Source organism: Tachypleus tridentatus, chromosome 7 (assembly GCF_004210375.1).
Source record: "Tachypleus tridentatus isolate NWPU-2018 chromosome 7, ASM421037v1, whole genome shotgun sequence".
NCBI classification, from domain to species: domain Eukaryota; kingdom Metazoa; phylum Arthropoda; class Merostomata; order Xiphosura; family Limulidae; genus Tachypleus; species Tachypleus tridentatus.
Window position 1 is genome coordinate 27,018,657 of NC_134831.1, and position 1,153,433 is coordinate 28,172,089.

General features: G+C 31.9%; 5 protein-coding genes, 3 long non-coding RNA genes and 1 other non-coding gene across 32 annotated transcripts; 4 read left to right on the forward strand and 5 right to left on the reverse strand.

Annotated features, from left to right (window-relative positions):
- Positions 1-75,942: 75,942 nt before the first annotated feature.
- LOC143255343 (dopamine D2-like receptor) lies at positions 75,943-211,414 on the forward strand. The gene is made up of 5 exons (XM_076510838.1): positions 75,943-76,100; positions 176,758-177,847; positions 204,882-204,991; positions 205,575-206,485; positions 209,738-211,414. The coding sequence occupies exons 2-5, from the start codon at positions 177,347-177,349 to the stop codon at positions 209,956-209,958; spliced, it is 1,743 nt and encodes a 580-aa protein (XP_076366953.1). The 5' UTR covers positions 75,943-76,100; positions 176,758-177,346; the 3' UTR covers positions 209,959-211,414.
- A 55,677-nt stretch (positions 211,415-267,091) lies between these two features.
- Positions 267,092-342,144, reverse strand: XRCC1 (DNA repair protein XRCC1). 9 transcript variants are annotated; one of them, XR_013030567.1, is made up of 17 exons: positions 341,273-341,560; positions 334,767-335,006; positions 331,903-332,061; positions 329,009-329,101; positions 313,883-313,997; positions 311,364-311,455; positions 304,510-304,759; positions 294,378-294,549; positions 290,363-290,479; positions 288,637-288,722; positions 279,570-279,605; positions 278,553-278,631; positions 271,838-272,047; positions 271,100-271,175; positions 268,828-268,962; positions 268,416-268,464; positions 267,092-268,005 (listed from the first exon to the last, which is right to left on the reverse strand). XR_013030567.1 is itself a non-coding variant. In XM_076510845.1 (16 exons), exons 3-15 carry the CDS (start codon positions 332,035-332,037, stop codon positions 268,846-268,848), a joined length of 1,578 nt encoding a protein of 525 aa, XP_076366960.1. In that variant the 5' UTR covers positions 332,038-332,061; positions 334,809-335,006; positions 342,122-342,144; the 3' UTR covers positions 268,197-268,464; positions 268,828-268,845. The 9 variants fall into 9 exon arrangements, 6 of the variants coding, with proteins under 6 accessions (XP_076366960.1, XP_076366955.1, XP_076366959.1 ...); XM_076510845.1 differs by lacking the exons at positions 267,092-268,005; positions 341,273-341,560 and adding an exon at positions 342,122-342,144 and having other exon boundaries at positions 268,197-268,464; positions 334,809-335,006; XM_076510840.1 differs by lacking the exon at positions 267,092-268,005 and having other exon boundaries at positions 268,197-268,464; positions 341,273-341,556.
- Positions 342,145-350,250: 8,106 nt separating this feature from the next.
- On the reverse strand, positions 350,251-424,931 carry LOC143255347 (protein c-ets-1-A-like). 12 transcript variants are annotated; one of them, XM_076510848.1, is made up of 9 exons: positions 424,526-424,931; positions 422,746-422,859; positions 413,771-413,939; positions 374,490-374,606; positions 370,771-370,971; positions 366,382-366,570; positions 360,531-360,761; positions 356,583-356,870; positions 350,251-352,969 (listed from the first exon to the last, which is right to left on the reverse strand). In XM_076510848.1, exons 2-9 carry the CDS (start codon positions 422,854-422,856, stop codon positions 352,629-352,631), a joined length of 1,647 nt encoding a protein of 548 aa, XP_076366963.1. In that variant the 5' UTR covers positions 422,857-422,859; positions 424,526-424,931; the 3' UTR covers positions 350,251-352,628. The 12 variants fall into 12 exon arrangements, with proteins under 12 accessions (XP_076366963.1, XP_076366961.1, XP_076366970.1 ...); XM_076510846.1 differs by having other exon boundaries at positions 356,541-356,870; XM_076510855.1 differs by having other exon boundaries at positions 356,521-356,870.
- On the reverse strand, positions 360,770-366,375 carry LOC143255351 (uncharacterized). Its single transcript, XR_013030571.1, has 3 exons — positions 365,039-366,375; positions 363,941-364,044; positions 360,770-361,333 (listed from the first exon to the last, which is right to left on the reverse strand). It is a non-coding gene; the product is annotated as an uncharacterized LOC143255351 (long non-coding RNA).
- LOC143255349 (protein spaetzle 5-like) lies at positions 368,973-569,994 on the forward strand. 5 transcript variants are annotated; one of them, XM_076510862.1, is made up of 5 exons: positions 556,863-556,935; positions 557,130-557,221; positions 557,411-557,547; positions 560,272-560,505; positions 569,683-569,994. In XM_076510862.1, exons 1-5 carry the CDS (start codon positions 556,878-556,880, stop codon positions 569,687-569,689), a joined length of 528 nt encoding a protein of 175 aa, XP_076366977.1. In that variant the 5' UTR covers positions 556,863-556,877; the 3' UTR covers positions 569,690-569,994. The 5 variants fall into 5 exon arrangements, with proteins under 5 accessions (XP_076366979.1, XP_076366976.1, XP_076366975.1 ...); XM_076510859.1 differs by lacking the exon at positions 569,683-569,994 and adding an exon at positions 562,166-563,048; XM_076510864.1 differs by lacking the exons at positions 556,863-556,935; positions 557,130-557,221; positions 569,683-569,994 and adding exons at positions 368,973-369,376; positions 562,166-563,048.
- Positions 452,352-498,536, reverse strand: LOC143255350 (uncharacterized). Its single transcript, XR_013030570.1, has 2 exons — positions 498,171-498,536; positions 452,352-455,966 (listed from the first exon to the last, which is right to left on the reverse strand). It is a non-coding gene; the product is annotated as an uncharacterized LOC143255350 (long non-coding RNA).
- Positions 510,408-510,514, forward strand: LOC143258290 (U6 spliceosomal RNA). Its single transcript, XR_013032258.1, has one exon. It is a non-coding gene; the product is annotated as a U6 spliceosomal RNA (small nuclear RNA).
- Positions 512,808-531,889, forward strand: LOC143255352 (uncharacterized). Its single transcript, XR_013030572.1, has 2 exons — positions 512,808-513,242; positions 515,708-531,889. It is a non-coding gene; the product is annotated as an uncharacterized LOC143255352 (long non-coding RNA).
- Positions 569,995-570,108: 114 nt separating the features above from the next.
- LOC143255344 (contactin-3-like) lies at positions 570,109-798,301 on the reverse strand. The gene is made up of 13 exons (XM_076510839.1): positions 797,960-798,301; positions 659,922-660,260; positions 654,052-654,162; positions 651,932-652,135; positions 648,489-648,785; positions 646,939-647,229; positions 643,032-643,319; positions 640,438-640,740; positions 613,439-613,564; positions 590,220-590,247; positions 589,980-590,074; positions 582,512-582,645; positions 570,109-571,504 (listed from the first exon to the last, which is right to left on the reverse strand). Exons 1-13 carry the CDS (start codon positions 798,108-798,110, stop codon positions 571,310-571,312), a joined length of 2,562 nt encoding a protein of 853 aa, XP_076366954.1. The 5' UTR covers positions 798,111-798,301; the 3' UTR covers positions 570,109-571,309.
- Between the last annotated feature and the right edge of the window lie 355,132 nt (positions 798,302-1,153,433).

Here is a 1,153,433-nt window from a genome sequence, read left to right on the forward strand (position 1 = left end):
ATTTGCTTTTTCAAAATTAATTTAGTATAACGTTCTCTGCCCTCTGTATGTTAACTGATGTAGCTTAATCTATTCTATTATTTTGTAAAAAGTCCATATCATTAGCTTATTCTCATCATTTGTGTCATTTAAGGTTAATGAGAGCAAAACATACCTCATAGAAAGAAAAGATAATCCTTAGGAATTACTCTTTCAATTCAAAATACCCTGATGTAGCAGTAGGTGAATCAGCTGCAAATCAAACACGCTATATATATATATTATGGGTGGGTGTAGGTGGTTGCGTGTATGAGGACAGCCCATAATCAAAATGCTTATATTTCTGTTATATACGAGTTTCAAGTAATCGTAATGGTGTTTCTCGATTTGCCTATTTAGTCTGAAAGTTATTTTTTTGAAGATCAGTTCTATTATTTCGTAAAAAGAAAGATTATTTTTAATTACGCATGGCGCCATTGCATCAGATACACGTGTGACATCTTCATGACATCATATCTGTACCCTGAGAATGGAGAAAAATAAGTTCTTCTTGACGGGAAATAGAAATAAAATGGAAAAATTGTAACCTCTACTTCAAATTGACTTGTCCACAGGATATAAATTTCGTGAAGTTCGAATTTACACATTGTGCAATAAAAAGTTTTTCTAGTATTATATAAGCAAGAGTACTATTACAGTATGATATAGAGTACAAAACTTTGTATTTAGATAAAGACTGTTAGAAAGACATACTTCTAGTCCATTCCATTTACACAACAAAGTGCTTTTCAGGTTAATATGTTTCTCTAAAACAAGTTCCGAGCAATTATGTTTGTTTATTCTTATACGCAATAGATTATCAACGCTCAGTGTACTGTGGGAGTTTAAGCCCTCCACCAGGTTGGATATGAGTATAAAATTTACTATACTTTAAAATATACTCGTTTTAAAGAGTAAAACCTTATCTAATGCACATTAATATTCTGAATTAATATTGAGGAAAGCACAAAAATTATGTTTCAAAATGATATTACATTGTTTACAACTAAATATATACTGCTTTCTCTGTCAACGATACTAGATATTTGAACAGAATGTGTTGTTCAGATTCTGTTAAAATAATGTTAGTCTGGATTTATTAAAAAGGTAGTTTCAAGAAAAGTGAATGCTATTTCGTTACTATCGCAATAAGAATGTTCTAAAACTACTTATTCACTCTAGGTGGTCAAACGCATCTGTGAAAACAATAGCAAATGTGTTCCATATCCTTTTGAAGAGTCAAGTGGAAAATGTTGTGTTCGGTGACTTTGTCTCTTATAAAATAAAATGTAGACAATAACATTAAAAACGCTGTATCTCAAAGTTTAAAACTTTAGATGTTAAAGGTAGTTATCCGTTTTTGCAACTTAAATTTCGTAATGAGTTTCAGCCTGATAGATGCTCGATGTTATGTGTGTGGCTAGACGAATATTTAGGGCAGATGAATCTCACTTTGGTCATAGTGCACATTTAAACTCAAGAAATGCTCTCAGTTATGCCCATTAAAACTCAAACTCAGTTCACTTGAAACTTACTTGGGATCCTTATGTTATATGTTATTTTTACGTTTACGGAGGTGGTCAATCAAGCTGTGTTCAAACTGTATACATAAATGACTTCTTCTGAAAAAACATTTCATGAAATAAAGAGGCTAATGATTATAGAAATAGCCCAAGAAATGCGGAGGATGCGACAAGGAACAGCAAATACTATAAAAATAGGTGCTTGCTCTTTAGATAAATGTGCTTTAGAGTTGTTTATATGGAATTAACCAGGAAGATACAAAATGAGCTATCTGCGCTTTGTCCATCATGGTATCTAAACCCAGTTTATAGCATTGGGAGTTCAAATACTAAATTGCCTAGCTTTGTGCTTAATCCTAAACAATCAAACATTTAATATATAAAGAAGACGAAACTCTGTACGTGGAACTGCATTCACCTACATTCCTTTGAAAATATTGCAGGACATGAAATTCTACGCGAGTTTACTCTTTTCCTGTCATAAATGTTTTGAAAAATATGTGACAGAAAAATTTATAGCACTGTATCCAAGAATGTCTAATAACATTTAGACATTCTTTAATACCATGTTATAAACAAAGAAAAAACACACCAGATCTTGCAGATAATTGCAAAGTTTCGATTTTCAAGGAATTGTGAAATAATATCTAATCTCATTAATACAGTTATGCTACAAGAATTTACAATGTTTATGGTTTAGTTACCAGTTTTGCTTAACAACTATCTAAAGAAACTTAAAGACTGGGTGTTTAGAAAATTAGGTATATTCATCTTTTGTTTATTTTGTGTTTATAAATTGTTATTGATTATTATTTTTTTTTAAAAATTCGATATCAATACACTTTTTGACTACACTTTGAGGTTTATAACAAAGGAATTAAATTGTAGAATATTTTCTTCTTAAGTTATTATCTATTTAAAAATACTTGAAGGTATTAGAGTTATCTAAAAGCAAATGATAATTCAGTTGCAAAAGATAACAATTTTTTATTTGTTCCTTTTAAGGACATTTGTGTTGAAATGATTAGTTGATTTTTGTAATAGCTTTTGTACTTCTAAGTGGTATTCTTACTCTTTACTGTTACTTACTTCTCGATACAACTTGTAATGTTTTTGTAGTTAAGTATAAAGCTTTACAATGGGTTATCTGTGCTCTGCCCATCACAGGTATCGAAGCCTGGTTTCTAACATTATTAGTCCGCAGAAATATCGCGGGCACAACTTGAAATATTCAGTTTTCATTTTCAGTAATGATTTAATGCTTTAGTTTATATTTATATGTACTGTTATTTAGTAATGCAATAATACAAAACGAAACTTATACTATTATCAAATACTACATAAAATGCCACAGAAATAAATATTTTTATAGGTCTTCTTACCATTGACATTAAATATTTTGTACGTGTCTTTTTACACTTAAAATAAATATTTGATATGTATCTCTTTAACATTATTACATTAAAACTATAGAATGATCTTCACCTGAACCGTCTTTCAAAACCACTTTAAATTACATTTTCTCTTATTTTTATGTAGAAATATAAAATGTTCTCGCAAATATTAAGTACTTTTTAAAATAGCTGAGAACGTTTATTTTCTAAAGAACAAACATTTTGTATCTCTACTAAAGTTGGTCGGTATGGCAAACGTTGACATAATTTAGAAGCTAAGAGTCTGCAAAAAATTCGTATAACAATAAACTTGTCTACACTTGGCTTTTGTTTTTCTTGAAATCATCCAGTTTAATGTGTTGTGTACAATGTCTATACTATCAAATATTTTATCTTTGAACTGGTAACTGATCGTCAGATGACAAAAATGGCGAGACAGAGGGATTAGAAATGACAAGTAAAGTAATGGTAGAAAAACATCAAAAGGATAAGCCAAACGATAGGAAAGCCGCCATCAGTTTAAAATAAAATATAAACAAAATAAGCTTAACTATAGCTTTAAAGGGTTTGAACAAGTGAGATCATAGGAATAGTTTCTACATGGAGGATGAAATAAAAATAAATAGTCATTCAGCAGAAAAGAGTTAGTAGAGAATGGAGTTTGTTCAATACTGATTCCTATTAAGAATTACAATTTATCTTTACTTCTAAACTAAGAATGAGGTTTTGGAGATCCTACAATGGATGTTGAAGAATGTCTTTGATTCTTTAAAAACTCAGTTCATTTTATAAGAGAAGTAGTGAAGATTTATGATAACTGCAAATACAATACAAAATTGTGTCATTTGATTCATTCAGTGAAAATAAAAGATTAAAAACAAATAAGTAGCTTACCCAGAAACAAAACATTTCTTTACAACAACAAGTAAAACCCATTTTATGAAGCCATAATGAAATAAAAAATGTTATTTGGTTTTAACTTCAATAATATTTAGTGTGAGTTCGTAAATCACATAAAAAAATATTAAAATTAACTCTTGCGACGGATAAAAGTGTTGTTTTTTTTCAATGTGATTTATTTACGTTTTTGATCCCATGTTTTCGACATTATTGGTTTGGTCATAAATATTCTTATATATAGATTTTTAATTTTTGTCACGTATTAGACTTGTTTAGAATCTACCCTTCCGTAAGAGTGAGTCTATATGTATATATCTGTAAAGGAAAAGAGAGAATGTGAAACTGATTGAAGATTTAATAAACAATAAGATCTCCTTTTATCTTAATGTAACTTTCAAGGTCATTAAGGAAAATATGCACTTCGTAAATTTTCAAAATACGTAAAAAATATTCTCTCCTAACATTGAAAAATAATTCTAATATTCATTGAGAATGTAAGGAAATGACTGGTAAACTTTCAGTGTTTTCAAATATCATAATAAATAAAAGACACGTTTTTTAATGAGTTTTGTCCTGGGTATAATGCGAGATAAGTCAATACATTTCTTTCCGAGGCCGACACTGTCCTGTAGAAGTACTATGTTTCCGGTTCGAAACATCACATTCATACCAACGTGCTGAATAATGTTTACTACATTGTATAAAGTAGTTACGTAAACATTACGGCAAACCATTTTAGCAGATGAACGCAGAAATATGAATATTCTTTTGCTATTAAAAGTGGAAAACATATTTAATAACAACGATAAAGAACACATCTTGTTAAGTTTCGCATTTAATAACAAGAAAGGGTAGTACATGGCCTTAGATTTCGTATTTAATGACAACGACAATTAACATCAATCGTTAGGTTAAGAGGGATAACACGAATTTTTAAGTTCTGTATTTATTAACAACGAGAAGTAACACAAGATGTGAAGTTTCGTGAATAGTAAATGTTGATGTTTCATAAGAGTCTAAATTGCTTGTCACGAGAATGTTTTGCAACTTAATTTTTCTCTCTTTAAAGTTCATTTCATATATTTAAGGTTTATTATAATGTACTGTGTTAATCAATCTGTATCAGTTTCTAAATATAAAGTATAATAATGTAATTATACGAGTTCTTTTTCATTCTTTTTAGTAAGTGTTTTGAAAAGTTTTGTCTGTAAGTCTGTTAATTACTCTGGTTTTACTGCATAAGCCACAAAGACGTAAAAACGTAAAAATACAATAAATGTTATTCATTTTTTCCCCTCATCTTCAAAGCTTGATATGATTGAAAGGAACTAGCATGTTAATCTGTCAACAAGGATTTTAAAAGTACGGAATTCATTTTCAATCGTTAGGTTAAGAGGGATAACACGAATTGATACGCAATTGAATAATTACAAAAAAAACACGTAAAAATAGATTTTCGGTACATTTCTAATTGCCACTATAGTCATGTATTTGACAAGTTCAAATGTTTAAAGTTCCGTTTAGTTTATAGTAGGTACGGTATACTGAATTTGAGAAAAAGAGACTGTTTTTAGTAATATACCCTTTAATTTGTTTATTTTGTTGTGCAGCACAAATCTGCACAAAAACTATATGTTTCCACCACAGATTTCGAATACGTACTTTAAGCGTTACAAGTTCTAAAACTTGCGGCTGATCTTCTGGAGGAATAACTTTTTCATCAATAACTTTTGCAGTCCACTTTCCTTTATAGTAGTATTTAACGTCTACCTGATTTAAGTTTATATGTGAGATCAACACTTGCGTGCAGAAACCTTTGTGCTTTAATCACAGGCCTAGCGATTAAATTACGCGTTTTTATCTTTTCAGATTCAATTGCACATTTATTTGCTTTTTAATGGTAATAAAATGTAGCCTTATTCTGTCTTTTCACCACGGTATACTCGTATGCACGTATATGCGTTAAGAATTGGTTGAAAAGGGCTTATTCTTCGGAATAAACAAAAAAGCAGATTTAGCGAGATAATAAGTAAGAAAACAGTAAGACTGAAATGTTATATTGTAAAAATATAAAAGATTCTGTTCTAAAGGATTGTATTAAATTCGAATGGTTCTTTTAAAACAGTTTTCTTTCTCTACGTTTATTTTCGTTTAAAAATATCTGCATATATGCAAAACTTTAGCTTAGGTGAGGAAATTTTACTGTGATAAATGATCTAATTTATTTAAAACTTAAAAATACTGGGTCAGAGAAAAAAACTGCATTCTTTGTCTTTGATTCATTATACCTATAAAACACACAAGATCACAGAAACTTGAAATTCTGTTTCAACTGTCATTAAAATGTAGTGTTTTTCTAAAACACTTCGATTATGGCGTTTCCTTAATGTGTTATTCTTAAGTCTATTCTCCTATTCTCTCGATATATTTAATGATAACTGAAGTAAAAAATTCTCTTTACTTTTTTTTTGTATGTGAATTTTTTCAGGTTTTATTTTATACGGCTTGAATAATAAGGATTCTCTGACGTTTGCCACAGTTTACTTTCATTATCGTGAATGATTGAAGCATCGCGGCTGCTGTCACATCCAATTCCCATTACTGAAATCAAGCTACAATTATTATTGCGTGTACATGCATACTTTTAATAAAAATATAAAACAAAATTATATATTCACTTTCTTTTTTTACTACATAAATGTTCTTGAAATTAAACAAAGTTTTACGGTTGAACTGCTTGATAAAAACTATTAGACTAAATCATGATATCTAAGTGGTTTTGATATGAAATCCCTCGGCCCGGCATGGCCAAGTGCGTGAGGCGTGCGACTCGTAATCCGAGGGTCTCGAGTTCGCGCCCGCGTCGCGCTAAACATGCTCGCCCTCCCAGCCGTGGGGGCGTATAATGTTACAGTCAATCCCACTATTCGTTGGTAAAAGAGTAGCCCAAGAGTTGGCGGCGGGTGGTGATGACTAGCTGCCTTCCCTCTAGTCTTACAGTGCAAAATTAGGGACGGCTAGCACAGATAGCCCTCGAGTAGCTTTGTGCGAAATTCCAAAACAATCAAAGTAATTGGTAAAGCCGAAGACAAGCTTATTCTAAGAGTGAAGGAGACGCTTCTAATTCTTCAAATGAAATCTAGGAAAGCAATTAGCAAACAGCTACTGAACTTTTAATTGCAATTTAGTTGATTGACATTTGGAAATTAGTTTGGTTTAGAAATGTTCACAAGTGCATACCTACCAGAGTTTGTTTGTTGTCAAACGCAAAACTATATACAAAGGTCCATCTATGCTCTGCCTACAAAGTTTGCTGAAAACAGGTTTTTAAAGTTACAGCTTACATACTTAGCGCTATGTTACTGGGTGATACCTGTATCAGAGGAAAAGCTGAATAACTATTTATTACCTTTTAATACGACAAAGCAAACAACGAATATGATAATGGGAAGCATTTATTAAATGTTTCAAAATCCTCCAAACAAATATTGAATATTTGTAATTACAACCGAATTTCTACGTAAGAAGTAAAATTTTGAATATACAAATACAAGACGATAAAATGTTTCACAAATGAATTAGTTAAATGAAAATAAGTTTAAATCAAGTGAAGATTGTTTATTATTTAAGGACAGAAGAAGAATTTTATGTATAATGTTTATCTTATAAGAAACTCAGTACTATGATTGGCTCTTGAGAGTATTTAAAAGCTGGAGTGAGATACAGTATTTCATCTTTCTGTATTATGTTCATAGATAGCAGAATTGGGAGGGTTTCTATAGATATGTCCATGTGTTCACACGTCGTACTTTGATGTGACTTTGGTTTTACCTGTACAGGAAGCCTTTCAGTCTATGCACCCGTATTAGTAAACGAGATACAATTGGCAGTCGGCAAACTGTCTTTGCAGCGGACAAAATGTTGCCTGAAACTGGATTTCGTGTTAATTTACACAATATTTTCATCTGTTTTGTGATAAGGGAGTTTTGTCTTTCGAGGTGAATAAGAAAAGTTTGGGTACAGTGGGTATTTTAGGTGGTTTGGCAAACAAATTTGTTAGAAAAGAGAAAACTATTTTTTCTAAAAATGTATAGGGTACCCGTTTTAAAAGAAATGTTTTTGTACGGAAGTAATTTCTTTGTTAAGGATCAAACAAAGTGATGTGAATTGGTATGCTAACTTAATAGACATAGAATACGATTGCATTTAAAAGAGATACATTTTCATACCATATGCGGGTGCACGATTGCTTATGCACACAGACTACATGATCAGCTTATAACTATATAAACTAATTACAAAAACGTGGATATTTTTAGGCTGCACCGTGTCAAAATCTACCAAGTTGGTAATGATGGCCTACCCATTCCTACCTTGTTTTCTTATTCTCTGGTTTCCCATTCCTACTTCCTGGTTGTTCATTTTTTTTCGAAACTTGTTTGCACTTGTAACAGTTAGTCATGAAAGAAAATAGTTAGATGATGAAATAAGTTAGTATAAGTGGTTTATTGAGTTTTGAAACTTCTATACACCATTTATATAAAATTATAATTGTAGAATTTTGAAGATTAATTAAAAAATGCGTAGACAGCCTTATTAGTATTATTACTCAATAGATTTTCCTTAATAATATTAGTTATAAATATATTATTTTATTTTTATGTTTTCATGACATATGTAAAACTTCCTATCAAGTTTACATTGTTTTTTTTTTATTTGGAATTAAGAACAAAGCAACACAACGAGTTATCACGGTTATCTAAATCCGGTTTCTAGACGCATATAAAACATACAAGTCCTCAAACATACGCCATGGCCTTAGCTTACAGTATTTGGCCTGTAATTCTAAAGATTAATGATTCACGTTCCACTGCTGAAAAAAATGCTCTGCTTCTTAAAGCTGTGAGCAAGTTATAAAAGAGACGGTCAAGTCTTACTATTCGGTTTGACAAAAATAACCCATCAGTTAGCCCATCAAGTAAAAATTATTCAGTTATATATAGATAAACTTGTGCAATTTTACCAAAAAATTGTAAAACGAATAACTTTGACATTGAATATCAGCATATTCACCATCGTGTGTGAGGTAATCCTGTAACCGTTCATAATTCAAACCTAAACATCGAAATCCATAAGAAAATATAAATATAGTAGATGTATTCTATTTTTACTGAACTTAATGAGAGGTGGTTAGCAATTTCTGATAGTTCTACGGTCAGATGTACTACAAAACGCTTATCACATAATTTCTGCCACATAAAATATAGTCCCCCGCTAGTACAGCGGTAAGTCTACGGATTTACAATGTTAAAATCAGTGGTTCGATTTCCCTCGGTAGGCTCAGCAGATAGCCTAGTTCGGCTTTGCTATAAGAAAAACACACATAAAATACAGTTCATGTTTCTATTATATCCACTGCCAACCCTTAAAATAACTTTATTTGACCATGATTGTGAAATCTGACTCTTTGTTAGGTCCTCAGCATCAATACAAATCTAATTACTACTTCACGCCTGATGAAGATTGTAAAACAAATTACAACAGTCCAGTTGGTCTTCTTTTACCTGTCACATAAAAGATAGTTCACCCTCCTATCTTATTATACATTTTTTTTTCTCAATCAAAAATAGTAAATCCATAAAATGCATTTCCATGAATGCAAGTTATGGAAATATTAAACAAAGTAAAGAAAAATGAAAATTTAGCAAATTTTACTGAAAAGAACACAACTTAACAGACTGGGTGAGTTACATCATCACTAACTTAACTAATTCGCTGCTGAAATATTAGTAACAAATCTTTATTATAGCTAATCCTTATTTAAAATTAATGCTGGGGTTTTTTTGAAGCCACCATCTGTCAGAATTAAAAGTGATCAACGTGTGACATTTTATACAGATCTATATAATGGTAATGTTACAGCTTGAACTGCAGACGATAAAACCAATATCGTAGCACAGAATAACGTGGTTCTATAGAACTCAAACTTCTTGTCATGATTTAACATGTCTGTTTCCTTCTTTTAGTCACCCGAGCATTTTTCCATAGTTGAATGAACTATTTCCGTTATAACCCTCTGACTAGTACAAAGTACACAAAAAGTTAAAAAAAAAACATTTTGTAGTCACCTGGGCATTTCTCTGTAAATGTAAAAACTATTATCATCCTATCGCCTTCACTCGTTCAAATTCAAAAGAAAGAAAAAAAGAAATGAAGGCAAAAATATTTATTTTCATGTTGTTCCTGGACGATTTGGAGCACACAAACTATCTATATTTTTTAAGAAATACTTTTTCATAACATGAAACTTGTAAAAGCATTAATATTCTGATCCAAATTTTGCCAACAACAGAAAAATGAATACTAATTTGAAAAATGGAATGAACTTTACGAAACACATAATATATATAACAAATATCATACTCATAATGTAGATTGGAACACAATCCAAACAAAGGTGGTAATTTAAATACTATTACATTTATAAATTTATAAATGATAAAAATAACAGGATAAAGGAAAAGTATGCAGACTTATTTGTCGTAATTCGAGGGTTGCGAGTTTGAACCTCCGTCGAACCAAACATGCTCGCCCTTTCAGCCGTGAAGACGTTATAAAATGACGGTCAATTCCGCTATTCGTTTGCATAAGTGTAGCCCAAGAGTTGGTGGTGGGTAGCGATGACTAGCTGCCTTCCTACTAGTCTTACACTGGTAAATTAGGGATGGCTTTCGTGCGAAATTCAAAAACAAAACGAACATATTTATATATGGATTAGTTATTCGAAGAAGAAAGCCAATAAAACCCAAAGAAATTAATTCACAGTAACATAAAACTTTCTTATATCTCAAATATTAAACATTCAAGTACTATTATGATAACATTATTCTTACTAATTTTATATAAGAAACGACGTGACGGGTAATAACAATAGGGTTTTCTCTTTTTTCAGTTTATGTTTTTTACAAGCACATTAAAATTATTAAGAGATAGATATGAAAGCTAAAAATTGTTATTTATTACTATTGTTTTGCAAGATGCTTTTGTTTTTACAAAATAAATTTAGAATTTTAAGGCACTGTTACACAAAGATTATTGACAAATAGCCGTCTTGAATTTGAAATGACGGTTTTAGGGAGGGCACCTACTAAAACATTCACCGCCAACCCTTGAAATGATCTTATAATAACACATGTTATTATGATATAGTTCTTTTTTATTATGAGTTTACTAACCTTAAGTTAAAAATGACTAAAGGAAGAGAGAAAAAGTTTGGAGAGACTATGTATTTTAGAATGCTCGCCGCTAGTACAGTGGTAAGTCTACGGATTTACAACCCTAAAATCAGGGTTCGAATTCTCTGGGTGGGCTTAGTAGATAGCCTGCTGTGGCTTTGCTATACGAAAACACAGAGTATTTAATATTTCTAACTAATTTTTCATATTCAAATATATTTACTAACTTTTCTAGATGGTAAGAGTCATTTTAATTAAGTGTCGTCATATCTATTGCTATCAAATGTTGTTTCTCTTACAATTTAAATATATTTATTTCTATACATCTGGATAAACAAATTTTAAAAAATATCAATAGCAGAACTTATAAAAATATTTACTTCACCGAAATACGATGCAAACTGTCTCCCAGTGGCAGAGCGGCAAGTCAGCAGACTTATAACATTAGTTAACAGTTCAAAATAAAAATGGCTGTACCTGAAACTTGATGTTTCGAATTGGTTGTTTAAAGCATGTGTTACATAGGTACCATTAAAATTAACAAATCAAATACCTCTTTCGGTGCTTTACGTTTTGACTTATTATAATATTTTGAGAATGTGGCTTTCAACATAAATTTTGCATCATTTCATTATTGATTATAAATCTGATTTAAAACACGAGTGTTTCAAAAATTAACAGAACTCGTCTATCAAAATTTTAAAGTGAGAGTAAAATCCAGTTGTCGTTTTTAGCAGTTGAGGTTTGGAGTAATATACTTCTTGAAGGATACATTGTTTACTTATTTTATTATAAATCTGAATACACCAAAGTCAATAAAATTCCTAACATTAGCAAAATAAAATCAATATCCCCAAGAGTCCTACCAAGTTTAACTTAGACGTCTTTCTCAAGGTTCTTCATTATATGATAAAGAAAACTATATTATATCGTTTTAGTAAATTTGTTTTTGAAAATTAAAATGTCTCTTCTATCCAGATATTTTAACTTCGTAAACGATACAAGAAACATTATAACTGGTTGAAACAGTAGGAGAATGTAGAAGATTAAGTTCACGTGAGACAACAAAAATTATCATATTTTATTAGTCCCTTAATGTTAAACTATAAGCTAATATTTATGAAAAGTGTCTTAGAAGTTTGTGAGTTCAAACGTATTGGGTAAAAAACTCGTATGTTTTTTAAGACTAAGAACCTTAAATTTATTCTTACTTATTTTAAGACTTACATAATGCGTACTATAATAAGTAACACATAATGAGTGTTTTCTGCTACTGAAATGTATCGAGGTGTTACTAACATATACATGTACATGTATATGTATGTGCATTATAGTTGTTTGAATTACTTTAATTTTGTATTCTTACAGCCTATTCAAGTCACCTTCAAACTAGATATATTTGCTACAGTAAAAATTAGTAGAATCATGCCCAAATAGTTAAATATTTTGTAAATTATCTTGTATTCTATACTTCAGTGTAACAGATAGCATAATTTTACAAATTAAAGTAAGTCGAGATTCTTAAAAGTTATAGCTACTTTAAAAGACTTTTATGTGTGGTATTGAAAGAGTAACCTAAGGGGAAAAATAGTTTGTATATTCTTGCACCAAATAAGCATGATAATATCTACAGTCGTAAAAATTTACTTTCTACACTCTTAAGGATCAAACAGATTCGCCCTTCATTTTTTTTCAAATTTGTTGCTTTGCCAGGAATATCGTTACACGCGCCAAAAGAAGACCACAAATGCAATAGCTATTCAATTTCTGACACATTATTAGATATACTGAGTCCATTCCTTACAACTTATCTTAAATCCCTCTGTAGTCTCTGTACGTGTTAAATAAGTCCAAGTTACTTAGTATGATATATATGTATATGAAAAAATACAGTTGCACTACATCTGTGATTAAATGAATAAAGTTATTAGTAATAACATAAGGATATTATCCAGAAAAGAAACAAAGGAAATGTTTCAGGGGTAATGAAACTTCTGTTTTTGCTTTTAGAAAATTTTCATACAACATGAAAAACGTGGAAAAACAGTAAACCAAAATAAGTATTTCATGATATATAGTCGTGTCTAGAGTTGGTAAAAGTAAGGCATACAATATTTATGCCTTAGATGCCGATCTAAAGAACATTTTACTTACTTACAAGAATACAGTAATACGAATGCAACTGGCTATAAATATTTAATGTTTGTAGTAATAAATAGTAGAAGAGAGTTTGTTTACTGGGGTCACTAGTGGCCCTTTCGCTGTGTATCGTGTTACTGATTTATCATCTGATTTTTCCAGTTATACCATACCATACTTTGTTTTCTAGTAGTTTCATTCTTTCTGAGTCTCATAAATACCTTTAATATTTTTTTTGTTTTTTTTCTTTACTAGTGCAAAGGAGATTGATAACCTGCTAATAATGTTATGACGGATATGATATAGGAGACTCTCTTGCAAGCTTGCCAGAAACGTGATAATAGTGCTATACCGGACATGCTATCGGGGACTAGACACCTCTTGCAAAATTGTCAGAAAACGTACTAACAGTTTTATGGCAGATATGATGTAGGGAATTCTCATCTTGTTAGATCACGTGCTAATAGTGTTATACCAGATATGCTACAGGGGATTCCATTCAAGCTTGTCAGCTTCCTCACTTAGCTTTACCCATGCCAATTCTGGCATCTAAATCCAAATGATGATATAATCAGACAGATGTTTTGAGTTTTACCATCCATCAGGGTACCAGAACTCTAAATTTATGCAGCTCAATATACAAGTTAGTCATGAATGTTCTATTGATAGTGTTATGTATTTGTGACTCGTTTATTTCAGTAATCTAGCGCAGAGCTTGCTTTATATCGTCCTGCTCCACTTTTATGATACTTGTGGAAAGTGTGAATGCTCTATAAACATTATGGAAGACAGTGAATCTGAAGTCAGATCTCTCATTACCTGTAGTGTAAGAACTAATAGTGACTATACTAACAGATGAGTGTATATAGGTTCTGAGTAATGTGCCTCTGCAACACCCATCACAGAGTTTATCTTATTAATTATCAATCCTATCCGATTTCCACATTGACCATCTTCTAAAGAATCTGTTCTACCTGGTTCCCACAAATTCTAGTATTACCAGATATTTATTCCACATGAAAACGGCTGCAACTTGAATTCATCAAGTGCCTCATTGTTGGCTTTATCTTGGGATGTCTTTTAGGCAATACCCTGATTAGTTGGTATCCACAGAGTCATTTTGAAGCTGGAGTATCCCAGTGGAAAGGACAATTTCTCGATGATGGAATTTATAGTCTTTTCTTTGTGAGACTTTAAATAAAAGTTTGCTTTTAAGTGCTATCGTACTTTATGATGCTTCTGTGAAGTATAGAATAGTTTAATGGAGTGGCTACAGTATGTACATCTTTTGACCAATCTCCAAAAGTTGTTTTGTGTCTTTCCAGCCTTAAGTAGCTTTATTCTATTCTTACTGATCATCAGTAATATATGCTTTAGGAAGAAGTGGATATAAATTTGGTAGCGAATAAGACAGTGATATTCTACAGCTTTATTTCTCTTTTGTTTAAGGTATCTCTTACTATGACAGTGTTAAGTCTACTGGCGAAGCTGAGTAGTCTTCAAAGGTTTGCTAAGGTACCTCATTGTTTATTCCAGAGTGATGGTTTATACTCATCATTATGTCTGGTGTTGAATGTTACATAATATGGTTGCGGCTTTGGCATGACTGTTGCCCATTCTTGTGTCACTACGCCATTTTGCCGTGCTAAGAGAGCATAAAATTTCTTTCAGTGTCAGTCTTGCTAGAACTTTTGCAGTACATTAGAATGTCTTTAGCATCTGTTTGCAATGTCAAGGCAGTGTAAACCACTGATAAAGATGTTTAATATGATTAATTATCTTTAAAGTATACAGGTATTGATGGTTATCCAGTTTCAATGCCAGCTTTTATGTTTTATAGTGCATCTTTTGATAGGAATTGCTTTATTACAGTGATGCCTATTATGAGCATTTAGTCAGTAAAAATAAGCAGGTGAATCTCTTTTAACCGCCTTTGAGATTCAAAACTATTAAAATATGTTATTACTAGATTTAAATCCTCCCCACATATCAGCTGTGAATTCAATAACATTATTCAAGGTATCTAGCTATATCCTTGTCTAGAATGTTACGAATAATATTTTGTGAGATGATAATTCGAAGGCCTTTAAACAAGAGTAATCCTTCCAGCGCTTAGATAAATATTTAAACAAGACATTAGTTCATATCTCTCTTAAGGGTAGAGACTGTTACATAATCTAGATCCTATTTTGCGTGTTTAGATGTGATATAATGACTGATTATCTCATCCCAACTAAATATGAGTTCCATATCTGAATGAATTTGTAGTTTGGACAAGGACAGCTTGATCATGAGTCTCCCTTTCATGTCAGCTTGATTATCTTATATTGGTAAATGTATATATGCATGAAATTCTTTCCTTGATCTTCATTAGAATGACACTGTGTAACATCATCGTAGAGTAATGACACAATAATATATTTCACTTCTGTATCAGCCATGAGCTTGCGGAATTGCAGAAATGAAGTACTTGTGAGATTGGCTTTGCTGCATAGTTAATTCTACGTCATGCCTCATGGTTTGGAGGCTGATCGTTTTTAGAAAGCACATGTTTAATTATATGCAGTCCTTGTCTCTTTTTCTTAGGATAGGTCGTGTTTTATCTGCATGAAGTCATGCTGGATTTGAATGCATTGTTTTCAAGCTCTATCAGTACCATTGTTTCACCAGTATAGGGTGCTGCTTTAGGCAGAAGTTGTTTTTTAGACTTTGCTTGATGGTGGAGAAATGCTTGAGAGTACGAGGACTGTTAGCTATCTTAACATCTTAGCAAGGCTTTCTAAATAGTTTTATGTCACTTTGTTTTCCTGTCTTCAAGGGTACTTCGCACATGAATAAATCATTGTCAGGTAGACTTAAAATCAAGGGGTGGCTGTCAAATGCAAGGTCTATAAGAGTTATTTGAAACCTCGACACTCAGTGATTCTTTTTACTTCATTTACGTTTAAGAGTATAAAGTTTGAGGCTATAACGTGAACAGTGTAACGTATAATCTTGGCGTTGATATTTTGACATAGTTACCAGTTGTGATATCTAGTTTTGAAGTTTTTAATGTGAGAAAAACAAGAGCGTTGTGAGATAGATCATCCAAGAGCCTTTAATCTTTAACATGATGTGATGTGTTACATTTCCTCTACACTTTGATGATTCAGACGTGTATAGGCAATTTCAGCTAAAATATATGGTTGTTTTCTAAACAGCAATGGTTATCGCTATTCTGAAGGCTGACATAACTTTTATAGCACATATTTCTGCATTTTCTTTAGAAATTGGTGTGAAGATAAAATTAGTAAGAGTGAGCAGCACCAGTTCTCAGAGTTAGGTTACTTGACAAATTATGGTATCATAAAATTATTAGGGCTTTTCTTATTCCTTACTGTTGCAATAACCTTTATTAATGTGAGCTTGGCAGATTCCTTTAATGCTTCATTTACCAATCTGGTATGGGAATTAACACTTTTATTGATAAGCAGAAAACAACGTTTCGACCTTCCTATGTCATCTTCAGGTTAACAAAGGTCGAAACGTTCTTCTCTGCTTATCAATAAAAAATACATTTTTGTTTCAAGTGGGTTTCTCATCATCAGGAAAAAAAGATTGACCAATCTGACGACCTGACATCACCTTCATTGTTCTATTCGCTTCATGCTAGTTAGTAGAGGTCTCCTGTTGACTCTACGAGTCCCATTAATCTTGTAGTATCAACATGGGTGTATTTCAAAAGCATCATTACTTGTAGGCAACACGTTATCCATTCACTGTTCAGAGTTCTGGTTCTTAGCGCTATCAGTGTGAATGGTGGTGAGCTAGAAGATTATTAGAAGAATGTTGAGGTGGATGTATACTGTCCAATAATAAACAAATATGCCCTACCGCCGTCGAGATCTTTTAATATCCACCAATACCAATTAGTTCCAGTTATTAACTGATAACTAAAAATTCTACCATCTGCTCTTAGGGTGCGGCAAAGAGTCCTCTCCACTTAATAAGTATATATGACAATGTCAAATGTACCTTGTATTGGTAATTAATCCCATATTACAGAGACTCATTCACCATAATGTTGCACAAGAGGGAATTCCGGGTGGTTTCACGCTGAAACTGAACTAACAAATACATAAGACCCTGGGCCCGGCATGGCCAAGCGTGTTAAGGCGTGCGACTCGTAATCCGAATGTCGCGGGTTTGCATCCCAGTCGCGCCAAACATGCTCGCCCTCCCAGTCGTGGGGGCGTTATAATGTGACGGTCAATCCCACTATTCGTTGGTAAAAGAGTAGCCCAAGAGTTGGCGGTGGGTGGTGATGACTAGCTGCCTTCCCTCTAGTCTTACACTGCTAAATTAGGGACGGCTAGCACAGATAGCCCTCGAGTAGCTTTGTGCGAAATTCCAAAAACCAAACCAAACCATAAGACCCTGACTTCAGCATGATGCTTTATACTTGTAATACAGCTAAAAGTAACTCTAACATTGACTCTGTAATTAATGGCCCACTTTTAGCTCTCTATTTTTACTTACAATTCAACTAACAATGGGTGTAATTATAGCTAAACATTATGCCTATAGCTTACAGTAGCACTGGTGTTTGCCTATTAAACACCTGATAACATTAATATTGTAACAAAATGAAAATCAACTAATTATGAACTTAGATTTTAACGTAATAATATAAACTAAACCTAAATAGCTGATAACTTTGCAAAGTTTCCAAAGTGTAAATGTGATACAGTTGAACTTAGCAGTTTACCCCTATATCTAATTATGAGGTAGATTAGTACATTTTAATTAAGCTGAAAGATCAGAAAAACTTGTACACTTATGAAAGACGTAGATTTTAATTTTCTCCTTTTCACGACTCTTGTTTTTTTATTTTCACGTGTTTTGTTCTTCTTTCTTTCTCTTTTTTTTCCAATAAATATATATATTGTATCGTAAATCATTTATTAATTTGTCACTATGATTCAGTACTCTTGTTTTAGTCCATATTGTATAACAAGCCTGAACTTAGTTTAAATTTAAAACAGTCGGAATGAATAGGCCCGGCATGGCCAAGTGTGTTAAGGCATGCGACTCGTAATCTGAGGGTAGCGGGTTCGCATCCCCGTCTCGCAAAACATGCTCGCCCTTTCAGCCGTGGGGGCGTTATTATGTGACGGTCAGTCCCACTATTTGTTGATAAAAGAGTAGCCCAAGAGTTGGCGGTGGGTGGTGATGACTAGCTGCCTTCCCTCTAGTCTTACACTGCTAAATTAGGGACGGCTAGAACAGATAGCCCTCGAATAACTTTGTGCGAAATTCAAAAACAAACAAACAAACGGAACGAACATTAAGCTTCGTTGGTCGTTGTTGAAAATTACTATCGAAATAAAGTTTTTCATAAAAGCCTGTAGACCACTATAAAGGAAAGCAGTCATTTTTTCTTGTTTAAATTATAGAGTAGATTGTACTAATGATACAATCATGTAAAGATTATAATTATAACTATTAATATAATCGTGATAACAATATTAAGAATTGCTAAGCACAACTAAGTAAAAAATATAAGGTTTATGACTAAACACCTGGAAACATCATATGTTACAGAAAATAAACACAAATTAATTTGAGATTAAGAGTTAGTAATACGTGTTAAACTTACATAGCTGGTAACGACAAAGAAACTGAAATAAAAACAAGGCATGTGCACTTATAACTTAATAGTGGTAGCTATACAACTAAATCTATATCTAATCAACGATTCTTCATCAACATTATTTAAAATGTTTCACACTAATATTTTCGTGTTCCTAAAAACTATTTTAATACAACTCTTTTTCTACGCAGGTGGTAGACTAGTTGTAAAATCACTTAAAACTACGTGTAAGTTGCGAACACACGTATCATAAATGTTAGTATATTTCTTAACTTAAAAAAGAAGTATTAAAAATAGTCATGCAAAAAAAACAGACAACCATATACAATAATAATAACATTAAAACTGCGTGTTTTTACGTCAATTCACTTCTGTAGATGGTGTGATTTGACGTGAAAATAATAGTGTGTGTTTTAAAACAGTTGATGTTCTCACAAGAAACATTTTAACTGTGTTTTTAAATAACGTTAATCTTTTGATGTTTTAACAAACTACCAAGTTTACTTTATATGGTATTTAATCTCTTAGAGAGATTTATACATATTTTCGAATAGTACTTCACAATATTGGAAATAAGTAAGCCCAAAGACACCTTTTAAATTTACGCCGTCAAAATCCATATCATCCAATTATTTTCCATTTCATTTCTTTCTAATATGGTCTAAGCTTCAACTTTGTTGTGCTTTAAATAGTTTGTCAAGCATGGAAGTTGTCAGTGACGTTATTATTAGAAAAGACGAAATACGAAAAAAGTCCTGTAGTTAACGTTGCTAAAATGGATAAAATAATTTAATCTATTTTATCTTATTCACCCCCAGAGTAGAGATTTTCAACTAATATAGACAAGAAAAGTTTTGTTGTTGTGACGAAAGGTCAAGGAGAATTATATTCTTGATTATTCTTGTATAGATCCTTTATTATTTGTAATAATCTCTATAAAAATATGATAAGAATAGTACAAACTGTAAATATAAAAAATAATAATCATCATACATCACTAGTTACTTAAAGCCAATTTTATTACATATTTAGACTTTATAATAAAGTCTAAATCACCAGCTAAATAAAGCAACTAACAATTCTTCCATAGCAGTCTTATATTGTATTTGAATACCCTGCCTTACAAATATCACTTAACCATAGTGATTGTCGATGTTTTAAACTTCTTCGTGTGTTTCACAAGCGAGAACTTCAGAATGCTCTTCTGAGGAAAAGCTATGTATAGGAGTATACGTCGTATGTAAAATGATGCAAGCACTTTTAACTGTTTTGTACATTCTCTTCCTGATTGTTTCCAATACTTTCTTCACTCTTAATACGTCAGGAGTTTGAATATTCAAATCTTTAAATTATGTGACAACAACGGCCATTATAGCGCCGAGGCGAACAGAATGTATCAGAACCGTATTTTGACATTACCTGATATTTCGTAACTAGTGTGATGTCATCAAATATTAATCCATTTTGTGAAACTTTGCAATGCAAAATATTCATACATTTAAATCTTTCCTATCGGGAGAAAACGTGATTGTATGGACTTTAACAAAGTGATAGAGAGTATAAATTGTTTTAATATAACATACACAACCTTATTATAGCTATTGTATAGAAAATAATAGTTACGAAATACGTAGCGCGAATAGCTTGACTAAAACTTCATTTAGTAACAGAAACAAGTACAGAACTGGTATAATATAACTGAAGAATATGTGTTTTTGTAACTAATGCAAATAATATTATATGTTCAATATCAAAAATCCCTTTTAAAAATGGTAGTTACGTAAGATATATCAGACATACATCTCCTGTTTTTTCTAAATGACTGAGTTCTGAAGAATAAAAACTAACTCAATTTATACTTTCATATCTTATCGTAATTAGGTTTCTTCGATGCGTCACGAGGTGTAATGTAAACGCTCACAAAAGTCAGACTTTAAGGACTTACCTTCAACCTACCAATTTGTTGAATAAAAGGTATTTATAACATACGGTTTAGAAACATCAAGTATGTGAATTAGACGACAGCTATTCTAAATTCAATCTACCAAGGCAAAGCACTTATGGATTTTTGATATGCAAACCATCCTACCGAAATAAAGCACTATATACAGCGCTAGCAGAGTTTGCATGGAAAAAAGCTAATGTGAATTTTGCTGGGTTGTGCCAGTTTCGAGTTATATGACACGAAACACGTGTCTTCATACACTGGATATTTATTAAACCTGATTTAACAGTCTTTGCATGAACATATAACTTACACTGAACGAAAATAGCATATTTTTAGTGGAGGATATCAATAATTTAGCGACTTAAAATTGTAAATAATTTCTTCTGCAAGTGAAACTACAAAGCAAGTCGTTATTGTAATGTAAATATACAAATATGATTTATATACATTTTACATTTTCTATAATATTCTTGGAGAACAAGATATAGTAAGACAGTGGGAATAAAATCAAATTATTTTGGATTGAGGAGGATATTAGGATGATATGGAAATAAACTTATTTTTATGAGACACTGAAAAGCAGCTCCACGTCTTCCTTTCCTAAGGAAATAGACATATTGTTTAAAGTGAAAATAACTATTTGTACTATTAAAAACATAAAAAAAGCATTTCTTCTTATTTACTCTAACAGATTTACTGTTATATATTTATTTTAACATCTATGTTTGGTTTAGTTTAATGTATACTTAGAAATGGGTGAAGCTTATAATGTTAATTATGTGTTGCGAAATTTCCACCTGTTATCTAAATTTGTAGAATATTCTCGAGCATAAGAATCAACAGCATATGTTTCACATATTTGCTAACTGAACTATCGAGAACCTCGCTTAAAGTTTATAAACTGATGCGCAGAGGGACTGATATATTGTTGTTGGTTTGCTATTTTTAGTATGCTACAAACCTCGGAAGCTATAACTATGATAAACACTTATTAATCGGAAAACTACAGATATTTTACCGGGAATGTTTATAGATTTCGAACACTACAAATAGTTTAACTTCAGACGTTAGTATTTCTATGGAAAAATTGTATAACTTTGCTTGTGAAAAACTCACGCGAGACCAACCAAGAATAGATATATAGAGAGAGCTAGATTTCCCGTTAAGTGAACTGTATCTGTGTATTAACATGGAATTAATTCGCTCGTCGTGAATCGTCTAAAAACATACCGTTCCAGATTAGGTAAGAGACTCAATATTGTTTGTAACTTTGTAAATTGTTTATATATAAATTATTATGTGTAATAACCATTATTAGAAATGGTATTGTCATTTGCATATTAAAATTTATTAGTGTTAAGAAAAAATAGTGTATCAATCGTGTTGGAAAATATAAATGTGATACATATCGACATTGAATCAAGTGCTAAATTAAAATTTCCTGCTATTTCAAATTGTAATACATTAACATACGTAACATAATAAATCATAGATTTTCATGTTTAGGAAAATTAAATTCTATTGTAATATAATTGACCTTGAACACAAATATACAGAAGAATTTATCTATTTCCGAGCCTTAGGAACGTTTTTCTGGCCCCCTAGTGGCGCAGCGGAATTTTTGAGGACGTACACCGCTATAAACCAGGCTTAGATACCCGTAGTTGGCAAAGCACAGATTGCTCATTTTGTGACTTTGTACTTAATTCCTAATTAACGTTTTTTTTTTTTCTGGTAATGGATGAAATGACATCACTCAAGTTCCTCCCTGTTTTTTCTGACTCATTGACTTTTCGGAAGGATTTGTCAACGTATATTTTAAAGGAAAACTGTGTGATGCACCATATATCTACAATGTAGCTATAAGATCCTCCTCTTATATTTGTATAGCACAATTAGGTACAACACCTGATCCACAATCTCAAACCTAATTTTAATTATTACAAGAATTAAAAGATAAATATTATACATGTATAGGATTTAAATCTACTTATTAAACGGCTTAGTATATACGCTCATTCGTGTGTGTATATATATATATATATATAAGGACTACTGCATTTTTTCTTTCTATTTATACAGAAGAAATAAATTCAGCTGCTTCAAATCTCACTGCACGTGTTACAAGTTGCGTTTTGTTTCATTACGTGTTTCATTACATTTACCATGTATGTTGGTTGGAGATTTATACATGTCAGTCATCCAACGTTGAAAACAGCACTTAGTGAAATTATGCGCTTTGAGAAAGTAACTGCTGTATGGACAAGATTTAGATTCATTTTCTATACATTTAATTATTTGTTTCTACCGTAAGTGAGAATTTCGTTTTTAATTTTTTAGCACGCTGTGCACTGTGTAATGGAGTTACTATTATGTATGTATTTAAATATCTTTCTATGTTTTAGTTAAATACATATGTAGAAATGCGTGTAAATTACAGTGTTAAATGTAAGTTGTGAAATTCCCGTCTGATCTTTAAATTTGTAGAAGATTCTGGAGAGTAAGAATGTACGAATGTAAGAGTGTACAATGTATGCAAGTAAAATATTGTTGTCAACTTAAATTAGACATATTCGTTGGAGAAAAGTCAGCTTATAAATTTCTTGAGGCCGACCAAGAATAGAGAAGTAGCTTGCTCGCTAGCTACTGAGCGAAGTAAAATAATATCAATTCAGAATTAAATCGTTCATCTTGAACCAATCGTAAAATATTGAGTTCTAGTCCAGGTAGAAGACTTAGTATTGTTTGTAAGTTTGTAAAAACTTATGTATATAAATCATCGTTTGTGATAATTATCCTTAATAACCATTATTATAAAATGTATTGTTCTTTTTATACTGAAATATATTTCTGTTAAGAAAGAAAATCTTGTATATGAATCTTATTGAAAAAAAATCACTAATTTTGATACACTTTTGCATTTAATTAACTTCTAAATTAAAATCAAACCTTAAGTCGGTTTGAGACTATTTAAAATCGTAATGCATAACATAATAACTCAGAGACTCGTTCAAGGTAAATTACAATATGCAACAATAATAAATTAGAATCTCGCATCCGAGAACTGAATTAGAAAGAGAAATTGATCTAAATTAAAATTCAAATATTAATTTGATTTACATTTATCAGTGCCAACAAAATTTGATCATGGCTGATTATCAAGTCTTTCTTGAATAACCCTCCCGCGATTACCTAGAAAGATATAACAAAAGTAAATAACTCGAGGTCGAACTATCTTGAATTGAAGCCAAGTACGAAATTATATTGAAAGAAATAGAAATTAGACTAGACTGCGATCGACCAAAGCAAAATAACAACTCTTAACTCAATCGATACCACCATTTAAGGAAAATAAAGATTTTAAACATTTTCAGCAGTTTGAGAAGGTTGCCCAGCTCATGGGATGGCCCACCGAAAACAATCATTATTATTATAAAGTGTTTTAGCTGGTAAAACACAAGAAGCATACCAGTTAGTACCAAAAGATCCATGGCCTGGCATGTCCAAGCGCGTAAGGCGTGCGACTCGTAATCCGAGGGTCGCGGGTTTGCGCCCGCGTTGAGCTAAACATGCTCGCCCTCCCAGCCGTAGGGGCGTATAATGTGACGGTCAATCCCACTATTCGTTGGTAAAAGAGTAGCCCAAGAGTTGGCGGTGGGTGGTGATGACTAGCTGCCTTCCCTTTAGTCTTACACTGCTAAATTAGGGACGGCTAGCACAGATAGCACTCGAGTAGCTTTGTGTGAAATTCCAAAAAAACAAACCAAAAGATCCAATCGCTGAAAGATTTGAAGTTATCGCAAGCAAGATAGTTAAACTTTGCCCACGAAAAAAAAAAGGTTTAATTTAATCGATAAAGTAATCCTATAGATATTAACAACAATTTCGACAAACTAAGATAATTATGTCGAATTGAAAAATTTAAATGCTGCAAGAGTTTGAGTGACGTCTTCAAAAATTAAGTGGACGAAAGGAAAGCTAAAGCACCACAAGAAGCAGCGTCTCTTTCTTGTGATTACGCTTTAACATATAAAACCACTGTTCATGAAAAGAAATTCCTGCTCTCTCAATAAAAAACATGTACCTGTTTAATCAACTAAAGTTGAGAATTCTGCTGAAAAATCCAATTCCTCTAGTTCGAAATCTTCTAAGAGTCAGGATAAGATTTCTTCAAAACAATCATTACATGTCTACCATTTTTGTGAAAACTTAGTCTTGTTATGTCCGATTTTTGGTTTTTAAAAAAGAAAACAAGGCAATAACCAGTGTCCACATATGGACTTAGTTTCATCATATCATACAATGTTGTTGATTTGGCCACTGATTAAAAGGCTGATGGAGTTAGGGAGAAATTTAAATCTTTTGTGTCTGCTGGTTCTATATCTGTGTGAAATGACACCGCTAATCCTATACCCATACGTATTTTACGTGATACTGCGGCGAATCAATCATTGTTGTTAGAAGGTATATTGTCTTTACATTCGAGTCCTACCTCTGGTGAATCTGTTATTGCTCAGAGTATTGATAATGGGTTTATAATGTTCCTCTTGATAACGTTTACTCAACATCAGGTCTAGTTTCGAGACCTTTTATAGTTATAGTAAAACCTACTCTGGCAATTAAGGGTGTATCATTATTCTTGAGAAACGATTTGGCTGGAGAGAAAGTTGTTGCCGAATGCAAAATGGGGCTACTCTTTTACCAACGAATAGTGGGATTGACCGTCACCTTTATAACGCCTCCATAGCTGAAAAGGCGAGCATCTTTGGTGTGAGAAGGATTAGAGCCTTTGACTCTAATACTACGATTCAATTGCCTTAATTACCTGGCCATGCAGGCCTCGCAATATGAACCAAGAATGGGGTGAAGGAACCACCTCCGAACGTACAATACAGCGTTGGTTTCAATTGTTTCGTAATAGAGATGTGATTCTTGAAGATAAGACGGGCCGAGAACATCCTTCTGCTGTTGGAATAGATCAACTGAGAACATTAATGGAAAACACCTGCGCCAAACTGTTCGAAAAATGTTACAAATATTAGGCGTTGGCATTTTTACAATTTCGTTCCATCTCGAGCAAACTGGAAAAAAATCGACAAGTAGGTTCCACAAGAACTCAGTGAACATCCGAAAAAGCGCCGTTTAAAACTGTGCTCGATGCTGAATTTGTGCAACAGCAATGACCCATTTCTTAGTCAAATTGTCAACTGTAATGAAAAGTGGACCCTTTACGACAACAGAAAGCGATCTGCGCTGTGGCTTAACCATAACAAAGCTCGAAAACACTTCACAGAACCAACATTACACCACGTTATGGTCACTGTATGGTGGTATGGGGCCGGTATTATCCAATACAGCTTGCTCAGTTAGGGCCATGATATCACTGTGGAGGTTTACTGCCAAAAATTGGAAGGAATGCAGAGATAGTACTGTGAAAAAATGCAAGGAGTAGTCAATCGAAGAGCCCAAATTTTGCTTCATGATAATGTTCAGCCATACATTGCTCAAATGACACTGCAGAAACTCGACGACTTGGAATAAAAAACATTGCCTTTTTCTTTTCACTCCCCAGATGTTTTCAAGCATTTGGACAACTTTTTACATAACAAAAGATTTAACGACAGAAGAGCAGCAGAAAATGGCTTTAAATAATTTTTGACTTCTAGGACTTCAGAGTTTTATCTTCATGGCATAAATAATCTTATTTCACGTTGGCAAAAGTGTGTAGGCTTGCTAGGTTCCTATTTTGATTAATAAAGCTTCTTTTGAATGCTTTTTTGTTTCCTATTATTGTTAAAATTTAAAATTATTTTTCGAACAACCTAATACATGTATAACTGTCATCAACACTTATTAATCGTGAAAATATAGATATTTGATCACAAACGTTTATAAATTTCGAACATTATTAGAAATCATTTAATTTTTGTGAATTAACTTTGGACATTAGTATTTCTACAAGGACAAAGATATTTTCGTCGGGAAAATCTCGCGTGTGAAGAAGCCCGCTAGCTTCCCGTCAAGTCAGGTGTATCTGTGTATCGAAAACAAATAAATTTTTTCATCGTGAACCGTTAATAAAATATTCAATACCAGATAGAAGATTTAGTATTCTTTGCAAAACGCTTATAAATAAATCATTATTTGTGATAACTATTTGAAATAGTCGTTATCATAAATTGTGTATATTTATATATTTGTGTTAAGAAATAAACTTTTGTGTATTAATGTTGTTGGTAATTATAATAAATTTCATACAACTCTACATTTAATTAACTTCTAACTTCAAACTATCACACTCACTATTCAAATTCTATTTCTTCTCGTTGTGGTCATCTTTATAACATATAATATGGATATCATTCTGAGAAGGAAGTTTATTTAAATTTATAAATAATTAACTAGTAATAATCAATCTATGTACCACTTATCATTAATAAATATAAGATGTAGCCCATTTAGAAAACTGTAAATATATTTTGAAGAAAGAACACCAGATCGACATATTATCAGCTATGATACTTCAGACTAAATAGCTGATAGCGTTGAAATGTCTACACCAGTTAGATATTACATTTTTCTATTATGTATGCTTACGGTTAATGATCCTCAGGTAAAAGCAAAAATAATACTTACATGCAATACCTAAATTATAAGATAAGAAAACAAAATTTTCATGTTAGAATCATAATTATGATTACTTTTACAAATATATGATTACACGAATAGGTAATGGAAGACAATAGTTAACATAAAAGTGTGGTAATATATGATCAGTTCAGATTTGAATAAAATGTTTTTGTTGTATAATTTATATTGTTGAACGCCGAGAAGTAGAAATAGTTTTTGTGTACTAACTTTTTGTTTGTTCATTTGTATGACTGTTGTCTGAGTATGTGATTATTCTGATTCATGAGCAAAATTTTAAGAAATTTAACAGTTTCGAGTATTAACAATGATACGAAAGTATAATTTCTGATTATTCAACAAATAATTAAACTAATATATCATATGTTTGAATCATATATTCATAATACAGTGACATGACTGTGGTAGGATGCATTTCTGTACATATCACATATTATTTCAAACTAGAAACAATACATTTTACCAAGAAAGGTATAATGCATGTGTGTTTACAAAATTTCTTTATCCCAGAATGTACTAACCATTAATTCTTCCAGTCTTAAGAAGGTACTGGTCGTGTGGCCGTTTGATGCCTTTTTTCCTACCATACGTTCAACGACCCTATTTGATAATTTTCCTTAAGTTTGTGATATCTAACATTTGGTTTTCTCTGTTCTTTATGTTATTTTAGCTTATAAATCTTTATAGTATGATCTATATTTTAAACGTAAGGGATATAGCAAAACTTTTTTTTTTTTGCTGGCGAGCTTTAATTGTTCTTTGTACAAGACATAATCACAGTGTTTTCAAAATCTGATACATTTGAGATTGAATAATATTCTTTCAGGTTGTTATCCAAATGAAGTTTCAATACTTACAGTTATTAGAAGTTGGACAGTAAAATAATTATTTAAAAGTTTTCAAACTTTTAAATCTGTGTTATTTATAGAAAAGCAGTATTGATACGAATAACATAGATATAAGAAATAGAGGTTGAGCTATAAGCGTGATAGCTATGGAAATCTTTTCAGGACATATACGTTACACAAATTAAGTGTAGAAGAAATTAGGTTAACATAAGATGAGACACGTTGATATATGTATGCAGTTTGATACTTTCATCATCCTATGGAAATATAGCAACACTGTACTGGTACCACCAGTTCACACAAGAAAAAATTATTAGGAACTTCGCTTTCTTCCCTCAATAAGGCAATCTAGAGTTGATCTAATGTGTGTGGTATGTAAGCTGTAGACAAGTACTATACCAGTATACAAGGAAAACATTTTTCTGTTGTTACTTTCAAAATAAGTGAAATCTGGTGCCATATTTTTTATGTCGCATCAGATTTCTTCACAAAATCAATAATAAAACTTTCTGATTTTATTTGTATTATATAAATATAATATTAGATGAAATATTTAGATATAAATTAGAAACTTTCAAACTCACACCAAAATAACTTTACTTAGTAAAATACAAGTAAAAACTAACATTACAATACAATTCACAGAAAGAATGATTTTAGACTACCTCTCTTTGGTTATACACATCATCAATTTGGGGTGAATTTTTCCATTTTAAAAGTGTTTTATCGTTATTTGGCTCAGAAGCATCTTTTTTCAAAGACCAGCAATATTCAACCATCATACTGACGTTCCATCTTCCATAATATATTTTTCCACGTTTTTATATCTTAATTGAACCTTTCATCTTGCTTTTCACTAATCTCTCCAAGGTTCTCTGGAATAGTACTCCAAGTGGCTGAGAAGGAAATGTACTTTTACACTCATATTGCAAACAATTTTTTTTTAATTTTTTCATAGTAAAACGTGACTAACAAGTTTTCTATTGTCTTTGACTTCATGATTTCTTTAAAAAATTTGCAACAACATTTCCTAATGATGTCCAAGCCACACTTCCTACACTTGACAATAAATAAAGAAAACTGACATATTTCTTTAGTTTTCACATTTGAGAACCATCCTAGTTTTTACTTTCTCTTTTCTTATAGAAAAAAAATTGGTCAGACATGTGTTTGAAGCAGTTTTCATCTTTATCAAAGTCTTTATAAATCGCTTCATTTAACCCCAGTTTGATAAGTAATTGTCATAGAAACAATTTTGCATGTGTCACAAAAGGTTCATTGATAATATTTTATTGCCATTTCTTCTTTCCCAACTATTGGCTTTTTTCTCTGCTGTCCCGCTCACACTTGAAGCAAGGCATCATTGTATATACAAATTATTGGCCAAGAAGAATGAATATTACCTTCAAATCTCCAAAAGTGATCCATTTATAATCACTATATTATATATCATAATTTTCCTTCCTTCATGTAGACAGAGTTATTGTTTTAGCATACTTGCAGTAGAAGGAATTCATAGGGCTATCTCTAATGATGTACAGAACATCAGAGAAAACTCCACCCTAAATCTATGCAGTTCACCTACCGAGTAGCTAGCGCACTGCTCTATGAAAATTTGAATATATTTATCTAAGAAAATGCTAGCTTCACTCAAGCTAAAACTGTTCATGAAATTTCTCAATAGCTTTAGTTATACAAAAAAAACCAATAAACTGTTAAAATGGTTAGGTGTAGATTATTTTGTTATTGTTGTATTTCGTATATGTTTGTACCTCCAATAACTTAGTTAAATTATACAGTAGGTGTCACACAAAAAAGCAATTTCAGAGAGGCATGTTACAAAGATATTTAACCTAGTGTTAAGTTGTACTTGGACATCGTACGTTTCCATGTCTCGGATTTTCTTTGATATTGTGGTTATTGGTATTTCTTCACCAGCTTTGTAAGCATATTTTGTGAAACTTAAAGTCAGTAGAAACAAACTATGAATATTTTTACTCTCAGACAGGTCCACAGCCAATCCACAAGCTTTATCATGTCGTAAACTATGTCAACGAGTGAGTAAATTCATAAGTGTAATTTACCACATATTAAAAGGTAACTTTCAGTTTGTATAATTTTGCGACTCGTCTGTTGACCCTTATATATCTGTAACTCATCATGTTTTCACATTTTTTCCATTAACAATAGCAGTTAGACTTTTGATACCCGTGACGAGCAGAGCACAGAGATCCCAGTGCGCAGTTTTGTAATAAACTACAAAATAAAATCTCATTCATAAAGAAATTAGTAGAGGAAAAACATATCACAAAATATAATACTTCCGATACATGTTCTAGGTATATTTCACTGTAACATATCGTATATTAATTACTCTTTCACTAATGAAAGGGTGTGTGTGTGTTTTCTTATAGCAAAGCCACATCAGGCTATCAGCTGAGTCAACCGAGAAGAATCAAGCCCCTGATTTTAGCGTTGTAAAACCGTAGTCTTGCCGATGTACCAGCGGGGGACCAATCGAAAGGTAGCTAGGCCTTTAAAAAAATCCCTGAACAATAATTTACATCTTTTTGGTATATAGCATTTATATATTGTAGACGTTTTCTTAACGATAAAAAGTATTTTAACATCATTAAATTACATGTTTTAACCTTAAATAATAAAAATCTTATCAAATTCTTCTTAATATCATTGTTAGGGATTTTTCTGTAGTGTTTATAATGTTGGCTAAGAATGTTGTTTCGAAATATGTTTACAACCACGTCTAAAAAAAATAAATTTATACAAATGAGCTGAATATATCTCCCTCCTCTCAAACAAAATCCTAGGTTTCTTATTTTAGTATCGCTAACAGTCTGACCTAGGCCTATGGCCGAATATTACCAACAAATCTAGTTTTTTTTTGTTTTAAGAGTGAAAACAATGAATTGTAATATATTATTTGGCTTAACCTTGATTATAAGCACATTAAGAAGAGCAGTGATAGAGTTAAACAAACACTGACACTCCTAACGTTCTTGCTAAAATGTTCTCCCATAGGTCAGCAGTAAGATTATAAACTTAAAAGTCGAAAATCCGGGGTTCGAAAACACCGTTTACCTTTCCACTACGAAAAAAAAAAAATGTATAAACTTCAGCTTCGAGAAACTGTGATTTGCAACATAAAATCAAACAATTTACTGACGTAACTAAATAATTCGTGGTTTTCAAATAACATATTCGTACGTATGTCTGTTAGGTGAGATTATTCATATATCTTGCGATTCCTTCTATATCTGGGATAGTGTGAGGAATCCAATGCATACTGCAGCCACATTTATAAGGAAAATATCTTGTATGCCACATCGAGACACATCAGAACGGTGATTTCTTAAGGGTATTTTGAACTCGATTTCTGCGGTCATTCAGACATGAAAAGTATTTCTGAGAGGATATGAAAAAAGGGCGAGGTGATCCAGGTTTAGTTCATGCCATGTCAACCACGTGCATGTGTACTCTGTTTCAGGCGATTCTATAGAATGGAATCTGGAAATTTTCTCGTCAGTGATCTCACTCTGGCTCTACAAGTGTGAATATTTCATACATATTTTCCCATCATTTCCGTATTTTGTTGTTTTCTACTTTAAATAATTTTTTGTTGAAATACTATTCTTTGAAACGATTTATTTACCTATTTAGAGTTATACGATTTGTTTGATAATCAAATATTTTAATGCTATTGTAAAATGTCGTATTCTCTATGTTCCTAAATAAAATAAAATACAGAGAAACCATACAAAACTAAATTATTTGTAATTGTGTGTGTTTGTCTTATAGCAAAGCCACATAGAGCTATCTGTTGAGACCACCGAAGGGAATCGAACCCCTGCTTTTAGGATTGCAAATCCATAGACTTACTGCTGTACTAGCGAGTAGGTGCGCCTCTGATATTGTTCGTCATTTTTTAGCTATTTTCCTGTCAATTACAAGAACAATATCAAGGCCATTTGAAATGAAGTTCTCTAAATAACTTAAAAAAGTTACTGAAAATGTAAAAAGTCTTATTTTATATTTCAAGAAACGTATATTATATAAAAGCTTCGGAATGTTAAGCTCAAGGTCCCATACTTTACGTCCTGTTCTACTCACTTCCCATTTTTAACATTATAAGTAGGAAAACTTGTTGTTGAGCTACGAAGTGACACAATAACAAATAACGATCGTAAATGTGAAGCAAACAAAAAATGAAACATTTGAAAGCTGAGCCTCTCGTTTAATTTGTAGATATAATTTGAAGATAATGTTAGTTTGTTTTCGCTCATCTTTACTCTGATGTACGTTTTTATTTTTACGAGTAATAATTAAATGTTATACCTTCATACTTTAATTAGAAATGAATATAATATTATATCGATGTGCATAAGAAGATAGATGGCCTGGCATGACAAAGGTGGGTTAAGGCGTTCGACTCGTAATCTGAGGATCACGGGTTTGAATCCCCGTTGCACCAAACATGCTCGCTCTTTCAGCCGTGGAGGTGTTATAATGGTACAGTCAATCTCACTATTCGTTAGCAACGGCAGCCCAACAATTGGCGGTGTGTGGTAATGACTAACTGTCTTCCCTCTCGTCTTACACTGCTAAAATAGGAACGGCTAGCGCAGATAGCTCTTGAGTAGCTTTGCACAAAATTCAAAACAACGAATAATGGAATTGACCGTTACATTGTAAAGCTTCCTCGACTGAAAGGGCGAATATGTTTGGTGTGAGGGAGGTTTGAACCTGCGACTCTCAGAATATGAGTCGAGCGCTCTAACAATCTGTCGATGTCAGCCCATTGAGGACATTGATCCAATTATTCGTTCAGAAAAAAAGTAGTTTAGTAGTTGGCGGTAAGTGCTGTTGACTAAAGTTTCCTTTTCTGTAGTCCATCAGTTCAAATTTAGAGATATGTAGTCCAGATAGTTCTTGTGTAGCTTTACGCAAATATTCCAAACAAACAAAGAAAGAAAACTGGTATTAATAATGGACTAAAACTACTTCGTTATTTATGTAATATACACAGTTCAAACAGGAGATTGAAACATCGTAAAGCATGAAATTAAAATTCCATAGGTTGTATATTTATATTACTTTAGAACTTGATTTTGTTATAGTTAATAAATATGAATGTATATCATGATGAATTAATGTCGTTGTAGTTTTTTGTTTGTTTCTGGTATGGTTGAGAATAATATCAATAAATAATTTCTTACCTTTAATTACATCCCCCTCTAGCACAGCGGTAGGTCTGCGGATTTACAACGCTAAAATGAAGGGTTCGATTTCCCTCTATAAACTCAGCAGATAGACCAAGGTGGCTTTGCTAAATGAAAAAACACCTACACACGTTTATGTACAGCGAGTTTAAATACGTACCGTGATTTAGAATTTTAAAAAAAATTAAAGTTAATGACAAGTATAAAGTGAACAAAATTACGTTAAAAACTTTCTTCTAAAATTTATAAATTAAAACACCGAGCAGTACTCTCATGATATAAATTAAAACACCGAGCAGTACTCTCATGATATAAATTAAAACACCGAGCAGTACTCTCATGATATAAATTAAAACACCGAGCAGTACTCTCATGATATAAATTAAAACACCGAGCAGTACTCTCATGATATAAATTAAAACACCGAGCAGTACTCTCATGATATAAATTAAAACACCGAGCAGTACTCTCATGAAAATTTATATTATACTTATTTTTTTACTTTAATTTAAATTGCCAAATATTTTTCTATAATAGTATCGTCACATTTTAAGTATTATAAATTTGAAGAAATATCACTTCATGTGTCTTTAGATAACCACAGCTTCAAATGATAAGCAACAATAGACCTATATTGCATCTTTCAACGATATTTTTTCTATCAGACTAAAAGTGAAATAATTATGATGGAAACTCCATTTCTAACGTTATAAACCCTATGATTTAAAATTTCACCAGTGGGGGAAAACGTTTCGTAAGGTTGAAAAATGATTAACTGCTTCGTCATAAAATAGTAACATTAAATCCCTCTTCACTAAAACTCACATTTTTGAGAATTTATAGTAATTTAGAATTTAGTTCACTGTAAATTGATAAATTATGTTGCGGTTTACCAAAAAATACAACATATTGTAGTATATCTTTATTAGCTGTTGAGTAGTCGCAATTACAGTCACTCTCATATAATTCATAATATGTTAATATATATTTTGCCAAGTTATTCCTCTATTAACTGGATTTTTGGTAAGGGTAATGTGTCCCGTTCTCTCGTGCTTGTAAAATAACAGTTTTTAAGTGTAACGTTAACATGAAACACTATACAAATGTTTTCTTATTGTAGTATACATTAAATTGCTTGTCTGTTTATAAAAGTTTCAGTGATGGCCAGATATGATAATAAAATAAGATGATGTACATCATCGGTTTTACGTAATGTATCGTCTTGTCTGGTTTCTTAGCCAGTTTTGAGATAAAACATGAACTTAATTCTCTTAGTACAGTCTTAGGTATCTCGTAGATAAACTTTAATGCGGACCAAACAAGATTATCTCTGTTACAGTGATCTTCCTCCATTACGAACGCGATAGTGTAATTGTTTATCCTTAATTACTTCTGCTACTTACTGTTGAGATTAAAGTAATTTAATTAGAACCGTATCATTTGATCTTCTTTCTCTCCCTTCCTAATAATATGTCTTGAAATATTTAGCAATTTATTTAAACAAATCATTGAAAGCCTTCTTATATTAACATAAAAATTAAGTCTTGATAAACTCGACAGTTACAAATAATGCAATAGATAAGCTTGGAAACTTTAGAAATTTCGTTTTGTTTATTAAAAGTAAACGAATGAGTGATGATTACGTTAACATGTGTTTACTAGATGTTTCAGTGTGATTGTTTGTTTGTTCTTTTTTTGAATTTCGCGCAAAACTACACAAGTGCTATCTGTGCTAGCCATCTCTAATTTAGCATTGTAAGACTAAAGGGAAGACAGCTAGTCATCCCCACCCACCGCTAACGCTTGGGTTATTCTTTTATCAACGAGTAGTGATATTGACTGTAATATTATAACGCCCCCACGGCTGAAAGGGCGAGAATGTTGGGTATGACGGGGATTCGATGTAGTGCCTCTCAGATTGTGGGTTGAGAGTCCTAACCGCCTGGTCATGTCATTATACTGTCGAGTAATTATGTATTTAACAAAATGTTTATTTATGTATTTATTTGGTGTTGAAATAAAATATAAAAAAACATCATAAGATTATTCAAAACGATGTAACATGTGGACCCTTTGGTTGTTTGAGATATCAAAACAATAAGATAATTTAATTGAGGGTTAAAATGTTTGTATTATACTGGAAAAAATCTCTGCTACTAGAAAAATAACGACATTTTTCTTTAACAATTTACTTATAAATTGAAAAGTACATTCTTTGGTAAATTCCTTTCATGTTCATTGCGTGTGCAAAAAGAATTTATGGCTTTGTATTCCCATATTGATGCATTGGCTACAAGATACGTACTGCAGAGTTTGATATATCTGTTTAAAATTATACTGCTCATTTCATGTGTTTAAAAGGCTTCTTTCATAAAGTAAAATTATGTTTTCAGCTGGAATAACATTTGACCAAGAGGGAATGTCCGTCATCAAGGAGTGGTGATTGTCCAAGAGAGTTGTCAGATTTAGAGGAAGTCCTCTTTTGAATGTAGGATTTCACTAAAGATGAAAAGGTTTATGACTGCTCTTGTCACAGATATGATTAAATACAAGAGCTGCCAATGTCTGATGTACTCAGAATGGCTGATCATGCTTCTTCTGTTAGGGAAACATAGATGACTAAAGACTCTCATAGACTGTCTGAAAAACCTGAGTCCAAAGACAGAAGCTTATATAAGACTCCCAGACATACACCAACCAGAATAATCCAATTCCAACTATGGGCAAAGCCACCTGAGGCTAGACAAAAGAAACTGGAGGTTGTACAATCTCTACGAACACAGGCTTTATCACCAGCAGCTGAGAGAGTATGCAATAAATGGAAAACATTAATAGAATACGGGGCAGTAGTAAGACTCTCTGAGTCTAGAGGCACACTACTGAGATAGTGATAGATTATACAGGAACCTGGGGTCAACCAGAACTGATGGATAAGCTACCAATCACATCTCATCATTTAATCACCTTGCAGGAGGGTCCTATCATTTGTTAGAGTATCATGGAGCCCAAAGAGTACATAGAACATTGTTCAAACAATGTCAAGTGCATCATCGCGCATTAATAACTTCAAGTTCGTAAACAAAAGCATCTAGCCACGATTACTGTCACTCATGAGTGAAGTGAAACATATCATATCTCTAACATTCAAACGTACAACTAATTACAATTTGGGCTATTTTCTGGACCCCCTTCTCTCTCTCTCCCAAGTAGTACAGTAGTATATCTGTGGACTTACAATGCTGGAAACTAGGTTTGATACCATAGTGAGCAGAATACAAATAGCCCATGTAGCTTTGTGCTTAATTTTAAATAAATACAATAAAAATTATGGCCTTCAAAACCAACTATGGAATAATAATCAGTGATGACGAGAAAACCCACTTGTAGAGAAAAATATATATGTGAAAACGGCTTGTTTGAGTTGAGAAAATTTTTTCTCCAGCATGGGCAACCCAGTGTCACCAGTTCTAGCTAATAATTTTATGACACGAGTTGAAACACAAGCAATTAACACAGCATTGCATCCATTACTATACTGGTACAGATATGTAGACGACACGATTGCGGGATTCACATCTACAGAACACACACTTAATTTTTTCAATCACATTAACTCTATGCATCTCAACACTAACTTCACATGTGAACAGGAAGAATGAAATCAAATATCATTTCTTAACCTCAAAATTACAAAACCGATACAAAAGTTAAAACAGAAATCCACAGAAAAATCACCCATACTGGACTATACATTCCTTGGGACTCAGCACATGAAACAAAACAAAAAACTCAACATACTAAGAAACCAAATAAACACAGCCAGATAAAATTAACGACGAATTAGACAAAATAAGACAATACTTCATCAACATCAACAAGTTTCCTCCACAAACTGTAGAAAACATTTATGCACAGACCTAGACAAAAAGCAAAAAAAAACTAACAAAAGTAAATATATCCCACGAATTAAAAAAATCATGAAACCATATACTGCTACATACCATATATTCTCGACATCAGCAGAAAAATAACTTAAATTTGGCAAAACATAGTAACAAAATATGACATTCCAGTTAATTCCAAATTTATTCAAAAATCAGGCACAAAACTAAGGTCTATAGTGTGTAGAAACTACACTGACAAACACCACACCTACATTATTTATAAAATACAATGTGATAACTGACACGACTTCTATATTGGAGAAACTGGTAGAAAAATGGAAACCAGATTCAAAGAACACAAAAAGTTACCTTCACACGTTTTCGAACACTGCAACTCAAATAAACACAACATAACCATAAAAAACACCCAAATACTAAATAAAGAAACAAACATAAACAAATGCAAAATTAAAGAAGCCTAACTTATACAACAATTTAAGCCCAAAATAAACCAATACAAATGAACACATTTATACCTACATTAATAAATATAATCAAACATCTTAGCACACCCTCTACATTCCTACACTCAGTTACACAACCCCTTTCAACATGTGGTCAGCTATCGGTCAGTTACAATTTTCTTTCTTTGTGAATCTGACGATAACCAAAGAAGGTCGAAACGTTGTTCGCTCCTCTGGATAAAACAATTTCTCAACCAAAACGAGCCGTTTTTACATATATTTTTCAGCTATGGAACACTTAGTTCTGAGTTTATATAATATAACCTTAGAAGCCTCTGACCACTTGAATGAAACAAAAGTCATGGAACATTACTGTGTCCTCTGAGTGAATAAATTGGTGAGAAAAATAAAAAGATTGGACACGGTTTTATAAAAAATACAATTAAAATATTCAATCACAAACACAGTGCGCAAAATTACTTGATATAACATGTGGTTATTCTTACTAGATCTAGAAAAATGTTTCTTCAGACCTTCTTGGATAAAATTCTTCTTCCAGATTGACTAAACCTCATGTTACTCAATGTTACTTTGCAAAGACGTTTAGAGAATTGATTGTTAATTTTCTTTATTCATAATTCTTTAAAGACTTACAACACAATATAAACATAAAATAATTTAAGTTTTTAAATACTTTCAAAAGATGCTGAATGCATTATAATAGCAAATAAAGCCTACAGTCTTGTGAAAAAGTTAAAACACCCTACGAAAGCCTGTGTATTTGTGTAACATTTTTGGATATATAGATGTTTAATCTCAATTTTAACAATACTGAGAGATTATAGGAATATAACTAAACAATTCAAACTGGGAAAAAAAGACTTTTCAAGATCTTCTGTAAATGTAATTCTACAAAAATGCACATTCTAACTGAGGAAATAGTTAGGACACCCTACCCCCTAATAGCTAGTGTTACCCCCTTTGGCTGAAAAAACTGCAGTGAGATGCCCCCCCCGCTAGTACAGTGGTGAGTCTACGGATTTACAACGCTAAAATCAGGGATTCGATTCCCCTCGGTGGTTCAGCAGATAGCCTGATGTGGCCTTGCTATAAGAAAAAAAACACACACACACACCCAGGTGCAGCTACCGCTAATGTCTCTGATGTCACACCAATGAATTAACTCTCTTTTCTTTCAATTTGTGATTTAGTTTTTATGTATGTATTTTCATATAGTTTAAAAACATGTCCAAATATTATTGAGTCTTCAACTAGCTTACACTTTCAGAATTCTCGACAGCAATAATTCGTTAAAAGTTAAGAGTTAAACATCGAACGCTTTTGGTTTGGGTGTAAATTTCGTGCAAAACTATTCGAGGACTATTTGCACTAGTCTTTTCCAATTAACCAATGAAAGACTAGAGTGAGAGCAACTAGTCATCAGCATCCACCACCAACTGTTGGTATACTCTTTTAGTGGGACTTATCGTACCATTAGAATACTTCTACGAGTGAAAGAGCGAGTATGTTTGATGACAGGAGTTCAAACCAGCCGACTGCGAGTCGAGCAAACTAACCACCACACCATGTCATGCTTACCAAAAGCTAGAGAGACATTAGAAACTAGTGCGTCTTTAATATTTATTCAAAATCACGTTTTATTGTCCTAGTTGCTCTTAAGCACAAATTTTAGATCTACAAGCGTTAATTCTAGCTGTTACTGACGAAATACCAATATTTCACATCACAAAATTCAAAACAGTACTTATATATATTAATGGCTTCATCTTGGTCCTATTTTTATCTTCTCTTTTACAATACACTGATGTTTCAGCTTGATAAAGTGTGTTTAGAACTCACACGAATGTATACGTAATTGTTATGACGCTATTTATATAAATTCGTACAATGTGAGCCAAATAACAAATTTTTTTCTGTACCCAATTAACGTCCACTGACCAATTAAACTGTGCAATAAAGACTAATTATGCATCTGCAACCAACACTTTGTTATTATTAGACTTTATTCACGGAATTTTTATGTTTTTCTAGGATAGTAAAAAAGAAATCGAGCTGGAGTTTATGATCTTCCATTCCCATTAACACCTCTTATATTCTAAAATTAGCAAATACTTCTATTTTAGAATGAGTAGTTGTAATCAAAGCTTCACATTAACTTGTAAAATAATTCTTACACAAACACTGTTTACACTACACGTTGAATTAGTATTTCTTTTTTAATTCTTTAATGCACTGTGCATTTGAATTGTAAATATAAGATATAAAACGGCACCTTTTTATGTCAATTGAACTAATGAAACCATAATTTTTGTAAAACTTATGATATATAGTCATGATGTTATTAACAATGATTTCATAAACTTAATTTTCAGGTTATTTATCTATATTTTTACTTCATTAACTTGACTTAAAACAGTATTTTTTAGTGAGGTAGAACATAAAATAATAGAAATTGACGTTTATTTTGAAACTTAACTGAGCTATTCATTTAATTAACAGTTATGAAGTGTTTTCTGTATCAATACACATAAAGAGTTTGGGGAAGTATGTAAATGAAATTTTATTGATTTCTTTGCCATCAAATATTTTGGTTTCGTACATTTAGGATTAGTAGCCGTAATAATCAAAGTTACCTTTCATCTATACATAAGCTTCGTTAGCTTCTAAATCTGGAGTCATTATTATTAAGATATCTAATGAATAATTAATTAAACTCTTGAGATACTGGATAATAAATTTCAGAAAAGAGGTTTTAGGACTCATGAATAATGCAATGCTACCTTCATCGTTATGTAATTGCACGTAACTTATCGATCTATGGTTGTTATGCAAGACATACTGAATTACATCTTTAAAATGTTTAATGCAGATACCGCGCCGCGCTAAACATGCTCGCCCTCCCAGCCGTGGGGGCGTATAATGTGACGGTCAATCCCACTATTCGTTGGTAAAAAAGTAGCCCAAGAGTTGGCGGTGGGTGGTGATGACTAGCTGCTTTCCCTCTAGCCTTACACTGCTAAATTAGGGACGGCTAGCACAGATAGCCCTCGAGTAGCTTTGTGAGAAATTCAAAACAAACAAACAAACTTAATGCAGATATACCAACTAACTACATTACCTTGAAACCATAATCACAAACAATACATTAGTGGTACATCTGGATAACACTAATACAAGTAAAGCTATAGTGACTATTATAAAACAATTTAGCTATAAAATACAAATAAGCTCTAAGTAAGAACAGTTTCATAATAGTAGAAACATATTTTTCAAATTAAACAAACTTGTTTGCCAAATAATAAAATCAACTAAAAAGAAGATAATTCAAATAAAACATTATCAAAATTACGAACCAGACAATAAAATTAAAGTCACGGTAAACAAGTGATATGGAAGCTGCAAATCAAAGCATAAGACTGGTACAAAATATTATTGAAGCTTCAAATAAGCTTAAAAACTGGCATAAAGGCAAAGCAATCAATATATTATTTAACCTAGAAATCATAGCAAAACACTTTATTTTCGAAGAAAGAATAGTGGAAAATGGAATTTGTTTTTCAATTTTCACAAAACAACTTGTTATCCCTTCAGAGAATATTTATATTTTGATGTTTTACTGTCCAAGCCCCAAATGGCTCAGTGATAAGTGTGAGGGCTTATAACACTAAAAATCGGGTTTCAATATCAGCCGAAAGCAGCCCTCATAGCGTAGTTTTGCGCTAAATAAAAAAATAATAAAAATGATTGTCTAGTATATCACGTGGTTACATCATCAGGGAGTAATATGAATGGAATAACGTACAATAATATGAAATTTATTTTTATAGCAATTTAATTTCTCTGCTAAAACGTGAGTTACAACTTTTCATATTATAAATAATTCTGGCCAACGTACCAATGAATTATTTAATATTTTACATCCTTAAATTTCTCTTACCTTTACAATTTATGGTCCACCAAAATAACAAAAATGTTATAAGTCTAATGTTTCGTTACAATCTACTGTTTCTGCTTATAGAAGACGACAATTATAATATTTGAATCTTTAATTTTGAATATTTGCCACACAAAGATTTCTTTTTTTTATAACCAATTATCAAAACAAAATTTCTAATTTGTTTTATCAGCTTGTTTGCTTTCAAGGCAAAACCATTTTCACCAAGATGCCGATTGATCGAGATTTATCTATTCATGTAATGCTATCAGAATAAAGTTTAATGTATCTACCCATAAAACAGCTCTTTACAAAACAGATGATCTCTGCATTAATAAAATGGTGGTAAATTTCTAGACTGTCAGACAGTTACATAAAATGGCTTTAGCTAAATAATTAATTTTGTTATTTAAAATAAAAAATGCTTGTGAAACATGTTTATGAACTAAACATGATACATCTGAGTACTTGCATGCATATTTTCATCTACATTCCATTCCCCACATACTTCAAATTCTTAAATATTAACATCACTTTTAACATTCTAAAAGCATTATTATCATCACTTTTCAAAACCATACTACGTTGTTGCATTCATCTATCAGCTTCTTGAAATAAATACAGTACCCTGGAAGCTCCTGTACTTCATAGAATGTTTGTGCTCTTATGATACAGTATGAAACATCCAAGTAAAATAAAAATTATTATGCATGACACGTGTAAGTCTATACTTGAACATAAATAATTTTATAATTCATGCAACTGATTACCGTGAATTGAAAAGTTGCTGCAATATTGATATATTTTGTTTGCAAGGTCATCAAACATTATACTGTTGAGTAATAAAGTTGAAACTTTAACTATCTCAGTCAATGTGACTGACATGACAAAGGTAGCATTTTGAAACAAATTGTTGAATTTAAGTGACTAACAAATGTATCGTTTGCCAAAAACAGAGTTATTCATGAACTTGCCGAGGAAACTAATTACAGCTGGAAATCAAACGCCTTTAGAATTCTACAACTATTCGAGAATGTGATGTATTCGAAAGACTTGAAGATAAATATGATCATCTGCTTTGGCCAGTACCATAGAAAACACTTTCAGAAATATACAAACAAATCCATCCTATTATATGTCATATTGGTGGTAAATCTACTTGAAACAGAATAAAATGCATTTTCTCCGATTTTTTCTGTATAGCTGGAGAAGTAGAACGCTATATTTTAACTGGTCATAATGTATTGTCATCTTTAAAATATCGTTAAATTTCATATAAGAGAATCCAGCTTTAAAGTTGGAGCAGAAAAGCATGAGAATGACCAGGTACTATTTCGTGTGACATATAAACACTTCCTTTACTATATACATAAATTGTGCCACTTTGACTATTATAGACCTAGAATCACCTCAAGGTCATGAGGAAGCTTTCAAAATTTTCATTAATGAAATATCAAAAATATTTCTTTGTGTCCAAGTTACTCGATATGTTCAAATAATTTCTTCCAATAATATCAAAAGAAAAATGCACCAGTTATAAACTGAACAGCAAATTACTCAAACGCTAGAGTGACGGAATTGTGAAAAATTGAAGGGGATGCTGTGAGGGCAGGAAACAAGCTAAAATATGAGCTGTCAGGAATTATCTCTACAAAACTGTGAAGAGAATTACCTATCACTATTTACACTCACACATTTGTTCTATTTTTTACACATAAAAGTTTTCAAATTACCTAACTCCACAAGAAGTTAGTCTTTGTCAGTCAGTTTCCTGCATGCCTACTACAGTTCAGAGTTTGTTGATATCAAATCTTATGAAACAGATACCTCTGACGACATTCCTTCTAAGCATATTCTCAGAAAAATATGCATATGAGCCAATTATAGATGCAAAGCCTAGTGATATGAAGACAGTTTATACAACCACGATAGCTTTGAAGCATATGTCTTTTGAGCTATGTCAGATACATCATGTGCAAACCGTTGCATAAGAGATAAAATGTACAGCAAATGAGAAATCTGACAGTCTAATGAGGCGATTTTCACTATTCTCTCTTATATTATAGCCATTAAAAAGTCCTGTAGAAATGGTTATTTGCAAAGACTCTTGATGGACTCAGGAGTATATATTGTTGTTTGTTTTTTTTAAATTAGTTAGATTTTGACCAGCAAGCAGTTCAACCGAGATCTGAGATATTCTTGGGTTGTTTCTTAGCATAGTATGATACAGAAAACAATATTACAGACACTTCTTTATGATTATAGCAAGCATTTCTTCAATACAGACTGTTTTGGATAAAAGTCACATAGGAGCTCGAGAAGGGGCCAGAAACTGCATAATCCATGAATCAGTCTATGTCACGACTAATCTGTCAGTTTCATGATTGGGAATCGAAGTCTGCCACCTTAAAGTACGAGTTCTTCCAGCTATTGATATATTGTTACAAAGCATAAGAGCAGAGCGAATGATACTTCATATTAGCAGTAATTCAACAACATATTGCTACACTTTTCTGCCATAGATCATATAAATTAATCACGATAAACTGCTGCTTATTTAATTTATATGCTGGAGTTTCAATAAAACAGAGCACTTAAAGCTTCTCAGTTTGCCAATCTTCAAAGAGCTAGAATGTTCAGACATGGGTACAAAAAATGTAATAATATATTACTTAAAGCTCTGGAGGAACTGTGGATCTTATCCGAAAGAAATCAGCTTCGATAAGATGGTTCTTAACCAGACGTGGCATTGGCGAATATGCTTTTGCAATGATGCAGACTCGCCGATCTGATATAATCTTTACTGAACAAAGTGTGTCGTTGGCTATGGATATGGCGGACACAGTGTCGTTGAAATGCTGTTATATATTATTCCTCTTCTTAAAAATCCCTTGAGCGTTATCAAATACATCAATCGAAAGGGTTTGATCTCTTGAGTCTCAAACTATAATTAGTTCTCAAATCTGTAAAGAGATCACAGAACTAAGAGATAAAATTTTGCACTTGAGTAAACAAAAACAAACTCATAGCCATTCTACGAGCCACTCATTCTCGGCTAAAAAAATGTCTTTTATTGAAATTGCTTATTTTAGATGCATGCCTCAACATAACCACAGTGCAATAATTTGACAACTCTATCTAAGATACAAAACATATAAAGGCACTTGTTATTTTTAATGAAAGCTTTTATAACAGAGTTGTCTCATATATATAGTTTTGTAAATCCCTAAGCATGCATCTGATATAGGTTCTGTAAACGAAGTGAATTATATGTTTACATCTATTTCATTTCATACGAGTATAGAACATTTTCTGCTTATATTAAAGCTTCCGCGTTTTTCTTTGGGTTCCGAAATATACACATATATTGATAAAAGTAAGTAATACTTTTGATCCATTATGTCAAATAAGTGTCCGTGATAAAGGCCTAAGTGAAAAACTAAAAATTAAAACTAACAAAAGTTTTTGAATATACTGGTCGTCTAGTTAAATAAGACGATATTCTATATAATAAACATGGAAATTTTTATTAAGCCATTGAAGAAATATCTTACGAGGAAAATAAATTTTAAAGGAATTAGCTACTGTTACTTTATTCATAACTGCGGCCTGGCATGCCCAAGCGCGTAAGGCGTGCGACTCGTGATCCGAGGGTCGCGGGTTCGCGCCCGCGTCGCGCTAAACATGCTTGCCCTCCCAGCCGTGGGGGCGTTATAATGTGACGGTCAATCCCACTATTCGTTGGTAAAAGAGTAGCCCAAGAGTTGGCGGCGGGTGGTGATGACTAGCTGCCTTCCCTCTAGTCTTACACTGCTAAATTAGGGACGGCTAGCACAGATAGCCCTCGAGTAGCTTTGTGCGAAATTCAAAACAAACAAACAAACAAACAATTATTCATAACTATACTAGTGAAAATATGTATTAATACTGTTTAAAAAAAAATACTTGGTTGTTGTTAAGCGCAAAGAAATGCATGAAATGATTTCTCTATACTCTTCCCACAGCGGATATCAGAACCTAATTTTAAGCATCATAAGCCCTTAGACTTACCGTTGAACAACCGTTTGGAAAAAAGGAAAAAAAAAAGCTATCTAAACACTAATAAGTAATTAAGTGTTTGTAGCTTAAACTTGTTAAAGAAACTTCATACAAATAAAATTTCATTCAAAGATACAATTTTATACCGTAAGAAGAGCGTTTCATGTCCGGTACATTTTGATTTACTTTATAGTAAAAAAAAAAGTTTACATCGCAAAATTAACCAGGAACAAAGGAAATCACACAGATAGTAGATGAAATTTGGTAATGATTAGAGAAATGAAAATACTTATGGTTTATTCAGTTAAAGCATTTATACTTAGCTATTTAATTTCTCTATTTAAACTTTCTATACAAACCTTATTCTAAAAAAAATAGTAATCAAAATCTGTGGAGTTTTGCAAATATACCAGTAAAAGCGGGTTGTCTTAATAATAATTATAAGTAAAAACTTGAAAAGCTGGTTATGTTGAATTAAATACAAAGCTATACAATGGGAAATCTGTTCTCTGTTCACTACTGGTATCGACATCCGCTTTGTACCGATTTGAGTCCTCAGACAAACCGCTGTGCCACTGGAGAACAGGTTTAAATAAAGAAAATGTGTTATCCACAAAAATATATAGAAACGAAATTTTCTTACTTAATTTTTTTAATGAAATGAACATATATTCCAGAACAGAATTTACATAATTAGTAACTATGGAATTTCTGTAAGGTTATGTTATTAATAAATATAAAACAAACCTTATCTTGCTGCAACATTTACGTACACTCAAATTTTGCCAAATTCATCGTTAGCAGCAATTCTTCATTAGCTGAGAGATGTCTTCTAACAGTAAAATCCAAGCTCACTTTACCTTGTTATGTGCATCTATCGCAATACTTTATAAAACGCTGTATTCATTATTAGCGTCAGAAATGTGTTGGAAGTGCCTCATAACTTCAAAACTTAAAATAATCACATATTATATAATTTTAAGTTCAAGATAAACAGATCACTTAGCCAGTGAGCGATAAGATTCAAAGTTAAAAATGCCATAAGTTGTAGTTAAAACTCTGCAGTGAATTACAATAGATTGTCAATTTTGTAGCTTTACGTCAGAAAAAAATTAAGTTGAATGAACTGCAAATATATTTTTATTCATAATTTGGTTTTGCGTTTTAATGTATATAAAGTTTTTCGTTATGAGTCTGATTTCAAAGTTCAACTTGATGTGAAAAGAGCATAAAGCTATAGCATTTTAGAATTGTTGACGAAAATACCCGAAAAGGAATCAAGTACTCCATAAAAAATGGCAAACTACTTTACACTTGATTCAAAAGAGTGGCAATTACGTTTCTGTTAGTTTTTGTCCAGACGTAAGACATTAAAAACACATTTAAACCTATTTAACCAAAATAGCAACAATCACTACTTAGGTAAAATGAGCTGTTTTAGTGGGTGATTGTAAAGAATGAAGATGAAAGGAAAATCATTTGATGTTGGCAGGTTTCTATAGTTCCTACAAGAGACACCTGAAAAGTTGAAATCGATCGATGTCCGCGTTTTCCAACTTGCGATAACGTCATAATGAACTTTGTTTAGACCTCGATCGCAAATATTTGAGACGTAATCTTTAGTAGATAATTCGTTTAATATAGTAATGGGTGTAGAGCTTATTTTAAAAGATGGAGTCAGGATCAGGTCAATTTCTATCCTTCTTAACTGTTGGACAATTTCGAACACCGCTAGAATCGTTACCTAATCAACTCCTTTAACATATTTACTCAGGCGTAGGTTATCATCTAAAAACAGCATGAATGTGAGGTGCAGTAGTCTTATTGTAAAATATAATAAAAATAATAATGAATTAAAAGTTTGTATTAAATCAATACCACAACAGAATTATGTATTACAAAACTACTTTTTCATCTGTCATTGCACCTTACGAATTCTGCTGCAATGTAAAAATACTCAACACATTAATATCTCTTGATGTAATTCATAATTGATCTAAAACAAATATATATAAATTAATTCTGGTGTACCATGAAATGAAAATACTACCTGAGTATTACATCATAATAATTACATAGTTATTGAGTAAAAAAAGAAATATTCGTAAACACAGGAAATTTAAGTTTCATTTTGCGGAATGAACTTACAAAGGCATTTTGGTTTGTTTCTTTTTTAATTTCGTGCAAAGCTACACGAGGGCCATCTGCGCTAGCCGTTCCTTATTTAGCAGTGTAAGACTAGAGGGAAGGCAATTGGTCATCACCACCCACCGCCAACTCTTGGGCTACTCTTTTACCAACGACCGACACATTATAATACCCTCCACGACTGAAAGGGCGAGCATGTTTGGTGTGACGGGAATTTGAACCAGTGACCATTGGATTACGAGTCGAGTATCTTAACTACCTGGCGATACCGAGCCAAAGGCAATTTGAAACACATTACCTCAGATACAATCATGTGAAAAAGTTAGGACACCCTATGAAAGCCTGTGTGTTTTTGTAACAATTTTGGATATACAGATATTTAATCTCAATTTTAACAATACTAAGAGATTATATGAATATAACTAAACAATTAAAACTGAAAAAAAGACTTTTCAAGATCATCTGTAAGTGTAATTCTACAAAAATGCATATTCCAACTGAGGAAAATGTTAGGACACCCCCACATTTATTCCCACTTTAAATGGCTCAACTCATACACAGGTGTATCATACCAGATGCACATAATTAGAAGATCGTTACTCATCATTTTGAATGACGCTTGCTCTATTTAAACCTCAGACATTTAGTTTGGTGTGCTCCTGACTGTTGAAGTGAGAGTTAGCACCATGGTGAGAGCAAAAGTGCTGTCTGAGGCCTTCAGAAAGAAAATCAAAGGCCAACATGACCAGGTGGCTAGGGCACTCAGATTCGTAATATGAAGGTCGCGGACTCGAATCTCCGTCACACCAAATATACTCATCCTCTCAGTCGTGGGGGTGTTATAATGTGACGGCCAATTCCATTGTTCTTTAGTAAAATAGTTGGCGGTGGATGGAGATGCCTAGCTACCTTCCTGTAGTCTTACACCGCTAAATTGAAAATGGCTAGTGCAGATAGTCCTCTTGCAGCTTTGAGCAAGATTCAAAACAAGTAAACATTACTAAATAAATTCTAAATATTATAACTAAACTCCTTCATTGTTCTGACTCCATCTTGAAAAAGCTTTATTACACATTTTCGTGATAAAAAGACTGACTCAGATTTAAGAAAGTCTGAGTCTACCTCAGGATAATATGTGATCAAATCTGTTTTAAACACAGTTAATGGTATGTCAGTAACGAGATAATAGTATTTTTGACAGCAGAATTCAACAGTATCAGCATGAAAAAAATTATTTGGCCCAATATATCGACTTGGCGATTTTCTACACATTGATATTTCCGGTTGTTTCATTTCGAAATCCTATAAGTAAATTTGTAATTGTGTCGGCATTTCCTGAATTTTTTTTTTGTTTCTCAATTGTTTGATATATTTTTAACTTACTCTTTTGTTTGTCTATATTATCCCAATTACAGTTTTGTTCTACGTAACATTTTATTTGATAGTTTCTACTGTTTCCCACTTTGTTAACCATTAGTATATCTAGTACAGTAGCAGAATAATCGAATCTATTCAATAACTCTTTAACCTGAGTTTAAGAGATCCAACCACGGCCAAATTCTTCAAGTGTCTGAAAACTTTATCTTCTAGACTGGCTACAACGTTAATCTGTTTCCATCAAGTGGAGCAAAGAAATTTATTACTTGAAATGCTAGCTGAAGAGCCCTCTCTATAGTCTCAAACTGCATTCTTGCTTTTAATGATTGGTTTAAAAACATTTCTAATTCGTGGCTCCACTGCAAAGCATTTGTGCTTAATATTGTTGCATCGTAGGCATCTCGTACAACTAACTTGGTACCATGTATTAAAACGTGGCAAGTTTTTCATTCCTAAATTTTAGCCTGAACTCCTATTCTATGTCCATTTATGTTAGATATGCTATTTTAGAACTGACCTCTAAGTTGAGAAAAGAACAGTTATAGACAAAATAGAGACAAATGCCTAATCATCCCAGTGGCACAGTGGTATGCTTGCAGAACCTCACCGGGTTTCGATATCCGTGGTGGACAGAGCGCAGATACCCCATTGTGTAGCTTTTTAATAAATTCTAAACAAACAAGCAAACAAACTTCCAACTGTTTATATTCTGCAACATCTCTAGTTTCACTAGAAATTACAAAAAAATAAAAATAAAGTAGAAGAATGCTTCTGGCGGAACGCCTAAGAAATGTTCTTCGCAGTACTGTTGGTCATAATTTATAAAATTACTTTACACAGATGGGCTGCATCAATCATATGTTTAGACGTTTGTAAACATGCGTCCACTGATGTTCGCTTTTTCAACCATATAATAACACTTAAACTTTGTTATCATACTTGTAATAAATTTCTTCTTTTACCTTAGCAAACATATACACGAGTAAAGAGCTACCACGAACAACAACTACATCAACACAACAGTAGCAGACTTGACTAGGGCAACTGCACTGCAAGGTATCCCTTGTAAATGTAAAAAAACAACAACAAACAAACAAAGGAATTTGACACATCCACGAGCTACTCACCATGAATGATATATGCATATACCTCTTCCTGACAACTTACCATACACTTCCTTTAATCAACTCCCTCTCATACTCTTATTATGAATTCAGAAAGGCGTGACGCTTACCTGACCATTCAGAGATTAAATCCAAGACGAGATTATCTTTATTGCAAAACAGTGTTCTCAGTGATTTTTACACCAATAAATATCGTCTTTGTCATATTTCTACATTTTAATTTCACTTCAGTATCTGTATTATTAATAGCAAGTAAAGCGTTTGAGAAAGTAAAAAAATAAAATTGTAGTTTCCATTTGTAACAACAAAGCAAAATTCATTTGACTTATTCAACGGTCTTGAATTAGAATCTAGTTATTCCTAAAAAATATTATTGACTTACTGGTTTGTTTATACATTATATTCTTACTTTACCTACAATCTATGTAGAGTAGAGTTTTTCACGATCATTTAAAATATTAAAACTTTAAGTATATATTATACAAAAACATTTACTAAAGTAGTATATGCGAACGAATATGAATAACATGTCTTTGTATTCAGCTCATCGTTCTATATAAACTGAATTAAGTTTTGTTTCACTCAATTTCTTATAGTTTCGCTCTTTGTATAATTTGATTTACTCATGTCGTTATTCGCATATTAGTTTAAGCTAAAATCTAGCCACTCATGAATGTTTCCCATACGTATTATATACATTATATGCAAAACACTCTACCGCTAAATATTTTTCTGTACACCACAGTAATTAGAGATAATACGATATGTCCAAATCAAAATAGATTTTTCTTTATGCCTGCTTTAACTTATACACAATTTATAACGACTTATATAGTTTTTAAAAGGATTTTTTTTATATTATGACCTACTACGTCTGATTTTACCGGCAATTTAATAACGATAACATATTTTATTATATTCAAAATCAATAATGTGAACAATCTTAAAAATAAGAAAAATATAAATTGAAATTTCTCAAAACAGTTTTCATAACAACTAAATCATACTAACTAAATAAATTTCGCGTTTTTAACCATTTTGAAAAATATCACATTGTATATTTACAATTTTATAAGCAACAAAACTCTATATTTTCTCCATGTTTTATACAAAATATTTTATTTTACTCCAGGTCATTAATGTGAAAGTTTGGAAATGAGAAATATAGAATGAAGTGTTTTAAAACAGTTTTCTTAACAGATAAATAATATTAAGAAATTAAATTTCATGTTTGAAACCGTTTTGAAAAATATCACATCGTATAATTTGAATGTTGTATACGTCAAATTCTATGTTGTCTCTACAGAACAATTCAAGTCATAAAGTAACGTTTTTCAAAGATACTTCTTTATCATATAAATTGAATGAAATAAATGAAATCAGTCATCATTTCATCTGTAATAAAAACATGAAATGAAGAGTGTTTTTATTTATATAGCAGAAGAAATATCATGTCTTATATGTTTTCACAAAATTGATTGTTTTTCTGTATAACATTTTGATTCATATTTAAATACAAGTACAACTTATTTTAACCTTTACTAAATCTTTGAGACACCTGGTCAGTATAACCTTTTGTGATAAAACGTTTCACGCATTTAAAATTTTCCGATTGAATATGAAGACTATTCTCTTGGTTTTGCAACAGGCCTAAAGTTTAGTGGACATTCTAGGAACAGAATACTTTCTTCTTAGAGTAAGAAGTGTGGACAAATTTGTTTATGAGTTTTATCTTTATCGTAACAGTTTGAGTGTTATACATACCGTATATACTTATTTTATGTTAGTTTACTCATAATGTTTGATTAAAAAAGAGGTGCACTAAAAGAGCTTCTGCCACATGATTTGTTACTCGCTTGTTCAACTTTTACAACTCATACGGAATTAATTATCAGGCTAAACTTTGATTGCAAATACCTAACTATTTATACTTTATAAAACGGAAATGATTGGATGAAACATCTATGATGTAAAAATTAGTTCTGTAGTACTATTCATCTAATTCTGGTTTCCGTGTGTTAATTACAAGATTCTCTTTAATATCTAACTGTAATTCATCATTTTGGTACTGTGCAAAAACATTAGTTTACCTTTTATTTAAAATTTGATATAAGAATATTGCACGTTTGTTTACAGTCCGCTTGAAACATGATAAAAAGTTATGTTGGTAATTTAATGGGCAGAAAATTGCAAATGTTTAGGCATGTGTTTCATATAATATAATGAGATTATTTATTTTACATAGGGCTGAAACAAACCTGCCTTTCAATTATTTCACAAATATAGCAGTGTCCTTCAGCGACCTTTATTTACTTTCATACATTTTTACTTTATGTTTATGTTGCCACAGTCACACGTATCTGTTCGTCCAAACCTATTCACAACATATTTACAACTCCATATAACACAACATATATTAAGAGCCAATAATTAAGGTCCTTATTCTTCAAACGTATGTATTATAATAACATTGCTAAAACCTTTTTTTTGTGAAACCGTTATAGCTTTACATTAAATATTTTTTACATCATATGTTAAATGCAGAAAGATAAGAGAAGGCGAACACTGGACCAACAGATTGAAATTCTGGCACGCTGACCCCTGGAGAGCATTTTAACAATTTATTAAAATCTTCATGGTGTGCTCGTTTCTTTGTTTTAGCTACACGATAAGATACTGTTTGGTATCTGTTGTAGAAATTATATTCTGAATTCTAGCGTTATTGGTCCTTAGACTCACCGCTGAACTACCTGAGAATGAACTTTCCTGGAAATAGGAATAAAATATGAATGATATTAAAATATTAAAGATATGCTGTTTAATATTTCGATCTTTTATAATATAATGAATAATAAAATCATTATTTAAAACATCAACTGTTACTTAAACATTGTGCAATATACAACTCTTTTAAAACACATTATCACAGTATTGCTAATAAATACGGCAAAAGTATAGATAGTTTGAATCTGATAAAATATGTTTATTTTTACTTATTTGTTTATAATTAATTTGAAGGCTACACAATGGATTGTGTGTGCTCTGCCCACCACGAATATTGCAACCCGGTTTTTAGTGGCATAATTGCTTAGACATACCGTTGTGCCACTGGGAGACAGATAAAAATGTTCTGATTGAAACAATATTAACATAGTAGTTACGAAAACACACGTTAAAACCAAGTTTCTCTTTTGATTCTACTATTTGATAACTCCCCAATTATAGACCAAAGACATTTAACTGTTTTGAAATTTCAGTTTCTTTTAAAATACCATTATAAGTAATCTTAGAATAAATTAAATTATATATTGTTTTTATAGCAAAACTACCCAATTGAGTGTCAGCGATTCGTGACTGTCTGCACTATATTCACAGCAGAGGCTCGGCATGGCCAGTTGTTTTGGGCACTTGGTTCGTGATCCGATGGTCGTGAGTTCGAATCCTCGTCACCAAATAAGTCTGTTCTTTCAACCGTGAGGGTGTTATAACGTTACGGTCAATCCCACTATTCCTTGGTAAAAGAATAACCCAAGAGTTGGCCTGTGGGAGGTGATGAGTAGCTGCCTTTCTTTGGGTCTCACACCCCTAAATTAGGGACAGCTAGTACAGATAGCCATCGTATAGCTTTGCACGAAATTCAATAAATCAAAACAAACTATTCACAGCATAGATATTAATTCTGAATTATAGCGTTTTAATTCCGCAAGCCTATTGTTAACCCACCGGTAATTGTTATTGTACGTGAACTGAATGGTAAAAAATTAACACTACATGTGTGTTAAATTAGTATGATGTGCAGTACTGAGATTGACTTCTGTGTTACTTACAGTGGCACATTATGTTAGTTTCTAGACTTTAGTTAATTTTAAATTTTACTTTATTTAGTTAAAACCACCAATGCTAATTGGTTATACAAGCTTTTATTAGTTATAGTATATACGGTGCGATTAAACCACTGTAACTCTGTGAAAATAATTGGTATTATTATCCGTAAATTCTATGATGATTCATGTAAATCGTGTCTAATAAACTAATTATATTAAATCATTTTGTGTTGTTTATTATCTATACTCTTTAAAATAAGAAACGCAAAAGGGATATTTTTGTTATTTTAAAGAAAAATATATGTAATAACGTTACAAGCTCACAGTATGTGAGGTTACACGTGTTAAGGCACTGATTGTCAGACCAAAATGACAATAAAAGTTGTGCACTTTGAAAACGGAGAAAAACATCGGATTTTTCGCCAAAACGCATGCGTGTCCAATAAATTTGTTTGAGAGATCTGCATGTTCTACAAGTGCAACATGTGCAAAATCCCTATAAAAGTGATGGGTTCTCGGTTTCCATAGCTCAGTGTTAAGCCACCGACACGCAATACAGTTACGCCAAGACTGACTGAAGCACAACGCAACAACGCTATTGGTCGCTTGGAAGCAGGCAAATCTCGATCAGATGTTACCAGAGCTGTGAATGAACATCCAAGCACATTCACAAGGATATGGAATCGTCACCAACAACATGGATCAACTCGTGACCGTCCACAATCTGGCAGACCTCGTGTGACCACGCCCGCACAAGATCGCAACATCCGGTTACGTCACCTTCGGGATAGGACCACCACTGCGACGTCTACTGCCTCAACCATACCAGGGCTGAGTAGGATTTCCGATCAGTCCGTACGCAACCGTCTACGAGATGCAGGAATCCAACCTCGACATCCAGTCAGAGACGTCATCCTCACCCAGCAACATCGTCAAGCACGGCTGCAGTGGACTCGGGCACATCGGGTATGGCCTCATCGACGATGGAGACATGTTTGGTTCAGCGATGAATCACGTTTTATGCTTCGTAGGCAGGATGGAAGGACCCGTGTTTACCGTCGCCGAGGTGAACGTTTTGCAGCAAACTGTGTGCAGGATGTTGACGGGTTTGGTGGTGGCAGCGTCATGATGTGGGCTGCCATCGCCTACAATGCCAGAACAGACCTTTTGCACATTCAAGGGAATCTTACGGCTCAACGATACGTCGACGAGATTCTTAGGCCCCATGTGCAACCCATCATGGTGAACGTCAACGACGTTTATCAACATGACAACGTCCGTCCTCACACAGCCCGACTCACCACTGTCTTCTTGAGACGAGACACCACAACATCGACATTTTTCCCTGGCCCTCCAGATCACCAGATTTAAACCTCATCGAACATCTTTGGGACGAGTTGTACCGACGTCTACGACGGCGACAACCTCAACCGCAGACTCTACCTCAGCTTGCAGCAGCTTTTCAGGCTGAGTGGACAGCCATTTCACAGGATGTGATTCGTCATCTCATCGCTTCCATGGGCAGGAGATGCCAAGCAGTTATTGATGCTCACGGGGGGCATACTCGTTATTAACGTTGAGTGACGTTAAACTTCACCTAGTGAGCGTGGACTTCGCCGTTACAGACTTTATATGTTCAGCAGTGAATGTGCAAAGTTTCACAGATGTCATACAGAACTAGGCCCGGCATGGCCTAGCGCGTAAGGCGTGTGACTCGTAATCCGAGGGTCGCGGGTTCGCGCCCGCGTCGCGCTAAACATGCTCGCCCTCCCAGCCGTGGGGGTGTATAATGTGACGGTCAATCCCACTATTCGTTGGTAAAGAGTAGCCCAAGAGTTGGCGGTGGGTGGTGATGACTAGCTGCCTTCCCTCTAGTCTTACACTGCTAAATTAGGGACGGCTAGCACAGATAGCCCTCGAGTAGCTTTGTGCGAAATTCCCAAAAAACAAACAAACAAAAACAAACATACAGAACTACCCGGAATAAACTTGTTAACAATTTGTCTCATATTTTGCCTTTTGCGTTTCTTTTTTTGAAGAGTATATATTTAACATGCTTAATCATATAATGTCATAGTAATTATTATGAACTATTTGTTTCTCTATGGCTATCTGAAGCTTCTCTAATTTTGAAAAGCCTACCTGCAGCACCGACTGTCAACTTTCACGCTATTCTTTATGTAAAAAAAATGGAATTGATCGTCACATTGTAAACAACCTCCATACCTGTTTTAAATGGCGAATATGTTCGACGCTGAGTTTTGATTTCATGGCCTGTAGCTTGCGAGACTACCAAGATATGTCAAATCGTCCTTAAGTGAAAGGTAAAATTAAACGTGTAGTTTATATCTTACTTAAACTTAGAACAATATGTATTGACGTTAAGTAAGACATTTCTCCTTCAATTTTCTTTTACAAAGTTTTAAATATATTACTCAACGAATACGCATTGCTTGAGTACACATGAATTAATTTTTGTGTGAACAGTTTCATCTTTAGATTATTTACTCATTTTGAGGCTTAATAACTTTAGAACTAAGAAATATAGAGATGTGCAGTGAAGTACATGTTGACCTAGCTCGTTAGTTTAGAGCTAAAGTAAAAATCAAGATTTGTTTTAATTGATAGAACCAAAATTGTGACTAATCAACGAAACGTCAGAAAAACTTAGACATTTCCATCGTGTACATAACTATCAACTGATAGAATCAAAATTGTAACAAATGAACAAAAGTATAACTAAATTCAGACAAATTTATTACGTGCATGACTATCAACTGATAAAACTAAAATTATGACTATTCATAATTTTACATAGAAATATAAATACATTCAGAAAAGTCTCTCACATACTAGAACTACCAAGTGATACTACCAAAATTGTGACTAATTAACAAAAACGCAGATAAATTGGGACAAGTGTATCACGTACATGGCTATAAACTAATAAAACCAAAATTGTGACAAGTCATCAAAAATATAACAAATTCAAGTAAATTTTTCGCGTGCCTGACTATCGACTGGTAAAATCAAAATTGTGGTTAATAAAAAAACAGATCAATTCCGACAGTCTATCACATATAATTATCAACTGGTGTTATTAAACGACAGTTTAAATGATTTGAGACAAAATATTCATGTGTCTTTGAAGGAGCATTTGATGTCGTAACGTAACTGAATGACTGAGGTTTGCCAGTGAAGCGAGATAATGTCTAAGAATACAGTTTCAGCAGCTTCAGTAGAATTGAACATAGCAAGGCTTAAAGTGATAACTTTTAAACAAACACGTACCGAAACCTTTGACAAATATAAATTTCAAATAAAGGAAAAGTTGCTCACAGAGTCCATAAACGTTTTTTACTATATATACCATGATGATACGATTCTCGTTTGCATTATCATGTCCAATATACATAGAACAATCAACTAAGCATCAATGACAAATTTGTGGAGATGAGTAATTCTACACCTCTCAGAAGAACATACGAGATACACTGAATCAAAACCATGAAAAACAATCATTAAACTCATATTCTAGACATATTAAAGAACTTTGTCTTCCCCCGATTTTTCAGTTATCTTACAAAACATCATGGCAGCCTAGTTAGCCAAAATCTAGGGGATAAAAATTAAAAGTTTTTAAGAAATAGAAATATTCTCTATTTGAAAGCACGACCATACCGTCGAACAGTTTCCAGATGCCATACCAAAATTATGATAATTGAGCTATCCAAATATGGGTGATGGAAGACAACACACACAATGCGTCATCTTTATTGTAAGATATTTGACAATTGAAAGTTCATCGAGTTGCTAAGTGATGGGGTAGGTTTTAAACAAATTGATTGAGGTCAGCATACGGTAGAAGTGTAACAGCTAAGGGTATTTAAAAGAAGTTCACTGGTGTTAGCATATTATAAACGTGTGCCATTTAAAGATATGTCAAAACAAATTCATTGAAGTCAGTATGTGATAGAAGTGTGCAATCTAAGGGTATTATAACAAACTCACTAAGGTCAGCATGTGATAGTAGTGTACCACCTAAGGATATTAAATCAAGTTCACTAAAGTAAACATATAAAAAATTGTACCATCTAAGGGTAAGTAAAACAAGTTTACTAAGGTCAGAATGTGACAAGAGTTATTTTCTGCATGATAAGACTTTACCAACATCTTATGAACCTTTGATTATAATTAACACACCAGTGGTTTGTGTTGTTGTTATGGTTTTACTCCTTGCTCAAGTCGCTCATAATATTTGTCAAAACAATCTGTTTCGTGAAAATAAAGTAAAAATACTTGTTTATTACAATTAGCAACTATGAGACGTATTAACATAAAAACTAAAATTCTGTAAGAAAAGCCCTAGCAACAGGGAGAATTGTGATATATGGAACATCGGTAAGAACATTTAGTAGTTTTTTAATTAGTAAATAGTATAGAGAAAGGAAACTCAAATAAATACAATTCTAAAGCTTGCCTCAGGCTCTTTTCGTGCTTCGGAAATTAAATCATTGAAAAAACTAGCAGTTTCAAATGTTGGTTGGAAGGTTATCCATAAGTTGCCACATTTTTATTCTTAATTTTAGGATGTAATTTGAATACTTAGACGAAAAAAAGAACTAAAGTGTAACCGTTACAGAGTTAATATATGTACAATCGATATTTGCAATGATTTATTTCTCCTTCTTCCTACAAATACTTTGCTCTTGTGGGAATCATTGTATTTTCCTGATCTAGATAATGCTTAATCTTTAGCACCTTTATTTTTGGGTAACGAATTAACTGACAAAAATGTATTCAGAAAATTAATCATTTAAATGTGAAAAAATTGTGTATTGGGAACATTTCAAGGACTTTGCATAGTTATTTGAAGCATACTTGTCACTCCTATGTTATATTTTTGTCGTTATGAAGCGAACATTTAATGTCCTTGGTATTTCTGTATGGTTACGGTAGTATAAAGATTTGTATAGGAAAATATCCAGAAATTAAATTTTGTGTGTGTGTTTTCTTATAGCAAAGCCACATCGGGCTATCTGCTGTATCTAGCGAGGGGAATCGAACTCCTGATTTTAGCGTTGTAAATCTGTAGACTTACCTCTGTCTCAGCGGGAGATTTAACTTTTGTGAATCAGATAAAAAAGAGCTGACTTGTGCCTACTATAAAACATATAAATTTATCCTGGAGAGTTTTTTTTTGTATTAATTAGTTACGTGATGTTGCAATATTTGTATTTATTTAGAAGCCATTGCATATTTCGTTATAAATTGTAAACTCTGTGTAATTTTTTAAAAGTGTAAAACTATGCACATTTCCTTCTTTGTACAGGTATTATATCATTTTTAAAGCTATCTTGTTTGTAAATGAAAAGAGAGTATCACATATAAATTTGCATTATATCATAAAACAGGACCTGGCGCTACTTATTCGCAAGGATATCATGATTCGGTCGCGTTATATTATGCACAAGGTCTTCACATTACTTAGTGATTGGTTTATCATGCTGAGGATTGAAGGAACCACGATTCGAGACGCGTTACTAGTGGATACGGTTGGCTCTTTCCACCGTGAATGCGTTATAAAAGTGACAGTTAAGAAGGCCAAAAAGCGCATTTGTAGCAGTGAGCCAGAATTTCAAAATTAGACAAGTGTACTTGAATCCAAGTCATTTACCAAAATTGCATATTAGCTGATATCCGGGTTGATTTTTTTAGTTTTATTGTATTTTTTATTACTATTTACAATTCGTCAATGAGTGAATAATAAGGAAATAGATAGATTGATGTACAAAGAGATCATGTGTTGTTTTTTTATAAATACAACTTAATCTGATTTGATACTTTTCGTTAAAAAAGTTGTTTTTTTAACTGATATTATCGCTTTTTATAATAAAATAATCTCTCATCACACATTTAGGAACATATTATAATAAATAAACATCCAATTAACAATAATAATTTGAAGGTATTATGCAATGAGAACAACATGAACAGAAAAATAAAAGAATCATTAATAATTCGTGTACAAAACCTAATTTAAATCAATACACAGGTGTTACCTTATATGTTTCCTTAATTAAAAGAAAATGCTCGTGTAGTATTTCACAAAACAGATTTGTGTGTTGGTGATGGCTACATGAGTAGTTGAAACGTTGTAAAAAAGATGAATAAAAATAAACAATCCACTTGAAAGCTGAATATTTGAATATCTAGTTAAAATGTATAGTGGATTTCCTCTCTTTACAACACGGCACATACTTTATTTTAAAAGAGCAACACAGAGAGAATTTGTAGTTAAAAGTACGTGTACATAAATGTGATTTCCTTCTTCGAATAGACTGGAGTGTGTAGCACGTAAGTAAATGCTATGAAGAAAATGGAGTATCTTCTATTACACTGCTTTGTTCTAATATTCTAAATTAATTTTCAGTTATATATTACATTAAGGTAACCTGAGACTTTCTTAAAGTAGAAATAAAGAAATGGCATAACCCTCTGAATAGTTTGATAAATAAAAAAAAACACATGAGGTATCACTATTTTCTACTGCAGTTTCTCATTGGTTGTTATTAGTGTGTAAGGTATAAAGTGAAGATGTTCCTCTTAGGAAGTCACATATGTAAAATGCTGATTTGTATAATATTCACCTTTTACTTCTGAAACGTGTTTACAAAAAATTATGTATGAAATTCTTAATTTTTTTCACTTTCAATTTGAGGAATAATTTACTTAATCCTATAACCCTGTTTTTGTTTTATTCCAAGTAAATACAAACCACATTTAACTTATAACCTTTCTTTTCAAGTTTTCTGGCGGAACAGTTGTGTTCAAGAAATCAGATCTTGAAAATCGGTGTTCGATTCCCAATGGTGTGTAGCTTTGCGTTAAACTATCACCAACAAATATCGTCAAACCATTGTTTATTAAAGCTCAGCAAGTGAGAATTATATTTACTTTAATATTTTTCATTATTAAGTTTTAGACTACTGTAAGAATGCTGTTTGAGCTCACTAATTGTGTAGAAACTCAAGAATTGAACATTTTTGTACGACAGCATGTTTGGTATGACAGGGGTTCGAAACCGCGACACCCTAACCTCATGGCCATGCCGGGCCTGATTTCACAGGAAAATGATAAATCTCGTATATTCTTATTACCTGGTATTAACACTCGAGTGCTTTTTATACTTAATACAAAACTTAATAGCTAAATACAAAAAGGTGCATAAACAGATTACTCGAATTTTTGTTCGAATACATTACAACATCTTTCTTTTTTATGAGGTAAAATATATAATTTTTATTAACCATTTCATAATTTATGGTGTGCACTGTAGCCACATATATATTGTATCATTGCAATTAGTATAACATATAAAGTTAGTTCTTGAAATTCAAATACTGTTTCCATCCCCTTTACTTATTTCATTATGTAATATAAATTAACCAGCTTTTCAGAGTTATTTCAATAAATTAAAACAACGAATTTTGTAGATTGAAAACGCCCACATCTATTGATTCTCATCCCAAGTATCGCATAAAGTTAATTTCAACAACTTGTTCCATCATCAATGTATTTCGAATTAAGAGAGCTAACTTACCTCGAAGCTATAATACTCAATTGATTAAAAATGACCAGTGAGAAATGTGTTTCATATTTGATGCGACAAAGTATGTAAAGTACATTGATTCAGGGTAACAATCAAGGCAGTTGTTTAAAGAAAACAGAAAATGTTTAACAAAACTAAAATTCCACGGTTGAACAGCGGTAACTTTACAGATTTACATAAATAAAATGTGATGTTCGATTTCCTAATGTAGACAAAGAGAAGATAGTCCATTGTGTAACTTTGCCCCTCAGTGGCTATGTATAAAGTTTGAAGGCTTATAACGCTAAAAGTCAGTTTTTTCGACACTCATTATGGATATAGCACAAATAAACTTATTGTGTAGTTTTGTGTTTACTGACAAACGTGGATGAAATTGGCATCACCTGTTCGTCAACCAATCTGACTTATGCAGATTTTTAATTTTTGTATGTAAGACAAACAGAATGTAAATAACAAAAATTTAAATTGGAGTAGATATGCTTAATCTGTACAACTTGTTAAAGTATTTTAACATTTACCCCTTCTGAATTATATGGTACCTAATCCGATTTATATTTTATGAACAATTACTAATCGGAACTGTTGGGAACGATAATGAAATTTTTTCTAATTAAAGTAAGAATTATTTTAATGTAATGAAATAATTTTATCATGATCGTAGTACATTACATAAGCTGACAACCGAAACTATAAACTAATCTGTTAAAGTCGGGAAAAAAATGGAATTAAAAAATTATAAGCTCGAATTAGAAAAAATTAACTTAGACCTTTCTAGTATAATGATGAACTAAACTTGTTACTCACGCTTAAGATTTAATTCATAAAAATACAAATATTGAGTCCTGTCGATATGCAAGAAATGTTACTGTTCTATTAAAATTCTTTTGTTGCACATGATATTTTTTCGAGAACGTTTGTGTTTTGTTTGTAATGAACATAACTTAATAAGAACGAAAATACCCTTAAATGCTGTATTTCAAATAATTTATGACGATACTATATCTTAAACACCAAAATATAATGATATCTTAGGAATGGGAAGTAACATATTAATTAAATACATCCTAAATGTTGCGGAAACTAATCTAATAACTGCCTTAGTTAGAAAATAACGGTATTAAATTCATAATTTACTTCAAGTGAAAGTTTTTAAAGATAGAAGGAAACTAAACAAATAGTTAAGTTATTTGGCGGCTGAAAATGTGAATTAATTACAAAACTCAAGATGAATAATTATTGAACAACAAGACACCGAAAGACACTTATATCAAAATGACTGGAAAGCTTAGTAATAAGTTACGCTTTGTTGTTTTTACAATTTTTCATGCATTAACAGTATTGTTTAGGGTGTTTAATGGATACGTTTATTGTTTTCATTATATTATTAATGTTTGTGTTGTTAATTAACAACTAACTTAAAGCTCCCATGCTGGCTGAATCTTCAGAGATATTATTGAAATTGCGACTGTTAATATCGTTAACAGCGAGAGAAAGTAATGGATGATATAATGCGTTTTGGTCATTATAAGTAAAACATTAGAACAGCATATGGAATTAACTTTTTTTTATCAGCTTAGCTCATTTTCGGTTCTTATATATGTAAGTAGCGTATTCTTCAGAAGCTATATACATTTTAGTGTCTTTCTGACATAGAATATAGTTACGTATTATGATTTGTGTCGGGGGCCTGACGTGGCCAAATGTGTTAAGGTGTTCGACTCGTAATCCGAGGGTCGCTGGTTCGAATCCCGGTCGCACTAAACATGCTCGCCCCCATTCAGCCGTGGGGGCGTTATAATGTTACGGTCAATCCCACTATTCGTTAGTAAAAGAGTAGCCCAAGAGTTGGCGGTGGGTGGTGATGACTAGCTGCCTTCTCTCTGGTCTTACACTGCTAAATTAGGGACGGCTAGCGCAGATAGCCCTCGAGTAGCTTTGCACGAAATTCAAAACAAATATTTATCTCGGATGAGTCTTCGATCTGTTATGTTACGTATTACGATTTCAAAGATCCTAAAGTTTAATTTCTAATTTAGAGGTTAGTTAAGTGTCGCTATGTATCAAATTTATGATATTTGCCAACAAAATTAATACACGCAATTTTTTCTTAACATTAATATGTTTTAATATACAAACAAAAAATAACACAATTTACGATAACGGTAATTACTAATAGTTATTACAAGTGATGATTTATATACAACAGTTTACAAACATATGGACAATACTGATTCTTATGTTCGATCTAGAACTGAATATTTTATCAACAATCCAAGTCCACAACGAACAAATTATTTCTGAGCTGATATTGTCACACCTCATTTAAGCTAGCTAACTGTCGTTTCTTGATTGGCCTTTCACCGCTTACAAGATCACTTTTTACAATGAAGATATTTAATATCTTCGTAAAAATAATAAGGTCCGCTGTTATTCACTAAAGTTGAACGGTTTATAATGTTCGAAACTTATAACGTTTCTGGTTAAATTCTGTATTTTTCCGATTAGTAGGCATTGGTCACAGTTATAGTTTCCGAAGCCTACAGCACACTGACCGTAGCATTCCAACAATAATCTTCTTCCATTAGCTTTCAGTTTGCTGTTGTTTTTTTTTAAAACCAATCATTCGAGTTTGTAATAATGTAAATAATATTCTAGCGTGCTTTCGTAAAACAACTATTATTAGTTCTTACTCTCAAGAATCTTCTACGAAATTAAGCTAAAACAAACGTAGGCATTAAAATAAACGTATAACGATAAATTAGATTAATAAAAAAAACTTTTTAACCGTATTATTAGGAATACATTTTACTTGTTGGTTTGAAATTAAGCATCAAGTTACACAAAAGGCTATATTTGGTCTGTTCAATGGGGATATTGAAACCTGGTTTCTAGCGTTTTTAGTTCGCAGACGTACCGCTGTGTCACTGGAAGCAAATAATTCGTAGTCACTAGCACTACTCAGTTGTATTATTTTGAAACAAATCAGATTATTGGAAGGTTGATACATGTTAAAGTATTCTGGTATACAATTATATATATATATATATACATATTTCAGTTTTAGATAATTAACCCAGTACATGAGAACATATGGAGAAAAACAGAAATCACTAATTTGAAAACTTCTTTCTACTGGTTCCCGCAGTGAATGACGTTTTGTGTTGCTTCAACTTATAAAGAATTACAATAAAACATAAAACTCCCCCTTTACCCTGGTGTTTATCAAAATATGTGGACAATACTTTTACAAGTAACCTAATTCTGTATCATCCTTAACTATGAGTACGTAAGTATGAGAAGTAGAACATACATTAATATTTCTTACTCGTGTTCATTCAAAGTTGTGAAAAGTGGTTCCAAACCACACCTTATAGGAAGCAAACATGCTGATGTTTACATACCATGGGACTTAAGACTAAGGTATGATGAAAAAATAACAAGTATCTCATTGAGAAGACGTGAGGTGTAAATAAATATCCTCTGTAATTTATCCTTAATTTTTGGATATACAAGACTGTAAGAACTATTATTTAGCTCATTTAGTGATTTAATATTTAACGATTATTCAGTTTGTGTAGCAATGGTGTTATGGGTTAATTATTTTAAAAGCGATTGTTATAACAAATTTCGTAACGCAACTTGGTGAGAGCCGTACATTATAATCTGTAGTTCAGATGTAATTTGACGTCATTACTCGAACTACAGTATTTTTTCGTTGCCTTAAGTGGCAATTGTTGCATCGTAGCAACTCGTTGTTTGTAGGAAGTTCTTGGCCACAATTTGCCAGTTTATAAATATAAACAACCAAGTGGGCGTAAATTAAGTCAAAAAACGTAAAATTAATGAAAGAGAAGCTATAATGGGCGATATACTTTAAAGTGTTTCACAATTTGCCAGAGATAAGGAAAATAAAATGTCTTAAGATCCACACAGTAATGTAATTAAATTTTTCACTGATATTATCGTGATAAGAGTGGAGAAAAAATTATTACTCTTGTCAGTTGGGTTTCAAAGTAACTGAACTAGCCTGTATGGACTTTTCACAGGATAATATAATTATTTAAAGCTTTATATACAATTGTGATAACCAATATTGCACCGAGTTCTTCTCGTACATACGTTTGACTTGTTTTGAATATTTTAAATTTATTTTGAATATTTTATTATACTTATTATTATTAATATTTTAGTATATTTATTATTATTTTACTTTATTTTGGTGTCATCGTTTATACCACGTTAAAAGCGCAAAGTACACTAATTAACTATCTCGGAATCAGGCTGTTCAATTGTTGTCGATATTTAAAGTTTGTCTTCGATGACGTATTAATCTTGACTATCGTCGATACATGTTACGTGATTCTCTAAATGTTTTTTTTTTTTTTCTGTATCATTACAAAGGCATGATAGTATGATTAGTATTATGGGGTTTACAAGGGTATGTGATGTGTTCTTTACTCGGTTAAACCTGTTTCACTTGACATTAATGTTTGTTATGTTTTGTTTTTGTTTTTTTCTTTTTTCATCGTTGTTATGTGTGATAGGTTCTAGATGCCCGTATTCCTAATTAAAGCATATTTTGTTCTCATAATTTTTGCGATTTGTATAATAGTCTGGATTCGCATTTTATATATGTATATACTCCCTTTAAGAGGTGGGATGAATAAAGAAAAAAAAAAAATCCGAACCTACGCAATGTGGGATGAGTACTTGGGAGGGTAACCACTCGGAAATACCAAGTGATAATATTTCTATTTTCACTAGGCCCGGCAAAGTTAGGTGGTTAAGGAGCTCGACCGGTAATCGAAGAGTCGCGAGTTTGAATCTGGTCACACCAAACGTGCTCGCCTTTTCAGCCAGGAGGGCATTATAATGTAATAGTTAGTCCCACTATTTATTGGTAAAAGAGTAGCCCAAAAGTTGGCGGTAGCTGGTTATGACTATCTGCTTCCCATCTAGTATTTTGCTGGAAAATTAAGAACGAACAGCGCAAAAATTCCTCGTTTAGCTTTGTACAAAATTTTGAACAAACCATTATTATTTGGACCCCTCTTGTTTATTCCAAGGAAGGTGATTCAAGAAAAAATTGATAATCAGACATCATCAAGTCTTATTGATACTGATAAATATAAATTGAATTATAATTTTAATTTAGAACGAAAATGTTCTCTGTCTCAAATTCTGGACGAGCTACCAATTTATTACATATCATAATTTATGTCCGAGTAATTTCCAATTAATTGTGTTTTGTACGCTACGTATTACTATTTCAAGTAACTGGAAATTTGAATTTAGAAGTTAACTAACGGTTGATGTGTATGAAACTTATGATATTTGCCAAAAAGATTGATACACACAATTTTCTTTTTTAACACAAATATATTTTAATATACAAACAACAATACAATTTATAATAACAGCTGTTTCATATAGTTATTACAAATAATGGTTTATATACAAGATATTTACAAATTTTCAAACGACACACAGTCTTCTACCTGGTGTGGAACTGAATATTTTATCGACGGTTTAGATTCAGGAGGAGTGAATTATTTCTGTGTTAATATTGTTATACTTTGCTTAATCTAGCTAGCTATTTATTCTTGGCTAGCTTCACAATCTCTACAAGCTGACTTTTACCCATGAAGTTATTTAATGTCCTCGTAGAAATATTAACGTCCGTAATTAATTAAATGTATAAACGTTTCTAGTTAAATGTTTGTAGGTTTCCTATTAATAAGCGTTTATCATAATTACAGCTTCCGAGGCTTACAGTGTACTGATTGTGGCAGACTAAGAATATTCTATCACTGTACCCTTGTCTTGCGATGGCTTGATTTTATAGTCAATAAGCGAGAATCTCGAACGTTCAACAATATTCGAAGATGCGCTCGTGTCTTCGTAAAACATGTATTGTTCATTATTGCAATCAAGAATACTCTACACATTTAGAGAACAAGCGAGACTTGCGCAATGCACATCCAACAACATACGTCACATTCCTCAAACTGAAACAAACTCTATAATTTATCTTTGATGCCTTTATTATATTATTAAAATATTTATTTATTTACTTCCTTTAAGATAAATACACAATTCATAGCTTTTATAAATATTATAATACATTGATTTATGAGTCAACTATCTTCGCTGTAATCAATACTTTAGTACCCCACTGGTACAGCGGTACCTCTTCCGATTTACAATGCTAAAACTGAGGTGTCAATTCCCTTCGGTGAACACAGCAGATAGCCCGATATGGCTTTTCTATAAGAAAACACACACACCAATACGTTCGACCACGATCAAATAACAAACAGATTATTCTTTTTTTTTCAGATTTGTCATAGATTGGAGGAAGTCATGCGTAGCATAATCATCTTATATCAACTCAAGTGAATAAAGTAATTTAATGTAGAACTTAATACTAAAAGTCCATTTGCACAACATCGTATAGCTGTACACATACTGTATGTATGTTCTCAATATCAAAGACCTCGTGCACTCATATACTCGCACATTATTTGGTTTCTTCTCTGTCTTAATGTATTTCAATTATTCATGTCAAACTGGTTTCTCTAGCGAATCTCTACGCCTTGTTAACTCAGCTTAGAAGGAGAGTTTTCAAATTTTCTTTGATCTGTTTGTTCGTATAAAAGTAAAACTTACCATCTGTGCATTAAGAAAATATTCAGGCTTTATGGGTTATTGTTACTTAAATGGAATGCCTTATATATAATTATATTTATCAGACACATTGGAATGATTAAATAAACTATTTTTTTTTTCAAATATGTTTCAGATTAACAACATTTTGTTTATGTTTTCACAGCTCAAGTAACTCATACTCTGGAGTGACATTTTTCACAAGTTATCACACGATTTGTGTTGTTATATCTCATACAAGAATACAATATGCCTTAATAATTGTTTGAAGTAAAAGCTCAAATGTTAGTGTATGGCAGTGAATTTGTGAAGTAAAGGGTTAATTTTCATTCAAATTGTTTATAATGGAAAAATAAAAATTATGGATGTAAAATTGCCATTGCACTGAAATCATTTTTGTCTGTTCTTAATCAGGTAAGTTACGAAAAGTAACTACACAAATGTTACACGTTCAAATCTATTTTCTTCAGTCGAATCAACTGCTGGCAATATCCTGTTTTTTTCTGATAGTAGAACTTCTTTCTAGATATTGTACATGCTCTTAATGAAAGGAAACATGTAGTCGATTATTGACCACATGTGTATCGGCGCTTTATTATATGTTCCTCCCCATATTTTCCCGTTTGATAAGGTTTGCATCAACAATGTTTTGTCAAAAAATCATTTGTGCTTTTGTATGGGTAAACGTGATGAAACTTGCTTAATTTAATATTGACATAACTGAAGGTTAGACGTATTGAAACTTGGAAAAGCTTGTTCGCACACATTAAAAGTGAGAAGCTGGTAATTTTAAAATATTCGCAGGAACATTTACAACTACGACTACCTTAATACAATTGTTATTTCTATGTAAGTAAAGATGTGTCATGCAGTTGACTGACAATTGTGTAAAAGGAAAAAAAAAAGCGCAAAAACGTTAAATTAATCAACACATGACCGGAATTAAAGTCACCAATGGACCTACAATATTAGATTTATCGTCTCTTCAAATCAGATACTAGGAATGAAGGTGACAAAGTTTTATAATAACGAAAAGTTTCCCTTAAGAGATTGGTATCGATTTTAATGACATATCATAATCTTTTCTCCTACTTAACGGTAAACTATATCACTAAGTACAGTAGTTCGTAATAGTAGAGATCGTGATCTCAAAATGGCGGCCCACAAAATGACGAACTTCATCGCTCAATTTTTTTCGGAGAATTCCCCTGTCTGGGGTCCCAAAGATCCTTTTCTTGTACCAAAACAAAGATACTAGAATATGTATAACGGACCATGCGCTACTTTGTATAAATAATTAAGTTTGAAAGTAGTTTGATAGAGATCTCGATGAATACTGTAATCGAATCAGGTATACAAACGCCCTACGCTTGGTATTGTTGGTGCACAAAAATATAGTTAATAAAAAGGAAGCAAATAAATATAATAAAAAAAATCAATTTTACATAGACAAGTAGTGATAAAAATATACATAGCACCACCTAGCTTTAGTAATATATACAATTTTAATGTTTTGAAAGAAGAAAGTCAAAATTATAAAAGCTAAGTTAGTTGAAATTTAGAAAATGAACTTTCATAATTATAGTGATTTGCCAATATAGAGATGATTTTTTTTTTGGTTTTACTTAAACTCAGTTTTGTAGTTTTGACTTTCTTGTTTCAATACTTTTTCGTAACATTAAAACTTTCTGTGTCGCTGTTGTGACTAGGTTACACAAATATCAAGTCCCACTTGTCATATTTATTTATTTTTACTTTTAAAATATTGGTAACTATATAATAGCCTTCACCAACCTCCATGTAACTGATTCGTAAGATAGAGGACTTATGATGCTAAAAAATCGGACTCCTACAGCTTAATGTAATCTAAACAAACAACATCATAGGTGAAACTCGGAAAAGTCACAACTTAAACCACTTAATAATATTCGTAGTTTTAAGCCTTTGGAATTTAAACTTATAATTGCAAAATACTAATTTATTCTTATGAATATTGAGGCACCTTACTTGGATTCGTTGTGAAGGTTAAAATAACAATTACATATCGATCAACAATCATATGATTTTTTATTTTTACATGAATATTTCTCATTTACTAAATGTAATATCTACTCATTGCTGTATGTACATATAATTAGTTAACATGGTGTGGGTGGATCTTCACCAAAATTGAGTTGAAGGTTTGCTAAGTCCGTGCGGGGATACATACAAATTTTCGGTTTTGTGTTTTGTATTTTACAAGGGAAGCAACATTTCAAATTCTAAGCTAACTTTTCATTAATCTTGAATTTCTACAACTCTCGTCCAAAGAGACAGGTATTCCAGATAATTATAAATATAATATTATACACACTCATGAAACACTCATCTATATAGTTCATGATCAAGAGCATTTACCAGCGTTATTCCTACAAAATAAATAACTCTTTTTTGATTTTATATTATAACAGTTGTAGAAGAACAGTACAATAACAAAACAAGTCTATATGTTATACCTTTTCCACTGTCAATAAACTAGTCAGAAACTCAAACAATATTGTGCTTTGGAAAGTTAAACTAAAAATAAGTATCTGTGTTTACACAACCTAAATATATCATATCTCCTAAACGGTAATAACAGACTGTATGTATGATATTATATACCAGGCTGTGTCACTAAAGCTGAAAGTTTGAGTTTCAATATACAGTTGAATGTACTCAGCATTTTCAGTTGTACTAGATTTATTCCTCCAGTACAACCAATTTCGTTGTTCTGTTAGGGGTAGCAGTATATGCTAAAAATGCCATTGACTGGTTGCTTACTAGCTGCAGCTAGTAGTTAGAATTATAGGACCAGCAAATCCTGATCTTATAGATCTTTGAACTGATCACTTAGTCTATGTGAGGCAAATAAGCCCATTCAGAATGAAGAAAAATTTAACGCTGTGCTACACTTTATCTATGTTTACTTTTCAATATAACCGAAATTTTCTTTTTTTCTGAATGAACTAAAATCCAATTTCTAGGAGGATAATTTTAAAATTATAGTCAAATGTTATTTACGTGCCCTGTGAATTATGGTAACAATCATTGTATAAGTATAGTTTATAATTTATGTGAATGTTTAGGATCGTTTTCATATCATGTTTGCCTGTGCTTTCAAACTTTACATGTTTAGCTGAAAGCGTTGAGCGACTAAGAACATAAAAATTAGTTTGATATTTCTGTGAAAGATTATTATTTCACGCTGTCATTGTATAAACAGTTTCATGGTATAAATTATTTAATATCTATAAAATGTAGTTATTTGTACACAATATTTTTGTTAAGACCCGACGTTGCTAAGCTGTTATCGTTCATGTACTACTGCTCATAAAATAAAATCATCCTCTGACCTTTAACCCGTGGGTTAGCGAAAAAGAAATGACGGTCAAATGCCATTATTCCGTCAAACAATATTGGCGGAAAGTGTTTTTAACTGATTACCTTCTCCCTCGTCTATTAGGATATATTATGTGAAAATGGCTGTATATATGATTTTGCGTGAAAGTTATCATACGAATAAACTGATGTGTGAGGTAGCATTTCAGTTTGCTTTTTTCAGAAAAAGTCTAGTCCTGAGAAAATGTCCTTTCTTATATGGTACATAGAAGTTCAATTCCTGACGGTGGACAAAGGAGGTATCCCAATATGGCTTTCCTCCAAAACAACGGATCACGAGAAACTAACATTTAAAAAATGTCGTTATTAATACGTTTAAAATAAAGTAAATAATTATATGGCTTCCTTCAATTATTTAAAATTTTTTACACAATTTTGTTGTTAGTTATAATGGATTATAATAACATTTACTGTTAAGAAATATCATGTTAGGCCAATAATGTCTGTTATTAAATCTGTTGCAGAGTTAAATACATGTTGGAAGATAAATAAACAATAAACGTTCTGGACAATGTGACACATTAATGAGCTAAAAGAAAAAAAAATCCATCGTTTCATACCTTTAAGTTTAATTATTTAAACTTAATGTAGCTCATTTTTTAACAAAAGCTTTTCCAAGTAGTTAGTTAGTTATAGGTGGGAGGATGTCTCGTCGCTTTGTCTTCATCAGATAAGCCGAACGCAAGTACGCCAAAACTAATAAGATCGAAAGAAAAAAAAGAAAATATCAAACAAGTACTCGCAAAATTATGTTTCAAATAATACGTATTCAAAGTATTTTAAGCATTTGTTAAAATATTAAATAAATTATTCCTAAGTAAAAAAAATCAACATTTAATTTCAAGTTATTTTTTGAAAAATATGTTCTGTCCAGCTTACCTAAACTTGTAAAGAAATTAATAATTTACAAACGTTTTAAATTAAATTGCCACTAATTCCCAGTTATTAGGCAGACGTAATGTGAAACAAAAACTAGGAGTTAATAGGTAATTTTTATAAGATTATAATAATTTTATACAGATATAATAAAATAGAAAATAACCCAAGAGCCTTTAGCTCAGCTGGGCCAAATTAATTCTGCTAATATTAACATGATCTTCGAATAACGCTAGGACCATCTACTTCATTTCTTATTTTCACCTAACATGCACCTTAAATGAATAATTTTCATCTCTACCTTCATTAAATCATACATTACAATTATATACGAATTAAAAGTGTATTGTTAAAAAATTAACGATAAAAAAAATTATAACTACACTTCTGAATTAGAATTTTTCTACCAACAAATCTGCTAAACAAAAGAAAAATTGTGAACATTTAAAATAAAACTGTTTAGCCAATTCTGATTTCCATGAAAAGCAAATTAAATCAGAACAACTTGCAAATTTCAACATTAATGACAAGATTAATAATAACTGTGAATTCGGTGCTGCCTACAACTCTTGCAAATTGTTATATACTTGTCTATGTGTGTATCATAGAGCTTCTATTCCAGACACTAACAAAATATTAAGAGAATTAACACATGCTGCATACGTTTCTTTCGTTACATTATTTTTTTCTTTTTCCTATCATAACGTTGCTTCAGGCTGAACTCAGCATCAACTCACCTTGTTCCTTGTGACTTTATATGTAACATAAACTATTTCAACTTGAAAGTTCTTCTACCTTCTACTTACAAAGAATTATTCATAGCATCTCAAATTAAAATTAAACATTAATATCCATTATCATATTCCACATAGGAGCTTTTTGTTACTTAGGGGCATTATGTTACTTGTCGCGCTTTTATTCTAAAAAAAGGGGGTTTATTACGATAACCGGATGTGAGGTGGAAGAAACGTTTCATAGCAAACATAGTTAGACGATTAATTTAAAATATTGAGAAGAAATGAAAAGCTGAGCTGCAGTAACTTTCATGAAATGTATATATACTAAATGATTTTTTAAAGTAAAAATTAATATTATAACAGTATTTGAATGTGTATTTGTGTTACTCTAGCTTCGAAAAATCTTGTTTTCTTTTAATGCCATGTTTATTTAACCTGAGCTTTTCAGTTAGCTGCTTTCTCTTTTCTCCTAAGTTCCGGCAGCTGCGTGTTTGAGAGTTTAATTTATTTTTAGGAGAATATAGTAGTTAAACAACTCTGGATATATTCTTTGTGTTAACTGTCTCCTATTGTGTCACGTTTGACTATGGTAGCCAATAAAATAATAATAAAAAAATTGTAAATCCCAGGACTAATACTTTATCGTTTTCTACTTTCTTGTAATTATCATATTTTCAATACTGATTGTTCAGTTACATAGAGTATCCTTAGGGACATATCTAAATATATATTTATTATTTTTATTATTCTATATTTACTAGTTTCTTGTTGTATTTGATGAATTTTGGGAAAAGTAGCGAACTTAATTTTAGCGAGGACTAAGTAATTGCTCCAGAGGTCACATATGTTGTTTTGTTTAATTAAAGGAATGAATTTTATAAAAGTTCAGTTTCCAAGACCTTCAGTAGACAATAGTTCAAAGATAGAAGACGTATAACAGATAATTTTGTCATTTCTTTAAAGTAGGATAGGAATAGAAATAGTTAGTGTGTTTTATTTCACAACTTATACATATGTATACTTACTCTAAGCGAAGGATTTTTCACTTATGGCAAATATGGTTTGGTCTATTTTCTTGTTCTTTTTTTTTTTTTTTACAACGCTTATGAGTTACACACATTATAGACATTAATGTTGCAAACCTTATTCTTTTTATATATCCAGCACATTTTTGACTTTAAATATATTTTTAATTTTAATACATAAACTACCTATTATTCTAAGAGAAGCACAGATGCTTAACTGAGCTATGACCTTTACCGTAATGTGTACAAGTGTAGTTAAATTTCTATGTCACGTCTTTTTAGAGAATATGTTACCTAAAAACGAAAATAACAACAAGTTTCCTTGCCAGTTAATATGGTTTCTATATTACAGAAAATATTAATAGATTAATTGTTTTTGAAGTAATAGTTGTATTAACCTAAATATTCACTTTTCCCCAGTTGTTAAGCTATAAGCTCAAGAACTTATAATGTAAAACAATCGTATTTCGATAATCATGCTGGGCGCAGCGCAAACGGTCCAATGAATAGTTCTGACTTAAATACAAATAAACTGTTACTGTCAACACACATAACAAACTAAATAACAAATTATAAAGCTTTTGAAGCAAACGTCGCGTTTTCAATATCCAATATAAGATAAATAAAAGGAAATATTGCAAACTCAAGTGAACAATACGTTGTTAAAACGGTAAGATCATACTTGAAAAACACAGAAGGTCACAGCAGCCACACACAACAAAATAAGTCATATGTGATTAATTTAAAACAAATGAAACCTACCTCTAATCACTGCGTCTTGCCATCCACATTATCACGCTCAATATGAATCTTGGGCTACCTTGTGATCACTACATTCTGTGAACTTACTCGAAATCAAGCTAGCATATATAAGGTGAACCTAAATTCACGATTAATATAAGTATATAAAGTTCGTTTATTCTTTGAGATTCTATAAAATTGAAGCAATGTTAAACAACATCCTATACTTACCATATACTGATAACCTACATCGTTAATCAGAAAATGATACTAACAATAACTCTAAGTGTAACTTATTGCACTGTTTTATATACTTAGTTCTAATTAAGTTGTTAAATCCAAACATTACAATTAAACCCTAGAAAACCTTTATTTCAGGAAAATATATTTAGGACTAAATTTGCTTCATAATATTCATTCTCTTTCAATCGAGCGCCACTAGATGTCAGGCCAAGACGATCGATAGTTCCACCAATTGATTTCAACTTTATCAGACGACGTATAATTGGCGCAGAAGAGGAGAAAATGCCACGATCTGAGGATCAGCTACAAGTGATACTGAACACATCGGCAGGTGCAGAAGGACTGGAACTCACATTGAAATTACATCTATAAGATTAACTAGGTCGATAAACGTTCTAATTTGGTTGTGGTATTCAAGGATCATCAATTTCATCTGAATATAAAGTAAGTTTCACAAACTACTGTTGATATTTTGTAGCAAAATTTGTAATTTTGAAGTTATGCAACTGTGCTTGATAACAGGACATAGCAGCAAGTTACTTGAAAGTTTCCCATATCGATGTTAGTTTAAGGACGAAATTTTAAGCCTAAGGTTCTTCCTATTTAATTGCAGAGATTAAAACTTAATCTCAGAAATGATATTTGATGAATAAATATAGCGGGAAAAGCTGTTTTTGGTTAATATCGGAATACTGTGTAATCTGAATTGATTCTGGACACTAATCGTGCTTTTATATATTGTTACACAGATATATATATAAGTATAATGGATATTGGTGTCACCCAACAAAATGCTTTATAGGGTTTTTATTCATCTTTTTCAAGATTTCTTAGACCTACGTGTTTCCCTAACATCACTTCATGTTTGCTGATCATTTAGTTTAGGAGAAAATATAACTTGAATGAATAAGTATAAGCAAGGTTTGAATTAATGCTATTAGCACTTTAAGCGTGTTGTTTAACTCTTACATCAATGAATCTAAAACATCACATTAGTTTCATTTTGTTTTATTTCCAAGAACATCATACACTAGAACTTTCTGTAACGCCTCTTTTTTTCTTTATTTTAGAATTTTCATATTTTTTCCCTTCATAATTTAATACCTTGTCATTTGTATGTGAAATCTCATACATTTAATAGAATAAAACAGCTTTAACATGAGAATGATCATGGAACTAAATGGTCGAAAGTCGTTAAATGATAAATGTTTAGGAAGTATAAACCACATTTAATTGTTAAAAGCTTGCCTTGAATAACAGATTTTATTTTACATCTACTGTCTATTAACTAATTTTACCAGTGCAGACACTGACTAAAGTCGTATTAATGAGTTTATATTATTGATTCTAATTGTTTGTGATGTTCCAATTTAGCACTTCCAAACAAACTTCTCTTTTTAACTTAATCAAAGTAAAAGACACAAAAAATGTTAAGAGATCAAATAAGTTAAACGTGTTTGAAGTAATTTGTTTTTAACTTCTCAAAATTAAAGTCATTAAAAACTAAACTAGTCAGCAGCAGCTTGTGCGCCTAAGACGAAAACAGGTTCGGATCACTTGTTAGCTGTGACTGACTGTCAGTGTATTTGAAACTTCTTATTGCTGAGTGTTCAACATCCATGAAATTCAAATTTCTATAGTGACAGCTGTGCACTTTACTTTTTGGCTTACTAGCATGTTTTCTTAGCGGAATAAATAAATGTTATTCCATAGTGAACTTTCCTGTCAAAAGGTAGCGCTAGTCTGATATGTTCTCAGAGAGTAAGTAATAAAGGTGGAACAACGGTTCTAAGCGTGTTTGCCTTTATTCAATTTTACATATTGAAAAAAGTGAAATTATATGATCATTCATAATCATTATTGAGTTCAAAATCCATCAATACGTGCTTTTCATACTCTAATATACATTGCCTATAGAACTTGATATGTTGACTTCGTATGGAAGTTTTCCACTTTACTTAAATCAGCTTCCAAAATAACCTTGGATTTAAAGTGAAATATTTATTATTATTTTAAAAGAAAAATTGCGCATAAAAGTAAATGGAAAGAGAAGATGGTTTCTACTATAAATCCTTTCCATGATCAATACAACTGCCAGATTTTGTTTAAGGAATAGTTTAAACTATTCATGTAATGATTTGCTTCCAATAAGGCATAACACATTTAATCGAAATCTATTTGTATATACAAAACTCTCATAATTAACGTACTATGAAGGAATACATACATATACTGATTAGTTCTTTAGAACTGAACACTCTTTCAACACAATTATTTTTGGACTCAGCGTAGTAAAATCTTAACAATATGCCAGAAAATATCTCGCTCAAATTCACTTATTTCGTTGAAAAGTGCAGTATTCAATGGTTCGTAGCTGTCTACAAACATTACGGTGACAAATGCACACCTACCAACTGAAAAATGAAGATTATACGTACCCAAAAGATGACTGAATTAATTATTTTTCACCTCAAACTAATTTCGAATAGTACGAACCCGATGGATTGTTGCATTATCGTACTGAAAGAGCTATTGTCCATCAGGGCGAAAGATCGGAATTTTGGGTTAAACGTGAAGAGTAACAACACCCAGGTACATGCTGAATGTTATTTGTCCTTATAAATGAACTATAAGTCGCAAAGAGTTTCTAACATTATTGCACTAAATCTAGGAGCTTGCATTATTAAATCAATACAAGTCAGTCATGTAGTTTACCATGTATTCTTAGATAGAAAAAAGAGAAGAAATACGAATCATATAATATCGAACTTTTTAAGTCATTCAGTACCCATAGTTTGCATTAAAGCTACATTGAAGCTTTGTTTAGTGTTTACTTTTGTAATAAACATTTTCCAGTTGGTTGTCTGTATAACATTTACATAGTATTCTTGACAAGATACAAGTGGAGATAATTGAATTTTGTCGTTACTGAAGAAATCTGTCAATTAGGACATAGTTCGAGGTTCCCAGTTGGTTGTCTCTAGACGATTTATACAGCATTCTTCACATGGTACAAGTGGAGATAACTAAATTTGTCGGTACTGAAGAAATCTGTCAATTAGGACATAGGTTGAGGTTCTCAGTTGGTTGAATGTACAACATTTACACAGCATTCTTCACATGGTACAAGTGGAGATAATTGAATGTTGTCGTTACTGAAGAAATCTGTCAATTGGGACATAGGTTGAGGTTTGTTGTATTTTATAAAGTGTCCACTAATATTTTTATCCGGTCTGTCAGCGTTGCTTGGAGGACACTTGATAATTACTGACAGTTATTTGACTTTGTACAGCTGGTCAGAGAAAAAAATCTTTGGTAAAAGAGAACTCCTTCCTTTTACTCGTTATTCTGGACAACATGAGTACTTTCTTTTATTTTTATTTACAAGGCTCATAAAATCACTTGACAAAAAAAGTTCTTTTACGCATGAATGCATGCGGCCAGAACGTGTATGTATTCTATACTGACCAAAGGGACGTTGAGACTTTCTTTCCATACTGATCGGCCCGGCATAGCCAAGCGTGTAAAGGCGTGCGGCTCGTAATCTGAGGGTCGCGGGTTCGCGTTCCCGTCGCACCAAACATGCTCACCTTTTCAGCCGTGGGGGCGTTATAATGTGACAATCTCACTATTCGTTGGTAAAAGAGTAGCCCAAGAGTTGGCGGTGGGTGGTGATGACTAGCTGCCTTCTCTCTAGTCTTACACTGCTAAATTAGGGACGGCTAGCACAGATAGTCCTCGAGTAGCTTTGTGCGAAATTAAAAAACAAACAAACAAACCATATTGATACAAAAGTAATTCAAGGGAAACATTTATTTATGTTATATCTCTACGGTTTAAATAACATTTCCGGACTGCCAAACCTTAATTCCTTACCGCTCATCATAGTTCAATATTATTTACATATTTGATTCATAAACTTTCCTGTGTTCTTCACGTATCTGCAACTCGGGTATTCAAAAGCTCTTGAGGTTCTCACAAAAATTCAAAAACCATTTGTTCTTATCAGAAACAGTGCAATTTCATGGCGTTTAACTATAAAATGACCTCTTTTCTGTTAATTTTTCCTTTTGTCAAACAACTGCTCGTTACTGATAAAATACAATAAATACACTTTAATTTTACGATATTTGCACTTCTTCCAGTTTGTATAGAATTCCGTTATTCTATAGTGAAATATGCTATTTGTTCACTGTGATATTTATCGTTTGTCTTAAAAGATACTCTATACGTTAAGATATTAAAGAAAAATAAAGCGGCTACAATACAAGATTGAAAAACAAAAGAGAAAGCTGTGAAGGTTTGTTGAATTAATATTGCTGTGATCCTGAAAAAACTCGGCAAAATTTTAATTTGAATCCATTTTTAACTCTGTATTTTATAGTTTCTATTTACATTTTGTTTGTTATTAATTCATTCACAATAAGCTTCTTTGTAACTACAACATGCAATTTCAACATATATCACATATTGTGCAAGGGAGCAATTTATTTTTCCTCACTTTTTATGCAAATCTCTGATTTAAAACATAATATTATATTTAAGGACACCAATGAACTTATTGGCTCATCTTGGATGTCCCATCTTCTTAACCAACTAATATTATTGAATAAAAAAATTAAAGCCAGTCCTTATCTTTCATGTATCTGTCAAGTTTTGTTTTAGACTCCCTCAAATTACTGCATTCACAACATTTAAAAGCAACTCATTCCATAGGCCAACAACTCTATTTGTAAAATAAAATTGTCTTAACCGAAGACGGCTTATATCTTAGCTAAATCTGTATTTGTGTCTCCTAGTTCTATAATTTTCGCCGTTAAGTATAACAAATGTTGATGCATTACATTAAAATTCCTTTTACAATCTTAAACATTTCAATCAGATCATTTCCCTAACTCTTCTTTTTTCAAGAGGAAACAGTTTTAAGGATCTTAACCTCTCTTCATATGACAACTCCTCTATTTCAGGTACTCTTTTAGTATTCCTCCGCCGAACCCTTTCCAACAATCCAATGTCTTTGCTAAGATAAAAATCCTATAATTAAACACAATACTCCAAATATAGCTAGCTAAACTATACAATGAAATTATACCCTCTTTAGACTTGTATTCAATATTTCTGTAAAAACAACATAAAATCCTATTTGTCCTGGAACAAGCAACAACACACTACTTGGAAGGCCTAAGAGACTGATCAACCATTACACCAAGATCCTTTTCTTTCATGACACTTTTTAGGTTATTTCCATCCAAATTATGCTTATAATTAAAATTATGATAACTCAGATGCAACATTTTGCGTTTATCGTAATTAAAACTTATGTGTCATTTATTTTTCCAACTCTTTAAATATCTACATTATTTTGTAAAGCATCAGCATCCTTTTCATAGCCAGCAACGCTCAAGACCTTTTTGTCATTAGCAAATTTAAGTAATTTATTGATCTATCTACATCTATCATTCACGTAATTCAAAAAGAGTAATGGTCCTAAAACTGAGCCTTGAGGTGCACTACTTTTATCATGAAACTAGTTTGATTGAACTCAATTTATAACAACTCTCTGTTTTCTTTCATCAAGCGGCGACTCTTCTATCCAGCTATTTAACTTATACTTCACCCTATTGGAGATACATTTCTTTACAAGCCTGTTAACTGTCATTTTGTGAAATGACTTCTGAAAATAAAAATACACCAAATCAACGCTTATATCTTCATCTACATATGCAGCAACATTTTGAAAATGTATCAAAATATTTCTAAGGAAACATTTTCCTTTAGTGAAACGATGTTGACTATCCGATAAAATTTTAATCTTTGATAAAGGACTTTGAAAGGTATCTTTCATCAGAGGCCCGGAATGGTGGGTTAAGGCGTTCGACTCGTAAACTCAGGATTTCTGGTTCGAATCCCCGTCACATCAAACTTGCTCTCCCTTTCAACCGTAGGGGCGTTATAAAGTGACGGTAATCGCACTATTCGTTGGTAAAAGAGTAGCCTAAGAGTTGGGAGTGGGCGATGATGACTAGCTGCCTTCCCTCTTGTCTTACACTGCTAAATTAGGGACGGCTAGCACAGATAGCCCTCGTGTAGCTTTGCACGAAATTCCAAAATAAACTCTAAAAAACTCTTTCCTACAATTGATTTAAGATTAGTAGGACTATAATTACTGGGAAAACTTATATTACTTCCCTTAAGAAAGGAGAAACATTAGCTAATTTCCAGTCTGTTGGTACTGATCCACTATTCAAGAACTTACAAAAACTGTGGCAAGTGACTCACATTTCCAGTTCGTGACCTCCTTTAAAACTCGCAAAGAAATATTATATGTTCCAGGAGTCTCATCGTTCTTTAAACTTTCAAATTTTGTTTATAAAGGTCATCATTTATTTAATTGTCTTGGTCAACTTTGTTTTCCTTTATCAGTTGTCTAACATGAAGAATACTACTTAAGTATTCAATAGTAAAAACTGAAGAAAAGACAGAATTTAATAACCTAGCCATTTCGTAATAATCCTAAACGATCCTTCCTTTGTTATTATTGAAGAGTCCTATCCCTATCCTAACATCTAGTTTACATTTAATATACTTTAAAAAATGTTAATTTTAATTTTATGTTTTCAGCCATTTTTTATACATTCTTTTCGATGTCCTAATTTCCTAGTTGACCAACTTTCTTGATCTTCTATAAGCTTCTAAATCTTCTACATTACGATTCAATTTTTTTTTAATTTGTGATTTTTTTCTTTAATCTGATCACTTATTCTCTTTCTTTAATCTGATCACTTATTCTCTTTCTTTAATCTGATCTCTTATACTCTTTGTGAAACAATCTGGTTTATTACTTGCAGTTACCCTTTTCTTTCTGTTAGAAATATGTTTCTTTTGAATATTGATAACATTTTGTTTAAAAAATTTTCTGCATTTGCTCGGCGCCACCAACAAATAATTCTCGTTGCCTCCCTTCAAAATTTGCTTTTTTTTGAAATTTGAAATCAAAATATGATTATTCCTGATTTCTATATGCAGCAAACCATCAAGCGTAATACAGCAATAATCACTTGTTCTTAAGTGTCGCCCCCCGCTAGTACAGCGGTATGTCTACGGATTTACAACACTAAAATCAGCGGTTCGATTCCCCTCGGTGGGCTGAGCAGATAGCTCTTTGTGGCTTTGTTATACGAAAAAACACACAAACATTCTTAAGTGTTCCCCAATTTCCAACCTATTAAACATTTCTATATTGGTAATTAATAATAGATATGAAACAGTATCATTTTAGTCGGTTCTCTGACCAATTGGTGAAAAAACATCCAGTTTAGATACTTTCCAGAAACCTTTCTCCCTTATAGTTTGACTCTAGCATTTCCTAATCAGTATGTTTGAAACTGAAATCATCCATTATTATAACTTAATTATCAGTTGATACCTCAATCCGACTATAAAGTTTCTCACTAATTTCATCAGTGTCATCTGGTGGTCTATAATAGATTCTTACTAAGAGCTTTTCTCCTTAACATCCGCTAACAGCATCCTATATGGATTCAGTCTTCTTGCTGTTATACTTAATATTCTCATCTTCAACAGGATGTAACTCACGCTTTACATATAGAGCCATTCTTTCTCTCTGTTTACTACTCCGTCCCTATTAAATAACTTTTAATCATGTATTTCAAAATCATCTACATTTAATCCTGTTTCAGTTATTACCATTATATCAACATCTATTTCAAACAGTGCCTTAAAGTAACATATTTTAATTTTTATACTTCTAGCATTACAATCGTGACAATTATAACTACTTTTATACTGGTTTCCTATGCTAAACTTTCCTCTACATCTCAATTTTGTTTCATTTAGTTTATATTTGCCCTCACTACTATCTGGTCCTAATTTAAAACTTTCCTTAAAGCTGAGATAATAGCCCTTGCAAACATGCAAGACAATTTACTACTTAAGTGTAAGCAATTCATTAAAAAAATTCCCTTCTCCTATTGAACTAATTATCTTGGTCTAACCAGATAACTTGCTAACCTGTGTATATTAATTTCAATCTGGCATTTAGACCTAGTGATCTACTCAAATTTCATCTCCACAATTAATTTCTGGCAGTATAACTGACACAATTAATCTATGGTCTTTATCTTTAAATACTTTTATGAATTCCTTGGACTGATTAATTAACTATTCTGATTTACTCTTCCCTATATTCTTAGCTGTATGTGCATCATTGTCAATCACCTTCATTGTAACTGTTGCTTTGTCAGCTATGTATTCTAGCTGTGTCCCAGGGTAGCATAATCTAACTCCTTTTTCCTTATTTATCCCAAATGCTATTCTATCTACATGTTGTGTCAAGAACTTACCTGTAATTATAAGATATTTAAGCTCAAAATCCATATCCTTGTCTTTCATTTTGTTTTTCTTCTCTCTAATAGTTCCTCATCTGCATAAACCATAGACTGAAATCTGCTGCTCAATAGAATAGTGTCTTTACAATTAAATTTGTTACTCTTAACTCTAGTGCTATCCCTTCTAATTTCCTGAATGTCAATGTTAATCTTAGCTAATGCCACTTATGTGTATAAAAGCTTAAGCTCCTCTTGAGCTCATCCAACTTTTACTTCAGTCTGCAAACTCTACATATACATTTAACATCCTTACTATTAACTTCCTTAAAAATGCAAATCAGTCCAGAATTTACAATTAAATACTTATACGTTGCATATATCGCTTCTAAAAAAACTGAAAACGCTTAACCCCCGAATTAGTCTTAACCTTTGTATTGTTTGTAAAATGAAAATAAACACAGAATACTATGATTAATTACAGTAACTTGTTGTTAACACTGTTAAATCTAACAATTACCTAGCTTTTAGGCTGTACTTGTTAAGCAAAACATAATATTCTATTTGTCTTACAATCTCACTGTTAATTGAATTATAACTAAGCCTAAAGAACTGTCACATGTACTAAGCTTGATCTAACGTTATTCTACTAAAATCTAAATTAAAAGCTTATACCTACTATCTGAGTTCTGAGTCTTGCTAATTCTAGTTACTTTTTCATTTAACTCTATAACTGCTAAAGATAAAAGTGATAAAACAAAACAACAACATTCAAAAATCCATAATTTAATCAGTACTAAACTGTCTAATGTCTTCTCTTGGCCACGTACTTCAATCATTCTTAATAAACAACTTCGAAATAATAAGAGAAATTAGCGTATCATGTTAGAGTGGGAGAAAAATAAACTATTAAGTTTATGTCCTAATATATCTGTAAATGAGACGTTATAAGTAGTGGCTTGTATTTGGAAATCTTTTTTTGTTCGAAATTTTTGTTTATTATAGATTTTTACGAACTTAGATATAATTTTTGGGCTTTGTATTACTCTCATATTGCTAACTGCACCTTGTCAGAAACAAATAATTGACACTCAAAGAACGCAGTTTGTTAAATGTACAAAATATTGAGACTAATAATTTTATTCATTTTTCTAAAAAGGAAAGAGCTTTTCTTTGCCCGTAATTCAAAAATAAGTCATGTCTTATGTTTATTGTTAATTTTATAATAGTTATATAAAGTGTATGACTATTTTGCTTTTAAGTTTCTGCTAGGATCAAACATAAAACCATAATATGCAACCAACTTACTAATTTCGTTTTTCATATTATAAAATTATGAAAAAGATTAATATTTTCCTGCAACTGGAGTATGAAATTTCAAATAACAAGGAAAGTTTTAAAGTTTCTTTATTTACTTTCAAAAAACGTTTAAAGTATTTATATTCACGTGCCTTAAATTTGTGTATTGTTATAATTTCATTCCTGTTCATTGTTTTTCACATTTATAATTTTCATTGAAGGAGGTTTTAAGACCGATTATTATGCTTTTATTCCAGGTTCAAAGATGATAGTTATCTAGATGTAAAATAAAAAATTAATTTATATTTTGTTTTACTTATTTATCTAACACTGTTATTTCTAGCTTTTGATACGAAACAAAAATATTCTAAATATTTTCAACTTAGAGGTACAAAAAAAGTAACTGATAATATTTGGTCTATTAAACAGGTTCAGAGCATTTTATGATTAACTAATGTAGCGGTTAATTTTCATGTTCTCTAAATATCATATTACTGTGTATCTAGAAACATTCTTAAAAATAGATGACTGATAACGTTTTCTACAATTTCTGCTGCTTTTATGTATTCTTGAGGATTATTTTGGACAATGGCTAAGCAAAACAACTCATTTCGAAAATTTTTATTTAATGCATTGTTCCATTTACATTAGAGCGTTGATATTGTTTTTTGTTCCGTTTAGCTAGCTCCAAAGCAAGCTTTACTTCAACAGTCTTAGATATAAAAGTTACTGTTAACTTTATCCTTGAAGCTTCATTCGCTATATAGATTCTTTTTTATACCTTATGAAATACAATGGAAGGACTTAAGTTGTTGTTGATAAAGAAAGAATATTAGTTATCACCTTGAAGCAGAAACAACGTGAAAGGACTATGTTTTGCCCAGAGAGAGGAGTCTGGTCATTAGTTAACAACTTCCTACTACCGAGATTTTAAAACTTTACTCCATAGTAAGGTAGTGACATATAAAATATATCAACCATAACTTTTATTATCTCTTTTATTCTTTATTCTCAAAAAATAAAAAGGTCTAGCAAAAGAAAGAATTACTTTTTCACCTAAAATTAAACATCTTATAATACAAAGCCGTAAATGGATACTCTGAAAATGTGCTTTAAGGTTATGATGAGATTTTATTTCATATATGAATAATGAGCTTTCAAGTATTAGAATGAAAGGTGTACACTGAAGAATTAATAAATATTTCTTATATCTGGAAAGCTTGTGCGTTTTTTCAATACCTTATACTATATGAAAATAATATTTCAGATAACTCTACTGTTAGAAGAAATTTTGAAAAACCTACAAGCTTGCATAGTTTTATCCTTCTAATTTTATCAATCGCAATATATTCTGGCAAATCTCTGAAATGGTTATATCCAAGATATAACGTGTGCATTTATAATCACTAAATAACTAGTATTTCTTCCGCGATGACGAGAAAACCCACTTGTAGAGAAAATTATATATTTAAAAACGGCTGTAATGGATAGAGATGTTGTTGTTGTTTTGAGTTGATCACAAAGCTACACAAGGGCTATCTGTGCTCTGCCCACCACGGGTATCGAAACCCGCTTTTTAGCGTTGTAAGTCCACAGACATACCGCTGAGCTACTTGAGGCAATGGGTAGAGAAGGCACTAATAGAGTGTAGGAATGTAGAGGGCGTGCTTAGATATTGTATAATATACAACAACTCAAGCCCAAAATAAACCAGTACCTATATTAATAAATATATCCAACATCTAAGCACGCCCTCTACACTCCTACACTCAATTATACAACCGCTTTTAAACATGTGGTCACCTACCGGTCAGTAACCCTTTCTTTCTTTGTGAACTTGACTATGACCGAAGAAGGTCGAAACGTTGTTCGCTCCTCTATTAGTGCCTTCTCTACTCATTACAGCTGTTTTTGAATATATAGTATTTTTTCTTTGTTATTACGCATAGAGCTACACAAAAGTCTACCTGTGCTTTGTCCACCACGAGAATCAAACTCGGTTTTTAGCAGTACAAATCTGCAAAGAAAGCGCTGTAAAAAGTGGGCAAATAACTAGATATCTCTTCCTTTAAATATTCCGCTTCGATTTATAATGAAAGCAAAGAAACAATTCATATAAACTGTCAATAGTTGTGCTAGATAGAAATTTAGACAAAAATGCAAAATTGCATAAACTCATTCAGTGTGACTGCATATTACTAATACCGAAAGATAATAGAATAATAAACATTCTAAGTACTACAAGAAAATACACTTATCAGTCAACTCTTTCTAGATTCAAATTCAACTGTTGTAAGACGCCCAAACACTTGTTTTTGGTGTGTAAATATAATAGCCTTTCCATTAGATAGTTTTTAATAAAAGAATCATTGTGAGTATATTATAACGTAAAGGTTTCAAAATGCGCATGTTGCAAGCTATATTTTTAGTATTTTAATTTAGGGGTTTCTTTGCTAAATGGTGCTAATAATAATCTGGAAACTTCGTGTGGTAAAAAGGAAATGAGTAATGATATTAAAACGAGTTAAGTAATCACTTAGTGAGTAACCAATGAGTGTATCAGTTCAATGTCAGTTGGTGAGTTAGACGGTAAGAGATAGTCCGTCTGTGACTAACTGTACGACATTATAGATTAGCGAGGAAAATCCTGCAAGTAACTTTTATATGTAAGTTTGTGAGTTTCCGTTGGAAAGTTCTTGTCAAGGTAGGTGTATAAGTATACGTAGCCTGTAACAAATGTTATTAAAGTAAACATTCTAAGTCTATCGTATACAAAACTCAGGTTTGAATTAAGTATTCTTATTGAATATTTCTTTGTGAATGTATGCAATTATAGTGTTGATTGTTCCAAGTGCAAAATGGTTTTCATGTTAAAATTAAAAACATTTTTCTGCATCTAAAAAATTTCAACTTTCATTGATGTAACCACTAAAATCACTTAAATAGATATCATTTTTCCCAGTAAAACTATATATTTTATCTCTAATTTTCTCTATACCGACTTGGTCGATCATACTACTTATAACAACCATAAAAATGTAAAATAAATATAAATTACTTTTTTCTTTAATTCTATAATTTTTGGTTATTGTAACGAGAAACAATTCTCATCCTGAATACTTTATGTCTCATAACAGTCACATATGTTTTTACTTACTTTTATTTTTATTACCGTTTGAACTTGTCAAACTAATATTCATACCATACAAGTTGTAAACCATTCGAAGAAAGCTCACTTTACCACACTGAATTACATAATGTACATGCTACTCACCAACAAACCACATAAATGATTTTTTGATTATTATTATTAATTTTCATTATCTTACTTAATCTAACCTTATCTAATCAAATAAGTATCTGATATTTTATGTTTTATTTAATTTAATGTTAATAAAAAAAATACACAAAATACAAGAAATGTAATAGTTGTATTTGATCTCTGGTTTTTGACTGTCAGTTGCCAATGAAATTTTAGCCTTTATATAATGATGATACCAATACACTAAATGTTTCTTTTTTATATTTTTAAATAATGCAACAAATTAAGAAAATCTATAAAGCAAACAATATCCTATAACTATTATAATTTAACTTACTTTTTAACTAAGACAAGAGGGTTTAAAATAACTTTCTTAAGTACTGCGAGGTAACAACGAAATCGACATTACTTTGTACTGAAAACAGCATAGAAATATACGCCATTTCGATAGACTAAAGTCTGTCTTTCTGTTGGTTATAAATGTCATAACATAAATGGTCAGGGAGAAGTGCTGACAATTTGTGTTTGTTTGTTTTGTTTGTTTTTGAATTTCGCGCAAAACTACTCGAGGGCTATCTGCTCTAGCCGTCCCTAATTTAGCAGTGTAAGACTAGAGGGAAGGCAGCTAGTCATTACCACCCACCGCTAACTCTTGGGCTACTCTTTTACTAACGAATAGTTGGATTGACCGTCACATTATAACGTCCCCACGGCCGAAAGGGCGAGCATTTTGGTGCGACCGGGATTCGAACCCGCGACCCTTGGATTACGAGTCGAATGCCTTAACACGCTTGGCCATGCAGGGCCCAACAGTTTGTGAAAGAGAGGATGTGGCAAACGGGCCTGATTTTCTAATTCAAGACTTTGTAAACAAAGAATATTAAATATTATAAAAATTAGACTGGGATAACTCTGGTGAATCTGAAAATTAGAGTTATAGAGGTTGTGCTTCCACATCTAATAAAATCAGATTTGTCACTTTGAGTCATGTTGTAGAAAGTTAGCCAATTTCTACCAGAAATTTGGAGGCTATAACTGATGAATGCAATAAATTACATAATATTTTCACGGAATATCAAGATACCTTCATTAGTGAGCCTTTTGACTTAAGGTTAATACTAGAGATGCAGCCCCACTACGATAGTTAAACAGACAAATCCAACTTGGAAAACAAGCTAATACTTTAAAAGAGATAAAAACTATGAAGAAACAAAGAGAAATAAAAATTAGTACTAGTACATGGACATCACCTATTGTACTTGTGTAGGTTATGCATGGATGACTGGAAAGTGAATGAAGTTACAAAGAAAGATGCCTTCCACTGCAAAGGAATTTACTTTACTTTGTATGTTTAATAGATATCAAAATGCAGAAATAGGTTGTGATAATTTGTTGTGTTACTATTTAGATTATTTAATGGATCTTCTACATTTCCATGACTAATTGAGTGTGTGTATATTTTTTTTAGCAAAGTTACATCACGCTATCTGATGTGCCTACAGAGGGGAACCGAACCCTTAATTTTAGCATTAAAAATCAGTAGAGATACTGCTCTCCCAGTGGGAGACAATAAAGTGTGTTTTTGTTTAAGTATACCAGAACTATCGCACATAGAAAGATCATTCAATGAAGCTTACGAGTGGCTAAGAAACGTTTCAGATTGGAAAGCGAACTTTAACTGAATCACAATAAGTGTAAATTGTTTCATCAACAGGTGAGTTTCCTGTTATACAATCGGTAGAAAGAGGGAATGTCTACAGGCCTATGTAAAATTGAATCTGTTCAGAATCGGCTAACGCTGGAGAGACACGTATGGTATAAGAATATTTCTGGGATTGAATATTCACTACCAATGCTCTGAAAAATTATTATGACATAGTTCATCACCTACACAGATTTTTTTTAAAAAACAAGTTAGTTTTTCTGGACTGCTAATTTGAAACAGATATTCAACACATTGAAAAAATATAACCACTACTCCTTTATTAGCACATCCAACTCTTGAAGATCCACCCATTTCAGATATAACTGCAGGTAATTTTGAAAATATAACATATAAAATAACAAGTGACTGCCTAATACAGCAAAGCATTAAATGTCGAAGAAATGAATTATTGTATAACTAGGAAAGGACTACTAAGTGTTGTTCAAACCATATGTCATTTTCGTAATTATATGTATGACTAAAGCTTGCACTCTAAGCATTAAAGTAGTTGCTTAATATTTTGCAGTCTAGAAAATCAAATAGTAATATGGTTTCAGAAATTTCAGGAGGACATCTTTGGTTTTGTGCATCACTCGAGGCAGAATCATAGAAATACTGATGCATTGCCTTCAAGATCGTATATAAAAAAGAATGAAAACAACGTGAAGAGAGTGGAAGCACGAGATTGTATAGACAATCAACCTAAAGTACGATATAGTCGAAGCTAGGCTATCCACAAGCTATATAAAGAACTAGTGTGATTCAATGCTCAAATGATAGGTCCTTAATCAAACGATGTGAGATTGAAACCAACTATTTAGTGGATCAAAAAAGTGCAAAGAGCTATTTCACACAGCAAAATTACAATGATGTACAGAAATAAGTAGAAGGATTTTGGATACAAGAGGAATTGCTATGTCAGCAATGGAAAAGTATCGGTGAACAAAAGCAATCGATACAGACAGTATTTCTGTATTCTATTTATTCCAAGCCACTCTGTCATCTTCACAACCTTCCAGCAACTGGAAATTTAGGTGTAAGGAATATACTAGAGAGAGTAAGAAAATGCCTTGAAAACTGATATACGTGTAACTTGATTAATAACTTGCTTGCATAATTCCCACTCTAACAACATTTAAAATTAAGTTTATTGACATACTATAAATAAGTCAAGATAGCTGTGACAGGGTACCTAATATTACATATTTTTAATTGGAATAATATTAATATTGGTATTTTGTTTATATTTGCAATATGTTTTTTTTTTTTAAAACGATAAAAACAGAATTTCTTTTGTGAACGCTAGACGTCTCTCGTTTCATTCTCAATAAAACTAATGTGTGCTTGTCAGTGGAACAAACAGTTATCATGTACAAAAACTTTACTGTTTAAGGTTTGGTTTGTTTTGAATTTCGCGCAAAGCTACACAAAGGCAACCTGTGCTAGCCGTCTCTAATTTAGTAGTGCAAGACTAGAGGAAAGGCAGCTAGTCATCACCACTAACCGCCAACGTTTAGGCTACCCTTTTACCAACGAATAGTGGGATTGATTGTAATTTTATAACGCCTTTACAGTTAAAAGGGCAAGCATGTTTGGTGTGACGATGATTGGAACCCACGACCCTAAGATTACGAGTCAAACGCCTTAACCACCTGGTCACAACGGGCCTATCCTATAGTTAAAATTAAAATACTTAAATAAAAAAGACCAAAGAATTACGAAAAAGGAAATATGAAGAATTCAATCATAATGTTGTAAAATACAGATTTGTGAATTCATGACTATTATATATTTATAAGTTAGTGCAACAGTCTTTCGAAAAGTAAGTTAGATAAAACATTATATACATAAATTGATAGAATATCAAATTTAAAAAACCTTAATTGATCACTAAATCTGAAAAGAATTATATATCTGACGTGATCATTCAAATTAAATTCTACATTTTATAGAAACTGTACATATGTAGGACACGTAAAAGTTAAAGACTGCTAAAATATCTTAAATAAATGCGTAATTCAACAACCCATATTATTATAAAGGAATTTATATGAAAACTTTGTCGATTATTTTATTAAATTAGAAAATTTTCTATACTTAACATTGGCACAACAAAACAACTAAATCTTGGAGATGTTGTGAAAGGCCCAGCATGAACGATATGTTATGGTTTTCAACTCGTAATTTGCTTGTCATGGGTTTGAATCCACGTCTTTCCAAATATTCTCTTACTTTTAGCCTAGGGACATTATAATGTCAGTGCCACTATTCTTTGTTAAAAAGTATCCCAGGAGTTAGCGATAGATGGTAATGACTAGCTGCCCTCCCTCTAGTTTTTTATTGCTAATTAGGAAAGGCTAACGTAGGTAGCCCTAGTGTATCTTTATACGAAATTCCACACAAATAAAAAATGTATAGTAATTTTTTAAGATACTGTTATTTCTCTGTTGTTTACAGAAGAAAAGGGTGACTACAAGTAAAAATACCAGGTTGACTCACAAACGATATAAGGAAAAACACTTAAGAAACTCCTCAAAAATTTAATAAATTTAAAATGTTTGGTTTGTTGGGAGATTTAGAAGATTATAGAATATCAAGAAAGTTAGCTAACCTGAAAATGAGAACGTTAAATAAAACGTATAAAAATATTAGGTTGTCGTGAAACAAATGTTGTTTTTGAACTGCAAAGTTTGGAAAAGTATAAACCAGTGTTGTAAAAGATGCTTAATCAAATTAAGCATCACTTGATTCAACACACCTTTGCCAACGTGTAACGATGCTGTTTATGCCCCTGCTGTAGAAATGAGAGTTTCTATGGTTATTTAACTCCCTGAAAGCTTCTTCTGCAGTTGCCTGGTTTTAAAAGCGTTTATTGTTCAAAAAGTTGTCAAAATGATTTTTAAAAAAATCTGTATATGAAAGGTTTGTGGAATAAGGTGGATGAGGCAGAACCTCGATTCCCAATTCGTTCAGTTTTTGGAGCATCATCTTTGACAAGTTTTCATAACACCAATTTTGTTTATCTTCCGTACGCTCATACGTAACTCACTTAGCCAACTTTTTTGTCTTACCAATCGCACTCAAATCGCTTGATTTGCTTGTGCCTAGTTCTGCCAGCTCACATACTGTTGTGCGAAAGTCTGTCTCAACTGCTTCCATTAATATTTTCCTTAATATAAGGATGGCTTCCTTTCACGACCTTCGTGGTCTTCAAGGCTTCCATTTCCATGTCAAAACCTTTGAAACCAACGCTGATTTGTACGTTCAGTAACAGATCCATGGTCGAATGCCTGATTGATGTTCCATGCAGTTTCGATAGCTTTTCGTCTAAGTTTGAAGTCGTAAAATAAAATCAGACGATAATCCTTCTTGTCAATACTGTCTGGGGGTTTCGAAACTTACTCTGAGTAGAGTTGAAACAGCAGACAAATAAGATACCTTGTAAGCGACAAACGTTGTATTAAACCAACCAACCAATGATAGGCTACTCAATATTCAGTTTCTAAATGCTCTCATGAGAATTCCGGCATTTATTTCTTGACAATCAAATAACAGTAATGGTTTCTGTAAATATATTAAGAGTAAACAAAACGTTAGGAAAAGAGGATAGAACCATTGAGGCACGATAAAAGAAGCCTTATCTCTGGTTATTATTAGATGGCTGGATTATTAAATTCTGATTTTTCTTCAATTTTTACTCATGAAGATTTAAGCAGTATTCCTCATTTTGAACAGTTCATAGATGGAAACAACGTCAGATAATATGATCAACAACTGGGAAATTTCAAGAACGGTAAGAATCTTGGCCTAGATAATATTTCCTCAAGAGTTTTGAAGAAAGTTAAGTTCTTGCTACTATTATTGTTTGAAGGAAGTAAATTTAAGTGCGTTTAAGTTTGTATGTAATAAAGCACAAATCTGCACAATGGGTTATCAGTGGTCTGCCCACCACGGGTATCGAAACCCAGTTTTTAATGTTTTAAGACCACAAACATACCACTATGCTACTGGAGGGGAGGAGGGTCTATGAGGTTAAGAGAGCGCTTTATCAACAAATGAATGATAAGGGCTGACTTTAGGTCTATATTTTTTATTACTATTCAATAATTGTAGTTTATTTAGGGGCTGGGACAGCTTAGACGAACCTATAGATCTCTTTTTTGTTCCTAAACATTATGTTATGTATGATATGGTTCCACTCTTGATGTATATGTGTTATCTGTGAAAAGATCTATGTTTATATCCCAGCCGTAGAAAATGTTTATGCGTATTATAACTTGTATATGTTAAGAAAAATATGACAATAGGTGAACATGATAAAGAGATAAATCTCAACACTAAAGTTTTATTTCCTTTAAATAACACTGCACAACAACTTTTTTGAAAAGTTTTGCTTCCTGAAAAGTTTTTGATGATTGTGACAGGTACCTGGTGGGTATGCACAAATATAGTTTTAGTTTTGCTTTATCTCGTAGGAACTCTGAGAAACAGACAATTAACTGTTTGCCGGCAATAACGTATTTAATTACGTTTATGTTTCAAATACGCTATTAAGTTCAACATAATTAAAAATGTTTTGCTCCTGATTTTCGTTTGTACTCAATGTCCGGTGCATCACGTTGCAGTGTCCAACAGTAGTCAGCAAGCATTAACGGATTCCACTTGCCCTGATATCGTTTTTCCATTGTAGCAATGTCCTGGTGAAACTGAATATTTCGATGAAACGGTGCGTGATGGGCAAATTTGGATGTGATTTTCGTGATCAGCAGCCAAAAAATCTATAAGGAACACTCAACAGTGTTCAAGAAGCAAAAACTTTGTTGTGCAGTGTGAGGCCCGGCATGGCCAAATGTGTTAAGGTGTTCGACTCGTAATCCGAGGGTCACTGGTTCGAATCCCGGTCGCACTAAACATGCTCGCCCTCCCAGCCGTGGGGGCGTTATAAAGTGACGGTAATCGCACTATTCGTTGGTAAAAGAGTAGCCCAAGAGTTGGCGGTGGGTGGTGATGACTAGCTGCCTTCCCTCTAGTCTTACACTGCTAAATTAGGGACGGCTAGCACAGATAGCCCTCGAGTAGCTTTGTGCGAAATTCCAAAAACAAACCAAAACGTTGTGCAGTATTACTGTGAGAATTTAAACTAAAGTTGTCGTCATTCTAGGGTTATTCATTATAACCTTGAAAGATTAGTTTAAAAAATTAAAGTGTAGATTATACAGTTTCGGAAAATTGCGCCATTATTTTTAGAATTATTAATCCAATAATCAGCCTCAGAAATTGTGTTGAATTTTTTGTAAAACAAAAAAGTATAATTTTCAAAATTAGTTTTTCTTTTTTAATTGGGAGTGAGTTTTGAACTCCATCCACGAAATCTTATAATGATGAAGATATTCTATTGTTTGAGTTATAAACACAGTAATTCAATTTATTTAAAATGTTTCAAAATTAAAAGTGTTTGTATTACTGACAATTTTGAATTTTATCTTTGGTTAATTATGCTTATGTTTAAATCTCGGCTTATTTGTAGTGAAAGAATTTTTACAGAGTGAGTCCTGATGGATAGATGTTCTAAAAAAATAGACATGGTTCTCAATCCGATGTTTTCACAATTAAAATAAAAACTCAGATAGAATGCATTTATACATTTTCATTTTTAGATATAAATGCTACATCAATATATTGTACATAGCAAGTTAAATTTGCAACTTGTTATTTTAACCCTGAAAGACACCCTGTTTAACATCTAGTCATGCCAGAAACCTCTAATTTAAGAGTACTAATCATACAGAGGGTGTGTGTTTTTCTTATAGCAAAGCAGCATCGGGCTATCTGCTGAGTCTACCGAGAGGAATCGAACCTCCTCATTTTAGTTTTGTGAATCCCTACACTTACCGCTGTATCAGCAGAGGATCATACAGTGAGAGGGTAAGATGCCAGATCATATGAGGCTATTCCAAACAGAATAGCAAACCAAACAGTTAGAGCTTCAACCACTGCTATAGGCATAAATCAACACGATCTTTAGACGTTTTATGTCGAGTCCGATACATCTTCCATTATTCCACTCCTGACTCTAGCAGGTGCATAGGCGAAGTTATATGTATATATATATGAAATTGTAATAAGCCTCGTGTTTTGGATTTATAAAATAAAATGAGGCTTTAGTTGGAAGTAAATAATATTCATACTATTAGAGATTCGCATATTTCGTAGAGTGTATTGAGATATTTTTCTTATTAATAGTTGATATAATATAAACTTCTAACATTTAATGAGGGCTTTTAAACTAGAAACTTTATCAGAAATAAACGATCAGAGTAATAATACAAATATCATACTCTAATAACACCAATTGCACTGCCGAATAATGATGATGAAATTACACAAGAGTGGGACATACCGAACTGAACGAATATCTTTCTTGATTTTATGAAATTATATTCAAATATTGTATGTCATAATGTAGGTTTTCTTATATGTTTTTTAGTTGAAAAACAAATCTATTCTGAATTAACTTAAGTGTACTACAAAAGTAAACACTTTAGAAAAATTATCGAACTTCATTCTACACCCTCAGATTTTGCACAATAGTATATTTTGTATTTCTTAGAAACAGGGTGATCCAATGGACGGCATATCATTGATTTCTTATGAAAAGAATATAATATATTAAAGACACTGACAAATTACACTTGACTTGCACCAGTGTTAGTTATAACACTTAGAGCAATGTCAGTATGTAACCTCAAACCAAAATGAAATATGGTTATTTAAAAACATTAGCTATTATAGTCTTTCAATAAGTAATCATGAGATAATTTTCGTTAGATTATCCTATATAAATGTCACAATAATTATGGCATCAACAAGGAGTTAAAAAATTTAGATGATCATTACATATCATTCATTTAGTGTTAGGCAGAATATACATTTTAAAAGTTTTAGAACTGTCTCAACAGAAATACCTAATGTCTAATAAAAGACTTTTTTTTTTGTAGTGAAACTATTCAATCAAAACAATTGTTGATAACTTACTTTATAACATTATTGTTTCGTTAAATTACATTACATTTCTTGCCAAAATGGTCTTGAAAAAGTCAATTATAAACTTAGTGGTACCGAGAACTTCATGTTTTCAAGGGTAGAATTATAATAGTATCTCTTTTTTTTGTGTTTGTTTTTCTGCCGAAATCATATTTCTTATAAAAAGTGCTAGTAATTTTTTTGGCAGAGTAAATTGACATCGCTTTAGTATCATCTTCTTATGATATTTGTTTTAATTTTAACTTTAAGGTATAAAACCAGTCTTCTGATTTGGAAAGCACTGAAAGTATGGTATGATATATACAAAAAGTTCAAATGTTGTAAAGATATAAGAAAGTTTTACAAACCACTGAACCGCGACTCAAAACAGCTCCTTCCTGCTAGCATTTGCTTTCTACAAGTGAAAGATATCAAAACAGCATCACAAATACATATGAGAAACGTGAAAGCTATAGTACTATCTATATTGTAAGATTATGAACCATGGAAAGTACAACGACACTTAGTGATAAAACCCTGTAATGTATATTGTTTATGTCAAACAATATCGACATATTACTATGAATATCATTTTTGTGTCTTTAGCCATACATCTTTACTCTTTTTTTCTTGTAAGTTTCTACTGAAATATGATTGCGAAAAAGCAAAGCAGTTAATTATTAGACTTCACTCGGAAAAAAAAGTTAAGGGTATTTGCTATGTGAACCGAAAGGAAGTTTGTAACATTATCATTCTAAAGAAATTAGATGTGTTTCAAAATCCCAAAAGTCTAACTAAGTCGTATAAGTTTGGCTAACTTAGCTTGAAGAAAATGCCACTTAAGGCAACTTGTATGAAAAAGACTAAAATTTAACATGATAGTGTTTAAGATGCTCAATATAAACTTTATTTGGTCTACAGCCAACACTAAAAGACTATATTCCGATAGCTTTACACTGTCATCATTAGGAGTAAAATTGTTCACAACAAAAGGGTATTTTTGTATAGAAAAGATTTAACTCATTGTAAACTTTATAGATGGTAAGAATATTATACATACGAAATCAATATTTCTTTCCAAAGTCAAATGAAATTTGTGTTGTGCATTTCAACGTTATTTTCATTTCTAAATTTACCCTTCTTTTACTCAAGTTGTTCTGCTTGAATTTTCATAAAGCCCGAAATTGAGTCATTTGTCATAAAAAGTTACTACAAAAGCTATAACACCAGTTAACAAAACTGATATTTAGCTGCGTGTACAAGCAATTTAGTGATTCTAACTTTCATCAATATCATATGTAATCAAGAAGAAAGACGAGTAATTTACCTTTTTATGAAAAACTAAATTAAAATTATATTAAATACCAAAATACAAGAGAAAAGAAATTACTAAATCAGAAGCTCTTTTCTAAAAAAGTCATCTTTAACGCTTAAAATAATATATTGGAATTTGATGAATATTTCGGCAATTCTGTATTATGAAAATTAGTATTGAAACTGAACTAAAAAAACAATACACTAAAAAACTGGTTATTAAGTTTTATTTGAAGCTATAGAAAAGCAAGCTTCTATAGCAATACCATCTAATACAAAAGTTATTAAAAATGTGGTGGCTTGGCATGGCCAAGCGTGTTAAGGCGTGCTACTCGTTATCTCAGGGTCGCGGATTCGCATCCCCGTCGCGCCAAACATGCTCGCCCTTTCAGCCGTGGGGGTGTTATACTGTGACGATCGATCCCACTATTCGTTGGTAAAAGAGTAGCCCAAGAGTTGGCGGTCGGTGGTGATAACTAGCTTTCTTCCCTCTAGTCTTACACTGCTAAATTAAGAAGGGCTAGCGTAGATAGCCCTCGAGTAGCTTTGTGCGAATTTCCAAAACAAACAAACAAACAAAAAAATGTGGTATCAACTTTACAAACATGAAAATAATGTATCGAGTTTAGGTTTAAATTTAGCAGCAAATAAAATCATCCACCAATAAAAGTGTGTGTGTTTTTTTATAGCAAAGTCACATCTGGCTTTCTGCTGAGTACATTGAGAGGAATCTAACCCCTTAGTTTAGCATTGTAAATTCGTAGACTTGTTGTTGTGCTAGCGGAAGGCACCAGTAAACGATGTGGTTCCTTATACCAAATATAACGTTGTTGAATTAATTTAGGATAATGAAGTTAAAATACTGGTTAGACATTGATATGAATATATAATCTCAAAACGGAATATTAAAAAATAATATTATTTTGCCGAAAGGGGAAAATTAGCTTTAATCTTAAAGAAATAAAAACAGTCTCTTGATAAATGTATACATTTGTTACTCAAACAAGAAAAAGAGAGTCTAATTGTTTCCAATATTTGTCCACCCCTCTTTTATATTTTACCTACGATCTAAAGGGGAAACAATAATTTTATGCCGATTTTATGCTTTGTCTTAGTGTGTTGCAGCCTACATTGCTCAAAGGTTTTTGTACTACAGTACTAACAATCGATATATCATAAACATTTCAGCTGAATTTTTTGAGGACATCCAAAGCATTAAACGTAAGCTTTCTGATACGTTAATGTGAATTGTTGTCATTTTCTGTTTTTTTATTAAAGTTCCAGTTGAAGATGCTATAGATTGTTTTCACGATAGATTAGTTCAGGTTTTAAAGTTTTGAACTGAAATTACTGCCATCAACTGAAGCTTTTGTTAATAGTTTTTCAAATTTTATGAAAAGAACTATGAGTAAAATATTGGATTAACTTAGGATTCCCTCTTGTATGCAGTCTTGACACGAACAGTTTTGAACCTATTGTTCTCGTTTAAGCATCTTTAAAACCTAATATCTGGATAAGATTTATGGATTATTTTTTGTTGTTTATGGACACAGAGATATTAAATCAAACATATTTGTTGATTGTCTAAGTAATGTTAATCTTTCTAAATAAATTCAGCTTTTCATAATTATATACAGATTTTTTAAAGTTTGTTTTCATATAATTAATATGAAGAACGATTTTAAATATTTGTAAGACATAGCTAATGACAAAGCTTATAAGGTTTATATCACCGAACGTATAGTCACCGTAAAGAATGTGACTATAACTTTTTAATGAATGAAGTAGTTAAAAAAGTTTCTAAGATATGTAGATTCACAGTTTGATAATTTTACCATATATACAAATGCAACAACCCAAGTCACAAGTATGTTCAGCAAGCATAATTATGTATCTATTTTTTTAAAACAATAAACAAATTACAACCGTTTTGGTAATAAGAAAAGCAGTGGCATAAACTACAAAGATGCTCCCTCCCCATAAAAAGTAATTGGATCCTTGTATTATTCATTGTAACTGTAGTTACAATTCTGGCTAATTTGGGATCCTTTTTGGTTCGAAACCCCACACAACTGGTACAAAAAAGTGTGGTATTACATAAGAGACTTAGATATAAGATGGTCAACACAGTGTGGTGTAACATAAGAGAGTTAGATGTAATGTTGTACAAGACAGTGAAAGCTAAGCTGTTTTTAACGTGGTATTGCAATGCATTTTAATGTGGATTTATGTGTAAATTGGTAAAAGATACGTGAGATTACATAAAAAGTTTGACTGTAATGTAGTGCAAAACGATGCATATGATGTTATTTTTCTATATAACTGCTAGTATTAGTTTTTGAAAGAGGTGTTTTATGATGTGCTTCCAGACATCTGTATTATATTTCTAACTCATTATCTACAGTGATGGTTCATGAAAACTGATCTTCTATAAGAATAAAGCTAAGAGTTAAACGAATTTTCAGTTACAAATACAAAATTACGTTTTAGAGAGATATCAGATAAATATATAGTAAATCGTATTTAATTATTATTATCATTTTCAAACCCTCACCCCATAGTGATTAAGCGGTAAGATTGAGGGATTACCCAAAGTGATTAAGAGGTTATATCCATGATCACGACACAGATAGCCGATTTTGTAACTTCCTGTTAAATGTTGTTGTTGTTTTGAATTAAGCACAGAACTACATAATGGCCTATCTGTGCTTTTGCCCACTACGAGTATCAAAACTCGATTCTTAGCGTTATAATTCCTCAAACATAACGTTGCACCACTAGAGGGCACAACAACAAAAATACAAAAACAATTATTTCCAAAATATTTAAATAATTAATGAAGCCACGGTAAGAAAATCAAACGTAACAGAGACTATAATTGTAATGTTTCTTCAAAAATATCTAGAACTCCGTGATATGAGTAGTTTCTGTTATTGATAATGAAATGTCGATTTGAGGAAAAGTTTGTTCGTATTAATTAGTAATACATATATTATTGTTCTTTACTATCTATATTTTTCTTTCTGATAAATGTAGAGAGAGAATGTATAATGTTTCTCATTTCCCTCTAATAATAGTCTCACAAAGAATCCTCATGCAAATGAGATTTTATTACAAAACAGAAACATCTTGTTTTAGACTCAGTCATTGTGGAACCACGTTCGACGTACACGTGCTGCTTTGGTAATAAAGAACGAGATGTGCTTATAATCTTTTAGTACTTAATCACGTCGAAGTCTCGAATAGGCCAGTTTTATCTTCTAGCTTCCTTGTCGATCCATGTCAAAATAGTTTTTTTTAGTCTGTAATCAAGGTTGCTTTAAAAAACGCTTATCTACAAAGTCTGTGGGTGCCCAGTGATTTTCGACTCCCTCCCTCTCAATGGGCTAAGCAATAGATAATTTGACGTGTAGATAGTTAGATTTTTGTTAATATATCGATATTTCGCAACTGACGTATGCAGTTTATTTTGTTCTAACCATTTGACCAATATTTATTAAAGTATATCAAGATTATCTATAGTTTATTGTGTGTTCACACATATAAAACAAATTTTGGTGTCGTAAAATAAATATAAATCATCATACTCATCTCCAAAATACAATACACCAACTGCTATAAACAGAGATAAATATAAAATTATTAAAATATCATTTTTTCCTTTATTTTATACTATTTTATTTTTATACAAAGACTTTCTAAACTATAAATATATTATATTAAATCGTGAATTCTGGATATTATTGAAAATTAAATTAATTGAGAATCAAAGTGGGCAAACCATTTTAAGTTCTAAACTTTTTCAACACAATAAAATTTAATTTTGTTTTCAGAGTAAGAAGTGTCAGCAGATTATTACAGAATCCTCCGACGACACATATGAAGTATTCGACGATATTTTAAGGTGTATATGTATCTCTATGATTTTATTAGGTCTACGTCGTCTACATAACGTAATTTCAATACCAAACTGATTTATTACTCACTGAAACAGCGGTAAGTCTACGGATTTACAACGCTAAAATTAGGGGTTCAATTCCCCTCGGTAGACTCAGCAGATAGCCCGGTGTGGCTTTGTTATAAGAAAACACACATACACATATACCCAAACTGATTTCTCTTGTAGAGGAAGAATATAAAGTATTTGAATTGAATATATTTTTTTAGCTTTCTTTCAAATACAGAGGACACTAGTAATCTTATTTCATACCTTTTTTTCATATGTTTAATGAAAATCACGACCAACTATTTGTTGGTTAACATTTCAGAAAATGATATGTTTCAGCAGCAGAATCAAAAACAAGACATATAATTATTGATCGAAATTATAACATCGGAAGGTATCGGCATACATAATAATAACACAGGTGTGATTTTTTTATGAAAAGAAAACCGACCTATTTCATATGGCAAGATAATTCCATGCACTTTTTTCACGCTTTTGTTTACAACTCATCTTATACTTTGAACAAATTTACAATAAAATCTAAGAATTGCATGTGATCAACCAAGCACAACAGCTTGTTTATAATTGAATATTTGGTGTATTAATCAAACCAATGGTATTCACAAACACGTAGACCAACACATCTTATCTACACAACTATTATTGTCACATTACTATGTGGAAGTGATTTTTGACTTACCAGTTACGGAGGTGCCCTTATGTAGTTTGACCTAGAAACAAATTTCATTGGTCACAGTATACCAGATTTTCACTCAAAGATGTCTACTTGAAAGCCCATACACCTTTCACTTTTAAACAAATCAAACTGTTAGTCAGAAGGGAAATTTAATTTCATTGCTGTCTTCTTAAGATTATTATTAGAGTTGGATAAATCATTTCCTTAATATCACACACAAAACTATGGCTTTTGATGAAAATAATTTTTGGGGCAATGGTCGAAAATATCATTAACAACATGTATTTATTTTATAAAATAATGCATCTTAATCTTGAAAAACAATAAGGTAAAATATTATATGTAGGTAATTAGCAAAGATCATTACAAATACTAGGTTGAATTTTAGTAACGCCCTATGATTTGAAATTATTATTAATTATAGATGTTGATTTTGAAGCTTAGGTATGTCATAATAGTTCATGTATTCAATAGTCCCGAGCTTACTTTCCATTGCAAAAGGCTTCGTTGTAAAGATTCATGTAGAAAGCACATATTTCTTCCCTGTTTAATTTCCATAATCCAACTAGTGTACAAAGATAGTGATTTCCAAACGCTAGCTCTAGAATCTAATCAATCAAATCTGAGTGTATAAATGTTTTGCTTCTTAAAAGCCTATTAAATACTCTTTTTAACATCGACCATTTTCAGGTGACATCACGCTACCCATAATGTCAAGCGATATAAAAATATAGTTTTGATGTATGTTGTTCTACCGCAACTTTGTATCCACTGTGGTTGAGAAATGATTTGCTTATTTTCATATTTAAAATCGTTTTAATATAACATAGTCATGTGAAAAAGTTAGGACACCCTATGAAAGCCTGTGTATTTTTGTAACATTTTTGGATATATAGATATTTAATCTCAATTTTAACAATACTGAGAGACTATAGGAATATAAATAAACAATTAAAACCGAAGAAAACACTTTTAAAGATCTTCTGTAAATGTAATTTTAGAAAAAAATGTATATTCTAACTGAGGAAAAAGTTAGGACACCCCCACATTTATTCCCACTTAAAATGGCTCAGACATTTAGTTTGGTGTGCTCCTGACTGTTGAAGTGAAAGTGAGCACCATGGTGAGAGCAAAAGAGCTGCCTGAGACCTTCAGAAAGAAAATTGTAGCAGCTTATGAGCCTGGTAAGAGATTTAAAAAGATCGCAAAAGATTTTGAAATCAGCCATTCCACTCTCCGAAAAATAGTCAACAAGTGAAGGGCTTTCAAAACAACTGCCAACATGTCTAGGTCTGGTCGTCCAAGCAAGTTCATCCCGAGAGCAGATCGCAAGATGCTAAAAGAGTTCTCCAAACACCCTAGCATGTCATCACGGGTCCTACAGCAGGGTCTGGCTACTGTTGATGTGAAAGTCTATGTCTCTACAATCAGAAAGAGACTGCACAATTTTAACTTGCATGGGAGGTGTGCAAGGAGGAATCCTTTGCTCTTTAAAAGAAACATCAATGCCAGATTGAAGTTTACCAGAGAAAATGTAGACAAAGACCAGGACTTCTGGAATAATGTTCTTCGGGCACATGAGTCCAAATTTGAATTATTTGGACACAAGAACAAAGGACATGTTTGGCGTAAACCAAATACAGCATTCTAGGAAAAGAACCTCATACCAACTGTGAAGCATGGAGGTGGAAGTGTCATGGTTTGGGGTTACTTTGCTGCAGCAGGACCTAGACAGCTCACAATCATAGAATCCACCATTAATTTTCCTGTGTATCAGAGGGTGCTTGAGGATCATGTGAGACCATCTGTAAGAAAATTAAAGTTGAAACGAAATTGGACCCTGCAACGCGACAATGACCCAAAACATACCAGTAAATCCACGAAGGACTGGCTGAAAACTAAAAAATGACCGAGTCAAAGCCCAGATCTTAATCCCATTGAGATGCTGTGGGGTGATTTGAAACGGGCTATAATGCAAGAAACCCCTCAAACATCTTACAGCTGAAAGAATTCTGCATTGAGGAGTGGGGCAAACTTTCTTCAGACCGATGTCAGAGATTGGTAGATAGCTACAAGAAGCGTCTCACTGTAGTTATTTCAGCTATTAGGGGTTAGGGTATCCTAACTTTTACCTCAGTTAGAATATGCATTTTTGTAGAATTACATTTACAGAAGATCTTCAAAAGTATTTTCTTCAGTTTTAATTATTTAGTTATATTCCTATAATATTTCAGTATTTTTTAAATTGAAATTAAATATCTATATATCCAAAAATGTTACACAAATATACAGGCTTTCATAGGGTGTCCTAACTATTTCACATGACTGTATATAGCTGTTCGTGTTCTAGTACTGAAATCATACAACAAATATTGGTCAAAAATAGGTATAATATTTAGCGTTTGTAAACCAAATAGCCATTAGCTTGTTTCCTAATTCCTGAGCAGGAAAATTTAAGTACAATTTGACCTTCAGAATAAAATCATAATATACTCTTCAAAACAAGAAACGCAAAAGGGATATTTTTGTTATTTTGAAGAGAAATATATGTAATAACGTTACAAGCTAACAGTATGTGATGTTACACGTGTTAAGGCACTGATTGTCAGACCAAAATGACAATAAAAGTTGTGCACTTTGAAAACAGAAGAAAACATCGGATTTTTCGCCAAAACGCATGCGTGTCCAATAAATTTGTTTGAGAGATCTGCATGTTCTACAAGTGCAACATGTGCAAAATCCCTATAAAAGTGATGGGTTCTCGGTTTCCATAGCTCAGTGTTAAGCCACCGACACGCAATACAGTTACGCCAAGACTGACTGAAGCACAACGCAACAACGCTATTGGTCGCTTGGAAGCAGGCAAATCTCGATCAGATATTACCAGAGCTGTGAATGAACACCCAAGCACCATCACAAGGATATGGAATCGTCACCAACAACATGGATCAACTCGTGACCGTCCACGATCTGGCAGACCTCGTGTGACCACGCCCGCACAAGATCGCAACATCCTGTTACGTCACCTTCGGGATAGGACCATCACTGCGACGTCTACTGCCTCAACCATACCAGGGTTGCGTAGGATTTCCGATCAGACCGTACGCAACCGTCTGCGAGATTCTTAGGCCCCATGTGCAACCCATCATGGTGAACGTCAACGACGTTTTTCAACATGACAACGCCCGTCCTCATACAGCCCGACTCACCACTGTCTTCTTGAGACACCACAACATCAACGTTCATCCCTGGCCCTCCAGATCACCAGATTTAAACCCCATCGAACATCTTTGGGACGAGTTGGACGGACGTCTGCGACGACGACAACCTCAACCGCTCTATCTCAGCTTGCAGCAGCTTTGCAGGCTGAGTGGACAGCCATTACACAGGATGTGATTCGTCATCTCATCGCTTCCATGATCAGGAGATGCCAAGCAGTTATTGATGCTCACGGGGGCATACTCGTTATTGACGTTGAATGACGTTAAACTTCATCTAGTGAGCGTGGACTTCGCCTTTGCAGACTTTGGATGTTCAGCAGTGAATGTGCAAAGTTTCACACATATCATACAGATCTACCCGGAATAAACTTGTTAACAATTTGTCTCATATTTTGCCTTTTGCGTTTCTTTTTTGAAGAGTATAGTTGGCATTCACGAATTAGAGTAGAGTAGCATTGCTGGAGCTAAACTAACGTCTGTATAGAAAATTTGTGTTTGACTGGAAAGTAGAATTGAAACACATTTAATAGAGTGAACACATAAAAACTCTGAAGCTAAGTCAGTGGCAACACAAAAGGAAGTGATAATCATTACACAAGTTGCTGTCTCTAACGGCTTCGCCCTGCTTTGAAATGAGGTGGTTATCACGTAAGTGGATCCACACATTTGATATTTTTCAATTTATCATGCACACTGTATATGTGTGTGGAATTTTACTCCATTAAACACTTTTCTCTTTGTACTGATATCCAGACAGTTGATTGTCTATCCTCTCTTGTGACAGGTTGACAGAGGACGAAGGATTTACCTTTATATGAACTAGCTCATAAAAATTAACGTTTCTCTATTTGAGTAGCGCTCATATTTTATAAACTGTTTTCTTTCTCGTACATCACAGTTGAGTTTTACATGTTTAGTTTTAATGGGTGAATTCAAGTGACCAAGATAAATGTGTATTGGAAAATTTTTAAAAGTTATTTTTATAGTATTTTATTTTTACCATTTTTATTAGTTTTAATTTGGCATTCCCAATGCCATCTTAAAAACTATTGTTATGAGCATCCAGTTTGTGATTGCAGGACAATACTACTTTATTGGCGTGTTTTTGTACGTCTGTTCATTAAAAATTGGACTCATTATTTAAAAACTTCTCATTCGAAATAGTTAAATTTTAGAACATCCTGCAATATAAATAGAGACTGAAATATTTAATTGTTGCATAAATTTAAATATGATTACAAATAATCTTATTTCTGTAAAATTAGATTATTTTCAAATACATTAAAAAGTATTGTAAACATACAGAAATTGGTATTATCATTAACTAAACAGAGAAGCTGAAAAATTGCTTTAAAGCTATGAACACTTAGACGTTACTAAGCTACAGTTAGTTTTGAATGTTTTGGTTGAATATTTGGTAGTAACGTCAGTTTTATCCATCGTTAAAGCTATAAAATGTATTAATAATATAGTAATAATATATTTAACAACACATTTTATTATATTTCTTCTCGTATCGGAAAGATAATGGTAAAACCATTTATTAGTTGAATTTTGAACATTTTATTTTGAGACTGGGTCTTATTCAAAATATGATTAAAAGATCAGCAGGAAAAGGAAATTACTTAATCTTAAACGTATAATTAATTTTTCAATTATTAATTTGTGTCATTTCTATTAATTAAAACTTTTGTACTGCAGTACGAGCGTTTTGAGAGTGGATCACTTGAGGTAATTGTTTTAGGTAAATTATCACAAACAGAAAATGATTTTGGTTCCTCATTGCGATTTCAAAATAATTGTTTATGAATGTTTAGTACAGAATGAATGCACATTATTTCTTTGGGTACTAATGGGCACATTTATAGATTGAAATGATGTTCTAGCTCTAATTTACATTCAGTAGTTTAATATCTTTAGTAAGCGTATGTTGACACATGTAAAAAAATACATTTTTAATATACAAACAAAAACTTTTGTAACTAGAAAATATATATTTGATTTTCAAATTTTATTACATTTTATTTTATTAACCTATAACAAAAGACAGAAACAGCGATGATAAGGAAGAACAAATGCTTTCGGTAAGTATTTATAAACTGGGATTTACCTCTGTAAAGAAGAAAGTTGGATTAGTCAACTGTATGACATAAATCTTTAGTGATTTATCCAAAATTGAAAAAAAACGCCATGATGAACTCTCGATCAACTTTGATCAATTCAGCGTTGGTCCTGCCTTTTAACTCCAAATCATTTTAATGTTTGGCATATTTGTATTTTGTTTGTTTTCTTTAAGACATGGTAATGAAACGTATGTTTATGATGAAATATTGAGATGAGTAATGAAGTAGAGCATATTTAAAACAAATTTATTCTTATCATAAGATATACATTTTTCATATAGGACGAAACTTCTTATCGATGTTACAGTTTGATAAACCACAGAATTTTTTTACTTTAAATTTACTTAAATTCCTATTTATACCTATCATTATTTCTAGTCTAAAACCAATCAAAACGTTAGTAATTCTAGCCCAAACTAAGCAGGAATCTTTTCCTACAGTTAACGTTAATAGTAGAATTACTTGAGAAAAACATAATTCAGAATTAAAATTGAATATCAGTACGTTTTGATTAACGTTTGAATTTAGATATTTTAAACCTGAGAAAAATTAAACTTATTAGAGTTATGTATGGTACTGACATATTTAAAAAGACCATTTTATGAAAAAATGAGAAATCTGCATACAGCGCTCACGTATTGATAGAGTAAAATCAGGCTTCTTAAAAGCAGAGCACAGCAATGAAACAGCTGTAGGTATTTCGGTGGCGCTCTGAGCCTCCAGCATAACGTGTAAGAATTACAAGTGAGACAAAGACATATGCCACTTAAAAATAAAATTACACAAACACATCATTACACCATCAGAGAAAATTATAAAATTATGTTTACAAATGTTTTTATATATAAAATTTATAAACAGCTAACTACAATTTAAATAATAATTATCATCCCAAACTTATAGGTTTTCTTATAAATTGATAGTTTGTTTTGTTTTTTTTTATTTCGCGCAAAGTTACTCAAGAGCTTTCTGTGCTAGCCTTTCCTAATTTTGCAATGTAAGACAAGAGGGAAGGCAGGTAGTCATCACCACCAACCGCCAACTCTTGGGCTACTCTTTTACCAACGAATAGTGGGATTGAACAACACATTATAATGCCCCATGGCTGAAAGGGCGAGCATGTTTGGTGCGACAGGGATTCAAACCCGCAACCCTCGGATTACGAGTCGAATGCATCAACCCACCTGGCCATGCCGGGCCTATAAATTGATAGATAGATTTGGAGTAATTAACTATATGGTTTTAATTGAAGTAGCTAAAACAATTAGGCATTTTATAAGCCACATAAACCTATAATTCTATTAAGCCTATCCAAAGATAATATTGCTATAAGTCCCCAGCGGAATGTCTGCAGACTTACAACGCTAAAATCGGGTTTTGATACCCATGGTGGGCAGAGCACAGATAGTCCTTTGTATAGCTTTGTGCTTAATTTTAACATAAAACTATGTAAAACGAACGGTACAAAATAGCCCACTAGGAATCCAATACATAAATCTTTTGTCCAGCTTAATATTTAACGTTATGTTTTCTCTAAATCACATTATTACACCAGAGTTAAATTACTGTTTCCGATTTGTGCCTTTTAAAACACCTTTGTTCTTTGTTTCGAATTTTTCACAAAGCTATGCAAGGGTTATCTGCGCTAGTCGTCCTTAATTTAACAGTGTAAGATTGGAGGAAAGGCAGCTAGCTAGTCATCACCTCCCACTGCCAACTCTAGGACTACTTTTTATCAATGAATAATGTGATTGACCGTCATGTTATTAAGCTTCTATTAGTATGTATGGTGTGATGGAGATTCAAACCCGCAACCCTCATACTTCGAGTCGAATGCTCGGGCAATTGTCTCCCAGCAGATCTAAAATACCCGTCCTCTCTTATCTAAGACCTGAACTATCAATTACATTGAATTTAACTTATGTTTGTGTGTGTGTGTTTTCTTATAGCAAAGCCACATAGGTCATCTGCTGAGTCCACCAAGGGAGATCGAACCCCTGATTTTAGCGTTTTAAATCCGGAAACTTACCGCTGTTCTAGCGGGCAGAGTTAACTTATGTTATTGTTTTCAAACTCAACGGGACCTTATGCACCTACGGGTCAAATAAACAACTTATAGAAAACTACGTTCAGTTGCAATCGTCCTTAATCTTGAAGTACTGTTGAAAGAGAAGGCAGTCAGTCTTAAGTAATCGCTGTCACAGGTCTTTATTCGACTTAAAACTGAATAATAGGATTAGCTGTCATTAATATAACATACCTACAACTGAAGGTACATAATTTGTTTAGCGAGACAGTTAAACCACCAGATACACCACTAGATCACGCAAGGCCATTAATTTATATTATAAAAATCAATATTTGATTATTTAAATTCTTTCGAGGGCATATCAAGGTTCTAATGCTAAATATGGTGAAGAATTAAATTTTGCTTCATAAGCACAAAATTTTATGTGCTTGTAATAAACTTTTTTATCTTTAACCGTTAAAGGGAACCAAGGATACGATTTTCTCGACAACGTCTATTGTCACAATGGTTGAAAGTAATACGTGAGTCATAAAGCTTAAGAGAAGAAAGCTCATGCGATATTCAGCTTCAATAATACCTTTATTCTTTTTTATTTCTTTTCTTTGAGATCGAAATATTTTTGTTCTGCCTCTTTTGTTCACACTCAAATTATGTGTCTTCAGCGAATGAAGGTAGAATAATAATTCTCAGAAACCTACAGGGTAGAGTTTATGCTAGACAAGTAATTTGTTAGGTCTTTTACTGATGCGATTCTTATGGAACAAAACTGTAATGCAAAAATTATTAAAAAGCGTGAGAATAAAAGAATGCATTTTTAAAGTTAAACAATTGAAGAGTTCCGTTACACTACCAGAGGTTGCATGAATTGCGCATATTTTTTCTTGTCTTAACAGAAACTAGGATTTTCAACCTAACAGCACTTTATGCACATTTGATTTCAAAAATCATTGTACCGGCCTAGGCTAATTGCACTGCACAACAAAGTTTTTGTGTCTTGAACACTGTTGGGTGCTCATTATAGATTTTTGGTTGCTGATCACGAAAATTACATCCAAATTTGCCCATCATGTACTGTTTCATCAAAATCTTCAGTTTCACCAGGACATTGCTACAATAGAAAAACGATATCAGGGCAAGTGGAATCCGTCAATGCTTGCTGACTACTGTTGGACACTGCAACGTGATGCACCGGACATTGAGTACAAACGAATATCAGTAGCAAAACACTTTTAATTATGTTGAACTTAATAGCGTATTAGAAACATAACCGCAATTAAATACGTTATTGCCGGCAAACAGTTAATTGTCTGTTTCTCAGAGTTCCTACGAGATAAAGCAAAACTAAAACTATATTTGTGTATACCCACCAGGTACCTGTCACAATCATCAAAAACTTTTCAGGCAAAAACTTTTCAAAAAAAGTTGTTGTGCAGTGTAAATAATGTGAATTGTATGACAATTCCCTACATAGTATGGTATTAGATCATTAATTAAATATATGGTTTTATGCTAATTATTGTAAGTTACATAATTGTTAACTTTCTTAGTCTTTAAGTACTATTATTACTGTAATCATTCTCGTGTCTTACTATCGTTTCTACATCTTTAGCTAGTTCTTAAAATTTAGCTATTTATTAATGACCGTTCCATGTGATTGCAAGTCGATTGTCTTAACCAGCCTGCCATACAATGCTAGGTATTACTAAGGAATATTGCAAAAACATGATGTTTATCGAAACAAACGAAGGCTTATGGATTTTTATAAGGTTAGAAAATTATTATGTAATTCACAACAACTGAAGTTATATTAACTGTATCATTCGACTCACAAGGAACTCTACCGAAGTATCCAGAGAGAGCGAAGCCAACTACTAAAGTCTTGTAAGAAATATGGTTTTAGTGATTTAGTGTCTTCAAACTTTTTTTAAAAGTTGAGCATATCATATCTTTAAATTATCAATTAAAATTTCTCCCTCGCTTTGAAGTGTTGTAATCTATCACCAGTCCAACAGTGACAACTATGATTTAAGTAATGATCTCATTTTAAACAAGTTTTACAAATTCTTTAGACAAACTGCAGTAGAGATGAATATACTTCGAAATATTATGCAGATAATTAAATTTGAAAGATAATAACTTCTGAAAAACAAGCTACTTACATAGACTACAATTTAAGATGAATATGGTTAATTTGATATACTGTTCTTACTGGGATTATTCAAAGTCATAATTAATCATAATTATAAGTTACAAAACTTATAATGATTTGAATACACTGATTCATCGTTTGATATACTCGTTGTTAACAGGCTTTTCATGACCTTGTGGTTGGAGTGCTCGACACCAAATCTGCGGTTCTTATGTTAGAAACCTGTTACTGAACATACTCGCGACTCTCATACTTCGAGTCGAATGCTCGGGCAATTGTCTTTCAGCAGATATAGAATACCCGTCCTCTCTTATCTAAGACCTGAACTTTCAATTACATTGAATTTAACTTATGTTTGTGTGTGTGTGTATTTTCTTATAGCAAAGCCACATAGGGCATCTGGTTAATTCCACCGTTCGTTGGTAAAGCGTAGCCCAAAATTTGCAGATGGGTAATGTTCACATGTTTTCTTTCTTCTAGAATAGAAATATCTAGAGTAGTTAATCCCTGAGTAGCATTGCATGACATTCCAAAAACCAAAACCCACTATTAACGATATTTTCAAACATAATTCCAGTAATATCTAACAATCTAACAACACTTGGCCACCTTAAGAGACACAAACTACTCCTAAATCCATATATTAAGTTCGCAATGTAAAACATTCATAATGATATGATCTCTCTTTCTCTCCTTGTATATATATACCGGAAAATATATAAATAATAGTAACAAATAAATATACATATATATAATATGGCGCAGAGAGAATATTAATACTGAATAGTTAAGAAGCGCATTACCACCATAATAGAACTTGGAAAGCTAATTTCAGGAGGTAACTTTATTTAACGTACTAACCCCGAAATGGTAGTACCCTATTTTGTACGCATTTTTCATTTAATTTTTATTTTTCTTCTTTACTTTGGAGAGCAGTCACCTTTCCACAACTGTTTGCAGCAGTAAAGGGTGACATAGAAGTTGAACGTTGTTGATTTGAGCACCTACATCTCACTCTCCTAGTTTCTAGTTCTGTTATTTTATTCCTTTAATTGATTTCTTTATGTAAAACTGGTGAACTGATGTTAAGACTGATAGATGATATATCCCCATCGCAATGTGATCCTATTTCTGCAGTCACTTCCAAAACCTAGGGTACATTTTATATCCTATATTATAGCCTATACTCTGAGGATCATTTCAATTGGGACAGCGTTTTTTGTTTTTGTTTACTTTTGTTCTGCGGGCCTGGCATGGCCAAGCGCGTAAGGCGTGCGACTCGTAATCCGAGGGTCGCGGGTTCGCGCCCACGTCGCGCTAAACATGCTCACCCTCCCAGCCGTGGGGGCTTATAATGTAACGGTCAATCCCACTATTCGTTTGTAAAAGAGTAGCCCAAGAGTTGGCGGTGGGTGGTGATGACTAGCTGCCTTCCCTCTAGTCTTACACTGCTAAATTAGGGACGGCTAGCACAGATAGCCCTCGAGTAGCTTTGTGCGAAATTCCAAAAACAAACAAACTTTTGTTCTGGCTTGTTTACGTTTACAACAAACTATAATATGGTTCATAAATTTTACATTTTTATCAGCAGTGTTAGTGTAACTAACATTATAAAAAAAGAATAGAATATGTATTCCATACAAATCACAAAAAAACTAGTTATTTGTTTGGAATTGGTTCGTGTACTATAACCGATTCCCGGTATTGTTAAAAGCATGTCACCAACATACGAAAATTTTTTATAATCCCACATTTATGCACAGCCATTGAAACTTTATAGTATTATCACACTTGAGACAAATTGCAACTGCACAGTCAACAAGTATCTAGGTTTACACGCTAAAAATCGGGTTTCGATATTCGTAATGGGTAAAACATAGATGGTGAATTGTGAAGTTGCAACCGACGCCAACAAAATATTACCACGCATCTTAGCGTTTACGTACATAGTCAGATATAGCTCAATAAAGATATTACCACACAAAAACTTAGTAATTGTAAAATAAAACACCATAAATTAAACAATATTGACACTTCAATTAAAATAACTACAAACTAATGTCAATCAATAGATAAACAGTTTAATAAATCACTATGAAATATGTTTGTTTGTTTTTGAATTCGCGACAAAACATTCGCGGGCTATCTGCGTCAGCCGTCCGTAATTTTTTAGTGCAAGACTAGAGAATAGGCAGCTAGTCATTACCACCCACCGCAAACTCTTGGACTTCTCTTTTCGGCCCGGCATGGCCAGGTGGTTAAGACAATCGGCTCGTAATATGAGGGTCACGGGTTCAAATCCCTGTCACATCAAACATGCTTACCCTTTCAGCTGTGAGGGCGCTATAAATATCACGGTCGATCGCACTACTTGTTGGTAAAAGAGTGGTCCAAAAGTCTTACACTGCTGAATTAGGGATGACTAGTATAACACAGATAGCCTTCTTGTAGCTTTGCGCGAAGAAAGAAAAGCCTTAGTAAGAAACTTGTTTCTAATCGCATATAAAATTACATAAATGTAAATCTAATTTTTACATAAACAGAATGAATTTTTCAGAACAGTTTATTAACAAATGTGTGTGTGTATGTGCTTTTTTATAACAAAGCCACATTGGGCTATTTACTGGGTCCACTAAGGGGAATCACACTCCTGATTTTTAGTGTTGTAAATCAGTACTTACCCTTGTATCATCGAGGGACTATTAACAAATGAAATACAATAACTTTTAGTTATACTTAAAGCTGATAATATATTAAAATTCATTCATATTCTCTAACTTATCTAAGAGCTTCTTTGCTGTTTATACTTTTAGCTAGTGTTTAACCTTGGTCTTCGTACTGTATTCTGCTAAATCATTTTATAAAAAAACAAAACGTAGAATCTTACATTTCTGTCCTTAAAGTAGTTTTCACAATCTTATTAAAATTCATTTTTAGCCACGGCATAATTGCACAAAGAATGACCCTGAGTTGTTATATTTTTTTTAAAAATTCAAACTTGTATGTTATAGTTCCGTCATTTCTTGAGATCTAATTACATGTTTCGATACAAAATGCCAAACTCTTTCAACTGATGTATTTGACCACGGTCAAGATTTCGTATATGAATTTAATCTAATCTTGCCTAAATTAATTTATATTTGAAGGTAAACTGGCTGTTTCTGAGGGGTAATCAAACCAAATCATCTTTACGCGCACGTCATGCTTGGTATTGATGGAGCACAAATATATACTGATGATTTGGCAAAAATTAAGGTCTCTTAAATGAACTTAATCCTGCGTAAAAGAATCTTAAATGCCGCGGCTGTTAAGGCTGCCTTCTTGTTTAGATTAAAATGATTTCTAGTTTAAATATTTTAAGTTATAAGAGAAAACACTGATTTTCGAATTAGTTTTTTTTTTTTCTGTAACTCACAAAAATCTACTTCAGGAGTTCAAAACTGTTTTTTTAACTGGTTGGTTTTGAATTTTTCGTAAAAATACTCGAGTGCTTTCTGCGCTAGCTGTCTGTAATATAGCAGTGATAGGCTAGATGAGAGGTAGTTAATCAACACCATCTACTAGCACAATAGTGGGATTTACCGCACTTAATAACACCTCCAAATCCTGAAGGACGACCATCTTTGTTGACGGAGATTTGAGTCCGCAATTTCCAGGTTACAAATCGAGCGACCAGACCATGTCAAACCAATTCGTTTACTGAATATAAAGCACACATTATGCTATCTGTGCTATGCCCACCCCCGATAACTAAACCTAATTTTTGGCGTTATTTTTCAGAACTACCGCTAATCCATTGAAGAGTATCAACACACTTAGCGGAACTGACATCAATCTTCCAATATGTTCTCTATTTAAGCTTTGTAGTTTGAATATGAAAAGGCCCGGCATGGCCAAGTGTGTTAAGGCTTTTGACTCGTAATCCGTGGGTCGCGGGTTCGAATCCCGGTCAGTCCCACTATTCGTTGGTAAAAGAGAAGCCCAAGAGTGGAGGTGACTAGCTGCCTTCCCTCTAGTCGTACACTGCTAAATTAGGGACGGCTAGAGCAGATTGCCCCTTAGTAGCTTTGCGCGAAATTCAAACAAACAATATGAAAAAATTTTGTCTTGAAAGCTTAGATCCAGACATTTTCCTAAGCAAAAGTATTAACCGATTAATTGTAAAATTGCATAACGTTTTTATGTAGATATTTTAATGACAAAATCTATATTTAAATTGGCTTAAAAATGATAAAAGGAAGGTTTTAATATTATTGTGTTTTTCTTACGTGAGAAAACTTCGATGAACGGAATAACCCTCTGTTATTATGTCTTTTTTCTCATGCTCTTTGATAACCTTTTCAGAAATCTAGTGCGTAAACATAAGAACAAATTAACTTAAATCTTGTTACTTGTTTTGTTAACTTATTTCATGCATTTCCTCATGTTGCTGTTACATTCATTTTTGCAAATGATTAAGTCTTTGTTTATTATTTTCAATGAAGCCAAACACGTAACTATACAAATAAACGAAAACTAAACTATGTCGATATTCTTATCCATAAATAAGTTGACGATTTCTCCATCACATTATACAGAAACATACAAAAGCACTACAATTCCGATCTTTAACATTGTGATAAGGTCCAGCATGGTGAAGTGGCTAGGAGGCTTGACCCTTAATCTGAGTATAATGGGTTCATATTCTCGTTACACAAGACATGCTTACCCTTTCAGGCGTGGAGGCAGTATAATGTGACAGTCAATCCCACTATTCATTGAGTAGACCAAGAGCTAGCGGTGGATAGTGATGACTTGTCGCCTTCTCTCTAGTCTTACACTGCTAAATTAGGGAAAGCTAGCACAGACAGCTCTCGTATAACTATGCGCAAAATTCAAAATAAAGACATTATGTTAAATGAGAAATCATTATGAATGTGTTTCACAAAGCCTGAAAAATCTGTAGTGAAGACTAAATTAACGAAGATCTTACTTTCTAGAAAATAATTGTATAACTTTACTAACTTTATCTTTGGACTCCAAGTAAAACAAAGTAAAAACAACTACAACACATCAGTAACCCTTAAACTATCTTTCTCAGTAAACTACATAGAACAAATAATGACGTCCCACATCGCAATAATGGACAGACACGCCAATCTACTCTGAAAGCCAAGTACACGGGAAGGAACTGAACAATATTAAAGAATGCGCTAACCAACAAAGAAGCAAGAATACACATTTAAAATGTGTTACACGAAGAAAGCCTCAGTATAGAATACGAAATGTCGTTTCACTCTAGAAACAGGCAGGAGCAGTTCAACAAAGCCAAAATTTACCGTTACTGCATTATGTAAAGTATCTTTAAATCAATATCTGAGGAGCACTTATGGACCGGCCATAGTGGAATTTATCAGTCTTCAGCCATTTCTAAAGCTCACTTACACGAGCAACAACTGCTTTACATTCCTACTCCGATGTTGAGAGTTAAAAGGCAAACCATAAGTTTAGCAGTAAATTTCCATTCGTTATTTCCATTTCCAGTACTAATATGATCCTACAAAATACTTCCTCGTCATTATTAAGAAATCGATTAAACAATGAAAACAAAATTGTAAAATTCTACACAGATATTTGGACAGATTTCAAATAAGAATACCAAATAAAATATTCGATCCTACAAACCAACCTTTAAACCACACATCAGAAATTTTAAATATAAAAAACCTGGAAGCAACACATCACAAACCCTTAAAAATTCAATTCCTGATCTTTAACATAAACCAAAGAAATTTATCTCTCGCAATTTCACCTTAGCACCTAGTAACAACTCAACCATCTTCACTGAGAACAGCTACTCCAGAACTCTCAATAACAAAAAGACTGAACCCTGACTTACACAACACAAAATCTTACCAATTTTTTACTGTCACTCAAACCATGAAAAAAGATTCCTTATAAAAAAATTTACTAGTAGGTAAATAAATTAAAATATGACCATATAAGCACAAGGATAAAGTTATACTCATACCATTAGTAATTGCTATAGATTCACCTAAACAAGCACACAAGTATTTCTCACTAAAGTCCACAACTCATTGACTGTTAATTTTTCAGAGTACAAAATGTAGAATACTACATATGTAGTATAGTGCTCAATTCATCCATTTTAATTACTGGTTATCTTCGATGTTATCAATAGTCCGTTATATAGTTCAGTCCAAAAGATATTGAAATATTGTGTTTCTTCATCTTTAAATAAATATCAATGTAAAATAATACAAAGAAACTTCTCACAACCATTTACTTTCAATATCAAAAACTATGATTTTAGCACACAAACAGCTTACTGATTGGATTTCCATTCTCACCAACAATCAAAGACAGTTACTTAAAATAATTTCGAACCACAGCCAAAATATAAAGAGATACCAAGATGACATATTTGTCAGTTAATCAAATAGACAAATAACTTTTCATGTCTTCTTCTAACATCTAATATTCATAAAAAAACACATACAAATCACTATACGAACAAAGGTGAACAAAACTTGGACTTTCTAGACATTTTATTTCTCAGCCAAGATTATGACTTCATCTCTACAGTATACGAGTACAGAAACCACACACACGCAAACAGGTATTCGTACAATAAATCAAACCAATGGTAAGCTATTAAACAATGAATTGTTATAAATATTCTGAAAGAGCAAGAAAAGTCTATACTTGGAAACAATGTGAAAAAGAATGTAACTTTTTAGAAAACGTTTATTGAAACAATAGTTATCTCAGGCCTCTAAGAAAAACAAAGGTCTCCATCTCCAACAACAACAAGACTAAAACAAAAACAAAACTTCTTTACCCCACATACCTAAATCAGGCGAGAAACTCAAGAGGTCGTACTACAAGCTCAACATGATAGTTAATTTCAAGTATTATAAGCCCTCCAAAACTTTTTAATGAAAGTGAAATAACCTCTATAAAAAGTCAAAGCAAACCTAATGAGTCTACAAAATATAGTGTTTTCACATAAAACTTACACGTAGAGCCATATAACAAAAATTAATGTACAAAAAAATGATATTATACTGAAATATCAAAAGATCACCAGCGGTATAACAACATTCCAAAGCATAAACCAGGATAAATATGAAATTCTGGATATCATTGGAAAATCAGAAAAAAAAAAGGAATACCCTTCAACCAAACTATAACCATCTTCATGCAACCGACACCAGCAACTACTGTCACCAGCCTACATAGGATGAATACTGATATCATAAAATACTTTTCAGATATGCCAATTTATAAAGAAAGACAGGTGAACGAGCAAGATCACTTCTATACTTTAACAACTTCGACTTCTATTTAAAAAACGGTTTTAAAAGAGAACCCTAAACGTCGTTCCTCTTTTGAAGCAGGCAGGTTCGGTTCAATAAAACAATAATCAAAAAACTTCTTCTATCCAGTTACTTTATTTTAACCTGCTTCTTTTGTTGAAAAATTCAATAATCTCTTTTAAGTTTAAGTATAATCAATGAATTCTTCCATTTTCAGTATTCATTGTTATACTATGTTTTTCCTGTGCATGTAAATATTTACTGAAGTTATCTTATGTACCAAAACTCAGCGTTATACATATCACATAAAGTAACTCTTTCATCATTTTAGAAGATTTTTCTGGTACTAGGCTAGCCCCCCCCCGCTAGTACAGAGGTAAGTCTACAGATTTACAACTCTAAAATCAACGGTTCGATTCCTCTCGGTGGGCTCAGCAGATAGCCCGATGTGGCTTTGCTTTAAGGAAAAAACACACATGGTACTAGGCTAATACATTATTACAATTGTGCTATACTCCAATTCGCTTTTTCTTCCTATGCTCCTCAACTTGGTTTAGACTGTAATTATTACTATCAGGAATTGTGTGATATTACTTTATACCTCCGCCTTTCTTGATTTAAACGTTTTCTTTCACATACCCTAATCTTATTCTTATTTTTGCTTCACTGTATTTTATTTTCCTTTCTCAAGCTCATGCCGAATGAGCCACTTTCTTTCTTATTTTGCATGTGTTTCCCGTCTTTTTGATTATTACATTTCATAACCATAGGGGTCTTGTCTTTTACATACGGCTGAACTTAGAATGATGACAATTTACTCCAATATTTTTGTAACGATTGATTTAATCCTCTAATCCCTTAAAGATTAGCCAAACCTACGTAATCTTCAACCGATGTTTTATATACCTAATTTCACAAGGCACACTTCACTTATAAGATTATACCTTTTTTAATACATGTGTCCCAGCTAGAAACCACAACTTTTATTATTTTATTTATGGCTAGAATAAGGAATAACATTCTAGACATTTCGAACTTCTCTTGAAGCTTGTGAACACCTCTTTAACAATAGTGCACTAGTAAGTAGTTTGGAATAACTTCAAGCGTTATTTTTTGGTATCCTTTTTTGTGTTTTGCAAAGGCTAAGTAAGCTATTTTCTTTAGTAAGTGTATGTTTCTCGTAAAGCAATCAACAATGCAACTTTATCAAACAACATATATAGGATTCCAATATATTCCTTAAGTGATCGTTGAACTTGAACGTTCATAGTAATGACGTTTTTCTGACACTTAAAATACTCTGGCTTTGTCGAAAAGAATTATCCAAATTGCCAACAGCTTCACAACAAGTCATTCAAGAGACAATAAACTATTTATACTGCCAGACACCTCTGCAAATTTTGACGTAAAACTATTCACTGCCAAGATTTTACAAATTCTAGCGTGAAGTTTTATTTCGCCTTTACCGCCTTTCATGACTGACATTCAAATTCTACCAATGTCTATCAAACTTAGCTGTTTTTTTTATTTTGAGCCTCTTGTTGTTATTATACCAGTTATCTTTAGCCTGAAACTTCAATGCCTTTGATATACAAATGTAATAGAATTTGTTAAAAAACAGAGATTGAAAACATGAAGCTCAAATTTACGAATATACGTAGTACTTTCATGTGAACGTAGACTTTTTTATTGTTCTTTACTCGATATTACGTTTCAACCTATTATTTAGAATTCGTGCTTTTGTCTTGTTTGTTGTGGCTTTCAGAAATATTTCAAACAGTTAGTTAATATTTTTTTACAAGGTAAATTGTAGTCAAAACAATTACATAATAATGTTTACAAAGGGTAGCTAGGAAGAGTGCAAAATAATGTGTTAGATTAAATAAATAAGTATATTTCACAAAATGCATGATGAATATAGATGACTATTAAACAGTTTTGTTTTTTCTTTTCTACATATCAAGTATGGCTTGATAGAGTATATTTTAATGCATTATTTTTGTTGTGTTTGTTAAACGATGAACACAGCTTATTTTGTTCTCGTTAAATGTTTCATTTACTTATACTTATGAGTGAATTATCGTATTGTTTAGATCACTGTTATTTATTATTGTGTTTATTTTCACAAATGTATTCCTAAAACCAAGACTCCTTCTTGTATATTTCTCTTTTTTTCATAGTTTCACGGTTGGTCAGCGATAAACCTATAGAATTATATTGCAAAAGTCGGGGTTTCTTTCTTTGCATGCCTTATACTAAGAAAACAGCATTTGGAGTTTATTACGTATATATTGCATAAGATGCCGTTCAGGTTAAACATGGCAAATATTATCATTTTGCTCGAAAATAACCTAACTCAGTATAGCAGAAATCCATAAAGAGACAGAAGCTGTATTGTTTGATTGTAGCCATTTTTGACAGATATAACTGGCTTGTGCTTTTCACACACTCCGATAGATAATTTTGATGGTGAACGTAATATCCACGTTAATAACAAAAATGTTTAGTTTCATTTAAATCCACTGACCGAAGAAAGAAAATCAAACTACTAACGTTTCGTCGAACGAGTTAAATGCAACAAATTTCATAATGTGTTACACGCTATTATTCACTTTCAAACTTCCAAGTCATTCTTCATACCAATTAGCTTCCTACAGTATTGTCGGAACATCACAAGTGCTCCTTATTATTCTGTCTACTACCAAAATAGCAAGGTTTGGATGATACATAAAGTATAAAATATAATAAATGAATGACTGGAAGTATGCGATGTTTCTGATTAATAGCATTTCACCTTGATTTCCTGTTTCTACTGTACTATGATAATCCTCTTGTTAAAAACAACAACAACAAACTGTGTTAACTGGAGGTTAGCCTGTCATTTATTTTTTATCTTAAACGTATTTACACAATAAAACATAAAATAAGTATATGAAATTTAACCTATCCATCTCCCAGATAATCTTTCAAATCAAGAGAAAATAAGTTAGTAGATTTCAACCAATCTCCTTAAGACATAACTGGTAATTTCTATATACTTTTAACACGTAATTAATATACCTATAAATAATTCATACACTACCATTATTTTTGTCTAGTATCATAACACTTCATAGATGAAATGAGTGACTTATCAAGCACTATGCCAAGATCTTTACTTTAGTCATGCTATGGGTGATTTCTCAAAAATGTTGATAGTGTGATGCAAATGTTCATTATTAGAACGAAATTTTTTGCACTTAAGGTCATTTGCCGAATATTTCTCCAATCCAACTGATCCAAATCATTCGGTAATACAAGTATGCTAACGTTGTTATTTATAAATAAGTGAAATCAATTTTTAATTCGAGATAATACTAGTTAAGACAAAGTATTAGTGGCGCTACTGTAGGCTGAGACTATAGGTTTTAGTAGCATATCCGAGCTATATGATTATGGAATCTGCCTATTAAAATGTTTAACGTCCACCTAGAACTTCCTTAGGTAGGTTACCTGTTTTTGTAAGGTCATAAGTAGTCTCCTTTACTTTCCTCTCAATTCTTTTTAGTGTAGTCACGATTAAGTATTTCATATTCATTCTCATTGTTCTGGTGATCAGATATTTTTGATTCGTAGCATTTTCTGCTCATAGCCACAAAAATATTATATCGGACAGCTTCTTTGATGACTCTGTTATTATATTTCTTGAATATCTAAGATTTGGCCTGATTATTTTTATCTTTCTAAACGTTCCTCATTTTGTGAGAGGGTGGCATAGCCAGTGGTCAGGGTGCTCGACTCTTAAGCTGAAGGTTGCAGGTTCGAATCTCCGTCACACCAAAGATGCTCTCCCTTTCAGGTGTAGGGGCGTAATGATGTGTGGCTAATCCAGCTATTCGTTGGTAAAAGCTGGATTGGCCAAGGGTTGGCGGTAGGTGTTGGTGTCTAGCTGCCTTCACTCGAGTCTTACACTGCTAAATTAGAGACAGCTAGCGTATATAGCCCTCGTATAGTTTTGGACAAAATTCTAAATCAAACGAAAACTTTTTAACCGATTTCTGTCTTTATAGATCTGGTAAGTTGTCGCTTATTGGTACCAAAGGATATTTATTGACACATTTACAAACTTCGTGATTTGTTTCTGCTATACTTGAATAAATATCAAGAGCTAAATTAGTATCGAAAGTTATGCTATGAGTTTCAATGTTGTGGATAAATTTTCACGTCTTTACGTTAGGTGTATACACTTAAGAATCATCATATTGCTTAATTTGTTAGCATTTTATCTCAAAATTACACGATGGGGCATCTGCTCTCTATCCACCACGAATAATCAAACCTCAAATTTTAGCGTTGTAAGTCCGTAAATGTATCATTCATCCACCGTGGGACAATTTTACGGCAATTAACACTACATTGCTAACAGAAGACGTAATCACATACATACAATTTACACTTTTATCTTGTTATTCGTCGAAAGATCATCTGTATGGCTATGCAAAAAGCTTTGGAGTAATTCATATAACAATAATTCTATTTTACACGTAACGTAGGATTTTACTGAAATCACAATTAGTCATTTCACAATAAACGATATTCAGCAATAATAAACTCCTTGATAATTTTATTTTGGTTTAAGAAAGTATCAATATAACTTTACAAGAAACTTCATACCACCAATATTTTGAGACATTTTACAAATGAAACTCTTAAACAAATATTCAATTTAAATTATGTTTTCTTTGTTTCTTCAGTTTGATCACTATACTCCTTTACTCTTGGTGCTCTATTGTAAAAAAATTAAAGTGCACTTTTACGATCAGTTTATCTTATGCGAGATAGATTTACTAGTAGTAAACCTCATTATATTAGAAATATATATTCACAGAAGGGTTTATTAACCATTAAAACCTTAAATAAATGTTTGTTTCTATTTTTATGATTTCCTTGAACTGAAACATTTTTAGACTTTTTGTGTCATGCTCGAAACACATAACCGTGTTAACATACAACAAATACCTCTGAACATAGCCTTTCAAAAACATTTTTAGGGTTTAATTCTTGACTGTGTTGTATGTTGTTGTGTTTTCTTATAGCAAAGCTACATCGTGCTGTCTGCTGAATTAAGTGTTTCAAAACATTTTTAAAAGTGTGATAGATGACAATTTGTAGAAAAAGGCAATATTTTATTAAAAAACGTATGTGATTCAAAACAATATTTTAACACTTGTAATAAATGAGCAAATTTAAAATGTAGGTACAAAACCATTTGTGCAGCGATCCAATAAATCGAGAAATAAAATACACTGTTTTTAGGTTTTAAGACAGAATTTTCACCATATACACTTCTATGAAGCCTACATAAATTTAAACATCCCAGATGTTCACTCCACAAGCTCAACCTCTGTAAGAAGAAAAGCACGCATAAAGGAACATGTCAATTTGGTGCAGTCTACGTGACCCCACGCTTGACGAATATTATGTCGTCATATACCACATTTTTTCACTAGATGATAAATATATAAAAAAATGTGTTATTGATTACCAAACTTGAAACAGAGCTGAACAAGGAATGTCCAGAAACAAAATCATTAACGATTATGTTAACTGTGTTTGATTATTTTGTATAGTATTTTTGTCGCAATAAATTATGTATACATAAACACATTAGAAAACTACTGACTAACCAAAGATAACAAATTAAGAACACTATTCAAGCTCATCTAGTTCAACTATTAAAGTACAAATGCATCGAATAATTTTCTTAGATGTTCGTTTTATAAGTAACTCTGGAACGATATCTAAAAACAATCAGAAAAGTTGTCCGAAACCGATCGAGGTAAAGGTCTCTTTACAAGTATGTTAATAAATGTTTGTAGCAGTAACATTTCATATCAAAATATGTAATGTCATGTGTTTAAATCAATCAACTTCAAAAGCCATGTCATGACCAATTCCATACTGCACTTTTGAGCCGTACAGCCAACTTACAGCTGCTTAGCGGCAAGAAAGTTTTATTTGTTTCTAGGTGAGCAGTTATTCGTAGTCTATATTTTTCTATACGGAAACCTTTATGATCTTTTTATTATTGATAGAAGTATGTTTTAAAGTACATGTTGGTACCAATAACCCCACGTCTGCTGTATATAATAAAGTAAATTGAAACCCGCACTTTTCAATAACCTTATATTGGCTTGGTCACGTTTAGAAAAATTAATATACACACAGAAAGAATAAAATCCTACAGTAATTTTATTAAATCACAGACCATACCTCTTTTATTTATATTATGTTCTTATTTAGTTTAATGTAATTTTAAAGAATATACATATTTCATTTCTTGTGCATTACAACAGTTTAGTAAAGGATCTCAGTATTTCAAGATTTGTTTAGATTAACCATTAAATATAGAGAGAGCTACATTTGGCACCTTTTGTTTTTAAATAATGCATTATATCAGTTGTTAACAGTTGGCTTATTTTAATTGTTCAGATATTAATCAGTGCTTAAATTATTTCAGCTCATAACGATGAATCTATGTTATTTGAAGTATTAAAATAAAGTTAAGGGTATGGGTCAAGATTTGAAAATTTTAAATAAATAAAAGTATTTACAAGTATTTAATGTGTTACTAATGCCTAGAGTTACTTCAACTCAAAAGATATACACTTTGCAACTGACTTTGTTCGCTTTTGAATTTTGAGTAAAGATACACGAGGGTTATCTGCTCTTGCCGTCCCTAATTTAGCAGAGAAGGCAGCTAATCATCCCCACCCACCGCCAATTCTTGGGCTACTTTTTCATCAACGAATAGTGGGACTGACTGTCGCATTATAACGAAAGGATGATCATGTTTGGAGTGACGGGGATTCGAGCCCGCAACCATTGGATTAAGAGTCGAGCGACCTAAACAACTGGCAATGCCGGGCCTTCGTAATTTAGTATTCTATTTTGTATCCGTTTTGTATTTTTAAATTTTGTAACATCGGAGCCAGCAACACCAAGGTTCAAAGGCTTTTGTTGTTGTTTTTGAATTAAGCACTAAACTACACAATGGGCTATCTGTGCTCTGCCCATCACGAGTATCTAAACCCGGATTTTAGCGTTGTAATTCCGCAGAAATACCGCTGAGCCACTGGGGAGCAGGTGGAAAGACAGACTTCAGTTAGTCTGGATGGTGGTCTTTTCTATATAGTGTAGTATCGCAACCAAGACAGGATTAAGACACACCCAAAAAGTTGTCCATGCTTTACGAGACCAACGAGTAAGTCTTTGAGCCCGAATCTGGCACTGAAGTTTGTTTTTATGCCCATTTAATTAAGAGAACATCATGAAACTATTCGCACTCCGTAATCAAAAACTAGTGGAACCGCTTACCAACACCACTTTGTTATGATCATGCTATGCTTAGACTATTTTCTCCATCAACTTATTGTAGTTGTATTTCAGCCTGTCAGGAATTGGTTCATACTAATATACATAACAAATTGTGGTCTATTATTCCATTCAAAAACACAAAGATTTAGAACCAGGTTTAGTTCTCACTGGTATCATAATGCTCCTTTCTACGCTTTTCTGTTGGTTCATTCGTTCGCTCTTACGCCTTCGAGTTTCTCTTTTTTTAATGCACCATTCTCTAAAACTATGCCAACAGGTGGCCCTACAGTTGTATTTTTGTAATTAGAATTATACACTCATAATCACTTGGGTTCAAAGATTCTAAAGATTTTAAATGCTATAATCCCCTAATCACTTGCTTAATCTCAACCAAGGATCATGATGCATAACTTCATTTTAATGGAGTTTGTTTTCAGGTAAGAACCCCCTTGTGCTACTTACAAAAAGTAATTGAAGATGATGAAGAAATTTGCTCGTTACACTGGAGTCTCTGTAAGTCATGACAAAGCTTTCGAGCCTTGCAGCTGAACACAGATATTTTATGCTAGCTACCATAAAATATAAAACTTGTGATAGTTGAAAAATACCTACTTTATTTATTTATTTTAGAATTAAGCATTAATAATACAGTGGGCTATCTGTACTCTGCTCACCTCGGGTATTGAATCCTGCAGGTCGTTAATGAAATGAGAAAAAAAAACAAAGACTACGCTAATGAAAAAAGAAAATGTTTTCGTGCGTGTCTTATTTCAACGAGAGGTTGAGTGAATTGTTAATAGCTCTTGGTGCTAAAATTTAAGATGTGATTATGCTATTATATAAGCTCATTAAGTACGTTACAATAAACTAAATATAAAGGTGACATAATACATATAATGCGTGATGGTCCAAAATCATCTAAAATCAGAACTTTTACCTGTTATATATCCATAACACAGTTATGGGCGCAGAAAATAAATGCATTCATTGCAATTATTACTAAAAATAATAAACTGATTTTATAAGAAGCAATGACGTTTTAATTACATCTCAATCAAAGAGAATTTACGCTATATGTTGTTTGAATGTATACATATCTTTTTCAAAACCTATAAAAATTATGTTTTATTTAAAATATATAAAATAACTTACATTTACAAATAAGCCAGTAGTGAAAATATTATAAAACTTATAAAGTTCTTACAGATCGTTTCTCAAATTAACTCTATATAATGAGTTGAATTTAAAATGAAAATGACGCAATAGATATGTTATGAACGAAAGAAAATAATTTGCGGCTCTGTAAAAACTAAAATTATTTCTATATTCCACAGAAAATTGGTGCGCTATGTCATTAAAAAAACCTGTATATATTAAGCATGTTTATACTCATTTTTTTTTAGAAAGCTAAAGTAATTCAGATTAGCATTATGTATTCCTTCTTGCCTTCACATTTGCAGCCAGGTTTGTTTCTCCTCTTGTCGAAAAGGAGATTTCTGAAAATGTCTGGATGAATTTTGTGGATTAAGATAAGCTAACATGTTTTCCTAAAGCAGTCTTACTGACGTTCTGCTTTCTGTGAACAGCAAAAAATCGATCTGACAAAAATCGTTTACTCTTCTGAGTGTCTCAGTTTACTGCAAAACAAATAGCCGAATGAATTATTGCAAACACAAAAGAGTGTGTACATGTTGAGAAAGTCTAGATAAACTTGTTTTCTGAAAAGATATTATGGGTTTGTTAGAGATAAAATGGGGGTTTGAACATATGTAAAAAGTAATTTACTCGAAATCATTAGAACGATAAAAATTTAACAAAACAGAACAAAAACTAAGGACTTATTGTTTAACAATGAAAAGTTTTGAGCTTGATTTGGTAAACTGACGGAAGAAATGTATAGAAACTTTTCTTTACATTGTTTGAAAGTTAAAATTTATAAAAGCAGTTTCTATAGATACCGAAGTTACGCTTTAACTGCAAACGTACAAATAGGAATCCATAAACGCAAGGAAAAAGTATCAAGTAATTACTTCAGTAATTGGCTTGTCTAATGAAGAGAAACGAGTAGCAACCAGTAAAAATGATTGACTTCCTCAACGTTTCACCTTACAGCTTTATCAATGAGTGAACAACATTTAATAAGCACAAGCACAATCTTAAATTTTTGTTTTGTTTATTCCTCAGTATATAGCTACACAATTGGTTATCTGTGCAATGCCTACCACGAGTATCGAAGCACGGTTTTTAGTGTTATAATTCTTTAGACTTACCAATGAGCCACTGGGAAGCAGTATTAACAGAAAAAAACTATGTTTGCAACTAGTTTATTTTTCTGCTAAGACTGGGTTTGAACTTGGTATGATAAAATTGTAATGCTAAACGTTGATAAAAATAAACAATTTTTGTTGTATAGTGGCTGGTACTTTTCATTATAGCATTAACGACAAAACACATTTCTTTGACAGAGAAAGTTAAATATGAACCAAATTATTACAATAAAGTTATATAAATTTTTTTAGCTGTTAGCATGATGTTATTAAACAAGTTAAAACCACGAAATAAGTTTGGCAGTACTTGTTAGCTTTACCAGTAAATTCACTTTATTAGTCTTTGTAAAGTTAAGTAATTATTATGTTAGATGTTTCAAAATTGGATGATGATTTTTGACTTTCAATTATTATTTTTTCTGCTATATATCATAATCACATATTTCATCTTAATGTTTTACAATTCCTTAATGTGTTATTATAAAATAACTTTCTGAACATAAACAATGTTGAACCTCACATAAATACCTAATACTAATACAAAACAAAGTACTTACATTTTAAACGACTAGCTGATACTAGTATTTTCGTAATCTGTTATTTTAATAGTAGTACCCTTGTAGTCAGTCAGTGGTAAGTTACGGGTGTACAATGCGTAAATCCGAGTTTCGATTCCCTGTGGTAAACTAACCACAGGTAGCGCGTTGTGAAGTTTTGTGCTAAAACATAATGACATCATGTATTTGTAAAAACGTTTAAAGAGTAATGACTTTACTAATCTTTATTAACTATTCGAAATAATCAATCTTTTAAGCTAATTAAGTTAACTCATGGGTTATTAATAATGAAGAAAGTTGCTTCAGAAACATAAGTCATACTTATATGCCCATTATAACTCCACCGGAGAACTAACTTTGGAATAAAATTGTGCATTATACATAAAATTTTGGCAACCGTTTCAGAATTTAGTTCACGAATTTATCTTAAACTTCGGACAAATATTTTTATATGTGTTCTCCTCAATACATATTTAGTTAATAACATTGTTATTCCTTAAACAGTATAAGCGAATCTGGGAAGAATTTCTTATTTAAAGCATGAACAGTTTTATTTTATGGTAGACAATATGGTACTCTATGCAAAAATGCCTCTGTGCTGTAAGAGTTATTTTTTATCCCTTGAAAAAAAGTGTATTTTATTCAGATTTTCTTCACTTTGTCTAATTACACATAAGTTGTTGATTCTTTGCTATTGTAATCCATTTTGAACTATATAATTAAACAATATGATTTCTATAAGAATATTATTTACCTTTCATAATATCTAAATCTTCAATATTAATGTAAAATGGCCACTAAATAGGCGCCACATTATGGCAAGAGTTATGTACTAACTTCTTTCTTCGAATGTTTACTTCCTTTTCCTATCTAAGTTTACAAATGAAAAAGAAAGTAAAGTAGATGAAGTCTCATATTTACCTAAGAAATGTCAATTTTGATTTCCATTAAACATTTTATTAGAATTATGTTTATTTCAAATAATCAAAGGGGATGAGTAACGTAAAATTTGGAAGTAACTTCAAAGAAAATACACATGTTCATGCTTCGTATATTGTAAATACTTTAAGATTTGCTTACGTATTGACTAAGTTTGTTGTTATAGTGCAGTACGAGATATACACAAGTTCTGTGAGGAAAATATACGTAAGAACACTTATTCTGAACTTTCTTTTACTACTGTCTGCATAGAAGATGTTAAGAAAATTACATACATACAATAACAAGCTAAACAGAAATAATGTTAAACTACTCTTGTTCAGTAATTTATTAAACTTGTTAGAGAATTTAAATTTTCATGTTTGTTACACAAATGAATAAACTCAGGTTCTACCTGGTGGTTTAACAGACTAATTTGTATTTTTCTTCTCTTCTAAGGTTAGTCACTTATGTTAACTGGTCATGTATGATATAAACTCTGACAACTTAAGCAACTTGTGCCTTATTGTGTGTAGGCAAAATGAGAAGAAATTGATCATTCAAGTTTAAAAGTGATTCTGGAAACCATATAATCAACAAAAGTAGATAACATTATTAGACTTTATTTGCAAACGCAGCCACGATTATTTTACGAAAGCTTCTGATATCCGTTTCTATTATTAATTTCTAAACTTGCTTGTACACTTTGGACTATTTTAGTAATAATATAAAAAATATCCTTATTGATTTCTAGCTCAGTAATTCTGAAAGTTTGTTGAGAAACCAAGCTAATTACTTTATTTTGTTATACAACAAATTTCAACTCGTAAGCAAAGATCAATTTTGTAATTACATTTCACCATCACCAATCGCAGCTGGAGACCTTCTGTTTTAAACACCCGAAAGTAAGAAAATACTTCAGGTTTGGGTGTCAACTATGTTAGCTTGCTGTAACGGCATATCCTATCGGGTATTTCATTAACTTCGAAAAAAGTTAGTACATAAAAAAGAAGGTTATGAGTGTTAGAAGCAGACCATGAGCGCTTTCTGTAATAATATTAAATATAATATCAATTTTTTAAGAAGCTAATACTGTTAATTGGATTCAACGACTTCGATATCCGATTTAATGTTGTTACTTAAAAAATAACTAAGGTCGGGTGTGACTTATAGTTAGCGTGTTAAGTTGTAGGTCCCTGGACGTATAACTTGCAACCGTTTGCCGCAAAATTCCCTTCACCTTGGTGTCATGGGCGCGCAGTAAGACAAAAGTAGTCCAAATATTGCCTGTGAATGCTACTGACTATCTGCCTTCCCTTTAGTCTATCAGCTCAAATTTAGATACGGCTGTGAGTTGATACCTCTTTGCGTAATTTGCGTGATAATTCTAAATCATAGAAAAAAAAAGAAAGACATAAACCTGTTTTCCTTATCCGGTTTCTTTTTTTAAAATATTGTTTCGTGTGATACATGTTAACTACTACGATTGAATCAGATAACTTGTTTCAAGGTACAAGAGATAAATAGCATCAAATGGATACACACAACAGGAGAATTACAAATATTGTACATAGGCTTTTAGAGTAGAACAAAACAAATTAACTATGTTTTGTATATTTTGGAAGGTGTGTTAGACTTTGAAACAGATAGGTAATTTCTATTACCTAAACATTCTAATATATTCTGTTCTTTCACGTTTCGAGAGCAATAGTTGCTTTTCACATGTTTTATAAACAATGAAATTGTATGTAGCTCATGTCTTTTACATTTTTGATTTTTTTTTATTCCTAGATGTGATTTTGTATTTCCTCCATAGTATTACCACCAATGTTTTGTTCTCGTTAGGCGATCATTTTGTGTCAAAGGTGCAGTTAATTCACACACACACAAAAGATTTACTTCAACTAAGAAATAATAATTTCAACGAATCATAACTTTTATTGTGTTTAACTTTAAAGGTGTAATTCATCTACATGCCTCATAAAAAACTTATTTAACGTACAAAAGCTTTCCGGCGGCTCATTGGTAAGTTCGAGGACTTTCGATGTTTGCGGTCTGCACAGCACAGATAGTCCATTATGTATCTTTGTGGTTAACAAATAATAAACAAACGTACAAAAATATTCAGTGACGACAGTAAATGTAATGATATATAACAAAATAACGGACATGAATTTATATGTTAAAATTTAATGATTTTATATCATTATCAAATACGTTTTATAGCTCAAGTCATCGTTTTGTATTTAAAGAGCCAATGTACTGCTATGTTTTTACTTGTGTAAGTATGTTTAGTTCCAACGAACCACATAACACATCCACTAATGTAAAGTAAAAAGTTAACAATCGTTATACCAAGGAAAGTGTATTTTAAAATTATTTGGAACAACTCTTCCTAACTTTATTTTGTTATCATTCTATAGAAGGTCCAAACGTATATTTTGAATTTTAATACACAAACACGAAGACTCAATCGTAAGATAGTGTAAGTGTATTTCTTAAAGCAAGAAAAATCATAAATAAAGAAAAATATTCTCGAAGTTAAGCACAAAGCTTCATCTTGCAACCGACACCAAGTCTCTAGTATTGTATGTTCATAAATATTCCACTGTGCCACTGGAGGCAGAATTAAAGAGACCAACATGTTCACTTTAAAACTATATCTTACTTATTAAACATAAATTTACCTACATAAATATTTTATCAAAATTATGTGTGACATTTATGCACATAGTACTATAAATTTAAAAATATTGTACTTCATAAAATTCAAGGAATTTAATATTTTAAAAATCTAACACAAAATTATTCAATCTGATACTAAATAGGAATAAATTCGTCTGTCTTTCATGGATTTTCATGAATCATTATTCAGAATTATTTCATTTCAAAAACAATAACGGATTTTACTTTATATTTAACCTGTCAGTTAATATATTTAGAGTATTTTCAAAACTCAACAAATTTAAAGTATTGGTTTTACACGAGAAAACAACGTATGTATATTTTTTAAAAACTCAGAATATCTTGTGATCAGTGAAACGTAAAATGTAGTGTGATCCCTCAAAGGTAATTTAAATACGCTTTTTAAACGCTTTAGTTATAATCAAAATCAATGCATCAAAATTAGTTTGAGCAAATTAAGAGTGTCGATATTTTTCTGTATTTCTAAAAGTATTTATGGAATTGAACTTAATACATTGTTGTTTACTTATGTATTTGTTATAGTTCTATGGAAGTCACTCTTTAAAAACTACGAAACTCTTTAAAAGTGTACAACAACCTACCTTTGATACCTATATTTTATAGATCACAGATCACACAGCGAGAGCCCGGCATGGACAAGAGGTTAAGGCACTTTAGTCGTAATCCGAGGGTCTCTGGTTGGAAACGCGTCACGCAAAACATGTTCGCCCTTTCAGACATGGGTGCGTTGTATTGTGAAGATTGGTATTGTGTGTATTGGTAAAAGAGTAGCCCAAGAGTTGGCGGTGGATAATGAGAAAGAGTAATTAATTTTAGAATTACCGATGGAGTCAACTGAACCCCAACAGCTTTTTCTAAACTATTTACAAACTAAGACCCTTCCGGATTTGATATTGCTGGCTATATTGCTATTGTAGAGAATCACTGTAATAACTAGATAAGTTCATTTAAATGTTTTATTTGTCTCTTCTTAAGTGTTTAGGAGTCGGCAATTGAGCGAGTTATTTGCATCTCAGTAGTTTATTACAAACACTGTTAATAACTGCAGGATAAGGAAATTAGTAACAACATGTATCAGTAAAATACAGTAAAAGGTTAACTTCGTGTATTATTTTATAGTATAATAAAACAATAAATTTCTCGTCAATTATCCTCTAACCATTGATACATTTAAATTTTCATTCAAACTAACAAATGCCAAGATATTTAATTACGAATGCACTTAGACATAAGGGAAAATATTAAATGTTATATTGATTAACATATTTCAAAGTGTAAGCAGAAGTGTGTTCACACTTTAGGTTTCTTTATATCCTTATAATGGTTATATTTATATGGGATTTTTAAGTTTTCTTTTCACTCCCCATATAGTAATATGGGTCAATTCATTTATGTGGATAATATTATGGCATTGAATTAAAGCTTCTGAACGCCTCCTCTTCAATCTCTGTATAGGTGAAAAATATTTATGATACAAGTATGATCCAATTGTAAAATGCCTTAACCCACGTGTTTGCCTACATTTTAGAGACTCACATTTTGTCTGCCAGTGCACTCATTCGAAATTGCCTTGAATTTCTAACACTTGCCATTTGAAACACTTTATATGTCAAATGTCGAGGTAAACCTTTTCCCAGCTAAATTATCATTCCACAATGGCTCCAATCAGCGTTAATTTTCCGTCAAGCTCAATGAGTTTGATCATCTTTCCCACCAACTTCTTCTTCTAAAACATCTTTGGAAATCTGTACATTATATGACTTCCTTCTAATCATGTTGACTACCTAATGCTAGATCTCCTAGATTATGCTATGGATCAATCACCTCGACTTCATAACGGATGATGATATCCTGTACCTCATCTTCTTCATTCTTAGAAAATTACAAAACATAATAAAATAAAACAAAAGTGTATATTTTCAGTATATATATATATATATCTCAAGAATATCAAAGTAAAACAATAAAAATGTACGAAAATAAATGAAGCGAGAGTAACACCCTCATGCAAAAACATGAATCCCGAAATCCACGAACTTCACGTCTATTATGCTACACACTTTCCGTTTTCATTCGCTTTGATATAACGTTTCCACTCACACGATTCTCTCTTTCTCCTATATCGTCTTCTATTTTCTGCTCCATAAGTCTGAAAGCTTATAACGCTAACACTCGGGTTTCAATATTCGTGTTGGACATACCACTGATAGCCCATTCTGTAGCGTTATGCTTAACTACAATACAAAAAAATGAAAACATTTATCCTACTTTTCTATCGTCACATCTCCTAGTGCTAATTCTATAGTGGCACGCCAGGCTTTGCTCAGAATAAAATGACTTACCTCTTTTTTAGCTTAGCAAGACATAGTTATGTGAAAACAGCAATATATTCGACTGAACCAATACATCGTTTTTACAACTACAATAATGTTAATTATCTATTCTTATTGGATATCTCTATTCCGTTAACTATTGTAGATTATTATAATAAAAGTGAAATTTCTACTGTACAAAGTCCTAACATCAAAGGGAAACTAATTTGAGAATGCCCGCCATTTCCTGTGTTTGAATTGTAGAAATACTCGACTATCTCAATTATTATTTATTAAGCTGTTGTTATTTGTTTTTGGATATATTTTACTACAAACGAAGCTTAAATGCAATAAATATGTAAGTCAAGGAGTAAATCTGTTGAGTAATTTATCTCTTAAGATAAAAATATAAATAACCGTGTCAATAAAAACTGTTTGTTTTTTAATTTTAAGCAAAGCTACACGAAGGCTATCTGCGCTAGCTGAACCTAATTTAACAGTGTAAGGCTAGAGGAAAGGCAGATAGTCATCACTACCCACTGCCAACTCTTGGCTACTCTTTTACCAACAAATAGTGGGAATTACAGTCACATTATAACACCTCACCGCTAAAAGGGCGAATATGTTTAGTGTGACGGGGAATCGAACCCTTAGATTACGAGTCGAGTACCTTAACCACGTGGCTATGCCGGGCCGAAGAAAGCTGTACAACATGTGTATCTAAAATAATTTCTAATAGAATGTGTTAGAGTTCATGAATAGTTCAGTTTATATTATAAAAAAATCAGTAATAATATAATTTATAACGTTAAATCAACTTTGAAACTACTATAATCGCTTTTCGAAAACATATCAACACTTCAGTGCTATTAAAATACTGCTAACTGTGAAAATTAATAAAAATGAGCTATAATAAAATATATCATTCTATTTTATTATATATTTCACATAATTATCACTAAAATGCGTAATTTTGGGACTATTATTGTTTCGCAATCAAGGCAAATGGTATAATTCCATGCTGCGTATACAGTATAAACAGCCAATTATGTAGCATTGCGCTTAAATGAAACAGTAAATCTCTCTTTTTTATTTTCTACTATATTTGTAACAAAATAAGCTAAGATGCGTAGAATAAATCAAAAATGGAAACATTATTAGCCTTACATACAAGAAGATAAGACAACATAAGTTGACTTCTAATCGTAAAAATGTCTCCATCTTCGCTCACATTTTATGATGTCTTGATCCATGATACGTAACATGGCTTTGTCTTGATTTTCAAGAGAAGGAAACGGCACACAGTATAGAATCTTATACCTCTGTACACTAGAAGATATCAGAAAAAAACACCGGATTGATTAATCCAAGTCGAAAGGAAGATCTTTGATCTATATGTTTTAGCTGAAAAAATCCGTAACATCCGCAGTTAATACCTTAGGATACCGAAGTATTTCTCTTAACTACACATAAAATGTAATCTTGTAAGAACTTTCTAGAGACAGAGAAAGAGAAAAATGTATCTATATATACATATAATATTTATAGTGTTTTTAAACTTACAAAAATGTAAATAATTATACTAAAAATTCGGACATTCAAATACATGAGTAAAACTGTATGCAAAAATGTTAGAAATAATTTATAGTGAAAAGATAATTAAAAATTATTGAGTTAAAACTGGGGAATACGGATCGTCAAAAAAGTACAGAAACCAGATGAATTAAAATCTAAAGATTGAATTTTCAAACCTACAACCAGGAACTCTTAAAAATAAACAAACTAGGCTGGGAAAAATATGGAAACTATTTCCAACTTAATTTGTTTATTTTTAAAGTCCCTAGTTGCAGACTTCAAAATAAAATCTTTGATTCAACTTCTTTGTCTACTCTTTTGAGTACCTTTTTTCCCCTTTTTAAATTAACAGTTTTTTAGTATCTTAATATACAGTTGAATGATACATGTTTTTTCAACAGTTTATTGCTGCATTAGCTCTTTTTCAACCAACCAACGTTTACGGAGCCAGATGGTTTTGTGCCTGAGGTTTTGTGTAAATACTCGTTTAACAAGCGTCGAGTACAAAGGTAGCCGTTCAAAAGTTCACAACTACTTCGCATATACCATTTATTTTTAGCCATGTAAATCAACTTTCAAGCAGATTATGGACATTCGCAGCGTTTCATATAGTATATCTTTCTAGGTTTTGGTGCAAAATACATAGCCGATTTTGCTGTACAATTGCGCCAATTTGTTTGTTTGTTTGAAGTTAAGCACAAAGCTATACAATAAGCTATCTGTTTCTGCCTACCACGGTATTGAAACCCAGTTTCTAACGTTGTAAATCCGCAAACACTAGAAGACAGACTAGTGAAACAAAATAATAATAATAAAATATTCATTCACAATTTCAGCAAAGTACGAAAATCAGTAGAATGAATGATCTTCCAAAATTATCACAAAAAACATGTAAAGACAAAGTACAACAGTAAACTCGAGAAACAATGAAGAATCATGAAATAGAGAAATAATGAATCTTAAACGTGGCAGTATCCAATTAATGCTCTATAACTTGCACAATTTGCTTTTCAGTTTATGCGCATTAGTAAAACATCAGATTTTTTCAATGACAGAAAGTAAAAGACCTAGAGAAATTTTGCATGGCTAAAATATGAATGCGTTTGAATTTATTTTAAAACTAACCTATAACATACTCAATACTGCAAAAAATTATTATTGTCCAGGTTTCAGTAAGATATTTGAAGCAGTTTTTTCTCTGTAGCGGTTTGTAAAACTATAATCAATAACAAAAAGGCTGCAGACAATGTTATAAATACACAAATTATTTACTTTAATAAAACGAAATTTTCAACTAATAATCATAAAACTAATGTTTTTGCTACTATCAAGATTTTAGCAGTCTTAAGCTATTGAGATAGAAAGTCTTGAACATTGTTTCGAGAATAAGTCTGCTTTTAAGATTTTGTCCGTATGTTCTACAAGAACTTTTTTTTTTAAAACCCGGAGTGATAATTAGAAGGGTTATCTACTATCTAAGTGCTTCATAAATTTTCATTATCGTAAACAGCATATCTGATTTTCACTAAACCTGTATGTACAAGGTGTTCCAGAAGTATGGACCAATAGGGAAATTATATATGATATCCTAGAAGTTCAAGAAACACATTTCTAATATCAGTTATACATATTTCAGGAAAGAAAATACCAAGTTACACAACATAGCAAGAATTGATATGTGTATAACTATTAATGGTATGTAGTTTGAATATTACATCAGTGAAGAATACATTGTGTATTTTTTCATGTGGATCGAAAACGTTTGGAACATTGCATTGTGGACTTCCTAATAAACCCCATACCTTTCAAATGCATTTATAATGGACGCTAATAATATTTGAAGTAAATACTGAATCGATATTTATACATGAAAAAGTTAACTTCTATCTCATCCATTTGTTAAAAAATTGTATTTTATTTTAATAACTTCTTCACAGCAATATATTAGTTTTAACTTGTAGTGCCCTGATACTATCTAGGTGTATCTCAAAACAAAGACTACTTTTCTGGTGAATACTGCTAGGATGTTCAGGTTTACAAAGAGTTCATTTTGCTGTTATATTTCATGTTAACATTTATAGTACCTAAGGAATATGTTATGATACTAATGCAAATAATTCTAAATATGCTATTTTTTTCAAAACTTTAATATCGTTTTATGAATCATAATATTTATGCAAGTTTATTTTGTTATACTTGTGTCGTTCCAAATTAAAATGTAAAGTATCATCCGAACAAATGATTCGTATTCTCACATTTTGGATTTTAACTAAGAGATAGTGTAAATTATTACAAAATAGAAATGAGGTCATGAGAAGAAACATGTTTTTTTTTCCTATTTAAAATTAAAAGAAAATGTTTAACTAGAAAAAAAGTAAAATAATATAGATTATAAGAATGGTCATTCATAAAAAAGTGATATCAAAATTTTATATATTGTAGTAATGCAATTGAAGAAAAGACAAATTAAAAACTCGCTTAGAAAAGCTGCTATTATGCAGAATGTTTACTATAATTATCATGTGTATATTTGATGCCTTACATATAGATGAACAATGCAATCTAATGTGGAGGATATGAGCCAGCAGAAAAGCAATATTTGAGACTAAACGCAAGTACTTGCTTGTAAAACACGATTTTAAAATAACTTTTCCAAAACCTTGCAATTAATATGTCACTCAACAAATTATTATGTTATGGTGTATTTCTCATAGGTATGAATATATTTATTCATTGTATTATTATAATATAATATTATAATATTAATTATATAATATAATATAATATAATATAATATAATATAATATAATATAATATAATATAATATAATATAAATTATATATAGCAATTTATAGGCTTAGTATAACCAGATTGTTCAGTTAGTAATGGTAAGAAATCTGGAAAGGCTGTATATATATTTATGTATATTGTTCATTTAACGACCAAGAATATATGAACAACCTCAAATCTTTATTCTCTTTTAAAGTATTAAACTGTAAATAAAACAGCATACTGAATTATTCGAAAACTATTTATCAGCCCAATATGTTTTATCTATTACTTTTAACAGAGCTAGGTTATGGAAATAGTACAGTTTCTCTTGTATGTTTACTTTAGCAACAACAGTCTTCAAATAAAGAAAATTTCTACATGTGTATTCCCTTTAATTAAGACAATTTACTACATAGAAACTAAACATTTCTTATTTATGGTATTTCTGAAAACATTGTACTAGGTACAAAAAATAATAACATCCCGCACAGTTTTTAAGTACATATTTTCTACTAAAATCCATGAGGTTTTATAATATTTTTGGAACAAAAGATATTGCTCCTCACATACAAAGTGCATTTTGTAAATATTCTTTATGTCTTCAGAAATTCGTCATTCGCTAGAACAGCGGCAAGTCTACGGATTTAAAACGCTAAAATCAGAGGTTCGATTCCGAATGTAATTTTGCTATAAGAAAAACACACACAATCACTTTTATAAATGTAAGTCAGTATTAACTTTCTGGAAATTAGATTTCAATGTGTAATTGACTGTTTAGGGAATCGTTACATTAAAAATTCCATATTAATATGACAATATATTTCTAGATCACTCAGTACATAAGGATGTTTTTTTTTTTTTTATAGTTCTTGAGTTACAGGTTGCAACAGTTTAAAGTTTACCAAGAGAAAGCGAGCGAAAAGACAGAAATTATTATAGTATTTTCTATAGTTTTACAAATATTGGATGTTATCAGTCTTTTCTATGTTTATTCTAAACATAAAAACTTAATTTTCCTGATGTTTTAAGTAGGAAATCACCTTTAAACACGGAATTCGTTACCATGAATAGCGATCCTATCTTGTATATTTCAATGAAGTAAAATAATCAAAAGGATGTTAAGATTAACTTTGCTTTCCTTTGAAGCTATAGTTATTTCAAGTGAATAACAGGTTCATTTGTGGTTTCTTGCATTACTAAATGCTCTGCACGAATACTTAACTTGTGAATTATTGTTGGAATCTTTAAACTCGAATTGTAGCTGATTTTAAAAACTCATAAAAAATCGTTTTTAGCAAAAATTTGCCTAATAGCTTACATCACACACTCATACATACATTGAGAAACGTGAATTTTGAAAGTGAGTACGTTTGTATCCTGGAATAGTTGTACATTTTCTTTGTAATATAGTTATATGTAAGAGAAATGTTTCAGCTTTACTTTCAACCCGAAGCTAACGAGACACTAAATACATTCCCCACCTCGTGTAAGCATGGCCAGGTGGGTTAAAGCGTTCGACTCGTAATATGAAGGTCCCGTGTTTGAATCACCGCCGCACAAAACATGCTCGCCTTTTCAAACGTAAGGGCATTATAATGTTGCGGTCAATCCCACTATTCATTGTTAAAAGAGTAGCCCAAGAGGTAACAGTAGGTGGTGATGACCAGCTGCCTTTCCTCTAGTCTTACACTGCTAAATTAGGGACGGCTACCACAGATAGCTCTCGAGTAGCTCTGTGCGAAATTCAAAAACAAACCACCTCCTGTTACATGCAGCAAAATTCAAATGGCAAATCCTTAAGCTACTTCTAAAAACAGAACCCATTCTACTGTCAGCGAAGCATATGGTGAGTCTCAACGAATGACCAAAAACATCAATAACTTCGCCACCAATAAATATAAGAGACAATTTACCGAGCCCCCCAAAAAATCAGACATCTGATAGAATTTAAAAATAACAGATAAAAAATAAAATCTCAAAATACCTTCGTTCATTCGAACGTAAATTTATTGCCAATAATAATTTCTCAACTCTGTATGAGCATCACCCATTAAAGACTTTAATTTTGAGTTTACTACAATGTGATCATTTAGTTTTTTTATGCAAACCCCCTTGAAGTGTGTTAGAATGGAGAGTTAAAATACTCAGTTATTACTATAATAGAATTACTCTACTTCTGTATTATGCATATTTTGTAATAATCATGTGAAACAATTGATTTACTTCTGCATGTAAGATGTTTATTGTAAAAGTAAATTAATGTTGTAGTATGTATCTCAGTATGTATCTTTCCTGGCAGATTCTTAGAACGTATCTATACATAAAATAAAATTTGTGAGCAAATTATTTTACAGTCATATTTTACCATTTTTGTGATGGGTCTAAAAAGGAGCAGAGCTTGCTAAACACTATTTGTATCAGAGTTTACTTGTGTTGTGATACTAAATTGATTTCTTCTAGCATTTTTCGGTACCGTATGCTAGCTCCTTGCTAACTTCTTTCTATATATATGAGACAATATAGGATACCATGAGAGTAATTTCAGACCCTAAATTTGATCAGAATCTTAATTCAAGCAGAATTCTTATGACATGTTCTTTCTACAAGTATATTGGAATTATAAACAATGATAAGTATTTTTAATTGTCAACATGGATCAATGAAGCATTACAATAATGTTGAAATTTACATTCTGTAATGGCATGGAAGAATTAACCCTGTAAAACTGAAATAGCATTAAAAATATTCACTTGTTCTGGCGATGAAAAGCGGAGCTGAAATACCAAAGGAGACAGGACGTGTTATGACAAATATTTTTTCAACATATGATATACTATAAACCAGTACCAGTACCGACTGCAAACAGCTTTGATGTGTTTTATGAGGTTGACTTTTCTTTTATATCAAATTTGTATGTGGCAGAGATTGAGAATATTCGCATACAGACAATTTTAATGGTTTTTTCTGCCATTTATATAATACAACCAACATTTTAAGAGTAATAATACAGTTTTTTCGTAAATCTTCATTCTAGCAATATCATTATGGCGTACCTTAAGGACAAAAATACTAAAAAACGTTAATAACATGGTCAAAGTATTCGTCACCAATATACTATAGCAAACTGGCTATCGGCTTGTACGAATTAAGATGGGTTTCATGGATACCCTTTCCTTACGCCTAGTGCCGTCTCTGAGAACTCCAGAAATTGTTTTGTATATTACTCCTGAGAATGCCTGATTAAAGAGTATTTCCTGGTGGTAGAAAGGTAACATATTTGAATATATTAAACAGATACATAAATTTGACTTAAGATCTTATATCTAAATTTCTACCATGCAAAATGAACGTTAACGTTTACTGATTTCATGTACAAAATTATTAAATGTAAGAAAGTAAACTTACAAGACTAACAAACTTATGTGCAATGTTTAAACGCTGTGTTGTTTATATTCAGTAAAAAGTGTTAAGTATTGATTATCATATTATTACTGATATTCATTTGATCATTCTATGAGAAGAGAACTTGTAAACCTATTAAGTTTCCTAACTTAGAGTGTTAAGCAAACTAAGTTAATGTTAGATCTATTAATCCTTTCCTTGTACTGTTCTTGAGTTATCGGTCTGCTAGATTTACAAAGAAATGGGTGGATTTTTATGCAGAATATGCCTGAGTCGCCTACCAACAAACTGAATAGTTATTATACTAATTGAAGATATTTTGATTGGTTTCTTATATATAAATATAAAATATAAAAAAAAACTGGTATTTCATTAAGTGTAGTGAAACAGTTTATTTCGTCACTAATTTTTAGATCAAATTCCAAATCTTTCTGGTTCTGAAAGAAGTTCCATTTATTATGTTAACGATATGTAAAAAGCTGTTAATGGCCTTGTTTGTTTGTTGTTAAGTATAAAGCTTTACATAGGATTATCTGTGCTTTGTCCTCCACGAGTATTGAAATCCCGTTTTAGTGTCATAAGTTTTCATAGTTACGGCTGAGCTACTATGAACTTTGGCAATCGTACTACATTTTAATGCATCATCTATTTATGGTATAGCTATTTTTACATCATTGTTAAATGGTAAAACAAACATGTTAAAGATTATGCATTATTGTCTTATTCACTTCTTATCAGTAATTAATAAATACAGCTATGGAGTCGTAAAATCTGAAAATATGGAAATTACTAAGGTTAGCCGTAAGCCAAGTATTTTCTACTTATTTTTTATTTTCAAATTATTCGTGTGACTTAAGCAGTTTCATATAGTTTTATCGTTTTCAAGTAATAACGGTCCGTAGAAACGATTAGTGAAAGAATGATAAAAAATGAAATTTTGGAGCTAACAATTTACATAAACAAAACCACTTTTTGTTGTTACTCATTGATATCAGAAATAAAATTAAAGTCAAAATTACATTATTGAGAAATTTAGAAATGTTTCTAAAGTAAATTGCAGTTTTACACAATAGTTTGGACAATTTTGAAATAAATGATTTAAATAACGATTAAAACAATTACATGGCATTAATACAATTAAGAATATTAATTCCTGCAATGGATATTTAAATTTCAGAATAAACATCTTGATAACACAATACCTAGTAGATGTTTCCTTTTTATTTAATTAAATATAAAATTCTTTGCATTACAGCTTCATCAGGAAAGTTTCACTGTAATTAATTGTACAAAACTGTTACTTACAGTTTATATTTTAGTGGAACGTTCCTGAAGAAACTGTAAAGTTAAACGTTGAGTAACAGATTAAATAACAAAATACTAAATTTAGTGCTATAAGTTTGTGTATTTCTAGAAGTGAAACTAATACACCAAACGTAATCTCTCTTTTCTATGTTGTTATACCACTCTATATTCTTTACAACGAAGAATAAATAACATTAATTCATTTTCTTATAAGTTAAATATGAAGAAAAATTGCAATATACATGTAAATATCATAGTACCCTAAAGCGGAAAACAGAAATGTTGTTCCAACAATAGTTTGGGACCAAAACCATGATAGAACTGAACATCCTAACAGTTATTTCATATTTCACTAATTTAAGCAACTACTGGTCATTAAAAACATTAAAAGTGAAAAACGCGACTCTTCGTTAACTGATGAGTTTAGTTTGATAGACATGCGAACTTGTTTTTAACAAACTTAACACGTCTACTGTTGTCAAAGAGCACTTGTTAAAAACATCACGTTCTGGTGTTACGCGTGGGATGGTTTTGTAAGCCGAAAGAATACCGTTATCTGTCATAACTATGGCATTTCACTTATCATTATATCTGCAAGTTCTGTGCTTTTACAGAAAAACTACGCTCTGAAGTCATTTGCCCATCCAATATGAATGACACGTTATTATGATTGCAATAGTATTCCATAATCCTAGCAATGAAGAGCATATATTTCATGAATTAAATGTCAAAATAATTTGGAATGTAAAGATTAAGTGCTATGTAACAAAAATAAATAATGTGCATCCATAATAATTTGAGACCAAGCCTTAATTAGAATGTATTTTAACAGTTAGTAAGACATGCCTCGGATAATTTGTTGTAAGCTAACCGTAATAAGTTACCTTTTGATCTTCTTGTCTTATCAGTTTCTAACACATCATTCTCAATCTCTTATATTTGATAATTATAATTGAACACTTAAATATTACATTAAAAAATATCTGCCTCAGTGTGTGTGTGTAGGTGTAAGTAATTATTGATCATGAAATACAGTAACGATGAAATGTGTATCCATGTAGTAAATAATAAAATATAATTTTCCTTTGCCACAATTTTCCTTTAACAATCCACAGAAGAAATGTCACCAAGTATGAAAATATTATCTTCCATTATACATACATATATGTTTTTTAAAGAGATGAGTAAAGCTCGTCTCGAATGATTTTGGCATTTCCTTTTCTTAAAACGTTTTACTTAAACCAATCTTTATCAGACTTTTTTCAGGATATTTATGAACAATAATCAGAACAGACATAACTAAAAATTCATTAACGTTACATAGAATAAAGTTCAAGACACACAGTTTAAATCTGAACTTAATTTATTCATCCATTTTAGTCATTACTAAAAATGTCACCATTTCCGCCGTGGGGCGTTTTAATGTTACGATCAATCCCACTATTCGTTGGTGAAAGAGTAACCCAAGAGCTGGCGGTGAGTGGTGATGACTACTTGCTTTCCAAGTAGAATTCCATTACTAAATTAGGGATGGCTACGACCGATAGCTCTTGTGTAGCTTTGCGCGAAATTCAAAAGAAACAAACTTACACAGTAAGTGGCTTTGCGCTCTGGACTCTTACTTAGATAGTTGATGATCCACGTCATTATGTCGTGTCCTTGAGCAAGACCCCTACCCCACCTATTTTAGTCTCCCCAGCAGTAAGATGGGGGTTAACACACAGTTAGAAAAATATGTAACTATTCTCATCCACTTTTCCAACTTCAAACAAGAGATCGAAAGCACCGGCCCCATGTGACACGGCAAGGATTTAACTTTTAACTTATCCTAATATATTTAAGTTGAAGTACATTTTTATACAGTCGTATTTCTTCTCATTTTAGAAAGTTTACAAAAATTTACTTAATTATACAGATCTGTACGCAAGATACACAGGTAGATGAATTCCGTTCCTAACATACCACGAAATAGCACGTTTTTAATTTTACCTAAGGCACGTTCAGTGGCTTGATTGCAACTAGAGAAATAGTATTTTAAAACAGAACAGTCGTTCTTCATACTATAGCTAAATAATAGAACTCCCCTGTTTGGAAAGAATTAGGGTCCAGTACTTTTTTTCAGAAAAGTATTGTTATCCAGTTATGAAAGCATTATGTAGGAAAAAAAATTCTATACGTGTCAACCACTACATCCTGCATAATAGTACCATTAGCACAGTAATTATACGTATCACATTCTACGAAATCGTACCTTTACTGGCTTCGCGGTACGCTTGAAGACACATATGCCAGGATTCGGGTTTTATCTAAAATATAGACATAATTACATAAACCACCAGTCCTTTGTGCTGCAGTGTACCTAAACACTTAATTCTGACTTCTGCCTATTGGAAGGCAGAGCCTTCTAACAACTTCCTAGAATGGTCGAAACACTCCTAAACAAAAAGAGTTGATCAAAACTCTCCTACATCAGCTTACCGTCCTTATACAGGATGTTCTTGTAAAACTGTTCCATACCTCACACTAAATACTATATAAATGATTATTTCAGTAAGCTAGTCCAATCATTCTTAACACTGATTTTAAGTAAGGAACATTCGATATCAGGTCCTTCTTTTGTGACTGTATTCATATTCAAATGAAATTTCTTGAGTTGTAAATATGTATCAGGTCATCCCTTAGGTAATGTCCGATTTTAGGTTCAGGAAAAGAGAAAGGATTTCAAACGTTCCTAATGCTATTTAATCAATAATGCATGTTCCATTATTATTAATTACTTCCTGCCAACGATTTACAAGCTTCTGAATGCCACTTCTATAAAATTCTTGGTGTTTGGAAGAAAAAGAATGTACAGAGAGTAGTTTTGACATCTTCATGTATTTTAAGCTCTTTTCTGTTAAGATAATTTTGCAAACTTCGAAATAGATAGTATCAGATGGGGTAAGGTCTGGAAAATAAGGAGGATATGGAAGTTTTTCCCAATCTAGCTCTTCAATATACGCAGATGTGATCCTTGCTGTCGGGGACCGTGCATTATCCCGGTGTAACACAACACCTTTACGACTGATCAAAACAGGCCTCTTTTCTTTCAGTGCAACATTCAAGCGCTCTAACTATTGACAATAAAAGTCTGATGTAATCGTTACATTGAGTAGAAGCAACTTTCCGAGGGTGGAGGTCCATTTTAAGCTTGTTTAGCCAGTTTACCTGCACTAACCTGTCTAGAAAGGTGAATTACTTTCACGATAATGCAGAGAAGTGCAAATGTACATTTTTTTCTATAAGTGTGGCTTCTGTCAAATCATGGGGGACTCATTTTCCAAATCTGATATTTTTTCAAGCTGTTACAGATGATAGTGAACTGTTGAATGGGTTGAATTAAGTTTCTGTGGTAGTTCTTCAACTGTTGCAGCACAATCTTCATCAAATGCAGCCAGCAGCAAGTTATCATTAAATTTAACAGGACGGCCTGAACGTGGCGCATCATATAAGCTTTAGTCACCTGATCTGAACTTCTGAAACCACCCTCGACATTTTCTTTTATTGAAAGAATCCGCACCATAAACACCTTTAATGTTTCATTTAGTTTCAATTGCACTATTGCCTTTTTTTAAACTCACAAAGCATTATATGGCTAATGTGTTTCTCAGACACACCCCTTTTCATAAGGGTTTATTTGATTAATGATCTGAAAAAGTGGAGTTGGGTTAGTTTCTTTTAATTGTCTGGACATGGCTATACACGTCCTACTACATATTTTAGTCATTAAAGCCTTCTTCAAGGACAGAAATGATGATGCACTTTCTGTATTAAATTTTCGGATATTATTTATGGGATGGCTTGAGAAAATAATCTCTTCACAATGTTCATTTTTACTTGGGAAGTATTGCCAATTATTTATATTTCAGGTCTCGTCACACGTATGTTTCGCAGCGTCTATTTAATTTTTGCATAATATTTATTATAAGGAAGATACTACGTTTCGTTTAATACTTCACAATTTTTTACAACAATGTAGTTGTTTACAGTTTCGAAAACCTCACTGATTTACTTTACTAAATGTATATATATATATATTTCAGAAAGACGGCATAACTCCTATAGCCCTCTTGCTTATATTACGAAGCATTATTTCCTTTAAATATGAGAAACTAGATTACGAAAGTCTATCTAAAAACTTCAGAAAGACTGAATAAATACTTTTGAGAAATGTTACGTTATAAGAGGCTTTGATAAACAAAAAACTTTGTTTCGATTACTTTCATTTCCACACAGGTAGATTATATATGATGTACGTTTTTGAAAAAGTAAGTAGCTAAACAAATACCATGAATAAACAAAGTTTAGTTTTACCAGACTCTGTTTTGACCGCATAAAAGAAAATTCCGGATAAAAAAGCGTTCATGACGCATGTTTTACTAAAATCGATCAAGAATTATTAAGACAGTTTTCCTTCACACTGCTTGTTTTATAAGCCAAAAGTAGTCTCGTAAAATTGAATTTTCTTTCTAAGTACATACCTAGTAAATCGGAAACGTAAAATTTTCTGGACAGAATACAATCTCCAAATGTTATTTCATATGAAAAGTTAAGTCTGTTCGATGTTTGTATTAGTATGAGATGATTTCATGTCAGTGTGTTAATATCTCAGGAGCCATTATTTATTTTTGATTGGATTATCTATTTGTTTTAAATTTCGCTCAAAGCTACACGAGAACTATTTGAACTTGTATAGCAGTGAAAGATTAAATAGAAGACAGCTAATCAATGTCACCGACCGTCAACTCTTGGTTTTCTTCTTTACCAACGAATAGTGAGATTGGTCATCATTTTATAATGAATTCATGCCTGAAAGAGCGAGAAAGTTTGGTGAGATAATGAATTAGAGCCCTAAACCCTTAGACTGCGAGTTAAGCACCCTAACCAGTGACCACTACAGGCCGTTCTATTGGACAATATTCATCTTGAAAACTAAGATTTCTCTGATGAATCCACACCACAAAGTAACATAAATTTTCAATATTAAAGATTCCAGCTGGTTTCCCAATTTTCACATTTGTATTGAAAACTTCGAAAGTTAAAATTTCAAATGTAATGTGACTTTATGTAACAAGATCGGCTGTTAAACCTGAACAAATACTTCATTTCAAGCAACATACTTGTGAGTGTCTTCATGGTATTGACTTTCATTAGCTTTGTGACTATTTAGGATTTATGTTCTTAGATACATAAAATAAAACACAAATAACAACAACGTATGGACATCACCTTACAAGTTAATTAACATGTACAAGGGTTATCTAATCACTTAAACCTTATGTACGGTTACAGTTCGAATTTTTTATAACTATGGAAAAGTACCATGTTTTGAAAAAAGTGTTATTTAAATCATCAGAGTTCTGTGAATTTATCAAATAAAGTCGCATATTAATTAATAAACACTTGAGTGTTCGTTCTTTCTATCAATATCTAGATTGTTAATTTAAAATAGGTAGCTAATTAGAGCAAGCACGTGAAAGAAAAAGGTTGAAAAATAACGATATAATTACAAAAGATGTTTTTTGAAATCATGTATTGTTCAAATGTGTTTACATTTAAAATCAAATATATCTTTTAAGAAAAATAAAACCTGAACAAAATTTTAAGTTTTGAATGAATGCGAAAAACAGTTTTCATCTTCAAGAATCTTAACATCTTATTTATTTGTATGTAGATGATTCATGAACACTCAAATAAATTTACAATAAGAAAAACATAGTACTAATAATTTCATATTCGGTATGTTATCTTTTTAAAACAGAGTACCAAAAATAATTATACGTGATATTGAATTAGAAGACAATCAGATATTGATGTTAATTGTAGTTAAGCACAATGGGTTATCTGTTGCATGACAAGTAAATACAAAATTGAATTCATATACATATAACAACAGCAGGTGGAGAAAATGTGGCTTAAACATTTAGTATTCATCTTTAAACTCCGAAACTATTATTTCTAATGTTAAGTCAAGAAAAATATGATTGAATTATTCATGTTATATGAGAATATAAAAATTACAGCTATAAAGTGGAGTGCATTATATTGAAACAATTTCGTATATAAATAGCAGCAAGTCACGTGAGAACAACAGCTGGCATAAAGACGCGGTGTAACGATATGCATAATAACTAAAATTCGAAATTGTTAGGCATTTTTAGGGGGTGTAATGCCACAGAAATCTTATTGCTTTCAGGAAGGTTATGTAATAGCCCTTTCAGATGCAAAATATCTAAATTCTCAAACCATAAAACATATTTAGATCCAATAATTGTAATTTATAAGACGGTGATATGTTTTATATTCAATGGCTTTGGAAAAGAAAAGATGATGGATCAACTTGGGGTTCTCTGACTATCCAGAAAGCAAGACGAACCACAAATGTGGTAAGCAAAGCGAGGAGTGATAAGTGGGAATCCACAAACAAAAAGGTTGGTAACAAAACCTGTCCGCTTTCCCCATGCATTATTCTGCAATAAAATCAAGAAGGACATTCGACTCGAAAAGCGACACAAGTCACATGTACAGAAGTTACTTTCATGCATCCCTCTAATTGTCACTTATGTGTTTATCCATGTTATTCCAAGTCGCCAGATGCAAGACCTATGGATTTCAGTGCGATATGATTGTTATAACGGGGACGCTTGGAAACAATCTTCTGAACTAGATTGAAAGCGTACAAGAAAACTGGTGTGATTTTGACATGTTGGCTTACCAAAAAAGTTCTTTGTGAAAGAAAACAAGCTTCTGCATTATATATTGTCAAAACACACGATAGTGATATATGACATGGACGTTAACTACTTGGTTAGGCTCCAAAATCGTTTTTATACAACATATTCAACCTCTTTATATCGTTGAAAGTTTGTTTTAGTGTCTACATATCTTTAAATTTAAATTTAGAAAAGAACTCCAATAACACTAACGGGTTTTCATTCATTAGAGATAAATTAAAAATTGCTATTGTGAGCTTGATAATCAATAACATAGTTGTTGAACCAGAAGGGCGACGTCACGTGTTTCTAAATTATAAAATACCATTGAAATGTGCATGTGTGCGTATGTGATGTTAAGTGACAGGAAACAAAGATAAATAGTAATTTGGAAATAAAAAGGTCCAACAATAAAGTGTGTTTGTGAAGATGCGAATATTCAAAAGAACTGTAAAAATAAAATATCAATGAGAAATTGAAGAAATGCTGTACATAATAATGCATACGTCATGCATAAATGATAGTATGTAAAGAATACATTTAAAAAAGTATAATACAGAGATAAAAAGAATGTTTATTACATAATAACAATTGAAGCTTTATTTATGCAATTATAGATAAAATCGTTTGAAAAGATAATTTTTGAGATATTTTTTTTTTCTGGAAACACTTTGAAATAAAAGAAGAAAATCATAAATTGGAAGAAAAGTGTTTAAAATATTATTCCAGAACGCCTGTTTTATTTTCTTTGCCTATTAATGACATAACAACATCAACACTAATCATAACACATATCGATGACAAAGTGGTCAAGATTGGTTAAAAGGTAGGTTTGTTTGGTTGTTTTTAAATTTCGCGCAAAGTTACTCAAGTGCTATCTACATTAGCCGTCCCTAATTTATGAGTGTAATACTGGAGGGAAGGCAGCTAGTCATCACCATCCATCACCAACTGTTGTGCTACTCTTTTACGTACGAATAGTGGGAATGCCCTTCACATTATAACGTCCCCACGGCTGAAGGAGCGAGCATGTTTGGTGTGACAGGGATCCGAACCCACGACCCTCGAATTACGAGTCGAGCGCCTTATCCACCTGGCCGTGCGGGGCCTGAAAAGTAGGACAAATAGAATATTGTTTCAATCTTGACAGAAGATTCATGGTGATTAACCGACATCTAAGGCTAATTTTAGTTTGTTCAACATGCTGATCGTTGCATTTTTTGCATTTCTTAAAATATATTGTGTCTCATTTTGAAAAAAAAAGTTTAATTTCGTTATATTACAGTGCAGTTTTTCAAATTGTTCACGAAAAACACTGGTGTGTATGTTTTTAATTGCTATTACACGTCTGAAATCGAAATTTACTACCAGAGGTGGAGCCATTTTGTATAATTAACTTTTGCGCTAAAAGGACTTTATCTTTCAGAAGGAAGGAAAACGTTTCAGAGAAAATTGGCTTTAGACTTTCACTGTAATATAGAAAAATTAAATGTTAGTTAATTTTTCGTGAAGTTTTTGTGAGTTCTGAATAGTGTGCAACAACTGTACGAACTCTGTAACATTTGTAACGTTTTTTATTGAAATCACAATTATTTAGAGTTATGAAAAGTGTAGATAAATCATTTAATTTCGGGCTGTTGAAAACATTTCAAGCACTTTTATTAGATTCTATTACTTCATTATGGGGAATATTAGTGTACCTAGATAAAACGTCTGTCGTTTAAAGAAGGCAGAAGTTGTGAACCATTATAATTAATATTCTGAATAATTTTGAGAAAACGAGTAGTGTCTATAAATAAAGGCTGCAGGAAATGTATTTTGAGTAGTGATAAATATAAGAAAACAGTTTTTCAGTAGCCATATTATAATTAGAAATTATGGGACGATCATAAGAGTCAGGTTTGTGGATTTAGAGTAATAACCAAAGTATTCTTGGGCAAGCTTTTTCGGTGCTAAGTATTCAAAAGCATTTTTATTTCCTTGGTTAGATCGAAGGAGCTGTTTTACTTTGTAATTAGCTGCATTTGTAAACTCATTAGTTATGTCATTAGTAAGTTATATGTAAAAAGTTGTGTCACTAAGTTGTCGACAAGCTTCAATGATCTAGTCCTTTATATCAAGCATGGCATCCATTATGCCTTTGTCAGCAGGATTTATACTCATGTCGCTGCGATTTTTTAGGGCTTCAGAGCTATTCTTACTTTTGGGTAAGATTACTTTTGGGGAAATTTTAATAATTATATCATGTTTTTCTTAACAGTTTTAACGTAGGTTTCTAAGTGTTGTCCTTTATTGGTGTCTACGTTGGTGTACAAAGATAAATGGGCGCTTACCACCGATAAGAAGCGAACAGTTTGTTATGAAAGCAATAACAAATTATCGGTTTCCACAATAATTTGTATAGATCAGAAATAAATTCAGTTTCGTTCGGAAAGTTATTGGCGGAGCAAATATTAACTCTTCAATGTGTGAGAAAGTTTGGCATCAGAGAGAGTTTGACCAGCACAGAAGACTTGAGTTAGTCCCTAATCTATATACTAAGTTAAGAATGGAGAATATCCATTATAATAAAATAATAAACAGAAGAATAAATTAGACATAGTAGAAACTAAAAGTAAATGTATTATTTATTCTAACCAACATTTTGTTTCCATACTGTGGTAAAACGTTTTACTTGCTTAGGCTTTTGTCCAAATAAAAAATGCCAATTTTTGGTAAAAGCTGTTTCACTCAAACTGTTCAGTATAGTTAGGTTGTCCTGAATCTACAAGCTAAGCTAAAGTTGTATAATTATTTTTAAATTAAACTTATTACAAATATAATCAAAGTAATTCCATGTAAGACAATGATTATATTTAAGCTAATAAACAAAAATAGATACATTAAATATTGTCACCAACGTTAAGTTTCCTCACCATAGTAAAAGTTAAAACTGCTCAGTCAACTTAGAATATTTAACATTCTTAAACCTAAAATTAGATAACGTGGTGAACTAAGTTGTATGAATTTAAAGCTACCTATAATAATTAAAATTATTAATAATGTTGCGTTTTATTAGTTCGTTGCTATACACTGAATTATCTGTGCTCTGTCCATCACGGGAAATCGAAGCCTGTTTATTGACGTTGTAATTCCCTAAACTTACCCCATGTGTGGCAACTGTTAACGATAGTAATTTTGAAGAAAGGGTAGTGTATGATACACGTATTGTTATTGTTTGCAAATAAACAATATTTACTACTTCTAAAACCTGCGAATATTGAAAGAGCTATCTACTATCAAAACAGCGTCTCCATTTCCAGAGTACATGTGTAACTTAAGTCTTTTGAAAATTCCTTGTATGTCTAGTATTTTGAAGAAACATGTTGCTTGTTGAAAGTTTTCACTTTGTTTTTAATGTCCTCTACTTAGAGAAGAAGAAAGCAAAGAAATAGAAACAGTTGTTTGAGATACACTACATCTTTTTTCATTGTAAACTTTAGTCTCAGATAACTTCATAAGTAACTATCTCAATATTGGATGCCATAGATATTTTTGTCTCACGTAAATAATATAACCACTAACGTATAACGTTCTGTCACCAGCAAATTTTTTAATGTTCTAACTGGATTGTTTGCTAGAGAAAGATATCAGTTGTAATAATGATATTAAATCTTTAAAAATAATAATTTATTCCTTGGACACTTAAAGAATTCTGAAATGTTTTAATAATTTAAAATGAATTCTTATAACCAACCATTAGTTATAGCAGTTTTGATTTTTCCTGTATTACAACCGTCTGCGTTTCTAAGATATGACAATTTAGGCTTTTTAAGTACACAATTCTGAAAGTTATCTATAAAAACTCATAAGGATAGGAATTAGGAAACAATATGAAATAGGTTATAGGTTCCGAAATATTCTTAAGAATTATAGAGTAAAGTCATAAACAGTTTTAAACATTTTGTTGTTATTGATGGTTTTATTTTTGGAATATTTCTGAACATTCAACATTCATATTATGTAAACGTGTCATTATCTCGAAATTTTTAGGATAATCCAGTAATAAACCTTAAATTACAGCTAGATGACGTACTGTTGCAGTTTAAAGTGTTTGGACAGTTTAATTTAAAAAGAAAAATGCATATAAAGTAATTTCTGTCACTTTTAACTGTTCTATTGAAGAAAATATTTTCTTTTATAATAAAATAAAGATTGTTACATAACATGAATGAAATGAAAAAATGACAGTCGAAAACTAATTTCAAACTCTGACAAAATTATTTGGATATTCTTTATCTGATATTTTATACGTCACTGCTTGCTTCGTTTACAGCTTGTAGTTGTAGTATTTATGTACATTTTAAAACTAGTATTTGGCATCTTTGTGAACATACTTCTTCCAATTCTTCAAAACATAGAGCTCCAATTCATGCAGTCGCCTTTGGTTTCCTTTTTGATACTGTAGCCTTCCTTCGAGTCACTTTACCACATCTTAAAGAGAATAAAGTTGGTGGACAGAAATGGTCAATCCATAATTGTAAGCTTCTATATTCTTATCAAAAAATTTCTTTATAGACTTCGCACAATGCTTAGATTCATTATCTTACAGTAATGTAAACTTCCATCTAATCAGTTTTCTAGCACTTTTTAACAAATTAAAGCGTAAAATGTCTCGATAAATGAACAATGTACGATGAACTTGTCTTTAAATTATCGTAGTTTCCTTTAAATATATTATTGCCTTTCTGAAAATAAAATTCTATTTTGGATTCGCCTATCTATGTTATAGGGCTGAACGCAAACGCAAACTAACGTGGCAGGGGTTTTAGTTTAGAGAGAGAAATCAGAAGAGTTCTCTCTCCAACTGGGGTGTTCAGGAACGTTCTAGTTCCTCTTCGTCCCCTTACATGAGAATTTTTTTAAAATATCCGTGGAATTTTTACTTTATTTTTAATATTTCAAAAATGAAGTGGGGTGTTTGTGAGTGAGAGGAAGGACGGGAGAACTGGACGAGAGCAGCGAAAGTTAAGTGAGCCAGACCTTGGCTCGAGGATGAAGTACACTGACAGCTGGCGAATTGATTTTTTAAAATTTACTATGATTGATTTGATGCCCTGTGACTGGGTAAACGGCCCTTTTCAGAATGAGGCTGGGACCTACAGGTCCGATGCCAGAGATTTTGCTGTGGGGGGAAACGGGAGTGCCCCGAGAAAACCCACTTTCACGGCCTGGGCGCCGAATAATCTACCCAGACAGTGCCAGGAAGTAGCTGGGAAGAGAAAGGAAAGATAAAAAAAAAAGAGAGAGAGAAAAGAACTGATGAACTATGCTGGTGGTATACGTGGAAACTGTTAGCTGCAGTCTTGTAGATCAGGTGGTAACTTCGTCATGAACTTGTTTACACACTTGAAGCCCATTGGTGCAACTGAAAAACGTGGTCTCGGTGGTGGAACTACTGGCTGTTCTTCGGTGAGTTGTTCTTCGCTGGTCTGTGATGCTTTGTATCTTCTCGAGATTTTGGTTTGAGTTTTCTGCGTGGAGGTAGTTTGTTTTTCAGTTTGTACTGTCGCGTCGATGGTTATCTTGGTAATGGTTTGAGTCTGGCTGGTTGTTGAATTCTGTGGAACTGGAATTGAAGTCTGGCATGAACTGTCCTTTTTCTTTCTTGAACTACTGGAACTTGGCGTGTTGCTAACAGTTGGAGTTGTCGTCTTCTGAGTCGAGTTGTCTGAATCTTTCTTCATGTTTCTTTTAATTAGGTCTGGACTCGGCGGTATTTTGGTAGTTTCATGTTGGAAGATTTCTGTTGGTTGTTTGCGATATCTGGGTGCTTTGTTTGAACCATTATTGAGTAATCGTCAATGTGGGCGTTCGGCTCCAAAATGAAATATATGATAATAACAGCCGTCACGTAAAATACAGTCAGCACTGTACTTCGACGTTGTCACTATCTTCATGAAGTGCGTGGGATGGTTACTGTTCTTAGAAAATATTCGATGAACTGCATATACCTTGGCTTGTATTTGGGATTCTATGGTTTATCTAATTTCTTCTGGTTGAATTGATGGGTCGACGCTCCTGAGGAATACAGAATAAAGATTGACTGGACTTTTAGTGGGGGAACAACTTACTTTAAATTCAGTGTTTTATGGCTGGCACAGATAAATTTGGTCTGCAGTAGTGGCTGGTTGGATGAGGATTCCGCCCCGGCGTAAAATACGGGTCCTGGACGGTTCGATGGTTGCCCCAGGCTTGGCTCGGGCGATCAACGTGGAGACTTGATACGGCGTGAGGTTCGGCGGTAGGCCGTCGATGATTACCGGCGGCACTAACGGCCTGACTGGCGAGGATGAATGTTTCGTTCTAAATAGCATGTTGGCGGAGATATTGGCACGTCTAACTTGCTCGGTGACTAGCTCGTCTGTCTGTGACTGTCTGTGTTATAGGGTTGAAGAAATTATCAGGAATTTGTAAGCGTAAACTACATTTGCTTTCTTTTATGTTGTTGTTAGCCAAGTTTGCATATTGATGCTCACAAGGTGTAGTTGAATGGTTTGTTCGTAATTTTTTTATCTCTTTCTATCAATTCTAATATCAGATTTGTCGTAAAATCATTAGGATTTTCCCGGGCTGTTCGAAAAAATTATTCTAGATTTTACAGAAATTTTATTGTGTCTTCCACACCTGTAGTTATTTGCAATGGTTCCAGATCGTCTGTTTCTTAGTGATAATTCAAAGAATTTCTTTGATAAACAGAGTCTTTCTATTATTTCCTTGGTAGATTCTCAGTTTTGTTCAGATACGTATCTAATATTTGATAGCGCTGCTGCATTCTTTGGGTTTAACCATTATGTTATTTTTTTTTACTTTTTGGGTCACATATTTCTAATTTATTCTCAGTTATGACAAGTATAAATAACTAATAACGAGTGGATTTTAATAGTTGGTAATCAAACAACAATTTATAAGCATTGGAAATAAATGTATTCATGGTGGATCAATTACATATTTCTACAGACTATTAGTCTGAAGCACGATATGGCCAGGTGGTTGGGGCAAGTTCGAATCTCTATCCCACCAAACATGCTCGATCTTTCAGAGGTGAAGTAATCATAATGTGACGGTCAATCTCATTATTCATTGGTAAAAGACTAGCCCAAACACTGGTCTTAGGGGTGATGACTAGTTACCTTCGCTCTAGTGTTTTCGATCCCGCATGGCCAGGTGGTAAAGGCGTTCTACCCATAATCTGAGGGTCGCGAGTTTGAATCCAGTCACATTAAACATGCTCACCCTTTCAGCTATGGAGATATTATAGTATGACGGTCAACCACACTATTCGTTGGTAAAAGAGTAGCCAAAGAGTTGGCTATACTGCTAAGTTATGGATGACTAGCGCAGATAACCATCATGTAGATTTGCACGAAATTCAAAAACAAACAAACAATTTTCGGGCTGGTACGCCTTTTCTGAGGTATTTTTAATTTGAACGAATGCACTGTCAGATAATCGTTTTTGGTAGCAAACCTTCTGTTATATCAATGCTTAAAATTTCCAAAAAGAGAATGTACAAGCTCGAAAGGTCGTAAACATTAAAACATATGATTATCAGGTACCGACTTTTGATGTACAAATATCTTCTTTTTGGTTTTGATGTTTGAATTGTCTCTTCTAAGTTATGAGTACTTGTAAGAGAAAATGATAGAACATCTATACATATATATAGCAGCGTTAGCCGTGTATCTGTGTGATATCTGGACGTCAAAAGTAATTCTTATTTGACAGCTTTTACATTCTGATCCTAGATCAAACGATAGTGACGTTTAATGTTTGTGTTTGATAGTCCTGTATGTCAAATGACACACTCGCAAACTGTCAGCGTGGTTCCAACGAAATTACTGCAGTGCGAAGTGTACTATTAAGGATAAAGTTATGCACAATGTAAGTATCATAACCAATTTTTAGCGTTTTAATATAGTAGACTTTCTACTAAGCTACCGGTGACGCGAGAGTCGTGGGTACATTGTTTGTTTGTTTGTTTTTGAATTTCGCACAAAGCTACTCGAGGGCTATCTGTGCTAGCCGTCCCTAATTTAGCAGTGTAAAACTAGAGGGAAGGCAGCTAGTCATCACCACCCACCGCCAACTCTTGGGTTACTCTTTTACCAACGAATAGTGGGATTGAGCGTCACATTATAACGCCCTCAAGGCTAAAAGGGCGAGCACGTTTGGCGCGATCGGGATGCGAACTCGCGCCCCTCAGATTACGAGTCACATGCCTTAACACGCTTGGCCATGCCGGGCCCGCGTGGATACATTATACGTGTGTGTATGAATACATATACAGATAAATATATTAGTTTCTTATAATTCAAAAAACAAGCCGAAAAAAATTTAAACAATAAACACTGCGTTAAATGAAAAAAATCCCAGGAGACAAGCTACAATGTGTGCTTATAAAATGCATCCTAGGTTTTTTGAAGTAACTGCGGAAGTAGAACTTACATTGCGGTGTGGATACACCGTCTACCAATCTTAACCTCCATCCGTCAGTCTCACATAAGAAAAAAAAGAGTAGCAATAGATATAGAATTAGAAATAGAAATAAGAACAGCGAGATGTGAGTGCTCAGGTCCGCAACGTTCCACATCTATCTCACCCTTCACTGCCTACAGAGAATTGTAGGTAGGTGACTGCTCACCCAAGTAAAGAGTTAATTGAAAATATAAAAAGGAAATGAGATAATACCGTTCGGAATGTTAATATTGAGAAGTACGTTTTCATCTTACTTACCCAAAAATAATAGTACATTATTTACTTATTATTATTTTTTATGTGAGACTAGCGAATGCAGGCTACGACTGATAGACAGTGTATTCCTACCGCAATGTGGGTCCTACTACTTTCAGTCACCTCCGAAACCTAGGGTACATTTTATAATCCCACACTATACCTTGTACCCTGGGATGTTTTCAGTTAATGCAGTTTCTATTGTTTAAACTGTTTTTTTTTTTATTTTGGCTTGTTTTTTTAGTTATAACAAACTAATATAATTAATCAGAGGTTTCGATTTGCTGTATTTAACGCAGTCTTTCCTTGTGATTTTACTTATTTTACAAATTAATTCCATTAAAATGTATTGATTTTCACTAGTGTATATATATTTCTACAACAATGTTAGGTGAATATTTAACTCTGTAAACATATTGTTTACATCTGATTTATCAGATGTAAATATACTTAATAACATAGAAAAATTACAACCCTTACATATAATGTCCTTTGATATAAAGAAAAAATGTTTTATAGGCTAGTTCTGTATTTTTTTCAAATTTTAAAATACATTTTGTTAGTAACTACTAACAACCTATTTGTTTTTATTTGTAATTAATTTGCAACATAAGCTGTTAATAATCAAATGACTATTTCTGTTGAAAGCTTTCAAGTGATAATGACATAGTAACTTCTTAATTTCTAATACTTCATCTGTACAGTCGAATAACCACGGGTTTCATTGTGATTGGTGATTACGGTACACAAAATAGAAAAAAAAAAAACGTTTAAATGCTTTTGACGCATTCTAAGGTCATTTTTAAGAATACTTAAATATTAAAAGTATTGTACCTGTTTGAGAACTTTCAGAGAGAAAGTAGTTTGAAGTTTAATTAATAAAATATTTATAACTATAAAATAAAAATCATTGTATGAAAAAGGGAGAGAACTTACGAACTAATAGAAATGCTTAATTTTCTAGTAAATAAATACACTATAACGTGTAAAATGATATAAAATAAAGTTTAAATTTTAAATTCTCAATAACGGACGCAAAATAATGTTGGACTAAAGAGGTCACGGAAAAGTGTCGAAACTAGCTAATATCCATATAAATTTAGTATTATTCTGTCAATGGAAATTTAAACTTAAGTTATATTCTAGTATTTAAAATACCTTATGGTAAATTATAGAACATATGAGAAACGAAACTATATGCATTATAAAATTTGAATAGGTACATTACAAAATGCATTCGCTCTCTTGAAATCAAAATATTCAATTATGTTTTACATGTTTCCTCAATTTAATACTTTATCGTTTTAATTGCCGAACGTGTTATATTAAACTAAACTGTAATATCATTTTCCATGACATGCTTGTTTTAAGACCTTCACTTGGCAAAAACAGATCATAGGTTATCTAAATAGCAGAACAAAATATCTCGATTTTAACTTCCTTTTTTATTATGATACAGGAATTTCTCAACGCTTTTCAAAATCCTCTGTTGAAATCTAATTAATCTTTCTGAATACTTATGTAAAGAAAGTGTGGTCCTTGGAGGACTAGTCTCACGTAACTAATTGTTCACTATGTAACAAGTTTGTGGAACCCATCGTAACAAGTCATACATGTTATTGGCGCATAGAACTCATAAAGGTATAACATAATTGTTTTAAGGTGGCAAAATTGGAATTAGATACACAGGTATAATTAATTAAACTTGTTTTTCACAACAATAAAGGAATTATCTTTTACAGTCGTTACGCTATAGACTGCTAAAAAATATGTTATCGTCGTAAAGAGATTACAGATATGATGGAAGAACTAACTTAATCTAGTTATTTCAGAATAAACATCTTTGTCTTTAATCTCAGGCAAGAGGAGAAGAGATCGAAACTGTGCCAATGTTGATATGGTTCTCTCCTAACTAGGAGTTAAAATAAATGTCAAAGACACCTGAAAGATATCATTTTTATCTTATAGTTTGCTTTTGGTAAAACTGTGACACAACTGGTGTATTATTATATGAAAATGTTAAAAATGTTATTATGACTTTACCACATAAAAAACTCGGATATACCTCTGTACACAAAATTTTTTGAACAATTAAATATGAAAAAGAGAAAACTCAGGAAAAAACATATCTATAATTCTTAACTGTTCTAATGAAAAACAGAAAAAAGTAAAGATTCGACTTTTATAATAAAATAATAAGTTATAACATAACATAAAGAAATTGAAAATAAGATGTATAATTAATTTTTCTTTTTTAAAAAGTGTTAGAGCAATCAACATATTTCGTATGAGATCTGTTCGTTACTTGAATGAGGAAGCACAGTACACTAATACGATAATAGACTGGCAATCACTGATTTATGAGCATAAGGAAAACGTCTATTGATGGTAGTTTCAACAGAAGCTGAAAAAAGTAGGCCAATGGTTTATTTATTTGTTGTTCTTTTTTTTAATTTTGCGCAAAGCTACACGACGGTTATCTGCGCTAGTCGTCTCTAATTTGGAATTGTAAGACGAGAGAGAAGGTAGCTAGTCATCACCGCCAACTATTGAGCTACTTTTTTACTAACGAATAGTAAGATTAATAGTTGCATTATAATGCCCCCACAGCTGAAAAAGCGAGCATGTTTGGTATGACAAAAATTTAATCCCTCGGCTCTAAGATTACAAATCGAGCTCCCTAACCATCCTGTCCATCGCTAAAAATAACGTAAACTTTCCATTCACGTCTGCAATGTTTAGTTTCTTTATTTCACTATTAATAAAGTATTAGTGGAAATGAAATTATGATTTATTTTTCCAAATATTTTGAGTTACCTTGATGTAATACACCCAATTTTCCGCTTTTTTAAAAAAAATTATTACGAATAATTTATCTGTTTTGCTAGTTTCACCAATACATAAACGTTTTCTAATAACTGAAATGCGCGCAGCTTTATATATATATGTTTTATATATTCCATTTCCACAAAACATACATATATATAAAGAAAGAGATAGAGAAAAAGTGCATGAATTAAGGTACAGCAGTAAATCTACTGACTTACAACACTAAAATTTTACTTTTGATTCCCAAAGGTGGACACAAAAGATAGTTTACTATGGTTTTGCTATAAAACAAACACCTAAACATGAGACAGATACTCAAAATGAACATAAAGCAATATATAAAATATATTGTTATTAACTTTTATATGAATATCTGTACGTTATATAAATATAATCCAAGTACAGAACACCTTAAAAACAAAAATTCCAGACCTCAGTCTTTATCCAAAGAAAAGCTCCACGTTTAATCATTTCCTGCTACTATTACATTCACTTCAATGTAATTATTTAGGGAACAAATTAATTCAATCTCATCCTATACGATACGATAAGGTGACTATAGCTAAAACCATGCACTGTTGTACCTGATGAAGTACATTTTTTAGTTGTTTTTTAATGCAAGTTTGTGCTCATTGAAACGACATTTTAGAGAGAGAGAAAGACCGTTCACTAAGAGTTTTTTTTTACAAATTCCATTCTTGTCCAAAGTTATATTTTAATAAAGAAAGAAGAATATTATAAGTTTAAGAGAACTATAAACGACTTTGCAATCTGTATGTATATAAAAACGTTTTCCTATTTATTCTGAGATCTAAGGACAGTAAGGTAGGCAAGTAACTTTATCTGTCGTTTTTGTATAAACAGTCGAAAATGTCGGAAATCAAACCATTCCAATTATAAATTTATTTTGTTGAAAACTTATCACGGATGGTCGGTTGCAATCCTTTTATCATTGGCCGCATATTTAACGTGGTTTGTTGAAAAGGTCAATATCGTTGGAAAAATACAAACAAAAAGCTCGGTAAGTTAGTATACGTAACATATCAACTTCTTGAGAAAATGGTAACACGAATCTACATGTGGCAGTACAGTGATTGTAAAAGATTTCCAATAAACTGACGTTTCTAGGGGAACATTAGGTCTTCTGCAAACCAAAACATTTGAAAAAAAGTTATTGGTTATTTTAATTTTCAATCGTAGCCATTGGAATTGTTCCATTGGCGTAAAATATTTTAACTTGTGTCCCGAATGTTATTAATTATGACAACGATTACTCGTTAACCCTAACTGTTCACATGAAAGACTATACCGATACAGTGAAAGTCAATAACATAAAATTATTCCAACCGTTGTTTAACGAAAAAAACACAAAAACAAACGAACTACAACAACATAATACACTATCGAACTGACTTTGTAATTGCTCTTTGTAGCTCAAGTGTGTGTTACTTATATTCTAAACTTAACCAACTGTGGAATCTTCTGAAAAATCAACTGAAAGAGATGAGCTTTAACTGTTGGATTACAAACAAATAGACTCAATATTCTCTGATAGTAAGATGTGTTAATAATGAAAACTCTTTTCAAAGTAAGTATTTAACTAAAAAAAAGGTATAGAGTTCCTAAGCCTTTCTACAACATAGAAAAACATCGATCTCAGAATAGTATTCGTCTTAATCAGCGATGTCGAGAAAACCCACTTGTAGAGAAAAATATGTATGTAAAAACGGCTCGTTTGGGTTGAGAAAATATTTTACGAAGAGGAGCGAACAACGTTTCGACCTTCTTCGGTCATCGTCAGGTTCACGATGTTCACGTTGTTCGCTCCTCTACGTAAAATATTTTCTCAACCCAAACGAGCCGTTTTTACATATATAGTATTCGTCTTAATATCTTAGAAATTGTGGCTATATTCCGAAGTGCAATTCTATTAAAAAATAGTCTGCCTGATACACTTTTCAGTATATCTATAACACTATGTATATCCTAATCTGAAATATTATATAACAAAAACGAAACTATATATCTACATTAGAAATTTACTTTTATAAATTACATAACCTTACTGGGGCTTTTAGTGAGACAAAAAAAAGACTGCCTTAAACGTAAAAAAAATGATACATTATCTGAGTCATATGTTCGGGATTACAGGTACTAATAACACTATGTAACACAAATTGTGTTCCTGGATAGTATGTGTTATTTCTTAATTGCTCATGTTGTGAAAGTACAGAAAATGTCCATTATTCCCTTCAAACTTTGCTTTTGTAACCTGGATAATGAAATTTAGAAATTAATCTATTTTCTTTCTAAAAAGGGAAAATTTGCACATTTTCTTTTACATAAGACTGAATAAAACAATATATGAATCAAGATTTACGGGTATTTACACTAAAGTTATACAAAAATATTTAGAAGTGAGTAGTTTTTTTTATTTGCTACCCAGGTCACAAAAACAAAATTTGAAAAGAAAAATATGTATTTTCCATTTACTTTAGACATAGGCAATTGGGAAATAACACTTTCTGCTCAGGAACAAGAAAAAGTGAACACTTTATTATATAGTGTAATTTAATGACTCAACAGTTTACCCCAAAAGCTATGAACTTATCTGATCACTAAGTAACTGAAGACCAGTTGTTTAAGTAAAGGATAAAAATTTTCTAGAAATAAACTTGTTTCCAGTTTTGCAAAGGAGTTAATTCCAGTTATTGAATCTCATTTCAATAAACTTTCCAACTCATTTCAAGTTAAAAGTAATACCCGTCAAATGTCATCAGCAACACTCATAATAATAGTAGATGTAATCTCACAAAACACTAAGTACTTGAGTAATAAGGTTGGTACTATCGTGCCAAAAGAATACCACATCATGCTGAATGGCTGCCTCAAGGAAGGGTAAAGGGAGATAACCATTAAGCGTGAGGATGTCATAGTTCCAAAAGTTATCATCAAAGGGCGAGTCATCAGAGACGTGTTGCTAGGCTGCCATGATAGGCAGCTCTTTATGTCATAGTTCACTAATGAGTGTAACTAAACTTATAGTGAGCTGGAATTATAGTTCGATTATTTACTTAATTAATAATTAAATACTCCTAAATCGAAGTAGAGAACGTGTTTCTAGCCAGTCATGACTCATACAATATAGGTATCAACAAGAATATAATTAATCACAAATCTGATAGTTAATGAAATCATTTATAATTAAATCATCGTAATAAAATAACACTTAAGACTGATTCATTAGTTAATTAATTCGTCCTAAAAACGATGCTTAACATTAATTACTTAAAACATTTATAATTGATGCATTGAGTCATCTATAATTAAATTATCCGCTTGACATTAACTCAATATTTAATTAAATTATCATAGAAAAGAATGCTTAATGCTAAATTCATCAGTTAATTAAATTCCCAGCCATAAAAGAACAATATATTAATTAAAACTTAGTCTTTAAATTATCAACCAAGTGTCTAAAGGTTTCAGTGATATAATTAATTGTCAAAAACATTCATGGTAATGAGAAACCTAGCTGAAGTTTAAATGTATTCTAAAGACGACTGGTAAGAGTATAAAACCTTTAATTAAAATGAAATACCGACCAGCGTTTTGACCTTCTTAGACCAATTTTAGATTTTACTTTATTGTAATTGAAGTTTTAATACCCATACCAGTCGTCTGTAGAATAATTTTGTCGAAAACTTATTTAACATAACATGTTTGAATGGGATTACAACTTATGAAGAAAATCATATGTTTGGAATGAACAAATATATTTTGTAATATTACATAGCTAGTCCAAAGACTAAGTAATTAAAATTCAGGTTTTGTGACGAAAAACATCATGGACTTCTACTTGGATCTTGATCCAATTACAAGAAGACTAGTACGATTATGACCTCGCTTTGCTTATGTTTTGACATTTTCTTCTATCTGTTCACATCCTGTCACTATTTGGTCCATGCCTGCTTATTTTTCAGAATTATCCCTTTCTTTCTCAATTTTTATTGAATGCCGTTTTCGAACGTCATTACTTACAGAGACAACAGAGCAAGTAAGAAAGGACTTTAAAACAAAGTTTAACTTTTAATACGCAGCTTCATTGTAGTTAATTTCTTAAAGTAGTGTCTCAGTAGCTCAGCAGTAAGTCTGAAGGCTTAAAACAATAAGTGCCTGCTTTCAATAGCCGTAATGAGTACAACTTGTGTGAGTTGTTGTTTCTTTATAAGCAAATAAAAGGTTTCAAAAATACGAATAAACGTTAGTTTATCTGTTAGAAACAACGGAATATTTGAGTTTTTTTCTTTAATGCCTGTTTAAGTCTGCACTAGTATCGAACAAAACTCACATGTTTTACAACATCTAAAATATTCGAATTGAACGCCATTTGACAGTAACCAATAACACACTTGACCTAACATTTTATGTGGATACTTTGGCAATAGCAACTCATGGAACTCATAACAAATGATTAAAAATAAATAATATAAGAGTTTGTATTTTAAAATGCTATTCAATGGTAAAGGAAGATTAAGCACAATGATTTCATTGTCGGGAAAGCTATTAAAGTAATCATGACATTTAAATACTTTTTTACATAAGTAACGTACCTGTTTTATATCTATCTACAAGAAACAAGAAATTAAATTAAGTGATAACACAGAGTGGAATATATGAAAGAGTAGTGAAAACTCAATTTTAACCGCAAATAATATTATTAGCATTCATGTTAAGAGTACATTAGAATTTCTTCTATTCGGTATTCTTTTGTGATAATATATAGATAAAGAAGTGTGTCTGTCTTTGTGTGTGTGTGTAATGAGTTTGTGATTATCTTGTCTGTAGAAACAAATGTTAGTAGGTTTGTTTATAAAATATAAATATTTATTTAGATAAATAAAAGAGTGCATATAGTTTAAAATGCTATATTGGAGAAGTAGTTACCTTTTTTAGGGTGGTACTGAAGATGCAGTGTATTTGTTTCACTGAAATAGGTATGTTTTTGTTTTACAAGACTTAGTAACGTGCAAAATCTTCCCACGTAACTCTTGATGTGAGTAAAGTTTCTGGTATTTTTATGTCTCACTTTTAATCATCAAATTACTCCTTTGTGTGAGTACGTAGATCAGTATAGAGATGTGGGTGAGCTTTAGAATTTCATTCGAAACTGAAGTAATACATTTCGATTTATTGAGTTACGAGAAAGTATTTCAAAGATTTAATATAGTTCAATGTTTTATTCACCATCACGAATTTCAAATAAAGGCAGAACAAATAAAATATCTTTTTAGCTTTGAAATATGCGATTTAGATGACAAAAATACTTTGTTTACCATTTTATAACACATACTGACATAATACGTCACTTGCAGAATATAACGTTGGACAGATAAGCAAAAACGTTTGTGAACAAATATCTGCGTCTTTGGGACTAGTCACTGATTTTAGCATAAGACATTTTTGGTTAATAAGCAGCAGTGTTTTTAATCACAGTAAGTGTGAGATTCATCTATTGATAACAAATTTTACATTTGGTAATTAATACATTTTATATTTCTAAGTGTAATAGTATCTGTTATGATTACAAATACTGCTTGTAATAAATTACAGTTTATATTACATCGTGACTGAATCTTCCAGTAGAGTATTTAAATTCAGTATGGCTATATTTTTCATAGCGTGTAATTTGAATAACTTCTTTCATTAACGTAATGACAATGTTGTTTTAAATTATTAGCTCTTAGTATAGCGGCTCATTGAATGACTCTCAGTTTTTGTTTTTTATTTCTTTTTCAGAGTAGAAACTTTTATCTCATAGCTCCGTCATCTCTTGACCAATTTCAGATCTGTTTACTGTTTTTGACTCAGGAGATCAAACCTTTTCGATTCTTACGTTTAATCACGCGCAAGGCCTCATAGGTTAATTTACTTTAATCCTAATTTAAAGAATTTGAATTTGAAAGTAGGCTAGTTTAGATCGTGATGAGTAATAAAATCGAATCGGATATAGGCTCGTCCCACGATTGTTATTGCTTGCGCACAAATATATAGCTAATAGAAAGATAGGTAAGGGCCTCACAAATTAATTTTCTGTAATCCTCATATACTTTAAAGTGCAGCATCTATGGAGGATTCCCACTTGTTTTTTATTTTTTTTATATTTATTGCACTCATTTATTAAAGAAAAAAATTATCTACAGTTATTATTTCTGCGAGGTTGATGTTCTTTTTTTCTTATATTAAAACTTGATAGACCTTCCTGGGCTTCAAATTCACATCAGCCAATCGTACCGTGAAATGATTAACCGACAATGTTAAAGTAGTTTTGTAAATAAAAAATATGTAATTATAGCAACCTAGTTTCAACATTCTCGAACATGCAACTCACGCTACGATGTCCTGTAATTTCTCTTTGTCTCGTGCTTGTTTACAAACATCTTCAGACGGCTTGACTTGGTAATGAAAAATTGTTATGAATGTACAACTGTTTTTCCATCCGGAGATTTCATTTTATTACCCAGATAAGCCCTCTCAAAATCTTTATTTTATAAAAAGTAGATTCTTCATTACCACGTTTCTTACATTATTTGTTGTTAAGCTACTCGAGAACTTTTTCAATAACCATCTCTAATTTTCAAACTACAAAGTAGAGAGAAAACAGCTACTCAACACCACTTACCACTAAATCTTGGCCTACTCTATACCAATGATTAGGTGGAGTGGATATCGTATTATGACACTCCATCGGCTGAATAGGCGACCATGTTCGATGATGGGATTCGAACAAGCTATCTTAAGATGGCAAGTTCCGTGCCTATCCACCAGGCCATATTGAACATCTCTTATGAAAGAGTCAAGAATGTTTTTTTCTCTTGCTTCAACTTTATGGTCACATCTACAGAATATATTCATTAGACGAGAATCGAAGTTTATTGACGAATTATAATACAACAGTAGTAACGATAACTATTTGACACGTGCGACGTTAACAAACGTTCAAGAATTAAATGCATATATTTCCCAACAAAACCAAGTGATACGAGTTTTTAGTTGTAGATAAAAAAAAATTTTGAAAATGGGAAATAACTCATTTTATTGTGCTAATATTGAAAGTCTTTTGAAGAATTTAATGATATTTTAATATGTTTATTTCTGTATATCAACCAATGTTTCAGCTATAAATATGAGTGCTTATAACTGAAAAACGGGTTTAGGTACTCCGTGTGTACACAGTGTTGTGTTGATTTGCGCTTAACAACAAACCAATAAAAAGAATTTCTGTAGTGACTTCATTTAGTTACTATGAATAATCTTTAACAACAGTTTTAAAAATTATTCATGGTTATTGTATTAGCAACACAGTTTATGGTTGTTTTATTATTATGGCTTTGACCAATTATAAAACCAAAATATAGGTTTTGTGACTTTATGCACATCTTAATTTCTGTAAGAGGATGATACTCAACTTGTTTATATACTTTAGGAATTAGGGTCCAGTAAACGAAAATCTGATAGACATGATAAATTGTTTTTTAAATTTATAGGACATAAAGCCTACTAGTAATTAAAAGCAAAATTATCAAAGACTACATTTTATAAGTCTATATGACGTGTGCATGAAATTAAACTCTTTAGATGAAACAGTAACGATACAGAATATTCAGAATGAATAAAGTACGAATTTTTAAAAGCAAAGTGCTAATGTTATAATACAAAGTAATTGACTAATTGAAAAATAATAACTATTTTTGTATTACTCATTCAAATACTTTTGTAAAGGTAAGGCATTCACTAAGTAAATAAAGAAACGTCATTATTTTCAATAAAAGTAAAGCAGCCATAATTACCGGCTTTACACAAAAGAACAATAAATTTTCTGCAATTCATTTTAAGTTTAAACTTAAAATTGTATATTCTTTCATCCAGATAGAACTTCTACGTGCGTAATTATCTAATTTTGTTTGATTGTAAGTTTGTATGCAAATCTAATAACTTTTAACACAGCTGTGGGAACACATGAAAGCATTAAAGCTGTGAAATGAATGAACATTTTTTTACCTTATTGCCTGTGTATTTATATAATGATGTCTTGACATAATTGTTAGCTGAGAATGTGCAAACAACACGAGGACCTGAAGCAATTGTAAAAGTAATAGAACGGACAGTTCACATTTTTTTCCGTTTATTACAAAAATATTAGCTCAGACAGATTTGGAAATTCGGTAGCACAACATACATTTCACATGCCATCAGCCTGTTAAACAGAATAAGCATTTTCCTCATACATTTATCCTGTTGTTTACTGTTTATACGGAACATTTATCTTTATATCAAAATTGCAACGTTAGGTTTGCGATGTTGCTGTGACATAGAATTGTTAGCAGTTAGATTTTGTCGTGCTTGTTTACATTTAGTCGACTTCTCGTCCTGATGACTGTAACTACAGAATTCCTTAAAGAAGGCAAAGAATATCCTGCTGTAAATGAAGAATCGTTGTCATCTAATAAGGTTCTACACGCAGAAACCCTCAGTTTGTAAATATTGCTATGAAAACAAGTAATTTAATTATGAGAAACCAAATTTATTTTTTAAATGTGAGGTTGGAAGAGAATAGTGTGAAATTATATCTGTAGAGATATTAAACTTACCTGTTACTTGGGCCCGGCGTGGCCAAGCGTGTTAAGGCGTGCGACTCGTAATCTAAGGGTCGGGGGATCGCATCCCCGTCGCGCCAAACATGTTTGCCCTTTCAGCTATGGGGGCGTTATAATGTGACGATCAATCCCATTATTCATTGGTAAAAGAGTAGCCCAACAGTTGGCGGTGGGTGGTGATGACTAGTTGCCTTCCCTCTAGTCTTACACTGCTAAATTAGGAACTGTTAGCGCAGATAGCCCTCGAGTTGCTTTGCTCGAAATAAAAAAAAACAAAAACAAACAATGCATGTTACTAGATCAGGTTCCTTCTTCTAGCGGTAAATCATTTCCTCTGTCAACAATATTTAACACTAAAAAGTTATCTGCTAATTTACCACAACATTTAATATTACCTGTAGACAAGACAACTGATAAAAATATATTGTTCATTAGTATGTCTGGAAGATAAACTGTTAGAGTTTGTGATGTGTTTACTTCAACATGTTTACAAGCTTACAAGCCGCAGTTAAACCTAATTGCTTATAAGAATGTGAGAACGTGCTACAGCAACGAGTTCATACCATAAAATATCAACTACAGTATACAATAAAATAGACTTCCTGCGCCTAGTTTCATTAAAACAATTAATATGCGATAAATTGTTATTAAATAATTTTAAATATAATTATGAATGTAAAAATAGTCAATCATTTCAACCTTCTTAGAATAAAAGAATAAAAAAAACGAATATATTTTCCTAAGAATGTAAACAAATTGTTCGGAAATCAATTTATGTAGTTATGGAAAACATCTGTTACTAAATGTACTTCTGTAGGTTCACTGAAAGTGTTCTGTTTAAAAAGTAAAAAAAAAAAATTAAAAGTAACAAATACTTTTATTTTTTACATTTGAACTTCGTATTTCAAGCTGTTTTGTCACCTACAAAATATCTAATTCTTCTCTTGATCCGTCGTAACAGTATACTGTTAAATGGGAGTCATTTTAGTGTCTACTGACTGACAGATAACACACCAATGTATAAAGGTGCAAATGATCATTATATCCCTTGGAGGAAAATAAATAGCGTAAGTGGTGTTTAATACATTAAAATATCTATTTTGAAATACTTCTAAGGAAACAAAAGGTGGATTATTTTTAATGTAATTCATAATGTAAACTACAATAAGAAGCTGGAGGATAAAGTAAGATTGATACACCAGATATATACGTAATCATTATTTATTCGACAAGTCGTAATTAAAAGATGAACAATATACGCATTTATGCTGTCTGAATTTAAAATTACTGCTTATATAATACATCCCAATATAACATATCAACCAAATATTTCTTAGTTTTACTTCTTTTGTTTTAAAAGTTTTTAAGTGACATAGGTATTTATCATTAGATGTTTTTAAACTTAAACTAAGCCCCGTTTTACGTATTATAAAAAAATATTTAAAATAGTGTAAAACTGAGTCAAATTTGAATTTAAATTTAAAAGTTTAAATTATGATGTTTGCCAATAAGACAAGTTTCTTTCTTAACACAAGTATATTTTAATATACAAAGAATAATAATACTATGTAACAAATTTTTTTTAGATTTTCTTGTTCCTGGGCAGAAAGTGTTATTTCCCAATTGCTTATGCCTAAAGTAAATGGAAAAGACCTGTTTTCTCTTCAAACTTTGCTTTTAAGACCTGAGTAATGAAATTTTCAAATTTACCCATTTTTCCAGAACATTTCAGGTAGATTCAATGCTGAGTAGCTAATAGAGAATTTTTTCGAATTTACAAGAATTTTCAAGAACTTTCTAGAATGTTGTAGAATCTACAAGAATTTTCTAGAATGTTGTAGAGCTTATAGGAATTTTCAAGAACCTTTTAGAATTTTCTAGAACTTTCCATAGTAATATATATACAGGAGCTCACCACTCGCCACTTCAGTTTAGTTCTAGCTGCCTAAGTGAACACATAGACCTATCCAAAGAAGCTTTACCAAGTTTCCCTGTTGTCTTTGCCTTGGAGCAACAAGGACACCCCCAGCGCACTACAACAGAAAGCACTGGCTGCAATGGACCGAGTTCTCTGTGGGGAGGCACAATGTCAAGTGTGAGCCATTAGTGGACCTCCAGAAGTTGTTGTTCCCATCATTGCACATACAATTGTGTCTTATGAAACAATTTATCGCAGCTCTTGATAAGAAGTCTGCAGACTTCAAGTACTTTCGAGATTTCTTCCCTGAGCTGTCTGAGGCAGTGGTCCAGAAAAAAGAAAATCCTGGAGTGCACAGAATTCCCCAATAAACTCAGCTGGAAGGTTAAAAAAAGCTTGGGGCAGATTTGTCGCAGTGGTTTGGAGCTTCTTGGACAATCACAAGGCCGAAAATTATGTGTAACTGGTTGAGGCTCTTGCGAAGAACTACAGCAAAATGGGCTGCAGAATGTCCCTGAAAGCCCACATTCTTGACGCTCATGTTGATAAATTCAAGGAAAACATGGGAGCATACTCAGAGGAGCAAAGCGAGTACTTCCATTAAGATATACTGGACTTTGAACGCCGCCACCAAGGAGCGTATAACGAAAACATGATGGGAGACTATATTTGGGGACTGATACGTGAAAGTGATTTGCATTACAGTCGCAAATCTCGAAAAACTATTCACTTCTAAACATTTTTGTATAACTTTAGTAAAAATACATGTAAGTCTTGATTCATATGTTGTTTTATTAAGATCTTATGTAAAAGGAAATGTGCAAATTTTCCCGTTTTTACATAGAAAATAAGTTAATTTCTAAATTTCATAATCCAGGTCACAAATGCAAAGTTCGAAGAGAATAATGGACATTTTCTTTACTTTTACAACGTAATCAATTAAAAAATAACACATACTATCCAGGAACAAAATTTATGTTTCATAGTGTTATTTATCATAATGGTTTTGCAAAGCTACAAACAATATTAAATCTTTTATTTATCTGGTCTGGAACTTCCTTGACTTCTTATCGAGGTTTCATAATGAAATAAATAATTCCGACTTAACATAGAAACAATTCACTTAACAGGAAGCTAGCTAGCTCTATATTATTCACTGGCCTCACGCCTTGATGTTGTGTAATGTTTTCGTAAAATTATTAATGTCCAATATGAGTTCATCGAAGTTGAATGTTTTGAAACGTTCAAAAACTATAAACTCTACTGGTCAAGTATCAGTAGTTTCCCGATTAATATGCGTTAATCACAATTATAGCTTCCGAGGTTTATAGTATACTAACTACATTAAACCAATTATATATTTTCTCTCTTCGCCCGTTGCGATGGCTACCTTCTATAATCGTGAAGCGAAATTTTCGAAATTTCAATTGGCAACAATACTGGTATTCAAATACATTTTTTATTCTTATGCTCGAGAATCTTCTACAAATTTAGTTAATAACCGGAAATTTCGCGATATAAATTTAGCAGTATAAGTTGTTTGTTTGTGTGTTGTGTTTTCTTTAGCAAAGCCACATTAGGCTATCTGCTGAGTCCGCTTAGTATAAGTTAAATGCATTTTAAAATATATAGCTGACTAAAATAGATATATAATAGGAAATCCGTCACACCCGTCCTCTCGAGAAAGTGGTTTAAGGCTCTGAGTAAGAAATTAATAATTTGATTTTAAGGCTATTACACTATTCATTAATAAAATGTGATTTGACCAATTCATTACCTTGTAAAACCTAGAAGGTTTTAAATTATGTTATATTTTTAAGTATTATTAGTTAACTTTTAGAAAGCTCTCTACTAAATTAAAGACATAGTGACAAAAATAACACTTTTTTTGCTCGTAGTTACCTAGAGACGTTTTTATAATTTTTTGGATTTCTAACTTTGAGGGAATATATGTTTATATATCATTCTTAAAGTGACGATGCGTGATATGAACTATAGACATCCCTAACAGAAAACAAGCTTTCTTTTCTGATCTGACGGTTGAGTGTTTTTCTTCGATCTAATTATTGAACACATGATTAGTGTTCCTTGCCTAATTAGATCACGAAGATCATTGCAGAAAAGGAAGCAAAAAGCTGTATCTGGATGATGGAGTAGAGTGAATATACACATTGATATTTATTTTGCCTGACAGCGTACTAATTTTATTAGAGTATTTTCTTTATGATGTTTCCTTCTGCGTCTTTCTCGTCGTAAATGTCATCCGTAGATTGCTCTGAACAGCAAAACTTGCATTTCAACATTAAATATATTCAACTCACAAATGTTTTGACTCGTTTAACAATTTTCTTTAATGAAGCTTTTGGTGCACATCTTAGATCTGAATTTGATGCTTATGCGCGTAATTACAAAAGAATTGTAGATATGGATTCTATTGCTCACATTGTTGTGATTAACTTTCAGAAAATTGGGTGTTATTGATGCTCCTTTTGTGTTTTTGTTCGAAAAAGAGAAAGATAGACGTGAGTAAGTTACAATAACTAATTAGTGCCTTGTTTCTATCTATTTCAGATGACGAGATATTTTCAAGACCCGGAAGCCTTAAAATAGGAGATACTGTTTCAAGTCAGGTTTTAATAAAAAGGTTGACTCAGAAATTTTACATTAATCTTCACCTAACACACAAGAAACTGCAATATAAACTAATTAACGTAGACGTATTCGATATAAATTGAATAATAAAGGAGAATTAACGACGATATTAACAAATGATCACTCAAAACTTAAAAGAAGCAGAAATACTACTGAAATAAACAACTAACGTTCTAATTATGCGTATGAATAAATACAAAACCATGAGAATTTGTTGAGCAGAAAATACTATTTCATATTATTACTACTTAGCTAATGTGAAAAATTATGATAAACGTTTAAAACTTAGAGCGTTACACCATTTTATATATATATATATAAATGAACCGATTCACATGTAAAATTAGCATAGACTCGAGATTTTGATTATGTTTTTCAGAAAAAGGTTTCAAAAAGACACAGTATAGTGCCCAAGTAGTACCAGGACCCTTAGTTACCACTCTTAATAATGACATGAAAAATATATATATATATTAAGATCACCTGAGATTTTTCGAGCAAATTAGTAATGAATAGAAAAGAAAATATGTTTACAAGAGCAAATTACGATTGGGATATTGTATTCAATATGACAGGAGCACAGGAAAATGGATATTATTATGATACCATACAAGAGCTAACTCAAACCGAGATCGAAAACGTAATACTTGAGAAACACTTTTCGGTAAACACGCTGCTGTGGTCGCTTTTGAACCTTTCATACCAAGGAAATAGCACCGAGGTTTATAGAAATTGTTTATCGTCAATCAACAGTAATAACATAGAATGCTGGAAGTTAAACAGAAAGAACAACAACACATTGGAGATTTTAAAGGGTTCGGAAAAGGGCTATTGGGCGCTTGTACTGGTTCTACTTCCTTTTCTGGCAGTGGTTGGAAACATCCTGGTAATATTAAGTGTCTATAAGGAGAGAATACTTCGAACTGCAACCAACTATTTTATTGTGAGTTTGGCCTTCGCTGACCTCCTAGTTTCAGCAGTAGTAATGCCATTTGCCGTATATGTACTGGTAAGTCTATATTTATACTTTATATAACAAAATGAATTGAATTTAGTTTGATGAAAAAAAGGAGCTCTGATTGTTGTTGTTTTTTTACATTGTGTGAAAAAATGTTCAGAAGTGAATAATAGCTATCCATTTATTAATTTTATTTCTCGACGAATATCATCAGTACATTTAGCTATTAATTACTATCCAAGTATCTACTTTTCTTAATTTGTTTTTTAATTACCTCAGATTTTTATCAACGTATAATGTTTTCTTTCCACGTCTGATTGATGCTTCGCAATACTATCTTCTTTTTGCATTTGAAATATAAATATTTTGTTAGAATATTTTAATTTTATCTCTGCAAATCATAAAGTCTAGGACTTCTTAGTTGGCAATAAGACTAGTACAACTATGTGAACGTACTGGGCAGAATAACTGAGTTGACAGAACATATTTCATAACCTCGTATAGACCTTATGTTATGAAATATCTTCTACGAATATCACTAGTTCTGTGTAGCTCTAAGCGTTTTCCTACTGGGAAATAAAAGAGGCTGTAGGCTTTCTTGGTATTTGTCTGTGAAGCTAAATGAAACCATGAGATATAGAGATGAAGAAGGAGGTTCTTGTAAGAATGGAATGCAGTTTTATCCAGTGTTGACAGGAGCAAGTATAAATCATTATACCCCACTGTAATCAGGATCTCACAAAATTCTTTATCCACATATGTGATTCTTGCTTGAAAATGTCATTTAAACAATTTGATTTGTGACTGCTTCTCCAGTTTTAGAATTGACATCTACAATGATATCTGTCTTCTGCTTGCAGTAAATGAAGGCATCAATTGATTTACCTGTTATATGAAGGACATGTACCGTAAAAAGAGAAAAGAATTAAATAAATAAATTATACTTAGTACTTCTGTTTGAAAGCGAAAATTTCTGGCTTAATCGTTTAACCACGAGTACTCTATTAGCTGTATTTCAAAAACAAAAAAACGTTAAGTACGAAGCAATTTCGCTTGTTTTTTACCCCTCATGGATATACTACATTACATTATGTTTTCAAATATTAAATAAATTATGAAAACAGTAACAATACTTTAATAATATAAAGGTCCTAGCATGGCCAGGTGGTTAGGGCGCTCGACGCGTAATCTGAGGGTCTTGAGTTCGAATCCCCGTCACATCAAACATGCTTGCTCTTTCAGCCTTGGGTATACTATAATGTTACGGTCAATCCCATTATTCGTTGGCGAAAGAGTAGCCCAAGAGTTGGCGGTAGGTGATGATGACTAGCTGCTCTTCCCTCTAGCCTTACACTGCTAAATTAGGGATGGCTAGCGCAAATAGCTCTTGTGTAGCTTTGCGCAAAATTCAAAAGAAACAAACATAATACAAATTTTAAAAATTCATAAGTTGGATAATTTTCGAACAATAACATCTCAAAATTTTAAATTTATTTCTTTTATGTTACCGAAATTTCACATTAGCTGCAAGCAAATTTCCTGAATGCTCAGCAGTTTGTTTGTTTTATAGCTTGATTGGCCTAATGCCGTTTTTAAGCTAACTTTTACCGAAAGAGATATTTAATGTCCTCGTAGAAATACTAACGACCAAAGTTGATTCACTGACGTTGAAAACTTTATAATGTTCGAAATCTATAATATTTCTTGGTCAAATTCTATAGTTTTCCCATTAATAGCCGTTAACCATAATTATAGCTTCCAAGACCTAAAGCACATTGACAGTAGCTGACGAATTATAATACTCTTCTCTCTCTCGATAGCTGCTTTTTATACGAATCACGTGAGTTTCTCAATATTTCAAGAATATTCTGGCGCGTTTTTGTAAAACAAATATTGTTGATTCTTACAATCAAGAATCTTCTACAAATGCTGAGCAAGGTAGGACTTGCGCAATACATAGCCAACAATATACGTCACATGCAAAAAGAAACTATAAAGAAACAAGCGTGGGCACTAAAATAAATATATAACAGTAAACGTGGATCAGCGGTATCGCGCTTTGGCCAGGTAGCCAGGTTCGATATTGGCTCGTGTCGTGATGTTGTGTCCTTAAACAAGGCACTCTCCTCATTTTGTCCAGCTTCCCAGCTGTTTACTGAGATAAACCTGTGATGTACTGGTATAATGTCTAAGGGAATGTGTCACAATTTCCATCTGTTTGTGTCACTTAAAAAAAGAATTCTATGGTGGCAGCGTAATGTGGTTTTCAAGGACAAGGCATAGAATTAACTTTTTAATACGCTTTAATATGCTTTTTCGAAGTATTCTAGGAAGTTAAAGAGAATTATGAATGTTATACTTATTAACTTATTTCAGAATACGAGTAGAAATGTACGTAGGCTAGATTTCTTTGTCTTCTCTGGAGCATCCATACTGAAATCTTGATGCTTACAATATCATTAGTTTTATTTAATTTTTGTTTGTTTGTTATCAAAATGCTACAAAATGGGCTATGTGTACTGTGCTCAGCGCGAGTATCGAAACCAGTTTCAGCATTAAATCTAAATGGTCATGAAAGACACTTTATTGCATTTTATTCTATTCTGCAGTAAATATAATGGGGAATTAACCTGCAGTTAACATATATCCTGTTCAGGTTGAAGGCACCACATTCTTATTTACTTGTGTCTATTAAATAGGAATTAAGCAACAGATCCTCTGTGCAGTCTTGAAATGTAAAGAATTTGAGTTTGTTTTTAACTATCTTGTTACTAGTTTGCTCGTTTGTCCATCCATCTGGTCCACCCCGTCTCTCATTACATTATAAAATGTATACGTTTTACGACCATGTATTCTATTTTCTATTAAAACAGGAAATAAAATCCACTACATAGCGTGATTACTTGATTCACGTATACAAAAACAAACTTTCAGTGTACATTTTCATTTGAGTTTTTATTTCTTTGTTTTTGTATTTCGCGCAATGTTACACGAAGGCTATCTGCGTTACCCGTTCCTAATTTAGCAATATAAGACTAAAGGAAAAGTAGCTTGTCATCACCACCCACCGTTAACTCTTAGGCTACCCTTTTACTAACAGATAATGGGGTTGACCGTCATATTATAACGCTTCCACGGCTGAAAGGGCGAACACGTTCAGTGCAACGGGGATTCGAACCAGTGACCCTCAGATTACGAGTTAAGCGCCTTAACGACATGGCCATGCCGGGCCTTGACTTTTTCTTACTTACCCTCAAACTGCCCATTGGTTTTCATACTCTTTACTGAAACAAAACTCTCATATTTCGTACTATATTAAATGATTTCATATTTCAACCTGTTACAACACTCGCAGCAAAAGAATTAACCCACATAATTGAGTAAAATCATCCATTTTCTGTGCAAAATACAAAAGAATCCCAGCAATTATTTATGACCTATAATGTAATTACCAACGCTGTAAGCCGTTTAGAAAAATGTTTTTAAATAGCTAATGTTTTCTTTTATCCCATAAATAATTCAAAGATTAAAGTATAACAAACAATGATGCTACAGGCAATCGATTAAGTTTTAACCAAGATAATCCATAAAGGAGGAAAATAGTATTACACTCCATAATCTGTTTTGCTATTAAACCAAAGCCATACTGATAGTTGAAAGGACGATATTGTTTCAAACAAAACAAGTATTTCATTGCAATATATAAAGTAAGCATATTTACTTTTTACAGATGCATAACTTTACAAGTGTAATTCAAGACCCATACAAAATTCGGGTACCATATTCTTAGAAGTAACAAAGAAGCAGAAATTTTCGACACCTGGAATTCAAAATGTTTTGTAAGCTGAGGGAGTTTATTACAATTTTCGTGATGAATAAATCATTTAATTTTCAGCACTTAAGCAGTGATATACCTTGCGAGGCGTTCTCTCGTTGTTGACATTAATTTCTTAAATATTCGCTCTGTAGAAATGTTTGTTTGTAATAAAATAATGCCTAGAAATGTTTACTTCTAATTTTAAAAAAACTCAAGACTTATATTGTTTGAAAATGAAAAACAAACTTGTTGCAAGACAGCAGCAAGTTCTGATCATAGTGCTTAAGTTTATTTTTATTGATTATAAAATATTAATTGCTTTGTAATTTCGAAATATTTAAAAAAAATTAATGCTACAATAAATACACTTGCAAATAAATATAAGCAAAACCTGCAAATAAAAACGTAACACTAAAGATACTCACTCTGAAAATATAAATCACAGTTATTAAGTGATTATCATGGCTTTTAGTTCAAGTGTGTGTTTGGTGTTACAGCTTCTTTACTTGCTCATGAGTGTTACTATTATCAAAAATTCGTATTCAGTTTTACGTGCTGCACGTCATTAACGGCATGTTTTGTGCTGCATATTTAACATTTGATGTGACTTGCGGTGACATTACTGTATAATTGAAATAATATTAAATTTACTGTAACAATGGTTGTTTATATATATATATATACATATTTAACTGAACAAACGTACAAAGTTAAAATTCTATAATTGGTTCTCTTTCCTCCTACACGTTTACACATGAAATAAGTTTTACTAACCCTTTATTACAATGTACTAGTTTAATTTCCAGTTCCCTAGCTAGGTGTCCAAACTACATAAAGAATTTTTTTTAAAACAAAGAAATTTACTTTAAGAACATTCATTTAAGAAATTATATTTTCATTTTAAACCTTTGATTTTCAAAACAAAAATACACAATGAAAATTAAACTTATTGATACACTACATTGAGAATCATAGTGCTGAACTATCAAATGTAATCTTTCCCTTTTATCTCTTATATCTTTAGTTTTCTCGAATTTCTTGTTACAACTGCCTCCCTCATTCCTTCAAGTCTTAATTCGTCATATTCGTGAACACGTATTTCAGCTCTTTTTATCTCTTTCAGCTTCAAGCCTTGCTTCTCTTTCATCCTGTGATTGGCTTCTCCTCATCTCTGCTCTTTTTAACTTTTTCAAGTTTTAACATTGCTACTCTTTCCCTCAATTTCTCTTTTCCTTGCAACCTCTGAACTATTTTTAAAAAAATACTTGTGTCGCTTTTCTTGACATTTCACAGTTTAAGCAAACATGTTACTTTTTCTCCTAGAGGGTTTATAATCAAACGAGAGCTTAAAGTCACTTGCATTGAATTTTAGCCCAAATGAAATAGCAGTCAATTCTTTATCTTAGAACCCTGCTGGTAAAGACTTTAGTATAATTAAGAAAACATTAATTCATCAGCTACCTTTGTTTGAAACAAATAATAATTACTTTTTAAACGTTCATTAGAGATACATTATTAAGAATAGCAAAATAGTAATCCGATACATTGTAATGCGAATGATATTTTAATGGTCAAATTCTCCTTGATTAGAAAACAGTATGTTACGACTGTTCAATACATTTCTAATTTCACGATTGTTAACAGAATATCACCAAAATTTAAAACACGCTAAATACTTAAGGACAATTTTACGCACGGCCTTTTTTTTTTCTTTATAGAGAAAGCTTGTACATATAAATAAGATAAATATATTACAAAAATTGCAGACATTATTACACTAAAAAACAAAATTACACACATACCCTGAAAACTCTTAAGTGAAACGTACCAGAAGGACATACCTCCGAGATCCACCAACTGTACTATGTAAAGAATAAAAACATAAAAAGTACTTGTTTTAGAATATTCACAAAACATATATATTTAACCTCGCTTACATATATCACAGCAAATGAATAAATTTACTTTTTGTGAGAAAAGTAAGTACACGACTCATCATATTTGAAATTAGATAAAAATCAAAATTCCACAATTGCCGAACATCATTACACTGAAAAAATGAGTAATAGATTGTAATAACTCATAACAAAAAGGAAAATAACTTATGATCGAGAAGTTCGTAAGCAACAATTTCACATTTCTTGTAACTGCATGATGCCAAAGTAGAAATTTTAACTCGCATAACTTAAACCCACCAAAATAACCAAAACAATACTTCAATATTTTTTCCTTTAAGAGATAATACAACTGAAATCCAAATATTATATATTACCGAAGATTGCATATAAACATGTACTTATGTTAAATGTATGTAATTCATAAACTAACCCACAAAACTCAGATACCCATCTCCAGCAGGCTTATAAATAGACAAAACACCCTCTACTAAGAGTCAGGCATCAGTAAAAGAGAGAATACGAACCCTCCAATTTCGAAGGGCATAATGAGAAATACCGCTCAAAACATTAACTTCCTTGCACAAATCAACAGTGTCTTTCTGTAAAAACAGTGTAACCACCTCATATAATAAGTTGTGAACTTAGGTAATATGGGAAACTCATCACCACCACTGTTTTTTCAGACTGTTGATTCTATCATATCATTCCCTCTGGTGCTGTATCTTCTGCGTTGTTTTAGAAGAATCAGTCCTTATTCTTCTGCTACACAACATCTGTAAGTTACCCATTGTTCCATCACGAAGAATAGCCGGTTATTTAGATAAGTCCCAAAAACCGAGTAAAGCGACTTTATGTGTGACATCTATGATAACACAGTAGTGGACATTCTCGATATAGATGTATCTCAGAACAGTTGGTATGAGTATTAACACTTTTATTGATAAGGAGAGAAGAATGTTTCGACCTTCCTAGGTCATCTTCAGGTTGAGAAAGAGAGAGTGGGTTTCTCGTCTTCAAGAATTCTCGATATAGATAAACCTTACTAAGACACAGGTTGTAGGTGAGAAGTTGTTGATCATGTTACATATGCACAAAAGGGTCAAAAAGCTTCACCATATAAGGCAAGATGTACACTATCTGTAAACACAAACGGAACATGTTTTGTACAAAGACATATACCATTGTCTTGTTCCCACACAATCACTCCTTTCTCTTACTGAAACACGTTATCACGAACGTATTATGGTACCACAAAAACGTAATGTTAAGAACACGATGATAAATTCCACCCACTATATGAATCTCACCATTAACAGTGACATCATGTTCAAAGGCTAAATCTATATTCAATGCTAAAACAAATGTCACTTCACGTACACCTGGACGAGGTATTATTAGGCAAAATAAACACCTATCCCTATTTCTCGTATACCTCCTGCAACACGTCACCATGTCTAACATCAATTGTATCCTTAAGTATGGTACATCTATTTCATAATGTCAATTACTTCGTCACCTTTCGGTGAACTTACATGTAAAGGACGAGAGATTTCAAAACACGTCATCTCCTTCAAAACAAAGCTTGGAAATTAAGTACATCAATCAAGAAACTGCTTTAAAAAACACTACTCTAAGATTATGGCAAAATACTATATACTAGCCTTTTTAAATCCAGAGCATTTATAAATGCTGACAAAGTTCAAACGTTTCGTCTTATCCATTCTGTAGTTACACAAAATAAATATATTTTCCTTATTTTAATGACAGATTTAACTTGTGTGTGTTTTTCTTATAGTAAGGCCACGTCGAGCTATCTTCTGAGCCCAACGAGGGGAATCGATCTCATGATTTTAGCGTTGTAAATCCGTAAACTGTACCAGCGGGGGACAGATTTAACTTAAACCTGAAACTTTTACTATCACTCAAGGCTATACTTGCTGATATACACTGAACAATAAAGCATTGAGTCTTGTTTGTTGTAGCTGAAGGTTCCGATTGGATAAAATCTGATAATGTGCGTCAATGTGTCTACCTGGAAACCACACAAACCTAATGAGGAATTTCAGCCAATTATTATAAATATCAGATTTAATTTTATTACTCATCACGATGTCTACCAATCTAACCTCGATTATAATCTAACTATTATCAGTTAAAAGTGTTACATATTAAAATTTTAAATAGCTTGAAACTGAGCTGAATTGCAATACAAATTTAGAAGTTAATTAGATGTAGAAATGTGTCAAATTCATTGTATTTGCCGACAAAATTACTACACACAATTTTCTTTCTCAGTAGAAATATATTTTAATATACAAACAATATTACAATTTATAATAACGGTTATTACAAATAGTAATTACAATTAATAATTTATATATAAAAGATTTACAAACTTACAAACAATATTGAGTCTTCTATCTGATCTGGAATTTCCTTGATGTTTTATCGAGGGTTCACTAAGAGCGTATTAATTCTGAGTTGATACAGGTACAATTTACTTTACGGGGAACTAACTAGCTTTTCACACGTGAGTTTCTTCATAGAAGAAATTATATAATGTGTTTGTCGGGATACTAGCTACTAAAGTCTGATGTTAATCCGTTAAAATTAAATTATTTGTAATGTTCTAAATATATAAATGTTCCTAGTTAAATATTCGTAGTTTCCCGATTAATAAGTGTTAATCGCAGTTATAGCTTCAGAAACTTATATTATACCAATTGTAGTAAACTAACAATATATACCTTTTTCTTGGTGAAATTTCTCAATACCGACTTAACAGTTTAAGTTGCATGCAATTCTAAATATATATTTAACTGAAACAAACATCGATATTAAAATAAACATATAACAGTAAATCCGTTACAAAAGTCTTATGTGTGACAGATGGGAAGACAAAAGTTTGACCCCTCCATGCTACTTTTGGAAACGTAGGTATCATCATGCCACGTTTGGTGGAGATTGGTCAAATACTGTGAGAGGAGCTAGTGGACAAACATACAATGTGTTTCTCTTATATATATATTACTATTAAACGTGTTTCATGAGGAAGCACAAAATCATTGGAGTGAACTATTTGTTACCAATAAAAATTGTATTTTACAAATTATTTAAAATATAAGTGATCCAACAGTAATAAACACCTGCCGAGTAAAAATAAGTTTTAATAAGACACCAATAAATACTTAAAACTTAATAGAATTTTATATAATAAACAATGTGATTAATTATTTCACTGCTACGGATTAACTTTATACTTCCCAAAGGTATATATATAAATATTTCGTTATTAATATTTTGAATGTGTCTGTTATTATCATATTTAAAATTTATTAGCAAATCTTTGAAATATTTAAAGATGAATAATAATAATGTTTGAGAATTATCTCTTTCTTTTGCTATTCAAACTTGATTTCTTTATCCCTTAGATCTTTAATATTTAAATGAATTAAGATAAAATGTTTATTCTAGAACATTTTCTAGTTTACATGAAGATTTTGTCTAGTTAATTAATATATATTCACAAATTCAGGAATAACTCTTCTTCATGTTAAAACTTGAAGTTCATTTTTAATTAACGATGATTTTGTACTAATATTATAAGTTGAAATTGTCGGCGTTGCTTTGCTAAAATTAAAATATTTGTAAGATATTTGAATTTCTAGTTAATAAACACTCAGTTTTTTTGATTAAATGAGTAATTAGTGAGCAAAATAAACAGCTGCTTTCCGAAGCATCTTATATTGCGATGGCAACCTTGACGCTGAAAATGGAGATAAAATTTGTTATTAAACGTATAACCACGTGGATGTAAGCCTAGATGTCTAACACGATATAGTTATGTTGCAACACCAGCTACAGTTTTACCTAATATCATAACTACATAGTGGATAGATATAAAGAATAAACATGAAACTCACTACAGTCTTCACTCACATCCCAGAAAGTTTTATTATACTTTATTCATGTAATTAGCTAAGAGAAATAATCAATTTTGCAATTTGCTCTTGACTGTCGTAAACTTTTATTTACTGCAACACCTTCGTGAATTTGTAAAGTTTCTGTATCTTTGAAATTAAAATGAGAGTGAGGAGAAGAAAATATTTCACAGTCTGTAATATATAATTTTATTTGAACATATTTGAGAATTTGTTTTTAATCCATATTTCGTCCAAATGAGTTTGGCTGTGTTTAGCTGAAGTAAATAGGCCATTGTGAGGTAGGCTAGTATCTAAGCATGAAATGAAAAATGTGTTTGACTTTGCAGTGATATTGGATACAACACTTTCATTTAAATTCAAATAACACAACCATTCTAATACAGTATCTAATGTCCTCGTGGAAATATTAACGTCCGAAGTTTTCACTGAAATTAAACGGTTTATAATGTTCGAAATCTATAAAGATTCTTGTCAAATTCTATTGTTTTCCGATTAATTAACTGTACGTAATTATATCATACGAGATTTATATATAGTATTCTGAGTGTAGCTGATCAACCATGTCTCACGGCGCGTCGGTTTTATATACTTTAAGGCGAGATTCTCGAACTCTCAGTAATGTGTCAAAACACCCAAACGTTTTTGTAAAACAAACACTGTTGATTTTTGCTCTCTCAAGAACCTTCGACAAATTTAGAAAAGAAGCGAGACATGCTCAATACACGTCCAACAATATACATCACATGCTTCAAACTGAAACACACGTTGGTATTAAAATAAACGTATAACGGTAAATTCCTTACAGCAGATAGATAGCATAATATTTGTTTTTAAAACTTTGTTTTACACTAAACCTTGATTCGCAGCAATATAATATTCAGTAAAAACCTGGACAATCAGAATTTTACAGTTAAAAATATTTAAGAAAATAAAACTTGTACTTTAAAATGATCCAGTTTAGTGATAAAGTTAAATAAACTTGTCTATCGCAATTTTATTTTTTTAAATTTAGTCATGCTGCTAGCTTCAAGATATTTTTTACACAACTGGTTTGAAAATGATGTAATTTTAGAGAAAGTGATCTCTTCTAAACAAGCATAAAACAAGAAAATGAATTAAATGTTGGAAGTAATATTTTTATTTAAATGCAACGTGTAAAACCAATGCAACTGACTCAATATTTTAACATATATCTTTAAAACTCTTTAAATATACATCGTTATTAAATATACGAAATTAGAATACATGATATAAGTATTAGTTTTCCACAGTAGACATCTTTGTAAAGAGAACCAAGTTATCATAATAATAATTAGATTCTTCTAATTATTCTTCTAACAAAATGAAAACGTTCATCAATCTTCCAATTTAGCATCTTCTCCAGTTGCATAGCTGTAAGTATGAAGACCTATAATGCTAAAAATCGGATTTTGATACTTACTTTGGGTACAGTGCAAAAAGTCATGTGTGTAGGTTTGTGCTTAAGAAAAAGGAAAAAGTAGCGTTATTTGTTTCGTACAACTTTATCATCTGATAACTGTAATTTTTTTTTTACAGGTCTAAACTAGCATAAATACTTAAAGCTACTACTCTTGAAAGCGTAAACAAATAATTGTTATTGTTTTGAATTAAGCACAAAGCTACACAATGGGCTATCTGCGCTATGTCAACCACGGGTATCGAAACACGGTTTTTAGCGTTATAAGTCCGCAGACATACCGCTGAGTCACATATTAATTTGACTGAAAAATTGAAATCTTTATGGTCAAAATAACAACATTTCTAAAAAGTCTTATCTTAATTTGTAAATTGTTCAAAATAAATATTTCTGCACTCTTTAAACATAGTAAAAAAAAATATTTCTACCGAAACTCGATCCATAAATTTAAAGTTTTGTAGAATCGTGCCAATGGGAAGTCTGGATAATGTACAATCATTTATTAATCTTATTACAACGTATTTTGTCAAAATATAGTGTTTCCTTAAAAACATTTCAACGTATCATTGTTTCAACTGTTCCAGAAAGGTTTGTATGGTAATGAACGTCTTCTTTTCTATTCCTTTTGTATTAAAAGTTTGAGTTGTTTGTCCAAAAAATGAAAGTTACTTAGCAAGATTATAATAACTTCATTCAAGATCAACAGCTTTTTGTTAGGGAAAAGATTAATAAACAATCATCATTACTTAAGAATATAAAAAGCTAAAATTTTATAGTGGTGTCAATTTCAGGAAAATCTTAAACTTTTCATCTCACGACGTTTCGTAACCATTTTTATTGCTCTCTCATTGTTTCTTCTGTATTTCATATTTTATACAAGGCAGTTGAAAACACGTTGAGTTCCACGATCGTATCACATGGGCATTCTTTACAATAACGTTAATCCTTAAGACAAGCAATATGTTGATAAAAGTTGGAAGGCTGCTAAAATATTTTATCATAAAGATGAAACACAAATAATTTCCCTAGCACATACACACTTTTCTCTAATGCTATATTTCTCGTAATATCTATTGCACTCTTATTAAGTCTTATTATGTGCTGCAGTAAATGCGAGACAGGTGAGTATTACTATTGAAGAGGATCTTATTTCTGTTCATCAGCTTTCAGCTCCATTACACAGTCTTTATCTTTTCCAGAGGCAAAAATCTCATCTGGATAGATCTTAAACCACTAAATAGCTCAGTCTAAGAGCTTAAGCTGATTATGTGTTAAGGTCGCATTATTGTCTTTTCCGGCATGTATACTTGTCAGCAAGATAGCTGAAATCTAGCATATCGTGGAAAATAAATAGTTTAACATTTGTATATTTTATTGGTTTAGCTGTAACAGTAAAGACAGTCTGTTTACTTCAAGTTGATCAGTTGAAACAAGAAATAAGTTTTCTTTTTCTTAGTAGGTATAAATTAAGCGCGCGTATTTTAGCAGATAATCTTAAATTTCACATCTTTATGGTAAGCTTATTTCAACCATCTTCAACTCCTAAGTAGTACCTAATATTTTAGTGGAGATGAAAATTTCATACCTTTATTTCAAAGAGCACAAGGAGCACAAGAAAACAAATTACTTCGGATATTTTGTTTGATTCGATTTGCAGGTTAAGCTCCAAATGGGCTGAATAAAAGATACTCTACAGTAAATGTTACAAAAACAACGTCAGATACTTGATAATTTTAATTTTTTTCTCAGTGATTACGCAACAATTTTTGTCCACAACAAATATATATACTCCTATTGATATTATCATTATATATAAAACCTATTCGCATATTTTAACCCACATTGAGTATCGGTCTACGCAAGTTTCAATACATGAAAAAACGTAATTAATTTAAGAATTAAATTATATGACAATGTTTATAAATATGTCAACGAGATCAAACTCATGGAAGTTCTCCATATTTTATTACGCAAACTTCTTTCATCAAGTTAGTTTTAGTGCTAAAATGTTATGTTTTTGACAATCCAGAGCAGAACAGAAAAGACGATTACCAACTTTATGCACTTGAGCAATTTTTCGATTTACTTTATAATTTTATTTTACATTAAGCAGAGGTATTGTTTAATTTTGTAATTGTTTATTGAATTTTAAACTGTATAATGCACTACCAAATTTAGTATAATAATAATAAAGGTAGCACATTATTATCATAAACACATTAACACCAAAAATACAGTATATTAACAATAAAGGTAATATATTCTTATCATAAACGCGTTAAACACTTATCACGTAATTTATACTTTTCCTTCACTGCACACTTTCTCGTTTTCTTGGACATTACGACAATCCCCTACTGAGCTCTTGACACTAATGTGGATTTTTCTAACATTTCATTACTGAGACAGCCGCCCACCAATGCTAGTAAAGTATAGACAAGTGACAGAGTTGTCAGAATGGATGACATAAACCAAGATAAGTTGTACCTTATGTTGTTGTCATCTCCGTAAGCGTTGATGTCATTACGTCTTTTCGGTTTCCTCCCATTTATAATTTAGAAATGACTATATGTGGAGCCTTTAAATATCTTTTATTTATCTTCTGAAATATAGCTCCGTTTCACTTTTATGCTATTTTTCATTTTATTTCTCAAAGAAAATGTATACATATATAAGACTATTTACGTTACCCAGCATCTGAACAATTCTGTGTAATATAAATGCACGTGACAACTAGTTTATGAAGAACAAAACCTACCTTCTCATCATCGTAGACGAAAATTAAATTTATTTCGAGGCTTTATCTTCTTTAGTTTATCTTTATGTAACACATAAATATGTGCTGAATAAATACATTTCTACATTTTCGAATGTCTGTGCCATTGAAAAGAGGTTTCCTTTAGAAGCTTTTGTGATTAAAATTAGTCAATTAGATCCTACGTCTTGCAATATACATTAAAATGTATGAATAAGAACATAAATAATTACCACAGATCATCATTTAATCTACATTGTTATACAAAGAAATATTCTGGAATGATATATCTTGTAATTAAGTGAGGCGAAGCATTTCAATTTATAGCTCTTAGTAGAAGACAGTGCTCTGGTGCTCTGATTACTTTGTTTGTGCAAACGTTGACAAAGAGCATTAATCAAGAGAAGTTATTAACTGTTTCTGTACATGCTTTTAGCATGTTTTGGTAGAGGGATGAAAATTATCAATAAAGAAACCTCTTTAAAAGTAATAGTCTAATAAAGCTTTCCTTATTCACTCTTCTGATCATCCTTCTCGGGATGTCAGCTTATGATTTTATATTTATTATTTTGTGGATAACGGTTAACAACAAAAATTGTTTGATCATTTTCATTCATGGAATTCTCACTGAGTATGAAAACTTGTATAGCGATTACATATTTAAAAATCCATAAACGTCAACCGAATATAAGAATCCAGAATTGAATTTAGGCTAACATTTTGCTTTGATACTTTCATTCCAACACATGAATTATTTCAGGACTTGAAAACAAAATAATTAAGTACTTAGACCATTTTATAATATTATATACATCATAGAACACATTGTTTTAACATACGTAATATCTAAATGATGTTTACTTAACTATAAGTATCGTAATATATGTTTTTCTTATTATTCTAAATCAATCCTGACCTTGAATAGGTCTGCGATGGTTTTACTGGCTTGAGAGTTTTACATATTCTACAATAATTCCTGTACACTGAATCCAGTAATAATATCCATTTTTCTCTACCACATACAGATTTATTATTAAACGAAAAATATAACTTTATATAAGCAAATAATTTTCATTGAAATCAGGTCAAACACTGTTATGTTTAAAATGTTGACAGCTACTGGTTACAAATTTCTCTAAACTAATTGTAAAGTGATAGTTCGAGAAACACACCTCTGGTATGTAAGCAGTATAGCCGCATTCTATGTCATTTCTTGATTGTATTTGTTTGTGCGTTCACCTTGACATTATTTTTTATATTATTTACCTTTCGCAGAAGCAACAAGACGTTATGTAAATAACCCAAATATAATCTGGTAGATTTGTGATAAAGAAACAAAGGTAAAACATTACAAAATTAGTAAAAATACGTATTTCGTGTATTTTGAAATAAAACTTAGGGACCAAGACAAATTATGGGCCCTGCACAACTTTTGCATCATTTATGTCGAAGAGTTGAGACAATGGGCAAAGGGTACAAACAGATTTTTGCCTTTTGAAATACCAGTGGCCTGGCGTGGGCCTAGAAACTACGGATATGACTGCTATCTTTGGTCACGTAACGTGCAAGACTACAACACTCGAAATAAAAAGGACATTTCTTATCTGAACCTTCAATATGGTATAAGACCTGTTTCTCATGAACCTGATGTACCTTTACCTACTCCACTGCGGACACTTCATACAATTTGATATGTTTCTGAATCTGATGTCTATAGAAATTATAAGGATTGTTTTCAAACATTTGTCGAAAAACAACTTTTCATCTAAGGTGAACTTAATGAGTTGGTTAGAGATCTGAGCCTTCCAAAAGATTATTCAAAGATTTTGGGATCCAGACTTCAAACTAAGAACTTACCTTCTCTAGGGACACTATTTTAAAGGTACAGAAATTATGAGAAATAGGTTATACCATACCTTTCACAAGAGGGCTCACTAGATTAATGCAACAATGTTGCTGAATTAACATCAACGTTAAAAGCTGCATTCTGTGAACCAAGTGAGTAGCGATTTTTCATTGGTTCTTCTAAAAGAAGTTTAAAATATGTTCTCCTTCACACTTGTAACATATATACAACTGTTCCTATTTTTCTTTCGGTTCACTTGAAGGAAACGTACAGAAATTTTAATAAGGTCAATTACAAAGAACTGTGTTGGTTACTTTGTGGATACTTAAAAGTCCTTTGTACGTTGTTGGGTCAACAATCTGGTTACACAAAGTTTTCACGTGTTTTGTGTTAATAAAACAGCAGAGCACGAAATCGTCACTGGATAAAGAAGCGATGGCCATGCAGAATCAGTCTGATACCAGGATCAAAAAACATTAAACTTGAAAGTTTCGTTGACACAAAATGTGATTTTATTATCTCCATTTCACATAAAAATGGGCTTGAAGAAACAGTCTGTAAATGTCTTAGACAGAGATGACGACTATTTCAAGTATCTATGTGAGCAACTTCCAGAGCTCTTTCACATTTGAAAGTTAAATTAAGGATTTTTTTGTCAATCCTCAGATTAGGAAATTGATTTCTGATGAACAGTTTGAAATATAATGAGAAAAGTTTAAAAATAAACATGAATTGTTTTTAAAGATGTTATCGACAAATTTTCAAGAAACGACATGGACACAAATTTCAAAAATACTGTGACAAACATTGTCGATAAATTCAAAGAGTTGAGTTTTCACATTAGCTTTAAAGTTCATTTTTACACTCACATATTGACTATTTCCCTGAAAATCTCTGGTACCATAAGCGAAAAACAAGTGAAAGGTTTCATCAACATATAAAAAGATGGCCACAACACGTAGTTTGAGACTAAAATCAGTAGATTTTCCAGAAGAGATTAAGATGAGTGAGGCTGATATTCATTAGCATGAATGTTCTTCCCTTGTCATCAGTTTTTTTGTATTTTTCTTAACATACATAATAATAATAAATGTTCATTGCAGTAGACGAAATAATAATTTGATCGAGTGAGAACTTTTTATTTTACTCCCTATTTGTAAAAAGTCCTTGCTTGATAACAAAATGTATATTACTTTCGAATTCTGATTAGATGAATTTCGGGAAATCCGTTGCTAAAACCATATTAACTTATATTTCATTAACCAATGATAAAGAACGTTTTGTTCTTTGAAAATTTTACTCTTTTGAACTTTTGTTATTCATATAAGCTGCACTGCCACAAAAAGGAAGAAATTTTAACCCCTTATTTCTAAAGCAAATACTTTCATTGTATATAATCATTAAAAAAAGAAAAGCTCCAAAGAGACTAATCAACTTTAGCAGCTTCAGAAAAAATTATTTTTGAAGACTTGGAGACAAAAGAAAAACAAGTACTTACTTTCATATATCTTGTTTCACAAAAATCAAAATTCAATCACGTAGGATTTTAAAAAAATTGTTTTGATTGAAAGATACTTGCAATCGTTTACAACTTTAAGACATTTTATAGTATTTTGTTTACAGTTTCTGTCATATTGGTTTAATGGTGGTTAATAAGTAGAAGTAAGCTAGTGTTTGTTAATGTAAGTTCAAATGTTTGTTACTTAGGATTTTTACCTCTAAAGCAATAGAAAAACGTGATCAAGTCCATTTCAATGTTGCAAAAAAAACTCACATTTTGTATATAATTATGTTTGGTTAAAATTGATAGAAGAATGTTATGAAATTTGTCATTTCATTGAAATTTATCTAAAAACTAAAATCCGTGTCATATCATGCATCTATAGTTTTCATTTTCTATGTGAGCACGAATAGTGTCATACTTCAATTGGCTGAATTCTATTGATAATATGAGCAGTTCTCTTGAGTACTATTCATTAGAACAGTGTTGGAAGCGTTTCATTATGACAAAACAAAGCCATATTGCTCAGTTCAGCTACTTGACACTTTTTGCAGTAAAGGTAACGAAATCCTAATATCGTGAAAAGGATGTATAAAACGTTATTTGCATGCATGAAATTATGTAAGAGGTAAAACATGTCCCAAGGAGAATTATCTGAACTAAACCATTCTCCTGTTATAGATTACAGTGTCTCTGAGATCCTAAAGCTCTCTGTAAAGTACTTCAAAACAAGACAAATATCAATGATCATCACTTATTCGCTGAATATTTCGTAATCAAGTAACTCACAAGGATCAGTTATTAGTTAGGCAACTCAATAGGGATCGTAAACATATTTTCATTAAGTAACTCATAAGCCTCGTGAACAATTTTCTTAACCTCAAAATCACTACAACTGATACACAATTCACAACAGAAATCCACAGAAAAACCACCCATACAAGATTATACATTCTCTGTGACTCAGAAACGCATGAAACAAAACAAAAATTCAAAATATTAAGAAATCAAATAAACACAGTCACAAAACTATGCCCACCCGATAAAATTAACGATGAATTCAACAAAATATAACAATACTTCACCAACATCAACAAATTTCCTAAAAAAGTCGTGGAAAAAATTATACGCACACACCTTAACCAACAACAAATCTCAAAATACAACAAGCTACAAAACCTTATACTGCTGCATGACATATGTTCCCGACATCAACGAAAAAATAACCAACATTTGGAAAAACACATAACAAAACACAACATTCCAGTAAACACCAAATTTATTCAAAAACCAGGTACAAAACTAAAGTCTATACTATGTAAAAACTACACTGACAAACACAACTCCAACATTATTTACAAAATATAATGCAACAACTGCCACGACTTCTATATTCGAGAAGCAAGCAGAAAAATGGAAACTAGATTCAAAGAACACAAAAAATACTTTCACACGTCTTTGAGCGCTGAAAATAAAACAAACACAACATAAACCCAGATACTAAATAGAGAAACAAATATAAACAAACGCAAAATCAAAGAAGCCCTACTTATACAGCAACTAAAACCAAAATTAAACTAATATAAAGGAATACCTTTATACCTATACTAATGAAAAACTTAACATCCACCTGCAATGCCCCTTACAAACCCGTACCCGTTTATACTCTCGGCTTTAAGATATGTGTCCGTCAACGGTCACATTCAAACTCTCTCTTTCTCAACCTGAAGATAACCTAGGAAGGTCGAAACGTTGTTCTCTCTGTTTATCAATAAAAGTTATAATACCCATACCATTCGTTCTGAGATACAATGTTTAGTTAGGTAATTCATAAAACTCATGACTACCTCTTAGATAACTCCAGAGACTTATAAACAATTCTTTGTCTAGAAAGTTATAAGGCTCATGAAATATCTAATTAGAAAAGTCATAATATAAATTAGAATATTTTTGTTTCATATAAATGTGGATTTGATACCTCTGAAGTCAGAATGAAATTAACCTCGTAACCTTTGACCAAAACATGTTACACCTTCAATGTAAGTCAGGTATTCCACCTCTTTAATTTATCAATGTTCTTACTTGGAAAATGTTTTATTTGAAACTTGTAGCAGCCGGAAAACGTCTTACAGATTGAAAAATATAAGAATGGGCCTGGTTATTCAATTACTCAAATGCACGGTTGTAAATAGAGCCTTCTAATGGCTGTATTTCTGTCAATATAAAAAAATTACAAAATTATAAAAACTTTAAAAAAGAAAATGTTTGATCTTCTAAGGTTAGTAAAGTAATGTTTGTTTAACGAAACATCTTTGAATGCTAAATAATACAAGATATCTCAAATATTGGAATTTAGGTTGATAAAATACTTTTTATCTTTATTTATTTAAACCTAATTCACTCCTTAACATCTTTCCATGCAACATCACGAGACAGATAAATATCGCTCCCCGTTAATACAGCGGTAAATCTACGAACTTACAACGCTAAAATCAAGGGTTTGATTCTACTCGGTGGGCTCAGCAGACGGTCCGATGTGGCTTTGCTATAAAAAACAAACACATAAATAAAATAGTAAATAATTATTCTAAAAGTAATAAAACATGAAAACTCAATTTTCAGTAAATGGTATTAATAAGCCACTTTGATGTGCCTAGACCTTTCGTTGACAAGAATCAACGTCATGTTGGTACTTAAAGTCAAGTAGAGTTATTCTCTCCTTGTGATAATGATATTAATTAACTGCTCTTAAATAACAATTAAAATGTGTAAGAAAACAAATATTTAACTGAAAATATACCGTCATATTTTCTTCATATAATATTCAATAGATGATTCGTTTTAAAGATTAGCTCAGTCTTTTCCAGCCAACTCAAAAGTTCGTTCTTTTTACAATTGTATATGTCCTCGTAATCACTTTAAGATAAATTATCTTCCTCTATCTTTCATTACTGCAATTGTAGGCACACTCGTGAGCACTGTAAAATTTATTTATCTGTGCTATCTTTCGTTAATACAATTGAATGTACCCTCGTGAACACTGTAAAATGGATTTACCTCCGATATCTTTCACTGCTACAGTTAAGGTTACCCTCATGAGCACCCTAAGATGGATTTATCTACTACTTTTCATTGTTTCAATTGTAGATATCTTCGTGAACACTGCAAGGTGGATTAATGTTCACTGTCTTTTCTTACGACTATGGTAAGTACTCTCGTGAGCTCTGTGAAATATTTCTCTCTACCATTTTTCATTACTACAATTATGGATATGCTCAGAAACGCTGTAAGCCGGATTAATATGCGCTGTCTTTCCATCTCTTGATTGAACTTTTATTTTTCAAGCTTCGAACGATAAGCTGTAATTAAAAATCCAAGCTCATTTCCTGTTATCTCTGTCAACACATTTATAATATACGTGCAATATCTGGATGAAATCAGTAAAATAACTTTCCATGGAAACGCACTGCAATAATACTTAAATATTTTAATTGAAATCTAAAACCTCAGTTCCTGTTTTTATTCTTTCAAGTGATACTTTTGAAGCAAAATAATTGGCGCCCTTGTTTACAAAGTGATATTGGAGTGTGTGTTTGTGTTTTTCTTATAGCAAAGCCATATCGGGCTATCTGCTCAGCCCACCGAGGGGAATCGAACCCCTGATTTTAGCGTTGTAAATCCGGAGACATACTGCTGTACTAGCGGGGGGCGTGATATTAGATGAAGGAGCGATTATCGTAAAAAAAAAAAACTATTTTCGTTAATATTTTCATAGTGCATACAGAGTCTTTAAAATATCTGGAAATCAAAACTTATTTTTGAATCAGAACTTGAGAACATTAAACAGATGTTTAAAATAACTTGTTTTACATTACCATTCCCAATCAGAATAACAAACACCCATACTTGAAAACATAGTATTATTTTTATTATTATTTTAATAATAAAAAAGGTCTTACTTTAATCATACCCTATTTTGGTACAATTTTTAAAAAAATGTTTGAGGAAAAACTTAAGAAAATTATCAAAACTACACTCACAAATTCAATTAAAATGTCCTTGAAACAGAGCCTAGGCTACTGTCAGAAGAGCTCTTCAACTTCAAAAACAAACGACATCTTTGGTATACTTTGCTAGTAGTGTACATGTTCACATGCCCGAGGTGCAACCAAGGATATATTGGATCAGAAAACACAAATTGTACGCGCAACTATTTTCTAAACAAAATCGATTTTACATTTATTTACATTTTCTTTTTTTCTTTTCTTTGGTCATTTTCTATTCGCGAAAATATCTTTACCTTTAGAGAGCACAATAAACATTTATTTCTTTTCTGCTTTTTTGTTTCTTTTAGAAAACATAGCCACTTTAGGTTATCTGCTTTGTCCACCGTTTTTAGTATTTTGAAGTCAATATACTTACTTGTCTCCCACAGGGGAACAAATATTTGCATGTTTTGCATAGTTATATTCTTACTATCACAAATTAGGTTTCTACACTGGATCTCTGATTCACTATCAGGGGTGACTAGCGAGATTATATTTTAATGTTACTTATTAAATTGAAACAAAGACGTTCAAAATTATTCAACATTTGTTTTTACATTAATGAGTGGAAGTAGTTGTATTATGCTCAGCGTAAAGATGCTAAGTTTGTCAAGTTCGTCTGTAACTTCATTCTTCTTTTCTAGATTTTACATTTTTAATACTTCTTTTACCTTTTCCATAACTATTAACATTCTATTTTAACACAAAATTTTATGTCATTTAACTTTCTACTGTCAGCTGTAAATCTGTAGAATATTGCTAACGAAATCCAGCAGAGTAACATTTAAGTATGTTTATAAAAACTTAAACTGGGCTTAACAATTAAAAAACTGATTAGTTTAGATGAACATATTTTAAATGGTTATGTTCTCTAAATTCAATTAGTTTAGCATTACTGTAAAATCATTCTCTTTACGCTCTTCCATATACACATAATATGAAAAAAACTAAAAAGTTACTATTGGTTTGGTGTCATTTACCCAGTTTAGTTTTGTTTTTATGAAATCATAACTATTTGTTCAAGAGATGGCAGCACCTACATGATAGCTGGAGACCAGAGTTTCTAAGAATTTTCCTAAAACTAATAAGAGTTAGATCGAAGCCAAAACTAACGTATTTTAAGTGTTCAGTGATGATAATATTCTCTAATTTATCATGGGAGAATGTATTCGTACTATTCTAAACAGTTTATATGATTTATCGTTTCTTGATATAATAAACTAATTTTAAATTAGTGTAGTTGCACCCTAGTTTGCATGTTTGCCCACTCACACTTATAGAAACTGGATTTCGATACCATTGGTGGGCAGAGTACAGACAGCCCATTGTGTAGCTTTGTGCTTAATTCCAAACAATTAGTGTAGTTTTCTGTAGTACGGATTGCTGAGAAAATAAGGATGACTTGAAAATGTAGTACATTTTTGGAAGGTTTAACCCTGAGATCACTTGGTTGGATGTTTAATAAAAGTAATGTTTATAGCTAATAACTAAATTTATTTGAATTCAGTCATAAAGCTACATAAAGAGCTATCTGTGTTCTACCCACAACGGCTATCTAAACCGGATTTCTAGAGTTATAAACTTGCAGACACTGAGAGGGGAGAAACTAATATACAATGTATTTTATACATGCTATTCTTCTGTACCTTATGGTTAATAGAATGATTAGGTTTTAGTAACACTTTCCGGATAAGGTGTGTTATGATGAAGAGTGCCAATGAGGTTGGAGATCTGATTATTAAGAAAACAAAAAGAAAAAACGACTGTGACTGCAGATCATAGCTTTAAAGGGACCAGTTTTCCTTACAATTATTTTCAACACATTGCTAGAAAAATGCAATTTTGGTGACTATAAATGCATATCCTAGTTAGTTGTTCCGAATTTTAAGTATCCACTCTTCTAAACCATAACATAAGTCAATATTAACAGAACATTACGTGCTTGGACAACATGGTACCTATTGGTCCATCTCGGCTGTTCCACAATCTAAACCAAATTAACTTAAAACAAAAATTTAAAGCCAGCCTTTATAATTCATATATCTATCAAACTGTCTTTAAAACTAACTCAAATTTACTGTCTTCACAACATCCAAAGGCAATGCATTCCATTTGCCAACCGCCCTATTAAAAAAATAAAATATTTACTGAATATGGCTCCTACCCTATAAAAGTGTATACTTGTGTTCCCTAGTCCTGCTATTCTCACTGTTAAATATTAAAAAATATTATTCACCTACACTATCAATTCCTCTTACAACCTCCATCAGTCTTCAAAACTCTTACACAAAACCACTTCTTGTTTAACATACTGTCACACTTAATGTTTTTATGTGATATATTGTTTATATTTTGCTTGTTTATTATTGATTATCCATATCAAAAACCTCCCTAGACTTCTACTGTATTTGGTAATTGATAATTTCTTTTTTTGACAAGTCAGCTTTGAAAATAATTTATCTTTATAAGACATGGATTTTCTTATTTCCTACTAAGGTGATATCAATAAAAAGAAGTTATCTCCTTGAGGAGTGTATCTTCAAGACTTATCTGATAATATGAAATATATTTAATACTGCTTTTATTGGCTTCTGGCTACTGGTATACTTATGTCACTATTTTCAGATGATTTTCATGTTAAAAGGATTTCAAAAAATCTCACTACTCTCTTAGGTGTTTTACGTGAGATACTATTAATGATAAAAATATCTCGGTGAGCGTGTTTCTTGAAAAACAACTTGCAAAAATATATCAGAGTTACTTGTTTAATACTAAATAACTTACAAAGTTTTTAAACCTCTTTGTTTTGAAACAGCTCATAAAATTCACCTTGAATTTAAAAACGTAAGATGAAACCTTCTCAATAAAGACTTATGAATGGTTAATTTGCACTATAATTTCACCATAATGTTGATTACGTCATACGAGTCGTCCTAAATTATAATAGTGACGTCTTTATCGAAAATAAAATCATCCAAGGTCACCGATACTTCAATTTTAGGACCATTAATCGTACGTAAGATTGATGAACCTTGGTCAAAATATTTACATACTGTTCTTTGTTGAAGCCATTGTTTACATGCATAAAGCAGTTATTGAATAAATGCGCGGCAGTAAATTCTAGGTTACCCTGCAAAAACATCCAAATAGCTAAATAGTGTGTTCACTTCTGCCTTTCTAATAGTTTCTGATAAGAGAACCCAGGTTTGAATTCTAGCTTTTGCCCAGTACATATTACATGTTTAGGGCTGAGCTGAATAGAATAACTAAAATGTCGGGAAGAGAACTAATTAGCAAACAATGACCATTTTGACTAATTACAATGACGATTATACCGACTACTAACACAGGGAACAAACAAAAATTGACTACAACGTTTCCACTTCATTCCTTCAAATTTGATCAATCCTAAAACATCTTAGTGAAACATCAAATAAAACTTTATCCTTTATACGAAAAACCCAGTTGAAATAAAAATGTATCTCAAAACGGCTAGTTTGGGGTTTAAAACTTTTATTGATAAGCAGAGAACAACATTTCAATCTTTCTAGGTAATCTTCAAATCTTGAAACGTTAAGAAAGGTTAACCTGAAAATAACCTGGGAAGGTCGAAACGTTGTTCTTTGCTTAACAAATGTTAATACCCATACCAGCCGTCCTGAGAAACTTTATCCTACTTTATGAAGATTTTAACCACACCGACTAAAACGCCCACAGTTGGTTCCTTCACTGATGAATCCTAGAACAATTTTAATGGCGATGGTTTATATGTGAAGAACTCTTCACATTTTTAATTTGAATCATCCCATAGTTTACTGCCATGTCATTGTCACAGTTACATCCGTGACTTCATACCTATCACGAGGTATTCATCCTCACTGCCTATTACCTACTCTTCCTTCTGTATATTTTGAACTGTTCGCAATTTCAAATATCCCGGCATGACCAGTTGGTTAAGGTACTCTGCTCGTGATCCGCGAGTCGGGGGTTCAACTTCCCGTCACATCAAACATGCTCGTCCTATCAGCCGTGGGGGCGTAATAATGTGATGGTTAATCCAATTATTTGTTAGTAAAACAATAACCCAAGAGTTAGTGGTGAGTGGTGATGACTAGCTGCCTTCCCTTTAGTCTTACACTACTAAATTAGGAACGGTTAGCGCAAATAGTCCTCGTGTAGCACGAAATTCAAAACAAACCAAATCAATTTCGAATAGAGCGAACGAAAACAACTTCAAAATGCGTTGATTATAAATTCAAATAGGTACCGTCTTTATTACATCTATTATTTTCATCTCACATCCAAGCAAACTAGAATAAGATATTGACACCGAGGATCAACGTTGACAATAACAAAACTTCACAGGAACTTCCTGCCCGTAAACGAAGTCTCTTGGTCAAAATATTTACATACTGTTCTTTGTTGAAGCCATTGTTTACACGCATAAAGTAGTTATTGAATAAATGCGCGAATAATAACAAGAAAGTATTATATGATCAGAAAAATAAGTACAAGTTGTTATTCTGTTACGTATAAGTTGTTTTTGAGCAGCATTTGTTCGTCAGACTAAACATACACACTAGTTTTGAAAAAGTGGATATGTTTATGGTATAATTTTTTGGAAACAGATTAACGTTTTGTTCAGACAGTTTATTTGTTCTTGGTGTAGAGTCATGCCTTTTCACATGCCAGAAGTTACAGTGCGCCAAATTTTTCGATTGTCCAGAAATGGTATGAAGCAAAAGAATAATGTTAGAACAGTAGAGTACAATTGGTGTACTCCATCTAGAATGTTTAAACATTATCAGACTACAGGAAACTTTACTTTAGAAAGGTCTACCAGGGAGACGTTAAAAGATTGTCATGGCCAGCAAAGTCTCCAGACTCTAATCCTAATGAGAATTGTTGAACTGATCTGGAAAATTGCTAACCGCGACGTTAAACCAGTTACTGTAACTGAGCTGCAGTGCTTACTGCTCACAAGATGGGATGAAATTGTGGTGTATATCCATAACCTCATAGACAACATGCCACACCGCCTCGTGGATGTTATTAGAGTACGAGCAGAGCCAACCAACTACTGAATGTTTAATATGGACTGACTCGATTTATAACAATATGATTTATGTATTGTCATTTATATATTGTGTCCATCATGTCCATAGAACCTGTTTCATTATATAAATTACATATGTAGACGTGTTACATAACACGTATTTCTTAGTTTGACAACACTGAATGTATCTGTGTCCTATCTTAACAATAATGACCTTATTTGTCACAAAATATGCAAACATTTTGGCTAAGACTGTACTTAGCTGCCTACAATCCTTTGGAACCAAAATTGCTTTTTATGTGAAATTTGAAGCATTTGAAACTTTAATTGCATAATATTTAATGAGCACAATTATTATTTAATAAACTACGATGCAAAAAAAACAAACTCAGCTACATTTGTTAATTGTGATCTTGTGAACACTGCAGCTAGCAAACTATTATAAAAATTTTATTCAAAAGTCTAACTCTATGGTCATGCTAAGTATTATAGGAGTATTTAATCACAGATGTTAAACTGGTATTTGTTTTCCCAATTTATGATATTGGTTAAAGTAGCGTTATAATGGATGAAAAATACAATAAAGTGGCTATAACGTATAAACAAGTTGGTGATCTCTAATCTTATTCCAGTGAAGTAAGATAGGCCTGTTACTTGCTGCTTAATCTCTGGTATATACTTAATTCCATTTTAACAGTTTCTTAAGTGTCTTTTGTCTTATAATGATTTCCTTCTTTTGAGGATGGGATATAAGACTAGTCAACAAGCTGATGTTTCTTTTCAGGTGAATGTGGATTGGGAGCTAAGTGAAACTCTCTGTGACTTCTACATCGCGGTTGATGTAACGTGCAGCACCGCTTCTATCTTTAATTTGGTAGCTATCTGCATAGACAGGTAAAAACAAAGTGTATTTAATTTTTTTATAGCAGTTACACAGTACATACAAAGCTTAACGCTCACAATGTTGTAAAGTTAGAGCATTAACAGCTTTTTTATTAATTTATTTTACACTTATATATATGTGTAAGATTTTCAAAGATGGAAAGTTCTCTCGTATTTAAATTATATTCGAAATGTACCAGCAAAGAAACAACAACAGTTACGGATTATCTTATTAAGCTTATCATAGTTTTTTATATATGTGTTACATCTTGATCTCTGTAGTATTAATAGTTTTATTATCAACATAATGTTTACCATAAGAAGTTAAAACTATCCAGTTTAAATACTTAATTGTAAAGAAAATGTATCAAATACGTTTTAATTATTCTTCTTCAGTTATCTGAAACCTTTTTATTATTAAAGCTTTTCTGAAAACTGTTTAACGAAAACAAGGTTGTCATTTTCAAAGCAATGTTTTACAACTTGTCTTATGTGTTGATATAATCTATTTCACTTACACGCTTGATGTACTACATAAGTTTATAATAAAGTACAAAATATTTCAACATGTTTACTGAATAAATATTTTTTTCAGGTTTATCGCCGTTACACATCCCATTAAGTACTCCAAGCATAAAAATAGCAAGCGAGTTGCTCTTACTATTGCTATTGTGTGGATTGTATCAGCAGCTATTGGCTCGCCAATTGTGTTAGGCCTAAACACTACGGCTGACCGCAAACCACAACTATGTATCTTCTATAATTCTGACTTCATAATCTATTCTTCACTAAGTTCTTTTTATATTCCGTGCTTGGTTATGATTTTTCTCTATTACAAAATATTCAAAGCAATACACGACAGAGCTAAAAAGGGTATAGGAAAAAGAGAACCACTTTCTTCCTTTACACAACCTGCTCTTGTAATGAAAAACATAACTCCGGTCAGGCAACTTCAAGAAACTTCTCTCAACACTAATCCTGCGATCTGCATTGAAAAACAAGAAGGTAAAACAGAAATCGAAACCGTTGTTGAACCAGAACCCCCTACATGCGCAGGAAACGGAAATTATTTCAACGTGCTAGGGGGGAATACTACCAGGAATTGCCATCAGCACCCAACTCAATCGAAAGATCGACAAGCAACCTCAAGTGTGCAAACACATATCACGTACTCCGCAAATTCAGTTGAGAAGAAAAGAACAGAAAATCATGTATCATTGGTGCAGGAAGAGCGTAGACTCTGTATCGCTACCCTGCGAAAGGATTCGCCAAGGTGTTCGACGATTAGCCTCAATAGGTTAGAAATAAGCAAAACACCAACAAACTGTGGATCCACTGCTTCACCAAGTGGGCCATGCAAATCTCTCTCAACCGAACATCAGGCTTGTACGAAAAAAAAATCAAGATTTAACCTTGGCAGAAAACATAAAAGTAGTCGGAAAAAAAGGGAAAAAGTTTCGGCAAAACGAGAAAGGAAAGCAACTAAAACTCTTGCTATAGTTTTAGGTGAGTTATTGACAGTGGAAAGAAACTAAAGATCAAATGTTTAAATGTTAAATATGTTTTAAATCTTATTGAATGCAGGCCCGGCATGGCCGCGAGTGCGACTCGTAATCTGAGGGTCGCGGGTTCGCATCCCCGTCGCGTTAACCATGCTCGCCCTCCCAGCTGTGGGGGCGTTATAATGTTACGGTCAATCCCACTATTCATTGATAAAAGAGTAGCTCAAGAGTTGGCGGTGGGTGGTGATGACTAGCTGCCTTCTCTCTAGTCTTACACTGCTAAATTAGGGACGGCTAGTGCAGATAGCCCTCGAGTAGCTTTGTGCGAGGCCCGGCATGGCCAAGCGTGTTAAGGCGTGCGACTCGTAATCTGAGGGTCGCGGGTTTGCATCCCCGTCGCGCCAAACATGCTCGCCCTTTCAGCCGTGGGGGCGTTATAATGTGACGATCAATCCCACTATTCGTTGGTAAAAGAGTAGCCCAAGAGTTGGCGGTGGGTGGTGATGATTAGCTGCCTTTCCTCTAGTCTTACACTGCTAAATTAGGGACGGCTAGAACAGATAGTCCTCGAGTAGCTTTGTGCGAAATTCAAAATACAAACAAACAACTTATTGAATAATGAAGTAGTAATTGTTAAGTCCTTACTATCACAAAATATTAAGCTATATTTCAAAAAAATTTCCCTCTCTTTTTTTCCGTTAAACCATTTGACGCAACACATGATAATTTTGAAAAATGAAAGTTTTAGAATGTGTTTATGAACCAATTATCACACTACAGAAAAAATGATAGTGCGCTTAAAATTATAATATACTCTTGTAAATGAAACTATACTGGATCCTGGGAAAGATAGTAGGTAAACTTCATGTATTTTTTGTTATGAGAAAAGCATCATAAAAATATTTTGTATTTTACCGAGTGCATGTTATAAAGAAAATTACTCTAAAATATTTATATAAGAGAATTTAAAAATTGTCATGAAAACATTTACTCCCTAGACAATAAATGGTAGGATGCTAAATATTATCATTGCATGAAAAGTATTAGTGACGTGTGAATACAAATTAGATTTGGACAACCTGCAACAAACGTTACAGCACCTCCTTTAATAAATGTATATAACTCTTACCTGGCGAACATATTTTACGTTTTCTGTTAAGTGTCGCAAGTGACAGGCTAACGAGTTTTAAACAGATTTTTATTTTATATTTGCATCGTACAATTTCATGTTATCTTCCAAACTCCCTTGAGTTCAATATCAACTGTAGTTTTATTGCATTGATAAAATTTGGTTCACTGCAAAATTGTTAATGTACATACTTATATACATAAGTATATGTATATATTTAAAAACTGCAAATGGTAATTAATAAACATATTGTTATTATTTAAGGTTATAAGACTATATAGTCATGCATAACGCTCAGACAAAACTTTTTGAACTCCATACAAAAAGGCTAGAGTATCTATCACCTCATTTAATGCTCTTCTTCAATAAATTGTCTTATATTAATATTAAACAATCGTACAAAAATTGAACTTACTTCCTAGGCCCGGCATGGCCAGGTGATTAAGGCACACGACTCGTAATTTGAGGGTTGCGGGTTCAAATCCCAGTCACACCATATATGCTCGCCCATTCATCCCTGGGGGCGTTATAATGTGACTGTTACTCCCACTATTCGTTCGTAAAAGAGGAGGTAGCCCAAGAGTTGGCAGTGGGTGGTGGTGACTAAATTAGAGACGGCTAGTGTAGATAACCCTCGTGTAGCTTTACGTGAAATTCAAACCAAACCTTACTTCTTAATGTATTTTTTCTTATGAAATATAATATCATTTTGCATGTATATCCAGTTTTTCGTCATTGTAATACCAAAAAGTATCCTCTTAGTGACAAAGCATTATTTTAGTTCAAGAACTCTGTAAACATCTGAAAACGGTAACAGAAAATTGCAGCAGATACAGGCGAATGATGTGTATTTAATTTGAAATCTAAACAGCTTTCTGCATAAGATCATGAATCATCAACCCTTAATTCGTTTATAAATATGGTATTAGAAGATGTTGTTAAGCGTGAGTTTTAGGCCAAGACAGTTACTGAAAACATTATACGTTTATAAATATTACATATATTGTACTTCAATCAGTACAGAAAAGAAATTACCATACATTTTTCCGTCTTTGACATAAACTACTCACACAGTATTAATGTAACAATGGTGGTATCCTGTCCAATGTACGTATTTTTTTTGGAAATGGCTTAAACTTTCTTGTACGTATGAAATTGAATTAAGAGTTAATCTTGTCTTGCATTTAACAAATAGTTATTTTGTACTAGCTGGCGTACCCTTTCCCTGGACGGATGTCATGTAACTTTATGATTAATCAAAGGTCACCTTACAACATGTACAAGCTCCTTTCCTTATATGTAATTGTAAAGAACGCCAATAAAAATAGCAAAACACAAAATGTTAAAGCGCAAACCTGCATGGATCAAATAAACATTCTTGACAAATTTGGTAAAGCTTTATCTACAGGGATCCATTCTGGTGAAGATCCAACCACAGCCTGCTATGAAATTACATGGAAATATAACAAACATTACTATTATATCTACATATATTCGCATACTTTTATGCCACACAGGAACCAACAAGTTCAGAAATTAAAAAAGAGACATGGATTGATAAGTACATTTCTCTCTCCTATTATAATTTTTTTCCCAGCTTTATCGGCTTTAAATAATAGTTTATTTTTAATACAGATAATTAGTTAAACCCAAACAGAATTGAAAAGGAAACCAGCTAAATTCTAGCATAGATAAAAGGATGTGTTTCGTTGTTAATGTTTTTAGTCGACTACTTTTTATTTATGAAAATTAGTTAAAACCTCGTTCAGCAGGATTCATTGGACATGTATTGCATATACCAAGCAATCTTACCTCCAAATGTCAGTTTAAATTTATACAGGAGTTAATAGATTTGTCAGTTACTAAAGTATTTAGCTATTTTAAATACTTAACGTTACTCAATATTAACAGAAAGTATAAAGTTGTTAATTCTTATTTGTCATGCTAATAAAACTTATATATGTTTCCTGCTTCCAAATTATTTTTAGAGTAAAATATTTTTAAACTTTTAATACTAACTTTTTCAGAATAAACAGTGTCTTCTACTGTTCTAAATAATAAAAAAACATTACTGACGTTTCATAGGTAGAAATATACTTCAAATTATTTACAAAATATTATTTTTAGGTGTCTTCCTTATCTGTTGGGTTCCGTTTTTTACGTGTAACATCATCGATGCTATTTGCATAAAGCTGACCAGTGTCGACTGCAGACCCGGAGTGACAGTGTTTCTTTTAACTACATGGCTTGGCTACTTAAACAGCTGTGTGAACCCAGTCATTTACACCATTTTCAACCCGGAGTTTAGAAAAGCTTTCAAAAAGATCCTTAAAGAGCTTTACATGTAAACAACAGATAAAACATTAACATCATATTATGATTCCTGTTCATACCACGATATTTTAGAACAAAACTGTAGAAAGTAAGAATCTAATTAGATTGGAAACTATTGTTCTTCGATAGTTTCATCTGTGGATAATTATCTTAATAAACCATTCTCTAATGAAACAATTTGTGAAATTATACCAATTTTCGATTTCTCATCATGGAAACATTAGAAAATATCACAGTTCTCTTTCTACTTTGGGTAAAATTGTTTTCACATAACGACCTTGACTGAAGAAAGTTTAAATCTAGACCTTATGTATACCTAAAATCCAGAAACTAATTGTATCTTGCATATTAGATTCTTTACTTGTTTATGATACTAGCAACTTGTATGAAAACGGAAAAAGTGTAATAAACTGTTAACTGTTGTAGTCATATGTACGAATATAACGTAATCACAACAACGTTCATTGTACTGTCATGTGTTTGATGTTATAGTAAAATAATTTGTTAGTAACGAACTCTTAAAGTCTGCTACTTTCGCACTTTTGCAAAAATCTCTTGAGATATTAATACACTTAAAACATTTGTTTCAAGGTGTTTGAAATAAGGAAAAGAGGCATTTTCATATTTTTGAGGATTTTAACATTTTCATTAAACTAAGTAAATAAAACGTAAACAATTAATCTTAGATATAGAACAACATTCTTGCTTGTAATTAGTAAACGGAAGCTCACTCTAAAAAAATATTGTACAGTTATCTTCATAAGTGAAATCTACCCACTAACACCCTATCGCTCATTAGACTAGTTTTCTTCTATTATTATGATGAAAGCTTGTTACTACCTACTCTTTATTCTACTGTTATTCTAGTCTACACACCAAATACGTATGTGAGTGATAGAAATAGCAATGAAAGAACACCATATCTTACTTAGCAGATGAAGCAAAAACGCAATAAAAGAACAAACTGCCAGAAATCTTGATATTGGAGGAATTAGTTTTGACACATTTGTTTATTCCTTTGACCTTACATTGTCTTCTGATACGCAAATTGGTCAACAACGCCTACGACACTTCAAAACTTTGAATTCCCTAAAGTACACAAACAATTAGAAAGTTGTTTAGCTTAAAGTGGCCTTCAAATATGTTGAAATTAAGTCACTCTAAGCTAAAAAACATCATTATCTCCTGAGTTTCTAAAGAAAGGTGAAATTTTGGAATCACATGGGCCCTACTGAGCAGTTTTCCTGCCAGAAGACAACTCGAGCTGTAGGGATACACAAATCTGTCGAAACCAGTTTCTCCAATATCAATATTCCTAACAGTTTGTTCCACTTGCTATGATTTTTTACTAACTGGGTAATAGAACATTAATATACTGTACTTTGTCGAAAATATTGATCAATTCATTCAGCTCAAGTCTTCCAATTTACACTATCGTCCATAAGTAATTCAATATATCTGGAGCGTCAATTTAATTAGTCAACAATCACAAAGTACTGTAAAAAAATATAAAGTAAATTTACTGAAGTTCATTAATTGATATATTAGAAAACATTTGATGAACATTAAAATCATTTACTTTTATTTTGTATTTTGCTTTTCATAGTACGTAGAAAACGTTTACTGAAAAGTTTTTTAAACAAAATTCAACATTAAAGAAGGCTTTGCCACATTACAAAACCTTACGAGGAAACTGTTTAAACTTCTACTATTATATAAATGAAGGATATTTCTGTGAATATCTGTGGAGCATATTTATGAGCATTTACCAAATTTACTTCCATTTTCTTGCAGTAATCTCTCTGTGAACAAGAGTACTATTTCGAGCAGTTTTATCACACTCTGTCTATATGTTTATTTTAAGATGAAAAGATTATTGTTTTGGAAAAATATGGTACTTGACAGAAGTAAACATAAGACTGAAACCAAGAATTCAGGAAATTTGATATTATAAATGTGTTTCAAGAGATGAAGAAAGAGTTTCGTACGATAATTTTGCGAAACTTGTAAAATATGTAACCAGTTAACAAAAATATTACTCTTTTCTACACTCCAGTTGTAATAACCTAGTATTTTAGATAATTTTGTTTAACGAAAGCATGAAATCTGTAATGACTGCTCCTTAATATAAAATAAATGTTGTACGTCTTTTTCTTCAGGGACTGACTTAAAATGTTTAGATCCTACGGTAAATATTTAGGCGATAATCTCAAACAAAGTTGTCGTTTTTCCTCTTCTTACTTAGAAATATATGTAAACAGCTCAGTAAAAATAAAACGTGATTCATCGATACTTTTTTCCTAAATTTATTTAACTATCATTGACTGACAACATATATTTCATTTGATGTATTTTCTATATATATATATATACGTGATTTGGTTTGATTTTATACAAAAGAGTAAATAATTTATATTTGTATTTTATTTAAAAAAAAATTAATGAATATCAGAAAACTTGTTATTATTAAGTATTTTCTCATGTTCAATTTTCCCTGTTTAGGCTCTTTTGTTTACAGTTGTTCTCCTTTATTCCATATCAAGACTCTTTCAATTCTAACTTGTACATATATAATGAAGCCATATAGTAACATTTTATAATGCGGAACAAAACATCTCTTAAGTTAGAATCTGGTTACTTTACATCTTCTACTTAACGCCATCTGTTAACAACTAGAGAGAAAGTGTGTTCCATCTTATTAAAGGGGCCCGGCATGGCCAAGCGTGTTAAGGCGTTCGACTCGTAATCCGAGGGTCGTGGGTTCGAATCCCGATCGCACCAAATATTCTCGCCCTTTCAGCCGTGGAGACGTTATAATGTGACGGTCAGTCCCACTATTCGTTGGTAAAAGAATAGCCCAAAAGTTGGCGGTGGGTGGTGATGACTAGCTGCCTTCCTTCTAGTCTTACACTGCTAACTTAGGGACGGCTGGCGCAGATAGCCCTCGAGCAGCTTTGCGCAAAATTCAAAACAAACAAACAAACCTTATTAAATAAATACATGTGGTTACATTTTAAAAAAATAAGGCGATCGCAAAGCCAGATGATCACAATACTTGTATTGTACTGTTACATCCTAGTGGCAACGATTACTTATCAATGTTTCTGAAATATATGTTTCAATGGGTAAATTTAAAAAAGTTTTATTATGATGGCATTTTTATTCTCTACAACTGGAGTAAATCTATTACGCTAAAATTTTTGGTTCGTTTTCCCACGGAGAACAAAACAGGCAGCAAAATGTAGATTTACTCTGAAACAAACATTAAATGTGGGAAGGTGAAGTGATTACCAAAAGCAAAGGAAAAACATTCATATAGAAACACGATTAAATGTAATTCTTTCTACTCTATGACATCGTAGTTTTATAGTCGTATTTAAATAGTATCACTTAATCCTGTAGAAAAAATTACAAAATTGAAATTTTTCCTAACATAATATATGTTACTTGAAAACTGATTTTGATATGTATTAAGTCAGCTTATTAATGTACGCATATCAATATGTTTTCATCAGTCATAAGAAACACGATGTTAATTAATACATCAGTTTCTTTCAGTTTATTTTGTTGTTAAACGCAAAGTTGCACAATTGGCTATCTGTGCTATACCAACAGCGAGTATCAAAATCTGAGTTTTAGCATTGTTGTCCTTCAGACTCTGTGCTGAGCCAATGGAGCGGTTTTTTTTTTTTTGTTCTTAATAAATATGTTTGCTTGTTTTTATGACTAAATATAAACACGCGAACTGAATTATTTAGTAATTGCTCTGCATTTACCGACTTTTGAAAGATAAAGTAAGATGTGGGTTGTCAAAACTTTGGACCTTATATTACAAGAAAATGCCACGTATGTAAGTTACGAACTACACACCACCACAGAAAGTACTAATTTGTGTTTCTACAATTAAGATAGCTTTTGAGGTTTCAAAGTACATAATATAAATAATACAAAGCTAGAAATGTATCTTAAGATAGCTGGTACGAGTATTAAAACTTTTATTAAAACAAAGTAGAGAACAACGCTTCAATCTTCTTAGGTCATCTTCAGGTTAACCTGTTTTTATTATAATAAAAGTTTTAATACTCATACCAACCGTCTTGAGATACACTTTTACTCCAAGTGGGTTTCTTGTCACTAAGTAATACAAAGTCAGATTTTGAAATTTAATTCTGACTTGTAATGTCAGTTTCCAATCTCCGTATTATAAACAAACAATAAAAATATTTTAACTAAAATTATGTATTATTCGTTTTTGAGTTAACGTGTTACTCATTATTATTATTTATTGTCTTTATAGAACCATCCCTTAATTCTATATGCTGTGTTTCAATTGACAATAAAAGCCTGATGTCGCCTGTTCTAAACAGCTATACTATCATAAACAGTTGCCAAACTTTTATAAACATTACAGTACACATGATCTTTCTTCTACTTTGAATAAACGAAAAATTTTGATTTTAATTTTTACAATTTTTTTATTTCCTCTTATGCATTTTCTCTAAACAAAACTTGTGAGATCTTTACCGCAAAGTTATGGAACATCGCATTTCTTATTACTGACTGAAAAGATAAATAACATTTGCACGTTCAACCTAAAAGTTACAATTTTAAAAACACTGCGATATTTTCAACATTAGTTTGGATGCGTTTTTTAAAAGCAAAACAATACTGGGCTATCTGCTGTGTCCACCGCTAGAAATCAAACCTCGTAAACTTACTACTGCATCACCAGCGAACACAACGGTAGTACTTGCTTTCAAAATTCTCCTTGATCATTGGGTTTATGTGCGGTTCCGTCGGAAACTAATAAGGTTGAAATACAACTGCTAAGCTGTATTATTTGTGAAAAAGCTTTCTACTCATATTTATTAATAAATATTTTTATGGCAGAGCTGAATGTTCACCTAACTCCGAGAAAATTAGACAATACATTTATTTCGTCTGAGTGAATTCCAGAAACCTTTGATGCAGCACAGAAAGAAAATAATGGCAGTTTTTTACGTTAACAGATAGCTATCGAAGAATACAAAGATAATTAAATTTATGTTACATATATGTCTATATATACAAAGATTGAACAAAATATTGAAAATATAGGTAATCTTTACTTTTATTGTAATATAAAGTTGATCCTCCATAAGCTGACAACAAAACATTAACAGACAATGCAAGTGATGAAACAAAATGTATGTCATACACCAGATAAAAGCATTTGTTATCACTTCTTTATCAAAGTTTCTTTTAAATGTTAAAGTGCAGTAGGTAATGAAAGACCAGTTTCAAAAATTAATTATAGGTGTTCAATAACATATAAATTTGACTATTGTTGTGACCAAATTAGGTGCCCACACACTTACTCTTTTTCTTGAGACCAATCATTAATAGCATTCGTACAGTATCTTGCTGAACGAGTCCAACTCAATTTGGGAATAAAGTCCTCATCATAAAGCAAACCTGGTCTACAATGTTGCTGATGTCAAAGCCGTGATCTTTACTGAATATAGGTTGATGAAAATTATCTCTCCTGTTGTCTTGGGTTTTCAATACTGAACTGTTTCGATTCATGATGTTGCCTATTTTATAATTATGTATGTCTCCTGTTTTAATCTGATTTAATTTATTATGATATTAGAAAGCTTAACCTTATGGTCATTATTATTCGCATTAAACATTGCAACATGTCTTGTTTTTGGTATATTGTAGTACCTTTAATGTACACTAAAACTAACCAATTTTCTCATAATTTTATCTAAACTATTCAGAAGCTGAAATTGTCTTATTAATGTTAGAGGTACATTGTAGCAATGTCTATTAAAGTTACTTAAAATTATTTTCTCACTGATGCTGGAGATTAATATTAATGTCTGTTAAAATCGACTAAAATCGTTTACTCATTTTCGTATTTAGTTAATAGTAATTTTTGTTACAATCAACTAAAATCGGTTTGTTAATATCACAGTTAATTCAGAGCAATATCTTTTAAAATAAACTAAAATCATTTCCTCAGTATGACAGGCACCTTATATCGATGTCTGCTAAAATTAACTAAAACCCTTTTCCCACTGTTGCAGGCAGTTAATATCAATGTCTGTTAAAATTAAGAAAAGTGTTTTTTCATTATCTTGGGTAGTTAATATCATTATCTGTTGAATTAAATTTAAACCGATTTTTTTAACATGGCGAACTGTTCAAGGCAATATCTTTAAGAATATTTTGGCTCGGAACATCTAAAACAGTACTTAGAAGAGTTTAAAGAAACAATACGTATTACCTTAAAACCCTTAGGCCATTAAAAGTAATTATGCCATAAGTTTAAGAAACAAATTGTAATTATTTTTAGTTTACTCAAATCTCCACGATTTTCTCAGTTTTAAAATTCTGATGAGGATATCATGTTCAGAAACCAATAGATCACCAAATGTGTACTTTAAAATTCAATTAATGAAACTGGAAGTAAAACAGAGTTAAAATATCATGAACAAGAACAAAATCAATATATATATATATATATATAAACTATGAAGAATCCTGCTTTCTTAACGTGTTAAATGCATATGGCTTTTATGCTTTGATGTTTGGTTCAAGTTTACTGAAATAAAATAAAATGACACAGGTTTATCGGGTTCTTTCATCAAGTAGTAAAAACTTTCCACAATCCCTTTCAAGAAGAAAAGCCGGGCGTTGCCTAGTGATTAGCGTGAAGACTGTAAATTTGATGATTCATGGTTTGCGTTCCGTTATCAAAATGTCATGCTCTCGACTTTGGAACTGTGGATGCGTTTTAAAAGTGAATATCAACTTTTACAATCTGATCAGATAACAATTTGCGTTACCGACTTGTTGCCTAATAGTTTAAAAACTCGGGACTATTAGCGTAGGTAATTCTTGGATATTTTTGCATGAATATCCGAAACCAGTAACAAATTTCTATAACTGACCAAGAGATTAGGGGCTAGGTTTAGCTGAGTAATAAATCAGTAGTTTGTATTAGTTCGAATAATAACCATTGCACATGAATGGACGCTACTATGATTTTATGCCATCTGTTTTATGCAATGAATTAAAATAAGTAAATCAAGTTATTTTTGGACAGTTTAATATTAGATTCAGTTTATAATTAATTGGTTATTGACATCTTAACGGATAGATTAGTAGTCTATTGTCTTTTATTTAAAACATGCTCTAAATGTGTTGGATGTTTCTGCATAATTCACGATTTTTATGTATACCCTCTTTGCTTTTCATATCTTCGGTGGCCCGGCATGGCCAAGCGTAATGAGGAGTGCGACTCGTAATCTGAGAGTCGCGGGTTCGCATCCCCGTCGCGTCAAACATGCTTGCCCCTTTTAGCCATAGGGGCGTTATAATGTGACGGTCCATTCCACTATTCGTTGGTAAAAGAGTAGCCCAAGAGTTGGCGGTGGGTGGTGATGACTAGCTGCCTTCCCTCTAGTCTTACACTGCTAAATTAGGGACGGCTAGTACAGATAGCCCTCGAGTAGCTTTGTGTGAAATTCAAACATATATTCGATCATGTATACGTTAATCTCTATACCTCACCCGTCTTTATGTCTTTTGATATTATTTCCTATTTTTTTATATTAGTGCTGTTCTATGTTCATTAATGTTTCATGTTATTTTCTTCAACAGATAAGCTATCTGTTAAATGGAAAAGATGAGGAAAAAATCAAAAGTAATTTAAGTAATGATAAAAGAATTGCCATAAGCCATATAAACATGAACAGAAATAAAATCGCAAAAAAAAATAAACAGAATGAAGAAGAAACGAGAAATACAAAATGATGTGAATAAAGATTAAAATGAAGTATTGACCAATGAAAATACAAGAAATAGATGTACAGCTTCATAGAAATATCGCCTATTTTGAACGTTAATGAGAACGAACTCTCAGATCCTTGGTTTCACAACATATCCCACTCCTTTACTTATACACATATCACCATTTACTCAACGGTGAGTCTGATGACTTGCTTATAACGCTGAAGATCGTAGTCCACTGTGGGGAAAATACAAACAATCTATTTAATGATGAACCCACTTGAAGTAAAAATGTATTCTAAAGACGATTGGTATGGGTATTAAGTCTTTAATTAAAATAAAGCACACAGCAACGTTTCAGTCTTCCTGGTCATCTTAAAGCTTATGTTGTTCCGTACTTTATTTTAATTAAAGTTTTAATACCCAGACAACCTATTTCGTAACTTTTCACTTAGGAAAGAACAATCACTTACATGTGTACTTCTATTATTCTAGAGTAAGAAGTCTTAACAACCACTGTTTAGTGGGAGTACTAAATAGAGACTAGATCTTTGTCAAATTAATGCAAGGCATTGTTACTATCTAGTTAAATATAAAAGGATTTTCAATAGTTTTATAAAACATTAAGGGAAAACCCTATACGTAAAAATCAACACACAAAATAACATTTTACTTTTAGGAAAGATTACAATGAAAACTTTTTTTTTAATTTATTTTGTACAGTTAGAAACATCGAATTAGAAATGACACTTCATGAAATAACTTCTGACTCTCAAATTCAGTTATTTAGAGAAGCTAAAACTTAAAACATAAACTTTGAACATTCTTTACCAGACATTTACATTTTATAATTCTCCTATTTTTAGAAATTTGTGAGCACATCTTTAGGAAAACAAAGTTATTCCAAAACTTTCTTCGAAAATTCTTGTTTTGCAAAGCTAACATTATATTTGTTTGTTTTGTTTCAAACACTGAAGCCTTTTAGTATTAAATTTTTTTTTTATATTTATAGCAAAACTGCTACTGGACATCTGTCGCCTAATATTGAGCTACTGATTAGATGAAAGGAAGGCAGCCATTTAGTAGTATCCTACCACACACCATCAACTGTAATAGAGTACCAACAATTTTGTGGGGAAAATAATTTTATAATAGTTTTATTCTTCATTGTCAACGTTCATTGAATATCAGTAATAATTACCATAAAGTAATTTACCTTTACTTTCGAATATTTGAATTAGTGAATCCAGTTGGCAGTTGAAAAACGTATGAAGTATGTAATATTTGTTATATTATGTGAAAAATTTAAATTAAATGCTTCTTTTATTACTCGTAAAACGCTTCTCTCTTGTTTCTTAAATAAGATAATAACCTCAGGTTGTAACCACCAGGGAGCACCTACAAAAATGTACTACACAAGTACGTGTTTTGTGTTTTTCCTACAGCAAAGCCACATCGAGCTATATGCTGTTTCCACCAATGAGAATCAAATCTCTGATCTTAGCGTTATAAATAAAATGTTACGCTACACAAGTAAAAAATAAAATGTTTGTTTTATTATATTTTTGTCTTGATACATAGAATTACATTGAATTATTGCAGTACAAATTATGAGTCAAACTTTGTAACATCATAAATGGCTATGTCTCCAATTTTTCCATTAGTTAAATTACCTGTATCTTCTAATTTGTTATTATAATTATTCTAATACACACACACAACCATTAAATTTTTATTGAAGTAAAATCTGAATTGTGGCTAGTTTCTTAACTTATATATATTGGTTGTTTGAGTTATTTTTTTGCATTCACAACAACAAAACGTGTGAAATTATGAATAAAAATGTTTTATTACCAAATTTGCTACAAAGCCCTCCTTCTTTAAGGGTATCTGTACGAAATTTTTATATTTTTATGGCATACTTTTCTTCTGTTGTCCTTTTTTTAACACACTTAAGAATTATCAAAGTATATACAGTCATGTGAAAAAGTTAAGACGCCCTATGAAAATCTGTGTATTTTTGTAACATTTTTGGATATATAGATATTTAATCTCAATTTTAACAATACTGAGAGATTATAGGAATATAACTACACAATTAAAACTGAAGAAAGGACTTTTCAAGATCTTCTGTAAATGTAGTTCTACAAAAATGATATTCTAACTGAGGAAAAAGTTAGGACACCGTACCCTCTTTGGCTGAAATAACTGCAGTGAGACGCTTCTTGTAGCCATCTACCCGTTTCTGACATCGGTCTGAAGAAGGTTTGCCCTTACTCCTCAATGCAGAATTCTTTCAGCTGTGAGATGTTTGAAGGGTTTCTTGCATGTACAGCCAGTTTCAAGTCACCCCACAGTATCTCAAAGGTATTAAGATATGGGCTTTGACTCCACCATTCCAGGACTCTCCATTTCTTAGTTTTCAGCCAATTCTTAGTGGATTTACTGGTATGTTTTGGGTCATTGTCGCGTTGCAGGGTCCAGTTTCGTTTCAACTTTAATTTTCTTACAGATTGTCTCACATGATCCTCAAGCACCCTCTGATACACAGGAAAATTCATGGTGGATTCTATGATTGTGAGCTGTCTAGGTCCTGCTGCAGCAAAGTAACCCCAAACCATGACACTTCTACCTACATGCTTTACATTTGGTATGAGGTTCTTTTCCTGAAATGCTGTATTTGGTTTACGCCAAACATGTCCTCTGTTCTTGTGTCCAAATAATTCAATTTTGGACTCATCTGTCCAAAAAACATTATTTCAGAAGTCCAGGTATTTGTCTGCATTCTCTCTGGCAAACTTTATTCTGGCCTTGATGTTTCTCTTAGATAGCAAAGGTTAAATCCTTGCACACCTTCCATGCAAGTTAAAATTGTGCAGTCTCTTTCTGATTGTAGAGACATGGACTTTCACATCAACAGTAGCCATACCCTGCTGTAGGTCCCGTGATGACATGCTAGGGTGTTTGGAGAACTCTTTTAGCATCTTGCGATCTGCTCTCGGGGTGAACTTGCTTGGACGACCAGACTTAGACATGTTGGCAGTTGTTTTGAAAGCCCTTCACTTGTTGACTATTTTTCGGACAGTGGAATGGCTGATTTCAAAATCGTTTGCGATCTTTTTAAATCTCTTACCAGACTCATAAGCTGCTACAATTTTCTTTCTGAAGGTCTCAGGCAGCTCTTTTGCTCTCACCATGGTGCTCACTTTCACTTCAACAGTCAGAAGCACACCGAACTAAATGTCTGAGGTTTAAATAGGGCAAGCCTTATTCAAAATAACGATATTCTAATCATGTGCACCTGGTGTGATACACCTGTGTGTGAGTTGAGCCATTTTAAGTGGGAGTTACATTACAGAAGATCTTAAAAAAGTCTTTTTTTCAATTTTAATTGTTTAGCTATATTCCTATAACCTCTCAGTATTGTTAAAATTGAGATTAAATATTTATATATCCAAAAATGTTACAAAAATACATAGGTTTTCATAGGGTGTCCTAACTTTTTCACATGACTGTATCTGTAAGAGCTAGACATATAGTTATAATGGTTAATCGCTAGACTACTATGTTTTGTAAAACGATAGCATCAGAGCTCGAAAATCTTCTAGAATGGTTTATTTTGCACAAAAAATTCACTGAGTACGAACATTTTTTTGCAAAATTGTACTGCCAGAATAAAACGAAAAATTTTGGATTTCGGAGAATTTTGACAATATCCTTATGTATTTCTCGTATTTCTTTTTCATAAATGCATTTCAACATGTTTTAACAAAACGAAAATTTGTTGTATTTGTTTATAATATTCTTTGAGCTCTTTTGAATAAATATCGGTTTTTACAGAGTTGAACAAGAAAACTATATGAAGGTGATTGTTAGTAATATTTCTTTAAAGGAGGAAGCTTATAGCTAATTTTAACAACGATCTCTTCTATCGAAGCAGACTTTTTTTTTATAAACCTTGTTTGTTATTCTTATAAATTGTGAATTTGCACTGCTGTTATGCTTCAAGTAATTGCGTTGTAAAAACATTAAAAGAGGAAGCTTATATCTTCTATTAAACCTACTGACGAATTATTCTGAGCAGAGAAAGGTTCGAGGACAATACATCCTTTGGAATTATTTTTTCATTAAACAAAGAAAAGAAAAAATTCTCACTGAAGCGTATCAACTGTTCTTGTTACTGAAATATTTGTCTTAAGGATAACTGAAACCATCGATTACATTTAAATTGTGTAGATGAGCCACCCACTGTTCTTCACGTCCATTTCTCTTATTGTACGACGCACATTAGAAATCGCTCGAATTCTATGTCTTCAGAATGATTTTATTCATTTTTAAATTTGAGATTCACCTACCTATAATAAAGTCAAGATGGTTTGCTTCAACCCCTTTTATATGTTTACATTAAAATAAATAGATTCACGATGTTATAATCCAAGGAAGAAATAATGTAAAATGGAAATTAGCTTTTACTGACTTGGTCAAATTTAAAATAAAAATGTGGAGCAGCTGTCCGTATTTCGTTCTAATTTTTTAAATTATAAAAACGTTCTTGTGACTGACTAGAAAGTTTCAAATTAATTACTTATCTGCGCTTATTACTATCTGCGCTAGCCGTCCCTAATTTAGCAGTGTAAGACTAGAGGGAAGGCATCTAGTCATCACCACCCCCACCAACTCTTGGGCTACTCTTTTACCACCGAATAGTGGGATTGATCGTTAACCCCCACGGCTGAAAGGGTGAGAATGTTTAGTGCGACCGAGATTCGAACCCGCGACCCTGAGATTACGAGTCGAACGCCTTATCTCACCTGGCCATGCCGGGCCTCTACACATGGGGCTATATGCGCTGTGCTCACCGCAAGTGTATAGAATCCCAAAGTTTAAGCTTATAAGACCTCAATTTTACCACTAAGATAAGAAGGGGAAAAGTACTTCGCCCTTATAGCTGCAAAGATATTATAATAATAAAATTTAAAACAGAGGTACTTTCTGTACTGTATTTTTAGGATATTTCTTTTAACTTCTAACTGAATTAAAGTGAAATTCCACAAAGTACCGTATTTTTCGATGTATAAGACGCACTTTAAAAAAAAAAAAAAAAAAAAGGGTTCTCAAAACCCCAGTGCGTCCTGTACACCGAAGGTAAAAAAAAATTATGCTTTCTTAGGCATACTCTACCTAGTACAGTAAGGACTAGAAACTAGCGCGATCAATCTTTACACCTCCCTGGGCTTGTTTTCTTTCTCTTATAGGCTAAAGAAAATGGGTTATTATGGGAAACGACTGTAGGACAATGTTCAGTTACAGGATCCTTTCTTTTAATTAAATTAGACATTGCACTAAGAGTACTAGTGTAAAGATCACAATAAAAACATATAAGTTTGGAAAGTGATAGTAATTGTGAACACAATACTCTATACGGGCAGCTAACCATATTTTTTTTTATAGACACTACTTTTGAAGTATTCTAAAGAATAATAAAATATTGTGCTGATGATGAACAAATAAATAAATAATAACTGTGAAAATATTTTGTTCCCTGAAGATAGCCTTGAAAATAGCGGCGCGTCTTATTCTCCGACAAATACGGTAAGTAACTGATTATTCAATACTTTTGTTGTTGTTGTTCTTTCTGGACACATAAAACATGTCAATGATTTCATGTGACACTACAACAAAATAAATTTATTTTTTATTACTTATTTATTTATTTTTTAAATAAATTTGCTTTATCAGTATCTGTACACCCAGCCTTTCTGTGACCTAGCTCATAAGCTTGGGGTTTATAACATTAAAATTTGAAATTCCATCCCAACGGTTCACATAATCCAACTGGCCTATTGTGCATATTTACATCTAAAAATTAAACAAGCAAAGAAGGAGTACCTTCGCTAGTTTATGTGATTGGCTTATATGAATAGTAATGAAACCAAGTTATGTTTAAAAGCAGCAAATATATTTTACAGTAAAGAACATGTTTTGAGTGGTACACTTTTTTATAAAGTTTCTTTGGACAGGTTATGAAAACTACTGTTCTCAAAAAAATATTAATAAAATAAATATGTTATCATAGAGTTTCTTTGTAGCTAAGCAAGAAGCTACATGAAAGGCTATCTGTGCTTTGCCCACCACGGGTATTGAAATCCGGCTGGCCCGACATGGCCAAGCGTGTTAAGGCGTGCGACTCGTAATCTGAGGGTCGCGGGTTTGCATCCCGGTCGCGCCAAACATGCTTGCCCTTTCAACCGTGGGGGCGTTATAATGTGACGGTCAATCCCACTATTCGTTGGTAAAAGAGTAGCCCAAGAGTTGGCGGTGGGTGGTGATGACTAGCTGCCTTCCCTCTAGTCTTACACTGCTAAATTAGGGACGGCTAGCACAGATAGCTCTCGAGTAGCTTTGTGCGAAATTCAAAAACCAAAAACAAACAAAATAAATCCGGCTTCTAGCGTTGAAAGTCCAGAGACGTACCGCTGTGTCACTGGGGAGCTGTTATCATACAATAGATTCTTGTTCATGTGTAAAAGAAAAAATATATATTGTGCAGCTTTTTTCAGTAAAATATGATTACCAAATAATAATATAAATTAAAAAGAAGTTCCAAATTATTTCAGGTCGGTTATTTCCCCTCTAAAGCTAATTTCTTTTCAAACGCTAAAACATTTGTAAACGTTTCCTTTCTCTTCTTTTACTACAAATTTCTTATTGATGGCATTACTTTTGGTCTTTTCGTCTGTCCACATTTATCACGAACATTTCCAATCTCTTGAGTGTCATTATTTGTTGAAGTTTTTATCCTGAAACTCCACGTTGTACAATGGTTATCGCATAAAGAGACATACAAGAGAAACAAAGATAAAAATCACCAACTTTGCAGACTACCATAAATAAAAAAGATAAAAAAGGAAATATCTATACCAAACCTAATTACCTTACTTTAAATGGTGTCTTGTTACGTTCAAATAGTTCTCCTAACAAAGCAAAAATGGCCACATCCTTAAATTTATCAAACTTGCATATATAAACGTACTTTGTTAGCGTTCTCATGAATTTTAGTAAATTGCAAAATTATTACTACAATTGATGGTTTTCATATAAAATGTATTGTTGAATAATAATGACAATTAACATCATACGAAAGACAATCCGTAATTTTGTCCTTTTGTATTACTTTTATTGGGCTAAGTGGGTTAAGGCGCTCGACTCATAATCTGAGGAGTGCGGGTTCGAATCCCCGTCGCATTCAACATGTTCGTTATAATGTTACGACTAATCCCACTCTTCGTGGTAAAAAGAGTAGCCCAAGAGTTGGCGGTGGGTGGTGATGACTAGCTGCCTTCCCTATAGTCTTACACTGCTAAATTAGGGACGGCTAGCACAGATAGCCCTCGAGTAGCTTTGTGCGATATTTTAAAACAAATCTTCTAGTCTCACACTGCTAAATTAGGGACGACTAGCGCAGGTAGTTCTCTTGTGGCTTTGCGCAAAATTCAAAAACAAATAATTACTCTTCTTTTTTTTTACTTCTTGAGTTTGCAGATTTTTCTTAAAATATATTTTAATAACCTTAAACGTTTCCAAAAAACTTAGTGCATAAAGTAAACGTTAAATGCAATAAAAATTATTAAAGATTTAATTAAGATTGGGAGTAAAAACAAGTTGTTTAGATTTTTTAACATTTTCTTCATTGAAACGTCAATCCATTATAAAAACATTCTAATCAGACTTATATATTTAAGTTCAATAAGCTATATACGGTGAAATTATCTATTACACACACACACACTCATAAGTACAAATACAAAGTAAAAAAAGGGAATTTTTCCTTTAGTCTTCAAGAGTAGAAGTCATCTTCAGTTATATGATTTTAAGTTATTTTTATTACACATTATAAGTTATTTTGGACAAGTCTACGATTTATAATGCAACGTACATTGCATATTACTATTTCAAATACGGAAAATTTTAGTTTTAATTTAGAAATTAATTAAATGTGGATTTATGAAATTTGCCAACAAGACTGATATACACAATTTTCTTTCTTAACATAAAAGTATTTTAATATACAAACAACAATACAATGTATAATAATACAAATAATGTTTTATATACAACAGTTTTGCAAACTTACAGACAATACTGAGTCAAATATCCGGTCTAGAACTGCAAATTTTATCGACAATTCGGGTCTAAGACGAGCAAATTAATTCTGAGTTGATACTGTCACACCTCACTTTAAGCTAGCTGGATATCGTATCTTGCTTGGCCTCACACCGCTTACAAATTCACATCTTACCAATGAAAATATTTAATGTCCTTGTAGAAATAATAACATCCAAAGGTAATCACTAAAGTGGAAACTTTTATAATGTTCGAAATTTATAAATGTTCCTGGTCAGGTTCTGTAGTTTTTCGATTAATAAACGCTAATCACAATTATAGCACAATGATTGTAGCTGACCAATAATAATCTGAATACTGTCTCTTGGCACGTTGGTTTATATAGTTTAAAGCAAGATTCTAGAATATTCAATAATGTACGAACACCCAAGCATTATCGTAAAACAAATGTTGTTCATTCTTACTCTCAAGAATTTTCTACAAATTCAGAGAACAGACAGGATTTGCGCAATACATATCCAACAATATGTGTCACATGTATAAAAACTATAATGAAACAAATATAGGTATTAAACTAAATTATAACGGCAAATCCGTTACAGCTGATATAGATGTAACATAAGATGTGATAATTTTTTCAGGCTATTACTTTATATTTTCAAAACGTTATGTATCAAATTATTAGATACATCAGATAAAAGTATTATTTGTTACAATGCTATAGTTAAGTGGCTTTGTATTTTGCAGTCTAATTATTTCATTATAAAAGTGTATATCGTGGACTATAGTTCTTTAGTGTTTGCTCCCAGTGACATGCAGAAATATGGAAAAATGTATTTTTTTATTTTTATAGTAGCTGCCTAAAAATAATAATAATATAAAGATTCAAAGTAATGCAGTTTTAATTCATAATCATTGGGCATATTGATTATCTAAATTAACTAGAGAACCAGATCTTCTACTAATCAGAAAATTTAGATTCGACATAAGGTCTTATGGGACAGTACTGAATTTATACTGGTAGAGCTTAAAACTAGGAATAACTGGATAGAACGTAAAGTGCATTACAATGAAAACTATATTTATTAAATCTTTAAAAGAGAAAACGTAATGTGTATGTACTTGCTACTTTTATGTTGATTTATAGTCATGTTAAATTTAGCCGAAACTTGAAATACAACTGACAAAATGAGAGGCTCATATCTAAAACGAAATCTTGCATTTACCTGCTATAACTGTACTATCACATGACTAATCAGTCGTATTTCATGTCGGTAGAGTTTTTATCTCTGCAACCTGAGATGAAAGTTTCCTTAACGTTACGTAACACAAGATCGTATGTAGCAATGTTCCCCACGAGTGATGAAAGGGAGCACCTGACGTTAAGATTGACAGAGAAGTAAAGGTAAGTCGTAAACATATCAAGTCAATGTTTTTCTTCCACATATGTTAAATAAAAAGAAAAGGTGTACGTATTAAGATTAAAGAATAAAGTTAGAATAGAAAATAGTATGGAAAGAAATAATCTATAATATATTCCTTGTTTTTTTTTAATTTCGTGCAAAGCTACACGAAAGCTATCTGCTGAAAGGGCGAGCATGTTTGGTGCGACGGGGATTCGAACCCACGACCCTCAGATTACGAATCGAAAGCCTTAATTCACCTGGCCATTGAATTCCTATACCACAGTTCCACATTTTTCTTGCCTTAGGCTTTTTCAAGCGAATAATTAATTGTATGCTCAATAAACATTAAATTTTGATTTCTAAACAATTGTGCACAACGTCATAAGCCTCAAACAAAAATACAGAACCTAAGGTCAATACAACGAACCCCAAAACAATGAAATACGAAATTGCAAAAATCCTCTTAAAGAATCAGTGAAAACCTTTCTGCGAATGTATCAAAATCTATACAGCCTTTTAACATAAAACAATACAAAACGAAAACTTAATATGAAAACCTTCAATACAGAAATAATATTTTTACAGTACGAAATAAACCCTTTAACACAGAGTATCACACAACATTAACATAAAAAACCTAAGGACATACTCTTTTACACCAAACTCGAGCCCCTTTTAGGAGGGAGTACTTTAACATACACTCTGTTTTTCAAAATTTGCCTTAAAATACAAGATACGAAGTAATAGTATGGTGTGAACACCTTTATAAGTCTAATACTAATATAAAATGACAAGTATAGTCAATCATAATCATGCTTTGCCAGCTTGTAAAATGCGTTCGCAATAATACAAATTAAAATGCACCTTACATTGAGGTGCTGTTATTGTAATAAAGGGCTCATTTAGATACTGTTTAATTATATTCCAGCCGGCCAAATGAACTCTGTATTCAGTAAAATAAGTCCTCAGTAATAACAACAGCAGACAAGTATTGTTGAAACACTACTGTAAACTCGTTTTCTTCTTCTTGAAAACATCTTAAGATCTAAATACAGAATGCTCGAACTAAGGGCTGTCTCAGCCAGAGATTATACAATGTATTGGATAAATTGTATTGTTTGTTTGGAAAGCAAAGGTTGAGGCAACTTATCATTCAATAGCCTTTGAACTACCCGATCATTCTAACTGTTGATCAAGTGAAAATTACAGAAAGTGATGTATAGATTCTACAGTATATATCAAGGGTCATAATAACTTTGCAGTTAACAATGTTCTGACTACTTGACCGTCTTAGCTATGTAAACTACTGTCATGATCGGAAAGTTAGCGGTGATTTTCTGTGTTCCTCCGAGCATAGCGAACATCTTTTTCTATATATATTTATAAGAAACGTTAAAGTTTATATATATATATGTATAAATACCTATACAGATCTTTAAACATTTCTTTCCTTTCTTTAGTTGAATATTTTAGATGTAATGTGAATAATTATGTTTAAATAAATAAATAAATAAAGTGTTTAAATAAATGACAAACTAACGCTATTAATCAGAAAATTCGTCGAACGTTTTACGCTCTGTGTAAACTATGGCTGAATTTGTTGTCATGGTGTCGTATGGTATGTAGCCAGTCAAGTAAAAAATGACACGCTGACATTAATGGACGATTCAAATGTATAGTTGCATGCTTTAGCTTCGTTTTCCCACATGTTGCTTATCGGAGATCGGTTGCACAAAGCTTTACGTTGCCTAGGCAACGTGATGCAAGTTGGTGAATTGCACGCCTTAACAAACAAGAAGACAGCAGATTGCAGACATGGAAGGCTGTCATATATTTCGTATTCTTAATTTTTTTACGAAATACGTCTCTTTGTGAATTCAGAGATAAACGATATATCCATTAGATACAAAAATGACATAACATAAATAAACAGGAAAGTCATATGTTCAGAAAGCAAGTAAAAGATGCAATTAAAAATACGTTGAATAGTAAATATTTGATAACGACTGAATAGTTTTCTATGTAAGAAGAGTTGAATTTTTTAATGCTATTGGTTTAATACGATTAGGTAATGGTCGTTTAATTTGTTAAGCCAATAAGTCTTTCAAGTACACAAGTGATCCAGTTAACTTTTTATATGATTTTCAACTGAAATTACTTAAGTACAAGTTACTTTATTTAGGGAATTCCTTTATAAATAATAGATATTTTTGGTTTTTTCTAAAATAGAGAAAAAAGGTTATGGTACATATATAATGACAGACAACACACAAATAATAGCGGAACTTAAGTACAATATGAAGATGAATTCCTATTATTTTAACTCTCTAACAAATTTTACACTTCAAACATACAGGTATTAAATAGGTTATTAACAAGTGTTTAATAAACCCAGAGTATTGATTAGTTCACTCATGGAGTAGCGTTTTGCAACAGGCAACCTGTTCATGAACTCTTATGTTTGATTAATAAGTAATTTTACACTGTTCAACGGTGAAAAGTCACCACAAATAGTGCTATAAATAAAGCATTATGTCTCAATCCTCTCCTCGGAAGAATATTCATATAGCAAAATAAAAATGCGATATATATATTGTCAAACACGACTGTTAACAACGTAGTGAAGAGCATTGGTAAAGGAAGATCAGCAATATACTGATGTAAGGATATAAATCCACCTAAACAGCATTGGTAAAGCAACAGTAACACACTTATTTAAGGTTGTAAATCCACCTAAACAGCATTGGTAAAGCAACACACTGATATAAGGATGTAAAACCACCTAAGTCTCATTGGTGAAACAGCACACTGACGTGAGTATGCAAAACCACCTAAGTCTCATTGGTGAAACAGCACACTGACGTGAGTATGCAAAAACATATTTCGCTGTTTATGAATGTGTAAATTACTTTCCAAATCAATCGGTGATAAAAAAACAAATTCGAATAAAAATTCTTTATGCGTAAGATAATTTATAAAGTAAACTTCCTATACGTGAGAAATTGATTTTTTCACTGCATTAAACAAAGCTTTAATGTACTTACCATTGTGTGGCAAGAAACAGAAGACTTGTTATATGTCACAAAAGCCTTTCTTTGAGCATTGTGCATCTGCGAATTTCTCTTATGTAGGTAAATTTAAACTTCAAAAACTGTAGAACAAATCAAAGGTGGAAGAACATGTTGCCGCTAATTACGAAATGCTAAATCATCATATTACACACTTGAACTTAAAGTAACATGTCTACTCCTCAACAAAAATGAAACCGGTGTTCATGCTATCCTTTTCTCATACGTACTTGAGAAACATGGAGGGCAATAAAGGATAGAACTTGTAACGCTGAAGTTACCCTAAAATATGCCTTACTCTTTTCTGTAACCCCCCACTCAATAAAAATTACAAATGTTTGTTTTTTATTTACTTCTCAAACACCACAGAATTTACCAGTTATAAAGACTTACCGTCTCAGACCTCATATCAATAAGAGAATAGTACCACCTCTATTGAGAAGTATCCTAACTGCTCACACACGGGGCTAATGAAAGGGGTAACAGCTGCTCTGGTACCCAGGGTTTGTTGAGAGACTCGACAATGGGATATTCTAAAGCTCGCTAGAAATATATAGTAGTTAATGAATTAAAAGTGCTATTGCTTCTTCAGCCATTTATGAAGAAATGATTACATTTTTCGCCTAAATTTCTTTCAAAATTAAAGAAAATTAATAAATAGCAAGAAGGTGGAGCGATAATATACTGACCCTGGAACCTGGGTTGGCTCTCGACGCCCCTACTCACGTCCATATATAATAGAAAGTTTTCTCATATGTCTAGTCTAAGATTTACCTTTCGATCCTCAGTAGAAACCAGTTACAATGGAAATTGAAATGAAGTAATGGTAATCAGACTGATAAATAAATAAACTAAGAAATATTTCCAAAGAAAATCACAACTATTACACGGTGGTGTCTTGGTTATGCCAAAGTATTCCACTAAATCCCATTACATTAATAATTTTTTAACACTTAATAACTTGCCCTAGTTTGCTAGTAATGGTATCAACACTTGCAGCAGGAAAACTACATTTGATATTTAAATATAAAGTACCTTTTGAACGTTTCTTATGCACCTGGGCCCTTGGAGATAGATGACCGTTTCGCAAATCATTAACAGTTTCCAGTCTTAGAGAGGTAAGCTTATTTATCGTAACATATTTATTAATTGAATTATATAATCTTCTTTAATCCTAACTCGTTGAGTCTAAACGACCGGAAGACGAAAGTGTAAATTGGTGCTAACTTTATATAACAGTTGTAATTATTACAATGAAAAAGGAGACAGGAAAATATTTTATTATGGAACTTATATGAAATTATTTTATATAAATCAGGCTTCGGTATTATAATGGGCAATATATAAATGTATGTGTTGTTGTTTATTTGTTTTTACTATTTTGTTTGTCGCATTTTTACGACAGTGAGAAGTAAAACGCATATCATTTATTTGTGCAAACAAAATTCTTACTTTGGATAAAGACTGTCAACATTAACTGAATACATACGGATAAAAGAGGTATAAGAGGACGTATCTCCTAACATTAAATGTCTTGATGTAGTAGATAAACTGCAGTATTTTTTAATCCAATCATGCCTCCTCATAAACCCAACAAAGGCTGATATATTAACATTTCTTATGAACTACGTACTAGGACCTTGGAGATGAAAGTTAAGCTCATGATCTATCATGATCTATTTCTCGAGCCTTGGAAAGATCAGCTTATCTGTCGTATCTTCTTTATTAGGTGAATTACAGAACGCCTTTAATCCTAATTTGATTATTTCAAGGACCAGGAGACGTAAGCGTAGAACGAAAACAATATTTTAGCATACGAAGGAGCCTAATACAGCAACATCTTTCAATATCGAATTCATGGCACTTAGGAAGTTTATTTTGCAGGAGTTACTTGACAAAGAAATCAATGAAACAATACGAACACTTATATACATATATATATGTGCGATCTTCAAGATAAACACAATGAAATACAGGAAAGTTCCCGGTGCATTAAAACCAAGCAAATACTTCCTGTCTTATTGCGTTACACGTTTATACAGAAAAAAATATTACCTACTTGTTTTCATTCTTTGGTTGGATTAAAACCCGCAGAGTACAAAAAGTGCTAGAAAAAGTACGGATGGTATAATTTTAGAATTATAGTATCGTTCATTATTTCCGTATTTTTTTGCATATCGTCCTTAAACACTCCTTTACAATTAATTTGTAATCTATATTCTCTGATAACAAATTACTTTAATATATTTGAAAACTGATGTCGATGAGTAAAAAATAATAAACCATACAGATGGATAGGCAGAAATACAATTTTAATCATTTGGTTAATCTAAATTTTATCGAAGAGGTTATCACGTTAACGTGCACAATCCCCCGTTATTTAACACACATTAGAAACATTATATAATTATGGAATCTTAAGCATTTATTAACTAAAATATTTTTACGTGCTCTTTGCTTTCACGCCATTTCTCGAAATTACATGGCTGGGCTAAATGTTCTTCTTTCTTGGAAACCGGTTTTATGCTATCCAGCTGGTTCACTGGAATGTGCAAGTAATGAAATACGCTAAAGTAATCTTATAGATATAAATATTCATAAAGTTCTGTTCTTCTTTTCACATGTTTACAGTTGAGTTACTTTGAATAGCCTTTTAATACTATCTATTTAGTTAAACCTCAAAATATTTTTAGGTGTATTTAGGACCATCTCTTCTGAACATTATTTTTATTGCAACATGTAAGAAAAAATAAGTAAATTGCTTTGCCTTTAACTTCGTCGTGTGTTGAATACTCAACCGTATACGTAGAGGTGTCTGAAAACGCCAAAATATTCCACTAAATCACGTAACAATAACTATTTCATTTAATGCTTGATAATATGCGCTAATTTGATAACAGTGCTACAAAGATTTACAGCAGGAAGACCAAGCTAAAAAGGATAATGTAAAAGTACATATGTTGTTAGTGCATTACATGTCCCATTTTAAAATTTGATAAAATTAGTTATGGAAGAAAGACAGACACAATTACTAATCTAATCATTTATTGGTTGTTTAGCCAGTGAAGTAAATCTGAAGTGTGCTACCTTTGTAAGACAAACAAAACACTATTAATTTGTAACACAGTACCTATGATAAAATGCCATCAGAATATTTCGAAAGTAGTAACTGTATTTAAGTATCACTACGTGATTCTATCAAATCACTTTTGTGAGAAACACATTTTTAGTACTTAAGTTAGATGTTCCATAAACGATGACTGTGTTCTATAGTTTTTATGCCCGAAGTATAAGCTATTGGGGAATTTTAAAAACACCGTAATGCAACTCTTAGTTTTAACATTATGTTACTGCTTCCGATTCTCATAATTGAAAGCTTTTAGTATAAAACGCAATTATATGTTTTAGCAAGTCACTTTCAGGTTAAGTGACTCAATTGTACTATACTGAGACTGATTTTTTTAAAGTCAGAAATGGAAAATTATATCCAATTGGGGAATTTCAGAAATGTGTTGCTACTTATGAATATTTAATTAAAAACATGGTAGTAAACTGAAAAGTTCAAAGAAGAGCAATATCCCCTCAGTGGCTCTGAGGGATTATAACGCTAAATATTGGGTTTCGATACCTGCAATGAGTAGAGATAACTTATTATATAACTTTATGTTTTACATCAAACAAACCAGCAAAGAGTAATAGCAATAAAGGCGGTGACGAAACGCTACTTGTAAGAAATTTTGTCAATAGTTAAGCGAAGAAAGGCGACGCAAAATGAGGGCCAAACATAATTCAAACCATATTCACTATACACAGTATCAAAAGAGACATGTTTAAATGTATGTTCTCTGTTTTATTCATTTTTATGTAGCTTTTCTCAATTTTCATTTTTAAGCTTCTGAATTTTCCGTTAGAAACCGAGTTTTGATACTCGTGGTGGGAAGAGCAGGGATAACCTAATGTGTAGCTTTGTGCTTAATTACACATAAACAAACAAACTTCCGCCCTGTCATTGGAATGTTTAGCTTAAAACACAAAACAAAAATTATTTTGGTTCTATTGTCACGTTTGTTTCTGTGAGTTTTTCTACTCGAAGGCTGGCGAGATTAGCCGTTCCTAATTTATCCCAGTGATAGACTGGAGTTTTCTTTACTCGAGTCAACAACAACACCTACCAACGAATGGTTGGATTAACCCTCACTTTTGAACACCCCCCGAATGACCATTATTGAGCTACATTAGTACTTAGACCCAAAATGACATGTCATGGTTGTTTGAGGTGCTTGACTCGCAATCGATAGGTCGGTAGTTCGAATCCCCTAACTGAATGTGTTCGCTCTTTCAGCATTTACTTTAATATTTACTGACAACGTAACAAAGTCGAATATGAAGATATTATTTCAACTGGACTTTTATACGATCATTGGTAACTTTAACAACGTATTACTAGCAACTGATTGGAAAGACTCTGAAATTTTGATCTTGAATAAACCAGAAAAAGTGGCCCGGCATGGCCAAGCGACTTAAGGCGTTCGACTCGTAATCCGAGGGTCGTGGGTTCGAATCCCCGTCGCACCAAACATGTTCGCCCTTTCAGCCGTGGGATCTTTATAATGTGACGGTCCATCCCACTATTTGTTAGTAAAATAGTAGCCTAAGAGTTGGATGTGGGTAGTGATGACTAGCTGCGTTATACTAGTCTTACACTGCTAAATTATGGACGGCTAGCGCAGATAGCCCTTGTGTAGCTTTGTGCGAAATTCAAAAACATAAAGACAAAGAAACCAGAAAATCTCACATATTTCAATAAAATGTTTTGAACTCACAAACCCTATGTTAAATGAAAGTTAATGAACAAAGAGATTCCTGTATACTCTATCTTCCTGATGAAACAATGACATTTCTATTCAACTAAACCGATTTTTTATAAAGGTTAGATGTCAGGAAGGAACCACGGTTGGGTTTGAGAGAGGTGAGAAGGCGGTCGGCTTTTGGTCAGTTCCAAAAGGACTAAAGTACTCTAAATTATTAGGAAATTATTAACGGAAGAAACCGCCTAACAAAGATCAGCGGAATTGAAATCTCGTGATCTAAAGGTCACAGATCTGAATCCCCAACACACCAAACATGGTAAAAGAGTAGCTCAAGAATTGGCGGTGTGTGGTGATGACTAGGTGCCTTCCCTTTAGTCTTACACTGCAAAATTAGGGGCGGCTAGCGCAGATTGCCCTAGCGTAGCTTTGCGCAAAAATTAAAAAAATACTTTTTATGTTATAAATATTTTAGCAGCTTTAGCCATTCAAATAGAAAGTCTTGACTGTTGTTTGAGGGAAAAACATAATTTTATGATGGTTCTTGCCCTTATATTATATTAGAATTTCTGGTAAAGTCCTGAGCGATCACTATTATGAATCACTGTGCTTCCTTATTCATGATGAAATAGAGAGTTCCTTAGTAAGGTTGAAGAGAAAGCGAAGTGGATGCTTAGCACAACTGTAACAAAGTGGTGTCTGAAACGCTCTCCAACAAAGATGAATAATGAAAAAAGTAATATTGTTTATGTCGTGTCTGAGATTTTTTTAAATTTATATATGACCTAAAGTATCATAAGTTATAAGAGTACGCAACACTAATAGGGAATTTAGCACACACACACATTGTATATAGGTAGTCTAACAGCCACTAACATTTTAAATAATTCGTGTAATAGTCGTAGTTTTAACCTAAGATGTAAAATTAATTGCTATACAGATTTTTCTTGAAGAACTTAATTAATATATTCGACACTGATGACTAAATGAATAAAAAATTTCAAGAGATATATAGAACTTTTATAATTTGTGGCATTTAGTTGTTAACACTTAAAATGTAACCTTGCATTATTAAATGTTTTATTGTTTCCCATTTAAGCACAGTTTAGATAAAACGCAAACGATATGTTAGCTCTATCATTTACATTCATTACTTTTAGCGTCAGTTTTAATTAGACCAGTATACATTATATTGTTTATCGTGTTTCTATATGCCATGCAAGTTGTGGAGTTTGAGAAGTCTTTTTTTTTAACATTAGAAAACTGTCTTTGGTTAATTAAGCTTGATCACTAGACTTCCTTCAGGAGAGTGAAATTTCAAACTCTTTGAACTCAGTGACTGAGCTAATTAAATGCATTACAGGTTTCGCTGATAAGAAAAGTATCTTGTAGAAGAAAGAAGACTTCTATAACAAGCTTATGACATTATTATACATTCTACCAATAATCTTTCATTGGTATTCCCTTAGGTAATAAATTCCTCTTACTGATCTAAGTAATTTTATTCGATTAGACCATATGCTACTGTTAAATCGAAGTCATGATTTGTCCACAAGCTTGGGCTTAAACCGACATATGCAGGAACATTATCAGTAATTAAAATAGAGAGTTATTCAAGTACTCCTGAAAAACATTATTATCCCGGCTCTAAGCTATAAATAAATAAATATCAAATGTACGAAATATTAGTAAAATATGCTTAATAGTTCATGAAAACGTTAGCAGTGCGTAAACAAGATGTGGTGTTAAATATTAATTGATTTTCTTCTAATGCATGTAGTTTAAGATTTACAATTACATTGAATCATTTTCAGTGTTGCCATTACTTTTATGGTTTGTAGATCTTATTATTTGTTGTCAATCGTTTATCGAAATTTGTGAATAAAGTTATGGTTTTAAAAAATGACTTCAAAAATCGAACGTTCGCAAGTGAATGGAATGTGCCTCCCCAAACACCCTATTAGATAAAACATTTTAAGTAGATTTCAAGATGGAATAATATTTAAAGTAGGTGATACTTCAGAGAGATATAAACTTAACACAATATCAATTGTAGATTTTTCTCTTAGGACACTAAGTTTCTGCGTAAATTGATTTATTTATAACGTTTGTTTTTGGTTTTGTTTGTTTTTTTAATTTCGCGCAAAGCTACTCGAGGGCTATCTGCGCTAGCCGTCCCTAATTTAGCAGTGTAATACTAGAGGGAAGGCAGCTAGTCATCACCACCCACCGCCAACTCATGGGCTACTGTTTTACAAACGAATAGTGGGATTGACCGTCACATATAACGCCCCCACGGCTGAAAGGGCTAGCATGTTTGATGTGACCGTGATTTGAACCCGCGACCCTCGGATTACGAGTCAAATGCCTTAACACGCTTGGCCATGCCGGGCCCTTATTTATAACGACAAAAACATTCCACGTAATTTTTGGCAAACGAAACCAATTTTCGAGAAATTACATGCAATTTCATGCATTATATGAACCAAAACACTATTATTAACAGCCCCATATATTTTCTATGCACTATAATATGTGGGATTGTTGCAGGAGATCTGTATGTCAAGTCTTACTTGAATTAATGGGAATATTAAATGAATTGCAGGTCAAAATATGTTGTTTTTTTTTGTAAGATGTTACCTTTAATCCCCTAATATCGGTAGGTGTATAAATAAGAAACAATGAAAGGAATTTGTGGTCGTGTTAAATCAGAGTATATGTCTAAAAAGCTACACAACAATGAGCTAAGAAATAAAGGATTGGCAAACAATTGTGATTATTGGAAAGAAGAAGAAATAAATAGAGGAAATTTAATAAATCCCCTCCAAACAAGGGAGACACAAGGAAGTAAAGCGTTCAAAACTTAAAACTAAATAGTCAAATAATCTAAGAAAGTGTATCTCAGAACGGCTGGTATGGGTATTAACACCTTTTTACTAATAAAGCAGAGAACAATGCTTCGACCTTCCTAAATCATCTTCAGGTAAACAAATGATCTCAGAAAGTATTACGTTTAAAATATCCATTAAACAAAATGCTGATTTTTGAGAAATTAGCAAATCTTAAAAAACAATTTAATTAACAAAGGAGAAAATTAACTTTTTAAAAGAACAATTTATATTACTTGAAGAAATGTTTTTTGGGACGGGAAAGTTTTCCGTACATTGTAAAGAAATTCTCCCAGTAGCTCAGTGATATGTCTGCAAACACACATCACTAAACACCAGGTTTCGACGCCAGTAGTGGCAGAGCACCGATAGCCCTTTGCGTAACTTTGTGCTTACTGCCAAATAAAAATAGCTGTAAAGAAATGAATTCTATTATCCTAAGAGGTGGACAGCCTTGTTGCAGTACAAACATACGGCCACTAAAAATTATTATTCATTTTAAGGTAACACAGACTTTAGCTCGTGGCCTAAAATTGTTAGGATATTTCACTTCTATTTAAGAAAAAACTATTAAATTATATCCGCATTATCAAAGTCTTATCTTAATATTAATCCATGTAAAGTGTCAATAATTTATGTTGTTTGTTTGTTTAAAATTCTGTACAAACCTACACAATGGACTATCTCTGTTCTGCCTACCACAGGCTACCCGTGATTTGTCCACCGCGTGTTTCGGAACACCATTTGTAGTTTTACAAACCCACAGACTTATCGTTAGCTCACCTATGGAGGTCAATGATTAAGGTTTTTGATTTGTTTGTTTGTGTGTAGGTATTAATTTCGCGCAAAACTGCACGAGAGCTATCTGTACTAGCCGTCCCTAATTTAGCAGTGTAGGACTAGAAGAAAAGCAGCTAGTCATCACAAACCACCGCCAACTCTTGGGCTACTCTTTTACCAACTTATAACGCTCCCACAGCTGGAAGGGCGAGCATGTTTGCTGTGACGATAATTCGAACTCGCTACCTTCAGATTATGAGTCGAGCGCCCTAACCACATGGCTATGCCGGGCCTTAGTTCTGTGAAGTGCCAAAATGTTAATATTTTGTTTTAGAGCTGATGATATCTTGACTGTTTCAAAATATTTGCACAAAGCTACACAATTTTTTTTGTTTTGTTTTGAATTAAGCACAAAGCTACACAATGGGCTATCTGTGCTCTGTTCACCACGAGTATCGAAACCCGGTATTTAGTGTGTAAGTCCGCAGACATACCACTGTGCCACTGGGGAGCACTACACAAGTTGTTTTCTGCAAATAGCCATCCATAACTAATCAATTAGAAGTAAAACAGTTAGTCAGCAACCCCAACTACCTTCTGTTTTCTGGTGGAACAGTGTGGAGTGTTTTCTCTTTTATAGTAAGTCGCGAGCCATGGACCCACAGATTTAGAATTTAAGTGCGCTAACTGATAGGTCACGCGCAATCCCTTGATCTTATGATTTCGGCTAGGCCAAAGCAAAGTTCCCGTGTCATCACATTTTACACGTATTATTATTTTAAAATATATACTTAGTATATTTAATCAATGTATGTTAATAACTTTGCCACAAAACCTAATCTGTAATTCAAAGTTTTATATTATCTGGATTTTATATTTTAAGTTCGAAAAGAGGATATTCAACTAAGCTTTCAATCTTCATTTCTCTGTGTCATATAATATATCTTACCTTCCAGTTTTCCGTATCAGATTTCTCTTTTTCCCTTTTATGGATCTCATAATGCCCAACGAATTAGGAAAACATAATCTATAGATATTTACAAGCCATAATATAAAATGTAAGTCTGTTACATTCTCAAACTGTTCTCAGGCATTGGACATTTAGATACCAGCCAAGGCAATATCCTTTCCCAGCCCCAAATTATGCCGTTTGGGTTGATGTTTCGTTTCGTCTCGTCTACTGTTCGGTCTACGGCATCCGGCCAGCCTACTTCCATTGTGCCGCCTTTGTCTCACTCTCCTTTTTCACCGGTCATTTTCATTCTGCCCCACCTTAAACAATTCAAATCAAAATACAGGAAAACTCCCACGTAAAAGTAAATAATCTTCCATGAGCGGGGACAAAGAGGAACTATAACGTTCCTGACCACTCCTGATAGGGAGAGAATTCACTTGACTTCTCTGTCTCTCTAAACTAAACTCCTACCAAGTTCATTTCGTTTCTCAAACTGTTGAGATATAAATTAATTTGCTACATTGATCAGTTAAGTTACTCCATCTTATCAAAACTTTAAATGGATTTGTCTACGTCACGGGTCCTTATTTGATTGGCATGTTTATAACAAATAGAAAAGGTTCTTTTCCGGCAAATAGAACCTAATTACAGTTATTCTTTCAGCCGCCAGATCCAGACGATTCATCTTAGATGGTTTATACTTATGTATGATCGTTCTTGTTCATCCCAAACAGCGAAAAATTTTTTAAACTATTTATACTTTAGTTGGAAAGCCAGTTAAATTACTGTTAGTTTGAAATATCGTGTACTGGTACATAATACATTATTTTTGTTATCTAACTGCATGTACGAAAGCAACATGTTTAGCGAAGAAAGGTGAAATCTTCCAAAACGGAAAAAGTAATTTGGGTCACGCACTTCGGTCGTGGTGTTTATAGTACGTGCTAATATTCTGCCACTGTGATTTATTGCTACTTGACTGGAGAACTACTGCTCAAATGGGTACAAAATTTAGCAATAAATTCATAAAATTAAAAAAGCAGATACAAATGAATTAACAGTTGATACTGTGGATATAAGACCAGTTATCCGGTGAAATGATCCATTATAATAACATTTTAAACAAGAAAAAAAAAACATTGTTCATTGGAATTCATATTTTCAGTTATTTTAATAATAACTTGATTATTTTTCTTCTGTTAGTTTTATGATAGACAAAATAAAGAAATAAAATATAACTTCACCAAAATGATTTTGATATTAATTTAGAAAGTTCTAAAAGTTATACAAATGAAATACGAAAACTTTCAAATGAAATAAATAGTTTCATTCTTAACATGAAGCTGATACAATGTCAAATCCGGGTTTTGATTTCCCTCTGTGGACTCAGCAGATAGCTTGATGTGGCTTTGCTAAAAGAAAACACCCAAACACAGTTGATATGAAACCATTTTATTCTCAGACTATTAAAAGTCTGAGTCAGACTTAGTGAAGGATTTGTAAATTCGTAGACAAATCTTTAGTAGAAATGCAGTATTTTAAAATCCGACTTTTGGTGTACAACAGATTTGTACGCCTATTAACAGCTTCAAATCGTTCTTGAATATACATAGAGTAAATTAATATTACATTACTATACATAGTTTCATAAATACGAAGTAAGTCCAGCGGAAAGATTCGTTGACATAATATAAACCAAACAACGAGTGGTGGAAATTATTGCTTTTCATGATGACTTTTAGGATTTTAACTCCGGATATGACGACCAAGGCGCCTTGAATCATAACTGTGGCCCTCAAGACGCTATAAAAGTAGGTCCCTTTATTCATGGATGTGATATTCAAGGCAACATAAGAAAGGGTGTCTTGAATCGTAGATGTGACGATAAAGAAACGAAGATAACAGGTGCCTGAAATCATGGCTGTGATGAGAAGCTTAGAGTTTACATTTTGATTGTTTATGAATCTATATGTCGCCAAATAGGATATAAAAGTGTTAACAGTTCATACTGTAAATATAAGATCATTAATACAGCGAAATTATCTATTCAAATAACAAATTTAAAAAAATCATACTCATTGTATTTGATATTTTTCAGTTTTTCTTTTCACGCACATTAATTATTTCTCTACAGTTAGTTTTATGATAGAGAAAATAAAATTATAAAATATAAAACATTACCAGAAAAAGGTTTTGCCATTAATATAAAAGGTTCTAAAAGTTATACAAATTATATGTCGACAAATATAATATGTAGGATGTACCGTTAGGTTGAGTTTGTAAAACATTTATGTTAATATTAACATCTGAAAGGAAAAACGAGTGATAAAATTCCAGCATTTTGTTTTCCTTAAGATGTTTCTGTGTCTTTCTATCTTCTTCCATTAGCAATCACTTTTCTTTGGTCGTACATATATGAAATGCCAGTTGTCTCATTACCCAAAATCTATTCCCACTTTAAATATAATTTTTATTTGAAAATGGTGGTAACCTAATATATTGTGTATCCCCTTTGAATGTAGATTCTACTTCCACAGAGGACAAGCATTGTCTAGTGATTATCGATTTCATGATTCGAGACTTGATATCATTGGGCACTCTCCGTACTCTCAGGTTTGTAAATAGTATGACATGACTGTAACACAAATTGTTTTTTACACAAAGCCAGACAAAAATATTGAGGTGTTGGATACTGCTGACTGACCCCTTTAGTCAGTAGCTCAAAATTATTAAAGGTGATGTTTGGACTCTTTGACTAAACCACTTAGCCCGGGTACCTGTAAGGTACTATTCGAGTTGAAAAATATTTTTATGTATTAGACTAGAAAATTAATTATCTTATGTGAAAAGTGTTGGAAGTTTTATACTTTTTATTTCGTTTTTTTAATGTTAATTTTATTAAAGAATACTCCAGTTAGAATGATATAAAATCTTGTTTAACAGCAACTAATTTTTATACAGCCAATTTCGCAAGGATGTTTGTGAACTATTTGATCAATATAAGCTGCAATATTTGGAGCAATAGTTAACAGTATCTTACACTTTACATTAAACGAAGTTTCCTTATCTTGTGTATCGCATCAGAGTCAGTAATAATAGATAGCAAGAGAGAAAATAAACAGAAAGATGGTGATGAGTTCAGAATAAGAATATATCCGCATCTAGTTCCATAGGGTAGATACATTGGTGACTTCTGTTAAAATGCTCATGGCTTCAAAGTATTTTCCGCTGGAGTTACGTTTTAGATTCATGCAATGTGATTTTCTAAACATTTCTGTTATCTACTACATGAACGTATAATGTTTTTTATTGAATAATCAAAATCAAATGTTCTTCAGAAAGCGCCCTCTTTTCGTAAATATCCATAAGTATTTTTTAAACGTTCTTTACTATAAATAGTATCACAAACTTTAGTCTTCAAGACATTTGGTACAAACAAATTTAGAATTTAAATAAAAGATGCGTATTTTCACAACTGGTGTTACGAGAATTTCTGTATTCACTTCAGTGAATCTGTGCAGAATTTAAGGAGTAAAGTTAGGTGCAAATTTAGCTTGCTTTTACTTTTGCATTAACCTTTATAACATAATAATAAGACCTTTTATTATTTTGGCTTTTAGCATGTGCGACTGCTTCCATATGGTGTCCACATCCTCGAGAGTAAAAACAATGTAAACTGGATTAAAAAATAGATATGTTAATCTTCGATCCAATCACTCATATTATATTTACGTTTTATATTATATTTACGTTTTATATTATATTATACACGTTTTAGACAGCTTTGATCAATGTTTCAATCACAAGAAGCTACAGCCTTATTACATATTACAAATGGTTAATCATGTAAGATTAATGAATACCTTCATTAACTGATTACTCCAATTGAATGTTTAGAAAGTCTAATTTATACAATTTTCACAAACTTTGGTGAAAATTATATAGTGAAGATAAACTGTTTTATTTGTATAAAATAATTAATCTATTACCTTATAACTATTTAATATAAACATGCAAGTGTCATTTTATCTTGGTCAACTTTAAGGCTATGAAATTATCATAATTCTACATTTCAGTTTCCAATCACGTGTAGAAAGATATTTTTCTATTAAAGAAACGTTATTACACGTCTTGATCTATGGTACCATTAATATAAGTTTGTTTTTTTTAATTTTGCGCAAAGCTGCACGAGGAGTATCTACGTTAGCCGTTCCTAATTTGCAATGTAAGACGAGAGACAAGACAGCTAGTCATCACCACCCACCGCCAACTCTTGCGCTACTCTTTTACCAACGAATAGTGGGATTGACCGTCATATTATAACACCCCAACGGCTGAAAGGGCGAGCATGTTTGGTGCAACCGGGATTCGAACCCGCTACTCTCAGATTACGAGTCGAACGCCTTAACTCACCTGGCCATGCAGGGTCCTATGATGTGAAGATTAATTCATTTCTGCACATCATGCTAGCTAGAGAGAAACGACGGAAACAAGCCGTTCAGCAAGACATCTATAATGTGACATGTTGAGTAAGAGAAACTATTCCCACAAAATTTATTAAGCTTAAACAGGTAAAACTCCACGTTCCCCATTCTAAGTAAGAAATGAGAAGATGTGCCTAGTTCAAAATAATTTTCTTGCATCAACTTCTTCAGAATTTACACATAAAAATATATTATGCTAATGATTTACAGAGAAACAGATAAATAATTAATGAATATATAAAACTATTACTCGATTTTGTTTACTGTTAATGCAAAAAACACCATTAACGTTATTTGCGCTATATAGACTAAACTCTTGTTATTTTCTTGTTTATATCTGTAAGTTAAGATTAAACTCCATAGTAAATATTACTTAAAATTATATATTTTTGTACATAACCTTCTCGTACAATTTTATTTTTTCTGGAATAACGAATAATATACCTTACATTAACAAACTGATTCTGAAACATAAATTTCTTATTCAGACAATTTAATGTCAAGTATTTTGCTAAGGTAATTTATTAATTGACTTTTTCTCTGATAATTTATTTTACCAGAATTGTTTATCATTAATATGCAACTATTTTTACAGTATCTGATAATAACTTCCGATCAGATCAAGTTACCTCCTCAAAGCGAGGCTGAAGATCAGTCTAATAATAAGTATATAACTAATTAAATACATTTTTCTTACACGCTTACTTGCAAATATTAGAATACATTATTTTATCAATTGGGTACTCTTGCTGTTAACGGTAGTTTTGTCAGTTCAGTAAACACAATAATACCTCATAAGGATCGGCTCTTGGTTACAATTCAATACTGTTATATTTCCTGATAGTCCCATAAATGTAGCAAATTTTCAAAGTATTCTCCAAAACTAGCTACATTTTAAACAAATTTAGGCTTTGCGTGACATTTCCTCATTTATTTCACTATCTAACCTCCCAGGAGTCTTGGCAATAAACATTGAGGACTTATGTATTCTCTATACGGCTGGTATGGGTATTAGCATTTTAATTAAAATAAAATACAGAACATTGTTTCAACCTTCTTAGGTCATCTTCAGGTTAACAAAGAGAGGACTTATATCGCTGAAAATGAGATTTCAATATATGACCTTTGTGCAGATTAGAGCTGCACAAAAAGTAAACAAAATTTCTCTTTACCCAGTGTCATAGGAACCGATATTTCCCTTCTAAATCAGAATAGCTAATCCAACAGCTTACGATACTGTATATCAGTTATCAAATATGAAACTCAAAGCCTTGAATATCGGAGTCTATTTCCTAATCTTTCATTTACCGGCAAATAACTTAGCAAATGAAAATTTTCATATAGCATGAATGAAACTCATTAAATGGATATCCTCATGCTACAACATCAAAACCAGGGCTACTTATATAGTGGTGAATATTAAACATATTATCATGGATCCTTTTCTTTCACTAAATGAATCAAGTAAAAGAGATGAAAGAGCCCTTTAACTTTTTCATTGTCATGCTTTATAGATAGGCAAATCTCTAAATGGTAGAGTTACTTTTTAATATATAACAAATAAACCAAAACATACGTTTAATATTTCATTACCCGTCTGAATCTTGAAACTAGTGAACTTTGAGAAGTTTAAACACGAATATCTTTCTTTCGGATGGCACAAAATACCAAATCCACATATAGTTTAGATCGTATTTTTCGAGGCTAAAATAAAGCTCGCACAGTATGCCCCACATACTTACCAATGACAGTGCTTTAGAAGATGATATTATGTGTACCGATGGCAATTAAAGAGTTGAACAGAAATTATATCAGCTTTATGTTTTATAATCCATTTCCATATTATTTACCCTGTGGTCGTGGACCTACCAAAAATAATAACCATTTCAAGAATAACTAGTAGCGCCAGCTTCGGGCTTCAAAATTAAAATGTTTTTTTTTAGAACATTACTTTGATATATTCACATTTGTTATATTCATCAAACAGTATATCTCCTAAAACGGAATCGATACGAATATATTTCTATAAAAAAAATTCATAGAATGTATTCATTTTGCACAAGCCTTGATAATCCAATATGTACCTTCTTCTACCAAATTTTTTTTTTTTTAAGTTTGCTTTTGGAAAGTTTTTGTTGTATCGAAACCCAGTTTTTAGCATTTTAAGTCCGCAGACATGCGGCTGTGTCACTAGATGGCACTTCTCGAACTTTTTAAGAGTAAGTCCAAACTGATAATATTAAGAATTATATTTTGGAATTTAATTACCATGAAAACTACAATCCTCACTGTTTTTTTTTTAATTCCTGGATAACTAATGCAAAATTTAAATCAATATTCTTCAGCATAGTGGGCTGGACATGGCCTGGTGGTTAGTATGACCGCTCTAAGAATCAGGGTATTCATGATTCATGACCCATTGCCTCAAAAATTCATTCCGTGTCTTATTGTCGTGAGTCTATGCTATAAGAGTGGCGATCATATTCCATTATTTAGTCAAGTGAGAATAGCCCAAGGATTGGTGGGGGTAAGTGTCAATAATTGGTTGTTATTCCTCACACCTACCACTTTAAAACGAGAAATGGTTAAGTGCAAATAGCACATTGTGTATTTTTGAGCAAAAATTTGAAAATAAAACAAACTAATTTCAGCATGAATTTTCTTCTTCACACACTTCAAATAAATAACGTTATTGCAGGGGAACAAAAAGAGTGATAAAAATGAAGCGGTGTATATTTAATTTCCCCACTTTTTAATTTGTAGCTCTTATTTTGAAACATTATTTCAATGCTTGCACAATAGCACATGAAGATTAGAACTATAAATGTTTAAAACATTATGCGCGTGGTGACCAGTTTATTAACTTTCTTCGTAGTTCTGTTTTTTATCATATTACCAAATAATCTAACGTGTTGCCCAGTGTGCGGAACGTCATGTTTTTATGATAATGTGGCACGGGCCATAGCAACTCAGATCCACAGTCCGTTACGCTAAGTAGTAGGTCGCTTTCTTACCCTTTTACCAATGAATATGCTGTTTTGAACTTGAATTACCACGGGAAAGTGACTTTTGTTTTTACAAAAAAATTGAGATGATTGAATAGATGATATGAAGAACTGTAGCGCCTAGTAACATAAGTTTCTTAAAAAAAACTACTTGAATATTAAATTGTAGAAAAAAATATAATAAATAATGTTCATAGTAATATCACCTTTTTTATTAATTTTTGTTAAATCTAAAATGTAAGTACAAAACGTTTCTACAGTTACTAAATCAAAATATCTCGTTCATGTCATGGTATCCCATAAGCACATTAAAATTATATTAAAGAAATGGACAAATAATGTTTTATTTCTGTCCTTTAGCACATTCACCATATTGGCGTTTATTAAACATATTAATATTCAATCAAAATTAAATATTTGCAGAAGACTTTGCTGTGTTGTAAGAAAATATTAATAAACCGTTATTCACTTATATTTCAGATTGGAACCACAAATTGGTGGTAACATTCACGACTTCTAACATTATGTAAGATGTTTAATAGTTCAGCTATAGCGAGAGAAATATTTCTGCTACCTAATGGGCAGCTAAGCAGGTACTTTCTCTTCAAAGTTCTGTCTGAAATACACTAGCGTATCCTCCATTGAGAAGTTCTCGTTACATTATTTGATAGAGATTTTATTTCGAAGGTATCCAATGCTTTAAATTAAACACGTCACCATCATTGATACGACGATGTTGGATATAATTCAGAAATTAAGCACAATGATTATAAAACAAATTTTGTGCCACATTCATAAAGTAGAACTACGTTGTTTTATTTTGTTATATATTAACATTTAACTTTCGTGTACATATTTATGCTTTCAACATCATAATTACTGTTTTGTGAGAAAATGTGAGAGTTTTTAATGTGTTTCATTAGTATTAATTCCCTATTCCTCAGATGTAACAAAGATAGTAATACGAACTCCTCATCTTAATCAGTCCACAAAACTTCTTGAACGTTTCACCTCTTTGTTTTCGCTTGCTTTTGTTTGTTTGGAATTAAACACAAAGCTACACATTAGGCCATCTAAGATCTTCTCACCATTTATTCTCTGATTTCTAGCGGTGTGAGTTCATTGTCTCTCTATACTTATATGTCTGTAATAATTTAATAATTCCACAAATATCTTCAACTTGTATCTATCAAGGTGTCCTATGACTATGTAGAAAGAACGAGCTGTTGGCTAAGAGTACTAATAACACAGTCAGATACTTTCTTTGTCTTCTTTCCAGATATTTTTTGTTTATTTATTAGATATTTCTATATATATAGAAAGAAATATTTGTGGCAGAATTAGAACAGATATTTTCGTTGAATAATTTTCATATGATATTTACTGCGAATGGATATCTAAAAAAGAGAAAGACAGAAAGAGAATTTCAATACAATTTACTAAAATATGACCTCACGCTGAACTTTAGTCCAAATATAAATATATTTTGAACATTAAATTTCTTATCCTCACAAGCCCATTTTTAAGTATGTTTTTTCCTAGGCTTTAAAATTTTCTTTTCTTTATCGATATGCAATTCATAATTTTCGCTGCTACTGTAACTTTGTTCTAAATATTGCTCGTATCGGTTGCTGAAAGTTCTTCGTGTACCGAGATCAGGAAAGGAAATATTTGTTTTTATTTCTGTAAACTATGATAAATATACAACACTAATTCCAACTGATTGGTGTAACGCAACAACTCGGTCTTTACTTCCAAGGATTAGTTCGAAAATAAAGTAGCTATGGTAATACAGTTTAGTGGTGAAAATAATATGATACAATAAAAAATGAAATTCTGAGTGAAGGTAGCCAAAAAAAGTTATATACAAAAGCTCATATATACGGTTTCCAATACGAGTAACTTAAATAATATCCTAAGGACAACTCATTTTATATAAGTTTCTAAAACAGAGACAAAATTCAATGAAGCAAAAGTTTCACGTGTTCTTCCTTTAACAATCTTCTTTGTCATTCAAACCATAGGGATATTAAAATAGTATGATATTTTTTGTATATATTTCTAAAAAGGGTCTGTAGAAGATTAGATTCTCCCTGAAGTAATACTTAAGTACAGTATTGATATAACTTCTCATTCTTATTGTATTAAACATTTAAGCTGGCAATACGTGTGATCCCTTTTAGCTCCAAAATGTGTAATGAAACATCACGTTAAACTTACTACATATTTTAGTTATAACATGTGTCAAAAAAAGCGTGTATCTGAAATATTATTGTGCACCTCTGTCTTCAAATTCATAATAATGTTTCGACATATTTTCGTACCTAAATGACTATGACTCTTCGCTAAGTCAGGCGTTGAGATTCATAACACGTAATAACAATCATGACACTAAAAAAAAAAAAAAGAGAGAAAAATGATAGATCACATAGAGGGAAAACGACAGCCCAAGCGATTTAGGAATTTCAAAGACGTATTATGGCAAAATACAAAATGCTTAGTAATGTTTAAAAATACAAAAGAACCAATATCTTTATTTTAAAAAAATGACAGAGAATAGAGAATTCTTCACAATATATTAGCAGAATGACTGTGTATCAAACCAAATACGAATATAAAGTAGTCAACTTCACGTTTCTGGAAAAAACAAACAGAGCCTTACTTTCAGAAAAACGTTCTCATTTAAATATTTAGCTTATTCATTAATTAATATTCATTATTTCATGGAAATTTCGAAGGGGTAAGTTTCAGTATTTTTATCCTACCTTTCATATTTCATTTTGTTTCTTCATGAGAGACTAAAACAGTTAGTGTATCAGAAATTAAATTTTCCATAATTGGTATTTTTACCTTTGCGTTCGTTAAATACAAGTATAAACGTCGCTAAATACAGGCACACAGAGCCTGTGCCCCAATTTTACCTGGCAGTGCTTCAAATCCCCAGTTGGTGTCTTGAAAAATCGGAATATAAAACCACGATCAGTACGGATACGCCAAACATTCCTGCGCCTTTGAACCCAAGTCTTTAATCTTTTAAGCACCGAGCAATGCCTCTGGCTACAATTATTACACCTATTTTAATTACTTCAGAAGATCTACTTCAGTTATGGTAAAATAAAGTTCAGCATCACGTATGAATCAAGATGGCTGAGCTCAGTATTTCTCGTGAAAATTTTGTATATTTTAAAGTTTACCTTTCTTTCGTCAAAAATAAAAATGTTAATACATTTAAACTGGTAATATATCGATCATCTTAGTATAGATAATTGTTTAATAAAAGGTTTTTCTCTTTTTACTAAACATTTCCTTACATCAACTTTACGTTTAGCAAGAAAAATTCACTTGGTTGGGTTATAGTCCAGGTTTTCAGTGAAAATTCTGAAATCAAGCTTCCATGGTGTTTTTAGCAAATTTTCGTCATTTTCAAAGTCCTTGTATTTTTCAGTTTGTTTTTACTCGTTTATATTTTATATTTATACTAAATTCACTAAGATTATTTGCCGTAGTCCCGAAATTCAAACAAATTAGCAGAGGGAAAGCAGCCAATCATCTGCATTTTACCACCTACGTTAAAGGATTGACTGTCACTTTCATAGAACATCCACAACTGAATGTACTAAAGAAGCAAAGTGGTAAAGTATAGGTTTGAACCAAGTTCGCTAGCCCGTAGTCCAAAGCTATACCACACGGTCAACCCGCACTGAATTCGAGAAAAATCTTTAGGCATTTCCCTGAATAACAACTTCAACTAAAAAGACGTGTTCAACCTAAAAGATGGTTTTCTTTCTTCCAAATATATTCAAAATGTGAGTGTGTGTTTTCTTATAGCAAAGTCACATCGGGCTCTCTGCTGAGCCCACCGAGAGAAATCAAACCCCTGATTTTAGCGTTGTAAATCCGAAGACATACCGCTATACTAGCGGGGAGCATTTAAAATGTGATAACACACAACAAAGGTTAATTAATTTAGAAGAAAAACCAAAAACTAGCGAGTAGTGACTCGATGTTCTCGGATAAAAATGTTCGTAGGTATACTGCATTAACTGGAACCTCTCTCTTCGAGCGCATTATCTTTCTTTACATAATTTGGGATACTACATAGGCTTAGGAACTAGGGATGACCAAATGGCCATTGTTCCCAAATGAATTATAGTTGGGAGTGAATAGTATCTGTCTGGCAAAAAAAAAAGATAATCTAAATTAGATAAAAGATAAAGAGGGTAAAAAAATAGCCGTATAATATTTTCTCCGTTATTTGCATAAAAACATTTTTCAGACTTATAATGCACTCTCACAAAAAATCCTCAATCGCTGCTTGGATCAAAGATACACATAGTTCGATATCAGTAGGACCTGTGATTAGACATAATTATTGTTTAAAGTGCATAGAAGAACTTAAACTTACTGCTTCAACAGACGTAAATTTGAATGTCAGAAGATTAGCTTGAAACCCGAAACCTCAAAATGTTTGCTTATGTTAAAAGATGTCTACATTTTAGCTACCCCATACATCACATAGGGGAGAATCTCCAAATCCATTTATGACATTCTCATTTGTCTATTCTCAAACCATAAAAACCTTCTTACGCTTGTATATTCATATAAATGTGTATGTGTGTGTGTGTACGTTGAAAGCTTATTTATTCTTTTGGCTTGCTCTTTTTGAGTTTGGATTGTTTTAAAATTTGCGCAAAAGTACACGAGAGCTCTCTGTGCTAACAGTCTCCAGTGATAAACTAAAGAGAAAGTATATAGTCAACACCACCCACCGCCAAGTCTTGGGCTATTTGTTACTAACGAATAACGAGAGCTCCTTTCACATTATAACGTCCCTATAGCTGAAAGAGTGAGCATGTTGAGTTGTTCCTTTTGGAAGGGAAGAAGTTGCTCTTTATAATAAACCTTTAAAAAATTGTTTGTTATTACATAAATTAAACTGAATACGAAGCCTTGAACATATTTTTTTAAAAAAAAACCATTCACACGATTTTCAAACTTCTTATCTTTTACAAGATGATATCACATAAATTTCATTATATACACGGAGTTGAGTGTGTTATACAACATGATTGCAAAGACTTTCCGTGATGTTACAGTCCTCGTAGCAACATCCAGTCGTGCTCTATCTGACGACCATGAATCTTGACAATAGCACCACATCGTAGTTTTTATTACAAAAGGATGCGTCGAAAAGCTGTTATCTCAAAAACACACTATTCTTTATGCATGATTTCCATGTTTAAAGTTCGAGAAAAACGATTTCCCAGCACAAAGTTTAATAGTCTGATCGCACTATGTTTTTTATGTGGAAGGACACGAATACCAACTTTATTCTTCAGCTGCACGAGATGTATGATAGTTAAACAAGATATGTGACTAGAAGTTTTATCTTGCTGAATCTCTACCAAATTAGCCTCGTTTCCAGATGGAGATCTTTCTCGATTATATTGGTCGGTGTTATCTGCAGCACATGAACGGCTTTTGCAATTGACCTTAGTGTGTTCGTGGAGCCTCAACTGTTAAAACCATCTCATTTTGCTTATCACTGCTAAAATACGATTTGTTTGGATTGTTCGGATATCCCACATTAATATATATATATACTGTTTTATTCTCCAGTGCCATGAAGCACAAGGGATATCTCGTATTCAAAATTCAAAGCCCTCAATCTGAACACATCTCTGTGCGCCGTAAAGAGGTGCTACACATATTTCCTAAAAGCAATCACACTACTTAGAGAATGACAAAATGTAGTTCTAATATATGTACTTCTATCACAAATTTATATGGTGTTTGTCACGTGACTTCTTAACTCAAACTAAAATACTCTTAACCACGTGTTTATACTTATGTATATTAATATTTTTCATTATTTTAATTTTTTGCATCGAAGTATCTTCCGAGTTTAATCTTTTATTAACAACCTTCTGTACGCTTTTCTACCGTTCCCTTTCAGTTTCATATTTTCTTCAGATTTTTACATTATCTCTCTTCTTCGTTTATCAGTTTCGTAAACAATTTGGTAGATTAGCACGTGTTATTCTAATTTCTTTAATATTTTTAAAATTATTACAACGTATAGTATATACAGTTTCATGTATTGGTAAGATGTATCACATTTTCCTGGCGCTCTACCAACTGAAAAATCAAAATAACCAATGCTTCACTACAAGCTTACCAGTTGATTAGCCCACTCGTATTTATATCTGATGTTTCACTTCTTGTCATACATCGAAATTACTATATTTTCGTAACGCCAACTACAACGTTCTAAACATCCTTGGAGCACTTTAACTTTATGTGTCTTCTAGCTAACATCTAAGTTGAAAATATAGCTTACAATGGTATAACTTGCTGGTACTCGCTCTCTGTAAATGCTCAACCATCTTGTAAAGTTCAACACTGGTCATAAACGAGGTGCGCTCATTGATAGGACGTAATGTGAGCCAAAAATGAAGGCATTACATCTGGTATTAAATACACAAACTTTCTAAATTAACAGAATTTTATATATATATATATAAAACATATATAAAAGTGTATATATATATATATATATATATATACACTTTAAAAATTTGGGTGAGTGTTCCCTTATACTTAATTACATGTTAAATTTTGTAAGAAACTGGACTGCCCAAAATCTGTCCCTTTGAAACATTCTTCTGAATTTCACCAAGGTAATTGGATCATCACGGTAAAATTAATTTCGGGCATTTTCGGAATTTACATATTTTATCATCAGTGATAACATATGTTATTATATAACATACGTATGTAGTGCATATAGTTTTAGTATGGATAAATAATGTATACAAAATATACAACGCTTATTATGCACACAGGATAAGTCTTCAAATTGAAAATGAAGACTTTAGTGTTACGATTTAATTTTCCTCAGTACACAGGCTTAAATTATGATTAAAACATCGAGAAATAATAACTATGGCGATGTTAATAACGATAACTCTTACAACACCTACTAGTATAAATAATTGGCACCGTAAAGCTGCGTAACTTAAGTACATGATAGTAAAACATATGCAAGTCACAAAATGAAAAACAAATGGCCTAAGAGCTTATTATATACACATTAGTATATTAATTTTTGTTGCTTTTCCTATTTTTATTTTATCTCAATTAACATTATATTTCTAATATTTGTACCACACTATTAATAACCCATTTTAATTGTTCAATTGCTTTGGAACTTTTTAATTGTTTCTCTAGTACTCTTCACCCTAATACTAATTATTATTTTACTTTATTTACATCTTGCAGTGGATAGTTGGAAATTTTCTTATGTTATGCCCCCCGCTAGGGCAGTGGCAAGTCTACGGATTTACAACGCTAAAATCAGGTGTTCGATTCCCCTCTGTGGGCTCAGCGGATAGCCCGATATGGCTTTGGTATAAGAAAACAAACAAACAATCTTATGTTATATTCTGAATACATACAACGTTTCGACCACTAGTGTAATTAATTTTACGAACGACACAAAACAAGTAAATATGAATATTATTATAAAAAGTAATACTATGATAAATGAGGTAATATGAAAGTAGGTAAAATTGAAGGTGAAAAACGTTCCATCTTTAACAAATTAATGAAGGTCGTTAAATACACTGAATCCAACACTGATCTCAACATTACATACAAAATCAACCAATTAACCATAGTTGAAGCTCTTAAAGAAAAAATAATAATCTCGCCGAGAACCTTTAAAGTATACAACTCTTCAAACTAAACAAAATTCCTCAGTAAATATTTTAACTATGTTCTAAAAACAACAAACACATAGCTAAAAAAAGGACAATGCATTTCATAAATAATTTACACAGCTAGAAATTATTTATGTGCAAACTTGAAGTAGTTAACCTTTTATTCACAAACTGTCACCAATGAAACTACACAGCTAAAACCCAAGATTGTTTGTTTTTGAATTTCGCGCAAAGCAACACGAGGACTAGATGCGCTATCCATTCTTAATTTAGCAGTGAAGTACTAGAAAGAAGGCAACTATGTTTGTTTGTTTGTTTGTTTTGAATTTCGCACAAAGCTACTCGAGGGCTATCTGCGATAGCCGTCTCTAATTTAGCAGTGTAAGACTAGAGGGAAAGCAGCTACTCATTACCACCCACCGCCAACTCTTGGGCTACTCTTTTACCAACGAATAGTGGGATTGACCGTCACATTATAACGCCCCCACGGCTGAAAGGGCGAGCACTTTTGGCGGGATCGGGATGCAAACCCGCGCCCCTCAGATTTACTTAGGGGGATAAATACAATGGTGCCCGGTCTTAAATGTGGTTTAAAACCGGGCACCCTTGTTTTTATCCTCATTCATAAACATCCAACAAAATTTTGTTAAATATGTAATTTTTGACCCAAAAATGGAGATCACAATTATATTCTCCTTACTTCTTCCTTGATCCTATCCTGACGTCATAATGCCCCGACCCGGCCCGGCCCTGTGGTGGTGGTGATATTTTTTATGAGATGAACGAACAATCCGAGACAGAAACAACTACAAACATTTAGGTGTAATTTAACTATCTTGCAACTATAAATTCAGATTAGTATGTGTTTTATTTTTACATTTCTGAAACGCTGGGAAAACAATTGACTGATCGGAGCAGTCTAAAGGCGATAATTCGACCTTCTAGGTTAAACTGCGTAAGACTTCGACATGTACAACATCATGATCCATCCTTTAACGTTGTTATGTATACACTATGCTACTAATAGTTGTACAGTGGTTATACAAAGATACTGTAAAGAACCGACAAATCAATAAAAATCAATTTTGGATTGTTTGAAAAAGTGCATGAATTGAACAAGTTCATGTGAGCAAGGTTAGTACTAAGTACTGAGCTCAACGTTAGTGGCCCCATTTGCAATGTATTAGCATTAGGCCTAACGTTAGTGTTGTTATTTGACAACTGAGTGACAATAATGTTAGGTCTAAATACTATAACTAGTTTAGTGCAAGTACACTGGAAACGCTACTGCAGCCTGGAATAATGAAGTGGACTATTCCCAATCTATAGCTGTCGTTTTGAATTTGCCTTAGCATCCAGACATGTAGATAAAGTTTCAGAAATATGCATATATTGTTGATGTATGGTTTGTTGGCTCATCCCCAGGTCAAAACTGAGCTTAAAATTGAAGTTAGAACTCACTCTTCAGATATTTGATTTGGATTAAGATACTCTAGCCTAGGCCTAACCCAGTATTTAGTAGTTCAATGTGCAGTACATTTTACAATTGATTATATGTTATGTATGCATACCAGTACAGAGTGATCACTGTGTATTTTGACTATTGCAGTATGTGTTATTGATAACAAATTGTTTTGGAATACTTTTTGGCTCACAATGGATTTTCATATTACTATTGACATTGCTTCTTGCATACAGCTACCATAGCAACAACCTTAACTAAACTTTTGCAATGATTAAAAACTAATTAACTTAAAATGGATTGAGGCCAGTCTCGAATGGTTTTCAACCAATCAGAATGCAGCAAATAAATAAAGGTATTTATGAATGTTTATGTGCTGATAAACCTAGGTCCTAGGATAACTTTCTGACAATCTTTGTCTAAATGTAGATCTAGATTTTAGTATGTTTGACTGTCTTACCAACGTTTTCCTGTATGAATTTCAGTGTTTTTCTAATCATTATAACTATATATAATTCATATCTTTTTTTTTTCTATTTTTGTTTCTGTATTTTACAGAATGTGTTCAATTGAGTGGTGCACAAAAGAGAAAACTGGCAAAAAAGAACCAACAAAATGCTTTGGATTTAATGGCCAAGACTGAAAAGATGAATAATTTTTTCACTCAATTTACACAACATGATCTTCCAAATCAAAACTCATCTTCGCCATCAGAAGTCACTTGTACTGCATCTGACTCTTGACTCTGACAACATTGATGCTGAACCAAGTTCCACACTTACAAGTACCACTTTGTCCACTTCAAGGTCAGAATATCATGATGACGTTGAGGTCTGACAGGCTGGCTCAACTGATCTCACTTTGCCTGTCAAGACTCCTAATACCTCTAGTGTTAATGTTGATGCAAGTTTTTCTACAAGACAGTTTAAAGTTGAAATAATTGCTGAAAATGGAAATCTACTGGTTGTGGCTCAATTTCTTTGCTGATGATGTGGGTTATTGGATTGCTTGATGACCCACTGACTGTCAACATCATAATGGGCCACTTGGCAAATCTTGCCGGACTTTCAATAGTGGCAAACCAATGAGATACTGTTCGCAAAACTTTCCTTCCGTGTAAAAACCAATGGTGAGCAATACAAGAGAGAGTGGTTATTGCATTCACCATAAGAGGATCAGTTTACTGCTTTGTTTGTATACCTTTTGTCTCTAAATTTTCCTCGCGTTTTGTTGAAAGGGAAGAGTTCAGTGACTGGCGAAATACTATTGTAATTTGTCATCATGAAAGAAGAACTATCCACTGAGACTCTATGCTAAAATACTTAACTCGCAGACAAGGTTTAGGCTTGCGACAAGAGTTGGAAAAACAAATTAAAGAAGAGTGCAATTACTTGGAACATGTCTTGGAGCATGCAATAGCTGTTATTTGTATGTTAGCTGAACGTGGCCTGGCTTTTCGAGGAACAAAAGAAAAAGTTGGTTCACTGCAGAATGGGAATTTTTTTGAGCTCATACGTCAGTATGATCCATTTTTAGCAGGGTACATTTCGAAACATGGAAATTCTAGAAAAGAAAACCCTTCTTACTTGTCCAAAACCATTGGCTCAGAAGGTCTACGCGTTCATTGTTGATGAAGTAAATTCTTCTGGTTCTTTCAGCTTCTCAGTTGACTCGACACCAGATCTATTACATATAGATCAGTTAAGTGCTGTACTTCAATACTTAAACGATAAGCAGCTTATTGAACGTTTTTTAACCTTTCTAAAAATGAAAATCCATACTGGTGAGCAAATTGCAAACCAGGTATTGCAGTACTTACGTGAAGTTTGCAAACGTAATTTCTCAAAATGTAAGGGTTAGTCTGACGACAATGCTACTAACAATTCTGGGCGTTATAAGGGGATCCAGCAAAATATTTTAGAAGAAAATAAGTTTGGCATATTATGTATCCTGTGTAGCCCGTTCACTAAATCTGGTAAGCCAAAGTGCTTACTGTCAAGTGGCAGTTAATTTTTTTCTCTACAATACATTTCCGCTATACTTTTTTCAACCTCAACCAGCTGGTGGAAAATTCTTAAAGCTTGTCTTGGAAATGAAAGTGTGTTAAAATCCCTCTTTGATACCAGATGGGAGGCACATGCAATGGCAACATCAGCAATTTTGAAGTATTTCTTTAGGAATTTGGAAAATTTATAATGTCTAGTTGTAGACCAGTCAAAAAAGGGAAACACTAGAAGAGAAGAAGACAATATTGCAGATAAGATGTAAGGGCTAGAATTTGTTTTTATATTGATCATGTGGGATGAAATTTTGCAAAAGTTTCATAAAACAAGTCAAGTTCTGCAAAATGAAGATGTGAACTTAAAAACATGTGCAGATCTGTACGGATCATTAGCTGACCAGCTACTCATTTTAAGGGATGACTTTGAAAGATTTGAAGCAGTTGCAAAGGAAATACTACCAGATGTTGATTACAATGCAGCTCAAACTCGAAAACGTGTCAGAAAGAAGGTACTCAATGACGGAGATGCACAAGAAGTAGATCTGAATGACAGAAATAAATTTCGTATTACTACCTTCTACACAACTGTTGAGAAACTAGAAACCAGATGAGAAGAAAAGGAGAGGCGTAAAAAGAAATAGCAAACAGATCTTCCTTCCTAAGTGATGTGCCAAATGACGTCATTTCATCTGCTGAAACTGAAAGGTACTCTGTGTTCCCAAAAACTAATTGATGCTTACCCAGAGGACTTGGACACTAATCTCTCTGCCGAGCTTCAGCAGTTTCACTCATATGTGCGCCTTAAGTTCAGTGCAACCAAAACTGTAAAAATCAGGTTCAGTCATGCTGAACTTTATAAAATAATTTCATAAGACAAAATTGAGTGTGCGTTTCCAAACGTAGACATTGTATTGCGTATACTTTTAGCATTAATGGTTACAAATTGCACAGAAGAGCGTTCATTTTTTTAACTCAAGCATATTAAAAATCTCAACATAACAATTATGCGACAAGACAGGCTGAAATTCTTGTCTCTGCTAAATACAGAAGCAGTTTTCTTACGCCAAATGAGTTTTGAGGACTTGATCAAAGACTTTGAAATTAAAAAATCTAGAAGAAAACTTTTTAAAATTTAAATAAATATTATGTGTAAATAAATAATTTGCTTACAGGGTTTTAAGTTCAAAGTGAGAAATTGTTAACATCAAAGTGAGAATTTTTCTAACAAAAGGGTTTTAACTACATTTTTCGTTTTTATTAACATCAAAGTGTGAACTTGTGAACATCAAAGTGAAAATTTTTAACATCAAAGGACCCGACATGGCCAGGCGAGTGAAGGTGTCTGACTCGTAATCTGAGGATCGCGGGTTCGAATCCCCGTCGGACCAAAAATGCTTACACTTTCAGCTGTGGGGGGTTATAATGTGACGGTCAATCCCACTATTCGTTGGTAAAAGAGTAGCCCAAGAGTTAGTGGTGTGTGATGATGACCAGGTGCCTTCCCTCTAGTCTTACATTGCTAAATTAGGGATGGCTAGCGCAGATAGCCCTCGAGTAGCTTTGCGCGAAACTCAAACCAAACTAAAAACCACATTATTTAATCTTTGACGTTCCTGTTGTTCTGTACATATTACAATTTATCTGTCAGTTTAAACTAAATACTTTTTAGGTGATTATCTCCTTTATGTTTGTAGTTAGGTTGATTTCCACTGTAATCCTTTTTCTCTTCTTAAAATATAAACCTATTTTGAATGAAAAGCAGTTTGTCTAAAAATTTTTATACGTCTCACAACACCTTCAACTTGTTGTTATCCCAATTCACTGTTTATAAATCTTGTCTCTTTGACTCAAAACTAACTTTCTGAAAGATAGAAGCGAGATTTTTTCTAATCCCAACATGTAGCAAAATACCAAATGTAAATATGCAATAATCACTCTTTCTTCAACTTCAATTCGTGCAACCATTTATCATTCATGGTTCACAATTGTGGTAAGTCTGTAAGCGCACAACGATAAAAATCGAATTTCGATACCCGTAGTGGGTACAACACAAATAACCCACTGTGTAAGTTTTCGCTGACAACAAATAAAATGGTATGAAATGTAGTTTGAAAACAATGCTGGGTATTCGAACAATAAAGTTTCGAGTTGTGGATGAAATCTTACCGTCCCATGAATAAATTATAATAATAATAAGAGTTACGAATTGCGTATAATTAATACAGATGGAGAGAGAAAACTTGAGTAACTCAAATTTTAATTGTCGTTGTTTTAGGAAAAGTGAGTTTCGAAATATTTTTGATAGGTACAGGAACAGATTAAGGGCAAATGATGCCCTAAGACAGTCCAACAATAGTGCCCCCCTCGGCTCCTCCATTGCTTAACTGACAAGACATTAAGACTCAATAAGTGCTGAAAGTGAAATAAAAGTTTGAAAATTTATAACCCTTCTTCAGTTTTCTTCCAGACCAGACCCTACAACAATATTAAATAAAAACTTTTTTTAATTTATTTATTTAACAGATTGGGCACGGGTCAAAATCAAGAACCGACTGACAAGAATGATGAGAAAAATCACTTCTTTGATTAATGATAATTAAAAAAGAATCATTTTTACAGATTCTTAATGTTAACAGATTCACACTTTTATGTTTTTTTTTTTTAATTTCGCTCAAACCTAGACAAGGACTATCTATGAAGATAGTTAAACAGTTCGCAATCGTCTGCACGAAGGACGCCTTAGGGCCAGACGGCCTGCAAGAGGATTTATTCTGATAGCGCGACACCGTGCAGCCAGACTGGAGTTTGCTTATCAGGACCTGGACTGGGAACTTCGTCAATGAGCCACCGTACTATGAACAGACGAGAGCAGGTTCACAGAGTCTCGTGATGATGGACGTGCGAGTTTGGAGACGCCGAGGAGAGCGATTTTCCGTCTGTAACATTGTGCATGTCGACGCTTATGGAAGAGGTTCAGTAATGGTCTGGGCAGGCCTATGTTTGGGTGGCCGCACGGACTTACTCATACTCGACAGGGGTGCTCAGAACGAAAGAGGATATAGAGATAAAATTCTGGAACCCCTTGTGAGGCCTTTTGCCGGTGCTGTAGGCGATGAGTTCATTTTCATGCAGGTTAACGCGCGAGCCCACATCGCCAAACTGTGTATGGACTTCCTTGACGAGGAAGAAATAAAAACTTTTGAGTGGCCTGTAAGATATCCAGATTTAAATCCAATTGAACATTGTTGGGGTATATTGTCGAGGCATGTTAGTGAACAGAATGTACAGGAACTCCAACAAGCCCTGATAGACGAGTGGGCTGTCATATCCCAAGATAACATCGATATACTGATTCGAAGTGTGCCAAATCGGTGTCAGGAGTGTGTCATAACCCGTGGAGGTCACAACAGATAGTGAATGTTTCAAACATTTCTTCAATAAATGCATGTAAACTGTTTAAAGTATTGTTTCATATGGGATATCAGTTTTGGTGATATTGGTCATTTTTTAAAAAAATATTTCTCCATGTTTTACTCTTCATCACACATTAAAAAATGGATACAGATGGAACTGAAATGAGGCAAATTACCTAAAAAAATAAAAACATTATCACATTTGGAACACTGAGATAAATTATATAAAAAAACGTACTTGTTCCTTTAATTTTTTTTAGTAGTTTATATTTCGAACATTACAAACCGTTTAACTTAGAGAATTATCTTCGGACGTTAGTATTTCTACGAAGATATCGCATAACTTTAGCGGAAAAACTCGTGTTTGAACAGAGAGATAGCTTACGCGTTAAGTAAAGTGTACCGATATCAACAATTATTTCTTCATGGACCAGGACTGTTGATAAAATATTGAGTTCCAGACCAGATAGAAGACCAAATACTGTTTGTAAAACTTTTGTATATAAATTATTATTTGTAATAACCGTTTTTATAATTTCTGTTGTTTGTATATTAAAATACATTTATGTTAAGAAAATAAAATTGTTGATAAATATCATGTATTTGATATTAACATTAATTTCACTTCTAAATTCAAATTCCTTTTTTTTTATTTTATAACACGTAATAAAATAAATCGTAGATCGTCCGAGATAAATTATAATGTGTAAATTTTATACACAAGTCTCTCAAAAATAGTTTGCTAATGCCCAAGGATTGGAGTGTTAATAATGTTTCTCTTAAGTATGAAAAAGTGATAAAGCTCTGGAAATTTTCTTTCTTTGGAATTCCGCACAAAGCTACTCGAGGGCTATCTGTGCTAGCCGTCCCTAATTTAGCAGTGTAAGACTAGAGGGAAGGCAGCTAGTCATCACCACCCACCGCCAACTCTTGGGCTACTCTTTTACCAACGAATAGTGGGATTGATCGTAACATTATAACGCCCCCACGGCTGGGAGGGCGAGCATGTTTGGCGCGACTCGGGCGCGAACCCGCGACCCTCAGATTACGAAGCGCACGCCTTAACGCGCTAGGCCATGCCAGGCCCAGCTCTGGAAATAACAGACTAGTTAGTATTACTTCTGTACTGGGATGAATTCTAAAGATTATAATTATAGAAGCTTTATACAATCGTTAAATGAAATTTATCATTAGAAGTCACCACTAACTTGTTACTATTTTTCTAAGATGTAACTGGACCACAGAAAGGGTATGGACTTGACCTACTTGAACTTTGGGAAGACGTTTTGATAGGATATCACAAAATTGATCAGTTAAGAAAATTACAATGATAAGAACTGGGGTAAAGCTGGACCGTATGGTGGTTGGCTGGAAAAGTAAAAAAAACATGTATTAATTGAGTCCAGTAAAACTAGTGAATGTTTAGGTCTTTGTTGTTTTTTCTTTATTACATTAATAATCCTGATCAGGGTGTAAACACTGAATTAGTAAAGACTGCTTATGACATTAAATTACACTGCACAACAATTTTTTTGAAAAGTTTAGCTTCCTGAAAAGTTTTTGCTGATTATGACAGGTACCTGGTGAGTATGCACAAATACAGTTTTGGTTTTGCTTCATCATGTAGGAACTCTGAGAAATAGACAGTTAACGGTTTACAGGCAATAATGTATTTAATTGCATTTATGTTTCTAATACACTATTAAGTTCAACATAATTAAAAGTGTTTTGCTACTGATTTTCATTTGTATTCAATGTCTGGTGCATCATGTTGCAGTGTCCAACAGTAGTCAGCAAGCATTGACAAATTCTAGTTGCCCTGATATCTTTTTTCCATTGCAGCAAAACTGAAGATTTCGATGAAACGACATATGATGGGCAAATTTGGATGTGATTTTCATGATCAGCAGCCAAAAATCTATGAGGAACACCTAACATTGTTCAAGAAGCAAAAACTTTGTTGTGCAGTGTTATTAGGTATTTCTAACTGTATCGAAGATGATGGGGTATTACAGGATGATTTAGATGAGTTAATAAGTTATACAAATATTTAACAAATAACCTTAAATTACAGAAAGGTAATAAATTTCAGTTATCACATTTTTACCACACCTTTAATATAGCTAGGTGCATGCTCATGCCATTAAAGCAGTACTCTGTTGCTATATGTAAACTTTATAATATTTTATGGTGGATTTATAGACACAATGATTAGAAATCAAGAGAGTATTCATTTCATCAAAAAACTCACCAGTGAAGTTTCTCTTGAAATACTGTGCACAGTTTTTATCTCCTTATCTACCCTTCAGATAGGGTTTAAAAAAGGCTACTCATATGATTATAGAGATGGATATAGAAATAGATAATGACACTAATTTTGAGAAAGAAAGGATAAGAGATTATCTGATTCTAGCTTATAAAATTATCAGCAGGATCAACAGGATAAGTTTAAACATTTGAAAATGACATGCTAGGCTCATTTAAGACAATTTTATTTCTGTAGTGTATTGACTAACTTATTGAATGAGTTGTACATTGGCACTATTGGAAGCTAGCAATTTACAGATTTTTGAGAGGAATCAGTAACTTCCTGAAAACTAAATGGTGAGTTTAAATTTTTAGTGTTCTCATGATTGGTGTGATATGACAACCTTTACAGGACAAATGGTCCCTTGTTGTTAATATTTCATGTTATGTCTAAGCTAACATGAGGATGTATAAAATAAATCTATAAAAGCCATATAAAAATAGTTATGTCTCAGAAGGCACAAAATCCAATAAAAAACATCAGATGATCAAAATTACTAGGCAGTTATTTATAAAATTCAATCAAGAAATGAATTTTCATTCACAAACCATTCAACAAAGGCAAGTTTTGAGTGTATTTTAACATGTGCTAATAAGTATTTATTGTAAACCATATTCTCAACACGTTCAAAACAAATGTGTCTATACTGAGTTTATGAAAAACCTATGCCAATACGTCATAATGCATGTTTAAACCCTCTCAATCTGATGACGTAGTACCTTTCCACAAGCTTGCTGCAGGTTTTCTAAATGCCAATGACCTTGACCTTAAAACATTAAATAATTCTAGAACTTTGTATTTAGTGCCTGTTATATAAATCTGGTCAATATTTATTCATCCTTTATTGAAATACTTCCACAAAATTAGGGAAGTTGTTCTATTTGAAGACCTTATCTTTGACCCTTGACTTTCAAATATTTATCACACCTAAAACTTTGAATGTAGTATCTGTTTGAATAAGATAATAAATATATATATATATAATATAGATAGATATTTTGTTCCTGTCACAAGTCATTTCAGGATCCAAGGTCTATCATTAAAATATTAAGTGAAAAAAACTTATTTGACCACCTGCTAATTTTAGTCACTTTAGTACAAGAAACATAATAATGATATATCAAATATGACTAAAATAGTTTTAAATGAATTATGTTTCCAGGTATATTTAATGACAAAGCTGTAAATCTTCTTATGTACCAGATAATCATTATAAAACCATTAAATATAGACAAACAGACGGTATTACTTCATATATTGATCTAAACATGTAGTAATGAAGACATAAAAAACTTGTATGAAAGTATAAGGTAATAAATTACTTATCCCTGTATTGATAGTAGATAGAAGTTCAGAACATTTTATAAGTGAAAACATTTAAATCTCATCACTGACACTGATGATAAACCCCAAATTTCGAGCTGATTGCCATCTATGAGATTTTATGTGAAATAAGCCTCAATGCATTTTCTACAGGCATTTTTTAGTCCATCTTTTTTACAAAAAAAATGATAGTTACTAAAACTGATTTATTATTTTAAGCATAAATCATAAACATACTAAAGTGGATAACCTTGTAAATTTCTGTGCACTTACAACTGGTTTTATTTTATGTCTTACAATTATGACAATGGAGTGTTTAAAAAAAACATTAAAGCCAAAACAAAAGATAAAAAACTCAAGAAAAAATGGAAAGTATTTAAAAAAGGTTGAACAATTTAATCACATACTATGTAATAACTAAATTCTGTGTTCAGAAAATAACTTTTCATAAAATTAGTTTAAAACTATCACTTACATCTTCTAATTTCTAATTGTAACTAAATATGTAGAGTCTTTGCTTTTCCAAGGAATTATTTTTTGAACATTTCATTTACCAATCTTAAAAACCCAGATGGGACATTCTTTCCATACCTGTATAAAGGTGAAGGACATGACATTTTAGGAATACTGACACTTTAATCTGACTTGCCATTAGTTATTATGGTCAGTATATGAAATTTCCTATACAAAATTTCCTTTTCAATATTACACTTATAAATTACAAAATCTGATCATTACAGATAACTCAAATTATCTAAACATTTGGATTACTCAGACCTCTCTATTTACTGATTACAATAAAGAACGGGGAGAACAGTGCAGGTAAAATATAAAGGACAATTATAGGAGAAATAGCTTTTAATTAATATGAACTGAAATTGGTTGAAATATGTTTTATACAAAAATTATGTTTTTTTTTTTAAATAATGTAGCAAATAATACTTGTTATATACATTTTTATTCCAAAAACATATTTGTTAACCAGTACTGTGGTAGTAATCTTTTTATGAATATTACATTTATTTAACACACAGACGTTTCTTTGGTTAATATTTAAAATAATAAAGGTAAAAGCAAAAACTCAGGAAAGGTAATCAGTTGTATTTCCAATTTATGCTCCAAATGAATAAACAAGGTGAATGACAATGAAATTATCTTAATTATAACAAGGTAAATAGCAGCAACTTCAGTAATTAATTATTAATTTCAAAATTACAGTTAATACCTAAATATTGTGCTCGTATAAATGTCCATCAATTGAACTTTAATACCACCTTATTTCTTTTTGTTAAATTGAATCTTTAGTTAAATCTTCTGAGCCTATGGTTACAACAATACAGCATAAGTACTATCTTAAGTTTGTCTTCCCATTTCCTGTATTCAGTGCATAATATACTAATATGCATGTGAACTACATATTATATTCAAATTGCAGGTCATTGATGTTAAACAATGAGCTGCAGCTCATACCAAATTATGCACACAATAATGGTTGTTTGGTTTGTTTCTTTGTGCTAACTGTATAATGTTGCTTGCATCCACTTCTGTGCAATTGGTGATCACGTATTCACATTTGTAAAATATTTGGAAACACTATTTAATTACGTTTTTTGAAATGGCAGAGCTGCTTTAAGTGGTATTAATATAGATTTTCATATACATAAGCAGTATGCAGACCTGTACTTCAAGCAGAAAAATCTACTTATAAAACAACAAAACAAAATTCTTGTAAACATGAGCCTGAAAAAACGCTGAACATTATGCAGACTGCAAAACTTCAACACATTTTTTTTGCAAATATGTGAACAGTATGACAAACAAGCTTTAGCATTATTTTAGATTTACATATAGCCAACATTTACATTTATGAGCACACAATTAATACTTTATTAATGTAGTAAAATAAATTTCTGCAATTATTTTAAAACTGCTATGTCGTACCATGTTTTTATTTCTGATATTAACTGTTACATTTAGTATTACCTAATACTTTTTAATAAAGAAGTGCAGATGTTTATTATTTGCTTTAAAAACATATATTTTTACAATATACAAAATTTTGGATTACTAGTAATTGATAATATTTTTTTTCTGCTAAACAAACATAAAACATCTGGTATTTGAATTCTGTCTAATGTGTGACTGAATGTTTTCTTGGATCTAACTAAAGTACTCAACTACTTATGAATATTCACTTAGATTTAAGTAGTCCTTTAAAACTTCTTAGAGATGACAAATGGAACCAAAACTCTGAACTTCACATGGATGAGTTCATATAGATCTAACTAAAACTCTAATCAATCATTTTTTAAATACACAATTTTTTCCATAAATACCCATCATGCAACTATTTTAAATCTTCACTCTGATTAATATATAACAAGATGGAATACACATTGTGCTGTAAGACATAGTGACTGCTTGCTCTTTCTACATCAGACAATGTAGTTAACTATCCAAGTCACTCCCACATTTAAAAAATTCTCAGGTATTATTTTCTAAGTTTGGAATTGTGGTGTAGAGTTTTATAAATACCTTGAAAGAATAAAAAAGAAAAATATTTCTATAACAGTTTTCAAGCAAATTAATTTAGAGAATGAACATACAAGATTTTATGGTTAACCTGTCTGTGTAAACAGTTATGTTTATTCTATATAAATGTAAGAAAAAATCCTTAGACTAATGATAACATTTTATGAAATATAACAAACACACATACACACAAAATAACTTAATGTTATTTAATTTTATAAAACAATTTAATTTAAAAAAAAATTACAATACATTTGTTACAAAGTATTGATGAGTTATATATGTACTACAATTAATTTTAGTCTTAGAATGACTGTTTTAAGCTATGGATAAAGACTGTTATAAATGTTATTGTTATGAAAGTAAATTGTGACTTTTATTAGAATAAAACATGTGGAACTATATTAACATGCCTGAGTTCCTTTCTAGTCATTACATCTTTCTTGGTAGAATCTTCATTTACTGAAGGGAAAAAAAAGGTGTGTGCATTATATACATATATATATATCTATGTATAGCAAAATAAAATCAAAAGGAAGAACTTCATTAAAAATAGTAGTTCCACACTTAAATAACATTTAAATGAACACACACACACACACACACACACACATATATACTGATTCCCACTATACTTACCTATACTTTATTTCTTGTACAAAAATACTATGTCAATAAAACAACTCACCTCATGTTTAAAACTTGTTAAGCTAATTAATTTAGGTCAAACCACAATACTTTTTAAAGTTTTGAATGTTTTGTTTAAAATATATTTTGATTTCTTTTAACCACAATAATTGACATTAAACATTATAAAGTACCAACCTCAGTTTGTATGATATTTCATCTTGGATTTGGGGCGACAACGTAGGGCTGGCAGGGCATCATCTTTCCTTTCTTGCTACACACATAAATCCACCGTGGACGAACAAATACTAAACTACTATTTTCATCAAGTGCCTGAAGAAAAGGTGACAGAGAAATGTGGAGGAATAGTACGAAATGTTAAAACATGGTCAATATATTGTTGTAACAATTACAATTGTTAGGCAGTTATTGAAGACCCCTCAGCAGAAAAGCAGTGTAAAGTTTAGTTAGTAAACTTAATAATAACCAAAGCATTTTATGTTTCATGTAATTAATGATAGCACTAACTTTGAAAATAAACAGTCTTCACAAAAGTTCCAATTACTGGCTTATTTAAATACCGTACTTCTTCTGTAGCTTTTTGAAAGCAGAAATTCAAGGTGTGTAAATCAATTATTAATAACTAATCTCAACTGCTCAAATAACATGAATTTTATATTACTGAAATGATTTCCTACTTTTTCAAGAATGTTTCAGACATAAGAATGCAAAATTATCATGTGGTGTTAAAAACTTCTAGTAAAAAACAATAAAAAAATTAAATTAAAAAAACATGTTCTGCAACAACACAATAATTTCTATATTATTCATGCACTAACCTAAGCAAACTAGTATTTAAACATCATCAAATCAACTGAATCTGTAGATTTCACCATCATATGGAAGAAAAATGATCTTTCAAGGTTTGAAGACTATTAATCATATTAGTAATCAAAATCAAGCCATCTGTTTCACTGTTTAAGCAGATAAACAAATAGATTACCTTTTCTGAGTGTAAAAAAAGTAAATAAACTAGTAACATCATTGTATTGGAATGTATCCAATATTCATATACATCTAAACTACAAATCACTAACCATCAATAAAGGTAGGATCAATTCAAACTCTGGTTTCTTACATACAAAAAAATAACTTAAAAATGAAAGTTAAACCTTTGAACATTTAATACAAACAAATAACTATATAAAAAACCAACTTAACAGACCATTCAATGCATAGTTTCCTCAAATAAAAAACAAAATAATCCAAATACTGATGCAAATAAACAAGGCTTGTTGCTGCTTTATATCATTGGATTGAGTGAAAAAGTACAATGTAATATTTTTAAATTCAATAGAAAGGTAACATTTAAAATCATCAGCTCTATGAACAAGAATTTCAAAAGTCTGAAAAAAACACAACAGCATCTGACAAGAAAAACAAAATTATCTAGACCATACAACGCACTTGATGACTTTATACATGAAATGTCAAAATATTTTAAATGTCTGTGTAAAGGAACATAATGATGTCAAAAACTTAATGGAAATATGAGTCTGAGCTTCACATTCACATGCTGCAATCACCAAATTAATTAGAACAGTGTGACAATTATAGACAAAAAGTATAGAATGAGAAAAAAATTATAGAAGCTATTGTTCTTGAAAATCACAACTGTGGGCCTAAAGAACGACTTCATGAAAATCTAAAACACACACCACTGGACCTCCCTTATGTGGCAAAATAAGGACCATATCATTTCCTGTAAAATGCTCAATTCTTTCATTAAACCTACTAATACAGTATATGAAACTTAGATTATTTATATAATATTTATCTATATTAATACACTTCTTTATATACACAAGTGTTCATTGTTTGGCATATATTTTTTGTACTTTTAAAGACAGAGGACAATAACACATAAAGAATAAGTGAATATAAGCATGTGTAACTTGTATATACATCAAAGTATGTGTGATTATACACACAGTGAATAATACTTACACTTTTTAAAAGTACAATCACTACAGAGATTGTATAACTAAAGCAAAAATGTTGTGTTGTCATTTCTTTGCAATGTTCAAAATAAAACCTGACAAAGACTCCAGTAGCATAGCTAAAAGCTTATCAAACTAAAAATAAAAACATTTATTGTGAGATATAGCCTAAGGGTGTTTCATTTAATTACAGTATCACATATTAGAAATCATACAATTTCATGACATTCAGTTTCCAAAATTTGCTGTTAGGTATGTCTGCAAAAGGTACTTTTTCCCCAGGGTTAACAACAAGAAAATGCAATGATTATTTACCAGTGTATTTTACATAAATCTAAAATATTTACACATAAGAACAAGATCTCTGTGGAACTTTAATTCTTTACTTAGATGGTTTGAGAAAATCTTTTCATAAAGCATGAAGTTTAATATAATTTCCACTCAATGAGCCACACACAAATTCACTGTACCTCATCAAAGTTTTTATCCCACTGGGCTAGAGTTACCACATACTGGACATGATCACTCATGTATTCTTCAATTGACCTATAAATAAATAATTATTAAAAAAATATTTTTTATAATTTCTATTACAATAGTACAATTTTTATATTCTTTCTAGTTTGAGTCTAGAATTTCTCAAATATCAGAAAATAATTTTTATGTTTAACACTGAAAATTGGAATTTTAAGTATTTTTGTGTTGCACTTATTTATCTTGCAAGTTTAACTTAAAGACACAACTGGCAAAAAACAGTTCCATGTGAAACTAAGGCATCTAAATGTAAAAGAAAGAGAAACAAAAAACAATAGCTTTTATTTGTCAAGGCAATTTAAAGAAAACTTAATTACTTATAATCTTTCACAACAACTGTACTTATATAACAAAAGCCTCAATGAAGGATTTACATATATCTAGTATTTTTTGAACCTATCATTTTATGATTTATACAAAACAAAAATAGGTTAAACAAGTTTCAATGTTAAAGAACCATTGAAAAAACAGGTTTAAGTTACAGTGATGTCATACTTTAAGTAATCAGGTTTTCATTTCACATAAAAAATACAACCATGGTCCCAAGAGTGTGAGAAACTTATTAGCAAGAAAAATATATACCAACAAACAGAATACATTTAAAATGTATGAATAAAAACTAAGCCAAACATTCAATTAAAGTAGAAAGAAGAACAGAACTAAATAAGTCTTACCCACAATGTCCTTTAATATACCTAAGAAGAACTCTTCGGTCTTCTGGAGAAAATTCTCCATAAAGAAAAAAAACTTTATTCCTGAAAAAATCTGGTATGTGAGGCAAGGGTAGGTGTGAGGTATCTGGTTTTGCATCTTCAGAACCTCCATCTTCATCAATATCAGTGTCTTCTTCATAAATTGACTCAGTAACTTTCTCTTCTTGTACTCTGTTGAAAATATATTGAGTTGATTAACTGTTTTAAACAATGTTTGAAAACAATGATAATGTTTTACATACATGTACATAAGTTAATGATTTTGTTTTTGAAACATAATGGAAACCTAATTTTATTAAAAGTGATGACAAATATATACAACACTATTTTATTAATAGTAATCATTAATAACAGAAAACAGAAACATGCAATGGAAGTTTTGTTGGTCTACAATAGTATGTGTTCTATGCTACCTCAACTAGATTCTGTCAATTTTATTATGCTTTTGCAGGCACTTTATCATTTGTAAATTATATGAAAAATATCTATTTGGAATTACATTAACCATTTCTTTGATACTATCCTTGAAAGTGTCTTGTTAATGGGATGAAGGATGCAAAATAGAGAACCAATCCAACAGTTTAGTAGAAAACTGTCTAGTGTTTAAAAAATTCAGAACAGGGTATTTCTTTGTCTTGCTGGAAGAAACATGCTCTAATAACATCATGAACTTTCACATGTTTTAATAATGCCAAAAACTTTCAACTGCAGGAATAAAAGTTATAAAGCATATTTAAGTAAGATTTTTTGAAGATTCTGTTATGAGGTAACAATGTTGTCTTCACTTAATATGGGTTGTCCAACACTCCCTGTCATGACTTGTCAATCTTGTTATGTAACTCATTAAGCCATCAATAAATTTGTGACAGCAACATTTTATGATGAACTTCATAAAAATGACATTGCAAGAGAACATTAGGCTTAATTTTTTAACACCAAAAAGTGCTTTGGAAATTTTGGTATTACCTGTGAGAACAAAACTGGTAAAACAGAATATAGTCTGAGGGATTTCAAACAAAACTTTTATTTATCACACCTTTATCCATTTTCACATAAAAAGAAGTAACTGTAATAATAGTTTAAAAAATATTTGTAACTATCATGAATGTCTCTTGCTAGTTGGTTGGTTGACTTGGTGTTTTATGGCACAAAGCAGCTAAGCTATCTGCACCAAAAATACAGTAAAAAGTTAAAATTCATAAAAGGAAATTAAGGTAAAACAAAACAATATTACAAATAACATAAATAGCATAAAACAAAAGTTTACATCTAGTCTACAGCGTTAAGAGAAAAACTACAGTAATACAAGTTGTATAAGATATTCTGTAGTATAATTGTAATTATCATAACTCACCAGGAAGACTAACAGGTAAATACAAAAACCAACGTAAGTCACCTGAAGTTGGCCTTTCCAGTCCTGGTTCTGAGTTATTTGACATTATGGCAATTTACAAAGAGTAAAGTAATAAAAGTTTTAAAAGACTTGAAGCAAAATTTTAATAACTCACCAGGATGACTAATAGGTAGTTTAAACAGCAGCGTAAGTCACCTGTAGTTGGCCTTTCCAGTCTTGGTTTTGAGTTATTTGATGTTATGGCCATTTTCTAATTTCAAATCCAACTAGATGGACTGTGATTCTTAAAAGGGAATCACATTAAAAAAGGTCTAATGTATAAACTTTGTAGGTTCTAAGCCTCAATGATCCATTTACATCACATGTGTTTCAGTACTATTGCTCATCTATCTGATGTCTGTCAAATTTTGCAGCATATGTGTATGGCGTAATTTGGGCACATACTTATACAATTTACTACCCTCTTGTTTTAAAGTTGTCAAGTTTTGAATGTAATTTTAAATTTACCTCAGTTTAGACAACTAGAATAACACAAATGCAGTAGCTGTAACTATGTATTGGCCTACAAAAGTATACTATTTCAGCTACTGTACTTTACACATATATAAATATACACATATTACTATTTACTTATAAATGTTTAAATTTTAGTTATATTCCTAAAAAAATAGAAAGTAAATAAGAAATACATTGAAAAATATTGATTTTGTGTAAATACCTGTATTACGAAATTTTGCTCTAAGGCATATGTACTATCCTAAGCCTTATTTAGACTTCAGGAAGGGGTGTGTAGAGATAATAATTTCTGTAGGCTTCAAACATTAACTTTTGAAATATTAAAAAGAGTGAAATTTCAATATTAGTATCATCAAAATCCCTGTAATTTACTAGAGTCTCTAAGTAAAGTGTATGAAAATATTCGATTCTTATTCAGAGCAATGACTTATCAATCACACATTTACAGTTTCAGCAAAATACTTTTTTCATCTCCAAGTCATATATAAGCAAACATCAGAAATACATAGAGGGAAACTTTCTCTTCATAGAAGTGGGAGGTTCTTATTTTAAATTTAGCTTGTTTATATCTCAAAACCAAGTTTCTAATTTGTTAGATATTTGTACATGTATGGTGGGTGTAATAAAACAGAAACTGAGCAATAAGACAACTAGACATGTTATGTGACATACAAAAACTGATACTTAATATTTTTTTCTTTATATTTCCTTTTAATGTAGAAAATTAAAACATAAAATTTAAATTATAAACTATGTTTTGTGTCAATCTCATTGACATAAGTAGTAAAAATGTTATTTAATAAAATTTTGAAAATAACGCTCCAAACATCACCCGATAATCACCAATGGAAGTGATAGCTAATCCACTGTTGAACAGCTAGGTCAAAAGTAAATAAGAGATGGCCAACTGTAAGACGGTCAGTAAGAAAGGTGGTAACATATGAAACAATGCTAAAAAACACACTACTTTGTCTGGTATATGGATAGGTAGAACGGTGATAGGTATTAAAAAGAGGAAAAGCAATTTGAATAAATAATCCAATTCTAATGCTGATGGACTGCATAAATCCCAAATATATAGGTAGATAGACAAGATTCCATAATGAAACACTGATGTGTGAGTTTGGAGTTAGAGAGTGGGTATGAGAATGGTTAAAAAAAGAAATAAAGAGACCCACGTTTAAGCTGGCCAAACAAAGTTACCACCTAGAAGACATGAAAAAGAGAGATGCTGATCAAGGTCAGAACCTTAGGTAAAAGACTGAGATGGGGTAAATATGCACAAAGGAAATGATGAAAAAAGTTAATATTGAAAGCACTGTCAACCAAAAGTAGAGGATGGGAAGCAGGAGACCTGAAGAGAGAAAGCTTGAAATTGAGAATAGTGGTAAAGGTATTGATGAGTGGAATCCCCAGTAGGAAGCACACCCAATGGAAATCCTGAGGGTAAAAAGACCAATTTGTAGGCAGAACATGATCTTGCCTCAAAAGGCAGTCTGCAACTATGTTCATATCGTCTAGCATATAGCAGGCAATAAGGTGAACCCATTGTGAATTGGTCCAACAAAGAACATTGAGGATTTCATAACAAATAGTCCTTGATGAGGTATCTCCTTGGCACCTGACGTATGAAACAGCCATGAAGCTGTTGGAATGTATAATGACTAGATGATCCAAAAGTACAAGTATGAAATAGGAACATGTCTAACAGAAAACCAAAAATAAGAGAGAACTTGAACCCAACCCAACGTGAAACTGTCATTCAAAAATGTTCTCCAAACAGAAAGAAGAAAAATGTGTAGGTCCAGTTTGGGTGGAGGTAATTGAACACTAATGGTGGTATTGGATAAGTCCAGCCACCAAGGCAGATCCTCAAGTAGAGGATGGGACAGGTGAACTACTTAGAACAAAGGTTCCCTTAAGTGGTTCTGCTGGTCATGCAAAAACCATTAAAAACATATATGTACATGACCCAAAACAATAAGAAACTCAAGTCAATCCATGGTCCCAAAAGAAATAGTCTCTCTCATGCAGTATAAGTAGGAGAGGAATGCATCCTGGTAACTGAAATTTCTAGAGCTAACAGGCAGAAGTTTGGCATGGTTGATAAAGGAGTTGAAGAAACTTCCCAGGTGAATGACATATTGGGTAGGTAGGAGAGAGAGAGAATTTGGAAGTATTGAGAAGCCAATCAGGTTGGAAGTTCCCTCAAAAGAATGGAGGTATGAAAGGAAAACTCTTCTTGTGAGTAGAACGGGAGAGGTCAATCATCCATTTAGTAATGGAATTGCACTCCCAATCCACTTGGATGTTGAGAAAAGACCCTAACTATATGGTTGAAATACACAGGTGAATGACTCAGTATCAAACGGAAAAGCCCAAAAACGAAAGACACAATCCCAACAAACAAAGTTTATGGAATGTTTGGAGGGTCCTGCAATGAAGGTATAAAAGAATACATCCAAAATGTTGGCCTTCATTATCCATTATTTGTGTAAAAAGGACCAATGAAAGGAAAAAAAATTCCATATGAACATGAAGCAATTGGGGTAGCAAAGCTCAATAACCAGATGTCAGTCTTTGGTCTTTTGAAGGACCCTTTCTGTGGCCTGTTTGTGTAAGAGAATTGACACTATTTCTTCAAGATGGTTGAGACAGATGGGATCTGATTAAAAAAGAAAAAGATACGATGAGGGCTGAGAAGAAAAGGAAGTTGGAGAGGGATTCTAAGAGTAAGAATTACAGTAATGCATCTGCCTAATGAACGTCAACAAATCTGATGCCAAAAATCAAACCGATAAAAGCAAAAGGTCAGGAGAGGGATGGATTACGTCTAGGTATGGAGGTCAAAATTTTTGTTTGGGGAAGTCTTAAAACTAAGAAAGAAATGAGAATTATTGAAGGGTAGCCTCTGCCTGTGATTAAATAAAATCAGAAATGACCAATAAAACTTCAGAACAAAGAAACAGGGTAAGACAGGATAAAAAGACATTAAAGCTATAAAAGGAGGATATCCATAAACAACAACAAACAAGTCAAGAGAGTAGGGGGAATGGTGGAAAAAGTGGATTAAGCCATGGTTTAAAAGAGAATCACCTGGGACACTGAAGTACCTCTGACATGATGTGTAGAGAGGAGTGGTAATGAAGCACAAAAAAAGGATCAAAAGGAGGGGTTAGAATTGGGCAATGGAGTGTATAACCGAACTTAAAAAGTCTGCCCCTAAAATAAACAGGCAAGGAAGATTCTAGGATTGGGAATTATGAAAGAAAAAGTCTGAATTACTATCAACCAAGATAAAAGGATCAGAGACACAAGGAGGATAAGACATAAGGGCAAGGGAATGTAGCTGATCTGGAATGAAATCAACATGAATGCAATTATCAGAAGGGGAAAACAAAAAAAAAAAAGTTAGAATTGTGAAAGACAGATTGGGAAGAGTGATATGACATAGAGGAAAAAAAGAGAATAGAACATACTCGCAATTTTATGTCCTGGTAAAGAAAATCTTATCCTCAACAAGAAGTGAAGTTTTCATTGCATAACCAGGATGAGGGAACAAACAATCAGCATTCTCTTCATTCTCCCACTTCAAACAAGAGGTAGGAATGACTAAAGAATGGACAGGAGCCAAAGATTCTGACTGCATATAGGAATCCACTATCCTATGCATAACTGCTGTCACATCATTCACATTCAGCATATCTAAAGTAGCCATAAATGACACTTGACTTGTATGAGGACATTCTTAAAACACACAGCACGTGGAAGATGTTAAATGAACTACTGAGTTCAAAGTTTGAAAAAAAAAGGAAATTAAGTTCCTTAGCTATGCAAATCTCAGTGAACTGAAAAAAAAACATGTCTGATACATTCAGGACTGAGAAAAAGAATTAAGGTTCGTGAATGTAAATGCAGTAGTTTGTGTGCAAGGAAGCATATCACTCTCCTACTGATCAATAACTTTTGATGCATAATAATGTCATAATGCAATAGTATAATTCACAAGGAATATCATGAGATTAAATGGAAGTTGCCTAAATCTTGGCCAGTACCATACAAATCTCTTCTAAGGCAGATGCACATAGGAGATAGCTAAACTGTGTGAGGAGGTAGGGTGTTCTATTGGAATTATTTCATGTCAATAGCTTAAATAAAGAAATTAAAACTTGTCTGAATTATAAAACTATGTTTTAATTCCAAGTTTATTAATATACATGATGCAAAAGTCGTTTAATTAAATTCTGAATAAATCTTCATAAAAGGTCAGACAAGCACACTATGACTCACACTCATGCAGTTGAGTTTTTGTTTGTTTGAGGTTAAACACAAAGCTACACATTCTGCCTGCCACAGATATCAAAACCCAATTTCTAGCATTGTAAGTCCAGAAACATACAGCTGTGCTATTGAGGGGCAACAGTTGAGTTACAACAATGCAACATTGAGTTTTACCAGTCAAAAGCAAAGTTAATGATGATTCTTAAAACGTTACTTTTTTTCATATGACCAACACTTACTGATTTATGACACACATAGTCCATGAAGATAACTTTGAGAAATATTTTACTCCCAAATATCTGCTAACTCACATCCACCAACTCAAAGAAAAAACAAAAAACACTTTCACATCATCCCAATTTTGTCTAATTTTCATTATTTAGTACAGAAATACATCTTGATAATAACAATACAGTGGAATTATTCTCTTACAATGTTTCCTATTCAAACCATATATTCACAAGTCGAGAAGATTAGTAATGTATTAATAGCTTTATTGTATTTAAATAAGTTATGCTAACTCACATTTTAATTTCATCTTCTGTGTCTACTTCTGTATCTACAGACTCCACATCAGTTCCTTCATTGAACTCATCCATCAGATCTACAAAACAAATTTATTATTTCTTCCTTACACTGCCAAAGGACAACCATTAAAACATCTAAACAAATTACACTAGTAGTTTGGCTGAAAAAGATAAGTCACTTTCTGAGTTGTGTTTTGAAAAATCAAAGCTCAATGTTCCACAAAATTTCAGGGCATTTCAAGAAAGTGGAACTTTCTGATCAACATGATATGAAGCATTAGCATTTGTACTAAAGTAGTAAATAAAAGATCATTGTTAATTCTTTAAAAAAAAAAGTCAAGAACATAGCAGGGTCAGTTTCAACTAATAAATCAAAACTTTTTAATTTACTGTATAATATACAATCACTGTATAAAACAATATACAAGTATAAAAACTAAAATCTCATTTCCTTTTCTTTTAATAGGTAGTTACAGTCCATCAAGGTTTTCAAAGTTCTTCATTGTTTCAGTCTTTTTCAAGAGAGAAAGTTGATTATAGTAGCACAAACAAGGTTTGCTTATCAGTATACAGCTCAACGTACTAAAGTGTTTTCATATATAGTTACTTTCCATAAATTATATGTGACAAAATTCACTACTGTATGAACTGTTATTTTACATCAATTGAAGCTTTTGTTGTTGGATCTTCTATTAAGAGTGCTGTAATATTCTACAGAAAAACACACTTGTACATATGTATGTACATAATATATGTAAATAATAATAATTAGCACATAATAAAATACAGACATTCTTTCAAATATATATCAAATTAAAAAATACAACTAAATTTACAAATGACATGCAGTCACTTGTGAAACTAAATATGTAAGTTATAAAACAGGACTAAACAATCTATAATGTGCCTCTCTTAAAACTTCTTTTTGCTTGAAGCACACCTTTTGAGTTTGTAATTTTTTAAAGTGGTGCATAATGTGCTCCAAGTATGCATAAATAAATAAATTTATATTCACCTATATTTTTTGCACCAAACAGTTCCAGGAATCTGTCTTAATGTAGAAAACATGTTATATGGAACTTACGAACTTTCTCTTGTATCACACAAAAAATTCTTATTTCAAAGAAATGATATATTGATTACGCTGTAATGTATACCTTTCTGAAATAAATCATTTTCATATAATATTAAAAAGCATGTAATTTTAATGCAATGAAATTAAGTTATTGAAATTCATAAAATGTTTCAATTGTAAATTGCTCCTAATAATACCACAATATCAATTTCGCACAATCTAAAATGAACTTTATTTAAAGTGTGATTATATACAAATATCAAATTATTCATGGCCATACAGATGAGTTAAAAAAATAAAATTAACATTTAATACACTTTACACTTCAACATTTTACTGCATCACCATCATCAGAAGTGCAATATTTTGCAAGAGTTAAGACCTATATAATGATTTAAAAAATCACATGGACAAATGTACCTAGAATTCAGCTTAACAAGTTTCCCATCTATTAGTATTTCCCAATGGTTTATCATTCTTGATTAATGAGTATTATTACCATTGTTGTCTGCAAACTTTACTAAAATATCACTTTTTAGATGTGGCATAGTGGCACATAGATTGACTATGAGTTTGTCATTATTTTTTTAGCACAAACTTTTAGCTCATAGTTCCATCATCTCATGATCAATTTGAGATCTAATTAGAGTTTTGGACTCAGTTGGTAAAACTATTTCAACTAATATATTTGACCATGCCCAAGGTCTTAAAGATTAAGCTATTCTATTCCTGCCTAAGAGAATTTCAATTTCATGGCAGGCTGGTAGAGATACTGATGAGTGCTGAAACTGAATCAAGTATATGCTTGATGTTACTGGCACATACAAATGTAGCTGATAAACAGGAAAAAGAAGTCTCATAGATTAAGTTATTCTAATTCTGCCTATGAGAATTTCAATTTCTGTGGCTATTGAGCATTCCCTCTTATTTCCCACTTGTATGGTCAGCTAAAGGCAAGATCTTTGTATTATTTTTTTTCCAATATACCCTTTGGGTTCATTTATTCATTTTTAAATTTCTCCTAAGTTTGTTTGATAAAAATATTTCCATTTTGCATTTTATTTTGTATATACCAGGTTTTTTTTTCCATTAAATCAACTTTACTTTCAGTTATATTAAGTATCTGTTTAATCCTGTTCATTGGTCCCTGAATCAGAAAGAAGTTTTGTTGTTTTTTAAAACTGTTACATTATTTGAAAAGTTAAACCAGACATAAATTGTAAAACAAGCCTTTTTTCTTAACATTTTCAACTACTAACTTTAGTGTAATATTTTTGTCCCTGTTTTTCAATGTTTTGACAGATCTGCTAATAATATCAAGATTAAAACCTCTTTCCACTGCTCAGATTTGGTTAATAATAACTAATTATTAATATCTTGTTCCAAACATAATTTTAAAAATCTATCCACATAAGTATAAAAAGCAGTGATCTTTTGGGAATTAGTTTAACATGATTTTTCATATAGGTACATGATTACCAAGAATAGTTTTATGTAAATACCAGTTTCCAATTTTCCCTTATTTACAGTTATTAAACTGTGCAAAAAATGGGAAACAGTTATTTTCCTCAATTTCATATGTGAATTTAATAGAGATGTCAACACTTCATCAACATCAACAAATTTCCTCAAAAAAACCCATGAAAAAAACTATATGCATACACCTAGACCAACAACAAACAAACAACAATAACTCCCAAGATACAACAAACTACAAAACCTTATACTGCTGCATACTATATGTTCCCCACATCAGCAAAAAAGTAACCAACATTAAGAAAAAACTTCAATATAGCATAACATTCCAGTAAACACCAAATTTATTCAAAAACCAAGTACAAAACTAACGTCCATACTATGTAAAAACTTCACTGACAAATACAACACTAACATTATTTATAAAATACAATGCAACAACTGCCACGACTTCTATATTGGAGAAACAAGCAGAGAAATGGAAACCAGATTCAAAGAACACAAAAAAAATATTCACATGATTTGAACACTGCAAATCAAATAAACACAACATAACCATAAAAAAAATACCCAGATACTAATTAGAGAACCAAATATAAACAAATGCAAAATCAAAGAAGCTCTACTTATACAACAACTGAAACCAAAACTAAACCAATATAGAGGAACACCTGTATACCTATAATCATTAATAACCTTACATCTAACTGCAATGTCCCCTACAAACCCATACCCATTTATACTCTCGTTTCTAAGACATGCCCAGCAAACTCTTTCTTTGTTAACCTGAAGATGACCTAGAAAGGTCAAAACATTGTTCTCTGCTTTATTAGTAAAAGTGTTAATACCCATACTAGCTGTTCTGAGATACATAACATAACCATGATATGAGAGATGCAAAGAGCTGTTAAGTGGTATTCAAAACAAAACTGCACTCATCAGCATGGATTTACTAACTATGAACAGAAATTATTAGAAGAATGTAAAGAAAGTTAAAAACTACTAACTATACCTATTTCTTAGTCTAGCTGGTGCTCCAAGTCATCTACTAGCTGATGAAGCAACATAAATAAAGTTTCCATTCAAAGATCAATATGTCCTCATCCTGCCCACAAGGAGCAGCATGTGGAATCTGAATATCCTGTCCCATTGATAGTAAGGCAGTGCTTTTCGTATGTACTGTAATACTCTTCATAGAATATCCAAATTGCCTTTTGCAACACATTTAAAATAAACTTTTGAAGATAAAAGCCTATTTTTAATCATAGGAATGCAGTGATTTATTTCTTTTTTAACTCAAACCCAAAATAAGATATTTCTGACCAGTATTAACAAACCCACTGTGCACAAAGAAAGCTGCAGATTTCAGACTAAGTATGTGCAGTGATTATGAGGAATACATTATATGTTAACCTATTTTATTTTAAAAAATGGCACAATAAAATATGTTCTAAAGCATTAGAACTAATGCAAATATATTCATATTATTCTATCTCATGTATAAAATTTGTCTTTGCTGCATACAAATGTTTGAATAGTAGAGACTACAACACATAATGATGTGTCCAATTTGTGTTCTTTCTCCTTTTTGCAGATTCATAAGTACAAACAATTACGGTTTCTATTTTGTGTCAAATCACCATAATGAGAATTTTGTATGCTGAAACTGACATATCAAGATAATTACTTAAACAAAATAAATGAAAACATGGGAAACCCTTTAAGTTATCTCTATACCCATAGAACACAAACTGTACAAAACCATTAATAATTTATTCTATTTCAAACACAAAACATAACAAGCCTCACAATGTACTAGGTAAAAAGTTTGGAAATTACCATTCCATGTAAGGTAAAAAGGGAATTCTACACACAAAAGATTTCAAAAAGTAAACAGACAAAGTTATAAATGATATATTAATCACTTCAACAATGTTAGATACAAAAAATATATGAAGTTGTAGACGATATATTTACAACATCAACATTAGTTACAAAAAGTTAAAACAAAAAAATGTGTAGTTAGTTAAGTTTTACACATTTTGATATCAACATTTTGAAACATTCACTGTTTTGAAACTTAGCTAAAAGTAAACTTCATTGACTAGTTGATTTAGTGTTTTATAGCACAAAGCAGCGAGGCTATCTTCATCAAACATCCAGTAACAAGTTAAAATTAAAATAAATTTAGTAAAATTCATAGAAGGAAATTAAGGTAAAACAAAACAACATTACAAATAACATAAATAGCATAAAACAAAAGTTTACATCTAGTCTACAGCGTTAAGAGAAAAACTACAGTAATACAAGTTGTATAAGATTTTCTGTAGCATAATTGTAATTATCATAACTCACCAGGAAGACTAACAGGTAAATACAAACACCAACGTCAGTCACCTGAAGTTGGCCTTTCCAGTCCTGGTTCTGAGTTATTTGACATTATGGCCATTTACAAAGAGTAAAGTAATAAAAGTTTTAAAAGACTTGTAGCAAAATTTTAATAACTCACCAGGATGACTAATGGAAAGTTTAAACAGCAGCGTAAGTCACCTGAAGTTGGCCTTTCCAGTCCTGGTTCTGAGTTATTTGACATTATGGCCATTTTCTAATTTCAAATTGAACTAGATGGACTGTGATTCTTAAAAGGGAATCACATTAAAAAAAGTCTAATGTGTAAATTTAAAAAAATTTAAATGTTATTAAAAAGATCAATCGCCTTTGAAAAACTAAAAACATTTCCAAGGTGGACAGTGTCACCATCACCAATAACACTGTCTAACATTATGGACAAAACTTGGGACAAAACATGTTTAAAACCCTGCCGTCAAGTCGTAACAATGGCAAGAAAGTAAAATGTGGCTTATTGTAAACTGAGTGTTACACAGACTACACACTGGTGCATCAGTTCCAGATAAAAGAAAACAATAAGTTAAAAAACTGTGACCAATGCGTAGTCTACTTAGAAGAACTTCCTCTTTCTGATCATTACGGAAGTAAGACAGCCAAAGTCCAATATAGGGTTTTATTTGGAAAAGCTTGTTTTTGCATTGCTCACTCCAAGTCGACTGCCAGCTGGCACAGAGCCGAGCCTTGAATACAGGACCATAGTCCATGTATGGAAAAGCCACAGCAGTGATAGTGCCAGAGCAGATAGATTTAACTGGGTGTTGGCGAGCTCATACCCGCAAATAACAACATGGCCCAGTATCCAGGAAAACTGGATAGAAGTAGATGTGAAAAAGAAATGGGCCAGTCAGTTTTCAATATCAGCAAGAACAGGGTGTGAACTAATGTGAAGCAATTCCAAGGTCAGTAGAGAATTAAGCAAGTCAGTATGAATAGTGCAGTTTGAGTTCTGCTTAACTTCTATATGACCCAGGACAAGAGAAATTGTGTACAGTTAAGAAGTGAGCACAGAAGCTGTAGAGGAAATTTCTGCATACAACCACCAAACCACAACAAACCATGGCAGAGCCCACACAGTCACCAGATTTCGAGACATCTATATAAATAGGAATGGAAGGATGGTTTAAAAGATGTTAAGCAAATAACAGATAGTATTTCCAGTTGGGAGTGTCTGCTTTTCACAGATCACTTAAGGATAGGTCACGTTTGGAGACTATAAGAAGCCATGGTGAGATGGGCTGACCAGTGGATACAGCAATGTTATCCAAGAACAGACCCAATTCATCCAACTGAGCCTGGATACCAAGGCCAAAAGGAGGAATGGCAGATTGTCTATTCTGAAAAAGTATGGCCCACCGAGAAAGGAAAACACAACCCCAGGTAGGATGCTTTGGTAAGGAACAAAATTTTGAAGCAAAAAGTAAAGACAGTAGCAAATGGCATACGTACAAAAAAGGGTCATGAAACTCTATGTATAAGCTCTGAACTTGGGATGTGCAGAAAGCCCCAGTGTAGAGCCAAAGTCCTTGATGATGAATGGGGTCCAGCATCTTTAAGACCGAGGGTCTGCCAGAGCCATAGACCAATGATCCATAGGGGAGTTTCAATCAAATAATAGAACGATAAGTCGTTAGCATAGAACATTGATCTGCTCCCAAAGTGGTGGAAGAAAGGACATGAAGGATGTTCAGTGCTCTTGTACATGCAACCCGTAGCAGCTTGAAAGGAAAGAGGTTATTGCTCTACCCAAATCTTGATGGCTAAGAAGGTGGAGGAAGAAGCAGAAGTGCTAGATACCTGGCAAAAGCTTTTACCGAGAGTATCGGCAATGCTTCGGGTATCAGCTATTTTCTGGCCATTAGAGAGCAAGATCAAGAAGAGAACAGCATTATATTGCCCACTGACCTTTTTCAATCTTGTCCCATATGACTTTGGAACTGGTGGTAGAAGATATGCTGGTTGTGAACTTGATCCAAGATTCCTTCTGGTTTTGACGTCTTTCCCACCGAGCATGTGCACGGGCCTGCTGGAAAGTACTGCTGTTCTGGAGTGTAGAATATCTAAGGAAAGTATCCTAGGCCTGTTTTTGAGTGTTCCATTCCATGTGGCAGGCAGGATACCACCATGAATGAGGATACAGTGAAAAATGTGTCAAGGTTTTAGGAATATACCAAGCAGCTGCTTGTATAATACAGTGAGATACTCCTGGCCACACAGTCATCTATTGATTACTTAAAGACAATGGCAGGATTAAGTTCTGCGTGAGTAGTGAAAAAGGGCCAGTTTGCATGATCCTGCTTGCACAGGGACAGATTATCACAAAAGGAAATGAAGCCACAAATACATAGATTTGGAATGAATATGAACTTTACTACCCACCTGCCCCAGTGAGTAGTAGTCAAAAATCAAAACTTAGAGCTAAAATTCTTATTTTGTTGTTAATTATTTAACCCAAAACAAGTATAAGTAAAGCTTTATCAAAAATAATTTTAAAATCTCAACAATTCAAGTATAATTTCCTTTTGGAGATTTATAAATTATTTTTCTAAAATTCACATCTCAAACTCTTATATTTGTTCTAAGTTTGATTTGGAATGCCTAGGGTGGAAAAGATCAATACTTTTTCTGATTAAAACTTGGCTTTCAGCACCTATCAATGATTGTTGCCTAGCTGTTTTATAGCTTATGAAGATTTCTTTACTTTTTCCAGGATGATAAAATCTAAGCTTGTAGTTCATTAATGCCAATTTATGAAAAGTGTCAAGAAAATTATTCTACATCATTGAGACTAGTATATAAAATGTTTATTAAGGAAATGTTTGAAAAGTAAAGACAAAAAATTTCACTGAATATTTACAAAAATTTTATCATCTTCCCAGATTGCTATTTCCAAAGTTTCATGTTCCAGCAACCTTGCAGCCTTCCCTAAAATATTTCAGATCCACATAAAATTTCCTTACAGTTTTGCACCAACTTCTATCACTTACATAATTTGCCAGTAGTTTTAAAATGAAAAACGAATTTGTATTTCTTTTCTCTCATCCTTTTCCTAAGCTTTAGTTTCATTTTATATTGAGTTACTGAGGAAAATAATAAAATACCTCAAATCAATTAAGATTTTCTACAATGGCAGGTGGGTGTTGTTGATGTACTTGTTCCTTAAATTTTCAACACAGAGTAAGTCTATAAAACTGACCACGAGATTTCTTTTTCCCCATATAAGTTCTTTACAGATTTAATAACCTTCAATATAGTGTCTAAATATTCCAAAAATTTGGCAGTACTTCACTTAATATTACAAGTTTTTGACATACCAAAATCATATTTTCTATTGAAGTATTTATTTCTAATAAAATAAAATAATTTGTCCATAAATATATTGAGTATTTATTTTGAATAGTCTCTGTAAAGAGTAATTTTCATGTTAATATTAAAAATATTTATCCTTATCTGAAAAATCTCATACTCACTTTGTGTAATCCCTAAGACCTCCTAAATAATTTTAATTTTTTTTCAGTAAAACTTGATAGTTTACATATTATTTTCTTTGACCTAACTTAAAATCAAAATGGTAAATCTGACCAACCTCAACCACCAGAAAAAAAAACTTAAGCAAACCTAAATTATACTTTTTTTCTATAATGACTTCTTATTGTAATATAAAACGACATTCGTTTATCCTAGTTAGCTCTCAGTTTGTAACAGTACACATCTATTTACTACTAAATTTTATTGTTTTATTGCTCTTTATACCTGACTAACTACTTACCTTGCATATACAAGTTGTAAATCACTCTAGGAGCCTGCATCTCATGTTATGTTGTCAAATTACATTACCCATGAGCTACTACAGCAGGTACAAGCAGTTCATGTGCATTGCCTTGTGAAACATTTTTATTTTATTATTTTTCTTACTTAATCTAAATTTAACTAACCTAAAAATATCCTTATTTTTTACATTTTAGTTGCTTATATAACTATACATAAAGAATAAACATGAAAAACAAGAAATAAAATACTTATCTAACCTTATTTTTTCTTGCTCTCGGTTACTGAAGAAAGTTAACCCTAACTTTTTATACTCTTAATAGTATTGCAATTAATAATTATTATTTAATTAAATAATGCTCCAAACAATATAAACTAATAACAAGAAAAACAAATTCCCTTACCCCTCAAAAATGTTCTTGGTTTGTAACTCTGTGACAAAAGCTCTTACAAATTCATCCAAGCTAGTCATTAACTTTGTCACGAGAATGATGTTCGTACTCTGAGTGAAATTGACACTTAATTATTCAGAACATAACATGATACAGCATGTGATTTGATACATGAAAACCTTGAGTTCCTATTGATTATACGTAATATATAATTAAATTAACAAATTATGAAAGTGGATGTGACAGATGGGTGTAGCAGGAGGGATCTGATTTTCTATTCAATAGCTCTTTAATCAAGCAAAGTTGAAGACTATAATAAATATGGTTTATCTGAGTAATGATGATTTTATAAAGTATAATTTATGTTAATTTCATATCTATTCAAGAGGTTGTGAATAAAATAGGGATGATGATATGCTAAGAGAAAATATGTCACGTGTGTCACACAAAAGAAAATTCTGATTTTTTTTCAAATAATGCCTTGTACAATTAAAAATTAAAACGTGTATACTATTAAAATATAGTATAACATAAAGTAGTTTAATAAAATTTTGAATGTAAGACACTGTGTCATGCCCAGTAAGAAATACTTGAGCAAATAGGATTAAATAATAATATACAGCATATACTTATAAACTCACTTCCTTGATTAAAATATATGAGTTATGGTACATATGGTTGTATGTTTGGAATATAATAACTGTTTTCTGCATCATCATAAAAAAAAATATTTGGGTCTAATCAATGAGAAATTTTATTATAACAATCCCAAAAACGTTAGAAGACATATACAGTAAAACCTGTTTAAGATGGAATTGCACAGGACCGAGTAAAATATCAAAATGGTTAAAATTATTATGACAAGATAACAAATATTATCTATCAAATTGCTCAAAATATAATTATTGAATAATAAAACACACAGTAACTTCTGAATAAGTTATGCTGAAAAAGGAAAAACTTACTTTCTTGTATAATTGTGCTTTTGTCTTCCTCACTTCCAGAATCTTCTTCTGTTGTATTGTTTCTGGAATAATTTCCCAACTTGTACCTGTAAAAACATGAAATTATTACTGTGTAATGAATACTTCAAAAAACATCTATCATATTTCTCAATAACATTTGTCAAATGGACAGCAACTGCCTGTTGTGGAGACACAAGTGTAGAGGACAATGATTTGAAAGTCTTCTGCCTTTCCTCTTCAAGCACTGACTTGAAGACGAAGGGCAGAAGACTCTCAAATCGTTGTCTTCTACACTTGTGTCTCCACAACAGGCAGTTGTCATCCATTCTACAAAGTTTCATCATGAATACTCTGCCTAAACAACCTATCAAAAACATTTGTCAAACTTTTTTTTGTGTCTATTAAATCTGGCAGACATATTAAAACACCTTCACATAAAATAAAAACACAGAACTGTTTTACTGATTGTTTGACTTTCATAGAGCTTGTAACAATAAAAAAATTACATTTACTTTTCTCACGATGCTACATCTCAAATTACAGTAAAAACCAGCAATGGCTATAAAATTTCCAGATGAATTACTGAGAAGACACATTAACTGATGTTTTTTCTTTGATGAATGTATTTATAAATCAGATATTAAGAAATTTCAAGAACTTATGTGCACAGAAACTTTAACAGTTAGCCATGCTTAGAAATAATTTTCCTTTAATAAATTATAAATACAGCTTAAGCATTTCTCTAAATGCAGAAACTAGGCTAAAAATTAATAGATACAGTTGCAGGAGATATTTGGTAAACATAGAAGATAGGAAAACACAGTAATCACTATTTCAGAAACTTAAGTACCTTTCAAAATATTTTTTTAAGGTTTCATCAATTCATTCAGCTAAGTAATATCAATAAAATGTGGATTGCAAACTCCTTCTCTATTCCGTTAGCTATAAAAAGTTAAATCAACAAAAAAAATGTTTACCAGTTATAAGTTTAAAGGAGCATTTTAACAGTGAACATTAACTATAACATAATACAATTGTAACAGTTTTACTCTTTCTAATCCTCTAGACTTTGTAAATAATATTTATATGTTACACCGTAATGAACCATGAAAAATGTCCAGAAGTAAACATTCTAAGAAGTATATTTGTCCAAGTAGCCCACAAGGCAGTATTTATGGCTTGTTTTAAATTCTTGGTATGCTTTTTACATATTTTGAAAGATTATTAAGTAATGAAACTTTTGTGTCATATTAAAAATAAGTTTCTTAATCTTTTATCTCCAATATTACAGTTAATCTATTTCCTAGACAAATTATATTACCTGAAATCACAGAATGAATCACAGTGCAAGAAGAAAATTTAATAGCAATTTTGAGTGATGTCAGTTAGGAAGATATTCCCAAAATCAACTTAAAACATCAAATAGACATTAAAATTTTCAAAAATACATCTTAAGATTGTTAAGGGTATCTGAAAAATACACAAAATACTAGAACTAAGCTGAATTAAAACAATGTGATTTCAAGTACATATATATATAATGAAGAAACAGAATTTTAGAACAATAACTCACAGGTAAATCAATACGAGCCACACTATTAAAATGTTATCAGGCATTTAAAAATGCCTAAAAAGTACCTTTTAAAACATAAATTTCTGAATAAAACAAAGATTTTAAATATACACTTATAATAAACTTTGAAAATAAAAAAAGCATGAGAATTACTCTCTCCAAGGCAAAAGTTTAGATTTCTTATGACAGTCAAGGATCCAGTGTTTGGTGACTATTCTACCACCCTTTGAGAGTACTTGGGTATATTTTGGAGTATTAACAAAGGCAGAACTATAAAAAAATTTGGAAAAAAAAAATATCATTTCACCAGTGAAAAATTAAACTCTTTTAATTTTCTTAATAAAAGAATCATACATATTTCCAAGTTGCTTAAAATTCTAAATACACATTCTAAAATAATATGTTATGTCTTGCAATATTTTTTATATTTTTATACTCCAAAAATAATAATCTTAAGGCTTGGATATCTTTCTTACTAAACAATAGTTCAGAGTCACAAAAACTGTTGATCAATAACTAGGAAAATATATATCATCATACAATGTTAGAAAAGCATTAACTCAATGCGAGTCTATTTGATAAAGCAATCAAATACTGAATTTGGAATGTTGATAAGTTATTCAAATTTATGTACCCAATTGGAAGCAAGTATCAACAATTGATATAAAGATAACAGCCAAAACATTATTGAATACAACAAAAACTTACATACTTCATTAGTATTACCTTTTTCTAGTATTTGTGAAATAGTCAATGACCCTATAAATAGAAGTGTAACTACAAAAGAGAATTTCAACATATTTCCAATGATGCCTCAAATAAATAATACATCCATCACCATGACTTGGAAATTAATGGAATTTTCTAATCAGTTAATCATCAGCTCATTAATTGACTACCTTCAACTAATCAATTGTCCTTATATCAGGCTTATCTTCCTATTTTCATTTTTCTTTGAACACATCGTTGAAATATCTTTGTGTAATATAAAAGACATTTTCTGCAATAATTTAAGATTACTTTTCATAACCCAAATTAATGTACATTGAAATGTATCATACAAACAACAAAGTATAAAACATGTAACAAGCTTCAAAAAAGATGAATACTGTTCCATGGATTTCTACCTACAAATAAACTAGTTCTCTGCTAAAAATAGTTCTCCTTAAATGTCATGTGGTAAAACTAATAAAAGTTTTTGTCACAGTGAATGACAAAAGACACATAATTCTGTGAAAACAATTTCTAATGATCTAAGAAAAACAAATACAATATTTGATATTCATCAACACCACTTCCAATCATACAGAAATTAAAATAGTTCATAGGGTAAAAGTCAAAGTATCAAAAGGAATATGAAAATATCTATATTTTGTTTTGGAATCTATTACTAACTCCATCATCACCTGAAATTCTTCTAGGCAGGATTAGAGTAAATTAACCTATAAAACATTTTTTTCTAGTAACACCAACCATTGGGGCTCAGTATACCCAATGCTATTTTATTACTCAACAGAATCTCCACCAGCTTACCCTCAAGCAGGAATTCATTTTGGCAGGATTAGAGTAAATTAATCTATGAAACCTTGATTGAGAGTGGTTAAATACATCAATTGAAAAGGCATGTCATCCTAAGTCCAAAACTGTAATCAAGTCTTAAATCAGTTAAGATATAATAGAGCTTTGATCTTAAATTTGTACTTGAAAAAAAAAAAAAAAAACAATAAACAAATCAGAGCCCTCCTGTGAACCATTAGATCACAATTAAAAATATTGCAAGCTCTTAAAAGAGAAGTTGATACAGTTGAAAGTTTGTTTCTTTTGTTGATTTTCATAAAAACCTAACTGAGGGGGAACCGGCATGGCCAAGCGTGTTAAGGCATGCAACTTGTAATCTGAGGGTCGCGGGTTCGCATCCCCATTGCGCCAAACATGCTCGCCCTCCCAGCCGTGGGGGCATTATAATGTGATTGTCAATCCCACTATTCTTTGGTAAAAGAGTAGCCCAAGAGTTGGCAGTGGGTGGTGATGACTAGCTGCCTTCCCTCTAGTCTTACACTGCTAAATTAGGGACGGCTAGCACAGATAGCCCTCGAGTAGCTTTGTGCGAAATTCAAAAACAAACAAACCTAACTGAGGGCTATCTACACTATACATTACTAATTATGAAGCAACAGACTAAAAGGAAGACAGTTAAATCATCACAAGACTGCCAAATCTTTGGCTACTCTGTCCTAACAAATAGTGAGATTAACTATCACATTATAATGCCCCATGGCTAAAAGTGCAAGCATATATTCAGGTACCCTAATTATAATTATCACTACATGGTAGGCATGGAAGCTTAGAAGGAATACATAAAATTATTAATATTTTTACATTTGGCAGTAAAGGCTGGAAGAAAGTTAATAAGCAAGTTATTCAAAAATAAACATTTTTGGAACTAATAAAAAATAAAGAATATTAATTTGTCATAACTTTTTGTATTAAAACAATCTTTCTATAGGACCACTGGTTATGTTTGTAATTTGTAATAAGAAGCCAATACATTTATTACATTAAAGCTACACTGTTATTTATACACACAAGTTATATAAAAACAACAAATACTGCTGAGGCTCATCTTGTAACCAACAGTAAGTACAGATACCATACTCTCACATTCACGAGTTGTTCGTGATGACAAGATACACTCATGAGTTGTGTACAGGCAGAACATATGCATACAGTCACACACAGCCACACTAAAGAACAGACTGGATAGATGGAATTCTCATCTGCAGCTCTGAATTCTCCTCATAGATTTTTTTCTCTTCCCTTATAAGGGTTTCAAATCCTATAGATATTGACAAGCAAGAATATAAAATTTCAGCCTCTTATTTTCTTTCTTTACTTAGAAACCACTACATTTGTCCAACCAACACTGACACATCTCTCTGCATCTCCTGCCTTTCAAAAAAAGGACTACAATTCTCTCTAAGCATATTCTAAGCTATGTAAATCAGATGGCATTTTTTTGTTCTCAGTGGCTTCAGCCAACAGTTCACATGGACAGTACACGTGTTTAGACTGAAAACGATGATAAACACAGTAACGGAATTTTTTATCTATTTATAATTTAGTTAGAAAGCCATAGAAATTATAGTAGTTTTGGGATATTTTATATTAGTAACTGATATATGTTTGTATTGTAAAATATACATTTGAAAGCTATGTTAAGTTTCTTAATTTTTTATTTATTGTTATATATTTCTTTAACAAAAGTAGCCAATGAGTAAAAATTACAAACTCAATAGGTAAGAAAAAATAGCTTAAAATAAATTAAATACAAAATATTCCAGTGATCTCTATTGGAAGAATGCATGTAGTATGCGATTTTCTGATGCAACTTGATAGTCAGTTTACCATAAGTTTTCAATACACAAGGTTCAAAGAACAGTGAAACAAAAAATTAAATGAAAATAACTGTAAAAAGGTTTAGAGGCCTAAAACTCTTTGGATATATACTTGTAACTCTTCATTACAATCTGCACTCATTCTAGATAAAAATGTACTTTTGATTTTACTTCATATTTTTCGTCTTTCCTTCACAGTTCATGGATGTTTTCACGACACTTGAAGTAGATAACAAAATGCATTAAGTATAAAATTTTAATGAAAAACTTTTAATATTATTTTAAAAGTTCTAAAATACATATGAAATATAAAATCTATATGACAAAAAGAAGTACTTTTGTTCTTAGCAAGAAAAATCACATTTCACTCAGACTCAGTAGTGGCTTTGTAAACTCACAGACAAAACTCTACTAAAAATATTTCATTAAAAATTCAGATTTTTTGTGTAGAACACACTTGTAATGCTCATTAAAATTTTGACAAATTTTATTAAAATGCACCCATTGCATTCAATTTCAATATATACATAATATTGGGATTACAAATTGGTTATAACAGAAGTCAGAGTGACCACAGAGTTAATAGTAACCTTAATTAATTGATTATTTTAAATGGTACTAATCAATGAACCCAATGTTCACAGGTAACAGACTGTATTGATTAATCAAGTTAATCATGCAGCTCTACTGCTCAAGCAGAAACATAACAACAGGAAACAGAAATACAATTAGTTTATTTAAGAATCATTAGCCTAAGCAAAACATAATCTTACACAAGATGAGTACAAGAGTCATCCCAGTCTCCTTTATACCTAGCACCCAAGGCACAGGCTTTATCTCGCAACTCACTTCGAAATGGATTCTGAAATCCACTTAAGACAAAAACAACCTTCTTCATTATCTGGTTAAAAGGCCTTTCCTTCACCTTGTGAAATCTCTTTGTCTCTAAAATAATTAAGAAAGAAAGAGATACAAATATACACACAAAATTACATATTTACCATTCTAAAACATTTCCAGCATGTTTCATTATTAATGACCAAGGATACATATCTTATAAACTTAAAGCTACATAAATCCACCAATCTAGCATGTGTCTATTATGAAGTGCTTATCTAATTAATACAATATACATTCCTTATTTCTAAAAACTATCATGATAATGATTCCTTGTAATAAAAGTTAAAATTTTCCTAAACTGAAAATGTATTTCTTATAAAAGCTTATAAATACTTAACTTTGCCATTAACCTTGATTCTAAAATTTACCCTCATGAGTATTCATGTGAAACATCTGCATGCTATCACCAACAGGAATACGATACAACTCCTGTCATCACTTGCCCCCTCTCTTCTGTGCAGCCTGAAACTGTTTTGTGATGGGGCATTACATACCAAACAGATGCCAAAAGAAAAGAGAATGGTAGGAAGTCTGAAAAGAGGTAGGCATCTCTCAGAAAGACATTTTCAGTTCTGAAAAATCTTAAATTCTGATACAATATCTCACCTCCTCTCACTAATAGCTATAGTCCCACATTGAGATGGTGGAAGGTCTGGTAAGAAGAAGATATCCCTTTAGAAACAGCCTAACGAAAGATAATTGGGAGTGCAAATAAACAGAATGCAACACCTCCATGGAAGACTGCACTACTTCTCAGCCAGGTATACTTTTTGCCTAAAAACATTTTGTTACAATATGGACATGACTACTTAAATAGTTTAAACAGTTAAGCTCAAACATTTATCCATATCCAACACTACCATCATCATATATCCACCTGAAACTGACATCCAGGAGAAGGTAGGGAAGTGTACAATAAAGTGAGGGTGCATTTCTAGTTCATCATAAGATTCATAAGGTATCAGTGATGTCGAAAAACCCACTTGTTGAGAAATTTATATGCAAAAACGGCTCTTTTTGGGTTGAGAAAATATTTTACATAGAAGAGAACAGCGTTTGACCTTCTAGTCAGGTTCACAAAGAAAGAGGTAATGACGAAGCTGACCACATGTTTGAAAGGTTGTGTAACTGTGTGTCGAAATGTAGAGGCGGTATTAGATGTTTGAATATATAATTTTATTTATTTTATTATATTAATATAGGTATAAAGGCGTTCCTTTATATTGGTTTTTTTTTTTTTAATAAAAATATAATTTTTAAAATAAAAATAAACCAATATAAAGGAACACCTTTATACCTATATTAATATAATAAAATAAATAAAATTATATATTCAAACATCTAATACCGCCCTCTGCATTTCGACACACAGTTACACAACCCCTTTCAAACATGTGGTCAGCTTCCGGTCAGTTACCTCTTTCTTTGTGAACCTGACGAAGAAGGTCGAAACGTTGTTCGCTCTTCTATGTAAAATATTTTCTCAACCCAAAACGAGGCGTTTTTGCATATAAAATTCATAAGGTATCTTCTAGTCCATGGTAGAAGTGTACCTGGCCATGTGTGAAATACAGGGATCCACAGTGTAGAGCTACCATGGCTTGTTGGGCTGTAACAGGAAGATAGATCTTAATCAACACCAAGCAAACCATGATAGGAATATCTATCACATGGCACGAATAGGGTCCTTAACCTTTCACCTCGGATACAGGAACTTGCAGGGAACATGAGAATTTTTATCAAGGATCCACATTATCATGTGCATACATCCAACATAACTGACATCACATCCACCAAGTACTGATATCTGAGGAACAGTAGGAAGGTAGACAGCAAAGTTAGGGTGCATATCCTGTCCATCACCAGGCAACATTGTGAATGTATTATCCAGATTGCAGGGGAAGAAGGATACCAGGCTACACAGGTTAGAGGTCAGTCCAAACTACTGTTTTATTTACAGGCATGCCAATAACATTTATGAAAAAAAAGAGGAAAAGGTATATAGCTTGGCACCAGAGGTGCCAGGAAATTTTAAAAAAATGGATGCTATTTGGTGCAATCTGGGACATAATTTCTTTATGTTTTTTGACATTGCAATGTTGGAAAAGTACACAATATATATCATATAAAATAACAAAAGGAAATTAAAAGACTAAATCAAACTAATAAAAACTATAACTTTCATTTACAGTTTTTAGCAGATTGATTTATTCTTTTAATTTGCATTCATTTTTTAGAAGATATATCAAAATATCTAAAATTAACAAATAAAATAAAAAGTAAATAAATGAAATTTAAGATTGTTTATTTGCTATTTATTCAGTTTAATTTTTTTCTAAATCAAAATATATTAGTAATATGAGTTAATAAAGCCAAAATAACTCAGTAAATATTTCAAATACAAATCATTTCATTATTATCCTTTTTATCATCAATAACATCATCATCATCAACTACTGGTATGCTGCCAATTAAATGTTTTACAGTCATTGCCAATAACTACTTCTCTGCTGCATATATGCCATACAATTTTCAAATCACATAAAATTACTCTTTTGACTAATCATGACTACCTACAGTTCAAATTGTTCATCTATGCAATCTTGTCATTATACTACTGGTACCTTAATCTCAGTGAATTTTCCATTCTTTCACAAATTGACAATACAAACTAAAACAGCATATGAAGGAAAGCTATGACATTGCTTAAAAATTCAACTACTGATATGGTTCAATATTAAACTACTGATATCAGTGATATGCCTCAGAAATTAAATTTTGTACAGTCACTGACATCAACAACTACTGCTCTGCTGCATGTATTCCATTAAAATTTCAAATTACTTAAAATTACTCAACATGACTACCTACAGTAAAACTTGTTCATCTATACAATCTTGTCAGTAAATTACTGGTACCTCAATATCAGTATATTTTTCATTCTTTCACAATACAAACTGAAACAGCAAATCAAGGAAAGCTTTGACATTGCTTCAAAATAAAATTAATGATATGCTTTAAAATAAACCACTGGCACTGTATGCTGCAGATAATAATAAAATGTTTTTCAGTCACTGATATCAACTTCTGCTCTGCTGCATAAATTACAATCAAATTTCAAATCACTTAGTTTCCTTTAATCAATCTTGGCTACTTTCCTCTTTTTCGAGACAAGGGTTTCCAGTGCTCTCTTCCGAGCTTTTTTTCTCTCCTTCTCTGAATAGGCAGCTCTCTGTGCCTCTGCGGCTTTCTGGACTTTTTCTTTAGCCAAGGTGGCTGGGTCAGATTTCACAGAACCATAGGCCTCAAGCCTTTCTGCCCTTTTCTTCTGATTCTCCCTCAGCTTTGAGGTATACTTTGAAGTTGCTGATCTAATGTCCTTACACATTCTCTTGTCTACAGGATCAAAATGAGCATCTTTCCTTTTAAACATTTCAATCGCTGTTGTTTCTTTGGAGTGTAGAGAATATTTTATCGTCTGGTATGCACACGATACCAGACCACGAGACCTGCAACGAGGCGAAATGAGACTGCCTTCAAGATATCGGTCAGATTTTTTTTTTTCTGCAATAAACATTGAAAAAATACAATTTCTCCTCAAAAACCATCTACCTGGACCCCAAATCGCTCATATTTTCTCCTCAAATTTACACAAATCTCGTGGGTGTTCGTTGGCCGTTTCAAAACCGCAGAAATCCGCGTTTCAGCAAAAAAATGGCACGCATGTATTTAAAATGTTTTAAAAACAACAAATATGTTGCTCTATATTATTCAAACTGATAAATAAGATAAAATATATTTTATGCAACAGTAATGCAGATGTACAATTAATAAATAAATTTGTAATTTATAAAACTGAATGCAAATATGGAAGTATCTTTATTGAACAAACATAACTTAAAATATCATACAGCCAAACATAAAAGGTTGTGCAAAAAATATAAAAAAAAACAGAAAATTTGGCTATAGCAGAACATAACATACTATGGGGGAAAAAACACTATACTGGCTCAACCTAAAAGGTATTACAACAACTAATACTTGAGAATTGCTGGAAATAATAAAATTTAGAAAGAATTATAAATTATTAAATAGAAAATATCTGTTTAAAAATGTGGTGAAATCTATTCTGATATTTATGCACAAATGCAAAAGAAAATATAAAATGTGAAATTCATCACTTGCAACTTCACTCTTGAAGATGATTTATGACATGTTGCAACAAATAGAGTCACTATTTTGAAATTATTTTAATTGTGTTTTGATTTTAACATCGTATATACTGACATCCAGGAAACAGTAGGAAGTAGAGTACCTCAGCTAGAAGTAATACTGACTGAGAGCATTCACTGCTCCAGCCAGAGGATCTGGAATAGGATACCAAAACCATGGGAGATAAGAATTTATATGAGTGGCAAAGGTGTTTAGTTTTGGAGCACCCAACTGGGCATACAGATAGAGATCCAACCAGTACTAACTGAGAGCATCAAGTGTTCCACCCAAAGGATCTGGCATAGGAGACCAAAACCATGGAAGCTGAGAAATGAGATGAGTGGCAAAGGCTTCCAGCTTTGGAACACCCAACTAGGCACAGAAACCCCAAAGAACTCGTGGGTCTAGTGGCCATTCCATAGGGAGAATCCTGAAGAGACACAATAAACAATGCATGACAAGATCAGGACACCCAGAATATGACAAGCCACTAAAATAATTTTGTAGCTGTGGACCCATTAAAAGAGATCCAATGTCTGAAAACAGAATTGTATCAGAATTTAAGATTTTTCAGAACTGAAAATGTCTTTCTGAGAGATGCCTACCTCTCTTCAGATTTCCCACCATTCTCTTGTCTTCTGGCATCTGTTTGGTATGTAATGCCCCATCACAAAGCAGTTTCAGGCTGCACAGAAGAGAGAGAGCTAGTACTGACAGGAGTTGTATCTTATTCCTGTTGGTGATAGCATGTAGATGTCTCACATGAATACTCATGAGGGTATGTGGGAGAATCAATGTTAATGGCAAAGTTAAGTATTTATAAGCTTTTATAAGAAATATATTGTCTGGTAATGCATATGATAACTGTCAAGTTGTTGAAATGTATCCTAAAAGCCTGGAATGATATAAATTAAAGCCCAATGACCTGCTGGGAGGTCTATAAAATACTGATATGTAGATAGGACTCTTAGAGAGTCCACAGTCCTGAAACCTCCTGAGCATCGAGATAAGCACCCTAACCAAAATTAGAAACATAAAAAAGATGACATATTTGATGAGGAGAAAAAAAATAATGGTGTTGTCGGTATCCAACCACCAAGCAAAATAGGGTGGTATATTAGAAGGAAAGAAGGAATGGGCATCCAAAGTAATGTATATGGAACAATTAAGAAGGATGAGGACTTCCAGAAAAGCTCACAGCCCTAAAAGAAAGAGAACCTCTTGTGCAATGAGAGAACGACAAGGGGAGAAGTTGCAAACTAGTAGCCCTCAAACAAAGAGGAGAAGCCTGGACCCAACTGAGTAGGGGCCATAATAGCACCCCAAGATTTTCAAACCAGCTATTACATGAAGGAGAAACGACTTCACCTTCTTAAACCAACCAACCCGAAAAAGACAGTCATCTATAAGATAGTGAACAGAAGACCCTAAAAATGAAAAAGACAGGCATACCACCTGACAAAATAGGTAGAGAGCTGAGGGGAATCAGAAGAGAAGAGCCAAGAACTGACACACATACATTCCAGATGAATAAACTGATGATAATGTATGATGCAGTGGAGATTGGAATGTGTAGGAATGCATTCAACATATTGAGCTTTATCATCCACAGACCAAGGGTAAAAACTCAATAAAGAGCACGATAGAACTCTAAGGTGAAATATGTGAGGATCAGGAAATGGTTAAGAGCTGACAGATTAATGATAAGGCATCAGTTTCTTGCCTACTGGGGACAACAGACAGATAAAAATGAAAATCTGAATGATAGGGATCTCTTCATTGATGGCACCCTTACAATCAAGTCTTAAACTGTCTCTGAAAGACAACAGCTGTCAATGGAATTCCAAGGAAGATGGAGGAAAACAGAATGTGGAGACAAAGGAATAGGAGAGTTGAAAACAAGGATGACTCTTACATCCCAGTGTTTGTAGAAATACTGAAGAATATAGACATCAAAGCTCCTTAATTCACTACATAATGACAAAGACTGTCTGTAGCCCTGAAGACAGCACCCCAAAGACTGACAACAAACCTTGGAAATATGTGAGGCAGGAACCAGCACAAGAGATGATGGAAGATGGCAAGATACAAAAACAGGTACAGTTAAGTTTTAGGATAAATGGTATGCCAATGAGGAAAGGAGATATGAAACTGAGCAGACTCAACCCTTGGCTCCAAAAAGAATCAAGAATGTTCCTCAAAACCTCCTGGAATAGAAAAGATGCTGCGTGCAAATCCAACAAAAAGGTGGGAAGCAAACAAATGTAAGACAAAATGGCATCCTGACCCAAAAGATCCCAATAACAGATCAACCTCATTTCCAAAGTTTGGGCATAAAATCAGAGGTTTACAGGTATAGAAAACAAGAGGTTCCAGGTCTCCACTAAAAACCTCTCTTAAGAATGTTGAATAGTCTCAGACAACAGATGTAAGGAGTACATGGAACAGAGAAGACTGGACAGAGTGAGGCAAAATTGAGAAAACTGAGACTGGGAAAAGCAAACCAAAGTATTGAAGTCAGATGCCTACGAAGAGCAAAAGACTTCAAACAATGCAAATATAGAAAGTAAAAATCAGAACAATGATATGCCAGAGCATGGTTATTAAAGTACATGGGGGTAAAGACATACTAAAAACTGAATGCAACTGTTCCCAAACCAACTCACATGAACCCCAATAGCTAAATACTGACACAAGTGCTCAACATTGAAAAGGAGTAGAATCACAGGAAATGGAAGATAAGGATAAAACATAATTAAATTTCTCATTTGGTCCAATCAACTGTTTTAAAAATATATATAAAATAACTTAAATTGAAACTAATTTGAAAAAATTAATTATTGAAAAAGCACGTATTGTTAGAAGAGAGAATTGTACTTTATAAGATAATTTTAAATTTAAAAATGATAACAAAAAAAGACAATGAAATTTTGCAAAGTTTGAAGAAAAATGCAATAAAAGTGAACAAATTGTACTTCTTAATAAAAATAATTACATTTCTGAAGTTGAATAAATTTTGAAACAAAGTCCATATGAGAATATTAAAGTTAATCCTATAAATAAACTTAATGCAATAGTTAAAGAAAAAATTAGAGTTGTGTAACTTTCACACTTTATGAAGAAAAAAAGTTTAACTTCAAGCAATTTTATTTTACCTAGATTATATGCTTCACCTATAGTTCACAAAATAAGTAATAGTTTCAGTTCTATTGTGTTTAATATTAAGAGTTCAACTTATAATGTACTGAAATTTATTTCTAAAAAATTCTCATTTTTAAGGGATAAAAACAAATAGACCATTAAGAATTTATGGAAAGAACTGGGCATACAATTTTAGATCAAAAAGATATGTTGGTGTCATTTGATGTTGTTAAAAAACCTTTAGCATATTTTGACAAAAAAATGAAAAAAATTAAAATTCCATTTTAGAAACAATGGATGTGATTAACTTAACAGAAGAATGTGTTGAAAACTCTTTTTTTCCAAATTAATATCAAAGTTTATAAACAGAATGAAAGCTGAGCTATGGGTTCTCCTTTATTCCCATTATTATGTGACTTATTTATGGACAGTTTTGAAAGTGAAGCATTGGAAAGAGCAGAAACAAAAACCTGAAGTGTGGTTAAGGTATGTTGATACACATTTCTTATTTGGTGGCATGGTATAGATGAACTTTTTAAATTTGCAAATTACCTTAATTGTACTGATAATTTCATAAGATTTAATTATGAAAACTGTAACAAATGTTTGTTTACCTTTTTTGGATGTTTGAATGAGTAAAAATACGAATATATTGGAAACTACCATTTATTGCAAATGTTTTCTGTAATCATTCTGCCACATCAGAAATCCTGTCACACTAAATCTCAAAAAGTTTTTTTTTATTTTTATGTGGATAGGATATTAAAATTATGTTGTAAACATGAGTTATTAATATCATCCTGTTTACAACATAACAGAAACTGAAAAACAGAGATAAAATTATTAAGTTAAAACCATTTGCTTAAAAAAAAAGTGTTTGGTACTATCATTTATACCAGGCTTATCCTGTCAAATAATGAAAACATTTAAAAACAAAATAATATTTTTCTGATGTATAAATTGATAAATACAGTTAAAGATAAAATTAATTTAAGGGAAAAATTTGGTATACATAAAATATCATGTGAATGTAAATTAGTTTACATAGGACAGACTAAAAGAAATTTAAAATTCACAATTAATGAATACAAAAAGAAACGTTAAGAGCAATAATATTACTATTTTTTCCTTTAGCAGAACACATCAGTGAAATTACACACACAATTCAATGGGAAAAAAACTGTTATTTTAGCACAATATGAAAATTTAATTAGTATGAATATACATGAATCTATTGAGGTAATTAAATATAAGAAAGGAAGTTTAAATTACTAAATATGAATGATGAACTGGATGGAAATGTAGTCAGAAGATGGCATGAAATCCCTTAATATGCAAATTTATTCTCTGGTAATTGTATAAATATGGGTTATATCATGCAAAACATTACACTCCAGAAGCAGACAAAGTGATATACATCAAAACACATAGAAGAAAAAAGATGATATTGTATCAGAAATTTTAATTTTCCTTTTAACATGTATTCTACACTAACAAGCAAACACAAATTTTATTTATCTACATTTAATTCTTCTAAACATTTTTTTCTTTTCTGTAAGATACATGTGTAAACATGCAGTCCACAATACTTTCCATACACAAGTTAAAATTCATTCGATTGAATACTACATATATTTAAATTACAGATTTTCAGGTAGACAATGTTATATAGAATACACTGACAGAATGGTTAAAGATAATATAATGGTTCACCATAAGGAAACTTATTGTATGCAATTATGGAAAAAAATTTTTTTTTCTTTAAATGCCTAAAACTTCTTGGGTAAATACACTTACTTAGATCATTTCTTGAAGCTTTAAAATAGGCCTAATGTGAAACCTCCATGGTACTGTTAGAGCACCACAATTAGTCCAAGAAAAGTTTTCTGAAAGTACATATATTTTCACAAAATTTTAAAATTTTCATAGTTAGGGTAAAATTTACTTTGCACAACTTCATAGAAACAGGAACAGTCCAACACACAAATGGTGTTAACTTTCATTCTGATTAATTGTATGGAGAGGCTTTTAAACATCTAATTTAAATATTGTGTACAAGGCTTCCTACCTACCTTTTCAGAATTTCATTGTTAGTGGTATTAATAAATAGAGCTGTTTTCCCTTTTCCACTTTTGATACTTTTAATTATTTACATAGTCATAGTATGTAAGGGTTGCTACAATACAACTAGACATATTCTTTGACAGATTGTTCAGGCAGAGTATTCATGATGAAACTTTGTACAGGGTATTTGGAAAGTCACTGTGCACTTATATATTTATTAACAGACATGTCTCAATATAGAATACAGGAGGTAAATATGAATGACACTGATAAACAATGTTGAAAGTGACCCCCGTTGGCATCAATACAGGCCTGGATCCTTTTCTTTTTTTTCTAAACACCACTATCAGTTGCCAGCTTGAAATAGACTGAATAAAATATGATTACAAAACTGCACAGTGACTTTCCGAACACCCTGTAGAATGGATGGCAACTGACTTGAAGACAAAGGGCAGAAGACTTTCAAAATGTTGTCCTCTACACTTGTGACTCCACAACAGGCAGTTGCCATCCATTTTACAAAGTTTCAACAACTAGACATAGTTTTCCCATGGTTCTGGGCTAAAGATTTGATTATTTTTCTTTTACCTTTTGCAACTTTATTTGAGGGTGTTTCTTCTTCTTCAGGGGAATTTTTTCTTTTTCTCTTTACAATATTCTTGCTAGATTCTTTACCAATACATTTTTGTTCATTTGGCTTTGGACTGCTTGTGGTTTTCTCTTTTATATATGATTTTCTTTTATATTTTTCATCACTAGACTGCTTTGTACTGGCCAGGAGATTTTGCTTTACGGGCTCAGAAGAACTTCCACCATTGTTTCTTTTTTCATTATGTTTCTATAAACATTAATGATTGATATATAACAGCACATATAGCTTACTGAGAATCAAAAAGCTTCATTTATAATATTTTACTCTCATGATCTCTACTTGAGGTTGAGTAAATTCACTTAACCAAAGAACAGCAAGAAATCTAATACTTTAGAAATCTGTCAAACTATACACAAAAACAAAAAAATCTCAGAAAACTGAATTAAATTAACACTGTAGAAAAAAAGAAAGACAGACAAAAAAAATGAAGTATAGTAACCAGAAGGACATGGCTTTATTACATACCATACTTACAAATTGTAGACAATTAAATACAAATGACCAAAACAAAATACAAAAAGTATGTATTTAAAATAAATTTTGGATGATAATTTAAAACAGAGAAAAAGAAAGTACTTATGCAACTTCTAGTTCTCCCTGTTCACAGGAACCTCAAGATATCCAGTACAGTACAGTTCATTACTTCAGTGTGTGCCAAAATGACATGGCTAAGAAATTATTATAGGTTAAATCAGGTAATAAAGACTGATAAAATAAATAACATGTAACAGAGTTAACCATCAATGAAAATTATAAGTAATTTCTTAACCTTCACATATCTCATTTAAGCAATCTTAAGATATTTTCTGGAAAGGTATGTATTATATTTTAAACTACACATTTTTTCCATGAGATCATAAAACTCAGAAGTACACTGCCATATTGAAAAACATCCACTTCAATATTCATGATACTTATTGTTTCAATAATAGAGTAATGTAATAAAGCTATTAACAATTTTCCATCCTTTATATCAGATAAAAGCCACAATTAGCATTCTATATTGTTGTATGTCTGATGAAATGTATTAATTCTTGATTTTATTACAAAATAGAGAACTGATTGTTTCTCACATAAAAGCCATTGACATATATGCGACTAATGAACAAAAGTCAGGAAGAAAGCCTAACAGAGTACAAAGTATACAGTAAATTTACACTAACTGAAATGTGTGAAACTGTAATTTTATGTAAATTGTAATATAATCCCTCAGATATTTTTCTTATTTTTATCCAGCCAATGTTAACAAGCAAGTAAAATGCATAAGATATTTTCCTATATGGATTTTAAAATACAATAATTATTACATTAAAATAAAAATCTGAAGCTATTTGACAAGTAAACAGAGTATTATAATTTTCTTAAATTAAAATTTAATAAAGACAAATCTTTTGAGCAAATATTGAATTTATATATGCTGTTTTTCACCCACATGCCTACTTCAGGCAGATACCAATTATAAATAAATAAAGAACAAAATGAATAATCCATTTTGTGATTCATCACAATGACAAGACAAATATACACTAACAAAAAAAATATTAATACTGATAGTCATGAGCGCATTGTAGAAAGACTGCTTAGAACTGAAAATTAGTGTGTGTGTGTATTTATAAAACTTGCCTACACTTGTACATATGGGAAAAAAATAGATACAAATCACAATAATAACACAGTGGCATAAAAATAGAATAAGAATTTTTTTTTTGGTATTATGCACAAAGCTACACAAAAGCCTATTTGTTCTCTGTCCACTACAGGTATCAAAACTTGGTTTTTAGAAGCATAGGGCTGTAGACATATCACTGTGCCACTAGGGGCAGAGTAAGAACTTATAACAACTGAATTCCTTGTTAGTATGCTGAATTTTCCATACAGACCAAGTAAGTCTATAGTTACTTATTGGTTTGGGTTTATGAATCAAAACCTTTCGTAAAATTTTTCTGTAAACATCTGTTCAATTTTTTTGTTAAATGTTTTGCTGTAAAAAATAACATAGACGTACACCTTTAGATATGTATACTGTTATATAATGTATTCTAAAGGTTTTCCATTCTTTTAATCTCACTATGCAGTTATGGATTGGTTTCTTCAATGTATATGGAACCATACAGTGCATAAGGTAGCTAGTGTAAATTTTGTTTTTTTCATTGAAAACTAAACATATTTGGAAAAAGATATTAATATTTTATGTAATTTAGTATCATGACCACTGCTTTTAATTAATTATTTTACTTTAATTATGATTCATTTCATCATTTATAATAGGTAAAACAACAAAGTTATTGCTAAAATTCTGTAATGAGTTTCTGTTCTGTTTATTGATTATTCAGTTCATACTTTGTCTCACTCTAGAAATTTTGTTTTATTAAAAGAGAAATTTTTGGCTTTCCTCTTTCAAGAATGTTACTGTCTGAGGTTACCCCAAGAGAAGTTAGAATTATGCAATACTCCACTGGATGGTTTTACATATACCTCATGAGGTAATGTTTCATGCCAACTAAATTTAAGAGTGCCTCAAGGTCAAGAAGTTAATTAGATGCACTCTAAATGTTCCACAGTAAATTTTATGCTAATATAGATATTGTTCAGATACTGAATGAAATCTCATGGCTGCACAAGTTAACTCCAAACAAAAAATAAGTAGCTTATTAAAAAGTAAATTTATTATTTATACATAAAACACTACTAACATTTGTTGATAATGTATCTATATCATCAGTTTACAATCAGTAACTGTCAGTTGTAGGTTAATAATCAAAACATTGTGAATAAATGAAATTTTTATTTGAGAAGTTCTAATAATTTCATACTTTATTTTTATTTGTATAAGTACTAAGACCTAAGCCAGTAGCACCCAACTTAACTATTCTCACCTCTTTGGAACACATGGAAAGATGACTGAATATTCAAACAGGTTTGTTTTCTTTAATCATTCAGAAGAATGAAATAATACAATACTTTAATTCTACAACAAACTCTCATCATATTAGCAAATAATGTTAATGCTTGAAGGAACTCCTTCAAAATGAATTAATTGGATAAATAGCTGAAATGAAAGATGTTTCCAACATTATAAAAACAGTTTATGTCTGCTCCAAGTGTATTCTGATGTCCTTTATGACATATTTCATCACTTGTGCAGATGTAAAAGGTTTAAAAAATCAAGCATCTTATTTACACATTTTAAGAATTAAAATAAATTTCAAACTAGTACTTGCTTATGACACTGAAAACCTTTCCTGTCAAGAAAATGTAACTCACAATTATATGACCTACCATATACATCATTTATCCATATTCCAACCTCCCACTTTCCTTTTGACTTATTGAGCACTACACAAGTTTTAAATAAGCTTTGCTTCCCTGTCATAAGTTAGATTTGTTTGAAATTTGTAGTTGTGAAGAAAATTCAGTTTCACCTAGACAGAAGAGAAGGTCTCTCAGAGGCAAATACTTAATTGAAATTTATTTTGCTTTTAAAAATGTAAAATTCAAACTAGGCAGACATACCTCTGAAATACTGAAAGCCAGAATACTCACACTGGAAAGGAAGTTGAAAGTGATGAAAAATAATTAAAGAGCAGATAGAGAGGACATTTGCATTACATGTACAAAAATTGCATACAAACAGAGTCAAGATAGAAACAATAATAAAAAAAAAAGAAATTTTAGAACCAGAGTCTAGGAAGACTTAGTGAAAGGAAAAAGTCTTCAATAAAAAAAAAAGATGGAACCTAAAGGGCACATAGAAAGAATACATTCTTCTCAGCCATGTACTTCTTCATCCATGATGCTCTTGTTATTAGTGGAACAGAAATCAGATTTGTGAGTAGTAATAGTGCATTAGTAACCAGCAGAGCCAACAGTGAGATACAGATGAAAACATGAACAGATTGGAGAATTAATATGTACTGAGCAAAATCTCCACTGCCATGAATAAATGTAAATACAGAGGTGGGAAAGGTAGCCACTGAGACATCATCAGCCACTAGATGGCAAAAATGTCTGAATGTCTGAACCTGTAAGTTACTTACAGAAGAAAACACAACTAAGGTAAAAATTGAGCAAACAAGTTCCAAAAGTACAGAAAGAAAAATTGGGCATTTGAACAATATATTTAATTTTTACTGAGTCTGTGTCTTAAAAAGGACTGAAAACATAACAGGGACAACAGAGACATATGATATTTGTGGCAACACAAAGTGACTGAAAATGGACTAACAGTACAGCTCTGTAGTTTGCTAAAGAAGCAAAAGTAAGATAATAGGACTCCTAGGAGAAAGACAAGTGGAAACCTTGGTGAAGCAGGAGAGCCTTGGAAAGAAGAAATGAAAAACAGGATCAACTCATCTTATTCATTACCCATAAAAGAAGGTGTGTAGATGTATTGTTATTTAATCTCACTGGGCTCTAGATATCCAGCACTAAAGAAGATGGACTAGGAAATCTGCAAAGCATCAGATGATGATTCATGGTCATACAAGTACCAAGTCTTAAAGACCTTATATGAAATGAAAATAATCATGTAATTTGTATATTAAAAAACATACTGTAAGTGGAATTCTGCAAATACTGAATATAATATGATACAGACACTAGCATTCCAATTTCAACAGTACCAAAACAACTTGCTTTCTAAATGTTGTTCTTCAGTTACCCTACAAATCTGAGAAACACAAACACTAATGAATACATTAGAGCAAATATTTTATTATAAACAAGAAGCAATATTGATTAAAAAAAAACATTTTAAAGTGTTTTGATTCATATAAAATGCAAACCAACAATTAATAAAAGAATAACAGCATAATTAATTCCTATCATTCAAATTTCAAAATGTGTCATAACTTAAAAGAATAAAAATGTAGATTTCACTGTATGTTATTGTTAAGGAGCTCTTAGCATGACTGAAATGCTCAACAATTACTTCTCATGGTGAGCAGTATATGTCCCTCAGAGCTTTGATTCTGAGTGAAACCAAGAGTGTAACACAATTAACGTTTTAAAGTCAATAAAATAATTTAAATCACTAGATTAATTCAAACTTTTCCCATCACATTCACTTTTGAAGTCATAGGAGAAAAAGTGTGAATAATGTTGAGCTTTGCCTGCATGCACAACTTTTCAAATGTGAGACAGACAAACACTTGGACAGACACCATGACTCACAATATAAGTAAGATGTAAGTGAATGTTTTTTTTGTTCCTTATCAACTGTTACAAATAGGAGCTGATTGATATATGTTTATGTTCAAAATGTTACAAATAAATTCAATTTTTGTTTGAATGCTAAAAGTAACTTACATTTATCCAATTTGTTTCTTATTTGACTTCAGTATGTGTATCATCACTGTCATTACTGCACTAATAAATTTAAACCAACTAGTGTGAATTAGTCATAAAGTCTGGTGCTTAATTTAAAATAAACTGAAATAAAAAATATTTTTAGTAAAATACTTCCTAATCTGAAGTATAACTGAAAACATTTTAAGAAATTCACTTCATCCACACAAATAATATCTCTCCTTACAGTTTAGTACAACATTAAAATAAATTAAACATCTGATGTGAAGACCAACGTTATGAAATTCACTCAATAATTCAAAAGATATCTAAATATTTTGAAATAATTTAGAAACTTTTCTAATTTCTGAAACATATACAAAATTTAGAGATTGTAATTTCAAGTACTAACTAAATTAACTTTGGAGTGTCATCACTTCAATATACTTCACTTTGACAAATATTCTCAATGCCTATCTGATGATCTTGACAACAGCCTTGCAGTTTTGTCTGTTTCTTTGTGGATTCTACCCTCTTACAAGAAATCACACTTTGCTTTAAATGGTTGGATTACAGCTTCTTGCTTATTCTACACTGTCCTGGCATCCAAAACTGATCCATATTCCAATCTCACCAAGTGCAAGGAATATCCCTAACTTGGATATTTTAAATCCTTTTTCTTTCAAACAAATCTTTTTTTATTTTAATGCATAAACATTTTTTAGTGGAGAGAGCTATTACATACCATTCTCCAAAGTGATCAATTTTTAGATGCATCACACTATATACGAAACATCTATCAATATGAAAGTGCAGTTCTGATAAATTCCAATCTACAGTGATTGCATATTCAAAACCATTTTAATATGACATAACCAATGTTGTAAAATCTATAAAATAACACTTAGGAATATTACATGACATTTTTGTTGCTTTGCCAACTTTTACTAACTAATTCACTATAAACTGCTTTCATATCTATTAAATTAGAATAATTTCCTCTTACTGTGTTTAAAACTGAATTAATTATATTTGTAACTTTATCCCTTTAAGAAAGTACCATAATAAGAACTGTTTCCATACTCTTTAAGCATTACAACTTACAAATACTTTTCTTCAGAGATTTTGTTTCAGTGATATTCAATCTTTCTGCTAAATTTAAAAGTAAAAACAAGTACATATGTATACTATCACAATTTCAGTTCCTTTCTGTTACCATTATTGCATCTATCACTCACCCTTAATATTATAACAGAAGAAAATAATGATAATAATAGAAAATGGTATAAATAAAGTATCCTTATTTGTGGCTTTCTAGCAGGTCTAAATCTTGCTAAAATGAAAAGTGCTGATATTTTGATAATTGTAGCAGCAAATCCATCAAAATGACCATTACTACTCTCACTTGAAAAATTTGGTTATTTCATCCAGAACTAAAAGTTCAAATTCCTGGCAAACAGTATATCTAGATAGGAATAGATTATGTCAAAGTAAATTCACCTACTTGTTTTGAAGGTTTATATGAATTGGAATTTGAAGCTGATGAAAAGAGAACAGCTGCTGCAAGAGAAGAAGCTTCTCTAATCGCTGCAGGACCTAAACGATTTATAATTCTCAATAACATATTTAGTCACATCAACACGTGAAGATCCACAACATAAAAGGGGTAAAGAAAATGGTAACTTAGTGAATTAAGACCCATCAATTGCAAATAATCAAGTTTATACAAAACCTATTTCAGTTACAAAAGTCATATTTTAGCAAGAAATTAGATAAAAAATTATATTAAAAATTCTACAAAAAGCAAATGAACTACATTCATAACATCTAACTGTTAAAGGTAAATTTTCAGTTATAACAAAGACTAAAAAAATCTTTAATACAAATGACAAGTTTTATATGTTAAATTTTTGTTTGCTGGATTTCATGCAAAGCTACAGAGGAATACCTATACCATCCATCCATAATTTTGAAATAAAAGACTAAGGCAGCTAATCAGCACCACCACCACCAGTTGGATTTCACTGTCACTCTCAGAATAAACCTACAGCTATAGCCCCAAAGTGCATTTTCTGTTTTAACAATAACAAGATATGAACCACAAAATTGAAGTTTCCAATCCAGCACACTAACCATTAACTTCAATGAAGAATGCTAGTTTATAATTGTAATAACATAATAATTGACTATAAAGTGCTCTGTAGAGCACTTTTTATCATGTTGTATTTAAACATTTTTGACATCAACAGTTATAGCCTTGTTGAATCACCATTTCACAAAAGTAAACAACTTCCTTGTGACAATTCCATGCACTAATTAAACAAAAGACAGAACCACATTCAGTTATTTACTTTATCCAACTAATAAAATTTAACATCTCAACATATTAATAATTTATGACATGTTGAGTGTGATGCATAAGTTTCTAACTATTTTTCTGTCTTCCATGCACATAAGTTGCCTTAATATTTTCATGGGTCAAAACAAAAACGATTCCAAATTGTTTTTTTATAGTATTATAAACTGTAAATTATGCTTATATATCCAAAAGACAAGCAAACTATCTATGAATTGGTGCTAAATTTTAACCTAATATGATTAATGGATGGTATCATTTGCTGTGAAAAATTTCAACAATTTAAAAATTAGACATTAACAGTGTTAACAGTGGCAGCCAACATTTGTGTAATTTGTAAAAAAATATTTTCATGAAAATGTTTAATAAGTTTTTAAAGACAATTTTAACACTTCCCATTTAGAATTACTAATGTATAAATGACTATGTTTTGATTATTTCTAAAATATGCAGTAATCTTCCATTACCTTTGTATAGATCAAATAATTGTATTAGGTTGAGGAATAATTCGTGAGCGTTTTTAAATAATTTCATTCAAGCATTACATGCAAGACTATACAATACTTCAATGCATGAACACATTACACCCAAAACATTTATTATGATATTTTATTTCATGTAATACCTAGGTATATAGTATGCATTGTTTTAAACGAAATTGCAAGAAATTAAATGCGAAAAGCAGACGGTGTCGAAAATGCTCGATTTTGTCCACTTGACATTCCATTTAATGAGCTGAAAATGAAAGCAAAAATTAAAGACATATGAAAATCAAACACACCATCTATTAGAGCAAAAAATTATCTACCAAATGACATGAAATATTTTGCGAAAGCATTTCATTTATGTATATATTTTTTTTAACTTGAAAAAATGCTCACGAATTATTCCTCAACCCAATATAATCAAAATTGAAAACATTTAACTGACAATGGAAACAATGTTTTTTTAAATTATCATATTATGTTAGCTATTACAAATAATTATGTAGCCAGTTAGACAATTCTTATGTATGTTGTTTGAATATGACAAATATAAAAATAATATTCAGGATGTTGCTAACTGGAAGAAAATGTTCTATTTTGTTTACTTTTATATTTAAATATGTAATTTGGTTACATATTCTCTCTGAAAAAAAATGTTACTATATAAAAAAGACACAAGATGAGATGTGAGCTTCAAGATCACTTGTATGTATTTTATGCTCATGGTCAACTTTCTAAATTGTTAAGTCAAAAACACAAAATGTGAGACAAACTTTGCTGGTCAAACTCCAAATCAAAATCTGAGCCTCAAGATAAAGCATTCAAAACACTTTAAGTAGTGTAAGAAAGTAATTTTGTGGTAAATAAACATTAATTATCAAGCAATAGAGAACCCTCAGTTCATATTTCCTGTTGCAGTTGTATACAAGTAAAAGTTCCTCTTTCTCAGCATAAAATAAATTGGATAATTTTGACTGCAAATTATAGTTCTAAGTCTTTCCTATCTATAGTTTTGTTTTTGCTCTTAAGAAGCACACACACACATACATACATACACAGATCTATATACATTAGACTTTTAGAGAAAAATCACCTATAAAACTATAGTAATTTATTTACTTGGCAACATTCCAAGTAAACTTTCTTTTTTCAAGCCTGTTGGTAAATGTCATAAACACATACCTGTTACTGGGTCAAGTTCTTTATTATCTTTCCTTTTAGCAAACCAGCTACCAACTGACAGATCATTTTCACTTGTTTCTGATGGTTTCAGCATAAAAGCTCCAATTTTCTTAGGCTGTACATATAACAATAAACTTTTGTTCTCTTAGCCTTTTTCATTGCAGTGGAAAAAATTTACAAACATACAACTGACTTTTTTATTAAAGAAATACAAGTGTGAAAAACACAACTTGACTGTTAAAGATATTTATGTAGTTCTAACTTTATATTAACAATAATTATTAAATGTAGTGATGGGTAGCAATAAAAATTCTTCCCACCATACTGCATTCACAGAATTATCATAAAGTAACATTTTCTAACAATGAAGATTTATTTTCAATAGCAATTTACCACCCTCTCACCCAAAGCTACCTTGACTTTGATTTGCCCTCTAAGCATTGCTAAAATATTTTCAACAGTGCACAAGTATTTTATAACCCTTCACTTTTTGTCACTGTTGCAATGTCCTGATCATGTGACTAACCTCCACCAATCATACTGCACCACTTATACTAGTACATGTATCATTATCCTCACTTTTGGGAACTGTCAGACACAAACCATAATCACTGAGAAGGGGGAGGTGGGTGAGAGGAGCTAGAATCATATATTGCAAAGGTGGAAGGGCCAGAGAGGAAGAAATATAATCAAACACGTGGAGAACAACCATCGTGAAAGAATAGTTGTGCTATTTTTATAACAGAAGACACAGCTGTATGATATAGCACAACTTCTAGAATACTTATGCTCTTCACCTACTAACAAACAAAGTAAAGCATATAAGGACAGAATTTATGAGCACTATATCAGATAATATAGATTCCATCCATGTAAATCAGATAGTATGTATTTTTTGTTTGTTTGTTTTGAATTTCCTATGCAAAGCTAAACAAGAGTCTTTTCTAGTTTTTGGCATTAAGTTTCTCTTAAACTGAATTATGAAGATTTTTCTCTTATTTCATGCAAAGCTACATGAGGACTATCTGCACCAGCTGTTCATAATTTAGCAGTGTGATGCTAGAGGGAAGGCAGCTAGACATCGTCACCAACTTCCAACTCTTGGGCTACTCTTTTACCAATGAATAGTGGAATTGACTGTCACATTATAATGCCCCCATGGCTGAAAGGGTGAGTATGTTTGGTGTAATAGGGATTCAAACCTGCAATCCTCAGATTACAAGTTAAGTGCCTTAACCACCTGGCCATGCCAGGCCAGCTGGTATGCAAGAGGTCCATATATGTAACAAGAATGAGCATGTGAAACAATCATAGTTGGATTTGAAGAAAATGCCTGGAATCAGATGTAAGAACATGAAGCTAAGGCCAAGAAACCAAACATGAATATTAATAGGTCAAATATGGTACAAATGAATAAAAATCATCCAGGGAAAGTCTGTATGGTATACATCACATTATGTCAAGCACAGTCCAGAAAACAACCAGTAGAAATGCCTTGCATGGTATTTTTCATTTCATATTTTGTACTTTACAAATTGCGTGATCAACAATTGTGATCAGCCTGGTCAGAAACTAGCTAGTATAAGCACTTTGCATTACATTTTTTGTTTAACATCTTCAAAGTTATTTATTTAGAGATCAACGTGTAAAGCCTGCTCAGGCAAAAACATCCATCAGTAGCACCTTGTGTTTCACTGATTATAACAAGTGTGGTCCATCCAGTCAGAAAATATCTTGTGGAAGCATCTGGAATAAAATTTGCATTCCATGATCAAAAAGTGTAGTCTATCAGAGAAAAAAACAGTACGTATAAACTACTTGCATTGAGCATATTATGACATTGAATAATATGAAACATAACATTGTAGTTCATATAACTATGAAGTTTAATCTTACACCAGAAGAAACCTCCACTGTCCCCTAAGTAGACCAACAAAAAGAAAGTGGAAGTGGTCAGGACTGCTATACTCCATTAGAAAAAAAGGGGAGGAATGTACATCAGAGAATCTGGAGAAATGACACACTGGGTGTCTCCAATTCCTATATTGAAAAGCAGAGAGACCCTGATTGTAAAAATCATAGGTCAACCGTTGATTGATTGACTGATTTAGTATTTTGTGGCACAAAGCAGCTAGGCTATCTGTGCCAAATGTCCAGTAAAAAAGTAAAAATAAATTAAATGTAGTAAAATGCATAGAAGAAAATGAATGTAAAACATAATATCATTGTAAAACAGAAAAAGCATAAAACCAATGTTGACACCTAGTCTACAATGTTAAGAAAGAAAGCAGAGTAAGAGAAGTTGTAAAGGATTTTCTCTAGCAAAATGGTACTGATCATAATCTGTCAGGAAGACTAACAGATAAGTACAAGAACCACCATCAGTCACCTGAAGTTGGCCTTTCCAGTCCTGGTTCTGGGTTATGTTGTCATAACAGCCATTATCAAAATATAAAATAAGAAAAGTGTTAAATGACATATAGCAAAATCGTAATAAAAATTAGCCAAATGTCCTGTAAAAAGGTAAAAGGAAAGTAAATGTAGTAAAATTCGTGAAAGGAAACAAAGGTAAAAGCAAAACAGCAATTAAAAATAGAAAATGGCATAAAACCAATGTTGACATCCAGTCTACAAAGTTGTAAAGGACTTCCTGTAGCATAATGGTAATGATCATAACCCGCCATGAAGACTAACAGGTAAGTACAAAAACCACCGTCAGTCACCTGAAGTTGGTCTTTCCAGTCCTAGTTTGAAGTTAGGTGTCATTATGGTCAGTACCAAAAGGTAAAGTAATAAAATTGTTAAAAGACATGCAGTAAAATTATAATAACAACTCGCCAGGACAACTAACAGGTAGTTCAAACAGCAGAGTTAGTCACCTAAAGTTGGCCTTTCCAGTCCTGGTGTCGAGTTATTTAATGTTCTGGCCATTTTCCAATGTCAAATTGATCAAGAGAGATTGAGATTCTGAAAAGGAAACCACAATTAAAAAGCTGTAATGAATAAATATCAAACACTTAAATTAGGTTAAAAAGATTAATGGCCATTATAAAACAAAAACTTTATCACGGTGGACAGTGTCACCATTACCAATAACACTGTCCAATGTTACAGACAAATTCTGGGACAAAACATGTTTAAAATAGTGCCGTCGTTGAGAGTCGTAATGATGGCAAGAAAGTAAAATGTGGCTTACAGTGATTTGAGTGTTACACAAACTATACACTGGTGCATCAGTTCCAGATAAAAGAAAACGATGAGTTAAAAAACTGTGAACAATGCGTAGTCTAGTTAGATCAACTTCCTCCTTCCGAACCTTACGAAAGCTAGACGGCCAAAGCCCGATATAGGGTTTTATTTGAAAAAGCTTGTTTTCACGTTGCTCACTCCAAGTGGACTCCCAGCTGGCATTGAGATGAGCCTTGAATACAAGACCATAGTCCATGTACAGAATAGGTACAGTGGTGATAGTGCCAGAGCAGATAGATTTAGCTGCCGTGGCTGCAAGCGCATTCCCGCAAATACCAACATGGCCTGGTATCCAGAAAAACTGGATAGAAGTAGATGTTAATCAGAAATGGGCCAGTCAGTTTTGAATATCAGCAAGAACAGTGTGTGAGCCAATGTGAAGTGATTCCAAGCCAGCAGAGAACTAAGGGAGTCAGTATAAATAGTGCAGTCAGAGTACTGCTCAGCTTCAATATGATCCAGGGCAAGAGATATGTCGTACAGTTCAGCAGTGAACACAGAAGCTGTAGAGGGGATTCTGTGTGCAACCACCAAACTGCAACAAACCATGGCAGAGCCCACAGAATTACCTGATTTGGAACCATCCATACAAATTGGAATGGAATGATTGTTCGAAAGATGTTCAGTAAATAAAAGACGGTACTTCCAATCGGGAGAATCTGCCTTTTTTCAGATGACTTAAAGAAAGGTCACATTTGGGGGCTGTAATAAGACATGGAGGATGGGCTGACCAGTGGATTCTGCAATGTTTTCCAAGGACAGACCCACTTCATCCAATTGAGCCTGAATGCGAAGGCCAAAAGGAGGAATGGCAGATTGTCTGTTTTGATAAAGTAAGGGCCACTGAGGAAGGAAAACACATTCCCAAGTGAGATGCTTTGGTGAGGAACAAAGTTTCAAAGAATACAGTAAAAACAGTTGCAAATGGCAAAGGTGCAGAGAAGGTTTGAGAGATTCCACGTATAAGCTCTGAAATGGGGAGGTGCGGAAAGCCCCAGTGCAAAGACAAAGTCCTTGATGATGAATGGGGTCCAGCATCTTTAAGGCCGAGGGTCTGGCAGAGCCATAGACCATTGATCCATAGTCGAGTTTTGAACAAATAAAAGCATGATATGTCTTTAACATAGAACATCGATCCACTCCCCAACTGGTGGTAAAAAGGACACGAAGGATGTTCAGTGCTCTTGTGCATTTGACCCATAGCTGCTTTAAGTGTGGTTCAAAGGTCAGCTTACTGTCAAAGATAAACCCAAGAACTTGGTCTCAGGGACTACTGGCAGCAAAACTTCACCGATACGGAGCTCAGGATCAGGGTGAATACCCTGTTGGCTGCAAAAGTCCATGCAAACGGTTTTAGAAAGAGAAAAATTAAAGCCGTTCACCATAGTCCACTTCAGTACACGATTGAGGGCAGTTTGTAGTTGCCGCTCAATATATCTCGTGTTCGACGACTGACTAGGTGCATGAAAATAAGTGGAATAACCAGTATTGAAAAGAGAAAGATTGTGATCAGAGAGCATTTGCTCTACAGAGTGACCCCTCCTATCAATAACAGCACTTCCCCAGAGGGGATGATGTCCATTAAAATCCCCCAGGATTAGAAAGGGAGAAGGCAACTGTTCAACGAGAGCATCAAGGTCTGATTGATCATATGTCACTCCAGGGGACAGGTTGAGAGAACAAACAGTGATGGTATGACCCAAGGAAACACGGATGGCTACGACCTCCAAGAGTGTGTTGAGTGACAAAGACAGGGTGGGCACATGCTGATCAACCAATAGTGCCACCCCTCCATGTACTCGTACATCACACAGCCTGTCATTTCTGTACAGAGAAAACTGCCGAATGGTGACTGTATCAGCAGGTTTTAGAAATGTTTCTTGTGAGGAAAGACATACAGGATGGTAGGAAGCAATCAGTGTTTTGATATCATACAGATTAGAACGTAAACTTTGACAGTTCCATTGTATCAAGGTGGCCATTTTTAATGCCAGGTAGAAGAAGTGGCTGGAGAACCCTTCTGTTTATGACCACATCTTTTTTCCTGACTGTCCTTATTCGGAGGAGGTCTCTTGACCTCCATAGATCCTGCCCTGGGTCGATTGGTCAGGTCTTTGTTGTTGGAAGGGGATTCCAGTGACTGATGATATGAACGAATGATTGTTTTGCATCATGGAGTGGGAGAAAAAGATGTATCAGAAGAAATGCCTGTATTTGAAACTGAAGGATGTGGATCTTGAGATTTGTTGGAATGTATGGGAGGAACAGAGATGGGTGTAAAAGTCGATTCATCAACCTTTTTAACCATGGAGGTCAAAAAGCTTTTCATTTGTTTAGAAAACGATTCTCTTGGAGGTACAGAGAGATCTGTCTGCAATCCCACTGTAGTTGTGGAACGAAGTGAAGCAGCATATGTCAGAGATGGAGTGGCAGACAGCAATTTCCGAGCCTCAGGATAACTAATGTTATGAGTCATTTTCAAACGCTGCACCTCTTTTTCCTAAAACCATTTTGGGCAAGAACAAATGTAGGAAGGGTGGGAACCATTGAAGTTGACACAATATGGGCCCGTGTGACACTCATAGGCATCGTGGTCCTTGCCACCACAACGAGCACATGTCAGGGAACCATGACAGGACGTCTTTGAGTGGCCGAACATCTGACATTGGAAACATCAAAGAGGGTTTGAAATGTACGGCCGTACCCAGCAAATTAGATAACCTGCCTTGATGGTGGCAGGTGCACGTGGTGATGTAAATGTCAAAACGAGGATATTTGTCAACAGTGTAACTCCATCTTTGCGAGTGGAGATGTGCCTCACTGCAGAAACTCCTTGAGTGGAGAATCTCTGACTCGAGGATGTTCTTCAAGTCCCTCTCAACAATAACTTTCAAGGTAGCATGAGGGGTAACCTCAATAGGTACATCCCCAATTGCCTTTGAATTCAAGAGGAGTTCACTGTGTTGGGATGTGGATGTTTCAACCAATATGTCTCCAGATCGAAGCTTCTTTACTGACTTTGGAGAGTCAGCAAGTCCCTCTAGTCCCTTCTGAATAAAAAAGGGGGACATTTGCATTAAAGGTTTTTCTGAAAGAGAATGTAATATAAGAAAATGGTGTACAGGTGTTACAGATGTTGAAGATTGCTGCTCAGAGTCTTCAAGACATGGTCGTTTACCTATTGAGTGTTTTTTCACTATTTTATTTAAATTTTTTGTTGGAGGATCCATAGAAAAAGGATACAGAAAATATTAATGGCATAAATATTGAAACAACGGCTACTGCATGTCAGAAAGGGAAAATAATTAGGTCTCAATGGAAAAGTGGCACAATAAATACACTACAAAGAAAGAACAAGACAGAGAATAAAGAACAACACTGAAAGCCAAAACTGGCAGAACAAAGAAACATAGATAATGAACCAGATGAAATGACTGGAAAAGGAGGAAAAATAACCAAGGAAGAGAAGGCATTCTAGAAGTGGGAGAAAGGAAGGCATTTAACAAGGCAGCCTCAAGAAGAGCAACAGTTAAAACAGACACACCCTGAATAAACAACCAGCTGAGGAACAAAAAGACAGTATGTTCAAAACCCATGACCAATACACCAAAATCTGAAGTTAAACCAAAATTTAGCACACAGACAAAGGGGAAGGACATGAAATGATGAGCATGTCCCAGAGCTGAGTCACATGATTGGACAAATGTCACACATGAAGCTGATGTGTGATGACACTGGGATGAAAAACATCCAATCGTGGTTAATAAAAAAACAATTAACACAGAGATAAGGGCAGGGGGTGTAGCTAAGGTAAGAGCCAGAACAGAGGTAACTTCATCTGAGCTGGCCAATACAGAGAAACCAGCAGAAAAAAATGACAAGGAGAGATCATAAAGACAAAAATCCAGGAGAGGAGTCTGATCAGAAGGTAGGCATATGGGTGAAGACCCTTCAAATCTGAACTGAAAGCATCTATACACAGAGATAAGGGGTGAGGAACTGGTGATCAAAAACAAAGGAAGTTTGGTATTCCAGAGAGTGTTAAATGCATATATATATATATATATATATGCAGAATTCCCAGTTGAGAACACATCTAATAAAGGGGTTTCTCCATGGGAAGAATCTGGTTGAAACATGATAAGCAATTAGCACAAGCTTCATAGCTCTGGGAACATGACACAACATAACAGTTAAGTGTCATCAGTATTTTAGTACAGGAAATCGAGAGTCTGAAAACATATAAGTCTGAACTTGGTTGGTTCCCCCTTGTTTGATAATAAAAATAACAACAGTGGAGTTGTCAAAATTAACCATAACCACTCACCCCTGAATGGGAGGAAATGATAAGAGCTTAATGAATTGTTAAAGGTTTCATGATGTGGAAATGGAAAGTAGCCTCCTCAAATGATTACTGATTTGAATTTTATGGGGAACAGATGAAAGCCTATCAAGGAAGTATCTATAAACAAAGCTGAAGAGGAAAAGACTGGGCTCAACTAACACAGGAAGCAAAGAGAACCCTAAAATGAATAAGATAGTGGAGTGGGTAGTAAAGGGTTTCTTTCACTTGATGAGACTCCCCTCCCCCTCAACCTCTTTACAAAGAAGTAAGTGGATGTGAGTGACGTATTGAGCATAGGAAGAAGCAAGCAGAAGCCATTCTTCCATGTAATAGGGAATCCAAAGACTCAGCAAGTGAAGATGCCATGCAAAATAGCATACCAATCAACAAAGTACATAAGGATCTGAAGAAAGACCAAACAACACCCAGAACTGGAAGACAGAACCACTGTGGATGAATTGAAGAAAAATAATGTGAGAATGAAGCATAAAACTAAAGTGAATAGAGGCATATCCAAATAAGAATACAGCCAGGAAAGAGTTATGACTGAACTTCAACCTCCTGTGATACTGAAAACAGTGAAGAGACAGGAGTAAAATCTCAATTGAGTGGGCACCACATTCTATAACTCCTTTGTATAATAAGTACTCTCTTGAACAGATTCGGCAAGTCAAGTGGACAAGGTAGGATCTCTAGTATGAGGAAAGAAGGTCTGAAAAGTAGATAGAGGGGAAGCAAAACAGAAGACAGAAAACCACATGCAGAACCTGTAGAACTCATGGTACCATCACAAAGTATAGCCAGGCACATAAATTAAACATACTGAGAAAAGTATGCATTACAAACAAAATGTATAAACATGTGAAGTCTACAAATTACATAAAAATAACAAACCTGAAAAGAAATATGAAATTCAACAAAAATAGAAAGCAATAATTAACACCTAAATTACAAAGCCACTATAGGACCCTTAAATATAAAATATCTAAGTCTGCCAAATATTCTATAAGACAAAAGATATGAAAACAAAAGTAACCCTAAATAACATGAGAATAAAGAAGATTCCCACTTAACAATAACAAAGATTAGCTTTAATCCAATCCTCAGTTAGATGTGACCAGTAGTAAAAAAAAAGGAACATATAAACAAAATAAAAGAAAGAATTAAAATCTAGCTTACCCAACATAAAGCAGAGAACATATGAATGACCTAAATTACTAAGTGCAGAAATTAGATCTATCCACACAAACTCACATAAAGTCACTGAACATGGATTTACCTTCAAGATCCGAGAAATATACACTGAAAAACATACCACAGATTTACTGGGAAAAGAACAACAGCTAACCCAGAAGATCACATAAAGGTAGAGTAAAGATGGAAAATGCCACACAAAAACAATTTCCACACAGTAGTTATATCCCCCTTTATAAATATCATAATGTGAAAGGAAAAAAATCACTGGCTGAGTATAAGACACAAACTCTCCATGAACTAAAGCCTGTGCATCCCCAGTAGACATTGTCAACCCTGAGACCTGGGAACTAGAATTCTACTTATAACAGGAATTTTATCATTCACCATCTTAACCCTCACAATCTGGGTATTACTTACTGTGCATGACACAAAGGTTTAGTGTCTTACATTCAAAATTTTATCAAACTAGTTTTATGTTATACCAATTAGTATAACAAAGAATCTTAGCTAATAATGCATATTTTAACAGTAAATAAGTTTTAAGTTCCTATTTCTACAAAGCAATTTTTTTTTAAATTCTGAATTTCCCCTGGTCTTACACACAACATATTTTCTCTAGGCATCTTTGTCTTCTTTATTTCTTCCAACACTTAAATTTCTTACTGCAGAATCAAAATTGCTCAGCAAAACCATAATGTTTATAGCCTTCAATTTTGTTTGGTTATGGAGCTATAAAATACAAAATCAGACCTTTCCTGTTAATCCCACCTGTCACTTCTTGTCTTTCAGGATATGTTAATAGTTCTCAGTTATGTTTAATTACATATAACATACAACTGACAGAAAGTCAAGGTCTTCATTTGTCAAATGATACATTGTAAATGTTATGCTTTGAGCAAAATGATAGTCAGTTTCACTCTGAGAATGAGCAACATTCCAGTGAGAAACTTAATGATTAGTTTGGATGAATTTGTAATGACTCTTGTCCCATAGCTAGTATACTTAAATGTCCTCGACAACTGACAGTAAGAAAACAGAAGATTGGGTAAGTAGTTTATTAGTCGTCTTTCATATTTATTCTTTACATATTATTATAAAAATAACTCAAATGTAAAAATGGGGATCTTTTTATGTTAGATAAGATTAAGTAAAATAAATAGTAATATAATAAAGATGTTTCATGAGGAACACAAACAAGCAGCTCATGAGTAATGTAATTCAACACCATAACGTGATCCGAGTGATTTACAACTTATAAATACCATGGATAGCAGTTAAACATGGTTCAAAGGACAATAAAGTAATAAAATTTAATTTAAAATAGGTGTACACTGTTATGAGATTAAAGCTCCTCAGGATAAACAAATGTTTCATGCTACAATTTGAGGTAATTCTCGAAAGAAAAAAAGAGTAATTACTTTTCACACAAACTATTCAAAACAAATACTCAGTTTACTCATGGACAAATCTTTAATTTAGTTTATTTAAAATACTCCAGTAAAATATATGATTTTTTATGTATAGCAAACAATTATTTCTTCTAGTTATGAACTTTCTACTTGTATGTTACTTGTCATAGGTTGCTAAGCCTTATCAAATTTCACACATGGAGGATGTGAAACAAAATTTTTTTCAGATTTTATACATATATATTTTTAAATAACCAAAACACATAAATTACTATACCAATACCATAGAATTCCAATATAATTTATTAAGCTGAGTAAATAAACTATATTTAGATGTACAAAAATATGAAATTTTGAGCACCCTAAAGTTTTGCCTTAAAAGTTGGAATCTTGTATAAACAGAAAGAGTTCCATATTTGCATACTTGAAAGAGGCCAAGAAAGCCACTAGAGAGACATTCTTAGCTCTTGATTGGTTATTCACATGTCATAGATAGAAGTAGGTGTACATAAGAGTTAGGAACAACCACTGTGTTTGATTCATTAAATACACCAATATCTCAGCAAATAGAAAAGTCATGAGGTTCATATTACATATTCTAGCTTCTAAGTATAGGTAATTTTGAGTTTCTAATTCATAAATACACCAATACCTCAGCAAACAGAAAAGTCAGGAGGTTCATAATTCATTTTCTGACTTCTAAATACAAGTAATTTTGAGTTTCTAATTTATAAGAAACCAGAGACTTTGTATTTGTATTTCATAAACACATAATTTGAACCAATGCTGCATTCAACATACCACATGACACACAAAATTGATATCTGTCTGGGTGTGTTTTTCACCATTTATTTTTTAATTAAGAAATTAACTAATGTATAATACAAAAATCTGAAGTATAACCTTCAATTTGATACCAAACTTATTGACATAAATTCATAAAATAGTAGATGAATAAAATTTTGAATACAAGTCCACAAATGCAATGACACGATCTTTACTCATGTTGATATGGTTATATGATTCTTCAATCACAACACCAAGATCTTTTTCTTCAAGCATAGTATTTAATGTATTCTCCATAAACTGCAACAATAATATGAAATGTAAAAAATCTACATCTCTCACTTTCATTCTGGATAGTTAAACATCATCTGCCACATATTAGTCCAATACATCAAATGATCTGTCTATGTCTACAGCACCTTTGATACAATTATCTGCCACAAAAATATCACTGTCATCTGCAAATAGCAGAGAACAAAGTCCTGAAGCACAGCGCTTGCCACTGGGATCCAGTCAGATCTAACTCCATTTATTGCTATCTGCTTTCTATTCTCCAGGCAATTTTCTATCCAATTTAATAACATTTCCCCCCCCACATATAAAGATGTCATTTTTATAACAAGTCTATAACAAAACTATATCGAAATCATTCAATATAACTGCAGGAGTGCCCCAAGGATCAGTCCTTTCTCCACTACTGTACATTATTTTCGTCAGTGACATACCTTTCCCTAATTTAACATACACGCATAATTCACAATACGTAGACGACATCGCTATCTGGAGCACCTCCAGAAACCCAGTGATGGCCATGTCTCGCGTACAAGAATCACTGAACAACGTCTCAACCTGGAGTAACAAGTGGAGAGTAGTTTTAAATCCAACCAAAACACAAGCAATCACCTTCTACAGGAAATTAAAAAAACAAAGAAAACAATCTAGAAAAACTAAAATTATCACTCGGAAATAACGCCCATTAACACGAGCAAACACATCACATTCCTTGGCATCACTTTCAACACAAAACTAACATGGAAAAAACATGTTAACAATATACACTCATCAATTAGAAAACGGATTTCACACTTAATGACTCTAACCAGTAGACAATCAAAATGCTCACCAAATGCCATTATCCAAATATACAAGGCTTACATCCATCCACTAATAGAGTATGGATGTCAAGTAACATATAATATGTCAAATAACACACTCCAGAAAATTCAACAGAACAAAATACTAAGATCTGCATTCAGTCTACCTTCATTCATGCCAGTAAATTATATACATCAAATCAGCAACTTACCAACACTAAGAAATAGACTAACGGAAATATCACACAAATATTATCTAAAAGCAGAAAACAGAAACAAACTAACGGCATCACTATACAAATTAACTAGTGCACCAACCAAATACATTTCACCTTACAACATATTTCAAGAATCACTAATCACACAACAAAGAATCTAAAGAACTAAACTCACGTTAATAACATGTATTCTCTTTTTCAGATCTCGGGCACAGGACAGGCAAAACTTTAGGCGCCTGTCCTGTGAAAGTGGGTTTTTCACGGGGCACTCCCGTTTCCCCCCACAGCAAAAACTTAGGCATTGGATTTTCAGATACCAGCCCAGGCAACCTTATTGCCAGGCCCTGATTCGGGTCGTTTGTGTTTGTGTTCATATTTACTTTGACATCTGCCTTTTGGGACGGGACCTGGCCGTTTTCTCCAATGCTGCCTTTGCCTTGGTCATGGATAACATTAAGAGTGACCTCCTTCATCCAAAAAAAGAGTCTAAAAATTATTTAAAAGAAAAAATAAAATAAAAAAAAACAAACTAAATCCAATAAACTTCCACGAAAGGGGACGAAGAGGAACCACAACGTTCCTGAACACCCCTGTTGGAGAGAGAATTCTTACGATTTCTCTCTCTCTAAACTAAACCCCTGCCATGTTAGTTTGCGTTTTACAAGTCTTTTGTGAGGCATCTTATCAAATAATTTTTGGAAAACAATGTAAACCAAATCAACAGCACTTCCTTCATCAACTGTCATGTATTATCTCTAGTTACTGACTCACAAAGAAAAAAAAAAGGTTTAGTAATTGTTTATGCTTGCATACACAATTAGGTATTATCACAAAAATAAGTAGCTGAACTATATAAATAAAGATACAAATTTGTTTCATGCTGAAACACTGCAATTTGCATTTAAAGTTGTAGTAAATGGCCAGTTTTTAAATAAAAAGAGAATCTAAACAGCAAATAACAATTTCACTACAAACTTAAACAGATTCACTCACATTATTCTAAGTCATCTGCATAAATACAACTTTCATTCACAACTTCTACTTTTTTTTAATTTCACATAAAGCTACATGAGGGCTATATGCACTAGCTATTCCAAATTTAGCATTGTAAGACTAGAGGAAAGGCAGCTAGTCTTCACCGCCCACCATTAACTCGGGCTGCTCTTTTACCAACAAATAGTAAGATTGACCATAACATTACAATGCCCACAAGACTCAAATAGCAAGCATGTTTGGTGTGAAAGAGATTTGAGCTTGTGACCCTCAGATTACAAGTTGAGTGCCCTAACCATTTGGCCTTTGCATCTTTCTAATGAAGTTTTAATTAAACTTATTTGCCAATTACAGTAAGCAAAGCTCTTAGTTACCACATGAAAAAAATATTTTTACAAAAATCTAAAGTTGAAAAGCAAAAATGTCTATATATATAACATGAAGACATTACATCAGTTTTAACTTAATGAAACAGATGTACAAGGAAACTCCTTACTAATGAAGTTATTACGGTAATGGTTACAGTTTTTACATAAACACTCCAGAAAATCCACTGCATAATGGTTTCTGACATATATGTAATTGTGAATGAGGTCTTTTTTTATGATTTATTTATGTATATATATGTGTTTCATTTATTATTTATTTTTTTCTATCAAAGAAGATGGTGCATTAGATAATTGCAAAATACTATGTGATGAATATCATTGTATTGATTAAGGTTATAAGATGGTCCAACTTAAGTTGACCATGAAGAAAAATTATTTTCAGTTATTGAGCACACTTTTCTGGCAGCATTAATATAAACCAGACTGCGCATAAGTTATTTACCTGCTGCACTGCAAAATACTAATGGCTAGATGTCAAAAACAATGAAGAACATGAATATATATGTATTTTAGATGCAAAAGTTGTATACACCACACCTGAAAAATTGAGTTGCCAATAGTAGTATATTTATAGATATGTAACATTTTGACTAAAAGGCTTATAAATATTTGAAAAATAAAACGTATTTTGTAAAGTATGAAATAAATAAAATAGTTTGAATTTTTAGGTTTTTGCATAATAAGTTGTAACTAGAAGAAACCCACAAAACATATGAAATTAAATTAGCAGCTTTATCATTATAGTACTTTTTCATAAACAGGATTTCTATAATAATACAAAACATTTCCAATCACAGTTACTAAAATCTACAATTCAACTTCCTAAGGCCTTAACATTAATAAAGCTTTTTTTTTTTTTAAGTATGGTATATATTCAATAAAGAAATAACACGGTATATTGCATAAGTTTTTAATTTAGTATATTTAGGGGTAAACTTTACCATCCTTAATACTTTTAATAAATAGTTATAATTTTATTCTATAACCTAACAAAAACATTATATTTTTTAAAAACTTTGAAATGCTTTTAATATGTTGTTGTACAAAATGTTTATTACAAGCATATTTACATCTGCCTTTTGTTTACATCTGTTGAAATGAACACCCATGTGCATTTAGACAGGAAGGAGCATGTTCATTTTTAGGGCAGACAAAAACTAAGTATTATAATTATTACAACAGGTGGTTTCATTTAAAAAAGTAACCCACTTTGATTTCATAGCATATTTTTGTAAAAGCTGCAAAAAATAGGAGCTGATTTTATCAAAGGCATAGATGTACACAAGCATAACGATTAGAATAGCAAAGTTTATATGCAACAGAAATAGATGTTTTCATAAAACAACAACAATTAACAAAATAGTTGTATTTCTATGACACAACCTCTATAAAGCAATTTACAATACAACAGACAATATATATTTCCTTCATTGAAAACTTTCTGACCTGTATTTGTAATTCTCCAGAAACTTCATCTTCTGTTGTTGTTGAATCAGGTTTTGAGTGAAATTTGATAAAGGAAATTCCAAACTGAGTGTTCTGAAAGATATATATATATATATGTATATATATTAGTCATAGGAGATAACACTTTCATTTCCCTTTTTTTCTTAGTAAAATAAATAAAAAAGTGAACAAAAATTTTAATTAAGTAATACATTGAATTATGTTCTGAAAATCATGATACAGTGTGGCAAAAAGCAAGAAACATTGGATTAATTGTATGTACAGCTGAAGTGAATAGTGGATTTTACTACTTCAGTATTCACTACCCTATTCTATTAAAGGAAAAAAAAATATTGTACATCTTTTTATACATTTATTGTACCTTGTACACCTTAAATTAAAAGCAATTACTTATGGTGTTAAAACTTTGTAAACTGTGTACACTATTTTATAGATACTAAATAATAAGTATAGGTTTTGACATCAAATCATATATCTTTAAAAGGAATTTGACCACTATGCACCTTATACAATAGAAGCATCATATCACACACAATTCTGCCAGTTGTTTAGGCAGTGCTCGAAGACTAAACAGTCCTCCTTCAACCCTGCACTTGGTAGAAGTTAAGAATTTTGATAACATTATTATTGATGATAATTTTGGGTTAAAAAGATTGATAAGTTTAACACGGATCTGGTCAATGCAAGTCTGGCAGGTATGGTAACTGACAAAGTGAAGGTGAAGTCAACGCCTGACTAAAGAAGAAGCAAGAAGCAGGATGGCAGATAAAATATCAACAAAATATCAAACTCAAATGGGCCCATTCAGGGCCGGGCATGGATCGATGGATCAAATTACCCCATCTGGGATCTACAGTTCCAATGCCTAAGATTTGGGTGTGGGGGGAAATGGGAGTACCCCGAGAAAACCCATTTTCACGGCCTGGGCGCTGAATAATCTACCCAGACTGTGCCCGGGAGTAGCTGTGAGAAAAGAAAGTCTGGGTTAATAATACAGGATTCAAAATAAAATAAATAAAATATATATATATAAAAAGAAAAAGAAAGGAAAGAAAAAAAATGAGAGGCTTGGCTTAAGGTGGCACTGGAGAAGTAGCTGGTTTCTTGTTGCCTTGGATGAACCACTTGCGCTTTGCTTGTATACCTTTGAGGAAATTCAATGTGAGCTTGGGTTCAGAGATGCATAGAAGTGGTGAGGGTGGACATCAGTTCTCTAGTTGTACTCCTTGGCTGTGTTGCTCTGTGGTGGTCTGGACTGATTTGTGATTTCTTGCAGTCTTAGTTTGTAACTTCTTGGTGTTTGTGATCTTGAAGTTTGTCTAAACTGATGTGTCTGTAGTTATAGGTCACATGGTTTGCATCTGGGTTGAGGTTGTAGTACTTGAAATAAAAGTTGTGGTCTGGCAGGATTTGTTGTTTGTCTTCTTGAGTTCAGTTAGTCCACATTTGTTGCTGGTAGTGGAGGTTGAGAATGTTTGGGTGTCTTTCCTGATTGAATCTTGAATAAGCAATAAATCAATATTTGACTGTTGAAAGTCATTTGGGTGTCTTTCCTGACTGGATTTTGAATAAGTGATAAATCAGTATTTGACTGTTAAAAATCGTCCGTACATTGCCTGTTTCGTCTGGAAGTGTTATATGACTGCAGGTGGGTAAAGCAGCGACATGGGCATTCAGCACTGAAATGAAAGATATGGTATAAACACCCGTTGCGCAAAATATAGTCAGCACTGTGCTTTGAAGTTGTTACTGTCTTGATAAAATAGGTGGTTTGGTTAGTATGTTAAGAAAACATACGATGAACTGCATGTAGTTTAGTTTGGTTTTGATTTTCAATAGCCTGTTCGATTTCGTCTGGTTCAATGTTGGGGTAGACGCCTCTAAGAAAAAATGAGTAGAGGCTAACAGAACTTTTGATGGGGGCACAAGTAATGTTGAATGCAGTGTACCATGGTATATACAGTCTGCAGGTGTAAAGAACTGGATCAAAATTCTGCCCCAACAAAGGATTTGAGTCTTGGATGGGTCGATAGTTGCGTGCAGCTTGGCTTGGGCAATCAACGTGGCTACTTGAAGTGGCATTATGTTAGGTGATAGGCCGTCAATGATTACTAGAGAGATTGGTGGGGGAACTGGTATAACAGGTCCTGGCATCTTACACAGCATGAAAGCAGAGAGAAAAGAATGTGTTGCTTGCTTGGTGGCTAGCACTGGAATTGTGACTGATCATATCACATTACACACAACTCGATTACATCACATTTCCCCTAATCAATAATTTCTTTCAAAGTTACTACAACAGCTCATTTGTGGTGTTTTATAAACATTTACCACCTATTAGATCAGCATTTCGTTTTATTTATATTAAGCATCTTTAGTTTCTATATTCATAAACTTAAGACACAAAGAGAAATTCTAGTATTTATATTTATTATGTTAAGCAAATACTTGAATTTCTGTGTTCACTGAATTTTTTGAAAGCCATTTGCACTAGCTGTCTCTGCTTTTGAAGTGATAGACCAGAGGGAAAGCAGTTAATCAACACCACTAATAGCTGCTCTTTGCTACTCTTACCATAAAAAATAGTGGGATTTTAATGTTCTCTAATAACACACCCACAACCCAAAAGTGTAGAGTAGAAAGTTTTTGCTTTGTTTTTATGGTAAAAGAGTGGAACTTCAGATCCACAGTCTAGTGAGTTAACTATTAGGCCATACCAAGACCTTGTAATGCAAATAAACCAATATGTAAATGCAAATTCTATAATAAATTGATATATATTTGTATTAAAAAGCACACTTTGTTTAAATATGAGAAATCTTGCACAGTAAGCTGTTCAATAACACAATTCATGAAATAATATTTTCTTTTACCTTGTTGAAAGGTTGAGTGCAAACAATTTTTGCTATGTCCCACTTTTGATTGGAAGCGTGTAGTGACAGTTTTTCTGGTCCAAACATTCGAACACGATTAAGATTTGTCCCCTGACGACTCTCTAATGGAGTCATGAAGGAAGAAGCAACAAGTAAAACCTAGTAAAAGAACAACAGAAAAATAAATATTAATTCTGAAGTGAAGCTTCAAGAAATTCTACAATATACATAAAATTTCATTGATTTTTTCCCATTTTAAAATTACTGATATTTGATTAAACTCAATCAGAAGCAATGCTGCCAAAAATATATATTCAAATAACCATACCTTTTATATTGAATTACATAATTTCAATTGTGTTACTACACTCTTGTAGCTTTTATAAGAAAAAAGAAAGTATTTACATTTGTTATCAATAAAGCAAAACACAAACACAATAAAAGAAAACATTTATTAAATGTTATATAATCTTCAAAGTTTCAGTAATCTAGAGATACAAAATAAACAAATAATATTTGTAAGAAGTAAAGAATTTACTTTGTGTATTCATATATACATAATATCAAGTAATGTTTAATAACAATCATGTCTCCTACATTTTGACTTAATTACTAGAAGAAAAACAAAACACTGTAGATGTATAACTGTGTCACATCAAACCAGTGTTTTTCTTAGTCACCATCCTGATATTATATCAGTTAATATTTCTTTTGTAAATTTGAGATTGAGTATTTGTATGTATAAGATAATTTGTAATAGTGCATTTATTCCACTCGCAAAATCACTGTTAATATTATAGAAATAAATGAAACTTACTGTTTTATATGCCAAGCACAATATGTTAAACTAAAACATCTATTTGTGAATGATCTTAATAATGTAGAAGTATGAATGTAACAGTGATTATTACAGAAACATCTGTTTGACTTGCACTGAAACACACTATGGTCTTGAAATGTAAAGCAAAAATAATAGTGGATTACTTTGGCCAAATCATAAAATGCTGGAACTGTTTGTGTAAAATAAAACTATATCATTAGATCTACTGCACTTGAACTTTTCTACTCAAAAGATTTAATATATTAAAATAAAAACATTAGTTCCAGGAATTGAGGAGTTAGACATCACAAGGTTGAGACTTAAGTGAAATTCAGCATTACATAAAAGGTGAAAGAAATCAGCATGTTTCCCATGATTAGTGCATTGAGCTTTTATTTTAAATGATAATAATCATTAGTATTCTACAAGAAAGTTAAGCATTTAAAATTTTCAAAGAGATGGAAAATCACATTCATTGTAGATCATACTTTAATACCAAAAATCAAATAAACATTTAAATAAAGTAATATCTTTAGTTTTTAAATCAATATTTTTGTCAAGATTGGCTGAAATGTAATGTTTGCTTAATTTTAATTTTCAATTTAAGGAAAAGCCATAATTTCAGAAAATATTCATTACAACATTATTGATAAATATACTTTTAAGTATTCAGACATCTGTATTGGTGGCTACAGGAAGTTATAAAATAAATGGCTGTGATATAATAAGACTGTTGGATATTTAATAAACATAGTAAGCATCAGAGTGTGTTATCAGTGTTAAACCGTTTCTAGCTAAATCAAGTCTATTTGCATTAGTATGTTAAAAAATTGCAATACTGTGTTTTATCAATATAGAGAGTTTGTAAGTGATTTTGTTCATGTTATTTGTGAGTTAGAAGCATAAGTGAAATTAGCCTGTAAAACACAAAAAACAAATAGCTAGTTACTCACAGCTTTTTAATTATTCTGAAAATTTAGACTTGATTATTATTATATTAATTACTTTTTTAGCTTAATTCATTTTATTTTATAATATATTTCCATACAGAATAAAATAAGCCAGAAGAAGTTTCCTAAACAACTCAAAATTGCTGAAAATCAACCTAAACAGCTGCCCTGCCATTTGAGCCTCTTCTATCAAGATTGTGAGAACCCACTCCATCAGGCATGCACAAAATTCATAGTTCTTCATAGGCATTAAACAGTGTTGCTTTGAGCTTGAGGAAAAAAGAATATCCTGAAGCCAACATTAACAAGGAAATAAAACTCAACTTAAAATTACATGATGCAGATAAGTCAGAAAATGCAGAAAGTCACCAAAACTTTGCCAGTGTATAATAAGCAAATTGCATGTTAATTGCACACATGAGCATTTCGTGCATTAGTGAAACAAGGAATTGTATACAGATAAAAGTATTAACGCTACACTCAAATGATAATCCATATGCAAACAATTTTGTTGCAATATCTTTTCATGTGAGAGTGATCAAATATTTAATGATTAAAAGTAAAGTATAACAAAAAACATGCAAAACTGTAAATGATATTGGGTAATATTCATACTCACAAAAGACAATATTTAAAAAGTGTTGATATGAAAATCAAACAATTAATGACTGCTGACAAATAGTGTGTGTGAAAATTACATGTGCAATCACATCTCACAATGTTTATTCAAAGAATGTGCAAGCCAATCACATTCAATTAATAAAAAGCATGAGATATATAACTGCATATGTCACATTCTCATACAATGAATTTTACACAAGTTCATTAAAGAGTGCAAATGATGGACAGTAAGCAAAAGATAATGAAGAAAAAATAGAAAAATTCAAAAATGTCTTATTATAATGTAAAAACTGTATGTAATTTAAAGTACTACACCAAAATAACTTCCTTCATATTCCTTTTGATGCAAAATCATTTCAACACTACTTTCTTCAAGACATCACAAGCATGTTAGTAGAAGTTATCTTTGTACTATGAAAGATGCTTTATATGACAATTAATTGTATGTATAAGTACTAATTATTAAATTATACCAAGCACTTGAAGGTCAAGAACTTCTCAAGAAAAAGTGACACCTGAAATTCCTGGGAAGGACCAGATGACCGTCGTACCAAGATTTCTATAAAAGCTGAACCTTCATTTCCAATGTCAATAGAATAAATTTCACTGGCTTTCTCAAACTGAACCACAACAGAAGCTTGGTTTTCACCAGGAGATGCACATTTCCACTTTCTGTAAGTTTCTGGTTTTATGAGATTTTCAGCTTTGTGAACCTGTAAGAAAAGTAGTTAATACCACATATTAAAAACTACAAATTAATACAGACATTTCATAAATAACAAACAGACATCGAGCATACAAAAACAAACTGACAGAAATAATGAAGTTTGACAACCAGTAATACCCAAGTACACTTCAACTTTAAAAGTTTCTGTCACTGAAGTAAATTTAATTTTTGGAAGAATACATTTAAAAAAAATGATACAATGAGAGAATTGAAAGAGAATTACTCCAACCTGTGAGTATAAAATAGACATGTTTTATCTAAATGAAGTCTTAACATATAATACACACTCTATGGACAAGTAACCTACTGGTCCATCCAGCCTATCCCATCATCTAAACTTTACTAGAGTACAAAATACAACATTCATAGCCAGCCCTTATCATTCAAATATTTATCAAGCCATCTCTTAAACTCCCTTAAATTAAATCCATCCACTGTACCTGAAAATAACTCATTCCAAAAGTCAACTATCCTGTTATAAAAATAAAGTCTTAGCTAAAGACAATTCCTACACGCCAAAATTAATATTCAGTAGATCTATTTTTGCCATAAAGTACGAAAAAATGATAATGTATCAACACTATCAATTCCCTTAACATTCTTAAACATTTCAATCAGAGTCACTCTATTCTTTTTTTTCAGAAAAATTTCATAATCTTCACCTATCCTCATATGATAATCTTTCCATCTTTTATCCATGAAAAGATGCTTTCTAATATTTGTAGTAAACAAACACAATAGGTTATGGAAAAATAGCTTATACTCATCTACATAATTTAAAAAAACTAGTAATTCATAACTGTGTTACAGTTCAACTTAATAAAACAAAAACAAAATATATTTACTGTTATCCAGATAAGCATAATAGCCAAATGACTGTTTGTAACACAATGCATCTCCTAAACTGTTATTGTAAAAAATATATACATTATTAAAGAAAAATTATTCTTTTCATTGCACTTCCTAAAACCTTTATACTGGTATCAGCATTGATCAATCAGTTTTAAATATGTACTGAATGGTCAATCTGAGAAACAAAACCTATAACGAACAAAAATATTTCTGTTTCTGAGGGAAATCCATGAAAATATGAAACTTCTTCCATTGACTGAATGAAAAAGATACATCAAAGATAGGAGCATTAATGGAAAAACTCATAAAGTGTGTGTGTTTTCTTACAGCAAAGCCACATTGGGCTATCTGCTGAGCCCACCAACTCAAAGAAAGGAACATGTCGAAAAAATATTTGCTGTCATTCAACTTATATACATATATTTTGTCAGTGTTACATAATTCATGATTTTATTGTACCCTACTGAATAAATTTATTTTTATTTTATTGGAAATCTCCCTTTAACATTTTTTTATACAGAAAAATGACTATCCAAAAATGTTCACATCAGTAGCAGTCTTTTATTGTGCTTGGTAAAACAAGGAACAGCGGAAAAAAATCCACATGGTTGTTTAGCAAACCTAAGTGATCTATTGTGTTGGATGCATCCATTGCCTCAAAACCTAAACACTTTTGCCAACAATGAATTACAGTCAGTTTCCCTTGTTTAAAAGCAAACATAATACAATTTTCCTTATTAAAATGCCACAGGGGATGACAAAATAGCTGACAATCATATATACTCTGATACAAGGGATTTGGTTGATTGCACATTTTATATTTATTCTTCACTATTTTAGGGAAACTGCCATTGAATTGTTTTAATGGGCATCTTATAGTTATATATTATTGTATAAAAACAAATAGAATATTTTGTCAACCTTTCAATATATGTGACAAGTAAAATTAGATGTAATATTTCTTATTCTGTTTACCTGATTGTAAAGTGTATAATAAAATTGTCACATAAAGAACTCACAAAGACATCCGTTAGAACTAGTCAAAACTTCTGCTTTCCCTACCTTTAACCTGCAATACAATCCATGGCATACCTTCACCTAACTATAATGTACAAGTATGTTAGATATGGTGCCAACAACAACAAGCTTATTACTATTCTTAAATATTTTATTATTTGGAAAACTTGATGAATTAGTCATCCATTTCCTCTTTCACAATCCTACACAATTTCTTGAGGTTGTGAATGACTGTATGTAAACTATGCTATTTCAGATATTTTTCTTAGCTTTGAAGTGATTAAAGTATATATTTGGATGTGCAAATTCCTATTTATAAAAATTAGGCATATTGTGAATAACTTTAAACCCCAATTAAAGTTATTCCAAATCTTGAAGAACCTTTGCAAAACACAGGAAAGATTTAACTATTATTTTGTAAATATTTTTCACCGTGAAATTTCCTGATGACAAAAAAGTTTCTGATATGATCATTTTCTTTTCTTTTTTTTAAGAAGGGTTTGGGGAGATTCTTTGAAAATAAATAGGTAGTGGGGATTGTATATGTACCCCCTGCAGCTATGATGATGATACTAAAATGCTGAAAAGTGCTATTTCTATTGAAAATGGTTCACCTACACAAAATTTATCTTGACTGAGTCAGAGCATAGAAAACAAGTTCTTATACTCAAAAGCAATACTGTTTTACACTTGGAGTGTGGTAGTTTGGAAAAGACTTGCTGAGTATAGTTGTTGTGAAAACAACAAAGAAATTCTCAGTTCTGTTGATAAGAATTTTGAACTTAAGAGCAGAAAACACTATTATAACTTTGTGAAAGACTGGTGAAACATCATTTAAAGTGCTTGGTGATGTTTTATAACAAAAATAACAAGACCTTGATGGTAAGATTTAACAGACAGACTTAGATAAGTCAGTTAGACAAACATATCATAGTTAACACTTAATTCATTGTACAGTTAACCCTATGGATTATCATAAATGTTTGTGTGTATTTTCTTATAGCAAAGCCACATTGGGCTGTGTCCACTGAGAGGAATCCAACCCCTGATTTCAGCATTGTAAATCCATAGACTTACAGCTGTACCAGTGGAGGGCTATCATAAATATAAAATGATACAGAATTTAGATGAACTTCTTAAGTGGACAAGAAAAAGAATCTTGGTGTTTTGGTTGATAAAATTCTTAAGCCTTTGAGACAGTTTTCTACTACAAATAGTAAAGCTAATAAAATTTTGGATTGTGCATAAAGGAATATTGACTATACAAGTTTAAACAAGTCACAGTTTTATTGTACAAACTTCTAGTTAGGCTTCATTTGGAAGAAAATCTAGTGGTTTTTGTACCCTTATCTTACAAAAATATGAATTCCTGAAGATATGCTTCCATGGATGGATGCCTTGTTATATGAAGAAAGAACTGTAACAAGGATGTATGTTAAGCTCTCTTAATATATCTTCTCTTGAGCAAAAAAAGGGTAAGAGGTGATCTTATAGAAAATTATAATGATATAATAAAGGTCACTGACTTTTTCTTGTGATGAAATCTCAGGACAAAAGGATGTAAGTTTAAGATTTGAGAAAAGAAAGGCTAGGCTATATTTATACTTTTTTAACAGGATGATTAGGTTATGGAATGAGCTGCCATCAACAATGGAGGATATCAGTAACTTTCAAACAATTATGAGCAAAATCAATAGCTTCATAAAAAATAAATGGTGGGTTTAATTTATAATTTTCAATAAGAGGTGTAGAGAGGCAGTATTGGAAGATGAAATGTATGTGTCCTATTAACTTTTTATCTTTTGAAGACAGAAGAACCAAGGATGATCCAGTCCAAGAATTTAGAATTATTTAGTACTGATAAGACTGGTGCATCTGTATTTTCATAATGAATTTTAAGAGCACAAGAATAAGGTATAATACATCTATGTTCCAAAAATATCAGTGGAATATATAGTTCAGGCAACATTATATTTTCAAAGAGGTGATAGGTCTGTGGAACAAATTGCTATCTACAATTTGGAGAGAAAGAAGTGAATGAAACTTTACAGGAGTTTAATAAAAGTTTGAGTATTTGGGGATCAGAATTGGAATTAATGATTACTTTTTGCTTATTACTATCTCTTACAACAAGAACAGGTCCTTGTACCTAATCAGAATATCTTTGCTGAACTAAAGGGGCATTTTGATGTTCTATAATTTAAATTTATAAAAGAGACAATGCACATAATTTCTGGAATATATATCATCCCATTTTTTGACAGTCCTATGCTCATTTTTTTTCTTTATTTCAGTCTATTTAATATTTGCTTGAATATGCATTAATTATTTTACAGATTCTTAAAGACATTTATTTCAGAAACTGGATTACTCTGGGCTCTAATCTGGATAAAAGTGGATGAGGCTTATCACATATACACAGTTTTCCACTGGCAAAAATGTAAATCTCTATATCACTGCATTAATTCTCTAAATGAAACAAGTATTTACCATCTAATACATGAACTGAGCTAATTCAAGCACCAATATATATTTTCCTCATTTCCTTCCTGTGACCTTCCACATGATTAAACTTGTTTTGTTACCAGAGTAATTTTACAGATTGTGATAATTTATTTCAAATATTTCCATATACATATGTTATACACAGCTGATAGAACTATTTTCTATGTTTGTTTCCAACATGAAATCAGATACTATTTAATATTGTTTATCCTTGTCAATTTAGAGATTAAGTTATCTTTAATTAGTAATAGACATCAGTTAATTTTATGATTGTCTTTGTTGAATTATTTTGGTTTTTAAAGGTAAAGGGATTTTTAATATCAGTTGCATATTTATTTATTCAAATATTTGTTATAGGCTGTTTTTCTATTATGTGATATAATTACTAAATTACAATTTTTTTCTTCCAGGCTGTTGGTGAAATCATTTATATAACAGTCATTTACCACTTTGTATATGATATTTCTAAGCCTTTTAGTCTTAATGTTATTTATAGACGAAAAACTAAAATTAGAGAAATTATCAGTAATAACATATGAAATTGTACCCTCTTCAACTGGGATAATGAAAACTGTTTTAAAAATACAGTAAGTTAATGCTGTGGATGTGCATGACCAATGGTCATGATTATGGTTGTAGCCTGTGAAATATGACTATCAAATAATGACCACATAAAGTGCATACTTTGAAGTCCGGGATCATACTTGATGTCCCTTATTGTTTGGGTTATTCGTAGTATTGAGAGTGAATGTATTTTAAGACCGATCTGTGTAGTGTTATTGTCATCAAAGGCACTCATATAGACAGAGTAAGAGGGACTGCAATATAAATGGATATAAATAGACAAGCTCAATACAGTTCTATTTATCCCATAAACTTTTAACATTCGACATTTTATCTCACAACTAATACTTTCTCCAAATCCCAACTTAAGCAGTAACACAAGCAAATGAACGGAAAGTTTAAAAATTAGCAGGTGACACACCAAGAGGTATTATAATCTTGAAAGAAAATTTACTGGTAAGGTATTTGATGAGGGTCGTTTAAAAAAAAAAGAGTAATCACTTCCTTTTAAAGTTGTACTTTTAGTGAATTGTCAGTAAACGCAACATATACTAGGCATACAGAAAGTAGTTCTCTTCCAAAGTATCCATTACTTATCTATTCATAAATACCTAATATTTATTTAAATCAAATGTCATTTGTCAGACATTTTCCCAAATGTCTAAGAAAACTTTAATTATACTAAATATTTTTCTTCCAGGTTTGTACCATATTTAAAACAAATTGGTAGTAATAATTCTAGAAGAATAACGTTTCTTATTTCACTCTCTTGAAAGGTGGCATGACACCTGATGCCGCATTTTTCTTAAATTTTTATTACAACATGAAACACTACCCTAATATTTATTACCCACATACAGCCACAATAGTTCTACAAAATATATTTTCACATAATTAAGTTTGAGAATATAACTGTTGTCACCCCCAATTTTTGAGGAATCAGATTAGTTGTAAAGTCATTTTTTTCTGTTTACCCACTATGTTAGAGAGAGCGCAAGGTTTTTATTAATAATTTTATTAACTTCACATTATTTCAACTCTCCCTAATCACTAAAACTTTAAACTTGAAAGCTGAAGAAATAGTAAAGTAGTACATATCCACAGCAACATATTACTATTACCAGTTTGCTAGCAACAATAAATTGTTCATTTTTAATTTTGATAAGAAGAATGCTAAAAACAAAAAATATTACTGTTTATCAAGTAATAAATACACTTAGATATTACAATAAGACTAACGTCAAGACCTAGAAATACTATAATGTAATACTATTTCGACCAGGTGTGTTACTTATAACGTACACCTATCTTTACCTTATCTTCACTGCTGAACGAAACAATATGTTTAATTTCAATTGGTGGCATTTTATACCACTGTGTTTTCAATTTCAAATCTCAAGGTTTAAAAAGCTATTGCTTAATTACAATAATTTATTTGAACCACCTATACTTTAGTTTATCAAAAAGAAATAATACTTAAGCCTACACTCCATAACATTAAGTACTAACTACCGTACTCTTAACACTGCTCTAAATTCATACAAATATATATGTATAACATATACGATTAATAATTCAAGTTAAACTTCTATAATCTGTATCATAAAATTTTCAACGTGTGCAATTCATTTTTTCAAACGTAGAAACACTAATAAGAAAAAAAACTTTATAACCACAACGGACTTTATATGAAAACGCAACAAATTATACTCAATTTTATTAATCTGGAACACGTTATAATCATATTACACTAAATATCAAGCTTTATTTTAATGCTGACAAAGACTAAATATAAAATGCTACGTTGAAGCTATAATTGTGAAACGTATGCTTAATTTTTTTAGGAATGATGTTATTAGTTCCTATGCACTTTACTTGGTTAACTTCTATTAGACCTGAATTTAAAACTATAATTCTCGATAAAGTTCTAGGATCCATCAGCTTTTTAAGCTTGTGACTATACATCTGTGTAAAAGTCACTCGTGAAAAATACATGAATCGCGTAAAACATATGACATAAAACACCATCGTTAATCCACTAGCTATGAGTTCGTTTCTTTGTTTTTGAATTTCGCACAAACCTACACTAGGGCTATATGCGCTAGCCCTCCCTAATTTACTAGTGTAAGACTAGAGGGAAGACAACTAGTCATCTCCACCCACCGCCAACTCTTGGGCTACTTTTCACCAACGAATAGTGGGATTGATCGTCACATAATAACGCTCCCACAGCTGAAAGGGCGAGAATGTTTGGTATGACGGGGATTCGATGTAGTGCCTCTCAGATTGTGGGTTGAGAGTCCTAACCGCCTGGTCATGTCATTATACTGTCGAGTAATTATGTATTTAACAAAATGTTTATTTATGTATTTATTTGGTGTTGAAATAAAATATAAAAAAGCATCATAAGATTATTCAAAACGATGTAACATGTGGACCCTTTGGTTGTTTGAGATATCAAAGCAATAAGATAATTTAATTGAGGGTTAAAATGTTTGTATTATACTGGAAAAAATCTCTGCTACTAGAAAAATAACGACATTTTTCTTTAACAATTTACTTATAAATTGAAAAGTACATGCTTTGGTAAATTCCTTTCATGTTCATTGCGTGTGCAAAAAGAATTTATGGCTTTGTATACCCATACTGATGCATTGGCTACAAGATACGTACTGCAGAGTTTGATATATCTGTTTAAAATTATACTGCTCATTTCATGTGTTTAAAAGGCTTCTTTCATAAAGTAAAATTATGTCTTCAGCTGGAATAACATTTGACCAAGAGGGAGTGTCCGTCATCAAGGAGTGGTGATTGTCCAAGAGAGTTGTTAGATTTAGAGGAAGTCCTCTTTTGAATGTAGGATTTCACTAAAGATGAAAAGGTTTATGACTGCTCTTGTCACAGATATGATTAAGTACAAAAGCTGCCAATATCTGATGTACTCAGAATGGCTGATCATGCTTCTTCTGTTAGGGAAACATAGATGACTAAAGACTCTCACAGACTGTCTGAAAAACCTGAGCCCAAAGACAGAAGCTTATATAAGACTCCCAGACATACACCAACCAGAATAATCCAATTCCAACTATGGGCAAAGCCACCTGAGGCTAGACAAAAGAAACTGGAGGTTGTACAATCTCTACGAACACAGGCTTTATCACCAGCAGCTGAGAGAGTATGCAATAAATGGAAAACATTAATAGAATACGGGGCAGTAGTAAGACTCTCTGAGTCTAAAGGCACACTACTGAGATAGTGATAGATTATACAGGAACCTGGGGTCAACCAGAACTGATGGATGAGCTACCAATCACATCTCATCATTTAATCACCTTGCAGGAGGGTCCTATCATTTGTTAGCGTATCATGGAGCCAAAAGAGTACATACAACATTGTTCAAACAATGTCAAGTGCATCATGGCGCATTAATAACTTCAAGTTCGTAAACAAAAGCATCTAGCCACGATTACTGTCATTCATGAGTGAAGTGAAACATATCATATCTCTAACATTCAAACGTACAACTAATTACAATTTGGGCTATTTTCTGGACCCCCTTCCCTCTCTCTCCCAAGTAGTACAGTAGTATATCTGTGGACTTACAATGCTGGAAACTAGGTTTGATACCATAGTGAGCAGAATACAAATAACCCATGTAGCTTTGTGCTTAATTTTAAATAAATACAATAAAAATTATGGCCTTCAAAACCAACTATGGAATAATAATCAGTGATGACGAGAAAACCCACTTGTAGAGAAAAATATATATGTGAAAACGGCTTGTTTGAGTTGAGAAAATTTTTTCTCCAGCATGGGCAACCCAGTGTCACCAGTTCTAGCTAATAATTTTATGACACGAGTTGAAACACAAGCAATTAACACAGCATTGCATCCATTACTATACTGGTACAGATATGTAGACGACACGATTGCGGGATTCACATCTACAGAACACACACTTAATTTTTTCAATCACATTAACTCTATACATCTCAACACTAACTTCACATGTGAACAGGAAGAATGAAATCAAATATTATTTCTTAACCTAAAAATTACAAAACCGATACAAAAGTTAAAACAGAAATCCACAGAAAAATCACCCATCCTGGACTATACATTCCTTGGGACTCAGCACATGAAACAAAACAAAAAACTCAGCATACTAAGAAACCAAATAAACACAGCCAGATAAAATTAACGACGAATTAGACAAAATAAGACAATACTTCATCAACATCAACAAGTTTCCTCCACAAACTGTAGAAAACATTTATGCACAGACCTAGACAAAAAGCAAAAAAAACTATCAAAAGTAAATATATCCCACGAATTAAAAAAAATCATGAAACCATATACTGCTACATACCATATATTCTCGACATCAGCAGAAAAATAACTTAAATTTGGCAAAACATAGTAACAAAATATGACATTCCAGTTAACTCCAAATTTATTCAAAAATCAGGCACAAAACTAAGGTCTATAGTGTGTAGAAACTACACTGACAAACACCACACCTACATTATTTATAAAATACAATGTGATAACTGACACGACTTCTATATTGGAGAAACTGGTAGAAAAATGGAAACCAGATTCAAAGAACACAAAAAGTTACCTTCACACGTTTTCGAACACTGCAACTCAAATAAACACAACATAACCATAAAAAACACCCAAATACTAAATAAAGAAACAAACATAAACAAATGCAAAATTAAAGAAGCCTAACTTATACAACAATTTAAGCCCAAAATAAACCAATACAAATGAACACATTTATACCTACATTAATAAATATAATCAAACATCTTAGCACACCCTCTACATTCTTACACTCAGTTACACAACCCCTTTCAACATGTGGTCAGCTATCGGTCAGTTACAATTTTCTTTCTTTGTGAACCTGACGATAACCAAAGAAGGTCGAAACGTTGTTCGCTCCTCTGGATAAAACAATTTCTCAACCAAAACGAGCCGTTTTTACATATATTTTTCAGCTATGGAACACTTAGTTCTGAGTTTATATAATATAACCTTAGAAGCCTCTGACAACTTGAATGAAACAAAAGTCATGGAACATTACTGTGTCCTCTGAGTGAATATTGGTGAGAAAAATAAAAAGATTGGACACAGTTTTATAAAAAATACAATTAAAATATTCAATCACAAACACAGTGCGCAAAATTACTTGATATAACATGTGGTTATTCTTACTACATCTAGAAAAAAGTTTCTTCAGACCTTCTTGGATAAAATTCTTCTTCCAGATTGACTAAACCTCATGTTATCAATGTTACTTTGCAAAGACGTTTAGAGAAATGATTGTTAATTTTCTTTATTCATAATTCTTTAAAGACTTACAACACAATATAAACATAAAATAATTTAAGTTTTTAAATACTTTCAAAAGATGCTGAATGCATTATAATAGCAAATAAAGCCTACAGTCTTGTGAAAAAGTTAAAACACCCTATGAAAGCCTGTGTATTTGTGTAACATTTTTGATATATAGATGTTTAATCTCAATTTTAACAATACTGAGAGATTATAGGAATATAACTAAACAATTCAAATTGGGAAAAAAGACTTTTCAAGATCTTCTGTAAATGTAATTCTACAAAAATGCACATTCTAACTGAGGAAAAAGTTAGGACACCCTACCCCCTAATAGCTAGTGTTACCCCCTTTGGCTGAAATAACTGCAGTGAGACGCTTCTTGTAGCCATCTACCAGCCTCTGACATCGGTCTGAAGAAAGCTTGCCCCACTCTTCAAAGCAGAATTCTTTCAGCTGTGAGATGTTTCAGGGGTTTCTTGCATGTACAGCCCGTTTCAATTCACCCCACAGCATCTCAATGAGATTAAGATCTGGGCTTTGACTTGGCCATTCCAGGACTCTCCATTTCTTAGGTTTCAACCAGTCCTTAGTGGATTTACTGGTATGTTTTAGGTCATTATCGTGTTGCAGGGTCCAGTTTCGCTTCACCTTTAATTTTCTTACAGAAGGACTCACATGATCCTCAAGCACCCTCTGATACACAGGAAAATTCATGGTGGATTCTATGATTGTGAGCTGTCCAGGTCCTGCTGCAGCAAAGCAGCCCCAAACCATGACACTTCCACTTCCATGCTTCACAGTTGGTATGAGGTTCTTTTCCTGGAATGCTGTATTTGGTTTACGCCAAACATGTCCTCTGTTCTGGTGTCCAAATAATTCAATTTTGGACTCATCTGTCCAAAGAACATTATTCCAGAAGTCCTGGTCTTTGTCTACGTTCTCTCTGGCAAACTTCAGTCTGGCCTTGATGTTTCTCTTAGAGAGCAAAGGTTAAATCCTTGCACACCTTCCATGCAAATTAAGCTTGTGCAGCCTTTTTCTGATTGAAGAGGCATGCATTTTCACATCAACAGTAGCCAGACCCTGCTGTAGGTCCCGTAATGACATGTTAGAGTGTTTGGAGACCACTTTTCGCATCTTGCGGTGTGCTCTCGGGGTGAACTTGCTTGGACGACCAGACCTGGGTATGTTGGCAGTTGTTTTGAAAGCTCTCCACTTGTTGACTATTTATCGGACAGTGGAATGGCTGATTTCAAAATCTTTTTGGGATCTTTTTTAAATCCCGTACCAGACTCATAAGCTGCTACAGTTTTCTTTCTAAAAGCCTCAGGCAGCATTTTGCTCTCACCTGGTGGTCACTCTCACTTCAACAGTCAGGAGCACACCAAACTAAATGTCTGAGGTTTAAATAGGGCAAGCCACATTCAAAATGCTGAGTAACGATCTTCTAACCATTTGCACTTGGTGTGATACACCTGTGTGTGAGTTGAGCCATTTTAAGTGGGAATAAATGTGGGGGTGTCCTAGCTTTGTCCTCAGTTAGAATATGCATTTTTGTAGAATTACACTTGCAGAAGATCTTGAAAAGTCTTTTCTTCAGTTTTAATTGTTTAGTTATATACCTATAATCTCTCAGTATTGTTAAAATTGAGAGTAAATATCTATATATCCAGAAATGTTACAAAAATACATAGGCTTTCATGGGGTGTCCTAACTTTTTCACATGACTATGGGTTTTATCAGAGTTGACACTTGGTGCTGTCACACGGTATCCATTCTTCTCGATTCTGTTTGATAATGCTCCAAATCCTCAGTTAATGTTTTGAAATATCAGAATAGAAACCCATAAATTATATCATGCTGAAACGACGAAAATGAGCCTGAACCATGAAATGTTTAAGTATCTAGCGGTGTTTCTGGCCTTTCTGCATCTTAATTTGAATATTTCTTTGTAATTAAATGGAAAGCTTCAGAACGGGTTATCTTCACCGTGCCAACCACTACCACAAGGATCGAACCCAAAGTTTATTTTAGAACTATATAGCAGGATAACTTTAAAGTATTCATGACATAAACAGTAAAAAAATGTTTTTGTGATCAGTTGGATTTCCAACACATAAAAAACTACTAGTATTCAACACCGAACGTGAATTATGGTCTGAAAAACAAAGCAAAGCAAATATTCTAGTCAAAGTGTGGACCAATTATGCTCATTAATACCTTGTTTTAAGGTTTAACATGAGCATGTGGAGTATTTATGAAATGAAATATTATGTCTATAATCATCCCACAGTGTATGAAGTGCTAACAAAGTATGAACTTTACTTTTGGTTTAACTAGCTGAGCACGGATCAGTGTTCAGTGTACCAAGTAAACTATGGATCCAAATTCCAGTGGTTTTCGCCCTTCCACCACCAAAAAAAAATCACATTGCAACTCGTGACTGCAAGAAACGGTTAAGTGAATTTGAGTAACCTACTAATGGTGTGTGTGTGTTTTTTCATTTAGCAAAGCCACCTCCGGCTATCTGCTGAGTCCACCGAGGGAATCGAACCCCTGATTTTAGCGTTGTAAATCCGTAGACTTACCGCTGCACTAGCGGGGGACCCCACTAATGGACGATGGGTGTTGCTGACTAGCTACCTTCTTTCTAGTCTATCACTTCGAAGTTAGGAACAACTGATGTAAATAAACGTTGAGTAGTTAGTGATAGAGGAAAGCAATAAATCAGATCCACACTCCGGTACGCTAATCCCTGGGCGGCCACGCTTGACCCTATACGCAATTAAACTGATGCTGTATATTGTATTTTCATGAAAGCTCTTTCCTAGTTTTTGTCAGTTTCAGGTTGCTTTTAGCCATAATCACTTGATAATTAATCCTTTCGGGTTAGTTATCAGATATTTTTTGAAATACAGAGATGATCAAACAATAACTTTTATCTAATTAGAATAAAATAGATAAAGAAAAACACTTTTGGAGTATGGTATTTGGGCTTAGCCCAAATACATGAAAGTTCTCAATTACTTCTACACCACATCATGTCAAAACACTTCAAGAAGTTGAAGTTCATAAAATATTTTTATTTACCGAACAAGTAAAAATGTTCGAAATAGGATGTTTGAGTCATGTATATATGTAAATTCATGTGTTAATAAGTGTCACCATTTAGTGTTCTGTAAAGTGTTTTTAGTTGTGAAAGTGTCAGTCTGAATCTACACCGTTTATGACAATTAAAAAGAAACATACCAAGAACATTAGAACAATTTATAGTTAAACGAATGAATACATAAAATGCCATTATAAATATATATACACATATTTGGTGCAAAGCTACACAATGAGCTATCTGCGCTGTGTCTACCGTTGAGAATTTAGCCCCGGATTTTAAAAATACTAGTTCGTAAACTTACCGTTAACCTATTAAAGGACCAGTTATGTAATAAAAATGGCTTTTAAATGACTCTTTTCCTGATACACTGGATGATTGAAAATCATTTCCTTTACCTTGCATTCTGCAATGTTAACTTTATAAGATCCGTATTTATTCAAGTAAATGTGACACAAAATTATTGTATTACGTTAAATCTAGAAAAGTATACATTATGAAGTTTTCAGTTTTTGCGTATGATAACCTGGTGTCTTGTTTGTCCTGTAACTAGCTGACGTATTTGTTCAATGCATGGGGAAGACAAAGAAACCAAACAACAATCAATTATGTCACTTATTAGTGTAGGTTTTAAAGATGCATAACAGTGGTGGTAAAAATCACTCAGTTGGCTTGCCAGTTATAAGTAGACATATGGATCTGGAGGGTGGCTCAAGGGAGTGGCATACTGATCCGACCCTTTTAGTCACTCCGTGGAGGCTTAAAAGCGCATGTTGTGTTTGGTATCAATGGGTTTAGCGATTCGCCAGTTGTGACCAAACAAACATAGAGACTTTTGTGAAATAAAGGTTTAAATGAGGGAAAAATAATTAAATTAATTAGATGATAAATGCCATGCTTAATCATTCATTCTTTAGATATGATAGATTGGGACATATTACAGATATTTTTATAAAAAGTTCTAAAACACTAGTATTTTGTTGTTATATATATATTTATATAAATGGAGATGCCGGAGATTATAAAGTTTACATTTTCTCAAATTTTGTATATAAAAACCTTATATAAACGATATTTGTTCATTCCATCCATGGAGGTACTGATTAAAGTGCAATGATCTTAGCATCATCGAAAGATGGCCAGAAACAAGAACTTTAAATTTAAAGCTATTTGTAAAACGTCAAGTAGGAATTAAAAATCATGATTGTTTTTAAAAATTAAGTTAAGAATCACTAGCACTGTAAATGGGTAAAGGTCATTGAAAAGTATAGAACTATTTCTGTTGTTGTATATAGAAATTGGAATAAGTTCACAATTTAATTTTGTTTCTTTGTTTAGTATGGGCTATCTTTGCCCCGGCCACTATAGGCATCACAATTTGAAGGGAAGTAAAACAGGCCCAACTTAATTTCGTGTATAACAAAGAACTGTAGTATTTTTTTTAGCAACAGTATCTTTTTGAAGAGAATTTCTTGTTTCATGGAAATGTATTATTGCAAACTTTATTACAATAACCCCTTTTAGAGAAATTTATTTGAAATTAAATTCTACAATTTTCTGTAATACTTCAATATGTGAATTTTTGTCGGATATTTCAGAGTGACTTTGTTTGTGAATCTCGGTATCATTGTAGATGACTATTAAATTTGAGGTACGTTATTTTATTAAAAACTGGTGGTATTTAAACTTAATAACGGTAATAAATACAGATGCGTGATAAACTTACGAGTGATACAAATGTGTTGATTGACATTTTTAAAAATTATTTTACAGAACAATCTGAATCACATTTTTCTCAATTTAAAATTTTAATTTTCTGGTAATTAACACGATAGCAAAGTGAAATCAAATAGATTTTTATTTATTATATGCTTTACAGATGTTGAATAATCAAAGTTCAAGATTCTTGAAATTTATAGGTAAATTATCAATACTGTTGGTGAGGGTAGCTCGTCATATGAAGAAAGAATAGTTAATTTCGCGAATTCGTTTTCTATTGTAAAATTTGATAAGGCTAGTCCTAAATTCATTTTGCGCTTATAGGAGTATATAAGACATAACGGATGACAGATAGCCATTCTTGTCACCAGGGTCATCATTTAAAATCCAGATAATAAACACAGTCCCTTGTTTACATGAAAGTTTTCCAAGAATGCATAACAAGATGGAGAAGTTTGTAATAAGCCAGAAATGATAGCAGATATCACTTAATTTCAAAGAAATGTGTTAGTACGAGTCTGTAAAATACCTTTATTTTATCTGCTGTTTATAAATTTCATGAAAAGAAAGCATAGTAAACGGACTAACAAAATTACTCTTAAGAAACTTCATTACAACACACCTTTATGATTCTTTACAACTCAAAGTTAAGATAATGGCTAATTATTCATTTTTGGCTGGGATTATAAAAAGTTATTATAAGAACGATTATATATGAAGTCTATACTAAATAAGATATCCACTTCCAAGATAATGGTATCACCAAAACTTACAATCAAATATATTTTTACGGGTTAAACTTAATTATGAAAATGAAAATTAAAAGTACTATCACATGTATTTAAGGTACAACTACACAACCGGCTAAATTATGTGACCATTTCTAAACTTAAAGCAGATAAATATTTAAAAAAAAGAGAAAATAATTACAAACAATCTGCTGTGCTTCGTCCTTGAACAGTCTATCTACTATGCCACGAGAGGGCAGCGCTGTCGTCAAATAAACACACACATACATATACAAATGTCATTGAAGGCCTAGCAAGAACAAGAATTTATATATATATATATTTGAATACGTAATTGACAATATTAATTGTAATTGAACTAAACATCATAAATTCTAACAAGAGAAAATACAATTTTTACACGATTGATATATTAAATACAAAGATTTTATTTTAAATCAAAAGTCACGTTTTGAAACAAGAGTTAATGAGGAATCGTATGTTAATTAAATATTTGTTATGTGTTTTTGCACGAATCATTCGTATATGCTTTCCTGTCATGGAAAAACTCAGATTCAAGTAATATGTATAGGAAAAAAATAGTTTATCAACATATAACAAATAAGTAGTATTTCTCATTTTTGAAAGATTGAAACAGCTCGGATTTCGTCGATTTTCTAGAGCTATTAATTTGTTTAGACAAAATATTTCGACTATTTTCTATAAAAGAATTTCTAAGTTTATAGTCTAAAAAAAACTTCATCAAAATATATCGTAAATTTAACAAGTTTTCAAATATTTGTAGGAAACATCTTTAAACTTTCAAAAAAGAAACAATACTTAAGGCTTCTTAACTTTCCTCAATGACGTCATAATTTTAAACATTAATGTTGAGCTAAGAAATATTGTCGACGATCGTATGTTTAACATCACAGTATAACAACAGAATAGAGTTGAAAATGGTAAAATGTGCTATTTCAGTTGTACTATATACTTTTATGAGATAAAGGCCACATCAAAAAGCTGTTGTTTCTTTTAAAGACACAAAGTATATATGACAATATTTAAGTCACTTTGAGCTTTTGAAAACGTGTGTTAAAGAATTCTATATTCAAACTTCACATTACGATGTAGTTTCAAAGTATTTAAAATAATATGTTTAAGATGACGATTTGTGATATATAATGTATAAGGCACTTTAGGAGAATATCAGGTAGAAAGTTTTTGTGCTTTAAACTAGTGTCTTACCACATAAAATAGTTTAATAGGCTTTTTTCAATGGTGCAAAAATACTGAATGTTTTATAATACTACTATTTGTAAACCTTTAAAAATCTATTATTCTAACAATTTCCACAAAGCGCACTTTAATAATAAAATACAATAACTGTAATATATAAAGAAAAAACAGAGATCTTATGAAACATTTCCTGACAACACAATCGTCAGGCAATATTCATATATATACAATGATTTCTCCCGTTGTTGTTATACCAAAAATAAACTGCATGACTCTAAGAATCTGTCGAACATGCAACTGAGCCGATTTCTGCTAGTACTACAGAACTAAATTAAATGTGGTTTCCAAAAGTGTAAGAAAAAACTTCTCTTTCCAAAGACGAAAGAAATACTTGATTGTATCTCAGTTTGTCATGTGATGTTCAGTAAGGAAGAACAACTCTCTTCACTACTTTTCAACCAATACATGGAAGAAACGATGCTTGTCAGTTGCAAGAAAGATAATGCATAAGTGGACCAGATCACTTTTGACTCTATTCGTCATCTTTTTTCTCGGGCTTGAAATCAACCATGGCGTACAGCTCCTCGGGAGTGTAACCCAAGAGAGATTGGAGATCACACACGAATCGGTACACGTAACGTTTTCCAGCAGTCTTGTGAATTATATTTTTGTCGTAATAATATCTCAGCCCACGACTGAGCTTCTCATAGTTCATCTTAAGTTTATTTTTCCGAATGCCCCAACGTCGGGCCACTTCATCAGGATCTGTTAGTTTGAACTCCCAACCATCACCTGTCCAACTGATGAATCCTTGGCAAGATTTGTCGGTTAAAAGTTCCAACAAGAACTGCCATAACTGGATGGGCCCGCTCCCTACCAAATATAAATTACTGGTTGTAAAACAAATTCACGAAATTACAAACAGACTTTGTCTGACAATATTCAATTAAAATAATCGGAATTAATGACTGATTATATAACAAAACACTAAAAAATAAAATTATATTCTTTAAGAATGATTAATTTATTAATGGATAATCTTAATGAAATAAACAGATTAAAATTAGTAACATATTTATACATGTTCATATCATAGACATGGTATGCAACCATTCAGTTTTTATAACACTTTAAAATCGGTCTTTCTTATCTGGTTGTCCAATAATCTCAAAACTCAAACACACACACGTAAATTTTTATTTTACTTTTGAAACAGTTATCTCTCTTATTTTTTCACTTGTTTAAATATTCAAGCGTTCGTCTGCCACCTGTCTGAATAGCTACGCATGCAATCAAAGCTCAACATTAACTTTTGAATAGATGGAAAATTTGTTTAATTTGATTAAAGTTAAGCACAAAGCTACACAACATGCTATTTTTATTCTGCCCACCATAGGTATCGAAGTCATATTTCTAGTAAAGTAAGTCCACAAACATCATATCACTGGAGGCGAAACTAGAGGCAGAAATAATGTTGATGTAGTTATTGGAGGCACCATTGTAAAATTTTCTCCTTTTCTTCATATATATGTATTTCGTTTTATGACTGACCTTTTTTTTTTCTTTTTGAACGTTAAAAGGTGTACATCCGCATAAAGTACTGCCAAGTTCTTAAATGACTTTATTTTTAACTAAAAATAATTATTAGTAATTTTAATCACTTTACTGATGCCTCTACCATATTGGGAGCAGAAATGCCAACCTCAGTGGATAAATTTTATCTTACTTACCTCCAAATGGTAGTACCTTATTTTTCTTTATTTTAATTTTATTTTATTTTACTTATTTATTTTCTATCTTTTTACGTTTATCTTTTTCTTATTATTATTTTAACTTGGGAGAGCAGTCACCTTCCTAGAACTATCTGCAGGCCGTAAAAAAGTGATATAGATGTGGGACGTTTTAGGCTTGAGCACCCATATCTCGCTCTCTTAATTTCTAAATTTCTAATTTTCTTTTGTGAAATTAGTTGTGTGGAGGTTAAGACTAAGAGACAGTGTATTACCACCGCAATGAGGGTCCTACTTTCTCAATCACCTCCAAAACCTAGGATACTTTTTATAATCCCACGTTTTAGCTTGTACCTTAAGATCTTTTTAAAAATATGCAGCGTATATTGTTTAATTTTAATGTGTTTTGTTTATGGCTTAAAATTGTGGTTATAATATAATTAATAACAAATAATTAATAGCAAATTGATATTTGCTGTTTCTATCGCAGTTCTTCCTCATGATTTTGTTTACTTATTTTGCTTCATTTGGATGTAATTATTTAATTTCACTCTATATATGTACACACACACACACTTACAAGTGTGTATGCGTGTACGCAACATATGTAAAAACGGGGCTTAGAGAATCATAGAGAATCTAGTTGGCATTACTGGGCACCTTTCAGGCACACCCTAAAGATTGTATTCATGCAATCGATAATTTTACATGGGTATTTTGGCGCCCCCAGGGCAACTGCGCTCCGGGTATTCGCCTGGCTGTGTTCAAGTTACCCAATTTACAAAATTGCACACTAATAACATTTCACCATATGTATGTTTGTTTTTCTTATAGCCAAGCCACATCGGGCAATCTCATGTGTCCACTGAAGAACATTTTACCATGTGTCACCGTCTAGTCACCCATATTTTAACAATGCATAAAAATATGAAAGTCAAGTAGAAGCTGTTTTATACTGCTTTCACTGATTCTAATTAATGCGCAACTACTTGATAAATTTCAATAACTATTCTTTCATTAACTAAAAACGATCCATGGAATTATTTTTTATCAGGAAAATTGGCTTTATAAAATTGTCTTTAATAAAGTAATTCAGATTTACAAAAAAAATCAATAATTTTTTTTCGCAAATTTTAGACACGTGTCAGATGATTTGAGCATCTCATCTTCTTTTGCCCATACCTGTAACTCATGGAAAAATAATGTAACATTTTAAACTAATGTATGCCTATAACAAAATTCTCTATAATGTTTATGGATACACAAAAAGCCATACAACAAAGTACAGATAAGGAAAGTTTCAGCAGAAACTTCTATTATTCTATATTTTACATCTGTAGGTTCTGTCTATAGTCGATACTTTGAATAGCTTTAAAAGTATAGATCAATATTAGAGTTAATAATAATTTCAAAATAATGGCTACAAACAAATATTTCAGCTGTCGCTAAAGTGACAAATACTATAGAGTATGCAGCAGATGCTTTAGAGGGCTGGCAATGAATGTTTATACGAAAAATGAAAACAGCTTTATAGTTAGTGAATAACATTTAAGAATCAATAGAATATTGTTTCAAAATTTGCACTCCGAAATTTCATAAAAAAATTGAAGGTAATACAATGAAAATCAAAAGTTATAGTTATTCTCGTTAAATAAACAGAACCTAGGCTTATGAGTTCGAATATTTCTCAGTACATAGAGGATAAATCAGTTAGTTTGTAATTAACTGTTCTATATTCTTTTCTCTTAAATCCTTTATGTGTTATGGTTTCCTTTTATATTTCTTATACTTTAGATTTTACCTTGTTAATCTTTTTTTGTTTTGACTTTTAGTAATACACAAAATAGCGGCAATTCCCAATAAAATAGTGACATTGTGCTAGTTACTCTAAATAAAGAGAGTAAAGCGAGAAAGGTTCTTTTCTGTTTGCCTATTTGTCATGTACTTCCATCTCATCAATATCAGAAAACTCAAGCTCTTATATTGAAATGTTGCAATGTTAAGATTTACCTTCTGAATTAAAGATTATTTTTAATATATATCTCAGAGTCTTTGTAATATTTGAAAATGTATTATGTACTTTGGCAAATAATAAATTATTTTAATTACCCATATGAAAAACACCCAACGAAAAATACCAGCCCAATATAGCATCATGACTCGGAAGGCCAGATTCAAAAACATTATGTCATCTGTATGTAAAAAGTTGGCATATCTCACATATTCCAATTTTCAGTATAAAAAAATGAACGTTTAACTGGTGAGTAAACAACTAGGAAGAGTTAAATTTGTTAACTTCAGAGTCAATCAATAATGCTTCAATAAAAACGAGAAATATGTTGAGAAATTTATATGCAAAAACGGCTCGTTTGAAAACACTTTACATAGAAGAGCGAACAACGTTTCGACCTTCTTCGGTCATCGTCATGCTTGAATCTTCTATATGCCAATCACCAAGTTCAGTGTGATGTAATAACTTTCAATCAAACATTTTCTATAATTTAAAGATTTATTTGTAATTTATACATTTTTCTTAGCTAACCATTATTCTGCTTACTTTGAATAATTTCGAAAAGAGAGTATACTTGCATGAACTATCTGTTGAGTTAAATAAAAATCAATTCTCAAGTTTGCATTTTTAAAAATTTGAAAAATTACAAGTGATAGGCCTTCCGAGTCTTGCTTTAAATTTACCAAATTTACACCCGGGTAACCTGCAAGAACGGCGGCTTGAATGACTGGCTTGCTATCATCACCTCCCGTTAGAGGACTTTGTCCAAGAGACTGGCCATGATTTAGGCTTTGCATCTGATTCACGTTGCTCAGTGGCATATTAGAGTCCCGAGTAGAAATTCCTGCAAAGGCCGGATGATGTTGATTGTGAGAATGGATCACTGGGCCTGTTGGAATTCCGGGATGACCTGATAGTTCAGGATTCCAAGGATCAACTGGGCTGTGGATGGAGCCTGGAACTGTCTGGAAAGGTGGCTCATAATGATGAGTCATGTAGCTGTCAGGTGGAAGCATTTCATGAGGGTACCGAGCTGCAAAATGACAAATAGGCTCATAACTTAGCCAAGGTTTTCTTCACAAACCATAAAATATTCAAATAATTTATAACTCTTTCACTTAAAACATTTTTACAGTAAATAAGTACAAGTTGGATAATTATAAATTATATTAAATTTAAAGCAACAAATATTTACGCCCCCCAGTGGCACTGCGGTATATCTGCGGATTTATACTGCTAGAAACCAGGTTTCGATAATCGTGGTAGGCAGAGCACAAACATCTTTTTGTGTAGCTTTATGTTTAAATACAAAGCAAACAAAACAAGTATTTACTATAAAATAAGTTTGGATAAGAAAACTTCAGAAAATGAATAACAACGGCCTCTTGATTCCCAGCAAGTATAAAGAATAAAAATATTTCTTGGTTACTCGTTGCTTTCTTTTCTAAAGGTTAACTAATTGGGAATGAGAACAGCTGCTTCTTAAAATACTATTATACAAAACGGGTACATGAAAAACCTACTAACAGTATTATATCAAACGTTATAGTCCAATATTATAAATAATTAGAATAGTGTGCAATAAAGAGGCTATTCGCCAGATGCTCTGACTACGCTTTCAAAGTTAGAAAACAATAACACGTAATAGCACACATGAACAAGTCTGTTGTACTCAGAATACGCGATCTAGTTTTCGTGAACTGTCAATGCAACAATTATTATAGACGTCAGAATCAACCTATAAGATGACATGATTTTTGTTGTTTCATGCGCCTCTCTTTATGTTCTCGTATTTTATCACAGAATAAAAGACTATCACTGTAGAATAAAATTGTAGCTGTTGTGATTTCAGAATTACTGATCAATTACGCAACAATTCTGGAAGGAAGGGCATGTGGGGCAGACTTCGAAGTACAATGGGCAAGGACATTTATTACACGTGAATTTTTAGTATGGAGCAGATGTACGGAGCTGTAATGCTTAATATAGAGCCAATGTCAATAAACTGTCCTGGTTTTTAAAGATCCAGGTGTCTTGATTCTAACGATGCAAATTGTTTCTAAACCTCTCATGTATCTGTTTGCTTTGAATTTCTGATAAAAGATCAGCGTACCTATTTTAACAAAGCACAACAAACAAACATCAAATTATGAACATAATTTCGTAAAAATCAATATCTTTGAGGCACCTGTAAGATAGCTTTGAAAACGAGCACGACTCATTTTTAAATAATTACAAAATATTGTGAAGTACTACTAGCCTTCACTGTAGTTTTATTTCTTTTTGGAATTCTCAACCAGTTTACTAAAGAATTACCTGTGCATAACCATCCCCAACTTTTAACAATAAACTACAGAGGAGGCAACTAATCATTAGCACTAACTGCAAACTCTTAAATCACTCTTGTCTGACCAGATAGTAGGGTTGGATCTCATGATATATACACGGTCCTAAAGTGCGTGCCCATTTCTGTGGTTGCGGGCCATAAACCGCGATCTCTCGGATTCACAGTCCATGTAGCTAACTATTGGGCAACACCCGTACCCTTTCACAGTAGCAATCGTAATTTATTTAAATATCAAAGAAAACATCTTGAATTTCGAAGGTAATGATCTGAAGAAAACAAAAAAAATTATTCCGTTTTTATTCATAAAATATTGGGTAATCTTATGAGTTAAACGAGAGTCTTTTTCTATATTTGATATTAATTTTCTGTTAAATTGAATTATGAAGATTATTTCTATTTCACGCAAAGCTACACAAGGACTATCTGCATTAGCCGTTCCTAATTTAGCAGTGTGAGTCTAGAGAGAAGGCAGCTAGACATAACCACCTATCGCCAGCTCTTAGTCTACTCTTTTACTAACGAATAGTGGGATTGGTCATAACATTATAATGCCCCAAAGCTAAAAAAGCGAAAAAGTCTTATAGGACGTGGGATTCGAACCCTCAACCCTGAAAATGCTAGTCAAGCGCCCTAACCCCCTGACCAAGCCAGGCAATAATTAGGAAGAAAACAAAGTTGTACCAAGAAAAAGTCTTCTCTAAGTAATAAAATCCAAATACAGAAGTGCTGTGACGTCCACCATGCTGAAACATTTTAATACGTAATTGTTAATAGTAATTTTTCTTAAAAATCTCTCTCTACGATGATACGGAAATGAACGCCTTGAAAGCACAGAATATTACATTTGAAAATATCCAAAGCCAAAGTAAAAGTTAACTACAGATCTACTAAAATAAATGCTCCTCCAGTGGCTCAGCGATATGTCTGCGGACTTACAACGCTAAAAATCGGGTTTCGATACCAGTGGTGGGCGGAACACAGATAGCCTATTGAGTAGCTTTGTGCTTAATTCCAAACAACAACTAAAATAAATGTTAACAGAAGAGAACCATTTGAAATTTAATTTAATATAGTCATACTTCGATAAATAGAATCTTTCTTCGGGTAATCAAATTTCTTTACATCACCTGTACTGAGACTAACGTGATTGATTTATGTTGAATTTCGTACATAGTTACACGAGGACTATCTGTATTAGTCGTTCATAATTTAGGAACTAATTAATTTAACACCACCCGCAATCAACTTTTATACCAATATTACATTATAACTCTCCCAAGGTTGCGAGGTAGAGCATGTTTAATGTGACGGATATTCGAACCAGTGACGCACATATTACTAAGCCGACTAATGTAAATATACATATCATTAATATAAAGAAAGAAGAAAAACCAGTTCTTATACACACAAGTTAAGATTGGTTGAATGTTGCAAAATCTAGCATCACGAAATTACACACAATTCAAAATACTGTATTATGAGCAGAACGTTTAACAAAGACTATACATACTATCCAAACTGTCTTTCAGTGGCTTATCACTAGATGTAAAGGTTTATAACGCTAAACACTGAGTTTCTATACCCATGATGGGCACAACATACATATATTTAGCTAAAATCAAATTAATACAAATTAAGCAAACTACCTCATGTTCCCCGAGATATTTCTCCAAAGTGAAATATCTCTTTCCTCTTTCCGTGACCCAGCAGAAACTCTGTGAAATTATAACGCTAGAAACTGGGTTTCGATACCCGTGTGGGTACAGCACAGATAATTAAACCAATGTGCAATAAAGTATTTTAAAAAAATGTTAAGAACAATAATAAATTCTGGAATCTCAGCACGTTTATCGCACATGATAATAACAGGGTTAGTATTTACTTAAGTTTTCTGTCCAAAGTGACTTAATGCTCAAATAGATAATATCTTTGCTCATTTTATTATTTTTACTTTTCCTATTTGTATTAGATTACATTTGTTGTTCAACATACAGTAGCATATCCTTACAAGTATTAACAATATTTTGATCTGCTACGGTTATTGTAATAAATGTGCATGGTAATCATTTTACAAGGTCCGAGTAATAGCGTTTGAATATATTTATCTATAAACTTTATTGGTGTATTTTGTTAAAGCCATTGACTGCATAATTGTATTCTTTATAAGTTTGAACAGTAAAACTGCACTATAGAAGGAGGAAGTGATGAAACCTACACTTGTAATCTTCACAGAACAGTAATAATAATACTTTCACGTTATTACTATGAAGATATAACAAACGGCATTAATTTGTGAGTAAATATTTTCACATGATAATGTTAATAGTAGTAAATGCACAATCCTACCTCTAGGATAACTTTTTGTAGAATAAGTAGGTTGATATTTGGTTTCTGGAAGCATGACTGGAGTGGACGGCGTGGGATAAAATTCCGGACTAGCGTCCAAATAACCCGGATGAGGAGTACTGGCCTCCAACCCGTATTCTTGTGAATCATTGAATTGCTGGTTTAAACCCATCTCCTCGTGGTTCATGTCATTCAAAGTGTGTATTGACTCAGTGATATGATTGTAAGCACCTGATGGAAGAAAGAAGTTCTATTCAACAAACAATTTTTTTACTTCAAACAATGTGATTCTTTAAATGGGTGTAATAAATATGTTCTAAATAGATACTGAAAACTAGATTTGTGACTTTACAAAATAACTACTGATAAAGTCTTGAGAGTAAAGAAAAAGTGTACAAGTAAAACACACCCATAATTGTATTACGAACCGGTAATTATTATTTTTCTTAACGGTTGATTAAATATCTGTGTACTTACTGCTTCACTAAACTATTATAAGCGCTGCACAGGTGAAGTCAGAAGAATTAATCAATCAAAGGTACGCAATAAGTAATTTTTGTCCCAAACTCTACTGACCTGAATTTTTACTTTGCTAACAAGTTAAACACCTACCATAGCTTTCGCTAACAAGTCAGATTTCAATGCCACCGGTTCCAGATGAGTGAAAACAATGTCAATGGGCGGCTTTCTTGAGAAGCTGGAATGACTTTATGTTGTTCTCTCTCTCCCTTTTTTTTTTTTTTTTTCTATTTCAAAGATTACTGACCATAACATTCGTGGCATGTGTGTAAGCATGACTTTTACTGAAGGGTGGAAATATGAAAGGGAAAAGACAACAGGTGGCATTAACATCTGGCCTTCACATACAAATATTATTTATACGAAAGCACACTTTTATGGAATACAAGGTCATAAAACCTCATTTCGTTTAGAGGTTTTATACGGACTATCCGTGGTATGGTTAAAGAAGAATTATAAGTGACAACATTACATAATATGATATCTACGAACTACTACAGCTTGGGACATAGCAAGTTGCTGGTGCACTTTATTCTTGCAGTGAATTTGATGACACCTGAAACCATACACACTGGCATCTCTTTAAAAGTCAAAGAGCTTTTTACAACTCATTTGTAAAAATCACAATAGGAGGTTAGAATCTTAATTATTAACTAAATACTGTAATATCATGTTGTCTGTATACTAATATCAGCATTTTGTTGATCTACAGATTTTAGCTATCACGAAGTCAAAGTAATATCTAAATATGGGATCTTCTTGAAATATATAATACATAGAGAAAATACAAGCATGTTAAGTATTACAACTGTTTCTTTCTGGCTAAACAAGTGTTTTCAAAGTAGGAAAACAACATGTTTCAATAAATTACATAGTTCTGTACTAAACTGGTATTATATTGTGAAACATCCCATTTTCCGAACATATATATCAAATGACATTGTTCCATAATTGGACAAATAGGAGCAATCATTAGCAAGGTTACGCGAACAGACGTTGCTGCATTATTTTCTGTGTCGTGATACATTATATCTAAATGAACATTGTGTAACATATATATTCAAATTTGACAGCAACCTAGGCACATTATTCTAAGTGGAGTCATCATTTAGGATTAGAGCCACTAAAAGGTATGTTTGTTTGTAGTTAAGCATAAAGCTACACAATGGGCTGTTAGTGTTGTGCTCACCAATGATATTGAAATTCGAATTCTAGCCTTATAAGTCTTCATATTTTCCGCTGTGTCACAGGTGGAGCTCAAAAGGTATGACAAAAGATGTGGCTTTAAATATTGTATAGCATGAAGTCTCTAATTTTTCTTTAGTTAAGTACTTACAGTTTACAAGAGTAGTATTACAGTTATAAATATTTAAAAAATCTGAAGGCGTTTTTCGGATTATTGATCTACTTCTTGCTCAATAAAAAGTTTTAATATCTACTAATCTGACATCGTTAACGGACGCATTTGCAAAATACATATAGAAATTTTGTTCTTTTAGACAATTTTTAATTTTTAAGTAGGTTTTCACAAGAAAAACAAACAAACATGTTACTAAACTTCTCTAAGTCTCTCAGCAACTACACTACCCAAATATATTGTGTTTAATATTATAAATGATGTGAAACTTCCTTTTGAACAATTAATATATCGTACATGTAAATACGAAGCATTTTATAAAGGAACGAATGGTGACCTATATTTACGCTTGCGCCGTAATAGTTACAACTAACGGGTGGAGCGCAAGTCACTGAAGCAGAAAGGAATTGAGCTATCTGAAAGCGGTGAAGCAGTGAACAAGTGACCTAAGCCTAATAGAAAGTTTATGTGGCTGTCAAACTGGTACAGTTTTGTCGATTTATATTGTAACTCTTCCATCATTACTTCATATGATTTTAATCAAATCTGCAAACAATAATTTATTTTTCCTCTACATCACAAAGAAAATATCACTAATATTTAGAGTGGTATGGGGGAGGAGAATTTAAATTAAGAAGTGTCCGTCTCCACTTACACCAATATGCGTTTTTTTACAGACCTCCTGTCGCAAAAAAAACGACCCAAATTCAGGAAAAAAAACGTCAAACCGAAAAACTGATTGGAAGCGCAAGACTGCATAATCGTAATCCAATAATACAATCTAAAAACGCTTCTTCTTCTGATTGGAAGAATATACTCATAAGTGAAATCTGTAAAAATACCTTGCCAGGAACATAAACATAGAAAGAAAGAAGACTGCTTCGCTTGTGAGGTTTGTAGATACTGTTTACCTTTGGATTCATGCTCGAATAAAGGAAATCATATTAACTGGAAGCGAAGAAATGATGGTGAACGAAGAGTAGTGAGACGGACAAGTGCCCTGAGAGGTCAAAATCGAATAATATTAGAAGCTTGCAAGTGAAAGATTCTGGAGAAAATGAACGCCTACAGGAGTTAGTTTTCGTGACTGGGATCGTGATCTTATAATTCAGAACCAAAATCAATGGTAATCTTTTAAGAACTGTATTTGTGAACGAACTATATTATATCAATTCATAGCTACATGACATCGTCTTGTAGAACTAAACTATTACTGCACTTAAATAGTTGATATGGATTAAACCTGAAAGACAGTTAATATAATGAGTACATTTCAATAGTTATTCTCCTCCTGAAGTCATACTATTCACTATTTTATTAGAATTCACAAGAGAACCCAAGCATGCTAAACATATTTTCTAAGAAAAATACTAAACATTCTAAAAATATATGTGAGTGTATAATGGTAATATAGGCTTTTTCGTGTTTTTTGCTCTGTAGAAAGAAGGACAAATATAGATATCTCTGCATTTGTAACGCTCTCAAGTAATCCATAATTGTTCTTAGCATTAACGAGAATTGAAATTTTATATACCTTCTTATTAAAACGGCCATATTTATTAAACTTGCATTTTGATTGAAGAGTCGAATCCCACTTTTCCAAATTCTTGTGCCTGTTCATTGTACACTTAAGAATTCCTAGTTACAAAACAGAAGTATAATGAAGCAACGAAACGGCCAAAAGTCTTCACGGGAAAGTTATTATTACACTATTAAAGTTCAATATAGAACTTCAGGTGGCATCTTCTTTTATTGAAAATAGCAACCAATTAGCACAGACAAATAAATTCCAAAGAACTCAGTACCCAGTGATCGAGATGTTAATTATATTTTTCTTTATTTAAATCTAGTATTCCGTGGACATGAATATAGATACTATATTTATGATATTATGAAATAGTGTAGGATCAAAAAATTAAAAGTTACGAAACAACAAACCCAATGATCTGAGTGCTTTCTTAAAGTTTATCTTCCTTTTCTGAAAAATCGCTCAGATTATCTGATGTTTGCTTTAAGGCTTATTTTTTAGTGATTTTTCTCATTCTTATTTTATTAATAACACGATGTTACGGTATCTTAAATATTCAGCTACACGTTACTTTTTACAGATTTATACTCTGATAAAAATAATCAGGCCCAGTGGACTGAATATCACACACAAATAGAAAGACAAAACGAAAACAGTAGCGAGCCCTAACAAATAATTATAACAATTAAAACACAAATTAATGATAAGATTGTGCTTGTATTTTTTATATAATTGGAGTATTGCATATTAAACTCAACTATTTTTAAAATGATGGAAATAAAACATTCAATACTTTAACGTAGATGCGTCTGTTATTGAAACTATTGGAGTATTATATTGTTAAAACGCGTAATTGGAAAAATGTTAGATTTACAGAGGAAAATTCAGGTAGATACTGAATAGACTTTTGGTTAATAAAATTAATGTTTATGCTTCTTTTACGACGGATGACGACATACAAACATCAAAATGGATACTGTCTGTAAATAAGTCTGTAAATCACTTCAACGTTCAAAAACATTCATTAGGTTCAGCCAGGAAATCAAAGAAACATCGTAAAGATAAAATAATAATAATAAAATCGCACGAATAATTTTTACTTACTTTGTAACCTCATTAACTCCATCCAGTTTCCCCTCAACCCACCTGTTGTGAAAACATTCCCCCATCTAAAAGGTTCAGCGCGTGTGACAGATGGTAAGGACTGTCGGCACATGGAGAGCCCAACGTGGTTTAGCTTCGATCAGCACCAAAAGAATTATGCACCCATGGCCTCACACGGGTAGGCTATAGCAACACATGACAGGTGAGGGAGGCGTGCGCAGTAGGACGTGGAGTAAAATCAAGAACGCGAACCAAATAATTTTCGACTTCTTGATTTAAAAATTCTAACTCTTGTACCAACCTATAAGTAATATATAATTCTGACCTTATGAGAATTAACTGTTCAACAACAACGATTACTTAAGTAATTCGTGTCATTAAGGCAGAGAAATGTTATCCACCGTTTATGCCTAAAATATTTATAGTCCCTATTAGTAAATGGTTTAGATATTATAAACTTTCTTAAGCAGCACGATTTTTGTACGAAATCTCTTTTTAAAATATAATCTTAAAATTAAACTTATTTGCATATATAGATCATTGTAATTTATTGTATAAGTACAATTACTCACTACATAACTCAAATTTCAAGTAATCACGATGTAAATAAATCTCTAAGCCAAGTATAAAGCATAAAATGATGAAAGTTATTGAAAATAAAAATATTTCGATTAACGCAATTATACAGAAACGTTATTTTCTTGTAATGCTTATTCTTGTTAATTTGATATAAATGTTAAACAAAACTGAATTAGCTTTGGACTTGCAAATTATTAGGGACAAATACACACGGTAACCTCCCACTATTTCATTCAATAATTGCATACCACAAGATTGGATTTCATTGTCGTCTTCTTTCTGGACTGAGATATATGTTTCTATATCCGATGGCACAGCTCATGCGGGCTCGTGGCCCGTGAAGGAGAGAATCCTGTTTCCGGACATTACAAAAGGCACAACTTTACTCGTGTCTATTATCTCCATGGTGATACAGTTATTGCCCTCTTTCTGTGACAAGAGATTTCCGCTGACCAGCAGGTGAGAATGGCCGGATATGACCATTTTCAGTATCAGCTTTAAGAAGTTGTAGTATATAGAAAAACTCGAAGCAAAGTGCTCATGATAACCAAAGCGATATGATATATAAAAGAATGATAAAACAATGATATTTGTATTGAAATTATTATCTAATTCCAGTACAACTATGGGGTACAGAAATACATCACTTTTTAAAATAACGCAGAGTGATAAAAATCAATAAGAATTATACATCAATCATCTACAGAGGGTATATTTATATGTATATATATACATATATATATATATATACACCTAAAACTCACCCTCAACATAAGGTTGGCTATTGGGAACGGCAGTGCCGGGTCCGGTGCCGTTCATGACAGGAGTAACTTTCGGTTCTGGCAATGGATAACTTCCCCCTTGTTGAAAAAATTCGTCAAAGTCTGGCATGCATACCGATTCGTAGAGATTGGAAGGAACGTTTTCCAAGGAAGATCTTTGTTTATCCACGTCTGAAAAAGCGTTATGTTAACTTAGCTTTAACAGCTTTGTTTTGCCAATACAGTAGATGATAATTTTTCACAGAAACAATAAATCCAGTTCACTTTGGACAAAGTTATCTTTCACCATTTAACAAACACTTGAAAATTATCTTAATAAATTTTATGCGTTAATATCTAACGTGCAAACAAAACCTACCAAACAAAAAATGTCCAAGCAAAGTTATTAATTATCATCTAGGGTCGTTCTGGAGGGGTAAGGGAGAATAAGATTGAAATTTGTTTAGTCCTTTACATGCGCTTACAATTATAAGAAATTACATATATATGTTTGTGAAACGATTTGTACTTCTAGTAAGTTCTTCAGTACAGTCCAAATTAAACAGAACTTGTTGACTATACTACATTAGCCTCGTGAATGTAGATTATTGAGGGTATGTGACACTCTCTTCACACACACCCAGTCAGATTACACTTGTTATTATATCTTGTGTAACGTGAAGGAATTATTTCTAAAGATTTTTTTTTCATTTATTAAATCTAAGATATGACAATAGAAACAATAAACTGGTTAATTACAATAAAAAAATTACAGCGTTCATCTCTGTAATAAATATGTGTCATTAATATTTTACTACATAACATCCCATATTACATATGAAAGATTCTGTACAAATACGCGCCGTCAGTAACATTTCGTCGAGTTCTATATTGTTAACTATACCTTTCAGCAGGGCGGGTGCCACAAATTTCGTGCTAGTCGGCGATGACTGCAAGATTTATACAGGTGTTCAACATGCGCAGGGCAGAATTAGAAACAAGGGGAATATAGGCCTAGCGTAGGGGGCTAGGACCCCGCGCTAAGCCTTGTACGACGACACATGTCAAACGCCAGGAATATAAAACACTCAATTTTGTAAACATAAATGAACATTACATTGAATTAAATAAAAAAAAGCTAGAGCGCTCAGGAATAATTAACTAATTCTTGAAAAGAATAAAGAAGACTAGTGAGCTATTCGAAAGCGGTAGAGCTTTGAGTTTCTTTTTTATTATTTATTGCAACTTTTATGTGTGATCCTGTATTTTAACTCTTTTATCAGAATTGAATATACTGATGTGCATCTTCATCTGTATAAAACAACTATGGGTAAAAAATGGAACGGCCTCATAAATAGTAACGCAATATTGATATTAACTTGTAAACCATTTAAAAGTAATTAAAAATGATTTCCTCCTAACAAATTCTTTCTTTATTGAATTTGTTAAAGTGTAAGCGCAGTATAATTATTTTGTAGTTGTAATATATCAATCTAAAAAAAAAAGTAGTTTGAACACAAATGAAATTTCTTGAACACACAAAGCTCCATACAAATGTATACATATAATATATGCGTACACCAGAAAACACTGACGCAGTAAATATGTAAATCAAATCATTTATCACTAAGCCTTATCTAAACATATAATTGTCCCAAACTAGCCAAGAATGAAAAGGTAGTACGTTATAACCGAAAAGAAACAATAAAATTAATACTATAGAACATTGCAGGCATTAAAGTTAAAATGTATTTAAAATATATTATGGCATGAAATATATAGTATACTAACACGGCATAGGAATAACGGAATTGTTCTCTATTGTCATAAGTACAATCAAACGTACTGGTAATGAGTACACAGAACACACAGAGATACCAAAAGCCAATGTCTACACACAAGCATAGATACCACTACTTGTTTGACAACTGATAAAAGTTTCGATGGTAATCTTAGGTGACTTATATATAAACTAAAGTTAATGTAAACATTACATACATATAATTAATAATTTCAAATTAACTTGACAAAATAAATCACCCAAGAGAAACCTAACCTCAAACTGTACAAAATTCATAAACGCTCAGTTTCCATTATTGAAAATAGAAGGATATAGCATTTCTTTAAACCAAACGGGATTAAACAGAAAGTTACTAACGGAGAAAAAATATATATATACGTTTTATAACAAAACCTTAGTGACAATCTGAAAGAACTAAAATAATTATATATAATATAATAAATATGTATAATATATAAAATAATTATATATAATATTCACAGTTAGAGATAATAAAATCATTGATTTAAGTCAATGTCATAAAATCATATTTTTACTGAAAAGATTTGACATTATAAAATTGTAAAGGAAATCTGATATAAACTTCTTTCGAGAATATCTCGGTCTTCATTTGTAATAGTACTAAAATATGTATAACTGAACTGTAAATTCAATATATCTCAACCTTATTATTTAGATACAGAAGGTGTTCTGAAACTGATAACTAACATTGTTTGTTTTCGACATTCTACTTCTAGACGACTACGGAAAAGGGAGAAAAACACCAGAAGCTAGTACGGATACATTACTTACTGAACAAGAGGAAGGACTTTGGGATGATAGAGGTACCAGTCGGAAACACAGTAAATACAGTATTATGAAGTTTTCCGACGGATGCAGAGCCAGGATGTTATTTGGAGTGAAATATGATAAATCCTGCTGGGGCCAAGCGGTGTAGTTACTTTACATCGGGATGAGGACCCTATTACACTATGTCTGCCTTCACTCTGGTTTTCTGCAAGTTTTACAGTTTGTTCAAATAGCAAGAGTTACCGCTTGGGGTACGTTTCACTGCACCGAAGGATAATATGTGAACTCCTGCTTTTAGAGAGATGTGCAAGATAATATTTTATGCTAAGTCTGTGACAGATAGATGGCAGAGAACCAACTGCTAGCTCTATCGTGGAACTTTTTCTTTCTCCTTCAGCCAACACACAGGTAAGGCTAACGTTGATTTAACATAGTAGTGCGCATGGGAGGATCAAAGCCTACTACCTTTCTATTCATTGGCTGGTGCAGCCATAGAGAAAAGAGGGAGAATAGAGTTGCGGGGGAGAGTAGGAGAGGGTACCAGTATATCGTTCTTTTAAATAGAACCCCCATCCACAGGATGTACTTGGGACGTGTAGTGTCATGTGCACGAATTTACGAAAGGCTTAATAAACACACGAATATAAAGTTTACAGAAATAAGCAGTTATGTAAGTCGGTTCAAACGTTTTTAAAATCCAAACACAAAATACTAAACAACCAAACTGATTTTACTTGCAAGCTTCAAAAATACGAAGATAATTGGTTTAATTAGGGTTATTTTAATTAAAATTACATTAGAAAAAAAATCTTCCTTAGATTCAAGTTAAATGCCAAACTAATGTAGAGTCAAAATTATTTCACTGAAAAAAAGGTTCTCTTTAAGTGCTAATTATTATCGAACAAATGAGATGCTACTCAGTAAATGACGCATGTATTATGGCCTGATGTATTTGATTGGAGTATTTTAGAAAATTAAGTATATAATTGAAATACTGTTTTAAAACATTTCTTTTTCTGAATATTTATAAAACAGAGAGTACTTTCGTTATACGATCTTAAAAATTATATCAAAAAGTTATTTACCCTTATATTGTTTTTTAAATTTAGTGTTCTTTGAGCTCGAAAATGTGTTGTTTAGTTGTCTGTATATACATGCATAGAGAAAAACAGACAGATAGATAGATGGACATTGAAAGTTATAAAAATTACTAAATTTTCCTTTCTACTACACTATTTCAGTGTACTGTTTCGATGTATAAAACGACTCTCCATCTATATGCTAGTATTTCAACCAGTACTCTACCATACAATAAACAGGATATCCCGCCTCATCCGTCCCGGCGATATGGCCCCACGCTCGCCTATCTATTTTCCGCTGAACCAATTTCGTCATCATTTTTCCTGTCCTATTTACTACTTGTTATAGAAGGAAATATTTTTGCGAAAGTCGAATTTTAACAAGGAATTATACCACTAGGAACTCCGCCTAAATCAGCTGCTAGTAACTGCAGCGATTTCATATATATTCTATTAACGCCACTTCCTGTTGTGCTGGTATCTATACATAACAGCCTAGCTATTTATAAGAGCAAACTATAACAACTTACTTTTATCCTAGTGAAAAAACCGACAAATGAGTACCGAATTGTTTTGATAAAACATTATCAATTATAAGACAAAAAGAGAATTTTCATTTGGTATTACACTTTGTGTTTTAAATGTTGGAACACAAATAAAGTGTTCAGTCTATACAGCATAAGTTATAATATTGCAGAAAATATTATCTCATATTTTTATTACCTTTCTGTAATAAATCCAAATGCTCCCACAAGATATCACCCATAAACGGTGGAGCACGTGTGAGGAAAGACTCTTTACCAAGCTCGCACATATCTCGACCTTTCATTCTAAGGATATGAAGGTTAACTCCTTCCAAGCTGAATTCTTGAATTGCCCAATTCAGCCAGTGGGTCACATCCATTTCACTCCATTCACGTGGGTCTACAAATAAATAAATATCAGAATTGAAGTGCTGTAAAATATATTGTTTGTAAAATCTAAAGTTGTTCTTAAGACGTATTTTATTCGCTTAAAGTACTTCCAATGTTTTTCCTGTACAAAAGTTTGATTACGAAAGAAGAACTAAATTAAATTTATTCTTTTGCTTCTTGCATAAATACACAATGAATACTAATAGAAAGAACATCATAATTAATAGTATAAAATACAATAGTTATAGGAAAAGACTCGAGTGATGACTATAACATTTAAGGCAAGAACCCACAAAAAAAAAAAAGAGAACATTTTCAGTAGCAATAAAGGTTCTAGTGAGGCGTAATAAAATTCAGTTATTTTTACTATTTTAGTATACATTTTTTTCTTGCGGCAAATATATTTATTGATATTTAAAATATAAAAAAGAAATGTAATAATATTTACTCCAACATTTTTCTTTGTCGGATCAGACGTTGTAATTTTATTTGGCTTTTAGCTAAAACTATACAATTAACTATCTACGCTCTGTTCTCCGCAGGAAAATCGAAGCTGGATTTCAGCACTTTAAGTTCGGAAATTTATTACCAGTTAGGAGGCGATGAAAGCATTGACGAAACATGATATGATACCCTAAGGTTGTAAAAAAAAAAAATAATGTTCATTTTCTGTAATCCAGAGAGTATTATAAGTCAATGATGAAGAGTTTGTGTGTTTATTTGGAATTAAGCAGAAAGCTACACAATGAGCTATCTTTGCTCTGCCCACCACGGATATCGAAACCGAGCTTTTAGCAGTGTGAGTCCGCAGATTTATCGTTGTGCTATAACACTGACATCATGTTGAAATATCTGTATCCTATCAAAGTGCATGTTCATATCTTTATATAAACTGGAGAAAAACAACAACAAATATACATTCATATGTGCAGATAAAAATACAGGAAAATGAATTAGGGAGGAAGATATGTGATCAATTGTTCTGTCTGTTATACAACCCTGATCACATATTTTACCTTTTTTTGATTAAACAAGGCTGTCCCTGCATTTTAGCTTATCACCTGTTGTTCAAAAAAACGTACATACATTACACAGCCTTCATTTATGTGATTTATGAAAACAAAATAATATTTTTGTTTTAATTTCCCAATCCATACATAACTATTTATCTTCTCCTTCTCTGTAAAATAGATAGCGTAATTACAGCAACCGAACAAACAGTATTTATATCAATTTCCGTTTACTGCAAAAAAGTTTTGGAAGTTTTCAAGGTATACAATATGAAATTGGGTACTTTCTACCTTTTAATAATTGATGCCAGCAAGAACAATTAATGACACATTAAATACATAAATTAAGGAAATGTATGTTGTTGTCTGTAACATATCTATACATGCTGCCGAGCCACTATGATGTTTTCTAACATAAAACGAATTGATGAGAGGTTTCGGGAACTACTTGTCGCAACCAGACAAAATTGTTCAGGTGAAAGCATTGCTAACGTCATGACACAGCGAATTTGCAAAACTTTAACATTTTTTTTTTATACGACAATGGTACGGAATAAAATGCACATACTGTTTCTACTATTCAAACACAAATTGTATGATAAAAACGACTATTGTAAAACTAGATAATTATACAAGTATTTTATGTCTGCCGTTTTCAGTGTTTCACATCAAATTCTAAACGTTACCAGAATTCAGGACGTACTAAGGTCAAAATGACCTTGGAAAAGAGGTGGTCCAGGGATTTGAGAGTTCAAAAACAGGTGATTTTATTCATCTTTAACACCCTGTTTCGTAACTAGGAATGCTGACTACGTCCTGTCACCAAAAAGCAGTAATAAGACCGCTCAATACGACTCAATGGTGCTTCCGGCGAAATAAAAGAGCATTGAGCTGTTAATCCTAATTAAACATCCTGGTCAATTGTTAATTTCAATACACTGAATACAGACTACAATGTGAGGTCTGCAGTTGATTAACACCATCAAATTTTACGTTTGACCAATAAGACAAAGAAAAGAATTTAATTTGAATCATAAAAATTGCAGTCTCGAACTAAATAAATTAAATTGTGATCAGGTTTATTAAGAACGTACCCTTGATTTCGAAGCACAAAAAAATGAGAAACAGATGTGTTCTGCGGTGTAATTATTGCTCACTCTTGACCAAAGAAAATTAACTAAATAGTATAACAACTAAAATATAACCCAATAATTAACATAACTAGTTTAACAATCTTCGTATAATGATTACAGTACATTTATTTATCGGTTTGGTACTTAACTATTAGCGATATTTTCGGCCATAATGATAATTTTTTTGTTCGCTTCATAATTTTTACGCAAAGGTGCACAAAGGACAATTTGCGCATAGATGTTTATAATTTTAAGGTGTGGGAGCAGAGATGAATCGGCTAGTCAACAGTATACATCAGTAAAACGTAGACTGAGCAGAAAGACTTAGTATCACTCTTATAACGCATCCAAGACCCCAGCTCATAAAACGAACTTTTACGGCAACGAGTTGCAAACCATTAATCCTTGGTTCATAGTCCGAACATGTTTTAATCAATAATCTACGCTAAACGAAGATATTTGGTCAACTCAGTGATACTATTCAATAACAATTACCTCAATTATTTGGATCTGCTCTAGTCGTAAATAACGTAATTTCGAAAACTTTATTCTAATAAAGCAAATTTTCTTTGAAATATATAAAACACAACGCTTTTCCTCTGAAAATTCAAAGTTTTAATACTTCGGGTTAATGCGCAATTACCTCTGAAGTAATACTTTTAAAAGAAACTACTTAAAAGTTTTTTTTTTTTTTTCAAAATAAATATACGTGTGAATACTCGTTTCTAATCCGCATGAGAGGAAAAAGCTTGAGTGAAAGACATAAGATTCGTGTATATTTAAGTGAAAGCACGTTCTACGAACCTTATCCGGGAATCTTGCATTTGAAATTTGTAAAATAATTATTCTAAAAAAAACACCCAAAAACTATGCTATTAGACGTCAAACAATAGAGCCTGCACCAAAACAATTATATTTAAATATATTATTTGTCACACTTAACGAATATCAAGTAGTTCAGTTATGGAAACTAAAACAAGCAGAGTGGCAAAATCGTTGTTATGAACATTTTTAAATGTTCCCCAGCGACTCAGAAGTAAGTTCAAGGGATTACAACGCTAAAAATCAGGTTTCAGTACCTGCGGTGGTCAGAGCATAGATAGCCCATTGTGTAGCTTTGCGCTCAACAAACAAACAAAACAGTTTGAACATTCACAAGTCTAAAACAAGCAAAGTAGAATTTAAAACTTTCAGGCGTGTTGTTGATGTCAACAGTAGTTCATGAAAGGTACTGATGTATTTTGTTACAACTTCTGTTAGTTTTTGCATTAACCGTATTTATTTGAGCATTTAGCTATAATGTAAAACGATTCAAACGACAGAATTAAATTTAAAGAATAACTAATAATTAAATTAGTATCAGTTACACAGTAGTTCTTCTATACCTTTAGGAATACACAGTTTCAATCTTTCCTTTTCCCAGTTGCTAAAGCTAGCTGTCAGTGCTTGGGTCATTTTCTGATTGGTCCCTGGAGTCAGTGGCGGCACCTGGGTGGGAAGTTCTGTAATAATAGAAACTTAAAATATAATGGCCAAAATCACACAAAATACAATATGTATTTTTTAACACTTATGTTGTTTAAAATAGCACGTTGATCTAGTTATGGGTGTAGGTGTTCTACTGAAATCCATTCGAAATATAGAAATTGCAAACAGTGTTTCCTAGGATCTTAACAACTAAATTTACTAAATTATCTGAACAAAAACAATACAGTTTCACTTAGTTAACACAGGATACTTTGCTTGAGTGCTGATGTTAAAAGACAGTCATTGTAATAATCATGGTTTATATTTTTAGCTAAAATAAAAGTAGCTGTCATCGACTGTGATCTTTATGGTTATGCCATTATCGTGGTATTTAATAGTACCCCGTATTAATAATAATTTCTGTTACTTATTTTGAATATTAGATTTTGTAATTATTTTTACACTGAAAGAAAAGTAAATATATATATATTCAAAACTATGAAAAATTGTATACATGATTCGAATAAAATGATACTGAACTGGTACTACCTCCAACCAGTGTAAGTCTAGGTTCAGTTACTTTCGGGCCCATAAGTCTTTCTTTCTTGTTTATCCGGCATCTAATTTCTTCCTTTGATGTTTGATTGCTTTAGTATATGTCAAGAATCAAAGAAGTTCCAACAGGAAATGCGATATAAAAGTTTTGGTGTAAAAACTTACATTTTTACTGATTCCTTTCTTTAAACTAAATAAAATAACTCTTTTTCACTATGCACCAAAGAAAGAAGTCCGATTTGTTCGTTGCCCTTAATATAGCATAAATTATATACTTAGTACGTACGAAAAACTTGAAAACGAGGTAAATATCTGTAACTTCTTTCAAACCTGATTAACTTCAACTTAATTGTATTCACATATAGCAGCAGACTGAGTCAAAAGATAGGACAATGGTTTTTAAGCACACTGGAACAGTCCATGCCTCACACACCATAACATAGAATACATCGAAAGAATCTACCAATGGCATCACAAATTAAGTAAATCCGACATTCGATTGTAATAAAAACAAGTATTTCCAAATCTACCTCGCACAGTTAGGAACTAAGTATTAAAGTTGTCTGTTCTCATAGAAACAAACGACCCGAACAACACTGCCACTTGCAATGAAAGCGAGAGCTGAGGGCTATATCAAGACACTTTAATTATGTCCTCCTCCGCCCTCAGCCAACTAGTATAATCAGTCTCAATGGGCTGAGTCACAGAATGGGAGAGGAAAGAGTAGACGTTTGCAAGCCTAGAGGAGGCGTGCCGTCCCGAGTTGGCCACGCGCGTGATCATGGCGGTTGCTAGGACTACGGTGGGTGTCTAACGACTTTCCCATCTCCCGTACCGTACCGTCTTGCTACAACGATAGAAATTTCTGTAAATGGCCACCTTTGCTTCTGTGCTTCTTGTCTACTTTGGATTTGATAAAACTATAAACATTAAGTCCGGAGAAGCTGTGTAAAAAAACTAAGTTACCAACAAACTTTTACTCGGATGTGTGAATAGAACTAAGTTATCCAGAAACCTTGACTCTTGCTGTGTAAAAATAACTTTGTATAGATATATTTTGTGCATTGAATATGAATGCAATTCATTTCTGTATAGTATCTTCTAATACAATTTCATGGAGCAAGAGAAAAGTTCTGTAATTCATCGTAAGAAATTTTTACTATCATTATTGTCCTCCCCCATTACAGTGACTCAGGGGCAAGTCTTAAAGCTTAAAATGACAAGAATCGTGTTTCGATACCCGTGATGGGCACAACATGGATAACCTATTGTGCAGCTTTATATTTTACTACAAACAAATAAGCAAACTATTACTATTGTTAATATACAGTGACCCCTTGATGATTCAACGGTAAGTGTGAAAGCTTATAATGTTAAAAATCGGGTTTCGATACCCGCTGTGGGCAGAGCACAAATAACCTAATGTATAGTTTTGTGCTTAAGAACAAAGATACATCAAGGTACAAGGAGACTGAAAAGTTAAATTTGTATATATTTTTACTCCTTGCAGTTGATCATCACATTTTCAACATTTAAAACGTATCATATTAAATCAGAAACAATTTTAAACATACAATCAGGAAGATATGACAAAACACATAGAAAATTAGATGTGTGCTATTCAGTTGCTTCGTACCTTACATAGAGTAAATATGTATGTTTTTCGGATACGAAGATATATATGTCACATATTACATCTCGGATACTTTTCTGATGTTTAAAGTAATCCGTCTCATTTCCTTTTAGATCTCTCTTACTGTATCGCTGTTATTTCAAATTTTATATTTATCTACGTATAACAGAATGCACTTATTCTTTGTTCCATATTGTGTAATTGGATATTTTAAGCTTTACGTTAAACTTCTGTGTTGTACAATGTCGAAACTATTGGCTTTGCCATAGATGCTTACGAAGTTTCTGCATTTTTGTATTTTATTCACGTATAAAATAATTACTACTAACTTTCACACATTTCTGAATACTATGATTGTTTCATTTATTTATTCATAGTCTTTCAGTGTCGTATACATTTCACAACAAGAAATGTCTAGTGTCATTTAAGCTCCAATCCTAATTCCAGTAAAATATATACATAATGGATTAGAATGTAAATTTTGAAAAGCTACATCTCCAATAACTGTAACAAATACGTTAACTTGCTCTTCGCCTAAGTTTAATTATTGAAATATACTAAAAAGTAATTAATTACTTTAAAAATATATCAAATTAGTGAAGTTGCGTTTATATTTTACATCTATACAAATAATTTCAATACAAAATCGTGGAATCAAATCCTCTCCCGCACTAACTCTGTTAACAAAAAAATATTTTTGAGTCATTAAGATTTACCAGCTGTTGTATTTTTTTCTATTTAAATCGTTGGATTAAGTTATAAAATTCTACTTACATTTTCGATATGAAAAATCCCGACATCATCAACTAAAAATTTCTTACCGACTTTTGACTTTTAGCGCATTGTACACTCACTCTATTAAGTTTTTGTTTATACATAAATCATCGAACGGTAATTATTATAAGACGAATTCTTAAGTATTATTATTATTTATGGTTTCATACGTTCTTTCCAAATTTAGTTTAAGTTATTAAAGTTCGTGGTCTGAACACTTTGTGTTATGTTAAGTGTCTACTTTGAACACTTTAAACTATGTTCGTGCTGAATCATTTAAGTTACGTTCATGCTTTGAATATTTTAAATTATGTTAAGTTTTTACCCTCGGTATATCAATTACATGCTCTGGATACTTTTAATTATATTCAGTTCATGTCCTAAATACTTCACTTTGTACTATGTTCGTCCCACGAATACTTTAAATTATTATGTAAAATTCGTGGAAATTGTTTTATCTTTGTCCTTAATACTTCGTCCTCCATTGGCACAGTGGACTTCCAACACTAGAAATCAAGTTTTGATACCCGTTATGAGAAGAATAACCCATTGTGTTATTTTTACTTAATTAAAATAGCCAAACCGTAATATTTCATTTTGTAAGGCTCTCATAAGAACGTTGTTCAATATACACTAAAAATGTATATATTATGAACAACGCAAGTGTGGATCGAAATTCTAAAATACTATAGTCCGAGTGTATGTCTAAATACTGTAGTCTGTGTGTATGTCTATAGCTTAATGGTTAAAAAAAAAGTTCTTTTAAAATCGTATGCTTGCTCACGCTCTTTCTCATCAGATGAATAAAATGTATAAGCTTCAAGATATAACTGTGTAGTGAGTCTTCCATTGTTTAAATAGTTGTCAGGTTTACAAAGTTTTGTTTCCGGACTACTTGGGAGGTTATAAATTTGTAAACATATACCAATTCATCGATCACTTGTAAGTGCATTTCTAACACTTCGGTGTTCTTGAAGAAATACACTAACAACTTATTGTCAAAATACGAAACCACCTGGAACAAAGGGTATGCCGAATTCCGCAACTTAGTTCAAAGTATAGATAACGTCTCTGATTTGTTAACACGTTTCCCTGAGCCTAAACTGTTGCCCTTGAAAACGAGCAAGAAATCACATGCTCATACAATGGTCCAGGATGCGGGTATATAAGATGGTACTAATAGAAAACGTGCAGCGCGTCGATATTTTCTTTCACCTCAAAAGCTACTGACTTGTTAGCAGTGATCGGTATCTCAGGTTGCAGTTGCACTACAGCGTGATCTTAGAGATTTTCGAAGAAAAATGCATTCAGGTCAAGGACTATGAAATTCTTAAAAGGTGTTTAAAAACAGCGTTAAAATTACGCATGAGAATATAAATCCATTCAGTTTCACACTTATTCTCACGGATCCTTACGCCATTGTTGCATCCAAGTCATGTAAAAAAAAAAAAAAAAAACGAATCCCCGAACTCTGCCTTGTGTTGATCGTGTACTATTTTAAAGTTTACGGGAATTCTTGCAGCAAAAGTATGGATGAGATGATCCATAGTGTGTGTACTCCTAAACATAATAAGGTTAAAATTGTACCTGAGCTCAGGGAAAAAAAAAGCACAAATTGTGCGTTTTAAATATTATTTTTATAATAATATTAAAGTATAATTTACCTTATTAGTACGTAATGTTTCTGTTATTCCCGGACACAAGTATTGAATGCATATAAAATGAGATATATTGTATTCGTTTACAAAGCACACTGCCGAATAAAAGACTGATTTGTACAGTTGTATATTATGCATGTAAATAATTAAATGAAGAAACCTGGAAATACTTATTTCTTTATCGAAATTTTTCTGCAATGTATTAAGCTGATAGAAGTGATATGATGAGCTGGATGAAACACAGCTTAACTCCATGGTTATCAGCGAAGTTGTTCTTCAAATAATAAACAGATAGAGCAACGCGTAATGAAATTTCTACAAGAACAGCGAACTCACACTTTATTAACGCTTATAATCCGATTCCTTGATAAACTTTAAAAATTCGAAAGTTGGTCAGTCTGAGGTTGCGTGACTTGCAGTTGTCTGATAAGAAACGTTACGTGACCAAACCACAAACATATGATCAAGCGCCCCACTGTCCTATCAAATTATCTGATTTATCGTTATTCTCTTTTATTTCATTTTGTAGTTCACATGTCCAGAGAAATCGAAAGTCGTATTAATCAAAAGAGCGTGACTGGAAAGTCAAATCCCTCCGATAGAGGGCATTAAGTGTAGGACGAGAACAGTGCTTGCGGCGGTTCCCACGTCTGGATCGGTCTTCATCCTGCTAGCGGGAACAACGTACTTCAAGTGTTGATACTTAGCGGTGTTGTAGCGCCAAGCGATAGCAATCGCCTATTTTCCCCGTTTTTCGAACTGACTCAAAAGCGGCCAAGGGTATTGAAAAATAATAATTATTATGAATCACAACACTTCAGTAGCTTTTCTGTATATGTACTATGATCGGGTTGAAGTCGTTGATTATTCAGTATGTTTCCTTAAACCAAAACCAATCTCGCAGAGCAAATGATAAATATATTCATGAGCCAAATAGGAATCCCCATCCAACCCACTAAATTATAAAGGGATAAAAGCCAGTGAAAGGAGAAAAAAATGTTTTCGCTCGTTGTTACAAGTTGAATAATAAAGACTGAGGTTCAATAAACTTACTCTATGGCTGTATAATGGTTGCATCCAAATATATAATCTTCTTATTGACTCCCCTAGTACACGCTTCAATACCACCTCTTTAATAATTATAGAAAAATAACGCAGATCCGAATCGTTATTTTTATTCACTTAGTCTTCTTTTAGCTCAATATTCATTTAACAGAATACAAATGTTAATTTTGTTCTCTGAACATTTCAAGTTCGATGAACCTTTCGGAAACATACTTTGGCTGTTTCATCTCTTCAAAGTTTGTTTTAAAATATAGATAATTTTCTTCATGTGTCATTATTACTTTATGGTTAATTGTTATCTCTTTTTATATCTTTAATGGTTGAGTCCTCCAATGACGTTCTCTTTATTTAACTCACATTTGTCGTACTGATTTTCTATAAAAATCTGTGAATACCATGTTCTACAGTCACAAGTAAAAGTTAAAATTTTAAACACTACCATATGGCCACCTAAGATTCATGTCAATATTTACATATTACAAAATGTGCATGTTACCCATTGGTACAGAAATATCTGATTTTTCAAGGGAAGACTTACTGCACAAAAGAGTAACTACTTCATAGGAGTATGCTGGCGGCCTTACCACTGTAAATACAATTGAGCAACAATATTAAAAGATAGGTTAAATGGAGTGGCAAAGTTTAATACACCTAAGTTCTTTATGTATGTGTTAACTTATACACTAAAACGTAAGAAAATCAAATGTTTCTAAAGTAATATATTCTATACCTTGTAAGCTCATATATAGGAAAACTAAAAAAACCTTAAAATACTGCTTCTGGTAAAGCTATCAAGAACTGCCTGACAAAACACAACTCGAAAAGATATTTAAATATAGAGAAAAACTAGAAAAATCTTCAAATAATTTTTTTAGCCAAACTAGCACGAGCTGTATGACTAAAAGACAACATGAAAATATACTTAATAAAGTCACTTGTTTTTTCAAAAACTTTATTTGCCGAACAATGCAAGAGGTTCTAACACAATTAAGAGAAACTACATTGACGTTTTCTCTAGCGTCCAGAAACTTAAAAGTACTTACTTATTTATGACGCAGGAATCATGCGGCTCTGTAACAATTTTCACTGCTATGTTAGCAAAATTGGCACAAATAATAGTGGTCTTAAAACGTGAACAAGAAACGGGGGGTGTTAAGAACCAATAAATTATTAAGTTATCAATGGGGTGATCACAATTGTAGTCTTATGACGAACTACTAAACATACAGAAAGGACAATTATGTAATTACCGTTTCTTGCTATAGCCCTGACAACTGCCTTCCAGTTAATCAAAGCACCAATAAACGTACGTTTGGACATAACTGTTCCTGAATCAAACACTCATAGCGTAAATATATTACATAGTAAGCGGCACATTCTGCAACCATGTTTATAGTTTGAATGCATAGCATGCATAAACGTGTATTCTACACCATCCTTGGTTCTCCACGTGCAATTCATATTCAGTTGTCTTATTAGATATTATATAAGTTTCAGAGAAATTTGTACAGTTGCGTCTGGTTGAATATATAACTATCATAGATAGATTTAGTTCCCAAAACGTACAGTAGCAGAAGGTAATAATGATATTATAAATAATGTTTTTGGATAGCATAATTATATGACTAAAGTCAATAGTAATTTACAAGTGGTATTAAAGTACAATAAATTGCAACAGTATTGTATTCGCTGACGTAAAACAGTATCTAAAAACAACATCCGAGTTAAGAACAATATTTTCTTTAACATACGTGAAGATTCTATTCTTACTTCATCATACAAACTTACAACGCTAAAATCATGGGTTCGATTACCCTCGGTGGACTCAGCAGATAGCCCAAAGTGGCTTTGCTATAAGAAAAACACACAAACCTACATCACACAAACCAAAAGAGACAACATTAGTTATATTTCTACTGCTCTAGGTAGTACAAAAGTGAAACTGTTATTAAAAGAGTAATAATTTTCATATGAAAATCTGATATTTCTTTGTTTTTGATCATATTTCAAACAGTATCGAGAAGAACGTAAATAAAACAAATCGTCCCCGTATAAAAAACAAAAACTTCACACTGTTTGCCACTAAATTACGTTTTAAACAGGAAGCATGCTATACGAGTCAGCCACGACCCAAAGCACATCCTATCCCTTACCCACAACACCCCATCACCCACTTCAATAGCAGTAACTACCGTTACCCACCCCCGCTCTTAAGGGGGTGAAGGTGAGATTTTACACCAGCTGTTGTTGTATTTCCGGTAAAATAAAGTAGTTTTTCTTTGTTTAAAGTCGTGTACGTTTATAACATTACGTACAAAGTGTATATGGTTACTATAGCTTACTCGAAGACGTTGTTAAGCGCTAAGCGAGCCTCGAATTGCCACTTGGTGTCTTGAAAAATTAAAACAGAAAACTATTATCGATATCATACTGAAACGCGAACATTCTCGCTACTATGAACTCGAGCCCCGAATCTTTTAAACACCGAGCGACACCTATGGGTTTAATTAAAACAACTTAATGAAGATTAAAGAGAAAAATGAATTTAACCGATTTTAGAATATACAATGGAGCTTTTTATCACTTGTTAGCCCTCAAATTATTATCAAAACATCACGAGCACTCGATATTACATTTTGTTTCAAACTAAGATTTTCACGTTGACTTGATTACACACAGTTTGATCTCGAACATCTATCTTGAATGAATTACACAAGCTTCAATCATTAGCTCCGATTATTTACTTAACATGGTATGTATTTTATGTACCCAGTTTATTACATCGGGAGAGAAACCCATGCATTAATACCAATGTTTTAGCTTCCTGTAAAACTAATGGCAGGCATATGTGAGGATAAATTTATACTTTAACTTCCGGTAGCCTCATTTTAAGTAGCTACATAGCGAAATAGGTAAAAAATATAATACTTTATTTTAATGCAATTCAAAATTATGTTCAAAACTCTCGTTTATATATATATTAAATTCGTGGTAAATTTTTCTATAATAGAAAAATCAGGCATTTAAACTTAATACATTTCGCTTATCGCTAGGAAACGTTACATTTATAAAATATACGTAAATTGGTCATCGAGATGTGGTAAAACACGCCAAAAAAACAAAACACTTTGACAAGATAGATAACTTCCACACTACTCACAAATTATCAAGCCAATGGAATATAATTAATCATGGTAAATCGTGTCTGTCTACGCTCAAAAACTTATTGTTACTTAAAATAACTACACCAATTTAGCAGGCTTTACCATACGCTGAATTGGCTTGTTTCGAATTTCGCGCAAAGCTACACGAAAGCTATCTGTGCTAGCTGTCCCTGATTTAGCAGTATAAGACTAGAGGAAAGACAGCTGGTCATCACCACCCACCGTGAACTTTTGGGCGACTCTTTTATCAACGAATAGTTGGATTGACTGTCACATTATAAAACCCCCACGGCTGAAAGAGCATGTTTGGTGTGACGGGGATTCGAAACCGCGACCCTCGGATTACGAGTCGAATGCCTTAACTACCTAGCCATGCCAGGTCCCTTACGCTGAATATTTTCTGTTATCTATCGTTTATATAAGCATGGTATCAATAGTATCCATAAAATAAGCCTACTTATTTATTTTTAATCAGACCTGAACTGAACATATTATGCCTAATAAACTTAAAAACAGATTTCATTTCTATGTTCAAAGTGAACACATGTACAACACAGAATGTAAAGATAGCGTAGTAACCGTTTCTTTTTTTTTTTTTTTTGCTGAGCTATTTTGCATTATTTAATAAAAACTAACAAAGTCGTGCACGCTTAATGATATCGAAATCGCTTTATTTCTTCGATTACAAGTTTCATAATATATAGAAGTTCCATGTAACTATCGATAGGCATAATTTCACAAATAGCGCTAAAATGTAGCTATGATATTTCTATTACTTAGTTGACAACAAAATTTCACAGTTTAAAGCGCTCGACTAAACTTGATACACTTTCAAAAAAGCTCTTAAAACTTAGACGTATGCTCATCGAATGATATCAAAAACATTTCCGAAGTGTCGGTATGTCCTTAAAAGATTCGGGGCTCGAGTCTTTTGGTCATTTCAGTATGATACCGATAATGGATTTGTTTTCTGAATTTTAAAGGCACGAGCCCCGGGTACCAGCGCCTAGCGACACCTCTGAAACTTCTAATAAAACATAAGAAAAACATGTAAAGTACTTTCATTACACTGTGTTCTACAGTACAGTGTTAGTCAGTTCAAATTATACAGGTTTGCACAACATTTAGGTCGTTAACCTGTGTGAAAATGTAACTTAACTGCATATGAGATCTGTTGTTGTTTTTTTTTTTAAGAGAGCTACAGGATTTTGGTTGTAAACTAGCAGTTCACTGAATGTTGAAACCTGTCTTACTGTACAAAAGAAGTCGTTCGTTTTTTGATACGCGTTCAAGAAAAAAAACAACAGTTATTTTATTTATCAACGTCGTTTTCTCATATCAAAATTGACGAAGGCCAGTTTTTCGAACCGTGGTTGTTTTTTTCTTTTTTCATGGCAGCATATTTCGTTAAAAGAATAATACTCTTAGATACGAATTCAGACTTAGTTATTTCAGGTTTTTCGTCTTTTATTTTATACTATATTTCCTTTGCGAAAGAAAAGTAATTCAACACCAAGACCAAACATATACTTAAATGGTTTATAAATGTTAGCTGGTTTGTCAGCCATATTCAAACTCTGCCTCGGGACAACCCGGTTTAACTTGCAAAGGCGTTGTTGTCTTGCGACCCTACGGCACCACTCTACCTATTTTCTCATGGTTTGTGACGTAACATAAGCACGCTCCCACGCGCCAACCAACTTACACTTTTACTACGAGTACTACAAGAAGAATTTATGAATGAACACTTATGATAAATGAATGAAACCTGTTTTTGTTCGTACGAAAACCTGTACTGCCGTAGGCGAAACGGTTTTATGAATGAACCAAAGAAGCAAGGTCCACTGCAAGTACCCGATTGGCTAAGAGAAGCGTAATGACTCGTCGACACTTCTCCTTGAAGCAGCAAAACGAAGAGACAGGAAGGACATAAAAAAACTTAGGAACCCTAGACAACTTATACATTAAACTTTTGATGACTTCAATGCAAGTTAGAGAGTTCATGGAAGTTTATATAAACTAAACTACGAGAAACATTATTTTAAGCTCAGTTAATTGATTTCAACTCTGTTAGAGTTAATATAATATGCTAATGAACATCAATATGTGATAAACATTGTCTTATACTCTAACATACGCGGTTTAGAGTATTTCGTTACTGTGAGGAGGTTCCTTTTAACAATACATGTATAGTGTGGAAAGTATAATATATCGTGTTTTATTTGTAGACACAAGACTGTTAGTGCAGAGCAAAGTAACACGATTTGTTCTTTATAAAAATAAACCGTTGATGTTATGGCACAGTAGAATATATTTGTATTCGTTAGGTTTTGTGTTAGTTCAAAACTACACAATAGGCTACAAAAAAAAAAAAAAAAAATTCCGGGAATATTAGTGTTGTAAGTCAGTAAACGTACCGCTAACTGGAGAATGTATTATATTTGCAGAAATAAGATGATATATATAGGTTTATAGACTACAGCTTCCTCATAGAAATAATAAGGTTATTGGTTATCATAAATCTATTAACTACTTTCTACTTTTGATATTATATTATGGTTGAATAATACTACTTGGTGAATTTCCTCTGTGGTAATTAATGTCTTCCAGATTCATGATATGGGATAAAATAATTTATTCGAAGCTGGTGTGAAGTACAATAAAAAAAAAGTTCACTGAAGCATTATTTAAGAATTACAATTGTAGAGTATAGTAGGCTGTATTATGCCTCTTAGAAAGAGTTACTGTTATGTAGTACAGTAGAATGTTTTCCACGTTTTCTAGTTGTTAACTAAAGCTATTGACTGAATTCTTTATCTCATATCTTACGTATTTTAGTCATTGGGTACTAGTGGTGAATGGATACTTTTCTTATAGACTGCATCTGATTGTATAACGCTAACCGAATGTATATAGCTCTGTTTTTCTTGTTTCACAAATGACACTTGTTTTAGCGAGTGTTGTTTATTACAAATTATAAAAAGAGTGAAAGACATGAAGAAAAACGTAAATATTACAAACTACTTTGTCGGTGTGGTTTCACAATCCATGCGTGTTTCGGAACATTTATCTATTTACATCTGTGTGAACTACGAGGAAGTTTCTGCAAGCTTTCAATACACGAAAACAACAACAACATAAATAACATCAGAAAACAGTGTTACAACAAAAAAATCTGTAATTAAAAACATAATACCATTTTGTTAGTAATTATTTTGTTAGTTTGATGTAAGGAGACTTGTACCTTATTTTGTTTGTTTGTAATTAAGCACAAAGCTGCACAATCGGTTATCTGTGCTTTGCTCATTGTGGGTATCGAAACCCGATTTTTAGCGGTCTGAGTCCATAGACATACAGTTGTGCCAGTGGGGGAGTGTACTTTATTCCTTTCTAACCAGAAACCACCATTTAAAAATTGTACTGTGTGGATTTTTTAACATTAAGTACGGTACCATTTTCTATCAAAATGAGTCATTTCTGGTTGTAAACATAAGCATCTGGATGTTAAACATTACTGTAAGTAAAATATTCACTGATGATTTGATTATTCATTTGTGAAACACCACAAGGAAAACAATAACGCGCTTCGAATGGATTAATGCGAAATAATATGTGTGTATGCACCTATATATCTAATTACTCACTCGCCCTACAAATGGTGCAAAGGTGTAATTTCCAGCATTACTGTGTACTTTTCACAACAAATGATAATGCAACATCATGTATTCACTAACGTGTCAAACAGTTGGAACGTAGCACTTCAGCACTATTAGAATAACATTAATCCTTAAAGTCTAGCCAAACTACGAGCTGTGTTATTCAAACATCTGGCTTTTTCTGAAAATGAAAAGCTATGGTAATTAGAAAGGAAGATGTCATGCTTTATTCTTGTACCATTTTAGATCAACGCCACTCATATTCAGCTACATGCGATTATTACACGTTTAAAGTTGTTGTATTTCTTAGATCCTTTTAAGAAAATGTAGAAGAACTCTCTCACATTGATGTATTAATCATGTTAAATTCAACCAACTGCTAAGATCTATTTCTGAAACAGTCCTTTCCATGTCCTTTGACGTGATTGCCTCATAAAATCATCTGTTGGTGAAAACAACGAAAATTATATGGATGTGTCAGTTACAGGGAAGAATATGTGGCTAAAGACTGAAGACAATGTTTCATATTAAATTTCATTTGATGGCAAGCCTCCATACAGGGATATTTAGAGTTACAGTATAAATGTAAGATTATAGTAGCATTATATAAAATTATTGCTATACATTTTTAACCAATATTCTTTTTATTTGTTAAGCAATAAACAAATAAATAATTGACTCTTCGAAACAATTTCTCAAATGAGGGTACTGAGAACCATTGAAACAATGGAAACCCCTGTACATACAAGAGCCACGTCAAGCCAGTGGTAGTGCCGCTCCCTCGCAGTCTTTGTTCATTCGTCCCTGATATTAATCTTTCCATTTGTAGTAGAAAATTGATGCTAATACATCATTATAATCAACCAATGGGATGGTGTAAGATAAAACCAATGTTAATATACGTACATATATATATATACAACAATGTAAATATGTTTGCAGACCAAAGTGACTCTTTCATTATCCACGTGTTTGTTTTCCAATCTAAAATCATTAATTAAATTGATAGATCTTTCGTGCCAACAAAGAGTTAGACCAGAGCTAACTTTAATTATTTTGTGGTTGAACTTTCTAGGACATGACACAGGTTGACCGACCCGTGTGGTTCTGTTTTCAGTATTTGTGGATAGCTATGCACATGAGATATGTACGCTAGCCATCACAAATTTTCATCTGATAGACTATAGACAAACTGGTCAATGGCATCCACTACCAGCTCCTGGCCTACTGTGTAATTACACCGCTGGAATTAGCAGTCCCTATTATAACAAACTCATGATCCCAAAGTTCTAAAGGTAATATGATCAAATTAACGTGAATCATGGTCTAACTTGTGTGCACTCGGAAACAGAATTTTATTTCATTCAATTAATGTTTGTTCAATTATCACTTTTGACAAAAAAAAACAAAACAACAACAACAAAATAATTTATTGCTGGGGAACCTGAAACATAAAAATAGTCTTAATTTCTCAAGTTTTTGCTATTTTGTTATATAAAGAGAAACGAGAGCCAAAGTAAGGTATGTTTTCAGGTTTCTTTAACGTCATGTAAAATACTCTGAAAGTTATTTTATGGCAAAAGAAAAAAGAACATACGGAAAGCGCGCTGTGGTCTGTGAACACGCAGTACCACATGCTGAACTCACAGATATTTCGTTTTTACAAGAAGTCTTCGTGCACCCCACATGCAAGAAATGTTGAACAGCGAGAAATAGCTTTGTGCGCTTGCCACATGGAATTTTATGTGTCGGTCGCCCCAGCGGCTAAACTTGTGCTCGTGTGGTTACCAGATGTTTGATGACCAGCCACCTTGTCAGCAACCCTCTAAAATGCAAGTACAATCATTTGAAAACTACGTTAATGACATTCAAATCACTCTACATAAGGAAAGTACATATGTCTGTGCGACGTTTGACGGTTGGGACCAGAAAGGGAATCCCTTCAGTTTGTCCAGTCATAGCATTCACTATTATTTGTTAGTTCGGTGTATTTATCTTTAGTCATTTTATATAACGATTTATATTTTGAAAGCAAACTTTGTAAATTACAAAACAACAAAACTTTAGTTTTTTGTAGCTAAGCGCTAAACTACACAATAGGCTGTGTCATATCAACCACGAGTATCGAATCTTGATTTTTAGCGATACCAGTCTATACGCCCATAAATGATTTGAATGGGGTAAAACTTTGGACTGAGAAACATAAAGTAGCTGTTAAGAATTATTTTGCCTTTTGAAATATTGAAATTTGAAATATTTTACCAATATTGAAGTTTCCCATTAACGGTACAAATATGTTGCTCTATTGAACTTAAAAAGTGCCAGTGAAAATGATAAACATAAATCATATTACATCAGCATACAACCAAAAGTAAAATAAATTTATATTTCAAATAGTTTTGATAGGAAATGGAAAAATCCCGATATATTTAAAAATTGAATGAAGTTGTTTTTGTTTGTAATTAAGCACAAAGTTACACAAAGGGCTATCTGTGTTCTGCCCACCAAGGTATAAATTTAGCGTTTAAGTCCGTAGACATACCGCTGTGACACGGGGAGAGAGACTAAATGAAACAAATACGTGTCTGCAACATCAAAAACTGTTCCTAATCGTTTGAAAATAAAAGATAGAACTGGAACACAGAAATTTAGAAATAGGATTTAAGCATATATTTGATTTGTCAGTAATATTATTTTAAATCTTTTCTTTTGAATGTTCAGCATCCTAAAAAGTATTTATTAAAATGTATAAAAAACTTAAATTGTACGAAACATGAAAATGTATTGTTCTACATTATTATTTGGTGTGTTCATTTCACACAGATGAAATAATTAACATCTAAAGCACTTTTTTGTGTACATTTTAACTTAATTACTAAGTAGGAATCAGTATGGCCAGATGGTTAGGAGCGCTCCGTTCGTAGTCTGAGAATGGAAGCTTTAAATCGCCGTCACACCAAACAGTTTGCCTTTTCAGCCGTGAAGAAGTCATAATGTTACAGTTAATCCCACAATTCTTTGGTAAAACAGTAGCCCAAGAGTTGGCGGTGGCTGGTGATGACTAGTTGCCTTCCCTCTAGTCTTAAACTACTAAATTAGTGACGGCTAGCGCAGATAAGCTTCGTGTACCTTTGCGAAAAATTCAAGAAAAAAAAATCAAACAAAGTGGCTAGTTCAAAAATAAAAGTTTGTAAGCGTTAGTAATACTATTTATTATTCCGTAAAATTCAATATTGTAAAAAGACTTAACGGTTCTTATCAACTAATTTCAACGTTCCAGCACTATTATGAATTAATTCATTTATGTAATTTCTACAAAACTTTAATGCAAGACTGTAGAGTATAACATATCGTTTAATAACATTTGAATTCCGTAGTTCTATTACTTACCTTGGTTCCGTTTAACTGTACCAACGACAAGAGGATGCATGCTAGACTGTCATCTACTGTGATATCACATCATAGATACCGATGGAATTTTCAGGATTTAAAATCGATAATGTTGTATTCACTTAACTATCCATTATTCAAAGCATCTTATGATATACTGCTATAAAACTAAGTTTTGATCCCTGTACGTTTATAATAATTATTGAAGCCCATAAAGTTAACTCGTTAAGCTAAATGTTTTAATTACTGAGCAAATCACCAGTCTTTATCGGGAGTGGCATCACAATGAAATAACCTGACTAAAATTACACCAACCTCTAGCAAATCGACAGATGTTGGTGCCTCTCAGACACCTGCCGATGTACAAAGAGCTAATGCTAGATGACCTGAAAAACTTTTATTATATAAGGCCATCATGCTTACTGTGTCATTACAGATTAGCAATAGGTTATAGCATGTAAACTGTGCTTGTCGGTTACTTTAGTTGCCATTAAAGATGTTGTTTTAGTTAATGGTTATTTATTCTTTTAATAAAGAACGAAACTGAATAAAAATACCTTACTTGTTTACCATCTTTACGCTCGTTAGTAATATTGGCGGTAAAACAAAAAAATATGAAAAACACGCCTCAGACGACTTCTACCAAAAAAAAACAACTTCGCACGCCCGGTCTTGAAGAAACAACTAACGCTTTGCTGTCTGCATGTTAGTGAGTGGCGTGTCACCTGAAAACAGCTTAATGTCCGGTAATTTTGAACTGGCTGACAATATCCGGTTGAGACCATGTGTTCAAGCGAGTGTTGTTAAACCCAGTCAAGACCACCATTCTTCATTATTTCAACAGGATAAATCTCAACACACCAAATATTAAAGAATGATTAAATACAAACACTTTATAGATAAGCCATCAGAATGACATTAACATATGAAGTGTATTTGATAATTGTAGGTTATTATCCATTGAGCTGGGCTGAGCAACTGACAAGTCGATCCATGTATTCTAAGCAGGCATAATAAAAATATTCACATCAACAACGTGTTTTCATTGAAGGGTATAAGTATCATTAAATATTGTTACTTATACTAAAGTTTGTATATTGCTACATTAGCATTAAATGAGCTAAATGTTAATGCGAGAAACAAATACCGTTAATTAAAATAGTTTCGTTTTCCAAAAATACATTCAAATCACTATAACACCAGAAACTTGTATAATTAATCTCTGGTTGTTATTAAAAGATAGATCAAAATATACTAAACAAGAACATACTGTGAAATCAGTAGTAACGTATAAATATGTACTTAATTTGTAGCTTTTTATGCTCATGTACACGTAATTCTTTATAAACACATAAAATAAAGAAACAAAGTTGTCCTGCTTTTCTCGTGTGTGTTTTTATACATTTCTTGTATAAATATATCTGTGCAAGATTCAAGGTATTTTACAAGATTCTTAAACCGTAATGTGTAATTGTATTTTTAAGTAATTGTGTCATCCTATATAATTTTACATATTTTAAACAGTTTTTACGATGAGACTTTGGTAAATTTGCATAACATTATATAGATAATACACAGACAAATAAACACTTTTTATAATTAAACAATAATACACTGTATAAATATATAACAACAACTAAATTATATAATTATTCTGAAGTTTTTCAAGGTTTCTATCTTTTCAGACGCCATGTGCATCTCATTACTGAGCGCGAGTTTGAGTTTTGTTCTTTTTGTTCCAGCTTTGTATATATATGATAAATGAAGACTCAAAAACGCTTACTTTTATGTTAAAATTCATTACTGACATGGATATGGATTTATGTTTCTTCTTAATTTTCAGATTGTTTGAAGCAACAATCTATATGAGTACCGATGAAGTTGTTGCTGATATCAGTTAAAATGTGCAACTGTAAAACTTTCTTTCCGTGTTTATATATATGTACAAAACTGGACCTAAAGTCATAATGCCCACTAAAAATTAATGATAGTTTATAAAACTACTATCGCTGAACGCTTAGTGTAATGGTTGTGATTATACACTATTGCCAAACACCGCGATTTCCATTGTAACAAGTTTCTGCAAAGGGTGGTAGGTAAACCCTGGACCCCAATTTTGACAAACCTTCTATTGTAGTTGGGCTCCAAGAAACAATAAAGTTGACCAAAGACATAAATCTTCATTAGATCAAAATAAGTACGTGACCAAAAGGTATCACTGTGATTCGAACTTTTCAACGATCTTTCGCAAGAAAATAGTTGTTGATTTCGAGGTATAGCTGAGTGTTTTAATCTTTAATAGTTGTTGATATCGAGGTATAGCTGAGTGTTTTAATCTTTAATAGTTGTTGATATCGAGGTATAGCTGAGTGTTTTAATCTTTAATAGTTGTTGATATCGAGGTATGGCTGAACGCTTTAACTTTTTTCAGCTTGCTAATTATCGTGATACAGTCTCAGGAGTTTTGCTCAGCTAAATCTTGATGGTTTTGAGGTCGTAATCACAGCTTACTTCTGATAGGGTAGGGTATTATTTTGGAGCTCATAATACCCTAAACGTTCTGCTGTGCGAGTTTTCTATATCCGTGGATGATCTTTCTTGGAAAAATTCCAGCCGTTAGGTTTAACCAGTACCCAGGAAATAAACATGTCCCTCATGCCACAATTTGCAATTTTGTATTATAATATGTAAGTCGTTTAAAATGAAGTACTATTAATCCCGTGTAAAAACAAAAAGTTTATATTAAGGGAAAAAGAATTGGTTTGAATTTCGTGCAAAGCTACACGAGGGTTATCTGCGCTAGCCGTTTCTAATTTAGCAGTGTAAGACTAAAAGGAAGATAGCTAGTTATCACCACCCGCCGCCACCTCCTGAGCTACTCTTTTACCACCAAATAGTGGGATTAACCGTCACATTATAACGTCTCCACGGCTGAAAGAGCGAGCATGTTTGATGTGACAGGGATTCAAACCCGCAACCCTCAAATTACGAGTCGAGTACCTTAACCATGTTGCCACGCCAGGTCGGATTAAAAATAGAAGAGCAAAGGATTTGTTATTTTAAACTCTAAACAGTATGTACAATTTCTGCATACGAAACTGAAATAATAAATTTAGACTCATACAACCAAATGTTTGCTGCAACGTGAAAGTTTATCAGATACCAATAAATCAAATCTTTTATCAGTAAGGAAAAAATAAAATCACGGACAAATCTTTCTTACATTTTTTTACAACATTAAGATTACGTAAATAACACACTATAGTACTACGATTTTAATGAAATAAGTAATAAATTGAAAGATCATTACACAGGACGTAATTCTAAACTGTTATTCAGGACGTCCTGCAGATAATGGTATCTGAGTAAATATTTTGGATTGCTGAGGGGAAAGAGCTCTTTCAAATTTTTAATCAACATCAAGGACATGTAATAGCGGTATAATGAATTTTGGCTAAATAGATAAAATCAATAGATAATGTAATACTTACCCTTTTGGCACTTTATTCAAAAGATCATGGGATTTTTAACTATAAAAAACTTTGAAATATCCTGTATAGCTTCTGGAAATGACCTAAGCGATTTTCGTGAGACAGTTTTTTTCTGTATTGTTTAACTTTTCAAATTACCTTGAACCTATTTTTTTCAGCCGTATGCTTGATATATTTCAATAATTGATCTTCACCACTATTGTCAAAAATTACACAAAAAAAAAATGAAATCTGGAAAATAAGGAATGCAACAAAAGTGAGATCCCATCTACGAATAGATCAGTTATTATTAAGACAGTTAAAAGAGGAACAAATATAAAGATACAAAATTAATATAAGAAAAAAAGAAAGATATTCTTAATTCTTTAAGAAAACTTCTCATGAAAATCTAGCCTGTCGTTTTGACTTTTATATACTTCTCTGTTCTGTTGGTTGTAACGTTTACACATAAAATTCGCGCCTGATATCACTTGTGACCCTATAGTTGATGGATGTAGGCAACAGGCCATAAGTCCACCCTATATACAGAATAACACAGGGTTAAATTATATTCTAATTAGCTGTGCAAAGCCAGCTCTGCGGTTGGTTGATTTTAAGTATCCTCGACTTGTGTATAGGCGCCTTGAGGGTGTGGGCCTCAGGGTGCGAGGCCTTGTCTTATCGCTAACTTGCAGATTGAAACACAGGAAGGAAGCTGAGATGGGTATGGTAAGTAAAATCGTTTATATGTGACAAGAAGTTGTTCTGCACATAATCTCTTCTGCACTGTATGTATAGTTATGCTTTCTGATTGGGAAAACAAAAGTTTCTTATGCAGTGACTTGTTTTGTTAAGTAAGCAGGAGGATATTTGTTGCTTTATTCTAAGCTGGGTTGTATTAAACAGAACTTTTACAACGGTTTAGATATTAACTTAGAAACGAAAACTTATAGCATAGCAAAATGTATTAGGTTGAGGAATAATTCGTGAGCGTTTTTAAATAATTTCATTCAAGCATTACATGCAAGACTATACAATACTTCAATGCATGAACACATTACACCCAAAACATTTATTATGATACTTTATTTCATGTAATACCTAGGTATATAGTATGCATTGTTTTAAACGAAATTGCAAGAAATTAAATGTGAAAAGCAGATGGTGTCGACAATGCTCGATTTTGTCCACTTGACATTCCATTTAATGAGCTGAAAATGAAAGCAAAAATTAAAGACATATGAAAATCAAACACACCATCTATTAGAGCAAAAATTTATCTACCAAATGACATGAAATATTTTGCGAATGCGTTTCATTTATGAATATATTTTTTTTAACTTGAAAAAACGCTCACGAATTATTCCTCAACCCAATATCTTGTTTCGAACAATATAGAAGCATAATGATACATTGTGGGGCTAAGCGCTTAACGTAAGACAGCCTAATTTCAGGCATGTTGTCAGAAAAATAGCACCTTGTAGAAAATGTTTGTTTGTTTGTTTGTTGTGGAATTTCGCACAAAGCTACTCGAGGGCTATCTGTGCTAGCCGTCCCTAATTTAGCAGTGTAAGACTAGAGGGAAGGCAGCTAGTCATCACCACCCACCGCCAACTCTTGGGTTACTCTTTTACCAACGAATAGTGGGATTGACCGTCACATTATACACCCCCACGGCTGGGAGGGCCAGTATGTTTGGCGCGACGCGGGCGCGAACCCACGACCCTCGGATTACGAGTCGCACACCTTACGCGCTTGGCCATGCCAGGCCTTGTAGAAAATGTGTTTGACTACAGTACGATTAAACCATCAGTTTAAAGTGTCTAAGTTAAGAAATAAATGTAAGTTGGTAAGGATAAGTTTTTATAATGTGTTTTAAATAACGTTATTTTCAGTTTATAATTCTAGAAAATAAATATTCATACTTCCTTGTTTTGTTTGGTCTTTTTGATATTTCATGCCATATATATAACGCCATCTGGAACACAGCGAATAACTTTGGCGAACAAGATTATTGGAATCCATTCAGAGAATCCATTATTAAACGCAAATATTTCAATCTAACTAAAATGTAGAGAACAACCTAGAAATTAATTTGATTAGATTCTAACAGTTTTCTCTTCAGATGAAATATCAATAGGCTTTTATTACCGATAGAAACCACTGTAACGTACTGTATCGATAAGCATATAGAAGCGTTAATGCATAAAACAAATCCAAATTTATTTATTTAGACAAATCGTATTTTGGTAACAACACACAAACTAACAAAGCCTAATAATCATCGCTGTTTTATCCAGTTCTTTTTTATTATTATTATTATTAAAGAGAGCTGGACACGAATTTAGAAAACACAAAATATTGGTTTGTAGTTAAGGATGTGTTTTCTTATAGCAAAGCCACATCGGGCTATCTGCTGAGTCCACCGAGGATAATCAAACCCCTGATTTTTGCGTTGTAATTTCATAGACGTACCGTTGTACCAGCGTGGGACTTATAGTTAAGCCTAAAGCTATCTATATTCTGACCATCACGGGTATTGAAATCCCACTAGGGGTAACACAAACTAGAAGAGATCATTTGAGGTTAAAATAGAGCCTCTTTACACAATTTTAGTTTCAAAAAAGTCATACATATTGTTTTAAAGACTTGTTAATTTCTACAAAAGATTTATTACGTAATTTCTAAAATGGATATATCTTATTTTAATACTTAATTTTAAGTGAGTACTTTTAAATTATAACATAAACTATGTTGTGTGTTAACATAAAATAAATAGAGAGATGATTTAAATAACCTTTAAAAATATTCCTTATCATACTGAGAAAACATGCCGAATCACAGTTGACATGATTCCGGCTTAAAAGTTGACACAGATATACCTGAAACACTCATGACGCAGATGCAAGTCTCTATTATTAATATTAAAAGTTACTTAATTTTTTTTGCAAATATGGAATATATTTTTTTAAGCGAAGAAGCTTCTGGCTAAAAAACATTTTTCATGTAGTTCGTATAACCTTGTTGTAGTAAAATATACCATCTCGTAAAAACAAGCTTTTTTTTTACCATGACATTTGCTTAACTTTGGAATATGTTAAGGTACGTGCTTCGACATTCATTTCTTATGATTTTAAATGTTTAAAAAAGGCAACATCCCAATACAAGAGCTCGTCTAGACCAATGCGAAAGTTTAATCAAGTCTACTTGTCGCCCAAGGTGGGTATAATCGTGTTCACGTGATTTAGAACTGCTCTCAGGAATTTTTCTCGTGATTGGCTGATTACTCAGTATTTATACTGCTACTTTCTTCGACAAATTTTCTTTGAGTTGAAGCAATGTTACGAAATCAAATACAACTACATTTCAATGTATGGAATAATACTATGCAAAGGAAGATGAGAAAGCTGTTCTACTAGAGAATTAACTGAATTGTTTAAGTTATAGGTTGAAAAACAAAACAAAACGTTTGTTTGTTTTTTGGAATTTCGCACAAAGCTACACGAGGGCTATCTGTGCTAGCCGTCCCTAATTTAGCAGTGTAAGACTAGAGGGAAGGCAGCTAGTCATCACCACCCACCGCCAACTCTTGGGTTACTCTTTTACCAACGAATAGTGGGATTGACCGTCACATTATACACCCCCACGGCTGGGAGGGCGAGTACGTTTGGCGCGACGCGGGCGCGAACCCACGACCCTCGGATTACGAGTCCCACACCTTACGCGCTTGGCCATGCCAGGCCTCAAAACAAAACGACTATCACCTTTTAAAAAGGTTGTGGCTCGTAACATTAAAAGTTTTATATAATATTAAGAACTACGAAGTGTTAAAAATTTGAAAACAGTCGCAACCAGAGAAATATTTGTTTGATATTTTAATCACATATATAGAAGAAAATAACATTTAATTTATAGAAATATTGAAGGTTAAATAAATTAAATCTATTTATCAATAGGTTAAATATTAATTAGATGTTGTTGTTGTTTTCAAATTGACCTTAATAAATAGAAAAACACGTTATGTTCATTATTCAGTTCAAGTCATGACTCGTGCGGATTAGGACATTAAATTTATCATGTTAAAGATGATATGTGTGGCTTTGAGGGTTGGCAGTTGGTAGTTAAAACTGTGCACGAAGTACAAACTGCAGCATTGATCTTAAGCCTTTTAATGAAACATAACTTGCCGACATCCAAAGAAGCACTTAGTACAATCTGTTCTCTTATTCTGAAGTGTGAGCTGATCAGGTGAAAATCACATTTAGAAATAACCAATTAACGCTCTCAAAAATTGACGTTACTTAACACATTATTAATTCTTAAAGTTTTATGTTACCAATAAGAATGTTTGCTATCATTTTTATATAAAACAACGAGAATGTCATATTTTAACAAGACAGTATTCTTCACAGTGAATAAAGCTGTCGTTTGACTTCTGGAATAATGTATTTTTTAACAGCTTTGTAAAGTATATATCTCTTTAATTCTTTATTAGGCATTTAAAATCTAACCATCATTCGTATCTTTAATAAAATGACATTCAATTGTAATGAGTCATTTAGTGTTCTAAGCATTCAAATATAGTGCCCACATAAATAAGCAAATTCTTAAAAGTAAGATAATAATCGAGAAGAGTCAAACACATTTTGCAGAATTTTGTTTAGGATTTGTAAGAAATCATTAGCGCTTTCATTAGTGCAATTTGAAAGAACATCTTAGAACCCTGTTGTGGTCACATTTTGTAAAAATGTGAGACTGTTGTAGTTATAATACAATTTACCACGTGATGACAGTGTGTTCTGAAAAAATAAACAAATAAGTGCTGATGTACAAAAAAGTAGTGAAACAAAATAAATCGCCTCAGTCTACATCACATCATTAGACTACATCACAGATAGCCCCTTATGCAGCTTTGTGCTTAAATGTAAACAAACAGATTAGCTGTCTATCATTTAGTTTATCAGCTCAAAATTTGGGAAAGCTAATATACATAGCTCTTGAGTAGTTTTGCTCGAATATCAAGAGCAAAATTATTCAAACGCATTTTTTAAGGCAGCAAAACAAGATATAATCGCAAATTCCATTTAAAGGAGAATGTACTATGAATCTCACTCTTTCTTGCGATAAAGTAGTTTGTATGGAAGGAACATTTTTACGAAAATATGCTTCTCATAAAAAATATACTAAGTAAAAATAAGAAGTTTGTGTAGAAAAGGAAAATAACACCCCTTCCTAGTGGCCCAGCGCTATGTCTGCAGAGTTATACCGCTAGAAATCGGGTTTCGATACTCATAATGGGAAGAGCATAGATAGTTGGTTATTTTATTCTTGATAATAAATATGGATAATTACGCCATCTAACGAGTTTTTAGGTAGGTGCTTTAGCATATAAAAATTAACCTCCCGTTTTTCCAGTTTGTTTATGAACTGTTATCACTAGTGTTCCAGCCTAACGAATCTCAAGTGACAACACAGACAGAGCGGAAACAGAACCCAGAACATTGTTAGCTCCACCCATTTTCTGACATTATTGGGGTAACATGAAATTGCTTTTGTTTAGCTGACGATGTAAAATATATAACATTCGATTAATATTTTGACAAAATGACCCGTTCCATAACAAATGAATAGAATAAATCTTAACTTTGCTCCTTATTTCTCTAACTAGTGCCACCAGTGGCTCAGAGGTAAATTTGAAGACTTATGGTACTACATATCAAGATTTGTTAATCACGGTGTAGCTTTGTACTTGACAACAATCAAACAAAAACCAGTGTGCATGGCTATTTACCAGTCAATGTAATATTTATTCATTCGAAAGAGTAAAAAAAAAGACATTTTAATGAAGCAAGAATTAAAATTACGAGGTTTACAAGATAAAAAGCATGAGATTCACACGTTCTTAACTTATACAGATGATATATCGCTGTATCGTTGAATCCACTTTCAAGGTATCAGTAAGATAGTGTATAATTAAAGCTTAAGAAATATGCATGCATCACCTGTTCACTAACGTACAGAATGCTGTTGTTTGTTTTTAATTTCGCGCAAAACTAAACGAGGACTATGTGCCCTCCTCGTCTCTCTTTTAGTAACGAATAGTTGGATTGACCGTCACTTTATAATGTCCCCACGGGTAAACAGGCAAGGATTTTTGGTGTGATGGGGATTCGAAGCGGTGACGCTCCGATTATAAATCGAGTGCCTTAACCGCTTCACCATGTCGGACCGAGTGCTATTGGATTTTCCTAAACAGGGTTATAATATACTAACTTGATAGCAATATAATAATAGTATGATTACCAGAGCATGACCCGTAAGGGGTTTTGAGTTTAATGAGAAAGAATAAATAAGAACACACTATGTAAAACGTAAACGAAGGTAGAATATGACGCTTTTGTACATGTTGATAATTGGTTATCTAATGACGTGTACGTTGTTCAAAATTTATTTTGTCTTCCTGTTAAAAGTAATTAGGGATAAATATCAGAAAAGTGAAGGATCTCAATGAAGAAAGAGTCAAGTTCTAACACCTCAAAAAAGTCAGTGTGAGATTTATAACACCTCAGTGCTCTGACAGGACATCACAAATGATAAGTGTCTGATGAATTGTAAAGGTGAGAAACAGCTGGCAAAAGAATTGGTTAAAAACGATTTATCCCTTTACCTGGCCGCCAGTCTCAGGAAGAGTAAGCTCTCTCATACACAATATTTTCTGAAATAATTAGGAAGAAGAAAGGCAAGAGCATCTCTTAGCATTATGAAACAGCTTCATGGAGCAAGTCATTAGTTACTCAAAGAAGAATTCTATTCAGTTGTTAAAGGAAACTTTTCAAATGTTAAATTTGAAAGCATTCTGTGAATACTGAAAGAACACTGAACGTTTTCTTTCTTCAATTTTTACGCGAGTAAACTGTAAACTGACCTATCACATTTTGTTCCCAGGAATTTTTCATGTATGCAAGACATAACAATGAGGCAAATGTTGCCCAGTTCTAGAACCTAACTAAATAAAATACTTCAAGAAACAATAATCGATTAGTTTACAGATTAAGCCTAAATTATTTTATGAGCCTACAGCGGTAAGCCTATGGATTTACATCGCTAAAATCAGGGGTTAGATTCCTCTTGGTAGAATCAGCAGATAGCCTGATGTGGCTTTGCTATAAGAAAACATACAAACACATTTCTTGAGCCACGGAGCTGTTGAGAAGATACACCGAGAACTTTAGTGAATCTAATAGAGAGAATTAACTGACGCTAACGACTTAGCGTCAAAGCTTACATTATCAGGTGAGCGGCAGCATTACCTATGTAGGAACGGTTGGATTGATCATTGAAATGGTATTTCAAATATCTCCTCAATAGGTCATCACAACTTTACAATATTGTACAATGTTTTCTTTTATAACAATATTTTTCCCTCTAGTCTTACACTGCTAAATTAGGGACGGCTAGCACAGATAGCCCTCGAGTAGCTTTGTGCGAAATTCCCAAACAAACAAACAAATAACAATATTTATGTAAATACTGAGTCACATGTTTTGTGAATGTTTGTAAATATCACAGCAAAAAGGTTGAATTTCCTGTTCCTTTGTCTCCTGCTTCGTTTTTATTAAATATTAACTGAAACACCAATACAATGGTGTCAACCAACGTTAGGCAGTTTCAAATGGAGTATCCGCTTTTGTGAGTATTATTCAAAACGTGTAGTAATTTAAAATAAAAGTCACTATTCTAATGTAAATTATGTTATCATTAGCCCCTGAAGTTAGATTTCTTACAAAAAAAATGTTCTTTTAGAATTGTGAGTGGAATAGGAATTACCAACCAATAATAGGTAAACAATAAATATCACAATAGAACCTTATTGATTTACAGAGAAGAATTAACATATAGCAGTATATATAAGTATTAAATCACAATTAAGTTTAGTTTATTTTTTTCTGGTAACATTCTACTACACTGGATCACTACATTGACTTCCATTTTTGTGAAGTTTTTTTTTTACTTGTAAACATATTTGTTTATGCGATTTAACAATATTTAACGTCAGAAAAAATTATATTAAATTACTTTAAAATGAAAGTGAGAACATATAGAAGAACAACTTATATGCGTATAATTTACAGTATATGTAGCATATCATCTGAATTATGAATATTAACTTTCGATCAGGGCGCAAAGATGAACTGTTAGTATTTCCAAGATGATTATGGCCAGTAAACATCAAACACGGGATGTAATAGGTATTGTGCTAAGGTATACGACATTTGAAAGTCTGTACAGGATAACAGCAATCATTTAAGAATAAAATTTACTGGGTATTTTATTAACAATATTTTCAAATAACATATGTCAATAAATGTTCTATTTTCCGTAAGAAACCTTTAATAAGATGTTTAGAACATGCTTATTAACGATGTGGGTTATACTTTATAAACATAGCTTTGGTGCAAAAGCCTTTATTGGGAAGGAGAAGAATTATTGAAAATTTTCCCCTAAATGCGGAAAATGTGTGTTTGTTTATTTGTGTGACGTGTGCTTACATGCATAAAGTGTACGAATAAAAGGCATCGTATTTGAAAACAGATAAAGTCTACGAATACGTATTTTTTATGTAGAGACGACTTGTGAATGTTTACAACACTCACGAATAGACCAAATATAAGAATTCTTAATCAATTACGTGTATGTACGAGTGTACTGAAAGATCCTTTAGTAATACCTAGATCTGTAGAAGTTAATTTAGTAATGGCGCTAATTAGTGTGGGGACCAGGAGAGTCGCTTGGTCAGGACCTCAAATTTAGAGTCTTGTTTTTTGGGGGGTTTGTTGAGTTTCGCGACTTGTTTTTATGTGCATCCCAATCAAACCAAAACGTGACACACACTCTCAGCTTTGAGCTGTAAATAATATATACAAATTAGATATTCAGATCGTGTTCCACTTTTTTTTTGAGCAAATAATGATTGTCTTATTTTATTTTCACATGTCACAAATTTTCATTTTAGACAGAAACCAAAAAACATAGAAGTGGCTCAGGCCTCTCTAAATCTCTGAGAGTTCTGTTTAGTAACAAATAGTACCTATTGAAATAACCAAGAGTAATTTTTACACACAGTTGTATTATCTCATGATATATGTAGCGTTTACAGAAAGAAGAATAACTACTTATAAATGTAGCTAGAGTTGAAGAAATGGCACACGATTAAAACAAGTACAAGGTAGCATAAATCAAAATTATATATTCTGTAATTCCATCAGGGTGTGAGGAGTGCAGAGGAATTTACTATTTTTAACTACAAAAATATCCTAGAGAAACAGTATATTGGTCTAGTGACATTTTGGGCTGATTCTTATTCATGAATTATAATCATCAACTACCCTGGTAGTGCTGTACGTACTATCCGATTTGTTAAGTAGATGAGAGAATTTTATCCATAATGGCTTATTTTAATACTGGTGGAGTTATTTATTGTTGAGATAATTACTGTGCTCTGTATTTAGTGCTTGAAAGCTAAAGTAATGTCCGTTTACGAGAAAAGGACCCCGTTGTGCGTTTGCTTACTGTATTGCGTAATTAGTGGTCTATGATAAGTAATTCTCCCCACAGTAACAGGTTCAGCGTAGCGTAGTGCCTTGTACAGACTCCACTGTATTGTTTTAGTGGTCATGATAGATATCCTTACCTAGTGTAGCGTAGTGCCTTGTTATGACTCTACTGTACTCTTTTGGTGGTTGAGAGAAAAGAATAACACTAATATCTACAAAACAGTTGAGTTTCTTCCTGTGACTATATGTACCAGCAGTAACAACATACGTGGAATTTGTGACTTTATGCACCCACAGTAATAACGGACGTGAAGTACTGTGATCACGTATATATTAAGTACTTTTGTGACTGCATCTACATAGTGAATTACTGTGAAAATATGTACCAACAATAACAACGCACTTGAATTACTGTGACCACGTATACCAGCAATAACAATGTACACAGGTGTGTTGCTGTTAGTACAGCCTCAAAGTCACTAAATTACCTGTGATGACTCTTTGACCTTTTGTAACTGTACCAAAATTACATATCTGGATTAACAATCTTTTATGACAATCAACCACAGAGTACATGAAATAACTGTGCAACTTTTAGTCATTGTGCCAACAGTAGAATATGTTAAGTGTCTTTGTGACTATATCTACTCAAAAGTATAAGTAATAGTAAAATACAGGATATTTTTATGTGCTATTTTATATATACCGTGACAGTTTTAGTATTGACTCTGAAGCATCGTAGAATTATATAAGAAAATCAATTGCGCGTTATGGCTGCAACACTAGCGGTTAAAGATAAGTTATAATATATTACCATTGCTACTGATGTAACAGTAGAATTATTTTTTGTGACTGTAGTCAGTGTACAAGTATTGGTGGAAGAAGAAACACCACAGGTCTCAAGGCCAGTTGTCTCTCAACTTAAGTTGTTGAGCAGCTGTGCTAGTAAAGACTGGCGAATTATTTACTGCGTCTTAGCAATACATACGTTTGACGTGTACTGGCGTACGTGCTCAACACGAGTCTGTCCCGACGCTTTAAAGATCTTAAAATAAACTTTCAAACGTTCTCTAACGAAAGAAGCGAGAATTGAGCCTCCCTGGTGGATTAAGTGTGAATCCCCTTGAAGATGTAAGATGATTCCTTCAATGAAAGGAGTCAGCAAGCCGGACGATAGAGGTCGCCTTGATGTGTAGACGTTAAATTGTTAAGTTCTGTCAAATCTTAGTTGCAACTATTTTTATGGTGATGTATGCTGGGTCTTCATTTGCTTTACTTAATAGCATTTATTGTAAAATCATTAATTCAGTTCATTCTCTTTTTTGTGTGTGCATATGAAATAATATATCGTAGCTAGTTTAATTTATAGTACGATAAGCTAGTAATACGGTGCATTTACGTTCTATACTAATTTTACAAAAATGGTTATTTATTCTATTATAACAATATAAACAACAAAGAATCCCATATATAAAATGATATTGTTCATATAATATAAATCCTCTGCATATGTATATTAAAGTGATTTTTTAAATAAAATATACGTGATTTCGGTATTACAGAAAGGAGTATTTCTGAATATTTTTCAATAAAAATTACATTCATTGAAAATTTTACATGGATGTCTTTACAATAAAACCAGGCGGTTCTGTGATTGGAAAATGAAACATTTCATGTATTTTGTTTTTAGTTTCGTTTTTAAAAATACATTAACAATGGTTAAGAAATAATAAAGTTCAGTTTACAATGTTATATGAAATTACCATACTTCATTCTTTAAACAATATACTATCTATTCAATGGTGATCTTCTGAGAATGCTTAAAGACATTACTCTTTGTAAAAAAAATTAATTAATTAAGACTAGTTAACCAGTGTAATAATGATTGTAAAAAATATTTTCCTATTTTAAAGACAGACAAATCTTCATTTAGAAAATTATGGTAATTCATTCAAGTTTACTTTTGTTAAACCTAGCCAAGTATAAAATAATTCAATTACTTTTATGTTTGATTTTAGTACAGACACCAACTTAAACATTGCGAAGGTTTGTTTTGTTTTTTGAATTTTCGCACAAAGCTACTCGACGGCTATCTGTGTTAGCCGTCCCTAATTTTGCAGTGTAAAACTAGAGGGAAGGAAGCTAGTCATTACCACCCACCGCCAACTCTTGGGCTACTCTTTTACCAACGAATAGTGGGATTGACCGTCACATTATACGCCCCCACGGCTGGGAGGGCGAGCATGTTTAGCGCGACTCGGATGCGAACCCGCGACCCTCAGATTACGAGCGCATGCCTTAACGCGCTCGGCCATGCCGGGGCGTCATTATAAAGGAAATCATTTAATTTCATTCTATAAAACATTTTACTAGCTAGGTGCAGATAGTTTTACTGCGTTCGATCTCTCTCTCTGTGTTTGCTATTTTAAACAATTTAATTAATAACTGTCAGTAAATTCTAAAACTTGAAAAACTTGTTCGGACAGGAAAAAATAACCACAGAGAGCGATCAACGTTAAACATTTATCATTATTTGATCTGAAATATTCTACAAAGGTATGTAAATAATTAAAATTATACAATTATATATTAGATTACTCTTTTATTCAATGTCGACAAACAGGTAGATGACAAATGAAATTTAAAGAATTCGTATCTGAAAGCATTATTGTTGCATATTGCTTACCTAAAGATACATCGTTTTTATGTATGTTACTGGATGCAGGATCATTTAGTTGTTCATTTGATTTAGGCTCCTAGCATTTATCTAATTTTACTTCAAAATTTGTGCTGGCGTAATTTCAACTAGCGTTTATTCACAAGAAACAAAGAAATACATACTACAAAGAAATTGACTATAGGTAAATTATAAAATATCAACTGCAAAATAAACTTTCAAATGGTAATAATAACACTAAAAGTTGAGCAGAGAGATTGCAACAGTAGGACGGATCACAAAAGATAATTAAGACAAGACATGTAAACAAAAGTAATAATAATAGTAGGACGTGAGCGAAAAGATAATGTTCTTTAGACGTTTCCAGAGGTGATAAGAATAATAAGGTACGAACGCCAAAGTAACGATAGAAAGACTTGAACAAGATGTTAGTGGTTTATACGAGAATAATAAGACTCACTTGTACTTTGGTTAGAATTAACCACAAAGCTACACAATGGGCTATCTTTGTTCTACCAACCACGGGTATTGAAACTCGGTTTTAGAGGTTGCCCTTTTTTAAAAGTTTGTCTTACCTAATTTTTCTTTTGCTGATGTCCAAGGTTCAAATTAATTACATGCATAAATGATTTATTTCAAACAACAAAAGTGATACTCAGTTCTATTAGCCATGCGCGATCGTGAATTTCTACATCCCCAAAGAAACGGTAAATGATATAATTTAATATTTAAGCTTATAGGAGGGGGTAAGAATATTTCCATTTAAACTTTACAAACATATATGATAAACATTATTAACTAGCTTTTTCAGTTATTTCTATCTTACAAGTAACAAGCTGTCTAGAAACGTAATAGAGAAACAAAGTGAATTTCATATACAAATCATACGTTCAATTACTTTAACGAGTTTTCACTAGTAAGCGAGACCCAGCATGACCAAGTGGTCAGGGCACTCTACTCGTAATCTGAGAGTCGCGAGTTCGAATTTTCGTCACACCAAACATGATCGCTCTTTCAACCGTAAGGGTGTTATAATGTGATGATGAATCCCACTATTCGTTGACAAAAGAGCAGCTCAAGCGTTGGCGGTAGTTGGTGACGACTTGGTGCCTTCTCTCTGGTCATACACTGCTAAATTAGAAATGGCTAGCGCATACAGCCCTCGTGTAGCTTTGCGTAAAATTAAAAAAACAAAGACCAGTAAACAATTCTGTTTTTAAAATTACTTATCTCACAAAGAAAAACTACTGTGCACTCAGAACTAGCAAACTTGAATCTTTACGCGTGTGTGTGTGTGTCTTTTTATCGGCTCTTAAAATCCGGTACACAAGAAACTGTAAAAGCAAAATAACCGAGAAAAGGAGAGAGAGAGAAGAAAAAATGGAGAGAGAGATAAGAGAGAAAAAGTCTGGATGAGGTTTCCTCTTACATGGAGTCAGCATAAAAGCTTGATTAATGAGTTCCTACTGTCGTGGCGGGAACATCTGTAAATAAGTGCCATAAAACCGATGGAGGATTCCTTCATAGTAAGCTATTTTCCAAAGCTTCGCAGAGCAAAAAAAAATCACGTTTTTTTTTTTCTAAACACAGCACTAACGATCCCTTTTAACACCAATTCTGAATGCTAAATATCAATGTATTTGATCTTCCTGAACTGAGCTGTAAATTTATCTAACAACTTTCCTCAAGCATCAAGTGGACCTTTAACAGTTAAAAGTAATATATAAGCTATACATATTAAAATTATAAGTCATAATTCCAATTCTGAATACACATATGAAAGTTGGATATGGAATTTTAAAAGTTTTCCATGAGTTTTAAAATGTTGCTCAGAATACGCAACAATTAAGTTTAATTTTCTATTTAAATAGAATTAAATTATACAATATCAACGCTTTAGGATCACAGGAGCAATATCCCGGGACTTATTGTAGTGTTTTGATTAATCCTCAATAAGTTGGTTTTTTTTAACTGTGTCACTGGCTTTTTATGGTGAATAAAATACTTAATTTTTTCGAATAGTTAATCATAATTATAATAACAGCATACAGTAACATATACATTCTTCATTGTAACAATCTCAAACCATAAAAACTATCAGAAGCCGGAAAGAGGTGGGGAGGTCACGGTCGAATGACCACATACGTACGGTACCAAGCAGTGTTCAGTGGCTAGTTTAATCTGACTTGAATCTTCATATACAGTGCTGCCTTGATAAATATACGGTTTCTATCGCTATAAAACATTTAACTTTTTGTACGTTACGATAACCTCATATACAACTCAGGTGGTGTAATACTGGCGAGGTGAACTTCCGGAAAAATAAACGAACCATAATATTAAGCATTTATTTGTCATGTAAATGTATGAAATAACCGTAAGAAGTGACAAGCTGGTCTAGGACATTCTTATTAATTATTTTTGGACATAAGTGAAATATAAAAAGTTTTAGTTGTTAATGCACGCATTAATATACTCTTTTAATGTCTATATTTTATCATAAAAAACAACAAAATTTAATTTTGCGAACCCGCGACCCTCAGATTACGAGTCGCAAAATTAAATAAAATGTTATTTTTCCGAACATTTATAAATGTTTATGTCCATTCAAATTTTTTTTATGAATATACAAATTATGTACTAATTTGAAAACTTGACTAGTTATCTTGCTTGTTTATTGGGCCCGGCATGGCCAAGCGTGTTAAGGCGTTCGACTCGTAATCCGAAGGTCGCGGGTTCGAATCCTGGTCGCACCAAACATGCTTGCCCTTCCAGCTGTGGGGGCGTTATAAAGTTACAGTCAATTTCACTATTCGTTGGTAAAAGAGTAGTCCAAGAATTGGTGGTGGGTGGTGATGACTAGCTACCTTCACTCTGGTCCTACACTGCAAAATTAGGGGCGGCTAGCGCAGATAGCCCTCGTGTAGCTTTGTTTTTTTTTTGGAATTTCGCACATAGCTACTCGAGGGCTATCTGTGCTAGCCGTCCCTAATTTAGCAGTGTAAGACTAAAGGGAAGGCAGCTAGTCATCACCACCCACCGCCAACTCTTGGGCTACTCTTTTACCAACGAATAGTGGGATTGACTGTCACATTATAACGCCCCCACGGCTGGGAGGGCGAGCATGTTTGGCGCGACTCGGGCGCGAATCCGCGACCCTCAGATTACGAAGCGCACGCCTTAACGCGCTAGGCCATGCCAGGCCCCAAAATTCTCACTACAGTGCCAGGAGTGGGGTCGTGTAGCTTTGCACAAAATTCAAATTCAAAACAATCCTTGTTTATTTTTAAATGGATGATTGAAATAACAAAATGCGCAGAGGAAATCGGTTTTGACCTTTTCTTTACTTATTGTAAATATAGGAAACTAAAAGTATTTTTACTTCTTACATAAGTAATTACAGTAAATGAGTAACTATATTTTTACTAACAAGGTCCTTTCACTCCCATTGTTCCCCGGTGGGACAGCGGTAAGTCTGGGGACTCACAACGCAAAAAATTATGGGTTCGTTTTCCCGCGATGGGCACAGCAGATATCACGATGTAGCTTTGTTATAACAAAACAAGCACGGACACTTTCACCATCGTGTGAAAAGACAGACAAGTGGAAATGTGAATACTTAGAATAATCGATTTCCTTTATTATGCTTTTTTCATCCTTAATATTTAGAAAGGGCAAAATAATTTTCTAACTTTCCTCATCATCTGTTTAGATCTATCACACACAAAATTATCAGCGCATCTTTAGTTTTAATTTAGTATAACTGAAAATTTTGCTTCATTTAAGAATCAGGTCATACATGGTTAAATAAAATAAGTGTCACACATGAAAACAATGACGTATACGTTGTGTAATTCAGTCTTATTTATGATCAATCTTGCGTTGAATATTTCAAATTTGGAGAGGCAAATTTTAGCGAAGGAATGAAAGAGCAGGTTTCGGTAAAACTAGTGAAAGAAATATTGATGGTCTCGACAAGACAACTCTTATAGCGACTCTTTGTAAAGCATGATGTAACGTATTAAATATTGTATATTCATATTTATACATTCTTTCTATCTATGTTTGTTTCACTTTAATATATATTTAGAAATGGAAGTAACTGATATTGTTAAATGTGCATTGTGAAAGTACCGCCTGTTCGTTAAATTAGTAAAAAATTCTTGAATGTAATAATTAACAATATATGTTTTATATTGTTGCCATCTGAACTTTTGAGAACCTCGCCTAAAGTTTATAAATCGACGCGCCAAGAAACTGTTCAGAATATTGTTGGTTTGCTACAGCTAGTATAAACCTTGGAAGCTATAACTGTGATAAACGCTTATTAATCGGAAAACTATAGATGTTTGACGAAGAACGTGTGTAGATTTTGAAAATTACAAAACCGTTCATTTCAGTGAATTAATTATGGACGTTAGTATTTCTACAAGGGCATTATATATTTTTGTGGGAGAAAAGTCAGCTTGTAAACGGTGTGAGACTAGCCATTAAACAAAGTATAATAATATAAACTCAAAATTAATTCGTTAATCGTGAACCGCCGATAAAATATTCAGTTTTAGACGAGATAGGGAACTCATTATTTTTTAAGTTTGTAAAACTTACGTAATAAAACCATTATTTGTAATAACTTTTATTACAAATTGTATTATTGTTTATATATTAAAATACGTTTATGTTAAGAAACAAAATTGTGTTCCACTTTTTGTCAAATATTATAAATTTCACACATATAAATATTCAGTTAACTTCTAAATTAAAATAAAAATGTCAGCCTCTTTGAACTCGTGACACATAATATAATGAATCGGAGAGTTTGAAGTTGATTGTAATTCGGGTCTAGCATGGCCAGGTGGTTAAATAGCTAGACTCGTAATCTGATGTTCGAGGGTTTGGATCACTCTCCTATCAAACATGCTCGCCCTTTCAGCCGTAGGGGCGTTATAATGTGTTGGCCATTACCACTATTATTTGGTAAAATAGTAGCCCAAGTGTTGGTGATGACTAGCTGCCTTCCTTTAGTCTTACACCGCTAAATTAGGGACGGCTAGGGCAGACAGACGTCGTATAGCTTTGTGCGAAATTAAAACAAAACAAATAATCATTGTAATTGAATTTTCATTTCATTTGTAAAATACATTTCTAGATTTGGAGCAGCTTATTGGAATAAAATTTAAAATCTACTTTTTAGAAAAACTAAATTCAAATTTCACAGAAAATTAAACAAATTACATCTGTCTGAAATATTAATAAACACGAAATACTCACTTTTCTTTTTACAGTAACAGAGTAAAAACATATCCTTTAAGAAAGGTATTTGCAATTTTCAGCCTCACGGTTTAGGCATAGCCACCCTTAATTTATAATTGTTGACCAAGCAGAAGACAAATCAGTTTGTAGCACCCGCCGCATGTAGAGGTACTCTTAACCACACACAGATAGGTAATTGTAATTTTATGTTCAACAACAAATAAAAAACAGGATTGACTATTACAGTTATACTCCTAAATTGATGAAATGACAATTTCACTATCAATGTAACAGTGTTCGAAACAGCTCTCTTCAATTTTCTTACTTAATCTTTATTTTATTATAATAATTCATTCTGAAATTTCCATTTTAAGTTATATTATAGTCCTTTTATTTTTTTTTATACATGCCCAAACAAAAACGTTGAGAAACTTTTTCAGAGAATTCATTAAAACCTTAAAGAACTGTGTTTATGTATATGTATACAAGACTTTTAAAATTAAAAACTGCTGCCTCAAACGTTTTGCTGACGATTCTATTTCCGAAATAAAAATTTACACCGCAAATTCAGAGATGTTAAGAAATTATACTGGGAAGCATCAGGAATTCCCCTGGTTAAAATGAGTGAAATCAAATTTACAGACTGCTCTTTTAATTCTTGTCCGCAGAATAATAAAAAAAAACAACAACACCAGTGAACTTTACTTGTAAAATTCTGTCACCAGCTGTTGTTCCTTCAGAGCATACCTACCCTTGTTGCTGTGTATGTACATTTCATTCACATCTTTTACCTCTCCTGCACGAAACGCGCGCTGTGGGATCAATTTTCTTCTAGCGCATGAACTCTTCTGCTCGAGAACCCCAAGAGATTTTATCTCCTACTTGGGTTAAAGCCAAATGGATTTTTTAACGAGATTACAGCATAATCTCAAGCTATGAAAGTAAATTTAGTTCTATAGGTATTTTAATAGATTAAATAAAAATAATTGTCAAACATTTTGACTTTGAAAAACAGCTAGTTTGTGAAGCAGTGAAGTGTTATTCCTCTTAACATAGATAACTATTAACTTACTCGAAGAGAATGTTCAGAAGCTCTAATTCACTGTTTTTAATCTTAAAACTTTACTGCAAATATGCACAATAAAACTGAACAAAATGTTATTGTAGACATGTTGATTATGCTGACAAATTAAATGGATATCGAATATACAGAGAATAATCTCATTGTTTCGCGTTTTGTAGAATTTAAGCTTAAATATATCGATATTTGCATGTAACTTTGTTTGAATATCTACAAATTACCATATTTTACTTATTACTGTAAATTGTTTATACAAATAATTTTAATCCAAGAGAATAATATATTCTAATACGCCTTGTCTACCAGCAATAGATGTTCATTGTTAGAGCTAACCTTTCATAAAAAAAACCAACAAGAAGCCATTTTTATTAGTTGCACAATTTACGCTTTGATCTAATGTAAGTTGGAAAACAGGTTGCGTAAAAGTAATATAATATTACCTACCTTAACTTTTATATACCTACAAGTTTACAAACTTACTGTAATTAACAACAATTTTGAGATATTAATTATTTTCATTTGTTTACTTTGATGAAAAATACTTAATGACTGTAGCACTGAATGATAAAACATAAGGAATAGTTGAAATTAATCATTACACAGAAATGTTAGTGCCTATTGAAACAATTAATCAATAACAATATCGTAAACCAAGCTTTAAAAACTGACGGTGATACGTAAATATGATATCTATTAACTGTAATAGAAAGTTTTCAAAAACGTTCATAAAACGATTTACTTAACGGAATTGGTTTCATCAAGTGAATTTGCACTACAGTAGCTGAAATCTTATCACCTTAGTATAGATACAACCTGGAGAAAGTTAAAGTAGATATAGAAAACTGAGTAGCAGGCTTGTCTACGAATTAAAAACATATTTCATAAAAATAATAAATATATAAATAATCATTTTACTGTATTCAAATAACTGATCAAGAGATTTCACGTGAAAAATACAACATATGTAAAATAGCTAAGCTTAAAATAATTGTTATGAAACCTATTTCATTTTCGTTCTTTGCCTACCTATAAACCTGCTTCACGTTTTAGATAATAGATAACGAATTTTTACAGAAATTTCTCTTCTTTTAAAATAAGAAGAAGTAAAATATAATAATTACGTGAAGTTACTTAAACAGAGAGATCGTGTTCTGAAGTTTAGGTTGTTTTAAGTTGTATTAAGAATGCAATTTTATATGTAATTCGATGAAATGAAATCGATTTCCGATGTTAATATAAATAATAATATTTTGCTGATACTACACTCACCCATCGAACTTTCTTCAGAAAGATCACTCAGAGAAGGCACTTTTTGCATGGATCCAAGGGATCTAGGCACACAAGAATCATCATTGATCACTTCCCGTTTAATAGAATGTGGTGGAATCATAATGTGGGCATTGCAATCTCGCGGAGCATAGTCCATCTCAAATTTTATCTGAAAAAAAAAAGTATAAAGAGTTATATAGTTACGTCACACAAAGTTGCCTCTTGGCTTATATTTAAAGACAAAATGTAGTTTAAATTTACTTTTAAAAAACACTGTTTATTTCGGATATTCACACAAAGCTAACCAGGGGATATCTGTTCCAGCTGTTCCTAATTTTGAATGGATAAAACAGAGGAAAGACAATTGATTGGTAAACATAAAGCACTGGTGTACAATTTCTGGTTCCTCTAATTGAACTGGGGGGGGGTTCACCCTCTTTATTACAACGCATATACAATCAGAAAATGCTGAGCGGTTTTTTTCTTCCCCCTTTTAGCGGTAACGGTGTGCAAACCACGGACTCTAGGAATGCTGACCACTAGGCACGCCTAGCCTCATTGATAATCACGACAAGAACTATGAACATTTTGGTGCCCTTATGAAATGTATCTTTACTAGCCTCGTTACTACACATTAATTGAAAATTTAAAATGTTTTCTTCACGCAACAAAAATCCCTTCTCAAAGTATTTATTTCGAAGTGCATTATATTCATAAGTTTTAACTGAACTGACAGGAAACAAATGAATAATAAAGCAAGTAACTCCTTTTAAATAGCTCTTCATATATGAGAAATCCAATTAACATATCAGTATGACATATCTTAATAAGGTTGGTCATATACAGTAATGTTTCATATAGAACAAATTAATTTCTATCCTCAATTATTATATTGTAGTTTTCAACATTATGAGCCTTTATAAACCGACGAAGACTAAATTTAACATTTTGGTTCCAAAAATAATTATTTTTATCTCATTTGGCTTGTTTTGAATTTCGCGCAAAGCTACACTAGGGCTATCTGCGCTAGCCGTCCCTAATTTTGCAGTGTAAGACTAGAGGGAAGGTAGCTAGTCATCATTACCCACTGCCTACTCTTTTACCAACGAATAGTTGGATGGACCGTCACATTATAACCCCACACCGCTGAAAAGCTAGTATGTTTGGCTATACTGGGTCTTTCTTATCTCGTAAATACAATGGTACGAACAATAACTGGTATTTTAAAATATTATTATATGTCTAAATACACATTTGTTGATTTCAGAAAATTTTATAAAGCTCTCAACGAAACTCATCTTTGGCAACAACAATTTATTTTCTTATTAACACGTTCTGACTCTAAATTAGGTTTATTAAAGGTTCCACAAAATGAATCTGAAAAGATTAGGAATATTTAATGTTTTATGATTAAATTGTTTAATTAATTTACACAAATTAACATTTAATAAAACACTTGGTCTTTTACTTTGTTTTTTTTTCACAAAAATACAGTTTTATAATTATATACGAATTTAATTTCTTGACCTAAAGACTAGTTGGACTACTTTCATTTTCTTACTTGATGTTTTGTTAACATATACTTTCATTGTATTAGAAACATTAAATCATAAGCCAAAACCGTTACGTTAAAAGAATAAAAATGTTTTTTTATTTCACGTCTTTTATATAGTCTTCAAAAAAAGAAACGCAAAAGGGATATTATTGTTATTTTAAAGAGAAATATATATAATAACGTTACAAGCTCAGAGTATGTGATGTTACACGTGTTAAGGCACTGATTGTTAGACCAAAATGACAATAAAAGTTGTGCACTTTGAAAACGGAGGAAAACATCGTATTTTTCGCCAAAACGCATTGGTGTCCAGTAAATTTGTTTGAGAGATCTGCATGTTCTGCAAGTGCAACATGTGCAAAATCCCTATAAAAGTGACGGGTTCTCGGTTTCCATAGCTCAGTGTTAAGCCACCGACACGCAATACAGTTACTCCAAGACTTGACTGAAGCACAACGCAACAATGCCATTGGTCACTTAGAAGCAGGTGAATCTCGATCAGATGTTGCCAGAGCTGTGAATGTTCACCCAAGTACCATCACAAGGCTATGGAATCGTCACCAACAACATGGATCAACTCGTGACTGTCCACGATCTGGTAGACCTTGTGTGACCACGCCCGCACAAGATCGCTACATCCGGTTACGTCACCTTCGGGATAGGACAATCACTGCGACGTTTACTGCCACAACCATACCAGGGCTGCGTAGGATTTCCAATCAGACCGTACGCAACCGTCGACGAGATTCTTAGACCCCATGTGCAACCCATCATGGTGAACGTCAACGACGTTTTTCAACATGACAACGCCCGTCCTCACACAGGCCGACTCACCACTGTCTTTTTGAGACACCACAACATCAACGTTCTTCCCTGGCCCTCCAGATCACCAGATTTAAACCCCATCGAACATCTTTGGGACGAGTTGGACCAACGTCTGCGACGGCGACAACCTCAACCGCAGACTCTACCTCACCTTGCAGCAGCTTTTTAGGCTGAGTGGACAGCCATTCCACAGGATGTGATTCGTCATCTCATCGCTTCCATGGGCAGGAGATGCCAAGCAGTTATTGATGCTCACGGGGGCATACGCGTTATTGACGTTGAGTGACGTTAAACTTCAACCAGTGAACGTGGACTTCGCCTTTGCAGACGTTGGATGTTCAGTAGTGAATGTGCAAAGTTTCACACATGTCATACAGAACTACCCGGAATTAACTTGTTAACAATATGTCTCAAATTTTGCCTTTTGCGTTTCTTTTTTTGAAGAGTATATAAACATGTGACAAAGTGTCCTCTGGGGTTTTACTTTCCACAGTTATCTAGTTGCTCAATAAATAATTCCAAACTAAATGTGTGTGTTTTCTTATGGCAAAGTCGCATCGGGCTATCTGTTTAGCCCACCGAGGGGAATCGACCCCTGATTTTAGCGTTGTAAATTCGCAGACATACCACTGTAATAGCGGAGAGGAATTCCAAAATAAATTGATGTGTCCCAAGCATTGAAATAAAATCTAATCTAATGGTACTAACGTTGAATAGAAATCAGTCGCTTCTGGTTACATGTACGAAAAATATATGTTAGAATTCTATTGTCCTAAAAGCTAGTAGCTAAAGCACTCAACTCTTAACCTGAGGGTCGCAAGTTCGAATTAAGTCTCCGAACATGTTCGACCTTTCAGAATTCGTGGTATTATATGTTACGGCATATCCCACGTTTCGTTGATAAAAGAGTAATTAGCCCAAGAGCTGGTGGTGAATGGTGTTGAATAGCTGCCCTCTCTCCGGTCTTCTACTTCTAAATTTGTGACGATTAGTACAGATAGTTCTCAACTTACTCTGCACAAAATTCCAAAAAAAAAAAAAAGAAATCAACACTTCTTTAACAGACTTCCTCCCTTATTCTTTGGTAAAACTCTTTGTACGTTTAATCAAAATAATACACAAGCAAGGAGAAGTAAGTTTCACGTCTTTTTCAGTCTGACACCAAGCCATGACATTTCTGACTAGGAAGATGAAGCAACAGCCCACTCACTAAGTACTATTGAGGGCGTTTTATTAGGTCTTTTATTTCTCATGTTACATTTCAATGACAACGAAGCATTTAAGAAGTAACGCTGATATTAATAACAGAGTACTAGACCTATTTTCCATTTGAAATGTTTAAGGCAGAGTCCAAGAAAACTAGCATATGTATTTTTCATTGACGAGGTATTGTTCACATATATTTACGTTACACAACATTTAATCATTTAGAATCTAAACATAAAACTAAAACAACAGGGATAGGAAGTGAGGAAAATCTTTTAGAAATCATCCCCTGCAAAACAAAACTAGACTAATTCTCTCGGAATTATTATATGCATTATAATATTTTTGTAAATAAAAAAAAAACTCTTGCTGCCTTATTCGACTTAACACAGACTTATACAATATTGTTTTACTAATGTTAGCTGCTATGGTGAGCAGTAGAATAAAACTTCGAATACGTGAAAGACGACAGTCCCATCGAGGGTGTGAGAGAGCTTTCTTAAACGCCCGTAAACGTGGGAAAGTCTGTTAGTGCCCTCAGTTTGTCAGTGACTACTCGACTGAAGATGTGTCAATACCGATGAGGCGTTGCTTGCAGGATGGGCATATGGGGTTTTTCTCGTGCCCTATGATCTGGGGGCTTGCGCGATACCGGCATCTTATGCATGTGGTACCGTGGGAATATAAAGATAGTTACCTGTGCACAGATATCACAAAACAATCTACAATTCTTTCGCTCTTATCGTTATTCTGATCACTAATGTATAAACAATTTTATGCAATGGTCAATCAGTTTAAAAACTCTGTGAGTCACCACGAGAGATGACAAAATTTAGAATTGCAGCTTCAAAATAAAAATAAGCTACGACAAAGCAGCAAAAAAATTTACACAAATATTTTCGACACATTGATATATGCTCCAAAACAGTAACTTGTGTATGTTTTTACAACACTTTTCAGAGGTGATACTAACGTTATGCTATATCCGCCATTTATTCTACTAATCCAAGAAAAGGGTAAATAAATGTAAAAAGTATGTTAATCATATGAAGATAAAGTTTATTTCGATATGCAGATACACACATTATTGGACCAACACCACAGGCATAAGTGATGAAAACTGTCAGTGGTTCCTAACGGCAGCAATTATATTCACTGACAATTTTTAGTGGCACAAAATAAATAAAATTCGAACTTAGTTAGATCATGCTTATTTATTGTAGTGAAGACTATCAAAAGCTCAATCATAAATTGAAGAAATTATTGAAAATAAAGATATTTCAAATAGCATAAAAACTAAACACAACTTCTATACATTTAAAACCTGAAATTAATGTAAACCAAGCAGCGAAATCTTAATGACAATATAAGTAACTAAATTGATTTAAAATCAAGAGTGTTACCACTTTCAACAATAGTAAGCGGAACCTGCTTGACCATAAAAAAAAGTGAGGAATAAAGGGCCCGGTAAATATACAAACCTATACATAACAAAAGATCATTGTTCTACCAACACAACGTGGTTACTGGCACATCTCGGCTTGTTTCTCGTAGAATATTCAACATAAGTCAAGCGTGAGAGCCTCCACCATGCGCCCTTTCACTTGGAAGTATTGTTAGGCCAAACAACAGGTGGACGATATATTTGACGCAGAGGAATTATGAGATGATTAGGGCTACACGTCATCGATGTGTCGCGAGCAGCGAATAGTTTTGTTGATTCTCATGCTACTATAACCTTGAAATATCATTCAATATTGTGCTGTAAATATAATAAGTTGTACTTCCAAACACTTTGGCATAGATTTTTTTTTCTTTTAGAGTGCATACTACTTATGTAGCCCTTTCTAGGGCGTTAATAACCAGACCGAGTTACGTAGATAAAGAAAGTGACCCTGTTTTAATACATGTCATTTTATATGGATAATCCATACTAAAAAGGTGCACGAAATTGGCAAAGATTCATATCCAAGATTTGCTTCTTTGTTAATACATGAGCGTGACAGATATATTTTTTTTTAATATGCGTGTTTAGAAAAATTGGATACCTAATGAATAATTTATTAAATATGTAACGTCTGTTAGTTGGAAAATCAACTGCCAGTAGCTCACCTAGTCCACATGATATTTGATCAAAGAAGAATTATTTCGGTCTTGAAAAATAACTGTTTTGATTAAATTTAACACCTTTATTAACGCTACATGTAACACAGAAAAACTGTATTTAAAAATATTAAATTGACTCGTATGAAGTTGCCTACCTCTGAACGTCCCGGACCGTTATGTGAACTCTTCATCTGGTGCAGAGGGCATTTCTCAACTTCTCTTTCATTATGTTAACCGTAGCTCGAATCTTTTTTTTTTTTAAACACCTACCCAAATCGCCTGATGAATAGTATTTATCTTATATATTAGCAAATCTAAATTTTAGAGTTACCTCTTCATGATTTTTACTGTTACTCAGAAAGTGCAATATGGGAATTTATTTGGTTAAAAAGTGCGTGTTTTCGATCTGCTATAACACGCAATCAAAAAGTCAAACGAATCAACCACCAGCTCTCACAGTTCTCTTTATACATTGTGTAAAATAGTTATTGGAGCTATGGGAAGTAATCGTTGTCTTAGCGATCCAACTTATGACAACATTGTCTGATTGTTACAATTCTTTAATCTTCCTCTTCCTTATTAAGGGTTCACAATCATCAGGAAACGGGACTTAAGCTGCAAGGCAAAGCAAGCAGAGCGCCTCTACTGAATGACTGAGATTATACTTACTTATAGCTGTGGTGTAACATAACTTTATATGAACCATGTATACATATGCAAGCCACTTTAATTCAATGATCAAGTTGCCCTCTTGTAAAATAACTCGATTCATTCATAACTAAATCGGCGAGATAGATATACGTCACAACGCCATATATATACATATATATTAAACCACAGTTGCCTTTTCATTGACAATTTTTCGTCCGGAATATGTGAACGTGAAGTACGGTGAAAAAATAACACAGGATATAAAATGAAGAGCAGACAACCTAACCCTTACTTGAAGGATGTACATGAGAGGAGGGGTTACTATAGTGTTGTCCAGAACCGGTTGTTTCTAGTTCAGGCCAACAAGTGCACCACACTTTACAGTTTAATCACACTTGAACTGAAGTGCCTCATATTAAACAAACTTAGTTTATTTCAAAAGTGAAAAAAAATAATGTTAGGAGAATGTACGTGGGTTTTCTTTGTAATCAGTATAACTAAAGAAACAGACTTGCTAGAACTATGTGACTTGCCACAACAAAGTATGGTATTGTTAACATGTTAAATATAAAGGTACACGAAAAATCCCTTAAGCCATGTGTTGAATTTACTGTGCAAATTGCACTATGGTCATTAGCTCTAGTAATTTCTTCTGAAGAAGTATTTTGAAAAACGTAAATAACACAAAAATAAGTAAACAGAAGTGTTGATACATTTCTTCTATGTTTGTTTTAAATAGTCTATGCTCTACTATTTTAGTCATTCACAGATATTTAAATATGTTTTTAATTTCACATTACTAACTTCTATAAGTGTGTGCTTGTAATTATATTAAAATATATATTGTAGTTGCAGTGGTTAGTTACTGATGCAGAACAATATATCTAACGCACGATCGCAATATACACTAGAGCGTTTTTACTTCGACACGCTTGAACAATAACAGACCAACTGACCTGATGTACTTCAGTCTTTCAGGGGATTATCATTTTTTCTAATAACTTCAACCTCCCTGTATACCCCACCTCACCATCCGTGTAATGACTACATGTACATGTACATGTACAAGACGAATAATATAGGCCTTGGATCAGATGAAACCGGATGAACTGACGTGAAAGTTAGTTTAAGCTGTACACAAAACGCGTGACAATACAATAAACGTATTCTCCATTGTACTGGAAAGAAAACTACTTCGGTTGTATAGTTTTGTTGTTAAACACAAAGCTGCACAATAAGCTATGTGTGTTGTGCCCACCACTAGTATCGAAACCCGATTTGTAGCTTTTAAGCTCTCTGAATTAATGCTGAGCTTCTGGGGAGACACCACTTCCACACAAGTTACAAGTCCGTTTAACAGATGTTTTTATACTGAAAAGTAACCAGACAACGTAAAGCTAATTGTGAAGATCTCCAATAATAGTGAATATGCTTATTTATTATAAGGTCTCTATATAGTTATAATACACTTGGTACCTTTAATTGCATTCACGAAACAGAAAAGTTTCATTTATTTAAGATAATTCAGTATTAAGTTCCAATATACCTTGTAGCAACTATTTTCTATCAGATTTACCGAAATATCGGACTTAAGGTAAATTAATTGCAGTAAATATCAGTACATGTATTAAAATCATTATATACATCTGTTTGGATTCTAGCGAAGCTCTTGCTAACAAAATGGTAGTATCTCTGATACTTTAAATTTTGCGATGGAAGATTCATTTATATGAGGAGTTGTATATCATCTCTCAGCATCCTCATTACTGAAACCTCGTTCACAGGTTTGCACACGTGCCTTAAATGCAGGCTTCATTTAAGCACAGTCAAAGAGGCAGAGGCATGCACGCTCTTCTTAAAACACAAGCCAACACAAGATGTGAAATCTGATATCATCCGCTGCAACGTTACTTAGAACAGACTAAGTTTTCATTCATGGTATGACTGAGCGTTAGCTGGGAGAAGGAAAGACAAGAAACTGTACGTTGTTATAGCTACACACAACCCACCTCTACCATGCTAGGGAGGGAAGTATATATATCTTGAGGCTTTTACACGTAAAATCATGGCGACTACTTTTTAAAATTTATTTAACAGCACCGCCCTGAAATCAATGGCGAATCTGGGCAAAAAAGTATCTGCGTTTATTCTAACATTACTCATATTTGCTGACAAGCTCATCCGTAACAAAAACTTGGTTACTACTGTCGTAGGTTTTCGGTTGTGGTTTTTAACAAACTTTAGACGAACAATGACTACATTTTAAAAACAGTCTAGTGATATAAGTTTACTAATGTAAGTCACAGGTTTAACTGTTTTTTAGATAAATTGAGTATATTGAAAATATATATCTTTACATTAGAGAATTGAGTATTATAATTTGTTTTCAATATTTGCTGAGCATACTCACTGTAATAAGTTATAGTTATTACAAAATTGTTAAGAGTATACTATATTAGTTTATATGAAAAAAATGACTGGGTAAAACACTTTCAAGTGTGTAGAAAGATCTTTGGTCTGTAGGAAATAAATTATTACAAATATTAATTTTTATTCGAAACTATTCGATGAAGACGCACAAAACAGAACATAATTAAAAGCTGATCATGTTTATCATGAACTCTTTACTTACTTTGGGAACTCTGGGTTTCTTGCTGCAAGCTATTGTGGTGTTACCGGAGTTTCGAGGGAAAAAATCGGTTTGCTCCAAAGAATAGTCACCGTAAAACGATTCCAATTCCATGTTCTGTTTGATTCAAAGATACAAAAAGACGTTTATTTTTTAAACCTATTAAGGATTTTAGAAAAAAAACTTCTACTCTGAAACAAACTATTGAAATAATATATTTAAATTATTTTTACTACATCATAACTAATGAAATAAATGATTTTACAGCAGTAGCAATTAGTATAGTTAATTAAACAAAGCAGCTAAGCGAATAATACAGAATTAACTTTATGTGTACTGGCAGTGCATGACTTACTGCAAGTCAACAGGTAAATCTTAGAAAAACACGTTGCTTGAACATCATTTTGTTATTTATTTAGTTAAACAATATATAATATTGTCTTGTTTTAATTTATCCACTAGCAACACGTCAATCAAATCATCACATATAAAAAGTATCAACCTACAATTTTTATATTAAAATATACACAATTTATATACATTAATATTACTTAAACTAACAAACAGTAACTCAAAAAAAACGAAAATAATTTTCTTGCTGCAAAATACACTTACAAATTAGACGTTTAAGTTGAAACTTATACTTTTATATGATATTATTTTAATTTTTAATTCAAATATTCATATTATTAAGTTGTTTTTTTTTTCAAGCAGAGGATCCATTGGGTTAAATGCACTTTTCTTCACCTAACCTTGAATATGATACTAATACAAATTAATAAATTATTTCACAAAAAGTAACCATTAATTTGAAATATGTTTACCATATGCGCTTGGTTTTATGGTTTTCGATCGGCTGGCTCCAAGAAAAGATAGTTCATTCACGAATTTTTTATTTTTTATTTAAAAGCATGCAAATAATGTTGCAACTAAGAGAGAAATGGTGTGTTGAAAATGTTGTAAGCTAAACTTTACTGCTGCTAGTACGTTTAAAAATATATTTTTGCTTTGCTCTGTATAGGAAAGTATTTACGCTTATTACCTTTTACAGCTTGTTACCATAGCCGAGTCATTGTTTAAATGGCTGCAAATAGTTACGTTTAATTTTCCTTATACATTTAAGTTTTTTGTTGTTTTTTTTTTTTTACATTTTGCGACATATTTACGTTAATTACAGGGCAAGATGTGATGTTCGAAAATTACTACAATGATATATACTTTATGATCAAATTTGCCTGAGAATGAAAGTTATTTTGGAGATAAACCACAAGTAAAAATTAATTAAATCACTATGAAGACACGAAACGATCCCCTTTTAAGTATCTCTTATTTTACGAATGATATTGCACAAAATACACAGCAACAAGTTAAATAAAAAATGTTGATGCAAAGTTCCTATGTTATTTTAACGTGTAGTAATATACATGATAATATAAACTCATTATTAGTTTAACTGCTTGATAAATGTAAATACTAAAAATTGTTTTTTTTTAATGTTTGAAGAACTCCGGAATTTTCACAAAACACAACTAAAATCAAAATTTAAATTTAAACACATAGCAAAACTGAGATTCTAGTATCTATTCCAATTTCTAATTTTAACGCCTTTTATTGTTCTAATATTAAAACGTTTGAAACCAGAGATACAATAAAAACACTGAAACAATGACGTAACTTTAAGATACAAACTCCATTTATATATAATACATAATTAGTAATGCGTCGTGAAGACTTTTAGAAAAATAACGAAAAACAAAACTTTGTAAACCACAGTAATACTTACTTTCAATGAGGTATTTAGCTTGGCAGGTAGTAGGCTAAGCCTAACTTCCAAATGCTGCCGCTGTTTATCAGAGTTGGCCACCCGCTCACTCTCAAATTTTGAGGTGTTGTCCTGTGTAGTAAAGTAAGTCGAAAACGGCTTGTAAGTCTTTGTTAGACTCTGCTTGACGTCGTCTGCCAACTTTCTAACCAACCCTGATCTTTTGAATATAGAAATATTCAAACCAATTACAGAGAATTCTCCGACAGGTTTCTGTTTCTGAATAATAACATAAAGTATTTTCAAAAAAGAAAAGTAGACGTAGCAAAGCCAGTTGCACTGCCTGTTCAACACAAAACTTTACTCTTGCTCCAAGCCAGTCGTTAGGCAGTTCCAGACTCCTCGTGTTTCGGTATTAGTGCGTGTGTTTGTGAATGGAAAATGCGATTCGTTTATTGGTTGATCTCAGTGAATAGTTGGTGTGGGAGTCACTACCATTTTGAGCCCCAAGCGTTTATGTGTAATTGCATGACGTCATTGGAAGTACAAGGTGTTTGCCCCGTAAGTGGGATAGTAGGGGTTAAAAAAGGGGTGGAATTTAGAGTAGCGAGGTCAAACATCTACGGATTTATTTAATATTTCGTGAACACTTGTTCAAAAACGGTCAGGTGTTATTTTTTTTTTTTTTGTGTGGCAACATACCAGTCTCTTACACTATGGATTTTTGTTGATTGTTTTTTACAATTAGTGTTACAAGTTTTACTAGTACTGGGAACATTTGTTTAGTGAAATGCTATAAATAATATAAACATTAAAAACTCAACCCTAGTCAAAACCTTTAGATATTCCAACTAATTTACAATTCCAGCTATCTAATGGAATAGGTGTAAAACATAACAATTAATCAAAACTCAGAAAGTAATTGGATATTATACGATAACTTTCGACAAACTCGGAAAGTCCCTAAATAATCCAGTCAGTAAACTTCTGTTCAGATGACGCATTTGTTTAGGCTTAGTATTGAGAAAGAAAAAAGAACTTTCATTTATATCTGGATTCTTAAGTCTTGTTGTCTAATTATGATTGGAACTAATTTTCAGGAAAATATATATTATATACATATATTTGTTCTACAAGAAGTGGATGTTTAGCAAATTTTTTGTCTCCAGCATTTAAAGGCTTACAACACTAAAATCCAAAGCTCGATTTCCCACAGTGGACACAACAGATAGCCTAATGTGTTCTAAAACAAAGAAGATTGTTCTGTATAATCTATGCAAATATTTGTTTATCCAATTCATACGTGAATTTGTTATAGCTGGTCTTCCAGTTTAAGAGTTATAATGTTAAAAATCAAGTTTTAATATTCGTGGTGGACACAGCACAAACAGCTCATTGTGTAACTTTGTGCTTAATAACAGACAAAGAAATAATTAAACAAAATTGTTATAATTGAGTAGCCAGTATTCCTTTGTAAGTATCAAGTTATTTCTTATTCTAAAATATTCTAGTTCAAAGTTCATTACCCATCAATATAGTATTAAGATAATTCTTCTTAAATTATAAAGAAAAGCTACAGTAAGTGTTAAACTTTATTTGAACAATAGCGCCTTCTTTTATTTTTTCTTAGTCACTAAATGTACACATTAAACTTTGAAACAAATAATCAGAATAACACTGAATGAGAATGGACAAAAGTATTTCGTATAGTAAGTATTTTTTTAAACTGCAGTTGACTGGACTTGATACGTTAGGAATAAATTAGGCTCTATATATTGTGCATTGAATACGGACAATGATTGTATAAAAAAACTAAGAATAAAGGATTATACGATTTCACATATAAAAATGTATTTTTATTGTCCTAATTTAAATATAGGTATCAAAATCCTTAATGAAATATACAACTTCAAATATTCCAATAAAACAAACAATTTTAATCTTGATTTGTAACTTTCCATTTTCAAATAAATATTTCTGATGAGCTACATTACAATGTTTACTATTCACACCTTATTAGATACAATATAAATTATCCTTAATTACCAGATTTCATGAACAGAGCTCTTAAATTATCTCCAATCTTCATAAGAAAGTTTCTCAATTTGCACTTTGAACAACAAAATCATACAATCTTGCGGAAAATCCAATAATTTGACTGTCACCGATTTCGTATTTAAACATTTTACAGAATATCACGACGTTATCAGTACTTCCAGAATGCACTATATTTTTTGAACAATAATAATAATGAACTAGTGCAGTAGGATTACCAATAATGATTATAACTTTTAGTATGGTTAATTTGGACAATATATATTACAGTTTCTTATATATTATGGCATTTCATTGTTAACTGTGTTGCATTACTTGTCAATTACTTTAATTGTCACCCTTCTCATTGTTGTTACTTCAGGGGTATTGACTTTTTTGTTGTGCGTCCGTATTGTCCTGCTGCTGAATTCTATAGTTGCTGATCGTAGCATATGTCACAAAAAACATTTGATGTGAAAAACAAATTAAAGTATTAAACTTTTTTGAAAGCATAACCGTTCAATACTTGTTTAAAAGTGTCAGTTATTGTAGTCGAACAAGTCAGTTAGTAAAATATGTTATTAGTCACCTAATCTAAAGTTCAAGGAACCTTCACAAATGAGGATACATTTCATAGAAAGCAAAGTGAGGCACGTTTTATTGGCTGACCTCTGGGTCTAATCAAAGAGTGTGTTTGATTGTTAAGGAGATAAAGATAATATAAAAAGAAAATAATTATGTATTATATGACTGAATATTTAAAAATCACTTTAAAAATAATGACCGCAAATAAGTTGTACTATTGTAAGGAATTCTGTATTAAATCTATGGCAGTACTTGAAGCACAAAACCATTGTTGATAAGATCTGCAAGAGAGATTTTGTAATATTTGTTTTTGGCGTTAATTTCTTCAGTCGTGTCAGTAGGAATGTTTAATATATATGTTTTTATCAACCTTTCACAATATCTATTAGTGCAATTTTACTATCAATGTTATTTTTATGTGTATATAAATTTAGAAAATAATTTTATATAACCCATGTGTAAAGTTTATTATTTTTTGTGTTGGTTTTGTTCATAGTGTCAGTAGGGCAATAGGTATGTTTAGCACATTTACTTTTATTAATCTAATTTAATATTATACTTTTATTATTATTTTCAACATAGGAGGCGGCATAGTTAAGTGGTTAGGGCGCTTGGGTCGTAATCCGAGAATTGTGAGTTCGAATATCCGTTCCACCAAACATTCTTGTCCTTCAGTCATGGAACCTTATAACGTTACGGTCAATCCCGTTATTGATTGGTTAAAAAGTACTGATGCGTTATAACTACCTTCCTTCCCCTTAGTCTTACACTGCTAATTTAGGGATGACTAGTAGAGATAGTCATCGTGTAGCTTTCCGCAAAATTAGAAAGAAGCTCAGTATTATGTGTATTTAAGAATAGCCAAAACGTCCTAGTTAGACCTCAAAATATATTATTAGGTTTATGTCTGAAAATAACAGTACTGATATATATCAGATTAAAAAATCTATTACTATCTTTATAAGTAATAACGTTAAAATGGTACTTTTGGATAGCTAAAGTCCTTGCAGGTTTGATTTCTGCAACTTGACTAGATATCATACTTTAAGTGGAAGTTTATGTTAATATAATAATATGACCAATGCTACACAAAACTAATTGAGAAGAACTGGAAGTGCTACTTATAGACAAGGGCTGAAAGTTGCAACTGTTTATCCAGTGAGTGAAATAGGAGATATAAACTGCTGAAGTTGGAGATCAACTTTCTCCATAGTATGATATATACTTTCAAGGTGTCCATAATCACTCATTTGCCACTTGAAGGCAGAATGCTGAGATTCATTTTTGGATAGAGGTCCCTGAACATGCCCACTCCACTGCGCCCCTAACATTTAGGATGGCATAGCTTGGTAATGAAAATGGTTTAGTGATTCACATAAAAAGGACAGTTCACTGTGTTGGAGGTTAAACAGATCACATTCCAAACATCAAAGGGTGCAGCAAAATAGTATATCAACTAGTTCCTAAAGTATTTTAGGCAGGTTTCTTCCTGAAAATATAAGACTTAGGAACAGTAGTACAGTGCTTGACCCTGAGTTTGAAGAGGCCCAATTATAGGACTAGAATATAACTTTATTCAAGTTGGGTTGATATTTTCACCGAGTAGAGTACAAGCTATCGTTTAGAAGGAATTTAAGGTTTAAAAAAGGGTTTCAATTAAGAATTTGGATGTGTATGTGAATGATCTATGCTACTTGAATGGTAAAACACATTTTACAATGACATCAGCAATTGTAATGGTTTTTTCAGAATTTTTATTTGGAGGTTAAGTGGTGAGGTGGTGAATCATCTCTTCGAAGTGAGATATATTATCACTCCCTAACAAAGCAGTTTCTGTAGCGATGAAGTGCAAAGTCATAACTTGAAATAGGTAGCAGTAGCGGAAAAATTCCACAATGGCAGCTACAGTGTTTGTGATCAAGATATATCATTCTTCATAAGCGAGTGCATCACACCAGATTCGAACTTTCTTAAAGACATACCAAAATCCAACATATACTGGCCCTAAGACACAACCCTTTAGCTTATTTTCATCGAGAGGCAGAGCTTTCCTAGTCCTCCCATAATGTTTATGCAACAACCAATACCGATATGATCTTTTTCTCGAGGGTCAAAGTATTTGCTTTGTGTGTGGACAGTTGGATGATTAAATATGAATTGCACGTATCCTGGTATGAAATAGGGTAAGTGGGACTATCAGTTTTGACTGAATGCACAGTGGATGCTGGCTGTAAGTGCAGCTACTTCAACTTTGGGAAACTAATGGAACTCAAGTTAGGTTTGAAATATGAACTTTGAGGAGTGATGTCGACAGCTTGAGCTAAAAGATACAGCATCTATCCCAGTTTTCTTAGAGTTGGGAAAAACATGGTATCTGTCTGTAAGGATGCAAGGTGTTTCTGGTTGTTAAAAAAGCTCCCAGGACAATAGTTGATTTTGCTAGGCAACAGATATTTCGAGTCAAAACCACCACTTCAGACAGTTAATACTGATTACATTCTGCAAATGGTCTGGCAATTGGTGATAGACAATATTTGTTTGGAAGAGAAACTTTTAACTTTGTACTGAAAGTAGTCGTAGACAGGACTTAATATCTGATATACTACAGAAAATATAAATTACTTTTGGTGATGCTTTGTGTAAACTGCATTTTTGTGTGAAAGGAATTACAGTACGTGTTTAAAAAAAATTGGTATTTTTATTGTGTTTTTAATGAATTCTAGTGCATTTTGATTGTAGCAGCAACACAATAAAAGCACTGTTTCCTTTTCAGAAAGTAGGCAACATTAGTTTAAAGATAGTTTGCAACTCTTTGTTAACCCAAAGATGACCTAAGAAGGTCAAAATGTTGTCCTCTGCTTTATTTTAATTAAAGTTTTAATACTCATACCAACTATCTTGAAAATATAATTTTACTTCATGTGGGTTTTTCGTCATCATGAATAGTCTGAGTATAAATGAAATCTTAATGTAATTCCATAAATATGAATAGTCAGCTATCTAAAATAATAATTGGAATGGCAAGTGAAGTGGAAGTAATTGCAACGAGTGGTGTAGTTGGTATTGCACTGCATCTGAAAGCAAATACATGATTGATGACACATCTGAGGTTCTGATTGAGGACAGTAGTTATAGGACCACATAGTTGAATGGTAAAATAGAAACAATTGGCCATCACATAGATATATATAACAACCATTTAATTAAACAACTCCTATGCAAGGATTTTTTAGCACTTGGGATGTAGCCATTGTAGAAATATGGTGGATAATAAGGGACAAAATTTCCAGTAGTTATTATCTTGGTTCTTTAGTTGATTTAACATACATGAATACGGTGACATTCTTCAATGCTTTTCTACTTGAATGGACAGTTGATTTTCTAGATGAACTGGAAATAGCATAATAATTCAATGCTTTAAACTTGACATTTGAATATTGGTATGTCATGTTTAATGTTGAAAATATACCAAAGCCTGTTTTTACTAATTGAAATTATTTTGTAAAAGTCTTAAATCATGTATTGAATCTGTGCAATATTGCCACAATGACCGAAACAGTAAGCATATTTGACGTGACAAGAAATTGGACCCACGACCCTCAGATTGCGCGCCGATGGTCTTAAACCCCTGACCATGGGGGGCCTTGAGAGAAGTAAAGTAGACAACACCAGCTGCTGCCAACTCTAGGGCTATTCTTTGCGCAACTCTTGATGATGAGAAACCCACTTTAAATAAAAATGTATCTCAGAACGGCTGGTATGGGTATTATCACTTTTATTGATAAGCAGAAAACAACTTTCCTAGGTCATCCTAACCTGAATATGACCAAAGAAGATAGAAACGTTGTTCTCTGCTAATCAATAAAAGTGATAATACCCATTCCAGCCATTCTGAGATACATCTTCACGAAATTGTTTGTTCGAGAGCATTTCAGTTTCTAAAATATTAACTATTTGATTAACCTAGTTTATACGTTTTAATTCACATAAAAATACTGATTGAAATGGGTTAAAAATAGTTCCAGTTAGTTTAAAACCTTTAAATACTAGCATGACACAGAAACATACAGTGATTTTTGTTACAAAACTACAAAAGAGAAAATTATTTCTACAATTTCCTTGTTATATATAACAAAGTCAATACAGTTGCGTTTAGTTGCTCAGTAAAAACAGGTCAGGATATGGTGTAATTAACTCTGCATAGTTTAATTAATTTTTGATAGAATTAAAAACAAAAACATCAGCTTATTTTTTGCTTCCTGAATCTTGAGCAAAGACACGCGAGAGTTATCTGCGCTAGCTGTTCCTAATTTAGTAGTGTAAGACTAGATGAAAGGAAGCTATTTCTCACCACCTCCCGCCAAGTTTCAGGCGAATAGTGGGATTGACCGTCACATTATAATGCTCCCACGGCTAAAAGGGTAAGCATGTTTAGTGTGACAGGGATTCGAACCCACGACCATCGGACTACGAGTCGAGAGCCTTAACCACCTGGCTGTGTCCTGCTACTATTGAGTAAGAGACAGAAAACTGCAATGAAATAATACGAAAGAGAGAAAAAATTAAGAGAGAATTAAAAGACGTAAAATGTATAGAAAATTAAAAAAAAAAAATTGAAAACTTGATATACGAATCTAAGTTACCTTATCTGAATGCTCAACGAAAAGTAATGGATTTATTGGCCGGCAATGAATTAATAAAATCCACAACATCTAAACATATGTGAACTAGGCTAATGCAAAGTAGATGTGCATTTTTAAAGGAAGTTGCACAGTGATGATGGAGCTTGAATTTATAAGAGTTGAGGAAAGCAAATGAAGGCGTTATCCAGAAATTACAGAATCATCAAATCAAGTCATATATTAACATCAGTTTATTTTAACGACATATAATTTATCAGTCAACTGTTAGCTCAGAACGAAAGACGTAAACCACAAAAAGGTGTTTCCAGTGCAACTTATAATGATATTTGTCAGGAAGTGTAAACAAAATTCTATAAGCCTAGCACGCCCAAATGCCTGCATTCCGTCTCGAGGACAAAATTAAAAATTTAATAAAACATGACAGAAAATAATCATGTAGCCGTTCTCCCATACACATACAAATACTTTGTAGCCGTCCTCCCACACACTTTCAAATTCTTTAGAGCTGTATTTATTTAATTTGACACACAAAAGTCTTTGTTGTGATTGTCTTTAGAAGGACATAGAGAGATAACTAATTTGCTTAGCTTCAGTAAATAATTCATTAGAATAAGTCGATTTACAGGAGATCCAACGTTTCTTGTAGAGAACTCTTTCAGATTTTTTTACAGGAATGAAACCATCAGCAAAGTTAATAGAACTGTGGTATGTATTTGTTGATTACAAGTCAAAAGAGGCAACAGTCACTTTATATAATGTACTAGTTATGTCTTAAGTGGAACAATCTTTACATAATATAGGGTATCGTGTCAGAAATGGCTCAGAGAAAGACGATTTTGGGGATGGAAGGGTTACGTTACAGGGATAATGACGGCAAGTGGTAATAATATTAAAGTTTACAAGAATACCTAGAGGTTAGATTGGATAATGGTCCCTGATTACTTTGTACTATTTTCCAAAGTGTTGTTCATGGAATGATTTGTTGCCGGAAATAGTTTAGGCCGGCACTTTACAAGAGATTAAAAGGGAATCCATAATATCATGAAAAATAAAGTGTAGATTTAAGTTTTTACTTTTCCTCGAGGATATGTGAAATGGACAATTTTGAAGAACCAAATGGTCCCTTGTTGTCCGTATATTATTTTTATTCGGTAATGGAAAATATATTATTGGTGGACATTTAGTTACCATCTGTGTGCATCTTATCTTTTGAAACACCGATTTACTTTTATTATGGTTATTGAGTTTTTATTATGAAAGCTCTCCTTTGCAACTATTTTTTCTGTTGTTATTCATACACGTTTTAATTTATGAAACTTTAATGTAATTTTGCCTTTCTTATAATTCTATGCATCAATTATTCCAAATCTCTCAGCATGTTACAGTTCATTTTATCTCTTACTGTACAGATCAAATGAAGCATGGGTTATTACTTCATATAGAAAAACTTTGACCAAGAACTATCAAGTCCATTTATGATCACAGTTTCTCTTATATTTGTTTATTTGCATCAAACCAATCTGGAAAATCAGTTCTTATCTTTTCCTTCACTTATATCCGGTATTAGTTGTTACAATCGTGTAAAAGTGAGATTCATCATAAAGTTTAAACTCAACTAATTTTTATTTTACAATGGGAAATGCATTTACTGTTATCAAGATCCTGTAGTCACTATCGTACTTTAATATCCGTATAAGAAGATATATTTGCATGTTAAGTTTAAGGAGAACCATTCTTTAACTGTAAAGTTTGTTCAGTATTTTCTGCCTTTTTGTTTTGTCAATCTTACTTCTCAGTTTCTTTCAGCAGGTATTTAACTTTGGCCTTCTTCGTGTTTGCATTGCTATAAGTTATGTGTCAGGAATATCCAGATTCCTTTGGTTTACAGAATTACTGAGGATTAACTATATAAGGTATGCTTGAATGCATTCGGGGTTCGATCTCCGGAATAAGCACAGCACAACAGCTCATCGTGTAACTTTGTGATTAACAACAAACAAAATTATCATACTTTATGTTTTGACTGGCTATTAGTAGTGCTGGATCACTGCAAAGATTGATGATGCCGTAGTCCCGGGGCCCCAGAGACCTTGAAAGCTGTCTCAATTATGGATGCTAGATCACGCTTAATTTATTAAACGCTTAAACTGTTGTTAAAACCTATATTTAAACTTTCAAAATATAAAGTACAAACGTTCACACAGTTCTAACAGATTATATACTTTTTATTTTAAAAATGTTATCAGGAAAAACAAAGTGCGTAAGTTATACTTCATCTGACAGTGAGGAAAACTGTTCATTCAAATAGTAAAAAAGATATTCTATCTAAAAAGAAAATAGCCAAGCTAAAGTGATACTTCAATTCTTCTTCAAACAAACAAATGAACAATATAATATAAAATTATTGCATAAAATACATAAAAATGTCTACAAATATATCAGCCCTTCACAATTAAATAAGCTTAATCTGATTATGAACTACAGATACAAAGTTGGAGATGTCAAGTTCTTAGGAATTGACTAGTTATTTGCCCATTTTAACTATAATGGCTAAATTCGTTGTATTTCATGTGACAAAAAAGCACTGCAGTAATTGACATTTCATATGTGAAAACAGTAGATGCATTAAATCAGACGTTAAGCTGGTTGTGTTTATTATTTCAAACTTACATATGACCAAAGATTCCTAGAAGGTTGACTCCTATGACATCTGAAAATGAAAAGTTTATATTTATCATTAAAAGTTATTATTAATTTGTAGAATCTTTACACTCTCTTTCTCTCTCTCTTGTACCACAAGTGATGTTGTGATTTTTCTCACCAAGAGTTTCACATACTGAGGATTATTGTAATTTTGAAGAATTAGTGTTACATTCTATAGACTGAATATTAGTACTTTTTATAATTTATTTTGTGACAGATTTACTATTACATATCTATTTTAATATTGATGTTTGTTTAAGTTAAATTTATATTTGGAAATGTACATAACGTATACTGTTAAACCTGCCTTGCAAAATTCCTACCTATTCACTAAAATTGTAGAAGATTCTCGAGTTTAAGAATCAACAACATATATGTGTGTACGTAAACACTAGTATATCGTTAGTATTGCTATCCAGACTGAAATTTCTAGAAACTCCACTCACACTTATAAATGTAACCAACGCAATGTGCCAAGAGACAGTATATATATATGTGTATATTATCATTAGTTTGCTATAGCTGGGGTGCTATACGCCTTGGAAGTTATAACTGTTATTGTTAAAGCTTTTATTAATCTGGAACTTCAGTTATTTGGCCACGAACTCTTAAAGATTTCAATCGTTACAAACCATTTAATTTCAGTGGATTCTCATCGGACTAGAGTACTTTTTTACGAGAAAATTATACAACTTAAACAGTAGAACACTTGGCGAAAAATACGAGAAAGCTACCACCCTGTTAAGTGAATTATATCTCCATTAACTTGAAATTAATTCACTCATCGTGAGTCTTTATATAGTATCAAGAAAGTTCCGGACCAGATAGAAGACTCAATATTGTTTGTAAGTCTGTAAAAATGTATTTATAAATCATTATTGTAAATTACAATATTGTTTACATGTTAAAATATAATTGTTTTGAAAAAAAAATTACGTGTGCATCAATTTTTCTGGTAAGTATCATAAATTGAGTACATGTCGATATTTATTTAACTTCAAAATCTAAATTACAATTTAACTCAGTTTTAGGCTATTTGAAATTGTAATATGTAACTATTGTTCGTCTTATAAATTTCTCGCCTAAATTATTAGTTATTTTATTTTGATAGACAATTGGCACTATCAGAAGGTTTACTATTTTTGTCTCCATTTTTCTTATGTTTAAAATGTTTTTTCATCGCTTTTCTATTTTAAGCCACAATGGAGGAGACAGAACTTGTAACAGATTTTATGCTTGTGGTCTTAAGCTTTGTCCGTACCATTCCCAATATCTTCGGCCCGGCATGGGCAAGTGTGTTAAAGCGTTCGACTCGTAATCCGAGAGTCGTGGGTTCGAATCCCGGTCGTACCAAAACATGCTCGCCCTTTCAGCCATGGGGGGCGTTATAATGTGACGGTTAATCCCACTATTCATTGGTAAAAGAGTAGCCCCAGAGTTGGCGGTGGGTGGTGATAACTAGCTGCCTCTTGTCTTACACTGCTAAATTAGGGACGGCTAGCGCAGATAGCCCTCGAGTAGCTTTGCGCGAAATTCCAAAAAACAAACAAACAAACCCATTATATTCTGTATTTGAATATCTAGATGTCGATGCATAAATTGATTTTTCTCTCTTATTGCTTGTCACAACATAAAAACCTACTGTTTTGTTTTCATAAACATTACGAATTAACTTTTCAGACAACTTTATGATATTCTTCTAAAGCGATATCCATTTTTCACATCCTTCTTAGAAATGTAAAAAGATAGAAATTGTTTTTCATTTTTCATTTCTTGATTTTTGAACTGCTTACGTTTCTAGGGTACTGATAGGGTGAAAAAATATACAGTGAGATTAACATTTAATATCTGGATCCGAGTTTGTATTTATATTTGGTCGAGATCGTTATCTTTGTAGTCTCTTCCTACCTTTTGTATCCTATTGGATTTAAAAGTCCAATTCATTAAAATAATTTTGAAATGAAACGACTGCATCTATTTATCTACACACTAACCGTTACTTCATGCTCAATAACCTAATTTCGATTACATAACTGCATAGTTCTTAAATTCCAGAATTAATTTTCCTCTTGCTCATCCTTCTAGTTTTAATCTGGATGAATGAAAAATGATGAAATTGCTATATTTATTCTTTTTGTGTGTGGTGGCAGTAGATGTTATTACTACCTCATAATTCGAGGCGAAAAATGACACTAGTTCATAGAGGATACAGATGCTATTTCACATTTATAGGTAAGAAGACACATCTGTTTGGTGTCTCAGGATAAACGTAATTACTATTATGTTATTTTTATATTCAACGTTAAGTCTGGACAGTCTTTGTTATGAAAAATGGGTAGGATATCAAGATAAATGTTAACCAAGTATGGAACTCTGCTTTGTATGGGAAACTGAAGACGTTCCTCTACCGCAATGTGCTCATTCAAATAAGCCTTAGATGAATCTGGATTTTTCCAATATCATGGAAAAGAAATATCTCATGTATGAGCTACTCAAGTTTTCTTTAGGTGATTTGTTGTAAATAGGTAGTAATACTTTTTTCTTAAATGGTAAACCTCTTGTGTGTGTGTATATATATATATATATATTGAGATGAAGAATAGTTTGGTTATCTTCTACCGTAACAGTTACCAAACTTTATAAATCCAGAAGTGACTTTTAACTCACCTCATATTTGGTTGGCTACCTTGACATCTCAGTCTTCACAATGAATAAGGTATTCTTTTTATTTCCCTTTTATTAAATTAGGTTACTATTGCTCTTTCTCAGTATTTAGTATTACATTTTGAGTACCTACTTGAAGAAGCCTTCATATTTCACTTCTCTAAACATAGTATTTTTCTTCTTCGAAGAACTTTATTTTCAACCAGAATACCATTTCTTTATTTTCACGTTCTGACAGGTAAAACCCTCTGGTGATGTGTCAGACTTCTGTATTTGAGTCCAAGGTGCATTAGACTGTTCAAGTAACGACAGTTAAGAGTTAATTTATATGGATTACTTCCCAGTTGGCTGATCGTGTTGGCTTTGAGTTCGCCACACCAGCTCGTCCAGTGCTAGCTGTTCCTTGGGGTCCCTTTCAAGGTAGACTGTGTTTTTTTCAGGGGGTGTCGCTAAGCACTTGTATACGGTGCCTGTACCCGAGTCTGCTTAAAAGTACCCCAAATCCCCAATTGGTGTCTTGAAAATTCATAACAGGAAATCATGATTGATATCATACTAAAACTTTGAAAATTCCAGCCCCAATGATCTCAAGCCCAGAATCTTTTAAACACTTAGAGGAAGCCTTCATAAAAATATAATTATATTTCATAATGGAAAGATAGAAAATAGTATAGAATAATTTCTTCTTTTTTATTCAGTTATTTTATGTAACTGGTTCTGGAAGTTGACTGATGAATCTCTACTAGATAGCGCCATGAAACTACTAATGGGCACAATGCCAATGTTAGTGTTAAGTTTACACTTTATCTTTTGAAGGTAATATAATTAGTCTTTAAATATCTTAAAATTATAATACTTATTGATTATGTGTAAAAGAAACGAAGGAAACCAAGTGTGAATATTATGAATTAAGGTAGATAAATGTAAGTATTAGAATACAAGCAACAAAAGGAATGAGTTGCTCATAGTTAAGAAGGAGAAGTTTAACCTACAATATAAAAACTCACAAAGCCTTAGTACTCGTCGGAACGCAAGCTCCATCAAAGTAAGTTAAAACGTTTACTTTAAACTTATTACAATTTATAGGACGCTGCAATAAAGCATATTTTTGAATAAAATAATAAAAACCTGAGAGCAGTGAATTTTGCTAAAACGGATGCTGTTTTTTACAAATGCCATCTTATCTCTCCAACAGAAGTAACCAAACAAGTGAACTTAGAAGAGAACAAACTAGATGTATGTCCTGGAATTACACAAAGTCACATAAATTATAAATTAACAGTCTAATAATAAAAATTTAAGAAACAAAATCAGTAGTTAGTAAAAATAAATATATACATGTATCAAAGTTCAGTTAGTTTGTATAATAATTCTATATAAATTAAAAGAAAAAGTTGCAAAAGAAACATTTACGCATATTTCCGAACAGTTTAATAAGCTCTTGATAACGAGAAACCCAATTGAAGTAAAAATATATCTCAGGACGGCTGGTATGGGTATTAACACTTTTACTAATAAAGCAGAGACAACGTTTCGACCTTCTTAGGTCATCTTCAGGTTAAGAAAGAGAATATGACCTAAGAAGGTCGAAACGCTGTTCTCTGCCTTGTAAGTAAAAGTGTCAACACCCACATCAGTCGTCCTGAGATATATAGGTTAATAAGCTATCCATCTCAGAAGGTCGATTTTTTTTTAATTGTTGATAAGAGCCATGGTGTAAAAGCTAGTTTTAAGTATCTTAGGACATAGTTAAGACATTGGTTAAAGTTCTAATTTGTACATAAGTACTGTGGTATCAGATTTTGTAATGTATGTATTGCAAAGCTTGACTAAAAAAACAGGAGAGTTCTAAAATGATAATTTTGGAGCGTCGATTTGATAAATAAATATCCTAGAGAACTTTATATTTCGAAATGATATCAACACGTTCTTGGTACACTTCATGATGCCGCTTTTTAGGTTATTACGTCAAATTACACGTTTTGTAAATGTATTATTTTACTCATATAAATATCCTTTAATATTCTAAACGATTTGCACAATACAAGAAAAACATATTAAAAGTATAGTTTTGTTTGCACATTTTGAAGAGCATAATAAAGAGACCTAGCTAGCTGTTTTTACCGACATTCGTTAACTCAATGGCGTTTTTAATTAAAGTATCAAGAATTAGAATAGTATTAAGCGCAAATATCATAATATTTATAAGACATGAAAAATATCTGATGTGTGAAAATTTAGTTAACATTACACAATATAGAATACCTTTTATCTTCGTTTTGGTAAAACATAAGATTTCTGACATTTGTCAACTATTTTCTGTGTGTTACGCAAACCTTCGGTATATATGTTTAAATTTCTGTCTATCGGTCTTATAAACATATAATTTTATATGCTTCAGACTTTCTTATTTAAGTACGTATTTCTTAACAACAGCACAATCATAGAATCAACCACAAATGTATATGTTGGAATCAGGTGAGAACTGCACACGTTAAGAATAACAAAATAGAACTGTACACATTAGGAATAACGAAAGAACGGCACTCGTTAAGAATGAAAAGAATTGTAGACGTTAAAAATAGAAAGGGAACTGCACTCGTTAAATATCAAACATACGTCTAGAAGGCCTTAGAAACTTTCTTATTGGTCAGTAGTCAGCGATAGAACATTGCAGCCATTTGGCTATCAGGTGTGGTCATACATTATATGATGTAGAGAATGACAAAGCCACAAGACAAGCCAAATCGTAAAGAACTTTTGCCACATGCATTATGCCAAACTGGCACCTATTCAGAACTAATAATATATTTAGAATTAGTATAATACTACTGAAAAAAAAAAACGTGTGGTGTATTCCTAAACATAAGTATGCTGAATTGAGTTTGTTACCCTTGTGTAAACGCTAATAATATGATGCTGCAAACTGAAATGTAATTATTTGATTATTATTAAATACATCGATATCTTGAAGAAATCCACTCATAACAATGCATCCGTACCTTAATATTTTTGTTTATACATTCTTTACTGCTTATGTCACAGCACCAACTGGGTGTGGCTATTGTATTCTTTTTAAGTACAGATGGCCTCCATGAGTAAGAAAACAGGAATTTAAGTTTATTAACACTCGTTTGTATGCACAACAAGCATACTTCAACATTCAGTACAAAAAACTTAAGAACTTCTGGATTTGAGTTTATGAATTATCAAATATTAGTAATTTATAAGTTTCTGTCATCTACGATGAGAAACATTTAGTGAAGGTATTTCATGGCTTCAAATGTTCCAGAAAGCAAACGAAATTTAAGAAGATGAATTAATATACTATTTTTAAATTAAGTGATATAACAGTATGTGTAAAGCTGCTCGAAAGCCAACTGTGCTTGTCGTCCCTAATTTTGAAGTGATATATTAGAGGGAGTATTTGTTTGTTTGTTTTTTGAATTTCGTACAAAGCTGTATGAGGGCTATCTGCGCTATCCATCCCTAATTTAGCAGTGTAAGACTAGAGAGAAGGGAGCTAGTCATCACCGCCCACCACCAACTCTAGGGCTGCTCTTTACCAATAGATAATGGGATTAAAAGTCACACTGTAATAACCCTGCGGCTGGAATGATGAACATTTTTGGCATGCGGTTTTGATAACCTTATCCGCAGATTGTGAGTCAAGCGCCCTAACTACCAGATCGTTTCACATCAATATATCGTAATAAAATAAGAGTTTGTGATATAAAAATTCAAAATAATTAATACAGCAAAAGCTTACATATGGATCTAAGCAGCTCTTTGATGTGATATATTATTAGAAATGACAATTTGTGTTTGACATTGTTTTACCAACCTTAAGAATTACTTTCAAAGTGCCATTCGTTACGCCCCAAGAATCAGAGTGTATGGAGAACTAATAAGTTCTGCTCTAGCTGGGAGTTAGTTTTGTTTTACAAAACTAACTAAGATTAATATTAGGTTTATTTAAGGTATTAAAAATGTAATAGCAAAATAAAAATAAACCTATTTTATTTGTTTAGAATAGCCCGCGGCCTCACGCAGTCACTTGTCTAACAGGTGCTGACTGTAGTTTTTGTATATCAAACTTGGCCTTGACATACTATTGTTTCCTGTACATGTTGGTTGGGTTACTCCTGAGGGTGACACCACAGTCACGTAAAGGTTGTAGTTGTTGGCTTGGTGCTCGTACTAGTACCTCCCGAGCTTATTGAAATGTAACAGATTTTGATTTTCAGTTGAACGAAAATTGTGTTGTTACAGTTTAAAACATTATACCACCTTTAATAGTGTAGTACATTTTTCAGGAATAAGACTTTATGACTCAAAAAGATCAAGCGAAACCCACATGTTACTATTATGCAAGCTTAAAGTTTTCGAATAAAATGTATAATATGGTTCTCTGAACGTTTTGTTTGGCTCTGTTTCCTTCTCTTCATATTCTAATTTTCTTCTAGATTCAGCAGATATCTTCTAGTCATAAGGATAACATCATCCCAGCATGGACTTTTTTTAATTTATATTTCATCAAACTGAATTTCAAGAATTTTACGTAATTCATATTCAATTTCGAGAATAAAGATATTGTGGCTGATTGGATTTCTTTGTCGTAGGTCTCTAGAAATAAAAATAAAATCATTTTGTTTAAAAACAGTAATTGTTGTGTTGCTGATGACGATTTCTTAATGCAAAATAATAAAGTGGACTATCTGAACTTTATCCATTATGTGAAATTGAACCCTGATATTAACGATGTAAGTCCTTACTCTTAAAAAGAGAGGGCTTATACAGAGTCGAAATCACGGTTCTAAAAAAAAGGTTTACATGTAATATAAATAAGTACTTTTGTATTTGTTAAGAATAGAGTTATGTTTTCCTATTAGAAAAAAATTTCTCTTATTTTTTTGTTTATTAGTGTTGTCTTCTCTCCTGAGATGCTTACCCGAGAAGAATCAAAACAATGATTGTTTCTAGACATATGTTAATATATATGAGATGAAAATTTTATGTTCCTGCAAACCACTAGAAAGTTCGCTCTTTGTCTCATCACAGCTTTGGCAATCTGTACAATCAATTACATGCACATTGTTTCAGTATCTATGTCCATACACGCTTTGAATACCAGATGACATCGTTTTGTTCTAGGTAAAAATGTAAATTGTACTTTAATATCAGTTTATGCTTTCTGACTACTTTGAACCAGATTGTTTGATACTACGAAAAATGTTTGATATTAACGGAGAAAAACAAGAAACAGTGAGATAGTAGGAAGATCCGTTTTCTATGTCATTTCGTGGCTTGTTTTCAAAGAAAGAAATTACTTTCTTAACAAAGGTGAGACAGAGGTTATTTTGTAAACAGAACTGAAATTTAAGGTTATCGTTTTCATTTTTGAAACAATCGATGATGGAACTTATAATTTTATATCTGTACGATGTACACTTTTTGATATTGGTTTTGAAAGGAATCTTAAGGACCGTAAAGTACAGTGAGAGTTTTCTTACAAATACGGTGGTTTGGAACCCTGTATTTATTATTATTTTTAAGAAGAACATTTAGAAATGGTAATTTCTCATGAACGTCTTTGTCCATGTGAATTTTATGCTTGTGTGTGCTTCGTTGAAATGAGTAAAAATCTCGTGAATAATGTTAAGGTTGTCGAAGGCTGAAAAAACGTCAACAACATATCAAAACTGCAAAATTGGTTTGTAAAGTGAACTTGAAATGGCAATATCTTCAATTCTTATCATGAATATGTTGACAAGTAGGGGAGCTAGAAGACTTCCCAAACTTAGGCCTTTCAAACTGAAATGCGAAATATTTAGAGACAAAAATAAGCAGTTCTATTATGGTTTTGATGTTTAACTGTAAACAAGGCTTAAAATCATTTTAGTATCATTCAGGGACAAAATTTATTGCCTGAAGAACGGGTATTGGAGTAGACTGATTTTTTTTGCATCAAATGTGACAAACAAAATAACTCAATTCTTTGAGTTTCTTGATAATCATTTACTTTATTTATGATTGAAGAAGCATGAAAAACATACTTGGTTCATACCCAAGCAAGAAATTTTCCTAGGTTATAAATGAAAACTTTGTATGTCAAAAAGACTTGTTTGTTTGTTGAATTTGGCACAAAATTGTGCGAGGTCTATCTGTGCTAACTGTCTCTAATTTAGCTGTGTAATACTAGAAGGAAGGCAACTAGTCATCAACACCAACCTCCAACTCTTGAGCTACTATTTTACAAACAAATAGTAGGATTGACCGTCCATTATAACCCTCATGGCTGAAATTGTGAGCATGTTTAGTTAGAGGGGATTCGAACCCGTAACCCTCAGATTTTGAGTCAAGCGCCCTGACCTCGAGCACTCTGTTGTGTTCACCGAGGGGAATTGAGTCTCTGAATTTAGCAATGTGAAGCCGAAGATTTGCTGTTTTCCAACAAGGGAAAGAAACAATAGGATGTGAGAAGAAATCAGGTTGGTGGGTTTTAGGAGACCATAAATTTGAAAAGTATGGTTATATGAAGGACGTAATATTGACACAAACAATTATATAGTTGAGACGTTTTTCAAACTTTAAAATAAATGGTGTTAATTCCTTTTTATCTCGTAGGAGTTACGTTAGTTTCAATATTTTAGGCATGGAATAAATTATCTAAAAGTTATACATCTTTGGCTGGTATACTTATCCGTTCCGTGATAACAACAGCGCTAACTTTGTCTAAAACTATACATTAGTCATTTTAAAGAGTTTTGATGTTTTGTATTTTTTGAAGAAAGGTTTAATTTCAGCAGTCTAAGTTTGTATAGAAAGTGCAAAATTTGTGAACCAGAAGCTTTAAACAACAGTTAAAATTTGATTATTTTTTGAAACTGGAGGAAAATACAGAGAGACAAATTAGGGTCATGTAAGAGTTCTTTGTTTATATAACGAAAGATCTTGATTATTTGTACCTTCTTGAATGATCTCACAATAACTATAACACAGATTGTTTTTTTTTAATTTGAAAAGACATGAGAAGAGACGGATTTATGTGATGAATAAAATGTTCCTGAATAACTATTTGTTTTTTAGGTCTTCTAATCCTATCTGAAATTCCAGTGTAGGGAGAGTTCTGAGTGTAGTAGTGTAACTAAAACATTTATTGAAAAGCTGAATTTCATCAATGGATGATTAATGAAAGTAAGGTCAAAATCGTCTTATTTTTTTATGATATAGTGGAAGAAAAGTAAGCCTATTCACTTGAAAATATGGATTTTTCTTTGTGTGTGTGTGTGTTTTGTCTTTCATATTCCCTAGAATGTCTATCAATTTTTTTTTCTTGTGGATGATTATATTTTTATTAATAAATCGGAAAATTACTTCATAATCTTTGCAGTCAAAATACTTTATAGATTTTTTTGCAACCTGATCTGATGATGCGAGGTAAACCTGGTGTAACGTTGTGAACAAAATAAACAAGAGTTTTATATGTACAGCCGATTAATGTTTATTATATAATCGTTTCTGATTCTAATAGTAATTTTTGTTATTGTTTTTTTCTCAAACGAAAAATATTATTTTGTCCATGAAATATGTTCTTCCATAATGGAAGTGTTTAGTCTTTGTATTCACTATATTTAAAGACTACAATAGTTTAGTTAACTTTACTGAGAAAACAAAACAGCATTATCTCACCGATTGATGTAAATTAAATTCTGTAGTTGCTATTGTTCTCTTGCACAAGACACTGTTAGATAGAAGACTTTGGTTGGTTCTGTGGCAGAACTCTAGGTTTAGGAGTTTGTGAATCTGGGTACCATCACAAAATATTCCCTTTACCTTAAGCTGTAAAAGCGTTATAAGAGTAATAATCAATTTGTTAGTGCAGATGGTAAGCCTTAATAATTGGATATTGGTTTTATCCCTTTGGAAGAAACGATGGCATCTTAGTTGTTTAGTCAGTTTGTGGAGGAGATCTAATGCATTTTAGAATCGTTTATACACATCAACCTCGTCGTGTGGTTGCATCAGATGCAAGTGCTTTCAAACTAATTTTAAAATATGTGAAGTGTAATTGCTGTATAGCACATTTGCCATTACCGAGATATGAATGAACCAAGGACAGACGAAATGTATCTATCATTGGATTGATAAGTTCTCATTGCATGGACATGCTATAATTGATACCTTTCTTTATATACATACTTTCTTAAACGACGATGGATCCATCCTCGTTTCTTCTTCCACGTTAGGGAATGATAATTAACAGTTTTTGCCCTCTTGAATGGGACTTTTGGAAAGCACGTCATTAAAAGTGAAATTTCGTCAGTCCATGTAGTCAGGTTAACGTATTTACCACCATGTTCATGAAAAGGATTCCCAGACGCACATTTGTGCGAAACTATTCGCTGAGTATAACTCATTGTAATTGTCCGCTAACAATATTTCAGCGTGAGACTCATAAAACATTCAGCAAGCAATGTGACGAAATATTACTGGCGTCACAATTACGAAGATTTGTCAGATTCATTGGATAAAATGATTTCTAACGCATAACCATGTATAATACGTGTAGGGTACACTTAAGTGTAGACTTATTCACTGATTATCATTTGTATGTTGTGCAATAATACCACACAATAAAAGGTTTCATCATTTCGAATATTACAGAACATGGCCTTGAAACTTTAGCATAGTTATTTTTATCAGTATACCTTAGAGTAGTACTATATAGTTAAGGCAATTTCTAGAGTGAATTTTTTTGTGGCTTTCAATTGTATGTGTGTTCCCCGCTAGTACAGCAGTAAGTCTACGGATTTGCAACGTTAAAATCAGGAGTTCGATTCCCCTCGATGAACTCAGCAGATAGTTCGATGTAGCTTTTCTATAAGAAGAAACACACACACACAACTGTATGTGAAATTACAATCTTATAAACTCTTATCCTTTGTGAAATTTTTGTGTCGAGATTTGAGAAAGCTATAAAGGTAAAAATGTCGGTTGATGTAGTTCAAATAACGAACTATACAAATGTTTAATATATATATATTAAATGTATATATATATTGCAGAATAAACAAACTAGATTTCAGAAAATAAGGAAAAGGAACATTCGTGATATACTGGTTGGTAGTTTATTGTACAATACATTATTTATTATTTTTACTGTCATTATATTTTGCAGGTGATACGACTTATTTAACTTTATAGTCTAAGGCAGGTATTTTGTAGATATTATTGCAAGTAAAGGAAGCAGTATAATAATACACTGTACTGTAGGTAACCTGTATTCTAGAAGATTTCACGTCCAGCCATATCTCTATGTCAGATTTAGAGGTGTAACTTTTATCTTTCTACCTTTCCCGTATAATCACGAGCTCTTGATTACTCATGAAGAGGAATGAAATGAAATTTGATTATATGACAAACACTCGCATGCCTCATGATTAAATTAAATTTAAATTAGGGATATCTCATCCCTTAGCGCACAGACCATTAATTGGAAGTGGAAATAAAACGAGAAGTACATTTCACAACCGATATCCTGTTGAAAGTTCAAACACTCTGTGATGACATTTACTGGGATCTTTTTGCTGTGAAAATAAAACTCTTGTGACTTCGAGATTCCATGTGTACCCCAGACAGCGAATGTAAAGAAATTAATTCAGTGTGATAAACATCGACACAATATGTTTAGATATTGCGTGTCCCTTCTTCTTTTGTGCTTTGTCATTGCCATACTAATTTCTATACTGTTAAGCTATTTAAACGATTCTTCCCAAACATGATAAAATTACAGAAAAGTGAAGTACATCAATATCAATCGAGTGTTATGTTTGTTGTTAAGTACAAAGCTATGCTATGAGCTACCGATGTTTTGCCCACTAGGAATATTAACATTCACTGTTTAGCTCGAAAGCCTACAGACTTATTGCTGAGTAATTGAGTAGGTTTTTTGTTAATAATACTATATAATGTTTTGTCTGTACTGTATCCACTATGGGTATTAAAACTGTATTTTAGCTGTACGAGCCCTCAGATTTACCATTGAACTACAGAGTGGAAGTGAGAATCGCATACCTATCAAGATTAAATTTCAAACTGTAAGATTCGATATCATATCATATTAGTATTTAATATAAAAGTTTCATCACCATTAAAGTAACATTATGTAGTAATTTTGATCTTCAAGAGTTGTAAATAATCCCTTTTAAAAATATTTAAATTAGTTAAGTTATAGTTTAAACCGCAATTTTCATAATAAGTAACAAACACATCATTTGAAATAACGTTGATCAGGTATTATTGAGTCAAAGACAATAACAATAATGCTCTGTAAAAATTTTCAAGGAGTGAAACTCTCAATGCAATTTACTTGTCTTTAAGCTTAACGAAATGCATGTTTCTTATAGCGAAGCCACATCAGGATATCTGCTGTGTCTACAGAAGGGAATTAAATCCCCTGATTTTAGCATTGTAAATCCGTAGACTTACCATTTTGCCAGCGGGGATTTAACGACATAAGAAGGAGAATTAATTATATATGTAAAAACGGCTAGGATGGGTAGAGAAAGCACTATGTAGAGGAGCGAACTATGTTTCGACCTTTTTCGGTCATCGTCAGGTTCACAATGAAAGAAAGAGTTAACTAACCGATAGCTGACCATATGTTTGAAACGTTGTTCGCTCCTCTACATAGTGCTTTCTCTACTCATACCAGCCGTTTTTACATATATAATTTTCTCTACAAGTGGGTATTCTCGTCATCCAGGAGAATTAATGTTTCAAAAGAAAGTTTTCTACTGTTATTTTTATGTGTAATAAAGACATGAATAGTGTTTAATTTATTGTTTATGTTGATGTTTTTTTTTAATATATGAAGTCCAAAACTAGACTTGTAGCCTAATATTCACACAAATTACATCACACAGACATATATATAACCAGAATATGTAAATGTTTTATAGTGTGTTATGTGACGTGATATAATTTCACGAATATACTAAATAATTATAATTTATTCTGTATTTTTTAAAACATTATTTGAAACTTATTGAAAGAGCATCAAAATTCTCCAGTGTTTCTGTCCATAGTAATCTACTTTTCCATCACGTGCTCAATAATCTTCTGATTTAACAAACAAGTATAACCGGAGATGTCTGTTGATTGATGTCATCAAGTGTTTGTTGTTTAATACATGCTTAAACCAACATATGAATAAAGTAAAATATTCTGGAAAGACGTGAATTTGAGATTAGCAGTTTAATATTACTTGAGACTACCTTTCCAACGAGACTATTTCGAAAAGAAATTGTTCTTGATTTCTTTTATTTTTAATGAACAACAGGAAACACTTTTTCTGTAAATTCTAGTTTTACTTGTAAACCATAAAGAAATTTTTTATTACTACAACGGTGATTTTGCAGACGCTTTTCAGTGTACGTTCAGTCAATCAGCCTGCAAAAATTCCCACAAAGTAGCAAATTGACAACATATGGTTTACATGTGTACTGCGAATGTTCTGAATGATTCACGCAATAGTTTTGATGTCGATATGTTAAGCGAAAGCAGTAATAGAATACATATTTAATCAATATATTCGCAATAAACTTTAATTAGTGTTGTTTTTATCACTAGTAGTTGTTTAGGCTTATGTTATATGTTTATTATACCGAACAATCTGACCTAATTAATAATGTTAAAAACAGGACAAGCGCTATGAGGGTATTTGGGTGAACCTTGAAACCCCAAATTCCTTATTGGCTCACTCACTTTCTTTCTCCCTAGCGGTTTAAAAAGTTTTATTATCAATTTTTAAAAAATCGTAAGATTTGTTTAAATCACTGAGGAGAGTCAAGAAAAAATCCATTTCCATTTCTCTCTTCTTCCCAACTGGAGAGAATCCGAACCTGGTTGAGAATTTAACTGATAGACTAAACAAACAACAACTTGAGTCACGGTTATAACCAATAATATTTTATTTAGATATTTAAAAGTTGTAAGTATGGACGACATTTTGTATGATTCTAAATTATGAAGTTAGTTAGTGTGAAAAGTACATAATAGCTGACGAAAATGGCATCGTTGACCCATTCAACTTGTGTAAGAATAATGATTCTAAACCAGTTGATTCATTTAGCGAGATGACGTGGCAGATCTGGAGTTAAGCTTGAAAAACGACTTATTAAAGGCTTTAAGAAAAAATAAATAAAGAGAAAAACAATATATTAATGCTTTAGGGATTCACACTTCATCTGCTACATACTGTTGGTTAGATAACTTTTTGACAATACAGCTGTTTCTGATGCGACAATAAATACTGGCTTTGTCTTCTATTTAATTAATCAAGGATAACTATTTTATAAATTGTAGCATACATGGAATTGAAGTTCATTTTATTAAGCACTTAGAATTTGGTCATTACAATCGAAGTGAAGATATAAATTATCTGAATCTGGATACATTTTTAGAGATGACCCTTTAATAACATATTAACAAGTCACGTGGAGCTAGAATGCCAATTATTGTTAATCATCTCCTCTTTAAACTTGCATTCTCTGAAGTAAGTGGATTTTTCCATTGGGAATCTTTGTTTACCCTCAATGAGCTATGCATACTCTTCTGCGGACAGGACTTCATTCACAGGCGGGAGAAAATTTATTTTCCTAAAGCGCTTGCAGAAAAGTTGAAACACAGCCAAGTCTAAAATAGCAGCTGTGCATATGTATATATACTAAAAGGTACATGTTTTGGTTCTACTTAGTAAGGTTATTAAATAATCTCGCAGTACGCTGAAAATTTACGTCCATACTAAGATATATATACGAATACATAGAGCAATGATGTCTGGACGTGTATTTTATACTATGCTGCTTATTTGGCCTGATTTGATCACGCAGTTATAACTTAAGCACATTAATGTTACAAGACTAGACCCATCCAATATTTGCATATTTGTTTCTACAACCCCGTATAGGTTATGTTAGTGATTTACTTAATTTTAGAGGGAATGTGAACGTATAAGTCTCTTATCCTTAGTTAGTGACAGTTATGTTTGTTTTAGACCTGCATGAAACATTTAAACAGAAACATAGCATTAAATTTAATATGCGATGACCATACGTAAGCGCAATGCTTCATGCAACGTAAAAAAAGTAGGAAACTAGATAAAGCCCCATTGGATAAGAAGTTCTGATATAAACAGAACATACTGTAAATTATAAGTATTATCAAAGACGAGAAAAACAAATATAAACTTTCTTTACGTTTGTTTCGCTTTTTCGTTTCTTGGTTTCAGACGCTTCCTGCTTTATTATAGGCACATTTTTACATTTTATTCGAAGAACAAAGGATTATTATCCATGGTTCTATACAAGTGCCAATAAGGCTATTGAGCCAAAGATGCAGTACCTGTTACTTACTGGCACAAACAACCAGTCTTGAGTTCTTTCTATCTTTGCAAACATGGTTCTCTGTTCTAGAGTCGCGTTCACGTCTGTAACTAATTTTATGTTCCCACCACGCCCAATCTTACTGTCTTTTTCTTCCTCTTTGTGTACGGCTGTAGCATAAAGTTTGTGTATTTTAAAACTAGGCTTTCTGAGAAATTTGAACCCGACTTGCTTTGGCAGCAGGCCAACATTCACACACGAGCGGTAACTGCAAAATCCACTCAAAAGTACACTTATGAACGCCCGTAAAGAAAAATCTATAACACTCGTTTCGGAGGATTTATTATTGAATAAAGTATGATTGATTTTGTAATAGGTTATGGTTAATTATTGTTGTACTGTGCAGTAAGGAAACACACACACACACACCAATGTAACAAGAAAATGTGTTTTTTTTTGTTTTTTGGAATTTCACACAAAGCTACTCGAGGGCTATCTGTGCTAGCCGTCCCTAATTTAGCAGTGTAAGACTAGAGGGAAGGCAGCTAGTCATCACCACCCACCGCCAAACTCTTGGGCTACTCTTTTACCAACGAAAAGTGGGATTGACCGTCACATTATAACGCTCCCACGGCTGAGAGGGCGAGCATGTTTGGCGCGAGTCGGGCGCGAACCCGCGACCCTCAGATTACGAAGCGCACGCCTTAACGCGCAAGGCCAACAAGAAAATGTAACTTGAAAGATATAATTGTAACATTCAAGAAAACTTATAGTTATTAGCTTATCGTAGATAGTAAAATCTTTCACATTTACCAAAACTTGCTCTGTGAGTGCTTCCTAAAGTGTGTACCACGAAAGAATCTCAGGAATGGCGCTGAATTTTTATAATTATTAAGTAATTTTTTATATACTTATGTAAATTTATTATCAATTTAATAAATTCTTAACATTTTGAGTTTTGATTTATTTTCTCTTTGATACATGGTATAACAATAATATCTGTATGTCTTAATCAAAAAAGTACCGCTAGGCCTGCCATACATTTTTTATTATTTATTTATTATTTACATTTGTTATTATTATTTATTTAGTTATTTACATTTGTCGCAAAATCTTTATGCCGCGAGTTATGGTTTCATTTGTTTATCGTCTTTTCTCTTTCATTAAATGCATCTTAAAATAACAAGAGGCTGAACTATGAAAATAAACAACCTATTTTTATGTTATGAGCAACTAAACATTTCCATATACTTTAAATGAATTTTCTTGTTATTTTTACATACGAACTGTTGTTGGCCCGGCATGGCCAGGTGGGTTAAGGCGTTCGACTCGTAATCTTAGGGTCGCGGGTTCGAATCCCGGTCGCACCAAACATGCTCGCCCTTTCAGCCTTGGGACGTTATAATGTGACAGTCAATCCCACTATTCGTTGGTAAAAAGAGTAGCCCAAGAGTTGGCGGTGGGTGGTGATGACTAGCTGCCTTCCCTCTTGTCTTACACTGCTAAATTAGGGACGGCTAGCACAGATAGCCCTCGAGTACCTTTGTGCAAAATTCAAACACAAACAAAATACGAACTGTTATTGTTATAGAAATTATAACTGCATAATGAAAGAGAAAGCCTAAAGAGCGTTCAATTGTACAAGACTATACTTATCTATTACTGATTAAATTTTATCCGTAATATAATTTGAGAAAATGTTTATCTGGCTGTCGGAGTTGCGCTTATCTGAACCAATTTTTTTATTCAGTCGTTAAAAATATATGTCCTTGAAGGTACAAATATTGAAAATGGTGTTTACAATAAAGTTATGAGAACAACTTTCCAATACCAGTTTCAGGTTCTTTATTTTTAGCTCCTGGCTTGAAATACTACATCTCTGTAAATTTTGTTGAATTTAAATACTTTGTATTATACCTTTATCATTGCTCCTAAAGCTAGCTTTATGAGATTGTTATCTTAGAAATGTGAGAAAGAGCTGTTACAAATTTAAGAATTTATGAGTGACAGCAAAGAAGATTATGTCCATACTACATTCATCATAACTGGTGCTATAAAAATTTTCACTCAGTACTCGGGCTTATCAACACCACTGGGATACGACAGACAAATTAAGTGACCAGGTAGTATTTGTATCATCAGTTCCATAAACAACAACTATAACTGTGATTATTATAAATGTTATGTTATTTAGAAATAGCATGTTTTATATACTAATATGCAAGATTTTTTATAGTAGGTAGTTGTGACTTGTTAGCGATACATTTCAGCAATGAACAAACAGCATATAGCCCACTTGTTTAAAAAGAATATATTTAAAGGAATCAAACGGATATTTAAATGTTTGTTACACAGTTAAACACCACATTTGTATCCAGAACTTTAAATAATAGTAGTGTCTACATAGACTATTCAGTTACTTTATAGCACAATTGACAAGAAGAATTATTCTTCTATGATATGTTCTTAGAATACAAGCGGTTACACTGTTAAACACAACAGTTGTATCCACAAATTTGAATAATTGTCTCTTTTCGTAAAAGTATACAGTAGTAGGCTCAGCTACTTTAGAACACAATTGATAACACAAATTATTTCTCAAATTCTCTGTTATTACACAACAATCTGTGACAACTTTATTTCAAAGGTTGTCATGACTGAATTGTTTTAATATATTGTTTCAAAACAAGTGGACTTATGCTGTTTGTTTTCTGTTTACATTTATCGTCAACAAATCACATACTTTACTGTAAATATTAATGCCAACATACATAAAACTTGGCATTGATGAGTGACTGTCACCATGGATGGTGCTACTAGAAGAAAAAGAATAAAGACAACTTGTCAGATTCACCACAAGAATGAATTAATACCACTTTGGTTAAACATTGCATAGCTTATGGTCAGCTCATGTTAGCAAATGGGCAAACCGTGCCAGTGGTGATTGAAGCATGTGACAGACATCGAGATGTACCAACAAACCGCAATATGCCAGTAAATGAAAGCTATGTCGGGGACAAGAAACTGAAAGTCCAATGAGACACTGGGTGCAGCAGTACAACAGTGAGAACCATTCTAGTATACGATATCCAGATGATGGCCAGATAATGATCAGTGGAGCAGTAAGAAGGCTTTTCATAACAAAAATACAGGTGGACGTTCCATACTACGTGGTAAACCTTGAGGCCATGTGTATGACGGCGCCTCTCTATAAATTGGTGATTGGCAATATATCAAGCAATAAAAGATTGGAGGAAACAGAAAAACAAAAAGAGACTGATGGTGAGTATGCAGTCACCACAGAAGTTCAAGAAACGAAGAGCAAGCAAAACATCAAGCCTCTTCAAATCTTGTAGGGTGACATTCCGAGTGTAAGTCTATGAGAACTGAAGAAAGCACAGAAGAGAGACCCTTTACTGTAGAAATGCTGGAATAGTACCTGTAAGAAAGTCGAGCACATGACGAAGGTGAAAGGAGTTTACAGAATAAACGACCAGAAAGGAATGCTCTACCAGGTCTATCAAAGTAGTTTTACTGAGGACGTAAATAAGATCGGAGTACCAGCAGGATATCAAACTGAAGTAATGAAGCAAGCTCACCAGTCAACTGTAGGAGAACATCCAGGAGCAAAGAAGACGGCAGACGGAATTGCCAGTAACTTTTATTGACTGGGATAATTGGAGATTGAAACAATGAAAAAACTTAGAAGTTTCTAGTAGCATGAAGCAATAACACAACAAGCGCCTACTCATAACAATTCAATTACACAACGTATGATTTGCACACGTTCACATAAACAAGCCTGTAATAATTTATCTCTGGTAAAAATAGCTAAATGTAAAATTAACACGAAACTCAAGCCGTCTAGATCACGAAACGCACATGACTTTTAAACAGGCATGTATAATTTACTTCAAGTTAGGATTACAATAAGAAAACACAATATCATTTATTTAATTTAAGAATACTTATTTATTATTATTATTTTTGCTTAGCTAAACTTTATTAATCATTTACAGTAACTGGCTTAATATTTTAAATATCAAAAGTTAATTCTGTGTAGAATTATAGCAAGTATCTAAGATATTGGCTTGACTATATTGTGGTAGTATGCTGAAAACATGTACCTCGCACTACTTGCATGATCTAATGATTCAATGTTTAATTGTTTTATGATTTGATGATCACTATTTAGGAAGTATATTGTTAATTTAACATCGTCATTAAATAAAAATGTCTAATATGCTAAATCTCTTAATAGTCTGAATTGTTTCACTTATTTTTAGCTTGTTAATAAAATTCAGCTAATAAAACTTACATTTAGATACAAAAATACAATTTTAAAGTGAAAAAAAATAGAATCTTCTCACATGCCATCAGGCCTGTTGTCCAACCAGATCAAATCAGTGATCACCAAGACCTATCAGTCTGTCTTGAAAATATATATATATATTATATATATAGAGAGAGATACTAGAAAGTACTCATTGAATCCTATTCTGAGTTAATACAGATAAGTCCATTACCCAGTCAATACAGAGGAAGCGAGGATCGCAAGAAATAGGGCTCTTGACCTCTACAGGCAAAAAGTTTACGAAGCCCTTGACATGAAATGGAGAGAACTATATAGCCAATTTTACTAGTACTTCAATATTGTGCTTCCACTAACTTTTGGCTGACACAAGGGCCAAAACAGCGATTTCAGACCTTTACAGTGAAAAAGGTATCCAAAACCATATAGATGAAGGCAAGGCCTATATGCACGGACACATCAAGTAACGTAACCAAGATTACATGCAGCAGATACTCAAACTATATTAATCACAATGTGGCTTAGAACTTCACAGATAAAACCTTTTTTAACGTGGACAAGATACACAAAACCATAAATACATCTGAAGCTGGAGCTAAAGGAGATGGCATATAAATCTTCATCATCAAAAAGTTTACAAAAACTAACACTTTGAACTTTGCATTGCTGCACCAGTGCAGCTGAGCGACAGGTAAGATCCCTGAAATATAAGCTGATGAAGAGCCCGATTAAAAGCGAAAACTAGTGTATCTACATTTCCAGGCCAACCGCACTAAAAAAAAAAATATTAAAATACAAGAATTAGAAAATATATGCGTTTTCTTATCAATAATGATTCAACATTAAAAAAATAATCTGAATACACACGCGGCCCTACTTGTTTATGATATGGCGAGATTTATTACAGTAAAAACGTTACTAAGACATATACGCAATATGAGATGATTTTTTAAACAGAACATCATTGAGTAACTAGAATGCACGTGACACAAAAAAAAACCGACGAAATCTGTCTTGCACGCGAGAACTACTTCGCGTCTTCGAAAATGTGTTTGTCAGTAGTGGATACAGGGGTGTGGATCCTGGGGCTTGAACTCCATCGTTGATTGTGTTTGGTCCACGTTGGAACATACCTAAATACCAATAAAGAATTTAAGCAAGATTGTGAAGCTCAAAATGGGCATACACTTTCAGAATAGACAAACTTTAAATTAAAACTACTTAATAGCTAAGACCAAAGCCACACAATGGGCTACATATATGCTCTGCCTATCACTGTCATCGAAGCTCGGTAACTACCGATGTAAGTCCGCAGACTGTGCCACAAGGAAGCAGATTAAAGGTACTTAGGATAAACAAATGTAGTTTCACATTATAATTTGAAGTCGCTCTAGAAAGAGAAAATCTAATTTATATTTATTCCATTTTTTTTTGGTTACGAGAATGATCAAATTGACTAGCCTTGTATAAAGTTAAGGTAAAGAAAAGAGTGGAAAAATATAAAGTTTTTACTGAAAAAAGTGTGAAATATAGGTAGGAGGTTTGAGAGATTACGAATGACATATGAGATTTCTGAGATGAAAAAAGCATTTTTAATTTTGACATGAAATCACTTTGTACTCGAAGTGGCAATGTATAAAAGGACAAATCTTTGATAAAAATATATCATTAACAACTGATTTTTATATACAATAGAATACTTATAATGTTTAGTAAAAGTCTGTTAAATTTTGTAAAGAGATACATAGAGAATTAAATGTTGTAGTATTGAAACTATATACAGGTAAAAATGGTCATGTGATCGGTCTCCGGAATCGAGCCCGTATTGAGAGCCTTAATTAATTAATCCTTTCGCTACGGATAGGTCAAACTGCCAATGTAAATCAGTATTGTTGGCATTAAAGATAATATACAGATCATATTTTAATAAGACAAAAGTTTCAATTTAATTATTTTAAAAACACACACACATATATATATATGTATATTGAATTTCACTTTCTGTATATCGTATATCCGAATTATATATTTTAATACTTTCTACTACCTTTCAAGAAATTGTAACTTTCCATGGAATTTTGCACGTACATTTTATATATATCTTCGAACTAAACTATTAATTTCTAGCGAGAATCTGCCAACGATAAAGAAACGAAAGCTTGGCAGGATCGTGATGAGAAAAGTCGGCATATTACAATGACGACCATCGAAAGTCAACACCTGGAATGTTCGAAGGTAGATCATCTTCATTCGCCCCATAAGAGGTGTTTTTGTTGAGCTAAAGATTAATCAAATTAACTACAGTAGAGTAGTAGTTTGGACGTTTTAAGTAAGATTTTAAAATTCAGAAGGGGTGTGGTAGACGTGGTTTGAGGTGAAGGAGGCAAAAATTCCAGCAAGGCAGATATACGAGAAGAAGTATGACATTAACAAAGTTTCAACAAACGGAACTTTCCGGGGACTGGCGGGGATCTGTAGCTCCTGATACTGTGGCTGTGATATATAGATCCAATACCTAAAATTTAATTCTGAAGGAAAACAGAAGAACTTACAAAAAACCTACTTTCACTGGGTGGGACCTGATAAAGCCCACCTAGTGTCCAGATGCAAGGAGTAGAGAAGAATGTTTGTTTGTTTTGAAATTCACACAAAGCTAAACGAGGGCTATCTGCGTTAGCCATCTCTAATTTAGCACTGTACGACTAGAGGGAAAACAGATACTCATAATCAACCACGCCAACTCTTGGGCTATTTTTTTTACCAACGAATAGTGGGATTGACCGCACATTATAAATACCACACGGCTGAATGGTCAAGCATATTTGGTGTGACGGGAATTCAAACGCTCGATCCTCAGATTACGAGTGGAGCGCCCCTAACCATCTGACCATGCCAGAGAGAGCGATGACAGCTGCTTGTTATCTGGCTAAGAAAATATACAAAAATTGTCATATATTATGCATGAAAAGTATATAACAGTTGTATTCATAGGTTAGTGTTATTATCGTAGGAAGCGTATACATATTTTCTCCAAGAAGGGTGACCACTAGAATGAGGAAACGTGAAGCGAGTGAACTTCTGTTTATTGATTTCTTTATATCATCTCAGGAATAACGCTCTGTTCAAGTACCACAACTTCCACTGAACATTCTGCTTTCAAAGCGTGTCATAAATTCTCTCTGGTGATTGCTATCGTGTTATTTGTGGATAGTAAAACGTGAATATTTCACTGAACTGACAGCTATGTCCATATCGATATCGGCCATTTGTTAGACTTGTTAGATGAGAACACAATTCATAGAAACAAACCATCTAATGTGAAAGCACTTGAAGCCGTAAAATTATGGATTATGTATTTAAGATGTTGAGTATGGGAATAATAGTTTTCAATCACTCCTCGGTTTTTTACTGAAAAAATCTCGGAAGACTTCAAATCAAAATTCCTGCCAGTAGATAAATAGAACTGACAGCTATATGGTCCAAAAGTCTAGAACAAATCTCACAGTGGTGGATCTACTTGCACCAGTATGAGAATAATTTAAAGCTATTTCTGTGTTAGTCAAAAAGGGCCCGGTATATCCAGGAGGGTTAAGGCGTTCGACTCGTAATCTGAGGGTCACGAGATCAAATCCCCATCGCAACAAACATGCTCGCCCTTTCATCCTTGAGGGCGTTATAATTTTACGGTCAATCCAACTATTCGTTGGTAAAAGAGTAGCCCAAGAGTTGGCGATGGGTGGTGATGACTAGCTGCCTTTCCTCTAGCCTTACACTGCTAAATTAGGGACGGCTAGTGCTTATAGCTCTTGAGAAGCTTTGCGCGAACTTCAAGACAAAGAAACAAACATTAGTCAGAAAACTAGATTAACAATATAAGTTTTTAAGCAGTCTGTGTTAAATGTATGGAAATATTTTACATTTTAAGCTAACTAAGTGAATACAAAAGTTTATGGCTACATGATTATAAATAACTACCATTTTCTGTTATAACCCGTAACCGTTCCAGAAAGAAAAAAAATACTGAATTTAGTTCATATATTTTGTAACTGTTACAATGTCGGCAAAAATGACTGAACCTATAAACATATAGTTAATAAAACACACATAAAATACTTTGTTTTTAACACAATTTTTAACAGAAAATATTAAAAAAGTGAGTTTGAGTATGCTTGACTAATTATTCGTATCGAAACCCCCTCTCATTTAACGGAAAATTCTGTAAATATTTTATTTGTTCAAAGTCTATGTTGAACTGTTTTATTTCGGATATTTGTTCGGACCAAAATTCAAACTAAACTGATGCAGAACCTCAATTTTTATCATTGTTGGCCAAATTTTATGTGATATTTTGTGAAGTGAAATATACATATAGTACAAAAATTGTTATTTCCGTGCAAAACTACTTTCATTCAAAAAATATGTATTTCCTAAAGTTGTTGCATGCACTTGTGCGTAGATGTAATTTTTTATTATAAATACTAAGACACAGACGGACGTTGTTTAGATTATATTATTATACACAAATCAAGTTGCCTTAATACATAAGAACTATGTTACTACAAAAATTTATCAGCATTTTCAGTTTTAAAATAACTAGCACAACCCTAATAAATTAAAGCTTTTAGCAGAATAGTAAATGAAAAATTTAAACAAGTATATTATGAAAACGTGTATTTTCAACATTGATTATTGATCAAACCAGCAAATTTCTCTGAAGCACTAATGTACATTTTAAAATCACAAATGTATTATCATTCTTGTGTGTGCGTGTGTGTGCTCTTTACAAGCTGAACCCCACCTATCAAAACGTCTGTATCCGCGCTTGACTGTGATGAAAATTTGAAATCGAATAGTCTTGTATTTTGTAAAAAAGCTTTTCAAGTTCGTGTTATTAATAATTATTGGCATTTCCTGAAATACTATTAATCTGATGATAGCTGGGTAGCTCTAAAGCATGAATGGTAACTTTATTTGCTCTTCGTATTTTAAACTATTGTGACAAGTACCCATTGGAAGCCTTCAGGATGTAATCCTGGATGTCAATGAAAGATAGCTGCATGTGGGAAATATTCCGATAGGAATTCTTAGAAGAGGAATGAATGGAGATACGAAAAATATTTAAAGTGGAATTCAACAAGTTCTATCCAGAAATTTCTATTTCAGCTAGAAGATGAAGCATAAAGTTAAGAAAAGTAGCGAACTTAATCATTACAGGGTTTTGATTTGCAGAAATATTTGTTTATTTAGAGTGAATAACATTTAAAATACGAGATGTACACAATATTTTTGTTTTTATTGGAAGGTTACAAAACGAATCTCTTCTGCCTTTTTTACATCGTGAATAGATGTACATCTATTATATATTTCATTATATATAAAATTTATACATTTTTGAGCTGACACAAGCTCAAATAAAACATCAATAAACCTTGATGTTTCTCTTACAGAGCAAAGGTTTCCTCCTTGCACACCTCCCATGCAAGTTAAACTTGTGCAGTCTCTTTCTGATTGTAGAGGCATGCACTTTCACATCAACAGTAGCCTGAGCCTGCTGTAGGTCCCGTGATGACATGTTAGGGTGTTTGGAGACCTCTTTTAGCATCTTGCAGTCTGCTCTCGGGGTGAACTTGCTTGGACGACCAGACCTGGGCATGTTGGCCTGAAGTTTGCCAGAGAGAATGTAGACAAAGACCAGGACTTCTGGAATAATGTTCTTTGAACAGATGAGTCCAAAATTGAATTATTTGGACACCAGAACAGAGGACATGTTTAGCGTAAACCTAATACAGCATTCCAGGAAAAGAACCTCATACCAGCTGTGAAGCATGGAGGTGGAAGTGCCCAGATCTTAATCTCATTGAGATGCTGTGGGGTGAATTGAAACGGGATGTACATACAAGAAACCCCTCAAACATCTCACAGCTAAAAGAATTTTGAATTGAGGAGTGGGGCAAACTTTTTTCAGACCGATGTCAGAAGCTAGTAGATGGCTACAAGAAGCGTCTCACTGCAGTTATTTCAGCCAAAAGGGGTAACACTAGCTATTAGAGGGTAGGGTGTCCTAACTTTTTCCTCAGTTAAAATATGCATTTTTGTAGAATTACATTTACAGAATATCTTAAAAAGTATTTTCTTCAGTGTTAATTGTTTAGTTATATTCCTATAATCTCTCAGTATTGTTAAAATTGAGATTAAATATTTATATATCCAAAAATGTTACACAAATACACAGGCTTTCATAGGGTGTCCTAAGTTTTTCACATGACTGTATTTGTTATGAAACTGTAGCATCAGAACTGTTACTTTTACATGGGTGTGAGGTAATGTTCTGTTTGTTTTTTAAGTACGTTCAACAAAAAGTGTTTTAGTTTTTATAATTCATTTCGAGAACAATATTTAAGCTTTAAGGTTAAAAAAGTCGAAAATTAATTCCAACTCGTTGTGTTATACTCAATGAGAGAAAACGAAAGAGTAGAGACCCATGATTGTTGGCACTCCATTATGAACTGAAGCTTATTTTATGAAACACAGAAATTGAAAAGCAGTTCACACAGTGGTAGCAGACCGTGACAACAACAAAAATAATAACATTAACACACAGCTGTGAACAAAGTCTGAATGGGCGTGGTTCGTTTTAGAATTCCGCCATCTTAGTTCCACTGACATAATCACAGTTCACTCATAGAAAAAAAATCTACAGGTGTTTCACATATTTAAGGATTTATTTAGGAACCTTTTATGATGACGGTTATAAGATAGAGATCGAATCGTTGATAAAAGAAGAATAAACACTATAGAAAATTAATAAGGTGCTCAAAACATTACTTAAGTCTACACTAAAAAGAATTCATTTGCGTGAGTCCTCGTTTCTATTTATAACACATGCAGTACATTCCAGTTTCTCTTGTTTTTGTTATTTAAAAGTGAAGTATCAATTGAGGTCTTGAATATCGAAATATGAGAAAATAGTCTGATAATTGCAATTATCTAGCTTTTATATAATTTTAGCGCCATCTATTGGCTGCATGGTAACCGATACGTTAAAACTATTTACAAGCTTCAGTGGAGACATGTAAAAGTTTTACAATAAAATACCAAAAATGAAATAATTCATTAAAAGCACTTAATACCAAATAGCTAAAAAGATAAAAAATACAATCAGTTGCGTTTTGTTTATTGGTATGCGAAATGAAGAACTGATGAGATTTTTTAAGTGTCAGTGATTATGGTATCTTTAAGAGACAAAACGTAAATTTTTGTAAGGTAATGTGATAATTTGAAGAACTTTATCCATCCTTTTCAGTTAGTTATGACTAACTCGAAATCGATAAGTACCAATTACAATACTAAAAGAACTGAACGGAATTTTAGTTTATAGGCTTTACGTCACTGTATTATTTTCTTTGTATGAAGTTTCTACAGCGTCTGCAACAGATTGAAGCATTAAGAGCATCCTTCCGACTACTTCGAAATGCTCTCTATAATTACGGTCATGTTGACCGTAATAGATATCTGAATTTTAAGGCTCCCTATTTTATTAGAAATTTGCAGGACATGGGCGCTCATGAATTGCATGTTGCCATGATATATATGGAGCGTTATCAACAGGTCTCAGGTCGTCTATTACTTGTACCTTTTTTTCTCTTTATGGACAACTAGCGTAAATAGTCCTCGTGTAGCTTTGCGCGAAATTCAAAATAAACAATTAAAGGATCAGGCTGTGGGTCGTAGTGTCCAGAATTTTACACACGATTTTTACTTTAACCTGTTGGTGCGTCATGAAACTGGCATTCAACCACATTCATAGCAAAATGACAAAAATTCATAAGTATAATAAAATTGTTTTTATTCTTCAGAAAAACACTACACAATGTTATACTGAAACATGCTGCATGTTCCCTTAAAAATAAAACAACTTATTATGTATATAAATCATTGTCTGTCAGTTTATTATTATACTACTCTAATGCGCTTTTATAAACTAGTATTTAACTCACATTACCTGATTCAAAGAGTCCGTGGGACAGTAGAAGCTGTTAGCTTGTTTCATTTACCCTGGACAGTAATTCAAAATTATTAATGGTTACACCTAAATAATGGAATTCTTTGAACTTGATGTTTAACCAACGTGCTCGTTATATGTCATTCAATGTGAAATCTCCAACTACATTTAGTTTTACTCTTTAAGTCCAAGTAGTGACAGTTAATTTCAATAACCTAGTTAAGCCGTTATTATGTGCATCCACATTTTTTCTACTTGATTTTCTTGCGAAGCGCAATTTTCATTTTAGATTGCTTCAAATTTAACTTAAATCTTGCAAAAACGGGCACTTCGATATTCTGGATAAAAAGCAGTGTCTTTAGTCTCATTCTGTATTCAGGCACTTAATAAAGCGGGCAGTTATCTTTGTATGCGTGTATGTTATACCAATAAATCCCAAACATCTAAGAAGAATGAACAATACCTGTCTGCCATGTTTATTGGGTCGGTTCCGAACCATATGCTGTAATAAACGTTTTCGTAGGTTCAAAATGCAATCTTTTCACACTGTGAAAATTTCGTTGTAAACACTGAAGATACATAAACTGATAAATTCCACATTATGTTCTAGCAGAAATCATCAAGTCGGCTTATTTGTTTGTTTGTTTGTTTTTGAATTTCGCGCAAAGCTACGAGGGCTATCTGCGCTATCCATCCCTAATTTAGCAGTGTTAGAGTTGAAAGAAAGCAGCTAGTTATCATCACCCACTGCCAACTCTTGGACTACTCTTTTACCAACGAATAGTGGGATTGACAGTCACATTATAACGCTCTCACGGCTGAAAAATCGAGCATGTTTGATGGAACGAAAATTCGAACGCGTGATCCTTAGATTACGAGTCGAGTGCCTTAATCACCTGGCCATGTCGGGCCTGATTCTATAAATACTAAAAAAATTGTCTAGCCTAGAAAAATTACAAAACACAATGGAGTTTATTGAAACGTTTATGGATGAAATTACTTACACCTTTACCTTGCAAAAGAAAGTTTCTAGCATTATCATGATTTTCTTTACTTCTTGGAATATGTGAAGAAAGGTATTTTGCAGCCACTTTAGGCCATTCTCGGTTTTTAAAAATTCTCCCAATTGCGATATCATTGTGTAGCTAGTTGGCTTCCAACTTCTAGTCAATTGCGCTACTGCATAGCTGTCTAGGTCTATTTTGCTCTCGCTATTTGTGAGCTCATAAATGTGCAGTAATGATTTGACAATGGCAATCATGATATGATTAACGAACATAAGGACAAACTTAATGAAAAACCAGAAACGGATGATGGTTGATTTCTAGTTCAAAATCTTTTATGTTAAATAAACAATCGTTAGGTATGTTTTAGACCAGGTCAAAAACGAAAAAATGAAAATAAACAAATCTGTTCCGGATATATTTTCTTTATCCTAACACATTTAATCAGTGATCTTGAACTTCCAAACTAAAGGTTTCATACTTTATAGTGGCTGGAGAACGAAGGAGTTCTATTTTCACTAGACCTTATCAATGACGTAGTTTCTCTAATTCTTAAGTAAAAGTACACCAGTTGATTGTTCCAACAAATAATCCACGCGTGAGTCTTATGTGAATTAACATTCTTCTTCACAATGACATTCTGCTTGTGTGCTTATAAAGCCAACGTTCCAAATCTTCTTGACTATAGGAGTAGGTGTTCTACCTATCGTAATTAACCATCCTAGCTTATGCTTTATGGGTGTAATCCAAACATCACTGTTTCGTCACTTCTTTTTGTTAATATAACATGGTACCCTTGGTCAGGATACTGAGTTTGACGTATAGTAGTAGATCATACATAGATGTAATAGGATCATATACTATATCATCTCATTTTAAATTTGACTTTGTGAAGGAGATGCCATCTGGCTGGGTCAAGATGGTGCTTGAGACATTTAACACAGCTGTCCAGGCAATTTTTTCAAGTTTAGTGAATTTACGGCGTTCATTTCATGTATCTAGAAGTTGGTGTTAGATATAAGAGCTGGTGTTAATCTAGGTTGCATTGTCTTCATGTTCAGCTACCCAAAAGGAACATGGTTAGGTTATCAGTATGCCAGGAACGAGGTACTGAAGGGTTTGGTTACATTACTTGTTTTAGAGCAAAGCCACATTAAGCTGTCTGCTTTGTCCACAGCGGCAAATCTAAACCTGGACTTTAGCTTTGCAAGTCACGAAGCTAACCGATGTCTCACCAGGCGACTAAAGAGGTGACGTGATTATAGGCTCAAATCTACTTCTTTATAGTTTGCTCTCTGTAATTCGCAATAAGAATGATCCCACAAATGAGGACTAAGGACAGTTGTTAATTGAGTGAAGGTAGATCTGACTAACAAGTAGGGAAATAGCATGTAGAAAAAGTATGTAATTTCAAATAACGAAATCACAAGATATAATATTCTATCGTGTAAGTAAATACACTGAACAGACAAAGGATTTGTGGTTTTATTTGAATCACCATAGAAAGGGCCAGTGGATTAGCGGTGACTTTACTGACTCACAACGCTAATATCAGGGTTTAATTTATTAGCAGCGGCAGAACACAGGTAGTGCATTGAACGGCTTTGCACAAGAAACAAAAGAGAAGCGCCCCCAATGTCTCAGCATTATGTCTGCGGACTTACAACGCTAAAATCCGGGTTTCGTTACCCGTGGTGGGCAGAGCACAGATAGCCCATTGTGTAGCTTTGTGCTTAATTCAAAACAACAACAAACGAGAAGTATTTGTTTTCACAAAAACATGATATGTATATTATATTTATACTTTGTTTGTTGGTTTGTTTTGTTATGCATAAAGCTACATGAAGGGATATTTGTACTCTGCCTACCACGGGTATCGAAACCCGGTTTATAGCAGTATAGGTCTGCAAACATACCATTGTGCTACTGGGGGTGTTTAAAGCTTATTGATGCTCCTTTGAACTGTTAATTTAACTTTTTTGGCTTCAAATTTAACTCAATTACTTGAGCTTTAGCTTTAAATTTGACATTATATAGCTTGAATATGTGAATGTTTCCAGCTGTCTTAACGATAAGTCTGATAGGATATAACGCTAAAAGCTGGTTTCGAGACCCGCGATTGACTGGTCACAGATAACTTGATGAGCACACTTGTGTTTGAGAACAAACTAAACCAATATGAAAACATTTAATTTAAGATAATAGAATCAGATCTATACTCGCTTAGATACTACAGACGACAGAAACAAACGCTTTAAAAATATTTTATGAGATTTCTCTAAAGAGGCAATAAATAATAAAAATACTCACTTTTATAAAAAATATCATTGATTGTTTGGATACAACAAACACCCGTAATAAACACATACAATAGTACTATTTTGCAGTACTACCTTTACAAATTTGTAGCTGAGTGATTCATCAACATCGTAACATAAAACAATAGCTGAGTAGAGCTCTGTATTTCCAAAAGATGATCCAATGATCACAGAAAGGTAAGTTATAGGATGTCAAATCAGACTAACACAGTTAACCACAGAAACAATTTAACATACCGATAACCCACGAGTTGACAATCATCTTGGGCACAAATGAAAGTACAGCCAAGAGATTTCAAATGAAAAACAAAGACTAAAATTATTAAATTAAGATAATTAGTGTTAGAAGGTTAACCACTACCAATAATTAAGTTTTAGTATTTGTACCTTAAGACACATTTGTTTAAATGTACTTCAGAAATGTGATATAGAGGTTAAATCACTTACTGTGCTATAAACTTAAGGTCTCAAAACAGAATGTTTTGGACCGTTAGACTTAAAATAAACAGAACTGAGCATACTATTTACACATAATTATGCGTTCGATGATAAAATTTCAGCAAAATAACACGAAATGTTGGTACATATGAGCACCATAGGAAAGAATTCAAACATCTTCCAAAGTTTTGTTTTTGTTTTGAATTTCGCGCAAAGCTACTTGAGGGCTATCTGCACTAGCCGTCCCTAATTTAGCAGTGTAAGACTAGAGGGAAGGCAGCTAGTCATCACCACCCACCGCCAACTCTTGGGCTTCTCTTTTACTAACAAATAGAGGGATTGACCGTAACATTATAACGCCCCCACGGTTGAAAGGACGAACATGTTTGGTTCGACCGGGATTCGAACCCGCGATCAACGGATTACGAGTCGAACGCCTTAACACGTTTGGCTATGCCGGGCCGGCATCTTCCAATGTATTCTGATGCACAAAAAAGGTAATACGCATCACACGCAACCATTCGTTTACGATATTTAAAATATAACTAATATTTACTGAACGTGCAGTAAATACCTTCGAATATATTTGGTTTAGTTTGTTTGGTAATCACTCCTTATTACTTGTCATTATACGAACCTTTGAGAAGCTGAAAATAAAGCATAGGTAATTATTTCCATGATCTGAGATGTTGCTAATATTTTCTAAGGTAAGCTGTTTAAGTAATGGAGAAGGTTTTCAAGGCGTTTCTAGGAAGTACAAATGGTACAAGTTGTAAAATTTCAGAAGTCATTATCTCAAAAAAACTTACGTTCAATTTCTTGTAGTGCATTTTGAAGGTATTAAAAATACTTTGCATAGAGAAAAAACGTCATTTGATGTCTCTCTCCGTACAATTCAATAAGAATAATAAGGAATCAGACTCAATATCAAAATAACCGAACATTTACTTTTGGAGCTTATTTGAAATAAACTCACTTGGAAGAGTCGAAAGCTCAATTACGTAAGATTTCAGATCTTGATAAGAATTGATAATGAAATATTTTATTCAGCTTATTTGGTTAGAAGGACTCGGTGGTTTGATTGAAGCAGTGACGAATAATTTACCTACTTTTGTAATTTATTTGAAAGGTGAACAGAATTACCCCAGGAGCTACTGATTAAAAACAATTTACCAGTAAAGCATAATAAATATTAAAACCAAGCTAAGATTATTATATACATATAATTAATAACATTTATTGAATATGTAGTATTTTAAGTTTCACGTTGAGTTACGCACAACACGATTTTGTTTGATTTACTAAAATCGGTAGCAAATAGTTTGTTTTGAATTTCACGCAAAGTTACTCGAGGGCTATCTGCACTATATGTCCCTAATTTAACAGAGTGTAGGTAGCTAGTCATCACCACACACCGCCAACTCTTGGGCTACTCTTTTACAAACGAATAGTGGGATTGACCGTCACAATACAACGCTCTCACGGCTGAAAGGGCGAGAATGTTTGGTATGACGGATATTCGAACCGGCTACCCTCGAATTACGAGTCGTGTGTCTTAACCACCTGGTCATGCTGGGCCTAGGAAATAGTATTTTTGTGCATAAATTTAAGTCGTATGTCATTATTCTTAAAATAACATTTATTTTATTATGTTATCTAACAATATACTTAAATACACTCATATTTGAACACATACCAAAAATAAACGATAATTTGTCCATTCTATGAGGATTGAGGTTGAATTTTCTTTTATTACAGTAAACTAAATTCGGTAAGTAATCTCTTAGCTTACGAAGACGTTTAAATACAAGGCCTTATTCGTCGAACACATGAAACCGAAGGCTGACGCTGCTTCCATTTTCTCTTTACGATTAGAAATTTCCTGTTATTCACTGCAGTTTTTGTCATAACTTATAAGATTAGACATTTATATCGTGTATTTCTTGTAAACTGAATATTCTTAGTTTATATATTCTGAGTCACCAGTTTTCTGGTCATTTAAAGAAATTCCAGTTTCTAACTTTGTTCCATCTTGAAATAATATTAGTGTAACAAATTAGAATTATCATAAATATATGTATCTTTGAAGGTTGTATGAAATGTATTTAATGTTTTATTTCAGAAATTACTTTAACAACCAAGATAATCCTGTAATTGCTTTCATATATTTTGTTAAAATAATTGAAAAGTAGAAAATATCTGAGATAAATGTTTTGATAAAGTTTATGTTTTATCTTTCATGTCTATAATAACGCTGCTTAAGTAAGTACGTTGGCCTGCTTCATTGAAAGTTTGGGAATTTGAGACGTGATGTTAAAAAAAACAGCAATCAATCGTTAGTAACAATTTGTTTATAAACAATGAATATAAAATAACACATAGTTTCCTTTTTTGTATGGATAGCGGGACATTATTTTTTGTATAATATCTGTATCACATTACAACCAACAAATCTATACCAACAACAATGAGTGTGTGTTTGTGTGTTTTCTTATAGCAAAGCCACATTGGGCTATCTGCTGAGGCCACTGAGGGGAATCGAACTCCTGATTTTAGCGTTGTAAACCAACGACATTGAGAATGTAGCTAAGCAAGTAATACTAGTCATCATAGTCTACATTAAATATGATGCATATCCACCATCGTTTCATAGGATTTATAAGTCTTCGGTTTTCTCAATCCAACTGCTTACAACTGCTTTTAGAATTTCAGGTATTTTGGAAGTGTTGCCCAAACATTCCATCCGATTCAAACAGATGGAAGTTGAGGTTTTTAAGTCAGAAGTTGGATAATTGTGGGAGTGTTGCATTCGAAATTTTTAATTAGTTGTCATAAATTAACCAGCAATATAAGGCATAACATTAGCACAATACACAGAAACCTTCATTTTAGCTCATCGAGAACAAAATTCAATGATATATAGACAATGAGAACCACAATTCTTCTGTCCCTACTGCTAAGACACTTGATTCAAACATGATGTTTAACAACTAAAACCCCTAGACGTCTCTGTTTTCCAATTATGATGCACGCCACCAGTCGCAGATGATGTCTTTAAAGATGATAAAAGATGAATCGTATCATAGTCAATCGCTAGTAATAATATGTTCATAACCAGCGAATAAAAATTAACACGTGGTTTCTTTCTTTCTCAGTGCGAACATACAGCAAAGAGGAAGCTGTATCTCTACAACAACAAATATACTATAAGGAAAAATTTGATAAAAATTTCGCTTCCAGTCATGTGCCAGCACATGTAAGCAAGTAATTAATGAGAAATCAAATGATTACACGTAGTTTATATATTTATTAACACATTATTATATATATCTTTTGTTTCCTTTGAGTAAACTAATATTATTTTATTCGATATTTCAATTGATTCCCATAGAGTGAATTTGTTTCCTACCTTTGTCATATGGTTCGCCACCGCCAGGTGGTGAGGGTGCTCAACTTGTAATCTGAGGTTCGATGGTTCGAATCTCGTCACATCAAACTTGCTAGCCCTTACAACCGAAGTAGTGTTATATTGTGATGATCAATCCCACTATTCTTTGATAAAAGAATAACCCAAGAGTTGGCGGTGGGTAGTGATGTCTGTCTGACTTTCTTTCTAAATTAAAAACCGCTATCGCCGACAGCCCTTGTGTAGCTTTGCGCGAAATTCAACAAACAATCAAACATTAGTTGTATTACTTGTATATTACCGTGGGATGAAAACGCTACCATAAATAATCTAGAGTATAAAAAATATGGAAATACAACATTAATTTTCTGAAAACGTATTGAATTATAACCTTATCACTTGTTTGATTTGTTTAGAATTAAACAAAAAGCTACACAAAGGGTTATTTGTGTTCTGTACACCACGGGTATCGAACCCAGTTTTTAGCGGTATGAGTTTGCAGACATGCCGCTGTGCCACGTACTTAATCACTTATTGGTAAGTGGTACTCGAGAAAGATAAATATTTTAAAATACAATAACCTTCAGGTTGAATAAAATCCTAGTTAACGCAGCTTTTAGAGAATTAGCTTCAAACGTTTGACTATCAATGTTTATATATTTAACATATTTGTATTTTTATAGGCTTACTAAAATAATCGAGGAAATGGTTCACGTTTATATCAGAATTACATAGTTAAAGGTTATAGCAAACGAAAGTTACAACGTAATGAAATCACCGCTATGGAATAGTGGGTATATTCTTAGTTTTAAAATTAAGTTATTATATTAGTTATACACTTCCGTGTGAATTTTTATTCTTAGCTTGTTTCTTAGTTTCACGTGTGTGCATACGTATATATATGTTTATTTATTTAGTGTAACTAATTTACTATTTCGGAAATAAACTAAAAGTAAAATTACACCAAACTTAGAAACTCAAAAAGTAGAATTATAGAGGGATATAAAATAATCGCGGTAAAAACACCCAAACAGTTTTAGGAATACCCTTTTTTCCAGTTATTCATTAAGATACATGTAAAAAACTAGTATGCAAACAATAAAGAATCAGTTAATGATCAATTAAGAATTATATAAACTGGAGCTCCTGTGCTCAAGTTCACAAACGACTCAACATTTTAGAAAGTTTTTCACTTGATATTTCGGAATGACGAACCTTTGTGGAACTGATACAAACAACGACCAAAAATTAACGACTAAAAACAACAACACAAATACAAAGTATATAGGACCACGCAGATCACAAAGGAAATTATAGGTCCTGAGATATAATAAAAGACAAACGTATTTGCAGTTACAAATAAATCGTTTTCTTGTTCCAGTGGATAAAGTCACAAAGCCAAAACTTAACGTAAATATTACGCACACTTTTGACATTTGGACGTATTCTGACCAAAATTCGTTTTATTCTTGTTATTTTGTGCATAATCTCTAAAATTACGTAATAAGTAAATACGTGTAAATTCTGAAATTCATACAAACATATATTTCAAAGATAAATAGTTTCTTTGACGAATATTGCATCAGTCAAGTTATTGCGATTGTAAGAAAGGTTGGCAACAAGGATGAATGCATAATATGTCCACATATTTGTAAGAGCTGTGACATTTGAAGAATTTCCCATCTACTTACAATAATTAAGGAAGGGCCTATACGTTTTTAACTCGTAGGATTTACGCGCAATTCATTGTATACTTCACAAAAGAAACACCAATTGAGTAAAGATGAGAAAAGTCGCATTTATCCACTTAATAAAGAATAATGGATTTTATTTCAAGCATTCATTTTAACTACAATTGAATGTTTTAGATGTCTCATCTGTACATTAATTCAAATTTTAAATGTTAAAGTTCATTGAGAAAACACTAAGTATATAGATAAAAAAAATGATCAGGAAATGTAGTACCATTAACGAAGAATAGGCGAAACAGTCAGAATAATTATATATCTGAGGATTCAAAAGTATATTGTGTTGACTATAATCTTGAATTGATACGTGTTGCAATAAGACGTTAGTAATGCTTCTAGTTATTGTGTGCAAACATGAAAAGTGTGCTTATAACCTGCTGAATAATTTGTTAACCATATAAAGCACTTTCTTCTATGTAGATCAAACCAAGGATTTTGTTTAAGGAGTTATAGAGACCCAAAACCTTCCTGTAGCCATAGATATAAACATATTTAATACAAAGTAAATACACAATACTGTATAAACTAATTTGAAATAAAGTATAAAGCCATTATTACGGAACAACACCCAATATAAACAAGTTTCGACACTTACACATGTCTTCAGTCCAATTTTTGTTTGTGAGAGAAACATATATCCAAATATTTGTTGGACTGAGGAAGGTAGTTCAGTGTCAATGAAAATACTGTAAACAACTCAAAATCCACATAAGTTTACGTTGTGTTATGGGAACATCCTTTCTTCAACATTGTTCACTAACATTTCTTACGTATAGAATATGGCCTTTTACAACTATATTACTTTTACGGTTTTTCTTTTAACGTGTACATAATCTGAATACTTTAACAAAAAAGATTAAAAAAAAATATAATGTGAAAAAATATAGGTGAAGAAAGAAAACATTATGAAGTGTAAATGTTTTCCCTCTTTGTTCACAACAATATACCTGTCTTTTTATCTTAGTGCTGCACGCTATTAAAGGTTCCCCAGTGAGGGCCATTAGTAAGTTTAGGGACTCATAACACTAAATCTAGGGCTTGTACCTCCACTAGAGACAAAGAGCAGATAACATAATTTGTAGCTTTGTGCTAAAATAACAAAAATAAAAGCACAATGCAAATAAAATGTTACAAAACGTTTATTGTTAGTGATTATGTAAAGATGAAACTATAGGTGAAAATTCATGTACAGATAAAGTATTGGTATTATTAACCTCACTTCCACCTCATGTGCTAAGCTGTCATATAAGTTTAATTTGTTTTGTTGTGAATTTCACGCAAAGCTACATGAGAACTACCTGCGCTAGACATTTCTAATTTAGCAGTAAGAGACTAGAGGTAAGGCAATTAGCCATCATCACTACCCACCACCAATTCCTGGGCTACTTTTTCACCAACGAATAGTGAGATCAACCGTTACATTATAAGAGCAAGCAAACTTGTTCAGTGGAAAGTTGATTCGAACTCGCAACTCTCAGATTACGACCCGAGCGCCCTAACCCAACGGCCATGCCTGGCCTGGTCAAATACGATATACTTCCAGATACAAGAATGACTAGTCCTAATCTCTTAGTTCCCCAGAAGAGAATGAAGCTCGTTAGGAGCGTCTGTTATCACAAAGACTTTGTATATCTTTAAGCTGAATAACGATATAGACTGTCATTCTTAAAATGTACTTAAACCTGGTAATGCAGAGCGACATCGTGGCGCAAATTTTCGATTTACAGACAGTCAGCCCGATATGCTAGCTCTTTGTTTATTTGATGCAGAAAGTTAAGCGAGTGGTTAGATACGTTATGTCTGTCATAGATGTAGAACTCCGAATGTTAGTGTCAGAACCATAAAACTTGCGGCTGAGCCAGTGCGGAACACTAGGCTAACCTTTATTTAATTCGTACCTGGTCCTCATTACAGATACATGCTGGACATATGAAAACTAAAAACCTTGAAGCATTAGATTATATAACTTCTAAAGGTTCGGAAATATAAAATATATATTAATTAAACTAATTAATCAGTTCACATGCAACATTTTTATACAGCTATTGGTTTCTTAAAATAATACAAAGCGTATATTTAAATAAAAGTTATTCCTCAATTAAGTTTAAAATATTACTTTAACTAATATGATTATAATATAAATACAAGTGTATTACTTATATATATATAAGTTAACTAAGTTATTCACCAAGTAAATATATTAGCATACATCCAAAAATGCAAGTTTTTTCACTCATAATTTTGTACTGTAGATGGAGAAATCTAGATTATATATAACTTTTACGCTTTCATTCCTTCAAATTTTCTCTTGTTGCTGTTGTCATAAAACGAAAAATGAGTTGTCTGCTTTATTCAAAACTGTATGATCTTATTGACATTTGAAACAAAGAAAGCAAATTTTAGAACTAAAAACGTTACAGCTATTTAACTTCTCACTTAAAGTGAAACAGTCTTAGTGTGTTAATTAAAGCCTTATATATTTATAGATATTGTGTAACAAAATGGCGCATAGTGACTGAAACAGCAATCGCGAAACATCGTTACTTTTATTCTTGAACTGCATAACACTTTCAATAAGTTTCATACAGTTAAGTGGAATTGATTATTGTAAAAATGAGATGGCTTGTGAAAATGAGTTCATTTTCACAGTAATACTGCTGATAATCATAATACGTAACTGGCTTATTAGGTTTTCAGATGATTCTGCATTAGCACGGGTTGATACAAGAATGTCAACTTTGAAAGTACTATTTTCAACTCTTTCAATCTCGGGTAATCGGATTCTGGATCATAGCGTTGTAAATCCTCAAACTTACCGCTGACCTCGTGGGAAAATTGTCATTATTCTAATATAATTTTTTCTGAAGAAGTTCTTATGACTGTATTTTAAAAACTTACTCAACTCTGATTCATTCGAGAAAGGAAACCACGATAAAGATTTTGTCGTATAATTCGGCATTCCATTTCAAATAGTGAAGAATACTGCATTGTACGTATTGTGGTAAAATGTGCCTAACTCGAAGGTAGAACCTGAGACTCTATCAGGCCCCCTACTTGTGTTTCACTCCATGGCTCCATCCCAGAGGTCAGTGCCATTTGGACCTCCCACGACGTCTTTGATGAACGGATAGGTGTAAGCTTTATGTGTTAAAAGTCGCATCAAGATAATAAGTAAATTAGAGGAAATTTAGCTTGCTTTGATTTGTTTTCTTGAAATGCGAGCAAAGCTTTTTAAGGGATATCTGGGCCAGCCGTCCCTAATTTTAAAATGATAGAAGAGAAGGAAGACAGTTACTCAACATTCTCAACAGCTAACTCATGAGTTAATCTTTATCAATGAGCACATTAAATGTTTTATAATGCTTCACGGATGAAAGGATGATCACCTTCGGCTACGGGTATCGATCTCGTTGCCCGCAGGTTATGCCTAACTTGTAAAGTTAGTCAAAATTTCGTTATATGATAATTAACAATTGGGTATGCTACATAATGAGCTACTGTACTCTGTCCACCACGATACTGAAACCAGATTTTTAACGTTGAAAGTCCGTGGACATACCGCTGTGCCACTGCGATATGGCTAAGAATTTAGAATTATTGAAAATTCCATTGAAAAGTATATTGATAATTTTAACATAAAGGCAAAATAAAATACTTGAAATTTCCAGAAAGCCTGGCATTTTATTTTCCCTTTAAAAACGGAGTATACGAATGTTGTTCAGGTTAGAGAGCCTTTAACGATTACTTTAAAAATTTAAAAGGTAAAAATTCATTTTAATATTATTTCCATTTTATCATATCATGCACATCTATTTGTCTTAGGATATCATTGACGATGTTCCGGTCCCCTGCTAGTACAGCGGTATGTCTACAAATTTACAACGCTAAAACCAAGAATTCGATTCCCCTCGGTAGGCTCAGGAGATAGCTCGATGTGGTTTTGCTGTAAGAAAACACATAAACAAACATAGGATGCTCTGAAGTACAAAATACTTCTGTGTCTCCATTAAATATACCACAAGTAATTTTATATCCACATTTTTGGTAAAAGTACTCGTTCTTGATATTTTCTCTTTTTGTTAAGCACATAATGTTTTCAACTACATAAACATTAAATTATTGATGCCTTTCATTTCCCTAGCATGGTGTTTCATGGCTATCAGTTACAATAATTTTTGGAAAAATAATGAAGTGAAACCTATATTAGGTGCTTATCTAAAGATTGACACACAAGAAAACAGGTTCACTATCTGTAAAACTTCTCAAATATTGGAGGTATAGAATTTTCAAGACTATTAACGACAATTATATTGAATCTAAACTGTAAAAATATACCCAGAAATGGTGACAAGTAACCTTCAACACTAGTAAAAACAACAATATCAAAGTCAACCGGAAGTCCTTCAAAAAAGTGAAGACATGTAATTTCAATGGCCTGGCATGGCCAAGCGCGTAAGGCGTGCGACTCGTAATCCGAGGGTCGCGGGTAAGCGCCCGCGTCGCGCTAAACATGCTCGCCCTCCCAGCCGTGGGAGCGTATAATGTGACGGTCAATCCCACTATTCGTTGGTACAAGAGTAGCCCAAGAGTTGGCGGTGAGTGGTGATGACTAGCTGCCTTCCCTCTAGTCTTACACTGCTAAATTAGGTACGGCTAGCACAGATAGCCCTCGAGTAGCTTTGTGCGAAATTCCAAAAAAACAAACAATGTAATTTCAAACAATGATAATAACAAGTGATTAGATTTTATTTCCAATACTGGTAATAACAACTATATTGAAATCAACTATAAAAACATAACAGGAAGCAGAGGTGTGTTACGTAGAACACTAGTAATAACAACTATAATGAAGTAGCCATCTTTTAGAGTCCCTAATTCTCAACTACTCACCAGATGGAAGGCAGCCAATCAGAAATACCTTATCATCCATCATAAGTGATTGTCTCTTACATTTACAGCGAACTCACAGTTTAAAGTGCTGGGAATATTTTGTAGTATCTTAAGGATTCGAACACAGGTCGCCAGACATAGAGAATTTTACCATAGGAATAATCCAAGCCCATTTGTAGCTTAAACAGCTATAAGTGGTCTAAACGTATAAAATTAAAACCTTTATAATTACTATTTACCTTTAAGAATCATTTATATAAGTCAAATGGGAAAGATAATCCCCTAAACTAGGAAACTCATTTGGATTGGGCTCAAAACTTGGCACATTTTAACATAAACACACTCTCATGTGAAACTAGAATACTTTTGAAGAAGTGAAAAATTAAGAGCTGACAGAATTCGAAGCAGTGGTTTAGATATCAAGACACATGTTATTAGCTAAGTAAACATTTACCACATAAATCTCAGCTTTTACTTCATGGGTTATTAAAGACAAACGAATTAACTCTTAGTCTGCGAGTGAAGGAAACATGTTGACTCCCAGTTAGGGATACATGTTTGATGACATGATTCCAAAACAAGGCTTTCTGATTTGAAATCTTTGTGATAACTAGAATTTGTATTACTCTTTAATGTGGCTGGATTTATATTAGTCTCCTGGCTGTGAGGGGAAAAAATACATCGCTACATCCAAATTCCTGTACAAATCACGGCAGTATTTGCACATGCTGCACAATACTAAATCTGGTTTCTCATCTCAAAAACGGGTTTTCTCCGCGGATTTCGCGAGTTCTTTCAACAGAGATAATCAATAAAACGTCAGCGCAGCTTAATTAGTGCCGTAAGTGACTAATTGCGGCACTTGCCTTAACATAAACATTTCTATTGTTTCATGAACAAGAACACAATCTCGGCCAACTCCTAAACTTCGCATCTTCCAGATTGAACATTACTGAGATTTAACTTGTTTTGACGGAAAAAGGTTTTTGTGTTTTGTTAACAGATAAAGTCCTTTATAGGAATTCACTTTTGGTTCTAGATTGAATACCAAGAATAGTAACACCCCGTCCCCTGCAGTTCCTTATGTATTCCGTGATTCGGTATGTTATATTCTGTAATTATTACACGGAAAATATAGAAATGTTTATAATTAGTAGATCACACTTATTCCTACTTTAATAATATAACGTAACACTTCATTCTTTCTATAAAGAAAATACCCTGAAGCTTACTGTTGTATTATTTTCTTCTTGAAAGATGATAAAATTTAATGCCACTTTAACCATAAATTCACAAATAATGGCGTGAGAGGCATGACTTAAAAACTGAATTGTGTTAACATGTTATTATAAAGTATATCAGACTAACTTCTATTAGATAAGTTAAATCAGTAAAAGGCTAGATTTAATACCTTATTATCAAGTCAGCCCACAATCTCTGAGCTATCAAGACACTCTCTTATTTGTGGAGACAAGAATTTTTAGACCTACTTCCTTTTTCTTCTTAAACGACAAACATAATTCTGATTAGAAATTGTGATGAAATGTAAATAGACTATATATATATAACTAAGTATTATCATTTCATGGGTGAAATACTGTTTTGGTAACTGGCTACAGCAATAAAATACATTTCATCCTGCATTAGTAAGCTGATGGGCACCGCATGGCCAGGTGGTTAAGGCGTTCGACTCACAATCTAAAGATCGCGGGTTCGAATACCCGGCCCACCAAATATGCTCGCCCTTTCAGCCGTGAAGGGGTATAGTGTAACGGTCAACCTTATTATTCATTGGTAAAAGAGTAGCCCAAGAGTTGGCGATGGGTGATGAAGACAAACTTCTGTGACTTTGTGAGTGCATAATACATTCTTCGTCTGTGCGCTCCCTGTATTTTCTTTGTATATTTTTATTTATTTTTTTATTACATTTCAAACTTATTTCAAACGAATTCTACTGCTTTCTAGTTTTCAGATTTACACATCTGTGCACTTATAATATTTCTCCAGAATACTACTATAGATACACGATTATATACAATTTCAAAATTTAGGCGGAAATGTATGTGTTAAAAATACGTTTCTTCCAACGTATTTTCTATTTCTTGGATATTATTATTATTGTCAGCTGAAGAAATTTATGTATAGTATGAGGAACGTTAATAAAATCACAAATAGTTTAGTTACTCGAGCTAGGTGATTTCGATGTTTCAAACTAATTTTTGTTTTATGATGTTTTAGAGTTAAAAATGTAGTTCTGATTTCCATATTTTTCTTTCGAAAAATTGTACTGAACTTAAAATAATGTTCAGATAATCATCAGAAACGACCTAAATGTACCACAATTGTACTATATGTTATCATAATGTTATAAAAAATATAAAAGCTGTTCGCTTCCAATATCAAAAACAGAAATATTGTTATTAAACGAAGAGTGCTGAACAAGCAACAAAAATGCGACTTTAGCTATGATTTAAGCTTATTCGTAAGTTAGAAAACAAGCTAAATATTATGTCGTATTGTTACGTAACAATAATGTGACGACTAGTTATTTCTCTGTTCTTTTAACATTAGTTTAGTACTTTAGTGGGAATATAAGAGAGTGTTAAAACAGTGTAATATATTCAAATCTAACGTTAGGCTAAAATTTGTCAATTGGTTTGTTAGATATTTGAATTTAGCGTTAATTATTTATTTCAAGGTTAAAATGGTTAAGAGTAGTATAGGTATTAAGTGAACACAGTGTGTAAGGATGACACGTGTGAGGAGTGAGTTTTATTTAAGAACTTGGAAGTAGCATGCACATTTAAGAAAACTAGTAGTGAAGGTGTACAGTTTGTTTGTAGAACTAGCAAGTTGGAGAGGCAGTTGGAGGCTGTGCTAAATAAGATAGACTAATGGATAAAGTGAAAGTTAAGCTATGGAAAAAAGCAGCAGCATGTAAAGATGAGCTGAAGATTTTGCTTGCGAAGGATACAGTGGCTAATTATGAACTTAAGAAAGTTAGAAAAAGTATTAAGAGAGCTGTTAGAAGTGTATCTAATTATGACGAGCAGGTTGTATTAAGAAACATTTTTCAGCCTATAGCTTGTGCAGATGAGTAATCAAGGGAGGAAAATATAATAAGAGGGATAAATAAGAATGAAAAACATAAAAGCGTTATTATTTAAAGAGTTAAAAGTAATTATTTAGACAGGAAAATCTGTAGGGTAAACGCCTCAGGAGGAAAAACTAGATTATGTTATCCAAGGACGGAGATGAGGGTTATAACCGAGAGTGCAAGTGATAAAGTATGCAGGCAATGATGCAGTTTTTGCGCTCCACATAGGGGCTAATTATTTATGAAAGGGTTTCTTAGAGACATACGTGGCATTGATAAAGAAATTCGGATAAAAGGGTTAAAATAAGTTAATTTTGTCAGGGATTATGCCAAAACTTGATTGCGAGGATGAAATTACAAATAGGTCACTAATGTTGAATGTTAGGTTTAGGTTAAGGACAGCATGTTGATTGGTTGGACTTATGGCATTAGTTCAATTGGAAAAGTGAGATTTTGTCATGGATGACTGACAATTAAATAAGTCAGGGGATGGTTCATTTGTAAGGGTTCTTAACTCAACTTTGATTTAGGACTAGATATTGATGGGGAAAAACAACGAAGAAATAACAATATGTATAGAAAAATATAGAGTAGGAACAAAATACAAAAGTAGTTTCAGTGGTAAGCTAAAGTGTTATTATTATAATATTAGAAGTAAAGAAATAAAATATATTACTTTGGAACATTGGTCGGAACAGAGAATTTTGATGTAATGGAAATAACTGAAATATATTTAACTGTAGTAATTCTAATTATAGGAATTTCTTTGAAATACAGAATTGTAGTTTGTTTAATAGAGATGATGTATTAAAAAGAAGGAAGGAGTGGCTTTATATGTAATGTTTGAGTTAGATCCTGTTGAATATGAGGAGGCCTGGCATGGCCAAGCGCGTAAGGCGTGCGACTCATAATCCGCGGGTTCGCGCCCTCGTCGCGCTAAACATGCTCGCCCTCCCAGCCGTGGGGGCGTATAATGTGCGGTTAATCCCACTCTTCGTTGGTAAAAGAGTAGCCCAAGAGTTGGCGGTGGGTGGTGATGACTAGCTGCCTACCCTCTAGTCTCACACTGCTAAATTAGGGACAGCTAGCACAGATAGCCCTCGAATAGCTTTGTGCGAAATTCCAAAACAAACAAACAATGAATATGAGGATATCAAAGGTTGCAGTGATGAGGTAAAATATGTTTTGATTTACTTTACTGTTTGTAAAGGGAGAAAGCTTTGAGATGGAAACTATTACAGCCCACCAGAGAAGCTGACAAAATTAATAAGAAAATTTACGGTAGGATAAAGTTTCAGTTGCTAATAACTTGTCACTTTTAAAAACTTGTCTCCCTCATCATTTGACTCTAACATTTTCCAATGTTTATGCTGGAAATTCAAATATCGCATAATTATGAGGGAGACAAGTTTTTAAAAGTGTTCAGAGTTATTTTCTTCATCAATTGGTTAAGTAACTGATTAGGAATAACGCTATTAAAGATTTATTGTTTATTATTATTAAATGGTTAATAAGGTAGACACTGGGACCATATGGGTGCAAACGATTATTGTTCAAATAAGATTGATATTTTGCTAAATATCGATAAAAGGGAAGTTAAATGAATCAGTCAATGTCACACATAGGTCCTTTGTTATGACCTATTCTATTTTTGATTTATATCAATGTGTAGATCAGATAACGATAAATAAGTTATTTGCATCTACTAACGATATTAAACTTTTGGGATTTCTGGGTGTGATGAAGTTGCTGCTGCTCTGCAAAATGATTTTGGTTATTTGACGGGTTGTGCAAATAAATTTAAACTCGTGTAGGAAACATCCCTAGTACTCATTTCATTTTTTATCTTGGAATTTAATAAATAGATAAAAATAAGAAGTGATATAGTGTTATTGTAGAGAACAATATGAGAGTTTAAATACCCCTAATAATAAAAAAAAAAAAAAAAACTGGTATATTTTATTCTAAAACTCCTCTTTCCTTTAATTTTTTTTTCTTTGTGAGGTGTAATATCATGTACAGAAGACTGTAATTACAATTAATAATAATAATTTTCTATAATTTGCCATATATCAGTTTGTTTTTTTGAATTTCACGCAAAGCTACTCAAGGGATATGTGCGTTAGTCGTCCCTAATTTAGCACTGTAAGACTAGAGGGAAGGCAGTTAGTTATAACCACCAACTATTGGGCTACCCTTTTACTAACGAATAGTGGGAATAACCGTCACTTTATTACACCTCCATGGCTGAAAGGGCCAGATTGCTCTAACTACTTAGCCATGCCCGGCCTGCAGCATCAGACAGATACAAACATGTGTATTTAGTATTCAGCGTTGACAGCAAAAAAGAGCTGAATCAACATGCATAATATGAACAAGTTCTGAAATAAAGACTTGCATTGTAAAAGGAAAACAATATTTGATAATTCAGGTTATTGTGCACCTTTTGATCGCATAATAACCGCGTTTAACATTACCACTCTTAGTAAACATGTGAAGAGTTATGCATTTAAAAATCAAAGTGAGTATTCGTACAAGCGAGTAGTTACAATTTTATGTAAGCACAAGAGATCATACCTTTAAATAATTGAACAACTATACATCCCACAGAAGGATCATATTGCAGAGTAAATTTAAATCATTGTTATTCTGATATTGATGTCAGATATAAAAGACTCTTCAGCGTGAGAGTCATAATTTATTTCATTTAGTGATCTAAAGTTTAACGATTATTTTTCACAAGTATTAAAAGTAATCATTTTAAAAGCGATAGTAATGAGTTGTATGTTGTGTGTGTAGTCAATTGTTGTAATTTGACGTCACATTACTCAATTTTCTGTACTTTTCTCGTTACCTTTAATGAGTATTGTTACATTAATGCATCTTGTAGTTTCTAGAAAGTTCCAAGTTTCAGTTTGGCAATGTACATATGTATATAGGTGATCAAGTGAGCACAAGTTAAGGTAGACTGTGTGGTTGTTAGTTTCACATTGATGGACAATATTTAACATAAGTTTCACAGTGGTATTGCAATAACATAGATAAAAGAACATAATATGTCTTGTCAAAGGGTGTTTTGAAGTCATTGAACCTGCCTGTGTGGACCTGGATGAAATGGAACCAATTATTTAAACTTATGAACACAACTATGGTAATCCACAGAGTAAAGTAAATGAATCAACCGTAGATTATGCAGTAAGAAACAGTTGGAAAAATATTATTCTTGTTATTTAGGTTCTAAAGTAACTGAACTAATTGTTGCGGACTTTTGATAAAAAAGTTAATTATTTAGAGTTTTAGACATCACTATGACGTCCTATAGTGTAATGAATTTTTGTTCATATTATTTTAAAACAAGTATATTGTGTGCTGTCTGTTTATTGTTCGAAGTTATCACCAATAAGCCACAGATACCTGCTGTATAGAATTCGGTCCCATAAACCCAGACAAATGAAATACTGTATAGTGTAAAATGTTGAATTTTAGTAAGCCAGTTTACGAAAGAAAGACTGGTTATGTCTGTATTTTGTATCTATAGCGAAATTGCTAAAGCTATGCCCTACTGTCCCTAATTTTGAAATACTGACCAGAGATAAGACAGCAGCAGTTAGCAGCATCCTATCATCCACCATCCACGATAAGAGATTGTTTGTTACTTTTATACCTTATCCACAGTTTAAATAATGGGAATATTTTCGGGTATCACATGAATTATAACTCGAAAATTATATATTTAAAAAAAATCAGCTAAAATTTGTAGTCGAAATTTACTAGTCAAAATTTTAAAATGAAATTTAAAACCTATATCATTCTCTAGTTTGTTAATATTTTTAATTTTTTATGGATTATATGCCATTTTACCTCCATTTTTTAATATTTAGTACCTTTTCTTACTTTTTAATGTTGTATATCTATTCACTTTAATGTTAAAATAACAAGAACAGTGAATCCACTTGAAATTATTTTAAGCAGGATTAGAGCAAAGTAATTTATGAGAACGTGTTTCTCCTTTTTTAAGCCATATTTTTGTATGCCAGCAATACCAAGCATGGTTTGCGCAGGAACTCAATTCTATTTTATTCCTCCTCAGGATTTCTATCACCCTACTTATTTTCGGTTTACTGTAGCCATTGGTCGTCTGAGCTATGTATTTCTTTTTACTTGTATAATGTTAAAATGAAAAATAAACCTGCCAAAAAACAGACAATTTCTTCCTTGAATATTTGAGCGACAAAGTTTATAACATACAACTCTGATACCGATTGTTCTAGTTAAATGAGACCTTTACAAGTCGTTTTGTTTTAATATTACATCTCTTGTTTTAGCCTAAAGGTACAATGAGTTACGTGTTCTTCGTCTGTCACGAGAAATTGAGTCTCGAATTTTAATATTGTAAGTCCATCAAATTACTTCTGGACCATCAGGGGACTATTTTTCGAAACTTTATACTTAAGTAGTGCAGGAGTTCAAAATGTTTAAATTTTCCGAAAGTGTAAGCAATTTCTCTTTTCTCCTGTACAAAAATTTCCAGTACAAAAAAAAGGGGGAAAAACTTATTTGTAATTTTGTTTTTAACATTTATGAACAATTTATAACTCTCCAGACAACATTAATTTATGTTTTAAAAATCTGGTTAATCAGTTGAAAATGCAATGCTTCTACAATCACAACTATTTTCATGTATACTACTTTTATTTGAATAAACAGTTTTAAACAAATTATGTGTTAAAATATATTTCCTTTATGTGCTTAGTTTCGTGAGTAGACATTAACGCTATTTTTATATTAAATGACGAAAACAAATGACCTCTTTCAAGTTTCGTAACAGTGACTTGCTCAATGATATAGTATAGTAAAGTACTTCCGGTTGTGTTTTTTTATTCTTTTTATAAACTGGAGGCGATGCAGCTGTAAATGCAGGAAATAAGGTCTCAGAAACACAAAAAAAAGTATGCAGTATAGAAGTAAATTAGTTCTACACAACTTTACACCTGTTCGACCGACTGACAAAATATGTCAGTTTAGCAAGCACAATAATTGCAATTTAACATATTTATTAATAATACACAAATATAAATTAATATATAGAGCATATAAAATACTCTATAAAGCTACCATGCAGCGAATTTAGTAATGAATTAGACAAAATAAGTAAGTCTATAAATTAATCTTCGAGACCTTAAAGCTAAAATTTTTGTCTATACTCGTTTAAACAACGTGATTTGCGCATTATTTAAGAAGATGCGAAAACCAATCTCTTGATTAGCTATACACTATACTCATATCAGATAGTCTTAAATCTTACTTGAAAGAACTTTCTCCTATCATTGTGTCAGAATTTTTAAACATCTCCTGTGATAAGACTGAAATCATATAGGCATGATATAAGGCCTTTTAAGGTTACGTAATGTTATTAATTTAAAACATAAGTCTTAAGTTTCACAACTCGATTTTTTCATATGTACAAAAGTTTTCGCAGTTGCAGTAAAATTAAAAAAAAAACGTTGCAAAGTGGAAAATGTTTTGTATCATTAAAATTCATTTTACTATTATATTTATTAGAAACTGATAAAAATGGTTAAAGTTTGTTATGAGGGAAGGAGAGTTTGGCAGCAAGAGAAATTCTGCATAGGCACCATGGAGTGAGCCTGAGATGTGATAAAGAAATTCAATTTATAATTCTGTTTGCCTATGCAAATAATTTATACAATATGTCTGAATGCGAAATAGCAATCATTGAGTTAACATTGTTTTCAAAGAAATGGCTAAGAAAATAGGATTGACCATAAGTGAGGAAAAGCAAACAAAGGATTGTGAAAGTATGTAGAAATGATTGGGTTGGAGAACTAAGAAGAGTAGTTAACCAGAATGTTGAATATCTGAATGATCTTAAGTATCTTGGAACCACAGTGACAAGCGACAATAATATGAAATCAGAGGTGAACTATTGTAATTAGATTTAGAATTAGTTCAAAGGAAGTGTGAAGTAAAACAAGTGTCAAAGGGAAATCTAACGATAAAACAACATCACAGCAAAGTAAGTTGTTTCGTATGGATTTGAAGCATATTCACTTATAGCTAAAAAAAAGCCATGAATTGTGAAAAGACATCTTAAAACGAATAAATATTCGTAAGTATTCATACCTAATGTATGATACAGATGAGTATAGATGAAGAAGATTATTTAAACAAAAAGCAGCTGTTTAAGACTATAATATTCGGAAGACCACAAAGTAAGATTTCATAAGGAAAAACAAGAGAAGGAAAGCGAGATGATATTGGAGGGAATACCTTTAATGATGGCGTAGAATATGAAAAATGTCCAGAAATTGTAGAGGATAAGAGAACCATGAAGAGATTTCGTGAGAGCGACCAGAGGGTCGATAAGCCCGAGTTATATTGGTACAGAGTAGTATTTTAGTTGGTTTATGATTCTGACACACTTTATCGATTGAGAAGTATGTACTAATATCTATTTTCCTTATAGATAATTTAAAATATTTATATTGAGTTGAATATGAACTAGGTGGGTGAAACACTTTTAGAATTTATTGGTGATTATATAATCTGCTGACAATGCTCAAATGTAGATAACGTTTCTAAAAATATTTTGCTTTCAGGTCAGTTTGTATAAATTACTGCAAGCCTTATAAAGGGCTCAGCTGGATTGAAATGGACGTGCTTTTATTGGTCGTTTGTTTCACTTTAATCCACCTAAATACTATATAAGACCTTGCACTATATTTTCTCGGTATTTGCATCATACTTATATTACAAGTAAAACAAAAGTTAATTTGTAAATTCATAAAATGAATTTTATATTATCATCCTCATACAATAATATACTAACTTGATAATGTACACAAACAGTTTAACGTCGCAATGTCTACTTCGCAGTTAGTAGTTGATAAAGCAGGAAGGCAAATAACTGACAAAATGTTCCATTTGGGTGTACTCTGAAGTCTTATTTGTATCGATGGTGTAATCCTGAGAAATCATGCAGCTTATAACATAAATAATTCACTGAAACATCATTCAGAGCTTTTTATTCTTATTCTCTTTACAAGCCTGTAGAATATCAACTGCATTTCTAAACTGTTTCACATAGCTTCACTTAGTTCTCAAATTACTGATATAGTTTTTGTACCTTCTCTTCTGATGGGGGTCTCTATATTTCACTATAATGAGTAATTTTATGTTTTTGCGTGTGACATCAATCACTGTAAAGAACTGACCAAAGCATTTGGTACAACTAATCATTTCTCACATGAAATACATAGAGTAGTTGTTGGTATTTTTATCTTTTGTAACTCATGTTTTATTATAAAACTTACTTTCAACAATATCATGCATCCACAAACAATTTGATGAATAAGTAATTTTTAAGATTTGTCACTTGAAGATTTTAACAATTAGCTGAAATATTATTTCGTAACTTAATTGTGAAACAGAGTTATTTTTATTGACGTTTTAATATTTAGTTTGTTTGTATAGAAAACATACAATATTTGATTTTTTGTCTTTCTTCATAAAAGACGTATTCTTTATTAATATAACTATTACCTTTCAGGGAATTTACTCGAATGTACAAAGTACAACACTTTAATTTAATTTAGTTCATCGAATTACATGCCTTGCCCTTCAGAATATTCTAAAGTACAATTGTTATTTTAATTTAATTTAGTTCATCGAATTACATGCCTTGCCCTTCAGAATATTCTATAAGTTTTATAAAGAAACTTTAATAAATTGTTATTTAATCTGTTTTTCAGACGAAACACGCTCGTTAAAAAAATACCATATTTGTATTTCAAGAGAATCACTGGAGTAAAATATTTGGGAAATCGCATAACACTTGTCAGAGGTTATCTTACTAGATGGATTTTCTCCTGGAATATTTGCAACACGAGCACGGTCTTCATGTTTGCGAACATATACGCCACGGTTAATTTATCAGTTAAACTTAACCGACATAAAATTTGAATCTATTTGAGAGATGGAAATCTTCAGATATAAATACTTGCTTCTGAGACCCTTTTCTGAACATATGGAAGCATTTGCGATCTATCTTAGACTCGTTTTCTCTACGAGTATGACCAACCCTCCTATTTGCTACACTTTTGAGGACGAGAGGAGGAGTTTTCTGATAGGCGGAGCAGCTTTTTAATAGAAAAGATATGATTGGTTCTGTTCTTAGAAAAAATGCTAATATTACGTGATTCACTTCGCTCACAGTGCAAAAAATATTAGACTGAACCAAACAATATATCAGACGCTATGCTTTCTAGTTATATTTGAAGTGAAGCTAATTAAATTAATGTTTGTTTGTTTTTTGTTTTTTCTTCATATGATTTACAATATTATACATATATAGATATTATGCACTTAACTATATAAAGTTTAAAATATTCTTCTTCTGTTAATAATATAGATTACACATAAAGAGAAAAGAGAGTAATATCTGGTTATCTTAGGAGATTACTTGTGATATAGGTTAGAAGTTAAACAGATGAATATCATTGATCTCAGATGACCAAAACGTTTCAAATCAACTTTGCTGAGATTAAATAAACCTTCTTCTCTTAAGCGTTGTTAGATTAGTTCTTCAACTTAACATCACATATTTATTTTGTATAGTAAACATAATGGTATATTTCTGAGTATTTAAATATGTTGACTCTTAACTTAAGTGCAATTAGTTTCATTTATTGTCCTGTAAAGAAATGATGACACTACAAATTAATGGTTTTTACTTACGAGTAATATCCATTTTAAACCTATTTGATGTTAAATATTTAATTGAAACACTCGTGTTTTCCATTGTTTTTTATTTCTTACAGTTGAATCTTCCACTTAATATTTTGTTATTGTCGTTTAAATGAAAAACGTGTTATGTAGTTAGAGATTGTAGCTTAGCGCTAAATGCCCACCAATGAAAGGAATATTGTGATTCATTCTTTTTAAGGAATATTTGAGTGTTTTAGGAAATTTACCAAATGTATTAATGTAGAAAATCCATACATATTGTATGGAAGGGTTTTCTAGTCCGATTTCTGGATAAACAGACGAGAAAAAAACGTACTAATGTCATGAGATTTTAAAGAAAGACCAGCTGTAGGGAAGAGTTAAGTTACATACTTTTACTACGTGATGACGAAAAACCCACTTCTGTTAAAATGTATCTTAAGATACGAATTACCTCGCAGACTTTCAACGATGAATTGTCATTCAGTGCAGTAATGATCCTATGAGTTTCAGAAACATTTTAGCTTGTGTAAAATTCAGAAAAGGCATGCCTTCACTGTAACTGTGTACAGGAAGCTTCCTGTAGCTAAATCATATTGATGAGCTTTAGCGTATATTTGTTCAACACAGTTAAGAATACGAAACCCTGTCTCTCTTAGCGTCTTTAACATCAAAACGAGGGCGGATTGTAGCAATAAAATATCATATAAAGCGACGAATTCTGCTAGTTACTGTGTGTTTTAGGATCGGGGCTTAATAACCTACAAAATTCTTTGAATGTGATTAATGTCATCCTCATCGTAATATGTGTTGGGGTTATAATGTGGTTTGAATTCATGTTAGCTAGTTTAGACTCAGCTCTTCTTACTTGAATTAAAGCATGCTTGGGGAATTTTTATACTACGTTGATAATGATAACGCATGAAACACATCTCTATGCTCAGAAATTACTTATTACAAATAACGTCCCAAAACCTTTTCTTTTGTCCCAAGGGTCAGCACTTCAACCTTAAACCTGTTGAACTACTCTGTGACATTCGGAAATGTCGCCTAAGAAAAGTTAAGGACACATCCTGAAACGTCATAAAGTCGAAACTGTATTTTTAACTCATGTCGTAATGTCATGTCTGTTTGGAACTCACTAGATAGCCCAGTGTGATTTTGCTGTAAGAAAACACACACACATAAGTCTGTTTAAGTATTAAACGCATAATATATAATTATAAGTGGGGAAATAAAGACTTTAAAAGTATGTAGAAATGGTGAGCTTGGAAACCATATGATAATGTTGCAGAGGAGGTTTATGACATTGATACTGAAGATGAAGTGTGTACAGAAACTGTATTGGGCTTCTAACACAAATATCGTAAGATCAACAACAATAAACTTGGCTGGCATCTTACCAGAACGGAAGAAAAAGATTGCCCAAGTATATTATGTTTGGAAAACCAAGATGTTAGAGATCATTAGGAAAATCGAGGAAAAGATGGTATGATAATGCTGCAGAAGATGTTTTTGGTATTTGTATAGAGGAATCATTTCAAGCTATTGTATTATTTTAAAAAATCCGCTTATAGTTTATTTTGTTTTAATATTAAATAAGCGTAAACCTACATAACGGGCTATCTGTGCTGTGCCAACCACGGGTATCTAAACTTGATTTTTAGAGTTATAAGCCTTCAGATTTACTTTTAAGCCACGGGAGGTGGGGTGGGGGAAATGTTAATAATAGAAGTGATTGAGATAAAAACCAAACTTCAGTTATTGTAACTGTATTTATTTCACGCAGTAGTTATAAGTATCATAAATGAGATTCACTGGTTAATATTTTCATTTTACGAGATGCTTAACAAATTGAAGTATGTAGATAGAAAGAAACAGGGAGATTGGAAAGTCATTATGCTTTTTCTCTAGTAGTTTTCAAAACTTTTAACTCGAGATGAAAAACTGTTTCTCATTATAAGTGTACTTTCGTAATCTTTTTCGAGAAGCTGCTGTACCATTTGGAGTTTGAATGCACCGGAGTCCAGTTGAAATGTTTTTCAAACACTGTGGCTTTCGATGTACGTACGAGTATAAATCCCATGGAAGAATACTCTATGCATAAACCCTGCAGCAAGACTCAGTGTTTCAGTAAAAGTTATGTGAAAAATTTTGTTTACATTACGTAAAACTTTTACTGTTAATAATCCACTTACTTGAGCTAGAGAATCAAAACTCTTCGAAAATGAGCTTAAACACCTCAGGATATATTCGTTATGAACAACACGATGGCTGAATACACATTTTGCTAATGGCCTATCTGAAAATACAGGTGTTTTTCGAAAACAGAAAAATAAACACCAGCAAGAACTGGTTTCATTTTATATGTACTTTCTTGAATACCACTATTATGAAAGAAACTTAACAAAATTTGAAACGGGCATAGGACTACAAATAGTAGAATAAACGAAGCTGGAAATGTCTGCTATATAAAGACGGGTCCAAGTTCTAATTGTTTGGGAATAATCAATGACAGTTTGTTCGATGGTAGAGAAGATAACGGTATTATAGTAAATTTAAAATATCTACAGTGAAGCATGGTGTGGGATCAACACCAGATTGGAATTGTAACCTAATCAACTGTTTTGTGGTCTATACAAAACTCATTGAACTCTAACTGATGAAAAGCACGTGTAGATTCTGATCCATCTTCTCAAAAACACGTCTCACCAGGTGCTGTTACGTCTTAGAACAAGAGAATGATCCCAAATATATTGAATGGGGTAAAACGATAAAACCGATGGACACTCACAACCGTTATCTGGACATCTTTAGGCCGTATAAACTGACAAAGTAAAAAGGCGACCAAACAACTTGGTTGAATTGTGGATAGTAAAACGGTCTTAGACTGGTAAACTATATATTAGAACAAGGTGTAATGCTCTACGCGAAGCAAAAAGCTCAATATGGAATAATACTGTACCGTACAACTTGTTCGCTTATCTTTTCTATTGTCTGTGATAACGTTTGTCGCTGTTTATAAACTAACCATCTATTTGTAATTTATCATTATTTGTTGCTCCAGTGCATTTTTATCGCTTGTGTGTTTCCCTAATAATATCCATTATTGCAGACACAACATTTTCCTATACCATCAACACAATCATTTAACTTATCAAGCTCTTGCAAAATTTGAAGTTTGAAAGCACGTGGTCCGGCATGGCCAAGCGTGTTAAGGCGGGCGACTCGTAATTTAAGGGTCGTGGGTTCGCATTCCCATCGCGCCAAACATGCTCGCTCTTTTAGCCTTGGGGGCGTTATATTGTAACGGTCAATCCCACTATTCGTTGGTGAAAGAGTAGCCCAAGACTAGCTGCCTTCCCTCTAGTCTTACACTGCTAAATTAGGGACGGCTAGCACAGATAGCCCTCGAGTAGCTTTGTGCGAAATTCCAAAAAACAAAAAAACAATCTTGAAAGCACGTAATTTCAGATCAAACTTTTTCAGATATTAAATATTGCAGCTTTTGGTATTTCAAATTTTACAGAAATCCTCATTTTATCGTACATCTGTATGACATTTAATAAAAATTATTAAGTTTTAAAACGTGCACAACCATTTATAAATTCACAACATGTAAATGCATGAGGATTAGTTTAAAATAAAATTCGTAATGAATTAAGTGCCTTACAAAATGTTATTGAGGAATTAATCATACAATAAATATACATTCACAGATGGCGCCACTTTCATATACCAAAAAACAAATAACTTTAAAATTTATTTTATAAAACAACGTACACATAACGAGGGAGATGGTACACTTACGTCTTATATATATACCTCTGAGAGTGCACTAGCAATCTATATGGAGGAAAGCAATGGATAAAATGGCCGCTACTATTACAATACTACATAAACTAAGCTGAAGTTTCTACTCCAACAGAAACCTCCAATGGTTTTATGAAGAGCCGTTTCTTGAGTTATATCCACTTGCTACTTTGACCTGTGAACTTTCTACTTTGTTCCGTAAGACACTTCCATCACCAGTTCCCGTCAATTAATTAATAACGTAAAACACTGAGGAACTGCATTAAGAGCTGTATGGTGAAAGCAGGTAACAGAAAACACCCATACCGCCACTGATTTCTCTGATACCTCTTCCTACAAAGTTACTGTCACCATCGCACAGTGTATACCATGCTTCAAGTATATAAATATTGAGTTCTTAAAGCTTATATAAAAATTTTGGTGAGATAATAATAAATATTGTAATCATATGTTATGCCATAAAGAAATTGTGTGAAAGTCAGAATTTTAATGTCATTTATCATAGAATCCATTTTTTTTTAAAGTTGTAACCCGGATGAAGGACAAGCACTTCAGCTTGTATTAGATAAAACTATGCAGAACATTCACAACATACTATAATAACTCTTAACTACGTTACTACAGAGCTTTTGCTAAAAACGAGATAATATAATTTAAAATAAAAGCTACAACTTTTCAAAATGTTGTTGTTTAGATATTATGAACTCAATCCACATCTTTTTAAGATGTTCTCAGATTATTTATATTTCTAGATGTATGTATGAGTTTAATCTATATATATATATATATATATATGTGTATTATAAAGCACACCAATTTTCAGGAACTATTTCAAGCTATTGAAAATGGTTAGAAAAATTAAATATAATGTACAAATTTGTTACGACATTCCAGTGGTTTATATTTCCAATGTCAAGGATACAATTCCAACTTTAGCAAGTTGTTGATTTCAGAAAAACATTAGTTAGGTAGATATTAAAATATTTTAGTGTAAAAAGACATGAAATGGAATATATCAGATATCCAATTTTCTAAAAACCAAATATATTTATAGGCAGAAATACATCTAGTTGGTTTTACTCTTTAAAACTAAAAGTATAAAAGTTATTTTGTGCTCTAAAAATAACCCTTCAAAGACATTTTTTTATCTGTGTTCCCTTGGTAGTGTCCTATTGATTTTGAAGATATAATAACGTATGAAAACTGTCACTATGTTATGTCGTCCAGCTGGTCAGTAGTAATTTTACGGAGTTACAAAACTATAATTAAGGATTTAATTCCACATGGTGAACAAAACAGATTAATCGAATGATAAAATTAGTTATGGACATAGCATGATATACTAGCGCTTTACGTTTCAAAGTAAAACGAGCATAACATTAAGCTATGAGCATACTAGATTGAAACTTATAATTATTTTATAAATTTTGACAGTGATGGACATAATTTTCCTTTTTAACTTGGTATGTCTAGGACGTAAAACTGTGTTACGAACTTGTCAAGAAAATCAGTATCACTTGCCGTCGACAGGACAAACGGAATAATTATACGTGATGAACTTATTAAAACAAATGATATAATTATATTGTGGCTTTGTTTGAGGGAATTAAATTGTGAATAATAAAATGTTTTGATATTATTGGAAGAGTTATATAACTAACCTGCTAGACCAAAATGATGTAAGTTCATGCTGTGAACTTGCTAAAAATTGAATTTGGGATGGTATGAAGCAGCGAGGTGAAGCACATGAGTAAATATTATAATGACTTTTATCGTACTAGAACACATTATGGTCAAGTGAGGATGATGACCTAAAATAACATTTTCTTTGTCTATTAGTTCTAATTTCAAAGCTTAGCGGATAATAGAAAAGTATACGTCTTTTGTATTCAGTCGAGTGGAACAAACAGTCTTTACGTTTCTTGGCCTCACTCACAACATGTACGCTTGTACAAATTAGCAGGAATAACTTTAGGATTTGAGACAAGTTTTTCAACTAACGATGTAATATCACTCTTTTGCATTACTTATATAGTTTAGAGTTTCATTATTATTAACAACTTATACAGGTGTTTAGAGTATTACCAGTAATTTTCAATTGACTAAAGCTTGGTCCTACATTACAATGTATACATTGAATTTGTATCGTACGAAACATAATCATGAAACTAATGCAAGACATGAAATTTCTTTTAGGTTTATAATACTTTCCCCAGTCTTAACTATGTGAAAAGTATGTTGTTTTCATTTAAGGTTTCAAGTGGATATATATATATGTATCATGAAACTGAGTACAATATAATGAAGTGGTTTTGGAGCCAGATGATGTCGTTACAGCGCACATTGCAAGGTTCAGTTATTATCTATCTACCGACCGTATATCTTGACAACAACCCTGTATCGTTGCTTTCATTTGAAAGAAAAAAAGACAAGACCCTCGTAAGGTTATATCCAAAACACATCACTCCTCCCAAAGGACTATTCATATTTCTTCTATTGTGAAAAGACAGCGATTTGCAAGCGCTTGTTCCAATGGTTGAATGGCTTAGAAATATATTAGTGTTTTGTCCGGCGGCGTGATCGATATGATTTCGTATGGAATAGGCAGTATACAAGTTTTATTTTCCGGCTACTTGAGGCATGCGATGGTTGAACGTATATGTCGTGAAAGCAGCGTGTTTATAGGATTCTTGTGCCTCTTTTTGTAGAAGTAGATCCTTCTATAATAAGATACCACACTTTACATATCATGGTAAGGTACGATTTGTTACGGGTATCTCTCTAGATAATCCTGATGTATCAACTTGGTTTATATTCCTTCTTTTTTCCCAATGCCATTAACTACAGAAAATATATATTTCCGTCTTGAAAATTCTAAATCCCTGATCTTATCACAGATTTATGTTCCGAGTGTATGAACATTTTGTGTCGAAAAGGGCTGTAACATACCACTTGCAAAGGCAATCATTATTTCAGTGGTATCGTGCTACCTATAAAATTCTAAACAATGTCAAAGTATAGTTTTGATACGTGCCGTTCCACCGCGATTATATATCGGCTTTGGTAGTCGCATGAGTTGCTGATTTGCATATTCAAAATCTGTTTACTATAACATATCCAACCTTATATGTATAGATGAAGATGAATAAAAGAAGTTTCATTTCTTCACGTTTACAATACAGAAATATTATAAATTTATTCTACTTTTTGTTCTGTTTGCAGTGCCCTCGCTGGTACAGCGGTAAGGCTACAGATTTACAACACTAAAATCAGGGTTTTGATTCCACTCTGTGGACTCAGCAAATGGCCTAGTGGGGCTTTGCTACAAGAAAACACACACATACACTTATTTGTTGGTCAAACTAACATAATGGGCCATTTACGCTTTCTTTACTGCGGACAATGGATCCTGAATTTTAGATTTGTAAGTCCGTGACCCTCCCGCTAATTCACTGTGAAACGAATCAACATTTACAGTGCCACAATATACACAAAAGCTAAACACATCAAGAGGATGTCAAAAAAATTGTTAGTGTTAATACTATCAACGCAAATGTGTTAGCAGTGTATATAAATATTTTAACCTATGAGAAACAAAAACTACTTTTACAGATTATCTAGAATTGGTAGAAAATGCTCTCTAAGGAATTTATAGTCTACTGACTTATAAAAGATCAATTTAATAAATTGGTCAATTTAGTAATAGTGTTATTTTTATTCTTCGTTAGTAATAAGACTAAATATCTCAAATCGTAGAAACTTTTTAGACTACGAAAATATGTTATAAAATACAGTTACTTATTTTTTGCTAACAATAACAAATTATTCTAAAAATAAATGTTTTAAAATAAATAATAGTCTACCCAAAGCAATTAGTAACCAACAATGTTGCTACATTTCTACTATTCTTCATTATACAATTCTTCATCTACCCACAAACGTTTTTATTATTTTCAAAGTTACGATAAAGAATGTTTTTTTTATAAATACCTATATGTACTTTATAAGATGCAAAAGTCTATATAAATATCTATAAGTACTTTGTAAAATACTTATTTGTTTCTAGTTAAGCGCAAAGTTATACATTACGCTACCTGTGTTCTATCTACCGAGGGTACCGCACCCGATTTTTAGTGTTATAAATCCTCGGATTTACTGTTGAGCCAAAGGGAGTCTTTATAATATACACAAATCTGCATAAGTCCCAATAAATATTGTATAGAATCAGAAATCTATTTAAATGCTTAAACGTATTTCATAGTATCGTTTTCGAACTATATACCTATGTTTCTTAGTCTCCCGCGTATAGTTAAGGTACGTAAATGTTTTAGAAAGTTTATATATATATTTGTAGTTAAAAGAATGTATTTCGTTATTTTAGCCTTGGCAAAATTTCGTGCTGATAAGACATTATTTTCCAAAAATAGTATTAGCAGGCTCAAACTATTGTGATAATTTGAAGAAGTCACATTAAATTATATATATATATATATATGTGTGTGTGTGTGTGTGTGTATAGTTGCAATCTCTTGTGGACAAAGTCGGAAAAATTTTATCTGTTGGGGCTAATAGTAAAAATTATATATATAATAATAATAAATGGAGTCTATGTTACTTTTCGGAAAGTCTAAGGATTTACAACGCTAAAAGCAGCGGTTCGATTCCCCTCGGTGGACTCAGCAGATAATTTAATTTAATAAGAAATACACACACACTTTTCGGAAGTTTATTCTGTTGCTACTTTGATTAATTTGTTGGTTTTGCATTATACACAAATATTTTGAGCATATTTAACAACTTTTTATACATAGGTTTGAGATTAGTAAAACAGTGCATGGGAAACATTGAGGAGGGAATAATGTGACCACACGTGGCCTACCAGTACAACGTCACCGACTTGTATGTATATTGGCACGATAATAATGTTTTGTAAATGGCAAATGTGGTATTTGAAATTACGGATTATAAAAAAGCTGAGGAACAGTTATATCAGCATAGAATAAACATAAGACACACGAGTTAAGTAAAATAAATATAACATTATATGGAGGTATAAACAGAAAAACTGCTTATTAACCCATGGCTTTAAACGTTTTTCCATTACAACATTTGTGTCAACAAAAATAATAATAATTTATACAGACAGAAACAACGATATCTATAAGTGTGTTCTGATAACTTAGGTCTCTTCACATACAAACATACATATGCATCAAATTTATGACAAATCTCATCTAAATCTGAGTTAGTTAAACAGTTACTCAGCTGGCTGAGATGATACATATGTCATGATCATCGTTCTATGTGTATTGGAATACAATAATATTTATCATTTTAGGAGATACTCAAAAAGCTAAATATAAATTCTCCAACAATTTTTAAAATAAAAATGTATCCTTGTATCTGTTTCCTAAAACAAACACATTGTTAATATTTTAAACTTTTATGAAAATGTTACAAGCAGGTCCAGGCGATTATGGGTTATATATATTCTTTTTGTCACCATAAATCATATTTGAAAATCTTGAGTGCTATAAAACTTATAATTGTACAAGGTCGACAAATACACTAGTTCTGATATGTAGATGTTGTGTGAATAATATCTTGGACATTTAGAGCTTAAATACCATTAATGGTTTTCACCGAATATTTACAATAATTTCAATTGCCTTCATTTATATATACGAAACTATTCCAAGTAGTTCCAAGAATTGAATTAAACAAGTCTTCGAATAAACGTTCATGTTTACTTAATGACTCCGTGTTTCACAGTTTGATATTTTATTAAATGCGATTCAAGCTAACACAGTATTACATACACATTCAGTGGGGAATTTTCTAAATAAATAACCAAAATAAAACAATATATTTCTTACCTGCTGGTAGACATAAGGATATATCAATCTCTTCTTCATAACCCTTTACTCGGAGCCGGAAATCACCACTGTATCATTACACAGTCACAGAGTGTATGATAGCTGAACAAACGTAAATGTACTGGCAACTTCATCTCAGGAAGGAGTGTTCCAGTTTAGTAATTTTGTAATTTAACATGTATTTGAAGATAGTAGGATAGCTTTATTTGTTATCGAGTTTCTTAAATAAATGAATCCAAAGTTACTAAAGCAAAACCTGCAAGTCCGTCATAGTAACATGTAATTTTTGAAGAGAGTGTTACTGTTTCAGCTTGTTGTGTCTATTTGCTTACGTCATATATCAGCTGTTGTTGTCTAACGAGTAGAATCTGATTTTACACAGCAGGTTTAAAATAGATAGTTATCCTACATGTGTTCGTGAATCCAGTGACCGGATGAACGTGTTTTCTTTTTTCATCTGAATAGTTCCGTGAAATGCTGTAATGTCGTTATCAAGTTTGTTTTCACAAAAATGTTCCAGTGTTTATTAATTCAATTTGGTTTCAGTTGTCATCCATGCACACTTGAATCCTTCACACCTACTCCATATTTTTAATGTATGTGATTATGTCTTACTGTTAGAGACGACGCAGTATGCAAAAGTAGAACTGTTATTTAAAAAAGAAGCCGCCTCAAAATTTCATACTTTTCGTATGTTGAGTGAGAATTCAAAGAAAATACTGACCCATTTCTTTTCTATTGCTGAAACAATGGGTGCCATTAATAGTCTTTCACTTTATTCCAGCATTTCTGAAACATTTGCTATTAAGAACAGCTCTTAGAGTTAAATACTCAAAACTATTATCAATATTATTTCCATTCTCCTAGAACTGTTAATGTCACTGTTAAACAGAATAAGAAATTTCTAAAATTGTTTTAAAATTCGCGTTACAATTATTTTTCCATATTTCTCTTATTTTGTCCATTTGTGACTGTTGTTTCGTACAATATAACCAGCATTTATTGTTTATGCGGTTCAGCAATAACTATCTCTGGTAGTAATAACCCTCTTTGGCTTAATATTATGAATTACTTTGTGTAAGCTTATCAACTATAATATATAGCCAGCAGTAACTTTCTTTATCTTGATTTCTTTTTGGTATTAATCAGAAGCTGAGATCAGATAATAATAACAGGCAATTTTTCAGTATTGTTGCTTCTTTCTAATGGTGTAGATGGTTGGTTACTTGTTTTTCAGAGTTCTCCGAAAATGAATAAGTGTGCAGATAAAAAACAATATTACACCACAATCAACTAGACCTGGAGTATTAAGTCACCAATACGTTGCTTAACATACCTATCACAAACATTCACCAGTCCGGTTACATCCCAAACCCTCCTAAAACCCAAGTTTTCATTATTCTCAAAATGATTTCTTTATCTTAGTAAAAGAACACAGACGACAATAAGTTTGTTTGTTTTGAATTTCGCACAAAATTACATTAGGGCTATCTGCACTAGTCGTCCCTGATTTAGCAGTGAAAGACAAGAGGGAAGGAAGCTGCTAAAAGGCTACTATTTTGCCAACGAATAGTGAGACGAATCATCACATTATAACACCCACACGGCTGAACAAATTCGGTAGGACGGGGATTCGAACCCGCGTACCACAGATTTCGAGTCGAGCGCCCTAACTACCTGGCCACCTTGTAAAAACCGAAAAAGTAATTTTAGAAGCACTGATGATAAACCATATGAGCGGTAGCAATTCTAAATTTAGATAAGATACGTAGAATGATCAGTCAGGAAATACAAAAAGAACAGTTTAGGACTAAAATGTTGTTTGATGTGAACCAAGATAAAACACAAACTAACAAACGTAGTACTGATGTACATATTACCTACCAGTTGCAAAGTTTGTTGTAAGTGCAGAATGAGGTGTTGTAATATCAACATGAATCTATGAAACATGTTAACCAACTTCTGATGCAGGTAAGATATACTCCAGAGTTTGGATATTACAAGGTATGGATAGTATCATAGAGTTTAACATACTATCGTGAACATTCAAAATCAGATTTTATGTCTACGTTTGAGCAAAGATGTTGAAAGATGGTAAGACATTGTACCAATTACTAATTCGAGATAAAAAGTGTCAACTTGAATTAAAGCTCCGTTAAAGATTTGTTACAAAAAAATGCTCCAGATATAACTGTTGCTTTTCCCAAAACTGTAAAATGTAATTAATATTATCAATTACTTTATCCAATTGGCTGAAATGTATCTACTAGTTGATATATTGAAATTGTTTGTCACAGATGTTTGAGTGAATAATGGCTATCATGCTTTGGAGTAGCTGTAGAGATTCGGGTGAATCAAGAAGCGAATTTCTATAGCCAGTTGTACGTCTTATTTTGTTGAATGTTAAGTGTAGAGAAAATATGCCCTTCACAATATAATTCTTATTCTGATGATTTGTTTTAAAGGAAGGTACAAAATACCAAGCATGTTTGGTATGTTTGGCGATTCTGCCCAAACTAAACGGAATGAACATGCTCCTACCGTATGCTATGAAGATGTACTTGCGAAACTGCACAATAGTTGACTAAATATTTCTCAGCCTCTTAATATTCGGATAAGAAGTACAGTTCCCAGTATATCTAATTTATGCTCCTTCATTCAATGTTGATGTGCTGCGATATACACAGAAATATACTGAATGGCTGTATTCTGTTGTATTTAATACACGTAAAAATGTGTGTCAATAAATGGATAAGGCAGTTTTGAGTCAAAAAGGGTGTTATGATAAAACAGTAGTAGACCAAAACTTCTGTCTCGTGGCTAAGTTTAGCTATGTACACGCCAAAAGTGTATAAGCAACATAGTTCAGCGAGGTAAAGTTTGTGTCACAGAAATCGTATGCACCCAGGCTAACTCTAATATGAGAATATTGTATTATATGTATATATCTGTATTTATATACCTGCTTGTTTGTTAAGGGACTGATGATAAACCGAACAACAGTGGTGGTTTTCTGATAATCAGATAAATGCCGATGATGACTTCCTCATCATTATGACTGGTTTTAACGCTTGACCATCATTTGAGACAGTCAACTGAATGAAAAATAGATGTCTCAAAGGAAGTGACATTTACTACTTTCTGACCTTATCGAGTGGTGATCCCCAACAAGATTCATCAGGACTTTGTATCGTAACTACCTGATTATCACCCAGTGAAGACAAATGGCAGTTTGAAAGATTAACAGCTGAAAGGGCAGTATGACTCTTGATTTATGAGCTATAGAGCAATATTTGAAATCGAGATATCACTGAGGTGTGTTGAAAGTTACTGCTTGATATATTTAGCTAATATTTATTAGTATTTTAACAGAGTGTACCAAGTTAAAGCCATTAGATAAAGAACCAAGACAGATGAGTTTATTTGATGAAGTCATAACGAAAGTGATGATCGGGTTTCATTGTTTGTAATAACAGAGAAGCCTGACAACCAATATGCCAAATATCCTTTCTCCCTGACCATTCACGTTGAGTTCTTTTGCACAGTATTTCATTACATAGCATGGCCAAGTGTGTTAAAGCGTTTGACTCGTAATCTAAAGGTCGCGGGTTCGAATCCCAGTCGCACCAAATATGCTCGCCATTTAAGCCGTGGGGGGCGTTATAATATTACGTTCAATCCAACTATTCGTTGGTAAAAGAGTAGCCCAAGAGTTGGCGTTGGGTGGTGAAGACTAGCTGCCTTCCCTCTAGTCTTACACTGCTAAATTAGAGATGGCTAACGTAGATAGCCCTCGAGTAGTTTTGTGTAAAAACAAACAAACAATAAGATCAATTAAGTGCAAGTATTAATTAGTAATTGTTTTTATAACTAGATAGTAATTGTTAGTTAATGTTTATCTAATGTTTCAACTGATAATCTTCTACCAACTAAAAGGGGTCCTAAGAAGCATTATTTTCTATGCTGGTAATTGCAGAAATTCGATTCTAGACCTTTGCGGAAGTCCAACTTATGTTTAATTTGTGTCAGGAAGCAAGTTAAAGTATTCTATTTGACCCATAGAGCTATGAGTATTTTCAGACACAAGCATAAAGGATCAGTTTTCTCTCTTCTTTCATCCACTCAATAGACCCATGCTATGTTAATGCAAATAGGTATTACATTGCTTGGAATGACAATTTGACATATTTACTTGGGTTTCTCTGGTAACGGGATAGAATGAACTTACAACCCAGCAATCTGAAGCGTTTATCGTAATAAGACTTATAAGAATAAAATAAACAAGACTGGGCCAGAACCAAACAGGTAAAAGGAATGCATATACCTGAATCCACCATATTCTTCTCAATAGCAACCAAGCTGCAACTTCAATCCAATGTTGTTGACTGAAGTCCTGAATTTCTATACTAATCACTGAATATTTTTCAGCTTTATTGTCACTGGTAATTGTCCAATAACTTATTTATGTATTGGTGATGTTCCTATGATTAGTTGTGAGTGCGATAGACAGTTTTCAAGATTCCCGACTCCATGGTCGTTTCAAGTAATGGTTTATCCAGAATCCAATTTCAAAAATAATCCTTAGAGCGATCAACACAACAATAAAGGCTACCTAGCATCGGAGGAGTCCATGTCAGCAATCAGATCTACTACAGAAAAATTATGTATTGTTTTACATAAAGTTCACGTTAATGTCAACTTTGTTTTATCATTATTTTACATTTCTTAATTGGAATTTTGTTTAATTTTTCTATGTTCCAGTTTCACTTTGCATTTCAATTATATTCTGATAGTTGAATTTTGTTTATAAGTTTTTAATTTTGTTTTATATAACGTGTCATTATTTTTGTTTTATAATGATGTGATATTCTTAGGTGAACTGAATTCTCTACAAGTGTAGTCTAGAAGCATTAATAAAAGTAGAGTCGAAGACAAAACTTACTCCGTTACCTACATCTGTAAACTTGACTGAGTTTTTATTTTGTGTAAAAGATAAATAAATTAGATACTTTTTTGGAAAGGTGAAAGTTGTCTTTATTAATTATATAACAGCAAAAGAACAGTATAGGTACTCATGTCATGTGAAAGATCGTCTCTACTGAATCGTTAATCAAGTTTTCAGCTTCTCATCTACCAAGCTGAATTTCCGCAGAACCAATAATGATGAAAGCCAAATAAAAAAAAGACTTACAATATTTAACTTCAATGCTCGTACATTACTGTTATTTTCTTTGTTTTGTTGGCGTAACCACATGAATTATTAGTCTCTTAACATTCACAGTCTTAGACATGCCAATGTCTTCTCCTCAATGTCAACGAAAGAATGTGTCTATCTTCTCACAGGAAGAGACACTTGGTCCAAGAAATGGAAAGAGAGAGAGTAAAAAGTCACACTTAAAGAGGGAAACTCTAAATGATTCTGAACAAAGCAATTTTATGTAAAAAACGTGCAAAGAAGCAAACTATACAAAACTTTTATAAACTCTAAATCACGTAAAGTAATAAATAGGTAAATAATGTATCCGGACATTACAATGTATTAGCTGGCTTGCACAGTAAAATTAATTTATTATTGTTTTATTTGTTGTACTTCTGTTCTATTTGCTTTGTGTATTATAATTTTGAATTTTCATTACATTTTATTTTGAACTTATTTTACTTGAGTTATTTTTACGTGGTCTTTTATTTAATGAAGATAATCTAAGGATTGTGGGATACCACATTACGAAATGAGTCTGATTTCAAATAACAATATTAGAGTACTCTTTTATTTGTGTGTTTGTCTTGCGTGATGTATCTAGGAAGGTTTTCTAACAGACATTATGTGTTACATAAATAAGTATTGGTCTGTCTGAAATAAAAATTACATGGTTAGACAAAAAAACTCACATATACATAACTTTATTTAATAAAAGATGTTTGTAAGAGTCTACAAAGCAAACCGAATCTAAGTTATTGTAAAGTAAATGCGAAATTTTAATGAAGGCAAACTTAACAGTTTTTTGCAGAAACGTCTAAATGTATGTTTACAAAGTGATAATCATATGATTTCAATCGAATTGCCCGTGTATATTTTAGCCCTATATAAATCGTTTGTTTGTTTTTTAATTTCGCGCAAAGCTACACGAAGGCTATCTGCGCTAGCCGTTCTTAATTTATCAGTGTAAGACTAGAGAGACGGCAGCTAGTCATCACCACCCATCGCCAACTCTTGGGCTACTCTTTTACCAACGATTAGTGGGATTGATCGTCACAACATAACGCCCCCACGAGTCGAACATCTTAACCCACGTGGCCATGCCGGGCTTACATAAATCGAAGAAACCCATATAAATTGTATTTAGTGCAATATTCCCTTTCTCTCTCTTTCTTTTTTTTTCTGGAAATTGCACGAAACTTAAGCATTTTGGTGTGAAAATACTTTTCAAATAATAAAACTAAAGTTGAAATATAAGCCAGCAGTCACGTGATAACATTGACTTTGTGCCATCGTATATCATTCTTAATTGAAAAGTCAATATGCAATTCGGAATCATCGGACAGTAGCCTTTCTAACGATATGAGATTTGTAGCGTTTGATAGAGAAATTTTCTAGTGAAAGTTCCGAACAGACAAACGCAACTGCGTTATTCATATAGATTATGTAAACTCTTTGCAATGAGATGAAGTGGTAACGCTATAGATCATTTTACTCAACTATCATCTGGAGATTTGCTTCTGTTCGAAAAGATATTTGGATACGTATCATCAATATCAATTTCCCGTTACCCGTAGAATAATAACAATAATTCTAAAATCATGTTTGTAGATATAAGATATTTTAAATTAAAATACAGAAAATAGTTTCATACATCTAAAGTATATTCAAAAGTATGAAACAAGCGTTTTTTAGATTCTAAACAATGCATATATCTTGTTTTAAATACAGCCTTACTTCGAGTAAAATGTTTGTTTGATTGCGTGTTTGATTTCTTTTAGCAAAGCCACAAAGGCTATCTGCTCAGCCCACCGAGGGGAATCGAACCCCTGATTTTAGCGTTGTAAATCCGGAGACATACCGCTGTACTAGCGGGGGGCTCGAGTAAAATGAGAAAATTATCTCACATATTCTAACTTTTAAATTATTTTCTTCTGATGTACATTTAGCTTTTATCTGTTAAAATTCATACTTATATTTGTTCACTTATAATAATCTATTTAAATTAATTTTTACTTATTGGATTTATGTTCGTAAATAAGAGATTTTCTAGTACAATATAGGAATTATGAATCTTGCAGAATTTTCATTTCCTTTCCATTTTTTGCACAACTTCCTCGGCTTGCCAGACACACATGCAAGCATACTGTGCCACTTAAAATGAGGTTATTCTTTGATCTTCAAAATTTACATCAGGAAGTTGAAAAGCTTAACACATGTACATTTCATTTTAAAACATACACAAGTTACTACGTGATATAACACGATATAGAAAAACAATTTGAAGGATAGAACAGGCAAGACCGGATATCGTGCAGACACACGTGCGCTCACACTACGCGCATGCCCAACAATACCGTTGTGCACCCACGCAGGATACGTCATGAGTAATATGCGAACATTCAAGTGGTTATTTGTGGAGTCTTACACGTTTGTTTTATGTACATGGAAAGAAAATTACTCCAAAATTTTACGTTCATTTTTTGCAGCAGTAAAATATTCCTCTAAAGGAATATAAGTCTTCTAATTTACATCATGCGGAATCGTTTGTTTTTTGAATTTCGCACAAAGCTACACGAGAGCTATTTGTGCTAGCTGTCCCTAATTTAGCAGTGTAAGACTAGAGGAAAGGGTACTATTTTACTAATGAATAGTGGGATTTACCGTAATATTATAATGCCACCACAGTTGAAAGGGCGAACATGCTTGATATGACGGAGATTCGAACCTGCAATCCTCAGATTAGGAGTTGAGCGCCCTAACCACCTGGCCATGCCAGGCTTTTCGTGGAATCGTGCCTACTTCTTCTTGCTAAACCAGCATATAGTTGCTTCCTGTTATTTCGAATGTTCAATATCACTTAAGCTCATTTTAAAACAATTATTTTTAAACAATGGTAATGTTGTTATAATTGATAACAATTCTGCTCTAAAAACATAATTTTTGTATTATTTTGGACAACAGTTGACTTCCTTTAATGAGGGGGAGGCTCTAAAATAGCTATTAAGAAGGTCCAATTTGGTAAAACAAAGTAACCTTTCAGTTGATATTCACCAAAACTGGCTGCAAAAAACAGTTTAACATAATTAAACGACCAAAATAGAACGTCTTATTGAAAGCCTTGCAAACAATCTTAATTTTTATTGTAAAGTTTATTAATTGAAATAGATAAGTATGACCTATTTCACATCACTTGTGACTAAATATGGTAGGACTTTTCATAGTTTTTCTTATTCTTCTTCCTGTATACGTAACTACTTAATGACATATAAGACAGTATATCTTTATTCAACCTACCACCAGGTGGCGCTACGGATGTTTGGTACGTGTTTGTGTCTTTTGTCCTATATTAATAGGAAGTGTGTTTTCTATATTATAGGAGGTAAACTGTTTTGAAATAATTAAAAGTGTTACTGTGAAAAAGGTACAGCTATTTATTTATAATGTATGTAGCTTATTTTTAAACATATTAAAGTTAAAGATACATTAATTGAAAGAAAATAAATTGTTTGAATCGAATAATTGAATTTTACCGGTGTTTTCTTTGCTTTTATGTAACACAAGAATGATTAAAAGTAACATTAAGCAGTTCATTCTTCAACTTTTTCTGCGTTTTTCTATCGCTTTCTCTCAAAATGAATTTTTGCATAATTTTCAAAATTGTCAGATATGTTAAGCAACATGTATGAAAACTAGTTACTATGTTATACCAAAGTTGACCTAAGATGTTACTTGTGCTTATTTGTGTTTTTACCTGTATACTTGAACACGTTAAAATATACATGTTTGACAAATTCATTTAACAGTGCATTGCCTTTTTTCTTTTTCTTTTTGTTTAACAGAAAACTATACAAGGGCCTGTATGTGCGGCACCCATCTTGGCTGTCAAAACCAGAAGTTCTGTATTATAAGCCCCAGATAATAAAACTCAATATAAGCGATTCTATGAAAAACAGGAGCACAAATGAATCTTGCGTTGATTTCAAAGCTCCGACTTCCTTTTCTTTCTTTTTGTGGCAACAAATATGAATAATCAGGGCCGTTCTTAATAAATAATTGTTAAAGGATAATAAATAACAAAAGCAACTTGATTTAAATAGTTTCTGTTGATTCTTGAGAAGATTTAATGAAACTTTGAAAATTATTTATTTTAATTTGAACTACGAATTATTAATAAAGAGACAACCGATTTCTTTTCGCTCATCATGTTGTTACAAAAAAAATCAATTAGAATTCAAGTGAATCTTTCTATTGATATAGGATTTTTTATATTTAGATCTGTGTAAAAATTTTACCAATTTCTTGAAACAGAGTGATTTTTTGCTTTTTTTTTGCGACGGAAAAAAATGGTCGCCTGGAGAACCAATACTGTGACATTATAGCCATTCTTTCACCACAGATATAAAGCTTATGAAGGATCTAACCCGTCACCAAAAATGCTGGACCTTTTAACCGTATGGTGTTATAATGTGACGGTTAGCCTTACTGTTTGTTAGCAAAGAATAGCCCAAGAGTTGGCTGTAGATAAAGTTAAATCGCTGCCCTATTTCTAGTCTATTATATCAAAATTGGTGAAACCTAGCAGAGATAGTTTTCACGTAACTTAGCGTAAACTTCATCGCAACATAAAAATAAGAAACAAATTAATAATGGATGCACTAAAGTAAATACTAGATTCTACCTATAAAATTTCAAAAGAATATATCAGGCATCCTACTGCCTCAGTAGTAAACCTAGAACTTACAACGGTAAAAACCGGATTACGATAGATGTAAATTCTATGGTTTTAGGCTCAAAACCAAAACAACGAACAAAATAGTATATACTATTCTTACGTATAGGAATCAGAATGGTACCATGAAAACCCTAACTACCATGTTTCAAATCGTCTTCAAAAAACAACATAATAATCTGATTTACTGTTGTGAAAATATTTGATATGGTTATATTTTAAACTTTCATCGCTAGTGTAGAAAATAAATTCAGCCAGGTATAAATACAAGTAATTTTTCTAAAACTTTCTACAGGTGTTTTGACATATTTGTAATCTTAATCTAGGAAAAAAAATTAAAATTAACAAATCCTATATCTTATAAAAATTTTACATGCATGAGGTATCCCAAACAATCTTCTAAAAGTTTTACTTTACGTTTGCTTTCTAGTATAGAGTAACTCAATTTAAAGCATTTTTTTCCAAATACATGAATTGAGGTACTCTCCTGAAGAACAGCTTGATTGAAATAATCATTGGCGTTGGTAATTTAAGAATACAGGATTAAAGCAATAGAACATGAATGACTTGGAACTGTGTTATTAAAATTTCTTCATCCCTTTTGTCTTTTGTCCTACATTAATAGGAAGTGTGTTTTCTATTATAAAAACTCAAATAAAGTTAGAGTTGTTACTCTTATTTTGGAAACTTAATCTTTGCGATATCATTCACTTCAAACTGAAACTAATAAGTAACCAAGAATTAAAAACAATTAAATAAAAATATATGTATAGTGGTCTTACTCATTCTAATATTCCACAAAATATTTTTGTAAGCTACATTTTCAGAATAATAATGATTTTCTGTAAAACCTAACAGTAAATAAATGATTATACAAAAAGTAATAATTCAGAAGCAGGAGGCAACAGATTTTTTCTTACACATAAAAATTTACACACAGACTTTTAGTATGACGAATTTTAACATTTCCTTCACTTTCTACTTATACATTAAACACTGCAATTAATGAGAGTTTCTTTTTCCAATTTTACACAAAGCTAAAAAAGAAAAGGCAACAACAAATATTTAGAAACAGGTTGTATTTCTAAGTGGCAACATATTAAGTTCAGTTCTCATCTCGATCCGTTTAGTCGTTATCACTCCACCTTCAAATTACCTTTTTTTCTTTTGTTTGTATACCATCTTTGAAATTGCTCTCTCAAACCCCACTGACAATGCACCTCTTTAACCTTTATTTTTTTATCATTTCTATAATCATTGAAGAGTTACAGTTAGAAATGTGGTCGTCACGGCACATCATTACCGTTTCCTTAATTTTTCAAATACAGACGATATGAAGGCAGACCTATCAACTTTCAATTTTGCTCTTTAAACATAAAACTTTAACAATGCAATGTAGTAATTTAAATGTTTTTATGTAATTCACTATCATAATATAGAGAGTTTAGCAAGTAGAACAGTTGGAACAGTAATAGCATGACGATCGAAATATTAAGTCCTGAACACTGTGGTGCTGAAATATAGATATAACACATAGAAAATTAATTCTTTGCCATTCAAGTGGCCTTTCCGAGATCATGAACATATGTCCAACAACTGACAAGGTGTTTTGAAAGGGATGAAAGAAGTAAACTGAATTGTTTCAAAGTGCCTTCTCAACACGTGCTTTAAGTTTAAAGCATTTGCTCAAATTTTAGTTAGACTATGAGGCGAGGAAGTATACACATAAAAAATATAGACTACATATTTTTAACCGTTGTCTTACGCATATTTTAACCTGAAGTGCCCACTCACACTCTGTACTAGTGCAAGAGTGTCTAGAAGTATAATATTCCAGTTCGTTAGATGAGTATGTATTACTCTTTCAATTGTTTTATACTCGCACAGTTCGATACGTTTTTGCTTCCTCTGATAATAGGACACCAACATCATGCTCTTCAGTGACTTGGAGAACCTGGTGAGACAACACTTAAATAATAAATTATGAACATTATTCAATATCAGATAAGATAATCGTATTAAGAGATGTGGGTATAAAGTAGTGCCCTCTATGACGTAAATCGAATCTCATTAACTCAATATTTAATAATGAAGAAGGGAGATCGAAAATATAAACATAGTATTCGTCAGAAAGTACAAACAATAAAGTTAAGAACAATGTATAAATAGCAGCTGTCCTAACACTTGTAAAAATATTACGATGTCTTGTATTGCTATTTCCTTAAAGGAAGACATATGTCAAGACACCATCGGTGTCGAAAAAAATGTGTTTTGTCTTATATAAAGAACACTTGAGGTGTTTAAGAACGTACTGACTTCGGTAGTACATATACTAAAATTAGAGCAACACAGACACAATTAACATAGCCCTTGCGAAAGGATGACACGCAATATCGTGAAGCGTTCCACATTTTTTTTCATACTAATAAGAATATACTTTCTTACGGCCTCTTGCATCTCAGAATAGATCGCGTTTAAGACACTCCTTTTATCTTTTAAGCAAAACAATATCAGATCTTACGTTCCTCTTACAAAACCCTGTTTCTCAACACAACTTTTCACTGTGACATGAAAATACTGAGGATACAATCCATTGATAATGAATTAAATTTACTTCTTTTATACACATATTAACGTAATGTTATTACCAGTTCTTTTTATAAAGTTACATGTTCTTCGTGAAAAATAAAATATATGTAACGAAGCCTTTGTCCCTGAACTTCGATTTTCCTTTTCATATTCACTATCTTTACTTACCTAGTAGTTTCAATGAATTAACAAACGCAAACGAGTCTTTTTTCAAAAGATTAAATTGGTCTCTGTTTCTTGTACAAAACGACAAGTATTTAGAAGCATGTTGTATTTCTGAGTGGCTACTTATAAAGTTTAGTACTAACTCTCACCTTTACTTACATTTTTTTCTTTTGTTTGTTTACCATCTTTGAAATTACTCTCTCAAACCCCACTGACGTTGCATCTGTTTTCCCTTTATCTTTGTATCATTTCTCTAATCATTGTGAAGTTACATTTAGAAATGTGGTCGTACACGGAACTTTGTTACCGTTTCCTGAATACTTCAAGTACAGTCGAAATGATGGGCAGACCTATCAACTTTCACTGATGCTTTTCAAACATAAAAGTTTAACAATGCAATGTAGTAATTTAAATGTCTTTATGTAATTCACTATCATAATATAGAGAGTTTTGCAAGTAGAACAGTTGGAACAGTAACAGCATGACGAACGAAATTTTAACCCTGGACACTGAGGTGCTGAAATATAGATATAACACATAGAAAATTAATTTCTTGCCATTCTAGTGGCCTTTCCAAGATCATGAACTTATGTCCAAGAGCTGTCAATGTTTTTTGAAATGTTTTATAATTAGTAAATTTTAATGTTTCAAAATGCCTTGCCAAGACGTGCATTAAGTTTAACATTTGCTCAGATTTTAGTTAGACTCTGAGGCGAGTTAGTATACACATAAAAAATTTTGTTTGGGAATTTCGAACAAAGCTACTCGAGGGCTATCTGTGCTAGCCGTCCCTAATTTAGCAGTATAAGACTAGAGGGAAGGCAGCTAGTCATCACCACCTACCGCCAACTCTTGGGCTACTCTTTTACCAACGAATAGTGGGATTGACCGTAACATTATACACCCCCACGGCTGGGTGGGCGAGCATGTTTAGCGCGACGGGGGCGCGAACTCGCGACCCTGGGATTACGAGTCGCACCCTTTACGCGCTTGGCCATGCCCACATTAAAAAATAAATATTTACGACAAAATTTTCAACTTTGTTTTACGCATATTTTAACATGAAGTGCACACTCACACTCTGTACTATTGCAAGAGTGTGTGGAAGTATAATTTTCCAGTTTGTTAGATAAATATGTATTATTCTTTCAATTTTTTTTTATACTCGCACAGTTCGAAACGTTTTCGGTTTTTTTGATAATTAGACACCAACATCATGCTTTTCAGTGACTTGGAGAACCTGGTAAGACAACACTTACATAATAAATTATGAACATTATTCAATATCAGATAGGATAATCGTATTGAGAGATGTGGGCATAAAATAGCTTCCTCTATGACATAAATCGAATATCATTAACTCAATATTTTATAATGAAGAAGGAACATCTAAAATATAAACATAGTCTTGGTCAGAAAATATAAACAATGAAATTAAAAAGAATGTATAAATAACAGCTGTCCTAACAGTTGTAAAAGTATTACGATGTCTTGTATTGCTATTTCCTTAAAGGAAGACATATATTAAGACACCATCGTTGTCGAAAAAATGTGTTTTGTCTTATATAAACAACACTTGAGGTGTTTAAGAACGTACTGACTTCGGCAGTACATATACTAAAATTGGAGCCTTTCTGGATAATAAAACGAGTAAAGACATGTGAATGAGGCCTACTCAGGGTCCTTTTTACCGGAGGCAGGAGTCCCACAGGGAGGGGCAATTAGCCCTATTTTATTTATCATTTACGTGAGTAATAAGCCACTGTCGTCGGACCAAATTTAGGTTTTGCATTACAATTTGCTAACGATGTAGCGGTCTGGAAAAGTGCCCCCACTCCTTCAATAGCAGAAACAGACCTCCAACCAGTTCTAAATAATTTAGAAAAATGGTGCAAGAAATATAGAATAAAAGTTTTGTACTTAAGCGTTCATTTTTCTTTTTGTAGGTATGATACGAGCAATGAGTGGGTTTTATTTGAAATTTGGAACTTGTATGTACTTTTATTATACAAATTTTAGGATGCTGGTACTAGCAGTTGCAGTGATGTGCAATTTGTATGTTAAGTTTGGAGAATAAGTTGGAGGCTATCCAAATTAAAGTAGAGCCAGTAGATAAAGAGAAGGGTAAACTGTGGGAAATGATAGTTTGATTTCAAGAGTAGTTTAAACTTCTGCTTAAAAGTGTACAAGGGATACATACATCAGCAAACAATAACTTTTAGGAAGTTAGAATACTGTGAGGGCTAAAAGTACTGTAATGTATTTAATTGTAATGAGCCTATTATTTTGAGTAACAAATTTCAGCTCTTGACTTATACAGATGAACTGTTGGAGGGAAGAAGTGCAAAAGAATCAGAGACAGAGACAGTACATAATGATGTAGGGGAAGGTAAGACAGAGGAACTTATTTAAAAAAAGTTATGGGGTGTATAAAATCATTTAAGTTAAAAAAGGCCATAATTTAACTATGTCAATTATACTGCCAAGAATTAATTATGGGGAGATGAAATTATGAGTAGGTCACTGAGGCTAAATGCTAGGCTTAGGTTAATATGTATGGGCAGTTTTGTTCAGAGAAGGAAGTTTTTTGAATGGATGGTTTACATCTAAATAGGGTATTGTCTGGCTTATTTGTAAGGGCTATTAATTCAGCTCCAAGAGAGTATTTAAACTATGACTTAACAGTGATAAGGGCAAGAACAGATTAAATGAAAAAAAAATAGAGAAAAGTTTAGCATGGAAAATATTATAGAAATGGAATTAAGGATAGACTTACTTGTTACTACTGTAATGATAAAAGTATAAGAAATAAAATAGATGACTTCAGTTCAGGGCAGTGGTAGGATTGGAGGATTTTGATATAACTTAAATGTCTAATGACATAAATGTCTTTTACAGATAGTGTCACAGGTTATTTGATAGGGATTGAGTGCTATAGAGAGTAGAGGAGGGGCTTTATATTTTGAAGTTGGGGATGTTGAAGATAATAGCAAGGAAATTGAATCCATTTGAGTTTCTATCAATGGTTAAAGGCTTTTAGTTGAAATTTGTTATAGACCACCAGATGATACTGATGAAATTAGTGAGAAACTTAAGAGTGAAGTTAAGATTTCAGCTGTTAATTATGGTTGATTTTAATTTCAGGCATATAGATTGGGAAATTCTAGAGTTAAACCATGAGGGATCAATTGTTTTTGCTTCATGTAAGTATTAGGAATAGTGACATTTTGGTTACAGATTTCAAAAAGGAAACAAAAATTATCTGTAGTTAATTTAGAAAATGAGTTATTTGGAGACGCTGATCAAATGTGGAAAATTCTTAAGAACAGTTCTGTTATATATTCAAGATAAACATATTCCTTATAAAAAGAACAGGGTGGGTGCAAGTAAAAAACTAAATTGACTTGCAAAGAACATAAAATATTCAAAGGAAAACATCATAAATTTAAGAAATTTAAATTGGTTGGTATAACAGATGTAGAAGATTATAGAAAATCAAGGAAGTTGGTCACACAGGAAATTAGAACATTAGAAAGGTTGGCTTAATACGTAAATATTAACAGAAAGGATTTCTTTAAGTATATTAAGGCTGAACAGAATGTCAAAATTATGTTTGAATCCTTGAGGAATGACAAAAGAAGGTTTGTATTTGATGTGTATGAGATGGCTGGGTTATTAAATTCCGTTTTGTCTTCAGATTTTGACAATCAAGATATAAGTAATATTCCTGGTTTGAACAGTTGATTAATTTAAATAAGGCTAGACAATATGATTGCATTAATTAAATTGTAGGAAACAATTTTGGAAAGTCTGATAAAAAAATGCTTTGTAGAATCATTCAACAAAGTTTAGGATCGTTAACATGGCTAACCTGAGGAAAATTTTGGCTTTGTAAATCAGTCTTTTGACATTCTTTGAAAAGGTTACTGCTTATTTAAATGGGAGTAAAGGTGTAGATTTATGTTTCTAGATTTTTAAAAAGCATCTTACATTAAAAAATAATCTTACAAGATGTCATAAAAGGCTTCTAAAATAATTATCTCTGTAGATATGGAGGATAAGTTACTTAACTATATAGAAGAGTAGCTTTATGGAAGAAAACAGAAGGTTGTTATAAATGAAGTTAAGTCAAAGTGGAATGAGCCACATGTGTGGCACTTCAGGGCTTAGAATTGGAATTTTTGTATTATTACATCTGTGACATGGATGAAAGAATGCTCAATAACTTAAATTTGAAGATGATTTTAAGGGCTTTGGTATTTCTAGCTGTGAAAAGGATTCTACTGATTTACTAAAGGATTTAGATCATTAGTGAGTTGTGCAAAGAAATGACAAAGAGAAGCAAGGTAACATACTGTATAAATCTAGTGCTAGTATATATGGTTGAATTCTTTCAAAATTGTGTCTAATAAAGGCCAGGATCATGAGATATTGTTCAGATCAAATTCAAAATTTTGAATTTAAAAATGAACAAAATAGAGAACCCTATTAGTAATTGGTAAGTACAAAATATCTGTTAAAAATTGATGAATGTTCTCCTTAAGTATTTAAGTGCTTTTTTTTTTGGCTGGTATACATATTGGCAAACAATGTGGACTAGCAATCTTATCAAAAATCACACGTTTGCTGATGCTGTCTCAACAAGTTCAGATATACATTCTTCTTCTCTTGAAATTTCACACCACAAATTCCCATCAGCAGTGAGCAGGTGCAAATTAGTAGTTAGCTCTCATATAGTGCATGATAATGCATTTTGCATATGAGGTTTATTGGGTTTTGCATTTTACCCATTATTAGTTAAGCATTATAAGTCATGAAATAATGCCTTTTCTCTCATTTTCCCTGGCTCCTTAGAAAATCAAAATGACTGAAATCATGTGCAAAAAAGTTACAGGAAGTGAAAAAGAATCAAAATAGAAACAGCAGCAGAAATCAAAGTAATGGAGAATGAAACAGTGATAGAAAAATAAGTGATGGGAAGTGAAAAAGTGGCAGATCTTCTTGATTGCTGGACATTAGAATAAAAAAATGTAATTTTCTAAAAACATGACTGGATGATTGGGAAAAATAAAAAACTTGGCTGTAAAACATGCACACAATCTGAGACTCTCAGGTCTGAAAAATTATTCCACACCTTTCAAAACTGTTTGCTACTTTTTTAATAATCTTTAAATTGTTTTCCTTTTGGAATAAAAAGCACAGACAACAACTTCAGGAAACTGGTATTTTTAATGAACAATGTTTGAATAGAAATAACTAATATTTTTATACCAGAGGTATAGCACAAAATATCACATACTGTTAGGCGTTAGGCCACCAATCATGATGATAATTCATCTACTGTATCATTTTGTTTTTGACTCGTAAGTTATTGACGGTGTTGTAGTGATTTGGATCAAATGGTGGGAGGTTTGGGGTTTGGAATGCTGACATAAGATATTGGGCAAATAGTTCAGCTTTACTAGAATTGCTTGAGGCTATGGTGTCATTATATTTGATTTTAGAGTTATTTCCTGAAGACGGGGTGTTGCATATTGAACTGAATTTCCTTCAGAAAGTGACTGAATCTGTTTTGATTTCATCAATGGATAAGCAAAATGTTTCCCAATTAATGTCACACTGCTGTTTTATTAATGATTTAATTATGTTATGTTCCATATTGTTGAGTGTTTTGGTGTGGTAGTCATGTATAATAACAAATTTGTCTTAAAATGTCTTCTTTCTGTGATGTGTGAGTTGATCTCAGGGGATAGTTTCTATGATTTAAAGTTAAATGATATTTTCTTGTGTGGGACTGTAGTCAAGATTTTATTTTTTATTGAAGAGGTTATAGTAAAAGTTAAATTATCAATTTCAATAATTGGGTGTGATGAGGCTGTTTCGACAAGAGATGAGTTGATGTATGTTTGGAATATGTCTTAATCTGTCTGGAAAAGGTCATAGAAAAGGGGAAGAGGTTTGCATGATGTTTATGTTGGATGGAACAGCATGAAATGTATGAGGTTGTGATCCCGACCTATGTTATCTAATACATACAAATTGGAAATTTGTGTCAAAATGGTTAGGATAGTTATTATCAGGTCAAAGATGTCTTCAGAACTATCTATATGGGTGTGTGTGGGTATGTTATCATTTATAACCACAAGGTTGTTTTATTCTGTAAATTTGTGCAGAATGATGTTGTTCCTGCTCATTTTCCTGCATGATAAGTTGGTACGTTTTGAGTTTAAATCACCTAAGAAGAAAACTTGTGTTTCTTGACAGTCAGTGTTGAAATAGACTTATATCTAATGTAGCCCTAGAGGATACATACATGGCACCTAGCATGAATGCCATTGTATAAGCAGGCTTAATATGACAAACTGTGATAGAATTTTGTTATTACTTTCTTTAATACTTTCATCATGTGTCAATGTAATATCACATTTCTATAATATTGCAATTCCTCTCTTGATGGTTTTGGGCCGGAGATAGTAGTGTAACCAGGTAATATGAAATCATGGTTCTTATTTAGATATGTTTCATCTAGAGGAACTATATTTATGCCATGTTTGCTGCAAGCTCTGTAAAATTCAAACATTTTGTGGTGTAAGACTCCTTGTTTATTAATGTGTAAAATCAAAAACAGTACTTACCTGAACATGTGGGGTGTAGCCAAATGAGTGGAGATTATAAAGGTGCTGCCTGAGGATTACATAAATACTGTGTAATATGCAACCACCTGGAGATTTGTAACTGTTATATAATAGACAAAGAATTCTAACACCTGAGAGTTAAATAATTATTACATAATACAAAAATGATCTCAGCTTTTGAATTTTACATGTCATGTGGTAAACACCAGAGGGTTATGACATCAATGAAATGGAATCAGAAGGTGTTTTTCTAGGCTTACCTATTGTCAGAAAGTATGATGTTGCAAAGTGTATCATGATATTTCAACATTTGATTATGGTGTAAAAGCAATATACTCACCTTATGTATAAAACAATTTACTAATTTATAACAGTTATATATTTAATGATACTTTTGCTTTTCCTGAACTTTATATTTAAATTGCTTGTTGTACTGAAAAGGACACTTATCTGACATGCAATTTTATGACAATTTTACTGTTTCACTAGTTTGTCTTTATGTTATCTATATAATCATGTTTTTGATAAATCGTTTTCATTTGTTGTCTCTTATGATAAAGGACAAGGAAATACACAACTGATTTTGATTTAACACAGTGATTATAGTTTAAGTTTCTATATATAAGCATACTTTTTACAATTATTGTCCTGAAAAGGATTTTTATTTAAATATCATGTACCTTCATTAATTTAATTTTATCCATAATATCACCACGTTCTTCACAAAATGTCATTTTTCTCATGTACTTCTTAGTGTTTCTATAGGCCAAAGACAGTTCCTTTTGGTAAACAGTGTTCTGTAGGGCACCTGCTGTTTCACTTTCACAAGTTAATTATTATAACATACACATTATCCATTATTTAAACATGGAAGTCCTTGTAACCAATAATTTACTTTACATACTTTGATCATCCAGAAAAGCATGCTCATTTTGCTACTACTAAATACAGAGTAGCTCAACAGTAGTTATACAGCACTGGGGAGTACTTGAGGACAAAATAACAATAGGAAATTGTGTAATGTTGATGAAAGGGTACAACACAGATGCATTTGCAGAACCTGGTGGACAGATAGACTTGTGTTAAAAAGTTTGCAGAAGTGTGGGTGGCAGAATTAATATTGTGTGAACAACAGTTGGTTTCAATTTAAGCACCTGCAGCATTAATTTGAGATTAATTTTTTTCATAATTTCAACCATGTGTGAAATGTTGTTAAATAAATTAACAGTTATCAATTGCATACTTTAAATTTAATTACTTTCAATATATATTATTATTTATTAACTGCATACCTACTTTTAGGCCACCCTGTATCATAAAACAAATGACTTACTGTTAATCTGTAGATTTTCTGTATAACATTTACTTGAAGATTAAGGTTTTTCTTCAATAGACCTTGAGGGGGCTCTGCATGGCCAAGCGTGTTAAGGCGTGCGACTCGTAATCTGAGGGTCGAGGGTTTGCATCCCTGTCGAGCCAAACATGCTCGCCCTTTCAGCCATGGGTGCATTATAATGTGCAGTCAATCCCACTATTTGTTGGTAAAAGGGTAGGCTAAGAGTTGGTGGTGAGTGGTGATGACTAGCTGCCTTCCCTCTAGCCTTACACTGGTAAATTAGGGATGACTAGAACAGATAGCCCTCGAGTAGCTTTGAGCAAAATTCAAAAACAAACAAACAAACAAACTAGACCTTGAGACTCTGATGTCAAGACTGTTTCATATGTTTGCTTGGACTTTTAAGCCTATTATTGATGTGAGTTACATGTTAGATATTCAAGACCACTGATTGGTTCAGTAACTTTGGTTGAAGAAAATCTACAGGACAGGATGTCAAGTTTAGAAAGATCTTTGAGATTTTCTTTTCACTAAATTTATAAATTATCAAGGATGTGAATTTTTTCAGCTAAATTCATAACTTTCTGGTTTTTCTTTGCCTTGCTAAACCTTGGAAATGCTTTGTTTCAATTCTATACAGTTATTTTAGGATAATTATGAAAAGAAGCAAAAATTGGCTATACAGCACTAAATTTATCCTGATCACTTAGGCACTCGGAAGGGATGGAGTGAGGCTCAAGGAGCTGGATGTTGTTTATTTCTATCTTTATGGGTATCCTTTACTGCAAATTGGGGAACAGAGAGCTCACGTTATGCTATCAAATTACATTAATTACAAGCTACTCTAAACTGCACTCATGCATGCCTTGTGAAAGAAACATTTTTATTATATTATTTATTTTACTTAATCTAACCTCAACTAACAAAGAGAATTCTTTTTTATATTTGAGTTATTTTTATAATAATGCAAAAAATAAAGATTAAAAACAAGAAATACTTTTTTCCTGCCAACTGTCGATGATAATTAACCCTAATATTTTATACTAATAGCAGTAATACACTATATATTTTTATTTAAATTAAATAATACACCAAAAAACATGGAATAATAACATCCAAAAAGCAGATAAATTCCATTAAGTATTAGATTTTTTCATGCTTTCTAACTATGCAACAAGAACTATTACAAGTTCATCCAGATAATCATTTTCTTTTCCATAGGAACGAAATTTGTATTAAAAGAGAAATTGAAAATTCTCTGTACAGATAAAAATGCAGTATAATATATCATTGTTACACAAAAACCTTGGATTTTCTCTTGGTTATAGATAATGTATAACAGAGAAAATCAGAAAAAGCATCACACAGTAAGATAGATTGGTTTCCTATCTTAGGAGATGTAGAAGTGTAAACAGAAGTAGGTAAGATTATTAGAAGATATTAGATATATACTCTTTAAGAAAAGAAACGCAAAAGGCAAAATTTGAGACATATTGTTAACAAGTTTATTCCGGGTAGTTCTGTATGACATGTGTGAAACTTTGCACATTCACTGCTGAACATCCAAAGTCTGCAAAGGTGAAGTCCACGCTCACTAGGTGAAGTTTAACGTCATTCAACGTCAATAACGAGTATGCCCCCGTGAGCATCAATAACTGCTTGGCATCTCCTGCTCATGGAAGCGATGAGATGACGAATCACATCCTGTGGAATGGCTGTCCACTCAGCCTGCAAAGCTGCTGCAAGCTGAGATAGAGCGGTTCATGTTGTTGTCGTCGCAGACGTCCGTCCAACTCGTCCCAAAGATGTTTGATGGGGTTTAAATCTGGTGATCTGGAGGGCCAGGGAAGAACGTTGATGTTGTGGTGTCTCAAGAAGACAGTGGTGAGTCGGGCCGTGTGAGGACGGGCGTTATCATGTTGAAAAACGTCGTTGACGTTCACCATGATGGGTTGCACATGGGGCCTAAGAACCTCATCGACGGTTGCGTATGGTCTGATTGGAAATCCTACGCAGCCCTGGTATGGTTGAGGCAGTAGACGTCGCAGTGGTGGTCCTATCCCGAAGGTGACGTAACAGGATGTAGCGATCTTGTGCGGGCGTGGTCACACGAGGTCTGCCAGATCATGGATGGTCACGAGTTGATCCATGTTGTTGGTGACAATTCCTTAGCCTTGTGATGGTACTTGGGTGGACATTCACAGCTCTGGCAACATCTGATCGAGATATGCCTTCTTCCAATCGACCAATGGCGTTGTTGCTTTGTGCTTCAGTCAGTCTTGGCGTAACTGTATTGCGTGTCGGTGGCTTAACACTGAGCTATGGAAACCAAGAACCCGTCACTTTTATAGGGATTTTGCACATGTTGCACTTGCAGAACATGCAGATCTCTCAAACAAATTTAGTGGACACGAATGCGTTTTGGCAAAAAATCGGATGTTTTCCTCCGTTTTCAAAGTGCACAACTCTTATTGTCATTTTGGTCTGACAATCAGTGCCTTAAGACGTCTAATATCATGTACTCTGAGCTTGTAACGTTGTTACATGTATTTCTCTTTAAAATAACAAAGATATCCCTTTTGCGTTTCTTTTTTGGAAGTGTATATATTATTGGAAGTGATGTTCCTGATGGATGTATTTACAAGGTTAAACATAAAATAATGTTAAATGATAGTAAACCTATAGCACAATGAACCTATAGAGTACCAGAGAAGCACAGCATGAAATTAAAAGTGGTTAGAAGAAATACTTGTACAGGGAGTAATAAGAGGATGGAAGTAATATGTATCTATCCTCAGTTGTATTAGTTTCTAAAAGAGATGATGGTTTGAGGTTCTGTATAAATTTTGGAAAATTGAACAGTATTACTGTTAGAGATATTTATCCATTATATAATACCCAGGAAATGTTAGATAAATTAGGTAAAAGTAAATACTTTTTCTCCATGGACTTGGAAAGCAGACATTGGCAAGGAGAGATTGACAAAGATAAAGCTAAAACTTCATTTGTATGTCCATCAGGTAGTACCTGTTCAGTAGAACACCATTTGATTTGTTTTATGTTCCCTGAAAGATTAATGAATATTGTACTATCTGGATTACAAGATTGAGAATGATTTTGTTACTTAGATGGTGTTGCATCTTTTTCAGAAATTTTCCTGTAACATCTAAAAGTATTAAGACGCACATTTGCTAGGTTAACAAAGGTTTATATGTAATGGAAACCAATCGTATGCCAGTTTGTACAAAAGGAAATAGAATAATTAAGTCATATAGTAACCATAGAAGGTATAAAAGCTGCCCCAAAGAAACCACAAGTTTTTAAAAATTTCCTATTACCAAAAAGAGTGAAAACCATCTGTATTTGATGAAGCAAGCACATTTTGCTGATACATCAGTATGTAGACACAAAGTGGTATTACTAAAGTGTGAGCCTGGTCATTGTGTTGGCATTGAATAGTTTGTCAGATACAGTTTATGAAATGTTATCATAGATAGTGAAAGATTGTTAGCTTTGATGATTCTCATAGTTTCTAAATAGTCTATTTTGTTTTTGATTTTGGGTTGGTGTAATAAGAGAATTTCATTTCCCAGTATTTGTGACCTGTTTCATATTTATGTTATTGCAGGTGTTTGGAATTCACTTTTATGAGCACGATCTTTGTGTTCTTTACATCTTTGTTCTAAAGAGTATGTTGTTTGTGTTATATATTTCATACTACATACACAAGGAATACTATAGATGTCCTGTTTTTTTTCTGTTGGTAGAAATTCTTTAGCACTAGGTAATAAGGTATTAATTTCATGTGAAAGTCTATATACAGTTTTTACATCAATGCTTAAACTGTTAAAAAAATCTAGTGATTTTTCATGTAATTTCTGGAACAAAAGAAATTGAAATAAATTTATTGTGTTTTTTGTCATTGATCAGTTTAAAGTTGGAATTATTGTGTTATTCTTTACTGTTTTTTAGTTTAATGAATACTTTGTCTTTGATGTTGCAGCTGAAAACTCTAGATTGTGCCATGTCCTTTAGATAGTTTAACCTACGTTCTTGAAATCTTGTTTTGAAAGAATGAAATGGCTTCTAACACATTAAAATGACTGAGAAAACCAATAGGGGGACATTCTAAGCTATTGATTGCTTTCTTACATGTCAAATTTTGAAGTAAGTGTATATAAGGGAATGTTCCCCTCGGTGTGGATTCCTGTACGTGGTGAGGGTACCTCCCAGGGAAGGTTCTGTTCTTTCAGTTTACCTCCCAGGGAAGGTTCTGTTCTTTCAGTTTACCTCCTCAGGGATCTAAACATCCACCCACATGTTTGTCGTGTGTGGTGACCCGTGAATGGGAGGAGAGGATCCTGGTGGTTGAGGGGTCCAACCCTAACACACCACTTTGGCCTTGAATTCCTGTAGATGGGTGGCCTTTGGGTGGTCCCCCTTGGGTCAATCGGCTGGTCCATTTGGGCTAGAGTCAACCAAGTACCAGTGTTGGAAGTTCTCAATGGGTGTTGTGGACATTGTATCTGATGCTGGTGTTTGGGTATAGTGCTCACAAAACCCTGGGGTTGCTGCAATGTCCTTGCATGACATTGTAGTGCTTCCCCTCGTAGGGCTCCATGGTAGGTGGGGTCAGTGGGTACCAAAATTTTTCATTTTTCCTATGGATTCTCCAATAACAAGTTTAAATAAAATAGTGTAAAAACAGTCAATAGGTAAACAACCAAGTCTTGAAGACTCTGAGCAGCAATCTTCAACATCAGTAACACCTGTACTCCATTTTCTTGTATTACATTCTCTTTCAGAAAAGCCTTTAGGGCAAAAGGTCCCCTTTTTTATTCAGAAGGGATTAGAGGGACTTGCTGGCTCTCCAAAGTCAGTAAATAAGCTTCGATCTGGAGACATATTTGTTGAAACATCCACATCCCAACACAGTGAACTCCTCTTGAATTCAAAGAATTCAAGAATTCTTTGAGAAAGTCCTTTACAACTTTTCTTGCTCTGCTTTCCCTCCTAACATTGTAGACTAGGTGTCAACATTGATTTTATACTTTTTCTGTTTTTCAATGATGTTTTGTTTTACCTTCATTCCTTTTTATGTATTTTACTACATTTAATTTATTTTTACCTTTTTACTGGATGTTTGATGCAGATAGCCTAGCTGCTTTGTGCCATAAAACATTAAATCAATCAATCAGTAAGGGAATGTTTCCAAAAATGAAAAGAAATGAACAAAGCCACTGTGTTTTATTTAGTAAATAAGCCATATCTCAGCTAAAAACAAAAGGTATGAGGTTTTTATTTTATATTCTAGCTTGTTGGTATTGTTAATTTGAGGTTGTAACTTGTACAAAACTATAGACTTGGTATTTTCATATCAAAGACATCTAATTTGAATCAGTACTGCATTCAAAATATCACATGATTCACAGAAATTGATATTTAGGTGTGTTCTTTTAATATTTACTTTTAAATTAAAAAAAATTAACTTATGTATAATAATAAAATTTTTGTTATAATCTACAATTTGATACCAAAGTTATTGGCAAAATAAAACTTTTATTGTTAGTCAACAAATGCAATGATATGACCTTTAATCCATGTCCTGTCATGATAGAATTGATAGAATGCCCTTTGGTTTATGCAATTTCCCTTCAATATTTTAGAGATCAGTGGATGTTATAATGACAGGATTACAAGATTTTAAATGCTTTTATTATTTAAATGATATTATAGTGTTTGCTGCAAGTTTTGAAGAACAATTAGAACAGTGTATTTGATAGGTTTATGGAATGCAAATTTAGTGCTCAAAGCAAGTAAATCTCAGTTTCTAAAATAGAATATTTAGGTCACTTGGTAACCGTAAATAATGTAAAACATGATCCATTAAAGTTAGATGTTTGTAAAAATTCTTCAGTGCATAAAAGAGTGAAAGACATTTGTGCATCTTTAGGAGTTGTAAGAATTTATAGAAGATTTATATCACATTTTGTATTGCTGGCAAAACCACTAACAGATTTTACTATGAAAGAAAGAAAATTTCAGTGAACAAACCAAAGAAAATATGCATTTTAGAAATTAAGAGATACTTTATTAAAAGCACCAATTTTAAGCTACCAAGATTTCAGTAAATAGTTTATTCTAGGCACAGGTACTTCAGGATTTTTTTTAGGTTCAGTATTACCACAGTTGGATGAAAATGGAAAAGAACACCATATAATCTATAGGAGTAGGTACTTAGAAAAAGGTGAAATAAGTTACTCAGTTACAGAGCAGGAATACTTAGCTGTAGTTCATGGAATTAAAACTTTATAATGTTATCTGTAGGTTAGGTATTTCACTATTATTATAGGTCAGGGGTTCCCAACCTTTTGGCACTCACGACTTGAAAATGTAATTGATGAAATAAAATTAATGTTATCCCAAGGTACTTCTAACAAGGCTACGCGACTTCCCTGCCAAGGCTGCGCGACCCCCCAAGGGGTTGCGACCCACCAGTTGGGAACCCCTGTTATAGGTCATGCACTGTTGAGATGATTGATGACATTAAGAGATCCCTTTTCTAAGTTACAAGATGGTTATTGTCACAGAATTATGAAGTATTACATCATTCAGGCAAAAAGCATTTTAATCTTGATACTCCAAGTAGAATTAAAGTAGGAAGTGCAGGAATTGGAAAAAAACAGATGATTAACAAATTAAAGAAGTGAAAGAAAATTAGAATGTGTTAGAAATAATTTAGGAATTAGATCATGTGATTAACCAACAAAAGAAATATGAGCTTGTAAATATTCTATGAAACAGAGTATTACTAGGAACAGATACAGAATACACATTAAACTCTGATATTTTATGTAAAAAGTGATAATGACAGAATACTGTAGATAGTTATATCAAATAATTTAAAAACCAAAGTCATGAAAACTTATCATTTTATGTCATTCACAGCACATTTGATTTTTGCAAAAATGTACAGTAGAATAAGTAAAAGACTCTTTGCTAAACATAAGAAAGGATATTAAAAATAAACACACACTTTAGGAATTCTCCTTTCTAAGGAATGTAGCTTGACACAGTATACTCCAATATTTTCTAATGGATAGAGGCAATAACTTCATTTCTAAATTAATGAAGGAAGTTTGTGAATTACTAGGTGTTAAGAAAACTAAAACTGCTGCTTACCATCTAGCTGGTAATGGTCTAATGGAGAAGGATTAAAAAACTTCATTTGAGCATTACCCAATATTAGAATATCGAATTGCTGAAAATGAATCCACTCAGCAAAGTTTGTTTTTTTCTGTTACGTAGTAGAAATGTCATGCTAACTATGCAGGAGATACTAGCTCCTAGAAAAGTAAATTATGCAGTAGGTTAAAACTATAATGCAGAGCTATAACAGTGGGTGCAGATAGCGTTTGAGTTGGCTAATGAACAGTTGATTATAGCTGCTGAGTGTAGAAATAAGTGAACAAATAAGAAGGCACAAACTAGCAAAATAAGGTTAAGAGATTAGGTAGTGTTATATGTTTCCATTGTTAATAAAAAAACACTAAAATGCTGGCATAACTGTGAAAATGACCTTTTAGTCATAAAACAAACAAACCCAGTTAATTTTGAAATCCAGATGTATAAAAAAGTTGAACAATTAGTACATGTGAATAGGTTTAAGAATGTAAAGATTTATAAACCTTAGGATGATCATTTAACTGATGAAAGAAGTACATATGATCAAAATGAGAACCTGCAAATAGAAACAACTCAAGCAAGCTTGACCTGTCTCTTAACAAAGAAGAAATAATAGCACCAGAAACTATGGAATATGAGAGTGTTCTATTAGGCAACAAACTTATGGTTACACACAGTATCTCAGTTAATGATACAAGTTGATACAGTGACCCATGACTGTAATCTTAGGTCATGCAGTCCTATAATAACTTAAACAGAAGTTACCTCTACAACCAGGAGAAGGGGAGTAAGACCTCCTCCACAAGTAAATATACACAATCCAAATAATTATGTTTAATTAGTTAATAATGACTCTAATAAAGTAAGAGACAGTGTACTAGAGGTATTTAATAACACGAGTTACTTAAGAAGTTCTAATTAAGTAGGGTAATCTTGTATGTGTATGTGATTACATACGCTCTATTAAGTATTTTAATTATGTATGGTAGTAGTGGACATATCTGTTGTTTTACCAGGATCCTTATGTTATTGATGATAGGAATTATAGATGGACAATGTAAGTATTGTTCCACTGGAAAACAAGGTAGATATGGTATTTGTTGAAGAAGAAACTTTCCAATTATTTGGAGATAAATGGGTAATTGTTCAAAACATACAGTTTCCACACTATGTTTGGTTATTAGTCTGTTGAAGAAGAAAATTTCATATTATCTGGAGATAAATGGATAACTGTTGAAGACATATAGTTTGCACACTATGTTAGGTTATTTGTCTGTTTGCAGTTGTTTGAGTTTGTTGGTCACACGAGGTCTGCCAGATCGTGGACGGTCACGAGTTGATCCATGTTGTTGGTGACGATTCCATAGCCTTGTGATGGTGCTTGGGTGGACATTCACAGCTCTGGCAACATCTGATCGAGATTCGCCTGCTTCCAAGCGACCAATGGCGTTGTTGCGTTGTGCTTTAGTCAGTCTTGGCGTAACTGTATTGCGTGTCGGTGGCTTAACACTGAGCTATGGAAACCGAGAACCCGTCACTTTTATAGGGATTTTGCACATGTTGCACTTGTAGAACATGCAGATCTCTCAAACAAATTTATTGGACACGAATGCAATTTGGCAAAAAATCTGATGTTTTCCTCTATTTTCAAAGTGCACAACTTTTATTGTCTTTTTGGTCTGACAGTCAGTGCCTTAACACGTGTAACATCACATACTCTGAGCTTGTAACGTTATTACATATATTTCTCTTTAAAATAACAAAAATATCTCTTTTCATTTCTTTTTTTGAAGAGTATATAATGAATTCATTGAATCAGGCAATTGAATTTCATGACCAATAAGATCAGGAAAGTATCTAGAGCACTTGTAAATATTACTAATGCATTGATACATACTTAGAAAGGAAGAAACTGAACTTCATAAGGCATGTGTTGAAATGTTAGTTTTCAACACAAAAATTCAGAATAATTTACAGCCAATATTGTTTACTGTCGGAAGTAACAGGACTGAGTTAGCTATATTAGTACAAGTACTGTATGTGGGTGCAGACAGAAAGTTAATCTCGTACTTTCTATGCCTAAGTAAATTATAAAGAGTGTTAGATGAAATTGAAAGAAGATTACTCCCACACTTGCATTGATAGTAATGCCCACACAAGATGATCAGATTTACATGTATTATACGTGGGTTGATGTCAAGACTGCTGCAGTAAGGATACTTTAATATATTTTATAGAGTAACTGATAGAATGTTAATAAGATTTTAATTTTACTGTTAGTATAAAATCATTCTGTGGTTTTTAACTAGTCTGAAAACTCATATATTGCTGTTTCAAGTGATCAACATACTTATTTAGAAATAATGGAAGAAGATATATTGAGATGTACAAAGTGATGCATCTGGTATGTGATTTCAACTGAGTGCCTGTTGTAAATGGTACGTAGTATTTGCATGGATTAATGATGGAATAGCTGAGTTATGTGAAAAGAGAATAGTTATCCTTAAACTATTTATATGTATAAAATGAAGACCTCAGGAACTTGATTGTTAAGTGTAAGAATCATCAATTTGGCAATCAAACTAGAGTAGTTAAAGTAAGAGACTTTCTAAAAATTGTCCAGCACATGACCAGGGAATAATACTTTTAGAAGTAAAACTAAATGTACGGGATTTTGGTTAACATAAAAGTACCAGATCTGCAAGAATTATTGACCAGAAATATATTTGCAGTTAATTCAAAGAATAAATGTAGATTCAGACATTAAAGAACTAACAAGCAGATTTGAAGAAACTCAGAATATGCTTCTTAATGGGTCTGGGCTAATTACCAAGGAATTTCACTAGCATGTAGATACTTTATGCGCTACAATAGAAAGAAATATGTTAGGTAAGTGGAAATGTTTTAATTCAGTGATGACAGCATTATGCTTAATAGTAGCACTAACAAGTGTAATGTTGTACAACATACGTGACAAATTGGACTTGATAAAAGTTTTGAAATTAGATAGGCTGTGTAAATTAAAAAAAAGAAGAAAAGAACAGATTCAGGCAACAGAAGATTGTCTTATTCAGAAGCTACTGAAATAGCAGAACTAAATGATTGTGATTCATCTAATTAGGATGTACTTGATTTTGTAGACTTTGACAAAATTAGGTTAGTTTAATAAATTGATGAGGTTAACAGATTAAAAAAATAACATTATAGAATGAAATTATTAGGCTTAAGGCCATTGATGAAGAAAGGATAGGAAGTTGATACTACAAGACAAAGAAGTGAAAACAATGTGATTAGAAATGTTACATGAATCAAAGTATGAGGTGAATTGGAATAACTTTGAGATTTGTGAAAAAACACTTTCATTAATTCAATTGTCACAAATGCATCAGAACAATGATGATAACCAGAATCATGTAGTGAAGTACTCTTGATGTTGATAGTGTTTTTACTTATGTTAATGATATGCATTGGAAGAGATTAAAAAAAGAAAGAGCATCTATGATTGATATTCAAAGAATTAAAGTATCCAATACACATATGGTGAATGAGTTAGCTTTGTTTGTTTGAGATTAAGCACAAAGATACACAGTGGGCTATCTGTGCTCTACCCACCACAGGTATCAAAACCCAGATTCTGGCTTTGTAAGTCTGCAGACATACTGCTTTGCCACTAGTGGAAAATTAGTTAGCAATCAAAGAATGCTATAGTTTTAAATCCTCCTTTCTCGATGACATGCTAAGCAAAGAAGATATTGCAAAGAATGGAGCATACCATATATTCCTTTTTTCAGAAATCTTATAGACATTTGGTGATAGATTTTACATTGATTACACAAGCTGTATCAAAAGGAGTACAGAAGACATTGTTGGAGTCCTCAGTCACAGATTTACTCTGTGTCAATATAGAGGACAATGAACATCCTTCTTACAGACATTTTACAGACTCAGCAAATATGATGTGATTACCATCCTCATTAAGGAGAGCACTTTGCTAAGTAAAAGACATAGGCTTTGTATAATTGGATAGTTAACAGTTATGTATTTCATTGGTTCTGTCTCAAATTTTAGACTGAAAATTCAGTAATCATCTATGTGTTGCAACAATATTGAAAGGTGATGATGACAGAAGAAAAATGAAGACGTGTGAATGATATCTGAGGTCTTTATTTTGTTGCATTTTCGTATATATTTCTTAATTAATAGATCATTGAATTCATGTTGTATATAAGTGATAAGGAGTCTAATTAACTTGTATTATTGTAAAATTGGAGATAATTGTTTATAGTGTTATATATATATGAATTTGCGTATAACATTTTGAACCAGTGTACTATGTTTTGTTAATTATGGGATTGACTGAATATTATGATTAATATCATGAATATTGTTCTATTTGTTTTATCATGAATAACCAATTGATTATACTGCATTCAGTGTTTAAAGTATATGATTTTATTTTATATTATTAATGAAGGATATGTGATATTACTGTTTGGACAGTTTTGAATAATTTGTGTTTGAGTTGTTTTATTTATTGATATGGATATATAACTGATGAACATAACTTATGAATTATGTAATTAAAATTATGATGTTATATCATTTAATCATATAAATACATAGATTAACCAATTTCATGAGTTTTAATAATTAAAGAACAAAATGTATCACATTTATTAAAGAATGCAAGAAAAGCAGTGGAATAAGGGTAATAAGTAAAGTTGGTATCAATATAATGGTAATTAAATAATTATTGAAACTAGTATTGGATCATTATTAAATTAAAATCCAGTATAATGAAATAAAGTGCTTAGAGAGGGTATTGTAAGCATTATTTGATATAAAAGAGAGAAATAGAAACAAATAGGTTAGATGGTGAAATTTTCCACAGATAAAAATTTCTTTTAGGAGGGAAGAATGAAGTTTTTGTAGTATATTGGACATTTCACCTTATTTCCAGTGCTTCAAGAATTGAGAAAATATGCAGGTCACGAAAAGTTCCATGTATGGCACACATATATGTAATAAGAAATACTGTGCACACACAGTGAACAAATAAGAGAGATTATACAATGATTCATCAAGAGAGGAAAGTAGGTAAAGTGCAAATCAGAAATAGATTCTACTTCATACTGAAAAAAAAGTATATGATATCTGTAAGTTGATGCTATCATAGCTGTGAGAACTTACACAAAATTCATTAAAAGTTACAGATGGAATTCCTATATAGAGTGATTCTACCATAGCAGAGAGAGAGCTACAACAGAAGTTCACAACTTCCTAAAAAGGGATTACTCTGAACTTTGATACACAATCAATGTTAAGAGGGAGTGACTCAAACAAATAGGCTACAGATTTACTGTCTTTAACTTTAAACAATTATCAAATTATTATTTTTTTGTTCTTATAATATAGAGGATTTACAAAAATAATCAAATTAAGTGTTTGATCTTCTTCTGGGTTAGATATGTACACTATTTAGAATGTTGTAAGGCTACCAAAAGATATAATATAATAATTCCAATTTTTAGCTGGAAAGTTAGTCTCTTTGAATCTCTCTCTGCCTCTACCAATGATATAAAAAATGATGAAAACTTTAGTTTTTCAAAATGTTCCAAAAAGTGCTTCAACCTTGATGTAAGTAATAACTGCTTTTCCTTTCAGTTGAGTAATGTAGTTATGAAAGTGATGTAAAATGTATCATGTTAAGAAGAATTTATAGATTGAAATATGCCTGAGTACATTCTCAGGAACATTTTAACTGAGAGTCTGTTAATTATAGAAAACAGTTTTATGACAATTTTAGAAGAGTTGTTTAATGAAATAGCTGAATCTTTAATGTAAAAGTTATCTTGTGGTGAATATACTATATTAGAAATTTAATGTGTTTTTAAATCTTGATCTTGAAATTAATTCTTCATTCAAACTGTAGACCTTCTCAAGTTAGTGATTTGTGTACTCAACTTTTGACTCTATACCTGGATTTAATATAAATCTATTGTAACTGAAGGTAAATTTTAACTCCAGTAACTAGCCTGTACTACCATCTGTTACGTGCATTATTGGAACAATAATCAGTGATGTCGAGGAAACCCACTTATAGAGAAAAATATATGTAAAAACGGCTCGTTTGGGTTGAGAAATTGTTTTACGTAGAGGAGTGAACAACGTTTCGACCTTCGTCAGTCATCGTCAGGTTCACAAAGAAAGGAAGAGGTAACTGATCGAAAGCTGACCACATGTTTGAAAGGGGTAACTGAGTGTCGGAATGTAGAGGGCGTGCTTAGATGTTTGAATATATAATTTTATATTATTTATTATATTATTTTTAATATAGGTATAAAGGTGTTCCTTTGCATTGGTTTATTTTGGGCTTGAGTTGTTGTATAAGTAAGGCTTTTTTTTTAATTTTGCGTTTGTTTGTGTTTGTTTCTTTATTTAGTATTTGAGTGTTTTCTATGGTTATGTTGTGTTTATTTGATTTGCAGTGTTCGAAAACGTGTGAAGGTGACTTTTTATGTTCTTTGAATCTGGTTTTAGAAACCTTTAACTTTTAGAAAATAATCAGTTTCGTTCTTAAACTCTTGTAAATGGTCAAGTTTCATTATTTTGGCTCGTAACTCTTTCTATAAACTACCCAATTAGAAAATTGTGTTAAATGGAACTTCTTCCTATTTCAAATCTTAAACTCTACTACTACCTTCAAAACATAGCAAAAGGAAATAAGTTTTTATGTTATCGGTGATTAGATGATATTGTAAACTTAAATAAGATCACTTTTTATGTTTTTCTTTTTCAGGAGAACACTTAAAGATTTTAACCAATTCTTATAAGGTAACTCTTCTATCCTTGAAATCCGTCTAGTCGCCTTCCTTGGAATTGTTAAATTGTTTCCCTTTTGCCTAGTCATTCAAACTGTTAATGTTACTTTCTTTTCAATGTACGTATAATAAAAAAAATCGGGTAAGACTAAAACACAAACTAACGCCTTAAGAATTTATTTTATTCATAGATCTTGTAAAGAAAAACAGCAATTCTTATCTTAAGAAACGTTAAATGAAAGCATGCTGTGTAAACAATTTGTAATATCGTCTACTTAGTATTATCACGTATTTTATTCCTTGCAATCTTATAAAAATATCAGGGAATATACAAATAAATTATAAATAGGAAGGAGAAGACGCGTTGGTGATAAAATCCGTTAAAAAGATTCAGTTAAAAAAAACTAGAATCTCTTCTATTATTTGTAGGTATGAGACAACCATCTTTCGTTAAACTTTACAAGTACCTAACGGGTAGATTTTTATTAATTAATTTGGTTTAAAGTGATAAATAGCCCAGTGTGGCTTTGCTACAAGAAAAACACACACACTCAAATGGTAGAAACCATAACTGAAAATAGACATTATGTATTTAATATATACTTAAGTGTGATTAAAAAGTCCATTGCTCTTCCCCCCCCATCCCTCCTCCAAAAAAAGAAAAGGTTTTTCAGGTGTAATTTTAATCGAATTCTTTTCATAATTGGAGGATTTATCACATGAGTTGTCACAATAGTCAGTTATAAAAGTAGTAGCTTTCAGTAGTTTCTTATTATTGGTAGAAATTAAGGTTTTTGCACTCACGATAATTTACTTACGTCGTTCTAGCAAAACTTATAATTATTCTATACTGTATTTTAATAATTTAGTAAAAGGACAAAATCTGTACTGATTACTCTTTCATTTCTAAGTTACAGAAATGCAAATGAGTGTAATTTTTTTTTATCTTGCTTGCTTAATTGGACATTCATTTTTTTGTCTTTTTAACTGCGAAATAAGACTATTTTCGTTAAGTTTGGTGGTTGAAAATTGTAGGTTTTCAGAGTAGTTTTTGCCTATAATATTGAAGTATATGAATATACAATGTTTTGTGTGTGTGTAATATTACAAATGTTAACATTTAATATTTCTTTTCTTTTTTGTGCTTTACACAAATCTGTTAAAGTGATTTTGTTCAAAGGTATTTTTGTTATTTTGTTGCACACGCTGAGTATATGCACAATTCGACACGTAATGTGAGAAAGTCGATAGCATCCTTTCAATAATTCTTCAGGTTGCCAACCTATGAAGGTTGAAAAGTTGTTCTCTGATTTATTAATAAAAGTGTTAATACCCGTATCAAATGTTATGAGATACAAATTCTTTCAATGGTTTATTGAGTGATACCTGGAATTTTCTGCCCTTCCATTTGCTGACAAGAATGACCAAAAATGTACGTAACGCTGGTTCCTATAAGTAAATGTCAGGTTTATTGTATGACAGGAAACATTGTATTTAAGCAGTATTGTCTGAAATATAACTTGAGTTAGTTACGACGAGAGAAATTGACCATTGAAAGTATCCTTTCAGAGTAAAAGTCGGTTGAAGATCGACTGTTACGTTATAACGCCTCTATGGTTTAGCTTCAGATATGACATTTAAAAAGACCTTAAAATGTTGATTGTAACGTTCGCCATGAAAGTACCGTTTCTTTTCCCTAGAGCTACAAAAATGGAAAGCATTGTAAAAAAAATATGTTAAATGATCAAATTCTTTTTTAACAAATGTACGAAACTGTATACATACTTGAACATCCACTTTTGCAGCCATTAATATAAATGAGAAATACACTTATTTCCAGGTTGGGTAAATATAGTAATTTTTTTCCATCATGGCCAGATAATTAGGGTGCTTGATTTGCAATCCCGAGGGCAGCAGGTTCGAATTCCTTCCAGCCGTTGAGGGCGTTACAAAGTTTGGTCAATTCCACGATTCGTTGGCAAAATAGTAGCCCTATAGTTGACGGTGATCACTATCTGTATTTCATGTACTCTTTTATTGATAATTAGATACCTGCTAGCTCAGAGAGCCTTCGTGTAGCGTTACACGAAATTTGGATAATTTATTCAATAATGATTTGAAAAACTTTATGATTAATAACAACAGATCAAATTTCATAGATTTCTTTTTATTTCAAGAAGTATTAATGCTAAAATGATCTTGTATTTACTATTTAATAGATGCTCAATTAAGAAATTATATTTGTCATAAACTGTGATACTATTCGGCTTGTTTATTTTCAAACACTATGTTATTTATTCAGTCATTCAGATATTTTTGTGAATAAAGTGTATAATAACACTATAAAAACATTATATCCACCAAATAGATTGCTGTCGACGCGTTTTGCTTAAAACCAAAACTCATCAGTATAATCAGTAGTAAGGTTGGAATACAAAACATAGTAATGGGAAGAACAATATTTACAAGGGGTAGACAAAAAAAGTGGCCCTCCTGAAAGTGTTAATTTGTTATGTCTTTTATTATATAATGGAGAAATATGTAAACCTGTATGTTTTTTAGAACGCACTTGAAGAGATATATTCATATATGATTTTGGGGTGTCAATTAATTTATAAATAAAAATGCTGACGTAAAAATAGATAAGGAAAATTTCATGCTTAATTTCATTAAAATTCACATAACCACTGTTTTAAATCAAAATATTAAATTATTCAATAGGATATTAGTTTTATTTTGGATCAGAAAATGCAAAATATTTTAAGTAATAACATAATCAATAATTAGTGGCATAGCAGTATGTTTGCGGACTTACAATGCTAGTAACTAGATTTCGATACTCGTGGTGGGCAGAGCACACATAGCTCATTGTGAAGCTGTGCGCTCAACTTCAAACAAACAAAAATTAAAATCGAAAGTAATGTGCTGAAATATCGAAAGAAGATTCTCAACTCTTGTAAATTTACGTTTAATAAATTAATATCACTTATTGTTTGAATGATTTAAACGTTCGTGTTTTGAAATAATAATATTGTATAATTAGATATAATGTGTCTGAATACAATGTTTATTAAAAATAATACTTTGATGTAAATATACTTTGATATACCTTTAAAAGAAGCGTAAAGCTTCAAATTATTTTTCTCTTTAAGAAATGTGTAATCGTTAATATCTTCTCTTCATTATAAAGCACACCAAGCGAACTCATAAAACCCATGCAATTTTTAGTGATTTTTTGAAGTTCTCTATATATTCATTTTTAATTAGTTAAATTAATTGTGTAGTATAGCTCGTTTATCTGTGATGTTTCCTATTGTGTTTCATAGTTCGATATTGTAAGAAACTAAGAATCTATAAATTCCAGCTGCAATTTTCTAAACGTTTTATTTTTTGGTGGTTTACTTAGCAATATGTTCTCTTGAATATCCGTATGTGTTTGTGAAATACGTTTCAATAAATAGGTAAAGGCATACAGTGTTTAGTGATCGATCAATCTTTTTAACAATATCCAGTGAAGGTTTTCGTAACGACAATTAATATTATATTGCCTTTTATATAGTTGCATCCTTATATATTATTAAAAACTTTATCATCGGAAACATCAAAGGTCGCACAGATTCTCGATTCTCTTTTGCAGTATTATAGGTTTTTTTTAGTTAATATTAAAATCCTCAAAATTAAAGACTTGTGAAACAACTATCTTGATAAAATTTTATTATATCTATATTACCTACAGAAAAATTAGTTGTTAATGAAAAATGATAGAGCCAGTGGAAAGCCTACCTTCAGAAATTATTTGTAAATTACGAAAATGCATTGTTAAACCTATTAACTGGTATGAAAAACAATTAAAATATCGCATTTTTGTAATAAAAATCTATAAAATGGTAGAAGATACGTAGATATATGGATAAACTGTTAAAATACACAGTAAGTTATTAAACCTTGGCTTATTGAACAACACTACATGTTTCCGTTATCATCGAGAAAAGCTACGAGTAAATAGCAAGTAAAAGTCTCATCTACATTTATACAGATGCACACATATAGATAAAACACAGCAATTTTTTTTACACCAAACCTTTATCTGTGGTGCCACCAATATTACAAGATCGATTTCCACAAAACTGTTTGCAGGCTCCTTGGTCAAAAATAAAATTTTATTTATATTTTATAAATGCTAAAAAAATAAAGTAAAATAACAATATGCTTATTTGTTTGTCCGCGAATTACTTGAAGTTTTTGGACGAATCTTAACCAAACATGGCAGAATGAAATACTGGACCAAGAGACATTCCAAAGGATTAGTTTTACTTATCCCACCCACTTTGAAGCACTGAAGCACGTGCATAGCAAAAATATATTTATTTAGGTAATAACTAAACAGTCATGGACAAATCGTTATTCCTAATTTTTTTTATTGCGCTTTTTTCGTTTTTAAGTTTTCTTTGTGGATTTTCTTTCATTTTAAAATGTCACACATTCACAGTTTTACTAAGAAAAACAGAATGAAAAGCACATATTCAAACTCTTCTAGCGGCTGGGCTACATCTGAAAACCCCTTGTTTTTCATATGGGTAGTTATATGTTGGGTGTTTAAGACGAGGATCACTAATAAATATATTTATTTTGGCTAGGGAGAGCTAATATGGTTTATCAACAAACACTGACGATGAAGAGAGGGTTTAGTAAAAGCACTAAAGTAAAGTAAAATACTTGTATCTTTTCACAAATACGGTTTAAAGTAGGAGTGAAATAAAGTAGTTGTGAAATTTGTATGATTTAAACTAAGCCATGTATTCGATCTCTATCTCCCCGCATATAGGATGGATGTCTCACTTTGTTTTTAATAACTTCTAATTATCTCTAGTATTTAACTCATCATTTTATATAATGTGATTAACATTCTTTCAATCAATAGATTAAGAGGAATTTGAAAGGTGTTCCAGTAGAGCAGATTCGTTATTATATATTTTATTTCCCTATCATCTGTTCATGTTACTCTAAGTTGTTTCACGTTTGTCTAGTGCAAATTAAGTTTAGTTTGAATTTCGCGCAAAGCTACATGAGGATTATCTGCGCTAGCCGTCCCTAATTTAGCAGTGTAAGACTAGAGGAAAGGCAGCTAGTCATCACTCCCCATCTCCAACTCCTGGGCTACTCTAGTGGGATTGAATGTCACATGATAACGCTCCCACGGCTGAAAGGGCAAGCATGTTTGGTGTGACGGAGATTCGAACCCGCGATCCTTGGATTACGAGTCGAGTGCCTTAACCACCTGGCCATGCCGGGCTATGCAACTTATACACAGACTTGTGTAAACACCTCATTTATATTCCTGTTATAGTCCATATTGTAATCCAATGATAAATGTACTCAATAAAATGTTATTTGACAACCTGCATGTTTCTTTAACATACACTACGGTAGCTCAGCGATATTCAAATATTGGCCCGGCAAGGCTAAGCGTGTTATGGCGTGCAACACCTAATCCTGACCGTCCCGGGTTTGCATTCCCGTCGCGCCAAACATGCTCGCCCTTTCAGCCATGGAGGCGTTATAATGTGACGGTCAACTCACCGCCAACTCTTGGGCAATGATGACTAGCTGTCTTCCCTCTAGTCTTACACTGCTAAATTAGGGACGGCGAGCACAGATAGCCCTCGAGTAGCTTTGTGCGAAATTCAAAAACAAACAAACACTCATATCTAATTTCAATGTACGACGTCGGCAAAGTATCATCAAACAAACAAAAAAAATCATAAAAAAATATTTTTGTTTGTGCATAAATAAACATACCATCATCATATATCGTATCAAAATTATTTAATTTTAACTTATTAAACAGAATTTGTTATTAATTACAATACTTAGTATAAGGTTCATTTAATATTTGAAAAAAAAATCTTACAAGGGTTATGTTTCAAATAATTTAATTATGACGTGTAATAAATTTCACTAGTTAATACATACTCAATAATAGAAGATGAATACATTTTCTACGACGAAGTGTTTATCTATGGATGTACATTAGCTCCTTATTTACTGTTATTTCGTGTTTTCTAAACGATAACGGCGAGAAAGAATCACTGTCGAAACACGTATAGTTGTCCAACGACTAATATTTAATAAGTTATTGTGTAGTTTTTAATGTTACGGTGTTTTCAAACTGGTTGACATATGTCTAAATACTGTTTTTTACCATATCAACATAAAGAAGAAAAGCTACGTGTGTTACGTTGGAAATATTTCCAACGATATGATGTTAAAAGTTACGAAGAATGGTTTCATATTTGATAAAGAAGCTTTCTTGTTTTTTTCAAATAAGAACCTGTAAAATTCACTAATTGTTCTAGATCATTTACTTGATCATACCTTCTTGGATAATAAATAAATAATGATATAATTCCAGCAGAGCAATAATTTATTCATTATCTCGCCGGCATATATTCTGAATTGAAAATTAATTTTTCTTTTTTTTCAGCTTAAATTAGACAACCCTTATATTCCATTTTATGGATATTCTACATTTCCCGCAAATTTCACAATAGTAACGTATATTGCTGACCATATTTTTTGAAAAATAAGTTTTTGATATCCTTACTAACTAAAATTAGAATTGTATTGTGAGGTTAAATCTCAGTACAGACTATCTTTTTATCATAATGCTAAAATAATACATGCAAAAGCATTACAAATTTCGATATTTTTGTGCGTCTCTTCACTAGATGGCAGCACAAGAACGAATTACAGTTGACATTTTTTCGCCAACTGTCACTCCGTTGGCTTAACGGTAAATCAGGTCTTATGAAGTTAATAAAGGAGTTTTTATATCCGCTCTGGGTTGATTACATTTAGTCCACTGTGTATCTTTGTTCTTAAAAGCAAATAAGCAAACAAATTATCTTCTAGTGGCCTCGCTGCTCCATCATACCTCACGTGATATAATATTTATGTGTAATATGTTATTTCTTTCGATAGTGTCTCTTTCACGCATATTTCAGATTAATTTTAGAAAACGCTATGCGTTAGTTTTTTGTTTGACACTCTAAAGTAATGGATAGTTTGGATGATTATATGGAAAGTACATCCTAATATTTCAAAGAAATGCAACCATTTACTGTAATATGTTTAACCCTAAGATTACTTATTACAAAACTTGTTTAGTATATGTTCATTATATGTGACATAGGTGGTAATAAAACATTTATTAGTTCTTTTGGCTATGGGTGAAAAAAGTTTCATCTATTTAGATCAGTGGTTCTCAAACTTTTTTATGCCCCGCACCCCCAAAAAAGATTTAATATGTTCTCGCATCCCTCACAGTAATTATTTATTTAAGAATAAATGTGAAGGTGGCCAAAACAAATTTTTATAATTAGTTTTTAATGATATATAAACAAAAACGAAACATTTGGAAAAGAAAAAGTATTACAACAAACTAAAAGTTGCATAAACCCTACATGGACTACAAAAAAATAAATTTTCATTCATGAATGAAATGAAATTTCATTGAATTTGAAATGTTCAAATGTTCATAAGCCAACTTAAATTTAATGATTATTTTGTTCCTGTTTATTTCTTACGAGTTTTTCAAAGCGTGGAACTTTGTTGCTGATAGCAATTCGCAAGTCTGCCTGTGCACCCAAGCGATTTCTAGATTTTGTCTTGATTGACAAAAGGGCACTAAATCCACACTCGCATACGTATGTCGTCGCGAATGGGATGAGCACATTTAGTGCTTTTTCACAAAGTCTTGGAAACATGTCCATTGCCGAACACCAATATTGTTCCAAAGTTTTGCTTTCAAACTGCATTTCAAGAACTCGACTTGTGTGCAGTTCAATAAGATCTTCCTTCAGTTATTCATCTTCCGACATATTATCTAAATTGAAGGAGTATGGATTCATAATCCATTCTTCAGAAGTTTCCAGTTCTCCTCCAAAATATCCATCAAATGACTTTGATGGTATTTCTAAATTAACCACAATTTCTTCACACATACATGGAATTGAGGACTCATCCTCACCTACCATTTCTTCGAGTGATGGAAAATTTGAAAGATTCCCTCATTTTACTAGTCGACACCAAAGATATAACTTTTCTTTGAAAGCATTTAACTTTTCGCAGCATTTCAATATCTTTATGTCTTGAAGAGATACACTCAGGTCATTCATACGAATGAAAATATCACTCAAAAAAGCTAGCATTTGGTTGATTTCTTGTTATTCTATTTCTCTGGGAGATCATAGTCACGTTCCTTCAGAAAAGTTTGGGCTTCTTCTCGCAGGTCAAAGAAGCGCGTTAAAGCTCTCCCATGTGACAGCCAGCGGACTTCTGTGTGGAAAAGCAAAACTGAATGCTCACCTCCAAAACCTCACAAAGCGTCTTGAAGAGGCGGTGGTTCAGAGCGCGACCTCTAATCCAGTTGATGATCTTCACAGAAGTGTCAAGGACCTTTTTCAACTTTGTAGGCAATGTTTTTGATGCCAAAGCATGAAGAAAACAGTGAGTACCTTGCAAGTGCGGAATCTTGTTTTATCAGTGCAAAAAATCCTGATTTATTTTCTAGCATAGCTGGGGCACCATCGGTACACACAAAACCAATAATTTGGATATCTAAATCATATTTAGAAAAGAAGTTCTTCACACACTGGGAGACATCTTTCCCTTTTGTGGTTGTTTTCAGATCTTCACAGAACAGGAAAATTTCCATTATGGCACCATCATAGACATACCCCACTTGTGCGATGAGCTGATTGCAGTTTGCTACATTAGTTATTTCGTCCAATTGGAGAGAGATTTTCAAGGGACTAACCCTGATATCTGCGATAACTTGGTCCAAAATGTCCGAACTCAAATCATCAATTCGGTTTTGAATAACATTATTTGATAACGGCACTAATTTAAGCTTGTTTGAGGCTTCTTTTCCCAGAACAATTGTTGCCATTTTTAATGCACACGGTTTTATCGCCTCTTCTGCAATTGTATGGGGCTTCTTTGATTTGGCTACTTTATACGTCACGTTGTATGCAGCCATCAGCAGTGGTTTGTCAGCAGATATAAAACCTTATTTTGGAAGGGTTGCTCGAGAATCAAAGCGGGCCCTTCTATCTTTCAACGATTCAACATCATGGCCTGCAACAGCTGCTCCACCATGCCGGTTGTTGAAGTGTTCCTGCAGCTTAGATGGCTTCAAATTTGCGTTTGAAAGGACAGCGTCGCAAAGCATGCACTGGGGTTTTTGCAGATCCTCTGTTGTTCCGATGCAAGTGAAACCAAACTTCACATAATCATCATTCCATTTCCTCTTTCTTGACATAATGAAATTTTTTGCACGAACACAGAATCAACAATGCACTGACTACCATAGCATCACGCATGGGTTTATATACTCTGCGAAACTTTCTAGAACATTCTTGAATATAGTCACATGACGTCATCGATTAATTCTGGATACTTCTGGAATATTTGGAGTCACGATCACGTGAATACATAACATAAATAAATAATAGACACTTGAAGACGGTGTTCACGAACGTAACCTAATTAATTGTGCCGAGTATTTAGGTCACGTTTACGTTTCGTGTGTTGTTTGTTTACAGTTGTACATTAAGATTTCGGTCTGCGCCGGTGACGGTAGAAACGATAGTTTATCGTAATAAGGTAAAAAGCTACGTCTGTAACAAGAAAAATACGAAATAAAAATCGAACGTAATTTTTGAATGTACAGGACAGTACCATTAATGTAAACAACAACAAAAAAAAAGACTGAAATGTTATCTCGCGCCCTTTGAACGCTATCTCGCAACTCCAAGGGATGCGAGCATCCCTGGTTTGGGAACCACTGATTTAGATGAACAAGAGGTAAGTTTTGACAATAAATGACTATAAGGACATTAGTTGATGTCAATTAGCATATTTAAGGTCACGCATAAGAGAAGGAAAACGTTTCCATGTCTTAAGTAAAGCATATAGGCAGTTTAAATCTAACCAATATCTTTATCTGAAGATGAGTTAAATGCGTTTAAATTTTTATTGCCTCGTTTGTAGATTAAAAAAAACTCTCCCATTGTCAGGTTTATTTTCAGGTTTTCACATTAAAAGACTTATTTGTTTTATTAATGGTGATACAAACTTTCAAACGTATGTGGGGTTAATATCAAACTTTTGAGGTCAAAATTTAGTTCATATACCATGGTTTGTAAAGCTCATAGGATTCAATAGATAATCAAACAATACGTTTTCCAAAGAGTAACTAAAATGTTAGAATAGGAGTAGGTCTTTTGAGGGCAATACAATAATGTGAACAACTATATTTTTCTTCCATAGCTATAAATGAAAATCTAAACAATATTCCTTCTTTCAGATGGAAACGAGACTGAAAAATATGATTATATTAGTTCTGAGTTTGTTTGCGAAGTTTAAAGAATTATAAATCCTTGGCCAAGTAATACTGATTCAATGATTTTGTAGAAGGTTAAAGATTAAATAAATAAGCCACATGCTATAAATCTTTGCATATTTTTGGATAATAAACAGGTGCCAGAGGATTTTAACTTGATTAATATTACTTCTTATAACATGCCCAATTAATTATAAATGTATTAGTCTTACGTAAGTAAAGAATAAATTTAAAGTCTGATAGAAGATTCTTTGAAAATTTACCTAAAAACTTAAAACTGAATTGTTTTACATGAGATTTTTGCCTTACTAACATTTTGACATTCCTCGAAGTGGTTCTTGCAAATGTAAGTGGGGATAATCGTGTAAATTTGGTGCATGTAGATATCGATAAAGCATTTGAAAAGGTGCAACATAAAAGCCTTGTTAAACAGTACTCTTTAGGTGTGGGTACAGATTATACAGAAAATTGGTTAAATGGAAAACAATAGAAGGTTAATATAAACGAAATCTATTCAAATTGAATCAATGTTACGAGTATTTCAGAGCTCAGCACTAAAAGCCTTGTTAAAAAGTACTCTTTAGGTGTGGGTACAGATTATACAGAAAATTGGTTAAATGGAAAACAATAGAAGGTTAATATAAACGAAATTTATTCAATTTGAATCAATGTTACGAGTATCTCAGAGCTCAGCACTAGAACCTTTGCTCTTTTTACACACTCAGTGAAAGATATCCAATGCTAGCTTGTCTATTTAGTTTTAGTTGTAGATTTCTTATTGCCAATGTCTTTTTAATTCGAAACAAATAAACTTTTTTCTGCTCCAGTAGCTTGAAACTATTCTGTGGTTATAGCATTGTCATCACAAACTAGTACAAGTTTGAAAACGTTTGATGTTTCCGAAATACTTCGGTAAACTATGTTCATAGACTCTACCATGTCGGTATTCTTGTAATAGATTCTATATGTACTCCAGAACACTCAGCACATTTATACATGTAGATGACATTGAAGCTGTTTGGTTTCTTTATTTATGTTTAAACAAGTAACAATTCCTTGTTGAGATGATGGGTTTAGGGATGACTCAAAATTCTATTTGTGGATAAAAGTACGTGATGTACTGAATGATTCTGCTTGTTATTATTTTCGTTGGAAAATCATTCTAACTTTAAATAACATTTATTGTTCTTCACTTCTTTCATTCTACAAACTTTTTGTGTTATAAAACTACTAGAGTTAAAATATAAATCTAAAAACGTAGGTTTATGATAATTCCAGTTCCTAATCATCCCACCCTTTTTACTGATCAGGGTGTCCAGGAACGACAAATAAGTATTTTCCTTTTTGTTTTCAGAAGAAATTTAATATTTCTGTATTGCTCATTCAGATATTTAAAGATACTTCTTCACCTGTTCCTTATTCTCAAACACATAAAATTATTAATCAAAATATCTTATGTAAAAACCAATATAAATTCCCTTAAAAACTCTTTTAACCAATTTTTTCATAAACACAAATTAATTAAATTCTGGGTGTCATAGAACAATTTATTTTATGTATTTTTAGTAATCCATACAAAATACCAGTATATGTGATCTTACTTCCTTATATAATTGTTTCTTGAAAACCTTATGTTTATTAACTGCAATAAAAAATCTGCCTAGCTTATTTTTTCTAGATTTTGTTTGATATTTTACTTTAAATAAAAAAAATATTGCAATTTTACTTATAATTTCAAAAAAACATATTATTGCAATCTATTTGATTGAAGATGACAACCTCATTTTCTTTATCAGGCTTAGTGATTTTGGTATCCTAGTTTTTACTTAATGTTACGGTTTTAAGGTTAAAGTTACATATATGTATAACCCTTGAAACCGAAGTTTGAAATACGTGCACATACATTATTAAAACATATATACATATAACAACAATGTATTTATGTGTTAACAAAAATATTTGGATAAAATAATGCCCTACAAAATTTAAACTATTGTTATATAAAAGATATGTGGATGATATTTTTTACTATGAAAATTGTGAAAATGAAGAACAAGTGGAAACGTTTCTTGAATATCTAAATAATCAAAATAGAAACATTAAATTTACTCTGGAAAAGGGACAAGACTCATTTACCATTACTGAATCTTCTGTTAATCAAAGAGGGTGGGAAATTTGAAACTGTAAGTTATTATAAACCTATGTTTTCATGTTTATATTTTAACTATAATAAATTTATACCACAGAAATTTAAATAAAACGTTTTGAACTTTTAGTATACAGAGCTCATAAACTTGACAGTAATATAGAATTCGTAAAGAGGAAATAAACAGTATTAATATTATTTAACTTAAGAATGTTTGTTTTTGAAGTTCGCGCGAAGTTACACGAGGGCTACTCTTTTACCAGCGAATAGTGAGATTGACCGAACATTATAACACCCCCACGGTTTAAAGGGCGAAGATGTTTTGTTTGACGGATTCGAATCCAAGACATTCAGATTACGAGTTGAGTGTCTTAACTGCTTGGCCTTGCAGGGCCTTCAAATTAAGAATAATTTTATAACGAAAGTAATAACTAGCAGAATCCATCAGTATATCAAGAAAGTTTCCTCCCCAAAAGAAGAGGTATACATTATACTAAAAATGACTCTACATATAGCACTGCCATTTATCGGTAAACTTACCTTGAAAATAACAAACTAATTCTAATGTGTAACGTTTATCCGCAAGTAAAACTGTGACTCATCCTTAATTTCATCATCAAAATAAAAATTATTTCGTGTTTAACTATAAAATAAGCAGATCAAACAACTGAAATGACATCCACATGTATAAATGCTTTAAGTGTTCTAAAATTTGTGCAAAATCTGCTATAAAAAGACAGATAGAGTAAAGGAACATAATTTACAGTGGTTTGTGAAATCCTTAGACGTTTTAAAACATATAATAGTTTGAAGTAACAAGTTAGTAATTAGTAAGTGGTTTCAAGTAATTGGAACTGCAAAAAAGTATTGTTTAGTACGAGTTAATGCGATTAAAAATAAACAAAAAATCAAATTAGATAGTCTATGACTGGAGAACTTATCGAAAGCGTAATTAAACTATGAAATATTTCTTTTATTTTCATTTACACCAGATACATAGATAGAGAATTGGTCAATACGTTACTTAGGTTTACTGATATACAAGTTTGATTGGTGATTCTTTGCAAAAGTTTAAAATTAATTAATTAGTTGGGCGAATAAATGACAGATGACTTTTATTTATAGCAAATGCAAGGTAATGCATATAATTTATCATAAATTATGAGGTTAATTCCGATGGTTATAACAACAGTGTTATTGAAGAAAAAATCTTGTTTTTCTGGATGATCATCCTCTTGAGCCATCTGAACAATGAGCTGTTGCTAATCCTAGGATATATATAATAAGAATTTAGATTGTATCTACAGAAATACTGAATGCAACTCAAAAAGGTTATAATTTCATTGTAAGTAATTGGTTGGGCTACATTTAGAGTACTGTGATTATCCTTAGTCTCCATATTTTAGAAAACACTTTGTTTTTTTTTGGAAAGGATTCATAGATGGTTAATTGGAACAATGCCTGGAATGGAAAAGTTGTCACAGGAGGAAAGGTTAAGATCTCTGAAAATTGTTTTGTCTTGAAAAAGAAATGTGATTGAAGTGTTTCAGATTGTTAAAGAAATTTATAGTATTGATGATGCATCCTTTTTTGTTCTTATTTAATGATAGGACTATGGAGAAACAATTACAAAGTTTACATTCATAAAACGGCTGATATGGGTGTTAAAACGTCAATTAAAATAAAGTACAGAACAACGTTTCGACTTTCTTAGGTTATTTTCAGATTAACAAAGAGAGTTTGTATTATGAAATACAAGTTTTGGTAAGGGAGGAGTCATCTTCAGCTAAGATAGCTTTAATTTTCTAATCTAGGCCTTTCAGATGTGATAGATGCAATTTATTTAAGAGAGTTCAAGGTAAGACTAGAAAAATATTTATATAACAAATTCTGGCTTTGAGTGTTCTATTTTAGAGACTGGTGTAGTAGATGTGATCGATCATTTAGTCTCTCGTCCTTAAATTATATGTATATGAAAATTTAATTATACGATGTGATTGTAAGAAATTTTTGTATGAAATTTCCTTAAATTTGAGAGTTCTTAGATTTCCAACAGAATATGGAACCCCCAAATAATTGATACTTCGCATACCACCATAATCTTTGATTTAAATACTACAGATATGTTAGGTGTTCTTAAATATGTAATGTTTCTATATGTGCGAGGTGTTATAAACTCATATAATGTATTTGTATGACATGTTCTCAGTTGGTGTAGTCTCTAGGTTTGTGAATTATTCTTAATCACAATTAAGAACACTTTGCACAACCTAACTATGACATCAAGAACTGTTGTAGTGTCCAAAGTGTTAATGCCCTAAATTTTCTATGTTTCTAAAATCTTTCAGACTTAAAGAAACGCTATACGTACATCTATGGCAACCATCTCTGGAAATTTTTTAAAGATGTCTTATTAAATTTTGCATTGTTGGAAATGTATTGTCTGTAATGTTAACAGCTTGTAGTGTCCAAAGTGTTAATGCCCTAAATTTTCTATGTTTCTAAAATCTTTCAGACTTAAAGAAACGCTATACGTACATCTATGGCAACCATCTCTGGAAATTTTTTAAAGATGTCTTATTAAATTTTGCATTGTTGGAAATGTATTGTCTGTAATGTTAACAGCTTGTCTTTTTTATTAGGGTTTTTTTCTATAATTGTTGTTATTATATTATTTAAAGTTTGTTTGTAGTTAAGCATAAAACAACACAATTGACTATCTGTGCTCTGCCCATTGCAAGAATCAAAACCCCGTTTCTAGCAGTGTTAGTCCGCAGACATTACGTTGTGCCACTGAGGGGCATTTTTCAAAGTAAATTATTATATGTATTATCATCATCATTTTAAATAATTCAATTTTCTGTAATATGCATTTAGGAAAATGTTAAGGTAAAATTCTGAAACATTAAAGTTCTTAACAATTGCGTATTAGAGTTTTACTTACAGATGAATAAGCTTTGTATCTTTGTGTTTACGTGTTATATCATGTTACAGAAAAAAGAAAGACAAGACAAACAAACAAGCTGGATTTTCTGTGGCTCTGTAAACTGAAGTCACAAATATTGTATACAACTTTCCTAAGTATTAAATACTTGCCATTCCTTAATTAATTCTCAATAATGAATACATATTTAAAATGAAACTTTAAGTTTTTGAGCAGAAAAAATATCTTTAGAAAAAGTTAACATTTAAACAATGTATTTCTACTAATTAAAGCATATGAACAAATCTTTTTGGTTATATGGCAATAGTTTCTATTCTAAGATGACTTCTCACTTTTTTTGATGGCTGGTCAAAGAACATGAACAAAGAATAATTTCAGTATCTTCTGATGCTTATCTATATGAAATACGTTAAACACAGAAATCGAACACCTTGAAGTCATAAAGGTTTCAAAAGCAAAAGTATACTGTAATTTAACGGGAAAGATCTGTTGTTGTTTTTTCAGGATCTTTTGGGGTTCGGTTGACGAGATTCGATCTCACAGTCAATAGCTTAGTTTTTTTCCTAATCTTGTTTTCAGATTGGATCGTCAAAAGTTAATAAAAACTGTCAGCGACACAAATGTGCCATAGATCAGTTAAGGCTTCAGTCGAAGTACTAACACTAGCAGCAAAAAAAGGAAGACTGGTTTGATGAAAAGAAATTTGGAGACACTCATTTTACTTCTGAAGATGGGGTTGAACTGATAGACATTTCTCATTCCAGGATAATATATTTGAGTGTAAATATTAATGTTAACTTTAAACTCTAAAGGAAAGAGTGCGTTAAAACGAAATCATGTTATACTTACTTATATTTTAATACAACTGTTTAGATAGCAAAGGAAACAAAAACGTCACACATAATGAAGTTTAATTAAACTATGTTACAAACTGTGCATATATAATTTAAAGTAAAACATCTTGTGTATGAAAATAGATGCGGCCATAAAAATGATTGAGTATGCAATTTAAAGAAGTGAAATCACAAATGGCGGCCAAGCTGGTAGCTACACTTATAGCATTAAATAGAATTTTACAGAAAATATTAATATATTTGTGAGCCAGGGCACGTGTTTTGGTTAACTTGGGGCACAATTGTGAAGTTTTAGCATTTTAAGTCCGTAAATTTATCGCTGTCTCATCAAGGAACATCTGTAATTAACAAATAAAGGAAACCTTTTTCAAAAAAAGGAAGTAAACTTATAGATGGTTAATATCAATCCTTCAAAAACGATGTAAACACGATTGTAAAGATAAGAATTACATCATCCCTACAATAGAACAGGCACACAATGTAGTAGAGTTTTAAAAGACAAAAATAGGCTAAATTGAACACAATTGTGACTTAATAGTTATATATGTTGCTCTATGTTCATATTTGCTTCTGTTATATAGAGATGGTTCAAATGCCATCCCTACTATTTTTGTATTATTTTCGAAAGATTGTTCCTAACCATCCCTATGTTTGAAAAGCTTGTTCTAATCCAATAAACATATAATGAGGTTCCAACTGTAATGTTTATTGTCTGCCTATTATTGGTCATTCCTGAATTCCGAAGGAACTTGAGAGACAACATTGAGCGCTCAGAACCTGTTGTTTCTCTTCAGTTCCGCTGCAGAATTAAGAGTTTGATTCTACTGAGGATGAGTGTGTGTGTTTTTCCTTATAGCAAAGCCACATAGGGCTATCTGCTAAGTCCACCGAGGGTAATTGAACCCCTGATTTCAGCGTTGTATATTCATAGACTTACCGCTCTACCATCGGGGTACCTACTGAGGATAAATATTGATACTATTTAACAGGTACAGTACACACTAGATCATGTGAGGTGGTTTACAGGCTGTCAAATTAACATTAATATTATTATGCGGTGTTCCGGTAAAACTGTGAGACAAGAAAGGCTAGATGACAGTGATAGCTTGGGTGTTGGTTGGGTGGCCCATGTATGATGGCAGATACCAAGGCTGTAGTAAGGTAGTAAGTTCCAGGACTAAGGATTTTAAAAAATGTAGTGCTGTAAAACTGTAGTGGAAAGTAAGCAACTAGCACAAGACATTAGATTAAAATATTAACTTAAACTTTAGTTTCTACCATTACTCTACAATATTTTTAACTTTACATGACATGATATCTTCTCAGGGTAGGGATTACAGGATCCAACAATTCAGGTTTAATAATTTTTTCTGTGGGGATAAACGGGAGTACATTCTGAGAAAACCCACTTTCACGGTCAGGTTGCAGAATAAAATACCTTGATCGTGTAGTTGAAAGAAAAGAAAAACAGGGCTATTAGAACAATAAAACATGCGGATGTTTTATGGAATTAAAAGACGATAGGAGTGACTATCTGGCTAGGAATAAAATATCGTGGCCATTGTCACATTTCTCGAACACATAATCGAAAGGTTTCTGAACCGGACTTGAATGGTAAAAAAATTGGTGAAGCGGGTAATTGTGTCTGTTGTTGGTTGGAGGTTGAGCGTAAGAATCTGCTTTAATCAACATCTTGTTCTTTATCATCGATCTAAAGTTTCTGTTTCTCCTGATGATCCGGGTTTGAGTCTGCTGGCTAGAAGGTGAATGGTTTTCAGTAGCGGTTGATGTGTGGTGCGAGCCTGGACCGTGTTTTTGTTGTTTCTTGTTTTGTGATGTCTGAATGAATTTGGTGCAGGTACTTATAGTTTTAGTGTGTTGGCTATCGTATGTGTTCGTCTGAGTGAAGTTATTCTTGACGTCGTCATGGGTCTCTGCGCTAAGTGTGGTCGTGCGACAGGCTTGTTGGTCTTTGTAAAGTGGGTCGGAGTTTGTGGGCGGGGGTGTTTGGCTTTGAAATGAAATAAATGTAAAGAACCATTGGCAAAGATAAAACACCTAATAGTCTCGAGGTGGTTGCAACCTTCAGGTACTTGGTATTCAATTTTTGTTTCAACTTGTAATTAAAATATTTAAAGAAACACCAAATGTATACAAGAAACTAACTTCAAGAGGTAATGATAACATTGCTTGCATTAAAATCATTATTTTTAAAAATTACTACTAGTTATTAGTAATACTAATAAAAATGGACGCTCCATTTGAAACTATGTCATCTCAGTGAAATTAGTTGATACTATTGCTTTTGTTTCTGAGTTATCAACTAACAAAAAGAATCAAAAGAAAGAAGGACAAGAAATTCAAATTTTTGTTGCGATATTTAAAAATATTCCCAGTCATTATATAGATATTGTTATAAACAAAACAGTGCATAGTATCGTAAAGTTTTGACGACATATCGAGGAGATACTTAAAATATCATTTCGACGAACAGCCTGATCCATCTCTATATAAGCAGTACTACCACCTGCTTGATAGTATCTACATCAATAATACCCAAATGATCTGTTTTTAAGTTTTCTGTACATAATACTATTTAAGTAACCACCTGGATGCAGTGAAGACAAGATAAGTGATAAAAAATGCATATGTTGTGTGTTAAACCACCCGCATCTGCTCGCTATATATATATATATTACTTCATTTGCAAGGCACTTTGTGAGGGTAACAGTGGTTACGTTGGATAGATATTGTGTTCCTTCCAAAAGGTAAGTGTTATTCTACGCAAACTTTTTAAAACTGTAGATAAATTTTACGACATACTTTGTTGTACCTTGTTATTTAGTGTTTTTTGTTATTTTTGATAAATGACTCTCAATGTATTTTTCGTTATAGATAGAAATTCTTAGGAAATGCACAATTCAAAATGTAAATCTGCAATACCTCTAATCTAATGATAGAATTTTATAAATGATCGTATGTTAATAGAGACTTGCTCATTATTAAGTGTATTCGTAGAATTAGTGTACGTAGTTCAATTAACAAAGCTCAATTAATATGCAATTGTAAGTTCGACAGACAGATACATATATATGCGTAGAAAAAACTGTTTCAGAAAATATAATATATTGCAAAAATATGCGTTAAATGTAAGCGGGAAGTGCATTTATATAAACATAGATTTGTGAATCTGCTGTTTACCATTCCTGAAACACATCGTCTCGGAATGGAATGTTTTACGAACGTGATGTATTTGAAAATATCCTGCTTAAACGAGTTGTGACAGTTGTTATGTACATCAAGCACGTTTATCGTTTGTGTTTTCATTCATTCATATTTGACCTTGTTTCACAGAGGAAGATAACATTGTTTTGATGTATTTTTGAATAAGCAAAGTAAACGTAGTTATTTATTACAGAAATAAAATAAAAAAGTTGTTCATGAGAACTTGATTATCCTAATAAAAAATTCTAAAAGTTATGTTTTACATTATTATACAAGTTTTGTTTTTACAGTTATTTTCAGTGTTTTAATTAGCAGACCAATTTAATTTATAAACAGGACCATGAAACCAGTAAAATTATTTGAAAACAATATTAGTCACAATATTAATTCATATTTCATCAAATATTAGTTATTCATTCATTAAACTCTATTGCGATTACGATCACGTAAATTTCATTTCTTTATTTTTAGAGACTTTGAAAACTGTATGAACGTCTTTTTTGAACGACCAAAAATACATTAACAACCCTACGATTAAAAGAAATTTCAAGTTGATGTATTCAAATAATATTAACTATTTATAGCTTGTGAAATTAGATCACTGTAGAAGTCTCGAGGTGGTAGATAGATAGAATGTTTGTTTAGTGTTAAGTATAACATAATTGGTTGTGCCTGTTACAGGTATTGTCATAAATTCAGAGGCTTACTGTTGAGATACTGGTGAATTAAGAATAAAGAAATCCACATGAAATTGCAAGGAAACATCAACTTATTTTAATTACTACCGAGATAATTTCCTTCAGAGTAAACGATAAGGTTAGATATTATGGATATTTTTATGTATTTCAGGTGTGTTAAAAAACAAAAGACTACGATAATACTGTGATCAGCTTAAAAGTGTAAATGTTGATTTCAAGTAAATAAAACAGTGATTACTCATATAAATAAGCCATTCGCAAGTAGTTTACCATTAAAGACAATTAGAAATTAAATTTTGGATCATTATGTCTTCTGCGAATTATATTCTGTTTATATTAATTTCACTTTGTAGAGGTATATCATTGTTTTTGGGTATTATGTATTTGGTTTCTATCAAGTGGTTAAAACATTAGAACGATCATTTAAAGCGTTCTTTGATTCTTGTTTTCAGTTCTCTTCTACTTTGACGGAAATAAATTTTTCACGCGTGTCTAAATTAATTTTATATAACACTTTGATATTAGTTTTTTGACAAGTTGCTTCAACGTGCGCTTTATTTCTGTCCATAGTTTTTATAATTAAAGATCTTATTGCAATAAGTGTTTTCATATCTTGAAAACGTTTTCTCTAAAATGTTCAACAGAAGTAGTAGTTCATTTTAAAATTTCCCTCGCTGTCTTTTAGTAGTTTCTTGCATTGGGTTTAACCGAGAGCAGTTCAGTATGTAAAAGATTGCTACAGAAGTGAACATGGTGGAAATGAGACAAAAGCAAACCATTAGTTCTTGAATGTTAACTTTAATCTTTAATAACTCATCCCAAATATGTCATACAATAAGATTAAGCCTTGCATTTACTAATTATCATTTTTCTCTTAACTTGTGACAAACATTCTAGAGAATACGTTTCATTAACCAAAAGGGGATAACTAAAAGGTATAAATCTTTTAGTAGAGTTTCTTTTATTTCAGTTTGATAAATATGAAGTTTCCTGAAACAGACATCTTCACTTTGTGATTTGGTTCATTTGCATTTACTAACAAAAGATGTCAGTGTTACCTAGTGTATTGTAAAGGAAACAAATATAATAGAGTAGTAAATATTGTAACACAACATATTTATAACATTTACACTTGGCACTGGAAAGTTTTCTCTTAACTTGTGACGAACATTCTAGAGAATACGTTTCATTAACCATAGGGGGTAGCTAAAAAATATTAATCTTTTAGTAGAGTTTCTTGTGTTCCGTTTACTATGCTGCCCGGTTTTGGGCATAGTCTTTTTCGGGATCTGGTCTGGCTTGTTTCTCCGGTGCTACCTCTGTCTCGCTCATCAGTATTATGTCCAACCTCACTCCTTCACCCAAAAAAGAGTCAAAACAAAAGAAAAACAAATACCCCTTGCTAATTTAAATAATCTTTGACGAAAGGGGAGGAACCCGCGACCCTCAGATTATACTTAATTAAGAATACTAGAGTGACACGAAACGTATTTATTTAGGAGTAGATTTAGATCAGTAATGAATGTCACGTCTTAATACATTATTAATATCTTCAGAATATAAAAATATGTCATCTCCAAATAGACTAGTGACTATATAACAAATCTGTTAAATTATTATCGAACTTCAAATGTCAAATTTATTATTTCGCAGACAGAAATGTTTTGAAAATCAGCCAACTTTTATTCATAGTTTAGCAGCTTGGAGAACTCTTTTACTATGTGAATTACCTTACCATAAATCGTGAGCGAAAGTTAATCAGAAATAAAAATACCAAATCTGCCAGGGCTTACGTTAAGACTTTTAATTAATGTCACATATGTGATGTCTTCTTCAAACAGAAAAAGTGTATAAGGTACGTGTCATGACGACACTCTCGGTTTTTCTGAATAAATAATATGTCACTTCCAAATAGACCAGTGACTATATAATACTTAGTGTTACGAGATTCTTGGTTGCTTTTGCTGGTGGATAATTAATAAAGGAAGAAGAAAGGCCTTATAACTGTAGTTTATTATTCATCATATCTTGCCATAACTTTATGCAGAACGGACACTATGCATTAGCTCAGTGTGAACCGAAAATACATTGATTTATCGTTTTTAACTTTAACACGTTGATCACCTATGAATCTGTGATATGAAACTTACATAGAGCATCGTCATAATATTCTTTTAAGATCCACCAACATACGTTATTCATAACTCTTATTGTTATGTCAACAGATATTGAATTTGAAGTGATATTTAATAAATTAATAGTATAAGCACATGATTATACCCATGCTAGTATTTTAACTATTTACATTGATTACATACATACTGGTTGTATTTAGTTATAACACGAAATATGACTTAAATATATTTAAAACCACAGATAGCAGCGTTTAGAAATAATTGAAATATGCAGTTAATGAAATAATTAAAATGCCAAGTAATTGAAAGGTATTTTGGTTACTTAAAAACATGAATTTAAGTATATGTATTTTTTTTGTTTGTAGTTAAGCACAAAGCTTTGCAAAGAGCGACCTGTGCTCTGCCCACTACTGGTTTCAAAACCGTATTTATAGCGTTGTAAGTTTATAGACATCGTTGTACCGATAGGGGGAAGTATATAATTATAAAATAATTTCGATAGTTATTATATTCGGTATCTTATGCGATAAACATGGGCTAAACGGCAGGTTCAGAAATTCCATGGAAAGTTTAGGCAGAATTATTTCTAACTTAGAATTGACAGCCAAGGGCAGGGCAACCAGTCAGTTGCACCAGCTGCCTGCACGGCTACCCTTAATAAACAGTCATGGTTATGTCATCCTCAAAGCTGAATGTGTGAAGCATTATAAATAGCACATAGCTACTCGAACCTTGGATCTTTTTTTATCTGCAAGCTTATTAAGCCTCACTTTGCCAAATTCATTTTGAGCTGTTTCAGAAAATTGTTATTTATATCAGATATAACTACTTATAGAGTCATATAAAATTAACAATACTCCTAATACTCCTATAGTACTGAATTGTACCATACAAAAAATGGTGGTGTAACTAATTAATCTTAGTTACAACAACAACAAAAAGATGTTAGTAAGTGTTACTAAAGAAAACCTGTGTTTATTTCATTGGAACAGAACAGTTTATAACACAATTTATTAACAGATCAACTTCAGCTTTTATTATACCATTAGCATAAATGATCTCTTTTTTTTCTTCTTGTAGCCGCTTAGTGTACAAATATTTAGAAATACAACAACAGTAGCTTTTATCCGCTTTATTGTACTGAATACAAAAGGAATACATAATACTAAACACTCTATCATCCACTTTTGCCTTTTGAATACATTTTCAAAGAGTTGACGGAAAAATATCTTTCCCAGTTTGACGGAGAACAGTTTTCAGTGTATGAATTATTCACCTTACATAATAGCGGAACCCCTCTTTGGCTCTTTTCATGAGGTCGTTAAACCATCCAGTTTTAAACATAGAGGAAAATAAATAGAAAGATAAAATTGTGTGAGAACATATACATAGAGAGATATGGATTTGCACATTTAAATTTATTTACAGGCATTTTTAATCTCGTACCCTACCATAAATTTTCAGTGACAAAAGTATTGAAAAATAATAACAGAGAAAACCTACATAAAAAAGTATAAAAAAGGCTGCTGTTTTATTCATAATTATTGAACAGGAAAGGCGAATGTTATGATATTGAAACCGGATATTGTTACCTCACTTCCAGGAAATTATGTGAGAGTAAAATAAATAAATACAGTTCAATGTTAGATTCTTCTGGACACAAGAAAAATGATGGACAAAAGAAAGGTTATTTTTCTGGTAAGTGTCGTTGCGAATGATTATATATTATTTGAAGAAAAGCTGAGAATAGCAAACAAAAATATTCTGATAAATATTATAAGACCGTTATGCTATGTCCAAGAGAATCAGAAATTTTTGGTCAATTTTTCTTAAAATATTTTATTTCTGATCTATTTTTCAAGTTATCGGTTATTTTCTCCCGGGTGCTTTAGATTTGACAGTTATCTTTCCTCGAGTGCTCTGGAAAAACTACGATATGAGTTTACGGGACACTCTGGAGTATAACTCTGCCCCGGCGCACTGTGTTAGGTATCATATATTAAATTACACAGTGTTTAGTATGATCATATCTAATGACCCCATTTTCAATAATTTAACAATGAAATCTATATTGAGTACAATAACCAGATTTGTAATTAAATGTATAATTCTCCTAATTACGAATTGAGTGCTGACTTAATTTAATCTGTGGATTGTTTTTCTTTACTTTTAGTTTTTGTTCTCTACGTTGGAGCTTGGGTTCTGCAGTATGTCTCAGAAACCAAGTTCAGATCAATTCTCCCCTGAATGTGTACAGATTTTCAGCGAAACTGTACCAAAGATTTGTAACAAAACAAGAAAATACCCAAAGTAAGTATCCATATATCATATTAGCTTTAAATACACGGGGAAAATGTTTCCAGAAGTACAACAAAACATGGGAAATTTTAGCTGAAGATATATTCGCAGATTCAATTTGATATTTAGGTATAATGATAGAAGTATATTTTTTACTTGTGATTATATAAACTCAGCTGAGATGAAGATGGTTGGATCAACCGATAACTAATTATGTACATAGAAATGTTTTTCATTGTTTAGTGAAGATTAACTCGATTTATCATCTGAGGTGCTTTTATCGCAGAATTTTTGTGATCTCTCTTTTTTATACATTATGAAGAAACAACTTGAAGTGTCATTCTGTATAACGGGAGCGTTGATACACAATATTCAGTACTACAAATCGAGTACAGAGCAAGTTAAACTATTAAAGATTTTTAATATTCGTTTAATTCAGTCTAAAGCAATACTCCTATATCGGGGTTGGTTTGGCCTTTATTTAACTTGCCAGGTTGAGGATCTGTATATCCAAGTTTTACGCCCTCCAGTGGTACAGCGTCATGCCTGTGGACTTACAATGCTAGAATCTTGGTTTCGATACCCTTGGTGAGCAGAGCAAAGATAGCCCATTGTGTAACTTTGTGCTTAACTATAAACAAATTAAAGTATAATTGTTATATTTAACTCTTCTACTTCCAATATTATTGTGTTTATGCTTAAATATACCCAATGAGCTGATTACCCATTATTTTAATATGGTTGTTTTAAACACCTAATTCATATTGCCTGATGATTTTTATTACATTCTTGTGTAAAATCCTGTATTTTAATCCTTTCACCGTAGCTGAAACTGCTGAAAATAAATATCCTAATTAAACAATAAATATATGTAAATAAAACTTAAAAGAAAGTGGTAACACAGGAAAGGATACATTTGTTGGGATAAAATGCCAATTTATTCTTTTCAGAAATTATAAAAATAAACCTTTTTTTTCTGTATAAAAATCTGTATTTGTTGATTCTTGGGTTTGAAAGCTTCCTTGAGTTGAGAAAAAGCCCGAACACAAATGATAGCAGAAGACAAATAACCACTCATTTCGTTGAACTATTTGATATAGCATATTAATATGTTGCTTTGTTTATTAGTGGATAAATGGATAATAAAATGAAATTATAAATCATAGTTATAATGATCCGTGATGAAGAGAAAACTAACTTGTAGAGAAAAATATATATGTTAAAACGGCTGGTATGGGTTGAAATTTTTTTCTTTTATGTAGAGGAGCGAACAACATTTCGACCTTCTTTGGTCATCGTCAGGTTTACAAAAAAAGAAAGAGGTAACTGACCGATAGCTAACCACATGTTTGAAGGGGGTTGTGTAATTGAGTGAAGAAATGTACAGGGCGTCCTTAAATGTTTGATTATATTTTTTAATATAGGTATAAATCTGTTCCTTTGTATTGGTTTATTTTGGGTTTGAACTGTTGTATAAGTAAGGCTTCTTTAATTTTGCGTTTGTTTCTTTATTTAGTATTTGGGTGTTTTTTTATGGTTATGTTGTGTTCATTTGATTTGCAGTGTTCGAAAACGTGTGAAGGTGACTTTTGGTTTTCTTTGAATCTGGTTTTCATTTTTCTACTTGTTTCTCCAATATAGAAGCCGTGGCAGTTATCACACTGTATTTTATAAATAATGTTGGGGTGGTGTTTGTCATTGTAGTCTTTACACAGTATAGTCCTTAGTTTTGTGCCTGGTTTTTGAATAAATTTGGTATTAACTTGAATGTCATATTTTGTTACTAGTTTTTGCCAAATGCTGGTTATTTTTCTGCTGATGTCGGCAAAATCAACTAACGAATTGAAAAATTACGAAACCATATACTGCTGCATACCATATATTCCCGTGGTCAGCTATCGATCAGTTACCTCTTTCTTTCTTTGTGAACCTGACGATGATCGAAGAGGGTCGAAACGTTGTTTGCTTCTCTACATAAAGAAATTTTCTCAACTCATACCAGCTGTTTTTACATACATAATTATAATGCATAACTAGTATTGTGTGAGAGATTGCAACCAAGATCAAATAACGTTAGTATGACCTATTTATTGACTGAGACACGTTACAATTTGAATGAATTATCTGGAACTCTTCATCATCTATCAGTATGTTATGATACTCTTTGTTCTGAAGTATTTGTTACTTGAGATAATCTGTGGATCTATCCGTTTATGACGTCACAGGTCACATGATTCCTCGTCAATTTTCGCTATAGGCGGCCATCTTATAAACGTTACGAACACCCTACTACTTATGTATTTATTCAAACCGAAATGAATTTCAACGGTCTATTGCTTCCAATAGCGGATGTTCGTGATTATATCTTACTATTATATTTTCGTGTTTTCCTGACACTGGAGCGTCGTTAGTGGACAACTGCACTTAGACTTTTTGGAATCAGTTTTAAAGTTGTGTGTGATAAGGAATGAGAAATCAACATATTTAGATTTTGGGAAAATAGAAGCCGCAGGTGAAAATTATAAGAATATTTGTTTTTCTGGCACGATGAACATTTTAACAGTATTATCTGATTTTATTAAACATTTTGAAATTCGTGGATTGTGTTTGTTGATAAATTTGTACCTTATGGTCTTATAGCTTAAAAAATCGAAATACATAAAGAGAAATGAATATAACATTATTGTGTTAAGATTTTAAAACTATATATTGTAAACAAAATAATATCTTTATTAGGGACGAAATTGCTTCTTTGGTGAGAGATTCATCTCTGAAATCAATGTGTAACTCATTAATTAAGAACAATGTTCCAATAAAAACACTGGAAACAGAGTCTACAGAGGAGCCTGCATGTCCTTTCCGTACTGTGGTAATCACACCCATGGCAGCAAAGACCTTGCAAGGAGATTGGGTGTATGTCGTCAATGTTGAGTCATGCCAACAAACTTTTATTGGGGAATTGTGTGTAAGGTAAGTTTCTTTGTTTTTTTATAAAAGAAAAAAATTGAGGAGGAGATGTGCAAATAATCATATGTAATTTAAAATGAACCCAAAGTGATTGGAATATAGCCCTTTTCTTTTCTATTTGTCAACATAAGATTATTTTACTTTTAATTTCAACTGAACTGTTAGCTTCGTAGCGTTTGAGAGATATTAATAAGATTACTTTTATGGTGAAAATCATGATGCAAGTAAGTTATTTTTCTACTCTATTTCACACATTTTAACTTCTGATTTTTATGGGAAAAAAAGAGATATGTTTTAAAATCTTACCTTAAAACGTGATACTTGAAAAGTTTACGCAATCCTATTAAAATCACAGTCATTTTCGATATAATAAATTGATCGTCCTCCAATGTGTTAGCGGAACGTTTACAGACTAACAACACTAAAATACGATGTTCAATTCCCTGCGGATGATTGAGCGGGCATGGTCTTTTTGTTAGTGTGCTCGACTAGCAGTCTGAATGGTGCAGGTTTGAATCCCTGTCATGCAGAATATAGTTACGTTTTTAGCTATTGGGCGTTAAAATGTGACTTTCAATTCCACTATTCGTTGGTAAAAGAGTAGATCAAGAGTTGGCGGTGAGTGGTGTTGACCAGTTGCCTTCCCTGTAATATATATAACTGCTGCATCAGGGACAGCTAGCGAAGACTGCACTCGTGAAATTTATAGGGGTGTTACATGAAAATGAGACGATATAATTAGATCAAGTACTATGCGCTTATATGTTCTCGAAGTTTGTTGAAGAGTTAAAGTGTTTAATCTAATATGTTTTTATGTAAACGTAATTGAGTCTTCCCCAAAGGTTCTTTTCAAAAACTTTGAAAACAGAACATAGCTCAATTCTATTTGTTAACTTATAAATTGATTGCACAACTCTAAGAGTGATAACACTAATTTTTTTTCGAAAATATCCTAGAGTTCACTATAAAAAGTGGTAATTGCTCAGACCTGCGAATATAAACTTCAAAAGTCGTTTTGATTTTAACAACGGATTTATCATAATTTAGCTACGCAAACTTCGAAAATAATATTCATTTTTTAATGTCATGTAAGTGTTGGTATATTTTTACAAATAGGATAAATACGTTTCTACTTGGATCAAATTATTATTTCACAATGAACATTTTTTTGTTATTGTAAAGATAAATATATTAACCAGAACGTATGTTTTGGTTATAGAACGAAACTCACGTCACGTTTGGTTTAAAGAAATCTATTGCCAGTGGTTATGAATATTTTAAGCATGACAAAATGTAACCTAATTTCAAAGATTCAGTAATGTAAAAGTACATATGACGTTTTGTGAAAAATCTGTACTTGACTGAGAAACATGAATATCATTTTATTAAGCATACGTGAATTACTATAGAACATGTAAACGTTTCAAGACAATAAAACCATAGTAGGCCAACATTCTGTTAATACTTCATTTGGAAACTAGTTTGTGAATTATTTGCGTTTCGAGAAAGTTTTTACACAAAAACAAAATGACATAATAGCTATGTATACCTTTTACCTATACTTTTGTGGAAAGAAAAATAGAATAATAGTAAAGATAAACTTACGTTGTTCCTGTTATATGTTTTTCTAACTTTAAATTTCTATTTTTTGAAATTATTTTAGTAAAGTGTGCTCTTCTACAATCCTACTTCCCAATGGCTACAACAACAAATGCAAACAGAAATATATTACTGTTAAGGCCTTGACCTTCTCTTCGTCCGGACTTCAGACAAATGAGATTTTTATTCCTTTCTGCTGTGCATGTTACCTGACAAGCTCGTTTTGAAATTAACATCAATTTTCAAGATTTATTTGATCTAATAAAGCGAACTATCGCACGGAACATGTATTCAATAAAATCTGTGTCGCATGATACTATACTCTACAATATTCAATACAAAGTATGAAAGAAAATTAACTACACAAATTTACAATCCTGCATAATTAGAATAACGTATAAAATAATGCCTTTGAAATGAGGGATCAATTTATTTTTTAACTAAGCCATCTGAGCTTATTATAACAGATGATTTCTTAATATATTTAGGCTAATTTTTATAACTTATGTACTATAATTCTTATAAACCTGTCACAAAAACAATAGTTCAAGCATAAATTCTTTTTATTTAGGTTTTTTTCATTTATTAAACGAAAATGCATATGAAATGAAGAGAGATATGATGTATTTTTAGAAGTTCACTTCCATCCTTGCATATGAGGTAGATAATTACTTTATTTATTTTTTAAACTGAAAACATTTTATTTGGTTTTCCCAGTCAGGTTAGGTAACAATCAAACGTTTACATTGGTCATACTGGGAGTTTTTTGGAGAATACATTTGTTTGACTGTATTTACACCTCCAGTGTGACTACACATATATGGGATGTCAGAACGTCCACTACATTGTTGAATTTTGAAAACGCTCTAATCATGCTTTGTATAAAAGAAATAATTTTGTAATGAACTGTATTTTCAAACAATAAAGTATTGGAAGAACAATTATAACATTTTATGTCCATTAAATGCAAATTAGAGTTTATTTAAAATTTGATCTTTGTAGAGGTTCACATTCACAATCTTATATCGTTTAAATGCGATATGATTTTGTGTAGATACATCAGATTACGCGTAAATTGATCTTTGAATTCAATACAGTGTGCGGCTTCTCGTGAAATCAAATATAACAATCAGCAAAATAATTCATGGTACAATGATATTTAACCGTTTAAATTTGTTGCTGTTTTCAAACACTGTTTCCAAAAAAAATTATGGCAGAAGTGTTCTATGTGTATATGAGAAACAGAAGGTATTCAGATTTTTGCAGTACTTGATGCTTATTTTATTATTTTGAAGTCGTTTATTTCGTATTATGTAATGTCATCTTGTTGAAGTTACAATATTCACCGTATATAGTTTCATGGAAGTGATTTTTATATTTCATAAAAGTATTGAGAGTTTCTGGTAACTAATAACCAAATATGTGTTTGTTTGAAATATGTTTTCTATCATCTACCGATCACGGTTATCTAACCCGGTTTTTAGCGTTATAAGTCCAAAGACATATGCTGTAACATAGGGGGGTAACAAAATGAAATACCAGAGAGCAAATTGTGCCAGCAGAATACTATTAAACCTGTACGAATCCGGCAATACAAAAATATATGTATTAACCATAAAGAGGACAATTCCATACGTTAAATTTGTAGATTTAAACGTGGTGTAAAAAACACTTCGTGCTTTACAATTGCACCAAGAAAATTATCATGATTTAAAAGTTTAGTTTCACTGATTGATTTATAGCAAAACAACATTTGACTCTCTGTTGTGTTCACCGCGAGGTATCTAACCCCTTGTTTTAGCGTTGCAAGTCCGTAGACTTATTTCTTTCCCACTGAGAGACTTAAACAGTTAGCAAAACGCTGTAGAAATTATGAACGAGATATAACCATATGTGGGCGAAATTCAAACATAACGGTGGAAACTAAATAAGGTTTACAACTGATGGCGAGGTGAGGTTAAATGTGCACTATTATGTACACTGACTTCACGTAAGTTATCAAGTACAAAAATATTTCTCGTATTTAACTATATAAATAATAAATGTACCTCACATTTAAGATAGTGAAATACACATATTTCGAAAAAACAACATTACCCTTCAGTCATTTCTCAAACTATCAGCACAATCCTGACAGTATATAAACATAAATTTTGTTGCATTATTCTTGTTATATTGTTTTTAACATACGATTATCACGACTATTTATTGTATAGCATGAATATCATACTTATCATTACAATGCATACACGAAGAATGAAACTGCATACTTCATGTACATTTTTGTTCACAATAAAATAACTAGCAAGCTAAATAGATGTTCCTTTTAATTTATAAAGGTTTATTCTTCGTACTCGAGTAATGAATGGTTTAACATTTAAACTCATAGATCCTTTTGTACAATAATTCAAAACGTGTAATCCGGGACTGGTCCACTGCATTTAGTGTAGCAAAACAAAATCAAAACAACGGTATCATTCACTATTGTATGATTTACCGACAGGCGAATAAAATCGGCCAGTTCTGTTCTTGCTCTTAAAACTATATAAATATGTTTTAGTCGGCATTGGTGTGAAGAAGAACTGAGGTCTATCTGTTTGTAATTAAACACAAAGCTATACAATAGGCTATCTTGCTCTGCCCACCACAAATATCAAAACTCGGCTTGTAGCGTTGTAAGTCAGTATACATTCCATTGTGCACTAATGAGGTTTGCGAAAACTAGTTTGAGTAATTAAATATTTCACAAACATGTTCTGAACAAACAATGATAATCAATGCTAAACGTTAAGTTATTAAACTTTTTATTAGTTTAAATTTCATTTCCCTACATGCTTTCAGTCAGTAATTGAACGATCTCATAAGTAATTAAGAAAATGACTTTTTATAACTTCATTCTCGAATATTTCTTAAGGTCAAAAAGTGTGTAAAAGAAAACAAATAAATTATTAACAATACGATGATTTCTATTATGGAAAATACGTCATGAAAAAGGAATGTATAACAAAATAATAGGATGTTCAAAGCTTATGAAATTATGTAGTTCATCTAAGCCTATAATCAAGCTAAGGATATAACGTTCATTCGGTTATACCACAGAAAAAAGAAGTAAAGCTCCAGTGGGATTCGAATTTATGTTGTTTTCTGTAATATTCGATTTCATATTCAGATTGTCAACGAATGCTTCTAACTTATTTGAATTCCTCATTGATGTAAACAACTAAAATGTAGGAAAGAACCTATGAACATTTAAAGAGATTTCATTCATAGATGAATGTAAGATAAACATGTGGAATCAGTAATATTACAGAAACTGTAATGTTTATTTTCTTTTAATAGTTATCTATGATGATGATTTTGAATACGTTACGAGAAGAAAAACATACTTTCTCTATAGGTATATCAATAAAAATAGGGAGAAGGAAATACATTCTGAAAGAGTTATAATTGAGATGTGTTTACTAAATACGCATAACGCATTTTCTTCTTTCTTCTAAAGTATAATAATAAAAGTAATGTAATGCTTAATTTTGAAATGTAAATAGTACTAGATAAGCAATTACTAATAGTAGTTTAAACTTGCAAATTGTTTTCAGAGAATATTAACTTTATGTTGCCGGTGGTATAAAATCTTGGAATGATAAATTACATGCTTAAGTTTTCCTTAAAACTGAAAAATGATTGAACTATAACGCTCGGAAACAGCAATATTACATCACACAATAAATATGCCAGAATAGGAAGTATTACGCACGATTTGTAAGCTCCGTGTATCATCACATAAATGTACTATTTATTTATATATTTTAGAAGCAACTGAATATTATCTTAAGTTATCTGTGTAATAACAAACAAACAAACAAGAGAGACGCTTCAACGAGTTGATAAAATATACTGTGCACTTTGGGGAAATTTAGCTGATTTGTTCTTCACATTAGCAACTGGTTTGTCTTTTCATTAGGAACTGACATCAACCATCTCGTCGATGCTTAAAGAGAAACGATAGAGCAAGGAATGTGAACTGGCAAAGTTAACTAACCATAAGTTAATTTCCTGTAGTATTACCCAGAGTCTTTGAGTACATCTAGCAAAATATTTTACGGAGAAACACGTTCAATAACTAGTGAATGTTTCCTTATTTCACTCCACAAAAAAAGATTTTTATTTTGCTTAAAACTGTATATCTACAGTAAAAGTAGGGTAAAAATTTCTTGTTATTGCACTGCCAACGTCAAGAAATGTTTTATAAAAATGGATTTTCTAACTTGTCACGTACATTTTCAAATAAGTTTGAGTCATAGCATGGCGCAGTATTACGCGAAGAAGTCAAAAACAGTTAAGTAAATTAATGTTTATAAAACTTGTATTGAACTGACTGCGAATTATTTGAATCGGTCACCTGTCATTTAATGTTTAAAGAATGCATTGAAGCTGGGACATGCGTATAGAAAATAGATAAAGTTACACTGTGTTTGTTCGATAAATTTATTGTGGAAAAAGAGTGTAACTGTTCGTATTCATTAATTATATCTATTTCAACATCATTAATTATTTTTCTTTTGTTGAAGAAATTAGTTTTTTCAATGCATGAATCATATTATAGGTATGAGGTACAACCTCATATTTCTTTCAAACTAGAAAACTTTACCAAGTAAAGCAATATAAAAGGTAGGAAAAAAATGTGAATCTAGGAGAAGAACATTACATTAATCCGTTCCTTTAATTTTTTGTTTTTAAATTTCGCGCAAAGCTACACGAGGGCTATATGCGCAAGCCGTCCCTAATTTAGCAGTGTAAGACTAGAGGGAAGGCAGCTAGTCATCACCACCCACCGTCAACTCTTGGACTACTCTTTTACCAATGAATAGTGGGATTGACCGTCACATTATAACAGCGCCAATGCTGAAAGGGCGAGCATGTTTAGTGTGACGGGGATTCGAACCCACGACTCTCAGATTACGAGACAAGCGCCTTAACCACCTGGCCTCACCATTAAATGAATTTATCTGTTAAGAAGTGTGATTTCAAAAGATATTGCTTTAATTTGTTTTCGTCCATGAACACTAGGTACACTCTCAACGATTGACTTACTCGATATACTTGAATTTAACTATTATTTTAATTAAACAGGCGTAAACAGAATAGGTGAATATTAATTAACTAAATCAGAATATTTTGTAGTATTTCACTGTACGTTTTCTCTACAATGTTTGTTACATATTATCTTCAGTTCAGACACTCGCACGCACTGTTTTATATATCAAAATAACATTTTATTAGATACTTAATACATCCAGAAGAGATATACATATAAGGTTTATATATGAAGCTTGATACTTAATACATCAGAAGAGAGATACATATAGTTTTTTTTTATATCGAGCTTGGAAAATGCCAATCCTTAACCAGTCATGAAAAACAAATAATTCTAAAGTGTTGTATATCCATATAATAACAATGGTATGTCGAATAATTGTTTTATCTGAATAATATTTAGATATATTGCACCGTTTAAACGTATTTGAAAGAAATTACTAATGAACTACTTTGCAAAAAAAATGAAAAAAATGTACAGTCTTATTCATTGTTTTCTTTGCACCTTCGTATGATAGTTCGTGCGACTCAATAATTTACAATAGTTTTATCTCATAGTTGGCCCATGTTCATAAAAGAATTAAAAACAAAAGTAAAGATTAAGAGAGAATCAAACTAGATTTGATAGCTGAACATCTGGTAGTCCAAGAGTTCTTACATGGAGAGCTCATATCTCGAACAGGAACATGCTGTTGTTTAGGTTTGAGGTAAGGCCCTTAACTGGTAACCTAAAATAGTTTAAATGTTTGAAGTATCTGTGGCATTCCGTTACAACCAATTTTTCATTATTATTCACATTCCATTCTCTGCTTACATTTCACAATTATATGAAACCTAATTTGTGTAGTTGCTTTGCTCTTTGAAGCAGCACTGATGAGCTGTGAATTTACTGAAACTACCCAACTACAGCGGAAATAAAGAAGCAAAGAACAGTTAAGCTTTCTACTACGTATTTTTTTTCACTGCAATTGACGTTTTGGTGAAGAAAATAAATTAATAACTTAGTAATATATTATGTTTATTGAAAAAAATATTTCGTGTATTTTATTTGATATACACATCAACCAGAGGTTCTTAAACTTTGTCACAGTGTGCCTTTCTAGGCTAAGAAAAAAATATGCCTGTTCGTAGTTTAGGGTTTGAGAAGTTGCAAGAAAAAAAACACATCATAAAAGCCTGACATGTTGTTATTAAAACACACAACCTGCCAAGATAAACAAAAGTTATTTCCTATATATTTCTGTTTTTTTTTATATTATGAAACCTTTCATTAAACCAAATTCTGGCAAGTAGCTTCATAGTCCGATAATCACTGGTATATATTGTTTTAAGGAACAAAACTGGTACTGCAATGATAGGCTTGTCTGAGTTAGTAAACTATCATAAAGCATAGTTTTAAGCTGGATAATGATTCCCTAAGACTCACAGCACATTAATGCATCATCAAAATTTAAGTGTCTCAGATCTTTTCCGAAGTTTGCTAGAAAGGTTGGTTTTCATTTATCAACTTGGAGATATTCTAAATTTATTTTAAAAGTATTGGAGTATTAGATCTCTATAAAATGAAGTACTTATTTTTTTCTGTGGTAATTAAACGACATCGTGGTTAGCATAACATTATAAAAAGATCCAACCGTTGATTAAATTAAATAGGCCAGCGAACTTAAACTCCATAAAAGTTGTTTTGATTTTAATAACAGATTTTCCATAGTTCAGCTACGCAAATTTCGAAAATATTCTTTTTTGCTCTATCACGTAAAGATGTTTTTACAAATCGGGATATAAAACTCTTACTTAGCTCAATGAACATTTTTTTATTATAATATTTGGGTTCTAGAACGATCAAGAAGACTCTCACTTCGCGATTGGTCTAGAGAAATCTATAGCCGGTAGTTATCAAAATTTTGAGCAAAAGAAAATGTGACAGCTGAACATCTGGTTGTCCAAGAGTTCTTACATGGAGAGCTCATATCTCAAACAGGAAAATTCTGTTGTTTAGGTTTGAGGAAATGCCTTTAACTTGTAACCTAAAATTCATTTGTTCATTGATTCATGTATGTAAAATTACGTATGGCATTTTGTAAAAAACTCTGTACGTGATGCAGAAAAATAGATATTATTTTCAAATTCAATGTACAGGGATTACCATCGAACATGTGAAAAAATTCAAGACAATAAAACCCTCGCAAGCCTGTGTTATCCAGGCTGTTCAACCTTTTGATATACGAAAAATACTTGAAAGAAGTACACAATTTATTTATGTAGAAGCAAGTATAATTAATTATTCACATTTTTCTATTGCCAGGATGTTTAAGAAAGTTTTACGAGGTATAAAAACATTTCTCCTCAGTTTTATTAACAATTATTTCAACATCGATTGGTTATTAGTTTTTCAAAATAAAGCTTAACCTTTTCTTAAACAAGACAGCTTAGCGGGATATTTACAATGTTCGACCATGAAGGAATTTTTTTTGTTTATATTTTCAGCCTTTGACTTCTGACATAGTGGACATTTGATACTGAATCTACACTATAAGTGGTCACACGCAGTTGACCTGTCTTCGATCTGCTGCCATGTTCTACAATGTGCCAACAATCTATTGTAACGTATATCAGTCTTGTTTTACCACTGGTGCAGGATCGCAAAAAAAAAAAAAAATCTAATGAAGATTAATGCAAGCAGTGAAATACAAACTAATGGAGCTCATTACACTAACCAATATGAACCTAAAACTCTTAATAAATAAAGTCTTATGTACTTGTATACTACTAATATTTTGTTTAAACAGAATGTATATAGCTGTCGTCTCTTGAAAAATATTCTTCAGACACATATCAATTTTAATTTTGTACTGACTTAATTCAAACCACATGTCCAGTCACTATTTTTTATGACGTATTGTCACATTAAAGCTTAATCTTCGCAATATTTGTATCAAAGCCGTTCATATGAACGTAAATATGACAAAATTAAAAAAACAAAACATCTGACACCAAAATACGTGTAATGTAACGAATGCTATTTTTCGAATATGCACAATTTAATTTAAATTTAAAATAAATATGTTACACTTATAGTCTTTCGGTAAGTACATGTACAACCAAATCATATGCAATAGTGGTCTTTGTCTTATGATACTTTCAAATCAAATTACAAGACAAAGATCTTTTTCACAAACCAATCTTTTAAGGACAATAATACATCATTGGCACCAAATGAAATGTGACTGTTCTTCAACCGATATATGTTACTAATAAAGTAACTATGTCCTTAATAAGCAGTCAAAAAAGTAAATATACGTATTGCAAACAACTTGTAAGTGACTGTTTGTGCTGGGGACACATTTATTCTTATATAAGCAATTTTGTATCATATATGTATATATTTAAATAATGTGCTGTGGTTGACACTAAAATATGAACACCAAGCGAACGACTTGTTTCTTGTTCGTATTATATATCTGAGTTGATTTACATACAGATATATATCTGTGAACGAGAAACCAAAAATTATATACATACTCAGCACACATGTTGAGAACCAGAACATTAATGTGAAAGAGGTTGGTGTAATCTCGAAACATATTAAGAATGTGATTAAGTTTGATGTTCACACTGTCTTTTAATAGTCTGTTACTAAATAGAGTTTTAACTTTAGTTTATTTGGTGTGGCCATGGATGAATTGAAAAAGTAAAACTCCTTACAAATACATCAAATAGCGAGATGAATGAAGAGTCAGGGTGGGAATTACATTTTACATTTGTATCGTTCTTAGTAGCCATATCAACCACTGCAGTAGTAATTAAACATTCAAGTCTTGGAGAAATTAAAATCAGTGCACTTTAATAATTCCTGCTGTTTCTGTTCAGGTATCTATCTATTGTGTTCGTTTAGTGTACTATAATATCTGAAATGTAAGTAATAGTTTCTTGTTTACATGATACGAGTAGAATAAATATACTTATGTCAGTAAAGTTTACTAAAAACTGACTTGACCCATGTGCCCCCATTCGAGTTTGTTACGTGACTAGCAAGCGAGAATCAAGGCACTTCGCAAGGTCAGCCAAGTCTCTATTGGTTATTTTTGAAATTGTATCTCTTACGCACCAAGTCTTAAACTTCAGTCTGTTGAAAATCTCTAGGGGGTACAGCAAGTAAAGCTTCAGCCACTTCTTTTCTGTATCCTGTTTGTAAATCAATGTAATCTCCACTGGATTGAGAACACTGAGAGTCCTGAGTTTTTTCAAAATCCGTGAGGAGAGGAGTACACTTTTCCAAATTTTGTGCCACATTCTCATCTTGATGTTCCTAAAATATGAAAACAGAAGGAATAAGTTTGTGTCGGAAAGTAAAAATCAATTACTAAATAGCTGTATAACTAGGCGACGCAGAGCTTATTTTTTAAATTATGGTCAAACTAAATGAAAATTGTCTGGAACATGTTAGAGGCCAGTTAAAGGTATATTCTACTTACATTAAAATTTATGTATGATGCAGACTTATGAATATTATTTGTAATTTAAAGCTACAGAGGATTAATCGCACTTCATAAGAACAGTTTTCATATGTATTGCAGTGTGTTGTCTTTGCAAGTGCAAGCAATTACGCCACGGGCAACATGTTTACAATCTATGTATTTCGTTTGTGGCATATTCTTCATTACTTATGTTTGGAAGATAACGTTACAACCATTTCTTAAGAAGAATACTTATATGATGAGTTAATTAAACATTTAGAGCCAATGTACACAACGTTTTGAACAAGGAAGTCTTTAATATTTACTGTGGGAAAGGAAGCCTGCACATTACAAAATTTATGAAAATAACTGTTTCCGAACCCATGTCTCCAAGACAATGTGAAGCAATGCTCCTTTCTGCAAAGTGAATGACTCACTAATCCAAGGATTATTGCGATAGATGGACATATCTCCTGGTACTGTTAACAAAATAATTAACAAAGGATCACAATCTCTCCATCTTATCTTGAAATCAACGACTGTTTAAAGGGAAATATCATAAAAATACTTAGGGCCATAGCAGTGCTCTTTGACTATACATCAATGAAGTTCCCCATTTGCAGCTCCTATGGGCTATTCTGCTTTGGGACAGCTTATAGTTAGTTTTGTAAGTCCACGCACTATGAGGGATTTATGAAAAATGTGTATAAAACTTGTTCTCAGAGTAAGCTAAAGAATCTTTTACAATGAAAACCTTGAGTTGGCAGTTAGGATGAGAACGATTAATTTTGATAAAAGGAGTCCTTGATTTTGAAGGAAACTGTGTCTATAAATGGAACAATGGATTTCAATATCGTTCATAATAAGCGCACTTACTATTAAGTATTAAATTTCAAACTAAGATATTCACCATTCTTGATTTGTTAATAAACGAGCATTTCATGTCTTCTTTTTTTCAGTAACAGTCATTCCTGATCGGATCAGATAAAAGAGCAAAAATAACTGCATATACCGTGTTAAGCTTAGGGTGTAAGAAAGAAATATACAGTGATATGAATTTTATAAAACTTTGCGGAATTTAGAAACACGAGCACTAAACATATTCTAATATAACCAAAGAACTTGTAGGTTGGAATATATTTTACTCTTCACTTAAGCTTTAACAGTAAAATAGAGAAAATAGAAAATAAATTAATAGTACTCAGATTTTTAACAATGTAGATCTATTTTTGATGTTTTATATACTTTTTTGTTTTGTTAGGGAAAAAAATGGTAAACCTCAGCATTATCACCTACTGTACACTGTTTTGATTCTAGGCATATTTGAAACCTATAATGAAGACCTTTCTGCATACTGAATAAATTATCATCTCCTGCAAATAGATTCTATGAAAATTAGTAGGTTACCAAAAGAAAGTGGGCGGACTTATAAACAAAACAGGGAGGTATATGGTTTATACATACTAAATTGAGTAAAATCACGTGCACGTCAATCAATGCTATGATTCTTGAAATAATTAAAATACAGTTGAAAGCAATTAGCTAAACGTCATCATATTGACAGACACAGGCACCCAGACTTTCAATAAAGTACTGTTGCTTCCTCATCTAATAAGTTTTTTTTAAAGTATGATTCATCATTTTCTGAACAGAACACATAAAAAATGTCAAAAGTTAAGTACACTACATCATAGAATTCACACTCCAAATAGTCGTTTAATTCATGTTCAATGTATTTCAAAAATTCTATCATCTTTACAAAGTTGTCGCTACTTGATGGATACCTGTCATCGCCGTCTATAATTTAGAGATGATAGTTAAGAGAGAAGAAAACCAGTTAGCTTTTAGACTACATTTTTACCAACCGAAAAGTGAGATTGATCATAACATTACAATGCCGGTGACATGATTCAAGCTTGCGAAACGTAGCTTAAAAGTTGAGTGCTCTAGCCATCAAGACATGTTTATGGAAACGAAAAGGTATATGTGTATATATCTATAAATATACACACATACACACACACAACTATATATACATACATAGAGAGAGAAAGAATATTAATACTAAACAGTCAGGTAAGATAAAATAAAATCGAAAGGAAGGACTAGGTTAAAAACAGAAAATCAAAACCTCAGACTAATTATAATTTGTTATGAACAAAAATGAAAAAGCGCTGTACTAATCCAAAGAATCCCCAGGGTACAGTCTATAATGTGGGATATAAAATGTACCTTAGGTTTTGGAGGTGACTGCGGAAGTAGGACCCACATTGTGGTGGGAATACACCGTCTATCAGTCTTAGCCTCCGTTCTCCAGTCTGACATCAAGAATAATTAAATAATGAAATAACCAAATATAAATTAGGAAAGCGAGATCTAGGTGCTCAACCCCACAACGCCCATCATTTATATCACCTACCATTCACTGCCTGCAGATAGTTGTGGGAAAGTGACTAGTCGTCTCTAAAGTCAAGAAAAGAATAATAAAATAAAAAGTAAACAATGAAGAAATAATAATAAGGTATCACAATTTTGAGGTAAGTAAGTTAAATAAATTTATCTCCTGAAGTTGGCATTCCAGCCCCTATTATAATGGTAATACACTAATTAGTAGCCCAGTAGTCAAATTATACTAGTAGTAAGGGTTCCAACCAGTTATATAAACTAACTAGTATAACTCCCAACCAGCATCAGTTACGTTCACTGCAACTACCAATTTTCGGACTATAAAGAAGACTATATATGCGATAAGGTGTTAATCCGCATAAAATGGTTTAAATAACCTTATTAACAACTAAAAACATTTATCAGAAACTTTCAGTAAAATGTCCTTAATTTTTACTTCATATTTATTTAAGATATTATTATATTTATCATAGGATATTTTAATAATTTTATTTTGAGGTTTTTAATTAAATCCACTAAAATTAAGTTTACTATCAATATTTTAACATTAATAATAAACTGCTGTAATTTATTATAAATTTGACAAAATCTGAATGATTGTGAAGTTAGAATGCTTATAACAGAAGAGTATGGTACATTACTATTAAAAGAATAAACCATGTAATGGATCGGCAAAATATTTTATTTTGTCAATAATATTTAGATTGATATTATTATCAATTATATTAATTTCTAAACCTAAATAATGTACCTTTATATTATATATTGAAGAAATAAAGCACTCACATCTCGCTCTCCTAATTTATATTTATATTTCTTTGATTATTTTACTATTTAATTATTCTTCATGTAAGACTGGTGAACTATAGTTAAGACTGATTGATGGTGTATCCCCACCACAATGTGGGCCCTACTTTCGTAGTAACCTAAAAAAATCTAAGGTATATTTTATATCCCATATTATAGTTTGTACACTGGGGATTCTTTCGATTAGTGTAGCGTTTTTATTTTTGTTTGGACTTGTTTTTGTTTATAACAAATTATATCTGTACATACCTATACACATTACTAATGTTATGTGAGCTACTATCATATTTTTATGAGTGTCTGTATTGTGCAAATACTAATACTTTTACCTACTTATTATACATTTTCAGTAATTCTTACAGTTTTATAACTGCTAGTATCATGTTGATAAACGTCACATTCAGTTTTGTATAATACTTTTTGAAATTTGTTTCGGTAGTACATAACATGGTAGTAAGTCTGATTCTAATTTTATTTTTACGCTCTTGTTTTTCCCGAATCTGCAACTAAACTATTTCAACAAAGAAACAAATGAAAATAAATTCTTCTTCCAAATAGATAACTGTAAGACATACAGAAGAAAAACTATACCGAATAAAATAATATGCTCAGCATTTTGTTTGGGCCACATGGCACTCACTGATTAGAATTTTCTAGTAATATAGTATTATACAATAATAATGACGATAAGCTACATAGAGAGAAGAGATGACGAAGAAGTTCTGAGACGTGCAAAGACGAAATTATAACTGGGTATAAAGAACAGAAGTTGAGCAAGTAATTAGATCTCACGAAGACTGGCAGAGATTCTGATTGGTGAAGTCGAAAGGATAAAGATGAGGAGAAGAAGAAAGACACTCACTCAGTTTTCACAGTACAAATATATTGGAGATGAGGAGCTTAAGTGAAGGCAGAGAAAAATAAACTTGAATGTAAAGCCGAAGTCGTCGACAAGTGGTAGTGGGTAGGACACCATGACAGATTTACTGTATTTTTCTATAATTGGGGTAGAACACCGGGACAGAGTGAATGTAATTTTCTATAATTAGGTAAGACAACATGACAGATTGAAATAACTTTTCTATAATTGGATAGGACAACAAGACTTATTGAATGCACTGTTTTATAATTGGGTATTACACCATGACTGATTTAATGTACTTTTCTATAAATAAATAGAACACTATGACTGATTGAATGCACTTTTCTTTAACTAGATAGGACAACATGACTGACTGAATGCACGTTTTTATAATTGGATAGGACGAAATGACTGATTAAATGTACTTTTCTATATTTGGTTAGGACAACACGAGTGATTGCTTGATAGTTTTTATACTCCTATTTTTCCGTTTTGCACATACCGAAACAAAATTTATATGAAATATTGTTCCAAGACCGCTTACTGCTTACCTTTGTAAATATAACACACGCTCACACATTATTAATTACAGTTTTGAACAAGAAGATTTCAACTATGATCTATTTCATTTTTCTTTGAATATAATATATATAACTTGATTTATATATATATAACTTGATTTATATATATATATATATAACTTGATTTCTTTTTATTACTGTGACACATACACTAGGAATACTTCACCAAATGGTTTGATATGCGATTATTTTACTATAATTTATTGAATTCATAATAGTTTGATGAGAGAGTCTGTCGATATTGTAGAGATATGTACACGGAAAAACGAACGTCACGTCTAAGTCAAATGACATAAAATACAAATGCCTGATTAATTGTTGTATTAAAATGTATCTGGCATTTAGAGATCAACTGTTTATGCTTATGTTCCAATTGTTATTAGTCATCTGTATGAAATTTTATCTAGAAATGTTTGTTTGTAGTGAAGCAAAAAGTTACTCAATGAGCTGTCTGAGCTTTGCCCATTACAAGATATTAAAAATCGGGATTTCAGCGACATAAACCTTCAGATTTAACGCTGTACTACTGGGATCTCGTTCGGCGATATAACAAAACTTTAGCCTTAAGAACCTCAAAAATGCCTTCAAGTTACAGACACAAAATAAAAATTAGTGAATACATTTTCGTAATTATAATATTATTTAAAAGTAGCACAGCAGCTGAGGATTGTGGAAACAGAGATTATACGTACAGTAAGTCTACTGAGTTGTATCGCTTAACCTTTCAGGCGTTCCTTACATCTGTATTCAACATTGACACATATGTGCAATAAACGCTTCTCCGTGGCGTATATTCACTCTTACATTATACTGATATAAAATAACTAATTTTAATCAAAGGGATTTTTTTCATTTACTCATATAATACCACATGAAATAAGAAACTGTTTTTATATATATATATACAGGATGTTCGGAAAGCCACTGTGCAGTTTTGAAAGTAGCGATAACAGCATTCATTCAGTCTATTTCAAGCCAGCAACTGATAGTGGTGTTTAGAAACAAAATAAGAAGGATCCAGGCCTGTATTGATGCCAACGGGGGTCACTTTCAACATTGTTTATAATTGTCATTCATATTTACCTCCTCTATTCTATATTAAAACATGTCTGTTAATAAATATACAAGTGCACAGTGTCTTTCCGAACACCCTGTATAAAAGAAGGAAATCATTAGTACACAAAATACAATATCTAGCCACAGTTGAAGTTAAGGAACGATATAAACATAAAGAAAGGTTGAACTCAACTTGAACTGTCAACAAGAAAATCGCTGTTGAGTTGACAGTGAATGATAAGAGTATGAGCGACCAACTAAAACCATAATGGTGAGTTACACCTGATATATTGGAACATAGAACAGAATGTTGAAAAAGAAAATATAAATAAAGCACTTTCCTAAGGTTGTCAACTCAGAAGTAAGAATGAATATAGAACTCAGACGTTATCGAACATGAAGAAACATTACACGTAAACCTTGAGTAAATAAAAGAGAAAAAAACTTTACAGTGGAACGCTGGTAGCCATATACCAAGAATTAACTTCAAAACAACGATAAGAAGCATCATAAAAACGAGAAAAGATATATACTTCAGAAATTTAGGATGAATGGATAAAGCTGTTGGACAAAAAGACAGCCTGAAGAGCATTAGAAAGAAGTAATTTTCGTTTGGGTTGAGAAAATATTTTACATAGAAGAGTGAACCTGACGATGACCGAAGAAGGTCGAAACGTTGTTCGCTTTTCTATATAAAATATTTTCTCAACCCAAACGAGACGTTTTTGCATATAAATTTCTCAACAAGTGGGTTTCTCGACATCACTGATTAAACTTAAATCTGTTCTGTTGATAATGATAAAAAGCTGAGAGACTATTATAACCATAAAGATAAGAAACTTTTAAACTATTTTCTACAACCTATGTCACAAGTAAGCAATAATACGTATAATTCTTTGACAATAACCGCTAGACAATAGGTTACATTACAAGAGTTAGTTTTTCTTGGTTTGTTTTGGAGCAAATCCACATTTGACTATCTGCGGTGTCCATTGCGGAGAAATGAACCTCGGATTTTAGCGAGAAAATAGTTTACAAGAGAGAAAGTATTTTCAAAAGTTTAAGAGTTGTGTGCAGCATCAGTATTCTAAACAAAATGGATTAATTAAAGAACTCGTAAACATTCAGAGAGATATCATAAAGTTAGGCTAATGGTGTAATAAGACGTTGGTAAGCTATGAGAGTATAAGATTTGACTTAGTAGTTCACATGGCTAGATAATCACAGAGGAAGCCAAACAACAGAATATACGAGTATGTATGTATTTGATTAACATTACTCAAAGTTCCCTATTTTATATGGCTAAATTACAAATCGGTTACTAATATATGTACAGTTTGGGAAGTTGAATTTCAGAAAAAAATAACAGCAATAACAAAGATTCCCATCAATAATACAGTAATCGAGCCTGACATTCACTTAAACGGTTTGGAAACTTTCTAGGCTTTTGTATATATTGAGGTAAAAAAAAAAGAACAAAGTTAGAGTACCATTGTAACACTTAACGAAAACATACTGTGTAAATACAAATTATCAAACTATTATTTTTCATAAAGATAGATAAAATTAAGGAATGATCTACAACGTTGAAAATATTATTGCGCTTTAGTAATAGAGGTATCTGCTTACGTAGAACATACAAAGCAGTAGATACATAATACACCAGATTTAGGCCTCACACGTGAAAAAAAATGTGGATGCTCACATCCACAAACTTGCTATTTACAACTACTATAACTATTATGCGGCATATAAAAAATACACCTTAATTCTGAACTACACCCTCGATTTCCTTGAGTTAACGAGAGAGATATCATTGGAAAATAAATGACTTTGCTTCAACAGAAAAACCTGTTCTCCATATCTAGGTAAAGAACGACAGCGGAAGAACTGAATATCTGTGTCTCAGAACAGCTGGTATCGGTATTAACGCCTTTATTGATAACCTATTAACCTGAAAATGACCTAGGAATTCGAAATGTTGTTCTCTGCTTATCAATAAAAGTGTTAATACCCATATCAGCCATTCTGAGATACATTTTTATTTCAAGTGGGTCTCTCATCATCAAGAAGAACTGGATATTAATAAAATAATGCGATCTGGTAGTCCGTTTCAAACAATAAATGGTATCACGTGTACGCTACAATAAGCGCTATGATGTGTACAGTCAGACTGGCTGTCACAAGTAACTAGTTCTGATATACTTCAACTGACGGATAAATGAGTTTGTATGGTATATAAACAAGATTCCAAACAAGTTAAAACTAACAGACACAACGTTACTAATATCACTATGTAACGTGTAGATTAATCTGACAATAAACTATAATGGTTATTTTGACAAAGGTTTAGTTTCTCAAACAACAAAGAAAAATTGAGCCAAAAGATAAACAGCAATAATAAAGAAAACAGTAACTGAGATGACGGTAGTTGGACAGAAACACCACTGAATTTGGCAATAAAAGTAACTCTTGCTGTTACGTGAAATGACAAAGATTGTAAAAATGTAAAAGCGAATAATATTGTCATGTAAGGAAACGAATATCATTGTTTAATTTAAAATATTATTATAGAATATGCAAAAAATAAAAATAAACTGTCATTTATAATAGTAGCTTCAGCAACTAGGGTGCGTTTTTTGACAATATTAAAGATATTAGTACAAATAACAATATCTTAAACAACTAAGTTGTGTAAATACGATACGTAGACAAAAATAACAATACCTAAGATAAAAAGATATGTAAACAGAAATATCAGAAAATATCAAAAAATATTGTATATTTTAAAAAATGCCGCATTTTTTTATTCTATTACCATAAAGTGTTGAAGAATTATATACTTATTATTTTTATATGATGATTCAAGAATCTGGATAAATTGTATAAAGTATATAAAAATTTCATCTGACAAAAGCGATTTTTTATGCTATGTCATTATTTACTTCATAAACCAGCGTTTGTTTGTTTACTTATAAGAACAATGCAGATGAGCAGTTCTAAGACGCAAAAATCAAATACAAAAAGTTAGGAAATACCAACTACTTTCTTTTCGCTGAGGTTTTAAAATAACAATCACGGGTATTGATAAAATTATTACGTCATAATCAGCTCTTCTTCTTGGAACTTTATTGATGAATGTTCGTTACATATAATTATACGTTATATGTGTTATAATTATATGTGTGTCAGTTTATTTATTTCATTTTTCTGAAAAAGCAAATCATATATCATAAAACATCGAAAATTTTTAAGATGGTTTACAGTGATCAATCAGAGCGAAAAATGAAAGCTCTTCAAAATAGAAAGTGTCGACAACTTGTGTTCTAGCTTGTTACTGAAATAATATTTGATCTAAAACGTTAACTGTAAAAGTATCAAATTCTCAAACTATGATCAAGAATAACAAGAGTAGAAATGTAAAAAAAATATAAACTAGGTAATATTGTAGCTTATTTTATCCTGTTTGAAAAAATAAAATAATCGTATTATTGATTCAAAAGGGAAGTAAACAGTAATTATTATTACTAGTAGTGAAACGATTGATTATTAAAGATGTGTAGCTTATTTTTGCAAACATAAAATGAGGTCAGGAATGTTATATCACCAAATATGTAGCAAGTTGTTTTAATTTTTATATCTATTTACTGAACAAAGGAAGTAAAAGCCAGATTTTGTGTTTAACTCTGAAGTAGTAATAACGTTTTCGATCAATCGCAGTCATACTAATTGCCGTGTTCTATTATAGCAAGGTTAGTAATTATTCCTTAGTAAGATATTTTTCTTCTCCGACGTATGATATTCAAGAGGAAAAGTGAAGTATAACGATTTATTTAAATATTAAGTTATATGTATTGAAATAACAAAACACAATTTCCAAAATGCGTAAAAAAATAACTATTGAATAACTTGCTACTGTCAAGGCATATAAATGATAGCTGGTTCCTCTATCAATGCAAAAAATGCTGAAAGTATACTTCTAATACATCAAAATATTTTCCACGAACGCAAGATCTTTAACAAAACATTTTACAAAGACGCGTATGTCGAATTTCTAGTTTTTCCGGTCGATCTCGCCATAGGAACAACTTGACAGTCTAGTGAAAGATGTGACCGTTCAGGAAATATTATTTCGATAGCAAATGTGGAAACTGTTTTATTGCGTGTTTTATAACAGATTTTGAAAGTAAGCGTAGATAAAGGATATTTTAAAAATTTCACAGTAATCTGAATCCGAAAACATTTTTGAACCATTGAAAATTTTCAGCAATACAAGAGTTTTATTGCAGCCTCAAATAAATATTTTTATATATGTCATTTAATATCTACAATAACTGCATTTATGATGCGATATACAATGATAAATGGAGATAAAAATAATTTGTAATCAGGCACGGATAAATTTTCTGAAGACATTTTAAAGAGACGTGTAAAGAACTGCGTAGAGAAAGAAACAAACGTTTAAAAACTAAATGTAGATAAAATTTATAAAAGAAAATGTGAAATAACAAAACTCAACGGAATAAAGTATTTTAGAGTGTTAAAAGAGTGAGAAAAATCGTCCTTCTTAATAGCAAGATTTAACTTCTATATTCAAGGTACCTTGAGATTCTTTGGATGTTAAAATATTTCCTAAAGCAACATACTTCCATCACTGTTAGGACTCACCTTCTACGAGTGAATACCTGAACATAATATTTTGATAATGGAATGTCGACGTTCACAACGTACGTCTTTTGAAAAGTCGTAAACGAGTTTTCTTTTAAAATATTAAAGACAGTCATGCATAATTAACTTATTTATATTTTTAAATGTTCAAATATGAATGTTATTATAGTTTTGAGAACATATTCGAACGTTTATGATTATGTTTTACACTACCTTCTTTTAATCTGAAGTAACAATGTGCATTACAGTTCCTACTATTAAATCGACTTTTGTCTGATTGTCTTGTAAGTAAGAATTAATTTACCAACTTAACTTATTCATTGGTCGTATAATATGTACGTGTTTCCCAGATAGATCAATTTAATATTTCTACTATTTTGGATAATTAAATCTTGCTTACGCTTTTTATCTTTTATTTTCTTTTTATTTTCTGACCTTATTACTTGCTTTAATAAGAATTAGTTATGTGTTTTACTTACCACTGGTTTCCCATGCTTTGCGGAAGAGGCGTGTGTTATATATAGCCCTGGAGAAGTTTCTGGATATAAATGTATTTCTGTGAAACTAGATGACGCTGCTTCACTAGCGACGCTCTCGACGTACTTCATTTCTGCTGAATGAAATAATTAAACACGTAGTTCAGCTTAATGTTAGTATATAAATAGTTAAGCAATTAAATGTTTAAGTAAAATTTATTCACGTTGTTTAAATTCTACTGAAGCTTGATAATTTTAATTTTGTTTAGTATTAAAAATTATGATAACGTATAAAAAGTAACTTTGGAATCTTTTATAAGTACTTTCGTAATACATTGTTAAAATCATGTGCAGTTTAATACGACAAACTCTCCTTTAATTAAAAAAAAAGAACTAGCTTGCTCGTTATAAGTACGATTCCTAACTCAGAAGTGAGATTTTTTTAACACGTGTTTTATTAAAATCTTTTCTAGTGGGTTTTCAAACCCCAAATAATAATGTATAACAAACACATTGAAAAAATAAGTTACTGAGACGAAAGCATGATAACGCCTTTCTTAGTATTCATACAATTTATCTATAAACTAAACATTAAAAGACGCTATGTTCAGTGTGCCTTGTTCTAGGATTTTAGTATAAATTGTTTGTTATATCAAATATAAAAAGAACAAAACCATGTAATTCTAATTGGAAACTATCTACTATATATATATGTTCTAATCTCCCTTTGTGTGTTATATTGAGAATTATTGAACGTGGCTTTAAATTTATTAATGAAATAATTTTTATAAAATTATCTTTTATTTTGCATAAGAATAGCAAAATATTTGCTTTAAGTTAATAATAATAAAGAGTTACATTTTTTAAGTATTTTAAAATTCGTTTCATTATACATATAGATAAAGAGTTTGAGTAAGCTGTATTAAAATGACATTGAACCTCACCAAGTTGTTACAGTCTACATTGAAATATTGGCCACGATCGTTTATCTACAAAATATCCCTTCAGCTTTGTTTTGAGTATAAATGGTTCTGTTGTAAGATTGTCTTACCTAAAACATACTACTTCACTGTCAAAGCTTCCATAATCCATGGCCCGGCATGCCCAAATGTGTTAAGGCGTTCGACTCATAATCCGAGGGTCGCGGCTTCGAATCTCGGTCGCACCAAACATGCTCGCCCTTTCAGACGTGGGGACGTTATAATGTGACGATCAATCCCACTATTCGTTGGTAAAAGAGTAGCCAAAGAGTTGGCGGTGGGTGGTGATGACTAGCTGCCTTCCCTCTGTCTTACACTGCTAAATTAGAGACGGCTAGTACAGATAGCTCTCGAGTAGCTTTGTGCGAAATTCAAAACAAACCATAATCCATCTTGTGTATGAGGAGATAGTTTTCTATCACCCATTTTTATTGTCCCATCCCACAGAAATTTCCCTGCGTGGCGAGGTGGTTAACACTCCTACGAAAAGTGGGGCCTAATAGGCCCCAGAGCAACTTGAAAGGTTATTAATATTAGACTAATAATTTTGTATTTAAATGAAATTTCCATTTAAATCTATTAATGAATGGATTAACGAGATTCCCAGTGTCCCTATCTACTATCTAGCGAAACCACAGCCAGGGGAACGGGCTTTGAGAAATCAGGACTAGAAACGTCTTTTCGTAGGAGTGTTAAGGCGTTCGACTCGTAACCTGAGGGTTATGAGTTCAAATCCCCGTCACACCTAACATGCTCGTCTTTTTTCAGCCGTGGGAGCGTTATAATGATTATAATGTGAAGGTCAATCTCACTACTCGTTCGTAAAAGAGTTGGCGGTGAATGGTGATGAATGGAAGCTGTCTTCCGTCTAGTCTTACAATGCTAAATTAGGGATGGCTATCGCAGATAGCCCTCGTGTAGTTTTGCGCGAAATTCTAAAACAAACAAACTCACACAAATCTGCAAGCGACTTTACTGGTATGTCATGGGTGACATTACACAAGAGACACAAGCCATCAGAAACAAGCCTTTAAACTGTTGTACACTTGAAACAATTGGAGGACGATACAGTAATGCGGAAATTACTGTATCAATATGATTAACAAATCAGAATTAAGTTATGACGCGTATTATAATTCAATCAGATTCAGACTAGAGTTAGAAAAAAATTCCATCTAATGTCTAACAGGAGTTGAATAGATATAGGTAATAATTTCTTGCCTTATGGCGAATAAGTACAGGTTTGTTTCCCAATGTCGCTACGTTCAGTATACTTTGTTCTATAATTTTTTCTTACATTTTTCTCCTTTCAAGTAAAAAAAGCACTATGTGATTTTAATTAGATAATTTCTAACAGAAACTATATTTTGTACACTTGGCTCAGAGCAGTTCTTCTTTACCTAATGTTTAACAGGCACAAGCTAGAATTAGTGAAAAGTATTATTTTCTAATATCTAACAGGTATAGTCCAAAATTAAAAAAAAGAAATTTTTTCCTTCAATGTATAACAGATAAAAGTTAGAATTAAGCAGTAATTTTCCTGATGTTTAACAAGCACACGCTATAATTACGGAAATATTGTTTTCTTCAATATATGACAGGTAGGAGTTTGAATTACGTAAATATTTTTTAATAATTCCAAAAAAGTTCAGACTAAACTTATGTAACATTTTTTTTCTGATGAATGAGATGTTTAGTACAGAATTAGGATTTTTTTTCTAATGCCTAAGAGGTACACGCTAGAATTAGAGAAATATTATTTTTGTCTAATATCTAATAGGTATACGTTAAACTTAGGTAATAAATATTTTCCATAATGTCTACGAGGTAATTAGGTAACATAGTTTCTCCTAATGTCTAGTAGATAGTGGTTAGAATTAGTGAATTATCTTTTTCTAATGCCTAACAGATACTGGTTACAATTAGGTAATATTTATTTTTCCTAACGTTTAAGAAGTACAGACTAGAATCAGGAAACACATATATTTCCAACATGTTTAACAGATACGGGATAGAATTAAGTAATAAATGTTATTCGTAATACAGGCACATACTAGAACAATTAACAATGTTTTTTTCTAATATCGAACAAGTATGTGCAAGAATTAGGTAACTTTTTTCCTAATGTTTAAGAAGTACAAGTTAGAATTATGTAACATTTTTTTTTATAAATATTTAACAAGTACAGTTTAGAATTGCGAATGAGTTCCTTATTGTAATGTTTAAAAGCTACAAGCTTGAATGAGATAACATATCTTCTACTAATGTCTAAATATACAGACTAGAATTAAGTAACACTTTTTCCCTAATGTCTATCACATAGAGTGGAGAATTAATTAGCCTACAAGTTTTTCTTAATGTTCAGCAAGTACATGCTAGAATTAAGTAACAAATATTTTACCCTCATGTTTAACAGGTACAGACCAGAATTAGGTAATATATTTTTCCTAATGTCTAACAGGTACAAGAATGAATTAGAAAAAAATAACACTTTCCTTACTTTATAAGAGGTACAAACTAGAAATATGAAATAAATTAATTTCCTAATGTTTAACAATTAATGCCTTGAATTAGGCAATAAATATTTCTTTTAACGTTTAATGACAATAGAGTAAAACTAAGAAATAAATTTTCTCTGTGATTGACAAGTATATGCTAGAATAAGTTAACAATTATTTTCCCTAATTTAAACAAGTACAATCTAGAGTTAGATAACAATTTTCATAATGTCTAACAGTTACGCGATAAAATTAGGTATCATTTTTTCCGTGGTGTTTAAAACGTTCAAGCTAGAATTAAGTAAACATTTTCTCTCTAATATTCAACAATTACAGGCCAGAATTAGTAAATTATTTTTTCTTTAATGTCTAATAGGTAAAGATTAGAATTAGGTATTTTTCCCTAATTTCTGATAGGTAAAGACTAAAGTTAGGTAACAATTTTTTCCTAATATCTAAGAAGTACAGTCAAGAATTAGATATTTTTTCCTTAATGTTTAACGGTGCTGAGTAAATTAAGGTGAGAAATATTTTTAAATGTTTAACAGGTACGCATCTAAATTACGTAATTTTCCCCTTATTCTGAACTGGTAAAGGATAAAATTAAGTGATAATTTGTTTTTCTTATGTTTAAAAATGTACATACTAGGATTGGGTAACAAATTATTAATAATGTTTAAATTCTACAGGCTAGAATTAGCCAATAAATGTTTTTGGTAATGTTTAACAGATACATGCCAGGATTAGGTAAACATTTCTTAAAAGCCTAACAGATATATGTTAGAATTAGGTAACAAATATTTTTGCTATTTTTAATAACTTCAGTCTAGAGTTATATAACGATTTTTCTAATATGTAACAGTTACGACATAAAATTGGTTATCAATTTTTCCCTAATGTATAACAGGCACAGTTCAGAGTTAAATAATAATTATTTTCCTTATGATTAACAGGAATAGGCTAGAATTAGGAAATTATTTTTGTCTCTAATGTCCAATAGGTAAAAGTTAGAATTAGGTAATTTTTTTTGAATGTCTAGCAGGTACACGTTAGAATTACAGAAATATTGTTTTTCCTAATGTCTAACATACACAGGCTAAATGTAACAGTTTTTCCCTAATGTTCAACAGGTACTGTCTAGAATTAGAAAAAAAAAAATTCTTCATTGTTCAACAGGTAAAAATTAAAACTACTTTTTAAAATTAGTTATCAGTTTTTTCCCAATGAGTAACAGTTACAATTCGGAATTATGTAAGAATTTTTTTCCTAATGGTTAAAGTGATAGGCTAGAATTGGGAAATTGTTTTTTTGTTTTAATGTCCAACAGGTAAAAGTTAGACATAGATATTTATTTCCCGAATTTCTAGCAGGTACATGCTAGAATTATGGAAATATTGTTTCTCTTAATGTTTAACAGGTAAACATTAGAATTATGTAAACATTTTTTTCTTAATTTCTAAAAAAATACTGACTAAACTTAACTAGCAAATATTTTCCCAATGACTCTCAGATCAGTTCAAAATTAGAAAATATATTTTTGTTCAATATACAACATATAAAAGTTAAAATTGGATGATAGTGTTTTCCTAATGTCTAAGATACAGGCCAAAATTAGATAACTTTTCCCTGACGTTTAATGGTACAGTCCAGACTTAGCAAAATGTTTTTTCTTCAATGTATAACAGATAAGAGTAAGGATAAAGTAGTAATTTTTTTCTAATGTTTAACAGCTACATGCTAGAATTACAGAAATATTGTTTTCTTTAATTTATAGAAGATAGAAAATAAAATTGCAAAAATATTTTCCTAATTTCAAAAAAGTATAGACTAAAATTATGTAACAACTTTTTCCTGATGACTAAGAGATTTAGTACTGAAGTAGGATTTTTTTCCTAATGTCTAACAGATACAGGCTAGGATTAGTTATTAATTTTTTCCTAATGTTTCACAGGCAAATGCTAAAATTAGTTAACTTCTTACTAAAGTATAACAGATATACGTTTGAATCAAGTAACAATGTTTTTTAATGCCACTAATGTCTAAATTATTCTTCCTATGAAATAAAAACACTATGCAATTTTAATTGTAGACTATTATTTGTTCATGGAAGTAATTATTTTCCTTATGTTTAATAAGTACAGGTTAGAATTAGGTGAGAATTTTAGTTTCTAAAGTCTAAGAGGTGCAGGCTAGTACTAAGTAACAATATTTTTCTTAATGCTTATCAAGTACTGGGTATAATTAGGTATTATAGTTTCTTAATATCTAACAGGTAAAGGATAAAGTTACATAACAGTTTCTTTTCCTAATGTGTAACAGGTATGGGACAGAAGTAAGAAACATTTTTTATCCTGAGGCTTAAAAAATGCAGTGTAGAATTATGTAACAAATATTTTTTTCCTAATTTTAACAAATACAGTTTAAAATTAGGTGACAAATATTTTTCGTAATATATGACAGGTACAGTTTAGAATCAGTTAATTTTTTTCTTGTGTCTAAGGGGTACATTATAGTATTTGGTAAATATTTTTCCTAATCTTAAACGATACTGTTTAGAATTAGGTAACTTGTTTTCGTAATGTTTAAGAGGTACAGATTCGTTTTTGTTTTATGAAGCATAATCATGACCAAGCTTCATCAAATTTGTTGTAATTGTTCCAAACACCAAATACAAAAATAAAAAAATTAACTTAAAGAGGCTATGGAACGTGAATTGGATAAATTAAAACTGGATATATCATTATGCACAATTATTGCAATACATCTAGAAATGTTAAATAAAATATTTTCAAACTAAAAACAATGTTACATTTTGAGAATCGGAAGTACAAAATGATTTCACAAAGTCCAAAAGAATTCACATGTGCACTTTAAAAAATGAAAACAAATAAAAGATATGAAAGTATTGTTTTTTGAATTTCGCACAAAGCTACTCAAGGGCTATCTGTGCTAGCCGTCCCTAATTTTGCAGTGTAAGACTAGAGGAAAGGCAGCTAGTCATCACCACCCACCGCCAACTCTTGGGCTACTCTTTTACCAACGAATAGTGGGATTGAGCGTCGCATTGTAACGCCCCCACGGCTGAAAGGGCAAGCATGTTTGGCGCGACGGGGATGCGAACCCGCGACCCTCGGATTACGAGTCGCACGCCTTAACGCGCTTGGCCATGGATATGAAAGTAATTTGCATTTCTTTGCAAGGTTTCTTCCCACACACCATTCCAGGCTAAATTTCAACTAATGGGGAATATTTGGCTTTACATAATGAGAAGGTATTACAATTATTCATCTGTGATAGAACTGTGTGGCATGAAGATATAATACGTTGCACTTCCTCGTTTGAATGCTCTGAGAAATTACTAGTATAATTTTCTTCAAGCAAGCTATACCACCAACACAATGTTTATTATCTGGGTGAATGTAAACAATTTTTTGAGGATGAGTTTGAAATGTTCAACTCTTTAAATTCAGTTTTAATGAAACTATTTGTAACTACTAAATCATGTGCAACAGATGCTTTCGTGTATTTTTCTGTTTACGTGTAATTATTGAATATTTTATACCAATTCGTAAAATAACAATTCTTTTATTTAAATTAACTTTTATATCTGCTCATGTGGGATGTTCTCACTATTCACTTTAGCCAGACTAATATATCTTTGAAGTAAAAAAGGACAAACAAATGCTATTATGAAACTTGTAGAAACTTCTATGTAGCCAACATTGGCAACATGTGTGTCTCAATGTGTCAGCAATGCCAAATAAATATAAATTAAATGAAAAAATATATAAATGAAATACAATAGTTAGCAGAAGCTTGGAAGTCCTGGTTATCCTAATACTGAAACAGAAAAATAAAACAAACTATGTAAAGTAATCGAGATATTCATTTCATATATATTTTATTTAAACTTATGACATATAGAACTGGCTTCACAACAGAATATGTCTATGCTATTTGTATAATTTATGCCTTTCATTATCACTAGCCTACCTGGAATAACATCTGGGCATTTTTCTTCACATGTTGTGCCTCTGGACAAGTCTTCACTGACAAAAACTTCTTTTTCTAATGGCTCAGAATATTTCCTGTGAAACATAAAACATAATTCCTCATGAACTTAATGAAAGAACAATAGTTAAAATCAAGAACATGTAATATGGTTAAATGAAATATATGCCTGTCTAATCACCTAGAAAAAAACAATAGGAATATATATATATATATACTCACAGATCTTCTCCACCTGGTTTTCTGCCACCTGAAAAAGAAACAATTAATTTAAATACCAGTCTTCCATTCAAGTTTGTTCCTGTCATACATGTGTAATATGCAAGTTTGCAATATTTTGTTTCTGTGACACTTTACGAATAACTTAAAAATCACAAGTTTATAATCTTGAAATAAAATATTTAATATGAGCATTTATTGTATAGCCATTGCATTCTTATTTGAAATATTAGTTAGTATTGCCAAAAATAGTTTAAAATAATGTCAGAAATCTTGAGAATATTAAATACTGATAACAATTATTACAGAATCAAGCTTTTTAAGCAACTTAATAACAAATGTAGTCAGGCATATACCATTTCTTCAAAAAATTTTCCACTTTGTTGTAATTTGTTTACATAAGGTGCAATTTGATTGATGAAAAAGTTAGCTACATCTGTATATTTGATGGTACAAGTTATGTTTATTATTAATATACCAGCTAATACACTTTAAAGGTATGTGTGTATAGTGCAGAGATGACGTCTATACATCTTCATACGAAGATGTTATCGTGTGACTGGCACACCAGTCCTTTTCACATCCTATTTACTTTAAAATATTTGGCAGGGATATTTTGGTGATTTACAGTTCTAATGTTAGAATTCCTGTCTCCACTACTTGAGAGTTATAAAGTAAAAGGAGAAGTCGAGATAAAACATCCACATCTCCAAATTTCTTCACGAATTTTTGCTGGTGTTTTATGCTGGTTTAGTGCCGAGTTTTCAAATTTCCTGCTGCTGCTTTTCAGAGGGAAAAAGTGAAGATTCTTGTACAACCTGTCTCAGATCACTTTATCACGTATTCACATATCTGTGTTAGGATTTCATTTCGTTTTCTGCCAAACGTTTAGAAGTTCCACTATTACTGTTCACGAGAAATCAGGTAAATCACCATCATCTAAGTTTATATCTAAACAAAAACGTGCATTTTTATTTTTTTCCACATCTGAAAGCAATATAAAATCAAACTAAAAGTACAAGCTTATTCCATCGGCTATAATATCTGCAAGTAATTTACTTGATTATGTTCCATTTTAAATAAACTTTGTTCACTACTATTTACCTTGTAGCGTTATTTGAACGTTATTTTATGAAATGTCACTTCCCAACTCATTGAGAATCACTTGTATATAAGTTTCATTTAAAATTTATCCAAACTGTGCATGTTTTTTTTTCTTATATACATATCTCACGTACCTAAACTTACAATTGTAAAACGAATGACAGCATGACGTATTATAAAGAAGACAAACATCACTGTAATTCCAAATTTTAAGATTTGTTTTGAATTTCGCGCAAAGCTTCTCGAGGGCTATCTGCGCTGCCAAATTATAATATAGGAGCAGAGACCCGCGGCCAAATTATAATCTTTATTGCAATAGTACTTCTTGAGATGGATGATTTCTAGAATAATACAAAATAATAATGCAATAATTTATAAGTCCAGTTGTCTCAGACTTAACATTAGTAAGCTTTTATTAAACAGGTCTACATTCAATAAAGAGGTAAATTAACACTGTAGCATGCTTACTTTTTATTTAATTCAGTTTGAGCTAAATTATATTTTACTTAATACTATTGATAAATAAACTTATAATGTTATCATAAGACTTAACTTTAGAATTTTATAAAGTTTTGACAAGCTTTTAACTTATAGTTGTAAAATCTACCTACTAAAGTATTTTTACATCCGACATTTTTACATTTGAAATGAACAACAACAACATTATGTGACGGTAACTTAGGTTTAAGTTCATTTTATTCTCCGAAGGCGGTCAGAAATGTTTGTTTCTCTTCACCCAAACGTTGAAATGAAATTCACGCACATAAGCATTTAAATAGTTTTCTCGCGTCATGGAAATGCGTACGCATCTTACTAAGTATTATGATAATAGGTTTTTACTACACACTGTGAAACATTTCGCTTGTACGCTTAACCACTATTCCAGTTTATCTTCATCTTTCAGATAAGAAATCGACTGGAATTCTGTAACTTGGACAGAAAAGTGACAAAAGCCATAGATCATGTAATTGGTTAGTATCTTTCGTTGCTTCAGCTTATACCATCAGCTATTTACCTTATAATTTCAATGTGTAAGCAAAATGTGATCTGTAAATGTACAAATATAAAATATATGATCTATTGTATATGTACAAATACAAAATATATACTCTACGGTACATGCATCCATATAAAGTATGCACTCGTATGTGCACGAATACCCAAAAGATATACAAGCAACACATCCATTTCAACTTATTTCAAACATTTTTAACCAGAAAAAAATGTGAATGGTTTGGTGAGAGTGGAGAAATGTCGTTTATCTAATTAATAAGAATGTTATAAGGTTATAATTGTGTTTGAAGGAGTCTGGTATGCAACTGTAGTGCAGCAAATGTTTTTTTTACGATATATAGATGAGGCAAAAAAATAGATTTTTTAGACGTTCAAACAAATGAAATAAACAAAGTTACTGTTTCCTTCTACCTCACATGTGAATTTTATACGTGGATGTGGAGAGTTTAGGTATTCTAAAAACTGTGTTATCAGTGTTGTGAAAGAATAGAAAACTGTCATCGACGGTCCTTCTATATAACACTGATTTGTAATAAATTGGCAATTATTCAGCCATTGATTATCGTAAAAACATAGAAGGATTGTTGTAAGGGTCGGATCTGAGGATATCTAATCGTCATTCTGTCTATCTGGTCATAAGAATTGCCATTTAAAAGTATGTGTTGTCATTGAGAGCCGATTTAAGAAAATACTTGAATTTTTTTTTACTAGAAAGCAGAGGATATTTGTTCTAACTCTTACAAACAGAGCGCATAATATCTGTTCTGGCTACTTTTTTATTCATCCAGAAACTTAAAAAAATTCACAACATATCAGAGAGTAATGGTTAACCCCGTAATATCTTACAGTGTATCACACGAAAATTTTTAACGAATAAAATAAAACCTACAAAAATTCACACATTGTCTTTTAATATCTTTTTACTCCTTTCATTGGCAAACAAAGTTTTAAATTCAAATACCAAATTCAAAAAATAATCAAAGCATATTACCCACAAATTAAGTTACGTTTAGTATTTATGTCAGCAGTTAGAATTAAAAATATATTCTAAACCAAAGTCACTCTACGCATTCCTATGCTCTCGGGGGTCATAAAAATACACGTGTGATAACTATAAAGCTATCCCCCAGTAGCACAGCGCTATGCCTAAAGACTTACAATGCTAGAAACCAGGTTTCCACATCCGTTGTTGGCAGAGAGAGCACAGACAGCTCATTGTGTAGCTTTGTGCTTAACTTCAAACAAACAAACTGTAAAGTTACCCATATTAGTAAAACTGCACGTCACCTACAAACACGTGCACACAAGGACATGGGAATTTCAGCAAGAAGCGGATGTAAGCTAAGTAATCCACTTGAGTATTGTATACTATTGCACAGTAAGAATAGCAACTACGTCTAGAAAACTTTAAAATTCTCGTCTTTGGAACCAGAGATTACAGACTCTTTAGTAAAGAAATTCTTTCCATTCTCAATGAATCAACAACGTTAAATTGTTATCTGCAACTCTGGATTCTCAGTATTTTTATTTGATACTTATTATCATTTTAAAAATACAGTGTTTATATTTTATATTTAAGCTAGTGTCTGTCATAGTTTCTCTTAAAAATGTTATTTATTAAACGTGTAGTACAAGTATTGAAAAAGACGCTGCTGGAATAATGTAAAACATGGTGAAGGTTCTCTTGGTATTCAGACACTTTTTTCCATAACACAAACAGTAAAACACAGTATGTTTAGTATACCGTATTCTATATGTTTAGTTTATACTGTTCTTCCTATTAAACTAAAAAGTACTGTGTAGTTTTGGAATATCTAATAGTAACCATATTCTACTTATTCGTAGCTTTGGATGCATAGCTTTCATTGAGATATCGAGTAAACACCGTGAAAAATATTTATATCTAATCGATGATATGCTTTTTAAACTATTTCAGGGATATCAGTACCAATACCGGTAACATTCATGTCACCATGTTATTGTCATCGTTGTCATAGCCAAACTTGTATGATTTAGGGTGGGCCAGGCATGGCCAAGTGTGTTAAGACGTTCGACTAGTAATCCGAGGGTCGCGGGTTCGAATCTCGCTCGCATCAAACATGCTTGCCCTCCCATTCTTGGGAGCGTTATAACGTTTAGGTCAATCCCACTATTCGTCGGTAAAAGAGTAACCCAAGAGTTGGCGGGTGGTGGTGATGACTAGCTGCCTTCCCTCTAGTCTTACACTACTAAATTAGGGATGGCTAGCGCAGATAGCCCTCGAGTAGCTTTGTGCGAAATAAAAAAAACCCCAAAAAACTCTTATCATATGTAGAAATAAAAAACCCTGATATTTTCACATTTTCTTTTCAAACATTTTGTTGTGTTCTGTACTATGTTAAGATCATTTAAGTTACCTAACATAAAAAGTGTATTCTATGGGTTATGTGATAATATATAAGTTTGTTTAGGAACTATGATTGGGGCGGCACACACAAGTCATTTCAAGCAAAATGACGGCTTAAGACACGTTGAAACATTTCACTTAAGGTGTGTGTGTTTTCTTATAGCAAAGCCACATCAAGCTATCTGCTGAGTCCACCGAATGGAATTGAACCTCTTATTTTAGCATGTAATTGTGTAGACTTACTGCTGTACCACTTAAGGCAGATTGAACATGTGTCAACCAGCTTCGCATTAAGAAACTTGTATTTCTACGTTGTTAAAAGAAAGGTAGATATAATACTAAAAATAAATTCATTTTGATTAATATTAATTATTATTTAAATGTTGAAGAATTACCAAAAATAAATCAAAATTATTGTATGTTCTTTTATTATTTTCTTATTATATATTTGTCTAAACTTCGAATTTCAACTTGCGTTTGTAGGCATTACAATGAAGGATAGTTAAAGTGTTTTTATAAATTAATTCGCTTAAATTTACAATAATAAAGTGTATTTAATTTAATCTCTTCCGCATCAGCTTACTCCTGGGCGTGTTTCAACTTTCTCTTACTTTTTTCTACTATGCTCATTTGTAAGAAACTTAGCAGAGAGGTGAGTGACTTATTTTTGCTCTGCAAAAGAGAAACGTATCTAGTATAAGTTGATATCGAAATTATATATCTCAAAGCTCACAATAAATTTTATTCAAAAATAAAAAAGTGATTCAACCAGACTTAGTTTCTTATATAAGATTACATCATCAACAATTGAAAGAGCTGTTCTATCCATCCAATAAAAAAATAAATTTTTTGTACTTGAGGATGATGCCATGGAGTATGAATCGAATAATTTAAAACCGGATATGGCCATATGCACAGTAACTGAAACACATGTAAAATAGTGAACTGTGGCACTAGAGAAGAAATAAAATAGGAGAAATTGGATTGGTGAAAGTCAGACCAGCATTTACGATTCTGTGAAAGAATTTTATCCAAAAAACTTAACCTTGCTTTCAAATGCTAAAAGCAGTCTGGCGTAAATCTTGCTTATGCATAGGAAGAAAGTTTATAATTTATTTTCTTGTAAGAGAGACTAAGAGTTGACGATGCTGCCTTTTTCTCAAGTTTACCACTTCAAAATAAGAGTCGTCTGTGTACACATAACCGTTTATGCAGTTTTGCACGAAAGTTCTAAAATAAAGAAACCTTTCTTGACAAGATGTGTTAAATATATTTTAAGTTTACTCTTAATTTTCTTTCAACTTTTATAATTAACATAAAAATATCTAAAAATGCTTGAAATGATAATAAGACTATACATGTTTGATTATCTTTTCTAACAAACTTTTACGGGTAAGTTAATATTGAAATATATATTAATGTAAAAATGTTCATTTCGAATACAACTTTTCTGTTCAATTTGAAACATCATTTCCAATTCAGTTTTCTATAGTAACTTAATTAGGTTCTTAGCATTATATATCAATTGTTCATAATTATTGCTTTGCGTTAAATTTTTACTCCCTAGCTTCAAAACATGCACGTGTCCTGTTATAAGTCAACAGAAACATGAGAGAAAACCACTGTTGTCAGAACGAAAAACTAAGGAGGGTATTACAGTGACAGTAGGACGATTCTTCACGCCAGCTTGAAGTAAAAGAATTTGAAAAAAAATTACCTGAGATGTTTTATCCGTTTTCATGCTGTCCTCATCAGCAGAGAAAAATAGAAAATTGCAACTGGGAGCTAAAACTCGAACATGAAACCTAAAATTAACTCTTCTCATAGCCTAACTGATCACTCCAAGTTCTTTTTTTATAAAACCTTTTCGATAGATAGTCTAAAAATTGCATAAACTTACGTTAAGATTAGTAAAACAAATAAAGAAACATACTATAAAACAACCTATGTAAAAATTGTATGAAAAAAGATGGTTTATCGGATCAGTCTGTTTCTTTGTCTCCAAACTATACATTTCGGACAGGTACAAGTACTTCGTTTAAACTTCCAATTAGAAGTTATTCCTTTTAGACGTTTTTAATAGTCATAATTTATTAGAACAATGTTTATATGGAATGAAACTGGAGTCGCTACTACCATTAATTTGTTTAACGTAGTACAATGAAAATTTTATAAAAACTGCAAAAAAAGCAACAGCGAACAATTGCTTAGCCTAATACATAAATAACAAATCTAAAATAACCTACCAAAGAGTGTATAATCTCTGAAGTATGTCTATGTCGGTGAAAGATAATGTTATCAAACGACTTCCAGTCTTATTATTTTTACGTAAAAAAGGCAGTTCTGTGTAAATTTGCTTATGCTTGCTCCCTGTCGCACCAAACATTCTCGCTCTTTCAGCCGTGGGGGTGTTATAATGTGACGTTCAATGTGGCGGTGGGTGGTGATGACTAACTGCATTAGCTTTATTCTTACACTGCTAAATTAGGGACAGCTAGCGCAGATAGCCTTCGTGTAGCTTGGCGCGAAATTAAAAAACAACAACAAAGTTATACTTTCTTTTTATGTTTTATAGCCCATATTTTGATGAAAGAGATTATAAACAACTTAGTTTAATTGTGGTCATGAAACATAAATACCAAAAACCTTCAATGGTTTTATTATATTGAAATCCTTACATGTTATACGATAATTCCTGTACACTGGATCCGAAAGTTCATTTTTCTGCATCACGTGTAGATTTTCCTCAAAACGTCATATGTACTTCGACAGCAGCGAATAACTTTCCTTGAAATTGGGTCACATCTTATTAGGCTTATAATGTTGACGAGCACTGGCTATAAAATACCTTTAGTGTAATCGCAATGTGAGGGTTTTATGGATCGTTCTATAATCCATGATAAAAAGACTGCTAGTATATAAACGGTCAACAGACGCATAGCGTGTCATTTGTAGGTAGTATTCATTTGTGGACGCCTTCGACATTATTTTTTCTTTTCGATATTATGATTCGTTGCTATAGGAACAAGAGATTGTGTAAGTGCCCCGTTCGTATTTTGTTATATTTGTGGGAATTTTTTCTATAAATTTGATCTAAATAAAAGTTTTTGTTTTCTTCTCCATTTGTAAACAAATTCTTGACCTGATAGAAAAAAATTGAAATATTAATTCCTAAATATGCGTAAATGAATTATGGAAAATCAGTTATTAAAACCCAAACAACTTTTCTGAAGCTTAACTTCGTGAGCTTTTGTGTTTAGAAATAAAACCAGAGAAGTCTACACTTTGAAGAAAAATAGCAAATGCAATATTTGCTTATTTAAGTCATTTACGAGGTGAAGATGTAGATTTAATTGTTGCTTATTCTCAGTTGTTCTCAATATCTAAAGTTTGCTAATATACACTATATTTTAAGCATTAAGTGCTTCATCGGTTCATTTATTTTAATAGATAGCTACTGTCTAGTGATAGAACCCATACTGAGCGTGGCTTAGTTGTTAAAGTGTTCAAACATGATTCTCTTCCGTTGTCGCAAAAATACGCTCCACACTGTCAATGAGGGCATAATAGAGACAGTCATTCCCATATTTTGCACTTAAAATTATATTAAGAGTGACTCCTTTTTTGTTTAGCCTATTACTTCAAATATTATAGCCAGCTATGTACAGATGATCTTTTGTGTAGCTTTACGCGAAAACTTTGAAATAAACAAACCTTTACACAAACAGAAATATCAAGTATCCGAACCAGGATAGCCAGATGGTTGGAGCCCTCGACTCGTAATCTGAAAGTGGCGGGTTCGAGTCCTCGTTACACCAATCATGCTTGCCCTTTCAGCCGTGAGGGTGTTATAAAGTTACGATTAATCCCACTGTTTGTTGGTAAAAGAATAACCCAAAAAATTGGCGGTGGGTAATGATGACTATCTGCCTTCCCTGTTGTCTTACACTGCTAACTTAGGGACTTCTAGCGCGGATAACCTTCGGGTAGTTTTGCGTGAAATTAAAGAACAAATATTACATTACAAATGAAATAACGTCTATTTTTGAGTTAAACCATTTAAGCAATTTATTTATCTTATCTTAATTAATTTTGTCTTTTGAAAGTATGATGTCCAGTCAGTTACACTAAATAAACCTTGCAAATGTTACCATTGGTTTAGTTTCTACTGTCATAATGAACACATTTAAACACATGCGCTATAGGTTAATGCCTCTTAGTGTTATAGAATCAACTTTAGTTTTTAATGGAAGTGCATTGATCCACTTTGGGAGTTAATTTATTACATGTTGTGAGTAATCTTTTTTGTGTATTTTTTCGAGAAAGGGCCAAGCGTAGTTCGTGATTAGCGTATCACACGTTGAACCTTCTGCACTTTCAACTGTGGGCGCGTTATAAAAGTGAAGGTATTGTTCCTGCCTTTCGATTATAGGTAGTTATATCGACGACTGATGTTCCTGAATTATTGCTATCTTTTTAGTTTCATTTCAAACGTAAGAGCAGATGTGACTAAACATAAATATTTACAGCGTAGACGTTTAGCCATTGTAAAATAACCACTATAGAAACGAATGCTTGTTTTTGAAATCATTTTTTCACAGGTATTATTTGCATAACACCTTTATTATTTTTTCAGTAACAAGAAAATGTTAGTAATTTTATTTTGAAAAAAACATCTATTCAGAAATACCATAAAGAGAAAAATAGAACAAAACTTACGTAATAAAAGTTACAAAAATGACACATCTTTAAAAATATATCTGAATAGAAATAATATTAAATAACTATATGGAATATCTGTCTCCTGAATGAATGTTATATAAATTCATGATTACTAAAAAGTTGCTTCACTTATATGTAACTGTAAAGAAAATAAAATAAAAATAAAAACGTCCAAACAAACTGCAAAACACGAAACGTGGGACCGCAAGTTTGCACATATCTCACGCAAGAACCAATCAAACCTTCATGCCAAACGTGGTGAATATCCTTTAATAGGGACGAAGTAGTGGAAAAACCAAAAACACTTTTCCTTTCAATGGACGTTATGTTTCTGAATTTCTGTATTTGAAATACTAACTTGTTATGAATTAACGAAATACCTTGGATTTTCACTGTATTAGTGTATAGAAGAACATAAAATATTGATGACACATTGACAAGTTTTCAAAAATGTACTGGAACAAATTATATATATTTCAGTTTTGTTAAACCATTCATTTATTTATTTCTGTTTCTGTAAAAACAAAAATATGTGTATTCAGTTTTATGGCTTTTTCTTCTTAATTTTATTGTAAAATAAGTCTAATATTTTTGTCTGCAAAACAAAACTTCTGTTTTTGTTCGAATATTTGACTACTGTACCGTACATTTTCTGTTTTTCCAAGAAATTTGGAAACGCAAAGGGTACAGTAAAATCTGTACTTTCTTATCGTTTGATGGTTCTTTCGTTTGTAGGTATGCACATTCTTCATAGTGGGCTATCTGTGCTCTGCTCAAACGGGTATGTAAACCTGTTTTTTGTCGTTATGATTCCGCAGAGGGGGCTATTCCTCTGGGGGCACTTTATTACCAACTATATTTTTATTTAAATGTTAAAAATACTCACAGTACTAAAATATTCCATAAAGCATACAATATTAGAGAAATTAAAACTTCATAAAAATTATTTTGGTTTTAATAACTGATTTCTTATAATTCAGCTACCCAAATTTCAAAATTAATGTTCATTTCTTTGTATCATATAAGGATTTTTTTACAAATCTGGAAATTAAAAAAGTTTGCTTAAATCGAATTATTATTTCTTTTACTCCAAACCTCTTAAGAATCCTTTGGAAGGCCCATATCTCTCACTAACTTGTTAAGTTCATCTTTTGTGAAAAGTTGTGGTTCACCAGACGTTTCAGGTTGAAAACAATCTCTAGCATCATTTCTATAGACATCAGATGAAACTGTATAAAGAGTAGGTACAGGTACATCAGGTCCATGAGCAACAGGTCTTATACAAGATTAAAGGTTCAGATAAGAAATTTGATTTTTATTTCGAATGTTGTATGTAACCTTTTACGTTACATGACCAAAATTAGCCGTCATCTTCATGGTTTTTAGGCTTGCGTCAGACCGTTAGAATTTCAAAAGATAAATGATTTTTTTCAACATTAGTTCATTGTCTCCACTTTTCGACACAAACGGTGCGAACTTTGTGTAGAGTCCATGATTTATATCAGACTCCAAGTTTTATTTCAAAATACACGTAACACACTTTTTTGACGAATCCTGTAGAATTTTGCCTTTATTTCTTCAGAATAAAGTTACCACAAATATAACAAAAAATGTTTAGATCATTTGCAAAACCTCTTCTTTTCACAGCTACGAATAAAGAATATTCAAAAGAAAAAAATAATGCTCAAACGTACGTACGAACAAATACTATCTAAAAATGATACATCATACAGCCAATTAATTGTTTATACACTGGCAGTGTGTTTCTCCTGGGTTTGATAACAATGTATGAAACTCCCAATTTGCAATTGGTCTAGAGAAATCTATCGCTAGTACTTATCAACACTTAAAGTATAATAACAAGTAACCTGATGCCCATGAAAATTATTAATTGATGTAAAAGTATAGATAGCGTTTTGTGATAAATTTGTAAGCGATTTAGAAATATGGATATCATTATCGGATTAAGTGTAGAGAAATTACTGTAGAACGTGTACAATTTCAAGACAATAAAACCATCGCAGGCCAAAGTAATAATTGTTAGAAGTGATCTTCATCTGAATGAGGTTGCATGGCCGTTAAAAAGTAAATCATATGACTAAGTTGAACAGTTTCACTATCTTGATTAGGATTAATTCAGATTTATTTTACCGTAAACATTCTTGTTAATTAGATATACAGCACTTTCCTGCCTCGAACAAAACACTCATACTTCTTTCCAGTTAAAAAAACTGAAATAAGTAAAAATAGATTTCTTGCTTTTATATCTTATACGTGTTCATTTGGTTTGAAGTACGTGTTTTATATGGTACATATACAAGAAAACATATGTTTTATGCGTACGTGTGTATTACAGTACATATTTTATTAATATACATTCTATGCTCCTCCAGTGGTACAGCAGTATGTCTGACAGAAACCAAACTTCCATACCCTAGGTGGGTAGAGCACAGATAGCCCATTGTGTAGTTTCGTGCTGAATTCAAGAACAAACATGAACAGCCATTCTATGCTGTTTCAGTCACATTGTCCCGATTATATCAATATTTACGACACATGAAGCTATTGTTAAAATTTTCAATATTACATTTACGATTGAAAATGAACATGATCCAAGACTTGTTTTTTTTGTTTTATTTGTTCTGTATAAGATAGGCAATAGTTTTGTAACTAATATGCAACATAAATCGACATTTTCGGGATTGTTATTCTTGGGTCTTTTGAAATTAATTTTTTGAAAGTTTTATATAAAATTCAAAGTATACTTATTCTTTATTGTGTGAAAAATGAATATCTGTATTTTTGGTTTGTTATTGAGCACAAAACTACACAACACAGGAGCTTATCTGTATTATAACTATCAATTGTATGGAAACTTCGTATGCTCTACTGGTTTTCAGACTTATCACGAATGAATATGAAAAAAAATGAGGTTTCACTGGTTCAGTAATAATATCGTTGATAATTTACTTCAAAACAGTTTAAACAGAGCTTCCATTTCTCAGATTTCGTAGTTATTGTTGCTAAGAAATATATCACAGTGATTTTTGCCATATGCTGGCGGTCAGCATCATGCAGATAATAAAATAATTGCCACTTTTAATCATAGATACAAGTTAAATATTTACTAAAATTTATGCTTAATGTAAAAATAATTTTAAGAACATATTTCTAACATAAAACGACATAAGGAGTATGAGAGTTAAACTAAAGAATCCTCTCCGCTAGAATATACAAACACATTAAAATGAGACTGGAAACTGCTCTAACGTATCAAGTATTTTCTGAGTATAATGATGTAATGAACAGAACTGAATATGACTACACTTAATGAGTGTAAAATTGAAATTCCCCTTAAAGAAGCAAAATATTTTTAGCTCTTTTCACAGTTGAAGCCCTTGTTGCTAGAAAGGGAAAAATAAAAAAAAATTAAGGTATATTTCATCTGAATTTAATCTTAGGTATTCCATAAAGCGCAAAGAGAACCCAACTTCCATACAAGTATAAAATGATAGAAATTCTATAACTCGAGTGCTTTCGAAAGCACTCGGGTTATAGAGTTTCAGAGTTTCTATCATTTGAAAAATAAAGTATCAGGACTTGTTGAACATTTCTTTCTTTTCTGACGTCATGATTCTATACAAGTATACATATTGATCTTGTTTCAAGGATGATCTTCTACAAGTAAAAGTTGAAACGGTAAGAATTAATAATATTAATTCATAATTTGTCTTACTTTAAATATTTGAAACACTTGATTTAATTGTTAAACAAAAGAAGAAACATTCAAACAGACGTTGTGACATTTTCAAGTTAACATAACGGAGAGAGGGATAAAAATCCACTATCAGCGAACCGAAAGTAATGTATTATTATATATATTCATTTATTCTTTAGGTATTTTAATGAACAAAAAATTAATCAAATATTGCGTAGAATAAAAAATATTTTGCTTAGCTGATCTCGAATTTGTATAAAACTGATCAATATAGGAAGGTACCTCTTGTAATATAACTGGTTAAGTTAATAACATTTAAAAGAGTACTGTGTCACAAAATCATTTACGCCACACTCTTCGAATTTCTATAATTGCGACAACAAATGGAGAGCTAACATTTTGTGTTTTTTCTATCACGATGAAAAAGCGATATTAATGAAATATTCTTTAGACGGCTGAAATAATTATAGAAATAAATAGTTAATATTTGAACATTTGACTGTTTTGATGTCTAAAATATGTTCTGGTTTACTTAGTCATTGTTTTAGAAACGAAAATTATGTATGTTATAGATGATCGATAATGTTTATACTTTCATTTAGTAGCAAAGTAAGTTCAGTCTGTGACTATTTGCTGACACGAGTTACATTTCGATATGTCCTAGCTTTGCTAAAGTATATAAATAAAGCGTGAGAGTCATGTGAAAAAGTTAGGACACCCTCTGAAAGCCTGTGTATTTTTGTAACATTTTTGGATATATAGATATTTAATCTCAATTTTAACAATACCGAGAGATTATAGGAATATAACTAAACAATTAAAACTGAAGAAAGGAGTTTTCAAGATCTTTTGTAAACGTAATTCTACAAAAATGCATATTCTAACTGAGGAAAAAGTTAGGACACTCCCACTTAAAATGCCTCAACTCACACACAAGTGTATCACACCAGGTGGTCAAAATTAGAAGATTGTTATTCAGCATTTTGAATGAGGCTTGCCCTATTTAAACCTCAGACATTTAGTTTGGTGTGTTCCTGACTGTTGAAGTGAGAGTGAGCACCATGGTGAAAGCAAAAGAGCTGTCTGAGGCCTTCAGAAAGAAAATTGTAGCAGCTTATGAGTCTGGTAAGGGATTTAAAAAGATCTCAAAATATTTTGAAATCAGCCATTTCACTGTTCGGAAAATAGTCAACAAGTGGAGGGCTTTCAAAACAACTGCCAACATGCCCAGGTTTGGTCGTCCAAGCAAGTTCACCCCGAGAGCAGACCGCAAAATGCTAAAAGAGGTCTCCGAATACCCTAACATGTCATCACGGGATCTACAGCAGGCTCTGGCTACTGTTGATGTGAAAGTGCATGCTTCTACAATCAGAAAGAGACTGCACAAGTTTAACTTGTATGAGAGGTGTGCAAGGAGGAAACCTTTGCTCTCTAAGAGAAAAATCAAAGCCATACTGAAGTTTGCCAGAGAGAATGTAGACAAAGACCACGACTTCTGGAATAATGTTCTTTGGACAGATGAATCCAAAATTGAATTATTTGGACTCCAAAACAGAGGACAAGTTTGGCGTAAACTAAATACAGCATTCCAGGAAAAAAACCTTATACCAACTGTGAAGCATGGAGGTGGAAGTGTCATGGTTTGGGACTGCTTTGCTGCAGCAAAACCTGTACAGCGCACAATCATAGAATCTACCATGAATTCTACTGTGTATCAGAGGGTGCTTGAGAATCATGTGAGACCATCTGTACGAAAATTAAAGCTGAAGCGGAACTGGACCCTGCAACATGACAGTGGCCCAAAACATACCAGTAAATCCACCAAGAACTGGCTGAAAACTAAGAAATGGAGAGTCTTGGAATGGCCGGGTCAAAGCCCAGATCTTAATCCTATTGAGATGCTGTGGGGTGACTTGAAACGGGCTGTATATGCAAAAAACCCGTGAAATATCTCACAGTTGAAATAATTCCGCATTGAGGAGTGGGGCAAACTTTCTTTAGACCGATGTCAGAGACTGGTAGATGACTACAAGAAACGTCTCACTGCAGTTATTTCAGCCAAAGGGGGTAACACTAGCTATTAGGGGGTAGGGTGTCCTAACTTTTTCCTCAGTTAGAATATGCATTTTTGTAGAATTACATTTACAGAAGATCTTGAAAAGTCTTTTCTTCAGTTTTAATTGTTTAGTTATATTCCTATAATCTATCAATACTGTTAAAATTGAGATTAAATATCTACATATCCAAAAATGTTACAAAAATACACAGGCTTTCATAGGGTGTCCTAAATTTTTCACATGACTGTAAACTTTTATTAATATTAAGATATGAATTAAGATATATTATTTAACTTATAAATATAGTTTCACATTAATCTAAATATTATGAAGTGTTCTCTTTTTGCACTGAACTAGTTGTATATTTGGTTTGTTTGTTTTTTAATTTCGTGCAAAACTACATGAGAGCTATCTGCGCTAACTGTCCCTAATCTAGCAGTTTAATACTAGAGGGATGGTAGGCATTTATCACCACCCATCGCCAACTCTTGGGCTACTCTTTTACCAATGAATAGTGCGATTGATCTCACATTTTGTACGCCCTCACGGCTAAAAGGACGACCATATCTGGTGTAGTGGAGAATCGAACCCGCAACCCAAGGATTATGAGTCGAGCGCTTTAACCAGCTGGCCATACTGGGCTTACTTGGTTTGTCCAAATGAAGAGTCAAAAGGACGGAGCATGAAAGTCGGTGTTCCTGTGTAAATATTTATTATTATTATTATTAATTCTAGTAGAATCGTCAAAAAATGAATGACTTATAAAGTGGAAGTTTGACTGATTTCTTTTTGAACAAAATATGAAAAATAAACATTACAATGTGGTGTGAGGGTTTATAGTTCAATTTCAGAGTAATTAATTGTTTGGAACCTTAATGAGTACGATATTTACGGTGTTAAATATTTTGGGAAAACACTCAGTATTTGTAAATGTTTAATAAGTTAACTAAATCTAGAAAAAAAATATTATTTCTATTTTTTTTTGCTTTCCGAATATTATGATTTCATGATTATTATTGTTTAATGCATATATGTGATTATTTTTTTCTGATAGGTTGTAAAAATATTTTTCTCAAAATATAAAAAATCTTCACTTTGGCGAATTTTCAGTTTTAAATAGAAATAATTTTGCTTTCAAATGTTTTAGTCTAAGTATCTTGAAAAGTTACAATATTTCAATTGTTTTAGAATTTCTTTTCTTTTCTTTTTTATATAGTCAAATTTATTTGAATATATTCTATCAGTATCTCATTTTTATTCGAAGATCGAAATACTTCTGTACTGTAAATAGTAAGCTGTTTTCACTAAATTTTAGTCTTAGAATTTATTCCACAGGTACGTTTTCTTTGTTATTGTTTTTATTTTGTAATTACAACAAATCCATCTCCATGTTTTATCGAAAATAGCTGAGTATATGTTTTTTACAGTTTTCAAATGCACAGATTTAAGGGTTTTTAAATATGTATTATTGAATATCATCTTACGTTACTTTTGTCGCAAAATTACTAATTTTTTCACCTTCCTAGAATTGCGAAGCTGTGTTTGTTTTCAATGACAACGGTAATTACAATATAGGACCATCTTTTGCGATTCTCATTTATACACAACAGAGAAGAAGAAAACGATTTGCATATGTTCAAAGCATTTTTTTATTGGATATTTTCAACTGTTTTCTCATTATAAAAATATTTTATCAAGACTTTTGTTAAGTAGTGCCCATCTCTCCTTTCTGAATTGTGTAAACAAATTTGAATTCTGACTACCGAAGCCTTTTTGGCGTATTTTTCGTTTCCGTTTCAGTTATGAAAAAAAAAATATTTTGTAGTTATTTATCTCATTATAATATTCAAGTTTCTTGGAAGCATAAATAAATCAAACATTGACATAAATACATTAAACAAAAAATTCGTCGATAGGGAGTAAACGGTTTTCCAAATATCTATAAAAGTTATTTATGATGGATATAGAGTCTAGTATTGAATTATGGCAGAATGAGGGACCAAACACTGTTGTAAGCCAGGATCATAGGTCAGTAACGTTCAACGTTTCAAATATTGTAGTCTGAAAATAAGAATGGAAAGCACGAGTGTATATTGCATTGCATTAATTATATTAGATTTTAAATGATTCATGAACCAAGTAAGGTCAGAATGGAGTCTTTAATACGGAAATACATATTTTTTTGTGATTAGTTTATTCATGCGCCATTTAATTATTTAAAGCGAGTTTCATTGTGCAAACCAGCAAGGTACGTGACAACTACAATCCATATAAACTCACAGTGAAACAAAATGCTCCAGAAATACATTTTGACATTTTTACTATTTTTTTAACTATTGTGGTGTAATCAAAACTATCCTAATTATGTAAGAGACAACCTTTTTCAACGCAAATTATTCATGTACTCAAATCGTAAAAATGTATTCACATTGGGCATATAGATTTTTTTAAGCCTGGGATATTCCTTGCATATTATGAGATTTGGAATCTAGAGAATGTGGGTTAACTTGGGGTACCACTACAACCCATAAAAAGGTATGGAGTAAGTAATACCTAAACCATATAAATCAAAATGTGGTGTTTTGTAATTAGTTAGAATTCTGGAAGACAAACGTCAGTGACAAAACTCATACACTTACTCAAGCAACAGTATATAATATAATCAAGAAGAATCTTTGTTTGGAAAAGCGACACGAATCAAATGTATGCAAGTTATTTTGCAAGAATATATGTTTTAATGCCGCATAACCCAAATAGCTAGAAAGTGAAATGGTACTTGTAATTTTCAATATGAAGACATACGGTTTAAATCGCCTAAACTAGCATCAGTGGATTTCTCTGCAATGAGGTTGTAGAAACAGGAGATGATATATCGTAATGCTCGTAGTATACATGGATTATGGGAAACTTCAGGGAGGAGCGGTACGCTTTGGACATTGAAGCCTTACAACGGAACTTTTTAAAAAGGGAATTACAATGCCAGGCTATTGTCAATATAAACAATCACTAGGTTATGGATATACACAGCGATATAGGCTGTAATGACGTGGTGAGGCTCTAAAATTGTTTTTATATAATGTAATCAATCTTGACTATCAACCCTTTCTAACTTTTTCTGAAATGTTAAATCGCTTTGACATGAATAGCCTAGATAATAAATAAAATATTTCGAAATTCGAGAAAATGAGTTTTTAACTATCGTGTATGTCAACCTTTGTTTCTCATATTTAAAATGTTAATCATTTTACTTGAAATTCAGGAATGTTAAAAGGACTAAAGCCATTTACCCAGACATAATACTGAAAGCGAAATTATATATTTTTCTGCTATATGAAGTAGTACCATAAGACGTTGTTTAGAAAAAAACAACAATAACATGTTGTGTTAACTACGTTGTAAAGAAGGTATTTAAGAAAAAAATAAATTTTATTATAAATTTAAAAACGAAACGTTTAAAAATCAAACGTTATTTACCTTTTTTTTCTTCTTATATTTAATGTTAAACATTTAAGAATACAGATTAACTTATATACATATAGAACCAGTCAAGGTTTTCAAGAAAGCTTGTGGAATAAATGATAATCAATATCTATAATATCCATTATGTAGTTTCTCATCTCCACCTGTGTCATAACATTAATGAAGTATGAATAACCCCATTATTTGTATGTTAGTTGTCTTATCTTGCACCATTATTACTTAACTGCTGTTACAAATATTTCATGGACTTAGCTTCTTGTGGTAACCACTTTACAACTTTTACATCATTGGTAAATCCCCTCATTTCTCCAAAAATTTCTTATTTAACAATGCAGTATGTTTTGTATCATTTATCGTGCTTAGTGTTTTTTGTTTTTTTTTTATTTCACGCGAAGCTACACGAGAGCTACCTGCGCTAGCCGTCCCTAATTTAACAGTATAAGACTAGAGGAAAAACAACTTGTTATCACCATGCATCGCTAACTTTTAGGGTACTCTTTTACCAACGAATAATGGGATTGACCGTAACTTTATAACACCCCACAGCTGAAAGGGAAAGCATGTTTGATCTAACGGGGAGTCGAACCCGCGATTTTTGGATTACAAGTCGAGTGTCTTAATTACCTGGCCATGCCGGACCGACTTGTCGTGTTTAAATATAAAGAGATGTTAATTAAGCATCGTCCATTGAATGCTGAAGAATGAACTAGGAGATAATAGTGTTCTTGCTTCTTATTCTTGAGTCCCCCGGTAAGTCTATGAATTTACAACGCTAAAATCAGGGATTTAGATTCCCTCGGTGGACACAGCGGATAGCCCAATGTGGCTTCGCCATAAAAAAAAAAGTACACGCACTCTTATTCTTGATAATCAATAGTCAATTTTGAAAATATCTCATGCCTTTGTATGAGAAAAATATACACCATCTATGTACGACTAGTTTGCTCATTCACTCTTGTTTAAACTTTTACAGTCATGCCTCGTAACAAACTTCATTAAAGAACTTAAAAACAAAGAAAAACAACTCAATCGTTGTTTTTCCAGTCCATAGCACACGATCCCATACGTTCTTCGTTTTTTTTTTTATAAGTTTAATCTCTTGACAATGCTTACATGTGGAATTTTAAGTTTCTCTGCTGCAGACTTTCCTTCTATACCAGTTTTTGCGACTGCTTTTGAACAGTCATACTGCTGATATTAATTTTGTGAATGCAGTTTATTTCTGCGTTTATCCACTATGATATTTTGCATCGATTGTTGCATGTAGATAAGATATATTCGGATTTAAATATAAATTGTGTGGTTGTTTATTAATTTCACGCAAAACTATACGAGGACTATTCGCGTTAGCGTCCCTAATTTAGTAGTGTAAGACTAAGGGCAAGATAGCTAGTTATCCTCACCCATCACCACATCTTGGAATATTCTTTTAACAACGAATAGTGGAATTGATCGTCACATTATATCGCCCTTACACTTGAAAGGACACACACGTTTAGTTGGATGGGGATTCGAACTAGCTTCCGTATGATTGCGATTCGAACATGCTAACCAAAAGGCCATTCCGGGCCTAAAATCGAATTAAAATGAGCAGAAGCGAAAACCATTGAACAGCACCAATACACAACTCAACAAAGATTGTCAAAGTGCAAGCCTTAATGTCTGCAAGTGTGCAAGAACAGACATTAACAGTATTCATTTTTACATTTATATTATATATTATAACATACATTATAACAACTTGTTTTAAAATTATCAGAAGTACCTGACATGTTTTTTTTTTGATATGTGAAAACCCACATAGAAAATAATTCTAACTGACATAGCTCCAAAAGGAAAGAATTTAAAATCCGTAACATTTTCACCTGTAAATACGCCCTTTTGTTATTATAGATAGGAATATTGTTTTGCATTCATTCCTTTTGTGAATCACGAATGTAAGAGTCGGCATTTTTTCCAGATGTCTTTAGAAGTAATAGCAAAGTATTTTTTAGAGAAAGAAACTGACATATCAAGGGTAATCTTCTGATAAAAATACAGTAGTAACAGTATCAACAAAAACAAATAAAAGCACGTCATTAGTTACAAGGTTGCATCAAATTATATACTAGGTATTAATGCATATTAAGCGCAACGTTGAGGATACCTTTCAGTTGTGGTTATGGGTAGGTGTTGAAATATTCATGTCTTCGCACATGACTGTTCTAGACACTCAATAAACGTGAGGGTAATAAAAATTGGACTGTTCTTGTCGATGGACAAGAGTTGTTAGCCTGAGTTAACTAAACGTTCAATGGCTATAACGTGATTTTGTTGAAAATTTATGAAACTGAAGTGTCAAAAATATATCATAAGCACGGCAATAGCTAAGTGAAGTTTGAGGAAGATTCTCAGACATTTTAAATTTTCTTTTTTCCCACTCTTTATAGATTAATCTTACATTTTGTTAAGTATTTCGTGCAGAGCCGATTATCATCTGACTTTAGACTTGAGGCAGCAAAGCAATTGATCTATCTCAGTGTAAACTATAGTTAGCGTATATTCAATAAACTAACTGTTATTTGTAAACATCATATTTCTCAAGCAGTTGAGTTGATTCCGTACACCCTACTTAACAGATTCACGATCCTTTTGTTTTTGGGATCATACATTTTACATGTTCTTCTAAACTGTGCTGGGAGTACTACCCCTCTCTCTCTATAAAATATACATATATATATATATTTATGTAAATATGGGTAAGCGTGTATTGTTAGTTTAGGTTATTTTATTGTAAGCACATCGTATTACAAAGTAGTTATTTAATATTAAGATAATTGTATACCTAGGGTTTGATGGCTCATTTTCGAAAAGAGGATATAAGAAAATTTTGCATAAAATATCTGAGCTATTCCTCATATTATTAGCTGGTTACTTTTATTATTCCACTTTTATTCTTTTGCTGTCATGAATAAGTTGAAGAGAGTTTTAAAATTCGTTTTATCTTTAATGATCTACTTTTGTTAATATATACTCTTCAAAAAAAGAAACGCAAAAGCGATATTTTTGTTATTTTAAAGAGAAATATATGTAATAACGTTACAAGCTCAGAGAATGTGATGTTACACGTGTTAAGGCACTGATTGTCAGACCAAAATGACAATAAAAGTTGTGCACATTAAAAACGGAGGAAAACATCGTATTTTTCGCCAAAACGCATTCGTGTCCAGTAAATTTGTTTCAGAGATCTGCATGTTCTGCAAGTGCAACATGTGCAAAATCCCTATAAAAGTGACAGGTTCTCGGTTTCCATAGCTCAGTGTTAAGCCACCGACACGCAATACAGTTACGCCAAGACTTGACTGAAGCACAACGCAACAACGCCATTGGTCACTTAGAAGCAGGTGAATCTCGATCAGATGTTGCCAGAGCTGTGAATGTCCACCCAAGTACCATCACAAGGCTATGGAATCGTCACCAACAACATGGATCAACTCGTGACTGTCCACGATCTGGTAGACCTTGTGTGACCACGCCCGCACAAGATCGCTACATCCGGTTACGTCACCTTCGGGATAGGACTACCACTGCGATGTATACTGCCTCAACCATACCAGGGCTGCGTAGGATTTCCGATCAGACCGTATGCAACCGTCTGCGAGATTCTTAGGCCCCATGTGCAACCCATCATGGTGAACGTCATCGACATTTTTCAACATGACAACGTCCGTCCTCACACAGCCCGACTCACCACTGTCTTCTTGAGACACCACAACATCAACGTTCTTCCCTGGCCCTCCAGATCACCAGATTTAAACCCCATCGAACATCTTTGGGACGAGTTGGACCGACGTCTGCGACGGAGACAACCTCAACCGCAGACTATACCTCAGCTTGCAGCAGCTTTGCAGGCTGAGTGGACAGCCATTCCACAGGATGTGATTCGTCATCTCATCGCTTCCATGGGCAGGAGATGCCAAGCAGTTATTGATGCTCACTGGGGGGCATACTCGTTATTGACATTGAGTGACGTTAAACTTCAACTAGTGAGCGTGGACTTCGCCTTTGCAGACTTTGGATGTTCAGCAGTGAATGTGCAAAGTTTCACACATGTCATACAGAACTACCCGGAATAAACTTGTTAACAATATGTCTCAAATTTTGCCTTTTGCATTTCTTTTTTTGAAGAGTATATATATGTATATATATATTAGACTAGCAAGAGATTTGTGTAGTTTTCTCAGTAACTTTTCAATGTTTCAGCTGTCGTTTAAACATGTTTCGTGTCTTTCTTACAGCAAAGCCACATCGAACTATCTGCTAAGTCCACCGAGAGGAATCGAATCCTTGGTTTTAGCGTTGTAAGCCCGTGTACTTACCGCTGTACTAGCGGGGGGGCTGAACATGGTTTAGACAAAAATAAAATAAAATTACATATCTGATTATTTCAATATCTTTATCTAACTGGTTGTTTGAAGAATATCATTTCTTTTATTCTTAGTGAATGTTCGTCAACTGCAGCGTCAGTGTTTGTTAAAATAATTTGTTGACATTTGGCGTCTCATTTCACATTTGGTATATAACGTACTTGATGAACAAAACAATCAAAGCCCAAGAAAAAAAAAAGAAAAAAAATTATCTCAACAAATAAAGACTTTGCTCTTGAAATAATCAGTTATAACATACTGTAGGTGAAAAAGGTGTTCATGTTACAATGAGTACAACAGAATAAAACATTGCACTTTCGTATCATTTGTCATACCTTTCCTGCGGACGAGAATTCTTGATTTCTGTAGGATGAGAGCACAGGCAGCTATCAAGATGAAAATCACTACTACAGACACCACTGTTATTAAAATCGGTTTCACTGGGAAATGCCAGCCAATATCTAGTTACAAAAGAATAATAGAGACTATCAACTATTTTATTTCTCGTTATAGCACCAACACAGTATTTACACTTAAATTTCAAGTATAGCCTGTTACCATTGTAAACAAAAACGTGCTAAGCTTTGATTTTAAAAGATATTTTACATCATGTTAGTATGGCATTATTAATAATATTTTGTTAAAATGTTTTCTCTGTTATATTACAATGTGTAATCATATGTAATGCACCATTGAAAATGTTATCTAAAATAAGATAAGCTAGATATTTATTATTATATTATTGTAAATCAAATACAGAACAGACTATAAAATACTCAAAGTTTATAGTGAAGGAACTTAGTTTCTACTTAACAAATCATAATTAAAAAAACAAATTATGACCAGTACTAAATTACCAAAAAAAAAAAGGGAACTACTCTAGGTTTTATAACGCATACATAATAGGTCTTTTAATAAAGGTGACAGATATAGCTACAATGCTAGTAACATATAAAAATAATAGGAAACATAGTCAAACTATGCATTATGGAGTTTTTCATTATTGTAAAACCTATTGAAGACTAGACTACCTAATGAAAAGAAACTTTTGGATTTGCAAGTAGGACTCACAGTGATTTTTGTTCGAATATGCGTTCAATTAATTTTTTGTAAGTTTAAGTGTAATTGCATGTGTTTATTTTTCTGTACAAAGAGTAATGTTATAATGCTTATAAGCGCATTAAGTAAGAATTCCTGTTATAATGAGTGATTTTTTATAAATTTTATTTTTCTCCGATAAAATTTTTTTTTTACAAAATTGTGATTTTTTTTACTGAAGCTTTAAGTACAAATGTGTGCCACATTGGGCTATCTGTTGCATTGACCGAAAGGAACCAAGCCGCCTGATTTTAGTGTTGTAAATCCAGAGACTTAACGCTATTTCACCCAGAGACTTTAAGAATAAATATAACAATACTATTTTTTTTTCAATCTCGGACGTTTTGCACAATAATAAACCAGATAATTTTTATATAAGGTTTATCTAAATTACCATAGTATTTTAATTAAAATATTCATTTCTCATAGCAATTGGCAATCATTTTCAAGAAAACTAGTGCAACAAAAACTGATAAGATATTTAAAAACAGCAAAAAAGCAGAGAACAAAAAGTACGTATCACATAAATATGTGAAATAATTCCCCTCAATGGTTGTTTTCTTGAGAAGTGTTATAGTTATGGTTAAGATTTATATCGTATCCTTATAACAGTTACAGCTCTCAAGTGTTTAAGTAATAACTTAAACACAACAGTTATTTTCAGCCACCATTGAAAGCTAATAATTGAAAAAAAGGTTTTTTTGAAATATTTAAAGAAAAGCAATGAACAAAATCACCAGCTAAGTTTGCTTAGCTACCAAAGAAGTAAGTAATTTTTATTTAGTTTAAGAAAAGGATATGTGATTGCTCAGTTTCATAAACATGGAGAGCTTTAAAAGATTCACAATAAACTATTGCACTATTTTATATCTGAATATAAAATTTCTAGTAGTATGTAATGAAAGAACAAAAGTAAGTTAAATTACACAAATTGAAAGTTTTACTACGAAAAACTGTCTAAAAGTTCTTGCTTTTATAAGTTTTTATGTTATAAAGTGCTCTGAACGGTTTTGATATGTTTACTTTTAGACTAACTTGACGAAAAGGTTTTCTCTCTATGATTTTGTATTTTGATTGTGAAATTTAAAAACAATATTTCTTTAGATAGGTTTAAAATGTTTACATAACAAAGAGCAAGTATAAGCACACACGTTGTTATAAAAAAAACGTTTTATGTGTTCATGTTTTATGATATACTTTAAGCTTCCGTGACATGTTTTTTTTCGTTTTTTTTTATTTCGACGCGCTTTCTCTTGTACTTCGGAAGAAGGAAAAAATCATCCAACCTTGTTTATCTTCAAGTAAGGTGTAAACTTCCCACAACTGGCATACGAAATGCCGACGTTTTCTAGATATTGATGATATAAAGAAAGAGATCCCACTAGTTTTAACAAAAATAATGTCTGAACGCCAGTTTATTGGAAAAGAAGCCCGATCGTGCCGAGAAAACAGATTGTTTTATTGCTTCTATTCCAAAAAGAAAGCAAATGGTTTTAGAGCAACACAAATAAAAGGATATGTTTGGTGTTTTATGATGTATTTCGAAGAAAGCTTTGTAAACTGAACCCTTTAGTGGATGAAAATATACAAATCTCTTGAAGAACAGGCTTCTACTAAACTTTACTTATACACAGGTATGTATAAGTTTCATAAGCATGATGTATACATTGCACGTTCAAAGGAAAACAAAGGAAGTGTATAATGAAGAAGCCTGAGGTCCTATTTAGTGTGCTGAAATATATGTTTTTTAAGAACCTGGAAATTACTTAATAAATATTTTCTTTTACCAAATAACTTTACCAAATAGCTCTCCGAGTATTACATTCTATAAGAATAGTATTTGCTCAATCAAGTTGAATGTATTCAAGTCATTTAAAAAAAGCAGAAAATATAAATAGCATTATCAACATAGTACCTAATTTCTAAGACTGGTTCTGCGTGTATTAAAGGCAGATAAAATACAGTGCATAAGTATATAAAAAACTTAACAATGACGTTTTCATAATAAAACATAATGTAAACCTTCATGGCTATACTGAAAGAAAAGCACTTTGCATGAGCTTGCTCAAATATGTATAGATGAAGTTGTGAACAACTTCACGTATTGTCCACAATTAAATTAAATAGAATCTTAAGTTATCTACAGTTCACAGCCTAAAGTTTCCAGCTTGAAATTAATGGTTGCTTTTTATGAAGAAAACGCATATGTTTATTGGATGGATTTCAACTACAGAAGAGTTTTCTGCGCCAGACATTCCTAATTTTGAAATGATTAATAATAGGGAAAGCAGCTAATCAGCACACTCACTACCAGCATTTGGTCTACTTTTGCCATGAATGATGTGACGTTTGAGCGATACTCTTATAATACATTCATGACGTTAAAGTTCAAAGTGTGATTTTATTTTGACATTGACTGGATGCCAACTACGGAATGTTCGTATCATAGTATGGCCTGCTGACCACAAAACCACTCTCGTCTTTAAAGAGAACAGTGACTGAAGAATCTATTATAAGGACAATTATATACGAGCGCTATAAAGTCTCTACTTTAATGTGACATTTTTTATCTTCTTTTTAAGAGCTTGCATCTCTAAGACATTAGTCAGTTTAAAGGAAGCTGTACAAAAGGAGAATGTTAAGCCATTTTTATAAAGTGGTAATTCACTTTCGTATCTTATTATATACAACAAAACCGAAATTATTAAACGTGGCTGGCATCATAGTTTATTGTAAAGCCCTCGTTGTGTTTGTTTCATTGGTTTTCTTCAAAACTTCAATTAAGTTTGAAGTGATGTACTACAGAAAAGCAGCTACACAACACCATTCACCACGAACTCTTGAACTATCACCGTCAACCTGAGAAGTGAAATTTAATCTCTGTTTTTATAACAAACTAATGACTCCAGAGTGCGAATCGCGATTGTTTCTCCACGCTAACGAGACACGATCTATGGAAGCTCAGCTTCCCAGCGCTACACATTAACCACGTTTGGTTCAAATTCAGTGTGTTATATATATTTGTTTTTCTTTCGTTGTTATGTTGTGCAAAGATACATAATTGACTATCTAATCAGTGTCCAACATGGAGAATCGAGCGAGAGATTTTAGCTTCGTAAGACCAGGAACTTACTACTGATCCAGGTTAGGTGTTACATATTAAACTATTTGTTGTTTCTTTGTTTAGAATTAAGCACAAAACTATACAACGCACTATATGTGCTCTGCCAACCACAGGGATCGAAACCTGGTTTTTAGCGGTGAAAGTCCGTAGACATATTGCTGTGCTACTGGGGTGCATGCAAAAAGAAAATAACTGCTTTAACTGCTACCTTATATGTAGATGATGCTGAGAAGACATGAAAAAATAAGATTGTCCATGAACTAAAACTTATATTGTAGTGAAGTATTAATGAACTGCTTAGAAGCGAAAAGATATAGAGATAGTTTGTTAAAATTCGCGCAAAGCTACTGAAGGATGTATTACACTAACTGTTTCTAATTTTTAAGTAATAGAAAAGAGGAGAGGCAGCAAGTAAAGAGCACCTACTACCAACTTTCGAACTAAGTAACGATATAATGGGATTTAACCGTCACTCTTATAACGTACCTACTGTAAGGTCCTTAAATATGGAGTGCGATTTTTTAGCGTTAATTGAAAGCAAATAATAAAACCCAAGATTCACTGCTTGAAAACGAAAAAAAAATTAAAATTTTGAGCAAGTAATTGTCATATTTATCGAAGTTAAATACTAAAGGTTTTTCTCCTATCTGAAATACACGAATTAAAATAACCAATCATTTAACATTTTATGCAATACAACCTTATAAATTACTCTTTCACACCACCTTTTTGTTTGATAGCAATATTCTCGATTTTTATTTATCCTAAATTCTTGTTGGTGCTATTTCTCTAAATTTCGAAAGGTAAATTTCTGAAATACTAAAAAGAAAAGGTGAACCAACTTTTTACGGTTGTTTTAGTATGGAATATATGATATTTTTTTACATTTCATTTTAAATTTAATTTTTAAACTTCTATCTAAGTAATAATTTTACTGAAATATAAAATACACCAGTACCATACTACGGTACACTGTGCACTCTAAATATTAAATTTATCAAGAAATATTGCTAGTTTTTATTTAGTAAAGGCGTTGAAATTATTAAATTAGGCTTAGCATGGATTATTCCACTTATGAGATGAAATACTTGAGATCCAGTTGACAGTTTAATTTTCACTTCAAAAGATAAAATCGACGTGTGGCAATTTGCAAGGAATGTTTATTATACATAAAGAAATCTACGATGTCCTCTCTAGAGGGTATTACTTACTGCAGGGTTTGGGATCCATAGTATATAAGTTAAACCAAGTCTTGTTTGTTTTTCAATCTTGTGCAAAGCAACAAGAGAGCTCTCTGCGCTTGCCGTCTCTAATTTAGCAGTGTAAGACCGCCGCCAAATTTTGGGTTACTCTTTTATCAAAGAATAGTGGAATTGACCGTCACATATGACGGTTGAAAGGACGAGCATATTTGGTGTGACGGGAATTCGAATCTGTGACCCTCAGAATACGAGTCGAGAACCCTAACCACCTGGCCATGCCTGGCTTAAAGCAAGTTATTTACCTGATTTAATAAAATTCAAAATGTTATATGCCAGTGTACTCAACATTTGAGGAGATTAAATTCACAGTGTTTCTGCAACGTATAATTCTTTCAGTCGCTAAAATTCGCGAGTTTCTTCTTATAATACAAGTCCTTAGAGGTTATCAAGCCCATAGCGTCTTTAATGCACTATTTATTTCAGATATTAAAATTCATGACGGCCTATTTGCAGTGTTCAATTAAACAGAAAATGATACACCCTTATGCAAATTAATTGAAACAAATGGTCATTTTACAATATTTTCAGCATGGCGACCGGTGTAGGCTCGCTAAACCCGCTAATTTTCTTTAATAATCGTTTTTTCACACAGACGGCGTCATTAGCTGTGTTTTGGAGTACGGTCGATCTATTTTTGGGATATATGACGAAATTTTGAGGAATATTACGTCATTCAAAATTGTGTTGTAAAATGACCATTTGTTTCAATTAATTTGCACAAGGGTGTATCATTTTCTGTTTAATTGAACACTGCAAATAGGCCGTCATGAATTTTAATATCTGAAATAAATAGTGCATTAAAGACGCTAAAAACAACTTCTTACCAACTCAATGAAGAAAAAACGGTATCAATGGGGTCTGAAATACAAGAACTGGACGCAAGTAGAATGGAGGAAGGTGTTATTCAGTGACGAGACTCATTTTTTGTAAAGGGTAAAAAAAAATCTGCATGTTTGCAGATCTCCAGGTGATAAACTTGGAGAATCTCACATCAATCACTTCGTAAAACATCCATGGAAGAAGATGTTTTGGGGCTTTTTCAGCTACTATGGCGTCGGAGGCTTATATATCGTAGAAGGTATGATGTGAGGACCACAGTACATCGAAGTTTTGTAGAAAAGAGTAGTTCCAGAATTGAAAAAAGAGATTTCAAGATGGATCTGGCATTTTTCAGCAAGATCTGGCTCTGTGCCACACATCGAAACTTGTGAAGAATTTTATGACTACAACGCGAACAAAAGTGCTGGACTGGCCTGGAAACTCTCCGGACTTAAATTCTATTGAAAATCTTTGGACGATTTGTAAAGAGAGACTTTGGGATAAAGACTGTACTACGAAAGATAAGCTAATTGAGGCCATAATATAGGTGTGGTACCGCGATCCAAAAATTAGTAAAGATTGCAATCAACTCGTTGACTCGATGTCAAAGCGGATTAATGATCTTCTGAAAAATAAAGGCGGTCATATTATGTATTAATTTGTGAGTAATGTTCGGATTCTCAGAAATAAAACGCAAAAAATTGAAAAAAATCGTAATTTTCCGTCTTTTCTCAATTAATTTGCACAAGGGTGTATGCTCACAGTTCTAGTTTAATTGTCGTTTTTACTTCAATCACTGGAGTTAACAAGGTTCTTCCTGAAACGAACTACGAACTACAGAATATGGAATTCACGTTATCAGCAGTACAGCGCTTACAGAATTTCCTGTAATACAGTATGTATTTAGGTTGTATGTTATTGCTGTCTTTCCTTGTTGACGTCTAAAATATTCTTTCTACAACACGCACTTTAAACATTTCACTTTGCTGAGTTTCAATGCTTCTGTTTACAGAGTAGTTTGGACATTAGATGATAATATCAATGTTGTACTTATAAACTAGTGTATAGTTAGGTACTTCAGTTCAATTGTTGTTATTGACTAGCTGTATTCCGTTTCGAACTGACAGACAGAATAGTGGTATTTCACAGTCTCTTTTATAACGCTCACTCGACCTCAAAGCACGAAGCAAGATTTGTTTTTGGTGGTAATATGGCGCGATGTGCAGAACCTTGGATCTATTTTCAGCAGACTAAACCACTGGGTCGCTTTCTGCACACAGGGAAGGCGCCTACTCAACAGAACTCTCTGTCAGCTCTTGAGCTACTCTTCTCAGATCAAATAATTGGATTTACATTAGCTGTTATGTAATATAAGATCAAGACATAAATCAAGAAACCTCTCTATATGATGATCTTACGTTTTGTGTTTTCTATTATAGTACAATAAATAGCAAAAGTCTCTCTTTGTAATTTTCAGTTTTTAAAGAGAAATATTCTATTTACAAATGAAGAATTTTGGTCCCATTGGTTCTTTAATGTATATGTTAAAACTGGATAAATTTTTAAAGTTTTTTCTTAAAATTATGATTTTGATTTAATTAAACTTTTTTGCTTTTGGACTCCGGCCTTACAAATGGTGATGTAACTTAATTTTTTTTAGTTTTTATGAGCTGTAATGTGTTCATGAAAACTGATATTAATGCCTCGTTTTACAAAACCATTATTCTGGGATACACTATCAAGTATCTTAATAGCATGTAGCTACATCGTAGCGACTGGTTTACTAAATTATTCAGCATGTTGACTAAATGTCAAGTGTCTCTTTTGAAGAGACGGTTCAACAAATAAATAAATAAAGAGTGACGAAATGTTATTGACAGATACATGCATAAGGCATACAACTTAAGTAAATCTTGTATATAAACATCTGATCAACTCCCTGCCTCTTACATATAAACTTAGTGTATTTCAGTTAATTATCTCTAGATAACATTAAGCTCGGTAACTGTTAGAATCAAAGTAAAAAGTTGCACTCAATGTAATGTAGTCAAGTATAATAAACTTTGATAATCATCACCATATTATTATTTCTTTCGGCGAACGCAAGTATTTGTTTGTCTTAGCCACATCCATGTTCACTTAACTTGATCTTACTTTTCAAAACATAATTGGTAATGAACATAGTAGTAACGTGTCTTAAATAAAACTCTTAAATGGAGATAAAAACTACAATCTAAAAATGTTACTATCAATATTATAATCTTTATTAACCTGTTTCAAATAATTCTATGGCTCTAACGATTAATGAATAAATCATTATTTTTATCTTTCCTTTGATTCCATTTTATAAAAAACAAACAAACAAACAAACTCATTCATTTATAATAAAATATCCTTGCCTGAATTTGAAAATGTTTTATGTCAATCTAAAATTAAACTGTTTTTATTACAAATGCTTATACTTATTATCTGTAATAAACTCCTAAAAAACAGACACAAAATAATACAACAGGAAATACACTTATACCAGCACACTCGCTCACGTTAAGGAAGCTAGTGGTAAGATATTTTGTAACCTTCTTAACATTCGAGGTTATTCAGCGGTTCAACAAGTCTGAGGGATTATAGCGGTGGTAGAGCACAGATAGCCCATTGGGTAATTCTGGGTTTAAAAACAAAGAGTCATGTACTTCTTTCTAATCAGTCCTGTGACTAGTTCTCTATCAAATGTTCACAGTGCTTTGAAACACAATACAGTAAGAATTCACATAATCTTGAAACGCAAGTGACAATGGAAGAAATCGTACCCATCACTGTAGTTATCAATAAAAATAGCGCGTTTTTTTAATAGCTGTTGCAAGTCCTAACAAATCTTTGACCGCTTACATGTATAAATACGTTTGATATGTAAGATATTTTCATTTCACCAAGACCCACAAAACCAAATCTTTTTATTTACAGTACAGTTAGCAAATAATATATAAAACTATTTTGTTATAATTTTATTTGTTTTTCTTTTGATAACGAGAAACCCATTTCAATAAAATATGTATTTCAGGACGGATTGTACTGGTGTTAACACTTTTACTGATAAGGAGAGAGCAACGTTTCGACCTTTCTAGGTCATATTCAGGTTAAGAAAGAGAGAGTGTTTCAATGTTATCGTTGACGGACACATGTCTTAGGGACGAATGTATAAACGGGTTCGGGATTGTAGGGGATCTTGCAGGTGGATATTAGATTATTACTTCGTATAGTTATGAAGGTGTTCCTTTATGTTGGTTTAATTTTGGTTTTAGTTGCTGTATAAGTAAGTCTTCTTTGATTTTGCGTTTGTTTATATTTGTTTCCCTACTAACATCTGGGTGTTTTCTATCGTTATGTTGTGTTTATTTGGTTTGCAGTGATCAAAGACGTGTGAAAGTATTTTTTGTGTTCTTTGAATCTTGTTTCTATTTTTCTGCTTGTTTCTCAAGTATAGAAGACGTGGCAGTTGTTGCATTGTGTTTTGTAAATAATGTTGGTGTTGTGTTTGTCAGTGTAGTTTTTTACATAGTATATACTTTAGTTTTGTACCTGGTTTTTGAATAAATTTGGTGTTTACTGGATTGTTGTGTTTTGTTATAAGTGTTTTTCCAAATGTTGGTTATTTTTTCCTTGATGTCGGGAACATATGTCATGGAGCAGTATAAGGTTTTGTAGCTCGTTGTATCTTGGGATTTATTGTCGTTTGTTGTTGGTCTAGATGTGTGTGTATAATTTTTCCCACGATTTTTTGAAGAAATTTGTTGATGTTGATGAAATGTTGATTTTATTGTTAATTTTATCAGGTGAACATAATTTTGTGGTTGTGTTTATTTGGTTTATTAATATTTTGAGTTTTTGTTTCGATTCATTTGCTGAGTCCCAGGGAATTTATAATCCAGTATGGGTGAATTTCCTGTGGATTTCTGTTTTGAATTGTGTATCAGTTCTAGTGATTTTGAGGTTAAGAAATGCAATTTGATTAATTTTTTCCTATTCATTGGTGTACTTAATGTTGGGGTGTATCGAGTTAATGTGATTGAGGAAACTAAGTGTGTGTACTGTAGAAGTGAATCCGGCAATTGTATTATCAACATATCTGTACCAGTATAGTGTTGGGTGTAAGGCTGAATTGATCGCTTGTGATTCAATCTGTGTAATAAAAATGTTGACAAGAACTGGTGACACGGGATTCCCTTATACTTAGGCTATTTATGTGTAGTTAGTTTTGGTTATTGAACATAGTTAGTTTTGTGGTAGTGAATTCTATAAGGGTGGCTAATTGGTTGCTGGAAATGTGTATCAATGGGTTGGAGTCTTGGATATAAAGTTCTAAAGCTATCTTGCAGGTTTGAGTTGTTGGGACTTCTGTGTAGAGAGAGATTACATCAAAACTGTCCATTAAGGTTTTATGATTTTGTTGATTTAGAATATATTTAAAGCTAAAAGAGTCTTTGAAAAAGAAACCGGCTGATGTTACATATTTAGAAAATGCCCAAGCTATATATTTACCGAGGTTGTTGTAGTTAAATGATTCGTAAGTTGATATTACGAGCCGTAGTAAACAATCAGGTTCGTGAGGTTTGGGGTTGCCCTGTAGTTGTGGTGTGCGTGAGTCGGTCTTTCGTAAATAAGAATAAATGGTTTCTAAGATTGTGTTTTTTGTTCATTTGTAGTAGTAATTTGTTTAACTGGTTTTCATGTGTTTTTGTTGGATTTGCGTTTAGTAGTTGAAATTTGTTTGTATTTGACAAAGATGTTGCTCATGTTTTGAAAGTATTCATTTGTATTCATTATAACAATAGTATTGTCTTCATCTGCTTTTAGAATTTTGATGTTGTTGTCTTGTTTCAAGTTATTTATAGAATTAATAATTTTTTTAGATTTCTTTTCTGTGAAAGCATGTTGATGATTTTGTGTGAGAATTCTTTGAGAAAGTTGTTAGAGATAGTGTTTTTAGGTGTTTCAGGGAAATAGATGTTTTCAGTTCTACCTGGAAAACAGGTTGTTGGCTGTTTCACAGAACAACAAAAAACTAACAACAATAAATCTCAAGATACAACAAATAGCAAAAAAATAACCAACATTTTGAAAAAACTTATGACAAAACACAACATTCCAGTAAATACCAAATTTATTCAAATCCAGGTACCTAACTAAAGTTCGTACTATGTGAAAACTACACAAACAAACACAAAACCAACATAATTTACAAAATACAATGTAATAACTGTCACGAACTTTGTATTGGCGAAACAAACAGAAAAATGGAAACTAGATCCAAAGAACACAAAGAAACATCTTCACACGTTTTTGAACACTGCAAGTTAAATAAACACAACATAACCATAGAAAACACCCAGATGTTAAACAAATATAAACAAACGCAAAATCAAAGAAGCTCTACTTATACAACAACTAAAACCAAAATTAAATCAATATAAAGGAACACCTTTACACCTATACTAAGTAATGACCTAACATCGACCTGCAACGCCCCTACAACCCGGTACACGTTTATACTCTGTTATGTATCCGTCAAAGGTCACAATGAGACACTCTTTATTAACCTGAAGGTAACCTAGGAAGGTCCAAACGTTGTTCTCTCCTTATCAGTAAAAGTGTTAATACCCATACCAACCGTTCTGAGATACTTATTTGTTTTTCTTCCTGATTCTTTAGGCCTGTAATAGCTCTTGACTCATAATTTGAGGATGGCGGGCTTGAACCTCTACCACATCAAACACGCTTGCCCTTTCAGCCGTTGTGGCTTTAGAATGTAACGGTCTATCCAATTATTCCTTAGCAAAAGAGTAACCCAAGAGTTAGCGATAGATGGTTATGACTAGCTTTTTTTCTTCTAGTGTTACAATGTCAAATTGGGTCAGCTAGCGCAGATAGTCTTCGTGTAGCTTTGCGCGAAATTTGAACCAAACCTTCCTTATTCTTGAACACAGAGTTCTTTAGGGTAACGTCTGTACTAATTAAACCTGATCTGTATTTATACTATACTTAAACGAAAACGCATATAATTACTTTTTCTTTATCTCTCGTTCTCTTACATATTTTTATTCTCAACTTCTTTGGTTAACTATATACTGTCTTGTTACGTATTTAGACGCATTAGACTTTGAAATTGTTATATATGTATGTATACACGTATATGCCATTTCATTCGTATAGTTTATAAAGTTGCTCAATTTACCAGCTACCTTAAACTCCTGTCATGTTACCTTCGATAAAGTGAATTGTAATATGAAAAAAAATACATATTTGAGCTATTGCGATCGACGTTCATTCTCAGTTGTCACAAATTTGTATGTTATCCGAATTTCAAAAAACAAACAACAACAACAAAAACAGTCCTTGGATCTGTTTGTTCACGACCATGTAGATCTTTCATTGTTAGCTTCGTTCCTACAGATTCAGTAATAATCTATGAACCCCGAAATGCCTGAAACTCGTGTGTTAAAGAAATTAACATTTAATCGGCTGAGATTATGAAAAAGAAGTTCAGTTTTTAAGAGCTCAACTAATAATTAATTTGGATTGAGTGAGTTGTAACAGAAGACAGAGGTTTCCAAGCTTGTTAGAATGAGGTTGTAAAATTGAATACAAGTTAATCGTAACAAACCATGACCGATTTCAATGATGAGTTTGAACAATTGTTGCATGAATGTGGGTTAAATAAGTTTATTACTGAAGTATGTGTGGATCTTTTACCACTGGTTATTTTGTGTCAGGAATGGTTATTAAGTTACGTTATAATCATATATTATCCACGTATCTAAGCCTACCCTAAGAACAGGAGAAGACAACAACAATTTTATTGGATATCTATCAATACAAAAATGTAGAAAATCAAAATTACTGCCTGTCATGTGATATGGTTGCTTGTGAAAGATTGAGATGAGTTATTTGGTCGATGAACTATGAGTAAAGGAGTAGGTTTTGTTCTGTTGTGTTAGTGGTTGGAACAAAGTGTTCAGAGGTAATTATTTTAAATTATTAGGATGAAAAAGATTGCTCAAGCATTTTTAGCATCGTCACAAAATAGCATTTCCCTCAAGAAACGCCAGCAGTTCAAGAAAATGAGTATGTATTTCTTTTGCTGATAGTAAAGCCACATTGGGCTATCTGCTGTCTCTATCGAGGGGAATCAGACTCCTGATTTTAGCCTTATAAATCTAAAGACTTACCGATGTCACAGGGAGAACCAAAAATGATTTATGCTAACAATTCATTATACTTTAAGTGAAACTTAACAGAGGTGAGTCTAAAGTAGGTTATACGGACTTACTAATGACACAATTAAATCGATGTAAATGTTAGGGTTTATGGAAGCCGTGTAGAATAGTGTGAAGTTTAAAGTCAGGCTGTGCCTAAATTCATCCTGTAGCTTACGTAAAAGGCAAAATGTTTGATACATAAATGACCTCAATTACCAAAAAGGAAGCTAAGCACGTATTTGGAGTTAGAATGTGTTACAATCCTGTTTATTAAGAAAAAATTCATAGTGTAGTAGAATCAATGGTTGAGACTAATTCGGATTTCAGCGTTTCCACTTTAATAAATGCAAAATGTGCAAAAAAGGGGTTTTATTTAGGAACGCTGATCTACTATGTACTTCTGCAGAATCTAGTAGCGAGGATGTTCAATTTATATGTACAGTTTTCAGGTTGACGATATAAAGAAGAGTAAGTCAGAGTAGCTAATTAATAGGTACAAGAAATTAATAAAATCATTTAAAGTAGAAGGCCATAATTAATTTTATCGGGAATACTGCCAATAAGTAATTGTAGAGATGTAGTTTTGAGTAAGTCACTAGGCTAGACTAAAAATACTATGTAAGGGTGAGCAGATTAGGTGGTTGGTCCTGTAGTAGGAGGGAACTTTTTGGCACGGATGGTTTATGCTTAAGTAAAAAAGGATATAGCATGCTTCCAAGGCCCATTAACGTAGCTTTAAGGAAAGTTTTAAAATAAGACTAGATACTGATGAGGGAAAAGATAAACTACATGAAACAAACTTGAGATCCAGAAGAAAGTTTAACACAAGAAATCAATATAAAAGTAGCTATAAGAATAGGGTTAATTGTAACTGTTGTAATGCTTGAATATTAAGAAATAAAATAGTTGTTTTAAGGGCACTGGTAAGAACAGAAGATTTCAATATCATGGGAATAACTAAAAACATGGCTAAATGTAGATGATCTTGATGACGAAATTTCTCTGAAATATATGGTTATAGGATATTTGATAGGAACATAATAGTAACAGTGGAGAGAAGTGGCTTTATATGTAAAGTGTGAGTTACATCATGTTGAAATTGAGAATATTAAGGATAACAGAAAGGAGATTTATCCATTTGGATTTCTGTTATTGGATTTCAATGTAAAAAGCTCTTAGTATGAATTCATTACCTATCACCACACAAAACTAATGAAATCAGAGAGAAACTTTAGAATGAGATTAAGATTTCAGTTGTTAATGAAGTTACAATTAGGAGTGATTTTCATTTCAGACATTTTGATTGGGAAGTGCTAAAGTCAAACCACGAGCTGGAAAAACGTTTCTTGAAACTTTTCAAGATGGGTTTCTTTATGAAATGGTCAAGGAACCTATTATAAATAACGCTATTTTAGATTATTGCTAACGTCTAATACAGAAATGGTTAAGAAGGCGGAAACTGAAGAACACCAAGTTAGAAGTGATCATTACTGAATTAGGTTTGATGTTTTGCTGCATATGGAAGTAAAGGATAATGATATTTTGATTGCAAATTTTGAAAGGCATTCAATAAAAATTATCTGTTGTGAGTTAAAGAAAACATTTTTAGTATTTAAAACAAAATATATTCCTTATAGAAATAAATAGGTAACTGAAAGTAAAAAATAAAGTTGGTTCACAAAGTGTATGAAAAATAAAATTTTATAAAAGTATCATAAATTTAAGAAATTTAAATTGTCTGATATTATAAAAGATTTAAAAGATTACAGAAGAACGAGAAAGAAGACCAAACATGAAAGGAAAGAATCGAAAAGTATTTATAAAAAAATTTAGCTGAAAACATAAATATTAATAGTTATAATTTTTATTTGGTTATGAGTGTGTGTTTTCTTATTGCAAAGCCACATCTGGCTATCTGCTGAGTCCACCGAGAGATATCGAACCCCTGATTTTAGCGTTGTAAATCCGTAAACATACCGCTGTACTAGTGGGGATAATTTGGTTATCAAATTACTTGATTATTAAATTATGCGGTTTTTCCAGTTTTTAGTAATGAATAATTAGAAAGTATTCCTCATCTTGAGCATTTGATAGATTAAAACAAGACAACTGATCTTGTTAAGACAAAACTACGAAATATAAAGAATGATAAGGGTCCAGGGCCAGAAAATATTTCTCCGATGCTTTTTAAGAAGCTCAATGGATATATTAGCAACTTACCACAATTTTTTGAAAGTCTAAGAATAATGGACAAGTACCAACAGAATGGAAGTTAGCTAATATCACTTCTATCTTCAAGAGAAGAAATAGAAGATATCCCAGTAATTATAAGCCTATTATTCTTACCCCATTTGTGGAAAAATGTTTGAAAAGTTTGATGAAAAATAATTTGCAAAAATATTTAACAAATTTTAGAATTTTACCAGATAGTCGACATGGTTCTACTTAGAAAAAATCTTGTGTGACAAATCTTTTGACATGTTTTGAAAATGTTACTGCATACGTAGATGAGGGTAAGAGTGTAGATTTTGTCTATATGGTGTTTCTGAAATAATTTGACAAAGTGCCACATAAAAGACTTGTAAAGAAACTTATTTATATAGATGTGAGGATGAGTTAACTAATTGGATAGAAGACTGGTTTGATGAAAGTAAGTAGAGAGTTTTTATAAATGGAGTTCAGTCAAACTGGATTAGTGTTGCAACTGGTGTACTTTATAACATGGGTACATGTGACAATTTCTGAATTAGGTTTCGTGTTTTGTTGCATATAGAAATCAGGGATAATGATATTGTGATTAAAAATGTAAAAACAAAAACAAATTTTGAAGGGACTTAACAAGAATTATCTGTTGTGAATTGGACATTTCAGTTATCTGGAAACACTTAGCAAAAGTGTAATATTTTTAAAGAAATATTTCATCACTTACAAATATATATATATATTTCCTACACAAATGAAGGGTGTTTTTCTTATAGCAAACTCACATCGGGCTATCTGCTGAGCCCACCGAGGGGAATCGAACGCCTAATTTTAGCGTTGTAATTCCGGAGGCTTACCGCTGTACTAGCGGGGGGCAAAATAAGAGCGTAGATGCACATAGAAACCCAAGATGAATCACAAGATGTATAATAAATAATATTAAAGAAAAGCATCGCAAATTGGAGAAATTTAAATTGAGCGGTAAGGAAAAAATTAAGATTATAAAAGATCAAGAAAGTTGATCAAACTGCAAATTAAGCATCCAAGTGGATATATGAACCTTTATTGGCTAAATCCACTCTTATCATTAAGGATTTCTTTAAAAAATTCATTAAAATGTGTGGAGGGGGATAAAAGGATGGTAACGGAAGGCTTTGGGCCTGGCATGGCCTAGCGCGTAAGGCGTGCGACTCGCAAACCGAGGGTTGCGGGTTCGAGCCCGCGTCGCGCCAAATATGCTCGCCCTCCCAACCGTGTGGGCGTTATAATGTGACGGTCAATCCCACTATTCGTTGGTAAAAGAGTAGCCCAAGAGTTGGCGGTGGGTGGTGATGACTAGCTGCCTTCCCTCTAGTCTTACACTGCTAAATTAGGGACGGCTCGGTGCAGTGGGCTAACAACCTACTCACTTAAATACTTGTTGAAGAATCCGCAAGCGATTGCGGCCCTATGTTCCTAGATGGAATCCAATGGTGATAACTAACTAACTAACTAAAGGAAGGCTTATATCTGATGATTATGAAATGTCTACATTATTAAATTCTGCGTTTTCTTCAGTTCTTACTAATGAAGACTTAAACATTAAGTTGTAGCATTATCACAAGCGATGTTTCCATATATTGATAATGCTTATATAAAAAGGTACATGTTAATTTTCGCTGTTGTCAAAAAAGTTATAGTTCTTTATCTGTTAACCACAATAATTTGTTGAATTAATTAATGTGGTTTGTTGTGGTTTTGTGTGAAAATCCAGGATTCTCTATTTAAAAAAAAACAACAAACAACTGGTATGGGTATTAAAACTTTTATTAAAATAAAGTAGAGAACAATGATTCGACCTTCTTAGATCATTTTCAGGTTAACAAATAGAGAGTTTGAAACTAACCGTAACCGGGCACATATCTCAAGGACAAGAGGGTAAACGGGTACGGGATTATAGGAAGCATTGCGGTATATGTTAGGTTATTAATCAGTATAGGTATAAAGGTGTTCCTTTATATTAGTTTAATTTGGTATGAGTTTTAGTTTAAAAGAGATTCTTTGATTTTGCGTTTGTTTATGATTGTTTCCCTGGTTAGTATCTGGGTGTTTTCTATAGTTATGTTGTATTTGATTTGCAGTGTTCAAAAACGTGTGAAGGTGCTTTTTTGTAATCTTTTAATCTAATTTTTATTTTTTTGCTTGTTTCTACAATACGGAAATTGTGGTAGTTGATGCATTGTATTTTATAGATAATGTTGGTGTTGTGTTTGTCAGTGTAGTTTTTTGCACAGTATGGACTTTAGTTTTGTAGCTGGGATTTGAATACATTTGGCTTTTACTGGAATGTTGTTTTTTGTTATATGTTTTTCAGAATGTTTTTGCTGATATCAGGAATATATGGTACGCAACAGTGTAAAATTTTGTAGTTTGTTGTTTCTTGGAATTTATTATTTGTTTGTTGTTGACTGTATTGTTGTGTAGGTGTGTATGTGTGTATACTTTTTTCAATGGTTTTTGGAGGAAATTTGTTGATGTTCATGAGATGTTTTATTTTGTTGATTTAATCGTTAATTTTATCAAGTGAGCATAATTTTGTGACTGTGTTTATTTGGTTTCTTAATATGTTGAGTTTTTATTGATGATGAGAAACTCATTTGAAATAAAGTTGAGATTTTATTTTTTCATGTGTTGAGTCTTAGGGAATGTTTAGACCAGATTCCTGTTTAGAATTGTGATTTGGTTCTTCTGATTTTGAGAAATGCTGTTTGGTTAGTTGTTTTTTTTTTCATATTCACACTTTAATATTGGGGTGTATGGAGTTAACGTGGTTATAAAAAAAAACTAAATGTGTGTTCTGTAGATGTGAATCCAGCAAAAATATCGTCAATATACCTGTACCAGTATAGTGGTGGCTGTAAGGCTAATTGTTTGTTTGTTTTTGAATTTCGCACACAGCTTCTCGAGGGATATCTGTGCTAGCCATCACTAATTTAGCAGTGTAAGACTAGAGGGAAGGCAGCTAGTCATCAACACCCACCGCCAACTTTTCGGCTACTCTTTACCAACGAATAGTGGGATTAACCGTTACATTATAACACCCCACGGCTGAAAGAGAAGTAGTTTAGTCCGACCGAGATTCAAACCCGCGACCCTTAGATTACGAGTCAAACGCCTTAACCCACCTGGCCATGCCGGACTTATAAAGCTGAATTGATCTCTTGAGATTCAGCCTGTGTCATGAAAATTTTTACTTCAAGTGGGTTTCTCATCATCACGAATGCATTTAAACACAGAATATGATATCTTATATTATCGAAGTTTCTTAAGCGATAAAATTAATTGGATAATCATCATGTTTTACTAGCAAGAGCCTTTTCGAATACAGAATTATATTATACACAACTGTTGTAAAGTAAATTGTGTAATAATAAGTTACATTTTATTTTCCTCTACACGTTTGCTTTTAAGAAAAGTTCATGTAACATAACGAAGAATAAATATAGTTTGATTATGAAATGCGTTCTCTGGAAGAATAAAGTATAATGTTTTCACAAGGGATTACATTCAGTTTTTCGATAAGTGAAGAGTGACTAACATGCTTGTAACAGATTACCCTGTTATTTTCTCTACAAGAACAGCATAACGAATATTTGAATAACGCATAACTTTCTTCTATCCTGGATAAGTTCAGAAGGACTAATGTCTGAATAACAAATGACGTCCGATAACCCAACTTTAAAACCAAACGAGATCGCTTTAAAATGTGTCATTTCTATTTGTCGTTTTTAAACCAAATTATTAGGCGGTGTCATCATTTACTTATACTCTTATTTGTTTAACAACTAATTGTAAAATTTAAAAGAGGTATGACCTTTGCAAAAATTTAGCTAATAGCTTCACGAAGGTTTCTGGCAAATATTAATTAATTAAGACAGTGATAAAAAACGACATGTAACAAATAAAAGTGATTAAAATTCGGTAGTACAACATCAACAGCTTCAAGTTTTACGAATACGTAAGTTAACCTAAAATGATTAAATTATTTTAGGTTATCTTTCTTAAAAGAAGAATAACGTATTATAACAGAGAAATATCAATATACTTTATAATTTTACAAACAGTAAATGCTTTACTGTTGTTCTTTCACAAGTACAAAAAGTAATCACTGAATTAAGAAAAATAGTAAGATTAAATTACTTCCATTCAGAGATATATCGTTAAATTTCGAGCACTAGTTTCATTCATTACAGTTTTACTGTGAAATGTAAAAAAATACCGACCTATGGTTCTGTACTTAGTATGAACTTTATTACAGTTTTAAAATTAATTTGGACGAAATAAACAGTAGTCTAAGAAGCTTTTTCCAAACTGATATTTAGTACATTCATGATGAAATTTAAAGCCTGACTTTACTCCCGCCTCAAATCCAAATATCACAATTGGATCAAAATGCGAGACAAGAAATCCAAGACGTAACCAAAAGTTCCCATAAAATGTATATTCAAGAAATATTATGAAGAAAAAATATCTAATTCGAATGGCAAAGAAAACAAACGCTAATGAAACAAGTAAACAAAATATTTGTATACAATATTGAAATTGTTAACACTAAAACTAACCGATTTATTGTTTCTTAACTATCTAGCTGCTAGAGTGGAGAACAAAAACCAAGATCGGAGTCAAGAGTCAAAACTAAGGGAGATTATTGTGTGGGTATACTATTTTCATAATCGAACATAGTCCTTAATGCAGTCACTTACAATCCTTTAGCTCATTCACTATTCTACTTGCACAATTCTAAACATCTTAGGCTAGTATAAACACACTCATATTTCAATAAGTGAACTTTCCGGGCATCAGTACATAAGTGCATTCTCAGTAGCTTGAAACCTAAGAATAAAAATTTCAACAAACTGTAGAAAAAAAGAAAGAAATTTGTACAAGTTAACGACCTTTTGAAATTTCATCAACACAGATGTAATCGGTTACACTCAGACAACTGTACAGAAAATTAGAAGTTATCTGAATACAGATATATTAAGGATATATTCAAGTTATGAAAAAGTAAAACTTCACAATATTAAATAAACACATTGCATCTGTTTTTTTTTTTACTCCAGGACCTTTATTGACTCGTGCTTTAAACTTAACTTTTAACAGCAAAACAAAACTTTGAACTAATCATAATACGCAATACTTTTCATCCATAAGTAACATAAAGACACTAATATTTACAGATAAATTACACAGGGAAACAAAAAACAATAAAAGCCAGTAAGGAGAAATAAAATACAATTAAATCCAAAATTCATGGAAAAAAATTTAAATTAAAAGGTACACCAAAATAATAAAATCAAACTATGGCAAATAAAAAAATTGTAATACTAGAGTAAAAACACACAAAAAATTAAATTAAACCACAATGAAAAACGCTTGTTTCACTGTGAATCATGTATTACAAAACAGTAAACAAGACAACACTTAATCACACTGCATGTGCGAATAGTAAATCCAATATAAAGTTCATCTCAAATGAAGTATAGATGAATTAAAAGAGGTAAACATGAACAAAAGATATTTTATATAAACTAATAACAAAATAAAATGAAACTCGAGACAATTTCAAAATTTCAGATGATTGAAATAGTTAAATGTTCATATGCCCATGTAGACAGCAAACTTTTCTGGAGCTTCTAAACATCAAAGGCTTTATATTCAGTCTTGTAGCTTGTTCTGTTCTTTATAAGACCGATTCTATAATGTAACTCTTGGCACCCTATTCGTTGAGTTATATCTCTTCCCAATTATATAGGGCATTCAGTGTTGCACTGTCTAAAGTTAATATTAGACATTGCACTGCTTATCCTGATTCCATCTATTCTAAGAACTATATGTTTCACGATACCACATGAAGTTCCAGCTACCTTCTGCTGTCAGAAGGTACCACTACCATAGTGCAGTTGAAAACTAGAAAGATAATTTCAACTTATTTTGTGAGTTTAGAGATATTCAAACCCTCTCACATGTGTAAATTACAAAACCGTAGTAAAAAAACTTGATATGTGGGAGCAAGTGCAACCGTAATGAGCGATGTATTGTACAATACTTTTTCATTACATCACATACTTTCCTTGGCTACTGGCTGTTGTCTTCAAATCTTTTCAGTACCTATTGCTTTTCTTTCTGATCAAAGCGAGATGCTATTTGCTCCACTTCATGGCATTACGATGAAACATACCAGAATCTGTCAAGTGCACACGTATAGAGTAACAATAAGAGGTCAATCTAGTGCCTTTGACACCTAAATTCATAAATGGGTAATCTCGAATCCCATAGAAACCAACTTAGATCGGCATGAGAGTTGTAGTTTACTTACTGCTCCTATGACCCTTTTTTACTTACGTGTACTCCTGTGTACATGGTGTGGCCATATGAGTTTGAATTGGTGTAGTCTGAGATCAGTAATCTAGACACATCTAACTTCACGGTACTTGGAATAAAATGAGAATACGGACATTATTATAATATTGCCAGCAAATGCTATGAGCCTAGAAAACTGCTCCTCCTAACCTTGCCACAATATTTTACTCAGTCTTTATTTTTACCGAATATACATACCTTCTACTATAACGTTTTTACATTATCTCAGAAATCTGTTTCCATTATAAAAAGATTTACAAATGTTACTGTACCAAAAACTTATTGCGAAAGAAAAGCACATTAGAGTTAAATCTTGAAATGGCTAATCTCTTTGCCATGAGAAAGAAATGTTAGTTTATAACTCTTATTTAGGATTATCAACATATAGCCAAAAGTGATAAAAATGTAGGTTTAGAAATTGTTATTGTAAATAATAAAATGAACAGATAGCAAAGGAAAAGAAACAAGTAAATAGACTGTTTATTTGCTGGAGAGAAGAACAAAAAATAAGAGTAGAACCAAGAGTTGAAAAAAAAAGCATTGTGTGAATATCACAAGTTTAAAATCGGACCGATGCTTAGCATGATATCCGCGGTTTTTAAAGCTACATATTTCAACCACTATTTATATACATAATTATAACCAGATTTCTCAGTAATCTATATCTTGAGATTGAGAAAAAAATTGCAGTATGTAAAATTTACAGTATTAAAAGATTATTACATGCTTACGACTATGCAAAATTCGGCAAACTCACAAGTGATCAGTTACATGCGAAACCTTTGAACCAAGCTTTCAAAATGTTTCTTGAATGTATTTTACTTAAAGGTGTGCTATATACCAGTCATGAAAGAAAACTACGATGATACAGTCTTAAACAAGATATTTGAATACTTTGTAACAAATAAGATAATTATTATTAAGATGGAATACCAATACACTTAGCAGTGTTATATTAAACATCTACGCTTGTAATATGTACAATGAGACTGGTTCAATGGATATCATGAATGATTTATTAGAACAGCAAACATTTTTATCAAACCCTGCAAAAATATGTGGAATTCAGCATTTCGTCTATTAAAACAAAATCCTAACAAAATATATTACTGACAAAATATAACATAAAATTACTACAAATAGCGTCTGTAAATTTACATCAATTCATATTAAACATTCAGTACATAGTCAGTTCTCTTTGTGCTGTAATGGGTTATTTATGTAAACCACTGTGATTTTACCCAATCTCTTCACTAAAAGACGCTGCAACAAAATTAGTAGCTTCTTTCATCTCTGTTTTCCAAAAAAATTTTGTCTGGATACTTTATTGGTCACAGCTGTATTCTAACGTTTTCTTGATCGAGATAATCTTGTAAACAACATGCACTGAGGGCAGTGGCATTGTCATGTTGGAACACAAAGTTATTTCCAAACCTTGTCTTAGTGTATGGCAAAAATATTGTCTCCATGTGTAGTCTGTAGGAAGCACCATTAGCGTTTCCCTGGAAAATGTAAATAACAGTTTCCACGATGATAAACAACTGCCCGAACATGTACTGCACCATATCCTGTAGAAAAGACAGTCTTCTCTCATCTTTTCTCTAGATGAACATGAACACTACCATCAGCTTCAAAAGTCCGCAAAAAGGGGTTCATCTGAAAAAAATGCTTTGTCACAAGTATCCTAACTTTAAGTTATCACGCTGTCATTTTCAAGTATCACGGTTAGAGCATTAAATTCTGGTTAATATCGGATTGCAGATAGCACTTCTCGCAAAATACTCTTATTTGTTTATTTCCCTAGTCACTGTTCTTCTGGATAGCTTGGAATGAATGTGCTCATGCTATTCTTGTCGTAAGGTGTTGCCACACTTCTTTCGCTCATAACATTTTAACCTATTTAAACCTGATCAGGCAGTAGTTTTTGGGCGTCCCACCATTATAACAAAGTTTTCAATAGTCCAATATAGTTTCGCGATTATGGATGTTGTATGCTGGGGATAGGTACACTACTGTCTTGGTAATGCCTACTTGCTTCATACCATTTCTGGACAGTCGTACAATTTGACAACGTATAATCTTCTGACATGTGACGAGGTATGACTCTAAACCAAGTACAGAAAAACTGTTTCGGAAAATGTTATACCAAAAGCACACCCTTTTGTACAAAACAGGTGTATCTGTATTTATGTTTTGACGAACAAATGCTCAAAACCATTTATATAGAGACCAGAATAACAATTGATACACGTTTGTCCAATCATAAGATACCTTCTTTATTATTATTCGGGTATTTACTCAGTAATCATCCGATGCATGTATAGATTATCAAGTGATCACAATTTTTAATAATAAAGACTGTGAAAATCAGTCATCGCAAGAAAAGGCAAGTTACTCAAAATGCTTATAAATACCATAACATTTATTTTTGCATATTTATGAGCTTATTTAAAACTATAATCATAAAATGCAAATTAAATTATTATAACTTAGAAAATTGTTTGTTTGTTTTTAATGTCGCGCAGAGCTACATTTAGCACTGTGAAACTAGAGGGAAAGCAGCTAGTCATCACTATCCCCCGCCAGTTCTTGGGCTTCTCTTTTACCAACTAACAGCATGATTGACCATAAAATTATAATGCCCCCACGTTTGAAAGGGCGAGCATGTTTGGTGCGACGTGGATTCGAATCCTCGACCCTCAAATTATGAGTCGAGCGCCTAACATGACAGACTTAAGAAAATTAAAAGAAGTTTTATTAATCAAAGAGTCATTATCTCGCTTAATTATTCATTCTTGTTTCCCTCTATAACGGCTCTACCGTTAAAGACGCTTGACAATCTGAGGGTAGCGAGTTCAAAATTCTATCCCACAAAACTAGCTCACCCTTTCAACCACAGGATGTTATAACGTTACGGTCAATCCCACGATGAAACGAGAAGTCCTGGAGCTGAAGAGGGTGGTGATGACTAGCGGCCTTCCCTCTAGCTTTTACTGTTAAATTAGTGACGGTTAGTGCAAATAGCAGTCGTATAGCTTTATACAGAATTCAAAACAAAAATCTAAAATGTTCGGGTCATAATGGGAATTTGTAGTTTTACGGTTCTCGTCCAATTACCACGTAATCAACTACATTAGATCAAGAGTTATCGACGGGTTCTATTGACTAGCTGTCTTTTCTCTAGTATATGAGTTCAATATTACAGTCGGGTAGCGCAGGTGGTCTTTTATAGCTATGCGCAAATATATGAAGCAAAGAATCTCTGTAAAATTCCTTTTTTGATTGTTTGACACATTTTTTTACTATGGTTGCAATCAGTTGTCATTAACCAAAAGTAATTTTTTCTTAACAAAAGCTAGTTGCATTCTAGTATTTACTCTGTGTATGCAAGTTTTATAGCAAAGCCAAATCGGGCTATCTACTGTGTCCACCGAGAGGATCGAACTCATGATTTTAGCTTTTGTTTGTTTTTGAAATTCACGCAAAACTACACGAGGACTATCTGCGCTAGCTCTTCCTTATTTAGCAGTCTAAGACTAGAAGAAAGGCAGTTAGTCATCACCACCCACCGCCAACTCTTGGGCTATTCTTTTACCAACGAATAGTGGGGTTGACCGTCACATTATAACACCCCAACGGCTGAAAGGTTGAAAATGTTTGGTGTGACGGTGTGATTCGAGCCCGCGACCGTCAGATTACAAGTCGAGCGCTTTAACCACCTGGCCATGCCTGGCCCGATTTTAACGTTGTCTGTCCGAAGAGTTATCGCTGTCTGAGCGGGGGACTGTAGAATTGAAAAATTGTACATGTCAAATTAATTTTATATGTTATTGTAACCCATTAGTTTCGCTTAGAAGTGATTAAATACTATAAAATATTGAATACAAGTGGCCAATCAAACCGTTTATCACTATCTTTACCATATATGAATGATATTTGAATAATTATTTGCCAACCATGCATTTGCATGTATTTGTATTGTATTTATTCGGTGACCTGAGATAATTCTGACATTTAGCTTGCATTTTGGTTATAAACATTTGATATTGCTTGTTTCATATAGAAAGTTGCGATCTTACAATCTGAAAAAGGAAGATCGATTTATTTTTTGTTTTGCTTATTACCGACTTAAAGAATTTCAATCACTGATGCTTTAACAAGCAAGACCTGGACAAAGTTTAGCTGATCTTGGTTTTCTTCAAACTCTAAGCTTTGATGATAAGTTATTATCGAGTTTTAATTATTAGATAACAGCTGGCTATTATACGTCCGTCAAAATTTGTCTTTGAGTGAATCATTAGTTTTTACGTTTTCGGCTTACGTACTAGTAAGGCCCAGCATGGCCAAGTTGGTTAAAGCGTTCGACTCGTAATCTGAGGATCGCGGATTCGAATCCCCGTCACATCAAACATGCTCGCCCTTTCAGCCGATTCGTTGGTAAAAGAGTAACCCAAGAGTTGGCGGTGGGTGGTGATGAATAGCTGCCTTTCCTCTAGACTTATACTGCTAAATTATGGACGGCTAGTGCAGATAGCCTCGTGTAGCTTTACGCGAAATTAAAAAGAAACAAACAATCTTTTAGAGTCACACTATTAATTTGTACGACATCATTCAGCATTCAGACATCCGAGTTTCAGTTAGGTATTTAATCGTGGCTTTTGTTGTTACAATGTATATTTTAGTTTCTGGTCATCCAAGAAAGACGAAGTGATAACCAACTAAATACTGTTTAGTGTTTATATAGACATATGATTTTTATGAATATGGATATTGACGTAAACTCTTTTTTGATTAATTTACCTAAATAAACTAGTATCAGGTGTGATATGAAGTGGTTAGCGTGCTGAACTGTGGAATGTAAAATTTAAATGTTCGAGTCGACTAGTGCAATTGACTGGCTCTTTAGCAGTTGTGAGTAACAAACACGATCGTTTGTTCCATGAAGATCATATGATGTCGGCCAGATGATAAATAATAAATATTTAAATAAGTCCAAAAGCTACTTTTAGAAAGATTGTTATTTTAATTACCAGTTATAAAGAACATTTCAGAAAAGAGTACATGTTTAACAATCCAATGTGTTTATTAAATGTGACGTTTCATATTATTATTGTTAATATTTTTGTTGCGCCGTATAATGAGCTATTATACTAGTAAAGGATACAAAAACCTACCACGTCTAGACTGGGTTGCTGGTGGTTGTAATGTCTCGATGTTCGTCACGAAAGGGTCACTTTTACCTTGAACGTTGATAGCATAAAGTTTGACAACGTATAGGGATCCAGGACTAAGTTTTCTAGCAACAAATATTGGGCTCTGAACTGTAAAGTTCGATTCCAGTGCATTTCGGCCATTGTGAAAAACCTCTGCGTAGAAATGTTGTCGAAGTCCACCATCATAGCCTTCCAAACACTCTACCAGTATCGTGGTTTGAGTTACGTTGGAGAGAGTGCAATTTTCCAGAGGTTCTGGTGGTCCTGTGGAAAATATAAAGGCTCATTTGTAACTCTTTTTGAATGAGAATAGTATCATACTATACTGCCCTAAAGCGAAAAACAATATCGGGGCTCAATACCCACTGTGGTCAAAGTGCAGGTATTTCATTGCGTTGCTTTAAATACAAAACAAAACTGCTGTAGTGTAAAGCTAAACAATGAGATATATATGCTCTTTCCACCATGAGAATCGAACCCCGCCCCGAGTTTTGCATTGTAAGTCCGAAACGAATATACAGCCCGGCACACAAACCATCGAGCCATACTCAGCCTCACGTGTAACTGAAACAGCAGAAAATATTATTAATGTTATTCTCATTTTTTTATAACTAATGATGATATTCAAACATAGAAAGTTGTAGTTTTTTTCTATTATTAAGCTTACCTATAGCCAAAAACCGGTTTGTTAAGAACTCCTCAACTGAGGCGTATTCTTCAGAAGTGGAAAAGGTCAAGATCCATTATTATTTTTTATTTTGACTTCCGTTCACATTAAGTACCTATTTGAGGATGACTTGACGTATAAATACCAAATATGTAATATAACTAGAGATTAAATAAAAGTTCGATGGGAGCTGGCATAATATAATTCGACTGTATTTTTCACTACTTATAATTCTAAATTTTAAGTTATATAAGCAGAAAGTGGCTTTTTAGTTAATGTGTTATACTACTGATCTAAAGGATTAGAGTCAAGATATATTGCAGAACAAACCCAATTAACAAGTATGATAGCATTATTTGAAATCGCAATACATACCATAATAAATCGGAGACTCGCTCCCAATATTATAATAAGTAACAAATGGTGGGTTAAAGAAGGGCAAAATATTGTTTTATATGTAAAGTATAACCATAAGATTGAAACATTGTAGATTTTTTTCTTTTTGTCATGTAAATATGTAAAAACAATAACGCGCTATCACAGATTTAAAAATATATTTCAATTTTGACAATATTACATATGACAAAAACATTAATTTGGTAACTGTATTTCTTTTCTTGAACACTGAAACGTAGAGAAGCAATGCAGTCTTGAATTTAGTTACCTCGCAACACTTTTCGCATCTCTTTATATATTCTTCTGAAAACAAAACATGGAATGTGTGAAATTTTTAGAGTTTAATAATCTGAGAATAGAGAATATAAAGAACATCAGAATGAAATAACACAACCACCGTGCCTATTTTTTTAAACACTCGACTTATTCAGTGCCAGAACCATTCGTAAGCAATTAAAGAAAAACGGAAGGGAAATGTTGCATATTTCATCTAATACAAAAACATCTAAGGAAAATCCTGTAATTTAGCTACAACAGATGAGTTCTTTTTGTTTGTTTGATTTTGAATTTCGTACAAAGCTACACGAGGGCTATCTGCGCTAGCCGTCCCTAAGTTAGCAGTATAAGATTGGAGAGAAGGCAGTTAGTTATCACCACTCACTGTCAACTCTTGGGCTACTCTTTCACCAACAAAAAGTGGGGTTGATCGTCACTTTATAGGGTCCCCACGGCTGATAGGGCAAACATGTTTGCAGTGACTGGGATTCAAAAACGCAACCCTCAGATTACGAGTTAAACGCTTTAACAACTTGGCCAGGACAACATGAAAAGGTATCAGTAAGAACAAAAAATGTAAGAAAATTGTATTTGATCTTGTTAAAATTCCATGATGCTCTATATCTGCAAGCACAAAGAGGCTCAGCAGGAAGTTTGAAGACTTATAACTCTAAAATCCAATTTCAAAACAAGTGGACATAGCACATATAGCTAATGCTATGGGAACAAACAGCACAAAAATAAACAAACAAATTATTCCTACAAACAAATAAATAATCCGAGTGAGGTTGACGAAGTTCAAATCAGTAAATTACTTCAAGGACCACTATCAAAATAAACTATTCATTAGATGAATGGTTGTAGGTACAATAAAAAGACTCTAATTAGCTCGTACATGCATATATGATTAACATTCACTTAAAAAGTCCGTTAAAAGTAATAGCATTTCAAATGTTTGCTATAATTTCTATGAAAAAACTCAATTTTTATCTATTTTTGCATAGATACAATCGAATTTAATTAATATGGCACAATGATTTAGAAATACATTCTTCCTTGGTGATTTCAGAATATTTCTTAGTTATTTAACAGTAATAATAGCTGATTCAGCATCTTGTAGATTGAGAGCTGAGATTTTTAGTCATAAACCATTTTGTTTGAAGACGAATAAAATAAAACTTTTACACTACAAAAAAAGATTAAAAGTCTATATTACCTGCTGGGACAACAGTAAAAACGCAGGGCGTTTCTTGAGTTCCAATACTATTTGTTCCAGTACAAATGAGGGTTCCGAATTCCAATTTGTTTTTCGGCAAATAGGCGAGAGTGCTAGTTGTTCCTCTGCTTGTATAGTTCGATAGTTCAAAACTATCCACTGAGTTATTGAACGTCCAGGTGAAAGTTACATTATCTGGATCACTGTCCACCTTACAAATCACTTCGACTGGACGATTCAGAGCAGCGCCATATATGATCTTTTGGCTAGGTTTACAAATAGGTGAATCTGTGATAAAAACAAATGCTTTAAAAATATATGCTACAAAGCAAATGCAGTGCTTTATATTACACATTTCAAACCATTTTGTAAAATACATTGTTTGCATAACTTACGTAATTGTTAAGTTTCACCTTGATGAATAAAGAGAAGCTTGAAATAAATCAGAGTGTATTATATATTGGAAAGAACAATATTTTAAAACTTCAGACAAGTTTATATTGGTAAATATAGAGAGAGGCCTTAAATTTCAATATAATGCACTTTCACACAAGGTTTCATAGGTTCTACATAGTAAAATGTTTATTTTATTCACAACGTTTCACTAGATTTATCTGGTATCATCAGATGAGATATAAATTTGTAAAATAATGACGTGATGATTTATAACCAATTGTAATCTATAAAGTATGAGCACATGACCAACTAACTGTAAACAATAAAATAATTGATCAATGAACTGTCAACTTTAGGTATAATAATAATAAAAAAAACTTTTAGGCCCGAGTCTAAGTGTTGAAATTCGTTCTATGTACATATAAAATCCTAAGTTCCGACACTGACTGTTCCCAGAAAGAAAAAAAAGAATCTTAGTTTATAGATTTCCCTCCTTTTGTTGTTAATAAGGTAATTGCTTCTTTTGAAAATAACCCATAAACTAAAATTAGTAAGGAAATATGAAGTTACGATTATTGTAAAATGTATATTTTTCCTAGGTAAAAGGTAGGTTAGCTCCTATTTCCAAAGTGCATATGGTCAAAACAAACAAACAACTTTCTACTCGTATGCGGAAACATTTGCAAACTCCATCTAATGTTTTTGAACTCTTGTCTAGGTACAATAATTGTTTCTATTATTTATGAGAGGTGCATTAAAATAAAGTGAATAGGATGTTCTCAAAACGTTTTAGGAATATAGCTTAAGCTGTTTCAAGTAAACTAGTTGAAACGTATCCTGAATTTAAATATTCTCAGATTATACAAATAGCAATAAGCATTAGAACAACAACAACAAAATTCTTCAATATAATCTGTTTGTGTGTATGATTCAATTTCAAACTTGAATGATGAAAAACTTAGAGTATTCAGATTTTATTTTGCATTACAAAATCATAATCAAATATTATTTGCATAGAATAAAAGTTATTCCTGGTATTTCTTTGAATCTTTGTGACTTATAATTCTCGTTCATCATATATATAAGATATTAAAAAAGAAAATAATCATTTCAATATTTTAAATAACTAATTTATTAAATAACAGGGCATGCTATATTCTTTACAGATCAGATTAAAATGTTCAACTGTACCTTAAGCAGTAATGATTTTGACTGTGACCTGAAGTTGATAAAGATGTCATTTCGAGTCTAAGTCACTAGTACCTTTAACCAATAAAAATATATGCAGATAGGCTTTTAATTCTTCATAAGACATTATAAGAAGAAAAAAATAGGTGATTTCTGAGAAAATTGTTTATTTTTAATTATTACAGAATTTCAGATGTTTAATCACTATAGTGTAAATGATGTGAGATATTTTCATGTATGACTTAAGTGTTTTCTAAAAATAGTTCAAGATAATTTATAGAAATCCTTCATGAAAATGCATTGTGGTTAAACAAATTTTTGTTACGGTTGAAATGTATAAATTCCAAGTATTCTGCCAAGTTCATTAATTATTATGTTAAATTCGTTTCACTTAGTAATCATGTCAGAATATGAGAATATTGGAATATTGTTGACGTGTTGTGTTCTAATCAATATAATTAGAAATGGTTCGCGTTGTTTCTGAAAACACTTTCGTGCTGGAGAATTTCTAGCCTTCATAAATTTTATCAACAGATGTGCGTCCAAATATTGTGTAAGAATAAGTAACCCAGAACGAATTAGGCAAGTGTAATTCAATAATAAATTACTCTTAAATAATGCTCTATTCGTTAACGATAGAACAACTTAGGAGATCGTTGTGTTCAGATTATTATTTATAGAGCGAAAGTTCTGAGGTTAATTAAACACACATACACACACATTTATAATGAATTAATATTTCTTTCGATTTTTTATATTTGAGATTAGTTATCTCTTATACGAATAAAGCATTTTAAACCGAATGAATAGTAGTTGAATAGTCTTTACTTGTTCGTAATTGTATATATTACACTTTTTGTCTGCCCGGGTTCAGTCATAACAAGAGCATACATATTCAAATGAAGGTAGTTTTGAATAAGAAAACATGTGAACAATAAATAGAAATGTTATCTTAAAAGCAAAACACTGAGAATTTTCAAACAGTCAAGCTTTATGAGAAAATTTCAGTTTTCTTTACAGTTGAAAACATTGACTATTTTATGAGCAAACAAAGGAAAGTTTTATCTTAATCCTGATAATTATGTTATTTTCAGATTTAAAATAATGTTAAGCCATTTATTTTCTTTAGTGATTATTCTCGTCCGTTCTTTACATTACAGGTTTCCTGTTTCTTGCTCGTCTTACCGCTCCGTTTTTTTTCAGATGTTTATAATATAGACTGAGCAACTTTTTACTGTTTCTTTTAAAATATAATGAACAATTCAATAAAGAATCATGGAATATGTTTCGTAAGTTATCTATTGTTTTGTCAATAGTGCCAACGATTTTAAACAAAGTTCATTATACCTTCTTTACTAATTAACGAATTAGTTACAAAATTTTGTTAAGAATACAATTAATGAATTAATCGACATGATTATGATCTTTTATTTAAAAGGAGACGAAAAGCTTTTTTTTTTTTTGCCAGCCCTTAACCTTTTGTTAGAATGTTAGCAACGAACTTATTATTTCTGTGGTTCTAGGAATTATTTCTAGTACATCTTTTACATTTATTTTAAGCTCCTGCATATAATATATAAATAAATTAAACACTGTTGCAGTAAATGTTTTAAAATCTTCATATTCGTCCTTGAACAAGAACGTAACGTATTTACTTCTTAATCGTATAGTGAGGTGAGGCTAGTCTGTAAGATCAGTTTAAAATTAAATGTTGTTTAATTAAGACATTTGCAACCTTACAATAATTAAAAGTAATTTAAAAAGTTAGCTTAAATGTTTTAAAATATCCACACTAGATGTTTCTAGTTTATATGCACACTAAATTTTGAAACGTAACTTTTTCATTACTCAATGGGCCTTTAGAATATTGTAGGTATTAATTTAAGGCCAGACGTAATCCAGTAGTTTGAGACTCGGAATGTGAATCTGAGGGTTTACGGTTGGTGTTTTGTTTCCACAAACACGCACACTGCGCTAAAGATCTGTTGTAAGAACGACAGTCAAATTCCACTCTCCGATTAGAGCGGATTAAGAGCTGACGGTGGGTGCTGTTGACTAACAACCTTCTCTCTGTAATATCTTCTCAAAATAAGGGACGAATAGTACAGATATTCAGCTTTTCAGCATGTTTGAAGTAATTTTCGAAAGAAGCAAGCAAAAAGTTATTTAATATTCAACTCAAAACAAAATACGAATGAATATGAATCGCAATTATTGAAATGTGACAAAAAATACTGAGTAAAATTTATTACAGTGACTTCAATTTATCAAGTTCAAAATTTTCCTATACGATTAAAATTCTGTAATCCTAAGAAATGCTTACACTGTACCCTGAGGTAGATGGCGGTGCTTTCTTTCTGTCCAATGTTATTTGTTGCCATGCACGAGTAGCGTCCTCTGGCAAAGCGACTAACTTTTTGAAGAACTAATGTCCTGTTATCTATAATAATTCCAGCTGAGTGATTGGCTGATATCTCTTCATCTTCATATTTCCAACTGATTTTTGTTACTGGTGGATTAGCCTTGATGTCACATTCGATGTACACGTCACTACCTTCTTGAATAGGAGCGTGACGTATTTTACTTCCCAATCGTATAGTGACTTGAGGTTCATCTGTAAGGTCAATTTAATGTTAAATGTTCTTTATATAAGAGAGCTACAACTTGACAGATTTAAGAAATCCATATATATTTTATTGTTGAAAGTTTCAAAATATTCTAATCCTATAATCTAGAGAATAATCGTATTAATGTTAAGTGGCGAGTTGCATTAGATTATTGTATACCTCATACTTTACCATGCTTCAATTCTTAAACATTTATAGATATGTATATACGATCATAATTTGCAATTCATAAACTCTTCACCAATATCAGCTTGATAAGCGAGGTTTCTGGTCTCATATTACATAAATCTCAATTCTTATTAAAAAATATTTATTCCGCATTTTCAAACAAAATAGTAATGATCAAATATGATAATGATCAGATATCTGCACAAAAAATCCGATGGTGACAGCTCGGAAACTTTTAAATTTTGTCCTTATAATTAGATTTAGGTCTTGTGGAAACGGGCATTTTAAATGGTTACATCATAAGTCTAGTATAAAAATAAAAGAAATCATAGGCTGTAATCTGTATTGGTTTTCTTTCATAGACATAACAGATTGGCCTGTAATTCATAAAATTTTTTGAAATGAAAGAAAACAATATTCCTTCTGCATCTCGTAATTATGTTATGTAAAGAATAAAGACATAATTCTTAATTCTTATAATAACAGATGTGTTAAAGTGTGTAAAGTTTATTGAACACTATCTGAACTAATTCATATAATGGAAGGAAAAACAAGAGGATTTGTGAATAAGGAGAAATCTTTTAATTATTTGCGAAATCGCAGTTTTTGGTAATTAAAACATTTACTTTCAATTTAATAACCCACGTATTTCCTTTAAGCTGACACAATAATCATTTTTCACAAACAATCCAGATTGTAGAGCAATAAATATCCTAAAAACAGAGAGTTAATGTATAAAATATACTGAAGAGACTATTCATATACACCTTAGACTCTAAGGTTTATAGTATTAATTTATAAGTTTTTAACTACAAAACATAATATTGTTCTGTAAAATTTTGCTGACAGATGCAGTTGGTTATAAATAATATTTCTTTAGCTGTATGATTAAGATTTATTTATAATTTTTTGTAAAAAAGCATGTAAGATTTGGTGGTGTCAGTACATTACTATATTTTTGAAGTAATGCTACTTTAAACACAGTTAATACACTGTAACACGTGTGCAGCTGACATTGTTCCCTTTCTGTGAGGGCGATAACTGAACATAACCTTCGAATAATCAACAACGTACTTACATCTAACTTCTAATTTCCAACTGTCTTTGATTGTGCTCCCAGGAATGTGTCTATTCTCAGCAGAGCAATAAAGCACACTTCCATCATCTGTAGCGGATGGCTTAAATACCAGTGTGCTAAGAGTGGAGTTTCCATTGGCTGGAATAACAGTCTTAGCCGACTTTAACTGAGTACCTTCCTTCCACCAAGTAACATCAGCAGGAGGTCTAGAGCCTGCCGTACTGCATTCGATCTTGACAGACTTACTCGCTAACAACGGGTTTCTCTCACCTTCTATGTGTACCTCAAGTGGCCTGACTGTGGATATAGGTCAAAGTTTAGTTAAAGAATATGTCTAAAGGTGATAGATGTAGGGTCCAAAATGTAAAACATGGTGTAACTAAACAAACCTAATGTTCTATTGAAGTTTCAAACTAAAATAAACGAAATAAAGCTCTACAGCCGATTTATAAAAATATATTTGCTACTTAAGAACATTATCATAAAAAAGGAGAAGAGAGGGGATATCAAGTAGATGTTATCTGTCTTCTCGAAAATTCCACTTCGTTTCAGAATAAACTACTGTACTCACAAACTACTCATCAGCTCTTATATTACGCTTTGATGTGACAGGAACATCATATACTTACTTATCCGTCTACAGCTTGTATGTGATTGCATAAACCTTGGAAACTTGTTCTTTCAGTTGTGCTGCTTGATTTTCTCAATAACTTAGGAGTAATATAAATAGTAACTGGTATTTAGAATTTGTTATTTCAGTGAAAAACTTTATGATGTGTAATTAATGTACTACAATAATTTAGTACATATAAAAAGTATTTTCAAGAGACTTAAAGTAACCTCTAATTTTGCAACTAAACCACAACTAATTACATAGATAAATGCTTATTGAAAATATAGTGTATTTAAAAAGACTAAACGATTTTCTTAAAAAAAACATTTTAGAGACAAAATTAGTAAAATTAGTAACATATTAGAATATAAAACAAAATAAGGTACTTTTACACCTTATTTAATACCAATCACAAGCCATGACTATAGATAGCCAACTTATTCAATACCTCTGCGATTCGAATTGAAGTATTTTCAAATTGTCTTCAAGTCAGATAGCAATTTGTACTTGTAAACTCTTATATTATTATTCATTCAGAATACACGACAAAATAAATTACTGGATTAGTATATCATGATGTTGTTAATGGTATAAGGTTTTTAATTATGTGTTTAAAAACAACAACAAAAAACTCACAGACTTCGCAATCAAAGAATCGTTTTTTGTATTTTTTACTAAATATATTTGCTCTGCAGCTGAGCGGTAAATCTGGAAATTCATATCACTAAACATCGAATTTTGAGACTCGCGGGGCACAGTAGAGTTAAACAACTGTGCAGTTTTGTGTTTCCCAACACAAAAACAAACAATCAAAGAGATTTTATAAGATCAAATTGATTATGAACTTCCGGTTCATGTCCATTTCCTTCTATATTTGGCTAGTTTCTCAGCTTCCATATGAAACAATGTTTACAGGACTTTTCTTTGACTTTGAAGTCTTAACACTATCACAAGTATCTTGGTTTTCAAATATTCCTAATAGTTAAGAAAGACTGAAACACAATTTTAGCCGAAATTAGATTAATTATACTAAAAATTCCCTCCAACTTACAGTTCACGACAATATATTAACGTAATAGCTTCAACTAACAATAAATACCAAGAATTTATAAAATACTAATCAAGTAGTTACTTATTTCTACTGTATCAAACACACAAATGTGAATAATAGTACCTTCAGTGTGCATTTATTATCTATATTACACATGTTTCACGCTATTCATAATATGAGACAGGTGCCAAAAGAACCTTTTATTCACTCCATGTCTTGGTTTACAAATTATCTTAATAATTAACAATATGTCATTATTATCTCGGTTCTGCTTAATTTCTCGAAAACAGTTGCTAGAAAAGTTTCATTAATTTTTGACAAATGGAGCTAATTAATCAGTTTTAACCACCAAATTATTCCACTTTCATTTACGAACTTGATAATTTATTAAGCGTATACGTTGTATATTTGTGTATATAGAACTAAGTTCCTATAATTAGTTACAAGGCATGTGGATCTATAGCAGTCATATATTTATTACATCGGCAGTAGCTCACAGAACGCTAACCTTGATCTAAACTAGATCTATGCCTCAAAAGAGAATCCTCTATCAGGGAAAGTAATCTTATTTCATGGTACTCAGAAAATAATCCTACTAAAATATATGTCGAAATACATTGGAAAAAAGTATGTGTTTCAGACTTAAATAACTTAAAGGACACCCTTATAGAAATCTGGGTATCAGTAAGAAACATATCCGATGGGCTTGGTTACTCTTATGCATAGATAAAACAGACAGAAAAAAAACAAGATAGAATAAATACAAAAACCCTACGTATGGTAAAGAAACCAACAACTAATATATTGAAAGGTGGAGATGTAACAGTAGTGGCTGTAGCTTATATTATTGTCAATAAAGTCTATTTATAACAAAAACTGCTTCTACATTTATATATCTTGTTTTACACAATAAAGGTATATCTACTTGAAGTTATCTAAAACAAAAATCTTTCTGCCGTCAACAGGTAAGTTAACAGATATTTTTTTATTTTCTACTACTTTTCTTTTCAATTGTTTTGCCGAAATATATAACCTAGATACAATAGTTTTCATATTTGTACTTGATTTTTAGATGTAAAAAGGTAAGATTCTGAAACTAGAATTAATATAATTTTGGACAGTTTGTAATTAGTTCTGATTAGGAATTTGTTTGACGTGTTAAAATCAACAAGTATGTAATTTAGGCAGCTAAACCCTTTTAATATATATTAATTTTGATTTAATTATCAATTCTCCCACTACTGTGCTTTTATTCTTTGAGAGAAAAAAAAATAGCTCGAACCTTCTTTATTCTACCTATGTTAAGATGGGAAATCTCACCATTCTTAATAAAACTTTATTCAAAGTTATATTAATTACATTTAAAATGTCTTCTAACATACATATCCCGACAACAATATTACGTAATAGCTTCATTTAAGAGTAAATAAACAACAATTTATAAGGCACATATCTAATAATTCTCCATTACTGTGTTTGTGAGTACTCGTGAAACTAGAAGATTAATCTCCTGGAAAAGGTTAAATCTTCATCATATACTCACAAAAATATATGTATAATAATAATTTAGCGTAAGTTTACTTAGGTTATCTACATTTAATGCTCTTTCTAATAAGGGTCACTCTATAGAACTAGTTATTCAAGATCATAATTGTAACCATCGCTACGAGAAAAAACAATTTAATCTGTAATGTGGGATAGAGTTGTTAAATTTAGGTCTCATATATATATAAATATGTGTGTGTGTGTGTGTTGGACTCTAAACATTTAAATACTCACAGTTCATATCCACAGCAACTGTCGTTTGCAACGGCAGTAGGAAGTTATTATTGATCGACATACACGTGAATGCTGCCATCAGATCATGACGCTGTAGCGCTGGGATTTCCAAAACATTTTTAACCCAGAAGTTGTCTATTGTTTCATACGAATCGTCCAATAACACAGATTCCCGCCACCAAGTAAGATTTGGTTTTGGATTTCCTTCAAAATAAGACAATTAATAGCAAAAATTAAAACTATCCACCGTAATGATTTAAAAAAAATAGCATTATAATTATACATACTTTGATAATTATGAAGTGAAAGAAGATACTTTAATCTGTTGTAATTTTATTGACAGTGGTTATCACATTTACGTTATTAAGATGAAGCAACACTATTCATTAGTTTTAATATTTTGCACTTAAGAAAAAGATAGTTGAAAAACGAAAATCGTTTATTAAAATATGTTTTAATAAAGTTAGAAAAAACGGTATATATATACCCCCACTAGTACAGCAGTAAGTCTACGGATTTACTATGCTAAAATCAGGGGTTCGATTCTCCTCGGTGGGCTCAGCAGATAGCCCCATGTGGCTTTGCTATAAGAAAAACACACAAAAGAAACAGTATAAAATAGACATTTTAATAGTGAAACAGACACATAAATGTTTAACGTAACGATTAACTAAAAACAAAAACGAGTAAACGAAATTAATATATAAATAGCTGTTAAAATTGTGAAGCATCGAGCGTATACTAGCAGGCTGCGTATCGTCAGGCTCAAGAATCGAGCTCCTGATATATTTCTTAATGTACCTCGTAACAACAGCTATTTATGCATTATAAAATTGATAATCAATGCTTCTACTCAGTTTGCCTTACGGTGGAACTTAAAATTCTTAAGTCCGGAACTCAGTTTTCCCAGGTAAATACAGCAAATAACGCAATGTGGCGTTGCTCTAAAATAAACAAAAACAATACTGGTTTTAGAGTAGGAGGCTGGTATTACTGACTAATTGCTATTCCATTACGTAACAGTTCTAAATCAGGTATAGCAATATTTCATCCACGAGGACTCTGACTTAGCTGCTTAGTCCATGTGTTGCATGAGGTGCTATTCAGGTAGAAACTGCTACACCATATCAAACTTGAGAAGTTGGGGTCTTCTAAAATCTTATTCCGCAATAAAAAATAAAAATAATGAAAACAAAAACACGTGGAAATTGAAAATCAGAACAAAATTAAGCTGTTGAAATAAGAAATGTTGAAAAGACTGAATAAAAATAATTATTCTGAATTACTTTATTTCATTTAACTCGCAAGAAGAGGTAGTTTCACATCACTTTTCAATAAAATAAGTGAAAAAAACTAATTAAACAAATTATGTCTTCATCAATCTAATCCAGAAAAAACAGTCAAAGAACGAAAACGAATTACAGAAAAGTTTAAACACCCGAAATGTGTTGTACCTTTAATGTGAAATTAAAGTTCATATAAATTTAATAAGCCTAGGCACATGTAAACTCGATTTGCAATTGTAAGGTGTTTGGAAGATAATATGACAGCAACAAATGCGCGTTGGAAGTTTTTGAGGAAAAAACAGCAAGTGAAAACAAAGCCGAATCAGAATAAAACCGTGTACCCTGATCAGCAGATTTGGAGATGGGCTAATTCTCTTGAGAAATTTCTTGGTGAACTGGTTTGTCTGAAAGAGCTACGCTTTATATTCTTGTTGGTTGTTTCTTCTGCTGTGTTGGTGAAACCGTAGCAGCTGCATCAAATATTTCGATAACGCAGTTTACTCCTTTTATTTTTCTTTTCCATCGTGCTCACAGCATTACTCTGGCCATTGATTGAAACAAATGTCTTGTCCACTTGAGCAAATGTTCTTCCAAGAGCTTCTAGAAGAATTCCAAGCAAAATAAATCTTCTCCTACTGAAACCCAAATTCCTCCAGTCTAAAGCAATAAATTTTTGCAGTCAAGGAGTAGTACTCTCTGAATTATTTGTTTGAAATTAGAAATGACTCTCAGGGCTATTCTTGTATTCTTTACGCAATCAGCAAAACATACTAAAGTAAGAGTAAAAAAAGTAGTCTGGGATAAAAGGTTAATAATGGTTTACCAAATACAAACCTCCAGCGACTTCGCATTGCAGACGAAGTGAATCTCCTTCATTATGAGGTCCTATTAAACTATGCTGGATTTGGCCTGCCTCGTTCTTTACTACTGGCTTTTTTGGAGGCACTATTTATTTGTGAAAGAAGGAAAGAAGTCAGAAACAGTTTACAATATAATTTTTAATATATTTTTTTTGCTTGATAAATTCAGGTAATAAAATCCACTTCACATACGTTATACATAATAATGTGCTCTAAGAATTAGACATATTTTAGAATAATATCTTAGATGTCTACTATTTTGCTGTCATTCAGTTTTAACAAGTTTTGTTGGAATTTTCACATTAACTTACAGTCTAATCCTGGTTTATATCGATAAGACTGTTCAAAGATGTAGGGAAAGGATACGTTCACACTTTATATTTTTAATTGTTTTGTATATTTTTGGACCAAGTAAAACATCTACCTGTAATAAATTTATAGAAACCTGGGATCCACAAAACAATATATACATATATATTCAACTTCAAAACTTATTTTATTGCAATCAGTGATGTCGAGAAAACCCACTTGTAGAGAAATATATATGTAAAAACGGCTCGTTTGGGTTGAGAAAATTTTTACGAGCCGTTTTTACATATATTATTTTATTGCGACCTTTCACGCTGCTTTGTGACAAATATAGCGCAGATTATATTACGCAGATTATCGTAAAATTTACTTCTCTTTGTCTGAAACATTAAGTATTTCAATAATTTTTATGTAGATTAGGAAATTTTATTTGCATAGGCCATTCCTAGTGTGACACATGTTTTTAATAGATACTTTTTTATAAGCATATCATCTGTGATGTTTACTTATCTTTCAACGAAACCTTTAATAACGTTAGGACATATAACAGCAGCAGCATCCTTTCAGAATTAAATTTCTTTACTTTTTTGTATAAACGGTTTAGTACCAGCAAAGAAGAATCCATAGTTTGAAAAAAAGATAAAATCTATCAATATTGTTGTATTATTGTTTTTATCAAAGCAGACTAAAGGAATGGCACAGTTATATCGGACAAAGAAGAATAGACTGATAAATTAACATTGGTAATTTGTAACACTACCAAGTTTTCTAAACTACTGAAAGACCATACTTCAAACAAACTGATAAAATTCTCGTTGATCTCGAGTAAAACTAATGCCCTAAAAGATAATACTTATAATGACATTAGCTGATTTGATTCCTAACTGTGTTTTTAGGAGAATAGTTGGTAATAGCTGTGGTGATTACGATTTTGTAGTATTCAAATATAAAGAATACTTTGCGAGGTTTGTAAAGTACCTGAATTCTTGAACCATAAGCTCACTTGTGTACCCCAACAGTGCTCCCATCTTTTGTCAGTTTTTGTCAGACACTAACTTTGATATATCTACACTACACAGAATTCCAAAAGAATCTTTACTGTACATAGGCTCACTACGTGTAATAATCTCTCTACTGAAAACAGAATCACACTTACGAATATTGAAAAGGAAACTAAACATCATAATCAACAAATGTTATTTATAAGTTCACCTTCAATGTTGGTACAGACTTTTTAACAATATTTCAGAATGTTTCAAGTTTAAATATGGTATGCAGTTTTTTTTCTAGTCATGTGTGTATTATTGATGAATTCTGCTGCCCAACGTGTAGAGGTTCTTAAGATGGGTTTACTTTTGGAAGACTAGGAAACCTTCTAAGACAACATTTCAGTCGTAAGTTAAAAAAAAAACAGCTCATCCATTGTTCAACATGTACAAGGTAAAAGTGATGTGGTCTCAACCACCAGTACATTCAAAGTAGTCCGTAAACCAAAAACGAGACTTTTCTATAGAAGAAGACGACACTTTTAATATTTCAAATGAAGCCTAAATTAAACAACAAGAAAATAGCTACTGAACGTTTACTTGAAATTTACGCAGTTCTAATTTCAATAATCATTGAAGTAAAAAATAAAGCAATAATAAGTAAGAGAATAATTTATTCAAACTTTTCAAAGCCTCTGAATTCAAGCCTTTTTTAAAGACAAAGTATTTTAAGGAAAACATGTCACAGTAAATGGTTAGGCGTAACATGAGAAGTGAATATTCAAGGCACTGTCATCACCAACGTAAGTTGTATAAATAAATAAATACTTTTAGCTTAAACATGAACCGGACTATATAAAGTTACACTTATAACTTAAAATAAAAGTAAACATGTATACAAAAACAGCAATATAAAATTAAAATTATATAGCAATTTTGTCATATTTTAACTTACTTTATTTTAATTTACTTCCCCAAACAACATTATTTGAGATTCACTGTTTGAAATATCTTTTTGCTTTATTTATATTTACATCCATTATAGTCAGTATGGTTTGGGTTATAATATTATGGATATCACAAAATGTCTTTGTTCGTCTCCGGTTTTTGACTTTTAATTAGAATTACATTTATATTTCTCAGATAATAATAATAATTGAATCCATGAAAGATTGTGCAAGTAAAAATATGGGTGACTTTTTTCGAAACAAATAAAATAAGCATTAATTTCTGTAGGTTCCTGAAGTAATTTTGAATTATCTTAAGTATATATATTTCTCTGTTTCTTACATAGGTAGATAAATATAGTTTGGGATAAAATGTTTGTATACTGTTCTATATTTATATTATTGTTAACACACCTAGAGTATTATTGCATGACCAGGTAGTTAAGACACTCGACTCGCAATCCGAGGGTCGCGGGCTCGAATCCACTTCACACCAAATATGCTCTCCATTTAAGCAGTGGGGCGTTATAATGTTACGGTCAATCCCACTATTTCTTGATAAAAGAGTAGCTCAAGAGTTGGCGGTGGTTAGTGATGATTAGCTGCCTTCCCTCTAGTCTTACACTGCTAAATTAGGGATGGCTAGCGCAGATAGCCCTAGTGTAACTCTGCGCGAAATTCCAATACAACAAACAAAACAAATTATTGAATAAATACAAAAGAAGTAACATAAAAGGTAGCGTATGATCTAACAAAAGTATACAATTTGTTATTCTGGTCTGTATAAGCCGTTTTGAGCATTTATTTGTCAAAACGGTTTGTATAAAAGGGGTACTTTTCATGTATTGTTTTTTAGAAACAAATCAACAGTTTGTTATCACGTGCCAGAAGTTATAAGTCGGAAAATTGTACGACTGTCCATAAATACTAAGAAAAAATAAACATTGCCCGAATAGCGGTTCGCGAATAATTTAGGTAATCACATTTACTCAATCTTGATTTGGTATCAACCTCATGTAACTATATCTAGGTATTTAAGTTCATCTATGGATGTGAGGACTGGATGCTAGAGTATATTAATCTCAGTTAACATTTTTTATAATTTGTAGGAAAAGTGACATTTTTTTATTTTACACAAAAGTTATTATTATGCTGTTCAAAAATATAAATGACCGTTATTGGTTCTGGAATGCAAACTTCAAGATGTGTCACTTATCATCCTGGCCATCCAGTTGTAATAACTTCTATATTCATTTATTTTATTTTGTTGTGTAAAGAGGACCTTTTCCTCTCACAAAAGGCAGGAAGTATATGGTGGTTTAAGTAGCCAAGCTTTCTGAGCCACAGAATCTATATCTATTCTTCATGTTGATTTCTTTAGCATGTGAGGCTTGTAAATATAGTCAAATCGATAACGTATTAGACGGCGTATCCGAACCATGATGTGTGAATTATTTTCGTATATACTGCACTTACTGAGACACATATTACTCTTCTTACGTTGCAGTGTGGTAGTTAGATTTACTTATCTGTATATATTCGATTTTATGGAATTAAAAGATAGGCTTATAGAGGAACTAATTCATACTCTGCATAGTTTTAAGCCTTTCTGTCGATCCTTTGAAGATAAACTTTATAAAAAAGATATGCAATGCTAAATAAAACGACGTTACATTTTTAATTTGATACTAGCAACTGTAAGTTGACTTTTGACTTATCCTAAGAGGTGATTTTTTTACCACATATTTTCTGGAGTTAACATATTCGTTTACATTTACGTTTCTCTTAGTTTCAAAGCTGTAGAGTTATTTTATGAAATTAAAATGTGGTTGTGTTATTTCTTTCTTCTCAAACGGGTTTCTTTACGAGATAAATGGAGTAGCCATTGCTAACTAATAGTTCGAGTCAGGGACAATGCGAATAAAGAGGTCTCTCAGAACATAATGTAATTCAGGATTTAATATTTTAAACAATTTTATGTACTTCAACATTCATAGATAAAATCGTTATTTCAAAATTATTAAAGATACCTTTTGCTTTAATGTTAGAATTTGTGGTATGATTGTTGTCAAATTTAATTGCTAAAAGCATTGCAGCCATTATTTAATTTTTGTTAGATAAGAAAATAATATTAAACCTACAGTTTAAACTAGATTTTAGTAACGTTTGTTAAAGTAACTAAACGTTTTAGAAATAAGAGTTTATTATGCGTGAAAACAACTGGTGAAACACCATGAACAACACTAGGAGCTAGTAATGACTTTAAACTTACTTTTGAGCCTAACGATTACTTAGACATTTAGAAAACAAAATTACAAAAAAATGGAACAGCTAGTTATAACCCTCTCTTTGACTCTATTAATAATTTTAAAGCTTAACATAGTTTCATTTTGCATATTAATTATATTTCCGACAACATGAATAATCAAACTTCACCGTAAGAGAGTAGAAATTACACGTTTGGAACTGAAGGAAATCATACTCACAAAGTAAAATAAAAGCTTGCCAGCTATGTTTGAATTACAGACAGTGCAATACGAATAATAAAAACGAATGTATTATCAGTATTTTTCGTGATATCACAAGCACCGTTAACTGTGAAATAAATATATTGTATTTATTTCAATCTTTAACTTAGTATTTTCTTTGTAATGAACTTTCGTAGTTTGTTTTCTAGTAGTAAAACGTGCAAATGAATCACGTGTTCCAGCTACTTGCAGTTTACTGTAAATTAACGAGTTTACCGGGGACCCATCAGTTCATTTTTGAATTAAAAGTAAATAGATAATTAGGAAGGAAAACCCAAAAGCTATACTTTGTATTTTAGGATTAACTGATCACGTGTTATTATGGAAAAATTCTCATTTACTTCTATGTCTATAAAAAAAGACATCTAATTCTAAATTAATGACACTCGGCGGATCTGTTGTTTAGCTTTTTGTATGTCCCAGAAATTGGGTATTAAGCAACGTACAAGTGTTTTATTAATAACTAAGAACGAAAAAACAAAAACAGCATTGAATGTGCTTTAGAATTAATGGGGTAAACTGTTATTGCTCTTAGGCCAATTACTTTCCAATTACTTACACATAATTATAGTAGTGAAGAAATATGACTTCCATTTTACACATTTATAAACCAAAGCTAAACCATGCGTTACATAAAATACGCTCATGTATTGATATGATGTTTTTATTAAGTACAATTTAGTACCATATAGATAAAATACAATTATTGCTTTTAAGCTGAACTTCTCTTGTTTTTGTTTCTAGTTAATCGTTTGTTTGGTAGATAATTTCTAAGATTGAAACATAATCAACTTATTTCATTACTTCGTTAAAGACAAAAATCAAACTTAGGCTTTAAGTTGAACATGATTATTCAATTTACTAACAAGAAAAAAAGCTTTTACTGAGTCATTTTTAAAATAACAAACAAAAAATTTCCATTCATCTTACAATAATCACTAATTGCATTTCCGAAGTCATTAAAAACTGACCTAAAATGTTAATTATGATTTGTAATGTCTCCTTAATGTTTTCTCAGTGTTGAAATCAGTTTACGTATATAAATTATTGGAAAAGTAGATAAATAATTAGGACCTATTATTCTCAACCCCACTTCTAAGTAGCGTGTTCGAGCTTTCCGAAAGTCCACCCTACAAAGGAAGGCTCCCTCGTCTTCTTTCAGGACTGGATCTAATTGAAGTCGAGCCATAGTTCCTGTAATGTTGAAGTAGATACGAGATGCCATGATGTCACTCTTCCAATGTCTTGCTCTATCCAAACTACCATGTCTAGCATCGAGACTATAAATCGGTGATGGAGACTTATCAGTGTACCATAACACTAGGTCCAAGTTATCATCTAAGGTGTCAGGTGTGATATTACATGGTAGGTCTGCTTTTCTTCCCGGAACCACATACAAATCGTATCTTTGAACTAAAGGAATATTCAAAAGATAATTTCTCATCACAAAGTTACATAATTGTGTTAATTAATTTAATAAACCAATGCTATCAATAACTTAAACATGGTGTTATATGTTCATTGATAATAGTCGAACCGAATTCAGTTTTATGATTAATGTGTTTTTAATGTGAATAAAATACTATATTATATCGTATAAAACTATTTCATTATTCAACATGTGTCATTTCATTGAGCAAGAACTTTGTAAATTTCCACATAATGAAACAAAAATTAGCAAAAATTGTGAAAATAAATTTTTCACTTTTTGATTTAGTTGAAATTTTAATGTATGCAATTCAAAGATTTTGATTCACAATATACTGGATAGAAAAAAAATCTTTGTTAAAAACCACAGATGAAGTATTTCGAATTTTCAAACTGAAAATAAAACACATTTTCATGCTTTTCTATTGCTATTATAATTTTAGGTAAAAAAAGAAAGGTATATATTTAACATATCTTAATGTTAAACAACACGAAAAATGACCAACAATAAAGATATTTTTTTTTCTGAAAACAACGCATTTCTTATATGTGTTCTCTGTTCACAGCAAAAACTCAGACCTCAGATATTAACACCGTACGCCTGTAAAATTACTTCTACCTCACTAGAGGGCTTATCAGCTATTACGAGTCTAGAAATCATGATTAATTTATTGTTCTCACCTTCTAATACCATTAATAGTAAAATTATATTGCTAGCTAGCATATTATGTCTCAAGGAACAATGTATGTATATGTTAATTGAAGAAAATAAAACCAGTGTCGATTAATGGCATATTACTTACTGTTTTTCCGCGAGATATTTTGGTTTTGACTTGAACAATAAACTATTATTTGGTAAAATTGAGCACATTTCTGTGTATTAATCTCTGAAGCCAATCATAGGAAACAAACTCTGATGTGAGAATGAAATTTATGCAAAATATTTTTTCTTTGATTTTGTTGATGCTCAAATTGTTCTTTGCTGTTTAAATTGTTTAGAATCTTTATTTACAATAATAATTATATTAAAATTAACTTTATGCTAACAACTTGATACACCCATCAATAAGCGCGTGTATTGTAGCTTAAGAATGTGAATATAAGTGCTTGGGAGTTAAAATAAAGACCTTATATAATAAAACTAGACCATATTTTCTGTATATCATGAATACCTAATTTCACTCTGATGTCCCAAGAGGTACTTGGAGTACATTTACTTAAAAGACTTTCACAATAATGGGCAAGGATTGGTGATAACAACGGAAAAGCAGACCATATGATGAACAAGAGATTGGATAGATATGTCAAACGACTGTGCGTCGTTTCTGTCACCCATTTAATGGGTGCAGTCATCTATGATAGATGGTAACCACACACCATAATGTTATCAATCATTTTCTAGATGATCAGTGAGTGAATTTCAACAGAAATATTCACTTACCATTCTCATCCATATGCAGTGCTTTAGGAGGGAAGCTATTGGTGGTGAATTTTCGTGACACACAAATGCTCCAATCTCTTGTCACCATTAAAAGATAGTCAAAAGCTTATGACATTTAAATAGGGTAATATAGCTGTGAGATAAAACGAAAGAGATGTGAAAAAATGACATCGCGTAATTAATAAAAAACATTGGAAGCTATAAGCAGCGATTAGTGTCATACGTTATAAAGAAGCTCATTTTGTGTAAGGATAAGTTGAATATAGCGGTAAAACTTTTCACAGGCTGATGCAATTCTAAATAATAAGTACGTTACTAAAATTTGCATACCCTTTTACAAAGGCTTCAGGTGTTGAATTTTTATCGAACATCAAGGAAATACGACAATATCAATTACTATCCTCAACAATATCAACAATAATAAGTAACTATAATGTTGTGCTAATCAAAGAGGTCGTTGAGAAGGTTTATCTTATCGTAAGGTATTCCAATACCCAACTTTATTTCTTCAGAATTAGTATATGGTTATGAACAGACAGGTTATTTAACTCCTACAGTTTTAAAATATATAATTTTTAGTTTGTAAAGTATAAAGTCTCATACTAAACAAAAGTTGATTAAACTTCAATAAAACTTCATTGCAAAAATCCATAACAGTAAAATAATATCTGCATGAACAGTGAAGTTATATCTGAATATCTGCTATACAGGATGCGTATTTCAATAACTTAATTTCGTCGGGATAAATAGGTTTCAAACTGAAAGCACTAAGAATATGATTAAGCTAAAATCAAATTATTTTAATTTTATTCGATATCGAAATTCCTCGAAAATTATTGTTATTATATAATAGGTAGGGCTGTTTTTCTTATAGTAAAGCACATCGAGCTATCTACTGAGTCCACTGAGGGAAATCGAATCCCTGATTTTAGAGTTGTAAATCCGTAGACTTACCGCTGTACCAGCGGGTTACATAATAGGTGAAATATATTTGATAAAAAAATTATCATTTTTGTACTTTGTTGGAGTTTTGTTATACAAGTGTTGCGTAGTTGGCTATGTTTTGACCAGAAAAAAGAACAAACAAAAATATACATAACTGTAATGTATTTCTCACAGAGCTCTTCTGTTACAATAATAATATTTTACCAAAGTTGTCGTATTTGTATAAACTTTTCTCAAAAGATTGAAATGAATAACTGAATTATAGTAATACAGAGAAATGGAAGAAAACCAGCTATAAATTAATATCTGGTGTGATCTTTAACGAATATTTTATGAAATTGTATGAAGAACAAAATGTGGAAGAACAATCATCTGATTTGAGGTTCTATATATATATTATGAAGTGATACATAAAAGTTACACTCAGCGTAGAAAAGGCCCTGCATGGCCAGGTGGTTAAGGTTTCCGACTCGTAATCTGAGGGTCGCGAGTTCGAATTCCCATCACACCAAACATGCACACCTTTTCAGCCGTGGGGGCGTTATAATGTGACGGTCAATTGCACTATTCGTTGGTAAAAGAGTAGCCCAATAGTTGGCGGTTGATGGTGATGATTAGATACCTTCCCTCTAGCTTTACACTGCTAAATTAGGGACGGCTAGCGCAGACAGCCCTCGTGTAACTTTGCGCGAAATTCCTAAAACAAATCAAACAAGTTTTAATATTAAACATAAAACTACACAACGGGCTGTCGGCACTCTGTCCACCACAAATATGAAGCTCGGTTTCTAGCGTTGTAAGTGAATATACATACCTTTATGATACCGGAAGTATGTAACAACGTAGTTTAATAAGGACTATATTTAATCAAACACATTTTTTACAGCAATCCGCGGTCAGGTATTCCCATTAACACATTAGAGTGTTCAGAAGACTGTGATGTAGGTACGACATTTGTATAATACAGAAATACACTGTTGTTCTCAAGATAAATTGTTGGGATGTCCAAATTACAACGTTTACGTCTTTTTTTTTAAGCGCTAAGCTTCAGAATTCATGAAGAATCGAAACATGGAATTAGGATGAAATTATCGTTAGTCCTAGGGAGCACGTTTAGTTTTGTAACAAATAATAACTAATCTTGCCTGGATAAATAATTCAGATTGCTTTTATACCAACGGTTTAGCGTTATCGATAGGTTTATAATAAAGAAAACACAGATTACTTTTTTCTAACGTCTTTAATACGATTTCAGTGTAGAAATCAATATGTCACTTGTTTTCACAACCCCGAGTCCCGTAATGTGACACTCTTTTCACTAAATATTTCGATATAATACTCTCAAAATGAAAATACTGTATTTGCCGACCTCGAAGACGCTATTTTTTTCCCCAAAAATAAGTCTCAAAAATTTATCCTGCTTCTTCCAGGCCGAAGATTACTTGCTTATAGGCCTAAGCCTAAGCCCACAAAAAGCGTTTCGATACTAGACAGTAGTCCAAGCCCCTCTATCACTCTGAATAAAAGTTGTTCATTTCAACTACCTGGGCATAGTCACGTCTATTTTCTGCTTTAAAGATGTCGTGGTCGCTGTCAAATTGACTATCTAAAATGTATCAATAAACAAGATGACTATCATTTTGTATATTCGTGGATATGTAATTGACTATTAAGTAGTAACGATGATCTATTGCTAGTCTGTTTGACTGACTCTTAGTCAGTTTGACTACTTCCCAATCAGAATGACCATGTCCCAGTCTGACCACTTCCTAGTCACCTTGACTACTTCATATCAGCACTGCTATGCTAGCTTTAAGGGCAACTTTGTGGTCAGGAAAACCAACACCACAGAAAGCATTAACTCATGAATTGACACTCTTGATGTTTCTTATAGTATTAAGGTGCAGTTCAAGCAAATTACTGTATACATGCATTTTGTTCAACAAATACAACAGATGAAACGTGACCAGGGTTAAACTTTGCAAGAATTTATTTATTTATTTACTTTAATTTGGGGGGAATAAATTTCTTTCACACAAAATAAATCTTACCTAAATAAATCTTATTTATCGACCACTACTATTTCTTCACTGTTTTATTTGACAATTGTGTTTTTATATTGTTGTGTGCGTGTGTTGGAATATTCAAATATAAAATCCAATAATCAATACATTTATTATTACTATCCACAACGATTTAAGTTATGACTGAAATAAGCTTTTCCCACTTGGGTAACACTCGCGCTGATACTACACGTCCAGGAAATGCATCCGATTCGTCTAGTGGTCCGCAGCGCAAATTGAGTACAAATGAAAAGTACCTACATAAGGCGCGAATGAGACTATCTCTTTTCCAGAGGGGTGTACCAAGTCGAGTTTATCTGAACGCGGGAGTTCCTTGTGCAAGGATGACTGCAGGTGTTATTTGTGGAGAGAGGTTGATCATTCCTCAAGGTGGTCGAGGGGGGTTTAAGGGCTCACATACAACAATACATACACAGGGGGGAGTGAAGACGGCACGGTCCACTCCTTAGCGGCAGCAGAAGGTAGGGATGACACTACAAACCCAAAGGCGCGGGGGGAAGAAATCACACAGCAATATTTTGTTGCACATTGGAGAATTACATATGACGTTTATAGAATTTATAATGCCCGAAACTTCTACTAACATTGCACAATTGCCATGCGACCACACAGATGACAGAAAGAAGAAATCCAGGTAAATATTAATCGTTTATGTCTTATTTTCCTATACTGTGTTTCAATGAAACAATATAAGAATACGAATGTTTAACTTTCCAGATTAGCCGAAGTGAATCCATCCGTATGTTTTTGTACAACTCGTTATGTGTAAACAAGGATGGTTGCCCGTTACATTGTGTAGGTCTGTACTACTGTAGTATAGTAGTATAATAGAGTAGGAATATTTATATTTAGGTAATGCTTTGAAGCAAGTATGAAATCTAAAACATTCCCCAGTCTTGACATCACAAATGCACATATTTGGTATCTTGAATGCATATCCTGTGGAAGTATCAAAAGCCCGCAATGATCCATGTTGCTGCTCTGTTAAATTTAGCGCCAACTACACCGCTGCTAAAAAGATTTGTTACGGCCACCGCTACACAGATGAAAGTTGTATACTCATTAAAAGGGACCTCGTCTCTTATTATTTTATAGACCTTTGATAATGAAAGATGACATATGATAACACGTAAATAATAAATTCTTATTTTTAATACATCAGTAGAGCTACAAATACTAAAGCATACACACTTTATGCGGCGTGTGTATTGTGGTGGGATCCACTGACACAGCCAACAATGGAGTTACAAATGGGGGTGGCAAGACAAGTCATTTGAAAACAGCAAAAAAGTGAAACATGTATTGTATTTAATGTGTGTTTCTTTAATTTAATATTACAAACTATCTAAAAATCTCTTTAGGTACAAAATGTATTTAAATTTTTAAACTCTATACTTTGAAATCGAATGGTGCGAGATAGGAGCCAGCACCAGGCCGTACACTATGAATAGAAGACCTGTAATCCTGCAAAATATTCTCCCAACCTCTCTCCGTTCTTTGCTCACAGGGAACATTTTCATACTTTGGGTCCCTCCCATAATCCATGCCACATCCATACCAGTGAGAGAAATGTAGGATCCGGAGGATATTGCATCGAGTCATGAGCAACCGAGTTGTGTAGTTAAAATAATAAAAATTGTATACCCTTACGAAAATCGGGGGATACTATGGATCACACATCAGCATGCGTATGCGTCTGCAGAGATTTTCTTGTGTTCACTCTACAGTCCACAATTACTTTTGGATTTCTGTCCAATTTGGTGAATATGTTAGTTAGGTTGAGGTCTGGCCAATGAATGGTTTTGGCTACCCCCGGGGGGTGGGGCAATAATTTGCATTTTAAAGTACGTTTTCATTCGTTAGATTGAGGGCATGTCCAAGGATACACCGTCGGTTCGCGGGCAACGGACATTTGCTAGTTGTTATTGTTGAAATTTATCATTAAGTTTAGTTAAATAAATGATACATTTTACGTTCCAAAATGAAAACCCGCGATATTTGGATGCATGTATTGCATGAAATTTATTAATAGGCACTATGAAGTTTGGTAAACTTTGGAGTTAAACATGGCAGAACAGTCAGAAGTTTTCAATATTTTCTCTTGCATTAAATGTAATTATAAGGTTAGGAATTTTAGTAATCTTCTTTCACATTTTTCTTTGGTCCATGAGCATGAGCTTGGATTTGTTGTTCCATGTGGGGTTAATGGATGTGAAAGACCATTTAAAGTCATCAGATGTTTGAAAATACATATAAATAAAAAGCATGGATGGTTTGCTAATACCAGTATACATGATAATGAAGCTGGTGGAAATGTGCCGAGTACTTTATGGAACAAAGGTATAAAAACTCTGACAGTGATGAGGCAGTTGATGGTAATAAGGAGATGGTTGTCACAGACAAGCGAAGAACTTTAGCTAAAACAATTCTGAAAGGTGTGAAGATGAAAAAAATACTTACAAAACTACAAGTATTTTTTTACATTTGTCCTGTTCTATTATGGCTGCCAAAGATGAACATTTATTCCAAACCATAAAAAGAGCCTTGATCAGTGAGGGGGTTCCAAGAAATAGTATAGTTGCAGTGATGGAAGCTTGCAAGAAAGAAAGTCTTGACTTTCATTCAATGATTGAATGTTTTAGTGACCACAATAATTTCCAGTGTTTTTTGAAGATAATCTGTCATTTGTAAAATCTGGGAATTGCTGGTGATGGGAGACATGACACAATGCAGTATGTTTCTTTATTAGATACCCTGAAGTGTTTGCTTAAACATGATGATACTTTTAGCCAGGTTGTTTATCATCGTCAGTCAGCTGATGATTGTCTTTGAGATGTTGTTGATGGTGAACATTTCAAAAACATCCATTCTGGCAAGTTTTAATGAGTTTACAGCTGTGAACCAGGCTGGAATACGAGCTCCTACTTACAAATATGCTGCTTTCTTCTATCAGTTCGGCAATATTGAACCTACTTTGAGATCTCGGCTTCATTATATATTCTTAGCAAGCATGGTGAAGAGCCAAAATGTAAAAAAAAAACATGGGCTAAATACAGTGATGAGACCTTTGATTGAAGAACTATCTGTTCTTTAAAACATTGGTATTGACATTGTCAAACCAGAGGGAACATTCATATTCAGAGGTGCACCTCTTGTTGTTGTTACAGATAATTTGGGAAGCCATGCTATTGGAGGGTTTCTTGAATCATTTTCTGCTCTCAGATCATGTAAATTCTGCAGAGTATTCGGGATAATTTAAGAAAGTTGACTGATATTTCAAAATGTCCAGGGAGATCTATTGCATTCTATAACTACCAAGTTTCATTGGTCGAAACTGAACCGAATTTGTCTAGTACATATGGGGTTAGAAAAGATCGCCCCTGAACGTTCTGCAGCAATTTCATGTGGCAAATGCTCTTCCACCTGATATATTACATGACCTTTTTGAATCTGGCTTGATGTTAGAATTTTTAGTTTTACTCATAGATCAGTATGTCTTGTCTGGATACTTCAGCCTTCAGTAGTTTGCAGGCAGAGTGAAGGAGTTCCATTACAAAGGAACTGATAAAATCAATAGGCCTGAGCTTGTTATTTTAAGAGGGTCCGTACACATTAAAAAACAGAAACAACAGTACATCATCAGAAACACTTATTTTGATCGACGTTTAAAGGAATATAAAGATATTTATTAAAATGAGTTTGTTGCAACTGAAATAATGAAATAAGTATTTAAATATTGTCTATACGATTTGCATACATACCCTCTGAGTTGAGATTACTCTTTTTCGTATTCAAATACGTTCCTACAGTTAAATGTCGTGGTACTGGTTTAAGCAGATATCTGAAAATTTCTAATACTTTACTATGGCTTAAGACACAATTGTGTAAAATGTTTTAAGAAATCTGGTAAATTTTGTTTTATTGAAGTAAAATAAATTAGTTGATAATATTATCTTAATATTCTACCTACTTCTGTTTTATTTACAAAGATTACTTGAGCTTAAGATCATTCTTGTTTGTTTGTTTATTTTTGTTATTTGAATTTCGCACAAAGCTACTTGAGGGCTCTCTGTGCTGGCCGTTCCTAATTTAGCAGCGTAAGACAAGAGGAAAGGCAGCTAGTCATTACCACCCACCGCTAATGCTTGGGCTACTCTTTTACCAACGAATAATGGGATTGACCGTAACATTTTAACGCCCCAACGGCTAAAAGGGCGAGTATGTTTGGCGCGACGGGGATGCGAACCCGCGACCCTCAGATTACGAGTCGCACGCCTTAACACGTTTGGCCAGGCCGGGCCCAATCATTCTTGTAACAGAAATTAAGGTGACTTTGTTACATGAAAGAATTAGAAAAAAATCTCCGAATCAAATAATTTCGTTACGAAGGAGCAAATTTTGTACTTGGCGACCACTTAAACATTTTGTTACTCAGTAAACAGTGAGAGAAAACGACACCTGAGCTTATTTTTCGTGTTTTCTAGAAGGTTGGATTACATGTTTTACGAGCTTAGTGCCATTTGATGAACATTTGTTCTTTCTGTATGCCTGTTCTCTATGTGAAGATAATTAAAAATATTTCAAAACTTTTGGTATGCTTTTTTTTCAAATAGTCATTCAGTTATACGTATCATTTGTCACTGTTATGCAGGTCCGAGACACGACTTCATGATCAGCTAGTAAAATTTTTTTATCTCTCTTGGATAACAATGTAGATGTGTGATTATAGTTTCACCACAGAGAACATACTGTTTAGAAGAAGATACGGATATGAGTCAAATAAATCAAGTAACCTCAGGATATTAATAATAAATAATATCGTTAAAATAGAAAGTACAATTCTAGTAGGTTTATCATGGCAAACTGGGAATGTTTTCCTTTCTTTATCAGAAGTTTGAAGTGGTCGTACTAGCATCTTTCTTTCACGATAATAAATACAACATTGGAATACCTTTCTTTCTTGATTCGTAATTTGTACCACATATTGATTTAGCGGAATATTTGAAACTCAGTTTTATTATTTATTACACTTTATATCTTTAGATATGAAAAGTCTTATTGTTGTGTACAATTCTTACAACGTCAAGTTACACTGAAATGGAATAGCATGCAATGAGAGAAATTACATGGGAAATAAATAATTTGAAAGTTAATGTAACATCGTAAAGAAATGTAATTTAACTAAAACATTTGTGATTAAATGTAACAATACACTAAATAATTCCCTCAGCAGTGAGTCTACGGGATTTAAAACGCTAAAATCAGGGGTTCGATTCCCCTTGATGGGCTCAGCAAGTGGCCCGATGTGACTTTACTCTAAGAAAACACACACATTAAGTAATGATATAGAATATAATTAGAATGTTTGTGTAGCTATTGTATAAAAAAGTTAATTTAAATACTTGCTTAGATTGAGAATTAGTATTATAGATTAAAACTTTAAGTAATTTTAGAATAATTATTCCTTTAGAAGATGATGTAAATTATTAATATCGTTTAAAACAAACATTCTCTAGACATTTTCTTCAATTCTTTTATCCACGGCACGCGGAGTTAACTAAGTGTTAAACAAAGTTGGTTACAGTGAACATATTTTCTTAAGTACAGAAGTAAAATTGTTTGTATTATTAACTATTGCATATCTTGAAAACTGGTTTGAACTATAGCAACCTAAATGGAAATATTATTTTTCTTCGAAGTGTAAATAACTAATAATTATAACTTTAGATGCGTTACGTACAGGGCTGTCATGAATAACCATTTTTCAAGTTAGTTGGGTGTCGTACCAAGAATTTTCTAGATTTAAGTTTTTGAGACAGAAGGTAATTGTTTCTAAACAGGGACGCCAGTTATTTCTAACAAAAATCTGCTTGCATGAGGTCTTTAATTTAATAAAGTAAACAGGGAGGGTGCTTGGGTGAATCGTAATTTGTAAATATATATATATATATATATATATATGGCGAGAAACATCAACTCAATATATTTTGAGAAATGCTTGTAGTTATTATATTTATCAGAAAAGAAGGACTTTAAGTGTTGTTATAGACAACTTTTTAATGGCTTTATTTCTGGTCAACTAAACTCATGTAAATGATTTTATCCAAGCCAAAATAGCCAAAAGGTATCCTTCTGGTCCATAAATTTGTTCCACAACACTTAGAAATATTTCTTGAACATTATATCACTACCTGCTTGTTTTCGCTAAATTACCTTATCAAAAGGAATTTTGTTCAAGAAAATGCCAGCACAATTTTTCTAAAGTAGCCAGTCTTACTGTTCGTTGACAAAAGAGTAACTCAACAGTAGTTGCCTTCCCTCTAGTCTTCTCTGCTAAATTAGGGACTTGTGTAACTATATTCGAAATTAAAAAAAAAAATTGTATATTTTGCTTAATGCTACATTCACGACAAATATATTTCGTGCAAACATACGTTATATTGCACAAACAAACAAAAACATAGGATATATATTTTTATCCAAAATATAAATGATTATTATTCAATATATGATCGTAAATTAATACTTTATAGAAGTCGCTTTAGATCTTTACAGTTAACGACAATTGAATTCAATGGTAGGAATGACCAAAATAAGTAAATCTTAGAATGATGTTGTACGCTTAAAATTAATTTTTGTGAGATATTGGAATATCTTCGATGATTTTATAATTAGTTATTTCAGGGATTATTGTTAAGATATAGAGGTTCTCAAGAGCATCGCATACATTCAAGTTGAAACATAAGTTTGGTTCCGGGAGTACAAGATTAATTCCTTCTGTTTTCTTACGTCTACTAGCTTAGCACGATGGGGGTAAATATTATCATCCATTAAGATAAAGTCAAAACTAGTTGTACTTGTACATAACTGCACAAAGCTCATACATTTTCATTTTTACAATACGTAGCACTCATGGTAACATTATACAGGATACAGAGGTAAGCTCATCAATCAAGGCTTACTCCTACCTGAATCGTACTTGACGTTTCTTTGTGACAATGGGAATAACTTGAAGTTCCAGATTACTTCTACATACCGAATATATGCTTAATATTCAATTGCAGGTTGAAACCTCATTCATCTATGACAACAGCATTACGTTGTTGGTCCACTGGATATGTTTCCGACACTATTGCTGACAAACTAGCTTGTACCTCATTAGTTAGTTGATCCACTGGCTATGTTTTGCTATTGCAGGCGTACTAGTTTATATCTTGCTATAAGCAGAAATAAGTTCACAGGTAACTGGGAGCAAGCTTCGTAAATTATTGCTCATTGTCTCTATGCAGACTCGATATATATCGTTTAAAACATTAGACTTAGTTTCTTGTCGGGAACCTTACTGCTGCAGTTGATCACAAGTAAAATAAAGTAGCTGCATTTGAATTTTAGTTGGTTATCAGTTTTTTTTCAGACGTACGAGAAACATAGCCATTGGTTTGGATACAGAACCACATTCTTCTAACGACACATTGGGACAGTAGTAGCCAATTCGAAACAGCTTGCTGTGAATCGCTTGTGAATTGAACATCAAAATATCTTTTGTGAGGTCACTTCGTGAACAATATGGATCACTCTCTGAGTGACCTCAAAGTAACATTTAAAATTATCTGATACCACTAAATATAGTGTTGACTAAATTATTAGTTGTTACATACTATAACTTATCTTGAATGTGCCTCCAATTTATTATGTTAGGTATAACGATTTCAAATAGCTTGAAATTGAATTAAAATGTAATTTTGATTTAGAAGTTAATTAAATGTAGAGAGGTACAAATTTATGATGTTTGCCAAAAAATGACATACACGGTTTTCTTTCTTAATACAAATATATTTTAATATGCAAACAATAACGCAAGTTATAATAACGGTTATTACAAACAGTTTTTACAAATAATGATTTGTATACAAAAGCTTTACAAGCTTACAAACACTATCGAGTCTTCTATCCAATCTGGAACACCCTTCATATCTTAACGAAGGTTCACGACGAGCTAAGTAATTCGGAGTTGATACAGGCACAATTCATTTAACGGGGAGTTAGCTAGCTCTCCACTGATCACACTGCGTTTTTTTGCTGCTGAAGTTAGATAATGTCTTTGTAAAATACTAATGTCCAAAGCTAATCCACTAAAATCAAACGGTTTGTAAAGTTCAAAATCTACAAACGTTTCTGGTCAAATATCTTTAATTTAACAATTATAGCTTCCGAGGATTATAGTCTATCAACTGTAGCAAACTAACAATATATACCGTTCCTTCACATGTCGGTTTATAAATGTTAGGCGAGGTTCTCAAAATTTCATTTGGCTACAATACTGTCGATCACTGGTATTTATATATACATATAGTACATTGCTGATTCTTACAACTGAGAATCTTCTACAACTTTAGTGAATAGGCTGGAATTTTGTAATACCAATTTAACAGGATAAGTTACACGCATTTCTAAATATATGTATAACCAAAACAAATATTGATATTGAAATAAATACATAATAATAAATTTATTACATAGTTCATATCACATGAATTTTCATTAGTTAATTAATTTTCTAACAATAAACTGATGTTATTTATAACAAATGTGTTTTGATATATTGTGTAAAATTCACGCAATCCTTTCTTTTGATGTAATCAGTTTTATAAAGAAAAAAGTATTGCAATTTTCTTAAATACTTACACATGGAAAATTATTCTACGTCTTTAGCTTTTCTTTTGGACAAAAATCAGTTTTATTTTCCTGTTAAGAAAAACTTCTATGCTTGATGCAGTATTTTCGTTTCAACAGAAAAACTGCAACTAATACTACCATTATTACATTACTTTAAAATAATTTACTTTAATGATAAAGAAAGTTTAATAAGAAAGCTGTTAAAATATTACTGTATTTGGTATTAAATTTGAAATTGGCATAGAATTCGTGATGTTGTTGCTTTTGTGTTCCCTCTGGTGTGCGATACCTGAACCTTGAGATATCTATTTTAGCAGATATCTTCTACGCCGCATGATCTTTTAAGTTTAATGAATTTATGTGCGATTTTAATATGGAAAATATTAAGTTTATTTTTAAATTATAATATACACTGTATGTTCACAGTCTGGGATATTGAAATATTATACACCCATCAGAAATTACAAGTGCTTTTTTAACGGTTTAAAGTGTAAACTTGGCAAATTACCAGTGTAAAATAGCCACTTAATTAAAAAAAAACACTTTGTATGATATTTTACATGTAACATTACAAGAAATAGTTCAATAATAAAAAAATACTTTGTGCAATATATCTGCATATCATACAAATGCTTGTAATATTCATCCAACATATATAGAGATAATCTTTTATTAATAATGATAGTCAGTGTAAAAATACGTTTGCTCATGTGTGATATTATTCTAGTTCTCGATGGTGATAACATTTTAAGGTTTAAAAGTAACGTTTTAACATGAAACCGAGTCTTTTTGTTTCGTATATAAGATAAACAAGATAATAACGTTTTTGTAAATTAAAGGGGTTGTTAAACTTTTATATGAACGAAATAACAAGTTGTAATCTCACTGGCCGTATCTTTAAGAAGAATCATGATTATTTAGTTTAATACGTGTTGTGACAATCAGCAAAACGAAAAGAGCAAAACATCTAAAATTTACGAAGTCTACCATCTAGCAATGCATCCAAGCCTCTTATTACCATTTCGCGAAAATGAGCTATTTGGTTTACTTTCGCATCGTGTATTTACTTTTTCCTGAGGGACCAAGAAAATATGCCGAACGCTAACGAGTACGATGCTGCTCTTTCTGAAGTTGTATTTTGTTAAATTTTCTATAGTGTGTTTTGTGATTCATAGTATTTCTCTCTTCAAGGGAACTGCTCGATAGTTCTGTTTCTTTGTTATTGCTATTATTGCTGTGGTGCTTTTTTCTTTTGCACAGAGCAACTGAATGATTGTGGTCGATTTGCTTTTATATTGTGAAGCTGGTTCCTATATGGTTGTACATGACAGTGATGAGTTTAAATTTTCTTTTTATATATATAACAAATTTCTTAGTTTGAGTTCTTTGTGAGTGTACATGTGACAAATTTCTTAGAAACGTGAAGACATTGAACGGCTATCTCTGAAACATTTTGTATCCGGAACAGTTTAGTAGAAAATCAAAATTTATTTAGTTTTATTTATTTTTTAATGCCTGAAATTATCATTTGTGACCGACTTCTGGATGCTTTTGTTTGTCTCTAAGTACGTATACATCAGTGATGTAATAAGAAAACAGATGTGTGCCAAAAAAAGAAACTGGTTTCTCCTTTTTCTCTACCTGAATCTTCGTTGTTCTATTCCTATAAGTAAATTATATCAAAATTAAGGTGTCAAGTTTAAGTTTCCTACCACGACTTGAGTTTACTATTTATTTTAAATATAGTTTAATATATATTACCAATATATCACGACATAAACTTTGGTTAAATTAAATTTCACTGTAAAAGATACAATTATTGAAGTTTATCTGAAATAGATTATGTTGTACTATTTAAATGTGGATGTTTTTCCAGTCAAGATAATTTTAAAACTGAATGTTGGTTACTATTGAAGACAAAACAAAAAATGATTTTATTTCGTTACTTGTAAATATCTGAGTTAAGTAATTTTTGCATAATATTTCAGACATCTGTATTCAGCAAACTTTTCGATGGGAGCCAATAAACGTCTTAACCTTTCTTTATAGGTTTTCTTGGGCAATGAGCTATATATAATGCAGTTAAAAAGTACTGTAGGTACATGTAAATATTTGTATTTGGTTGGAATACAAAGAAGTTTTCGAAAAATAAATGGTTGTTAATACATGACTAAGGTGGTTTTGTAAAAAGGAAATGTAGGATTGTTTATTTGTTTGTTTGAATTTCACCCAAGGCTACACAAGGGCTATCTGCGCTAACCTCCCCTAATTTAACGATGTAAGACAAGAGGGAAGGCAGCTAGTTGTCACCACCCATCGCAACAACTCTTGATCTACTATTTTACCAATGAATAGTGGGATTGACTGTCACATTATAAAGCCCCCACGGCTGAAAGGGCGAGTATATTTGGTGTGACGGGGATTCGAGCCCCCGACCCTCAGATTACGAGTCGAGTGCCTTAGCCAGCTGGCCATGTCAGGGGAGGAGATGTAAGAATAAATATTCAACAAATATATCTCTCTCTCCCTATATATATATACACGCACATACACAATACTTATCTATGTTATAGATTATAATGTGTTTTTAATTAATATACATTATTACAAGGGTCTTAATTCGATATGCTATACATTAAAAAATATACTTTGGATTAAAGCATTGAAACGTTTTTTTTCTTTATTTTGCTTATAACATCTATAAATATTTTATGTATTGTTTTTCAAATCATCATTATAGGTGGCAAGAACGTTTAAAACCCTGTAAGTGTCTTAAAACAGAAATTTAAAAACGAAATTGATTATATTTTTCGTTAACATAAAAATATCAGACTCTATTGTAACGGACATCTCACAGAATAAAACCATAATCAGTTAATACACTGTACTTAGTCTGAGATTTATCTAGAGCAAATAATCCAAATGTTCGTTTCAGTCGGTCATTAAGAGTTCTATATACAGCTTTGAAAATTTCACAAGTGATGAATCAGTTGAAGACATCTTTAAAAGTGCCTTTGGAAATGTTTCCAGTTGACACTACGACCAGAGTGAAAATTTAAATTTACTGCCTCATAGAGTCAGTTTGTGTCGGCTGAAGCTCTTTGTTCATAGTGTTGAAAGAACGGATACAACGAGATCTATTTTATAATACATTTTCTATGAATATAAATATTGTTGTTTTTTACTTTTTACAACACATATTTGAATATGTTATTCAATAAATTTTCATTATATATCGTCATATAAATGTTTTTGTTTAAAGAACCTTTACAATCTACCAAATTATTTTGCGGAACAAATGTGGTGAATGTTTGTCTTTCAAATATTTTCTATTATTTTTTTTTAATTTTTAAGACGTTTTAGTTTAGAGTTAAACCAGGAAATTCGTGACACTTTTTTTAAGAACTTTAGAAAACAATTTAAGCAACAAAGGTATGCTAAATATTCAGCGCATATGAAAAGCAAATATTTTTTGTAAAGTGTGTGTTTTTCTTATAGCAAAGCCATTGAGTTTACTGAGGGGAATTTTGTAAAGCTGTAGTATCATGGTATTATGTTTGTAAGTATGGTCATATTATCTGGAAACTTTAAATGCTATAAACAAGAGGAAAAATACGTTTGCATCTTTCAATACAGACTACACTGTATAAACCTGATACGAAATGCGATCGATTGAGTCAGGGAAATCACATGAGATTGTATATATACAAACATCTTTGGAATCCATTGCTTGCATAGAGCAGGTCGTGGCTGTGCCATTTTATCTGGTTCTACAAGTTCCAGCAAACGATAATATTTCTCGCGTTTTAAACTAATGTATATACTAATTTGTTCTTCAGCTAGAAACTTAGCGCAATATCGAAGATAATGCTATGACTTGGGGTATTATTTTTTGTTACCATACTGCCATAAATTGTTTCTTTAACTTGTTATACCTTCCAATTCTTATTTAAGCAGTGGTTGGGATGTTTTCCTTCTCGCTTACGCCTATACACTTGATGATGCTTGTTAATCTTGGGTTATTAACGTAATGCATTAACGAACAAGCTACCAAATAGCAGCTACCATACATTACATCAACTTTGACTGGCACAGAGAATAAAAGGGATAGACGATTTGTGAATGCACTAACACATTGTATTTTTATATTTATATTAAATCGCCTGCAGTGTTTCTTCTTTTACTTTTTGCCCGAGGTGTTTGCGTTAGCTGTGTTTAAAGTATTTTTGGTTATATTATTTTTTCATCTCGTTACGTAAATTAAATTCATCGTTTTTGATTACTCTGTCTCCATATTTTCACATACTTACACACACACACACACGTACATAATGTTTATTGTAAGATATAAAACTGAAGAACACATGCTAAGGATAGTCTTAATCACACGAATAGCGTAGCTAGAAATATTTGATTTCGTTTTTTTTTTAGAAACAGCAGTTTTAATGTTCCTTTGATAACTTGTTCTTAAATTTGCAATTTTGTAGGCTTTATTTGCTTTTATTCTAATTAGTTGTATTTCGATCATTGTTTGAAAAGTTAACTGTTACAAAATATATCATCTTCTCGCCTAAAAAAATGGAAACATAAAACCGGATTATTATAAAGTCTAAATTGAAAATAATATTTTTGAACACATTACTGGTTTTATACCATTTAATAGTTTCATGTTTTGTTTGTTTTTAATTCACGAAAGTTCCCTTCTATTTTTCTTCTTTCGCGTTTGAATAGTATGTACACACTTATTCAATATTCCGATACAGAGATAATAATACCAGGAGGCTAGATGGCGCTACATATATATACTTAATTCACCAAAGTAAACATTATTCATGTAAGTTTGCATTAAACATTTTTCTAATTCCCAAGTAGGTAGCTAATTTGAAACGACCCTTTAGAGATAAATATAAATGAAAATCGTTAGAATAGGTAGGTACAGAAAGAACGTCACGTTGCCTGTATTGTTCTTCAAAAATACCATCAAATTTATAGTGTAAAGAAATACTGTTAGGAACATTTGTAAAATATCTTCTGTTAAATGATAATGGGGTAGTTGTACTTTGTCTATGTATAAGCTTTACAGTTTAACTGAGAAATCGTAAAGAAAAGTATTGTGTGGGAAAGGATCAATAACTGAGGAAGAAAGCAGCTGCTATTTTTAATTGCTTTTGTAAGCTATTCACTGTTAAACGAGTCGCTAATTAATATTAAATCTTATTAACCCTATTATATTGCTCTGCAGGTCACGTTTGGTATGGATAAAGGGAGATAGTTTTTTTTCAGTTTTTGCATTTAAATGTTTTTAAAATTCATTTATACGTGTGTTTGCTTTATTTAAATACTAGGAGAGTTAGAAAAAACAACAACTTGTTTCCAAACGAAGTGTCCATTTCCTAAGTCAGCTTGAAAAAAATAGACAGCGACCTTTATCACTTATATAATTGTCCCCAATTACCGCTAATGTACTAATCATATAATATACAATGTCACTGAGAAACATTAAGTAAAAGTTTCTATTAAAGTCTACTCAAAATAGATAAACAATAGTTATACTTTATAAAATATTGTTCTTACGTTATTATCTTTAAAAAGTATTTCAACTAAAATATTTGCCTCTACACGTTTCAGAAACATAGGTGATATCTTAAAATAAAGATTCCTTGTTAAGTACAGGCCTGAAATGTGATAATTAGAGAGCCAGCATCACATACTTTTGATAATGATATATTTATTTCGGAGCGATTTCGTTCTGAACTGTGCACATATAATCTACTTTGATAAACCTATCATGTACTCAGAAACTAAATTTTTATATAACCTCAGTACTACTAAAATTCATATAAAAGTATTTTTAAAATCTTAAAAACAAAACTGAAATTTTGAGCTTAATTATGAATACGTGTTCAGTTAATCTAATGTACAAAGTTTTTCGAAATTCTAATCTTTCGAGCGGGAAACTCTACAAGGGCCTTTTTTCAACTGAGATAATTAAACACGTAACTTCTCTTCTTAGTTCACTTACAAATAACCTAGTTCAGTAAAATACGTAATAGAAAAGCGTGGATAGAAATGTTTATAACAGCTGAAAAATAGTTAAAGACCAAAAGTCGCATTAATAATGAATATTCTACGATAATTATTTTCAAATCCACACTGTTTACACGAAAATATATTGGCATATACTGATTTAGATTTCGTTCATTACACCTTATTTCACATTAAGACGTGTTTCTAATACAGACGTACTTGCTTGAATTATGTTCAAGGAGTTTAAGGATTTAGTTCGAATGTATCTTTATGAAATACTGATAACAGGCCCCTGAAAAGGCATGTTTAAATTCTGTTGGAAAGATTAAGAATGGGACGAATAAACCAACTTTAGGGACTATGTTTAAGACACTAATGCAATTTGTTTATTATGTCTTGAAGATTGCGGGTTAGAATCCCTGTCACCGCACATGTTTTCATTTTCAACTTGATAGTTTAGGGTACTCAATTTGCTGTGCGCAGGTCTCGGTTCAAATGTACTCATTGAATATGCTGTCCCTTTTAGTGGTGGGGACGTTATAATGTGACAGTCAATCCAACGAATAATGGGATTGTAGCGGATGTTGGTGACTAATTACCCTCCTTTCAGTCTATCACTTAAAAAGTAAGAAAGACAATTGCATATAGTCTTCTAGAGCTCTACGTGAAATTCAACAGAACAAACAAATTTTTTTTTTCAGTTCTGAGATCTAAGGGCGGACCTTCGCTTCATCAAATACCGTGCCGTAGTTGAACAATTTAATCACCAGTTCAGTGTAGATAATATTTTTATTTTCATCTTTGTTCGATCAGTTGTTTAACTTTAAAGTAGTGAGTTGTTTTTAATGCCATTCCTTAACTTTATATTCTGTAATATTAATACAAATTATCATAACTATAAAATATTAAACATTCTGTTTACATTAATACACAAATTATGTATTTGATATCTTCCATTTATAAGCAATTTATTATAATTATTTTGATGAGTATACATTTCCGTCATCTAATTATACGTAGAATTTTTCGTTGCCAGCTGTTATATGTAAGAAGTCCTCTTGGTGTCGGTTTCTACGATACTTATTTATGGCAACAACTTCAAAGTTTTATGTTACCTTGTATCATTCTGAGCTATTGTTGTGTGTTACCTAAAAAGATTCAATGAATTTCAATGCATAGGCTGATGGTTATAATACTTACCAAACACTTCTTTCTAACTACTATAGTTTTCTTTGATTTTGAAGGCTTATGATTTCGATTCTTTCCTACTTTTTCTTATGTACTAGTGTTTTTTTTTAAATCATTTCTTTCAACCTGCTGCTACGCAGATATTCGATTAATGACTGAATAAAATTCATCTTTACGAACACACTACTTAGCGAAGCTTTGAGATATTATTTGTAGAAAATCTTTTGAAAATTGTATTTATATTTTATAACTGTTTTCAATTTAATAGAGGAAGAAAAAATTATGTTTTAGTTGATAATATGCTGGTCTTTTCTTCGTGTGTTTGTTATAAATGATTATTTAGTTGTTATAGAAAGAATATCTAAACCTCATATCCGTAGGTGTTGCTGAAATTTCAGTAAGTTGGATGTATAATATATCTTTTATTTTTCTTACGCGTCTTTTACATCCATTTGTTTCAGTATTTTCTTTTTTATTATTCATTGTCCTTCTTGGACCTGAAAGGTATAGTTTTATATACCAATATTAAATGGTGTAGTATTTCTCTTGTAATTTTGAATTCTAACTTTTATTTTTTATGTTTAGCTTTCCTACACACTGTTGTCTATTTTTATAAGCTATGTTATATGTGTCTTGTTATTTTCATATGTATACATAGTACGAATTTGCTCTCCAGGATATTTTAGAACTCTTGTTCACAAACCGAAACTATATTGTGTTGCAAATTGTGAAAAATGTCATTATGGAACGTGGTGAGCTTCACAAACATATTTTCTTTAAATTATAAAGTTCTGGTTTCATTTAACACGTTACGCTTACAAAAAGAAGTTATATATGATAGCTAATATTTCTCTCGCACTGCACACTCTCAAATATTTTCCATACAATATTTTATTAGGTCTGTCTATTACAACATAATAACATAATATGTTCAGGGACAACAAGGAATCTCTTAGTCTATCTCAGTTATCCCATCCTCTAAACCAAACTAAAAAAAAAAATTAAAAGTAGCTATTATCTTTGATATATCTGTCAAGCTTTCTCTTTAACTTGCTGCTTCCACAACATTTACAGGCAAACCGTTTTGTTATATAGGCAACCAATATATTAAAAAAAATAAATAAATTAGCTGAAGCCTACTTTTACCTAGCCTAAATCTATATCTGTGTCTCCTAATTCTCGCTGTTAAGTAGAAAAAAAATGTTGATGTACGAACATTATCAACTGCTTTAACAATTTTAAATATTTCAATCAATTCTTCTCTAACTCTTTTTATCAATGGAAAACAATTTTAAGAATCTTAACTACTACTTGTGTGACAACCCCATCATTCCAGATACCATTTTAGTAACCCTCCTCTGAGCCTTTTCCAACAATTCAATGTCTTTACTAAGATAAGGAACCCAAGACTAGAAATTACATACAAGTCTATAAAATTATACCATATTTAGATATGCAATCTAAAATCCTGTTTGTCTGATCACTATCAACAGCATACTACTTGAATAGTTTAAGAGACTGATCAACCATTACCCCAAAATACTTTTCTTTCATGACACTGTCAAGTTACTTAAAATTCAAATTATGATAACCAACATTTAATATATTGCATTTATTATAATTAAAACCAATCTGTCATTTATTTGCCAAACTCACTAAATTTAAATCCTTTTGTAATGTAGAAATTTCTCTTTACAGCTAGCAACATCCAATATCTTGATATCATCAACAAATTTAAGCAATTTCATTAACCGTTCCTTTATTTATGTCATCAATAGAAATTTGAAAAATGGCCCAAAATTAGTCGTGCGGTACGCCAACTGCAACATTAATCAAGTTTGACTGAACTCCATAACAAAAGCCCTCTACTTTATTTCATCAAACCACTCTTCTATCCAATTAGTTAAGTTATCCTCACATCTATAGAGATAAGTTTCTTTACAAGCTTTCTACGTGGCACTTTGTCAAATTATTTTAGAAAAAAATAGCCATACAGACCGAATATACACTCTTACCCTCATCTACGTATGCAGTAACATTTTCGAAACATGTCAAAAGATTTGCAAAACAATTTTTTTCTTGGTGAAACCATGTCGACTATCTGATAAAATTCTAAACTTTCTTAAATAAATTGTTTTTTATCAAGCTTTTCAATTTTTTCCACAACTGGTGTAAGAATAATAGGCCTACTAGGTTATCTTCTATTTCTTCCCTTGACATTAGCAAACTTCCAATCTGTTGGTACTTGTCCACTCTTCTTGGACTTCCAAAACATTGTGGTAAGTTGCTAATATATCCATTGAGCTTTTTAAAAAAACATCGGAGAAATATTTTCTAGCCCAGGAACCTTATTATTCTTTATATTTCCCAGTTTTATTTTAACAAGATTAATTGTTTTGTTTTAATCTATCAATTACTCAAGATGAGGAATACTTCCAAAGTCTTCATCAGTAGAAACTGGAGTTATCGCATAATTTAATAACCAAGTAATTTCATAACCAAATGAAAAATACTTACTGTTAACATTTATGTTTTCAGCCAAACTTTTTCATAAATAATTTTGGATGCCTTAGTTTCATGTTTGTTCAACTTTCTCGCTATTCTATAATCTTCTAATTCTTTTATAGTATCAGTCAATTTAAATTTCTTAAATTTATGATGCTTGTTTAAAGGTTTATTTTTTATGACCTTTGTGAACAAACTTGATTTTTTCTTTCAGTTACCCTTTTCTTTCTGTAAGAATTTGTTTTTGTTTTTTGAATTTCGTGCAAAGCTACTCGAGGGCTATCTGCGCTAGCCGTCCCTAATTTAGAAGTGTAAGACTAGGGGAAAGTCAGCTAGTTATCACCACCCACCGCTAACTCTTGGGCTACTCTTTTACCAACGAATAGTGGGATTGACCGTCACATTATATCGCCCCCACGGCTGAAAGGGCGAGCATGTTTGGTGTGACGGGGATGCGAACCCGCAACCCTCAGATTACGAGTCGCACGTCTTAACCCACCTGGCTATGCCGGGCTTCTGAAAGGAATATATTTTGTTTTGAATATTTTCTTTAAGTCACAACAGATAATTTTATTGAATTTCTTTCAAAATTTGTAATCAAAATATCATTATCCTTTATTTCCATATACAGCAAAACGTGAAACCTAATACAGCAATGACCACTTGTAACTACGTGTTCCACAGTTTCCGCCTTCTTAACCGTTTCTATAGTAGAAGTTAGCAATAAATCTAAAATAGCGTTATTTATAATAGGTTCCCTGACCATTTGGTAAATAAATCTATCTTGAACAGTACAAGAACATTTTTCCAACTCATGGTTTGACGTTTCTGAATGAAAATGTCTGACATGAAAATCACTCCTAATTGTAACTTCATTAACAACTGAAATCTTAATCTCATTCTAAAGTTTCTCTCTGATTTCATTAGTTTTGTGTGGTGATATGTAATGAATTTCTACTAAGAGCTTTTTACATTGAAATCCATTGACAGAAATCCAAATGTATAAACCTCCTTGCTGTTATCCTTTAATATTCTCATCTTCAACACGATGTAACTCACACTTTACATATAAAGCCACTTCTCTCCCCACTGTTACTATTATGTTCCTATCAAATAACCTATAACCATATAGTTCAGAGAAATTTCGTCATCAAAATCATCTACATTTAGCCATGTTTTTAGTTATTCCCATGGTATTAAAATCTTATGTTCTTACCAGTGCCCTTAAAACAACTATTTTATTTCTTATACTTCAAGCATTATAATACTAGCGATTAACCCGATTCTTATAACTACTTTCATATTGATTTCCTGTGATAAACATTCAACTACATCTCAATTTTGTTCCATATAGTTTATCTTTTCCCTCATCAGTATCCAATCCTATTTTAAAACTTTCCTTGCAGCTGAGTTAAAGGTTACTGAAACCATACTATACCCTTTTCTACTTAAGTATATGCCATCCATGTCATAAAGTTGTCTCCTCCCACTGTACCTATCCCACAAGACCAATCTGTTCATCCTTACATAATATTTTCATTCTAGCCTTGTGACTCACTTGAAAATTCATATCCACAATCACTTATTGGCAGTATTCCCGATACAATTAATTTATGGCCTTTTACTTTAAATTCTTTTATCAATATATTGTATTTATTCATTAGCTAGTCTGAGTTACTCTTCTTTATATTGTCAGCTTATGCATGCACAAGAGAAACTGCATCGTTGCCACTTCCCTTTGTTATATCTCTTGCTCTGTCAGTTATGTTTTCTACCTATGCCCTAGGGAAACATAATCTAACTCTTTTATTCCTATTTATCCCATAAACTATTCCACTCCTGTGCGGCATTAAGAAATCATTTATAACTATAACCTCTTATTTATCTAAGTTCTTATTTAACCATATTTTTTTTCTTTTACTTTCTCTCCCTCCAACAGTTCCTCGTCTTCATAAGCCAAGGGTTGAGATCTGCTGCTCAATATAATAATGTCTTTACAACTTAGCTTACTACTTTTAACCCAAATTTTATTTTTTCTAACTTCCTAAATGTCAATGTTAATCTTAGCTGATGTCTTCCATGCATATAAAAGCGTAATGTCCTCTTGAAGTGTTGCTGTTATTTCCCACAGTTTATATTTCTCTTTATCTATTTCCCCAACTGTAGTTAGGGTATCCTCCAACCTGCAAAATCCACATATAAATTGAACATCCTTACTACTTAAAATTGCACAGTATTCCAGAGTTCCCAATGAATGTCATTCTCTTTACCTACCTTACTTAATCAAATGGAAACGCTTAACCCATGATCTAGTCTTAACCACTGTGTTATTTGTAGAGTTAAAATAAACACTCCATACTATAAGTACATACCATTAGCCTGTTGTTAATACTGTTAAGCTTAAGTTAGACCATTAACTAGTTTTAAACTGTTTCTATCATAATAAAGAAAGTAAACCTGTTTAAAGTTGAATTATAAATAAGCCCAAAGAACCATTACGTGTACTAACCTAATCTCATGCACGTTACATTACTAAAACTTAATTTAAAATCTTATACCTACTATTATAGTCTTCAATTTCACTACAGTTAGTTATTTTTTCTCATTCAACTATAAATTCTAAAAGTAAAAGTTATAAAACCAAATTATGCCTTTTCTTTTCAAATAGCGTTCTTTGCCCCTTTTTGAATTTTTTAATGGTAGTTAAAGACTCGACTTACAATCTGAGGGTCTCGGATTTGAAGGGGCGATATTAAGTGACGTTAAGCTCATTATTCTTTGGTAGAAAAGTTCCCCAAGAGTTGGGCTTGATGGTATTAAAGAGTTTCTTTCCTTATACTTTATAACTTCTAAATTAGAGACGGCTAGAGTACATAACCATCATGTGCCTTTGCGCAAAATTCAAACCAAACCAAATATTTTTAATGGAGTATTTGATTTTTAGTTTTACTTTCAAATACGCTCATAGGAATTATATTACATCATACTTTATCTGTACTAAAGGTTTATACATAGAACTCTTACAGAATTTAAGAAATTAAAATAAAGTGATGTGCCACGCTCGCAACATTGGGTACTATGTACAATATATACATATACGTTACAGCAAATAAAATTTTTAAAAAGATAGTTATATGAACAGGGTCATAGGGTGATTGTTACCACTGTTTTGATCCAAAGCTCAAAACAGTTCGCTCGACATAAAGGTACATAAGGTATAGGCGCAATAAAATGTTATACTTGTTGTCTTCAGTTTAACGTATTTTTTCTCTGACGTAATCGCTCAGTTGAGCTTTAATAGACGGTAAAGTATAAATAACACTGCAGAAAACAAACTACCTCAATTCCTCTAGTCACTGTGTTTCAACCTCATCCTAACAGCAAGCAGATAGAAGGACAACCTGTTTCATACGTAATGATTATAACTCTAATAATTTTTTTATTTATCATTATATGCGACATGTGCAAAAGATGTTAAAAACAGAAACAGAGAGAACACTGTTTGTTTGTAGATATGTAGAAAGATTAGCATTGGATTGCATGTGCTCTTCCAACCACGGATGTCGAAACCCGGTTTCTAGTGATGTAAGCTAGCAGACATTCTACTGTACCACTATAGGTTATAGAGAGAGCATGGAGTCAGTGATGATACATACAAGTAAAGTGTTATCAAATTTGTAAATCTTGTGTTATCACTAACAGAATTGATTAACATTTTAGTAATATATATTTACTTTTCAATAGTTTATGCAATGTGTTCGTTATCATGAAAATTATATACCTGTAAGAATAACGTAAGTCACCGAAGCATGCTGAAATTACTGAGAGATATTATTGAAATTAGAGACGAAAATACCGATACCATCATACTTGTCTTATGAATCGTTGTATTCTAATTATTATACGTTTTTGTTTTGGGATTTAACATACTAATAGTTAGGCCGCTACACATTATTCGTATGGTTCGTTTTTTATTTCTGATCTATATAAGTAACTTACTTTGATAAACTTGTTTGTTTTTAAAAGTTTTGTTGTGTGTGTCTGTATATATATATATTTGAATTTTAGTAAACATACAAAACAATTTACGTTCATACGTGATTTCCTTGGTGATTAATATTTCGGGCCCCATCGCACGAAACATGTTCTCTCTTTCAGCCTTGAGGGCGTTATAATGTTTCGGACAATCCCACTATTCGTTGGTAAAAGAGTAGCCCAAAAGCCGGCGGTGAGTGATGATGACTAGCTGCTTTCTATCTTGTCTTATACTGCTAAATTATGGACGACTAGCGCAGATAATCCTCTTGCAGCTTTGCGCCAAATTCAAAAACAAACAAACAAACAAACAATATTTCAGGATTATTGCACTTCAATAACCCGCCCCTTAATTCATGGAATGAGAATAATTTGGTATAATATTGGCTTATTATTCTTACTGACCGATCTTGAGAAATATGGAGTCAAGCAGGAAACTTAATTTGGAATTTGTACAATATCAACATTACTATAAGAATACAGAAGCACTCGAGTGACTAGCATGTCGTTAAATTTAACCAAATCGTCCAGTTAGAACCGTTGTAACTAATAAGTGTTCATGAGGTTCGTATTTGTAGTCGTTTATTCAGCATAATGGGATTCACATGCATCGACGACTAATAATTTTCGGTGAGTTGTTGAATTAATTCACAGTACTTGTATATAGATGTTTAAGATCATAAAACAATACACTAAGATACCAAAGGCAATACACATGATTATCAGTAAATATACTTTCCGTATAACAAGTGAATGTTTAGGAAAAGACGCACACGCCATTTAAAACAAAACGAAAAATGGTAAAGGTATGATCTCAAACATTGCTTTTGTAAAAAAAAAAAAGTTTCGTTTTTATACTTAGACTCGATTAAGAATAACTATTAAGAAAGTAGGTAACTTTTTATACTTAGACTCGATTAAGAATAACTATTAAGGAAGTAGGTAACTTTTACCATAGGCTATATATATAATCTACGAAACACATTCAAAAGTTATTTTCAGTTCTTTAAATGATTTACATCTTCATCTCTGAGATCATAATATTTTTGTTTCCATGGTTACATACACCAGATGTTTGGATATAATAAAGTTATTTAGAAAGTCAAAACATCGTTGAAAGCTTTTAATGTTGTCTACAACTTAAGTCTAAATTATAATAAATAAAATAAAAATTTATTAGAAATAACTTTTTTTCAAATACTTCATAGTTTGAACTCATCATAGATATATGTGTATACCAATTAAAATATATTGTATTTACCATTTTCATCTTAAAACTTAAATATACCTGTTTTAATTGAAAGATATAAATAACAATGTTTGCTAACTTAAAAATCTTTGGTTGCTTACAAGAGTAATTAAATAAAGGTTGTTTTAATTAATTTAAACCTTGAATATTCAACTGTTACTGAAATTTCTTACTGTATAAAATATATTTTATTTTTAACATTACCGATGATGTGGAATTTCTTTTTCAGTTTTCCTCTTTAAGGCTTCAAAGATTAAACTTGTTTACAATGCAAATTGGGAAAATTCAACGAAAGTTGCAAATGTGGATAAAGAGCAAAAAGACCTAACTGGTCTTCGTAACGGGTTATTTTTCGTGATGTGTGTTTTGTTGATTGATTGGTTCTTTCTAATTCACACTCATGTCTCTCGAGTGTAGTGGCCAGTGCTCAAAAGTACTCAATTTAATGATTTGAGTAATGTTTGAGAATTGAGAATTTACTTACCAAACTTTGTGTGTTGGTTGCTTCAGGAAATATCTAGAGAAAAAGTATTAACGTAAATGTCAATGTTCTAGAGCACTACTCGAAAGGTTTGGATAGGCTTATCTATGATAGCAGTACTGTTGCGTGAAAAGCTTATCACGTAATTATATTTCAGTTGCAAGTTTATTAACTAATATAGTCTAAAATATTTTGAGTTCATTACGTGGACTTTTCCACGTACAGGTAAACTCAAGATATCAAAAACCAACGAATGATACCACGTAACCTTCAGTTATTTCTTAGGTTAAATAATTAGCCAAAATATGTTATGCTTCTCAGTATAGGTTTTAGCTAAAATTACGTTATTAAACACTTGTTGACCTCTTAATAGGGTAACATTTATAATACAATAAGTGGTTTAAAAAGGTTTAATATTATGATGTAAAGGTGTATATGAATCATCATCTTATAGTAACCTAAATGTCGGAAAGCTTGCCTATGCAAAATAGTAGTGACAGTGGAGTTCCAATAAAACCTCGTAAAAATTTATGAAACCTTCATATATAATGTCCTGAATTGAAAATTGCTACTGATAATAGGTACATTTCCAGTTCGTTAATAGTTAATAGCAATGTGAATCTTATGATAAAAATACAATATCGGTATAAGAATCTTTGGTGAAAATAAAAACTATGCTAAATTAAGTGTAACAATCACTTACCTCAAGTAATACATTAGATAATAATGATGTGAAAAACTAATCTTAAATATTTAATCTTTAGCCTTTTTTTTCTTTTTTACAACATATCGTCATAATATTGGCTTACGCATATCAGTTCTTTAAATGTCAGTACCGTTTTAATAAGTTTATAAGTTTTAATTTACAAAACCTTTAGAATAAAAGTCAAGATTTTTACTTGTTTCCAAATTTTTAAATGCCAAACGCAATGTAATTAATTATATTAAAACTTTATTTGATATACATTTCTTTATTTGTACCACATGATTGTAACATCGCTAAGATAATTCAGTTGTTTCAGAATTTTGGCTTTCCGTCGAGTAATGTTCATTAGTTTCCATGAAATGTGTATTTTTTAACAATTCACTTCTAGGTGATCTACATAAAAGAGTTTCTGGTTTCAGCTACTGGTTGCTTACTTTTTTACCAGATTACGGAAAAGTGACACAAGATTTTATTTTGTTGTCATTCTAATATGTTACCGTTTTTATCTTGCGATTTTAAAGTGTTAAGAGAGCAGAATGTTAAAAAATATTTTGACACATTAGAAATACGTGTGTGTATGAACAAACATATACTGTGTGTGTATATATATATTTATGTATATATCTATAATCCAGAAGTAAGAGACCCTATTAAAATACTTCCTTCTTTTGACAAAACCTTTTGTGTAGTAATTGAGGTTCAAAGTTTATCTGCTAGCAAATATTTGTTTATTAACTTGTATTGAATATCTTGTTGCGAAGAAAACTGAACGTCTTGCCTCTAATTTTGAAAATGAGTTCGTTGTGATTAAACAACAAAGTTTATTAATGTTCTTTAATAGACAATTTGTGGCAGCGATTTCAAACTTCGCTAGTCTATGTGTAAAACATAATGCTAAAACAATTCATTATCATGTCATATTAATCATACAGTTTTGTATAATTTATACAAAATAAAGAAATTTTACAGAAATGTGGAGAAGGTTTTAAAAAAGTTGAGTAATGGTTTTTGAAAATGTGCTTAACAAATGAGTTTAAATCACGAAGTGATAGTAATTGATTCTTCATGTCAATTTCTATCATTTTGCTGGATCTTATGAAGTATGTGACACCTACCAGGTGAATATTATATCTACATATTAAACACACATAAGAAAGTGGCGCAATAACTTCCTAGCTTATATTTTTCAAGATACCAAAAAATATAAGATAAAGCAACTGGTTTTCAAATTAAAAGATACAACAAAAAGAATATAGAATACTATCGAAGAAGGCTTGTCTTAAGTTCTCTACCGCTTGATTGTTTTTTTATAAATTCAAGAGACTCTATTTGAAATATAGGCTATCTCTTTTCACATTGTTCAAATTAAGAAAAACTGTTGATTTTATTAACTTACGAAACAATAACCCAAGACAACAACTATTGTTTGTGTTTTTCCTAAGTAAGATGTACTATATTGTTTATTTATTGTTGCTTTCGTTAGCAGTATTAGTTAAATATCAATATCATTTATTTTTGTTTATCGTGCAATATTAATTTGTTATTATAAATATAACTTTATATTGATAGCTTAAGCAATTGTCTTCAATACAAGTCTAAATAATCTAAACTTGTTAAATTAAACTCTGTAAGACATCATTGAGATTATAGCCAAATATATTATTAATAGCAAGGGCACCTAACTGATGAAATAGTGCATTTTAATTTTCGAAGTATAATTGAAAGAATATTACATAAAAATAGTTATATTTATATCCAGGTTTCTGATTTCTCTTTATCGGAACTTACTATTATTATTAAATATATTTAGAAGCTATGATTAATAAGAGAAGCCCTTAGAATCTGCTATTTAGCCATAATAACTTATTCTTTTCAGAAGTTAGTAAAGCCTTAGGTGATAATTGAAAACAATTATTCTATAGATTGTCTTACGCTCTGTTGTTGTCAGGTCTGATGAGAATGTTCTTAATGAATGAGAAGACGGGTACGATTAAAGTTTGTTCTAGCTCTCATATAATTTATGACGATTTTTGCCATTAATCTGATAACCTTAAAATTGAAATGCTTATCTAGGCTTGACTGAAAATTACCCGCTGGAAAGTGAGTGTATGACACTACATTAACTACACATACTAAGTTGTAACAAATAAAGACTAACATTAATTGCCTGAGGCGTTTGAAGAAAATCTTCAGATTCGACTTTTTTTCTTTCAGAGCTAGCTTTTTTTGAAGGATTCCTTTCGACTTAGGGCTACTCCAAAACTCGCATGTACAATGTCTAAAGTGAGTTTAAAAAACACATAACTTTTAGAAAAAATAGAAACGCTTATTCACTGAAAACAAACTAATAAACTGGTCCAAGTATCTCATTTTGTGAAAGAAAAAGATATCCACTATTTTTTATGAAGATAACGTAAATATTCATTTAAAAATATTGAAACGTTGCAATCAATTCTCATTTATATGGGGAAAGTATACACATTTTTCTCCACATGTACATAAAAACGGAAAATATAAAAAGATTTAAGTAAAATCCAGTGTTGAATAAATTTGTGAAAACATGAACGATTGTTGTTACTATTTCTTTTAAAACAGACAAAAATGTAAAGTTGAAACTTTTAAAAATGATTATTTATATTCCATAACGCTCGATAAAAATTTGCAACAGAAAAAATTATGAGGTATTTATGATGATGTAAAGTTGTTTCGGGCTGAAATGGACAGTGTGAGTACATATATTTCGTTTAACGTTTTTGTTGTTTTTGAAGCTATTCAATGGGCTATTTGTGCTCTGCCCACCACGGCTATCGAAACCCTGTTTTTAGCGTTGGAAGCCTGCAGACATACCGCTGAGCCACTGGGAGGCGTATTTCGTTTAAACAAATATTTATACATGCTTTCCTTTCAACAAAGCATAAAATGATGTAAAATATAAAAAAAAAACTACTATGATATTCCCAAACTTATTTTATAAGCTAGACTACATTAAAAATAAGATTAAAATTAACATGTTTTAGTTGTGTCAAATATTCAAATTATTTTGATGGACAGTATATCACTATTTTGTGTAACTGCTATTTTAGCGTCCCTTAATATTTGGTGTGCGTCACTTTAGTTTTAGAAAATTGAAGTATTATGTTGAGTTAGAAGAAAAAAATATGACGGTGTGGTGATTTATTAAATACCTGGATAACACTTGAAAGAATCAGTAATATTTTTTTTACTCGTTTAACCTTGTTTGTAGTTAAGCACAAAGCCATACAATGTGCTATCTGTGCTCTGTCCACCATAGGTATGGAAACCTTTTATACCACTACTTGGTGGCATCCAAAGAGAAATAATGAATTAAATTTAACGTTCATAACATATGATATGTGTTAAATATTACAATAACTGGTATAAAAGTCCGTGAAATATATGACGGGAAATCAAAGCCTACCAACTTTGAATCTTTTAGTATCTATTTGCAACTTTGTTACCCGTAAACAGACATACGACATTTAATAAGCCTTTAACACAAACTAATTAATTTCATTCAATGTTATTTAAATAGTTGGCTTAAAACTCTTTCTTGACAGACTTTTATATAGGAAAAAAATGCTGAAATTTAGAAGTTATTTACGCCTTTGTTATCCATTGTGTCCAACTAATATTGGAACGGAGAATGAACACAGAAAATAATAAAAGAGAAAAAATTGAAAATGGATTCATGTAATTCTCGAAACTTGGAAAAAAAACTGATAGACATTTAAATTTTATGATTATGATGTGATGATGATAGAGAACTTATTAATGAAGCTTTTCAAAAAATATTACACCTCTATATTTATACACACTGATGATAAAGCATTGAAAGTAAAACTCAGTAAAACAGAAAAATATTGAATACACGTTTAGAGTTTGTACATAACTCGGCCGCTTATCTTATTAGAGCTTAACTGCCTTGGAAGGAATTCAAGAGTAAAATATAACAAAATTTAAATGTAATACTTGTTCATTGTTTTACATTTAGTTATAAAACAATATTGTAATCATATGTCTACGTTCCTTGGAATTATAAATTTTTGTAATGTATGTGGAAAAAATAATACGAAAGTATAAAGATAAGATTTAGTGTTTTTTAAACTAAAATACCTTTATATAATAATCATAAAATCAATGTAGCTATATTTTTCTTTAATAAACATTCATCATTAATAACGATTTAATCATGAAGTAAAGTGAGTTAAATGTAGGAATAATATTAAAGTTTCTTAATATATTAATAAAGTCTACTTTATACGAACAACATCAATTTTCTTATTACGTCGCCCACATAAGACATTAGATGAATCTATGCCAAACTGTTCGGATTAATTTATTACATATTTAAATATTACCAATTCACGCACAAAGTTTGCTATTAATTTTGGAATGGATACTAGAAGTTACGATTTGATAAATTTATAATTTATCAATTATAAAGGGTTGTCAAACCTGTCATCTGGCTGAAAGTCAACAGTTGGCCAAATAAAATGTACTACAAATATAAATGTTTTATGAACTTTATAGGGAAAATGTCAAACAATTATGTTCTATATAAGACGATATTAAAATATTTGTAAGCAAATTGGCTATTAAGAGGAATAAGCTATTTAGTATGTTTCCATGCTATTTAGGTCATAATGTACATAGTTTCAACATTACATATATATGTGGGTGCTATTTGTAAAAATAATAAAGATTTAGATGTGTTCCTTGTTACATGAGTAATATTCTATACAAACTAGTGTGTTTTATACATTAGTTTGTGTTGTTTATACGTAAAACTAATATATATATATATTTAATATCTTTTTTATTTGTAATATTCCACACAATAACCTAGACTATTGATTAATGTATGCCTTGAGGCAAACATATAAAAAGAGAACATTTAGTATTTTTCAGTCTGAGAAAATTATAGTTAGAATGTCAATGTTTCATATAACATTATGTATTGCGTAAGTTGCTTGTGTTAGTGAATTGTAATGCGAGTGAAATACCACAGGGAATATACCTACGTAGCACCACCTATCGCCAATTCATCGGATACTGTGATTATATAGTGAAATGTGGTGCTAACAAGTAAATCCTTTATCCATTAATCGACAGTCTAGCCTTTGACTTACAATTGGCCTTTTAATGTCTATAGTAACCCAAAATATCATTATATTATATTAAAAAAAATAATCAAACAGTTATACAGAAGTGAAAATAAATTAGGAAATAATCAAATTTTATTCCAAATGAAATTAAGTAGAAACAGCTAATAAAATATAGTTTCTCGTATAGATGGAAAATAATAAACGTTTGTTGACTTTGAAATGTAATGATATTCTTTGAAGTGGAAATTGTACAACTTTCTTTTCTTTACAATTGTTATACGCTGAGATCTCAAATACACAGAACATCCTTAAAACAATCAGTAATTTAAATTCAAGGATTTGAACCTGTGTGCATTGCAGTTAAAGTGAATTGATTTCCTTTGCGTGAAGCTTAGAGTGAACGTTTTGCATAAGGTACTATGAGAGCTACTCTTTCTCAACTAACCAAACGCTATTGTGGTGCAAGACATTTAAAAAAAAACAAACTAAGACAATTAATATCACAAGTGAGGTTTGTTTTGAATAATAAGAATCGACATCTTACATCTTCCAATAAACAGTCTCACTAATTTTGAAATCCAAAGGAGAAATATATTTCTTGTTAGTAAATGAAATGGTTTTGTTTTTTTGCTTATGACAAACCTACTAAGGGTATCTGCTGCTATCCATACTTTTGAATTTTGAACCGAAAGAAAGGAAAACGGCCGGCACTAACCACCACCAACTTTAAAGTTACTCTTTACAAAAGGACACTGAGAGTAACCGTCACATTGTAAACTCCTAACGAATGAAAATGGAAGCAGATTGGGCTCAGGGTTTCGATCCTGCGATCACAATTGGAAATGAAGTATCCTAACCACTAATTTGTTTTTTGTTATGTATTTCAGAATACCTTTTGTTTTTATATAAGAAAAATCAATAATTGTTGCCTGATATGTGGCCAAACAAGGTGGCCCGACATGGCCAGGTGGTTAAGGTACTCGACAAGTAATCCAAGGGTCGCTGGTTCGAATCCATGTCACACCAAATATGATCGATCTTTCAGCCGTATGGGTTTACAGTGTGACGGTCAATCCCACTATTAGCTGGTAAAAAGTAGTCCAAGAGTAGTTAATGATGACTAGCTGCCTTCCCTCTGGTCTTACACGACGAAATTAGGAAGGGCTAGTGCAGATAGCCCTCGTGTAGCTTCGTGCAAAATTCCAATCAAACAGAACAAAACGTCTCATTCATTGTTTAAGAAACATCTTAACGGATCTCATGTTAACTTTGCTCTTTGATTTAATACTTATTGTTTTTTGAAATAATTTTAGTTTTTAATTTAAAATTATCGAAATTACATCACTGCAAAATTTCCCTTTACATTACCTCCTTTTTGTTTTTATCGATTTTCAAACATTTATTCCATGTTTGACAATAAATATCAAAGTATACACAGAAATTACCAAATTATTGCATAGTAAAAATGCAAAGTTAATGAAATAAATTTTATATTAAAAGGCACGAGTAAATACGTCTGAAATCTATACTTGCTAAGAGATTATCAATTAGAAGAGCACTGAACCTTCTGACAAACAGTCGTAAAAACGATAGCACCAATCCTGGGTATCTACGTACTAGATAAATAAAGTGACATATTCAGGAGTATTGCTATTGTAGTATTTTGTACATTGTAAGCTTTTTCCAAAGTTGCGATGAGTAAACAAGTGAAGCGACTTAATTATAAATTCATATGTTTCTTCTGGATTTTTTTATTTGTTTTACTACAAAATCATACAAAAAGTGGGTATAATTCATAAAATTAGTATAAATAGTTTACATAACACGATGAAACAGCATACAAGAAAAATTTCATTTTATATTAATTGGTTATATAACAGTTCTGTGTACCTTTAATTAAAAAAAAATCTACTTTTTATTGAGTTGTCAACTTTCGTAGAAACACGAAAACTTTCTACTGAGCAACCATCACGAAAATTCTATTACAAATGTTTTAACAGTTAGACTTAGGAAAATTCTAGTCAAAAATGTAAAATTTTCACTTTTCTATATATCATATTGTATGTCAGCAACTACTAGCCATTCTAAAGAAGTAAATGAGCTCATATGTTTTGTACAACCGTTCAATACAGAAATGCTCTTTGAATAAGTAAATTAGAACATAGATGGCTTAGAAGATAGAAATAAGACAACCAAGCCTAATTTGTATTACAGCATTCAAATAGCTAAATCATACTTCGAATATTACTTGGCAATGTTGTTGGTGCCGTTATGCTAACTTTTTATCTGAAATCAACTTTATTTTACACTTGGAAAGATTATACGAAACTGGTTAAAGATACATACGTCTATACGTTTATTACCCACAATAATCTGGTCTGTCAGATTAAGTTTCAACACCATTTAAGGAACTAGAAAATATTTCAAAACTTTAACAATTCGGGAGATCTATTATCTATTTGATGGAGTTTACCAGAATGTTTTGGTTTCATATAATCTTTAAGCTCTTTTTGAGGTGATATTTCTAAATTTCATAAACTCTTTTGACTAAAGTTACACTTTTATCAGAAATATTTCTAATTAAACATTATATGATGTATCATGTCATCTTATAAGCATTGTAGATTTTTGGGACAGGATAAGTTTAGATGCAATCTCAGTCATATAAGTAGTATGAGATAAACTGATAACATTAAGTGTAAGCCAGTTTGAATGTTTACTAGTTTTTGTTTTATTTATTTCAGTAGCTCCGATTACCATGGAGGTATCAGAGGAGCATATAAGGCTATAATGTTTTACGAGTTCAGAAAAGGGAAGTAACTCTACCGAAGCTACCCGAAGCATTCAAGAGGTGAACGAAAATGACATTCTGAATATCAGAAAGTGTCAAAGATGGTTGAATAAGTTTAGAATTGGTGACTGCAGTTTGACAGATGCAGGTCGCTCTGGGCGCCCAGTTAAGTTTGATAATGACTTACTTCTAGCAATACTGGAAGAGGATTTTGCTGTAACTGTTGAATACTTAGTCCAGAAACACAATTTATCTCATTCCACTGTCTTTCGACATTTGCAACAACTTGGTAGAGTTTCAAAGTTTGGAAAATAGGTACCACATGAGTTGTCAGCTGGTAATCTGAAAGAAAGAGTAAACATTTGCACAATTCTTCATTCTCGTGAACTTCAAGCTTCCTTTTTGAACTATCTAGTGACTGGAGATGAAAAATGTTAAGCGCCGCCAACAGCAGACTAGTGCAGGAGAACCAGCTATACCACGACCAAAAGCGAAATTGCACCCAAGGAAGGTTTTGCTTAGTGATTGGTGGAATAAAGGTAGAATAATACACTTTGAATTGTTACAACCAAAACAGACAATCAGTGCTGAGAGATATTGTCAGCAACTAAATCGACTGAACACCACACTAAAAAATAAAAGAGACTTGCTTTGGTGAATGAGAATGGAGATATTTTCCTCCATGACAATGCACGTCCTCATACTACTAGGATCGCTTCCAGAAGAAATGAAGAGCTTGGCTGGAAGTAGCTCCCCCGTCCCCCTCATTCTCCTGATCTTGATCCTTCAAATTACCATCTTTTTAGAAGCTTGTAACATCATCTGACTGAAAAACAGTTTATTTTGTGAATGAGTTAAATAGCCATTATACCTTTTTTGTCTCAAAACCATCTGGTTTTTTATAAGCGTGGTATTGAAATTTTTTTGAGACGTTGGCAGACTGTTATTGAAAGTAATGGAAAATACATAATTGATTAAAGTTTTTATTTGCGTATTTTTCCTCTTCTTAAATCTTAGTGTTACAAAAGACATTACTTATGGGATGACCTGATAGTAACTGGCCACTATCGAGTGGTAAAAGACACCATTAAGCGAGTAAGAAGATTTGAATAAGTTACGTATTCTAATCTCATACATTTTGATTCCATTACTTATTTTACATGGTTGTGTTGCTTTATCGGGAACACATGTAAGATCTAGTTTCTCTGCTACTTGGAGGCAATTTATATGTTATTATTACCAAAAAATGAATTTTTCGATATCTTCAAGTAACAATATTTTACTTTGTGTGTGTGTTTTCTTGTAGCAAAGCCACATTCGCCTGTCTGCGGAGCCTACCGAGGGGATCCCAACCCCTGATTTTAGTGTTGTAAATCCGTAGACACACCGCTGTACTAGCAGGAGACGAAATATTCTACTTTAGCGAATGATCAATAATATTGAAATTCCCATAAGATATACATTTTTTTACATTTAAATTACAGTATCAAAACAATATAATCTCGTAAAAAATATGACATTCATACCTTTTCACTATTTTAACCATGCTTGACTGACATAACGTAAAATTTAATATTTAAACAAAGGCAGCATTGATGATTAACAAAATTGTCGAAGCTGAATTAATCACTAATAATTAAACTGAAGGTTTCACAGCAATGTTAATGTGAAACATTAATTTTCAGTAGTTGATGTTCCAAGAAATCACTCCGCACATGTATGAAAATATTTTAATTATAGATAACACAAAAGTGCGATGTGCACGTTAACAACACTAACGTGTTATTATAAGCCTTAAAGACAAACGCTACGTGATACAAACAGAAAATATTATATATTGTTCTCCACAGTAATGTTCATCACAACATTTCCAACATTAATCTTTGAATATAAATTTCAAAATATTTTCGTTTTTTTTTTAAAAAAGAACTCCAGTAAAAGTTTAATACTTTAAATTTAGTTATTTTGATTTTTCTGAATATTATAAATTACGTTATTGGTACAGCCTGCAATAATTACCATGGAGAGTTGCTTAAATTATTTTATTATTGGAAAAAAATTACTTCGTTTATTTGGAGTTGTAACCAATGATCGATCTAATTCTATTTGAATTGCTTGCTGTTAAATGAGAAACATTTTTACTTTCAGTTAAAATCTTATTTTCCTAAACATACTAATTGCAATCAAGAGAAATTGTGTTCATTCTATTATGAAATTCACTGCTCTACATGTAGCCCTCCACTTAATCGAGAAGAAGTATAAATCAATGAAAAATGACTCGAAGAAATTAATTAATTTCGTCCAATATTACATAAAAGAAGGTTTAACAATTAAGTTATTATTATTGTCTTTGTAAATGATATTTGTTGTTATTTCACCAGTTTACTGTTGAAGTACATTACAAATGTTTATCGTTTATCTTCCAACTTAAAAATATCAATCAATTACAAAATACTGTACAAGTCTTGAAGTATGTTTAATTTCGAGATACGAGTACTCTCTAATGGCAGTTCTGTCACGTATATTTGATGAACTATGCAGATCGATGAAAATATTTTTTTAATCTGTGGTGTGATTCAAGATTAATTAAACTGAAGTTCGTTTGAATGACAAAATAATTGTGTTTTATGTAATCTATTTGTGATAAGTTAACAACTAAGGAAAAACGAGGAACTGGTTAAATCATGTCAATATATATTGTTGAATCAGATGAATATTGTGTAACCTTTAACTTATCAACTTATAATGCTATTTTTTTCAGGTTTAAAAGGAAAAAAAGTTGTAGATTTATCTATTTCTTGTTTAGCCTAAAACAGGCAATAATGTAACTGAATACAATAAAAACAATCTTTTTTTAACTATCCAGGCTGGGATGACGTAGTTTATAAAAAAAATTAAATATGCTAAGAGTTCAGGGTAGATAATGGTTATTAAGCTTATTTAATATAACTGCACAGGGATTTTAAAATCACTCGGAATACAACTGAACAGCGTATGCTTACCACCAATTGCAAAAATCACTGAATGACTGTGTTGCAAAAAGAAACAAACAAAAAAAAAAGCTCATTTAAAATTCAAGGCTTTAGCATGTGAAAAATTGCTTCAACGCATTGTTATTCTACTGGTATATGGAATAACAAATACATTCAAGAAAATGGTCGTAATAACATCATGGGGCTTTTTGGATCTTGTGAAAGGATCGAAGAAAATAACAGTCACGCAAAGGCTGTTTAATGGAAAATACGTTACTTATTTGAAGCCCTGAAGAACCTAAAATATAATAAAGAGGGTGAAAATGGAGTTAGAAGTTTGATTTGAATAATTTCAGGGTAAACTAAGTGTAATAATATGTTTCACTGTTTACATATATTTTCAATTCCTAATACGAAGTACTGTATATGTTGAAATGCCATTATATATGTTGTTATCGAATATTTCAATGTATATATCATAAGTAATGAATAAAGTTATTGATATAGCTATAATAGTACCTGTCTTTCACGCTACTTTCTCTCTAATATGAGAAGAATAGATATAGGAAGTTCAAGTGAAAAAATCGTAGGGTAACTGTAACAATACGTTTATAAACGATGCTTAAAATATTGCCATAAATTAATATCAGCGTTATTAAGCATATAAATAAGTACCCTAAGCCTAAAATACAACTGACATTTCTTTAACTTTCCAGACTCGTTTCTGTGAGTGAAAACATGCTTAACTCCAATTAAAAAAAAACAACTGAATGACCACCATATTACACGAGAAAAAAAAAAACCTTTGCAATTCCACGTTTTGGTTTTCAAAAGCTGATTCTATGAGCTTACTACCTTCTTTAATATCAATTATCTAATCAAGAAACAACGTGTAATTTATTTTTCTTGATAAGACACAGATGTATCTATGATTCGAGCAAGAACGCTGAATCTCGTCTAACGGTGTTTATTTGGGTTTATCTTGAATTTCACGCTAAGCTATATGATGGATATCTGCACAAGCCGTCCATAATTTAACAGTGAAAGACTACAAGGAAGACAGCTAGTCACAGCCACCCACCTTCAGCTCTTTGGGTAATCTTTTCATCAATAACAGTGGGATTGACCATAACGTTATAACGCTCTCACGGCTGAAAAATCGAGTCAAATCGTGACCCTCACATTATGAGTTAACCGCCTTAACCATTTGATTATGCCTGAATTTCGTCTAAGTGAGTGCTTTAAAGAATGTATAATAGTTATATGAGTAGCATTCCATAACCTCGAATTAAATACAGGAAAAACTGTGTAAGATGGGTAAAACATATCTTTGCAGTATATAGTTGTCGAGAAACAAAGGTAATACAGAAAATTATTAGTTTTGACCAGTTTATATTAATGAAAATCTAAAAAATATATTATCTGAACACAAATTTTGTCCAGATTGTTGCTTATTTTGTTTGAAACAAATAATCATCAGTGTTTATACACATTCATCGTCACGGTTTACTTCAGGTTTCCTTGTTTTTCTGCTATGATGAACGCAAAGATGTGTTAAAATCTTATTTGAGAAAACAATAGTTTGAAGAATCAAGAATGCATTCTGATATTAATGTTAAATTAATCAGTAAGGACAGAAATGCACTTTTACTGAATACCTAAGTCTAACGCTGTATCCTAGCTTCTATTAATCTTAGAAGATCTTGGATGACTGTTTAATGAAGTGATTCTCCGAACCGATTTTCACACAATTTTTCAGCCAGTGATTGTTATATCAGGGCGGTCATATTTTTAGTACCGGTACAGAGCATTTTATATAAGGCATCATACGTTTTGTTATATTTTTGAAATTTATTTTGAAATGGTCTCATTACACCCGTGGTATAAAGAGGGAAGTAATCAGATATATTGAATTAACTTAAACAGAGGTCTTTTAAAAAGCAGATAGGGTAATTTGTTCAGATGAGTAGATTTTCTTTTTTATAGATGGACCGATTAAATAAGTTATTATGGGAACAGCACATCGATGTTTAAGACTGTAGTTTTGAGGTGAACAGCATAATAAATGTCAAAATAATGATTACCAGATCAGAAAAACATGAAATTTCAGAACGACGGTTGTTAGATCAATAGTCTATCAACATCTAAAACGGTGGCGATTAAATGAATAGCACATGAGCTTCAGAAACAATGGATGCTGAGTGAATAACATATCACCTTAGAAAACAATGGTTACTAGGTGAACGACAAATCAGTTTTCAAAAGAATGCTTACTTGGTGAACAACATATCAAAAATCTAAAGGTTTTTAACCCCGCTGGTAAAGCAATAAGTCTGCGGAGTTACAATGCTAAAATCAGGGGTTCGATTCCTCTCGGTGAAATCAGCAGTTACCCCGATGCGGTTTTGGTGTAAGAAAACATACACACTCTAAAGGATTTTTTTTCCCTTCTCAACTGAGACAGTCGCCTTATTTATAAGAATGCAAACAATCTTGTTTGTTTGTAAGTATTCACAGAGCTATACAATGGAATACCTGTGCTCTACTTTCTAAAGGTATCGAAGCCCGATTTTCAGTGTCGTACGGCTGCAGACAAACCGTTGTGACACTAGAGGCGTGTGTTTTTTTTTTGTTTTTGAATTAAGCACAAAGGTACTCAATGGGCTATCTATGCTCTGCCCACCACGGGTATCGAAACCCGATTTTTAGCGTTGTAAGTCCGCAGACATACCGCTGAGCCACTGGGGGGCCACTAGAGGCACAAACGATCTTCATACAGTTCCAGAATAACATGTAACCTATATCTGAGCAATGATAATATTATTCCTGACTTTTTGCTCTAGAGAATAATATTTCAAAGCTGTGTTATTTAATAGAATGCAGTTTCTGTTTTTCTAAAGAATTCTTTTTATATAGTTAGCAGTTGTCGAAACAAAAGAGTTTTTTTATTTGTTTAAGACAATACCTATTTAAGTTACCAATTGTTTAATACCTATATTTATTTTAATTTACCATTTTGTAAACTTCTTTTGAAATTTGATTTTCGTTAAAGAAGCTCAGTACCTACAATGTTGTTTAAACTTAATACATTATTTTGTCACCAAACAACGAATATATATGTTTCTGTTATTGGAAATAATTAAATCATTTAACCTTACAAATCACAGCACGCAAACGTATATTAACACAATTACCTACAATTGGGAAGTTGGAGCAATTTTAAACATGCTGTAAATTAATATACTTAACTTGCGTTATTATACTTTGCATATATAATAATCAATTGAAATATGTAAGTTTACGTGGAATATTCAGATACAAATACATAAAAAATACACTATGTTCTTTATTTCAAGAGTTATAGTAAAATCCATAATTGACTTAATTTCTTTCTTATAACGTTTTTTACTACTCTGAAAAGTTGTATTTACACTACAATTTCAAGTAATATATTATGTCTTAAATTTATAATGTGTAATTTATAATTTATCCTTTAGTTGTCAAGATTACTTTTATTGTGTTTAAAGACTTCATGTAAATTATAACCCTCCGATGAATTTAATACAACTCTGAAAATCTTTCTACGTAAATATTTTTAAATAGTCAAGTTCACTTCAGAATAAATTCATATTACTCTCGTCCCACCGCATATGTCATCGATGAATAAATATTCCGCATTCAAACGAAATGCTGGTACAATATATGTTATTTTATCTTAATTGTTATTGTTCCCTAAAGGATCATTTGTAAGTTTAAGAATTTACAATGCCAAAATCTGGTGCTCGATACTCCGCAGTGGATAGAGCACAAATAGCATGGTGCTAAGATAGCAACAGCACTAATCACTATCATATTTCTATGTAACAACTTTTGAATATAAAGATTATGAAGTTGGTAACTATAACATGAATTTAACGAGCAATGAATGATTAATTGGATACATCAACAAAAGTTTGTAAAATTAAAAAAAATGCAAATTACATATACTTAATGAAAACACTAATTTTACTCATTTATGATATAGTAATCTTAAATACCCAACTTTGCTGTGGGGTTCAAATCTTTCCTCGTTATTCACAGAGAGTAAAACTAAAATCTACCGAACAAGCTCTTCCCTAAATCCCAGTTATTTCATTACACCTATGGAAATTCATACTATGCATCCTCACATTATGATCAGAAGACCTTCTGAATCCCCTTTTTGTTTCATTGGTAACTGAAAGTTCACCATGTCGATTATAACCGCCTTCATGGGCTACCTCGAGTCCGTCTCTCAGGATTTGTCCTGCTGCTTCAAAATGTGTAGAAGGGGTTTACGGACAAATAAAATCATGAACACAAAGTTATATCTGATAACAAGTTCGGAAACACAACGTGAATTAATACAGGTTGTCTGATTTTAATGTCACTCAACTGTTTACCAGCTAAAATCCTTTCATTCATTAGTAATCATACCTTATTATCAAAAGAAATAAGTCAAAGGGAGCTGAAATTCATCAAGCTTATTATTGTTAGCTGGTCCAAAAATGCATTTCTTCACTAAAGAAGGATTTGTTTCATTTCACATATTTTAATGTTAAATTCATACTTGCTCGATATTTAAGTCAAGATGTTTTCTGTAAATTCAAGGCTAACCATTGAAAAGTTTACACGTATATATATATATATACACATGCACACACAAACACCCACCAAAACAAAATACAGAAGTCAATTTCTATTCATTCTGTATGTTGTTGTTGCTGTTTTCAATTAAGCACAAAGCTATACAATGGGCTATCTGTGATCTGCCCACCACGGGTATCGAAACCCGGATTTTAGTTGCAAGTCCTCAGACACCCCGCTGATCCATTGGGGGCTATTCTCTATGAAAAATAACAAAAACAATGCACTCACATCTGTTGATTCAGCCACTCTTTCAAATCTAGCTGCTTGGACAACCCGAATTTTTAAGAAAAAGATAGAATATCGATTATATATATTAAAGCATGGCAAACTGGTAAACAACGGATAAAATAAATATCAAAAAATAATAGCATTGGAGAACCTATTTTGTACTTAGAAAGTTGAAATAAGTATTTTGAATGGAGAATAATGTGATGGATTTACTGTTTTAATAAAGATGTTAAATTTATACTTAGAAATGTAAATAACTTGTTCTGTTAAATCTGTATTGCAAAATTCCTGCCTATTCACTAAAATTTTTGTTTTTTTTAATTTTGCGCAAAGCTACTCGAGGGGTTTCTGCGCTAGCTGTCCCTAATTTAGCAGTGTAAAACTAGAGGGAACGTAGCTAGTCATCGCCACTCACCCGCCAACTCTTGGGCTACTCTTTTACCAGCTGAAAGGGCGAGCATGTTTGGTGCGACAGGGATTCAAACCCGCAAACCTCAGATTATGAGTCGAACGCCTTAACCCATCTGGCCCTGCCGTGCCCTCATTAAACTTGTAGAGGATTTTTGTGTGTAAGAATCAACATTATATGTGTGTACGTAAACACCAGTATATCGTTAATTTTGTTGCCTAAACTAAAAGTTCTAGACACTCTTACGCCTATAAATGTAACCAAAGCGATACACTAATCAACAGTACATATTATTGGTTTCTACAGTTGTTATACTATGAATCTCGGAAACTATAACACTATGTAAAAAAATTTTACTACATTTTGTTCCTGGGCAGAAGGTGTTATTTTCCAATTGCTTATGCCTAAACTAAATGGATAATACCTATTTTTCTCTTCAAACTTTACTTTTCTGACCTGGGAGCGTATAACAAAAACATGATGGAACATTATATTTGGGGGCTGATACACGAAAATGATTTACATTATAGTCGCAAATCTCGAAAAACTACTCACTTCTGAACATTTTTGTATAACTTTAGTATAAATACATGTAAATCTTGATTCATATGTTGTTTTATTCAGACCTTATGTAAATGAAAACGTGCAAATTTGCCCGTTTTCACATAGAAAATAGATACATTTCTAAATTTCATTATCCAGGTCAGAAAAGCAATGTTCGAAGTAATTAATGGCCATTTTCTGTACTTTAACAACATAAACAATTAAAAAATAACACATACTATCCAGATGCAAAATTTGTGTTCCATAGTGTACTTGTAATTGATGATTATTAAAAAACAAACTGCAGATATTTGACACGGAAAGTTTATTGACTTTTATCATTACACACCATTTAACTTCAGCCGATTTATATTAGATATTAGTATGTTTACAAAGACATAATATGACTAGAATGTGATGAGCGAAGAGCGATGAGCTAGATAGCCCTCTGTTAACTGAATTGTACCTATATCATTCGAAATTAATTCGCTCATCGTGAACTCTCGATAAGGCACCGAGGAAGCTCCCCACCAGAAAGAAGAATCGATATAGTTTGAAAGTTTGTGAAACTTTTTTACATAGGTAATTATTTGTAATAATCATTATTGTAATTATACTATTGTCTGGAAATTAAAATGTATAAAAAATACCTTTCTGTTTCCAACTTATGATACTTGCCAACAAGGCTGGTACATAAAATAATAATTTTAATAAAAAAACAACTTTATGTACCAGTATTGTTGGCAAGTATCATAAATTGGAAACAGAAAGGTAGTTATTTAATTTCTAAGCTTAAATTATCATTTAATTAAGTTTTAAGCTATTTGAAATTGTAATTCGTAAGAGTGAATAAAGTATATAAGAAACCAACTCTTTCATGAATTGAGTTCTATAAAAACAATTGTCAGTATGCAAAAAATTAATATTTTAAATATTTATTGTTACTGTAAACATATTTCAAACTTCACAATTCTAGATTATCGACTGTAAAAATACTCCATTCCACATCACCTTCCAAAGGTCAATAAATGAAAAAATCCTTGGAACTTTGACTCCAAGACTTTCCAAATTTTAATATTTTCAACGTCTTCATTTCATGTTGTCACTATCTACGCAAGATCAAATACAGGGAGAAAAATGATTCATTTATATTATTTAAGACAAAGATGTGTTTCGAAGATTATTCATTTCTACATGTAAAATTATTCAACAAGAGGTAAAAATTTATATACTAATATATTTATTTGCATAAATATCAAATTTACATTATATTAGAAACATGATTAGATCTTGAAAAGGGGAGACCCACTTTAAATTGCAGGGATAGTGATAAATGCAAATAATAATTACGTATTATAGAAATACACTAATGATAAAATAATAATCTAGTATACTATATCATAGATTTTAATTGTTAAAAAAGAATAAAAATACAAAGATGGCTGACTTAACAAAGTTTCACATTGAGCATGTCTACGGATATAAAGCGTAGTGCGCAAAGTATAAATAGCCAGTAGTGTAGTTTTGCACTAATAACGAAAACAATGACATATTAAAATAAGAACACTTTCCTGCTACATTATCTTTCAAGTCATTACCATACATTTACATTTATTTATTATTCTCGTCAATGGGGTAAAGAGGTAATTTAACTTACTAACGTTTTTCGCATTCTTCAAACCTCTTAAAAATATTCAATTGAAAATTCTTTGTCAAAGGTATATTTAAGTTTTTTAGTATTCTTCGACAAAATGAACTTATGAGCACACATCAGAAAAAAACTGACCTACTTTGGAAATATGTATATATACATATGCTATGATTTAATTGTTTGTTTGGTTTTTGCGCAAAGCTACAAGAAAGCTATCTGCGCTATCCATCCCTAATTTAGCAGTGTAAGATTATAGGGGAGGCTGCTAATCATCACCACTCACTGGCAACTCGTAAGCTGCTTTTTTGCCACCGTAAATATTGGATTTGACCGTAACATATAACTCCCCAAAAGGTGAATGAGAGAGAATGTTTGATGATAGGGGGATTCGAACCTGCGATACTTAGATTACAAGTGGAGCGTGATGACCATCTTGCCACGCTAAACTTGGTTGAATGGGTGTTTAACAATTGTATACCGTTTTTTCTTACCTATGGCTGCCAAATTTACATTTTATATTATTTAGAAAGGCCTTTGCAGTTTTTCATTGGTAGAAGTATACATATATATGTAATTATGCTTGTCTCGACATAGCGTAAGTATGCTATAAAGAAATATAAAGTTATTTTTCACATTTAAAGTGGGGAATTTATTACTAAGAGGAACTTAGCACTACCTTTACACGGTCAAGCGTGTTTGTTTTTTTTTCTTTCTGAGAAATCATGAGCTGTAGAATCAGAAACTACTCTCATTTCTCGAAGAATTAACATGGTCTACTAAAAGCTGTGTTGATTAAAAGATATTTAGCACTATTCAAAATTTAATGACTTGGGCGGAATCAGTAACCAAAACATCACTCTGTTTAATAAAAGCACTTCCTTTCGTTTCATACATTTTCGTGAAAGGAAGTCTTACCCTCTTTAAAATGTGTAAGTATTGAAACATGTAATGTTACGTTGTTGGACCACTACAGGATCTAATTAGTTCGAAGTAACCTAACGTAAAGAGATTAACAACCGACTATTTTCTTAATATCGAACTCTTATAATAAATAGAATGAGAAGCATTAATATGAAATTTTTATAATAAAGGGAATGAGTTATAATAATTTAGTAAAACCATCATACAAGAAAGTTTTAGGTTTCAGATTGCGAAAATGTTCCTCGAATGTTACGAATTTTAATAATAAGGAATTCATTTAAGGAATAACTTATTTTCAAAATAAAAATCAAATATGCTTTATTTAATGTCAGTTAGCTTCATTATTTAAATAAAATGAAATAAATTGTCGTAGTAGAGAAAAAAGTATTTCTCGTGGCTGGACGTGGCCGAGTGATAAGCGTTCTTCGACAGTGAATCCAAAGGTTCATTATTAACGGCTTATTGCCACAAAAACACGGAATATCATATGAAAAAAGACTTGACACTGAGTGTTGTTGACTAACTCTAATCTATCAGTCAACATTCGGAATTATAAAGCTAAAAATTTTAAAACAACTAAATCAGTATTCTACTCTTGTATGTATAACTTTTTAGTGTTATATTATTTTATAAAATTATAGGACAAGAGTGGTATTTGAAGAGAAAGAACATTTCAAGAAATTATAACTTAATAAAACGATTGCAAGTTGATGTCGTGAAAAGAAAACGTAATGCTTTTGTTCCATCTGTCTTAGTACCGTTAAAAAAAGGTTTTAAAATTACGTTCTTCTGTGAAGATAAAACTACGCTAAGAATATCCTTCACTATTATACGCATTTTTAGTTTAGTGTGGTATTGTTACATTCTGTTAAAATATTTTATGATTGATCTTAGTTATACACGACACAGTTACATTTAATTGTGTTGGTTACAATTCAATAAAATACTCACACCATCATTAGTTAAGTGTTAAAGTAACATTTTAAGATGTTGGATAAAATATTTTGAAATACTTTCTCAATACATTTTCACAACAACAGTTTCGTACTATTAGCTCCAATGAAACCGTATTGATGAAATACTGGCATAATTTGCTTTATCTGTTACCATCTGGATAATAAAGGTCGCCTTTTGCTAACATTATTGCCAAAAATGTCTAAATACTTCTACTAAAAAATTCTGAAAAAAGGGCAAAAGTAGACTGCCTGTTAAATAATTTATTAGCACTTAATTTATTCTGCAGTCCAGAATTCTAAGTGCTTGAAAATATCGAATGCGAGCATCAAAATATTTATTTTTTATATTTTTGCTTTAAAGAATTTAATTTGTTGGTGAGAAAAACGTTGTCATGCGTAATTAAATCGTGAGAAAAGTTATCTCCAATTAAATATATAATATTAAATTCGTTATACCTTTATCCTTAGATAATTGCCCCCCTCCCAGTGGCACAGCGGTATAGGAAGAGCACAGATAACCCGTTGTGTAGCTTTGTGCTTAATTCAAAAAGAGCACCAACAACAAAAACCTTAGATAATTAAAAACTGGCATTAGGCAGTTTTCAATTAAGATATTAAACACGCATTTCTAAATATATATTTAGCTGAACCAAAAGTCAATATTGAAGTAAATATATAATAGTAAATCCGTCACAAATTAAACTTCCTATGAGACATGGTTTAAGCATAACTGAAATTATACATTTGAAAACTGAAATATGTACTTTTTTATTTCAAGCAAGTATATACTTTTTGTTTCAATTAAAGAAACAGTAGAGCCAATTAGCATGTATTGATGTGAACGTAAATATCAATCAAAGTTAGACTTCTTTTAAGAGTGGAATTTATTAATAGCATTAAAACAACGAAAAGAAGTTGATAAAATGCTTTGTACATTCTGACTAAATGATTTTTTTTAACGTTTTATTGTTTTTTCTATCAATGAACATACATAGATCAATTACTTTTGGATTTTTTTCCGTCTTTAACTGCTTAACTTTATAAGTACCTTCAGGAATGGACGTGAATGACCAACATAATATTTAATGTAGAACCGTTAATAGTAGTGTTACATATACCACCTCACATGCTTATACTAAACTTTTCATTTAGTGGAATTTGATACTTTTATAAGTTTCCAAAATAATAATGAGATCTTATAAAGCAACAGATATAAGTCAATTTAAAGAATATACAATGATCGATTTTCGGCGAAATATCTTTAAAGTAAGATAATACATGTTGACAAAGGTATTTATTGAATATATATCAATTTTAACTTAGATTAATTTTATAGTTTATGCGTTTCTTAGTTAAATTTGTAAATATAAGATTATCAGTTTAATATAGTATATATGAAAACGGCTGGTATGAGTAGAGAAAGCTCTATGTAGAGGAGCGAGCAATGTTTCGACCTTCTTCGATGACTGAAGTTTTCTCTACCCACACCAGCCGTTTATACATATATATTTTTCTCTACAAGTTTGGTTTTCTCGTCATCATGAATTTAATTTATTATCAAATGAAATGATTTTTTTAGTAAGCAATATAGTAACAAAAAATAAAAAAAATATTTGAAGAAATAGAAAATCTAAGTATTGTTCGTTATACATTAGTTAGGTTTATAACATAACTTTTATGGTAATTGAAACACCAAAGAAAAGTAGTAACCCATTTTCTCAAGAGCAGATAAATTATATGAGCTTAACGTGACAAATAAAATTGCACACCATGATAATGCTCACATAGGCCCAAATGTTCCAAAACCACTTTATAGTTTAAATGCCAGCATTTCTCAATAAGAACAGTGTGAAAATACATTCACTTATGTGAATAATATAAAAGACAATACTTTCCTTGCTTTAAAGCTGGTGATGTAAAAAATATACTGATTTGGGTGTGTGAGAAAGAGGTACGCACGGTTATGAACACAGGTGACGTGATAACTTATTAAGCAAACTGTTATTATTTATTAAAATTTTGATTGTGAGTAACATGCTAGTAGGCCAGTTTTATCCTTTTTTGTGTTAATAACAAACTCAGTTATGTTGATAATTACTCAAGCTAATTGTTAAGTCGTACAGCAAGGAAAATATGTATGAAAAACTTCAAGCAATTTAGATACGATAGACTAATTATATAGTAATTTCTCTCTATAATTTGTCTTCAAATATTTTTGTCCGTTTCTGTAATTACTTTGCATTATAGTAAGGATTTCTTTAAACCCTCGATTCAAATAAGATAATTACTTGAAGTAAGCCATTTGATTGGAAGTTTAGATCTTTTCTACACGAACAGTCAATTACATACATATATATATAATTATTTTGGAATCAGAGTTATTGTTAGTGTTCTGAATCACATTCGTAGAGTATGACCTGTTGTCAAAGTTTTGAAAACTTTATCTTTCTTTATCCTTGTTTGATTGTTTCAAACACGTGTTGGAGTTTTGTTCTTAACACAAACCTTTCTTTCAACAGTAGGAACTCTTTCTTTTTACCAAATATCTTTTTGTGCTAAACTACGGATTTACTGTAGTGTTTCGCAGCCTTTGTTTAATTAAACACCACGTTTAATTTCCCACGCTTTAAAGCTAGTAAACATGGAGCAAACTAGTTCGATTACGTTTTTCACGCGAATTACTAATCTGTCCACTCATGTTCGAGAAATCATGAAAGAACATGATTAAACTTTTTTCTTGTAATTCAAAGGTTTTCGATCTTTTCTCAGTTGTAAATATTATGATTGCTTGAAATATTCACATATCTTAAAAACTTCGTAGATGTAATAAAGTAGTTAGATAAGGTAATGTAGTTAGAATAACTTTAATTGATAAAAAGGCAGCTCGTAGAGTTGAGTTACAAGCTAATTAAAAAAAATCGCATAGTTAAATAGGAAATCACTTTTCAATTATAGACAGTTTCAAACTTCTATTATTTACTTTCGTGATATGTCATTTTTTTTCCATTTTCAAGTAAATTTTAAAGAAAAGAGTATATTTTAGTAGAGTGAAAGAAAAAACTAAAAACATATTTTCGAAGTGACGTTGACGTGATTTTTTTCCTAATGCATTTTTATATGTTACATTTTTATTAATCTCACTTAAATATTTTAATTCTGGAACAAAATAATATTTTCAAATCAATACGAATTATTATAATTGTTTTCAATATTTTTATTACAGCTATTGTAATGTAATAGTGCAAATACTCTAATATTCTAAGAAAACAAACACAAGGTGTTAACGGTAGTTAAGCATAAACTACATAACAGGCTATGTTAACCATCAAGTACCGAAATCCACTTTTTAGAGTTATAAGATGTACCAATGACAAAAAGACACAATATTAAAATGAAAATTCTTTTTATTATAAATGATAATTTACACATTTAATTTTTTTTAAATATTTAACTCTTCTTGCACTTGGAAGTAATACTAAATCATCGACTTTCAGAAAACTAAAACCGACAAAAATACACAATGAAATTAATGAATGATTTAAATGTCTAAATTACAGTCGAAAACTGTTTCTTTTATTTCATATTTTGTAAACTAAATGACCAGCATATGCTAAATAGGTTTGAAAGGGGATTGCAATTTAAAGTTACTAATCCCCCGAAAAAGTCTATCTTTGTAACAATTTTGTTATAATACTCAGTCATTGGTTAATCTGCTACCTATATGATGATAAAGTTAGCATAATATTTAAGTTAAATGTTACAAAATATAGTTGTCGCGGGAAAATGTAGTTTATATGTTACATACGGAAATAATTAAAATATATATTTTATTTAAAAAAAAGTACATTACTGTTACTTTTTCGAATGTGTGTTTGTTTCTTCGAAATTAAGCACAAAACCAAACCATAGGCTCTCTGTATTATGCCCACTAAGGGTATCAAAACTTGGTTTCTAGTGTGAAATGTCTGCAAACATACCGACGTGTTAGTGAGGGTATCGTTTTTTTTATCCGAATACACCTGTTTGTATTATGTAAGCTACTTGAGTTGCGTCTAGTATTTTGAGTATTTCTCTTATTTTCTGTTCTTTAAACTGATATTGCTTGTTTCCATCTTTACAATCTTTAATTAAAAAAATAGTTAGAGGAAACTATTTTAGAAATCTTACGACTTTCATTAAATAAAAACTGTTGTCACCATATTATAGAAAACAAGGAATATAGAAAACACATTTCATCGCTAAGAACAACATTGTCATTAAAATGGCAATAATTTATTTTTCGGCCCAAAAAGAATTTAGGAATTTGGATAAAATCTTTCTTTATTAATTGAAGTCGTTCATAAAGCAAAAAGAATATTTCAATATTTCGAGAATTACCTCATTAATAAATTCAGAAATGTTAATTACGCTTGTTAAATTCCATGTTACATAGTTTCTGCTCGGAGATAAATGAAAAAAAAATGTATTGAGTTTGTGTAAGGGTTTATGTTTCATAAAATTAAATTAATCAATTACTTTGACCAGATTCGTTTTTGAAAATTATCGGTTATTCCATTCTTACCAGAATACAAAAAAAATGTTTCTGCTCTAGCGAAATTTTCTTCGTGATGTTATTCAATGAGTAGTTATGGATGTGTGTGTTACTTGAAAGACAAAAAGTCTGCATTTTTGAACTCGAATCATCAATAGCTTGCTACTACTTTAAAGACATAGATTTTGAAGGTTAACTTTATATTCTAGAAATATTTCATACTAATTTTCATTACAAGGTCCCATGATATTTAAAAAAAAAAATCAGAAACTACTTTTCCAACGAGGTTCCACTCTGAAAAAAACCTATGGTTGTTCCTAAAATACATCACAGTAACTTCAAATTTAAGTTTCAATCGACAAAATTCATGGTATAAAGTTATCAGATCGAGAATTGATATAGTATCTAATTTCATTACGAAATCTGGAAATAATATATTATTTAGTACCATTGATACGTTGATATAGCTAAGCATGAGTTTTTATTTAGCATGTTATAATATTATAAACAAGATCTTCAGTATTTTTTAGATACATGCAGGTGTTTAGCGAATATTCATGATATTCAGGATAAACATGAAGAAAATAAGCACACTTAGACATGTTTCATAAAATTTCACTTTTGACATTATAGATTAAATATAATTATATTTTAATGATGTTATTGCTTTATAAGTATCGTACATCCAGATTAGATTTCAGATTAAATATTCATTTAACTATGTGTCATAATTTAAATTAATAAATAGCATAAAAATGACTTGATTATAACTTAATAAAGATTGACAATTTTTAAACTGACAACTATATTAATTGTTACAACGTATTTCGCAACGTCTTTTAAAATACTGAGTTGTTTCTTTTTTCTATTTTGATATAGTACTAATGGTAAAGGTTTACTAAGAATAAATAATATATATTTATAAAGCTCAAATAGAGTTGTCGAAAAGTAGAGTATGATAATGTTCATGTTGTTGCTGCTGTTTTTTAATTTACATAAAATCTAACAATGCGAGTCAAGTAGTACACTTAAGTTTATTTCTTAATGAGAGTACATTATAATTATAAACATATTCGAATAAGCTCTCAAGCAAACATTGCGTACGATGACTTCTTAATGGAGATGTATTGTTATTTTAGGTTTTTTGACTTGCGTAGTTATGAGTTTTAATTGAATGAAGACAACACATGCTGTTCAATTTTCATCTCACAGTTAATTTTATCCAGTTATGGTTTTTAACCCGTTTTTTACCGAGCTTATCCTACTGATTACCTCGATGGTCTGTGAATCTGGTGTTCCGTGGTTCGCTTCCGGTTGCCGTCATTTCATGGTCAATACTTTGGCCAAAGGTGAGTTACAAAATGCACTATCAAATAGCAATAATTATTTGTTTAGAGTAAACAAAAATTGACGGTATTCATTTATTATCAACTGCTTCTTTTTTTAGTCTATCAGTTTCGGAGGCTTCTGTAGCTGATAATCGCTGCTTACTTTGAATGAGTAGCCGAAACGAACAAACTGTTCTAACACATTTTATTTACCTTCGTTGGGATACTACGTACATTTGCTTTTGCTATATTTGAAGATTATTGGTAAAGCGTAGATCGGCATTCACTCGATTTCATCACTACACAGGAATTACGTTTTTCTTCAAGTGCCATTTGGATGTCTGGTTCTGTGTCATTTTCACAAAGTGTTATAACTTTCCATGCGTCAAGCTTCCCAGGAAGCAAATTTACTAGTGATTTCTATACTTAGGCCCTAAACAGAGGTCACTCATCCTTTCTGACTAGGCCCAGCATGGCCAGGTGGATTAAGAAGTTCGACTCATAATCTGGGGGTCGCGGGTTCGAATCCCAGTCGTACCAAACATGCTTGCTCTTTCAACCATCTAGGCGTTATAATATTACGATCAATCCCACTATTTGTTGGTAAAATAGTAGCCCAAGAGTTTGCGGTGGGTGATGATGACTAGCTGTCTTCCCTCTAGTCTTAAACTGCTAAATTAGGTACGGCTAGCGCTGATAGCACTCGAGTAGCTTTGTGCGAAGTTCAAAAACAAACATACAAACGTTTCTGACTTTTGATGAGACGCCTCGCTAAGAAATAATTATTCTCTATCTACTTGTGCTTCAAAACAACGAGATTGTGGTGGTTTTGTTGGGAACTTCAAGCTTGTTAAAAATATCCTGGCCTTTCCTCTGATTAAATGGAAAAAAAAAAAGAAATATATAGGTGAATATACAATACTGTTATTGCAGGTAGTATTTCGCCTCTGAAAATATAAGTATCACAATTAAGATATGTTTCCCTAATTCACTGAAAGAAGCAGTGATTCTGTCCTAGTGAGACAGTAGTGAGTTTTCGGATTTGCAATGCTAAAATCAGAAGCTCGATTCCCTCTGTAGTCGCAGCAGATATCCCAATGTAGCCTTGCTATCAGAAAACACACAGCAATGCTTTTGTTACTTATTATTTTACTAATTAAAGACGTTTATAAGGTAAAGCAGTTTATGAAAGCTAACCAAAGTAGCAAAATGTAACTCTCAGGGGTTAATAGCTTTATTTTCTACAGCAGCAAATTAGTGTTATTACAAGTTTAAATTAATTTCTATTCGTACCTTTGATTCATTAATCCTGTACTCCAACACCAATAAGAAGTTTACTAGGAATTTTAACTTCGAAAGTTTTCAATTTTGTTTCTAACTTTTCCCTCAGGAAACACTTGATTACCCATGACAACGTTTACAGAAACAATTCTTGAATTATACGCTTCATAAAATCTTGTTACAAGATGTACAATTTTTATTTCAGGTTTGTGATTGCAATTCTAAAGATATAATTCTGTAAGCCACGACAAAATTATACTATTATAGAATTTGAAGTTTAAAACTGCTTAGAGTAACGTCCATCGTTTTTAAAGAATTTTGTAGGCTAACAGTGAAACGACCAATAAGCACTGATCAAACAACTGCACCAACGTTCGTGTAAAGGACTTTATATGTTTTAACTTAACATTGCTGACTCTGATTAAATAAATAAAAGAATGTTTACATGGGCTATAAATGAAATATTCACGTGAATATTTGAAGGAAGGAAAATGTAAAGAAAAATTCGTCAAACGATGGCTGACTGTAGACAAAACCTAGTTTCATGAATGTAAAAAAACAAAACAGAAAACTACTATACTTGTCAGGCATGTTGAAAATACTAAACCTAATATGCAACTATAGTAAAGTAGAATAAAGTATATTCCATATCGAGTGAAATGTCATTTTAGTAAGTTTAATTATTAATACAAATATTCTAGTAACTTGCATAGAAGAATTATAAAGTAAAGAGCTAGAACAAAGTATTTCTCTCTGTCTCTCTCTTTCTATGTATATATACTTTTTAAATCAGTAATGAAAGCTCTTACCTTTCATTTAATCAAACTGAATGTCTTAAAATATCCCCTATTTTAACAATTCCGTAAACTATGAACATCGATATAGTGGCTAAGAATGATTTATTGTAAAGTTGATTTCCTAAAATAACAGTTATCTAAATATTACTGTATATCATCAAGTTTGAATTAAATAATGTTTTAATGTTTGGGATTATTTAAAAATAGTACAAATTCTGATAAAAGTAGGTTTTATTTATTTTTGTTAAATAAACAAAAAAATGCTTAATATCTATTTAATGCCTGTTTTCTTGAGCATTTTTAAGAGGGGGTAACAGAAAACAAACACTGTTCTAACGAAATGTGTCCTCACGGTTCCGAATTTATAAATATTTTAGTTCAATAACAACTTATTGCAACATCACTATATTAACAGAACAGTAATTTAAGAATACAAAAAGTTTTGAAAGTTATAAAAGTTAAAGTAACTTTCTACGATCGTTACTAACTGGAATAATTCTACAAAGCAAATGAGCTTTGACAATGTACTTTTATGTCACTGAGCACATTGGAAAACTATATGAAATAAGTTTGTAATAACTATAAAATATTAAAATCAAAGTAGTCTATTATTCAATGTGTCTTCTAAATGTAGATGCTATCAGTTCCCATATGATTCGTATTTTCAAAAATATATCTGATAAAATTCCAAAAAAATCTGAGAAATCATTCAGTTGAGTCCTAGAGTGTAAGAAAAAAATCTATACTTATATAATGCTTTTCTTTTAGAAAGCTGTTAGAATCTGGATTGTGCAACAAAAAGTCACACATAATATATTTGTCACAAAGCTACTATGGCTATCTGTCGCCGTTACTAATTCAATATAGGGAAAGTATCCAGCCAGTAGCGTCTTACCACCCACAATTCATGATAAGGAATTGATTGTTATCTTTATAACGCACACACAACTTAAAGTGTGTAAAATATATTTTCGGTAACACTTGGATTAGATGACAGATCGCCAACGCAGAGATCTACAGCGTTAGACCGAGTTCCACTCATCGTGAATCTGTACCTTCAACGTATTGAAGATAGTCGAATCTGGGATTCAATTTAAAGTGGATTTCTTTTTCCTTAGGCTAAACAGGACTTGACCATCAATGTTTCCGAGTTCTAAAAGTATTGATTCATGATTTCTGCATAAACTCAATCCTTAATTCGATTAGATAAGAGTAGTCCAATAGTTGGCGGCTGATGCTGTTGATTAGTTGTCTTTATTCTAGTTTATCAGCTTAAGAGTAGTGACAGTTATTCACAACTTTCATTAGTTGTACACAAACGTTTTAAATGAAGAAATCCTTTTGTGTCTTTGATCTTGTTTTTTTATTTGTCACCATATATTAATCTAGATAACCAGTAGGCCGATAACTTAATCAAGAGTGTGAATGATTTACTATTATATATTTATTTTAATATCATTGTTTGTGTAAAATAGATTTTTATTTAGAAATGTACATAGCTTATGCTATTAAATCTGTATTGCGAAATTTCCGCTCATTCACTAAAGTTGAGGACAATTTTCGAGTGTAAGAATCGACAAAGTATATGTAAACGCAAAAGAATCGTGAATATTGTTCTGCAAACTGAAATTTCTAGAATCTCGCCTCACACCTATAAATGTAACAGTATTTATTACTAGGTTGCTACAGTGGGTATACTATAAACCTCGGAAACTGTAATTGTGATTTTGCTTATTAATCGAGCGAGATCTTTAGACATTGACCAGGAATGTTTATAGATTTCGAATATTAGAAAACATTTAACTTCAGTGGATCCATTATAGACATCAGTAGTTTTATGAAAATATTATACTACTTCAGCGGTGGAATAACACGGCGTGTGGCCGGCGAGGAAAAAAAACGAATAAGGGACTGACTGGCTCCCTGTTGGGTGAATTATTGTTTCTAAGGGCTTGGCTTGACTCTTAATCTGAGAATCGTGGGTTCGAATCCCCGTCAGACCCTTTTAATCGTAGTGGCGTTATAATGTGTGGTCAATGACACTATTCGTTGATAGAAGAGAAGCCCAAGAGTTGACGATGGATGGTGATGACTAGCTGCCTTGCGTCTAGTCCTATACTGCTAAATTATGGACGGCTAGCGCAGATATTTCTGGTGTAGCTTTGTGCAAAATTCAAAACAAACGAAAAAAACAATTATTTGTAAGCTTGTGAAACTTTTGTATACAAATCATTATAAATTGTGTTATCATTTGTATATTAAAATATATTCATACTAAGAAAGACATTTAACCGGAGAATGTTTTTTTTTCATTCTTTATATCCGAAACTACTTCAATGAAATTTTTGCTGTGACTAGTATTCTAAAACTACTATTTTAAGAGAATCTTGGCATAAAGACATATTTATTAAAAAACACCTAAGAACTGCTGTATTATTAAGTTTAATAAACATTACGGATTTTAAATATTTTAACGATATTGTATGATAGTTTATAAATATAAGGAAACATAATATATTGGGAGACTAAGAAATATTTTTGTGAAAAAATCTTAATAACTCTTGCAGAACAAAACGTAAAGCACAAGAAGTATTAATCAAAGAAGGCTTTTAAAACGACTGCTAACGTTGGTAGCAGACTACGTAGTTTTAGAGGGAAGAACATATAGAATAGGTTTTGCAGTAAATGAGCTGTTTATAAAATAATTTGAATAAATGACATTCATCACTTGGTATTTTTACCATTTTATTTTTGTATTTTTACCTGTTTTTTAAAACTTTATAAAAACCCATTATCTTGTAATTATACGTTATATTTCCCAAAAGCTTTATAGCACTTGATTAACTAATCAAATCAAATAAGTCCTTCTTCTGGATTCATTTGAGGAAAGTTCGAGAAATTAAATACAGTTACCTTTAGATTATATTACATACTTACGAAAAATATAAGATTTGGATATATCTGTTAGATGGTGCAAAATGATATATGTTTATTGAATTTTTCTCTGAAAGTGAACTGATGATAAATTGTGAAAATGTGTTTTTAATTTTACACAGTACACATATAACTAGTAGAAACAGAATGGTTCTCTGTTGGATGAAGTTTATTTTTATAACATTATGGATAAATACTAAAGAATTTAATGATACAATCATTGAATATTTCATAAGTTCTCTTCTAGAAAATATTTAGCTAAATGATTATACAAGTACATGCTGACACTTTGTATTTCTTTATCGTCTCTGGTTTTTAGACAAAAGATAAAGAGGAGATTTTTTCGCAGTTAATACACTGTAAAATTTCTGTGTTGTACTATTATGCTTGTTCGACCACAATTTGCTTGTATAATTTAACATAGCTTTTTAAATCCGTTATGAGATGTAAAATGTTTTATATAATTTTATAATCCACCAGCCTATAATGACTGAAGTACGTTTTCTTTACATATATAAAAAACTTTGATAATTTAGAAAAATAACATAAAATTTGTTTTATTTCATGTGTGTAAGCTGCAATGAAATTAATTTGTATAGGCTAAGCTTCAGAATAAAGTATAAAAGTGAATATTTCAAGCATTCTAGCATAGGTAATATTAGCATAAAAGTTATATTAAAAAGTAATAATTTAAGAGATTGGATCATTTGCGGGAAAAATTAATTTGATGTCTTGATTTATTGTAATTAAGCGAGATTATTTGAATACAACTGTATGGCCACGACTTTGTAAATTTTATTGAAATGACATGAATGCCTTTCACTGCTGCCATCTTTTTTACTCTCATGATGAATAGTGGTCAACATTTGAAAGATTTAAAACGTAAAGTGTTGTGTGTTATTAATTTTCGATTTTCTGACCCATTTTTATTAGATTTGAAAAGGGTGAAATAAGAAGGAGAGTGAGACAAATACATATGAGTTATTTATTTGATTGGTTAATTTTAACCAATTACAAATAATCTCTTAAATTTTTCACAACTGCCAGACAGTGAGGCCTCAATGACCACGAAGGTAATCTTTCAGTGTTCTCAACCTGACGTTCGTGGTATAATGGAACAAACATAAATATTTATTTATTTTTACGAGCACTAGTAAGTAGATTGTTAAATATTTTATATACTATGTTTTTGTTTTTAAAAAAATTTCCAGGTGAATATCTGGCATTCGTTTTTTAAAATGCAATGTTACAAGAAAGAACATAAAAGGAGATGCAGACCTACACAACTTCAAGAATCATTATTAAGGTTTAAACTCTTAATCAGCTAGTCAGTATCTTTCATTTAATAAAATACTGAATGATTATGTACATAGAAATAACTTATAAGGCTTTGACTTATAATTATGAGAATTTTAACCTTCATTAACCACTAAAGTGGTGTATCAGGTTTATTGATGCATACATCTCGTAAGTATAAAGATCTCCAACAAACAGGAAATGTTTTGGAAGAAATAAATATATCACAGACAACAAAGAAAAGTTTGCAATCATATCTACGAAATAAAGAGGCAAACATTGATATTTATTTAATCACAAACCAACAGCATATGTCAGCATCTCCTACTATTACTGGCCAACTTCTCATTCGCAGATTGATGAATTTGTCTGCTGTACCATTCTTACGTTTGGTAGACATTTCTTGGAGTAATTACTATAAACTAGAGACTTTGTTATGTAATCAAATACAGAGAATAAGGTTAATTCTAATGTACGACTATTCAAGTTTAAATCACAAGAGTGTTAAGTAAATACAGAACCCCTGCATGAAAGGTTTTGTTAAAAAGAAACATACATAATATATTTAATGTTATGAAAGGATAAAAAACATAACTGTTTAATAACTGCTGATTTGTGATTTGCTGACTATATCCATAATTATCTTCTTATTGCAGATTGAAATCACCTGTGGGTATGATTCACTTGTAGGGAATTTCATAGGACACACTCTAGATCCTAAAGCATTCTGTTTCGTTCATGCGTTTATTTATAGGTTATAAAGAAAAAATAATTTTCAAAGTTGTATAAGAATTCAAAGTTTGGAGGAATTGTTTTCTTCTCTTTCAAAAGTGAGAGTTTGCGTGTTTCAAAACTGAACGCAGGACTAATACTCTTTGAAACTTTCTTTTAAGCTATACTATGTTTCAAACAACACCTGAGGGATCCTACATATATGTTTTAAATACATGACTCGAAAAGAACAGTTAAAACTACACTACAAAACAGTTACGACCATGGTGACAAGTATACAATAATTTAGTTTTTTTGAACCACGTATTTATAGACGTCTGTTTATAATATATTTTATAACATCAATTTAACTATAGCACGTCAGTTGATTAACATGCTCGGTTTATCTTACAGTGTGTGTGTATGTATTACGTTTGATGACGACATTGAAATTGTAGTTAAATTTTCATGTTCTTGTTTTCCTAGGTAATAATGTACAATCCGTGGTGTTAAGTAATTTTGCAACAGAAGGGACATGTTAAATCTACAAAATCGGCACCAGTATTTTTATTGTAAAAAATAGAACAAATAAACAATATACTAGTTGAAAGATACAACTCTTAGCTCTGATATTTTTATTAAGGAGGATAAAACTGCATACGGTAGAAAGTTTCTTTTAAAACATTATTTAATATTTTATTCATAATGATCAGAAAGACGAATAGTAATATATGTATTAGGCATTTTAGGACATGAATATTCAATTTTTATACATTTATAAGTAAGTGTTCCATGAAAAGAATGAGGACAGTACAACTCCTTCGAATGGAAAAAATTGTGCTATTTAATACAATAGTTTAAAACAACCTTTAGTTAGTACTTATGCAACAGTGAGTTAGATTTTAAAGGATAAATTTGTTTACTAAAGTAAAAATGTCTAAACACTTAGATCAATTAACTACTACAATATACTCTATGTCGTCAAAAAAACAATTTTTTTTGTTCGAAAAACATGACAATTTCAAGTGAATGTTTTGGACATGTATTGAGCTTGTTTGTAAATGCGTGAGTTTTATGTGTTCTAAAATAAGTGCAAGAACAAATTTTGTACGTTCCACTAAGTAGGCAGTCAATCAGGTTACGTTTACAAACAAACCTGGGTAAAATGACCGCAGGAATCTATTTCTCGCGTAATAATTGAGAAATAAAACATCGCTTAGATCACGATTTATAAAGATGTTTGCAAACGCACACAGATTACGACATATAAGGATGCCAACGAAGACACATAGAATAAAAAACAATATATGTATGTCGACGATGGTAGACAACTCATTGCTGCTTATAAATGTATAAACGTATTAAGTAAACAGGTAGAAAGGCAATATAACACACCTGTTCCAGACATAAGAGTAGAAATGATGAAAATTAGTTTGAGAAATAGTGTTACACCGTTCTATATAAACGCTAAATATTTCAAAAAGTTGAAGAGTTGTGCTAGAAATAATGTGTTAAGTGGTCTAAAACTGATAGTGTCAGATAGAGTTCGAAGTACATGAAGGTTTACTTAATCCTCTTACAATCTAAGACTCTCAAATATTTACGTTACTTATACTAGCCCTGGAGCTGCAGCCCATCAGTTAAATGTCAATCTACCAAGAGCGATGCCAGACTTTACACAGTTTTTTTTTTCTGTGGAATGTGGATCAGACAACAAAACAAACTAAATTCTCCAAGCACTTGAACAAGACACACACTCAATAACTAACACAGTTCACAGAAACATTACGAAGAGAAATGGAGAGCCATCGCACTTTATGAAAATAGTAGCCATCACCAGGGAAACAGATGCTGCTTTTATTTATTACACTTTAAAACCGAAAGCCTCACAGCAAATCACGACCGTCTGTTATCAGAAACTTCACCCCACGTCTTCCACAACGGATCTATATAACAACCTCCGAAGACCAAGAAACCAGGATGACTACTATGGAGAAACCAAGAAAAAAAGACCAACACATTCAGACCGGAACAAACAAAAAGAAGAAATCACAAGACGAGACAACAGGATTCCATCATGCATGAAGCCACGACGCAAGAACCTCTCACGACAACTCAGCTACAGTAGACCAAGGAACCAAGAGTGGAATAGCTACCAAGAATAAAGGAAACCAAGCAGGTCTTCATCCCGTACGGTAGAAATTGTTCTAATCTCTATGGCCATTAACTTGCTAAACAAACACCTTCAAACCTTTACTTTCCATTCATAGATCTACTGACGATACTTGCGGCATGTTATCCTTCTTCCTATGTCTTACCCACAGCGACAATGAAGAAGTCTCGACGACGTCAGAGTCCACTTCAGTCCATGTTCACGTGAACGTTTCTTCAAAAACAGTAGCGAAACAACGCTGACAATTCCTCTCACGCCTACTACTCCAACTTCCTATTCTAATTTCATGTTGCCTTATTTCGTTTTCTGGTTTCATAGAACATAGATCTGGTAGAATATTCGACACATGACCAGTGAAAGTGTGTTTGGTCAAGGTATCTCACTTCGAACCCCCTGCCTCCAATCGAATTTTCTATGCTTTGTACTTATATATTCTCGTCTTCCTGAAGGTTCAGTCCAATAGGGGCTGTTGGTTTGTCTTGAGTTAGTTAAGAAAGAAAATTGCTATCAACAAACATTCATTTATCTTCTTCGAACTTCTTCCGGTACATACTTTCCAACTAAAAGTCAATCACTTGCCAGTCTAGTAGAAGGTTCTGTTACTTTTCTCAAAGTCTTAATATATTTTAAACACAGCCATACTGTTTTACTGTGAGCAGGAATAAGAGAAACACCCAGTTTCTGAGCGATTCTGGTTGTTTCTCCAGGTTTCTCGGGAAATTTTAAATTGAAATAACTGCCAAGTTATGAGTTTTATATTTGAAAATTTTGCTTCAATTATTGTAATACTGCCTAGCAAACATAAAGGTTAAAGGTAAAAATACCGCTAGCAGCAAGGGTGGTCAACTCATGACCCTGGGCAATATGGTCATAAATGATTTTTGTAGCTTTACTTTTCCTCAAAATTAGGCCCATCTATTATTGTTCTGTAAAAAGTCAAAAGCTTTCCTAGTAAACGTTACTACATAATTATCTGTGTTATCAACTTTTGAATCGGTATAAACAACATCAGTATCTTTATCAAGTCGGGTAACAATGATGCTACTGGTTTTATTTATAAATTCTTTTAAAGCTGGTAATTTATTTACAGATGTAAAATATGTAGTATTTGATAGTGTAGTGGGAATTATTAGGTAAAATCTTTTGCACAGGATCATTTACAATTATTGTTGAGGGTAACAACAGTGTATGTAATTAAAAATGCGTTTCTCAGGATCAAATTCAATATAATCATCATAGTTGCTACGATTTTTTTAGTTTCCCTTTTGGATACACATCTTTCATACAGTCTTATTAACTCGTAACTCGTGAAAAAGAAACTGATATGTAAATAAAGCTCAAATAGGAGATTATACACTACAGGGAGCCCAATATATCGATAAAAAATCGTTTATAGTGACATTTAAGGCTAAGCAGTTGGCTGCAATCGAAAACTGACGACTTGCAAGATTAAATTGCAGAAATGTAATAATAATAATAATTTTATAAATTATATATTTATTAGGAAAATTAATATTAACTTTAACCATTTTCTAACTTTGAAGCCACTTTTTTTATGAATGCAATGCAATCATCGAATTCATTTCCATGCTTTTGTTTGTCTGTAATTAAGCATAAAGCTACTCAATACTCAATCTGAGCTCTGTCCATCACGGGTATCAAAACCCTGTTTCTAGCATTGTAAGTCTGCAGATAAACTGATGTAGCTTTGCTATAGGAAAACAGAAACACAAACAAAATATGGTGGTAAGAATCATTATCAGGTCATGAATCCACCCCCTACCCCGAAGATGATGAAGACGGTTATGTTGGATATATCAGAATATACTCATTTTATTTTCAACATTTTCGTAGCTAATACAGATAAAACAACCCAAGGTAACATATAAAAATTATAATGTAATGACTTGTACAACTGTAAAAGTTTAAAATAAACCAAAGTAACAATATTAAGAATGTAATTATTTAATTAAATTATAAAACAGCGAATTAAGTATGACAATTGTTGCTATCCATTATTCGATTAAAGCTTTCCCAAAAGTATAAACTTTTGCATGTAGTATTAATGATATAAGTGTATGTTGAAAACACATCTGGTAACATAGAACGTCCATTTGTTTTCTTCTAAAGCAGTCGAACAAAAAAGAAGAAAACATATTAATATGTTATTTTTAGTGACTGACAACATTAAGCACGTATCATAGTGAAAATGAAAAATCTGATGAGATAAAATAGAGAAAATTAAGGCTTCAAATGCTGCCTAGGGCGTAACATGGATTAGTTTAAACAAAGAGCATCTTATCTAATCCAATTGTTATAAAAGTTATAGATCCAATCCCAAGACTATTTAAAAGGACAAAAAACAAATGCAAACGTATTTCAATATGCCTAAAGGTATGTTTATAAAGCTCTAACAGCACTCTTCACATAATCCTCTTTATTTATCTGTCTATCAAGAGATACTGATAGAAAAAGAAGCATATTTCGTTATGTTATATCTATAACTTTATCGATTCTACTGACGAGACCTGAATCACAGCTGAAATTCCAGGATTTAGGTGATTATTAACGAAGTAAACTTTTCTCAAGCGAAAACTTTTACATTATTTATTTTTACATATAATTATAGCAGATAAAACAAAAACACTGAACTTTGTAAACTAGTATTTTAGAAGAAATCTTCTTTCTTACAGCACGCTAAATGTGTATATATAAATTATGTTTCTCTAGAGCATATGGAAGAACAAAAAATCAGCATGTTACGTAAGCTCTTTTTCTATGAATTGTTCCTTGAGAAATTAACAAATATATTGCTTTTAAAAGTTTCCTATGTGAGAAAATAATTATTTAAATACTCTTAATTTCCAATCTATAGATATCAAGATATATAGCAAACACGTAAACAAGTTAAAACCGATATAGAAAGCATAATACTGAAACATACTACACATTTATCAAATATAAATGATGCCTATTCTCAAAAAGTTTGAAATGCAAAATCTCAATTATTTCGAATTCCTAAACAAAATGAATCATTACAAAAGTGTTTGTTAACGTCAAGTAACTAAAATAAATATATTTTATTAAAATTTATTTCGTAATTCCATCAAAATACTAATCTGTTTATTATAATAGGCTATTCCATTAAATGTCATGAAAAAATTAAGGATTTTAAAATTGAACCATTTTATTTTAGTATATTACAATTATCAATTCTTGATATTAACAAAATTAAAGACACATTAAAAATGTCAATATATTTTATGAATTTTGATTAACTAATGCTTTGCGGTGATAAGTATCGAAGTTTTTAAAACAACATCACGTATAAAAAATTATTAATGTTTTTCATCGTACAAATTTTACGTGTTTGTTTGTTTTAAAATTAGTAAAACATTTATGCAATTCGTCAATATGTCTTTAAGCCAATACAGAGTGTTTGTGGGTGTGATTTTAGTCAACGAAATTATAGATTTACACTCATTTGGACTTCAATTTTCAGTCCTAACAAAAATTATTAGTTAGTAAGAGCAAATATAACGAAAGCTTAATAGATATTTGTTGACACTATCTTACCGCATTATCGACATTTTTCTGCCATTTACTCTATACAAAAAAAAATTTCAATGCAACGAAACGGCATCTTGGGTTATACATATACCTAAATATTACAGCTTTAACTAAAATAAGAACTTTTTTAAATTTGCACGTTACATTTTACATTTTGGTACATATACTCCATCTAAGTTATGGGACAATGTGTATTTTTAACAACTTATTACAAATAATATATTTTATTCAATATTATAATATTTGGCAAACAGAACTTTCAAACCAACTCATATTTTTGACAAATGGGTCTTCTCTTACTGATATTACTATTATTGTTTTTATTTTTTTGGTTAAATCTTTTCATTAACGTAATGTTTTTTTCATGTGTCATTATTTCTTATAACATCGATTTTAGTCCTAGGATTGCAAATTTACAGTACTTTAAATAAATTCTGTGTCCAAGAAATAATTGTGAGTTTAGATTCGAATTAGTTGTGTACAGTTTATTTTGAAATTCACACAGAGCTATAACATGACTACCTGCACTAGCTGTCGTTTACTTTAAAATATTAGTCTAGACGAGAGGCATCTAGTCAGCAGTACCAACTGCCAATAATTAGAATATTCTAAATAGATAGTTAGAATTTCACTGCTGTTACTTTTATAACTGCATAAGATATGCAAACGTTTATATGCATATTTATATATTTAAAGATGTGAATTCATGTACCTCGCAATGTACATTCACAGTTTCATGTGAAACAATGAATCTTCATTATATAATATTGTTGTTTCTATTTCTAACAGTTCTACTTGAGTATCAGCTCAGCTCAGTGCTTCTTCTGAAAATGTTTTCTATGTGAAACATTCCTTTAGGTTTTTGGAAAACCTAGAATTACATAGTAGGCAACCATTTGCTCGCTATACAAGTCTATTGACAATGTATATACATATGAGATAACTGTGTCTTGTGCAGCTTTATACAAGTAAAATGAGAAGACTAGAGAGAATAAATCTGAACTAAATCTGTGACGGTGGTAATTTATATTGTGATTAAATAAAAATAAATAAATGCAACAATGACTGTTTTTGTAGTTAGTGTCAGTGATATAATTTTAGACTTTTTGTGATAAAATGTACTTGATACATACTATTTTCCGACCGTTTTGATAAAATAGAGTAGGATGCACTTTGCTAACTTGATCTATCATGTATCTTATAGTCGAGGCTGATATAGGTGACGATCAATCCCACTATTTGTTAGTAAAGAGTTATCCAAGAGTTAGTGACAGGTAGAGTTGATTAGCTGCTTACATCTAATCTATCCTTCTAAATTACAAACGGCTAGTGCAGATGGTTCTAGAATAGCTTTGCAGAAAATTCAATAAATCAAACAAATTTTCTCCTACCACAATGTTTGCGATTGGTTTCGAATCGAGATTACTTGGAGTTTAACCAATATTATTCAGGGGAAATGGCAATCATGCATTTGGGATATTAACTGTTATCCCTTCTCTGTGGTTGTTTGCATCAGGAGACTAAGGCTATTTGAATATTGACGCGTTTCAGCAAACTTATAAGGAATAATAGAAATCCTAGAATCCTTGGTGGATGCGTTTAGGGGTACGTTTTTGCACATTTCAAATTATATAAATCAATTAAAATATCATTTTGTTATTTTGCTTAAACTAGAGATGGTAAATAAAAGTAGGCTACTCGGTATGTTTGGTACTAATATAGTTGTTAATATATTTATGCCGAACATAATGAACTAACAACCTACATAAAATCAAAACTACAGGCGATCTTGAATGGATGGCTGACGTAAATATAATAGACTCTGGTTTTTGAGTTTGAAGCTCAAAATAAATTAGAATAAGAATAGTCTTTGCAAAAATGTATAATTATTCTACTTTTGCATTGACTATCTGAATAAAACGTAATTTAAGGATACGAAACATATTTTATTCCCTTTTCTTCTTAAGGATTTTCTACTAAAGTTTCGAAATTCGTTAGTCTAAAATTATGCTTTCCCTCTTAGAATTCAGGTTGTAAAAACTGTGGGAAGAAGCTAGAGTTAACCTTTTTCACATTTTAGATCTATATGTGTATTAAATATAATTATTAAATAATAAATAATGTTGTTGATTTTTTACAAATAATTGCTATAATGCATTAATTTTTTTTCTGGTTGACAAACTTTGTTAAAATGTGTCATGAACGTCAGTAAAACTTGCTTGGTTCATTAATTTAGATGCACAGAGTAAGAGAAACCAGTTCCCAGAGTTAGAGCAACTTAAATAAGCTAAAATATTGCATGTAAAGGTTTATTTTTTACCTTAATACCTGTTAAATTGCAAAAAAATGTTACAAATAAATGTTTAGAATAATTTAGGCCAGTCTTTAAAATAATTACTTAACATTTATAGCCTTCCTTGATACGTGTTATAATTTCAAGTGCTAATTTTATTTAAGGTTTAATGACCATCATCACTTCATAAGTGTTGGGATAACATTTTGTCCAAGTATTATAAATAGTTATAAAAGTAAAAAAAAATATTGCATTTGTCATTACTGCTATTGTTCATGAAGGCTACTGATTCGATATATTGTAATATTGTTATTTAATTTCGATGTCTGCCTTTTATTGCCATATTCATCATCCATAGTGCAAACAGTTTAAAGTGCTAAGGGTAGTTGTTTGACACAGAGGAAAGTATTATACTTGCTGCTACAGTTTCCCCGGATCGTCACCCTAATACTACAGAAATATCTAACACATAAAAGCAGGATAAAACCAATACTGAAGTGAATGCTATCTACCAGGATGTAGTGAAGATACTAGATTATGCCCAATTCAAACGTCATGCTTTATAGTGGATTGTTGTCAATACAAAAATATGGTTTGGTTTTATATTAATAAACACCAAACGTTAAGACAAAATACACAGCAACTGACGTATAGATATAACAAGTTATTTCTCAAAAATGATTTTATAAGTGGAGTATTTAAAACATACATACACTTAGTTATGTTTATTTTCGGCTTTTTGTGCAAGTAAACACCCAACAACAGCTGACCAAACCCAAGTTGTTTCAATAGTTGTAGCAATTTATTTTTTCCTGAAAAATGTTATAGGCTGTAAGTGCAGTAGTTATTGTTAAAACAGAGTCCATTGCTACTTATTTAAAATGTTGTTAAAGAATAGTAATACCAAAATGATTTGATTATTCTATTTTCTTTATCTTCAATATTTAATATACTCAGGGACTTCTGAAAGACCGCCCTTTTTAATAATTGAAACATGTAAACAAAGCGATATAGATAATAGGGCAAATGAAGCCTAGACAAGAGTAACATGAGAAGAGGAATGGTAACGAAAACGATGGATCCAGAAATAGATATGGGTTAATGAACTGGAGACATTTTATGAAAGAAAGACATGTGCTTTCTCTTGATGTGGATTTTACTTAAAGCGGCTCTTAAGTTTAATTTACTCTTAAATTATTATGTCAACACTATCAGGAAAATAGAATGATTGAAAACTATTTCTGTTTTTATTCAAATGGCCGTGATATTGCGCTTACGTATTAGCAGTAAAAACTAATATATTATATAAGATAATGTATGGCTGTGTTAAAATTTTTTATATACATATACCTATATATGTTAGGTGGATTTTGTAATAGACGCTTATAGACATCACTGAAGTTACGTGAAAGGAATTTAACAAGACACGGATTGAAACAATATGGTGTTACTCATGATATTCCGGTATCACATTCAGGGTTAGATACAAAAAAAAATGTATAATCATTTTTAATGTATGCACTGTTTTTATTGATGTTGAATGTGATATTGTACTTAAGCTAATTTCTTTCTTTCTTTTACTGTGCCTTTTTCACTTTTTTGTAACCTAGCATTGTAAGTTATTTCGGTAACGCTAGAAATATTATTACAAACATTTCTTTTTTCCTAATGTGATTGTATCTTGTTTCCAATAATTTAGAAACTTATTAGGTATACAGTAAAAAAATACTAAACTTTTGAAATTATTTAAGAGTATTTTCTATTACTCTAAATTAAAGAATTTTCAAGGTGTGAACCAGGTTTCTCTGCAGCATATCCATACCTTATATAATTTCTCAATACAAAAACAGAAAGTGAATTTCGTCTGTTAAAGATTTAGTATAAGGAACGAAAGTGAACCTTACTTTTGGCCTGTATTTAAAAGAATTGGCTTAAGTATGACTTCACACCTTAATGTGTGATATCACACCAATAAAGGTATGCTGTTGAGATAAATGATTGATATCTTTATTATTGTAAATTCGGATTTCTTTTCTAGCATTACATAATTTAATAATTATGAATCTCCTTTTTATTTTCAATATATGTATTTCAGTTTGGTTATTTTTAATTATTGTATTAATATTTTTGGCATGTGTTTCACGATTTGTTTATTCCTTTGTAATTTCTTTCCACATAAGCATTAATTTTATATTGCAATCTGAAGAACTTTTCTACCCGATCTAGACATTATAGTTAAAAAATAACACGAGTACCAGCAATTATCGCAGTGGTTTAGATAAGTTAAAGGTTTTAGGTAATGAAGCTAATCGCTGTTTTAACGCGTTTTTTTTTGTATATTATACTAAAGACTGAGTAGGTTGTATTAAACTTATTTTGAGTAAGAAATTCAGCCAGCCACAGCCGATTTAAAATGTCTGCGGAACGAAATCATGAGAACCACATTTTGACATTACTTGACGGTTGGGTTGGTAGGCAGTGTGTTACAACCGAAAACTTTTGGTCAGGGTAAGGAAAAGGTCTTCATTCAGATCTGGAATTCTTTATTCAAATCCAGGGATGTTTCTTCTACTTAATGGCATTTGAAAATAAATGAAAAGATATTACTTAGAAAACTGTATTCTGTATGCTGACTTTACTTTTGTGTATAAGGCCATGTTGTTGTGTAATTCATCCATGCCGGGTTTACTGTGATAATATTCATCTACGAATTGTTCGTAATGTATATTTACAATGACACAGCTGGTTTTTAAAACAAGTACGCAAATATATACATACATCATTATCTATTATATTTGTTTAGTAGTGAAGAAAAATACAACCAACAACAATGTGATAATATTCATTTACGAATTGTTCGTAATGTATATATAGAATGACACAACAGGTTTTTAAAACAAATATACACATATTATACAAATATAATAAATGCATATTAAATGGTTAAAGAAGGAAACAACATACCCGCAAGTTTAATATTAAATATTGAGTTGCTTTTGAAAGTTTTAGAGTTTAGGTAGTTTAGAAATAAATATCGGAATTCTCAAGATTACAAGGTATCTTAATTATCTGCTATTCCAGATCTACTCAGAGTAAGTTTCGCAACCCCAAAGCAGAAGGACTTTCGTCTGATTTTCCTCTACGACTTCAAACTTGAACGAAAAGGTACCAAAGCTACACGAAACATCAACTAAGCATCCGGACATGGATTTGTAACTGAACGTACAGTTCAGCGTTGCTTTCAAAGGTTTCAACATGAAAATGAAAGTCTTGAAGACCACGAAGGTCGTGAAAGGAAGTCATCCTTAGATGAAAACACACTGAGGAAGGCAGTTGAGACATACCCTCGTACAACAGTGAGTAAGCTTTCAGGAAAGCTAGACATAAGCAAATCAAGCATTGCCAACCACCTGAGTGCGATTGGAAAAATGAAAGTTGAATAAGTGGGTTCTGCATGAGCTCACTGAAGATCAACAAAATTGGCGCTATGAGACCTGTAAAGGATGACGCTCTAAAAATTGAACGAACAAGGAATCGAAATTCTGCCTCATCCACCTTATTCTCTAAATCTTTCCCTATAGATTTCCATTTTTAAGCACTTTGATAACTTTTTGAACAATAAACGCTTTCAAAACCAAAGAGCTGCAGAAGAAGCTTTCAGGGCGTTCATTCACCACAGAAACTCCGATTTCTAAAGCAGGGGCATAAACAGCATCGCTAACGTTGGTAAAAGTGTGTTGAAGCAAATGGTGATTACTTTGATTAAAACATGTTTTACAACATTGGTTTAAACTGATCCAGACTTCCCAGTTCATAAATGACATTTATTTTTGGACAATCTAATATAATACTAAACGTGTACTTTCGGTACATCTAAATTTCCCTGTTCTCTTTAAGAGTAAAGTTAATTGTTTCTATCTATTTAACATGTATTATAGCTTTTAATACATTTTAATGGTCACATTTTTCCTATCTTTGAAGTATCTCTTTTCATATATATATAAGGTCTTTATAAAAGAAGAGTAAATATTTTACATTCATTATTTGTATCTTTTGATACCATAAATTAAGTTAAAAATAAAAATTAATCTTGCAGACACTTTTGTTAAGAAATGGAATTTTAACAAAATAACCTGGGTTAACGCACTGGGACTATAATTAGAAGATCCATGTTTCGCGAATCACTGCCTCATAACTTTGATCTATATTTTGGAGCTGTGGATGATAAGTAATTAATACTAATTATTCGACCATACCAAAATAACTCAATAGCTCGCAGAATGTGTCCTTGTCTATCTGTCTTGTTTCCAGTTGTTCTGTTCAAAACAAGAAACCGATAAGCACAAGTAGGTGTCAGTTAATTTTGTGCAGAATTCCGATAGAAACTAGTCTCAGAATATAGATAACAATATTTTTTTTAAATATCGGAATATAAGAATTGCGAATAGAAGATGAATAACTTTTCATTGTGCATTCTATAAAACAGAATAGGAATTTGAGCATATATGAAGAATTAATTATTCACATTTGGGAGCAAATGTCGGATTAAATACTTAGAGTTTAAATTGTTTGTTTGTTCTGAATTTCGCGCAAAGCTACGTGAGAGCTATCTGTGCTAGCCGTCCCTAATTTAGCAGTGTAAGACTAGAGGGAAGTCAGCTAGTCATCACCACCCACCGCCAACTCTTGGGCTACTCTTTTACCAACGAATAGTGGGATTGACCATCACATTATAACGCCCCTACGGCTGAAAAGGCGAGCATGTTTCGTGCGACCGGGATTTGAACCCGCGAACCTCAGGTTACGAGTCAAACGCCTTTACACACTTGGCCATGCCGGGCCTAAAGTTTAAGTAGTTTAGAGCTAAACTAAGCTGTCAAACTTATAAGTAACGTAAGGACTTTGATTTATTTATTATTCAGTACAGTCCTTTGAACATGCAGAACCAGTATTCGAAGAACTGCGCGCTTTGATTAAGCTATTTTCAAGAAATCAGACTATTAAGCTATCAGAGAGCCATTAACTAAAGCTGCTTGTATTATAGAAGCTGAAATTCCACCTGAATTAAGTCACTAACATTAGCATACAATAAGATCAGGAAAAGCTTCATGATGGAAAATTGAAGAATGTAAGATGTGTCGGTCTAATTTATTATAAAAGTGACATCTTTAAAATACATGTTTAAGTTCAAAATATGTCATAGACCTTTCTTCAGTTAGTTTTTCCACAGTTTTTTAACATCTCTTCTGAAAGCAAATTATCAAAGACTGTCGGTCTGAATGAAACTATTCTTTATTCTGTAGGAACTTTAGAACTTTCCAATACGTCACCCTCTAATGTAGCGGCAAGTCTACGGATTTACAATGCTAAACTCAGGGGTTCGATTCCCCTCGGTGGACTCGGCAGATAGCCCAATGTGGCTTTGCTGTAAGAAAAAACACACAAACACACAGCTTTCCAATAATGAATTTTTCACAGTTCACAGTTGGTACGTAATGCCTTATAAAATGCACGGTTGATAAGAACACATATCTGGGTATCAAAAAAAAAACCAAAAGAAAAACTGAAATAGAAACTAAAACACGTCGAAAATGTCCAACTTTCTGGAGTTATTTTCTTTTTCGTATAAAGATGACTGCCAAAGATACATGAGAGGCATCGCCAGAGTGATCACACAAAGAAGTATTAATTGCCTCCCCAGGCTCACAATTCTAGCCCTTTCAGTTCCAGATAGTCTCCACTTTTGTGCAGTCCATGAATGTCCATGCACTTTTTTATTTCTAATAGGTCAACGTTTTTGCACAGTTTGACGAGTTTTCTTCTCTTTTGATTCCTTGAGTCGTGTTAAAAAAAAGAAAACAGTTTGCTGTATGGTTGTTTACAGCTTTCAAGATTTAAAGTCACACTTTATGAAAATGTTTTTTTCTGCCCTTAGGTGGCATTGACGTTTCTGAAAACTGTTTGGGCTCTTCAGTTTGGAGAAAGTAAAGATTTAAATAAGTGTTTTGAATGCCGCTTCAGTACTCTTATTTTCATTATAAGTTTCAGAAGACATGTTAATTTTTTTTCCTTTTTCTTCTAGCTTTAAATAACTTATATCAAATTAATTTCTAAGAGCTTCATTAAGCAAGGCTTTACTCTAAACTTTAGATATTTTTACTTTCTTTGCCATTAAACAATATTTATCTACATATTGCTGAAAGTATTTTTGTTCAACTTAAAAAGTGTTTTTTCTTGAAGCGCTGAATATTTTATAGCTCTTAAAATTAGCGTAATTCTATAACCATTACCTTATCTATATTTCGTGACTAAATTAATTAACTTACTTTTATGAGTTAATCGACTGATTGTTACCATTTTTGTTTCTATTGACATAGATAAAAAATAGAATAAAATTTACGTTTATCTTCTTAAGTCTATCATATTTGTAGGGACTTATTTATATTTGAAAGTTTTGAAAAATGAATCACTCCACATTTTATCAGATGGGTGGAGGCCAGGCATGGGCATGTGATTAGAGCGTTCGACAAGCAATCGGCTTGGCGCGGGTTCGAAACTCTGTTGCATCAAACATATTAGTCCTTTCAGCCGTGGGGGCGTTATTATGTGGCGATTACTCTCACTGTTTATTGGTGAAAGAATAGTCCAAAAGTAGGCGGTGGGTGGTGATGATGACCAGTTGCCTTTAAACTACAAAGATAGTGAGAAAGAAAGTGACTAGCGGTGACAAACTAATTTGTATATGTTTAAAATATCACTATATCGAAAGCTTCCATCTGTTTGACTCTAATTTACAATAAATTTGTTCTAGTTATTAGAAAAACAAAATTGAAGACGTTATTACGGACAGCAATTAGTATTTGAGTTCTCTTAATGCTGTGTTTACTAATTGGTTATTGTCTCTATAATTTTTCGCGAATCCTTTAGAATTGCAACTTTTCTAAAGAAATTACTTTATCTACAAATTGAAAGTCGTTATCATTTATATTAGAAATCATTCAGGACCAGGTGGTAATGGCGCTCGACTCGCAATTCGAGAGTTGCAGGTTTAAATTCCCGTCGCATCAAACACGTTAGTCCTTTCAGCCGCGGGTGCATTATAATGGTACGGTTAATCGCACTATTCTTTGGTAAATTAATAGCCCAAGATTTGGTGATGGGTGATGACTAACAGCTGCCTTCTATTTAGTTTACACTGTTAAATTAGAAACGACTAGCACAGAATGACCTGACAAAAAGGAATTTAGCTAAATCATAAAAAATGTATCCAATGAATAACAATTTCTTAGTTTTGAGTTTGTTATACAACAGATGTATTACAAAACGTTCGATAAAATTAATAACCGTTCTTTGAATAGCACTATGTAACAAAAGTTTTACTTTTTATTGTTCATGGGCAGAAAGTGTTATTTTCCAATTGCTTACGCTTAAAGTAAATGGAAAAGAAATATTTTTCTCTTCAAACATTGCTTTTGTGACCTGGGTAAGGAAATTTTCAAATTTACCCATTTTCCAGAACATTCCAGGTAGGTTCAGTGCTGAGTAGCTGATAGAGAATTTTTTAAACTTACAAGAATTTTCAAAAACCGTTTAGAATGTTGTAGAACTTACAAGAATTTTTAGAATGTTGTAGAACTTACGAGAATTTTCTAGAAATTTCAATAGTAATATATATATATATACAAGGGCTCACCACTCACCACTTCAGTTTAGTTCTAGTTGCCTAAGTGAACACATAAACCTATCTGATTTTATCAGATATGGCATCAAGAAGCTGCAAATATTCTCCAGATGCATTCTGCTAGGTATGTGGTCAATTTGTCAAGACAAGAGCGAAAAAGTCTTCTGTGACAGCATCTGCTAAAATGTGTGAAGCCTAAAAGGCATATTTCGGCATGCCTGTCGAGGATCGAGACAAACCCTGAGAACCTCTTTTTATCTGCAAGCACTGCAAAAAAACTCTAGAAAATAAGATGGAGAATTTTTGCTTGCTTGAATAATAAGATTTTATATTATACAAATTTTAGATCTTTTAAAATGTAAATATATTTTAATTTATTTTTTTAATTTCAAATAGTATAGAAAAATATCACATATAAAATATTTTGCATAAACCTCTTACACATTAGTTGTGGATAAAATAAATTTATTCTTCATAATAACAATTTTATTTTGCTCTTTTTCAGGATGGTACAGAGGTGAAAAGAGAGTCATGAAGTTCTCTATTTAAAGAATTTTGTGTGAACCCACTAAACACTGAAGCAATTGCTACTTCTGCAAGGTGAACCCTGTCAGACGTCGGGCTGGCAAGAATGCATCTACCATCATGTATCTGGACCTTCAATCATCCATCGCTCCAGTACCACACTGCCCTTAGTTCCCTGTACCCACTCCGCCAGAGAGAAAGCAGACATCCTCAAAAGAGAGCAGCAAATCAGATGAGGAGGTAAACGTTGAAGATCCAGATTACAATTTCAAAGGTGCAGTTGATGAGAGAAATCCATACTACCCAAACCAAAGAGACCTGAACAACGTCAAAAGATATCTTGGTCTAACAAAGTCAAATACAGAGAGTATACTTAGGGGCTCATACATGAAAGTGATTTACATTACAGTTGCTAATTTCGAAAAAACTACTCACTTCTAACCATTTTTGTTCATTTTTGTATAGCTTCGGTACAAATACATGTAAATCTTGATTCATATGCTGTTTTATTCAGACCTTATGTAAATGCAAATGTGCGAATTTGCCCGTTTTTACATAGAAAATAGGTTAATCTCTAAATTTAATTATCCAGGTCATAAAAGCAAAGATTGAAGGGGATAATGGCCATTTCTGTACTTTTACAACATAAGCAATTAAAAAAATAATACGTACTATCTAGGAACAAATTTTGTGTTACATATTGCAATTCAAATTTAATAATAATCGGCTTTCGGTCTAACAATGTATATTTGCAAGACATCCGGGTCTGTCCTAGTGAATAACGAGTCTAAGTTGTGAATTCAAGGATTCTCGATGATAGTCCAATTATCCTAAAAAACTGAGAAAATCCTCTACACTGTTGATAGCTTCTAAGCAAATGTAAATTTTTAGTAGAACCTGAAATACGCTAAAAATGTCCAGATTTTTCAACCTAATGTCATGATATACTCTTGCGGTAAGACCATTATTATCTAAACATAATAAATGAGAAACATTAAGTTCATTCATAAAATCAATCAATATTTAATATAAAATATTATATTTTCGTGTTCTTTCACATTCACTATTTAGTTTTATCACTTATAAGTCACTCGCTTTAAACAAAACAAAAGTACACCGCTAGGACAGCGGCAATTCTTAGGATTTACAACCAGGGGTTCAATTCCTTTCAGTGGACACAGAAAAACAAAAATCAAAGTTTAAATCGTGTTTAAGACTGCTGTTTCTTACTTATAGTGCTCTAAGTACATAACATAATAGGTAATTTTATCTCAATACGTATGCCATGTTTTGGTACCAGGGTGTATTTGCGACGTTTATTGTGGGTCCATTAAATTGTTTGCTAGATATAATACCAATATGCATTTTGCCAACTTGGTGCTTCCTGGTGAAAAATTATGCTTAATTATTTCTATGTATTTAGGAAATTTCAGATAAACTTATTAATATTAAAATATAGTAGAAACAATCGTAGTGATATCGTACTGAGTATTTACTATTTTCGTGTTTTCAAATCGTTGGCTGGGGTGGTATTAAAATGTTGTAACAATCGCGTATTGGCATTATGTTACGTCTTATTGTGACAATAAATTCGATTGTGGTTGAATCGTTTTACGTTTACACTGTTTTTTTGAATATACACTAGTTTAGGAGCTCACAACAAAGATAACTATATCATAGTCAACTTACGTTTCAATGTTGGATATACTTATAAACTATATTTTTTGTTTTTAATTCCTACACAAACGTACAAAAATGCACCAATACCTATAAGTGGATAGCTACCAGACTTAAGTAATAACCTACAAATGCATCTTGAAATCGATCTTTATTATCATAATATATCGGAAGATCGTCTTTCTCATTATATAGCGGAAGCCGTGTTGTTGTGCTTCGTTTAAATGGCGTCCATCTCCCGACGAGTGCCCCCCCTAGTACAGCGGTAAGTCTACGAGTTTACAACGCTAAAATCAGATGGTTCGATTCTCCTCGGTGGGATTAACAGATAGCCAACTGTGGCTTTGCAATAAGAAAACAAACACACTCTCCCCACGGAAGTTAGTGTAGATACGTAATTATACCGTATTTACTATTAATGTCAGATGCAGAGTTTAATTAAAACAATTTTTCATAGGCATATTTTTAAGTAATTAATTCAAAACAATACCAAATTATATAAGGTACTCAAGTATTTCAATAGTAGTTTTAATCAAAAACATTTTTATAGTCCTCCTTTGTAATTATAACCAATGGACTAACATTTTCAAACACAGAACAAAATCTAGGGATTACTTTAGGCCTTAATTTACGAAAAAATACATTTATTATTTTGTAAAATTTAACCTTAACCACGAATTTGTATGCAAGCGCGATTTTTAAATTTGGAATACAAGTAATTATAAATAGCATTATTAGAGCATATAACAATAAGTGAAATTCCCAGAAATTGATCAAACCAATGACTATGATCAACCGGATGGTAAATTCAGCTCGTTTTTAATTTATAAGAATGTGTTCATATTATAGAGGAATTTTAACTGCGTCTTATTCCTATTTTAAATTCAACTTATTGAGGATTATGTAAGAAAAATACAATCTTTTTTTTTTAATTTTATATGGCCATTGCTATAATTGCATTTGTAAGCCTAGTCACGTCGTTGTAAAACTACGGTAAATGCACAGTTTTCTCCTATTACGTTTGATGATGTCAATGGATCTAATTATCTATAATCCGATCCATATGTCAAATGTACATAAAGTTTGTATCTATATTTTAGTCAAAAATGGCATTTCCACGGTTATAATTAAGCTTCTAATAACAGATGTGTATAAAAGAGGCCTAATAATATGTATATGTTTTACTGACCGTATTTTTTGCTTTACGTAACATTTAAAAAGGAGACTGTTAGGGGTAATAATTGTTTAAAATGTCTGTCAATTTCCTCAGAGAAAATCTGCACTGTTTGGATAATAATCCCGATATAAAATAATATAATCGACTTCGCACTCGTAAGTATCGCAAGAGTAATAAATTTGTTATTCTCAAAAAGCCACTTTTATTACAAACACATATAGCAAATAAATTCTTATTGATGCGAGAGGTTTATTATGATATTAAGTTTGCGACAGTCTTTGAAGCTAAGAGCTAATGTTAATATTTAGGTGTTCCGTAAGTGAACAATATTTCTTTACTGCTATTTCCTATATTGGTTAGATATGTTTAATATGCCTAATTTTATCATTTTTAATTTTGATTTTTATTAAAATACTTCTATAATAGTATCATTATAATATTTTGCATTGTTAACTTAATACTTGAATTTAGGATTAACTTAAATATTCTATGTTGCCCGAATCTCGTGAAACCGTATTGCGCTTTTAGCCGAAAATATCGTTAATGCAAGTGCGTCAATCTAATAATAAGTATGAAATAAGAAAAGTATATTTATATAGCTATATTCATTATTTAGGTAATTTTTATTCTTGCTCCAAGTTGCGAGCTCTAAGTTAATATTAATGCATGTGTGTACTTTCTCTAAACTTGATTCTCTAAACAAATACTTCAAATAATGAACACTGGAACTCAAGATGTGGCATTCAGAATACTTACTTCAATATAAATAAAAAAAAATATATTCATCTGTCCAACCTTATCGCAACCATGGTTGTAAGTTAAGTGAGTGAAGTATAGTTTAATTTAATAAAATATAATGTTTGTGGAAATGTCATTTTTGTTCTTTGAATTAGCATAGGCATTTAACTCATAGACAAAAGAAGAACGTAGAATTCTTTCGTTTCCACTTAGTACACATCTCGTAGTGAGAGAATATTAGCATTTTTGTCACTCTTTCCATCATATTCACGCAATGTAAAATACAGTTTTGACCAAAATGTTTGCATGTTTTGTAACAAATAATATCATTATTATTAAGATAGAATATAAATAGACTAAGCGCTGTCAAACCGAGAAATGTATGTTATATTAAAAATCTACATATGTAATTTGTATAGTGAGACAGGTTAAATTAGTATTTCAACAAAACCTCACCAAAACAAATATAATGAAAAAATATCATTCATACTTACTATAAACAGGATCTGTTCCCTTATATCAGTTCGTATTAAACATTCATTACTTGGTTGGTTCTACTCGTACTTTAGGAACTTTTACAAGGCAACATAACATGATATCTATGAGGTTTGTTGTAATGTACCGTGGTTTCATCAAAACTTGTTAGTAGAAGTCACTGCAACTCATCCTGAGTAGCTGCATTAAGGTGGTGGCTAGCAATTTACCTAGTTCAGTTTTGTCCAACAGTTTTCAAAGATATTACAATATGGAGATTTTTGCTGATAATGAAAATTTTGTAACGTCATCCTAGTCGAAAAAATCCCATAATATACGCGAACTGTGGACAGTGGCATTGTCACCCTAGAACACAAAGTTATTGCCAAGCCTTGCCCTAGCTTATGGAAGAAATATAATCTGTATGTGATATCTGAAAGAGGAGTCATTGTCGTTCCCATGGAGGATAAGAAGAGCAGATTTTACACTACGATTAATAGCTGCCAAAAACGAACTGCCCATCTTCTGTGTGTTCTCTTTAGGAAAGACACTCTTTCCTCACTGTTCTTCAGGCAAAGGACAAACACAAATCCTACCATCAAGTTTAACAAGTCCAAAACAAGACTAATCTGAAGAAATGACATATTATCAATGTTTTAACTTTAAGTTTAATCTTGACAAAGTAACACTGCGTTGGCAGTGAATTATGGTTAATATAAGTTTCAAGATAGCCTTTTTTATAAAATAACCTTGTTTGTTCAGCTCCTTATTCACTTTTTTTCTGAATACTCTGTAAAGAATGTATTAATGCTATTCCTGTCATAAGATATTGCTAATCTTCTTTTAACTTAAATATGTTAATATGTTCAAAACATATAATCTGTTATAGTTTTGTGTTTTTCGATATATACCAACATACTTTCCTAGAACGATTATACCAACAGCACACTCTTTTATACAAATCAGGTGTGTGAGTGTGTGTGTTTTGACAAAGAAATGCTCGGAAGAACTTATACAAACCAAAATAACACACCGTACACATTTGATCTGTAATATAATATCTTATCTATCTCTATCTGGCATGTACTCAATAACTATTCCATGAATTTAGGCAGTAACACCAATAATGTTCAGTACATGATGCATTTAGTTCATTCCTTGAATATATTTTTAGAGACTTGCATTTCTAAAACGCATATTTCTCGATTTCAGACAAGTAAATTGCAAGCAAATAGTTTTATTTGTTGTCTAACTGTAACAGTATTTTTTGTGGTAGAGCTTAAGAATGATCCATTAAGTAATACTAGTTGAGGATTATTCCACAATTACGTTTTACTGACTGTTAAAGGTTAATTATCTCGAGAGATGATAGACAAAGTTTCAGCCTAAAATGTAATATTTATGTACTGATACATTTATGACGGAATATCGGTTGCATAAAATGCATTATAAAGTTACACCTATATATATATATCTGCGAGTTAAAAAACAACATTTAATTAACGTATATGTAGCTGACAGTTATGAACCCGTTATTCAATATGGATACCTTATTGCTAATGGGTATATGTATTGTACCGTGCTTCTATAGTACTCTAGAACCGGTCACACTACAATAGAACGCAACGTCTGAAAACTGACGGCAGCAGCTGTTAATCGTCAAAACTACGGTGACAAAGCGCCAGCTTCGAGGGATTATAAGAGCGGTCAATGCAAAAATTTCAACATTCCATAAAGCCATGTGATCCATTGATACTGAAATGCTTTCTAATAAAAAAGAATTACGATCTATACCATTGTGAAGAAATTTAGTTTGTACAATAAATACAGACCTGCATACATATATAGAGAAAAAATTTTGAAAAAAAAACACTATGCAAATTACATTTACTTTAGGACATGAATTACATTACACTAAAATTTACATTTCGTTTGTTTATTTTTTATACAAACTGTGTATGTGTTTTCATATAGCAAAGTCACATCGGGATATCTGCTGGGTCCACCGAGGGGAATTGAACCCCTGATTTTAGCATTTATACAAAGTAAATGTTCTTAATACTTCAAAAGTTTATTCGTTTTCAAATTATAGGGAATAATATTGAGAAAAAATGGTTGTATAATAAGTTTAAAATTTGTAATTTGTGAATCAAATTAATTATGACGTAAAGCTATAATACCCCTCAGCACGGGTCATTTATTAAATCTGAAGAAAAGGGGCTGAAAAAAAAATGATTTCCTGAGCTGGAGAAAAGCAAAATAGTATTAATTCTTATGAAAGAAAGTATTTTTAAAAATTACAGTAAATACTGCTATAGATTTATTGTTGTCTGTTTTTAAAGATAGTTATCAGTGCGGGCCTAGATATAAAATTAGATAGAAATCACATCCAGAGCGAACGCTTATTATGTTTTATGTCTACTCTGTCATTTACGTTAGTCTCCCAACACTCAGATGAGGTATTATTGATTTAACCTCAAAGAAAGATACATTAAATATTCCAGATAGCTGGTACCGAGTGCTATTCTAATGACATTGAAAAATGTACTTAAATGCGTAAAGACACGCAATGTACGAAAATAGCGGTAAATTTTACTGATAACTTATTCAGAATGGCATTTAATACATGAAATTGAAAAGTTTATCAGATTTATTTGCAGTAATATCGTAATATTCAAAATACTAGGAATTCGTCAAAGCGTTATAGTGTTTAAAATTGGGTTTCGAATTACATTCTTATCGACATGATTCTTTTCGTTTTAAGTTTAATGAAAAAAATATTTATGATGGAGTTCTTTATTTCTATTTTGTATATCTTATAATTTTTATTATAAATCTTGAACATTAAAATCAAGCGATTTCAGTTATGCCTGATACCTACTAAAGATAAAGGGACTGATACGAGAAACACTTGATGAGAATTGCAGTGGAAAATTACATTACTTTTGCATATCTCTGAAATCTTAAAATTGACATAAATTCGGATAATATAATTTTGAAACATTTTAAACTAAAAGTTGGAGAAATGTTTGATTTAGTTTCATATAGTTGTAAGTGTAAAATCATTTCTAATTTACAAACATTTCATTAAATCAAAGTTTATCGTTATAATCAATGGCGGGTTGAGTAAAAATAATAATAATGTGTTGGGAGCTATTACAGAAAGTTAATATAGTTTGCACTGTAAAGTCTTCCGACGTAAAAGTGTGAAGTCTACGAAATTAGAACGATAAAGTACGGCGTTCTATTCCAGGTAGAGGACACAGCACATAGTACAATGTGACTCTGTTTTAAGGAATAAACTCATTCACTGTAAAATATGTAGATAACAGTTAGGCCTAATATATTTTGATGTTAGAATCACCTGGATATAAATTCCAGTTTCGCCTCCAGCAAACTTTGATGCTCATGAGAAGTGTATTTCACAATTGAATACACTGTAAAAACAGTATATATCTGAGCTACTATTTCTCAACGTTATTATGTACATCGCGACCTGAGTCAAAACAAACTTGCTGGTGTGGTAATACTTATAAATCTAACCAATAAATGGTACTACTATTGCTCTCTTAGCAGATTTATAACATTTCATGTAATACTTTTAAAAAGTGTTATCACGTTATGTGCAATCAGAATAAGCGTTATTGGTTTACTAATAAAGGTGCAAGAGTAATATGAATATTTCACATTTGTACCCAGAGTGGTAGAAAGGAGGATAAATGCCAGACGTATATAATAGTGTATTTTTTTGTTATTTGAAATCTTCATTTATGGCAATAAAATTTCAATTTCTTCAGTCGTTTCAGTTCATATTAACGTATTGCTTCTATCTCGACCATAGGCGTTGAAATACAAATGCGCACCACTTCTTTATTTCTGATAGACAACTTTGAAACTTTAATATCAAAATATGTACCCAAGAGCAATGTTTTTATTTAAGTTCCTTTTTAGATTTTTTTTGGAAAGGGGTTAAATGGTAAAGATTATATAAACAAATAGTTTGATCGAATAGTTCCCATATACTTACATCAATATAAATGAGAATTGTCTCCAAAAACATTGCCAAAAAAATAGAACTACAAAAATTTCACAGAATGAAAGAAACAGCTTTCGAATGCTTATTTTTTAATTTTATTTTAAAGAGGCTAAAGTAAAAAAAAAACACGTAACATCAGAGTTTCTGTCCTGCTATTTCCTTATATTTCGACCAATCCAAATGAGATGAAGTACATAGGTATTTTAGACAACACCGATATTATAAAACAGACGGATATGAGATTTATATATTTTTTTTCAATTTTGTAGGAGATCAGACTTCAAAAAAATCCAAAGCCAAGGATTTAGGCCTGCTATACTTCTTTATATCGACCAGTCTAGACATTGCACAATCATACCTTGCAACATTCCCAATACAATAGACTTAGTTAGGATTTATGCGTTTCCTTTCATTGTACAGGATCAAGGTAGAATAATCTAAAAATACGCGAATATAATAAAGAGTTTCTAGAGACATTGTGTAAACGTTACGAGTGTTTGTTATTAACAATGGTTTTATTTATACGATGCATGAAATAGAGTATATCATATTTCAACAATACTAGTCTATTAAGGTTTCAGTATTGTGGTAAATCTATTTTTCCAGATATTGTGTTTTAGAAAGCTTCAATACATTGTTCACTACAAAAGATGTATCTCTCTTGATGAAGGTGTGAGGCAGAAACGTTGAAAAATTAACTTAAGACTTCTTAAAACCGTTGCATTCTGAAAATTAAACCACGCACAAGATATATGATGAATATGACAAAGTCTCTTACTGGGACAACGGTAAATCGTCGGATTTACAACGTCAAAATCAGGAGTTCGATTCCTCTCGTTGAATACAGCAGATATTCTGACGTGGCTTTGCTATAAGAAAATGCACAAACTCGAATATGATTGTTCCTATTATTACAAAGTTAGTGATACATATACTAAACAATATAATATAAACGTCATTGTAATATAAAGAAAGAATGTGTTACAGCGTAAATGAAAGTCTAAATCGGGAATTTAAAAAAAAATTAGACAGATTAAGTTATGTAAAAAAACTTTAGTTAAGTGTAATAGAAGAACTGTTCATTATTGTTTTATATTTTTATATAAAAATTAGACCTGAAGACAGCTTCTCATTTGATTTGCTTTCATGCCTAATACATGGCCCGGCGTATACAGGTGGTTAAAACATTGGACTTGCAATCTTATGGTAGGGAGATCTAAGCTCCATCAAACATGCTCACTCTTTCAGCCGTGGGGGGCATTATAAGTGAGGGTCAAGCCCGCTATTTATTGGTAAAAGAGTAGCCCACGAGTTGGTGGTCAGTGATGATGACTATCTGATTTTCCTCTAGTCTTACACTGCTACATTAACAGGTAACGCAGACAGTCCTCGTGTAGCTTTGTGCGAAATTAAACAAACACACTTAACATGCAGTACAGAGACTGTTTTGTTCATTCCTCAAATACGAGAGGAAATTGTTTAACAAAGTATGTTATTCCCCAGTTAGAATGCAGTAAATACAAAACACCACAATCAAAATGCAGTGAATACAAAGTCATCCACATTGGAGAAACTGAGATAACTTTCCAGGAGGGTGTTAGTGAACAAATTACGAATATAAACAAAGAGGTGAAAGAAAGTGAAGTGATTGCACATTATATCTTGAACCATGGTATATCGCAAACGGATTGCCCAATAATTTTTGGAATTATCATAAACTAAAAATTAAAAAAAAATCCCGTTATAAAATATAAAAATCTATAATTAACAACTATAATAGATGGCTTCTCACTAAATTTTAACTAAATGTTTTTAGATAATAAATTAAACATTACTTACTCTGTCTAATTGCATTAAAATTCTCAGTTTAGGCTTTAATTTTACTAAGTAACATAATTCACTTTAACCTAACACTAACGTTTACATTATGTTGTTTATTCACGTGTCATGGACTTTGTAATAACAGTAACGATCGTGTTTATGATATACCATGTGCGAGTTTTAATTTTTAGAAAACAACAATCTTAATTTGAGTGACATAGTTCATTAACGAAATTGTGTAGTTTGGACGAAGTCATAAAGCAAAAACGTTAAATAAATAAAACTACTTGAAAGACCGTATAAAGTGCAAAGTCGTTTAGTTCATTTGTAATTATATGTAGTGTGCTCCAGTTACCATAACGAGAATTAAAAAGAATAATGATCGTATATATGTATATGTATATACATTGTACTTTAAGACCATTCCTTTGGCCCGGCATGGCCAAGCGCGTGAGGCGCGCGACTCGTAATCCGAGGGTCGCGGGTTCGCGCCCGCGTCGCGCCAAACATGCTCGCCCTCCCAGCCGTGGGGGCGTTATAATGTGACGGTCAATCCCACTTTTCGTTGGTAAAAGAGTAGCCCAAGAGTTGGCGGTGGGTGGTGATGACTAGCAGCCTTCCCTCTAGTCTTACACTGCTAAATTAGGGACGGCTAGCACAGATAGCCCTCGACTAGCTTTGTGCGAAATTCCAAAAAAAAAACAAAAAACATTCCTTTGCATTGAATACTTTTGACTGTTTAAATCTACTGTATTCCAAGAACTTTGGGCCCGACATGGCAAAGCGCGTTAAGGCGTTCGACTCGTAATCCAAGGGTCGCGGGTTCGAAAGCCGGTCGCACTAAACATGCTAACCCTTTCAGCCGTGGGGGAGTTATAATGTGACGGTCAATCCCACTATTCGTTGGTAAAAGAGTAGCCCAAGAGTTGGCGGTGGGTGGTGATGACTAGCAGCCTTCCCTCTAGTCTTACACTGCTAAATTAGGGACGGCTAGCACAGATAGTCCTCGAATAGCTTTGCGCGAAATTCAAAACAAACTAAGAACTTTATCTATTTTGAAATAGTGATAAATAGGTGGCAGCACCATTTATGCTGACTTTTCTCAGTCAATGACCCAAAGAAATAGGCAGAAATTTATAAGGTAAGTTTTGAAAAAGTATTTATATTTTTAATGCTCTAATACTGAGTTGTTGTTTTTATTAATAAACTCTTTACGCGAGGCCGATTTCGAACTTGAATTTAATTTCAAACTTAAAACCAAGTTAGCCAAGTTAGAGAGTGTGTTTTTTTTTTTTGCAAAGCCGCATTAGGCTATCTGCTGAGTCCACCGAGTGGAATCGAACTCCCTGACTTACCGCTATACCAGCAGGAACAGGAATTAGAGAGTATGTATATAGTTTAAATAACACAACTATATACAAAATATAGTTAAAGCTAGAAGGTCATTCCATAGAGTGCAATCCTCCGTCACACTTGTAGTTAAGCGCAAAGGGCTATCTGTGCTATGCCCATCGCGAGTATTGAAATCCGGTTTCTAGCATGGTTGTCCACACAAGCCGCTGTGTCATGGGAGAGTCCACGATCCAGCGTTTATCATATTCAGCCGTAAAAAAAATGAAAATATGCCTGTGTGTCCGTTATAATAAAAAAAAAACCTGACTCTTTCAATAGTAATATTCTACTTATTTCCACCAAGTTTAATTAAAATCCAGTTATTTTATACTGAATAATAGGGCAAAAATTGCGGCGTAAGAAATAGATTTTGATGTTGATAAGCAGGATTTTTTTTACTTTTGTTAACTTGCTGTGACCTTCATATTCCATAAAACAACCACTTCTAAGATGATGTATATTCCAAATATACATCAGCTCTATCCCAAATCCATTCGGTCATTTTCGAGAAATACTGCTGACAAACACACGCACAGGAGTGAAAATATAACCTCCATCACTTTCAGTGGCTGAGGTAAAATGGAATAAACGAATAAATTTATAATAGTAGATTTTTTTCATCTTACTAGAAAATTATCACTCAGCGGCAGAGAGGAAACGAAGTTGCTGTTGTTGTGTGAATGTGTTTTTGTTTAAGAGTTTTAACGAATGGGATTAAATATAATTCGTAATAAACAACAGACAAAAAATGATAGAGTGCACTCGTAAAATATATCGAGTTGACATAAATGAATACAAACAAAGATTAACTTACGTAACTTATTAACTTAAAATGAATTTGTAATTAAGACAAAAGAACCATGCTGATTAAAACCTTTTCAACGTCACAAAATTACAAATAGTTAATTACCGAAATTCTACCATTTAGTAAATTGTATTTCAAAATCTGTAGTGTATTCTGAAGAGGTTTACACAATTTGATTAAAAAGAGTAGAGAAAAAAAAAACCGTTTTTGTATCCCAAATAATTATGAAATAAATTTTTGTTTTAAGCAACGTTTCGCCTTTACGGTTTTATCAGGGTTTGCAGGTACAACTGTTTGATATTAGAATACCCGTTAAGTTACATATCTGCTTGTAACGTCTGCCATAACCTGCCTCTAACAACATATTGGTTATTATTATTGTTTAATTGTCGTTATAATATTATAAAACTAACTATACAGTTATATATAATATATATCATTCCACTTTCTCCAGTGTAGCATTAATTCTTTGTACATTTTGTTCGCATGAAGAGTAAACTAATAGTTCTTTCAGTCTTTGTCAGTTGGCACTGTTTAACGGCTTTATGAAACTTTGCTGTGAGTGTGTTGGTCGTTTTTATGTCTTTTTAATTGTTTTGGTATCTGTCTGTCGTAATATTTGTTTCTTTGTATCTTGAAACATTATCGTCGTAAAATTCCTATTACTTCTTTCGTAACAGTAATGTTTTAAACTATTTTTGTGCTTCAGAAAATAGAACGGGACAAATGTGCCGCATCCAAAATGTAATCTATAAAATCATATGTTAAATATATTGAGACCTTTACATACGCGTATCTCAGAAACGCAAGTCAGAACACATCAGTGCAATTTATACATGTGAGCAGCACAAAGCCCCCTCAGCTTTTAGAATAGTTCATATGCAAACACGGAACCCTAAACACAGAAAATCAAAACTTATTTAAAGTTTCTATTTCATAAAAAAGAGATATTTTTAAAGAGAGACAATACATGAAAACTATAGTCATTAACGAAAAAAATAAAGAGATACAATAAACAGTACACGCATTCAAGGTGCATTATACCAATACACCTGAAATTTTTATTTCAACTCCTGCGTTTGTGAAGTATCGAACAGTGTTTGAACTTTAAATTTTAATTTCTTAGCATAGCAGCTATTTACCGTCTCTTTGTGTGTTTCTTTTAGCGAATGATAAAATATATTACAATTATATTTATTTTTATATTTTAAGTAATATATGTCATATGTCAGTGTAACTATGTAATTAGTATAATAAATATACTATAACATAACATATAATTTAATAATTATAATCTATACGTTGTTAGAGGCACGTTACGGCATACTCGAGATACAGAACGTTGCAAGCAGCTATATAATATAACAAATATTCTAATATCAAACAGCTGAATCTACTAACCTGATGAAACCGTAAAGATGAAATGTTGGTTAAAAAATATCACAATGATCTAGGTTATAAAGGTCGTTTTTCTCTAACCTTTTTATCAAAATTAATAAGTAGTAATTAGTAATGACATTTTTGATGGTCTGAAAAGTGGATTGATCATGGTTAACGTATCGGGCGAGGGACCTTAACGTCTAGAGCTCACGACGTGTTGCTTGTTTGTTTGTTCGTTGAATTTCGCGAAAAGATGCGTAAGGGAAGGCAGCTACTCATCACTACCCATTGCCAACTCTTGGGCTACTCTTTTATCAACGAATAGTGGGATTGACCGTAACTTTATAACACCTCACGGCTGAAAGGGCGAAGATGTTTGGTGTGACGGAGACTCAAACCCGTGACCCTAAGATTAGGGATCGATCGCCCTAACCACCCAGCCCGACGTGATACTAACAAATATCTTCATACTTTCAGCATTCCATTATAACAGCGATAACTAATTCTGCTATAGGTTAACGATAATCGCAGTTCATAATTAAGGAAAGCTATGCTTGAGCCATAAGTCTTTGGCCTGGTTGTTTAGCCCATTATGTGTTTATGGTGTCGTTCAGGGGAATACGTAATGATAAAAAAATACGCGTATGAATAATTGTAATGTACCTTAATTGCAATACCGGCAAGAAAAATATTGGAGCATGCAATTTCTGAACATCATGGCTCGAAAGTTCATATATATATATATCTTTTAAATGATCCCTAAGCGAAAGGTGTAGCTTAACCACGTTAATAATATATACTGTATAATATTATTAGTATTTTCAGTTACATGAGTTGAAGTACGTTTGAAAGCAGATGGTCTTTTACCAAAATGTTTGACGTGATTAGATATTAGGCAACGGAGAGATGAGAATGCGTTTAAATTTGTGAAAATGAATACTTATGAAATACATCAAAAGAAGGTAAAATGTCTTTGAAATTAAATTTGTAGAGTAGTATTCATTTATGTTAATAATGGAAATGTGAAACAAAAGGCGATAATTTGTACGATATAATACAATAGATTTGTACTCGTTCTACTTGGCTTGTTGGTATCACCAACAGATTTCTCGCGATTAATAGCTCAACGTGGAATGACATCATTAAGTTTTTTTATTTGTGAAAGAATAGAAGAAACAAACTGTTTATGTGTTGGGAGAAATTGAAATAGAATGGATAAAATATTATGCTCTCAGTCTGCTAAAATTTTGGTATATTTTAACATAATTTTTATTTGATGAATGTCTTAAAACAAAAGCCCACTCTAGTACAGCGATAAGTTTACGGATTTACAACTCTAAAATCAGCGGTTCCATTACCCTTAGTGGGCTCAGAAGATAGCCTGATGTGGCTTTGCCGTACGAAAAACACAAAGACACACTTAAAACAAGAGGTTAAATTATTTCAATATTATGAGAACTAAAACCATTGAGTAATTCTAATAATCTTCCCACCTAAATTAATCATTTAATTCAACGTTAAAAAAGAAGGTGCTTAGCAGTAAATGCAATGTGCGTCTTGAAAAACAACTTTTTGTTATATTATATCTACAGGGTTTGGAGTCTCTTTAAGCCAATGAAAAGTATAAATTAGTTTAAACATGTGAATATTATTATCATATTTCGCCTAATTCAATAATCACTATTATACAGTGAACCAACTGTTTAATTATTACATATATGTGTATAGGGGGTATGTGTGTGTTATTATATTTTACGCATGCAAAGTAAAGATTAACACAGGTTAAATATAGAAAAAAAGTAGTATTTATTTACATATACGTTTTGAAAGACAGGTTATTTATTTGTAAAATAAGCTAATATGCCAGTTAAATTTTATTTTTGATACATCATAATCTTTCTTCTGAAATTAGAACATAAAGAAAGTTTCTTTTAAATGTTCAACTTCAGAAACACCGAAATAGAAAGGAAAAAATGAACAAATAACAGTTTTTTGTGTGAAAAATCCCTTCAATATTTATAAAGTTTCAGGGCTTAGGCAGAGTTATCTATGAAGGTAAAGTGATTGTTGTTGATCCGTGGAAAAGGTATCTAGAACAGTCTTCTCCAGAATTTCTGGTTACATAGTTAAGTACAAAAGAGGAAACAACAATACATCGAAGAACGAATAAAACATAAAAAAGTGGTTACTAAAAGATAATTTTCCATTGCTCTCTTTACGTAAAGACATTTACACAAACAGGCACACAACAAGCATTTGTATTAGAGAAACAAGTCTGAAAAGAGTTATTTATATGATAAATATACCTACATATATGTGTAAATATACATATATATAAATGTCATATTGGTTTTATGCACTTATATCCGAAGAATAAATACTTAATACGATTGTGTTGCTACTTCCTTGCTACTTCCCAAATAATAATTTAAGCACATTAATTATAAATAAGCAAATAAATATTTGTGTTACTGCGTAAATATTGATGCATGTACATCTTTTTCTGAGTTTTTTCCACATTTTAAAGAAAGATTACGACAAAACAAATATTTTGGTTCATGAAGTATTAATTTTTGAAATCTTTCTATTCATTGTCGTATTGTAAAAGACCATTCCAACTGCTTCGTTGTACATCAACACAATACTTCTTCAGCACTGCAGAACATCAGAGAAATAATTTAATAGATTAATAAATGAATTATTAAAACTACTTGTTTTTGTACCTTAGGAAATTTTTATTGTAAATCATATATAACCTATATAAAACTATAATTGTTCCTTTGTACAAATTATTTTACAGGATGTTTGTATACCTACTTGCCCAAGTTCATCCTCAGCAAATAATTGGTTAAAGTGGTTTTAAGCGAAATATTCTAGCACTAGAGGGAGCTATTTGTAAAGTATTAAATGCGTATGAGAAAGAATGATTTCTAATGTTTCGATGTTATAGTCGTCCATATAGACAATATGGCGATACTTTACCGTAATTTATCGCTAATAGTTTTTGAGAGAGCGGAAAACATTGCTTCTAATGCTTCGATAAACACTTGTCTTCCCTAGAGACTGAGGCGATATCTTGGAAGACAGGCAAGTCAGGAAAATTAGTGTTGTTGGTTAGAAAGAAAGCGACGAAGTATAGAAAAAAGATTAGAAAGAGGCAGTAACAGATATATTTCCTTATCTAACAGTGTATTTTGTCATGGTTTTTGAGATGCTAGACGTGAAGAAGTTTGCGAGGAGAATTACTCTAATCTAAAAGCTCTGTGTATTAGGTACTTTTTTATTTGTGATTAGAGGAAGCTTGAAATCAGTGTCTTTCAGCATGCACATCTCTTTTATTATTATTTTCTATTGCCCAGTTTTTCTTATTCGGTGCTAGAAATGATTGTATTAAATCTGCAAGCGTTTTAATTTTGAACGTGGTTAGAAGAAACTGTATTAAATCTGTCATTCTTTAAATTTTGAACATGGATAAGAATAGCTGTATTACATCTTTCATTCCTTAACTTCTGAACATGATTATAAATAACTGTATTACATCTCTTTTCCATTAAATTTTGAACATAGAATATGTTTCCTTTGTACTTTGATTCGATTGTTCCTTTCTTAAATAAACTAACTTTACTTAATGCTGGGATGTTTTAATATTTAATTTGCGATGAATTTTCAAAACTGATTATAAGAAATCTAGTTTCTCACATCAATTTTAGTTGTTTAACGATGAAATAAGTTTCAAACATTAACAATGTCTAATAGATTTTTTAAAAATAAAATTTAGTGCTATATAAATAGTTGTTTTAAATGATAACGAAATGTACTTTTCACGACATTTATAAATCTATAGGTGTTATAGCATTGAAACAAAACAAATACTTATTTTCTTAAGGAAATGTTAATTTGCTTATTTAATTTCCACCAAAGCTATTTGAAAGGTGTCTGCGTTAGTTGTCCCTAATTTTGAAGTGATTAACTAGAGTATGTGTGTGTGTTTCTAATAGCAAAGCCACGTCAGGTTATCTGCTGAGTCCAACAAAGGGAATCAAACCCCTGAGTTTAACGTTGTAAATCCTTAGACTTACCGCTATACTAGCGGGGGACGATAAGAGGAAGGCAGCTGTTTGCTAGCGCTCTCTGCCCACAAGTAAAATACTAGTGTCTGGCTAAAATAGTGAGAGATATAACCATCAGACTTATAACGCTACTTCGATCTCAAAGTACATAGTGCATAACGACTGAGTAAAATAATACCATTATACAGTAAGTATAATATAGCATTCAAAATAGTACCACTATATTAAAAATGTAATATAGTATTACCAGACAAAGCTCTTATTAGTACAGCCTATCTTCCAGCCTTCGCCATTCGCACTTCATTAATTACTTGTAGTTTGAGAAACATTTGTGTTATTTTCATTAATTTTCAACTGACAGGATTGAAAAACACCCAAAATTAACTCTTTGGCTACTGTAATCAAATTTTAGAGTTTGTGCGTCCCGCTTATAACACAGCAACAGTCCTAAAATGTGAGGAGCGAATTTGAGATAATGGGACATTTAGATCTATAGTCATTTCAAAATATGTCCCAATTTTGCAAAAAAATAAATAAAAACAGTGGTTAAAGTAAAAAATTTAGCTGTATGTATTGTTCGGTGATATGAAAATACACTAATATACTTAGGAAACGTTCGTAACACTCCATTATTGAAAATTTTCGTATTTAAAGTACATGTGAGTTGATATTATCAAGTGAGCAACTAAGTTGATTTAATTGCCTACTGTTTATCTATGTTTTTGTTTATTTTTAAGCACAAATCTACACAGTTGACTATCTGTACTCTTCTCCCGTGGGTATCGAAACCCGGTTTTTAGCGTCAGAACTCTGCAGACGTCATTGGTGGGTATTTAGTTAAGAATTAAGTATTTCATACTTAGTGATAAAAACATTAAATTGGACTGCCTAATCAGTAAGTATACTATAAGCAGATGACAAAATGATTTCTTTGGCCATAGATACAACTCTTTTATAATTTCTGGGACGAATAAGACGTTTTCCCTGGCTTGAGTTATACACAACTTATTTACCTGGGATAAACAAGTTTGTCTTTCATTAGTGAAATAATGTCACACTTTCCATAATTTGGATAAGAAAGAAAGTTGATTCATTTTCTTATCATCTTAAGAATTGAAATGTATTAATAAAAGGTTAAAACTTTTCAGCTTGTTCTTGAAAAACACAAAGTCTCACTGTTTTATTTTTCATGCAAACGAACAATCACTTCATATTTGAGACAATGTACCTCACTTATTTAATAAAATTATAAAAAGAACATAGAAATGGAGTTGAGATTAATTGTGAATTAAAATCTACTAAGTATGATTTTACAGGCATATTTTATGATGGACTGTCACAGTCGTAAAGTTGAGACAGCTTCAAATTTTGTTCACAGGTACTTTGTCCTTTGTCATCAATTAGAGTTTACAAATATGAAATATTTTATTTAATTAATTGATCATGTAAGATGTTTCTAGGGAACAAGTACTTTTGATGCTTAGTTTCTTGACACGATTGGATAGATACAAATTCTGCGAACATAATGTAACGTTTAAATCTGCGGAAACCAATCTGTTCAATTTGGTAAAAATTATTGATTTGGAAATGAACAGTTTTTCTTTACATTAAAATAAAAATGAAACTTAGATGAAGGCATTTAAGGTTGATTCGGATATTGAATTTTACACAGTAGCTTAAAAGCAACGAACAGGGCAAGTTTCATAGATCGTTCGACAGTTCCGACAAATGAGAACTGGGGTTCATCGAGTTTAATTGTGACTGAGGTAGAGAGGAAAGAAAAAAAGCGTAATTAAATTAGCACATCTGAAGAAATTCGTTGACGTATTGAAAGCATAACTAAGCGTTAAGGGTTTTATACCACAAAACGTCTGTCTAAAGGCCAAATCTCAAGTACCATAATAATCTACTAAAATTATATAGTGTTCTTGAAAGTTTATCGTTTAAGTGGTCTTCACAGCAAGTTTTTTTTTATAATAATGTTTTACAGCAACACCTATGTCATATTGCGAGAAAACTGTAGTTATTTTAGAAAGATAAGGTGAAACGACAAATACCCTTCAAAGTATTAAGGTCACGTATCATAAAGCTTATATTATAATGATATTTTGGAACACCTATTGTGTGATTTTAACACATAATTATGTCTTTTCAGGTATTTAGGATAAATAATGTGTATATGAAACAAAACATTCGATATTGCATCTATAAAAGTTTGAGTTTGGTGACTGGTAGGTACTTAAACCACATATGTTTCTAAAGTTAATATGTTTTTAATTATTTTTTTTTTGTATATATACATGATTTAAGGAAATTATTCAACACGTTTTAGCACCTTTTTGGAACCATAAGTCAGGACAAGTGTGTTTATAAAACATTTCTAGCATCGAAAAAAAACTTCCATCCAAATCACCAGATCCGAAGGAGAACATTTAGTATCATTCTGAATAAACAGTTTTGAAATATTCAACTTGATTTTCAGTTTTTTCATGTATTTATTGTCGACGTAATTAATGAACTTATCTATTGTTAATTTGTTAATTTTAATTTGTGAATATACAAACAAATTGAAAAGTAAAATAACCAAATACTTCATTATTCCATTTTACTGTTTGCACACTTTATAGCATTGGGGAAGTTTAATTTTTTTATTAGTGACAAGGTTTTGTATTACTTGCTAACATTCCAGAATTATTATGCATTGTTGTTGTTGTTTTCTTACTGGGAATAGTTATCAAATGACTCGTCCTGTTCAAAGTTTAGGTACGCACATAATTTACATAAGTAACTTGAATATCTGAATTATTTACAGTTGTCATTCTGTTATCTACTGAGTTGGTTGTTAGAATTTTGCGCAAAGCTACATGAGAGCTATTTGCGCTAGCCGTCCCTAATTTAGCAGTGAAAGATTAGAAGGAAGGCAACTAATCATCACCATCCACTACCAACTCTTGAGCTACTCTAAAACCCTGAATAGTTGGAATGACCTTCATGCTATAATGCCACACGGCTGAAAGGACGAGCATGTTTGGTGGTACGGGAAGTCGAATTCGCCACCCTTAGATTACGAGAGAAATGCCCCAATTACCTAATCATGCCAGACCACTGTCTACTGATAGGCTGTCAACAATAGCGAATGTAATTACTCCTGCCCAAATACTTGCACAGTGCTAACTCGCTCTAAATATTAGACGTCTTTTAGGCTCTCACAGTAGAATCACGGTCATTTCACATGTTAATGATTTACTCTCTACTTTCGTTTGGGTAATATTATATTTATTTCTCAATTTATACAGCATGTATATTTGGTTTTGGGTGTTCATCTTTTGTTGATTTTGAATTTTACCATTATGTACAATTACTTAATTTCTTTTTCTGTTTATTTTCAAACCCAAACTTAAACATTGTTTTCATTTTTATTTTTCATTTGATTTAAAACTTCCTCAAAAATCATAAATTTGAATTAGTTAGTTAGTTATCACCATTAGATTCCATCCAGGAACATAGGGCCGCAATCGCTTGCGGATTCTTCAACAGGTATTTAAGCGAGTAGGTTGTTAGCCCACTACACCGAGCCGTCCCTAATTTAGTAGTGTAAGACTAGAGGGAAGGCAGCTAGTCATCACCACCCACCGCCAATTCTTGGGCTACTCTTTTACCAACGAATAGTGGGATTGACCGTCCCATTATAACGCCCCCACGGATGGGAGGGCGAGCATGTTTGGCGCGACGCGGGCGCGAACCCGCGACCCTCGGATTACGAATCGCACGCCTTACGCGCTTGGCCATGCCAGACCATTGAATTTGAATTATCACCTGCTATTTTGGCTCAAATGCCACATGTTGCAAACAAACAAATCAAGTGAAGTAAATGATAAAAAGTAGATAAAATAAAAATATTCTTAAAATGTTTTGAAAGCCTTTGAAATAATTAGATTAAAATCAGGATCACATGAATGGTTTAACTGTTTTTATATTCGTGTACAAAAAAATAAATAAATATGAAACAGACTTCGGAAGACTAGGTGGATTGTCATTCAGGTTTCAGAACCTATTTAGATATTTTGAGATATTTGATACCAACAAATACACAAAGATATATTATTTTTAAATAATGAGTTTTTAAAAGAATGGTGTAATGAGAATTTTAGAATAAACAACCTTTTAAATTCCTATTTCATAAACGTTTTCGCATTCAATCATTTCAAGTATTTTTACATTTTTATAATTTTATAATCGGACTGGGAGTGATCTAATGGTTGGTAGGCCAGATTATACACCAGAGTCCACCATTATCGTATAATGGCTGCAAGTTCGTGCTCCTCATTTTAGGGACGTGTATGCGTCATAACCGAGACAGTCAAATCTCACTATCCGAGTAGAATAGCTCCAGAGTTAGCGGTGGCTGCGTTTATTCAGTTGCCTTTGTTTTCGTTTATCAGTTTAAAATTAGGGAAGTCTACTGCAGATAATCCTTGCATAACTTTGCATGAATATCAGAAAGAAACAAGCAAATTTTATAACCCGCTGTGTGTCCTTATAATTTTTGAGATGTTAAGGTCGACGTCCATCAATCTGTGAGCTGAACGGGTGTAACTGTTATTCCACTCAGACTGTAAATACACTGGTTCATGACCAGCAGTCTGTTGTCACAAAAAAGCACTCAGCTCTTTAATTTGATGCCTTGGGTGCACGACAAGATTGACGGTAAAATTCAATTATTCGGTCAGATAAAAGTACACAAGACCTCGTGGTGCTAACTGTTGACTAGCTGCCTTTGCTGTGGTCTGTCGCTTCAAAATTAGAAAAAGCTATGCTATGCGTAAATTTACTGGGAAACAAGCGTTCAAACTGTTTATTAAAACGTAAATGATTCTTGTAGCCCTATTGATCTCATGGCTTAAAATCAAAGGTATGCTTGAATAGTCCGAAACCTCAGAAATAATGACCAAGAGATTTCATTCATATTCTTGCCCCGTTTTTTATCTTATGTCAGAGAAAACATAGTTCAGTCTATTTGTGGTAATAATCCTTTATCCTTGTTTACAAAATATGTGCTTCTTCTACAGCCTTTAATTTATTGATATAGTTCACATAATGACTATTAATATAATTAATTTATTATCGTGTTAGCACACTTTTTATAAACCTTTTTACTTAAAATGAAAAAAATTCTCCATATTTTTTTCTACACACTAAATTAGTCATTTGGTGATTGCGTCTTTATCTTCCTTAATTAGATCACACGGAGGTCACTAGTGTGAACCATTTTAAGTGAATCTTGTATTTCTGTTTGGGTATTCAAGGCATTTATATGTTTTGAGCTATTAACATCCTTTAGCAAGATTTGTAAACATATCTAAGATCGGTTTTGAAATTAACTTCTGAGCCATTACAAATAGTTATATTTGTATTAACTGTTTGTTCGTTAGTGGTGTAACTTCTTAATTAACCTTTGTACCCAAAAGATACTTAAACTCTGAGTAAGTAAAAACAAAACAAATAAAATGTACTACCTCATCCTCATTTTAAATTATTAGGTCAGATATCTTTAATTGGCCGGTCCATCAGTAAAATCCTGCTTGAAAGAGACAAATAAGTCGCTCGTCACTATCCATTAAAAATAACAAAAAATAAATAAAACAAATGTGCAAAAAACAGTAACATAGTTGAAACATACTCTATTTACTATGACTTAGATATGTTTCTATAATACTCCATTAAATACTTCCCCGTCTTTTTTATTACGGTTCTATCACATACAATAAAACTTAATTTAATTTAACTTTTTAGTTTAATTTAACTGTCATTACTACTTAATTTAATATTAATTAGATTGCTTGAGTATGGGCAAAGTAAACTATTTTTCGTGGTCCACGTACAGTCATGTGAAAAAGTTAGGACACCCTATGAAAACCTGTGTATTTTTGTAACATTTTTGGATATATAGATATTTAATCTCAATTTTAACAATACTGAGATATTATAGGAATATAACTAAACAATTAAAACTGAAGAAAAGACTTTACAAGATCTTCTGTAAATGTAATTCTACAAAAATGCACATTCTAACTGAGGAAAAAGTTAGGACGCCCTATCCCCTAATAGCTAGAGTTACCCCCTTTGGCTGAAATAACTGCAGTGAGATGCTTCTTATAGCCATCTATCAGTCTCTGACATCGGTCTGAAGAAAGTTTGCTCCACTCCTCCATGCGGAATTCTGTCAGCTGTGAGATGTTTGAGGGGTTTCTTGCATGTACAGCCCGTTTCAAGTCACCCCACAGCATCTCAAAGGGATTAAGATCTGGGCTTAGACTTGGCCATTCCAGGACTCTCCATTTCTTAGTTTTCAGCCAGTCCTTGGTGGATTTACTGGTATGTTTTGGGTATATTCGTGTTGCAGGGTCCAGTTTTGCTTCAGCTTTAATTTCTTACAGATGGACTCAGATGTTCCTCAAGCACCCTCTGATACGAATTAGAATTCATGGTGGATTCTATGATTGTGGGCTGTCCAGGTCCTGCTGCAGCCAAACCATGACACTTCCACCTCCATGCTTCACATTTGGTATGAGGTTCTTTTCCTGGAATGCTGTATTTGGTTTACGCCAAACATGTCCTCTGTTCTGGTGTCCAAATAATTCAAATTTGGACTCATCTGTCCAAAGAACATTATTCCAGAAGTTCCGGTCTTTGTCTACATTCTCTCTGGCAAACTTCGGTCTGGCCTTGATGTTTCTCTTAGAGAGCAAAGGTTTCCTACTTGCACACCTCCCATGCAAGTTAAACTTGTGCAGTCTCTTTCTGATTGTAGAGGCAAGCGCTTTCACATCAACAGTAGCCAGAGCCTTTTGTAGGTCCTGTAATGACATGTTAGGGTGTTTGGAGACCTCTTTTAGCATCTTGCGATCTGCTCTCGGGGTGAACTTGCTTGGACGACCAGACCTGGGCATGTTGGCAGTTGTTTTGAAAGTCCTACACTTGTTGACTATTTTTCGGACAGTGGAATGGCTGATTTCAAAATCGTTTGGGATCTTTTTAAATCCCTTACCAGACTCATAAACTGCTACAATTTTCTTTCTGAAGGTCTCAGACAGCTGTTTTGCTCTCACCATGGTGCTCACTCTCACTTGAACAGTCAGGATCACACCAAACTAAATGTCTGAGGTTTAAATAGGGCAAACCTTGTTCAAAATGCTGAGTAACGATCTTCTTATCATGTGCACCCGGTGTGATACACCTGTGTGTGAGCTGAGCCATTTTAAGTAGGAATAAATGTGGGAGTGTGTTAACTTTTTCCTCATTTTGAATATGCATTTTTGTAAAATTACATTTACAGAAGATCTTGAAAAGCCTTTTCTTCAATTTTAATTGTTTAGTTATATTCCTATAAACTCTTAGTATTGTTAAAATTGAGATTAAATATCTATATATCCGAAAATGATACAAAAATACACAGGCTTTCATAGGCTGTCCTAACTTTTTTACACGACTGTACTTCTGTTTTCTCACATGGTTCTTTAAATATATATATTGGAATATACCAGTTCTAGGGCACCTAAAAACATTGGTAAATGTTTGTTTCATAGCAAGAATACGCTCCTTAAAATCCTCTTTTTTAAGTTTTAATGACCAATAAAAAACAGGCATGTTAGTGACTGCAACATAACGTACAAACAACAATTCGAATGATAAATACGTTATCCACGCATGAAATTGTTCAACGTTTTTTACGAGGGAAAAAATATAATATTTGTGATTTGAACAACCACATTTTCACTTTTTATAATACATTAATGTCTCTCCAGCTTCTGATGTAGATAAAGAATGCCAGTCGTAGATAACCCATTTTGATAACCTAAAAGAAGTCTAAAAGTAAGTTTACTTTGCTGATATTTTGTGCGAAAATTATGGTATTTTGTATGCTTACTGGCGGTTTGCGTTATTTATTTATATCTAATTTTGTTTGAAAAGTTATATAGCGTTTACTTATTAGATAAAATAGTGTAAAATGTTTTAGAACATTTCTTAAAAAAAATTGTAATGTGCTTGATTTTCATCTAGGTATTGTGGAATAATTTATTATGTTTATATTACCTTTCTTATAGAAATTCTTTCTTGGTTTCATAATGAATTTTATGATCTAAGTTTGAAAAGGGGTATCAGATGAATTTGTTTTTGGAAGAAAATTCTATTAATTCAAAATATATGAAAAGAAAATTGACTGAAGTTTCATTTTGAATTTTTTTCTTTTAAGATCGATTTATTTGTCATAAAATTAGTTAATTTATGCATAGAATAAAAAGTAACTGGGTAATAAGTATCTTTCTTGTAGTGACTGTATATCTTTCTTCAAAAGTGTGTTTTAGTGTTGGACCTTCAACCTTTTTTTATTGAGAAATTATCTTTTTGAATACTGGCTGTCGGTTTTGACAAAATATTATATAAAGGTATATTAACATATACTTAAAACATGGAGCATTTAGTCTTTCTGGATACTAAAATTTATTCATAAAGAAAGGAGATACCACATCGATTGTCAACTATATTTGATAAATTATAACTACTACAGCTTCTGCTAAATTTAACTACTGATTTGAATTTTTGTTTGTAACTTATAAAAACGTAAGGATTAGTAAACATGATCAGTAAAATATATAGTTTTGCTCTTAAAATAGCGTGGTTTAGTCACAGTTATGTAAGGTATACTGCTGTGCCGAAACTGTCCTGACACCAACTGAACACATTGAATGTATGTTACAGTGTATTTGCAAGAGTGTTTATTTGAACTTAAACACACATTTATGCAATGGGCTCCCTGTGCCCAACACGAGTATATCCAAATCCGGTTTGTAGCATTGACAGTCAGCGGTCTACCATTGTGCCACTAGGGGGCCTGTGAAAGTAAGTAAGAAGTGTGTGAAAATTGACAAAAAAATTAAAATCCTAAAATTTTGAGAGGGTTCAGAGAGGCTAATTTAGAAGTAGGTGGTACCGTCAGATAACATTACAAATAAGAATAAAAACTGCTAATAAATAAAGGAAGACAATAAAATCTATGCAAGATTCAAAATAACTTATGATAACGGACGAAATTTATTTAACACAAACATTTATTTGAACATAGTTTATTTGAAACACCCAAAATTAAACTAGTGCGCAAAAAAGTAGAAAACAGTCCTTTTATATATCAGAACGAGATGTTTCCAATGTCAATTTATTTTTATTTTGTTTGTCTGAACTGGGAGAACTAAGATGTTTAGAACATTTAATATATATATATATATATTAATTTTTATAAGTGTATTTTTCATCATGTGGATCAGTTTTCACTGTTAACTTAGAAATTGGATTTAAATTAATTTAAGTTTTTAAAAATAGCCGAGTTTCATAATTTAATATCAGGTTTACTGCGGAAAATGTTGCTAACAACGAAGCTACATGTTTGATAAAAAGAAGCAACTAAACCACATTAATTATAAGCAAGACCGTAAAAACAGTATATTTAATTACTGTGTTGATTTGTAGTTATTTTATATGCATATGTAACTTGCAACAATCAAACGTCAGTATTAAATAACATTATATGCTTTAACAAATAGGGTCAGCTATCACAAAGGTACTGCACATGTCACTCAAATAGACCGTGAGGGGACGTAAGAGAAGTTCGTTGTCTTTAGGAACTTTTGCATATTGATGCAACTTCAGAAATCAGACACAAATTCAAAATAACCCTTTACCAACTTCCTCCATAAACTATAAAATATAATGTATTCCTATACTGTGTCTAATGAGCAGAATAATATAAAGTCATTACTAAAAAAACCGAAGATAGTACGTTTCAATGCACATAAAATTTACAAGCGATTCAAATTACAAATTGAATTTATTACATTCAAATAAAAAGTTAAAAGAATCGAGAAAACTAACCTTACAATTTTTAGCTACCACAAGAAGAAAATATAATTCTTGCCAAGTACCACAGATGAAATGGATGCTATGAAATGAAACTATTATAAAAACTTCATCTCGATATAAAGTGTTGGAACAAAACAGATGTTTCCCTTGTTTTGGAAAATAACATGTTCACAATACTTTCTCTCCATAGGGTTTATTTGGAAGGACACAGATATACAAACATTATATCACTCCAAATATACTCGGATTATGTAAATTACTTTAGTTCTGTTGACAGGTCGTAAATTTCGAAGAGGGATAAGAATCGTTTCATCTAGTTTTGAAGGCTCAGCTGAATATAGTCTGATGACAAGATGCAGATGCGTTTCATTGGGACGTGTTCTGTGAACTATGTATCTAGAGTTCATTGAGCATACCTCCGTGGACACCAAATGCTTACAAACAAACTTGTTCCATGTAATATAATGAGGTTTTCCGATTAAAAATATTTTTTATTCTTATTTTAGCAGGCTAACACTTTGTGCAATGAAACACATATCAACACTTTTTGGTTCCATAATAACTCGATCAACTTCATGGATTGTTCGCCCAAAGCCAAGGACGTAAATCATATACAACAAACATGAAAACATTTGAAAGGGCTAATTCGTCATGTTAGACTATTAATTGATCGATTTTTTAAAATAAGGTAGGAAAATATGATTTGTTTGTTTGTTTTGAATTTTGCGCAAAGCTACTTGAGGGCTATCTGCGCTAGCCACCCTAATTTTACAGGGTAAAACTAGAGGGAAGTTAGCTAGTCATCAGCACCCACCGCCAACTCTTAGACTAGTCTTTTACCAACGAATAGTGGTATTAACCGTCACATTATAACACCTCTACGGCCAAAATGACGAGCAAGTTTGGAGCAACGGGGATTCGAACCGGCGCCCCTTGGATTACGAGTCGAACGCCTTAACCCACTTGGTCATGGATGGCTGGGAAAATATAAAGTACACTCATGTTCAAGTTTTATTTAAGAATGAGACATGTCTTTCATAAAAAAGAAACAAAAACAGGAAACAACAACACCAAAGAGACAATTTTTCATATAAAAAAAATTATTAATTCGAAAAGTAAGATCTCAGGTGTTCAATCAGTATTAGTCTGGTTGAGAAAGAGAAAGTGAATACGATATGTATTAACCATATGTCAGAACTTAACTGAGATATTAAGATCATACCTTACGAAAAAGCATTAGTTATTCGGATCATGATCGTCATTGAATCAGTGATTAGGATATATTTGGTATGGTACTGTATGAATAAAATAGCTAGATGATGAAAGTGAAAAGAAAGCAGCAGTGGAAAAATAGCCTATTTATCTAACTGGGAGCTTATAATCATACGTTTTTTGAAGTTGTACATTACTGTATTAAAAGTATAAAAGTACTCATGATTTCGAAGTATTCGTAAGCGATAAAGTAGTCGTCAACTTCACTATGTAAAGAAATATAAATGTATATATTTTGTGAGTCAAATTTGAAAAACGTGTCTTTTTCACTGAAGCTGCACAGCCATTACAGTGGTAATTATTAGAGATACAAAAGTTAAGTATTTTTTTTATTTAATGAAGCAAAATCAATGACTTTAATCACATATTATGTGTTTATATTAAAGAAAGAAGTTATTATAGAATGGTTTACACGAAAATTTTAATAGTAGTTTCATTACTTTTATAAGTTAATTTTGGATGACAACTCTTTTGTATTTAAATAACTCTATTTAGGAATATATTTATATTTTTTAAAGGATGTTAATTTTTTTGTTTACACCCCATCATTAACAAATGTAGCATTAAGATCCCACAAACTCAGTGTGTGAATAATCGAATGTTTATAAATTGTAACCGATTTAATATTATTTTAGTATCTGTGTGTGTTTCAATTTAATATATGTTTAGAAATTTATGCAACTTATATTCTTAAATGCGTATTACGCAAGTTCCGCCTGTTCTCTAAATTTGTGGAAAATTCTCGAGAATAAGAATCAACAATATATGTTTTACAAGAACACTAGCTATATTTCAATATCATTGCTAACCGAACTTTCAGGAATCTTATTCTAATTTTTTTTTTACATCGAAGCACCAAGAGACAAAAGAATATTGTTGCTTTGCAACAGTTAATATATTATAAACTTCGGAAGTTATAATTGTAATAATCGCTTATTAATCGGAAAACTACAGATATCTGACCAGGAACGTTTGCAGATTTCAAACATTTCAAACCGTTTAACCTCAATGAATTCACTTCGGATGTTAGTATTTACACGAGGACGATAGCTATTTTCGTCCGTAAAAAACTTACTTGTGCTTCAAGTTAGCTATCCGTCAAGAGAAGTATACCTGAGTAGCAACATAGAATTAGTTCGCACTCCGTTTATTCTTAATATAAGATTCAGTTCCATATCAGATAGATAACGCATTATTATTTTTAAGTATATAAAACTGTTATTTGTAATAACCGTTATTATAAATTGTTTTGTTATCTATACATTATGAAATTATGGGTTAAGAAAAAAAATGTGCGTATGAATCTTGTTGGTATATCATAAATTTGATACATATTGACATTCAATTAACTTCTAAATTACAATTAAAATGTTCTACTATTTAAAATTGTAATGAGTAATATCCGTAACGTTATAAATCGGTTACTCGTCCGGGATAAATTATAATATGTGATAGTTATATACACACATGGAACACGGAAAAAAACAAAACATCCGTAATAAATATTGCCTCTGACCTGTTTTTATTTTGTCCTATGATGAACTGAAAACATGTAATTTATTGGGATTTGTTTCTAGTCTACGGATATATGGGAGAAATGAGATATAGTTTTGTTGAAACAGAACTTTTGTTAAACTTCACTATATAGAAAAAGAAATTCAAAGATAGTTCTATAAAACACAACAGTAAAAAACTGTTATGAGAGTAAAAGTACCGTATAATATTATTATTACCTGAACTTTCTGTATGTGGACACTGCTGAAAACACTTTGGTATATAAAAAGCCCTAAAACTTAAAAATGTATTAATAATACTGAAAAAAAATATTCTAGTACAAATTGCAGCAATTATTAGGGCAAATCGAACGAAAACACGTTAAGATTTATAAAATGGGTGTAACATATAACATATATATTTTACTACATAGCAATTCAATCTACTTCTTTGAGGTGCTCAGCATCTAGCAACAATAATCGATAGAGACACACGTTGGTAAACTATTTCTCTGTCATTATGTTTATTAATAATATACGCATACAGATTTTTAAATTAGAATTTTTCAACCAACAGCGTATGAAAAAGAAAAAGCGACACTGTTAAAAGTTCTTGTAACAAGGCAAGTCCCCTATTTGGACTGAGGCAGTGGATATGTACTTGCGTTTATAAGCGTAAGTCTTCAAATAGTTGTTATTGTACGTTTGATTCTTCCTTTTCCTAGTATTCACGTAGCAACAACCATTTTTCCTATTAACCATAACGAGGATTGCATCCTGTCTAATGAAGTACTTCATCAGATAATGATCAAACGTCTACATGTAGTTTTATATAAGCCAACTCACCAAAGCTTGTGCTTTAAGTTGTACCATGTAGGCAGTCATAATTTATTTAAATCGTTTTTGAACGAAATATGTAACTGGTATCTTTGTAGCGTATCTATAAATTTACATTATTTGAAATGTTTGTAACTTAGAAAGTGGAATATTTTTTCACTCCGTGTTCATTGCTTTTACAGATCCTTGTTGATATATTTATATTTATATATGTATACATAAATATATATATATATACATATATATATACGTATATATACACACACTTATTATTTTATGGAGGTATAAGGATGTCAAAAAAACAGGATCTGGTTTAATGAACGTGTGAACTGAGAATGCAGTGTTCGCGTCCCGTTGCCACAAAAATCAAGTGACGATTTATAATATATTGAAACTGAGAGTGCATCAAATATCATTATGGTCAAATATCATTATTCAGTTGGAGTAGTCCAAATGTTACTAGTGATTCCTAATAACCAGTTGATTAAGGACAGTTAGAAGAAGTAGCCAGTGTTTATCTTTTAATAAATATCTCAAACAAAACAAATACAATTATAAATTTTTATCAATGAGGGCACATTTTTGAAAAACATATAGAGTGCTATTGAAGAGTGACCTGTTTTTACTTTTGAATAAATAAAATTGCTCTTGAAATAAGGGGCCTGGCATGGCCAAGCGCGTAAGGCGTGCGACTCGTAATCTGAGGGTCGCGGGTTCGCGCCCGCGTCGCGCTAAACATGCTCGCCCTCCCAGCCGTGGGGGTGTATAATGTGACGGTCAATCCCACTATTCGTTGGTAAAAGAGTAGCCCAAGAGTTGGCGGTGGGTGGTGATGACTAGCTGCCTTCCCTCTAGTCTTACACTGCTAAATTAGGGACGGCTAGCACAGATAGCCCTCGAGTAGCTTTGTGCGAAATTCCAAAACAAACAAATCTTGAAATAAGCTTGAGGTTAAGATCATTTTTTAACAATAAAAATTACAAAATAGTCACTTTTATTCATTCTTTTCCGCAGTTATTAGTGTATTCTTGAGACCATCATCCAGGCAAAACATTACATAGAAAGATAGATGGTTAAATTTGTTATATTAAAAAAAAATGTAGTTTTACCGCATCTTTTCATCTCATTTTGACATGACAGGTGATAATCTGTATTGTCGGATAATTATACACGTTTACAATAGCCTTGCACCCTGCTTTCCATTAGAACAAGTACTGTTCATCAAAAAAGCTATATCTTAAGCACAACACTCCACTCCTTTGGCTTTCCATAAACCATTTAATGTATAAAGTTGACAATTTTTTTATTCCCATTTTAAAAGTTTGATTGCACAACAATCCACAACTTTTTCGTTCTTATAACTTGATGGTTTGTATTCGTATAAAACACCCTGAATTCCAGTTTTATATACAAATGTTTGAAAAATGCAACCACTAAAAAGAAGATATGACGGAAAATCTTATTTAGGTGAACCCTATTGCACTCATGTTCACATGGAATTATTATTACTTGATTAAATTCCATAGTGCCGCTTGGAACATGTGGATGGCTTTGGTCATTGTGAGGAAGATGTAAGAAATGTCCATCGGAGTTTAGAGAAGTGAGAAAACAGACTGTTTTAATCAATGAGGTAGATAGATGCTTTAAGACTGCAAAATAAATCTCTAGCGCTGAGTGTTAACACGTAAACAAGGCTGCTAGAGAGTAAATGAGTTTATGAAAAGTACTGAAATAGGAGCGAGAGTTAATGAAGAAGTAGATTATTAAATCTACATAAATGCTTAAGTAGTTATAGTATTATTATAGGAATCGGAAGTAACTAAACTCAGGCGAAATTATTATTATTGGTGATAAAGAGTGTTGAGGCGTAAACGTAATGGAACGATATAATATGGTAAATGTAATGTGAATAATGCAATAGATGGTAGAAGTCAAACAGCAAAACCAAAGGGATGTAGACATATAGTGGAATTACGACTTGATGTATAGTTAGCTGGATATTTAAGCATAACTGAAATAAAATATAGGATCAGTAAAACATATTACCGGCTGTTTACATTTGAAGATATAAATTTATACAAGAAAAATACCCATCATGTTAGCCAGTTGGTACAAAGAGCATCCAAGTTAGAAAAAAATAATTTAACAATTATTAGTTAACCATTTAGTTAGGTGAGTTATGATATTGACAGATCATATTCAGTAACAAACTAAAAACGTAAATACTCTCTTACAGTAACTGATTGTGCTACGAAGTGTATAAAAGCAGTATTACTAGATTTTATTGAAGCAAAGAAAATATATCGATGGCTAATAGTGATATCCTCAAGTTAGAAATTTTCTGAAAAAGTCTTATCAGATGTATTTAGCAACTTAGTTTGGGTTATTTTTACATACTATTACCTAGTAGAGGGTGACTTTGGCCACTGACCTTTGTGTTCATGGATTCTCACCAGTTTGCTTGTTTTCGAATGCCATTAAGTACAAAAGATATTACTGTATTGGAAATTCTAATTCCACGATGTTAACACGTCTTTATGATATGAGTGTACGAATATTTTGCATGGGAAGGGCTGTTACATACTCTTTTCAAAAGTGTTTAATATTAGATAGCAGAACACTCTCTATGTCATATATTGTCAGTATTTATGATACTTGGCGGTACATCTTAACTTTGTATAAGCTATAGCTGTCATGTGAGTTTCTAATTTACATATTCCATATCGTTTCAATATAACACTCAAACCTCTAACTTATGACAGTCAAAAACATTAATACACAAACGAAGTTGATAAACGTTGAACATTATTTGAAATTTAAAATTTACTTTAGCTAATATTACAAGCTTATGATTGTTATTCATTTATAAGAGTTATAGTAAGATTAAGTACTACAAAATGTAGTTTTATTTGGGTACTTTTTAAGCATCTAATATAATAATAAAGCTGCCTGTCACAAGTTCCTACACTGTCTTTGTGTTTTGAATATTGGCATACACTCAAACATCTTTTATAAAGTTAAGTTATAAATGAATAAGTTTACTTTTCACTCATATTTTACCTATAAGTGTGGATTTAGTCTTGTAAGTTTTAAACGTTCATCTTGCATGACTTGTTTGGTTGGTTTTTTAAAGGTTATCTACTTTGTCCACTGCAAGGGACCTTACCTTAGGTTTTAGTGTTGCAAGTTCTTACATTTACCTCTTTCATATCGGGGCTCTATAGAAATAAGTACATTTGGAATTCTGATTTCTGCTGTATATTAGTTCTTAAGTTGAAAATCAACATAGTACAAACTATTCTAAAACTTCTTATTTTGGAAGCCCTTATATATATAGATATATATTTATATATTTAAACAAGCAATATCTCTACATATGCTCAATTATTGTAATAGAAATGCATTATTTTATGTGAATCGTTTATATCTTTGCTACTATATGAAATTGTGTGGTAAACGTGCTTGCTCATTATACGTAATGCTTTTATAATGAGGTGGCCTTCGCAATATCATGTCACAGCTAATGACACAAGGGAAAAAACTGGTAGATGAAAATTTAAATAAATGACACGTGTCGATGAGGTGACTTTATGTTGCAGTAAATATATCACCTGCCCAGGAAAAAGAAACAGATGAAAGGGAGATAAAACGAGTGTATACATTAATCTCTATTTGCATTTTGTATATGATCATAAGGATGTAATATTAACAACAAAGAAATCGCATACCTACTTTTCTGTCTCTAACGTAACGAGATAGTAAACATATTAAGCCATGATATGAAGTCCAGAACTTGATCCATTATGAATATAGAATGAAAAATACTAAAACAAAATATGGAGATTAATACACTGCTAGAAAAAAATAATGAAAAAGTTTATAACTTTACAACATTCCTTTACATTTAAGAACAAAACATGTTTGTATTAAGATAAGTTAGTTATGTTTAACTATTGGCCAGAAAGGAGGCATTCAGATAACTTGTTTGTTTTAGAATGAAGCACAAAGCTACACAATGGGCTTTCTGTGCTCTGTCCACCACAGGGACCAAAACCAGATTTTTAGTGGTGTGAGTCTGTAGATTTTCCGCTGTGTTCCCTGGGAAGTACAATCAGTTAGCAACGTCAAATCACTCACACATGCTAAGGGATTGTCTGTCAATCTAGTACATAAACACAACGTAAAGTGTGATTAATATTTTATGATATGGTAAGGATTCGAACCTATCTTGCCAGATCAGATTCGATATTCAAAGCTTTACCAAAGGGATAACTTGCATCCCAATGAAACAGAAAGAAAGTGTTTCGATTACTTTCTGTCTTTATTTATATTTCTTTTACGGCATTCAATATGTAACTTTTCTTAACTTGACGGAAATCAGAATAATTAGAAGATATATTTTTTTAATATAATTTGAGCTAACTTAACTGTATAAAGACTCTAATATTAGTAACACGTCATAAGTGTAGTATTAAACTATACAGAGGAAGTAGGTACATATTAAATTAACAAATATGAGCAATAATTCCATTTTTACAGCACTCGTATCTCTTTTTTATCATATCAGAGAGAGCAAATTTAATAAATCAAAAACAATATTTCAAGCTTTTTCGTCATTATATCTAACTAATTAAATGAGGGTTATATCCTGTTATTTCAAATATAAGATATGAAAGGCAAATATGCACGCAACTAAACATTATGCTTCGAATAGCATTTCCTACATTAATTAGTTATGAACATTTATTAAGAAAAACTAATGTTCATTATATTTTATTTTTTTCACTTAAATACGTTATACATGACATAATCTTCGACTCGCCCAAAAATTCCATTGTATAATACACTTATCAGATCAAGGAAAAGTTTAATGTCATAGCTTGGTAAAGCAAAAGCAATGTCCTAAAATAAGATCAATAACCCTAGTACTCGAATGCTATTCAGAATCACAGATATGATGATTATTGTCATTATGTGAAATGCAACAGAATGGTCAATCAACCCCTTTCTAAATATGGCAGCCTTATACACTCTTTCTTCAACTGTCACTTTGAAATGAACCCTTTTTTTTTTTTTTTTTAAATTAACAGTATGTAGAACTGAAAGGTGATATTAGAATTTTCACTCATGTGAAGAAATTTGGACTAATGAGAGCCAAGATATTGATTAAATATCTCAAAGCGTTGTCAGCAGAATGTATGATAACTTTTAAACCAATGGAGACATTGGCAAGTCAAATCATCAACTATAATATCAGCAGATGACTACAATCTGCTGATTCTAACACAATGTAGTATCTTATTTAATTTGGATAAGACTCGCAGCCATTTTAATTTAAAGTCAAAGCTTGAAATATTTGCTTCGCTATAAAACGAACATTAATAATGGTTAAGTTTTTAAAAGTACGATTATTTCTAAACGAAAGTAAAAAGCATGAGAGGGCCACTTTTTGTAAAAAAATACAATTCTGGTTTGTACAGACAAGAATACAGATTTGTTTACATGTCTTTGGCTGTGTTGGTTATTTTATTTATACTTTTATATGCTATTTATGATCATGCAATTTGTTTTTTAAATATACGCCCACAGTTACTCAAGAGATATTTACACTGAACATCCGTAATTTCTGAAAGATAGACTAGAGAAAAGGCAAATAGTCCACGGCGTCCAACATGAGCCAACTCTCTGAATGAATAGTGACTGTCATTCTTATAACGCATTACGACCCCTAAATTCAAACAAGATCATTATCACTTTTTTTCAAGTAAGTAGGTGTGAACGATGGATCCACAGATCAATAGCCTGGTACGTTAGCTGGACAGAACTCGGCTCTTAGTTTTGTAGGTTTTTCTCCATACCTGCAAGCCTAAATTTTAATGTACATATATTGACTTAATTTAGTTTCATGGATTTCAGACCATGAAAACGAACTATTTAGTTCATTTAGCATAACTAAATAAGATAGGATTAACCTGGGTGAATACTGACAATTATAATTAAATGTTACTTTATCAGTAAGAGCCTATCTTATCTGGAGGGTATTACATTATGATTGTTTTCTAGACGACTTGAAATGCTATTAAAAGAATGCGTCATGAACTGTGAACAGAAATCGATGTTAATTAGGAAATTGAAAACAACTAAGTATGATTATAAGACAAACTAGGCTTGAATATCACTACTCATTTAACTTCATGGGGAGAAATCGGCTGATGAGAATAGTGTCAGTTATGCTGAGATTTAGAGCATATAATATAGTAATAGAAAACGAAATTAAACAGTAATGTTTGCTCAGCCATTGAGCTCATGCAACTGCAAGTAGAAAATTAACCCTCTGTTAAGGATTTGGTTGCTCACTGATAATATATGACTAATAGTAAAAAAAAACAAACTTAAACGTTAATATCCTTAAAAACAAATGCTTTGAATAATATAGAGTGCATTATCTTAATCTACAGAGTGGTATCAAAAATATTAGAATAACTATCATGTTGCTATTAAATTATAATATGCAAAAAATCTCAAGGACCATTTAAGGTGATTGTTTCTCCTAAAAAGTTTTATTTGTTTGTAGTAATTGACCGCTGACCCTAAAACCTCGGCCCTATATTCTGGCAAATTAGTTTAAATTTTTGAGTGAGTCAATAAGAGTCCTTTCTGATATCATACTGTGTGAATTAAATAGCTTAACAATAATTATAAATGATTACGTCATAAATTAGAGAACATTCAGATATTTAAACACTTTGTTGTTTGATATTTAAACGATACAGGAAGTCACATTACACTGCACATCAATTTTTTTTTTTTAAGTTTTGCTTCCTGAATAGTTTTTGCTGATTGTGACAGGTACCTGGTGGGTACTCACAAATATAGTTTTGTTTTTGTTTCATCACGTAGGAACTCTGAGAAACAGACAGTTAACTGTTTACCGGCAATAACGTATTTAATTGCATTTATGTTTATAATACGCTATTAAGTTCAACATAATTAAAAGTGTTTTGCTCCTGATTTTCGTTTGTATTAAATGTCCGGTGCATCACGTTGCAGTGTTTAACAGTAGTCAGCAAGCATTGACGCATTTCAGTTGCCCTGATATCGTTTTTTCATTGTAGCAATGTCCTAGTGAAGCCAAGATTTCGATGAAACGGTACGTGATGGGCAAATTTGGATGTGATATTTGTAATCAGCAGCCAAATATCTATAAGAAACACCCAGCAGTGTTCAAGAATCAAAAACTTTGTTGTGCAGTGTTAACTGATTGAAGGGATTATTTCGTTCTGTTTAACTAGTATATTTCTAAACATGCCTTTTGAATATACTTAATATCTTATTTTCATTTAAATTAGTATTTTAAACGAAAATAGTTTGAAACATGTTATATCTATTTATAATTTATAACTTTATAAATACATATCTATCGCATACCTGTCTCAGTCTTACCAAGATTTGCGAAAATTGGTTAGTTTTCCTCAAAGAATAAGACTTACTTTGCTAAATTGAAAACTCTAGACTTCTACAAGAAATCTGATAAATAAAAGAACAAAAATAACTTGATAAAATTTCGTAGGAGCAAGAGTTTAAAAAAAAAGTACAAATAGTGAAAGGTAAATTCAAGATCAGTTAGTTCTGAGAACTTGCACAGAAGTTTATATAATTTAGGAAATGACATTTAGGTTTCATGTTTGTTCGATTGTTGGACTTCACAACGGCTATCATCGATTGGGATCTCTTATTTTGAAATAATAGAGTCAACACTACGGACCGCCAGCTCTTGGACTACTTTTGACTTAAATAATAAATTAGTGGCAACGCCCGTAACCGCCAGATCTTGAACTACTCTTATTTGAAATGATAGCCAATACCACTTACATCCAGCTTTTGAGCTACTTTCGTCTAAAGTGACAGTCAACACCAGTGACCTCCAGCTGTGGGGCTACTCTTGTCTGAAATGATAGTCAATACCGTGCCCACTAGAATTATTACTGTATTTGTAAGCAATTTACAGTAGTACGATTGTTTTTTTTTTTAATTTCGCACAAAGCTACTCGAGGGCAATCTGTGCTAGCCGTCCCTAATTTAGCAGTGTAAGACTAGAGGGAAGGCTGCTAGTCATCACCACCCATCGCCATCTCTTGGGCTACTCTTTTACCAACGAATAGTGGGATTGACCGTCACATTATAACGCCCCACGGCTGAAAAGGGAAACATGTTTAACGCGACGGGGATGCGAACCCGCGACCCTTAGATTACGAGTCGCACGTCTTAACACGCTTGGCCATGCCGGACCAATACGATTGTACAAGACAAACTAAAATTTGTAGTCGCGGCATAACAGCTCATAGAATGGCTCTGAGTTGTTTTTGTTTGGTTTCATTTTTTTCAAGTTCAAAGTTTTTGCCCGGTCACATCTTAACCAATTTCAGATCTAATTAGTTTCCGATTCACGAGGTCAAACCCTTTAGACTGGTATATTTGTCTATGCTCAAGGTCTCATATATTAATTTAATCTAAACTTTTCTGAAAGAATGAAACTAATAAGGTATAAGCGCACTCTATGCTTGTTATTGCTGGTGAACAAAAATATAACTAATGAAAAGGATAAAAAAAAGATTTAATAGATTAATTTACTCTAATCCTGCACAAAAGAATTACAAGTGCAGAGGCTATTATTATAAAAAGTAAGTTAAAATATATAATTCTCTGTAGCTATTTATTGCACAATGTTTTAAAATTGTATAATATTAATGTATATCGTTCATTATTTACGAGAAATATTTTTCCATGTATGCGTTTTGCGTTTTGATTTGCCATGTGCGTCTAATGGTTCATTATTGAGCGTTACAGTAACTGAAACACATGTTTGTTTGTCTTTTTTTGTAGCATTATGTTGAATTATTATATGAGGTCACGATATTGGTATTATAAGCAGTAAGCTTGAAGCTAAAATAAAATATTTGAATATAAACATGAACTATACTGTATTTTATGGTGATAAGTATGAAACATGCCCAGTCATGCAATGATATTACATTGTTATCTGAAAATAGCTAAATAAAAATATTTTGAATATTAAATTGTTCCGTTCTGTTAAGTTTAAGCGCAGTTAAAACAGCAAGCCAGAAAAGTGATGACTAGCTCAGAATATAATTATGATATTAAATTATAACGGAACGTTTCTGTTCTTAGTTTATTTCATATGATAAAAAAACGTGGCTAAAAATATGTAACACTTAATATATTAGTGTGGGCGGAAATTTTATTTTATTTCAATATTTGTAAATGTATGTTCAAAAGCCTACGAGTAATAATTAATTTTCTGCAAAAAATATTTTTAGGTGGATATACACAAGATAAAATATTTTTCATGATAACTTGATTCAAACGACTTCAATTATATGCATCTGAAATGTATTAAATATAAAAAAAAAATGTTTCATATCAGTCTTGCTGCTAAAGCTCTGTATTATGGAACATTCCACTCAGTTGGTATTGTATAGTCACTATGTGTGTTTGTTTGTATGTATATATAGCTGATATACATCAAATTTTATAAGCACATATAAAATTAAAAGTGCACAAAGCTAGTGTCTGAGTGAATCATTTTATCTGTGAAAATGATATAATCGTGTATGTGTATACCTTTTTTCTAGCATCAGTATTGTCTCTGTTATTGTTGGAAACAGTTCTGGTTGACCTTATATTTAATTATACCTCATTCTCCCTTAGTTTTTGAGCCAAACATTTTTGTGTATGGTGTAAAGATTTGAAGTGGAAGGAGCCTAAATTAGTGCTCTTTCTGTTTTAATTGACGAACTTTATGACAGTCAACCTATCACTTCTTATAGTTTCTTGTTGAAGGTATTTAATTTTAATTCGGGCATTATACCAGAATCATGATAAAGTACGTGACGAAAACAATGACAAAGGTTTAAGCAGTTGTGTCAATTTCTACGTTCTTGATGATGAGAAATCCACTTGAAATAAAAATGTATCACAGAACGGCTGGTATAGGTAGTAACAGAAAAGTGGAAACTAGATTCAAAAAACACACACAAGAAAAAACAACCTTCACACATTTTTGAACACTGCAAATCAGATAAATACATCATAATAGTAGAAAAGTCCCAGATACTAAGTAGGGAAACAAATATACACAGATGCAAAATCAAAGAAGCCCTACTTATACAGCAACTAAAACCAAAAATTAAACCAATATAAAGGAACAACTGTATAAATATATTAAGTAATAACCTAACATCCAATTGCAGCGCCTCTACAATCCCGTACCCATTTTTACTGTCGTCTCTAAGACATGTGTCCGGCAAAGGACACTTGCAAACTTTCTCTTTCTTAACCTGAAGAAACACGATCGAAACCTTGTTCTCTCCTTATAAATAGAAGTGTTAATACTCGTACTAGCCGTTCTGAGATACAGTTACCACATTGTTGAGCAGAAAACCAATGCTTTACCTCATTATAACTGAGGTAATAAAATTGTCATAAATAAAACACAACAACAATATTTTTTTGTGAATAGTACTTTCCTCTGGCTTTATAACTATGCATTAATATCAAATCCTGACTTGTGTAAACAATATTGAAGTTCAACAGCGTTATTGTAGTCTGGTGACTATTTTACAGGTATTTTACAAATTTACTCGATTCACAGATATCTGTTCGTAACATTTGTTCAATAATAATCCCAGAGTCGGGTTCATATTGTGTTCGAGGATAATGAACTAGCATTTTATTAATACTATTATGACAATTGACTTATCTGAACTTGTGTAATATGTCAAGAGTTTTTGTCCAATAATCATATCCCACGTTCTTAGATTACTGACCTGTGTCCACCAAAATGAGTAATTCGTTTATGATTTTTTTCACGTCCCAATATTTGAACAATTCAGACACCAAAACCTGTGACTGCAACTAGCAAATAACATAATTACACAGTTGTATAGGGGAAGCATGTCAGAATTGAAGATTGTATCTATCTATCTATCTATACACATATATATGATGATAACAAGACGTAATCAAATCTAAAAGCGAACACAGTGTAATGTTTTCCTAATGCTGGTAGCAGGTGCAATAAAACGTATTGAAACAACTGCATCTTCTCAAAAAAGAGCAGATACAGGGAAATGAGCAACATTTAAGGAAAAAGTGGGTTCTTGTTGTCCATCGCTCATGTTATAAAAAATATATATATCAAATTTTGGCTTTGGGTTCAGTTGTAGTTTTACAATCTTACAAAATATGACTTCTTTTAATATATATGTATATTTTGTTTTTTTTATTTTATCTCACAATGTGAACTAGAGTTTGTAAGCAGGCTGTAACAAACATTAACAGCCGTCAATGACAGTTTCAGAAAATACCAAACATAATTTTGTTTTCAGGAAATGAGAACACTGAAGGTTATGGCAGTTTTGAGTTAAATAGAAGAGTATAAAATATGGCTGATGTAATCCATTCATTGTATAAAAAAAGCAATTTATGTTATGACTACTAAAGAAGATGTTTTAACATTAGCTTTATAGAAACTGCATTAAATGCTTGACTGGAATGATTGACGTAGAACTGAATAAAAAAGCAATATTTTAAACTTGAAGCTCGCTTCATAACATATACTAAAACAATAATGTTATTAGTGTTTTAACGTACAAAATAAATAATTGTTAGATGTGATTTAAATAGGCTACATCTTGGAGTGGAATGCAAACAATAGTTAATGGCTCATAAATTGAAGAACATCTCATATATTATTACTTGCTATTCTGAGAAACAGAAGCAAACTACATTTTTTTTCTCTTTTATTTTGTCTTTTAATTTATAGAACAAACCCGTAAGTGGTACTACAAAATTCTTTATGAAGAGAACGAACGCATAGTTTGAGTTAAGAAACACACGCGAGAATTTTTATTGTCAAATAAATTGATTGAACAAACAATGTATTTTCTGGATTTGTAAGAGTACTCAAAAATTTCTAACAGTTGCAATTTATTACGCCCTAAATCAACCACATCTAATTACTTTTCACTTTTTTACAGTTTTTATGTTTACGTTTTTATATCTTTGGCTCACAAGTTTCAAATAGTGATTTTCCAACATTAAAGATATTATTGTATGCGGGAAGTAATTTTGAGCATAAAAGCTTTAGTTTTAAGAATAAAACAGATAATTATTTTAAAAAATAAATGTTAATGCATATGAAAACGTAGTGTATGATTTAAAAAGAAAAAATTAATAAAATTAAGGACTAAAAAGTTGGTAATCGTGAGTTCATCTTTCTCTTAAAGGTGATAAATATATAGAATTATTTGAAGGTTAAAATTTTAATGTACGTCTATAAGGGAATTTGATTAAATCATGCAACACAAAAAGCTAAGAAATAAACATTGGGTTGTTTCATTAAAATTAAACATTTTTTACTTAAAATAACAAAGGAGAGATATGAAATCAAACTATACGGATAAAAATATAACTTTAATTCGAGTCAAAACGAGCTGATATGAAATTATAATTAATAAGCTATTTTGACTGGTAAAACGATTAGAAATTATTACATTGTTATTATTATGAAATATCTTGGGTCTAGTATAAGGTAGAAATCAGAAAATGATATAATTTTCTTAAGAAGTTGGCGAAAAATGAGGTGACGTTTTACTGAATTGGTTCAGCGTTTTCAAATGTAAAGTAAATGAAATTTATGATAAAACAGTTATATTGCAGATTAAGTAAGATTAAGCGGCTGACGTGAGGAGGTCTTTGGTCGCACAGTTGGGCTAAATTCTTTAAAGAAAAACATGTAATGAGATTCCGAGATGTTTGATTTAGTATATTTTTTATTATCGAAGTTTGGATGATTTTCTTTAAACAGGGTAATATTCTTCGACTATAATTTGGCATTTTGTATTATTACAAAGTTTCCACACAAAAAGGTGTGGTTTATGTGTATGTCCTTTAAGCCCGCTTTTAATTTTTTTTTCTGTTACATATATTCTATTTTATAAACTACCTTATTACTAGTATTGTTGCTATACTTTTGATAAGTGACTGCCGAACGTTCGACCTGCATTGACATCTAGTTCATATGTTTAACATAGTTGGCTCTATGTGAATTGATATTATTAGAAATTCATGTATAAACGATATAGAACATACAAGTAATGTAAAGAAAAAATATATAACATTGTGTCAAACATACTATAAATACCATTTTTAGTTGGGACGAGATCTTTCGCCAGTTCCAGAGCTCATCATGCCAACTAGGATAGAAGAGGCATAGTAATGGCTAAAAATATATATGTAAAAACGGTTGGTTTGGGGTCAGAAAATTCTTATGTAGAGGAGTCAACCCAAACAGCCGTTTTTGCGTATATATTTTCTCTACAAGTGGGTTTTCTCGTCATCACTGAATAATGGCTGAAGCGCTATCTGTATTATCAAATCACAAGAATAACAACTGTTATGATGAGAACTAGATTAAGTTGAATAAGTGATTTTCATCAGTTTTATATGATGTCGTTTACATATCAGATCAAGTGTAAAGTTATTTTCATTGTGATTTATTTACAACCAGTTCCTTACTATTTTAATTAACATCATTAATCATGCTTGCTCAGTGAATTAGTTACAATTTAAAACAGTTCCTAAGAAACACAGATGCCACAAACCACAGGTATATCGATACCCAAATATTTACAAAGATGGATGTTTTCCATCTACTTGTGTCAAGGAATTATACTTTTAACTATAACTTTGACAAGGTTTTCGTTTAATTTGGATTTTCATTCATATATTTCCAGGCCCTCGTGATTTATAAAAATCATTGAATAATTCGTTCAAAACTTAAAATTCTAGAAAGCATAGCATATCTGGAAGTTTTGACGCAGTGCCGTTTTTCTTTCCTTTTTACGTAAACCATAGTAACTGTTGTAGAAGTGTGGAGCATAGGCCTACAATTTTTGAAAAGATAAATCCGCCAAAGTATTTTAGTGTCACATTTTACCTAAACTATTCGACCACTATAATCAATTTTCAGTACCGCAGCATACATTATTACAAGACTGAACGTTATATTATAGATAGTCCTATCCTTGGCTAAACGTTTTATGATGAAATTAAATCCAAGAAAGTTCACAATACTTCAAGTACCAATTTCTGGCTACGTTACGTTCATGACATTTTTTAACTACTTTTTTTAACCGAAATTTTATAAAACCTTTCACTACTTCCTCACTGATCTAATACCATACATTAACTTAGTAAAATAAGTTAAAAACTATAATTCTCTTTCGTTCTCTAAAGATAGCATATTTCTTACACAACTGAACAGAAAACACAGGAACATCAATCTAATCACTTCTTTATGATACTAGCTAAAACAAAAATTTACGACCTTGCCTCTAATGATCAAACCATATGTACTACTCAAAATAAGCTAAGGTTCTCTGAGCACTTTACTGTAGTTAATAACTACTCCTGCGGCATTTTAAAACACATTCCAAACAGGTCTAAAAAGAATAACAAAATCTATATAAATTTAAGCAACAAAAAATTTCTACGATTTTTGCTGTGCGTTAGTTTGTCTGTAATTAAGCACACAAAGCTATACAATGGGCTATCTGTGTTCTCCCCGTAACCCAGTTACGGGCAGAACACAGATAGTGTGGGACAATTGCTATGTGGAAAGTACAAACTAAATTTAACAAAAAAATTGTATTTAAAGCAATCTGCACGTTACGCAATCACTTGTCAAAAACAGCAAAACTAAAGATATGGCAATCTAATAAAAAAAATATCATCCCATTTGAACTATACATCTGAAACATGAAGTGACATTAAAAGCCTATTTAAAGGGTATACGTATAGATCATTTCTTGTTTTTGAACGTTAATAATAAACTGTCGTGGAGATTTTATGATGACAGAAACTGTTAAAACCATAGGCCATGAATATGGACCTGTGTTATGAAACTTAAAGAAATACTAAATAAAGACAAATATCAAACTTTACTAAACAATCTGTCATCTGATTATACGTTTCCAAAAATAGATCTGGCTTAAATGAAAGACTGTTTCTTATTAACTACTTAATCATTACACACCTGACAATATAATTTCGCTGTTATACATTATTTCTCTCTTACACTTAGAAACTATGAGTAATTGAGTGAAAATTTGTGTTTTTTACCAAACTTTTGATAGTGTTATGCTATTTTTAGATTTCGTGTTAGTTTACATCCGTATTTCCACATACTTTTATGCGATGTATTACGTATTATAATTTATCTTGAAAAGCCTACAATTTATTATGTTACATTTTACAATTTTATATTGCCTAAAACTGAAATAAAGTGCAATTTAGATTTATAAGTTAATTAAATGTCGATATATATTATATTTATATTTGCCAATGAGATAGACTGTTTTCTTTCTTAACACTTATTTTAGTATACAAACAATAACACAATTTAAAAAATAACCATTATTACAAATAATTATAACATATAATGATATATATATATATAAGTTTCAAAAACTTACAAATAATATCGAGTCTCCTTTCTAGTCTGGAACTGGATACTTTATCGACGGTTTAAGATGAGCGAATTAATTAACGGGTGGCTAGGTCGCTGAAATTGTGTTATGTTTTCTCAAAAATATTGATGTTTGATGTGAATTCACCGAAGTTAAACGGTTTGTAACGTCCAAAATCTATGAACGTTCCTCATAAATATCTAAATTTACCAATTATCGATTGTTAATCAGAATTATAGCTTCCGAGGTTTATGGTATACTATCTGTAGCAAACCAACAATATAAACTGTTTGTTGGCGCGTCGAGTTGTAAACGTTAAGATAAAATTCTCGAACTTTTAGTTAACAACAATACACTAGAGGTTTCGTAAAACGTATATTGCTGATTCTTACAATTGAGAATCTTCTACAAATTTAGTAAACAGGCGGAACATTCGCAATTCTTGATAACGAGAAACCTACTTAAAATAAAAATGTATCTCAAAACGACTAGTATGAGTATTAGCAGGTTGTTTTTAGGTTAACAATTCGAAATAGACATTTAACATTATAAGTTACTTGAATTTCTAAATATAAATTTAACTTACACAAATGTGGATATTAAAATAAATGCATAATAATAAATCCGTCACATGTGACTTAAAATAAAATCCAGTATTCTCTCGTGCAAATCTAAGAATGATTATAAGCCAGTTTTCTTTAATATAGACCATTTCTTCGGAAAAATATAAATTATAAAGTCTATCTGTAACAGAACCAGATAGTAAACTCATGTTTAGTGTGTGTGACATTGTAGTTGTCAATTTTTCTTTTGATTTTTTCCTGTCAAACAATAAAAGTTTACTATAACGAGCGACTTCATTACAGCACTCCTTGTTTAGATTTAGTTTCTCTTTCACAATTTTATGCGGTAGTCTACGTATTAATCATTTATGTGCGTTGGAAAACATGAAAAGTTTTATTGTAATACAAAGGAATTGAAATACGTGCACTGAAAATTAAATTATTGTAAGTTACATTATACTGAACTTTCAATATGCTTAAAAATCTTCTTAGTGTCTTTATTCGTGTTCTTATCTATAACGTTTAATGATTTCAAGGTCAAAGTTAATTATTCTCTAAATAATGTTCTCGGAGCTAACAGAAAATGAACATGAAGACTTACACATCGCTAAATGGACAAATGTTGATTTGTTTGTTTCTTGAAATTTGAGAAAAGCTACCCGAGAGTTTCTCTGCGCTAGCCGTCTTTAATTATAAAGTGACAGGCTAGAAGATAGACAGCTGGTCAACACTAGCACAGGTAACCCTTGGACTGTTCTTTATCAACAAATATGATGAATGAATGTCGCATTATTACGTTCCCACGACTGAAAAGGCAAGCTAGGCGCAACGATGGGTTTAGACCTCGCGATCCGCAAATTTCATGTTGAGCTCCTTAACCATCAAGACATGTCAGGCCAAAAATAATGTTATTAAAAGGTGTAAATGCGTATTTTAATTAAAGTAAAAATCTATAGGTTTCTCTGCATTAGCGTGCGTTTTCTAAATCATTTGGTGATGTTACTAGTCGTATTCGATTTTTATTTTTTCACTGAATAAATGTATGTTCAGTTCACTTCTTTAAAGGTAAAAACAATATTGACTTAATCATATATCTCTGATTACAAATGAGAGGTTTCATATTGGCAAAACAACTAGTAATAACACAATATGAGCTTACAGGAAAAAAACACAAGCCAAATAAAGATTGACATTTTAAGCAGTTCTCAAGAAGTGGATTTTCCGGGTCTCACAATGATCCAAAATTAGTGTAACTGTAGACATGTAATTAATCGTAGACTTCAAGCAAAATTATTTGTTATTGGATATTAGCAAAAAGCTAATCAAGGGCTGTGTATGCGTAACCACCCTGAATTATAAACAGTAGGGTACTGTTTGACTAAAATAGTGTGATACGACCGTCACATTTATAACCCCACCACAGCCTGAAAATACAAAGCGCGATTTTTTTTGTAGTAACGGTTAAGTAAAATAACGCTATTATACATAAAATATAATATAGTTTTTGAAATAATACCATTATGTTAAAGATATAATATAGTATTCCTCTGACTTTAATTATCTACAGTTAAATATGGTTTGTTAATTGTTTGAAGTTTGACGAAGTTTTTAACCATTAGGGAGCTTAAATCTACTTAATAGGATATGTTTTTACTCACTATCCCCTGTGGTCTGTTGCTAATGATTTTATTTTTTAATGTTAAGCCAATGAACGTCGATTGGAGTAAATAGTCATTGCAGAAAGCAGATGAAAACACATAGGTATAATAATACAATTCATGGAGTAAATACTGAAGGAATAAAAATGCAAAAAACATCTTGATTGTTTCTTTCACTTTATTGAGTATAATACTGCGTATCATTTATCTCGATATATTTAGCTTATATCTAGTTGTTATGAATCAATATTTTTAATAGAATATTCTTTTAACTTGAGCTTAATCTATCGGTTCTGTCGACCAACAATAACGACAATAAAAATAATATTATTCGGGACATGTGTCTTTTTTATTAGCGTTGAAAAATCAACGTTAGAAGGAAATATATCCAAAGAAGCGGTAAAATAGACTAAATGTAATGGAGTTCACTGAAGGAGATGTTTCATCAATAAACTGGAAAAACAACAACTTTGTAAGTATCCATACATGGAGTACATGAACCTTTCAATTTCAATCAGTGATGCTCTAGTAGTAAGACATTGTGTATCCATTAAACAGTTTTATATCCTTATTTAAATCGTGCTAAAACTATTTTGTAACGGCATGTTACATCGTAATCTTAGCTTGCAAATTCATTTTATTACTGGATAAGCCATTCTTCTTACACAACTTACTTTGTTTCTGTGCTAAGCCTTTAACATTCCAATAAACTTATTTTATAATTGATAAAGACATTTCCGGTTACCTTTTGTCAGAGTATTTTTTAAAATTTTAATTATGTGAAGATGTGTAAGGAATATATATAGTAGTCATACTTACTTTAAAACTGATAGACTTTACAGATAGAAATTGTTTAACGGATCCCACCACCAAATCTAAGGCTATACTAATCAAAGACTGGGATTTGGTCGAGACTCTTTATAATGTACTCACGACCACAAAATGCGGAGGGCGGTTTTTTATTGTGCAATGTATCACGAATTTTGGACCCTTGAGTCTACAGTTCTGGTGATCATTGGGATACATCTAGCTTGGGATCCACGGAATGTTTCACTATTTACTACCATCGTAGGAAAATTAGGGTAGTCTCAAACCATTGAACAAAACTATCAAAAGAAAATAGTCTTTATGAGTGTAATTTACAGAGGAATGAGTGCATTATATTAAAATGATTTTGTAAATGCCACGTAGCAACCACAGTCGATATAAAATCACTTTGGAATAGAATGTATCAGAACTACACTTTGATACTAATTGTTTGTTTTCTTTAGGAGAGTACGGTACAACCCTTTCTAGCACAAATACATACATTAAGGTCATTAAAATGTGTTTATACCGGGAATTTATAATTTCCAAGGCGGGAATGTCCGCTGAGTTTATTAGCATTGGAAAATAGCAGTGGTAAGTACACTGCGATATCTTTTAAGAGATAAGAATCAACAAATACAAACGTCAATGGGAAAATTCGTCAACTTGAACCAATCTACAATTGTAACATAATCAAGGACGATCTCCGTCCAGAAAAAAGTGCCTCAAAATTATGTCTTTAGACAAGTTGCTTCCATGACACATCCATTCAACCGTCACACCTTAAGACATAAGTGAATGAAAAATGGATTTCATGCCATTCCATTTGAAGACATGTTGGTCAAGTTGTCTAATACAGCATCGACCGATTTGTGTAATATCGGACTGTTTAAACTGACGTTAGGAAAAAATATTCTTTATTCACCTAGATGAATTATAGAAAGCCAACAGAGAGAAAAGGTTTGCTTTAGACATCAAAGTCTTACAACGGACTCTTTGCAATGAAACTAAATTGTAGGACTACTGTCAAAATGTACAGTCACCAAACAAGGCATAATATATTGTAGGCAAATGGAAGCTCAAAATCATTTTAATACAACGTATTTAACTTCTACATGCATATACACAGGCTGAAATAGATTTCCCAAAATTATAATTAGTGTTATTAAATTAAATTAATTTAAGACACAGTAGTGTAACCTTACAAACCTTACACAATATTCTTTATTTTACTACTTGATTGGCTAGTAAAGGTGTTATTTTCATCAACTTAAGTTCGGACAGCTACGACCATGATGACTTAGCAATAAGCTTTGGAGTTTATAACAATAGAATTCGGAAATCTTTCCTCACGTAGAACACAGCGCAGATAACATATTGTGAAGCTTTGCATTAAAGTAAACAATCTGAGAGCGACAGTACACAGTTTAGTATCATTTTCTACATCTCAGTATTATACAAGGTGTATTATTAAATTATTTCAAACCTATATACAACGAATATTTTTTTTTTTTTTTTAGAATCTAACCAATGTAGGATTGTTGAAAATGTGAGGAAAGAATATAAAATTTTTTGTCGGTAGTGTACTGTAAAATGAAAAGCACAATAAATTTCTATGTTGTGGTAACGTCAAATCTTATGTAAACTACTTACATGTCTTATTTAAAAACTAGCGTCAAATGTATGATATAAAAATGATATACAGATGAACCTCTTGGATGCATCTTAGTCTTTGTATTTTAACAAAGTTCAGAGTTTTATGAAATGTTTTAAAAATTAAATAATAATCGTGGTGTACTACAATTATTTTTTTTGAAATAGAATACTGTTTGAAAAATCAATTTGCCTCTTCTACAATAATCGTATAAAACATTTTATATTACAATATAACCAAACATAATAAGAACTTCAGTTGCATTTCTGTAAGAGATAATATATATTTTATATATACCTAGAAATTATAAAAATGTCAATGTTCTTTTAAGTTTTAACGTAGTTGCATGTAAGCTATTTGCTTATGTCACGAAACGCAAGTTAAATGTTATTTACAATTTACGTAAAAACTAATACTTTCTATTTCTATTCAACCTGTCATCTTCATTTCATTGTCACTGCCAGTGCTACAGATGTAAGATAGGTGGCCCGGCATGGCCAAGCGTGTTAAGGCGTGCGACTCGTAATCTGAGGGTCGTTGGTTCGCATCTCCGTCGCGCCAAACATGCTCGCCTTTTCAGCCGTGGGGGCGTTATAATGTGACGGTCAATCCCACTATTAGTTGGTAAAAGAGTAGCCCAAGAGTTGGCGGTGGGTGGTGATGACTAGCTGCCTTCCCTCTAGTCTTACACTGCTAAAGTAGGGACGGCTAGCACAGATAGCCCTCGAGTAACTTTGTGCAAAATTCAAAAACAAAAAACAAAAAGATGGAAGATAGGTCAGCACCCGTGAATACGTATAAACATTCTCATCGTCAAGTTGTATTAATAAAGAAGATCAGTCACTTAACGAGTGCACGCTATTAACTTCTTCTGAAGTTAAAGACTACGGTCATACACTAAGCTCTGTTATTCATTACAACGTTTTAAATAAACGTTAGTATTCAGTTACAGTCACGTATATTCACGAGAGTGTTTCAAGAAAACGATTTTTTTATTACACCTTGAGTCTTCTCTGACTGAGACGGCATTTTTATAGAACATTCTGTATGATAATCTGATGAATGTGCATTTTTCAAGTTGTTCAGCATCTTATGTGTTTAGTGGATATCTATTTCAGCAAGATAATTTATGATAAATATCTCAACGAAAAGATAATTATGAAAGTTTCTACATAAAAAGAAGAAACTGTGTATAGAGGAAAACGGATTAGATAATTAAAATTTTACCTCATTTAACCTTTCCGTCATTCCTCTTTCTCTTTGAATAAATACGTTCGCTTCTTTAAATCGATGGAAAGTATGTTTTTTTAGCAGTCGATCAATTCAAAGACTTACAGGATTCAACTTCAGAAAATGGACGGATATATATTTTTGTTTTCTAGTTTAAAAAGTTCTTGTTCAAATGAATGTACACGTAAATATCGAAAACATAGGGAGCAATTTTTACGTATATGATCAAATATTTCTATGTTATGCAGATATAAATACACCATGTTTAAACAAATCAATAAGTATACCTAATTACATTGCACATTTACTTATAATTCGATAATATGTAAAAATCAAAATATAATCACGTATGTTAATTTTTACTTTTAATTTGTCAAATCGTTGTGTAAAAACTTTCATACCATTAACTGAAGAACTGGGATCATTAATAAAGCACAATGAAAACTCTTTTCTATAAAAAAATGAACTAATTTCAAGCATAAGTAAAAACAAAATAAACACCATTAAGAACCCAAATGCTTTCTCATATCTTAAACAGAAAATTCAATGTACACAAATTCTATAATTTGCACCGAGGACGAAAAAATCGACATAAACATGAATACACAGATATAATTATTTTCGTGTTTTCGGTTCCATATAATGGTTCATAGTTGATAATTACGAATTGGACGTTATTAGTTTTTGTAAAGAATATTTAAACTTCTTTCAAAAACAGGTGTTTTGAGTTGTCTTGAACAGTGTTTGTTTTGGGTTGAAAGTTGTAGCACTTACTCTAACCCTCTGAATAGCTTCTGGTAAACAAAGATAGTTTACATTAATTTAGTTCTAATCTTCAAACATACAAAAGAAATATACTCTCACGCTAACATCAGATAATAAGAAGAATGACAAAATGAAGTAAGAGAATGAAAATTATTTTATATTTCTTAGTTTTAGTTGCTTAAACCGTTTTGTAAAATTTCACTTTTCGAAATAATCTGCTTATAACAAATAATTTTAAGAGAGCAATATAATTCGTGTTTTCCTAACACTGAGTTGACAGATGTACGAAACGTTCAGACAGTTTAATGTTTTTATAAGCCTTATCTTTGGTAAGATGGAGAATACTATAAAATGTTTTACACAAAATTTACGAAAATGACAATTTTGTTTTATAATTTCGATGGTTAAGCAGTAACTACCAAGGCTTATAACGCCAAAGTTTGTATCCAATTTCATCGTGCAGTTTAACAACAAAGTAACAAATTGCAAGTCATTAAACTGGCCTTCAAATCTACAATGCAACACGTTGTCTTTATAAATTATGAATAAACTGAAAGTATATAAAAGTACCAGCCGTTATAAAATCTGTAACTCTCAAATAATACTTAAATATCTAATCTTCTGCTAAATTAGCTTTTGATGAACAATGGAGTGGTTAGCTCTTATAATTTATTTTTTTATTGGGGGATAGCGATATGTAACAAGGCATAAAACGAAGAAACATTAGAGTCAGTACTATGTGTTTGTTTTTTAAAGAAATCTACTTGAAATATAATGTCTTTATACATTTTGAAGAATAGTTAAGAAAGCTACAGCTTTAGTATACATATCAATTTACTTGAAATGAAAAAAAAAATCTATTTAACCTTTAATGTATGTATCCATGTTTCTATATACACTCGAAATGCTATATGAATAATTATGTACTTTACATACGTCGTTATTACAATAACATTCAATTATAAACTAACTAATTATATTTTATCCTTTAGCCCAGCGGTTATTCTGAAGGTTTATAACATTAAAAACCAGGTTTTGATATCCGTAATAGGCATAGTACTGATAACCTTTAATGTAGATTTGAGTTTAACAGGAAACAAAGATTAATTTCATTATAATATTACCATGCTGGCGGATTTATTATATAGAAGAAACTGAACATTTACAGTTAAGAAAATATGAAACTCAACGTAAGGCTGGATAAATTGTTCAGTATTAATGACAAATTTTTAATGATTCGAATTTAGTTTTTAGGAAAGATTATTTGATTTGATTCTACGAATAACAGAAATGTTAATAATGACATTTTGAGATTTGTGCAACAAAAATACATTGCACGAATTTACTTTCTTACACGTTTCACGTTTGTTTATTTTTTACATAAACTTTATTTAGAAATATTTTTGTTTATAGAAATATTTTTGATAAATGTATCTGTATTATTATTTTTTCTAGATAATAAATTAAAATTCATTAACTTCTTTGATGTGAATGAACAACTTTAAATAATAATATTACTGTTTATTATACATTCGACATACCATCAAAAGTGGAAAATGTAGAACTAATAAAGAAGTATTAAAAATAAAACATAGTGCAGGAAACGATTAAACCAGATATAACTATTTACAATTAGCTTCGAAAACTGATCATATAATGTATATATGCAGTCATGTGAAAAAGTGAGGATACCCTATGAAAGCCTGTATATTCTTGTAACATTTTTAGATATATAGATATTTAATCTCAATTTTAACAATACTGAGAGATTATAGGAATATAACTAAACAATTAAAACTAAAGAAAAGACTTTTCAAGATCTTCTGTAAATGTAATTCTACAAAAATGCACATTCTAACTGAGGAAAAAATTAGGACACCCTACCCCCTAATAGCTAGTGTTACCCCCTTTGACTGAAATAACTGCAGTGAGACGCTTTTTATAGCCATCTACCAGTCTCTGACATCGGTCTGAAGAAAGTTTGCCCCACTCCTCAATGCAGAATTCTTTCAGCTGTGAGATGTTTGAGAGGTTTCTTGCATGTACAGTCCGTTTTAAGTCACCTAACAGCATCTCAATGGGATTAAGATCTGGGATTTGACCCGGCCATTCCAAGACGCTCCATTTCTTAGTTTTCAGCCAGTTCTTGGTGGATTTACTGGTATGTTTACGGCCATTGTCATGTTGCAGGGTCCAGTTCCGCTTCAACTTTAATTTTTGTACAGATGGTCTCACATGATTCTCAAGCACCCTCTAATACACAGTAGAATTCATGGTAGATTCTATTATTGTGAGCTGTCCAGGGTCTGCTGCAGCAAAGCAGCCCAAAACCATGACACTTCCACCTCCATGCTTCACAGTTGGTATGAGGTTTTTCTTCACTTTTACTTTAAATAAATAATTACTGTGAGGGGTGCGAGAACATATTAAAATTTTTAGTGATGCGGGGTATAAAAAAGGTTGGGAGCTACTGCTGTATTTGGTTTACGCCAAACATGTCCTCTGTTCTGGTGTCCAAATAATTCAATTTTGGACTCATCTGTCCAAAGAACATTATTCCAGAAGTCCTGGTCTTCGTTTACATTCTCTCTGGCAAACTTCAGTCTGGCCTTGATGTTTCTCTTAGAGAGCAAAGGTTTCCTCCTTGCACACCTCCCATGCAAGTTAAACTTGTGCAGTCTCTTTCTGATTGTAGAGACATGCACTTTCACATCAACAGTAGCCAGAGCCTTCTGTAGGTCTTGTGATGACATGTTAGGGTGTTTGGAGACCTCCTTTAGCATCTTGCGGTCTGCTCTCGGGGTGAACTTGCTTGGACGACCAAACCTGGGTATGTTGGCAGTTGTTTTGAAAGTCCTACACTTGTTGACTCCTGTTGACAGTGGAATGGCTAATTTTAAAATATTTTGGGATCTTTTTAAATCCCTTACCAGACTCATAAGCTGCTACAGTTTTCTTTCTGAATGCCTCACACAGCTCTTTTGTTCTCACCATGGTGTTCACTCTCACTTCATCAATCAGGAGCACACCAAACTAAATGTCTGAGGTTTAAATAGGGCAAACCTTATTCAAAATGCTGAGTAACGATCTTCTTATCATGTGCACCTGGTGTGATTCACCAGTGTGTGAGTTTAGTTATTTTAAGTTTGAATAAATGTGGGAGTGTCCTAACCTTTTCCTCAGTTAGAATATGCATTTTTGTAGAATTACATTTACAGAAGATCTTGAAAAGTCTTTTCTTCAGTTTTAATTGTTTAGTTATATTTCTATAATCTCTCAGTATTGTTAAAATGGAAATTAAATATCTATATATCCAAAAATGTTACAAGAATACACAGGCTTTCATAGGTGTCCTAACGTTTTCACATGACTGTATATATAATAGTTAATTTAATGTATCACGTAATCAAATGAATTAATGACTGTTCAATTATTTACTTAACTTTATAAGAAAATTGAAATAGATATTCTAACGACATATTATGAAAATCTGAAATAAGGAATATTATTCTATTTGAAAAGTTTATGATTCCAAGCTATATTTTTCGTTAAAATTTCAAAGCAATAACGATTTACTAGGTTAAAAGTATATTTTGCAACTTATTTATTATATTCATGATATCACTTTTAGAGACGTAATTCATGTTTAACTATAACAGAAAATGGTATAATATATAGTAATTTATAATTACAATATATATTAAACTACTTATTAATAATTATCATATACGTTATGATGTAACTTCACAACTTTGTATTATGTTGTTTTAATATGTTGTTCTATTAGATCCAATTTCTCTTCAAATCCAGTTTTAACTAACATTTTGAAAGTGTTTTGGTTTGGACTGATTATTAAAATGAATTTAACCGCATTGTTTTGATTTTGAATTTCGTGTCATATTATTAATAATATAGTAAACATGATATATTATTATTTTTTATTCAGTTTTTGGTTCTTTATTCCAGTATTACATACTTTTGTCTTGGTAATCTTTTACTCAGCAATATGTCATTGGGCTAGTTGGGTTTAATTAGACAGTGAGTAACCTAAAGATTGATGGTAAGTGTCATCCACTAGCTACCTTCTCTCAAGTCTATCAGTTCAATAGTAGGAACAACTATTCCACGGTAGCTCTCTATTGCTTTGCGTGAAAGTGAAATACATATATTTAAAGTATTTAAACTGTTTAATCTATATATCCATGTTTTGACATACACTCAAAATGTTATATTAATAATTATATACTTAAAATACGCTGTTATTTTGCGATAAATTTACAATTAATTAGAGTAAAAGGTTTCACATTTGTAATTTTGACTTAAAAATCATAGCTACATCTTTATTTACTTGTTCTCAGTTGTTGACGTCAATATACTTTATGTACACTTGGATATAACTGTAACTACTTGTTCTCTCTTTCCTCTTTTCTTCATTGAAACACATAAAGTGAAATGTGTCTTCACTTTTCTGTTTGGAATTAATTTTGTTTCCGAGTTAATCTTCTCAACACTAATTGAAAATAGATAATTAATGTTAACCTCCGATCAAAGCAATCTACCAACAGAGATCAGAACTAAAAATAAACCCACTAATGAAAATACTTAATTAAATATACTGTTCTTACTTCTTTAATTATAAAGGTTATAATGGATAATGAAAATAAGAAAACTATAGGGACTGTGCATCCTACGTATCTTATTCAAATTTGTGATATGCAAATAACTCAGAAAAGGCAAAATATCCTAAAAGTTTGGGACACGCTAGTGCAAAAACATAATAATGTATAATACTCAGTACTTTTAAATAAATATTTTAATAGGTTTATAAAACTTGTGCTAATTCTTTTTTTACTTTGAGGAACTAGTGGCCTTATATGTAAACAAGTATATTATATGCATACAAGAAAAAACCGCTTCCCAGTGTTTCATCTTTCTTTTATATATTTTGATATGAATATTCTATATCTGCATCTATCATTTCGAATAAATAAAGTACATCATTACAATGTATCAATCATCTAAAGACATTGTGACATATTATCCTTAAATTCAATATATTTTAATTTGTTCTTCAACTTTTCTTCTTTGTAACCTCTTTTTTGAATGATAAAAGGCCCTATGGAGTACAACAAAAATGTCTTAAAGTTAAGTTTTATGGTGCGTGACTAAAAACATAATATGCGAAATATACAAGCCATTTCTACCATACTGTGCAGATTGAATAAATATAAACTAAAACTACTACATTCTCTTATTTTTAAATGCACTAATTTTTTTCAATTCTGTTTTACGCAGGCAATTACGTATGAATAAACAAAGCTGGTTCCATTTTATTTACATATCCAACATGAAAATAAAATAAAGTTTGTGTCATACTTATTTGGAAAATTAGGTTTTTTAATACCATAAAAGAAAATTTAAGTTAAATAATCCGAAGGATTGCTTTCCATTTACATACACATCTTCTATAATAAATACTCTTCAGCTTTCTAGTAGCAGAAACTTATTTCTCAGAAAGAATGATAGTGTTATCGGATGGTGAACGTGATATCCCTGCATTTCTAAGTTGGCTACTAGATCGTGCATACAAAACAGTAACAGTGATTTACTGGGCAGGATAAGAAGACGAGGTAAAATATCAACTTACTTTTTTCGGAGTTTTCAATTTCTGATTCGTAGCCAAATATGAACCGATGACGTTCCACTAAAACACTGAGAAATAACCAGATTAAACCTGTCATTTTCACGTTGTCAAGATAAACGTTAAACTTTCGAAGGAAGTTCTTAATGAAGGCCATGACAATAACCTGGAAGGTAATGTTGTGTCAATTGAGAAACCACGAATGTGAAATACTGTTATTTTAGGGAGCAGTGTTCACTACCGTTAAGATAGCTGAGCCTAACCATAAGATGGATTTCTTTTAGCAGCCACATTTAACATGAGTGCAAAAGAACTGTACTTAGGTGTATTAAACACGTGCCGTCCGTTGGAAGCATCATCTCCTCTAGAAATGAGGCGCATATGCCCGGCGTGATAACTTGAGCTAGCCAGCCAAGTTATTGATTTACCTATAGAGGGCGTGACGTCATTACTGTCGCAAGTGTCCAAGATGTTAATTTAAGCATTAACATTTTCTTAGTAGCTAAATATTTATTTAATTAAATTTTCTTCAGGTCATGTGTTTTGCATCCATTATGGGAATATATGTTGTTTAATACCTTTAACCTTATTTAGCTAGTAGAGAATAACAATTTTTCCCATTAAATGGTACTGTCAAGAACTTATAAATTTTAAAACGCTGAGTTTGGGTTTACTCGTGAAGCAACACAAACTCAACTGTGCCTACCGCAAAATTTTAACTCCGACTTTTAGGGTTATAAGCCCTAAAGTTACCAGTGAACCACCAATGTGCTGAGAAAATAACCATGCACTCGAGACACCATAACCTTGTAAATAACCATGTACTCGAGATAGCATAACTTTAAAAATAACCATGTATCTGAGATATCATAACTTTGTTTGTTTGTTTGTTTTGAATTTCGTGCAAGGCCATACTAGGGCAGTCTTCGCTAGCCATCCTTCATTTAACAGTGTAACACTGGAAGGAAGGCAGCTAGTCATCTCCACCCTTCGCCAACTCTTGGACTACTCTTAACCAACGAATAGTGGATCGACCATAACATAATAAAGGGCGAACATGTTTAGTGTGACGAGGAATCAAACCCACGACTCTTAAATTACGCGTCGAGCTCCCTAACAATCCCAGCCATGTTGGGCCTACAGTAAATTTAAAAATGATGCTATATATTTTATTGTTCACTTCATGGTGTGTGGAAAACAAGTCTCGTTTTATAGGTTTGAATTGGATGCAAAAAACACATTAAATTTGGTTTAAAGAGTAACATTGAGAATAAAAGACAATATCGAAAACATTTAGATATTATTTCATATTTTGACAACTTATAAAATATTCAGTAATTACCTTCTCTTTTATTCACGAGGTCATTCCTTTTACCCTATTCACACAAGACAAATGCAAAATATTATTATTTTTTCGAATGAAAAATATTCGTAGGGAATATTGACAATAAATGTTGGTGGATGGGAAATTTTCTTAAAGTATTTTATTGGTTTTAGCTAAATGTGAAAAAAAAATCTGATTTATTTATTTTGTCCTTATTTCTCACTTAAATTAAGGAAGTTCCATTTTATCTAACGAAATGTCGTTCACGCTTTACGCTCAAACAGAATGTGAACATTTCTCCGTTTACACACATCAGACAATCATACAAAGATTACAGAAATAAACAAGTGAACATAAGAATTTATATGCAAAAACGGCTCGTTTGGGCTGAGAAAACACTTTACATAGTTTTCAGCCCAAAACGTTTTGCATATAAATTTCTCAACAAGTGGGTTTCTCGTCATCACTGATAAGTGAACATAAGAGATTTGATAAATTATCTAGGTCTGTTAAACAGTATTTACATATGAAAATCGACTTGTGTAGCTAATATAAAACCCATACATGGATTCCAGACGAGTAATTTCTGTGTAGCTTCTGAAATGACATGTCCTATGCTTGAAGAAACAAAGTTTGAACAATACTTATGTTTAATGTGAAAAAATTTCGGAATTTAATTTATCTTTGTAATAGCACTTCCAATATAATGTTGTTGTTTTTCATTCTTTGAAAAAATACGTTGAGTGACATTTTTAATTTATTAAGAGTTCTTGATTTTGTGTAGATGGTGAGAATATTTAAAGTAGTAAACATTAAATCTTTCATAGAAATTAAACATTAAAACTTTATTAATGACAACAACAAATGCAAAGCACAAAAACGCGAAACCTGCTTCGGTTTAAATAAGTGTCTCTTATTTAATAAAGTTTTCATAATATTACCAATTACAAAATCCCTGCATGCAAACAGTTATTTACAAGTTAGTAGAGCGCATGTTCATATTTGTTTAATGTACCACAGTAACGTAGATGTTAATGTTTTATAAAATGGCAAAATTTATTATGATATGCAAAATAATGTAGGAATCAGAATGTTACTTTTTATATATATTTTCTCCTGAAGTAATATTTATTATTTTCCGTGTAATATTTTTTCCAGGATAGTTTTGGTACATTAAAGATTGAATGCTATTGTATGGACAAAAATAACAATATTTGACGAATAGCGAACTATAAAAAAATATATATCATCATTATCCCAAACACATTAGGCAGCCAATTATTATTTTCTGAACATATAAATTAGACGGTTTTGAACATTTTTTCCAATGCATTCTAGTTCGGGTAATTAATCTTCTACCTTGTATATTATAAGCCAAAACGTTGTTCCATCTCTCATTTTCTTCGAGCTCAAGTGATTTGTACTTAGGGCTCGATTTATCTATCAGAACGTACGTATAGATATTATTTGACAATTAGTCTTACGTCTTTTAACAGATAGAATACGTAACTCAGCTGAGCGAAGGTGTTATTGGAGTTCAGTTTTCCGAAACAAAGGAACGGAAGTCTCGAAAGAGATTTGAGTGGAACGTGAACAAAAGATTACCGATCATGAACTTCATATCGATCGAATTATTTTTAGAAGTAAAACAGGAAAAACAATTCTTTGTTAAATACAAAATCCTGCTACATCATTCTTCACTGGTTTATTTCATTTTATAAAACATTTATTTTTAAGTTTTGTAATTATATTTAGTATATTGTGATGTAAGTAACGAAACAATAACCAGTTTGTAGTGTGGAAAAATATATTTTGTTCTACTGCTTACTGATGCTAGGCCCAGTATGGCCAGGTGGTTAAGGCACTTGACTCGTAAGCTAAGGGTCGAGGGTTCGAATTTGAGTCACACCAAACATGCTCGCCGTTTTAGCTGTGGAGACGTTATTGTGGGACGGTCAATCTCACTCATCGTTGGTAAAATATAGCCCAAGAGTTGGCGGTGGGTGGTGATGACTTTTAGTCATACACTCCTAAATACAGTTTTCTAAAATTAAAATGCTACGATCATATTTAATTAAATATGTTCATTACCAAGAATATAATTTTAATTCTGTTCTATGGAGTAGTTTGCTTTAATCGTAATTTATTTAAGCTATAGCTATAAAAATATCCTAAAATTTCTTTGAGTCTACTATTATCATACTATTTTAAAATAGTATTAACTCAACAAACACCTTTACTTGGATTTACGAGGTATGCAATGCTTCGTATTCCTTGTCTTTGTGTTATGTTGTTATTACGAAACTTGATTTAATTTCCTGAATCTCATTAGCAGTTCGTATTCCTTTGTTGTCTTGTTATTTTTTCGTTTATTGTTATTTATGAAAAAGTGTAGTTAGATATTGCGACACAAAAGAGTGATTTACAAGTTAATGTTATAAGAAACGTGTTCGATCTTGTTCATAACATCATTTTGTAATTAATCACAATATACTGCTCTGCTAAATTTGAAATCATGAAGCAAAAAGTACATATGATGATAAATTCGATGTTAGAGTGAAAATTAAGGGACTGTATAACATATTTGTATTGATTTTGTGGCTGATATAAATATTAACGCTTTATCAATTATATTTTGTGTGATTTTTCATAATCAAACTATTTTCGACTTTTTTTCAGTTTAAAATTCCAGGAAATAATTCATAAAAAAGAAAAGATTGATAATAATTATTTAGTTCTTTGTAGAATTAATTATAAAAAGGTATGACAACTGGTAAGTATTACACAGTAGCTAACAAATAAATATTTAATTTTTTTTTGACAATTTAGTAGCTCATTAATGTAAACTTGTAACTAATGCTATTGAATATACTAATTAGTATAATAAGAATTAATTACACTAATTATTATAAGAATATCCAATAATTAATAGTCTTTTATTTTGAAATTCTCAGTACTAGTAATTCATATAGTAAAACAGTCTTCAGAACAACTATTGTGAATAATAAACTGGAGAGTAGGCAGAACTTCATTAATTATACTACTTGTATACTACAAATGTTTGAAATGGTGCTTTGAGTAGAAATTAATAACAAAACGAGAAAGGACAATAATTTTTTTCTAAAATTATGTTCTTTAAAATGATATAAAGCAAAGAGTACCCAGTTTTGTTTAAGGAACGAAATTATTAAAGAAAACTTAGTTTGTACTAACACAGAATCAGTTGAAGTCATAACTTAAAGCAATGCACTGAAGAGTAATTTGTTTGTTTGTTGTTAAGTATAAAGCTACCCAAAGGGCTATCTGTTCTCTACTCACCACGGGTATCAAAACCCGGTTTCTAGCGTTGTAAATCCGCTAGGGGGCTTAAGACTTCAAAATATATGCATACACAGTTATAGTAATAATCCTTTTTTGAGTTCTTCTCCTAATCAACAAATATTAAGAAATAAGTTTAACGTAAGATGCATCTTTGTCATTCTAAATATTTCTCTATTATTGTTAGAATGTTCATTAGAAACAATTTTAAATGTATATGTAATATTTCTTTCTTTTAAAAGAACAAAGTTTCTTTTAAACTGTTAAGCATAGAGCGATTTTGTAACTATTTATTTATTAAAACAATGTTTACTACAAACTTCTATTATTCTTACAAACAAACATTTTATTGTTGAATATTTATGCCTGCAGGGATTCAATAATCTTGATTATTTTTTTATCGAAGCAACGACAAATGAAATGGATTATCGATGAAGAGGTATACAGCTTTTTTTTCTATAATTCAGACAAAATTTGTTATATAGCATAGGCACATTATACGCGCAAAAAATGAAATAAAATTTTTGCATTGAAACTGTAAAGTTAGCTATTAATGTTTCTTTACAAACATGATTAAAATATAACCGAATTCTTTATTGCGATACTGGCTGGTTCCGTGAAAGTATTACAAAATATACTTTTTTTCCTATTCTTCTGTGTTTAGTCAGTTACAATGTGATTTTCCTAAATATTAATTGTACCCATAAATGAGTATTTAACCGAACTGGACGTTTCATAGTGAAGTGTCTTGACTAATACAATTAAAAAAATTCGAGGTTATAACAATTTTTTTTTCTCCTAAAAGTGTTTACTAAAGACAGATAAAGAACATCTTTGCTGTTTTTCTTTTTCTCTTTCTCATTCCTAAGCTGAAAGTGTCTTAAGCAGTAATCCATAGAGAAAAGACAAAAGAAGCAGGTTAAGCAGGTACCGTAATGATCATAGACGTTAATAATAAATTACGAAGCAAAACCATTCTTTACATACACCGAAGTTGTCCATCATGCACAAGCTTAGGCCTTATCCGGGTTTGCAGCAAGACATATGGTCATGAGAAGAAGTGTGTAGGGATCCTGGTATAAAAGTTATTGTAACCGTAGTGGATTTCACTGCGAGCTATATAGCCTATAATAGTATTACTTGGCAAGAGTAGGCTTACGTTTTCTTCTTGTTATCTAGTTGAATGATACTGGTATAAAGAGTAATTTCAAGACGATATTTTACTTTTAATCGAGTATATTTAAATATGGGTAACATAACACATCTTTTAAATTCAGAATTATAACCCATGCTTATGAGGTGATTAATGTGATCTAAAACTCTTTACATTTAATCAGTGATTATCCTATTTTAACTAAATACTAAAAATAACAAGTTCTTATGAGATGATAAGCATAACTGATGTAGTTAGTCCTAATAAATGTGTCCACCAATGAGGTAGTGTAAGTTTACGGATTTAAAGCACTCAAAGCTGAGTTAGATTCTCCGAGGCGAATACAGTAGATAGTGCAATGTGGCTTTAATATGAAACAAATAAACCTATTAAATGCATTAGTCTTCGGGTTGAGACGTAGCTAGAAAATCAAATCATTTTTAAACATAAAATAATTAACTAAATATGTTTATCAAAATCAAAACGTTCTGGTTTATGCTGGATTTTGAGTTCAAAAATATTTTCGTCAGCACTTTATGTACTTAATATTATACACATTTTCTTCATTTCGAGACGCTCATAAAGGATAAATTTACTTAAACAACTAACAAAGCTATAGTAGTAAAAATAAGTTGAAAATGTATTAGTATCAAAACTGTTTAGAAGACATCATTTATGAAAAATAAAGGATCCCAAAATAGAGATGGTTCATCATAATAGAACCACATCATTAGACTAACGTTAAAATAATATTTTCAATTATATCGAATAAATGTTATGATTGTGAAAGACATGATAAAATTGTATCTAATAAAAATATCTAAACGATCACCTCTTTGTTTTATTTATATGGCACGATGATGTAAGAAAAATCAAGTTCTATTGCAACTTTTATTGAGCAGAGAATATTTCTCATTTGAATGCGTGAAATCAGTACAGTGTGGCTGAACACGCAGCAGATCTAAACTTCTTACAGCTGTAGATATTAGATACTGAGATATAAGAATCTGTTAACTTCTCCTGATCAAATGAAACATAAAACACAATTCTCGTTTAGATAGTCTCTGCCGAACAGCGTGACTTACTGTCAAGCGTTTAATAATGACTTACTAGCTATGTGATATGTCACGCTTTTGCGTGTATTAGGGACTACTTGTAAAATCTTTCAAGCCATTTACGAGTGTGTTTATTACAACTTAGGTGTTATCGACAAGGAAACAATTTCAAAGAAACCTAAAAGTAAATTATATTTCTCAATTTCTCGTGCAGTAATTTAACACAGACATGACAAGCTGAGAAATTGTACAAAAAATGAACCATGGAGATATTCATGCTATTAAGCTGAATAATGCGTTCTAAAATAAGAACCAATTAAAATATGAATTTGTAGTAGCGGAAACAACCAAAAATTTGTGCAAGACTGCATAACTAATATTGAAGATCGAATTTTTATTTTTTTAAATATGTTAAATTCATATTTTGTTTTGCAACTTTCTTCTTTTAGTATTTTTTACAAAAAACTTGATATACAGTAAAATGTCTATGGGAAAGCTGACCATCGGTCAACTTTTTATGCAAGTGCTGCCATCTATTAAGTAATATCTATGTATTGGATATAATATTTCTGTCATTATCCTGTGCAAACGTCAACGTTGATTATATTTGATCATTGTTTCATAGCACTATTTAAGCAAATGTATTTAAAATTAACTTGTGTGTTTGTGTGTGATACATCTCAGATGCAGACGATGCTAGACATTAAGAAAGTTGAAAACATTCCATAAACACATTAATTTTTACTTTTCAGGCCAATATATATTAATTTTTACACCTTAGAGACTGCTACCAACAACAATTTCAGCTATAGTAACCTTTTCGTAGATTAAAATTGCACAGTTCATATAAACTAACTTTATTCAATACTCTTCGTTTTTTTCATTTCTTTGTAATATCTGTTATTTGAACTGTGTTAAGATAACGTATGACCAGAAGCAGAAATGTCACTAATGGTTGGTTATAAGGACTGCGGTACGGCAAACACATGCTCTCAACCTGTATTATCGATCGCTTTTACCGTTTCAGTAACGCACGGTACGAATGAACACCATCTCATAATTAAACACACGCGTTTCCTAAATAACTCTTTCTCTTATAGTTTTCAGTTCTGTCATCGTCATTCATCACGTTAAGAATGGCACTTAGCCTAAGTCTACCGGTTCTTAACTTACCACATAAGAATATCGCTGTAACAGAAAACAAACAAACAACTCTTCATTACTAATGTGACAAGAAAGAAAGAGCAAAATACGATTGTTCGTTAATGAAGACAGCCAAAGTAAAACAATTTGCCTCTGTGCTGAATTTTATAATTTCTTATACGTAAAGAATTAAAAAGGAAAAAAAAAATAGAATAGAGAAATAATAATTACAATTACAAGATATAGTTGGTTTTCGAAAGCTGAAATAATTTATTGTATACTTACATTCATTAAACCAATTGTTTCATGTAATAGATTACGCTACCTTCTGATCCTTTTTGAATCTGTAAAAGCCTTTTCCTCTATTATTAGGGCAACAGGCACTTTCCATCATCGTTAACTTTGATAGCTTGAATTTTGAGAAAAAAAGATATTATGCTACCTATGTAATTTGCAATTAGAATGATGATGATACTAAAATTTTCCAAACTAAATCTTTAATGTTTTGCAGGTATTTGTTAAGAACATTATATCAAGTCATCCCTTAAGTTTTGTCTGATTTTAGGTTCAGAAAAGAAAGAGAATTCATTTCACACTTTTTAATGCTATTTAATCAATAATATATGTTCCATTAATATTAATTACTTCTTGCCAACGATTCACAAGTTTCTAAATGCCACTTCTACAAAATTCTTGGGGTTTGGAGGAAAGAAAATGGAGAGGGTAGTTCTAACATCTTCATGTTTTCCAAGCTCTTTTCCATCAAGACAGTTCTTCAAACTTCGGAATAGATGATAATCAAATGGAGCAAGGTCTGGGGAATATAGAGGATGTGGAAGTTGTTCCTAGTCTAACAGTTCAATCTTTGCAGATGTGATCCTTGCTGTATGGGGCCGCGGATTATTATAGTGTAACATGACACATTTACGATTGATGAAAGCAGGCCTCTTTTCTTTCAGTACAACATTCAAGTGCTCTAACTGTTGACAATAGAGCTCTGATCTAATCGTTACAATGAGTGGCAGCAACTCAAAGTGGATCACACCAACAATATTCCACCAAAAGCGTAACAAGTTTTTCTTTGGGTAGAGGTCCATTTTGGACTGTGCTTTAACTAATTTACCTGCACTGAGTCATTTTCAGCGGTTCTTAACATTTTTCATCGCCAATTACTAACCTGTCAAATAAAAGATGAGTTACGTTCAGGAGAGTGCATAGAAGTGGAAACGCTCCCTCTTGCTCTAAGGTTGACTTCTGTCAAATCATGGGGGACCGATTTTCCAACTTTTGACACCTTTCCAAGCTGCTAAAGATGACGGTAAACTGTTGAATGGGTTGAATTAAGCTCTGGTGCTAGTTCTTCAACTGTTACAGCACAAACTTACAGCCAGCAGTAAGTCATAATTAAACTAAAGAAAACAACCTGAACGTGGCTCATCACTTCAGCTGTAGTCACCTAATCTGAACGTCTGAAACCACCTTCGATATTTTCTTTCAATGAGAGACTTCATACTATAAACACTTTGAATGTTTCGTGTAGTTTCTTCTCCACTATTGCCATTTTTAATCTCATAAAGCATAATATGCATCTTGTGCTCCTCAGACACGTCCATCTTCATAAGGGTTTATTTAATTAATGATCTGAAAAAGTGGAGTTGAATTAGTTTCTTTTATTTGTCTGAACATGTTTATACACGTCCTACTACATATTTTAGTCATTAAAGTATTCTACAAAGACAGAAATGATTACGCACTTTCTGTATTAAATTTTCGGACATTAGTTTTAGGATGACCTGATAGCAACGCCAGTACTAGATTCACCATCAATTTATACTACATATTTATTTACAACAAAATATATTGCTTTTAAAATTAACGCATACTTTACTTTGTCACTCAAGTGATTAAATAACAGGAGAAAATCATCGTTTGAAACATATTTCTGCATATAATTAATAAAACTTTGTTTTCTGTACATTTGATATATTCACGTTCATGAATAAAATATAAAATGTATTTTAATACTTGTATGAAGTTATAATAAACAATTTATCATAAATATTAAGAAATCAATAACAATGGAATGAGAAGAATGAGCCAGAAAGTAGAAACCTAATTAAAATAACACAGTAAATACAATATTCAAACACAATATCAACGTCAAACAGCAATAACTATACTACTGAGCAAATATCTCGTGACTTTCCTACTGCGGATAGGTTTTTTTATTCACAGAATAGATCACGACAGTACAAGCTTATGTGATCAGATACTTACATATACTTCTGTTACATTATAGTATCTGTACGTCACCGCTAGGGAAGTTGGTGTCAGTTTCATCATACGTACGTATATATTTACTAAAATATACAAATGATTATGTAGAAAGTGACTTAGCATTTCAATACAACCAATCATTTATAGATAAACTAAATGATGGCAAGAAATAATTAAAGGATGAAAACCACAATCATAATCATCTAAAAATAGAATATGATATATCACAAATTCATTTACGGAAATATTATCGTTCATTGGGTAAGTAAAGAAGTAGTGTTGCTCTATAAAATATGATGACATACACTCAGCAAAATGGTAAACGTCATGAAAATAAAAGACAATATATGAAGGTAGGCGTTTTTCTCGTAACTAAGAAAATGCAGAATGACATACCCTGGCTATTTTAACAGTTTGTAAATCAGCTGGCTTTCCTCTTGCAAATACTATTAACCTTTCTTAAAATAAATAACGAAAGCTGGTGAAAGATTTTCCTCAATCAAACATGTTTCAGTACACCGTATTTTGTTTCGGTTTTCACGTGAAAAACATGGTAAATTTAACTAATTAACAAAGCTTGTTTTGAGGGTTGGTTTAAAGTGCAGGTGTGTGTTCTTTTTCCGTGATGGCGAGAAAACCCACTTGTAGTTGTGTTGGTTGTTGATGATTGGACATTTCATACAGTTGTTTTGGTTGTTGATGATTGGACGTTTCATACAATGTTTCAATTCCATAACTCACAAAGGGTAATGTTTAACGGAGTTACTATTATACTTTTATTTAATATCGATGTTTATTTCAGTTAAATATACATTTACAAATGTATGTAACTTATACTTCTAAATCAGGACTGTTAAATCTCGGGCTATTCACTGAAGTTGTAGAAGATTCTTTAGTGTAAGAATCAACAATAAATATATGTATATAAATGCCAGTATTGTTGTCTTAATTGCAATATATAGAAATTTGCCTTACGCTAATAAATTATGTTTGTTAGTTTTTAAGCTTTACGCAAAGCTATAGAAGGCTATCTGCGCTAGCTGTTCCTAATTTAGCAGTGTAAGACTAGAGGGAAGGCAGCTAGTCATCACAACCCACCACCTCTTGGGCTACTCTTTTACTAAAGAATAGTGTGATTGACCGTATTATTATAACTCCCCCACGGTGTAAAGGGCAAGCGTGTTTGTTGTAACACGGATTTCGAAATCGCGACCCTCGGGTTCCAAGTCAAGTGCCATAACCACCTGGCCATGCCGGGTCACTTATAAAATTAATCAACGTTAGGAACTGAGAAATAGTATGTATTATTGGTTTGCTGTACAGTAAGTATACTGTGTGTGTTTCTTTATAGCAAAGCCATAGAAGGGAATCGTACCTTCTGATTGTAGAATTACCGCTGTCCAAGTGGAGGATATTGGTTTACAATAAACCTTGGAAGTTGCAACTGTGATCAACGTTTATTAATAGGGAACTTCAGATATTTGACCAGGAATGTTTATAGATTTCGTATATTAAAAACCATGTAACTTCAGTGGATTAATTTGGAACATTATTGTTTTTACGAAGACATTATATAGTTTCGGCGATGATCAACTCGAAATTAATTCGCCGTGAACCATTGATAAATCAAGGAAGCAACAAATCGAACAGAAGCGTGAATATTGTTTTTAAGTTTGTAAAACTTTGTATACAAATCATTATTTGTAATAACAATATGTAATAAGATTTATTATAAATTTTACTATTGTTTGTATATTAAAATATAGTTCTATTAAGAAAAACATTGTGTCTATCAATCTTATCGGTAAACATCATAAATTTAATACATATCTACATTTAATTAACCACTAAATTTAAATTACAATTTAATTCAGTTTCAGGCTATTTGAAATCGTAATGCGTTAAAAAATGTAAATGCGTAACCATACAGTCGATTATTTCTAATTTTTAAAAACTCTTTAAATAGTTAGATAAATGAAATTTCTATTAAATCGAACAATATAATTTAACTAGTTTAAAATATATTTCTATCGAAACTTAGCTAAGACGTATTATAAATGAATTGGAAAGATACTCATATCAAGTAGGTAAAAGAGTAGCCCAAGAGTTGGCGGTGGGTGGTTATGACTAGCTATCTACCCTCTAGTCTTACACTGCTAAATTAGAAACAGCTAGCGCAGATAGCCCTCGAGTAGATTTGCGCGAAATTCAAAAACAAACAAATATGCGTCACAGCTATTTACGTCCAGAAAATATACATAAAATAAATATATAAGGAATACCAAAATTGATATCCATGTAGCAGAATCTTTGTGTTTAAAAAATATTTCCTTGACAATAGAAAAATCATGGCTACTAACTAATTATAACAGTTTGATTGAAAAGGTGGTATTACACGCTTGTAAAATGGCTCCCAGTTTACCAATTTCTTGAACGGTAGTTAGCAGCTGACTATATACAAGAGCTTCATAGGAAATATCAAGTAGGTAAAAAAAAACAAAAAAAAACGTGGTCACAGGATAGTCACAATCAGCCCGAAAGCAACTTATGTGAAAAACAAACAGAAGAGTATGTCCTCGTAGTGTTTTAATGAATTGCTTTCACATTTATATGTATTGATGGTAGGAATAAGGATTGAGAAATCACAACCTTCATATTTCATATACATAGTTGACAAACTTCTTGCTTCTAATGTTTCGACAGCTTAAGCTCTACAAGTGATTTAATACGGAACTGTGGGGAACGTTCTTTTAACAGAATTTGGGTTCTTTGTTTATCCCGCTGATACAGCGGTAATTCCAAGGATTTACAACACTTAAATCAGGGGGTTTGAATCCCTCGGTGGTTACAGCAGATAGCCCGATGTAGCTTTGCTTTAACAAAACACACATTCTCTTTGATTGTTTTAGTATAATAGATAAAATATAGAGTGCACTGTACTTTGTTACTGATAGGTGTCTACCTCGCATTACTACGTTTTCTCCCTCATGGATAGTTACTCTTTGAAGACACTAATGTTTCGATCCCCCGATTTAATGTTACCTTGTATGCGCGTACAGAGCATGCTATTGATTTAATTCATTTTTCTTTGCCAGAATAATCAGAGGGTTTCAAAGGGAATATCTTTTTAATGTTATTCAAATATGGATTCACCATCTTGATCTTTTACCGATCTCTATGAACTAATTACAAATAGTAAATTCCTCAGAGAATGAGCTAACGAATAAAGCACCAATCTACATTTTGTGATGCCTAAGCGAGGTAATTCCAGAATATTATCTGGATGATAAAGCGATTTTGTGCAAATTTATAATGGATGTCCTAATAAAGTAGCTACTATTTTAATCTATATGTATGTATGAAAGCTTGTTATCTTGTTGCATCTAAGACAGAAAGAATGTAATACAATGCGGCCTATAAAACAGTATTGATGAAACTTATCTAAGTCTGTGAAAATTCCAACATTTTACTTGCTTTCTCCAATATTCGTGATACCTCAGCAATAAACTAGTGGATCTATAATTATAAAAACTGGGGTTCTATCCCCGCAGTAATATATTGCTCCTCTTTTTAACAAACATAAGCATTTCCATTAATTTTGTTTATATTTTCCTCTTTTGTGTTTTAAAATTAGCAAAAATGGCCTGAATATGTAAAAAGTAAGCGGTATCATGAAATTGTTATGCATTTAAGAAAATCTAAAGATCGAAGCAGAAGGTTGCGTGCTAATACTATCAACTGATACTATAGTTCAACAACTTTAACAATACAATGCTTAAACTATACATGTGTTATCTAACTTTTTTATCAAAAAATAACTCAAATTACTTAAAATTATGTTCATAACGTTTGTTTTATATGTAATCATGTAATATAATAAGAAATTACTATATCGGCTATTTTTAGGAATGGGCAAAGTAAAAATAAACTGTCTGAGCTTTGAAAATTCGTTACATATACAGACATATATCAATGTTAAATAATAATCCCAAGACGGTACATATGATTAAAATAAAACTCTCATAGTGACAGCATCAGTTTTCTGATACAAAATACTGTACACCACAAGTCAACTAAGTGATTCAATGTTCGAAACGACAACACAAGTAAAATTAGGTCTGTGTATGTGTTTTTTATTAAAGTAAAGCAACACTGAGCTCTCTGCTGTGTTTACCGAGGGGAGACCGAACCCTGGGGGGCAAATATTAGGTTTAATGCATAAAATACATGTTAACTTATCTCAAAAGTGTTTTTAGTGAAAATATATGTAAGAAATCTTGAATATAAGTAACAATTACCTTGAGTTTTAAATTTATTATTAATAATTATCCAGCATTCGTAGAATAATAATCTAAAAAAATAATTACTTTATCGATCTAATTTCAAATCTTTTGATATTTTAACTGACTATTGTATAAAAAATAGGCAAACAGATAAACAAACAATTTATTAAATATTATAAAAATCATGGAGATAGAAAATTAATTTTCAAAATTTTAAACAATTCTGTAAAAGATAACTTACAATTACTTTAAGATATTAATACATAATTGTTTTAATTTCTTGTTAGTATAACATCGTTGAACTAAAACAAAAATAAATGTTTTCTGTTAGAATTTCAACAGATGTCCTCAGACATTTCTGTCAGTCTGTAAATAGAAACACCTGAAGACATTTGCTGAAATTATGACCCACAGTTTGTTAATCTAATAATAAGTAAAAAAGCTCTCAGAGAGTGCAATTCCTATCATGCAATGTTTTTCTTTTTACTTTTAAAGCAACAAGCCTAAAATGTACACTAAATGTATACTAATGTTTGTAGTTTTAAATATTAAGACATATTTGCAATGTTAATGTTTCTCGACTTTTGATAGTTTCGAAAATTTCAAATAAGCTGAACATTTGAGCTTGATTTACTCAAGTTCTCTCAAATGATCACAGTTAGTTAGCTAGCTCCATAGAGACATTCATGCTTAGTACTAAGTTTGATCAAAATGAAATTATAATGATTCGACTTATATAGTGGTCACACATACAAAAAGCCGCTGGTAAAAACAGTAAATCTGATTTCTAGCGGGCGTAAGAAAATCAACAAAAAATAAAATAAACAGTGATATCGAAAGCCTCGCTTTTACGGATCAGTACGAACACATATATTATCCACGTTATGATCCTATATTAATATCCGAATATTTTTGAAACATAACAAACAAAACATAGTCTTTGCTAAAGCTCACTTATTATAATATCTCTCTCCTTATGTTATATATATAGATATATATATGTGAGTGTGTATGTACATAATAGTAAAATACCAGTCTGTCTGTCTGTTACGGTCTGTACCTCCTCAATGATTAACCGTAGAAATATATGTATCTACGTTAATATGTCTATGTTCATCAGTACATTACAGGAAATTAATTTTTTGAAATTGTTAAAATTTCATATCGATTTCAACATCGATATTTCAGTAGTCTTCGTATGTGATGAACAGTCACTCTGAGAAACAAAAACATTTATTTTTATGAAGGAATTTACCTGAAAAACAGGACTTTCTTTGTCAACTGATTGAAATAGTAGAGACATAAAAGAAACATAAAAAGGTGTTGCTTTTAGTTATTAAACACATAGCTACACAAAGGACTTCTTGTGCTTTGCCCCCACGGATCTCGATATCCGGTTTCTCAGCAGTACAAATTCGCAGACATGACATTATGAAGAGAGGAACTCGATAGAGTATATATTTGTTGTTATTCGTTTTATATATATTTGGCAGTCATTAGATAATGCAAGGTCTACGGATTTTCAGCACTAAAATCAATATTTCGTTTCCTCCTGGTGAACAAAGTAGATAGCCTAACGTGACTTTGCTGTAAAACACACATTTATATAGGTTTTTTTATGTCGACATTACATATATATATGAATTATTTTATTGTGTCATACTCAATAAAGTAATTTGAACTGAATTGAAATAACAACGGTCAAGAAGCGTTCACTTCTGCAGCAGTATTTTCTTGCGTTCAGTAAAATAATAAGGAACAGTGACATTCAGTGAAAAACAAAAAAACAAAACGCGGTTACTGTACAATTCTGAGCACTCTATCGTGATAAATAATTTTACCAACAATGCATTGTAGTCAGTTTTCTTCACTTTAGAAGAAACACAATAAAATTTCCCTTTCTAAAATATACATAGCATGACAAAATACTGTTATAAACAACTCACTAGACAGTTATGTTTCATATACTCTATGATTTATAGAATTGGGTGAACTAAACATTTTTTTTATTTATTTGTCACCATGTTTAGGAAATTTATCGTTTAATTGTTTCAAAGGACATCTACTAGTAATGGTAAAAATTTCGCACAACAAAAAACATTTATATTAAGAAAGAAAGCGAAGAGTTAAGGTTAATTATGGATCAGATAATAAGGGTACCTTTTGTAATATAATTTTCTAAGTAAAAGTAGAAAAGCCTTCTGACGTGACCTTTTAGCTCCAGATCAATCATAACCCTGCACGTTCTTAGAAAAGGGAGAAAGCTTACGTGATTTACATTACTGTGTTTGGCAGATTATGGTTAGCGTCGCTACTTTAAACCATTTCACTTGTAAGAATAACATACACCAGTAGAAAAATAACAGTTTAACATTTTATGACCAGAAGAAACCTAGAAAATTGCTATGGTGAACATTTGTACAAGAGATGATAGATATAAAAGAAGAAATTTAAAAATTTAAGAAAGAGACGAAAAAAACTAATGGGTGAGATAAACTTAAATGAAAGAAAACGAAAGTATGATATTTTAAGTGCTGGAAGCAGTTAAAAAATCTTGATAGAAGACATTGAAACAGAATACAGGGAAAATGTTCAAAAGTACCTAAACATATGATACCTAAACTGTGTCTTGTTCTTACTTAATAGACCTTATTTTATAACTGTTTTTCTCCCCCTCTCTTCTCCTCCTTTTTCTCAGCAAATATGTATGAGGATTTATTACGCTAAAAATTAGGTTTTGATAACTGGGAAAGGAAATGCTCGGAAAGCTTAGTTTTTTGTAGTTTTATACTTAACAACAAGTAAGCATTGTGAGGTTAGGTATAAATGACAGAAAGATGTTGCGGGAATACAAAATATATATTGGACTTCTGGAAGTGTCAAAAAGTGTCTAGTATGTTAAATACAACATTTGGCATTTTTAATATACAGAGTTTTTACACATGGGTGATAGGTTTCCTATACGTATATATACTTTTTCATTGAGGATTCGGTTGACTGGATTTATGGTGGTAACACTGTTTTGTAAAAAAAAAAAAAAATCTTAGCATATAAAGTACCTCAAGCTAACCTCATACTGACACTATCACAGGAAGAGAACCAAACAAAACTGAAAGATAGAAGCTCGCTGTCATAGAATACAGAAAGCAAATTCCCCCAAGTTCTGATAGCTTATTTCCGCCTTTACTCATCTGAAAAGATGAAGAACTTCTTATTGGTAGTAAGAATTCCAACTTATATGATTCCTTGACTGGGGCGTTACTACTGGACTTAAATCGCTTAAGGGTTACTAATCGTCTCTTTTATGTTTAACTGATTGACGGAATCACTGATGAGGTAAAACTTCACTTTGAAATGTTGTATCCCTAAAAAGTATAAAACAAGAAAAAATATAATGAAAACGTAACTATAACCTAAGGAACTACAAACTTTTAGGATATCATCGTATTAATTACTTGTTTTCGGAAACTTAGTTCTGTGTGTCAGGATACATTTATTACCGTACATTAGAAAACAACGTCTGCTTGGCCAGCATGGTTTTATTGAATAGAAAACCTCGCAGACGTATATACATGTAGTTTTATATGTTATTGTCAGATCTGAACAATATAACTTGGTAGAATAAGTTACATTAATTATTATATTCTATAAGAAACTAACCTATATTTAATTAACCTGCCTAATTACGTGCGCTGTATTTGTTTTGGGAGTGTATCTATCTATAAAAAGAAACCAATATAATACATCTCTGTAATTCTAAGACAGTACGAAGAGAAGTGTAGTTTAGTGATGTTCAATAGTGTTCAGTAAGATAAAAACGATAAATAATATAATGTGATCAGAAGTTATATTTATCATGTATAAATGTTTGAAATATTTAACAGTGTTTGGAAAATGAATAATTATTTAAAGCTAATTATTTAACTTTTTGTTGCTAATAGAACTTCGCAATTTTCACAGTATTATAAGAGAAACAGGGCTTAAAAAATTTACAATTGAAAACAAATCATAATTACTATGTGTGAGTAAAATATAAGTATAAAATACATTCTACGACTATATCAGGTCTTGTCTTATTCTTTCGCTATGCTATTATAAACCACGAAAATATCTGAATGTGTAGGTACATGTAATGAATAAGTACTTATTGTTGAAACTATAAGTTCTAAAAACTATTAAATCATTTCTAGTTTGACGGATTTACTGTTATATATCGATTTTAATATCGATCTTTGAGTGAGTTAATTTATATTTAGAAACGTACGGAACTCGTACTGTAAGCCTGCATTACGAAATTTATGTTTATTCACTAAAGATGTAGAAAAGTCTCTAGTATAAAAAAAAAAATCAACAATATATGTTTGTACGTAAACTCTAGCGTATCGTGACTATTGTGCAGGTTGAAATTTTCAGAAATTCTCCCCACGCTTATAAATGTAACTAACGCGACGCACCAAGAGACACTCTACATTACTGCTTTACTACAGCAGGTATACTATAAACATCAGAAGCTATAATTGACATTAACGTTAATTAATCAGGAACCTCAGATATTTAACCAGGAACTTCTATAGATTTCGAACATTAGAAACCATTTAATTTCATCAGATTTGTATCCGACATTAACATTTTTACGAAAACATCATATAAATTCATCAGTGGAAAATTTGATGTGTGAGCAACGAAAAAAAATACAAAGTTAGCTAGCTTCCTCTTAAACGGGCCCTGCATGGCCAAGCGCGTTAAGGCGTGTGACTCGTAATCTGATGAATTTATATGATTTTTTTCGTAAAAATGTTAATGTCGGATACAAATCTGATGAAATTATATATATGAATCTTTATATATTAAAATATATTTGTGTCTTGGGAAGTGTCACAAATTGATTACATATCGATATTTAAATTATTTTTAAATGTTTAGTTTTAGGTTATTTGAGCCTATAATACGCAACATAATAAATTGGAGGCTAATCCGAGATAATTCGTAATATTTAACAGTAGCTTGAGGAAAAAATACAAGCACATTTGAATGATTATTTCCAATTTCCTTTAATTGTAAAATATATTTTTTTGTTTCATAAACTCAAATAACTTACATCCTCTATTTACGTAAATACCTTGTTAAAATCCAAGGACACGTTCCTTAAAGCGGACAGAGGGTGTGTAATTTTATGTAAAAAACAACAACAAGTACTTTACTTTTATCACAAATGTCTACCAGTATTAGAGCTAAGTTGAAAAGAACACAAGTTTTTTTTTTCTAATTCCATTTTGACTCCATAAGTGATATGGCTTGTGATTTACTGCTTCTTATACACTGTAGAAATTTTTAGCTATATTTTTTTCTGATCGCATAATAGTTGTTGTATTTGGCTTGATTGAAAAATAATTACTTATTGACGTTCTTGTAAACCATCTCTTTTATATTGTCATATTAAAGTAACTGAATAAGGTTTTAATAATTACTGACACGAAGACGTGACACTCAGTAATATGTACACATTGTTTAAAATATATATTATATTATATATAGATATATATATATATTAATACTAACCATTTTCGAAATTGTTATTAATAATAATCAGCGAAGTCAGATGTTCAGGAGTTGATTTCTCCTAGACTCGACAACTCTCTTTGACATTTGTCTACCCTTATTGCCTAATTCTTCCTTCTGGTCAAACACTCTTCTCAACTTGTAGAAAATGAAATTACCATTAAGAGATCAGAGGAACACAGGTAGATACACTTGCCAGAATAAATAACAACAGATACATGTACAAAAATAAACCTAGTTGTATTCTCTTGTATTAGTTGTACTAATTTATCTTGTAGTAATATATTAGTGTCAGCAGAATAACAGGAGACCTGAAAATGTGAGTTCTCTTATGTCGATAGGATTAAAAGAATAAAGATCTTAATCTAAACAGAAGTTAAACACAATGCATCAATCTTAATTTTTAAACAAGAAACAAGGGCATCTAGTGGTTGATTTTAATGAAATGCTCTTAGGCAAGAATTGTGTCAAATCTAAATAAAACGTAACATCAATGAATATACATCCAATGTTTAAAATATATATTTGAATAAGTTAACAGTCATTTTAAAAACTGCTGTGAATAATAATCGACGAAATCCGATATCCAGTAAAGGATTTCTCCCAGATTATTGACTTCTGACCCTACTCTTTTACGATCGTTTTAATATCACTTTGTTTTATATTTTGCATTACTTATGTTTCATTTTTACTTCAGATTTGAGATTGTACGTATTTCTGTCAGGAATTTGTCCAAAAAATTAAATATTTATTACTGTAACAATGACACATAAAAGGTTAAATTTTGTTTCTTACTTGCAAATTGGTTTATTTTTTCATTCTCATATCTACAATACTTTTACATTTCTTCTGGTTAACCAATGTATTTTATACCAGTGGCACAGCGGTATGTCTGCAGACTTACAACTCTAAAATCCGGAGTTTCGATACCCGTGGTGGGCAGAGCACAGATAGCTCATTATGTAGCTTTGTGCTTAATTCAAGACAGCACCAACAGTTTCCTCTCTATCCGACTTTGTACACCTTTTACTTAATTAAAATTATAACAGTCATATTCGTAAATGGTCCAGAAGACTCCGTAGTTGTTGAACAAGAATGGTAGAGGATTCCTCCAATAATTCTGTAACTATTAAGTGCTGTAATACTTTAATCCCTTAAAGACTGACCAAATGTCGATCTGTTCTTCACTTCTTTCAACCCCAACCGATTCTTACCACGAACTCATATCACTATCATTTTTTTCAAGACTGAGAGGGGAAAAACAGCAACGACATTATCTCAGGACACAGTTACTACCAATATGGCTGATGGCCTTGTTAAAACAAAATAAAAGTGACTTATTCCTGAGACATTACCTAATCCACCGGTAGAAATGATCATTGCATATTTAATACAGTGTGCGCTACTTTAGAGGAATTGTTCCCACGAGAACATGCATGCAAACGTTTATCCAAATGTCATATTTCAGTCGGTAATTGAGGCAAAAGAGGTTCAATGGCTCTCCTGAACTACACTCTTTATTAATACGAATCACAGAAGAAAAATATTGGAAAAGTTACTATCAATAAAAAAAGGGAAACATTTAAAACTTGAGCATCCGTACATTAAACATAATATTTTGAGGAAAAATAAATAAAATCATGTGGTGAACTAACTACACGATTTTATCCAAAATAATTACGTAAGGAATGTAAGTTAGGTAGGAACAAGTGGAACAAACTAGTCGCCCAAAGATGTTAGTTTATAAAACCAGACAAGCTAACAGAATGCAAACCCATTTGATAAAATACAGCAACAATCAGCAGTGTTAATCAAGCATGATTGTACCACTTGCTCATTAAAATTTTATTTTTATTTGTTTTGGTAAATAATACAGATTGTACATTCAAAAGGTATTAATAATTTCGAGCGCATCTGCAATAAGTTGGCTGATATAATGTTTAACGTCAATAAGATGTTTCAATTTTTCAGATTTGATGAAGTAATCGATAAATATAGCTATATTTTAAAACAAGTAAATCAGAGATATAATATATCATTACTCAATAATTTCCTTGGTGGAGAATCAGCGTTGTATAACATTGCATTTTAACAGTTTCATGTAAATGCTATGATTTGGTTCGGTTTGTTTTGAATTTCGCGCAAAGCTACACGTGAGCTGTCTACTCTAGCCGTTTATAATATAGCAGTATAAGACTAGAGGGAAGACAGCTAGTCATCACCACCCACCGCCAACTCTTGGGCTACTCTTTTACCAATGAATAGTGGGATTAACCGTCACATTATAACGTCCGCACGGCTGAGAGGGTGAACATGTTTAGTGTGACGGGGATTCAAACCCGCGGCCCTCGGATTACGAGTCGAGTGCCTTAACTACCTGCCATGCCGGGCCATAAATGAAAGTCCATTTTATTTGCATTAATGTGATCAACCACAGCTGAATGAATTGCTACTAAGCTTTTAAACGTACCATAAACTTTCGTTGCCAGGTTTTAAAATTAACTTTGAAGAATTAAAGACGTATAGCTAGTTAGTTTGTTTTCACCACTACTAACAAGTATTGGACGGTTGATAGCAATGACACCTAGATTGGAAAAGGAGGTGTAACTAGCATGGAGCTCATATAAGGCCAACAGCACAAACTGTGACGAGGTTGGAGATGATCCTGGAAACTCAAGGGATTTTAACAACAATGGAAGAAAAAAATGTATATTTTTTATGTTTCTGTTAATAGTCACTAAAAAGACGACTATATGTTTTTTGTTAAGTGTAAAATCACCATTTCCATTCCTGTTAACAGTCACTGATATGAGCCATACTAACTGAACATTTTTTAATCTGAGACTGAAAAGTGTCACTCTTCCGTTTCTCTAAGTATACAATCAACAGTTGGAACACTAGAATATTGGTAATGATGTTTGATGAAATACATCTCTATGTATTATAACAACTCGTCACTTCTATGGTATGTCGTTCCCAATCAAAACCTCTTTATTAATGATACGACATCACTATCGTCTTACCAGATATCTGTCCATTTTCACATCTATGCTCCAGTGTCGTCTATCAACAAAGCTTTAAGGATTACGAAACGGGAAGAGAAACAATAAAAATGGCGATTTTTACATACAAAGAAATGAAACGAATTAAAATTGCGCTACAGACTCCGAATTCATAAAGATTAGATATGGTCTTTAATGGCACAGCAGAAAATCTGAGGGTTTATAACGCTGGAAATTAGGTCCAAATACTTGCAGATAGTTCGGTGGGTAGTTTTGTGCTTAACAAGAAAACAAACAAGGAGTATCTGCTGATTTGGAAAAGAGGCAGATTGACCTTTGGGTAAGGGTGCATGTGCTTTATTTGCACTCCTCTGAGATCCACTCATTTTATCACTTTTCTTGTTATTTAGTTTGGATATGCTATGCAGGTTAAATTGAGTTCTTAAACTGGCATGGCACCAATACTGAAATGTAACTCTCAGTAACGTTTTCTAACACCATTAATGTTTTTCAAGAAAAACTTCTTCAAAACCACCAGTTTATTAGTTTACAAGCGTTAATTACCATTCTCTTTTACAGTAGTGTTTTACTTATTCCACTTTATAGTTAAATTAATGTGTTTTTTGCTTTATGATTAATTCGGTGTATTTCTTCTACTTTGTATATAGTTAAATATACTTTGAGTATAAATAACACAGTGTTTTTATCAAGATTGTTTGTACATATCACAAGGTTTTTAAGGAATTATGTGTTAAATAAGTATCAGTTATGCATTGTCATAAATCAAGTTCTTTGAAATAATGTTCCTGATAGCTTAGCTTAGGCACGAAAGGTTATAACAATATCATTATGTGTTCGATTCCCCGAGCAAATAACGTATTGTAAAGATTTCACTTAAAACAAACTCTGAGTTTCAGTTTTGTAGAGAATAAATCACGTGAATGTCTATGGACTGGTGAAGAACGTTGTGAGTTAAGAATTAAAAGCGAAAAAAGAATAATACTGAGCATAAAATACACTAATATTCGAAACGTTCCTAGCATGAATAGCTCAAAGACTATTTACAACTCAACATTGCATATTTGAAATACCACCACGCTATGGTTAAAACAATATAAAATGAGCAGTTTAATATTTTTTTAAGCGCAAAGATACGCAATTGGTTGAATATCTGCTTTTGTCACTGCAGATATCGGAACCAGATATTTAGTGTTATAAGTCCTTGGATTTTTCGCTGAGCCAGCGAAGGGGATGTTTAAAGAAGAGTGGAATATTACGTTTATGTCTGAAGTCAAGTATGATGAATTGTTCAGTCACACTTACACTAAGGTAACGTTAACTTACAAATTCCTAATATAGAAAATGCCAAAAATATTTATGCAATTCGAAAAAAAAAAGTTCTACCACAGTCGCATGCCAGACAATTGGAAATATATAACGTTTTCAAATTAAAAACTACTTAATTTGACGGAATTACTTATGAAATTTAGGTTCCAATGTTACCACAATCAAATAAGTTTATCTTATATCAAATTAATATTATAGGATGAACTTAACATATTAACAGTTTAATTTTTCACGACAGCTATTTGTGAATAGCAAAAAAATGTAATTATTGGTTTCTAGGAATAGGGTTTAGAAAAAAAAAAGGCTATAATATAATTAAGAGACACGAAATTATGCTACAACTTGAAACATTTACTTGAACTATATGAGAAATGATGACAATTACGGTAAAATAGAATTACATTAAATGTGATAGGATTATATCTTTTACGTGTACATTATTTGTTTTTTTTTTACTGAGTTATACTTTCATCTTTAATAACACAACATATAGAAACTATTTGTGTCCAATCTCATGTAATGATGTCTTCGTTGAACTATACAAGTTAATATACAATTTAACTTTGAAATATACGTGTAATACGTTCTGCTATATGTTAGTTTGAGAACTTGGTTATGTTTACTATAATTCTATTATGTAGAAACTTAGTGTGTTTTTTGTTTGAAAGACAGCATGTTGTTTTATCTGTTACATATTATAATTTATCTCGGTTTGGGTGGTGATGGCTTGGATTTAGGCATAAAGCTACACAGTGGTTTATATACCCAGCAAGGGTACCAGAACTCGGTTTCTAGTGCTATGAGTCAGCAAACAAGCCGCTTTGCCACTGGGGGTTAATTTATTTAGGACTAGTCTCCGATTTATTACGTTACGAATTATGATATCAAGAAAAAGGAAAGAGCCAGAAATTGTAATTTTAATTTAGAAGCGAATTGAATGTTGATATGTATCAACTTTATTTTATTTGTCAACGAGATTCTTAACACAGATATGTTTTAATATACAAATAATAATAGAATTTATAATAATGGTTTTTATAAATAGTTATTACAAACAATAATTTGCATACAAAAGTTTTACAAATTTACTAACTTCTGAGTCTTCTATTTGGTCCGGAACTGACTATTTTATGGATGAGCGAATTAATTCTAAGTTAATGCACAGGTAGACTTCATTTAACGGGAAGCTAACTAGCTTCTTCACATATAAGTTTTTTCACAGACGAAAATATCCAATGTCCTTGTCGAAATACTAATATCCGAAGTTAATTCACCGAAGTTAAACTTTTGTAATGTTCGAAAATAATAAACGTCTTTAGTCAGATATCTGTAATTTTCCTATTAATAAGCGTTTATCACAATTATATCTTCAAGAGTTGATAGCATAGTAACTGTAACAAATCAACACTAATATTAAAACTGTCTCTTGGCGCATTGATTTATAAACTTTCAGCGAAGCTCTGGAAAGTTCATTTGGCAACAATATTTTACTTACACACGAAGTACATTGTTGATTCTTACAGTCGAGTATCTTTTACAAATTTAGAGAATAGAAGGGAATATTGCAAAACATATTTAACTTAAACAAATATTGATATCAAAATAAATACATAACAGTAAATTGTTTAATATCTATCAATGACAAATCGTGAAATAAATAATAAATGGCCTATCGGCTCCAAAAGAATAAATTATTACTATTATACAGGGGTGTATTAAAGTTTTAGATGCGGTTAAACTTTGCTGAGAAGCACCAAACATGGAACGTAGAAAAGTGGACTAAGGTTTTGTTCTCTGATAACAAACAAATTAACCTGATTGGTCCAGATGGCTTTCAACGTGACTGGCACGATAAGGATATCCCACCGGAGACATTTTCTACACGACACAGTGGAAGAGGTTCCATCATGATCTGGGGTGCTTTTTCCTTCCATGGAATAATGGAGCTTTAGGTTATACAGGTGCGTCAAACAGCATCTGGCTACGTTGGCATGTTGGAGAGCATCCTTATTGACTGAGGACCCTTGCTTGTATGAAAATGATTGGATCTTTCAGCAGTGCAACGCTGCAATCCACAATGCCTGCAAGACAAAGGACTTTTTCATGGCAAATAACGGAATTCTTTTGGACCATCCAGCGTGTTCTCCCGAACTGAAGCTCATTGAAAATGTCTGGGGATGGATGGCAAGGGAAGTTTATAGAAATGGACGTCAATTTCAAACAGTGCATGATCTTCGTAAAGCCATCTTTATCACTTGAAATAACATTCCTCCAGCCAGTCTTCTGCAAAAGGTTTATATCAAACATGCCAAACATTTTCCCTATCAAATGCTAAAATGTTTTTTTTTTATTTTTTATCCTTTTCTTAGTTTCATCTTTCGAAGCTCTACTGAAATAAGTGGTTGACTTTAACAATGCAAAATGCATATTTTTTCTTTATGTTCACTGGCCTTAAGATTTTGGCCATCAATGTATAGAAATATGCACTTAATAATCGAATATATGTAATAAAGTTTGAAAGCTCATAGCTGAGAATTTCAAGAGTGAAACAATTGAGAATGAATAAATAAAATAATAAATTGTCACTAGTTTAAATGTTATTTTGAATTTCAAACAGGTTGAATTTATAAAATATTATTTTCTATAAGTCTATGCGTATAAATAAGCGAAATGTGTTACATGTTTGTCCGCTAACTCGTCGCAAACTCTTTGACCAGTCTTCATCAAATTTGGCGTGGTGACTCCTACAGTCCTCAGAAGTAACATGGAGGGGTCAAAATTATGTCTGTTTGTCTGTCATACCGATAACTGTGACAATATAATAGTTAGGTTAGATTTAAGGGTAGGTTTGTAGATATCGTGATGAGTAATAAAGTCAACTCGACCCTTGGCATTGCTTACATACTAAAATTACAATAATTGGCTGAAATTCCCCATTATGATTGCTTGGTTGTCAAGCAGACATGTTACGTAATATCACCAGATTTTGTCTATTTGGAACTATTAAATAGAACTCTATAATAACTTGCACAGTTTAGTTCCATCAGATTTCATTTTGAAAATGTCTAAAGTATATCGCACTTCCCCTGCTTAGCAGGCAAACAAAACTAAAATTAGTAAGACAGTCCAAAGAGAAAATTTCGACTTAATTGTAATATTACATACAGCATAAGAAAAGAAACCACGCAGAAATAAAACTGATGTGTTCCTCCTGGGCACACTACATAAGGAAACGGATATGCAATGTCTTTTCCTGTAGACCAGCTACTGTATATCGAAAATCCTGACAGTAGCATGGGTGGTTAGGGGATGGAACCTATAATAGCAGATGATGTTAAGTTTAGTATAATAATACCTTAACATCAAAGTATTTCCAAACATGAATTAGGGAGAGGACTGAAATGCCAGCTTCACGATTTATTGTCTTTTCGATTATTGTATTGCATAACATTTATTTATTTTTTACTGATTTTTTTTGTTGTTGTCTGCGAAACTAAGTTAAACTGGATAGAAAGTGTACCCTCAACGTAGAAAAATCTTACTTCTGCCAGTACCTCAAAATCCATTGCACACTATGTATATATAATTATGTATATTTATATATAAACAAAAATGTCATTGAAAAGGCGGTGTCAAAATTTAGAATAGGGTGAACTCTTCCATCCATTTTGGAAGAACTATCAAATTGCTACATTCAGGGTTCAACAACAAAAACTCAATCATTAAACAAATAGTTGGCCAAGACTTCACACCAATAATAAAAAATAATTTATCATAAATATTAATAAATCAATAATAACAGAATCAGGAAAAGATCCAGAAAAAACTAATTAAAACATAAAGCAAAAACAATACATTTCAATATCGATAAGAATATTGAGTAAAAAGACAACAATTACTCTTTTTCTGTGTTATTGAATGTAAATATTCATTTGCAGTACTGGTCACGAGAGTACAACATCCTGTGATCATAAACTCATATGTCCTTCTGCTACATTAATAGTATCTAATTGTCATCGCTGGGGAAGTTAGAATCAGTTTCGCCATACTTACGTATACTTACTTAAAACACAAATTATTATGTAGGACTTGAGTTAAAAAAAAACCGTAAATTAAGCTAAACGATAAAAGAAAATAATAAACGAATGATAAATACAACCATTAAAAATAGAATTTACATCTAATTTGTACAAGTAAACCTCAATGTGCTTGTTTGTGTCTGTATACCTGCTTCTTATTCGTCTGCACATTTCTTGGCCAATGAGCACCAAACTCAACAGAATGATACAGGCTGACATTGGGAAGGTCCCAGAATGGTTGCACTTCATGTAATAAATACTTGTGTACACAAAAGCTAAGTCATCGCACACTATTTGACCAAACTTCACTAAACTTAGCACGATGACCCCTACTATCATCAGAAGAAACATAAAAAGATCAAAATTTCCACCAGGGATCCCACAGAAAAGGCGCCATTCGATTTTGCCACACAACTTGCAACATATATCTTATTTCTCTAACATTGTAACATTGTTCTTACTTTTCTCTAAATGGTAGGAAATTCTGATATAAAAAGAGATCTCAATGATCATGAAATTATACGTAACCACTTTTAAATGCTAAAAAGGGTTTTAGTTTTTATTTTTCCTTTTCTCATTTTCATCTTTCGAAGCTCTACTCAAATAAGTGGTTGACTCTAACAAATGCAAAATGCATACTTTTTTTTATGTTCATTGGCCTTAAGATTTTGGCCAGCAGTGTATAAAGAATTAATCAATTTTCATAGTGTGAAATCTAATGTGAATTACTTTACTCTTTTCATTTAATTATTAATTCTTTAAGAGAAGAACTATGTATTTGTAACTTGTAAAATGCTAAGAAAAGCTACGTTAAAATATCTTTCAAAAATATTTCGAATGCTGCAAGGAAAGTAGAAAAATGGAGAAATAAGAAAAAAGCTAAAAGATGATATTTAGAAAACAACTGGTAAGGTAAATAAAACAAAGGGATAAGAAGTAAGACTAAAAGGGGCTGAAATACTTACACAAAAATCTTATAAATTAAGAAATAAAAGTTTTGACTGAATGAGAGATTAACTGTAACAAAAAGTTCAAAGAAGCTGACGAGAAAAAAATAGAAGAGCAGAGAGAGGAAGGAAAGGATTACAATTGGAAGCTCATCACTATGATTCTCAATTTAGTAGATCAAGAAGTTTTAATTTAGATTGTCTAATTTTTTTTCGAAAATTTAAAGCTTATGTAAAAATTATAATTTTATCACACTTAGTTTTTGTAAATAACTGTTCTTAAAATAATTTCTTTGTTTTTATAAGGTTTGGTTTGTTTTGAATTTCGCGCAAAGCTACATAAGGTGTATCTGCGATAGCCGTCCCTAATTTAGCAGTGTAAGACTAGAAGGAAGGCAGCTAGTCATCATCACCTACCGCCAACTCTTGATCTACTCTTTTATCAACGAATAGTTGGATTGACTGTCACGTTTTATCGTCCTCACGGCTGAAAGGACGAGCATGTTTGGTTTGACATTTTTATGTCTGTTTCAATTAACTTGAACACCTGAGTAGAGAATGGGTAATTCAGCTAATATATAAGTAACTGAATTTTACGAACTGATCTCGATTTTTATGCATCTTGTTGTATTATCTTCCGTAACTCCTGTTGAATCTCACTTTTGGCAAATAATTATTATGAAAAACTAATTATGTTTTATATATTATGGTATATATGAAAAGTATAGATTTGTCCAGCATGATAACGACTCGTAGGTGACAATGATCTACTTCGATAAATACATTTCACAATCAAAAATACAAGTAGATAATGTTTGCATTGCTTACAGTAAAAGTATGAAGTTTCTTCGGTTTGTTAATATTTTTTAATAGTGTTTTATCCTATAACGCTTTCTCTTCTCACAATATAAATTAAATAATATTTACATTCGACTGTTCACGAAACACAGTACTTTCTTTACTACGATCGTCAATTTTAGTTTAAAAGAATTGTAGATAATTGCGGCATATAGCATAAATACCGCGTGGTAACACAAAAGCGTGTTATCAAAGTATTTAATATGCATTTTAATTATAAAAAAAAAATTACTTTCTATGTTCTCATTTGGATTTTAAACCTATATTTTAATGCCTAATAGAGAAAAGACTAATAGTTTAAACTATTATTATGCTAACCAGTGTACCCACTCGTTAAGAATACACAGTTTTTCAATGAAAGACTAGCTTTAATGAAATTTTGGAATTTTTTTCTTGCTATATCAGCATTCACATTATATAAATAAATATATATGTGTGTGTATTAGGAAGCAAACTTATTTTGCTGTAAAGAAGTGATTAATAAAAATGAAAACATTGTAGAAATTACTTTAAAAGTATGTTTAGCATTTCGTTATGTATTATTGTTAATTTAAAAGAAATGAAACTATAAAAGTATAATATAGCTGTTACATATCATCCAAGATACGCATCAGGTTCTACTATAAAGGTACTTGATTTGGAATACTGCGCTATTCTACCATCACCATAAAGAAAATAGAAAGTATTTCGAAATGAAGTAAAGTACTTCACAGTGATGCCTTCACTATAAACATATATACTGAAAAGAAACTGGGGCGTTAACTTACCACTCCCCTCCAGTGGCACAGCAGCATGGCTAGGGACTTATTAAGCTAGAAACCGGGTTTTAATACTTGTTGTGGACAGAGCACAAATAGACCATTGTATAGCTTTCTGCTTAATTACAAATAATAGTATTAACTTCACACCTTTTTTCTTTGAACGGTTAGAATATTCCTAGACACTTATGAACTGTAGAATTAAAGATATAATTATACAGGATGTTATAAGACTTTATTGATTTGTGCTAAATAAGTTTAAGTTACCGAGACAATTAAATTTTTTAACTAAAGTTTTCTTTAGACTTTGTTTAAATAATAGTAGAAATTATTGTTTCAATTATTTTTTGAATAATATATGGCCACGAGAATAACAAAATCGTAAATACTATTCAATAATTTAGTTTTCCTTTTTAATTTCGAAGGTTTGTAATAATAAAAACTGGGCTAAACAACAAATAACTGGTTGGCATGGCGAGGTGATTAAAGCGTCAAATTCGCAATGTGAGGGTCGCAGGCTCGAATCCCCAACCCATCAAATTTCCTCGCATTTTCAGCCATGCGAACGTTATAATGTGATTATGAATCCAACTTTTTGTTTGTAAAAGAATAGCTCATTGTTTGACGGTGGGTGATGATGACTAACTCTCCTCTCTCTAACCTTACTGCTAAATTAGGGAAGGCTAGCAAAGACAGCTCTCGTGTAGTTTTGAGCAAAATTCAAAATAAATCAATGAACTTAACAACAAGTAAAACTTACTTTTATTAGAAAATCAAGTGGTTATTTCAATTTGTGTTTTAAAAAAAATCGTAAATTGTCCAAATATCTTAAAACAAATATAATTTTTGTACCTTTATAAACCATAGGATAAAGACATTGCTAATAACATACACTTAATATTGTATTAAATTAAAGATCACTTGTTTTGCTTTGAAGTTTATGATAATATCTTTGTATGTTGTGTATTATTTTTCTTACCAAGTCTTCAGAACCTTCGCTTTTGAAAATTTTACTAAATGTTTCGAAACTACAATATCGTAAAAATATCAGAACATACAACTTCAGACTAATTATTTTTTTTTTCGTTTACTGTTACACGAAGTACGTAGACATAATGTTTACTTTATATTTCTCTTCAATTTACTTTTACTAAAAATGCCTTTCTAATAAAGTGTTTTATACTTTTTCAGGTGTTTTTCAGTTTTTAACAATACTGTTCCTGATTTTAAGTCACCTCTAGGATACTTGAAATTCATTAAATTCTACTAATAATTCGTTTCAAATATATATATGAAAATCATATTTATTTTATTATACTTGTGTTCCTATTTTTCTGTATAAATCGGCATATCCATCGTAAAATGTATATACAATTAGAATATTTCATTTAAGAAGTAAAGCTTAGAATTAAATAAAATATTTTTCTTTTAAAGAAACGTATCACGTAGATAGTACTTACAATATATCAATAACACTGAGTTCATTGTTTCATGGATTTTAAAATATAGCTTGTTAGTTTGCCTAGTTATAAGATATTGAAAACAAATGAAAGATGAAAGTTAAACCTTACGCAGAGAACAATAGATTCTTCAGTTCAATTTTAAACATTTTGAACAGATATTTAATGCAAACTATATTCAGCAAAAAGTAATTTATTTTATTTTATATTGCAATATTTAAAAAAAACTGTGAAAACATTAAAAATTTGGTAATATGTGAAACTGATGAACCAATGTAAGGTATTTATTAAGAGAGAGAGAGAGACAGTCATTAATCGATACCGAATAACGTATAAAACGTCTGAAATATCTGTTTAAGCTAGAACTGCTCATTTGGATAAAAATCAAACGTCATCAATAATGCAAAATAAAAATAGTACGTTCAATGAAAAGAAAAAGTAAAAGAAAATTTGTTTGCTTATATTGGAAAATACTCATAGCATATATTACAAAAAACAAATCAGGCAACATTTGTTTATTTCTTTGTAACTAAACACATGACTACAATATAAGCTATCTCTACTCAGCCCACCACTGATATCATACCCCAAGTTCTGACCTTGTAACTAAAGACATTGGCATTGGGGGCAGTGACCAAAATACAGCAACACTCTGCAGTAAATTTTATTTAAAAATATAGACTAAACAACGTTTACATTGCACAATAATTTTATTTTATATTATTGTATAATGTAATTTCTTACTATATTTTTAAATAGCCTCATAGCGTAATGTAAAAACGAATTACATCTGAAGTAGGGTTGCAACAATATTTATATTTGAGCGACTATACTTGAATAATTTGGTTAAAGAGAAGAATGCAAAGTTCAGCTCATATAACGATAGCGAAAGCGTTAAATTTCTTCAAGCTCTAGTGACAGAGTTATCTCTGCGAACTCACACCGCTAGAAACCGGGTTTCGATACCTTGGTAAGCAGAGCACAAATAGTCCATTGCCTAGCTTGGTGCTTCATATCAAATAAACAAACTATTTCTTCAACTCAACGTCTATTTGTTTTAATTTTTTCTAGCACGTACAACGCGTTCACGTACTAAATATTTATAAAAGTGAGCATCCCCCAGCGGCAGATTGATGAGATAACTTAGAAAATGCCTGACAGGAAAACTGTTTGTTTGTTTGTTTTTGAATTTCGTGCAAAGCTACTCGAGGGCTATCTGCGCTAGCCGTCCTTAATTTGCAGTGTAAGACTAGAGGAAAGGCAACTAGTCATCACCACCCACCGCCAACTCTTGGGTTACTCTTTTACCAACGAATAGTGAGATTCACCGTCACATTATAACGCCCCCACAGCTGACAGGGCGAGCATGTTTGGTGCGACCAGGATTCGAACTCACGACCTGCGGATTACGAGACGAACGCCTTAACACACTTGGCCATGCCGGGCCCAGGAAAATTGAATTTAACACATTCAGCTATAGGTCATCATTTAGTTTATTCTAACCCGCGATTTTATTCATCTAAAAATATTAAAAAACTTTGTAGAAAATTTCAAATATTAAGCCACGCGATTTCAAGTTCCTTCTTAGCAAAACTAAAATACACATGTCTAGTTTAAAAATAAATAAGAAACTTTACAAAGTATAATTAAATTTAAGTGAAAAATCGAATAAAAATAAATATTTTATGTGAAATTAATAATCTTAAATCTATATTAATGGTCTATGCTTTAAGTATTACAGCAAGGAACAAATGGTGCGATACAATAGTTTGGTTTTCTCCCATTATCCAATCAGAAGAAAAAGAGCCCGAAAGTTTACGAGTGGTCCATAAAAATCCAAAACCAGTAACAACAATGAACGTATGTTTCAGCACTATGTGTTATTCATTGCCGAAATAATATAGTTCTAAAGTTATTATTAAATCATATTTAAAGAAATCAGGTATCAAATATTTTTTTTTCCCTTGGGGAACCTACGATGTTCCATTTCTAATTCTGCAGTATTTAGACGTGAGAAAACCTGTTTTAATTAACTCGTATGAAATGAATTATATATCGAAAACTAGTAAAAAAAATAAGCAGTATTCATCATATACAATATCAGGTATATTAAATCTGAATAAGCTGCAAAGGCGAAACGTTGATTTAAATAAAAAGTATGATGTATTCTTTTATACTTATCTGGAGTGTAAAGATAGTTTTCTTTAAAAAATTACCATGTAATCCAATTATTTTAATATTAAAACAAGAGTAAAACTTACATAATTGAAATCTTTAACTTTCACTTCCATATTTACATATAAACAATCTACTAGTGACAGAATTATACCCCACACAGAATAATTAATTAATAATTAACATTAGTATAATGAAACAAGCATTATTTCATTACAATTGTAACTGTATTACGTCATGAGATCTTTACACATTCACAACCGGAAGTGTTCTCAGTTGGTTAGTGTAAAATTGTGGACTTAGACGCTAAAATCCGAAGCTTGATTTTCTTTACTGGAATGAAGGCAAATAGTTTAATGTGTGGCTTTATTATAAAACATATAAACAAACAAGAGACCAGCAGTATTTTGTAATAAAAGAAAACGACACTCAATATCTAACTATTACACATTCTAATAAGTAAGACAATTTATTAATTATTTTGTTTTAATTTGATTTAAAGATTTGTTTTAGATTTCCTCAATAACAGATACTATAAAAGGATTTATACCCACTTACTCACTTTTTATCAACAATCTCTAGAATTTGAAAAAAAAAATTCTTCATTAGAGGAAAGAACAAAACTTTCTATGAAAAAAAATCGCTGATACAGAGGAAGCTTAAACAAGTCTCAGTGAATTTTACCTTTAAACTATGTTACTAGTACGTTTTTGAAGTCGGAACCTTCATTTCATCTTTTTTCAGTGAAGTTCATTTATACTTACCCTACCATAAAAGCGCATTTCCCTGAAATTTTGTTCTCTATAGTCTAAGTTAAACACTGGAACCGCTTAGAAACCGCCATTTGTTCTGAAATTTGTTCATAGTAAAAAGAATTAATAAATATAAAGAGCAACTGAAACTAATAGAACCAGCAGGTAAAGTTTTGTTTATTTGTTTAAAGCTTGGCTTAGATATTTCTCAGAAATCTTCATATCCCTAAAGCAATAAATAACTTCATCGATTTGTTGGGTAACTAGTTTCAATCATTAAGTTTTCGACACTTCAAAGCTAGCGAGTCTTTCAGATAAGAATCAGACTGTCAACGTAGAAAAAAAATATCGGTCTAAGTTTCTGAGACCAGTAAGTGTAATTAGATAAAAAAAAACAAAAAACGTTAAAAGTTCAGAACTTTGTCGTTTAACTTATATGAATGATGCCGAGAATCAAATATATCAAAGAGTAGGCTTAACTGTTGCAACGTTAATATTAATTATTTATCCATTTTCTTTACTTTTGTTATTATAGAATTGCTTCCAATGACAAATATTCAACCATAAACATGCTTAATAATTTATTAATCACAAAACACAGACGCTCTGTATACCTTTGTCAAATCTGTGATGCAAAAAAAGAAAAATCGAGACAAGTATTACTTTGTTATCGCAAGAAAAAATAATGAATGTGATAATGATATTTAAAGCAACATAAAATCACCTTTCGTGTCCAGAGTTTTAAATAAATATATTTAACATGATCTTGATCAGAAAGTGTCTGTGTGTTTATTTTCCTATAACAAAGCCACATTGGGCTATCAGCTGTGTACACCGATGGGAATCGAACTCCTGATTTTAGCATTGTAAATCCCCTTGGGGAACGTTTTGACGATGGTAAACAAGTCTGAAAATTCTGTACCTTCTAATGTTTTGAAAGGTAAACGTGATATTACTCCGTGCAAGAAATATGGTTACAAAGCTGTTAGACATATTATTACACGTATTATAATTCCGCTTGTTGAAATTTTATTAGCTTTATTTTAAGCATACTAAGTTCTCGTGGTCGATATGTGAGGCTGATGTAAGTTGTCACAATGCAGAGATTTAAAAACAATGACTACATTACAAATCGAGAAGCAAACGTAATGTATAGAAAGGGTTTGTTTGTTTCTGAATTTCACGCAAAGCTACACAAAAACTATATACTATCCGTCCCTAATTTAGCAGTGAAAGACTAGACGGAAGTCAGCTAGTCATTATCACCCACAGCCAACTCTTGCGCTACTCTTTTACCACCGAATAGTGGGATTGTTCGTCACATTATAATGCCCCCATGGCTGAAAGAATGAGCATACTTGGCGTGACAGAGATCTGAACTTGCAGCCCTCAGATTAAGAGTCGAGCGCCTTAACCACCTGACCATCCTGGGTCTTACGCAAAGCTGTTTGAATAAGAGAAATAACAGGAATATTAATAAAACTAGTATTTTAATATAATTATTAAATAAAACACTCAGTTTGAGCTGATAAACAATTTTCACTGCTCTAACACTAAGTTGCAAATTTATGAGATATTCTTGGGTTCAAACCCAATTTATGACTTTCGTTTGTATACATGATAATTAAATGGGAACATACAAGTATAAATCTGCATTGAAATACACGATCTGCTATAGTAAATCAATTTTAGAAAGATGTAACTCTGTGACTGCTTAATTAGTTTGATTGATGTCTCAGTGTATGTAAAGGATATAGTTCAGATAATAGTTTTATAGTGCTTATTATTAGACAGGGAAAATTAATAACCTAGTACAACTAAAATTATGCCCTATCTGAGTTTTACTTCTATATTCAGTTATTCTTTTTTTTGCACTTTTGTATGGGCCTGCAAAGCTTTGCCACAGGGTGTAAACTGTTAATGAATTTTTCTCTCCTCAAAGCCTCTTTACGTAAATGAAAATAAAGTTATGAATGGATGCATAAATACAAAGTTGAATTGTTGAGCATTTTGTGGGACAGACGAAAGAAACAGCAATCTTTTTTCTCTATTTCTGTTATCTCATAATAACATATCATAATTAGTACTAACTTCTGATAAGAACAAACTACCTACTTTGGCCGAAACTGAAAACTAGTCTTCTAGTGAGTATGGCTAATTAAGTATGATTATTTTTTTACGATATCATTTATAAAGATAATAATGCATTGCTTTGTCTGTTGGGTGCCTTTATTGTTAACCATACTTTCAGCTTGTTTGGCAATAGAGTTTTATAAAATTGCAAACAACACTGAGTCTTATATCTGGTTTGGAACTGAACCTTTTATCATTGAGAGCAAATTAATTCTTTATTGATACATCTCAACACTTCTCTTAACGTCTAGCTAGCTTGGTGTACCCGTAAATTTTCACCGACGACAGTGTTTAATGTCGTCGTAGAGATATTAGCGTCCCAGTTTAATTCACAGAAACTAAGTAGTTTTTAATGTTCGAAATTTACAAACGTTTCTGGTTAAATTCGGTAGTTTTTAGATTAATAAGCATTAATCATAATTATAGCTTCAGAGGCATATAATATACTGAATGTAGCTGACAAGAAATATTCTGTCTCTTGGTACGTTAGTTTATATAGTTTAAGACAAGATTCTTTAATGTTCAATAACGTTCTAAAACGCGCTAGCTTTATCGTGAAACAAATATTGTTGATTCTTATTCTCAAGAATATTCTACAAATTTTGAGAACAGACGGGACCTGCACAATACATATCCTACAATGTACGTCACATGCATAAAAGTGAAATAAACGTATAACGAAAAGTCCGTCACAATATGCACAAAATTTGCATGCACTACAAATATGGAGGTCTATATTTTAGTCACAATAAAATACTTGCTATTATATTTTCCAGGTGCTCAATATTTTTATCCCATTTGTGTTACAGCAATTAAAGACATTTAGTGTTGTTACTTGTTTTATAAATGGCATTTCGATTCCCATCGAATTTATTTATTTAATACTGGTAAGAATAAAGCATGAGTGGTACTACTGCATGATGTCAATCTTTAGAAGGAACATTCTGAAACTGAACTAACAAAAAATGCGATTAAATATTGGAAACAAATTAATATGTTTTCTGTAAAATACACGTACAATGGCCTGTAAAGTAACAAATGAACTCAGTTATCTTCTCTTTTGCCAAAAACATAGGAATAAAGACCTTCTGCTAACATCGGACAATTTGTGGGTTTATATCAGAAGATCTTTTTAGCAGAAACACATACTGAGAAATGATACCATCCAGAACAGATCATATTCTTGTGACCACGGTAGGGAATGAAGAGATAAAGTCCGTAAGCTAATCCTCCTGACAAAGAGTGCTGCTGTCTCGACTCTTGTGATGGAATTTATTTCTTGCTAATCTAGAACATCGTTCTACGTAATGAGAAAAAGCTCACTTGTCACAAAAAAATTAAATTTCCTGCCAGATTATTCATATAAGAACATTGTAAAAATAATGAATTATTACTTAAAACAGTACAATAGAAAAGTTCTTTGTGTACTCTGAATGGCTGCGAAGTTAATGAGTAATATTGAAAAAGTATACATTCACATTAAAGAGGTAAAAAATAAGAATGAAGTAAAGCTAAAGTTTTACACATAACTGAACAAATAATAAACATTTTGCTAAAAATGACTATATTGTAGCTTTTGCTGATGTTTTTGTATTCCTATGTGGTACGCAACATACCTGTGTATAAAGAAATTTAATGTTGTTTATTTCATAACTATCTTGTATAAAATATAAATAGATTTAAACTTATAGCAGTCGTTGTATAATTACCAGATATGAACATTTACATTGTATGAAGTGTATACATATTTACCTGATTAAATGTTCTACAAAATGCACACTATTCAAAGTAAAAAAAATTGCTCTCCACTCCAACCAATAATAACACCAATATAAAATAGACATGTTAGTAAAATTTAATAACCAGATGCTGTCCCATATCTTTAACTTCAAAGCAGAACCTTTTTTACGTTTGAAAAAATGAAAATATATAACTTACATTTAGTATTTTTTTTCGCGAACTGCTAAAACTAACATAACCAATAATATAGGTCCCTATCTTTTAAAAGAATTAAAACCTTAAGTACATAAAATCCATTTTGAGACCTCATAGAAGGGTAATAGATATGACATTTGAACTAGAACCTTTCTTATATGGTGAGTTTAACAAATTACTTTACTGAAATAGTTATAGAAATAGCTTTTGAAGAAAATAGACAAAACGAACAAACATTCTTGCACATACGTAAACTACTTATACAATGCAATCGAATATGTTTGAATGTTTATAACTGCAACTTCAATTGAAATAATTATAAGACCAAAAATAGAGAGACGAACAATGGTTGCCGTAGTAATGTGAGCTGGGTAAAGTTCTTGTAGCAGCATTATTTCGTGACCTATTTGTAATACAACTGTAATTCCAAAGAAAAGGAATATTCGATTCTAACGAAAATTATATAAGGAGAACAAATACAGAACACTAGTAAACTTTGGCTGTATCAATACGTGTTTTATAATTATAGGATGTATATATTAACATCGTGAAGCTCTTGTGTTAAGGTATGTATATACACACGAAGGAATGATGTTATTCTGTACTATTAATGATACGTTGCCTTGTTTTCTAGCTGATATTCGCAGCTTCATGCAAACTTCATATACTTTTATTGTTTGTTGTCATTTCTGTAGTTAAATTTCCACTTACGTAATCAAACTACACATTATTATTAAATTAGTTTCACTTTTTATTAATTCAGCTATATTTAGTTGAAAAAGTGGAATTGACCTCTTTCTTCTTTTGATTCGTATTATTGTTATTTCACTGTTTTATTTCAGAGCCTTTAATTAATTGAAGAAACTGATTATTTCTCAATTATATTTTATGTCAAAATTAGTATTATGTAAATATCAAATAAAATAAAGACTAGTTATTTGTCATTTTCATAAAATTAAAAATAAACTTACTTTGGTGTGAACATAAAATAGTGATAAAAAACAAAAATATATTTTATTCTAAAATGGTACGCTTAACAATGTTGGCAATAGGCTGATGGTATTTTCATGTAGTAATGAGTTTTTCCAGAATACAAGTGTGATGGGTAGGATGAGAGCGTTTATTTGGCAATTCGGGACTTGTATATAATTTTAAGGATGCTAGTATTAGTAATAAAAATGTACAATTGTATGCAGAGTTTGTAGGATGAAGGAAAGTTAGAGGCTATCCTAATTAAAGTAGGGGCAGTAAATAAAGGGAATTGTAAACTAACTATGGAAAATGGCAGCAGGATTGAAAGTGTAGTTTAAGCTTTTACATGCAAGGATTACATAAGCTAAAAAGGCTCTCAGAAAGATAGGAAGAGTACTATTGGGGCTAAAACATTACTTAGTTGATATAATTGTATTAAGCCTATTCTACTGAGCAACTATTAGGGAAATGGAAAACAAAAATGTTAGAGAAGAATGTTGATGATAGACGTAAGGAGTTTATAATTACAGGTGATTCTTTGATAAAGGATGTGGATAGGATAATCTGGAGGATACATAGGAAGAAAACATTTATATTATGCTACCAATGGGCACAGATGAAGGATATAAATGACAGAGCAGGAAATATAATAAAGGAGGCTAGAAAATATGCAATTTTGTGGTGCATATTGGGGTTAATGATGTAGATCAGAGGAACTAATTGGTAAGTAGAAGAGATTAATAAAGTCATTAAAAGGAAAGTGTCATAACTTAATTGTGTCAGGGATATTGTCGAAAATAAATTGTAGTGATGAAATTATGAATAGGAAGCTACGGCTAAATGCCAGCCTGAATGTAAGGATGGAAATATTTGGTTGGACTTGCAGAATCAGTTCCATGTGAGAACGAAGCTTTTCCAAATGAAGGGGTTACATTTAAATAGGGTAGGATTGATTTGTTTACAAGAACTATGAAGTTAGCTGTAAGAGATTATTTGCGCTAGAATTAGACTGTAGTGAGAACCAAGCTAAATTAAATGCAAAAGAAAAGATGTATAGAAAGATTTATCATAGGAAGAGAATATAGAGGTAATTCTCATTGTAAACGTAATTTCTACCACTGTAATGCTAGAAGTATAATAAATAAAAAAAGGCTTTATAAAACTAGCAAGAATTGAGGATTTCAATATAATATGAATAATTTAAACATGGTTAAATGTAAATAATTTTGATGGCAGAAATTTCCTTTAAATATAGATTATTCAATACAAATGCAGTACTAAAGAGAACGAGAAAGAAGAGCGCTTTATGTATGAAGTGCGAGTTATATCCTATTAAAGCTGAAGATATTAATGACAATAGCAAAGAGACTATATCCATTTACTTCTATTATTGCATGTAGAAGGAAAATGCTTTTGTAGGAACTTGCTAACCACCAGATGTAATTAATGGTATTAGAGAGAAATTTTACAGTGATATTAAGGTTTCAGCTGTTAATGAAGTCATAATTATGAGTGATTGTAATTTCAGACTGAGATATTGGGAAATGCTAGGGTCGAACCATGAAAGATAAAGGTTTTTGGAAACTGTTTGCGATGGTTTTCTTTATCCAGTGGTCAATAAAACTGCTAGAAACAATAAAATTTTAGATTTATTGTCAACTTATAATATTGAAATTAGTGAGACCATGGAAATTAGAGAACATCTGGGTGCAAGTGATGATTGTTGTATTAGGTTTGAAGTTCTGCTGCATATTGATTTTAGAAACATTTTGTTTATAAATTGCAATAATAGCAAATTTTGAATGGATGCGACAAAAATTATGTATTGTTTATTTAGAGAGTAAGTTATTTGCAAACACTGATCAAATGTTGAGAAATTTTAAAGATGATTTTTTTTAAATATTCAATTTGAACATATTCCTTATTGGAGTGTGTGTTTTTCTTATAGCAAAGCCACATAGAGCTATCTGCTCAGCCCAATGAGGGGAATCGAACCCCTGATTTTAGCGTTGTAAATCCGGAGACATACCGCTGTACTAGCGGGGGGCTCCTTATTGGAAGAAAATGGTAAATGCAACTAAAAAGGAATGAAGTTGACTCACAAAAGGAAATAGGATTTAAGAAAAGTGTCACCAATTTATGAAATTTAAATTTACTGGAATGACGAAAGATTTAGATTATATTATAGAAGAACAAGAAAGCTGGAGAAACAGGAAATAGGAACATCGTACAAGATTATAAAAAAAAGTATGGCTTAAAAAGTATAAATACCAACGGGCCCAGCATAGTCGGGTGGTTAAGGCAATCTACTGGTAATCTGAGGGTCCTGGGTTCGAATCCCATTCACATAAAACATTGCGGGGGTTTTATAAGGTGACGGTCATTCTCACTATTCGTTTGAAAGAGCAGCTTAAGAGTTGGTGTCTTCTCTCTAGTCTTACACTGCTTAATTAGCTTGTGTAGCTTTGCGAGAAATTGAAAACACACTAAACCAATGAAGAACAAGGATTTCTTTAAATACATCAGGGGTAAACAAAATGTTAGAATGGGGTTAGGACTCTTGAAAGATAAAGAAAGGTTTATATCTGAAGATTGTAAGATGGCTTAGTTATTGTATTTTTGCTTTTTCTTCAATCTTTTTAAGCAATATTCCTCGTCTTGAACATTTGAAACATGGAAACAAACCAAAGAATATGACTAAACTAATTTTGAACTGGTTAAGAGAAAACAGGAAAATTTAAAAAAAGAAGATAAGGGTCCAAGTCCATATAATATTTTTACAACAATTTTGATAAAGGTTAAGGATTGGATAACTAACTAAGGGGCTATTAATCTTATTTCAGTTAGGAAATGTTTTGGAAAGACAGATAAAAATGCTTTCCAAAACTCATTTAACAAATTTTGTAATTTTTACTTCATAATCATTATGGTTTCATTAAGCAAAAATATTGTCTTATAAATCGTTTGATATTCTTTGAAATGGTTGCTGGTTATGTGGATTTGGTGCAAAAGAAATTATCATTATAGGTGTCGAGAATAAGTTAGCGAAAAGAGTGGTTAGGTGGAAAAAAGCAGAATGTTGTTATAAACGGAGTACAATTAAAATTTGACGTCAGATGTGGGGTATCTCAGGGCTCGGGACTCTTAAGACGAGGATGAAGCAATAGTCAATAACTTGTTTAAACTTGCAAATAATATTAACGTCTGTGGTGTTGCTAGTTTTGAATAGAATGCTTCTGCTTTGCAAAATGACTAGGATCATTTATTGAGTTGTGCAAATAAATAGCAGATGGATTTTAATTGTCATAAGTGCAATATAATAGATGTGAGTTATCGTAATTTGAATTATAAGTATAATTTAGATAGGAATGAACTTTAATAGCGTCATAAAGAAAGGGATCTTAGCAAAATAGTTGATCAGTCATCGAAGCAATATGATATAAATGTAAGGCAAACATAAGTTTATGTCATATCTATAGAAATATTGGATAAAAGTCTAAAGAAGTTATACCTTCTTTGTATACGTCACTGGTTAGGTCACATCTGTAATAGTGTGTTGAGTTTTTGGCTCCTTACCTTAGAAAGGACATTAAATTCTTGGAAATGGTTCGGGGGAGAAATAATAGAATGTTGTGTGTGTTTTAATAGCAAAGCCACAAAGAGCTATCTACTGTGTCCGTCGAGGAGAATCGAATCCCTGTCTTGGGCGCTAATATGCTAAAGTGCCCTATATACTAGAATGGTGCCTGGAATAAAGGTTTTGTCGTAGGAGGTGAGAGTAAGAAAGTATTGTTTTTGAAAAAGACGAGTCAGAGAATTTGTTTGAGGTGTTTAAGATTTTAAATGAAGTTGATAATGGTTATGCATCATATTTTTCATACATAACGACGGAAATAGTGGAATTAGGGGACACAACTATAAATTTTAGCAGGATATGGCCCTTTTCACCTAAGATGGTTTAATTTCCTAACAGGATGTATGACCTCTGGAATGGGCTGCCTACGAATGTTGTGCGGGAAGTAAATTAAAGCGAGTTCATGAGAAAGCTTAATAACTATGTGAATGATAAGGGCTGGCTATAATTATTTTTGAAACTTGTAATGGCTTACTTTGGAGAATTGGACTACTCAGTCCCAGTTATCCCTACAAATTATGTTATGTTATAATATTATGTTAAACTAAATTTTGGTTGGTGGTTTTGGTGGCTAAGAATAAACTTGAAATTTGTAAACTACCTCAGCATAGCTCAAATTTCTTATCAAAGTTAATGCTACGAGCTCATAATAACTGTAACTTTCTGCAGTCTCAGCTAGATTGACATTACAGACAAACCAGACGTGACATTACAGAGGTTAAAAAGTATGAATGCTTAATATACATTGAAAAGTATATTAGCCTAAAATATTATTTTAATGAAAGAATGCAGAGATATCTGTATAAATAGAATGACATTGATACAAAGTTTTATGTGTTAGCTGTCAAATTAAAGTTCCTATTCCTTCCGTACTGGAGTATTAATGTGGACAACACGACATCATGAGTAATTTCGAACAAATATTCACGCAGTGTCTCTTGCGTTATATTCCTAATTCAAAACATCAGTTATGCAATCCACAAACCCATGTAAAAGCAGGCAATAACTTTTATATCATCGTTTTAGGAAAATAAAATAGACGTTTATTGTACTAGCTGACGCTACTACCTGAACGTAACAGGTCTGAATAGATAAATAAAGATACTCAGAATATATTTTTTGGCATATGACTGATAACCTTTATTAATGGTTTCAAAAAGACATTTGATGTTACTTTTTTATCTAATTGTGATCGAATAATGATACGAGATATTTCATAAAATCTCTTTATTTTGTGAAAATTGTTGGTTTGTAATTATGAACAAAGCTGCAGCAAGTACTATCTATATATTTCCCACCTTTGGGATCGAAACCTAGGCTCTAACGTTATAAGTTTGAAGAAGTACTGCTTTGCCAAAAAGGTGGCGGGTGAGGATAAGAAGACATAAATAGACAGTATAAACACACAGAGGAAGATGATATTAGGCTATCTACAACTTGAAAAAGTAAACAAAACTAAACGAAGAGAAAACTGTTGTACAATAGAATACAAATATTCTCCCTAGATGTTGATACAAGACATATAGGAGTTTAAAGGCTCTTAATAGTGTCTACTATTGAAATCTGAAACTCCTTTTATTTTACAAACTATATAACGTAACATTGTAACAGGAAATTATGTTAGTTTACATTGCAAAAAATCCAGTTCATGAAACGATGTGTCCAACAACTTCAACTCTTATTATATTTAGCCATGTCAATAACATAATGTTTCACACAATGAAACCTTATACAGTACTAACGAGTTCCTTAGCGATTAAGGAAATATACAATTTAAACTTAATGCATTTAACGATTCCCACACGAAAGGATCGGTCGTTTCAAACAGTTTCCTTTCTACTGCTGAGAGAAATACTCTTGTTTTAAATAAAGAATATGGTGTAGTGTAAATATATTATATTTTTTGTTTAATAATAATTTGTATTTTCAAGATTGTTGTCACACAAAAAAGACTTTGCTCTTTAATCTGAATGGTTCAAGTTGTTTTAGAAAAAAATACTATTTTTGTTTAGATTGGTGTATTTGTTTCGCCTAATGAAAATATATTGTCATAGTTCAATAATTATACACAACTGCACTATAGAAAAGAAAAATTGTTTGATTCTTGTTTGGTTTAACGTCTTACCATTACAGTTACATCAGGAGATCACGATTATTCTATTTCATTCAGGTGGGTAAGGCACTCGACTCGTAATCCGAGGGTCACGGGTTCGAATCCCCGTCACACCAAACATGCTTGCCCTTTCCGCTGTGGAGGTGTTATAATATTACGATCAATCCACTATTTGTTGGTGAAAGAGTAGCCCAAGAGTTGGAGGTGGATGGTGATGACTAGCTGCCTTCCCTCTAGTCTTACTCTGCTAAATTAGGAACGGCTAGCGCAGATAGCCCTCGTGTAGCTTTGCGCAAAATTCAAACCAGAGCTGAGTTTTTATTCAAGCATATATAAAACCCTACTTGACAAAACACGTGTACAATGCAAGTTAAACGATAAATGCATGTTCTAAGGATTTTGATTAATAAAATAACATATATTTGAGTTAAAATATATATATTTTAACAATCGGCTATATGCATTCTGGTTTATGTTCTATGAATTGTTAACACATCAAATATCTGTCAAGGAAACCCAGGGTAGAATCCAAACCACTACCAATATATAAAGACTGTAGTAGATTAGCAGCCGAAATGTGGAATAAAATGAAGTTGGTAATTAGCACCTACGTGTATATACAAAAGTCAGATACATGTTAATAATTATATTTAGGTATTCTTTAGCGTTATCTGGGTATATATATGTAGAAATCTTTCATGGGAAGTTTAGTTAAATTGAAGATTACAGGCACTGCTGCAACCTTCTCTTCTCAGAAAGTTAGTATGTGTTTGAGAATTCCTTTCGCAATTATATGTTAAGTCGGGATTTCATGGATTTTTATGAAATATTTTGCTGCAGCATTTGAAGTGGGATCATATTGATGGATATCCTTCACATTTTTTGAAGTTCTCAACTGCAGATACTGTATCGTTTCTTGCACGTAAAACTTGCTGCATTCTTTATATGCTTTTTTATACTATGTTTTTATGTGGAACAGTTCTTTCGAAATTGTTGAGCAGCTAAACAGTTTTCTTTTAAAGTGTAGTATTCAGGTTGAATGCAGATCTATCAATGTATTTTTGATAATTTTTAGAACGTTTATTTATCTTAATGGAAGGGCCCATCTTCTTGTCACTTTTGTAATGTCGAGAGATACTTATAAAGAGAATAGTCCACACAATTATGCTTGTCTTAAGACCGCAATTGAATGATTTTTCTATATGTTACACTTTGTTTTCTTCTTTACTTCAACGTCAATATTTCTGAATGGATGATCGTTATTTAATAACAGAGGTTTCAACTCTTCTTTGGAATAATTTTTCAGCGTTTTTCGTGTTACATATAGAATCTATACGATCTTACTCACACCACACTAGATCCGTTTTAACGTTTCCTGAATGATACAAGTAAAAACTGATAAATATTGAGCTATTGCAAGTGCTGCAGTATAATAAAGTTTATTAATATTTGCTATCAGTCGCGTGTCCAAGAAAAAAAAAATTGTCTTATGAATGGATTGATGTTATGCGGTGCTGAAAGTGAAAAAAAACCTTTTATTTCAGGATGACAAATTCAGAATCTACGTCTATGAATGGACAACATCTTTCATGGGACGTCCCAACTTCTTAAATACACCATAACAAACAATGCATAAAAAGTAGTAAACACTACAACAACTATTTCTCATAGCTACTTCATTCTATTCGTGTTAGATAATTAAAGCAATACTACACTAAACATTTGATACAATAAAATTTAGTATTGTTTTTAAAGGAATTAAGAATAAACTGTGAAGTTCTCCAGTATACCTTAAAATACCAAAATTAACTTCATTCCTTCAGATAAGGGAATTTGAAAGTAGAAATATATAATATCAAAGATAAAGAGAATTGTGTTTTCATTATGAGATGGAAATCCACATTCTCTATTCATGGGAAGTATAAAATAAGTAATGCCTCTTAAATATGGAGGGACAAACCTAGCAAGGGTGTAAAAATATAAAATAGATTCAGTGGTTGTGTACAGGCTGAGATGTTTATATTTTCTGGTAGTCCATAAAGTTCCAGCGATCTGCTGTTGTCAGGCCTTAGTTGAAGTATGCACGTGGTATATTTTTGTACAGAAGTAACGAGGAAGAATGTTTTCGATTATTTTAAGAATTTATTTAAGTTTCATTTGAACACTGTTTGTTCTGTTTTACTCATAGACTGATTTCTATCACATGGTATGCGTTGTAATTTTTTAAGATGTATCTCAATATATAAAATTATAATTCCCTTAATCCTTTCTGCTAGCGTAACACCAAAGCCCCTGTTTTTATTTTTATATGAGGAATCGCTATTTTGTCCTGTTTGATAATTAGTAAAACACTTCATCTCATAAAGAGACCTCTTACGTTTTTCTTCAAAAAAGTCGTAATAGTATTAGTGATTTGGACTTTGATGTGCCAAAGTTTGCAAAACTAATATATTTTGAATGCATTTACAATTGTTTTATTAGCTTTCTCTTTCATGACCTAGAAAAACTTGTTTAAATTTTATTGTTGTTATTTATTTAGTGAGCAAGACAAGATGCTAAACATTAGCTGATAAATTATATGTTTCGTTGTGCAGATGTTTAGGTGTTTCCAATTTGGCTTTTTTTATCAAATTTAAAACAGGAAGGAGACCAAACTAGTTCCATCTCTTTATTTGTAGCCTCCTGATGGATTTCTGTAAATTATTTGTTGATTTTCGTGACTGGGCTGGTCACTACAGTACTGTGGAAAACTGTTAGGACAAGAGAATATTTTGTCATTCTCTTAATTTTACAGGGTGGCCCGGCATGGCCAAGCGCGTTAAGGCGTGCGACTCGTAATCTGAGGGTGGCGGGTTCGCATCCCCGTCGCGCCAAACATGCTCGCCCTTTCAGCCGTGGGGACATTATAATGGTACGGTCAATCCCACTATTCGTTGGTAAAAGAGTAGCCCAAGAGTTGGCGGTGGGTGGTGATGACTAGCTGCCTTCCTTCTAGTCTTACACTGCTAAATTAGGGACGGCTAGCACAGATAGCCCTCGAGTAGCTTTGTGCGAAATTCAAAAAACAAACAAATTTCATTTTACAGGGCTAATTCTTCCAAGTCATTAGAGAATGTAAATTTAAACACTATGATAATGGTTCACTGATCACTGTTTATAGCTGAATGAGTCAGGATGAGAATACTTATCATATTTTGAAATTCTCATATACTTATACTAAGGGGATATCAAAAGGGTTCTGCTTGAATGAACATACTGATCAAATGTAGGATTTTAAATAACTATCATGGTGTCCCATGCAATGTCTTAACTATATAGAAAGGACCTAGCAAGTAGCTAGCATATGGCACCGATATTTCTGAGAAGAAATCAATTTAACAGCAAACCACAACTAAAAATTGATAAAAACAGTGTATGCATAAAGTCTTTACGTGTCGCCGTTTGGTTTTTCCGACAAATTTAAAACGCTCCACAAAATCTGTAAAGAACATCTTAGATCATGAAATCGAGACAGATAAGTTTGAAAATAGGAAAGAAGACGGCAGAACACTTAAACTCAGTGATACTGATGTTAAGTATATCTGTTTACGCAGCCTTTGGGACAGAAGAAAGACTTTTGATGTCGAGCATAAGATAAACGACAAGATACCAAATAACATAAAAATGTCCAGACTTACAGTCTCAAGAAGACTTAACGAGAATGGAATATTTTGTCGTGCATCAGTTGAAAAACAATAACATTACTTTGATCTCCAAATACTGCCAAGAGATTGAAATTTGCTAAAAAAGTACCAAAACTGGACTGTTGATGGTTTGAAAAAGGTATTATAGACGGAGTTTATATGTGTATTTTATTATAGCAAAGCAACATTGGCTATCTGCTGTGCCTATCGAGGAGAAACGAATTCTTAATTTTAGCGTTATAAATTAGTAAATGCGTATATTTACGTCCGGCGGACGAAAGATGAAAGATATTTACTTCAATGCATAGCACCGACCATGAAGCATTGGAGAGAAAGTGAGATTGTTTATAGGTGTTTTAGGCTGAGGTAACATAAGATATTTGCAAGATAGATGGAATAAAGGACCATCGCAAGTACCATCAGATACTGATCCGTCGTGGTATACTTAGTGGTTTGCGTATTTTTAATAAATGATTCTATTATTATGAATATAAAGACTATAAACTCTCATCCATCCTGTACAGAAATTACTTAGCTAAGAAAAAAGCTGCTGACTCATTCAAATGGTGAAATGTCCCCTACAGAGCCCCGATCTCTACCAATTTAACAGATCTGGGATTCATTAGATAAAAAACAAAATACTTTACAAATCAAAAGATATTTCCAAATATATTTTATTGGAATGTATTAGAGACGTTTGGAATAAAATCCTAAAGTATACACTTTGATTAAATATGTTGTAACAATATCTGTAAGACTGCAGTTATTAAAGGGAGACACACAAAATATTAACTGTTTATTAAATCCAAGCACTTCCACTGAGTTTTTGTTGTGCTAAATATGAAGATTAATAACGTTTTAATATTTCACCTCTGATTTAGCTTCTACTGTTCTTTGCAAGTAGCCTGAAGTCTAATATTTCACTTTGTCCTAACACTTTTGCACAGTTCTGTAGGTTGTAGATTCGATACATTTTAGAAATACATAAAAGTTATTTCCACAATCATTCTTTTATCTCTGTCATACCTGTCTTAAACAGTTAGGTCCGAATAAATATTCTAGCTCACTCCATTTTCGGTGATCACCTTCCGATTTCTCATGATAAACTATTTCTGTGCTTCTTAATGAATTGAATATGTATTAATTTACGAAATAGTGATGGAAGAAAAGACTTATTTTGAAACGTACATAAACGTGTTGACGGTCCAAAAGTGTTAATATAAAAATACAATTTATCTGATGCTCTTCGAAGATTTTGAACATTCTCACTATTTCCAGTGACGTTAGAGTGACTTAACGCTACCATTATGACAAGTAATTTATCAATGATTATTTATATACCTGCTTAAATGTTTTTCAAGAAAAGTTTGTATTCTTATCTAAGTTTAATCAAGCAGTACGTCAGCTTTGTTCAGACACAACAACCATGATAAAGTTAAAGAGGCGAAATGTTAAGAAAATTAAAAAGAACTAAAATAAATTTCTTAGTTTTTGGAGTATAGTTGTATACAGTTCTTTATTAACAAATTATATTTCACAAGTAAAACGTTTTTATTGGTGAATTTAACTCAATGTCTCAGAAAAATAAACAAATGAATTTCGTAGATATCGCTTCTTTTCTGTAGAAAACATTTTTATATCTAAGAACACAAAACCAACGGTTTTATATCGATTGTAGTAGCAGGAATATTTTTCCTTTATATTAAAAATGTTAAATCAATTTAAGGTATCTTTCAATATTAAAATAACTTATGCTGATAATTCTTTGAAATGACTCTATAAAGTGCTTGTTTTTAGAATTTACCAAAGCTTCGTCAGCCGTTACTACTTTACAAGCGATAGATTAAAGGGTTTATTTGCTTGTATTTTTCTTTGGAACTAACCACAAATTAGCTGATAAACTGAACTCTGTTGACCCGGTTTCTAGCAGTGTGAATCCACAGACATACCACTGTGCTACAGGGAAGATAGACTAGAGGGAAAGCAGCTATTCAACACCACTTATTGCGAAATTTTGGTCCACTTTTTTATCAACCCAAAACAGAATTTACCGTACTATATAAAATCCACATGACTGCAAAGAGAAGTATATTTGATGACAGGAATTCAGATCGCAGCAGCCATGCTCGAGTCAAATGTCCTGTCCATAAGATCGTGTCAATCCCTTGACTTCCAATTCAATTTTTTAAGACAGATCCTGAAAAAAGAATTGTTTGAGATTACAGTTACGGACGTATATGATAGTCATTGAGCTAGGTCCATGAATTTGAGAGCTCATGGCTTACGATCCTTTGCGCAAAAAAACGTCCAGTACTTTGGAGCTATAAGATCGCTATAAGAGTTGACAGTCAAATCTCACTATTCCATCAGTTATTTAAACAACCGATAAAGCTTACTCTGAGAGTATAATCCGTAAAAGATATATTTTCTCTTACGAATAAAACTGGGAGTTTTAAAACCAAAAACTAAAATTATTTTATTGCTCATTTGTTATAAAGTGTAGAGCTGCAAGTTGGTTTACCTGGCCATACTCATCACACTTTTTGAAACCCAGGGTTTAGTGTCATAAATTTTCAAAAGTGCAATTATTATTAATTTTATCTTTAGGCTAGAGCCTTAGAGTTGGTAGCAAGCATAAACAGTTATCTTACACTGGAAGAAAATACGTCTAAAAGCACTTGAAAAATATTCCTTTGACACATTGGAATTTCAAAATTGTCAAAACTCGAGAACAATTCGAGGAAGAAATGTATATTGGCATCCGTGCCTGTAACTTTGAGGGCGTGAAAGTATTTGTCCTGAGTTATAGGTTGGTTACTGTGAAAGATAAAAATATTGTGGAGTGAAAATTGAACATCTTCGTGCATTTCTAGTTTCATTCGTATCGGAGATGTGGAAATCACGAAAGGCCCCGCTCTTATGTACGGGAATAATTTGTGAATTAGGAATGTTAGCGATATAGAATTTATATAATTGTTGTTTCTAGAACTCATTAAATAACTCTTCTAATATCAAATATTCAAAATAGGGATCCATATATATAGTAAGCTGGATCGCCAGTCAGGTCACGCAATTTCTGAGCTGTTTCAGTATTGAACATAAAAAATCAACTGTTTTAAATATAATCACATACAGTAATGATATCCATGTATAAAAGTAGTGCTAAGTTAAATGACCATTTAACATAAGTTATTTTAAAGGTCATAGGGAGAGTGACATTACAAGAATAAAAGTTTAATTTTTACACTTATACTACTTGGGCAAAAGTATGTGGACACTCATCCATCACATCCATAAGTGCTTGTTGAACATCTCATTCCATGAACATTAATACGGAGTTGGTATCCCCTTTGCTGCTATACCAGTCTTTATTTTTCTGGGAAGGATTTTCACTATATTTTGAACATGGCTGTAGGGATTCACTCCTATTCGGTCACAAGAGAATTAATGAGGTCTGTCACTGATGTCGGGCAAGAAGGTCTAGCTCGCAGTCGGCATTCCATTTCATCCCAAAGGTGTTCGGTGGGATTGAGGTCAGGGCTCTGTGCAGACCAAACAAGTTCTTCCATGCCAACCTCGGCAAACCATGCCTTTATGGACCTTGCTTTGTGTACTGGGGCATTGTCATGCTGAAACAAAAAGGGTCTTTCCCAAACCGTTGCCACATAGTTGGAAGCACACAATTTTCTAGAATGTCATTGTATGCTGTATCATTAAGATTTCTTTTCATTGGAACTAAAGAACTTATCCAAAACCATGAAAAAGAGCCCCAGACCATTATTCCTCCTCCACAAAACTTTACAGTTGGCACTATGCATTCAGGCAGTTAGCGTTCTCGTGGCATCCACTAAACTTAGATTCATTTGTCAGACTACCATATAGTGAAGCGTGATTCATCACTCCAGAAAACGCGTTTCCACTGCTCCAGAGTCCAACGGCGGTGTGCTTTAAACCACTCCAGCTGACGCTTGGCATTACTCGTGGTAATCTTAGGCTTGTGTGAGGCTGCTCGATCATAAAAAGTAATTTACGAAGCTCTCGATGAACAGTTCTTGGGCTGATGTTGCTTCTAGAGGCAGTTCGAAATTCGGTATTGAGAGATGCAAATGCGGAAATACGATGTTTACACGCTACGCACTTCAGTACTCGGCGGTCCCGTTCTGTGAGCTTGTGTGGCTTAACGCTACGTGGCTGAGCTGTTGTTGCTCCTACACGTTTCCACTTTACAATAATAGCACTTACAGTTGACCGGGGCAACTCTAGCAATGTGGAAATTTGATGAATTGACTTGTAGGAAAGGAGGCATCCTATGACAGTGCCACGTTGAGAGTCACTGAGCTCTTCAGTACGACCCATTCTACTGTCAATGTTTGTTTATGAAGATTGCAATGCTGTATACTTGAATTTATGCACCTGTTAGCAATGGATGTGGCTGAAATAGCCGAACATAGCCAAAAGTATGTGGTGTAGTTTGTTTCAGTATAGCAACATTTTAAAGTAGGCCTGAAAAACTAAATCCATATTTTCAGTTTGATTACTAGATACACAAAATTTATAATTTATACATGCATATTTTAATCAAAGGTATTAACCAAACAAAATATTAATTCTTGGCTCTATTTTTTAATAAGAAACAAGGGTCATTCAAAATGTATTCTTTGTTTGTTTGTCTTTGAATTTCTCTCAAATCTACACGAGGGCTATTATCGATAGCTGTCTTTAATTTAGCAGTGTAAGGATAATGGATAGGCAGTTTCTCATCATCATCTTCAGCCAACTCTTAGTTTACTCTTTTACCAACGAATAGTAGGATTGTCCAGCACGTTATAAAGCCCCCATAGCTGAAAGGGCAAGTATGTTTTTTTATTTTTTGACGAAGATTTCAACCCGCGACCCTGACATTACGAGTTAAGTGTCTTAACCACCTAACCGAGCCAGCTGCAAAGAAGTGTGAATAGATTCATTCCAATATACTTCTGATAATGGCGTCCTAACTTGAATTTCTTAGTTATATATTTTTTCTTCAAAATTCCAAGAAGTAAATTTCAACAGTGTCAAAAAACAAGGAAAAACTGAAGAGGAAAACGAAAGATTGAGAGTTTTGTTGATTAACAAAATCGATCAAATTTATATTGGTTTCAACAAACTCAAAGATACAATCTCAGGCATATAAATACAGGCATATTACGGAATTATGTTTCAAAAGCGGTAAAAACATTTCTCATATCATCGTTTGTGCTTACGAGTTTATTATGCATTTTGTGTCTGATATATTAGAGCAATATGTAATCACAAAGTAAGTAAACAAAAAAAGAGCAACTGTGTTTTGTATTATCACATTACTATCCACTGCTTATAAATTAATTAGGACCAAAACCTAAACATGTTGTTCTATACGTACTAATGTACATATAATCTATTGTATGTAAATTATTTTTAAAGCTAGTAAGAAATTATGATATGGTATAATAATAACTAAACATTATAAGAAAATAATTGTCACTGGAATCATATTATTTGTCAGATGCGAACATATTAGAAAGTGTTGTGGCTTTATGTATGAAATATATTGTGATACGTACTTTGCAGCATTTTATAATTTTATTTGTGATACTTTACAATGTACGCTATGCAATTATTATTTGTAAACTCACTTTTAATGTATTTAAAAGTGAGGTTTCATGCGTCCCCCGTAGCACAGTTGTGTGTCTGCGAAATTACATTACTAGAATTCGGGCTTCGATACCCATAGTACGCAGATCCAGATAGCCTATTGTGTAGCTTTGTGCTTAACCTTAAACAAACAAACAAACAAACAAGTCTTTATGTACATAAGAAGCCTCACATAATCTTCCAAATACTTAGAAAAACGTATTATGGCCTGTCTAATTACAATTAAAACAGAATAATTATCAAATATAGTCCTTTGTTATGGCAGGTATATTGAAATACAATGTATAGTTAAGGTTGCAGAGTAAAAGCATTTTAAGTGACAAATTTTAGTAAAACCTAAGGCTCTATTGAATGAAGTTTATTTTAAAGATGGTTTGTTTACGTATTAAATCTTTAATTAAAATAAAGTATAGATCAACATTTTTATTTAAAATGGATTTCTCGTCATCATGAATGGATGAAGTTGTTGGAAAATATGATCTTATTTACCCCAGAAATCAATAATTTTTTCTGACACTTCCTATGTGATCAAGTCTGTTTGTAACAACTAGCAAAATCTCGTGTTAGCAAGAGAACTAAACATTTGTGAAATAATAAAAGCTACATTGTGTAATATCACACAACAAAACTGGAGCAGACGGATTTTAATAATAAGTAACGAAGAGCTACGTTAACATTTGCTGATACTGAATTGAACTATACCACTCATGTCCTCAGCCACTCTGTTGGTTCATAATGACGGTCTGTGGAGGCTAGGAGTCTGAATAATGTGTTATTATTATCGAAAAATCCTTTGACTGTCTCAATTCACGATCTTAACACAAAAGCATTCATAAATGAAAATCTACGCTCTTGTTGTACTATAATGTCAGTGACTAAAGATTTCAATTTTTCGTCGAATTTCTTGGATATTTCACCAAATGGAAGAAGACTGTTATCTCTAGAGCAGAACCTTTTACACGTGGAGGAAGGAACACAAATAAAGGGATATGGATAAAAGCAAAGGCATCTGTTGAAATAACAAAGTATCTTAGGACCAATGGAGTAAGTTGCGTCACAGTATTATAGTGGAGTACTTTCGTAGGATAAGTGGTCCTGGTTGACTAATTGATAATGTTAGTTTGTAAATTTTTGGATACTAAGAAAATTAGCTTAATCTGTAGAAATGTTTATCTACAGTCGTTTAACACAGAAGAAATTTATAGTAAGAAAAGAAGCCCACAGCAGCCCCTTTAAAGAAAGCCAAAAGAAATAAATAACAGTTACACACATACACGATCAAACTTTAACTTCTAAATGTGTAGTATCCATTATTTTTAGCTAATTTATGATAACACGAACTCAGAGGATTAAAATATTTTATTTTATATTATTATTTATATTAGAGAGAAAGGTACAATATCTGAAATGAGTTTTTAAATGCTCTTCTCAGTTACACATTATTATTTTTAGAATTATTTTATTCACGGGTTAAAATGTAACAGCTGTATACATCTGGTTATAAAAGTTAGATAGTGTGATACTAAGAAGATGTAAATCACAGCAACTTGTTAAAACATAATCCACTTAATTGTATTGTACTACATTACGTTCACAATAGAGCACAGGGGCATTGTTTTCAGCATATTGTATTGTCAGCATAAAATTTCAATTACCTATTTTTCATCACTAAAATACTAAAGTTTTGTGTTTAGATTTAAGATAATCTTAATCGTTGACACTTTAAATAGAAAAGTTCAGAGTAAAAAATCTACTTTTTTTGCACTTCACAGTTTATTGTAAAATGACATATAGTTTATTTTAGGTACTTTTAACAGTTACAGTAATTAAAGAGATGAGAAAAAGGAATACTAAAAGAAATAAATTTTTGGTGTGCAACTTTAACATTTAGAACTTTTTAATAAAATATTTGTTCGATGGTTTATTTTAATAGAGAGATAAATAAACAGGTTTCAAAATTTCAATACATGTTTATTATTTTACTCTATCTCTGTATATTGTTTATATGGTGAGAAACATTTGAAAGAGATCTAGATAACTTTACTGTGCTATCTATATGTCTGCATTCATTCACCAGCTAAAATATCTTAAAATAATAAAATTTAACTGCAAGATTTAAAAAACAAAACAAAACAAAAACACCGTGCTTTTATGGTTTCCTAGCTGTAGTGTTGCTGGCTGCTTTAAAACGTTTTCTTAGACATTTCTTTTGAAAATCTGTACAAATTCATGAATTTTCTTCATTTATAAAGCGCTCGAATTAACAGCAATCTTTAGTATAATAATTAAAAGTGCTTTCCTTGCCATTGTCATGACAAAGAACAGTTTGTTTCTTTAGAATTAAGCACAACAATACACAATGAACTATCTGTACTTTGCCCACAACGGACATCAAAACCAGATTTCTGGTGGTATGAGTCCGCAGGCATGTCGCTATGCCATTGGAGGGCGGCAATGAACAGTATTATGTGTTTCTTTGTGTTTGTTTTTTATAGCAAAGCCACATCTGGCTATCTACTGAGCCCACCGAGGGGAATCGAATCCCTGATTTTACCGTTGTAAATCCGTACACATACCGCTGTACTAGCGGGGGGCAGTATTATGTACAACAGTGCTGCAACTCAAGTTTATTTATTGTGAATCTAAATATTTTAGAAAGTAAAGTTCAAAGTATCAGGAAATTCAGTGGAGCGCCGTTAAGCCGCGGTATTTGGGGCGTGAACCTGCTTAACCGCGGCTTAAACCTTTGTGACTGAAAAGCCGAAGTTGCCAACAGCTCCGCCGAGGAGCCTCATCCGGGCCATTGAGTGATCATTATATCGGATTATCGAATTAAAAATAATACTTTAATTATTGATCACTTTTTCACGGATTTACCGCGGATTAACTTTAATGTATGGAGAGGTGTGATTCGGTAACAATGGAGGCCTCCATAAAGCTGACATAGAGAGCGGATAAGGTAGATTAACGGTCATTTCTATTGTAATATATTTTATTTATTTCCCAAATTAAAGCAAATCCTTTTTAAATATCACCTTGAAGTTATAAAGCCAGGATTAAATTCGTAAGCCGCGTTTTTACACGTTCTTAAATTAGCGATGAGCCACGATAATTCTCGCTCACATCGCTCACAAGACTTGCTACAGCGGCTTAAGCGATTTCGCGGTTTACTGGTCCGCGGCTTAATGGCGCTCCACTGTATGCACATGCTCTCTATCAATGTAATCGTATTTAGAACTGACATAAGTCTCCTTCTAAAATAGCTAAAATTCAGGTTTCAATAACCGTGGTGGGCAAAATAGAAATAGTTCATTGTACCTAACAACGAACAAACATTTTCCAATTTTCTTTTTTATACACACTTAAAAAAATCAAACAGTTAATTCTATCGAAAGCATATAAGTTTTTTTATAAAAATAAGAATCGTTTATTAAAAGTATTGAACAATTTCCTGGTCTTCGGCTGTAACGGGTGTTAAGACCTGGTTATTCCCCTGTTCATAATTTAATGCCATCAGTTTATCAAAGGTTCCCCAAAAAAGCGATTTTGGACCTGCAAAAGATTTAGTATATTGAGATAATGTTTGAATTTTTTTAATATGCAGCAATATATCTTATATATTTCTTTTCTGGAGATGCGTTTTGGAATTTTTCTCTTCATCTATACAATAATTAAAGAACGGAAGCTGAGGTAGCAGTGTTTGCTCTGCAAATTAAAAAAATATATAAGTGATGAAGGGAAAGGACGGAGAAAGGAAAAATAATTTGATATATGTGATGACTGCATAATGATAGCTTCATTTACTTGCTAATAATATAAGAGATTAGAATATCTCTTTCTGATAAAATTAACATCGTAATATAGTTTTATCCAAACAGCTAATAACAAATGATTACTTTTTGAAAATTGATTTTTCTTGTACATTTAACTTTATAAAAAGCAACATCATAACAGATTCTTGTATTTTTATAATTTGAAAATACATTTTTACAAGTAGTAGATAGTGTTAGCTAATAAAATAAGTTCATTTTTTCTTTATGTTAAGTTTAATTACTTATTACCTGAAATATTATGAAAAACAAGGAATACATTTTCCGGTAAGTATTTACCCATTTCAGGCCAGTGACTCCAGTGAACACTTGTTAAAGGATGTCTATAGTTAGTTAGTTGTGAAAATAAATGAAACATTTTCTGTATTAATTCTTCAAATTTCTTAAATTTACATTAGAAAGGATTACCTTAAGTAAAAAATCTTGAAATACAACCATAAAAATAAAATATTTTGGTTAATATTTTTGTTTCTGTTAATCTTAATAAACTAATTTTGCAAATTATTACATTAAACAAAAAATATACTGTATATTTAGATGAATGTTGTCTTGTTTATTTTTAAGCTTTCTAAGTCATTCTCGACACTCACACAGTTAGGTTGAGCAGTTTATGAATCAAAATACACTTCTATATATTTTTCTCATATCATAGACCTACACCAATGTTACAATCTACTTTCCCAGTTAGAAAAGTGATTATTATTCTTATTATAATGAAAGCATTATCTCCAATACAACCAAAGTGGTTGGTTCCCTAACTCTTTTTCGAAAATAGTTTTGCAAAATTGAATTGCATTCAACACAAACAATGTCTGCTTATACTTGAGACATTATCCACAGAGTTTTCTTCATATCATTAACCAAAATACACGTTATTCTACTCAAATGTTTATGCATCGTCACAGTCTATTTTTTTACAGGTTCAAGCAATTGATTGTACTATAATATCCAGATCTTTGATTTTTTAAAACCATAAATTGAAGAAAAAAGACATACAGAATGAGCCAACACGATTTACCAAATACCGTTGGCATTTTATATAGGGCTTACATATTTCAGAAGCCTATTAGTGTTATATTTTTCATTTAAAAAAGTATTGTTCTGTTTCTTTCAAAATGTACAAAGGTTCATAGTGTACCATTAACATATGACAGATATCACTTGTTTTGATGATATCAAATTTTAAAACTCGCTTACGTGTGCATTTCACCATAAAATGTTCCTTTCCTTTTATTTATTTTAAAATTCTAAATTTATTATCATTAATACAGACACATTAGTTTCTGGCTCACAAAACCAATCATTAGCTTAAACCAATAAATTTCCAGAAGAGCAGGGTTTTTAAATCTTCCAATGATTTACCTTATTCACTTTCAAATAAACGCTTGCTTAATAAATGGGATATTGTTCAACAAACGTTTGCTGAAAGTTTTTAACTTGTTCTTTTTGAAGAGTTAGGCAACAATACATTATATGAATGTCCAGACATTCCTGAGGCAAAACAAATATTTGTGCTATAACTACTTATTGCAAGATTTAAAAATAAAAATATTTTATGTAACCTTATTGCCTTCTCAAATTAAACTTGCCGTTGATTTTTCTCACCTCCTTCTTTTAAACTTTGATATATAAGAATTTTGAATAGAATTCTTGGTAAAACGCCGAATATTCCAGAGTAGTCAAAATCAATATCATAAGTTTAATTTAAGAGTACAAATATACTTAACCAGAATTTGTTTCTATTTTATGAATAAGCCTGAAGAAATATGATATAAATAACATGATACTTGTACATTGTTGTATGACTTTTTGGAATGTAACATCAATCCTTGTATTACATTCTTCATACACTGATTGGTTTTATTGAAAGTAACTGACAGAGGTTGACATTTAATGAAAATCTAAAAAGAATAGTGTACAAACAACTAGAGATATAATATTTGAAGGACAATTTGGTTTGCTCAGAATTCCGTATCAAACAAGTTAATAAAAAATAACGTAACAAATGGTTGCAATGACTACAATGGTTTTGAACGAACATTTCTATTCTTTGTCTAACCCATTAAACGCAGTGAAGTGAAAATCAATAGTGAAGTTTTTTAAAAATAAAATCTACATTTGGTCATTTACTTCAAACAGTAAAAAACAGCAATAAAACGTAATTCTTGTTGCAATGTCAACTAAAATTTACGGAAGAAAGAATTTTAAGAAATCTGATATTGATCATAAAATAGCCCAAACATTTTACGTTCATCAATTTTGAACTTTTTCTAGAATCCATGTTTACTGACCATTCAAATTAGCACACCAGAGATTTAATGTGGGCTTCAAACAAGAACTCTAAATATATTGACACTGATTAAGTGAAAAAAGTGTAGAATATTTCACGAAATGCAATTTTATTCAGTAAGTTATTATCTAAAATTAATGAATTTTCCAAAGGTACTCATACGGATTAATCAGTGTGATTGCAAATTGAATTTTCATGTTTCTTAGTTATTAAAAATGTAAAAACTAAACTTCTATTTTCTGTCTCACTTAGGCGCTAAATGTTTGTTTGAGCTGTTATCATAAGCTACCATACATATACACTAACATATCAAACTATTACGTTTTCATTTCAGAAAATACGAGCTTTCTAACAGGAAATTATCTTCTTGCATCGTCCTGAAATACTAATTAACCTTTAATTTATTACTTCAATCGATATTCCTCTCACATTTTCCATCAAAGATTGACTTTAAATACGACTAAATTCATTTTATAAGACAGACGAAGACTGTTTACATTGCCTGTAGGACCAAGAATATCCACGTTATTAGCGTTAAGTGTGTATTATTTATTAGCCTAATGAAAAGGCAATCGAAGGGAATACTTTCAGATAACATAAGGTAGATATCTGAATGTTTTATTTATCAAGGAACATTCATCAATTAGTATAATTAGAGGTAACAAAAATAACACTAGTTACAAACCATATACTCTTCTCTACCTATAACGTTTGATTGTCGAATAATAATTACAATGCCTAATTATTAACATATAATGATAAAAAATGTTAAAGACTAGCCATTACTTAAGATTCAAATTTTGCTTTTAAAACTAAAATGCTCGCTATTTCAATTCGACAAGTATTTTGAAAAAAAAAAGTTTGTCAAAGTGAAATTATTTTACTTGGCTGAAGAGATTGCACTTAAGACCTAATTAATAGACCACGAAACCACGATAAAGGGAAAATTTATTTTCAAAAAAGATTATTCAGAATTTGTAACTGAATTTATAGAGGAGCATTTTCAAATTAAACACAGAGCTTAGAGACTTATTTTTCAGAATATTTAATATAATTTTTAGTTTTATATATTAATACTTTAAAAAAAGAAACTTTAATGAAAATATGATGTACAATTTCACATGTTTAATTACCTTTGATCTTATTAAACCACTTTCACGGATATCATGTTGGAAACAACTTACCATAAAATGTCATATTGTTTTATTTATTCATATCAGGAAGCATACATGAAGTGCCAGCGCTGATTTCTATAACTCATATGTTTTATTCTGCAACATATTAAAAACAATTGTAAAAAAATCTCATGCCCGTCATGGCCAGGTGGATTAAGGCGTTAGACTCGTAATCTGAGGGTCTAGCTACATCCCTTCTAGTCTTACACTGCTAAATTAGGGACGGCTAGCGCAGATAGCCCTAGTATAACTTTGCGAGAAATAAAACAACAACAAAAGTCTCATTCTTCAACTACACGATAAAAAATAATTTGAATTTGAAGCTATAAAATACGCACATATTCGCATGGTATACTTTTCCTAGTTCATTACTCGTTCAGCGCATTTAAAAAAAAACATCGGGACGTTTATTTTCTTATGTCACTCTCTAGATAATCACGCTCTGCTACAATGTATTTGGGCCCGGCATGGCCAAGCGTGTTAAGTCGTGCTACTCGTAATCTGAGGGGCGCGGGTTCGCAACCCCGTCGCGCCAAACATGCTCGCCCTTTCAGCCGTGGGGACATTATAATGTTACGGTCAATCCCACTATTCGTTGGTAAAAGAGTAGCCCAAAAGTTGGCGGTGGGTGGTGATGACTATCTGCCTTCCCATAGTCTTACACTGCTAAATTAGGGACGGCTAATGCAGATAGCCCTGGAATAGCTTTGCGCAAAATTCAAACAAACAACACTCTCTAGATATTCTAAGGGTACATGATATGTTGGTGATAATCGGCCCAGCGGTTCGCCAGTTGTTAGCAAACACATACAAACACAAATATTAGTTAACGAAGATCGCTAGACACTCGATTTTAATATATTCTTTTTTCCTCAAATATCCTGACCAATCGTTAGAAACGGCAAAGGTGAAGTCTATTTAAATAGCCCACAGATAGCGTGGTTTAGAAGTTAGAGAGCGCAGAGCAGTATGTTATTTTCAAGTTTCGTTAGCTAGATCATCTTAGGGGAATATTTGAATAATATATAAGCATGGCATTTCCATATGAGAAACGACCACCAAGATTTTATTCTGCAAATCAAATGTTATTCACACAGATTAATATAAATTGTTATTTAGCCTACTTTTAGATACCGTGTATACGTACCAACCAATGCCATGGTCCAAGTAATTCTTTTTTTTTGTTATTTGTGGTTTTTTTGTAAATTTCTATACAGTTGCTGAAAGAAAGTGAAGGGAAGAGTAAATAGCAATGAATAGTTAGGATTGTTCTGCACAAACAAACAATTTGATCTGTGAAATCAAAACTATACTAAAAGTGACATTAGTAGAGAAACCCAAATGGTAAAATCTAGCAGAAAACTATGTAACATTAAATACTCATTCGTTTAATTCGCTTTAATAACACAAAGCTTGAGTAAGTTATAAAAAAACGATTTTGGAGCTTCACTACGTCGTTACAGTCCGTGTCATTACGATTTCATCGTGCTCTTAATAATAGCCCTGTAGCGTATATTTAATCGCAATAAGCTTTATCGTAAGACTGTCATGTCCAAAGCACACCACCCCTCCATATAGAATGAGAAAACAACAATTTCTTCCTGTTCATTTCCAAATTAAGATCCTACAAACATGACCATTATGCTTTCATATGGAATCTCATGAATACAAGTTTCATTCATCGGCTACTTCAGGTATGCAGAGACTGAAAGGCAGGTATGACTTATCCTAATGGATTATACCCTCTTGGCCTCTTTATCACATTAAATTCATTTTTGATAATTTTACTTACTATTGTCCATCGACACATGGATATATTTTGTCTTCTGACCTCTTATAAAACACTGTACTTTGCTTACCACGGCTGGGATATGACTTGTTACAAGACTCTTTTGGAGGGCTCTGGTGTTCATAGGTGATCCATACATCATTATTTTTAATTCCACTAAGTTCAAAAGATATCTCTGCCTTGAAATTTATAAATCTCGACATGTACATACTTTATGGTTTAAGAGTATGAATGTTTAGGGTCGGCAATAGCTGTTATGTACTTTTCTCAAGAGTTTTGTTTTGAATTTTGCGCAAAGCTCTAGCTGTCCATAATTTGTAATGTAAGACTAGAGGGAAAGCAATGTTCAGCACCACCTCCCGCTAACTCTCGGGCTACTCTTTTACCAACGAATAGTTGGATTGAACGTTACATTATAATGCCCCCGGCCGAAATGGCGAGCATGTTTCGTGTGACAGGGATTTGAACCCTCAACCCTCGAATTACAAGTAAAGTGCCTTAACCACTTGGTCAAGCTGGGTCTTTTGCAAAAGCGTTTAGGTTTTGGTGTCATCAGCTGAAAAGGAGAGTTGAAGAATTTTGACTTTCAATCAAGATGTTGATACTTCTTTATTATTCAATAAGGGCCTGGCATGGCCAAGCGCGTAAGGCGCGCGACTCGTAATCCGAGGGTCGCGGGTTCGCGCCCGCGTAGCGCCAAACATGCTCGCCCTCCCAGCCGTGGGGGCGTTATAATGTGACGGTCAATCCCACTTTTCGTTGGTAAAAGAGTAGCCTAAGAGTTGGCGGTGGGTGGTGATGACTAGCTGCTTTCCTTCTAGTCTTACACTGCTAAATAAGGGACGGCTAGCACAGATAGCGCTCGAGTAGCTTTGTGCGAAATTCCAAAACAAACAAACTATTATTCAATAAATACTGGATTTAAAAAAACAAACAATACGAGATGAGATGTCATTCCGCAGGATTAACCGCAATATACGGGAGTTCTAATTGAAATTTACCTCTCTTGAACACCGATCTTATTGCACAAGAATATAAACATAATTGATTTCGCTATTGAGATTTTATTTTTCTAACATAAATAATTGGAAAGCGAAATATTATGTTTACTGTTCATTAAGATTAGTGATAGCCTTAAAGTATGTAATTGTATTTTAATTTTGGTCATTTTAATTAGTAACTTTTAAAACTTACAATGATTTATTATTGGTGCATTTCTTAAAGTTATATTACTAGTGTTGTTAATACAGAGTAATGAGTTTTCTCTGTTATGTGTTTTTTTTTACCAAAACTTATTACTTATGTATATTTGATAATAAAAAGTAGTTTTTAAGTTTCTCCTCTATTTCAGATTATACGTTAAAGTTAATTAAGCTGTATATTTATAAGAATGTCGCAGGCTTTATTGCCAAGTCATTGTTGGTTAGATTTGAAAAACACAATTAACTTGTCCTCAACTTTCTTATTTTGTACAGAGCATAAGAGTGTTGTTATAACACATGTAACTTCTGTAATAACATTGTTTAAATCCACCTTTAACAACAAACGCAGATTACTAGAGATGTTCAGTAATTTTATCTTATAATGCAGTCGCAAACATTTACTCGCTCAGTTGTGAAACACTAAAAAAAATTGTAACAAATTAATAATTAGAACTAGGTGATCGCATGAATTATTAAATATGGCAATGGTTGATATATCCATTTGCTAAAAACGTTTAAAATGTCATACAGTTACAATGATGTTACTTGCATCGCACAAAAATACATAATTTGACACTAAATGTAACATGGTGAATATATTTCTGAAGAATAAAAATTTAAGTATCTGCATAACTAAAAGGTTTTTTGTTTTGGTTTTTGCACAAAGCTGCTCGAGGGCTATCTGTGCTAGCCGTCCCTAATTTTGCAGTGTAAGACTAGAGGGAAGGCAGTTAGTCATCACCACCCACTGCCAACTCTTGGGCTACTCTTTTACCAACGAATAGTGGGATTAACCGTAACATTATACGCCCCCACGGCTGGGAGGGCGAGCATGTTTGGCGCGACGTGTGCGCGAACCCGCGACCCTCGGATTACGAGTCGCACTCCTTACGCGCTAGGCCATGCCAGGCCTACATAATTAAAGAAAGATCACTGTATGTTTTTTTTTTCCGATATTACATCAAAATAAGGGATTTAGTTACTTTTTATTAGAACTTTCTCAAAATAATGAGTACAAATTAAGATATTAATTTTTTGTATTTTATCAAACAAAAATACTATTGCCTAAATAAATTGCATCTTTAAATAAGAGCAAAATTAAACTTAAAGAAAATGATTATTTGTTTTGAATTTCACGCAAAGCTACACGAGGTCGATCTGCGCTGAAGAAAATGAAAATAAATTTTAAGCATTCAAACATAACGTTCATGGATCACTTTATTTAAAATGTAAACTACGTAAGATAAAGTTATTATTATTATTTATTATCAACAAATGTCGTATCCTCAGAAACCATCCTTGAGATAAAACAAAATTAGTGCGTTAAAATTAAAGTTTTATTTTTATATTGAACAATTAATGCATATAAAGAAATTTGAACCCTTTAAGAGCTTTCCGAAAGTACAGCGGTAAGTCTACGGATTTACAACGCTAAAATCAGGGGTTCAATTCTTCTCGGTGGGCTGCGCAGATAGCCCGATGTGGCTTTGCTATAAGAAAACACAAACAAGCCCTATAAGATTATTTTTTTCAATTTTTTACTTTCATCAAAATAAATTACACATGCTTGCGATGATTTCATTGTCTTCAATCTTTCACATGTTCTACAGTAATTCCTGTACACTGAATTAGAAAATAATATCCATTGTCATCAATTAGGCACACATTTTTAACAAAACGTCTTATTACCTTTACATAAGTGAATCATTGAAATTGGATCACATTTTGTTTTGCTTAAAACGTTGACAAGCACTGGCTATAGGTTTCTTCAGGTCAAACGCGAGGTCAGAGTCTTATTGATCGATCTGGAACCCATGAGAAACACGCCGCTAATTTATAAACGGTTAACAGGCCGCATGGCGTGTCGTTTCTGGATAATATTTGTTTATGCGTACAATTCAACTTTTTTTTCAACATTATTTATTCCACGCTATGGCAGTAAGAGTTTGTGTAGCGACTCAAACATATTCTGTTATATTTGTGATAAATTTGTTGTAAATTTGACCTAAGTAAGAGTTTCTTTTTCTCGTTTGGTAAAAAGTCCTTACGTATTGAAAAAAAAAAATTATTTTCAAAATCTACGTCGCTAAATTATAGAAAATCCGTTATTAAAACCCAAACAACTTTTATAAAGTTTAAATTCGCTGCCTATATTATCGAACAATATTTCCACAAATTGATAAATATAAAAGATATGTTTCAGTGTATTTATGTCATTTTAATGGAATTCAAACAAGTTACTTTGATAAATCCTTTTAGCACACAACCGTAAAAAAAAAAGAGGTTCAGCAATTGTTTTATTCAAAATTTAAACATTTATTAATCATATACTCAGAGTTATTTCTTTGGCGTTGATTATGTTCAATAGGTTTACTAGAATTACGTAATAATCATGTAATAATCTACTACAAAAGACTGTAAACTTAGTATCTTGCCAATTTTTGCACGGACCTTTCACACACTCGAGCAATAGTTTCTAAAGCCATAGTTAGAAACGTTTATTGGAATTGCATCTGAGAAAGTAACAGGTGTGTGTGTGATTGAAAGTGACTTTTTTCCAGCTTCTCAACAATCTTTCTAAAGTAAACAACTTATAATTTCAAGAAAAAAGTGACTAGAAATATGTTCACTTTTTCATTATTCAATCTTCTTGATTTTAAAATAATTGCTTATTATTTCCAGTTTCACTGCATTGTTTTAGATGTTTGGGGTGTTCTCTTTTACAATCACATCTTTCAATATGCAGATGAAAACGCTGCTTCAGATTAAATTGGGGTATTGTTATCCGGAGCGTTTTTTTTTTTTTGTGAACGTTATGATGGAGAGGTTTTTTTTTTCTGTAAGGAACACTTAAGACTTGAAGTTATAAGCCCTTTGGCTTAACATTTTTAGTAAAGACGACGATATTTTTCTTTAGATATCAGATATAATTAGAAATCAGTGGCTACATGTAATTTCTGGAAAAATACAACTGAATACAATACGAACAATCTGATATGTCAAGAACAAGTTTTACTTTCCTAAAATCAAAAATTACACAATATTTTGAATAAGCTTTTATGTCCGTGTGTTGTTAATGACAAACTGCAGAGTGGGTTATTTCTGCTGTGCCCTACATGTGTATCATAAACCGGTTTTTAGTGTTATAAATCTTCAGAATTACCTCTCACCTTCCAGCAGCTCAACAGAATGCCTACAGACTTGCAACATTAAAAATCGTGTTTCTTCACTTTTAGTTAGCACCGCAAGATAATTCAATCTGTTGCTTTTTGATTATCTTCAAGCAAAAAAAATTGCTGCTGAACCACTGAAAGACATTTGGATTATGAATACCATGACTTTTAAAAGCGATACAACTTATGTTTATTAGACTAATGTTCAAAAAGCGTATGGTTTCTTGAATAAATGTTTTAACAATATCATTAGGTATTCTAGCCAATCAAACAAAGATAACTATACCAGTCTAAATAACTATGTTTTACGAAGTTCAATATTTATAGACCCTGTTCGAGCTCTTGTTCGTTTTTTTCTACTTCGATCTACTCTCAGTTCAGGCATAGAAAATAAACTGCTCAAAAAATGAAAGGATTATTGGAGTTTGTGATATTAAGATAAACTAAAACCAATTTTGTAATGCCGTCACGCCTTTCAGTCTACTGTCATATAAAATAAAATAGATATATGGTAATTAGCCATGTGATGCAACATACACAAAACAAGGCTATCTTAAATAATCTTGTTTCAGTTTTCACTTAATTAAGCCATATATTTCATAAAATTCCATACTATTCACGAGCTATGGCTAGACTTCAAAAAACAGGTCTGTACGGTTTACTCATGTTGAGAGTTATTGAACAAATAGAAGCCAAGAGAACTTGCTCGACTTATGTTTTGAACGTTGCTAGCAGAATGTAGAACATAAGGATGTAGAACCCAATCGAATAATTATTTGATACTCTAATAAGGCATAACAACATCCATGACACGAAGAGATGACTTTTATCTATCATTCATGACACGTTGTAATTGTAGAGTACATGATTCCAGTATATACCGCAAATGAACTCTGCATCAGTGTACAGATTATTACAAAGTTACTTAATCAGGTCTGTATGATTAAAAATGTTCGGTGGAATTCATTCCACTCAGAACAACGCACCAAGCGCTTCGTTGATGTTGTAGGAAAAACACTCAGTGGCTCATTAACATAGTCTTTTTACATATGAGCTGCAATTCATTTGTACCCAGATAACAGGATTATTCTCATTTAGAATCAATAATGTAGGTTCATTTTACTTTCACACAAGAATAAGATACATTAGATCGTGGAGGAAGAATGGTGTATGGAGGAATATGTATTACTCGACCTACAAATCTTTACATCTTATTGAATTAATAACACAGACTACAGGGAGAGCAACCCATGGATTTTTTTGTTTTGATATGCTGGTAAAGTTCGCTCTTCTTTACTTTAATGTTTGTTAACATTCTATCTCACTGGTTAGCTCGTGCTTGAAAATGAAAAATAAGAGTGGTAATAAATCTTGAATAGGCGAAACTACTGTTTACAGCAGAGGGTATAGCGAATAAAAGAATATATTAGACTTCTAAGACATAAACTGTGTGTTTTTTCAGTTTCAATTCGATGAAACTAAAATAATGTTACATTACTTTTAAACAGTTTATATACTATATAATATAGAATAATTGATTTGAGAAATGACATGGTGGGTTTCAAGGACTTAAATGCTCAATAAATTTTGAATGGATTAGCTTTCACGTTTACTTGACTTTAGTTCCACTGAGCGTGTAAGTAATGCATTTAGAAGATGCTTCGTATTTTGTCAGATTATTCCAGATATTAAATATGTGTCAAAATATCTTCAAGTGCTTCCCTGAAAGAGTTACAACAAATCGTTATAAAGATTCTGTTTATAAGTATGCATCATCAGATCTTTATGATTATACTTACTATTGAAGTGGAATGACATGAACTGTAAAAATTCAAAAATAATACCTACGGAATACTTATTTATGAGCGTTACTGAATTACTTAACATGTGGTTTCAGATTACATTCAAGTTTCTTTATGTTTGAAAATTACAGTTACATTTGGTGGTTATAAACTACAGCTGTAACGAACATTTTAACATTTGTAAGTTCAAGAAATGTCAATGTCAACAGTGTGTGTTGTTAACTAACATAATATATCACGATCAAATACCTTACTTGTACGGATTGGACTACAATATTACAAAGCATTCAACCACACGTCCAAGTTATTTTATAAGTTCCTCTGAAATATGCCAGCAAAAATGGGTCACTTGTTTAAATCTCTATGATCTAGTGTTTTTAAGAGGTACATTGCATACCTTCTTTGTTATTGAGCACTGGTTTGTGCATAGGTCATTTTTATAGCTAGCTAATAAATAATTTTGAGCTGCTACTTGAATATTTGTTGTCATTGCACTTGTTATTTGGGTATCTGTTGTCATCACACTTGCTGTTTGGATATCTTTTGTCATTACATTTGCTGTTTTGTCATTATACTTCAACGTATATTTGAAGATGTGAGGGAAGTGCAGAGTTTTACTTACAGTGTCTTTTGTATCTTTATTGAAGTACCTTCTGGCGGTGAAACTAATCTAACCAAGTTAAAATAAAGAAAACTTCTGCAGAAAGTCGATTTGTTCTGTAAGAAAAAAAAATGGCTGCTTTATGTTTCAAAGTTGTATGGATAGAATATTCTGAAGGAATATTTTCTCTTTATTTATTTTTTCATATTTATACAAACAACTGCTCACCATAAAGTGCAAGAATAGTGTTATTTATTCTCACTAACTTATAAACTTATTTAATGTAGTGATAAGAATTTCTTTACAATTAATAAGTTTCTTTTAAATTTTGCGCAAAGCTACAGGAGGGCTAATATGGCAGTGTCAGACTAGAGAGAAGGCAGCTAGCCATCACCACTATCAACAACTGTTGTGCTTCTCTATTATAAACGAATAGTGAGATTGGATATCACATTATAATGCCCCTACGGTTGAAATGGTGAGCAAGTTTAGTGTGAGGGGTTCCTTAACCACCTGATCATACCAATTAATAGGTACAAAGTTATCAAAAAGAATACGTAATTCGGAGAAAGTAAAAATATGATAACATGATATAGTAAATAAACCTTCTTTATTTAGGTCACAGGTATTCAATACTATTAAAGTATAAGAGTTTTACTCTGTTAAGTAAAAATTCAACAAAAAACACCACATCTGTAATATCACTCTATGTTACACAAATTTTGTTCCTAGATAGTATGTGTTATTTCTTAATTGCTTATGTTGTAAAAGTACAAAAAATGGCCATTATTCCCTTCAAACTTTGCTTTTGTGACCTGGATAATGAAATATAGAAATTAACCTATTTTCTCTGCCAAAACGGACAAATTTGCACATTGTCAAGATTTATATGTATTTATATTAAAGTTATACAAAAATTTTAGAAGTGAGTAGCTTTTCGAGATTTAATACTCTAATGTAAATGACTTTCACGTATGAGCCCCCAAATATAGTCTCCTATTATGTTTTCGTTATACGTTCCTTGATAGCGGGATTCAAAGCTCAGTATGTCTTGGTGGAAGCGCTTGCCTTGCTCCTCTGAGTATGCTTCCATGTTGTCCTTGAATTTATAAAGGTAAGCGTCAAGGATGTGGACTTTCAGGGACATCCTGCAGCCCATTTTGGCATAGTTCTTCACCAGAGCCTCAACCAATTCCACATAGTTTTCGGCCTTGTGATTGCCCAAAAAGCCCCAAGCTTTTTTACTTTCTACTGAGCTTTTTGGGAAATTCTGTGCGATCCAAAATCTTCTCTATTTGTGGTCCAACGAGGACACCGATTTTGACCTTTGCCTCAGACCGCTTAGGGAAAGAGTCTCGAAGGTACTTGAAGGCTGCAAACTCCTTATAAAAAGCTGTGACAAATTATTTCATAAGACCCAATTTTATATGAAATGGTGGGAACAAGACCATCTGGAGGTCCATTAGTGACTCAAACTTGGCATTGTGTTCCCTCATAGAGCACTCGGTCCTTTGTGGCCTGTGCACCCTGTTGTAGTGCGCTGCGGCGTCTCTGCTGTCCCAAAGGCATAGATAATAGGGAATCTTGGTAAAGCATCCTTGGAGACCCATCAAAAATCCACCATTTTGAAGTCTCCGATAACCTCAGAGTCATACTTCAAGGCTTCTAGCAAGGTCTTGATGCTGTTGTATTCCTTTTTGAGGTGCATCGAATGAGCCAAGGGAAAAGACGAATACTTATTTACGCTATGGAGCAGCATCACCTTGAGGCTTTTGGATGAGCTATTAATGAATAAGCGCCACTCGTTCTGGTTACAGGCAATTTCAATTGCTTCAGCACTGAATCTACCTGGAATGTTATGGAAAATGGGTAAATTTGAAATTTTCATTACCTAGATCACAAAAGCAAAGTTTGAAGAGAAAAATATGTCTTTTCCATTTACTTTAGGCATAAGCAATTTGGAAATGACACTTTCTGCCCAGGAACAAGAAAAAGTAAAAAATTTTGTTACACAGTGTTAGTTATCAAATAAATAAGTAGAAAAATGCCAAGGCGATAAAATAAAGAAATTAGACTTTTAGAGAAAATTCTGCTTTAAAATTATAGTCTCGCCACATTTTTAGATATTTATGAACAAATACGAAAGTACAGACTGGCTACATGATAATTAAGAAAATATAAAACATGAAGTTCATCACTTGTAACTTCACTCCTGAAGATATCGTGTGACATATCAAAACATGTAGAGCTATTATTTTCAAATTATTTCAATTGTGCATTGATATTAATGGTGTATATTTATTATTCAAATTTTATATACAAGTGTCGATAAATATATATATATATATATTAAAACAATTTTATAAATTTCAAATTCAGAGGTCTGTTTTTATCTATGCAAAAAAAAACTACTGTATTTTTCAACAGAACATTTGGAATGTTGTGTTGAAACATGTACTCTATGTCGTATAATTTTTCCTATGATTATAACTTGTTTTTCATCTTGCTGTTCTCTTAGCATAATGAGATAAAGTAGGTTCTTGCACGATTAATGAACTTGGAAAATCGTATAAAATTCTCGAACCTTTCCAGTAAAAAGTTCGTTGAGAAACAACAGTTCATAACCATATTTTCAGAAAGAACAAAATTATCAATAGAAGAGACTACAACTTTTAGGAACTTGTTCTTTTATCGTTTTCAGAGGTCGTGAAGTTCTGTGTATGTTAAGAACAACAAAACGTACATTTATCATGTTCTAATGATATTTCTATCCACTAGTATCTCAAATAGAACCTTCGGGTATCAAAACCTGTACGAATGTATTTCACTTATTTCTTTAGATGCAAATTAGTAAATGCACAGAAATGGTAATATTGTAATGTGGTAATATTGCTAGCGTACTGAGACTATGAATCCCATGGTTCATAACAAGTTGTTGGAGATACAGTACCTAAACTTTGGTGTCAAATGTGCAATATATAAATATTTGGAGAATTTCACGAAAAGCTACACAAATGCCATCTGTTCCTAATTTTCAAGTGGTAGGCTGAAGGAAGCAAACACTAAGTGTTAACACCATTCACTGAACTTCTGTTTATATGTTTCACCAAAACGTGCGATTTAATCATTACTTTGGTGACGTACCTACAGCATCAAAGTTCATAGTGTGATTTATTTTGGCTGTAACGAGAGCTGAACAACGGAACCTGAGGACCGCATTCAGAAACGAAACCACAGATGTGGATCAAACACGATAATCATTTGACTGCTCTGGGCTCGTGTACCCTAAGATTAATGTGAAATTCTACTTTGAGAACAGGTAACTGTAACGCAAGAGCTAATGTTACATACTGTTAATTACTTGTTTCTCTGCTCTTTCACCGGTCAAAAAGTACGTACAGCTATGGGTAAATATTGCTTTACGTACCTTTGCTAGAAACAAAAAGCACTAAAGAAGTACACAGTTTAATTATGTGTGCTACGTATAATTTAATGTCAGTATTAGTATTAGTAGTTTATGCAAGAAAATACAGTAATTATACTTGTTATTTTTTGTCTAAAAATGTATCTTTGGATTCATGTTGATATATTACTTTCTTTACAAAAGGAGAAAGCTGTTGCTTTACTACATTCCCATAGAAAAGACCTAGAAATATTTGATTTTAGAGAACTAAGGTTGCCGCATAAAATTTATATCATCCAATCCAATTTTCAGAAAAAAAAAATACAACAAGAAGATACGAAATAAATACATTTATATGGAAGTGTGAGCTTTGGGACATGTGATATAGTGTGAAAAAAAAGGTGAAGATATAAGCAATTAGTACCACTGGCGTCATTGTTTTTTATACGGGATTCTTGTCTATGAGTGTTTGCTGCATGACCATAAAGATCACCTGTGTTCAAATCACCAAATAAAGAATTAAATATTTATATTTGATCAAAACTTACTTTATGCAGTAGATCATGCCTGGCATGGCCAAGCGCGTAAGGCGTGCGACTCGTAATCCGAGGGTCGCGGGTTCGCGCCCGCGTTGCGCTAAACATGCTCGCCCTCCCAGCTATGGGGGTGTATAATGTGACGGTCAATCCCACTATTCGTTGGTAAAAGAGTAGCCCAAGAGTTGGCGGTGGGTGGTGATGACTAGCTGCCTTCCCTCTAGTCTTACACTGCTAAATAAGGGACGGCTAGCACAGATAGCCCTCGAGTAGCTTTGTGCGAAATTCCCAAACAAACAAACAAAAAGCAGTAGATCAAGAAGCTATACTGATAATGAATTAGAAATATAATTTTTGGTTAAATGGGTACTTTACTTACTTTATTATTCTTCCTTAGCAAGAACTTTCTTGGTTCTCCTTTGAATAAGAAACCGGAACAAAAAAAAATGAAAAAGGAATGAACTCACTTAAATTAAAAACTGAAGGACATACAGAATATCCTAGAATAGATGGCAACGCAAAGTTATTGAATATTCTCACCTATGAATTTTGAAGATATTGAATGTCATTATGTCATTAGTGGCAACCGATAGGAAACGTCTACAGCGTATCAAGGAGCAAAATAATGTCATTTAGTCCATTGAAGAATACCTAAGATTATCAGTCAAAAGTTACAACTTCAAAAGAAGTTATGTGCACATATATAAACTTCTCTAAGGCCACGTTTTTGAACTTTGTTTAAGGATTTCGTTTAACATAAGAAGGACTATGTTTAGAATCACCATTTGGTACTCGTACGACAAATGTAACTTATTTACCTTATTATATTTTTTAACAATAACGGTTTTTGTTATATAATCATAATTTGCAACACAATTCTCTATAAATGAGGTTAACTTGATGCTTAAATGTGGTACTCTGTGGCTGACCTTCGTGTTGCATAGTGCTTAATATGTTTGGTTGCAAACCTATGAGTTTAGGACTCGAGATGTTACGCCGCTGAGCTTACCCCTTGCTTTTAGCTGTGGGTGAGTTATAAAAACAAAATCAGTAGGTTTATGTTTGCGTGAGTTGTAAAAACATATGGTTTATATAAAAAAAGAGCAGGAAAAAAAAACACTGCAACATTTGGTGCTGTTAGCTGGATCTCCCGGCTCAGTCCAAAATTTGAAATTTAGTACAATAAACGTGAACAGTATGGGTGACGAGCCTGGTTCTTAGCTTAAGCTGGAATTCTGATTTTCTTTACTATACCGTAATATGTCAATTCTAGTTGCACCTCAGCTTTGTAGTTGTAGATCAACTATCAGAAAAATGTAACATGATTTGACATTATTACTATTATTCGTAAATCATAATGAAATAAATATATTAAATTGTGTACTGGTATAAAAATAAGTATTTTGAATCGGAATGACTATTAGAAACGATAATCGTCTAGTTTCTTGTTGGCAGACGAGTACTGTTAGGATTCTGACTTTCCAGGTATCAAACTTTACATAGTAGTACATGATTGTTATTGTAAATCGTAATTTACATTATTTGGACAAAACAGATTAGCATATATTACTGAACCATATTAAAATTCACGGATTAAACATCGAACATTAGCAAAGCGTTAGAAACCAGCGAGCTAAATATTTGTGGAGAAATTGCAAAGCTACAGCTGTTCCTTCCCACAATTTTTCATCTCTGATTAAAAATCAGATATATTTTTGAAATGAACAAATTAAGAGTATTGCAGGAAGAGACATTCACAGTTTATACTGTTCTACACATATCTGAGTCATGCTGGTACACAGTAATACAGTGTATTTTACTTCTACATCATCTTTTAACATTCTCCTAAAACGTTGTGCTTTAGAAGAAGAGCATGGAAAAGGAAAATTTGTTAGATGCTCTTTAACTTTGGTTTAAATTAAATAATTCAGTTAGTATTAGTTAACTTTAGTTCGAATGCATAACAATACCCAAATAGTTTTTTCTGTTTTAACAAGGTTCTTGAAAAGAAAATGGTCTATAAACAAAAAGAACCTTGCGATTTTAGATATTATATAACTGGCTAGTTCCTCTACATAAATGAAGGTCATAAATGTCATATAAAGATGAAAGATGATATATAAGTCATTTTATATTTATTTATTAGAACTCTAGAAGCTCATTTCTCTTTTTTTTTCTAATATATTTTAACCAGGAACTGAAAAGTATAAATTTTCGCAAAAGATTGCAATTATTAAGTACACAATTTTTAAATTATTCTATTTCTCTAAGTGAATTTCTTTATTATAATCTATCCATAGACATATTTCTATCTTGTTAGAATATCATCCAAATCTGCTTGAGGATTACATACGCTGACCCTTTATAGACGGATGATAGATAATCAGCATCAATTCAGACTGTTTTTGGGCAATCCTAATCAAACAGTGAAATTTGGAAATCACCCTGAGAATGAATACGAGGGCTCAAAGTGCAAGTGGGTATTGAAGCTCATTCTAACATTGAAACACGATCGATTATTATGCTATAGTAATTTAAAGTTTCGTTTTGTACTTATACAACTTTACAGTCTACTGTTTATTTTCGTTTTTCATGGGAATATTTAACACATTTTTCTTAAATTAATAGGATTTTCATAACATTTTCTTGGATTTCATAAACATTAGCTAATATGAAAAAATACTAAAAGACATTGGGAAAATACAATCCGCGCTAGCCGTCCCTAATTTAGCAATGTATTGTTTTTTGTTTTTTTTAATTTCGTCAAAGCTACTCGAGGCCTATCTGCGCCAGCCGTCCCTAATTTAGCAGTCTAAGACTAGGGGGAAGACAGCTAGTCATCACCGCCCACCGCCAACTCTTGGGCTATTCTTTTACTAACGAATAGTGGAATTGATCGTCACATATAATGCACCCACGGCTGAAAGGGCGAGCATGTTTGGCGTGATGGGGATTTGAACCCGCTACCATCGGATTACGAGTTGAGTGCCTTAACCACCAGGCCATGCCAAGCCCCTCCCCAAATATATAAGTGCTTCTCTATTTTCCCACATAGAGTAGTTAAATTAGAACAGTTATTTTAGACCAAAACTATAGTGGGCTATCTACTTAACACAAATTAAGTTACGTAGTTTCCACTTCACCTTAAGGTTCAGGTGAACTTTGTGATTAATTTAGAAGTTTTCATGGCCCGGCATGGCCAAGCGTGTTAAGGCGTATGACTCGTAATCTGAGGGTCGCGGGTTCGCATCCCCGTCGCGCGAAACATGCTCGCCCTTTCAGCCGTGGGGGCGTTATAATGTGACGGTCAATCCCACTATTAGTTGGTAAAAGAGTAGCCCAAGAGTTGGCGGTGGGTGGTGATGACTAGCTGCCTTCCCTCTAGTTACATTGCTAAATTAGGGACGGCTAGCACAGTTAGCCCTCGAGTAGCTTTGTGCGAAATTAAAAAAACAACAACAAACGAACAAACAAGAAGTTTACAAACAAACATTATATCACAGCTGTATTGCATGATTATTCATACATAAATATAGATTTTATTGAAATCAAAAAGCTACCCTAGTGTTAGATCACCTGTGTTATTGTGGATAGCGTGCTCGGACTGTATATCCAACAAATAATGATACTATTACAAAATATAGTACGGCCTCTCACGGTGGGCGTCTATAACGTTTTGTAGAGTTAACCCTTTTAACACCATAAAGTAACCACTAAATGTTAGAATTTATTATACGATATTGTACTGTTGTTCAACTATTTGATGACGATACAATAAGTTTATTTTCATCTCTCTAGTTCTTCACTCCTAAATTAAGAACGAACTTTGCTCAAAATTCAAAACAAAGAACTAAACTAGGCTATTAGAAAAAAAAAAAAAAAACCTCAAAGCCGGTAGTTATTATTCGGATACTTATGAATCTTTTTCTTAACTTCGCCCTAAATTACCTGTTTTTACTACGTCCGAACGTATCGCATTCCAAGAGAACCACACTGTTAGAAAAATAAAATTGTTTTGGCTGAAGATTATTTCTATCATGCGAAATTTACATATATTTTATCTTTTACTACTATTTTCTTCATAAAATAAGAAGACTAATAATGTATCAACACTGTCAATTCTCTTCACAATGTCAAGCACTCAATCAGAACCGAAAACAATATCAGTGAACCTGAAGTTTGCCTTATATTCATTTCGTACGGAAATCTAGACTATTTATAGCTAAAGACAATTTATATTTTAAAATAAAAAAATATTTCTTTCAAAACTCTAATAGTTTAATTACTCCTTTACCTTTTGTATTTCCCCATGTCTTTTGTTAACATCCATTACGCGTAACTACACGTTTTAAATGCGTTGATAAATGCATTCAAAATCTCCTGTTAATGTATTCTTCATACCAGTTTGTTTCTATAGCACTTATAAATAAAATAACTACTTCAATGTTTATGTTACATTTGATAGTTTGAGTGTTTTGAAATATTTAGTTCTCGAAAAAGATGTATTATTGTTGATTAAAAAAAAAAAAGTGAAATGTTAATGGTGTTAAATTTACTCTTCCATTTAGTTGTCATTTCGTTTTTAACACTATTGATTAGGAGGAAGAAGGGACAAAAATATAATAAAAAGTTTGATATTATCTTTATATTTGATAGTAAGCAATGACAGTTACGTTTCCTGTTTTTATGTTATGCCTGATGTACCAAACGATTAATTCGGGTCGTAAGAGCTAGTAGATTAAAAACAAACACGGTATGACAGATAATGCAAGGCTTATAGAATTCTCTTAAAACGAAGGGCAGAAACAGAAACCTTCTTGTACTATATGAGTAAGAAGGATTGATTGCACCATAAGTAAGTTAACTCAATTAAATTGAAATGGAATATATCCAGATTCTTCGTTATTTTACTTTTTTGCTTAGTGGTTCGTGCAAAAAAACGTTCATCTCTATAAACAGGTAATTGAAAGTCGCTGAGTTCCATCGAATGTATAATGAAATTGCAATTTATGGTCTTATTATGTTTAAAGACATTTACTAATGAAATAGACTTATTTTGCACATATTTGGAGGAATTGTGTCAAACTAACTGTGTGTGTATACAGGTTAAATCATAGTTAGTTGACTAATTTTCAGCAAGCAGTTTAAAAATGTATATCTTAGTTTCAACAGTTCATGCATGTCTTATATGCTTCTTTTCATTCATTTACAATAAAAATGTGATTTGTGGCGATAAAAAAAACGTAGCCTTTTTGTGTACGTTGCTACAAATGCAAATAACTTAATCAGTGATGTTGAGAAAACCCACTTTTAGAGAAATATATATGCAAAAACGGCTCGTTTGGGTTGAGAAAATATCTTACATAGAAGAGCGAACAACGTTTCGACCTTCTATGTAAAATATTTTCTCAACAGAAACGAGCCGTTTTTGCATATATATTTCTCTGCAAATAACTTAATTATAATAGATTGAATAGAAATAATGCTGTTTGCACACATACTTCAAAAAAAGAAAAACTAGCATTGACATCTACAAAAGTTTCATATTTGATTGTTACGGCTCAAATTAAAATGTGAATTGTACTTTTCAGCCTGAAACCTGCTTAAAGTATTGCACAGTATAAGTGAAATATTGTTTGTATCGTTACTACGTTTTCGACGTTTGTTAGAAGCATAAAAAGTCATTATACTGTACGACATCCAGGTATATTACATGGAAAGCAATTGGTCTAATGAAGTTATATAACAATAGTTATCAACCATTATTATTTTGGCTCATAACTCTTTTTCAAAACATTGCATATCTAATCTGATACTTTTGTAAATGTACACATTTTACGAATGTCATTAAGTAAAATATGTACAAAAGATGCAAGTGACTCCAAAAAGGATATTAGTTCAGTTGCCAAATCATAAACACAGTTTGATTGTATTTATTCAATTCACTAAGTTTTATTAATAATAATTGAGCTTGGACTAACTTGGTAGTCGTTGTTCAATACAATGAATATAATTTTCATAGTTTGGTTTCCTGCCTTGGGATACGTTCTGGCTTACTTTAAACAGAAAAGCGTGGCCAAAAGTCAATAATGATAGAATCTGGTAACAAGCTCTATTGTACAGCGTATTTGGAATGTATATCTAATAGTTTTAGAACGTAAACATAATGAAAGTGAATTAGATTTAATATGTTTAATAGTTATCAAAAATGTGTTGAGAAGTAGGCCAGTGGCTGATAACTACGAAGGAAACAAAAAACTCAGATGCGTAGTTAATTATAACTATCGGAAATACATGTTTTAAATGTAACTTCATGTAAAATCGCCAAACCGTTTTCTTATACTTGTTATAAGTAAGCAGAAATGAGAACTATAGGAGAAATGTCATTGACATTTGAATTTCAACATTTATTATTTAAGTTTCTTTCATGATAGAATAGTTTATATTTTAGCAAATAACAAAACTTGACAATGAAAACCGTCTGAGTAATTTCAGGAAATCAGTTCTTAATTTATTGTTCTAATTACGTGTTGTAAAGTAGGCTTCTTTTTCTTTTTTAAAGTAATGATAGATCTCTAAAACCTAGAGCAATAATGGTATCACAATAGACTAACTCCAGCGTAAGTTTATTTAAATTGAACAAAAATTAGCAATTCTACAATAAAGTGATATTTTATGGTGCTCTATCGTGTTTTAAGCTTAAGAAATTTATCAAATAACTATCATAAATAAATGCTAGAATCAATTACTAAAGAAATAAGATAATGATGGCATATTTTATGATAAACGATAAACGTTTGTCCTAATGGAAGTATAAATAAATTTAAGGCAATGTAGATATACTGTACACACCATACACATGAATAGCTAAATCAGACTCATTTAAGATATTACATACCAAGAGAGTTTGGAATATCATATGACCTATGGTGAGATGTACAAACGCGTATGAACAAACGCTTCATGCATGTTTTTATTCGTTGATGTTTAAGTGTTCTATTACTTTATTGGAAGAATACAAAGAAATGTAGATAATAGGTTTGAAGTTCTCTTAATAATAAGAAAGTTCCATTTTGTTTACTTTTTTGTTCTGGCTTATTGTTTTGAGTATCGGAACGAGATAAGTGCATTTATACAATATTTATCAAATACCAAAAAATTTAATCATAAACTTGACCTTGCAGTTCCAACTTTTGTCAATATCTAAAACTCCAAAAATCAGTGCTATTTGGTCGAAAAAGAAGTTACGTTTTCCAAAACTGCAAAAAGGTTTCATGTGCACGTGTTTCCTTTATAATTTTATGGAAAATTTTAGCAGACATTCTCAACATTTATTGGCATTAAAAAAGTTCCCTTTTTTTCCGAAATATTTGAATTTTAATTGAGCTTGCTAGAAAATTTCTAGATGGCGTATATACTCCAAGCTAGTGAATCATTTTTATTTAGTATGCCAAAGAAATGTTTCACTTTCAGGCATATTGATAAGCTCATATTTCACTTTTACCTACTTTAACCAATACTTAAGGAAATATATAAAACTTTTTATAATAATAGTTCACATTGTGGAATGTTAAGATATAAATTTAAATGTACTTAGTTCGTAAATCTAATATTAAGGTAGTTGTGTTGATAATTTTGAAGGCTGTGTTAAAGACTAAAATATCTTTTTACATTAACTCAGCTTCATTAGCGAAATGACTGTTTTATTACCCATATCATACTCAAGCAATAACGTAATAAACTTGGTCAAGAACGAAAGGTATGTGAATGTTAAATGTAAGAAAGATAAAAACATGTTTATGGTCTTACGTTATAACCCTTTTCTCTTTTAATCTCTTTCAGTTACATTGCGTATTTCCATAATCGAGTTGTTTATACAATCTCACCTAAAAGGACCTGGCATGGCCAGGTGGTTAGAGCACTGAAGTCGTAACCTGAGGATCGCGGATTCGAATCATCCGCATACAAATCATACTCGTCCTTTAGCCGTGGATGCGTTATAGTGTCACAGTCAATCCCACTATTCGTTGGTAAAAGAGTAGCCCAAATGTTGGAGGTAGATGATGATGAGTAGCTGCCTTCCCATTACTCTTAAGCTGCTAATTTAGGGACCGCTAGCGCAGATAGCCTTCATGTAGCTTTGCGCAAAATGAAAAACACACAAACAAACTCATCTGAAAATGACCCGGATACAAACGTATTTAAAGAACTATAAGATTATCAAATTTATTGTTTCGTGAGTTAGGAGTGCATGTTTCGAAGAGAAATAAATTATATTCTCTAAAATAGAAATACCAGTTTACAGTCAAGATTGATTCTTAACAGGTCGAATTGACCTTAATAGAAACACAAAAAAATGTCAATCTCTTATTTTCTGATAATCCTTAAAACACAGAAATCTTATGTGCCCTTCTTAACAAAGTGTTCTATTTTAGTCATTATTGTGTATATAAATAAAATAACTTTTCATCCTAAAATCCAATTTTTAAAACATGCTACACACAACATACTTGTGTGCATGATTTAACATTTATATATTTTACATTAAAATACCAGAATTAATAAAAAATAAGTATTTTTTTCTCACAGAAAATTCTGAGCTATAAGAAACCGTCCTTTGCATTAAATATGAATGTGACAGATGTTAAGGTATAAGGTAAAAATCAATTATAGAAAATTACGTTTTCGCCTAAAAATTGTAAAAAAAAATGTTTCATTTTGTTGTTTGTGGTTTCTTGATAATTAATATGAATTTCAAATCTAAATGATCTAATTGATATGTTTCCTGTAATACAGTAAACAGTCACGTATTTCTTGATATAAATATTTTATTTAATATTAGAACGCAGATGACAAAATAAAATATTCTCATAGAGATATAATATTTAAAAATGACGAATACTTAGGGTCAAATACTAAAATAAAATGCTACTTATCGAAACAAAGAAGAAAACACAACATATCACATAACTTTAAACACCAAAGAAATACATATAGTCGAGAGTAATAAATGATATATTTAGTTCGTAGGAAGGACGTTATAATGTCATAACGTTTTTCTTTAATATTTTCGAACTTTTTAAACAAACTTATATAGATTTGACAATGTAACTACATAAAGCAATTTATTTATATAGTGGGCCCGGCATGGCCAAGCGTGTTAAGGCGTGCGACTCGTAATCTCAGGGTCACGGGTTCGCATCTCGGTGGCGCCAAACATGCTCGCCCTTTCAGCCGTGGGGGCGTTATAATGCGACGGTCAATCCCACTATTCGTTGGTAAAAGAGTAGCCCAAGAGTTAGCGGTGGGTGGTGATAACTAGCTGCCTTCCCTCTAGTCTTACACTGCTAAATTAAGGACGGCTAGTACAGATAGCCCTCGAGTAGCTTTGTGCGAAATTCCAAAAGAAACAAAAAATTATTTATATAGAAATAGGAAACCATACTGTAACTTGATTGAAGACTGAATGTCGGAGTCGTTTTCATGATTCGTTATTTATACATATGTTTTAGTTTACTTGTTTTAAAATGAAATATTTCATAATTAGCTTAATTGAATTACACCATTCAAAACTATTAATTTCACCTTGCGGGTATCCTCTAGTTATTTGTTTGACTTTGCTTATATGGCGCTAGAATTAATGTTCATCAATGTATATAAACACATCACAATGTTATTTGAGTCATGATGAAAATGAACTTGAAGTGCTTATTATTGGCAAGTCCAGGAAAAGTACCCGCTCTCCAACAGCTCTCTGCCCACTAGGCCGTGATTATTTCGTGATGACGAAGGTGCCGATTCTTTAGCCACATTCGATCTTTCCATAGAAAGTTTCAGCTACAATTCCAAAATTGGAATTGAATAAGTGCGTCAGTTTCAAATGTTCAAAGCTTCTAGAGCCAAGAAATGGTATTGATTGATGTTGAAGTGGAACCAGAGTATAAATATAGACTACAGCAAAGATATTTTTTTCCTACGGTTGTATATATAAACGTAACGATTTTAGTCTTATTATTTTACATAGGCGCCTTATAACAAATAAAGAAAATCAACCGCTATATATATATATATATATATGCAATGCGCACTTTTGCTTCCTATAAATAACACTAACCAACTGAAATAACACAAAAGTAGAACATTAGACGAGAAAAATCATTTACCAAAGTTGAACGAATAATTTCAAAATACTTTTTTTTTAATTTCATGACAACTTGATAAGACAATGGTAAGTTATACCATTCCACATAAAGCATTATTAATATTTTTTGTAATAAATAGTAAATAAATAGCTTTATTGAAATGATATATTGCTTTGATATATGCATTTATACTTAGTATGCTGTTTGCATCTGTCATCGATTTTCAGGTAAAATAATATTCGTTGAACCGTTTTAAAAACCTGTAGAATTTTGTCAAAATAGTTCAAATGGAGAAAAACACTAAAACTTAAGATACAGAAGAAAAATCATTACTATGCATTTAATCTTTAAAGCTACATTTTAGAAGTAGGGTATTACAATAATGATATAAGCAGACTTCACTGTAGGATGGTCAAGTAAAAGTTCATCGTATAGACATGAGATTATTGATTTTATACTCTAGTACGTATTATCACACAAATTTTACATCTTCCTTTACAGCAAGTATAGCTTCAATACCATTTGTACTCTCACTTAAACATAGAAATGGAAGATCTCAAAATTTCTTTCTGAGTTTAGAAAGTATTATTGTACCCGACTTTTGGCATGAGCTATCTTTAAGTAACAACATAGACCAAATATCTGAATTATTGTAACTTTATTTATGTTTGACTCTGTTGTTTCCTATGAAATGCCGCTCTGCAGTATTTGATATTTTGCCACTTTCAACAAATAACCAATTATTATACAACATATTTGTTTAAATTACAGGCGAATAAGTTACAGAATATATTTTATTTAATTTTATTTGATTTACGATTCGTTTGAGCATCGATACTATGTATTCCATTACTGTTTGCTAGTTTTAATTGATAAGGTTTTATATTCAATGTGACAGTTGTCAGTGAAACAGTTTTAAATATAATACACTCGGTACATATTTCTTTGTTAAAGTAAAGATATCTTTCTTGCATTTAAATTTTACTATTAACATTGGTTAAGAAAAAATAGCTTAGAAAAATACATATCAAACATCCAAATTATTCGTAGACGTGCAGTTTACTAAAGGGTTGAGTGTGTTGTATAAGGCCAATTTTAATATAAAAATCTGGAAGCCACATGACAAACACGGGCAAGATAAAGCAGCAGCAGTGTGTAAAATCTCAAAAGTACATTTTGACATTATTTGGTGTCTTTTTTTTTTTCGTAGTATGATTTCACAAAAAAGTGATCGTTTTTTGGAGGAATTTGTAACAGTCGACGGTAAAATATTATCACAGAGAGATCATAAGCATATATTCAAATGAACACATTCCTTGTGGTAAACGACGTTGGAAAACAGAGAAATATATATCAACTTGGGAAATAGGGCCGCCTAAAAAGAGACCTACGAAAAGTCACACTACAACAGTGGCAACCAAATGGGGACTTCGCAATAGAAAGGTGAGTGCAAAAGAACGTCTACGTGCCCGATATAGCAAAACGCAACAGATTTAAGAAAATTTTATTTCCTACATATTTATCTCTCATGTAATCCTGTTTTATTGATTTATTTTTCTCAGTCATAAATTTTCTCTGGCTTTTTTATTTATTTATAAACAAATTTTTAGCTTTAAAGCTACAAAGTGGTCTATGTTCCGCCCATCACCAGTATAAAAACCCAATTAGTACCCTGGTATGTCCTCAGACTTACCACTGAGACATCTGGAGCAACTGATAGATAGCTCAAGTAAAACTATCTAAACAAAAGAATTGTCGTTTATTTAATTCGACATGAATTCACACTCCATATTGACCTCATCTTCTGTCTCACAAAAATGCATTTGAAATCTAAAGATGAGTGCCTGTGCCCAATGTTGTTTATCAGCTCACATGTGACATTTTCATCACACTTACGTAGAGGAAACCGGGAGAACCCTACACACAATGATGAGGGAACATACTGGCTCTCTTTATAAACAACAACATGAAAAAGTGCTGTTTCAGATCATTTTTAATTAATCATGAACAAGTAACACCTAACGTTAAATCGTCATTCTCTGTACCCATCCTCACTGATGAAAATTAAAATAATCTCTTCTCATAGAAACATTACGATCACAGATGAATATGGAGAAAGGATGATGCCTATATTTTTTTTTAATATTTAATAATTTCGTTTTGTCGTTTTATTATTACAAGCTGTAATTTTAATAGATTTTTTCGTTTATTACATTAACGATTAGCTGTATCAGGAATAATTTATTTTCACCAATAAACTTTATCACATAATATGTCCAACGCAGACTGTAGAAAAGCACGTTGTAGATTCGATTATAAGTTATTATTTAAACCATTCAAATGTTTCTATTGTCAATTATGTTTTTTTGTTTATTGGAAGGCTTTTCAAGAAGGTGAAAAGCAAAACGTTGACTGTTTCTTGAAAAAAACAACGACAACTATTTCATGCTATAAAAACGCTTATTTCTAGTAATAAAATGTTTTATATGCATCGATACACACAACATAAACTAATTAGTAAAATAAGATGTTTCGGTATTTCTATCATACATTATACGTACTCTTAATTTCATATCACTGATTTTAGCTGCTAAATAGGCTGTTGTTGTTTATTGTTAAACTCCAAACTGTCTTTACTCTGTTCATCGCGGATATTGAAACCCTTTGATTCACCGATGGGCTAAACAGATGACAACCTTTTCTTTTACCAAATATTTTTCAGTGTGTATTACACAAGTATGACGTAACGCGTTTACTTTCTAAGTGATTTTCCGAATTAGAGCCTAATTCGTTTTGGTTACTTCATGAACTTAACAATGTAATCCTTACTTACAAAGAACTAGCCAAATTTATTAAAAACTTGTGAACGTTTTTAAATAATTTCTATGTTAAAGGACATGAAAATGGTTTTGTGATGAATTTCCTTTTAGGCTGAATTTGCGAGGCCTATATTTTATTAACTGTATGCGTTTTAAATACAATTTCAATAGTTTCGTGTAGTTCGACCCTCGTGGTTCAGCAATAACACTGACTGACGACTTATAACCCTAAAAACCATGTGACGCTGTCTGTGCTGAGCACAGAACAGATAGTCCATTGTGTAGTTTGGCGCTTAACAACAAACAAATAAACAAAAATCGTACAACCCTATTCGTAGTGCTCTAACGCGACTTGATAATAAAAAAAACGTGTAGGCGAGGAAATAGCAGAATGCGATGTGTATAATGATGAAGAAAACAAAGAAAGTGAAATACTGGACAAACCAGAATAAGTTTCTGTATTACATATTTAATTTCCATGAAGGTCGAAACACAAGTGAAATAACTTTTATAATTTACAAATCTGAATTATATTAAATGCTGTGATCCTCAAATGTCAATTTATATAACACTTTGTTTAGTTTCTTTGCAATACAAGCTGCAAATGTGTAAAATAATTTAATGTGTTCCAAGAAACAGACGCTGCTATAAAAGAAAAGAAACAAGAAACGTTTGAATTTTTTGTTGTTCCTGGTGATTCGTTAGTACTCTTGTGGTATATAACAAAAGTCCAAGGAATTAAAGCTGACAGATTAGTAGAAAACATATCCTTTTGAAAATTCGTAGCAATTTTATGGTTAATACCAGAAATAGATGACCATATAACACCAAAATTTGTTTTTATTTAATTAGACACATTACAGCTTTCTCAAGAATGCCCGCTATAACAAAATACCGAAGTGACAGCACAAATCTAAATTTTCAGAATAAAAGATTTTGTTGACAATGTTGGTTTGTATTTTAGTGAACAGTTCTAAATGAACGGTAAATATAAACACTGAGTGTCTAATTAAATATAAACAATATTTGTGGTTTTAACATCGTTCATTTCTAGTATTAATAAACATTCTATACACTGAGATACACAACAGATATTGGATAATTTTATGGCTAAGTTAGAAAAGATTAAATATATGTATATCTTTATGAATTATGAACCTTCTAGATGAGCCATTGATTCTCATGAGCCACTAACACAGAAGCATTGGTTTATTACTTTATATTTTATTATATTCTGAAATTACCTCTTGCAATGTTATTTCTACTTTATATGTAATTGATTAATATTATCAAGTTGTGTACGTAAACGTGTTTTAATGAAAGTTTAAAAAAAACACAATATTATGTAGCTCTCTCCTTACAGTTTACTCAGAAACGTGCATAGGTACCAATTGAGTTGTGTGAAATATTTTCATCAGTGATCTTTTGTTTTTGGATTGCCAATATCACTTCATCAGTATATTTATTTTTTTTACTGGTGGTTTGAGAAGTGCGCTAGCAGTGTTCAACTCGAATTCATTATCAATGTTACTTTCAGATATTTTTGTTTACTACCATGTGTTTCCATATGAAGAGATTAGAACATGTCATCGCATGTGAAGGCATTTTGGATATCACCTATGGCCTACAATTAATTACATAATTTGACAGCGCCATAACACTACAATTGTCTCTATCTGATCCATAATTTCTTTTATCACTAAAAGGCACGATTTTCTATCAGATTATAGTTGTTAATATTATTATATTGTATTCCGATTGAGGAGAAAATGATGTATTGAGTTGGAATCTCTTCAATTTATAATTTGTGTTTTTTTAAATCCCTTAAACTGTTTTTATATACCAACAAATTTAATAAATTAAGGAAAATCTGAGAAAACATACTCACATATACAAATAATTATTTTAAAATTCAAGAATTTTATCAGTAACAGTTCAACAAAATCTATATATTTACACAATATTCCATTGTAGCAAACATCAAGTATGCTGGCCTGGCCAAGCGCGTAAGGCGTGCGACTCGTAATCCGAGGGTCGCGGGTTCGCGCCGGCGTCGCGCTAAACATGCTCGCCCTCCCAGCCGTGGGGGTGTATAATGTTACGGTCAATCCCACTATTCGTTGGTAAAAGAGTAGCCCAAGAGTTGGCGGTGGGTGGTGATGACTAGCTGCCTTCCCTCTAGTCTTACACTGCTAAATTAGGGACGGCTAGCACAGATAGCCCTCGAGTAGCTTTGTGCGAAATTCCCAAAACAAACAAACAATCAAGTATGCTGAATTTTCTTAACATATATAACGTTAAGTTATTCGGGTAATTTATAAGTAAAATTAACTTATTAAAGCTTCAAGTGTATTATCTGCTATAAGATCTGAAACTCATCACTGAGCCACAAGGGGTGCTATTCTCAGTTCGTTTCTTTATTAGTTAGTTGTAAACTATAAATCTTCGCTATAATTTTTCATGCTCACCACTAACTTAAAAGAAGCGTTATTCATAGTTTATTTTCCATCATACTCAAGTGTTAAGTTCCATATCTTAAGTCGTATAATAACTCGAGGTAATTTGAAATCCATCCAAACAAAATGAAATTCAGCTCTCAACAGTATTTTATATTTGACTATTAATGTAACACCAGAAATACTCATCTCAAGTTCAAATGTAAACTATTTTAGTAATGACATACATTTATATGCATATGCTAGAGCTTTCTTGTTGTCGTACTTATTGGTTAATAATAAAATTTGCTTTTATTATTGTGCTATTATTCCTCCCTGTCCTGATATATAAGGTCCGGAATGGCCAGATAGTTAAGGCTCTGGACTCGTAATCTAAGGGTCACGGGTTTGAATCATTGTTACATCAAACATGCTCGCCCTTTTAGCTGTTGAGGCGTTATAATGTGACGATCAATCCCACTATTCGTTGGTAAAAGAGTAACCCAAGAGTTGGCCATTGGTGGTGCTGACTAGCTGCCTTCTATCTAGTTTTACATTGCTTAATTAAGGACGGCTAGCGCTGATAGCCTTCGTGTAGCTTTGCGCGAAATTCAAACCAAACCAAACCAATCCTAATATATAAACTCCAGGTACACATTTAATTATCTTCTCTAGATAGTTTTTTCCGTATTCGAATTACACGTCAACAACTTTTACAGCAGTTGTTGTAAGCGTCATTATGAGTTACCCTCATTATTTTCATGAAAGTGGGGGTCTTTGTATTGCATTTTGTTATATGAAACCAGAGATATCATTAGTTTAGTACTCGAATGCACTGAATTCCAAAATCTGTAAATATTGCAAGTATCAGGAGAGTTAATCCAAACCGCTTTAAGAAGAATGAATTGAACACACAAATAATAAAATAAAAAGTTTTTCGCCATTTTTGATCAAAAACAATATTTTTTTTATTTATAGTAAAGTAATTATAGCTTTTTTCGCACTTATTATTTGAGTACCTAAATATTTATTACTGAATGCAACTGGTTGAGCGAGAAATTTTACATAAAGTTTAATTACCTAAACTGCGATTAAATGTTTAGTATCTGTTTGCTGATTGTTTAACCTGGGTTTTATTTGAAGAATTAAATGCATCTCCTTTAACCGTTGTATAGTCTTGCTCTCGGCTTTACTAATCACTTTGAACTTATGAGGTGTTAAGACCATATCAACTTCATGCATGCAAAACAGTATTTGCTTTGTACTTGAACCTAGGAATTAGATTGTACCTTTAAATGATCTTTTAGTCTTTTAACAGTTGATCCGACGTAAGTTCCCCCACACGTTGGGCATTAGAATAAATAAATAATACGTGACTATTTAGGAAACTGGATACAATTTTCAAACCATCCAAAAATCTGAATTTTCAATAAAGTTCTGACTATGAATTAGCGGTGAACTTGTGGATAGACTGGATAATTTGGAATAGGAAACCAAACATCATAACCAACAGAGCAAAATATTTAAGAGCAAGATAGTTGCATCCCGTTTTTGGAAGATGCTTATTTGATATCGCCCAAATAAAGATATATTTTACTCTAGTTTTAAGAGGACAAAATGTTGACAATTCTATTTGTCATGAGAATGTCAAAAGCTCGAAAAACGAAAAACTTTCCTAATTGCGTAACAACATTTTACAATCACTCAAAATAAAATGTGTTTGTAATTATACATATGAAACTTATGGTAATAAAGAAAGATAAAGAAAAAAAAACTTTAAAATTTGGCAACATACAGAATAATTATTAAAGTAAACGTTTTTATTTCAAATAACATACATTATTCAAATTGTCTAGTTCGTTAAAACTATGAAATATTTTTACCAAAGCTCAAATTCAAAGTGACTTTCGAAAGTAAAAGTATAAGAAACGTAATCAACAAGAGGTTTGTTCTTCTTTAAATTTCAATCAAAGCTACTCGAGGGTTATCTGCGCTAATCGTCCCTAAGTAGCTGGAGTATGCTAGACAAAAGGCAGTCAGTCAACATCACTCATCGTTAAATCTTGGGATACGCTTTAGAACTAATATTGGGATTGACTGTCACTTGTAACGGCGCCATCGCGAAAGAGCGAGCATGCTGAGAGGTTGGGATTCGAACTGACGACTCTCTGATTGCGATCCGAACGTTCTAGTTACCGGAATCAATAAATCAACTTGTGTTATAATTTAATTCTGGAGTTACAACTTTTTCCACTTGGTTAATGAAGACATAGTAGTTTTGTACAAAAACTCACGTATGTTGAGTTTCAATTCATTTGAAGCCCGGCATGGCCAGGTCGGTTAAGGCGTGCGACTCGTAATCCGAGAGTCGCAGGTTCGCATCCCCGTCTCACCAAACATGCTCGCCTTTTCAGCCGTGGGGGCATTATAATGTGACGGTCAATCCCACTATTCGTTGGTAAAAGAGTAGCCCAAGAGCTGGCGGTAGGTGGTGATGACTAGCTGCCTTTCCTCTAGTCTTACACTGCTAAATTATGGAGGATTAGCACAGATAGCTCTCGAGTAGCTTTGAGCGAAATTCAAAAACAAACAAACAAACATTTCATTTGGTTTGAATCTGAGGTTCAAGATACCCTGAGTTAATAGCTAGGTACGACTTGAATAACTGAAGTTATCGTTTATTTTTAAATAAATATTTTTTTCTTTCACTTAGATATTAAATACATCATTATTCTGATGAAATAAATTGTCATTTGTTAAATTTTAATCAATTTATTTTGGCATCGATGGTTAAGAAAGAGGAATGATATAAAAAGGAGCAGAAGCTGAAATGTGAAAGAATTATCATAACTGTCACCTTTAAACATAATAATGGGTTATTATAAAACTTTTTACACTGTTGAATTTTACTTCTATTGGATGATGATTATAGGCCCACATTACCTTGTGTTAACTTGTTAAGAGCTTTGGATAGCTTGAGTTAATTGTAATTTGGAGATAAATAATCTTTCTTACATTAAAAGTTTAAGAATTCAATGGTTTGATATAAAAAATCACACACACAGTTCCAAATTTTAATTCACTTTGAACCGATTAGGGGTTCATGTTGTTCTTACTTAATATGCTGAGTTTAGACGATTATATGTAACATAAATAATTCTTTTGCTTATTCGTTGTTAAAGATATTGTTGCTCTAATACGTGAAGCTTACATGTGCTGTGGTTTACTTAATTTGCATGCAGATTAAAATTCAGTTTACGTAGCTAATAAAAATAGAATTTTTTGAACGCAATACTTATATTTTATTTAATATTTTACCAATGCGGTAGAGAATGTCGGGGTGCGAAATGAGCGCCTCCCAGTGGCACACAATTACATCTGGGCAAGAACAGCACTAGAATTCGGGTTTCGACACACATGATGAGCGTAGCACAGATAGCTTATTTAATAGCCTTGTCTTAATTGCAAACAAAAAAAGAAGTGAACTGAATTTCGGTTAAGAGTGTAAATGACCATGGGTTAAATAACTTAAATAAGTTGCGAATATTTCGTAATCCAGTTCCCTATCTGATGAAGTAACTGGGAATAAAAAACATTTTTTTCTCAATAATATGTTTAGTTCTTCTTCGAATTTTTTTTTCTAAAATCTCGTACGAAACCCACTTGTGCTCCTTGTTATTGCAAGAGATCTCTATAAAAAAATAATAAAATTCTTATAGCACTATAACAAGACTCATTATTGTTGGTAGTTTTATTTGACCGCAACTCCTCGTAAACACACCTGCTCCAGATCAATGTGAAGACAAACTAACATGATAACATTCCGTTACGGTTACACTTAAACAGTTTTATATATTCAAAGCAGATTACAATTAACTGTAGACACTGGAATGATCACGAATCAGTGTCGACAAGCAGAAACTTTCCTCAACACATGCAAAATCGACAGCAAACTTTGTTTTTGCAAGCCTGTCGACGAAAAGGTAACATAATGAGTATAAATTATATTTTTGAGCACAGTATGAATTTAAATATAATAATATAATTATTGTCATGTTCACCAAATTTACGGAGTTCTGATCCTTTCACAACAAGTTGCACACATTTAGAGAAATCTGGATTAACGTACGATTTTATTAATTAACTGAATGCCTTGAATGTACGAGACTAGACAACAATCAGGATACTTTTATCCGTTAGGAGTCTTAAATATAACAACGAGACAAAACAAAAACTGAAAAAAAAGTTCAAAGTGTCATTCTTGAAAGCCATTTCTGTCATTATTCTCTCAAGTTATAAATGTATGATGTATACATCTAAAATAAAATAAAACAAACACACTATAGGCCTGCAATATCTTTAATTAATTAAGACGGAAACTTATCAGTTTATATACCATAAGAAATTGTAAATTATAATCTAAATGAAACTTTTTATTAATAACTGTAATGGATTTAATATTATATATTTATGTTAATATCACTGTTTATTTCAGCTCAATATATATCTAGATATGTATGCAACGTATATTGCTGAGTATGTATTGCGATAGTCCCCTTGTTTCCTAATTTGTAGAAATTCTCGAGCGTAAGAATTAACAGTATATATATTTACGTAAATACCAGTATTGTTAAGCCAACTGAACTTTCAAAAACATCACCTAAAGATTATAAATATAAATATATAATATAAATCTATATTAGCTGCCACACCAAGTACTTGGCGCATCCATAAGTCTCCTTATTATGTTTCTCACACCTAAATTTTGGTATATGTATTAACCCTATCTTTTTTTTCGGTTCTCATCTCTAGTTCTTCGATTCTGCGGTCAGCTCAGACACTTCCCAATTAAATTGGCATCGGAAGTGAAAGTGGGTTTTCTCTGAGTACTCCCGTTTCCCCCCAAACCAAATTAAACCAGGTATAGGATTTATTAATCCACGCCGCCCTGAATGACCCTTTGTCATTAATCGGCCGTTGATTTTGTGGTATCTGCATGAACCGGGTGCTTGTGGTCGGTTTTGTGCTTGTGCCCTTTTACCCTTTTTCAAGAGTTTAGTATCTCATATTCCAGGTGTTTTAATTATTATTGTTTTTTTAACAAGAATAATAATTACAATTATCTTTTTTTTTTTCGGGTAGCTTCACCAATATCCCAAATTCGTGAGCGGGGCGAAGAGAAAGTCCATCTTTCTGAAGAATATAACCCCTGGTTATCTCTATCCTCTCTGGGATAGAGATCTTCAAACAGAAATTTCTGTCAGTTTAGTTGTTGTTGTTGTTCAACATTGATTGTCTACGCCCCACTTCCTGGAACAGCAGTGAGTCTACGGATTTACAACTCTAACTCAAAAGTTAAATTCCCTTCGGTAAACACAGCACAGAGCGCGATGTGGCGTTGCTATAAGAAAAACACAAACTCTCACTTGATTGTATACTCTCATTAATAATGTTAATTTACTAGTTAACTATTTAAATTAAACGTTAAGAACCATTTATTTAAAATAAAGAAATTAAAACATAATTAACTTCTCACACTTTTCTTCAATGTATTCCATTTGATAGCATTTATTAGTATTAGCTAATCCATATACTATATGGTTATCTCATATGTCGACAGTCTTAATAATAATTTTGCTTAAATTTTAAAATACAAAATAACCAAATCCATTAACAATTTGTATGGTTGTATTTCGTGTTACAAAATGTATGTTTGTGAGACACTAAATAAAAATATGAGTAATAAAACAAAGTTTCGGATATAAAGTGCAATTAATTGCTTATTCTCATTACTATACACTTTATTTTAGGATTAATTACATAATTTCTTTTTAACTAAACTCGCACAAGAATATAAAAGAAAAAAACAAAGTGATAATTACCCAGTTTTTAATTTTTGTCTTTGGAATTGAGGAAGAAAGTTTGAACCAGTAAGTAATGTAACATTTATTTTTTACGTAATATTAACCCTTAAACAAAGGGAATGTTGTAGGTAGCAGAATCAACTGATGATGGCCGCCGTTTAAGGATTAAAGAATAGTTTTAATATTATACACTTTTATAATATTCAAACATTCGTCAGTGAAATTAAATATTTTTGACTCAGTACGTATTTAATACGAACATTATCGTATAGTTTGTGAAAATACAAAATAAGTATCTGTCATCTAATCATGTTATGTTGGAGATTTATATAATAAAAACCTAGGTCACCTGCAAATCCTTAGTCATGTCAATCGGAAACTCCAGGTAGTTGTTAATAAACATTTGTAAAAAGGAATGAAAAATAAGTTTGTTATTCCTTACAATTTCTTGTAGTATCTAGAATTGATGAAGCATCGATAATAATGCGCTAAACACATCACTAAACATAAAGAGAAAACGAAAGCGATAAAGCAAACGCACAACCACTGTTTAATTTAAGAAAAAAAATATATCGAATCATAAACTGGACCATAATTGGTTGCAGGTAGATAAGGTAGATATACCAACAAGTTTAGAAAAAGATATAAAAATCACATTTTAATTTCTAATACAGAAAAAAAATCTCTTATTTTTTCATATAGGCATAAAGTACATATCATACACACAAAATATGTAGTAAGGTGAGGAAAAGAACGTATTACACGAGTACGGTTAAAATGTTGTTTCTTTATCTTATGAATATAGTCACATGTTTCTTTTGTGATTGGTTGCCATTCCAAGCAATGAGGAAATGCTACCCTAGAGTAAAAACCTATGAATATACATTTGACTGTACCATTCCCATTATTAGCAAAGTGCATTGAGTCATGACCCCTAGCCTTGAAATAATTCATTAAAAACATTGTAGAAATAAAATTCTGGGAGGTAAAGGATACTGTATGTTCTCGCAGGTGATGTATGCAAGAATCTAAAGATAGACGGTGAAACTGACAGTTTTATAACAAAAGTGGTCGAAGAGAGATGATAAGTATCTTAAAGTGTGTTGTTTTAGAAAGAGACATCAGTCGAGTATAAATATTGCTGTAAACAGAGCTGAGAATGATATCATGTGAAACATAAGATGCACACTAACAACATTTTTATTTTTCATTTAAGGTGTAGTTACACAGAAACCACTGGTGAGGAGAGGTATCCAGATATTTAAAGTGGAATAACCAAAGTTACAAATATTATACAGATGACTGTAATTTCGAATTATTCGGTAACAATACAACCTTTTCTCAATAAAACAGAGAGGAATGATACTATAGATAATGGTCAACGTCTTCAATGAAGTTTGATGCGGGATAAGTTACAAACTGAGAAAGTAGCTCAGTTAACAGTGTTGGAGATATAAATAAAATCAATGACATACTGAGTTTTGAAAAGTGTACAAAAACTCTTATTTATCACGCCATTCCTTCAGGATTACTGTTGACCAATTTGGCATTTATTTTTCAAGAAGACAATGTTCCCCGAAAATAATTCCTTAAAACAATATTATTACGGTAATGAAGACAATAGAATATTCATTATCGTGGTTTGGTGTTCATGAAAGGCTGGCCCGGCAAGGCCAGAAAGGTTAAAGTGTTCGACTCATAATCTGAGGGGACCGGTTTCGAATTCCGGTCGCACGAAACATGCTCGCCCTTTTAGCCGTGGGGTCGTTATAATGTGACGGTCAAGCCCATTATTCGTTGGTAAAAGAGTCGCCCAAGAATTAGCGGTGGGAAGTGATGACTAGCTGCTTTCCCTCCAGTCTTACACTGATAAATTAGAGACGGCTAGCACAGATAGCCCTCGAGTAGCTTTGTGCGAAATTCAAAAGCAAACAAAAATATGAAAGGCCAATAAGTTCATTTAAAAACTGGAGAGGTTCAAAAGGAGACCAAATAATTTGGTTGAATATCAGGGAGTCTGACGGATCTACTATCACATATATATTTTAATATTTGTTATCGATATTTGTTTAAGTTAAATTTATGTTTAGAAATATGCGTATTTTACACTGTTCAAATTGCATTGCGATATTTCCGCCTACTTGTTGCAGTTGTAAAAGATTATTGAGTGTAAGAATCAACAATATATATGTGTTAGAAAACACTAACGTATCTATACTCAGTGTTGTTGTGCAGGCTGAAATTTCTAGAAACTCTCCTAACGGCTATAAATGTAACCAATTTAAACCACCAAGAGACAGTATACTTTATTTTTTGTTAGTATTTCGTATACTTTAAACTTCAGAAGCTATAACCGTGATTAACACTTATTAATCGAGAGCTTCAGATGGTTGACTAGGAACGTTTATAAATTGCAAACATTACAAATCTTTTTGCTTCAGCGGATTCATATCGCAAATTAGCATTTTTACGAAGACATTATACAATTTCAGTAGTAAAACATTCGACATGTTGGCAGCGAAGAGCTAGCTAGCTCCATGTTAAGTGAATTGTACCTACAGAAACTTGAAACTGACTCACTCATCTGAACCATCGATAAAAATATCAATAAAGTTCTAGACCAGAAAGAAGACTTGTAAGTTTGAAAAACTTTAAAATAGATATTATTATTTGTAATAACTGTTATTGTAAATTTTATTATTGTTTGTATACTAAAATATATATTTGTATTAAAAAGAAAAGCAGTGTATCAGTCTTGTTGGCAAGTATCGTAAATTGGATATGTATCGATATATTTTTAACTTCTGAATTTAAATTGTAATTTGACTCAGTTTTAAGCTCTTTGAAACAGTAATACGTAAAAAAAATATATGATATGTAAGAAATCAAATTTTTCACAAATTAAGTTCTATAAACAACAGTTGTCAGTATGCATAAATTTAATCATTTTTTGTATCCAATCTTACTCTAAACATATCTCAATCTTTACAACTCTAGATTATAGGATGTAAAAATGCTTGATTCGTTAATCAATTTCCATAAGACTATAAATGAAAAAAAACCTTAAAGATTCAACTGCAAAACACTCAAAATTTTAATATACAAAACATATCAAACAAATTTTCAAAATATTTATTAATAAACTATATGACATCGTGATAGTTATCCGCAAAAAGAAAATGAATGAAGGATAAAAATATTAGTACATTGTACAATTTATTCGTTTTTGTCTCATATCTTTTGTGATAATGTTTTGAATCATTAATAAAATCACCAGCTAGTTACTATCATTAGTTGTTTGTGTATATGGCACTTTTTTTTAAATGTCTTCATAATTTGCATTTTACCTTATCAATCTTAATAACACTTTACGAAATAAAATAGATAAATCATCAGATCAGAGATGCCAGACTTCAGGGAGTATATTGCCCTTATTTATATTATTGTCTACAATGAGGATAACTAGTGAAAAGCTAACACTGCCAACGTGTTTACTTTAACCAAAGAATAATATTGATCGTCAGGCTTATAACGTACTCAGTTTAAAGCATGTATCAGCGGTATATAACAGGATCAAACTTTTGATCTTCCGATCCGCAGTCCAGCAAGCTAACTACTTTAATAGGTTCGACGATGCGCAAAAGTGGATTAAAATTGTTTTAACAGAAGAACGATGTTTACTGTTTTTAAATTAATACGTTTCATTAATGTAAAAATTAACTACACGTTTATTTTACACATCTTTATAAATTTCAAGTAAAATAATAAAGATTATTTCAGGAGGTACAATTTTATGTAATTTACATCATAAGTTTAAAAAAAAATAGGAAGCATATATTTGACAAGCTAATACTCTTATTTTAAAATCTAAGAAATATTTTTCAAAGTTTAAAAGAAAGACACAAATTTGTATTCTTTTTTTGCGTTTAGTTAAGCACAAAGCGATACAATGGGCTATTTGTAATATGCCTATTACAGGTATCAAAACCCATTTTTTGAGTTTTAAGTCCGCAAACATACATCTCTGCTACTAGATACTTCTCCTTTCGTAAGAAGAACTTTGAATAACTTACATAAATTATTAAATTATAAGAGTTACGTAATTATTTTAGAATAAGTGTCAACAATTCATTGTAATGAACATTATAAGAGCGTGTTAAGTAACAAATTCAATTTTATATTGCTGAATATAAATATTTTTCATCCAGTTGGTTGGTGATGTATTTTTCTTTTATGCAATAACATGACATGTTTATTAGTGACTGGCTTAAGAATATTAGAATTATAAAACAAATAATGTAGGTAGAATCGCTGTACATGTTACCTCGTTATATGCAATTCACATTGTAATGTTTAAATGTATGTAATATATTAATTGCAAAGTAATCATGTACAAAAGAGAGTAAAGAAAAGTCCAAAATATCTGAAGATTAGTTTGTTTGTTAGTTTTGAAATTTCGCGCAAAGCTACACGAGGGTTATCTGCGCTAGTCGTTTCTAATTTAGCAATGTAAGACAAGAGGAAAGGCAGCTAGTCATCACTACCCACCTCCAACTCTTCGGCTGCTCTTTTACCAACGAATAGTTAGATTGACCGTCACATTATAACGCCCCTCCCGGCTGAAAGGGCGAGCATGTTTAGTGTGACGGAGATTCGAACCCGCTACCCTCAGATTACGAGTCGAACGCTTTAACTCACCTGGCCATGCCAGGCCCTGGAGATTATAAATAATAAACATCGATTTACTGTGGCCCTACGTGTAGGATTATGATACAAAAATAAAATATAAAAATGAGATATCACATATTGTGATAACTAAATAATGTAGTAAGATTAATAATTATTGTGTATGGTCAAGCAATGAAACTAAGCAGTTCAGATTTGTTGATTAGAACTACTTTCAGAGAAATCTAATTATCTTATTCAAACTGGTTACTAACATTTCAGAAATCCTTGAACACAGTGTTGCTTAGAGGCAGAAGAAAATTTGTGTCAACACATTTTTTTGCATATATTTATTCTATCTTTCTTCAATATGTCATTTAAGAAGAAATATCGAAGAAAATAGTAGGACTTAAACAGTTTTATATATCAAGCTGGCTAACCAGAAACGATCTGCGAGCGCGAAAGCAAATATTGGAAAATATCCAACATTTTTCTCTAATTATTAGATAAATATGTTGATAAATGTTTTCAAACTGTTTGTTTCATCACACATTGGAAATGCTCTTAAAGCTAAGAAATTCATTTGTAAGAAAATTTAGATATATGTTGTATATGGTGTTCGTTGTAATTATTTTCTGAATCAGACATGTAGGAAGGAAAATAGGTATCTTTTTTCCTATATGTCTAATTCAGGGTTCTGAAACTAAACCTTAGGTTTCAATCAGTACAGTTTTTCACAGTTTAAAAATAACTTTTAAACGTTTTATTGCGTTTACTAGCACGATTCGATTCTTCTATTTATTTTATGTAGATGCACTTCATAAATGTTGATAACTTTACGTCTCTAACTTGAATGGTCCAGGAAAAGTACATCAATCTGATACGTTGTTGCATGAATTTTTGTTTGTTTCAGCATACATACTCAACTGATAAAATTTCATTATGAGTTACCTATAAATAAAATATGAAATGTTCGGATTCATATTTTTATTAATTATATTTTGAGAAACCACAACTGAAGGTTGAAATCTAAAATAAATACAACGACAGCAGATTAAGATCCTCGTGACGGCAGCTGATTCGAAAAATAATATTGTTTTCGTGATTGAAGAAATTATTTGGTAATTTATATCTACCATGATGTTCATGTGTGAATTACATGTTTGATCTTGTTGCATGTTAAAAGCTAATAACTAAAGATCTCGAGATTACATTACTAAATGAGCAATCTTATTACCACCAGAGGTTGCAGTTGTGGTTTTAGCACATAAATAGTGTTTATGCAGTTTTTCATAAAATACTAATATAAAACATTATGTTTATACCATTTACCAACTTAAGTATGTGGGTCTGATAAAATTTAACAAATGTTATTTGTCTCTAGAAACGCATTTCTACTGAATTTGTTAGAATTTTCTCATAAGTAAAGCTGGTAGGGGAGTTAAGATAGTTTCTGTTTTTTCAGTAAGTTTTTAATGATTCTGGTAATGAATTCCTTTAAATAAATGTTATACTTTATGGACTTGATAGTCTATTGCTGGCATCACAATGTATGTAGTTGGGATTCTTTGAACGTTAAGTTTACTAAGTTAATTGAGTTTATTTCTTCAAGCTATTTTATTTGTTTTGTAATGAATAGAGGATCAAATTTCTTGTACGCCCATGTCATAAAAATAAGTGGCTTTATTCTACTATAACATCATGATAACAATGACCTTCTTCTTAATCACGAAAGCTTCCACGCTTTTTCTCTAGCAAACTAATGAATGAAATACTCGTAGTATAACAAATTATTGAAACTCCCGAGAAACTAGCCCAGAGCTTATACAATACAAACCTCTTCGGCAGTCATAAAGTACTATTTAATATATATTATGTTCCAGGTCTTCTTTATGTTACTCATGATCTTTTAGCATTCTCAGTCTCTAAAGCTTCAAACGGGTATATTTTGTTTTAATCACATATTATATAAGATTTCGCGAAACAAACAGGAGTTTCGTATTTCTAGTTACAAAAGTTATTATCTTATTGTCTTGTTTTTAATGCTTCCTGATATATATGTATATATATATCAGAATTAATGCCATATTAAGTTTATATTCTCATGCAGCTGACATTTATTATATACTGGTATGAAAACAATTCTTAAAGTTTCTATAAAACACACATGGATTTATATATAATATTAAGAATATATTATGAAAGAGGAAATACATACGACATGCTTAGAGCTGATTTACAGCTCGTTGTTAGAATAACAAACAACAACAATCTATTCAAATATATTTATTTAAATATAAATACTTGTTTATAGAACGAGCAACATTAATAGAGGTTACCATTCTACCACTAATAGATATACATTCATTTATATAAACATAAACGTAGATCAAGCGTTCCTTACCTACTGAGGAGTCGAACTGTGGTTCGAATGATCCGAGGTTCGATACGTGATATTGTTAAAAACGCTTTGCATTTCAAACTTGGGCGTTTAGCAAAGTGACATACAATCTGTTTCATAAATCAGAACAACGCTATTTTGGCGGCGTGTTTATCGTTCGCTACACCTCTCTGATCAGTATTTCAAAATAAAGAATGCCACTGATCCGATACTGACCCCAAGTGGGCACTAAGTGATTTTAGTCTGAAAATTACAAATATAGCAGAATGTTCACATAAAACTGTTGAGCAGGGACATTACACTTACTTAAAATACTTTCCAGGAAGTCGATAGCAACTTTATGGTTGTGTTATATGAAAAGTGTAATTCTTTAATACGTTAGTGAGATGTATTGATTTGGAAAGTAGATAATATTACTTTATTGTGGGATTTAACTTCATTTATAATAATATTTAGCGTTTCCTTTTCAAAAGATAAACCTAGAGTATTACACCCTTGAACGTATAAAATACATTTGAATACAAGTTTATTATTAGAAAAACAGTATGTTTGGTTTAAATTTTGCGCAAAGCTGCACAAGAGCTATCTGTACTAGCCATCCATAATTGAGCAGTTTCAGATTAGAGGGAAGGCAGCTAGTCATCACCATTCACGCCAACTCTTGGGCTACTCATTTACCAACGAATGGTGGGATTAGTCGTTACATAATAATGCCATCACGGCTGTGAGGGGGGCGAACATGTTTATTGTGACAGGAATTCGAACCAATGACCCTTATATTACGAGTCGAGTTTCCTAACTACCTTGCCGTACTGGATCCATAAAAGCAAAATCATTCATTACTTCTCTTACGAATGGTGAGAAACTAGCAGAACACGTGCAATGACAAAAAGATAACTAAAAATATTTTTAGCACTCTAAATCTGTTTTATTTCAAAATCAAAGTTGTACAAGTACGTGTTTAAATTCTGTTCACTGCGGGTATCGAAACCTGACTTTTTAGTGATATAAGAACATAGGCATGCCGTTGAACCACCAGATGACATTTGTTTTTCACAGAAAAATTACAGACTGATAAAAATATAATTTCATATGAATATAGAAGAAAAAGGCTGAATAATTTTTAGAATAAAACTTAATTATTACAAATATATCTAACACAGGCTAATTGTTTTAAAGAAAACAAATTTTTGTTGTCATGGGTTAAGATTCCGATAAAAACTGTTTAAACACATAAAATTCTAAATTGTTCACAGTTTTGTAAATGGCTAATTGTATATGTTCATTAGTGTATTGTGTTTTTATGTCTTTTATTTATTTGTTTCAGAATATTCGAACAAAAGGATATCTTGTCACAAATGTTCCTAAATTTTGAGCTGACAAACTAGAAAATAAGTATTCAACACCACTCACCATATGTGATTGAGTATTGGTATTTGACCACAAAACTTTACCAAAGTATACAGCGTATTTTTCGGGTAACTGACTACGAACCACCACTTACCCTTGGATTTACACTTTGAATATGCTAACCACTAGGTCAGACCAAACCAAAAAAGAGACAGCGATTCGGTTTAAAGAAGGAGGAAAATCCTTCCTACCGGGGTGGTCGAGAATCTTCTGTTTCCCTTCAACCCCGCTTGAGAGTTTATTTGGTCGACATGGGTGAAGTGCGATGATTGATGTTAAAAAGTCTTGGAATTCATTTTCAGTAGGCCAGAACCGAGCCATTCCGTTTATAATGCACCTCTAAAGCTTGCATTAAAGCCACCTCAAGAAGCACAGCAGTATGTTTTCAAACTTACAACGCTAGAAACGAGGTCTTCAAAACTCGTTGTTGGCAGAGTATAGATAATTGTAAATCTGTTAGAGTTTTTTATGCATGTAACGTATATTGGTGGATCTGTATTGGGCAAGTTCCGTGTGTTCTTTAATTTTTAGAAGATTCTTAACAGAAAAATCAGCAATATTTGTTTTACTAAGACGTTACCGTGTTCGAATATTGTTGAACGTTCTTGAATCTCGCGTGATTTAATATTATTTGTCAGATACAGTCAGCGTACTATAGATCTCGGAAGCTATAATTACGATTCACGCCTTTTAATCAGAAAACTATAGAATTTGATCAGGAACGTTTACAGCTTTCGAACATTGCAAGTCGTTTCACTTCAGTGAGCTAACATCGGAAGTTAGTATTTCTACGAGGACATTAGATACTGTCGTCGGGGAAACTTACAGGTGCTTAAGCTAGCTAGCCTAGCTGTCAAAAGAAGTGTACACTTGTGTAAACAAAGAATTAATTTGATCTCCGTGAACGTCGATAAAAGATTTAGTTTCAGACCAAATATAAGACTCAGTATTGTCTGTAAGTTTGTAAAAAAATGTTGTATATGAATTATTATTTGTAATAACCAATATTATACGTTGTATTGTATCATGGTTTGTACGTTTAAATGTATTTGTATTAAGAAAAAAACTTGTGTATCAATCTCGTTGGCAAATATCATAAATTTGATACATACTAACATTTAATTAACTTCTAAACTGAAATTCAAATTTCCAGATTTTTGAAATACTAATACATGATGTACTGCCGTACGTAATATGATAAGTCGGTGACTCGTCTCAAATAAATTATTATACGTAACATAACTCATTGTGTAGTTTTTTGATTAACTACAAAACAACTAAAGCACTACAGTACTTTTAATCAGTGATGACGAGAAACCCACTTGTTGAGAAATTTATATGCAAAAACGGCTCGTTTGGGCTGAGAAAACAGCCTTTTCTATGTAAAGTGTTTTCTCAGCCCAAACGAGCCGTTTTTGCATATAAACTACAGTACTTTTGTTGTTGAAAGAATAATGTAAGAAACAACAACAAAAGAAAAACAAACCTTATTTGTTAATTTTACATCTATACACACTTTTATTTAAAATTTAGGCGATGATTATTTTTATACTTACTTCTGAAAACTTTTAGTGGGCTTAATCAACATGAAACAATTTTTAATTGCACATGCACATTAAAAACCGTTGGAGCACAGTTGGAATTAATAATTAACTCACAATAAGGCAAAATTACTATTATAAAACTTTTTCAGTTATATTTTCCCAGTCACAATGAACAATAAGGACAATCTGTCTCTGGTATTGAAAATTTGCAAAGATCCTGAGGCATTCTTAACAATTTTTTGAAAGAGATTCTTATAGTATGTGCTGCGTATTTTTCAAGTCGTTTCAAACGTGATCGATTGGATTCAAGCATGTAATGCACTTTCTTCAGCAATTTTTTTTAAACCGGAGAACGTGCCTTTCACTTTAATACGTTGGGAAGACGAGTGATATTAACAATTAAAAGCCAGAACATGGTAAAATAAAATATCGTACCATATGGAATATATAAGTCAGTACGTTCACTAGTGCACATTCCTATTCATACCATATACCTTCACAACTATGACTGTGTCTATAGAATGAATAAAAATATCAAGTTTTTAATCGAATATTTATCTAAATAAGCAAGTAAGAGACTTTTTCAGACAAAATACAGAATAAAATGACGAATATCTTCTCTATAATTTATTCACAGAACTTTTCGGTCTTGGGGACCTAGTAATTCCTTCCTTGTACCGAAAAGGACACTTCATAATATATAGATATATATATTTTTCACAATCCAAATTTAATGGAAATTTTACAAAAGGTTAAAATAATACAGAAGTAGATAAAATTTAAGGATTATAAAACATATCACTGTACGTTCAGAACCTGTCTAGAGCTGCTTGAAGAACATCTGAATTTTACATTGAGTTCAACATGCATATTAATGCTTTTTCCACCTTCTGCTTTCGCCATTAATCTAGCAGAGAAAGATTTACTGAGATCAGTCATTATAAGCAACGGATCTTCAGAAACGAAAAGTTAAGAGATAAATAAAAATAACCATGGTTATATCTGAAATTTACTACAAGGATGTGTATTTCAGACAACCTTGAAATCAGGACAAGCAGACTGAAATATTTCCAGTCATAACCGATTATAATAAAGTCAATCACTCCAAATTGTGTGATCATTTATTTAACTGATAAGAAATTGAACTTCTTCTATTAACATAACAAACATTAAAAGTGCAATATAAACACGCAAGGGTATCAGTGCTGAAAAGAGAAACACTTTTTTAAAAGAATTACATCAGTATAAAATTAGATGGGAGGATCCAACACCAAATCCTTTCATGATCTTCCCTATGTCATTCTGTATCACTATGTCGAGCTTGCTGCTGATTGATCAAGAAATGTGGAAACGTATGAGAAATAAATATGAAATGATAGACATACGACCGTGTATTTTTTAACATACACTTTGCGTTACATGGTAGGTTATTATTATTCATAATATATTATATGATATAGTTGATGCATTTCAGTAATTATATTTAGTACGGACGCTCAAAAGCTGTAACAAAGAATCTTATATATTATTATAATTAACATAAATTAAAAACAATAAACTTTCTTCGTATCTTGAAAAAGCACAGAAATAATTTAGAATAAAGAGGAAATTATTTGGTTGAGTCTATAATATAAACGCCCACCGCTGTTACGGCAGTATGTCTACGGACTTACAACGCTGAAATAAGGGGTTCGATTCCCCTTGGTGGGTTGAGCAAATAACCAGATGTGGCTTTGTTATAAGAAAAAAAAACACACGCACACTATAATATAAATGATTTCTTATGCTATATGTTATTTGTAAAGTAATGAGCACAATATAAACAGTGACGTGCAACTATAAACAGACCGACTAGAAGTATTTTTAAATAGTATACCAGATACATATATAAAGAGAAATAATTTAGGATTATTTCTCTCTTCACCTTCAGAAACATTTGTAGTGAAGTATTACTGTAATAATTTACAAAATAATGAGAGAAAAACTTATAAAAAATGCTAGTTTTAAATAAATCAAAATGACACTCTTGTATTTTTATAAAATAAAACATGCCAAAATTTTTAAACAAATGTATTTATTTTAAATAGAACATTCTAAAAAAACGTAACAATAAATTAAGTGTTTTAATGAAAAGTAAACTCAAGTAATGAAATGTAACTTCTATGCTTCTGATTAAGATTAAGTAATACATTTATTTTTATTATAAGATAGGAAAGTATTGGGACAGCTACTAATTAGCTGGTCAGAGACGTTTCACAGGCTCCTGCAAGCTCATCGATAACTCCGAGTGCTTATAACACCCAAAATCGGGTTTCGCTCCCCGCAATGAATAGAACACTAATAACCCATTGTAAAACTTAGTACTCGAGGCTAAAACAAATAAACAAGCTTTCAGAGCTGGATAATGTAAGTTGAATCGGATGAAATTGTATTATTGCTCTAAAGGAACTGTGTAAAATAATGTCTTGCACAGAAATATTACAAAAAGAGCTTAAATAAAATATGATATATCGCTCAGCCACTCCTAGATAGAAACAGAAATTTTCTAGGGATTAAACCATTATTACTCTAAATTCCTGTTAGAAAATAAGTCTGTCTATAAAATGTAATAAAATATTTTAATAATAATTATTTTAAAAAGGATGTTTTTAAACTGATGACAACGCTAGAGTCCAGGAACTACTCAACTTCTTTCCACCTCATAAAGTCAGTAAATCGAAAGATAAAGTATAATAAAAGAGAGAAACATCTGACCATAAAATTGCTCTGAAGAAAGAAATTATTCTGTTGTTATTTCAGCTTCATCACTCACTTTACCCAAAGCCAGCACGTATCATTCGTTTTTTTTATTAACATCGAATTTAACCCAATCTCGATTCCTTTATACCCAAACCGGGATTCTACCGTCTGTTAAACTCCAGCTGCTTATAGAAGATACCAGCGTATGAGAAGAAATACATTTTTTACATGGGTTTAATCACTAAAACGGTTTATTGCACAAAATCTACGTTAAAGCTTATTCTGCACAAGTTTCAGTTGCCCTATTTGTAGACTGCAGCGTAATAAGTGCTAGTGTTGCAGAAAAGTGTTGGTCAGAACTTATACGTATCTTCAATGGCTGTACAATAAAATATATCCAAAATCCTCGATTATGCACTTCAGTAATTTTGCATTTTTTCTCTGCTGAATATCGTAATAATAAAAAAGCCTAGGTGATTTACCACAGTGATTAATTCATAAATCCACCTTTCAACAATAATGCAACTTCAGTTTAAATAACAAACATTTTAAACCTTGGTTCTACTACTTGAGGAGCTTAGGTGTCTGTGAAATTTTCTGTGAGTTTTTCTTTTAGGCGAATTTCTTTAACTTGCCGTTGTGTGAAGTAAAAACGTGCTTCACACTGTAGTTTTGTTCTCTGTTTAAAGACAATTAAAACTTATAGTTAGTTGATATATATTATAGAACCCAACGAAAATTAAGAGATCTTTTTTTTAAGAATACATTTATTTTGGATGGTAAAAAAGAGATGTGGGTATTATGAAGTATAGAGTTTGTCCTGATTGTGAATCTGAGGATTTTCGAGATCCATGATCTGGTGCAATATTTTGATGTCATAGGTCCACAAAGAGAGTAACATATAACTCCCTTTGCTCAATAAGACAAGAGTAACCGTACAGTTTACATTGAATGCTATTAAATACTTAGCTTAATCTCAGTCGATCAATGTCTGAAACGAATTAACTTGTTATATTGAAGCTTTAAAAGCAGTGTTAATGTTTATATTTAATTAAATTAATAAGTATTTTAATGCAGTTTTTCTTTATACTTTGTAACGTGCCTAAAATATGTGTATGTATGTTTTCTTATAGCAAGCCACATCGGATTCTATGCTGAAGTGCATAAAGACATAATAAATGTGCGCAAATAGGATCGACATTATAAGAATATTTTAAGTGTTTGTTTCATAACTTCTCAAATATATTTAATTTCCAACATTGAAACCATATTTTAATTCTAATCGCGAGCCATTTGTTCAAGTGAATACCATTTCTGGGAGAGTATCTGTCACCAGTTCACTAAAACTACAAATTGCGTTGCAAATTTTACAAGCGAAATGAGCCAATCTCTTGTGCTCCGTGGCTTTCCGAATGACCTATTTTAATTTTTTATAAAGAAATGTGTTAGATAATAGGTTTGATAAGTGAAGCAAGATGATAACCGAAACATCAAATACATATATATTTATATAATACCAACATGTGTTTTTCAAATTTGTTTCTTTCAGGAAAATATGGAGAGATATAATAGTGAATAATAAAAATTAATGAAGTTTCACGGCTAAGAATTTAATATACGTTCCATTCAACTTTCATCAAACGTTTCTTTTATGATTAACATAATTTATCAAATAAGTTCACTTCTTGTCTATGAATCCGAACACCTTTTAAGCTTGATTTATTCCAATCTCAAGAAACTCTTTAACCGTAGTATCGTCATATTTCATGTGTACGTATATATATGGCATGTAGACTAAGGTAGGTGATTATTACGAATTTCTAGAAGTTTTTTTTTTTTAAATAGGCAGTTCTCAGCTCTTTTCACTAGCCATCATGAACAGTTATTTCACTGCAGATTCGAAAATAACAGAATGAAAGTCATAAGTACGAATGTGTAAATCGAATAAAGCTTTACAAGGAGGTTAGGAAATATGATACAAGTTTTATGTGTAAAACTTATTAAAAATAATGACGTTTAGGGAAATTAACTCATATATTATATCGAAAGCAATGACTAAAAACGTCGTGCTATTTGATTATACAAAATTATACACCTACGGTCAACTCTTAAGTTACTTATTTATCAACAAATAATGGGATTAACTGCACAATCATAACGTCCTCACGGCTGAAAGGGCAAGCATATTTTGATATAACGGATCGAGTGCCTTAACCGTTTTGCTATGCCGTGTCCTGTTTTAATCAACTTATCAATTCGACCAAGAATAAGAAATATCATAATGTAGCGTTAAAGAAAACAATAAGAAAAAAACAATGAATAATAGTGTAATTATTATATTGGCCATATATTTTATCTCATTAATTAGTATGTTTTAGTTTCTGTATTATTTTTGAATAAAGTTTTTGCAAATTATTGCTTAACGATAACCATGTTAAGAGGAAGCCATGAAAACAAATAACAGTTTTCAGAGACAAGCTTTTGAAAAAAAAAAGTCAAATATAATGAAATGCTTTTCCTTCTACAGATCAATATTAGATATATTTAGTATCGTGGACGTTCTGTGACGTAAGGAAAACAGCCAAGAACTATAGATATGTTTTGTATTTGTTTTGTACGATTTTCTTGGTATTAAATGAAGATGCATGTCTGTGAGAGTCTCATATTTCTCTATTTTTTATATACCATTATTATAAAAAACTTTTTTGAACCTTTCTATTCCTACTGAGTCTAATGAACTACGATACCATTTATTTTACGTCACATACTGACATCATAAATTATATTAGTTATGTATATGTCTATATGCATGTTTCTTTCAGAAATCACGTGGATTGTTAGCGTTAGTTCTTGTTGTAACATGAAACTTTGACCGATTTTATTCTTATACTTTATAAAGCCTCGAATCTTTAATGTATATATTTAAATTAACAGTCAATTTTATTTAGTGAAATCAGAAACACCCTGGTAGATAAGGCACTATGTTTAGAAACAGAATAAAATTGATGTATGAAAAGGAAACAAACTTCTAATATATATACAGTCGGAGAAAAAATATTGGTACTCCATAACAGATAAAATAAGAAAATACACAACATACAAGAAATTAGTGATTATTTGCCTGTACGTTACAAGATAAAATACTTGATAATTTTACAAAATGGCTTTGTACAAAAATATCATAAATATCTTATATAATTTCACATTTTTGTTCATAACCAAGTATTGGCACTTTTCATTAAAATTGTGTAAAACTTTATCAGAATGAATTAAAAATTATACTAATCATAATTTATTCTACACTAATTAATCATCTGAGGGAGAGCTTTGTTTCAAGAAAAGCAGATGTTCGTCAAAACAAAAAGATTGTATCAATACCTGAGAAAACACTTGTAGCAGACTATAAGAAAGAAAGCAGTTACAGATCATTATGAAAGAAATATTGAGTTCCAAAATCGACATTCAAAGTAAGAAGTACCACAGAATAAGCTCAACTGAAATGTCTGAAAGATGTGAAAATCCAAAGAACATTACGGGTACAGCAAATAGGAGGAGATACTTATCACCTAAAAACTTAAAGAAATATTTAGTAGCTCCAAGCATAATTTCCTCAAAAGAGGACCAAAGACGGCCTCGATGTGTCTCCTGTTTCAACCACTTGCACACTTTAGAGTAGTCTGTTTTCTGTCAGTCAATTAGTTGATACTAGGGATGCTTAACATTGCAATCTGTACTATCTTGAACAGAAGGTTAAAACACAATATGAAACATGAGATTCAAAAGCAAAAATATAAATATTTATTATTCTCAATATTGGTTTTATTTACTCTTGAAACAGAACATTTTTGGAGACATTGCGGAAGAATATCTAGCATAGTACGTTTGTTTGTTTATTTTTAAAACAACCTGAGTGCCATATGAACATTAGTTCTTAATTTCGAACCGATAGATTAGAGGGAAGATATTATTTAACATTACCCATAACATATCTTGGACAGAACTTTAATAACAAAAAAGGCGATCGACTGTTACTTGCAGTGCCTCCATAGCTGAATGAGTCACCATATTCATTGACGGAATTTGAACTCATTACAAGTAAATTGCAAGTCGATTGTCCTAACCATCAGGCAATGTCAAAGAGTAATGTATTAAGGATCTGTGTAACGGTGCCTGAACAGAGAAACGTTAGAAGCGCACATATGCCGCTGTTAACTATTTTTAAACAAAATTCACACAATAAATATCTGAAAAAAATTGCTAATAAATTAAAGCAGGAATCAAAAATACGTTTCATCTTTCTCTGGTGTGGTCATATTAAAATAGAATAAAATATAGATCACATTATATTTTGAAATGAAAAGGAAAGTCTTCAACGAAAGACTTCTTGCATTTACAGTTAAACATGGTGTTGGTTTGATTATGATAAGGGGTATAACAGTGTAAGGACTAGAGACATTGTGAGACTGAAAAGCGGATGAATGCAGCTATATATCGAAAGAATCTACAAAGTAAAATGATATCATCTGTTTGTAGATTGATTGGTAGAAAATATATCTTCCAAAACTACAATAACCAAAAGCATACAATAGTCAACTCTAGAATTCTTGACAAAACCAAATATAAAAGTTGTGGAATAGCCTTTGGAAGTAAAATATCTTAATATATTAGAAGTACCTTGAATTGACATGATAAATAACTAAGCACAGTGGATCTGTAAGGAATGAAATGTAACAGATAGAATTGGTTCCGATTTTTCTAACAAGATATAATGCACTGCTTAAGAATTATTATAGACATCTGAAAGTTGCAATGAAATCAAAAGGAAGACATATGAAATACTAAATCAGGAGGCGGCAATACTTTTAACTGGACCATATTCTTTAATTAAATTATTTTGTTTACAAAAAAATATTTGTTTACATTTCTAGAAAATGTCAATTTTAGATTTTTGTTTTATGAAAATTCACTGAATGATTTCTATAATCCGATATCTTTATTTATTGCACCATAAACATAAAACATCAGTAATTGTATATGTATATATACATACAAGAACCATAAATATTGAAGTAATTTGTATGTTTTCTTTTTTTTTCGTACAAGTTTTTTCAACAATATCTTAAAAATAAGCCACATATTTTTATCTCTTCTTCCACTGAACATAATGTTTTTTTTTGAGAACTTTGAAACATTTGTATTCATTAAGATATTCATCCAAATTCTAGCACTATCTGTGACGGAAAAACGTTCATCAAAATTGCATATGATTTAAAAACATTTTTTCACTATTTTTCCAATCTTATTTTTCAAACTATATGTAGAAGTCGAGAAACCTCCACACAATCCACCAAAATTAGTACTAGTCATAAATGAACATTCACGAACCTTTTCTCCTTTCTCTCTAGTGCTTGTCTATTTTGTATTTATACAAAAATGTATTTTACATTATGAAGAAGTTATTGAAGAAAGGGGTTTTGTGAAACTTTTTCTTCGAAAAAGATTGAATGTGCTAAGTAAACACTGTAGAGGTTTGTTTTTAAAAACGGACTAAAACTAGCATGAAAATGCACAATTCGTTCATGGTTAAATACTGTTTTTGTCATTCATTACGTTTCTCTATTCATTAATAATAAAGTTTTCTGAAAGGGCTTTCTAATATAATCTGCAGAGTAAACAACATTTTGTTTCTGGTAAGCTCAATAAAGATAGACTTAATATTTTTACAGAACATTTAGCACTGTATTTTAATATAATAACATCAGTTTTAGTTCTCTTTTGGAAAGTTAAGTCAAATGTCAGTTTTATTTTATTATTTATTTCAAACACATTCACACGTTTAAATGTTTGTATTATCTTTTCTGAAAATAATCACAAACTGATACAACTCATAAAAAAATTTTCTGTAGGCAATTGCACCATTATGTAGTTTAATTATTAAAAACAGCGTAAAATAAATAGAAAACGAACATTTTGTGAGGTACACTTAAGAGTTAATCTTAGTATGATGAATTACATAAAATACATATGCATACAACTTCTAAACACAACGATCACACACGAATAATTTATAAAAAACAAAATGTATTTACATCGTAAAAAACCGTAAATACTTACCTGAACATGATAGAATAGAATAATTAATTGTATTACGAAAAATGAATCATCACCATTGCAAATGATAGAAGTTGATTTCTCTTTATCGAAAATAAATGAATAATATCCTAACTTGAGCACGTTATTCAAATATATGGTAAAAATTCAGTTTTATATCGAATTATATGGTCAACTAAATGACTTGATAATGGTCATTTTTGAAAACACATAATATACTATTATACTATTTTGATATGTGGTTTGTTCTTCGTTCATTGTAAGTTTGTTGCTTAATTTAGAAGACTTTATATTCATTTTTACGTGTATTGCACATTCATCTCAATAAACATCATTCTTATCAGACAGCTCCAGTGCTCACAGGTAAATGTATGGTTAAAGAAAAAGTAAACCGCACAGAGTTGTGTCAAGTTTAGCAGAATAAAACCCTGTAGTTTGTAATACATTTTAATATGTCAGTTAGAAAATGTTGCATATAGTGGTCGAACGATCGATACTGGTTTATAAGAGTCAACACAAAAAAGCAAAACTCTTACTATATTATGTGTTTGTTATTTGTTGAATTTGTTTCCTGTGTGTAACGAGACCATAAGCAGAAGAAAATTATTTTAGTTTTTCTGTGTAAAACGATAATGGGATTAAATATTTCTTCTCTTACAGAAAATGTTTTAAAGTCTTCAGTAAGTTACAGAGATTTTTTTATTATGTGTAACTTAAATTTGTTTAGGCTTTAAAGCTGTTTAATTATGAACAGTTAAAATTAACCACATCAAGGAAGAAAATCATAAAACTTTTCATGTTATTCTTGTTATAGTTTTTAGTTAACTCATATAAGTAATTTAGAGATTCAGTTATTAATACGTGTTAAAATCTGTGATCATCCCTGGACAGTGAGATGATGAAAAACTGGAAAAATCTTCAATTGATCCATTACTTCAAAGTGTGATGAAATTAAAATAAAACATATTTCTGCTTCAAGATTTACTATAAGAACACACAAAACATATTATTATGATTACATAACGCTTTACTCAAAACTCACATTATAATGCAGTATAAATGTCGAATGACGACTTTTAGTACATATACTTTTCACAACCCTCTTTGTTTCTTATAATAATTTAACAAAAAACATTATTTGCCTGATAGCTATCACTAGTTATAAACTGTAACCATTGGCCTTTTTTCTCCATAATATATGGATTATTGAGTAAAAAGAGTAATCAAAAGGTTAACAGAGAACGTCCAACCTTCACGACAGTCGTTCTCGTCATCTGATTTTTTAAAAATTGCTTTCCTTCTCGACACGCAATTTAAGCATTATCTGTAATGCTTATTCTATCAAGTCAAATGAATTAATGTTAACGATTTTCGTAGAAGACCTCGCATTTACACAGAACTGTTTTACTTCAATTAGTTAATTATTTTTCTTAGATTTTCTGTACATTGTCAAGCTTATTATATACAACGACGATGTTCACCTTTATGAGAAGAAAACATGATTAAACTAAAGCATTTCCAGAAACTTTGTACAACATACGTTTATACATATCTATAATAAACGTACGTTCTTAACTATATATAATATAAAATAAGTTTTGAAAGAAGTATTGGCGATTTTTGAGACAAATTATCATTGGTTAATCTATGCAAACTGTCTAAAATAATTCACTACGTACTGAGATATAGCTTGTTAATTACCATAATATTTTTATGTGTTTTAAACAATCAAATACAGTATAGCTTTTAAAACATCGACATTTTTCGTTTGTCATACTTGTATAATGGCAGAAGATATTTTAAATTTAAAATAAATTCGGTTGTTTGTGTTGATCTTTCACCTCGATTTGTTTTGCACCATTGACGTTATTGAGTAACACCATTTGCTCGTAATTTTTTAATTTGATTCCAAATAATTGGAATTTTGAACTGCAGTTTTCCGATAATCTCCTTTAAATAACAAATCTAATTAATTGGTAATTACTGTAACTTTTTTGTGTCAGTAAACAAAAGTGCCTTAATTGTGATATGGTTCAGTTGTTATCTTTCAGATTGTTGATCTCAAATACGGTAATTCGCACCTTAGTATCCTAAAAAAATACCTTGGATAATGGAGTTATATATATATATATATATATTGTGAGAGTAACGGTAAAATACCTACCGTTTGATTAGAGTATCAAAGAAGTTAAGGTTGAGTGTATTAATGAGCGACATTAATTTCAGTCTATCATTTCAAAATTTGTAACTGTCTCTTTCTTACTACTTATAGACAACTTTCAAACCTTCATCCCTTTTTCTCTAGATACAATTTCATTGCCTGTAATATTTTACCTGAGTAATTGTAAATAAACAAATAACTACACTTCTGATTAAAATGAATATACTCATGCTATTCGTTTTGCTGCCAATTACTCCACATAGAAAATCCAACAGAAAACATACAGTATTATTTTAATTCGATAAATAGATTAGATTCCGGTACTATTGAGCTTGTTGTCTTTTGGATATATAGAATTATGTCGCCGTTAAATAGACAGTTAGTGGTTGTAAGCATGGACTTTAATTGATGCTATGCTGGAAAAAATTTTATTTATTATGGGTCAAATTATATTGGTAGTAAATATTTGTTTTAATCAGTTGTTAGTTTCTTTATAATAAATTGAGTAAATTATTTTCTTTAGCATATTTCTAAATAATGGGCGGTAGTATTCTTCCAATAAATTCTAATCGAAAATAAGCAACGTACCAATAGTACCAAACAATAATTCTGAAACCGTGCAACAGCAATAGAATATCAACAGTGTTTTAGAGCTTTACAGCTGATACACTCTTACACACACAGCTGGTTTGGACGATTAGACACAGTTTTCATCATGGTCGACGTCCATCAACTGTTATCTGTGCACGTCAACATGGGGTGTAAAAAAAAAAGAGACCATTAAAAATACACAGAGAAAAAATCTCTAAGGTAAAGAAAATTCGTACAATATTTAGTCGGAACCCCAAAACAACAGCCATGCTTTGAACACATCATATTAACATTTATTATATCACTACTTTCATGCAAATTTTTCATTTATTTTACAATATATTAAGCTCTTTTTTATATGTTTGGAAAATTCAATCAATGAGAAAAGTGATATTACAATCTCGCTTATATAAAGTATTATTAAAGATGTTTTTTACAAAATTTACGTATTTAGATTATTAAAAAAGAAAAGTAACTAACTTTATTTAACATTTACTGATTATTTTAATAGTGTATTTCACAGTTAATGTTATCTCTCGAAACAGAAAAAAAAATATTTAATTGAAATTCATGATACACCATTATTATAACAGCCTTCTGATTTATTGTTGTAAACTAAAAGGATTACAACACTAATATTCAATGATCAATCCATGCTTTGGAAAGGTATAGACAGCCAATTCTCTAACTTTGCTCTTTAAAAAACCATCTCAATATATCAAACGTGGAAAGAAAGACATGTCTTATCTCCTTTTTCTTTGGAAAGGTAGTTTACTGTGCATAAATAATTGTACTTAATACTTATAAGATGGTAAAAACTATATAATTACTTTAAGACCATTTTGAAAACATTAAATTTCCATATTTCGCTCATATTTCAAATATGTTTATGTCATTGAAGCTACGAACTGGTAAGTCATACGCTTTAAGTAAAAGTGAAATCTGTTAATTCAGGTTTCCAAAGAGAGAAATTTCTTTTTTACTTACACAGTGTACTATATCATAAGCATACCACGTAGAAAATGCGCTTGCAGTCATATATGATATAACTTTTAAAAATAATAAATGTTTTTAGCTTCAGCTTTGAATACAAATACCATTTGATAATATGAAGAGAACTTCAGTTTGTTAAATAAACAGGTCCCGCCCTTTCCAAATACGAAAGGTTTTGCGTTAGAACAACACTACAAAAAAGTTGAGTAAAATACGAATACAGTTAATTCCAAATACAGCAAAGAAGTGATTTTCTATTTACAATATATTAGGAATTCATTTATTACTGCTCATGATAAAAGTGATGTCATGTAGGTGATCGCCTGGAATTAATATAATTTTGCATCAGATAATACTAGCTGCACTTGCAACATATTACAGAAAACGTGGTCTCTCGGTTAAATATGGATATGGATCCATAAGTTTGTTGGATAACTCGATTCCTCAAAATCACACTCCACACTTTGGTGCCTTAAATATATTATGAAATTGACAGTTGTATACATGAACCTGAAACTGGCCTCTTTTATAGTTTTAAAACTAAATCTGAAAGTAGTGTTAACTTATTGTTAAAATACTTCAATATTTTACAATTAGTGCTTTTAAGGTTTCCAAGAAGGGAGCAAGTTCTAGATGTTCCTTTAAAAAAGCGTTAATTCGAAGAATAATTCAATAAATAGTGCTTGCTAAATTAGTTCTACAATATTTCAAAATATCAAAATTTGTGTTCTTATAGTTTCTGAAATAATACATCCTGCTGATCGGGGGTAGTATATCAACGTTTCAACCCGACCAAATTACCACCGATTCTGAAATTACTCTACTAGTGCTATAAGTTTACAATTTATTAGAAGTAACAGTCTAATCGTTTCCGAGATAAACAATCTTATTCAGGTGCGGAATTACCAAGGAAATACTAAAGAAAAACGTTGAGAAGAAAGTTATGTGGCATGAAACATGAACTATTGCTGGTGTTGGAATGTCAACTGTTAGACAGTGCGTGTACCTAATGAAATAACTTTAATTAAAAGTAAAATCTTGTTTGAACAGTGGAAATCTTAAATTATTATTAATAAATATGCAAAATAGGTTAGAAAAAAGAAAATAGTAAACTTTAATCCACGATTTAAAAGAATATGATGTTAAAATCATTCCACAATAAATAAATAGAAGATGGAGTCATAGGACACCGAAACATATATGGAGTCTTTTCTTAGGATATATCCCTGTTTTTAATAACTATTTAATAAAGTAATACTTTCAACGCTGCATTTTTTAAATTGTAAATATGGGCTTTTATACAATTGCCATTTTAAAGTCATTCATAAACTTTAATGCTATTTCTTTTAATAAAAAAAGAAGCTCACTAATGTTAGACTATGTATCTAATTCCAAATTCAAAATCTTGATAGCCATAATTCTGAATTAATAGATAATAAGATACTGGTGAGATGTTTCTGAAAGTACAAAGACAACATTTAAAAACTAGTAAGTACTTGTTAAAGTATATTTCGTTTTTAAGGGACTGTTGTTTGTTAAGTGTCTATATTTGTCCTGAACAAATATTAATGCTTTAATATTCGAGGTTCTGCATAACAATGATTACAAATGTTGACAACTCCATAATATTAAAAAATAAATTATTTATTTTAGTTTTGTTTGTTTTAAAACACAATGATCTGTTTATCAACACTGATAATCAAAACACCAATTTTAGCGTTATAAACCCCCAGACCAGAGAATTTACATTTGAAATGGAAAGTGTATAATGTCCTCATTTGTGACATTACTGAACATAAATGTGTTCAAAATAAGTTTGTTTTTGAATTTCGCGCCAAGCTACTCGAGGGCTATCTGCGCTAGCCGTCCCTAATTTAGCAGTGTAAAACTAAAAGGAAGGCAGCTAGTCATCACAACCCACCGCCAACTCTTAGGCTACTCTTTTACCAATGAATAGTGAGCTTGACCGTTACTTATAACGCTTCCACGGTTGAAAGGGCGAGTATGTTTGGCGCGACGGGGATGCGAACGCGTGCCCCTCAGATTACGAGTCGCACGCTTTAACCCACCTGGCCATGCCGGGTATACAAAATAAGTAATAACACACATTTATGACATGAAAATTATATTAAAGTGCCATGTTTCGGGTGAAAGCCCTCAGTCAGGAAGTTTTCAACTGTGTTACAAAAAAAACAAAAAAACTAGAACCACTGTGTGTGTGTGTGGCGCTGTCATTGTATGGTTTTGTGTTTAACTAAAAACAAATAAACATTAACCTACAGCAAGTAACATCAATGTTTATTTGTTTTTAGTTAAACACAAAACTATACAATGAGCTACCAATGTACCTATTCGTTGACTCCTTATCAAAGCCATGGTTGTAGTTTATAAGCCTTCCGACTTACCGACAAGATACACCAGAATTTAACTATATATAATATTAAAATGATTCATAAAACATTTCAAGTGAACAATATTACCGGTTGTTCAACGTTACCACGTTATAAATGTATTTCTATCTGTTTGTTTGGCTGTTGGGTTTGTGATAATTCAACTAAAAATATCGGCTGTTACTAATAGTTTAACTTTATTACTTGCTGCTCCAAGCTACATGGGTTTGTCAAGGAACAAAAGTCACTTATAGTAATGTTAGTTATATCAGACCCACCTAATAGCTTGTTTAGTATATTATTATCCATTTTACATGTATTCTAGATATTTATTTTACGACACAGGTATTTATTATAGTTATAACTAGTTAATATGTGTTATTCGTAGTTTCATAGAAAACAGTTGTTTTCTTTTATGTACTACTAAGCTACTCCTCTCTATAGCTAAGCTTTAATGTCTTAATAATTTATTTCAACTGTCAGGCTACTCCAAAGTTAAACCACCAGAGCTGTTCAATGGGATTTAATTACTCACAATACTTTATCTGCTAGGATTGTAAAGTTTCAATTATAAACAGTTATGCTGTTATTAACATGTCTTACGAATATGAAATCATGGGTAGTACACATAACTAACAACAAGTATTTATGTTTTACGTATGAAAGGTATTTCCTTAATATTACTCTCATTAAAAGTATTACAACAAATGTTTATGCTCTCTGTGCTTATTATTTTTGGCTTTTTATGTTTATTACATTTTTGTTGAACAGATTATTTTGCATTTTAAAATTACTATGTGGATTTAGGATTAATCAGGTCCTAGCTTGGACGTACTTTGTAGAGACAAAATTCACTTTAATATTTACAAGTGAGAATGAATCTTTTACTTTTAATTATCTATACTCACTGTTAGGTTTATTTTCATTTTTTCTCCAGGTAGGTAACTTCCCTTTGTCAGGAGTAAATATTAGTTATTTAAATAGACATAAATTTTTAAATTTGATGACGAGGAACCAACGTTTTATAAAATAAATGTTTGGTGAATGGGGTATGAACAAAACATTATAAGTGTACAATGTACGAGTTCAAGCCATTGCCAAAAACTTTACAGATGTAGATTTTGTTCAGTAAGCTCTAGATTACTGTGTTAATATTATGTTTAGTTTTAATTAACGATAAATTATTTGCTGACTTCTCGACAGCTTTACTTCGTTCTTTTTCATTCATGGGTTGGCGTTGCCTGACGGGGATAGGACATTCTACTCGTAATTTGCAGGTTACAAGTTTAAATCACATCATCAAACATGCTTGCTGTTTCAGATTTGTAACGCTATAACATGACATTCAGTCCTACTCTTCGTTGTAAAATAGTAACCCAAGATTAGCGATGGGTATAACAACTGCCTTCTCTCTCGTTTCTAACTTCAAAATTATGGATAACACAGATAACTCTCAAGTAGTTTTGTATGAAAGTCAAGTAATTAATTCCTTTCTCCACTATTTCCGTAATTATTTTCTTTAAGTTTTATCTTTTCCCAAAGATTTTTTTTTCTTTTTGCTACATACAATGTTTGCTTAGAGCATTATTCATTTCACATTAAAGGAATAAAAAGTGTTTACAGTTTAATTTAAAAAAACTAATTTTTGAAATACAGTATTTATTAAGTATAACAAAATCAAAAATAATGGTAATAAAACCTTATTATTCATGATAGCTCCATCGAGGTAGAGTTTCAGCTTACAGCAAAAAACAACTTTTTAAATTAATGAAAGAAAACTAGATTCAAATAAAAAAAGGTGAAACGAAAAATCAGTTGCCATGCCTAGACATCCAATATGGAATGAACCCGCTATTCATGACATTGTTAGGAAAAAAAAGAAGGGTATCTTTTTTTCCCAGTTGAATCGATTATCCACATTGTAGTCATCAAAGCCGAAATTCATTTACTTCTTACTTCGTATGACGATCTAAGTGACAAAGAAGTGAAAGCATCTGTTGCTATTGGTAATTTTACTATCACTCTTTCTCCGATTAAATTGAATATGATTATACTGGCGGTTGTTGTGTATAAAAGCAGGAAACGCTAAGAAGAACATGATAAAAATTGTATCACGTATTGAAACCTAGTAGGATATAATTTATGAGGAGATATAGAAGAAGTAGAAAAACATGGAATTCTAAACAACTAAAGTATATACTTGTTCTAATTTTTATACTTCTCTTTTATTCTCCACTTGTATCTTTCAGAGTTGTGGCAGATTAGATATTTTCATATAGAGCATTTTTTATACTCATCATTTTTGTAGTCTCATGTTTTTAGCTGTTATCTCCACACCATCGATCAGATGCTTCCTTAGTTAACTCTTGTTTCTGTTTCCTTTACGTTTTAGTTATATTATTCTTGTTGGTAGTTATTCTGGACTCCTTTTACACCAAGTAGCTGACTCTGCTTTTAACTAGTTAATCATTGTTAGTAAACGTAAGTTTTTAAAGCATCCACTAAAAGTAACTTGCCAATATAGTCCTCGGAATCTCAAAACTTAGTTTTCTAAAAGCATAAGCAATAAAATATACCAAGCAGATGTTAAAAACTTAAGACTTAGTTCTAATACTGTCAGTAAAACATAACACATTTAAAAACAACAACTAAAATGTAATTCTAGCAGTATCTAAAACAGATAACACATATTAAAAACCTAAATTTATATAATTTATTTAGAATATAGTCATATTTCTATTTTGAAGATTTTTAAAAAAGAAAAGTCCATTAAAATCGTTAAAGACTGCCTCTTTGACCACTTTTTGTTTTCAGTTTCATTTACAACACATAATTTTATTCTAGAAAGCTCTCCCCTCAAATGACAATAGCCGTGGAGGGCAGATCACAGATAGCCCGTTGTGTAGTTTTGTATTTAATTATAAACAAATAAACCGTGCCAGAGTAGTATATCAAATTTCAGTTTGATCAATTTTTCTCTTTGTTACTATCTCACTGAGAAATCCACGATGCAAAGTATATTTTATAATAAATATTGCCTACAAAAATTTGCGTCGGCGTTTTCAGCGTCATTGTTAAAAAACTTTTTATAGCCAGTTAGTTCATCATATAATACGACATATAAATCCAATTAATTTGAATATTGTATCAAAGGCCCAATGAAGTTGTTTGTGAAAATTCACTTACCTTACTTAAAGCTACTTCAAAAGTATTCGCCAAAATGCCTGATATAAGAATGTATGTAAACAGTTGTTTCCAGTCGCTTCAAAATTTCGTAATTTTTGAAGTATCATAATTCATGCTGATATTATCAAATGAACAAAAAGCGTGACTCAATGTACAGAGAGTTCGACACATTTTTATGACGACTATTTTAGCACTCCTTGTGATATTCCAAATATCAACACAAAACACCTTAATTTTGACAGGTAGAAAAGTGCCTTCTAAGGCATATAAAAGTACACTAAAACAATGATATCCGCAAGGACACATTGATATACTTATCAACAATCACACGTGATATAATTTAAAAATTTCTCGATAGGGGCCCGGCATGGCCAGGTGGTTAAAGCACTCGACTCGTAATCCGAGGGTCGCGAGTTTCAATCCCCGTCGTTCCAGACATGCTCGCCCTTTCAACCTTGGGAGCGTTATTACCCTTGGTCAATCCCACTATTCGTTGGGAAAGGAGTAGCCCAAGAGTTGGTGGTAGGTGGTGATGACTAGCTGCCATCCCTCTAGTCTTACACTGCTAAATTAGAGGCGGTTCTGTATGTCAAAAGTAAATATCGCACTGCAAGTAGTACTTCAATTTAAACCTACTTCAGGCCTGGCATAGCCAAGCGCGTAAGGCGTGCGACTCGTAATCAGAGGGTCGCGGGTTCCCGCCCGTGTCGCGCTAAACATGCTCGCCCTCCCAGCCGTGGGGGCGTATAATGTGACGGTCAATCCCACTATTCGTTGGTAAAAGAGTAGCCCAAGAGTTGGCGGTGGGTGGTGATGACTAGCTGCCTTTCCTCTAGTCTTACACTGCTAAATTAGGGACGGCTAGCACAGATAGCCCTCGAATAGCTTTGTGCGAAATTCCAAAAACAAACAAACATAAACCTACTTCACGAATTTGAAAACATACTTCTGATACGGATTGACGAAAACCCTTTATGTTATTGTGGGATCTGTGCAGGTTGCAGAGAAGTAAAGATTATTCAAGATGACAATGATGTCACAGCTACAGACTCTTTGACCTTGCCTCGTTCTGAGATAAACAACAAAGTATTGTTGTATCCACATCGTAAATCGAAGAATAATCGATCTACATTGTTTGAAGAAATAGATTTAAATCATAAGAGGCTCACAAATACACACACTGTGGACGTTTATGTCCACAACATTGGAGTTTTTAATTTATTGGTATGAAAGGATTATGGTGATCATTCAGCCCATAAGACTTGAAAAATATAAATTGTGAGTGACAGCTGCTCGTGTAAGAGGTCTACAGTAGAGAATTGAAGAGACAGAGATATTCTTCCAAAAGTGTAGTAACACTTTCTATCGAAATATTTCATTGAAATGGAAAATAAATGATGAAGCAAATCATGAGGAAAAAAAGGTCAGAAGTAAATTCATAAGTCGTGTAGCATTGAGTGGTGTTCGTACTGAAAAAAGAAACTAATTTCTTCTTCTATCCCTATACATATAAAATTAGTTATACTAGTATTGTCAGGATGTTCATGTAACAGCAAAATGTATCATCAAAAGGTGGAAAATGCTTTCAGAACTAGAGACTAAGAACCTATAGGCTGGTGTAAAAACAAAACAAAACATTATCATTACTTCTAACTGAAAGATATTCCTCTATGAACTGATTTGCTTGAAAGGAATTATAAATTACATTTTTGGTCATCATTTAAACCCCCTTACATCTCTTATAGAATGAGATACAATGCAGTATATTACAGACGCATTTATGATATATAGTAGCTTTGCGACGATTTGAGTGAAAAATATTTGAATATTTCAAATGCCAAGAAAATATAGTGATTAAGTTATTTGTAACGATTGCAAACAAGTTCTACTATTGTATTATTCTCTTAGTTACAAGATCGTTAATGTCAGTATTTCTGATACTTATTTAAGATGTTAGCACTAACTTAGCACTAATTGCTGAGTAACTTTCAAAATTAGTGCTTATCTGGAAATGGCCTAATTTACGAACTTGCTAATTCCCAATATTCCATAAGGAAAACCTAAAACTGGCTGTGGGTTCTGTGGGTAATTTGCATTCCCTCGAGTCTAACAGTTCAAACTAGGTACAGGTAACACGCATAACTCTTCTATAGAATTGTTCAAATATTTGAAATAAAAATCCTAAGAACATTTTCTATAAAACATCCATAAACTCACTGACTTCCTCCCGATGGTTTAATGGTAAGTCTGTATGTTTATAATGCTAAACATAATGTATCGATACCAGTGGTACATTATGCTTAACAATAAACAAAAGTTACTAGCTAATTGATGTTGGCATAAAGTGGTCTTTCTTTGGTTATATGAATTTATATTAGTTTATCAAAATTATTATTTCCACTTTATGATGCTTAAAAGTGTTAACTTTTGTGTGTGTGTGTACAAGATACATGGTTAGTATGTTAATTTAAAATCACACCTATATTTTACTTCAGTCTAGAGTAGATTAACAAAAATTACACAAGTAATTGAATAGCTGAAATTATTATCTCAATAAGTTATATCTTTGATATTGCACGGTGATTTGGGTGCATGACGAAAACCTGTGGCTCGCTCATCTGAATTCTCACACGTTACAGTTAGGGACGTGATCACTGTGAATCTTACTATTTAATTACATTAACCAAAAAATTGACGGTGAGTGGTATTGATTAGCTGCCTTTCCTCAAATCTATAACTTCTAATTTAGGGCAGACTAGTGCATTTAACTTTCGAGTGACTTTGCAGGAAATTCGTCAAAACAAATAAACAAAAAGGCTATAGTTTATACTTTACATCAACAATCGATGTTAAATAAATTACACTAATGTTTCTTCGTTAAGCACAAGAGCCAACATTGTTTACTTTTAAAGAGTAGTTCATTTGATTAAGAGAAAAGTAAGTTTGTTGATTCCGAATAATTTTACTATCATGGTTTTTCCTTTGAACAAAGATAGCACGCTGTTTTGTTATAAGCTATTTATTCGCCTGTCAACCAGTTTTCTTGAAATAAAACTGGACTAAAAAACAACTGCAAACGTGTGAGGTGAATTTTTTTCTGCCAGTCGACAATAAAGTTTAAGATAAACTTTAGTATCTGTTTTACATATGAGTAGAAAACGTTATCTATGACACTTTATAAGAGTTATCGGTAATGCTCTATATAAATCAATCAGCGACTAAAGATAATCTAATACAAATGGTTTAACGAATACATCTGGAAACTAATGATATGATGTGTCTGTTTTTCTATGTGCCTGAGTGTGTGTGACCCGCCATAGCTCCAAGAGTAAAGAACCTAGAAATATGAATTTTTTCACATATACTAAGTAGACCCTAAGGAAGTGCATTTGAGTGTTAATTATCTTATCACTTGCGTGAGAGCTTGCGCGTATGCATAATTTTAATGAAACATACATACTAGCGAAAAACCACATAAAAAAGAAGTGGTTCCTTATATAACAACTTCTAATCTATAAAGAAGCTAGTTTGTTTTGGTAACAATTCATTCTAACAATATTTTTATGTCTTGTTAGCAACAAAAGTATGTAGTCCATACTTTTATGCTAAAATGGATTCAGAATACACACAAACTATCAACTTAATAACACAAACGAAGTTGGGTACTTTCGTTAGCGTAAAAAATAATGCGATTTTAAATGGTTATATTTCACTATAGCCTAATTCAGGGGTTCCCAGACTGCAAATCACAAGAAAATGTCACGGAGATCATAGCCAATGCACAGAATACTGTTAAGGTTCTTAGTATCCATATATTTATTGCATGAAGGGCCTCATTTAGGGTGTATTAAGTTTGAGAATATCTAGGCAAACTTGAATATATTATTACGTATAATTACATAATTTTATTTTTGTTTTTGAATAATAAAATATTACTGAAAAAACCAGATAAAATAAGCTACTAAGAATAACTTGTTATGTGGAGTACAATTTAATATTCATTATGTATATCTACACTAATTGGTTTCTTACAAGATCGATATATTTAAAGAATATTGCAAAATAATGTTGTGGCCTCAGATTGGACTTTTTTGTGCGATAAGAACGCTTATTGTTATCTCTCATTATATACTTATTGTATAGATCTATAATATCATTTTATCGTAAACCTCCGTGTTGTTTGTAAATGTTTCATTAAATAAGGTAAAGAGATATAAACTAATAGTGCATTACTTCAATTTTTTAAAAAAATGAGTATTTTCAAAGTGCCCGGAACCAAATTATTGCTATGTGTTATTGACTGTCAAAGCTGGAGCATGTTTTGTCCAACAATCGCTACCCATGACTATTGCTTCTCCAAATACATAATATTATAAGAGTTCTCATGTGTATTTCTTCAGAATGTTTTTTTCTAGCGTTACTCGTTGTTATACATATTTCTTCCCTTGGGAAGATTGGTTTAGATTGTTTCGAATTTCGCGCAAAGCTACACGAGGGCTATCTGCACTAGCCATCCCTAATTTAGCAGTGTAAGAGAAGACGCAGGGCAGCTAGTCATCACCACCCACCTCCAGTTCCTGGGCTACTCTTTTACTAACGAATAGTAAATTTGACCGTCACTTTATAAGATCCCCACACTGAAAGGGCGAGCATGTTTGGTGCGACAGGAATTTGAACCCGAGACTCTCAAGTTAGTGTAAAGTCAAGCACCTTAACTTTCTGGCCATGATGGTCCCCCTTAGGAAGAATATACATAGTAAAAGCATACGCAATTTATCACGTTCATCACTTAAAACACTGTTTTTACCATAATATGACTAACATAAAACATACCTAATTCTTGGAAATACTGTTAGCACAAATTAAGAAAAAGTTAATCTTCGTTTACTATTTATTTAATAATCATAAAATCTTTTGCAACAAGACATGACATTTTTGATATCCCATTTAAACACATTAAAATCATTTAAGGAACAAGGCAGTTGTAAAGATTGCAATTAAGAGGGACAGTTAGCGTCATGCAACTACAATCAAGCAAAATTCTATAAGAAAACAGTTTAAAGTGTAATTATAAAATAAAGGATTTTCATTCAATCTCTTTTCTCAAGATAAAACAATTGTATCCTTTAAATATAAAAACATAGTTTCGTGTAATTGTTTTGCTTTATAAGTGGGTTCGATACTGGATTATGCGAAATTTTGTTATTGTTATATTATGTAATATAATGAGAGCAAATTAGTAATGAGCTGGGTAATATTAGTTTCACTACTTTCCATGTGGTTTAAAATAAAAAAGTCATAAAACCTAGAAATTACGCTTACTTTGAAATATGTCTTTTTTAAACTAGAAACGTTAAGCAATGAAACAAAAATAGAGCAACTATTACGATACTATGTGTAGTTATCAAATCCTAGAGTGAATTAAACTTTTCACAAACGACATTGCAATTGGAATTACTTCTTCTATCGTAATTCGCGTATATTATTATAATCTCGAATGCAACCAAATATCCAGGTTCGTAGTTTCTATTGTAATAAAGGTCCGTAAAGAAGAGCAGGGTTATCAGTAGAGGACAAAATTTTCATAGTCGAGGTCGACTTCTAAGACCACTTTGTAACGAACAGAAAGGAAGCTGGTCGAATGTCGTTGTTGTGGTTTTAGATTAAATCATTTTCTCATAAAATATTTGTTCATCTTGAACAGGAATGACGTTTATAAGAGGAGGGGGTAGCCTTTCCAATGCATTATTTTTCAACAACTCAAAAATATTATACAATAACAAACATTTGTATCTTTACAAAGAGGTAGACCTGAAAGGAAGCTGGTCGAATGTCGTTGTTGTGGTTTTACTTGATTAAATGATTGTGTAGATATGTAGTTAGCATGGTCACTATAAGACACAAACAACCTTCTAAATAATTATTTTCCGCACTTCAATGCAAAAAACGTAGAAATTTTACATCGGCATCTAGTCTTTTTGCTAAGCAATAAATAGTATATTTCGCTTGTTTAGATATTTCTGAACATATTTTAAAAATGAATGTACTAACTAAATAATCTTCCTTTCACAAACGTATTTTCAAAAGTTAAGAAAAGAGTCTTAACAAAAAAGAGCATTTTTAGCAGTATCTGATGTACAAAAAATGTGGGTTATCGATAAAAAACTTCAAAATATCAATAAAATGACAGCTTTCCTATATGAACTAGCAGCAACAGTGGGGAAGTTGATATCATATCGTGTTGAAAGAACTGTTATTGGGAGTGAAAACAGACCATTAATCATATCCGAGAGACAAAAATGAAGATTCAACAAAGGAAAAGTGTAGAAACTGATTTTATAATAAAATCGTTCTATTGGGATTTACAAAGACGTTGCGTGTAAGAGTGCAAACAAATCGATAAACATTTCTCGCTTCTAGTTTGTGATGTGTATTGGATGGGGGCCGTGAGTTGAATGATCCTTCAGAATATTCTTCCAAAAATACTTGTGCAAGAAATCAGAAATAACTGATTTTCTTTATTTACAGGATATACGTAAATTTGCAAGCACTGGAAAGGCCCTAAATGCTCTGAAGTATCTGGTATCGTAATTTAGAATGGTATAAGGCTGTTTTTAAAAGATAAGCTACTAGGAAATGTTGAAATGTAGTGATGTTGAAGAAAATATGATTTATTTTTTATAACTATTTTATTCCTTGCATTTTAATAAGTGCAGTGAAAGGTGAGGATAACAACATTTAGTAGATTTTTATACATTACGCCCACCAAATATTATATTGCTTCTTCATACGGTTAGTGAATAAAAAATATTGTAGTTAGCTTTCTTCCCATATACAATCAAAGTTCATAAAAGTTATTATAAGCTACTGGAAAAATCCATAATATCTACCAATTTTTAAAGTCGATATCATTGGGTTATTGACAAAATAGTTTTTCTTAATTAAGACTTTCATCAATGTTGGCATTAATTCTTAGAATAAAATAATATAAATTAAGTGGTTGAATCTCTTTGATTTTTTTAAATTAACTTTGTTGCACTGCACAGAACGTTTTTGGAAAAAAAAATATTAAAATTTATATGCAATGTTACTGATACCCAGTCTCTTTAAACCTACGTGATTTTTAACATCATTAATATACCAAACACATGATACAAATTAGTCATATGCTTGCAACTTATACTGGTGGGTGAATTCATAAAATAACTTGTTTATTCTTGGAAAATGTATGTTTTAAAATTTAATTATTATCAAAGTTATCCATATTTAATTGTTGATCAGAAGATTAATTGATACTTCAAATTACACTAAATAGTTTTTGTAACTTTTATACTTACTGTGTCTGAGCTGAAATGGTCTATGTTATACGTTCAGGTTTCTGAAGCAACGTTACCTCTAATCTACTTAGTTCAATGGCCCAGCACGGCCAGGTGGTTAGTTTGCAGTTTCGAATTCCCATCAACCCAAATACTCGCACTTTGAGCCATGAGGCATTATCATGTGATAGTCAATCCCGTTATTCGTCTGGTTTTATACTGCTAAATTAGGGACGACGAACACAGATACCCCAGGTGTAACTTTGCCCGAAATTCAAAACAAACTTAACTCAATGTGATTTCAACCTATGATAATCTAAATATTTTTCTTAAAAATTAGATGTCATTCGTTTATATTATGAAAATGCTATTTCATTTGCTTAAATCTCTTTTTTGTAGTAAGTTTTTGTATTTTTTACGTAAATAATAAGTATTTTTTTCATTTTTTGTACTTCTTTGTTTCGAACTTAAGCGCAAAGCAATTCAGTGGGCTATCTGTGATCTGCTACCACGAGTGTCGAAACTCGGTTCCTAGCGTTGTAAGTCCACAGAGATACCACTGTGCCACTGGGAGCATTTTCGGTACTACAGTAAAATTCATCTTCATATAAAATTATAACATGAGCCCTTGTCTAAGAATCAATTTTCTATGTAACGAAAAAATAATTACAACTATAAATGGTATACGTAGTATATATATATATGTATTAATAAAGTGTAATTTTTAAGACATGACAACTGTCTACGTATTTGCAACGCTGAAATCCGTGATTATATTCCCTATGGCGGTCACATCACATTGCTCCTTTTGAATTTGTTCTAGAAAAAGAAAACTATAATTGCTTTAATCACAGATTTACAAAAAAATCAATTTATAAACAGTTTTTTTCTATTAAAAAATGAACTTTCAAGAAACGTTAATTAACTATGTTAGTGTCAGTTTTAGACTGATGTTATGCAACCTGCGATAATAGAAAATACAATTATCCTACATACACACTTATTTCTTTGGTTGTTTATTTATTTTACTTTTTTATAGTAATTACACTCAATTATATATATATGTATATATATAATATATATCAGCTCTCACTAAAAAAAAATTACAATGCACTACTCGAAAACTTACTGACAGAAAGCAAAACTTAGCCGTGTTTGGGTAAAAAAAAAATTTACATCTGTTTACTTTCGTAAAAATATATTTGTAATATCGAATTTGTTTATATAATTTTGCAATAATATTAAAATAGATTGAAAAATTGCTTACGTTAGAGAGAAAACCACACATCACAAAAAAGGCTTTTTAAAGATAAATATTTCAACATTAATGTTGCACAGCCTGCACATGCGAAATATATATGTTTGGATTTAGAATTAAACTTTGTTTGAAAATATGGATGTTTTTATCCCGTTTTATAAACTACCATTTAAAATCTCAAGTTTGCTTCACATCACCATCAACATTTTGATTATTATATTGATCAAAAACAATATTTTTAACTATATATCTAGATAAAATCTTATAACGTGTGTTTTCGTACACTTCAAACTTCTGATCTTTCTATGTAATTCTGCTTCTGAGCATATATCGTTTATTATTGATTTATTTGAAGTCGAACATGTGCTTTGGTTTCACTAACCTTCTTGTTTTTTGTAGAGCTATTCACTATTATAAGATTCTTATTATCCATACGACTGAACTGCGTATGTGAAATATTTTTATTGATAATTCGTGGTGTTCACTGAATTATTTCAAACCAAACCAATTCACTAATATACTTTTTTCTTCATGTATAAGCCCGAGGTTGTGATTTTATAAACTTTGTCTAATCTCAGAAGTTTTGTACATGTGACGGATTTACTGTCATGTATCTGTTTAAAAATGAATGTTTGTTTAGTTTAAGTTTATATTTATAAATGTACAGAACTAACACTGTTAAATCTGTATTGGAAAATACCCTCCTATTCACTAAAATTGTAGAAGGTTTTCGAGTGTAAAAATCAACAATGTATGTGTGTGACTGTGCACATAAACACTGGTTATTGTTATGCAGGCTAAAATTTATATAAACTGTCCTCACGTCTATAAATACAACTAACGCGACATGACAAGATACAGCATATATTGTTGGTTTGCTATAGTTTGTATACTATAAACCTCAAAAGCTAAATCTGTGATTAACGTTTATTAATCTGGAACTTCAAATATTTAAGAAGCAAGATTATAAATTTTAAACATTAGTATTTTTAGAAAGACATTGTATAACTTCATCGATGAAAAACTGTAAAAGCGATCAGTGAAGAAAACTCACTTTTAAGTGAATTGGATCTATATCATCTCAAGATTAATCTGATCATCGTGAACCCTCGATAATATATCGAGGGAAGCTTCAGACCAGATAGAGGACTCTGTTGTTTGTAATTTTCGAAAACTCTTTCAAATAAATCATTATTTGTAATTATCATTATTGTAAATTGTGTTGTTGTTTGCACATTAAAGTATATATCTATTAATAAAGGAAACAGTGTGTATCAAATTTGTTGGCAAATATAATGATCGTTATACATATCGACATTTATTTATCTTCTAAGTCTAAATAATTAATTTCAGGTTTTTTTTTCAAATTGTAATACGTAACATGCTTATAATATGTTTAAAAAGAGATAACATAAATAAATTTTATATTCATTTTCATTACATGATTAACTATTGATTGTGTTTGTTTACCAATTGATTTAGTAGCATAAAAGTTTACACGCCAACTTTTCTTAAAATTCGCAACAATACATTGACTGCTTAACCTATGTCATTAAATCGTGCTTTTAATCTACTACGAGAGAACCCTTTCGTGTAACCGTTTTTTCATCGCTTTCTCTCGTAAGAATATTAAATGAACTGCAATTTATTGCTATATCATATTTACTGAGAGCGCAAGAGCGTAATTACGTAAAATCAATTTATCACTGATCATCAGACTTGCATGTTCTTTCAGACGTACTTTTTAATTTCCAGTTGGTTGATCGAATGTACAAAGAATTGCATTTAGGACATTCATTTTAGTACAATATGTTTTCAAATAAGATATATCGTTTTTGAACTTGAAGAAATCTCTTTTACGCAGCTGATTTTTACTCTTAATTCATATTTGCTAGGACGTAGCAAATGCATTGATAAAGATTGCTTTGGAAGTTTTATTTTAAGGTGTGTTTTTCCCCAGATAATCATGTATGATGTTATCATTTATGTTGTTTGGAAAATATTTTTTACTTAAAAACTATTTGTAAGTATGAGAAATTGATACATTAATTAAAATTATTTGATAAAATTTGAAATGAAGTTGTGAGAATTAAATGCAAATCAGCACAATTCTTGTGTTACACTTAATTTTGAGAGTTGCTATTGTTATCGTAGATCATTGTATTACTGAAAGCAAACTGTTATTCTTAGTCAATTTCTGTTGTAGATTTTACACTATAATCTTCATTACTGAGATACTTTAAACATTAATCAACATGTTTGGGATCAGTAAAAATTAAAATAAATGTTGTGAACAAATATCTGATAGTATATATAATTGAAACTAAAATTAATAATTTCTTTACCACCGTTTTTATTTGCCAAATTAATAAACTGGCAAATGAAGGAACTAGCCTTGTTCCTCTAGTCAACTCCATTATTTTGATAGTAAATGTTATTAATTGAGAAAGAAAGAAAAAATCTTAGGAGTATGAGGTCCAACGATTTTTAAAACATTAAATAAATTACGATACTTTGTTATCAATGTTTTATTTAAAAAGTCCACTATTAAATTCAACTTCTTTATCAAAATATTTAGTATATAACAATTTGTATATAAACTTATACAACAAAGCTCTTATACAACTTTAATTTCAAAATTATCTCTAACTCTACGTTCTAGTGTTTTAATAGCATACTTTGTTTTCAAATTTTCACAAAGGCACACAAGAGTTACCTACACCAGTTAGCTAATATCAAAATTCTTTCTACCTCTATGCTCATTACACATATATTGTTCAAGAAACTTAAATAAACCATTGTAAGTCTAATGAGTGAACTTTTTATGTACTTCTGGGTTACTAGACAAAATACCTGGCTGATATCTTAATGGTCTTATATTAGAATATTTACTTTGTATTAATAACGTTTCAATGAATCATTTTGTAGTTTAGTTGTTCTACCTGTAGAGTCTGAGTTCTGCTTTAAAAGTATGATCTATTGTAACAAACTGTATCTACTCTATAACAGTCTCTTTATTGGTATAAGCATTATGTAACTTTTACTAAGTTTTTGTGTTATCATTTACTGTTTTACTAGAAACGACATGTTTGTTTTCAGAAATAAAATTGTTAAAAACATAGCTATTTCTCTTGTTCGAGTTAAAAACTTGTAAAAATAGAAAAGATAGTTTTCAAATTTAATATTGAAAGAAGAATAACAAAACGTAGACTGACTGGTATCATTGTCTTTTCAGGTTCTTTCAAGAAAAAGTGAGAAAAGTTGAATATTACCTTATTTGAGTGACATTGAAGTTTATTTGATGTATATGTTGTAAATGGTTAATGTAAAGAAGCATCTTGAACTTGTTTTGAAGTTTTCCTGGACAATTTAGATTTAATTTAGAAATTTTATTATTGTTGTTAATACATTGGTATTTTTAACTTGTTAAAATTAACTAAAGCTATCAAACATTAACAAAATTAAAGTAACTTTTTTACAGTCATTAAGTGGTGTTTCTCAATATTACAAATGTTTTCAGTTTTTGTAGTTTGTGAAATTAGCCTCAGTCATTATAGAGACAAATAGAAAATAATTAATTACATTTGTAAAACATTTCCTAATTGCTGATAATCACGAATGAACCTTTAAATACAAATATTTTACTTACTCTCAATAGCCTTTTCTACAACCGGTTGGCATCTTGTTATTACAAAAACACACTCCGCAATTTGGAGTCATGGGTGCAATATAAGACTGTTGGCAACTTTTGAATGAGGCTAACTTGGTCAATTTTAACTGAAGAAATTATCTCCTTAATTATATTATACAAAATACAAATCTTCATTAGATATAATCTTAAGTTTAAATGATTTTTTGCTATATGATTTAAAAATAAAATATTATCGATTATTTGTGATTCAAGTAAACTTGTGTGGCGATTTTATAGTGTACAACTGTGGTTATCTAATATTTTGAACATTAATTATAAGATTAATTTAATATGAAATTAGTGTCGTTCTTTTTTATTTGTTTAGTGTAAACAGGACCTTAATATTTATTAAATGAAATAAATCGATCCTGCTATCAGTTTTGGTTTTAGTTTCTTTATATTTCAGATCCAGCTCTAGAATGGGTACAGTGTACGTTTCATGTAAATTGAGGTGTTATTATTAGTATATGTCCAATCACAAACTAATAGAGATGAGGTGTTAATGGTTACTCATTTTATTCTGCTCATAATCGCAGATCTGTAATGTTTTTAAATGTTACATATCATAATTTATCTCGGACGAGCCTCCAATTTATTACGTTATGTATTACGGTTTAAATTAGCCCGAAACTAAGTTAAATGATAATTTAAATTAATAAGTTAATTAAATATAAATATGTAGGAAATTTATGACATTTGTCAAAGTGACTGATACACACAAATTTCTTTCTTAATACAAATATATTCTAATAACTATTATTACAATAATTTTGGATGCATTTTTAGATACAGAAGTGATATGTGGATCATTTTCTTGTTCAGCGATTAGTTTACTTTCAACAACCTGAACTCACGTGCCTTATTATAACTCCCTGAAGAATCGCCAGTAGGACAATCATTCGCAAGATCTCCGTCGGATCCTAAAATCGTCTGAGGCAAGTGTATAGTATAGTTCTCTGAATATATGTCTATCCTTTGTTTTTGGCTTAATTTCTTAGTATGAGCTTGAGTCACAGCACAAACATAGGGAAACATATCAGAATTATCCTAAAAACAACATCGTCCTTAAAGGATACTGCGATCGGCTTGTTGACCATGTTGGATTCGGCAACAACGCTCTCTCATGCCAAATAGTTCCCAAGAAGAGCGATACACCCTTAACTGGCAGAGTAAGTCTTACGCCAACCACAATTGGTCCCAAAACTAGATGCGATGCTAAACAAATCTTATGAAGAGGAACCACGCTTAATATCTTGAGCAATAACAGACTCAGCAGTGGCAAAACCCGAATATATATGCAATACACTTTCTCACAACAATGACTGAATCGCACCAATATCATGTAAAATACGTATGAATATGGAAGTAGCAGTAGCAGTGTCATTTATAAACAATACAATAATGACCCCAGATCTTTATGATTTTGAAGAATTTTTATTCCGTATGTGAATAAAAGAAAAAGAAATCGAATTATATAAGATAATTTTTTACAAGAATATCCAAATTTGGTGGATTGAACAGATACAGGTGAGATGGCAAGAAATTTAAATTACTAAAAATGGGTTTATAAGTTAAAGTGTTACCATCGGAAATAGAAGCTGCTTCATGTAGTGTTTCAACTTTTTTCTAGATTCAAGTAAGCTTTAGGTAGTCAAGTGCACAAAATTTAAACTCCTTAATTGACTTCATTGTCTTAGGTTGTCAAAACTGTTACCAATATGCATAGAAATTCCATCAATCAGAATAAACCTCTTCTCTTTGTGGGCAAGTCTGTATAAGTTTGATTATCTTATTTGTGATAATCTCAAAACTTTTTGCGATATCTTTTGGTACTAACTCGTATGCTTTCAGAATAGGACCTTTTCATAATCCGTACAGTCTTCTGGAGAGAGAGCAGTATAAACTTCTTATGCATTACCAGTTAAAAAAACTTTGTAATAATAACGACCATTTTTCGGTGGGCATTTCCATTGTTTGGGCAACCTTCTTAAAATGCAGGAAACATTTATGTTCTTCATTTTAATTGAATGGTTGTTCTTTAACATATAATTTAAATCTTTCGAAGTTGAGTCTAATTTCATATTCTTTCTTCTCTTCGAGATGTTCATTTCTCTTTCAACTTTGGTACGAGCTTGCTCTTTTTGGAGTTCACATAAATCTTTTTCTTTCTCGGCTTTGATACCAAATCTTTCAAGATTCAATTTGTTTGAATTTTAGCTTGATCTCTAAGATAACTTTATTTCTCAATCCAGAATGGCTAAAGGGGACACTAAATTATTCCTATAATGCTTCTTCAGACAACTAATGCACTTTTAATTCATTTTTGTCATAGATTTCTTAACCTCTAATTCTAAAACTTTGGCAATTTTGATCGATTTACTCTTGTTATATTTTTCTAGTTGAACGACGAAGGGCGATTCAAGAAAATCTTGATAATCAGTCATGATATAATTTTGTTGACACTGATAAATATAAATTGAATTATAATTTAGAACAAATGTTGCATCTGATTCAGATCCCTGGCAAGCCTTCAATTTATGATGTTATGTATTACGATTTAAAATAGCTAGAAATTGAGTTAAATGATAATTTAAATTTAGAAGGTAATTAAATATCAATATGTATCAGATTTGTGATAATTTCCAAAAAGATTGATACCCACAGTTTTCTTTCTTAGTAAAAATACGTTTTAATATACAAACTATGATAGAAGTTATAATAATGTTATTACAAGTACTATTTTTTACAAAACGTTTTACAAACTTAGAAAAGGCATTGTGTCCTCTATATGGGCTGAAACTTCCATTGATATCTTATCCAGGTTTCATGGTGATCAAATTAATATTTGAGTTGATATAAATGTAATTTACTTGAAATAAAGTGTTCTTCATTCTTTGATTATCACAAGTAGAGTTTTTCATAGCTAAAGTTATATAATGTCTATGTAAAATACTTACGTTTAATGTCAATCTGCTAAAGTTAAATGGTTTATATTGTTTGAAATCTATGAATGTTCTTGGTCAAGTATTTGAAGTTCCACATCACTAAGTGACAGTAAAAGTTATAGCTTCCAAGATTTATAATATACTAAATGCAGCAAATCAACAATATATACTGTCTCTTGGCACATTACATTGGTTACCTTTTATTAACATTAGACGAGATTCCAGACATTTAGTCTAAAACAACAATTCTGGCATTTATGTACCCATATACTTTGTTGATTCTTAAAGTCGAGAATCTTCTACAACATTAGTGAATAGGAGGGAATTTTGAACTACAGATTTAACATTATAAGTTACATACATTTTTAAATAAATATTTAATTAAAACAAATATTGATATTGAAAAAATGAATAACAATAAATCCATCACATAAACAAATGACATTTGAATACTTTATTTTTGATGCTCACATTGCAATCATGCTATTACAAAGTATACAACTTTGGACAAGAACGTGGAACTTTTTTTTCCTTTTACAATCTTGTTATTTTTATCTTCCAATATTAAGTTGCTATGGCTATCTGGCATGTACTGCTAATTTCGAACTAATTACAAAGTTGTTACAACCAGTCAGAAGTTTCATACCATCCACCATTCAAGTTGTAGTATTGATAATTACTCTTACAACGCACCCATATCGTAAGGCGAGAAGAATATTATTCTTGAATTATTGTTGACAAGTGTGAGGTAAAGTTGTCTTATGATAATGAGACATAGTGAGTTTACAGTTGAAAAACATCTGTTTAAATTTAGTCATAAAATGAAAAATATAAAAAGAAATAGAAAGTAAGATTCAGAATTTATAAAATATGTTATGAAAATCTATTGAATATTTACAGCTAAACTAACATTATTGCTAGATTTTCTGTTTTACCTGTTAGATTCTAGGTAAATATTATATTAATACGGGTCGTTTCAATGTAGTATTTCAATAACATAAGATAAATTGGCAAATAAAGGAACTAGTCTTGTTCTCTAGTCAACTCCATTATTTTGATAGTAAATGTTATTAATTGAGAAAGAAAGAAAAAAATCTTAGGAGGATGAGGTCCAACGATTTGTAAAACATTAAATAAATTACGATACTTTGTTATCAATGTTTTATTTAAAAAATCCACTATTAAATTCAACTTCTCTATACAAATAATATTAGCATATAACAATTTGCATACAAGCTTATACAACAAAGCTCTTATATAACTTTAATTTCAAAATTATCTCTATCTAAACGTTCTAGTGTTTTAATAGCATACTTTGTTTTCAAATTTCCGCAAAGACTCACAAGAGTTAGTTACATCAGCCTTCAATAAATGTTGAATAAATAAACGTTAGAAAGATAGGCATCTAACTAGACAACACCACTCATCGTCAACCCTTTCAATACTGAAATCGAGTAGAAGGGTTTGATCATTATCATTTTAATTTAAACAAGTTCTCAGAATGTGATGTGCGATATTTGTGGTGCATTACGGTTAATCTCACTATTCGTTGGTAAAAGAGTAGCTCAAGAGTTGGCGGTAGGTGGTGATGACTAGCTGCCTTCCCTATAGTTTTACACTGTTAAATTAGGGACGGCTAGCGCCGATAACCATCGAGTAGCTTTGTGCGAAGAGCAAACCAAACCTAATACATACCATAGTTAGTTTCGTGTTAATATTTCAACATCGATTTTTCTAACGTCATTACTATTAAAATAGAAGCTTTAAAATATATATTAAAATTAGCAGAATATTATTTGATTCTTAAGTTTTTTCTTATAGAGTTAATTCTATTTATGTAACAATAACATTACTTCATAAAATCAACTTAAATGTATTCTTAAAAATCGAGATTTAATAGCTGTAGTGAGCAGAACATAGACTTCTAAGTGTGTTAAACAACAAAACAAACATTGTTGGTCCAAGTATTTATTCCAAAAAGCGTGGTTTATATTCATATATATTGTATTGTCTCTTTATATTATTAGTTGAAGTTAATTTGTATATAATTTTATCTATTTTTTTTATTTTGTTTTGTTATAATATTCATCATTCCATGTTGTAGATTTTACTCTTCTTTCGAAAAATTACTTTATTTTTACATTTATATTTCATTTTTAACAGTACTTTCAAGCATTCATTTTTTTTAATATGATCTTGAGTCATTTAATAAATATTTTATTTGTGATATGTATACAGTCTGTTTTATTGCTATATTTTTGTAGAAATTGTACTTTTAGAATTATATTTTGGTTCATCTCAACTCCTTAATGAAGATAATTGCAATTTATCGCACTATTCTAACTTTCTCTAACGTGAGTTATATTTATGTGTTGAATAAAGAATAACAATATATTTATTTATGAAGTTTAATTTTTATAACGCCAGAAGGAAGATGTGACCAAATTTGATTGGTTCAGATACCCGTGGTGAGCTATGCACACAATTCTAGTGTACAACTTTGTGCTTAAGAGAATTGAAAGACGTCGATAACAAATATTTATGACTGACAGATATTGATTCGAATATGATATTTTTAATTTGTCTATAGTAAACATTTTAATCCAACGATACTTGAGCAGCAATATTGCTTGAATCGCTGTCTTCGTAATTTTCAAGCTACACTTTGTTTTTCATTAAGAAATGTGTGCACTTCAGACATAGCTAGAAGAGTCTGATATGTAAATGGTCCTTCTTTTTTCCAAAAAACTGTACATGTATACATGTTCATATATTTCTTATTTGTATGGTAAATAAAATGATTTTGAACACTTGTAAAGTATACTCCTTCGAGAAAACATTTTATGTTTTTGTGATATCTTGGTGCTTTCAAATTTTATTACCCAAGATTTTTAAACAAAAAAGAAAATAAATGTAAAAAAATAAAGATTATGATCCGTTTGTATATCGAACTTTAAATACAACTCATCATAAGTTGCAATTAGAAATTAAACATTTATTTCATATAAAAGTAAATTCATTATCCGATTCGTCCGTGCAACGATGTAACAAATAAATAAACATTGAATTATAGATATAGATAAAAAGTTTTACAATATCGATCTATATCCGTCACCACCATTCCAGCTAGATTAAGGAGAGGGAATGTTATTGAAGTAGACGCGAATTTTAAGGACTACGTTTATATTACAATGTTGTAGCAAGTGATATGTCGTTTTGATGGAAAAAATTGCATTGTCATTTCATTTAATTGCAGAACAATTTATCTTACAAAATGTGATATCCTTTAATTGTATGAAGCTTCTTTTGTGGGATAGGAAAATAATTTCATAGTTGAAATTGTATTAACTAGTTTAAAGAAACTGGTAGTTACAAAGTCTGAACAGAATAATACCACACTAAGCACCTTATCTAGAAGGAAGAATAGTTCACCTCTTTTTTGTTGGGTTTTAAATCAGTTTTTACAAAAGACATGTAAATTTATAGAAAAAATGGTCCGACATGGACAGGTGGGTTATGGCGTTCGACCTGTAATATGAGGGTCGCGGGTTCGAATCCCTGTCGCACAAAACATGCTCCCTTTTTCAGACGTGGAGGCGTTATAATGTGACGGTCTATCTCACTATTCGTTGGTAAAAGAGTAGCACAAGAGTTGGCGGTGATGACTAGCTGCCTTCCCTCTAGTCTTACACTGCAAATTAGAGACGGCTAGCGCAGATAGCCCTCGAGTAGTTTTGCGCGTAATTCAAAACAAACAAACATAGAGAAAAATATTCAACTATAATAATTATTCACAATCTGAATGATTATATTAGACAAGTTTACGTAACAAATAATGATTCGGTGCATGGACATTTTTAATACGAGTTTAGTATATTTAGTTGACCTTAAGTAAAAGTTATTAGTAAATTCAATTTCGACAATTTACATTATATCAACTTATTTGCATTTGCTAATTCTAATTGATTTTACCCAGCATCAATTTCTTAACTCAATTAAATTGTCTCATTATTATGATGAGTGTGAAATTATCTTGTTCTAACGTTTTCGAGCTTAAAGGGTTTAATATTACAGTACAACAAGGGAGATGTAAACAAAAGATACGCAGCAGAAAGCAGAAGATGTACAGATATATTTGAAAATGTATGCGTGTCTGATATTTGAAAAGTTTAATTATGAACATTTTGGAGAAATTATTATCTGTAGTTTTACTTTGTTATAGCAAGAGAACGTCGTTCAATATATTACTTTATCTATTTTCAATGTGAGTGTGTGTTTTGGTATAGCAAAGTCACATCGAGTTATTTGCTGAGTCACCGAGGGGAATCGAACCTCCGCTTTTAGCATTGTAAATCTGTAGACTTACCGCTGTACCAGCGAGAACTATATTTGCAATCCCAGCATTGTCTACTAGTTTAATATTATATATTATAATAGTTCAAAAGATTACACGTGTATTATATATAAACAATTTAATTTTATATTTCCATTGCAAAAAAATCTGATATCTCACGGAAATCTTAATATAATGAAATCTCAAGCGTAAAAGTTCCTCGTTCGGATTTTCCTAGTGCTTAATAGTTATTATAATTACTATTTCACAAGTTTTTCTTGATTTATTTAAATTGTTTCAATAGCTTCACATTGACCAGGTTGTGTGTAACTGTGAACCAGAAAATATAATGTTCATATTTATCATTTTTGGATGACGCAGTTCAGAGAGTAATATGCCGTACTAGGAGCCTGAAGGCCAGACATTAGATGTGTGATGTGTTCGTTGAATATTTTAATCACTCTTAGCTGTTTAGAAGTAAAAAATGTTTCCCATTTCAATAAAGACTAACTGTATAAGAAAAGTTTCTGTTGAGTAATTTCTCTATTTTTGATAGCAATTCTAAAATATGGCTGTTCGAACTTTTAGGGATTTCGTTTCTCTGCCTCGTCCTTTTTTACAAAAGTACCGTTGATGTTAAAAATACCAAGAACCCAAATTATAAGTTTCTTATATTATCATTATGACTGCAAAAAAGAGGGGTAAGAAACAGCAACAGACATACATTAAAACGTTATTTATGCCAAATAAAAATAAATCTTTCTTAATTTAGTTTTCCTCAAATAACAAAAAAAAAAACAACATGTAAACTGTAAATATCTAAAATTTTGAAGTACTATTTTATTTTAGTTTCTGAGTCTTTCTGAAATAGTATTCTATAAATTGCAGAATATAAAGTTATCCTTAAAATTCTTTGCATTAAAAACACAAAATCTTTAGCGTACTATAATATTTTCAAAAGTCGAAATTTTGAAGTAAAAAATAAAATATGTATAAATATCTGAATGTAAACACTAAAAAAATAATGTACTCGTTAGTATATTTTACTAATAAAAAATTCGTGATACTGTGACTTTTCTCCGAGATTTACGAAAATACTGTAAGTTTACTTTCATATAGCTGAAAAAGATCACATACCGGTTTCATTTCAGAACTGTTGCCTCATGTTATTTTTTCTCCTTTAAAAAGCAACATGCGGAAACATGATTTTTTTTCGCTTATAGACGTTTCGTTTTCTAACTTACTGATGCCTATTTTTTTGAATAAGCAATTGCTTATAATTTCAGAACTGTACATATGTTATGATTTCTGGATCTTAACAGTTCTGTACTGTATTAAATAGATTTAATTTTATTCCTTACGCTTGAGGTTTTATTCCTCTATGCTATAGTGAAACAATTTTTGATACATTTGTGTAGGTATTTTCTTCCAATGCAGCCATTATGCGAGATATGGGTTAAAGTATGTCCAAGTCTCTGACTACATAGATTTTAGACTTATTCATCCCTTATTTTGAACAACTGACCACAGGAAAGACAGCTCCTGTCGAATCTAGGTAATAAAACAAAGAGTAAAAACAAGAAAACGGCATTAACAGGTCAAAAAGTTAAATTGTGTTTTATAAAACACTATTAGTAACAGTTGAGCCAAACCTATGCCAATTATTAAAACCACGTCAACCAACTAAGTTAATAATTAAGCTCATATTAATACACTTTTCTGATCAATAGCTTCCCCTTATAGGCTTCTCTTCAGCTGTTTAACCCTGTTGTTCTGTTTATTCTTTCCTATAATTTGTTTCCTTTGTACGTATATATACACATTGCTTATTTCTGGATTTGTCATTTTACACCAATCGTAAAACACAGGACTTTTTAAAAAATGTTCATCTCTTTGCGTAATTTTCTTTGCCGTTTTCACTATTGCCTTGTTTACAAGGCAGTCGACTCGTACTTTAAGGGACGCAGGTACAAATCCATGCTCTAAACATGCTCTCCCTTTCAGCCGTGGATTCTTTATAATGTGTCTGTTTGTCTGTATTTTGAATTTCACGCAAAGCTACAAGAGAGCTATCTGCTTTAGCCGTCCCTAACTTAGGGGTGACTAGAGGGAAGGCAGCTAGTCGTCATCACCCAACTCTAAAGCGACTCTTTTACCAATGAATGATGGGATTGACTGTAATATTATAACGCCCCACAGTTGATAGGGTGAAGTTGTTTGATGTGAGGAGGATTCGAACCCGCAACTCTCAGATTATGACTCAAGCGTCTTAACCACCTGGCCATTAAATCTCGCCACGTAAACACTTTTGTCTGACCTTTGTACAACTAATGGGATTGACTATCATTTCTATAATGCTTCTACAGCTGAGAGTGCCGAGAGCGCTTAGCAAAACTTGAACTTCAGGAGAGCAACCTGATAATTCACCACTGAGTTACACACGCATATATATAAATGAATAGTCCCGAAAGTCGAAACACTAAATTATTTAAAAATAATTCAGGTTGTAGATGAAAATTAAATTGCTTATTAGTTTATCATTTAAAGTATCTTGAAACTGAAACGTATAAATCCATGAAAATAAAGAGCGAATTGCATTACAATTTGCACCTAACAACATGTGTGAAAACATCAGAATGTTTCTAATTACATGTTTACAAATTAAACCAAATCGTAAAACGTTGTTATTTCCTTAATATTTCGGATATTTTATGCTAGTTGTTATTCAACAGATAAAATTAAGTGATCCGTGAAGATTGCTGTTGGTTGTACGTGATAGTCACGTAGTATTTTAGCAACATTCCAGAAATAGTAACACCTGTCGTATTGTGTCAAAGTAATAAAACCTGGTGTGAATGTGTGCATGTTTTTTCTTATACTAAAGCCACATCAGGCTATCTGCTGAGTCCACCGAGATTAAAACCTAGTAACCCCCCAAAAAAAAATCTACGTTTTGTTTATTTAAATTGGTGATTTATAATTGTTCATACTCGAAACGTTTTATGCTTCTGAAACTCTCTTAATGCCAGTTAAATACCAATATTCTTCAATAACAGTGCAAGAGCTGTTTTTCAAACCATCGAAAACCATCCGTAATCAATCATTATGAGAACACAATGGTCGCTCGTCTTATAGAACGTTCCATCAGTGTACAATACAATCATGATTTATAACGTTTTGCTACTAAGTAATCTACTTTATCCTAATACTGATCTCCTAATATCCTGTGAAAAAAGAAAACATTAACCTGGAATACATGTTCAGAAAAAAATAAGTATTTAAATATTTCTCCTTTTATACAATAACAATAAATTTAATTGTGTCCTTATACTATACATCCGGTCTGTTTATAAGACACTAAGTCATTCAAAGCTCAAAAGTTCGAATGTTTGCAGCAAACTACTATGTCTTGGTATTTGAGCTTGTTAGTTAAATTTGCAGGGATGTTAACTGAAGTCTGTAAGTGTCGTAACTGCAACTTTAATTAAGAAATGTATATAACTTTGAGGAAACGTAAGAAGCATCTTATATTGTAGAGTTTATTCTACAAAAACGTGCTATTATGTGAGATATGTATTCTATAGAAATCTTCTGATATGGGAAGGACTTATTCTACAGAAACTTATTGATATGGTAAAGACTTACATCGTCAATGATGATAAAACAGCCATACCTCAACACAACACTATGTATGGTTTGATACAAGTACATTTTCTCTTATGTTTTTGTAATTTATAACACACCTGTGGAAATGTTACTGAAAATAGTCTGTTCATACCAGCATTAGCTCTACCTCATTTACATGAGAATAATGTTGGAAAGATACCGATTCACTTTAGGAAAATTAACATTTTGTGTCTTAAAAATTACTTTTTGGTGCAGACAGTGCTTTACTTTGGCAGAATTTAATGTACTTTCTGATTATATTTGTTAATATCTGCAAACAAAAACTGATTGCATGCTCTACATAAAACAAATAACTGGATTTACCGTGGTTGACAACACCAAAAAAAAACAATATTTAATACTGAATATAAACGTTAGAAATATAAAATAAATGTTTCTCAAATCAAATTAATTTGTTATTATTACTCGCTTTTTAAGATAATTTTGTTATTTTATTTGTGTCTTATCAAATAATAATAAATTAACAATTTTATAATAATTATATATGAAGATGAAATTCAATACATAATTCGAAACACTATTGAATGGTACTGATTTCGGGAAATTATGTTTTGAAATTTATCTTTATATTTAATTATTATAAAATTGTTAATTTATTATTATATTAGAAGCCTAGTTTTATCGAGATCCTTTTGTCCAGTTACTGAATGGAAGTGGATTATATATTATATATGTGTTGTTTTTAATTGTATTTTACTCACCACAGTAAACCAATGTTAATACCACTGTGTTATCTCTGTTATGTCTCTCTTCGCGAATCTAAGTCCAAAATTTGCAATTATAATGTCTCGAGATTTCAGCTGAGCTGTTGTGGTTTGTAGTTTTTCCTATATATTATACATAATTAATGATTAATAACCTTGAGGAAATTATAGTATTAAAAATAGGTGCACCGATATAATGCCAAGACAAGAGTAATGCAACCACCTTAGGTAGAGAGATTATTTTGGTGTCTATGTATAGGTTTTTGGGGTCACAAAATTTATTTTTCACTTTACTTGATTCGTAGAAGCTTTTTCATTTTGAATATCGAAAATGGCCACCAAAAATGCATAAATTGCCATAAATTACTTCCTGCATCACTTATCATAATGATTTTGATGTTTATTTAAGGCAAAGAATGAGTTTTTCTTTAATTTATCTTAGTGACAGAACTAGGTGACAGCTTTGTACTTTGCATATAAGCAGCAATATTAATGCTGAGAGGAAATGTATTATCGTAGTTCTAATTTTCTGAAAGTCTGACAAGGATAACTTGTTTCTGAGCTTTGAACTTCATAAACAGTTAGATTAAAACAGCAATTAGTCAATTAAACGACATTAAAATATGTATCGTTCTGTACATCAATTCCATGTATTAATCATACCTGTATGACAAGGCTAGGCTCTTGCAAGACCTTCAAGTAAACCCTACTCTAAAAGCAAATACATTTTCCTGAACCGCCATAATTTCGTTTCCAGGATCTGTGTATGCGGTTTATCATTTAGCTTTGAGATTAGTAAAAACAAATAGAAAGATGATTTTGAAAACTAGTAAAAGATATCCGTCTAGTGTGCTTCATCATATTGTAACGTTGATTTTTCTTTCCGTGCTTCGCTTCTATTTGAACAGTGAAGTTTCAGATAGTATTAGATTAATAGTTATAAAATCGAATTTTAACTTAAATTTACAGTAGAATTGATTTTAGATAATGTTACGGTTAACATGTGCCTTTATTAGATCTTTTTGTATCTAATCAGGTAAAATGCGTGCATTAATAAGTTTTGTATGTGAAACTTCTACATGAAATATATATTTTAAACAGCAGACTGATTAAGCTCTTCTGTAATAACCATTTCTACAGACAAATGGACTCTTATATATATTGTAATCGATTTACTGGTATACATTACTTTATTATCTATGTTTGTTTAAGTTTAATATATATTAGAAATGCATGTAACATATTGTTGAATGTGTATTACGACAGTCCTGCCTGTTCTCTATATTTGTGAAGATTTTCGAGCGTAAGAATGAACAATCTATATATCTACGTTATAAACAGTATTGCTAAGCCAGTTGAATTTTCTAGAACTTCGACGTAAGGCTTATAAATCGCACACACGAAGAGACAATATAATATTGTTGTGTCTGCTACAATTAGTACACTATAAACCTCGGGAAGCCATAATTATGATAAACACTTATTAATAAAAAAACTACAGATATTTGACCAAGAATGTGTTTAGATTTCGAGCATTACCAATCATTTAACTTCAGTGAATTAACTCCTGACGCTAACATTTCCATGAGAACATTAGATATCTTCGTCGGAGAAAAGTCACCTTGTAAATGACGTGAGGCTAGCCATATCAACATAGAATTCGCTCTTCGTGAACTGTCGACTAAGTTCGAGACTAAATAGACAACTCACTATTATTTGTAAGTTTGTACAAATTTTCTATATAAATCATTACTTGCAGTAACCGTTATGATAAACTGTGTGTTGTTTTTTATATAAAATTATATTTGTGTTAAGAAAGAAATTTATATGTATCGATCTTGCTGACAAATATAAAAAAAATAATACATATCGACATTTTAATTAACGTTTAAATTAAAATTTCCTGCCATTTGAATAGTAACGCGGGGCGTACGTAACATAATATATCGGAGACTCGTCCGAAGTAAATTATAATATGTAACAATATATAAATATTTCATTATATTTTTAATTTGTCAGTAAAATTAGTAATACCATGCCACAAACAAAGTACAAAAACATTAATAATGTAATTATTTTAACATATATTGCTGATGGTTCACAGTCCCTAACGTTTACTCAGTAAAGGGTGATCTTGAATTAAAACTAACTTTAGTTTTCCCTGCTGGGACAATAGTAAGCCTCCGGTTTGATAACACTAAAATAAAGGGTTCATTTACCTTTATGCCTTTGCCATTAAAAAAAAACAACACAAGCACATGGTGCTGTCCATGAATATTTTTACGTTAGGATAATGAACTTGTGTCCTCTTTTGTCTGACTGATTTGGCATAGATTGACATTACCTAATCTTTGTTATTAGAGCTGTCAGTGAACCGAACATGATTGAACATATAATTTACATACTTAGTCTTTATGGTTTCCATATTTTATGGTAATAATGACCGAAATTGTAGAGTAAATGATTCATTAGATATTAATTATATCTGTCTCATTTAGAATTAGAATATTACAACAACAACAAATGTTGGTGCCTTTGTACGATTTTAATTTTATGTAATTAACTGTATTACTTCATACAATGTTACGTTTTTTATGGTATTCAACAAATATGATCTGTGTTAACAGTTTTATTTTCAATAGAATAATTTAAATTAAGTATGCAAAAACTGCATTTAAACTATTGTTTAATCAAGAGGAAAATTATATTAAATGGAAATTTTAGCCACATAAATTACATTATTATATGTGACTAAAAATCGCAGGTTTACTAAAAGATTGAAAACAATTTAAATTCTGAATAATTCAGACTAATTCAGGTTTCAAAACTATATAACAACGTAATATAATTTGAAAAAAATACTCCAGAGAAAATCTCTTGTAAACTGTTTTTTTTTTATGATGTGTTCTTTCAAGTAAAAGAAAATGTTGAATTTTGTATTGTAAAAATTACTTTTCTTTTATTAATTTCTACTAAAACTAAAAAGATCGTTTAATTCTACGCAGTGAAAAGACTGTTATGAAATTATTAGGTAATTCCATAAGTAATGTCCGAAAATTTAATACAGATAGTGCATCATCATTTCTGTCTTTGTAGAAGACTTTAATGGCTTAATGGATATGACGTGTATGAAATATTTCAGACAAATGAAATAAACTAACCCAACTTCTCTTTTTCAGATCATTAATCAAATAAACCCTTATGAAGATGGATGTGTCCGAGGAGCAAATTGGGCATATAATGCTTTATGAGTTTAAAAAGGCAATAGTGTAGCAGAAACTACACGAAACATTCAAAGGTGTTTATGATGCGGAGCTTTTCAATGAAAGAAAATGTCGAAGGTGGTTTCAGAAGTTCAGATCAGGTGACTACCATTTAAGTGATGCGCCACGTTCAGGTCGTCCTGTTGAGTTTAATGATAACTTACTGCTACCTGCACTTGATAAAGATTGTGTTGTAACAGTTGACAAACTAACACAGAAACTTAATTCAACCAATTCAACAGTTCACAGTTATCTGAAAAAGCTTGGAAAGGTGTCAAAACTTGGAAACTGATTTGACAGAAGCCAATCTTAGAGTAAGAACGTAACACACCTTCTTGTTTGGACAGGTTAGTGACTGGAGACGAAAAATGGATATTTTCTAAAAATTTTAAGAGCCCCTGACAATGGCTCAGTGCGGTAAACTGTTTAAAGCACAGTCCAAAATGGACCTCCACCCTAGGAAAGACTTGTTAAGCGTTTAGTGGGATATTGCTGGTGTGATCCACTTTGAGTTGCTGCCACTCAATGTAATGATTACATCAGGCTTCTATTGTCAACATTTAGTGCGCTTGAATGTTGCACTGAGGCCTACTTTGATCAGTCGTAAAGTTATTATATTACACCAGGATAATGCACGTCCCCATACTGCAAGGATCACATCTGCAAAGATTGAAGAGCTAGGCTGGGGAAAACTTCCACATCCTCTTTATTGTCTAGACCTTGCTACATCTAATTACAATCTATTCTGATGTTTGCAGAACTATGTTGATGGAAAAGAGCTTGGAACACATTAAGATGTCAAAACTACTCTTTGTACATTATTTTCTTCCAAACCCGATTTTTTTTTTAAAGTGACATTCAGAAGGTTTTGAATCGTTGGCAGGAAGTAGTTCATAATAATGGAACATGCATTGTTGATTAAATAACATTAAAAGCGTTTGAAATCCCTTCTTTTTTTCGGAACCTAAGATCGGATCATTACTTGAGGGATGTTCTGATATACCGAAAGTGGAAAACCTAACTGGTTGTTTTTATTTGCGTTTCTCTTACAATACGCTTATTAGTAGAGCCGCATAATGGTGGGTTTTATGACATAAGTACCGAACCTGACACATTAGTAGTACTGGTTATACTGGTTAAAACTTTGTATAAAAACATCTTATTTCGGGAAATTTGCGCATGCGCGACTTGATTCAATATCTTACATATATCAATTAGACATAATGAAGGTTACTTTATTGCGATTCTTTTTCATATGGGATAAAAGCGTAGAATTTGCCGTCTCTCTCTTGGCTTATTCGTTTTCTTTCACATTTTATGTATCCCAGTGACACAGCGATATGTCTTCTGACTCACACCGCTAAACTCAGGATTCGATACCAGTCGTTAGTAGAGTATTGTGTAGCTTGGTGCTTAATCCAAATCAATCAAAAAATCATCAATCACATTTTATATTACGAACTGTCCCCTGCCGGGTCAGCGGTAAATCTTCTGATTTACAAAGTTAAAATCAGGGGTTCGATTACCTTCGGTGGACAGAACAGATAGCCTGATGTTGCTTTGGTATACGAAAAACACATATTCGTTACGAACTATGTCTGTCCAAGAGTTTGGCTGTCTTCTCTTTGGAAACTGTGCAGCAGGCCGAGCTCAATATTCACTTCTGAAATGCCATAAAAGGAAGAAATAACTTTGATGTCAAATTTTATTTCGCAGTGAGGATATTGTACACGTAATGGTTAGGAATACATAATCACACTATTGTTCACATTTCAAAACGTGACGTCACTTAAAGAATAAAAATGTAGATTTACCGTATGGTATTGCTAAGCGGCTCTTAGATTGACTAAAATGCTCAACATTTACTTTTCGTGGTGAGCAGTATAAGTAACTCAGAGGTTTGACTCTTGATGAAGCCAAGAGTACGATATAATTAACCTTTTTAAAGTCCATAAAATAATTTAAATTGATAAAAAAACACTTAAAAATTCCTTTCAGTTGAGACAAGTACTTTCGCTTTTATTGTGTACATTTGTGCGATGGAGAAACTGGAATACATTTATTTAAGGAATACCAAACTTAATGCAGTTTTTAATAAGATACGAAATTCATTATACCTGCTTTGACCTGCTATGTTGTTCCTTATGAGGAATAAAGCTTAAATATAAAATAAAAGAATGTTATGCCCCAGTGTTTTATCCTATCCAAACTCTGACTATTTTTTTTTCAAAATGAGCCTGTTAGTATCCAGACAAGTTTAAGACTAAATATAAGCATGTTTATTTACATGCTTATCTTTATTATATACATGCTGTATTAGTGATACGCGTATTTTTTCCCCCATTCCTTCCATTAATGTCATAACCTCATATCTACAGACTTACAACGCTATAAACTGGGTTTTGATACCTATGGTGGAGAGAACACAGATATTCCATTGTGTAGCATTCTACTGAGCTAGAAACAAACACAGAAACTTTTAGTTGTCTAAGTTTTGTTTAGTTGTTGTTAAACACAAAGCTACAGAATGGTCTATATGTGCTGTGCCCACTACGGGTATCAAAAAACGCTTTTTATTGTGCTAAGCCTGCAAAATTACCGTAGAGTCACTACAGACACATCTGTAAAAAAAAACGTTGTGAAGAAATTCCATGAATTAATGGAATAAATTAACTTGTTTTAAAGCAATAAGAATCTTACCCTATTTTATTAGATATTATTGGTGGCACGCTGTTATCTAATAAAATATCAAGCAACAATATGTTGGTAATCAAATTAATTATATAAAACCATTAAGCTCTTTAAAATATTATAACGTATTTAGATACGTTTTATTACGGGGTGTTTCGCTAATATTTTGAGTTATTTAGATTATTTTTCAGTATACTGGGATTTTCCGGTGCTTATTAAGGCTCATACACCTTTAACCTGTGGAAAAAACCTGTACCAGAGTGCAATCGTATGTTGATGTTTTCCATTATAACTTTTCGTACAACTAATCAGAAAATACCATCCCAGTATAAAGCACATAAATGCACACTCAAAATAAGAACTAGTCAAGGCGACGACTTGTGAATAGTAAATCAGGTAGTCAAGCGGTCCCAAAAAATACTCTCCAAGTAGTCGCCATAAACGATGACTACCTCATATCACCGTTAAATGAGTCATTTTTACTACTAGATAGTCGGAAAATAGTCAGGTGATGATGGCAGGGATACCTGGCAGGTAATAAATTTGGCTGCTCTATGATAGTCGTTATGACGTTTGTTAGGCAGTCATTCTGACCAATGCTGACTACCTGACAATAGTCCCATTGCCTACCTGCAAACCACTATAGAGTGGTCATGACATAGTGAGTGTGACCCGATTCATCCAAGGAGCGGTTGTCATTATGACCATCCATTAACAATGGACTGTTGTCATTAAGATTATCCAACGACCATGGAAGATAAGTCATGTTTACCCAGTCAGGACCACCTCTGCAATGTCACTGTTAGGCAAAGAGACCATCTTCAGTCAGTTGTGGTCAGCAGAACCATCACGGAGCAGTCAACCCCGCTGCCATCTGATGATTCAACCTAAGTCCCAGTAACCTTCTACCATCCTGAAAAATATAAAATGCATTTTAGCAGCACAATTTTTATTCCAAACTGAACACAAGTGTATATCAATATACATGTACCAAAATAAAATTCAAAATACAGCAACAATTTGAAAAATAACTGAACTTTACACTTGGTTTTTGCAAATTCACCCTGGATCAAATACATATGACTATTTGTTACTATTACCAGATATAATTATACCTTATGGCTTCGAACACTTTCCTCTTCCTTTACCTTTGGACGTTTTGACAGATTTCCCGCTGCTGTGTTTTTTTTACATTCAAGAGATCAAGCAACTGAAGAACACATCTGTCTGCATATTTTTCAAGTTTGGTAATTTTCCTTGACTCACCATAGAGTTTCGGAACAACTCTTTCAGCAAAGTTGAAAGTTTTCTTGAGGTTTATTGGAAATGCAAAGTTGAAGATATAAAAACTCCCTACATACATAATGAACGCTTCCTCAAAATCTTCAGTGCCACAAATGTCAAAGCCAGCAACATACAGTTTGAATTCCTGATCACAAAATTGAGAAATTGAACCACATTGAATGTATATACCACTCTCAGCATGTTTCCTAAATTCGGTATCCATCATGATACTTTCACTTTCTTTTAGAAGTAAAGGGATACCAAGAATGGCAATACTAAATGTAACATCAGGCATGTATGAGGAAATGCTAACAATGGATTATTTTCTGGGGATATGTTTCTGTCCTGCAGGTGAGAATTTACAGAGTCCTTATATTGAGAAAGTTGGACACTCCTTTCTTCCATCATTTCCTAGCCGCTTAAATCCATTCAATAGCTGTGCTGGTGATGCCACAAGAAAAGGATAATGCTCTATAAGATCGTTGACAGGAGTGTTGTCAATGACCAGTTTCCAACGATCATGCAGAGTTTTGTCTGTAAAAAGTCCACTTTACAAATATCACCCTTTTTTCTGCAATGCAGACGGGTTTTCATCCTCCACAACTGGCTTTTCACACAAGTATTGCTTTAATCCATATAGCCTTTGTTCTGAGATGTGGTTTGGAGATAGGGCGTCACTTGTTGCAGTTTTCGTCTTTTTCTTTCTTTCTTGGACTATAGGCAATGATGAATCCTTCCGCTTTCTATTATTCTGGAATTTCTGACGAAGCCTCATCTTCCACAGCGCCTGCAATTACAATTGACAGAAATAGTTCTATTGAGAATGAATAACAAACCTGCCCTGGTAAAACTATAATTATTTTAAACAGTATGTCTTTTAAATCACTTTTGCATTTTTTCAGGTTTAATCTGAGAAATTGAAAGTCATAGACATACTGGTCAATAAATCAGTTGTACGTGTTCATGTTGACAATGTATTTTCTTTAGCATCAAATTAGTTGAGTTTCATAAGTTGAGTCATGTTACATCGTATACAAACAAAACAAATATTTCAATGTATCAAAATAGTATTTCCCACAGCCACTCCTTTGTAGATATATGTACTTATGTGTATTTTAAAACATATAACTTCCCACAAAATTTTCATTGTTTCTTCATTAATATTATGCAACATAAAAATACCATTTAATTTATTTTGTAACTAAAGATCATATTTCTTGCAGAATACATTTACACCCTTACAAGTGGTGATAAGGTCGTTCCTGTTATGCACTTTAGGACGGATTTTATTGGGCTCATTGGCTTTTGGGTTCATAAAGTCAAATGTATAGATAAAGGAATATATTTGTGATGAAAATATATTTCACAACAAACATAACATAATGCACATGTGGATAGTACTTACACGAACAGCTTGAGGTATTAGAGTTTGGGCATCTGACAGCTGAAGGTAGCGCTTAAATATTTCATCCACTATTTGGTCATACTGCCCTGAAGGGGGATATCTGGTAAATAGAAGCTAGGCAGGCTATCAAGTACAGATGAAGACATCTGAAGAGATATAATTTCACGATTGTAATCAGAAATGGTACACATGGTATTCACTGCATAGCACTTACCATGTATAGTTGTAAACCTCAGTGTAGACTGCAACAAGTAAAAGGAAGCGACCTTCTTTCTCAACAGGCTTCCCTTGCGACAACAGGAAAGCAGTATATCTAGGCAGACTTGACAAATTTTTCAGCTTAAAAAGCTTGAATGGTAAGATGCTGACCAAAGAAAATATCAAATAGTTCAAAACACTTACAAATTGGGGTTGACTGATTGCAATGAAATACTAACTAAGACCTAATTGTCTCAAGTGAAAGATGAAACTATTTCTCCAACATATTGAAAGATTTGTTTGACATTCATTAGGACATATCCTACCATGATGATATGGACCGAATTTGTTCAGTACTGGAACCGGCTGAAGTTGCACTCTGCTTGCTTGAAGGCACTTCAGGGTTCGGTGGATTTTGAAAGCTATCTCTCTGGAATCTAAAAGTATGGTACTGATCAAAATTGAGTTACATGTATACTCAAGCAGAAAAGTTGTCATTGAAGAACAACTACAAATAACCAAAAAGATATATTAAATTTCCGTAAATTTATCTTCAGCAGGACTGGCATAAATCAGTTAAATAAGTAAGTTGGTTTTTCCCCCTCACAAATAGTAGCCTTTAAAAGGTGAAAGCAAATTTAAGTAGTCTGACCTCATTAGATGGTGATGATAGTGGTGATTTTGGTGCAAATATGCATGATACATATTAATATGATACAAATTCTCTCTGTTTGAAAATTGTGATGAAATGTATCACAAAAAAGCAGAAACAAATTTACATAAAATATGTCAAATCTGTTGCTGAAATTTGTCACTGGAAGGTAGACACCAAGTTACATAAAATAGGTTAAAATATTCCACTGATTACCGAGTTCTGTTTAAAAGTTGTCATCATTCAGTCGCCACGAATGTAGTGATGTTGGATGATCATATTTTTACCTTTGTTCACATAACAAGGCAATGTAATGATAATAAAGATCTGGAATGTTCAGGAGTTCATAGCTTCTCACTGGCTCTACAATGAAAGCATGAAGGTGCCTGTGATAATCAACAGTTTGGTTGCTTTGACAATGCAAAAAAAGGTTTTCCCAAAGAACAAGGCAACAGATCACTGAAGAAAATTCAAGACTGTCGAATTCATAGCTACTGAAAACCATTGTCCCTGTGTTGTATACCAGGCAGTTGACTGTACAACCTCATGCTTTAGTGACAAAATCACCTTCCTCAACAAATGCATTGACAAGGTTTCGCTCTTCACCGAGTGAATTCACAAGCAATCTGACAGAATTAGTCAGGTCAAAGGCATCTATTCCAAGAAATCCATTGCTTTCCAAATGTGAACAGAGTTTATACTGGTATCTCATTGCCATTGGCTTGGCGAGATTTCTCCTGTTTTTGGTACGTCTTGCAACATCAACAAAAAGCTATGTTTAGCCTCAAATCTCATAGTCCATACATTCCTCAGGGGACCAAATCTGTGAGTCATCTCTGGGTAATGCAAAGTAAAATGTGCCTTTGGCTTGAGAGTTCTATTTGGAAGGTCTTTTTCATAAAGAGAATGGAACTGTTGTATCACATCATTTAAGATTTAAATGCTTGCATATGATATTGATGGACATATTATCAATTCTACTATATCCAGCAGAGCCAACAGAACATCCCATTTGTTGTTGCCTTCTGGCACTGCATCACCCACCAGTAATGGAAATAACTTTAAGAGACACCAAACTTACACAGTTATTTGCTTAATGTGTACAGACATTCTCAAAATAACAATCTCAGGCCTATTGATTTCAGCAGTTCCTTTGTAGTGGAACTCCTTCACTCTGCCTGCAAAGTATTTAAGGCTGAAGTATCGAGACAAGACATACTGATCTATGAGTAAAACTAAAATTTCTAACATCAAGCCAGATTCAAAACGGCCATGTAAAATATCAGGTGGTAGAGCATTTCTAATAGAGATATTAGAAAATCCAGTTTGCGTAACATTATAGGCAAAACATCACACGCACACATCTATATTGTTGATTATTATACTCGAGATTCTTTTACAATTTACTTGAATGGACGAGATATTTGCAGTAGATGTTTAACAGCATAAATTACCTACATTTAAATCTAAATTTAAATTAAACAAACACTGATATTAATATAGATATTTCATAGTAAATCAGTCACAGACTCTTTGTTGTTCAAGAGTACCCAAGAGTTGACAGTGTACTAGTAGTGTTGACTAACTGTCTTTTCTCTAGCATCACTTCAAAATTGGGAAAATCTAGCGCATATCGTTCTCAAGCAGCTTTGCAGAAAATTCAACAAATAAATCAGTGAAAAATAAAGGAAATTACCAATAATTCTAATAACTAAAAACACTTATATTACTAGCACATCGTTCAGTGAGCCAAAATAGTTATCACTAGTGAAAACACTACGTTATTAAAAGTTATAGTGGTGATAAACATTTTGCCTTATTTATTTGAAAACAACAACGGTATGGTAATTACAAGGCAGTCTTACTGTATATTTTGCAGCGGAGTGTGTGTACCTTAGTTCTTGCTTGGTGGAGTTCACCTAAAACATGACGAAAATAGACTTTCTTGGACTACGCTGGACACCTCCTGGGCATTAACAAGGGTTTCTTCACAAACACCTGGAATGTCACTTAGAGGCAGGCAATCACACTTCCTGTCTCCCGGAAGCTGGTTATATTGACAGAGGTAATTCTTTTGAACAGTTTTTGCAAATCAGATGACGCATTGAGCTTTCTCTTGTGTAGTCGGTATCTCATTTTAAAATTCAATCATTAGCAGCTGGACATTCCGACTGCAACCTGTAAATTAGGAAAAGAAAACTTCATCAGGTGAGCAACAAGGTGATAGAAACTGCATATTTTTTATCTTTTGGTTTTGTTTTAAGAAACGTTTATATCTTGTATATTTGTTTATCTGAGGTGAAAGTAATAAAGGCTATCTTGAAAACATAATTTGGGTTTAGGTCTACCACAAACTACACATTATGAGAAGATAGTGTGTACTTATCTCTACGTTTCCAACGTTCATGTTCGTTAGAGACTTACAAACCTATCTACGTATCTGAGGGTCAAATATTGATGTATGGTTTCTTGCATAGTTGCATTACCCTTGATGAAGATATTAAGTTTCTACAGATATGAAAAACGACTCTTACTTTCGATATATCTTTTTACAGTGATGGCTCGATATGCTCTCAGGAACATATAGTACTCAAATATTTTATCTGTTTGCAAAGTCAGAAATTAAAAGTCTATCGTAGTCTGTAAAACATAGTGTATTGAGAATTTTAATGAAATTAAATGATAATTTAAATTAAAATGTTTATATATTTAATGTTAAAAATAAATAAGAATTTAATAAAACAATATATGAGTAAGCTGCGTAGTTAATTCTTTTATAAGTAACTCATAGTTTGAGTTACCTTTGTACATTGTTTAACCATCGATTTTATGTAAAAGCTACAAACTTCAACTGTGGTAAATTCACTAGAAGTACATGTTATAATTTGTAAAGACTTAATCATTTCATTGCTATGAAATTTGGGAAGACAGATGAAGGTGAATATTGCTGCTTTCACGTTCCTGACAGTTTCATTTGTGCTCACAATGTGGTATCCAGCGAACCTAGAATCATATCATTAAACTGAAGATCGATAAGTAAAACTCTGGATTATATATTTTCATAAGTAAACATATAAAATAAAACAATTACTTTTTTCCTGCGCGCAGCTTTATTTTAACTTCGCAGTATATTAAATTACACTACGTGTTTTCATTTTTAACTTTCTGTACAAAATTTATGTGGGTATTCATTACTTCAGGCTATTATGAATTTGATGAAAAGACATAATGTTTTTCTCGAATAATGTGTGTGTGTGTTTTCTTATAGCAAAACCACATCGGGATATCTGCTGCGTTTACCGAGGGGACTAGAATCCCACATTTTAGTGTTGTAAATTCGAAAACTTACCGCTGTCCCAGCGGGAACATCTTGAATAATAAAAATCCTATATCATAACACATTTCTAAAATTGTATTTGCTTATATAAATTAATAACAGTATTCCTGTTTCTATTTAAATATAATTTTTCATGCATACACTTAGCTTTAGCTGTTCTTCTACATATTTCGTTCTTTAACTTGAGCTTATTATCAAAGAAAAAAATTAAAATTCATGAAATATCAAAACAGATGAAATATAGGATATTTTGCCTTACATGAAAAATATGTCACCCCCATTTTCTTCTCGGTTTTAATTTTACTCTTTTTAAAGCAATCGTTAAGTTTCTGAAAGCAACTGTTTTGCCATTATTATTTAAAAATTGATTACTGTTAGACAAAAAAGTAACAAATATGAAACATATGATCTAAAAAGATAAACACGCTTGAAGACATGCTATTCGTATTTCAGCAAGATAATTGAATCTACAAATTGGTACTTGTTAAATGAGAAAAAATGTTCAATAAAAATTGAAAAACACAACTCTGTATCTTACTGTAAGTTCCAGCAATCTTTTTAGCCAAGAACAGTCCTAATATAAGTTATAATAATAATACTTATAATATAAGTAATTTAAAATACTCTTAAAGCAAACTGAAAGTTTAAGAATTCACCCAATTATAACATCTGATATAAGCTGACAATCTTTACTTCATACAGGTTTATTTATATAAAAGGTTGAACTGAAGAAATGATTTTTTTTTTCTAATTCGATGCTAAACTTAGCTAACACTTAGGTTTAGTTAAGTCAAAGCAACAGTAAAAGTAATGACGTACAAAACTATTCTTGGGCTTAAGGTGCAGTATAATGGTAGTTAAATAAGGGAACACATTATTTTAATATAATAATAAATTGGCAAGTAATGATTTATAATCATAAAAAAGTATTTAATTTCGTGGAACATATTTCATGCTCTGTCGAATTCATTTCATTATTCTTGTAGCAGTTGTTTGCCAGCTTATTACTATCTATTTATAGATATATAGATATAGATTTAATCTTATTTAATTTTCAATGATGTCGTTTACCCCCGTTGTACAATAATAAGTCTACGGATTTACAATGCTAAAATCCTGGTTTTAAATTTCTCTTGGCAGGCACAACGTATAACCCAATATGAGTTGATGTAAAATTACGCATAAAAGAACTGTTCTTATTGCATTGAGTCCATACGAACAGAATAACAAAATGATAATTACAACGAAGTCTACTTTTGTTATGTATGCATAATATTATATAAACGCTCATTATAAAGTAGAATTATATTGAAACAAAACGAACTTGATAAAAATTTCTTTTAAAAATTCACCAAAGGAAATTCTCGTAGATAAAAAAAGAAGTACACTAAAATAAGCTGAGAACTCTAGAATTACTCTCTGATAACGTTTCTGGCATAGTCTGGTTGTTTTGGCGGTTGGTTTGCAACCTACAAAATATGGTTAAGAATCACTTTACTGAAAATGCTCTTATTTCTAGCTATAGAGACGCTATAATACAACTGTCAATCCCATTCTTCGATTAACCTATGAGTTGGAGGCGGAACGTACTGATCAGAGCTAGCGCAAAACGTCATATTCTTAAAATAAAAATTGAAACAGCTTAGCGATTGTTTAACTTATTTTTTAAAATAATCCATGTCTTTTTCGCCTATACGATTAACTAAAAATTCTTTAATTAGCTGTTAGCCGAAAGTAAAGATCACTAGCGTGGATAGTCTCGAGTAGTTTTACACGAAGTTTAAAAAACAAACGTTTTAAATAAATAACAATATTAATCGTTACATTTTAATGCTTCTTGAACTGAAAATCTGAGCATTTTCGGTGACAGGAATCGAATTTTGTGACATACAACTTGCTGGTCGTTTTCCCTAACCACTAGGCCATGCCAGGCCCATCGCTCCATTTATTGTATTGAATCGGGCTTGAATAGGTTTAGATTTAAACGAATTTCAATGTAAAAGCAAATATGTTTGTACCTTGAAAATAATAGTTTATATTATTAGTATTACTGAAATACGAAACTTTAATTCCAGATAACAAGATAACGAATAAAATCAATAAAATAAACTTTCATAGCAACATCACTGCTGCAATACCAGTTTAATGAAGTGTAACTATGATATTGTGTGCACTAACCAAAAACATTACAATAGAATTTTCACCACAGGACAACTTTTAAACGTTTTATCATTGTACAGAGAAACATGTCGGTTGAGGAAAAGAGTTATTGTTTATAATTATAATTAAGCACAAAGCTACACAATGAACCATCTGTGCTTTGCCCGTCACAGATATCTAAACCCGGCTTCTAGCGTTATAAGTCAAATAAAGAGTGTTTGACCGATATAATTTCCCATCGCAAACACAAACGCAAACTGACGTGGCAGGGGTTTAGTTTAGAGAGAGAGAAATCGTAAGAATTCTCTCTCCAGCTGTGGTGTTCAGGAACGTTGTGGTTCCTCTTCGTCCCCTTTCGTGGAAGGTTATTGATTTTAGCCTTATATATATATATATATATATATAGTTTTTAAACTCCTTTTTGGGTGAAGGTGGTCATACTTAATATTATCCATGACCGAAGCAAAGGCAGCACCGGAGAAAACAGTCAGGTCCCGTCCCGAAAGGCAGATGTCAAAGTGAATATCAACACAAACGACCCGATTTAGGGCTTGGCAATGAGTTACCTGGGCTGGGATCTAAAGATCCAATGCCTAAGTTTCCGCTGTGGGGGGAAACGGGAGCGCCCCGAGAAAAACCCACTTTCATAGGACAGGTGCCGAAAGTTTTACCTGTCCTGTGCCCGAGACCGAAAAAAGAAAATACATAGTATTAAAATGAGTTTTGTCCTTTAAGTGTTTTGTTGTGTGATTCTTGAAATATGTTATAAGGTGAAATATATTTAAATTTCCCATCAGTTTACATTGTCACTATTTATTTAAGGGTTTAAAATGCTTATTTTTTTAGCTCATGCAATTGCTCTTTAACTTTCCAACTACAAAACCGTGTGGCTGCACGTGTTATATTTTTATTATTACATTAAAAAAATATATTAAATAATTTGTGATGGATTACCTAAAAATATTATCGAGTGAAGCTTCAATTATCTACGGTTAAAATACTTTTATTGCGATCTTTTAGACCTCTTTGGCGGCAATGAAGTGTTGCCTGATGAAGGTTCCAGTATGAGGGCCGAAGGCTCGCAGTAAAAATATTTTAAGCGTAGAGAAAAGTTCATTTAAAATTCTACGTACTTTTTTCTACATATTAACTACATTTTTCTCACAGAACGTTAACTAAATAATATATCAACTTGAAGTTATAAATTATGTAATTATCAATTTAAATGTGCCACTGCGAATTTTGCAATTTGAATTATGAATTAAATTTATATTTTATTTGTTTTAATTACATGCTTGAGAAAAATACCTTAAATTTCGGATAACTTTATTAATATCTCATAGGGTGTGGCTGAGGAGTGATTATTTTCTTAAATATTTGTACACAATTATTCACATAAAAAAATTTGATAGGTGTTGGTGACAAAAATTATGTTTGAGATCTTTATAAATTTGATTATTAATGCAAAATTTCGATAGAGAATTTTGTCATACTTTAGAATAGTGGTTCTCAAACTTTATTGTTGCATCCCATTTGAAATCATATAATACTGTGACGACTCTTCTTTCATACACACATGATACGATAGCAAATTAATTTGCATAATATACAGTATTCGCTGTCACAGGTTTTCAAATTATCTTATGAATCAAGATTTCCATTTTCAAAAACAGTGGCTTAGAATATCAGACCAAGGGCACACACTTGTGTATTCTCTATATAAATTATTATAAAATAAATATCCAATTTCGAATATTTGATTGCGAAAAACGAACAGTATACACGTGCAGACAAACTAATATTTTACAGACATGTACAATATAAGTGAATGTGGAGTAAAAGTACATGTAAAAGGTATTAACAGCACTAAATGACATAAAGACATTCGTAACTCAGTTGGAATCTGTCACTTGGCTCTTTTTAGGTTTAAATCCAGTTTCGATATTTAAGAACGAACCAAATGATTGAAATATTGAGCATCGGTAAAAAAACCCAGAAAATATTTGTACTTTCTTCAGTACAATGGTTATTCGTACATTATGCGAGATTGGCAACATTATACGCCATGTGAACTACGTCTTTGGTGAACTTATTGTGCTGTTTCATTCGCATTTTACGGTCGATATTTTTCACGAACTTACAAGTATTACACTACACTTTGTTAGAATAACGAGAACTATTTTATGGTGAGTGGTAATTAACTTGTGCATGAATCACGTTTCATAGAATTATTTTTGTCTTTTAAGAAGCAAAATTTAACTAGCATTACCTGAAACTCTTGTTCTAAACTATTATTTAAGTGAAGAAAATACGTGTTTTAGAAAATCTAATATTTTCTTATAAGTGATGACATATGTTCGAATTTTATTAAATTATTAAGTTTTGTGCTGTTTTAATCTGTCTTTTATTAGATATTGTTAAATTTTGTAAATGTTTTATGCATTTCAATGTATTTTAAGCTTTTATATTTTTAACTTTGTGTGTTTTTAAGTAATTGTTTTCTTGAGGTTATGATAATAGTAATTGTATTATAGTTGGTAAGAAGATCCTAGTGGTTATATCTTCAGACTTACAACGCTAGAATCTGTAATTCAATACTCGTTGTAGATAGTGCACAGAGAGCCCATTGTGTAGCTTTTTTCTTAATTACAAACAAACAAACCAGTAGATAACACTCCATGACGAACTTGAACGCCACCCAACTGAGCTGCAGACAGTTAAAAAATCAAAGGTGACCTCATGGTACCTCTGAATATGCATTATCTTTTCAGGTGCGCGTGCGTTATAAAAGTGATTGCTCATTTTTAAAATAGACCGAAGTCCGGAAGAAGCCATTGAGAAGTCAAGTGCCGAAACTAAATGTGTTTTCACGGTCAATAGTCAAATTTGTCCATTAAAAACATAGGTGCATAATATGTGACTTCCTATGTCAGTGCTTTCGATCGTACAGTTTCTCCATTTACTGAAAGATAAGATAAAATAAAAAAATATATAACTTGTTTAGGTTTAGTTCATATTTCACGCAATGCTACACGCTCTTTTATCAAGGAATGATGGGATTGATTGTTACTTTATATTTTAACCTTCATCGCATGCAATGTGTTGAAATTGTTGAGAATAAACCTTTTTTTTCACATGGCATGGCCAGGCGTGTTAAGGCGTTCGACTCGTAATCCGAGGTCATGGGTTCGAATCCCGGTCACACCAAACATGCTCGCCCTTTTAGCCGTGGGGGCGTTATAATGTGACGGTCAATCCCTCTATTCGTTGGTAAAAGAGTAGCCCAAGAGTTGGCGGTTGGTGGTGATGACTAGCTGCTTTCCCTCTAGTCTTACACTGCTAAATTAGGGACGGCTAGCGCAGATAGCCCTCGCGTAGCTTTGTGCGAAATTCAAAAGAATTTGTAAGCAACCTTATATTAAACAGCACAATTTTAATAAAATCTAAAAATACATAAATACATACGTTTCTAATTACGAAGGTTAATGCTCTTAACATGTTCGAGTTAAAATTGCAAGTAATCTAAAAACATAATGCTCTTTAACATTAAAATACTAAACAATAGAAATGACTTGTTTTTAATTTCATCTTATGCATTCTACTTTTAATTTACCAATATTCGTATTTTTTATATTATTTTACTATGTTTTATTATTTTATGTAGTAATGAGTCGATACTGAGTATGGTACTGATAGCTACTCATTTTCAATTGTTCTTACATTTACGAACTAGGTGTACTGATCTATTTCCCAAAGTATTTTCTACCATTTGATATGTTCTGATTTGGCTTAAAGTACAATAACAAGCAAACATCAACAAAAAACGTAAGACGTTTGAAATTAGATAAAAAAATTAATCTTTAAACTATTTCTTTTTGTATGATGCTCTTATTACCAGACAGTTTCTTTTAGTGAGAACTGAGACACGTGTAAATACTACTGAAAATAACACAATATATATATATATATAGCAGCTTTCAAATGTATGTTCATCAAATGAATAATTCCTAACTTCCAAAAAGAAAACACTACTGTACAAGTGATTATTCACAGAAAGTTAGAAATAAACTCACTGCCAGATATGGCCTCCATTTTTTGTTGTGCAATGAATACATAAAGTAGTACCAATACTTTAACCTCAGTTAAGTAAAACATTTCAAAGTAATAATAGGTTTAACGTATGACAAGTAATTAATATGTCATCCTGTAACATGAAACCAATAATATAATATACAGTTACTTTCAATTGTTAAAAATACGTAGAGCATTGCACAACAGCTTTATTTGTCATCAGTTGCATTAAGTGATGCATCTATGGTTTATAATTGCGGTGAAGTGTTACTTTAAAACAAGTTTTTTCAACAAAATGTAATACGAATAATAACTGTAACGTTAAATTTGATTCATCGACCATTCTTAGCTGTTAATGCCAAAACGGCTTATTATTACAAATTATTTTTTTAGTATCACTATAAGACATCATCGCCTGGCTACATGGTTGTGAAACTGTTCATAAGAATAAAAGATCACACAAAAGTGTGGTTGATTTTTGTTGTATAGGAACTATTAAAATGGGTAAAAAATGTCCATTAGAGGTTTTATTTTAGTTGCTGGAAATAGAAGAGTTTGTAGAGTTATGACGTAAGAGATTTCGAAAAATCAATCAGGATTATGATAATTCTAGCTTCACAAAGTATGGAAGTTATATAGAAGTTGTGAACTGAGATGTTTTAAGGAAATTAAACAATTTTTTTTGTCGACGGGATATTAAAAAAATAGAAAGTACCAACGGTGTTTTTTACAAACGATAGTTATATCAGCTATATTTATGTATTACATTATCAACAGTATGTTTCAGTGAGGAGCATATAGCAACGCAGTGTATTTGTTCGTAAAGAAGTATCGAATTAGAAATTAAATTTAATGTTATTTGTTTACATAACAGAGCATAAAAAATTGTTGAACATAACAATGCTTTAGGATAGCATGAAACCTATTGGTCCATCTTCTACATGTATCAGAAAAAAAATCCTGCTGCTTCATATCCTCGCAACATTTAAAAAGTCAAACATCACAGTTATCATAAAGTTTCTGTTTAACCACCACTATTGGTATTACTTTATTGAATTAGGAAATTCACAATGTATATAATTAAAAAAAAATTAACGTGTGTGAGAAGTTCATAAAACTTTATTAAACTATGTAAACAACGAAATTAGCAGTATTAAGCAATTCGACATTATGTACATAAGGGAAGGGTGGAACTAGATACTACCATGTATTTCGAAGGGAAACAGATCTGTTGTAGACAGCTGTGTTTATATGTTGATTATCTGCGTATAGATTTCTTCATCCTGGAGTACCCAGTTAAATAGGAATGTTAGATCAATACTGATAAATTTTAATAACTGCTTCCAAAACCCAGATTTTTAAATAATCATTAAATATTGTGTATCTTACTAGATAAGTTGATCGATTTGTCATTTCTGACCAGAATCATTCTGTTCAAAGAGTATTTTAAAATAGTGGTTTTTCGTGGGGACAGGCATTGTGGAATAGGTTCAACCTACACGTCGTTGAAAAACCCTACAGAGGCATCAGATTATTTCAGAATTCTATACACTTAACATTATTCTTGAGTAACCTAGGCAGATCACTTAACTATTTTAATTATTTCAGATATACAGCAGTTCTGCTACATTTTGTAAAGTGTATGCGTTTGAATACAAATTGTTACAACGAAAATAAATGTTTTTTTTGCAAAGTATACGTTTCTCTCTTGTAGTAGTTATAAGAAATACGTGTGAGAAATTTAATAGAGCTTAAACTGATTAACAATTCGTCACTTTACAGGAAGAAACTTATAGTCTGGAAAAATGTAGATATTTATATCTTTAAAATAAATAAAGAGTAAAGAAAACTTCAAGTAAATCTAAAAAAAATTGGTATAGTATATGATATACAACGTATCTGAACAGTTGAGCTTGCATGACAGCGAATTTTGAAGTTTTTGGTTCTTGTACCTTAGTCTAAAAAACACACTCCGTACCTTGGACTGTGGCCTAAAAATGAAGCCAACTCCAACTATTCAATTACAGAAGTTGAAAACATATAAGCCTTTCAATTAATTGCCTTTCGTCTAATAATTACGTTCTAAATAACGGGTCATAACCTTTGAGCAGCTTCGTGTGAATATCCGAAACAAGATGAACCAATCCGTATTAGTAAACTTATAAATGTAACAGTATATTATTTAAATGTTTTTTTTCGCTATCACAAATATAAATCAACAATAATTTTCCTTATTCTAGAGGCTTAAATCTAGATATCACTTTTTTAATGAAAACTAAAAAAAAATCAGCATACAACCACTTTAATATTAATTTATGCACTGATAATGCTAGAAATGTGCACTAACAAAATACAATTTATCAGATATAAGTAGTATAACTACCATTATGGTCACTTAATTGATCTATACATCATATTTACATTGACTGTTATTATTACTTGTTCTTAAGCATGAAACTACATAATGGAAAAACTGCACGTTGCCAATCACTAGTATCGAAATCCAATTTTGAACGTCATTAGCTCTTTGACTTAGCAATGAGCCCTTGTAGAGGACTGACATATTTTAGTTGATGTTAGCCTTCCACAGAGCTTCAAACGTTGAGTAAATAGCATAAAATTTATAATTATTATCGGAAAATGACCTGAAAATAATAATATATCGAATTATTTTTATTATTGTTAGATTAGTGTGTTGTAAAACAATAAAATACAGAAATAAAGTTACTGTAAAGTAAAAAAACATTGAAAAATAAAACTCAAGGTTAATGAAATCTTTAGGTGGACAATATAGCATAAAGTCCACAAACTGCCTCAAGGTAATATTCTAATTATACCTATACTGACTAGTAACTTTGTTTGTAACCTTCATGTAACTCAGAAAATATAAAATAATACATTAATTTATATACAAAAAAATTGGAAATCCTGCTTTGTGTTAGGTGATTGTGTGAATTCAGCTAATATGGATAATAGACAGGTAAGAGTAAAACTTTTAAAGATATACTGAAAAAGAACGACTATTCTATTAAAAAACCCTTTCTTTGGCCGATTGTCCAAATCAACAGTATAAACCAAAAATAAGACCTTCTGCTTCTACTAATCGGTGTAGTCATCAGCCACTTCCGATTGACAGTAAGAAAAGGGAAAGCGTGTAAAATGTACCAAACGTCAATCTTATCTCAATTATCCAATTGCTTTGACAGTACTACGGACAGATGGTTAGTAAACTTTTATAAAGCAGCCAACAACCCAGTCCGAAAACCATTGATCTCCAATGTTGAACAAAAACAGCACGATATTTAAGCGCGTAAGATATTTAGCAGTAAAGAATGGAGGCATGTAATGTGGTTTTAGGAGATACTTTTTCGTTTGTTTCCTGTACTGATGTTTAAGTATAGAGAGAGAGAGAAAGCTTCATAATTTTTTGTCCCTGTTTATATACTGAACAAGCTGCTAACCGGCTATAAAAAAGAGTTTCGGAAATCTTCCTTACAACAGTTGTATCTCATCGTTCCATTAGAATCCAAATACACCATTGTAATATTTCAAACTTTTCTTAGAAATTATATCAATTCCACTATGTTGCAATTCTATTGTGACGAACAAGAGATTTCACAAGTTTCATCCACCTGAAATTAGTTCAAAGACCTTGTTTTTTTTTCGTAAAGTTATACCAGCCTTTCTTTATTTAGCCTAGGAGGATGGAAGGTATATAACACCAAATATCATATAAAACTTATGCTACTTTTTAACCAACGAGTAGTAGGATTGATTGTTTCTTATAACGCCCCAATATCTGAAAGGGCGATTATAATCAGGGGTTCTAACCAGCGATCTTCAGATTGCGAATGGAGCACTCTAGCTATTAGGTCATACTGGGCAGAATAACTTCTTTAGTAAATACAATCACTTTTTTACCACAAATGTTTCTAATTATTTAACTCTTAGAGATTGATTATGTGTTGTCAATCGTCTTCCCAGAGTATTCTCTATATGTTCTGTTGGATTTCAGTCATTTGTCATCCAGTTCACTTACTTGAAAGTTACTTCTTCCAGGTGAGGCGCATGATATCATTAACTTGAAGCAATTTTTTTTTAAATACATCTGCATATGGTAATTTAGTTGTTGCAATCACGTTGTAGCAAGTACAATTCAGTATCTCACAAAATATGATATCTATTCGTTACTGTTTATTTGTCTTTTAACTATGAACTTGTAAGTTTTTGAGAACATTTGGAAACTTTCCAAATCTTTGCTTCTCTTAAATCTGCTGCTATATGAAGTATGAATGTTTAAGAACAAGGCATGTGTTAAGATGTTGACGTAATGTTTTGCTGCGATCGACTAGAGGGACATATGGCATGGGTCATAAATGTTTCTTTTTCTTTTGAATTTTGCACAAAGCTATTCCAGGGCTATCTGCATTAGCCGTCCATAATTTAGCAATGTAAGACTAGAGGGAAGGCAGATAGTCATCACCAACTACCGCCAACTCTTGGGCTACTCTTTTACCAACGAATAGTGGAATTGATCGTAACATTATAACGCCTCCATGGCTGAAAGGGCGAGCATGTTTGGTTCGACCGGGATTTGAACCCGCGACCCTCGGATGACGAGTCGAACGCCTTAACACGCTTGGCCATGCCGGGCCGGTCATAAATGACAATCATGTAAGGCCTTCTTCTGACTAATTGAGTAGTGAGAACTAGATATTTCTCTGAGCTTTCGGTTCAGATGGGAGGCTGAGGTTCACAGTATTTGTCAACTTTATATCGTAAAATGTTAATTTTTAGCTGTAATCGGTATTGTTCTTTTGGACTACACTTTTATGAGATGTATATCATAACATGTTATCTGATTTATTTCTATTATTACATGTGATGATGTAGTTCAAACGAATATTTGACTCTTTCTCTGGAAAGTTCTATGACTTTTAAATATATAGAATTCATTACCAGATAGCTATAAATACTTAATGCGATTTTAAATTAGCTTTAAGTAAACAGTAGACTATCTAAATGACACAAGGTATAGATTATTCTTCTGTTGACGATTTACCACAGAAATGTAGAATTAGATCTACTTCAAATATATTTAATAATTGCAAACGTGTCACACGTTTTCTTAGGAACGTAGGTTTTACTGTAGGTGAATATATTCTTTGGTTTTTGAATTTCGCACAAAGCTTCTCGAGGGCTATCTGTGCTAGCCGTCCCTAATTTAGCAGTGTAAGACTAGAGGGAAAGCAGCTAGTCATCACCACCCACCGCCAACTCTTAGGCTACTCTTTTACTAACGAATAGTGGGATTGACCGTCATATAATAACGCCCCCACGGCTGGGATTCGAGCATGTTTGGTGCGACGGGGATGCGAACCCGCGACCCTCAGATTACGAATCGCACGCCTTAACACACTTGGCCATGCCAGGCCAGAATAGTTAGAAAAAGTGTAGTCAAGTCAATGACTTTTGAAAGTATTTCAACCACCACTAGATTTGCGGTTTGCTAACTGTTAATGTCAAAGACTTCAGTCTTTTTTTTTTTTTACTTGACTTATAACGTACAAAGCCTATGAGTTAGTATATTTCAGTCATTTAATCAGTGCAATGTGTTCAAACTAGGTTGTTATTTGTTTTCAATTTTGTCTCCATCATCTTATTTCTTAAATGTTCAATTATGACTTTCTTGTTTAATTTTACACCATTAATTACTTCTTAATTGCATCACACTGCCTTTTGGTCACTAAATCCTACATTTCTTTAGTTACTGTAGGGTATGAATTTCTGTTGGTTAATTAAGCTGATAGATATTTCCGCTACTTTATAAAGTAAAAGTGCTGCATAGAAGGCTACAGAAATAGGTTTCTACAATTTTCTGAACCATGATATTACTAATAAATGTTTTTTTGAAGAGGAAATATAAGACTCGAATATTGGCCTATTGTAAACTTATATCTTTTATTAAATATTTTGAGCTAGAATGATTTAAAGTTTTATTTGCCATCAATAAGGAATTAATTTATGAAAAGGAATTCAACGGAGATTGCTATATGTTCCATAATAAAAGCTCTGTAATAATTTTAGCTCTTTCTCTATGTTTGTGAGGTGAAAGTGCTTTACATATTTATAATAAGTTCGTTTGTCCACAGTAAAGCTTCAAACAAAAAAAATAATTACGAAAAATATATTTTCAGCCATCAGCATACTTTTAGTTACAGAAGACTGCAAGGAAAAAAACATCGAATGTTTTTTCTTATCGTAATGTCTTATTTGAATTTTCTTTCACTTAATTGTTTTAAAGGAATACCAAATAATTCCATTATAAGTTTCTCTTTTGAGACACTCCAGTTCATCTCATCATAGCTAAAAATAGAACGAAATGTATCTAATTCAGTAAAATGGCTCCTAATAAATGTGCACAAATTTTTTGAAAGTATTCTAAACTATTCTTATAGTGCAAAGAAGTTAGAAACAACCATAGTAATTTCATAGCCGTGATATAAACCAAAGTTTCTGGAATTCTTACAGTATTGTTACAATCATAAGTTGGTAATTAAGTATATTAGTCATTAATCATGCCAACATAAACTCTTTGTTTGCTAATCTTGAGTCACTAGAACAGTAAAAGTATACAACGTATGTTTTTTGCCAGTATCTTATATCTATTAACACTTTCAAACCGACAAATTCCTCAACGAGTTTTCATTGTTGTTTTGTGTTTGCCCCTCTCTGTTTTAAAGTTTAAAGTGTCTTCTTTTTTTTGAGAGATATTTTCACTTGTTATGCTCAGAAACTACAATTTTGTTGTTATTTTAGTTTTTCATTACATTATAACAGTATGTTAAAGGTACATGTAGTAATAAATTAAATATTTATTACACTTTTTATCTTACATTTTCTTCTAAGACATATTATAGATATAAAAAAACCTCAATCTAATTTTCATAATATTTCATGGGGTGGTGGATGTGACAGAGAAACTTTCAACAGACTCTTAGCTGTTTATCTGTTTTTTCTTCTCACATCTACATATTCTGCAACCTGTTGAAATAAATCTTTTTGATACCAAAGCCTGTCTGATGGATAACTGCTCTCTTCACCTGTCTCATTGTTTTTTCAGGCACAAAACAAGTGCTCTGAAATAACCTGTAAATTTCTAATGAGAATGGATGTCTCTGTGCTCGACTTTGGTGAAATATAGATTGAGTGTTATCTGCAGTCACTCAGAAATCTTCAAGACTAGTTTCTTGAGCTTATGTAATCTTCTGTCCTTTACCAAGTTGATGTTATTAGGGACTGTGTTCAGAGTAATTATTATAGCTTCTTTGGAGTGGTCTGCTTTGTTGACAGGGCAAGTTTATTACTTCCTTCCAACTAATTTTATTAAGTTTTTTGCATATTGCAGCAAATTTTTGATTGTCGTCACACTGAAAAGTTCAGTTAAGGTATTATCGGATTTCAATTTCATAATAAATTCTGCTTGCCCCCCAAATAAATTCATAATACTTGTAGCCTCCTTCTTCTGCTGTTAAGGTTCATTGGTTCATACAGCCACATATTATTTTTACTATTCTATGCAGTGTAAGTTTAACAGGTCATTTTTAGAAGGAAGTGACGCAACATCTTTATCAAATACGAGCGGTTATTGTATTATGATTATTTTCATCAGAAATTAAGCCATAGAGTGACTACTGATTTGACTAAAACATTATTGCTTACTCATACCAGGTATCTTAGACTCATTAGATTTCAATAACTGTAATGTCTCCCGCTGGGAAAAAAAGTAAGTCTTCGAATTTACAACGCTAAAATCAGGGGTTCGATTCATATCGGTGGACACAGCAGATAACTCGAAGTTGCTTTGCGATAAAAAAAACAAAGAAATAAAATATTCTCGAACATCTAAGTATTTCTGCGTAAAGAGTTTGATAAGATGGAAAAAAAATTATGCAAGAGCAGTTTTCGTACCTTCTTTACATAAAGCATAATTTGTGGTTATTTCTCCAAATAAAACTTCACAAAGACATAAAACTTAGAATTTACGACAACAAGAACGATTTATGAGCATAAGAAAGATCTTTATTGATGTAGAATATGCTATGTTTAAATGAAACATTGGTCTATCAACTTAAGTGCATGATCAGTACTAAACAATACAAGGTTTATTTGTCGAGTAACACGAAGCTACACAATGGGCTATTTGTACTCTGCCCACCACTGGTATCGAAAATTGGCTTCCAGCGGTGTGAGTCAGCAGACGTACTATTATTCCACTGGGGGCTTACCTTTAGTTACAGAGACAAGAAGCGCAAAGATTAAATATGACGGAAAGTACGTCAGCGGGTGACAAGATTATAGGTAAAGATCCAACTTGTTTAGGTGTATGAGCGATGAATAGACCTTGCCAAATAATGTTATCAGGGTTTATTGAGAGATCGTTTGCTTTGATAGATTCTAAACCACAAGTTGAACAGATAATATTCAAATAATTGTAGAACTTCGCTACATTTTTCCATATATCCAGTAATACTTTATCTTATGGCTGTTTCTTTTGACAATAGTCCTATAGTTTGTATTACAACAGGCTCACTAGTAAAGAGCACATTCCTCATCTGTAAGTCACCAAATGTACAGGAGAATGGTTTTCCTGAATTATATTCAACAATCCGACTGCGCAACAATCCAGAGGTAATGTATATGTCGACTTGACTTGCATGTTTTTGTTAAAATTACATGAATACCACTTACATTCGCCAACTGCTTAAGGTAATCAGTGCGTGAAAGAATATGTTGTGAAAGCGATTTATATGCACATGATTTGTGTAGCTTATCATAGAAATCCTTCTTGACTAAGTTATATACTGCTGCCTGGCACATGCTATTGGCTTTTGTCAGTGACCTTTGCGGTTGTGAATTTTCACACTTTGCTTACCTTATCAGGGATCCAAAGTATTGCAGGTCAATGTTTGAATGATTTTCATTTGTAAGTTAATCCATATTCCTTTGCTTTTGAAATATGGCTAAGTACGAGGTCTTTCCTTATCCCAAAACTAATTAATATTTGGTGGATCATCACAATCTACGTTCTTTAAGCCATGTCGGAATGTAGTTCTGAAATATTCTGTTTCACTGCAACTTTATATTGACTGTAATTGTTCTGTGACTTGTATATTTCCATATTCAAAATAGTTTTAATATATTACTGACAAATATATACTTTTATATTCAAATATCTTAGTTTAATGTCTTTATGAAGTTTCTTTTTGAGAAATTACCACAAATTGGTACGAAGACTGCTCTTGCATAAAAAAAATTATTGATCTTATCAAACTCTTTACGCAGAAATTCTTAGATGCTCAATAATTTATATGCTCAATGAATTAAAATCTTAATGAACTATTACTTAAAGAAAACTGATAAAACACATCTAATTAGCATTATAACCGATGAACGTATTTTCATTGTACAGTTACTATCGCTATTATAAGTTAACATATCTAAAATAACAGGTTCATGTATGTCTCATGTTCAGTAATGAATCAAACAAACATTCTGGTACTCTGAAAAATGAGGGATGTGCTCAAGTTTTAAAACGTGATGAAAATATGATTTGCCTGTATCTGATAACATAATGTTTTCAAATACTTGAATATTTCTAACTGCTGTTTTTCATTTCATGAAAGAAACACACAAAATCATATAAAGAACTAACTTAGAATATTTAATTACGTCATCAATCTGAAAAAAATACTATAAGATAAAAAATGTATTTCTTTTGCCATAAACTCCGGTGTACTTTGCAGATAACCCGATGTGGTTTTGATATAAGAAAAAAAAACACACGTCCTAAAATTCATTACTTAAAAAATACAAATATTTCTAATATTAGTTGCATTCTTGATCGATTTGTTGTTCTTTATTTTATTTTAATAGTATTAGCACACACGGTTTCAACGTGAAAACTACAATAAAAATCAATAATAAACTTAATTTTATATAAAAAAAATTATAATTTAAGATTTATAAGATTTCATACTTGAAGATCGTAGTTCAATATAGTGTTTACTCGGTAAAAGAGTCGTCAAGTTACAAACATATCCATGTACACTGCTGACCAAAATCTTAGGGACAATGAACATAAAATAAAAATATGCATTTTGCGTTGTTAGACTTAACCACTTATTTGAGTAGAGCTTTGAAAGATGAAACTAAGAAGAGGAAAAAAAAACTTTTTAGCATTTAATAGGGAAAATGTAAACACTATGAAATTTGTCTGAATACCGGCTGGTCAAAAGTTTAAAACCATACCATAAAGAAGCCCTAAACAGAGTAGGAAATGCCCAACAAGCGGTCTCAGTAGTGAGTTGCACAGCCGTTATTGCGAATAACTTCAAACGTTCGCTTTAGCATGGTTGATGATTGATCTTCACCACATGGAAGATGGATTCACGAAGATCATGCACTGATTGGAATTGACGTCCATTTATACAGACTGCTCTTGCCATCCACCCCCAAACATTTTCAATGGGGTTCAGTTCAAGCGAACACGCTTGATGATCCAAAAGAATCATGTTATTCGTCATGAAAAGGTCCTTTGTCTTGAGGGCATTGTGGACTGCAGCGTTGTCCTGCTGAAAGGTCCAGTCATTTTCACACAAGCAAGGGCCTTCAGTCAATAAGGATGCTCTCTCCAACATGCCAATATAGCCAGCTGCTGCTTGACACCCATGTATAACTTGAAGCTCCATTGTTTCATGGAAGGAGAAAGCACCCCAGATCATGATGGAACCTCCTCCTCTACTGTGTCGTGTAGAAAATGTCTCCGGTGGGATATTCTTATTGTGTCAGTAACGTTGGAAGCCATCTTGACCAATCAGGTTATTATTTTTTGTTATTAGAGAACAAAACCTTTGTCCACTTTTCTACGTTCTATGTTTGGTGCTTCTCAGCAAAGTTTAACTGAACTGTTTCGTGGTGTGGAAGGAGGCATGGCTTTTGAAGACGTTTGCGGTTTTTAAAGCCTTTCTCTCGTAGATGCCGTCTTATTGTTCTTGAGCTGCATTCTGCGTCCGTAAGGGCCTTAATCTGGTTCGACGATTGGCTGGTGTCTTGACGGATAACCCATCAAGTCCTCCTGCTCAACGCCGGCGAAATTTTCTTGGGCCGACCACTTAAAATACTCGTTCCGTATCCCACAGGGTCTTTTAAGACATTTGCAGCAGCAGTTTTACTACACCAAATCTCACCAGCGGTGGCTCATTGAGAGAGACCTTACTTTTGCAGCTCGACAATTCTGCCACGTTCAACCTCTATCAACTTTTTAGCCTTTGTCATGTTTTTACCCAATGTAACACAGCAGATGTCAGTGGGAGATGTTGACAACGCTAATTCTTGAACGCAAATGACTAAATTTCGTTACATGTTTACCGATTAACGCTTCGTTTCAGTATGGTATTAAACTTTTGACCAGCTGGTATTTAGGCTAATTTCATGGTGTTTACATTTTCCCTAATAAATACTAAAAAAAGTTTTTTTTTAATTTCCCTTTTCTTATTTTCATCTTTCGAAGCTCTACTGAAATAAGTGGTTGAGTCTAACAACGCAAATTACTTATTTTTTCTTTGTATTCATTGGCCTTAAGATTTTGGCCACCAGTGTATATTATCAGATTTAAAACTGTTTGATCTTAACCATTTTAATGTAATATGTTTTATATTTCTTTGCATGCATATTAGTTTATGCCAAAAATAGTGGTAATTAACTAATTTAAATATTTTCAAAATTTCAGATCTTATGTGAAACTTGAAATTGGAGAGTAACTTATCTTTCAGTGTTAAGTAAATTTGGAGGACAGCCTATTGACTGTTACTCTGTGGCTCAGTATAACAGTTTGGTATATGACATGTGATTATTCCATCAGTCTCTCCTAATCTAGCAACATAATTAAGCATTTACCGGACAGTCTCCGTTGTTCAATCACACACGCACACTAAAACAAAATGCATGTTACATAATATGTTTCAGAAAATAGCAAATTTCGAATCATTTCCAGAAAGGAGGCATCAAAAATAACCTATAATTGTTTCTTTCTTATAATGGAAATAGTTAACGAATTTGCATAACACTTAACATATACATACTAAATAATATCTTATTTTCATTTAGAAACTCTTATACTTTAATTTTCAAACTTTTACCAGGTAAAAATAACTTTAAACATAGTTTTTTTTATCTTCTGTTTTTATTTATCAAAGTAAACATATTTTATACATTAAGTTATTTTCAAGTTAATTGGTTTTTATTAACATATTTCTTTTCTAATTGTATTTTGCCAACAGCGGTGGTGATACTTCTGGCTACAAATCATAAGGCTTAAGATGATAAGGTTGTAAGGGCATTCGACTCGTAATCTGAGGGTTGCGAGTTCGAATCTTCGTCATATCAAACAAGCTCGCCCTTTCAGTCTTGGGGGCGTTATTTTGTGACAATCAATCCTACTATTCGTTGGTAAAATAGTAGACCAAAAGTTATCTGTGAGGGTTGATGACAAGCTACCTTCCCACTAGCCTTACACTGCTAAATTAATGACGACTAGCGCAGATAGTCCTCGTGTAGTTTTGCACGGAATTAAAAAAAACGAAAGAAAAATAAATTATACAAGTACCGCATGAGCTGAAAGATATTGTTGTGACCCAACTTATGACGTTTCACAAAGGAGGGACAAAACTTTTGCTAGCAGTATTCTTCATCGAAATAAATTTATTGTTACGATTTTCAAACAAATCTTATTCAACACTAAACATTTTTAAAGGAAAACAAAATGTCAAACACCAAAAACAAACTACTAAAACTTTCTGAGATCTGTGGTTTAATCCTACGTCTTCACATAAATGTTTCTTTTCTTCTTTGCAGGAGCTAAATCTATGTAGTTTATCATGAACTTATAAATTAATTCTCTCACCATTTTGTTCACATTCAATTGATGTAAAGTGCTCATAATACAATCGAACCAATTGTATGTAATCTTTTCTTGTAGCTATTTTCAAATACGTTCTTTATTATTAATTGTTCCTGCTCTTTCATGATATCATAGCATATTGTGTGAATAGAGCCTCGTAATAATAAATTTTCAGAGAAAGAAAGAAAATCCCAAAATATATTAAGACTTGTCTATTGCATTTTTACATATGTTAGTTCCTCAGCAAATAGAAAGCTAAGCTTGGGTAGAAACAATTAATAAAAACCGACAAGTTTGTTTGGATATAAGAATCCTCAAAGCTGTAGAGAGACATAACTATGAATATTTTTTTATCCGTTCTCACTGTCTAAACTGTTCTTTCTGGGTAATCTAAAGTGAGATAATTATTGATCAACTACTGAATTTTTCAAATATTATTTTGAAGTGCTAGCATTGATTCTATAGTAGAATTATAAATTATATTCACAATATAATAACAAGTTCCTTATCAGTTTCCAAGTGGGGGTCTGCTGGTATCAAGAGCTTTTCTCTTCTTTGGATAACAGAACTCATTGTTGGAAAATCCTTTGGAACAGCTAGCATTTTGTATGGTTAACGACCAGAGTACATTATTTGTACCGTCGTTGAACAGCATTGTGAGAACGCAATCAGACGAAGTAGTAAACTGATATAAGACAGTTCTTGTATTATATGACGTTCTGAACAAACCCCACTAAACATACTTGGGAATATTAGTTACAATAAGTACCTTACTTTAATAACGAAAGAGCAATCACTCCTATACCTCTTATTGTTTATGCAAATGCCTCTGTTTACAAGTTTTTTCTACTATATTCATCGTACTTTGAAGGTTGCAGTTTGTTATACACTATAAGAAATAATGGACACATTTACGTATTTCAACGACTTACTTCATAACACTTTATTTCCATTTCAGTCATACGTATATAAGCATTTTGTATTTTCTCTTTGTTAATAGTTATATGCTTCACTTTACTTTTCACATCAGGATTAAATCCTGGACAAGACATTTTATAAATAGTAAGAATTCCATTTGTATTTCCATCTTGCTGTTCTAGATCGTATTAAATAGTAAACATATACTCTTGTAACATTGGATAAATCTTTCTCTTCTGTTTCTTAAATTTAAATATCTCATACTAAGCGCAAACTCTCATTGAAATAGGTAGTATTAAGAATGACTGACAGCTTAAAGCAGTTTATTTTTCAAGAAGAGAAATTCATTATCAGTCATCGTGAATTTAACATTCACTATCACATATTATGTAACATTTATCTCTGGAATAAAATGATTATTATCAACATCCAACATAAACGAGTAGCATGGATTTAGAAATGTCTACATGAAAAATTTACCTATTTTAAATTCAGATGATTTTACATCAGTATATCACTTAAAACCAATTTCAGTCGCAAGAATAAATTATCACGTTGGACAGCCCATCTGAAATATGTATTAGTTTCAGTGAACAAATACAATCGTTTTCATACCGTGAAATATGTGTTACAAATATCAAATAATATCATACTGAGCTTAAACAATCGCAAACTCTTAAGTGTAAGCTTCGACCAGTAAGGATTGCATTATATGTATACTATAGGCTTTATAATTTTTACTTGCGTGTGCATAGGTGCATACAGTCCAATTTTAGTTTCAGATTTGTTATACTAATAAATTTGGATATTACTCTTAGGTTCTCAGTAAATATAAAAAAATATATCTAAACACAACTTATATTGTAAAGAAACACTTAAAATAAGTATGTGGAACATGCTGAATAAAAGCTGTGTATGAAAAAAGATCTACTCTCCCAACAGGCTTTACTTATCTGTAGTCAGGGGTAAGACATTATGATGTACGCCTAGACCTTCCTTTGTGTAACCGTATAATCATACCAATGTGTTTAATGATGTTCATACTCCTAAAGACCAGGCAGGTATATAGTATTCTCTCCTTAATCCTGAAAATCCTGACGGTCACTATAGTTCATTAGTGTACCTTCTTTAACCGAACACCAAACATGCTTGCCCTTTCAGCCGTGGGGGTGTTACAATCTGATGGTCAATCCCACTATTCCTCGGTAAAAAGTAGTCCAAGAGTTGGCGATGGGTAGTGATGACTAGTTGCCTTCCTTCTAGTATTTCACTGCAAAAAGAGGGACAGTTACCACAGATAGCCCTCGAGTAGCTTTGCGGAAAACTTAAAACAAACCAAAGCAAACCTATGACATATGACTCATTTAGCCTGTGATCTCTGTAGGTACTAGCTATATTGATGTATTATAGGAAAATCATATACTACTTAAATCACACTACTTTCTGACACAGAAATATAACGATGCTTCTCAGGTTGATAATCATGACTATGCCAGGATAATTTAAGTTATATCAGCCGAATTTATAGTTTTCATGATCATACCTAAGCCCGGACGTAGATTTTAAGTTAGACAGACTTGTATCTCTCATGACTTTTCACCATTTTCCTTGAAGATTATCTTTCATGACTTGAGTAAGATATTAACACTCACATACCATGCCCATCTGTAATAGTAATCACGATAATAGCAATAGACTCTTAAATTAGTTTAAAAGCACTGACTGATAAGGTTCAAAAGTTGTAACAAGTTGATTTAAATGTGGTAATAAAAGAAACAAAATGCACATCTTCAGCTGTTGAGCTGCTTTGAGCTTATTTTGTCACATACAAGCTGTAGAAGCCTTTATGGGTAATGTTGCTGCTGGTTTTCCATACCTGATGTCTTCTTTCTTTGCAGTTACTGCCTTCAATATTATCATGATTGTCATTTCTTTCTTGAGAAAAAAAATTACAAGCATACCTAAGTGCTCTATAAGGGTTTACATGGCACATTATCAATGAATTATTTATGAAAATATTCTCATGATGTACTACTACACTTATGCTCTCAAAAGCCCTCTTTTAAAAACAGTATGCGCTATATGTATAAAATCTTCATTTTGCTTATGTTATGAGTCTATACGGGACTCAATGGATAGATCAATTCTCCGACAAATTAAATATTTAATAAACCAGAACCAACAAAAGCTATATTACTACTGGTCTGACAACCAAAGATTTCTTGCAACTACCTGTTGGAATCACCAATATAATTATATTATAATTTGGCATATTGATATATTTTATTGTATTATTCCCTACAGTTATAATGGGATTTACACACTAATATCAGTTCTTTGTCCATATAAATGTTTTATTTATTATATTAGCTCCCCCACGTTAGTACAGCGGTAAGTTTACGGACTTACAATGCTAAAATCAGGGGTTCGATTCCCCTCGGTGGGCTCAACAGATAACTCCCTGTGGCTTTGTTATAATAAAAACACACATTTATTATATCGTTTAATTATGAATATAGGTTTAAACCTATTTGTAAATTACCAAAACAAATTAATACATTTATAATAAAAACTTATAATGTTGGCGGATGACATAAAGAATTGAGACACATTTATACAAATTATTCTTAAAACCATTCAGTAATAAGTATCCACATGAATAAGATGAATGTAAATGGCATAAAAGTATGTCTGAGGACTTGTGATGCCACAAACCGGACTTCAATACTCGTGGGGGGCAGATCACATATAGCTCATTGTATAGCTTTGTATTCAACTTCAAACAAACAGTAATATCAGATATCAAAAAAATTAATAACAGTAAGCATTATTTAAGAATGACAAATATCGAGTTCTTAGCCCTAACAAGTTGTAATGATAAATCTAAATAGCATTTTTAATTAATAAAAAGTTTCTACTTACGGAGTTTAGTAATTTTAAATGACAAATTAATGCTGGGTTTGCATAAAATTAACTGAGGCTGGTGACGACCAAATTCATCTCTTTTGTTAGACAACGTGTATTTTTAGAGTAATAGGATTTTATAAAAGAACGTTTGAGAAAAAAAGTGATTAAGTAGTGTATAACAAGTTGAAATAAATCACGGTTCTCTATAATAATTTATTATGTTTTTTGTCTTCACTTAAGTGATCAAGTGGTTGAAATTAACTTCTTTAACTTAGAAAATAAAGCGATAGATTTTTTGGACAAGGTATAAAAATTTCCTAAAAATAGGGTGCAATAAAAAATATCATTTTGTTTGTTTTAGTGTATAACTACAAAATTGGTTATCATCGGTCTGTCCATTATGAAGAATTGAATCTTCGATCATAACTTAGCGCTGATAAACTGGGGAAGATACAGTAAAATTAAAGAATTAATCTGGTTCTTACTCTTGGGAAAACAACTGTAAAACTTGGATAATATCATATCAAATAAAAAGTAAAACTGCCAGGTGCACACGTATCAGTTAGAAAAATGAAGGAAATAAATTTAATCAGTAACTTTAATTAAAAAGTATGAGAACTTTTCGTTAGGTCATGCTTACAAGCACTGTCCTTGCAAAACATTGGCAAGTTACAGATTTTTTTTAATTTGAATATATAAAGTACCATGATAATAATCATTTCAGTAGGTATTTCTCTTCGTGACTTATCTTACTCGACATATAAATGATGGCACACTAGTACAAAATGTTAAGTAGTTTTTCTGAAACCCGCTAATGATCTGCAGATGTGAAACAGTTTGGAAAGAAAATTAGTAAATGTAGATTAGAGTTTTTTTATTAGAAAATCAAAATAAGAAGACATATAACAATTTTTAATAATTCACACTCATTAAGTTTTTATGGTATGTCACGAGCTGTCACAAACATAGAAGAGATGATTAGCACTTACTTTAATATGATTATTGTTGACAAGATACGATTAAATAACTTATTTTTACCTTAAAATAAGGTAATTTTTAAATACAAATATAAAGAATATACACTTAATTTCATTAACAATTTGGTAATTAAGCTTACATTTATTGAAAGAGAAAATATCTACTCTTTATTTTTTAACAAAGTAATTTATTGCAAGTAATTACAGGGTTTGATTGAAGCATAATAATTTAATCATTCTGCAGCATGGTTTCCTTCTGAAAGGTGTATATTCCGGGTAGGTGAGCCGTGATTAATACTAATCTAACACTCACACCTAACCAACTAAACAACTTCCTTCTCACTGCATATTTGGCCATTATGTAAGACAAGGCATCATATGGTTTATTTGTGGTTTAAAAATGGTTTAAAACACATTTTAAAATATAAGACTTTCAGGTTTTCTGTCTTAGTTCTTAAAAGTCCAGCTGCTCTTTATATTTCTACGCTCCTTCTAAAGTTGTTTATGCAATTCTGTTGATTGTTTATGAATTAAAAATGGTTTTAACAATGATAGACATATTCAGTTAATTGAATGGTTGTTTCCCTTAAAATACACTCATATTTTCCTTTTTATTCACATGTAAAAACTGAATATACATATATGTATATATGTAAATTGATTATAAGTGTTATAAATATCATAAGTTTATTTACTGGCTGCTCTTACTTAAATTCACATTCATATTTTCTTTTTCCACGTTAGTAAAGTAGTGTAATTTTAAACATTGTTTTCATAAATATTTATGATAGTTGATTAAAAGCTCTTAAACCAAAAACAAAATTAATGAACTTAAAGTTTAATTGCTAGTTTTATTAAATTATTCAAGGTCTTTGGAAAATTTTGTTTTTCTTTGAAACTGGGCCCGGCATGGCCAGGTGGGTTAGAGCGTTTGACTCGTAATCTAAGGGTAATGGGTTCGAATCTCTTTCGCACCAAAATGTTCGTTCTTTCAGCCGTAAGGGCGTTATAATGTAACAGTCAATCTCACTATACGTTGGTAAAAGAGTAGCCCAAGAGTTGGCGGTGGGTGGCGATGACTAGATACCTATCTTCTAGTCTTACACTCCTAAATTAGGGACAACTAGCGCAGATAGCCCTCGTGTAGCTTTGCGCGAAATTTAAAATAAACCAAATCTTTGAAATTGATCAAAATATTAATAAACTTAGGCTTCTATTAATATTGTTTACTTTTAAAAATTATAAATTTACTTTAATTACTGTAACAATTGTGAATAAAAGTAAAGAAACAGGAAAAAACACATGTATATAACTAGGACTATTAAAAATAAAAAAGTGTAATTCTTTGTCTGCCAAAATCAACATACTATGTAGATACAGATTTTGCAAGACATCACATCATTATTCAGCAAATTGTGATAATATATCAGATTCACTCATTAGACGATAATTTCCTTGCATCATTAACAAGTTATTTTAAACATTCAAGACATATGTAAATAAATATTGATGTCCATATACGTTTGTTTCATTTTTCGGTATTATGAGGGTTAATAAAGCATTTTTTTAGAATAACATATAGATATTTTTTTAACGTTATCACCATGTTTATAAAATTTCTTTCATCATCGTAGAGATAAGCTTCTTTGACGTAGTCATGATATTGTATTAAGCAAGTCTATTTTATTTCTTCTCACTTTGTAAGTAAAAATAAAATTCGAACTAAAATTGTATCGTGCCCTTGAGAGACAAGTCATGCATTGTTCGCAATATTCAAATACTTTTTTTTTTCACTGCTGTTATTTTTCGTATTTATTTTTCATTTACTCCATCCTATCACTATAATTCATAAGTTAACTTAGGTACTATCAACTTTCAGTTTTATATAAACAATAACGTAACGAAAAAAAAACACTGACTATTAGTGCTTTCAGAGAGAAACAATTCAATTAAGCCAAAATACTGGTAATTAAAAATATGTTGGTGGCGCTAAATAAAACTAAAAAAGACATTATACAAGTGCTGATGTAAAGTATTGAAAAGTACAGGTAAAGCGTGAAATGGAAAACTAACTTAAAATTCAAGACATTCAAGAAAATAGTAATGAAGTTTATTTAGCTAATTAATGTGAACGAAGAATATAGCTACTTAACATCAGATGACGTTACAGCAGCTTACCTGAGTGTAATGTGTAAGAATGGTTATTTTAAAAGAAAGAGAGCAATGCATAATTTATTGATGTTACACATCTGTGACAATCGCTTACCCGTACGGAAAACTTTCTGAATCAAGAAACATAACAAACGTATCTTATATATATATTTAAACAGTATATGATATGACCAAATAGATTGCCCAAGCGGATAAACTAAAAGCTGAAAATGAGAATGGCAGTGTTTTTATATTAAAACATTATATTCCACTGAAGTCATAAATTCATGAAATTTCGAAAGACGTGTTTAGAGAGGTTAATGGGTGACTGAGAATATTCTTGTATTTCATCAGTTTTTTTAAATAAACACATAATAATTACAGCCTAAAATACTGCGATTTTATATTATAATTTAAAACATGTTTAAAATAACCTGGGAAGATTTACACTAGCATCTTAAAACGTAGCCTCTAAACTACAGTCGGTTGTTAAATTAACTAAAATGAATAAGTAGTGTAATTTTTCACCAACAGTTTAATAGTGAACTTTTATTATGCACGCATAATCCATGCTTGGATGCGTTCAGGCTCTTTTGAAACAGGAATATTGTCCTGCATTAGTTTGTCGTGTGTTTATTAACGTGATTAAAGGGCGATGTAGGAACAGATCATTATGTTTTCAGGCTACGCATGTTCTTTCTACCCAGTATCTTAACGTTTCCAGAAAGTATTCATAAAACGGCATATTATTCTGTCTTTTCATTGAATTATTAACGTAACAAAGTACATAATAACGCAATTTTACAAGGCAGATACTGCTTGTCAGAAAACATAATATATACACTGACATACTGTAAAAATGACATACTGCCAAGAATATTCGTATAATTATAAAATCAATACTCAAGGAAGAAAATTACTTTTTACTACCTACTTAAAACGTATTTTTAACTTTTGATACACAGAAGTATAATCACCATTTGAGAGAAGGACTTGCACGTGATTATGCAGTTGCATGTCGTCGTTGCGCTCAGTTATTATGTTTGACACATGTATTTCGTTCATAACAAATTATGAAACATTTAACAGTGCAACGTCATCACAGGTCTTATCATCTTATCTTAAAGTATTTCCCAGAGAAATATTCACAAACAGAGACTGTGAATGTATACATCAAATAAAACGAGACTTTAAACAACACACCGCAATTTTATTTTTAAAATAAACTTAAAAAATCTTTCACAGCAGAACATTTAGATTAGTAAAAAAGAAACTCCAGAACCATACATTAACCAAATATGTAGTAAAGTGATGACCTATAGGATTACAAAAGATAACTCTTTGACCCCAAAAGTCTTTCAAACTAAGCTGGCATATTTTATAGCACTGTTAATTAAACAGTAAATTTGAAATTAACGAAGCATACGAGATAAAAGTTCATTACGCGAGAAAGCTAGTGGAAGAAACTAAAATAACAATTCGGCAAGGTATCTTTTAAACCTACCGTTGCAGTTTCACTGGAACTTTCAGATTTGCCATTATTAAACGTAGTCAACGAGTAGGTGGCTAACGTCATGGACGGTCTGTGGAATGTTTGTCAAAATATGTGGTTATAGTTACCTGCCGTCCTCTGCGGTATGGAGGAATACTACATGATCATGTGTTAGAGTATGTATCATTTTCGGTTTCTTTTATTCGTTATGCTTTTATGTCTTTCTAGGTACATGTTATATTTGTTCCAGCTTTTTCGACTGTATACTTCCTTTATTCAGTTTGAATAATTTAAAATTATTGTTATATTTTTTCTTATCATAACATTTGTGATCATCCAGTAATATTAACTATTTTCAAGTTGTTTGTATGGTGTTTTTATGCCAAGTTTACTATAACAGTTGACTTTTTTCACAATCAGTTATATATTGTGTATGAAAAGTACATAAATTATGTTTATCTAAAAGATTAAACGATTCTATGACTTTTTTCAAGTATGTAAACGGTTCATTTTAATCAGTAAGTGTAGAAGATGTCAAATGAAATGTATCTTATTATGTATCTATAAGTTTCTCTAAATCCAAAAGTATTTGAAATAAAACAACATATTTGTTTCATACTGCTAGATTTGTCAGAAAAAACATTTCAAATGCAATACGATTTTCTATAGCTAAACGTCTCATATAATTGCAAATATCTTTATAAAAGTAGGAACTTTACCTCCTTTATAGTACAAATGTTGATCGGTGATAGATTTAAACATGCACAATCTGCATTGCTTCTAACAGTGAAGAGATGAAAAAGTAGTTAGTTTTATACAAGAGGTATTGTATAACATGGGCTTTGTATATATACATTTAATTTAGCATTTCCTTTTATTTTGTTTTTTACGCGAGCATTTCAGAGTTTATCAAATTAAACTATGATGTAGAGGTAAAATATAATATTATTAACATTTATGAAACATGCTATCTCAAAATACAATGGTACTGATATATTGTAGTACATTTTGAGAAAAAACACATGAAAATTCCCTGTACCACAGCTGCACATCTTTTTCTTAATAATTTTATCATTTGTCTATTATCTGTTCATTCATTAATATTTCTACTTCTCTATAGTAAACGCATATAGACTAAATTGCGTAGTATGATGTTATATAGAAGTTTGGCTGTGGTTGAACTATATATAATTATCTTTTTTACGCATATTTTTATGCAATATTTATTTCTCTAATTAAATGTCTCTTTATATATACATATAAATATATTTGAACATACTACAAATCCGTAAATATCTCGATAATTTCTATCTGTAGAAACACTTTTTTTCTATAGCACACTTCATACACGCACTAAATTCTACTTACTAAAGTACTAACATAATTTTATATCTGGCATTGACACTCTAGCTGAATTTTCGATGTTCATACATCTAAAAGAAAGCGTTATTATAATTCTAAATATTGTTCAAAGAATGTTCTAGTTTATGTGTTTGGAGTTAAAAGAGTGTTAACCTTTATATAAAGTGTTATAATATTTTATTGGTGCAGACTGCTTACTACAAAGTTATGATTATCGAAAACATTACTTGATGCAATTATTAACATCTTTAGCAAGTTTGAATAGCACTATTATTACACACTTTTTTATCGTGACGAGAATATGTCCTCGAAAAATACAACTGTTTGACTTCTACAGTTTTAACATATTTTATTATTAGCATACGCTACAACTTTGTAAATTATTATCACCCAATTTAATATCCTTTATAGTTCTATTAGTACGTTCATTGAAAATTTTGTTTTTTAAGACTTAAATTTGATGGTTTATTTTTCTCTAAATGTACATATTTAGGGTTATAACAGCATAATTTTCAAAGCCAAAAAAAGTTATACAATATTTTTAAAATAGTAGTATAGTGATTTTCTCAGCTAAAAGTTTCCAATTGGTTAGCCGTAAGCTTAAGGACTTACAACGCTAAAATATGGGATTCGATTCCTTTTGGTGAACAGATCGCAGATAGTCTATTACATAGCTCTGCACTGAAACAAGCAAATAAAACCAGCCTAATTACTTTTAAAACTGTAAAATGAAGAAAAAACAAGTGTAATACTATATTTATTTTTTGTGGTTGTAATTAAGCACAAAGTTACACAATGAACTATATGTGCTCTACCCAAAACAAATATCAAAACCAGGTTTCTAGCGTTCTAAGTCTGCATATATACCTTTGTGCCACATGGGGGTGCAATGTTTATATGAAACAATATATGATAATTATCAGTTTGGTTTTCCATTAGTACTTTTCCAATCCAAATGTACTACTTAAAACTGATTTATATATTATTAGAATAACCTTGAAACACAATTTTAGTGTTTAATTTGAAAATTACTCGTTTGAATATTGAACAAAGAATTGTTTAACTTTGAACACGTTTCAATAAAGATCTTCTATCACAATATTGAATACTCATGCTCAAAGAATCTTATTTCTCTTTCACTGTCAGTTTTCGGCTATTTTCTGGCTTTCAACAAATAATTTGCATGGGTTTGTGCTTTCCTTTTAGCAAAGCCACATCGAGTTATCTACTGTGTTTACCGAGAGGAATCGAACACCTGACTTTAGGATTATAAATCTGTAAACTTGCCGCTGTACCAGCGGAGAACATTTGCACAAATAAAATAAAACGCGTTATTCTAATACCAGTCCATTATATTGCAAATAAATTTTTTAACAAAAAATGAAATGAAATTATCAGATTTAAAACTGTATTTTATCTGAATCTGAAACCCAGCCTCTCTGTGGTTATATATACATAAAACGAATAAGAAAGAACACTTTAGAATTTATTGATAATATTACTGGGAATTTAAAAAATATCCTTAAATCATTCAACAAATTAGAAATAAAAATCTGCTAGTTCTTAATTAAAAAAAAATAACTTTATATCAATGTTTCAGGTTTCTAAGTTTGAAGTAGTTTATTTCATATATCTAGAAAATTAAATTTATGGCATAGTATAATATTTATAGTGTAATGACATCAATACAGTTTTTGTAAAGTTTCAGGTATCAGTAATATGTCGTTACGCTGCTAATAAATTAGCAACCTAAAAGAAGGGAGTTATTGAATGATATGCAGTTCATTTTGTATCATTTTAGAAAGCAGTTTGATTTTTCTAATATAATTATATATACCGAACCAATTTTTTGTTAACTTGACTCGGCTTCTTCGAGTAGGTATTTGTATTTATGGAAAAGCTACTACGTTTATCTGGCGCTGTTCCTAATTTTGAATTTTTGATCAGAATAAAAACAAACCTAACATCCACGATCTCGCTAAGAGACGGCTGTTGCTCTTATAACACAGCCACAACTTGAAGTACTGGAAACATTTTGTAGTATTATAAGAATTCAGACTCTGCACGATATTTCCAAAATACAGAGCTATAGCAAAGAGTTAACACTTGTCCTACTTTGTTGGGAAAACATTAGTTATGAGAATAATGGTGGCGTTTATCTGTCCTTAACCTTGATTTTAAACAAGTAGTGAATTTCTAAATAAATGTACATGAAATTGATGGAGCCAGTACTGTGAACTGTTGGGAAAAATCAAATATTATTTTAAAATACTGTTTGTGTTTGATTTTTAATATACTCTTTATAAAAACTGTAAAAAAACATATACCACTATTCTAAGTTATGTAGTTTTCTGATATGGCATTAAATGATTAACAAATACCACTAATTTCTCAGAGAAGTTTGCTAATCTACGTATTTTACATACTGATGAATAGGATGTTTTCGTTTAGGCAGGTGGTTCACAGAATGAAAATACCTATCTATAATACTGTAAGTATTGCACAGACGGCTTACAGAGAGCACACAGTGGTAGTCAAAGTGTTACTGGAAGTTTAATTGATTCTTTTATAACATCATATTTGACCCTAAAAACTACTTTTAATTAATTCTGAACCAAAACTTAATTCAGAAGAATCTTCTGTTCATTTTAAATATAGGTCAACAAGCGTCACAACAATTATTCTGCGTATTTATCTTGCAAAATAAATTAACGTATTTTACTCGTAAAAATGAAACGTTAAATATATATGTAGAGAATAATGCTATTTTACACTACCTCTAATACTGCATAATTTCAAAATAAAGAAATTTTCCAAAATATTAACATTATTTAAGAAAAAAAGCCTTTAAATTCTTCATTACTTTGTGAGCTCAACCTCTTTGATGTATAGATTAAGCAATAGTTAATAAACTACTAAATGCAAGGCTATGTGAATTTACGAGAAAGTTTCCAGAAAGACAGAAGGAGAAGGAAACAGAGGAAGAAAAATTAATTGCTACAAAATGAAAAAAAATATATTTAAAAATGAATTTTAAATCTAGTTATTTTGTAATGAAAACAAAAAGACCTGAACTTTCTGTTTCTTGATGAGGTGTAATAATATATAACTGATACAATAAAAGGAAATCTATTAAGTGGGTTGATTCACCCGCTGACAATGGAAGTTTCTGTACAGTAGGGGAGATGGATCGTTTGCATTATAATAGCTAGGGTGTGAAAGCAGTGAAAATATCCTTCTTCATATTTCAACTTTAGGAATTGAAATACTGCTTTTTTGCTTTATTTAGAATCGCGCAGTCTATCCAGCAATGCGGAATTCAACTTTGCTTTCTCAACTGTGAATGAATCCTTGGACTGGTCATAAAGGAATTGCTTGGAAAGTATTTTCTGCGCCAGTAATTTTTTAAAATTTACATTATGAGATATGTTATACTGTCTTCTAACGTTGTATATGAATCACATTAACAGTAATAAAAACTATGTTACTAACTATTTCATTCATATTGCTTTTCTTGGTGATACATAAAAAGACACAACTGCACTCTCTTTTGTTTGTTTCGTGTTACTTATATTGTTAGATATTGCATTGATAACGTTTCAGATTTGTTTCTTCTTATGCTCATTTCTATTGAAACCGGTGTTTTGTAAATTAATTACAAATTTCGTTCCCTTTTCACATGCTTCCCACTAACACACAATATATTTTTCTTTTTTTTTGCAGAAATATAAAATGTATAGACTAATAAAAAATAATATAGATTCTTAATTATTTCAAAATAAATTTGTGGTGGGTGGTGAGCCCCAGTATATATATTACTATAGAAAGTTCTTGAATATTCTGAAAGGTTCATGATAATTCTCGTAAATTCTACATCATTCTAGAATATTCTTCTAAGTTCGAAAAAATTCTCTATCAGCTACTCAACACTGAATCTACCTGAAATGTTATGGAAAATAGGTAAATTTGAAAATTTCATTACTCGGGTCACAAAAGCAAAATTTGAAGAGAAAAATAGGTCTTTTCATTTACTTTAGGCATAAGCAATTGGAAAATAACACTTTCTGCCTAGGAACAAGAAAAAGTAAAAATTTTGTTACAAAGTGTTATAAACAACAACAAAAAACAGTTAATATAAATTAAATAATTGTTTTGTTTTAGTTGTACAAAAACCATACTTCAATTCTTCAATGATTTTTTTTATCACAACAAATAATTGCTAAAAGTCAATTTGTTGGTTTGAGGGGAAACAGATATGTTAATATGTTGTCACATAAGTACCTAGTTTTAATTCACTTGAACAGGTAATACTAAGTAATATTTTTTTCTTTCTTAGCCTCAGATATATATATACGCCTAAAACATCTTTGTGGCTTAGCCACAACTCTGTTTTTACATGGCCATAGTAGGGAAAAGTACAGAAGTATCATTTTTTAGATTTACGCTTCATAATGAACAAACAGAATCCTCTTAAACTACTACAAAAGATTGAATTATTAAAGATTCATATTTATTAAAGCAGATATAATTATAGTGACATCAATACCAGCTGCAGAATTAAAACTTTAACGAAAGTATTTACATAGAAAAGTAAAAATATTTAAGTTTCTATGTGTGTTGGAAATATTCTTGTGGTTATCATTCTCGAACAATTAATCCTACGACTCGAAGCTCGCGACTACTAATCGTTTATGCTTAACAAAAGAGTGACTGTCCAAATCTCTCTATTTGAACGTATAACAATAGCCCAAGATGATTACGCTAGATAAGCATATTTTTCTTTTATCTTTTCCAAATTAAGGATGACTTTTTACCCAGGTGTAACATTTAGTAGATTTGCACAAACTTTTGAAACAAGAAAACAAACAATAAGTTTTACCTAAGTACTCAACTAATACATATGAGTTTACATACTGTAGGTAATCAATAGTTCTGAAGTTCTACGACTATGATTATTCATTGTTTTTTATTCTTCGGTGATTCCACCAACTTCCATAATCAAATATTCTCAATTCAAATTCATTTTCTTGAGTATTCAAGATAAAGAGGTTTGCAATTGCGTCTTGTTCTGCCTTTGATTTTACGGTCAAAATCTCTGACAAATTTCCCTTCAGATATGTGTGTGTGTGTGTTTCTTTAGCCTTCGTTTCTTACACATGTCATCATAATTTAAACTTAGCTAGAATTTTTATAACAAGGTTCGCGTAAAGACATTCCCGAGAATTAATGGTTACAATAAACTGCAAACTCTTTGGCTACTCTTTTACCAACAAATAGTAGGACTAATTGTTACAACATAATGCCTTCGCATGACGGGGATTCGAGCGAGCGACCCACAGATTAAGAGTCGCGTTTCTTGATTACCTGGCCAGGGAGAGCCTAAATGCATTTTGTGACCAATGTACCAGAATTAAAGCTGAACCTTGTCACCATATGTACACAAATTAAATCCACAACTTTTGACTATAAGTACACGAACTGAAACTAACTTTTGTGATCATAACTACGTTATAATGATTTAACGTTAACTTCTCAGAATTCTAGCTAAGAAATTGGAAATTGAATTTTGAGCTTGAATTTCACCTTATGCGCACGGGGGTTAAATGTCACGTTAAGAAATATCAAATTTCTAAGCTTTAAACATACATAATACTAATTTTCAAACAGTGAAGAAAAGCAGGCAGGTAGCAGCACTCGCCGCTGCAAGAGCTTTTTGAAGCTATTAGAACTATATAATAAAACCAACCACCAATTTTTATGAATGGATACCAACACGTCCATCACTAGGCCACTCCCGGTCTATCAGATGTTAGATAAATCAAGTACGTCTTATTTTCAGAATGTTTTTTTTTTTTCACAATATATGCACAAATTAGAGATTGGATCATTAAGCAATACTTACTCTTGAAGAAAACACATGAAAATTCTAATTAGTAACAAAGTAATTCCAGAAGAAGTAATATAATTTAAGGAAGATTTAATACGTAAATTTACCCATAACAATATATTTTAAGTTGGCAGAGAAAGTCGATTAATACTAGTTTTATTCTTGTAATTTTTTTTGCTTATTTAGAAATTGCTTTTCCGATTCTTTAGTAACGTTTCGGTGGAAAAGGGTGGAATGGTAGACATTCAATGTAATTGACTCAATGAATTGAAATAAAATCTTAAAAATACCATTGCTTCCGGAATCGTTAGTAAATTGAAAGATTGAAATCGAACACATCTCTTTTATATTGGCAAGTTACTGGGGAGTAAAACTGGCACAAGTCTGGAATTAGCGACCACTCATTATTGATGTTTTGTTTTGTTTTAAGCTGGATTATCACGTTTACAAACCTTATAGAATAATACCAATGAAAGCCAAAGGAAACCACAAATATTTTATATGAAGAAAGGACTTAATTATCTATTCATATATTCCAGTAGCCAAAACACATTATGTGTAGAAATATTAAAAGATAGTGAATAGTCTGGGGGCTTATAATGCTAAAAAATAAACAAAAAGAAGTTTAGGATCCTACCATGGACAAATAACATGTAGTCCATTCTAGAGAATAAATGTACATTGTTCAAATAAAGAATGAGTACAAATATCTTGATGCATATATCTTATAATTATAATACAATTCGTGGCTTACACCAATGGAAAACAAATAAGATGAATCATTCTTAACAGCATGATTCCATCAAAAATCCAAAGTATACTTACTTTGTCACGAACATTTGTTTGCCATAGTAATGTGCAATGTCTCACCAAATATTGAAGTAAGACAAATAATAATATACAAGTCACCTACAGGTCTATCTTGTTTGTTTATGATGGATATTTACTTTCACTGTGATGGATGCCTTCTGCTTCTATTGTCTTATGTGATCCGAGAAGTCGATATATTGTCTTTGATCATTCTTAAAATTATTTCTCAGTTTCATCTCTCTCAAATCTAAGATCAGATAGTCCTTGGAGTCCATAAACGTAAGCGCAAATATTTTTTTTTTGAATTCATAAATAGTTAATATATGTACTATGAAAAGTCTACTCAACTTGTCCTTTAGTTTAAACAGGTGAACATTTACTGTTTCACAACATTTTGTTTTTCACGGAAATACTTATGTGGGTGCTTATATTAGTTTAATACTACAAAGTTTACACAAGTAAATATTTCTTATTTCATGTAATGTTTCTTTTTCATAGTTATACGTCCCTTTTTAGGACAGTGGTAAATCTTCGGATTTAAAACGATACAATAAGGGTTCGATTCCCCTCGATAGACACAACAGACAGCCCGACGTGACTTTGTTGCAAAAAACCCACAAAAAACGACCATATTTGTTTAAAACATAGTTAATATACAATCATTCTAATTACACATTAATCTGGTCGTTCCACGCTGCCGAAATATGCGCTCTTTCGTGCTTATGATGTAACTACCTTTTATATAGATTCTGAAGGACGTGATTTGAAACTTTGGCAAGTCTTTTAATATTCTAAAGATGTATATTTGCTATTTTACATTTTTTGAAATGGCCAGGTGGGTAAAAACGTTCGTCTCGTAATCTGAGGGTCGCGGGTTCGAATCCCCATCGTACCAAACATACTCCCCTTTTGGTAAAAAAAGTAGCCCATGAGTTGGTGGTGGGTGGTGAGGAATAGCGGCCTTCCCTCTTGTCTTACATTACTAAATTAGGGCGGCTAACGTAGATAGCCCTCGTGTAACTTTGCACGAAATTCACAAATAAAACATTTTTGTGAGAAAAACACTGATCCGGCTAGCGCAAGCGCTGTACCAGAGGCGATGCTGTTTTTTTTTTTATTTGTGTGTAGTATTACTTTCTCCATTTATAAGTATTGATTTGGGATCTTGATTTCCATCATATAGTAATAGATTCTCCATTTAGAGAGAGCAGTGATGTTTATAAGTATAGTACACTCGTCTGTCCTTGTTTTTATTTTAGTAAAAATAAGTATAGAATTTGTGTTTATATTATGTTTAATATCCTTCTTAAATTCAGAGTCAGTAATTCATGTAATTTTAATAATATTTTGCTTCTTATTTCTTACTAATGCAATTACTGTATTTTTCTGTACTGTAAATCAATTCGGTTGTATATTTTATTCTTGTTTTTTTGTTTGTTTGTTTTGGAATTTCGCACAAAGCTACTCGAGAGCTATCTGTGCTAGCCGTCCCTAATTTAGCAGTGTAAGACTAGAGGGAAGGCAGCTAGTCATCATCACCCACCGCCAACTCTTGAGCTACTCTTTTACCAACGAAAAGTGGGATTGAACGTCACATTATAACGCCCCCACGGCTGGGAGGGCGAGCATGTTTGGCGCAAAGCGGGCGCGAACCCGCAACCCTCGAATTACGAGTCTTAACACGTTTGGCCAGGCCGGGCCCAATCATTCTTGTAACAGAAATTAAGGTGACTTTGTTACATGAAAGAATTAGAAAATATCTCTCAATCAAATAATTTCGTTACGAAGGAGCAAATTTTGTACTTGACATTTTAATCAGTAAACAGTAAGAGAAAACGACACCTGAGCTTATTTTTCGTGTTTTCTAGAAGGTTGGATTACATGTTTTACGAGCTTAGTGCCATTTGATGAACATTTGTTCTTTCTGGCCGTGCCAGGCCTTTTATTCTCGATAAAAGAGAATATAATTCTCTCATTCCGTACCATCTCTAATGTATTCGTAATCGTTAAACGTGCTAAGCATTTAAAAAAGTGTAAATTCATTCTATTTATCGATAAGTCAGTTTATAATGTGATATTTTAAAATTCATCAATATCTATGTAGTTTCTTAAAGATCTCTCAAGTGTGATAAGAAATTAGAACAGCGGTTTTTATCAACGTTAGCGTTAACACTAAATCTATAATATCAACCATTCACGTTGACCTAATTATTATTCCGACACAAAGGAAAATTATAAGCCACATATTCGCATGCAGAGACGCCAACCATTACGATTTGAGCGCAATCATTACGATTTTGGTGTATACATTACGACTATACGCTCACACAGACAAACATTACGACTTGTTGCAACTCTCAAATTATTATATATTATATAGGCCTATACATTAAAGTGATAAATTGTTTTCCCAGAACTTGAAAGGGTTGAAAAGAAAATTTCTAGTGAGATACAAATAAATTTTGATAATAAATAAAAGACATAGTCCAAATGGCTACTTGCGATAATCATATTTGTGCTTGAAATAATAAAAAAATATTTGTATCTCCGATGTCTACCAATAGTTTGAGTGCGGTGCTTCTCAATAATGGGTACGTGGAGGAATCCATATTTACGGCATCAGTGCTTGTCAGCCAATCAGCACTCGCGTAGATGGGTATTTCTCGTTTTCTAGGCGGCATGGGCCCGGCATGGCCAAGCGTGTTAAGGCTTGCGACTCGTAATCTGAGGGACACGGGTTCGCATCCCCGTCGCGCCAAACATGCTCGCCCTTTCAGCCGTGGGGGCGTTGTAATGTTACAGTCAATCCCACTATTCGTTAGTAAAAGAGTAGCCCAAGAGTTGGCGGTGGGTGGTGATGACTAACTGCCTTCCCTCTAGTCTTACACTGCTAAATTAGAGACGGCTGCACATAGCCCTAGTGCAGCTTTGCGCGAAATTAAAAAAAAAAGAAAACAAACAATCTGAGCGCTGCAGAAACACCAATGCGATCGTTCACAAGATGGAAAAATTGTCTTGTTTCTGGCAAATCTAAAAGGACTAAAACTGTGAATCAAAGTTTTAGGAAAGAGTATAGTGCAAAATATCTGGTCATTGCATTAAAAGTCAGTGACAGTCATGCGTTTTGTACAGTTTGTCACATCGATTTTTTTGTGGCGCATGGCGGGATAAATGATTGTTCCAGACATACAAAATCGGCATCTCACCAACAAAATGCTGAGGCAAAGACCAAAACGATGCAGATAACGACATTTATGAGTAAAAATTCAGAATATGAAAAACAATTTCAAAATAATTTGTTTTCAATTTATTTATTAAATACACAAAACACAATCATAAATGAGCAATCTAAAGCAGTAATAAATAATAATAGTTATAATAATAATATAATAACAAACAGCTTAAAGACATTGGTCAGGCCTAGTAGCCACAAATGATAAAGGGCTCTGTCTACAATCATTACGCTCAGTCATTTGAAATAGTTGGCATCTTTGCACATGTATGTACATTGGTGTAAAATTGTCGCTTTGCCTTATCTATTTTCACACTTTTCTTAATTCCTCTGGTAATTTACGAGACTGTTTATTGTGGAAATGTCAAACCAAGTCTAAAATGACTATGGACATTTTACGGTGTAAGATGATTCACAATACAATTATTCAAACACGTATATTAACAAACCAACCATTACAAAAGTATTAAAAATTCTGAGTAAGTACTGAAATGATCTGCGAGTACGAAAACATAGAGTTGATGACAATGTCACCAATGTACTTGATAAAATGTAGGTAAAGAGTTTGTTTTTTATTGAAATTGTTTTGTCTCATTGCCTCGGCTTTCGTAACTGCTTTGCATTGCAAGGTTTAGAACGCACAAAGAATTGAATGTAAGTCAACACAATTCTAAAGTAATTTTATATTTTTCCTCTTGCACTTCAAGCATTGTTTGGAGAAGGTTGAGATCATGACTGTTGCCTGACCAGCTTAGTGTTTTCATCCTCTCCCGTTTAAAGACAGTTTTTTTACCTGAAGCAATAAAATAAAAGATAGAAATTTTATTTTTATTTCACGTTGACGATATAGAGTTTATGAAATTTAAGACATTTTTATCCTTGTAGCATGGAAGAGAGTCATCCTGGAATGTGCACTGGTCAGATCCACCGAAGTAAATTCGAATTGTTAGATTTAATCAGGACTCGAGGTTCTCCATTTACTTGTTGCCACTGAAGGTGCTTTTTACAAAATTTAGATATAACAGAACCTGATCAGATATGCATTCCCAAATTATCTGGTCCTACACATGCTTCACAACTGCATTCAAGCACGCCAAGTGGAACTTTTCTCCAGATCAACATCGTACAAAATGCTTCCAATCAGACAATTGGAAGTTGAAACTGACTCCTCTGAGAATATCCCTTTGCTCCACACTGCTTTGGTCTAGTGAATACGCTCTTTGTTCTAGTTGAGCCTCATCTTGTTGGTTAGAAAGGTTTATTTTTCGGCCATCTTCTGGAAGATCAGCTAATTAAAGATGTCAGTGAGTTCCGAAGTTTTCTGCCATGCTATTTTAAGACAATTTTGTAGGATCATGGGACTCAGAACATGACCGTCAGCTGGGATTAATGCTTTTTTATTACCTCTTTCCTTCAGCTGCTGCACACAGCCAGTCTATTTATATCTCTGCACCCAGCGGCTCATATTAGTCTGGTTAAACTTAATTATTCTAACACGCTACCTTGTCGAACATCCCTCTTTGATAAAAGAAACAAACTTAACTCGCAACAATTGGCCATGATAGTATCACATGCACCTTGTAGCAGATAAACTTTTAAATTGTCTCCCATTAGGAGCCCCTGTTTATAACAATACCCAGACAGTCTCTAAAGCTAACCTGTTGATGTAATACTTAGACAGCACTGCATTATACGTGAAACACATCTGCACCTACATGTATTATGGCTTGAAGAAAAGATTAGGATTCTGAAGAAAAGTATAGACACTATTGGATGAAGAAATATTTTTGCACTATTGTATTTTAATATTATTGTACGTCATTTTAAATACAATATAGTCAAAACTGTATATATATTTGTTATAATACATCATAGAGCACACACTGTGCAATTAAAGTCGAACTTTAATTTTTATTATATATGCTGTGTTGATTCTGATCGTAATACAAGTTTAAGCAACCAAATATATTTTATTTTGTTGTGTTTTACACGTCAACACTGTTAAGAAGTTCAGAAACAAAATAAAACACTGAAAGATTTACATTGAAGTGAAAAAAACAAGTTTGCCGAATATTAAAATTAATGGCTATTTTAAATATATTCCAGGGTTCAATTCTACTTCTTTTTAAGCAATAGCAACTAACTGTAAAGTTATAAAGAGCAGATGCAGCCTTACTATTATTTTATCAATTTGTACACATAAATTATTACATGTAGAATGAAACCAAAAATAAACATTATTTCTATATTGCGTATAAAAAGAATTGGATTGAGAAAGTGCGCAATTAACTTTTTACAATTTTCATTCAAGCATTTCATATTCATAGCAGTTTCTATAGAATTATTTTTGTACGAATAAAAAAAATCTGAAATAAATAAAATGAGTAAGATAAACAATATAAATGAACAGTTATTTTTTGTAGAGCAAACAGAAATATATACAGAATATAAAAATATATGTTAATTACTAATGTCTGTAATATCTTTCAATATTACATTCGTATTCACACTTCAGCATAGAAGCTACTATTTTCTCTTCCTATTCCAATAAATATTTTAATATAATTTACGAATATATGATTTTAAAACAGTAGGATGTACTACCATTTAACCTTTTTAGTACTGTTTTCCTAATTCAGCTTTTAGAAACGAAAGGCTTGAGTCAACATTACTGAACTTATGATAATATTTAACTGTATGTTTTATTTGTTTTAGAGCAAAGTCATATTAGACTTTCTCTTTTGTCCAATGCAAAGAATAAATTCCGTATTTTAGCCTTTTAAGTGAGTATACTTACCGCTGTCTCGCTTGAGGAACATGATTCTATGATGTATTAAACCTCTATAAAACGAATGATATATACTATCAGATACTAAAAACTAAAATGTGAAAGACAAAGAAAAAATAAAGAACTTCATCTTCTGTGAATAAATTATAAGTCATGCTCATTTTAATCAGTTTTTAACAACGTTGTTGATAACTTTTATTGTTTTAAGTTTATGGAAACGAAACGGAAGTTAAAAACAAACAAATACCATAAGTCTCAAAGTATTAAAGATACAAATACAAAGCGTTATCTAGTTTTTTTAATCAATCTCGCAAAAAGCTACACGATGATTATTTGCTCTAGCAGTCTCTAATTTTACAGAGTAAGACTAGAGGAAAGGCACCTAGTCTTAACCACCACCGCCAACTCTTGGGCTACTCTTCTACCAACGAATAATCGCATTGACCATCACATTATAACGTTCTCACGGCTGAAAGGGCAAGCTTGTTTGATGTGACGGGGATTAAAACCCGCTACACTCAGATTACGAGTCGAGTGTCTTTGCCACATGGCCATGCCAACTCTCTATCTGGTAATGATATGAAGAAATTTTAAATTATATCAACAGTCCGGCATTGCCAAGCGTGTTAAGACGTGCGACTCGTAATCTGAGGGTCGCGGGTTCGCATCCGTGTCGCACCAAACATGCTCGCCCTTTCAGCCGTGGAGGCGTTATATAGTGACGGTCAATCCCACTATTCGTTGGTAAAAGAGTAGCCTAAGAATTGGCGGTGGAAAGTGATGACTTGCTAGACATTTTTCCTCCAGTCTTACACTAATACATTAAAAACGGCAAGTGCAAATAGCTCTCGTGTAGCTTTGCGCGAAATTTAAAACAAACTAATTAATTAACCATTAATCTCTCGCTGGGGTTATGGCCGAAAATATCGTTTATAGCGAGAGAATCCAACCAATGTTTATTAAGTACGAAATACTTAATTAGTTATACTCATTACCAACTTGAGTTTTAGTTTCGATCCGAGTAGTAAGATAATTTTAATCACATTTGAAATACATTTTAACACTGAGACTGCAGCTATAACAAATGACTGAACAGAAGCGAATTTTCTTCTTTCAAGGTAACAAGTGATTAGATTTCCTGATTCAATCAGAATTACATTTCAAATTTTTGTAAGTAACGAAGTTGTCAAATAAATCGAAGTTAAACGTATTCATAGTTAGAATGTAGTTCCCAAAGAACTCTATTGTGCTCGCCTCAGGGTTTGATCAATGTCAAGTTAATGATGAAAATTCACTGGCAATATATTAGCGTATTACGAAAAAATATATACATGTTAGTATCAGTGGGAATATACCAGTGAATGATGAACAAATCTGCAGGTTAGTACAGATTGCGCCATAAGGATTCAGTATGAATTCTATTTCAACTTCCCTGATGTAATTATGGTTAATTAGCAAAACTGAAGCACGATAAATTATTTGGCGACAAGAAGTTTGATATGGAAAAAAGTACGCATATGGAAATAAGACAAATTAACATTTATCAATTAATACCATTTCAGAATTTATCTCTATATTTCTGTTTGTTAATTTTTACAAATTACTTGACTAATAGTGCTCGCTAAACATTTATATGTGTAATGAAGTTAACCTTATCAACAAAGAAAAGTAATTAAAGACTTGGAATCTAGGCAAGAAGACAAAAGTGTGTTAAAGATAATCATAGACAAAATCTACACTTTGTAACACTTTGTTTGTAGTTTAACTCCTATACTAATTTTCACGAATATTATTAAATGTATTCCAGAAACACAGAAATCGATTACTATTTTTTTAAGTGTAAGAAAAGTAATAGTGCTTAAATGATTTAGGAATAAAAACAAATGTTTTCAGAGAAATTAAGAAATATTAATTACCTTTGGGAAGCACAGATTTCTGTTTTAATTATAATAAATGCTAAACAAAAGTTTGTTATCCTTTCTAACGAGATCCACGCAAACACAATACAATACGACGAAATACTTGAAAAATATATTATGTAAACAACCTTGAATTACAATCCACATTGTTGAATTATCTTTTCAGTAATGCTAACCGTTTATCTATAAATCAGCAGACAAATTCAACTTACCAATACTATTTCAGTCTCCTTCACGTACGAACTAGAACCTTGATAAATATTAAAGCTAAACTTATCATGTGTCATGTAATAATTGTAATTGCACATACATATACTACTGGCCAAAATCTTAAGTCCAATGAACATAAAGAAAAAATATGCATTTTGCGTTGTTAGACTCTACCACTTGAGTAGAGCTTCGAAAGATGAAAATAAGAAAAGGGAAAATAAAAAAAAAACCTTTTTAGTATTTACTAGGGAAAATGTAAACACCATGAAATTAACCTGAATACTAGCGTGTCGAAAGTTTAAGACCACACTAAAAAGAAGTCCTAAACAGGGTACGAAATGTCCGAGAAAAGGTCTCAGTAGTAAGTTGCACGGCCGTCATTGCGAATAACTTCAAACATTCGCTTTAACATGGACGATCTAAGCGTTTGCAGAAGGCTGGCTGGAATGTTATTTCAAGTGGTGTAGATGGCTTCACGAAGATCATGCACTGTTTGGAATTGACGTCCATTTCTATAGACTTTCCTTGCCATCCACCCCCAAACATTTTCAATGAGGTTCAGTTCGGGCGAACACGCTGGATGGTTCAAAAGAATCACGTTATTCGCCATGAAAAGGTCCTTTGTCTTGAGGGCATTGTGGATTTCAGCGTTGTCCTGCTGAAAGATCCAATCATTTCCACACAAGCGAGGGCCTTCAGTCAGTAAGGGTGCTCTCTCCAACATGCCAATAGAACCAGCTGTTGTTTGACGCCCCTGTATAAGTTCAAGCTTCATTGTTTCATGGAAGGAGAAAGCACCCCAGATCATGATGGAACCTCCTCCTCCACTGTGTCGTGTAGAAAATGTCTCCGATAGGATATCCTTATCGTGCCGGTAACGTTGGAAGCCATCTGGGTCATCCACGTTAACTTTTTCTCATCAGAGAACAAAACTTTCGTCCACTTTTCTACGTCCTATGTTCGGTGCTTCTCAGCAAAGTTTAACCGAGCTGTTTCGTGGTGTGGAACGAGGCGTGGCCTTTGAAGACATTTCTGGTTTTTAAAGCTTTTCTCTCGTAAATGCCATCTTATTGTTCTTGAGCTGAATTCTGCGTCCGTAAGGGCCTTAATCTGGTTCGACGATCGGCTAGTGTCTTACCAAAGAACCATATCGGATCCTCCTGCTCAAAGGCCGGCCACTTGACATTCTCCTTCCATATCCCTCTGGGTCTTTTAAGAAATTTACAGCATAAGTTTTACTCCGCTCCATCTCATCAGCGATGGCACGTTGAGAGAGACCTTGCTTTTGCAGCTCGACAATTCTTCCACGTTCAAATTCTGTCAACTTTTTAGCCTTTGTCATGTTTTTATTCAATGTAACACAAGAGATGTCAGTTGGAGATGTTGACAACGTTAATGCTTGAACACAAATGACTAAATTTCGTTACCTGTTTACCGATTAACGATTCGTTTTAGTATGGTCTTAAACTTTTGACCAGCTGGTATTTAGGCTAATTTCATGGTTTTTACATTTTCCCAACTAAATGCTAAAAACGTTTTTTATTTTTATTTTCCCTTTTCTTATTTTCATCTTTCGAAGCTTTACTCAAGAAAGTGGTTGAGTCTAACAACGCAAATTGCATATTTTTCTTTATGTTCATTGGCCTTAAGAGTTTGGCCAGAAGTGTATATTTGAGATCTATGTTTTCCTAAAGGTTTTTGACTACAAACTCTCATCATGATAATAAAGTGAAATAGAAAGTGCTTGGATTGTCTATCTAGCTCGATTTTAAACAAGTAAATTTGGATAACCAAAAGAACAGGAAGTTGACTGTAGCCATTATAACGGTCTTTTGTTTGATATCACAAACTTCAACCTTACCCATTCGTAAACTGTTTACCTTTGAAACTGGCTGTATGCAAAAAAAAACATGTAAGACAAAATATAATTATTTATTTCAAATAAACAATAACTATAGTTGGATGACGCGTTAAAATAATGAAGATGTAAATTTATCAATGACAAAAATTATTATAAATTTGTACGTTATATGAAAAAATGAAAGAATTAATATGCTTTTTTTTTAATGTTATAAATTTAACACTTCCCAACATTTCACTAGTAGTTATCATGCCACATAATGAACTTGAGTTTTTTTTAGTTTGTGTAATATCGCTTTTCGCATTTTGGGAACATAGGTCGTTATGGTTAAATCTCATTATTTGATTAAAGTTTGAGAAATTTAAAACTTTAAGTTTTCGCACCTAAATAACTATGCAGTTTTACCCGATGATAACGAATATTACATATATTTATGTGATCTAAAATAATTAGCCTTTATAGAACTAGTTAATATGCATAAAAATGTTTATGAGCTGAAACTTTGATGCAAAAATAAATGCTTAAGTCTTACAGCAATTTATCCACTAATAGTAATGTTGCTTATGATAGTTTTTTCTCTGAACTATTTTTAATGCAGAAGACTTTGTGCAATATACGAAAATCAAACTTGTTCTTTTCCTCCATACGTCGGATGCAAACAATTCTTCTGATTTATAACGCTAAAATTACTTGTTCGATTCCCTTTGATGGAAACAGCAGATATCCTGATGTGGTTTTGTTATAAGAAAAAAACAACAACATATACATATGCTCATCTATACATCTCGTGAGTTAAATTTGAAAAGATACTGACTATCTGTGTTTGCGATCTATCCCGTTTTATTTCTCTAAAACAAATTAGGTTCCAAACTTACTCGATAGCGCGTGATTTTTAGTAAAAATTCTTGAAGAATTCGTTCGATTCTTGGATAGCGACTACAATGCAATTATGCTGCTAATTTTGATATACCCATGTGGGGTATGTATAAATACCTATGTGTTAAAAAGATTGTAAACTTACTAGCATACAATTAGCCGTTATGCAAACCAACCTTCAGAGGATTGTTATATCACGTAAAGATCTATTTCTGCAAAATATTACCTTCAGATATTGCCTGTCCAAAACTATTGGCTCAATGTCGACTACAACAAAATATAGTGTGTTGCCAATTGACAAACACAAACACACAGATCACTAGATTTGATTTAAGGTCAAGAAACTAGCTTAAGTCCCATAATGAAAGAAATCTCACATGGACATTTGCTTAGAATGTTTGAATAAGTCACAACAGGATGAGGTACCGGTACTATTTACACCTAACTCAAGGTTTCATATCTTTATTTACATATGATTAAAATATTAAGTAGGTAGATGATGCGATTTTTGCTATATTATTTGGAGTTAGAAGAAATTAGGTTTCAGAATCATTATTTATGTAAATACAGGTACGAATAAAGTGACAATATTATATTTAACAATGTAGGATAACTACATACATGCTCTCAATTTTTGTATTTTTCGCTTTGTTCGAGATTAGCTAATTTTAGTTAGCTTTTATACTAAGCATTGGTACAAATTTCATACGTGTGTTTAATAAAAACCTTATTATTATTACAACATTTAATGTATAACATATGACGTGCAATATTTGTGTATCATAAACCACGACAGTGGTTCATAATACGGATCACTAGGAATGACAAAAACCGTATAAGAGCGTTTGGGCTTAAAGCACGTCAAACAATAAATATTTAATTGAAAAAACAGTTTAAAACCTTCACAAAAAAACACTCTTGTTAGACATATAGGAAAAAGAGGAAATCCTCATAAAACGGCTAGTTTGTGATTCTTCTTCTGTTATTATTCTCGCCACCAGTGGCACATTGGTTTGTCTGCGTATTAGATAACGTTGCATAAAAAGTCTTAAGGTTATAGAAAAATCAAATTGTTTCTTCTATACTTTACTTAAGCTAAAAAAAAATATCATAATTATATAAACAATATTGAAGCTAGCTTTTCAATAAATACTAGGTGTTTCTTCAAAAAGCTGAAACACAGAGCGAAACAATAATTACTCCTCCTTATAACAGGTGAACATTAGACGACTGTAACATGCTTTGTGCACCGTAAAATCTGCTTCTTTAGAGAGCCAACTCCCATGTCATACATGAGATGAAGTAGACAAACCAATACACATAATATTAAATTTTATTGCACACATTCATAGAATAATTGTTTTAAACCACGTGAAGGTTTATTTAAAACGATGTTTTAAACATATATGTTTATTTGAGAAAGGCTGCTTTTCTACTGGTAAAATTTTACGTATATTTGTTTATAGTTATGCATTATGTATAGAAAATTTAGTTGCACAGAAACTGTATCTTATCACTATGTTCTCAAACAAATCTCCATGACAATCTCCAACTGCAGCATAACGTTTCACATCTCGAACTGATGCGATCAAATAGTGAATAGCCACAGTAGATAATCATGCATCATATCAGCTAGTTACTAGGTACGTTTATGATTATTTGAATGTATAATCTTAACTATCATATCGAGTAATTCTTTCTCATGTAAAAAAGCCAGTAGCAAGATAAGTAGAATATTAGGAATTTAAAATACTGTAAATACGAAATATAAAAAAGTAAGGAAACAAGGCTACAGATACTGTCGACTTTATTTATTCAAACTACAAAGCCCATCAAATGTAATTCTAGGTAATAGCACAAAGCTAAAATAGGGATTCACAGTTCGAGTAAATAAATAATGTCTAAAGTATCTCGAGCTTTGTTTACTTACTTTTTTACGATTCCTATTGGAAAGATTTTTTATATTACTAAGTTTTTAATTATATTGTAATATAAAATAGATAACCTGACGCAGTTACAAAATGAAATAATTTTGACTCGTCGACCTTCTCTTATTTGTGAAAGTCGAAGAATAGTTGCTACTTAAATCAACTGATTGAGCATAATTACTTTAAAAACCTCAAGGAGGTTATTGAATGAAGAAGATTCTGTGCTATACTCCTATAGTGTATAGTAATGATAGAAGTAATAGTGTTAAACCACTTTATTTACATGGGAAAGTTTGTGTCAAAATGACACACAGTAACTGCTTGCTGCTTTTAGTTGCATCCTTGTATTTGGTAATTCGGAACAAGATATGGTAACACATTAAATGGTCTGCACATTAACAAATATGTTGTGCTGGGTCATCATTATAGGAAGAAGAAAAGACTGTCTTGAACTCTTATGACATGTAAGTCACGAATAAACCGAAATCTGATTTTTTATAATTCTCTAAAAGTTCTTTAATTTTTTTTTGTTATCTCTTTTAATAAATACTAATTTACCACATGGCTAAATACATATTTAATTACACTGTTACTAACTGCGATGTTATAGATATACGTTATGCCATGCGTTTAGCTTAAATGCATTGCAGAGCTATTAACTATTCAGTTTTAGTATATGTTATCATGTTTAAGTTTCAAGTAAAATTAATTTTTGTTTCGTTTCTTTCATTTACATTGCTAGAATTGTTCATTTATAAGCTTAATGCATTCCCACCATGTGTTGTCTGTAGTTTTGTGGTTTATTTTAAATTAACACAGAAGGTACTGTGATTTAATTCTCATTAATCACAGTTTTATTTGAGTGTACTAACAGAGGTACGTGTAAGATAAACGGTGAGAGGTTTATGAAAGCTAACAAATGATTTGGATGACTTACTTATTGCTTTTATTGAGAAGAGCCATTGTTATATACGGTTACATATTTAACTTGTAGTTATGTATGCACTCACAGCTTTTTCTTTCAGTTTCCCTTTCTGTTCTTCATAAACCTGTCTTACGTACTTTCTTTAGAATTATCACACTCTGATTGACAGGTAAAATTAAAAAAAAAATAATGTGTATAATAACGTTCACACACTGTTGATAGGTATTGTTGCAAGGTGTTGTTTATATCAATGAATATTTAATCTTCCAAATGACTGATGAGATTTGTAAATAATTTTTTAACAATTATAAATGTTAAAATGAGCTGTTTTTCTCAGAAACATATCAGTGGCAAAAGAAAGTTGAAAATACATAAAAATAAAATGATGTATATGTCTATTGTGTTTGATTATTTAAATAGTATTTTATTTTATATTTTACATTTTTTATCGAAAAGCAATAAGAAACACGTGAGTTAAAATATCTCACTTAATATAAGTATGTATATGTTGAAAGCATGCATGAAAAAAACGTCACGCAAATAATTGAAATGACTTGAGAACGAAATGCAATTCTAGAATTAATGTTTTATTAGTTATGAATAAAAATATAATTTTACTTTTTATCCTAAATAGGCAATAACGATAGAAAGTAAATAGAACGTATGTATGCCCCATGCAATGAAAAAGGTAATTGGAGTAATGTAATCCGATTAGTACTCATTCTGGCCACTCACACTGATCTATATTTAGCCATCACTGGAGTCATGAAATTTATGCATTTTAAATAATAACTTATTTGCGCATCCAGAAACATTTCTAGTTAGTTAAACTATATTTTACGCGTTCTGATGCAAAAGCCAAGGAAAAATTAGAGAAAAAAAGAAACAAACTACAGTAAAATTATAGAAGAATTTTCAGGCATCAGTCTAGACGTGGACTAATCTATTAGTAAGATTAGTTTTATCCACCTGTGGTCTAGGTTTGTGTAACACAAAAACAGATGAATCTCTGAATATGGGAATAATGGTCAACCATATCAAATAATGCCATCATTATGAGTTGTTTGATAGACCATTAATTGAAGAAGACATTATTATAATAAACACAGCTTATCAGCATCCAGTGTTCTAGTTACATTCTATTGCAAATGTGCACCTACCTCAAAAATGAAAGTGTGTTTCAACGGGATATCGATCTATCATCACTTGCTTAAATTGTTAGAGTAAATAACAGTTTAACAATAAAACGTCTCCTTTTTCATATTTTACCTATCTATATCTATCTATCTCTATATATATATGTATTCACAAATATATAAATAATATAAAGATTCTATGTAAGTGAGAAATACCTTAGTCTGTCCATACTTTGTTTTAGAACTATTTGCTCTGTCTACCGTGAGGAATCGATCTCTGCATTTTAGTGTTTGTATGTCTGTAGACTTACCGCTGTCCAACCAGGGTGGACCCTATACTTATAAAATGTTTTCTTTTTTTGTTTTATTTTTCTTTCTATAATAGGTTATATGAAGACTGGCATAGCCTGACGATTAGGAAGCTTAACTCGCAATCATGAATTCGAATACACTGATCGTTTGTTTGTTATTTTAATTTCGCGCAAAGCTACTCGAGAACTATCTGCGCTAGCCGTCTCTAATTTAACAGTGTAAGACTAGGGGGAAGGCAGCTAGTCATCATTACCTACTGCCAACTATTGGGCTACTCTTTTACCAACGAATAGTGGGATTTACCGTCACATTATTTATAACGCCCTTACGGCTGGGAGGGCGAGCATGATTGGTGCGACCGGGATTCGAACCCGCGACCCTCGGATTACAAGTCGAACGCCTTAATACGCTTGTCCTACACTGACCGCATACTTCCTCTTCCTTCAGGTGTGGAGTGTTATAATATTACGGTCAAACCACCTAGACGTTCAAAAAATTAAATTTCATTTGGATTCCATTTTAAATTATATTTTGACCTCATTGTTTTATGCTTGCTAACAACTTTCACCCGTCTAGACATGATGACGTATGGTTAGGAAAATGTTCATTTTTATTTATCTTATGCACTTTTCGTTAATAAAAAGTATCACAAGAGCTTGCGGATGGGTGTTGTTGGCTAGATGTTTTCCCTCTAAGTTGTAATTTCTAAATGAGGGACAGCTGACGCAGATAGCCTTCGAGACAATTTGGGAGAAATACAGTAAACAAACAAGAAATACGCGGTAGTGTTTTCTAAGGTTCCTCTATTTTAACTTCGTATTCGAGGGAGAAAAAATACTTTGATTACATGTGGTTAGGAAATTGTTTATTTTTATTTATCTTGTGCACTTTTCGTGCCCCCCAGTGGCTCAGCGTTATGTCTGTGGACGTACACGCAAAAATCCGGGTTTCGATACCCGTGATGGGCAGAGCACAGATAGCCCATTGTGTAGCTTTGTGCTTAATTCAAAACAACTACACTTTTCGTATCTTCTATATTATTCCTTTGCTATTTATATTCTGGGATCTTTAGGTTTACAAGTGGTTCGATTGTTTATTATTTCTTTGATTTTATTACTGGTCAGCTCCTTATATGTAATTGACTGTAGACAGTGAATGCGTATTTAGGTTCAGAACATTATAGGTATAAGCACCTGAGACTCGCGCTCTAGTAATTACATATTTGTTTATCTGTTATTTCACATCAGTTTCTTACCTTCAATAGTGTATAATCGTAGAGACGAACTATCTTCAAAACATTTTGATTATTAGACCACAATTATACACTACATATTGCTCCATAGTTTTTTATATTTATTTTTATTACCGTGAATTTTGTCTTTGTGCATATTTGGATTATATTTTAAATTATATTTTGACCTCATTTTTTTATGCTTGCTAACAACTTTCACCAGCCTATGCATGATGACGGTAAACCCAAATATTGCAATTTTATGTTTATTATTATTACTACTATATATTTAGTTATTTATTTTCGGAAAATACCGTTATTCAAGAACTGTCTGAAGTTATTCAAAGTTTATTGTATTGTAAACGTGCAATAGAAATGTACCATGAAACGAAAAACAAACAAATACCTAAGCTCAATTACTTCAAGTAACAGCTATATTTCTCTTGGTGTAGATACATGTAAGACTTTCCAACTTATGCCTTTAACCGATATTTCATCCAGTTTGTTTTCCACTTTAAAGAAGCCATTGATCTAATTAATTATATTAACACACACAGTACTTTTTTTTCAACCTAAACTGAAATTTATTTTTATTGGAAAAAAAAAATATTTGTCGTAGGCACATAGGTGTTTAACTACATATGTATTTTGGTTCTGGATTTTCGTCCTTATATCGCTAACAATTCGCTTAGTTTATCAGTTTGCTGGTATATATCTATTTGTAGTAATACTTCTCATAACTTTACGTTGATATGAAAACATCTTATTTCTAGAAATGTAATTATTTTAACCGAGATATGCCTGCTATATATAATTAAGTTTTAAACTTGATTATTCTATTTCGTTTCACAATGTAAGTCGAGGGAAATTGTGTTATTTCAGTTTATAAAAATAGAATGGAAGACCATCATTTTAACATTATTTTTTCTTATCAGTATATTCTTCATAACATCTGGTGGAATCAATTCTTAAGTCTGTAAAAAGTGATCCTACAAGATTATAACTTACTGTTTTCATCACCTTCAATTTTTCATTGCAGACAAGTCGATATCGTGCCATCGGCAAACTCAAAATTCATATTTTCATGAAAAACCTTTTGAATAACAACAAAAAAATATGGGGATATTAGGATAAAAATCATGAGCAACAGTAAATCACGTTCTAAAATTTCCCAGCGACATTGTTTGTCAGTTAAAAAAGGGATAGTGTGTGCTTGAGGCCGTAACGTTTCTTTTTTTCAACGAAGACGAAGCTAACCTTCACTTCTGGTAATGAGGCTTGCTTCAGTTTCTTATGAGGCACGAGCCACCCTCGAGACTTCTTAGTGATGTCTTACAGTGTTAATTTAATCAGGTTACGAATTGTTAGTAGTGCCTAGAATATTGGATCAGTAAGCTAAAAAATAGCAAGAGAGAAAAAACGCCATTACGTAAATACTAAGTGAATCAAGAAACCCACATAGGTATTGCAACCATTAACAAACAGGTTCAATAAGAAAAAAATAGGTAATTTAAAGGAATAAACTATAGTCCATGATAACTTTGTCTATAGGAATAGCAATACAGAATAAAGGACAATTATATTTTGTTAAACATTCGAGTTTCTTGAATATCAAAAGAAAACAAAAAATATTGGAGGGCGTTAAGAATCACAGAATGAATTATTGCGTTGCGTATTTTTGCGTTTTTTCTTATAGCAAAGCCACATCGGACTATCTGCTGAGCCTACCGAGGGGAATCAAACCCCAGATTTTAGCGTTGTAAATCCGTCGACTTACCTCTGTACTAGCGGGGAGCATGATTTATTGCAAATAACTATACCCGAAAATTAGTTAACGTACATAGGCATTTTAAAACCTGAAGGAAACAAAATGAGATTGGTTGTAAAATCAAACGTTTCATAATATTGACTATGTAAATACATTGGGTTGAAAATAAATTTTGTTTGAGAAATATAATTCACGTTTTCTCTGTCGAAATATGTATGTTTTTGAAACTATGTTATATTTCACATCATAGTTATTTCGATATAATTAAGATGTTGCTTATAGTCTTATAAAATGCATTCGTTTGAAATTGTTATCACTTTTAATCTAGGTGAATATCAAGTTAAGTTGAAACTACTTGTATTTGTCGTGGAAATAAGAACAGAAAATTCCATTTATTATATATGTATAGAAGAAGTTGAATTCGGATAGAAATAACTTGAAACATAATATGTTTCGAGCTTTATACATGCTACTACATAGTAAATAGACAATGATAAGTGGTTAATGTATCTACAGAGTTGAGCTTTATATCATTTATTTACTAATAGCCCGAGTATAACTTTATTATTTTTATTGTATGCATCTTTCAATATTTGACAAAATAATGAATTTCTTACACCAATCATGATATACTGTGTAGTGATATTAATAGTGAGTAACATACATGTATGTTGTTAAGAATACATTTTGCATAAAATAATTCCTATAATAATTTATGTTTATGTATAACATAATTCACCTTTAAAATTTTTCTAGAGGATGATTATAAATTTAAAAAATTCAATAATTTACACGTGTATGCATTCTACTCTGATATAAAGCAATATATTAATAAAAAAGTTTCATACCGTAAATTCTCAAATTGACGAAGGAAGCAGACAAATTAACATATTTTTTAAATTCATTAAAGTTTTTTTGCTTATTTTACCACATTATACATCCTTTTACTGCACTTATTGCACTTACTTGATCTGTTACTTAGCTTTTATTTCAGAAAACAAAGATAACAACACTTTGAAACCAAATGTGTCTTTTGTTCACGTCATTTTTACACATTGATAAAAAGTGTTATCTTTATACTTTTCGAAAGCACCCCTTCCCAGTGGCTAACGGCAAATCGAATGATTTGCAACGCTGAAAAATTCAATAGTTTAATTCATAACAAAAAATTAACAAAACTTTCAGACCATAGTTTCCACTTCCCTAAGAACAGAGTTTTTTTTTATATATAATGGATCTTATAGAGCTGTGAATAAAAGGTTTTGTTGGAATTTCGCGCAAGGCTTCACGAGGACTATCTGAGCTAGCCGTTTATAATTTGGCAGTATGAGACTAAAGGGAAATTAAATAGTCATTATTACCCACCGCCAACTTGTGGAATACTCTTTTACCAACTAATAGTAATATTGGCTGTCAAATTGTAATGTCTCCAGGGCTGAGAAAGTGTAACAGAGATTCGAACTCGCGACTCTCAGATTACGAGTCGAGCGCCATAACCACCTGGCCATGCTGAGTATGCAGGTAGAAGGATATGTGATTCTAGACATGCTGCCTTTGAACATAATACACACAATCAAGCGTGAGGGCATTATAGAAGTTTCTATAAATCCCATTATTCAATGGTAAAAAACCAGAATTTTTCTTGTGGCGGTTAGTGCTCCAGACTGGTTCTCGTTGTATTAATCAGTAGTACAAAATTAAGGTTGATGAATATAACTAATTCCCAGAGATTTCTGATGTAAATGCTTTCGTCATATGCGCATAATGCAACATACTCCAAATGTTAATCAATAATTTTCTATTCACTTGTCTATCGAAACAAAATATATATAATGGGTTAAAGTTCACAGATGATTGTAATTTTAAAAGCTATATGCTTATCTTTGAAGCTGAACTCCACGTAGAAACAAAGACTATCATAGATTTTGTTTGCCATTAAGTACAAAGCTGTCTGTGGTTTGTCTGTGTTGTGCAATAAGTCCGTAGATTTACAACAGACATGGGGTGGGGCGAGAAATGTAGTAAACAGTGTTTTGTTAAATAACATTAACATTTTTACATGAAATTAGTAATATGTAAAATGTTTCTAGATTCCTAGAATAAAATATCAATTTTGTAAATTTTCTAACAAAGATATTGAATCTAAAATTAAGATATTTTTTTTTTCTGTTTTACCAATATGGTAGTTTACATCTCTCTTAGGAAACTTACAAAAACTGATATGTTATTCTAGGAAACTAGAAACAGTGTATATATTGCTAAATTCATGTAAAAACGAAAACTCAAAAATGAAAATCAAACTCAGATATCTAAAATGTTTCTTTATTTTGTGTGTTCAAATCCACATCATGATTCAGAATCAGGCGAGCCCACAATTAAAATATTATTTTCAACAATCCCAGGATTACAGAAATAAAGATCTTTAGACGACAAAACGATACAAGCAGTGATCTCTCACTGCTCATTGTTGTGTATTACTTATTAGTAATCGATATTCAGTACGATGGAACGCATATAACAAAAATAGTAACCATCATGAGAGGCAGCAAACTCAAAGAACGATTTTTCTCAAAAGCACTGAGAATTTTCTTCATAACTCACCTTGCTTTTTGTCTGTTTGTTTTTTATGTAAGTTAAAAAATTAAATTTAATAAGATGACTCAATGATATCCATGGCATTATTCTTTGCATTCTGTCAAGAAAGTCAACAATTATTTTTGTGTACTGAGGAAGTATTTTTTGTTTATAATGTAATAAATTACTTGTCCAACTAATTAGGACAGTTTGTCCATAGGAAACTTCAAACTAAATCACATTCTCATTGCAAGAAGTTTCTTACAACTCTTATCTTTACTCACAGCGAAGGCGTATAAGCTAGTTTTTATTGCACAATACGTACATATATGTATATTTAGTTGTGACTATAGAGTTTTTGCTGAGCGTAGCATAAGAATTTCTGATACTGATTTTTATTTTCTATTGAAAAGGGTCAGGGTGATGCGAGATTGATGCGAATAATTGAAATCGTCAAACTGAATATCAAAATATCTGTCTGGTCTTCATACACTTTGATTACAAATCTGATATACTTGTCTACAAATAAAGATTCGGATGTTTGCAGTTGTTAGGAATACGTTTCTGTGTAATTTTGTTTTCTATTCTCTCTAAGATTGTTGGTTTTCAAACGTTTTTCGTTGGAGACAAACGATTGTACTAACTGGTATACCGTTCTAAAAATATCTCTGCTAGCCGCAAATCGTAGGATTACACAACGAAAAACTTTAGATAATTATATGGCACCTATATCAGTACAGAGTTCTGCTCAAACTTATGTAGTACTTATCGCAAAATATGAATGTAGCAGTAGACAGGTTGATTACAGAGGTTTTAAATAATAGAAAAACGATAATGTTTTAAATAGCAGTTTAAGTCATCTGAATTTAGTGTATAGAGTAATCACTCTAGAAAGAAAAAATTTAGAGACGATCTGAATGGGAAATGAAAGAAGCTGTATTACAATTCACAAATATACAACGTTTCAATGCGTTTTTGTAATCATCAGATAATAAAGTGTTTTCATTACTAGTTCAAACTTTTTCTAAGCTTCCTTGTCACTAAATTTGAAATCTGTAGGGAATCTATAACTTGCACCGATCAGGTACGCAATGTACTTAGAGCAAAACTAAATATCAACCTGACCATCAGTAAAGCTAATTAAATATATTTTACTAACGTTTCTGCTTATAAATATTAGAATGAATTATTTAATTAGTGGCTTAGTCATGAGAGACTTGAAACTAACTAACTCATTTTCTCATGACTGCACCCTCCTTATCTTTATACTCAGTCAAGTTTGACAGTTATAAAATGTTTTATTTAATGTATCCTCTGGCTATATTAAAAGCTATAGGTAAGAATATATTAGATGATTCTTAAAAGCGCGACTGATTAAGTAACGGAAAATACGCGTAAAACTTATGCAAAATGTCACATGTTAAATGTTCCATGTCATTGCAAATCAGACAAGTTAGTGAAAGTGAGAAGGTTTGACAAGTATTTTCATGAATACTGTCACACTTCAAAATTTCGTGAAATCAAATAATTAACCATTTTGCTTCTTTTGTAAGTATATTACAATTCCATTCCCAAGGATCATAATATTACTGTTTTTGTCAGAATAGTCTTGAATTAGCCTAATAAATGTTTAAAAAATTATATTCTAGTTGTTAATTGTGATAAGTTTCGCATGTTTATAACACATTTCATAATATATTGTTTCTATACATTATGACCGTGACAAAAAGTAACCCTGAAAACTTTAAGACTGGGTTTAAGGTTTGTAGAAAATATGTCCTTCGAATGTTTATTCAATTGTGAAGTGAAAAACCAGATCGTCTCAATCTAATCAAATGTTTCTTTTCTTATATACAAACGTGATATTTCATTTGAAGTATAAAAACAAAACTCCTATAAATGCAAGGACAATGTATTTTATAATTCTGCTTTACATGTACATAAGCCATTTTTAATACAGAAGCAAAATTGTTAGTCATATCACATAAGAGAACAAACTAAAGTTACAGTACCCTGAGGCAAGAGCTTTGACATCCATTGAACAACCGATAAGCTGGTTAGGAGCTTTATTCCCTTAGGGTTTTCATAGAAGGTTGTTATAACCAAAAATATGAACTTCACTAACTAGCTCAAGGAACCAGCAGAACATTTGAGCCACTAACTTCATGAGAAATATTGCTTTATATTAATAACCCCAAAAAGCTTAAAAGTGGGCTTGCAAATTAGTTTATTCATGAACAACAAGTTAAAAAGTGGTCTTAACAGATGTTTTGGCAGACAAATATTAATAAGTGCTAGTGATAAATGTTTCTTTTATGCTCTATACACGTATAAACAATGAAATTAGAATATAATATAACTTTAGACCTAAGGATAACACTTCATTCAAATACAATTTCATATGGCTGTTGATGTTATTCGTAATTGGTTTGGTAGGGTAAACCTTTTACTGTCTTTAGAGGAAGGTAGCGTCGGTTTTGTAAAAGATCAAAGTATTTCTTCAAAATGTAGAATATCATAATTCTCGGTATTTAGTATTCTATGATACTGGAAATTACGTGCTAAATAATTTATTTTATCATTTAAATATACTTTATCAAAATGTAACTCCTTTTTCAAAATGCTTTGTTATTTTGTTTATTATTGTTTCTGGCCTACAAAATATTAAGTTATTTCCCTTATCAATACACTGTTAAAATTAGTGATCACGTTTGGAAAAAAATAAATATATTCTATCAATCTAATGATATAGACGCATTAGACGAATTAGAAATAATATAGTACATGTTCTATAATGTGTCCAAAATATATAATATGTCTTAAAACAATGTTGAAAAGTGCTATAAGATTAATATGTCTTTAATATTTTAGTTAATATGCCTTAAAATAAGCCAAATTGCAGTTACAAAAATAAATTGTTTGTTTGTTTTTGGAATTTCGCACAAAGCTACTCGAGGGCTATCTGTGCTAGCCGTCCCTAATTTAGCAGTGTAAGACTAGATGGAAGGCAGCTAGTCATCACCACCCACCGCCAACTCTTGGGCTACTCTTTTACCAATGAATAGTGAGATTGATCGTAACATTATAACGCCCCCACGGCTGGGAGAGCGAGCATGTTTGACGCGACCGGGATGCGAACCCGCGACCCTCAGATTACGAGTCGCACGCCTTAACACGCTTAGCCATGCCGGACCTACATCAATGGAAGAGGAAGTGTAGGTACACTTAGAAACATATAGCATAAACAAATTTCTTTCTATTTTTTTAGAAAGGCTTAGGACATATTGGTGTGATTGTCATTAGGAAGGGTAGGAAGTGTTGAATTTGAGTACTTGTAGGTTTTGAATACTAAAACATACTATAAGTTTACTTTCGAAATGCACTCTGAAAGTATTTTTGAATAATCTTATTTTGATATCTTATTTAAAATTTAACCAACATTTGACATTTCTTCATTTTAAACTAGTACATATATTAAGTGGTGTTTAATTGTTTATTATTAAGTACAAAGCTACACAATAGGCTATCTGTGCTCTGTCCATTACGACTATAGGAACTCAGTTTCTATCGATATAAGTTCAGAGAGATACCATGGGACTTTAACTACTGGAAACAATACATTTTAAACACTTTAGTTCTCTTGAGACTAGAGTAATCTTAGAAATAACCAAGTAAAGTGAAAGTCTCTTAAGACACTCAAGAAATAACTACTTTGGTGGTAACTTTAGAAATAAATCAAATATTTGCTGCACTTTACATAAAATAGTCCAATAAAACTTATTTTCTTCTTTCTACGTACTATTAGAGCATTAGATTGGAGTTGTACAAATAAGTTATTTGGTGGTCTTCAGTATTCTTTCATGAGATCCTCATACTTCCCTAAACTTATGGCACGAATTCATAATATGGTCGATTTGTTTGCGCTGCAAGTCCATAATCACATGTATATTTAATTCATCATTCGTGTAGCAGGTAACTGCACCTTTCTCTTTGTGACGTAAAAGAACATGTTTTATGAAGGTGGAGACCTCTTTAGAATGATAGAAGTTGATGGATCAATTATTTTGTTTGTCTTTTTTATAAATATATATCTAAGTTTGTAAGAGACCAACCACACACACAGTCAACTCTACGTTTGAACTAATAGACAAGAGAATAAGCAACTAGTTAACAGTATTGGGCAATTTACGTCAGACCAAATAGTGACATTTTGACCATCACGCTTGACACATCAACGACCATAAAGTTGTTATGGCACTCAAGAGAGAATCGTCGGATTGATTAACAAACAACTTCTCAACAATTATTGTACCAGGATAAAGTATTTGAAAGCTGAGAGTTTCGTCGTCTTGAAAAAAATTACTTTGAGAACACATAACGAAATCTTATTTTTATACTAGTTAAAAAGTGTAAAAATATACTTAAAAATATCTATTTTCATTATTAACTCTTCTTTTAACACATTTCTCAATATATTACGTAATGAATACAATAAATTGGCTCTCAACAAAGAGAAACATGATGTTTTTACACTTCGAAAAACTGCTGTGCAGATGGAAACAGCACACAACGTTTAATCACCGACAATTTAAGTTAAGCCTGACTGCCAAAATTTAAAAGATCAGTATTTGATACTTACACACAAAGGTATCAAATTGTATACGAAATTAAAAGTACAACTTATAATTCCCTTGAAGAAAACAATACTTTATTTTTACGAAACCTTTGGTTCAGTCACATTTTAAAAGTGCTTCTTTAACAGTCTAATAAAATATATTTTCAATTTAGGTTTGTTTATTTTGAACTTTGTACCAAATATAGTTTTAAGCTAGACGTCTCTAATTAAGCAGTGTAAGGCTAGAGGGAAAGCAGCTAGTCATTTACTGAGCTACTTTTTTACCAACAAATAGCGGAATTAAAGGTCATGTTATAATACTAAACTGGGAAGGCAAACATGGTTGGCGTGATGAGGATTCGAATCCACGACCTTCAGATTGAAAGTTGAGCGTCCTAACCACCTGGCTATGTCGGACCCTGTAAGTGGGTCGCATGTTGATAAAGAAGCTGTAAAATACCAAAACGATCAAAGTTTTGGTTAATAAACGAAAACAGATGTTCTGATAATTTCCTTAAAGCTAAAATAACGCATACAATCCTTTAGCATATATAAGAAATGTAAATATTGTCTCATTTCTCACCTTTAAAGTCGATTTTTTTAATGTTTTTACAGTGAAAATTGATAACAACGATGATAAACCATTATGTAAAAATTTCAGCATAATATAAGACCAAACACTCCAATTTTAGCAATGTGAACTCGTCAGTGCTTAATTTCGTTAACGATTGGTGAGATAATGTGAATTTACACATGATCAAGATATATATATTAACGAAGAAAGATTCCAAAGTCTACATAACCAATTGCTAAAATTCAACTCGTAATTTGAGGGTCGCGCATTCGAATATCTGTCGCTTCAAACGTGGGGCGTTATAACTTTCAGTCAATCCCACTAATCGTTGGTAAAAGAGTAGCCCAAGAGTTGGCGTGGGTAGCAATGACTAGCTGCCTTCCCTCTAATCTGAAACTGCTAAATCAGGGATGGCTACCGCAGATAGCCCTCGTGTAGATTGGAGCGAAATTCGCACCAAACCAATTGCTATAAGGAAGCTAACTGAACTGAGCCTAGCAATTAAGAAAGTTGGCAAACTTTAACAGCTGCCTTGTGTCTACAGTATCGTCTTCTGTTTAGTAGTTATAAACTTGAGAAAAAAAACGTATTAAATGTTGCAATATTAACAAATAAGGTTTTGAAAAATTACTACAGATACCAAATATATTATTCAAATATTTATATGTATAAAATTTAATAGTATGTTGTATTTATTTAGTACTATAAAAATACTATGATGTAATAGAAAAAAACAGTAACACAAAACATATTAAGTAAACAATAATATATAAAAACAGCATACATTGTTAACAATTGAACACTTCTGATGTTTAGGATTAGGCCACTGGGGCACCCTGGCCTGTCCAGGATTTTTGAGTCACGCTTTATATCTCAGGGGAATATTCAACATCCAAATATACAGGTTGTTTATTTTTGTAGGGGGGAATGAGATCATGAAGTGTTTAATTAATTTTAGTTATTCGTTTGCTTAGAGAGTGTGTGTGTGTGTTTTTTTTCTTATAGCAAAGCCACAAAGGGCTATCTGCTCAGCTCATCGAGGGGAATCGAACCCCTGATTTTAGCGTTGTAAATCCGGAGACATACCGCTGTACTAGCTGGAGGCTTAGAGAGTGTATCACACGGTTAGTTGTAAATCACCCATATATGTAGGCAGTGATTAAATAATATCGTAAAAACATTAATGTTGAACCTCCTATAAATGTTAGAGTGAAACTGACATAATATTCTGTAAGAAATAATGTAATGTTAGCCATAAAGGTTACATACGATAAATCATACACTAAATGAATACACTAACACTTGGGTACTGGTATTTAACATGTATTTCACACTGTTTAGACACAATGTAGATAGTAAATATATACACTTTCATTACCCTTTGAGTCTTTCTTTATAGTCACAAAAATATCCTTCTCCCTACCATATTTTCCTAGAAGAAATAATTTAACTATTCTGAAACCACGTTTACGCAAATTTATACTAATTCCAACGCAATTTATAATCACGTCAGTGGCATGCCTTAGCCACTTTTAAATGCATCATTAATAACACCGAGGCTTCTAATTTTTAACACTTATTGAATTTCAACAAATTGATTTGACATTTTCCCACATTAACAAAGTTTCATTATTTTGCAAAACGATGAATTCATATTGTAAATGAAAAAAATAAAATTATAGTATATTTTTCAATTTGTTATTTTTTTTCTGACGTAGGGTGTTTTTTGACTAATCTATTTCACATACAGAAATATTTTCCTCCAGAAATGTTACTTTTTGATAAAGAATCGTGTGTTTCATCATTAAAGAAAAAAAATATATAATCTTCACTTCAGTGCACTGATTATTCTTGTATTTATCGTGTCATGTAATTATTAAATCATTACAACTGAATTAATTACCTTGTGAAAAATGTAAAATATAAGGCTTTATAAATAAATGTTTATACATACTATACCAACATGTAAATTGAGTGGACTTTGTAAAGTTACAAATTTCTTTGATAACATTCAATTGTAAATTTTGGAAGTAATTATAATAAGAAGCTTAAAAATTTGTTTAAATTACCTATGATCAATAGGTTTGTGTAATACGATTTTTCAGAAGGTTTGATCATTATTGGTAATTTTGGTTTTGGAATTTATAGACAATTCACTGTCAATGAAATTCAATTTTCTTTGGATAGGGAAAGAAAACTCTATAATGAAGAGATAAAATGAGTTTTGATCCTTTTGAAATGTTTTTCACGCTTGTAATGTGTTAAAGACATTCAATTTCTTAATATAAAAATCGAAAGCAAGTCAATATAAAAGACAATATTGATGGGCTGTATCCAAAAAATGGATAACATGTTAAAAATCTGTAAGAAATAATGCTAAGAAAATCAGTCAAATAAATCATTCTAGTGTTTTGTTTTCATGTAGCCTGATCCTTCTATTATACTATTGTATTCCTAGCAAAATAAATGCAACAATGTTTACTCACTAAGACAGAAATCCTACAAGTGAAGTGAATTATATTGTATACTGATGTTTAATTATCTTTTTCTTAATTTTATGTCGTAAGAATATTAAAGCTGTTACTCAACTAATTTCAGTGCCAGAATTTGTCTTTGAGACTTACAGTTATGTAAGCTTACAGATAATTCCTTTATATGCATAGTTTTATTTTGGCTTCAATTCGACGCCTTTTCAACAGTAATAGCGAATTAATATGTTCCTTAGAATACATTTTAATAATGCAAATTTATAAAATATCAAATATAATGACATTCCTAGAAATATATCTTATATAAATAACCTTGAAATTAAATATTCTCTGAAATCATAAGATGTTCAAGATTGTATTTTATCTTTTTTGTAAGCGAATTTATATTAATATAATTTAAGAGAATTTAGTTTGTGTTTTTTCTCTATTTCATGGGTTATTGTATTTAGACCTGTCAGATGTAGTTTCATCAAATATGAATGATTCGGAATTTGTCAAAAAGTTATTTTTTTTTCCTTTCACAATGAATAAATTTAACAAATCCAGTGCTTTATAAATATAGATCAGTGAGTGTGAGTGGCCACTAGTGGTAGTGAAGAGATTTTTCCAGTTTTCTTTTTCATTTTGGGTGGTATACATACTGTCCATGTACTTTCAATCATTTACTGACGTATTAAAGGACAAAAACGCAAACAGTACTTATAATCACAACTCGTAGAACATTAACTTTACAATTGCATTTCGTTCTCAAATAAAACTAATCAGCTGAGGAATTTATATTTCATATGTACCTTCAAAATTAGACAAATTTATTTGTTTATTTTGGAATTTCGCGCAAAGCTACACGAGGGCTATCTGCGCTAACCGTTCTAATTTAGCAGTGTAAGACTAGAGGAAACTCAGTTAGTCATCACTTGGGCTACTCTTTTTACCAACGAATAGTGGGAATGACCGTCGTATTATACGCCCTCACGGCTAAAAGGGGGAGCATGTTTGATGCGACGGGGATTCTAACCCGCGACCCTCCGATTACGAGTCGAAAGCCTTAACCCACCTGGCCATGCCGGGCCGGCAAACTTGTATTATAGAGATGATTTTAGGCGACGTGTTGCTCTTCCATATAAAAAAAATAAAAACATGCTATTTATATAACAAATCCCAATGAACATATATAACTTTATTCTTACGTACTTTCAATTTTTATATTACCAGTGGCATATTTAATTAACGGCTTTCATATACCTCCCACAGTACATCTCAGGAATACGTCCAGTATTTTTAAAATGTATGTATGCGCAAATCTCATTATTTTCGGAGATAGGCATTACTTATTTTAAAATATAACAATAAGTGTATGATCAAAAAAGTTTCTTTTATAAGCGTGATTAACAATAATTTATATAGTTAAAAGGTGTAGGTTGATATGTATATATATATTGTTAATCAGGGTAAAAATTCGTTAAAAGTATAAAACTCATTCATTTTCTCAGTTTGAGTCCGAGAGTTGTCTATTAAGTAAAATATCCGTGAATCTTTGGTTCTATAAATGGTTCTATCAATCACGCCCAACACCTTTAACTATAAAAGTGTTATAACAGTTTTCTTCCAGGTCTACTTTGTGTGGAATAGTAGCTACTTGCAGAAATATAGCCTTCCATCAGGTCTACGTGCATAAGGAGATGTTCAGTTAATTTACGTACTTGTATAGACTAAGTTAGGTAAATGTATAAAAAAGATAATACTTTTTCATTGCTTTTCAATGTACTATAATTTCACAGACAATACAGAGCTAATAAAACACCGTTAGGTAATCTAACTCGTAAGGCACTACAGAAGATATGAAAAATTATTAAAAGAAGAAAGCATGGCATGACACTACCTACATAAGATATGAATTTCATTATTGGATTTTATTGACCTACTACACTACATTACAATTTAATTTTAGAAAAAATATATAAATAAATGAAGAAATATTATATTAGTTTGAAGAAAGTATATGACATGTCTTAACAATGTCACAATTGTGGTGTTACTCTCTGAATTCCATTCTGAACATCTCAGCTAACTAAACAATCTCCAAGATGAGGAAGAATATAAGACTATTGACAAAACCTGCGTACGTTTTTCAATTCTGATTTCTAAACTGTGAAATAAATTATTTACTTTAAATAAAACTATTAGAAAATCCCAGTATCTTAAATTTTAGTCATGCTTTTCCACGAACAATATTACCAGAGCTTCGCTTGTTGCTTTTGTTGCAACAAATTTTTACCAGTAATAACTAACTCGAATATAAACATTTTTTCCATCCCTCGCTAGAATAGTGGTAAGTCTTTGGATTTACAACTCTAAAACAGTGGCGGCGCCAAGGGGGTACTTGGGGGCTTGAACCCCCCAAAATGATCCATGCCCCCAGCCCCCAATATTATTACGTACATATATTCATAAAATATGGGAAACACAGTCGTCGTTGTTGCTTAACAATTAACATCAAAAACACATAAATCTGTAAAACTCAACGTCTTCATTAAGACGGAAGTATGTGTTATGCATCCCATAGCAACTTTCACAGGTATTTACCCATTAATTTCATATATCTTTTATTAAAAAATTAAAACATAGCATGCATGTATAAGTGTATTGTGTATAGGTCAAAACTATGAAGCATTTAGCTGGTGTTGTGTCCTCTGTAAGATCATTTTTCATTGTGTATCAGCCATCCAAAATTGTACTGATGATTGTGGTATACACTTAAAATTGTGACGTACAATCCAAATAATGTAATATTTATCATTAGATAAAACCTTACATGTTAACTGACCAAATAATATTTCTAAACAATTATAGAATGAATTTTGAAATTGTCATTGGGCTGTTTAGAAGTGCCTAATTTAATGTAATGTAGTAGTTACATTATTGTAACAGGTGCTTGTCACACTTATGATAATAAGAACAATATCACAATTACAGTTTGGCTTGTATGAATAATGTGAACTTATGAAGAAAATAGCCTTTTTGTGAAGGTTAACTGCAATTTAGACATTTTGTTTTGGTGCTACTATGATCATTCAATATCCAGGCCGCGGGTTTCATTTGTTCGAGTGCGCGATTCCCGTCTCGTACGCCTTAAGCGTTTGATCACCGAGACGCTGACCATGTTGTACGCTCTGCGTATGCCTAACGATCGAATCAGCCCGATCGAGATCCAGATGCCAGCCGCACGCCACCCCCCCTCTCACTCCCATTAGCTGCCCACAGCTTAACAACATGCTCTATCAATGCTCTGTTTGTGTTCCATGATTAGCCGTGTAATTTTACATTATCACTACCCTCTAATTAAATACTTGTGCTATATAGTTAAAGAGTTCACGGATATGTTCTGAATTTTCATGTGCTATTAATATAATTTGGTGATTTCAATGCCGCTGAGCAGTTTATCGTAATGTTGAACTATGTTTAGTTGTTATTTGTTCCTTATTCATGACGAATAGTATGTATGTTATATCTTTTTCCTTAGATTTCGATGTTTAAAATGAATATCCTTTGTAAGCCCTAATGTCAATATAAAAAGAGAAATTCCCATTCGTTTCATATAAACTAACACAACTTGTAAGTTTGTTTGTTTTTGAATTTCGCACAAAGCTACTCGACGGCTATCTGTGCTAGCCGTCCCTAATTTAGCAGTGTAAGACTAGATGGAAGGCAGCTAGTCATCACCACCCACCGCCAACTCTTGGGCTACTCTTTTACCAACGAATAGTGGGATTGACCGTCACATTATAACGCCCCCACGGCTGAAAGGGCGAGCATGTTTGGCGGGACGGAGATGCGAACCCGCGACCCTCAGATTACGAGTCGCACGCCTTAACGCGCTTGGCCATGCCGGGCCCAACTTGGAAGTAAGAAGTGGAACAAGCAGTCAGCCGGCTCTGGGCCAACTTTGACGTTCGCGCGCTCTGTAAAAAGATAGATTAGGAAAACTAATCAACGGAAGACGTAACCCGCTGGCTAGATCGAATGGCGACAAGCATAAAATCAATACAAATCCAGAAAGAGAAAAGACTTCAAGTAAGAGAAGATTTCACTTGTTTATCACTAGTCTGTAAGAAAAGTCACGACTCCCTCTATTGAACATTAGTGTAAAAACTAAAGATTTCATATTGTTAGTGTGATATTTCATACGAATATATAAAAATAAGAGAGAAAGAAACTTAACAAATACTTTCAGGTTCTCTTTCGAGCAAAATGAAACACGTTTCATTAGTTGCTTGATTTTGTAATTACAACTGTCGTTATTATTTCATATTTTTATATAGAGAGAATGTGTATGCTGTCAGGTTAGTTGGTTTGAAGAAAACACAACAGTTATAAAGCTTGTAACAAACTACAATATAAAATAAGTCTAAATAAAAAAAAAGAAACAAAGATATGAGACCACCTTACTTGTTAACAAATTACGTACTGACAGTTTCATCAGTAGAGAAGTTTGGATCACAAGCATACTTTAAGGTACTGAAACGCGTAAGTTTTAAGTACCAAAATAAGAAACTAGCAACATATTATGTTTCTTCTAGTAAATACAGAGGTGAACAAAAAGTGGCTCCGCTCCCTTTTAAGATATTGTTAATTTTATTATATCCTTTATTAGATAACAGAAAAAAGATGTAAAACTGTATGATTTTAAAAATGAATTCGATGAGATCTATTCAAATTTGATCTCAAATCATAATTTTAACAACGGCTGTCGTAAGTACCTAATCATTTTATGATTTTAATTACATTTTCTCAGGTTGTACATCTGCTGTAGTTTCTTAGATATTTTATTCAAATTAGACTACAAAATGATCAAAGAAGTTTCTCTAGAATTGTGAGGTTCTTAAAAGATATTTTAGGAATAAGAAAACTTATGTCATGGAATGGTCAGGTCAATCACCTGATATCAATCCGCTTAAAAAATTACGTAATGAGTTAAATCGATTATCGAAAGATCGCAAGCGAAACATGGAAGATGAATGTTTTTAAGTACTCAAAGAAGGATGAGTCAATCACTCACGAACATCTGTAGAAACTCATAGAAAACTTCTCAAGTCGATGTGAAGCAGTACTGAAATCCAAGGGAATGTCGCCTAAATATTAACTTATAAAACTGGTTTGTGTTATTTTGGGTGTCATTTTATGTTCAATTACCGTAGAGAAACCTGTTTGATCATTTTGTAGGCTAGTTGGTATAAGAAGATCTGAGAAACTACAGCACGTGCACAATATTTTTATGAGAAAATGTAATTAAATATTATGAAAAAATAAGGTATTTACGACAGCCGTTGTTAAAATTAAGATTTGAGGTCATATTTGAACTGATCTCTTCAAGTTCGTTTTTTAAAACATTTAATTTTATATATTTCAATGTTATCTTATAAGATATATAAAAAATAACAACATTTTTAAGAGGGAGCAATTTTTGTCCACCTCTGTAGCAAGAAAAACCTTTTCTTTCATCACATTGTAAGTCAACTTCTTGTATTTGAAAATTTAACGACATGCACTTGAGCAGATCTAGTATTGAGGAAGATGCTGATGACGCTGATTAAACTGCACTCAGTGTTTCATAAATAAAAAAACAGTGTTCTAGTAAAATCTTAGAAATAAGAGAAAAACATTTGATATAATAAACAAAATTAACTTCTCTTTGCATTCTAAATTTAGAAAAGTAGTGATACGAACCAATAAAATTGACTAATACGTTAAAACCTGAAAACTATATGGAAACGACTATCCTGTTAAAACCTGGAAATGAGAAGATAGAGTATTTAGTTAAAATGAGATAGTATAATGAAAATCATCTGTTCAAACCCCTATCATTATTTACTTTTTTTTAAATTAATGTGTCCTGTATATGTAATGCAAGTCTCTGAGCTGATGGTGCTTGGTGCCCGATGTTCTTCGGCTTTCTAATGCTATTAAATACAAGGAATATCCTTAATTCTTTAATTAATCTGAATACATCTTTATAATCTGTATAAATATTTTTCTTTAGAAAAAGCTGTTACATATCCTTACTAAAAGTGATCAATTTTCTCAAACATTACACTACTTACGAAATGCCAAATAATGTCAAACTATAGTTCGTATAAATGCCGTTCCAAGGAAATTTTTTATCGGTTGCAATTTCCACGTAACTTTCTGTCTGACATATTCGAAATAATTTAATGATACATACTTAACTCTGTGTATTCAGCTGGGTAGTTGTTTCGTCCAATATATTTTGAATATTTTTTTCTGAGAGTTTCATTATCTATAAATTGCAACTTTAAGAAATTTGAATAATTTGTGTAAAGAAAAAAGCAGCTACTCTAGTAACTATACCTACGGCTCCAAAATGAGGAAGAAGTTTTTGTAGCGAAAATGTCAACTCTGGACCTCAATATTCACATTTAAAGATACAAATCATTAGTTCGCTCTTGAATCCATATTATAAGTTGAATAGAATGATTTTTTTTGTAGTGAGCTTAAAGTTAGCATTATACTCTAAGCGTTTGACATAGCATTATACTTCCTTATACACGACCAAGAGGAGTGACGTAAATAAAATTGGTTAGGTAATTCATCTTCATCAAAACGAAAGTGTTTGGTTCTCAAGAAGGCTAGTAATAAAAACAAAGAGAAATCATCTATTCTAATCAAAGACAAATATAATAAACTTAAGTTCTAGAAAAGCGTATCCCTCTCTGTCCAGTCACAGATTATTGCATTTTCCTTTTGTCTGTAAGTCCCTTCGGACATTTGTGACCATAGAGCAAATTAATTTACTCCCAGCTGTAAACAAGCCTGTCTCTCTTATACATTTATTTTACAATGACTAACATAAAGTCTTCAATTCTTATACAGAGGAAGATAAAGTTTTGTGTTGTATCTGTATAGCAATGATTCCTGATCGACTTCCTTCCTATGCATTGATATAAAATAAGTGAATAATACGGGAACACTTTAGCCTGACTATTGAAGATGAGCAATATGATGTAAAATGAATGCATGTTGCAAACAAATAAAGTTTCCGACTTTCTAAGATCTTCACTGATTGTTCGAAACTTCTATTTCTTGTAACGTTTCAAGTAAATCAACAAATTTATGTTTTCATGTGTTGGACAAATCTAGGAAAACCAACTCAAAATAGTTCAATTGGTCAAAACATTGTGATATTAAACACAAATACCATAAAAATTTTAAAAAATAGTAAAATTATATAGGAAATTCCTTCACTACGTTGTTTCGTAATGTTGATTAAATATAACTACAGTAGGATTACCATTTACAAAAGAATTTTTAATAATACGTTGATAACAGTTAAAGTTGTATAAAACATTGTTACACAGAACAACTACAAAATGTGATCTTACATAATAAAAACGTATAAAATGTTCATAATTAAAACACTTTTATGAACAAGCCAAACAGATTTAGTGTGAAACTTGTCAGCAATTTACTTTTATCACAGATTGAAGCCTGGGATGGAAAGGTCGTTAAGGCGTTCAACTCATCGTCGGAGGATCGTGGGTTCGAATCCCACTCACACCAAACATGTTCAACCTTTCAGCCGTGGGGCGTTATTATGTTATGGTCAATTTCACTATTCGTTGGTAAAAGAGTAGCCGAAGGGTTAGCGGTGGGTGGTGACGAGTAGGTACCTTTTCTCTTTTGTTACACTACTAAATTAAGGACGGTTAGCGCAGATAAATTTGTGCGAAATTCAAAAACAAAGAATACAGCTTAAATTATACCTGTTTCGTGTTAAAAATATAAAATCAAGAATAATTATTTCGTTTGGTGAACACCTTTGATCAAATATGCACGTATAAAATTTGTGTATCCAGTAATCAAACTAATAAATATACATTTATTTTTCAGGCCTACTTTAAATTATTACCATAGACAAATAAACTAACTTGGAAGTGTAAGAATTAAACGCATTCCTGTCATTTCATTATTCCTAGAATTCATGTACTAGAACCTTTTAAAGTGACCTATGTTACACGGTCGTTTAACGTAACACTACTTTTGTATAAGAATACTATTACTCTGTGTGATTTATTTAAAGTTGTTGTTAATTTTTATGTAAAAATGATTGCTTTAACTCGTTCTATTTGTATGAAAATTAATATAGTTTAGTAAACATAGAAAATGTTTACAGATCCTACGAGATAATATATTTTGAGAAAATATAAAACGCATTTGACAGAACATTAGCATAATAACCAAATGTGTTTTTATTTAGGCAAACTATAATATAATTGGCTAGTGTGAGATGGGTCCATAGAGTAAGTAAAGTTAAAATGTTTCATACAGTCATCAAATTCGTCACATAGAATAGTCTTTTTCAGAGCTACATGGACTAGGTCAATAGTTCGAAACCTTAATTCCAACTGAGAACCAGTTAGTTCTTATCCAAAAATTTCACGAATCGATCCTTAGAATGCTAACTTTTTAAATAGCTTTTAAATTATCTCGCTAAATATTATACTTAAAAAAAACACAGTTTAAACCATACGTTAGTCTGTCAACCGTCTTGCAAACCGGCTGAAATATTTGTTTTGATCTGTACCGTTACACGGATCGACGGTTGAGATAAGATTGTCCGTTAAACTGGTATATAGCTTATTATGTAAAAGAACTAGAAAGAACACTATATGAAATCAAACAATAAATACCCAATGAAACATAAAACATTTCTTTTTTTTTACGTTTTCATATGCTATATTTATTATGGAATACATTGATGATGAAATTAAATTATTAGAAAGAAAACTGAATTATATAATTATTACAGAAATATTTAATAAACCCTATGTTTAAACATTTTGACAGAAAAGTTCATTATAACATCAAACTTTATATTTTACAATTCCAGCATCAATTGATTAAATAATACAAATAATCACAATATTGTAATTTTAAAGTAAAAATTGTTAATATCTTATTATACTAAATTAGTTATCACTTAAAGACATAATCAGAGTACAGATTTATAATATAACCATAATTTCTAGGAAAATTGTAACCAAAAATCCTTAATTATACATTACGAACCACTTTATGTAATAATCTGTTTATGTTATCGCATACTAAACTGGCATACCATGTAACGATCCATTGTATGGAACAAACGCATGTGACATTGAAAGTTAGATTAACTCTGCTGTCATTTCGGAGCATACTTTGATCCGTCGTCAGCGATGGAAACTACTTCCAACGAAGTAGCTAGCCTAAGAACTATATAGGATAGTTAGCTACTCGGTATGAACCAGATATATAGATGTTAAAGTTTATCCAATGGCTCATATTTGTGGCCACAATCTATTACGTTAACACATATAAATCATTCAAATAAATGTGAACAGCGAGTGGCCAACGCTAGGACGTCATGCTGATATAGAATTCAATACTAATAAAAAAGTGTCTTATTTTATAGTACAACCCTTTCGACGAAGAGTATAATGTGGAATTATTTAATAAATGATTACTGCGGAAATTGTATTTAATTTCGTTACAATATTTTCAGTCAAATAGAGAGCCACTGATCGTGATAGTTCCGGAAAGAAAATGCAACATTGCAATCAGTAGTGATAACATGCAAAAATAACTTGTCACACACCATCATACCTATAACAGTAGTTTGTTACTATGCCGTCAATAAATAATGTTAATTGTGGAACGTGACTCATATGACAAAATCTAAAATTTCCAATAATTTTTATTTACCTTTTGCACTGTCGTCAACGTTGATTCTCTGGTTTCCTTATTGGATCAGAGTTAAATAGTTTCCAGCCAGTCTTTTGACTCTCACATTTGTAATGTTTTTCGTATATAATAATTGGACAAGTCAATTTACTGAAATAAGACACTGTCTAACTACAGTTAAACTTTATGAGCTGGGCCTATTTTATTTTCCTCTCAGTTAGTCACGGGGATTGGCAGCTCCTTTTTTCCTATAAGAAAGTGTATTCCCTGTTTATTGTTATTATCGATAATTTATGATGAGAGATTTAATTCATAATGATGAAGAATTCACTTCAAGTATATATGTATACCAGAGACGGCTGATACGGGCATTGAAAACTTTTATTTGAAGAAAAACAATATTCTATAAAGATAGCAATCCAAAACCAAGATGTTTTGGAGTCTAGAGAGATCCATTACCTCACTCGTTGTTTTGAAAATAATCCAATAATAATAAAACTAAAATACCATTTACGTAAGAGTCAAACAAGTGATCAACATTTGTTTCCTTGAGAGATGTGGTCCTGCGGTCATCAATATTTTCTACAATAGTTGCAATTGTTTTGTTCATGTAATCTTGTTTCGTAACATCAAAAATCTTTGATTATATTTATCTTTTTTGTGTTATATTATTTGTTGTGTATGCAGGTAATGCTCAAAGTTTTAATGGGCAGAAGGTTAGAAAGAAAGCATTTCCGCTTAGACCATATTCGTTACACAGAACTCTAAAATGGAAATTTTACAGATGAGTACATGTTGAATCTATCCAGGTAATAAAACAGTTGTTATTGATTTAAAATAAAAACAAACAACATTTTTCTCTCAGCGTGCTTTTTGTGAAAAGAAACTATAAATTCTCCTAAGACAATTTGACTTGTGAGTAATTCGCATTCAAGGTAACTTTATTTTCAGGTATACGACAAAATGAGAAAAGAAGGTCGTGCTGTGAGTAACAAACATTTCACGTGTGATACTAAGATTGACTATCCATTATTCATAGCGACCCTTCACTGAAGATTTACGAGCTCTAACTTATAGAATGTCTGATGCTTCAGTTAGAGAGATTTACTTGTCCAAAAAGAAGAACTAACATCATTTTGATCATCAGTAGATCATGAACTCGAAACTGAGCCAATTTACTGTTAAGCTGTCTACATGTGAGACTTTTAGTCTCATTTAACATTACCGGAACGTTCCACATGTAGCAAGACAAGTAAAGAGAATTTACCAAATAGAACTAGGTCTAAGTAATTATAAATTTGAAACCATTCCAGGGCAATTTCATTGGGATTTTAGCCTAGATATATCGATTTTTTTTCAAATAACAGAGCTAAAAAAATTTCTCGGTTTAAACAATGTATCTAATATGTATATGTATTTTCTAACAAATGATTTTTCAGCAATTACTTTAATAACTATTAATTTTAGTACATGAACGTAAAACTGTGTAAAAGGAAATATAAGACACATATTCTAAATTCTACTATCTATGTTTGTACGTTACACATAAAACAATTTAATGTCAACTTTAGCGTACGAATTAAAGCTTTTAATATTCAAATAAAGTTCGGTACAACATTTGGAAAAGAAAACACAGTTACAATGGAAATCAAACTATTAAAATTATACAAACATGTTTATTGCCATTTTTTGCACCGAATCTAAATCTTGAATTAGAATGACAGTTACATATATATATACTTCTTCGTGAGTCAGCGGTAAATTTACGGAGTTAATGCACTAAAATCCACAGTTCGATTTCCAGTGTCAGACAGAGCATAAATGGCCCATTATATAGTTTTGCATATTGGTGTATATTGCGTCAGATCGACGTTTTAAACATTTTTAGTCTCTTTTTTGTTTGGTTTGAATTTCGCGCCAAAACTACAGCTACAATCGGGCTATCTGCGCTAGCTGTTCCTAATATAGTAGTGTAAGGCCAGAGAGACGACAGCTCTTGGGCTACTCTTTTAACAACGAATAGTGGGATTAACCGTCACATTATAGCGCTCCCACGGCTAAAAGCCAGAGCACATTTGGTAAGACAGGGATTCAAACCCGTGACCCTCAGATCACGAGTCATGGGCCTTAACCACCTGGTCATGCTGAGCCCAATTAGTTAGGCCAGAAGAACCTACCAGCTAAGAGAATACAAGTTGATATTTATTAATATCATAAAATAATGTACGTGCGATGTGTAGTATACACAGTTTTCAGAAATATAGCAATCCTGATAATTATAAATTCAAACCAGCATAACAGATTTATTATAAAGAGCCTTAGGTTTAGTATTTAAAAAATTGTAAGGTGTTCTAACGACAAATAGCAAGACAAATGTATTTCCAACGTAAGATTTGGTTCCACATTTTTTTAAAGTTTTCACCCAATCGTAAACCGTAGTTTGTTATATAATTTATATTTATTAAGGACTGCAGACTACAGCTATTCACATTTTTTGTTACTGCAAGCAAGACCATGTTTGGATGGACTTCTTCTACTTAATTAACTACATTATATATAACTTAAAGTGCTATTGCTAAACTGTTAGGACATTCATATGTTTTTAATCACAAATTATTTACATGAAGTTTTATCTTTTTTTTTTAAACTACGAGGTGAAAACATTAAGACATAATGCAGAAAATTGTATAAACAACATGAACCGAGCGTTTTTGAAAGGTGGGTCTTTCCTCTTCAGTTTTTTCCTAAGGAAGAAAGGTCAACCTTTCGAAAGTGCTGGATTATAGGGTTTGTTTATTTTATCATTTCGTATAAGTACTTTTTGACCATACAAGTTTTTTCTAAAAACCATGAAAAACGTAATGTAAAATAGTTTTATTCATTTGTTGACTATCAAAGGCTACACAATAAGCTATTATTTCTGTATGGAACTATATAAGTCCTCAAGTCTCTAAACTAATATAAGGCATGCAGAATACAAATAACTTTTAAATAAAAATATTTTTTCCATACTTTGAAGTTTTATTAATGATATGTATTTTATTTCTTTTTTCCTACAACAAATAAGCAACTTCTCAAATACCTTGTATATCTATCAGTATTGTTTTTGTTTATTTGGTATGTTTCTTTGTTTTTAGAATTAAGCACAAAGCTATACAATGGGCTATTTGTGCTCTTCCCACTACGGGTATCTAAACCCGATGTCTAGCGGTGTGAGTCTGCTGACATACGGCTGTGCCATCGAGGTTTGTTTTTTTTTGAAACCGACATTCCTATTTCCGAGCCACTCAATCAACTGCAATTGAAAAGTTTAATTTTTATATCCAATAGCATATGGACAATCGACTCTAATAAACGATTAATTAATTAAACAAAGCAACCACTGACATAGAACCATAGTAACATAGATTAGGCATAGTTTCATTTATATTTCGAATTTATGCAAAGAGTCTAAATATAAGAAACATACATTTTTATGCTCTATTAAAATACGCCTATTTTAAAACTGACTAGCGAAATTCGCTAATATTATACTTTAAAATTCATTATTCGGCGTAAAGATTGGTTGTTTTAAAATGCTAGTCAGTTTCACTCTTCCTAAACATTTACTGCTATCGATAGGAATAAAATATTCGACGTCAACATGCGGTTTTATTACCTCAATTGTGAAGGCAAGATAAAACATAGTTGTATTTATTTTACGAAAACGTATGGAAGCATTGAAAACGACTCTCATAACATAATTCAATCAAGCCTTAGGAAAGAATATGGAAAATAAATTTTCTAGTTTTCATGGTTGAGGTTTTATATATTTGAACGCATTAAAATAAAATTAAGATATTTTGCAACATTCATGGATATTTAAGTTACATTTAAAAGTAATCTGTTCAATAAGTTTCTTTTTATCATTTATATTTAATAAGGGTTCCATTTAAGTTAAATCTAAAGCTTTTTAAAAAATCTCAACACAAATTTATATATTAAATAACAAATAACTAATGAAGGTCAGCTTGTATTACTTTATTGTTTTGGATATTCACCACAAAGTATCAATATCGATCTTCCTTAGGCAATGGAAAGAGAACCATGAATTACTGAATCTTTAGTTCAGTACGTAAATCACTAGTTCATTGTTAATATGTCTATTCCTCCGTATGAACTTTGCTTACTTTAAGATATATTAATTGAAAAATCAGAACTTGTTTTGTTTTGTTTTTTACAAAAATAAAATATGGATTACAACAGCTTACAAAAACAGACAGAGACAAAAAACTGGGATCTTTTAGCTCATCAATCAAATCTATAAGACGGAACTGAATTTGAGAAAAAGATCAAGCGCACCGACCAAATACATACATCATACGTTATCATTTAACTGGAATAGAGAATAAGACAGAAGATACACAACTAGTGTGTTTTCTCCCCTAATTAAACTGAGCGTATATCAATTATGGAACTGATATGAAACAGTTGGCCCGATAATTTTACCACTAGTCTTTACTTATAGATAAATTTATCTGTTTTTTTTTTTTTTTTGTCGTAGTGACTTGTATATTTATTATTTTAAATTTCTTAACATTCAGATATTTGTTTTATTCAATTTCGAACAAAGCTCCTGAGATATATTTGTTCTACTCGACATTAAGTTAAAATGATAGATTAGAGGTACTCACATTCATTTTATAACACCCCCGAAGTCGAAAGGACGAGCATGTTTGGCGACGGTATTCAAACTCGCTGCTCGCAGAACAAGAGTCAAGTTTTCTAGCCATCAGCAAACTAAAGATCTGACATTAAAATGATTTTTTTTTTGACTAAGGGACTTGAGGGTTCTATAAGTTTATATTCAGGTCTAATTATTTTTTGATTTAATAATGATTTACTGTTTTCTTCGAAAATTAAACAACAAGAATAAAAGTGACAACTTTTACAGGTTTGTTTTCAGTTTCTATTACTACCTTTTTATTTAAAAAAATAGTACAACTTTTATCTAACTAAGTAAAATCCTGCATATACTTAATTTAAACGTAGTATTGATGGGCCATTCCTTCAAACATTAAAAATATCTGAGAAAATATGCTTAAATGATAATTTGTTTTAACGTTATATATTGACATTTAGTGTCGGCATAAGTTAATTATCGGTTAGAACATAAGTGTAAGCGAAAGCAATACACCAATTAATGATATTTCATCTGAATACGCAGCATAAATGGTGATGAGCGGTTTTCGCAAGTTCAGGTTTCATGACAGAGTTAGGTTAACCTACTAATACACAAATTACACTAAGCAATATGCATTAAAGTAACCACCTTTCCCTTGATAAGTCAATCCGAAATACTGTACGTTACTCTAGAGTAATATAATAGTTTAACCAATTTGCCTGATACATAGAAGTTTATGTTTTATATATTAAAGGTTATTGAATTTAACTGCCCATCTACTGAGACCAGTCAGACATCCAACAACATCCTATGAAAGCTTGTGTATTTTCGTAACATTTTTGGATATGTGGATATTTAATCTCAATTGTAACAATACTGAGAGATTATAGGAATACAACTAAACAATTAAAACTGAAGAACAGACTTTTCAAGATCTTCTGTAAATGTAATTCTACAAAAATGCATATTCTAACTGTGGAAAAAGTTAGGACGCCACCACATTTATTCTCACTCAAAATGACTCAACTCACACACAGGTGTATCACACCAGGTGCACATGATTAGAAGATCGTTACTCAGCATTTTGAATGAGGCTTGCCCTATTTAAACCTCAGACAGTTAGTTTGGTGTGCTCCTGACTGTTGAAGTGAGAGTGAGCACCATGGTGAGAGCAAAAGAGCTGTCTGAAGCCTTCAGATAGAAAATTGTAGCAGCTTATGAGTCTGGTAAGAGATTTAAAAAGATCCCAAAAGATTTTGAAATCAGCCATTCCACTGTCCGGAAAATAGTCAATAAGTGGAGGGCTTTCAAAACAACCGCCAACATGCCCAGTTCTGGTCGTCCAAGCAAGTCCACCCCGAGACCAGACCGCAAAATGCTAAAAGAGGCCTCCAAACATCCTAACATATCATCACGGGACCTACAGCAGGCTCTGGCTACTGTTGATGTGAAAGTGCATGCCTCTACAATCAGAAAGAGACTGCACAAGTTTAACTTGCATGGGAGGTGTGCAAGGAAGAAACCTTTGCACTCTAAGAGAAACATCAAGGCCAGACTGAAGTTTGCCAGAGAAAATGTAGACAAAGCCAGGACTTCTGAAATAATGTTTTTTGGACAGATGATTCCAAAATTGAATTATTTGGACACCAGAACAGAGGATATTTTTGGCGTAAACCAAATACAGAATTTCAGGAAAAGAACCTCATACCAACTGTGAAGCATGGAGGTGTAAGTGACATGGTTTGGGGCTGCTTTGCTGTAGCAGGACCTGGACAGCTCACAATCATAGAATCCACCATAAATTCTACTGTGTATCAGAGGGTGCTTGAGGAACATGTGAGTCTATCTGTAAGAAAATTAAAGCTGAAGCGGAACTGGACCCTGCAACACGATAATGACCCAAAACATACTAGTAAATCTACCAAGGACTGGCTGAAAACTAAGAAATGGAGAGTCTTGGAATGGCCGAGTCAAAGCCCAGATCTTAATCCCATTGAGATGCTGTGGGATGACTTGAAATGGGCTGTACATACAAGAAACCCCTCAATCATCTCACAGCTGAGAGAATTCTACATTGAGGAGTAAGGCAAACTTTCTTCAGACCGATGTCAGAGACTGGTAGATGGCTACATGAAGCGTCTCACTGCAGTTATTTCAGTCAAAGGGGGTAACACTGGCTATTATGGGGATAGGGTGTCCTAACTTTTTCCTCAGTTAGAATATGCATTTTTGTAGAATTACATTTTCAGAAGGTCTTGAAAAGTCTTTTTTTCGGTTTTAATTGATTAGTTATATTCCTATAATCATTTAGTATTGTTGAAATTGAGATTAAATATCTATATATCCAAAAATGTTACACAAATACACAAGCTTTCATAGAGTGTCCTAACTTTTTCACATGACTGTACGTGATGCATTAAAATTTTATAGCACTAATATAAATACAAAATTTCACAAACCGACTTTTCTTCCCTATTTACACAACGATGGCTATTATGACGGACACTTTTATTACATTTCTCTCCTTGGATAATCTGATATTCTGCACGATATAAGTTAAAACGTACTGTGAAAGTGAAATGAAGCTCGTCCATGTAGAAATATTATTAAATTCAACACTTAACATGTGAACAGTAGAGTGTATGTGACACACTTGGATATTGACGAGGACAACGACCTTCCTTCTCTTTACACAAGAACGTATATAGGTAGTCAGATGTGTCACTGTATAATAATAACAGCAACCAAGCCAAGACTTGCTGTTTTATGTCTTTATTCTGTTTACTTAATCCCAGTGCAATGAACTTCAATGCTTTCACAATGTACTAAACAGAATTATCAAATATATACATATTTGACAGCAAACTGTTGGACAATAATCATGTTAAACCTTTGTAAAATAAAGCTGCATCAAAGTTGACCTCACCTGTACAGAGTTGTAGAAGTGTGTGTATTAAATTAAACAATTAAAACACGAAAAAACACAGCCCATTACTTAAGAAATAAGCTTTTCATTTACCAAACATATCGTCTTACGTCTCCTTTAGATTCGCGATGTTATTTTGTTTATAAAGAATGACGTAACGTTGATCTCGGATTTCTTTAATAATCAACTGATAACACAGATATGGCTACTACTTAAGATACAGTGTGTTCAGAAGTGATTGGATATATAGCGACGATTTAAAAACTATGTTTTTTCACTTCATGAAACATTAATTGATAGATTAGCTGCTGAGCAACAACTTTTTATCCATCTTCATAAAAGGTATATTGTAGATTAGCTTTTACACACTTGCAATGAGACAACTTGAACTATTTATTAAGTTAAAATACAGAACAAGAGCTACATATCCATGATTGTGCCATAAAAAGTGACCATTAAATTACCTTTTATTAGTCTATTAAAGGTCCATACTAGATCTGAAAAGAAAACGTATTACTTATAAAACATTTTAATTACCAAATGTTTGCCATTTTATTTTCTTGAGGCTTTTATATAGAGGGATAGTTACTGAGACTCAGGAAGCTCTCGAAAAGCTAATATTGTGCCGATTGTAATACCGTGAGGTCATTATGATTGCCAACAGAGTAGTAAATATCCCATATAAAACTAGATTTTAGTTTAGATTATGGTTTCACTTGGGATTGTTTACATTAAATTCTTATTAACTAACAAAAAATAAATAAATGATAATAAACGTTTGGCCTAAAACGTAATTTTCCATACATTTTCTGCAGAATGTTATATTCTTATAACAGGTGTAATTCATAAATATGTAGCAAATTATATTTAATATAGTAGATTTATCATTTTTAATATTTGAACAAAACTCTATTGTGGACATCCTGTTCCTAATAAAATACAATACATAATAGAATGCACTTGAATTTATGTAAAATATTACTGCAAGATAGGATTTTTACGCATTTTTCTAGCTACTCACATGAATTCAAACGTAATTATTTGGTATATTCAATTTTAACAAGATAAAGTGGATTAATTAATTAAAAGCAGTGGCTTTTTTATTCCGGACATTTGCTGGATATTTTGATATATAAAAAAGGTACTTCAATAAAATTTTTCATTGAACACTAAAATACTCCCGTAGGTACTTGAACTTCTTCTGCATCTGTTAAATTTGATCTGGAAAAAAACTCTGACAGTTCTTTGCAAACACATTTCTCATGAAATTACAATGAGAATGAAATAAAAATGTTTTGAGAATCTTTTTAATGTATATTCAACTTCATAGATCTCGCTATATATATATAATGAAGCAAGTAAATTGGACAACAGATTAAGATCTGTATCAGCAAGTAGGTTTGTTTGTTTATTTTTTGAATTTCGCACAAAGCTACTCGAGGGCTATCTGTGCTAGCCGTCCCTAATTTAGCAGTGTAAGACTAGAGGGAAGGCAACTAGTCATCACCACCCACCTCCAACTCTTAGTCTACTCTTTTACCAACGAATAGTGGGATTGACCGTCACATTATGACGCCCCTACGGCTAAAAGGACGAGCATGTTTGGCGCAACGGGGATGCGAACCCGCGATCCTCGGATTTCGAGTCTCACGCCTTAACGCGCTTGGCCATGCTGGACCCAGCAAGTAGGAAAAGTTCACATTATAAAACAGCACTAATAGTGAGGATTATTTACATATACAAATAAAGTGAGTAATTAAAACAAATTATAAGAATTAATGATGAGAAAGTAAGATAGTTAAATTTTTCATTTTCTTTTTTTTTTGTATGTTGTTAAGGTACACAAACAGTTAGCTGGACTTTTTCACTTGAGGGTATTGAATTTGGAATGTTAACTTTAAACGTTTTCAAACTGAACCACAGGAAAGCCAATCTAACGATTTGCATGAAGAAAACTCAATTTACAGTTCATGAGAATTTGATTAACTGAATGTAACTACATATCAAGTAGATTAAATAAATATCTGATTAACTTCTGCAATTAAGTAAAAAATGACCATCAAATCCATTAAAGCCAAAAATTGTATTGAGGAGGGAAGGTACATGTAAAAAAGTAGACCAGGACATTTTATAATTCAAAGTAGTTAGGTCAAACTACTTAATGTTAAATTAGAGTAAGAATATCTGGTCGAACTACAGGTGTAAACAACTTTAGTAATATAAAGTGATATGAAGTACGGTATGTCTGGGGATTCACACCCGTGAAATCCGGGTTTCGATACCCCTGATGGGCAGAGTACAGATAAGATCTTGTGTTTAGTTCTAAAACAAACATCACAATATATTACTGTTTTTAACAAATTGTTTAAATATGAATCAAATGGGGAATAATAATAACAAAACGATTCAACTTGTCTTATAAGAAAATGTATTCAGTAGGTTTAAAAAAGTGTATTCATGAATTATTCCGAATATTATTTCGAATCTCATTAATGGAGTTTTTAAGTGTTTTTTTTTTTTCAATCACCAATAACCCCCTTGATATTGTAAACAATTCTCTGTTATAAGAGGACTAACGGTATTTCTATGATTTGCCAGCCCAAGTTGAGTTAATAAGATTTCAATAAGCGTGACTTCATTCTACAGCAGTGGGTACGACCAATCAAAGAAAACATTAGACCTCTACGTCACAGATTCGTCCTTCACTTTTACCTTTGGTGAAATTGGGAGCGGAATCTGTTACGTATATTCGAATATTATTATTTTTGTAGCGATATATTATCATTATTGGTGTAAACTTATTATTAACGTTTGTTCAATAGACTTATTGTTATATTTTATCACATTTTTAGTAAATGTAAGAAGGCGAAATAAACAAAATTTCTGAGTGGTTAAAAGAAAAGTTTTCAGAATTATTAATTTCTTTACCGTTGTCAATTTAAATCAAACAAAATTCGTTAGATTTTTCACACGCTATGAAAAGGTTTGTTGAGGACGACATGACCTGATGAGTTTTACTGGCTTCTGATATTTTTATGTTTCGGTTATTCTCCATATTTTCAAAGTAAACTTGTTTGTAAACAATAAATCAACCTCGGAATATCATGTAAAGATAAAAGTAATGGTTGCAATTTATCAACTGAATAGTAGTAACTGTCTTTATAATATATGAATAACATTTATTTTATAACCATTAGAAACTAGTATTGTTTTCTCAGACATTTTCTTTATTTTAGTCCTTATGATTACGTATACTTTTAAGAATCGTCATACTTCTAAAACAAATCATTTAAGAAAACATAGAATACCGGAGAAAACACTTATTCTTTGCTTTACATTTTATGCTTATATCCATTGGTACTGCAATATAATGACACTTTTGATTAGTGAATTTTCGTTTAATTTTTTAACTATATTACCTAAACTTCCAGTCTTTAGGAAGTCTTTACATTAATTTAATTAGGTACAGAGACACGAGATATTTTAAGTAAGTAAATCATTACGTAAATAGCGAAAAAAATCAACAACAAAACAAAACAAAAAGTCAGACATTAATTTAAGTTTATTTTATTTGTATATGTATATCACTACAAATTGCATTGCACGCCTTCGTACACTTGTAAGTTTTATTCAGAAACAACTTATGGAACGATTATTACCAGAAGGGTAAATAGAAAATATATGGATAACTTATTCTTTAGGAGTTTGAAAACATAAGTTAAACACCCAGAAGTGATTTTGTATGTTTATTTTAGGAACATATGTTTCACATTTCTTTTAGCAAATGTTATTTGAGAGTTATTTCATAAACCACAATTGTCTTACGGAAAGATAAATTATGGTACCTAAAAGAATAATATTCGTAATATAATTATCTTCTGAATATATCAAACAGAGTTCATGAAAAAATATAAATGAAATCCCAAACCAGATATTCCTAACAACATCAAAAACCTAGTTTTTGTTTCTTTTTTAAGAAGAGACACAATATATAATGATGTTTCCTCAAACCTATAGAGCTGTAATTTTCGGAAATAGAAATGCCCTCATGAATGAAAGTATTGAGCGTATTCAGCGACTTATCACAGTTCAAACTTTTTGATCCTCAGCCTGGTACGCTAATCATTATACTAGGCTCGGCTCTAAATAATTTGTATCTTGTGAAAAGCTTAACTATCTCGTCAGATTTGTTTGTTTTGAATTTTTGCCAAAAGTCACAATAGGACTATTTGTACAAGCAATCTTTAACTTAGTAATGTAAGACTAGAGAAAGGGAACTAGTCATTACCATCCACCTCGAACTCTTGGGCTATTCTTTTGTTAACAAGTAGGGAAATTGACCGTCACATGACAATGCCTCCGCGACTGAAAAGATGAGCATGTTTTGTGTGATAAGGAATCGAGCCCGCAACCCTTAGATGACGAGGTGAGAGCCCTAATGACCTGTATCTCGTCAGAACTGATTTAATTTGTCACAGAACATTTAAAAATAGCATTTAAACAGTCTCCATAGTTTTAAATGCCAATAGAAACAAACGCTTGTGTTTGTTTTCTTACTAAGTTGAAAATTGCTATTTCATGTTTTTTCTTTAGGTAATTGATCGAAAACAATTTTTTAAAGAGAAGTTAAATTTGAAAAACTATACTACAGTTATTTTTTATTTATGATAAATAACCAAAATATTATAATTTATTAATTTATATTTGTATCTATGTATTAACACCATTTAGATTGACGAGTCGTCGCCTCGTAGTTAATGTTCTGAGCTATAGATGGTAGGATCCATAACTGAAGAAACTATGCACTTTCTGTTACCTGCGTAGTATAAGAGAGACAGTCAGTTTTTCTATAAAATTTTAAAAAGTTCTTTTAGTGACGAGTACTACTGAGCGGATAATTTTTGTCTGAATTTGAAACGGTTCTAAATGAACTCTACGACACTTTCATGTTATGTGTTCTTTCCAAGTCCTAAGATAGTTATTGAAGAATATGTTTGTTCGTACTCTTGTAACGCATGTAAACATCCTGACTCTTATTTCGTTTCAATTACTTTGAAGTAAATGAAATGTTTTCTTACAATGTTACAAATACCTAAAATTCAATAGTTAATAAGTTAAATAACGTATTCTGAAATCCCGTTTGTACTACAGTTACCTGTTTGTTTTACGTTTTTATGAATATAAAAAGTACATTTCTTACAAATGTTTTCTTTACCTTTTGAATAAACACGTTTACCTGCTATTTATTTGATAATCCTTGTACGTGTAATGTGTCTGTCTCAAAGAACATCATCTGATATTGAAATTTAACGTTATCTGACACTAACGTATCTTAGATGTTAGGAGGTGACAGTACAGTTATATCTTTTTGTTTCTTTAACTTGAGCTTTAAATTAGCGAACTTTCACTGTGGCAGCAAAATTCTAGTTCTTGTTTCTTAAGAAGTATTTATTTTTCTCGTTCCATTAGCTTTAGCTTAACGTTCACATTTTTTCTTGTTTTTCTAATTAAGTTCTCAGGAAATGGAGTGAAGAAAAAAATAAAACACGGATTTCTACTAACACTACTTTAAGAAAACAGTTTAAAAAGGTTTTTAATAAAAACATAAGACTCGAGAAAGGAAATTAAACTGTATGTTTTCACTTGTTTGAAAATAATACCAGGCAGCTCCTTCGAACATAAGAATAAGTAGAAAAATGTTTTTTAGATGCTACGACAGACAAACAATTACTGAGCATGAATTGAATATTCATTTGAAAAGAAATGTGTTTTAGTAAGTAAATTTAAAGTTAAAAATATGTGTACAAACAGCTCATTTCTTGCATTTTTAATGTAAATTTCGAATAAGGGACCGTAAAAGTAACTGATATTTTGAGTTCAAAGCTATCTTGTCTTCATCAGTTCCCAATTCTGAATACCTTCAACGTTAATGGTACTAATACAACAATGATGTATCTGTTATACTATGTAAGTACAGTAAAAAATTGATCTATAACATTACTTTTTTCGCCACTAAGTATTTTTATTGCTTTTTATATTTCATTTTAACTTCATAGAACTAATGAGATGTGGATGCTTTTAATAGTTAAATAAAAATATTATATAATTATATAAAATAAGAAAAAATACATTAATACAAAAAATATATTCATGAATCCTTTAAATAAATTGTGAATAACTTTTAACATTGGTTGGTTTTTGTTGTCATCGTTTAATACTTGCATCTAGCAATGGTATATGTTATGGAATTAAATAAGATAAAGTCGAAATTAAGAAATACATCACGAAGCTGAAACGAGAATTATTTAAGACTATGTACTTATTTAACCCAGAGTTAGGTACTTATCTGACCTCATTTTAATTTCATTACTAATTGGTGTTAAATACCTATTCAAAGACCAACGTGTTTATAAATATTTTACATGACACAAATTGATGTTTTCGTTCAAATAGCTTGAAATTTTATTCTTGAATGAGCATCGCACTTGAATAACACGTAGTTAATATTTTTATTTAATTATTTGATTAATAAATATATTTTTATCATAAACAAAGAAACAATCTATGCTAACTCAAAAGTTTATTTCTGTTTTTATATTTAGTATAAATAATCCATTTTTAATGTTTCATGGTTATAAAATATTAGATATTTATATAAACTACATGAATGAAAATATTCATGATTCTACGTTGGTTGGCCACTTTAATCGCCCTTCCCTTTCCCCAGATTCACACATTACTGGTTTACTTCGATATGTAAAGGCCCAGCATTGCCAAGCGTGTTAAGGCGTTCGATACATAATCTGAGGGTCGCGGGTTCGAATCCCAGTCGCACCAAACACGCTTACCCTTTTAGCTGTGACGGTCAATCCCACTATTGGTTGGTAAAAGAGTAGCCCAAGAGTTGGCGGTGGGTGGTGATGACTAGCTGCCTTCTCTTAAAGTCTTACATTGCTAAAATATGGACGGCTAGCGCAGATAGCCATTTAGTAGCTTTGCGCGAAATTCAAAACAAACAATCCATACGTAAAATACACTGACCGTGTTACTGAATTGGTTTAGATGTACAAATACTATATTTAGTTACATCATACTTTACAGGACAATAGATTAGGATAAGAATGTCTTCGAATTTACAAAGATAATTATTTTAGGTACCCGTTTAAAAGAAATGAACAAAGAAGACAAAAAAGTTCAAATACTACTGTGACAATATCTCAAACGTAGTAGTCAAAATAGCATGTATCTATCAACTTAAACAAATGATGACTAACCAAGGTCATATCCCGGTGTTTAGAGCTCTTAACTCCCAAGCAGAGAGTGGCGGGTTCGAATTTCTCTTCTATCAACATGCTCGCCCTTTCAGTCGTGGGTGTGTTATAATGAGACAGTAAATACCACTATTGTTATTCATTGGTAAAAGAGTAGTCCGAAAGTTGGCGGTGGGTGGAAATTACTAGCTGCCTTCCCTCTAGATATTCACTACTAAAGTAGGGACGGGTAACGCAGATAACTCTCATGTAGATTATCGTGAAACACAAACAAACATAACTGGGCAAGTAAGTATCAAAGTATAAGAGGCATTATTGCATGTCCTAATCAAGCCACTCCTTAGACAGCGATCAGAATTCAAATTTCTTTAAGTATATCTTCAGATGAGAAGTCACAAGATTCAATTACAATAAAGTCTGGTGTTGAGCTGTTGATTAAGGAAGAAAAATAGTCATCAGTACCATCTATATGAGTACCTGTCTACTCTAACTAAATAACTGAATTCACGGCTGTTTTTTTTATAATGCAGCTTCAATTGCATTATAGTTTATATACTTATGATAGTATCTAGTACGTTGATATTTTTCTGTGAAATGTGTCTAGAAGCATATCAAAAGCTTGAACTTTGAACCTTATGATTTACTGTCGGACATGCTAATAATGCGTTCACATCAAGCTACAAGTTTTCATTGAATTAATATCTAACAAGTAATTATTCTGTACTATAAATACCGATTTTAATTTAATAAATGGAGTTAAGACTTTTAAATGAGTTTTCAAAAATGTTTTTGTGAATTATATTTTATTATGTACATATTAGTAGCAACACAACTTTAAATAACTTATTGTTAACATTGAAAAATCGATCAACATTTGTTTACTTGGCAATTCCCAATATTGTCTAAGTAGTTATAGCAAACTGTGGCATTCTAAATATTAGTTTCGGTGATATAGATTATTAGTTTGTATATTTGAGTTAATTACACTCTGCATTTTTTTAGTGAAACATTTATGCTTGATCTGTACTTCACTTATTTTCTTACTTGTAAACAAAGCTCACACATAAAAATTGTATAAAGTCATTGAAATATACTTCATTCTGTAATCTGATTTTTGTCTTCCCTAAAATCTAATAAGGTAAACTTATTATACAAAACCTAAATATAAAACTTAACAAGGTAAACTTATTTTTCACATTACAAGATTATTCAGTGAAACACTTAAATATATAAGATATCTATGAATGTAATCTTTATTTTTGGTTTTAGCTCTATCATGACATTGGTAAAGTCTAAACTCATAAACCAGAAAAGCTTTTATACAAAAAAAATAATAATGATTGTTGATTTTCAAAGCAGAAATTCTCAGACCTTCTCAGTACAATGCGTTCTTCCCCCCAGAACATTCAACTCGTCACTGAGGTCCACTAACAAATTATTTTATACCTATTGAAGACCTTAATAGTATTATATGTTTCTATATTTGTTCTCTGCGGCCCTCCTGAGACATTTCTATGGCTCTTAATGTGAGAGCGTTAGTGTTAAAACACCCCTTTATTAAAGTTTCTAGTGTGTCGAAAATTTTGTGTGTATAATATTTATCTTACCATTAAAATACATCTCAGTCTAGTCTATTTTTACTATCAATCTTACAATTACAAATGTTGTCAATATTAATATCATTAAGTTATTGTGATAAATACATTTAATTTCAAATTAATAGCTTTTGTTTTTTTACGGATTTAGTTAATAAATTTTATTGGTTTTATTTTATCAACAATTATTTTACAACTTATTCAGACTTAATTTAGTTTATATATAAAATAGTATTATATTTAATGCTATCTATTTAAGCCCTATTTACATGAAGATATCATTCAGAATGGTTATTTTCATATGGTAAAGATATGCTTGTTTGTAAACTTTCAGTAATATTCGGGTAAGCATGATAACATAATGGTTTAATTGTATTTATTATGTTGTTATGGTACATGTGCATCAAACACAATGAATAAATAGCTTAAAATCCACGTTCAAAGATTTCTCCATCCCCGAAAAAGAATATACCATGTGGATTATACAGTGGTCTAGGGCCTAGTTTTAACTGGACTAGAAGCTTTATTAAAAGACATCATGAATAACTGACAACTCGGTTGTGAACATCAACAGTTCAAGAGCAGAAGTATTGGTAACTGATATAAGACAGCTTTTGAAAAATATGGAGCAGGTGACGCAAACTGGGAATGGAACAAAGGTCTCATTAGAGAATATATACAACTATGACGAAACCATCCTTTCGGGCAATCCTGGGACAAAGAAATGTGTGTTTAAGTGAGGAGTTAAGAACCCAATGTGAATAAAAGACAACACAACATCAGCAATATATATTACGTTCTCTGGTTCTGTTACCCGAAATATATTCTAAAGTTACATGTTCTAAAGTTAACGAATTTAAATATGTTCTAAAGTTACATGTTCTAAAGCAGAACACATGTGGGATACTTGGATGGAAGCTGGCCTCCCAAGTACTACGTACAACAGAAACAAAAATGGATGATTAGATGCATTATGTTTACACACTGGTTTGAATATGCCTTTGCCTCTCATATTAAGCCCAAACAAGGTTTAAAGATATTACTTGTAGACAATCTAAGAAGCAAATTTAATGAAATGGTGTTTACAGTTATCATGCCTTCCTAGAAATTCAACGTGCGAAATGTAACTTATGGGTGTTGCTTTCTATGGTCCACTAAAATTTTTATGGAAAAAAAATTAATAGACAGTTGAAAGCAAACATCTGATGAAAGTCACTGACACCATCAAAATAATGCTTTTTTTAGCTTATTAATGAACTGTACAAGTATATCTATCCCCAAAACAAGCACAGCAGTAAAATTCAATTGCAAGCTTTAGATCCTGTGGACTTTTTCCTGTATGACTATTCAATAAAAGTACCGTATTTTTACAAACCTGTATGATTTGACTATGGAATTATGACAAAACTGAGCTAAAATTGCTAAGTTACTTCTGACAACGCTGTTTACAGTGATTAAATGACAGTCTTGTTTCAACCAAATTGAGAAAGGTTAGCTTCTACAGGATAGGCTACTAAAAGTAATACAAGATACTTTTCGTTTTACGAGAGGTTTAGACAATAGTCCATGTAAACTGAGAGGTGAAAATATTCCCAAGTAACATTACAATAGAAATTAAAAGAACGTGTTGAAAAGGTAGAGTATCTTAAATTGAAACACCTCCTCACTAGTCGTCTACGCCAACGACTAGCTTAACAAATAGAGCACGAATATTATGCATATATATTTTTATCCTGTATTTGAGTTGTTTAATGTCTGTAGTTCAACAGAAAGCTACACAATGGGTTATCTGTGCTCTACACACCACAGGTATCGAAACCTCGTTTCTAGCGTTGCGACTCCGCAGACATACCTCTGAACCAGAGTCACAAAATGTCAGGACATAACCACTGTCAAACAGCCAAAACAAACACTAGATATGGACCCTCTAGAGCAGGTTATTTCATTGTGGATTGTGTCTTATTAAGAAAATATCTCAAGAAAACAACTTCTATAGAGCTTCTAATCAATGTTTTTCACGAAGATAATCGTGTAACCCCACAGGATCATACATACTATAAACCTAAAACTAACTGTAATGTGCGTTATTACTTTAATGAAACATTTAGGTTCATAAGATAAAGTAAACAAAAAAGAAAACAAAATGAATATAAACTTAATTGCTTTGCAAGTTAAATATTTAAAATTTAATTGTTTTTTATTACTAATAGCAATCTAGCGCCCTTTCTTTGCACATTTTTCTAAATTAAAATATCTTTCTGGAGTTTATATTTAATTACTTTCTGCTATTAGCTTTTATTCGTGGATGAATTAAATAAACTTTTCTGGAAACGTTAGAAAATTAATAAGTTCTCAAATAAATTAAAATAAGTAATAGTTCATAATTCGAAGGCTTATACCAGTTTTAAAGTATGAATTAGTATAATATATTCATATGTAGAAAAGTTTTAATTAAAAATATATACATTTCTGCTTCTTGGAAGAGCAAATAAATTATTCAACACCTTAGTTATCAGCTACGTACTAGTCAAAAACAACTGTGAAAGATAAAATGAGGGAAGAAAGTAGATGAAATGGGGTATAGAAGCTTATCTTAGTTATATTCAAGACTAACTTAAAAGTTGTTTAACCCGTATTTAATATGCTAGTTTACAGAAATAACTTATTGCATGTAAAATGCAACTCTATATTTTTGATTTGCAATAGAAATATTTGTATAAATCTTACGGTTTGAAAAAGTTGTCGTAACTTTTAAAATATTAATTTCATATATAAATAGCGTTTAATAGGATATTTTGTCTGTCATTGTACTGTCCAATCAATGTATTCAGGTATTGAATAAAAAACATACGTGCAACGAGAAAAAATATATAGATACGAAATACTATATTTTACCCATCTTTATTTTCTACCCTTAACAGACAAAGCAAGAGGAATGTGGAAAGAAAAAAAAAAACATTTCCAATTTGTGTTCATAACAGTTTCTCTTTTCTATATTTTTAAATACATTTCACTTTTATGATCCATGTTGCTATGTATAGAAGGCTAAACATCACACTATAAAGATTCCAATATAAAATATTTGTACTTGATCTTGTTTTAGAAAGTCATAAAATTGGAACAAAAAAAGTCTCTAGTTTTAAGTGTTCTGAGTATACCTTTTGAAGTAGTTTAAGAAACTTTGGAAAGATTTATAAGTGCTCCTAATACATTATATATAGTTAGTAGGGACACCTGAATAATCAGTGTTAATGGTAAAATGTTTGTTGACCGAAAACTCGTATTTCAAGAATAACTAGAATTAATGTACAATACGTTCTCTACTAATTATTTTATCACAAAGTACGTAAAATATTCAAAATATTACTTCTTATCTTTGAAGTTAAAAATAATTTATTCTGGCGACGACATGAAGGTAGGATTATCACACATTCTAACACGTAAACAAAATATTAATAGTTTACAAAGCTGTGTGTAATTGCACAAGCTCATTTGTGAGCTCTTACACTGAAGTAAGTCAGACCCAAAGAAATGAAATAAAAGATTCCACCATTCGTATGAATGTAATAGACTCACTCAGTAAAGCCTAATATTTTAAAGAAATAAAGAAAAACATGAGTTTACTTCAACGCAGGGAACAGGAAACTATTGGTTTATGCTTTTTTGTCCTGCTTGTGGACGAAACTCTCCTAAGGTAAAATGCAAATAAGAGCATAATGTGTTGTCACTGCGAAAATGATTCCAAAATTTTGCAGTGACCTTCGTAAATCGAGATGTAGCTCCAAAATGTAAGTTGTAAATGATTCACTTTAGTATACATAATTATGAGTTCCAACGGTTAAACATTTATATTCACGTCACTTGAAATATAAATAGAAAATATGATGATATTCTTAAGAATTGACTATCCTTTACAATTCTGGATTATAACGTAGGTAAATAATTGCATTTAATCTTTATGATTTTCAGCACTTGGTTGAACTGTGCTGTAATAACCTTAAACTATTTTCATAAGAAATACTCAATGACCATAACCTCTCTCACTATAATTTCTTGTACGTAAAAAAATGTAAAGCAATCGATTTATTAGTAATACAAAAATTTTATTTAAATGTATACAGGTGGTAGACAAAAAAGTGTCTGTCCTTGAAAATGTTAATTTGTTAAATCTTTTATTTATGATATTGGATACTTTCTGTTGTTTCTAAAATTTTAGTAGAACAGTAATTTTTATTTACAAAACGTAAAGTGTAGTTTAACGTGTTTTCAATATATTCACCAAGACATCGCCAAGTTTACAGGTACAAGAAATTGATTCTACGGTATGACAAAAGAAAATGTTCTGCTAGCTAAAGCGGTGGAAAAAAGAGTGTCTCCCTTGAAAATATTGCTAATTTGTTATATATTTTATTAGATAACAGAAAAAAATATATAAATGAGATGTAATATGAAATTTGTTCAGATATGATCCCAAGTCCTAGTTTTAACACTGAATTTCGTAAATACCTGAACTTTTCATAATTTTAGTTACGTTTTCTCAATACAAAGTGTTGTGCTCCTGCTGTAATTTCTGAGATCTCCTTATTCCAATTAGCCTAGAAAATGATCAAACAAATTGTTCTGAAATAATCGAACGTAAAATTTAAATTGAAAATAACACAAACCAGTTTCACAAGTTAATATTTAGTCGGCATTTCCTTGGAGTTCAACACTACTTCATGAAGACATGACAAGCTTTCAATGCGTTTGGACAAATATTCCTGGATGATTGACTGCCATACCTTTTTTGAGTGCTATAAAGCGTTCATCTTACATGTTTTGCTTGCGATCTTTCGATAATCGATTTAACTCAGTACGTAATTTTTTAAGCGGATTGATATCAGGTGATTGACCTGACCATTCCATGACATAAGTTTTCTTATTCCTAAAATATCTTTTAAGAACCTCACAATTCTAGAGAAACTTCTTTGATCATTTTGTAGTCTAATTTGAATAAAATATCTAAGAAACTACAGCAGATGTACAACCTAAGAAAATGTAACTAAAATCATAAAAAGATTAGGTACTTACGACAGCCGTTGTTAAAATTATGATTTGAGATCAAATTTGAACAGATCTCATTGAATTCATTTTTAAAAACATACAGTTTTACATCTTTTTCTGTTATCTAATAAAGTATACAATAAAATTAACAATATCTTCAAAGGAAGCGGAGACACTTTTTTGTTCACCTCTGTATTTACTAGAAGAAACATAATATGTTGCTAGTTTCTTATTTTGATACTTAAAACTTACTTGTTTCAGTACCTTAAAGTATGCTTGTGATCCAAACTTCTTTACTGATGAAACTGTCAGTACGTAATTTGTTAACAAGTAAGGTGGTCTCATATCTTTGTTTCTTTTTTTATTTAGACTTATTTTATATTATAGTTTGTTACAAGCTTTATAACTGCTGTGTTTTCTTCAAACCAACTAAACTGACAGCGTACACACTCTCTCTATATAAAAATATGAAATACTAACGACAGTTGTAATTACAAAATCAAGCAAATAATGAAACGTGTTTCATTTTGCTCGAAAGAGAACCTGAAAGTATTTGTTAAGTTTCTTTCTCTCTTATTTTTAAATATTCGTATGAAATATCACACTAACAATATGAAATCTTTAGTTTTTACACTAATGTTCAATAGAGGGAGTCGTGACTTTTCTTACAAAATAGTGATAAACAAGTGAAATCTTCTCTTACTTGAAGTCTTTTCTCTTTCTGGATTTGTATTGATTTTATGCTTGTCGCCATTCGATCTAGCCAGCGGGTTACGTCTTCCATTGATTAGTTTTCCTAATCTATCTTAGCGAAACGTCTGAGTTAGATGAAATGCTACATCGATTAAAAAGAAAATAATAAAGAACCGTTAGTTTGTTCCATCGTTATAAAATATAAGTTCAATGGTTTTGTAGAAGAGCAAAAAAATAGGCATACATAACTATATGTGTTAAGACAAAAATAATGTTCATAGAAAGTTATTGTTATGCCTGAGTTTCCTATTTAATTAATTCAAGTAAATTGTGACTTGGTTTTCAGTTATAAAAATGAAAATAATTTATTTATTGTTTGATTAGTTGAACTTAAACAAAAAACTACGCAATGTTCGATGTCCATCACGAGTATCGAAACCCGATTTTAGCAGTGTAAATCCATAAGTATAGCGCTGTGAAATTAGGGAAGTTACTTATTAATGTTGTAAATATTTTGATATTTTGTAAAGATTCAATATTTAAGTACGTAATCCATTTACGCACCACTTCCAAAATTTTTACCCGCGGCATAGCGGCTGACGGAATGGCTTTGAGTTTTTTTGTTCTTTTCAAGTATAAACGTTGAATTCAAAACTCCATCTCTTCATCAGTTTAAGATCTATTTACAGTCGCGGATATTCAGAATTCCATTTTATTTAAATATCAAACACTATTTATCATGAACTATGATAGTGGTTTATAATAGGGATCACAAAAAATTGTATAAATCTTCAATATAGCGTTCTGGCAAATATCACTTCAAACAGTAAATATTTACTTTAAACAACACTTCAAAACATTTATTATTGACTGCTGAGGCTGTACGCATATAAAAAAATGCATAAAAAGTACCTTAAACTCATGAGGAAAAGAAAATCCCCACAAAACGGTCAGTTTGTAAATATATTATTATTATTATCATGATAGCTCAGAACAGAAACGGATCGGTATGTTGCAACCAAACATTTTTGTTTTTTAATATTAAATGTGATGCTGCAAAGCTCGTATAAGTATTGAAAAGTGGATTTTTCTTTTACATAACCTAATTAACATTATAGTTCTAGTATTAACGATGTTATTAATTGACTTTGGAGGTAACTTTCTTAGAAATAACTACTGTTCCTTTAAAAAAAACAAATTTACCTGTAGAATGAAACGGGAATTACCAGCGATAATAATGAAATATAAAATGATTGTAATACTAAGTACTTTATACATTCTACAATATGGGTGTCTGCAATGAGCAATTTCCCGCTGAGACTGCAGTAAGTCTTCGGACTTACAAAGTTAAAATCAGGGGTTCGATTCCCATCGGAGGACACAGTAGATAGTCCAATGTGGCTTTGCTGCAAGAAAGAAACACATACGCACACTATGTATCAAGTGAAGGAGTAAAAAAGTCAAAAGTATTAAATTTTATTTCACACATTCGTAGAATAACTACTTTATAACACTTCAAAGTTTGTTTAAATCGATGTTTCAGACGTATACGTTTTATTTGAGAAGGCTAATTTTCTACTGGAATTGTTTATACGCACTTAAAGTGGATTGTGTTTTATTGTTGGCATATAATTATCCATTACTGTGTATTATATATAGATAATTTAGTTACACAGAAACTGTAAACGCTTATTTTATTCTGAAACAAATATCTATGACAGTCTCCAGCTGCAACTTATCATTTAAAACCTCGAACTATTGTGATCAAATCGTCCATAGCTACAGTAAGTAATCATCAACCATATCAGCTAGATATTACCTATATTTATTGTCATTACAGCGAATAAACCTAGCTATCGTATCAAGTAATCATTTGCCTATAGTTTAGCGTAAGTAAATCAGCAAACAATATTAATATAAAATTGCAAATTTAAGACCTACAAGTAGGTATAGTAAAACAAGTAAGGGCATAAGGCTGTAGACATTATTTACTCACATATATATTCCTATTTTGACTTCACCAAATGTAATTTTAAGTAACAGCATGAAACAAAATAGTTATTTGTAGTTTGAGTAAATACTACCTATAGTAATTCCAGCTTCATTTCCTTAATTTTCACAATCTTTATTTTCAAGTTTTTAAATTTTTAATTCATTTTGTATTAATCTAATTATGAATAAAATTGTGTAAACATTATTATTTTACAAGTATATATATTTTTTGGAAGTTTTCTGTATGTAACTCAGTCCATAAATTTCATTTGGATTGATATTAGGTGATTAACCTGGTCATTCCATAACATCAATTTTATTATTTCTAAGATATATTTTAACGACTCCAGAGTTGCAGAGAAACATATAGATAAAAGAATAAAAATATGATCTAATGAACTCTAGTACGTACTTTTAATCAACATAGTTTAACAGATAATTTATGGCAGAATATCTAGGTAACAGAAACGTTTAGAAAAAATATCACTATTTTTTGCTACCCATGTGCTTATTGAAACATTTTCGGGTACATAGAACTCACTAAAATTTGTTGTAGAAAATAACACATTAATATTGAAATACAAAATTAAATTACTTATTTTATGTAAGCTATTGCCTGCGATTAAGAAATGTATTTGTGTTGTTATATAGAATAGATTCTGGTAAACGAGTGATAAATCGATTCGCACATTGAGTTTAAAACAAACTGATTTCTAGAATAATTTACTGTAGTAATTTTCGATATTTTCACTGAACTATCGTCTAATCAAGTACTGAATCTCTGAGGTAAATATTAACAATAATTATGCTATCTGCAACTTTTTCACCAGTCTATTTATTCGGATCATTGTCTATTTATTTTTAAGTGTCACTTCTTTATTATTAAATGATCTATTGTTCAATCTAATTTTTTTAGAGGAAATATTTTAGTCTCACTAGATGCAAATAGGTAAGAAGTGCGACAAAAGAAAACAAGTTGACGAGTGAACGAATCAATTACTTGCCATGTGAGTCTTGTCAGAATATCTTCTTTGTTTTAAGAGCACGACATTTTGTTTTATATTTTTCTTTTTGGATTTTTACTTGAAAAAAATCCCGAATCTCTTTTATCACCTTTTCGAATGCTGGGGGTAAGTGTACGTCTATTTCTATATTACAGAAAAGACGTTATTCAATTTTCTAAATGATATTTTACTGTGCTCAAAAGATACATTACTTATTCGCATAAATAACAACGCCTTTACATTTTAGAGCATAAACGATTGATATTTTTAGTCAAACGACATTAATTGGCTTATGTGGATAACTGACAAAAAATTTAAATATTCTAGATACATATTCTCAATCAAGAAAAAAATATCTCTTTTACTCAGAGAACACTTTTCGAACATTTACGAGGAAGAAAAGACAAGTACGTATATATATGTGTGTGTGTGTGTGAGTTTGTATGTAACAAACAGCAAAATTTGTCTCTTCGGTTTAGTATTTCACATCTTATAAAAAAAGTAGATTTGTTATTGTATTAAAAAGCCACCACAAGAAAGACTGCATACAGTCGCTGAGGTACAGTAACTCATAATTTAATTCATAGGATAGATCATTTGTCGTTAGAGAGACCACAACGTCTGTTTAACTTTGAGAGATAAAAACATGAAAACATTTTGGACAAAACGTGATGCTTTTAAGGCTACTTCTAAAACATGTTTTCTGTTCCATTTTTGTGTTATATTTCTGAAGTTCTTGTTTTTTGAATTTGTTTTATAATTTATTACCAAGTTCGTTAGAGGGTTCTAAAGTCTCCAAAAAAGTAGTTTTCAGATCAGATGTTTTCGTATAATAAAAAGTTCTGATGAATGTCGTTAGTCTAATACATTGACTTCACACTTATTTCAATAGTTTATTTACATTATAAAATATTATTAGTCTTTAACTGTTCGTAAAATTATTCGTAAAGTGCTATAAGAAAGAGAAAATTAAAATACTAGGATACCAAGTGAAAATAGTACATAACATTTCATTCGTTCATGCAAGTGGTGTACACAGTAAGACCATAAATAAGCTATTGTATTTAATACACAGAGTATGCTTTGAAAAGGCCCACGCTGGGACAGCGGTATGTCTGTGCATTTACTACCCTGAAAACAACGGTTCGATTCCCCTCGGTGAACACAAGAGATAATGCGATGTGTCTTTGCTATAAAAAAAAACACACACGCTTTGAGAATTATACTTAAATGATATGTATAGTGCAACTGTTATGCAATTAAAAACTTAATATTCTAGTTTATTTAGATTGACTAACAATTAAAGGATTACTAGAAATAATATATACAACCATCACAAGATAAAATATTATTATAAATTAATCTTAATTAGTCCTTCTTTCTTCGTGAATGTCAAATAAGTTTCTGAAAATATATCGTGTGATACGAAATTCAAGTGACAGGATCATTCAGCCTTTATTCATAAATATAAATTTGGTAGAGGTGGCTTTCCTTTTTTACTGTTGTTCGTGATATTATACTTCGATGTGGTTCCGCAATCACTACGAACAGCAAAATCAACCTGACACTGATGACACATTGTTGAAATCAGGGAGTTGACAAGTTTTTGAGACATCCTAGGACACTTCTCTTGACCAGATGTTTCCAGGGTATATTTAATGCATATAATCATTAAACTGAATTTGATTTGTTCCTCAATAAGGGCACCTTAAACATGCTCAATGGAACTGAAGGCTTTCAAGAGTGCATTCAAACATTCTCAATGGGGTTGAAGGCTAACAAGCGTGCATTCACTGAATTCTTTGAGAAATGCAGCCATCATTTTATTTATTTCATGTGATGGTGAACGTCAGAATTCTTTAGGTTGATGTTGGGGTCAATTACAAAAGCATTTGCAGCATAAAAGTCAAAGATGAAGTTTTTGGAATAAACAACATTAGTGGATCGGTATACTTGTCAATGGTTATTGCCACACACACCTTACTTCACTACCATATGCATCATCTTCCTGCATGGCTGTATCTGTTTTATATTGCTTCCTTATCCGTTTGCAGGTTGAAGTATGGATCATCTGTAGCACAAAAAATATTTTGTCTCAGCTTTATTGTAGGCGAGCTGTTTAGTGCTTTCTTGTGAACCACAAAAATAAATAGTTCACTGGTCGATAATAAGTCATTTACAAATTATCCAGAGTTAATACTTATAAATACATTTATTTGAGTAGATGCCTTGGCTCAAATATATATGGGTTGATTTTTGTTTATAAGGTGTATCGGAATATGTATCTCATTTCGTGTTACACACCCGTTAATATCGCAACAATAACTCTTTTACAGTAACGAGTTTTCTCTTTATGTCTGATATTTCTAGTACTTTTGTTTACTCAGAAACACAGTTTTTATCTTTAAATGCAAGTTTTATCGTACGTTGATTGATAGAATAAATTATATTTTCGGTGAAAATTGTGTGCTGGTGTCCTATAAACAAGGTTTGAATTGCATAAGTAAATTGAATTAAAAATAAATCATTGCATATTATCAAAACACACTTTCCTTACAACATATTGAAAATGGTCTAAATTCAAGACAGGCGATCATTTTTTTTAGGGATGGCAGTTAATTGTAGTGTTAGTGTTAGTAATTTAGTTGTAATGTTGTACAAAATATCCCAGGGTCAAAAGTAGAGTGTCGTTGAAATTAGAAAACGTAGTACGTTTGATTGATGTAATTAAGTTTTGTGTCGAATCATCCAGACAAGTGCAATACCAAAGTTTGAGAAAGAAAAAGAGCAAAACTTGCAATAGAAAAGTGCAACACTAAAGTCTGAGGCAAAATAAGAAGATATTGATAATTAAAATTTGTGACTTATCATCCAAATAATAAAATTCAAATGTTAAAAATCGTGTGTTATTATTAATACAAAACCTGACAACTTAAGACTTCAGAATGCGTTTGCAGTGTTGTTAGTTTCTATAAATAAGTCATAGATGTTTAATAACATTTAACCAATTAAATAAAATCGGTTCAATGAAAAGTGAATTTATGGAAGGGTAAGCATTCATAGAGAAGAAAATCGGCAAATTTGATCTTGGGGATTATATGAACTACAAGTAAATAATTATAAGTCGACGACGAACAAAAAGTTGTTGGAATGAGAACTGACTGATATAATTCAATCTGGCGTCTCTCTGATAATATGTTATATATATAATATTCACCAGTAATATTCTGGTTAATTTTAAGAACATAATTTCATGGATAAAGCAGAAATCAGAAACCATGGTTTCTCTCATTGACATAACACATCATATAACATTTAAAAAAAAAATAAATTTAAGTAAGAGTCCATGTCAGTTCGTCCATTGCAATTGCGGTGACAATATGTATGCCAAAGTATACAACAATACCACACATGTAGTTTCATTTGATCATGAGTTCAAATAATGGTAAATCTTTTCCATTAGTGCTTGGATGAAGTGAACAATTCCCATCTTTCAAGTAATGCAGAATATTTTTCATATGTAAAACGGTTAGTTCTTATCCAAAACAATTACGCATAATATTACAAGTAAGTTACATTTCCAATCATAGATAAAACTTCGAAATAATAGACTCAACGAAAAATGAATAGACGTTAAGAAATAAAAGGAATCATTCCTAATTCATAACCAACAACCTAAGCTGAACGATCAACTAAACATTTCATTGTATCTTAAACTATGATCAACTCATCGTGCCTGAGATAGGCAAAAAGTGAAAACTTCAATTAACAAACAAAGTGAATTAAAGTTGTAAAGATCTTTACCTCTTGAAGCAAAATCTCCGAAAAATTCATTTAGAACTGAAATAAATATTTGTTTTTTTTTATCTCCAGTAGATAACAATAGTGTGAGTGTGTACCAATCAATACTTTTGCCTATCTTTTGTTACAGGTTGTACGCACAGTCAGTGTGTAAAGTAATCATTGAAGCTTTTTTAATGTGTCCCACTTTTGTTCGAGTTTTACTATGGTTTAGAAGCGCTATAACTAATGAATAAAGACACAGAAAATCTTCTATTATATTTATTGTTTCTATTTCAATACTTTAGGTTAAACAAAAAGCTTTCTGAAAATTTAATTGTTCATTAGTTATTCTCAGTGATGTGATTTTTTTCTGCTTAAATTTTAATGAAAGATAATTAAGTGCTTTAAAGACAATAAGGTTTACTTACAAAAACGCCCTCTACTACCACTGGGTCACCAGAATATGTGCGAACTTATGACGCTAAAAACAGGGTTTCAATAATTATGGTGGGCAGAGCACAGATAGCCTACTGTGTAGCTTTGTGTTTCACTGCAAACAAACAAACTTACCAAATTTAAATACATAAATATAATTTAAATAAGGTCTTTGAAAATCCTGTATAAAAATAACATTTAATTAAAACGTTTATCATCCTGCTATTAAGTTCGTCAATGTAATTATGTTTATCATGATAACTCAGGTGCATAGACAAAAACTACACATACATGTACTTTTCTGAAAAACAAAAACTTTAGAATTAAGACTTGCTTAATCAAATCATTCAGTGATAAAATATGTATATATATTTAAGAAATCAATACATTTATGAGAGGTTCATTGTAACTGTTCAAATTACACCTTTCTTGTATTAGTTTGATCTTTTATTTAGATGTACATAATATGTCTCTAGTTCGCATTCTAGATTTAACCGCATATTGCAAACATATTCACTGAACAAGAAGGAAATTAATAATATTTAAACGGCTCCAATTGACATTATTTTACTATTTTTGTTTATTAAAGAATAACAAAACTTGAATGTTCGTACTTGGAAAACTGGAAAGCTATTATAACACAGAAAAAATATACGGTAACTTTTGTTGCAGGAGTCGGTATTAGCGCTTAAAACAACGTATACACTATATTTTTTTGTATGAATACAATACATAAGGAAAAAAATGCTTCTGACGAAAAATACTGCTATAGACGAGAATTAGTGTACACAGTATTTAAATGTATAAACAAATAGTATTGCATCCAGTACTGTGGGTCATAAGAGTTTCAGCTAATACAATAGTCTATTAATATTGTACACCTTGACCTCCAAGGTCAATCAGACATTTAGCAGAAACGAAACTCAAATATATTTGTTTTTAATCAATTACCCCCAAATGAAAAAAAGCGTTAATATCATAGTTTTAATTCAATCATGCCCAGTAATGTTGGCCAAAAATTTCACATTATATTTGTTGTTTTTGTCTATACAATTTACTACAAATAAGTTAAGAAACGTAATTTTTTTAGAAAATTGGGATCACCTACAACTAATCGATTACGTTTCGATGAATGTAACTTTTAATTTGAAATCAGGTGTTATAGTAACTTTTACTAATTGTTTACGTCGTTAGGAAAACAAGCAGTTTAGAAAAATCAATTAGAGACAAAAATATGAAACCTCATAACCAGGCTCTTTTGAAAGATAAGCGTTTTTTATCAGGACAAACTATTTGTAACATCAGATAATATTTTGAGCCGCCATTGCTCAGAGTTCAGTATCTTCCCATATAATTTTCTAAATATAGTTATATGATGTGGAGTAAACAAACAAACAAAAATAATTGGAAAATTCAATAATTAAAAAAAGAATGACTGACGGAGGTTTAAACATTAGAATATTCAATATTCTCTTTGAAATGTCAGAGTGTCAACAAAAACTACTGAGCTATATCCAAAAGACGAACATTTATTGATAAAAATGTCACTGCATTTTAAGTGCTAACTATGTTTAGTAAATTTGTTTGACCTTTCATGTAAATGTTATGTTATGATAAGTAAACATTTTCTCTCTAGACATCCCTTGCTCTTTCTTCTCGTTAGCTTTTTGTTGTGTGTAATTTTTGAGAAAACAAGGCATCATACTTATTGATTATTCGATAAATTCAGTGTTTAACAGGAAATAAGATTTAAAAAAGTTAATGATTTATCATTTTCTACCACCAAACTTCATAGGGAAACATTAGGAAAAACATAGGGAAAATATTAGTTTATATGCCTTCGTCGTGTAGATGAGTTGTTCACATGAATGAGGCTACGTTTGGTGCACGTCTCTAAAGTAAGCATACAGATAAATATTACTGTTTCTGCTTATAAACTCATACAACCAGTTTTCAAAGAACTCAAAAACAATAAAATATGTTGATTTATTACTTAGTTTTCATATAAATAGTTTTGAACGTAATAGAATTTCAGTTATTTCTGAAAGTGTTTCTGTGTTTGTTAAAGAATATACCATTGATAAAAGAAAAATGGTAATAAAACTAGTTATATTTCGATAAAAAATTGCATTTGTGTTTAATTACATCCTTTTTTAATGAAATACCAAATCGATCACTAATCTAAATCTTATGAAATGTGTTTAATGTCTCTACTTTAAAGCAGCTCTTAATCGAAATCTTATCCTTAGCAAAACATATTAAAATGCACAAAATGTTGTACAAATACATGTAAATGCTTAATAAAGCGTTCACAAATTTTTAACTCTACACTGTCCTTGGTCTCTCTTTCTAGAGAATACATTTGAGACACAGCGTATAACCTTTTATTTTACTTTCAAAAGCGTTATATTAACTAAATTTCAAGAAATATGGCTGTGTAAAAAAATAGATAATTATATTTAAAAAACAAAACAAAATATTTGCATGGTAATTATCTAACTTCCTATTTCTTATAGTTGGAGAATCGTCTGAAATATTTTGGAAATTACCTGCAAAAAAACCAAACATGTTTATATGTGAAATAACAATGAAAATGTAAATAATCATAAAACACTACTTGATAAGACAGTAAGAGTTACAGTTTGTGATTTTGATAATGCGTGGCTAAGTAACAACATGGCTCAGCATGGCCAAGACACGCGACTCATGATCTGAGTCAGGATCGTGGATTCGATTTCCCGTTACATCAAACACGCTCGCCCCTTTCAGCCGTGAGAGCGTTATATGTGAAGGTCCATCCTAATGTTCCTTAGTAAAAAAGTAGCTCAAGAGTTGGCAGTGGGTAGTGTTGACTAGCTGCCTTCCCTCTGGTCTCACACTGCTAAATTAAGGACAGCTATCGCAGATAGTCCTAGTGCAGCTTTGCGCGAAATTAAAAAAAAAACAATCAAATTAACAACACATTTTTCTTTTATCTGAACAGTCAGTGACTTGGTTTGTTTTGAATTATACTTTTAATTTTCTAATTTTCTAGATAATTTAGACATTTTATTTTTTATGAAATATAATTATTAAATTAAATTTTCATTCCAGGAGGTTAACTTTGATTTTTAATGCGTCAACCAGGTGTTTGTCTTTTATAAAAGAAAAAAAGTATTGTTTGTTTGCTTATTTTAACGGAAAGCTATAAGAAAACTGTCTGCTCAAACTGGCTCCAGTTTAGAAACGATAGTTTAAAAGGAAAGCAAATGGTTAACACCACCCACCCTCAACTCTTGGGCTACTATTTACCAAAGAATAATAGGATTGACCCTCACACACACACACATACATGGTAGAAGAAACGAACATACTCGTTAACGATTCCTATACCTACAGATTACCAATCGATTGTTCTAAATATCATTCCACACTAGACCTGTTAGGTATATTAAATGAGCTATATCGTTTTTGTTCTAAATAATAAAAAAGAGACATGACAAAACAGTCAGGCTTTAACCTAACTCACACAATGAAACGAGTTCTCACTAGTTATTTTTTTAGTTAAAGAAAAAAGCCAGTTAAAAATAACTTGACATAGCATTTTGAATGTTAAAGTATCTCTATTTGTTTTCAAACATATATCAGGTACTAAAATTGCTATACCTAAATTGCAGCGTGTTTTCTCACATGTACACTATATATTTCGTTACCCAGTCAAGATGTCTTCAAAATTTTATTTTATAACACACTTGTTTTTAACAGATTAAGAAAAGAGTGCTTGAGGAAGTGAAAAATGACATTATCGTAAACCGTGTAAAATATATTTAAATAGTGGAATATTTCTGCTTTTTTTAAAGGTGATATATATATATATATATATTGGAAATGTAACCAATGCATTACATATTTATATTTTGAAGGAAAAAAGCATAATTTTAATTGTTGTTTTGATTTCTGTAAAACACTACACACTAATTCAACTGAGTTTTAGAACCTTTTACTTTTCATTGCTTCCTTAATAATGCACCCATAGCCCCAAAAATCGGAGCGCAATTTTGTTGGAACTGGTTTTCAAGCAACTGCCCCTCGGGTTTACAGTCCGGCAAGTGAACCAACTGGCCACGCCTGACCCATTATAAATATGAAATTAACAAAATAAATATCACAATTCTCAAATGATGTTTAGCAAACTGGTTTAGAAAACTACCTGAAAATTTGTATATTTTGTCTGAAAATAATTATATGTTAAAATATGAAACACTCAAAAGGATATAAGAAATAGTTGTGAAATAGAATATTCTGAAGTTGAACTTATGAAAAAAAAAATCATGAAAGCGAAGCTATGAAATTCAATAATTAAAAATACCAGACAACGTGATTTAATGATTTTAAACTTATGTAAGCAAAAATGAAAGCCAAGAACATTATATGCTAATTAGATTCTTATGTGAAAAAAATGATATTTAAGAGATAAAAATTTTAGTATTATATCTATTGATGACAACAAAGATCAAATAACTATGCTGATAAAATATTTCAAGTACATAAAACCTTTCTTACAATATCTATCTCTTTCTTTTTTTGATGCTTTGAAAAACGTAGAATAATTTCTGAGTCTGCAACTCTTTAATCTAAGACATTTACTTCTAAGACTAGAAGAAGCTTTTTTAAAAACATTAAAGGATTGAAGAATTTTTTTATAGGTTAATTTGCACTTGGAAAATTTCTCATGATTTGAAGATTGCTAACCTGATCCCTATTTTTAAAAAAAATGGATGTGGGTGAAATAGTCTAGGAAATTATATCGTATCAGTTTGACTACTGTTTTTAGCACCTTGAAAGAACGTATTTTTAAACATCATTTAGAAACATATCATAGAAGTTCATAGTAAATAGAAAATTCTAGGAATGGGATTATGAAAATATTTTCTCGCTTTAACAATCTATTCAAGTTCTTGATATGATTTCTTCTTTCCTTGATGAGAACACTTTACTTATTATTGTTTATCTTTGCTTTTTAAAGCCCTGGATAGTGTCCCATCTAAATAGATATAGATAAAAAATATATAGAAACTGGTATAAAACTGGTTTAGCAGTATAAAATAAATAGTAATAATAACTAAATTTTTTAAGTTGAAAGAATATGAACAATAACATTTCTCAGCAGTCTATCTTGTGACCATTGTTGGGAACCAGGTACACACTTGAACAGTGATGTTTCTAAATTTGCAGATAATAGTAAAATCTGCGAGAAATTATACTTTAAAGAGCATTCATGTTTTTTAAAGATTAATTACCGAATAGGAAAACTCAATAATTTTTATACAGATACGCTTCTCGGAACAAAAATATGAAAATAAGGAACAAATAGATATCAAGAAAATTATAACGAATCTAAAGCTAGAATATTTATTATGAAGAACAGAACTAGCGAGAAATATTACGTAAGAAACAACTGATACCAAAACTTTCATATAATTTCAAAAACAGTTTAATAATACACTCTCCAACTACCAGCAAACGACTATTCTAATAAGTTGCTTTCCCATGGTTTCTTTATCATGAACATTAGAAAATATATCGCACCTGTTTCTTTTTGTAGGTAGTAATTGGAACTAAAAAAATAAAATATAGCTCATTAGCTTATAAGCAAGAAATTCTAGAGTAATCTTTTCATCTTTTTTATTTATTTTTTGGCATAAACATGTTTGGCGTAAACCAAATACAGCATTCCAGGAAAAGAACCTCATACCAAATATGAAGCACGGAGGTGGAAGTGTCATGGTTTGAGGCTGCTTTACTGCAGCAGGACCTGAACAGCTCACAATCATAGAATCCATTATGAATTTTACTGTGTATCAGAGGTTGCTTGAGGATCATGTGAGACCATCTGTACGAAAATTAAAGCTGAAGCGGAACTGGACCCTGCAACACGACAATGACCCAAAACATACCAATAAATCCACCAAGGACTGGCTGAAAACTAAGAAATGGAGAGTTCTGGAATGACCGAGTCAAAGCCCAGATCTTAATCGAATTAAGATGCTGTGGGGTAAATTGAAACGGGCTGTAGATGCAAGAAACCCCTCAAACGTCTCATAGCTGACAGAATTTTGCAATGAGGAGTGGGGCAAACTTTCTTTAGACCGATGTCAGAGACTGGTAGATGGCTACAAGAAGCGTCTCACTGCAGTTACTTCAGTTAAAGGGGGTAACACTAGCTATTATTGTTGAGGGTGTTCTAACTTTTTCCTCAGTTAGAACGTGCATTTTTGTAGAATTACATTTACAAAAGATCTTGAAAAGTCTTTTCTTCAGTTTTAATTGTTTAGCTATATTCTATAATCTCTCAGTATTGTTGAAATTGAGATTAAGTATCGAAATATCAAAAATGTTACAAAATCACACAGGCTTTCATAGGGTGCCCTAACTTTTTCACATGACTGTAGTTGTATCATATCAAAATTTTAAAACTGATGCAAGAAAATATAATTAACTAATTTCAAAGAAAAATAATGAGATGAAGACCTAAACATTTTTTTTCTCTTATTGTTTGTTTCTAAATTTCTTAAAGATAACATGAGGGTCGTTGATAGAGAATATTATATGCCAGATCCTTCAATTAGCCATAATTTCTTACTCAACTATGAGCCCGGCATGGCCAAGCGTGTTAAGGCGTGCGACTCGTAATCTGAGAGTCGCGGGTTCGCATCCCGGTCGAGCCAAACATGCTCGCCCTTTCAACCGTGTGGGCGTTATAATGTGACGGTTAATCCAACTATTCGTTAGTAAAAGAGTAGCCCAAGAGTGGGTGGTGATGACTAGCTGCCTTCCTTCTAGTCTTACATTGTGTAAGAGTTACATCGAGTAGCTTTGTGCGAAATTCCATAATAAACAAACAAATACTCGACTGTCTGTAGAACAGTATGTTTCAAAATGTTAAAAATAAATTTAATTACACTTTTAACTAATTTCTTTCAAATTTATATATATTTTGATAGAGTTTTTATTTCTTTGTAAATTAATATTATTAACATTTAATGACTTCTAAATCCGTATTTAGAATAATATAAAGCATGATATTATTACTCATAAATATGACAAGTTTAATCTGAACTAATTTATTGTTGAAAATCTTTCAATAGAACTTCCTTTAAATGTAAACATAAAGTTTGATGGATACGATTAAATAAACAGAATGTGGAAAAGTATATTGTAGATAATTCTTGAATTAGATAGGAATGCTGCTTTTCTAGTAGCTCTGGACATATTTCTCGTTAGAACAGCTGCTGATTACAATATATCACTGGAAATGTGTGACAGTTTGGGTTTTGAACCCTCAATAACACCAATTACTTGTTTATTGTCTTACTAATGTATCCATGAGGTAAGTGAAAATTCATCTAAACGGCTTTTCAACTTAGAAGATTCTATTTTGTAAGCATGACTTTCAGTTTGATAATGAAAGGGCTACTGAGCTTGAGTTAGGTTATGATTTTGAAGCTTGATGCTTGCTATTCTAAATGCTATTCCGTACGAGTTTTCATCCTCCATAAAGATATTTTTACTTTCACCTACAATTTATCTGTATGAATATTCCTCTCAAAATAGTTTATATCTCTCTAGCCATAACTCTATCTCTGTCAACATTACACTGTGATATGGTTGGATTTAACCATAAACTGAATACGTAAGTGTCATACATTACAATCATAAAAAAATAAATACAAAAATGAACTGAATAGATGGGTGCTAAATATGTAAATCACGGGAGCATAGTTTGAATTTCTGAAACACATCATTACATAAGTAAATACAAAACTAAAGTAAACATTACTATCATGATGGCAAAATGATTTGTATCTTTGATGAAAGGCTTCTGCGCTAGTGAACACGTAAATTCACTTATAGTGCTATACTGTTATATTATAAAGATAATATGAAAAAAGTGTAATTTTATTTCAAATAAAAAACTGTGAGGAAAATGTAAAATCGTTTTTCTTCCTGAAGAAAAAGGTAATTATTATATGTTTATTTATTCTTTTTGTTTGTAATTCATATGAAACTTCTGGTTTTCAAAAGATTATGTCTTGGTTCTAAAAAGAGATGCTTACAAAATTCTTATTTTTTTAATATAAATAACCTAGTATTGAACTCTTTCTTTTCTAATTTTCGTTTTTTATATATTTAATCAAAAGATGGCAATTGTATCTAAAATATATAACACGATCACTTTTCACAATATTTCAACTCGCAAAAGTTCTGTACATTAAAATAAAAAGAAATCAGGTTTCTATTCCAAATAATTCTTTAAATTATGGTAGTAGTTAAATAGTTATATAATCTAAATTAATAATAAATATTAATTATATAAATTAGTTATAAGTTTTTAATAAATTTTGAAGACTGGATTTGTTTATTCGCATAGTTTCAATAGAAACGTATTCTTATATATATTTAAATGAGACAAATATAAAGAACAAAAGCGCAATTCTAATGAAATGTTTTGAAGCATGAAATAGTAGTAATTTCATATAAACAGTAATTGTTTTCTTTCTTATCAATTGCGACATGACTTCCTGATTCTAATTACTAAAGAAAGAAGTTAAGCACAAAACTACGTAAGGAGCTGACTATACAATGCTCAACACGGGTGTAGGTGTAGAAACCTAGTGTTTAGCGTTATAAACTTTCAGCTCGGCTACTGAGCCACTGTCTAGGAAAATAAAGATACAGGCAGAAAAAAGACGAAAAAATAAACTTTATCGTTCTAAGCAAAATGTTTTACCGAACTAATTCGTCGGTGATCGGTGACATTTTATACAACTGCAAATTTCTGCTTAAGATGAAGTTACAACACATTTTACTGATTTATTTCAGCTAATCAGAATCTATTCCTGAAATTAAATAAGATAATTTTGCAATAAAAAATATTAGTGACATTCAAAAATGAACTTGTAAAAACAAACAGTTAGAAACTATATTAATTATTCACGAGACGTGTTTAAATAGAGTCCTAATGTACCGTCATTTAAACTATGTTTCATTTTCTTGACTAGATTTTCCTATTTACAATAGTTGTTATTCTCTAGAGCCGGTGATATCATTAAGAAGAAAATTAAACAGATAAAATTCAAGATCGGATTACTTTGTTTTAGCACACTCTAAGCAAATTTTGGGATATGTAATTACACATTCCTTTATATACATATTTCTGGTATTTGTTTAATGCTTAATGACACTTTGTTTTATTAAACTATATAAATACTACATTACCTACCAAACCTATTCTGAAGCTAAAATTACCTTCATTAACTGTAATCCCCAGTAAAATTTAGTATTAATTAGACTGGTATAATTTGTTGTTGTTTTTTCGTTATTCATAGGGATAATTGTACCAGCCGTTCCTAATTTTGAAGTTATAGAAAAGAATGTAATGTTTGTTTGTCATTAAAGTCAAAACTATACCATGGAGTAATTGTGTCGTACATACTACAAGTTTTTAGCGTTCTAAGCCACTTAATCATTGATTTGACTAAAATTTTACTTAAAGCTACTTATTCTTAATTTAGCAGTGTTAGTCTAGAAAGAACACAGCTAGTAAATATCACCAATCACAGCTCTCGAGCTACTTCTAACTAACAAATAATGGTGTTTATCGTCACATTATAATACTCTCATGGCTAAAAACTAGAGCACATTCAGTAACAGGATTTGATTCCGTGACATTCAAAATGTTCATAAAGCGTTGGTGAACTGATTACGTGATATATGATTAAGTAACACATTTCATAACATTCATAATTTATTTTAATGGATATAGAGGGAAAAAGAATACGTATCAGCTTAAATGCAAGCGAGATACGTAAGTAAAGAAATACAAATAAAATGACAAAAATAGTCCGACGAATTGAAAGTTATTGTGAACACAAAGCTAAGATTTAATATGAAATATTAATGGTTCGTTTCTAACAAACACAAGGAGAACAGAGAAAAAAAACATAAAAGCCGATTAGGCTTTTTATTTGGAAATAATACACTTATAAAACATAATCGATAATAGGATGAGATGAGCTTAGCTGCTTTCTTAACGGACTTTCTACATCGATAGCTAAACATACTCCATATATACAAACAAAACTGAATTCTTACTTATGAGTTACGAGATGTAAATTGCATGGTAGACGTATTACTACCTTTTCCTCGATATTTTATTTACAGGTTGTCTCCAGCTTTAAAACAGTAAAAGCCAATGTACACTCTTGACCAAAATGTTTTTATATTTTGTAAAATATAAGGTCGTTGTTACTAAGATAGAACACAAATACGTTTATCACTGTCAAACTGAGAAACGCAGGTTATGTAAAACATCTACGTGTGTACTTTGTATAATGAGAAAAGTTCTATAGACATCATGAACGATCTGTTAGAACAGCAACCTACTTTATCGGACACCAACATAATAACATGTAAATCAGCATTTCACCTATCACAATATCAAAATCTTATCAAAACATATAAAATGACAAATATAATACGGAATTCTTATAAATAGCTAAAGTAACCTTATATCCATTCAGAATATACATGCAGTACTTGTTTGGTTCTCATTGTTGTATAATAACATCCACATAGTTACATAGCATGCTTTCAATGAGGTTATTGATGTAATCCACCGAGATTTTATTCCAGCTTGTCACTAGAAGACACTTCAACTCAATAGCTGCTTTAGTATCGAAGTTAGCAACTTTTCAACTCAGTTCTGCCCAACATTTCTCAATCGAATTACAATTTGGAAACTTTGCTTGCTATAGCAATCTTTTAACGTTCTCCTTGTCGAGATAATCCGGTACAATAGGCGCATTGTGGGCAGTAAAGTTGTCATGTTCATAAAAAAATTATTGCCAAATCTTATTCTAACATATTGTAATAATATTGTTTGCATGTGATGCCTGTAGGAGCACCAATGATATTTTCCTGGAGGATATGAAGAGTAGTTTTTCCACCATAATGAACAGCTGTAAAAGTATATAATGCACCACTTCCTGTGTGTTATTTTTGAATGGACAGTTTTTAACATTTTTCCAGGAACACGACAAACACGAATTTTGTTGTCAGATTTAAGAAACCGCAAGCACGTCTCACCTGAAAAGATGAAAGTGTCTTGACTGTAAAGTGGCATGCTGTCTCAACCAAGCAACACTGTGTTTGTGATGAATTCTGGTTAATATCTGTTTGCAGAAAGCCCTTCTCGCAAAATAAGGTCAGTATCCTATTTACTGTTGTGTTTTTTTTTTTTCTGGACACCTTGAAATACATGTGTTCATATTATTCCAGTCGTAAAATGTCACCAGATTTCATTTGGCCTTAACCTCTTAACTTGAGCAAAACACGGTAATCTCGGGCAGTAGTGTTTTAGTCTTAACGCATTAACGTAAACAAGACACGGTCATCTCGGGTAGTAGTGTTTAGGCGTCTACCAGTATACTTTTCTAAAGCAGTATTTCATGTAATCCGACGGTGTTTCAGGATTCTGGATATAGTATAATGTAGGTACACTACTGTTTTGATAATGTCAGTTTGTTTCATACCATTTCTGGATTTCTAACATATGACAAGGCATGAATGAACACCAAGTAGAGAGAAACTGTCTGAACAAAGCGTTTATCTGTGTCGAAAATGATTGTACCAAAAGCACACCTTTTTATGCAAAACAGAAGATTGCAAATATAAATTAATCAAATACGGTAAATAATTGAGCATTTAGAATCAAACAAACTTTAACATCAAACATAACATATAGTTAAAGACACTCTTCAAAAAAATAAGCCATCCATTTGAGCAAGGGATAGAAAATATACTTCAAAGTAAAACCCTTTAACAACAATTACGAAATGAAACAAGAAAACAAAGACTTTTTAACAATGATTAAACTATGAAATAACAAGTTTAATAATTAATGCACAATGCATAAAACAAAAACACTCTAAAATTATAAAAAACATAAAATTTGAAAGCATTCCTTATAGAAGGGATGACTAAGAAAATAAAATTTGCCTTTGTTTTCTTTTTGCAAAACCACATCGGGCTATCTGCTGAGCCCACTGAGGGAAATCGAACCCTTGATTTTAGCATTGTAAATCAGTAGACTTAGCGTTGAACTAGCGGGAAGCGAAAATTTGTGATAAATTTCTTTTTAAAAACTAAATTAAAAATATACATTTTGCAACTAACAGGAAGAAAAATAAATGCACAAAATTGAACAGATATTCTTATATGAAATGTCAGTACTAACAGAATGTTAACAGAAAACTTTTCACAAAATTGCATAGCAAAATACACAACTAAGGCTCGTATACAAATTATATGAAAAGTTTGGTTTGAATTTCGCGCAAAGCTACTCGAGGGCTATCTGTGCTAGCCGTTCCTAATTTAGGAGTGTAAGACTAGAGGATAGGCAGCTAGTCATCACCACCCATCGTCAACTCTTTTATCAACGAATTATGGGATTGAACGTCACATTATAACACCCACACGGCAAAAAGGGGCGAGCATATTTGGTATAACGGTGATTTAATCCAACGACGTTTAGATTACGTTTCAAGAGCCTTAACCACCTGACCATGCCGGACCTGTATCAAAGGTATATTTTCACACAAAATAAAGTAATGCGTAATAATGCACTCAAATATACGTTGTGATATAAATGAATGGTTAAATAACTAATTAAAAGTAGTTAAGGGAAATATCTATAGATGTACATACAAGTTCGTGGGAACTAGAGATATTTTTTTTACAGAAGCCCCAACACACACACAGACAATTATACACATGTCTAAGGCAAAGAGCTGGCGCTCAGATACAATGACTTCCTTTAAATCAGGAATTGGCCAAACTGTTGTGTTATACTAATATATAATAAGATAGAAAGTAAAATGTTATTACATTTAATAATGTAAATAGATTTACTGTGTGTTTTGTTTGTGTATAAAAATAAACTTACACAATGGGCTATTTGAGCTATTTATTAAAGTAATCGAAACCAAACATTTAGTCGTAAACCATCAACATTATCGCTTAGCCATTTGAAAATGGAGCGCTTTTAAGTTTGAAATACCTTTTAAGCAGCTAAAATTGCGAAATTTTAGTCTGTAAGAGTAGACCATATGGAGACAATGCATGATTAGCATAAATTATAAAATCAAGTTTCATAGTTATTCTTCACATTTTATATGTTGAGCTATAAGTTTTTAAGATAGATGTTACTAATTATTAAAAGAATAAGAGAAAGAGTGTCAAATTGTGTAAATTATTATTAGTAGTAGACGTACAGAATATTTTCAGGATATCTTTTCCTTATCAAATTTACTTAGCATAATTTTAATGTTGCTTATGGATATTTGTATTTGGTTGGTGTTTGAAGTGTTTAGTTTCTTCTAAATTTACTAAAACATGTGATGAGTTTTAAGAGTGTTTTTTTTATTTTTCTGTTCAGTTCTCATCTACTTTCTTCCAAATAAAATTGTTCATTGGAAGAGAACTGAGGATAATAATCAAAGAACACAAAGAATGTCTCAATTATGGACGCATTCCAAATATCTTGAAATTAAAAGAAAAGATATTCAAACGAAAACTTAATTCCTAGCATTAAAAAAAAAAACTCATGGACCTGATTTGATAAATCCCCAAAACAGATTGTTTACAAATTCACTAGGAATGTCAACCAAACGAACCACGACTATATCAAATTCAAACACAAACGAAACGAATGAAGATAATGAATAAACTTCAGAAAACAGCTTACTTTAAAAACACAAGTCTTATAAAGGGAAAGAAAGTGTGACACTAAACAACAGTTAATACATCGTATTAATAAAAGTTTGTTTAAATGGCATGATAAAGCACAACATTTTATGAAAAAATTAAACTCCATCAATAAGACGCGAACGTACACCGTTTAAAAGCACCTACAAAAAAAGAGTAATGAATCAAGAAATTGGTAATTCGTTACAATGTCGCAAAGACAAAACATGACAATTCTATTATTTGCCCAAACTGCAAAAAATATCACTAAAAATCAATTTCATGATATCCACTTAATCGGCTTTCGACTACAACATTAGTATACCTGTAAATATATTGTCAAAAAGCATCTCATTTTGTTCAGTACTTCAAGAAATATAGTCCTAAAACAAAATTATAACTTTCGATATACAAAATCTCTATACCCAAATTCCTTGCAAAGAAGTATACAAATAAATTATTGAAATTATCAATAATGACCTTAATCGAAGATATACAAAAATCTTTTAAATTTAGTGACTTTGTTTGTACTAACAACAAAGTTTTACTTTTATTTTAATAGCATAACTTACTGTTAAATTGACCGACTACGTATATGTGGAATTTTTTGAAACCCATCAACCAATGACTTCACATTTCAACTAGAGCTATAGATAAGCCTTCATTATAGCCATATGTACTCTGATACATTTGAATAAGGATGTTGATAATGTTTTCTGTGACGTTAACACTGAATTTGAGAAATAATATCTTTAAAACGATACCAACAACTTCAAAATGCTCTTTAACATCGAATATGAAGAACATTTTTTCCATAGTTTTTACATTATAATAAAACAAAATCCAGATTTGACATTAAGTAGACTGGAATTATGTGCATCATCTAAAGTAAAAGTGTGTAAAGTGTATAATTCAAAACTCACTTGACATATACACCATAATAATTTAAACATGAATGAGGAAAACGCTTGATAATTTTATCCATTGAAATGAAAAGTATAAAGAAACTATGAGCGAAACCAAAACATTGTAGCCAGCAGAAAATCAGAAGACAAAAAAAAACAAAAATTTTATCACAACCAACATCTCTTTTGCTGAATAAACAAGTCAGAATTGAAAATCAAAACGTATATCATACATAGAGACCAAGAAAATAAGAACCACCTTCGGATATACATATATGTATACACCAAACGAAAGAAAAATCAAAGGAATAAAATTTGAAATCAAATGAACACATATGAGTAATTTTACTTGGAAAAACTGAGAAAAGGTTGAACAAAATAATAAAAAAACGCTTTTATTAACCATATTAAATTTTTAAAAAGTTTAAAAAGAGCTACATACGTAGAACTTAAAAACAATATTATAATGCTATGACATGACAATAATATAAAGATAAGAAAAATCGTAGCGGGCTGTGTTTCAGAGAAACTTAAAACCATCTTTGAAAAAAAACTTCCAGAAAATTCTCTCTCTATCTCAACTAATTATAATGCTTATAATTCTGCACGGCATGTGTTATTTTTATGTGTTTATAGTATTTTATTTCTTATAATATTTTTTTAAAAAATCCAATTTAAGCTCGTTCCAGATATCAAATTTAATCACTCAGTCGGATCTTAATTTCTTAATATTCAAATATGTAATTAAGTTTTTCTTCAGGTTTGGAGGTGTGTCGAATAACTTCCTTTTTTTACCAAGATCCGTACAGACATAAAGAAAAATAAAAGAGAAAATTAAAATTACGAAAGAAGCAGAAACAAAAAAATTCTGTAAACTTCGGCTGACCTTTCAGAAAATCATTTGCTTTTTACAGAATTTATTTCATTTCCAGTGCATGCGCTAATAAAAGTCTAACAAAATTTGTTGTTGTTACCATTTCATTTTCTTCATTCATCAACAATAAATCCGGTTAGTAGTTTATCTGTTGTAATTACAGTAGTATTCTTGTATAAAGGATTTAACGTAAATATCTCTCTTTCTCGTTGCAAATATTTTCCTTCTTTACATAATGAAAGATATGTGAGATTTTATAAAGATATTGCTTACTAAAGCTTACAGTGATGTTAGTGTGATTAACGTATTCTGTAACACGGATACTTCTTTCAATTATTTGTTCTGTTGAATTTTTTACTAGATTACACGAGGACTATCTTTGCTAGTCTTCATATTTTGGATATTTTGTTTGTTTGGAATTAAGTACATAACTTTACAAAGGTTATTAGTGTTCTGCTTACCACGGGTATCGAAACCTGGTTTCTAGTGATGTGAGTCCTTAGACATAACGCTGTGCCACTGGATGTAAATAAAAATATTTACATTTTTGTCAATCTGATATATAATTAATACATAAACTGGAATGGCCATGGGGATATTAGTTATTTAAAGTAAATTACTAATAATTCAGAGGTAAGTTTGAAGATTCATATTGCTACAAGAGAAATTCGAACTTTGTTGTAAGCACAGCACATAGAAATCATTGTGCATCTATGTGCTTTAAAACAAATAATTTTATTTGCTTAGGTTTGTATTATACCGGTTAATCGACCACTGTATCTGGTAAATTACGGATATAAATAAGTTGTGAAATGCGAAAATAATGGGATTTGTATTTTTTTGAGGGGAACGTATAGTGTTTAATGTAAGATAAGATTTGTTTCCACTTAAACTCAAATAACAGTTATAAACAACATTTACAAAAAAAAAAAAAATCCTAGAACGCATAGAGTTTATATATAAGATAACAATTTTTACACTCAAAATCACACCCACTACTTTTTCAAAATGGTTATTATCATATTTCGTTCGTTAGTAAACAATTGATTTTTGTCAATTTATATATCATAATTTATCCTGGATGATCATCCAATTTATTGTGTTATTTATTACCATTTAAAAATCCTGAAATTTTAACATGAATTTCGAATTCAATTGAATGTCGATATGTACGAAATCTATGATATTTGCCAATCAGATTGATACCCACCGTTTTCTTTTTTAACACAAATATATTTTAATAAAAAAGCAATATTACACTATATAATAACTGTTATTAGAAATAGTTATACAAATAATTATTTATATACAAAAGTTGTACAAATTTACAAACAATATAGAGTTTTCTATCTGGTTTGAAACTGAATATTTTATCAAAGGTTCAATATGAGCAAATTAATTTCGAGTTGATATCGGTAGAATTCACTTAACGGGAAGCTAGTTAGCTTTTTCACTGAGTACACACGAATTTTCACTGACAAAGATATGTAACGTCCTCCTAGAAATACTAACGTACGAAGTTATTTCACTAAAGTTAAATGATTCATAATGTTTGAAATCTATGAAATTTTCTGGTCATATATCTGTAGTTTCCCGACTGATAAGTGTTAACTCCAATATAGCTTCCGAGACTTATGGTATACGAAATGTAGTAAACAAATAACAATATAATGTTTTTCCGTTGTTGCAATGGCCAACTTTTATGATTATTAGAAGAGGTTCTCCAACTTTCAGTTAGCAACAATACTGACAATCACTAATATAATGCATACATTGTACATTATTGGTTTTTACACTCGAGTATCTGATAGAAGTTTAAAGGATAAGTGGAAATTCGCAATACACATTTAACAGTATAAATTACGTGCATTTCTTAACATATATTTAACTAAAAAACCATCAACATTAAAATAAGTTTATAATTGTATATCAGTCACAATATATATCTTTATATACATACTACGCAGTGTAACGAAATAAGTTTTACACATGCAGCTGTCCAACTTATGCCTGACACCATATGACAGGAGAAAGTAAGTAATATACGTAGCACATTGTTATGGGTCTTCTTTTTATATAAGTTTCCCAAAAATAGTCACACACGTTCTCTCGTACAACCTTATTTAATTTTAGCCTTTGGTAATTCCAATTTTTAATGCCAGATGTTTCTCCAAATTTAATATTATAAAAATTATCAAAAGTGTTCCAAACCTCTTAGGTAAACTAATGAATCATATTCTAAAATATACTTAAGGGATTTTTAGCTGCAACACCAATTGTCAGTGAAAAATTTTTCTTTATTGTTGTTATTCAACAGACCATATAATTACACAAACATTTTGTAAATATAATTATGAACCAAATATTATGCTACATGAATAGATAACCAAAAAAGTCTGTTATGAAAAATAATTAAGGTTTGCTGATTAATAAAAAAATCATGCAATTCAGCAACATAAAAGTTGTTGCGTATTATTTTATAATCTGTAAATCTGATTAATTTTAAATCATTTGTAATTAAGCTCATTTATAATCTAGCTCCTGGATTATTTCTGCCAATGATAAACGGATGTTAAGAAAATGTATGAAGTTGTGAAATGTGAAAATAATGGATTTTTTATTCGGTAGAACGTATAGTGTTTAATGTAAGATAGCAATTTCTTACATATAAAAGTCAAAATAATAAACGAAGGCAAACAAAGGGTAAATTAATGTATTATCAGTTGAGGCATTGATGTGACTATTTTCTGACACTGAGAATTTATGTTTTTATTTATAAAGAAAAAAAATAGTTGGAACCATTTCCTGAAACTAAGTTTTGACTGCTTTACTACTAGAACTAAATTTTGATTATGGAAAATGTTCATTCTACTCTTCTTTTATTTATAGGGAGCAAAATTACTTTAATTTCTTGGTCAGGGGATTAGAGCGTTCAGCTCGTAATCTGAGGGTCGTTGGTTTGAATCACTGTCATACCAAACATAGTTGACATTTCAGCCGTAGTGGAGGAAAATAAGACAAGCAATCTCGCTATTCCTTGGTTAAAGAGAAGCCGAAGAGTTAGCTGTGGATTGTGATGACTAGCTGCTTTCCATTTAGTATTACACTGCTAAATTAGGGACGGCAAACGCAGATAACACTCGTGTAGCTTTGCGCAAAATTCAAAACAAACAAACTGACTAATTATTCCAGGTAAATCACAACTGGGCAGGTATCAAATGTGTAACAGGTATAATTCTATGTCCTTGTCAATCCAAACTTTCATTCGTTCTATTACTCCAGTATTGATAAAGAAACATAAGATTAAAAAGGTCCGCTCAATCTTCAGTTATCATGTTTACGTAAGGATACTTCTTTAAAAATAAATCTCTGGTTTTCTGTATTTATTTAAACGAAGACAAATTAAATGAACAGAGGCTTATAGCTTTAATATAAGAATATCTGTCTCTCTGATGTCACAAAATTTTGTGAAAAATTGGCCCAACATATTTCAATGAAGGCAGATGAAACGTGTTCATGTAGAAAGCAAATCAGATGAAAAGTTCTAGTTTTAGAAGCTTTTTCAAATTTACCGCTTACATGCTAAGAATTAGGCGTTTAAGACAATGGTAGCATGTAAATTTTTTCATAGGACGAAACTTTGACATTTAGATTTTGATGATGGTTAATTAATCGTTTGAAATTAAGCACAGAGCTACACAATAGGATCTATGTGATCTGTCCTACACAAATATCGGTTTCTAGTGTTATAAGTCTCAGGTACCCCGCTGTGCCAGTGGGAAGTAAGGTATTTTGATGCTAAAATCATCACTGTTTCTATTTTTGGCACATACGATGTCGATTTACACAAATTAGTTTCGGATTTGTATAATCGTGGCATGACATAAACGCATTACTGTTAATTAATACTATACTACTTCACTGATGGAATTGCCTAATGATAATTTTAAATTAATGGCAAGTGTATAGGTATAGCTTTCAAATATAATTAATGGTACAATAAAAGTAGGTTGCATTATCCTCGTGGAAATCATTCTCAACTTATTACGTATATAAATTATATTAGTCAACCTTCACTAAGCCATTATTGGTGGCTGTAAAACTTTAACAAATTACGTTATTACTGAACGCACAATGTTAGTAATCGTTTCTTCTCAGAATGTTTTTATTAAAGTCTGATAATAAATACTTGAAAACAATATTTTCAGTTTCTAAATAATAAAACTGAGAGTCTTAAAATGAAATTAAATATTTAATAATATTTTCAACAAAAGGATTCCTACGGGAACATTTTTATCCATGTTTCAGAAGTGAAAAACAGAAGCAATAAAAAGTTACGAATTACTTGTGGTAAATTGTAGAACCAAAGCCAATTTTGCCTTATACTACATAGTTAATATCTCTTTTTCCTTTTCTGAAACCTAATTTTGAGCATTTAATCTACTTATTAACATTTCATAGCTTTTCTGAAGGTGAAATAGTAGAATAAGAAAGAAGTTCGGTTTAAGGTATTTCTTTATTGTAACCGTGTAATATATTGAGAAAACGTTTAATTAAACATTTTTATGTGATGAAACTTCAGTTACCTGTCGGGATATTGTATTATTACAAAATTTCACATTTTGTGAAACAGTAGTTATTACTTTCAATAGACCTAGTATACCCTGGTGGTTAGAACGCTCAACTAGTAATCCACAAGTCGCGGAATCTTACCCTTTCCTTGAAAATACTCGTTTATTAAATTGTAAGGACATTATAATGTGGTGTTTGTGTTGCATGGAGTAACATTAGAGTTATGGTGGGCGGTGATTACTTGCCGATTTCCTTTTTATTCATAACTTCAAATCTAGATCGACTAGCGCTGACAGCACTCGAGCAGCTAGCGTGAAATTCAACAAAAAACAAAGAAACAATCTCATTGTTAATAGATAATGTATCTGTTACATTATTCAACATGATATATTAAATCTTTATCACAACAAAACGTAAATTAAACTTTATAAACTTTTAATTAGACTTAAAAACATCGATGTATATATATATATATATATATTATGGTTTTGAAGTAAGCAAAAACATTTTAGGCATCATTTAATTTTATTTTTTTCTTTCAACTTTATTAATAGAGGACTGTTTTCTTGTTTTGAATTTCGCGCAAAGCTACACGAGAGCTATTTGAGTTATCGATCTCTAATTTAGCAGTGTAAAACTAAAAGTAAGGCAGATATCATCCCCACCCACCGCCATTTCTTGGGTTATTCTTTTATCAACGAATAGTGGGATTGACCGTCACATTATAAAGCCCCACGGCTGAAGTGCAAGAATGTTTGGTGTGACAGGGATTTGAACCTGCCACCTTCAGATTACAAGTCGAGCGCCCTGACCACCAGGCCAAGCCGAGTCATTTAAAGAGCTCAGTCGTTAGATGTCGCAGTTTCCATCCACTCTTTGAAACCATTTCCTCCATTGACAACTGTGAGAAAGAAAATGACTATAATTAAGTATTACAGTTCCACGATACAATTTACTTTGTAGTAAACTGTAACGAAAAATAACGAGGTCGAATCTGGATCATATGTCTTGACAATACTTCCATAGGTTTTCCGTTTTCCCTCCAATGTATCTATATAAATTTTGACAACAAATTAATTTAGAAAATCTCAGAAGAACTGCGTGGTGGAATAAACAAATTTATAATCGAATTTTAGTGATGTGATTCCTTGTTTATCTCCATCTTTCTTGTGTAATATTTAGTTTATTCGAAGGTATGTCTCGAATTTAGCAAACTTTTGGTTTATGAATCTTTGTCAACTTTGCTTTCTTATTTATCAATCTATTAACAACGGTATCAAGAGAAATGGATAACTTTATTAAAGTTTTTTTTTTTATCTATCTCTTGTAAATTAGGAATGATTAGACCAGAGACCCCTCGAGTAATATTTACGCAAAAATGCAACAAAGGAACAAACAGAAACGGAATACAAAACTACACACTTAGCAATACTTTCATTGGAAAGCTATTGTTTTGGTAGGCTAAGTGTGTAGTTTTGTATTCCGTTTCTGTTTGTTCCTTTGTTGCATTTTCGCGTAAAAATTACTCGAGGGGTCTCTGATCTAATCATCCCTAATTTACAAGAGATAGGATAGAGGGAAGCCAGATATTCATCAATGCCAGTAGACTGTTACTTAATCACGATTCTCAAACCGCATACCAGCAGTTTGCAATATATTATTTTAAAGTAAAATAATGTTAAAGTCAAGTGTACGTTTTACAGTGCAACATTACATTTTAATATTGAAAGTTATTTAGGGTTGATCTATGTATAGCTGTATCATACCACTATTTTTATTTGCATCCTGCGTCATTTTACATTTATAAAACTTCTTTTTATTATTTGTTTCACCATTTTTTTTTCTTGACTGAAAACTAACGTATTCTGTAAAGGGGTATAATAAAATGTAATATTTTGAACAAGGATTTTGTCTACTCCTTCACTTTATACATAAATTAGGGGTCGGCTCCCTTAAAACAGCGATTGTATAGTGTAGAAAGCATTAAGCATTCTACGTCTTACAGCCATCTAATGTCCATCTATTATTGGCTGGTAAGTACCGTTTCATCCTGTACTTAAGTTTTTTTAAAGGAACACATAATACTGTATGAAAGTTAATTTCAAGGGGTAAAGATAAGATTTGGTACACTAGAATTACGATTATTTTAAAATTAGTACTAGCTATTACGACTAATCGATTATATCATGCACTACATAAAAACACATAAAATTTCCATATGATGTTTGTATTTACTTTCATTTTAATTGTTTGTACTGATCATGCAATGCATTATAGGTTTTTTGTACCGTATATTGTGGACATGGTAAAATTGATTGATTCGTAGTTGTCAAAAATACATTTTTCAAAATCTTTTTCTCTACGAAAATTATTGTTTTTTATTGATGTTTGTATATACCTGTATAAGAGCTAGAAACCTCAACTATCTTATGTTTTGAAGCAAGAAACCAAAAGGAAGACAGCTATTCAATAACATTCACCGCTAACTCTTGCGTTATTTTTGTCAGACGGAATATTGGGTTTCATCCATCAATATTTTTACGCACCCACGATCCCCAAGTATAATGCAGATGTTATTGTTTTTTTCTTGGAGGATGGTATAGTAAATTACTTTGGCACAAATATTTCATTGGTCATTATTGTTTTGGTTAGTTATATCAATATTTTAATAACACAATCTAAACGAACAGTCGATACGCTTTGTACGTGTATCGTGAACGTATTATATCTATAATCTGTATCAAAAATTTTTCTCGTATGAAGTTTTTGTTTACCCTTATGATCTGTACAATTTTAACTTCCAATACATGATACGATTGCCAAACGTTAAGAACAGAATCACGAACTGCTATTACGAAAGAGAAAGGACTATATAGAAATAATGCTTAACATTTTCATTTATTTTCTTCAGTCTGACTTGAAAATGCAGATACTTCTTTCCATATAAACTTTTTATTCCATATTAGTATATCTTAATTCAATATTAGATTACTTTAACGTTATTGTATAATTTCTTACTGTTATACATCGGGAAAAATAAAAATTTATTGGTAAACAACTGTATTTTCTTTAGTTTTGCGTGTTTTTCTTTTTTCAAGCACAAACCTTTAGTACATAGCTCCATCATCTCTTGGCCGATCTGAGATCTAATTATAGTTTTCAATTCAGGAGGTCAAACTTTTACGATTGTGGTAGCTTCCATGCTAAGGATTCCATAAATTCATTTACTCTAATCCTACTTAAAAGAATTCCAGGTGCGACGGCTATTCAGGATTCTCTCTTTTTTTTACGTATACATATATATACCATTCTTAAAAACCTAAACTAAAGATTTTTAAAGTGCCAGCAACTTCCAACAAGATATTTTAACTACATCAAACTATTTAAATTATTTTGTACATTCTTATAAATATTAAGAATTTATTTGTTTTTTGGTTTTTTTTAATTTCGCACAAAGCTACTCGAGGGCTATCTGTGCTAGCCGTCCGTAATTTAGCAGCGTAAGACTAGAGAGAAGGCAGCTAGTCATCACCACCAACCGCCAACTCTTGGGCTACTCTTTTACCAACGAATAGTGGCATTGACCGTCACATTATAACGCCCCCACGGCTGAAAGAGCAAGCATGTTTGGCGCGACGGGGATGCGAACCCGCGACTCTCAGATCACGAGTCGCACGCCTTAACACGCTTGGCCATGCCGGGCCGCAAATATTAAGAAATGTTTCACCCAGCAGAATAAGACACATGACAAGAAACGAGCGTCCTCTTGAATCAAACTAACGAAGTAGACCAACGTTGTTAGAATTTATTGTTAACATTTGACAGTTCAGAGTATTTAATGACAGGCCAATTCAATTGGTTTTCTATAATTTTTGTAATGTTTATGAATTCATAGAAGCTATAGATTTCTTGAGATTATGCTGAATTTGCACTGCAAGATGGTCATTCAATAATTTGGCTAACCATAGGTTCGTAATAATATGATACAAGCCTTTATGGTTGAAAAGTGACGTTGTGACACTCCTTAATTTCTCAATTTTTTTCTTTTAAAAGGAATTAAGAAATGTGATGATAGATTGAAAAACAAATTAAAAAGATTAAAGACATTCAGAAGAAAAAATAGCACTTCTACAATATACCACAACATGCATAACATGTAAAAGAGTCTTAAATGTTTATACTTTGAATAACATCGCCTATCTTATATATTTTTCGCCAAATTCGTGAAAGAAAGGACGATTTTGAATTACCAGAATGTATTTGGTAAAATATCTTTCATTAAATACAATCTATGACTTTTTCATGTATATATTGAAAAAAATTAATTTATTAATATCCAAATATAAATTATTTATGTATATATATATTTACTTTTATCTAGTTGCATGAAAACACAATTTACTGTATATTTTAGGAAAAGGAAAACCTTAAAAACCTTTATTTTTGCAGTGACCCATTGAAAAGCACTATGTTAGAATATTTTACATATGGTTGGAAATCATTCATTATACAGTTATCATAAAACGCTCTTTTTCTATATTTCTTAAGTGTTTTTTATGTTAAATTTTATTATAATGTATTAACAATACAGAATTTTTGCAATGTTAACTTAGTATATGAATTTAGGGCTGATCTAAATCTCTTTGGCCGGTCTTACGTTTTTAGATTTTATTAGGTTTACAAACAAAAATATCTTTAACAACGAGAATATTTATCAGATAAAGCGCCCCCTGTTCCAGTGGCACACCGCTAAGTCTGCAGACTCACAACGCCAGAAACTCGAAACCGATTTATATACCCATGGTGGACAGAGCACGGATATCCCATTATGTAACTTTGTGCTTAGATGGAAACAAACAAAAACTAACGAAATAGCCCTCGGTGGCACAGCTGTATGTCTGAGAAATCACAACGTTGGGAAACCGGGTTTCTATACCGGTGGTGGGTGGACACAGATAGTCATTTACGTAGTTTTGAGCTTAAACCCAAACAAACCAACTGATGAAACAAAACATTCTAGTCTTTATAAACGAGAATGCAAGGAAACTAAATTTAATTAATGTTACAGCATTTAAATATTTTGAACTCACATTGAAAATAACTTTTTGTCTGTTAAGAGTTACGTACATTAAAGTTTAAAATGCATTTTATGTTAAATTTATTTGTTTAATAATATATTTTTTCTTCTCTGTACCAGTCTCTTGTTCTGTATCTATCTCAGCAAGTTTTGGTATTGCTGGTTTATTTGAACTTGCTGCACTTTCCTTCTGGGCATGGTTTGAAGATATTAGAAACAGAAAATTAGTTTTAGGTCGAACACAAGCAGACAGGGGAATTAACAGTATAATTATTTGATAAAATAATCTAACCATATTATAAAGCTGAGGATTGCATCGGACGGATGAAAGGTTAGGAATTATTTATTCTACAAGATAAATGTATATGTATATATAAAAAACATTCTAGTATTGTTTACAAAACATATTTTGTTGATGTGAGATTTTTTATAATAGAAAAATATATATAAAATTAAATTTTGCAAAAGAAAATACTTCAATAGCAACGACAATGTGCTGATATTCTGTCATATTGTTGTTTCAATTTTTTTTATTCTGTATTAAAGTTAAAATAAAAAACAAAAAATAAAATGATGTATAAAGAGAACTTACTGTTTATATATGACCTCTAATCATTCACAAAAGTTTACCATGTAAATTGAGTCGTATTATTCGTCTTATAAACACTGTCTCTGCAACATTTAGCACTATTTGATAACACCACAAAACACAAGTTTTACTTTTTCTTGTTACTGGGCAAAAAGTGTTATTTCCCAATTGTTTATGCCTAAATTAAATGGAAAAGACCTATTTTCTCTTCAAACTTTGCTTTTGCAGCTTGGGTAATGAAATTTTCAAATTTTCCCATTTTCCAGAACATTCCAGGTAGATTAAGTGCTGAGTAGCTGATAAAGAATTTTCTCGAACCTTCAAGAAGTTTCTAGAATGACGTAGAACTTACGAGAATTGTCAAGAACCTTTTAGAATTTTCTAGAACTTTCTACATTAATATATATACAGGGGCTCACCACTCACCACCAGTTTAGTTCTAGTTGCCTAAGTGAACACATAAACCTATTTGATTTTATCAAAGATGGCATCAAGAAGCTGCAAGCGTTCCCCAAATGCATTCTGCTATATATGTGGCAATTTTATCAAAACAAGAGCGAAAACATACTCTGTGACAGCATCTGCTAAAATATTTGAAGCCTACAAGGCATGCCTGTTGGGGGCCAAGACAAACCCTGGGCACCTTATATTACATGTAAGTACTGCAAATAAAAAACAAAAAAACTAGGTGGTAAGACGGACAATTTTTGTTTGCTTGAATAGTAACATTTTATATTATATAGATTTTAGACCTTTTAAAATTTAAATATCTTTCGGTTACCTAAAAGAGGAATACAACAGCGTCAAGACCTAGTTAGAGGCCTTGAAGTATGATGTGGAGGTTATCGGAGACTTCAAAATGGTGGCATTCCTGATGGTTTTCCAAAGAGGCTTTACCAAATTTCCCTGTTATCTTTGCCTTTGGGACAGCAGAGACATCGCAGCGTATTACAACAGGAAGCACTGGCCACAACGGATTGAGTTCTCTATGGGGAGGCATAATGTTAAGTGTGAGCCACTAGTGAACCTCCAGAAGGTGTTGTTCACACCATTGCACATAAAATTGAATCTTACGAAACAATTTGTCACGGCTCTTGATAAGAAGTCTGCAGCCTTTAAGTACTTTCGAAACTTCTTCCTTAAGCTATCTGAGGCAAAGGTCAAAGCTGGTGTCTTCGTTGGGCCACATATAAAAAAGATCCTGGAGTGCACAGAGTTCCCCATGAAGCTCAGTAGGAAAGAAAAGAAGCTTGGAGCAGCTTTGTCGCAGTGGTTTGGAACTTCCTGGGCAATCACAGGGCCGAAAACTATGTGGAACTGGTTTAGGCTCTGGTGAAAAACTATAGCAAAATGGGCTTCAGGATGTCCCTGAAATTCCACATCCTTGACGCTTATCTTGATAAATTCAAGGAAAATATGGAAGCACACTCAGAGGAGCAAGGCGAGCGCTTCCACCAAGATATACTGGACTTTAAACGCCGCTACCAAAGAGTGTATAACGAAAACGTGATGGGAGACTATATTTTGGGGCTGATATCTTGATATACGTGAAAGTGATTTATATTACAGTCGCAAATCTCGAAAAACTACTCACTTCTAAACATTTTTGTATAACTTTAGTATAAATACAAGTAAATCTTGATTCATATGTTGTTTTATTCATAACTTATGTTTATGAAAATGTGCGAATTTGCCCAAGTTTACATAGAAAGTAGGTTAATTTCTAAATTTAATTATCCAGGTCACAAAAGCAAAAATTTAAGGGAATATTAGACATTTTCTGTACTGTTACAACATAAGCAATTAAGAAATAACACTTACTATCCAGGAATATAATTTTTGTTACATAGTGATAATAGACTTATCATCAAAACTAAAGCTTATACATTCTTGTTAACTTGAACAGAAGGAACTTAAAAAGTGTAAGTGTAATCAGAAAAGAGTAACTGATATTATAAATAACACTTATTTATAGGGTTTATGTCTTTCTTTAGAATAAACTAATTTCAAAATTGCATAATATTAAAGACACCAAAACATTCCACTGTTGTTAAAAGTTACTTAAATGCTATAAAAATCACTGAAACCATCAAAACTACTTTTTCATGTTGGACTTCAGATTTGCCTCCCTCTCAGTAGCATTGAGTTTCTATTTGTATTTTTTAAATTTAGACCAAAATGTGGAAAAACCCATAATCATCTCTTTGTAGGTCCATATTTTAAAATAAAATAAAATACACATTTTACACAATCAACTCAAAAACTATATTTTATATTGATTAAAAAATCTGAAAATATTATCAATATGAGCGTTTATGTGATAAAGCATAGTTCGTAAATTTTAAATATTGTTTATTGTTTAACTATTCTACTAAATGGTTTGTCTTTCATCATTAAAAAGGGATTTTCTTTTATGTTATTAATTTCCTATTTCTCACTACGTATTCATCAACATCCAAAGCACTATTTTCCTTCATCTTATTGAAGTTATTCTTTGTAATTTTTTTTTCACACAGTAGCATACTGTTGATTTCTTATATAAAGTAGTATACCTGTAACATAACACAGACCTGCAATGATTTATTGTCTTGATTTTTTTAAATTTTCTACCTTAATTCCTGTACGCTGAATCCAAAAATTATATCCATTCCTCTCCATCACTTAGAGATTTTTCGCTTTTACATAAGTGAATCATTTTCATTGAAATCTGATCACATTTTATCATTTGTAAAATGTTAACAACCTCTGGCTATAGATTTCTTTAAACAAATCACGACGTAAGATTCTTATGGATCGTTCTAGAACTCAAACATAACATACATATGAATAAAAAAAATGTTCATTGTGGTAAAAGAAATAATAATATGCTGTAAGTAAGAGGCTGTTTTTCCCGATTTGTAAAAAGAATACTTATGCGATAGAAAAAAAATCTATATATTTTTAAAATTCTGCGTAGCTGAATTATAAAAAATCCTTTATTAGATTAAAACAAATTTTATTATGTTTAAATTCGTAAGCATGTGTAATCATTAAAATACTTTTTAAACCAAGTAACACTTTGTTTTCATTTGTTCTTTGAAACAGTATATTTATTTATAGTAAATTATGCTAAGATATTTTGTTTTTCTCAATATAAATAATATATTATATGAAATAATGAAAATCATTTAAAACAAGAGTTATTACATAAACCAGAATTCCACGATATGAGTGCTTTATTATTTCAACAGTATTCAATCATATTATAAACAAGATTCTGACGTTTTATTTCATTGATTACCTTAATATTTTGCTCAGTTAACTCTCTTGATCGATTATGTAAAACATATTTGGAATTAATTCCCATTTTTGGTTATTTGTACAGCTACAATTTTATCACCAGCCTGAGCTTGTTTTTCATTCAGAGACAGAGAATTTGGCTTACGAGGTTTATTATATTTATGTAATCATAAGAAAGTCATTTTTTACCACTTCCATTTATATATTGAAGAAGTATCATATGCTAAAGTATTAGAACTATCTTGTGATAGATACTTTTGTTACAATTCGAGATTTATGTTTTCTTGTTAAGTCGAAAACAAGATATTTCATTTATTTTAGTTATTACGAAATTTATTATTTATTTTTTATTTAATAAATATTATTTATATTAATCAAAGATAGTCTATGTTTTGTAACATATTTATTTTTGCCTTTATACTTCTTATAATTTTTTATCATTTTTTTATTTTAAAGCATACTTTGTACTCGTGTTTTACAATTGTTTCCTTATATATTTTATTCAAAACGTTTTTGTTTATTTACGGAATATCATAAGAAGTGTGTTTTTGATAGTGTAAAACATAAAATAAGCTAATGTTATCTTTTATGTTCTCATAGAGATTCTCTGTTTTCATCTTGTAAATATGAGAGTCAGTATCTTGATAAAATGATAATAGATCGTAACCATATACAGGTTCATAAGTCGATAGCAGAAATCGTACTTTAATGTTTTAGAAAGATCTACAATTCTCATACCAATGGAAATTGGTTTATTGAATGTTACTTCAGTTTTATTGATATGAAAGCATGTTTCTCGTCTTGAAGTTTGATTTGGCTATTAGTTTTAAACTTTCTCTCTATCAGAACACCGTCTTAATTCAAATAATTTTCCAGTATTTTACATATTCTCTCCAAATACAATATTATTTAAAAAATATACAATAATATTTTTTCAAATTAATTAGAAGCTTTAGCTCTAATTTTGGTATTCAGATCAACACATTTCTTAAGCCAATCAGATTGTTTAAATTTTAACAGCATGAATCTTTCCGAGTTTAATTTTTATTGGTAAATGTTGTTTAATATTTCTTTGTTGTATCATATAAAAAGGTATTTTTTTTATATAAACGTTGTCGATATTCTGTTTTCTCGTGCTAGAAGTATATTTAAATAAAAATCACGTAGTTTTTTGGATAGTCCAAATCTATTTCTAAATTATAATCTACTTCATACTTGTCAGGTACAATTTTTACAAAAATATTTTTCTCTGCATATCTGTTATTAGCATCTAAGTAAGCTAAACAAATAGTATTTATTACGAGCATAATTTTTATTCATTTATCGCTTAATTTAGCATATCTATTAAAACACTGAGATACACTCCCCAAATACCTCAAGCATTAAGGTCGTATCATATTCAGTGAATAATTCCACTTCAGTTATTTTTAACATTGCATTCAACGATAGACCATGTGCTGTGCAGTTCAAGTAGGTTCCAATTTATGTTTTCAAACCAAAATTTCTAAAATTTTCGAAAATATCAGCTAAAATAGAAAATCTATTTTAACATAAGGATAATAATATTCTCCCATTGTTTCTTAAGCTCTTTCAAACGTTTCAAGAATATTTGTTGTTTTAATTAGAAATATTACATCCACATTCTTCCTCAAAAAGGTTGTAACATGTGACATTTTGAACTTATTTGTCCCTTATTTGTTTTTTCTTATGTATTTAATGTGTTCAATGTCTCTTCCTTGGTAATTATTGGTAATTGTGTTTATAACACGAACATTCGTGTAATATTTCATGATTATGTCTTTTTATGCAAATTTTTGTAGAACTTAAGATCTGTACCACCAGAAAGGACTTTTTTTCCTCTTCTAAGTCAAAGCAGATAAGAACATCATTTTATGAAAACATTTAGTATCAATCTGAAACTTTCAGTAAATGTGCAACAATTACATTCACATCAGAATATTTAACTCAATAACGCATGTGGCTCCCACGTGCTGCAATAATGTCCGCTAGAAGGCGTGGCATATTTTCAACTAACGTTACGAGTCTTTGATTTGAAATTATGTTCCACTTTTCAGCCAGTGCTTGGCGTAACTGCTGTAGTGTTGTAGGAAAATCGTTCCTATTCTTGACTGCACGACCAAGTTCATCTCAGAGATGCCCTATCGGGTTGGTATCTGGGCTTACAGGTGGTTGATCAAGGACCAACTCATCACGTTGTTGCATTATGAGCCGGTGCATTGTCCTGTTGCATCCGGTAATTGTCCTGTAAAATACCTTGGAAAAATGGCAGTAAGTGGCGATCCAGTATATCCTGATACACAGCACCAGTGACGTTTTGATCTTGAATGACCAACTGGCTGACAGCTGGTGGACAGAATGCACCCTAGGCGTGCACTGAATCTCCCCCTTCTGCGACTTTGGGTTGAACATTTTCATCATTCAGCTGTTCCCCTGGAAGCCTGCGCACTCGTATCCGTCTATCAGTGGGGTAGAGCAAAAATCAAAATTCGTCAGCAAAAACTACATGATTCCAGTGTGCGATCGTCAGATTACGATATTGCTGAGCCAACTGCAGCCTGTTGTTGCGATGTGTAGCTGTTAGTTTAGGTTTATTGACCATCCGTTTTGTTTTGTATCCAGCTTGTGCCAACAGTCGATTAACCGTCTGGCATGAAATCCGGATCAGTTGTTGCACACGTAACTCAGAGGTAATCGACCTGAAGGATAACTTACGGTTTCGACGAACAATGGTGATGATCCGGCGATCATCGCGAGCTGTAGTGGCACGTGGACGGTCCGTAGGTCTGCTGGGACTCCCGGTTTCAGCTCTTCTTCTGAGAACTCTGTTGACGGTCTGCCTTTGATACACCAAGTCGTCTTGCAATATTATACTGTTTCAACCCAGTGTTGTCGTAGGCAACCATCTGATTTTTCAAGCCTACGTTAGCAAGACCTGGCATAATATGTAAAATATTTACAGAGTTGAAAACGTGTCGCCAGCAGGTATGGTAGAAAAGTAACACCAAAATCCTTGGCTTTTATGCTTCACCCAAAACATTGCGTTTGGGACAAATCTCAGAACATTTCCATGTAAAAGGGATTAAACTTAAACGGCTCAAAATGAACTCAGGTAATGCAGAGTAGTAGAGAAATAAAATGTGAAAGTTTAAGGGCAGTACAAAAAGCAAATTTAGTTTTAAAATGATATAAATGACCAAAAGTCACATTTTTCGAACATGTAACAATTTATTTAAGCAATAGTGTACTCGATATACCTTAAAAATTCCTTCAAGTAGCAGATGTTTTTCCTTGCATTTATAAAATAATTCCATATAATCATAAGAATAGATCATTTTATTGCAAAATTAATGTTGTCTATTTGAAGATATTGCTTTTTATTTTTAACTGCTCTTTCTTAAAGTTACTTGAGGGTTTAAATAAGCTAGTTGCCAGGAGCCTAAATAAATCTACAATCTTAATTTCAGATTATCGATTTTTTTACTAAATAAAACGTTTTTCTTTTGAAATTAGGTAATGTTTTATCATCCCAACATAAATATTTGATTAACAGATCACCGTTATATGTATACATTATGATTAAAAAATTATAGTAATGAAGAAGTTCTAAGTAATGAATTACACTTTCATTTGCAAATTTTCTATATTTTCCAGTTATATGATCATGTTTTATATTCTTATTCCTTTCAACTGAATTTGGTGGTGTTTACCTTATCACAGATTTGGCAAATGTTACGAGTTGTTTTTTTCTCTTTTTCGGCTTCAGTACGGGCTTATTCGAGCCAGATTTCTTTCAGTTTTAGCTGGATCTCTAACTGATCTTCATCACTAAATCACGAACGGTCAGTGGGGATACCAAAGTATTCTCCAAATACTTCTTTAGACAATAAATCATCATCGACTAGTATTTTAATAATATGCCTTTAGTTCATTTTTCCTCATTTATTTATTAGTCTCTAGTTTTAAAACATTGGCAATCTGTGCTCTGTCCATTACGAATATGAAAAATCAGTTTCTAGCAATGTACGTCCAATTGCACACCACTGTGTTAGTGAGAAGTAGAGTCTCTAGTTGCAGGCTTGAAACATGATCTGTGAAGTTTGATTCAACTTGTTTTTGAACTTCTTTAATGGTCTCTATCCATCTTTTTCAAAATTAACATTTTTAATACATTGTATATAAGTTAGTTTATGTCCATTTATGGAGAATAAATTTTAAGCTACATATGGGTATGTCCATTCAGTTGAACTTTACTTGTTTTTCAACAGTTGCTATTTTTTTGGTTTTTTTTCCTCCCGACAACTACAATAAACTTATTAAAAATGAATAAAAAATATACAGCAAAAGATAAACACATCCATTTGTGTGCAACTATAAAAACAGATGTAAAGTTGTTCTCAAAGAATCCTTTTGAAAGCAAAGATTATATAATCAAAGATTTAGTGAACAGTTTCTGACAGTGTCTCAGTGTAATGTAACGAAAAACGAGCAGCAAAATAGCAATCTCATCAGAAGAGACGATGTTTCTTCTAAGCTAATACAAAACAGGGTAATGCAACGTAAACAGGTTCAGTAACATGCTTTCGTTGTTAGGTATACACGATACACATGTATGTTATTTAGCAGCCTGTGCATAAATATTTATTAAAGTGAGTTAACAAAAATAATGCATTCCAAATAGACAGAAAGGACAAACTTACTGAAAGTTTTCGATTATTCACAACTGTTACCTTAACACGAACTATTTAAAAATAATAATATTTCTATGAAATATTGCTATATGCAGTGGTGATAACTAATAAATATTCACTCACAACTCCAGCTAAGTATAAGTAATATTAGAAAAAATACCACTGTTGTCTGGGTAGAAGCATATAGTATTGTAACTATCCATTGTTAAAAAATATAGTCACTAAAATCCACGTAAAGACAGCAGATTTCAGCAACTATAAACAATAGCTACTCTGGTAACGATATGCAAATCCAAGATCGGAAACATATCAACGTGACATTTTCCAATTAATGCACTAGAAAATGCACTAATTGTAGTTTCTAACTAATACGCATGGTAGGAAAGTACCAAATTATTTTGTGAAAAAAGTATAGAGCAATAGAGTAAGGAGTTCGAATTAAGTTTAAAACTACTGACTCAGTCTTTTTGAAAAATTCAGGTGTGATCCCACACTATAGCACATATCACTTGCAATAATTTTACAGTCAAGTCATAACAAGGATTTGTAGCTTGATCGAACTGTGCCACTGAAAGGCACCTGGTTTCGCCAACCATAGTGCGCAAAGCACGAATAGTCCTTTGCGTAGCTTTTTGCTTAATAACAAACAACAAAAGACACAAAAACTTAATAAAAATATGATACATTTAAAAACCAGGAAAAAGTATACAAACTAAAACAGATTGCCAATAGATATTATAACAACCTTACGACACATTAAAAATACTCAGTAATAATGATGCTAAAAATAAATCTATTAAAAATATCAGATTTAATGTTTCATATATTGAAGGCTTGACCGATTACATAAGTCTGCGATGGTTTTATTGTCTTGTAAATTTTAAATGTTCTACAGTAATTCATGTGCGCTGAATCCGAAAATGATATCCATTTTTTCTGCATTACGTACATATTTATCATAGATCGTCATATGTACTTTTATATAAATGAAACATTTTCATAGAAATCGGATCATATTTTGTTATGCTCAGAATGTAAACAACTACTGGCTGTAGCTTTCTCTGGATAAATCAATTGCTATAGAACCCACGAGAAACACACCATTAGTATATAAACGGTTAACAGGTCGCACGACGTTTCATTTCTGCATAATATTTGTTTGAGAGTGTACTTTGACATTTTTTTTCTTTGCAATATTGTTTATTCGTTGCTATTGCAACAAGAAGTTGTGTAAATGACCCAAACACATCTTGGTACATTTGATGTAACTAAGAGTTGTTTTTATACCAGAACTGTCAGTAAAAATAAAAATAAAAACAATCTTACGAGATAGAATAAGATTAAAATTATTTTTTTAAAATCTGCATAATTGAATTGTGGAAAATCCTTTACCAAAACCAAAACAAAATTCGCAGTCCTGCGTTACCTGTTCTTATCCCAAAAAGTACCGTTTATCAGGGTCTTACTTTGTATTTGTTACTTTGTTTGTTTTAGAGCAAAGTTACACAATAGGCTATCCATGCCTCATTCAACAGTGAAAGCGAAACCCATACTTTAGCGTCTTAAGTCCGTTGCATACCGCCGACTTTTTTGGGACCTTTGGGATACACATTTTGTAAAACAATGATATCCTGTTATATAAGATTTATGACTAGGCACTAATGAAAATGAGTAGTTTATTTACTTGAATACGCAAAAAATAAATATAATATATAACTGACAAAGTTTCAAGAGTAAACATTTTCTAAACATTCGCCAGCAAACTGCAAATACATGATATCATACACATTTTCATTAGAAAATAAACTATTTTGATATGGTAATTATTGTTAATGACGTGTCAGACAGTTAACACTATTTAATATAAAGACAGATAACGCTGAATTTAAGTTGTCTGTTCTACTTAATGAGTCACATTATATCGGATCAACGCATAACAGTTCTACAAGGAATTCTCAGGCGACGACTTGGTCAGGTAATTGGCGGTAAACACAGAAGTTGTTGGTGACCTGCTCTCATTAAGCAAAAAGAAAATTAAAAGTATTTGTTCTAAATTAGCAAAAGAGAGAATTCGTTAATAAAGTTATCGATAATTTAAATTGCGTTTTAGGAGATATTTTTTTTATTTGTTGTAAGGCACAAATTATTACAGCTTCTTATTACTGCTTTGCCATTTTTTTTATCTTAGTCTGTACCAACTTAAAACTTTGCGATAACTACTGACTGTAATAGACGACTTTAATAACTTTATGTGAACGAATCTATGGATTTGGTTTAGTTTGTGTGGAGTAGTTGAGATATTCGCACTAGACGTTATTAATTATGAAATTATATTCAATGTATATCAAACTTAACACAAGTGTATATTACAATAAGCTTAGTTTAAAACACATCACCGAAACCCCAGTTTAATTGTATATAAAGAGAACACTAGTTCCTTCTATGCTTTGTCTCATCAAACATGCTCACCCTTTCAGCAGTGGGGTCGTTATAAAGTGACGGTCAACCCTACTGTTCGTTGGTAAAAGAATAGCCAAAGTCGGCAGTTTGTGGTGATGGCTGGCTGCTTTCCTTCTAGTCTTACACGGCTAAATTAGGGACGACTAGCGCAGATAGCCCTTGGGTAGCTTTGCGCGAAATTCTAAACAAACAAACAAAATAAACAATCCTTCTATGCATATATTTGATGTTGTGTTTCTGAATAGACTAATGTTTACTTATTTTAAGGGGTATCTACGTCACTACATGACTCAAACAATACGTACGTAAATGTATGAAAATAAAAATAATTGTAAATACTGTAATGATGCCAGGAAGTATTAATTTGAAATATCCAGAAACTGAAGTACTGTATTGACATTATTTTTAGGAGTTGTTGCTTGAAATTGCCAAACAACTTTACTTTTTCAAAATCGTAGTTTGATAAGTAAAAAAGAATTTTTGCATTGGGATTTCTAAGCTTTTTATCTGAGTGTATCCAAGTTTATAACTTTAACAAATTCTAATATTCACATTCCAATGTCAAGGCATTTAATAAACATTCTTTATCAAAAGAAAACGAAAAAGTTTTCAACTGGATTGCGAACATCACAGTATTAACCATTAATTTTGGCGGATTTTTATTTTGGTTTGCTTCTGAAGTTCCTACTTGTTCTTTAAAGTATATTCACAGGCTCAGTCTTGGGAGAAAAGACTTTAATCTACTTATGACAGAAAAGTCAACATGTAATAAAATTCACAGGTATTCAAGGACCGTACTTAAGGGTCCCGCGAGTGTAATTTTAACTTTAAATATTACAACTAACCAGAAAGGGAACCGACTAAATTGTAGCTTAGTCATTTCTCAGTGAATTTACTTTAAGTTGAGTACAATTTTCTGTGTTAACGAAGTAATATTACATAAGGTCCAACTAGAGTGTATAACTTTTAATAACATCTCATGTTAATTAAAACACAATAAAACCACTAGAATGGCATGAGGGCTTTCGACTCTTAATCGACAACCTCTGAAAACCGAGTATCAACCCATTAATACATAATCACTTTTACTTTTTTTATTAATCAAGAATTTAAAATGATCCAAACCACCAGCAAAAAAAAACACTTTATTGCACATACTAACAGTTAAAATCATATCCGGATATTGGTTTGTGAAATTCACATTTACCACTTGTAATATGATAGTTACAATTACCAACCTTACCAGTCTATAAACAAAATGTATCCAGACCAAACCTTTAACATATATACTTGAGGAAACAAGAGACACAAATGAACAATCTTCACAAAGCTTACACTTCTAAATATTTTATTTTAGTAGCACTTTGCTTTTGTAGAGGGAAAAATAATAACAATTAACAATCGTTTGATTATTCTGTAACTTAACTTAGAACAGCGTTGTTTTGGGCTATCTTACAATAGGAAAAATTTCAACCTATTGGAAATGTTACATGTCGTAGCTACAAAACAAGTTGTTTACTAAATTTAAATTATGAAAAAGAATCTTAAGGGCTTAGGTTGCGAGACATGAAGGCTGACAATAAAAAGTATCTTGATTTAAGGAAAAAAATCTTTAATAAAACTCAATTTTTAAGAAAGAAAATGTTTCTTTTTCTGGTATATGTATCTACTTTTTTAATTCTTCTGGGAACAATTATTTATGTCGCTACATGACTTAATTACATCAGGATTTTCAACATAATATGAAATAACTTATGCTACTGTAATTGTGTAATGGTATCTTTTATGACACAAGTACGTCACAATACAAATGCGAAAATGATAGTGTATTTATCATCACTGAAACATCTTTGCAAGTCATGAAAGGTACGTTACTCAGTTATCACGTGTAGGTAGGTAATAATAAGTTATTATACCGAACTATTAAGGCATATTCGCTTTCTTCTTTGAGTAGAGAGACGTATATATATTTCAAGCATACGTTTTAAAGATACTTGTTGAAATTATATTCCTCTGAAATAGTTTGCTTATTAACTGATTACACAACTTTACCCTTTACTTTAATCAATCAATCATAGTTTATTTCTCAGTTTTAAAGTCAATGACTAAGTTTCTTTGCTGTGCTATTTCCTAATTCATGCTTCTCTTCTACAATACATTTTCTGGTGTAATCAGCTCGAGTGAGTCTTTGCTTCGCTCTTCCTCTTTTTCCTCCAATCCTAATCATTAAAATTTCAAACAATCTTCAGCGGAATCTAATTATGTGCCTAAATTAATGCATCTTCCGTTTCCTACATGTATATTCAACAGTTGATTTTGCACTTTCCAATTCTTCCTCATTAGATTTTATTTTTTTGTAATTTAACTTCATCACACTTGTACAATACCACGTTTCAAGTGCTTCCAACTGACCTGTTATTTTATTAGACACAATTCAAGTTTTCACACCCTAATTTAATCTTCCTTCCTAGATCAGCACGTCAACTGAGAAATTATCTGAGATTGAAGAAAACTGTTTCCTCCATTCCTAGCCTTCGCTTTCTTTTTGTTTTTCAGCACTTGTCATCGCTACATTTATTCTTTTCTAAACATCGTAGCTCCTCTACGTATATAAATTATTTACTCTCCACTTTGATGTATATTCTGGGAGCATCCTTAAATTGAGAAATTTCCATTGTCATGGGTTTTTCTCATTTATTGTATATCTTTAGTCTTTATATGATATTATTATGGTTGATATCATCTCTTATAAACAATGTATTTCCCTCTATTTAACCAAACAATATTTTAATCATTTTTTTTCCTTTTAAAACCAAGCCCAGTTTAGCTTTGACCTTGTGCTTTAAGTTGCTGTCTTGCTGAAATACGAATTTTTCAATCCACGTTTAAATTCTTAGCTGAATTAACAAGATTTTCCCTCAGGGATTCTCCTGTATTTGCATCATTCATCTTTTCCTCAATCCTGACAAATTCCAAGCTCCTCTTGATGGGATTCATCCCAATAAAATGATTCTGCCACCACCATGCTTGACAGTTGGAATAACGTTGACTAGGTGATGTGCTGTGTTAGGCTTGCACCAGACGTAACTGTATGAATTTAAATAAAAAACTCAACTTTTCTATTGTCTGATAACAAAACCTTGTACCACATGTTTACAATATTATTTACTTGCTTTGTTGGAAACTCCATACGAGATTTAAGATGATTCTTTTTCAGTATTGCCTTCTTTCCACTCGGCCATACAGACCCAATTTGTGTAGGGACTGAGATATTGTCGACGTATGAACTCTAAGTCTATTCTCACACATGTAACTTGGCAAATCTCTCATAGTCACTTTTGGCTTCACAGTTTCATACCTAACCAGTTTTCTGTTTGACCGGCTTTTCAGTTTAGAAGGGCGGCCTGATCTGGATGTTGAATAGATAGTATTAATCACGTTTCACTTACTATGATTGACTTCACCGTATTAGAAGGGATAATCAGCAACTTTCACATTTTCTTGTAACCTTCTTTTGATCTGTGCTTCCTTACCACTTTATCTCTGACTTGTTTGGAATATTCCTAGTTCTTCATCGTTGGTTTGTTGTATCACTCACTATGTGAGTTGTGGCTTGAACGGATGCGTCTACTCTGAAGTAAAGTCAAACCGCTTTGATTACATGTAGACAAAGGCTATTAAACTGATTTTGTGATCTTTCAAGCTATTTTTCTTTTACTAGAACTGATTTAGGGTTGATGTAGCAAAGGGACTGAATACTGATGCAATTGAGAATATTCTGATTTTCGTCGAACATCTAAGTTACTTATATAATATTGGCGTTTTTGTCAGCTTTCTTACTTTAGAGTACATTGTGTAAGTTCAAATATAAAGTGCAGATGAAAGTTTCCTGATTCCAAGCTGCAACTGCAATAAAATGTGCAAACATTTCAGGAAATGAATACTCTTACATAGTGTTGTAAAGACTTTCGCTTTTTCGTTATATTTATCTTAATTGGCGAAAATAGCTTTCAAACTTAAGGGGAGTGTTATACTGTACTTAACAACAACTTAAGCGAAACAACTTAAATTCATTAGCTATATATATATACACACAACATCCACTGTAACTTAAAATGTGTGGTCTACTGGTAGAGTAGGTGTAGTAGTTAGTTCGAAACTTTTGCGTGGGTTCAATATTTTTCAGACTTAACATTAAATTTTGGACATGGAATTAATTTAACTTTACTAACATGTCACAGATGGATAAAATTATTATAGTCAGACAACCTTGGATGATAAAACACGAGTTTACTGTACTCAGCATATGTGGTGTTCTCAGGTATATTAATTAAGCGTACAAAAATAATAAACACTATAGTAGAAATAATGACAAAAATACTTATAATAGAACCAAGTCTGAATTTCTGGCTCTGACTAATTTTATAAACAGAGTCCCAGTTCACGTATGCAAAGACTACAATGAATCTCTATTTAATATACATTATATTAAAGTGCTAAAAAATACAAGACAGCTAAGATTTCTGAATGTTTTTTGTGCCATAAACGCTTTTGAAAATCTGTTGAGAAACTGAATAAGGTAGAAAGTACAACGATTAAACAAAAGATATAAAAATGTCACCTGTATGTTTCAATCAATTAATTGTCATTCTACCATTGAAAATTGGGAGAACATATTTGTTGTGCATATACATACGACGAGTTGAAAACAGAATGATAATTATTGTAGAAAACATTAAATGATTCTACAGTACTTTGGTTTGCCTCTTTAGCACGTGAAGAAGACTGTCTAAGGTACTATCCAAACATGTAGAGTATTTTCTATAGTACATATTAACCCTTTTTGTTAACATGATATGCTTCCCTGTAAAAGTGCGAGAGAGTCTCAGAATACATATACATTTAAATTTGCATAACGGCCCGGCATGGCCAGTTACGTTAAAGCATTCGACTTGTAATCCGAGGGTCGCGGGTTCAAATCCCTATCGTACCAAACATGCTCGCCTTTTCAGCCGTGGGAGCGTTATAATTTAACGGTCAATCCCACAATTCTTTGGTAAAAGAGTAGCCCAAGAGTTGGCGGTGGGTGATGATAACTAGCTACCTTCCCTCTAGTCTGAAACTGCAAATTTAGGGACGGCTAGCACAGATAGCCCTCGTGTAGCTTCGCATGAAATTCAAAAACAAATAAATTTGCATAGTCATTTATCTGCTTTTGTTGTTCAACCGCCGTATATATATCTCTGAATAAAATAGAAGCATCATAGTTAAAAGCATTACAACTTACAAAGTTATTGAATTTCTTTTCATCTTTCATAGACACTAGGAAAAACAGGAATATAAAACTATTTAAAAAATAATACAGCTTTTGATTTACCATTGTATTCTACTTATAAAATATACTTGTACAATTGTCTCACAACTTAACACAAAACATGTTTATCGTTACTACCTTAAATCTATCCATAAAAAATATCTCTGAGTGTGTTCAAATTACGCTCATACTCTAATAATGTATATCAGTGAGAAAAAAAGAAAGTACAAATTTTACCAACACAATAATGTCTAACTCTTAATAATATAATACTGTACTTTTTACTGTAGGTACCTATATAATTCTTGAGAAGAAACAGTTATTTGCAAAATATCTATTGCTAAAAAAATTTACAATTATTTTCATAGCTTCATTAAATCACGATATAATAAATGAACTAAAATGACAGGGCAATTTTTTGGTATTTTTAGGAGTGACTTTATATTATCAAAATAAAAAATATGAATTATATACATATCAAGTGTCAATCACTCCTGTGTTGGAACACATAGGTACTATACACAGAGAAGATTAGTTTTTTCCATAGAACAGTTTCTTATCACACATTGCAGACAGACCTCAAAAAAACTGATGAGATCTTGCATACGAATTTCTTTTTGTTATCGCAATGCTTTAATATTAAAAGTGTAACACAAAAATATAAACATTAGAAAGCAACATTTAAAAATATATTGCAGTATCTGAGTACTTCTGAGTAAATGTTTGGTAATTTTTGTTTTATGTTCTTATTAACTCAGCCATATCACAATTGTATTTTTGAAAACAAGATGATGGTTCTCAGTGATGGGTTTTTTTTATCTTTTTACAGTTTATTTTAACATTTAAGGTAAATTACCTTCAGTAATACGCATGCGATCACAAAACAGAACAGGTATTTTATGGTAAGAAACATTACGTTTCCATATTATACTTAATTAGTTTACTAAATGATCAAACACAGCAACACAAAGTTTTTTTCTTTTTTTGTGTGTAAAACAGCGACACTTGCTCTCAAATTATCATCTAACATTTCATGTATAACTGTAAACTATAATTAAACCGTGATAATAGGAGGAGATAATCGCACTGAGTATATGAAATTCGTTTATCAAATCTAAAATCAGTCGATAAATCGTAAACCTAAGTACTGATTGCAATTAATAGAAGTTTTCATAAAGTTATCCACTCGATTAATGGGAGTATGGTATTTTTCAACTGATTTGTGCTGTTTCTAACTTCCTGAGATAAGTTACACATAAGTTCTGGGAGGTTGAACAAATATTTGGCAAATTATTTAGGTTATATTAAGTATAAGATAAAACATTGCGTTATCATAATTTGAATCACAGTTTAATATAGACGGGAACCCACCTTCAGTGATGTGACCGAAAGCGGCAGATAATTGCCATTCAAGTTATAGAGGACAATTTATTGTTAGTTGTAAAGCTATCAGACTTTTAAAGTGTGCTTACAAAGACATTGACTACGAGATAATTCTCTCTAAGTAAAAATCACTAGTTACACCTCACTTAGAATATTTTCTGCAGTTTGGTTTCCTTATCTTGAAAAGTTTGTTTTTCGGGTATTAGATGTGTCCAGAAGAAAGAAAGCTACAGAACAGCTTCCACGATCAAAGTATGGAGCGCAAACTTGTCTCATCAACATGAAGCAAACCATGGATCCTCGGACACCGGCATGCTAACTGGTCTCTTATCCAAGATGAAATATTGGCTTATCGGAAATGTTTCAGAGAAGGTGAGTTAGGATAAATCTGTAGATGGGAGAATTATAAGGATAATATAAACTATTTATTCATTGAAGTCAATAAAGTTAATTGGAAGTTGGAAGGTAGTGTAATAGAATAAAGAAATGGTAGACCTAAGTTGTCCTTGATAGCAATGAAGGCCAACACTTTTCCTTAATTTAAGAGAAGAAGTGATCAAATTCACAATACTCCCGACGCTTGAAATTCTTTTAGACAGGATCAGACTAAGTTAATCTATGAGATCACTTTTTTTTCTCCTTATTATGTTCTTTCATCACGTTTGTTTCTCGATGCACGATACAAAAAGTATTCACAACATTATTTGTCTCACTATTTTTAGCCGCGACATATCGGCTCATAGAACGATCCTGATATTATTTTGTTCATCTACAAGCTTTTAGATCACAGCTCCGTTATCTCCTGATCGGTTTGAAATCTAACTACACTCTTCGACTCAGGTAGTAAAAATCTTTCGAATAACATATTTGACCACACCCAAAGCCTCATAATTTAATTTATTCTAATCCTGTTATAACGACTTTCAATTTGAGGGTAGGTTCTTAAAGGTCTTGATAACTAAGAAAATCATACCGGGTATATACTGGGTCACGCTTTGTATTGTTGGCACACAGAAATGTAGTTAATGAAAAGAAAAACAAATGGTTCATAGATTAAATTACTCTGATTTTGCCTAAATAATTTCAGGTGTTGCAGCTATTTATGATTGTCTCTTCTTTAAATTATTATTATTTATCAAACTAACTATCTAATGTGTACTGTAGTTGTTTTCTGACGTATCTTGTTCTGGAAGATTCTTCAGAAAAATATTTCTATGTATGTTATAATTTTCTTACACTATGATATCAAGAGAATAAATAAACAAGTCGCTAGCTAGAGTGATAGTAATATCATTTTGTTTGTTTATTTGTTGTTATTAAGCACAAAGCTACACAATGGGTTATCTGTGTTCTGTCCACTACAACTATAGAAACCCGCAGGCATATCGCTAAGACATCTTGATATTATGCTTTAAAATTATTTTGGCAATGCATTTGTTATTGTCTTTACTTATAATTTCTCAATTAATGAAAGTTTCAAAATTTTCCTTTTTATTAACATTCGATCCCCAAGTGGCTTAACTGTAATTCTCAAGACATATGGTGTTAGTACACTGAGTTGTTTTGTGCTAAACGACAAACAAACAAACAAGCTATTAACATTCGTGGTTAAAATGCGCTTAGATGAATCAGGCTCAGTGATTAATCTGCAAGCCTATGACGCTAGAATTCGAGTTTTGATATTTGTGCTGAACCAAGAACAGATAGTCCATTGTGTATTTTTGTACTTAGTAACAAATAAACACAAAACAGTGATTAAGTATACATTTTTCCATTATGAATTTTTGTAATTATATATGCACATTTTGTATGTAGACTATTTTATCATAAATACGCGAGTTTAAAATATACTATAGTGTTTCTCATTCAAATGTTAAAAAAAATATTTTTATAAATCGTTTATACTTTGGTTAGACGCGTATTCAATTTCATTAAGGAAATTGAGAAGAAAAATCAACAAGATTATAGAGCTCCACAAGATTGGCATAATATTCAGATACACTTGCTTAACTTTATTATAAATAAGGGATATATTTAAAGTGTACATAATTTATTAAAGTTTAAAATAAGTATGAAATACTCAGGTCATCATGATTCACCTACAGCAATAAATAAACAAATAATGATTACATTTTATGGAATATGGCTAAAACAAATGCATACTTTCATTCCAAAAATTATTATTTATGCATAAAACAAAATCCCAGTAAAACTACTGGTTGTGTGTATAGAAGTGTATGAGTGAATAACATTGTCAGCTGCTATTATAAAACTGTTCGAATCTCTACTAATTTTAAGACATGTAACTATGATATATTTTAACATTATAAAAAAATTATGTATAAGGCCTCAAAAACTGACTTAAACCAGTTCTAATCTTAGCAGCTACTCTCTGTACTCTTTTCAGAAGAAATATAATCAGTATTTCAGACTTTAATAATTCTTATAAAATGGTATAATAATATAAATATAACATACATAAAGTCTTTGATAAATGTATAATTATAAAAGGACGTGTTTGTGGGTCTCTGTGTGTTTGTGACCACCATAGCACAAAGAGAAAAGAACCTAGAAACCTGAAATTTGCAAATACTAAGTAGACAATGGGGTTGTACACCAGCGTATCATTACTTATACACGTATGTGTGAGCAGCGAATCTTTTAAATCGGGTAAGCTAGTGAAAAATCATAAGTAAAGAAATGGTTCCTTATATTAAAAATATAAATTACAAACACACATATAACTCTGTGTGTGTGTGCGTATATGTGTAGGTATGACCAACATAACTCCAAGAGAAAAGAACCTAGAAATCTAAACTTTCGTACACATACTAAGTGGATTCTGAAACTTCGCATCTTGGTGTTATTATTTATCTACGTCTGTACTAGTATGCGCGTGAGCATCTTTTTGTGCGAAAAACCTAACCGAAAAAATATTTGACTGTCATAGCTCGAAGAGGAAACAGCTACAAACCTGAAACTTCGCATCCATTCTAAGTGGACCTTGAAAGTGTGCACTTGGGTATTATTACTTATCTCGTACGCGTGTTCATTTTTTAATGAGGTAAGCTAACGAAACGCCATGTAGAAAAGAACTGTTTCCTTATATAACAACTTCTACTATATAGTAAATCCAGTACGTTTTGATAGCAGTGCATTCCAACAGTAGGTTTTATATCATGTTTCTTAGCATAAAGAAGTATAACTTAATATTGTTGTTAAGAATCTACGTGATGAAAGTATAAAATAAAATGTATGAACTACAAAATTGAAAAAAATAAATAAATTATTGTTTCCTACATACAGATAGGCTCCATTAATGAAAGAGGCGATTATTTTTATAATTTGTTCTTTGTGCTTAATTACAAACAAACAAACATTTATAAATAGGAGCAAAGGAAATATATAGGTTATACGTTTATGCTAAAATGAGTTCAGAATACATAAATTGATTTAGCCATCCAAAATAACCCGAAAGAAGCTGGTTTCTTTCCCTGCTTTAGAATACAAATAAAAAGACCTAATGTTCAGAAGATTAAACATTTAGTTAACAGTTTCAAGGTTTGGGGAATAATCAGACCAAAATTTCACTCGTCCTTATGCTGAAGATTTCAACACATTTTTTCGTCGTTTACTCTTACGACCTCACTTCAGAAAAAATAACTTTGTTGACAGTAACTAAGGTAAAGAACAAATTTCATCTGACGATAGCAATAAAATCCTTTGCTCTTATTAAAATATTACCATTCTATTCAAATGACACAATAATACCTGGACACCAAGGAAAATTTCCAGATTTGAAGAATTTTAAGAAAATTCAAGAGAAAACCAAGAAGCTAAATCTCCTTTATAAATGCATCTTTAAATACAGTTTGGTTGTAGATGATAGAAAAAACCCTCAATGAACATAAAGATAGTCATGACGTCATTAAAACACGTGGACAGTGGTGATACTACAGTCGTGTGATGTAAGGAATTGTATATAGAGAATGCATGGTGAATACTGTTTTAAAATAGAAATCTATAATCTCGGTGTACAACCTACCCTTGTAAAAAAAGAACATAAACAATTTAAAAAATGGAAAATAGATTTCATTAGATGCGTGAGACTTTATTGTACTAGAACTAAGAGTATCTTTGTTTTACATCCTACCTAAAATACACAAGCCTGAAAACCCTTGGGGTCAAGCTGTTTGAAGATGTACTTGTCATAAAGAATTCAAATCATGACATCTTTGATACATGATCTTCAAACATACATCAACGATAGCGTCGAATTTGTTCATTTGTTCACAATAGGCATGAAGTTCTGCTACCATCGTTTTTCAAAGTGTTGTGCGCTTCCTTCCCCCCTCGGTTAAGGAGTGCCAATGATATATTGTATAAGTACGAGAATCGGTAGATTAAAACCCGTGAGTTTTAATATATTTATTATTACTTACAATAATAAGTAATTACTAGAACATATACAACTTTTTTATGTATGTCCATACATTATATCTCGTTATTTACTTTTGTGTTGCACTCATTTAAAAAAAAAAGGATACGCAAAAACCACATTTATTGAAGTCGGGGCTCATGCTTTAAATAGAGTAATATCGCTTAGTGAAAATCTTGAAACTTTCAGGTTCTATCTCGACTAATAAAAAGTACTAGAGTCATTAACAAAAACTTTAGAGTGTACCCATTGGTACCAATATGAGACCTTCATTCGCTAGTTCGTTTGTAGGCTACACAAAAGACAAAATCTTTCAAATTTATGATGGTTCTAAGCCTTCTTATAACGACGATACATCGATGACATATTTAAAGTCTCAACTTCCAGTATAGAAGAAAGTGATAACTTTATCAGTGTCTTTAAGAACTATTATCCAGACCTTCAGTACACAAGTAACATTTCAAACCATTCATTGAACTTCCTTAACAACACTCTGACATTAAATACTGAAAACACTATTTATTTTTATAAAGCGTTTTTTATTTTTCTGAATTACAACACCATTCATACGACATCCATTAAAAATATTTCAACGTTTACGTCGTTTGTGCTCTTCCGAATCCATATTTAATCAAAAATCCATTGATATAACATGTTTTTCTTTATACTTAATGAACTTATAACAAAGATTCTGTGAAGATTGTTCACAATAATGTACTAAGTCTGAAGACAAACAAAAAAAATGATTGTAAACTTTTTTATTTCTTTGATATTGACAAATCATCCACAGTTTCTAAAATGATAATAATCAACTCTGGAATACTTTAAATGACAAAAGGTTGGAAGAAACATTTAAGGATAAACCTATCATTTCGCATCGACACAGAAAATCTTGAAGGATATATTAGTTCGTGCACGGTTGAAAACATCGAAAATCACTCATCTTATATGTAAGATCGATGGGTGAATTCACGTCACATGCCGTTAAATCAAAACCAGTATTTCTGTATTTGGACCCAAGTCCACTTCCCAATAAAACGTTTGTTTACCTTTATATCTAACTACTTAATATATTACTTTAATTGTTCATACTGTGGACAACTGTACGTAGAAGAATCAGGTCGTATTTATCTGAATAAGCACGCAAATACATCTAAATTTATGATTCAGTTAAACCTGTAACACTAGTATCTTCACAGTACCAACCCTTATTCATCAGTATTCAACAACAAAAAACAAGAAGATAAAAGTGAACTCGTCTATTGGTTTGGTGTCGTTCACTTGAAAATAATAAATAAAATATTTTCTTTTCTATAACTCTGTCTATGTTGGTGCGTGTGTGTGCACGAGCGTATAAGCGTATGCTAGCATATAAAGTTATTTATGTACAAACACAAATAAATCTTTATTCTCTCCCATACACACACTTCTATATATACTCTTCAAAAAAAAGAAACACATAAGGCAAAATTGGAGACAAATTGTTAACAAGTTTATTCCGGGTAGTTCTGTATCACATGTGTGAAACTTTGTACATTCACTGCTGAATATCCAAAGTCTGCAAAGGCGAAGTCCACGCTCACTAGTTGAAGTTTAACGTCAATAACGAGTATGCCCCCCGTGAGCATCAATAACTACTTGGCATCTCCTGCCCATGAAAGCGATGAGATGACGAATCACATCCTGTGGAATGGCTGTCCACTCAGCCTGCAAAGCTGCTGCAAGCTGAGGTTGAGTCTGCGGTTGAGGTTGTCGCCGTCGCAGACGTCGGTCCAACTCGTCCCAAAGATGTTCGATGGGGCTTAAATCTGGTGATCTGGAGGGCCAGGGAAGAACGTTGATATTGTGGTGTCTCAAGAAGACAGTGGTGAGTCGGGCTGTGTGAAGACGGGCGTTGTCATGTTGAAAAACGTCGTTGACGTTCACCATGATGGGTTGCACATGGGGGCTAAGAATCTCGTCGACGTATCGTTGAGCCGTAAGATTCCCTCGAATGTGCAAAAGGTCTGTTCTGGCATTGTAGGCGATGGCAGCCCACATCATGACGCTGCCACCACCAAATCTGTCAACTTCCTGCACACAGTTTGCTGCAAAACGTTCACCTCGGCGACGGTAAACACAAGTCCTTCCATCCTGCCTACGAAGCATAAAACGTGATTCATCGCTGAACAAAACATGCCTCTATCGTCGATGAAGCCATACCCGATGTGCCCGAGTCCACTGCAGGAGATTTTGACGATGTTGCTGGGTGAGGATGACGCCTCTGACTGGACGTCGAGGTCGGATTCCTGCATCTCGTAGACGGTTGCGTACGATCTGATCGGAAATCCTAAGCAGCCCTGGTATGGTTGAGGCAGTAGACGTTGCAGTGGTGGTCCTATCCCGAAGGTAACGTAACCGGATATTGCAATCTTGTGCGGGCGTGGTCACACGAGGTCTGCCAGATCGTGGACGGTCACGAGTTGATCCATGTTGTTGGTGATGATTCCATAGCCTTGTGATGGTGCTTGGGTGGACATTCACAGCTCTGGCAACATCTGATCAAGATTTGCCTGCTTCCAAGCGACCAATGGCGTTGTTGCGTTGTGCTTCAGTCAGTCTTGGCGTAACTGTATTGCGTGTCGGTGGCTTAACACTGAGCTATGGAAACCGAGAACCCGTCACTTTTATAGGGATATTGCACATGTTGCACTTGCAGAACATGCAAATCTTTCAAACAAATTCATTGGACACGAATGCGTTTTGGCGAAAAATCCAATGTTTTCCTCCGTTTTCAAAGTGCACAACTTTTATTGTCATTTTGGTCTGACAATCAGTGCCTTAACACGTGTAACATCACATACCCTGAGCTTGTAACGTTATTACATATATTTCTCTTTAAAATAAAAAAAAATATCCCTTTTGCGTTTCTTGTTTTGAAAAGTGTATATTACTTACCTTTAGTAATTATTCAATATATTTTTTTCTTTTTTAGATTTCAGAGCACTAGGTATTATTTTTAACTATTGGAATGGGACATTGTTGCTCTACAACAATACAAGATACCAGTCACACTTTAATATTACTGATGTTCTTCCAAGTGCATTTGTTTTATGATGATATATATATATATATATAATATTATCATGTCGTGAAAAACATTGATTTATTTGTGATCCAAGAGTATGCTACTTTAGTTCCGTTGCACGACGATAATTTCCAATGTTCGATATTTGATTTTTAGAGTTTAAAATCACCACAGAATGAGCACTTTAGCCAGTAAACATTAAAACATCTATTTAACTTTAGCCATTTCTAATTACATAGGTTTTCCACTATTTTACTTTCGATTTCATTACACGACATGGATTGTTTTCGCTGATGAAAATATTTAATATTGCTCCGAAATTTACTGCTCTTTACACATAAAAATAGTCACGAAATTAGTATAAAGTAAATAAACATGACCTTTACCAAATTTTGACAAGTTAGTATAACTTGTCAATAGTAGTGACATAATATGTATCTCAATCATACTGATACACTAAAGGGTTCATTGCTAAGCGATATGAAAGTATTACGGCAGTCGGTATGTTGAGAATAAAAATTGTGATTGCGCAGCGTGACCATTCCAACTTTTATTTGGAAAAAAATAAAAAAATCACATGTCTGTGATGTTATAGACAAGTGTATCCTACAAAACTGAACTAAAAGTAAGAAATTACAGTGTGAAAAGTTAGCCTTCTTTGCATTATCTGTAGCAGACAACATCCAGTTCGACAAAGTAGTATGTAATTACAGATGTGGTTTAAAAAAGAAGCACTTATGTAGGCATGACATAAAAATGGAAAATCAAATACACGTGTTTCATGAAACCTTATTGCTATGATAGCAGAATGTAGAGACAGTAGTAATTGAAATTTTCAAAGATGCAAGAAAAACAAATTTATCGTTATTCTCTGATAAACGAAGAAACATATGAGAGATTCTTGAATTACAGGAATGTTAGAAAACATAGTAATAAGACTGATAACATGTATTTACACATCTTTCTTTACTACTAATTCAGGGGCCGGCATGGCCTAGCGCGTTAAGGCGTGCGCTTCGTAATCTGAGGGTCGCGGGGTCGCGCCCGAGTCGTGCCAAACATGCTCGCCCTCCCAGCCGTGGGGGCGTTATAATGTGACGGTCAATCCCACTTTTCGTTGGTAAAAGAGTAGCCCAAGAGTTGGCGGTGGGTGGTGATGACTAGCTGCCTTCCCTCTAGTCTTACACTGCTAAATTAGGGACGGCTAGCACAGATAGCCCTCGAGTAGCTTTGTGCGAAATTCCAAAACAAACAAACAAAACAATACTATTAATTAAATACGAGAAAAAAAAACAACAATATCTAAACTGTCTTCATATATTTCCTTTTTCGTCTTCGATAAGTCACCTTCCAAAGTTACTACAAATATTTGGTTTCAAATCTAAACAATTGATCGAAAATTGTAATTCTCTATCTTATAGTTGAAGTTTTGTTAATAGACATTAGAAATACTCAGTTCACAAGTCTAACCAAGTAAAAAGTGTTCAATAATTGTACACTAACTAATGTTTAATAGACTTGTATGAGAGTTAATTTAATCTTATCAATACAGTATTGTATAATTCATTCAAGTTTCAGTTGTGTTTTTCCTAAAAATCTGTTATGAAGCGCAAAAATAATCGTTGAGCTAGTTTTCTGAGTCTACAAACTGAAATCTTACTTTGTAAATGAAAAAAAAAATGTTTCGTTAACAGAGATCTATTTTATTTGATTATTTGCAGGCTTCTCGGCGTTTTTAAAATAAGGACTAGTCCAGACGAGAGATGTTAATGTAAAGGAATGACTTCACTTAAATAACACATCCTGAGAAAGAGAAGGCAGTGAATACACATATCACCTCTACCGATAGAAATATTTCCCACTTGTAACATTTACAATGAACATCAACATTAATCAGTCCTGTAAGCATCCAATGAATGATTAGCTATAAATGTTATCAGTTGATCCAAGATCATAATAATTAAAGTGTTGTGAATACATGTCTCAGTGTGTGGGACAACGATCTTATTTTGTGTTTGTGATTTTACTTTCGTACATTACTCAATAGTAGTAATTCTAATAAATGTACCACTAAAAAAGGTATTTCAGAGTGGAAAGTTGGAGATTTCCTCGCTGTTTATGTAAGAAGTCAAGGACTTTTGAACATATGTAAAAAAACATACAGAGTTGTGTAAGACTTAATTTGATCTTTGAAATCAAGATTTCTATAATTCATACCTTTTCAGTTTGTTTTATTTGTAAATATTAAATGTTATCGAATTCTTAACTTTTGAGAAAAAAATTACCCCTCTGATAAATTTGAAGTCCACAGCTCTTATTGAAAGATGGAGGACAATGCTGTTATTTCTTTACGTGTCTAAGCCTTTACATTTTCAAGAAATTACTTTTGTACAGATTTTGGCGAGCTATATTTGTAAAGTTACGTTCAAACTACAAATATGTGGATTTTAGATTTAAAACAGAAAGTAATAATTTAAAAGCAGAAAATAATAACCTAGAATACCCTAATGAGTTTTTTTTTTTAATTATGGAAAAAGGTCGCTTTTTCACATTAGGTAATTTATTTTAAACTGCATCGATAATTACACAATTAAGCCATGCCTCTCGGGTCGAACATGTCTCCACAAGGAAATGTAAATTATCCTAATTGTTTTCACTTTCAGTTGTTACTTTTGGTTCATTTCTAAATGACATTTTTTTTTAATATCACTGGAATGTATTGGGTTACTTTTCCAAATAAAAGTTGGAATCCTCACGCAGTTATATTACACTCTTTATCCTTAATTTGAAAGGCATATATAAGTATAATTCGAAAGGTAAAAGGTTTCTCAAAATGTGTTTCACAAAAGATAGAAATGTTCAAAATAATTGCAAAATTCAAGTTCAAAGTCCAAGCTTATAGTAAGTGTTAATTGAAATGAAATTGCTGAAACACTGTCGTTAAAGGAATTTCCGTTAAATGTAAGTAAAAAATAAAATGGAAATATATTTTGTGGAAATAAATTAGTGCATTTGTACTAACGTCTATGATTTTGAAACATTTTAGCATATTTTACTGAGACTGTAGCTTTCTTCGTGAATCACAATTTGAAAAGAAAGTTATAGCTGGTAATACCACCTATGAAATACCAAAGAACAGTGTTACAAATTACAATGGTATGATTCAGTTTGCAGTGAGTCAAGTCTTTCACCCTATGACAAATGAGAAATTGTTCAATACAGAAACATAAAACCTTGTGAGAGTATAGAATAAATCTCAAGAAGAAATTTGGAGGTATGTTAACCAGCGACCAAATACCTATCTATGCAGAAAACCAAATGTAAATTGTCAATTTAGATATAAGTCATAAAACAGGTAGACATTGAACATGTGTCTACTTTGGTCTAAATGGAAAAGGAGAATATTCTGATCCCTGCGGCACAGCACAATCACACAGCACAAGAACATTCATTGATCAATACTACTAAACATGACTTATGATAATAAGCTTGTGCAAGAACTTTATTTGACACCCTACAGACAATACTGTATAGATAATAGATATTGCACATGTAGGTTAGTATTATAACAAAAAAATTGTCCAAATTTGGATCGAATACAAATATAAGTGATATACTTTTTACAATTTTGTTACAGAGCGATTTAACTTAGCAACGAATTTACTGGATATATCTTTTTATGTATATGAAATATGGGAATACTTATTGTACAATGAATAATAAATGTTTTTCAAATTGAATATATTTATTTAGTGATTTACATTATGTATAAGATAGCAGACTTCTTATATTATAAATATTATTTATCATATTCATATAAAATAGAGTTAATTAGTCTTTTTCACGCTTTCTGAAGTAGATGACGCAATATTCCATTTAACAACTTGTTCATGGCAACACACCTACTGCTGTAATCCTATTATGTCGTCTAGTAACACACCTATTGCCGTAATCCTCTTATGTCGCCTAGCAACACGACTCCTGATGTATAAGTATAAATTAGATACATATTAGATCAATACCCTCGGTACGTTATATGAGCCTGTCGAAGAGGGATGAAGTTCATGTTTCTTTATTTCCTGCTCCAAGGTCCCATCTCGTACTGATCAGATGACATTTGAATATTGTGACAGATTTACTATTATATATTTATATTGACTTCAATATTTGTTTCAGTTAAATATGTAATTAGAAATGCATATAACTTATATTGTTGCGTGGTCGTTCAGATATATGTACTGAACTACGCTGATTGTACTTCTAATTTAAATAATATTTGCAATAACCTGCGACTTATTTACGTGCAGAATTTAAGTTTCTTTAAAAAATATTACATCTCATATACTTCTCAAGAAGTGATTACAGTTACTCGTTTTAAAAAGAGTGCCACAAATGTTTAAGTGTAGACAAACATATCTGAATCGTAAATATTTTGATATTTATTGCGCAACGTATTATAATTTAAAATAGTATAAATTAAGTTAAATGATAATCTAAATTCAGAAGATAAATAAATGTCAATATGTATCCAGTTAATGATAATTACCAACCATATTGATACACACAGTTTTCTTTTTTGATACAAATATATTTTAATATGCAAACAATAATACAATTTACGAAAATAGTGATAACGAATATTGATTTAGGTACAAGATATTTACAAACTTACAGACAACAGAGACCTCTATCTGATCTCGAACTTTCTTGATAATTTATCAAAACCTCACGATGAGCAAATTATTTTAGCTCTGAGTTCTTCATTGATCACACATGGAGTTTTTCACCGCTGAAGTTATATAATGTATTCATAAAAATAATAATGTCCTATATTAAACTACTAAATTTAAATGGTTTGTAAGGTTTGAAATTTATAAACGTTCCTGTTCAAGTGTCTGAAGTTCCCAATTAATAAGTATTAATAGAATTATAGCTTACAAAGTTTATACCAACTACTACAAACCAATAAAATATACCGTGTGTGAACTCATCATGTTGGTTATATTTAGAATGTCTAAATTTTCAGTCTGTACAACAAGATAGATGATGGACAAGTGTTTGCATACACACGTATATTATTTATTCTTGAACTCAAGAATTTTCTACAAGTTCAGCAAATAGGTAATGGTTTCATAGAACAGTTTTAACAGTATAACTTACGTAAATTTCTAAAGTTAAATTTAGTTTAAACAAACATACATCGATGTAAAAACAAGTGTATAATAGAAACATGTTCAGATACTAAGATCCTCATTTTAAACACACTGTTGCAAATGTTTCAGTGGAGACAAACAACATAACAAGTTCTCACTATATCTTCGTCGTGAATTTTGTGTTGTTGTTCAATTACTAAGATCCTTTTGATGGTACCACTTGAGCAGATTTTGTAGACATGTCGATATTCAGTTCAGTCAACGATAATTTACTTCTGTTTACTATTTGTTCACCATACAAAATAGTCAAAATGCTTGCATACTCTTCTGTATTGATATTATTGTTTACATGCATGGAGCTATTGAGTAAATGCCCCAGTAATAAGAGAAAAGGCAGCGTATGATCAAGCAAACATGTTCAAATTGTTATTTTAGTCTTTATAAATTAGTGTATTTGAATAAAATAATTTGTTTTAGTATCATCGTTTTCGAAAGAGGTCAACGCTTTGTTCAGGAAGTTTCTCTATACTTAATGTTATGTCATGTCCTGCCACGTGCCAGAATTTTAGGGCGTCCTATTGTTCGACTGTACAGAAATGACACAAGTAAACGGACATAGAAAGACCAGTATGTTACCCCCTGTGTACTGTAGCCAGAATCATGAAACATCATGGAACTAGGAAACGTACTTCTAGTAAAGTCCACTGATAGACGCCAAAATCTACTGCCCATGATGTCCGTGTCTTCATCAGAATAACTTATCAAGGTCGAAAGAAGTTTTGCAATACCTTGAGACAGAAACAGCATGAACAAGTTCATTCCAGAGTATCAAGAAGAACAGTAAACAAAAAACCAAGCAAGATCATTTTGCAAGAAGGGTTATCCAGAAACCGATATTAACCAAAATACACCACCATCACCGTGTTACTTGCACAGGACTGTATGCAAACGTAGAATGAGAACACTGGCAAACATGTCATCTTTTCAGATAAATCCTGTTTTCGCATTATTAAAGCTGCTGGTAAGATTCATGTTCGTTTTGTACCTAGAAAACAGATAAGAGAAGATCTTTTTCCAACAGAAGGTGGTGTAGTACACCTTTGAGCAGCTATTCGTTATGAATGAAAACTAATATTCATATCTTCTAGAGAAACGCCAATAGTGTCTCCTGCAGACATCACATGGAAAAACTATTTATATCATATGCTAAGGCAAGGTTTAGAACAAGTCTGTGTTCCAGGTTAACAGTACTACTGCCCACTGTGTGCATATTGTACAGGACTATGTCATCCAGGAGGGCGTTACAGGATTCTTATTGCCAGCAAAGTCTCCAGATTCTAATCCCATTAAGAACTGTCGTGCAGAACTGAGCCTGAAAATTGCTGACTACGACCTCAAAGCAGCAGCTACTTTAGGATCGTGGCTAACAATGTTTTGGTGAAAAGTTCGGATGCAGTCACAGCGGTTTACGCCTATAACATCATTGACAGCATACTACGTCATGTTGTGAAAATTACTAGAATACGAGTAGAACCAACCAAGTATTGAATATTTTATATAAACTGATATAAAATGACAGACTTATTTATATTAATATAAAATGAAACCTATATTTATTTTTAATCTACAATTTGAATAGTTTCACTTTTGAGAGCAAATGTTAACATACTACAGTCAAAGTCAATACAATTAATAAATAATATCGTAAAACTAAAGAAATCCATGTTAAAATTGTAAATTTTGAGCAAGACAAAATTTCAAACACGAATATGTTTTGTTATTTAATAATAGGGAAATTCTGTTTCTAGCATCTGTGCGACTAGATGAAGTTGCAACTAAGTGATGTTCAAACTACAATTCTCTCGATTAGCCAGATGCTGCTGCTTGCTAGTTGTCAGATAGTTTCGTTTGTCAAATAAAATAAATCCCGGCAGGAAAAGAAAAGATAAGGTCAGTTTAATAGAAACAACTTGAACTCGCTGTCTCAGTCCTTTAATTTACCCATAAGTCAGTCACTTATATTGCTTTCTATAGAGCCTTAAGTGCACAGTTGAAGGCCATTAAACATGGCTCGGAAATAGCATTAAATTTTTATATATGCAAAAATAAACAACAGGGCATTTTATGTTAAATAATATTTTACTAATGTTAAGACACAAATACAATTGTAATCTTTTTTTGCCGGCTTGTAAAAGGTTTACGCATCATAACAATTGTTATTCTATCAGTCAGCATTCCGTGTTTGTTCTATCTCAGCTGGTCTGAAAAGCTATGGACTGGGCGAATTATGTCGTCGGCAATGGATATGACAAGTATGGTACGGTTGGAACACTATTACTACACACGCTTAAAATTATTGAAAATTCCTAAGGAGTTACATAAAAATGTAATAGGCCTAATAGTAATCTCTTATGAAAAGTATAGTGTATGTGAGTTTGTAACATTAAAAGTCAGGTTTAGATAGCCACAGTGAACAGAGCGCAGAAAGCCATTTGTATTACAAAGTGTTCAACAAACACTCACATTACAAGTTGTTTATGTTGTTGTTGTTGTTTTTATTGTTTTCATGCGTTAAGTTTTCTACATTTCTTTGTTTTCTTATGCAAATGAGTACAATATCTGTATGTGTATGTGTAGTTCTGGAAATGCCAAATTTCCAATTTAAACACATCTTTATGTAGAAGTGCATAAATATTTTCAGTCGGAAATAGCTGTTTCATAATGTTATTAAAAGTTATAAATTTTCATTGTTATTACACTGTTTTCTTAACATCAAAATATAGTTCTAATACTTCCATTCAATCACAACTTATATCTGATATGTTTATCAGGTTGTCATGTGTCTTTCTGACTTATATAATTAAAACTGGTTTGGTATAACGTGCTGTATTTAAAGTTTCTAACATGATGATGAAATCAGATCAGATTAGAAATGGACATATAACTACAAAAGCCATTGAAGGGTCTCATATTAAGAGATGACCGTGAGCATGTGTTAAATATACTTAATTATATTTTAACGCATGAAATATTTTCTAATTAATGTATAAAATTTGACCACTATATTGATGGTTCCCCAAAACTTTGTAACTCTTGAGTCTTTACATCAAAGATTCTATACCTCTTGTAAAAAAGAGTGTAACAAATTAAGTAATAAACATATTTTAATAATTCATTCAATAATTACCGTTAGGTCCCAAAGTATCTATTAAAAAGTAACTACGACTGATAGTTGTTGATGTGTATATACACTGAATTGTATAGAGTTTTCTACTACTGAGAAGCCTCATATGTTTAAGACATAAACCGATGTCAGCCATCAGTAACGAGTCAAGTTTCGTGGTCTACGTAAATACAACTCGGTATGGTCTGCATATTCAAACGATGGTGTTTTTCTTTTTATATTTTAGCATAAAATTCCAGAATACTTTATCTGTGCTGTGTCCAACACGACCTATTGGGGTCTATATTTTAGAATTGCAATCGTCCTCATCGCCGGGCTACTGACAAGCAGTTTCATTGGTACGTACAAACCTGGAGAAAAATGTTCAGTTTAATATCACTAGAGGCTATGGATCAAATACGATATATATATACGGATTGAAATTGAGTAAAGCTACGAATACAGATGTCACTACAATTATTCGCTTTGAAACAGTAAAGATTTGACTTAAGCGACAACAACCTTGAAAAATCTGTACTCAAAAACTGAACAAAATACTGTTGATTGGCGAATAGAGAAAAAAAGTTAACAATATTTTTTTACCACTATCAGATGTCTGATAACTTGATATAATGTTTCACAATATTTTATAAATTCTACGTATTCGGAAATAACTATTTCATCAGATTCTTTTGATACTTCGTACTTTTAGAAGGGACACTATTATTAATCCTTTCTGTTACGTACTAAAAGGAAGACATACCTATATCAGTATAGATAAGAAGGTTATAATATATTGTTCGACTTCAAGTATATTTCTGTCAGGGATAGAATATTTCATGGAATGGTGCTTTTCACAAGCTGTTGTATTGTATCGCCATCTACCAATCACAAATTAAAACTTTTCAATTTAGAAAGTCAAAATACGCTATCCTACGGAAACACAAAATCCAAAAGATTACTTTCGTTTCCTTTCGTTGTATGCGTAATTGCTTAAACCTAGCATCGCGAACTTTTACCAGTTCGAAAGAAAGGAAAGAAAACTTGTTTGCTTTTATCAATTAAGCAAAAGAAAGAAGTACGAAACAAATCCCTCTGTATATCTAGCTAACAGAAAAATGAAAACAAATAAAACTCTTCATTCTATCATTTGATACAATATACTGTATTAAAAAAACGAATTGCTAACAACTGCTATCCTTAGTATAGACCATGATACATGAGACAGTTTTATTCTGTTTGTATATAGAATCATACTAAAACTGTTTTTGTTGTTGTTGCTTTTAAATTGCCTTTCAAATATACTATTTTGAAAGTAGGGTAATTTTGCAACTAAATTCAAACGCATTTAGTATAATTCAGTTATTTATTTAAAGATACTTTGGATAAGTAAATCCAGTCGCAAGGCACTTCTTACGTAAGCTGTTCAGTGATTTCTGATTGACTGGGGCTTTCACGCACATGATGATTTACTGCCCAACAGAAAAGCTAACATCTGAGAACCTCAGTTGCGCTGAGATACCAAACATACCGCTCTCTTGAGTCGAAATCTTTTGTACATGGCCACAGTGCCTCTGGTAAAAAAACGAACAGCAGACCCGATTAGCTTACTCCAGGGCTATACCTACTCTATAGTCTATGTGCCAAAGAGAAAAAAAAATATCCATCTCAAATGTCAGCCTTTATCAATACCAACGGAAAAACAGCAATATTAGCCTTACGGATGTTTTAGTAAATATATGAAGATATTCCATAAAGACGTTTTTCCCTTCTTTCTTTAGCCATGAGAGCTAAGCTTTTACGGGAAAAGGCAAAAAAAAACTAGTGCATATCGCCTTTCTCACAGTAAACGTGTCCACCCTATCCTTCTATGAAACATATCACATTCGAGTGTTTGCTGTTATTATGATTTTTGTTCAGTTATCTTAAACACAGTTCGTTCAACACCTAGTGAGAGTCATTCAAACAAATCATATTCTATGATGATAAAAGAATGCAGAAAACGTTTGTGTTGAATACAAATGAAAAAATATAAAAAAAGTAGCTGAAAATTCCATTTCAACAATACAATGAAATAAAACACTAATATGACAGTAAAAATGGAAAGAAAAGAAAGACTAGAACTGACAGTAAAGTGTGCTACTAAATTGTTCCAAAAAATAAAGGGACAAAAGTCTACAGATTAATACTTTTTTTACATAAACACTAAGGAAAATACATAGAAAACATCAGAAGTAATTAATATGATTAACTGCAATGTTGATAGCATTTTTGTTGAGTTTTATTTTAAAATCATATGTATTAACCAAAAAGTATCACACACCCACAAACAGTTTAGTTCTTCTATAGTTTAAAATGATTTGCTCAAAATTGGTTAATAGAACTAAATAGTTAGAAAGCGTGAAATATCACTATCTTTATTCAAAATGGTTAAACTTAGGGTCTTACTGAACCAACTTGTTTTAAACAGGCATATTTGACAAAGTGACATTTTTTATAATCTCTCTTTTTGTAAGCATATTTCTGTTAGATGTATGAGTAATATTATGTAAGATCTTCTCCCATATGCATTCTCATAAGATAACAAATAAAACATGGTCATAACTATTAAAGAAATTGGAGTTATTTTGTTGTCTTTTTTTTACAAATAGCCATTCTGAAACACTGTGTGTTGCAAACAAAGAATATTTGATGGAAAGGCTTTTTTATGAAATTGTACTTACATCAACAAACTTCAACATCGAATCTAATATTAAAATAGCCGTAAGTTTGTAATAAAAAACGCAAATTAATTGTAAATTATTTTTAAAATAAATTTAATACATAAAAATCATGAAACATATGTAAATGAAAATCAGGTTATTTTTCTTATCTATACAACAAAAGTATGTATTAGTATGTTTTAATGAGCTATAAATAATGTAATTAGTAGCTTTATATATGCTGCAGTCACAATTGAAAATAATCACAAATGTGTCCAAGAGATAAAGGTGATATTCTATTTATACCCTAACCATCCAAAAAGTAAATAAATAAATGATTGAATTTATTTCATAATAAATCTGTATCTACAAAACAATATGGTTTAATCTGAAATAGTCATTTAATTTACCAATACTTTTCTTCTCTCAGAAATATAATCGCTTTACACTATATATAATAACCAAAAATAAATGTTTGTTCTTCATCACAAATATAAGCAAGGGGCTATATGTGCTATATTTACAACAAGTATAAAAATCTAGTTTTTAACGTTATAAGCCTTTATTATTAACGTTGAACTTTTGGGTTGGAATGGCAAATAATTTTTATCATGGGAGTTATTTCATCTATAAAGAAACTACCATAGAAAGTATTGTTTCTTCTTGAATTTTCTATTTTTATATGTGTTGAATTATGTGTGGATTCTTTTTGCTATTGTGCTCAAGTTAAGTTTCTTTTTGTTATGTTGCGTACATTAGTTTCGTAATATTACCGCCATCCTTACACAATTTTAGTCTTCAATATTCATATTTTTCGTCATTATGTTAGGTTGAGCATTGAATGGTAATATTATCTACAGATGGCACTGGTTATTTTGTTATACAAATATTTTTTGTTAAAACGTCAAGATCTCTCTTTTGCCATATTTCGAAGCGTTTAAGCTTTTTAGCAAGATATAAAAATGTACATACTAGATTCAACTAAATTCTATTAGTGTTATCAAGTCCCTAACAATAAGCAATTATCGAGTTCTTTAGTGAATTTTCTTCAGCAACGTACAGGTAATGAATTTATTGTGAAGGAATTTTCAAATTTTGCAAATACTTTGAAGTTTAATGAAAATATGCACATTAGTAGTTTTCATGATACTTTATTTAGGGGGTGGTGCGTTGATGGCATATTGACTTGGATTAAGAGTTAATATTTGCATATCTTAATAACATAAATGGGTTTCTAAGCGCGCAACACTAAACTAATATCAGTTGTTGCCAAGAGATCAGATTCGTATTTAAATACATTAAGATTAAGATGACGGAGATGGTTTGGATTGAAACTTCCAAATGATTAATTTATTTTTGGGTTCCAATAGTTGAAAAAAATATTCTGCTGTCCCTCAGTAGCACAGTGGTATGTATGCGGACTTTCACTTTTTATTTTTGTTGTCGTGGTTGGTAGAACAGAGATAACTCTTTGTGTAGCTTTGTTCTTAATAAGAAACAACAAAATGTCTTGCTAATATTAAGTTACATTTTACTATTGAAAGTATGGAGGTTATACATTATATATAATTATTTTAGTCACAAAATTGCTTCGACTTGTTTAGTTCTTCAGGGAAAAGCTCCGCAATATTTGCTGAAACACTTAAATTCGAAAAACACTTTACCCTACGAAGATACCTGAGCATATACTCAACAAAGCACGCTTAAAATAAGTGTTTTCTAAATCGACTTTCATAAGACTTTAGGAACAGAATTATTGAAGTGAATATAATGCGAATTTATACGAAAAGCTTATGAACCATGCTCACATGTCTGCAAGAATAAACTATGTGCTTTATGGTAAAATATTTCCCATTTAACGCTTCTTGAAACGTAATGATTTTAACAGTTATACCTGTTAGATGTTAACTACACTAATTTTTATAAAGTTTTGAACGTCTGTGGCCAAAAAAAGCCAAAAAGTTGTTAGGCTTAAGACAGCAATCACAGTACACAAAGAAGAAATACTGAGCAGATCCTGTTTTTTAAATAAATATTAGAAGTATATTTGTGCAATTTATGAGAAGGTGCCACTGTCGTTTTTGTTTTGTGTTTGTTTGTTTTAAATTATGCATGTAATGTAAAAATTAGAAAAATAGTTTGTAATCTTCAAGCTTATATGTTCTGTTTGCGAGGAAGATTATATATGGGTTCTATAATTACGTAGCCGTCTATTCATATAAAACAACGTTGCAGAAATTTATGAATTCGATGAATTCTTAATATATTGTTTTACGCTAGTATTAACTTATGGATTGTTTAACGAGTCGCAAAAGTTTGGTTATTTGAGAACTGAAATTAGCACTAAATCAGCAAACCATGAGATGCTATCTTCTTAAGCTTTTTCGTTTTCTGTTATATCATACAAAAACAGCTTACAGGCAGGGACTGAAGACTTAGCGTGAAAGAAGTCGGCGTGAAAAAAGATTCAAGCAAGTGACTTATATAAAGAATGTCTTTATTTATTGACGCTATGTCTATAAAACTGAAACAATTGGTATCATGAGAGGTAAAAGTGTGTGTGTGTATATGCGTGTATATTTATCTTATAACATAGCTACAACGAACTATTTTCTGTGTTCACCGAAGGGAATCAAACCCTTGATTTTAGCGCTGTAATTCCATAGACGTACCTAGCGGTGAACGAAAGAAACAAAGTACAAATATTCAGTTTCACAATGTTTCTAACTTGGTTTAACCTCTCTGGATCCAAGCATTGAAACTAGGTGTATCTTCTTTGGACCGAGGAAAGAAGTTAAAATAACTTATAGTAGTCTGGTATTTACTTTGTTGTTGCAGGTGGAAGAGCAGTGGCTCCTGGGACACTAATAACTCAAGAAAAGTAGAATTACAACATACTTGCCGAAGCTAACGGTGCTATTACAATCGCCGACTAGCATTATGATAAATGGAACAGTGGCTGAAAGTGGAAAGTGAAGACGCAGTGTAAACAGAACGTGAAATGTGACACCTTTATAAGTAAAATAATGACAATAAAATAAACAAATGTCCGTGTTTGTGTGTGTGTGGCTTTCAATTTTTATAGAACAATGTGATGTGAAGACAACGTACGTTACTAAATTAATTCAAATAGAATACATTCTTGTCTTTTTGTGTAACGACAATAACTAAGATAAAAATATTATTTATCTTCAATTATACGACAAAAATGTTTCACGCAAGTTTCTCTTCAACAGAAACAAATCACCAGCAGCTAATCCATATAACAAAATCTAGATTTTACGTCAAATGGCAAGACATTAAAATTTCTGTATTGTACAGGTTAGAAAGGGTACGATAAGGAACGTTGCTTGGAACAGTAGAACGTAACAATGTTTTAAATGATACCAATACCCAAAGTAAATATGTTTTGTACAAAATATTCGTTAGTTCTTAAATAATGATCACTAAAACAACAGAAATGACGAAATCCGAATCGTGCAAATCATTAGTAAACAAAGTCTAAAAGTAAACGTAATGGATAAAACAAAAGTGCCATTTTCCGTAGAAAAGTAAATATTAATAAAACAAATAATGAATGTAGCACGAAAAAATAGATGTGTTTAACGTATAAATAAACAAAGAACCAAATATAAGGATCAAGATACGAAAAAAATTACCAATGAATACCATAAATACTGAAAAAAATATATATACATAGGGAGATTCACCTTGTCAAATTACTTTCCATTATTAAAAGTTGTCTCTGAATAATATACAATAAGAAATTACATTAAAGTCTTCAAAATATTTTAGAAACAAAAGTTAAATTAAACGTTGACTTTTAACTATGTTTAAAGGTGTCTCCATGTTTTCAAACTTAGCAGTATTTTTATTTTTCTTGGTTATACTGTTGTAAGTTATTTTGCAACTTAAAATGCGAATACAAATATTTATTTGTTGATATTGTAAATTTTTCTTTTGTCACTAGATGGCACAACATATTCTTGAAAAAAGTTATAAGAATTTTTAGAAGTTAGGAGCGAAGTGACTGAAAAATGTAAAAAATTCTCAAAATTGTTTGCTTTATTTAATTTAAAGACTACGAGTCTTTTCGCTCAAAACGAGGACTGAAAATATCCAGAAATGTTAGTGGTCGAGATGCTATTTATATAACCAAATACTTGAACAACAAGTGGTGAAACGTATTTTTTATCAATTCTGGTTAAGCTTGTTTGGTTTTGAATTTCGCGCAAAGATACACGAGGGCTATCTGCGCTAACCGTCCCTAATTCAGCAGTGTAAGGCTGGAGGAAAGGCAGCTAGTCATCACCACTAACCGCGAGCATGTTTATCTGCGTGAGCCATTACACATCAGAATTAAGTTTATTGTGTTTTTTAACATCATATTATATATTTATTTTAACGACAGCTTGTCTTGTAGCGTGCATATGTGAATTGAAAACGTTTAAGCCTTCTCTAGATAGTTTTAGTTGAGAAAAATCAAAAAAATATTATTCAACTGCATTTTTTCCTTTTATTAAATGACAAATACATTAAAATATTGTGATTTTATTTTGAAAATGTTAAAGCAACTTTTAATTCTACACTGTCACTTAAATTTGTCAGTTAAATTTATCTTCGTTAAGTAAAAAAGTAAATGAGAAAATTTTCTAATGATATATTTGTTTGAAATCAGCGATGTGTGTGTTTTCTTATTGCAAAGCTACACTGGACTATCTGCTGAGCACTAGGAGGGGAATCAAACCCATGATTTTAGCGTTGTAAATCCTTAGACGTACCGCTGTAAAATTAATAGATTTTATTGGTTATCTACATTCAAGAATTAAAAACACAATTTGGATCTATTTATCCTTGTAGCTGAAAGATAGATTTATTCAACTTTTGTTAAGAAACAAGAAATAATCCCCTAATTGTACTACGTTTTTGTTGTTTATCTTAATGAGGTGTAATAAAACAGGGCAAACGGAAATATGATTTATTTGTTGAATTTTTAGCAACACTAATTGAAGAATGTTCGCACTAGATGCTGCTAGTTTTTTATCTGAAACATTAGAGAGAAGACAACTGGTTAATACCACCACCGGCAACTCTTAAACTATTCTTGTTAAACAAAGTAGTAAGATTTGACTGTAATTATTTTATTGCACTCAAGGTTCTAAGACCATACAATACTTTTTCACGATTAAGAATCGTAAAGAAGAAACCTCAGATGTAGAGTCTCACACGCTATTCTCTGCTAATTAATGTTGAAATTGATAATTAATTTTCAATTCATTTCAAACAACGATTAATTAAATCTATGCTTTAAGTTATGATGCGCACACTATTACTAAAACAAAGTTTCAGTTGAAATGGGTTATAAAAAGATGCTTATACGGTAACGCACACTTTTCTCTGCTGAACTTGAGTAACATGAAATATCTTCGTAAAATATTCTTACCTCTGAATAAGAAAGAGGCAAGAAAATAATTTGTGAAATCCAAAATGAAATTTCACGAGCGGCAAATTTCGTAAACCATTGACTTGACAGCTTTATTAGGCAATTTTCATCCTGTATAGTGATACCATCTACTTTACCCGACGGCACACATACTGTATAATGTTTACAATTATCCTTTAGGGAACCAATGAAACTATAGTCACAAATAAAGGTTTGTTTATTGTTCATGAGTTTATTTTTACGAAATTATTCGTAGAAAAATGAATCAAGTATAAATATTATGAAATAAATGAGTTCAAGTGAAAGGTATTTTGAGGTCTAAGCTAATTTGATTCGTTGCTGATGTCAAAGAAGGAAGAATTGAACGCAAGAGAAGTTTATTATAAATACTTTTTTATGTATTGTTCAGGTTTAAGTAGAAATTAACTAGCCATACCAGTCAATGACACAATCAGAGATCGAACACTGACTTGAGCGTTTTAAGTATGTAAATTTATTATTGATCAACTTTTGCCTGTGTATCATAATATATTATATGACTAAACTGAATTTTTAAAAAATTAAAACACTTATTTATGTAACTTTGTAAGTCACACGTTAGCTAATAAAATGTATAAATTCTGAGGTACGTTACCCTGATGTTAAGTAAGTGATACTTACTGATTTTAAACACTGAATTTTCATCCTGAAAGATGTTTTGGTTTAGTTTATTTAGCTTTGTGGAGTTCGGATTAGTACAATAATTCTGACTGTGGCTTAATTGAATTCAGTAACTAATACAATAAGTCTGACTGTAGTTTAGTTCAGTTCAGTAATTCTCTAAAAAAGATTTGATTTTTCATTTCAGAAATCGTTTAAAACTTTTATAATAATAATAAAAAAGTATGATTTTTAACCTTTAGTATTCCAGACAAAGACTCAAACCAATAAATCATTACCAAGCTAGTACTGTTTAGACTGCTGTTGTTGATTTTGTGGAAATTTACACGTGTGCTATCAGTGTTCTTATAACTCCCTAAACTTACCAGTGACAGACCAACAAGGGTCGTTCTGCTTGGAGTTTATATATATAACAAAACATCCAATACATCAAACCATCATATAGTTTTAGGTTTGATAAAATGTTTCGGTTTATGTTTTTTTTACAAGTTATTAATGAAATAGTATAGAAAATAGTTGTCTAACACAGACATGGCGTTTCATTTTAATTTAGAAAAACGTTATTCGAAAATTTAATGAAAGAGCGAGAGAGAAAATCATATCTGCAAATAGAAAATAAAACCCAACTGCCGATGACACAGCAATAAGTGACTATAACGCTAAAAACTGGATTTAAACACCTATGGTGGGCACAGCACAAGTAGTCTATTATGTAGCTTTGTGATTAATTACAAATAACCGGCCAAATAAAAAAAAAATAACTGGATATAAGATGAGTCAAGACTTTTAGGCTAAAAGAAATAAACAGCCAGTTTGTTCAGCCTACATTCGTAATTTCATCTTTATTTTGTATATTTTATTTTCTCAGACAAATTATGTATATTGATGTGGAATGCAAATACTTTTATTGTAAGTGCATGATCGATTCTTCAACACCTACGTCACTAGCTGGTATATTTATAGCATTGGACAAAATTGTTAAACATGTAATATTGTTGCAAGCAGTTGAAATTCATGAAAATTTAAGCATTGTTTCTCTGGATATAGTTTTACAATTGAATTAATATGTTTGTAAAATAATAAAGGTAGTAATTATTGTTTTGAGAATGCTCATTTACGAAACTATTCTTTTGCATGGAATGTCGTTTTTGTTTAAGGGGCGTTAAAACCTCACACGATGAGTCGGTACCTTTCAGTACAGGTACAAACTAGTTCAGTAAATGTAGTTATTGTGTTCTTAAACTAAAAGCAAACAGATGAACAGTTGTGACAAGATGCTTCTCTCCTCCACCTACTCTGTCATTACAATAATTGAGAAGTACGTTCCTTGATTATTCCTAAAGCTGGCTCTTCATAACATATTGCTTAAATCCATTAAAAGTGTAACTCAAAATATCCGGAGGCTTTCCGAAGTCGACGGGCAGTGATGAATTACTGTGTACAAATAGTTCTCTCCTCGAAACAAAGATTTCCGCCTTTTTTCTTCTTTTACAATGTCTTAGAAAGCATTTAACGACTTCAACAGAGGGAAAGGCACAACGATTATAAGTTTGTTTGTTTTTTTACATTAGAAGCGATTATTCTTTTCTTTTAGAAAATAAAACTAATCAACAGAGAAATGTCAAAGTGAGAAAAATGAGTGACCCGATAAATCTAGATGATCACGCTTAAAGTAACTGACAGATTTTCTCACGTCTAGATTTCTCGCTCTCAGGAAATAAACTGTTAAAACTGACTACATCATTCTAAATAACACACATGATGGAAGAAAAACAAAAATTACTGATTCAGATTTACTGTTATAGTAATCGAAAAAAAAAATAATGCTGACATGATGCAGAGCGTAAAATATTAAGTGCTGCAATTAAGGAATTATAATGGACGAAAGTATTAATAAAAATACAAAATTGTCTCCATGAGAACTTGTTGCCTTAATATAAGTTAGCACCTTCTTGTACTTTGGATAATCCATCTATCAATAGGATAATGTTTGGCATAACTGTGAGGATTAAAATGTAACATTCTCAATAAATATAAATATAAAGTTACGTATTGTTAGGTCCGCAGAAAATCGAAGGATGCAATTGATAAGTATACAAACATGTATATGTGATGAATTTGCGCTATTTCTTATTAATAAGATTCAGTTTAGTAAATATAAGCTGAAGATATTTGAAGTTTATCTCAAACAAGAGTACACTGAATTAAAAATTACATGGCAGATGGAAAATTATGTTTCATGTTGGTGGTTTTGATATATTAGAGGAACAAGAGGATACTCTGTCTAAAGTATAAATGTGTGTGTTTTTTTCTTATAGCAAAGTTACAGAGCGCTATCTGCTCTGTCCACAAAGAGAAATCGATTCCCTGAATTTAGTGTTGTAAATCCGGAGACTTATGGATGTCCTAGCGGAGGACAGTATGAAGAGAGACTGAAAAAAGCTTGAGCAAATTCGAATAGCAAATTTACAAGTTTTTGAAATATTATTTTGCCAAAAGACTACTAAGACGTTTTAACATATCTATGTTTAGTCGTCCTATACGGGTTTCGCTAAAGAAAAACGTAATAGCACGCATCTGCCGAGCAAATTGGTTAGAGCACTTGCCTAGCAATCTGAGAGTCATGGGTTCGAAACCCCATACCATCAAACGTAGTCACCCTTTTAGCCATGGAGGCTTTATTTTGTGATAGCCAATAGCCCTATTCGCTGGTAAAAGAGTAGCTCTCAAGAGTTGGCAGTGTGTGGTGACGATTAGATGCTTCCCTCTATTTTTTTCTACTAAATTAGGAACGACTAACACAAATAACCTTTGTGTAGCTACACGCTAAATTCCAAATAAAATAAAATCATCTATAAAGCGAACTTTTGATTAATATCAATGATAATCAAATTAGTTGAGTTTACAGCAAAAAATGTTTACGTCTGTGGTTTACAAGACATATATAATTATAATATGTAACGCTTATTCCAACAAAGCTTAAACTGTGAACTAATATTTTGTTTAGTGACTAGACAACTCAGTTATACTACAAATATTGTTATCTCTCTATTACTCATATTTGGCCAAAAATTACATCAGATAAAATGAAATAGAATTTCAAAATGAAATCCTCTTACAACAATAAATCTAATTTGTGTCAAGATAAGAGCACTGTTGTAGTGAACCCCAAATAAACACCAACATTTTTATTATGTCTAGAACCTTAATAGCGAATGAACTTTAAAAAATAAATTACTCTACAATATAATAGTTTACCATAAACAGTTATACAATAGAAATATAATATTTTATTGAAGTTTTTAGCTGATAAGCTAGTACAATGTTTACAGCTCAAAGCAGCATAACACAGGTTAGAACAATTTCAAACATGATTGAAGCAGCGTAAAATAGAATAAAAATCAAGTTAAATTCTAAAAAAACTGAAAAGAATAAACATAACTTCGATAATAAAGTGTTCTTAATTAAACGAATTATGTCTAAAATAACAAATATATTCTAAATGAAAATAAACTTAATATTCAACAATACAAAATAAACAAATATTTAAAACAATAAAAAATTATGAAAAGGCATTTACGATATATAAATCAATCTTGTTAACGCTCTTATGTCGTATATTTCAGAAAATCCATTACAATACCTGCAAAACGTCTATAAATACTGAAAATATTTGAACAAGACCCAGGCTCTATGAATCTTGTTTGTCTGAATCAAACGTTTCTTGTTTAATTAGACCTCTAAGTTGATTATAAATGTGACTTATTGGCAATAATATTCTTTCTTTGTTTAGTCATCTAAGATAATATCTAATTATTCTATGTTTTATATTACTTGGGTAGATATTAAAGTGTTAGTTCATTGATGTCCAGAAGTTGAGATTTTTCATAACACATGGTTGATAATCATAAAGGATCTAACAGATTCACAGACATTAGCAGTTTACTTATAGTCCACTCATTATTCTAGTAGAATTGATTTGGTGGCAACGAACCAAGAAGCTGGAGTAGCTCCAATGTCAGCCTTTAGTGTAGTGGCGATGCTATTTTAGTTAAAAAGATTCATATTGACCTCTGCTGTATAGGATTAGTTTTATAAACACCTTGGATCAAAACAGGTTGTTTATTGAGCATTTGTTATTGTGGGTCTAACAGTTATGAAACCAAACGTATGCGTAGCATATACAGGACTTTCCATATCTTCTGAATAACGTTATTACTGTTCTTCTCGGCTACTAAAAATAATAAATTATAGTTTTTAAGTAGTAGCGAATGAAGATTAATATTTCTTTAAGGTACGCTTATTAGTTAATTTGTGTATTTACAATTTCTAGAATTGAACTTTCAGGGAATATTAGTACTAAGAGATGTATATCCACTTTTATCCCAGTAGCATAACGGTATGTTTGCGGACTTACAACGTTATAAATCTGGTTTTGATACTCTTGATTAGCAGAGCAAAGACAGCCAATTGTTTATTTTTGTACTTAACTTCAACAACAAGTAGTAACTACTTTATTTGAGCTGCAACTTGAAATACAACAGGAGTCCTTGGTTATGGCTTGACCATCACAACTGATACTTCTAGCTAAATGGCCAGTTCTAGGCTCAATACATCAGTTACTCTTCTGACGCTAAGTTCATCATAACAATCAACTCAAAAAAGAACTTCAAAGCAACGTAGTCAGTTATCAATTGAGATAGCTCAGAATGCTATATTTCAGCTTAGAAATTACGAGTAACAATATTCCAGTCCTACACTAGATTTTTGCGTTTTGGGAATCATGTATAAAATATGAAATATAAAGGTTTACCTATAAACTAAAGTATTTTTCTTTAATCTTTGGTAAAGTAATTTGAGGCATGCATAATATGGAGAAAAATTCTGATGTGCAAATATAATGACAATTTAAAGATTCTTTCCACTACCCTAACCGATATTCTTTGATGAGCAGCAACACTTAGCTATTTCCATAGTGTATTTTATACGCCATTTACAACTAAATACACACGTTGTTATGAAATTAGATATAAGGAACATTGGTTGAAGTTGAAAAAAAGGTTACGAAGTGACTGTCCTTTGATCAATCTCTAAGAAATAAAGAGACTACGCCACTCAAAGTACTTAGAATATAACTGGAGTTGCAGGAAAAATGATCGCCTTACAAGTTGAACCATTATGACGGCTACAATGCTGTAATCCGAAATGCAGAAAACAAGTACAAGGTCAAGAAGAAAGGGACTTGGTTCATGTAGACTTGAGAAATAAATATAAAATACAGTAACTGAAAGAAAGATAAAAAAGAAATAAACCCAATTTATCAAATCTTTATTCAACTGAATACCATTTATAAACATCAATTTATAATGTCTGCATTGCTATCAGTTAATTTCTAATAAGAATAAGTACAATCTAATCAAAGTTGAAAAATATATATGAAGGGAAAGCGAGATGCGAGTATAAAAGGAATCATATCAATGGATGTCAAAAATGGCATTAATCAATAGGTTAAGAATCGAGACCCAATAATGATAAATTAATTTGAAACTGGGACCATATCAACAAAATCCGAGAAGTTTATATGCAAAAACGGCTCGTTTGGGTTGAGAAAATATTTTACATAGAAGAGCGAACAACGCTTCTTCGTTGTTCGCTCTTCTATGTAAAGTATTTTCTCAACCCAAACGAGCCGTTTTTGCATATAAATTTTTCAACTAGTGGGTTTCTCGACATCACTGAAAATCCGAGAAGATAATAAACTGTATGAAGCAATGAATTCGAGCATCAGCGTAACATTCCTTTGTGTTCTTCTCTTGCCTGTTTTGATTTTGATTGTGTTTGGTTAATTTTCCTGGTACGTAAATTGTGTAATTCACTGTTTAAGAGTAAACAATCATTGATAGCATGGGTGAGAATCTGAAATCACTAGTAAAAATGCAGTTGGTAAATAAATGTGGAGGACCAAGTTTAAAATGTCGTAGCAATATGGAAAAAGATGAGATGTGTAAGTGAGATGGGAGTTACAATAGATGATTTTTCTAACACTGAGCTTAGTGAAAATGTAAAAAAAACGCAGGTGTATTTGCAAAAACTATCATGGTAATGAGTTATAACTTGCTAAGATGCAGTTAGAATCAAATGCTTGGAAGATGGGAATACATTTTTGGATGTAAAAACTGAGAATTAGTATTTGAAAATAAAAACTGTGAATTATACTTGGAAACAGAAGCTGAGAAAAGATTGAGAGCTAGAGCTTGAAGATAAGCAGAGAGAATTAGAGTTGGTTGTGAGCGAAAGGCAGGTTAATTCAGGTGAGAGGAGCGACATGCAAAAAAAGCTCTATGTGAAGTTGCTTAGATGTTGCAAAGGCAATGTAGGTCTGTTTTTCTCTAACGATGAAAACTTGGGAAAGCAGAGAATTGATAATCACACGAGGGAACTACTTTTTGCATTACTTGGAAAGTAATTAGTTGCTTACAGTGAGATTGAGGGTTCAGATGAATTAAAGTTTGATGTAATAAAGTCAGCTACTTTAGAGACTATGAGTTAAGTCCACAGACTTATTGTAGAAAATTTAGAGAATTGGAAAGTATGGCAGATTAAATATTTAGAGTGTAGAAGAAGGACGCAAGAGTTGCTAGTTAAGTGGACTAAAAGATCTATCTGCATTGACAATGCTGACAAGACTGTAGATTTCATTATGTTCTAAAAACACATAGATTCAAGAAGTCTTGAATGAGAACCCTATAACTCAAATGTTTATAATGTTTATTGTTTAATGTTTGACATAATTACCAACACAACGTTTGTATGGTTAAGAATTGGGGACAAAAATCGCATGCGAGACAGTGACATTAACAGATGAATATGTAGTAACAAGAAAATATGGTAAGTTGAAAGCACGTGTAAAACAAGCTAGTAGAACTAATTACTACAAAAAATAAAACTGGTCAACGATGACTGAGAGGAGTAAGAAAAGCCTCTGCACAGAGTGAGTTTGTGAATGAGGAACATTAGAAATCTCAGAAAAAAATGTTCTGGATTTGATTAAATTGGGCGTGTAGTTAAATTGTGTGAAAAGAATAATAAAACTGCAAAAAGAAGAGAAATGTAATACAGTATTGGTCAAAATGTTTACGTATTGTTCTACACTGATGTTATTGTCTATATATATTTGGAGTAGTTATTTATTAAATGCCCGAATGTTAACAATGAAGGTAACGTATGATCGGGCAAGAATGTACAAATTGTTATTCTTGTCAGTTTAAGTTGTTTTTTAGCATTTGTTCGTCACAACACACATACACACGTCTTTTACATAAAAGGATGTGATGTTGGTATAATCATTTTCGAAGCATATCAAAGGTTTGTTCAGACAGTTTCTCTATAGTGGATGTAGAATCATGTTTCGTCATGTGCCAGAAGATATACGTCATCATATTATTCGACTATCCACACAAGAACATTGCCAAAATAGTAGGGTACCCCAGTGTATTGTATCTATGTAAAGAAGCATAATGTCTATACCAGGTAGTATCAAGCTTAGTGTTTCAACAGCTGGTAAACTAACTGGTGGTCTGTTTTCCTATAAACCATATATATATTCTTCTTCCAAGCAATTTTCAGTCGATGGCCATTCCTTTATTTCTTAGCAGATTGACTTAAAACTTCGTATTGCTACATATTCACCTAATATGTACCGAAATCTATTTTCATTTTTAAAATTTAGACCTTTTTTATTGATTTCATAGTGTTAAAGGTCAAACAAACCCAAAATGTATATTTTCAGTTTCTTTGCATATTTCTGGTTAGGGAGGTTATTCTGGGAGGTTTGGTTAATTACACGACCCAGATTTTGACCACTTTACGTAGGCCTTACTACAAATAAAGTTTTATAAAAAATCTCACTCATTGACAAAATTGTGAATTTTCCCATTTTTACAAATTGTAGGTGGATAAAGATGACGTAAAAAGCAAAATCTTAAAGTTTCCTTTTTTAATTTATTCTACCACATTTTGGCCAACTTACATGAGAATTTATAGAAAATCCATTTTTAGGTCACATAAGCACACAAAACATGTGAGATGTACCCAATTTATATCAATTTAGGAAGCAACATTGTCAGAAAAAGCATAATTTTATGTTTAGTTCATCTCTTGGCCATATTTCGGCCAAGTTACATGACATTTAATTTGAATTTCGTAGGTCCAATACAAAAATAGAGACAATTTTGGAACTTTTTTTTTTCCTGTTGCTCAATTTTACAGTGAGGAAAGCACAGTTTGTGATTTTTGTGAACAATTTATGTACATGTCAAACAATTTACATTGGATACTCCTTCGAGATTCCAAACAATAATGTAAACAATTTTAGATTTTCTAATATCTAAATTGGCTATATAGCGGATACGTAGTGGAAACAAATTAATTGTTATAGTGATTTAACAAGATCATTAGATTAAAGTTTACAGGTTCATGCATTAACTAAAACTGTATAAACTACTGAAACTGATTGGCCTAAAATTTGTGATAAAAATCACATGAACAGCATATGTTTTTCCCCTTCTTCTCAATTTTTTCTTTCCACATTCCAGAGCAGGGGCGTGTGAAAATATAATTTTAGATCTACCTTTCTTCTCTCACATGTCAATGTTTATCAGGTATTCCTTGTAATGCCAGAACTCATTAGGTGTGTCTAACGGTGAAACAAGAACTTTCTCCGAAAAACTATTTCTAAAGTATTTTATTGCATAATACGATATAATACTTTAAAAATTGTGTTGTTTAAACGCTGAAAGCTCGTAAAGCATTAGAATTAAAAGGCTTATGGTATGAATGTTTTAAATATAATTTTTAAATTTGTATTAAGATAATAATTTGGAGAAGTAATGCATTTCCATATTATAGTTTAATCACTTGGAGAACGTAAGGGTATCAGTGTTATGCCTCTTTCAACAGTAGAAATACACAATCAAATATCATGAAATATAGTAAACAAACATTCTAGACAATATCTAGTTTCTAAATAAACAAATTAATATAATTTTATTCTGTTATTTGGGAAAAGTGAATTTTTTTAAAAATATCATTAGAGTGTTTCGAAAAATACAATACAAATACTTCATTTTATCTTATAATTACTGATTCGTTATTAATAAAATAATTTCAATTTATACATCCAAGCAGTTTTAACTTGTTTAATCATAATTTTTGTGACAATTTATTTTGCAATAAAAATTTTGTTTGCTTTTATGTGAGTTCTCAGCAGCCTTTATGCTAACAATCCTACTGCTATATCAATTTATCCACTTTACACTGTCATATTCAGTTTAAAATTATTTTGTTTTTGACGATCGATAATTTCAAAATTGAATTTTGTTAATAATTGATTTTATCATATACTGTGACAACGTAAAGTATGACAACAAACATTTGTATTAATGAAACTACGAAGAGAGAAGTGACACAGTGGTGTATTTGCGATCTAACAACGCTAGAAACCTGGTTTCGATACCTGTGGTGAGCATAACACAGATAGCTTTTTGTCTAATTTTGTGCTTAACGTCAAACAAACAAACAGAAAGTAAATCACCTACAGCAATGACAATATTCTCAAAGGACGATAGTTTCATTGAAAATAAGAACCTGTACATTGAGGTCGATAAGTGATTTGTTGATATTCTTTTGACAGTTCGTCTGAGGTTTGATTACTCTAAAATCGAGCTCGAATCCTCGCGGTGGGCAGAAAATATCCTGCTTGTGTAGCCGAGCTTAAAAATAAACAAAAAAACAAAACTTTATAAATTACGTATAATAAATATTATATAACGGTGACATATCGATTTTAAAATATTTTTGTAAAGAAACTGAAGTATTTGTAGTTATATTTTAATTTAACTTTTATAATTTTATAAAATATAGTAAACGTAGAGTTGATATTTATTACTCGTAACGCGTAAGGAATTTTTGGGTAATTCTGAGCTAGTTAACATAAAATTGTTAATAGTAAGGTGAATTGCATATTTTTTGCCACAACCAAATATAAATTAAAATATATTTGAAAAAAAAATATTTGTGAAAAAGAAAGCTGAGTCTTTTTTGTTTCTGTGAGATTCTTATTCTTATTCAGATAAATAACTAAATCGGTCATCCCAAAAGCATTGCAAGTACCCCTTAGAATGTATACGTTTTATCTTTACGTTGTACTTTGATATCCTCTATTGTAATTAGTGGAAAGATAGATATAGATCATTTAGCATCTCTTCTCAGAACTATTTATTCATTACTTTCGGTAACTACCAGTTCTCAGTGTTTCCACTAACAGCTCATTTAAGAGTCATTACATTAACTTAAAATTTCAAAGCAGCATAGCATTTCAAATCAAGACGTCTTGAAGATAGACATGACCTAATCAATGTATGTAAACGTGTATAGTCATTTCAATACTGCTGCACAACTAGCAAAGTATCGCAAAACTGTACTTTATCAGTGACGTTTTTTAACCACACCGTTTGAATCTTACTTGTATTGTAATGTTGTTTAGAACAGTCATTGTATTCCTAGTATACAAAATACCATCAGTCATCTGCAATATCACTGCCTCAGTTTCAAAACTACTGGTATAAATTTCCAGTATAAATATAGACTCCGTTTTTCAAAAAGTTAAAGTTAACAGACAGAAAATGTTTTCCAAGTATTCAGTCAACCTGAAGAAGAATTAGTTTTAATGAATGTAAAAATCAAAGATACTATTTTAGCAAAGTTAATTGCTAAACGTTGATATATGATAATAAAATAAATGTGTTCTACCTAAGTGGCTATCTGTCTGGTAAACACATTAGCAAACTGAGCCATAAGCTTTTGGGTCTCTTTGCTAAAAACATTCTACCACAAACTCCTGAAACATTGAAAGCTACAGCTCAAGCACATACATCTAGTTTCAGCTTTCTCGTTTGTTTTATAACCATTCCGGTTTGTATCTCTTTGTTATAAACAAAATCCTAATCTTTAGGTATTACAATTTCAGTAAAAACTACTCAATGTTTGGAGAGAAAAGAGTGACTAGCTTCAATTATTGCATCTGCAAATGTAAGCATGTGATGTTGTATTTACGTTTATCGTAAGGGGATAACGATAACATTTTTAAAGCACTCGTGTAGGTTACTGCACTCGAGTTTTACATATTAGTGTTATATAGAATGTCAATTTAGTTATCATACAGACCGTGCTTACTCACAACGGATGCAGTCTATCTCTAACATCTGTTAAGCCTTCATCATGTTATTTTTTGTAAGAGAATATTAATAGTTCAAAGAATACAAGGTTCTTACATTGATTCTATCTATGTTGCATTTTTTGATACTAAAGTCCATTTCTAATAGCCAGAACGGTAAGTGTGCTAAAAGTAACGTTACATGTAGTTCTAAGTATGACCGTAATCTACAAAATAAATTTCAACTCACTCTGTGTACCATGAAAGACACATGTCATGCCACTCGTGGACCTGCTAAGATCAAATAAACCTAGCACACTTTCATACAGTTAGGCTAATATATCTCAGGCCAATTTGCTAGAACTAGATGATGCTGCATCTATAATAGCGTATCTCTGATGCTCCTGATGGAGTCTGATACTCAGTTGTAATTGAATTTTAAATATTTTATTGAAAAGTATATCAAAATGTTAGCAATCACATTCTTCAATCCTGTATAACTGTGGTAACAATGGCAGTAAAAACTCTGCTGAACATTGAAGTACTTTAAGAAATATTTTTCCATCAAGCTGTGCATATATTTGTCTCAAGAGAGGCATATATTCTGATATTCTCATAATATATGTAGTTGAGCTGATTTTGGTTTAATCTAACTTTTCTGAGTTGCAAGAGCCCTAAATCTGTGCAAATGGAAAAGCTACTTTATATAATTTTACAGAGACTTTCAAGAATATCAGGATATCTCTCGCATAGAAGTTGTGTCAAAGAAATCTTTAGAATATTTGTCTACACAGGTACTTTTGTTGTACATTGCAGCTACACTTGTATAAACTTAAATAGAAGGTTGCACAGCTCAACAACTTAATTAGACAAGTTCTCATTTAATTATGCCATTAATTTGTAAATTTTATTTGATGTATATCTTGATTTTCATGCAAGCAAAAAATTGCCTGAATTTTCCAGTGATTGCATCCAAGCTTTGCAGCTATTACTTTTGGGACAAGATAAATCATAAATAACAGAAGTTAATTACTTGTTTTGTTTGACATTCAAACATTACATATGCCTAACTGCAGTTATCTCCAAAGAAGTTAGAAAACATTACTCTTCCAGTTAATGTTTTAACTGTGGTAACAATTAAATTTTGTTACCAAAACTTAAAAGTTAACTTTATATTATGTTAAGTATGGTCTTAACATTTTCTACTAGATTCAGTGAATCAGTTGTCTGACTAAATTCATTCATATGAGTTACCATCAGTAGTAATTCAAAAACGCTTTAATTATGATTAACCACTGTTAGTCACAAGATGGATCGAAAATACAAAAGAACTTTGAAAAGTGAAGGAATGTACTTCATATTATAAAGCAGCACAGTATAAAATAAAGTTGTGTATTATTTCACTATGTTTTACTCATAGTTACTTAAGCTGAATCATGTGAAAAAATAATTAAGATTAAATAATAGATTGATGAGTCTTAAATATAAGAAAATAATCAATTATTTTACTAGTAGGTGTAAAAACAAAGCTCTTGTGTGACAACACGTTTATAATAAAACTTAACTTTTTACTGATGCTTAGAGTTATTATAACTCTATTATAACAAAAATGCAATGAACTTTATAGTTTTTAGTAAAGAATAAAAATAATGTGAATTGAAGTAGATTTTAACTTAATATAAATGAACAATAATAAGAGGACACCGGATTAAAAATAACAAAGTAAACTTGTAAATTTAACACTGGTTGACTGATGTGAATTCAACAAAAGCAGAATAAGACAACTCCACTGATGAGTATATGAAACGTTCATAAAATCAGCGAGCAAAACTTAACAGAGCGACTGCTTAAATCAATAGTCCTGGAAACCATACTCCCTCTCAGTCTGAATGGTACAATTGAACAGGAGTGAACGAACTCACCAACAAAATCTTAAAGCGAGTGAACTACGTAATAAGTCTATCTAGAAATAAATAAGAACAATTACCAAAAAAATATATGGAAATTTAGAAACAATAGATTCGACCGCTAATAGAATATGCTTGATCTGTCTGGAGTAACATCACACCACACACAATTAAATATAAATTTGAAACTATACAAAATTCAGTTTTCACTGTAGCATATAAAGTTTTGCGCACAACAGTTTCTCTACTTAATTATATCAACAAACAGCCTCTATGCGACAGACTATATCGATCAACTTCTTCCAGAAGAGCTTAAACAAATACCTTTACTGTATTGTCACAACATAAATGATGGAAATTAGCCACAGTTATTCACTCCTCTCAGTGTGCACTGTGAGTATAGCAGTGAGCCACCTGCTACTAGACGAACTTAACTATATCAATATGTGGTGTATTTATTATATATTATTTTGGTATTAATGTTAAATGCATTCTAGACATATTACCGATTAAAGAAGCATTGAAACATATGGAACAACGTGTATTTGTGTAATGTAAGACTGTTTACATTCCAAATGAATTAATGTGTGTACCAAAGCAAATGTTCAACTTTGACCATAAATGAGTATGGCCTTCATAGGGGTAGTATAATTGTGATAGTTATTTATGTAAACACAAAACCTTCATTTGTGTAATGGTCCGCATTTAACAGTGTTCCTAATTTTACTCAAAGATCACAGCAATATCGGTGCCGGAGGAAGAAACAAGCCTACGTAACCACCGACTCTCCCATGTTCTGAAAAGAATATAAATCCAAATCGAGAGCGAGTAAGCATTGTCCCACATAGATGTTCCAGACAATATTGAGTTAATGACTGGTTGGTTATACACAATAAACACGATAAAGTTTGCATGTGGCTTTATCAGCATTATTTTTCCTGAATCAAAAAGAAGAGCTTAGAAAATGAAACATTTATAAATGTATTTGTGTACTTAGTTATGAGTTAGAAGCAATATGATAGGGATGCAACATAAGTGTAGTATCTTTATTTTGTTAGTTGATAATCAGAACTTACTCGAATACATAACAATAACTACCTTCCACAGGTATTTTTGGGGAATTTCATAATGCTTTTCATAAACAACCAGATTCATTTGTTTAAGGGGATTTAAAGTGCTAAAGGTAAATAACACTTTATGCTCGTGTTACTTAAATACTTTTTTATATACTATTTTTATGAAATGTGAGTATTTTGTCCGCAGCTATGATATTCCAGAAAGAAAATGTAGTTTTGAAAAACAAATTAGTCTACTGTATTTTCAATAACGTAAAAATAATTTTAATATTAAAAAAGCATCAATAATACATTCAAAATGAAACTATTGTATATTATAATCATGTTAAAAGACTAATGTGACACTCCATAAATATTACAGCTTTGAGGCATAACTGTCAAAACAGGAATTTGTAGTTTTATGTGGTAATGTCCACACTATTTCTCAAACGTTAAACATATTTGTATGCTTTCTTGATGAATGTATTTTTTCACTTTAAGCTACGTGTATTTTATTTATGTATTTTTATGAAGATCCCTGTTCCTCTTTTTGAATTAAAATTTTTGATAATCTTGTTTCTTAAGCTTGTTATGTTCATTGTGTCATAAATCTGTATAATAGCAATACTGTCTTATTTGAAACAGTTTAGGTTAATGAAATACCTAGATGGTATATGATGCTTTCTCGGGGACCATGACAACCTTTGGACTAGCTTCATGCAGAATGAATGGTTATTGCTCCTGATATAATTTAAACAACTTCATCGTTGATAGAGGTATTGTGTGTATGATCACTATACTGAAATGGTGCATTTTTCATGAAGTGGTTCATAAAAGGTAACGCACAAGAATTTACTCAAAACTCTAATTTAAACACTTTGGAACGCAGACTTACTCTTGAAACAACACTCAAAAACCTCCCTTTTCAACAGTTAAACATTGATAATAAGCAAATAAGTGATTTCACGCTTGTAGACAAAATAAAAATTTGTCCCTTTTTAAATTTATTGTTGTTTCAGAAACCTACAGCAAAACTGGCTAGATATGTTACACCAAACCCTAAACGGATATAGTGTATTAAGTGCTCGTTAATGTTCATGACCTATTTACAAGTTGATTATTTTTTCTTGAAAGTTGTTTTACGTACTTATAAGTATGTAATAAATACGATACTGTTTTATTGATTGATTGTTCGTAATTAAGCACAAATTACACAATGGACTATTTGTGTTATTCCCACCACGGGTATCAAAACTCGGTTTCTATCGGTGCGAGTCCGCAGACATATCGTTGTGCCTCTGGGGAGAGAGGGCAGACATTATTCTCAGCAGTTGCTTTTGTGTTCGACGTGTGTTAAACGCATCTTCGCAAAAATTCTCAGGCACAACGCTTTGGCTCAAAGAAATAATTATTATGAAAGACCAAAAACTTTATTTAAAGTCATTTTATATGTATATGTTTTATTTGAAAAGGCTGTTTGTTTTTTTTTACTGGTAAAATTTTATACGTTCTTAGTGGGGTTGTCTTACTCTAGAAATATATATTGCTGTGTATTTAAAAAAAATACACAAAAAATAATTAACGATTGAGAATTTCAAATCTACAAATAGGAATTGTTTATTTGTTTGAAGTTAAACAAAAGGCCATTTATTGGATTATTTGTGCTATTCACACGACAGGTATCGAAATCCGGTTTCTATAGCAGACTAGGGATCAAAGGGATCGCAGAGAAAGTAAACAAACAAGACTAGAAACAATTTCTTAAGCTAGAAATCCCTGTTATGACTCTACTATAAAGTTGCTGCAAGCGATATATATTTGGATCACATAGGAATTTTGCCAGGAAAACAAAGAGAGTAGTTTAAATTAATTCGACCTCCTTAATTTTATCATGCAGTGAAATTTTCTAAGATTATCTCTTTCCGCCACTTAAAAATTCAGTGTTTTCGTAGCGTGTGTATTAGTTATAAACATTAACTTGTGCATTGACAAGTGCATTAACTGGCGACTGTAAAGTGAAAGATTCCCGATTTTGGTGTTGCCTACCGATACACGAGTTGCTATTGCTCATCATTAGTCGATTTTGTTGTCTCTACATAGATTTCCGCAACAATGTTTCAGCATGTTTTCAGTAATGGACGACTACCATAATAAATTGTCCTACTCAGATGACAATATTAACTCTTCCTACTGTTTTTTTTATAACTAGATGAAATCGTGAATATGTATTCAGCATTTATTACTTGTGCAAATAGGACTATTTCGTATAGCTATTGCTACTTTTGAATAGTTGGTGTTAAAGTAACGGTTGTAAATGCTGTCGATAATTGGCGACTTATGATAAGTAAGTCTGTTTTTTGTTTTGCTTGCATTAATATGTGTGTCGCCTTTCTCTAGCAGACATTTGAAAACAATGAGTTGTTTGAATAACATAAATATATTTCATATAGACTTAAGACAGTAAGCATGCTAATGGGTGTGTTTACATTGAGTTAAAAAACAAAACTATTATGTTCTGATGAAATTGCTTTGTTGCTGTTCTTTTTTTTTTTACACTGCACTGCGATATTCCGTCCTGAAATGTGTAGTGATACAATCTTTGGCTTCAAGAGAACAACTTTACATTTTATTCTTTGTAGATTATAACCAGTAGATTTATTTATTCGTTGTTGTAAATTTGTTATTTACTTTGAATAAGTTCAGCGTGGTGTTTAGGTGAGAAAAAGGCAAAAGCAGCAATAAACTGTTGAAAAACATGTGTTCAACTGAACACATACGTACTTGTGTACCAATTTAAAAGGTCTGGCACGGCTAGGTAGGTAAGACGCTCAACTCGTAATCCGAGAGTCGTGGGTTCGAATTCCCTTCACACCGAACATGCTCGACCTTTCAGCCGTTTAGCGTTATAATGTGACGGTAAAAAAGTTAGCGGTGGATGATGATAACTACTAAAATAGGGAAGGCTAGCTCAGACAGTCATCGTGTAGCTTTGCGTAAAATTTCGAAACAAACAAATAAACCAATTTAAAAAACAAGATGAGTAAAAAGTAATAATTTAAGAAGAGGAAGAATATGAATCATCAAAAAGTTGAATCAAGAATTATGTTTTCAAGTCTACCATTAGAGACTACAACAAAAGTAAATAAACAAAGGTGGAAATGGTGTCTACGATATTTTGTCATTATTTTGACTCCAATAAAATTGATAAGTAACGTAGACAGGGATTCAAAATAAGGATTTGTGGCCTGAGAACTTGTTTGTTGACTGTTATTAGAATTTATGTTTGTATAACATTTTGACGATTCCTATTACCCTTACTTAAATTAACAAATTTCACTAATATTGTATCTATATATTTTCATGATGACTTTACAGTATTCTTAGTTCTAAAGCCATATGTATAAACAGTTATATGAATTTTTAAGTTGTATATATTCAACGTTAAGTGTAGGACAATGTTTCATAATATAATAGCATATCTATACAACTAAGTATTTTTCATATTTGGTATAGTTATTATACTTCCTCCTCCCTCTCCCCAATGGCCATAGTATGACAATCATAGTTTTCTGCAGTTGACCAAATTTCCTCTTAAGGCAACATTCTTCACAGTCTAAAATATTCGACAACGTGCTTTTTAACAATTATAAATTGATTATATTAATAAATTCCCCATTTATTTCTGACAGAGTTTGGGTTGTAACACTTCTTCGACGCTTTTCCACTGTGTTGACCTTAAACTCTGGTGGGCCGTCGCTGCTGCATACTTCATCTGCAACTAAATATATTTGTGCCTCACATTCACCTAAAATCACTATCTTCTGCTTGTACGATTATTGTCACTTATTGTCGTCACTTTTAACAGTGGCTACTTCATCTGCAGTATAATTCGAAACTTACTATCATCCATCACCATCATTTCCGATTCGATTCTTGAAAATGAGCGTGGTTCTATATCTTAAACTGTAGTTTCAAAATTTCTGTTCTGGGAAACAGCCTACACGTTTGTGTAATATGGCCAGAATTTATCTTTTAGTGATAAAAACTGTGAATCCTGTCAGCATTGTCGTATCCATAATGGTAGAAACTAAAAATAAACAAGTGATATGCGACATCATTACAGTTGAAACAATAATAATAGCTAATAATCGCTATGGAACATGTGTCATGCCTGCCATATGAAAATTACATACCCACCTGCACACAACTATATACGTGTGTATATGTTAGATTATGAGACTCTGCTTAAACTATACAAACTTTAACCACAAAAATACTTATATACAATACGTTTTCAATAATATTTGAAATTGTGTTGTTGTTTTGAATTTTGCGCAAAACTACACGAGGGCTATCTGCGCTAGCCGTCTCTAATTTAGCAGTGTAAGACTAGAAGAAAGGCAACTTAGTCATCATTACCAGCAACAACTCTTGAAGTATTCTTTTACCAATGAATTGTGGGATTGACAGTAACCTTATAACACCCGCAGGACTGAAAGGGCAAGCATGTTTGCTGTAACGGAAATTCGAACCTGCAACCCTCAGATTGCAAGTCGAGCGCCATAACCACCTGGCCAGAACATCGGAAATACTTATTAAACTTACAACTGTTCTTTAATAACAAGCAGTTACTGGTAGTTAAAAGAACAATAATATTGCATCAGTTATGCTAAGTTTGTTTTTAACCGTAATATAATGCAAGTCATATAACAATGATTTAGGTTAGAGAAGTTTTAAACTCGCTTTAAATTGCTACAGCTAAAAATGTTAAAAGTAAATGCTTTCATCATAGTAAATACAATAAACATGTACTATGGAGGTGTACACTAGAATAAGGAGAACTAATGTATCTGTAATTGTTTTAATTGGAATTATCATTATACTAAATTTAACTTGTCTAACAACTTAAAACTAAAAATTTGATAGCAGAAGTGATGTAGTTATTAACAGTGGTAAATGTTGTTGAATCAAAAATATATCACACGCGTAAGCTACAAGGATACTTCTTCACTATTTCTATAATCATTTGACATTCTTAGTATAGTCTCGGAAGCTTTTGTGTCAATACTCTTTGTTTTATTTTCAGTCTTAGTTCATCATCTTCTACAAATTTGAAAATTATGTTAAATACGTTCACGAAATATATCAAACAATATTTTGTACTTGTGAAAATTTTCGGTGTGTGAAATAAAGTTTTTTTAAGCGTCTTTATAATAACTGGCAAAGAAACGGAAGCATCACGATACAGAATAAGCCGGTGAAATTAATATTAATTATTTATAAAGCATATCAGTAATTAACTGGTGTTTCTAGGTTGAACCAAATCAAAGACCTTTGACTTACTTTCTTTGAGGAAATATCAAATTACTTAAAAGTTAAATAATCAATTATAGATTACAAGTATTGAATTTAATTCATGATGATTTCACGTAAACCTAAGACACTTCGATAAATACATTTTCTCTGCTTTCTTATTAAGTAGCACTTAAGATTCGTTCGTCAGCTCGACTTGGTTAATATCATAATTATTCCACAAGTACGTTTAAATATTAAATAACTTGTTTTTTACGCAAGTCTGAGACAATAAATGAGCATTTAGACGTGTTAAGTTGAATGTAAATTTATCCAGTGAGTACCACAGCTTGTCACTTGAGACATTTTCTTCATTGGTTAAAAACATTTATAAGCCTGCCATTCGGAACTGCTGACTGTTGAGAACTTTATAAGTGGTTCGTTAGCCCTTATTGTTCAAAAGAACGATTTGCTAACTTAACACGTGACACATACTTTTCAAGGCTTGTAATTTATCGTCACGTTTAACTGCAATTCCCAGAGAACTAGCTACTAAACATTTTACCATTTACGAGAGGTGTTAAAAGATAGGGAAACACCCTGGTGTTACATTGATACATCACGTATAATTTCTGGCATGTCTACTGCCAAATTTACAAATGTCTCTCAGCGTGAGGTATGTCAAACCATTTTAGGCAGTGAATGCCTATTTATCGTTAAGATGTTTTATATTTGCACCCTGTATTTTGTTAGTCAAACAAGTTGCAGGCTAAATAGAGTTATTGCAGCTTCAACTCCAGTTCTGGAACTTGAACTGGAAATATTACCATGTATTACTTCTATCTGTGTTTTTCATCCTTCAGATATTTATACACATATTTAGGCTCTTTTGAAGAATTAGATGAGCGTCATTGAAAGTTAGCAATACATTAGCTAGAAGCTTATTTAGAAAACTAATATTAACATCTAAACGTATCGATTTATTCATTAACACTCCTACGAAAAGTGGGGCCTAATAGGCCCCAGAGCAACTTGAAAGGTTATTAATATTAGGCTAATAATTTTGTATTTAAATAAAATTGCCATTTAAATCCATTAATGAATGGATTAACGAGATTCCCACTGTCCCTATCTACTATCTAGCGAAACCACAGCCAGGGGAACGGGCTTGGAGAAATCAGGACTAGAAATGTCTTTTCGTAGGAGTGTTAAAACACAGAACTTTCTCTAGCATGTTAGATTCAGTTAGCAACTGTTTGTTAGTTTGAAATTAAATAAAAAAGCAACACAAAGGGACATCAGTGCTCTGCCCACCATGAGTATCAAAACCCTGTTTCTAGATGCGTAAGTCCACAGACATAGAGGAATCTAGTTCGGAAATTTATCTCTTGGTGTTTACTGCTTTAAATTATAGTACCACATTAGCAAATCTCTATACAATTGTGCATATATTGAGATTTAATAGTGATCATTGAATAGCTTTGCTATTATCCCACATTTTTTATACCATCGTTTTCATGGAAAATAGTAGTTGAAATTGAGATGTAGCTGGAAGTTTCTGAATATTCGGTTTCTGAAGCTTCATTATCTTCAACTCCTTCTTTTGTCTATTACTAGCAAAACACAAGACTGTCCCCTTCTCATCACAAAGGCTTCGTGGATGGGAGAACTCATTTTATACAACATGAACCTTCATTATGCACATGAGGATGGTTGTCTTTGATAGCTTGAGGTGTGATTTGAAGTCCGTTATTGTACTAAACGTGTGTTTCCGCTTTTATGGAAAACATTGAAATGTCATGTTATTTGATTATTGATTATGCACACAAAAAATAAATTTGAAAACACAACTCTTCACTCCTCAACATAATTATGCAGTTAATTTTTTGATGAACTTTTTTTGACAGCAACAACAACTGAAGGTCGTTTTGGATAACCCTTCATAAGCTTTGCAAAATATTATGGAGATATTTTTGCCCACTTCTATATCATCCATTTCTTGTAAGTTAGATTTTTCAGTGGATTTAGGTCTAGCCTTGGACTCTGCCAATCAAAGATTTTAATTTTGTTTTTTGCAAAACCATTCTTGAGTTGTATTTGATCTGTATTTGGCATCATTATCCTGTTAAAATATAAACCTGCTACCGAGTCTTGGTTTTTCAACTGGCTTCTTCGTGTTTACCTTCGATATCTGTGCATATTTTACACAGTCCATGATCCCTTGAATGCGTACAAGTTCTCCATTGCTAGCTGTAGAAAAAGATATCACTTTAGCATTATGACCCCACCACCAGAATTAGGATTGTATTTGCCATGTCTTCAGATATGTTGGGTTTTCGCCATATATACCGCTTATTATCCCAAAATGTTCTATTTTGGTCTCTTAAAACTTTCTTCCACATTGCAATAGAACTATTGAAATGTTTACAGGTATAGTCTATTCGTGATCTAAAATGCATTTTCGTCAGTAGTGGTTTCTTCCTTACCACCTACCATACAAGTCTTCCTTGTGTAAGGTACTTGATACTGTCAAGGTTTGCACAGTAACTCCAGTTGCTGCTATTGAAATTTGTAGCTCATTCAGTGTCATTGTTGGTTTGAAAGTCGCTTCTTTGACACTTTTTCGAGTGCAAACTTTTCTAGAACGACCTGATCTTAGAAAGATTGAGGTGGTGTGACATTCTTTCCATTTATTCAAAGCATATTTTGTCTGCAGAGAGATTAATGTGTAACAGTGAACCCAATTTTAACATTTAAAATACTCTATTTAAATCAACACTGATGGCTCTCTATCACCAAGGTATTTTAAACAAAATTTTATACTATACTTTGGTATCTTATAGAGTTGTACAGAACAGCCTGTATTTACTTTAGCAAGGTAATGACGTAAATGATGTTAAAAGTTGAGGTGTTAACGACTTTTTCAACATATGTTTTTTAAGATTTGTTTCTGCTATATTCACATCATTTATTTTAGAAGAGTTTCCGATTTATTATATTACCTACATTACATATTAGTATTCCAACTAACCGGAAATTTTAATTTAGAATTTAATTAAGTGTTAACATGTATCAAATGTATAGTATTTACAAACAAGTTTGATACACACAATTTTCTTTTTTAATACAATTTTTAATACAGAAACAAAACTATTATAACTTATAATAACAGTTATCACTAATAGTTATCACAAATAATGAATTATATACAACAGTTTTAGAAACTTACAGAAAGTACTGAGTCTTATATCCGGTCTAGAATTGAATATTTTATGGACAATCCTTCTACAAGACGAAAAAATTAATTTTGAGTTGATATTATCACACCTCGGTTAATACAGCTAACTTTGTTTCTTGTTTGGCTTCACACAAGTTGCAAGTTCACTTTTTATCAAAGAATATATTTAATGTCCTTGTAGAAATAATAACGTCCAAAGTAATTCACTGAAGTTGAACGATTTGTAATATTCGAAATAAATAAACTTTCTGGTACAATTCTGTAGTTTTCCGATTAATAG

Coding starts and splice junctions, on each gene's coding strand:
- LOC143255343 (XM_076510838.1), top strand. CDS start 177,347: ATGAATAGAAAAGAAAATATGTTTACAAGAGCAAATTACGATTGGGAT. Junction 177,848..204,881: donor CATTTGCCGTATATGTACTG/GTAAGTCTATAT, acceptor GTTTCTTTTCAG/GTGAATGTGGATTGGGAGCT. Junction 204,992..205,574: donor GTAGCTATCTGCATAGACAG/GTAAAAACAAAG, acceptor TATTTTTTTCAG/GTTTATCGCCGTTACACATC.
- XRCC1 (XM_076510840.1), bottom strand. CDS start 341,323: ATGCCACCAATTGAAATTAAACATATTGTTTCGTTCAGCAGTGAAGAT. Junction 294,550..304,509: donor CTCAAATAAAGTTGCAAAAG/GTAAAAGAAAAA, acceptor TAATTATTTTAG/AGACAAAGAGATTTCACAAG. Junction 268,963..271,099: donor GGGATAAAAACTTTGATGAG/GTACAGTGAATT, acceptor CCTTTTCTTCAG/GCACTTGATGAAAATAGTAG.
- LOC143255347 (XM_076510846.1), bottom strand. CDS start 422,856: ATGGAATTGGAATCGTTTTACGGTGACTATTCTTTGGAGCAAACCGAT. Junction 366,571..370,770: donor TTTGGATTTATTACAGAAAG/GTAATAAAAATA, acceptor ACGCTTTTTCAG/ACGTGGATAAACAAAGATCT. Junction 360,762..366,381: donor TAGCCAACCTTATGTTGAGG/GTGAGTTTTAGG, acceptor TTCTTCCATCAG/GTGCTTACAATCATATCACT.
- LOC143255349 (XM_076510859.1), top strand. CDS start 556,878: ATGTTAGATTCTTCTGGACACAAGAAAAATGATGGACAAAAGAAAGGT. Junction 556,936..557,129: donor AAAGAAAGGTTATTTTTCTG/GTAAGTGTCGTT, acceptor CGGGTGCTTTAG/ATTTGACAGTTATCTTTCCT. Junction 557,548..560,271: donor AAAACAAGAAAATACCCAAA/GTAAGTATCCAT, acceptor TATCTTTATTAG/GGACGAAATTGCTTCTTTGG.
- LOC143255344 (XM_076510839.1), bottom strand. CDS start 798,110: ATGGCCTTCATTAAGAACTTCCTTCGAAAGTTTAACGTTTATCTTGAC. Junction 648,786..651,931: donor AGTTGCTGTGGATATGAACT/GTGAGTATTTAA, acceptor CTATATCCACAG/TCAGGCCACTTGAGGTACAC. Junction 590,248..613,438: donor AATTCTCGTCCGCAGGAAAG/GTATGACAAATG, acceptor TTTCTTTTTCAG/GTGGCAGAAAACCAGGTGGA.